This window comes from Vulpes vulpes, chromosome 15 (genome assembly GCF_048418805.1).
Source record: "Vulpes vulpes isolate BD-2025 chromosome 15, VulVul3, whole genome shotgun sequence".
Taxonomy (NCBI): Eukaryota; Metazoa; Chordata; class Mammalia; order Carnivora; family Canidae; genus Vulpes; species Vulpes vulpes.
Genome location: NC_132794.1, coordinates 113,277,025 through 114,430,457, shown reverse-complemented (window position 1 = coordinate 114,430,457; position 1,153,433 = coordinate 113,277,025). Strand labels below are relative to the sequence as shown.

General features: G+C 47.2%; 7 protein-coding genes and 2 long non-coding RNA genes across 28 annotated transcripts; 5 read left to right on the top strand and 4 right to left on the bottom strand.

Annotated features, from left to right (window-relative positions):
- The first annotated feature begins 119,205 nt into the window (after positions 1–119,205).
- Positions 119,206–148,329, top strand: MKI67 (marker of proliferation Ki-67). The gene is made up of 15 exons (XM_072740416.1): positions 119,206–119,339; positions 119,739–119,918; positions 123,410–123,488; positions 123,586–123,701; positions 126,737–126,803; positions 128,895–128,940; positions 129,467–130,546; positions 131,945–132,114; positions 133,426–133,747; positions 134,044–134,162; positions 134,258–134,429; positions 136,514–136,669; positions 137,742–143,821; positions 144,687–145,139; positions 147,203–148,329. The coding sequence occupies exons 2-15, from the start codon at positions 119,827–119,829 to the stop codon at positions 147,266–147,268; spliced, it is 9,018 nt and encodes a 3,005-aa protein (XP_072596517.1). The 5' UTR covers positions 119,206–119,339; positions 119,739–119,826; the 3' UTR covers positions 147,269–148,329.
- Positions 148,330–153,458: 5,129 nt separating this feature from the next.
- PTPRE (protein tyrosine phosphatase receptor type E) lies at positions 153,459–309,369 on the bottom strand. Of its 16 annotated transcripts, none has more exons than XM_072740410.1 (22): positions 292,376–292,590; positions 269,929–270,041; positions 247,558–247,580; positions 198,956–199,074; positions 192,213–192,312; positions 191,877–191,950; positions 189,305–189,441; positions 183,124–183,214; positions 178,834–178,910; positions 177,981–178,017; positions 176,181–176,278; positions 172,913–173,032; positions 171,589–171,749; positions 169,064–169,199; positions 168,565–168,714; positions 168,127–168,220; positions 167,190–167,266; positions 166,266–166,400; positions 163,404–163,529; positions 162,518–162,684; positions 160,273–160,408; positions 155,289–156,428 (listed from the first exon to the last, which is right to left on the bottom strand). In XM_072740410.1, exons 4-22 carry the CDS (start codon positions 199,065–199,067, stop codon positions 156,354–156,356), a joined length of 2,103 nt encoding a protein of 700 aa, XP_072596511.1. In that variant the 5' UTR covers positions 199,068–199,074; positions 247,558–247,580; positions 269,929–270,041; positions 292,376–292,590; the 3' UTR covers positions 155,289–156,353. The 16 variants fall into 16 exon arrangements, with proteins under 16 accessions (XP_072596513.1, XP_072596511.1, XP_072596504.1 ...); XM_072740403.1 differs by lacking the exon at positions 292,376–292,590 and adding an exon at positions 272,146–272,383 and having other exon boundaries at positions 171,589–171,752; XM_072740404.1 differs by lacking the exon at positions 292,376–292,590 and adding an exon at positions 309,148–309,245 and having other exon boundaries at positions 155,970–156,428; positions 171,589–171,752.
- Positions 309,370–321,845: 12,476 nt separating this feature from the next.
- CLRN3 (clarin 3) lies at positions 321,846–337,037 on the top strand. The gene is made up of 3 exons (XM_026010745.2): positions 321,846–322,287; positions 329,533–329,712; positions 334,553–337,037. Exons 1-3 carry the CDS (start codon positions 322,059–322,061, stop codon positions 334,831–334,833), a joined length of 690 nt encoding a protein of 229 aa, XP_025866530.2. The 5' UTR covers positions 321,846–322,058; the 3' UTR covers positions 334,834–337,037.
- An 11,994-nt stretch (positions 337,038–349,031) lies between these two features.
- Positions 349,032–353,507, top strand: LOC140595749 (uncharacterized). Its single transcript, XR_011997626.1, has 6 exons — positions 349,032–349,174; positions 349,988–351,186; positions 351,292–351,373; positions 351,469–351,643; positions 351,969–352,852; positions 353,015–353,507. It is a non-coding gene; the product is annotated as an uncharacterized lncRNA (long non-coding RNA).
- A 62,576-nt stretch (positions 353,508–416,083) lies between these two features.
- FOXI2 (forkhead box I2) lies at positions 416,084–419,342 on the bottom strand. The gene is made up of 2 exons (XM_072738139.1): positions 418,787–419,342; positions 416,084–417,737 (listed from the first exon to the last, which is right to left on the bottom strand). Exons 1-2 carry the CDS (start codon positions 419,340–419,342, stop codon positions 417,331–417,333), a joined length of 963 nt encoding a protein of 320 aa, XP_072594240.1. The 3' UTR covers positions 416,084–417,330.
- Positions 419,343–561,631: 142,289 nt separating this feature from the next.
- Positions 561,632–566,751, bottom strand: NPS (neuropeptide S). Its single transcript, XM_072738172.1, has 3 exons — positions 566,689–566,751; positions 566,497–566,578; positions 561,632–563,570 (listed from the first exon to the last, which is right to left on the bottom strand). The coding sequence occupies exons 1-3, from the start codon at positions 566,694–566,696 to the stop codon at positions 563,391–563,393; spliced, it is 270 nt and encodes an 89-aa protein (XP_072594273.1). The 5' UTR covers positions 566,697–566,751; the 3' UTR covers positions 561,632–563,390.
- An 89,879-nt stretch (positions 566,752–656,630) lies between these two features.
- Positions 656,631–1,152,191, bottom strand: DOCK1 (dedicator of cytokinesis 1). Of its 2 annotated transcripts, none has more exons than XM_072740395.1 (52): positions 1,151,931–1,152,191; positions 1,096,233–1,096,316; positions 1,088,700–1,088,740; positions 1,085,090–1,085,145; positions 1,081,362–1,081,458; positions 1,078,622–1,078,770; positions 1,074,375–1,074,510; positions 1,073,338–1,073,495; positions 1,071,628–1,071,709; positions 1,071,081–1,071,216; positions 1,067,526–1,067,598; positions 1,064,293–1,064,435; positions 1,059,713–1,059,838; positions 1,054,835–1,054,959; positions 1,053,726–1,053,824; positions 1,052,678–1,052,750; positions 1,047,403–1,047,506; positions 1,046,848–1,047,031; positions 1,042,136–1,042,233; positions 1,037,789–1,037,878; positions 1,037,378–1,037,478; positions 1,032,934–1,033,068; positions 1,023,254–1,023,362; positions 982,770–982,840; positions 979,060–979,166; positions 961,853–961,980; positions 959,541–959,636; positions 840,174–840,275; positions 833,246–833,340; positions 758,018–758,096; positions 752,433–752,533; positions 743,505–743,563; positions 732,861–733,009; positions 722,478–722,563; positions 722,135–722,291; positions 715,698–715,738; positions 714,389–714,479; positions 711,279–711,398; positions 696,769–696,858; positions 695,890–695,994; positions 691,457–691,598; positions 691,244–691,322; positions 689,480–689,564; positions 686,476–686,562; positions 683,519–683,695; positions 682,526–682,609; positions 676,953–677,090; positions 669,997–670,142; positions 666,314–666,512; positions 663,554–663,707; positions 660,749–660,909; positions 656,631–657,578 (listed from the first exon to the last, which is right to left on the bottom strand). In XM_072740395.1, exons 1-52 carry the CDS (start codon positions 1,151,974–1,151,976, stop codon positions 657,483–657,485), a joined length of 5,670 nt encoding a protein of 1,889 aa, XP_072596496.1. In that variant the 5' UTR covers positions 1,151,977–1,152,191; the 3' UTR covers positions 656,631–657,482. The 2 variants fall into 2 exon arrangements, with proteins under 2 accessions (XP_072596496.1, XP_072596497.1); XM_072740396.1 differs by having other exon boundaries at positions 1,064,293–1,064,372.
- On the top strand, positions 894,249–954,133 carry INSYN2A (inhibitory synaptic factor 2A). Of its 4 annotated transcripts, none has more exons than XM_072740400.1 (4): positions 894,249–894,388; positions 913,218–914,394; positions 934,681–934,752; positions 954,028–954,133. In XM_072740400.1, exons 2-4 carry the CDS (start codon positions 913,223–913,225, stop codon positions 954,062–954,064), a joined length of 1,281 nt encoding a protein of 426 aa, XP_072596501.1. In that variant the 5' UTR covers positions 894,249–894,388; positions 913,218–913,222; the 3' UTR covers positions 954,065–954,133. The 4 variants fall into 4 exon arrangements, with proteins under 4 accessions (XP_072596501.1, XP_072596498.1, XP_072596500.1 ...); XM_072740397.1 differs by lacking the exon at positions 954,028–954,133 and adding an exon at positions 950,162–952,754; XM_072740398.1 differs by lacking the exons at positions 894,249–894,388; positions 954,028–954,133 and adding exons at positions 895,520–895,563; positions 950,162–952,754.
- On the top strand, positions 1,150,456–1,152,105 carry LOC140595747 (uncharacterized). Its single transcript, XR_011997622.1, has 3 exons — positions 1,150,456–1,150,534; positions 1,151,444–1,151,483; positions 1,151,969–1,152,105. It is a non-coding gene; the product is annotated as an uncharacterized lncRNA (long non-coding RNA).
- Positions 1,152,192–1,153,433: the final 1,242 nt, after the last annotated feature.

Sequence of the window (1,153,433 nt, the reverse complement as noted above, 5' to 3'; positions counted from 1 at the left end):
GGCTTGGGCCTTCCTGGGAACGCGGGCTTTGGCTCATTTCCAAGGTGAGGAAGGCTCCGCGTAACTAGATTAACCCTCTGCTCCTCCTTGTTCCATTTTGCAGAATTCTAAGTGCTTCCATCATCCTCGATTGAAGTGGTTTGAAAGTTTAAGGCAAAATTCCTGCACTGATAGGTTTATATTTCTACAAATCTGTGCTTCTTAAAACAGGAAGAAGCAGGCCTGCCTCTCAGCTTGGAATGGGAGCACTCACGTGTATCGGGGTGGAATGGGATGAGAGCACTCACGTTGTCGGGGATGGAATGGGATGGGAGCACTCACGTGTTTCAGGGATGCCGTGCTTCAGCAGGCTGTGGCGAGCTCTTGCCACCGCGCAGTGCACAGTCACAATCACCGTGGAGGCCAACAGTGGTTTCTCCCACTGGTGATCACAAGCAAAGGGTGGGCGGGGTGGGGGGGGGGGTCTCTGCAGACAGAAGGCTCCAAATCTTTTCTGATCATTCTGAAAAGCCGCTGTTTGCTGAGGCTTGCCATCCTCCTTCTGGCTTGGATCCTCCAGAAATCCAGACTCACACCCAGAAGCCATAACCCTTTGGTCTCCAGTTGGAATATAAAGCACCAAAGCCAGTGCAGCCACTTCCGCACTTTCTCCTCGCGTGGTTGTTCTCGGTGTTTGGGGGTTATCTTCTTTCCTAGACACAAGGGTGGGCTCCCAAGCTCGGATCACCCCCAATCTATCCCCCCAATTGCATGAACTGAGCAGTAAATGTACCTCACAGACACCCAACCTATACCCACTCCCAGAAAATCAGGGTGGGAAGTACAGGGTGGAGAGGGATTCTTATTAATAATTCATCCCAAGCAACCCCCTGGAGCAGTTTCACTGTGATATGCTATGCAGAATGCTTCAACACACTAATTAATATTTTCAAAGTGTTCCATGGGCCCTGTTTAAAGCACTTTTGCCATCCATTCAATGTTCTGCATTATAAGTAAAAGATCAATCCTGTCCCCCAATCCTATTGATGAGCTGTCTGCCCAACATAGGATATGACGAGTCAACAGAATTTTTTTTTTTTAAATATGACTCCCACGTATCGGGCTGGAAACTGGCCACGTCACGGCAAGGCTCGGGTGGACCAGGGAGTCACGGAGGTGAACTGCACTGAACGTGGCCTGCCGTCCCCGCCTCACGCCACGAGAACCCGAGAGAAACCCCCAAGGGAAGGGTCGCCCTCCCACCCCGGGAGGTGTGCATGCCAGGCGCGGCGGCGGGGAAGTTGCTCTGAAAGTGGCCTCCGCAGGTAACTCTGCCAGGCCTCAGCCCCACTTTCTCAGAGGAAGCTGAGCAGGAGCTCCTGCCCGGCCTGGGTGCTCCCGGGAGGCTGGCCACGGCTCGGGGTCTCCTGCCCGGCCTGGGTGCTCCCCCGAGACCAGCCACCACTCGGGGGCTCCTGCCTGGTGCTGGGTGCTCCTGGGAGGCTGGCCACCACTCGGGGGCTCCTGCCCAGTGTTGGACCACTAGGGACTGAGGGCAGAAACCCCATTCCCCACCCCACCCCCGCACAATCCTCTCACAGATCTCCCACTAGCAGAGGCAGCCAGAGCCTGCCCAATGACCACACAGAGGCCTCACCACTGGCCTCTCCTACTCTGACCACGGCGCCAGCTCCAGGGCCAGGAAGCCCAAAGGCGACGCCCTCGGAGGGCAGCAGGGAGTCACTCTGAGCCTGCCGATCTCAATGATTCTTCCTAAATGTTACCTGGAGACCATTTCTCAATTCAAATCAATTACGCCTATTGATTCTGGCAATTAAAAGAATAGAAAAGGAATAATTTTTGCCCTTTACTATCTTGCGTTCAAGAAGGTGATTTACAGAGTCAAACGGGTCAAGTCGGAAGTAACCACCCTACACGGCCAAGAAGGCTTTCTTCCCGGGAGGCCTGCGGGGTGGCCTCTGAGGCCAGAAGCGGGGGGACGGGGCCTTGCAGATGCCTGGACACCCACTGCCTCCTGGAAGCTCTCGGCCACGCTGCTTCTCATCGGAGTCCACAGGCAGCGCTCACCAAAGTGCGGTGTCCGTGGGGGCTTTTTCTCATTGCTGTAAAATGCGTGTAAGATAGAATTAAGTATTCGCAATTCAATGGCATGGATTCGATTTACAATGTTGGGCAACCATCACCTGTCTCGTTTCAGAACATTTTCTTCACCCCAAAATAAAACCCTGTACCCATTAGCAGTCAGTCCCAGCCCCTAGCAACCACCGATCCGCTCTGTCTCTACAGATTTGCCTCGCCTAGACCTTCCATTAGAAGTGGGATCATAGGATCTGTGGCCTCTGTTGATTGGCTTCTTTCACTCAGCATGACATTTCCCCCATGTCGTCGCAGGTGTCAATGCCTCATTCCTTTTTAGGGCCAAATAATATTCCACGGTGCCGGTATGCCACATTGTATTTATCCATCCTTCTACCGCTGGTCATTGGTGTTGTTCCCACCTTTTGGCTCTTGCAAATAACACCCCTGTAAGCATCTGTGTAAAAATATCTGTCCCTGTCTTCATCTCCTTGGGGCATATACCTAGGAGTGGAATCATCCACAGCCATTCTTTGTTGAACTTCTTGGGATGTTGGCGGGAGTTTGGGGAAAGCTCTGCTCCGTGAAATAGCGCCACTGTGGACAGGTGGAGCTGGCCATGGGCAGGAGGAGGGGACAGCGCTCACGCTGCTCATGTGCCATTGAAAGGTTTACAGGTGATTCTCCCAAGGAATGAACCGTGATTTGCTCCACGCTCCTACCCCCAGATAAACGTGTCACCTCCAACCGCATAGCCCAACGTGAATTTGTTATAGTAAATCCGGGGAGAAGAGGAGAGAAATTCATGTAACTCCTGTGGCTTGAAATACATGTTATCGGGGCGCCTGGGTGGCTCAGTTGGCTAAGTGTCTGACTCTTGATCTCAGCTCATGTCTGGATCTCAGGGTCATGAGTTTGAGCCCTTTGTTGGGCTCCATGCTGAGCGTGGAGCCTACTTTAAAAAAAAAAGTAAAAAAAGAAAAAATATATATGCAATAAACTTAACCCCTCACAGATCCCCAAACCCCTTTTCTCTGACCTGTAGCCTTTCCACACATCAGTCCCTGTTCCCAAAATGCTTTTCCTTCTGCGCCCCACATTCATACCGTAAAAACTCTTGCTCATCCTTCAAGACCCAACTCAGATGCCTCCTTGTCCGTGAAGCCCTCCCTGGCTCTCCAGGCAGAGTTATCTTCTCCTCTGTGTCCAGAACCTTCACTCCCATAGCGATCATGACCCTGGTGCCCGAATGAAAACAAATACCGTGGATGGACACGGCGTAAGTCTCCACCTGCTTTGTCATTTCATTTCTGCAGCTGTGGAAAGAATAAGAATAAGAATATGAACCTCAGGCTAACTACACTAGCTTGGAAGGGATTGTTATGAGCAACCTAATGAAAACAGAAAATAAGGAGTGTAAAGTATCCGGGGTAGTGCTTGGACCACGGGTGCAATAAATGGGGGCTACATGCGATGTGTCATTGGTCGTGTGGGGCTTTATTTGTGCGTCGTGGTTGTCTTTCTTGGCTGACCGTGAGCATCCTGAACAAAGGCTCTGTCTCGGCCTTTCCCTCTGTTTCACAAGTGCACGGCCCATGCAAGGTGCTCACGTAAATGCTTTTGTGGAACAAGTAGGGTAGGGAGCTCATGATTTTTCAATATTGCTTAATGTGACTACACCCGTCTCAGAGACTAGAGTTGCAGCAGAGACTGCCGCCCTGTTGCAGGGACTGCTGCGGCAGCTCGGGTCTCACAGGCAGGACAGGATCATATCACTCTCGACATCAGTCCCCGAAGCCACACGCCAGCATCGACATCATCCCCACGACTGTACCTCAGGACAAAAAAAGAAAAAATATATATGCAATAAACTTAACCCCAGGGCTAAGGGAGAGGACAGGGCAGTCTCACCAGGAGGTATCCTGAGGCGGCCTCACATCCTTCCAAGCCCTCAGGAGCGAGCAAGAAGGGGACATGCCAGTGATCACACTATGCATACAACTAGGATAGGGGTGACCTCTATTCGGGGAAGGTACAAATGAATGAACTCAGGTGGGATGGAGTAGCCTGAGCAATGAGGATGGACAGACAGGAAGAACCCAGGACTAAGCAGAGTTAAACCTGAGTTCCCTCTTGTGGCACCTGGGTGAAATGTCACCACCCCTCCCCCAGAAATGACGTCAGAGGCACCACCCCATCCCCATCCTTCTGCCTCCATCCCTGGTGCCCTCTGCCCGAGGACTTTCCCCATGTCCTCAATCTCCAATACCACCCCCTTCTGATGGCCATCGAAGGTCCAACTTCATCCATGAAGCCCCAGTCACAGGCCCAGACCACTGCCCTTCCCTCTCTGTACTGCCTGCCAAGCCTGTAGTGCCCCGTGGGTGACCTGCGCCACCAGGAATCTCTGGGCACGTCCTGCCTTCCCAAGGACAGTGTAACCTCTTGGAGGGCAGAGGCCGTGTCTGATCACCCGGTCCTCTCACCGTGTCTGCATTAATATCTCATAAGTTGTAAATGTCAAAAAAAAAAATCCTCTTAATTGATTGGGAAGAAGCGATAATGAACCAACGTTATAGAAGAGAACGCGATGGAGCAGAAGAGCCTGACAAGGACCTCAAAGACGATGTGCCTCGGACCCTGAGTGCGGACTCCCAAAGTCGCAGCAGGGCAGCGGGGCAGCTGGAGGAGGCCCGGGCTCTGAATCACCTCCCCACCCCGTGCTCTTTGCATAGATAGAGCCCTGGCAAGGGTCCGCGCTAATGGAATCATTCCAAATGTATTTGACTTGTGCCTCCCAAATAGATTGCATTATGGAACACTCCTCCACTTCCCTGCAGAACGCCCTCTAATATCTTGTAGAAATAATGTTCTGCAAACACAATTAAGGCAATGCTACTTAAATGTTATCTATAATAACAGAACAAAGTAGGAGAACCAGCAGGTAAAATTATGCAGTTTGACGGGAATGCGTTCGGACTGAATATCAATTCTTAGTTGGTCAAGTGAGGTTGATTATAAAGCCAATAGGGGAACTGCAGGGACACGACTGCATGTCACCCTTGAAGGTTAGAAAGTTCTCCTTGGATCAGAAACAGGGCTAAGGGAGTCCACGCCGGGATTCCCATCGTCAGACCAAAGCTTTTGTGAGTGACCCTGTCAGGAGCTTGGGTCTGATTCAGGGTAAAGCTGTGAACCCCAAAACTGGGATGGGAGGAGGACATTAAGACCCAAGCCCACGTAGTGAGAAGCAGATACACAACCCCTGCGCCAGCCAGACTCAGTCGGTGACTTCCGGAGCCACGAAGGGCCTATAGATGATTCCACGCAGCCCCTCGGTTTCTCAGCGGAGGACGCTGAGACGCAGGGCGCTGACTCGTCCAAGGTGGCCCAGGGAGCCAGAGCAGAGCTGGAGCATGGACCGCCCATGCTCGGTGTTCCTCTCTTCCCGGAACCATGGCAGGGGCACGTGCTGGTGACCCCAGAAAGCTGGCTGGAGCTCAGGGATGCTGGAGGCCAGGGCTCGGCGTGGCCAGACGGGTGCATGGGGAGAGAGGCTGGGCAGCCCCGTGGTGCCCGAGCCCGGGAGGCCTGTCACCGGGAAGGAAGGGCCACCCCAACCCCATGCCTCTGCCTCACCTGGGACTGCCTTCTTCCCAGTCTGGTCCTGAGACCCGGGACTGTGGGAAACAAAGACAACATCTCCACTTCTGTCCCAGCCAGTAATACAGACCGTTAGCAGAAGCCGATTGATGAGCGATGACAGTTGGTTGCACCTCTCAGAGCAGGTGCGACCGACCCTCAGAGCAGAGGGGAGCGCTGACCTGACCTGCCCTGGCGTCCATCCGCTGCTGCTCCCCTTCTGCCAACTTGTTGGGCTAGTCACACCTCGGGAGCCCTCACTGCACATCCTGTCCTTCTGGACCCTTCCATCTGATGAAGGCCTCTCCATAGACCACCCCCAGGACCCGGCAGCATGTCTTCGGCCAAGGTAAAATCCTCCAGCACTAGGAAGCTGTGCAGGTGGACATGACTTGAAGAACGTCACGAAAATGAGGGCTCTCACAGCTGCAGGGGACAGGGCGGTGATGCTCTTGACCAAAGTGTTGGGCGGGGCACAGCCCACACAGCGAGAGCCCCACCAGCCGGTCTACAGAGGTCTCAGTGTCCCCTGATTCACCCTTCCCGGGTCCCTAGGAGACAGCTACTGTGCCACGGGACGGAGACCTGGATGCCAGGGGTCCCTCCAGGAGCAGTGCGACTGGACAGCAGCCTGGGTAGGGAGGCGCCGCCTGTCAAGCTGGAGTAAATGTCAGAGGAGGAAGAAGGCAAAGCTCTCCCGTCGGTTCCCCCTGCAGCCCTCAGGTGCACCCTGAAGCGGCCGTGGTGAGCCCACCTCCCGGCAAGGCCTGGACAGAAAAAGAAGCAGGCAGGGTCCCCTGGCTCACGAGTGGGAGTGGCCGAGCCGCAGAGGACGCGGAGAAATGGGCTGGGCGAGCTCAGGCCCCGCACCTGCTGGCCCCGCACCCGCTGTGCCAGGGAGCAGGCTTCACTTCGGGGCCTCACGGCTGCACGCACACGCGTATATGGGCGTCCGTGTGTGCGCGCACATGCACCAGCCTACGTGCACGTGGACACATTGGCTCAGACCGAAGCTCCGGGCAGCAGTACCTCCCCCCACACACACGGAGTTCGGGCATTTCCTCATCTGTTCCAGTTTACGTTTCTTGTGCGACCCACAATTTGAAACCTGGTCTGATCCTCATGCTCCTTGTCCAGGTGGCCTCCCTGGGGTGCAGAGAGCTCACCTGGACCCCCCACTCGCCCACGCTGATGCTGTGAAGCATCCAGACCTGTCACCCTGCCTTCCTCGGCAGCGGCTTCCCGCCCCAACCCCAGCACTGCGCCCCGGGGGCCTGGACCCTGCTTCTCTCAGCCCCCTTTGCCCCCCCTGCACATCCGAAATCCTTTCACTTTGGTCCTCGAGTCACAGGGTGACCAGAAGGGGCCGACGTGACTCCGTTGTCTCTCCTGGGCACCCCGCTCTGGCCTGTGGCTGGCCCTCCCTAACTAGTCGTGGCCAGGGGGATGCTGAAGCTTCAGGCCACCCTGTCCGGCCCTGGGAGACGCAAGGGCCATGGCAATGCCTCTGAGAGAAGCCGTCTGGGGGTGCTCAGGGTCCCCACAGCCCACAGCCCGCCAGGAACCCAGGGCTTTGCGGACACCCCGAGGCCGTCCTGGGAGGGACCCTTGGCCAGCACAGCTCTGGACCAGCTCCTGCTGAGCGAAGTCCGGGCCTCGCATCGGATGGATGCTGGGGGACAGGACGCGACCCCCTTGTCCCAGCCGGCCTGGCGGAGTTTGGTGGGCAGAGCCGGCTCCTCTCGCCGCTTCTGCTGGTTCCGGAGACAAAGCCCCAGATCCCGCTGCGGGGGCCTCGCCGAGACCCACACCGGCCTTGGCTGGCTTTGCGAGGAGCGGCTCGGGGTCTCGGGGAGCCCTGGCCGCCCGGGGGGACCGCGGGGCCCCACACTGTGGGCGCCAGGAAACGTCCAGGAGGCTTCCAGCTCTCCGCCCCTCTTCCTGCCTCCCTGCGAGCCTCTCCGGAGCAGGCGGCTGGGGACGGCTGGAATGTCACATTTACGCTGCCAGCGCCCGCCCGCGCCTTGCGCAGCTGAAGAGTGCCATCGTGTGACCGCGCGGAGCAACCGCGGCCCGAGGAGGGGCCCTCGTCCCTTCCTTTCTTCTCTCCTCTGGCCCAGCCACCTCCGGGGCCTCGGCAGGACCCGCCACAGCCAAGGGGCTCTCTGGCCGACAGCGGGAGGCACAGCGACGCCCCTGCTGCACCTGCACCCCGCGCACCACCACCCCCCGAGACCCCGCACCTGCCGGCATCCCCGGGCACCCCGGGCACCCTCCCGTGGGGCTTGGCTTCCAGTCGGGCCACCCGCAGACCCCGGGGCTGTGAAGTCTCGGTGGCCGGGAACCACGAATCAGAAGGTCGACCTGCGGGAGGGGAACGCTGCGGGGAACAGCCTAGAAAGGAAAGGGGAGGGGGGGAGGCGGGAGGGGAGGGCTGGGCAAGAACAAAGCCAGGGAAGGGCAAGACGTCTGCCCTGGCTTTCAGCTGATTTCCGCCAGAACTTCTGATCCCAAAAATTCTGTTCCATAGTCAGAGTGTGAGAATTATGGGCACCGACAGAGCGGTCCCAGGAAGGGTGGGCAGAAATCAGGAGCACGCTCACGAATGCCCAGCACCCCCTTCCCCGGCTTGCCCTGGGCGCGCACTCGGCCTCAGGGCCTCAGTTTCTCCATCTGCAAGGCCACAGACTCTGAGGCCCTTGGGCAGCCAACTCGGTGACCTCCTGACCCTGCTGTCACCCTCCTGCACACCAAGCCTGGGATTTAGCCCACAGCCCCGCAGAAATGCTGGCTTTGAATTTCCTCTCTTTCCCATTCTGAGTTTTAGATTTAAACGCTTTCAAGTGACAAAACAGAGCAAAATGGCAAAAAGGAAGAAACTACAGAGAAGCGGTGAGGGTCCGTCTACACGGTCACCACCCGGACAACCGGACTGGGTGGGACTGACATGGCTTGTTGAGAAATAGGCTTATGCTGGGAGGGCGCTCGGGAGCGCGGGACGCAAAACGGGGGAGATGGAGCAGGCCTGTCCACACTGGCTTGTGCTGTCACTTGACTGGCAGATGCGTGCAGGGCCCAGGCCAGCCACATAGCCACCCAGCCACCCCGGGGGTGGAACAGAGCACCAGCTGCCCTTGTCCTAGTGGATGGGGACAGTCCCCCCCCCCAGGCCCTGGAGGTCGGATCTCTAATAACAGGCGCTCCTGTTCCCCAGGCACACAGACCCTGAAGGCCTCGCAGAGTGGAGGGACTGAGGCATTTTGTTACTGCCTCCCCTGCTCTGGTGTCAGACCCCCCAGGGACAGGAAGACCAGGAGGGATTTTATGCAAGGTCGCAGGAAGAAGAGAAGAGCCTGGAATCCTGCCTCTGACCTTCGCCCTCATCTCTGAAAGTTGCTGCCGAGAGAAATGAGGAATCAGGAGCCAGGAGCCCATTTCGAGTGAAATACCGTCTCCGTCACCCGACGCAGGTCGTGCGGGGACGTGCCTGTCGATGCCCTCGGCTACGTCCCTGATTTAAACTAAATTTCTATTCAGAGTTGGGAACAAAAAAAAGAGTCCTGAGGTCTTAGAAAACAGACTATGTGAAGTCGCCCTTTTCGGCAGATTGGTTAAATGGGTGTTTTTAATGCAAATTAGTTCAAATTGCTATCAAGAGTAATTATTGTAAAAGACAGGCAGCATTTCCATCATCCTTCCCTCATTTCGTTCTTCTAGAGTCTCTTTTAAATAACTTAGCCATAAAATTTCAATTGACCACTAGAAAAAAAACCGAGCCGTCAGCAGTGGGGAGAGAGGCAAGAGGAGGGCGCCAGTGGGCGGGTGAGGGTCCCCGGCCACCCCCTCCCCAGCCTCCCCAGCCACGGCTGCGTGCGCCACCCTGATGCAGGAGCCGGTGCAGGCAGGGGGAGGGGCGGGGATGGGGGAAGGGGGAGGGGCGGGGGGCGGGAGGAGGAAGGGTCGGCCTGCCAGGCGCCCCCAACCTGCCGCCCAGGCACGCACCCCGCTTCCCGGGCGGCGCGGGTCCCCCGTTTGAGCCAATACATTATAATAATATTAGGTAAAACCGGGAGAGCATATGAGGTAGAAAATTGCATCTCATTTGTTCTAAATTTGCCAAAGTCTAAATCTTCTGGGAGATATTTTGACTTTACATATTTGTTAATGGGGTCTGTTTCTTATTGCCCCAAAATGCTTAATATACAAAAGGAATCAGATTCTCCTTCTGGCCTTAATTCATCATAACAAACAGAAATAGAAACTTGATTTCGAGGCTCGCTCTTCCTCGCCTCTCCAATTCATATTCGCGGCATCTCGATCATTAATAGCTTCTGGAGGAGCCCTTTTATTTACCTATTATGGCATCATTTGTAACATAAAACTGTTGTGTTCTCTTTTCATTAACAGATTCAGTTGCAAATGCTGGGGAAAAAAATTACAAAGAGCCCCTTTTTAAAATGTGCACATTTATTGGGATTATTAAATCACAGCAGCTAATAGTGGTTGTCACCAACTTAATTTAAAAAGCTGATTATTACTCAAGCCCTATGTATTCCAGGCCTGATACTGTATAATTAGCAGTTGTGATTATTTAGTTAATTTGCAGATTAAGAACAAGTGCCTGTTTTGAAAAATGTGGCCACTCGACCTTCAGCTGCAGAGAGGACTGAGCCAGACCCTCTTACAGAGAACAAAAGTATCCTGTCAAATAAATGCATTTTGATGCAGGTCAACAGGAGAAAAGGGACGCTTTTCAGATCATCCGCCTGGATCCTTGCAGCCAAAAGTCCAACGTGAAAGCCACTCCAGACGTGTTTAAATTAGCTCCTTCCCTGGTGGAGCCAAATCAAATCAAGTAACACACTTGGAGCCTAAACAAGTTAAAAGATGGTCCTTGTGGGTACCAGCCACTAAAGCAATAGTAACTAGACAAAAAGATCCTAGTGACCCAAAGCTCAATAAAGATTTAGCCGTCAGGACTGGTCTGGAGCGGAGAGCCATTTGGAGTTGGGAACAGACCCCCGTCTCCTATGCATTATTTCTATTGCTGCATTTGTCATCAGTCATATGATGGTAATAAAATTTGTAACTGTTTCCCTTATACTCTGGTGCGATTTACCTCGTCTAATAGACAATGCAAATGCTAAAAGGCACATATACATCTTCATTATATAAGCTGGTGCCTGAGCCATTCTCCTCTAGAGACAGTTTTATTCATTTTTATACAATTTGCCTACTGTACGGTACAGATGGTTTCTATTAAGTAAAATATCTGTTTTCTTCCAAATTTTTAGTTTTCATGATTAAATTACTTTAAAATGATGGTACATTGTATTATCTTCTTTCATGACTTAATTTAGCTCAGATACTCCCAGCATCAACTATAAGCCCCGGTTTCATCCGCTCAGAAAATCGGCCACATACTGTGATTTTCTGAGGGTTATTCCACCCTGGCTGAGATTTCTATTCTTTATCAATTACTTTCGCCCAGAGTCTTAACTGTATGGATTATTTTCTAGAGATAAATTTGAATATGAGTATAAATGGAAACTTTGGACTAATGTTAAAACAGAATTTCTCTCCTAAACTATTGCAAATTTGAGATGTCGGCTGTTAATAGGCAAGTCTTTTTTTTTTTTTTTTCCCTGCCAGTGTCTCTGGGCTACAGAGTGGCTGGTAGTCAGAAACACTCAAAGCTGCTGCCGCCACGTGGCAGGCCCTGGGAGCGGGCTCTCCTGCCAAGTCCTGGCGCACTCAGCGGGCTCCCAGAGAAGTGGCTGCTTGCGGGCGCCCCCGTTGGGCCCAGGGAGGGGGGGGGCAGTGGCTCTGGGCAGTGCTCCTCCCTCCACTGGGGTAGCCTGCTGGGTCTCACCTCCCCCGGATGCCCAGACTCATTTCTGATGCTCGGCACCCATCATCCTGACGTCTCACCTTATTAGCGTGACACTAGGCAAATGCGGGCCCCAGGATCCCTCCTCGTTCACATTTTGCATGCATATTTCATTTTTGCTTCATGCTCTCAACTCTTCCCACTGGAATACCTGCCGCCCAGCCCAGTGTTGTTCCCTCCACCCCTGCTAACTCAGCAGCTCCAGGACCTGGACCACAGTTCCTCCCCTGCCAGAGCAGAAACACCCCAGGAAAGGAGCCGTGTGCCCTGTCCCGGAGGGAAGCAACAGGGGCTCCCAAGAGTGGAGCAGGTGAGATGAGAGGCAGGAAGGAAGCAGGCAGAGGAGGGGACACGGGCTTCTTCCACCCACAGCCCGAGTGTCCAGGTCCCACTTGTGAAGTCCCTGATGCTCACTCTGTGGAAACCTCCCCAGGCAACCAGGGCTGTGACCTGAGGGGTGACCCTCCAGAAATGAGGGGCCTGTTCTGGGCCCTGGCTGTGGAGCTCCTCAGGAACACTGGGCTGACTTCCCAGCCTTCACTGCTGCTCGCCACTAGAGAGTGTCTAAGTGAGTCCCTAGCCTGCAGGCAGTGACCCAGTCCTCCCAGAAGTGAGCGCAGGGGCAGGCGGTGGGGAGATCCCATTCTCGCTCCACTGCCACTTATGACCCCAGGAAGGTCAATTAACCTCTCCGGGACTTGATGTCTGGGGGATGTTACAAAGATCAAATAAAATAATAGGCCTAAAAAGCCTTTGAAACAGTTCAAAGTGCTTGACGGGCATAAGGAATGGTTTTTCCTCCTGTGTTCACTTTGGCCATGTCACCAGAGCAAACCCAGGAATAATGTGACCAGCCTCCACTGTGAGCAATGAGGCCCCCGCCAGGCAGCTCCTTCTGGGGGTACATTCCTGAACAGCAATGCAGAGTTTGCTAAGGTAAAATATCGGATGGACGATTAAAAAGTATATCTTGGCATACACAGTGGCTTCTTTGCAAAGGGGATGAGCCCCTGGGAGGTCCCCTCTTGTGCCCTATTTGGTACAGTCTGTGGGACATGACCCTACTTCCGGTCAGTACCAAGCTTGGCTAACAGGGCATGAGTAGATTGAAGGGTGGGAGGCAGAGGGAGGAGGGAATACATTTCTTCTATCCCACAGAAAATAGGACACAGGAGAAATCACTCACATGGGGCAAACCCAGAGGTCCATGCCTGCCTGATGCTCACAGTCAGACAAGCTGCCAGCCTCGCTCCAGAATGACCTTCTTGACCCACCAGGCATATCTATGCCAATGGGGGACATGGCAGTGCCCACAAAGAGCCAGTTGATTCTACTACCAAGATAGTTCAGGTTCTAGATCAGGATGCGGGAGAAGGTAAAAATGACCTTCGCTAACTACTACCTGTGCCTCCTGGAGATGAAGCCAGGACCCAGTTCATGCTTCCAAAGGCATCGGATGCATTGCTGCCAGGTGCAAGGAACCCAAGTTCCACAGAGGGTCCTGCAGCCACCCACAACACTGAGATGTAGCTTGGTCCAAATGAAGGACCCGGGAACGGTCAAGTCTAAGACAGAGGCTCAGGCTGACCCACCTGAGAGCTCCCCGATGAGAACCAGAGGCCCGGGGAATACTTTGATCCTCAGCCAAACCAATAGCTCTTCCTCCTGCACCCCCATGCCTCCAGAAATGTCCACATGGACCCCGGGAAAATCCTGCCTCTCCACCCCACAGTCAGAGAGAGGCAGCCATACACTTCTAGGGAAACCCAAATATTTAAAGGCAGCTGCAAGGACTCTGCTTTTGGAAGAGACCACAACCCAAGGAGAGGGAGCATAAAGGGTGGGGTCCAAGCTCCCTAACATCACTAGGGAAAATAATCAGGAGACTTCCAAGAGCTTAGGGAGTTTCCTCTTTGCCTGTACAGCATGGAGAGATCTTGGCAACATTGGAACATCATATTATTCTGTTCCAAGGAAAGACTTAATGGCTCCAAAATCAATTTCAGAATGTAAGAATGACAGTAAGTAATACAATAAAGTCACTCAAAGATCAGGGGGCAGTTAAACAATATACTGGAGACTGTATTATGCAGCCATAATGTGCTTTAGAAGAGTGAATTCTCCCTTGGTTAAGAAAGGGCATGAGATTGATAAAGCTAAAAGTATGTATCATATGCTCAACGGGCGCTGGACACAGGTCTGCTCCGAAGAGACAAGTGTACTTCCGACTCCAGAGTCTTAACACAAGCGTGTCCAGTTCTGGCTTCCTGACCAGCCACGTAGCCCAGGGCAACCATTTCAGTTCTTGGTTTGCTTTCAGGCAAAGTGGAGGGAATAGTAGAAGCTGTCTTACAGAGTTGTGGAAGGATTCATGAGATCCATGTGGGTTTGGGTGATGTCTGATGCCCACAAGATGCCCCAGAAATGGTGCCCATCGTTAGCTACGGGCCATGCGTAGAACACCGATCAGCTTCTACCGATCTTGCAAGCTGAGGCCAGAGGCGTAGGTCGGGGGATGGAAGCAGAAGATCTACCTCTGGAGGAAAACGGAAAACCCACCAAAGAACTTTTTGATTCAAATGAGCAAGCCCAATCTTAGGTCTACGGGGATTTGAAGATGGAAAGGTTTTATCCAAAGATCGTAGTTGAGAGAGCTCACAGAAGTAGGTGGGTTTTAAGAGATTGGGGTCTCCAAAGGCATGAAAGGAAGCTAATCTAGCCTAGAGTCCATGCCCAGTGTGTGAAGACTTTATCTACGTCTTAAAGAGAATGTACATTGAAGGAAGAATTGAAAGCCAGGGAAAATAACACAGGAAAGCTCAAATATGGGGGCTGATGCGTGTTATTCATAGCTATCAGGATGAGACTGACCCAGATCCCCATGCCTAGTGGTACCCAGGGAGGCTTCCATTACGATGCTGAAGTACTAATAATAGTACATGCGTGGCTGTAGGAAAGCATAGGCAATTCAGTGAGAAAAGGATCCCACAGGTCAGACATGGTGTCACAAAGACAAAAATAATTGATTATGGACCCCTTGTTCACTTTGTAATTTTGTTCCGCAATTTTACGAAGCCAAATGTAGACACGGCGTAAATGCGGGTATATAGTACCAAAAGGCAAGGTCGGCCTTCCCCAATTGTACACGATATCACAGCTGGTGCCTATGGACCCAAAAATCAATTCCAAGAGTGAGTCTATCTCAAGATACCATCAAACAGAATTACATTCTGATATCCCTTCCACGTCTTGTACTTAGAAACTTACAAGATCAAGCAATTAATTTCCCAATTGGATTACTTAGACAATCATATATGAAAGTCTATGGATATTAAAAACTATTAAGAACATTTTAAAGGCAGCAAATGCTAATCTTTTCACAGAAAGGATAAAAATACGAATCCATTTGCCCCATAAGTTTTCTGCCCATAAACAAGGAGGAATATGGAAATCTCCAAATTTGCATGCAAAGAAAAAAATATTTTAACTCTTGAGGGTTTATATGTACTCCCTTCCTCAGTGCTGTCTGGGGAATATTTTTCACCAAATCCTATTTTGAGGTTACATTGATGATCTGGCTCATGGTCCAGTCTGTCTTTAAATGTCATCAAAGTTTTAGGAGCTCCACAGATACTGTGTAGAAGTTGGGAACTTTATTAAATAGATATTCTCCGATATGAGGTCTGTATTAAATGACAGGAATGACATTGGGTGGCCATGAGAGGAGCATGGTGGGTTACTGAGAGCCCTGTGTTACAGGTGGGAAAGGAGAAACAACTATCTCAAAAATAGAATTAACTATGATTTAGTGTCAATGCAACATGGGATCCTGGGCGGGAGCCTAGAACAGAAAAAAACATTTGTAGAGGGAAAAAAAAGTGGGAAAACCTGAATAAAGTCTGTAGTTCAGTTAACAGTGATGTTACCTTCTTAGTGGTCACAAACGTGCCCTGAGTCATGTAAGATGTTAACATGACGAGGAACTGAGGGAAGGGCAGACAGGAGCTGTCTGTACTCTCTTTGCGATTCCTCTGTAAATCTAAAATTATTCCACAATAAAAAGTTTGTTTAAAAAAATGTGATTCAGGGAAAGAAACCCAGTTGCGGTGCTAGAAATTTTCATCAAGAAAAAAAAAAATCCAGTCATTTGGGGAAAAAATTATGCCATGAACTATAATAAATGTATTATGAGAAAGGCATTAAAGAGTAAAGGAATACGCCAATTGATATTCTATTCTCACCCATCAGGGGATACCAGAGAGTAACATCTTAAAATGCTAAATTAGCACACTCAAAATAGGACTCATAATGAATGGCATCATCATACAAAAAGAAAGACCAGCAAAGGCATTGTCCTTGGTGCTCTAAATAGAAGGAAGTCCCCAGTGCCCCATGACTTGGGCAATCCCCAATGGCAGCGCTATCAGAAGAAGGGCAATGGCTGGCTGACCATCACAAAATACAGTGCAGCCACTCAGACCCTAGCTTGTCTTTGGCCAGGGCTCTTGGCATCTTCCCCACTTAAGCATGCTCTGAAAAATTCAGCTTCCAGTCCAGACAGATTTGGGGCAGAGTATAGCAAGATGCCTACTATGGTAAGACAGAAATAGATCTCGCTCCAAAGACTCCAGATTTCCTTAAAATCAAATTAAATCCAATTCCCAGCCTCCCTCCTACTAGACAGGCAGGAATTCCATCTCAGCCATTACCTGGGAGCTCCCGTCCTTCCTTCAGTTCACTTAGGGGTATGGGGGCTTCTGGGGAATCCAGAAAACAGGCAAAGGCCTTGCATCTCCCAGCCCATCCCCAGCCTATCACAGGCTTCACAGATGTCCTCATCATTTGGACCCAGGGGTTCCCTTGGTGTCAGGCATGGAGCAGGAAACCTGGTGTGGCTGGCAGAAGCAGTCCCCGGGACTAGCGCTCCTGAGCGCACCACGAAGAGCTCCACCTCTGAGGAACTGGTATCCTTGTCAGGAATTCCTAGCAAGTGCTCCCTGTTTCCTCCTCCCGGATATAAACTCTTGAGGAGCTCAGGTTTTGGAAAACAAAAGCCAGGATAAGTAGAATCTGCAGCCAACTTTTCCCTTGGTCAGAACAAAATAACTTCTAGGGCATGTGAGGATATAAGTTCCTGTGAGTCATTTAGGAGAACTTTGGGGGGAAAAAAGATAGATAGATGATATAGATAGATAGATAGATAGATAGATAGATAGATAGACACAAGTAATAAAAGCATTAATTATCTCATCTAACAAGATCTCAAGGAACTCTGAAAGCTCCTGTGGTGACTCAATAGTCTATGAAGACTTAGGCTCCTTTAATACTTTCTCATGCATCTTCAAGGAGCTGTCCGTGTACCCCCTCATGGTGGCAAAATGATGGCCATGGTGCCAAATATCACACCTTATACCACAGTGTCCCAAGAAGGAAGAATTTCTCCTTATTCTTCTTTCTCTTATTTACAAATGCAAGCTTTCCCAGAAGCTTGTTGAAGACTTACCATCGGTGTTATTGGCCAGAACTACACCACGCGGTAGTCTAAACACCAACCACTAGCAAAGGTGAACAAAATTGTCAGGAATGGTTTACATAGATTGTGTTCACCCTCTGGAACTGGGGCCCAAAAAAATTCAGGCTTCTGTTCTGAAGAAAGAAGTCTGTTAGGTCCCGAACAGGGTCTGGAACACCCTGGCTTATTGAATGGGCAGGGGGTTGAGGGGAAAAATATAAGCCAAGCACAAATGAATGTCTCCCTAAGCCATCCTTCCATCATGGACAGGATGAGTGCTGCTCAATGGCAGGAGAAACAAGAGAGTGGGAGAAGCTCAGGCTGTTATTAGGGTGAGAGAACCGTGGGCAAAGGGTAGGAAATCCAGAGCGACCCCTTATCCCCGTAATTCACTCTCCAAGCAGACTCTCCAGGAAGGCTGTCAGGGTGTGCACCCAGCAGCCACTTAGGCCCACCAGGACGCCAGCATGTGTCTTCTAATGGGTTTGCCTCACGGGGCTCCAGGCAGCTCCTCTCACTCAGAAAGCCAAAGGATGGCCCCTCAGCTGCACAAAACAGCCACCTTCACCTTTTGGAGGCACCAGAGATGTTCCTCAGAGTTTAGTTCATTATAAGCAAACCCATTCCCTCTCAGACCCCGCTTCCCTTTGCTGGTCGTTGAGGGTGCTGACCGGAGTGAACCGGCGCTCTGTGCACCTGTTACCAGTCCTCCGCCACCCTCACAGACCAGGTGAGTCTACTCTCCTACCATTACTTACTAGACTTTTTTTTCCCAAGTTGGCTTTTTTCATGAAAAATCTATTTTAGGGACACGTTGGGGGCCTTGTGGCTGAGCGTCTGCCTTCGGTCAGGGTGTGATCCCGGGGTTCTGGGATCAAGTCCCACATCGGGCTCCCTGCGTAGAGCCTGCTTCTCCCTCTGCCTGTGTCTCTGCCTCTCTGTGTGTCTCAAATAAATAAATAAATAAATAAAATCCTTAAAAAAAAAAAAAAAGAAAAATCTATTTTAGCCTCAGCTGTGAAGTCCTGGATGCGATGAGCTAGTTTTACTTACAATATAACACAAATTTCTAAATATTAATTTTTGAAATGGACATCTGCGAGGCATCCGAAGGCCTATTTCAGGCACCAGTGGAACATGTGCCACGCCTAGAGAGCAGCCTTCTGACACCCAGATTGGGCGCCTGGATGAGTGTAAAATAAGGCTCTAAGTCCATTTTCTGAGATCACGGGAAGGTGGTGAGCCCACGAAAGACGTCCATCCAAATAAGGAGAATGGGGGGAAAGGTGGCTAACAGGAGAGAGGGGCAGGGCTCAAGCTGGAGCCCCCGACATGGACACGACAACAGGATGGAAGCAGAGGTGCTCCAGCAGCCGGGAGGAGAAAGCCACCTGTTCACGGATGGGAGAGAGGAACCCTGTGTCTGGGGAGCCGGCACGCGGGGAGGCAGGAGGGATCTGCCTCCACGCCCTGGGGAAACGGGGAGTTGAATCCTGGGGGGAACGAGAATCCCCAGAATAGCTTCAGGTTAGGAGACTTTATAAAAATAATCATAATAAGGAATGCTTTAAGCGGCATTGCCAAAAAGTGCTGCCAACGGGACGAGGAGTCCGTGAAGCCAGATTATTTTTGCCGAGGTCCCTCTAAGCTATGACACTTTGTAACAGACCATTCACTAGACGATTACAAATCCGGTTGTCTTCATTACAGCAAACAGACAAAGGCCCACACAATGGGTAATTTTGTGGCTCAAACGGTTGAGGACCAAAAGGTAAAAGCTTGCGAGCCAGGGACACCATCGTCATTGGGGCAAAAGCTGGGCCAGAGAGAAGATTCTAGAAGCCAAACCGCCTGTCCCACAGGACATCTCAGAACTTTTTCCAAAATGGTAAATTCCTCCCAATCCAATCACAGTTAAGAGACGCCAACAAAGGCCTGGCTGGATGTCACGAAATCTATTCCAGACGGTTCCCGATCTTCCTGCCCTGCCTGGTGTTTAATTCAAACCGAATCGAGCGGGTCAGCTGGGCCACGTCCACACGACGTCAGCTATGCCTTTTCTTTCACTTGCAGGATAAATAAAATAATAAAATCTTTTTTTAAAAAGTGGATTAAAAGTAAAATAGACAAAGATAAGTATCATTTAATAATTTAAAATAAGTATGGGCAGCCCAGAATGGAGCCGGATGACACAGCCTACACGATGACCCATTCACCTGCATTCCTGGATCCCCCGAATCCAGCCTCATTCCCAAAGTGGAGTTGTTTGTTTTGTTTTGTTTTGTTTTGTTTTGTTTTTAAAATTTTATTTATTTATTCATGAGAGACACAGGGAGGGGCAGAGACACAGGCAGAGGGAGAAGCAGGCTCCCTGCAGGGAGCCCGATGTGGGACTCGATTCCAGGACCCCAGGATCGTGCCCTGAGCCACAGGCAGACGCTCAACCCCTAAGCCACCCAGGTGCCCCTAACATGGAGTCTTGAAAGGATGCTCAGCACAGCTGCACCCTTTCTGAGACCACGTGGGGAAGAGATTTCCTGAAAGTTGAATACATTCTGGCTTCATCCGATACGAGCTAGAAGTCTGCGCTCTTGATACGGAAATAGTTTTTCTCCACCAAAGGCATCGTCCTTAAGAAGTTAAGTGTGAATGAAGGGACAGTAGAGGCAGAGCTGAAGGCCTGACAAGAGAGAAGCCTCTAGAGGAGCCACAGCGGTGCTGACTAGAAGGAACCCACACCCAACCTCTGTGACCAGCCAGATCTGTAGCAAAGGAGCAAGTTATTGATCGCATTTTGATCAGGAGTCTAATCAATCATAGTTTCTTCCATTCATAGCAGAGCTGCAATCCCATCAATTCACAACCAGAAAAAAATTAGAGACCCGTTTGGTAATTATTTATGTTATGAATACAGCCACCAACAGGGAGACCAGGACTGTCTGAGGCATGACTCCAAAATTGTGAGGTTTTGTCGGTTTTTGTTCTTTTTTTTTTTTTAAATATTTACTAAAGCTTACACATCTAAATAAGTGTTTTCTCTTTTGAAAGCTGCCCCTCTCCAGCCTTTGCTCCAAAGGGGCCCCTCTGCTCGAAGCCGGCTTCAGACTCTTCCTCCGGGCTTGGGTTAGAATCCATTTACGAGTCCCAAGACATTTGGATCACACCTCGTTTTTTAATTCATAAACAATATAATTCAAGTCGGCACCCGACTTTAGGTCGGCAGCTATTTGGCTGTTTAAGGAAACATCAGCGCCTCTCTGGCCCGGAGTTTGTTAGAAGGAGGGTGATGATGCCAACACTTTGAAAAGGTAACGTGATTTATAAGCGGCCCCTTCCACAATGCGCTTGAAAACACACAAGCGACTTTTTTAAATTCACCCACACCAGCACATGCAGCCTTAAAGCTGCAGTTCAAACGCTGGCTCTGGAATTTTACAGGTCAAAAGCCTTACACCAGCAGTCAAAGCATATCCCCGACTCCAGAGCCTTCTGATAAAACCGCTTTGAGTTCAGTCCCCTTGGGTTTAAATGGGAGACTTTTAGCAGGAAACCTCCTGACCTCAAATAATGATCTCGAGTGTCTTAGTTTCTCTGCGGGTCCGGTATTCATCCGCTCCATTTGGGGGACACGGAATGGTCTCTCTGTTAGAAATCCTCGCCACACGCCAGAGCAGGGCCTGGCTTCGTGCTGCCCTGGCTCCAGGTACGGGACCCACGGAAGACTGGACGTCACACGAAAGTGTGTTCTCTAATGTAGGCCATGAAACAGCCTGGGCATGATTAGCACCACCTGACACCCACTCCGTAGGCAGACCTGTCCTTAGCAGTGGCTCCCTAGATTTTTATTCCAAAAGGGAGGTCACTTTGAAAATGAACCCCCGGACCCACCCGCAGCCACCCCCACCACCCAACTCTCTCACACACACACAGTATGTGCTGCTATTTCCCAACTGCTGGAAATCCGCGCACACAACCCCCGCCCCCCCCCCCCCCCCCGGCCATGCAATGGAATGTAAAACATTTCTACTGAAAATGAAGGAAATAGATATTTTTTTTTAAATCCGTGAAATCCAACGAGCAAATCTGCTCATTTGCTAAAATAAAAAATAAATTAAAAGCTTTGAAGATCTGCGTTTCTGAAGGACAAAAATCTTCTTTGACTTTTAGCAAAAAGCAAGCCTTTTTGTCATGACCAGGAAAAAAAAAATCCAGGAGCAGCAAATATCTCCCCTGCAAAAAAAAAAAAAAAGGAAACATCAAGAGATCACACTTTTGGTTGCATCTGTCTGTTTATGATTACAGCGGGCATAAATGAAGCGTCCTGAAGCACGATAAGAGGACGAAGGGCACGGACAAGGAAGCAAGCCCTGCTTTGCCGAGGGTCCAGCCCGTGTTGACTCCCTTTGGGGGAGCACTTACCTCTACTTGTTGCCATTGGAAGCGAGGCCATGTTTTAACCTCAATTTTCTCCCAGCCCTTATTTCATTACAAATAAAGGTGCTAATATAAAACTGTGTGTAATAAAGGTCTTCATAACACCAAGAGAGAAAATTAAAGCAATTATGAAAGTAGTTTTTCATAGTGGTCAATGATGTACAGCTCCAATTTAACTGCTGTCCTATTAAGAGGTGGCATTTATAACTTACCCTTTATTTTCATTTTGTTGTATATATATATATATAAAAAACTTTTACAGTTTATGTAAGTAGCAAAAAGGAAAAAAAAAAAAGTTCTGCCTTGGATTAGCCTTTCCTTATGGGTGATCATGGTTGAGGGGGGGAGCAAGGTAAACCATGGCCAGCATGACACACTCATTCTCTCAGGTCTCACATGCAAGGGGACACCAGACTTGCAACTGGACGTTTCCAACACAACAGGATATGGGCCGTGGTGGAGGCGTCCATGTGCTCGGGCAACGCATGAGACCAGAAGGGAGGCCTTTTGGCCAAGGTGGGAACATTTCCAGTGAGGCTGAAGGGCCAGTGGGAGCTGGTCAGAGGAACCAGGGCGTGCAGGACAAGCCCCCAGAGAGAGCTGCCTCCCCATAAAGAGCGTGTGAGTTGGTGACTGGAAGCCTGGATGGACTGGACGGGCCTGGCCTCACCCCACGGACCTACCTCACTGGGATCCCTGCTCTGGATCGCTGGGCAGCCCACAAGGGTTGGAGCTGCCTCTACTCTCTGAGCCCAAAGGCACTGAAAAACCCCACCATTCTCAGAGCTCTGTTCCTTCCTCTGCAGCAACAAGACTCGAAGAACATCTCCTGGCCTCATGCATCCACCGTGAAAGCATCTCAGATGAACCTTAGTGAGATGCACCCAGAAAACAGAAAGTGAGGCTTTGCTCCAGAAGTACTTGCCCTGAGAGCCCACAAATAGCCTGCACTTGAATTTCTCAGTGAAGCACCCCCCCAAAAAAAAAACAACTCACCCAGATTAAAGGACACTTTGGAAAATATACCCCATTCTTAGCAAATTCCTAGGGCCTGACTGCACCAGTTCCAGGGGCCTGGGATGCATCCATGAAAAAAACAAGCCCCCCACCCCCCAAAAAAAGCTGAAACAAAACAGACATCTGTCTTCATGGAGTTTAAACATAAAAAGTGCATCTCTCAAATCTGTAAAAGTTTGTGTCTGTTTTTTTGTCGGTCGGTAAGCTGGGCGGATTTTCACTGTGGCCTCTGGTGTCTGTGAACCAGGCATCCTCACTCCTGATGGAGACGTGGGGATGCGTGTGGTCATCATACAGATGGAATACAGAGAAATATTAATAATATTTATGTTTTCTGACTCAGCAATCCCATTTCAGTTCTCCACTCCCAAAGAATATCTATCCCTGAATTCTTCGGAGAGAGTTTTCCACAAGAGGACATCCAGCAACCAGCATCGTGTTACTGATATTAGGAGAACATTGAAAACACTTTGTAACCAAAAGAGTGTGTTGGGGTGGGGGTGGGGGGCTAGGTACATTATGACTACTGCACATCACATGATATTTGTGTTCAATGGGATAAAATATTTACGATTTTATAAAATAGCAGGATGCAAGATTCTGTAGATTCTGTATACGTAGCATATGATCACAGGTGTGTAAGAGGAAAATAATTTGGGAAAAGATTGGAAAAACAAACGCCAAAATATTAATAGTCGTCATTGCTACATGGGGAAGGCTGTGAGGGACGTCTTCCTTCCTTCTATTTTCCTGTAGTTCTACATTTTTCAGTCGTGAGCACATGCTTTTAAATGGGAGAACACAGTAAACGAAAGGAAAAATATATACAGGCAGGGAGTTGGAAGATCAAAAGTGACTGTGTGTGCCGTGCGAGTGCTTATTGGAGGTCTCAAGTCTACCCGTGAAGATGCGGCTCAGACCAGACTCTCTGGGGACACTGCCCCAGGATCTTACCGACGTGTTCCCGCTCTTCTAGTTGCTTAAATACCATCAGGTGGGACTCGCCGAAGGGATCCCTTAGGACCAGCCACAACATTTCCCTACAGAGAAAAATCTTATCCTCCAAAGAGAGAGAATCTCCTTAAACATTTCCATCTTTTCAGAACCAAAGAGTATGGCAATGGTGATCACCCAGGTTTTAAACAGCTTCTTTTTATTTCTCAACTGCCAGGCTCAAGGATGATCTCACACATAGTCATCCCCCTCGTGGCTCCCGAGCTGTCTGCACCTTTCCATCACCCCTGTCTTGGCTCTGCAGGACCCCTCCCTCCCAGCCCTGTCCCCTTGGCCCCCCTTAGGGCCCTTGGCTCTCTCACACACTGTGGCAAGGGCTTCCTTAGGTGTGTGTCACCAAGGGCCGTGAGCACCCAGAGGACGGGGAGCCCGTCTCACTCATCGAAGGCAAGTTGTTGAGGACACGAACAGGTACATGAAAAAAGAAAATCCATGAATATTCTCTTTTCTGAGCTGCAAATCTGGGCTGCTTCTGGTCCTTCTGGAATGTTTAAGTTCACAAATGTTGAACAAACCAATGCGGGAGACTTGTAACTGAGTAAAGAAAAAGATTTTCAAGTTCATACCCGTGTCCTTCCTCCATGCAACATCATCAACCTCCAGTCAGCATCGAATGGAACGTCCTCTAAGAATTTTTTTTTTTTTTACTAGAGTCACAGAGAACAGATCTCTAAGAGAAGCTGATTTTTATTATTATTTATTATTTCTACAGATTGCAATCTTGAGAGATTTCCCGTTAAGAAAACGGTAATCTAACATAGGTGTGTGGACACAGACCACGTCTTCAGGCCTGCGTGGCCGTGCACCTTGGACGCCCTGCCCAGCAGGGGAGAGAGAACTCACAGTGCAGGGTTCACCTTCATTCAGAAAATCCAAAATGAGCCCAAAGTGTAGATAGCAGCCTCTCTGGGCATCTTGGTTCCCTCAATGTCACAATCACCGGCCTGGTCCACTTTACCTTAATTAAATCCTTAACATATCCACGAGAGAAAAACCACGGCCTCCTTTTAACTCTCGTCTTTGTTTTGGAAATGGCTGGAGCAGGTCAATCCTCATGTGACCAGATTGTGAAGCATTTCGACGTGCAACGCATCATGGTACGGACGGACGGTGCCGCTGCTAAGGTGGTTTTCCTGGATAAATTTCTAACGCAAATGTTTAACTAAATTTTGCAAAAAACATTTCTTCTTTTCTCAGAACCCTAAGTGTATATCATTTATCACTATTTTCCCATCACTTTCCTCAAAGCCGTTTATTACCTGATATGACACTAAGGGCAGTTCATTTTTCTTTCTTTCTTCCTTTTTTTTTTTTTTAAAGATTTATTTTATTTATTTGAGAGAGAGAGAGAGAGAGAGAGAGAAAGCAAGAGACAGAGCATGAGTGTGGGGGTAGAGGGGGAGGGAGAAGCAGGTTCCCCGCTGAGCAGGGAGCCAGAGTCAGGCTCCGTCTCAGGACCCCGAGATCAGGACCTGAGTCAGGGGAGACGCTCCAGGGACCGAGCCACCCAGGCGCCCCAGGGCAGTTACATTTTCTATGAGGCTCTGTTTAAATCAAGGGCCTTAGGGGGGAAAAAAAAAAAACAAGCTAGCATCTGTATTTCCATCTTTTCTTGGAAATGGCCATGTGCGAGCCCAGATCCTGCTCCCAGACCCAGCTCGGAGAGCCGTGGGTGGCCGAGCCAGGGGGACTGAAGGGGCACCGCCTGCGCCCGACACCGCCGACGCCGTCCTGTCCCCGTCCTCCCGGGCCGCTGAGACAGGTGCATCTTTCTCCCTCCTCGAGACAGGAAGGGTGTCAAGTCCCGGGCCTCGGAGCCCGCCCGGGACCCCACTGCGCACGGGAAGGCCGGGAGCACGGCCAGCCCGGCGCGTCCAGGACCAGGGCCCGGGGCTCCAGGTGACAGTGGGCCACCCGCCTCCCACGACACTGAGGTCGTCACACCTCCTTTCCTCCGAGAAGTCAGCGATCGCCCTCGAGATGCTTGGCAGAAGCACAGTCCCGGCCCCTCACTGCCACGTGCCCGCCCCCCCAGTGCCACCAGCCTCTCGCTCCACGAGGGAGCCAACCTGCCAAACTTCTGGTATCCAGTCGGCCTGCACACGGCTCCGCGTTTATTTGTCCCAGAGGCGGTCCCCGGAGCGCTGCCATGTTCCTTAACATCTGGGACTCATCTCGGCTCTGCTAATGACTCAGTGGGCTGCAGAAAGGCATGCTGAGTGCAGATGTGCCTGTCACCGGGCCTAATGGCTTGCTCAGGAGCTGAATCGAAGGTGTGAGCGCCCCCCCGGGGCTGCGGCGATGGGGCCTCTGCTCTGGACCCCGGGGCGCTGGAGGAAGAGCCAGGCGGGTGGCCTTGGCAGGTGGGGGCGAGGAGGGCCCAAACCACAGAGACCGGCTTCAGAAGGGGGGGGGGCCCCCAGGGCAGCAGCTGGCCCACCCAGTGGAGGGGGAGGGGACAGAGGTGGGGACATCTGCTCAGGGAATGCACCGCGCTATGGGGCGGTCACAGCCCAGCTCAGAGTGGGCAGCGGGGACAGCCAGCGAGAAGGGGCTTCCAGGAGCCCAGCCCGCTTCTTCTCCCACCCTGGGGGCCTCCTCCCACCCCAGAGCCCAAACACACACTTTTCTCTCCCGTTCCTGCAGCAAGTGACTGCAAAGTCAGCTTTTTCTGGCTCCCCAGGCTCCCTCTTCACCCCAGACATAAAACCTTATTATCGTCTATACTATTATTTATATTACTTACAAGATTCATTAAAGTATTTATACATATACATTTATTAGTATTATTTAATCTTATCATTATGTAACATAGATTAAAATAAATAGTAGTACCCTTCCCAGGCAGCAGAACGGGGGAAGACGCACTTCAAAGAAGCAAACAGGCACTGACGCTGCTAAAATTGGATTTGTTTCTAACAAAGCAGGTGCAGCCCAAGGGCCCCAAGAAGCCGCAGGCGGGTGGCTCAGCGTCCCCACCCTGGGAACTTCCATCGTGCAGCATAGACGGCCACCCTCAGCCTGAGACCTGGGGACCACCTGTGTCACCGCCTCCTGGGAAGCTGGTTCAAGGACAGGCTTCCAGCACCCCCAAGGCCTCCTAGACCAGGAGTGGAGGGGTGCATTTTGTGGGGAGGGGGGGAAGGACTCTGCGTTTTGAGCAAGCTCCCAGGGAAGCCTGAAATACACAGACCCTCCAGGCCCTCATCCACGGGCAGGACTGGGGGGCTCACGGGCTACAGGACCAGGGGGCCCGGGGGCTATAGGACCAGGGGGCTCAGGGGTTACAGGACCAGGGGGCTCAGGGGCTATAGGACCAGGGGGCTCAGGAGCTACAGGACCAGGGGCTCAGGGGCTACAGGACCAGGGGGCTCAGGGGCTACAGGACCAGGGGGCCCAGGGTTACAGGACCAGGGGCTCAGGGGCTACAGGACCAGGGGGCCCAGGGTTACAGGACCAGGGGGCTCAGGGGCTACAGTATCAGGGGCTCAGGGGCTACAGGATCAGGGGCTCAGGGGCTATAGGACCAGAGGCTCAGGGGCCACAGGACCAGGGGCTCAGGGGCTACAGGACCAGGGGGCTCAGGGGCTAAGGACCAGGGGGCTCAGGGGCTATAGGACCAGGGGGCTCAGGGGCTATAGGACCAGGGGCTCAGGGGCTAAGGACCAGGGAGCTCAGGGGCTATAGGACCAGGGGGCTCAGGAGCTACAGGACCAGGGGCTCAGGGGCTACAGGACCAGGGGCTCAGGTTACAGTATCAGGGGCTCAGGGGCTACAGGACCAGAGGGCTTAGGGGCTACAGGACCAGGGGGCTCAGGGGCTATAGGACCAGGGGCTCAGGAGCTACAGGACCAGGGGCTCAGGGGCTACAGGACCAGGGGCTCAGGTTACAGTATCAGGGGCTCAGGGGCTACAGGACCAGAGGGCTCAGGGGCTACAGGGCCAGGGGGCTCAGGGGCTATAGGACCAGGGGGCTCAGGGGCTATAGGACCAGGGGCTCAGGAGCTACAGGACCAGGGGCTCAGGGGCTACAGGACCAGGGGGCCCAGGGGTTACAGGACTGGGGGCTCAGGTGCTACAGTATCAGGGGCTCAGGGGCTACAGGATCTGGGGCTCAGGGGCTACAGGATCAGGTGCTCAGGGGCCACAGGACCAGGGGCTCAGGGGCTACAGGGTCAGGGGCTCAGGGGATACAGGACCAGGGGGCCCAGGGGTTACAGGACCAGTGGGCTCAGGGGCTACAATATCAGGGGCTCAGGGGCTACAGGATCAGGGGCTCAGAGGCCATAGGACCAGAGGCTCAGGGGCCACAGGACCAGGGGCTCAGGGGCTATAGAACCAAGGGGCTCAGAGGCTCAGAAGCTATTCACTGCCGGTGAATCACACCTGGGCCGGGGGCCTGGAGCTCATAACTATGCCCAGGCCTACGGTCCCATCACCACCTCCCTCTGGGGCCCGGCACTCCCACCTCCCCACCTCAGCAACATGTCCTCATCCCTAAGGCCTCTCCCTCCACGAAGCCCCCTCCCCAGCCGGCTGCCCCTTGCCACGAGATGTAGAAGCTGCACACCTGCTTCCGCCGGCCCTGCAAGTGCCTTGAGAACCCCTTTATGTGTCTAGCGGGGTGACGCTCCTTCCACAAGTATCAAGACTGGACAAATGGACAAATGGAACTTATCCTTTGGGAAAGAAGCCTTGAGTGTGAGCCTCCCAAGGAACACAGGAGGTGACAGAGACTTCTGGTGAGGACCACGGCATGGGAGCAGTCACACCTGGATGTGAACCTCAGCCCCACCCCTGGCTCCCTGTGCAAACCGGGACACCTGAGCCTTAGCTTCCCCATCTGTCATATAGGAGTAAAAGCACCAGAGCCTCAGTTTCCCTGTCTGTCATAGGAGAAAAAGCCAACTTCTGGGTTGTCATGAAGATTCCTTGGAACAGATCTCTGGGCGCTGTGGCTGCCGTGGGCGGGGCTCGGCCACACTCGCTGGGAGGAGGAGGAGAACAGGATGATGATGGGCAAACACTCCTCTCAGGACACAGGTACCTTCGTTTACAATATGAGGCTTGCAAATGTATAGGGCGCTGCCCGGGCCTTGGAAAGACCATCGTTCGTGGGGTCAGGGACCGGATTTCTGATCATGAATGAAAGAAAATGGACCCGAAGGCACAAGGGGGATCTGCTAAATTGCCTGATTTCACTTTTTTTTTTTCCTCCAGTGAAGAATGTCAGTCTTTAAAGTTGCTTTCAAAGAGCTTTGACTCTATCATCGACATTTTTTGTCAAGATTTCCCAGAAAGACGCGGCAGTGATGACATCTGGCCCGGTCACTTCAGAGGCATTCAGGTTGGAGTGGATTCTGGGAGGAACTGGGCTTGTTTGTTCAACGGCCCGCGGTGAGCCAGCTCTGTCAGCACCAGAGCTCCAAAGAGGGCCAGAGAGGCTGGGGGGGGTGGGGGGGGGTGGTGACCGCAAGGACGAAAGACAAACAGCGGAGCATGGTCAGGGTGGGTCTGGGGATGGACAGGGCCCCTGGGGGGGGCGTTGGTGGGATCACACCCAGCCCAGTCTGGGAGGACCCCAGAAAGCCGATCTGGGGGCATGAAGCTGCTCTGAGACCTTTAGGGTGCCCAGTGAGGAAGAGGCCCAAAGGCACCAGGACAGAGTCTAATTAGTGTCTGTGGGAGGGGAGACGAGGCTGGAGGGGCAAGGAGGAAAGGGCTGGCCGGGGCACTGGGCCACTTGATGCCATCCGGCATTATCTGAGGACACGGCACCACTGCCGAGACGCTGTGGGGACAGGCCCAGGGTGCAAAGCGAGCTCTAGGGTGCAGAGACAGGTGCTTCAGGAATCTGGAAAGGAGGTGCCAGCGCTGCATCCTGGGGTGGGGACAGAGGAGGAGGAACCAAGAGGTCTCTTGATTGGAGAGAAGGTAATAGGGAGTCCAGGACCCCAAGCTTCTGACGGCATTTCCTGGGAGAGCCAAGACCGACGTGGGCAGGTGTCCCCATGTTGCCCTTGCTGACATCACGGACATCACTCCAGGCTTCGCTGGGCCTGGGTGTCATGGATCAAATGCTTATGTCACCCCAGAAGTCGTGTGCTGAAATCCTAAGCCTCGATGTCATGGGATTAAGAGGTGGGTCCTCCGGGAGGTGATTTGATTGGAAGGGTGGAGCCCTTGTGGATAGGATTAGTGCTTGCATGAGGGAGACCCAGAGAGTCTGCTCGCTGCCCCCTGCCCCGCACGTGAGCACACAGCAAGAGGACTTGGTCTGCGAACCAGGAGGCAGGCCCCCCCATGCACCAGACCTGCCAGTGCGTGGATCTCGGGCTTCCAGCCCTGTGAGAGTTGGAGCAGCCCAAGCTGACACAGAGAGAGGCGATGAACACTGGACGTGCCGAGATGGGGTGTCTGACCCTCAGGGGCCAGGAAGGTCCGAGGGTACCAGACTATGCAGGCTGCGGCTCGGAAGGGAGGTCACGAGACCCAGGAGGAATGACTTTGCCACTATGACCTGTGAGAGGAGAGGGGACCTGGGACTGACCCCAGGAGCCCGACCCCGAGAGAACGAGAGGAGGGAGGGAGGTGGCCCAGGACCTGAGAAGGGGCAGCAGAGAGAGAGCAGGAGGGCAGGGTGGGTTCCAAGGAAGAGGGAGTGGCCTCCAGCACCTGGGCGCTGTCAGCTGGAGCAGCTGGGAGCCCCCTGGGCCCTGGGACAGTGCGGCAGGGGTGGCGGTGGGAGGGGAAGCCGAACTGGAGCGGATGGACAAAGTGTGGCCAGTGGGGTACGGCAGAGATCCGGGACCCTGAGTGTGTGTCTGTGCGGAGGAGCGTATGCACATGCACACCCGTGTGTGTGTGTGTGTGTGTGTGTGTGTGTGTGTCCAGGGAGGGAGCAGCAGGTGTGGAAGCGCCGGTGCAAAGCAGCTGGTACCGAGGGAGTCTGGCTACGTGGGGCCCGAGGGTCCGGGGCAGAGGATGAGGGTGCCCTGGCGCAGGATCGGGAGCCAGAACCCCATGCTCGCCGGGCACGGCCGGAGCATCAGCTCTTCCCGCAACAGAAGGGAAGGACTCCCCCCAAGTCCTTTCCAAAGCAGCCCTTAAATTGTGGGAGACCCCGAAAGTGAGGGTTGGAGGTGCCTGTGTTTCTGATGAAGGCTGCAGCGTCCGCCGCACAGGGGCCCCAACCCAACCTTCACCCCACGGTTACCCCCGTGACTTCCGAGCTGCTGTTTCTCAGAAACGCAGACGCAGCTCATCCCTGGGAGCACATTTGCACGAGGCGCGATAAAGGCCCACGGAAGAGAAACAGACCATACTGGGGTTGAAACCCCCCAGATCCAACCTCGTTCTTCTGGAAGGAAGAACTCTCCCTGTATCAGGATCTGTGTGACGTCCCCAAGGGACCCCCAAGGAGGGTGGGGCGGCTGCCCTTCTCTCTGCGGGCGTGCAGGCCACTTAGGTGGGAGGGCATCTGAGGCCACATTGCCCGCTGTTGACCCGATGGACAGACAACAACTCTGAAAATGCTGCTCCAGAAACCCTGAGACGCCCCAGGGCCAGGCACCTGCAGATGCTGATGCTCCCCGGGGCCACCAGGCACTATACTGCAAGTAGAGTCACAGGGGAAGTTGTTGTCACAAATAGTTATGAGTAAGTTTATCTGCACTGGGTGCCAAGCAGAGATGGAAGGCCGCGCCAGGGCCAGGAAGAGGCCCGGGTAGGGACGCCCGGGGGCTCAGTGGTTGAGCATCTGCCTTTGTGATCGCGGGGTCCTGGGATCAAGTCTCGCATCGGGCTCCCTGCTTCTCCCTCTGCCTATGTCTCTGCCTCTCTCTGTGTCTCTCATGAATAAATAAATGATTTAAAAAAAAAAAAAAAGGAAGAGGCCCAGGGTGGGCCTGAAGCCAACAGTGTGGGGAGGACCCCTCGCTGGGAAGGACCCAGGGCAGCTTCTAACCCCGGGCATCTCTCTCACGGTAGAGAATGGGGTGCAGTGCACCTGCCCCGACTGGACCCAGACATTCCACTGTGGCCACAGGACGCTCAGGACAGGTGCTCCTGGACCAGCGCTCGGCAGCCCCGCATCACACTCTCAGTCCCTCTTTACGGCGGAAACGGTGGCTCTTTCTTTCTCTCTCTGTTTCTTTTTTTCTTTTTTTCCTTTGCCCGAGCTCACCTTTTGGCCTAAGCAGGGCGATTAAAGAATTTAGGCCTACCAATTTAGAGGGTTTCCTGGCTTAAAAAGTGGAAAATACATCTGTAAGCCTGATTTTAAACACCATAATCTTCTTATCGCGGGGTATTGACGGCATATGAAATATATACAACCGGATAACCTAGCTATTTAGCCTGGGTTAACTTTCTTTTTTTTTCCTTTTAGATTGCCAAAGAGATTAAACCCTAAAATGTGGGCATACGGACTTGTCCAATTTGAATTTAAATTATTCATGCAAAAGCCACCACCCTGTACATAAAAAGCAGACCTTTAATGTGCCACTTTCGCATTGCATAGTAATGAGGCAGCCAAACTATTGCCGTCGAAAAGGACAGTTTTAACTCTCCAACCCGATACACACGCTACACGTGTGTAATATTAGATATCACGTAATATCTAACACCCGTATATTCATATATCTATAGATACACCAGCCCCAGTAATCTGTAACATCCGTAGGCACACGACACATAAACCAGAGAGATGCTGTAGTTAGAGATGCACAAAGGCACACACACACACACACACACACACACACACTCTGCTTTAACAAAGGGGCAAGCTAATTGCCAGGTAATTGGGTATGACCTCTTCAGAAGCATAATTGTTGTCTTCTTTCAGCCTCCTCTACCTCTTTGAACGCACGCATTTGCAGAGCCACACAAATAAGCCCATCCATCTTTTATTACCCATCACCGCAAATTCTTAATTCCTAATTCCCTCTTAAACGCCCCTGGTGACTTGGCACTGACAGCAATTTGTTTAAGATAGATATTTACTGCTGGGTCCTGTGGCTAGGCCCGCATGTCAGGAGGCAGCAAGCAAAGAGTCATACGCCTTCAGATTGTTTGTGAAGGAGGGCGGGCTTGATGAATGATGCATGCGTGCGCCAGGCCCCGGCCCCGGCCAGCCTGAGGCTGCTGACGGACGGCAGGCCCAGCGTCCAGCGGCGGTGTCCACGGGGCTCCGGCCGACCGGTGCGGGGGCCACGGAGCGCTGGCTGCATGTGGCCGGGTGGCACACGCACACCCCAGCCGGTCCACCCGGGAAGGATGACTCCAACTTTCTCTCGCTGAGCGTAAATGGTCATTATCGATTCCAGCAGGCCGGCCACTGGAGGGGGAGCCCCCTGGGAGTCACGGCCCGGCGCAGTCAATCGTAGTGGCTTTCTTGAAAAATCTGATTTAACGATGCCTCGCTGGGAGGCGGGCTGGGGGCGGGGAGCGGGGTGGCGGTGCCAAAGTGTATTTGGCCAAATACACTTCTTTGGTGGTTCCTGCATCCTCCAGTCTACATAGAAGAGCAAGATCTTCGTTCCCTGGAAGGCAGGGACAAGCTCATCTTACATCCTTGATCGCCTGGGCCGCCCCAGGCACCACCCTGCCCGAGAGTGTCCCTGCCACCAGCCCGGCCAACGGTCCTCAAGGCAGCACGTGGCATCTCACAAAATAAAGATGCCAAACTGAACCTTCTTCTAGAAACCCGAAGCTGTCCTGGCCCAATGACGCCCTCATGATTTCAAACCGGATACTCATGCATCAGCTTTTGAGTATTTTTTTCTAAGAGTAAAATAGCGCATTTTATGAGCAGAACAACATGAGGCAGAAATTCCTTGCCAAAGACACGCGTTGAAAATTGTTACTACCTGTGGCCATGATTTCGCCGCTTCTTTGCAAAACCACACACCGTGCTGGACCCACGCAGAAGAAGATGGGGAGAAAGTAGCATAAATAGCACGGGATTAGGGAATTTTTGACACGTCAGTAATTTTCAACAAGGCTCCCTGTGCAGATAGGAAGGCATCGTGATACAAGAGGCCGTGGAGGAACGAGGAGCGGGCTCGCAGGGTCAGCCACCACCCTGTAAACGGGCGTGCTCCCTCCACGTCTCGGCCTTACGAGCCGCGTCAAGACTAAAGGGAAGGGGGTCGGCTCCCGAGGGCCGTCCTGGGCCCGCGCTCCCCCGGCTCCGCGGCCCCTGCGAGGCGGCGCATCACCTGCTCCTCCTGCCTGTCTCCTGTCTTCCATTCTTCATTACCCAACAGATGACCTATCTGATAGGCGTCCCCCTCCTGCACGCTCCTGCTGCCAGCCTTCAGTGAGAATAAAGCCGGCAATCCTTTTTATCTTCATTCTGCTGCCGTTCCCATCCTCTGTTTTTTTCTAAAGATCGTTTGCCAGCATCGCTTGCTCGGTTGTACCCAGTGGAACAAGCAGTGTCTTCTGAACTGACAATTCTGACTTTTTGCTGCTTGTGATTTTTCTAAAGCATGACAACCACTTGCACGGAGACGTGGTAAACCTTTTCAGGTAAGGAAGTCAGTAAAAAGAAAGGCCTTTCAAGAAACAGAGGTAGTTACTGCAGGAGCTGAACAAAACAAGTCTCTTATGTATTAATTTAATCTGGCCATAACTTTCGGGTGGCAAGAGAAATTAGAATCTCGTCATCCGTGAGTGTGTGTGTGTGTGTGTGTGTGTGTGCTTGTGCCTGGTGTGTAGGTGTTTTAAAAGAGCATTTCACTTGGACAGACATTAATAAAAGTCATCATACCAGCCACTAAAAGCCAGAAGGCTTTATCTATCCCATATTTATACACATGCTATGTTGTAAAGTTCTTTAATATTCATTGGAAATTGGCCTAATTCCAAAGCCAGATGAGTTTCTTTTTAACATAGCTCTCAATAAAGGGTCTCTTTTTCCAAAATAGGTCAAAGCTGAGTGTTGTTCCTCCCACAAAAGTACTAAGAAAAAAGATTATCTGTTGAGTCTGGAATGTAGCACGATGATCGCGTAAATTGCCTAAGATTTTCAAGGGGCACGTTCTAGTAATTAAGTGCGATCTTATTTCAGAGAAATAGCAGAATGCACAAGTATTTCAGAGTAGTATCTGTACCGTACGATTTCAGAGTAATCTGAGAATCTTCTTGATATTATTAGGCACGAACCCATTACCTGTAAGAGTCAACCACAGACTCGGTATTTCCCAAAATTTACAGTCAGACTAACTAGGGGACACCAGATATATGTCTTCTCTACATCCCAGAAAAAATTCCTAAGAGTTACTTGGACTTACTGGAAACATATTCTGGAAGCCAGAGAAATCACTTAAACTTTTCTCATTCCTAATTTCTTAAAAGCTCACAGAATTTCTGCCCATTTTACAACAGATTTCTATATAATTACTTTAACAAATGCAAATAATAATGTCATTTATTGAGCATTAAGGACATGATGGATGCTGTTGGGGTACCACAAAACATGATGTACTGTGGTATTGGTTATTTTACCTACATCTCACAACAACCTGGTGAAGTAGGTACAGTTATCCACATTCGGCAGAGAAGAACTTAGGGCTCAGAGAGCTTGTTAATTTTCCCAACGTCACACAGCCGGAATGTGACAAAGTATCACCTGGCATCCAGCTATACCTGCTTCAAGGTCAGGGCTCTTTGCTTCTCTGCCTGGCCGGCTCCCACAATAGAAAATGCAAATGTTTACCAAGTGAGGCAAAAATGACGCCTCTTCCATGAAGGCCTCCATGTATTTCCAAAGAATGGGTTTGTAGCTGATGGTGTGGTGCTGGACCATGTAATTTTGTGTGTGTCTCTCTCTCATCTCCCCTAACTCCCTAGGGTGGGAAATACATCTGGTCACTCCTGATACCTCAGGATCTAAGTCAAATTGTGTTCAACTGATTTGGTGTGTATCTGACAATTTCCCCCCTTAATCTCTAGTCTTCCTGAAGGACCTGTGTTCATTTAAGAAAAAAGACAAAACAAAACAACACTGAAAGAGATTTGAGTTATACTGTTAAGCAAAAAAAACAAAAAAACAAAAACAAAAACCAGGTTACAAGATACTATATGGTAACATAATCCCATATATTCTGTGTACACACACACACACACACACACACACACACACGTCTAGTATAACATATGACAAAACAATCATAAGGGTTACAGCAGGATTAGAGTTGGTTTTAAATAGTTGTCATTTTTTGCATAATCTGTATTTTTCAATTTCTACAAAGAACATATATTTCTTCTATCATTAAAAAAAAAAGTATGGAGAATTTATATAGCCAGGTGTATTTCCTAGAATCCAAGGACATTGCAGCTGGAAGGGCCTGAGCCCTGTGTTGGAATCCTCAGATGGGAAATGGAGGGTCCACAGGGACAGAACTTGCTCCAAGCCCCTCTTCCTTCTGCACAGACCTGGAAAGGTGGCTCCTCACCCAGAGACCAGCTGCAAAGGTGCACAGTGCTCTGTACACTCCACCCTCCCTTCCAGTCAAGAAGACTCTGGTGCATAGAGCAGATTGTAGGACAAGACCAGGACCCTCCCCTCCGTCCAAGAAGAAGCCTCCCAGGGGGTCCTGAGCCTGCCCAGCCTCCCTGGAGCCAGGAAGTGCTTCCCTCAGCTTCAGAAGCCAGGTCTGGGGATGCCCAGGGACCAGTCTGGGATCAGGGGCAGCTGTTGGGAAGGTACCAGCTGCGGAGGGGTATAGTGAGCATGAGAGGGCCTGGCTGCACACAGCAGAGAGGGACAGCAGGCCACGGTACAGACAGAGGCCACGAAGCCCATTCCTGAAGCTGGAAATCCCGGTGAACCCAAATCAGCAAGGAAAGAGACCCGGTTATGTCTAGAAATGCCTGGAAGTGACCGGAGGCTATGATTCCAGAATGTCTTCTATCATGGGTGTTTGCTTGCAGTCAAGTTTGGGTCCTGGAGCAGAGCTAAGCATGTGGGAACCCCTTTGTCTACCAGATGCCACAAACCACACCTAACCATCAAGGATTCTAGGTGGGATGAGAGGAAAGCAGAGGGATGGGGAAGAGAATCTTTTTGAAGAGAACCTGGAGCTTTATTCTGATTTCCTGGTTCCCTACGAGCTTCCTCCTCACTACGTCAATGTGGGCAATTTACCTAAATGCTCTGTGCCTCATTTCCTCACCTGCAAACCCGGGTCACTTATGTCACCTACGTGGTCAGGGTATGTGACAGATCAATGAGCTGATGCAGGTGAGGCCCTCAGAACAATCCCTGGCCTGGAAACGCTCGATAGCTGTCAGCCACCCAAGCTCTAATTATTTCATGTTGCTCCATGTTGGGGTTAACAGGCTTAACTGTAAGTTTTAGAATGATAAATGAGAGTTTCCAAAGCATAGAAAGTGTCGGTCAAATTATAGCAACTTAGTTCTAGAAACACAGGTGATCAATGACGAGTTGGTGTTTCTAGCAAATCGATGCATCAGGATGGGGCCCAGGCCTTGGTTTCTGGGCAAGAAGGGGCCACTCATTCCAGCCAGCCCCAGCGCGGCCCTCGGGGGCAGGCCCATCACATCACTGCCCTCCTTGGGGGGCTCTCCTCTTCCTGACAGTCTTTCTTTTGTCCATTTTAACCTCACATCTATCTAAGGGTGCCAGAAATGTCTTTACCCGATGTTCATTTTCCAAGCCTGTAAACCAACCTTCATCGGGTACAAGAAGGCCTGGGTCACATCGCACCCATAAACCTCTCCCGGGCCTCTGTGCTGCTGCTGAAAATAAGCAATGGCTCCATGAATGATAACCCGACTTTACAGCTGACGTGAGAGCTCACTTGGCCGCCAGGGGCGACAGGCAGGCCTCCTGTCACTTTCCCAAGCCCCCCACCCACCCAAGGAGCTCCAGGAATGAAAGTAATTCGAGCCCCAGCCCCCTGACCTCTGCTGATCCAGGCAGCCCTGCCGTCTTGGCAGGCAGGAGAACAAAGGGTGAAACCAGAGGCTCCCTAGGGCACGGGGCTGAAATCAGAGGCTCCCTACAGCCTCATCAATGAGCGTGATGATCAGCCACAAGGAAAGCTCCAAATCTTCCTTTAGCCCTACGTCTCCAGCCCCGTCTCCAGCCCTGTCCTCCCAGCAGCTGTGGAAGCTGTGCCCCACATCCCCCGCCACCCCCTGGCCCCAGGCACCCATCCCGGGAACACCGTGTGCACAGCAACTTTAAGAACTGCATTGCTTGTCCTTGGGGCTCCTCGACCGGGGAGAAGCAGGGGCGACACTGGTCTCCATCACCCCAGTGATGCCTGACGGTCCCCAGGGACCTGCCGTTTATTACTCTGGGCGTGCGGTTTTTAAAATTTTCCATGTGGTCTCTTTCTACTTCCAGACCAGTTTCAGAGTTCTTGGTAAATCTTCTCACGAAGCTCTCAAATTTTTATTATTTACAAATAGTTTTCTCACTTTCAGGATCTCTGTTACATCACACCCACGGCTTCTCCCTAAAATAATTGTGTCTAATAAGGAAAAAGAAAAAAAAATTCAAGGCGCCTGGGTGGCTCAGTCAGTTAAGCATCCAACTCTTGATTTCGACTCAAGTCACCATCTCAGGGCCCTGGGATCGAGTCCTGTGTCAGACTCCCTGCCCGGTGCAGAGTCTGCTTGTCCCCCTCTTTCTGCTCCTACCCCTACTGCTCACTTTCTCTCTCTTTCTCTCTCTCAAATAAATAAATAAAATCTTTAAAAAAATAAAAATAAAAACCCAAACTTACCAAGGAGCAGGGCCCACCCACTGAGCAGACTCCGTGTGTCCCCAGCCCAGTGCCATGGACACACATGCTGCAGGCAGGTCCTCTCCTCTCTGTATCCCTCCAGCCTGTCAGTTGTGTGGCCCATAGGTTCTTTATCCAAAATTTCCCCTGAGCCCACCGATCCCTCTTATTCCCACAACTTCCCCACACAGGACACTTGTCATTTCTCTCCTTGATCTTGTTTGCCAAATCATCTCACTGGTCCCCAGAAATCTCCCTCCACACATGGCCACCTGAGCTAACCTAAACCACGTGCCTGGGCTACATGCCTCTACCTGGAGACTTCTGCTGCTTCTCGGACCTCAGTCTGTAGGATAACATCCAAACTCCTCTGCAGGATATTAAAAGACATTCTCAGTCGGGTTGCAACCACCTTGTAGCCCCATCGATAGCCTCCACCCATACCCATTCACCCTTAACTAGAGCCGCACGGGGCAGCTGTGTGATGCCGTCTCCCTTCATTGCCTGGAAAGCCCTACCTCCCCTGCCTCTGGTGGACTCTTCCATCGGTGGTCCCCAATGAACCATGCCTGCTGCATTGCTGTCATTTGTAGTCTCCTCTCACATGGACTCTGGGCTTGGCCATGCAAGTAGCTGGCCAATGGGACATTAGCAAGAGCAACCCAAGCAGAGGCTTGATGAGCACTTGCACAACGGGGTCTTCCTGCATCCCCCTTGGAGCCCTGAACTGCCATGTAAAGATGTTCAACTAGCTACTGTTGAGACCACAAAGAAAGAGGGTGTTCAAAACCTCCAGGAAGAGCAAGGAAAGTCCAGTAATGCCAGTGTCCCACTTGGGATCTGCAGGAGACATCCAAAGTGAGACCAGCAGGAGAACCATCCAAAGCAAGAGACCATAAGAGGTAATGAAACAGCTGTAAGCCACTAACTTCTGAAATGGTGTGTTGTGTAACAACAGATAACCAAAATAGCCCATTATCACTCAAGTCGGTTCAGAACTCAAGGAACACTTGAAATCCTGGTATGTGTATTCTGTGCTTCCTTGTATGATTTAAAAAAAAAAAAAGATTAAGCAAAAAACAGTATAGGTCATTTCTTTGATGAGACTGTAGCTTAGCTGGATACTCTGGCTCATATGTCCTCCCTGCAAACATTATTTTGAGCACCTAGTATGTATGAAATCTTCCCCAGTTGTTTTCCATTCACACTTTACCTCCGGGGCTGAAGTCAGCTGCTCCTCTCAGCAAGAATGCTCCCAAGCTCTCCCAGAAGGCCCAGAGCTGAAAACTCAGGAATGACGGTAGGAGCTTAGGGAACATCAACTGGCTTAGGGGAAATGACTCTGTTAGCAGTAGACCTACTGCTGCTGGTGGTAGCGACGGCGCTCCTGCAAGTTTCTGGGTCAGAGAGGGAAGGCATTTCTGCTGGATATTCAGGGATACATCAACTCTTTCAGGTTTTTGAGATGTGGAGTCCAGAAAGATGATCCCACCCGAGAGGCCAAGCAGTGATGGAGTTTGCCAGCAGGATGCAGCACGAAGTGTAAGTTCATGTTTTCCAGAAATCCCTTCAGTGTCTACAGGACACAGCTAACTGAATCCCTTATGTCTGCAAAAAAGGATAGGTTCTTTCCCAAGCTGTTCTCTACTTCCAGGGAGAATCTGATTTCCCTAAGCCAGCAAATGTAACTACCCTGACCAAGACTAAGACTCTCCCACCCCATGAGCACAACCTTCAAAACCACTTCATCCTTCAAGGCATCCACATGCTTAACTACTAAACCAAAGGGTCATACAAGGTCATCTCTGAGGCTTCCACGATTCTTACCTCTGGGTGCTATAAATAAGAGACATTCACACTAGCAGTGGCATGGGTTTATGATGGAGTTACAACAACCAGGGGTTCGTTTCTGGGCACAAATGAGCATTAGCCTGGGATTTGGGATACATGGGTTCTAGTCCTGGCCCTGTTCCAACTTGCTTCATGAAATAAGACAAGTCTGGCAGTGTTGTAGCCTAGTCAGTAAAGCAGGGCCCACAGTTCTCAAAGCAGTTCCACAGAGCACAGAGCTGGAGAATGGGAAGGAAGAGAAGGAAGGGTCTTTCCCATGGAAGGAAGTTTGTGGGCTCAGATCTCACTCCAACCAGTGGAATCTGTATGACTTCACTGTGCAAATTCTTTCAAGGCTTGGGAGAGGAAAAAAAAACTGGCCATGTCTCACAATCTTTGCTCTTACTAATATAGACACAGATTTTATACCTTTTACAAAAATTAAAAGGGATTATATACCTAGATATAAGACTTCTAGAAGAATTGAAGTATTCAATACATTTCAGTAGTAATCACTCAAGTATCTTTCTGTTAATTCATTAAAGAGCTGAGTATCTACTCTTTGCAAACACAATGCCAAGCATTATGAGAAAGACAGGCATGAAGGTGGCGAAACCTCTGCCCAAAGGAGCTGTCAAAGGACGACACAAAAGGTCAGACATAGTGTCCAAAAAATGTGCAATAACAAAGAGCTACAAAGAGCTATGGAAAGTCAGAGAGGACATAGCACACTTGGCTAATGGATCAAGAACACTGCTTGGAGGAGGCAGAGTGTCAGTAAGAAGGTGCCTTATTAAATATAACAGAAAACCCAGTCAACAGACTCTCAACGATAAAGACATCACACAACTGTATCCTAAGGGGTATGATGGGCCCTCAGGTTGACCTGATCCAGGACCTCCAACATCTTCCCTCCAGTTCTAGCTTCTACCCTCCTTATGTTTTGGTGGTAGAGTGGCTGACCTCCATGTGCTAAAAGATCCTCCATGTGCTAAAGAAAGTACATCCATTCCTGATGGAAGCTCTTCAACTAAGAATAGACAGGAACTTCCTCAAACAGCAAAGAACATCTAAGAAAAGCCTACAGCAAACATCACCCTTAATGATGAAAGACGGGATGCTTTCCCCTTAAATGTGTAAAAAAGACAAGGATGTCCTCTCACCTCTTCTACTCAATACTGTCCTAGACTCTCAGCCAGTGCAATCAAGCAAGAAAAAGAAATAGAAAGTGTCCAGACTGAAAAGGAAGAAATAAAACTGTCTTCCTTCATAGATAGCTTAATCTGTAAATAGAAAATCCTAAAGAATCCATGGGAAAAACTACAAAACTAGTGAGCAAATAGAGATATCAATGGTACTTCTTCATACCAACAATAAAAAATCCAAAAATAAAATTAAGAAAGTATCTCTATTCACAAAAGTATCAAAAAGAATACAAAACCTAGTCATAAATTTAACCAAAATAGTGAAAGACTTATATGCTAAAAACTACAAAACATTGATGAAAGAAATGAAAGAATACCTAAATAAATGGAGAGAAATGTCACTGCTCTTTGATTGAAAGTCTCAGCATTATTATGATGGCAATACTCCCCAAATAAATCTGTAGATTTAATGCAAGCCATACAATGGCAAGAAACTAGATGTTTTCCCTCAGGATTAGGGAACAAGGCAAGGATTTCCTCTCTCAACATTCTTTTTCAACACTGTACTAGAAATTTTAACTGATGAAGTAAGATAAAATAAATAAATAAAAGATGTATAGATTGGGAAGGAAGAAATTGAACTGTGTTTGTTCAAAGATGACATGATTGTGTAGAAAATCCCAAGGAACTGACCCAAAAAAACCCTCCTAGAATTAAGATAATTCTGATTCTAGTATGGTTGTAGGATATAAGGTTAATATATGAAAGTAAATCACTTTCCTATATACCAGCAATGAGTAATTAGAATTTGAAATTAAATTAAATTAAAGGGGCACCTGGATGGTTCAAGCGGCTAAGCAGCCAACTCTTGATTTTGGTTCAGATCATGGTCCTGGAGATTGAGCCTCATGCTCTGCACTCAGTGGAGAGTGCTTCAAGATTCTCTCCCTCCCTCTGCCCCTCCCCCCATTCTCCCTTTCATTCTTTCCCTCTTAAATCAATTTTTAGAAAAAAGAAATTAAAAGTATAGTACCATTTACATAAGCAGCAAAACAGAATTAAATACTTAGATATAAATCTAATAAAAATGCACAGGCTCTATAAGATGAAAACCATAATAGTGTAATGAGAGAAATCAAAGATGATCTTAATACACAGAAAAACAGTCTGTGTTCCAGATAAGAAGCATCGATATTGTTAAAATGTCAGTTCTTCCCAATTTGACATATAGATTCAGTACAATTCCTATCAAAACTCCAGCAAGTTATTCTGTGGATATCAACAAAGTAATTCTAGAGCTTATCTGATAAAACAGAAGACCTAGAGTAGCCAACACAATTGTAAAAAAAGAATAATCAGAGGACTGATATGACCCAGTTCAAGACATAGTATAAAGCAACAGTAATCAAAATAGTGTGGTATTTAATTATATGGTCAATTAATCACCAACAAAGAATGAAAGAATATCCAATGGGATAAACACAGTCTCTTCCACAAATGTTGCTGGGAAAACTGGAACAGCAACATGCAAAAGAATGAAACTGTATCGCTTACTTACACCATACATAAAAATAAATTCGAAATGGATTAAAGACCTAAATGTGAGACCTGAAACCATAAAAATCCTAGAAGAGGACACAGGCAGTAATGTCTTTGATATTAGCCCTAACAAAGACATATCTTTTTTCTAGATATGCCTCCCGAAGCAAGGGAAAGAAAAACAAAAATAAGCTATTGGGACTACATCAAAGTAAAAAGCTTCTGCACAGCAAAGGAAACAACCAACAAAACTAAAAGCCACCTATAGAATTACTAGCCTGATAAACGGCTAGTAAGCAAAATACATAAAGAGCTTACAAAACTCAACACCCAAAAAACAAATAACCCAATTTTAAAAATGTGTGGACATTCCAAAGAAGATATACAGATGACCAACCCTGAAAAGATGCTCATCATCACTTATTATCAAGGAAATGTAAAACAAAATCACAAATGAGATTAGCATTGGGTGTTATACACAACTGATGAATTATTAAAAACTACATCTGAAACTAATGATGTACTATATGTCGACAAATTGAATTTAAATTTAAAAAAAGAAAGGGGAAGAAACTACAATGAGATATCACCTCACACCTGTCAGAATGGCTAAAATCAAAAACACAAGAAACAACAGGTGTCGGCAAGGATGTAGAGAAAAAGGAACCCTCGTGTTCTGTTGGTGGGAATGGAAACTAGTACAGTCACTGTGGAAAATAGTGTGGAGGTTCCTCAAAAAGTTAAAAATAGAGCTATCTTGCAACCCAGCAACTATACTACTGAGTATTTGCCTGAAGACTATAAAAGCACTAATTCAAAGGGATACATACACCCCTATGTTTACAGCAGCATTTTATTTACAATAGCTAAGATATGGAAACAGCCCAAGTGTACATCAATTTGATGAATGAATAGAGAAAATGTGGCATATATGCAAGTGAAATACTCTTCAGCCATAAAAAAGAATGAAATCTTGCCATTTGCAAGGACACGGATGGAGCTAGAGTATTATGCTAAGTAAAATAAGTCAGAGAAAGGCAAATACCATATGATTTCACTCATCTGTAGAATTTGAGAGACAAACAAGAAAATGAAAAAAAAATGAGAGAGAGAGAGTCAAAGCTAGAAACAGACTCTTAACTCTGGAGAACAAACTGATGGTTACCAGATGGGGAGATGGGTGAAACAGGTGATGGGGATTAAGGAGTGCACTCCCATGATGAGCACTGAGTGATGTATGGAAGTGTTGAATTATTATCATCATGTACACAGAAACCAATATAACACTGTATGTTAACTAACTTGAGTTAAAATAAAAACTTTAAAAATAAAATTAAAATTACAAAACCCATGTGGTATTGGAGAAAGAACAGACAAATAGATCAATGGAACAGAATACAGAGCCCAGAAACAGATCCATACAAATATGATCAATTGACCTTTCACACAGGAGCAAAGGAAATTCAATGGAGAAAAGACTGTCTTTTCAACAAATGGTGCTAGAACTGTTGGACACCACATACAACAAAATACCGATCTAGACCTGATACTTTGTACAAAAAATTAATTCAAAAGGGATCATAGCTCTAAATGTAAAACACAAAGCTCTCAGACTTCTAGAGATAACATCGGAGAAAATCTAGGTGACCTTGGGTCCATGATGACTTTTAGAGACGACACAGAAAGCACAACCTTTGTTAGAAAAAATGGTTAAGTTAGTCTTCACTAAAAAGACTATTAAGAGAATGAAAAGTCAAGCCACGGAGTTGGAGAAAATATTGGCAGGACATATATGTGAGAAAGGATTCACATCTACACCATACAGAGAATTCTCAAAAGTCAACAATTAAGAAAACAAACAACCTAATTTAAAAAGGAGCAAGAGAGGGCACCTGGGTGGCTCAGTGGTTGAGCATCGGCCTTTGGCTCAGGGCGTGATCCTGGAGTCCTGGGATTGAGTCCCCGTTGGGAGCCTGCTTCTCCCTGCCTGAGTCTCTGCCTCTCTCTCTGTGTCTCTCGTAAATAGATAAATAAATAGATAGATGATAGATAGATAGATAGATAGATAGATAGATAGATAGATAAGCAAGCAAGCAAGCGATCTGGCCATACACCTCACCAGAGATGATATACAGGTGGCAAATAAGTATATAAAAATACGCTCAACATCATACGTCATTGTGGAATTGCAAGTCAAGCCAACGACGAGGTACCAGTGCATACCTATTAAATAAAACCCAAAATGCTGACACCACCAAGTGTTGGCGAAGGGATGAAACAACGGGAGCTCTCATTCATGGCTGATGAGAACACAAAACACTGCAGCTGCTTTGATAGAAGGTTTGGCAAGTTATTACAAAGCTAACCACAGGCCTACGGTACAGCCCAGCAATTGTGCTTGTTGGTATTTACCCAAGTGAAAACCTACGTCTGCACCAAAACCTGGGCAGGAATGTTTATGCAGCTTTAATCGTAATTGCCAAAGATTAGAAGCAACCAACATGCCCTTCCGGGGGTTAATGGGTCAACAGTGGTCCATCCAGACAATGGATTTTATTCAGTGATAAGAAAGAATGAGCTATCAAGCCATGAAAAGGCGCAAAGGACGCTTAACAGCATGATGCTAAGTGAAAAAAAAAGCCATTCTGAAAACGCTGCAGACTCTAGGATTCCAACTACTTGCCATTCTAGAAAAGGCAAAAGTATAGAGACAGTGAAAAGATCAGTGGCTGCCAGGGGCTGAGGGGTGAATGAACAGGGGGCGCACAGGCAAATTTTAGGGTGGTGAGATCACTCTGTACGGTACTGTACCGGTGGACACACGGTGCTACTGTGTTTGTCCAAACCCACAGAATGAACAACACAAATTGTGAATCCTAATGTAAACTGTAGACTTTGGTTAATAACAACATCTTGATTTTGGCTCATCACCTGTAACACGTGTATCACACAAATGCAAGGTGTTAAAAACGGGGGAACCTGTGTGGTGGGGGTGGGGTGTCACATGGCGACTGAACGTTCTACAACGATCGCTCTGGGAACCTAACACTGCTCTTAAAGAAAAATAGGTCTATTGATTTAAAAACATAGAAGATATTTTTTCAAAGGCATTTCTTAAAGATCTAAATACATTGAGGGAAAAAGTCCACGTTCACAGGCTGGAAAATACTATTGGTAAGTGTCAGTTACTGTAACTCGTAGTTCGCGGGGAAATCGGAAGGGTGAGTCCTCAACCTCCTCTTTGTCAAGATTGTTTTGGCTTTCTCGACTCTTCACATAAGCAAGTCAATCCGAGGAACGGTTTAGTCCATTTCTTTTCTTTTTAAAGCAGCTGATTTTGGCACATTTTGTGTTAAATCCACAAGTCGATCTTTTGCGGGTATTTGCGCTCATATCCAAAAGCTGCGTTCTTATTCCTAAACTGGTCACTGGGCCTCCTTTTTGTCATTCCTGGAAAATAGGATTATTGGATTAGTAAACATCTGAGAACAGGGTTGAAGTCTATTGTCGGGGAACTTCTGAAAGGTTCTTTCATGGCCTTTTCCCTGAAGGAGCTCCCGGCCCCCAGCACGGCTGCTCGCGCGGGGAAGGCCCTGGCGGGCTGGGCGCCCCTGCTCCCGACTCAGCCCGCAGCAGAGAGGGGCCTGCCTTCCCGGGTGCTTCCTCCATCTTTCCCTGAATCACCACTGTCACCACGGCACTTCATTGCTGTCTTTAATAGCTCACAAGTGGCTCCTTCTGGAACCGATGGCAGAGCAGCCCATGGATCAGCCAGTGGGATGCTGAGGCAGCGGCGTTGGCATGTGCTGCTGGAACCGCGCGGCGCGCTTTGCTTCCGAGACGTGCTAAGTGCCCACTGGCCTGGGATCCGAGATCTGCGCTTGGGCTGCCTTTGATCCGGGCCGTCTGCTGCCAAGTCTCAATTAGACAGCCTGTAATACAGTTGGTTCTGGCACAAGTGCTGAGAAAAATAAATCAAAGGATTGTCTCAAATAGGAGTGAGTCCCTGACCACGCTATTTGGAGAGGCCACGAGTAACCACTGCCCTTAGCCCAGGGGCCGTTCGCACGAAAGCCCCGGGGTAACGCCGTGCCCTCGAAGGATGTCTCCAAAACGGGTGCAGGATCTGCATCCGGTGCATCGAGATGCCATCTCAAAAATGCAAATGACCCCACCCCAAAGGAGGTCTGGGGCTTTCCAAGGGCATCATCTGCACAAATACTTGCCACTGACGCCTGTTCCAGGGGAGGCAGGGGAGGCTTGGCTGCGGACGCCGTGGGCAGAGCTCTCTCAGAAGCACTGGCTCCTGCCAGCTCCTGCTCTCAGCGCTATTCATTCAGAGAATTTGCGGGATTACATTTATTAGGAATGTGATTCATTTTTAATTCCGCGGTCAGACGGAGGCTCGGGGCAGAACAGGCTGCTTCCCTGCCTGCAGCTCCGACAATTGGTATCAATGCCAGCTTAACCTCTGGGCAGCATTTTAAAGCCTTTCATTCAAGTGGCTTGTCGCAGAGAGGAAGTGATCTAAGACGCTCCAGGGTGGAGGTAACTGTGCAAATATTCCATTGCTTTTGTTTAAAAAAAAAAAGAAAGAAAGAAAGCTTTTTAAACCACTTAGCCTGTTTTCAAGGGTGTCAGCCTAGCCACCTCTTCTCTGTTCCAGGGGTTGTGTGATCCCCGTTTTGCAGGCATTTCTAAGAAACACAAGGGAAGGGAGAGAGGCGGGGCGCTGGAGCCCGAGGCTGGATTCAGAGGTAACAAGTCACAAGAAGAGATCGGCAGCGTTGGGGACATTTAGGAAGGATCATATCTCTGAGGGAGAATATTGATTCACTCTAAGGTGAGGTAATCAATACCATTAATGCAACGGAGCCAGACCAGCACAAACACCAGCTAGAATTCTGTAGGCTCTCATCTTCCTAGCTAATTGGCAAAACCTTTATTTTTTTTTTTAAGCGATTCGATGCAGGCCTGTGATTGGACAGCGCTCTCACAAACTACTCATGAAATTAAAACTGCTATAATTTTTCTGGAAATAAAATGACAACAGACATTTGGACGAGGATAGTACACAACCATCAACACCACACTCAAAAATAAATTCGATCGACAAAGGGAAATTTTCCCATTACAGGGTTAGATCAATCAAACCTACGTAGTATCTTCTATATGTAAATCTCTAGATGAAGGGTCTGCAAACCACAGGCTGCGGGGCAAATGCATCCTGGGGGCTGCAAAGTTCTCCCGGAACCCAGCCGGGCGCGTTCACTTCGGGAGTGTCTGCTGCAACAGCCCAGCTGAGCAGTTATCACAAACACCTGCAAAACCCAAAGAATACACTACCTGGCGACCAGAAGAAAATGTATGCAGATCCCGTCTCTATATAAATACAAGGGGAAAAAAAAAAAAAAGAAGAAGAAGCTTGGAAAACACTCCCAGTGGTTGACAATGGTTTGAGTATGTGGTATCCTTATAATACACATTTTTTTGCATGGTGTGGGAGTTGGCTGGTACATGGAAGGGGTAGAAGGGGGTATCAGGGACCGTGAATTCTTAAAGGCTGGGGAAAGGAGAGGTAGACGGAGGATGTCAGGGGGCGTGTACATCTCCTGCACAGTGTCTGGGATGAGGTCTCTGCTGGGAGCTGGTCATTGGAGACTTCCGTGAGCACCGTTGATCTACGACCATCAGGATGGGAAGGCAGGGAGCAAAATGGGAGCCGTAGATATGGGCCACGGGCTACAGAAAGTTGGTGGAAAATAAAAACTTGAATCAGAAAATCTTGATTTGCCAGGTGGATGTTTGTCTCGGGAGACAGTAACCCAGGCAGCGTTTGAAAGCAGAACAGCGAAAGGGTGAGGTCGAAGAGCCCTGGGGAGGGTCATGCTATGCACACCAGCCCGGAAACTACAGGAACCATCGCAAAGGGTGAAGTCCTTTCCAAAATTAAAAAGTGGTTTTCCACATAATTCTACTTGTGTGCCTCATATTCCAGATTTACCTCTGGCAATATCTGCTGTTCCTTTCATCCTCTTTAAAAACATTATTTAAAAAAAAAAAAAAAAAAAGCTTATCCATCTTCGTAAATAGAAGAAATATCATTTCTTTTGTTTGTCAAAATTGAGTCCTTCTCAGATGTTAAGGATGAAACAACCCCAAACAACGAGGCTGCTCAGAGATGAAAACTATTATGTAAGGGCATGGTGTGAATTTTTTCAGGATGTGAAAATATACACTTTAATTTCACAAGTTAGTAATTAGTATGGTAGGATAAAGTCATAATCCAAAACAATAATCTTTATTACCAAAGTAGAGATTAAACACAATTAAAATGAACAATATTACCAGCCATAATTGCTAATCAATTAGCTGAAAAGCTATATTACTGCAATCTTCCTAGTCCCCAATTTGCCCTTCCTATAGTTTTTCATTTTCTATAAAATAAGATGGATACCAGCAAAGGATCCATCCACAAAGTCCATTTTAATCAGAGGCGTGGTTTCCAGCCACCTCACGCTCTCTGCTTGTGTTTTCACCCACCCACTAGGTGCATGGGAACGTGTCCCCTAATCGTGAAGGTCAATGCCAGCTCTATCTTGCTTTTACCAGCTGCATTTGGTCAATCGTGCTCATTAGCAAACCCACAGGGTAGCATCCATTTCCCCAGCCGCCCTGGTATTTTCCTGCTCAAAACAATCACAATGTGGAAAAAAAAAAAAAACCCACACCCAATAACATATGCTCAGCCCCACTTCCATAAAAACGAGACCACATGATGTGACAGGGCTTGAAAACAATGATTTGACCTTCGTCACTGAGAACAAACTGCTGGGAAGATCAACCCTGACCCAAGTCACCAAGAATCCAAACTTCCATGTCGCGTTTGAGCATTACATTTCTCTGAATTATAAAATAATTTCAGCCACTCATAAGATTATTTTGCAAATCAAACTTCATTGCTTTCCTGATTTTTTTTTTTTTTTTTGTCTTAGAGGGTGGCTAAACATTTCTCCAGCCTATACCCTGTCTTTGCACACGGGTGCAAAAGTATGGATGGAGCCCTGAGCAGTTAGAGGCAGCCTCTGAGTCACCGGCCCCTGGTGGCCTGACTGGCCATACAGGCTGGTCCGTGCAAAGGCCCCTTTGGGGAGGACAGGTTCCTGCTGCCTCAAGACTCTGAGGAAGGAGGTGGCGCAGGTACAGATGGCTTCAGAGAGCCCTTCCTAGTGAATGACCCTCTACAGGTCTTTGAAAATCATGCCGCAGGCAGGGCTTAAAAGCAGGCACTGAGCCCTCTGTCCCTCCGATGCCTCCTCTGCCCACATTCCTCCAGCTCTGATCAAAAATGTGTTCAAATGTGGGGTGCTTCGCTTCCATAAATCAGCCCTTCAGGTATGATGTAGTGAGTCCTCCATCTCTGGCCGCGGAAGGAAGCTCTTCTCTGCTCCTGACACCTGCAGAGGTGGGGGCAGTCCTGAGGGTCAGGCCTGGGGCCCGGCCAGGACACAGATGTCACAGACACGGGCTGCCCTGGGTCAGGCTGGTGAGCACCCTCTCCCTGCAGCCTTTGCTGGCTTGCTCACCGCATTTGCAAACAGGTTTTGGACAAGGCTTCTACCCAAGGAAGCTATGCCACAGGTTTTCGTTGCCTTTGCCAACTCCTCCCAGTCCAGAAAAGCACCAGGAGGATAAGCCAGTTGCCACACGGAAGCCCCCAAGGACCTGTCATCATTGTCTGGGCAAATGTGAGGCTGACCAGGGTCGGGTGCTGTGCTTTGAGAAGCTCTGTGACTTGCAAAGGAGAAACTGAGGCTCGGAAAGGGTGTTTCCCAAGGCCACAGGGCAGGTGTGTGGAAAGACAAGGCTCTCCCTTCTTCCCTTGGGACCCACCCCCGAGCACCCCGCTCCCTACCCACCCCCCCAGCATCCCCACTGAGCATGCTCAGAATCACAGCCTCTATTTCTCCTGGGTTGCCATGGGGACAGGTCCTGCTCACCCACCTGTGGCCTCCCGTCCTGCATGTTTGGGTCCCACCGTCATCCAGAGCTGACCTGCCCCAGGATAGTGGCTAAGAGCCCCTGGACAGAGCATTCCAGAAAATCCAACCCAGACCCACGTGGAAAGAAAAGGCGTGTGCAGGTGGAGAGGATACGGGAGCAGGGTGAACAGAACTCAGGCTGACCACAGCGTCACCAGCGTAGTCCCTTCGCTTGGAGGAAGAGAAGAGCCTACTGGTGTTCTGATCTAAATCAAACAGAAAATTCACTCTCAGTTTCCCCGCATCCCCCTTGCTCTGCAGCTGGAGGAGTAAACATGATACCAACTGACCCCCTAGGAGGCCGATCAAGAATACGGGGAATCAGACATAAAATCAATGCCACGTTCTCCTCAACTCTGCGCGCAGATAGGCGGCCTTGGGAAGGCAGCTAATTTGCAGCTATGACCTTAGTTTTTGTCGGGGACATTTGCACCCGTGTTTACGTGCCGTCTGGACGTGGGAGGCTCGACACTGGGTGCTCACCATCTCCCTTAAACGGAAGGAAGCAGAAGCATTCTCTTAAGGACAAATGAATTCCGGAGGACGCGGAAGGCCCGGGAGGCTGGCAGGGCCACGTGGGACCCAACTTGGGCTGAGCGGGGCGCGGACTTGGAGCCTCCACCGCATCTCCGGGGGCTCCTGGAATCTGAGCCCCGGGCCTCGTCCCCTGACTTTGGAAAAGCTGCCAACGGGAGCAGCAGGGTGGGCGCCCGCGGGAGGACGGGCGTGACCTTGGCCTTCCCAAGGCCTCGCTCCACCCCAGCGAGCTCAGGACAAGCAACCCCGCTTTCCCGGGCTCCCGAAGCCCGCGGCCCACGCCGCCTCGTCCCCGGCGCCCCGCAAGACGTTCATCCTGCAGAACCAGGTGCAAGGTGCAAGCAAGGAGAGGAGACAGACGGAGGACTGCAAACTTTGCTCATAGACATTCTTCTAGTGCTGTTTAATACGACTCCCTTTGTTTGTTCCGACAATGGATCTTATCTCACGGTGAGGGCTGTGTTCAGGCCTATTATTACCCTGTATAAAAGGCTCCCGCCTTTCCTCCCACTTGTTCGCCAGCACCGGAGTGGCACGGCGCATTTAATCGAAGAACCAGCTCCGGGGAGAGTCTTCCGAGACTCCCTCCTTTCTCCTAATGCTGTTATCTCCCCTTCCTTGTGTTGGGGAGGCATAAAAATCACAAAAAAAGTCATTCTGAGTATTTTCTTCCTGATAATTATTGTCAGACGTGGAGATAAGCCCCGTACGTGATGTAATGTGTACTTTACATCGCGGGCCCCCTGCATGCAAATCTGGCCGCAGTCCCCGGCCAGACAATGGTCGCCCACATCGCTGGGGCCTCCGCATTTTGCCACAGACAAGAGAGTCCTTTGATTTTTTTGTGTTTTGATAAGGCACAATCTGGGGGCCTTTATCCTGACTGTTATATTTAAAGATGACATTCTAGCCCTGCCGGCTTGCCTATTGTTTTGACCCTGATTATCACCAAATGTTGTTGTTTTAGTCTAACCCACCAGCTTAATGAAAGGCCTGCTCCCAATTTAAGGAAAATTATTTAAATGCAGAGTATCCTATACACTGCGGTTTCAAAAAGAACTAGGTGGTTAATCAAAAGTTAATTGTATAATTCTCATGCAGATTAGGGCCTCTTGCAAATGAATCCCAGGTTGTGATTATTTAAAAAAGGAGAGTGGGAGCAATGCACAGGGGCCTGCGATCGGGTAAACAATCAGCCCCGGTTTAATTTGTGGTAAACAAAGTGATGATACACCAGGGGTCTCCAAAGGAGAAAAAAAGGTGAAAATAAATTAAAGCACAACATACAGATATGATCTTTTTGTTTGAGGCCATCTTTCAAAAACATAAGCTAAATGAATAAAAAGCAACCCATTAATATTTACCGGAAACCGAGAACGAGACCCGTACAAAGACTAGCGAGCCCGTAATTACACTGCCATTTTAGGAGGGGCCCGGGGCAGCAGATGGCCAGTCTCCTCTGCCACCGTGACTTCGAGGTCCCCTCCTTGCTGCAAGTGACACAATGCCTGCCCCACCCGCGGAGGCCTCGAGGCAGCACACCTGACTACCTGGCTTTGTCTTCCAAGAGCATGTCAACCCCTGGCCCTGCCTGGGGGATGGGGATCGTGAATAATCTTCATTCCATCAGAAATTAGCAGCAGGGACTCAGGACAGGCTCCCAGGAGGGACGTGGAGTGTTTGTCAGGGGGCTCCTGTCCCACTAGAATGTGGTTTCTGATGGAGAGAAAGAACAGAAGGGATGTGGTCCCCTTCCCTTTATCCTCAGCAGCCGGTAGCTCCCCTGGCCGGGGCCTGGCCTCACTGGGATGACCACCGACCTGGTCTCACCTCTTGCACAAGAGAACATGGTCCAGGGAGAAGCCAGGGGCTCCCACGCCCCTCCCGTGTCCCCAGCAGAAGGAGCGGGGTCCCAAAGACTGTCACATCTGGGAAGGGCAAAGCGCCACAGTCTTAAACTCTGGAGCCGCCCTGCCTGCGGTCCTGCAGGGGTCAGGTGGGAGCACCACTCTGGGGGCGATGGGGGTGCTCAGGAGGCCCCACCTTTCTCCCCCACCTCCCCTCCCGCCCCCAAGCTCTGATACAGCAGGATCCGATGACGGAATCCCGGGCCAGGTTGGAGGCATCCTTCGCCGAGAGAGGTTGCAGAGATCGGCTGTGCACCTGCTCATCCCGGCAGCTCTCACGACGCGCCCGTTAATTCCAAAGCATCCCGCCTCCCAAGCTCCGGGTAGACGTCTTTCTGCGCCCCCAACCCCTCAACTCTATCCCTGCCTGGAGGAGACAACGCTGGTGAGCCGGAGGAGGGACTGGGCCCAGCGGGGACGCGGCCACTCCAGCCCGCGCGGGTCGGCCCATCAGGCAGGCACGGGGGCCACGTCCGCAAGCCGCTGGGGAGGTAGGCAAGGCCCGGCCAACTGCTGGGAAATCTTGAGTCTCAGAGGCAAAACAGGAATCTTTCTCAGCAGCAGGCTCTTGGCATTCGTTGTGTTTGGGGGGCACCCGCAGGAGGGTCCTGGGCCCCCTGCAACAGAGACCATGCGCTGGGTGGCTTGTGAAAGCAGCCACTTAGTGTCCCATGGTTCTGGAGGCTACGAGCCTGACATCAAGGTGTGGGCAGGGCCACCGTCTCTCCGAAGGCTCTGGGGGACCCTCCTCACCTATTGCATCTTCTGGGGGCTCCAGGCCACTTCCTCCATCCCTGCCAACCCCTGCGTTTCTGCGTCTACCCTAAAGACATCAGTCACCGGATTCGAGAGGGACCCAGCGCCCTCCAGTATGACCTCATCGTAGCAATTAGACCTGCGATGGCCCTATTTCCAAATAAGGTCCCATTCTGAGGTGACTGGGGGTTAGGACTCCAAGATATATTGGGGGGGGGAATGAAAGACACCCTTCAACCCAAGGCCAAGCAGTAGCCTGAATGCACTCACTTTCCTTCCTGACTTGGCTACTATCCCACACCCTCTCCGGTTATGTGCTGTGTCTTTGCCTGCAAAGGGCAGCCCCCCCAAAAGTGCCCTTCGGGGCTCCAGCCAGAACTCCACCCAGATAGAGGGAGCTGGCGGGGCTGCGGCCGACTGGCTGGTTGGGGGGGATATGAAGACAACACCTGCACGGATCCACCTTGAGGGGCAGCCCCAGCTCCCTCTCCGAAATCACTTCCAGACCAAACCAGGCCGCTGCACCTGCCAGAGGAAGCCCTGTCCACACTGAGGGGCTGCCCACGCCCCCCCACCTCCGGCCACCCCCTTCAAGGGACCACTGGGCTCCCGGCAGCCTCCCGCGCGCCATCTAGTGGCCCTTTTTCTAGAAGCTCCCTGCCTGAGTCCCCCGCCTCCGCTGAGTTGCTCACGTTCTCGGGGCCAGGGCTGCGGAAAGACGTGGCCACCGCCGGAATAATGGGAAAACGTAACCTGCGAGCTGACTTTTCCAACTAGCCGCCCCGCTCCGCTCGGGCGACGCTACACAGCTGTTAATTCATGCAGAGCAAATCACTGCATCTTAATAACACCCAGAGAAGAGTCCTGGCTCGCAAATGGGATTGTGAGAGGCGAAATCGCTGGGCAGTCCCCGAATGTTATTCTTCGGGACTTTCACATACACTCAATCACACCGCAGCAGCTACCTCATAAATCTTAATAAATCTTACATTAGAGAGAAACCTTTGAAACTAAATTGTCCAGTAATACACATTTTCCAATCAAAACACATGGGAGTTTTTAAATATTTACCACACATAAATAAAATATGTTACCTATCTGATGCTTTTTATCACCTACACATACCACATACCTATTGACGTCACATGTCGATATTGATGTATAAATAATAATATTAAGCACAGTAATATAAAGCTTCTAGCCAGGTCTAATCACACTGGCTTCAGCTCCCTTGGAAAGAAACATTTCTCAGGGCTGTTTTGGAAGACGGGGGGTGGGGGTTTGTTTCCCAGCCATCTTCCTCCTCCCTGGGCTGCGGGTCACCTGCCTCCCGGACCCTGAGGGGATGTATCTGGAGAACAGCCTGGAGCAGGAACAGGGAGCCGTGTGCACCAGGCCTGGGAGGCAGGGAGGCGGAGGGAGGGGGCAGAGGGACTGCAACAGAGCCTGGCCCACACTCGGGCTCCCCCCCAAGGCTGCCTTGCCCGCAGCCAGCCAGACAGTGGCCATCTGGGGTGAGCAGAACTAGGAGAAAGAGGGCGAGACGAATTCCGTGTTTCCCTAAGGTCACCTGCCGTGGCGAGCTGGGAGCTGGCTCCTCACCTCCGCTCACGCTGCTCCCACTCCAGGGCTCTTGCTTCCAAAGCCATCCCGGAGCAGAAGGGCACGGTTGAGCACGGGGTGGGGGCTTCTCCGGGGGAGGGGGGGTCCATCTCACAAGCCAGAGGCCTGCCGGGCGGTGGGGTCAGTGAGGGCGCCCCATCAGACTAGAAGGGCGAGCCCAGGTCGAGGCCACAGGTGACCGGGGTCAGGTGTGGTCAATGGCAGTTAATCCAGCCACAGCTGTAAACAAGGGATGGTTCCCGGACTTTCTTAAACCAGAGGGAGCCAGGGACCCAGGCACAGGAGGACAAATGTTTGATGCTGGGAAATCTGAGGTCACAAGGGCGCTGCGAGTGGGTCAGCATTAGTCATCCGGTGTGGACATCAGCCCTGAGAAAGCCGGTGGCAAGGACAGGCCAGGGTGGCCCCCAACAGGCAGGGAGGGAGCTTCCCTCAAAGGGGGCACCCAGGGGCCCAGGTGCAGCCACAAGAGGCATCTGGGGGGACAGCCCCACGGGGCCCAGGAGGCCCGGACAGGACAGGGCCCAGGCCAAGCTCTCCTCCTGGCCCTTCTGCACAGCAAGGCTGCGGCCTCTGGAACTGCACAGGGGCCTGCGGTGGCCGCGCTCACTGTGTGGGGGGAGCGACCTCGGAGGCAGTGATTTGCCCCCAAGGGTCAGAGCAAACACCGAGCCGGCTTGCCCCGCAGCTGCCCGCACACCTGCCCGGCTCCCCGCGCACCTGCTGCGCTTCCCCGCCCCGAGCGCGCCCTCTGGCGGCCAGCCCGGGAGCCGCAGGGCCCGCGCCCCGCATCCCTCTGTCCATCCAGAGGAGCTTCAAAGGCCTCTTCCGGGTTACCATGGCAACGGGATGACTTGTTAAAGTACAATAGAGCTGCACATTGTTCCATAGTAATTCGGGCGGGGCGGGGGGGGAAACAACTTCATTTCTGCTTTCTCACCCTCCAGCTTGCTGGTGTGCATATCGTTCGCTTTGCTCCCAGTGGAGGGGCCAGCAGGGCTCTGGGGGAGCACCCGGGGGGGAGTACCGAGACCAGAGGAACCAGAGGAACCAGAGGAGCCTGCTTCCCCAGCAGCTTTGCATGTGACCAACCGTCCTGAAGAAATGAGCCCCCGAATATTTATGGAGCAATTATTCTTTTTCTTTTAATAAATTTATTTTTTATTGGTGTTCCATTTGCCGACTTATAGCATAAGACCCGGTGCTCATCCCATCAAGTGCCCCCCTCAGTGCCCGTCCCCCAGTCACCCCCACCCCCAGCCCGCCTCCCCTTCCACCACCCCTAGTTCGTTTCCCAGAGTTAGGAGTCTCCCATGTTCTGTCTCCCTTTCTGATATTTCCCACTCATTTTTTCTATGGAGCAGTTATTCTTGAGGGAAGTTTCTGGTCGCCCCGCTCCAGTCCTGCTTGGTCATCTTCCGGCCTTGGGACCCCCAGCAAAACCCGTCAGCATTCTCTGTTCCATCCCTCCATCTGCTCCATCCCATCCAACCCAGTCCACACCCCACAGGGCTCTTGGGAGAGTTAAAAGAGAGGATGCACAAAAGACTCTGTTTTAAGATGAATTTTTATCTTAGAATTTTAAGTTAGAATACTCTTGGGTTTTTTTTTTAAGATTTTATTTATTTATTCATGAGAAACACAGAGAGAGAGAGAGAGAGAGAGAGATGCAGAGACACAGGCAGAGGGAGAAGCAGGCTCCACACAGGGAACCCGATGTGGGACTCGATCCCAGGACCCCATGATCACGCCCTGGACTGAAGGCAGGGACTAAACCGCTGAGCCACCCAGGCATCCCTACTTTTGGTTTTACAGCAAAGTGACACACCTAGAACAGAGCAACCCCTCCCCAATGCCCCTGCTGTCAGGATCTACATCAGTGCGGGGCATGGGGCCCAGATGATGACCCACAGCTGATACGACATTATAACTGAAATCCGTACTGCATTCAGTTCATACTGTATCCCCTTGGGTTTTCCCTATGGGGTTTTCCTTTTTCTATCCCAGGACCCCATCCAGGACACCACATTACACGTTGTCATCCTATCTGCTTGGGCTCTGCTGGACTGTGACTGTATCGCAGACTGCCCTGGTTTGGGTGACAGTTTTGAGAAGCACTAGTCAGGTGTTTTATGGAATGTCTCTCAATTTGGGTTTCTCTGATGTTTTTTCTAATTATTCTATTGTGGTTATGCGCTGAGGGGAAGATTGCAGAGGTAAAATAATCTCATCGCATCACGTCAAGGGTGCACGCTGTTAGCATCACTTAGAACTGCTGATGGTGACCTTGACCCTGCAGCTGAGGTCGTGTTTGATGGGTTTTTCCACTGAAAAGTAACTGATGCCCTGGACTCAAGGAAGAACGTTGCTGTGTGCACCCCACACTTAAAAAGTGGGCTTTTCTACTCTACCTCCTTGACAGCAGAATATCTCCATAAACTGCTTAGAATTTGTCTGCGTAGGAGACTTGTCTTTTCTCTTGCATTTGTTTATTTATTTGGTCATTTATTTATATCAGCATAGACTTACGAACATTTACTTTACATTTGAGTTACAATCCATTATTTTTTGCTCAAATTCTTACAGCTTTGGTCACTAGGAGCTCTTTCCATTGATTTCTGTGTCCCTTTAACATATCCTGATCCTGTTGCTTTGGGGGCACTCCCTCCTTTCTGCACCCCCAGATGCTCCAGGCTCATCTCGCCCGCTTCCGCGCATCCTGGAATCCCCCCATTGCTCCAAGCCCTGGCTCCTCCCACTGAAGAATGACGTTAGGAACCAAGTCTGGCTAATGAACAGCCTGGGAACGATCATTAACCAACACCATATAATGTACGTGGAAGTTGTGAAGGGAGTAGGTCTTAAGTGTTATCACTACACAGACACACAAAACAACGATGATCACGTGGGGGTATGGAGGTGTTAACTAACCTTTTTGTGGTAATTGTACATATATGAATATTGAATCATCAGGTTGTATACCTTAAACATATATATATGTTATCAATAATATCTCAATAAAGAATAATATCTCAATAAAGCTGGAAAAAAATAAACTTTGTAAACAAAATATTTTTTTAAAAAAGAAACCAAGATCTGAGCACAGGGTATGCTCATTGCTATCGGGGTGTCATGCTTCAAGAGGCGCTGTTGAAAATCTGGCATACAATAGGGTACCTGGGTGGCTCAGTCAGCTTAGTGTCCTCCTTCAGCTTAGGTCATGATCCTGGGGTCCTGGGATCAAGCCCCACATGGGGCTCCCTGCTCAGTGGGGAGTCTGCTTCTCCCTATCCCTCTGCTACTCCCCTCGCTCATTCTCTCTCTCTCTCTCTCTCTCATAAATAAATAAAATATTTTTTAAATCTGGAATACAGTAAGTGCTCAATAATTATTGGTTATTAATATCTCTATTACATAGCAGACATTGCCCTACGAGCCAGGGATAAACTAACATGGAAAGGGGTGAAGACGCATTTGTGAAAAATTATGCTGCACCCTTAGAAGAGCTTTGACAGCTACCCAAGGCATCAAGGAGCACGATAAAGTAGCACTAAAAGGAATACCACAGAGACTACGTAATGTCAATTATATCTGCTGTATTGTTAAGTGTAAAAGGGAAGCTAGACAATAGCGTGAATTGTATGATCCTACCGTGGCTACCTGTGTGTGCATGTATATACATATGTGTGTGCACACATCACAGCAGACAAATGTATACGTAGAGTATATTTTGTATCATACAAGTTATTTGCATATATTAACTTCTGTCGTGGGAATGACAATGTACCATGACATTCACTGTTGGTATCTCCGGGTGCTGTTGTCCCCAGTTATTTGTATTCTTCATTGCACTTATGTCCATGTTCTGAAATGATTCATTACTATGCAGAACAGTCTTAAAAGGACATTTGAGAGCTAAGAGAAAAAATGAGCTGATTCATCTAAGGATGTGTGGGGGCCCCACGGGGACCTTATGAAAGGCAGAGGGCAGGTGGGGCCACAGTGGAGCACCTGTTGGCTGCGCCTTGGAGCCCCCACTGCTCCTCCGACCAAGCCGCAGCCCGCTGCTGCCCAGTGAGTGGTGGGGCCAGCGGTCTCGGGGGTGACAGACACAGTGCTCCTGGAGGGATTATTGCCGTTTCGTTCACTGCTACCTGCAGGGCCCAGGGCAGGTGCGCAATACATCCCTCCTAGTGGATTGGTTTGAGACCTGCTGCGATGCTGGAATCGCGATGTCATGATCAGAGGCGTACATTTTGCTTTGTGTCCAAGAGGCACATGCGGCTTTCACTTACCCTCAACTGAATGGACTTCTCGGGCTCCTTCTGTTTCCCAGATCTCTCCCACCAGTTCCATTCTGGAATTCGAGGTGTCCTCGGGTCTTCTCTAAACTCAGAGCTAATGTCCTGTGACCACCAAGGGGCAGGTTCCCTGGGCCTGCTCCCTCCCCTTCCACATCCTTTTCCTGCTCTGGCTTTTCAGCCCAACCCAATCGCACACTCAGGGAAAGAAGCCATGTGACCACCTCATCCACGTGGACCCCCAGCTGGCCTGCCTGGGGTGACGGGCTGAAAGACTAGATCCACATATGTAACATTGGTGGCAACACAAATAAATACTATTTTTTAGGGAATTTGAAACTGTTATTTTTTTCAGATTTTATTTAAATTCTAGTTAGCGCACAGTACAATATTGGTTTCGGGAACAGAATTCACTGATTCATCACTTACATACAATACCCGGTGCTCATCACAAGCGCCCTCCTTCATGCCCATCACTCATCTAGCCCATCCCCTGCCTTCTCCCATCAGCCCTCAGTTTGTTCTCTATCCTCAAGAGTCTCTTATGGTTTGCTTCCCTCTCTCCTTTTTCTCCTTTCCTCCTTCCCATATATTCACCTGTTTGGTTCTTAAATTCCACATATGAGTGAGATCATGAGGTATTTGTTTTTCTCTGACTTACTTATTTCAGTTAGTATTACACTCTCTAGCTCCAACATCATTGCAAATGGCAAGACTTCATTCTTTTTGATGACTGGGTAATATTCCATTGTGTGTGTATATATATACTCCACATCTTTATCCATTCATCAGCCGATGGACATTTGATCTCTCTCCATAGTTTGGCTATTGTAGATAATGCTTCTATAAACATCGGGGTGCATGTACCCCTTCGAATCTGTATTTTTGTATCCTTTGGGTAAATACCTGGTAGTACAATTGCTGGGTCATAGGGTAGCTCTATTTTTAACTTTTTGAGGAAACTCCATACTGTTTTCCAGAGTGACTGCAGCAGTTTGTGCTCCCACCAACAGTGCAAGAGGGCCCCCCTTTCTCCTCATCCTCGCCAACACCTGTTGTTCCTTGTGTTGTTAATTTTACCCATTCTGACTGGTGTGAGGTGGTATCTCATCCCGGTTTTGATTTGTATTCCCCTGAAGATGAATCATGTTGAGCATCTTTTCATGCCCATCTAGATCCCTTCTTTGGAAAAATGTTTATTCATGTCTTCTGTCCATTTCTTAACTAGATCATTTGGGTTTTTTGGGCACTGACTTTGATAAATTCTTTGCAGATTTTGGATTCTAACCCTTTACCATACATGTCATTTGCAAATATCTTCTCCCATCCTATAGGCTGCCTTTTAGTTTTGTTGATTGTTTTCTTCACTGTGCAGAAGCTTTTTATCTTGATGAAGTCCCACTAGTTCACTTTTGCTTTTGTTCCCCTGCCTCCAGAGATGTGTCTAGTAAGTAAGGAGTTGCTATGGCCAAGGTTGAAGAGGTTGCTGCCTGTGTTCTCCTCTAGGATGGTTTCCTGTCTTACATTTAGGTCTTTCATCCATTTTGAGTTAATTTTTGTGCATAGTATAGGAAAGTGGTCCACTTTCATTCTTCTGCCTGTGGCTGTCCAGTTTTCCCAACACCATTTGTTGAAGAGACTGTCTTTCCCACTGAATATTCTTTCCTACTTTTTCGAAGATGAGTTGACCACAGAGTTGAGGGTCCATTTCTGCGTTCTCTATTCTGTTCCATTGATCTATGTGTCTTTTTTTGTGCCAGTACCATGTCATGATGATCACAGCTTTGTAATAGCTTGAAGTCAGGCATTGTGATGCCCCCAGCTTTGTTTATTTTTTCTTTCAGGATTGCTTTGGCTATTTGAGGTCTTTTGCAGTTCCTCACAAATTTTGGGATTGTTTGTTCTAGCTCTGTGAAAAATGCTGGTGGTATTTTGATAAGAAGTGTTTGAATGTGTAGATTGTTATGAGTAGTATAGACCTTTTGACAACGTCTGTTCTTCCAACCCATGAGCATAGAATATTTTTCCATTCTTTATGTCCTCTTCAATTTCTTTTCTAAGTGTTTTATAGTTTTCAGAGTACAGATCGTTTACCTCTTTGGTCATGTTTACTCCTAGGTATCTTATTGTTTTTGGTGCAATTGTAAGTAGGATCGATTCCTTGATTTCTTTTTCTGCTGCTTCATTACTGGTGTTATTAATATTTTCAATGCACACATTATTTTACCCAGTAATTACACAGCTAGAAATTTGCCCTTATAGAAATACTTGCATATTGCACAAAAATATTTTACAAGACCCCTAATGTAGCACTCCTTGTAACTGAGAAACATAGAAATAACCTAAGCACCCATTATTCAAGTCAGGGACATAAATAATCTATAATGCTACATGCTAATCTATCTAAATACCAAAAAATAATACCAATAATACTATGTAAATAACCTATAATACTACATTATATAGACAGTCCTGCCATTAATAAGAAATAAAGACTACCATGTGTCCTAAAAAGGAGAGGTGTTCATGATGAGTTGTAAAGTGCAGGGAAAGTAAGTTGTAGAATAATATATATGCTAGTATTAGACCTTTTAAAAAAATACTTCTATTTGTACTTTATTCTTTCTTGTTAGTTAATAAAAGTTGTAAGGGTGTGAATTTACTTCTGCTTTCAACTTTGATAGAGGCCAAGATTTTGTTTTCCAGCTTAACTGAAACATACTTGACGTATACATTGCGCAAGTTCAAGACGCTGATTTGATATGCTTACGTATTGCAAAATGTGTTAGCTAACATCCCCAGCGTGTCACGTGTTTGCCATTTCTTTTTTGTGGTGAGAACATTTAAAATCTACTGTCTTAGGAAACTTCAAGATTATAATACAGTATTGTTACCTCTAATCACCAAGCTGTACACTACTTAGATCCCAAAAAAGTCCTAATAACTGAAGTTTGTACCTTTTGACCAACATCTCCCCATTTCCTTCACCCCCATACCCAGGTATCCACCATTTAACTCTCTGAGAAACCAACATAGTTTTGAGGCTTAAGATTCTCATTTGAATTATTTTCTCTACTTTCCATGTGTAGCTGTATTTCATTTTCTTTTTGCCAGTTTTCATTTGAAAGTGTTCTGTAACGTTTGGACTAGCAGACTGGAACATTTTACAGTTTGTTCAAACACACATCCATAGTTTCTAGTTTTATTGAATTCTAATTAAAGAATGTGGCCTGGTCAATTTCGACTGCTGGGAGCTCAGATTTTCCTTGAGTATCGTGAGCATTTCTTGGTGTATACACAATATGCCAATAATGTGTATGTGTTATGCATATTTGAAAACATGATTTATCTCTATAAATTGCATCAACACCAATATCATTACATCCTTATTCATTACATTATTTGAATTTATTAATTCATTTCTTAATTTATCTTATTTCTTGCCTACTCATTCTATAAGAGACCAGCAAAGTAATGTTCAATTCTCCCATAAATATTGTGCTCTGTTCGCTTCTCACTTGTTACTATTCCCACTTAGAATGTCTAGAGCCTGCTTTGCAAATATCATAGTGATTCACAATTTTCTGTGGATGATAATCATTGGATTTCTAATTTTCCATTTGCTTCTAAAGAGAAATACTTGTAGGAGGAAGGCTCTTCCTTTAAAATTTCTGGAACCGTATGCTGCAACATATGCCCAAATGGCCTAAGCATTTTTGCTTTTCTTTCCTCCTTTCAGGAGGCAGGCAGGTGGTTGGAGGGGTGACTACCCATCCCTGGCTCACAAGCCCACCACCTCTCCCCATCTTGCAGCCATCTGTCCCTCTGGCTGTAGCACTGTGGGCTCACATCTAAGAGTAAGGGCAGGTGGTTGAACATAAACCCGTCCAATTCCCAAGGTCCCACTGACCAGCAGGCTTGTATCACTCTGCTGAACTCCCAGTGGAAACGTGTGGACTGTCTGCGGGCCCACCAAGCAGGCCTGAGATGCATGCAGCTTGCCTCCCTCCTCAGACTACATAGAACCTGGAACACATCTCCCCACCCATGGGTGCTTCCAGCTCTCTGTCTGTCTCTGCTGCTGCAGGCAAAGGTTTTCTGTGGACCACAGAGCCACCCAGAATGCAATGGGCCTGCTCTTCCCCACCTGCCTGTGCACAGAGGAGCTGTTTATTCTAAGGAGGGACCCAGCAGCAAGGAAGCTTCCAAATCAGAAGCTCTCAGGCACCACTGGGGAGGGCTGTCCATACCCTGAATTCTGATAGCACAAGGTGAAGAGGCCTTTCTTCACTTTCCTGGGAAGCACAGAATACAAGTGAGGGCCAGGAATACTTCCCCGCCCATCCTCACCCCATGCTGGGCCATGCAACTGGAGAAATACTCATCCGTCAGAGTGGCAAATATTAAAAAGCACAATACATCCTGTTGGTGAGATGGTAGGAAAACAGACCCTCTTGTACGTGAGTGGTGGGGATGCAAGCTGGTAAACATTGTGCAGGGGGTACAGCAGTAGCAAAAACTCCATGTGGGCAATCCTCCTTCTCTAGCAATCCAGCTTCTGAAATGTCCCCTGAAGATAGACCCCCAACAATATGAAAAGAACTGCTTATGGCAGCATTGGATTGTAAAATATTAGAAACAACCTAATGGCTGCATCCAAGACAGCAAGTCACTCAAAAGGGTAATACACAGGTGTGAAAAGGAGGAGGAACTTCGTCATGAAATGTTGGTGTTCCTCAGGATATATGGTCAAGTGGAAACAGGAAAGTGCCCAAAAAAGTACATATACTTATGGTAGGGAAAGGGGGAGAAATGAAGTATACCTATATCTCCTCATTTGTGTAGACAGAAACATAGGAAAGGTAAATCAGAAATTAATGAGACCGGTACACACAGTAGCTAGAAGGAAAAGGTAGAAAGAATAAGGGGATGGGGACAGGGGTAGAGGGAAGGGGCAAGGGGAACTCTTCTGAAGACAGTATTTATCTAGTTCTGACTTTTAGAGCCTTGCTGATTCACATACCCAAAAAAAAGTTTAATAAAACCCCCAAATGGAATACAGACAAAAACAAATGAACCTAAATGTATTTAAGATAAATTACATAAACATACGGAGAAAAGAGAAGAAAAAAACTAATTCAAGTGACTTTTGAACACTCTACTATGTTCACACTTTCGCATTTCAGGCTGAAAAACAAACAAACAAAAACATCTTTTTTAAGAGATGTAACTTCAATTAGTCAATTTGTTTTCCACCGTGGCATAAGTTAGCAATTTTAAAACTATTTTATGTATATCACGAGATTGAGCAAATAATAAATGTATTATGGAAACGAGAGCCAGTTTTTTCAATGTTGGAAAAGGGAGTTACAAATGGGCACAAGAGGAAATGCAGAATAAAATCCGTAGTGGTAGATTTGCATTGGAAGTGTCAGTGTGGATGGATGGATGGATGGATGGATGGATGGATGGATAGAGAGAGAATGAAGATAGATAATAAATAGGTAGGTAGGTAGATGATAAATAGATAGATAGGTAGATAGATAGATGATGGGCACGCACCCACTCACATACACACACACACACTTCCTACCTCTGTCTGCTCATGAGAACATCTGCAAGAAAACCGCTGCAATGTGCACACACAGAGATCAGATCTTGGTTTCTAAATACCACTCCCCAGCAAAAGGACCCGGGGCTTCTTGGAGAAAGACTTGCTTCCAGGCTCTGCAAGGAAAGGATAAGATGAACCTGGAACCCTAGTTGTGCAGAAGTTAAGGAAGGGTTTGAAGAAAGGACCCGGGCATGTTAAAAGGACATAGGAGCCAGCCACCAATGGTCAGCTCTGGGAAAATCTGAGCATCAAACTAAATTAATGACAGTACTGGGTTATAGCCCATAAAATAAAATAAGAATCCATGAGTCCACACAAATATAAAATGTACAAGAAAAAAGAAAGAAGGAAGGATGCCTGAGTGGCTCAGTGGTTGAGTGTCTGCCTTCAGCTCAGGGCGTGATCGCGGGTCCTAGGATCAAGTCTCACATCAGGCCCCATGTGGGGACTTGTTTCACCCTCTGCCTGTCTCTGCCTCTCTCTCTCTCTCTCTCTCTCTCTCTCTGTCCCCCACGAATAGGTAAAATCTTAAAAAAAAAAAAAAAAGAAAGGAGGAAAAGCTTTCCTCTACTGACAGGAGAAGGAAGGGTGGATTTCTAAGAAAAATCATCATAATCGTCACTGTTTCAGGCAAGCAGCATCAGTGGACGTAAAGCTAGTGAAAATTTCATAAGAAAAAGATAACTAAGGAGTTTCAAAAAACCTCCTTAAGATACTTAAGAATGACAAAGGTGAAGATAGCAACCTTGGAGAAACCTGGCCGACAGACACCACCCCAACCGGGGGCAAGTAACAGCTCCTTGGTTTTCCTTGTCCTCTATGACCTTGACAATTCTGAGGAGTACAGGACAGTTGCTTTACAGAACATCCCTCAGTCTGGGTCTGTCTGATGTTTCCCTGTGACTGAATGCGGGTTATGCATTTTTAACCAGGGTCCTGGAGAAGTGGGGTGGTGCAGCCTCTCTGATCACGTCACGAGGGAAATGGTGTCTGTGTGTCCTGTTACTTGTACAAAGTGCACGGAGCTGTTCCCGGCTAACGGACTCTAAGGAGACAGGCTCGCTGGGGCAAGGGGGGAAACTGAATTTGCTGGAAAGAACATTAACACGACAGTTGGTGAGAACAGAACACAAGTTGTAGATTAGATAATGTTGTATCGGAGCTAATTTCCTTATTCTGATCATTGTACTATGGTTACGTGAGTGTGTTCTTACTTCTACAAAACACACGCTGAAGTATTTAGGGGTAAAGGGGCATCATGTCTGCAGTTTACTCTCCAATGGTAAAAATACCCACAGGTCTATACACAGAGAGGCAGAATAATAAGGCAAATGCGGTAAAGTGTGAACGCTGGCAATTTTGGGTATAGGGGACTTTTGTGTATTATTTTTGCAACTTTTCTATGAGTCCAAAATTATTCCCAAAAGAAAGCTTTTTAAAATGCAGGTATCTCTGTATATGGTGGTAGTGAGTCTCTTGGAACTCACATTGTATAGGGTACCCGGCTAAACCCCTAAAAATAAACTGGCCCTTCACACAGGCTCTTTCAACATAAGGGGAATCAGAAGAGCTTCAGTCCACCAGAAAGGCTCTTGCCCAAACTCCTCAATAGAATCTTCTAGAGCATCCAAAGCATGCCTAGCTTTCTCCTATAATATCCATAGACACTGCTTATGATGATGCTGATTGGATATTAATCTTATAAACTACGTGAGCTTCCTATAACAGTGTCTAGAGAGAAAGAAAGTACAATATAAGTCAAACTGTCTAAATATTTGAGACAATATCATCCCCCTATTTTCTTTCCCTTTCATCGCCCAGAGCAGTTTCTTGAGCTTGGCCCTACTGACATTTGGGGTCAGATGACTCTGTGTTGTGGGGGCTGTTCTGCGCATTGTGGGATATTGAGCAGCACCCCAGCCCCCACCCACTAGATGCCAGGGGTGCCACCTCCCCAGTGATCACAACCCAGAAGGCCTCCCGATATTGCCGAACAGCCCCGAGGGGCGAGATCTGCCCCAGCTGAGCACTACTACTGTAGAGACATCAATCCCATATTTTGTAATGAAATCCAAGTCCATATCCCCTTTTAAAATGTTTCCTAAGCACAAAATTTCCAGTTTGATGATCTACTAGCGATGATCTAGGCCGGTGCCTGCGAGCACTATCTCACCCTCAGACCAAGCGCAGCCCCTTTTCCACGGATTATACTGTGGCTCAGGGAGGCCGAGAGCCAGAGCCTAGAGTCAGCCGTCAGCTTGGTGTGGGAACCCTGCTTTCCTCACCCTGCAACACCCAGCCTTGCCATCATCTGTCAGTAAATAACTGAATAGGGTCATCTTGAGCCAGTTGTCACAGCGTGGAAAGTCATCCTCGAATGGTCCAGAATTCCCTTCCACATTCTTTAGCAGTGATGTCCTTGTAGGGTGACTAACTTGTCTCAGTCTCTGTGGGACTTCCTCAGTTTGAGCCATGAAAGCCCCTGGTCCCGGAGTGGACATAAGAGCTGGTCACTCCACTCACCTGTGACCCAGTGAATGACCCAACCCCCACCGCCATCAAGGCAGCCAGGAACGGGAGCTGGAGATGGACACGGAGACGGGTGGATGTCCCCGCAGGGACAAGTAAGCATGCCCCACTTTGCTTTCATTTTTTATTTTTTTAATTTTTAAAACAATATTTATTTATTTCTTTATTTATTTATTTGAGAGAGAGAGAGAGAGAGAGAGAGCACAAGCAGAGGGAGCAGCAGGAGAGGGAGAAGGAGACTCCCCGCTGAGCAGAGAGCCCGACGTGGGGCTCGATCCCAGGACCCCGGGATCATGACCTGAGCCAAAGGTAGATGCTTCATGGACAGAGCCTCCTGGGTGCCCCTGCTGTCGTTTTCCAGAAGGCTGGGCCTTTTAGGACAGTCGACCTCACAGAGTGAATCCCATACCCAGTCTCTGTCATCCAGGGGGTGAGGGGCTGTTACAACCTACAGTCCTGGAGCGGCTGGGCCTCTGGATGGGAGAAGATGATGTGTGGCCGCCCGGGCAGGGAGCAGCGTGCTGGTGCCCAGGACATGGCTTCGGGCGGGCGGCAGGCATTGCTTGGCTCAGAGTGAGCAGGGTGCACGCTGCTGGGCCTCGTGCAGAAGAAACTCGGGCCGGCTTCACTTTTCCTCTGGACACAAGTCGGGGCAGCTCTTGGGCTGGTGTCTGAGGAGCCGAGCCAGTCTGCGCTCTCCAGGCAGCTGTAGTCCCTAGTGCCTTGCCTGCCCTGAAGATACGTCCACCCTAGAGATGAGCCAGCTGGGTCGTTGGGGTTTCCAAATCCCATAGGCAGCCCTCTGGTTTCTGTGAGGCAGTCTGCCCCCTGGGGCTGGCTTTACAGGAGATGGCCCCACAGCCCTGTGCCCCCCTAGCAGCTCGGGGGCCCTCGCCAGACACCAAACAGATGCAAGGGTGCCGGGAACTCAGGCAGCGCCCTACAACTCTCCGCATGCGAGCAGGCCCGGGGGGCACCCCTGGAGGCATGGCTGGCCCTGACAGGTGACCCAGGGCTGCAGTGGTGAAAGGACCTCCCAGGTCAGATCCACCAGGACAACCGGCACGCTGAGGCCGTGGACATGCCGGGGAAGTAGAGCGATCACGGGCACCGTAACCCCGTTCCTGGTATAGACGCGGTGGTGCAGGATCTCACCCAGCACGTCCCACATGGCCACATGCCAGTTTTGAACTCCTACCAGGAGACAAAAGCAGAAAGCCGCGCAGCGACCGTCTACAAGGACTTGTCAGCCTAAACACCGATCTGCAACCCGCCCCTGTAAGGGCCGCACAGGCACTGTCCTCGGCTCAGCCTGACGTCGTGTGTCCGTGTCAACAACAACCAACCTTCGGCCGCCACCCCGTGACGGAAGCCGTGGGCAATGCGGGGACTGGCGCTACTCAAGTGTGCGTCATGGGCCCCAAAATATCAATCCTTTGACTTTTTTCCCCAACAATTTAAGAACTCTTCCAGGCTCGTAGATCCCATAGGAAGAAGAGTCAGGCTCGGATTTGGCCCAGGGTGGCCGAGCCCTGGCTTAAAGAAAGGGACCTTAACCCCGACCCAGCTGGGAGGACCTAGGACCTGGGTTCCAGGTAAAGACGAAGCAGCAAAGGTGGGACGCTAGCAAGACAGGAGCACGTGCATCAGTTGGCCTCACAACACAGGCTCAGAAACGACATGCATTTGGAGTGCAAACCAACCACAGACCACAGCGGCCGTCCGCCGTACTGCGGCCCCGTAACCATCTTCCTCTTGGCTCAGGCTGATGTGAACGAGCCACTGGGAATTCCCTGTTTCCGCACACGATCGTCACCAGGGCTGCTCTCCGGGCACATGAGATGGTTTTGGCAGCAGGAGTGTGTGAGCTCGTTCCCGAGCAAGTGCTGGCCTGGACTGTCTACAGTTAATCTCGCGTCCAATCCCTGCCTTCCTGGGATGAGGGGATTCCAGCAGATGGCACTCGGGGCAGATGGGGGGGGGGGGGGCGGACAACACACACGACCCCGAAACGCAAATGCCGGACCACCGCCAGAGAGTCACACCCGATGCGACTCTGCCCACGGCAGGGGTGGCGAGCGCTCAGCTCCAAGGGCCTCGTCTCACGTCAACGAGTCACGGTCAGAATCTTCTAAAAGTGCCAGGGAAGAAGAGCAGGAGGGTGCTGTAGAACTCAAACCTGCTCTGACCATCAAAGCTCTTTGAAAACAAGGTGAAATTTATACAACAGGGAATTCCAAGATGCAAGGCAAGTTGCTCTTCATCCAGAATTGAAATTGAAACAACTGGAAAGTGGAAATAATCCGGGCTTCCTTCTCCACCCGCAGCGCTCTAGAAGACACCCCCACAGGTGACGAGCACTCTAATAATACAAATACATTAGTAATGATAATTCACAGTAATGCATTCTAACATGTGTCAGGCTCTCCCAAGCCCTGTGTGAACCACGTGGCCTCCTTTCCCTCCCTGCATCCACGCTGCTCTGTGAGCTTCATGCTGCATGGCAAGGCAGCTCCATTAGAGACTCACTGACTTGCTGGAGATCACACAGCGAGAGAATGAGCCAGGATTCGTGCGTGGGCTGCCAGCCTCCTAGGCCCAACTCCTGACATCCAACCAATCTGTCAGAGATTGAGCTGGAATTTAGAATAGTGTTGGTGGTAGATCCACTTAATTGTCCTTTAAGATATGGAAAACGGTAGTACACATTTATGATGACTCTGTTAAGTAGGATATCCCATTGGCCAACTGCCCATGTATCACCCTTTTGCTCACTCATGGAGCAACATTAAGTGAACCCCCACGTCTGGTAGTTCATTGATGCATGAGCATATCCCACCTGGAAGAGGAGAAGACGGGATAATTCTAACTCAGTAGGTTCCCATAAGGCATAAAGAAAGAAAAGGTATAACAAAGAAAAACTAATACAGCCCAAGTAGGTGTCAAGACAAGCAGAGAAGAAGTGGCACTACAGTGACAATTGAAGAATATATAATAGCTTGTCAGAAAGAGAAGATAAGAAGGACATCCCAGGCAGAGGGGGCCATCTGTGTCGGGCACACAGGGTATCTACGTCAACAACAGAGATGGTGATGAGGAGGAGGAGGGACAAGGCACCATGATGAAGGACCCTATCTTGATATATTAGGACTTTAGACTTTGTCCTGAAGGTTATCCAGAACCACTAGAAGATTTAAACCAGGGAAGGGTCTTAGGCATTGCATTTGGGTTTGCATGTCAGGGAGACCTCTGCTGGCAGGATGGAGAGACAAGGGAGGGAAGAACTGTGAGTAGAGGCAAGGTGGCCAGGAAACAATAAACCAGGGGAGAAGGAACAAAAAACCGAAAGAAGGCTATTCCATCAGGGGAGGAAGAGAAACGAACAGAGTCAAGAAATCATGTTGAGGAATTAACTGCTAGAAAAATAAGCCCTAGGTGGGAAGTACATGCATCCTGACAAACAAAAGTGCAATGTGTCATTTGTGCTTCACAGCCCTGCCCTTGGTCCCAGCTAGAAAACCTGCCCCACCTGCGGACCTAGAAGGGGCGGATGGAACCAAGGGCAGATGTGTGACGTCACAACAGTCAAGCCATCGGCTGACCCCTCTTGTGGTCTGGCTCAAGGAAGAGCTGTCCTCATCAGTCTGTCATTAGAAACACAGACACTATGGGGGGCCCAGAGCTAAAAGGTTAGAAAGGAAGGACTTGGGTTGGTCACCATGTTGGGTCACCTGCAAGATGAGCAGGGCAGGAGGATGGGGCAGCACCAGGAGAGTAGCACAGAGGAGAGGCCGTAGGGCCTTCGGGAGCAAAGGCAATGGCAAGGTTCTAGGTTCTGGAGGCTTCGACTGCCGGCTTCTGTTGACATGAAGCCAAGGGTCCACTCCTCCTCGGCTTTCTGTCACCAGAGTCCCATCCTTACCTGTCCTGCCTCAAGTCTCTTTCTGTCTCTTCTATCCCAAAAGTCTTAATTAAAGCAAATCCTTTAAAAAAAAAACTGTCAAAGAAGGAAGACACCTCAGTAGAAAAAAATGGACAAAAGACATGAACAAGGAATTCACAAAAGAATACAACTAGCCAATTAACATATGAACAAATGCTCATCCTCACTTGTAGTCTGTGAAAGGAAATTTGGCAAAGATTTGGAAATTTGTAATACTGGGAAAATGTCGTTCATTTGTGGTAGAAATGCAATTCAGTAACCTTTTTTTTAAAAAGATTTTATTTATTTATTTATTTGACACAGAGAGAGAGAGAGAGAACACACAGCAGGGGGAGTGGCAGGCAAAAGGCGAGGGAAAAGCAGACTTCCTGCCAAGCAGGGAGCCCAACTCAGGACTCCATCCCAGGACCCTGGAATCATGACCTGAGCTGAAGGCGGGTGCTTAACCGGCTGAGCCACCCAGGTGCCCCAGTAACCCTTTCTAAAGAACAATTAGGCAACAACTAACAAGCAACACCCTAAATGTTCTCCTACTTTTTTGACTCACCAAATCCACTTCTGAGAATTTATACTAAGGAAATAAACAATCACTTCCAAATTGAGGTATGAATGAGCCAGACCTGAGCCCAGAGAATGTAAAAATTTAAATACTGAATAAGGATGCTCATTGCAGGGTTGCTGATGAGAGCAAACATTCAGACACAGTAAGACAGAGACTGAACATCGCTGTGCAGTCATTAACATAACAGGTAAGAAAAACTTCAAAGAAACTAGACGTTGATGTTACGTTTTAGGCTAAAGAAATATATGTATGTGTATATACGTATATATGTAAACTATGTGTATGTATATGTGTAAACTACAACCCTTATCCTTGTAAAATAAAACTCAACTGTATATATGTGCTTTATATATTTATATATATCAGGTGCACCCCACATATACCTTATACATATATGTACACCTCTGGAGATAGGTCAATCTTCAAAATAAAAAGGTATATGGATGTGGCTATAGTAAATATGGTATGTGTGTATATATAAAAATATATACCAAATATTGCTAGATATTAATATTAATTTGTATGTAGTATATACCAAAATATCAACAATGATGTTCAGCGAATGGTGGAATTTGACGTATTTTTTATTTACTCTTTTTTCTACACTCTGTAATCTATAATAAATACATAGGGTGGCCCAGTAGGTTTAGAGTCTGACTCTTGATTTCAGCTCGGGTCATGATCTCGAGGTCATGGGATCGAGCCCCAGGTCAGGCTTCCAGGGAGTCCGCTTGAGATTCTCTCTCTTCCTCTCTCTCTGCAACCGCATGGCCCTGTGCACACGCTCTCTCTATCTGGAATAAAGAAATAAATCTTTAAAAATAAAACCCACATAGGAACTGTATAACCAGGAATTGTTTTTCTAAGAGGTTGAAAATGTATAATCAAGTAGAGCTTGCAAACACCTGGATGCAGGAGACGATGAGAAACCCTGCCTCAATCCCTGCACCCCCTGTTCTGCTCTGCACCCCGGGCTCCGCTGTACTCACATGGCTCCTAGCATCACCCCTTCCTGTCCACCCTCACCACCCCTGCTCTACGTCGAGCTCTCTGCGTCTCCGGCCAATGCTCCTACAGCACATTGTAAGCTTCCTTCCCACCTGCACGTCTTGCGGCCCTCCTGTCCCGATCCATCACGCACTAGCAACCAGAATAAAAACTTTCTGACGCTTCCCTGTCTTTCCTACTCCACTTAAACTCCTTTCAGGGTTTCCCTCTGCTAAGGAATAAAAGGCAAATTCTTTGGTGTGGCCTTGAGGCCCCTCCGTGACCTGACCCCAGTGCATCTCTGTGACCTCATCTTGGGGTGGCAGTGACAGGGTCACGCGCCAGCGCCTGTGTTCATGTCCCCAGCGTGGCTGCTTACTTGGCTTCTTGTGCCTCTGTTTCTCCATCCGTACCGACCTCATCTCAAGCTGTTAGACGGTGCCTGGCACCAGGTAAACACTCCGCAAACGTTTGCTGCCACAACTAGTTACTACCTTGCACACTGATGCTTACTGGTCAAGGAAAAGAACAAGCTGGAATGATTCCCAGGTTTCCGACCTTCCCATTAGCCAGAGAGCAGAACTACTCACCAAACACAAACTCCACAGGGAAACAGTGGGTGGATGGGACTGGAGTGAGGAAGGACATAGAGTGAAGATAGCAGACCTCTGGATGCCCTCATGGGGGTGACATGGGCCCCCTCCCTTCAACAGTACCCTCACACCAACACTGAGGAGTGGGTCCTGCCTGGCTCGCTGTCCCCGAAACAGGGACGCAGAATAGACAGTTCACCCTCATTGCCCTCCACCAAACTCCAATAACTCTCAAGATTGGAAAAAGTTCTCTGATTTTTTTTTAATGGAACACAAAAACTGTTCTTTATCAAGATATAGCAGGACAGACATGTGCTTTTTATAAAACTTATTACAGAGACCAGATGAAAGGAGCTGATGAGGTCAAGATGCTTTTCAAATTCCCTCCGTTTTCTCAGATGGAGTAATGTTTTCTATTACATTTGTTATAAGTTCACCACCACCTGATAAAAATCTTGAGAAAGGGCATGCATGTTGCTAAATTAGCTCTAAAAGAGGGTAACGTGGAGTAGAATAAATCTGGGTTAACCATGAGCTCAGGTTACGCAGACTTCCAGAAAGGGGTGATCACCAGGGAACGCTTGAAAGAGGCTTCCCCAGCAAGCAGGAGCAGTGCCTAAGGACAGCATTAGACTGGGCCTGGAGATCTTTCCATGACCATAATAATTACAGTGCATTGGCTCTCATATACTGTCTCAAAGCCGTAGAGGTCTACACCTTGTCTTACTAATGGTAAACCCCCTCAGAGATTTTTAGACTGGATTTTAAGGAGACTAGTTTTTTTTGTTTTTTTTTTTTACCATTACTATAGGAGCTGCTCATTTATTCATTCAACAAATACCAACTGAGATCCAGGCCTCTGCTCCACACCAGAAAACAAAACAAAATACACTTTCTGCCCTGAGTGACAGTCTGTTGTAGAAGGAGCAAGGGGCCACAGGAAATTTAGAAAAACCTGAAAACAGAAAATAAAGTCATCCAGAACTTCCATCAGAGGCTACAACTATTAACATCTTGGTAAAGGGCCTTCCCAACATTTTCTGTACATTAATATAGAAGAATGAATGGGTGGCTACAAAAATGAAATCAGCCTTCCTATGACAGAGCCTATTTTCTTGTGGAATATTGTTTGTTTTGTTTCATCAAATATTCATGTGCAAGTTCACTTTCAGTGATTGAATATCTCAAATTCTTTTCCAGTATTTTCATTTATCGGTTGGGAATTGTGTCTTCTCAAACTTAGATGGTGTCAGACCCTTCGATGGGAAGCGGCATGAAGAGTCACAGACTTTTCTGGAAGGACAAGAACACCCCCACTCCAGCTCAATAAAAAGAGAGGAGAAGATCACTTGCTATGTAAGGTTGGTGGGGACATCCCAGAGGCATAGTGAGGGTTGGAGATATCCTGAAGGACTTGGGCCTACAGCCGAGTTTAGGTTGGAGGTTGGGGGGTTGGGGTGGATATTTAAGCCAGAAAACAATAAGAAATTCTAGAGGATGGAGTATTTTGTTCTCATCTTCAACTTCTCCCTCTTTGGAACCCTAAACAGTTCTATGCTCCCACATCCCTGCAGTTTTGTTATTCTGTTCCCACAAACTGAAGTGCTCACCACTCCTATTATGGCTGTCAAAATCCTGCTTTTCCCGGCCCTGCAATGACAAGAGATAACTCTTGCCTTTTGCCCAAGGTGCCCGATCACCATTTACAATAACTCACACAACTTCCTACTCTGAAAAGACAGATGAATCCAACCAGAACCACATGAGGAAAAGTTTGCAGAGTGCACTAGAAATCAAGTATTGAGAAAACTAAAGGAGTAAATACAGAAATTTGAAAAATGACAAGTGTGGATGTTTCCAGCCAAGATTAATACTGTGGTATCATAATTCCAAGTGTTAATGCAAGGAACTAATTGCAGAAATGTTCCTGAGTCTACAATAGTGGCGCTCTCAGAGAAACTCACCCAACACAAGTAAGACTTATGACCAAGTCCCAACAATAAAGTGACTTGGAAGGAAAAGGAAGAAGTAACATTTGGACAAGTTCCCCAGGAATTTCCAAAATGGCCCCTGCCATCCCCTACAGTGAATCACAACTCTGTACCATAGATATAATGAGCTGTAAACATGGTTAGTGCTCCTGTGAATCAGATCCAAGATTTTCACTTTCCTGCTACATACACATATGTTGAAAGGAAACTCAAAATGTTTTGCTGCCAAATGAGCTAGAAGGGAAACAATCCAAGTATCCATCAACAGATGAATGAATAAGCAAAAGTTAGCATGTGCAAACAATGGAATACTATTCAGTCCTAAAAAAGGAAGGAAATTCTGACACAGGATAAAATATAGATGGACCTAGAAAACGTCATGCTAAGTGAAATAAGCCAATGCAAAAGAACAAGTACTTTATGATTTTACTCACATGAAGAACTTAGAGTAGTCAGATTCATAGAGATGAAAAGTAAAATTGTAACTGTGGGTGCCAGCAGCTGCAGGGAGAAGGATAAGTAATTATTGTTTAGGGACACCTGGGTGGCTCAGTTGTTGCGCATCTGCCTTTGGCTCAGGGAGTGATCCCAGGATCCTGGGATCGAGTCCCACATCAGGCTCTCCGCAGGGAGTCTTCTTCTCCCTCTGCCTATGTCTCTGCCTCTCTCTGTGTCTCTTACGAATAAATAAATACAATCTTTAAAAAAAAAAAAGAAGTTATTGTTTAATGAATAGAGAGTTTCTGTTGAGGAAGATGGAGAAGTTCTGGAGATGGATGGTGGTGATCACACAACAGTGTGAATATGCTTGGTGCCACCTCTGCCACTTAAAATTAGTTACAATGATAATATCTATGTTACATGCATTTTACCATAATAAAAAATTCACCCCCTAAAATAAATGAGCCAAAAGTCAGGACGCACTTTTGGCTATTACCAAATCTCCAGAGAACAAAGGACTACAGTGTTTAAAGTAGCAAGGAGGGTCTAAGGCCATACCACCCTGAATATACTGGATCCTGTCTCATGTAGCAAGTGTGGATATGGCTCACGATTGGTGCAATGCTCAAGAGACGCCTTCACTCATCCAAGGAGGCCAAAAAAAGCAAATCATTTGGGGGAGTATAAGGTAAGAGCCCCAGTGACCAATTACTGTTACAATTGTTATTGAAATAGAATTTTATGTACAGTTCGGATTTCTCTTAGAAAAATTCTTATAAACATTGAGTTCCCTTGGCAGTTCAAATGGGTCTGAAGTATTTTCTTACTGAAGCATGGTAACACACCAGTGACTTAACAGTGAAGGATTTTGAATAATGAAGACAGCAAGTTAAATTGGTGGCACTTTATAGAGATCTTTCTAAAATATATTGTGCATTTATCTCATGGCATAGCAAACACAACCCATAGAATATTATTTAACTTTTTCTTCAGGGCCCAAGGTCTCAATAACGCCATAGAAATATAAATACATATTAAAGGCAATCTGATAGATTCTGAGCCCCTTTCCATCCCCTAACCTTGCAGCCACACAATATGGATGCTCCTTATATTTAACTGGCTGGGGGGGAAACAGCCTAGAATTTGATTTCTTGAAAATAAAATGACTCCATATCTCTTAGCTGCTTTTCTTAAAATTGAGAGAAGTGTTCAAAAGGAAATGTATAGCATTAAATGTTTATATTAGAAAATGTAAAAGACTTCAGATCAAAAGCTAAGCTTCTACTTTAAGAAACTAGAAAAAAATGAAGAGCAAAATAAACCCAAAGCAAGCAGAAGGAAGGAAATAATAAAGATAAGAACAAAAATAAGTGAAATTGTAAAAAAGGAAAATAACAGGGAAAAAATAAATGAAACAAAAAAAATCCTAGTTTTTCAGAAAGATCAATAAAATTGATATATTTCAAGCCCAACTGATCCAAGAAAGTTTAAAAAAAAATTCAAATTGTCAATACTAGGAATGGAACAGAGGGTACTGCTATAAACACTTCGCAGATATCAAAAGAATATCTGCAATATTATTCAAAAGAATAATAAAGGACTACTAAGAAGAGTTCTGCTCACATAAAGTCATCACTTTGGATAAAATGAGTCAATTCTCAAAAACCACAAACTACCAAAACTCATTCAAGAAGAAACAGAAAAATTTAGTAGTCCTACAACATTGCATAATTTGAATTTGTAGTTTTTAAAACTTTCACAAAAGAAATCCTCAGATCCAGATGGTTTCACAAGTGATCTCTACCTATTTAAAAGAAATAACACTAGCTCTACACAACCTTTTTGTGGAAATAGAAGACAAGGAAATGCTTCTCAACATAGTGTTTATGAGATCCCGGTAAATAAACCAGACAAACACTATGAAAAAATGCAACCGCTAAATAATGTCCCTCACGAATATAGATGCAAAACTACCCAACAAATCAGTATCAAGTAGAATCAGCAGATGTAAAACAAATGATAGACTATGACCAAGCAGAGTCACAGTAATACGAGATTCGCTCAATATCTGAAAATCAATGAGTTAAGAGTATAAAGAAGAGTGGCATCTGGGTGGCTCAGGTGGTTAAGTGTACAACTCTTGGTTTCAGCTCAGGTCACGATCTCAGGATTGTGGGATCAAGCCCTGCATCAGACAGCCGAGAGTCTGCTTGAGATTTTCCCTGTCCTTCTTCCTCTGCTCCTCCCCCTGCTTATGATAAATAAATAAATAAATAAATAAATAAATAAATAAATAAAATCTTTTAAAAAATAGTATAAAGAAAAACCACATGATCATACGAATCGTTGCCAAAAAAGTGACAAAATTCAACATCCATTTATGTTTAAAAAAAAAACTCTCAGAAAACTATAAATAGAAGGGATTTCCTCTACTCAATCAATGATGTATACATAAATACCTTCTGCAGATATCACTTAATGGTGAAGACATAATATCTCCCCTAAGATCCTGAACAAGGAAGATGCCCACTCTCAGCTCTACTCTTCAGGATCATACTAGAAGTCCTAGTCAAGGCAGTAGGTGAAATGATGGAGTCTCTAAGGAAGTAATTAACGTTAAATGAAGTTATAAATCTGATGGGATTAACGTCTTTATAAAAGAGACAGCAGAGAGCTGGGAAGAATATTTACCAAGCATATAGCCAACAAAGGATTGGATCCAGACTGCGTAAAGGACTCTCCAGACCCAAAAGTAAGAAAACGCAATATAACTTTACAATGAGTGAAAGATTTAAATAGATACTTTACTAAGAATGCATGTGAATGACAAATAAGCACATGAGAAAACATTCAATATCATTAGCAGTTAAGCAAATGTAAATTAAAACCCAGTGAACTATGACTACACACCTATTAAGATGGCTAAAATTAAAACCCCTCATAATACCAAGTGCTGGCAAGGATACAGAGCCTAGGTTGCTCAGTGGTTGAGCACTACCTTTGGTTCAGGCCACGATCCCATATCGGGCTCCCTGCAGGGAGCTTGCTTCTCCCTCTGCCTATGAGTCTGCCTCTCTGTGTGTGTGTCTCATGAATAAATGAATAAATAAATTTTAAGAAAGGAAAGAAAGCAAGAGAGAAAGAAAAATTTATGTGCACAGGGAAATCGTGTACAAATGTCTACAGCAGTTCTATTCATAATCACCAAAAACTGGAAACAACCCTGAAGCCCTACCAATGATACCAAACCATAGCACATTGACAACCATATTGTTAACCATAAGTAGAAAGGAAGAAGTTATTGGTGTCCATAGCATCTTGGATGAATCTCATAGGTCTCAAAGACTCTATGCTGAGTGAAGGAAGCCAGGATCAAAGAGTTACCTACTCCTTGATTTCATCTATTTGTCATTCTCTATAAGACAAGACTATGTTGATGGAGAACAGACCAATAGCTGCCAGGGAGTCAGACTGGAATCTGGTATGATGGTAAAGGAGTCAGGAAGCAGGTTTAGGGTAGTGGAGCTGTGGTGAATCCTAACTACATGATGGTGGCTACAAGAGCCTCTACACTGAACTAACATTCATGGGATTATACAGGCAAACATCAATTTTATTTTACATGAATTTGAAAAACTTGTTCTTTTAAGAAATGGAAATATAAGGGTGTCCGGGTGGCTCAGTTGGTTAAGCATCTGCCTTCAGTTCAGGTCGTGATCCCAGGGTCCTGTGATCAAGCCCCTATTGGGCTCCCTGTTCACCAGTAAGTCCACTTCTCCCTCTTCCTCTGCCCCTTCTCCCTGCTTGTATTCTCTCTCTCTCAAATAAATAAAATATTTTTTAAAAGAAATAGAAATATACCAAGGATTTCATTCTACTCAGGTATTGAAACCATCTCTAGCTCAGCTGCCTCCTCATCCAACACATTCTACCTTTGCACTACCATTTTCCGTGTCCTTTGATATTTATCAGAATTCAAAATATTCTTTTATGTTTGCGCCCATAACTATCCAAGACCAACATCGTTTATGAGACTAAGTACAACAGTAATCTGATTAATTCCTTTGATGTCTTGCATCAAAACCTGCATACCAATCAGCCCTTCTAAATTAACTCTTTCTGTACTTTACCCAAACAAACCATTGTCATTGGCTCACTGCCGGAGACACGGCCACTAAACACAAGATACCTGTCTGGGCAACTGCAGGTATAAACACACTTCACGTACCCGGCTGTTCAACTTTCTGACTTGCATTGTTCTGGGCATTAGACAACTTCAAAATCCAGCATCTGTATAACCGAGTTCTTGCTGCATGTACTGACATTAAATCCCGGGCCTAATTCTCAGGACTTCAGAAACACATTTAAAAAATATGCTTTCTTATGAAACCGTTGCTATCAAATGTATATTTTAAAGGTCTTTCTTATATCTGTCATTCACAAAGTCGGACACTTGGATAATGGCACTGGGCATGCCTGTTGACCCAGATGCTAGACATTAATTAGCCTTTAATACAGAGCAAGAATTTAGAAGCCTAAATCGCAGTGACAAACAGTTGTTAAACTCCTGCTAAAACTTCCATTAACGGCCACATCTTCTTTTATTCCTCCTTTAAAACTTCAATACAGATGTAACCCAAGGGGACATTTTTTCTAATTTCACTGTCTGCTGGCAGTCCTCTCCATGAACGCTCTGCACAAGTGTGCCTTGTATATTCAAGGGCAATTAAGTTGCTAATAGTCAGCTATTTCCAAAGTCGTCTGCGGCAGATGATGATATATTATAGAACATCTGATGCCAGAAATGTAAGTGGGGAGAGAAGGCTATTTTTCCTTTAACTCTCGTTAATAAAAGAAGCCAGCATATCTGAAATGAAGAGCCGAAGTTTGGTACTAAGTGCTTCGTGTTGAACTTACTGTACAGGAGGCGTTGCCACGCGAACTGGCTTATTACGCACACGGGAAAAGCGAAGCGGCCGACCTATTTTTCCCCCATTTACTCCTACCAGATATTCTGCATCTTCCCTCACAAATTCCTTCTCAAACACTTAAGCAAGATAAGATGCTCTCCCTACCCCAGATAGAAATGTTTGAGCTCATTAAGCCCTTTCTTCCAGAATACTAATTCTGTGCTCGACTGGTACTTTATTACAGATAAGAGAATAATTCAAAATTAAAAGACATGAAATGGAGCTTTTCTAACTCCATCCCTTAGACCATTTGAGGGAAAAAATACTCTTAGCAAATGCAATTTCATTGCAATAAAATGGACACAAACATTTGTTCCAAGTTCCCATGGCCCAACTTTACATCGTGTCCTGAACAGCATTGAACGTGCAAGGTAAATAGCTGTGCAGATTCCTAGAGCTGCCTCTTCCCTGCAACGAGCTTTCTGGAGCCCCCTTTCTCTTTCTCTCTTTTTGCTCTTTGCAAAAAGCTGGCTGTGGGCCCGGCTGTCCTGAGGCTCCGGGGTGCCCCGCACAGGCCTGCGAGCACACAGCCCGGCTGCCTGTCCTAAGCCCAGACTCAGTCCTGGCCAGGCAGGTGGGTGCCCCGACGGAGTTCGCTCCCCTGCTTGAAGTCAAGATTGTGTTAAGCGGACCTTCTCATCCCACTCAGTTTTGATATCCCACCCTTAGGACAAATATGCTGTGAACGTGCATCCTGAGATGCTTACAGGGCACTCCAGAGCGGGCAGCCGAGGGACTCGGGTGAGAAGTACACGTTCCCAAAGACAGGTGAGGATGTGCAGAAGGTAGGGTGCTCCCAGGTCCCTCGCCGCCTTCTCCCCACCAGGTTATTTCCCTAAACCTTCTGATAGCACATTCCGTCTTTACTGCGGGCACCATATAGGGGAAAGGAGTCCACTTTCAGAGAATTTGGCATTTACACCAGCAGCTGAGATGTGGGATGAAATCCTTTTTCCTACAAAGGCGTTTCCAGAATCTTCCCACTTACAGAGAAGCCACCCCGCCTCCCGCCCAGAGCAGCCGAAAAGCACTGTAGGAGTGAGCCTCGTCTCCCCCAAGGCCAGCCCCGATTATGGGGCAGATCGCAGGGGGCCACTCCATGGCCTGCAGCAGAAACGTGGGCTGGGGAGCAGATTTCTTTTGTCCTCCGATATTATGCAAATAAGCAAATCAAATTAAGTACCTGAGCTTTTTTTTTTTTAATTAAGGGTTTTGATTAGATGCAGATCTGTTGTAGGCAGAAGAAGAAATTTTATTCCAAAACCCCAGATACCCCTGCCTTTCTGCAAGTCTTCAATCAAGACAGATATCCCAGAATTATAGGGAGCTCGTCTTATGATTTTCAGGTGGGTGGGCGCCTGGGACAAGGGGGAGGGGCACTGAGCCTAGAGAAAGCAAGAGAAAGAGAAGTAGTAGAACTTATTTAAAAGTCAAACTCAGCTGCTCAGCTCTTCTAGAATTTCCGTGTGTAACACCAAAAAAAACAAGCTCTAGTCCATAGTTACCCAAGAGGGGCTTGCAAGGCTTGTAAACCACAACATGAATCTTGGAAGCCCCCACCGCCCCAACTTAGACCAAAGACTAGATTTTATAGGATTAGAAGATGTTAACGCTGGAGAGTCTTACAGACCACAGCTTTCATCAGGAGACACATGTGTCTTCCACCCCAACACTGCCTGGCACACAGTAAATATTTGAGTGTTAAGTGAGTGAATGAATGAAATGTGGAGAGATACACCTAAGATCACAGACTTTGAGATAATGATTAGGCAGTGAAACTTGGTCATTCCAAGGTAAGATACCACAACACTGGAGGAAGAGAATGAAAACCTGGATTCTAGTCTGATTTTGCCAAGCCAGACATCAAGATCTTAGATAAGTCAATGTGGCCCAACCCGCTTTTCTTGTACTAACAGGAGCTGTGTTTTGGGCAGTCTTTGCTGGAACACGGCATTCTGGATTTTTGTCCAAACAAGTCACATGGAGCCACTCTCACATGGCCAGGTACAGCTAACTGAGCGACTGTTACTAAAAGTAGCATCTCTGGGAAGCTCCGAATCAGAGCCAAGAAAACAATCCAGAGTCAGATCACCATTTGGAAGAAGACTCAGCTGACCAGGCACAAAGCCCAGTTAAACTGGTGAGCTGGGAAGTTGAGGAGTGGATTCAAGACCAGCTTGTCTCCCCAACCCCCACCTGCCATACTGGGATATTAAATGTAAAAATACAATGTGGCTTCCATTCCAATCCAAAGGGACATCCATTGACACCATTTCATTTTTAACCTGCTTGAAATACAGACATGAATGTTAAGGAAATACAAATCGATGGTAAATACATGAAAAGATGTTTGACCTTCCTAAAAATCAGTTAAAGAAAAATTAAAATAATGAAACACCATATTTAATTACCTGACAAAGATCAAAATGACTAATAAAGCCCAGTATTGACTAAGGTATAGGAAAGGTGAGATGTGTCTATAATGCTGGTGAAAATACAAAATGGTACAGCCTCTTGAGACAGTAATTTGGCAACATACGATATAAGCCATTAAAATATCAACACCTTTGACCAAACAATTGGAAACACATGGTAAAGAAATAATCAAACCAGAATGTTTATTGCAGTACTGTTTATAATAGCAGAAGGTGGAAACAGACTCAATATTCAACAGTAGAAGTATAGGTCAATAAATAGAATATGATATCATTTTTAAGGTTGAAGAGATAGTTTTAATTTATTTGAATGGAAAGATATCCGGGATATTTATTAAACAAGCAAAAAAAAAAAAAAAAGCACTCCCATAGAGCATGAATAGAAAGAATTACCTAGGTAGACATCCAGGCAGTATAAATTACACCACCAAATGGTAACCATATCCTCTCTAGGTGATACCCTGATACCATGATTTCACTTCTTTTACACTTCTGATAATTTTAAAGTCATGTCTCATTTTCATAAAATATATATATAGTGAGAGTGGCAACTAACTGTTGAGAAAATGAATATGTATAGTTTCTAAATTATCAAAATGATCTTTTTAGGGAGATCCCTGGGTGGCTCAGCAGTTTAGCGCCTGCCTTCGGCCCACAGTGTGATCCTGGAGTCCTGGGATCGAGTCCCACATCAGACTCCCTGCATGGAGCCTGCTTCTCCCTCTGCCTGTGTCTCTGCTTCTCTCTCTCTCTGTATTTCTCATGAATAAATAAATGAAATCTTTTAAAAAATGACCTTTTTAATTAACAAAGAAAATGTGATCATTACAGCAAAAAATAAAAACAGGACAAAATATATATTAAAATGAAACATCAAAATATAATACAGAGAGATGTACATGTAAACTACTCATAAACTGGAAATATAAAATAAAATCAAAGAAAGAGTACATTAAGCCCTCCCAAACTTGACCCTGGCCTTACTGTATATTGAAGGATCTTACCAAACGACAATATTAAAGCTGTGTGCCCTAGTACAGAGAAGGACAGAGCAAAATAGATCATAGCATAGAGAATGCAGACATGAATCCAAGACTTATGGGAAGTCAGAGAAGGAAATGGAAAAATTAAGTTAGATTCCTAGTTATTACTTTGAATAACTTACATAGGACTTAAAATTTTAAATATCTAAAGATACATATTTAAGCTGTTAAAGGAAAACGTAAAGAAATATTTTATCTTGGAGCGGAGGATGTTTTTTTAAAGCATAACACCATGATGAAAACCACAAAGGAAAAACCAGATAGATTTTGCCATAAAAATTAAGAAACAAAACAAGGGAAAACTTTGGTACAGAAAAACACACTTTAAACAAAGAAACACAAATATAAAAAATATGCTCATAACATTCCTGACAGGCCATGGTTTTATGTCAAAATAGAAAAAGTTTCAACAAATCATTAAGAATGGGCGTGAGTAGAAAATTATCCAAATGGCCAATGAACAGACAAAGAGAATGGGAGGAATGCAAACTTCAATGACCAGACGACATTTCTGGCCTCCCAGGCTAGCAGCAGGAAGCGGACTTGTCTATCTGATGAAACATTTCAGAAAAACACAACTGGGGGGATCCCTGGGTGGCTCAGCAGTTTAGCGCCTGCCTTTGGCCCAGGGCACGATCCTGGAGTCCTGAGATCGAGTCGCACGTCAGGCTCCCGGCATGGAGCCTGCTTCTCCCTCCTGTGTCTTGTCTCTCTCTCTCTTTCTCTAGGTCTCTCATAAATAAATAAATAAATAAATAAATAAATAAATAAATAAATAGATAAAATCTTTAAAAAAGAAAAGAAAAGAAAAGAAAAGAAAAGAAAGAAAAGAAAAGAAAAGAAAAGAAAAGAAAAGAAAAGAAAAGAAAAGAAAAGAAAAGAAAAGAAAAACACAACTGAGTCCCGATGCAGCTCTGTCTCCTGTTAGTGTGCTGCAAATTCCAAAGAATCTCATTATCTTAATTTAGGGCCATTTCTTACTTGCACTAAACCAACCTCAGGTTCCTCTATAAAAGGAGGCTCAACACAGAATTTTCACCAGAAAGTCACATGTGAATGGAGTAGTTTCCTACGGCTGCTGCAACAAGTTACCACAAACTTAGTGACTTACAACAACACAGATTTATTATCTTACAGTTCTGGGGGTTAGAAGTCCAGAATCAGCCTCACCAGGTTCAAATCAAGACATGAACAGGACTGTGTTCCTCCTGGAGGCTCCAAGGGAGACTCTGTTCCCTTGTCCTTTCCAGCTTCCTGAGGCGCCTGACCTCCCTGGCCCTTCCTCCATCGTCAAAACCAGCAGCATAGCGTCTACCAATGTCTCTCCGACTCTGACTTTCTGCTTCCTTCTTCCATCCTTTAAGGACCCTTGTGATTACATTGAGTCCAACCAAACGATCTGGGTTGTTCTTTCTCAACATCATTAACTTAATCACACCTACAAAGTCCCTTCTACTATGGAAAATGACACAGCTCTCTAGGATTAGGATGTGGACATCTTTGGGAGGGCGTTAGATTGCCTGCCCACCCCAGGGAAATAAAGGAATCAACACAACAAATGCCTCGAACTCAGAGCTTGGCGAACAATACTCGAAGCACTCGAAAAGTACTAGCTGTTATCACGAGTTATTGGTAATCAAGGAAATGTGTGCTATCTGGGACTGAGAGTGATGGGGAAGTAAGTGCTCAAACATAGCTGATGGAAGAGAAGGAACTAGAGGACCGGTCAATGAGGACATAACCCATGAGCAGCCTCTGAGCCCATGCAGACCCTTTGGGAATTTTTGGACACAGGGGACCAACCCAACATACATGGATATTCGTTGCAGCCCTGTTTATCATAGCAAAGAATATGGATAGAAAAAAATCCCATCATATTTACGGAATACAGAGCCCTCATCCAGAACTGTTGTGTAAATGTCTAATTATTGACACAGAAATCGTTTTGCAATACGCTAGTCAAAAAGTAGGCTCCAAAAGATATTAATAACATCTCATTAAATTTCATTTTTGAAATTTATGTGTTGCCACGTGTGTCTGTGTGTATATAGGTGCATACTTGCATAGAAAAAGTGCAGAAAAGTGCATGCAAGTATTACCAATGTGTTCTAGACGATTTGACTCTTGTATACTTCGGAGCGTCCTGAATGTTTTTGCATGGTGGCCAGGCATCCCTGGTTTTGCAGAAGGTGAGAGCACCAGCAACCACCTCACAGAGGGAGGAACACCAGGCAGCGAAGACCCAAGTAGCCCAGTGGCTTCATGTACGTTCTGCAACTCACTTTCTACATATATGGAACGCTTGCCCTCTCAACGCTCATTTGCCAGTGAACCCAGGCACCCAGAAGATAATATGAGAATTAAAAGATCTAGATACATTCCAGAAACTGTTCCTCTAGGAATCTGACCCCAATTGACCTCTCACCCCAGGAGTCTCCGTATCCCCCTCATCTGGCACAGTACCTGAGCATGGAAGATGGTCAGACACCCCAGCTCCTTCTCACCTATTCAGGGGCCTCCCGCTCTCCCACACACACACCCCCAGCTCCCTCCTTGCCTGGCTAGCACCCACTTCATCCACTGTCTTGCAGCTTTAATGTTGCTTCCCTGATCCAACAGACTAATCACAAGGTGTCTCATGGCTATCACGTGTCACGTTTTCAAGCCAAGGACCAGCATAGGTAAGAGAGATTAGCCCCTTGGGGGAAACTCTAGGAAATGGTATAAAACAGAAACAGACACCTCTGTGTGTTCTCCTTCTAGGAGCAAGGGTGCTGGATCTTTACACATCGGATCCTGAAGTCCTGGGTGCAGGTGGGACAGGAGCATTAGTCCCCAAGCACCTGCTGCTGCCACAACGGTATCCCACAGGCAGGGGAACAGACCGGCAGGCGAGAGCTGTCAGGCAGGAAGAGGCACACACTCGTAGCTGGAGGTTGGGATGCCGGGAGGGGCCACGACCACAGCTGGTAATCCACAGTGACACAGGCATCTGCGTGTGTCTTTGTTAAATGTCTGTGTCCTTAGGCAGCAACTCCACGAGGGAGGAGGGGTCTTGCCCAACCTTACAGCTGTGCCTCCAAGGGCCTGCTAGAGTGTCGGCTACATGATGAGACCTTGGACTAATGTTTGTTCAAAGAACGAATCCAAGAGTCAATGGATGAATAAATCTTCACAGAGGCTCTTGTCTAAACTTTGGTGCATAGTCCCAATCAGATAATATGCCAGACCTTGGAAGAGACTTGAGTTGTTATGCAGCCTGAATTATCACCTGCGACCGCTAAGACCTCTTGGTGCTTGCCTTCCTAGTAATGCTGTGGTTATGCCCAAAAGACACAGCAAGTTCAATGTCTAGGGTTTACAATAGACAAAACTGGACCGAGTAGAATATTTGCCAGTGAGAATTTTCGGTCATCCCCACTCAGCAGGTGCTGGCAAACCACAGTCTGGAGGCCAAAGCCAAACCACGGGCTAAGAATGGATTTTATGTTTTTCAGTCATGCGGGGAAAAAAAATAACAAGATACATCCTCACATATAAAAATCGTATGAAATTCAAACTTTGGTGTCCATAAATAAAGTTTTATGAGAACAGCTAGGCCTGTTTGAGCATGAATTGTGCATGGCTGCTTGTGAGGCACCACAGCAGAGCTCAGTGGTGTGACAGAAGGTAGGACCCTGCAAAAACCGTCATTATTCACTCCCAGGCCCTTTGCAGAAGTGGAGTCAGGCAGCCGGGGCTCCCAGTAGGAATGGACAGTGCATCTCAGAGGTGCTCGATCCTCACCGGCTGGAGAAACATCTCCTAACACAGGCCGGAGGCTTTCCCGGGATAGATGCTCACACAACTCAACCATCCCCTCCAAGACCTCAGCCCAGATCCCCAGCAGAACCTCCCCCAGACTCCACCAGTGGCCCCCTCTCTCCTGTGGCCACAGAAATATCTAAGCTGCGCAGACTCTTCCTCCTACCCCTCCCCGAGCCATTCCCATGCCTCCAAGTGCTTCTGCTGTCCAGGGAGACACACCTTCCTTTCTAACCCCCTCGTTCCATCAAATCCTCTTCAGTTCCACACATTCTGTCCTACCGACAGAACATAACATCGAAAACAGCACCAAACACGCATGACCACACACAGAGTTCTTATGAGAGACATTTCCCATGAATATTGCTTAATCTAATAATTGTCCCTGTTTTAATACCATCAATTTCCCTCCTGATCAGTGCTACCCATCAGGAAGTATCTTCAGGTAATTAACATTTTTACATTTTTAATTATGAAATCTTTCCTGAGCTAGCAGGGTGTCAGAGATTAGAAGCATCAGGGATCCACGGTGCTGAGATCCGAAGGTTCCCTGCAACCGGAAAATCAACTCGGGCAGGAGCTGGGGCCGCGGGCTGTGCTGATGCCCATCGCTTAAAGGTGGGCGGACGTCTGCACAGGGGAGCTCAGTGGAGGAACTCGTGCTTGGTGGGCAACCCCACTCTAGGACTTTGATTCCAAAAGCAAACGTGACTTTTGCAAGGATGCACCCGCAGCCAGCCTTCAAGGGGACTTGCCTCCATGCAGAGCCGGGATGCCGCGGGCAGACTCCCTCCCTGACCGCCTAATCAGGGTTAACTTCCAGACCCCCCATCTCACCGCTGAAGTCATGTTTTGGATGTCTTCCTCCCTTGGCTCTGCTTTCTATGTCATCAAGGCCTTCTTTATCCCGCACCTTGTCTAAAAATTCTATTTAATACCTTTGTGCCTGCTCATCAGAAAGCTTTGGTTGTTCTTCAATTCATATACTTCTGTAGAAGAAGCACACCCTATAGACACGTCACAGAAGGCTGAGAAATTAGGGACTGAATGGAATGGAGAGGAGACCCCGGACGCCATCTACGTGTGCACCCCCCTGCTCTACAGACCTACGTGGCTTTCAGGACAATCCTCCCTGGCTCATCTTCATCTGAAGGGCTATCCCCCCTCTGGCTCATCTTCATCTGAAGTCTCCTTGGCTTGGACCCCTATGGTTTCCTCTGCATCCTCTGGCTGGTCATCACCACTCTGTCGAGAAGGGCAGTAGGAGAAGGATGCTCTGACCCCACATAGTCTTGTCCAAGACCAGGTCCAATGGAGGGGAGGCCAGAGTCACCCCCACACCACCTTGTCTCCCTCTCAAGGGACACAGCACACCCCACTGGCAAGAGATGCTCCGTCAACATCTCTGCCGTGTCTCCTGTCCTCCATTAGCCAAGTCTCTGCCCAAGACACGGCCCTTCTCATGTTCTCCTCCTTTGCTCCTACTATTGTCCTGATCTCTGCCCAGGAGCAGTGTAGATGTCCCCTGTCTCTGACCCCACCTGCCAGGGCTCCGGATGCCACCAAGTGCAGCCACAGCAACCAGTGCATGACAACACCCGTTTAGGGGAAACAAAAATGAAATGAGAAGCACAGGCCCATTGAAGGGGAAAAAGCTTTTCCTTATATTCTCATGAAATGGGATGCTTCCCCCTGATTCCAAAAGTATTTGGATTGGGCTGCTAGTCCAGTTCAGGCTATACAAGGTCAACAGGTTGATGTACTGACTTCTTAATTTAGTAAGAAAAAAAAGTTAACTCGCTTTTTGCCTGGTCTAGATAATCTCCTAAGAGTCGCACTTGCCATCCCACGTACGCAGACAACCACAGATGAGAAGTATGTCACATAGCTGTATGTTTAACCCACGGCACAAAAATGTTTATTTTGGGGTCTCCACAAGATAAAAGCCCACTGCTGGGAATCCAGTAGCTTCCCCATGAAGGCTGAATGGATGGAAGAAATTTAAGCAGATCCATCATAAACGTTCTATGAAAATATATTTCCACAGGTCCTCATTTTTATGTCAATGGTTGTGTTTCTCCATTTGGATATCAGGAAATACAACTGGCCAAAAAAAAAAATAAAATAAAAAAAGGTAAAACTCTCCAGAAACTAATTAACCAGTAAGGACTGGATTCATGTGGGAAGCAAAAGTTTCGAGGTAGAGTTCACCGCTCCCTAGAGTTAGGACCATTTGGCCACTTTTTAGGAGTGGCCAGGGTTGCTTCGGACGGAGCCTGGCGGGAGATGCTGCTCCCAGCAGAAGAGCCGACTTGCCTTCCCAAATAAGGCTTTGCGAGTAGGCAGCGATGCTGTCCATGAGTACGTCCACTCACACGTTCTTTTTATTTTATTATTTTATTTTTTTTATTTTTTGGGGGGGGTCACACGTTCTTTTTAGTCTGAAAATCACCCACAATTAATTAAAGTCCCATAACTATCTGTCCTCCCCAAGATGCGTCCGGCCTATCCTTTGGGTCACTCTAGTTGGAAGTGAAAAGAAAGTAACCTGGTAAGCACTTGTTTACCCTGAACACAGGCGACCAGTGGGTTTTTCACTGGGATTAAACTATCAGAAAACTGGGAGGAGGGATCCCTGGGTGGCGCAGCGGTTTGGCGCCTGCCTTTGGCCCGGGGCGCGATCCTGGAGACCCGGGATCGAGTCCCACGTCGGGCTCCCGGTGCATGGAGCCTGCTTCTCCCTCTGCCTGTGTCTCTGCCTCTCTCTCTATCTCTCTGTGACTATCATAAATAAATAAAAATTAAAAAAAAAAAAAAAAAAAAAAAAAAAACTGGGAGGACGTGTCACAGGGAAAGCTCGGAGCCCCAAATCACAGTGGCTTTGGTTCGTCTTGTGGCGATGGCAGGTGTAGCAGCACCAGGCTCACGTGAGAAGAGGGGCCCAGAGGACCGGGCAGTCAGCTCCCACTGTGCTCACGGGGCGCTCTCCTCGAGGTGCACACAGCCAGCCTCCCCTCCCCTCTGCACGGGGGAACACACCTTTTCTAAAGACAAGCAGCACGCCCCCAAGATGAAGGTGACCACACCTTCAGGGAGACCTCGGAGTTCCCATCCTGGGCAGGCTGATGACTTTGCCCTAGTTAGTAGGTGGCAGTGGCCACTTCACACAACGATGCCTACCTCCAGGTTCCGAAAGAGCGAGAACCAAGTCTGAAGGCCACCCGCGTGCTTCTGCCCCTTATGCAAGGACCTAAATGTCAAGGAGAGAAAAATACATGCATTTAAAGTAAACAAAGCTATTTGAACAATACCTTCCGTCCTAAGAAGTAACATTTAATCTGGTGTTTTAAAAGATGACACTTGCAAATATGGCTAAGCCGTGTATTCAATTCTGTTCAACTACTGGTGTGAAATTTTAATCAAAAAACTAGAGAGCTCATTCAAAAAAGAAATTAGTGAAAAAACTTTGGTCGTCTCTCATCAGTGAAAACTGATTTAGTTATGCAAATTACTGCTATGAATATTAAACCACTGATGAAAGGTTTTTAATGAAGGGATCTTTTGTTTTGGAAATGCAAGGGTATATGCTTTAATTTCTTGCTAATTTACTGTTCTTTGATAATGTTCACATTTTCCCCAAAGTGGCTTTGCTGATGGGTTTAATACTGTGAATAGAACTACAGACCAACAATACTGGTTTTGACAAGCCTTCCCCTGTGTAACCGTACACCGTGATTTGCAGCCCCTTATGCACAATTCTATTAGGGTGAATTTTGTCTACAGGGCTTTCCCTGAAATGAATTCTCATTTTAATGTTAGCCTCCTGCAGTTTTTAATTTTTAATCTGTAATATGAAATTGCAAATTTTACAAACATCATTTGAAAAAGCCACCAGGACAGAACCGAATGCCAAAGTTTACATACTGCCTAATTAGACCGTTATGAGAGGCAGCTTATCAATGTCACGCCAAAGATCATCAAAAAATCCAATTACTAATTTGAAAAACACATATATTTATAGGTTCATTTTGTTTAATTTGCATCCGGTTAGCTCAATAATTGTTTTAAAATTGTATTAAAGCTAATAATTTGGGTTTAGCTGGTAACATACCTGAACTGCAAAGGTGGTGCCTCACTGCCCACCGTGAGAGGCGGTGGCCCCCGTGGCAAGGGACCTCCCGCCACGGAAAGCTCCGGTCCCTCGGTGCTCTAGAGATAAATCTTTTTGAAATGGAAAGACCTGGTGCACCTTGCCAAGAAGGGCAGTTTCCAGCGGGTCTAGCCCCGGGCATTCTCCAGATAATTAGGAATAAGTGGAGAAGAGCAGGAAGCAGCAGGGGAAGGGGAGCCGGAGGTGTCCCCCAGGAGAAGTGGGCGGAGACCCCTATCTAGTCCAAGGTGCTGGTCTGAGTCATCCCAGAGAACCAAGAGCAGCTTCCTCAAACTTCTCTATTACAGGAAATAGCAACACATGCAAAAGTACAGAGGCAGTGCCACCAACCCCCGGTCCCTCTGCCCAGGCTCCGTATTCAAGTCATGGCTTCCTTGGGGCTCCCCCCACCCCCCTCCTTCCCTCTTTCCTTCCCACAAATCCTGGACAGTCTATCATGCCCACATAGGCGGTTAGGATTTACCTCGAAAAAGTAAAATATTTCATTTTAACCTGTAAAATACCATTATCTTACTTTAAATAAATACTTTAAAAAAAAAACCATGAACAAGAATTCCTTGATAGCATTAGGCAGCCACTTCCCAATTATCCCACAAATGTCCTGGATGATTTCTTTTTTTACAGTTTGAGTCGAGATGCAAACAAGTCTCCCATGATATAATCGGCTGGTGTTTAATTTTTGCATTTTCTCTCTCTCTTTCTCTCTCTCTCTCTCTCTCTTTTCTTCCTATCTCTGTCTCAATCTCTCACCAGTTTATTTATCTATTGAAGAAGCCAGGTCACTTGTCTATGCAGTTTCCCATCATTTGGCTTTTTCACTGATCCTGGCCCTGTGGGGTCCCCGTTAGGCAATCCCTCCATCCCCTGTATATGTCCTGGAAATCGGTACTTGAATCTTCCACATGTATCAAGATTCATGTTTCATTATTTTGGCGAGACTACTTCTTAGGAGAGTGTGTCTCCCCCAAGAGTTAAATGTAAGTAGGAATTGTTTGATTTACTTGTTTCTTGTTACCAAATGAATATTCAGTATAAGCACTAAAAATAATTCAAAAGAAGAAACACAATGGGATATATCCTTCCATGGATATCACTGTCTATTTATTTTATATTTTTCTTTCTTGTACGTTTTCATGAAATAGGATCGTGCTGCACAGTCTTGTTTTAGAAACTGTGTTTTCTTCAGTTAGCCAAAGACCATAAACGCTGCTGGTTAAATCACTGGACTGTCGTGAGTGATCTTTCCAATTCTTCATTTTATGAGAGCAGTTTCTCAAAATAATCTGGAGTTTTAGGTAGTCTTTCTGCGCCAGATTCAAAATCGCACACACATTTTGAAGAAGTCCCTAATTTACTTATTCCACATTTCAGATTTTGATTAATAAAAATAATCACTCCTTTTTGAGTCTGAATAATGCTTTCTTACAAATTATGAGAGAGCAGTGATCTAAGGTTAGCAGTTTTGCCTCACTTGAAATTCTAATGTGGCCTCAAATGTCGGCAAGGACAGTTTCCTGGAGCCTCAAGCTGGGGGCGGTGACCGCACATCCTCCTTGAGATCCCCCACAGCCAAGCGACACGGTGAGACACTACTTAGCTTTAATTCCTCTTCTCGTCCACTGTGTTTTCTCGAATCACCACTTCCTCTCCATGAGGCCGGCCACATCCAGGCTCAGAGTCCAGGCATTTGTGGGCCCCAGAGACGATCACGGGGAACAGTGGGCCGACAGCAGAGGGCACTCTGGTTTCAGGAGGTAGGAAGAGGAAATGTGGCTTCACCGAAGTCGACCTATGTCATCTCATAGCTGCCCTGAGAAGCAGCCCTGCTCCTCCCACAGACGAGAAAAGGAGGCTCCACGAGGTTCAGAAGCTCGCAGCAGACAACACAGCCCCGTTGCTCAGCCTGTCCTTCCAGCAAGACTCCAACCCGAGTTCTTGGACATCGGGATCTCCTGCCAGACAAGCCGAGAATCTCAAACCTGGTTCAAGGTGCCCTCAGCAGGCCCCCTGGTGCACCAGGACCAGCCCCTCGAAGTTAGAACAACAGGCACCCGCTTGCCCACCTCTCCTCGGGCAATTTTGCAAATAGCTAGTTGAGAGCCAGATTCAGGTAGGAGTTGAAAATGCCAGAGCTGAACTAGCAGCTGTGCTAGGAGCCCCTCTAGGAAGCCACCCCGCCCCCTAATGCTCTGATGGCCCTGCAGAGTCCGTGCCGCCCCATCTTACGGGTGGAACAACTGAGGCTGAACGGCTGCCCAAGATGGGGGAGCGTCTCAGCACAGCTCGCCTGAGCTTGTTCTCCACCAGCTGCCCCGAGCAAGGACAAGCTGCAGCAGGAAGCCCATGCTCGGGTCACCAGCCACCAGGCTGCGATGCTCCCAGCCTCCCCCAGCCCTCGGGATGGGAAGGGGGGGCAGTGTGCGACGTCCACCTGCAGACCCCGGTCACTTCCCGCAGAAGCCGGGTTATGTGCCCATAGCCTGGTAGCTAAGCCCAGAGGGTGGCACCTGTCTATGCTGCACATGGTCGTGGCCTTGGATCCCCCAAGGTCCCAGCGGGGCACCGGGGCATAAGAGGTGGACGAGCAATGCCCGCAGAGATGCCTGTTTGTACGGGGGGCGACCGGCCCGCTCACCTAGGGGACTTCGGCAACCTCCAGCCTGCAGGGCAGCAGGTGTGGGGGTTCACATCACCCCGCCACATGCCAGGTCACATGGAACAGGCCAGGAAACGGCGAGATGCGCTTTGAGATTTTTAATACATTATGATTCAATCCCAGTCAGCTCGTTCGCTCACCGCCATGCGGCCGTCCTTATGCTCTTCTCTGCTCCCTGCCTCCTTCTTCTTCGTTCCCTCCTTCTTCCTTCCCCCACCTCTCTGTCTTCTTTCCTTTCTGTCTTCCTTCCTTTCTTTCTCTTTCTTTCTTTCTCTCTTTCTCTCTCGATGACATCTTGAGTCCTGGGGTTCTGTGGTTGGTGGAGGTGGAGGGAGCGGCAGGGTCCGCGGTCCCTGTCCAGCAGGGACCCTGGGGACCGGAAGCCCCGCCAGAGAGGAAGCAGCTGGCGGGAGAACCCGAGGCTGCAGGTGCACTTCTCATTTGTCCGCGGCCCCTTCCTCTCCCCTGCTCTCCCTTCCACTCAGTGCTTCCCCTCCACGCGTGGAAGGCAGCCAGCCCGGAGCACGCGCCCACGGTGCCGGACTTCATGTCCTGCATCGGGGGGGGGGGGGTAGGGTTTCCCAGGAGGGAAGTGCCACCCACAAAGTTCTGTCTGCAATCGCCGACTCTGGCAGCCACATTCGTGACCCATGGCGTGGAGGAAAGGCAAGGGGCTGGAAGGAAAGAAGGGGGTAAGCTGTGAGGAGCCACTAGTCCTGCCCACTGTCCTGGCCGAGAGGGCCGGAGCTGGCAGGTGACTGCGGCGACCCAGAGGAGGAGGCTGGAGCTGGACCACACGGCACCTCGAAACGGACGCAGCCAGTCCCAGGAAGCAGGCTACCTTGACGCATTAGGTCGTGGGCCTAAGCTCACAAGCCCAGGGAGTGCAAAGCTGCAAAGGATCTTAGGAATCATCTAGAATGCCAGCTTTTGCACATGCTCCCGCCCACCCCTCCCCGGGACCTCAGAGGTGGAATAGGGCAGCAAGGGAAAGGCTGAGCATGTGGGGTCTGCTTCCTGTCCCCTCACTTGCACCACCCCTCTCCAAGCACACCTCCCTTTTATTCGTTTGAATAAAGGACTTTATGAATATAGGGGGGAAATGGAAAGCTGCTTCCAGGTTTAAAGATGGGAGCTAAGATCCATAGAGAACAATAACTGCCTTCTCCTCCACTGCAGCTGGTTTGGAATTGTTCTAGAACATTCAAATGTGCAGGTCCCATGGTCATTTGGAGATCCAGGCCCCACTGTTCTCACTCGTTTTCTTTAATAATCACCGTTCATGGCCCTGCCATGAGCCCTTCACCACTCAGAGCCAACAGGAGGCAGACTCACCACGTGTATCCTGAGCCAGGGATAATCAGCAAAAACCCATGACTGCAGGAAAGTAAGGAAGACTAGGAGTGAGAAGAGGAACAGGAGATTTAGGAAGAGGCTGTGCAAGAAGAAGAAAAGTGGGTGGCAAGGGCGGGGGTCTAGCTCATGTGTTCTGGTCTCATTTCATTTTTCTGTTCCTTCTAACGGTACTCCTACGTTGAAATCTGTAAATGCAATAGGTGGCAAACCCAGCAGGAGGTGGCCTGATACACCTGAGTGAGCCCCACCCCCACCTGACACACCCGAGTGAGCCCCACCCCCACCTGACACACCTGAGTGAGCCCCACCCCCACCTGACACACCCGAGTGAGCCCCACCCCCACCTGACACACCTGAGTGAGCCCCACCCCCACCTGACACACCCGAGTGAGCCCCACCCCCACCTGACACACCCGAGTGAGTGCCGCCCTCACCCCTGCCCAAGGTACTCAGGTCTCTCCAGGACCCCGGATGCAGAGACCTTTCTTTATGGAGCCAGTAAAGTCTTCACATTAATTTACTGTTTGGCGTTGCAACTAATAACTTTTGTTTTTAATTATGACGGTTTGCTGAGCTCTGAAAAGCCCAGGCTGTGATTTAGCTGCTGTAAAAATGCAGAAGTAAACAGCCCCCATTCAGTTGCCTGAGAGCAAATTATAAAATCACTTTCTGTGTTTACAAAGGAGATCGCCTCGGTAGAAGCATCATAATGATGAAGAGACAACTCCAGCACGGTCATTTAACTTCAGCTGCTCCCTACCTGATAGCTCCCAGTCCAAAATTAACGCCATTTGCAGGTGCTCAGGGGTCTCCTGCAGCAGAACCAAGGGGCCTCTGCTCGGGGAGAGGAGACTCTTGCCCCCTCTGCCTCGCAGCCCTCTGCAGCACGCAGACAGCCAACCACTCACGTAATAGCTCCGTCCATCATCCTGGGTTTGATGAGTACACCCATTACCCAAGCAATTAGGAGCAAGTCAGTGTTGGTCACAGAGCCCAAGCAATGTAAACTTTTATGAACAAGGGTGAGGCTGCCTGGCTTCAGAAGTGGGGGCTCTGGTCCCCATACCTGCCTGCCTCCCCGCTGGGGGTGGTAAGTGGGATCTGCTGCTAACACATTGAATCAAGGGAGCCAGGCCAAAACAAGGCCTTGGATGGGCCTCAGACCAGGCGGGGTCGAGGCAGGAGCCCCGCAGAGACTGCTTCCAGCAGCACCCCATGGCCACTCGTCCTCTTCCAGTTTTGAAGAAAAAGGAAAAGCGGTGATCAGATAGCAAGAAGCCAACAGAGAATAAGAAAATGATTTAAGAAGTCCGGGGCTGTAAGAAAGCTCAAAGCTACACTTAGCCCCTCTTGTCCCCAATCTCTGGGGCCCCTTCTCCATACCAGCTCCCCTCTGGCGTTCCTCTTGCTGGGCTTCAACTCATGCGGTTACCCTCCAGGCCTCAGAGCTGCCTTCCTGCCAACAAGGCCACTCTCTGCCTCCTGTCCTCTCTACTGCCCAGGAAGCTCAAGGATGTCTGGACTCCATGCATCACTGGCATAGCCGCCCTATCTTGCAGCCTCCCAGCTGGACCCCAGAAAGTCTCCACCCTCAGCAGACCTTACCCACTCCTCTCCACCTCCCACTGCCCCCAGGGTCGCTGTAAGGACAGAAGCTCTGTTATGGACTGAGCTGTGTCTCCCAAATCCATATGCTGACATCCTAGCCCCAGTTGCTCCAAATGTGACTATATTTGGGGGCCTTTGAAGACGTAGACTGAGGTCATTAGGGTGGGTCCAGTGCCCTATGATGAGCGTCCTTATAAGAAGAGGAAATTTGGACGTTCAGAGACACCAGGGATGCACTCAGAGAGGAAAGACCACATGAGCACACAGCAACAAGGCAGCCATCTACGCACCAAGGAGAGAGGCCTCAGGAGAAGCCAACTACACCAACATCTTGATCATGGATATGCAGCCTCCAGACTGTAAGAAGATGCATTTCTGTGGTTTCAGCTCTCAGGCTGTAGGGCATTATTATGGCAGCCTGAGCAAACCAAGAGATTCATACTCTTCTCCCAGCCACAGGCTTCCTACCCTCCCCACCTACCCCCTACACTCCACTTCCCACTTGTCCCTGCTCCCCCAAAGCCTCCTCCCCTCCAAAGCCTACCTCCTCCCCATGGAACTTTCCAGAACATAGTGAAGGGGCTACCCACTTTACCACTGAACAAACAAATGCCTTTTCAGTCCCTTGGCATCCAAGGGACTGGCATCCCCCAGACCACACGTTAAATTCCTCACGACCTGAAACCGTGTGCTCTATATTCTCAGCAGCTGGCAGAGAGGTCAGGGGAGTCACGTAGTCAGTAACTGGGAGCGTTTAGTCTGTATGGAGACAAGTGACCAGTTATAACTGGTATAGTTGTATCAAGTATATCAATAGTTACATCAATATATTATCAAGTATATCAAATATGACAATACTAGGGCAATACTAGGAATACTAGTATCACAACAGGAATACTCTTAGGGGAATATTACTCTTGTTCGTGTCTCTCTGCCAAGTGCTTTACATGTATTATTAGCTCATTCAATCCTCACGAGGAGTCCATGAGACACCGGTCATTGTGGCTCCCTGTCACATGCAAGGGGACTGCCGTGGAGTCAGTGACCCGAGCAGGACAGGAAGGAATGACGAGGAAACACCTTTTCCTTCCTAGAGCATGAAGACCGAGCAGTGGAGAGAACCCCCAAAGGTGAGCTGTCCAAAGTCCTCCAACCCTCAGGCAGGTGAGGTGATACCTAGAATGGAATGATGTCCCTTGGCTGCTATTCTTCACATATTCCCACATTCAGGAAGTTTAAAGCATTAAACTTTGAGATATTAGTGTCTGTAATAGTTTATGTATGACAGATAGAATATTATGATAAAGGTGGGGAAAAAATCAACTAAAGACTGGAGCACCAAATCAACGGCATCTCCCAGACAGAATAAGACCATAAAGGGAGACACCTTGGTGGCTCGGGACGTGATCCCGGGGTCCTGGAATCAAGTCCCGCACTGGGCTCCCCTCAGGGATTCTGCTTCTCCTTCTACCTGTGTCTCTGCCTCTTTCTCTCTGTCTCTCATGAATAAGCAAATAAAATCTTTAAGAAGAAAAAAAGAGCATATGGGTAACAGGAGAAAAAGGATAAGAAAATTAGATAATCAGCCTAGAAGGTCAAATACCTAAAGAATAGAAGTTTCCAGACGAGGAGAACAGTGAAGCCAAGAGGAGGAAATTGGCTGACAAAATCATCCTAGAAAGTGCCTCAGATCATGAAATTCTAGATGGAAGGGCATTACGAGTAGCCCAAAAACAATTGATGAAGAGACACCCAATGGGACACGTGTTATGGTAAAAATTCTGAGCTCTGAGGACAAGCAGAAGATGGTACAAAACTTCCAGAGAGGAAAACGTGAGAAGAAAAACAGGCCACTAGCAGGATCAGGAACTAGAGCGACTTGAGAACTCGTGGCAACCCACCAGGACCTAAGGATGGTAGACTGAAGCCTACAAAGGTCTAAGGGATGAAGCAAGTACAAGTTAGAATAGTGACAGATTGAGACACACCAGCTCTTAGAAAACATCCAGTGCACCTCTTCTTAGGAGGTGACCAGAGAGTGCGCCTAAGACTCAGAAAGGACGGAGAGAACGTTTCTGGAACACAGGGTCTAGGGGCCGATGGAGCAGGCCTGGTGCCCAGGTCAGGAACTCTCGGAGAGGTTTTCCTCTGGAGCGTGCGAGGCACACAGAGGTCCTGACGACTTCTCCATGATGAACGCACAAAACTGAGCAAAGAAAATTGATTCCTGGAAAAGCAAAACCAAACATGGTGCGATGAGGTATGTGGTAGCCAGCGTCTGCCCATGGCTGGGCGTCCCGCAGCGATTCTGAGGCTATGGCAGCGTGCACCTGCTCCAACCAAAACTGGGGTGGACGTGGAGGAAGAGGGTGGGCGGGTGTAAGGCTGTGAGTGTGTGGTGAGTGTGCCTTCTTCTCATCTTCACGACGGAAAGACGGTGCTGAACAGGAGACCCCCAAAGGAGCGGAGCTGCCGCAGAATTCTTCAGCACAACACGGGAGTCAGAATGTCTGGGGAAGGAGTTTCGGGAAGAAGGAGGAGGGATGGGCAGGGCTGCTTTCAGGTGGGGGGGGGGTGGCTTTTCAGCCTTGTGAAATGATTTTATTTCTTCATCAGATGCATGCACAGCCCTGATTTTTTGGTTAAGGTGGAATTGTTCACTAACTCCTCGCTGGATAACCGCGAGCAACGAAGGATATTTATGACTGTGGTCCTCTACATAGAAACCTTCCTGTGGAGTTTCCGTAAAGATAAAACGAGATGATCCACGTAGAGTTATAGCAGATGCCTGACGCATAGTTTGCGCTAATAAATTTTTTTTTAACGACTTGCAGGTGGACAAGGCGCTGCTCGGGCCAGCTCTGGGGCTGGTAGCTGGCTGCTGGGGAAAGGAAACATCTCCCTGCCCCAAAGTCGCACCGAGGCCGCCAGTTACGGCTTCCCTGATGTTTTACCAACCAAAGGCAGAGAGACCCACGTCCCACTCTGCGGCCACAGCTACACTGGGAGTGGGCGCCGACAGGACTGTGAATTGCCTCTAAAATAAAAGAATGTAAGGCTGGAGAGTGTAAGGTAGTTACTGGCTCTCTTTGATTAAAAAAAAAAATACCATTCTTAGGGAAAAAAATGTAGATTAATTAAAACTTACACAATGGAATCAACACAAATCTTTTAGCTCTGCACACAGCAACATAGGTTTGTGAGCACCGTAATCTGGCAGTGACAACTGGACAGATCTATGCCTGTTTAGAAGGGAAACTGTAATGAAGCCTTGCCAAATTCCAAATCCAGTTAGACAGTGTCGGACCACGACAGGTAATAAATAACAGTGGACATAAAACATAAAACATTCCTGGAGTTCTAAAGTTAACAGGGTCCTGAGGCCCCACCTGTCGATTTCCAACCCCCCCCAAAAAAGGAAACTTCCACAAGACCCACGTAAACAAACAACGGGTTACATTAATTAATTAATTAATTAATCAATCAATCAATCAATCAATTTATAAAGATTTTATGTATCTGTTTGAGAGTTAGAAAAGAGAGAGAGCATGAGCAGGGTGGGCAGAGAGAGAGAGAAGCACACTCCCCTCAGATCAGGATGCTGGATGCAGGGCTCAATCCCAGGACCCTGAGACCAGGACTGGAGCCAAAGGCAGATGCTTAACTAATTGAGCCACCCAGGCTCCCCCACTCTTTTTTTTTTTTAATAACTTTTTAGGGATGCCTGGGTGGCTCAGTGGTTGAGCGTCTGCCGTCGGCTCAGGGTGTGATCCCGGCATCTGGGATCAAGTCCCACGTTGGGCTCCCTGCATGGAGCCTGCTTCTCCCTCTGCTCTCTGCCTCTCTTTCTCTGTGTCTCTCATGAATAAATAAACAAATCTTTAAAAAAAAATCTTTCTAGGGACACCTGGGGGGCTCAGTTGGTTAAGCATCTGCCTTCAGCTCAGGTCATGATCTCAGGGTCCTGGGCTTGAGTCCCACATCGGGCGTCCTACTCCCTCTCCTGCTGCTTCCCCTCCTTGTGTATGCTCTCCTTCACTCATGCTCTCTATCAAATAAGTAAATAAAATTTTAAAAAATAAAATATTTTTATTTGAGGATTTTATTTTATTGAAATAAGGAGAGAAAGAGAGAGACAGAGAGAGCACACGAGTGGAAGTGGGAGAGGGGCAGGGGGAGAAGGAGAGAATCTGAAGCCGACTCCTTGCCACTGAGTATGGAGCCCGACACGGGTCTCAACCTCATGACCCTGAGATCGTGACCTGAGCAGAAACCAAGGGTCAGAGGCCTAACCAAGTGCACTACCAGGTGCCCCTGGGTTATGTTTTTGTAAGAAAATTGAATCAGGTCGGCCTGTGAATCTCGTGATACGTTGTGAAGCACATATATGTAATATGACTCGAAGCCGAAGTTATCATCTTGCATCCATAAGAAATTTGAAAGCAAAACGGTGGAAACCCACATGGCCCAGATCGTCAATAAGGCTGAGTGTGAATTTTGAGGAAATAACCAGCAAACTGGGGTTTAAAAAAAAAAAAAATCTATTAGAAAAGTTAACCCGTCAGGTTTCAGTAGCTGCAGTGAATTTTGTGATCCCTCCAGTGCCCGAAATCATTGTTTCAAAAAGAGGAAGTTCTTGGGTCTCAATTGCACATGTGACTGCAGAGAGTCCCCAGAAGTCCCCTGGGTCTCCTGGGAGTGGGGGTCCCATGACCCACGAGGAACCCCCCCCCCACCCTCCTGGCTGCCACGGACAGGCCTCCTCCCCATAGCGTCCCGTGTCCTGCCCAAGGACAGGCTCCGAGCATGTGGGTCGAACACACACACTAACTCAACCCAATCAGAGTGCTTCCTCCTTCAGAAACCCGGCACCTTCCTCAGGAAAATGAAAAGCAAAATTACTTTGGAAAACAGATTTACTAACAAAACAGCCTCACTGGTGTCGGGTGGGCCAGGGAGTCCTCGGGGCTGAGCCTGTCCCAGGCTTTGAGCTCCCACAGCCACAGGCCCGGGCCCTCTCCTGATGCCTCCCTGATTCAAGCTCCCAGAGGAGACCTCCCTCCTCTGCCCTGGGCCGTGAGCTGCTGGGAGGGGACGGTGCAGGCCGGGGTCCCGGGGAGGGTGAGCCAGACCAGGAGGAGAAGCCCGAGCCTGTTTCCGTCCTGTAGGAGCTGTTGCCTTGGGAATGTCTGTTAAAGACCTTCTGGAAGTCTCCAAGTCCCTATTGAGTCCAAAATGGTTATATTAGCAAAAGGCTCACTAAGGAAGCTGCATCTCTGCCAATAAATAAAATTAGAACTCAGCTTCATTTGTGTTTCTTTTTTCAGTTAGGAATGTTACTGGAATATAAAATACTTAGAGGAACGTGCACCAATCACAAGAAGTCAGCTCAGTAAATTCCCACAAATGAAACACTGCCTTGCCCCCGGCACCCAGCACAAGATGAGGATTTTGTCAACCCCCCCGAAGTCCCCGGGTGCCCTTTCCCAGCATTCCCTCCACCCAAGGGTGGCCGCAAACCCATAGGCCGGCCTTGTCTGGTTTTGCATTTCACACAAAAAAAGGAAGCCCACCACACGTATTTTCTCTGGTATCTGGCTCCTTCTGCTCAGCGTCACGTTTGCAAGGCTGACACGTGTTGTCACATGCAGTGGCCACTCTTCCATCCCCACTGCGAAGAGGCATTTATTTCATAGTCCACCGTCGGCAGATTTTGGAAAGTTTCTCAGCTGGCTGTTACCAACATCCTGCCTTCAGCTGTCTTTGGAGAAAATAATGTTGACTAGAGAGGGTTTTAGAGTGGGATGAAAAATGACCAGCCTGAGATTAATAGAAAAATGGCTCAAAACAGTGGTGCAAAATATTAACTACCCATACAGGTCTTAATTAACTAGCTCCCACGTACATGTATTCCTTAGATACGGAGAATGGGAAGAGACAGGAGGATGGGCCATGGCAAGGAATCAATGGGATAAAGTTAGGGAAAGTGGGGGCTGCCCAAGAAGAGGGTCCGGCACATAGACACGACATCAGTTCTCACTAAAAAGGTGCCTGCAGCGTTGCTGATCCAGTTCTGTCGAGGCGAAAGCAATAATGAGGTCAGCCCTTGAGGCTCGCTTGTCTCAGCTCATCTGAAGACCATTCCCCATCACGCAGCACGGGGCACGGCCGACCGAGCTTGAGAGACGGCGAATGCCACAACCCAGGTCTTACTGCAGAGCCTCTAAGAGCCTCCTGTCCTCCTGGGCAGTGTGTGCAATAAATCTTCAGGCAGGACATTGACTGCACAGTGTTGCCCAAAGTCATCTGGCCAGGGGGACCTTTTCCAAGTGCAGTGTCTTTGGGGACTCGATGCTACACCAACACACTTTGAGAAATGGTACCTGGATTCACGTATGCCGTAAGCTCTGAGTGGGGGTCAGACATTGCTGATCCTGAAATGAACATGACACAATTTCTGACCTCAAGGAGGTGAATTAATAAAATCTGGTGCCTGCCGAAAAAGGACAAGAAAAGAAAAAAGAAATTAGGGCCTCCTAAGAGTCTCACGTAGACCGGGACTGGGAGAGCCATTGTGTCCATCTGCTCCACAGCTCAAAGAACACAGAATGGGCAAACGAGACAAATTTATTTTCCTATAGCTCTGAGGGCTAGAGGTCTGAGGTCAAGGTATAGGGAGGGCTGGCTTCTTCCCAGACCCCCTGGTTGACATGTGGATGGCCTCCTCCTCCCTCTGTCCTTACACACTGGTCCTTCACATGTGTCTGTGTCTTAATCTCCTCTCCTTATGAAGACACCTGTCATACTGGATTAGGACCCACTTAACCTCATTTTAACTTAAATTACACCTTTAAAGATTTTATCTTCCAATATAGTCACATTCCAAGGAACTAAGAGTTAGAACTTCAACTTAAGAATTTGAGAGGGACACAATTCAGCCCATAACTGCCATGGGACACATTTTATTTCACATAGTTCTCATAATTGCAAAGTTGCAATTACTGCTGTCTTGAGAAGGTCACTACCACAGTGATAGGAGGAGAAGAAGAAATGTAAACCCGGGTCCACAGCTCACCGATGCCCTCAGCCTGCAGAGCTGCTGCTGATTCATGAAGATGCATTTCCACGACAAAAAAACGATTTGTAGATATTATGCAGCTATGAGAAAAATCCGAATGTTTACCACTTTTGTAACACTGTGCATGTTACAATGGGGGTGCTCTAACACCAGCAACATCCACCTGGTCATTATTTCTAATTGGGATAAATACTCAGTCACAAGGGGACATTGCTGATGAAAAAAAAAGAGTCTTTCCAAAATTTTAATAAAATGGTTACTTTAAACATCAAGTACTGAGTCAGATGCTCTAAGTTTCCAGGTGCCCCTGTCATATAAATGAACCAGAGGGCTCCTGTGTTCCAGCCATTCCTCTGAATCTGTTCTGAGGCAGGCAGACCCCATGACAATGAGCAAACCCTGGTGCTGGAGGTTCTGGTTTCATTCTTACCTTCCGGCAGCATGATTATCTTAGAGCTTACTTTGGACCTTTCCACACCGTCATGAACCACTTCATCCACGCCCATTGAAAAGGCTGTAGGGGAGCATTATCCTAACCACACACACACACACACACACACACACACACACACAAATTAAGTGGTGGTAGCCTCCTTCACCCAGAAACACATGAAGACAGATGGCCTTTTATACACATAGGAGCTACACCAAAGGGTCTGGAGCAGTGGCCTCCCAGGAAGACCTGCATGTCCCCTGCTCTGCTGCAGATTGCTTGTATGACATGGACCGAGCCACTCACTCTCTGAGCTCAGACCCTCATCTGTGAAATGGGGACGATTCTTCCCATCTGATGTCACAAAGGCTAATGAGATTGTGCATGAAATGGGGTATTGTCGTGTGCCTGGCTCACAACAGATGGGAGATGGTGCTGCAATTTCCAACATTATTAGCTTCATCAGTTGTATTCAATCACAAGGGAAAAGAAAGCTTCAGTCTTTGATAAGTGTCAAGAGAGAAGTGTGGCCTCAGTGGGGAGAGAAGCGTGCGGCCAGTTTCCCATAGGGCAGGGCTGTTGTGTATGGCCAGGCGGTGTCCCTGAGGCTGCAGAAGTGACCCTTCAGGTGGATGCTCAGCTCCACGGTCCGAGCAGGGACTCCTGGCTTGGGCCACCGAGGCTCCCCAGTGCTCCTTCTGCACTGCTCTGTAATCAAGTAAGCCACCAATAATGAGAATATCTGGGTGGGGAGGCAACTTAGTATTAAAACAAAAATAAACACTTTGGGGACCCAGGGATCCTAGAGACACAAGAAGAAACCACATAGCTTAGGTGCTAGGGGTAGGGGCGCCAAGGTCAAACAGAGCCATATAATTCCCAACTCGGAAGCATGCAAGCTGTGTCATCAGAGAAGCATAATTAACCTCTCTGTGCTGTGGTTTCTTCATGCAAAATGGACCCCAGGGCTGGATGAGAGAGGTACATGTTGGGGCGTGGGGGAGATGTGCAAAATTTAAGAAGGCGCTTACTCTCTGGGGCGTGCGAGTGGAGGGCCAGCAGCCCCTGAGAGTGAAGACTTCCTTCAGTTTTGCACACCAGGTGCTTCCAGCCCCTCCCTGGCCCTGGCGGTATCTAGGGCATAGGAGAAACCTGCAACGCTCAGCAGACTGCCTGACACAGGGCGGGCCCTCAATAAAATCATAATGATGTTAGCTCTGTAAGCTCAGGAAAATACACTCTGACGTCCCATTCTAATATCTCGCTCAGTTCCATCTTTCTTCGGAGTTTACCCAGAGAATATTTCCAGCAGCACAGAAGTAGAACTCTTCACCAAAATGAGGTCCATTCCTGTCTGGATCCCAAGGCTACGTCTTCCTAATGGTTATGGCTAAGTCTGATTACCGAGATCTTCCCCTGGATGAGTACTCTGCTGTCTTCTAAGTAGCACCCAGGAGCTCTGTGGCATGCGGCACACTGTATTAGTAAGCCTTTGGGGTCTCTTTTTTTTCCTGCAGCTTTTGTGCCTATTGACAACATGGACTGTCTTATTCATCTTTTTCATACACTGCTCATCACTTAATAAATGCTTATAACACAGAACAGCTAACGGGGCAGATATATCTAAAGTTTCCAAATTAGTACATTTATAATAAAGGGTTCAAGATTCCAAATACATTATTATTATTATTATTATTATTATTATTAATTATAGCAGCAGTAAATTAACCAAGACAATCAGCCCCGCACTGAAATATTGATTCAAAGGTTTCAAGACTCAATTAGAAGACATTTGTCTCCAAACTATTTTGGGGTTTCAAGAGTCAATTAGAAGACATTTCTCTCCAAACTATTTTGGGAGAAAATAGTTTGGAGAGAAATGTCTTGTGCTCAAAATGAACTATTGGGACTTCATCAAGATAAGAAGCTTTTGCACAGCAAAGGATACAGTCAACAAAACTAAAAGACAACCTACAGAATGGGAGAGGATATTTGCAAATGACGTATCAGATAAAGGGCTAGTTTCCAAGATCTATAAAGAACTTATTAAACTCAACACCAAAGAAACAAACAATCCAATCATGAAATGGGCAAAAGACATGAAGAGAAATCTCACAGAGGAAGACATGGACATGGCCAACATGCACATGAGAAAATGCTCCGCATCACTGGCCATCAGGGAAATACAAATCAAAACCACAATGAGATCCCACCTCACACCAGTGAGAATGGGGAAAATTAACAAGGCAGGAAACCACACATGTTGGAGAGGATGTGGAGAAAGGGGAACCTCTTACACTGTTGGTGGGAATGTGACCTGGTGCAGCCACTCTGGAAAACTGTGTGGAGGTTCCTCAAAGAGTTAAAAATAGACCTGCCCTACCACCCAGCAATTGCACTGTTGGGGATTTATCCCAAAGATACAGATGCAGTGAAACGCTGGGACACCTGCCCCCCGATGTTTCTAGCAGCAATGTCCACAATAGCCAAACTGTGGAAGGAGCCTCGGTGTCCATTGAAAGATGAATGGATAAAGAAGATGTGGTCTATGTATCCAATGGAATATTCCTCAGCCATTAGAAACGACAAATACCCACCATTTGCTTCAACGTGGATGGAACTGGAGGGTATTATGCTGAGTGAAGTAAGTCAATCGGAGAAGGACAAACAGTGTATGTTCTCATTCATTTGGGGAATATAAATAATAGTGAAAGGGAATATAAGGGAAGGGAGAAGAAATGTGTGGGAAATATCAGGAAGGGAGACAGAACATGAAGACTCCTAACTCTGGGAAACGAACTAGGGGTGGTGAAAGGGGAGGAGGGCGGGGGGTGGGGGTGACTGGGTGATGGGCACTGAGGGGGGTACTTGACGGGATGAGCCCTGGGTGTTACTCTGTAAGTTGGCAAATTGAACACCAATAAAAAATAAATTTATTATAAAAAGAAAAGAAAAAAAAGAAATGTCTTGTGCTCAACTTCATTCAGAGCTTTTTCAGAGGATCACGGTTTCTCCCCCATTAATCAATCCTATTCCCGCAGCACTTGGTTTGGGCTGAGCGCTGGGGAGGATGCAGGGTTCCAGGAAGGGCCCCTCCAGCCTGCAGGAGGCCCCGCGCGCCCCGTGCCTGAGCCAAGGCGGTGCCCTTGCCATCCCCCCGGGCCTGCACCTCGCTGAAGAGCGCGGTGACCTCGGGGGCACGAAGGCTTCGTGGAAACACTGTCCCCTTCTACAGACGCGGGAGGCCGCTCTGCCTGGTAGGACGAGGCCACGGGCCCAGCCTGGCTGCAGCGCTCAGCTCAGTGCTGCACCTGTGCGCCCCCAGGGCGCCCGCGGGCCCGTCCACCCGACCTGGTCACCAGGTGGCGCTGCGGCCCCAGCCATCGCGCCCGGGGGTCGGTGGGGGCGGGGATGGGGTGGGGGCGGGATGGGGGCGGGGATGGGGGCGGAGGGACCGGGCTCCGCTCCTGCGGGGACAATGTGGGGCGCGCACTGGGCCGGGCGGGGGATGCTGCGGCTCCCGCAGACGGCGGAGGCCCGCCTGATGGAGGCGGCCTGATGTTCTGATCTTTTAAAAGAAGCGAAAGAAGCTGAATTTCTTCTTCTTCTTTTTTTAAAGATTTTATTTATTCATGAGCGACACAGAGAGAGAGAGAGAGAGAGGCAGAGACACAGGCAGAGGGAGAAGCAGGCTCCTGCAAGGGAGCACGATGCGGGACGCTCCCAGGACCCTGGGGATCACGACCTGAGCCAAAGGAGATGCTCAACCACTGAGCCACCCAGGAGCCCCAAGAAGCTGAATTTTTGTTCTAAATGTAGAACCATTGATTGTAGGCCATTGATGGCCTTTACATTTTTAAAGGAGGGGCAAGCAGGGATGGGGCTTGGAGCAAGGCCCCTCTGGCTGCGCAGGGGGTGCAAGCTGAGCATGCCCGCCGGGGTGCTGGGGCTGCCGGGGTGCACGAAGGCTCAGGGAGGTACCTCCAACCCATGGCCCCAGAGCCTGAATTCAGCAAACAGGACCCAGGATGGGTCACAAGAGGGGGTGGGTCTCCACTGGGCCTCCCTGGACTTCACCCTCTCCTGCCCAAGAACCTGTTCCCCCTCCCCCGCCAACCATGAGATGCTTCTTGATGTTTTCTCACTGTTGGAAATACTTGATTTTAAAGACCTTCTCTCATGGGAAAATTTAAACATATACAGAGGTGGTAACAGTAACATAATGAATCCCCAAGTACCTATCACCAGGCTTCAACAGCTGATGTTCATGGCCATCTGGTGTCATCGGCGCCCCCAGGACACCTTCACTGGCACCCCTGACCCCTACTGCTTTATTTCCAAGCAAATCCCAGATATCCTATTTCTTCCTCCATAAATATCCAGTGTGCTTCTCTAATAGATAAGGACTCGTTTAACATAATACCATTGTCACAATAATAATGCCAGTATCACAGCACAAATAGTTCCACGGTATCATGAAACATTCAGTCTGCACCCTGATTTCTCCCACCGCCTCCTGAAAGTTTTGTTAACAAACTAAATCAGGTCTAAAAAAGACCCATAAATTACACTTAATTTTTTTTAAAAGGGTGCTTTAAAAAAAATGAGGTAAACATTTTCACATACTGAAACGTACAGAGCTTCAGGGTATGATCCTAGGAGTTATGACATTAAAAAAAAAACCCACCTGTGTGATCAAGACATTAATCAAAATATACAAGGCTTCCATCATCCCTGAAAGTCCCCTCCTGCCCCCTTGCAAACAACCCCACCACCACCACCACCCCAGCCCCACAGGAAACCACTGATCTGACTTCTATCATCACAGAGACACTGATGTCCCACAAATTCACACACACGGACACACAATATCTACTCCTCTCCGTCTACGCATAACGTGTAATGTGATAATATGGTTGAGGTTCAGCTGCAATGTCCCACATGCCAATACCTCCTTCTTCTTCATTCCTTTGTAGTAATTCACCCCGTGAATACAACACAGCTTATACTACAGCATATCCCGTCAGGAAATACCCTGTTGATGCGTGTTGGATTGTTCCCAGGGCCTGGATACAATGAAAAAGCTGCTTATACGAGTCCTTTTGTGGCAATATGCTTTCATTTCTCTTTGGCAGATTGCGAGTTGTGGAGTCGCCGGCTGGTGGGAAGCACGTATATTTAGCTGCACGAGAATCCACCCAGGAGCTTCCAGCATGGTTGTGCCACTTGGGTTCCCACCAGCAGCGCTGAGCGCTCCACTTGCTCCGCATCCCCCCCCCACCCCGCCCGCCCCACTTGCTGCGCTCGCTCTTTGTAATTTTAGCTGTGTCGGTGGGCGTGCGAGGGTATCTCGATTGGTGTGAAATTGCATTTCCCTGGTGTGTTGGCAAGGAGTTCTAGTTCTCCCCGTTTCTGTTTATCTAGAAGTGTCTCCTTCATCCTGATTTTAACAGGATGTTTTCCTTGGATACGGACAGCTCGGTGGACAGTTTTCAGACCGTGGCTGTGTCCTGCCAGGGCCTGTGGAGTTTCTTGGCGCTTGTGTGATCCAGCCTTTGGTTGAGGGCCCAAGGCAGTCCCGAGCCCTACAAATCCACCTTCCTTGGCCTCTCCAAACCCCTAGAGCCGCTCCCTCTGCACGAGGAGATGACACTCTGGGCCGTGCTGCCTCTCCCTGCACCTGCACAGGAACAGGGGTTGGCGCATGGAGCTCACATCAGGGGCTTCCTTCTTTCAAGATCAACAGCCTGGGGGTGGTGGCCCAGTTCCAGCAAAGAGCTGCCTTCCAGATTTGTTCTGTTTCATAATTGTTGGCAGTGGGAGGTCTAAAAACCAGTTGACTCCATCATGGCTGAAGCCCAAGACCTTCTGATCTGTTCCTTAAGTGTGTAGGTTCCCTGGTCCTCTTTCTCTGTTTCCTTGCACCGCATTGAAGAAGCCATGGTCATGGTCCTGTAGAGTTGCCCGCATCTGGATTTCACTGGGGCACCTCCCTGGCGCTGCTTCATGGCTCCGTGTCCTGTGTGTCTCCCATATACTGGGTATCTCCGTCCGGGGGCTGAATCCTACTCCAGTGTATTTTTTCCAGACCATCCGTACAGAGGTCCACACTGCAGGTGAGGCTCAGCGTCTGAGGCTGCTGTGATGAGCAGCCCTTGGCAATCATTGCCTGGATGTAGGTGTTCATTAAGGGTTTGTGTATTGTTATCTTCTGCGACAATTTCTTTTTTTTCTTTTCTTTTTTTTTTATTCTTTTACTGTTTGCATCTCTAAACAGACACTTTCCATAACCCACTGTGTGATTGCACTGAGGCTGGGTTCACACAAGGCAGGCAGGCAGGCAGAAAGCTTGATTTCCTCCCTTTCTTTGCCAGAATGGGCTGGTTTCCTTCCATCCTCAGGAGGAGTCCAGCCAGTTACTTTTCTTTCATTTTATTAGGGAGTCATTGTGAATTTGAGGAATTTCAGTGTATTTTACATGTTTCAATTCACTGCGGTTTGTTTTTTGTTTTTTTGGATTTTCTACTGAAGATCAAAGTTTCCCCTCTGTGGATTGGGCGGGGGGGGGGGGGGGGGGGCGGCTTCCCACTGGCTCTGGGGGCCTTTAGACGTCATCCTGGTAGCCATCAAGGAACATCCTCACTCTTCCGTGAGACAAAATGTCCCGGCGTCATCCTCCACCGTCCTAGCCCCTGGTATGGAGTCTAGCATTTCTTCAGCAACCTGGGTTCCTTTCAGTGGGAAATGATATGAAGCAGCCACGATCTAGGTAGTAAGGACACTCCTAACTTTGGGGTAAGTTCAAGGTCTTTTCAGGGAATATATCAAGAAATATTACTTTTTGTTTAAATTTTATTTTATTATTTTTTAAGTAATCTCTACACCCAGCATGGAGCCCAAATTCAAGAGCTCGAGATGAAGAGTCGAATGCTCTACCAAGTGAGCCAGCCAGGTGCCCCATTTCTTTTAAATTTTAGAAGAGAGAACGCACCGTGAGCTCATACTGACATATCCAATTCAAAATTTACTTAACGCGGGCGCCTGGGTGTCTCAGTCGGTTAAGCAGCCAACTCTTGATTTCAGCCCAGGGGATGATCTCAGGGTCGTGAGATCGAGCCCTATGTCAGGCTTTGCTCTGGGCATGGAGCCTGCTTGAGATTCTCTCCCTCTCTCCCTCTGCCCCTCCTCCCTCTCTAAAACAAAGCAAAACAAAACAAAATTTACTTACTGTAATGAGGAGTCAGGCTGTATTTTTTTGATGTGTGAGTGCTGACAGCTTTGAAGCCTCACCTCTGACTCCAGGTCTGCCCCACGTCTGGGCGAGCTGGTGAGAAAGCCCAAGACCCCTCCTCTTTCAAAGCAGCCAGGCCCCTGCCACCAGCCCCTCCTGACCGCAGCAAAAACCTAGCCAGTCCTGTCCCTGCTCTCTGAAGCCAGCTCAGACCTGCCCTGCTCCCTACAGAGACCTCAATTATGTGCATCACTAACCTTTTCATACCCTCTGGAGGGTGGGCATAGCATCTTCCATCTCGACATTTGCGGTGAGGGCCCTTCCTGCTTTGGCCGGGTAGCCAAAAACAACACTTCGCTCTTGGGTTTCATATTCATATCCCTTTTTTCTTAGGCTTACTTCCTAGTCGTCTTCACAAAATTCCTTCTTTGCTTCATCCTACTCTTATATATCAGCCCAGAATGATGGTTCAACCAATACAACTGTTGAAAACTGCTTGCTATTATAATTGGTCCATTTAATTCTTAGGGAATGATTATCAAGCGTTATACCATTAAATTATTATTTATTATTTAAATAAATAACTTTGAATTATTGTTTTCTGTGTGGCTGTGTTGCTGCCTGATACAGAGTTACTTTTGCTTTAACGTCTATGTTTCGAGGTTTCTGTCCCTTTGACCTAATTGGCTTTGTATTTACATAAGTATTAATATGATCCAAAAGTCAAATCTATTAAAGAAGATGGATTCAGAGAAGTTAGCTTCTCTCCCTGTCCCTTCCCCATCATTTTTACATTATATGGCTTGTCTTCCTGTTGTTTCTTTTTTTTCTTTTTTCTTTTGTTTGTTTGTTTCTTTTTAATAAAGGCAAATATACATGCATATCCATGAGCCCATTTCTTAGATAAACATTGCATGCTGCCCATAACTTTTTTCCACTTTATCTTTTGCATTTGAAAATGTTTGGAGGCAGTCATTCCAAAGCAATGTATGGAAACATTAAAACCGTTTTGTTTTAATAGGTTAATTAAGGCCATTTAATATTGAATCAGTTGATATATTTTATGCCAATTTTGTTGTATGTTTAAAGGTAACAGACACAGCTGTGTGGTCTGTGCTCTCTAACTCTCTTTTCTGCGTATTTGGGTATTTAAGCACTTTGGCAGCTAGGGTCTGACAGTTACACTTATGTTAAAGCCTCTATATAATTCCTTAGTCTCTTCTTTTTTAGTCCACTGGTTCCTTAATATGGAAATTCTTTCTTTTTTTAAAAAAAAATTATTTATTTGGGAGAGAGAGTGAGAGCATGAGTGCACAAGCTGGGGTAGGGACAGAAGGAGAAGGAGAAGCAGGCTTCCCATCAAGCAGGGAGCTCAACATGGGGCTTGATCCCAGAACCCCGGGATCATGACCTGGGCCGAAGGCAGATGCTTCACAGATGGAGCCCCCCAGGCACTCCTAATATGGGCATTCTTGAAAATCAGCTAACACCTTCTCTGTCACAATATTTAATTTGAAAGAACATTCTTAAAAAAAATGAAAGAACATTCTTTTACTCAGAGTTGATACCTAAAAAGTCAGCAGGGAGCAGACTATTTTTCATCTGTCTCTCCCTCTACCCACCTGTGCTCTGCCTCTATCGTCAGCAGATCCCCGCTATGTGAAGTAGCCCCTTTCTTCAAACTATCATTTACTCTTAGTTCTGCATTTAAATTTACATTTAATACTCAGCACTGAAACTGATGAAATGCGTCTCAGTCTTCAGTTATTTGAAGCTTATCCCCAGGAGTTTCTCCAAGTCAGGCTAGGGCACCACAGCCATGCATCCCATCTTGTCTTTCCATGACCCACATGACGTCTCTTCACCCCATGGCATGCCCATCTCTTTACTCCATGAGCCTAACTTCCTGGTGTGCTTTCATTATTTTCTAGGGAAGTAATTCTCTCTTTTGTTATGATCCCACTACAATTCCTTTCTCTGTTCCTTGGGTTCCCAGTACTACTACTCCTGTAGGACTGGGGTTTCACTGTGAGCTTTGGACTCACCTCTGACAATGGCTGTTGTGTTAATCCCAGCTCCCCCTGCCCCACCATGTGTGTCAGCCACACATAGAACTTTCTCAGACAGCTAGAGAGTTTTATTCTTTACACACCTTTATCTAAGGAATCCAACAACTGGCCATAAATATTCTTTGGCTTTATGGCTGGCTTTAAAAATTCTACTAATTCAAAAAAAAAATTCTACTAATTCTGCAGAGCAAGAATTTACATATTTGTGAAATAAATCCATAAGGAAAACTCTAGGACATTAATAGAAAATTAGGGAAAGGGCACAAAAACACTATTGCCCTAAAGCCAAAAAGATGAAAAGTTTAAGTAGGTGAGGAAAAGTGTTCAATCTAACTAGCAATTTTAAAGTTCGAATTGGATGTCTTTGGCTTATCAAGTTAGCAGAGAATTTGAAATGTGAATGCAAGGAGCCTGTGATAATACAGGCTTTCTCAAGCACTGATTTGGGTGGATAAATTGTTACAACCCTTTGAAAAACAGGCAGTTAGAGGATATGAAGCAAATATTATTTGATCCAGCAAGTAGATTTTGGGAGATAGAAACTAAGAACATCATCTGTTATGTCTAAACAAGGTTTCTGCTCCAGATATTAATCACAGCATTATTTGTACTAATTAAAAGGGAAAAAAAAAACCTAAATGTTGAAACACAGTTGAAAAAGGGTTATCCAGGTGATACTCACCAAGAATGAATGAGAAAATGCTTACGTGGTAGCAATAAATGAAAGCCTAAGAAATAAAATGTTATCTGTATACACAGATATATTTATTATGCAAAATAAACATCAGACAAAAACATGATTTCTTTGTTCATATTGGGGTAAGTTTTTCTTCCTCCTACACTTGTATATTTTCCAAGTATTCTATAATGACATCATTATAAGATTAGCTTCTTAATAAAAAAAGGTTTTTCAATATTTCTTTCATGTTTTTCAGTCCCATGTTCTGTCCCAGTTTCTTTTCCCTAAATTCAGAGAGTAGAGATCAGCATTCTGGTTCCCCTTTCCTCCGGTTAGTCAAGTGTGAGTACCTGCGGTTGATGTAGAAAAGCCCCCTTGGCTGGAGCATGTCTTCACTCGTCTGGGCACATCCAGGAAGATTCCTCTCCAGGCTGATTCTTCAACCCACTGCTTTGGGAGTGGTTCATCCACTCTGCAAAGCTCACCTCCCCTTCCCGCCCCCATAAAAGTTGGGGGAGGGAGGGACAAAATCCACAGCCCTCTGGCTGGAAGGTCTGGGCACCTCTGAGGAAGGAGGAGCTCAGGTGGCTAGGGCGCTGAAGGGGACTGGGAATAAGATAGCCAAAGAGGCAGGAGGCCCAAGGGCACGTGGGACCTGTTAGGTCCTGGCAGGAGTTAAACATATGCTCCATTTATTGGAAACACACCCTCTAATCAGGTGGATGGGCATAGAGGTTAAGGGGATTGCTGAAGGGTCCATTATTGGGGGCCTGGTGCAATTCCCCAAGTAAATTTCAGGCAAGTCAAAGTGGCAAGGAGCAGGGGGATGGGGGCAGGGAACTCCCCTAGAGACACTTTCTGGCCTGGATGGGTTTGGACATGAGTGGGTGAGGACTGTGAGGATCCGGAAATAGATTCCCTGAAAATTCCTCAGGCCAAAGCCTTTTCTTGCCCGTCTTGAGTGCCCGTTGTTCTAACAGGATCCCCATTCTACACTCTGTTTGAGACTCTGATTGTGCTGGAACTGGGGGCCCAGATGCCAGCCCTGTACACGGGGCATGGGATGCTCCTCGCAGGACTGAGGTCTGTGTTTTCAGTGAAGTCTTAGGTTGTGGGCCAGGCTTCGAATCCAGCAGAAAGCCCCACTGCTAACCTATTCCATCCAACAGTTTACAGAGGGTGGTCCCGCAGGCCGAGATCCACCACTTGGCCAACCCCCTAGGTCTTCCTGTAACTCTTGCTCTCTCTAGAGAACTAATTCCATGTACTGCAGAGTGCGTGTAAGATTATTTGACAGGAAGCCTAGCACCTCCCAGTTCTAATTAGGCTGCTCCAGCAAGGTCACAGAGCCGTCCCTGATAACAAGCAGTAATTAGAGTGACAAAAGTAGCATTTTATGGGGTTGTTCGGAGAGGCGCTCGCTGTGGTGGTGTAAAGGGGGAGAAAATAGAAACTAATCCCCTAAAGAAGGTTAATAGCATCCACGCATTTAAATTACCTACATCAGCCTTGTCACAGACAATTAGGAGTTGGAGGTCCTGTGCATTCATATCTCGTTCCTAGGAGCTTTCCCTCATTCCGGAAGGCAGCCTATCACTGAGTGAGCACTCAGGAGCAGAAAGGTTCAAACTTCATTTGTCAATTCATCTTAAAGCAATGGTGAACCCACTTCCTGTTAACATAAAAACATATTTCTATGAAATACATCTATCTTATTTTTTAATTACCCAGAAGAACGGTATTATTTTCTATTTTTGCAAATATCTGTAACACCTGATTTAGTGAGACAGCTTGTTTCTCACATTTGCTCCTGTATTCGGAAAACTCCACCCTTTGCTCCTGAGCAAATGACAGTGAAAAGGACAAAGAAAGTCTGGTGTTCTTACAAACATGGTTTTGACCTCCTGAACCCCCTGCAAGGATCTCAGACACCCTCAGGGCTCCCCAGTCCATGCTGTGAGAAAGGCAGCTCCATGGGTTGTCCGGTGAGGTGGGAGGGGAGGTGACGTTCAGGATGGGCATCCGGGTCTCCTGGCTCTATTCAGTCCACACCATGTTTGTCCACAGGAGCTCCCCTAACCGGGCAGGTGGCCCTAGAAAGAAATGCTGTGCTTATTTTAGATACCATCCATTTTGTAATGTACAAGCTTTTTAAATTGGAGATTATTTTTTTTTCTAATAGGAAAACACCCTAAACCTAAACGCATAGCAATAATAGCGATTGAGGAAATTATGATTTCTTTCTTTCTTTTTTTTTTTTTTAAATTATGGTTTCTGAAGCCGAATGCTCTGCAGCCATCAAAAAGAAAGTAAAAGGGAAGGTTATGCTGGAAGTTAATATCCACAGGATTAATTAAGCAAAGAATGCAAAGTCCAGAACAATGTGCAGGTCATGATCTTTTTAGTGTGTGTGTGTGTGTTTTTTTTTTTTTTGAAAGGGAACCATAACATGCACAACAAGAAATTGCTTATAATAATTGTTATATTTGAGGCAATACAGGAAGCCGTCACAATTTTTAAACCTTCCGGCAACGAGTAACAAACACACCGTGTACACCTGTGTTTGTCCTTAAAAGGAAGGCGGCAAGAGGGGCTTGCGGCAGGGAGACCAGGACACGGTCCCGGGGAGGTCCCAGGTCCCGCAGGTGCACTCGCAGCTCCCCCCGCCCTCCGGGCTCCAGGAGCGCGCGCGCGCCGCGCTAGCCACGCCCCCGCCACGCCCCGCCACGCCCCCGCCCCTGCCCATTGGTCAGCCGCCCGCCGCCGCGTCCAATCACAGCACTTAGCGCCAAATTCGAATCGTTGTTTTCATTTGAATCGGGAGGGCGCGGCGGCGGCGGCGGCGGCGGCGGGCGGGCGGCGGCGGGTTTACGCGCGGACCTGCTAACGCCGCCACCTCCCGGACGCGGCTGGGCCGGGCCACCTGGTCGCCGGCGAGGGCGACGGCGGGGGGGAGTGAGGGCTGCGGCGGAGGTGGCCGCGGGCGGTCCCCGTCCCCGGAGCAGGGGGCGGGCGGTGGACGCAGGGGAACGGGCAGCGGGCTTTCCCCGGTGAGGACTCGGGTTTGCGTCTCGCGGAGCGGCGGATCCGCCGGTGGCGGTGCGGGCGACTGGTCCTGGGTGAGCCGATGCTGGGGCGCCTCGGGGGCGGGGGAGGCGGGCGCGCCCGGGGGCCGGGGCCGTGGGGACGCCTGCTCGACGGGAACCGGTGGCGGCGGCGCGGCTGGGGCTCTGGCCAGGGGGTCCGCAGGGAGCTCCCGGGAGCCTCGACGGTGATGCGCAGGGTCCCGGCCGCGGGTCTTTGGGGGCACTGGGTGCTGTGGGCGCCTGGCGTGCAGCCCGGGGCCCGGCTGGGGCTCCCCTAGGGGTCAAGTTGAGTGTGGGTCAGGGTGGCAGGAGCATGGCGAATGGCACAAGCGAGCCCATTTGGTGACTTACAAGTGACTTCCTAGCTCTTTGCTTTTAGAGTAACTCTCCCCCCCCCCACCCGCGCGCGTGTTTTGTTTTTGTCTTATTCAGTGGCATGTTTCTGCAGTAAGTTTGCTTCAGCGAACTTTTTGATGCCTGACCTTCCTGTTTGGATCATACTCAACATCTTGTTTAGAAAATGGGTCCTACAGGACGCCTGGTTACCATCAAAAGGAGTGGGGTCGATGGCCCTCACTTCCCACTGAGCCTCAGCACCTGCTTGTTTGGAAGGTGAGCCCGGCATAGGGGTGGACCATTTAGCATAAAAGATGTTAATATCCAAAAAAATAAATATATATATATACATATAAAATATTTATAAAAAAACCTTAATATCTTAATCACAGATTAACAGACTGCTGGGGACTTTCTTATCTATTAATCAACATAGTTGTTTATTAGGAAATAGAATTTTTAAAACAATGTGTATATGGTTAAGTGTTGTTTTTTTTTTTTTAATCAAACACATTTTAAAATGGATTTGATAAAATATTTAAATGGAGAAAAATGTAGATTATTCTCAAATCCTGATTCACTTCAGGCATTCTTTAGATGGGGTTCATCTGAAACCCCTTCAAGCTTGGTGCACCTTGGCTGTGGGGGGACGCTGCTGAGCAAACGAGGGAAGGAGGCTGTGTATTTGGCTTGTTGGGTTTTTGGAAAAATGAAAATAGGAGAAGTCCTGCTGGAGTGTTTTCGAGAACTTCTTTCTTTTTGCCGGCCTGTGTCGGTGTTGGTAAATGACCAGGGTCCCTGTATAACAGGCACCCTCCTCCCGGTTTCTAACATGTGATTTCTCATACAAATTATAAGTCACCCTCTCTCTGGAACCCTGTGAGGTGGCACCCCGACCAACATCTGCCCACACCCCATCCTCCCATCTCTACCATGTTCTACCTTCCTTAACTCAGACATTCCAAGCTTCTGCTCATCTTGGTGCTTTTAGCCAGTTTAAACCTTCTGACTGGAACGTTTTCTCTATCCTCCTACGTGAGTGAGACCTTTCCAACTTTCAGATATCCAATTAGAGGGCATCTAAAGAGAAGCCTTTGGTGGACACTGCTCTTATCTTTCCTAACACCGTGCAGGGTGATGAGTCTTTGGTTGTGTCTCCCCACTACAGGGCTGTCTAAGGACAGGGACTGTCTGGTTCATAATTATGTACTCAGTGCCTGGTACAGGTCTGACAGTAAGAGGTGATCAGTAGTTGACTGTGTCTAGTAGATGCTTGGGGTTGAGTGTGGAATCATGAAGAGCAGTGGTTCTCAGCCTAGGGTTATTTTGCTCTGCAGGAGCCATCTGGCAAGGTCTGGAGACATTTTTCTATGTCACAATGTGGGAATCTTACGCCACTGGCATCAGTGAATAGAGGTCGGGGATGCTGCTAAGGAGCCTACAATGTACAGAACAGCTCCTCCTGTAAAGAATGTCAATAGTGCTGAGGTGAAGAACCATGGGTCCATAGGGGTTCTAGTTGGCAGTTCGCAGCCACACAAATTCTCAGTTCTAATGCAATAGTCTCTCCCTCTTGCTGGAATATTCTGTTGCCTAAAAATCAAATTCTCTTCTTTAGTTTAAATGAGCCGCTCAGTTCCCATAGCTTCTTTTCTCTTCCAAGGAAAAAGAATAAACATTTTGGTGTCAAGTGTCAGTAATTCTGGTTATTATACAGCAGTGATTAAATATCTTTTTATGCAGAATTTTATCATTTAAAACCCATTCAAGAGTGTTTGGTCACAGGACATGGTAGAAAGAGATATTCTTTTTAATTTTTTTTAATTGTTTTATTTGGGAGAAGTACTTCTTACAAAAAAAGCAGATACAAAATACAGAGACCTCTGCAACTATGACCTGTTTTTTCTTAAAGTGGAAGAATGGGTGGGTTCCAAGGAGTCAGAGTGGTAGCCGGACACATGAGGAGCATCTCCAAGTTCTTTTAGGAACTAGAGCCACAAATCTCAAAGCTAAAATTTCCAATCAAGAAATTCTTCTAACAACTTAAGTTTAGCTAATCTTGTGGATGACCACCCCACACCCCTTTAGAGAAAGAGCATGACTTACTCCTGCAAACCAATGACTCCATGACAGGAAACCCCTTAGAACGGAAGTTTTAAATCATATCTGGCTACCTGCAAAGCTCAGAGATGGAATGAGGCAAGTAGAGAAATAAAGATTGGACAACGAAACCTCAAAGGAGGATGAAGTTTTGTCCAAAAGTGCCCAGGCTGGAAAGGCTGGGAGACCATAAAACAAAATACAAGTGTGTATCTGAACCCCACTTTGTGTTAATGTGTGGGACAACCAGATAGTTTAAATCTCTGTGGCTGAGCCCATTCCTCTATTTCTATGGACAGACAGAGCTAGCACTGCTCTGTCTACAGCTACCAATATACTGCTTTGTCCTTTACCATCTACTCGCCACCCTAGGCTGCAACCCCTAAAGCTGTTTGTCCACTAAGGCTAAGAACACTGTGCAACACGTAGGGAAAGAGACTTACCACACACTCACACTCACACAAACCGAGTCTATCAGCCCTTGGGAGCCCTCCAGTTCTACAATTATTTTAAGCCACTGCATCTTTTATATATGTTCTAGAAAGAGATATTTGTAGCTCTAGAATAGTATATTGAGAACGGAGAGGAGAGTATATAACTGTTTAGACTTACAGTAAAGGTAACACCAGAGACCTAAGGAAACTTAACTAAGGAGCATTTTGATTAGTTTTGCACATGGGTTTGGAAATTCTCCCTTCTGGTGCTTCCTGCTGATGTTGTTTGTGTGGGAAGACAAGTCGAATCTAATAATGCTTATTTGTTGCTTGCATTCGTGTTTTTAATGACAGAGTTGTGAATCTGTTAATCCATTAATACAGTGTAGTTTTATTTATTTTTTTTTAATTTTTATTTATTTATGATAGTCACACACACAGAGAGAGAGAGAGAGAGAGAGGCAGAGACACAGGCAGAGGGAGAAGCAGGCAGAGGGAGAAGCAGGCTCCATGCACCGGGAGCCCAACGTGGGATTCGATCCCAGGTCTCCAGGATCGCGCCCTGGGCCAAAGGCAGGCGCTAAACCGCTGCGCCACCCAGGGATCCCTACAGTGTAGTTTTAAAAACAAAAAGCTCATGAGTAAATGGCACTGACTGTGTGCCAGGCGAACTGCAGGCATGTATAATTCATTCACTGTTTGAACAACACCACGATACAGGTGCTGATGTAATTGTCTTTGTATGTGAAGAGGCTGCTGCATAGACAGGTGTTAGCATAAAATACAGCATGTGTAGTGATGATTACACCTTTAAACGTACATAACGTTACAAATGAACACACATGAACCTTTTTTTATAGGGAAAAAAAGTACAGAGTATCAACAATCCATTCATTTCTCCAAACTGGTATAAAGTACTCCCTGATTTGGGTTTTATAAGCATTGGCATTTCTGTAAAAAGGCAATCCAGTTTTGTATTCTAATATTTTCCATTGTAATCGTTTTCAAGTACCCGAAGTTTTAAAGATTTAAAATGGTCGCTTATATGATACTTGTCAAAATTGTTGGCAAAATGCACAGGTCCTCTTATCACCCAGGTTATTTTTCCTTTCTGTCGTTTCATTAATCGATCAACCATGTAGTCAAATGCTGTTTTATTTCAAAGCATTCATGGAATTTCTAAAAAAAAAAAAAATTAAAGTGGCCTAAAACTCTTAATTTCTTTCGATGAAGGGGTATTGAATGTGACATTCGTATCCAGCTCCCTGTCGTGTCAAAACAGCATTGCAAAATTGAAATCAGTGGGCAGGAGGTAAGTGGGGGTTTGAAATCAATTTATTTTTTAAGTTTTCATTTCACTTCTTACCCATTCATCAATTACCTATTTTCCCCTTTCTTCTCCTCTGTAGGCGGTATTGTTTAATTTCAGTTCCAGCAATCCGACGCAGGTGAACGGCTGTGCTATTGATGAGCCTGTGCAACTAAAGCACGGAGATGTGATCACTATTGTTGATCGATCTTTCAGGTGGGTGAGAACTAAAAACTAGTCATTCTCGGCATAAGCAGACCTTCTGACGCTCCAAAACTAGACTTCTGGGATTTTTCTGTGACGCTGATGATGTCAGAGCACTAGAGGCCGCCTCTCATGCTGATGACGTCAGAGTGCTTGAGGTCGCCCCTCCCCACTGGTTCTCAGTCTGGAGTCACCTGGGTATAGAAGGAATGACACCTGGGGCTCGTGTGATCCCCTTGGAGGATCTGAGTGCCCCCAGTGGAGCCAAAGAGGGGTGACCAGATCCTTGTGGGGTTTATTTTGTTGCAAGTGTTGTGAAACCATATAATTTTTCAGTTTTGGTTTCATTTTAAAGTAGAAGACTGAATAAATAAAATCTTTAAAAGGGCAGGACAGCTGGGTGGCTCAGGGGTAGAGTGTCAGCATTTGGCTCAGGGCATGATCCCAGGGTCCTGGGCTCCCTGCAGGGAGCCCGCTTCTCCCTCTGCCTGTGTCTCTGCCTCTCTCTCGTCTGTCATGAATAAATAAAATCTTTAAAAAAAAAAAAAAGTAGAAGAGGCTCATGGGGAAAGACACCAGATGTCCACTCAGCTTATGGTGGAGTGAGCACCGTGGTGATTATCATCCATTATGCACTGAATTGTGCCCCTTCGCATTTCCTATGTTGAAAGCTTAACCCCCAGCACCCAGAATATGACTATATTTGGAGACGGGGTCTTTAAAGAGGTGATTAAGCCAAATCGAGGCCTTAGGGCGGGCCCTAATCCAATCTGACTGATGTCCTTGTAAGAAGAGATTAGGACACAGAAGAAAGGGAGCAGGTGCTCGGAGGGGTGGCCCTAGCAAGCCCAGCAGAGCGGCCTCAGGAGGGAGGAGCCCCGCCAACACCTCGATCTTGGACTTCCAGCCTCCAGAACTGTGAGAAAATACATTTCCGTGTTGAAGCCACCAGTGTGTGGCATCTTGTTGCAGCAGCCCTAGCAAACTAATACACCGCCCAAGCCATACATATCACCCAGAACCTTCTTAATATGTCTGCTAATCACTACTTCCTTCCCTCACCAAGTAAACCACCTGAGTGGCTTTTCTTATAACATAAAGTCTTTGGAATTTGGCTACCTAAGCATGCATCTCTAACCACTATGGTTTTGTCTGTCTTTGTTAAAACTCCATAAATTTGGAATAATGAAGAATATACTTGTAACTGACTTCTGGTGAGATGCAGACCGTGGATGTCCCAGTTTGTTCTTTCTTGCTGCATCATAAGTATCTCATTGAAGTAATGTCACAGTTACATACACAATTATACATAATTTTTTCATTCTGGACGGACATTTAGGGAATTTCCAGTTTTTGAAGTGAGTCAGGGGCTTGCTTTATGACCAGATGACCAGCGGCTTGCTTTGTGACTTTTGTGCTGATTTCTCCTGTGTGTTTGAAACGAATGTGCTCCCAGGTGCTATGTTCTGTCCATTTATGTCCATTAGATTCAACTCCCCAGCTCTAGAATCAGTGATTTACCCCTTGATTCTTACTCAGGCCGGTAGGTCGAAATCACACATTGATGATTTTTTTTCTCTGTTTTTTTAAGCTCTTCTGTTTTTGCTCTCTATATGCTGAGGCTAGACTGTGTGTTGAAATTTAGAATTCTCTCCAGGTGGATGAAGCTCTATCTCTTATCTTTCTGAGATGCTCTGTAGCTTTAGTAATGCTCTTTATCAGTGATTGCATACGATCATATTTTCTGGCACGTTGTTTTCAACTTTTCATAATCCTTAAGGTTTAGATTGTCTCTTGGAACCAGCTATTCCACCCACGTTACTTTACAATTGGTTTATCTTCTGGATAGGTTGATCTTTTTATCATCATAAAATATGCTTGGTGTCCATGAACAGTTTTTATCTTGAAATATATTTTGTCTGACGTTAGTGTAACCCCCCCCCCCCCCGTCTCTTTTTTGGCTACTGTTTGCATGGCGTGTCCTCTCCCGTCCTGCCACGTTCATCCCGTAGGTGCCATCGATTGTTCATTGTGTCTCTCATAGGCATCACATAGTCAGGTCCCTTTGGTCATTCATGCTGCCAAATGGAGTGCCAACCTCATTACCTCCGGTCGCATTAAAGAGATATTTTCTGTTTGTTCAATCGGTCATTTCTTTCTCTGTGCTTCTTGTGAATTTGCCTTCTTCATTTATCAAGGGCATGCTTCTCGAACAGACTTCTAGGAAGGAAGTATTTGATGTGGAATGGAGATCAGAATGTGTTCCCCAAAATGAGATGCTGTTCAGATTGAGATTAATTAAGATAATTCAATATCTCCAACATAAGAGTTGGGAAGGAGTCTTAGGAAGAAGGACTTAACTATGATCTCTGTGACCATGAGAACTAATTCCAGACAGCCGGCTGTTTCGGGTCACCTCACTAAGGCCAGGTTCACTATACCCATAGAAGGTTGTTCTCTGAATTGTGCCCAGGTCCAGTAAAAGGACTGGGTATGTTGCTACGTCTGTCTACATAGTCAAGAATGTGCCAGTCTTTCTTCAGATACAGATGCAGTAGGCAGGAAAGAGAAGGTCACCGTGACCCTAAGGTACATGGTGGTTCTGCGGTGACCCTGCAGTAGGTGACATCACAACGTGCCTCAGGCCTCAGGTGCTGCTGGGCTCCCTGGGTGACCTTCCAAGGCCTCAGATGATTTCCATGGATATACATCGGTGGAAATCTAGTTGGCTCTCGTAGTCAGTAGGTTCTCACATAGGAGGTGCGCAGATATTGTTGAAATCACACAACTAGCTGGTCAGTGTTCAGAAATTAATCTGGGTCCCAGCCTCCGACAGTAACGTTCCAAAAGAAATTTGAGGCAACGTATCAAAGTTTTCGGTGTAAGATCTTTTCTCACTCTACATTTATTTTCGTGAAAAAGGTTATGATCTTGAATAAAACCTGCAATTTGTTCCTTGCTCCTTGGACATTAATCAGATAAGGAGGCTTTACCGTGAGTTACAGATCTTGAATCTGAGTATGTATCTGTCCTTCTGTGCACTTCAGGTATGAAAACGAAATTCATCAGAATGGAAGCAAGTCAACTGAATGCCTGGGACGAAAACGCAAACAGGTGATGGGGGGTATTATCCAACTTTGGGCTCTGATTCTTCTGCATGACAGCGTGAGATCATTTATATGCACGTCGATGAATGGTGTCTCACAAGGGAGGGTGACTTGCCAGTTATGAGACGGACATGTGCCTGAGGTCTTAAACAAGTTGAACTTAGACATAGCGGAATAATTTACAACTATGCTTTTTATTTTCACAATGAGAGGACTAAGTGAGTCTTACACTTTGGTCCTAAGGCTTCTGGAGTATCTCACAATCTGCTCTTCTTGCAAACCTTTAGTTAGGACAGCCCATCACATAGAACTAAAATCTGAGAACTAGGCCGCCTGGGTGGCTCATTGGGTGAAGCATCTGCCTTTGGCTCAGGTCATGATCCCAGAGTCCTGGGATTGAGCCCCCGTGTCAGGTTTCTTGCTCAGTGGAGAGCCTGCTGCTCTCTCTCTGCCCCTCACTCCCTGCGTGTGCTCTTTCTCTCTCTCTCTGTCAAATAAATAAATAAAATCTTAAAGAAAAAAAAATCTAGGAACTAGATTAGTGGCTCGTGTTATCTTCCGGTTATTGTACTCCTCCATTTCAGTGCATCTGAGATGATCACATCAGAGCTGTGAGTACCAGGCATGCTTTCTAATTTTGATGGAGAGACAACCCATGCCACTGGGGGAGTGTTACGCACTGTGTCATGTGAGAAGAGAATCTTATTACCTATGTCTAGCCGAACAGTGCGGCTTATCAGAATGCAATTCTGTCCCTATCCTTGGAGACTTAGTAGGACATGTCCTGAGAATTTCTATCCTTTATGAGCTACCCCAGCTGGTCTCCTGTGACCAGGCCGTAATTCACTGGCTTAAAAAGTCATATTGTACTTGCATCTGAAATTAGCAGGAGGGCCTTCAACTAGAGATCTCTGCTCCTGCAAGGTGCTGCTTCCTCCCTAGAGGAATGGCCTTGTTGGTGACCTTGCCCCTCATCGGCTTTGGGGGGAAAGCTACCTTTTGCTACCTTTTGAGGTTTTCTACCTACTTTGTTGGTAGGTATTAGGGCACCAACCAAAAAGCTGGACTTCAAGTTAGAAGTGGTCTCAATGGCCTATTGTGATAGGATTGTCTGGGTTGTGATAAAGTCAATATTGAAACTGAATACTTAGAACGTGTTTGACAGTGATTTTTTTTTTATGTCTATGGAATATGACATTACAAAAAACGGGCTTATATGATTATATTTTGTATACATTTTTTACATTTTAATTCATTTTTGTGGTTTAGTCCTAAAATTGGCCCACTTCTAATTAGAAATTAGAAACTGATCCCTCACCTGGCGAGTTTGAGAAACAACGTGTTAGATTCCAAGAAATCTGAAATTGATTGAAGAAAGAAGTTATTTGCTTTTGGATATATTTTGTGATTTTTTTCCCCCATAATAATTCAGATGAGATAGTTTTTCTTCTTTGAAGCAGCATTGAAATTTTATACCTTGTCGCTGTTATTCTGTGGTTGTTCCTAGCCCCCTAAAAAATTTCCTGACAGTTTGTGAAGACAGCTGTTGGGGGCCAGGTCAGAACATTGGAGCCGATTGCTGTGCTCAGAGGGTGCGGCGCCTGTGGCCTGCTGGTTTCACTTTCGCCTGAACATCCGGGCTGTTGGCTGCACCTGCCAGCCTGAGCAAACAGGCCAAAGGGGGGGCCCCAGCTCACTCACAGGTCCTGCAGCCTCTTCTGATAAGGCTAAATCTTAAGTCAGTAATTCTGCACCCTTGTAAAGTTCACAGATGCCCAGTGTAGGTGACGTTTAATTTTAGCTTTGGTTCTTTCATATGGTGATGAGAAAGAAGTTTGAGGAAATTAGGAAAACTCAACTGAGGTTCCATTTATACAATTTGGAGCTTCAAGTTTGTTTTTAAAATCAGCTAAGAAATACTTGTCTTGTGAGCACTTGTCCCTGAATGTCTTTGGCTCATTTCTCAAAGTCTCTAAAATTCCTATAAGAGCAGTCTGGCAAGGAAGAGCATCCATAGCAAGAATATTTTCATAAATATGACTGTTGGTATTTGAAAAAAAAACACCTAAATCGCTGTTTGTATTTTGCCAATTCACAGGAATCTCTGCTTCGGGTCTCCAGATCTAGCTTCTCTTCTGATCCTGGTTAGTAGTTTTTTGGTTTTATTCTGGATCCTGCAAGATCAGATCTCCGTGTAGTGTCAGGGCAAGGAAGAGACAATAAGAACACAAACATTCCACATCAAGGTTCATATAAGTTAGGAAGTTGTGTTACTTAACGTAACAGATAGGCAGACGCTAAGTTAACTTTTTCCTCAAGTGAGGTATAGGGCACCATGCTTATCGGAGTGTCCAGGTATAAATAAATAACACAGCGGTCAGTTGAATTTCGTGGAGTAATAGCATGTGATCCCTCGTATTGGTTATAGGAGGCTGATGTGACTTATTTGTTTGTATCATAATTCGAGTATCAGAATGCTTTTGTCATGCTTTTTGGGCCTTAAGTAATATGTAGGCTCAGTGAAAAGCTAGATTATAAGACACTTTGAAACTATTTTAACATTTGAATACTGCACAATGTTAATCATTGAGACTAAGAACTTTCTGTTCAATAAGTACAGAACTTTTCATTAAGAACTTTCTGTTTCTTGTTTCATAACTCATTGCCAAGATGGGAAAGTTCAAGATCCCAGTGCCCGTTCAAAAGTCTCTGAAGATGTTTCAGGAAGTCCTCTGGTGCACGTGAAGAATGGCAAAGCAGCCAGCACAGTCTTGGATGGCTCTGGAGATCATGTTGCCAGCCAAACTCTTGATGTTGTTCATTCCTCAGAACCGCCTGGAGAGAACTACAGAAATGTGACAGATCCTACAGCTAGGGATTATCAGGAAGATTCCAGCGTTCCCTTAGTGAGCTGTAACAGAAAATTGAAGTCTTTCCCCTCTACAAGGTGTCTTGAGAATAGCGAAAACCATGAGTCTCCCTTTAGGAAGCTTTATGTGTCAATGAAGGAAGAGTTTGATGTGAGATCAGAAAAAAGAAATGTTCTGCAGAGCAGTAAAAAATCAGGATCACAGAGTCATCCTGCCCTGGAGAATGAATGTTCTGGTGGTTTACAAGAGGGAACACAAGTCCCGCTCTCCCTTAAATCCAGACCCAGATCGGGCCGATTCACCCAAATCAAGGCAGACTCTGCTTTGGGGAAACAAGGAATTAGCCAGACTGAAGACAGGAGAAACGATGAGGACGCTGCTCAGAATCCCAAGGAGGCCATGAGTCCCAGCATCCCTCCTAAGGAGATGACAAGAGCCAAGACCCTGGCCCAACGTTCCCCACACAGTTCCTCCCGAAAACGTCGGAGTGAAGACATGAGTGTTACCAGTGGAAGTGAATCCATGAATCTGGATCAGAGGGAAGGCTTCGGGACAGAGAACGAAACGTTTACTCCTAGGAAGTTCTTAGCCAGAAATCAAACACCCGCTAAAGTTGAAAATGCTGATAATTTTGAAGATACACCAGAAAAACTCTTTTCCAAAAAGAGGAGGAGTGTTCCTCCCAGTGTGGACATTCTTACCGCAGAAACAGAAACCCAGAATCACACTATTTTGGCTCCGTTGCCCGTTCAAGTTGAAAGGAAGATTCAAGGAGTTTCCGTCCACCAACCTGAGAAAGTGGGCGCCACAGCTGGGCACACGTGCTCTGGGTTACCTGGTCATAGTTCAGTTGATACCAGCAACTTTGGTGACTCCAATAGTAAGTTTACCTAACTGCATTTATTTTCCCCCACAAGCTCACACCTACCTCGTATATAGATATGAATTCATGAGGCCTTCCTTCGCTCGGTAGTGGCTTCACTGTGGTGGACAGTCTGTGAGGTGTGGAGGTGCGCTCATGAGGCAGCCATGTGTGCCTATCTACTCTGATGGGCTCATCCTGGAGAGTTGTAACGAGGGGCTCCAGAGGAAGTGTGGGTTGTCCAGGAGGAACACAGCCAGGGATCTCAAGGGGATCCAAAGACATGTTGGATTTTCTCTCCACCTATAGGAAGATAGGAAGGAAGATAAGCCTAATAAGCGTAATTGCTTTTCACAAAGGTTTTAATTCTGAACCATATGCACCTGTATCCTAGGAGTTTGCTCCTTTGAATGAAGTCCAGGGAAATCCCTTGGAACTGTTAAAATATGGGGTATCTCGGGTATTTCTCAAGGTCTCCTACTAGCGTAGGAGGATTACACATAAATATTCATATACATATGATGTCATATATACTAGCAGCCCATGCATCGACACATAGATAGTCCAGTGTTTCATATAAATTCCTGTGACAGAATGCATCAGGCATTCACACTTGATGGTCTATGCAGGCAGCGGGGGTGCCCACAGGATGGACGTTCCTGTCATTTCCCTCTTGCAAATAGGGAGTTGACAGCCTTACGTCACACAGTGGGTTACAGAGCTCTGGCCTCTGGAGGAGGCTTGGTACCTCCTGGGCTCTCTCCCGTGCTTTTCGGCGGGGGAGGCTCTGTGGGTGTTCTGAAGTAGCAGGCTTACTGCCTGGGCCCCTTCGGCAGAGGGCCCACGTGCAAGGTGTGCGACTCTCTGAAATCAGACCCGCACGTATCCATCACATGTCCCCGAGTCTCAGAAAGGGCATCCCTCAGACCAGGGATTTATGTCGAGGGCTGGCTCATAAGGATGTGTGGTGGACTCCGTGAATTGCCTGTTTGAGTCACTTGGAGAGGTTTTCAAGTTCATGACTTCTCACTAGGTAGGTCTGGGTGAGCCCGAGTTCACACAAGTCTTTTGAAAAAGCCCTCTCAGGTCACTGTAGAAACATCCATCTCTGTTGAGAAGTAGAAAACACCAGTCCAGACCAATCCCTTTATCAACCTCTGTCCACACAGGGTTTTTCACCCTTTTATAGGAAATCTTTGTCCTATCCAGCCGGGACTTGACGTTTTTGTTGATTTGTCCCTGGGTCTCTCCTGAGCTCTTGAAGCAGCTCCGGATTCTCAGCAGGACAAAGGGGTGAAATGCTGTGGTGTTAGATTTCGGGGGACTTCACCTGTGGTTTGTCTTTAACAGCAACCTGAGACAAGTCCTGAGCGTATGTCTTTCATTCCTTCTCCTCCTTTGTATTCGTTACTTTAGATAAGATTGAGGGAATACCCCTGAAAAGAAGGCGGGTCTCCTTTGGTGGTCGCCTGAAACCGGAGTTATTTGATGAAAACTTACCTCCTAACACGCCTCTCAAGAGAGGAGAAACACCAAGAAGGTCTCTTGTAAGCCACACCCCACCTGTCCTGAAGAAAATCATCAAGGTATGTTGGGCAACCAACATTCTCACTCATCCCTGTGACACAGCCTTTCCAAATGCCCCCCACTGGTACAATTATTATGAAGACCCTTTTTCTTTCTGATAAAAAAGTAAAATATATATGTGTGTCAAGGACAGCTCCTTCACGGGGCTCCTTAGCACAATTCTAAGGTGGCTGAGCACGGGTGAGCCCTCAGGGCTGCCTTCTCCTGCAGGGGCTTCCTAAGGCCAGCCAGGCTTACAGGTGATCCCTCAAGGGTTTTATTTTTTTTTTTAATTTTTTAATTTTTTAGATTTCATTTATTTATTCATGAGAGACACAGAGAGAGAGAGAGGCAGAGACACAGACAGAAGGAGAAGCAGGCTCCATGCAAGGAGCCCAATGTGGGACTCGATCCCAGATCCCAGGATCATGCCCTGAGCCAAGCAGACACTCAACTGCTGAGCCATCCAAGCATCCCCCTCGAGGGTTTTACAAGCAATTACACTGGCACCTGGGTGGCTCAGTCAGTTAGGCATCCGACTCTTGATTTTTAGCTCAAGTCATGATGTCGAGCCTGCCCAGCTCCTTGCTCAGCTGGGGAGTCTGCTTGAGTTTCTCCCTCTTCCTCTCCCCCTCCCTCCCTCTGGTGCTCTCTTGCATGCTCTCTCTCTCTAAATAAATCAATAAAGTCTTTAATAAAAACACTAGCAATTACAAGGAAACTGGAGACCTCATGACACATAACCATAAGGCTTTTTTTTTTTCTTTTAGAATTATAAGGTGTATAAGGTGTAAAGGAAAGTCTTGGATGGCAACACACCAGTGATTTTGACCATCATCTACTCAGAATTTTCATTCACCTACCCTAGACTGTGTTGTCCTCTTGACTTTAGGTCTCTAGAGAGGTATGGCCCCACAGCTCATCCCCATCAGTGGTCCTGGGCAGTCTTTAATTTCTGTTCATACCAAATCTTTTTGTGCTGGCTCCCAGAAATGAGCAGCCTTCCTTCCTGTGTAGACCAACCAGGGTTAAACACCCACAGATGTGCTCTTTGCCAATTCAGATGAGAGCAGGCTCACTGGTCACTCCTTAGGAGATTCCTTCCACTTTTTCCGAATTACCCCAATTAAGATTTATTTGCTGTTTTTTCTCTCCATCCTTTTTTTCTTAAAGCAGGGGGCACAGACTCCCGTTTCTACCTGACACTTGACAGACAGTGGTTGAAACGTTTTGGTGCTTTAAACAGCTAAACTTCTTCATTGGGGAGGGTTTTCACCACAGAGATGTTCCCTTGGTGGTAAACTTTCTTATGAACATTTAAATCCCATCAGGAGTGCCCTCCACCATCAGGAAAAGAAGATTCTTCAGAAAACCAACTGGAAGTGACCGTACAACCCCAGCGTAAGGGATCTCCAGCTCGTGATCCTACGCAAACTTCTCCAGTTGCTACTGACACACGCCGTAGGTCATGCAAGGTAGCCTCGGTCCCCGGGCGCAGCAAATCTCCTCATCACACAGATATTCCCAAGAGGGGAGGGAGGAGGAGCGGCAACTTGCCTTCAAAGAGAACTTCCATCGATCGAAGCCAACATGAAATCTTGCAGATGATTTATTCCAGAAGAAGGAGTGGTGCTTCGGAAGCTAATTTAATTGGTGAGTGTTGTGTTAGCAGGTTAGGTCTTAAGGTAAATGTTCTCATGGATGCTGGTTTGGAAATATCAGAAAGGGAGACAGAACATAAAGACTCCTAACTCTGGGAAACGAACTAGGGGTGGTGGAAGGGGAGGCGGGTGGGGGGTGGGGGTGAATGGGTGACGGGCACTGAGGGGGGCACTTGATGGGATGAGCACTGGGTGTTAATCTCTATGTTGGCAAATTGAACACCAATAAAAAATAAATTTATTATTAAAAAAAAGTGGAAACGTTTCAACACGCTTTCCTTCTGACAGTGGCAAAATCGTGGGCAGATGTAGTAAAACTCGGTGCCAAACAAACACAAGCTAAAGTGGTTAAACATGGCCCCCAAAGACAGCTGAACAAAAGGCAAAGAAGAATGAATACACCAAAGGTAGGAATCACTCTTAGCGCATACTATCCTGTAAGATTACATGAAGTGTGGATTTATGCTTTGACGTTTTGTTCATCTTGTTCTATTTTTTCTAGAAGCCTGTTAGCGACGTTCACAATCAATTTAGCACAGGCCATGCCAACTCTCCCTGTACCATAATAATAGGGAAAGCTCACATTGAGAAAGTAAATGTGCCCACTCGGCCCTACAGAATGCTGAACAACTTTGTATTCAACAAAAAAATGGACTTTAATGAAGACCTTTCAGGTAAAATCCTAGCCTTGGGTCTTATAAACCGAAGCCCTCTGATCCTCCTACCTGTGAGGATGTGGATGGGTGCTACGGTTGGGTCTACTGTGAGAGGGACGGGAGGATTAACAATCTAGTCAGCTGCCTGGGGTCGTGATGGTTCAAGGAAGGGAAGGGAAGGCTGATTTGGATAAGAAGAGCGGGTCCGCTGATAACGGGGGATCATGAGTCCTGCATGAAGCAGGTATGAATGGTAAAGGCACATCTTTACCTTGGATTGCAGCATGGGTAGAGAGAACTGGAAGCTGCTTTATGGTGAAAAAAGCAGGCTTGCCCTCATAATTGCCCTTTCCCTGCATTTCTACTAATCAATTGTCCCAAAGTTAGAGCAGTTGGTTTGAGCAATATTTTGCTGCTTCACCATTTCCTTCCTTTCCATGAAGCTTAACTGCGTCTTGAAACAAAGGCCTGTAAGAAGGTTTCCCTTAAGCATCAACAATTGAGCCAGTGTTTCCGTTCTCAGTAAAAGTGGGATGTGACTTCCTTATGGTTGCTCTAGGATAGAACCAAGGCAAGAGCCCAGGATTGGGATTCCATGCTACATGGCTTGACCACTGCTTTCTGCCTTGAAGATTTTTGGAGGGAGGTGAGACCCGAGTCTACCTCCCATTAGATGGAATCTTGTTTTTACTTCCTGGCATATTTTAGGATGGAAAACCCATCTGAAACCCATTTTAAGACGTATAACCCAGATAAGGTACCCTGTGATTATAGTCACAGTTTGATCAACATATTTAGCTTTAAAAAAAAAAAACACAAAAAAATGCAGAAGAGTTGTAGCCAGTTTTGAGATTGTGCTCAATGAGAAAAAAATTTTCGAGTTATGCCACCCAGTGTGCAGACATGCACATAAGAGTATCCTTGTAAATTATGTTCATGTGTGAGTATGACTAATACTTATGTGTTGAAGCATTGAAAACCAATTCTCAAAAAATATATTTAAGGTAAAATTAATAGAAATGCAAATACTCAGTACCCAGGATAGTGGATTTCCTCAATCTTCCTTTAAGACCACCTTCTTAGGAAGCCAAACAACTTTTCCACCCCTTGCTATGAGTAACTTTCATGACAAAACATCAATCTGTACAGAAGACTGGATTCTGGGTATTTTAAGGAAGGCCCGAATAGGGGCAGAGGGATGAGATTTTTAAGTGAACTGGCTGATATGAGGGCCTTCAAAATAGGCTTCCCAAGCACAGTTTGCAAACAGATTCCAGACTGAGAACATTTTGACCCATTGATGGCGAAATGAGAAAAGTCAGAAAAGTGGGATAATTTTAGTGTTTCAGAAAGATGGATCTTCCAGCTAAAGTACTGTATGATTCTTTTTTTTCTGAGATTATGTTATTATTACTTTTGGGTGTTAAAATGAAAAGATGGTGATATTATCACTTGACAATACTATTATGAGCAGCCCAATGGACAGTCATTTTTTAAAAAATTTGGGACGTTTTATTTGTGCATAATACCCAGGTCTACATAAGCTAGGACTTTCCAAGGCAGCATGAGGGTGCCAGGTTCCTGGATGTCTGGAGGGGAAGCACCGGGGGCCAGTCTCTGTCTCCCGGCTGCTGCTCAGGATTGGGGCAACCATGCAGGATTGAGATGTCAGCTTCCTTCATTAGATTTTCTCACCAAGAAGAAAGACAAAGAAGAGGAGATATAATTCCAACTTCCCATTGCTCTTCTTCCACAAAATGAGTTCTTTTTTTTTTTTTTTAAGATTTTATTTATTTATTTGAGAGAAAGCACAAGCAAGATGAGGGGCAGAGGGAAAAGCAAACTCCTCTCTGAGCAGGAAGCCGGACATGGGGCTGGATCCCAGGACCCTGAGGTCATGACCTGAGCCAAAGGCAGATGCTTAACCGACTGAGCCACCCAGGTGTCCCAAATGAGTTCATTATTATAATGTGACCCTGTCTTCCAAGAATTCTGGGGAGTGATTCCCTGTTCACTCTCTGCTGCTTCCTCCAGTGTATGTGAGGACTGTTGGCACATATGAGCAATATGTTAATTATTTTTCCATTATTCTCATCTCACAGGGTTAACTGAAATGTTCAAGACTCCAGCGAAAGTGAAGTTACAAACAATGAGCCTATGTCCCAAAACTTTTTCAAATTCAGAAGATCTCTTTGGAAAAGAGTTTCAAGTACCTAACTCAGGAGAAAAACCTCTGCTGTGCACTTCAGAAGATTTGGGTTGGTTTACTGTTTTTTTTTTTCCTTGCGCTTTGATATTTTCAGTAGTAATTGTAGATGGTATTATTATTATTTTAGTTTTACAACAGATGCTGTATTATCACTCTACATTAGATGCCCCCCCCCAAAAAAAATCATTTGTAGCTTCTCTCTTCTGTTGTGTTTGGGGAAATTTCCTACTAGCAGTTGAACTAATGTTGTTATTTAGCGAGTGGCATAAAAAGGAATGATTGTAATAATAACATTTTATTTAATATAACTAATAATTGTGTTAATAATTTTAATACCATAGAGTAATAATTGCAAGCTACCTATGTACACTTTTGTCTTCTTTATTTAAAGGGATTGACCTGCAGAGAGGTACAGTGATCTTTTATCATGGTTATATAAATTTCTCAAACTCAAAATAAGTGTACATAACCAAAGAGAAAGATACTGTGTGCACTGTGCAGTTATCACCTCTGATCTTCAGGATGGTCTGTGCCCTGGTGTGAGCCTGAGGTGGGAGAAATGAGTCTGTCTTTTTGTCCTCTACTGAGTACCGTCCTCTCACTGAGTACTGGTTACCCTGTACCTGTCAGAGAGGAAACCGCATACTACACTAACAGTGCCTCCTATGCCGACAAGCAGGTGTTTCCTATGCGGTATAAACCCCACGCAAACTGAGGATAAGCCATGTTATCATGTGGGGGGTTCAGCAGGAGAAATGGCTCTTTGCTTCTCGTGTTTGAAGAAAAGAATGTCCGTGTTCAGGTGCCTGAGACACGGAGAGGCAGTCTTCAAAAGACCCTTCTTAAGGAATTTTTTTTCTTTTATCTAATCCCTGTAGATCCTAATCACCACCTCAATATGATCCCACTGTATGTCACCGGATACCATTCTTCTTAAGTGTGCGTGGTTCATATGTAAGACAGACTTATGGCCACATAAGTAGCCAGCTTCCTATGCTTAGCCAGGTGGGTAGGAGGCTGAATTATTGACTCTTCTGCAATGTTTCCTAAAGGTAAAATACCAAATTGGCACAACACAGGGAACAGAATATATTTCTCATGTGTGTTTCTGTTTCCTGTAGGAGAGAATGTATTCTCCATGAGTCAGAATGCATTACAAGAGCCATCTAATCAAAGTCCTGCAAGCCCTGCCCTCAGACAACAGGCTATTGGAGTAAATACAAACATCGAGAAGACTCCAGGATCAGGGGCAGAGCCTCGGAAATCGGCATCAAATGAAAACAGGCTTCGAAGGTCCGAGGAGCTCAGAAATACATGGATGCCAGGTGTAGGGCCCAAGGACGGAGAAGCAGAAACAGACATTGCTGAGAGCACTTCAGGACGACGTCTGACAAAAACTCCACAGCGAGGGCGGAACCTGGAGGGAGCGACGGAGGAATGGGAGAGCTATTCTGAAGCGTGTACGAAAGCTGTCCAGTCAGAAGAAAATTCTGCAAAGATGGTAGCTGTGAGGAGATCAAGAAGATATTCAGAGCAAAAATGGGAACCAGTAGCAGACTTGACCACCCTCACAGGATGGGAAGACCCAGAACCCAAGAAAGACCTGAGGGGCATCCATGGTCTCCAAACCCCCACTCACACCCAAGAGCCAATGGATGTGGGAAATAAAACAGCAGAAAAGTGCCAGAAATCCTCAAAACCAGAAGTAGCTGGCATGCCAACCAGGATGAACATACAGCTCAAGACCTCTCCCCAGAGAGTGGAACGAGAGGAAGAGCCCTCAGCTCTCAGGAAGCCCACCCGAACTCCAAGGGAAAGCACACACACACAGAGAGAATCAGGAGGTGGTGATGAAGACATCAAATTGTTCAAGGGAACTCCAAAGTGGAAACTGGACTCGGCAGAAGATATAACTCGAAGCAAGAGGAGGTCAAGAACATCCAAGAAAACTGCCCAGTCCTTAGAAGACCTGGCTGACCTCAGAGAGCTCTTCCAAACGCCAAACCACAAAGATAAATCAATGGCTGATGGCAAAGCCACCAAAGTGCCCTGCAGATCTCCACTAGCAGAACCAGTCAACACACCAACAAGTAGAAAGAGGCAGCTCGAGACCCCTCTCCAGAAGGTGGACCTAGAGGAAGAGCTCTCAGCTCTCAGGAAGCCCACCCAAACACCGAGAGAAAGTACACCCTCACACAGAAAACCAGGAAATGGTGATGAAGGCATCAAATTGTTCAAGGAAACTCCAAAGCAGAAACTGGACTCTGCAGCATATGTAACTGGAAGCAAGAAGAGGTCAAGAACACCCAAGAAAATGGTTCATTCTCCAGAAGATGTGGTTGGTCTCAAAGAGCTCTTCCAAACCCCAGAACACACTCAGTACCCAATGGCTGATGACAGAACTACCAAAATACCCTGCAAATCTCCACTAGCAGATCCAGTCAACACACCAACGAGTGGAAGGAGGCAGATCAAGACCCCTCTCCAGAAAGTAGGCCTAGAGGAAGAACCCTCAGCTCTCAGGAAGCCCACCCAAATGCTGGGGGAAAACACACACTCACATGAAGAACCAGGAGGTGATGATGAAGGCATCAAAAGGTTCAAGGATACCCCAAAGCAGAAACTGAACTCTGCAGAAAATGTAACAGGAAGCAAGAGGAAGAAGAGGTCAAGAACACCTAAGAAAAACATCCAGTCCTTAGAAGACCTGGCTGGCCTCAGAGAGCTCTTTAAAACACCAAACCAAACAGAGAAACCAATGACTGATGACAAGACCACCAAAGTACCCTGCAAATCTCCACTAGCAGATCCAGTCAATACACCAACAATCAGAAAGAGGCAGATCAAGACCCCTCTCCAGAAAGTAGGCCTAGAGGAAGAGCCCTCAGCTTTCAGGAAGCCCACCCAAACACCGAGGGAAAGCACACACTCACACAGAGAACCAGGAGATGGTGATGATGAAGACATCAAATTATTTAACCAAACCCCAAAACAGAAACTGGACTTTGCAGAAATTGTAACTGGAAGCAAGAAAAGGTCAAGAACACCTAAGAAAACTGCCCAGTCCTTAGAAGACCTGGTTGGCCTCAGAGAGCTCTTGCAAACACCAAACCAAACAGATAAACCAGTGGCTGATGACAAAACCACCAAAGTACCCTGCAGATCTCCACTAGCAGATCCAGTCAACACACCAAGTAGAAGGAGGCAGATCAAGACCCCTCTCCAGAAAGTAGGCCTAGAGGAAGAACCCTCAGCTCTCAGGAAGCCCACCCAAATGCTGGGGGAAAACACACACTCACATGAAGAACCAGGAGGTGATGATGAAGGCATCAAAAGGTTCAAGGATACCCCAAAGCAGAAACTGAACTCTGCAGAAAATGTAACAGGAAGCAAGAGGAAGAAGAGGTCAAGAACACCTAAGAAAAACATCCAGTCCTTAGAAGACCTGGCTGGCCTCAGAGAGCTCTTTAAAACACCAAACCAAACAGAGAAACCAATGACTGATGACAAAATCACCAAAGTACCCTGCAAATCTCCACTAGCAGATCCAGTCAATACACCAACAATCAGAAAGAGGCAGATCAAGACCCCTCTCCAGAAAGTAGGCCTAGAGGAAGAGCCCTCAGCTTTCAGGAAGCCCACCCAAACACCGAGGGAAAGCACACACTCACACAGAGAACCAGGAGATGGTGATGGTGAAGACATCAAATTATTTAACCAAACTCCAAAACAGAAACTGGACTTTGCAGAAATTGTAACTGGAAGCAAGAGAAGGTCAAGAACACCTAAGAAAACTGCCCAGTCCTTAGAAGACCTGGTTGGCCTCAGAGAGCTCTTGCAAACACCAAACCAAACAGATAAACCAGTGGCTGATGACAAAACCACCAAAGTACCCTGCAGATCTCCACTAGCAGAACCAGTCAACACACCAAGTAGAAGGCAGATCAAGACCCCTCTCCAGAAAGCAGACCCAGAAGAGCCCTCAGCTCTCAGGAAGCCCACCCAAATGCTGGGGGAAAACACACACTCACATAAAGAACCAGGAGTTGATGATGAGTGCATCAAAAGGTTTAAGGATACCCCAAAACAGAAACTGCACTCTGCAGAAAATGTAACTAGAAGCAAGAGGAGGTCAAGAACACCTAAGAAAAACATCTACTCCTTAGAAGACCTGGCTGGTATCACAGAGCTCTTCCAAACCCCAGAGCACACCCAGGACCCAATGACTGATGGCAAAACCACCAACATACCCTGCAAATCTCCATTAGCTGAACCAGTCAACACACCAACAAGTAGAAGGAGGCAGCTCGAGATCCCTCTCCAGAAATTGGACCTAGAAGAAGAGCCCTCAGCTCTCAGGAGGCCCACCCAAACACCGAGGGAAAGCACACACTCACACAGAGAACCAGGAGGTGATGATGAAGGCATCAAATTGTTTAACCAAACTCCAAAGCAGAAACTGGACTCTGCAGAAAATGTAACTGGAAGCAAGAAGAGGTCAAGAACACCTAAGAAAAGCATCCAGTCCTTAGAAGACCTGGCTGGCCTCGGAGAGCTCTTGCAAACACCAAACCAAACAGATAAAGCAATGGCTGATGGCCAAGCCACCAGCGTACCCTGCAAATCTCCATTAGCAGAACCAGTCAACACACCAACAAGTAGAAGGAGGCAGCTCGAGTTCCCTCTTCAGAAACTGGACCTAGAAGAAGAGCCCTCAGCTCTCAGGAAGCCCACCCAAACACCGAGGGAAAGTACACCCTCACACAGAAAACCAGGAGGTGATGATAAAGACAGCGAATTATTTAACCAAACTCCAAAACAGAAACTGAACTCTGCAGAAAATGTAACTGGAAGCAAGAAGAGGTCAAGAACACCTAAGAAAGACACCCAGTCCTTAGAAGACCTGGCTGGCCTCAGAGAGCTCTTCCAGACCCCAGAGCACAGCCAAGACCCAATGGCTGATGGCAAAACCACCAGTGAACCTTGCAGATCTCCAGTACCAGATTCAGTCACTCCAACAATCAGGAGGCAGCTCGAGACCCCTCTCCAGGAGGTGGACCTAGAGGAAAAGCCCTCTTCTCTCAGGAAGCCCACCCAAATGCTGGGGGAAAGCACATATTCACGCAGAGAACTAGGAGGTGGTGATGATGACATTAAATTGTCTAAGGAAACTCCAAAGAAGCTAGACCCTGTAGAAAATGTAACCAGAAGCAAGGAAGGAAAGGCTCAATTCCTGGAAGACATGGTCGGTTTTAAAGAGCTCTTCCAAACTCCAGAGCTCAGCAAGGAACCAACAGCTATTGTCAAAGCCACAATAATGCCCTGCAAATCTCCACCAGCAGAAACAGGCAGCACACCAACCCACATGAAGAGATATCTCCAGATACCTCTGGGGAAGGAGGACTTAAAGAAAGAGCTCTCACCTGTCAGGAAGCCCATCCTAATGCCAGGGGAAGCCACACACACAGAGCAAGATCCAGGAGCTGATGATAAAGACATCAGATTGTTCAAGAAAACCCCAAAGCAAAAATTGAACCTTGCAGAAAATGCACCTGGAAGCAAGAAGCAGCCAAGAACACCCAAAAAAATGACCCATTCTCTAGAAGACCTGGTTGGTCTCAAAGAGCTCTTCCAAACCCCAGAGCACACCCAGGACCCAATGGCTGATGGCAAAACCACCAAAATGCCCTGCAAATCTCCAATAACCGAACCAGTCAACAAGCCAACAGGTAGAAGGAGGCAACTCAACACCTTTCCCCAGAAAGTGGATGTAGAGGAAGAGCCATCAGCTCTCAGGAAGCCCACCCGAACGCGGCGGGGAGCCACACACTCACACACACAACCAGGAGGTGGTGACGAAGATACCAAATTGTCCAGGGCAATCCCAAAGCAGAAACTGGATTCTGCAGAAAATGTAACTGGAAGCAAGAGGCAGCCAAGGGCACCCAAGAAAAACGTCCAGACCTTAGAAGACCTGGCTGGCCTCAGAGAGCTCCAAACCCCAGAGCACACCCACAACCCAATGGCTGATGGCAAAGCCACCAGTGTACTCTGCAAATCTCCAGTAGCAGAACCAGTCAACAAGCCAACAGGTAGAAGGAGGCAACTCAACACCTTTCCCCAGAAAGTAGATGTAGAGGAAGAGCCATCAGCTCTCAGGAAGCCCACCCGAACACGGCGGGGAGCCACACACTCACACACAGAACCAGGAGGTGGTGATAAAGATACCAAATTGTCCACGGCAATCCCAAAGCAGAAACTGGACTCTGCAGAAAATGTAACTGGAAGCAAGAGGCAACCAAGAGCACCCAAGAAAAACGTCCAGACCTTAGAAGACCTGGCTGGCCTCAGAGAGCTCCAAACCCCAGAGCACACCCAGGACCCAATGGCTGATGGCAAAGCCACCAGCGTACCCTGCAAATCTCCAGTAGCAGAACCAGTCAAGAAGCCAACAGGTAGGAGAAGGTGCCTCAAGACCTCTCCCGAGAAAGTGGACCCAGAGGAAGAGCCGTCAGCTCTCAGGAAGCCCACCCGAACGCGGCGGGGAGCCACACACTCACACACAGAACCAGGAGGTGGTGACGAAGACAACAAACTGTTGAATAAAACCACGAAGCAGAAAGCGGCCCCTGCAGAAAATGTAATGCTCAGGAAAAATCGACTGAGAGCACCTAAGGAAAAGTCTCAAGCCCCGGAAGACCTGGCCGGTTCCAAAGAGTCCTCCCAAATGCCAGGTCACACCAAGGGACTGGGAGATGAGGCGAGTAGCATCCAGGAAACTCCAAAGCAAACTCCAGACAGAAGGAAACCTGTGAAGGTTTTGCAAAGAGGGGTCAGGGCCCCCAGAGGAAAAGCCGTGGACGACCTGGTGGGCCAGAGAGACCCTCTTGAGGAATCTGGAAGTGAAGGCAGCGTTTCCCTGTCCTCCAAGAGGAAACAAGGAATGGACGGAGGTCAGACAGGAATGAAGAGGCTGCGCTCTGCGACTTCTGCCCAGGACACTGCAGAGGAGAAGCCACCCCAGAAGAGGAAGAGGACAGCTCCCAGAGAAGGATGTGACCCACCGGAGCAGCCCCTGACTGTGAAGAAGAAGCTGAGGGTTGTGGCAGAAAAGATAGAAGTCATGGGAGACCTGCCCAGGAGCCACAGAGAGGCTGAAGCAAAGGGACAAGAAGTAGGAAGGACGACCCCGCCACATCAGGTGATGCTGGGTGTCCCGTGGTCATGATAGGCCCTCTCGGATGGGGTTCTCCTCTGGGGGCTGATGTTGGGTGTAAGTTGTCCTCGGTTTGAGTCTCTGTGGATATCTTTTCCCGGGGTGGAGGGGGGGCAGATTCTGCATCCAACGCTGAATAACTGCAGACCAAGGTAAAGAATCATTTTGGGATTTGTAGAGAGACTAGTCTGGGGAAAATAAGTAGTCAAAATGGCTACTACGCATTTTGACCAGAGTTTCTCAGGAACTGGTTGAGTTCTGCTCATCTGCAGGGGTGGGAAAGGGCCCGAGAACAGGTGGGAGCTTAGTCCTCTGTGGTTCCAGTCCCCACCAGCAGGAGCACTGGGCCGGAGTGGGATCTGCATCAGTCTTCATGGGGGTAGAGCAATCTGCGTGGGGGTCTGTGTCCTGAGAACGGCCTACCTGCTGGGCTTGTGAGATAGAGAGGGTTCCTCCTACACGGAGAGAAGTTGGTAAATCCAGTTCCAGAAATCCCAGTAGTCCTGTCCTGCTCCAGCAATGATTGGTAAAGGATTGGGAAGTCATTTACTGCCTGAAAAGGGGGCATTTTTCTAGAGTGCCCTTTTAATGTGTGTTGTAATCCAATTTGACGCCTATGACACTCAGATGTGGTGATAGGGTGTAGACCGCGTGTCTTATTCATGGCTGAGCAGTAGGGAGGATTTCTCCCTGGAGCAAAGTGATTCCAGGCACCTTAGAAAACAACTGTAAACTTTTCAGGCGAATTCTTTTAAGTTCCCTTGGACTGTGTGCGTCTCTCTGTCCGTGTCGAACTGTGAGAACTGTATTACTCATGATTGGCATGCTGCGGGTGTCTTGAAATTTTTAGGGAAGGTCCCTGCGCTCTAGACGCCCCAATAAAACGGAAGTGGAAGAGCAAAGACCCGAGCCCGTTACAGCAGCAGCCGCAGCAGAGAAGATGAAAACAAAGAGAAGTGACAAGAAGCCCCTGAAGACCTCCCAAGAGACGAGGCCACAAAGGCCAGAAGACAGAGCCAAGAGTTCTGCTTCTGGGGGCAAAGCACCCCGTGAAAGTAGAATGTGTCTGCGATCTGTGAGGCCGAGTAAGATGCCCTCGCCCGGCGTAGCAGAGGAGAAGCAAGGGGAGAGAAGAGGGGGTGCTCTCGTGAAGGAGCAAGAGGAAGACGTGAGGCAGCCTTCAGCCCCGAAGCATTTGAGATCCAGAAAAATCACAGACCCTCCTGGAGGAAATGCTTTGGAGAGCGAACCCCGTCACAGAGTAACTCGGAGTGCCAAGAGGTGTGCCGAAGATACGAAAGAGGCAAGTCATTGACAGTTTTTCTTTATTTCTTTCTTCCTCTCTTCCTTTCTTTCTTTCTTTCTTTTTCTTTCTTTTTTTTAATGAGCATAGAGCATCTCAATATAATTTTTGCCCCGTGTGCAAAACCAAACAAAACACGGCGCGGAGCATGCTGGCAGCTCCTAGTGGCACCGGTGTAGGAAGCATGCGTCTAAACCATGAGGCAGGTCCTAGCTGTGTTTAGCTGTACCTGTCTCGGGAATCCCACTTCAAATAGAAAACTGACATTATGAAAACGCCATTCAGGACGAGCAAGGAGCTGATGTGGTCAGTACTTCCTGACTGCTTTACAACATGCCCAGGACGAAAATTCCAGATAGATGTCTCCAGTTTCCCCATTAGCTCAGCAAAACTTACTAAAGCGGAAAGGTGGGCCTGGCCTGTCTGGGTTCGGCGGGAGTTCCTTTAGAAGCTGGGACGGAGGAAAGTCAAGAGTGTCCATAAGGCCAGCGGTCCTCAGTGCCTGCTCATGCGGCGTCACCTCTAGCAGGACAGGAGCCGTCTGTCTTCTGAGTAAATCCAAGACACATGATTAAATTCAGTGGGTGTCCTTCTGGGGAATACTTGGTTTTTTTTTTTTTTTTTCAGTATTTTGAAATACTTGAAATTTTTTTTCAGTATTTTATTTGTTTATTTAAAAGATACATTTATTTATTAAGGAGTGAGAAAGAGAGAGAGCATGAGTAGGGGGAGCAGCAGAGGGAGAGGGAGAAGCAGGCCCTCGAAGGAGCAGAGAGCCTGATGCGGGGCTCAATCCCAGGACCCCGCGATCATGAACTGAGCTGAAGGCAGACGTTTCACCAGTGGAGCTCCCAGGTGCCCCTATTTTGTTAGTTTAAAAGAAGGGGGTTCAGCAGCTCCGAGTGTGGGAGGGCCGTAAGTTACTTGGCACGCGTCTCGAGACTAGAGGCCAGCGCTGGGGCCACTGCTCTCACATACACGGGGCAACTTACTGCTTGACCTGGTCCGGTGCCTGCTGCAAAGGCAGAAATCTGTTTACCTCGTGCTGGAATGATGGTGATGGCACTGGCATACGTCCCCATCTGGGGTGTCATTGGGTGCCCCTGCCGCCGCTTTGAGCCTGAGGGTGCAGGGTCAAAGCGGGTGACGGTGGTCGGAGAAAACAGAGCGTATCCCACTCCGCCCTTTATAGCGTGGGAGGTGCCCATTCTGTTGTCCTCTGCGTGGGGGTCACCAGCTTGGCCTTCTCCCAATCTTTGGGTCATCGAAAGGCCATCTGCGCTGTAGTAGGTGACACCTCCCATCGATATTCAGGGATTTCAGGTCATTTGCTTTCAAACTCGGCCTTTGATTTTTTTTTTTTTTTAGATTTTTGTGTTTTGTCTTCCTGACCCATCCCTCCCGTCAATAGCGTGTTAAAGATTCCTTGGTGAGGTCGCTGGTGGGGTTGGCCTTGGAAGAATCCCCCGCGTGACAGTCCATCTTGTCCTTGTATGATGGGCTGCGGGGTTGGTGTAAAGTAGGAGCAGATGCCCCATCAGCTCTGAGAAGGCAGGTGGTCTGTTGTGTTATCTAATTGTCCTGAGGGGTGAGTCTCCCTCAGCTCCTTGGAGCAGATGCCGCAGCGGGGGTCATAGGTCACACCGGGTGGGGAGAGACTGTCCGCGTCATACGCAGAGATTCTTTAGGAGACCCGAGAGGTCTTGTCCTGTGTATACATTTGAATTAACTTTTTTGAATGGTACTTTTTAATTAGTGGGGGAAAAAAATGCATATATTTGTGGAGAAGTTTCCTTTTTCATTACCTATTAGGGATAAGTTACAAAGTTTACTATTTAAATTTTAAAAACCAAGTAGTGAAAACAAAACATCTTAAAGAACGAAAGCAACTTTCCCAGGATACATCTCAAAAGAACTATCCAACCTTAAAATTAATTTCCTAAAACGGAAATTCTGCATCACATCTAGTAAGAATTTGGGGTGTTTGCACAGAGTTGTATACAAAAGAAAAAAAATTTTATTCGTCTCAATTACTTAAGAGTCCCATTTTTCTTTCCAAACAGGATAATGACCACGCACGCCCCAAGAGATTAAGAACCCGAAGTCGTCGGAACGATGAAGATATTTAGCTAAGAACATGAAGAGGGGGAACAGAAACTAATAAGTTCAGTTTAGTGATATATTCTAGTACAATATTTGGGTACATTTAAAAGGGAATTCTGTAAATAATGCTGAGTGTTTAAGGAAAGAAGGCTTAGAGTGTTGTCCCAGGATGGTCTGTTGAGAAAGATCTGCCGACCTGAGACCGTGAGGAAGATGTAGACCTTGGGTCGGGGCGGGCGGGGGTGGGGACCCAGAAATGGCCTTTGCTTTGGCAGAACCAAGCCACGAAGCTCCTGGCCCGAGGCCCGTCCCTGTCGCCCACACCAGCACTTGCCACGTCGCGCCGTACGTTCTCTCTGTTGCTCTGTGTCCCCGCCAGACTGTGGAGCCGGGGCTCCTGTCCCTGTGTCCCTGGCCCCGGGCAGGCACTCAGGAGACAGTACAAAGGGGCAGATGAACAGGCTCATCGCTGGGGGGACGCGTTTGGTCCTCTGCACCGGGCAGCCCGTCCTCAGGATCCTTAAGCATGGAAGGGAGCCCAGGGGTGGCCCAGTCGCAGGGTGTCGGGGTCACCGATGAGGATCTGACAGGCCGCCGGCCTCCCGCTGCAGTGTGGCTGCCCTGGGATGGCACCAACCGGGGAGCCACTTGTCTCCGAACGGCCGCAGCTCTCGCAGCTTCTCGAGGTTTCCTCTTCCCTGTTCCAAGCTTTCTCCTGGATCTGCCCCCGGCCTGTGCTTTCCCTGACTGCGCCTGGCAGCCGCCTTCCCCCCCAGCTCCCACCTTATTCAGGAACCAACACAAGCCCCCCCCCCCGAAGGACAGCCCTGTCCCCTTGGGTCTCCCACCCAGACAGCGCCCCCTCGGGCCTTCCCACCTCCGCGTCCACTTGGTCCCACCCCTTTCCGTGTTCCCTGAACTAGGAAGCAGAGCACCGAGTCCTCCCCGCTCACCCGTCCGGGCAGCTTGACACGGGGATGAAGACCAGAGAGGGTTGCTGTCCCCGACACTGTCCCTGTCCGTCCATTCTGCTATCGTGTCTGGCATGGGGCCAGGTGCACGGAATAAAAGACATTTGCTGGACAAATGCATGAATCCAGGCACATCTGTGGGGCAGCGGTAGAGGCTCCTGGCACAGGGTCTAAGGCCAAGGAGAAGAGCGCTGGGGGGGCGCAGGGGTACGGCCGGGAGGGGACGCCTGGGAGGTTCCACGGGGCAGGTGATGGTTGAGCTGGGCCAGATGGGGTGGGATCCTGGGGAGCAGAAAAAGGGGGAGTAGTTTAGGAAGTGCGTCCCTTAAAAAAAAAAACAACAAAAAAGGAAGTGCGGCCCTGATGAGAAAAGGCACTTTGTTTAAAGGTGTGAGACATGGTTGCTGTGGTAGCAAAGTACAAGAAAAGGTAAAATAATGGGATTTTTCTATGATTAAGTTGTTCCGCCAACACTTTAGATTTAGTAGTAATTATGAACGTTGCATATAGAAAAATTTCAATTAGCCACATGCCTGGGGAATGGGGCATACTGGTTAATTAAGAAACCCTTGAGGGTTCCGTTCCAACCAAAAATCTCACTCCAATAAGTCTGCGTATTTCCTCACCTTCGTAAGTGCGCAGTATGTCCAGGGCATCGTAGCCTGGTTTTCATTTTAGGGGCTGCAGGCACCGGATTAGAGAAGTTCATTCGAGCAAGTGGTTGATAAAACGTGTCCACGGGACGCATGTTTCACGAGCATTGGGGGAGCATCAGCGGGTAAGGACCAGCTAGGCCAACCTAGTATCAGAGGACAGGGTGCGAGCAACGGAGACCCCCCTGCTGTGGGGACTGGTGACTTCTCCGGGCCTCAGATTCCAAAGACTTGCTCCTACACACACTCAAACACACACATACTAACAGGCACTCCTACACACAGTCACGCTAACACATGCTCCTACACACACAGTCATACTAACGCGCTCCTACACACACGTGCTCATACTAACATTCCACATACTCCTACTAACACATGCTCCCACACACAGTCATACTAATGCACTCCTACACATACACGCTCAACTAAGACTCCACACACTCATACTAACACATGCTCCTACACACACAGTCATACTAACGCGCTCCTACACGCACATGCTCATACTAACATTCCACATACTCCTACTAACACATGCTCCCACACACAGTCATACTAATGCACTCCTACACATACACACTCAACTAAGACTCCACACACTCATACTAACACATGCTCCTACACACACACACATGCTAACATACACTCCTATACACACACTGATACACATATATGCTCATATTAACACCCCACATACTCATACTAACACATGCTCCCACACAGAGTCATACTAACACGCACTCCTACACACACACTCATACACATAGACGCTCATACTAACTCCACACACTCATACTAACATGCTCCCACAGTCATACTAACACGCACTCCTACACACATGTACGCTCATACTAACACTCCACACATTAATACTAACAGATGCTCCTATACACACACACGCACACACACATACTAACATGCACTCCTACACACACTCACACATACATGCTCGTACACTCCACATACTCATACTAACACATGCTCCCACACATACTCATACTAACATGCTCCCACACAGTCATACTAACATGCACTCCTACACACACCCATTCACATACATGCTCATACTAACCACACACTCATACTGACACACACTCTTACACACTCATACTAACATGCACTCCTACACACACTCATACACATAGACACTCATACTAACTACACACTCATACTAACACATGCTCAGACACACGTACACTCACACTAACATGCACACACACACACACACACACACACTGCACATTTCTCTGCCCAGGACCCTCCCTCTCCTCCTCCCAGCCTCACAGGTGATTCCCTCCAGCCCCAAATCTGATTGTGGGGAGGCTCCTGGAGGAAGCCTGGGTCCCCTGTTTCCCAGGCTGGCTCGGGTCCCCATTCCTTGCTCTGTAGTCATCCTGCTCACACATGGCGTGCAGCTCTGGGGACACTGGAACCCTGCCCGACAGCCTGCCTCCTCTGCAGGACTAAGCCTTGTCCTCCCACAAAGGGCAGATCAGGGACCACGGGCAGACGAGGTGCCCAGCCGGATGTCTGGGAAGTGAGATTTTAAAACCCACAAAACTTTCATTAAAGGAGGCTCTGAGGAAAAGAAGGCAGGACCATGAGCCAAGAGGGGGTGCACAGACCAGGGCTGAGGGCCTGCCTTGCCAGCTGGGTTGTGTCTCTATAAGCCTGATGTGCTGAGACTATGACTTGGGTCCCGGCCACTGAGCCCTCGCAGTATCTCTGCGGGAGAGGCCCTGTATTTAGACACGGGCACTCCAGGAACCCCTGGCCACATCTCACCTATCTGAGCAGAAGCAGTGGGTCCAGGACAAGGGTTCCACCCACAGCTGCCAGACAAGGCCAAGAAAATCCATGTGGCTCAGTCTTTTTTCTGGCCACCTGAGTATGATGTCCTAGGTCCTGGGAGGGGGTGTGCAGCCAAGTCCTGGGGTATGGGAGCCGGTGGTGTGTGGGCTTGTCCTGGGGAAGACATTCTATCCGAAGGTAGAGAAGGGTGGTCAGGTGTCTGGGTGTGTCTGGAATTTACCACTACCTGGAGGGGCTGAGGAAGAAAGGAAGGGGAGGCCCCCCTCAATCCTACACACCAATCAGGACGGGGGGCCTGGGCCTCAGTTGCCTGGAACTGCACCGGGGTGAGGTGTCCCGAGTTGGCACGAATAGACTGCATCGCAGATGTCAACTATGAAAACAACGTCCACCTCTTCACTAAAAATGAGTTGAGATACGTGACTGGGATACTAGCATTAGCTGGGCTTTCCAGGAGCTTCCTCTGGATGAGCCGCTGGAGTCATCCTCCCGGACACAGATCTGGTAATCCAGCCACAGTTCCCCGACTCGTACTGTGCGGACGTCCCGGGCCCCCCAGGACATGGTCACAGCCCTCCCCCATCATGGGGCCTCTAGCACCGAGGGTCGTGCTGGCACATGGGCATTCAGTTGGGAGTTCATGAGTGCTGGTCTTTACAAAGGAACAAAATGCCTGTGACTTGTGCACACAAAGCCCCTCCTCATGTCCACATGATGATTTCATAGGAATTAAAGTTCTATTCGGTATGTTTATCGGGTACTGCCAAGCAAGAGCCACACAGAGGGCCCGGCTGCTGGAAAGAACCAACTTTGTGTTCCTCAACCCAATCTGTAAGCTGGTGAGGCCCAAAGCTTCCTGGACAAGGCGGTAAGCAGCCACCAACGACAATCTCCTCTAACGCATTAAAGGAAAATATGTATAACATGAATAACAGAGGGTCGGTGTTGATGTCGATGTGATTAAATAATGGTGATAAATCGATGAGGAAAATTCAAGGGACACAATTTGGAAGACGGATAAAAACTACAAATCAGTGATTCACAGATAAAATACAAGAAATAAAAGTGTGAAAAGATGCTCAACCCCCCGGAAGTTAGGGAAATGCAATTTGAAGTGAAGCAGGATTTTTTTCACCTGTCAGTTTTGCAAAAACTGAAAGGTTTGGTATTATCCAGGGCTTGTGCTGTGTAGGGAAATGGGCACCACTGTTCCACGGGCGGCAAATGAGTTGGGACATCTTCGGGCAATTCGGCAGTTGCTATTCATATTTAAGATGATTTATATTAAAATGTGTAGACCCAGAAACTCCACCCCTAGGAAGCTCTCCCAGGGAAGTACTGTGTACATGAGAACAAACATGCATGTGTGCAAGCATTGTCGTCATGACCCTGGAACACAACATGGCAATGGAAATAAGCTAACGACCACCAGAGTTTGTGAGGTTTAGAGAACACCGAGCAGCCCTCGAAAGCCACGTAAGGAAGCTGCCAGTGTGGCTGTGGCCAGAAACTAAGACAGAATGCTGAGCAAAAAGGCAACACACAGGGGACATGTTTCGTCACTTCTAAGATGTTTAGTTTTCATACACGAGTTTTTTCACATGCAGGTGTATCTCATCCTGGAGTCCTCCGGTGCTTGGAAATGCCACATAACCTGCCAAAAGGCATGTCCCTAATCCACACCATCCAATCCTAGCGAGGTGCCACTTCCCTTGGAGGTGGGTGTTATAACCTGCCAGTCTGTCCGAGGTCACTAGCATGTGGTATCGTGTTTGAATGTTTCCATCTGATGGAGTGGTTGTGGTGGCGGTGGGGGGTGCTTCCAAGGCTGGCCTGGTGTACCTTCCTTCCCTGAGGCTGTGGGCTTGGTCAGGTTGGTTGGTTGAATCACCTGGTCCCAGTTGGCTGGTGGATGCCCATTCTTGCCCCCACCCCGCCTCTCCCAGACCTTCCCCCTCCACTTGTCTGCATCTTCACTTTTCTGGTCCCTTGCCCGCACAGCCTGCTGTACCTAGAGCTGATAAGGGACATGCAGACAGACCCATAAGGAACACCCAACAACGAAAGGGCCTGTAGGAGCAAAGGGCATTTCATAGCAGGAGATATTTGGGGCGGGAGGGGCGGAGAGAGGGGAATAAAAGGTTATGAAAGCATCCGTTTTAACAAATACAACAAGCCTCATAACACGTATTAAATAAATACAACAAACAATAAGAAGCATATGTTTAAATTCCATGACAGGCCTGGAATATCTGAAAGAGGACGCTGGCGTGTGGGTCCAGGAAGGAGGTGCAGGTGGCAGGGGCGCAGAGAGAGATTTGGGGATGATCAGAGACAAATGGATGTGCAAAAGGGAGGCTTAGCAGGCTTTCAGAACTGGGGAGGCCAAGCAATGTTGGAAGGCCTTTCTGATTCCATCCACCCATAGACTTGAAGCATTTTGTCCTCCTCCTTGCGGACTCCGAGAAACCACGGCTCCGAGCACAGAGCCCAGTTTGGACTCTAATTGGAGCACAGGCTCCCAGAAGGACGAGTTTTTACTCCATGCTGCACACACAGCTCACACCTTCTGAAGAGCACCGGGGAGCTGGGCCAACCCCATGGCCACCGTGCCCGGTGTCCGGGCTGTTTCCATGCCAGGGCTGAGCTCTATTCTAGAAGTCCCAAAATAATGGTCTATATAAATCAGCGTCTACCTCCTAATGAATGTCTTGTCTAAAAGGACGTAAGGCACAGGAATGCAATGAAGAGACTTCGTGGAAGAAAGAGACACAGGCTGGAAGTCAAAGTAAAGATTTATCCTTGCATCAGAATGTTTTAGATCTTGCAATTTGCATATACAAAGAATTCAGCAACATTCACTGGCATTATAATCAGAGCAAGATCAAATTATAGATGTAATAAAAGAAAACATGATAGTTGAAACGGGAATACATACATATATTATAAAGACCGCACATAAATTAAACACAACTTAGTTAAACAAAAGTATCAGTAATCATACATTTTTTAAAAATAACATGGGCCATGTCTCCGAACGCTGAAACAGACATGTCAGGCTCATTTTAAAAAGTTTTTTAAAAACACATAAAAATACTTTTTAAAACACTGGTATGCATTCTTCATTCGTCTAGCACGAGGAGAGAAACAGTAAAGTGAGTCACACAGTGACCGTACAGCTTGTCGATCAGAACGGTAGGCTCCTAATCGCTATTTGGCATTTGAATGCAACCGCATGCAACATACGAAAACGTGAAGGGAAGTCGGCGTCGTCAGTGCCGCCAGCGTGGCACTGCTTGTTATGTACAACGGACCTACTTTGACCGAGGGGGAAGAAGAGCTCAGCTTTCTGGGTGGCACAGTAGGGTAGCCGGTCCCCAAGCGCCCAAAGAGACTGTTGGGACGGAGGGCGCCCAATACCTGGGGCCCTGGGGGGTTCTGGGCAGTGGCCATGAGGCTACAATTCCTAGACCCTCAGAAAGGCAAGCGCCTCCAAGGGATAGTGGCTTCTGCTTTGTTTCCAGAACTGGAAGGGCCCCGGGGGGGTCCCAGGATGCCTGCAGTAGCCACAGGGGACAGAAGAACACACAAATGGGGCGCATTCCCAGGGGCTCCCCTGATAAGGTTGATCTTAATCACCATCCAAGAGATGCCCAGGTAGGCCACTGAAAGGCCTGACAGATTCTAATGAGGGCTCCTAGGTTGGGCCCAAATCCCTGGCCTGGACTTTGACTTTGACCCCTCAGACACAATACTAGTCACCCTCATCACAACTAGCGGGCTTGGTTTCTAGGGTTTGGTGCCGAATGAAAGCTTGGTTCTCCCTCTTCTCCTTCAGTCAAAGGAAGGCTTTAGACTTGGGATTTTAACCATGAAAACATATGGGACCAACTGGTGGTGCATCTTGCAAAGTTCCCTCCATTTTCTTCCTCGACCCCCACGCAGTCTCGTTGTACCGGGAAGGAGAGGGGTGCATTCAGCAGTGCGTGTGCAGCCCCGGGATGTGGCCGGCGGCGGTGGCAGCGGTCACAACGTTGTGCTCATGCCCTTCCAGCTGGCACCTCCTCTCGCCCGGGGGCTGGGGCTCAGAGGGGCAGCAGAGGCTTGATTACCGTGAGGCTGCTATCAGCACGGAACAAGCCCTGGGCTTGCACTGTGCACAAGGAATGGACACAGGATGAGCAGTGCAATAGGAGGATGCAGTCACTTCTCGTGGAAATGGCAAATAAGGCCTTTCTACTTCTTTTAAAAAGCAAAAAAAAAAAAAAAAAAAGTACCCCAAATGCACGTGTTAAACACTTTTAGTAAGTTAGAACCGGTGTCTTTTTTTAAATTATATATATATATATATATATATATATATATATATATATATATATATATATATTGTGCTCATCTGCTACCTAATGGCCATAGAAAGATCACTGTCACAAATTAAACTTTTCTACATTCATCCTTCCTCCCTTTCCTTTTTGCCCCATAAATCAATCCTGTCTGGCAGTGAGATCGTTATTACCCAGTGTCAGAGATCTCAGTAGTATTTCTATTCAAAAATAAGTTAGCTTTTAGACGTAAGGAGTTCTCTCTCTTTTTCTTTCATTTAAATATTGAGGACTGGGACTTTAAAAAAAACTGTATAAATCTAGATTTTTAAGACTTTTCTTACAAACAATCTTAGCTTTTATAAGATTTTTTTTTTTTAATACCAAAATGCTTCTCAGAAAGTTTAAAGCGTAACCGCTTGTGGTCATCTCCCCAAGCGTGTGCTCCTTGCAGCTGTGAGAGCCGGGTGTTTGGCTTTATCAGAAGTTAGGAACCGGGAGTGGTTTGTGTTGAGCCTCTAGGATCGCTCAGGACCAGCCGGGCGGTGGTGGCAGAGTGGGAGGCGAGGGTGACAAATGCCATTGGTTGCATTCTCAGAAGACAGCAGGTGGCTACCTGGGAGCACAGCCCGGTAACGGGTTTCGTATCCTCACGGCCGTGGGCGAACCGCGCCACCAGCACTGCGTCTCCCTTCCTCCAGCCGGGACAGCGCGGACCTGACCTTGAGTAAACGCGTGTTTAAGTGTCACTCTACGGCCACCAACTACGCCGATTGTGTTTTAGACCTGGATTCAGGCTGTAAAGTCTGTGATCTTAAAAATGTAAAAATAAGCCACATGAGAGGAGATGGAGGATTTCACAGAATTCCCTCTTTACAGTGCATCTTCGTGAACATTTCCCCTTCCACAAAATGCCTCTGCTCAGGGCTGTAAAATCAGCGTCAGGAAAAGAGAATTTTTAACTGATTTTTGAGTCCTCGACCGCTTAAACAGCGGGCTCTGTGTTTGCTCTCCTGCGTAAGCACACGTTGCATATTAAGATTTTTAACATTTAGAGGCGCTGGATGTGTGAAATCAAAGGCTATGATGGACCTAACGCAAAAATTAAAATATTTACTGATATTAGCAGAAATATATTTTACGGGATATTACTTGACCTTAATACATTATTCCAGTTTTTAAAAGGGGTATTTAAGATTTAATGACTTTAGAGCAGGTGGCCTTTAAAGCATAACAAAATATATACAAAGAAATTAGGACGGGTATTAATGTCAACTATGAAATAAATTAACATGATCTTTATAAAATATACTGACCATTAAATTAAAAAATATTTTAAGGCAGGAATTTTCATTTGAAATTAGCATAATCAGAAAATATATCAATAAAATCTTGTACCACTTTGTAGCAGAATTCATACTGTTCCTGAAAAAAAAAACAAGAATATGTTAAAACGATATATATATATATATTTTTTTAATTCCATTAATTTAATTAAGAGAAACATTTTAAAAGAAGAAAAAACAATCTGACAAGTTACTTGATTTACTTTCTGTGCCCAGAAACATTTCCAAATAAAGCTGGATTTTTGTTGCTGTTTTTAAGATTTGCTTATTTATTGTAGAGAGAAAGAGATCCCACGACCCTGAGATCACGACCTGAGCCAAAACCACGAGTCGGGCACTCGACTGGGCCACCCCGGCGCCCCTAAAGCTATTTTTGAAATGAAAATGGGGAAAAGCCAGAATTTTGGCTTCAGATAAGCCACATAGGAAAGAAGTAATCCATGAAAGTTAAAAAGGATGAAACTCCAGGCTACGTTTACTCTAAAAAGGGGACATTGTTTTATATAAATTTTACTAAAATTCAGAAGAATGTTGCCTTCTATCTGTCTAAGGTCCTTAGCTCATTAAAACGCTGCTGCAGATCATTTGACTCTTGCCTCCCCGCGGCTCCTGGAGGGGGAAGGCCGGGAGCCCGGGTGGTGGGTGGATGGAGGGCCAGCCGCGCGGGCCTGTCCTGTCCGCCAACGATGGGCACGCCACAGGGAGACACGCAAGAGACAGAGCCAATGGCAGCTGGCAGAGATTTTGGAAAACTGTGTGCATGATGGTCCACAAGCAGATGGGGAGCAGACCCTGAAGGTCTGAGTAACAACAGACGGCAGCCAACCTGCCTCTCGAGTAAAAGGGTCTGGTCACTGGCGGATCCTGGTACTTTGCTGGCCGAGTGGCACATGGCAGTTGGGCCCTAGTGTGAGGGGCCTGGGGCGCAGGGGAGACCAAGTGTGGCCACCCACCCTTCCCATCTTCTCTCCCAACACACTGGGTTCAGCCTCTTCTCTAAATACACGTTGAACAAGAGCCTAAAGGCTTCTGGGTGGACAGACGGCAAACACTGGCCTGCCTGGGCCTTCCGGTATCTCAGTCAGTCTGGGCAGCAGAGGATGGGGCTTGTCTTTCCAGAGAAAGGAAAGATGGACAGAAGGTGGTCTTGAGACCACAGGGAAGTCACCGGGGGAGCCAGGAAGGGACTGCAGGGTCCTCACTACTGGTTGCTAAGATCCCCACCTGGTCATTGATCAGGACCTTGATCCTTCCGGGACAAGATCCCCAGAAGGAAAACAAGTGAATTTTTGGAGGGAAGTTTTAATAAATATATAGACTCTCTTTAGAGAGACAAACATCTTCACGACACTCATGAGGTATCATATAGGCAAAGGGCTTTTGACTTGACTTCTCCACGTTCTTCTATTTTGAAGGTTCCTTCAGCCACACATCAAAGGTGGCTCCAAGCAGGGCGGAAGTGGAGATGCCATTAATCACTCTGTTTTAGCAGCAAACACAAGAGCTGGGACCCAGCCCCGCTGTGTCTTGAGCATGAATCACTGGTGGCCAGTGATCAGTGGCGTGTATTTTGGCGATTTATTGGGATTGACACGGGCCACACCTCAGGTCACAGACATTTCTGATCAAGGCACAAACATTCCAGAAAATGTTTCTGGGCAACAACAAACTTTTAGCCTTGGAGTGCCAGTTGCCCTAAAGCCTATCCCAGGAGCCTTGCAGCATGGCCAGCAACTAGGGACTGGTTTGTGAGCCAGGGCGGCCACCTGCAGGGTAACTAGTCTGCATGTCAGCAAGCACCTCCTTATCCTGTTACCTTCTCACACCCTGTGCTCTCTTCCAAAATATCCCTGCCAAATGCTAGGTCTCTGCATGGAGGGTCGCAGGTGAGCCCTCCGATGCAGATGGCAGGCAGGCCAGGGGTGGATCTCACTATGACACTTTAGACCCTGGGCAGGTGACCTAACCGCCCACGGGGAGGTGACAACAGAAGGTCCCTTGTGAGTAGGCACAAGGATACGGTGAGGGCAAGATGAGAACAATGCGCATCAGGCACCTGGTTCCTTGGCATGTGATGCCAGACATCATGATGCTTAAATGGTCAACTCTCCTCCATTTATTTCCTGAGTCACCACGTAAGTGGAGCCCTGATGATGCAGAAAGCTAGATGCTGACTTTCAAAGTCAGGTTATAAATGCTCCGTAACAATGTGCCACCAGGCCAGATTGTACAGAGCCAAGCGAGAGGACACCCACAGGCAGCTTCCCAGGGAGGGGTGCGGGAGAGGCAGCGGTGGGCAAGAGGAGAGCTAAGTCAGGAGGGCGCTCGGATGGAGAGGCTCTTGGAGCTAGGACACGTCGTCCAGACCAGATGAACTTGTGAGAGCCGAGGCCCCTTAGAAAGCAAGGAGGTGTTTGTATGCTGAGCCGGACAAGAGATGCTCTTTGCTCCAGTGGCTGGGGCCTCCCTGGGCCAGACACCCGTGGCCCCTGGCAGACACACACAAGCAGATGTGCGTGTCAACGACGGGCAGGTGCCATCACCCCGTTTCCCACAGATAAGGAACTGAAGTCCAGAAAGTGGAAGGAGCTTGTTCAAGTCCGCAGAACCAGGACGGGGGCCAGCCGTCAATTTGGGGTGGCAGCCCAAAGACCAAGCATCAGAGGAACGCCGTGGCTGGGTTTTTATACTTAACTGGGGGCCAGGCAGCACTGAAGCCACTCCCTCTGCCTGCGCGAGCCTGTCGTGGACTGAAAAACAGTCAGCAAAGAAACTGCAAGAGTCTGGCTCAGAATTAAAAATGGCTATTTTCGGGAGGGCGTTCCTATTATTATTATTATTTTGATCTAGAAAATCTTCCATGGAGGGGTCCACCTGTGTTTTTTCCATGCCCAAAGTCATTCAAGTTTGTGATGCCCCTAGGAGGTATCAGCTCTCAGGAGGCAGGCATCACTTTTAGAAAGACCTCTCTAGCATCTTCCAGGGCTTTAGCAAGAAAGACAGTCTGCACTGGGAACCAGGGCTCTAAGGAGCGCGGAGGAGGCCTCACGCCCTTTCCTTTTTGCTCTCAGGTGTCCACCACAGTCGTGGTCCGGCCCCAAGAGGGGCATGTGGGTCCAGAGATGTGGGGAGCTGGCGAGGACCCTGTTTCCTTTACTCATGGTGGCTCTCAAACCCGTCTTCACTTTGGGACCCCTGGGAAGGCTTTAAATATGCTGCTGCCCCCCTGGCAATGGGGGAATGTGAACAACCTCCCGGTCAGGCGAGTGTGTCATCAGGGTGAGAACTGCTCCTGCACAGCCTGGATGAGGGGAGACGAACCCCACTCTCTGCTCTGGGAATTCTAGTGGTTGGGCTTCCCCTGCAACGGGAAGGAAGGTTGTGGAAGGCCTCTCCTGCCACCTTCTATGCCTGCTGAGTTGGGATGCTGTGAGCTGGCAGAGCGAGTGGACAGGGAGGGCAGATCTCAAAATAGGAAGCCTGGAGAAAGTGCTGTGCTCTAACCACTTTTGAAATTGCACCTACAGAGGTAGAACAGTTGCCAAGTTTGGCGAGGAAGCATGTCTTCTGCACACCAGAAAGTGTGTGTATTGGTCACAGAATGAAAGAGAATGGGAAAAAAAAAAAAAAAAGAAAGAGAATGGGAGAGTCACTTGACACAGACAGCTAGTCGTCAGTGCATCTTCCAAGGGGTCTTACAGTCTAAAGTCATGAGTGCACCCCTCCCTCGTGTCCTGCCCAGGGGACAGTCCCCAGCCAGGAAGGCAGCGGATCCGTTCGGTGTCCCTGCGAAGAGTGCCACGAGCCCGTGCCCTTGGGAAGCTCCCCCCGGCCCCACACCCTCGAGCTCCTTTCATGAGACAGATACCAAATGCAACAGGAGACACTTCTTCCGCAAACATCCTCCTCACCGCGTTTCTTACCAGGGTTTGCACCATATGTGGTCTCTGAAGTCGCAAACTCTTCACAGCTTGGAATACGTCTAAAAGGCCCTCGGCTTTGACTCGTTCCAAAATGTTGCTGAGTGCTATGAAGGTACCTGTTCGCCCGGCTCCAGCACTGCGGAGGAAAAGTGCTTCATGCAGACAACCAGACTCGCCCCGGGGGGCATGAGAAAGGGACAGGCCGCAGCCCATCCTTACACATCGGCCCAGAAGCCATCATCACCCAAAGTGATCAAAGCTTGGATTTCTAACGATCACCTATGTTGAGCAAGAGTCAGCAAATGTGAAATTCCTAAAACACTTGCCCAATCGCAGCAGACAGGTCTCTATTGGGTTGGATCGAGATCCGTGACATGCTTTCAAGCTAGTGCAACCATTTCCTTCCTTCCTTGTGTAGATCGGTGGTTCTCAGGGTGGGGTCCTCGGGACCAGCAGCATCCGCATGGCCTGGGAACTTGTCAGAAATGCAAACCCTCCTGGTTCGGGCTTAGGGAGAGGTCTTCTCTGTCTAGACTCTCCTTCTGTGCTAGGGACCACCTTCTGAGAGGTGCTGGTTCATAAGGTGTGATATTAGGACAGAAGGCGGTTGCCGCCAGGAAAGGTTAGATAAGGGACACTTTCCAGCATGAAGATCTGGCTCTACTCCCTGTAAGAGGACCATTTTTCTTGATAAACAGGATAAACCCTACAAGACACCCTACAGAGAGCCAAGCAACCAGGCCTAAAGTGGACAGGCTTGGCTGGTTTTTTTCCAGAGAGCCCTCGGGGCCTAGAGCTCCGTGTGTGAGCTGATTCTAAGGCTCCTGTCCTATTTCAATGACCTGTCCCCACGTCTGCCCTTATAGGATCTTGTTCACCTTTGCATTTCTGGTCCTAAACTCAGTCTGGGCCCATGGAAGGAGAACATGAAGGAACTCATTTCTAGTTATTATAAATGAAGGACAAACATTATATGGTCTCATTCATTTGGGGAACATAAAAAATAGTGAAAGGGAATAAAAGGGAAAGGAGAAAAAAATGAGTGGGAAATATCAGAGAGGGAGACAGAGCATGAGAGACTCCTAACTCTGGGAAACAAACTAGGGGTGGTAGAAAGGGAGGTGGGCGGGGGTGGGGGTGACTGGGTGACGGGCACTGAGGGGGGCACTTGATGGGATGAGCACTGGGTGTTATTCTATATGTTGGCAAATTGAACACCAATAAAAAATAAATTTATTAAAAAAAAAGAAAAAAAAAATGACGCCTATGGAGGACCTGAAACAGAGGCGTGTGCCCCACGTGCAGGCCAGGCCAGAAGTGCACCCCGGTGCCAGGCAAAGAATTCCAAACCCTCTAAGTTAAGCTCAGGCTCTGGTGGCTGCAAGGGGTGGGTGGGGTGGGAGCAAATGGCCATCACCCAAAAGTGGAAGCCACGTGTGGAAAAAGAAATGGAAGTGCAACTTCAGAAGCAAATAAGCACCCCAGAAAATGAAAATACCCCCTAACTCATGCTAGGAAGAGTTTTGTCGTGGTGGCCCAGGTCCCCTGCTGGCATGGGACAGGACTGGCATCACCAGAACTGGGTCGGTGCAGGACGGCGAGCTGGCACCTCCTTAGATTTGGTCAGATTCACCCTTTCCCCTTGTAATGCTGCTTATCAAGGTCCTTGGTGGGGATGCCCAGCTGTCTCCATGCACTCCCCCGAGCACATCCCTCCTGTGGCCTCCCTTGCACCTGACTTGGGAGCTGGGCTGAGAAGCTTGGGGTCAGGGTGGGGCTGCAGGCCTTTGGTAGCCATCCCAGCCTGGACATCCTCGAGTTGGCTCCAGAAAATCCACCTGCGTGAGGATGTGCTGTAGCACTGACTCGATTCCTCAAGCCCAGCAGGGGACAGAACAGGGAGGGGTGGGCACATCAGCCGGAGCCAGAACCATCTTTCACGGTGAAGACAAGCAGTTGAAGTTTGGGAATGGGTTTGTCTGAGTCGTGCTTGGCAGGTTTTTGGATGACTGCAAAAGCTCAAGGAAATGTGGGTTTGAGTCATCTCCTGGTTCCTCCCCCCATAATGCGTTCTGCGTGTATATAAGACGGTGACCTTTACGCGGTTATGTAAAGCCATCTGTGTAAGGGAAAGTTGACAACACAGTCTAGGGAAATCACGCCCCTGGGAGCAGGAAGGGGGGGGGGGCGTGCAGTCTGGAGGTGCCCCGCCAGGAGGGGGCTCCCCGGGCCCAGGGCTGCTCACCTGCAGTGCACCGTGATGGGGTGGTTGCCCGTCTGTTGCTGCTGCTTCTGCACGGCCGCGATGAGGTCGATCATGCCTTTGCCCTCGGCTGGAATCCCGATCTCGGGCCAGCCGTGGAAGTGGAACTGGCGTACCACTCGGGTCTGCTCCTCCTGGCGGGCCAGGGGCTGCGGGCAGGAAAGGGCATCTCGGTGCCACCCGGTCACATGACCCTGACCACCCGGAACAGGCCCCAGGCCCATCACCCTCCCAGGGACTTGGGCCAAGGCTTGGGGTCCTCCTGGGGCCTGTCCTCACCTGGTTGGCCTTAGGGGCCTGACCAGGCTCTCTGTAGGCCATGTGCACCCTAGAGTGGAAGGCTAGCAGGACTTCCCTCTGAGAGGGAGCAGGATTTCCAGGGGATGGCCCTGGGACCCCCCGCAGCCGGGGCCTGCCAGGCACTTTAACGGGATTCTCGGCAGCTTGCGAGAACAGGATCATCTCTTTCTTCAAAAGCCAGGACCCGTCATGTCCCAGAGGCTCTGAAAAAGCCTGGAGAGGCCTCTGGGGCTTCATCCACACACTTTATTCCTCCTGCCCTACGGCCACCGCCACTTCTCCTGAGTGGGGTGTTGGCGGCCGTTGATGGCCTCTTGGAGTTGGTCGCTCTGCTCCCCCATCTCCGTGCTCCAGCAAGGCGGCAGGCGACCACGGAGGTCTGAATGTTCCAGGAGGTCTGCCCCTTGATAACACGGCTCCCTACCCTCCCGACCCCAACCCCCCCTCCCCGACAGCTGATGCTAACGGACCAATTAGAAAAGGCTGAAGGAGCAGGACATTCTGGTAGGATCGCAAGCAGCCCCTGAGGGGTGCCGTAGGGCCTTCTGTCCCCGAGAGCCTACAATACCTGATTGAAAGTGACCAGGAAGTCCCGTATGCTGATGGCTTCGGAAAGTGTGTCGCTTTTTATTTCGATTGTTATATCGCCGTGAGTCACTGAGCCTTCCGTTGGCCAATACTGGTAGCATTTATCCTTGGGGGATAAAATACAATTTTAAGTCTCATAGGAAATAACTTGCTGTTAGCAGTTTGATGATATGATGCAGAATTGCTCCTCAAACCACTTAGCGTACTTGATCTGACCAAATAAATCCCATACGGATACGAATATGAATGCCCATTGATACTTGTTGACCAAAGGAATCCAGAAACAGAGACGCGTGTATTTGGAACTCTGATACAGGACAGTAGTGACATGATGCAAGGAAGAAATCTCCCTATTAAATCAATGGAGCTGGAAAAATTGGTTTTCCGTATAGGAAAAGGGCTGGGTCCCTGACTCACAGCCTACCAGGGCTGAGAGGAATGGTCCAGCACTCCTGGGGTTGGGCAGTGCACAACCTGCTCTCCCATATAATGGTAGCTTTGAATTTTCATAAAAGTAAACCCAGAATGGGTTAAGACTTAAAGTCAAAAATGAAACTGTGAAAGCCTTACAAGAAAATGTCTTTTCATTTTGGGGTGGAAGAAGGGCTCAGTAAACAAGGCCTCAAAAGAGCTAACCACCCACAACACAAAGATTGTGACATCAGATTCTAACACAATGAACTTCATCAACAAACCTCATCGAGGGAGTGAAAAGACATGCCATCAACTGTGACAAGATATTTGCAGTTCCTGAAACCAACGAAGGCTTAGTATAAAGAGTATGCAAATATGTTGGCAAATTGAACACCAATAAAAAAATAAATTTATTATTAAAAAAATAATAAAGAATATGCAAAGAATTCTTGTAAGTCAACACGAAAAGAACAAACAACTCGCTAGCAAAATGGGGGAAAGCATGACCAGGTGCCTCGCATGGAGGAAACGTGCCATCTATACATATAGGAAGTGACGCTCGACCTCACAGGCATCAGAGGGACGCCAAGCAGAGCCAAGGAGGGATGATACATATGTACGCCTAGTCACTCAGCAAACATGAGGGTCCCTAACGATACTAGGGACATCAGGGAAGGATCTCTCTCCTACACAGTCCGTGTCTACCTTGGAAAACATAACCACTTTGCAAAGCAGTTAGGAACTATCTCCTAACTTAAATTGCCACACGCTCTCCAACACGGCATTTTGTTTCTTTGGAGAACTTTCTATTCATGTGCAGGAGGATGCACCAGTAGTACCATTTTTAAGATAATAAAGCGGAATCAACCCCATGCCAGGAGAAGGGATGCATAAACGGATGCAGGATGTACATAGCGTGTGCAGTGGCACAAAATGAAACACTGATGAATGAACCGCAGCTCTACGCATCAATGTAGAAAAGCATCAAAAGCATCATTCTGAGTGGAGAAAGCAAGAATATATCCCAGAAGAATATATACTGTAATGACACCCTTTATATAAGGTTCAAAAGCAAGCAAAATGGAACAGTTTCTTTAGACATACACGTGTTGGATATAAAAAGATTTCTGAAGAAGCAAAGAACACAGCCACTAGGACGGCTTTAAAAAAGACCAGCAGTAGTAAGTGTTGGTAGAGAAACTGGAACCCTTGTACGCTGCTGGTGGGAATGTCAAATCGGGCAGCTGCTTTGGAAGGAGGTCTGGAGGTTCTTCAAAATGCCCGGCTATATGAGTGTGCAAGCCAGAGCTATGGTACGGCCCAGCAATTCCACCCCTAGGTGTCGACCCAAGAGAAATGAAAACACACAACCATATAAGAACTCGAACGCGGACGTTCCCACCATAACTCTTAATAGCTCAAGAGTGGAAACAAACCCAATATCCATCAACTGGTGAACGGTAAACAAAACGTGGTACATCCGTAAGTGGAATATTCATTGTCAAGAGAAAAAAAAAGAACCTATTCTTGATACAACATGGTTAAAATCAGAAAGCATTAAGCTAAGTGCAAGAACTGGATCACAAAAGGCATGTATGATCTCACTGACATGAAAGATCCAGAATAGGCAAATCCATAGAGTCAGAAAGTAGATTAGTGGTCGCAGAAGCTGAAGGAGGAAGGGCTGGGGACTGGTGGCTATTCGTGGGTATGGGGTTTCTTTTAGGGGTGATGGAAATGATCTGGAGTTAAATAGTGGTGATGTTGCACAACTCTGCACATGTATTAAAATTCACTGACACCCTTTAAAAAGGTGAATTGAATGGATTGTGAATTGTATCTCAATATGCTGTTTTTTTAAAAAAAGCAAAGACGTCAAAAACACAGGTCCAGGGTAGTGGTTGTATCTTGGGAGAGCACCCAGATAGATGTACATTACTGGCAAAAGTTTGGTTTTTCAGTTGGATAGTGGGTTCGTGAGTACCTACTACGTTGTTAAATAAATACAGTCCAGAAAGGCCCTGGATGGATCTCTGGGGACAGGGAAAGACTTGACTCATTCAGTGCAACCAGGACAGCATCCATAAGGTCCACCTATCAATGCCTGTGTCCTTATGTCTTGAAGAAAGTAAGTAAATGTCGCTCTGCTCAATAGATTTTGATCAAAGTTGCCATTTGTGGAAAATACAAAATGGTAGACTTTCCAGGCCGGTTAAATAAAATATCAGACAAGAACAAAAGCCAGTGGGTGGTCATGGCTAAGCAAATGGAACTTCTTTTCATTTCCAACCTGTCTCCCTCCCCAGTCACTGTGGCCAGGCCTCAGCTGGTGGGTGGGCCATTCCCAGGGGAACACTGGGATCGTGCCAGGCGGCCTGGGCCACCAAGGGTGCACACTGTCCCCGAGCCGGGCACGAGCGCCCCTGACCTGCTCTCTCTCCTGGACCTCCGTCAGCATCACGACCGTGTGGCACTTCCACTCCCACACCATCCTCCAGAAGTCCTCCACCGTGTGCGCCAGGGGCCCCTGGGTGGCGATGAAGTAGTCCTTCTGTCGGTAGCCCTTCAAACAGGGAACAGGGATGAGAGTCTGACCTCCTTTTGTCGTGGGCCCACTACAGAGATGGGGTTCAAGAGAGCCCGGGGTCTGAGGAGAGGAAAATGTTCTCCAGCTTCCCCGGCTGAGCCGAGCCCTCGCTGGTGCACACACGTACACACACACACAGGAGGTCTGCAATGGGTCAAGACGCCAATTCTTGCTGCAAACGAGGCAACTCCCCTGCAGCACCTGGGGTCACCTCTGTGCCACCCGAGATAGCACCGGTGGCTGTGCTCTCACAGGTTTCTGTATGGTGGCTCAGCCAGCATCACGGTGGTGGACTGGGTGTGGACATAGAGGATGTGGGTTCAAATCCAGTTCCCTTCGGCACAGTTTTCTCATCTGCAAAGGGAAGTTCTACAGCAGACTTGGCCGCTGTGCGTGGAGACTGCTGGTGACCGTGCCCTGAAGACACAACTGCACTGTCCACGGGAACTGGTTGCAGAAAGTGCAGGCTAGAGAGCCGTGGGAGCACCCGTGTGTAACAGGTGCACATGAGAGACCAAAAAGAAAAATCGCTTAAGAACAGAATGAAAACTAGCCAATTACTAAGCAGCGGGCCTATGGTCTCTATTCCCAAAATCCATTCTTCTTTTTAAAACAAAACAAAAAAACAAGTTAGTCTGCTAACGAAATGGTTTGCATTTCAGGATTCCTCCCTGATTGTGGAAATGAGTGAATGAGGGGTCCGTGTGATCCCAGACAAAGGAAACGTGCGTCTTTGCAAAGGACGCCCAGGGCTGCTGTACTCACGTCTATGAAGGAGGCGTTGATGTAATCCGTGTATTCCTGACCCCTTTTCATGGAAAGGATCACCCGATTGAAGTCATCTGCAAAGCAGCATGGCCCCTCAGTTAGCACAAACACCGGTCCTGCCTTGCAAACTTCAATTTGTTGCTACGAGTTTCCGGAATAGAAAACTTAATAAAAAATCGCAAAGTGAAGTCCCTGGAAGGGTTTCTTTATAAAATAGGTTAATTAAATTGGCCCAGAAAATGGTGTTTTAGTAGGAAAGCTCTGAAAATATTCCAGTTGTCATTTTCGTTTGTCACGAATTGAGGTAATTCATACCAAAATACGAGCGTTAAAAATACTGCATTTCAGGAGTGAAAGGAGGGTGGCCAGGCAGGCGGCCCCGAGTGGCAGCCACGGCCGCGCAGCAGCCAGGGTGTGGGGCTGAGGCGGGCTTCCCCCAGCCTGCAAGCACTTTTCATGCTCGGTGACACTGAAGCATGTCAGGAGCGGGGGTCCACCTGCAATGGGGTGCTCCCCCGCCCTTCCTTTCTCTTGGTTCCTCTGATCTCTACAGAGTTCCTTTCCTCCCCCTCAACAAACAGATGCGGGCCCCCCCTCCTGCCCTATACCCGGGGCCTCAGCAGCCTCGGCCCCTGACTGCACCCCTGCCCGCTGCCCGCCTCCCTAAGGCCTGGAGCCTGATGTCTCGTATCAGAAGCCGCCGCCTGACACACAGGACCGTCTGGGTCATCGGTCCTCGCTTCACAGGTGGGTGTTTTCTTCCTAACACTCGCCTTGGCCTCAGGAGCCCTTAACCCCAGGCTCCGCGAGGGTGTCCTGCCCTTGGGCCCTGGCTCGAAGAGGCGGGTCGTCCACGACTTGCATGGGGCGCCAGCCCTGATCCCTTCCTGCCCCGAGGGTTTAAATTCCCGGGGCGGCCCCGGGGCTGCCTTACACGGGATAATCTGGATGACCCTGGCCTTCTTCATGTTGGCCGGCAGGTTGCCCGTCCTCATGTTCTCCTTCATGATCCGGACATTTGTCAGTTTCTGCAGTGAAGAAGGACACACCCATGAGGTCACCACACGACACCCCGAGCAGGTCCCTCAACCTTGTAACCGCACCACCGTCGAGGGCACCTGTTAAAGGGCAATAAATACCTTTCTCCACCTACAGACATTTCCTCAATCTTGGGAAGTAAAACAGTGTGCACGACACGCTCCCCCACACGGGGTGCCGCTCTGCTCTGAAAGTCCCCGATTCTTCTTCCCCCTAAGTCCCAGGTGGGGCAGCCACCCTGATTTTTCTGGGGTTAGTCAGGAGGGGAAGTGAGTGAGAGTGTGGCCTCCTTTCCCTGGTCGCTCGTCTTCCTCCCGAGTCAGTCCACACTTACCCTGAACTCCTCCTCCAGCCCGATCTTGTCGAAGTGGCTGGTGGTGCCATGGAGCGTCTGCAGGTGCTTTTCCAGGGAGGACACGTCCAGCTCGGTGTCCCCGTAGAGGTAGTACTCCAGTAAGGCTTGGTAAATGAACGTGTACTGCATCTGCGGGGAGACCCAGAGCGCCCAGCACCCTCGAGGGAGCCCCGCAGCCTCTGGCCGCTCGGAGCTCAGCAGCCCCAACTTCCAAGCTTCCTCTTCTCCACGTCTCACCAGAGGGAGGAGATTTGGGGACAAAAGTCAGATTAACAGCCATTTGTAATGACCATTTACGGCGTTGGGTAAGGATCACGCAACAGCTGGCATTACTGGGCCCACGGGCCTTGCCAGGTGCTGTCATACGTGCACCCTCTGGGGGACCGTCGCGTAGTTTCGGGGTGGCGAAGGGGTCTGGGTCTGCTCTGTGCAGCTCCCGCCGGGATGGGGGCTGGGCCTGGGGCAAGGCGCTACTCACATCCGTCTGAACCATCTGGGGGCGCTGGTTGCGAATTCTTGACACAAACTCAAAGACATCGACCTTCTGCTCGGCGTGCATCATGTCCATCATGGCATCGATGACTATGAAGGTGCCCGTCCGGCCCACGCCGGCGCTTCAGGGAGAAGGAAGACGCCACGTGGTGAGGCACAGGCGCCTCCCCCGGCCCGACCACCCCGAGGCGAATGACTGCAGAGCCCACCTGTGCGCCCGGACAGAAGGACAGAGGACAGCCCGCCGCCCTGCGGGGAGCCTCCAGCGTCACTTAGTGCCCCCTTTCCTCCGTTAATAAAGAGCAGATCTACGGCGAGGCCAGCAGAGGGCACCGCAATCTCAGGAAAATGATCTCAAAATGCTCCTCTACGAACTACAGAAACTGTCCCAAAGGTTTCTCAGAAAGATCTGTGCCAGCAGCCTCGCGCGACGTTGTGCGAGTGGTTTGCTTCCATTACCCAATGCTGACCTGTCACCATGAGTGTAAATGGATTTTTTTAAAAATGTCACACTTGAAATGGCTTTTTTCCCAGGTTCTTTATAAAAAGGAGGCTCCCGGGCCAGGTCTGACGGCCCTTAAGGAAGGCCAGCCCGAAGGGGAGGCACCAGCTCGCTCCCTCTGGCCTCCCAGGCCTCACCCCGGGGTGGGCTGAAGCCAGCCGACCCCTAGGGCCTCTGCTCTGTGGCTTCTTCGCTAGGAAGCTGCCCGACTGGCTTCCTGGGTTTGGATTTCCCGCCCTCCCAGTGTGCGCCCCACAGCACCTCCCGGGCCTCCGTCCTGCCCTCCGCCACCTGCCGGATCTCCCCCAGACGGTGGGCCGCGCGCACCTGTTCCCAGCACCCAGGACAACGCGGGCACACGGTGGCACTCAGCCAGTATCTGCTGAACGAGGGGCCCGCTAGGGACGCACACTCGTGTGTGCAGCATCTTCCACCAGAACTGCACGCCGAACGGGGCTGCCCCCTCCAGCCCCTGCAGTGTTAGCCTCTTGCAAAAAGGAAAATCATCTCCTTAACAAAAAGGCTCACAACTTAATGAGCTGAGTCCTCCTACTTTCCTCTTTGGGGGGGGGGGGGGCGGGTGGGAGCTACCCATCTTTTGGGTTAGGCTCCAAAATGGGGCTAGGACAGTGGTGAAGACCGTCCCCTAGGGCAGACCTCTCATCTCAAAGGGGGAAAGCAGGTAAAACACACGAAAGGCCCTTTGCGGGGATCCCTGGGTGGCGCAGCGGTTTGGCGCCTGCCTTTGGCCCAGGGCGCGATCCTGCAGACCCGGGATCGAATCCCGCGTCGGGCTCCCGGTGCATGGAGCCTGCTTCTCCCTCCACCTGTGTCTCTGCCTCTCTCTCTCTCTCTGTGTGTGTGACTATCGTAAATAAATAAAAATTAAAAAAAAAAAAAAGAAAGGCCCTTTGCAGGGGTCTTAGGTCTTCACAGATACAAAGTCAGAGAAACCAGCAGGTGCAGAGCCAGGTGAGCCCCACCCGATGTGCGAGGAAGGCCACAAAACCACCGGCTGGAAGGCTGGAAGGCCGTCAGGGTCCCTGAGCCGCTCACAGTCCCCCTTGGCTGGCCCGGGGTGCACGCGGGAGAGGCACCACGCGGGTCCCCCAGGAAAAGGTTGAGGCCAGGTGGTCCTCACACCTGGCCTCCACGGGGATGCCGATCTTGGGGTATCCGGGCAGAGGACATCGGTTCCTTTTAAGTGATTAAGAATCTAGCATTGAGGATGAGTGTGTCAGCAAGGACACCATGAAGCCAAAGCCCCGGGAGCCTTACGTGGCCTGGAGCTGAGAGCCCCCGTGAGGATGAGTGTGGCCCTGGAGGTGGGACGTGGAGGCCGGGGGCTGCCACCCAGCGGGAGCCTCTCCCCCACCCCGCTGGCTTCCGGCAGGCTGTGCTCTGGGCAGCAATTCCTGCCACCGGGCAGGAAGGGAGGAGAAGCGGCAGCCAGGACCTCAGAGCAGGTGCAGGTCTTCAGGACGCCCTGCCCTGGATGGCTGCTCCTGGCTGCTATTAGCTGTGCCTGGGCCATGGCTCCCTGCCCCTCTGAGCCCCTGTAGCCCCTCTGAGCCCCCGTGGGAACTCTGAGCCCCGTGCAATCTGGGGGCTCCCCAGAGAAGTGTGGTTTCCATCTCTACCCGCAGAGGTGACTTGGAGGTCTCCGGGGGAGGTGGAGGCAGGCCAAGAGAAACTGTCGGGAGCCCCGCTAGCTCTATCTACCAGGCCTCTTGGCTTTTATCTGTTCTAGGTCCTGGGGTTCCCCCTCAGATGCGGTGGAAGAAACAGTGCTGCTCTCACGGGTGGAGAATGTCCCTCCAGCTCTCACCTCGAGGGATCCTCTGAGGTGTCAGTAGTAACTTGCACTCACCCTGGGCAGGGGGCTGCTTTCACCCCGGCCCTGCCTGCCCTCCTGCCCACCCTGATCCCGGCCCACCGGTCATCTTCCCATGACAGCCAAGTCCTCCTTGTGTGTGTGTGGGCTGCCCTGTGGTCCCACCTGGACGTACCTGCAGTGGACCACTATGGGTCCGGCGTGGGCCGGGTTGAGAGCCTTCACCTTCTTCAGGAACTTCAGCATCCCGATGGGGGTGAAAGGCACGCCGAAGTCAGGCCAGCTGGTGAAGTGCAGCTGGGAGACAAGCCGTGGGGCTTTGCAGCCATCAGGGAGCTGCTGTGGGGGATGGGGGGTGGGGGTGGGGACATGAGTGAGGGGTGCTGCCTCCCCCCTGCTCCTGACATCACTTTCTGAGGATGCTTACTGCCCCTGCCACCCCCCACCCCCGCCATCTAGGCCCTAGGCAGCCATGAGGACACCAGGGGCAGCACAACAGACCCCACAGCACCTATCGCAGGCCCAGGGCAGGCCAGCCCCCGGGGAAGCCAGACACCCCCCAGAAGCCTGCCCTTGGGCTCACCAATGAGCAGGGCTGCACTTTACGCCTGCATCCTTACCAGCAGCGCCCCCTTTCACTCCCCAGAGTGTCTCCCATTTTGAGGGAAAAGAAGATGCAGCTGGCCGGCCCGCCCACCCAAGGCCTGTGATCATGGAAGGCTAGAGAGCGTACGTGGAGGTGTGTGTGTGTGTGTGTGTGTGTGTGTGCATGTCCTCGAAGGACACAAGCAGGGCAGGAAATGATAAAGGCCAGCCTCTTCCCATCTTTGCTGTGGCTTCTAGAAACCTCAGACTCCAATTTTGCCATCTAAGCACGCCAGGCCCTCTACCTCTGATTCCTGACACTGTGACCTTCTGTTTTTCCCATTAAAAAAAAAAAAAAAAATATATATATATATATATATATATATATATCATATATATCATGTGCTTTGTCCCTGGGCATCGGTATTGAAGAACCTTACATTCTTTCAGGCAGGGCCTGGGCGGGGACAAGCAGGAAGTCAGTATGACAAATACTGAGGAGGTTACAGAAATACTTTCGAGACTGTTAAAAAAAATTAAAAATCCCACCTCATCACTGCAATGTGTGAAATGACATCATGCTGCTGAGTGAGAACCCCCAATCCCAGTGCCCCCCGCAAGTGACCCAACTTCCTCCGCCCAAAACAGTGAGCCGGGCCCAGGAGCATCCAGCGCTGTCTGAAGACACCTGCCTACGCGTCCCCTCGACCATAGGTTCTTGTCCTCGGTCCACCAAGGCTGACCCTGTCCACCCCCCCACCCCCCTCACGCGCAGCCAGAGCCGCTGCAGTGCTGGGGGCCGGGGGTGGGGACGAAGCTCGTCATATCAAAGACAAGCCAGGTGCATACTGACTCTCGACACTGCTCTTTTGAAGAACTGTCTTTCCAGAAAGGCGATAACTGCACACGCTTACGGACTGAATGCAGAACTTCCGGATGGTGTAATCCACCAGAACCACGCAGTCCTCCACGCACACGCGGATGTTTCCATAGGTCCAGCACCCCTGGTCCGGCCAGTACTGGTAGCACTTCTCCTACAGGGGATGGTGGCACAGAGAGAAATAGGCCTGTGGGTGCCGGGGGCCCATCTGCACCCACGCACTCGACACGCACACACTCCAGGTGCCATCGCACAGTTTCCCCGACCGGGCAAGGGCCCCAGAGAGCGCAGCCACGTGGGCAGTCCCCAGTCTACACGGGGTCCCGGGCTGATGGGGACACCGACGCTGGGTGGGGCGTGTCGCTGGGCCCGGCAGGGAGTGTTTTCCTTGCTCAGCTCCCCGAGGACAGAGCTGGCCGGTGCGCTCGCTGTTGAAGAGGGGACAGCTTAACGCTCCCCACGGCCCCCACCCAGGACGGGGTCCGCAGGGGATGCGCAGCTGCCACGCAGGGACCCACCTCTGGACCTTCCGTCCCCCTATGCCGCAGGTGTCTGTGCGTGGGGACGGCGCACCCCCAGGCCCATAGGACGAGGCCTCTGAGGGCGCGTGAGCGCTGCCCCGCATTAGCGTTACGAGTCCTCGGGACAATTTCCCTTCCATCCCCCAGGACGTCTCTGAATCCAAGGAGAGTCAAACACTCCAAGGTGATGGTCTGGACCATTCCTGGCTTCCTGGGGGACCCCCAGGACCTCCCGAGCCTCTCCCCTTGAAGGGCCCCCACGCCCCTCCACCCTCGGCCTCCTGTCTCCCCCCGGCCGCGGTGCCCTCCCTCCGGCCCGGTCACGAGCCGCTGCCGCAACTGCGTTTCACAACGTTGAGCCAGAACGTTGAAGCCAGGGAGGAGACAAGAGAAGTGCAAGCAATGAAGAAAAGGGAACTCTATTGAGAAATGATTTCATCTGAAATGGTGAAAATCAAGATAGAGAAGCAGGCCAGCTCTGAGTCACAGAAATGGAAAAATCCAGTAGGAGGCTCTGGGGGAGGGGGGGCTTCTCGGAGACCCACGGCCCCCCTGCCCGTCTCACTGGGTCTCCTGTTTGTAAACAAGCCCCCTCCCTGCCCCGTCCCACCCCTGGCAAGTGGCAGCGGGAGGTGGGGGGTGGAGGGGGGGCTCAGGTCCCAGGCCCCCCTGGGGCTCCCGGGGAAGCGGCCGCCTCCTCTTCGGGGTCCAGGGCCTGGTCCTGCGGAGGCATCTGCTGGGAGCGTGGGAAGGGTTCACTGCTCCTGCCTTGAAACCCCCGCCTGCTGTCACTCTTTCCATCCAGGGGCGGGATTCACCGCGGGAGAGGGGTGGCCCTCTCCAGCCCTGTCCCAACCCCCTTGGAAACAAAACAAAAACCCCATCCGACCCGACCGGAAAGGGTGACTGGAGGCCTTTTCCTGTGCTGGTTGGCAGGCATAGAACAAATCAGTGACGGTGGCACTTGGCAGGCGGCTCCTCCGTGCCTGCCCTGCCTGCCCTGCCCGCCCTGCCTGCAGCCAGTGTGCCCCTCGAGCCCCGGCCCAGCTCCCCGAGCCCTTGGTCTCAAAGGGCAGCCCTTCCCTGGAGCCCGAGCCCAGCTGCCTGAGCTTGGTGGGCCCGGCCAGCGGTTCCCAGGCCCCTGCGTGACAGCGGGGCTGGGGTAGAGACCAGCAGGCACCCACCGGGACCCAGGGAGCAGCAGGACAGAGGTCTCCCCCCATGCTGGCCCTTCCTCTCCACCTGCTTGTCTCCTCCACCTTGCTCTGGCCCTCACCCTGGAACATGCTAGAACAGTCTCCCCATCCCCAGCAAGTCTCCTTCTAGCCTGAGATTTTTCCACTGTGGAGAGCGAGCTCACGTCCTGAAACTCAGGCCCCTGCTTTCTGCTGTGAAGCCTGCCACGGGCCCCCGTCTCAGCCTTCCACTGGAGCCCCAGGCCCAGTTCCCAGATGCATCCCTAGTGGTTCTGCTCCCAGCATGTCTGGGGGCCCAGGAGATGACTCAGGGCCTGGCGATCACATCCCCCCCACCCGCACACCCAGGGTGTCTCCCTCGGGGTGGATTTGGTCAAGTCCTCTCCCAGCCTTTGAGATTCCATGTGGCTCCAGCCCCTGCCCTGACCCACACCCAAGAGAGGGTGCGGCTCCCGCAGGGGGGCCCCCTCCTTCCTGCCCCAGAAACCATAGTCATGCTGTACTGTGACTTAGTTGATAGGGATCTGAGTCCCTTAGGTCAAGACCGAAGGACTAGAAGGCACAGAAGTGGCCCTGCATGCCCCACGCCCACCTGGGGCTCCACCCGCTGTGCCCTCGGTCCACCTGGCTCGCTTGGCCCTCCCTGCCTGCCGCTGGCCCTGTGCTCTCCGCTATTTTTTTTTAAGATTTCATCTATTTATGAGAGAGAATGAGCAACAGAGCACAAGTGGGGGGAGAGAGAGAAGCAGACTCCCAGCTGAGCAGGGAGCCTGATGCGGGACTTGATCCCAGGGCCCCCAGGATCACAACCTGAGCCGAAGGCAGATGCTTAACTGACTGAGCCACCCAGGCGCTCCTCTCTGCTATTTTTTATGTCACCTCCTGATACAGTTTACATTTATCTGCTTTCTGTTTGGCGTCTGCACCCCCCCACACACCCAGAGGCAAAGACATAGCAGGAGGTAGGGTTTGTGAGCTGGTTCACGGCCCCCCCCCAACGCCCCCCATCCCCCGGGGCAGCACTGCCTGCCCAGGACAGCAGACACCAAGGAGCATTTGTCACATTTAGGGAGTGAATCTGTTTAACCTTCTTCTTTATAGAGGTTTCAAGCTTTTTCTTACAATGCACGTGCATCACGTGTCACGTTAGAAACAGCTAAACGGGGGTGATGAATCCACATTCCTTCAATGCACCTCGTTTTCCAAGAGCATCTCTCTAGTCTGGGTAAGAAGCAGGAAATGCGTGTGTAACTCGAGGCTGAGCCTCTCAGGCCTGAGCTCCGTGGCCCCCACCAGGGCGAGAGCAGCCCGCTGGCCAGGGACCCCCGGCTGAAAAAAAGAGCTAACTCCGTGACATTTCTGCATCACGATCTAGAGCAGTGAGATGCCTGGAACACAGCGTATTTATTTCAAGATAAAAAATGCTGTGAGCCACTGGTGGTTTGTTGTTTTTCTTTTTTTTTTTCCTTCGGCAGAGATAAGAAGGGAGAGGAATAGGAAAAGGATGTGGTGAGCATGCCTCCCAGCAAAAGTACCAGAAACTAAAAGAGAGTCCTCGGTGAGTGAGTCACGCGGCTGGGCTCACCTCTTTCCTCTCCTTCACGTTGGTCAACATGACAATGGTCGCAGACTTCTGTTCCCAGATCATCCTCCAGAAGTCATTAACCGTTTCCTGTTTGGGGCCTGCATGCAGAGGAAAAACCCCAAGTCACACCGGAAGGGGGGGTCACCGTGGGTCGCAGCCCCTGTCACCCTGGCCTTGGGGCCCAGCTGCTCTGAGGCGCGAAGGGCTGCTGTGCAGACCCGGAGGTCTGTGGCTTCTCGCCCTGTCCCACCACAGCCACACCCCTGCCCCCCGCCGGGGCTGGAAGTCCTTGGGGAGCTCCTCAGCTGCACCCAGGGGGTGACCCCATTCACAAGCAATAGAGAGTATGCAGAGGAGGCTTGGGAATACGCCTGCCTGCGCGTCAGCGTGGTGTGCGTCCACTCCAGGGCCTCGCCGAGCGTCTCAGTGCCACGCAGAGACGGATGCAGACAGACACAGACCACAGGGCAGCTGACTCACCCTCTGTGCCTAACCCCCTTCCCTCAGCTCTCAGCTGCCCTCGCAGCTGGCGGTGATTCAGGGCCGTCCAGGGAGCTCTGGGCTAACGTTCCTGGGGAGCGGTCTGAACAAAAGATAAAGTGTCCCCAGAAGAAAGTCCTTGCCCTTTGCCCTGCATCCTGCCTGGATACAGACACAGTGCCTGGAGATGCAGCAGCTATTTTGTGACCCTGAGGAAGACAGTGACGTGCTCCAGAGGGTGGAGCAGGAAGATAAAGGGGCCCCTCTCCCTGGAGCTGGGCTGCCTCCCCTGCTTACGAGAGAGAGAGACAGACAGACAGAGACAGAGGTGTTGATCTGTGTCAGCTGATGCCTGTCAGGCTTTCCGACGATGTTGTCTCCTGGGTGTATGTGTACGTGTGTTTACCTAGGTTTTAGGGAATGTGCATTTTTAATAAGCTCTCCAGTGATTCCGATATACACAGGTTTTTGGGACCTGTAGTCTGAACGGCTCTTGCCTAAGAGGGAGAAAGTCCAGGAAACCAGCCAATCGCTCCACACCCCTCGCTGCATAGCACCAGCTCCTGGAGCAGTGGACGGTACGCAGGCTTGGAAGCACTCGCACGTACAAAGTGGACTGTGTGCAAGGTTGAGGGCGAGCTTCCAGAGCCGAAGCATCCTCACAGTTACGGCCTTGAGCTGAAAAGCTACTCTCTTCCCTCCCCACTGCACCCCCTCCCCGCAATAAAACAACGTGGGAGCCACACAGGGCTCCACCAGCTGAGAGATTCAAGGTTGTCTAATGTCACTGACATGGTCCCACTGGCCTTCAGGGTGCCCTGTCTTTGAATCACGCAGGTGTGGAGAAGGCCATGTGTCTGTTTATCTCACGTACACCCTGGGTGGATGCACATCCGACAGGCCTCTTACACCTGCACTTGGAAATGACTGCACCTGCCCGGCTCCTCACACGTCTGCCCTGACCACAGAGGGAGACCAAGGTGCCCGGGGGCTCCAAGTCGTCATGCTTCACAAATGGACGTGCAGAACGACCTCAGAATGCTCGCTAAGACGCAGATGCAATAAGCACTGCTGCCCAGCTCCCAGGGCCTGCGGACACTCCAGGGCAGCGCCTTGAGCTGCAAGGCTCTGAGAGATCTGTGACCCCCTGCATGCCCTGAGCTTAGGGACAGGTGGGACACGCTGCACCAGGCAACGCAGATGCCGCACTGCACACGTATGACAGGTGAGGAGCGGAAGCCCCGTGTTCCTGCCATCAGGTAGTGCCAGCCACGACATTTTACCCAAACCTTGTTCTGAGAGAAACGATACAAAGCTTACCTTGAGCTGCTATGAATTTATTCTTCTCTTTGTAACCCTAGAAGAAATAAAATCAGATTAGTAGTTTTCCATCATTCTCTTTGCTGCTTGGAAAGCAACATAGTAATCATGAAAAACTTACTAGTGATTTCAGAATTAGTGGGACTTTGGTTCGTCCCTCTGCAATACTTTCCCAGACACACACACACACACACACAAATGGACACGCTTTGAGATATTTTTAACTGGTTAATACATACACATTCTCCTATATTGTGCTTTTACGATAATTTTATGATTTACATTAAATGATTTTTAAGGTTCCAGTAAAGTGGATTCTTAATGCACTGAATATGGTTTTATCACAAGTTTGTTTGTCTCTCCCGTTCAACTTTGTCAGTAATGTAAAGAATGCTGTGACACACATTCTTTCTTGTCCTTATCTGTTTCTTTTTTTTTTAAGACTTTATTTATTTATTTGAGAGAGAATGAGCAGGGGGAGAGAAGAGGGAGAGGGAGAAGCAGACTCCCAGCCGAGCAGGGAGCCCGACACGGGGCTCGATCTCAGGACCTGAGATCATGACCGGAGCCGAAGGTGGATGTTTCACTGACTGAGCCCCCCAGATGGCCCTGCTTATCTGTTTCTTGAAACTGAATATCCAGACGGATGCTAACTTCAAAGGCCTGGGTGATTCCATGCTCTCTGGGCTCTGGCCAAACTGCCCAGGAAGGTTGGGACAATCTACATACCTGGCTCCCCCAGAGAAAAATCATGATTCACATTGAGCCCCTAAATGATCCAGGCATGTGCATCGTGCTGGGCCGGGGGGCAAAAAACAAAACATAACAAAACAAAACAAAAAAACAGACTTACATCTATGTAGGAAGCATTAATGTAGTCTGAACAGGGGGTCCCATCCACTTGGCTCAAAATCACCCTTGAATGATCATCTGTTTAAAAAAGAAACAACAAAACATGCTATTAGGACAAGGCAATCACAGCTGCCATACATTTCTTCCATCTACAGCATTAAATGCCGCAAAGGACACCACCTCTGATTCTATGGTGATCAGAGGGACAGAGGCGGTGCCCTTCTTAAACGTTCGCATGAGACCCTTCGTGCCATGAGGGTGGGAATGCACCTGTTTCGTTGAATATCACGTCTCAGCACTGACGACAGTGCCAGGTCCTCCCCAGGTGCGCAGGTAAGAACTTCAGTGCCCAGGAGCAGGGGCTGCTGGATCTCCCCCTAGAAACAGGCCAGCAGCACCGGCTGGGACCCCACAGTGAGATCACCACATTCTCGGAAACCCCAGTTGGGCCCCAGTGTTAACAACCATAGTCAGGACAACTCTGGGTGGAAGGACTGAAGCCCGCTCTCCCAGGCTTTCCAGGGATGGGACAAGCCGACTCCACAGCCCGATCCTCACCCTCAGGGCGGCTCCAGGGATGGCAGGTGTGCAGGCCTCACAGACCTGGGCCGGGCGCCGTGGGCCACCTGCCTTGTTGTACGACTAGTCTCCAGAGTGGGAGGACTGACCACAGAGAGGTCTGTGTGTGAGTGTGTGAGTGTGGGGTGTGCAGGTGAGTGATGTGTGTATGTGTTTTCTCTGTGTATGGTGTGCATGTGCGTCTGTGGGGTGTGCACGTACACACGCACTGGGGAGGCTGCAGCCGGAGCCCCTTTGTGATTGTGGTGGGTTCTTGCCACTCTTGCCTCCGTGGGCCACTTCCTCCATTTAAAAAAATAAAAATTAAACATTTTATTTTATGACTGTGTTACTAGTGAGTATAAAGCTTAATGTAATCCAGACTGGACTGTGTATATATTTTTTTTCTCATTTCAAAGGGAACTAGATGGTTTCATGGGACTTTAGAAGTGCTGTGGCCGTGGACCTGGGTCTCCATGCTGCTGTACTCGTGCCTCTATTTGTACAGCAGCTTCTCTCGGGGGGTGGGAGCACTGAGGATGCCCAGATGCAGCCCAGGGCCTGGGCCAAGGGGCAAAGCTACTCCTGGGGTTATTCACACTGTGCTGGGCACAGAGCATGGAGTAGAGTGAGCACTTCCCATGTAATAACTGCATTAATTATGGAAAAATTCTGTGTCCCTGTCCTGCTTTATCCCCTCCTCGTCCCCACAGGACTGAAACTGAGAAGAATGTGCTTGTGGCATGGATCTGGGGCCCAGACCCCGGAGCACCGCTGTGGTCCCCAGCCTACCTGCAAGGCGCTGCTGGCTGCAGACGCCCATCACCTGGATATTGTATCGCTGGGCCAGATCTGTCCTGCTCCTGGCAGGACAGGGCCAGCGAGGCTCCCAGGGAGAGTCACGACCCAATCAGGGTGTCGAACCCCAAACTCAGAGCCCGGGTGGACTTCTCCATGAGACCCTCCTTCTCCGTGAGACAGCCCTGCAGCAGAAAATAGCTCTGGCTGCACACACGTAAAGCCAAGTTGAAAATAATTTGGATCAGTTTATGCATCGAGAACAGCTATAGAAAGCAGAAGGCAAAAAATAGCCTTCTGGTTAGATTTAGAACCTTGCAGTTTCTAAGAGCTTCCTGTCTTTTTATTCTGAAAGTCACACTTCGCTTTCAAAACATTATTTCCTGAAATTATCAGCTGTTGCTGTTTTTCCAGAGAGAAGGATGCTGCCTCCCGACCGGCCACCGGGGGCTTTCCATAGGCCTCGTGCACAGAGCAGGTGTCCTGGTCTCTGAACTCGGAGATCCCTGGAGCCCCATCCAGGACTGGGTCTCATAAAGCTGGTAAAGTTTCAGCCGATCCCGGCTTGGGGAGGACGGGGAGCGGCCTGGATGGTGTACAGGGTGGTTGGGAGTTGGCCCTTCTCAACCCCTGCTGACCCTAACCCCACCCCGAGCAAGAGCAGAGTCTCCCAGCCCTGGGCAGGGCGCGACAGAGAGTTGAGACCCCCCACATGACCTCAGTGATACCAGTCCAATGCCGTCCTGGGCCCCCACCCGGCCCCGGGGCATCTCTGGCCAACTCCTCAGTTTAATCGGACATGGCTCTCCTTCGCCCTGTGTCTTGCTGACACCAGATGACTTTCAGCAGGTGATCTCCAGGGCACATCCCAAGGGTCTCAGGCCGCTGTTCCATAGCCCAGTGTCCCGTCATGTGAAACACATCCACACACCCGGGCAGAGTGACCTGGCCCCTGAGCAGCGCTGGTACCCCGCTTCCTCTGGCACAGTGCTCCCGGGCAGGACAGGGCTGGGGCCGGACTCTCACCCAGTGCCGGGGGGTTGGGGGCAGACTGGCCCTGGTGCAAGTTTTTACTGGCAGGAAAGGGCCACTTCCCTCTGTAGCACAAGCTTGAGAACACGTGGAGGTCGGTGACCCTCGGGGGAGGCAGCACCCCACCCTGGGCCACGAGCTTTGCAAAGAGGGGAGAAGGGACAGGTAATTTCCACACCTGGCCGTTACTTCCACTCCCACTGAGGCCTCACCAAACATACTTTTAATTATCAGTGTAAATGTCACCTATTAGGGACACCTGGGTGGCTCAGCGGTTGAGCGCCTGCCTTTGGCTCAGGGCATGATCCTGAAGTCCCAGGATTGAGTCCCACATCGGGCTCCCTGCAAGGAGCCTGCTTCTCCCTCTGCCTATGTCTCTGCCTGCCTCTCTCTCTGTGTCTCTCATAAATAAATAAATAAATAAATAAATAAATAAATAATCTTTTAAAAAATAGAAAATAAAAACCACAGGGGTTTAGTAAGTAAGAGACAAATGGGGATCCGGAACCTGGGAAAGTGCTTGGAGCAAGGAGGTCCTCCACATGTGCATTCAGCAGATCAATACATAAATTACACTAATTAATGAGGCTATTCTTTAAACCAACAATAGATAATAATACTACTAATACTAATAATGCTAATTTTCTGAACGTCCCAATTTTTATTTGACACAAAATATTCCAAAGACCCCAAGCATCCCACCATGGTTCTCCTCTCACTTGAGCTGCTCAAGCCAAGTGGCTTGCCTCTTCCCTTCTCTGATAACCCACACCCCATCCTCCCAAATCTCCCCATTGCGCGGCCAGAATCTAACTTCAGTCCGAGCCCCCTACCCGCCAAGTGGCACGACTACACAGCGTCCTGGCCCATCTCCTTGCTGCTCCCCTGGCTGCCTACACAAATATGTTTTGGCCCAGAGACTACGTGGTTAATGTCTCTTGTTCTAGTTGGATCAGAGCCTCCCAGGGGCCTTTGCACAAAAGACGTGTAAATCCTCTGTAAAGTGCAGAAGTATTATTTGTATCAAGCGCTGGGAGTCCAGAGGCCACACAAATTGGGCAGACTGCAGCTTCTCTAGCCTACAGAAAAGGTGGATTTAACTCTGATCCTAAAATCACAACCAAGAGCCCATGCACGGAGGCCCACGGACGGGCTGGCTTCCTTGCTCCCACAGAGGCTCTCTGGAGCAGGGAAGCCTGGGGTTCAGGGTTTAAAAGCTTCCTGGATGCCATTCTGCTACCCAGGAGGGGTCCAGCTGCATGAAGAGTATGAGACCTTCCTCAGCCAGGGGTTATAAGGGCAGCTTGGAACCTCCAAGGTTGTCCTGGCACCGAGGCAGGCTGTGAAAGCTGCCCCCAGGGCACGGCCCATCCAGCTACACCCCTGGACAGACCTGTCAGCTGCGCTGCCTGGTGGCCTCCCTGCAGTGCACGCCCACGGCCGCTGGTCCCCTTTAGCAGGTGGGGTTTCTGAGCCTTCCCACAAAGCTGTCAAAGCCCGACCCATTCCTTACTCTTTCATTTTTGTCCTTGGTTTGGGGGACCTACTGCTGGTGGCCAAGGACACTGAGTCTGAGTTGGGGAGATGACCAGGCCACCAGCAGCATGAGACTGGGGCTCAGGGCCAGATCCAGCCCGTGTAGGTGACACTCCCGAATCCCCGGGCGGTGCAGGTCTCGACATCAAGCACAGACTCGGTGGCCAGACCCCCAACGACAGCGGCAGCCCGAGCCCCCGTAGGAGACGGGCACCCACACTCCTATGCAATTGGCATGCAGCAGTGCGGCCCAGGGCCCTCATATGCAAGTACTGGAACCATCACACCGCACGGTCCCCGGGAGCTGCGAGGGAATGTCGAGTTTACTCCAAATGCCCCCACTCATGCAAAAAAGGTAAAATCTTACTGGGAAGGATGTTGGGATATCTGTTTTTTTCTCTGTTTTCTTCTTTATTGGCCAGTTCAAAAGTTCCTTGTATGTGTCCGGATGGCAACGACTAGAAAAGAATACACAGTTAGCACTAGACGTGATGCATCCCAACACCGTGTGTACATCAGCTTGCCCTTGAGCGCAGGGATGGAGAAAACTCCGTCTGCACAAACCTCCTGCAGTCCCAGGCCACGGCCCTCTCTGCCCACGGCGGTGGTGCCCGGTGCTGGGCGGACATGCGACAGAGACACAGGCCCCTTCAGGCAGGGCGCTCCAGCCGGCAGGCCAGGTGAGCTGTGGGCATAATGATGAGCTCGCAGCTGGACCCTACACCGCATGAGGGCGGGGGGACCTGCCCAAGCACCATCACCAAATCCCGGGGAGCCACGCGTCCTGGCCCGGAGTAGGCCCTCCACAAATACTACACACTGACCACAGGACAGCTCTGGACCAGGAGAGGACAGAGCAAGGGCACCTGTGCAGACGGGCTAGAAAGGCACCCTGTGACCTTTGGCAGGGGGCTAAGGGATGAGCAGAATGATGCCCTAAGAAGTCAGGTGGGGGCCTCCTGCTGGAGACGCCGAGAGCTCGTGGGCCAGCAGCTGAGGTGCAGCTGGGCCCTTGTGCAAAGTGCGGCTCCCAGTCCCACCCTGGATCAGCATGTTGAACCCAGGCCTCTTTGTCACGGGGATCCTGGGTGCACATGTGGTTTCAGAAGCTCCGCCCTAGTCCCCCCTGTCTCACGTGAGGACACTGAGGTGCCACTAGGATCCTGTAACAGGTGCGTGGCTCCGTGGATGTGAGCCCAGGCTCCCCGACTTTGAGCTCACTACATGGGCCCCCTCCCATCCTGCCAGCTCCAACCTCCTCCTGTCGCGTTTGCTGGCTACTGGCACAGCCCCTGCACCCAGGTGAGCCCCTGGCCGTGCACAGTGGTAAAGAGCCTTTTGACCCCCAAATCATGTCTTTCAACATCAACCTAGATACTGACTGGTCCGGGGATCCTGGAATTCGAGTAGCAAGCATTACTATTTACCAGGCCTCTTTGACAGGCCAGGCACCGTAGGACGAGCTGGGACACCTGCTCCAGCCCTAGAAGACATCCTGAGATGACACGAGCATCACCTGTTTTACAGGTGAGCAAACTGACCCCCCCCCCCCCAAAAAGCTGCCATAGCTTCATCCAGAGCCAGGCGGCTTGCAAGTGGCACACACCGGGGTGGGGCGGCTGTGTGGCCTGGAGCTGGCACTAGGCCACGAGCAGGGTGCTCATGTCTTCAAGTGTAAAGTCCCCGGGAGATGGGGGCAGTTCTCACAGTGCAGCTGAGGCCCTAGGCTCGTTCCCACTGTGAGTCAGAAGGGCTGGACTTGCCATGTACGGGTGCCCAGAGACCCCTCGCCCAGGTCAGAGGACTTCTCCATCACACACTGAACCCCCCCACAGCCAGTGTCATCCTTCTCTTGTTTTGGGGCCACCAAACTGGATGGTCACAAGGCAGAGGCCCCACCAGGGCTGGGGTGGAGGCCAGCCTGCTGGGTGCCTTGAGACCAACACGCTCTCTGCTGAAGTTCCTGGTTCTTTTTTTTTTTTTTTTTTTTTTTTGAAGTTCCTGGTTCTTATCAAAGCTGTCTTGACACGGACTCTCTGGACCTGACCTAGACAGAGAATCTGAGATCGCATTCTACAGGCTTCTCATTTTCTACACCCGAAAGCTTTTTTGACCTCAGCCCTGAAAATAAAAATGAAGTATAACACCGTAACGGTGGATGCACGATGCCAGGTGCTCACCAAAACCCACACAATGTCTGACACAGGAACCCCAGCTCTGGCTTTCAAACAGTGACAAAAGGTCAATATTAGTTATTAATTGGAATGCACGTTAGTGACAGCCACGCGGATAATTGGGGAACCTGTGTGCAGGGAGGGGTAGGGTACGTGGGAACCCTGTACTCCATGCACAGTTTTTCCGTGAGCCTAAAACTGCTTGAAAAATGAAAAGTCTATACAAATAAAAAATTAAGAAGAAAAATAGAAGCCTCCCCCTTCCTCAGAGGGCAGGGTGGCTACAGCGTGGTGGGTGGAGAGGCTGGAGGGGTCTAGGGGTGAGGATGGACCTAGCCCTGGCAGCGGCTTGAGACCCAGAATATGGAGCTGGGATGGTGACACTGGCTCTGCGGGTGGCACAGAGGGTCACTCGGTGTGAGAGGCAAAGTGCCTGCAGATGGCTTCTCAGATGGCACAGGGGATACGGGACAGCCCCCGGGGAGGACTCTGCTGTCACTGGGTCACCCCTGCCGTGCCGGGCGAGAGCCATGCACGTCGTAATTGGTCACAAACACCTTGTGAGTGATCGTCCAATCACATACGTTGGCCGAAGAGGGTTTGCCCATGTGCTTGCTCGCTTGAGGTGAGCTCTCGTGTCAGTGGACACACAGAGTGGAGCCACACGTCATGTCCCTACTGCTTCCTCCCCGCTTTGCAGTGCTGGGCAGGGGGTAGCACAATGAGAAGGACAGAGAGGAGCCAAGTGTGGGCTGTTCCAGCAAGCTCCAGGGGACGGCTCTGGCTTGCATGCTGTGTGGGGACCTCTCCCGGCTGCACCTCCCCTCCGCCTTTCTACAACATGACTGACAGGGCTGGATCCAGGCCCGGGCTTGCAGCCTGGGAAGAGTCTGTCTGGGGAGGTGGGGTGTTCCTGGCCTGAGTGGCACTCACTTCGCTGGGGTTTAACTGGGGGCCTGGAACAGACTTCGCTGGGCTAGGGCTCGATCACTGCGGCGTGGAGACTGGGATTGGATGTTCCCAGGAGTAGTCCTAAAAAGCGCAGCAGCCCAGACACCTCTCGTGCAGACCCTACTCTGAGTCAGGCACGCATCTCTCTCTTGCACACGTTGGGACAATCCTATGGCAGTAGCGTCCTTAGTTTATAGGTGAGTAAACTGAGGCAGGCAGAGGTTAAGTAAATGGCCCAAGCTCTCCAGGCTGGTAAGAGACAAGCCGGGGCAGCCACACAGGAGGGCCAAATCCAGCATTTGTGCCTTGACCACTCCACTGAGCCCAGCACCAAACCCTTTCAATCCATGGAGGCCCTGGATGGGCAATACACACATCTCCAACCCCGTCTGGATGGACTATATGGTGACTCGTCTATTCCTTTCACAGTTTCTGGGACTGGAACTCAGGACAGTGGGTGAGGAGAAGCGGTACAGTAGCCCATCCCAAGTGGGGTCATCTGCATCTGCAGAGCCAGGAGTGGGCCGGTCCTAGCAGGCTCCAGCGCTCTTACAACAACATGAACCTGGTGTAGGACACATCCAGCTCTCACCGGTGAGAGGAGCACACCGGAGTCCAGAGAGTACAAGCAGCTTGTCCCGGGTCCCCGGCGTCAGGACCCGGCCTCCTCCCCTCTGCATGTCTACCCACCCTGCACGGCACAGAGCACTGCAGTGGGCCACTGGGGAGGCGCTCAAGGGCAGGGGCTGGGCAGAGCGGGAAGAGTCAGGCATCCAATTTAAAGTCGTGCCCAAAACCCTCAGAAATCAAGTAGAATAATATTCAAATGCAATATTTCGTTTTTAAAATTTTTTTAAAAAGTCAAGAGCAAAGCAAAAAAAAAAAAAAAAAAAAAGAAAGAAAGAAAGAAAAGAAAAAAATCGATGATGACCAAAGCACAAAAACACAGAACTTCTAAAGAATGATGGGATGGGTTCAAATGCAATGTTTCATTTTTAATTTTTTTTTTAAAGTCAAGAGCAAAGCAGAAAAAAAAATCGATGATGACCAAAACACAGAACTTTTAAAGAACGATGTGATGGGTTCAAACGCAACATTTCATTTTTATTTTTTTTTAAAAGTCAAAAGCAAAGCAAAAAAAAAAAAATCGATGATGACCAAAACACGGAACTTTTAAAGAATGATGTGATGGGTTCAAACACAATGTTTCATTTTTAAATTTTTTTTAAAGAAAAGTCTAAAGCAAAGCAAAAAAAAATCGACGATGACCAAAACACAGAACTTTTAAAGAATGACGTGATGGGTTCAAATGCAACGTTTCATTTTTAAATTTTTTTTTTAAGAAAAGTCAAAAGCAAAGCAAAAAAAAAAAAAAAAAATCGATGATGACCAAAACACAGAACTTTTCAAGAATGACGGGATGGGTTCAAATGCAACGTTTCATTTTTAAATTTTCTTTTAAGAAAAGTCAAAAGCAAAGCAAAAAAAAATCGACAATGACCAAAACACGGAACTTTTAAAGAATGACAGGATGGGTTCAAATGCAACGTTTCATTTTTAATTTTTTTTTTAAAAAGTCTTATGCAAAGCAAAAAAAAAAAAAAAAAGATGATGACCAAAACATGAAACTTTTAAAGAATGACAGGATGGGTGACCGCGCAGTGACAAGCCACGTTGTCAGAGCCTGGGACCACAGGAGAAATCGGTCGGCATGATCTTGTCTTTTTTTACGATTTTGCTATTTCGTTCAGCATGGATTTGTGAGCGTTAATTTTGATAGATCTGCTTGTTGCATTAAGATAGCATTAACCCTGACGAACTGAGGTCTTTGTGCGCCCGGGGCCGCTGCCTCACCTGCGCGACCCTATTTCTGGCCCTGCTCCGCCGGAGTCACCCTCACGGCTGGGACCTGAGCCGGCAGCGAAGCCAGCTGGCTCTGACTCACGGCTCTCCGCCTGGCAAGGTCAGCCCCCCCCCCTCCGGCGTGGAGAAACACAGTGAAGGGGAAATGGGACAAGACAGGAGGAGGAAAAATCACGTTGCTGCAAACTTGGGTGGTTATTCTGAATACGGAGAACTAACTTCTCTTGTGCAGCTGACAGATTGCAAAACAATACTGCTTAGAGCTGTCTTTCGATATGACCTAATTTCTCCAAAATAAAAAGAAAGAAAGGTGGTGGGGGACACATTTGGAAACAATTAAAAGGAAGCAGCCTAAAGGCCGAGGAGGCTGGCGTTAAAAAAATAAACCAAGTACAGTCAACGTGCAGTGTCACCTCCCATGCCAGCCCGCGACGCTTCCTCGTGAAAAGCCCTCCCTCTGCCATGGTGCCACCTGCACGTAAAACTGGACAGCACGTGCTGTTCACGAAGCCGCTGTCTGAGCCTCATGTGGAGCTGGAGGGTCCCCGAGACAGGCCCGTTCCCCGAGCCGCCCCCCAGGGTGGTGGAGGCCGGCTGGCTGGCCCTGGGGACCTGCGTGCCACGGCCGGGGAGTTGCAGGCTGGGCTGGGCCTGGTCAGCTCGCAGCTCCTCTTTCCAGCTCACACTTGGCACATGGCTGTGCATGAAATGAGGAACCTGCATGAGGCAAAACTCAGGCTGAGGTCAGGGATAAGCTCTGAGCAGCTCTCTCTCTCTCTCTCTCTCTCTCTCTCTCTCTCCCTCTGTCTCGCTCTCCCTCTGACATATTCAAGAATCACAGCACGTTGCATGTAAAATGAGCAACACAAGAGGAGGGGTCACGGATGCACGTTGGTATTTCTTGTCGAGGGCCAGGACAATCAGTCTGCAGCATGGGGACTGTCCCGACCACCCAGTTAGCCACCCCAGTTAGCGGCTGCTGTCGCAAAGTTCACCCAGAAGGCGGCAATTCACCCAGAAAGTAGTAGCAGGATGAAGACAAGGAGAAGCTGGGGTGCACATCCAACCATAGGGATCTCGGAGGCAGAGCTAGCGACCCCTCCAGGCAGCCCCCATGGTTGCTTAATTCACGTTCTGAGGATGGCTCGGAAGGGGGACCCTTCCCATGCCAGGGAGGTGCCCAAGCCCTTGGAAGCCTGCTAGAGGGGGGCTGGGGGCACCACGGCTTTGAACGTGGAACTGTCACCCTGCCACCTGCTGGGGCCCTGGTCTTCCACCTTAGCGAGACAGCCGTGTTTCCATCCCACTAGCCCTCAGGACATGGCCCTCACAGTGTCTGTGCTCGAAGGAGCCTTCGGGACCATCACACTCAAGCGTCTCATCTGATGATGGAACAATGAAAGGGGGAAGGGGCACTGCCACACAAGCCAGGTCTCCAGAAACCCGTTCCGGGACAGCGTCACGACCGGTGCAAGAGTTCCCAGTCTCTGGGACGATCTCCCCTGACATCTGTGCCAGTTTTTCCAGCACACCACGAGACAGACGACCCTCCCCACTCACGTTGAACTCCTCCCGAAAGCGCTTGCAGTCATCCGCCGACCGGACGCGGATCTCTTCCTCCAGGTGCGCCACGGGGATGGGAAAGTACTTCTTGGGCCCGGAGGGGGACCTGCTGAGAAGCATCACTCTTTGCTGCTCTGTGGGGTCAAAAGAGACAGGGGTGGGAGGCCACTCAGCCGTACTCCCGGATGACGGACAGTGCTCCTGGAGGAAGGACACGGCTGGAGGGGGGTGCATTCCTCTTGGGTCATGCAGCCAGGGCCAAGCAGGCGCCCTGAGCACCGGAGCACAGAGGTCTGTCCCCCTTAATACAGCCTCGCCCTTTACAGGCAGGGGCGTCCCTCTGGCCGGTGTGGCCTGCTTCCACCAACCGCAGATGTCCCATCTCAGTGCCCCCATTCCAGCCCCTGCTCTTCCCATAAAGGATTTGGGCAGCTTCACACTGCAGTTCAATTTTCCAAATTTGAAACAGGGAGCGTGATTCTATGGTAATAAATACAGAAGGTGGTTTCGGTTCAAGCTGGGAACGGGCCGGGAATCAGCTAGGACGTGAGCCTCCCTCAGCCTCATCATCCTCATGACACACAGCCCCGGTCGCTCAAACCCCATAAGCTCCAGCAGAAATAAGACAAACACCATCCTTGTTCTGCGAGGAGCGGGCAGGGAGGCGTGGGGAGGGGCTGGCTGCAGGGAGGTTCCCGGCACAAATTCCTTCCAGAAACTGAGCCAGAGACAAAAGGAGAAATCCTTGGCATGTGCTTGTCTTCCTGGGAAATGCGCTGATATTCTCGACGGGGTCAGCACAACAACTCTGCTGTCACGCTTGCCAAGGGCCTGTCCCCACCTGCAGCGCTGTTCTGAAGCCCAGCCAGGAACGCCTCCCAGGGCTCATTCCTCCCCGACAAGATGTGTCAGAAGGGGCCTGGCGGGGCCTCTGGGTCTGGCTGGCCACACCTGCCTCCCTCCGTGCAGGGCAGGGAGAGAGGGGGCGGGAGGGTGACACCCGGACACCACGCTGGCACCTAACAAGGTGCGGGGACCACCAGCCGCACCCCCCACCCCTCACCCCCCCACGTCCTGGTCCTCGCTGCTGCTAGTTTTGCAATCTCTGTGTGAAGTCTGAAAGCATGTTTGTTCCCTCAAACCGTGGAACAATTAGGTAGCCAGCGACCAGAGGAAGTCAGCGTCACTGGTGTGAACCAATACTTCTGAAAGCCTCTGCCTCGCACAACCCCACAGCCCGCTCGCTCAGCCACCTGGACGTGTTGAGGGTGAGGGAGGAACAATGCGCCGCGTACGTAGCTTGAACACTTTCCCGACCGAACTCGGGGAGCCGGAAAGAAGGGTCGGGAATGCCCTCCGCCCGCTGCGACCAGCCCCGCCACACACGCTGGCGGCCTAGCTCCCCCTTTGCATCAAGGTCCGCCAACAGTGGGAATTTCAGGGGAGCCCTGGGAGCACTTGCGAGTAGGACCCAGGCTGTGTCATCTCAGAACGGCTCCGAAGGGCTCCCTGAAACCTGTTACATGCTACAACCCCCTAGAAAAGACAGGATGTGAACAGCGTTTCCAACAAAGCCACAAACTGAAGGCCCCAGTGTCTGTTTCACATCAGAGAGAAGTGGAGAAAAGTCCCGAAACCGTAAAACTCTACCGTCCTGAATGCTTAGCATCATCCCCAGCAAAGCGAGACCAAAGTCGCAAAAGAGAAGGACTTTAACATAATTTAAAATAAGAGGCAGACAAGAGCCCCCGACATGGTCAGAAAGGGCCAATCTCCCCCCCTCCAGCCCCTCCAGCCCCCAGCAGCCCCCCAGCACCCCCAGGCTGTGCCCCAGCCCCCAGCAGCCCCTCAGCACCCCAGCACCCCCCAGCCTCCAGCAGGCCCTCAGCACCCCCAGGCTGCCCCCAGCCCCCAGCAGCCCCCCAGCATCCCCAGGCTGTCCCCCAGCCCCCCAACAGCCCCCCAGCACCTCCCCAGCCCCCAGCAGGCCCTCAGCACCCCGAGGCTGCCCCCAGCCCCCAGCAGCCCCCCAGCACCCCCAGACTGTCCCCTAGCCCCCCAATAGCCCCCCAGCACCCCCAGCCCCCCCAGCCCCCAGCAGGCCCTCAGCACCCCCAGGCTGCCCCCAGCTCCCGGCAGCCCCCCAGCACCCCCAGGCTGTCCCCCAGCTCCCAGCAGCACCCCCAGGCTGTCCCCCAGCCTCCAGCAGCCCCCCAGTACCCCCAGGCTGTCCCCCAGCCCCCAGCATCCCCAGGCTGCCCCCCAGCCCCCAGCAGCCCCCAGCACTCCCAGGCAGTCCCTTAGTCCCCAGAAGCCCCCCAGCACCTCCAGGCTGTCCCCCAGCCCCCAGCAGCCCCCCAGCACCCCCAGGCTGTCTCCCAGCCCCCAGTAGGCCCTTAGCATCCCCAGGCTGTCCCCCAGCCCCCAGCAGCCCCCCAGTACCCCCAGACTGTCCCCCAGCAGCCCCCCAGCACCCCCAGGCAGTCCCTTAGCCCCCAGAAGCCCCCCAGCACCTCCAGGCTGTCCCCAGCCCCCAGCAGCCCCCCAGCACCCGCCCCTTCCCGGGTACCTTGCTCTTCCAGGATTCCGTTAGGCATCTTCTTGTCATTGGCGCTGACCACGGCTTTCCTCTGCTTCCTGAACCTTGGAGGGACAGACCGGTTAGCGGGGGGCGCAGGGACACCCCCGGGAGCGCGGCCCCGGCGCGGCGATACCCACCAGGTGAGCCTGGAGAAGCTCTTCCTGCTGCTCATGGCTGGGCCCTCCTCGCGGGTGCCCGGCGCCTCCGGTCCCCAGCCCCACCGCCCTCCGCCTGGGCCCACACCCGCAGCGCAGCCTCGAGGAGCTCATTTCCTCTTTGAGGCTGGTCGGGGCACGTCCGCCTGCGCCCCGGGGACACTCCTACCTGAAGAAGTAGGCGGCGAGAAGCAGAAGGAGGACGCAGAGCAGCAGAGGCAACAGCAGCCAGGCCAGCTGGGGCTGGGGCGCGCCGGGGTCCGGAGGGCCTGCGGGCAGAAGGGGTCCCCAGTGCCACAGAGGACCCGAGGCAAGGACTCAGAGGATGGGCAGGGAAAGATCCCTGGTGCCAGACTCACTCTACAGTTTGCAAATGAGTTGCCCCTCCATCCCATCAGGACGTCCTCCCTTAGAGCGGAACCGCCTTCCTCGGCGCCTCACTTTACAGTCTGCAAACCAGCCCCCCGTCCAGGTCCACCGTGCTCACCCCATAAGAGATGAGTAGCCTTGACACAGGGCAGGGAGCCTGAGCTGAGGAGGGACAGTGGAGGCACAACGGGAGCCCCTGACCCTCATGTCACCTGTCGTCCCGGGGTCCTGGGGCGCCTGCCTCTCCCCATCCTGGGGAGGTGGATGAGGGTAGAGGGTTAGCTATTCTGTGTGAGGACAGCGTGGAGAGCATCCGGGGCCTCGGGTAGGACTCAGGGCACGGGGGTGCAGCCTGGCCGTTGGGCCAGGTGGAGGTCCTTGGCCGTGCCATGATCAGGTCTTCTGGGACCTTCGAGCCCCCAATCCTACTGGTCCAGGTTGACCTTCCTCATTCAGAAGGTCCCATATCCTTGGACCAAGAGCAGCTGCTGCCCTGTGGCTGCCCAAGACCTGGCCCATAAGCCCAGATGCCGAGGGGCTCTGGTGGCCTGGCCGCGCCCCCCCCCCGATGTTCTAACTTAGTCCCTGCCTCCCCAGCCTGCCATGCTGCCCTCTCCTCACCAAAATGTCCTTGTCCCCAGGGAGCATGGCAAATGCCACATCCTCCAGGAAGCCCACTTGGCTCCCCTCTTGTGGATCCCAGAGGGTCCCTGTGTGCCCCGAAGCACAGACTCCACTCTCCTGGAGTGAACAGGCTCTGGGGGTGACCGTCTTCAGTCGGATTCAGTGGAAGCCCCTCAAAGGCAACAACAGGATTTCCATAGCTTTGAGTTCACAGGAGCACCAAGCAGGGACTTGAGCCCAGCGGGGACACAGCAGTCCTGCAGCTTCCCGCCCCCGGCACTGCCCCCCGCCCTGAGTATTCTAAAGATCTTTATCTGCATCTCATGTCCCAGGTTGTAAGCACCCTCCCCCTCCAGGGCCTCATGCCGACTCCGGCACCCTGTACGTGGGTGTATGCACGTAGTTCTAATAAATGACAACATTTTACTGACTCGAGTGACCCCTTGATGTAGAAGGGCACGGAGCGATGGCTGGTCTGTGATGAGAAGGTGGCCGTGGCCACCATCAGCCTGGACAACCAACAAGACACCCTCATTCCAGGCTAGGCCAATGCCTCTCCCACCTGGCTAGGGACCTCCCAAGCTGAGCCATACGACAAAGCCAGGGTGACAGCAGGCTGAACCACTCCGGGCGGGTGCCTCAGGCCGTCTCCCCTGGCCCCACCTGCTGCAGAGCTGCCCTGGGGAGCTGACCTGGCCTGAGGCTTCCACACTTGCCCATCCAGGGGGTACCCTCCCTGCACTACCAGGGTGTTGGAGCAAACTCAAGCCCAGGCTAATGGGGGAGATGCCTGACACCCAAGGGGCAGAGCTGGGCCCAGCCTCTGAGGGCCGGGTGCCCCACACCCAGACTGGGCTCCATCGCCACCCTGCCAGGTGCAACTACAGAGCACAGGCGTGTGCCCCTGTATCCCTACTTCTGCATTTGCACAGAGGTCGGGCTGCCCCAGCTCAGCGACTATCTTGGCAGTGACTTGACTGCCTAGCTTGTGGGTCCCTTGTGGGTCCAAGGGCTGGGTGGACCTGGCAGAGGGAGGGCCGTGGGCCTGACCTGGAGCTTTGTAGGGCACCCAGACCCCAGACAGCCCGTCCCTGGGGGTGTTGTCAGGAGGCTCCAGGGCCCAGCCTCCTGGCAGTAAAGACTACAGTTACAGAAGTGGGTGTCTCCTCGAGGACCGAGGCAGAATGACCGATGGCCTCAGAGTGTGTGTGTGTGGGGAAGGGGCTGTACTCAGGGGCAGAAAGTGCAGATCGCAGGGACAATGCCAGCCACTGCCTCTGTCTGGAGAGCAGAGATGGGCTAGGAGCACTCAGGAATCCACAGGCCTGGCGGGGGTTGGAGAGCTGGGGCATCCGTGCCCTGCCTGCATGTGGGGGAGGCCCCAGTGGGGTCCAGAGGAAGGTGGGCCCCCTCCCCACTGTCCAGTCCTTCTAGCGTGCCAAAAGAAGAAATTCATATTTTCACCCGAAAATCACCTGATTTTTAAATACAGATAAGTAATTCAACCTAAGTGCAAATTTAAAAAACACAGTGAGGGATCCCTGGGTGGCTCAGCAGTTGAGCGCCTGCCTTCGGCTCAGAGCGTGATCCTGGAGTCCCAGGATCGAGTCCCACGTCGGGCTTCCCGCATGGAGCCTGCTTCTCCCTCTGCCTGTGTGTGTCTGTCTCGCTCTCTCTCTATGTCTCTCATGAATTAATAAATAAAATCTTTAAACAAATAAAATAAAAAACAAAATGATCCAGGAAAGGCCTCTGCAGGCTGTGTCCCCCGAGGGGGCCAAGCGAAAGGTGGAAAAAAACAAAAAACAGGTGACATAGGCCATCAGGGCAGCTCTGTGGCTCGTCTTTCTCGTTCGGCCTGTGTCTTGGAAGGCTCCCGCGCGGGCACACATGAGCCTCTCCATTTCGCTGAGCTGCTGCTTGCACTTCCACTTTGTGAATAACCCAAAATTTCCATGGACATTTAGGTTGTTTCCAACTTTTGGGCTGTTACCTACAATTTTACACCTGGTATCTTTTATCTCTGTGTACCTTGAAAGTGCGTCCGTAGGGCACTCCGAGAACGGGACCCTGTGCATCGGTGTGCACACACCCTAAATGGTAACAGAGACTGCCACGTGGCTACCGGCAAACTTTCCAGCTTCCACGCTCACCCAGACTAGGGTTTGGAGCCAATGTCTCCTGCCTATTAGCCACCCTTTTAATTTTCGTCAATCGGAAAAGGAAAATAAAACCACTTTAATTTGCACTTCCCGGGCAGTCCCGGTGGCGCAGCGGTTTGGTGCCGCCTGCAGCCCGGGGTGTGATCCTGGAGACCCAGGATCGGGTCCCACGTCGGGCTCCCTGCATGGAGCCTGCTTCTCCCTCTGCCTGGGTCTCTGCCTCTCTCTCTCTCTCTCTCTGTGTCTATGAATAAATAAATAAAATTAAAAAAAATAATTTGCACTTCCCTAATTTCTATAGAGTTAAGCATCATCAGATGATTAATAAAACATCATCAATTCGGTATTTGCACTGGGCTTGGTCATATCCTCCACGTTTTCCTGCTTATTCGTTTTTAGGAATCCTTCCTGTAATACGGACTGTCACATCTGGCTACGCTGTTTGGGAATATTCACCTTCAGCTCCTGCATAAAGAAATGTCTCTTGCTGAGAACAAACAAAATGGTAATTTTTGGCTATTCCGTGCACCGTGCCAATGTGCCGTGATCATCTGGAATGATCCGTCTTTCAGGGAGCAGAGTCCCAGAATCCCCCCCTGGAATTCTAGGTCCATGGAGCCTGTCCACGTGGTATCACTGAGATCTTGAAGCGGAGCCAGTGTCGACTTCCCTCCTGGTGTGTGACCAGCGACCGATGCCAAGACCGTGAAGGCCGCAGCAGAAGCTGCAAGGAGCTGTGAGCGTCACATCCGTTCCGGCGGGCACGAGGTCACACGACAGTCCCTCCTCACGAGGGAACACCTGACACCCACAGCCACCTTGTCAGCTAATCATCTTATGTTCAAGTGAACCGACGAGGCCCGGGAGGGCGCTGAGTCACCCTGCCGGTGCCCTGGGTGCCGTCTGCAGGAGCGGCCACGCAGCTCCACCGTCGCTTCTCCGGCACATGTGTTGTTGTTACTACGCGCTTCTGCGGCTGCCGGGCCTCGGGCAGCCAGCTCCTCCCCGCCGGGCACAGGGACACACGGTCCTCGGGGCAGGTCCGGAGGGTCCCAGGCTGTGCAGTCCCGCCAGTGGCCTCGCATCCCGACGCCTGCTGGAAATGAGGCAACACAACAAACGGCAGTTTCCGGGTGCTGGGGGCTTCTGTCTCCTTTTTTTGAGGTTTTGGACTCCTCTGGCTTTCAGCACGAGGCCAGTGCCTCTCCTTGCTGGCGGCTGGCATCCACGGATGCCACTTAAGATGAGTTTGCACGACCTTTGTCGGGGGTTCGGAGATCACGTAAAGCTCTTGAGCTGGATGGGGGCTGAACCCCTGACCCCCGCCGGAACAGTGCCACCTCCAATCACCTCACCCAAGCTGCTTCTTCCAGAGGGAAATTGATAGTTTTTGCTCTCCCAAGGCCTTGTGATGAGCAAGCGCGATGCTTAATTTGTGTGTGTATGTGTGTGGGCCGCGAGCTGCCAGATGTTTGGTCAGACATCGTTCTGGGTGTTTCCAGGGGGTGCTTTCTGGGTGAGATTGAGCATTCAAACTGGGGGTCTCAGAAAAGAAGATTACACTCGTCTCCCTCCCCTCACTGTGGGTGAGCCTCGTCCAATCAGTTGAAGGCCTGCACAGAACAAAAGGGCTGAGCCTTCTGTGAGTAACAGGGAAGTCTTCCCGCCTGATTGTCTTCCAACTGGGACATCACTCTTCCGGGTTCTGTAGCCGCCTGCCAGCCTTCAAACTCAAACTGGGACACTGGCTCTGCATATTCTGGACCGGACAACCTCCACAATCGTGTGACCCAATTCCGTGTCATAAATATAAATATAGATACGAGTATAGATGTGAATGAAAATATAAATACATAACGGATCCCGTTTCTTCGGAGAACACGAACCAATTCGCCAAGGGATACCCTATCAGAGAAGTCCCTGAGTTGTATGCCTGGGAGTCTCGGAGGGACGGAGAGCGAAGGGGATGGGGCAGGCCTGTGGGCACTGGCACGAGGCCCCGATGCACGCTCCGCGGGGAATGGGGGGGACCAGGCCTGCTGGTTATAGGCTCTTGCCGCCCTGGCCATGGACAGAGCTGGCTGCCACAGGCGGGCCTCCAGGCTGCCAGGGAGGTGTGGGGTTGCCCAGGGAATCCGCCTCCAGTCCTTGGGGACCCTGAAGTCACCAGTCAGGCTTCTGTCTGTGTTGGGCTCACATCCAAGAAGGAGACATCAAGGGACCCTGAAGAGCCAACTTTCTGGGCAGTCAGAGACGGGCTGGGGGCCGGGCCTCCTCTGACGCCTTCTCCTGCCAACTACAGCAGCGGCCCACGTGGACCAGCTCCCGCACCCAGCTCGGCTGCCTCTTTCGTCCTCACAGCACTGCCGAGCAGTGGGCACTATCATTACCTCCGTCTCACACATGGGGATACTGAGGCACAAAGAGACTTTTTTTTAGGAACGTGCTCCAGGTCACTCAGCGGCCAGTAAGCGCAGCGCTGGGACTGCACACACACGGGCTGCGTGACGCCAGAGCATCCGCTCCTGCTGCTCCTTCTCCCCCTCCCTCCTCCTCTTCCTTTCAGTTTGCACGGCCTTTATTGCATTTCATTGATGTAAAATTTACATACTACAAACTCACCCGTTCGAAGCATATGATTCAACGATTTTTAGCTAATTTGCACAGTTGTGCCACCACCACCACCACAGCGTCTCAGGACATTCCCATCCACCTGGCGCCCATCTGCGGTCACTCTGTGTTGGCCACCCCCGTCCCCCCGCCTCCCTGCCCGCCCAAGCGCTCGTGTCCTTCCTCTTCCATCACCTGGTCTATTCTGGGCATTTCCCCTCAACGGAGCCACATACCACGTGTCTCGTGTCTGGCTTCTTCCACTTAGCGTGTTTCTGGGGTTCACCCACGTTGTCACAGGTGCCCATTCACTCTTCCTTATCCCTAACTTTCAAAATATGGAAAAGGGGATGGCTGGGGGGCTCAGTGGTTGAGCACCTGCCTTCAGCTCAGGTTGGGATCCTGGGGTCCTGGGATCGAGTCCCACCCCACATCAGGCTCTCTGCAGGGAGCCTGCTTCTCCCTCTGCCTGTGTCTCTGCCCCTCTCTCTGTGTCTGTCATGAGTAAATAAATAAAATCTTTAAAAAATACATGGAAAAGGCAGGAGAAGAGAGCAAGGAGCCCCCCATACCTGCCACCCATCCTTCTGATCAGGACAAGGAGCCGTGTTGGGTCTATGGCCCGCCCACCGCCCGCTCCCCACTCACTTATTCTCAAGTCATCCCTAGGCCTCGTGTGGTCTCACTCATAAGGACTTCAAAATGCACCTCTAAAAAGCAAGGACTCTTCTTTTAAAATTATAAATCTGACCACGACCCTAATATCTAAGAATATTAATACTCATTTCTTGATCGTGCCAACTGTGTATCAATATCCCCTATGGACTCAGCAGTGCTCCTCCAGGGTGGTCTGAATCGGCCTCCCATGGGGGGCCTGCGGGGTGGGGGGGCCATGAACCCCTGCTCTCCTGCCTCCCACCGAAGCGGACACCGGCTCTCAGCGCAGGGCTGCCTTTACTGCCCTCCGAACCCTAAGCTTTGTCCTGGTCAAACTGCCAACAGCTGGCTTGTGGGGCAGGCGTCACCTGTGAGCTGCTGTGCTCGGCCGCTAGGGGAGTCAGCCTCACTGTGCACCCCCCCTCCCCCGCCAGCCTCGTCATCCCAGCCCAGACAGCCTCCTGGGAGGGGCAGGTGGCCGGGTCCTCACCTGAGGTCGTAGAGGTCCAGTTGCTGTAGGCCGGGGTGGTCTCGTTGCCCTTGAGCGCCCTGGCGAGCGGCAAGCTAACACCCGCCAGCAGGAGCGGACAGATGGGCTCCATGGCGAACCTGCAAGAAGCGGGGACAGGCTCAGAGGACTCCCCACTGCGCACCCTCCACAGAGAAGGGCAACAGGTGGGGAACCGGGCGGGCAGGTGCCGGTGGGCCTCCTTCCGAGTGTTGCCTTGTGGATCTGGGCTAGGGAGCCGGGCCTGTGGGCCACCGAGCCGGGTGAGCAACCCCCTCAACTATTCCCAGGTTGTAAAAGCTCGTGCCACTGGGGTGCACTTCCTTTCTTGTTTGCTTGCCTCGTTTTGCAGGGAGAGGGGAGGTGGGCAGGGATGTGCAGGTGTCGGGGAGGGTGAAGTCTGAAAATACCAGGAGATGGAAGATTCTGGGAGGCAGCTCTGCAGAGCCTCAGTGAGGCCCTTCGCACGGCTTCTAGATCGCCACACGGTAGTGATTTGGTCCACATTTTGGGTACATTCTACAGGGTCTGGAGTGCCATGCCACACGGTGTACACACAGGTGCAGCATTTCTATTCTGCCTGGTGACACCCAGAGAAGCGCAGCCCCCTTGGGAAGAAGCGCAGGCCCATGTGGTCACAGGGTGGGGGGCCAGGGAGCGGGAGTCCGGTCCATCTGCATGGGGCCCGCCTCCCCTGTCCCCCTGGCCACAACCACAACCCGCACCATGGCCCTTACCCTGAGTGCAGGTCTTCACTGCCTCCCACCCGAGCTACAGGAGCAGGTCCCTGTGTGTCCAGCCCCGGGCCCTCTGCCTTTCCCACACTCTGGAGCCTGATGGACCTTTCAAAGGTCAGCCCGGTCCTCCCAGGCCTGAGACGTTAACAGTGAGAACGGGCACGGGCAGGCCGGCCCAGGACCGAGTGTTCCTCGGAGCCACCCACTCTGCCTGTTGCTCTCTCGAACTTCCTGTATGGCTCCAGGGTGGGGGTGGGGGGTCACCTTGCCTCCTGTCTGAGCTCTCAGGTGAGGCAGAGGGAAGCCCCCACCTCCTCCAGGAGGGACCACCATCAGCACGTTTCTAACAGAGCCACGTGGACACTGTCAGAGCAAGACGGAGGAAGTCTTTATTGGGTGGGTGGGTGGGTGGGTGGGTGAATGCACCGAGCAAAACCAGATTGCAGTGTGGTTCAACATAGGAAAAGGCTCTTTCACCCAGACCTGCAAGGACCACCTCAGATCCCCACTCAGCGCACCGTTTTGCCAAAATAACCTTAGACCCTCAGAAAACGTGGCATTGATCTCTGGGTGGTGTAGAAGAGGACTGGCCACAGGAGAAGGTGGGTGGCTGCAGAGCCGAGGGAGATGTGGTGGTGAGGATACGCGCGGTTGAGCTGTGGGCTCCCTCCCTCCTGCATTTCCCACTCCGTGGTCAGCCGGGGTGCCTGTCCGCTCAGACAGCACTTTCCTGCAAAAAGCCTCACTGAGGCGTATGAATGCACCGAGGCCCAGAAACACTGGTCGCTTGTAATTAGAGAAGACATCTGAACTGGCACCAAAAAAAAAAAAAAGAATCTTCATGTTCCAGCAACCACCGCTGCTGAAACGGAGCCATCCTGAGCCTACAGCTATCCCAGGACGACTGCGATAGCCACAATCAAGGCTTTCACCTCTTTCCCTCGTGTTCATGTCCCAAGTACATTTTAGACTCTCAAAGTGAGCCACACGCACACACACAGCAGCTCGTGTCCCGTGAGCATCTGCCACGGCCAGGCCTTCCTGTGGGCATCGCCCTCACACCAACCCTCCAGGACTGAGAAGCTGAGCCCCACGAGGGAGAGGAACTGGCTCAAAGTCCAGTCAGAGGGGATGGAAGAGGCATAATTTGAACCCAGGACCGACGGAGCCGGAAGCCCTCCAGCCTGGAAGGGCAGCTCTGCACCGGCTGCATTAAGCAGAATGTGTTCTTTTTTTTTTTTTTAAGATTTATTTATTTATTCATGATAGACATAGAGAGAAAGAAAGAGGCAGAGACACAGGCAGAGGGAGAAGCAGGCTCCATGCCCGGAGCCCGACGCGGGACTCAATCCTGGGACTCCAGGATCGCGCCCTGGGCCGAAGGCAGGCGCTAAGCCGCTGAGCCACCCAGGGATCCCCCAGAATGTGTTCTTGAACAGAGCTTTGACATAGTTGAATAAACTGCAGAGTAATCGATTAGGAGGTATTAATTGGTTTATTAGAACTCAGAGATGCGGGCCTCCTAGTTGAAGCATTAACTCATTTTCCTTGTTACATGCATTACCTCAAAACGCTCCTCTCCAAATGCTCAATGGTCTAAGAGAAAGCTGACACTTCCGAGCCAGACCAAAGCCATCTCTTCACAGGGCAGACACCTTGGGGTCGGTCGCGTCCCCGGAGCGGCAGGTGATTTGCCCGCTACGGCCAGCAGAGGGCACTGAACTTTGCAGACTTCAAACCCCCTTGATTGCGGCATTTTTATTTTCCAGGCCGATGACAACGTCCCTGGCTCTTCACCCTCAAAGGGTTGGTGCAAGCCACCAGTGAGCACGGACACGAATCCGTGCAAAACTAATCCTTGACATCCCCATTAAATCCACCGTGAATGTGAAGGGTTTGTACCGAACCTATTAAATGTTAAGTACTGTGGGCAGAAAACATGTTGGATGTCAGGACTGAGATTATCAAAATCGTCTCCAACAAAGCAGCCTTTGTTTTTACTCCTGTCCAAAGTCAACCAGCTATCTGTCGCTTAGAATGGCCTTTTTCCTCCATTTGATGCCTTTTTAGGACTCTTTGTCGGGCACCTGGTCTGGAGCGGGCAGGTTGCCGGGCCCTGGAGCTGCAGAGACAAACATGATCCTGCCCTAACGCAGCTGCATGGAGCTGGGAAGACGGCGCAACACAGCTCCCCCGGGACCCCAGCGTTCCAGAGACGTGTGGCCACGGTGCCCAGGAAGGAAGTGATGAAGCGATGACTCGACCCACCCAGGACCGCGTCTAGAAGGCCCTTGAATGTCATGTTCAAAAGTTTAGTTTGGTGCTACAGGCTCCATTCCCATCAGAACCCACCTTACTAGGACCACTCGAGGGCATGATAAAAAGATGCCGACTCCTGGGCTGGACACCAGATGCATGACATCCAAACACAGGGGGAGCGACCGGTTTTCTAGGGACCGCAGTTGACAACCGTGGCTGTGAGCAACAAGCTGCCACAGAAGTTTCCAGAGGGAGCCCTGGAAGCCGGTCAGGAGCCACAAGAGACGGAGCATCAGCCTCTGCTGCCCCAGAGTGGTTGGGGGTATGGGCATCCCCGGGCTGCTCGCTGGGGACGCAGCGTCTCAGGTACCACAGGATGGCCCACATTTTCACAAGATCCCTGGGGGCTTCCCACGCACATAAAATGTGACCCACACAGGCCCACACAGCCCAGTAAGGGGGTGTGGACTAAGCCAGGATAACGGGAATGGCAAAGGAGGGAGGGACTTGAAAGGGGTCCCAAAGGCGGAACCGGTGCGAGTGGTCGTCAGCCGGATGCGGTGATGAGGAGCGTTTCAGAGGTACTGGGATTCTCATCTTGGGGGATGGAACGGGACGGGGCGTCATTCACTAGCTGACATTGGGAGAACAGGGGGTCCCCAATCTGAGGATAAAGATGACTTGGGCTTGGAATATAAAACAATAGTACAGGCTCCCATTTATCGAGCTCCTATGAAGTGTGATAAGCCATCGAGGCTCTGAGGCAAGCGACCTCACCATCCCTCCCAGCAATCCTATGAGAAAGGTCTCCTGCTGTCCTCGGAGATGGCCCGTTGAATCTCAGGGTTCTGGAACGTTCTAGTGGGGACTGTCAACAGGAATTGTGTTCAGGGCCTGGGGCTTGGCTGGACGGCAGTGGGAGCGGGAGGGTCAGCGTGTGGGTGAGTTGACTTTGAGGATGTGTAGAGGGGCAGAGGCGAGGTTGTGGCACCAAGCTGAGGGTCGCTACTACACTTAGGGACAGGGGAAGAGGAGCTGGGCTGGGAGTCTGGAAAATGGTAGCCAGGGGGACAGGTGGAGGACAGGAGGCGGGTGGAGGTGGAGACCCCACGGCAGGGCAGGGAGTGTCCTGACCCCAGTCCACTTCCCCCAGCCCTTGCCCACATGCTTCCCCTTACTGGGTGACCCCACCTCTCCCCTGTGCCTTGACCCCACCAGCTTCTGAGGTCCAGCAAGCCTGAGGGATATACCACCTGCGTCTGTTCACAGTCATCGGGGTGTTGGGTCTCCCAACAGGACCTTGAGCCTCCGGAGGACAGGGGACGTCTCCTGTCCCACCCAGGCAGGCCTCACCAGCTGACTGGGAACTCCGGGGTTTTTGAGGGTGTGGAGTCGTCCCGAGCCAGTGGCTTTGAGGCTGACCCCTCGTGTCCCGAGGGATGGAAAGGTGCCCTGGGTGTCCCTGAGCAGACTGAGCCACGCTGCCTCTGCAGCTCAGACCCATCCCCCGTGGTTGAAACGCCTGGTTCTTCTGCTCTCAATTGCAAGACGGACTCAGCTCCGCCACAGAGGAGCAGAGCTAAAGATTTGCTCCAGCTTTGAAGCTGCTACAGTTAAAGAAAGAGCCCCTGGGAGGGGCCACGTGCAATTTCTCATCCCTCTCAAGGCCTCTTGAAGGCAAAAGAGAGGCTGAAACAGTTAAAGTCCTGTGCGTTCCTACAGTATTTCATTATCGGTCAGCATTTGGTTTTATTAAAATGGAAACCCACTAAGCAGTTCTTTTCGAAAACTATTTTTAAAAATTAAAAAAAAAAATCTCCCTAGGAAACAAAACTACCAGGGCACATTATTTTTTTTAATAAAGAAACTCTTTTTATATTGATTACATAGGAATAAAACGAGGACATGGACAGAATGCCTATTCTCGGTATATATTCACCCACTTGGATTAATTTCTTAGCCTTGCCTGTTCCTAACACGTTTCACTTTTAATATATTTTTCAATATCCTTAATATTCAAAAATTTCCACAAAATTGACTTCAGTGTTTTTCAAATGAGCATCTTGTGAGCTCTCATCATTTATTTCATTTGCTTTATTCCTTCCTTGCTTTTACAGCAAAGGATTTTAACGTCTTCCTGTTCACAGCCTATGTTTTCAACAGTCATAGGTCTCTATGAGTTTAAAGCCCTGAGAGTTTTTTGTTCCTTTTGTGTGTGTGTGTGTTTTCTGCTCTGTTTGTTGACTACTTTTACTAAATATTTCCAACTAATTTAGAACAAAATGCAACCAACGCGTAGGGCCCCGTTTATAGAAAAGCTCACTGTCTTTGTAGGACCCTTAGGTTGACTTCCAGAGCAATTTTTTGAAGGCCCAGACGTTTCTGAGATCTGAACGAGCAGGGAAGAGAACGTGCACGCTCCCCAGCTAAAGTATTTTTAAAAACTCAACATCAGCTTCATTACATAAACTTGTAGCTCAGCTACTCAGTATGTGCAACTGTTGGTAAAATCTGACATCTACAGCTTCTATTTTAACTGGTGGAATATTTAGCTGGCGTGGGCGCAATTAAAAACGATCTGTACGTCAGAATCCATTCTAAGCGCGATACGTTCACCCCAAACGCTGAGCTCCACCAACATCGACAGACTTCTATCATCCCACAAAGCAAATAAACACATCTTCGACGTCGAATTCTTTCATTGCATTTGCAGCGATCTTAGCAATCATGTCAGGGGCTCGCCTTCCACGGGAGGAGCCTCTCGATTGTAGCTGGATTCCATGAAATGGATGAAAACCAGCAGAACCACTATTGGAATTAACTCATTTTGCTTGAAAAACGGCTGTTTGAAAAGGACGTGGATCTGCAGCTGGCATCATTTGACGGGTTGGGAAATTCATCTGCCCTTGGCAGCATTCGCAGCTACATGCTTCATTCACCTCCTGCACACGAACAAGGAGACCTGGAGCTGAGAGTGAGCAAGATTCATGGCGAAGGGTCATTGGGTCTAAAGGAACGGTCGGTCGTGGTCCCAGAGCTGCAGGGAACTCCACCCGCAGTCGTCGTCCTCAGGCCCCGAGTTCTTCACATCACCCTTCAGGGGTTGCTGCTGCTGCTCCCTTGGAGGCCTTTTCCTCTCTCGGCTTCTCTGTGGCCAGTGGGACCAGTGCAGACCCCGAGCAGGAAGGTAAATGTTGATGGATGTTTTGTGCAAATTATAGCTTGATCATCAACCGCCCGTGAAAACAGAAAGTCGGTGCTTAACATGCCCTTGGTCCAAGTTTAGTCCTGAGGTTTAATGCAAATTCCCAAAGTTTAATGCAGATTCATAAACTGTTACTAAAAAATAATTTCAGCGAAGAGTCGCAGACTTCCACTGTACAGCAACTGCCCGGGCAAAGGGTAGTGAGAGGTCAGCCCGTTCTCTCTACAAGTTTTACAGTAAAACTCTTCTGCCTCTGTGTCCTGCAAATATTTCAAAAATGCCATCTTGCGATGTCTCATTTTTCCCTCTAACTCGGATGACCAGGTGGCAACAGGTAGGTGGTCCACAGGGTCCGCAGCCTCAAATATTTCTCCTACCATGCAAGGGGCCAGGGGAGTTAGCATCCAACCTACTCTTGTCCAAGTGCATGACTTCTTTTCTTGTCTTTTTTTTTAAAGATTTATGGATTTATTTGAGAGTGTGTGGGGCCCAGGGAGGGAGAGAGAGAGAGAGAGAGAGAGAGAAAGAGAAGCAAATGCCCTGGTGAGTGTGGAGCCCGGCACAGAGCTCGATCCCAGGACCTTGAGATCATGACCTGCCTGAGCAGAAACCAAGAGCCTGGCACTTAACCGACTGCACCACTCAGGGGTCCCTGCGTGACTGCTTCTCTAACCGCGGGGTGTCCTCCAAAGGGAAGTACTGCCTCCACTGTGCCACCAAGCCCTTCCTGGGCTCCTTCCATGCAACTGTTCACAACTAAAAATTTTCATTTTTAATTACAATGAGATGAAACATATGGAAGAAACATGAAAATGGACAGGATACAAGGACCCCAGGCCCAGCACAGAGAAAGAGGTGAATATGGGTCCCTGGAAGGAACGTGGAACCCACGTGCACAGAACGAGGTGGGGTGTTGGGAGCGGAGCCCGGGCTCTCCAGCACTGCCATTCTCGGAGGCCAGCGTCATAAGGATGAGCTCCTGGTCTTCCTTCTCTCTCCTAGATAGGCTCACCCTATCTGATCTCTCCCAACTTCTTTTGCCCTGAAGGTTCATGGCTGAGCCCGGTAGTGAACACAGCCACACTCACATCTGACTGATGGCTTGGCACAGAATCACCACCCTGGGTCCTTCACGTTCCCCAAAGGCCTGCGCACCCATCAGTCAGAACAGATGCATCCTATCAGAGGATAGGATGGAGCAACCCTTCAGGAAAGTCAATGTGGGGGCGGGACCCCTGCCCGAAGCACCTGAACAGGAATGGGACCCACAGCACCAAGCCCCATCCATCTGCTTGGGACCTGGCAGTAGTGGGGTGAAAGGTAACAAACGTGGACCCGCAGACGCATGGCCCTCTCCCCATCTCTCTCCACGAAGAGGTGCCCAGCACTGAGGCTCAGCCCTCCACTGACCCTCCATCAGAAGCGTGGATGACGGGGGAGAGGCTGGCCGGCTCCAGGGGCTGGGCAGCCCCCCTCTGGGTGAGCCCCGGGCCACACTGCAGGGTGCAAGGGGACTAAGCTTCCCGGCTGGGTGTACAGCAAACTTTTGATTTCAAACAAAAGAGTCGAACCATAGACTGACAGTATCTGCCGGTTAATTTGTGCGTCCGTCCGTTCGGCGATGTTTACGAGACCTGCCCGAGTCTGGAGAGACACCTGAACAAGGCAAGCACTGCCCTTGCTCCCCTGGAGCTTGCATTCCAGTCGGAGAGATGAAAGGACTATTCACCGAGCACCCCCCAGGAGACTCGCACCTGCTAGTGCTGGAGGCGGCCACCTACCCGGTCTGGAGGCGTCGAAGGCTGCCCAGGGCGAAGGGCTTCTGCTCAGGTGAGCAGCCAAGTGGGGGCGGGGGTGGGGGGCTGCGGGGAGAACACGGCGCTGTCAGGTAGCCCCAGACCCTGCGCAGGATCCAGGAGCCCGGAGTGTCCGCTGGCAGGACCGGCCGATGACGCCAGTGTTGAAGGATGTGGGGGGGAGGGTTGGGGTGCGGGGAGCTTTCCAGCAGGACGGCTTGGAAGCAGAAGCTAACAACACTGGGCAGGATTATCCACGCCCTGGGGCTTCTTGGGGGCGAGAGCAGGTCTCAGGCACGTCCATCTGGCCCAGCGGAGATGCTCAATGAATGTTCTTGAAGGAAATAGGTCATCAGGGGCTCTCATGGCGGATTTCTCTCCATCTCGTCAACTCACGTCAGTGTTCAAAGAGCCTGGGCCTCTGAGGCTGAAGACGCAGCTGGGCTCGGGGTCTCTCTGTCTCTGTCACCCCCGTCCCCTCCTCTCCTCGCCCCGACCCAACCACAGCCTCCCCCGGAACACGTGGCACCTCTCCGGCCCGGCTTCCCGATTCGTGGAACAGGAGGAGCCAATGATAAGGAGCCCGAGTAAGTCCTCACGACGGGCTGCCTCCTAGCACCCCTGGGCCCAGGGGCCTCGGGGTGCAGCCCGGGAGTGAGCTCAGCCCAGCGTCTGCCGCTCTCACTGAGAAGGCCTGTCCCCCCGACCCCTTCCTTCTGGAAGCAGCCAGGCTGCGGGTGAGCGTCGGTTGTTTCCACAGGGACCCCACTCCACGGCCCTGGCTGAGAACGTGCCTCGTCTTCTCCTCTGGGGAGGTCGGGTCTTCCTCTGACGGAGGGTGTCGGGGACAGAAACACCCCCCCCACCCCCGCCCCGGGAGAACAGCTTCAGAAACAGCTGAGCCAGAGCCGGCTGTGGCTGGGCAGGTGCCCGGGGCCACCACCGGTGCAGGTGGGCCAGGGTGCCAGCAGCCCCGAAGGCCCCAGCCTCAGCCTCGAAGGGACCTCAGGGGGGCCCATGCTCGGAAACCAAACTCAGCCCCCACGGGACCCACTGTCTGTCCCTCGTCCTCTGTTGAAACGGCCTGTGACCCCACCGGAACCGGGTGTGACGCGACGCCCTGCTGCGTGTTCGGAAGCAGCCTGGAGCGTCCGTCGGGGCCTGGCATCACCCGGAAAGGAGACGCGCAGGCCTGCGTAGTGCCCCCCGGGGCGTGTGCGCCCCCCCAGGGCCCATCCTGTCATCTCCCTGCAGTGTCGCGCTCAGGGACGGGGCCCGAGGACGGTCAGCGTGAGGGCGGCACGTGTGCTGCCGGCTTCCAGAAGCCCCGTGGGCCCGGCAATGACCTGACTTTGGGGCGGGTGCCCACACCGGGCTTGGCTCACGGCAGGCGCACGATGTCGGCAGACAGAGACGTCCCTGGGCCCCGGGCCCCGGGCCCACCGCGCTCTCGGGAAAGGTGGCGCCTGGGGAGCCACGCGGTCTGCCCCTGGGTGAGCCTCCGAGAACCAGCAGCGGAAGCGGGTTCCAGGCATCCCCGGGGCTGCTCCCTGCGGCTCAGACACCAAGTCAGCAGGTGGCTGCAGCACGGGCCCCCGGGACCGTCACACCAGCCACCACCCAGCGCCTGCGGGGGGGAGCGGGGGCAGGAAGGGCATTCCGGGAGGCACCAGGAGGGTGCTGCTCGTGCAGGCAGCCAGGGCCTGGGTGCCACAGGGTGGACGTCTCCAAGGCCTCCCGGGGGAGGGCTTCTTCCTGGAGCCCGATCCCCACTCCTGGCCTGGGTTTGCTGCCAGAAGGTGCCAGAAGCTGACAACCAGGGACCCTGCCTTTCTGGCCCTGGTGCTGCAGCAGGTCTCTTGCTCTTGGCGGGAGATGAGGCCCCAGGAGCAGAACTGGCCACCCCGTCCATGGGCACTGGGGGTGAGCTCCCTCCAGCCCCCTGAGCCCCGTCCGCACATGGGGGCAGATGCAGAGCTGAGCTCACTGTGTGCCCGGCTCCCCCAGTCTTTCTGGGAACGTGGGTCACAGTGACGTGCAGAAGCAGAAAGAAGACCGCGAACCACTCACAGCCTGGGCAGGCAGGGCTCAAATCCCCGGGCACGGCTGCTCATGTGCCTCCCAGAAGGGAAGTTACCTCATGTCAGGGGAACAGGAGGCAGGCACCCGGAGACGAGATCCCGTATTTCCCTGCAGGTGGGGGCAGCTCCTCCCTCCTCTGCTGAGCCTGAAAATGTGGCCAAGAATGTCCCCTGCTCCTTTCTGGAAGCTTCTGAGGATAACTCAGGTGACCAGCTGTTGAAGCTCGGCCCTCCCTGGGAGCCCGAGGATTCACATCACCCCTGCCTCTGGTCTCCTGAGCAGAGGGAAGCTCCCAAGCTCCCCGCCGAAGTCGGAACCACTCCAAGGCTGCTGACTGCCCCGACACATTCCTGCACATCATGCCTCTTGGCCTCTTTGTTTCTGCCAGAAGCACGGCCCCTTAGCGGCCAGGTCTGTCCAATGGCAGGGGTGGCACCTCTGGTCCAGGCTGGGGTCTCTCTCCGTTCCAGCTTTTGCAGGCCTTTCCAATGCAGGGTGAGCCCAAAGAGAAAGACCACCCATTGCTCCCTTCTGGGTGACCCTGGCTGCTTCAGAGAACTTTCAAGGCCCTCTGTGCACCAAGAAATAAGGCAAGCACAGATGTGGCAAGGGCACTCTGCCTTCCCCAGTGCCCCCGCTGCCCACCTTCTGGGGCCACCACGATTAGGCACAGGTGCTACCTCCACTTTTCGGGTTAGGAAACCAAGCAGAGACCAGGAGAAGAGCCAAATCCTTGTTTGCTGACAAATCTCAAGAGCAAGGAAGTCAATCAGCTTCAACTGGGATGACGACAAACGGGACCCAAATGCTCCCAGAAGACAGACAAGCCCTTCTTTGCACCACAGGTCAGATTTCTCCTTGACACCTGTGGGCTTCAGGAGTGTGAGAGTGAATTCTGGGCACCGGGGATCCCTCCACCCAGCAGGCAGCTGAGAACAGACAGTGCTTGGGACACAGTCCTGGCAGGGAACGAGCCCCATCAGCCCGCTCGCTGCGGAAACAGACTGGGAAGGACAGTGCCAGTTTTCTGAAATCACGGCTACAAGTCAAGTAGGTCCTGCCACGAGGAGCCAGGCCGAACTCCCATCTCCTTTCTATCACGTCGGCTCCCGGTTAAGTCCTCGAGGAACCAGGGACCACCGTGGGCCTCGGGGGCGGGGCTGGCCCAGCCACACATCTGGCACCTACTACCACTGTGCCTATTTCTCATAAAATCAGGGCAACCTTACTCACAGGGCAAGACTGTCCTTTTGTTGTGCACTGGGGAAGAGTCAAACCTCAAAGAACAAAGATGTGTTTTCACCATAAAGGAAGAACAAATCGAGGCCTTTTCTGAGCTTCAGGTGTGGATACACTTCCACGGATGAAAGGTTTAAATAATAATAATAAAAGCCCCTTAAGCAGCCCAACTTGCAGCATCAGCATGTTCCAGATGCGTCCACAGTGATCCTTCCTTTTTGGAGGAGGCTTTGCTCGTTAAAAAAGATGCACAGGGCGTGCTTTTTATCTGAGTTGGGGAAGGCTGGAACTTCACTGTTCCTGAGCAAAGGTAATTGCAAACCTCTAAATGTGAAACCATTGAAGCGTCACTAAAAAAGCGATGGGCAGAGAAGTCCCCTTGTTAGGAGAGAAAATGGGGAAAACACATACACACACAGAGAAAGAAAGAAATGACAGGGAGGTGCTGGATGGTGGCCCTGTTCCCAGGTCTGGCTGACTGTCACCCAGCAGAGGCCGGCACCACCCATGATGACCTCCAGTGTCCCCCTGTCTGGCCCTGCTCTGACAGACAGCCACCCACCCAGACGAGGACAAGGAGGTCAGAGACAATGACGTGCCTGTGGCCACGCGCAAGCTGCCGGGGCAGAGAGCTCTGACCCTCTTGTAGACTGAGGTACATCCCTAGGAGATCATGCAACGAGCCCCTGTGCACACATGCAGCGTCTGGTTGGGGTTCCGGGATACACAGAACCCGCAGGGTTCAGGAGCCTGAAGTCTGAGCACACAGAAGTACCAGGCTGTGGGGTGCCCAGGGGAAACAGCCAGGGACTCAATGTTTCACTTCTTTCTCCAAACATCCTTGTCCCCTGTTGCCCCCCCCGCCGCCGCCCAACACACACAGGCCAGCTGTGTCTCGAGATGGCTGACGTCCTTGGGGGATGCACAACACCCCCCGGGGAAGGGGCCCACCCTGGAGGCCCAGGGAGCTAGAGAGGCACGGAGCCCCCAGGGTCCCTGCAGCAGGTCATGGGGAACGAACATCCAGGGCCCCACAGACAGCGCTGCTCTCGGCATCACGGGCAGAGGAGACCGGGGAGGCAGGCCCTCAGGGGCAAAGGGGCCCTGACCTGCTCACCCGCATGGGGCTCCTCGGGCAGCCGCCGGCCCACCCCGGGGACAGGGCAGCGGGAGCATCTTTGCCCCAAGAGCATCTCCCCTTCCTCACTTACTGCGTGTCCCCCACAGACCCTCAGCTGGCACAGCCCCAGCCCTTGGGGCCCCCGGGGTACCAGCCGCATGGGATCCGGGACAGCTGGGAGGACACTCAGCTGGAGTCCCGTCCCGTTAGGAGGCTACGCACAGGGAACGCACAGGGAACGGAAGGACCTCCCAGGGAACCACAGTTTTGTTTTTTGTTTTTGCACTTTCTCTCTCACTATGCAAGCACCAAGCAATGGTTTTTCTGAGAAGAGAGATGAGGAGATGGAAATTATTTTTACAAGTTGGAGCTGATCACACTATGCTTACATCACTGGGCACGGAAGCAGCCGTCAGATGAACAGTGTGTCTTAGAAGAACAAACAGAGCATCTCAGGAGGTCTCCACCGACCTTCAAAGCAAAGCACTGCCCTTGCCTGCTGCAGCCTGGCCATGAGCCCCTGCACAGGTGAGTGCTTCTCCTCAGGTACCTGCAGGCTCCCCCCTCCCCCCGCCCCTGCCTGGAAGGATTGCCCAGCCCGGGAGAGCTGGGAGAGCTGCAGGCTGAGCAGAAGAAGAGATTAAGGGGGGGCTCTTTGGAGTCTTGATTTTACTTTTCCTGAACGTGGGCAGTATGAAAACGTGATTCTGGAAGTAGAACTATTGTGCCTTCCTCTCTGAGTTCATGAAGGACCTCCTGGGACTTTGCCTGCTTCTTGGTACATCCCTGAGACAGGGTGCATCCCCGAGACAAGGCACATCCTCAAAACTAGGTGAATCCCCAAGGCAAGGTGTATCCCCAAGGCAGGGTGCATCCCCAAGACAGGGTGCATCCCCAAGAGTGGCACATCCCCGAGACAGGGTGCTTCCCCCGAGACGAGGCACATCCTAAGACAAGGTGCATCCCCAAGACAGGGCACATCCCTGAGGGTGGTGCATCCCTGAGACAGGGTGCTTCCCTGAGATAAGGCACGTCCTCAAAATAAGGTGCATCCCGGAGACATAAAGCTCCTGGAGGAGCTACAGGTGGTTCCCAGTGAGTAGGCCAGTCTCGGAGGTGGGTCTGCCCACGTCGGGTGAGGCAGGGAGACCTCACTGCCAATGCTGGGAGGCTTGATGGCCCCAGAATAATGGATAGGCTCATATTTTAGGCCATCAGTTCTCAACTCGTTAGGAAAAAAAAAATGACTCTTCAGCAAAGCTCATTATTCTTCCTTTTAATTGGGGGAAATAAAAATTAGCTCATGAAATAACATCTAAAAAACGTGCTTTGCCAGGTACACGACAGAAGAGGGATATTCCTAGAAGACAAAAGGGCTGTCTGTTTTTAAGCGCAAAAGGGTTTAAGTGCTCTGGTTTAAGGTTACCAAGGTCAAAGGCCTCACAAAGAGAAGTGGCTCCCTGGGAATCCGGATGTTTTCACAGCAGAATGGGAGTTTTGTTTCAACTATCTCAGGCTTGGTTTGAGGACTGCTTGACATAAAATTAAAGTCTTCAGAGAAATCCTGTTTAGTAAGGTCAACAGAATTTGACATTGTGATTGGACTTAGATCTCTATCCACTCGATTTTCTTATTTTCCCCTAATAAGTAGGTAACTTGTTCTTTAGGACAGGGCATCGGCCGCCTGGCATTTGATTTCACTTTCTCGCTTGTCCTGAAGGCATGTTACTCATCTCTTGTGTCCCTGCAGCTTTGGGGACTCCGAGGAGGCCAGGTATGTGGGGGCTGTCTGCAGGTGCACCCAGGTGGTACAGAAGCACCCGGGCGGGGAGCAGCACCGGAGAAGCCCCGGGGTCTGCAGGGGAGCGTGGGCACGGAGGACAGAGGGTCTGTATTCGCTCCCTGGCCTGCCTGACAACTCAGCTTCCTCCTGTGATTTAGTCTTTCCATTCAAGAACAAGAACGATGTGTTACACGAGTGGCTAACTTTTAGAAGAGAGAGAGCAGGGAACCCTGGGTGGCGCAGCGGTTTGGCGCCTGCCTTTGGCCCAGGGCGCGATCCTGGAGACCCGGGATCGAATCCCACGTCAGGCTCCCAGTGCATGGAGCCTGCTTCTCCCTCGGCCTGTGTCTCTGCCTCTCTCTCTCTCTCTGTGTGACTATCATAAATAAATAAAAATTTAAAAAAAAAAAAAAAAAAAAAAAAAATAGAAGAGAGAGAGCGTTAAATGTGGAAGATCTGACTCTGGAAGGCCAACCTCTGCCCAACTTTGACTGGTCTCCTGGAAATGCAAGCTATTAGATTAGAAAAAAAAAAAAAAAGAAAAAGAAAAAGAAGTGGGTGGTTGTAGGGATGAGGTCTCAGTTTACTCTCCCATAAAGTCGGCCAGTAAACATCTACTGGTGTTGCATCCCCAGCTGGCCGGGGACAGAAACCCGCCTCCTTTATGAGAGGCTCAGAATCTGGAGAAGGGGTTTCCCGGAGCAAAGGAAGAGCTCCATCAAAGGAAGCCACAGACAATGCTAAACAAAGCATCCTCGCTGGGAGCCCCACTGACCCTCCTCCGCATGCTGACACAGTAACAGGGTGGCAATTAGTCTTCAAGGAATTAAGAAAAGCCTTTATGTCTCAGAGTAAACGGTCCTTTATAATTCATTTCAGTGCTTTATTATATACACAGTGCTAAAGACCCGTGTGCACATCTCTGGATGACATGATGAAACCGATTTCATCAAAGCATATTAAAAAAAAAAAAAAGACCATACATATGCAAGGAAAACGTAAAGCCCCAGGGCATCACACAACCTCTGATGTACTGGTCTGCGCTGGGCTTCCTGCCGGCCCCTCCTGAGCAGGGCTCCGGGTCAGCACAGACAAGGGACCCTCCCGACACAGGGCAACACTCCACCTGGGCCACCAGCAAAGACCCGTAAGGACGCTGGCGCGTGTCAGCAAGTCTGTTGAGGGATCGATTCAGTTTCAATTTCCTCTGGGCCACGCGTGCTAATTTGCATAGTTCCAATTATGCGGCTTGCCCTCTTGAAGATGAATAAAAAGTGAAGGGCTTATTCTGTAAGAACCAAGTCCTCCATTGCGGCGAAGACAACAGAACCACAGAGAGTTAAAGATCCAAGGAAGCTTCTCAAAGGCACATTTTCACCCACCCTAACGCCGTACCTGACTTCATTTAATCACCAGCCACAAGCCCACTGACCCCTCACCCATGAAAGAAGAGGAAACAGCGTGTTTCCATAGCTGGAGACAAATCAGACAGGAATGAACTATAGCTTCCTTATGGATTTTAAAGACTTTATGTATTCATTCATTCATTCATTCATTCATGAGAGACAGAGACGGGAGGGGGGGGGGAGAGGGAGAGGCAGAGACCTAGGCAGAGGGAGAAGCAGGCTCCATGCAAGGAGCCTGATGTGGGACTCGATCCCGGATCCCGGGATCACGCCCTGAGCCAAAGGTAAACGCTCAACCGCTGAGCCACCCAGGCGTCCCATCATTCTTGAAACCATTTAAAGAAATGATTTCATTCTTCATCATTTGAAGAAAACCATCCCTCTTATTTTGGAAGAACACATGGAGGAACCCCTGACAACCGCTACGTGGCAACTCTTCATTCCTGAAAGCATTTGCATAAAACCAAAGACAACGATGAAGGCTTTGTGGTCTCATCTCAAATATTGTGAACGACACACCGCGTCTCATAATGGTTCACAGGCTTCCCAAACTAGCAATAATTAATTTCTCTACACTTGTAGTGGCTTGTAGATTGTCGTTTCACATACGATGTGACTTCGCTGAATTCTTTAGTCATTAAAAATTACCACCTCAGCAGTGACAAGACGGTTCTGCTCTGGATAGTCTTTGGATTTTTACCAAAACCAAAATATGATTATAGAATAGACTATAAATCAAACGGGGGGAAAAAAAGCCTGGAGGATGGCACCTGTACAGGGGCAAATAAACAATAATTAATAGACACCAAGGACCCTGCCCTCAGCAGGTTACCAGTTCTTGTTACTTTTTCAATCAGAAATCGCCTGGGCCCTGATGGAGGGCGCTCTCGATTTATCTGTAGCAAAGCTGAACAAATGCTGTTACTCCCTGGGAAAGGCACTCAGAATATCCTGCATCCTCACCATGTTGCATTTTAATTTTAACAGAGACATTTAGACTCTACAGCCAGCCAAAGCAGTACGACCGATGGAAGGGGACCCTGGGGCGATGGTGGCTTCTTTCCATCTCAGCTGTCATCTCCTGACCCTTGCTCACACGGCTGTCCCGGGCAGATGCCAGCCTCGCCCATGTCACTTCAGGATCTCACCCGCGTCCAGGGCCCCCGGCGCCTGCCACGGCCCAGGGAAGCCCTGCATTGTCCACACCAGCTCCCAGGCCTGGAGGTCTGGGCTGGCACCCACAGCTGGTGGTCTCTGCTCCACGAAGCCTTCTGTCTCCTCCTCCTTTTAAACTCGGATGTGGGCTCCTAGTGAGTTGGGGCCAGCTCTCAGCGTTGTACTTCCTGGAGGGGCCTGCAGGCAGAGGGCAGAGTCTGCACCAGCACCCAGTGAGACTGTAGGGGCGGCATCAGGACAAGACTCGGCGGAAGGCTGAGCCTGTGGCTGGGGAGGCAGGACAGCGTGCGGCGAGAAAGGACAGGGCCCATGCACCGTCTTCTGGCGGGGCCTCCGTTCCTGAACATCTCCTTTTCTGTATCTCACTGAATTCCCCAAAGAATGCACAGTAGAAAGGTGGTCACAGGCACAGAAGCCGTTTCACGAAGCCCAGAGCATTGGGCTCACTCTATGTTCTCACTCGAGCTTTGTGCAGGGAGCAGGTGTGCGGGACGCCCCCCGGGGAGGACAGGTCCTGCCGATGGAGCGGAGCCGGCTTTAAGAGTGGAGGGTTAAGAGTTCTTCAGGGCTTCAGAACACGGTCAGAGCACCTTCGAGAACACCTTTCATTTGACTTTCATCTGGGCTGTGTCAGTAAATCAATTTTTGACATCCTTCAAACAGGATCCATAAATAAACCAACACTTCCATCCCTGCCTCCAGGGCAGGCGCTGAGGTGGGACGATGAACCGAGGTCCTCTATCTAAGTGGGGAGATCGTCTCGCTGCAACCTTGGGTTAATTTGTCCCTGCAAAGACGCCAATCGCCTGGGCACACCGCTCTCTCAGAGATCGATACCGAGATGCACATGCTACAATGGTTCCTGAAAACTGCAGCTGATTATACTGGGAATCAAAGTCCTGGGAAAGGAATGTGGAATCGACGTAAAAGTCAAATAAAGATGCTGGACCTTCACCTAAAAGCAACCTCGCGGGAAGGAAGTGGTAAAAGATGCAGTAGGAAACTAGGAATCTGCTATTCTTCTTTTCTCTTTTTTTCTTCCCTAAGAGCATTTTTAAAGGCGCCTTTGGACCTCTCTCCTCTCCTCTGTAGCAGGCACCTGTAGCGGGGTGTGGCAAGATTTGGGGGCACAACGCAACGAGAAGAGGGCTCCGTGTGCCTGGGGGCCCCCCAGGAGCAGGTGCTGGAGCACTGAGTGAATGCACCTGCTTGGCTTTGGAGGGCATCCCATCCTTCGGGAGGCTGACAGCAGAAGCTTTACCGTCTTACTGGTGCTCTGACTGTGCTAATGTTCTGGAAACAGCCTGCGTGCCTGAGCACCCACTCCTGGGGGAAGGATGGAGGTGGTCTGAGGGCAGGAGACCCTCCTGAGACCGCACGTTGCTACAGAACGAGGTGCCAACCGATCATGGTTCCATTCATTTCAGCCTGACTCGGTTCACTGAGCCTCTTGCCATTGTGCGGGCGGTGCTCCTGCTGCAGAGGCTCACCGGGTGTCAGAGGCCCCATCCCTGCCCGATGACATCCCAGTCTCCTGGGCGGCCAGCGCAGGACCTGGGGCGCGGGTGGACGCCCTCTGCCACTGGACATGTGGAATCTGCAAGGGTGGCGGGCACAACACTGTCTCACTGAGCCGACTCCAACCCCATATGAAGAAACATGTCACACTTGTACACCTGCAAGGCTAAAATTCGGCTTATATGGAACCATTGGGCTCCCACTAAATTCCATCACTCCCAGGGGAGCCCACGATAAAACCTGCAGGATGGAGGAGGTACGGGGGCTGCTGTGATTATTCTCCATCTCTCCACCCATGTGAGACTGGAAGCCCAGGGCACCAGCTGGGCATGGGGAGGCTGGGAGGGCCGGGGCTTCCCAGTGCAGCTGGCCAATCGGCCTTGGGATCTGCAGATGCTACTGGCCATTTTGTTATTGCACAGCCAAATAGTTTGGTTTGGGGTATTTTGTTTGGATACACACACACACACACACACATATATATATATATATATTTTTTTTTTTACATACAAACTGAGGAGAGGATAGATAGATCTGGATTTATCTAGTTCCATGTGCTCTAAAACCTAAATACTGAGCCATGGTGACACTAGGCAGGTTTCCCGTTTGTTTGTTTTGTTTTGTTTTTATGCTGAAACGTCCTTAAGCAGATTTCTGTTGTCATCAGCCAAACAGCAGAAATGTAAAGGGGGAAAAAATGTAATGGAAAAAAACAAACAAACCCTGCTATACTTGTGATCTGCTTATATATTTGAACTTGGGATCGAGAGATCAATCAGCAAAACCCAAATCAGTTAGAAACGGATTTGCATTCATGCCAGATGCAGCACTTGAGCCAAGAACAAGGTTAGGACCTCACACTTCGTGGAATCTGAAGTTACATCACGACGCTGCTCACGTTCTGACCCATCAGGAGGAAGGTCCGCGGGCAACCAGCAATTATCCTTGCTCTGAGCAAGGATCTGCCTCGCAGCCGCATAGTTGTCCTTGGCCACACAGCCGCACCGCCTCCACCTCTTAGCAAAGCCGTTGGGGAGCCCAAGCAAGGGTCTTGATCGTCCTGAGACAACGCTCGTGCTTCCTCATGGGTGTAACACCCGTTCACATGGAGCATCACGAGGGGTTTAGGTGAAGGCAGACTGTCCCTCTTGGCCGTCCATCCTCCCAGCACCGACAGAGGGCGAGGGGTCCTCCCAGGAGGCTGCCGTCCCGTTGTGAGATGCACATCACCCTCTGCCCACACTTCCTAAATGCTTCCAGAGGAAAGACAGAAGAGGAAGGCCCCCAGAAAATGCCTGGCCATTGGGGTCCACGGCCGAGATGGGGCATTAGGCCCTTTGTCCCCATCCCCCTGATGCCCACAGGCACCTTTCCAGCAACGGGTCCTCCCATCAGGAAGACAGGAAGGCTGATGAGCCTCCATCACCTTGGTCTGAACCAGGTGAGCATCTACCTCTAAAAGACCAAGTCACAGCAATAAATTCAAACCAGTCCCATTGCAGGGGCCACCGGGTGGGCAGGACTTTGGTGAGATGGGGACCTTGCAGCTTGCACGCTTGCTCCTAGTCACACCCACAGACACTTGTTAGGGAGCGATGTGTTTCTCCGCCTGCAGACAGCGGGTCCTGCGGCTGCTGATCTAGGGGTCAAAGTTCACCGTAGCACAGAAGTTGATCGGAGCCAGGGGACCCAACGCGACCCACAGATGGCCTGTGCTTGGCCTGTGATGTGTTCCAGAAGTTTTTCTTTTTGTAAAAAACACATAATCACATACAGTAAGCCTGTGGTTTGATGGGTTCTGACAACGTGTGCCCCCTGCAGTCCATGCTGTGGCATCAGCCTACCCACCTCCCGACCCCGAGAGGCGGCTACTGTGCTAATCTCCATCTCCAGAGATGATTAGCGTTGCCAGTTCTAGAACTTCCTATAAATGGAAGCATACGGCACATATTCTTTTGTGTCTGGCTTCTTTGATTCGGCAGGTTTGGGAGGCTCATGCGCGTGTCCGTGTCCATGCCTTTCTGCTGTGAAGAATTTTCCGGAGCGTGACTGCCACAATTGGCCCACCCGGTCTCCTCTTGCCACACATTTGGGTTGTTCCCCATTTCTTGCTGTTATGAACGACGCTGCGAAAGGCCCGATTACAAGTCTTTTTTTGTGGACGAATAGTTCTGGTTGATTTGGGCCTTCAGGTCTATAAGTGGAACTGCTGAGTTCCAGGAGTGGGTGCAAGCCTGCGGTTTAAAAACTTTTAAATTAGTGTGAAACCTTTAAAAAGAGGAGAGTCCTCCGTGTAAAGGAGGGAGATCTGGCTTCTCTCGGGAAAACCAGGTCTGGTGTGCGTTTGTGTGCGGCCGCAGGGGCTGACCTCGGCATGAGCCTGGGTGTGCAGAGTGCCATGTAGCCCCCCACTGGGCCCCAATCCCTGCCGGGTCATCCCCCCCGGGTCCTTCATCACACAGCCTGTGGCTGCCACCCCACACGTGGGCACCTGGCCCCCGTCTCCGGATTTCGCGTGGTTCTCAGTCCCGCCACCCTCACTCCGCCAGAGGATGGACCTGGGGTGGGCAGAGGGCAGAGGGGAGGGGGGAAGGCTCCTGAATGTCTTCTTGTCTCAAAGCCAGACATGTTCCTAATTCCAAGTGAAATCTCCCTTCTCGGGCCTCCACAGTCCACAGTTGTGGGAGGACTTTAATTTGGGTTCGTTTTTCCTTAATATGCTGTACATACACAGTTTTTAATCTTCTTTTATTAAAAATAAATCCACCCTCATCGCTCCAGTCTCTTGTGTAAATATCTAATTAGGGCAGAAGCCAGGCCCAGCCCAACAGGGTGTGTCGCTGTCCCTCAAGAAGAATCAACTTCAAAGAACTGCCCCCATCTTCTGAAGGATGTTAATGGGGCCAAACAATGAGCGTGAATTATTTATAGCCACACCTCTGGTTCTCTGGAAGAAAATGTGCCCACAAATTGCAACTAAGAAGAGAACCCTCCATGTTTTCTAACTCAAAGACGCTGCTTCAGAACCTCCTTCGGAAACCCCAAGTATGAGATAGAGACACAACCCCATTTGGGCCTGGAGGGGACCTGGCAGCCAGGGTCCCTCCGGAAAGCCTGGCCCACTTTACGGCTGCCCTGGCTGGCACAGCTCACGCTCCCCAGGCAACATGTGAGGTGCACGGGCTCCTGACAACCTCAGGCCGAATGCTCATATTCGTCTTAGTGTTGCAAATGGGCATCCCAGGGCCTCCTGGGCGCCGCAGCACCATGCGGTGAGCCATTTCACCGCCCCTCACCCCGTGCTCTGCCAATCTGGGCAGGAGCAACCAAGATCCTTCTGCTAGAGCTGAGACGACCACAACCATGGAGTAAGAGCGACGTGGCCCACATCACGGAGCCAGAGAATGGCCAAAGCAGGTTGCCACCTGGGTCTCAAGGAAGTAAGTCCCCCAGAGCTCCTTTCCTTCATTCAACCATTTACCTGCACCTGCTGGACGATGGTCAACAAGATAGACATCACCCTTGGGATGCCCGGGTGGCTCAGTGGTTGAGCATCTGCCTTTGGCCCAGAGCATGATCCTGGAGTCCCGGGATCGAGTCCCACGCCGGGCTCCGTGCAGAAGAACCTGCTTCTCCCTCTGCCTGTGTCTCTGCCTCTCTCTGTGTGTGTCTCTCATGAATAAATAAATAAAATCTTTTAAAAAATATATAGACATCACCCTGCCCTCAGCGACCTCCCTGCACATACCTCCTTGGCCCACTGAGGGATCTTCACAGGACTCCTCTTCTCTCAACAGGCTGCACCTCATAAGGTTGACTTCTATGAAATCCTCTACCACCAGCCGCCAGGGGCACTCGGAAGTAGGATTTCCTTCCATCCCGAACTGATTCCAACACCTTTCCCTACCTGCTATTTATTTTGACCACCCAGAGCAGACCTGCAGAGCAACTCCGCGTTCCCTCTCCTGGGGAGGATAGTCTCTTTGCCACCTCTGACCCACTTAATTGATTAGTTTCCATCTGGTAAGGGCTAAACACTTCAGTAATAGAGTTCCAGGGTTACATTTTTCTTTATTGATGCTCTGTCAGTAAACTACAATCAACACATATAATTATGGAAAATTATAACAGCAACAGAGCAATAAACCAAAAAAGTTACCCTTTGGGAATATTAATAAATAGATACTCTTCTCTCTAATAGAAAATTCATGCCTGTTTCGTAAAATGCTCTGCTCTCACACTGGGAAACATTATGGCACTCATGAATTTTTAAAGAAACGCTGATTTTAATACGACCAAGAGCCAGTAATAGAGATTTGTTTGTTTATTCATTTAGCAAATATTTACTGAGCATCTCGTGGACACAGAGCATGGAAGGAGGCTTTGTTTAATCAACGAGATTAGACAGAGATGCTGCCTTCAAGGGATCTCTATTCTGAACGGGGAGATGAGCTGTCCCCTTAAAAGTAGGGTCAAGGTGGGAGTGTGGAGAGTGTCTGGAGCCAAACCCCTTGGAGGTTGGCTCCACCCTTTGTGTGCCACATGGATACACGGGATGCTGGGGCTGCCTCCTGGACTATAACCCTATTCCTGCCTTTGGGAAGCTGCCACTGGCAGAAAATGATACCCCTCCTATGCCTAGTGTGGAGTAATTGTGCATGACGACCACTGCATGGAGCAGAAACCCAGATGGCCAATGGCATGGCTTCGGCGGAAGGCGGAGTGTGCACCGTCTTCGGAGGCCAGGCTCTCTTGCTGTACCTGCCTCGAAGGAAAGCTTTACTTGTTTTCAGCAAAGCTTGGAGAAGGTATCAGTGGATACTTCAAGTGTTTGGGCTCCTGCAGCGGCTGGGGCTGTCCTCCCAGGGCTATGGGTCAGGAAACTGCTGACCCCGGGCCTCCTATGACAGTGACCTCAGAGCTATCCCTGACATATTTTATCGCCCCACAATAGCCCTTACAACTCACTGGGAGGCTCCAGGAGGCAGGAGACAGGACACAGCAGACAGGCGGCCCGGGGTTCACACCTGGGCTCCTCTACCTGTCACCTGGGCCGCGTCGCTGGCTCCTCCGGGACTCTCATCCTCTGCGACCTGGAGGCAGGATTCCTGGGGACACACATGGGGTCTCATAGCTGGCAGGAGGGGCAGCGACAGCCGCATCCCAGGGCTCAGGGCACTGAAAGTAGGCAGCACCCGCAGTTGCTGAGCTTCTCCTCCTCCTGTGCTGCAACCGAGGCACCCCTGGGCCTCACAGCCTGATGGGTCAAGTAGACTCATAACAACAAGCGTGACGGTACAAAAGGGAAGTCCAGTGACAGGAGTGTCCGAGAAGGGGGTTCAAGTGATGCAAGTATCACAGTTCACATTTTGTTTTATGGGGCCCCACTTGCTCGGGTGGGGGGGGGTGGGATTTGAGAGCATCAGGGATGCAGGTGAGGCCAGGGGAGGGAAGGCCTGAAGGGGGGGGCGGGTGCTGCACACATGCGCAGTCACTGGACACTCGGGTGCGACAGCAGCAAAGACCAGCAGGTGGCGGCGTCGGGGAAGCCAGAGAAACATCCCCTGGCACCTGCTCCAGCTACAGAGCCCAGGCGCCCATCCCCTGCAAGGTCAGGCTCCAGGCACCAGCATCTTGGCTGCACCACTCCAGAAACGAGGTGTCTGGTTCCCGCGTGCCCCCAACAGCAGCACCCTTCCTGCCAGGACCAACACTCGTTCTCCGGCAAGTTTTCTCTCCATTCATGACGCTCAACTGATTAACTAGCGTTCGGCTTTGAAAGATGCACCTGAGCAGGTGCTCTCACACCCATCGTCGAGCCCGGAATTTTATTTTACCATCTGTGGATCCATTATGTTCCCCTCAGTCAAGATATTAACACCGGGGGACACCTGGGGGGGCTCAGCGGCTGAGCATCTGCCTTCAGCTCAGGTCACGATCCCGGGGTCCCGGGACCGAGTCCCACATCGGGCTCCCTGCATGGGGCCTGCGTCTCCCTCTGCCTGTGTCTCTGCCCCTCTCTCTGTGTCTCTCATGAATAAATAAATAAAATCTTTTTAAAAAGGGTATTTAACACTGGAATAGACTTTCCTTGCCTGAAGTGAGAGGGTGACCAATGACGCGCCACATCCAGGCCACGGACCTGATTCTCACAAGAAGCGGTACTTCCATTCAGATTAAAATTAATTGTACTGGAAACCATAACTCCAAGTATATGCGGACAAAGTTCTGTACGAGGACAGGGGTGGCAATTAATGAGCCCAGAGGACTTCCAGGACACGGTTGTCTTTGCCTGCCTTCCGCTTAATGGACCAGCTATCAGTTATGTAATAAACCCACTGATGGCAGCTGCTAGGTGTGACGTTTGCCTTTGGGGAGCCCAAGGGGGAGAAAGAAGGAGAGAGAGAGAGAGAGAGAGAGAGAGGCAGGAAGGCAGGGGGGGAGAGGGAGTCTGTGTGAGGAGGGGAGGCCAGGAGCAAGGCCGGGTGGACAGCACGGCCCTGCCCTGACGGGGTGTACCCCAAGGAGGGGAGCAGTTATTTTGTTCCTCAAAGGAAAAATGTCAGCCCCCCCCCCACAGCCAAGCCTCCAGGGCAAAGGGGAAGAACCTGCTTTGGGAGCCCCCTTGGCTTCGCCACCTCCCGTCTGTAGGAGCTCAGGCAAGTCGCCTCTGCTGCAAAATGCGGAGGCTGCAGGTCAAGGATCCAGCGATCGATGAGCAAGGCCAGGTGAGCAAAGTGCTCCCAACCCGTTGGGTTATCGAGGCTGGGACGGGTGGGCCTGGTTCATGACAGGAGAGGGCCCGGCACCCAGGGGCTGCCCCCCAACGGCCTGTCAAACCAACAGCACTCACTGCTGAGACGGGGCCTTGCCCAGCGTGCCCACGTGCCCACTTGTCCTGGACGGTCTGGGTTCGCGGCAGCTGCCAGCATAATTGCCAACAGTGACCTCTTTCTCTCTCGAAGGCATTAAGACTTGGAGGCTCCACTGTATGTCCCCCCCACTGGGAGAGCCAGATGACGTGAGGCCACCACGCTCAACCAAGGGAGACATTTTATGTCTTCGTACGAAACCTCGCCAAGCAGAAAGGTGCTGAGTGAATCCTCCTCGATGCAAGCAATCTATTTAAACAGGAATCGGAGAATCTCAAGTTCAAAACCGCAAATTACTGAATCTTTTCAGCATCTTTTAAAGCACCGCCGCCCTCCCGGCAGCACAGTGACTTGGCCGTCAGTTCAGGGAGACCTGGGCTCTGGGCCACCATCTGTGTGGCTCTGGGTCAGCTCCTTCCCTCTCGGAGTCTATAAAATGAGCAAAACGGTGACCTGACTGAGCCTCTGGGGAAAGTGTGTAAGATAAGAAGAAAGCCCTTCACACCCTTTCTGGAATGGGAATCAACACTTTAAAATATATTCAGCTCAAAGGCAGCTGAACGAGCAGCAACAGAATCAATTTTATTTCTCTTATAATAGACTCTGGTGCTCAGAGTCAGGGAAAGAAACGTAAAGCAAGTTTTCGGGCCCAGAGACACAAGCCTTCAGAACGACCAGCAGGTTCTGGAGCAGCGAGAGGCCTCAGGTTCATAGGCCCAACAGCATTTTCGGAGCCGTGGCGGGGCCCATGCCCTGGCTGGACGCTCCACACCCCACCCATACGCTCCGCCTCCTGGATACGGCCCGGGTGGGAGGCCACCACGGAGGAGGTGCCAACAGTGACTTCCTAAGCCGTCCCAGATGGAGAGCTTATCCTGGTAAGATCTGCAGAGGACACATGAAGAGTCCCAGGACTCTTCCAGACCAGAGACCTCCCCCTCTGCCACCTCTGGGCTTGGCACTGTGCTCGGGACTCATGCAGGGTTTGCTGATTGATGTGCTGGCTGGACCCACAGCCGCATGAGGAGCAGAGGAACGTGGCACGATGACAGTGTGGCCTGGCTGCCTTGTGCTTCTGGAAGTATCACACTCGGCTCATCTGCTTCTGAGAAAGGGCTAGAGCCTTCCAGCCTCTGCTCCTGAGTCTCCCCTGCTCCATCTCCTTCGCACACCCCTGGCCTAAGTGCAGGGGTCAGCACAGAAAGGCCAGAGAAGATGTGACCTCAGCCTGCAGGAACCGAGTAAAGCCATTTGAGTGGGGCCCTCCCCACGGCGAGGCCACGGGAGGGATGCTCGCCTCCCACCAGCCCAGGTCGGCTACTGCCTCCATTCCAGGGCCCCCCAGACTGCCGGGAGAAGGGGCACTGATCAATTTGATTTAGAGACAACAGGACTGGGTTTTTGAGGCCTTATCCCTGACCCCTGAAAGTTGCTCAGAATCTCTAGGATTTCTCCGTCCTGAAATGAGGCTATTTCAGGCAGAGAGCGCCCTGCCCCATCCCCTGGCAGGTGCACAAGCCAGGAAATTCTGCAGGCCCTCCTGGCACAGAGCCTGCCCTGCTTCCCCAGGGGGAAGGCAGCCTTCTTCCCGGGGGCTGCTCCCCGCCCCGATGCAAGCCCGCCCCTGGGAGCTGCAGGGACGATGGCAAGCCAACACGGGGACTAGGTACCTGGGACAGAACATGCACCTTTATTTCAGCGACAACCACTTCTAGAAGAAGCGAGACAGAGGAGGACTAGGAATGGTCCTGGTCATGACAGTGACCTTTCCAGGGTGCTCGCTCTAGCGTGGACACCGCTCCACACAGTTTACACACACACACACACACCCTGGACCCTCCCAGCAGCTCTCGGAGACGTACAAGGCTCTATTTACGGTGGAGGACTGAGGATCAGAGAGGGTAAGAAGCCTCCCAAGGCTTTACGGCTCTCAACTGGCAGAGCCTGAGTTCAAACCCAGGCAGTCTGAATACAACCAGATTTTAGAAAACCAGGTCTCCTCCGGCACAGTGAGCTCACCAGACCTGGGAATATTCTGAAACCCTGTAAGATTTTTACTAGGACAAGCGTGGGACAAGCATGGGACTCTGTCTAAACGGGAAAACATTTCCTCTCGGGACAAATAGAACACATTCTGTAAATTCCAGAAACTCATTGAAAATATTTACTTTCACTTCCGCCCCACCCCCACTCCAAATCTATGAACTGCTTCGGCGCTAAGCCATGTTAGCACTTTGTGGGGTTGGGATTCCAAATCTCCCCGCTCAGAACATCATTTTAATTCTGTTATACCTGGAAATGCCCTTGCATCCTAAAAACAGGTATTTCATAAATATTTGTTCAGTGAGTGAATGAAATGGCCAAAAGGTTTACCAAAAAAAAAAAAAAAAAATCCAACGAGCAAGCCCAGGTTGAGCTTTGTTTTTACCCAACCAATGTCTCTATAAACAGCAGCTGCATCTCCTCAAATATTTATCAATATAGAATCACAGAATTTCATGTCCTTTGAGAATTCCTTGTTCTGTTACCAGGGGAAAAAAAGCGAGGAAAGAGACCTCAAAAGAAATGAATGTCAGAATCTGCTAGAAAGTCAGGTAACAGGAAAACAGGAAACGGGCCACGAGAAACGGAGTTTATTCAAGTGCGTTTAGGAACATTCGGGTCCAAGAAACGTTGACCTCTTTTAGGACAGTCAGACAGACTGGACATCAGCTGTATCAAACCCTTTTGAGCAAAGAACATCTTTTTTATTTGAAATCCAAGGATGACAGGGAGGAGGGGAGGGCAGAGCCATCACAGAAATGCTCCTTTTGGTAAAAGATTCTTTCATGGGACTTGACACCGTCTCTGGGGCTCAGGAAGGCCCTTTGATTGTCCTGGGAGAGGCTTTCTTCATTCCTTTATCCGCCCAAATGTTGACTGATCTCCCTTCCTCTGTACCCCAGGCCTGGCAAAGTCAGGCGGTTGGAGGCAAAGGACAGCAGCCCCCCATCAAGGAGTCTTCCCATCCACAAACGGAAGTTTTCAATAAAGATGCTACCCCAGGACTAACACAGCATAACTATTGCTCTGTCTCTCCTTTGTATCTAAAAACTGTGTAAGCGTAATTTGGCAAGCTTGAAAGACTATAAACATCTTAATTTCTATTTGACTCAGACAGGAGGAAAGAGACTTAGATTAAGCAGTGAACTTCATCCAAATTACCTAAGTATCTAAGAGGCACCTCTACGTAGGTTCTTGTGCTCTGATTTAACCTTGACTGTGAAAACCCACTTTCTTCTTGGTCTGTGAATTGCACCCAGGGACCCGGTGGTACAGCCGCAGCTGAGGCCAGGCCTCGAGCGGGAAGGTGGATGCGCTAGATTGTGTCTCTTAGGAAACCCAATGGTTTCATCATCACCCTTAAGACCTTCCTTCAGTGGAAGGCGAGAACCTGCCCTGGGTGTTGTACCGGTTGAATTGTGTCCCCTCCATCCCCCAAATTCATATCTACCTGGAATCTCAGTATGTGACCTATTTGGAAATAGGGTCTCTGAAGATGTATTAGTTCAGTGAAAATGAGGCCATGACGGGTGGCCTTGGAAGAAAGGAGAAGATGCAGACACCCCCCGCCCCCAGAGAGGGTCATGTGAGGTGGAAATAAGGCAATGGAGTCAGAAGCCAAGGAACCCAAAGGTTGTTGGAAGAAATCCAAGCTGGAAGAGGCATGGAAGGGGTCCCTCGTGGGGCCTTCAAAGGTGGCACGGCCCTGCTGACACCCCAGCATCACACCTCCAGCCTCCACAACTATGAGAGAACATATTTCTGTTGTTTTAAGCCACCAAGTTTGTGTTCATGTCTTACGACAGCCCCATGAAACTAAGAAAGGTTTGCATCCAGTTTCCTGTCTGCCTATGTCTCCCTTCATTGGCTGTGGGATCCTTCCAGTTCCTTCCAGATCTTTCCAGATCCTCCTCCTTTCCTCATGTCCCACATCCATCAGTCACCATGTCCTACCACATTCTTCTCTCCGGGGAATTTCACACCCTTCCTGTGCTCTGAAGAAAAAGACCTTCTTCACCTCACCCACGGCAGTGAGGAGTCCGTGAGACACGGTGAAGCACATGCTTAGTACACCTCCCAGAACCTGGCGGGGACAAGTCCATAATGGCAGGCCCGCCCAGCACTGTCCATCCAGACTGCTGGCCTTAGGTGTCCTTCACCTGCCACCTGCTCAGGGGCACCCAGGGACCTCCAGCAGCACCCCAGGATTCTCTTACCACCTTCACAAGCTTGTCACATCATTCACTCATTTTTCTCTCCTTCCTTCCATCCTTCCTTCCTTCCTTCCTTCCTTCCTTCCTTCCCTCCCTCCCTCCCTTTTTTTTAAAGTTTTGTTTATTTAAGTAATCTCTATACCTCACGTGGGGCCCGAACTGACAACTCCAAGATCAAGGGTTGCATGCTCCTCTGATGGAGCCAGCCAGGTGCCCCTCACTCATTTTTCCTAAAAATTCAGATATGTGTATTTAAAAAGAAATCCTTCTCATTAGCGTAAATGGGAAAAGTAGCCTTGCTAGCCATACTCAGAGATCACCTTAATCATCAACTCAGGGACTGGGAGGAAGGCAGGCAATGAAATGGAGGCCTTTCGGTCAAACCCTGCTGTTCTTTTGTTAAAAAGGTAGATTAACAAGTTTCAAGGATGTTAAAGACACGCTGGACTCAGAGTGAGCCTCTCTTTGAGTTTGAGGAAGACCGGAGGAGAATAATAAGGGAAGGACTTTCTCCCTTTGTGATTCAAAGTTTTTACTGCTCAGTTTCCACCAAAAACTATCAAGGAATATGGGGTAAGAATCTGGCATCCAGAATGCATAAAGATATCTACAGCTCAACAACAGGAAGACAAATAATCAAAAAAATAGATGAGGGCTTTGAGGGGACATGTCTCCAAAGATAACCCATGAATGGCGAGCAAGCGCAAGAAAGCTCAATACCCACTGATCATTAGGGAAATGCACAGCAAACCCCCAATCCCATACCACTTCACACCCACTAGGGTGACTCTAAGTTTTTAAAGGGTTGGCAGGGATGTGAAAGAGCTGGAACCCTCACACACGGCTGATGGGAGTGCAAAATGGCACGACCACTGTGGGCAGCTTTGGCAACTCCGCAGAAAGTCACGATGGCACCCAGTAATCCCAGCCCTGGGTAGATATCTACCTGAAAGAACTCAGAACAGGTGCTCACACAAAAACTTGCACCCGAACATCCCTAGCAGCACAGTCCATGGTAGGCCAAAGGCAAAAAACAACATTCATCAGCAATGGAGTGGATAAAACAAGTGTGGTCTGTCACATGACGGGATATTATTCAGCCAGGAAAGGGAAGGAACTATGGACACATGCTAGGGCAGGTTTGCTAATCCTCAAAACATGCTGCTAAGAGATAGAAATCTGACAAAAAGGTCACAGAGCCTATGATTTCATTTGTATGCAATACCCACAAGAAGTAAGTCAACAGAGAAAGAAGGCAGATTCGCGGTTGCTGGGGGCTCGGGGGTGGGGTACATGGGACGCAACTGCTGATGGGCACAGGTGGTTCCTTCTGGGGCGAGGAAAACGTGTGGGGACTAGTAGAGATGGTAGTTACATGACAGTATGGACGTAGTACGCGCTCCTGAACTGTTCTCTGTAAGACGGTCAATAGTACGTCGTGTGACTCTTGTCTCCGTAAAGACAGAGCACCCGAGGACCACCTTTGGGAGAAAAGCCACCCTCCCCAGTCTGGCTTCCAAGATCCTCATGGACAATAATAACATTTGTGGAAGTGAGAGCAAGCAGCACCTGTTGAGTGCTGTGGACTCAGTGCTAAGTACTGAGTGCTTGCCATCATGACCCCCCGATAGGCCCCCACCACGAGAATGAGACGGCGGGAGCCTCAGTACCCTCCCTTGCCAGGTGAGGAGGCAGCACGGAAACGCTCGGGGAACGGGGGGACAGTCACACAGCTCTGCAGAGGACACGGCCTCCCGGGGTGGGTGGGCCGGACACCCTTGGGTGGGGGCGCGTGAGGCCCTTGGAACCGCTGCTGCAGGTGGGCTGTCCCAGCAGGCCCCCAGGGCCCCCACCAGGCTTCCAAGGCTCCCAACGCCCCCCCTTCTGTATTAATCATCCTCCTGATTAAATTCTCGTCCTCCCTTCCGCGGGTCCCATTGTGCGAAACCACATGGTGAGCCCGCCCCGCAAATGACACTCATTATTAGAAGCTACACGGCAACATTTATACTAATTAAGTTGGGTCTCATTTCTTTAGCTCTAATTTTAAAACTGGCACAACTCCAGCGCCTCGTGTCCATTCACAAACTGCCGCAAACGGATGGAGTAAAATGGCCTTTTAATTTTTCAGCGCTTCGAGATTATTTTACACTTAAAAACCGCTTACTGGCCTTAGGATGCCACTTCCTTTTCTTTTCTTTTGCACCATAATCAGGGTGAATGTAACACGGTATGGCTTCAAACTACGAACCTTACGGCACGCTGCAGAACCAACCGGGCTCATATTCTTTAATGCACTAGAAGATATTTTTGCAAGTTTGTCTTCCCAGAGTGTGGCTGGTTTTTAAAAATTTGTCTCCCCAAGAAATAGAAATCACGGCTCCCCAGGGTAATCGGGAGGAATGTGAAGGCAGAAATGACAAGCGCACGGGCCCCTGGGTGGCTCAGAGGTTGAGCATCTGCCTTTGGCTCAGGGTATGATCCTGGGGTCCCAGGATCGAGTTCCACATTGGGCTCCCCACAGAGAGCCTGCTTCTCCCTCTGCCTGTGTCTTTGTCTCTGTGTGTGTGTGTGTGTGTGTGTGTCTCATGAATAAATAAGCAAAATCTCTAAAAAAAAAAAAAGAGAGAGAGAGAGAGAGAGAGAGAAAGAAAGAAATGACAAGTACAGTAATAACAGCGAAGCTGCCTGGGGTCTGCTCCCAGGCAGGTGGCAGGTCGAGTGCATCAGAGGAGCAGCCTCATCTTGGCCCCTTGGTCAAGACCTTAACTGAGGTCTCAGTGGGGAAGCGACAAGGCAGGATTTGAACGCACTGTCTGGTGAAGCCCACGCTGCTATTCAATACCCCAAGCTATGTAGGTACACATGCACAGCGAACACACAGTGGACAGAGCATGTCATATGTAAGACATAGGACCCCCAAATCTTGCAAAAGTGAGATGATGTTCCCCGTCCTTTAGTTCATTTTCAAGTACTCAGAAACGGCTGCGTGAACACCTGCTATGTGCCACGCAGGGTGCCAGGTGCTGAGAAGACAACGAGCAAAGTGGGCATCATCCCCTCCCCAATTCCTGGGCTTTGGCACCACCGACTTCTCCTGGCGGCCCCATTGCTGCTTCCTCCCGCCCTCCGGCTCATATCGCTGGGGCCCCCGGAGTCAGACGGCGATGTCCGCTCCCAGCTTACTCCTGAAGAGCATTCTCTTTCCTATGCTTTCCCCTGCGGAGCTCTCCTGCAGGTGGCCACCTGCATACAGGCTTCCTGAAACCGCCGTCACTGCCCAGCACACGCCCGGGATAAAACACTGCACACAGAAAGCTCGGGCTTCACTCACTATGGGCCTTTCTCCAGCTCACCAGCAGCCAGGCTGCCCAAGGTGAAAGAAAGCAAATGGAAAACCGAGTGCTCCTTGAGAGCATCCCCATCCACACTTTGCAGTGTCCCCTTTCTCTGCATGCTGTTCCCTGCACAGCACGCACGCCTACGTGCACAGGCACACAATCAGATTCCTCTTTAGCGAAGAACGTTGGGGTGGCTCATGGTTGACCGGAAGGTAATGGAAGCCCCTTCCCACCACAATCAAAGCACAGGTAGGTTTCCTCCCCACCCCAGACTTTCTCACATAAGATAGTCTATGGTTCTCCCTAATACAAACAAAATAAAGCAAACGTTATATTTACAGCGAACTGTGGATCCCGCTTGTTAGGCTCCATGTGGAGGCCCAAATGCACAGGGACCCCCTTCCTCCTGGGCTCTGAGTGACGCTGGCGGAGCAGCAACCCGTCCCTGGGCACGGTCACCACCTGGCGCATGATGGGACCCCACCCTGCTGAGCGCTCGGGGCCAGGGACCCCAGTCAGGGCCAGCGGATTTCTTAGGGTGACGTGGGGATGACTGGTGTCCTTTGAGTGGAGGACAGAGCTTGTGGGGCAGCGAGGAGAGGCCGGCGATCTGGGATAAGCTGGTTGAAATAAAACACTGCACAGGATGCAACCTATTATTCCCTCCCGCCCCCCTCCCCCGGCAGGAAAGCTGCTCTCCCCATACGTATCAAAAATAATTCACAGGCGAGTCGGACCTGGGTTTATCCCGGCAGCAGATCTGCAATTGAAAAGTAATTTGTGTGTTTATCAAAGAAGGTCTCTGGGAGAACGTGGGCTATTCACGGTGATGCCGCCTCCGACCACAGGCTGTCCGCTTAAAAATAGAGAGAGAGGGAGCGAAAAGAAACGCGGGCAGAGAAAATCTCTTCCTCCAATTTCACGCTGCAATGTTTCAAACAATTGCTTAGTCAGCTTTCGTGCCAAATATTTCCTAAAGTGCCTTTATGATGTTCACATTGGTGGGAAGGCGCGTGTCCAAGACGTCGAGCACGTTCTCGCGGCTTCCAGCACATTTAGCTACGATGTTTTAGGTGGGAGAGCGAAGCACTTACACGTTAAATAGCAATTTATGAAGTCGGGAAGCAGAAGACTGGCATGAATCACTCCCAAAAAACTGCACAACCACCACCTACGTGGATGCTACATCGTACAAACTGGTGGGGGAAACTCACGCACAGACTGGGCAAAAATAAAAAAAAAAAATTTTTAAAAATTAAAAAAAAACAATTGCCACGACACACCTAGCTTATCAGGGAGTCGCATCATGAGCTATTAAACTTTAAAAGCTGCTGGGGAACCCGTTCTCCTCGCGACCTAAGTGAGAGACAGAAGGAACGTTCCGGAAATCCCCTCGCGCGCCTGTATTCCGCATCCGCGGATACTTACAGAGAGCACCGCTTTCTGAGCAGCCCCCAGATGATCACCTGGTGCAAACCCACGTCCGCAGCTCCGGGGGCTCCCTGGCCGACTCCAAGCGGGCCACGGACGCGAGAGGCAATACATTATTTACGTGGGCTTTCCCTTTGTAATTCTCCTTCCGAGGCTGGCGGCTGGCGGCACTGTCATCAGAAACCAGAGCCAAAAATCCAGCCGGGAAAAGGGGACAGGAGAGATCGCTCGCCTCTCGTTGAAATACACGATGAAAAATTAATTTCTAATCGTCGTGGCGTGGTGACTTTTCTTTCTTGCCCCCACCTTAAAATAAATCACTAAGAAAGGCGGCATAGGATCCAGTCTGGCTGCCGGGAGCGGAGCGAGCCGGGGGTGGCGGCTGCGGCAGGTGACAGCCCCCGGCCGGCTGGGGAAGCAGGGGTCAGCGGCGGTGTCCTGGGCATGGGGGGCAGAGGGCAGGGGGCACGAGCGGACGGGGCACAGCCCCGATCACGAGCTCCGGCACCGCGCGTCTGGTTTTCCGGCAAAACCCACTGCTGATGTTACACATTCAAAAGGGTTCTTTCAAGGCAAAAAAAATAAAAAATAAAAAATGAGATCGAAATACATCTACGGTGACAACGTGGGAAGAGAGGCCCGTTGGCACATCCATCATGAGTGCCCGGCCCCGAACAGGGCTGAGAGGAACATTTCCCTCATCCTAGAGCTTTCCACTCAGCCCGAAGAGCAATTCTATTTCCGGCACGGTGCTGCTTTGCAGAGTCAACTTCTCATATCCAAAATACCTCCGTTTTCTTCCGCAGCACTTCCTAAAATAAAAAAGGGAAACGTACCCACAAGATGACTCTCTCCCCTGTTACCCGAAAAACCGAAACTCCTGCTGCCGGCCTGTTGTTACCAAGTCGTCCTTCCCCTGCGACAAAGTGGAAGCTTCTTTATTTCCCATTCTGGGGGTTGAACCGAATTCCCCCGGGGAAGGCAGTGGCTTCATCAAGCAGGTGCCCCTCCCCGGGAGGCCGTGGCTGAACTGCCGGGGTCACATGCACACGGGCAGCTCTAACGCCGTGTCCAGCTCTGCGGAGCAGCCCTCACATACGTGCACCAGAGCGCCACACCGCATGGGACAATGGTTTGCTCTAACGTCTTACTTTTTTGGTTTTCTGTTTTTATTTTATTATTATTATTATTATTTAATACTATGACAAGTCCTCTGGCCAGCCCCAGGCACTGACTTTCATTCGGCCCTGACAATTTGATTTCAAGGACTGTTTACGGAGTACTTGCGTGTGCAAGGAGTGTGCTAGAAACTCCAGCGAATCCGCCTCCCACCCCCCCACCCCCAATCCTTTCTGCCTCCAATACAGAAAAAAAAATAGAAAAGAAAAACATCAGCCACGGTCCTGGAGATGGGCTCTGTGCGGCAGGGACAGTGACCAGACTCTGCGCAGTTACTGGGCCCGGGGTGGGCGTGCAGTCCCCAGCGTCTCGGATCTCGGCCTTGCCCTCCTCGGGGACTTGGGTGATCGCATTAGCTGCCTGCAAATCCATTTATTTCCTGAAAACACCGCTTCTCATTCATTTTCTGTTGATAAGGAATTTCTGAAACAATCACTGAAAACCATCTCTCCTGCAGACAGCCAACGCCACTCGCGTGCAGCACGATTGAGATCTCCCCGGTCCCGAAGGGGGCCATTATTTCTCCCGGTTGCCATGGTGATGCTGCGGCATTGCTGCTGTGCGCTCAACTGCTTCCCACGGCGGTCACACCACACAGTTAAATCAAACCATTTGTTTCACGTGGCACCGGGTTTTTTTTTTTTTTTTTTTTTTTTTTTTTTTGGAAAACAAACACCTGGCTATGCGAAACTTAGTTAACAGAACTCCGCGCTTCAAGCCGCGGCGGTGATGCATGGGGACAGCCGAGAGTGCCCTTGCACACAACCCAGCACCGGCGCGAGCCCCGACATTGAAAACACGCAGACGAAACATCTCGCACGATACCTTAGCGTACTCCCCTTTATTAATTCCAGGGAGAAACTTCTTACTATTTCCGACGACCTGAGGAAAGCTTCTCCGAGAGCAAAAGTGACGTAACTAGAAATCAGCAAAAACAAATGGTTCCTGGTCGGGGGCTCACGTTTAGGGAACCTCTGCCACACTTGTTTTCCAGGCAACGGCTGAGGTCTGCCGCGTGCGCATCTCCTATCTTGTTCTTACTTGTACCTAGTGCACACGCACATACACACGCGACACCCCAGTTAATTCCTGAGGTCTCTAACCCGTGGGGTCTGCCTTAAACACAACGAGGGGTGTGCTAGTCCAGGGCTGCGCTCCCCTTGAACTCAAGGATGCTGGTACCCTGAGGCTGTGACCCTGGAGTCCAGGCTGTGAGAAGCTGTCTAGGCCTTGACAGCCCCGCAGCAGAGCGGGGACGCGAGGACTGGCCTTGGAGCTGGCAGGTGGAAGCGCCCCTGTGGAGCACGTGGACCTCACTGCTTCACCTTCTGCAGACACCGGGTTTGTCTGGACACTCGGGCCGGCAGCTGGTGTCCTCAGCTCCTACTGCAAGTGGTCCTAAGAGCTGGCTTGGACTTCTGACAAAACGGTGTTCATCAAAAAGGGAGAAGTAACCTGGAGTGGACTTCAGAGGTCGCTATTTGGAAAAGGTGCTAATTAAGTAAAGCCAGACTTCAAGGAAAATGTCAAATCTAAATTCGGCTCCAAGTCACGAAGTTATTAACCTGGATTTGAGTCGGGTTATTTGTGCGTTTGGGTCTTTTGTTTCCACGACTCCCTCCGTGACTATCACCATCAATGCCCTTTATTTGTTTTTGCTTTGTTTTTGCCTTCTTTGCTCCTTTCTCTCTCTTTTTTTTAATTTCTGTTTTTGCCAACGACTCTATAAAGATTGGCCAGGCTTGAAGCTGAGAAGGTTTGTTGTTTTAGGAACAGAAAGAAAACCCTCCCCACGTAGGAAAGAATGTCATGGGGGCTTTGAGCCGAGGCTAACAACAATGAATAGACACACACTTCTTGCGACACCCACTCCACAAAGAAATGGGGTTGTGGCATTTGCAGCCACTCCCAACAGCCTGGACCCGCCCGCCCAGCGCCCAGCGTGTTTGCAAGCGCACAGCCTGAGGGTGTGTGATGTGAGCCCTGCAGCCCTCTGCATCCTCCTTCCCCGGGAAGAAGAGATTTCAGGAGCTGAGCTGCTCACGGGCACCAAGGCAGACAGTGGGAGCTGGGGCTCCTGGACGGATGGGAAATGCATAGACGTGGGCTCCACACTGAGGGGCCACGCTTATAACAGGGCTGGCCTCAGCGGGAAACCTGAAGAAGATTCCACTTGATTTTTTTTTTAATTTTATTCATTTATGAGAGAGAGAGAGAGAAAGCACAAGCATGAGCAGGGGAAGAGGGAGAAGCAGACTCCCCGATGAGCTGGGAGCAGGACGCAGGACTCGATCCCAGGACCCCGGGATCCTGACCTGAGCCGAAGACACGCTCAACCGACTGGGTGACCCAGGCGTCCCATAAAGATTCTTAAGTTGGAGATTGTACAGTTAGAATCCTGAGCAATTTGATACGCTTTACTATCAAGTCAGTAGGGTGCAGGAAGGATGGGGTACCACTGAGCCCCCTGCGTCACGCTGCGTGCACGGTGTGCAGCCCTGCAGCCTGCAGCCCCACCCGGACCTCCTCTTCCCTGCTTATCTGTGGCAGAAGCCATCATCTGACCAGGGCAGGTTTCCCCTTTATACACTATCAATATTAAGTGGGCTTTGGCCCATTTACCTGCCTTTGGTGAAACACAGGTAAAAATTACACGTTGCTGAGCAACGGAGGCTTCCGGCACGGCATGTCCTTCTTAGGCTCTCTCGTTCCAAATAATTAGACATCATTCACGGCTCCACGTCCACACTGGGAATAACACATGAGACTTTACATCATCTTGAAATGAAAAGTGAATTGCACCGGTTCCCGGCAACAAGATGCCCATGACATGAATTCTCCCAGAGAAACTAGACTCTCGAATGCCAGGGCTGTCATCGAAGGCAGGAGCAAGTGGAGTCGATGGCTCGCTGAAATCTCAAAGAAAAGCTCCCTACTTCACACGCACACACATTTTAGAAATAGAGGTCAAATCCATTTAGTTCAAGGTGGCCTGGGATTTTTTTTTTTTCCCCAGCGTGTGCGCGTGTGGAGATTGAGTACAAACACGGGCAGAAATGCTCAACGAGGCACAGAGGAACGATTAGGCTCCTGACCTGACAGCTTTCCCCAGCGCTCAGCAAACCCGAGACAACTCCAAGCAATGCTTATCTCAGCCACCTGGTTATGCCAACCAGGAGGACTGGCCAAATATTGCGGCATCACGGGAAAACAAGGCGTTCACGGGGGTGTTTATCACCATCTATTGCACGAAGCTGTTTATGAAACCACAGAAAGCCTTGGGGGCTGTCCGGTGCAAACCCGGCTGCAGGCTCCAGGCCGTCAGCTGAGCACCTGCTGGGGAAGTCTGTGGTGCTCTTCTGAAGCCACTGACCCTGAGAATCTGGGGGCTGCAGGTACCCCTCGAAGTCCTCCAAACGGAGGCCCGAAAAGGCGCATGACCGTTCTGCTGCTGGGCAGCCCGCTGAGGGGGAGCTGGTGGGGCAGAGGGAGAAGCAGGCTCCCTGCGGGGACCCCGATGCGGGACTCGATCCCGGGTCTCCAGGATCACACCCTGAGCCAAAGGCAGATGCTCCACCACTGAGCCGCCCCCCCATCCCTCGCCCCAGCACCCTGCAAGCTGGTGTTCGAACTCGGTCCCCCGGCTGCCACACCTGCCTTCTGGCAAGCCCCGACTCTGCACTCCGCACTCGGGAGTGTTAGTTGACCTCATTTATTTATTTATATCCACCGTGCTCCAAGCACGATGTAGACCGCGGTAAGGAATCTAACTGCATATTCATTCATTCGCCCTCACCGGCTGCCTACACCGCAACGGGGGACGGAGCAGATAAGTTCATGCCAAGGAGAGTGCGGGCTGGGATGACCATGTAGAGACAGTGAGGTAGGAAGAGGCACGGGGCTCAGGGAGGGAGGGCCGTCCCCGGCGGGCAGGGCTCACCTTCCCAGAAACTAATGATGCAACAGGGAGAATTAAAGCACTCGTCGGTTTAACAGAAACCCCTTATTACAGGGCTAACAGAAGCCCCTTATTACAAAATCCTCGGGTGAACATTCCCGGGCTCTGACCATCATTTCTTATGGCTGGGCTGCTCCAGGGACGTGCGACCAGAGCCACCCCCCAGGAATCCACGTTCAGATGGGCCTGGCACCTGGGGGCTATGCCCAGTAGCTGCTGCCTTCATCTGTAGGAATTTTATCTCTGAATTTGTGTTTGGTGAACGCAGTTGGATGGGCCAGTGGCAGGGCATTGGGGGGCCCGGAGCCTCATTCCCGCCCGGCCCACCTTCCGCCACCTGCCCAGGGCGGGTTCCTGACGGTCTGCTCCCCAGCCCAGCCCCCAGTGTGGGCACTTGCCACCAAGTGGCGGGGCCCAGTCTCAGGCACCTGTGAGGCTCGGTACTGCCCGCAGTATCCCCGGAGCCCCGGGGAGCACAGCATTAAATAGAAAGTTAAAACAAAACAAAACAAAAAACCCACCATGACAGATCCAGAGAAAGATCACGGGAGAAAGGAAAATGTTTTTTATCCTTTTGAACAAGCCACCCAGCCTTGTTTGCACTCAGCGCCGCCCCAGGCTCTGTGTGGGGTGCGAAGGTGCTTTCTTTCTGCAGGATGCTTGCCCCCCGACTCCCTATACGCCCCCCACTGGCTCATCCCCTCCTTCACCAGCCTTTCGAGGAGTTGGGGGGTCTGCTGGGTGCTGGGCAACCCGGGGCATCGAGCGGCGTTAGGACGCTGGCTGCCCCCCCCGCAAGCTGCTGTGCCCCATGGGTCACCAGCAGGCACGCGGCCAGACCCACTGCTCACTGTCCTTTTGCAAGGATCCAGCCAGGCACTACCTGCAGTGACGTCTTACATCGTCTGTAAGTCACGGGGAGGAGAACACGCGGTCAGGATAACACGCGTCTCCTACTGTCGACTGCTGCCTTCACCGGGCCGTCCTCTTCATTGGACTTTTCATCTCCCAAGATGAGGATTTAATTCTCATTTAACCACATGCTCCAAGAAAATCATTTCCTGTAGATTTAAGAAACTTCCCACCGGGGATGCCCGGGTGGCTCAGTGGTTGAGTGTCTGCCTTCAGCCCAGGGTGTGACCCTGGGGTCCTGGGATCGAGTCCCACGTCAGGGTCCCTGCATGGAGCCTGCTTCTCCCTCTGCCTGTGTCTCTGCCTCTGTGTGTGTGTATGTTTCTCATGAATAAATACATAAAATCTTTTTTTAAAAAAAAAAACCCTTCCGACCAGGATTGCTGAGACCCCAGTGACACCAGCTCTGTGTCTTTCACGGAATCTGGATTAGAAACGTCAAGGAGCAACCTCCTCAAGCATCCGCCGACCCTCGGCCAGGCTCACTGCGCTCCGTGACCAGGGCCAATGCCAGACTGTTTCATATTTCCCAAGAACACTATGACTTACACAACAGCCAAATTTCTACAAAATGCATGACAGCCCAGCTGAAATAAAAGTTAATTTTTAAATTTATTTATTTATTTGTTTGTTTTTTACTTTTCAAATGAATTTCAGGAAGGGGTCAACACATTCTAGTGAAAAATGAAGACTCCTACATGCACCAGCATGACAAATGCCCAGACTTTCAGGAGGCTTTTAGGACCCAAATGTGCTACTTGGGTTTCTGACTAGGCATCTGGACTTCTGGCACGATGCCTGGCTATCTGACACGGTATCTGAATTTCTAGAGAAGGTACTTGGATAACCGGCTCGGTACTTGGATTCTCCATGTAATATTTATATTTCTGATGCAGTATGAAGAATTCTGATGTGGTCCTCGAATATCGGAGAGGTACCTGGAGTGCTGACTTAGTACCCAAACCCCATGCCGGGGCCCTTGGAGCTGAGTGTAGTGGTTCAGTAACGTCTGCGAAGGTTACGGACCAGAAGGGGTATGTGAGCCCAGCCGGGTGGACAGAGGCCACTTGGCACAAACAGGCGGACTCAGGAAGCTTGAGTGAGTGGAAACTGATGATGTTACTAGGCTCTGGGAGGGAGAATGACCACGTGGCTTTCCAAATGCAACGGATTTGTAGCAACATGGGGGAAAATTTTTAAAACAGCTACACAGAGTTTAAAGCCATTTTCATAGAAAGGAGGGTTTGGGATGTTTAATGAGGCCTGATGTCCTCCAACCACGGGCACTATGGTCACGAGACGCCCTCATCACCATTTCGTAAGAGCCCAGGGGGAGGCTAAATGCCTTCTCTTGGTCATATCACCGTGTCTCCCTGTGATGTCTCCACAAGTGTGCGGAGCACCACATTACCCAGATCCCAGCAAAAATAATTTTTTTAAAAGGAAACAGGTCTTAATTCTCAGCAGGAGGAAAACACACAGCCATGGGCTGTGAATCACTCATTAAAAATTAAATAAATCCACCCACAACAGGAAACAGCACAACAGAATGTCGGTGTTGACTTGAGGTTGGAAGGAATCCAGAAACAGGACTTGGAAACAGTGTCGGCTCTGAGTGCGATCTCGCTTGCACTGGGTGCCTCCAGGACCCCAACCTCATCCCCAAGACCAGCACCCCCCAGCCTGTCTTTTCCCAATGACTCCAGGACTCGCAGGAGGGGAGGGAAGCGGCGTGGCACTGGGGGTTTCCATGGTTTCCGACAACATCAAGCCATCCTCCGTCCCAGTGACTCGCTTCTCCAGGTAACACAGAGCATCACCCAGCCCCCAGAACCACGTGCCAGGATGCAGCTCAGGACAGTGTGGGGAAGTACCTCACGTTACTACCTCAGGCTTGGGCTGAAGTTTTTATTTTTTGTTTTTATATTTTTTTGGGGGGGGAGGCTGAAGTTTTTAAATCAAAGCCCAAGGATTCCAGTTTTCTCTTTGCACACGTAAGCAACACTATGGAAAGAATATTGCTTTTCAAAAACACCTCCCTATTAATAAAACCCTCCTTTCTAGGTCCCTGCCTCTTTCGGAGGCAGCGGGAGCAAACACAGATAAGAGCAGCGGGAAGAGAAAGCAGCAAAGGACAGCTGCTTTCTTTTCCAAGCGAAGATTATAAAACATTTACATCATGAGGTGTAGACCTCATCCCGGCAGGGAAGGTGATGGATGCATCGGGCCCAGGCTTGGCAGGTTCACAGCAGTGGCTACTTTAGAGGGATTTCTGTATTAACCCCAAGCCCAGACGGGCATCACCCGAGAACATCAACTTTGTCTGCAAGGGGCCTTTAAAAACATGCTCACCCAGATCTTTATTTTTTAGACAAAGAACGTATGTATGACTCAGGGCACGAAGGGATGTGTCTAAGTCATTCAGCTTTCTGGAACTAAACTCTTGTGCGTCCAATCCTTTCCTAGGCTCCTGTGCAAAACACACAATTACAGTAGCTACAGCAAGGACTCAAACACGGGCCCTACAGGCGATATTTCCTGAAGTCAGAACCAGGACCTACTACTCCATTTGTCAAGACCTTGCACAATTATGAGCCCGCAGGGGACACCTGGTAAATGCTGGTGGAGGGAACCGACCAACCCCGCGCTGTGCCGAAAGGAAGCCTGGCAAGCGTGTGAAGAGAGATTAGAAAACTGGATTTGGTCAGCAGATAACGTGCGGAAACATTTGGAACTCTGGCCAAGATCAACTCAACTGATCATAACCTGGTTCCAAAATATAATTACCTACCAGCAACCTGTTTGCAGAACCCGCAGGATACGTTCTTATTTATTACTATCTTCTACTACCTGGCAGAACTGCAAAATTATATTTTTCGTAATGGAAAACATTATTTTCTTTGGGGCATGTCCCCTTCCTCATTGTGGGTGGTGCTAATGAGAGCCGCCTGGCTTCTCGGTGGGAGAGGAACCTGTGCACAGCGCAGGGGCTGCGGGACAATGACGAGTCCCGTCTCACTGTCCTCCCAACTCACTTCGCCCAGCCTGCCCGGGTCCCTGTCTTCTCATCTTCAAGGTGGAGGTGAGGATGCACGCCCAGGCTGCCTCTGGGAATCTCTGAGGCCTGAGTGAGCACGCTTCGTAAACTGTAAAATGCTCTACCTGCCTGCATGCACAGTTTTATAAATGCAATTTATGTTTTCAGCATAAGACATATGAGCTATCTGGCAAAACAGGAAATAGATCAAGTCCTGTTTTTGTGAATAATAATTTCCACCAACATGACGTTGTGAAAAAATTCATCTCTCAGCAGCAGCATGGTAACCTGGTGGTTTTAAATGTATTTTTATAAAAAAAGTTAAAATAAAAATAAATGCATTTTTATATACAGCACTGGAACACAAAATTTCTATCATTCCTGATAGCAAACCAATCTTGGTAGAGGTATGTGAAATCATTTAAACACCATCAACCTATTTTTTTTTAGACTTATTAGAATCCAATCAGCACCCCCTCACAAAATAACATGAATCCAATTTTTTTTTTTTGCTTATGCTCATTTTCATTCAAAAAAAGAAGAAAAGCTACACAGAGACATATCTTTGTTCAGCAATTCCACAGAGATCTTTTCTTTTCCAACATTTTAAGTATCTTATACCAAACTCTGTATCATAATAAGCTGGTTAAAAAAGTCACCTTGCATGGGCACTTTTGAACAGAATGGATTCATCCTCCTGTTGCTCAGTGTCCTGAGTCACATGAGGACATCGCCCAGTTGATAGACTGCAGGTGGGGCGAGGGCCCACATCGAATGGGGACTGGTTCACGTTCCTTCCACTGGGCAGCACCTGCTTCCCAGGTTCTCCCCAAGTCACTTCTAACTAAAATGCCACTTTTGCAAATCTAGCTAATACAGAAAGTTAAGAGGGTGGGTTCGATTATAAAAAGAGGAAATGTCCGACTTAAAATGGGTGGGATTTTGATGTGTCATCCAGTCAACAATAATTGGGGATTGTTTTCCTAAAAGGTGGACCTCACCTTGGATTGCTGGCAGCCAGACCACCCTCCCGCCCTGTCCACTATCCCCATACACCACTTGGCCAGGCTGCAGTGGATTAAAACAGTTTCCTGAAGCATAAATCCCAGATTTCCTGCACAGGGCTGGACCAAGTTACCTGTGGTGCTTGCCAGATTTTCACTTAATGACTGCTTCCTTGAACCGAAGTTTTAAAATGCCTTGGGAATTATATTACAAACAGCCGCGACCTAAAATCCAAAGCGATGAGAAACATTCCCCCTTGCAGCTTCCCTTTACCTCTTGTCCTCCTGGAATGACCCCGGGAAGCCATGGTGGCCTGCGAGAATCCATGTTTTCCTATGGGCTGGAAAAGGATTTCTCGAAGAATCCCAGCCCTGCACTGAGTCCGCAGGAGCCCAGGGCTGAGCCAGGAGTTTATATAGAAAAGCTGTGTTCCTATTTCCTCCAAGTGGAAACTGTGACAGCTTAATATCCATGGCTTTGCTCTATGACAAACGATTACCTAGTAGACTCTTTTAGGAGGTACTTCTTGGAAGAACCTTGAAACTTTCCTGGGGGGGAAAATGGAAGTGGAAATAAATGAGGGATTAATCCGTTTGTCACCAGCAGGTCCAAAGGCGTCCTTCCAACTTACTGTCAGCTTCCAGTTTCAGTTTACAGGAGAATAGCTCCTTTGCTGCTGGGAGAAACACGGTTTGCTCGATGGGAAACCCAGAGGATCCACCGATGCAAATAAAAACCCAAGAACAGGGCAAAAACAGGAAACAGGAATCAAATATTTGAGAAAGGTTTCAAGCCTTCCACACTCTGCACATCATCCGCGAAGCTTCTCGTTTTCTTTCCGCAGATGCAGAAGTCAGCATGGGGAGATCTGTTCCACCTGCAGAAACGCAGGCCCAGCTGAGTTGGGCAGAAAGCACGTGCCAAGTGGTGCGCTCTGCCCGCAAACATTTAGAGACCTTCGGATTCTTGTCTTTTCCCGCCGTGGCGGCCATTCGACTCCACACCAAGGAAAAGAAACATGACTTAGAAGAGAAAAAAAATCACACATATGGAAACGGACAGGGGAGGCATGATGGATCATTAAAGGGGAGACAGCTAGTGAAGGAATATTCCAAGTTAATTTTAAAATTAAATTCACTGTTAATACCAGCACGTTAATTTCGTTGCCTTTTATTCCTTTGGTATTTCTACGAGCCAAAGTGAAATAGTCAAGTTACGGTATCATTTAATTTTACTTACTGGTGGATACCCTTTGGTATAGCAATATAAGACCTCAAAGAGCTCGGAAACAATATTTAAACCTTAATTACATGTCTTGCATAAGTTCTTAACGCCGACATTCCACTGCATTATTTAAATCCTGTGCAACCGAGACCCACAGAGTTGCAAGCATTCTCTGGTTGAGGGAACGTTGGTCATGTTTGATGGTTGATGTGAATTATAGTGTCACTTTCCAAGTGTGTTTTTACATGTTACAAAAAGGAGAAATAAAAGAAAACCATGGGAATGGTGGTCATGCTAAAAAGGCCCCTTTTATCCAGTTAAACAGGAGAAAGTTGACTCTCTCTTTTTTTAGGGTCAAATATTTATAGAGAGTGGCCCTTTTTTTTTTTTTTAAAGATTTTATTTATTTGAGGGAGAGAGAGAGAGTGTGTGTGTGAAAGAGAGAGAAAAAGAAAGCATGGTGGTAGGAAGTGTACAAGGGGAGAGAGAGGGAGAGGGAATCCTGAACCAACTCCGGGCTGAGTGCAGAGCCCATGAGATCACGACCTGAGTCGAGAGTCAGATGCCCAACTGACTGAGCCACCCAGGTGCCCCTAAGTGCCCTTTTTTAAATGAAAAATCAGAGACTATTGCTAGAAAAGAGAACTCATTTGGATCTCCATGACAGTAATAGCACATACATCATTACCCAGGTAAAGGACTTCCTTAAACAGAAACAACTGCCATAATTTTGTGCGGATGTTAATTTCAAGAATTTTATTTTATTTTATTTTTTTAAAAGATTATATTTATGTATTCGTGAGAGACACACAGAGAGAGGCAGAGACATAGGCAGGGAGAGAAGCAAGCTCTCTGCAGGGAGCCCAATGTGGGACTCGATCCCAGGAAGGGATCACAACCTGGGCCGAAGGTGGATGCTCAACCGCTGAGCCCCCTGAGTGTCCCTCAAGAATTTTATTAACCGCCAAGTCGGGGTGAGCTCACTTACACAACACAGTGGCCCTAGGAAGGGACGGCCTGCTGATAGCAGGGCGGGCTCCCCAGAACACAGTGGGTTCCTGTGTTCACCCAGAAGGCATCTACAGGGCTCCTGCCTGGAGCTTGGAATAGCCACCAACCTTAGGGGGCTTACTCTCTCCTGCCCTGCCCAAAGTGAGCTATTTATTTAGTTCTAACTGACTCCAAAGCAAGTTTCTAACCACCCCCCCACCACCACCACAAAAATGGGAAATAAATTCCCTTCTATTAGCTGAAATCTTGAAATTCTGGAAGAAGACTCAAATGTTTAGCAGTGAAGCTGCCACAGGCTGAAATATCAATCTGACATTCTCCCCTGACACCCTAGCAGCAGATTCCAAACAGAGGCATCAAATAAGGTAGCCACCACAGGAAGGGGTCATGCTTGGAACAGCCTTGCGTCACATGGGGAGAAAATTCCTGAAACAAGAAGCACTTTTTACCTACGAACTCACAGCTTCTGAAAGCCACCCTGACTTTCCTAATGAAAGGAGGATGAAAGATGGCACCAGGCTGAGCAACATGGCCAGGCAGCAGGCCAACTTGCCAAAAGGACAGAAACCCTAGAACAGGAAATGGCAAGATAGGGTGTGAAGGGCCAGCGCTGGGCGGAGATAGAAGGCCAAGGGCAGATGCTTTTAACAAATCATAACCTGGATCTTGTATTTTGGGAAGGAGGTGAGTCTGTGGGGCAGGACCCTCCAGTGTTTCATTCCGGCGATGTAGGGAGCCACTGCTCTGTGTAAGTAGCATGTTGAAGACCCATCCAAACCAATATGGATGAGCCAACCCCCTCTGCTTAGGATGCCGAGGCAACGAGGGATTGCAGACTTCTTGACCGTAAGTCTCCATCCAGTAATACCATAATACCACCCCAGTAATATTCCTTCTCTTGGAGCCCACTGCTGACACTTGCATTTGCTCAAGCAGATCATGCCATTCAATATCGATAACCTCCGACAACGATACAATAGAGAACTGGGACACTACAATTAGCTTAGTGGGTGGCAGGTGGAGCCTTTCCCATTCTCTCCCTTGACAAATCGCTAACTATATTTGCATTTCCTCCGAGACAGGGAGCAACAGTCCGTACAACCCAAATGCCTTTTATCACACCAGCAAGACCATCAGCATTCACGCCCCAGATGAAACATTGCCACAAGACCCACGAAGGGGGCCAGCCAAAGCAAAACAGCCGACCCACTGACCTTAAAATAATTCCGGACAGAGTTAAAGTATTTCAAACAAGATGATGCACATGAAAAAAAAACACGACTTCCTGGCCACCCACATCCTGGGACACTCACTGATGGTGAGCACCCAGGGCCACTTGCCCACATACTACAACCACTTCCCAAAGCTCTCAGATTCTCTTCCCTCGATTTCTTTAGGGAACTTAACACCAGTAAGCTGATTAAGTGAAACACAAAAAGGCCACGGCGTGTCTTTTTCTGAGGACTGGGACATCGAGACCTTGGAAAGCTGCCTAGATCTCAAAAGGCATAAAATTACCTGGCGATGACACGGTTATTGATGTTGTTGGCATTGTGTTTTTTTTAACCCAGAGCGCAATCCAGAAAAGCTCCTTTTCAGCAATTTTCCCCACAGCAGATCAATTTCAGAGGCAATTACCGTCAATGCAATTATGTGCCCCCGTGGTCCCCAACAGTCACCCTACGCGTGCAGCCAGATAAAGCAAGGCCCTTTCCAAACTAAGGACAAATCAGCAAGAGGAGAGCGTGTGGAAATCGTGGTCTCAACAATATGGTTCAAGAGGCCGAACAGCCGAGCCAGGTTGTGAACACGCACACACAAAACACACAAAACACACAAAAACTGATTGATACAAGCCTGTTCCAGCAAGTCAAGGCATAAAATTCAAATACAACATGCTAGCCCTATCGGTCTACTTTCTCCAGAAATAGTTTCTCTAACAATTAAATCCCACACACTCTCCTTTTTGTTGTTGCTGTTGTTAGCTAACTTTATGTCAGGAGAAATAAAAATTATTTTAAAAAGTCTTGTACTCACCAAGGGAAAACGAAGGTTATCGTCTGAAAAAGAAAAGGGGAGGGGGGAGAAAGGATTAGTTTTCTGGTTACCAGGTGGGAGTTGCTGATTCTAGCCACTTCTTTCTCTACAGCACGAGTTGATCGTGCTCATTTTTGCTTGGTTGTTGGGGTCTTCTTGAGGCCTTTTTATCTACATGGTGATAACTTTCTGCTGCAGTCATCAGCTTTCAGAAGTGTCCTGCCCCAACCTCTCCTGTAATTTCTGGTCATCGGTGATGGGGGTGCTTGGGAGCTGACCGCGATCAGAAGTACTGGGTGTCTAGCCCCCAGGCCGGCTCCCCCACCCCCATGGCAGCAGCCTCACCCCCCTCCCCAGACGCCACCTCTTCACACCTGCATGGGATGGCCCCTCACCCTGCTAATGAACCTGCTCATTACTCAACAATTTAGTTTTTACGTCCTCTTCGTTTTTAACATCTTGTTAAGATAGACTTTACATACCATCAAGTCCACCTGTGCATAATCCAGTGGTTTTTAGCATAACCACAGAGTTTTACAACCATCGCCATCACCTAAATTTAGAGCATTTTCATCAAACCAGCAGAAACCCCATGCCCATTAGTTCATCAGCTCCCCAGCCCATCCTCTCCCCACCCCCTGTCCTCTGGCAACCCCCTGTCCACGGATTTGCCTATTCCAGGCATTTCATAAAAGTGGGATCCTATAAATGTGGCCTTTTGTGACTTGCTTGCTTTTATTTAGGGTTTTTTTTTTTTTTAAGGTTCACCCATGTTGTAACATATACCAGTTTTTCATTCCTTTCTGTGGACAAATACTATTCCCTTTTCCACACACCATACACCATGCTCGGTCTATCCATGCCTCGGTTGGTAGACATGACCCTCTGGTTCTTGTACGAGTGGCCAGTAGGGCAGCCTCACACCTCTGCTCGGTTCTCGCTGTGCATCTGCACTGCTAGATGTTTCGATCTCCACTATCTTTAAATGGCTAATGAGGTGCATGGTGTTTTCTACCAAAATAGAATAGTTCTTATCTTAGTCATGGCCAGGCTGGATATTTTAAACCAAAGACAATACGCTACGGCACATAATTTTAGCAAATTGTGGCACTAATTAAAAAGCTGACCTGAGAAGTAGGCTTGAAGCCAAAGAAGCAGAAGAAATAGTTCTTCTAATACTAAAGGAATTTTAAATCTACTTGGGCAAATCTACAGCTAATGTTACCTTTAGTGGTGGAAGAGTGAATGCTTCCCCGCTCATACTGGGAACAAGGCAAGGATGTCCACTCTCACCACTCGCATTTAATATTGTACTGGAAGCCCTGGTCAAGGTAACAAGGCAAGAAAAAAGAAACAAAAGACCCAGAAATGGGAAAGAAAAAATAAATAAGACTTCTGTGTTCTTGGATGACATGATGACCTACACCAAAAAATTCCAAAGAATCCACAAAAAAAATTAACTGGGGATCAGGTGGGAAACAGAGTCATGGAGTTCCCAGAGGGCAGCAGAGGCCAGTGCAACACGAAGCAAATGGCGGGAAGGTGAGGGAGGGACTGACTGTTGGGCAAGAGCTGATCATCAGAGCTAAGGGGAACTGCTTTTCGTAAGAGTAACTTAGGACACGAGTCCACCTCTTGCAATCCCCTGACAGAACCTGGGAAAGCCCTGGGAAGAGTTACCCGTGTGTCTGTCTGGGGCCAAGCATGGGGAGAAGCCAGGAGTAGAAGGAGCCCTTAATAAGACCTCAGGATGGGTTGAAATGCTTAAAACTATCTTCCAAAGCAACACTGAGTTATTTTCATGCAAAATGAAACCAATATATGCAGAAGTGTATCATGGGCAGAAGCAAAACTGCAAGACTGAGTCAAACCAAAGTAAAAACCTCATGGGAAAAAAAACCCCATAGGGTGTTAAACCAGGTGGGCACTCGCTCAATTGTTGGTTAAACTGATGCAGAAGGAGAATTTACCCAATAGCAACCAAACGCAAGCTATAATTTTGAATTACACTCTGAACTAATGTTGCTCTACTTTTCAAACTCAGCAAGGACCCGGGCACCAAGGCTGTACAGATGGATCACATACTGCGGTGGTCTGGGCTCACACATGTTAGCACGAAACCACAACTATCAGTTTCTGAAAGTACGGAATTAGAACAAAAACCAAGAAACCAAGCAACCAGAATACCCTCTGAAGTCAACCTTCATCACGTGAACACTTCCTTTAGCCTCAGGCCCCGAGACAGACTGCTACTTGAATACTGAGCACGTTTGAAAAGATGAAAATAAATAAGCACATTGAAAATTAGGGGTGGGGGAGGTCCGTTCCCATGGCCAGATCTGCTCCCGTCAGGAGGGGCCGTGCCCCGGCTGCTTGTACAGCATCGTCCACAACTGGAAAGGCTCCTGGTCTTATCGGGAAGGGCAGAGAAGTTATTTTGGGTTTGGGATCCTGTCCAGTGCTGCTTGTGGTGTCTCTCCCACAGCCCACAGCCAATCCTACGGAACAGGCAACACGAGTCCCATTTTATTTTATTTTTTAAAAAAGATTTTATTTGTTTATTCATGAGAGACACACAGAGAGAGGCAGAGACACAGGCAGAGGGGGAAGCAGGCTCCATGCAGGGAGTCCAATGCGGGACTTGATCCCGGGACTCCAGGATCACACGCCGGGCTGAAGGCAGATGCTCAACCGCTGAGCCCCCCAGGCGCCCCAAGACGAGTCTCATTTCAAAAAAGAGAACGCTGAGGCTTGGTGAGCCCCTTGACTTTGACCAGCGTCATGCACAGCGGAGGCAGGGGCAGCAGGGAGGCTCCCCCAGGGTTGCCGAGAGCCCTCGTGGCTGGGCGGCCCAGGGAAGTCCAGCTTACCCTATAGCTTACTCTTGTTCGCTTGTTTGTTTTTCTTTCCGTGTGTCCAACCCCGGAGGGGGGGACGCTGTAATTCCTCCAAGGCAGGGACGGCCAGCCTTTTCTTGACAGGCCTAGTGTCTACGAGAGCCTGCCAGCAGGAGGACCCGGGGAAGGCGCCCGTGCCCGGGCGACAGGCAGCACTGACTCTGCAACTCCCCCAAATCCCTTCTCACCCCGGGGAAAGCTCCACGGTGATCTGTGTGCCAGAAAGGCCTGGAAAGGCCCAGGCTGGCCACAGACTTCCGGGGGGTGGGTGGGGTGGGGGGACAAGAGGGCCTGTGGGAGTGGCTCGGCCCCCAGCAGCCCGGGCCAGCCGCAGCCTGGACACGGGGAGGCCTGTCCCTGGGGCATCCATCGCGGCCGCTCTGCCTGCAGGGGCCAGGCCGGACCCGGGGAAGGAGGTGCTGTGAGGACACGGAACAGGGGAAATCCGCCGAGAAGGCGGGGAGCCGGGCTGGCGAGGTCAGGCGGGCGGCTCTCCCGCAGGAAGGGGCCCCAGCTGCAGGGAGGCCGCCCGAGCGCTCACAAGATATGGAAAGAGCGCGCCACGCTAGCGTCACGGCGCGTCCGGACCGCACGGGGCAGGCGGCGAAGGACAGGGCTCGGAGGCTGTCCCCCGGGGCGGCCTCGGTGAGGGAAGAAACTAAAAATGATCCTGACTTGACAAGTTCTGACATGGACAGAACCGGGCAATCTTTCCAAAGTTAAATGTCCTTTATACACACGCACACACACACCCTTGGCCCGGAGCGTGCCAAACATTCAAGTGGGCGGCATAGACGCTGCCTCCAGGAGGTCTCTACAAGCTCTTCCTTTAAACGGGCGGCGGGGGCGGTGGAACTGTCGGGGGGGGGGGGGGGGATGCCCATTTTCCTCTCCCTTAAACACGGTTAAGAGTATCTTTCCACATCGGGCAGTGAGTGTATCTACAAACATGAACTTTTATGACAGGTTAAAATTCTACAAAGCAAAAAAAAGGGGGGGGGGGCACCCGGGTGGCTCCGTGGTTTAGCACCACCTTTGGCCCAGGGCTGATCCTGGAGACCCGGGATTGAGTCCCGCATCGGGCTCCCTGCATGGAGCCTGCTTCTCCCTCTGCCTGTGTCTCTGCCTCTCTCTGTGTGTCTCTCATGAATAAATAAAATCTTAAAAAAATTTTTTTAAAAAATCTACAAAGCAGGGACACTCAAATCCAAATCCAAATCCAAATCATGACACCCAACAGCTCAAATCCGGGCTCGCCGCAGTCCGACCCCAGGGAGAAGCTCCTCCACCCTCGGCTGCCTTCTCTGGGGTCCCAGGGTCTCTGGATGCACTGAGTTGTGCCCCCATCAAAGTGTCAGGGCCCTTGAAGGGCCCCCGAGTGTCGTACCCCATCAGGCGCAAGGGCTCTCGAGCCCCCCGCCCAGCACCCCCACTGCCCCCAGGGTTAAGTGCATGGTGCCTCCCTGTGGGGTTCACACACCGGCCGGGGTGCCGCCCACAAGGCTTCTGGATCATCTGGGCTTCGCGTCCTCACCGACACCACACCCCACCGTCTCAGGGTTTCCCTGTTTACCTTCCAAGCATCCCCAAAGTGGTTAATGTCTGGATTTTCTAACGTACGAAAGAAAGGCCGAAAGGGGCAGAGACACCTCCCCCCTCCACCCCGACCCCCCGATGAGGAGTTTGGGAGAATCACATTCTCACCCACCCCACAGCGAGCCACCTCGGGAAGGCAGGGGCAATCCTGTTGCGAAGGCTGGAGAAAAGATCCGTTTTCTCAACCCGTTTCGTCCTTCTATGACCCACAAGCTGGGCTTCCAAACATCTGGCAGGTTTTGAGATTTATTCATGGACAGCTGCTCAGCGAAGACCCACGCACACCCCTGCCTGCTCCTGGGGTCTCTGGCGCGCCATCCCCAGCCTCCAAACGGCACAGGAGGGCCCCCCTAGCTACCCTGCAGCTGGTGGGGGGCCCCTTTGGGTTAGGAAACTGCAAACTAGCGTGTCAACCGCTCTTAGATTTGCAAGTTCAGATGGTTGCTGGCTTCCATCCGGCCGCGTCCGTCTCTCCAGCTCTGCCGTTCCGTCAGCACGTGTTTGGGAACACGGGGCTTGGAGTCTCCCGCTCCCTTCCGAGGCACCGGGTGCTCTCCCCACCCAGACAGCAGGGAGGCCTCTCCTGCGCCCGCCCCCCAAGGGCCAGCCGCCCGGGTTAGAACAGGCACGAGCCCCGCCGTCTGCCCAGAGCCAGCCTCAACTGGCCGGAAAGGCCAGGACCTCCTCCTTCTAGCCGCCCCTGCACCTGCACACCCCCGCACCCACACATCCCCTCACCTGCACACCCCTATGCACCTGCATGCCCGCACACCCACACACCCTCATGCACCTGCACACCCCCATGCACCTGCACACCCCCACACATCCCCTCACCTGCACACACCTATTCACCCGCACGTCCCCACACCCACACATCCCCTCACCTGCACACCCCATTCACCTGCACACTCCCTCACCTGCTACCCGCACACCCCCGCACCCATAAGCCCCCATTCACCTGCACACCTCTTCACCCACCCACCCCGTTCACACGCACACTCGCACACCCACACAGCTTCTCACCCGCACACCTCCATTCACCTGCACACCCCACACCCGCCTGCCCCCTCACCTGCCTGCCTCTTGGCACTCAGCATAAACGCTTCTCAGAGACCATCACCGTCACGTTCCAAAAAGTCTATGCGCTGTGAGCGCCTCCTTCGTGGGGGCCCTGCTGCTCAGGGGCAGGAACATAGACCGCACCTGGGAGAAAGCTCGGCCCACAGGGAGCAGGGGTCCAGCCAGACACCTGCCGAGGGCCCACGAGGATGCTGAATCCTCTCTCCCAGGAAGAGTCCATGTAGACCTGACTCTGAATCCTCTCTTCCAGGAAGAGTCTGGTGTAGACCTGCTTTGCGCGTGGGAAGACTGAGGCCTGGAGAGCTCAAGGATTGTCACCGGGCATCCCTCCAGCCGGGGCACTGCTGCGGGACTCCAGGGCCTGGGCACAGGCACCCTGCCCTACAGAGCTCCCAGAGAACGCGCTGGCTGCTCTAAGTACTTAAAGACGAAGGGCCCCACTGCCTGGACTGTGGAGTTCACGTGGGCTGCGCGGCTTGTGCAGGTCCCCAGGTCAACCTAAAGCCGTGTGGCCTCCCGGAGCTCTGAGCAGGGCCAGGTGTCCACGGCACCCACGGCCCGCTCAGCTCAGCCTGCGCCCTGAGGGCAAGAGGAAGGTGCGCACCCTTGAGCCCCCCGCCCCCCCGCAGCCAGCTGGCCCTGGGTGGTAGGCTGGGTGTCCCGTGTGGGCACGTGCCCTCGAGCCTCCTTCTCACTGTGCAGAGCTGGGCTCAGAGTCCTGGAGCGGGGAGGGGGGCTGTACTCGGAGCCGGAAGCAGAAGTGAGGAGACAGGACTCCCCAGATGCACCTGTTCCCACATGCGCTCCCCTCCCTCTGCCAGCCCACCTGGGATGAATCCCACGGACCAGCACGCGGCCTCCGGGCCCCCGCTCCTCCCCCACCCTCCCGGATGCTCGCTCCCACCTGCATCCAAGATCCAGTCCTGACACCAGGGATCCAGCTTCCCTCTGGGGACACTACCCAGGGATCCCGACTCCCCGGATGTGGGATGTGTCGATTTCACATTTTCCCTCAAAAACTTTGATGAAGGGAACAAAGTAGCTGCTGCTGGAATGCATGGACCCATGAAGTACACAGAATCCCTGCTGTATAAATGGTTCTCTCTCCTCTGCAATAAGGTGCACATGAACATTTCTCATAGATCAAGAAAACCCAGGAGACCTTGGCTTGTCGGCGGGTGATGTTTCTTCCATCCTGCCACCCGCTTGGAGGTCTTGCGCTTCACCATGGGGTCCTCTGTGAGCCCGCCCCTCCCTCGCCCCAGATTTTCATCTCACACCCGCGACCAAGCCTGACTTACTTCGCCACGCTCTTCTCATGAAACAAGGCCCCACCCTCAACCTTGGCCGCAGAGACCTCTTGCTTCCTGGGTGCCGGCTCCCATTTCCCCCACTCATCCCATCCCATTCGACTGCAGTAAACTGAGTCACGCTCAGCCACGTTCCCAAAGCTGACCAATTCCCGTCCCCACCCTTGTGGATCTCAGGGTCCTGGCCTGCAGAATGGGCTCCCCATGCAGGGAAACCCAAGGATCCTCACGTTGGGTCAGGACTTGCTGCCTAGAAATATCAAACGTTGGCATCTTTCCCCAGTTTGCAGAAAAATCAAACCAGAAGGTTCATTCAGTCACTTTTCCTTTTGCCCACTACTGCTTGCTTATTGGCAAGTACCACGTGGAATATGAATTAACTGAAATATAAATTAGCCATTGATGGGCAGATGGGGACCCCAGTGGCTTTCTCAGACTGGTTTTGTGGACTCTCGTGCTTAAGAGAGATAATCTGGTAACACACACACAAGGCCACGCCTTCCTAGTGAAAGTGGAGAGAAGTATCCCAGGTGCTTAGAACAGTGACTGGTTCAGGGGAGGCGTCCACATCCCTTTGCTGAATGGGTGAACGGATCTCATGGTCTTCCGAAGGAGCACCGGAGAGTATCGTGATTCTAAACCTGCTGCTGCCCAAGCACGTGCAAGGACCATTCTCATCTTCCAGGTGATGCTCTCAGTCAGCTTACCCTAAGGTGGATGCGAGGGGCCAGGTGTAACATGGTGCCAGCAGAGGAGGAGGGGGTCCCAGCGACCACCCCTGTACACACCTAAGTGTCTCCACCAACTGGGTGAGGCTGGGAAGAAGACGGGATTGAGAACCAGCTCAGAGAGGGAGGGAGGGAGACTTCACCTGAGAACTGCCTCATCTATATGCTCTGTACTTCTTCGCTCTCCTTTGCCAGAGCCTTGATCACATCTTACCTGACACTGGATCTCCCACCTCAGGCAGGGAGGAATGGGGCCATTAGGGGAGCATTCCTTGAAAGCAAGGCCTGCTTCCCTCCTCTTGTTGCCCTCAGACTATGGAAGGTACTCAGGTAGGGGTCGTTGGGTGCATGATGCTAGACGTCACCCATCATTGAATCGGATTTCAAAAGATGTGTTTCTCAGTCTAACTAAAGTTCAGTGAACCTCAAAGAAAAGGATTTGTCTCTCATATCCAGATAGTAAACTGATGTTCCTGGAAGTTAATTTTTAGGAAGCCAATTTGGAACGCCCCTGCCCTTTGCCAAGTGGCCCTAGGCCTGGGATCAGCCCGCTAAGCACGTATGGGAAAGATCTGGTTACTTATCCTCACACTCAGCTGTAAACAGCAGCACGCTGCGGAGGCCCAGGGCAAAGCACCGTTTCCCAAGGCAGCGAAATGGATGAGCCATGGCATTAAATAACTATTTAGGAGGATCATTATTCCCTTGGACCCAGAATGAAAGACAACTTATAACGCGCTCCTTAATTTAAAATTATCTATTGTTGCTGTTAATTAAAATGCTAACTACTACCAATCCTATGCAAATGGCAAAGGGACAAGTACAATGTGCTACTTCACCAGTATTAATAAACACAGTTTTATTATCATCTAAGAATAGCTATTGTTGATGAATTAAGGAAATAGCGTGTTTTTCTGATTAGATTGGCATGGATAAGAAGAGAGGAATGTGTTGGTAAACAACCCTCTGGATTGCTTCACAGAGCTTGCAAGTTCCCAGGGAAGACCCTAGGCTGGAGAAGAGGCAGCAAGCCACCCATACACAGTTCATAGACACCCTCCTTCTTGGGGGGTCCCCTTCCTACTTCGAAGACCAAACCTCCTTCGAGAAGCCCCACCAAAAGCCACGGCGTGCTTCCTCTCAATGGCGTCCAGAGCAGGAACTTTCTAGAGGCGCCTCACCTGCACAAAACTGTTTCTACCATCTTCTGGACACACCACGGTCTTCCTATTTGTTGCTTTCTTGACGCTGCTCCCTGACCCAGAAAGCTTTCCATCTCACCCAACACAGCCAGGTGTTTGCTTCTCATGTGCAGCCCCATCCCGGATCCCTTGTCAGAGCCCTCCAGACTACCCTGAGTTTGTCCATCTTGGTGCTTCTGGAGCACAGAGCTGTCCTCCGAGGCTCCCTCCATCTGCCTGGGTCTTCCTCCTCCAACCACATCTTCACAGCAACAAACATAGGAGGATGGCGCGTTAAGATTCAATCGGCCACCTCTCCCCTGTCCCGGGGAGAGGCACAGTTCACCATGTTTTACCAATGACCAAGCAAGGAGTAGACACTCACCCCAAAGATACAGAATCTGTAGCTAGTTTGGTGCTTTCTGATGGGAAATCTTGTCATCTCTAACTTGAACTTTCTACATAAACAGTTCTGTGCACCTATTAGCAACTTGGAAAATCCTAGTTGGGTGAGTGAATAAATGCACCAAACCAGTGGTGACCATTCACTGGGTATCTACTATGGGCTCATGTTATGGCAAATGCTGAAGATCTAAAGATCAAAAACTAAAATAAACTACCATGAGTGGATGGCAGCTCGAGATCTTTACCCTAAAGGAATTCTGAAAGACAGACTGATAAGCAGATTATTGAAATGCAGGGTGAGCACCCCTGTCACAGCCAGCCTGGGGGGCTTTGAAAAGTGGATGCAGTGGCATTAAACTCACATTTGGCTAAAGTCAGGGGATCTTTCTCAAGAGTAAGATTCCTAAGCAAGTGACATAAACAAAAGCAGGGAAGCCAGAGAACTGAGAAATTTCTGGAAATGGCAAATAATTTGAATCCTGGCTTTGACCTTGGAACGAGTCACCCAAGCTTTTTGAGCCTTACTCTTCTCAGCTGGGAAATAGGAATAATAATCCTGACTGTGCCGGGTTAATAAATGAGGTAATCCACAGAAGGGATCCAGTGCAGAACTCTGCATACGCAAGATACGGCATAAATCACAGGTGTGGATTTGGAATGTGAGGTGGGCTGGGCTTGGGATGCTGCAAAGGCATTTGGATTTGGGTTGAAGCTGCGAGGGGGCTGTAGAAGGCTGCAAGCCTGCACACTCCTTTCTGCCCCCTACAAGGAAGGCCACTGTGGTGGCTGGAGAGGGAAGAAAGGCCAGGAGCCACCTTGCATGGACAGGGGGATCCATGAGCAATACGGAGGCTATTCCATGGTCTAGGTGGGGAGTGGGGAGATGCAGGAGGGATGGAGCTGGGGGCAGGCAGCTATTTAAAGATCAAAGGACCCAAGCCCACCAGCTCCCAAGGAATGTAGGGGGAGGAAGAAATCAAGGAAGACCTCCTGGCACCACACGAGCCCACAGTAGACACTGACTTGGGGCTTGAGTAAAAAGTTGGCCATTCCTGGAGATGAAGCTGCAGTCACAGTTGCCAGGAAGTGACTCTATGAGCATCTCTCACAGACACTGGAAGATTGCTCCAGAGACTCAAAAAAATATAATACCATCATAAGAAAAGGGGAAAACCACTCTTAAAAACAGCACAATTCTTTTTCCAGAACCTGGTATCCAGAGCACAAAAGTATATTAGCTATTCCTAAGAGAGACTTTGAAAACTAGTAAACCAGGTAAGTGAAAAATCTGCTCATCAACCAGTTATTTTGGAAAAAAAAAAAACAAAACTCAAATATTTTGGTTTAATAACTCCCCCTCCCCAACCTAATGATCTGATCTGACCCATTAAAGTAGGTCATTACTAAGAATCCACTTGCGGTGCATGGAGAAGAGACTAGCTTTAAACAATGCTTAAGGAGGTAGAGGATATCACACGATATCTTAAAGGGAAAAACTGAGTATTTCCATTTAACGCCAAGTTCACAATGAAAGGTGAGTTTTCGGGGAATTCATACATCCCTGGGCTACGAGCGAAACTGTCTCCAGGCTCGGTATACTCTGCTGAGGACAAGCACCTATTTTTTTCACCCTGTCGCCACTGAAGAAGTTCCGTGAACTTGTAATGAATCCCTCCCCCACATGAAAGAACACTGCGGTATTCACTTGAAAACAAAAACAGCATTATAACACAACTATGCGGCACCCCATTCTAGAACAATCTACTGCAACAGAAGTGTAATGCTGGACTGGCATTCTGTTTTGTCTACCTATAAAGGTCAGCAGCCCTCCTCTTCCACTGGAAGGCCGCGCACCCATCGTTCTCAGGAAAAAGCTGGGGTTTTGTTTTGTTTTGTTTTATCCCTGCAGCTCAAGGAATCATCTTAAGATGTACGGGTTTGAGTTGCTTCAGTGAACAAGCTGTGTAGTCTCAGGCATTTGGGTAAATGCGGAGATGTGAGAGGCTGGAGGTGGAGCTGGACTAGTATGTTTGCACACTCTGCAGGGCCCCCCAGGCCCCCCTGCTGCCTGGTGCAGGGCTGATGGTCTGTCCTATAACCTAAGACCGAGGGACAGAGGAAGACCCAGTCAGTGTGTACGCTCCCCACGCCAGAGCCCTGCACGCTGCCACAATGGAAAGGTGGGTGACCTTGGGTGGGTGACCCCGGGGCAGACCCATATCATCTCAGTACTTCAACGGCCTCTACACATCGATGGCTTCAGATGATGATCTAAGGACACAGCGTTGTATGACTGAGCTCGTAAACCACAGAAGTGAGACAGTGAGGTCCAGACAAGGGGCAGCTCCGATAGGGACGGAAAATCCAGTGCCTGCCCCCTCCGGGGATGGGCCGCATGCACAGGGGTCAGAATGCACAGACGACCTGTCAGACACAGCACCGGACAGTCGATCTACAGGAGCCCAGCTAATCCACACAAAGACCTTGAGTCAAGTTGCCAGGGGTCACATGGTCACTAGGAGGTAGAGCCGGAAACGAAATCCAGCTGGATGCATGCCCTCCCGCCGCTGGGCCACAATGCCCCCAACATTAGGAAAACCCCACGCTCTTGGGGCCCCGGGCCAGAAGTCCCTTCCTGGGACACAAGCTACATGCATGCAGGGAGCGGTCCCCCGGGCCAGGCGGAGGAAGTGGTCACGACCCAGAGACCAGACACAGAGGACACTTGCAGTGAAGCTCCCTCTTGGCCAAGAAGCACCCACTTCTTTAAAAAGCCCACAGTTCATCTGATGTGTCCTGGCTGAGGACACGATGGTAGTATCTTCCGCCAAACTGTAAACTCAGATCTGGAAGTTCTTGAACAAATGTAAAGAAAGTCTGGCACACTGAAAACAGGGCTGGTTTCTGAAAAGGTAAAAGCTCTGGGAGTTGCATATGGGAAGACTGCACCGAGCTCGACCTCTGAACTTGGCAGGAGCCTAAGCGAGCCCTGATGGGAGCCCCTGCGGCCTGGCCCTCCCAGCGGGGGTCCCGACCAGCCTTCTTGAGCCACCCACCCTCCTGGCCAGGGGGTAGCAGGGAGTCTCTTTCCAGAGCTGCCACACTGCTCACAAGCATCCTTCTGCTTTAAACTAAACTGGAAGTCACGGGTCCTTGAGGGGTCCCCCAAGAACCACCGCAGGACTCGATGGGAACCTCCTTACCTAGATGCTCATTCTGTCAGAGGGTCCAAAGGCAGCATAACCATGACAACAGCAAGGCCACGACTACGGGGCACGGGCTCTCCTGCCTCATTGGCCGTGCCATGCATCACGCACCAGGCAGGCATCCTCTCTCCAAACCCCCGCCACAGAACGAGCCTCCCCACCTCACAGAGGAGTAAACGGGAGCTCCAGGAACACAGGTGACACCCTTGAATTTCATGTCAAACCTTGTCCCCATCCCAAGTCTGTTATTAAGCCCCATGCTCCAACTGTTCCTTGATCCCCCGTCCTGGGCCCGACCTCCTGGGCCCACCAGGGGCCTTCTGTGGGGTGTGAATGTCTGCACACACCCCAGTGGTGTGGTAAGCATCACGTCAGCACCGTGTGCACACATGGTGAACCAAGCTTACGTCGTAAGGGCACTTTCTGTAACATTCCAGTTCTGCGTGACTCCCCGGCAGGCCCTCTGCATGTGACAGAGGACTCAGAGAGCTTTGCTGCTGTGTGTTAGACAGTGAGCCCTCCATGGCTCTGTGATAGACATGGGACAGGATAAGGACTCCAGGTGTTTTGCTACATCAGTTAATTTTAATGACACAGAAGCCCAGGCATCCAACCACCAGCCCCAGATAAATCTCCCCCGGAGGGATGGTTTATTTTTAAAATGGCTAATTATTCAAACTATTCATAATTAAAATGAAACGGCCTTTCTCCAATACAGGATCCCTAGGACACGTATAGGAATGTCATCCACCTGAAATCTTCAACAATACGGGACGAATACCGGGTTATCTCGTTCATGAAAGCAGCTATAATGAAAACTTCAGTGTCCATTAGTAAACTTAGCCCACTGTAGGAATAACGAAAGAATAGAATAATCAAGCTTTTGAGCTTAGACTAAATAAAGAGTTTGTGGGAGGCTCATAGGTATCATTCCATCTGCGGCTGTAATATGTAACTGGGGGACCAGCCGATATTGATATATGTATGGAATGTCCACTACTTCGATGCACTGCTTTGGGCAAACAACAAGTTATCAATGGTGTTTGAGGGAAAGTGCCTCCCCCTGGGAATGAGGGACAAGAGACCAGCAGCCTCAAAGGATGCAAATGTGGCCCTGGGTGGTTAGGGACCAAGAGGAGGGCTCGCTTGCATTCTATGCAGACTTCTCCTATGCAAACTATGGGTAGGGGACAGGGCTTCTCGGTGGCCCTCCACTGTAAGGAGCAGCTCTGAGATCCAGGCTCTTGGGGTCATGCGGCAGGACAGGGTCCCCAAGAACCTCTCTGTGACCTTTCACAGCTCCCTGGACTCTGCCTCTCCCAGTCCTGAGTCTGTGTGCGGTGGATTCCCAGGCCACTGAGGGCTGGGGAAACACCTTGGTTACACGCCACTCTGTGTGTGTGGTAAGTTCCTCTGTGAAAAAGCAAATAACTCAGTTGAAGTGTTTAAACCACTCAGGTTGAAGTTGCAAACTAATCCCGATTCTGAAGTCTCCAGGCAGGTGGTGAAGAGAAGAGATGTCCACGCCTCCCTAACTCCAGCAGCCCTGCAAAGGCTCCTGGCTCTGGATCCGATGCCCATGAGCCCTTGGAGCAAATCCCCACACTCACGAACCAGCACATTTTCACAAGGCACTCACGACATGTGTCAACAGATTACTCAATTTTTCACTAACCAGTTTCCACTCACAATGATGCTACAGACGTGTAATTTTATAGCAGAAAAGCCTCCCAGTCTGATCCTCTCCTTTATGGACGCTGATGCCGAGAGTGCACACAACCCTTGCAAGTATGTCATCCCCTTCGTCCTCCCAGAGACACGCAAAGGTGCCAGAGATGTCAGGCATTAAGTGAAGGACTCCCACCTGTCACCCTAGACGTTATGCCCTTTTGTTGTATGTTTTTATTATAAGATAGTGACTAAAAAGAGACAGAAGTGGAGAAACAGGATTCTCTTAATCCAAATGGCAATGCAGTAGCTCTCATACTTCATTGATAGCCTCGGACTAATATTTTTAATGAAGAGTTTAATACGTGCTATGGAGACAAAAAGGTGATTTCTCCATCTTCTGGTAGAAAAAAAAAATGTTGCAAATCCTACCAACCGAATTACTCAGGCTTTGAAAATAGCGTTGTCTTACAATCTAGCACCAGGAAAGTGTTTATATTTCCTGAAAAACTGGGAACATTCTTTGAATCAGACCAGAACAATACAAGCCACTGTGTTTTCATTTTTGCTTTGTCAGCCAGGAAGCTTAGGACCGAATTTAAGGCACAACTGCGATCACATCTTATCTCTAGGGAAAGGGAGCTGGCATTTAACGAATGCCACTTGTGCAAGGTGCTTCCACAAAATAATTTTCATTGAAAATAAACTGCTCGGTTATTACCACTCCAGGTTCACAGAGTGGAACACTGCAGTTGGTGAGGAAGAAGCCCGGAGCTCAGTAATTCAGCTGGCACGTGGTGGAAGGCGGCCTCCAGACCCAAACCCCGCTGCATTAGGGACTCTCCTGACACAGCACAGATTCCTTTCCCCAAATTACTCCAAGCCCTTCTTGGGGATCGAGAGTGTAGAGTGCCAAGATTTAACAATGGTAATGCTGGCCTGCCAGGCTGGAGATGGTGGAAGCTTCCAGCCCGGGGCACTGGTCGAGGGCTCCCAGGATGTCAGAGGCAGGACTTGTAGGTGGGTGCGCATGTGGGCAGACCCCGGGGCTAGAAGGGGACAGCCTGTTGAGACAGCTGTGCCTTCATATCAGGTCCCCTCTGATAAGGTAAAGTGATAAGATGCTACCTCCCCTCAAACCTGACAGCAGTTTCCCCTTATTGTCCTGACTTGTTTGCTCAAGCCCACAGTACAGATGATTTCAGCATCTAGAAAACTTCCCCACACAGAAGCCAAATACTCTGTTGAACTCAGTTATGGCAAATCTTACAGGGTTGATTTACATAGTGGCGATGGCTTCCCAAGTGCACACAGTATGCAAATGTGGCCTTTTGGGACTGGCTACTAACCCAACCCAACGCTGTGACCCCAGTGAATGCCCAGGCCCCCATAAGAGCATACTGGATGCACTCAAAGTCAGGTCATTGAGATTCACTGAAAATCTACACAGCTCCTTGCGTATCATCAGTATTCAAGAAACTTTAAAAAAAAAAAAGACTTACACATTTATATAAATAAATGTCCATTTATATAAAGTTCAAAGGCAGACAAATTGAACATATGGTGCTAGAAGTGTGGAGAGTGGCCAACCGTGGGAGGGAGAGGGAGAGACCACCAGGAGGCTGGAGGGGGCGGCTGGGCGGTCATGCTGCATTCCTTCTCTTGGGAGCTGGTCACACAGCTGGCTCGCTTTGTGGAAACCCAAGGTCTGTACATTTAACACTTATGTGTACTTTCTGAAAGTACGTGTCACCTTGATCTGCTATTTTGGATCGTGGCTGGACTTGTTTTTGACCCTTATAAAGAGACAAAGAAATTAACTCACTTTTCTTTAAAAAGTCAGTTTACAAAGTTGGTCAATGGAGAAATGCCCTTGCATCATGCGTTCCTCACACAACAGGGTGACGGACGTCACCGGCAGACTTGAGGGATGGGAGGGAAGAGTGCCCGCTGGCCTGGCTTTGCCCTTGGAGTGTTTGTTTCTTTGGACCAAAACCCTTATTTCTAACAGAACAAGCTCGTTTACCTTTAGGGATGGCCTTCGTTCGAAAATATTTTTTTCTGATTTTTAGCATTTCCTTTTCAAAAGGGATTAGGAATCTCCAACTTGCACTTAAATCTTCTTAAGGTGTTGGTCATATGAATGACCCTGAGCGTCCAGCGGAGGAAGGACTGCCTCTCATGGCCATGATCTGGGTGCTGTGGTCAGACTATAGGGATTCGGGGTCTGGCCTATACAGCTCCTCCCGCCAGAGGAGGAGCTTCAGCTGGTCACCTCACCCTTCTGGGCCAGGGGGTTTCCACTTACAAAATGAGAGAAGTCCACCTTTACCCTGGGGTGATGGGTGGGGTGACCAATTTGACCTGCTTTGCCCATGACTTTCCGGTTTCACACTGAAAGTCTAGCATGCCGGTGAACCCCTCAATCCCTGGCAAAGAAACTGGCTGGTCACCCCACAATGGTGCGGGATGTGCAAGGTCATGTCCATAATGCACCTGCTATCGTGTCCGGCACATGCCGCGTGCTCAAAAAATACCGATTTTTTGGCATCACCGTGACCACAGCCTTCTCCAGACAGCGTGCGTGGATGCCTGGCTGTGATACCTGTGAGCTGTGCCCGCGCAGGCTCCCATCGTCCCACCTTCCTTCAATGTCCTGACCCACTTTAAAACATAACTGATCAGTAACCTTTGAGCAATTCTTACCAGGACACGAGTGTCCACAGGCTGCACACACCTGCTGAAGGAGGTGTACAGGGGTCAGAGGCAGCGAACCCCGCTGACCCAAGACATGGGGTGTCTGGGCTCCTGAGCTTCCGCTGCTCGTGATGAAACAAGGATGGAGCGCCCCGCGGCTTCTCGGCATCGTTGCAGGTGGAGGGAAGAACCGGCGTGCCAGCACTCACTCCGTTCACTACCTGGTTCAGTGAGTGTGGAAGCTGGTGCTGCACCCAGCCAGGGACGCCTGCAGGCCCCCATGGGGACAGTGACCACACAGAAGCATCGGGATGCCCGAGGACCTCGGCATGAACGCCGCGAGGAGAGCAGTGCAGGCACAGGGGCCAGCACGGGAAGCCAGTGTGGGTGCGTGGCCCACAGCCAGCACATCCAGTGTCTGTTGGCCCAAACAGGAGAAAGCGGGAGACCGTCTGACCCTCAGCCAGCCAGGATCGGAGTGCTGGGTTTCAGGCTCAGCCCCTCACCGCGCCCAAGGACGGGGTCCCCGAACTTCGCTTAGATTAAGCCAGTTTTATTTCTCATGTCTGCCCACTAAAATGCATTTATATTTATGCTTTCATGTGAGATGTAAGAAGAATACAAATTAAAGTCATTTATATTCTAATATAAATTGCCACAGGAATGCAAAGGGGAATCACAACTTCCTCCTGTTGTTTCTTTTTTTTAAAGATTTCTACATTTTTTAAGATTTCTACATATTTGTTCATGAGAGGCACAGAAAGGGAGGCAGAGGGAGAAGCAGGCTCTCCGCGGGGAGCCCAATGTGGGATTCAAGCCCAGGACCCCAGGGATCACGACCTGAGCCAAAGGCAGATGCTCAACCACTGAGCCACCCAGGCGTCCCCCAAATTCTTCCTGTTTTAAGGGAATGCAAGCACTTCTGATGAGGATCTGGCCCTTGTCTTCTACTGCAAACACCTGGCAAGGATTGGAGAGAACACAGTGTGTTAACAGAAAAACCCCTAAACTCCTAGTGGAGTGGACGTACTCAATCCCTGCTTTTTTCAGATTTCCACAGGGATCTAAATCAATTTAAGTACTTAAAATAGCCATAAAGAGGGGGGGAAAAATTCGAGCTCTATTAGTTACCATGGGAATTACTAATTGAAGCACATCTTTTGTCTTCGAACGATCCTTGCCATTCCTGTGACGTGTGGAATGATAACACGAAGGGAACCAGCAACCATTTCCTGCCGTTTGATGAGTACAAAAATACCGTGCGGAAGTTCAAATTAAAGAAACTTCTGAAGAAGTCAAATCCACCCACCATAGTAGTGACATATTTATTAGAGGAAATCCATCTTAGGCTGAATTTTACAAGTGGAATATCGGATCTTCAAAGGGCTCTGAGAAATTGGGAAAAGAGGCTGCGACAGCCCAGATGTGTTCACGGCATTTCAGGGCGAGAAGGCGGGAAGGGCCGCTGGCTGGACGTGTCACTCATCCAGGCCGCAGTTTCAGAGCATGAACCAGAGAGCCCTGCAAGCTCCAGCAAACCGCTGTCACACGGGGGACCGCGGACAAGCCCGTGTTCCGAAGATCATACAACCGACCGTGAGCACTTAGTAGTGAAAATAAAACTCTTCCCAGCATTCGCTGGTGCAGAGATCGTTTTTAAAAATCACTACTTGCACAGAGTCTGCAATCCCCAGTGATATTCCCGAGCGTTAGCAACCTGTACCTTCTCGAGAAGGATTAATTGCCTCCTAATGCAAGCACCCCTGGAATACGGAAAGAATTGCCAAGCACCCAGGTTTATTAATAAAGAAGTAAATCTTTCCTCTAAAATTGAGGATTGTCCACAGTTAGCCAAGGGCTGAAAAAAAAAAATGGGATTAAGAACTTCATTAATTCGCAGAGACAGCTGGAAGCGTCATCTATCAAAATATATTTCTAAAAGTTTAAATTTAATAAAAGAAAAGGATCCCCTGCAGCCAGAAAGGGAAATAGGCTGCAACTACACTGGTTTGACTTCAACTAATTAATTTTGCAAGGAGGGGTCTCAGCAGGAAAGAGGCCGACGACACCAGGAGGAAGATTTTAAGACCGAGGGCCGGTGCTACCCCTGGCTCTTGCTTTAACAAAGTAAGACTGAACCCTTTCACCAAGGGATGGAAAGGTAGAAGGTTAAACCTGAGGCCTGGCTTCTCCAAGAGGGAGCAATCGTCCTTCTGTCTGAGGCACAGACGGGCGAGGCAGCTCTGGAGATGGGCACTGGGCCTGGAGACAGTGGCCTCGGCCCAGAGCACACCTTGCTTCCTTCTCTGTGCACAGCTCCCGGCTCTCCCAGCAGGTGAGCATGCACCGTGCTCTGCCCCAGGGCTGGAGGCCGCACACAGCTGGAGAGCATCCCCTGCCCAGGGGCCTTGCACCTGTACATGTGCACACGTGTGCACAGCTCCTGACTGTCCTAGCAGGTGAGCACGCACCGTGCTCTGCCCCAGGGCTGGAGGCCACACACGGCTGGAGAGCACCCTCTGCCCAGGGACCTCGCACCTGTACATGTGCACACATGCATGCACACACACACATGCTGCTCCCCTGGGTGAGGCAATGAGGAGACTCACCTGCACTCATTCTACACCTTTCCAGGACTGGAAATGCTTCCCTTGCCCACTTTGGATCTGTCAACTTGGTTCTGTCACACGAGCAGTGCAAAGAGGCCTCTTGCTGAGGCGTCAAGGACAAAGGGTACTAATTTATAAAATATTTACCAACCACCTGCTATGTGCTTGGCTCTGAAGATAGCCTGATGGGGCAAACTCAGAAGCCCCTCTGGCTCTCAGGCAGTGCCTAGGGTAGTGGCGGAGACAGACATTCATCGCTTGTTCACATGAACAAACACTGTTCTTTGAGAGAAGGCAACCTGAACTGGATTAGCAGTCGGGGAGGGCTTCCTGTAGGAAGTGGCCCTGGATGCAAGTTGAAGAAAGAGTGAGTACAAAGGTGTGAGGGGGGCATCCCGGACATTTGGGCTGGCCAGTGTGTGTGTGCAGTATTGAGAATAGGCCCAGGCCACAGGCCTTCAGCTGTCTTCTCACCCCAGCAGGAGAAGGACCCTCAGTATTTTGGGCCATCTGCATTTCCACATGCCTCGGTGGGGCCTAGATGCCATCGTAACAGTCCTCCATGACCCCCTTCCTCTCAATGCAGGTCCTTCCTCCAATATCAGCAGATGTTTCTCAGCCTGTGCCCTCCCCCGCTTCAGCAGCGGTCCCTAGACACCCAGTTCCACTTCTACCCAAGAATCTGAAGGCACCTCGATTGGCTACCTCCAAAGACCCAGTCCAGCTCCTCTCCCGGGCCCTGGTTTCTGGGGATGGCAAGGTCCCTTCCTTCCTCCCCATCTAGACATCACCTTGGCCTAGGGTTTATCTGCTTTGGCAAGATGACATTTTGCACCAGATAATCCTTTGTCATGAGGGTGTGTCCTGGGCACCGTGGGCCTCTACCCACTGAATGCCAGTAACACCAACTCCCTCCCCAGTCATGACAATAAATCACATCTCCAGGGGTTGCAAATGTCCTTTGCAGGGGGGAGGGGTGGTGCTAAGATGCCTGGAGTCAAGAACCTCTGCTTTAGGCTGCTCCACACCATCCTCAGCCACATCCCCCTGGTTGTGGGACCACTGAGGGCTCGCTTTTCCTGACCAGCTCCCGTCACTTCGGTCTGCATCAATCCGAGGCAGGACCATTTCCAGTCCACCCTCAAGCGCTCAACATGAGCCTGGAACAAACTTCATGTTGAATAAATGCTCATGTGTGATGAATGGGCTCCTGTGGTAGTATCCCAAATAATCTCCAAGCCTCATTGCTTGGCCCACCGCTACCCTTTAAGATCTGATCATGCCATGACTTTGCTCTAAAACATTCCGTGGATCCCTGCTGAGGTCTCAAGTCACCAGGCCGGTGCTTTTCCAAACCACCTCTGACTCATCCCCATGCATACCCTGCACTGACCTTCAACCAAAACGAACTGCTGCTTTTTCACAAGCACACCTTGTCTCGCCCGCCCCCGGTGATAAGTGCCTGTGATCCCAGAGAAAGGCCCGGCAGGGGCCTGGTACATATTTATGAAGGGGATGGATGGGGGGACGGGGGTTGTTGCAGGACTCTCTAGGGTAAAGCTGGGCCGGCCTTGGGTGGGCCTTGAAGGTGAGTGCTTCACCCTCTCTAGCCAGATGAGGGACACACTTGCCAAAGGGCACTGTCTCTGCCCGGACCTACTAAGGGGTCCAGCACCGACTCTCCCAGAGGCTTGACCCCAGGGTCAGGCTGCAGGAAAAAAAATCAGCCCTGTTAATAACTCGCATCGTTAGTCTCCGGGGGACAGTGATGTGAGCAGTTGGAGGGACTCTTGGGGTCAGGGCTCCCTCCTTTCCCCCCTTACAAATGTGCAGAGTTTTGACCCCAAGCGCCGCTCCCTGCCCCGCTGGGCACTGGGAAAGGGGAGGGCCTGGAGATGCAGGCAGCTCTGGGCGCAGCCCAGCTGGCCCTGTGCGCCCGGGTGCACTTCTCCGGTCCTCCCTCCAGGGGAGCCAGGCTGTGCCCGGCGCAGCAGGACCCATGGGGACAGCTGGGCTCGGGACACGAGGCCCGGCCTCTTGGTGCCCTGAGCACCCTGGGAGAGGAGGCGAGAGGCCTGGCACAGTGGCCACACGCCAGGGTGTCAGCCTTCGGGCAGCAGGGAGCTGTCTCGGGGGCTGCTCCCAGATTGGGGGCTGGCCCCACTGGCCTGGATGGCCAGACTCCCCATAACCCCCCACCCCCCACCCCAGCAAGGGGGAAGGACCAAGTGTGGACCATGTTTCCCTGTGGTTACCTAGAGCGGAAAACATTTTTTAAAAGATAATGAATGTTTGTGGCTCAATGAAATTAGAACAACCCAGTAATTCCTGCAGGAAAGTTGAGTCTCTCCCCCCCCCCACCCAAGGATGAGCATCTCCCGAGTGGTTGTGTGTGCACCAGGTATCACGCAAGGTGCATTCTTTCTCTCGCTCACTCCTTCATTCATTCTCTCCCCCATCCATTCATTCATCCACGGCTTGCCTGGCCCACCGTGCCCGGAGCCGAGCATGGGTGAGACAGTCCAGGTCCTGCTGGGTGTTGCTCACCGCCCTGGGGGGTGGGAAATAATTCGAGGAACACACAGAGGGATCCGTGACCACAAGGGCAGCGACGCTGGGAGGATGACAGGCAGTTGTGGGGAGAGAGGGTCACAGGGCTGTAAGGATGCCAGACCCACGGCGGTGCACGTGGCGGCCCGGGGATCACAGAGCAGCCCCAGGGGCATCCTGCCTCGCTCAGGACACGTCCACGTGGTCTGTGCTGGCCTGGGGTGATGCTAGGGCCCCCGCCAGCACACACGTGGGAAGGCCCCACACGCCCTCCCTGGTGCAGCCCAGCCCCCAGGCCGCTGATGCCTTCACCAAGCAGCCCCCCTTCTAAACATACCCCCCACCCCGGCCCACAGAAAGGCCTCTGAGGAAGTATTCTCAATTCCCCGCGCCGGGTGCGTGATAAACAGCCCCGCCACAAGCCCAGCACTGTTCTCCTCTTACCTCCCGCCTGCCGGGCTCCAAAAAGGGGAGGCTGTCACCAGTAATGCCAGGAGACAGGCGACGCTACAGCTGGGGCGTTCTGCTGAATGTCTCATCGTTCTCGTTTGTGTGAGCTGGGGAAAAAAAAGCACTTATATGCCCCGGAGAAGGCCACATACACACCGGACACGTGCAAGCTGAGCTGAGACCCCTCCTAAGCCCCAGCTCTGCCCCGAGGAGCCCACTTGTTGGCATCGTCTGAATGCACACTCAGAGCAGAGAGGAGGGGGCAAGTGGTTCCCACTTGCTTCTCTGGAAGAAAAAGCCTCACATCGGGGGGCTAATGGAGCTGCACGTTCACAAATCCAAGCGCCATGTGGGTGATGCAAATTCACACATTTACAAGTTAGAGGGCCAAAGACAATCTGGACCCACTGCAGGCTCCAGGGATATGAAAGATAAGTTTGTGAAAAGGGGTGCATGCGTGTGTGTGTGTGTGTGTGTGTGAGAGAGAGAGAGAGAGAGAGAGAGAGAGAGAGATCCCAGGAGCTCAGGGTCATAGGTGAGACCAGACCCCAGGGAGACAGAACTGCTGGATGAGGGTGCAGCAGACCCAAGAAGAATCCGTGAGGCCCAAGTGTGTAAGGCAAAGAAGTTACATCAGGGCCCAAGGTCAGGAAAAGTGGATAAACGACCTTTTAAATGAGCAGATGAGAGGGATGCCTGGGTGGTTTAGCAGTGGAGCATCTGCCTTTGGCTCAGGGCATGATCCTGGGGTCCTTGGATCAAGTCCCACATCAGGATCCCCACAAGGAGCCTGCTTCTCCCTCTGCCTGTGTCTCTGCTTCTCCCCATGTGTCTCTCATGAATGAATAAATAAAATCTTAAAAAATAATACATAAACGAGCAGATGAGAAATCATGGCTCTTGGCAAATAGAGGAGGCTTTCCTCATTGTCATTTTCTTGAACTGTTCCATCTCCCTAGAGTTCAACCCACCCTGGGCTCACAAATGTTTGCCCCATGTGGATGATGGTGTAGACATTGGGGACCGCACAGGAGGAAGGCCCTCTCTCCCATGTGCATCCCACATCCCCTTTAAGTCCACTTCAGATGCCACCATCCGACCATGTAGTGCCGGGCACCCAAATCCCCAGGCGCCAGCGCACAAGATTGGAAGAATCAATGTTGTCAAGATGTCAGTTCTTCCCAACCTGATCTATAAATTCAACGCAATCATAAAAAAAAAAAAAAAAAATCCCACCAAGTTATTTGGTGGATGTTGACAGACCCATGCTACTATTTATGCAAAGAGGCAAAAGACCCAGAGTAGCCAACACAATGCTGAAGGAGAGGAACAAGGTTGAGGCACTGACACTACCTGGCTTCGAGACTCGCTACGAAGCTACAGTCATCAAGACAGCGTGGCGTAGGCACAAAAATTAACAAATAGGTCAAGGGAAAAGGAACAGAGTCCAAAAATAGACCCACAGAAATACAGTCAACTGGGCTTTGACAAAGGAGCAGAGCCAATACAATGAAAGACAGTCTTTTCAACAGATGGTGCTTGAGCAACCGGACATCCATTGGCAAAAAAAAAAAACTGAATGCAGACACAGACCTTATGCCTTTCACAAAAATTAGCTCAAGATGGATCACAGACCTAAATACAAAACTGAAGACGATAAACCCCCTGGGAAGATCACACAGGAGAAAATCTAAGATGCCTTTGGGTGTTGTGAGGCTTTTTTTAAATTTTATTTTAATTAATTAATTAATTAATTAATTAATTTATTTATTTATTTATTTATTTACTTATTTATTTATTCATGAGAGACACAGAGAGAGAGAGAGAGCGGCAGAGACACAGGCAGAGGGAGCAGCAGGCTCCATGCAGGGGGCCCGACCTGGGACTCGATCCCGGGTCTCCAGGATCAGGCCCTGGGCCGAAGGCGGCACTAAACCGCTAAGCCCCCCAGGCTGCCCGCCTTTTTATTAGACACACCATCCAAAGGCACGATCCACAGAAGAAAGAATTGATGAGCTGAACTTGATTAAAAGTAAAATACTTCTGCTCTTCCAAACACAACGTCAAGAGAATGAGAAGACGAGCCACAGACCGGGAGAAAAACCTCTGCGAACGACCTCTCCGATCACAGGTGGCCATCAGTAATCCACGGAGAACTCTCAAAACTCAGCAACAGGAAAATACCCATTAAAAATGGGTAAAAGACCTCACCTCCCTGAAGAAGACATTCAGATGCCAGATGAGCACAGGAGGAGACGGACCACACGGATGCCATCCGGGAAAGCAAATTCCAACAAGGAGACGCCACTGTGCAGCTGTCACGATGGCCCGGAACACGGACACCAGCAAATGCTGACAAGGACGTGGAGCAACAGAAAGTCTCACTCATCGCTGGGAATGCAACGGTGCAGTCACTCCGCAAGACAACGCAGCGTTTTCTTAAGAAAACGTTAACATGCATCACATGACCTAGCAAGCAGGCTCCTTGGCATTTACCGTAAGGAGCTGGAAACGGACGCTGACGCTAAAACCTGCGTATGAATGTTTCTTCAAAACTGCCCAAACCTGGAAGCAACCCCCGGGTCCTTCGGTAGGTGAGTGGGAAAGCAAAGTGCGGGCCACCCCGACGATGGAATAGTACGTAGCACCACAACCAAGGGAGCGGGCCCGCCGAGAAAAGACGGGAGGACCCTCTGATGGCTACTGCGGACTGAGGCAGCCCAGCGGAAAGGGCTGCACGTCTATGGGATTCCAGCTACTTGACATTCTGAAAAAGGCAGAACTGTAGGGACAGGACAAAAGATTAGTGGTTGCCAGAGGTTAGGGGAGAGGGAGGGGTGAAGCGGGGGAGTGCACAGGATGTCTAAGGCAGTGCCCCTGAAACGGTACATACACACCTGGGGCGTCTGTCAAAGCCCGTAGAATGGACACCACAAGAGTAAACCATGACTTGGAGGGATAATGAGGCGTGAGTTCACCGGCTGTAACACAGGTGCCCCTCTGGTGCCAGGTGTTGACTGAGGGTGTGCACTTGGCGGGTGGAGGGTGCAGAGGGAGCTATAATGGAGCTATAATGAGGAATCTCTTTACTTTCCACTTCATTTTGCTGTTACAGGAAAATTTCCCTAAAACTGAGAGTCTATGAAAGGAGAGGTGATGGGGGGCGGGGGGCATGTTCTCAAACTCTCGGGCGGTCTCCTGATTCTACACTTATCATCCCCCACCTGCTCTTCACCTGGGCTCCAGAGGCTCACTCCCCATGGCTTCGTAGGACACAGCCCAGACCCTTGGGCGTGCGTGACAGGCCGGCCATCAGGTGGTCGCCATCTGTACCGCCGCCTGCACCCCCACACGCCACCCCCCTGAACTCCGGGGACACTCAACTTTGGTGACCCGCTGTCACCTGCCAATCCCAGTTCTGGGGTAATGCTTTAGTTTGTGCACTAAATTTTAGAAGTCAGGTGCTTGTTTTTAGTGCACGTGTGGTCCAGCACACGTATGTGCTAACCCGCCGCGTATCTTCGCACGCCTTTGCTCTTGAACACATAACCACATGCTCTGAATAATCTACCTGAAAACCTACAGCGTACCTTAGCGCCTCTTTCCCTGTGCACCCGATTATCGACGGCCAAGGGCTCACAGATGTAGGCTTTGGGGACACGACCACACTCTGGTGCATTATATTCTTCTCACTTATTAATGCTTTGCAGAAACCCCACCTGCCAGCCCTTCTGGATCTGAAGAACGCCTCCACGGGCCGCACGCTGTTCCACGGCTCCTAAGTAGAACCAATCTGTTTTCAAACTTTCCCCCACTGATGCGCCTTCACATATTTTATTTTATTTTATTTTTGCCACAGTCAACATCGCTGCGCATATGTCCTTTATTTATTGCCCCTGAAACGAGGGCAGAGTCTGACTTGTCCTCTCTTTCCTCCCACGGCCCTGAGCAGCATCAGACACTCAGGGGGTGACCCCTGTCAGCAGAACAGTACACGCACGAACAATTATTCTTCCTCCATGTATTTTAACGCATGTGTTCTCTTAGTGCTTAGGCCCTGGCGCAGTCTCCAACTACATAAATAAATAATTTTATTTAATGACTGAACTAAGGGATGCCCAGGGGCGGGGGCTGGGGCTCAGTGGTTGAGCATCTGCCTTCAGCTTAGGGCATGATCCCAGGGTCCCAGGATCAAGTCCCGCATCAGGTTCCCCGCAGGGAGCCTGCTCCTCCCTCTGCCTGTGTCTCTGCCTCTCTCTGTGTGTCTCTCATGAATAAATAAATAAAATCTTTATAAAAAAAGACTGAATTAAGTGAATACATATATTTATTTTCAATCACTTGAGGATCTCAATGCACCTGATGTATTTCTCCTTAACACAGGGACTCGAGAGGGAAAATGATCATTTCCTTCTTCACAACCACCAACTATGGTGCTTTTCCCAGCAGAGAGCCACCAACAACGTGACCACATCTTGGGGACAGTAGGTCAAGAAAATGAAAATTTCTTGGAGGCAAGATAAGGAAAGTGCAAGAACTAAAGTTCTTTTCTTTGTTAAGATTTTTATTTATTTATTCATGAGAGACAAAGAGAGAGAGAGAGAGAGAGAGAGGCAGAGACCCAGGCAGAGGGAGAAGCAGGCTCCATGCAGGGAGCCCGACGTGGGACTCGATCCCGGGACCCCGGCATCACGCCCTGGGCCGAAGGCAGGCGCTCAACCACGGAGCCCCCCAGGGATCCCAAGAACTAAAGCTTTACGCTGCGGGTTCTCTCCCGGCGCTCTGGGCTCGTGGAATCTTCCTAACCAGGGCCCGACAGCAGAGGCCGGTCCGAGAGCAGCCAAGTCCTTCATATGGAAGGTCAGTCGGTGACCCCAGCGGTCGCCTGACGGTGCCAGAACTGCGAGGGAGTGAAGGGACTCCTGGAACCGCAGCGAGGCACGAGGAGGCCCCCTTCCTCCCGTCAGCGCCCTGAATTCCGCGCTTCGGTCCCTTCGCGGGCTGGTTGTTAGGGCCGCGCCGGGATGGGGAGCCCTCTGCCCGCGCCCCCGCCACCTCTCCCCCACCTCGGCCCCCCGACTTTTCTCCGAGTGGCCCGCAGCGCCCACGCTGCTCTTGTGGTGCCCCCGCTCCGCTGCGTTCCTCCCGGTCCGGGGCGGCCACCCCCGCCGCAGGGGGACGCCCCACGCCCCGCCGAGGCCTCGCTCCGAACGCGTGGCAAGCCCGCCACCGGCCACCCCCTGGAGGCCCGCAGGCGGCCACCTCCTCCCCTTCTTGGGCTGCAAGGCGGGACCGGGGAGAACCCAAGGAGGCAGGGGCAGCCCGGCCCGGGGTGGGGGGGGGTGACACAGAGAGGGCCCCTGTGGGCCGTGCCCCCCAGAGCAAGCAGGTGGCGCCCCGGGGCACGCCGCTCGCCCTCCCTGCGGAGCCCCGAGGCAGAGGAAGCCCTGCTCGGCCCAGACCTCTCACTCTCCTCGGCCTCTGGGACCGCCCTGGGGACACATGACCTACTTCCCCGAGCACATGTTGTAAGAGGGAGTCTTTGGTTTATTGCCAAACCCTGTTCCTGCGGGGGAAGGCAACCGCACACAGTCCGTCCATGTCCGCTTCCTTCGCAACAAGGGGGACGCTCCGGGTTTGTGACATTTGTCATGAGAAAAGGGCCTCGACCGGCAAGAGTCTGGAGCCGCGAGACAAACACGGGGGCCCGGGGCGGCGAGCGGGAGGTCTGGCTGGCGCTTTGCCTTCTGGCTTGACACTCGGCCCACACACAGAGACCTCCCCCACCCCCCCCCCCCCCCCCCCGGCTGCCCGTTTGCTCTGGAAGCTTCTCCACGTTGACCTGCCAGGTCCTCGGGCCCTCCTGCTGTGCCCTGTGTATGTGTCGCAGGAGCAACACCGCTGAGAGGGGACGGCTTCTGGAGACGGTCCGATCCCAGCGCCGGGTTCACCTGTGGGCCCACCAACCTAAATACCCCCCACGTGCCGCCCCGCGCCGAGCTCCGGGGCTGGAGACATGTGGGGACGCCGTGGGACCTGCCCTCAGCCCCAGTGAGGAAAGGCCTGCAGACGGACAATGACTGCCGGGGTAACCCCCCCTTCTCGAAGCCGATGCTCTGTGTCCCCCTACCCTGACGGAAGGTGCTGCAACCCTCCCAGCTGCCTCATCAACTGAGGGGCATCCTGGGGCCTTCCTCCAGGTACCCTGAATCCCTAAGTCACTGTTTCCTGAGAACTGGTTTCTGAAAATGTGTGGAATGTGCTCACTTTCCTTATTCTGTTGTCACTCACCTGATTTCAGGGCACTATTATCTTTTCACTGCAGCAAACTTCCAACTAGTGTCCGGCTTCCAGCCCTGCACTTCCAGCAGCCTATCATCCACGTGAAGCCTCTCATACACACAGATCCGTTTGTCACCCTCCTGCTGAGGCTCCCTAAGTGGCTTTCCATGCTGTGCTCAACTCCTTATAAGGCCTTCATGGTCTGATCTTTGCCTACTCTTCTAGCTTCATCACCTAGGCATCCATATCCACCAACCCACCCACCCATCCACCCATCTATCCATCTACCCACCCACCCACCTATCCATCCACCCATCTACCCACCAACCCATCCACCCACCCACCTATCTATCTACCCACCTATCCATCAACCTATCTAAACCCCACCCATCCACCCATCTATCCATCTACCCATTCACCCACCTATCCATCCACCCATCTACCCACCAACCCACCTATCTATCCATCTACCCACCCACCCACCTATCTATCTATCTACCCACCTATCCATCAACCTATCCAAACCCCCACCCATCCACCCATCCAATCAATTCTTCCTGCATGCCTCCCAGAGCTAGCTCATCTGGCCTCGACCACCACACTGTCACTATGACACCACAGCTATGGTCTTACTCTTCATCCCCAGTCCAGCTTTATGGCTCAGTCTGGTTCCTGGATCCTCATCACACCCTCTGCACTCGCGCTGCAACTCAGCTCCGCCGGCAGCAGGGCCCTGATCTGCTTCTGCCCTCCACCCTGCCCCTGGGGCTGAATTGTTTCCCTGAAGGCAACACCTTCGCCTGCTCTTGGGTTCCACAGCGCTGACCCTCCCAACTTGTTGGGGCAACTCCATTACTTCTTATTAGACAACCTTGCCCAAAACCCATGGGAACCACTTTCCCCTCCATCCCCAAAGTCTGCGGGGGCAGGTCAGACTCCTTCCTTCAACACACATGCCCCTCAGCCAACACTGCCCACCCCAGTGGGGAGGCCCAACCCTGGTCATGGTCACTGTCTAAGCTGGGGCTGGCGACTGTGAGGCACTCTGTGGCAGGCAGGAGGCCACAGGCTGCCCCCAACCACCCTACCGAGTCCCGAGGAAGCTGAGGAATCAAGAAGCCCCAGAGGAACCCCCAAGGCCTTGCACGCTACGGAAGGACCAGCAAGGCCTTCTTCCCCAATGTCACAGAGGGCAAAGGCTGGCCAAGAGTAAAATTTCAAATCATCCTGATATAGTCCAGAGTTCGAGAAATGAATGCAGACCACTGACGTGTTCGGAAAAACACACCCTTACAAAACCCGATACGGACACCAGCACATGTGGCTCTGAACTGCACGTATAGGGATGGTTTCCTTAAATAACCCTCACAAGTTTAATAAAGAACCCTATTGTTTCCGTTAGGACAGGCTGTGCCTCTGCTTGGCAGAGTAACAAGAGACAGACAAAATTACGAAAAACATTCGAGGGGTTTCTGTTTGACCCAAGAGATAAAGAGATAAGTCACTCAGGTATCCTGGCCCTGCATGATAAAAGTGACTTCCCGGTCCCAAAGCTGTCTGGGTCTGTAGACTGAGACAGTCCTCAGATGCCCACTCTTGTAGGATTTTTTTTTTTAATTGTGGTAAAATCTGCATAACATAAAATTGGCCATTTTCATGCTTTTTTGGGTATACCATTGGGTGGCATCAAGTACGTTCAGTGGGCGACCGCCACCGCCGCCACCACCGCCGTCTCCTGCACATTTTCATCCCCCCAAACAGAAACTCTGCCCCAAATTGAAATCAAACAACTGCCACCCTCCTCCCCCGGCAACCTCTGATCTTTCTGTCTCTGGGTCTGACTGCTTCTAGGTACCGAGGGTGAGCAGAAGCCTATAGGGTTTGTCCTCTGCGACAGGCTTATTTCATGCAGCAAAACGTCCTCGAGGTCCCTCCACACCGAATATGTGTCAGCACTTCCTTCCTTTTTAAGACTGAATAATGTTCCATTGTTTGCTGGGACCACATTTTGTTTATCCCCTCCTCTGCCGGTGGGCACTAGTATGACGCACTTTTTAGGTCTAAATTGAACGTGACCAGACTGACCTGTCCAAGACATAGGCTTCTTAGCTGATACACTTTTCTAAATCAAGGATACGGTACAATTTAAGGAAAAATTTTCATTTTCTAAAATCTCATTTTAGATAGGCAGACCGCACAGCACCCTAACCCCTGACTTCTTCGTTTCCTCGCTATTCTTTCATCGCTAATGATTTTTACAGCCTCGGATTGCTAGCAGATGGAGCAGGGTTCCTTGGTCCCTTTTGCTTAAAATATCTCCCTGGGATTCAAGGCTCTCTTTCCATTCCCAGTCACCCTCATTACTTCTGACATGGTGATCTCAAGCTTCCTGGCATGTCAAGCAGTACATCTACACGCTCTTGATTGGACTGCAGGAAAATTGGCCTGCATTTGGAGTGATGCTGACCTATTTTTTCCCTGTGAGATATTATAAAAAAAAAAAAAGACACTCGGCTCTGGAGAGACGCATTGACATTTTGCCTGTTTTCTTTGCCTTTTTCCCCACTGGTGACACAATCTGGGGTGTGCTGATGAGATCAACGTGTATCCACATTTTCGCCATAGCTCTGCCCTCGGCCTGGAGGGACGGCTGGGCTGTCTCACTGCCTTATCTCTTCCCTACTCTGCAAATCACTGGGCCACAGGTAAGGACTCCAGGGCTGGTGTCCAAGAACCAAGGGAGCCTGAACATAAAGACAGAGCCTTCAAGAGTGTCCATGGGGACTTGGCTGACATAGTTGGGGGAGGTGGGGCAGTATTGCACTGGAATGGATATCTTCTGGAAGTAAAGAAATGAACCCAGAATGCATCTGCTGGGGTAGAGAGATGACTGCCCAGAGGCCAAATGCAGCAGGAAACATACCCTCTTTAGCTCATCTGGTGTCAAAAAGAATTTTATCCAGTTGTCCGCATTTTTTAAATTGCTGCATTTCCCAAACAAATCTAGATGTCCAGCTTCTCTTGCACAATCAGAAGGTGTGCCCACGGAGGCTGCATTCTGTGCATCCACCCCGGGGCCCACTCTGAGCAGCAGCGTCCCCTGTGGCCACGGCAGGTGCTGCTCCCCCAGCTCTGGCCTGCCTGGCTCTCCTGGGCCATGGACCACACCTGCCTGACATTTGTGTCTGTGACTCCTCCGGGGCTACGGTGTCAGCACACGGAACAGGACGGGCAGTCAGTAAATACATGTTGTTCCCACGACTGCTGAATGGCAGGTGTCCAAGAATCCCGGGATGGAGACAGAGAAGGCAGAGAGTTCTGGCTGGAAAGAAAGTTGAATCTGAAGTTCTCGATTTTAACATCTGGAGACATCCAAAACTAGAGCAACCTCCACAACCCGCCTTTTCAGGGGCACTGAGCCTGACCCCTCAAACTCGGCAGGGCCTCGGCTTTCCACCAACCCTGCTCTTTTTCATCCCGCCCTGTGTTGCTTTGCTAGCACTTCAGTCTCCTGTTCCAGGAAGGCCTCCCCACACAGCCCTGCCTTTGCCAACGCTGTGCCTGGATCCACATTCTGCTCTGCATGGGCTCATGGTGGAAGCCCTTCATCTGTTCATTTCTGAGTGAGCACAAGGAGCACAAGAGCACAAGGGAGAGGGCACAGTCTCCAGGGGACACAGTCCAGTGAACTGCAGTGGGAGGAGGTCATAGAATGCAAAGCAGGAACCGTGACAGCAGGCCTGCACACTTCTTTATCCGGTCTTCCAAAGCTAGATGACTCCATCTGGGGCACCAGCTCCTAGTACCAAGCCTGGTACACAGTGGGAGCTGCAGCTAGACTCTGAAGGAGGGAACGTCCTGGGTGCAGGGCCAAGCAGGAGGAGCACTGTTCCTTGCGAGAGGGAAGAAGTCCCTGGGGCTTCTTGGAGGAAGGAACGAGGTGCTACTTGAGCCAAGACTTGGATGAGGGGCGCATGTAGTGGGGACATCCCAGGCTGTGTGAGCAGCACGGAGAGCAAGTACGGTTCATTAAGACAGGTGTGAGCCAGGACACTCTGGGAGACAGCAGGATGGGAGGTGTCAGAGGTCGGCTAGGACCTGGTCGGGGTCTGCTCTCTAGGCGAAGCAGATGGAATTCTTACATGAAGACAACAAGGAGCATTTAACCAAGGAGGCATCCAAGTCAGGGCAGGGTTGTCAGAAAGGTGTTCTGGGGATAGGTGTATGGAACAGATCAGAAGCACAGATTGGCTGGACTGTCAGCCATCCACGTGGCCCGCCTCCAACTGCCTCTCCTTTGGGACCCAGCTCTCCCCTCTACTCATCTGGGCCCTGCCTCCACTCTGATGTGGGGACTATGTTTCTTTGGGTTGTTCTTTCACTTTCCGCGTATCCAAACTGCCTCTCCACCTGTACTGGGACCCCGGGGAGGACCAAGCCATGTTTTCTTGCTCCACGGATCCCCTGGCCACCACCCCACATGGAGATACAGTGGCCTGCACCCAGCTGACCCTTCCAAAATATGTGCTGCGATTGCTCATGATGACAAAGAATCCTCTGTTTGGGCCTCTGGCTTGTTTGTTTGTTTGTTTCTGGAATAACTAAAGACCTAAAATGTGAGAATCCTGTTCGGGCACCTCAAAATGCATTCATCTTCCAAAGATAAAACCTAACATGCACTGGATGTTTGCTCTAGGAAAAGATAAAGTTTATAAATAAAGGAGGGTGAAGGAATCCAGAAAGGATCATCCCAAGAAGAACTCTGTGATTGATGGAATGATTTGTTAGCATAGGAGGAAAGTTCTCAAGTCATATTTTACTGCAAAAGCTATAATGTGAACCACAAACAAATGATTTCACTTGCTGAAACATCTGGAAAAGCATTTCACTGGAATGTTATGCTATTTAAAGATCATGAATGATGGAGATTAGTTCATAGCCTTTGTTCAGAAAGGCATTCATAAGCTTGTGTTCGAAGGGGGGGAAGCGTTTCTCTGCAGCGGGCAGCTTGCGTGTGCCAGGTTCCTCTGGCTCTTTACATAAGATCCGAAACACAGTGCCCGGATTTACCCCAGTGCGGAGCACCCTGGGATCGTCAGGTCCGGGCAGGGGCGGAGAGGAGAGATTTGGGGCCTGAGGATGGAGATACTGCCTTCTGGCTCTGCCTCTATTTTTCCAATTCCAAAAGTTACAGTAGCAATTATACTAACTCACACGCTTCTCACCAGAAGCACAAAAGAATATAAAGAAGTGAAATGGGCAGCCCAGGTGGCTCAGCTGGAGAGCACCGCCTTCGGCCCAGGGCGTGATCCTGGAGACCGAGGATCGAGTCCCACGTCAGGCTCCCTGCATGGAGCCTGCTTCTCCCTCTGCCTGTGTCTCTGCCTCTCTCTCTCTCTCTCTCTGTCTCTCATGAAAAAATAAATTAAAATCTTTAAAAAAAAAAAAGTGAAATATATCTTAAAACTTAAAAATAAAAAAAAGTAGCATTGATCCAACAAGGATTGGGTATATATCCAAAGGAAATGAAATCACTATCTGGGAGAGAGATCTGTACCCCCAACATCCTGGCCGTTCGCTGCAGCACTATTCACAATAGCTAAGATACAGGAAAAACCTAAATGTCTGTTGATGGATGAATAGCTAGAGAAAATGTGAGATAGATATATATACATATATAGAGATATACTCATGTATCTACTATTATATATTATACACACATAGGTACACGTGATATATACTACACATAATATAGCACATACATATAATTTATACACGTATCACCCACACATGCGTACGTTACACATGAAATATGTGACATGCATATGCCTTATATATAAGGGAGGTGATGGGTGTGTTAACCGGCTTGGGCATGTGATTATATGATTATGTTGTTCTATGTGTATCAAATCCTCACGTTGTACTCCTCAAACATATACAATGAAAAGCAGCATCAATTCTAAAAATATCGTGAACTGAAGAAAATATAAACCTACTTTTTAAAAAATGTCTGTGTAAGCAGCAAATAGTGTCATGATAGCGCTGTGTCCCTTGATGAGGACGAAGCATCCAGCTCACTGGCACAGACCCGCTGGCTTGTTCACAAGGACTATCTCATTTGGTGATTTTTGGGGGGGGGGGGGGGCAATTTCCTTAACAGTAAAGAAACTGAGTCCTCGGGACGTCTGGGTGGCTCAGTGGTTGAGCATCTGCCTTCGGCTCAGGTCATGACTGCAGGGTCCTGGGATTGAGTCCAGCTTCAGGGTCCCTGCAGGGAGCCTGCTTCTCCCTCTGACTGTATCTCTGTTTGTGTGTGTGTACGTGTCTCCCATGAAAGAAAGAAAGAAAGAAAGAAAGAAAGAAAGAAAGAAAGAGAAACTGAGTCCTCCACAGGAGAGCGATTTTGCACACAATGGCAGGACATGGGGAAAATGCCGGTCTCCTGACTTTAAACCAGCATCACATCCAAGTAGCCTGCTATTCGGACACCTGGGGGCTACTTGGGACACCAAGTAGCTGTAATTGGAATTACAGCTTTTTAAAAAATACATGCGACGGTATTATCTACTTGAATATCATTCATACATCTTCACTAATATGTCTAGGTAAGAGCCACAGGCTTAACATACACGCAAACTTAAAAGAAGTTTACTTTTAAAAAGCACAAGTCAGGAATTCCCCCCTTTTCTCCCTCGTGAGATATTGGTTCTACCTGGATGAGGAAAGGCCCCAGGACCTCGGTTTCCTTGTCTGCGAAATGCCATTCCCGGTTTTGGCAATCGCTAGAACCACTTTCAGTTCAGAGTCCAGGATTCTAATTGTAAACCAGAGTCCTGGTTGCATTTGGGCGAGTGCAGAGTTGCAAATCACCCAATTTTCAACAATTCCACAATGAGTGAACAGTACAGGGTGCTGGAGAGGAATTTTAATCAAATGATTCATGAGGAGGTGCCTTCCATTTCTTCCTGAGGCGGGGAAACATGCAGATTTTTAAAAAGGCACTGTCATGTGAAATAGAGCTTAAGTCACATATTTCAAACCCTAATCCCATTAATAAAAAATTTGCAGCCAGGTCGCTGGAATCAATACCCTCATACGCTTCCGCCTTTTGTTCTTCAAGTATTTTCAGGAATAAAAACTTCAGCATTATGCCCGCCGGAGAATGTAATTGTCTCTGGAGGGAGAAGCACACGCACGCAGGGATTGCGAGTCCAGGCCTTGAACCTCTATCCGTTCTTAGACCGGCTGCCTCCACTGTACCAACAATCATGACTCACACCTCTTAAAAGGACAGCAACAGCAAACACTTGTCATCTTTAAACTGACTTGGGGGCTGCCTGGGGGGCTCAGCTGATCAAGCATCTGGTTCTTGATGTCGGCTCAGGTCATGATCTCAGGGTCAGGGGATCGAGCCCCGCTGAGTGCAGAGCCTGCCTGGGAATCTCTCTCCCCGCCCCCAACCCTATGCATGGTCATGCACTCTCTCTCTCTCTCTTTCTCAAATAAATAAATAAATCTTTACACTGAATTGGAATTAGAAACATTAAAAAAAAGAAAAAAGAAAGAAACATTTAGCTAATTAGCCATGGGGACACCAGCAGGGGGAACAAGCCAAACATTCGGTGAGCTGGGACAAAGCGGTTCTGGGGAGTCACAGAGCCCAATGGGCTGGGTGTCAGGATCAGGCCTTCAGTATGGTTACCGATTTGAAACGTGACGTTATTTGAATGGCCTGTTCAGTGCTTACGCTATTTAATTAGCGGTGGCCAGTTTATGTATATGTGTCTGGGCTTTCCCGGATCCGTAACTGCAGCCCTCAGTGTCCCCAGCATGACCCTGGGGGTGGGGGTGCTGGAAGCTTCTCCAAGCCAGAGTGCTTTGCAAAACAGGTCAGAGAAGGGGGCCCTGATAGAAGAAGGGGACCCCCCCCCACCTTAGGCAGAACTGGGACAAATGGATGAAGGTGAAGGGCCCAGACATCGCCCCAGCCTGTGTCATAAGCAGCTGTCTACTTAAGACCGGACAATTATGTCTGGACACCGTGAGCATCAGTCATCAGGAGGAAGGACAAGGAGGGCGGGGGGCACCCCTGGCACAGGGCAGGCAAGGGCAAGTCTCAGAAGTGGGTCAGCCTGAGATGATCTCACACCCTGGGCAGCCCAGAGCCTGAGAGTCTCTGAGTTGATTTTCATCACAAAACCTCTGCCTTATTCATGGCCAAACAGCAACCCACCCGCGAGCAGGGCCACCTTTGCACGACAAGGGCAGGAAAGCTCAGAGGAAGGAGAAGGGGACCCCACACCTGACAGCAACCAGAGGGGCTGCTGGTGGGCCGGGAGATGACACTGCCAGTCATATGTCCCCGCTGCCAGCCTCTCCATGGAAACCGGAGGAGAGGAGTACAGATACAGATGGGAGCACCGGCTAATTAGAGCCTTTCAAGCACCACAGAGGCAGAGCTAGGGGGATGCAGGGTCGGCTAGAAACCCCCTTCTAGGAGGGGTACCTTAGCGGGACCCCAAACACCAGCCCCATGCTCAGCACTGCCAGGGAGAGACACAGCAGTCCTCTGCGTAGAGATCTAAAGAAGGAGGCCTCCCAGCCCCTCAGACACCACTGGGTCCCCCTGAGGCTGTGCCTTGAGGATGGGCCACCACCCCACAGCCAGGGCAGCCCTTTCCACACTTGCTCGCACAGCTCCCCTTGTGGCTGGCCCCCGGGCCTCAGTGCTCCAAAACCTCTCCAGGCCGGTGGGGCACAGGCCAGGTTCTCCTCCTTCTCCATGAAAGAGGACATAGCTCACTGTCCCATGTGAGCTGGGCAGCACCAGGGCCGGACTAGGGAAGTGACGAAGTTCCAGCAGCCATCACATCCTTAAAACATGCTGATCCTCAGGGAGGAAGGCAGCGTTCCGGGAAACTGGAACCGCCACTAGTCAGCCACGATTAGGTTTTCCCATTTGCAGAGAGAGCCAAGTCCCATTTAAAGGGAGCATCTTATTTCTTGAAGGGGGCATCTCAAAGACACATCCCAAAAGACCAATGTGTGGGACTTTGTCCCCAAAGCAAATAAATATTCCAACACACTGAAGGACAGGAACTTCATGTTAACACATGGGCTGGGGACGGGGAAGCGATACGATGGAGCCTGGGAGCTGAGGCTGTGTCTGCAGGCTGGGCTGGCCCCTGGCACCCTCCAAGAACCCACTCAAATGCTAAGAAAAAGGGGAAGGCGAGCCTCATCTTTTCTGCTTTTGATTTCAAGATTATCCCCTGCAAAGAACCTTTATTGCAGAAACCGCATTTCTCTACAACGGTTCCAGAATTTTTCAGAACAAGTATGAGAAAGAAAGCTAAGTTGCAATCACTAGATTCCCTCTCCCTCTTCCCACGTGTGTGTGTGCATGCATCTGTGCATCTGGTTGTCCAAGTAGCATTATTCTAGCTTTCCCTAAGTTACAAATTATTTTCTTTGGTATTACTTCATTAAATCCTACAGGCGAGATTATTATCCCCATGACAGGAACACTGAGGCTTGAAATCACAGAACTTGCCAAAAATGAACCAGCTTCGAGGAGTGGGGCCTGGGGACAGAGGATGGAATCCAAACCCCAAGCCTGAGCTCCTGCACTCTACACATGGGGTGGACCCATCTTTCCCAGGCGACAGAGCTTGTCCTGGGCAGCTGCACGGAGGACAACAACGATGTGTGTTTAAAATTACTTTCACTATTAAATGCCCGGGAACCTCAGACATATTCTTGATGTTATAATCAAGTAGCTTCTTAATATTAATTTGTGATGATTCCTGCAAAGAAATCCCTAGGAAACCTAAAATATGCCATACATTTGAGCACGTTTTCTCTCTTCGTGCATCAGAATCCTCCCAGAGTTTTAATTTGGCTCATGGTGTAAACAATTCCTCATTTTCATCCAGAATGTGCCGCATGTTGCTATGTTTTCGGGAAGGAGAAAAATCATCTTAATTTATGTAAAGAGAATTCCTAAAGATATGTATAATAGAGTCCATGAGGCGTAAACACCAAATGTGTAAATATCGCAGAATTATCTCAGCACATATTGTCTCAGAAATGGAAACAAATCCCTGGGCTGCAAACAGTCACTCAGGAGAACCTTGAGTTTTGTTATTTTGCTCTGAACGTGCACGTGCGGGATGCTGGGAGGCAGGATTCAGAGAACAGCCCCCGAGATCCCCCCCACCCCCGCCTGGGCTTTCTCCATCAAGCGCTCATCCAGGTGCGGCTGGGAAGGGCCGCGGCAGGTGGAATCAGGGTTACGGATCAGCTCACATCAACCCGGGGTGAGCATCGTGGATCAGGGAGTGGGCCCAGGTCCCACGAGTGAGAGAGACACGGCAGCGGGGGGCGGTGTGGGGACACCCCAGCAGGAGAGGGACCCCCTAGGCGCCAGCCTGACGTTGGAGGACAGGAGCCAGGAGCCACGGAGGGGGGCTGTCTTGACCCGAGGGCCACCCGGCTGACAGGCTGCATGGGAATGCGCACCCCACCAGCTGGCCTTGGGAGCCCCACATCCGGAGCCTCCGCCAAGGAGCCTGGCCCTGCCGACACCCTGATTTCGTCCCCTGAGCGTCTAACGGAGAACCAGCAAGATGCACACAGCAGCTGTGCTGGGCCCTGACCTCTGAAACTGGGGGTCTACGCTGCTAAACGTTTGCTAACTTGTCACAGCAGCAGCGGGAACCTGATACGGTGCAGAGGGAGAGTGGCCCTGAGCACACGCGTGTGCAAATGAGCAAAGGCGCCTTCTCCACCCTGCTTTCTCCGTAGGCTAGGAGAAAAAAGAGTAGAAGGGACACCCATGAGGCCTACATGAGGTCACAGGACTCCAAATGGACTCCCTGAGGCGCTTCTGCCTTTATAACCGTTCCCGTCTTTGCACCCACGGAGATCCTCGTTTGCACGAGGGACTGCACACAGCTAGGAGGTAAGGAGTTTTTTTCTATCTCTTACTCCCAGAACCATAAGCACTTAACATTCATTTGCATATGCTAAATGTGCCAAATATAAAATTTAGGGCATCAATTTATCACAAGTGCTCATTCTAAAGCAATAATTAACACATGGCAGCGTTCCTCACCACCGCATGTTTTCATGTATGCGCCCAACATGAATTTTCAACGTATACGTTGCATTTACTTTTCTTGTTCAGTTTCTTTTTTCTTTCCTTTTTTTTTTTTTTAAAAAGATTTAATTTATTTATTTGAGAGAGAGAAAGAGTACGAGCAAGAGGAGGGGCAGAGGGAGAGGGAGAAGCAGACTCTCCACTGAGCAGGGAGCCCGACGATATGGGGCTTGATCCCGGGGCCCGGGATCACCACCTGAGCTGAAGGCAGACCCTTAACTGACTGAGCCACCCAGGCACCCCTTCTTTTTTCTCTCTGATGGAGAAAAAGAGAATCCTCAGTCAGATTAATCATTTATTAATCATCATTACTATATTAATTATCCGATTAAAATAAAATAATATAACATTTCTGGGCCTTATATTCTTTAATAGAAGAAGCACAAAAGGGCAGCCCGGGTGGCTCAGCGGTTTAGCGTCTGCCTTCAGCCCAGGGCCTGATCCTGGAGACCCGGGATCGAATCCCACGTCAGGCTCCCTGCATGGTGCCTGCTTCTCCCTCTGCCTGTGTCTCTGCCTCTCTCTCTCTGCGTCTCTCATGAATAAATAAATAAAAATAAATGTTAAAAAGAAAAAAAAGAAGAAGCACAAAATAAAACTCCTGTGCTGGTGATAAATAAGCTGATGATTTCTAAAAATATTAGCCACTGAAGACAGTATTGAGCCTTGCGCCACATATTTGGTTATGACTAAGTCACAATTTAGCTATCCACTTAGAAGAGTCCACAAGACACGTAAAAAATATCTCAACCAGAGAAAAAGCATTTTTGCTGAGACGCGAGCTCCACTGAGGAGCTGTGTTGGAAACACCGAAAATCGTTAATTCACAGTGTTGCAGAGACAACTGCACACTCACGCTGCTTTAAGAAAAGAGCTCCTAATGCAAAAGCTGGAACGGGACCATTTTCTTGGAATATATTGGTTCACATTTTTCCTGCAAATTAAGATTCCTTCCATTTGAGTAAAGAATCGAAGAGGGCCAAAGAATTTCATAAATAAAAACAGAAGAAATGCCTTACTGCTCACTGAAGAGGAGGGGAGGCATAAGGAATCCCGCCCACACTTGAGGGTGATGTTTTGAAATCCCATTTTATGTACACAGCACAGAAAGAATGATGGGGTAGCAATATATTCTATCATGGGCAAGCTGCTACCTTGGAAATGGTGTGTGACAGACTTTGAACAAGGACATGTGCCACAAGAAAATGCAAAAATGTAAAGAATAAAAGATATTTTAAGGATAGTGTGTCTCTCAAGGGCTCTTAACCCTTTTGGTGACATGGATCCTTTGGGCCATCGAGTGAAGGTTACTCGCAGAATAATACTTTCAGAGACCTCAAAATATATAGGTGGAACAACATTTAATTTTTAAAATGGACAAAAGAGGGACACCTGAGTGGCTCAGCGGTTGAGCACCTCCCTTTGACTCAAGGCGTGGCCCCGGATTCCCAGGATCGAGTTCCACATCGGGCTCTTTGCATGGAGGCTGCTTCTCCCTCTGCCTGTGTCTCTGCCTCTCTCCCTCTCTGTGGGTCTCTCATGAATAAATAAATAAAATCTTTAAAATAAAATGGACAAAAGATTTAAGCAGACACTACCAAAGATGGGCATTGAGCAAGTAAGCACAGGAAAAGATGCTCAAGACCCTTAGTCATTAAGGATATGCGAATTAAAACTGCAGTAAGATCCTATTACTCACCTATACCAAAGGCAAAAATCAAAAAAGGAAAAAAAAAAAAGGGGAAAAGACTGACAATACCAAATGCTGGTGAGTGTACAGAGCAACGGGAACATTCACGCTCTGCTGGTGGGAAAGCAAAGGGTTGCCCACTACGGAAAGCAGCTCGGAAGGTTCTTATCAAAATAAACATACATGACATGCCATCCAGCAACTCTTCCAAGTGAGTTGAAAACCCAGGTTCATACCGAAGCTTCTATGCACATGTTACAGCCATTTTATTCGTATGTGCCCCAAACTGGAACCCACCCACACGCCCCACACCTGGGGAAAAATGAAACACACGGTGGGCCTTCCGTACAGTGGAACACCACTCAGTAAAATGGGAGGAACTGGTGATCCACACCACACAAGAGTGATTCTGAAATCCATAAGCTACGTGAAAGAAGCCAGACTCACTAGGCTACGTATTGTAGAGAGTCCAGGTATATCACATTCTGGCCAAGACAAAACCAGAGGGAAGGAGAGACTATGGTGGCTGGGAGGTGGGGCTGGGCTTGGAGGGTCCCACTGTATAGGTACAAGGTGTATAAGACTGGAAGGTGATTATATGGAAATGAAGGGGTAAATGTTCTTGCTGTCTAAATTTACAGACCCTCTGAATTTTATCCACAAACTCTCATGAGACCCCAGGCTAAGACTTCCAGAGCCCAGATCATGATACTCAGGAACGGGATGGAAAAGAGTGTCTTGTGGCCAAGCCGGCTGGCGTCCCCCATACCTTCTCTAGGGGTGCCCGCTGCTGGCCACGGCTCCCCACCATCTGGCCACGCCTGGCAGGAAACCTTCGGGCACACTTGTCTCAGGGAACCTTTTGAAAAGGCCACAGGAGATTTGCAGGTTCTCAGAGGCAGCGACCTCGTGACCTTTGTGTCCCTGGCACCTGGGCTTAGAGACTTGATCAACCCCTGTATTTGTTAGACAAATAAAATACCTATCTTTGCTGATTTCTAAAAAAAGGACATCAACTTTGCCTACGTGCCATACAACTCATACTTCCAAGTAATTTACTTAAAATACTTTATTGCATTAATACTAAGGATTTATACAATAATTTAAATGTAGAAAGGGATTTATAGCTTTATTATTTACCCAGCATACATCGTGGAAGAAATTAACCTGAAAAATTACAGTTGACAGAACCTAATTACATGAGCCACCACGGAAGCCAAAGGAACTCCTAATTTTATTTTACAACGTGTATTAAACTCCCTCCCCCGGCCTAAAACGGCTTAGTGTGGTAACTTGAAGTGTATATACCAATGCAAGGTTTAATTTTGCTTTTAAGATTAAGCAGTACATGTGTAATTTAAAACTGATCTGAAACAGCAAACAATGTCATTGGGCTTCCAATTAATGAGGTTTTGACAACTGCAAACAAATTGAATGCATAAATCCATTCACAACAATCGCTGTATTTAACAAACATGCCACTTTGCAGGGCTATTCTGCTAATTTTCGTTTCCCAGGGTGAAAGCTGATTTGTGCTGACCTTGACCTCTCACACCGCGCTCAGTGCTTGGTTCAGCTATAAAAGTTGGGCTAAAAGCAGGACGATATGAAACTGAAGGCTACGATTGTTCTCTGATGAGACATGACGAGCGCAGCCCTTATCTACCAAACACTGTGTTTTCCGAAATGTTCTTTCCAAGGGAGACACACATTTCCAGCACACACCTCCAAGTCTGCACCCAGGACAGGATGTTTACTATTTCTCCCCTTTAATCAGGCTGCGTCGCAGATGGATTGGGGATCAGACAAGCATGCTAATCGAACCCAGCACAGCAAATCTGTCACACGCCCAGAAGAAATGGTTCTCGGTGCACAGAAAAAGACCATTAAAAATGTGGAAAAAAAAAGAAAGAAAGAAAGAAAGAAAGAAATGGATTGGCACCGGGCAAACTTCCCACAGAAGGACGGATGGAATCGATAACGAAGCAGCGATCATGTGCGCATTTAAAAACAGTTAAAGAAAGGCCGTATCTGCACTGAGTTTTCTCCTCTTTCCTTCCTGCTCAGAAAATCCAAGCTCTAAGGAAACACACACAGAGGTCTGTCGATAAGGACCAACGCAATTTACTGAAAGAAGGAGCAGGCCAGGAAGTGGGTGCACTCAAGACACCCGGATAAACAAAACAAGAGCAATCAGAGGACGGTCTCTTTGTTAAATTAAGAGAATTTCAAAGTTTGTTCAGATGCTTTGTATGATAGGTTGGAAAACTGCAAAAACAACCAATCTCCCGAAATAAATCTTCTCTGAAGTTCTGTTTGAGCCATAAATCTGAAGTTTACCACTAATGCAATCATATGAATCTTGAGGGGGAAGAAAAGCAATTCAGGATTACTGTATGTAGGAAACTAATACTCTCTAATAGTTTTTGTAGACTGCATCAATTTTCTTAGCTAAAAAAATGATGCTGCCTTCTGTGTTTTATGGCTAAATATAATAAACTATGGAAAAAGCCACAGCACCTTTAAAGAATAATGATAATGCAATAATAATAAATATACAATAAAATGCACCAGGAAAGCAGAAATTACTGTTCTCTCTTAACAGAAAAATTAAAATCAGGAAAGTGACTCACTTTATGCCCCACCACAGGATCAGAGTCATCTGTAATCTGGTATAAATGACGAAGATACCTCACTCAAAAATGTTACTTATTGTATTTTCTTTAACCTTATATTTTATGCCAAGATGTGAGCATCTGGGAATCATGGTCTGGAGGGACAGGAGGAGGCACATACAAGCTACGGGGACTCCCAGGCTGCAACCCCTCCAAGCTGTTCCCCCTCGGCAAGGCCTAGTGTCCAGGTCCAGTGACGACGCACGCCCCACTTGGCATCCGGAGTCCCAGCCCGGCCGCCTTCTCGTTATATGGCCTTGAACAACTCATTTCACTCGTCCAAGTCTCAGTTTTGCCAATCATAAAAATGGGCTGACACTGCACACACAAGCAACCCCTAGACTGAAGACGATCCAGACCCACCAAGTGAACCCACAACCTTCTCCTGTGCCCTCTCAGACGGGAGCACCTTGCCACAATGGGTCTAGTAATTAAAGGAATGTGTTCCTTAGTAACACAGCCCCTGAAAATATCAACCAGTACTTCATTTATATCATTTATATCAACCAATGATCCCTCTAGGTTCTAGCTCTAGAGAAGAAAGCAGCCGAATTAGTCTCATTGAGATATTAATGCCGTCCAGGTCTACAGTGAGCACCCCCCACACCCCTCGAGAGGTGTAAGAGAACCTACCGTGACAGAGACCACTCCAGTCCACTGGCCTGTCACCGGGCAAAAAGCGACAAGACCCAGGCATGCATCTGACACATAGAGGCACCTGAACGGCAACCATCATCAGGCACTCTCTGTCATCTGTTAGATTTTGAGAGCACCTGCCCCACCGGTCTCCCCGCCTGCTTCCAGTTGCTCCTCTGCTGCTTCCCCGTGCTCCCCAGGCCATCGGGACTGTTCCGGACGCGCAGAACCTGTCACCAGCTTGGAGCAGCGAGTCAGGTCTCTGTGTGGCTCACCACGCCCACCCCGTCCAGCCTCCTGCCCAGCTGTCACCTCGGGGCCTCGCTCCCTCATCCAGGAAGCGTGAAAGCAACCGGAGGAAATGGAACAAGATATTTCTGCCGTAATGTGAAAGCCTCTCGCGGGAGGAAAAAAATTAATGTTAAAGGTGACTCTTCCAAATGGGACTCCCCAGGTCTTAACAGCACAACAAAAACAAAAACAAAAACAAAACAAAACAAAACAAAAAGCCTGTATCTTCACTCATGCAAATGTTCCAGGTCTTACTTCTTAAATTGGCTTTTTAAACAGTCTTGCAGGTAAGATAAAATAAATAAATACAAGCTCTTTAAAAATTTTAATAGCCCCATACTTCCTTCCAGACAATCATCAATTACAGTGGAGAAAGAAAAAAACCCTCAGTGTTCTGATTTTTTTTTTTCCACACAGCATGAGCAATTGCAAGCGGTTATCTATAAACCTGAAACATTTCCTCACTCTTGAGCAAAAGAGGATGCCTAAGTGCTGGATACTCTGCCTTGAGAAAACCCAATATACAGAGTCTTGATCTTCAAAAATAAAAAGGTTAAGAAGTGATTATTTGTTCTCTAAAAGGATTAGCTGCTTTGGGGAAGGATTATCTGCGAGACTTCTAAAAGGTATTAAGCTTAGCCAGTGTAGATAAACCACAATTCGAATCAACGTAACTTTTCAGGAATGTATGAATGTTGTAATTTGGGGTGTATTTTTTTTATTCGGGGTGCATTTGAGACCAAAAATAACCCTGGCGCTCAGTACAAGGCAGGAAGGGTGGACGTCTGCTGTCCGGGGGCTGCCCTCAGCGTCGACACTCTCTTCCTGCCTCCTGGCATTGTCTTCTGTGTGCCACCAGGAGCCCACCTGCAGGCCCCGCCCTCCACGTACCTGTAGCCAAACCGTGGCAGGGAGGTGCGACGGGCTCCAACAATCAATCCTACCCAAGACTCTGACTTTTCAGGGTGAACACACCCAGGGATGTTTCGGAAGTGTTGGCGGAAGCCACTGTCATGAGAGGCCGGTGCCAGACATGCCCAGCAGCATCGGTGCCACGGACCACAGGCCACATCCTTACCCGAAGCTTCCTGTGGCTGGGCCGTAACTGTGGTTCAGGGCCTCCCGGGCTCCTGTCCCTCTTCTGAGCCTTGGTCTCCAGACTTCCGGCTGATTCTCAGAACGATCCAGGAACCTTCTGTCCAGTTCTTTTTCTCATTAAGTTAACCAGAGCTGGATTCGGTGGTGTCCAGCTAAAAGCCACGACTCGCCAACCCAGGATAGCAAACGGCGAGGTTCCTCAGCACCCTGTACTCGTTGGAAAGGGCTCCTCATTCCTCCCTGCACAAACAGGACCAAGCCGTGCGGCCAAGAGGGTGCTGCAGGGAAGACGGCGTGACTCCTGAGCCGAGGTCCTCAAAGACGTCGTGGTTTCCGCCTGGCTTTCCCTGGGATCGCGGTCTCTGGGGGAAGCCAGCTGCCGGGGCATGAGGATGCTCGGACGGCGCTACGCGTGGATTCACGCAGGGAGAAACTGAGGCCTCCTGCCCTCCAGCCAACCTCGGCCTGCCAGGCACGGCAGCGGGTCCTTGAGCCCTCAGGTGTGCTGGCTGCGGCCAGGTGCGATGGGGCCAACCTGCCAGCTCTGTTCTGGAGCGCAGAAAACCGCGTCCGCGTAGTCCAGGGAGGCTCCTCGGAGCCTGGGAATGCGCGTCTCCAAGAATCCCGGGGACTCCTTCGGATGCCTCTGCGCAACCTGGAGACGGTGCCATGGGTGGGGTTTTCTGTTTATTCATCACAACAGCTACTTTGTAGCAAGCTCGGCTACAGTTGCACCAACGCTCCTTAAAACTTCTAGATTTAAACATTTTGTATTACCCAGAGTTTTGAGGAAAGATGAAAGGAGCCAGTTACGTGGGTCTGGGCCACTTTTCCCACCGTCTGTAACCCAAGGGGACCCTACTGAGCATTTGCCCAGGCCGTTAATCTCGCAGTTCTTATCGCTTGGGTTCTGAAATATGCCGCCAGCACAGCGAGCGGAGGTGGCAGAGGGCATCAGCGACTGCAGGCTGACGGCCAAGCCCTGCTGACAAATCACGCCTGAACTTGTGGCTGAAGACGCGCCGCCCGCCTTCCCCGGCCTTTCTGCCGAGGAGAGCCATGCCTGGGCCCCTAGAACTCAGCCCCATTACACACCGACTCTTTCTCAATCGAAACCCTTCCCGGTCTGTTCTCACATCTTCCTGTCATTTGTCGGGCACCCAGTTTCCCAGACACACCTTCTGCTCGCCCCGGGCTTTCTGGGGCTTAATGTGATTTCCAAGCAACTCGATACAGTATTTAAATGCCCCCCCCCCGCCCCCCTCCACCGCCCAACGTGAGGCTGGTGCGGTGGAGGCAGCGCCGTATTCCCACGGAGCTCCCCGGGCCCGCTCTGCTCCTTGTGGGGGCCCCGCCTCCACCCCCCAGAAATCGGGCCGCAGGAAAGGGGCGCCAGGGCGGAAGGCGCCGCTCGCAGAGGCCGGCTCCCGTCCCCAGATTCGGCCAGCGCCTGCAGACCCCCAGACGTGACGTGCGTGTGCTCGGGGCACCACCTTAAAGAGACTGGGGGCTACGTGGCGAGGACTTTCGAAAGCAGAAAGTCTCTACAGAGCCCTTCCGACCGATTCAAAATGATTTTCAACCAGAAGGGAACAGGCTGAGGATCGTCCCGCAGACTCGGAGCACCCGCCCTGGGTGCTGGGGTCAGGGCTCCCCGACGGACCCCCCGAGGCAGGGCCCAGGCCCGCCAAGGCCGCTCCCTGGACGCCTCACGTGATGAGGCAATTGGCTCGCCCCCTGAGACCGGGCCACAGCACTGGCTATTTCTTGGACTAGCTCCGGATTACTCACTTCAAAAGAATGGCCCGGCAGCCGCCCTGAGGGGCGCAGTGCCAGCTCTCAAGGCCCCGGCCCCGCAGGAGCACGGTGGGGAGCCGTCAGAGGCGCGAGGCGGCCGCAGCTGCCCGCAGAGCCACGGCCTGGGCCACGGGGTCGCCCCATCAACGCCGGGGTCCCCAGCGGAGGTGAAGGGGGGCGATGGGGAGTCTGGGGTTTCTGGAAGCAGAAGCCCCAGCGGTGAGGCTGTGAATGGGGAACCCAGAGAGGGGAGGGGGACTGGGAAGGAGGAAGGGGAGCCAGGGAGGGGCAGCGAGGGGACAGGGAGGGGGCAGGCCCGACCACAGCCCCACAGCCGCTCCGGGGGACGCTGCTGCTGCCGCCCTTGGTCTCCTCCGAACGCTGAAGTCAGGAGTAGACAGGAAGGCGCGGCGACGACGACACGGGGGAGCCCGCTAAGAGAAGGCCTGGCAAAGGGCCCCACGCTCATGCTCCATCCTGTGCCGCTCGCAGTCCTGAGGGCAGCCACGGGCTCACGAGCACCGGCGTGGCCAGGGGCCCCGGATGAGTGCACACCGGTCGGGATCTGCAGAGAGGAGCAGCGGGCAGGTCGCAGCAGGAAAGGCCTCCTCGGTCCCCTGCGGATGACCCGGGGACCGCGTGGCCACCTGCCACGAGGCCCCGGGCCCGCTCACCATCCCCGGGCCCCACGGCGAGCCCCAGCTGGGCGCTGCCAGCCGTCCAGGGGAGTCCCAGGGACAGACGGACTCACAGACACGGAAGCCCAGGCCCCAGGTAAAGGACGCAGAGCCGGGCCTGCGGACGTCGTCGCCCACAGCCGGCAGGTCTCGCATCCTGTATCTGCTGAACAACTGACGGGACGGATGGGGACCGTGTACATGAGGCCAGCGGCTCCCAGGCCGGGCGCCGCCGGAAATGCCCACAGCAGCTCTATTTGGTCTAGGCCCCGTGTGCCCCAAGCCATCCTCCTCTTAAAATCAACCCTTTGGGGGCACCTGGGGGGCACTTGGGGGGCACCTTCCGTCGGTGAAGCATCTGCCTTCGGCTCAGGTCATGATCCCGGGGTCCTGGGATCGAGTCCCACGCTGGGCAGATCTCTGCTCAGTGGGGAGTCTGCTCCTCCCTCTGCCTTGCACACCCCCCCCACACTCTACTCTTGCACATGCTCTCTCTCAAATAAATAAATAAATAAATAAATAAATAAATAAATAAATAAAATCTTTAAATGAAAATAAAAGCAACTTTGAACTGGCTCTCATGAGGTCTCTAACACCAGGTCATCTGACAACTTTCCACTAGGACAGAAGGGGACAGAAAAGGAGTGTGCAGGGGAGCAGAGCACACAGGAGACTGTCCAGGACAGAAGTCTCTCATTGAGACACTCAGATGCTCCCTTCCCGATGGCCTCACTTGGGTCCTGAGAGCCGTCAGCACCAGCCAGGGTGTTGGTCAGCCCTGCGAGGCATCAATCCCTCCCTCCTGCTGCCCCCGTGGCGGAAAGTCCTGACCTCATTCCTGGGCCCCTGTGGAAGCCCCAGTGTTCTCCAGCTTGGCATCGGGATTCCCAGGGGGCTTTGTAAAACACGCAGCTCCCCAACCCCACTGCACGCACACATGGTGCTCTGGGGTCTCCCCCGTGCCTCTGATGTGGGGCCTGCCAGAGGGGAGCACCTGGGAGCCTTTCCCGGCCCCTCTCTGCACTCCCAGCTCATCCCTATCCATCCTGCATATCATCTTCTCCCTCCTAAGAGCTCTCCATGGCCTCCCCCAGCCCCGGGATGGAGCCTGGGCCCTGCTAGACTGAGACCCTTCCCAGGCAGGCCGTGCTCCCATCACTGTGCTCCCTCAGTGAAGCTGGAGTCCACCTCCCCACAAGCCCCATGCGCCCCTCACACCTTCCCCCCTTGGTCCTTCTGTGGGTTTAGTCCTCGCCTTGCCCTGCCCCCACCCGGGGGGGGGGGGGCTGCATTTCCTGTTTTCCAGAACAAGTCCAGTGCTACTCCGGCCTCACACGCTGCTGTATGCAGAGTGTGCTCGCATATGAAAGTACTTGGAACAGGCCTGACGGGGCAAGCGCCCAATCAATACAGCGGTTTCTAGGATTATCACAGCTGTCGCTTTATTTACTGCCATAGCCACCCCCCCCCCCCCCCCCACCGAAGAGAAGGGAGGACTGACCGCTCCACTATGTATGGGTTTCGTGTGTCCACAGTCTTGGTGGTTCTCAGGTCTGAATTTTTAAAATGACATTAGGTCACAGAAAAGGGGTCAGGGATGTTCATGCTGTCTGCACAGAGGCGGGGCGGGGGGGCTGCTACATGCAGTGTGCGGTGTTCACAGAGTCTCCCAAGACCAGCACGCCAGGCTCGGCCCCAGCAGGCCTGAGGCTGCTCCATGTGCCAAGATGTCAAGCCTCAAAAGAAGGCATGATCTCCTCAAAACCCTTACAGATCACCGCCATACAGAAAACAACAGCAGCAGCATCCATTACAAAGGCAAATAACCAGAATCGACGTCATCGATTCCTGCCTAGCACTGACCATCCATTCAGGATATGCTTTTCAATATAACAAATAATAAATCATTTGCTAGACAAAAGCATGCTACAGATAAGACACACACATGCGACGGCCTTCTAACATACCCCGGGAAGCAATGCGCCAGACAAGCCACACCCCAAATAGGCCTGTTGTGACACAGGCCAAGCAAGCAAGAGACAGATGCTCAGCAGTGAGCTAATCACAGCTCACCTTCGGGTTCACTAACTCAGGGTTAGATGAGGTGGACTTTCATCTCCCGGAACCTGACGAGGGGCCTCCATGTCCTGAGACCCCGGACGGTGTGTCAGACAGGGCAGGAAGGATGAAGGGGTCAGTCCATCGAGGCAGGGAGGTCAAGAAAAGAGGCGCCCCTGGGTCAGGACAGGGGGGCCTGGAGCAGAGAGTGTGACCCTGGGCAGGCCTCAGGCCCCTCATCACAGCTGGCAACGTGCTCAGACTCTACACAGGGACGTCCCAGTGTTTGCCAAGCCTCAGAGATGCCATCTAAGATGAAAAGGGAGAACTGGCTTTGGTTTCTGGCAAACTGAAAGGCTTGTACAGAAAACATATTTTTGGTTATCTAAAAACACACGAGCAAGGCTATTAAGAAATAGCTAGAAATGAGTAAAACCCTATTCTTTTTTATTTGATGATAATAAATGTAAGGGGCGGCCCTTGGGTGTGCAATGAGTTCAGTCTCCTGAGCACACACGTACAGCTGAACTGCCAACTCTTGGGTCGGTCCCAGGAACCGTTCTGGGGTCCAGCCCGATATGTGTACAATGAAGGGAGAAAAGGAATTTTTAATGCAACAGACATGCCATGATCTCTGACCACCGTGACTTTCGAGAATGTTTGACAAGCCAGGGAGCCCTCTGTAAAATTTCCTTCCTCCAGAAAGGAACACAGAACTGGTGATTCCCAGTTGGTCCAGGTCACTGGGGTTTGGACCAAAGGTTCTTTCGTGCTCACTGAGAAATCGGAGAAGGCACCCAACCAGGGTCAGAACTCCTCACGGGGGCAGCCTCGGGTCCCCCAGGCTAGAACTGGTGACTTTCCTCCCACTCTGCTGGGATGTTGAGCAGACTGGGATGCCCTACCACAAGACAGCACCCCCCCCCCCAGGCACAGTCTGCCTCGGGGACCACGTTTCCTTTCCCCTGACCCCCAGAGCACCATTTTCCACCCCTTTTTCTTTTAATTTTTATTTATTTATGATAGTCACACACACACACAGAGAGAGAGAGAGAGAGAGAGAGGCAGAGACACAGGCAGAGGGAGAAGCAGGCTCCATGCACCGGGAGCCCGACATGGGATTCGATCCCAGGTCTCCAGGATCGCGCCCTGGGCCAAAGGCAGGCGCCAAACCGCTGCGCCACCCAGGGATCCCTTCCACCCCTTTAGTAACTGCCATTGCTTCATATGGATTCTCTCCATAAGAGGAAATATAAAACAGGTTGCCCCAAGCTAGACCGAGGTCTATAAGGCAAGAGTCCTGGATGCCAGAGAGAGAGCTCGGGGTGACTCCCAGTTTGAACCTGTCAGAGGCCAACGGTGGCCAACCACATGGAGCTTCATGAGCCCATTCCTATCCCACTTCCTATGAGCTGGCTCTTCCGATGAGAACAGCCACAATTAAATGACTTACTCCATGTTACCATATTAGGGATACTGTCCAATGTGCACAGAGGTGCACTGTAACCAGAGTTTTAATAAGAAGAAATTAGGATGATTAGGATAGTGAGGCACGCACATTATCTCAGCCACTTTGAAGAGACCTTAGGAGAGACAACTGCCCATGTCCAAGGAGTCCATTTGGGTCCCCTAGGGCAGCTCAAACTCAGCCCATGATCTGAGCTCATCATCATCTCTCAAGATGTGTCTGGTCCAGATGCATGCAGTCTCCTTAGCTGAGAAGTATGGGGCTGCGGTCAGGCAAGACTTTCTTGAAACTGTAAAACCCAACCTAACCCAAACCAAAAACACCTGTGTGCACACATGCATTTTTCTACAGAATGAATCTACAGTTTTCCTCAGAATCTCAAAGGCAGCCATGATTCCAAATAGGTTAGGAACTACTGGTCCAGGGGCGCCTGGGAGGCTCAGTCAGTTAAGCATCTGCCTTCCGCACAGGTCATGATCCCGGAGTCCTGGGATCGAGCCCTGCATCGAGCTCCCTGCTCAGCGGGGAGTCTGCTTCTCCTTCCACCCCTCACCCTGCTCATGCTTTCTCTCTTGCTCACTCTGTCTCTCAAATAAATAAATAAATAAATAAATAAATAAATAAATAAAATCTTTAAAAAAAACAAAAATTACCTGTCCAGCAAGCAGACCCACACTCCTCAAGGGCTTACAAGTGTTTGCAGATTCCCAGATTTTCCAGCCTTCCTCTTGTCTCGTCCCCTCCATCCCTGGGCTCTGGCTCCACCCAGATCCCTGCTGCTCCCCAGACACGACATGATACTTCTCACTGCTGGGCAAGCACACGGGAGCTCCTCTGTCTTGAATGGTCTAGCCCTGTTGGCTGCCAAGAAAATATCCTCGAAAACCAAGCCTGTTCTACCTGGCGAAGCCCCTCCGGGACCTCCTCCGCAAGCCCACCTCTGCGGCCGGCACCACGTTTCACACACCTGGAAGTGACGAGTGCCACCTCCCACGGACATGGAACCCTCACAGGATAGGCATTGAGACTCTTTTTTTTAATGACTTCACTACTAACCACGGAGCGTGTACACGGCAGGGACCCAATTCATGTTTAACATTTCCAACCACCCCGTCTCGATCTTCTAGATGACCTCACGGAGTCTTGTAAATACTCCACACATTTGATGAAGACCAAGAAATATCCTTTGAAAGAACATTGTTGGCTGGCTCAGAGCGGACCCAGCTTGGCACGATGTGGCACAAAATTATTACATTTCTGGCTCTTGCATTCTTCTATGACACTGGGCCAAAACCAGGACTTTGCTCAAAGGAATCTAAATGGGCAGATTGATAACATCTCCAATAGATGCCTGAACTTTAGCTGATGTTTGCAACATTCGCAGAAAGTAATTTATTGAATTACTGATGCACTTAATAAAGTGCTGCCACAGGCTTGGGAGACACAATGCTGAGTCAGCCTCACTTCAAAATTAAGGCCGGGGCTGGGTTCCTGTTTCAAAGTATTTTTACGTCCACTACTTAAACATTCAGCTGTTTATGAAACCAAGGCCACTCCCAGAGCCAGAGAAACCACATCCTGAAAAAAGAAAGAAAAAAAAAAAAGCGCTAATTATAAGGATTAATGATCCCCGTAACAATGCAGGTTTGGGGATGACCTGAGCGAATGTGGCAGCAAAGGCCAGTTTCTGTTTGGTTAGCAAACGTCATGGTGCAGCCAAGATCACACGTGGGCTTATCTTTACCTGTTCAAGAAGCTGGAAAATTCTAATCTCTTTGGAAGAGCTTTCACCTGTTTTCTAGTCATTAATGCAGGTGCCCTGAGGCAACATTCTGGTAGCCCAGATAGGGTGGCTGTAGCTGCTTGAATGGAATAAAGAGACACAAATGTTCCGGCTTTTTGTGCCTTCACGGCGATTTTGCCCCGTTATTGTGGGAGCGCTTCTGCTTCAGAGACTCTGAATGTTGGCTCCCCGTGCCGACGTCACCAAGCAGGCCACCCCTGTGCCCTCTGATACTGTCCCCGGCCACACTCTGGCCTGTAGCTCTTGACCACATGTGTCAAGCGTCCCCAGCTCCCATCTGAGCTGAAAGGGAATTGGGAGGCAGATGACAAGCACTAGAAGAAAAGAACCTCAATATCTGAGTCTCTCTGTGTCTCTCCCTCCATGTCTCTGTGTCTCTACCTCTATCTATGTGTCTCTGTCTCTGTGTCTCTCTTTGTCTCTCTGAATCTCTGTCTTTATCTCTACTTCTCTGTGTGTCTCTTTGTCTCTTAGTATTTCTATCTCTTTATCTCTATCTCTGCCTGTGTCTCTGTCTCTGTGCATCTCTCTTTGTGTCTCTGTGTCTCTGCTTCTGTCTCTGTCTCTCTCCTCTCTTACTTTCTCTTCTGTATGCACAACAGTGGAGAAGTGCACTGTAGACAGGAAAGCTCTGGAAAGAAACACAAACATCTGTAGGAACAGTTCTGCTAAATACCGACCTTTTAGCTTAATTCTCCAGCACCTGTTTCTGGAATCTAGAAAGTGAGCTGGAGCATTCTGTAGGGAGGATCTCCTTTTGTCTCCATGGGGAAACATGGATTCTCCAAAGACCCAACCCAATTTTTTTAAGATTTTATTTATTTATTTCTGAGAGACACACAGAGAGAGGCAGAGGGAGAAGAAGGCTCCATGCAGGGAGCTGGATGTGGGACTTGATCCCAGACCCCAGGATCATACCCTGAGCTGAAGGCAGATGCTTAACCACTGAGCCACCCAGGCGTCCCAAGACCCATCTCATCTTAACCACAAAGAGAGCTCTGCCTTTCATCAAAAGTGTGTTTTGTAACCCACTCAGGCCCTTTCGTCATCTGCCTCCTTCAACTCTTCACCCCAAGCCCCCGGGGGGAGTCAGCACCAGAGCTCAGACGTGAGCCCACTCTGAAGACACAGCCCTTCCCACGGAGGGATTTCCACCTGTGCCACATCTCAAACAGCAAAATAAAAGCTTTAGCCCATGACCAGAATCCAGACGAGCAGACTGGGTGAGGTGGGGGTGGGCCGCAGGCCATCGGGCCAGTGGGTGTCCACCTCTGAGGCTGGCCTTTTGAACTGGAGAAAAAAGGAAGACCAGAGCGCCCGCAGTTTAACGAGGAACCTGCCAGGACAGGAGCTTCCACTTGCCCGGGCTCCACGCCAGCAGTGGGCCCCCACCCTCCGAGGGCACCCTGGGGTGCTGGCGAAGGAGTCAGGGCCAAGTCTGCCACAAGCCAGCTGACAGGCCCACGAAAGGCCCACTACAGAGACACAGCCCGAGAAATGCAAAGTCCTTTTGGAGTGAGAAACAAAATTAAAAGGCTTCCAACAAAGGTCACTTAGAATAATACATTGTAATCCAGCAGCGATGTGAGAGGACATTCTGAAATCCTGGTTGAGGAGAAAAATGGAACTAATTTGCACCTTAGCGCAAAAATCGGTGACTAACGTTCAGCTGGAAATGTCCAAATAGATTTACGGACATTAATAACCAAAAATTATGTCTGCATTTATAGAATGGAAATTAAGTGACTTGCCCTGAGGACAAAGCAAATGTGGCAGAGGAGAAAGGAGAGCCCGGACCGTGCCAATCCGAAGGCCGGCCACCCCGAGACGCCCGGGCGCACAGCAGGCCACTGACCATTTGGCAAGCTCTTGCCTGCGCTCCCCACACATGACCTCAATCCAGCCACACGACAGCCCTGTCTGGGCAGTGTCACTGTCGCCATTGGATAGACAAGAAATCACACTGGGAAAAGGTCAGCCACTTGTCCAAAGCTTCAGTGTCAAGAGTCCCAGTGTGACCCCATCCCATGTGCTCCAAAGTCTGTGCTCCGAGCCTGGGTCTGGAGCCCCAGCACTGAAAAGCTCTGTTGGTTAGATTTGTTGCTGGTATTCAGACAAAGTAAAATCCTCACCGGGCGAGCCCTCTGCAAGCAGCATCCTCCACTCCCACCCTCCAACGTCTACACTTCACGTGCAAGGGCTGGATGCCCCGTGAGTCTCAGCACCACACAGGTGTCCCTCTGTCCCCAGAGAGGACCATGCAGCCACTCACGTGCCTCAGGAGCACCCTGAACGCTGAACACTCATTCCAGGATGAGCCCACCTGCTGGACCAAACCCAGTGGTGCCACAACCCCAGCCTGGGGTCTAGACAACTTTTCTTTTCTTTTAGTATTTTATTTATTTATTCATGAGAGACAGAGAGAGAGAGGCAGAGACACAGGCAGAGGGAGAAGCAGGCTCCATGCAAGAAGTTCGATGCAGGACTCGATCCCAGGACCCCGGGGTCACGCCCTGAGCCGAAGGCAGACGCTCAACCACTGAGCCACCCAGGTGCCCCTACACAACTTTTCCTATCATTTCTTCATTCTTCACCCAAGAAACACTGACATCAAAATACCTGCCCAAAAAACACTTCAGGTTTTTGGCATATAGTCAAACATCATTTTTTTTTTTCCTCCTCACCTCCTGGTGGAGTTTATATTTGATTCTGGGCAAAAGAAAACTTTCTCACCTTCTTGGTTATCTCATACAAGATACACTAATGGGCTGTATTAATTGGAAAGTCTTGTTTTATATTGGAAGGGTATTTTTTTAATTTATTTTTTATTGGTGTTCAATTTTCCAACATATAGAATAACACCCAGTGATCATCCCATCAAGTGCCCCCCTCAGTGCCCGTCACCCAGTCACCCCCACCCCCACCCACCTCCCTTTCTACCACCCCTAGTTCGTTACCCAGAGTTAGGAGACTCTCATGTTCTGTCTCCCTGGAAGGGTATTTTAAAATAAACATCTTTTAAAAATATTTATTTGGTTCCTATTTCAATGGGGATCGATATAAAAGTTGTTTGCCTGAAACACAGTGTTAAAATTTTTCTATTTCGTAAGCATAATCAGCCCTTTTGAAGTATTTGTGCAGTTAAAAGAAAGGCAAGAATGCCCACATTTCTGGCTCCGAGCCGGGTGCTGTCCAAGTTCAAAGAGGCTGTGAACCACATCAAAACTCCCGGAGCAGAACACCTGGATGGGGCGGACCCTGACAAGGGACAATTGGGGAAGAGCAGCCAGACCAAGAGAAGAAAAGGAAGCTGGCCTGGTAATCCCCAAACTAGGGATCTTGCCGACAGCATCCAGCAGAAGCCCCCCAACACTGTGCACCCATGTCTGCTAGAGGATTAATAAAATTCGGTGAAACCCCTATTAGCTCAGATGTCACTGATCCAAAACCCCAACCAGCTAGAAGATTACCCAGCACTCTGCTTTGAGGAAAAAAATGCAGGTGACAAAATAATGAGAAACTAACCATCTAAAACAGACTTTTGGTATGTCCAGGGCCAGTATTTGACATAAAAGCGTGCTAAACGTGCCCATGAGCCACATCTGACTTTAGGTAGACCTGGTACCCAGAGCACAGAGAGATGTGGCTGGAAGGGGTGAGCTGAGAACGGGAGGCAGCCCCAGCAGAGGGACTGAGTCTTAGAGAGTCAGCAGCACTGCGAGCCCCAGGCGTGGAGAGGGTGAGGTTGGCCAATGTGCTGGAGCTACGACGGCCTCAGGGGTGGCCCAGTGCCACACGTCCCTCTGTGCAGGTAAGAAATGCTCAGCTGTGAATGTTCTGGGGGGTCCCCAGCCCCATAGCTGGCATGTTCTATCCCATCTAGGAGCTGTTCTTTCGACCCCAGATCTATGCGCCCGGTTCTAGCCCACACTGCTCCTTGGTTCTGGTTTACCTCACTTTTGTGTTGTCTCACCCACAGACTGGTCTAATACAGCCTCCCTTGACCTCCAAGGAGGGAGGATGCCAGAAGAACTGGCAACAGATGCATCCATGGCATAAAAAATTGCATGTCTGCCTCACAGACCGCTCTAACACTGCAGAGTCAACGGTGGGTGTTCCAGAATGGACTTGATCTTGGAGCAGGTGGTGGCACTATGAGATTAAAATACTTAATCACACAAAATTTACATAATCATTCACACACGATCATGCAAAAAATAAAGTTAGCCAGCGTGTCACACCTTATTGGTTTGACCTAGCACTTTGGATGGCAGGCAAAACGTATCCACGAACATGAGTTCTGACTTCGTTAATTTAATTTATTCATTCAAATTTCACTGGATCCTCATGCATGCAGTCCACAACTTTAGGGGTTTTAGGGGTTTTAGCCCAGCACAATTTACTGAGTGCCAGTCATCTGCCTGTACTGTATATGTACCACCTGTCACCCTCAAAATAGCCACGGGAAGTAGAGATGATCTCTCCCATTCTACAGAGGAGAACACGGAGGGATCAGTTTCGAATAGCTCAGCCGAGGTTGGCACCAGAGCCAGGATTTATGTGAATCCATACCTCCACTCGAAGTCCAAACTCTCAGAGACCCACCTTCTACTCTAGGAGAGAGAAACTATTCGAAAAGCCAAGAGTCTGCTAAGTGCTCTAGGACAGGTGCAGTTAACCTTCTATGGAACTAAAGGGGAAAAGGGAAGGGGGATTTCCTTAGGTAGAGGGGTCAGGAAGGCTTTGAGGAGCCCAAGGCATTTGAAGTGGGCTGTGAGGTATAAATAGGAGTTTCTAAGATGGAGAAAAGGGAGGGGGAAGGCTCAGGAGGGGCTTCCTCCAAGGATGTGGAAAGCATGGGGGCACCTCCAGGGAGTAGTGAGCCATCGGTTCCCCAGGACAGAGCCCGCCTAAAGAACTGGAGATGCTCTTGAAACACACAGGATTTCTCCTAGTGATAAGCAAGTATTAGGAAGGCCCGTCTTTATGCTGATGGATACATCTGTTCCTATTTTGATAGCAGAAGCTCTCTAAGTATCAGTCTAGTAAAGGAATGGGGTGGGGGGTAGCTTCCATGCTGCTCCCTCACTGCTCCCAAACCTGCCTCCTAGAGGTCATCTGGAGTCTCTCTGGTCCAGCGCAGTCATTTCAGCACACGTGTTCAGCATCACCAGAAGAACTGGCAACGTAAGCCCTAGAGGGACCTCTCGCACCTCTCCACGATCCAGTCCAATCTACTGCGACACAAGTGTGTGGCTGCCCATCAACCACAACTGACATCCACTAAAAGGACACAAATTCATCTGCCTCACAAGATGAGCTCCTCAAGTACTTCCTCGTTTGTCCACCTGCCCAATGACAGTTACGACGCACTCACTGTCTGGTGCTTGGCTGGACGTTAAGGATACAATATTGTCCTCAGGGAAACTAGAACCCAGCCTGTCCTTCCACAGCAGTGGGAGGTTGGTGTGACCAGATGGCTAAGGTGGGAAAACAGTGGGAAAGTGCTGGGCTGGTGGGGCTGGGGGGCTCACAAGTTTGACCTTAGGAACTGTTGAGCTAAGGCACTGGATATTCCAGGAGAAACGTCAAGAGGGGCCGTGTGGGTGTGAGACTTGCTGGAGAGTGGTCTGGATCGGAAACTCATCTGACCTCCAAGGAGGGAGTTTTGATAAAAGGGGGTATGTGGGACCAGGATGATGGCAGCGGACACGGAGCCAAGTGGACCACTGGGGGCGGAGTGTGAAGGAGGCGTATGTTTTGACCAACCGAAACTCATTCAGCTTCATTACTAACCACCTGGCAACTGCTGCGGATTCCTCAGGCATCGCCTTCCACACACCCCTCCGATGCACTTCCACCCCCGCCACTGCGGCCCCCCTCAGGAGTTGATGATTTGCACACATGTGTGAGAAGGGGCTTCTGTGTACAGCATGGGGACAAGGCTGCACTGCTTCATGCTCGCCCTGGGCCTCCGGGGGGTCCCAGAAGCCTCACCGTGACAGTCGTTGCACTTCTCACAATTGATTTGGTGCAGGGGTAGACGCGGTATGTCTCGGGACGTCTTCAAATCTAAAACCAAACATTCATCCAACGACCTGGCCCTCTATAGGGACAAATCCAGCTTCTAGTTCATGTCAACGCACGGAGACTCTAGGGTTTCCTCCCTTGTGGAGGCTACTGATCCACAGGTATCACAAACACCCGTGAACAAACCCGTGTCCCCGAGGTCACAGAGGCAGAACCATGCCCGGGGAGGGCCAAGTGCCACTACAGGCCCTCTAGCTGACAGCACAGTCCCATCTCTGGGGCCTATTCCATGTCACCAGCTGGCCTTTTCCTCCCTAAAGGCCTAGAGTCTGTGCTCAAGAGCACAGACCCCAACAACATGTGCACACAAAGCACTGCCCCATACCTGGTAGGCTGGGTGACCACGGCCGTCAGGAGCACCCCACCGCGTCATGCCCACCTTTGGTTGAGTGTACTGGCTTGGGAGACACCCCCTCCACCTCTCCCTCCGCTCACCATTTAAATGGGCCTGAGTCTACTTTAGAGACAGAACTTCCTCAGTGGTAGGGGCACAAAGCCTCCAGGCACTCTGGGTCAAGGGGGCACTCGGGGTCAAGAGCTGACTGGACAGGATCCGCGATTTCTAAACCCAGCCACCACCCCTGGCTGGTCACCGCTCCCCTCCATGGGCTTCCCACCCTGTAACACCCAGAGCCCCGTCCTTCTTTCCCGGACTTTCCAGCATTGCAACTCCGTGGAGCGGTCCTCCTTTAAGACACATCCATGCGGTTCTGCAAGCAGAACGTGCGCCCTTCTAGAAACGTTTGCCAGGCCAGGAATTAATTTCAGGTCAGGTCCTGCAGGTCTGGCGGGGCTGGCCCTGCGTCTGCACCCCGTGGCTTTCCCAGCCTTCCCCCCTCCGTGTGGTCCCCGGGGCGGGGGGGGGGGGTCCGCAGGTGCGCCCCGGGGCCGACCTCGGGTCCGGGAGCCCTGACAGGTCACCCACCCGCGGGTGCTCCCTGCAGCAGGTCTGCGCCCCCCCAACCCCACCCCCGCCGCCGCCGCGCGGACCCTCCGCAGCATCCGCCGCGCGGCCCCCGCCCCGCCCGAGTTGGCGCAACTCCGAGTCACTTTCTCCAAAGGCTCCAGTCTCCGCCCGGCACCGTGTCGCCCCCGGCACACCCGTGGGACCCCCGTCGCCCCCCCCCCCGCAGACACGCGCCCTGAGCGCCCGTTTCCCGGGTCGGGGGGGAGCGCGAGAGGCGCCCAGGCGGCCGCCGAGGGCGGGCGGGGGTTCCGGGGCGCCGCGGCCAGGGTCGTGCCCGGGGAGCCCCCCCCCCGTCCCCCCGCCCCCGCCCGCCGGGGACCGCGCTCCGAGAGCCGGCAACGGGCGCCGCCCCGCCCTCGCTCCCTCCCTCGCTCCCTCCCTCGCTCCCTCCCGCCCGCTGTCCGCGCCCAGGGCGCACGGCCCCAGGGCGCACGGTCCCCAGGGCGCACGGCCCCAGGGCGCACGGTCCCCAGGGCGCACGGCCCCAGGGCGCACGGCCGCCGCCCCCCGCGCGCTCACCTCGGGGCCGCTCCGCCCGCGCCGCCGCGGCTCCGCATCTCCCGGGCGCCGGCCCGCAGCCCTCCGGGCGCCCCTGGGTCCCCGCCGGCGCGAAGGCGGAGGCTGGGGGGGGACGCGCCGGGGCCGCGGGGTCCGGGCTTCGCTGGCGCCGCCTCCTGCCGCCCGCGGCCGAGCAGGAAATCTGTGCGGCCGGGTCCCGCCGCCGCCGCCGCCGCCGCCTCCGCTGCCGCCCGGGCTCGGGCTCCGGCTCCGGCTCCGGCTCCGGCTCCGCGGCGGGGGCGGGGGCGGCGCAGCGAGGAGCGGGGGCGACGCCTGGTGTCCGGCGCGGGGAGCGCACCCCGGGCACCCGCCCCCCCTGGAAGCGCCCGGCCGCCCAGGCGGCTTCCGGGGAGCCCCTGGCCCCGCCGCCCACGGGGCGCGAACCGAGGACGGCAGGTGCGGCAGGTGCGGCAGGTGCGGCAGGTGCGGCAGGTGCGGCAGGTGCGGGAGAGGCCCTGCTGCCCGGCGCGGCCCCGGGCACCAGGAAGTGGCCCCGCTGCTGCTGCGGAGGAGCTTCGGCTCCCGCGGGCGCTGCAGGGGAGCGCGGGGCACCCCGCACCGCTTCTGCTTCCGAGAGCCTCCCCCAGCAGGTGTCCTCCTCCGTAAAGAGGGGGCAGGGGTGGCCCCTGGGGTGCCGAAGGGCTTGCTTGACCTGGAGGCAGTGTCTCTCGCGAAGGTTAAACACCCACCCCTGCACGCCCAGTGGAGGAAGAGCCACTGCTAGGAAGGGCCTGGACCTGCTGCTCTGGCGGGTCTGCCTCCCAGCTGACCCCCTGGAAGCTACTAGGCAGGGGTCCGAGTAATGAAAGTTCCATCAGGGGGATCCCTGGGTGGCGCAGCGGTTTGGCGCCTGCCTTTGGCCCAGGGCGCGATCCTGGAGACCCGGGATCGAATCCCACGTCAGGCTCCCGGTGCATGGAGCCTGCTTCTCCCTCTGCCTGTGTCTCTGCCTCTCTCTCTCTCTGTGACTATCATAAATAAATAAAAATTAAAAAAAAAATAGTGAAAGTTCCATCAGAAGGGCGGAGAGGCTACATGCTGCCTCCTTCGGGTGCTGAAGCTGTGTGCCTTGCTCTCTGGGTTGGCCCTAGACCTGGCCTTCCTGGGGGGTCTCGCATCCCTGCTTAGGGCCCTCACCCATCAGGGTTTGTGGATGCAGGAATAATGGCCAGAAGGGGGCGGTGAGGTCATGGCAGCCCACCGGGCATCAGTAGCCCCCACGCCACTCCTGGGGTGTGCCGGGGCTCTTCCAGGCCCAGCTGTAGACCCCAGGACTGAGGAGGGATGGGCACCTACTAGCTCAGACCATCCACAATTGACCTGCCCAGAGCGCTACTTCCCTCCCACAGGGGTAAAGCGCGGTGAAACCAGTGGAGATCTTGAGCTCGGCTTTCCCTCCCCGCCCTCCCCACGCTGTCTCTGGGGCTTGTGGTTCCGCTCCAGGGCTTTATGCGCCATCCCTACGCAGGGGACTCACGTAAAGCCCAGCGCCTTGACACAGGCCCTGCGCCTTCTCCCTCCATCCCACGCCAGCCTCACTCTTACTCAGCTTCCCCAGGAGCATCCCTGTCTCTACCTCTTCCCCCACCTCTGATCACCTGCAAGCCCACCTCCTGCCCAGCTCCGAAACGCCTCTAGAATGTATCCCCTTCTCTCCTCTCCTCTGCCTTCATCTCTCGGTGACTGCCACTGGTCCCCAACCCAGACTCACTCCCTGACAGTCTGTTCGTTACGTGCCATCCAGGGGGACCCTTACAAATGAAGCCAGGACACGCCAGCCCCTGCTTAAGAGTCTCCATTCAGAATAAGGCCCAAACTCCTGGGTGGCTCTGCCTGCCTGGCAGCACAGCCGCTCTGAGCCCTCACCCCTGTGCACAATGCCTTCCGTGTGAGAGCCCAGCACTTCCCCACCTGGGCTCTTCCCCTTGGCACCTGGCTTGCATTTCCTCACTGACTGCCCTGGAAGCTCCCTTCACACTCCTGTGCTCTGCTCCTCTCTCTGCGATGTATTCATTTGTTCGGTGGCCGTCATTCTGGCCCGCCACCCCCACGGGGCTTTGGGCTCCAAGAAAGTCCACGCCATGCTGGACTACATCACCTCTCCGTCTCCATCTCTGGGCCCCTAGCACAACCCTGAGAGCCAGGAGGCGTCAATGAAGGCGGTGTGGGTTGGCAGGTCAGAGGAGGAGGGCCCAGCAGACCGGCAGGCAGCTCTACCTCCGCAGCCCCCCACCCCCACAAGGTGCCTGCAGGGAGGACCCAGGTTGGGTGGAGCCAGGTAGGCCAGTGACATCACCCTGCTCTCAACGTGCCTGCTGCGGTGGCCTGCGGAGACAGGCCTGTGCACATGAAGGCCATCGTGTCAAAGCTCTGGTGAGCACAGTTCTGCTTGTTAACGCTGCAGGGCTGTGGAGACAGTCTGTAATGCAAGAAGAGAGAAACAAGTTGCCTTTGTCAGACATCTGCTATTGGAAAGTCAACAGCCCTGGTAACATGATGAGGGGCAGATGGCTCCTCTCTCCTGGTAACATCCTCTCTGTTGGATTCTTCCAGGAATTAAGCAATATCCCTTAACTTCTTCTAAAGTCTAAAGACATTCATCACTGTCGCACAAAAGCATGTTGTCAGGGGCACTGATGCTGGGGTCGTGCTCATTCCCAAACGGAAGCCCCATGATCCCTCTTAACCTTCTTCTGCTTCTCTTCCTTCCGCTTCTCTCCAGTTCAAGGACCCTGTTGACACCTGGGGCAATTCCTCTCTTCTCATCCTAGGCTTCAAGGACCTCCCCTCCCCTCCCCTCCTTGCCATCGTGACCATCTATCCGCTGTCATGCTTTAGGACCCCAGGACACGGCCCTTGTTGAATCAGCCCCTCCTCTGCATTCCTGTTTGATCCCCCCCCAGGGAGTGCTCCTACTTGCTCTCCCCCTCCTCCCCTTCTCCACACCCTCCAGCTCCCTTCCTTGAACATGCAGGAGGCTGGAGGCGGTTTTCCTGAGACTCTTACTGTTAACCCTCTTTATGTATCTTGTCTTCTGTTTCATTTGAGGACTGAGACTTTGGGCTCAAGGTCAGGGGAAGCCCGATTACGCTCATTGCGCCTTAAGGGCCCGGTAGACGTCAGTTAAAATTAAAACACTCAAGCCAGAGATGCTCGCTAGGAGGATAAACAATACAGGCAGACTTGGGATGTAGAAACCACATAGGGGTTTGCCTGCCAGTGTTGGGCAGAGACATTAACATAAAATTCCACGACTTTAGGAGATGAAATCAGAAGGTGTTGGTGATCCATTGGCCACAGGGCAGGGCAAGCAAGGAAAACTGCTTCTAGGACCCATGCCCACAATGAGGACACGCAGGATGGCTATGCTGATCTCTAGAGCTAGAGGAGCCTCGGTCCCAAGGCATGGCCTTTTTGAGGTCCGAGCTGAAGCTGGGAGGCATTGGACAAGGTCTTTCCACTCTAGCCGATTGGAATTCCCGGAATGCCCTCCAATCTCACAGCCCCCACGCTCACCCCCGTATGTTTTATGATGCACTGTTTCAGCCTGGAAATGCACAGCTTCCTATTAGATGGAAGACCTTCAGGGCTCTTGGGAAGAGCGCTAGAGCTTCTTTATAGCCCGGCCCGCACTGCTTGGGTCCCCTGCCTCGTGTATTCCCGGCTTCCTGGATGCAAACTGGATTTCTGTCCTCTGCTCCCCGCTCCCCACATGAGTTTACCTCTCCATGCTGCCCTTTAGAGAGTGACCCTGGCAGCTCGAAGGGACTAATGTGTCCATCTTTCATGTTCTGTTCCTCTCAAGGATCATGGCTGTCCATTGACACCCCCCCCCAAAACCCTTTACCACATACTTTTTTTCCTCTGGTTTTATACTTTTTGATGATAGCAGGATAAATTTAGTATCTGTCCCTTTGTCACGTTTATAACCGTATTTACCACCTTTACTTCAAATACTTATTACCTTGGTCTATAGCCATCTGCATGGATTACTTCCCCAGAGGCTGAGTCCCCTTCATTTTTGCATCGTTAGCACTTGGAAAGCAACTTAAATTGCAGGGAGTGAAAGACTTTCAAATAAATCAATATTATGTACATTATACATACATGTAGCAATTCAAGTGCTGTGTATGTGGCGTTCAGAGTCGCAATTAGTAAGTGTAGTGAAGTGATGTAGTTATGTTAACTAAATGGCAGTGAACATGATGCTTAAAAAATTAGGGATACATACACAAGGCTCAAAATCCAAAATGCTTTTTAAAAGAAAACTGAAAAACCTAGGTCTTGCTTACTTCCTTGTTCCCCAGACAACCAGTTCACATCTCCTGAGACCAGGTCAGTAGCCAGTTTCTTCTCTGTCCTTCCAGAAGAACCCTAGGCATTTACAAAAGTATATACATATGAATTTTCTGCCACCTGAATTGTACTATCTGGATATTTTTCATAATCATATTCATTGTAATCACCGAAGCCGATATGCAAATACACCACCATTTATTCGAATACGCTTCTGTCATAAGCCACTTCAGTGGTTCCCAGCTGTTTTCTAATACAAAGATGCTGTGAGGAACGTCCTTGTTCATATATCAAGGCTCACATAGGAGAGTATGTGTGATTAGGGAATACAGGGGCCCCTGGGTGGCTGAGTCTGCTAAGCATCTGCCTTTGGCTCAGGTCATGATTTCAAGGTCCTGGGATCGAGTCCCTTGTCGGGGCTCTCTACTCAGCAAGGATTCTGCTTCTCTTTCTCCTCCCTGCTTGCTATCTCTGTCTCTCTGTCTCTCTCAAGTAAATAAATAAAAATCTTTTTTTAAAAAATAGAGAATACAAGTTTTTTTTTTTAGTAGATGAACAATACGTGTGTGTGACTCTTTTGGAAATAAGTTTTTCATGTATGTAAGTGTGAGGGCACGTTATTGTTCCATTTACAGTAACAAATATCTTAGTTACTTCTTATGTGATTAGGAAACTTTGATTCAATCCCTTAAGTAAACCGATGTCTAAAAATTATGGTTGATACCCTTGGAAGGCCAAGTAACAAAACAATCCAGCACAAAACTTCTGTGATCTGTTTAAAATGATTTCATAATGCATGTAATATCCTTTTATTCCTCACTTAAAAGTCACAGTCTCTCAGAGCACCTGGGTGGCTCAGGGGTTGAGCATCTGCCTTTGGCTCAGGTCATGATCCCGGGGTCCTGGGATCGAGTCACGCATTGGGCTCCCCACAGGAAGCCTGCTTCTCCCTCTGCCTGTGTGTGTGTCTCTCTGTGTCTCTCAGAATCAATAAATACAATCTTTAAGAAATAAAAAATAAAATTAAATAAAAATCACAGTCTCTCAGAATTGCTTACACTCCAGGAAAAGTATTTTTCCCCCAACCTCTTTGAAAAGCCTTGTGACCTGCAACAGAATTTTAACAGAAGGAAATGACTTCATTTTTCACCATGAAATCGGTGTATGTAATCCACAGAACATTATCACTTATGGAATAGTTTATTATCCATCTAGTTTTTGCCTTGTATATACTTTCACTTTGCTCTTAGGAATTGAGGGAAAAATTGGTGATCAGATATAACACAGCAGTGAGGTACTAGGTCAATGCTCTTGGTAAACAAGATATAGGTAGCTATTCCTTATTTGTTGTTAAAGAAGGATAAAAAAAAATTTAATGCTTGGTTCCTTGAAGCTTTGTCATGTTAGGAAAGGCTTTTATGTATTAAAAAAAAAAGTGCCTCTTTAATGGAAAATTAGGATCATACCAAGGCACTCTTTCTACTGAAATATCCCAAAGGTATGTGTGAACTACATACATTTTATAAGAAAAACATAAATGGATATGAATTAATTTAAAAGAGTAAGACAAATCCTATTATGTACTCTAGAGCTTTGTGTGCACAAGGTGCATATTTGTGACTCTGAAAATACACCAAAAAAAAAAAAAAGAAGAAGAAGAAAGAAAATTAACAACCACTCACATTTAATTACCCCCGTGACAAACAGAGAAAGGAATCAGCAGCTTCAAATTGTAAAAAGGAACAAAGGTAGCGGCTTGTCCTGGTGCATTCTGGCCACACCAAGGGCATTTCCTTCTTCATACCGTCCAGCTAGCATTTCCCAAAGTAAGATCCGGTTAGCAGAGACGTGTGCGGAGGACCTCAGAGATGACTGCAGACAGGGATCCTACAAGGTGGCCAGGTTTTACTTCATATGCAAATTGCACATTTATTTTCACGTATTAGAAAACGATTATTGATATGCCATTTGAGATTCTGTTACAACTACGCTGATGTAAATGGTGTCATCCTGATTAATACAGACACAATTAACTTAGATAAAATTGTCAAGGGCCTAGAGATGGTAGTGTTAAAAATCCCTAGTGGAGTTGAAGTGACCAACTCAGCGCCACCTGCCAGCTGCTGCTCCGGCCTTTGTCTTAGATTTTGGTCTTGCTCTGTCCCTTCCTGTGAGGGCTTTGTGCCCCAGACTGGGTTCTAAGTGTGGTGGGCTCCGCAGCCCAGGCCCCAACGTCCCTTTCCTTGTCCCCTTTATGCATCCACCTTCCTGGAGGGGTGCCAGGCCTCCTTGTCCCCCAAAAAAGAGGTAAGGTTGTGTCCCTGTCATGCCCAGGAGACTCCCAAACCTCTTTGAGAAAGGTTCTGGATTTGGGGCAAGGTCACAGGTTCTACCTCCACAAACTCAAAATGAGTCAAAAGCAACTCCAATAACAAGACTTCTTCCCCTGAACTCTAGGCCTCAGGGTGTCTGACAACATTCAAGCCAACAAAATGCCAACAGTCTTCTGGGGTAGAGGTATGAGGGTGATGTCATTGCTGTTTTTTGGGGGGGGGGGTTGTTTAGTTTTGTTTTACAAGAACTTGAAGCTGAAAGGATAGAAGTTCTGGACAAAGATGAGAGTCTATGAACTCAGGAGCAGAGCCTCAAGAAACACAACCAGCAGATGGAAACAGAGCAAGACAAGGTGACCGTGTTTGAGGCCCTGTGTCAGGTTATGCATGAGGTTGCAATTGTTCCAAATTAACGTGACCTTGAGCTAACTTGACTTAGATGTTTTTGTCAGAGCTCTGTATGTTCTTCCCTTCCTGCATGCATTTGGAAAAAAATAAGACAGAAAGCCATCTAGCCAAAAACCAAAACTTGGAGAAGATACAACCAAGTATGCCCAGATAAGGTGAGCAGGATGTCAGGGTGAATCACTCAAAATCTGTTAGAACAAACCAATGGTTGGGCAGGCCTGTCCACTTTCAGCTTATGCTGAAAAGTCATTCCCCATTGCTTATGGGGGAAAAAGTGCCAAGGGAACTATGCAAACAAAGAACAAGAGGAGAAAGACAGAGTAAACCCTCTTCAGGATGGAAAACACTCAATCCCATGAATAAAAAACAGTTTCCCCTGCATACACTGTGCTATGTAAGAACTGATAATAAAAAGAGTTTAATAAGGGGTGCCTGGGTGGGTCAGTGGTTGAGTGTCTGCCTTTGGCTCAGGGCATGATCCCAGGGTCCTGGGATTGAATCCTGCATTGGGCTCTGAGCAGGGAGCCTGCTTCTCCTTCTGCCTATGTCTCTGCATCTCTCTGTGTCTATCACAAATGAATAAATTAAATCTTTTTTTTTAAAAAGAAGAATTTAATAAAACAAAGGAGTAAAAGATAATGAAACAACAGAGATGTGTTAAAAAGGAAATTGCAGAGCAAAGAAAACAAATTAGAACTCCAAACCACACAATTTCAGATTTACATATTTCATACTTTTATATAAATTAGAAAAAAGACTTGGCTGAAAGACAAGTTATCATTATGGAGGGAAGTGGCAGTGCATCCAGAGGAAAAAGATAAACCACTAAACAATCAGAGAGAAATGGTGGGTCACAGATAACCCAACTCAACAACCAGTGGGCCTGCAGTATAAGATTTCAGCAAAGAGAGCCCACAGCTCATGGAAATGACACAGAAATATGTCTTTGCAATTAACTGAATGGGCAGAGTGAAAAGAGAATGCATGAATAAAAAGAAAAATAAAAAAATTATAGGGAACAATCTCTACAAAACATATCCAGGTTACCAGGTGACTAGATCTCACAAGTAGAGACTTGGGAGCAATGCTACGGGGACAAGTAAGTCCCAAAGAGAGGCAAGAAGTAAGGCTGACCTCAGGTTCTTCTACAACAGCTTTCAATGTCAAAGGACAATAGACCAATGTGCACAAAATTCTGAAGGGAAGACAATGTGGCAGTCATATTGTCATTTAAGAATAAAGCCGCCTTTGACCGTGACAGAATAACAGGGACCAGACTGGCTCTCCAGGCTTAAGAAATCAATAGAACAGAAAATGTCTAGACACCAGACAGTGGGCAGCATAGGGCCGTGATTTCCAAGAGAAGAAACAAAAGAGAGGAGACTGATCACTGCCCCAGGTAGTTTCCAAGGAAGAAGAGGAAGACATAAAGAGCCCAGAAAGAGGGGAATCAGAAATTGGGGAGGCAAAGGCAGCTAGAACTGGCGATATAGTACAGCGGAGAGTAAGCTGTGGAGGGATCCCTAGAATTTTTGGCTGAGCGCTGATCCACACCTGTGAGGTAGCTACGTAGGGCCAGCAAAAGACCCACTGGAAATCAGTGTGACAAACACTTCCTGGAACTTATACCCAGCTAGGAAGAAAGACCTTGTGACAGAGAATCCAGAAAGAGACCCACACAAATGCGATCATCTGATTTTCAACAAAAACGCCAAGGCAATTCATTAGGAAACAAGCTGTTTGTGACATCAGACTTGAACAGTTGCACATCCACGTGTCCAAGGATGAGCCTTAGATCTTATTTCATACTATATACAAAAGGTAACTTAAAATACACAATAACCACCAATGTAAGAGTTGAAATGATAAAACATCTAGAAGAAAATGCAGGAGAAAAAAATCTTTGCAGTCTTTGGTTGGACAAAGATTTTCTAAATGTCCTATCTGAATCACAATTTGTAAAATAGAGAGTGGTAAATATGACTTCACTAAAATTTAAATTGTTTTTCTCTTTGAAGAACGGTGTTAAGAAAATGAAAAGGTGAGTCAGAGACGGGGAAAATAGTTGCAAAGCGTGTATGTAATAAAGGACTTTCATGCAGAAAACATAAAAGAAAGAACCCATGGAACTCAACAAGAAGATGAGCCAAGTTAAGAAAATGGGCAAAAGGGGAAACTGGGTGACTCAGTGTTGAGCGTCTGCCTTCGGCTCAGGTTGTGATCCCAAGGTCTTAGGATTGAGTCCCACATCAGACTCCCTGCAGTGATCCTGCTTCTCCCTCTGTCTACATCTCTGCCTCTCTCTCTCTGTGTCTCCTGTGAATAAATAAATAAATAATCTTTTTAAAAAATGGGCAAAATATTTACATGGATACTTCACCAGGGGAAGTATACAAGTGGCAAATAAGCACATAAAAAGATGCCCAATTATTAATATTAGCAAAATGCAAATCAAAACCATAGTGAGACACTACAAAGCACTCAGTATAATGTCAAATTATAAGGGACTGATAACAACAAGTGTTGGAGAGGATATAGAGCAACTGGAACCCCCAAGCGCATTGCTTGTGGGAATGCACTTAGCACATTCTGTTGGCTTCTTCTAAAGTTAAATGTATTTACCACATGTCCTGGCAATTTCTGCCCTATCTATTTATCTGAGAGAAAGGAAAGAAAATATCCACACAAAGACTTGTATGCAAATTTTCATAATAGCATATTCATAATAATTGATGACTTGAATCTACCCAAGTATCCACTAGTGGCTGAATGGATTAGCAAAATAAGGTGCATTTAGATGAACCTCAAAGCAAGCCAGATACAAAAGACTACATAGTGGAACATATCATTTCTATGAAACTCTAGAAAAGGCAAAAATGTAGGGATCCAGAAAAATAGACCATATAATTGTTGCATACGTAAAATATATAGATAATGCAGTGTATGTACAGGTGATTCAATATTACCCACAACAATGACAAAAATTAAAAACTTAATAGCCAGTCTTCTCTAGCTCTATAGAGGAGAAAGCTTTCTCATACATTGCTGGTGGGATCAGGAGTTGGAGACACATCTGAAGGCCAATTTGCATTTGGTATTAAAAAAATCCAAAAATGTCTATATGAGCCAGCAGTTCTCCAGGAATTTATCTTGAGGCTATAATTAACAGTCTGTAATCAGGCAAGATTATATAGGAAAGAAAATAACAACACTCCGAATGTCCAAAATAGAACACCATTAAATGAATGATAGCAAATCCATGAAATGGAATAGCATCAAATGACATGAAATGTTACAAACCTTTATAAAAGTGGCTTATAAGTTGACTTGCACAGAAAATATCAATAAAATCAAGGTGTAAATATTGTAACACTATATTCTTTTATCAAAATTACAGAAAAGTAAAAATAGAAACAATACCATCATATAATTATTTTACAAATTTATTCCTCAATAAGGAAGAAACAAAGATTGCAATATCAAGACATTACATGTCTGTTTACAAAAGACTCTATGTAAAATCTGTGGGAGTTGGCCAAAGTCTTATGTTGAGACAAAATTCAGTTTTAAATACTTTCATTATTAATTCAATAACAAAATAATTAAGGAAATAAAACATTTATTTCAGAAAATCTAGAAAGAGAAAAACAAGTGTAAGGACAGAAATTCAATACCGACAAAAATGACTTTTAATGTTAAAATAGTAAACCCAGAAGAATGGAACATACGTAGAAAGGAGCAGAGAAAATAGAAATCGCTAGTTCAGGAGACACCCAGAGTCCTCATTGTCACCCTCCTCTGGGGGACTGCGAGATAACCGTGTACCCTTACCGAGTACGTCACTTTTCCATTTTTAAGCAAGTTTGAGCTGGTTTGAATATGTAGACAGCCTTATGGCTTGGGAGTTGAGATACCAAATCCAGGAACACAATGTGTAAGACTGAAATATTTGACTAACTACATAGACTTTTTTAACTTTAGGCAGCAAAGCATCCACAAAGATGTACACAAAAGCCCTGCCAATATGTGAAATGCAAACCACAAAATTAATATGTAGACTCACATATCCATATATATACACGTTTACTTATCATGTGGAGTTGACACAGGCTAATACCCTTACTGCACAATCATATATAAAAGAACATCTCTATATAATAAATGAACCAACACTGTCAACAGACAAATGTCAACACACATTTGTGTAAACAAAAAAACCAATGACCAATCAAAATGCAAATAGAAGTTAACCTGACTGCTCCTTTTTAAAAAAAATTGTACCAATGACCTATTTCTCTTCTCTTAGCTTGTGAAAGGTGAGAAGGATTAGTAATAGTGCGTGGTGATGGGGTTGTGGGAAAATGAGCCCTCTGCCCAAAGTGCTGTTGGCAGGTGTTTAAACTGGCTGAAACCTTCCATGGGTCTACATGCACTTGTTGACTTAACAGTTTTACGTGTGAGAATTCATCACAAAGAAACACCTGGAAAGGCTAACAAAATTAAACATAGAAGAGGCGTCATCACACCGTGGATACGGCAGCGAAAAACCGGAAACAACTAAAATGTCCCACCAAAAAGATATGTGTGAGTAAATTATGATTACTTGGCACGATGGCAAACTTGATCGATTGGTGAAGAGTCCCATGACAAATTGTTGAGATCTGTAATAGCGCATTTCAGAGTTGAACATAAAGTAGAACTTGATTTTAGCGTGAATGTAGACATAGACATAAAGACGTGGGGATGAAAGTCTCTGCCCACGTATGAACAGAATTACTTCTCCTAGGGTGAATTTTTAATTATATTTGCTTTCTTTATTTTTGTTAGTTCTATTTGATATCTTTTTTGTGTGAGCATATCTAAAGTGCATATCATGAGACAAAATCATTTCACTCTGGAAAATGGGCTCAAAGGAAAAAACCACTGAAATTCCGTCCCATCCCTTAAAAATGTCGTCAAAATAAATATACCTTATCGGAAAAAATTGATTTTCCCAAGAATATACAATGCTGTAAAGATAAAGCATGCCCATTCAATTGCATAGACGTGAGTGGTCAGAGTGGTACAAATCTTTCTCATGTTGCTACACTTTCACCTTCAGTGCCTTGACTCATTTCCAGAAATCTAAGCCAGGAAATACCTAGAGTTATGACAAAGGTTATGTAGAAGGAGTACTAGAGACAAATAAAGATGGACCCTCTCAAGTTAGGATTTGAATAATGTACGACTATGATCTAGTTGGGGAGCGGAAATTTGAATGGTGCATCTCTCTAAGAAGGTCTAAAAGTAAGGAGGCCGTCGACTTTGCTCTTTACATCCCGCAGCATCGTCAGCAAAGGCTTAATCTTCTTCGTGTTCCTTTTTGAACTGTTGTTAGGGTCCCGTCCTTGACGGGTAAAGCAAGTCTAGGATGTTGGCTGCTAGCGTCCGCGACATTTGGGAAGGACAGGCCCTCGTGTGTTAGGGGCTCTGGCCCTGGCGTGGTAGGCCGACCTTGCTTCGACGGCATGTGACAGAGAGTTATAAATTAACCGTGTGCTCAAGGAAGTCCTCAGGAAGACTGTGCCTGCTCCCTTGTTTCTGCTGGTTGGCTGTAACCATAGCAACCCTTAACTCCAGACCAAAGTTCAGCCACTGTAAATCTTTATGACTATATTCATAGTCCGGTGTTCCTCGGGGCATTTTGTCCCTCGAAGAGCAAGCTTTTATATTTTACAAGAAGCATTCATTCGACTCCATTTCTAAATACTGGACACCAAATGATAAGGCCCAAACATATTATAAGGAGACCGTTGCTTTCTTTTTTGACCTTAGGACCTCTACTTTCCCGAGAAGATGCCTACGACAAAGAAAATACTGATGTTCCTATCAGGCTTTTTAACAAGCTTTGGGGCCTTCATCGTAGTCTGCTCTATGCTCGGGACCCAAGAATGGGTCAGCAGCAGAATCGCTATCAGTGACTCTTCTTCAAACGGTAGCCTCATTATCACCTACGGACTCTTCCGCGGCAAGAGCCATCAAGAATTCAGTCATGGACTCGAGGAATCAGACAAAGACTTTGGAGGTAAATGAGACATTAATTTTGAATGGGTACAGCGAGATTGCGTTAACTGGGTTAAGACTTATGTCATCCTCTATTGGGGTCAAATAACTGTTCAAAACGGATTTCCTTGTAGCTCTGAGCTGGCTCATAGATATGAATATATATTTTAAATTTTGAAAATTCACCCACATTATTATTTTAGCTTCCTCGCTCTGGGTGTGTCTATTAGCACCACCGTCTACATAGTTCTGGCAGAGGCTGTGTTGAAGCGGTACTATCGAATTTACTGACAAATAAATAAGTATATCTAGCCAGGATATGGTATCCAACATGGGAGGATAGTGGGAACAGTATTTTTCATTGTATTCACGGTGGATTTTTAGTTGGAGCAATAGCCTCTGGCCAGAACTTCATTAGTGGCATCTTGGTGAGGAAAAAAATGAAGTGGAAAAATATGAGTAAGTCAAGCTCTCACTTCTAGATCTGCAGTTCATTTCTTTAATCAACTTGAATTTGGATTTTAACCTCCAAAATATCTCATTAGTGTCAGACATGATATTAAATTTCTATTAATTCTATTAATTGCATGTTTTATAGGAATTCCTAATTTTGTTTCCTGATTTCTTACATCATAATGCCCCCCTCTCTTAGGGAGTGGAACACAAAAATCCATTAAGAATGATAAACTGATTTTAGCTACTTATTTGACTTTCGAAGACTGAATATATACCATGATGCTCTCAAAATTTTAAAGCAACATTTGTAAATTATTTAGCACCTTGAGTGGACTTTGCATTGAGGAGTGTTGCATGCAGGTAGACAGGCATTATGGGCTATGACTCAGGCATTATGTGCTGACTTATAAATGTGGGTCATTTTCTACCTCATATAGATGTAATATTTAGTTTGAGTTTGAGTCTTAAGCCCTGAGCAACATAGTTGTATCTCCAAGTTATGAAATTTGTCCTTTTGACATTAGCAAGAGCAAGGTCTCCTCCGGTGTTTTAGTGATGTTACACACCTCCTCCAGTACCGGCCTCAGCGTCTCAGAAAGACAAGGAATATTCCCTTTGCAGCAACCAGAAACTAAGACTTTCAAACACACAGTCACACATTCAATATGTGAATAGCATTTTCAAAACCAGAATGTGTACTAGTTCCTAAATCTCCAGACACATTGAAAAAAATTTTAAATATGAGATAACAGCCGGTGATTTTTTTGATTTTCATGCTGTCTGTTTGGAACCAGTCGGTTCCAAGCCGAGATCCATGGCTTCAGTGAGAGCCCTGATTACCTATGTCAGGAGAGCTCAGGGGAGGCAAGGGAGGTCCGGGCCTGGCTCTAAAGCCCGGGGTGAGGGCAGTGAGCACAACAGTGTGGAGTTAGCAGGGAGAGACGTGGTCTTGGACGACCCCGAGGGCACAGGGCCAAGTGGGCACTGCAGTGCCATATGGCAGCGTGAAGGAGGCACACTATTTGCATTTTTTCCCCCTGGCTCTCTACTTTTATTCTTTGTTACTGCAGAGCCACGTTCAACTTTCTGAAGTCACCACTCTCCCAGGGTCCAGGTGCTGTAGAAAATAAGCCACCCCCTAATCAGTAAGAGCACATCAGAGGTGCTCTGGCCAATGTTTATTGGGGGGCCCCCCAGAGCCTAGGGAGTCTGCACTGCTGATGGTTTTAGCAGTCACTGAATTTGGAACACTTGTAAGCAGTTCTGTAAGATAGGGGAAAGTCACATAAGGAGGACGTATATCATGGTGTTCAGCTGCTGCAGACCCAGGCCTGTGTTCCCTGGAGAGCAGAATTGGAGGTACGGCTGCTGCCCTGCTGGTTTCTCAGGACTACACGGGGCTCAGCTCAAATCAGAAACCAATCTTTGGCAGTAAAATAAAATCCGTAAAAATGCCACTTTCCCTTCCCCAGCAGTGATACATTAACTTTTCCTTTTAAGATGTGAACACTATCAGCTTCCTGGCCAGGATGAGATCACAATGAACATCTATCTCCAAAGGGTAGTTCGTATCGCAAAGCTCGGCTACGTTTCCGCACACTGGGCCAATTCTGGCTGTAGATTTTGAGATGACAGCACAGTGTGAGGTGACAATGGCTGGTTTCAACAAGCCAAAAGAACCCGGCCACCAATAGGTCAACGGCTGGGGAAAATAATCGGTCAAACCTGCTAAGGAAACTCTCCCGCATGTGACTGGATTATTTAGCCAGCTCAGCCCGACCAGGAGATCTACTAGCTTCATCTAGTGGCCTCTCAATCTATCCAGTATCCAGATGTAAAGTTACAGCCCCTGTGTCTACCAGTAGACACTTTGCTTTTGCCAGCTCCTAAAGTTCTAGATATTGAATTTCAATCCAAAAACACTTCCCTGAGCAGCTGGTCTGGGAAGGAGGGGCTGGGATGCTGAGGGGCATTGCGCACGGCTCCTGGGCCTGGTGGGCTCGCCATAGCTTCTGTCTAGAGAAAGGCCCCCTTTGGTTGAATCAGGCAGTGCAGGTGGCTATGAGAGTGACAGGGAGTCTCGCCCAGTCTGTTCCCCCCCACCCCACCCGCCAGTTCCTTTTCTCCACCCACCCCGTTTGTTCTCAGGGGACTCAAAATTGCACTATTGGCCCAAGATAAAAGTAATTAGAACAGTAAATCTGCTGCAAAAAAAAAAAAAAAATTCATTGCGAAGAGACAAAGGAGGCTGATTTCTTCCTTAGTACTCTTGCTTACCCACCCCCTCCCCCTATACACCTCTACTTTTTAGAGGAGGAACCACTGGTTTGTCCCCAGAGACATGACCACGCTGGGTGATGGAGTTGAACAGGGCAGGAAATGCACTCCCCCTGCTTCTCCGTGAGAGAACCCAGATACAGTTCTCAGAGGCTGGGCATGCCAACGGGGACTTCTTGGAAGACCTGGACGGCCCAGCTGGTCAGGGGTGTACTGCGGCCCACGGCTTGAAGAGCCCACCAAGTCAGCCTCCCTGATGACCCAAGCGCTTGAGGAGAGGGTGGAGGCAGGTCGCACCCACCCACAAAGCCACTGGCTCTCCCCCAGGCTCTGAGAACTTATGGAAAACCAGAGCTAGGAAGACCATACAGCAAGAGGATCCTGAAGGGTTAAATCTCCACGCACAGAAAGCCCGATGTCCAGATGACCCATTTCTGTACGCAGCCCACCGCCCCCAGCACATTTCTGCGTCCCAGCTGTGGGAGCCATGGCCTCTTTCCTGAGGTTGCCAGAATCCGGGCAATTAGTTCCAATTGTGAGGTGGTTTTCCTGATTCCAACGCTTGGCCCTGAAAAGGAAGAGGAAAGAACGGAATGTATTTGCTACTTTTGTAGGCAGAGAGCAGCTGTCAGATGCTAGGGGGGGCTGGGGCGGGTGGGGGTTATTCTGCTTCATTCTTGCTAACTTTCCCTGAATTTCCAGCTTTCATTGTCTGAGTTCTGAGCCAGGAGGGGGCTGAGAGGTACAGCTGTCATACCTGTGTGGCAGGAAACTCAGAGGCTGAAATAGAATTTTAAAATACGGCAGTTTAAAATTAAGTTAAATTGTTACATTAATACAAAGAGAAGTATGAGTCAGTCGGCTCCAAATTGAAGCCCTTCTGAAAAATCATGTCTGTTAGATGTTACCAACAGTCAGAAACAAAGCCTAACCTCATTGTCACTTTCTGGTTTACTCTGAAAAAAGTGCAATGTTCGCCATTTGCAAAGGAACATCCATTTATAGCTTTTAATAAGCGTATGAGGCAGAAATATTCTCCAGGACACTCCAGGGATGACATTCTCCTCACACCGAAATGGCTATTTTCTAGTTAAGTATCCAAATTATTTCTTATTGGCTCCACACAGAGTTTATTCGGTGCCCAGTAAATTCCTGATGAGAGCTCCGAGCTTCCTCCTTGATGGGAGGGACAAACAGGGTGAGTGGAATGGGAAGCAATTCTTCCTCATGGTCACACTTGGAAATTCTGCAGCATCCCACCCTCCACCTCTGAACAGGTGTGTCCTACTTCCCATTTTTTATCTACTTCTACTCTGAGGTCATCATCCACTGGTTTCTTTCTTTCTTTTTTTTTAATTTTTTTAAATTTTTATTTATTTATGATAGTCACACACACAGAGAGAGAGAGAGAGAGAGAGGCAGAGACATAGGCAGAGGGAGAAGCAGGCTCCATGCACCGGGAGCCTGACGTGGGATTCGATCCCGGGTCTCCAGGATCGCGCCCTGGGCCAAAGGCAGGGGCCAAACCACTGTGCCACCCAGGGATCCCTATCCACTGGTTTCAAAACAGATACGTGCTGCATGAGATCCAGGAGGAGCCGCCGATCCCGGCATCTCCAGGGCGACCCAAAGAGCTAGAGTCTCAGCCTGTGCTCAGACTCTTCAGAAAGACCCAGGCCAAGGGCTTTCCTGGTGCAGGTGGCACCCAGGGGGCAGGTGGCCCATTGGACCTCAGCCAGCCCCACCCAGGCAATAGGTGGGGACAGGCAGGACCACATTTTTAGTTTAACCTATGCCATGAGGGTTCTTCCGTGAGATGTATAACACAGAGGCCTGTGCTGAGGGCTTGGGCCAGCCTGGGGGTCATTCATGAGCGGAAATTGTGAAACAGTCCAGTCCCCACTGGGTACAAGGAGATTGGACATGTGTGAGTTGAACTTTGCTCCCAGGCCCGCCTCTCTTGCCGAGGAGCAGAATGTTCTCTAGCCAAGGGTGGTGAGGTCGTCGGGGCCATGTCGCTGGGCTGATAGCTCCCTTTTTCTGGCCCCTGTGTTCTCGGGGTCCCCAGGGATGCGTGGTCGTGCTTGCACGGGGCAGCATGCAAGTCTCTACTCCTCTTTCCACCAGTTTGGTTTCTGTAGCCTCTCAATGTCCACTGTCCAGCAACAGGAAATCTGTCTCCCTCCTAGCATACTGCTGACTTAAAAAAAAAAAAAAAAAGAAAGAAAGGAAAAAATCACAATTAACAATTTAGATGTTCAGAAGTGAAGAGAAGAGAGAGGGGTGGTATCCGTTTGGGCAGAGGGAGCTGTGCCGCTCTGGCCAGCGTGTTTTGAGGCTTAGAGTCAGAGTCAATGTGTACAGAGCAGGGAGCAGGCTGGTGGGAGCTTTGGAATCACGCCTTCCAAAGAACATTCTGGAGATGTGGGCTGTTAATCACACGGGGGCTCACATCTCTCTTCAATGACCAGAGAGGACCAAGTGGGTTCTGCGTCGCTGTGGAGGAAGCATTAGGACTCCAGGCAGAGGTCGTAGAGATGCCCGTTTGGGCACGACACAATTAAGAGCTTTTATTTATTTATTTATTTATATGTAGCTGGTGTTTTTTTTTTTTTTTTAATGTAAATTTTAGCTAGTTAACATGCAGAGCAGTGTTGGTTTCTGGAGTAGAATTCAGTGATTCATCACTTGCAGCCACCACCAGTGAAGAGCTTTTAAATAATGAAGGCGACAGGGCATGAAAAGGACCACCTTGCAAAGACAGGGCCCCCTGCTGCCAGGATGCAGGTCAGGAGCAGGCTTGGCTGCGCCTCCCCTGGTGCGCACCATGTCCCGGGGCCCCCCTCTGGTTCCCAGGGACCCTGTTCTTTGAAGCACTCAGGTTCAGAGAGAGAGAGAGATGAGGAGCCCCTGGACCTGAGAACAAGGGATATCTTTCCTGGCTTTTCTGGTTTCTGTTCTTTTTTTTTTTTTTTTTTTAAAGATTTTATTTATTTATTCATGAGAGACACAGAGAGAGAGAGAGGCAGAGACACAGGCAGAGGGAGAAGCAGGCCCCATGCAGGGAACCCGACTTGGGACTCTATCCCGGGTCTCTAGGATCACGCCCTGGGCCGACGGCGGTGCTAAACCGCTGAGCTCCCCGGGCTGCCCGGTTTCTGTTCTTTAAAGCTGTGGCCAGGCTGTGAGCGGTTCCCGCTCTCTCCCAGGGCCTGAGAAACAGGAATGGAAAGAAGAAGGTTTCGACTTTCTCTTACCAGACCCCCCCACCCTGTCAGGGTTCTGGTAACTCACAATTCCCAAAGACTTCGTGAGCATATGACGATGAACCCCGAAATCCTCTCCCCACGTTGCTTTTCCCGTGTGTCATTGTGGCTTTCCACAGAACATCTTGGTAAACACTTTATTTAACGTGGTGGCGATCACCGAAGACCCTAAGACACACTGGCAGCCTTGGGAGATGTTTTATAAATGCGCAGCTGGGGTTACGGGGAAGTGTGGGGACAGCCCCCCATGTCTGGTCATTCTGTGTTGTAAACAAAGGCCCACGCAGAGGGAACAGCTGCTTAGGGACCTCGGCTGGTGGCGGTTGGAGCAGGAGGATGTGGCAAAAGCAGGAACCCGTGGCCAACAGCGCAGGGCATCTGTGTTTCGTTGGGCACGAGTGCATATCCATGCCTGGAAGCTCCTTTGCACTTAAGAAATATGCACATTTTATAAAATGCTGTTAGAACTGAGAGGACTTGAGCTTGGAAAGAATTCTGATGGTTTGCCCTGCGGTCACCTTCTGCGTTTGAGCCACACGGGCCCTGGGCGCCCCGGCTCCAAGGAAAGCTGAGTCGGGAAGTGTGGGCGACACCTCAGCTGTACACACGGCTGTCATCTCCTGTCTCTGGGCCATCTCTGGCTCCCCGCTAGCCGGTCACCCCCATCAGCCCCTCCCCCCCACCTTCTGTGTAGTGGGCTCACCTCAGAAATCTCAGGCTTGACCAGATCCTCTCTGTCACAGGGTGGCCCCCCATAAGTGTCCCCAAGTGGAAGCCCAGTAATGCTCAGAGCAAGGGACCCCCACCCATGAGGAGCTGTGGCAATGCCCACTGGCAAGCATCTGAGGCCAGGATGCCCCGAGGAATGTTGTCCAGCCCTGCGGCAGCTTATCAAGGAGGGCGCCCTCTTTTCTGGGGGAAATTACAATTGGGATGGCGAGCCGCTTACCCCAAGCCCCGAGGCCACACACATTCAAGCAGGGAAGGCGGATCCTGGGGCCCCGCCCCTTCCTGTCCCCGCCCACCTGACACAGTCTCCCGCCATCCCTAACCCTAGCACCTGGCAGGTGTCTCCCGCCATCCCTAACCCCGAGACCTGGCAGGTGTCTCCCGCCATCCCTAACCCCGAGACCTGGCAGGTGTCTCCCGCCTTCCCTAACCCCTGCCTGGGGTAGAGGCCTGCCTGGCTGGGGGGGGGGGGCCTCCGGTCTAGTGGGGTCCCTTGGTGTTTGCTTTCCGTGCTCCGTGCTTACCGAACGCTGCTTTAGTTTTAGAGAAATTGAACGCCTCTTCCCAAAAAACTCTGCATTTGGTGACGATCCTGTTCCTGGTCCTCAGCCTGTGCGCTTCGCTGCTCAGTTCGGGGCTCACGTTCTACAACAGCATCAGCAACCCCTACCAGACGTTCCTGGGACCAGTGGGGGTGTACACCTGGAGCGGGCTTGGAGGTGAGTGTCCCCGGGAACGCCTGGCGCTCCGCGGAGAGCTGGCCTCCGTGCCTCGTCTCTCCGCTGCTCGGGCACACGACGAACACACACAGGGTGTGAGCGAGAGCCGGGGAGGTTAAGCAGACCTAGTCTGGGCCAAGTTGTGTGCAGGGGCCTGAGCCTACAGCATTTATTAAGCACCTCGGAAATGACATTGTTTTAAACGCACGGGTGGGCTGGGACGCCTGGGGGGCTCAGCAGTTGAGTGTCTGCCTTCAGCCCAGGGCATGATCCTGGGGTCCCGGGATCGAGTCCCACATCGGGGTCCCCGCACGGAGCCTCACCTCCAAATAAGTCACTGTGGGCTAAAATCCACACATGACACAGCTGTATGGCTGCCCCACAGAGAACCACAAAGGTCACCCAGAGAATCTGAGGCCAACACCCTTCTTGTGGGTGACCTGTGAGCCCTGGGTGATTCTGTACGGTGTGGCGAGGTCGCTTTATCTGTTTATGGTAAAGGTCAGGGTGGGGCTGCATGCAGACAGGGAGCCGATCTGAGCGTCAGTCACAGTACGCGCGGCTCTCCCTGGGTCTCCGCGAGGCTCAGCGGCCACCGTGACTGCCCAGAGGCATGGTCCAGTGGGGTCCCTCTGGCTCGCCAGGTGCCAGATTTCTTCTGTTCTCCCCACCCCCCATGAATACCTGCTCTTGAGAGCAGATCTGAAGAACCCTGTCGTACCTGCGGGATGACTCTGGAGGTGGCGTCACGTTCCAGGGAGCACATTTCAACAGAGGCCAGGAACTTTCAAGCACAGGCAAGGGGGTCTGGATATTAAGGTGACAGGAAACCTGGAGGAGGACAGTGGGCAGCTTCCTCTTGTCTTTCCGTGAGGGGCCACCCTTGCCCAAGCCTGGGGCAGGTGGTGGGAAGAGGTCCCCGGGGCTCTGTGCCGTGGCCGTCCACAGGGCTGTGGCTCCCAGGGGAGGGGCGCCCTGACCCCTGCCCGGAGCACTGTGGCCTTCTTCAAACTAACAGTTGAGGAGCTGCATGAGCTCACCCCAGATGGCACAGAACAAGGGAAATCCATGCAACTCACTGCTCAAAAGAGGATTTTTAAAAAGAGTTTATTTATTTATTCATGAGAAACACAGAGAGAGAGGCAGAGGCACAGGCAGAGGGAGAAGCAGGCTCCCTGCAGGGACCCCAATGTGGGACTCCATCCCAGGACCCTGGGATCATACCCTGAGCCGAAGGCAGATGCTCAACCTCTGAGCCACCCAGGTGCCCCTAAAGGGGATGCTTTTAAGGGTGCAATTCGTAATCGTTAAGCCGGGCCAGTGGTGGGAACTGGGACTGCAGGTACGGCCACATGGCAGGCTCGCTCCTCGGCTCTGAGGACTTGGGTCCCGGCTGCTTTAGCATGTGTGGATGACACATGACTTGCCCTTTCCTTTCTTCCCGTGGTCTGATTACCTGGTGGTAAAAACAACCAACCCCCCCCCCCCCAGCAATTGAATGGGCACCGGCTGTGGGCCAGCCACACGGTGTGCCCAGCTCTGGTCTCACAAAGGCACCAGCAGCTGGGCCAAGGACTTGGTTACAAACTCAGATACCCTCTCCCCAAGGCCAAGCTTCCTTTCCCGACCACTGTTCCTAGGATGACCGTCACCCCAGTCGAACCAAAGGCAGACCCCCCAGCACTCTTTACCAAGGCAAAAAAAAAAAAGGATTATTTTAATTTTTGCTCATATAATGAAGCAGCTAAAGAAAACGGTGGCCTCAGGTACAGCTGGATTCAGGCTCTCGGCCTCCACCCTCGGAGCTCTGATTCCTCTCAGTGCTTGTCTCCTGATTTTGCCAGTGCTCTCTCTGGCGTTAGGCAGGGGGCTGGTCCCCTCGGAGGCAGGATGGCTGCCAGCAGCCCCAGGAAAAAGAACATCTTTCCCCCAAAATCTCTAGCTAGAATTGTCCTTCCTGTCCCTGGAGCAATCTCTGTGGCCCCCAATGGGGTTGAACTCCCTGGCTGACCACCTGGTGGTTGGGACACCCGACCCCTCGGAGCTGGGGCTGGGGAATCAGGTGCCTGTACCAAAGCAGGATTGGATGTGGGGCCTCAGGGACAAGCCAGGACCACGTCACCGCTCGACAGCCTGCAGGGCTCAAGGCCCATTGCTTCATAAACCCTGTTTCTGCAAGGCTGGAGTTTCCAGCTCTTTGTCCCCACGGCTGAGTATAAGCTGACTTTGCAAGCAGCAGAGGCTGATGCGTGTTTGTGGAGGAAAACATGAAAAACGCAGGGCGGGCGGCCTTCCCCTCAATCCCCACCTACCTGTAACAACAAAGTACCGTCTGCCAGGGAGAGCAGAGAGCTGTGCGGCCTTCCTTTCCCGGCTTGGGGCAAGTTCTAACACACAGAAGAGGCTGTTGGGGGGCAGAGAAATGTAGGGAGACGTCGATGTGTAAGAAGGAGGTCTGCAGTTAGCAGGGGTCGCAGGGAGATGTGTGTGGCATCAGGCTCGCATCTGGCCTCCTCTGAACGCCCCCCCCCCGCCCCCCGCCCCATGGCCTCTTGATCCCAGGGCCCTGTGAAGCCAGATTTTCCCTGAGTGTGCCACTGAGGACTCCCGATTTTCCTCACATGTGCATTGAGCGTGCAGCACGTAGTGAAAACCCTGATGATGTGAGGCTCGACCCGCACACGGCTTTTATGCACAAAGATGCCATTGACTCCCTTGCTTCGGGTCATCTTGGCAGGAGCCTTGGTCACCTTGGTCAGGCTGGCTCCAGGGGCTCTGGAGCCAGAGGGAAGTGCCGCAAATCCCCATTCAGGCTGACTTGGAACAAGCTCCCCGTGGCTGCAGGGAAGAGGAAGTGGGCTCCCTAGCAAGGTTCTGAAGGAACAGGAGCAGACTGTGCTTTGAGGGAAACAACAGCAGCATCACAGCCTCCCAGGCGGCTCCCGTGCCCTCCAACCCCAGCTGCCCTTTGCCCCACAGCGGTCTGGGGTGGCCCGACCCTGACCACAGGGGATATCACTGTAGATGGAGAAAATGTTGGAGCCTGAGACGACTTTGCAGATTGTCCCAACACATGTGATCCTCAGCCCAGGAACCCAGAGAGCAGAAAGTGATGGGGCAGGTCGCATGGCCTGATGCGGACAGGCCAGGCCTGGAGACAGCCTCCTGAGCCTTCAGGAGCCCCCCACTCCTGCCACGGGGCCCCCTATATCCCTCTCTAAATCACCTGCTCCAGAGCCCAGGAGAAGCCGTCAGGGAGAGGCATCTCCTTCGTGTAGGGGCTCAGGTCAGCACTTGTCTGTGGCGGCCCCTCCCAACTGATATCAAAGCCGAGCACGTCCCACTGCAGAGAAAAGTGCAACCCTGTGTTCACCTACTCCTTTGTGACTAAGCTTTTATAAGAAATTTCACAAGAACGTAATGAAGGATAATTAAGGAGTGTGAGACGCGTAGAGCATCAGAGGAGGGGGCTCTCGTATCCACACATTATTGAGAAGCAGAACCATCACGCTGAGGATGAAAGTCCGTCACCAAGGTCAAAGCGCTCTCCTCACACCGAAGCCCTGGAGTCAGGGCATTTGGAGGATTGGGAAAAGTCCCTGGGCGTGGGCTACAGCCTGGACACGTTGACCCCGGAATGTCTGTTGAGTGCTGGGCAAATGTTCACAGACATGTACAGCCCTCCCCTCCATCACTCTTAGAACGTTCCATCCACTCAGAGAGAACCCGATGCCCACTGGCCATGGTCGCCTCCCCAATTCCCAGCCCAGCCCCGTTCCAACCAACCCCAAGTCTACCCTTTGCCTTGGTCAGGCTGATGCCCTTTGGAAGGTGAGGCATGAGGCCCAGAGAAGCACACGTGCGGGGCCATGTGGCTGGAGCCCTGGAACCCGGCTCGCTCTGACTCCAGAACTCTGTTCTCCACCTGAGCCAACGTGGCTTTCAAAAGTCAATACCAAGACACACTCTCCAGGGGAGGATGTTGTGAAGAATTAAAAAAAAAAAAAAGGATGAGAACACAATGATTGAATTCTCTTCCCACACGAGTTTAGTGAGGAGACCCTTCCTGGCTACACGCCACCTTCCACTGTGAGCAGGATGCAAGTCCGGGCTCTGAGGTGGTGTCTGCAGCTCTGCGGGGAGGTGGCCTCCTCGGCAGGCAGTGCTCAGGATGCTCAGAGCAGCTCGCATCGGCCAGGACCTATCTCGTGGCCCCCGCGGCTCTGAGCTCACTGCCCCCTGTGCGTCTTCACGTAGCCTGGTCTCTTCTGTTTGCAATGCTCTGACCTTTCAGTACTTGTCATCCATCCACTCCTCTCTAGAAAGCTTCCTGTTGGCTCTCCTGTCTGCTCATTCCAGGGTTCATTCCGCACAGCTGTGTGGGCACGGGCTGAGGGAGGGACTCCGCAAAAGGTCTTGAACCTTATGTTTGCCTTTGCTGGACGCTGCCCCCCATCGTTTTTTTTAATTTTTATTTATTTATGATAGTCACAGAGAGAGAGAGGCAGAGACACAGGCAGAGGGAGAAGCAGGCTCCATGCACCGGGAGCCCAACGTGGGATTCGATCCCGGGTCTCCAGGATCGTACCCTGGGCCAAAGGCAGGCGCTAAACCACTGCGCCACCCAGGGATCCCTGCCCCCCATCTTTAGTGGTCGGTGCCTAGAATCTAGCTCAGGTGTTACGGTTCCTTCAAGCTCTGGTACCTAGAAGACTGTAAATCCCTGTTTAGACAGTCCATAGTTGTCCACAGAGCACGGGGTCCATCAAGAAAGAAAGTGACAGTAAAAAAAAAAAAAAAGTATCATCATATCATTTATGAGACTGAATCTTCTTTTCAGCGTTCTTGATTTTCGTGGCCATGATCCTGTTCGTGGGGAACACACAATCCAACCATCTCTCCAAAGAGCTGGCCCAGATGCTGTATCCTGTATATCCAGCAGCCACCTACGGAGGAGTGACCCACAGCTACGGTTACTCGTTTTGGCTCACGCTGCTCGTCATTCTTCTAAATGTTATCACCGTGGTCATCATTTTTTTCTACCAGAAGGCCCGATACCAGCGAAAACAGGAGGAGAGAAAGCCCATGGAATCTGCTCCAAGAGATGGAATTCTATTCTGAAGCCAATGTTCTGTAATTTTGTCAGTAGGTCTATTGCACTGTCCATCAGCTCCCCAGCAGCGACCGGCTCGCTTGTCTGGACAATCAGCATCCAACCCTGGTTGACTGTCACTTTGTGATAGTCTTGTATCTCAGGACACTCCATGAATGATGTCACCTTGGAAAGGGATCTTCCCACTAGGGTGGAGAAGATGAAGGGGAAAGCGCTCCAGTCCATGCACGATTCAAAGCAGTAAAATGATTATGAGACTATGGACCCTCCTGAGCTGGTCTCACTCTCTAAGACAATAAAGGTTTGTGGTATGGATCTTTCCTTTAAGTAGTTTAAAGCACTTTAGCACCTACGATCTCCTCCTCCTCAGGAGGGACCAGGTATTTTTATGCCACTGTATGAGTGAAGACTTCCAGGGACAGAGGGAATCAGAACTCATCATCCCAGGACCGGGTGTTGGAGGCAAAAGGTGGGTGAGACTTGGGAGTAAATGCCCTGGTCCTCTGGACCCTCAGTTGTCAACATAATTCAAGCCTGATAGTGGGTAAAAGTGCTGATATATGACCTTCAAATGCATTTTTTTGAGGTTCCAAGGTACAGTTTTTGTACGGAAGAGAGTAGGAAATGAGAAGATTTAAGAAAGATAAAAATTACAGTCCTAAAGCCTTCACACAAGGGAGGCTATATGTATCTCTGGTTTGAAAGGATTGTGGTGAATTAGTCAAAAAGGGAAATATAACGTTGCCACAAGTTCTAGTAACCAGCCCTTTGTTGTTGACACAGTATAGTTGGCCGGATGGGAGTGTATCAGCCATCAGTGGCTTCCTGCCCAGCCAAAGGCTAAGCAGTGGCTTCGAGCACTGAGCTTGCAGGCATTCCCCAAGTCAAGGCTAGGCAGATGCAGAACACAGAGGTTGGGTTGGCCTCTAAGAACATGTGAGTAAAATGCGTTCACAGACTCCAAAGAACACAATGGCCGATCAGGAAATTTTTGAAAAACTCCAGAATGGATTAGACCTACTTTTCCAGTAGGATATTCTTCTAGAAAATCCCTCTGAGGATCTTTTGGGCCCGAATGTCCCACAAATCAGTCAGGTTTGACATTGACAGGATCCTGAAATCATGACCCGTCGCGTCTTGATTGAACCAAAGCCAAACAGAGCAGAAATCTATTAGTGTAATTTTCGAAGCAGCAGCTCTTTGGACAGAAAGATATATCCTTTATGAAGCTGTTGGAGATTCATGACCTTCTTATCTACTATATTCCAACAATCTTCCTTAGAAATATTATTTTTCATTCAAAAAACGCCCATTGACTACCTATGATGATGCAATTAGCACTGTGCTAACCCAGGTACCTGCCGCGGCAGAGCTTACTGTGGAGAAGTCAGGACAAACATTCCAAAAGCAGTTGTTAAATTCCACATAAAACAGGTACTTAGTCACCAGACTGTGCTGACTCTCTGAAAGGTCGGTCCTCTATAACCGCCCACCCCCAAGTCGAGGTTACGCTAATAAATTAACTTGCTGTGCCACGTTGGACGTATTAAAAATATGATTCTCAACAGTGAAAAGGTTCTAAGTTCTTTGAAACTGAAAACATTCATGTTCTTTGAAGGTTGGATTTTATATCGGGCTTGGATAACGTGGACAAGCAATGGAAGAGGAAACAGGTATGGGTAACAAATCATGCAAATGATCGCTGAATAGGTAGGCGCTCACACCCCATGTTAATGCAAAGGACACTACGAAATATAAAGACCATGTTTCCTCATTTTCCTCATCTCAGAGTGTGAACTATCTCAAGCCTTATATCACAGATGACCTTTAAAGAGCCATTCAAAACAGGAATCTGGTATGTGGAAGTATGGTTCACAGTTCTGGGGATGAAGAGCTTGACTCTTACTGTGTCTGAAGGTAGAAACTCTGTGTGTTCCTTAGAAATCTTAAGGAAGAATGAAGTCTGCCGACTTCTCCTAGACGTAGCCGTGATCGGCTGTTCTAAAATTACTTCATGAATGTGCATTATGTTTGTTGTCATGGAACCACATGAAGCACTATTTTGAAGGTCTGAACTATTCTGTGGAATTAGAAGTTTCCAGCGGTCATGATATGACACCCCCCCCCCCCCGCAGTTAGCCCATGTGGTCTTATGACGATGAGCTGGATGACAAGATTCATGCACACTTGAAAAATAAATAAATAAATCACATAGAATATTGTCCTCTTCAATATTATAAGAACACAGGGTCTATGATGATAATTTTAGGGAAATTAATTCTTTACTCAAAGTGAGGGGATCCCTGGGTGACTCAGCGGTTTAGTGCCACCTTTGGCCCAGGGTGTGATCCTGGAGACCCGGGATCCCACATCAGGCTCCCTGCATGGTGCCTGTTTCTCCCTCTGCCTGTGCCTCTGCCTCTGTCTCTCTATGTCTCTCATGAATAAATAAACAGAATCTTTAACAAATAAATAAATAAAGTCAAAGTGACTAGCATCCCCCACTCCCCCACCCCCTCCAGCAGTGAGTTGATGTTTGCAAAGCACTTTGGGAGGCAGGGACACCCCCCGCCCCCAAGGTAAGCTTTGCTCTCACTATTAGTTTTATTTGCTCATCTCAACAAACCCTGGGGATGAAGCAGGGCGGGAAGGGTTGTGTCTGTGGATATGAGACTGTTCAGGGTCCATGCAGCGTTCCAGCAGCCAGCCCTCCATGGCCATACAGTAGTGGTATTCCTGCAAGTGACACGTGGCCATACGGGTGGACAAATCAGCTGCTTCCTGCCTTCAGGGCCTGCTCGGTGCTCTTGGAAGCCCTGGGAGCCTGCAGATTCTGCAAAGGGCAGGCAGCCACCAAGCAGAGCTCCAGAACAGGTTCTCCTGCCTGCACATCGCCCCCCCCCCCCCCCCAATGACCATCTTCCTCCTTCACTGAAACCTGCCAAAGAGCACAGACTTGAAGGCAGGTTCTTAGTCACCTGATCTGATGTCCTTCTGCAGCCTGACTAAGGACGTGGGCCCAGCGTGTGTGGGAGTGGATGGCTCAGAGGCAGGAGGCTTTCTGATTCTGAAATTGCAGCACAGAGAGACTGGTCCTTGGTCCCTGAGCCACACTGTGCTCTCCTGACCCCAGCACCCAGAACCTCCCTCCCCCTCACTGGGTGGGGGGAGGCTGTGGGCAGATAAATCCTTTAGCCAGAAGCATGGAAGGCAGATCCGTCCACACAGCCCTGTTCCCCATCCTCACCCCCCAAAAACCTCATCACCCAGGGCGTGGAGACACAGCTGGAGGCTCCATGTGTAGACTGCTCCGGGATCTCAGAGCCGGCCCACTCATGGCCCCTTCTGAGCTTCTATCTGTTTTTTCACGACCAAAAACTAAAACATAAATAATAGAAATGACAGTCAGCATAGGATGGAGAGGGCCGTTCTGGAGTCAGGCTGCCTGCCTGTGTGGAGAAGTTACTTAACCTCCGAGAGCCTCACTCTCCTCATCTGTGAGATGGGACGACAAAAGCAGGATTCGCTCTCAGGGTTGCAGGACGGCCCCCGCCGAGGTGTGTGGAGGCTCCTGGTCCCTGATAACGGGCACCATCCTCCCTCACAGACCCTTCAGTATATAAAAACTGTAATCTGGACTAAAGGTGAGCTCGTGCTCCCACCCTTAGCTACTGCAGCTCACACCATTCTTGTGCTTGGTAAGTGAGCAAGCACCAAACAACCTAGACTAGGGAAGTTGGTAAACTTGACCGAGCGTCTGAAGGTGGCAGGTGGCAAGGCAGAGGTCAAAGCAGCACTCGGACAGGTATGCTTTCCGGCCTCTATCTGACTCAGTTCCCAAAACACTGCTTTTCATCAGGCTGGTGGCACAGGCCCGCGGTGGGGCTCCGGGACGGAAGTGGGAAGGGAAGGCTGTCCCCACGGAAGGCGCGGCCTACTGGGTGTCCCCGTTACATTTCACCGCATGTGTGAATCTCAGGGTGGCTCCCGTTCACTCAGAACCAAAAGGAGCAGCTTGTTCCAACAAAGCAGCCAGTTGGTTTTGAAGAAAACCTTCCGCCGGCCTGGGTGCTAACCTGAGCTGGAGAGGGTGGGGTCTGGGTGACAGGACACACCCAGAGAAGGCAACACATCCTGTGACCAAAGGACTTTGTGCTGCTGAAAATAGAAGGAAGGCCCGATTACTCATGATGACCAGGGTCACTGGCTTTCGAACGCCGTGCTCAAGGAGGAACTGAGGTAGGTGGGAAGCCTGACACACGACGTGCGCTGAGTGGGAGGCCCCGAAGCACGCCCAGGTTCTGTTCCCGTTCTGGAACGTTCTTTCCGCCGTGTGTTTTCACCCCACCCAGGGACGGAAAATTGATCACGCTGTCCGAATTTCAGACAACATCCTAGCTACTACGACCATCCTTTTGTGTTTGTGATGGGCTTCAGATCATGAGAGTTTTCTTTTTAAAACGTTTACTTGTTAAGGCAGAAAGATAAGTCAGAGAGAAGTTGCGTTGTGTTTTAGGACTATTAGTCTCAGACACACAGCTTGGAAAGCGAGCTCCTCCGGCCGCCCACCTCCCTCCTTAGCAAGAGGCTTAGACTTTTCATTTTCAGCCATGACCCTCTGGGAGAGGCTCTGCTCGCCCGGTGATGTGGAAGCAAGCTACTTCAACAAAATGTTCAATGGATAAATCACTCTTCCGGAAGAGGAAGTCTCCGCTCTTCTAGTTCCTCGCAGCCGAGGTGAGGCTCACAGATGGCTGGGCTGTGGGCCTCACAGCTCTGAGAGGAGCAGCAGCACAGCACCCGGCACTGTCTCTCGTGTGCCCTCCTCTAGATGCTCTGCAGGAGGGCTCGTTGGCTCCTCAAGCCCAAGCATGGGTTGGTTTACAATTAATCCCATTTTTTTAAGATTTTATTTATTCATGAGAGACAGAGAGAGAGAAAGAGAGAGGCAGAGACACAGGCAGAGGGAGAAACAGGCCCCATGCAGGGAGCCCGACGTGGGACTCGATCCTGGGTCTACCAGGATCATGCCCTGGGCCAAAGGTGGCACTAAACCACTGAGCCACCCGGGCTGCCCCAATTAATCCCATTTTTAAGACAAAAGGCTGAGGTGGTATGTCTGCCACGCCAGATAAGGGAGAGGCTGAGGAGAGATTCCATCTTAGCCTCTCAGCCCAGGTCTCCTGAGAGGTACACGGCTGAGACCAATAACCCCACAGTGCCACCCTGCACACATATGAAAGGGTCTTAAAAAGTCTCAAGTGCACATCCAAGCGTTAGACCTTGGCCCCTGCTGGGCATCCCCTAGGCATGTGGCATTTGACGTTAACTGGACTTGCTGGATTCTTAAAGTGTTTAATTGGGCAATCATTCACCTTTTGTTTGTTTTTTTTTTATTTTTTTGGTGTTTTTTTGGACTTGTTTTTTTAAGATTTTATTTATTTATTTGACACACACACAGAGAGAGAGAGAGAGCACAAGTAAGGGGAGCAGGAGACAGAGAAGCAGGACTCTGGGATCATGACCCAAGCCAAAGGCTGACACTTAACCAACTGAACCACCTAGGCGCCCCTCATTCACCTTTTGACTAAAAATTTAACCATTTTCACCAGACACTACACGCTGTGTGTAATCTTTATGTCTGTAAGGTAGGACTAACCTCTTGTGGCTGGCCCCATCACAACTGTGAGCAGGGAGTGAGTATCCTACTAAAGGCGGCCATGTGGTACAGAAAACACATGCTTCTGTGTTAACAGACTTCGTTTTAGTGAGGACACAGTGTGCGGATATTTATTGAGTGCTTAGCCTACTTAAGACATGAAGTAGAAAAAAAAAAAAAAAAAGACACGAAGTGGGAGGTCAGGACCCAGCAGTGCCTGATAGGTATGGGGCTTCCTGTGCAGTGGGACAGACAGACAAGCCCATGACAAGTTGGCTTTCAAAGGAGAACCTCTGGGTGCTGTGGGAGCACCCCGATGGACAACCGGAAGGCTTCCCTGAGAAAGACCTGGCCTTCTCCTCTCCAAACTCTGTGACCTTGAGCAAGGACTACAACAGGCTCTGGAGGGGATCTAATCTGACCCACCGGTCTCAGGGTTAGGAGTAAAGGAAGCTGAAACGTACTGAGCAAAGGCACAGCTTTCTTGTCTCTGCTTCCTCATTTGAAAAATAAAAGTTAATGGGCAGAAGAAGATTTAGGAGCCTCTAAATTCTTTCTTTTTTTCTTTCTGATTTCATGGAGTTGATTTTTTTTTTTTAAAGAAACATTTATATAAACACCAAATGTGGTCAGATCAAGTTTTCAAGTATGGAGGACACATGTAATACGTGTTGTCCAGAGAATGTTCCTATAACATTTTATTTTGGGGAATGCAAAGGGATATAATGGGCCTACTCTGTGGGGAGCTTTCTTTGCTGCACAGTGTTGTTGAAACTTGATCTTCAGCTTTTGCCTAACAAAAGCCATAAATGAATGATGACAATTGATAGGAGGTGAAAAGCTCATTTCATGCTCCAGAATAGGGGTTCTTTGAGCAGAAAAAAAAGGCAAAAGTCTACTTTCCAGACTCTTTATTCCCTTTACACTTATGTTTAGATGCCAAAGATCCAGGGGTGCTGTGCTGTCGAGGCAACTCCAGGATCATCCCTCTGGGGGCTCCATGGTATTTTACTGAGCATTCGGACCCACGGACATCTCACATCCTGCTCTATCTATCTGCACCCTCAGCAAGACTTTCAGAGCTACTCTCTGACCCGAGTCAATGAATGCCACACCAACTAAGAAATTGCCAAGTTCAGTGTCAGCCATGTAAACTGTCTAGCTTAATGTCTCCATGAAAATGTGTCCATTATGGACACAATCAAAAACTTGTAAAGAGTTTTGGTAGCACGGGAGGTGATGCATCAGCTTTTGAGAGGGTTGCAGAGGTTGGTGACACTGAAGACCCCAAAGAACTTTTGTTTACTTGGGCTGATTCCGCCAATACTTGCCACGTTAGAAATTAAACTTATTACAAGTATTCACAATAATATTATTTATTTATTTATTTAAAAATCATAGCGTGACATAACATTTTAATGAAGACTATGAAAAATTTGAGAACGAAAAGTATGAATCTCATCAGTACCTGGCATGATAGAAGACAGCTGGATCCTCATGTCTGCTCCGTCTTCCATCTGTCATGATAAGTTATTTTAAATCCGGCTGCACATATAGAGATATAGTCAGAAGAGGGAGGAGTATTTTGATGGACTTTTTAGAAAACCATAGATATGGTTTTCTCCTTTGATGCTACACCAAAACTCAACAGAGGGCCATTGCTTAAAGGTCGGTTGTGATGTGAAAACTGAAGCTATATGAGCGAATTTTTCCTTCTCTGTGACATCAAAACATTATTTTGGTCTCCCTTGCTGTGAATGGACCTCTCACCCATGCATGACTTTGTAACATCAAATATTGGACACGTAAAAGACGCCGGTTCACTGAATTGTGTGGCTCTTCCAAAAGCTGATAAATTCACTCTAAACATTGAAAACTCACTTTTGTAAATACTGCCACCAATCTCATCAGAAAAATATGTAAGTATCGGGGAGCTAGTGAGCCCAAGTTGGCAGCTAGCAGCAAGTTTTCCAAAATTCCCATCTTCACTGGAAAGCTCAAATTTTATCATTGGCAACAAATACTGTCAGTTGTTTTCCTTGAAGTGACAGACTCACTTTATTCATTTTGGAGAAAATGTTGCCAAATACTCAATGCTGAATAACCGTGGTTGGTTAGTCATTCTTCCAAATAAAAATTCCATGAAAAAGGCAGCAGAGCTCACAATTCAATGAATCACACAAATGCTTTTCCTGGAGACTATCCTGTACTTGAGTAATGCAGCAAACAAGCTGTATGCATATCTTTGTTTTGATCAAAAGTGTTCCTAACTAAAACTGGTCTTTTTTTTTTTTTTTTTTAATCTGCTGCAAGTGTGTGGTGGCAAAGAATGCAACGTCTAGTGCAATTTGATGTGTACAACTTGATTTGTGTTAAGGTGTAAGCAATTTTACCACCGTTGCCTTTCCTCCATTCATTCAAGTATCAACCTAGTAAAAAAGACAAATAACATCTTAGTATTATAATGAAAATAGTTCTGACCTCATAGATCTTCCGTGGGAGTCTCAAGAACCCCAGGAGTCTGGGATCATTCTTTTGAGAATGGCCTCTACAGATATTTTCCATCAAGAGTCTGTCATGTGAGAATAACTGAGCTGAATGAAGCTTATTAAGTCAAAGTCACAAACCTGATTTTTGATCTTTCCAATGATTAGGTTTCAGTGTAGGATTGATATCCAGGAGTTGAAAGGTTCTGGATCTTTAAGAAAACCTTCTAATTAGTTTGTTACCATTCACTTCTCAATGGGTGAGTGTCTTTGGGCCCTTGGGCAAAGGCCCCTTCCCTAAGAGGTGATCCATAGAGACGAGTCAAGAACTGGACCAGTCAAGTTTGATGATCTGGAGTTTATCTTTCTATTAAAAATAATTTTGATAGTTGCTCGTTGATTTAGAGAAAATCAGCTCATCATTTCATGGGTCCTCAACAAGGAAGTTTGAAGTCAACATTTCCAGTGCATCTGGGTTGCATCTAGTCTATGGGGCCCCTACTATCATTGTGTGGGTTCACCTCCACGACTTTGTCAATCTCCGTGTGTTTATGACCCAAGGCCCTGCTCCATAAATTACAATTAACTTTCTTTCTGAGGGCTTCATGATGTTTTTACAAAAATTAAAATTTTTGCAAGACATTTACAATCATAATTCCTTTGTCTTAAAGACCTTGCCCTGAGTTAATGGGAAGTGTATCTAGTGATATAGAAATAAGCTGTGTTCCACATATGGAATCTGATTTTGGCTTTAAAATCACAAATCAGTTCCTGTTGGAGGGGATACTCCCTCTGGGAGGTTCACCCAAAGTCCCCTAGCATGAGATTTTCATTAGATCTTGAGGGAAATCTGCTTCTAGAATGTTCTCTGAAAGCTCTGGCTTCTGTAAATTTAGTTTTCTGCCGAGGTAATCCATAATTTTCTTTTTTTTTTAATCTTTAAATGCAGGAAATGAAGAAAACAAAGAAAGGATCATTTTATTGACTCCTTATACGGCACAAAATGTTTTTTTTTTTTAATATTTTATTTGTTTACTAGAGAGAGAGAGAGAGAACACAAGCAGGGGAGCAGCAGGCAAAGCGAGAAGCAGACTCCCCACTGAGCAGAAAGCCCAAAGTGGGGCTGTATCCCCAGACCCCAGGATCATGACCTGAGCTGAAGGCAGACACTTAACCAACTGAGTCCACCAGGCGTCCCGCAGAATATGTTTTTAATGAATCTGGGCTGGGTTTTGGATCTTCAGGCATGAACCCTGGGCTTCCCAGCCTCCAGAACCCTGAGAAACAAGTGTCAGCTATTTCAGGACCCGAGTCTATGGCCTTTTATGGCAGCAGCCCTAGCTGACCACGACAGGCTCTTTGGAGCCACTCAGCTACGGAGCCCAGGGGAACGTGAGCAGAAGCAAGGCTCTGAGGTCACTGCTTTCCAGAAGCACCGGTAGGTAAGTAGCAGCCGGTGCAGGAAAGCAGTGAACTGGCTGGTGACCGTGGAGTGGAGTGGAGGGAAGAGCCCAGCAGCTAACCCCAGGTGTGTGTCCTCCAGGGGTGAGGATGGATTGTAGCAAAGAAGGAAATCTTTGATTTGAGAAATCACGGCATCTCCCCAAGTGAACCAGCCAGCCCCCCAGCTGGCTCCCGTCCAGGTGGGTCTCTGTGGGAAGGAAGGAGGGGAGGAGAGTGCTGGGCCCTGGGCCAGGCGGGATCAGGGCTCTGAGGGGCTGGGGGGCATCGCCGGGGGTCCAGGGAGGGGCTGATCCAGGAGGTGGAAAGCCATCGCGCGACTCCTTGTTGCTGAAGACCCGACCCCCACTGAAGGATCTTCCTTCCCTCCAGGCCTGCGGTTTGGGGGAGCCTTGGGGCGGCGGGGGCAGGGCACAGACACAGCGGTCAGGTGCTCCTGGGCGATGCAAAGCCCTCCCTGAGCATTGTCGCTGAGCGGATGGCGGATGGCGTAGCCAACCTTTGGGGGAGTCTTGCTACGGGAACTGAGTGAGTGACCTTCTGTCTTGGGAAGACAGACGCCCGGGGGGCTCTCAGGGCTGGGGACATGGGGGACAGCCCACTGGCCTCCCTGAGTGAGCCGCAGGCAGGGCGGCTGGGGGCACACGTGGGGAGCCTGCTCGCACCCCGACTCCTCCATGGCTGAGGCGTCATTCCCATTTTCTGGGGGTGGACTGTGCAGAAACACTCTGCTAATCAGATGTCAGCAACCCATTTTTAGACAACATAAAACACATCGGGAAAAAAGAGAGAGAGAGAGAATAATGTGCCAAATGCTCCTGCTCCCACCACTCAGAATTTAAAATGTTAGAAGTCTTTGCTCAACCTCATTAATCACCAGGGAAACGTACATCAGGACCACAGTGACATGCCACTTCGAACCCTCTAGTCCGGCTACAATCGAAGGGTCAGACAATAGTCGGTGCTGGAGAGGTTGTAGAAAAATTAGAACCTTCCTGCACTGCTGGGGGGAACTCGGAATGGTGCAGCCACTTTGAGAAACAGGCTGGCAGTTGCCCAAACAACGAAACAGATTCACACACAGCCCAGCAACTCCAGCCCTATAGAGACACCCAGGACAACTGAAGCACACGTCCACATAAAAGCTTGTATGTGAGTGTCCACGGCAGCATTATTCGTGATCTCCAAAAAGGTGGAAACCACCGAAAAGTCCATCGGGGGATGGATACATCAAGAAAATGTTGTCCATCCCTACAAGGGAACGTGATTAGGGCCCTAAAAAGGAATGAAGTTCCGACCTGCTACGACATGGACGGATCTTAAACACGTGATGCTCGGTGACAGGAGCCAGACACCAAGGCCCGCACGTCACATCATTCCACTCCTGTGAGATGTCCAGAATCGGGAAATCCGGAAAAACAGAAAGTGTTTGCTTGGAGCAGAGAAGACAGCGATTGCTGAAGGCACAGGGCTCTTCCTGAGGTGGCGGAAATGTTCTAAAAATCGACTGTGGTGATGGTTGCACATCTCTGGGAACAGAGCAAAAAGCATTGAGTCGAATGCGCTCGGGGGTTGTACGGTATGTGAATTGTAGCTCCATTAGGCTACTTAAGAGTCCGCGATATTCTTCTCCAACGTTTTTCATATGAAAGGACCAAAATGTTACTAAACACGTGGAAGTCCCCTTTCTCTCCCTCCCTTCCTTGTCGTGAGCGAGGATTCCCTTCCAGTCTGCTCTAAAACACTGTTCCATGTCATGCCCCTCTCTCCCCTTCCTCATTTAAGCACATGCGAGAGTGCTGGGAGACGGTGCCATGACCACCTCCATTTGACGGATGAGCAAACTGAGGTCACACAGGTCAAAACTGAGCTTCCCCCGGGGTCAGAGAGCCAGGCTGGCCAGGGCCGGGTGCTCCTGTTCCATGTCCGTGTTACAAACCCTACGCCCGCTCCCGCTTACTCCAGCAAGCGTCTTTGGCCAAACCTCACAAATGATCCCACTGATCTGAAAAGAAGATCGCAAATCACATTAACAGGGAAATCTGTTGCTCGCAGAAATCCCAAAACATCTCTGGTATTTTCCAGGAAACATTTTTAGAATCCCAAGGTGATTTCCTAAGTCCTTGTCTAAAAGGTGAAAAATCGCTCTGCCGAACAGCTCGAGCAGACGGTCGAGATTTCTTCAGCAGAACTCAGCTAATTCTCACGTCCCAGACCCACAAATGTCACAAATCTCCCTACAAGCCTTGAAAATGTTACTACTTTCATCGGCATAGGATGAAGAACAGAGAGGAGCTGAGATGCTTCGCATTTCAGATACTCCATCACGATAGGGATGGGCCTTCTGGGAGCCGTGAAGCAGTTGCCGAAAAAGGGACAGGTCGACAGAGAAACTTCTGGAAGGCCCACCGCGGGGAGCCTCTGATCACCCCCCACTCCTGCTGCTCACTTGATTTATTTATTTTTCTTTTTTCTTTTCTTGATTTATTCATGAGAGACCCAGAGAGAGAGGCAGAGACACAGGCAGAGGGAGAAGCAGGCTCCATGCCAGGAGCCCAATGCGGGACTCGATCCTGGGACCCCGGGGTCACAACCTGAGCCGAAGGCAGACGCTCCACCGCTGACCCCCCAGACGTCCCACTGCTCACTTTCAGAAACCAGCCTCTGAGCCTCGGGGATGAGAGCTGAGCCCACCGGCCTTGTGGGGCCCCAGTGTCTGCAAAGTGTCACAGGAGACCCAGTGATGGACGAGACCTGGCCCTCGCCTCCAGCGCGATATCCTTATTAACTGATGCTGAGTGGTTTCCTATGGAAAGTCGGCCCATAATAGTGAAAAATAGCAGGGTTTTTAGATACTCTTTAGACCCAGGAGGGAACAGAGATGCACAAACTAACTGGGGCGCCTCAGGCCGTGTGGGAGTGTGTTTGGTGGATGAGCTCGAGGCCATGGAACCCAGCTTTGCTCGGGGCAATCTAGGCGTGAACCTCCTGGTTGCAGGTCGAATTGTGGAAGTCCCAGAAAGAGATGTGGAAGTCCTAACCCCGGCACCTGTGGATGTGGCCTTATGTGGAAATAGGGTCACGGCAGGTGTGATGAGTTACGAGGACGTCAGACTGGACGAGGGTGACCCTTAATCCCATATGGCTGGTGTCCTTGTAAGAAGGGAGAAGGGAGCTGGTGGAAACGAGGCAGGGACTGGAGGGACATGGCCCCAGCCAAGGGAGGCCTGCGGCCCCAGGAGCCGAGGGGTCAGGGAAGGACCTCCCCTTCTCTTTGTCGAGCATGGGGTCCTGGACCTGGGCCTCCCCGCCCTTGCTTTTCTAGGTTGGCCCGTGCTCCTGAGCCCTGGCCTACTCCGTCTGCACCAACCCAGCCTGGCTTCACCCGGGGCCCCTCGGAGGGCCGCCGAGCTCTTGGGCTTCTTCGGCGTCTCCCTGAGAGGCTCTGTCAGCGACGGGACGCAGAGTTGAGTTGCCCCCACCTCCTGCGTAATCCCAGGGTCTGAGTCGAGGGTCCAGACAGGGAGCCCCAGGCCTGCGGACACTGATCAGCTGTTTCTAGGACCCCAAGAGGCTTGTGGGACCCCAAGCCACCTTGCCCTGGCCCCAAGGAGCCTCCTGGCCTCAGCGATCTCCAGCCTCTGCTGTTTCCTGGCCCCCTGCAGCTGTCTCTTTCCAGAACTCTGGTTCCAGGGTTTGTCCAGGCCCCTAAGGCTGGGACAGTGTCTGGGACCTGCGGGCCTCCCGGCCCCTCTGAGAGGTTCCACCCTTGACGAGCCTCCTTCTGGCAGGAGGCCCCGAGCCTGGGGCCTTGCTCACCCTACTGTGCGTGTAGGGCGTGACCTGAGAGCTCCAGCAGGGCCAAGGGTCCCCGTGAGCTTCGTGATGCCCTGTGGCCCCTCCCGAGGGGACACGCCACCTGGCGGAGGAGCAGCAGCCAGCGAGGCCACGCCAAGGCCAGCACACAGGTCATCGGATCTGCTGGATCTAATGACGTGTGTTATGTGTCTTGTCATCCTCATTTTCCAACTTTCTTATTTAGTGTATTTTACAGAACTCTCGGGCCATGATGAACTGAAAACAAGAAACAAAACTGGCCCTGGACCGCAGCGAGTCTGGAAGCAAGCAGGTGTCAGAGGCACAGCGTCCCCGGGGCGTGACTGGGCCTGGAGCCAAGTGCCCACCGCAGGACCCATCCCGTGGACGTGAGCTGGTGAGGGTTCAGGCGGGATGGGGGGGAACTGGAGGTGTCCCAACTGAACACGGATCTTCCCTTTGCACCACCTGTCATCCCTCGCCAAGGCCCCCCTCACCCCATTCCCCCCGCCCCCAAACACACACACAGCTGAGGAGTGACAGCCTGGGGACTTAGGGAGGAGCCAGGAGGGGGATGTCAGGGAAGCTGGCCTTGCTCTCACTGGGTCAGGGTCTCACGTCCTAGCCTTGGCCCCTCGCTGCCACCCCTGTGCTCCCCAGCCTGCCTGCTTGCCTGTGACCTGAAGGGGCTGCCCCGGCCCAGGGGTCAGCGCCAAATCCGACCAGGCACCTGCTTTTGTAAAGGAAGCTTTATTGGACCCCGCTGTGCCTGCGCTTTATGCAGGGTCTGTGCCCGCCCAGCGCAGATCCCCGGTGCTCACTGGGACCCCGGCCCCCTCTCTGGATGAGCCCTTCTCTACGGGAGCAGCGCCGCCGCCTTGCGGGCAATTTGGAAATGGCAAATGGCACGTCTGCCGCGCCCACGAGGTACTCAGGATAATGTCCTGTTAATACAACTGCGGGGTCATCGCGCTGCACGCCTGAGACTCACACAACATTGGAGCCGACTATACACTAATAATAAAAAATATATATATTTAAATGAAATAAAAATAAAATTAAAAAAGCAAAAGAAAAAAAGGGACGCCCGTGTGGCTCAGCGGTTAAGCATCTGCCTTCAGCCCAGGGCGTGATCCTGGAGTCCCGGGGTCGAGTCCCATGTCGGGCTCCCTGCAGGGAGCCTGCTTCTCCCTCTGCCTGTGTGTCTCTACCTCTCTCTCTGTGTCTCTCATGAATAAATAAATAAAATCTTTAAAAAAATAAGTAAATAAATATTCAAAAAATAAAAAGAAATAAAAATGAAATCTTGCCGTTTGCAACCGTATGGCTGGAACTAGAGTATATGGGGCTGACGGAATAAACTCAAAGACAGATGCCAAGTGATTTCACTCATAAGTGGAGTTTCAGAAACAAAACAAATGAGCAGAGGGGAAAAGAGGGAGACACGAACCAAGACACAGACCGTGAACTCTCCAGAGCCCACTGAGGGTCACCAGAGGGGAGGTTGAGGGTGAGGGTGGAGATGGGGCAAACAGGTGCTAGGGGGGTATTGGGGGGGCACTTGCCGTGAGGAGCGCTGAGGAAGGTATAGGATTGCCAAACCACTATACGGTGCACCTGAAACCAATATTAACAGTGTGTTAACTAACATTTAAATAAAGACTGCAAAAAAGAAAAATTTAGTTTTTTAAAAAAGTATTTTATTTATTTAAAAAAATATTTTATTTATTTATTCATCAGAGACACACAGAGAGGCAGAGACACAGGCAGAGGGAGCCGGATGCCAGACTGGATCCCAGGATCCCGGGACCCTGCCCTGGGCCAAAGGCAAGACAGCCAACCGCTGAGCCACCCAGGCGTCCTGAAAAAATTTACCTTTTTAGTTCTTGTAGTCCCAGTTGATGCAGAATTAAGGCATCGTACTTATCATTTGGAGATTGGGAGCACAAGCAGGTGGCAGTCTCCGGGGCATCCCTAGGGAGGCTCTGAAGGATAATCTCACCCCATCAGGGCGTCTCCAGCCCCGGGACAGACTCTGCATCCGCATCCCCGCGGCCGTGTCAACGCGGCACCACGAGAGGGCAGCATAAGCCCGTGCGTGTGGCCAGAGCAGGACCTCGCACTGGGGACCCGGGCAGAGGAGGGGAGGGGGGCTCCGAGAATCTTGGGGCTGGTGCAGGGCTCTCAGGAGTCAGGGACCCCAGCGCGGGGGTCCCAACCGTGGAGGGACGATCCTAGGGTCCAGGGCACCTGGGGGAGCAGAGTGTCCCCAAACCCCCCAACCCCCCCCCCCCCCACCCCCTGTGTTTCTGGAGATGCTCTTGTCCTCAGAGATGCTCCTTCACACGGTGCTCGGCCTTCCCCCTCCCTCCTGCAGACCCGGTGCTCATCTGCATCCTCAAGGTTCCAGGAAGTCCGGCAACAGAGAAGTGTGCCCCGTTCAGCTCATGTGACCCTTCCCCCCATGTCCCTGACGTTCAGGTGCGTTCCTAGGGCCTCTGTGTGGGTTACGATGACTTACACCACCAGGCAGGCCTTGGCAAACGCCGACTTGGCATTTGGGGGGAGGCTCCTTTTTTTAAAAAGTTGAATTCTTGTTCATCTGCAAGCCGTCTTTGCCAGAATGGGGTTTGGTTTCACCCTGTGGGACTGGGAGGAGGGGTGGAGGGGGGTGTGCCAAGAGGAGACTGGGGATCAGAGATTCTTTTTTTTTTTTTTAATGATTTATTTATTTATTCATGAGAGACACACACAGAGAGAGGCAGAGACACAGGCAGAGGGAGAAGCAGGGTCCATGCAGGGAGTCCGATGAGGGACTCGATCCTAGGACCCCGGGATCACAACCTGAGCAGAAGGCGGCCGTCCCACTGCTGAGCCACCCAGGCGCCCCAGGATCAGAGAGTCTAAGTACACTGGGGACCCATCCGTCAGGCCCATGGGTGAGTTTGCTTGTCTTGATCCCTGGGTCTCCCTTGGGCCCTTTGTCTGGGGAAACTCTTGTTACCCGAAAAAGCAGCCAAATGTTGATCATTATAACCCAACAGAGTCATTGAAGAAATGCAGAGGCCCCACACCTCAGGCTCTTCCTCTCCATGTCAGTCGGTGCATCTCCCTGCTGGACCACAGGTTTCTGGGCTGGAGGCTGGGAGAGGGGACGGCAGTGGGGTCCTCTTCTCCGTCCCCCACCCCGCCCCCCAGCCTGAGAACAGAGCCCCCCGCAGTAGGACCACATCGCTGGGTGAATGCAGCCAGAGGAAGCACGAGCCTCGGAGCAGCTGGATCAACCTCACGCCTCGGTGATGCAGATCACCTGCCACGGCGGACACCCAGCCCTTGAGCGTCCCCTTCGTCATTAACGAGTGTCACCAACTCACATTTGTGCCGAAATCCTTTTAGGTGCCACACGTGCTATATCCTTGTAAATTCTGGGTGTCGGAAACCCCCTTTCCCCCCGACCTCACCCACGGACCTGTGACAACCTCAGCTACATGATGGGCTGATGTCCCACTTTGTGTCACCGGAGGCCCTGAGATCAGGCCACCTCCTTCACGCAGCCCTCCACAGCGCCCTTGGCCTCACACCCTCAGCATTTTATTTGCATAGTGTGGGCACGGTCATCCCCGCACCAGGACAGGCTGGTGGCCCCGGATCCTTCTCGCACAGAGCAAATGGACTATATTAAGCATGCATCAATGAAATTATCTGCTTCCCCTGAAACTAGGTGACCTCTGAGCGGGGACACATTCCTCACAGCTGCCCAGAAGCAGCCGGAGTGCTGACAACCAACAGGAGGATGTGGCCAGGCCCGCTGTGGGCAGGCGGTTCTCAGGTCCTGTCAGGAGTCAGCGGCGAGGCGCTGGCCTGCTCCCCTTCCCTCCTGGCCGGCCTCCCTGGGAAGGGTCCCACCTCCTGCAGGGTGCCGGCCCCTCTGGGCCCTCGGCCCCTGCCTGGGGCAGCCCTTCCCTCCCTCGGCCCGGCGCCCCCGCATCCCAGTCCTGCCTTCCTCTGCGGCCCCTCCTGCTGCCCGCAGCTCCCGTCCCGCCCGCCTTCTGGAATGTTCCGCCAAAGCAGAGGCCGAGCACCTCTCGTTCCACTCCCAGCTCGGAGTGGAAGTTCAAGAGGCTCTTCAGGGGGGCTGGTCAGAGAAGTCTCCGGAAGGCACGGCCTGCACACCCCAACCTGTCCAACCCGCCTCCTCTCCCCTTAAGCCTCTCCTCGGTCTCCCCGAGCAGCTTCCCGAGTCTCACCCCTGGGCGCACCTGCGGCCCTGCTGCCTTCACCCTGCCCTGCCCACTGCCCTGCCCACTGCCCGGCTCTGCACAGCCTCCGCACCCCTGCTGCTCGCATCCCTGCTTGGCCTGGCCGTCAGGCTCAGCCACCCGGGGTCCCCGCTGCTGCACCCTGGCCAGGACCAGGTGCCACCCTGCCTGCCCCTCCCGCCACCTTCCTGAGCATCGTGGCTAGATGCAGCCCCCGCTGTGCTGCTGGGGACACTCTGCAGGCTGCGGCTGTCCCTCCTGGTCTTCCTGTAGGCCACCTCCCCGCCCGCACAGCCTCCAGAGCGCCGGCTTCGGGCCCTCACCCCCGCCAACCAGCCCAGCCCAGGTGTGTCCCCCTGCCTGGCCAGGCCCCACGCTGCCCTGTGGACAGAAGGTGGCAGGGGGTGCCCCCCAGTCAGCAGTCAGCGTTCCTAGACCTCACTTCTGGGCGTGCACGCTTGGCTCTACGTTCACCCTCAAGTTTGAACCTTCACTTTGTCCATCTCAGGAGGTGACAGTCATAAAAACCCCCTTCTCTGCCTTGAAGAGTGGCAGCCACGGCTGAAACCGGGTCACTGCCTCCTGAGAAGCACAGTCCCCAACAGCAAGGCCCGGGAGCCCTGCCCCATAGCTCTCCCCGCCTTCCCCTCGGAACTCCCCGCCACCCCGAGCATTGCTTCCAGAACCCAGCTCTCTGGCGCTGGAAACTGAGACATAAAAGTCAATTACTTTATTGGGCTTAAAAAAATGAAAAGCGACCAGCAGACAGGATTTGTTTCCTAATTTATTTTTGGAACGAGTTTTCACTTGGTATTGATTGTCGCCGGTCCGGGGTTGGGGAGGTGGTTTGAGATTTGTGTCCTGGTCCCTCTGGAGGCTGGCACAGCAAAGGCCACGCACGCATCTCCTTGTTTGATAATGAATTCATTGTTTTTTTTCCCCCCATAAAGAGTGATCACCAATTTATTAATATAATCAAAAATAAAAATCTCACAAATGTCTTTTTTATAGTTGGTTTGTTTGAATCAGAATCTAGGATAGCCCCGGTGGTGCAGCGATTTAGCACCACCTGCAGCCCGGGGTGTGATCCTGGAGACCCGCGATCGAGTCCCACGTCAGGCTTCCTGCATGGAGCCTGCTTCTCCCTCTGCCTGTGTCTCTGCCTCTCTCTTGTTCTCTCTGAATGAATAAATAAATAAATCTTAAAAAAAAAAAGAATCTAAAACAAATGGTTAGATATATTTCATAGATCTACAATGGTACCCACATGCTTCTCTTTCTCTCTCTCTCTCTCTTAACTATTTTTTGAAGAAACCAGATCATGTGTCCTATAGAATTTTCCACCTTTGCACTTTGCACCATGGGAATTCATTGTTTTTAAAAGAAAGTAATGAGGAAGCATCTCAAGAAGCTGGGGATGTCCTCCCCACCCCCAGTGGAATATTCTCCAATGCGTTGCCCATCCTCCCTCGGATCAGAGCATCCGTGGGCAGGTGAGTGTGAGCTGTAGCTTAATATGAGGCTCCCTTAATCCCTCCTAGAGTGGAAACCTGTTTGCATTGGGAGCAAACTTCCTTCCTGGGCCTGGCGGCTGGGGGCGGCCACACCAGCTCCTCCCACCCTCCTCCCCTTTGATGGGATTACTGGGGCCTGCGGAGGATCCATTTCACCTAATAGGCTCTGACCGATGGCCTTTGGCGGGGTCACCTCGGAAGCCTCCCAGGGCCCGAGGCGAGAAGCCTTTTTTTCTTCTTGAAAAATTATTTCTCATACTCGGCGTAAGTTCTGTCTCGATGGGGATGTTTCATAAGTTTGCTGCTCTTGGGGATCATCAACCTCTGAATAAGCTCATCCTTCTCTCCAAGAAACTCGAGGGAGGAAGGTGGATTCTTTTTATTAGTGTAATTATTTTTTGGTGTCCTTCCTGTGGGGTGTTCAGTGTCTGTATTTGATGTATTCGAATGAACACGGGGGAGTTAGTTCTATGAGCAACGACCCCTAAGGAGCCAGCATCGCGGTAATGCAGCAGACCCGTCTCGGAACGCTGGGCATGAGGACGGCGTTGGGGTCACAGGTGGCTCACAATATTCGGAGTACGACGATGTCTTATTCGAATCCACATGCCGTGAATATCCGAGGCCCCCGGGCAGGCCCTGGAGGGACGTGAGGACCAAACCCTGCGGAGGCCGTGCGCTCATGCACCCATGGGTTCCATCTGTCCCCTGGTCCGAGCTGGTCTGAGCAGGTGCCACGTGCCCCCGGAGCCCTCTCCTGGCCCCCTCACCCATGAGAACCTCCCCACTTGCTCTACGTCCCTTACGCCTCTTCACGGACTCCCTAGCGCTTTGTCTCTGATTTGTCCGATTCCCCCTCTCTCCCTTCCTTCTCTAAAATCTGAGTTCCATGAAGGCAGACCCAGGGCTGAATGCACCTGCTACCACCCCGGGCTCCTAGTCGGCGCCCACGGTGGCTGCTGGGGTGAGTGGGGGATGAGAGAGGATTTGGGGTCTGGCTCAGATGGTTTGGCATCTCAGCTACTCTGCAGGCTCAGGGTGGCCAGTAAGCTGCTCCAGAGCCAACTGTGGGTCCTGCTGGATTGTGAGGGGTGACAGGTTCCTCCTCCCCAGGTCCTCAGAGGGCACAGGGCAGGGAGGACAAGCTGAGAGGTATGTCCACGTGCGAGTGGAAGCCAGGGCTGGGGAGGCCTCCGGAGGACTCATCTCCCGGGGAGCTCTCCCTGGATGCCCAGGGCACCTGGCACGCCGCTGGGCACGCTTGTCACACGACAGTTGGTCTGGTCAGTGCTGTCGATCGGTGCCTCTATGAGCACAGGTGCAGGGTCTCGTTCGCCTCCATGTCCCAGATGTCCAGTGGGGGGGCATGCAGGAGGCCCCCCCCAGCCTGTGTTGATTGAGTGTGGGTAGCCCTGCAGCAGCAGGACTGGGTGCCAGCCTGTCCCCGTGCGCCGGGTCCCTGTGGGGTGGGGAGAACCGTGAGGACGGGGAGCCGGAGGCCGGGCATCATTCAATCACAGCCGGGCACCTACAGCAGAGTCCTCACCTCCACCTGCTACCCCAACCCTTGGGCGGCTGCCAGGTGGCCCGCAGCCAGAGACACCCTGCCGCTGGGACAGTACCTCCCAGCTTCCCCTACAGACAGAGCCTAAGTAAAAATTGCTAGAGAAGGGATCGGGCAAAGCCTCACTCACTGGGTGAAATGTAATTCTGTGACTGCCCGCCGAAAACTGCCCGTGCACCTGACACCAGGGTTCGGGAAGACTGTGGGCAACTTCCTGGGTGGCACAGAACCCCCCCACCCCCCCGGTTCCACTGTGAGGAGCTGCTCTACACAGGAATGAATGCAGATTTTTGGTTTTTTTTTTCTTGTTTTTTTTTAAAAGATTTTATTTATTCATGAGAGACACAGAGAGAGGCAGCGACACAGGCAGACCGATAAGCAGGCCCCATGCAGGGAGCCCCATGCAGGACTCGATCCCAGGACCCCGGGGTCACTCGATCTCAGGACCTGAGCTGAAGGCAGATGCTCAACTGGATGGAGCCACCCAGCCGTTCCGAGGTTTTGGAATAAAAAACACAAAACCACAGAACTGTGTTTTTCAAGGCTGGAGCCTCTGGCAGCCCATCTTTATTACATACACGTATTACGTGTATATTCTTAGATAGATAAAATTTATATTGTGTGTGAGTATATCGGTAACACATATGTGATAAAGATGGACTAGAATAAACTGGTTTTGCATATGTAAATATACAAGAAAACAACAGCACACATAGGTCTACATGCACTGTACCGGCGTCACAGCTATACTCTTAAATGCATAATTTATTTAAGATGTTTAATTTAGGGGCACCCCTGTGGCTCAGCGGTTTAGCGCCGCCTTGGGCCCAGGGCATGATCCTGGAGACCTTGGATCGAGTCCCACGTCGGGCTCCCTGCATGGATCCTGCTTCTCCCTCTGCCTGTGTCTCTGCCTCTCTCTCTCTCTGTGTCTCTGATGAATAAATAAATAAAATCTTAAAAAAAAAAAAGATGTTTAATTTAAGGGGCGCTTGGAGGGCTCAGCAGTTGAGCATCTGCCTTCAGCTCAGGGCGTGATCTCGGGGTCCTGGGATCGAGTCCCACATCGGGCTCCCCGCATGGACCCTGCCTCTCCCTCTGCCTGTGTGTCTCTCGTGAATAAATAAATAAAATCTTTTTCTAAAAAGATGTTTAATTTAAAAACACGGTTATCCTGTAGGCTGTGGTGATATTAACCCTGGTGATGGGCTCCCTTACTCCAAATCTCAGAACCAGCAGATCCGTGGCCTCCGGTGTAAGCCCCCACTTAGATTAACTTCGTGTTGGGTGGAATTTGTCTGCTACCCTTCAGGGAACAGAAGGCAAAAGTGCAGCATCACTGGGGGACAAGGAGGCTGGGATGGGAGAAGGCTTCCTGGAGGAGGTGATGTGACGGCCAGTGGGAGCTAGTCAGCCAGGTAAGGGAGGGAAGGACATTCAGGTAGAAGGAGCTGCAGGTGTAACGCCACTGAGGTAAGGGGCAGGCAGAGAGGACACGGCAAGCAGCAGGGAGGCCGTGGTGGCCGTGGGCAGCAGGGGATGGTGTGAGCCACAGAGGGACATGGAGGGGAGCACAGGCCATAAGTCGGCAGAGGAAAGAAGATGGAACTGACAGGCTCTGGAGGGGATTGGGGGGAAGAGGCAGGACAGGAGCCCCTCCTGGTTTCTTGGGGGTGGGAGGGAGGGGGTGCTGGTGGGTGGTGGGCCCTTCACTTGGAAGGGGGAGCAGGTGTGGGCCAGTGGGGAAGAGCTGGCTTCCGGACAGGCAGCATTTAGGGGCATTTGGGACATCGTAGGGACTCCATCCAGGAGCCACTCGGCTAGGCCAGCCAAGGGCCCCGAGAAGGGCCTGGCCGAGGCTTGGGGAGCGCACATCCGGGGACAGGTAGCAGGGGAAGGCATGGGAGGGGTGTGCTGAGGAGCCCGGAGCACAGGGAAGGGAATGGCTGAGGGCTGGGCCCAGAAATCACAGCCCCTCCTCCCCCAGGAGGACCCTCCGCCTGGTTTTGGGGCTGGAAGCAGCTCCCGGACACCGTAGCTCCTGGTGGGGCAGAGTGGGATGCACCCTGCAGCCCCCCCAGGAACATCCCGGTGTGGGGCGCCTCCTCTCCCCCCACCCGACTGCCCGGGAAAGATAAAGGCCGAAAATCTCCCCAGATCGGTTTCAGTACCTGGGGAGCTGAGAGCCGCGGATGAGTGACAGGCGGTGATAGAGATCTCTGCTTGTTTACCTGTCAACAGAAACCCCGCAGGGACCGAATGAATACCCCACTAATCTCTTCCTCTGCTGCCCCTTCATTTAAGCAAAAGATAACAGGGATCAAAAGGCCCCAAGGGAGGTGAGAGTGGGGGGGCCGGCTTTGTCCTTTTCCGAGGGAGACTTGGGTGCTTGGAAACCGCCTCCCCCGCAGGGGACTTGAGTCCAGGCTCCCACCGGTATCTCTGCAGCCCCGGCCTGGGTTCGAGCTGAGCCTTGGTCGTGGGCACAGGAACACGCACATGCACTGCGTGTTTTGCAGAGAATGGTGAAGACACGGCTTAGCCCCCGAGCGAGGGCAGGACGGTGTGTGCGTGAGAAGCGGTCAGCGGGCCGCAAGGCACCAAAGCTGGAGGCGATGGGGGGCAGGGGAGGAGACAGCTGACGACCTCGCAGGCCCCAGATTGCCGCTAGGACGCGGGAGCGGTGGGGCCCCCTCTTGTAGGGCTCCAGGTGGCCTCCCCAGGTCGCCTCTCTCACCTCCACCGCGTGGGACGCCCTGGGACCCAAGTCCCTCCATCGGTCAGGGAACAGAGAACAACGGGGAGGGTTTGCAGCGTCTCGGGGCCATCTCCGCTGGGCTCCCCACTGCATGATCGCACCCTCTTTCACGTCCCATCTCACACAGGGCAGTCTGTCCCGTTTTGAGATGTTTTTCCAGAACTGAGCCTGCCGGACGCAAGGCCAAGTGCAGCCAGCCAAGGCTTCCCAGGGATGAGCCAGGTCCCCCACGATGGTTGCAAACTTTGGTGGCTCCTGCTGGTTCAGCTCCTCAGCAGGGGACTTAGAGAAGCCCTCATTGGGGGCAGCGGTCGTTGGACACCGGGCACCCCTGCCGTGGTGTGTGCGCGTGTGTCTGGGGGTCTGCGGGCATGATCGCTCGCGCCGTCGGTGCTCGGAGGCGGGAATCCTGCTGATGACGGGTTTCACTGGGCAGCTCGCATGCCTGCACTCCCGGGGACACTGAATTTCTAAAAGGTCAACCAGGGACCGTGACCCACCTGCGTGTGGACTTCCAGCTATCACTGGCATTCTGGACCTGCACGTTTTCCGAGGAGATGCCCATCACCTCTCCAGAGCTTCAGGGTGAGGATTCTCACCCCTGACTCTACTGCAGAGAGAGACCCAAGGAGCCACACTTCCACCGCCCAGGGCCAGGTCATAGCCACCTCCCTCTTGCTCACAGCCCTGGGAGCCCATCAGCACCACCTACTCCCTCCCTGAGGACATTTCCTCGCTGAGCCCTGGACTCCTGGTCTGTGCAGCGGAGATAGCACCCCAGCCCAGCGGCTCCTGTGGGCGGGCATTACGTGGAGAGGCGCAGACGGGACCCAGCAGCTTCCTTCCCACCCCCTAAGTCCCTGGCCCCCTTGACAAGACCTGCCACGATCTAGCTTCCCCATGCTTCTCATCTCATTTCTCATGCCTGGGCACACAGCATGTGGGTCGGTACAAGGCTTTCACACACTCAGTTCATTATCCGTGTATCATGCACACCACCGACAACCGGAAACCATGGCCGTGCTCACAGCCTCCATTCCCTACATGAATCTTCCATGTACTCATTCATCTGTTCACCCTTCGTCGAGGGCCGTCTCCTGGGTACACAGGACTAGGGACGACACCAAAGCACAAAGCATAACTTCTGCTGCAGGGACCCCGCTGGCATCACACACGTTGTCCTTACCCCCCTACACGCTCACTGGCCTTCCAGGTTCGTGGAGGTGGTTTCACCCAGAGGATGGTTACCCGGAGGTAACCAGAGCAGTGATAAAGTCTTAAATGAAAACGGTCTAAAGAGCCAGAACTTGTGAAATCACAAGACATGCACGTACGGGCTCTGTTTATGAGTCATTCGGGCTCCCCAGAAAATTTGATCGTAACGTTTGTACCTACGTGAGAGAAGATTTCCAATGTCACATTTATTTCAATCTTGGGACCCTCATCTGTGGTTTTCTTCCTTCTTCCAAAACTCATATTCATAAAACAGAAAGGGGACACTTATGTTTCAGAGAGAGACGCACTGCCCGACAGCTAAGACTCCGTGGACTGGGACTGCAGTCAGCACACACCCGGAATCAGGTTTGCGCAGCCAGACGTCAGTTAGGAAGACCCCCTGTGCATCCCGGTGGCATCCACGTGCTGCGAAAACACGAAGCCTGTGTCGCGTGGTGCCGGGTACTGTCTGTACAAACACCACGGAGAGCATGTGAGATCCTCAGCAGGACCTGCATCCTCATGCTTCCAAAATGCCTTCCCCAGACCAGGTTGCTCGGCGGCAACTTCCTGCCCCCGGAAGGACGATGCTCAAGGATGATGCTTCACCAGCACCTGAGAGCAGCTTTTTTTTTTTTTCCATCCTCATGGGAGATACCACCTTGATGATGAGATGATATTTGTAACCAGGCTCCAACCCCCAAAACACTGCAATAAAATCAGCAGACGGAAACAGGTGCTCACAGAATTCCAGGAAGCTATGGGTCGTCTACCTGGAAAGGAGGACTTTAGGAATTGAGACTTGGCCCGTGGAGAAGGCATGGTCCTAAAATTACCGTGCTATCTGCCCAGAGATGCTGTCAGCTGCCCACGGAGCCTCCCTGTGGGCAGAGCAACCAGGATAGGGTTGGGCAGTGTGGAGAAGGAGCCCTGCTGGGAAGGCCCAGGACTGTGATTGAGGCTTGAGTCTGGCCTTGGGTCTGCCAACTACCAGGCCTGGAACCTTGGGCACGTCAATTCTGTGGCCTCCATATGTTGTTCCTTGTATATAATTAAGGGTCGGTTCCAACAATGCCATTTTCTCATCTCATTTTTTCTGTTTGACACCAATACATTAAAATAATGGTGACTGACAACAATTAAACAGCACTTACCAGGTGCCAGCACCGCCCTAAGCATTTTATACATGACATCGTATATGGTATCTGTGATGTACATGCTCTAAGGATCCCTATTCCCCAAATGGGTAAATGAGGCCTACAGGGGTTATGTAGCATGCACAAGGTCACACGGCTTGCTAGGTAGTAGTGGAGTGGAGAAACGCCGAGGCCGTCTGCAGAGATCTCTCTGTTGGAGCTGCAATAGTGATAGGCAAGGGAGGGATGGTGGTGGGGTGACTCTGAAAGGCACCTGAAGCCATTTTTGAACTTTCATCTTGTGTGACCCCCTCCAGCCCTGGTCCCTGCTCACTCCGGTGCCCGTATCCCGTGTGTACCCACTGCCCAGGCTCCTGCAGCCCAGGGTCCCTCCCCAGTGACCTCCCGCGTACCTTGAAGGCTATTGATCTAAACTGGCTTCATCACCCCGCCCCCCCCCCCCCCAATCTGGTCCAAACTATGCCTTCGGCAAAACACGACCAAATAAACTCAGTCCTTTTTCTCTCCTGCCTGCCCAGGGCAGTGGCCCTGAAGCCAGCCCCGGGGGTCGGCAGACCTTCCAAGCCGGGGGTGCGGCCCCTGACTGCTGACGGTGTACACAACTCCCACGACGCCTTCCAAGGAAAATTATTGCCTGCGGTGAATGCCCTGAGCCGAGTGTCTTCCCAAAATGCCCTTGAGACAGTGACACTCATCCCCGATGGGCTCCCGGGCTCCAGAGCACCGGAACTGCCAGCGCAGACTCAGACGGCCACCCAGAGGGAGAGCTCCTGTCGGGGCTGACCCACTCTCCAAGGCGTGAGCCCCAGTGCTGGGAGGATAATTTGAACCGACTTCCTCTTCCATGGCTCTCGGATCCTCCTGCGGCGCGGCCTCCCCATCTGCCTCCCCTGCGCGGCCACGCGGTACGTGCCGACCCAATGAGGTTGCCAGGGCCCCAGCGTCCTCTCTTGGCTCTACCTGCTTCCCTCCCCTTTGCTGGGCTGAGTGAGCCTCGTGCTATAGACCTGGGTGCTGGCCTCCTAATTGCTTAGACACCCACTTGGCAACAGGTGTGCTCTGAGCGCTAGAAAACCATCAATAACCCAGCTGCCCACAGGTGCCACTCTCAACAATTTTTTTAAATTTATTTATTTATGATAGTCACAAAGAGAGAGAGAGAGAGGCAGAGACACAGGCAGAGGGAGAAGCAGGCTCCGTGCAGGGAGCCCGACGTGGGATTCGATTCCGGGTCTCCAGGATCGCGCCCTGGGCCAAAGGCAGGCGCCAAACCGCTGCACCACCCAGGGATCCCGCTACTCTCCACTCTTAAAAGGCTTATGGAAACGGGGGCCAGTTCCGTCCTCCAGGGAGTGAAGTGGTTGGGTTTTTTTGTTCTCTTCTGTTTTGTTTTATGTGTATAATAAGGTCTGGAAAGTAAACCCAACTTAAAGCTGTGTGAACCAGTAACGCCGCCTCCCCTGGCACTGACAGGTGCGGTTAGCAGACAAATGGCTTCTGGATGAAGAGTCGAGGAGTCCCTCCAATGTCCTTATCGACCTGTGCTGTCTGATTTACCTGGCCGCCTGGTGAAAAGCCGCACGGTGGCACCTTAAATCAGCCTGACCGGGAAACCTGCCAGCCCTGCCTCATCAATCTCCATTTGTCTCTCACGAATGCAGGAGAACCACTGGGCCAGCAGGGCCTCCGGCTTATCCCACCCACCCTGGGTTAAGTGACTTTTAGAAGGGCTCCCCCACCCCAACAAAACAACAAAACAAAACTTTTGAGGGCAACCCCTCCCAGAATCTCCCGGCTTGAACTCTCCTCCCGCTGACAAGAAACACATTGGCCTGAACGTCGGGCTTGCTGACGTTGCAGGGAAACCAAAACAATCCCTCTCGTTCCAATAACTTCATGCCATTCCTTGCTTTAATCTTTAGGAAAGAGACTGCTGTTCCTATTACAAACTGAGAGACCGGGGACGTGTCTGAAACGATTTATATTCAAGACTAACATAGCTAATATATCCTGAGAGAGAGGAAAGGTAGACGAAGCAAACATTCACGAGTCCACACTCGTTTCTTTTAGGAAGACCGTTTTGCTGAGATACTATGTTAGTAAGACTATTTAGGAGGATACGGTGGCATCTTTTTTTTTTTTTTCCGCTCCCCAGAACAAGATCAGATCTTTAGCGTGATGACGTTAATACAGATACTTTGGAGCTGAGAACTGTGGAACGAGGGATGCTTTAAAACAAGAGTGACCGCCGACGCGCTGCCCAGAGTGTGGTGTTGCAAGCAGAGCGGCTGTAGTTGGCCGCCGGGGAGATGCACCTGCATCCAGGGAAGCCGATGGGCTGATGCACGCCCTGCACACCTTGCCTGCTCTCTGACAGGGGGGACTGGTTTTATTCCCGTAAGTGTCAACTTCTCACAGCCCCGGTGTGTTCCTTGGGTCCTATATTTTCCTAAGGGGAGATCCAGACAACTCCCTCACAGGACTGCCCGGCTCTGGGGACTGAGTGCACTCTTCCCTTTGAACTGAAGCCATTCCACCCCCGCATCTGGGTCCCGGGTCTCCCGCTGGCCCCACTCTGATGGCTACTGCAGTGCTTGTCACCACCCAGGGCACAAAAACATCCTCCCCAGACGCCCCCTCTGTGGTGCCTGTGTTCCAAGAAGATCCAACGAGGGAGCCGTTTCCTTCCTTAAAAGGGGGGGACGCCCTTGTGGCTCAGCGGTTGAGCATCTCCCTTCGGCTCAGGTCATGACCCCGGGGTTCCGAGATCGAGTCCCACATCGGGGTCCCCGCAGGGAGCCTGCTTCTCCCTCTGCCTGTGTCTCTGCCTCTCTTTGTGTGTCTCTCATGAATAGACAAATAAAATCTTAAAAAAAAAAAAAATTAAAAAAAAAGAGGGCTGTGGGCTGGTGTCCAAGGACCTACGTGCTACGTGATTTCAGTTGGGCGACTTCATCAGCATTTCTCAACTGTTGTCTTGAGGATTTGAAAAGCTTTGATAGCAAAGGAAAAGTGGACAGATGAGAAAGTTCGGGGCCCCTCTACGGTATACCTCCTTCAACAGAAACCGGTCACCACCAGCCTCCATGAGGTCAACCGCGCTCCTGTCCCCAGTAATAACCCCCAGCGCCAGCCTGCAGAGACGAGGAGGAATTGACTTTCTCTGCCAAACGTCACCAAAGGCAACATGCCTTTATGTTGTGTAAAGCACATCTGGCCCTGAGCAGAGATGTTTGAGCTGCACCTGGACTCTCCTCCGGGCTTCCAGACGCACGCGGGAGGGGAGGTCCTCGAGCTGGGAAGGCACACGCTGTCCCTCTGCACCGAATTGCTTGAGTCCTTCCCGGGGATCAAGAGTTAGGGGCCCCCCGGGAGTGTCCCCAGGGGAGAGGAGCATAATTTCAGCAAAAAATTAAAATTAGCCTACGTTAGCGAAAAGAAGCATTTGGACAGCAGTCCAGTGACATTTCAAATGTCTTTACGTTCTCGTCTGTCTCTAAAAGTTTGGGCGTTTCAGACCGAAGAATAGCTGTTGAGCATCGAAGGGAAACCAGAGTCCAGGCCCCCGATTCCACGCCAGCGCGGACCCGCACGTCTACCCTCCTGCGAGTTTCCTGTCCCCTGGGTCGGTGGCAGTTGCTGCGCGTCCGAGCTGCTCGGTGGTCACTGTCTGGGCGGCCAAGGCGGCGCGTGTGTGTGTCCCCACGGAAAACAGAAGGGCGGCTTCATCGGGAACAGGCATCTGTCGCGGGGCCTCTATGTCACCTGACCCCCGCGGCAGCTGGACCCCTGGGAGCCGTCTAGCCGGCGACGCCGACGGGAAACTCCAAGATCTTTTGGCAAAAATCACAAGTTCGGGGGCAGCTTCATCCTTTGAGGCAGGATTTCTAAACCTCAGCACGCTTGACACTGAGGTTGGGGCTGAGGATTCCTTGCCGGGCGGCGGTGCCCCGTGTCATAGGCAGTTTACCAGCATCCGTGACTCCTACTCACTGGGTGCCGGCCGCAGGCCCCTGCCACCCTGAAGCTGTGACGACCAAAGATGTGTCTACACGTTGCCACACGTCCCTGAGGGGCAAAATCGGCCTGCACGAGGTCCACTGGTGCAGAGACTCGCGTGCCCGTGTGCATGCGTGTTACTGGTGATGGGAAGTTACACGGTCGCACACACACCCTGGGGAGCCCTCCATGGGGTTGGTTCCAAGCCATCTGGTCCTTGTCTAAGGGGCAGTGGTTCTCGGGACAGGGGTTTCTCTTGCCCTGTCTACCTTGTGAAATGGGTGGACAGGTAGTGTTTCTAGAAAGATCCATCAGATTGGTCTTGGAGAAGCTGCGCTCACTTTGGCTTCAGGGTTCTGCCTTTGGCCCTGTCGCTCCCTCTCCTGGACCCCCACCTGATCCAGGAATCCGGGGCAATGGTGACAGGAGTGCTGATTTCAGGAGCTCGGGGGGCTCCGTGGGCCACTCCCAGCCTCTGCGCCCACATCCCCAGCCTCGGCCCTAACCCACCGGCCAGTTTCCCCAAGCCCCTGACACTGCTTTCCTGATCACGGAGGGCAGGACTCCTGCCTTCACATCCTTTGGAAGCAGAGAGAACTCTCCTCAGGGACCTCTCTGCAGACCCAACAAGGAAGGTTCTAGGCCGCCATTCTTTGTGCTCCCGACCCCGAGGGCCATGTACTTTCCGGCTCCTGAGGGCTGTTACTACAGATTATAAAGCTGTAAAAGGTTAGTGCTAAACAGGAAAACTGAGCCTGGGATTCACTCAGGATCCTGCAGCCAGTGTGGACAGGCTTGCCACGATAAGCGGGCCTGTTCTGTCTCCCTTCAGCCTCCAGAAAGCCAGGGATCGGTGCCACCTGCAGGTGAAGAAAGGCACACTGAGTGCTGCCATCGGCCTTCCTCCCTGCTCACCTTTGAGGACCAGACCCCAGAACGCAGAGGGCAGTGAGCCATCGGTCCTTGCCTAGAAGACGGAACCTCACAGTGTGCAGACGGGAGTGGGGTGAGCTAAGGCGGTGAGAAGGCCCACATGTGTCTCCAAAGGCCTTTCTCGTTGAGCCATCCAGCACGGAGCTGCAAGTCATAGGCTCCTGTCTACCAAGCATCATGCCAGGCACCAGGGTGGAGGGGCTCAGGGGTAGGGGCTCAGGGTGAGTGGACCATCCCTGCTCCCGCCAGGTGTTGGGCCCCTTGTGGAGGAGGAGAGACAAACAACACTGGCCTCTCTCTAAGGAGCCCTCCCGTGGGGAGGCCAAGCCCCCCAGCCAGGGCCTGGAAGGTAACTCAGAGCCACAACCCCTGGCAAGGTCTGCCATCTGTCCCAGCCAGGATGAGGTCTCTGTGCTCCTGGGAGAGGGTCCTGCAGAGAACCTTTGGTGTCGCTGAGGAATGCAAGCAGCTATTTAAAGAAAGAACTACTAGCCTGACTACCCTAGGGAGCACCCAGGAGGAGAGGTGCTCTACATCTTAAAGGTGAATTTTCATGAAGATTTTTTTCTTATCCGTGCTCCCTGGGGGCTGACCTCTAGGTCTTATCAGAGGCACAGTGCCTTGGTCAGAGGATAGAGCACAGTAGAAACGTGACATCCTAAGCAGCTCAGGTGGAAAGTCTTTTGCCTCTGGAGGCCTCTACCAGCCCACGTCTTGGGCACCAGATTTGCCCATTTGAGCAAATAAAAGCATAGGAGGCCAAATTAAATTTGCATTTTAGATAAACAACAAGACATATTTACATAAAAATTATTTATTGCTTATCAAAAATTCAAATTTAACCAGGCATCCTGCTTTTCATGTAGCACCCCCCCCCCGACATTCCTGGGGTCAGCTGACTCATAGGGAAGGCTCTAATTTCACCCCAGCGGTCAGCTGAGGGTCCCGGGCTACAATTAAGAAGGTGAGTGTCCATCTCAACCAAATTCTAACCTGCTGCCAAAGAGCCAGGGATGGGCCACTTCGCCTCTTGGCTTCTGTTTTTGGACAAGGAAAACTTGCCTGGGCCATCTCCAAAATTATCATCCTATAATAATTTAATCTCCCTTTGCTTTGTACCATCCATTATATTAAAGCCTATATACAACTTGATATAGAGCAAAACCTTCGATGAAGGTGCCAAGTGTTTGGATCCAACATCATTTTTCCCCCAACTGTGTTCTTTAGGACAACAAACAAGTTACACAAAAAGCAATATATTTTCTCCCCCAAAACTGCAATAAGAACTTGCCAAGAGGAAACAGAAAATGTTCTACAATGTTCTTTCCAAAAAAAAAAAAAAAAAAAAAAACTGCCTATCAACAGTAAGTAATGCTTGCAAACCCCAAATGGATATTCAGGCCAAAGTAAACATGCAGCGAATTGTTATTATTAATGGTATTATTTTGTAAAACGTCAATGTTGTCTGGAATACAGTTTGGTGATGCTGCCCTGCCATATTGCCTCTAATAAAGTTCATGCATTTATTTTTTTTTTTAACTGAATTAGCCCATTGTTTGACCAACATGGACTTAGTCAACACTTTTTGATGTGAATGTTTCTAATATTTGAAATTGTAGCCTTATTTAGAAAGTGGAGCATCCAGTCTTCCTCCCCAAGTAAGAAGAGAGTGAGATTGCCAATGGACACAGAGCAGGATTTCCCATGAACCAGAGTTGTATAAATCCAGCGTTTCCTCAGGCCTGTTTGGTGAGCTCAGTAGTAGTCATGCTTAAAACCCAAGGCATTTAAAAAAAAAAAAAAACCCCAAGGCATTTGTAAAAACAACAATAACAACAAACCCAAGGCATCTGTGTAAGTTCCTTACATTATCTCAATTACCCTAATATCAACATTAACATTCCTTTAGAGCTCAACTATACATTGGAAAACCAAGAAAGACCCCATTTGCTAGTCTAATGAGATCAAACAAGCAAATACATCACAAATGGGCCTTCCGTCCAGGAAATTGCCCTGGAAAAAGCACTGGGCATGTCACTTCCATCATTCCACCGACGGAAACCAGACCTGACTTCTCACTCCTCCCCGCCATCCTCACCCCGCCCTCTAGGCCTCACCAGCTCCCTGACTCCTCTCCCGCCTTTGCCCTCTCCTGCCTCTTCTCCACCCAGCAGCTCCAGGGAGACCTCATAATGCAAGCTGATCCTACCATCTTCTTCCCTCACAACACCAGACACTCTTGCACTTCTTGGAAGAAGCTTCTTTACTAACGTCCCTGGGCCCTGGAGTCTGGCCCACCACTTCTCCCTGCCAACTTGTGCTATAGTCTCCTTTCCTCTCTGTGCCCCAGTCTTTAGATCTCTGTATCCTCCCTCTGTCCTCTACCCCAGGGCCTTAGCACACTCTATATAATGACCAAGAAGCTCTTCTCTTCCTGCTTCCCTGTGTGTATCTGTTTCCTTGGGCAGCCCTAACAAAGGATCAGTGACCGGGTACCTTAAACAACAGAAATTTCTCTCTCCACAATTCTGGAGGTTAGAAGTCCAAGAGTAAGATGTTGGTAGGATTGGCTTCTTCTGAAGCCTTTCTTGGGTAGTAGATGGCTGCCATCTCCCCGTCTCCTCACATGGTCATCCCTCTGTGTTGTCTGAGTCCTCACCTTCTTTTCTTTTAAAGACACCAGCCATGTTGGGTTCAAGTCCATCCCAATGATCTAATTTTAACTTAATTGCTTCATTAATGACCTGATATCCAAATATAGTCACATTCTCAGGAAGTGACGGTTGAGACTTCAACATACGGATTTGATGGGGGGATGGGGGGATGGGACACAATCCAGTCCATCACACACCACAGAACCATGCTAACCTCTTAGCCTCAGACCTCTGTGCACCCCAAGGAGGGCAAACGGCCACTTGGAGGCAAGCAGAGGACCACGTTTCTCTCCTTCAAGGCCCTTGGCAGGTGCAATTTTTGTGGAGTGGGATTATGTGACCAGGGGCTGCCCCTCTTAGACTCTATCTCCAGGTGGGCAGACATCACATTTAGTGCTCCTGTTTGGTCGATTCCTTTGGTGACAGCTGCCGGCACATACTAGGCATCTAATAAACTGTTGAATGATCTCCTGAAGCTCTCTCCACCAGGAAAACAGTCATATACATGGAAGGGTGTGAGTGGACCATCCCTGCTCCCTCCAGGTGCTGGGCCCCTTGTGGAGGAGGGGAGACATATCTGATAAAGGGTTAGAATTTAAAATCTACAAAGAACTTATCAAAGTCAACACCCCAAAAAACAAATAATCCAATTAAGAAATGGGCACAAGATATGAACAGACATTTTTCCAAAGAAGACCCACAGATGGCCAACAGACACATGAAGAGATGCTCGACATCACTCATCTTTGGGCAACCACCGGGAAATCAAAACCGGGATGAGATACCACCTCACACCTGTCAGAATGGCTAAAATGAACAACACAAGGAACAACAGGTGTTGGCGAGGATGCGGAGAAAGGGGAGCCCTCTTGCACTGTTGGTGGGAATGCAAACTGAAAAACAGTATGGAGATTACTCAAAAAGTTAAAAATAGAGCTACCCTATGACCAAAAAGTGCACTATTAGGTATTTACCCAAAGGATACAAAACTACAGATTCGAAGAGGTACACGCACCCCGAATTTATAGCAGCGTTATCGATAATAGCCAAACTATAGAGGGAGACTAAATGTCCATCAACCGATGAACGGATAACAATGCGGTGTATGTATGTACAATAGAGTATCACTCAGCCAGCAAAGAGTGAAGTCTTGCCATTTGCAACGACGTGGATAGAGCTGGAGAGCGTAATGCTAAGCAAAATGAGCCAGTCAGAGAAAGACAGGTACCGTATGGTCTCACTCCTATGTGGAATTTAAGAAACAAAACAGGTAAACATACGTGAAGGAAAAAAAGAGAGAGAAGGGGGCAAACCATAAGAGATTCTTAATAAGAGAGGACAAACTGAGGGTTGTTGGAGGTGGGTGGGGAGGGGCTAGATGGGGGATGGGTGTGAGGCGGACACTTGATGTGATGAGCACTGGGTGTTGTATGTGAGGGATGAATCACTGAACTCTACTCCTGAAACCAGTATCACCCTCTACGTTAACCAACTAGAACTTAAATAGAAATTTGGAACAAAAGCAGCAACAACAAAAAAAGCAAGTTCTTGTCTTTTATAACCTAGTCCCACCCACCAGGTCTATTGGCTAGAAGCCAGTCACTGGGGCCAGCCCACACTCCAGGGGAGAGGAATTAGCCTCCGCCTCTTGAAGAGAGGACTGCTAACAACCTTCTGGGCTTAGTTTCAAACCATCGCAAGGATAACACATTCTTAGGCTAAAGAAATAAAGCTCACACCGATGGGGTCTCGGTTTTCAGCCCGAAGGAGGGCATGCGGACTCCTGAAGCTATGGCTCCTGGGGGGCCTGCAGGGGTGTCTCTGGAAACCCTGGACTGGCAGGAGTCCTTTGGGTTGGGCGCCTGGGTTGGAAGCTGACCTCCCCGCTGAGGGCACTCACCCTGCAGGGTGACAGAGTAGGGGGGCCCCAGAAGCCTTGATGCACATGGAAGGGACATTTTGAGGGCAGCTGGGGTTTGAGAGAGAGAAAAGAGGAGCAGGAAATGACCAGAGGCAGAGTCTGAGGGTCGAGTCACAAAGAGGCCCAAGGGAAGGTGGTGGAGATGACGTGGGGTCCAGGGTCCCCACAGACTCCCGGGAAAGCCCAGCCTCTGAAGCCAGTGCGCTCAGGGTGTGCGGAAGGGGGAGGTACGGGAGGGCGCTTCAGAGGGCTTTGAACAAGACGGTGGGAAGTTCTGACTCCACATTCTTTTCTGAGCCTCAGCAGTTCCACCTCCAGGGGGGCCTAAGGTGGTCTGCAAAGCCCCTTACAGTTGCCTCCCAGGAGAAGTTCTGGGGAGCCCCCCCCCCAGGTGTCACCAGCGGGGGTTTATTGCATTCCCATCTTGCAGACAAGGAATCAAAGGCCCCAGAAGCCATGGAAGTCAGCTCAAAGATCACTTCCTCATGGAAGCCTCATCTGACCACCTTCGATTAGGAGACGTCCCCCCACCCACCCCCACCCATAGTGGGCACGTGTGGGTGGCTCAGCGGGTTGGGCGGCCTACTCTTGGTTTCGGTTCAGACCATGATCATGAGAATAGAAACATGAGCTGAGAAGCCAGGCAGCGCGGGTTCGAGTCCTGACTCTATGCCATCCCGGGGTAAACAGCTCAGAGTGCTACAAAAACCAAGCCAAAACAAAACAAAAAACCCTCAAATTACCCCCAGCACCTCACAGCACGAATGCAGAGGTGTGAGGGGATCTGATTTTTTTTTTTCTCGAAGAATATGCCTTGATGGAAGGGAAACTGAAGACTTTTCTTTGTGCATAACTTTGTAAATCGGACGCATTTTGCCAATTTAGCCTAAATTGGTGTTTTCCTGCCCCTGATCACTATTTCACTTAAAAATAGTCACACTTGACATGCAACTTCGGGTTTTCCAGATGGCCTGAGGACGACCGACCCTTTGACTCTGCTGCCTAAACCTCTTGCCTGGAGGTGCCTGCAAGTCGTGCAATCTTGTGTGCTTCAGTGGGAAAGACTAAAACCCCCTGGACTCACTGCTTAGTGTGGCTTTCAAAAGCTCCTATGTCATGGGGTGGGGGTGGGGGGGGTGTGATCGCAAGGCTGCCCCTTCATTCAGGGTCTCTGGGGTGTCAGCTGGGAAGAAAGATTTGCCAACATGCAGCAGGCCCCAAAAGGAGGCCTGGGCCCCCTGGTGGGCTGTGGCTGCGGGCAGGAGGATGCTGTGAGGCCTGGCTTTTGCCTCCCTCTGCTTCCTAAAGGTCGGGGGTCTGGAATCTGTTCTCCAGCAGTGGCTGAGGCCCACCAGGCCGCTGCTGACAGGCCTGGAGTTAAAACTGTTGCTGACCACCAAAAAAATCAGTGACGCACTCCGGTGGGACCTTCCCGACTTCTGTCAAGACAGCAGACATCCTGCCTGGGTGCCAGTCAGAGAGGCCAGGACCCCGAGGTCCAGAAGAGCCCCCCGACTGGTGCCCATATGTGCGGGAGGAGCAGGTCAGCCAGGCTCAGCCTGGGGATGCGAGGACCCGGCTGCAGGCCCTTCCTGGGGGCCTCGGGCCCAGGGGCAGCTCCGCTTTGCTTATACCCACACCTGCTCGCCCGGCACTTCTCCACCTCTGCCTGTGGGCCCGGGGTCTGGGCGAAGGTCTGGAAAGAGCAGCCCCAGAAACCCAGGGACGAGGGACATAGGGCGGGGGTTCCTCTGACCAAGAACAGGTAGCAGGACGGTCAGTGTGTCATTACTCCCTTGTCCGTCCTCACAACATCCAACAAGCTGGTTTTAGGACCCTGCTTTATAGACGAGGACCCCAGAGCTCAGAGAAGCAGCTTGGTCCAGGCCAAACAGCAAAAACGTGGTAGAGTCAGGACTTGAACTCGAGCTGGCCTGGCTTCTCAGCTCTTGTTTCTTCTCTTCTGCTGCAGAGAAATGCAACACCTAATCCTGGCTCAGTGCATCATTCCTTCATTCACTTATTCTTTCATTCATCCATTTACTTAATTCTTTCCATCACCCTGCCCCCCACCGCCATCCCCACCAGGTGCTGGGGGAGCAGGGGTGCACAGAACCGTGAGGGCCCATCTCATAGCACTGATGTAACACAGCCCCGTCTAGTTATATTTCCTCTGCCTGGACATAAGGGAGCCTGTCATGGGGGGACCTCTCCTCTTTTTTTTTTTTTTTCTTCCTTTTTACTTTTGTACGATTTTATTTATTAATTTATCTGTGAGAGAGAGAGAGGGGGTGAGCACAGGACGAGGAGGGAAAGAGAGAAGGAGACAGAAGCCGAAGCAGAAGCCACACTGAACACGGAGCCTGATGTGGGCTTCGATCTCATGACCACGAGGTCATGGTCTGAACGGAAACCAAGAGTAGGCCGCCCAACCCGCTGAGCCACCCACACGTGCCCACTATGGGTGGGGGTGGGTGGGGGGACGTCTCCTAATCGAAGGTGGTCAGATGAGGCTTCCATGAGGAAGTGATCTTTGAGCTGACTTCCATGGCTTCTGGGGCCTTTGTTTCCTTGTCTGCAAGATGGGAATGCAATAAACCCCCGCCGGTGACGCCCGGTTGGCTTTCAGATACAAACAACAATAATTCCCGTGTATTTTTCTATTTCGTCATCAGGAAGAAAAATTTATCACAGTCGGAGAACAGAACATGTTTTCTTTAACAATTCATTAGCTCGACAGATCCCTTTAAAGGTGTGCGGGCCTTCACCTGTGGGCTGGCCCTGGGCCTCCGGGCTTTCTCTTCCACCCCCGGCCTCTCCTCTGGCCCCGCTGATTGCCCCGCTGATTCCACGGCCCTCCCCACCCCTCCAGGCCCAGGAAGGTTCTGGCTTCCCACTGTGGCTACTTGCTGGGGCCTCAGCCTCCTTGGTGGTCCCTCAACCCCTTCCTTCCTTATGTGGCTTTCCAATCAATGTTTTCTTGAGGTCTCGGCCTGCTCCTTTCCAGAACCTTGACGGATACTCCTGGCACGTTATGAATGTTGAACAGCACACTCCGTTCTCATGCAATTTTTTTGGTCTTTCCCATGCACTTCATTTTCTTCTCAATACTGACTCCCTCTTGACAGTACAGGATCTGAAGACTTAAGCTTGTTTCCGGTCTCTGCCCCAGACCGTGAGGTCTCTCTCTAAGGGTAGGGACTTTGACTTGTTCTCTGCTGGAGCCCCAGGGCTGCAAACAGTGCCGGTCACATAGTAGCTGCTCAATAAAAATTGTTAAGATTGAGTGACCTTCAGTGGAAGAAGAGAACACACATGTAAACGTCTACAAGAACAGCTGGACTCTAAAAGACTATGAGCATTGGCCCGGGGCATGCGTCTGTACAAAGGTCAGTGAAGGGTGAGTGGGGAGGTGGGGCATATTTCAAAAGGTCACAGTTGGCAAGGCTGAGATGAGACACCCAAGGTGCCACCCAACGCCTGGCTCACGGCGGGCGCTCCAGCTACACGAGAGCTCCGTGCATCCCGTGGTCATGAGCAGGTGGGATTGCTAAAGGCCCCTTCCCCCCCGCGTGACTCTGTTAGGTCAACTACTTGAAGATGAGGGACAGGAGTTAGAGTTGACAAGGCTATAAATTGGCTAAGAGGAGAATTACAACCGTGGGCCGAGAGAGAGACAGTGTGTGCCTCGGGGGCGCTCCGTGTGTCAGTTAAAATGAGGGTCGCCTGATGATGCCCTCACCCCGATCCTGAGGTTTGGGGGTTTTTTCCCCTCCTTCCCATACTGAGCTGCCAAGGACTATGATATCACACAGCAATTATTCGGAACCTGCAACCCAGTGAATAGACTGTTCATTAGTTGAAGGGATTCTGAAAAAAAAAAACAACAACAATTGAGGCTTGTGGGGGTCGGGCTGCCCAAGTGAGGAACACCCCGGTCTCTGTCACTCAAAGTAGAGCGAGGTTGGCAGCCCCGACAGGGGAGCTGGCTGCTTGGCCGGGGAGGGTGACGGGGACACGTCACGGCTGTCAGGGCCGCGTGGAGGAGGAGCGAGTGTTGTGGGAGGTGTCGGGAGGGGCTTGGTCGTCCCTGCTGTCTGCAAACAAACATTTTTGATGCGTGCCACGAAGAGATGAAGCTATTCTGGTGATCGATCCTGCACTCTCAGGAGGCACAACGTCCTGCGGGGGGCTGACCTCCAGGCTTCGGCGCGCCAGCCCCGGCGGTGGCAAGGGCGGCAGGACGGCGACAGGTGCCATGGGCCCCCCGTGGAGCCGGAGCTGGGGCTGGCCGCCCGCTCCCCGCGCTCTTCTGCTGCCCATCGCCCGTCTCCACCTGGGCTTTTTCAAGGGCCTTTTTGGTTTTGTTTCTGAAGTCTAGAAAGTGGCTGAGATAAATAGCTAAGTTGATGTTGGGAAACCTCAAATGTGCAGCTCCTAGCGCGTCCGGGCCCCAGGCAGGAGAACTGAGGCCCGGCATCCACCTGGAGGGGTGTCCAGCGAGGCCAAGCACCGAAGTGCCTACCTGGATCCAAAGGTCCATCCTTCGGTGTGTTCAACACTCATGGCACACCCACGGCTGGGACTCTGCAAGAGACACAAAGATTAATGAAAACAGAATAAAAGTGGTTTCCATTCCTTTAGCGTCAGGCACTAGATCAGCAAATGATAAATATAAAACCAAAGCAATGACTGGTGTGGGGGGAGGCCGCCTGGGGGGCTCAGCGGTTGAGCCTCTGCCTTCGGCCCAGGGTGTCATCCCGGGGACCTGGGATCGAGTCCTGCATCGGGCTCCCCGCAGGCAGCCTGCTTCTTCCTCTGCCTGTGGCTCTGCCCCTTTCTCTGTGTCTCTCAGGAATAAATATAATCTTAAAAAATAATGACTAGGATCTCATTAGTAATCACAAAACCCTATGAAGTGGGTGTCCTGATTGTCACTATTTGAGAGAAGGGGAAACTGAGTCTGGGGCAACTTGCCCACATTACGCTGACCCTAGCACTGAGGCCAAGCGGCCTTCTAGGTCTGATGCCATCCGTCCTGGGGTGCTCTCACCCCTGCTGGGGAATGCAGCAGGTAAGCACGGGTGGGTGTCACCCATCCACAGGAGGGGCGGCCAGCGTGGGCCAGGCCCTGGTCCGTGGGCTCCAGGCCATGGGACGGGGCCCCTCTCCTGGGCCCTTGTGTGTGCTCTGCTCACCTCGGGGGCCGGAGTCTGTCGACGGGACCAGACACCCGAGCCGAGTGGGGATCTGAGAAATTATGGCTCAGCCACAGGGCTTTGCCCTCCCCAGCTTGTCCTCACGAGGCCTGGGGCGCGTTCAGGTCCACCTTCCACAGTCACAGGCTCTTCCCGCAGTGGGCCCCAGCAGCTCCCCTGCTCCCCATCTGTCCGCTCTGTCTGCCTGTCGCACTTACAAGGGTAGCGTATGGCACGGCATCGCGACACAGGGGACAGCTGGAGACACGCCGAGGACCCACACGGTGTGCGGGGTCTGTATCCACGCGGTGGATTTTCTCTTCCAAAGGCACTTGCAGGCACCTTCCTGGGGCTGTTGTCTCTGCATCAGAAGGTGGAACCGAATCCCTGCGTCCGTGGCCCCCTGGCCGATGGCCCCCTCCTGCCACCTCCGTGACGGAGGACGAAGGCGTGGGTCTGCGGGCCCGAGGGCTCCGTCCCGCTCGCGGCATCGGTACTAGGCGGCCGCTTGATGCCGTGGGAACACGCGGCAGGCCTGTACCAGGACGGAATTTCTCAGAGGGAAGCAAGCGCCCCTCACGCCCCTGCCCCGGGAGCTTTGGCGACGGGAGACTCCCAAAAGTCAGCATGATGCTCAGACGTCAGGCGGCCGGTCCTGACTGCGTGTCAAACCCCCAAAATGCAGTCGTAAGTGGTTTTCCCCAAAACTTTATTTGAAAAAGAAAAAAAAGGCTTTTTAATAGTAAAGAATGTCAGGATTAGCTTACAGAGGCTCTGCTTCCTGGGGGTGACCGAAGGCTGGTTCCACCCTTGGGAGCAGGCCAGGCGCACTGCGGGGGCAGACACCCGGGCCGCGGGGCCACAGGCCAACAGGCAGGCTCTAGCAGCCTGGCATCGCGCACAGACAGGACACACTTGGCCTCAGGGGTCGGCCTGCTGCCTTCCCTCCTCCCTCCCTCTCCCCCCCTCCCTTCCTTCCTTCTCTCATTCCTTCCTCCCTTCCTTCTATCCCAAAAATTGTCAGGCTCAAGAATCTTCCAGCAGAGGTCACACTTGCCTTTGTGATGATGGAAGGTAATTTTTTTTAATAAATTTTTATTTTAGAGAACAGAACTGATTGTTCTGGGCTGTACGTTTCCACAATGCATGGAGAGATGCCACGATGGCACGAGGCCACGGAGAGGTGTGGGAGACACCGTCAGAGCCATGGGGCCGCCAGGCAGCTGCGCATCACACATCATGACAAAGCGGGTGGCACCATACTGCACTGTCCACGTCCCCGGCGCTGGCCCCTCATGCCGCTATTAGCATCTATTCCCTGTGACGTGTTGGCTAAACTGGTGATGGGGTCACCTGAACATTAGCCTTCCCCTTGGGGCCTGAGCATCATGAGGGCTTCCTTATCAAAAGCTCACCTGTCCACAGGCTGCAGGGGTTTCACGGACCCCTCAGGGCTATGGCTGCAGGGTCTTCGCAGGACTCTGCAGAAGGGTCTAGACTCACCGGGTGCCTCCCAGGGGCTTCCAGTTTGCTGGGGTGTGAAAGCATCATGCATACAGGTAGAGGGGCTTCAGGGAGGAAGGGTGAGGACCAGGCCGGCCTCGGGGAGGTGTGTAGGAATCGAACTGGCGGAGGGAAGAGGAAAGACACCACCGCTCAGGAGGAGTCTGAGCGATTTGCTTGCAAAGTCACGTGGGATGTTTCTTCTGGGCGATAGTCCACTGGCTTCCAGCACTAAGTACGGCCTAGAGAGCTGAGATTCATGAGAGCTCCCTAAACCCACTCCTCTGACCTAAGTGCTTTCCCTGCCTTGTCTCGTGTTGGTTCTAGGGTCGGGAAATCAAGGTTCAATAGTCTGCCCGAGATTGCGCAGCTTCCACGGAGTAGAGCCTAGGGTCACGTCCAGATGTCGCACTGACCAGACTGAACTTACAACTGCTACCCTACCCTCCTGATCAACGCGGGTCCCAACACGGTCTCTAACCTCACTGTGGCTGGTACCCACGGCCACAGCGTCTCGTGTGCGTGAGCTGGGGCAACATTAGTCCGCGGCCAGCTCCCCAGTACCGCCGCCTAGTTCCTTTCAACTCCTTTACACTCAATTCACACACACACACACACACACACACACACACACACACACACACACACAGCTACCAATGTTCATAACTTAAAATGGGCTAGAGATCAGCTTTCTGGAGTCTGGTCCTCGGGCACTTGGCTAGTAACGATGTGATGCCACGTGTCTACAGACTGAAGGTCCCCGAACACCCCTAACACTTCCTCCACGTTTCTTCATTCCGCATAAGCTGGAGCAGCTCCTGATAGGATTTCCGATCCCATTGCACTCAGGGTACGTGGGACGACAAAGAAGGAATGGTCCTTAGCTGTCAGCTTGGGGGACAGGAGGAGAGTTTAGGGGTGACACAGAAAGTGCCATGAGCTGCCTAATTTGTGGAGCAGAGGGCCCAGGTTCCACCGATTTCTGCGAGGACTCACGGTGTCCCCCTTCACCGCAGCCTGCAGAACCCTGGCTCACGGCGGAAGATCTGAGAGGGTTTATTCCAGGGAGCTCGTGGCACAGAACATTTGTCACCAGAAGTGAGGAATACAGGCATGTGCTTCAAGAGGCCTGAGCGAGGTGTGTACAAGGCTAGACGCACCGACGGAGTGTGCACAGGAGACGACTCGGCCCCTGGTGAGGCTTGGCCTGGATCCTCAGCACCTCCTGTCACCTTCACGCCACCTCGCATAAAGGTTCGCCAGGTAACACACGCATGGTTCCCATCAAGAACTGCCCGGAGCCTGGTCATCGGCTACTGATCCTTCTGTCTGCACCTCTAAATCCTTAAATGAAAATACCCTGGAAGCATTTATATTTTTACCTATAGGATCTCCATATAACCACAACAGTCAAGGTTCTGGTGCAAAACAGAAAACAAAACAAAACTCTCCTCCTGTGTGCTTGTCCTAACAGGGCCCGTGTGCGTCTGGGAAACCAGACAGACCCTGTGTGCATGAGGGAACGGATATTTCTAATCTGAGTGTTTTATACCTTGTGCCCATTTTATGGGCCAAATCGCCTTCTGGCCTAGCAAAGATGGTTAAGGTTGTTGAGAGGAGTGTGTGAGTAGATGTGTCTGGAAAATTAGTATCTTGGCCAATCATGATCAGAGGGAGGTTACATCTGTGCAAGGACATCAACTCTTTACCAAACTCCGGCCTGTGGTGGACACTTAGTTAACGTTTGCTAAATGAGTGAATGAAGGAAGAGACAAAAATTAGACTTTAATCCTACCTTTCAGGATCCTCTGGTTAATATCTATCCTCCATCATAGGTCCTACGTAGACAGATCCTCTACCTACAGGGTGCCTAGTTAACACCGCAATCCCGAGCAAAGTCTGAAATACTGACTACAAGGAGAGACTGGATCGTCCAGTAGCCTGAACATGGAGACTCCCAAGCACCCCCTTTGTGTGGAGAGTGTCCAGTGAACCAAGCCTCAGATTCAAAGTGCCCAGACCCATTGGAATCATTCAATTATATCTCTGTGAAGCAGGCAGGGTGGTTTTTCTGGAGCAGTCTAGGACCCCTGGTCACCTGGAGCAGCTCTAGGAGGGTAAGTCTTCCAAGGGTTGATCTCGTTGGGACACCAGGTCCGGGTCCCTTCCCAAAGAAGCTGTTTGCCCTGGAGTCCCTGACCTAATGTGTGAATTCCCCCCAAACCTCACTCTTCAAATCCTGGGGACCGCATTCTGCTGGGCCAGCCTGTCATCTCTTCGGGGTGTGTTCTGTTTTATTATAATGATCACATCCAACACCTTTCTGCGAAATAATCACTTGTTGACTTCCCGCGCCCCCGTTCACGATTCTCTGTAGAGTGAAGCCTAAGGAGTGGTGAGACTCGGGTTATTTTCTGCAGAAACCCTGCTCCTGGTCAACCACCCTCGCTCTTGGGGCTCAGATCCCATGGCCCCCGGGGTCCTTCTAAGACATTTGAGAGCTGAGGCCTGGGGCTGGGGAGGTGACACAGGAGGAGCCTGGGGTTTAACCTTACATCTTATGTCACGCTGCTAGCGGGAGCTCATTGCTGCGTCTTTCAGAGATTTTCCGGTCTGCACAGTGGGGTGCGTATCATGTAGAAAATGTTAAAGGAATTATGCTGTGTGCTTACGGAGTCATTACATGGATCTTGGGAGAACCAAGAAATTGACTTTTATCTTCCTTCTTATCCTTCTCTCATCTGTGCAAACCTGAGATGAAAGTGCAGGCAGGTAGAGCCCAGCCCTGGGAAGAGCAGAAGCCGCAGGACGTAGAGACCTGGGTGTGATCATAAGGGTTCAAATTAGCTTTTTCCATCAACTCTTCCAGAAATTGACCAAAGCAGAAAAGGACTCACTTTTCAGTTATTTGTAAGAGTCCAACCACACGCTAACTTACTGTGTACCTTTTGCCTTCTTTATATGGACCATTTCAGATTTTTCCAGACTGTTTAGTGAGTAATGGCCATACCACACGGTTTGCTCCACAATTTAACTTCTGAAGGTTTTTGTTCAGTAACCGATTCCATGGAGGTAGAAAAAAAAATATTTTTTTCCTCATCATTTGCTCCTGAGATAATGCAGGTTTTTCAAAGCGGGTTGGGTGAGGGCATTTCTTCACTCTACAAATATTTATTGATGATCAGCTATGTGCTGGGGGCGAGGTTAGGTGGAGACAGCCAGTCCTTGCCACCACTCGTCCTTTGACATGAAGAAGACACACAGTGTACCAGGTGGTGCTAAGTTTTATGGCGAAAACTCAGAGAAGAGAGTCAGGAGCCTCCCTGAGAAGGTGACAAGTGAGTTTCCATGGTAGATGTCCCCCATCAATGGGTCAAGTTTCCTGTGTTGGGGGAGCCTGGGCATTCAAATTTTGGGTTGGATTAGATAGATGCAGGTCTAGGGCGTAAAACCAATAAAAGGCTAAGGCAAGAAGTGACCCTGCAAACCTCGTTGTCCAGCCTCGTTCAGTCTACTTGTGGGGAAACTGGCCTCCGAAATGTCAACTGACCGGCTGAGTCTCTGCTCAGCTTTGGGACCTGAGCACTATGCCTCCAACGTAGATGCTTCCTTGAGAATCCAGAGTCAACCCACTCCCCATCCGTAGTCACGCAGCCTGCTTATGGAGCGACCCCTGATGGTTACCACTGAACAAAAGGCAAGCAGGCTCACCTGGAAACTGCGCACTGTCTCAGACTCAGAAGGGGCTGGAATTCTGCACCGGAACATGGAGCTGTCTTCCCCGTGGCAGTGAACTCCAAGGGTTGTTAGACAAACCCATTCAGCTTCCATAGAAGGTGTAGCACCCCCTCCCCTCCACCCCCATGCACTTGTCACGTCAATTCCTACCAGCATGAACCTGCAAGAGGAAGGAGAATTGCAAAAAGAAGGCCTTGCATGCTCCCGTTACACCCGCTTACGAGCCCAAGCATCAGTGGCCAACGGGTGTCCCAACGCCAAAAGGGCTGCCTCTTCTTCTCTCTTTACTTTCAGAATGCAATTCGAGTATTAATTTAATGCTTTCTTTCCATCTGCTTTGAAAAGAGCAGATGCGGAATTTGACGTGGAGAAGTAATTGAGATTCTTCTCCTGGAAACGTTGTGTTCTACAGAGTGGGGAGTCATCAGCGCTCCATCAGGAAGCCCACGGGGCTCCGGGGGGACTGTCACGATATCTCTCTTTTTTTTTTAAGATTTTATTTATTTATTTATTTATTTATTTATTTATTTATTTATGAGAGACCAGAGAGAGAGAGAGAGAGAGAGAGAGGCAGAGACACAGGCAGAGGGAGAAGCAGGCTCCATGCTGGGAGCCCGATGTGGGACTGGATCCCGGGACCCCAGGGTCACGCTCTGGGCCGAAGGCAGACGCTCAACAGCTGAGCCACCCAGGGGTCCCTGTCATATCTCTGAGCAAAGTGAGAACGTGCACGTCCATCCAACCACCCAGAAGACTCAGGGGTCGAGAGAAGGCACCCTTCCCTTAGCGAGCTCGTACCATCTTAGTATTAACTGGAATAATAGAGGGAACCCATCGTACTGGTCCAATCATCTTAATTCCGTATATGTTTTAGACTCCACCTCAGACGATACAAGGAGGACAGGGCAAAACACGAGACCCTCCCTCTCTTTGGGGTTTGTAGTCAGTGCTGGGGGGCCGCGGTCAGGTCGCAGGATAAATAGCTATAGGTCAGCTTGGTAGGTGTGTTATAACCAAGATAAGACACAAACTCCTCCAGGGATACAGAGGAGAGGGGACCAGCCCTGCTGGGCTTGGGGTCAGGGAAGGCTTTTTATTTATTTATTTTTAAGATTCTTATGTATTTATTTGACAGAGAGAAAGAGAGAGGGAGAGAGCACAGGCAGGGGGTGCAGCAGGCACGGGGATGTGCAAGAGCAGGGGTGCGGTCGGAACCACAGGTCATTGCACGTGGCCAGAGCGGCAAGCCCAGGTGGGAGGGTGTGGGGGACCAAGCCCCAAGCGGGCTAGGCCCATGTGAAGGGCCTTGTGAAGGGCCTTGGAGAGGTGGGGTGGCGCCTGCACAGAGCCCCCTCCCTGAGGCGAAGCGGGTCTCAGGCTCCCTGTGGGTGGGATCAGGAACCTGGAAGCCTGCTGCCCGGACGTGCCCCTTGTCTCCCAGGATCATGGGCTTGTTTCCCCACGTCAGAGCAGACCTGCAGCTGCTCCGGAATTGAGTTCTCACTCCTCTTCCCCGAGGACGCGCGCTGCCCACCAGCCCTCCAGGCCCCGACTGCCAGGCCCGCCCACCGCTGACTGCTGGGATGGTTACCATCGCGGGGGCGGGCCGCCCTCCATCTGCCAACCAGACCCAGCTCAGCAGCTGGGGAAAGTCTGCTCAGCCCGGTGCCCGGGTCCCCACATCATTGTCCCGTGCGTCCCCGGCAGTCGGGGCTAATTGGGAGCTGGCGGCCGGGTCAGCTTTGCTGGCCCTGCGATGCCACCGCCACCGGGTCGCTGCAGTAATTTCACAGGAGCGAGAAAGGCCAGCGTGGGGTGGTTTTCACCTTCTCTGCAAAACAACGGAGCCGTTTGAATTTGTCGGGCAGGAGCAGAGGGTGGGCGAAGCTGCAGTAAATGTGACAGGCGGACCCCACTGTGGCATCCTTCACGTGCTGCCGCCTGGGTGGGGGACGGTTAGCAGGAGAATCACATTCTCTTTCCCTCTGCCCCTGCTTCCCTCTGTGATTGCACCTTCCGGGGGGCCAGGCAGTGCCTTAGACCACAAGCAATCCACCCCCAGCCGATCCCTTCCTAGGGAAACCAAATGTGCATGTAGAGTCCCTTAGCGTAACCCTAACTGCAAGTAACTAATGGGGGAAAAAAATGCTTCTTTACACTATTCGGAGAGCATGAGTTTCATGACTAATTTTTTCTTATAAAGGAATCTTATTAAAAACTTAAAAGTCTAGGGGCACCTGGGTGGCACAGTTGGTTAAGCATCTGCCTTTGGTTTTGGTTCAGTCCTGAGGTGGAGCACTGCATCGGGCTCCATGCTCAGCGGGGAGTCTGCTTGGGATTCTCTCTCTCCCTCTACCTCTGCACCTCCCCCTCTCTTAAACAAATAAATATGTCTTAAAAAATTAGAGTCTATTCAAAAGCACACAGAGGTTGAGCATAAACACTGGCTCAAAAAGACAGGGCTGCTCAGCCGGAAGCGTGTGTGAAAGAGAGAAGTGGCATTTTTAACATGCGCATGGGGAAGAGCAAATTCAGGTAGTGGTACAGATGTCCCCAATAGGTCCATCAGCTCTAGAAAGATTTACTGACACCTGAATATGGCACGATCGCCTAGGATTAAAATAAAGAGGAAGAAAGTATCCCTACCCAGTAGGAGAATAAGCTTTTCTACAGCAGTGTGTTCAGGTCTAAACTACAAATGCCACGCAAATAATGGAGCACAGTGTGGGTCACGTGGGCAGTGTCTAGAAGGGGGCTCTGACCGGGGCCTGCCGCTGAGACCCAGCCTTCTGTGGTTACTGGGAGACACGTAGACATCGCAGGAAGAAAGGCTCAGGGGGCTGGGGAGGGAGGCTCCAGGGCCTGCTAAGGAGTTTGCAGAGGGAGAGACCAGTCTAGCCAAGGGACCATGTGGCCGCTGCTGAGCAGAAGTCCTCACCCAGAGACGGCAGCAGGTCCGCAGGCCCCACGCAGAACTGGGGTTCTGTTCCTGCATGCTCTTCCCATCTGCTGGAATCCAGGGTAATGGGTTCCCAGCTCCCTCCTCTCTCAGGAAAGCCGCAAGACAGCAACAGCTACAATCTCATCTCACTGTTCCTGCCTCAGTCCACTTCTGGACTCGGTCCCCCAGATAACCTGGGAAGGAAGGCCATCAGAGCTTCTAGAATGAGAAACCATCCCTTTGACTATGTGACTAACCCAGTGGTCTGAGCGCAACCTCTGGAGGCTGAGGTCCTACCTATGTTCCCCGCCCCCGGGTGACCTTGGGAAGTATCCTTCTGTTCCTGTCCTACTGTATTGACAGTCAACAGCGAGAAGAGTTGCCCCAGCTGTTTAGAATGTCAGTGAGGGCAGGTGCCTTGGTGCTATGTTGGCCAGTGTAAAAATAATATTTACTGTAAATCATTTGGGTTGCTTCATATCTTCTAAACACATTTGAAAAGGAAATCGGGTTCTCTGCTGGATTATAAGAATTGTGTCCCAGATACGCAACTGTGTGGGTCAAACTCTTCTTTATCCCAGGGGCTCTCGGCATATGGCTGGAAGAAAGGAAGTTCTATGGAAATCCCGACTCCAGTGTCATTACAGGAAATCTCAGAGGTTGCATACATAGCCCAACACTTCAGTTTCCAAGGAGACAGTCTGATGAGGAAGTGAAACCATGTTGACCTGAGTCTTTGTCATATCAGAGTTCACACCGAGGGAGTGGGATGCATTTAGGGAGGTTGTTTTGTGTTTTCACTGGAAATGAGACAGCATATTGGTGTTTACCAGGCTGCAGGCTGTGTCAGAAGCTCAACTGCTGTTACCGTGGCAACCAGAGGCCCTCACATCTCTCTGCAACACCACCTTGGCTTTGTCTGAACCATCTTCCAAAGTGTCCAGGGGGTTATTTCCCAGTGGACATTTCAACCTGACATTGTACTTATAGAACATCAGCCAGAGAATGCACACAGAGTATGCATCTTAGATTCAAGAATGCTCAGACTTGGGAATTTTGCCCAAACTGCTTCCCTCACGCCTCTTCCCCCCCTACCCTCTGCACACACACACACACACAAAACCCAAAAAGTGATGGTCAGTCAAAAGCCCATGGAAATCTAACTTAGCCACAGGCAGGAGAAAAGGTCAGGACATTTCCAATGAAAAGGCATGAGTTTGGCCCCAGAAAATGAGCAGCCATTTGTCATACATCCTAGATGAAGTCACCTTAAGAAAAAAACGAAGAACCAGCCCAAGTCCTGAAGCCTCTGCCACAGGAGGCAGAAACCCCAAAGGAAAAGCCAGAGCAGCTAGAAGAAGAAAGAGAAAATTTTTAGGCAAATAGTGCACAGATAGAGTCTAAGAGATGGTTTCCATGGTTTCTAATTCTCTGTAGAAGCTCTGGTCTTTAGGAAGACATGGCCTAGGCTTGATACAGGTTGTGTGAAGCATTAATAATGTGACTTTGAAGAGGTAACGTGACCTCTCTGAAACTCAGGTATTTTATTGGAAAAGTGTGGTTTAGGGACGCCTGGGTGGCTCAGTGGTTGAGCATCTGCCTTCAGCTCAGGTCATGATCCTGGAGTCCTGGGATCGAGTCCCACATCAGGCTCCCCACACGGAGCCTGCTTCTCCCTCAGCCTGTGTCTCTACCTCTCTTTCTGTGTCTCTCATGAATAAATAAACAAAATCTTAAAAAAAAAAAAAAAAGGAAAAGTGTGGCTTATAATTTTAATTCCTGTAGGTGTTTGGGAGGACTGAGTAGCACAGCTCATGTGAGCTCTGGATCCCTACGTGTGACACACAGGAAGTGCTCGGTGACCTCCCTGGCTTTCTCATTCATTGTTTTTTCATTCATTGTTTTATGAGCATTGCCGGGTGATATGGACACTCAACGGAACGTGTTTCAATTCGTGCTTCAAGGAGGTGAAAGCCCAAAGGGGCAGGGTGGTATATAGGTATTCATCTAATGTTGATGCTGTGTGACCGGTCTGAGAGCAGAGAATGGACAAGCTGGCCAACCCTGCTGGGAGAGTTGGGTGAGGCTCCAGAGAGGGTGGCCCCAAAACGATGCCCTACAAAAAGCACTGGAACTTACCAGAAGGAGGCCAGAATGGCACTGGAGCAGAAGGTGGGGCACGCAGGGAGCTTCAGGTGGCCGGATGAGGTTGTGCCCTGGGCAGTCACCCGAAGCCTCCTGGACACTCTCCTGATCACTGTGCAGGATGTGGCGGGGGGGGGGGGGGGGGGGGGGCGGGGATGGAGGGTGCTCAGGGACTGCGGACTGTCTTGAGACGATGAGTATAGTTTGTCCAAAAAAATCAACATATGCTAACCACTTGCTTATTTTTAAAATAATACTTTGGTTAGATATAATTCACATACCATACAAATCATTCATTTAAAGTATGCAGTTTGGGCTGCCTGGGTGGCTCAGTGGTTGAGCATCTGCCTTCAGCTCAGGGCGTGATCCCAGGTCCTGGGATCGAATCCCGCACGGACCCCGCTTCTCCCTCTGCCTGTGTCTCTGGCTCTCTGTGTCTCTCCTGAATAAATAAATAAAATATTTAAAATAAATAAATAAATAAATAAATAAATAAATAAATAAATAAAAATAAATAAAGTATGCAGCTCAATGGCTTGTAGGTCACACACAGAGTTGTGCAACCATCACCATAGTCAGTTTTAGGATATTGTCATCTCCTCAAAAGGAACCTCCTGTACTCATTAGCAGTGACTTCCCCTTACCTTCCGATCCCCGGCCCTAGGCACCCGCTAATCTATTTTCCCTCTTTATGAATCAACCTGGTCTAGATATTTCATATACGTGGAATCATATAATATGTGGTCCTTTGTGATTGGCTCTTGTCACTTATATCATGTGATTGGTTTCAGCTTGGTCACTACTTTATCCCTTTTCGTGGCTGAATTATATTCTATCACATGGACACCCCACACGTGTGTATCCACTAATCAGGTGGGGGATACTGGGTTGTGTCAGCCCTTTGGCTATTACGAATAATGTTGGTGGAAGCATTCATGGTCATGTTTCTGTGTGAATGTATGTTTTTGTGTCTCTTGGGTGTGCACATAGGATAGAATTTCCAGGTGGGAGAGTAACTAACTCTGTGTTTCCCCATTTTAGGAACTGTCAGACTGTTCTCCAAATTGGATGCTCCATGTTACAGTGCCACTCCCAGCATGCCAGGTTCCAGTTTTTCTACCCCCCCCCCAACCCCGTCCTTGCCAAATCTTATTAGGCTTCTTTTTTATTTTTGCTAGCCTACAGGGTGCTGAATGTTGTCTCATTGTGGTTTTGATTTACATTAAAAAAACCTAACTAATGACTCTGAGCATCTTTTCATATGTTTACTGGCCATTTGTACATCTTCTGTGGATACATGTTTATTCGGATCCTTTGCCCATTTTTCACGGGGCTGTCTTTTTACTGTTGAGCTGCAAGTGTTCTTTATATGATCCAGAGACAAGTCCCTTATCAGATATATGGTTTGCAAAATTCTTCTCCCATTCTGTGGGTTCTTTTCAGTGTCCTTTGAAGCAGAAAAGTCTTTTGATGGTGTCTAATTTATCTATTTATTCTTTTGTTGCTTGCTTATGTTTTTGAAGCTGAATTACAAATGGCTTTGAAATTTCAGGTAATCCAGCCCTCTGCGTACTTCTGCTGTACGTAAGTAACTGACCATATTGCCTGGGAGAGAAAAAAAAAGTGCCCAGAGATGTTAGCTATAATAATGGACACGATAATAATATAATAATGGAGACAACAGTATTAATTAATCACAGTTATAATTACTCTACAATATTAGACAAATGGCTTAACTTTCAGTAATGTGGTTTTTCTATCTAGAAATGAATAAGTGAAGAGAAAGCAACTTTCAGTGTGAGTGTGTATTATGAGTTAGGCACTGTGTTAGGTACTTAAAAAGGTGGAAGAGAATCCTGAGGCTCAGAGACATTAAGTACCTTTCCCAAGGTCACACAGTAAATTGTTGAACTGGAGAAAAACTGAATTTGAAGAGATTGGCTTCAATATCTGTGTTTTTCCTGCTATCGATGTAATATATCATCACATGGCATAAAAATGTTTGGGGACAATTTGATAATAATAATATAAATTATTCTTCCAACAACACAGAGGATCAAGTGTTTTGGTAGAAACTTAGAACAAAACAATCAAATATGTAGTCTAAAAATGTGAGGTTATGCAGTTTCCTTCTTGTCCTTTGCAAGCTGAGACTTGACGGGATGCTGTTTGATTAATGATAAAAATCCACCTATACACTTAAATTCCAGAAAAAAGCAGTCTAGAAGGGCGACCAGCCAAGGTGGTAGGGAGGATGCATGGAGGTCAGGTGAGAATTGCATGATATCAGGGGTGGAAATTCCCCCCAAATGCACAAGGCTTCTGGTACCCCTTTTTGCATAAGACTTGGCTGGGGGCAGCCTGGAAGGACTCTCTCATGCTCCTTTGTCTCTGGTTTCAACTTGGCCCCTTCTCCTCAAGGAATTCATTCTGAGAAGCCATTGCAGTAGTCCCCAGAATAAAAAATAGGTTATTTTGAAGCCCTGGCTGAAATTGTATATTGGCAGGAATTGAGTGCTGGAAGACCCTGAGTCTGACTGATGTCCAGAGATAGTCTCTTTTTGAGGTGACACAATCACCACGCACATTAATTTTGCTGCTGTTGTGTGTCTGGCAGCAGGATTTGAAAGTGTGAAGTATTTGCACAGCTTGAGCAGCAAGGAACATTCATATAGAGTGATTGATTCCCTCTCCGTCTTGGGGTGCTTGCTGTTTTGAGTGATGAAGAAATATTGAAGGCCCCACCACCTCTTTGGAGGGCTCTTTGCCAGGGTGACACAGGCAATCCCTCTAACGTGCCTTGACTTCCGGCCATGCTGCTCTGTCACTGTCCAGCGTGCCTGCCCATCCTTCACCAAGCCAGAGGTGGGAACTGGACACCTAAGGCCACCGCTGGCTGGCGTTCCCCCACCTAGAGGGTGGAGGTGTGTCAGGCTGGGCTGGGACACACTTTCCAGGAAGACCCCAAAGGAGTGATGTCTGGGGCAGAAGCATCGAGTTTCCTGTGTCTCCTGCACCATCTCCCTGGTTCACTGAGGCGTGAGCAAACAGCAGAGTTTTGCTTTTCACGTTTCGTTTCCTGTTGAGTTCATAAACTTCTCTGTGTTTCTGGGGAAGCTGCCAACTCCTCTACTGGAACAACCTGCCTCAGCAATTTTGAGTGTGATTTTAGCCTTTGGACAAAATCCCCAAGAAGAAAAATTTCCCAGGGCTGCCTTTTTCTTCTGAAAAAAAATCATCCATTTCTCTGAAAAATCAACTTCAGGTAAAACAAAACAAAAATAACAACAAAAGTCCCCAAACTGCCATTTTAGATCAATGAATGCCTGTCCCAAGTCCCCAGCTTTCTGAAGGCCACATTGAGGGCTTTACTGAAGGACATCGGGTGGTTCCCTGATGTGCTCAGACAGCCTTGGGCCTGGAGGTCCATGGTGGGATGGGTGGAAGGCATGGCCTCCTGCCCTCTTGCAGGCAAGGAAACCCTACTAACCTAAGCCCCCCTTCCGCTGGGCAGAAGGAACGGCAGGTATGTGACATCCTTGGGCACTTTCCAGTGGGAAGGCTCTACTCTGCTCCTGGAAAATGAGGTTTCCCCAGGCCCTGTTGGGGACCCACCGTCTCCCCACTCTTTCCATTTCTTCATAGCACTATCCTTAAAGCAGACATATCTGGTGCCATAATCCAAAAACACTTCTTAATCATTGACAATTTATTGTATCAACCAGGTGACATCCTTCAGAGATGAAGACATCTTATAAAGAATATAGTCTAGTTCTCCCTGTTTTAGAAATAATTCTCAGAGAGGTCAACTTTGGTTCCAGTTACACAGCTAGTGGTTGGCAGAGCCAGAACTAGGCTCCATCTCCTAAGCCTCATCCAGAGCTTGCTAAACCAAGACAGACCGTCTCCATGTTATATTTTAAATAGTGGCTGGTGGAGGTATGGCTGGGGAGTGGGGAGACACATGGTTTGGACCAAGTGGAGTAACTATCAACGTGGTTGGGAGTTCAGTGCCAGAAGAGAGAAGATGCTTTTATACTAACTAGTCTTCTAGAAACTTCTAGAAGACCTAGAGGTTGAGCATCTGCAGATTCACTTATGATTAAAGGAAAATGTAAGCAAGGAAGACAGCTTATGTTGGAGAGATACATGGCGTAGCTGACCTTGTGCACACATATGTTCCGCCTTCCTCAATACCTTGATTCACACAATCATTAAAATGATGGAAGCCTCTTCCTGGGTGGTAGCTGTGAATCTTAAATCATAAAACGAGCACATGGCTTTCAGATCTGAGAGGAAATGCATGCATTGCCATTGCTTCGCAGTTTTTATGGGCACACGAGTTATGGTTTGTGTGCAATTCTTCTCGTGTTTTGACATCTTCTAGAGCAAGGATGTAGATTAGGAGTGTTCTTCGCCTCCTGTCACCTTTTCACACTATTGACTTAGTATGAAAGTTTAAGGAAAAGCAAATATCCGCCACTAAGCATAGAAATGTTCTCAGCAGGAAGGATGTCTAATATCTTTGACTTACAGAGAACATTGTCCGTGACAGCAAGAGACTTCTCCTCTTTGTCCTCCAGATGCCCTAAAAAAAGGCTCAGCCAGAGGAGAGAGCCAGTAAGTGGCAATGAAAAATGAAAGCTTGAAATCCTTCAAAGACAAAAGTACTCTTCATTCTTGACCTAAGTGCTTGTGAGCATCAAATTTCAGTGGAAAGGTATCAGTAAATAACATTTGCTTTGTAGATAAATACTGGGTTAGGAGGCTGAGCAACAACAGCTAGTTCGCTCTGGTTGTATGCAAATTGCTAATGGAAATGCAAGCCAAGGGCTCTGAGTGGTCAAGCAGGGCTACTAGCATCCCTGGGCAGAGCTGGCCCAGATGGAGTGTGTGTGTGTGTGTGTGTGTGTGTGTGTGTGTCCGGGAAGGGGAAGTAGAATTCAAAAGCTATTGTTTCCCTGGAAGATAAGGAGGACCTTCCTCCTCTGCCCTCTTCTATGTCTCTTACTTCCTTGCCACCTCCCTTCATCAGACACTACGCAGTATCTCTCCAGGCCAGGCATAAAATAATGACTGCACCATAGTCTATTTGCCAACACAAGTTGGATCTAAACTTGCGTGATATGACAGCAGGATTTGCTTATCACTGCTTGTCATTGAGGCTCTAGACACCAGGCACAGAGCTTCAAGGATTAGACATTCACCAAACATTTGAGGAAGGAACAAGTGGGTTGTGGAGACTTTGGAGGTTTAAAGGGGGACTTTTGTTGTGACCCAGCATCACAGGTAAGTAAAGCAGAGTTTGGGAGTAGAAGACAAGGAACAAAAGCAAAAGGGCAGCACACAATCTGAATAGGCCCCTCCTCACCCCAATTTTAAGATTTTCCAGATCTTCACCAAACTACTTCTGATCATATTTCATTGAGGGAACTTAGTTACAGGGCTACCATATTTTCACGGGATGATAGGAAATATTGGTTTCTTTCTTTCTTTTTTTTTTAACCAGGTATATCTCCAGCACCCTGCCACATAATAATATTGAGATCTTGGGGCAGCCCAGGTGGCTCAGCAGTTTAGCACCACCTTCAGCCCAGGGCCTGATCCTGGAGTTTCCAGATCAAGTCCCATGTTGGGCTCCCTGCATGGAGCCTGCTTCTCCCTCTGTCTGTGTTTCTGCATATCTCTGTGTGTGTGTGTGTGACTATCATAAATAAATAAAAATTTAAAAAAAAAACAAGCATGCACTGAGTGCCTACTCTGGAATGGATGTGTGCTGGGTTCGATGAAAGGAGGACCCTGCCCTAGAAGAGCTAGTCATGGTGTAGGTAGTAATGCAATGAACTGAGGGGTCTGAAAATGGGCTCAGGAAAGCTCCATAAAGTATCTCAGGAGCTTCCAGATGAATGCTAGTAACTCTGCTTTCTTCCGAGGAAGATGGTCCCCCATGATTCCCATGGCTTACCTTGCTATGCTTAATCACCATGTGTAGGTATTTTCCTGGTACTATGGTCAAAGCTAAGCAAACCAGAAATTGGTGCATGAGCAGGAGGAAATCATACATGGAGGTTTCCTACCAGAACTCTGCAAAATTCAAAGCTTCTCTTTGGGAAGTGGTATGAGAGAGAGGAGGGTAGATGGTGGTTAAGATACAGGCAGGTGGAAGAGTAAGATTGTCTGAAGTTAAAAGTCTTATCCATCTGGCTGTGACCCTTATGAGTGTGTGCATGGCCTAACTGGCATGTAACCTTTGAAAATTACCTCAAAAATACCTGTACCCTTGGGCAAATCAATCTCTAAATCTCAGTATCCTCATCTGTACAAATGGTGATGATAATACTTGTCTCACAGAGTTGTTGTAAGGATTCAGTAATGTCATAGCATTACAGTGTGTATCATGGCTTCTGACTTACAGAAAGGGCTGAGTAAAGGATAACTTGACTTAAATAGGAATGCTCATGGAATAAGAAGGTCATATGAACTCATGTGATGTCTGGTGATGCTGAGCAACTCACTGCTTGGGATATGTGCTGAGTCTGATGTACGTTTCAGTCCTAGACACAAGAGATTCTGGACAAGATGAATAGCTGAAGAGGACATAGAATATTTCCCATCTTCCAATGTTCCTATAAAATATTGCAGCAAAATTCTACTTTGTGATTATTTTGGATCAGAAAAGGAATGCACGGATTAGTTTTAAACAACTAAAATCATGTCAAATGGGAAGAATGTGTAGTACAATAAAAAATTTATGGTTGAAATGAAGTACTAAGAAGTCTTTTACAACAATAAATGTATATTGTATAATAAGGCTATAACTGCCATAAATTTTATATACCAAATAATCTGCAATATTATTAGCATCAGCATGCATGTAATATGTAATAATAATAGCACCACTATGCATAAAATATAAACTCCAAGAAATAAGAGAAAAAAGTGGGCAGAATCATAATAGCAGTGAGAGATTTCTGTAACTTATAACAGCCTAACACAGACCTAGAAGACAAAAAACAGTAGGTGATATGGACAACATTAAAAACATAATAGATAGCATTACCTAATACATATATCAAACTTTATTCCATTCTATCTATGAATATATCTATTTAGTCCAGTGCTTGTGGGGCACCATGAACAAATGTTGACTGTATCTTAGGCTACAAATAACTTCTCAATAAATTCCTTCCAAAATGTAAAATGGATTCAGACCCTCTGACATAATGAAATATATCTGTAATCTTTTAACAGATAGAAAGCTTAAAAAAAAAAACCTCTAGGAAACAATAATAAAATAATTGAAACTTCAGAAAAATTTCTCTATTTCCATTACTGGCCAAGAAATAAAGTGGTCATGTGACTCTCTGCAGATAACAGTATAAGAAATGGGTGAAATAAAATAACCAACTATTTAAAGACGCTGGAAAGCATCCAAAAACAGAAACTAGACAGGTTTAATTTCAAGAGACTACAAATGGAAGAGATAAAAACTGTTTGTGGCTCACTGGAACAAGCATGCTGATCCACCCCAAGGCTATGGCTGTAAGAAATGGTAGTTGGACAAAATATGATCTTACTTCCAGGGAACAGAGTTCAGGGCTGGCTGAGAAAGCAGCTAAAAATTGAAAGTGGAAATGATGGCAATATGAGAACTCAGAAAGAGTAGCCCCAAAGTCAGAATAAACTCCAAAACTCTGGATGATAGCTGAACACACAGATGTAGAGGAAACCCCTTGAAAAGAAATAAGAGGACAAAGGAAAATAGATTCTTGAGCGATACAATATTCAAAACAGATAAGTGAGTTTGATGTTTTTTTTAAATTTTTAAAGTTTTTTTAAAGAATATATTATCTATTCATTTGACAGAGAGAAAGAGAGAACACAAGCAGGCTCCCTGCTCCACAGGGAAAGACCCATATACTCCAGAAGAAAAGCAGTCAATAAAAATAAACTTCAAGCAGAATCATTTGTTAGATTTAGAAAAAAAGACTTCAAAGAAACTATTATAAGTACATTCAAGAATTAAAAGAAAAATGTTCAAATACTTGGAGAAAATATGCAACCAATGAATGGATTGAGAATCTCAATACAGAAATGAAAACAACAGAAAATATTGGAGCTAATAAGTTCAATATTGAAATAAAAATTCCCTAGCTGGCTGCAACATCCCTTTGGAGATAGCAGAGGGATTAGTAAACTGGACAATGGAGCAATAAAAATGATCTAATCTAACCAGAAAAGAGAATAATATAAGTAGAGAAATTAACAAAACATCTGAGACCTATGGAAAATACGAAGTGGCCCAGCAGATGTGTAACTAGAATCACAGGAAAGAGAGAGAAACAGAAAATAGTCTCTTTGAGGAAAGAATGCTCTAAGTTTGGTGTAAAACAATATTTTACAAATTCAAGGATTTTAACAAACCTCCAAAAGTATAAACACAAAGAAATTGCTCCTAACCGTGCCATAGACAAATCGCTGGAAGCCAAAGATAAAGGAACAATCTTGAAAACAAGCAGAAATGAAGAAACACATCACATACAGAGGGACAATGGCAAGATTGACAGCTGACTTCTCATTCAAAACCATGGAAATAAAAGATCAGAATAGCCTATTCAAAATGCTTAATAACAAAAATCACAAACTCTGTCAACTAAGAATTTGATACCCATTGAACTTATCCTTTAAAAATGAAGACAAGATAAAAACATTTCCAGATAAACAAGAATAGTGAGTACATCAAACATGTTAACAAAAAACGCCTAAGAGGCAGCTGTGTGGTGCAGTGGGTTAAGTGTCTGCCTTTGGCTCAGGTCATGATCCTGGGGTCCTGGGATCAAGTCCCATGTCCAGCTCCCTGCCCAGCAGGGAGTCTGCTTTTCCCTCTCCCTCTTCCCCTCCCTCCCTGCTTATGTGCATGCTCACACTCTCTCTCTCAAATAAATAAATAAAATATTTTCAAAAACACTCTAAAAAATGCCTAAGAAAGTTTTTCAGAGTGAAGAGAAAGAGCACAAATAACTTGGATTTATTAGAGGAATAGATAGTACCAGAAAGGTTATATACATGGGCAAATATAAGTATTATTCATGTACTGTCTCTCTTAACTTTCTTAAAAGACATGTGACTTCTTAAAGGAAATACATTAATATTGTATTGATGGGTTTATCATATCTATAGATGTAATCTATAACAATATCGCTGAGAATGCATGTGAGGATAAACAAAAATATATTCTTTTAAGTTTCCTAAAACAAATCAATATTAACTCTCAGTAGCTTGATGCAAGGCTAAGATGTATGAGGTAGTTCTTAGAGTAACCAAAAACATAATACAAAGACATAGCTATAAAGCCACAAACTGAATAAAAACAGAATATTAAAATCTCTAATTAACACACACGCACACATACACACACTGGGGAGAATGAAGAACATATGGGAAATGAACAGATGAGATAAAAAACAAATAGTAAAATGGAGATCTTAAAACATTATCAATAATTAAATTAAAGGCAAATGGATTGAATGCTTTTATCAAAGTGCAGGTCAGGGACCAACTATATAACATACATATTACAAGATAAACACTTTGAGTACATTCAGTACAGATTGAGAATTAAATACTAAATAGACATGTTCTATGAAAACTTTCAGCAGAAGCAGCTGCATTAATATCACACAAAATGGATTTAAGGACAAAGAATATGACTATGAAGAATGATATTTTGTATATCAGGACAATATAAGCTTATTTTTTTGCCACGCAGAAACATTTTTTGTGACATTAAATTTATCAATCTTTTTCCTTATTGGTTCCGGATTTCGAATTTTCCCCACTCAACCTATATCACACTGCGTAGACAAAATCACTCATGTTTTTTGTCTTGTACTTACACGGTTTCATTTTTTTTATTCATTTTCACAGACATTTAAGCACATCGAATACTCAGGAGACATTTTTGCCTCAAAATGTACTAAAGATCTTGATTCATTGTAACTGAATTAAACTGACACTCGATAGTTAAGACTGTATTTTCAGTTGATCTTCTTGTGCATTTAATTGGTAAATAATCAGCATGAAATTTGGTAGGGGGCATAAAAGGAAAACTCTGCAAATACGCTCTCTTTTCGCCATCAAAAGGGTGGGAAATTTCACAAGCATGAAATAACTCCAGCTCCTCACAGCTTTCTGATTGGGTTACTTTAAAGTCAGCAGGAAGCTGCTAGGGCATGGTTTGGACATGGATCACTTCTGGAAAAGACAGAGCTGTGATTTGGGTTTCCCAGCATGATCATGGTCACTGTGTCCCTCTTTGTTATTAGCAGCTCTGAGAGTGTCTCTCGTAACTGTCCAGCCCGGGTGATGTGTGGCTCTGTGCTAAGCCCAGTCTGAAAGCATGAAGACGGGTCAGGTTATACAGTGGTAATGAGACAGGCAGACACACCAGTAGGGGGTGAGGAATCTCTGCAGAGGCGTGCTTGATTCCAAGGGCTTCCCATGCCTGCCTTCGCACCACTATAATTTATTAATGGCATTAGCAGGATCCTGGTTAAGTTTCTAGAGTCAATAGTGTTTGTCTTTTCAGAGAAGCTTTTTCTAGAATTAGGATACATACATATATGTTGCACATATATGTATTTTGTCTTCTGTCTTTCTTGGCTCATAAGTCAAGATTTACTGCCATGTTGTTTCTTTTGAAAACTAGGCTGATTTAGATACTCACAGTTATTACCAAACACTATGTAGAAGTGGTATGTATAAGCCTATTTGTAATGTATGTATACATAACAACATATGTATAAATAACATATGTATTAACCACTGCTCCTGTAATTTATAAGTGTTGGAACATGTAAGGATCTTGAGGTGTGGCAAGCACCAAACTCACCACCAAAGTGGTTTTCCTGGAGTATCTTCCAGTTATACAATGCTTTAGCAGATTAGTACATGGATGTCCACCCTAGTGATTACACTGGACTCTGCTTATGGTTCATATTTAGGAAGTAGGCCTCCCAGGTGGTGAGAAGGGCCCAGGAGTTGTCCTCTAGCTTAGATCTAAGTCCTGGTATGGCCTCATTCCTGCTAAATGGTCAGGTAGGGACCAGCTGTTGAGACTATTAGCCTCGACTCCCTCAAATGAAAAATCATGATGAATATAATCTACCTCACTTAGAGGCTGTTTGTGGGGCTCAGATGGATCGTTTATGAACCATGGACAAACTGATCTAGTGAGGACTCAAGCCAGACTGTTTGAGTCCAGATCCCCGCTCTATACTTAGGTGTTATGTCATTTGGAGCAAGTTACTCAACCCTTCTCATGCCTCAGTATCATCATCTATATGGAATCAATAAGTCCTACTTCATAGGGTGGGAGGGTTACACAAATTAGAAAAAAAAATAAAAGAATGAAGTCTGGCACCCTGTATGTTAGCTACAATTATTACAAATGGAGGAAGTTTCAGAGACAGTCTGGAACTGCAAGATAAAGAATGACCCTACACTGTGCCTCCACCAGGTGCCAAGCATTTCCCAAGGACTTTATGTCTGGTTCCCCGTTCAGTTCTCACAAAAAGTTTGCCAGGTAGCATGTCTGTAAAGGGGGAGTGAGAAACCAGGGAGCTTATGAACTCAACAACTGCCTCAACGTCATCCTGACGGTAAACACAGAGTCACTGTAGGAAGTCAAGGCTCACACTCTCCACTCTACCATAATTGTTTCCAAAAGCAAGTAAGCACACCACTTCCACACAATGCCCTCCTCACCAGGCCAGCCTCTCTTATTACCATAAGTACCCACTCCTTTGCTAGTTTGCCCTCCAGTCAAGTCCTAACTGCAGGGAGGAGTTGGCCCCTGCTTTGCCTTCCAGCCTCCTCGTGCTGCTCCCAAGCTGGGGGCCATGCCAAACTGGCCTTTCACTTCCCTGAAACATGCCAACTTCTCTCTCACCTCCAAACCTTTGTGTGCCCCCGCTGCCTGAACTATTCTTATATTCTTGTTCAATTTTTGGTTGGTTGGTTGGTTGGTTGGTTGGTGTTTAAGTAGGCTTCACACCCAGCATGGAGTCCAGTGTGGGGCTTGAACTCCTGACCCTGAGATCAAGACCTGAGCTGAGATCAAGAACCAGACATTTAGGGGATCCCTGGGTGGCGCAGCGGTTTGGCGCCTGCCTTTGGCCCAGGGCGCGATCCTGGAGACCCGGGATCGAATCCCACATCAGGCTCCCGGTGCATGGAGCCTGCTTCTCCCTCTGCCTGTGTCTCTGCCTCTCTCTCTCTCTCTGTGACTATCATAAATAAATAAAAAATTAAAAAAAAAAAAAGAACCAGACATTTAACTGACTGAGCCACCCCAGCACCCCTCAGCTTTTTATTTAAACAAAATGATAAGTCACAATGAAACATAGTCAAAAGGCCTGGAAAATTCTTGAGGACCAAAATTTATTTTGTGTGTTAGTGGGCTGTGCTGAAAAGTATCTCTCTCTCTGCAAGAGAAGGAGATAGAATATTCATCACTCAGTGGGCTGAACTCTAAAGCTGTTTATCTGACTAATCAGGCTGGAGCAACGGACTCAAGAATAAACTTGGCTGTTCTTTGTTCTTTATCATTAATTAGAGATTCTCTTTTGTGTTCCTTGACATTCAGTGTACGGCAGAAATGGCTCCCTGAAATGTCAAATTATTTTACTGCAGAGCTCGTTTTAATTTCTCAGGAATATAACCTTTCAAGCAAAGGCTTATGTTAATGCTAAAGTTGGAAAAACATGTTTTGGAAAAACCATATGAAGTCGTGAAAGTGTTGATTACAGGATCTCGGGATGTATAGAGACAGTCCACAAAGATGGCTGTGAGGATGGGGTCAGATTAGAAAGAAATGCACCTGGCCCTTCTCCCTTTCCTCTTTTCAAGGTGCTTGATTCCTCTTTTGACTCTATCTGGGCACCCCCTAGAGACAGGAAAATGCACCCACCTCCAGCAACTTGTATCAAATGTCTCTGGCGGTTTGGGATGCAAACTTAACAAGATAGATGTCTCTCTCCCATCCCCTAAATACTCTCATCCTGTGTCAGGGACAACTTCCTGAAGCTCCCAACTGTCTCTCCCAGAATCTGAAGCTTAGTCAGTGCCAATCTGCTAATGAGGACTGCTCATGAGGGTGCCCCCAACAGCACCCCGCGTGAATTCAACCACAGTCATGCATCGAGCAGATATTGGATGAGCAGCAGCGTCCTCAGCCGAGATTGGCACGCTTTTCCTAAAGAGGGCCAGGGAGTCAATATTTGAGGCTTTTTAAACCAGAGTCTCTGCCACATGTTCTTTGTCTTATTTGCTCGCCTGTTTGTTTGCTTGGATTTGTGTCCAGCCCTCTAGAAACTTAAAAGTCATTCTTAGCTCAGGGCTATACAGAAGCAGGCTGTAGACTGGTTCAGACTCTTGTGATATCTCCAGATGACGCCGTGATGGAAAACTCAAGCATGACCCCAACCCTCAGAAAGCAGTGGAGAGTATGCTCCATCTACAAGAGGAAGTCAGGGTTGTGAAGATAAAGAATAGGTTAAACCTGGGAGGGGGCTTCCTGGAGGATGGAAATGCTTAGGGAGTAAGTGGGGTCACGGGAATGACCACAGCAGATGCATCAGTGAGCGGGTTCAGGCAGAAAAAGCTATGTGTGCAAAATCGGTGAAGCAGGAGAGAAATGGACGGAATAGGCCCAGCATGGCTGTGTGGCTGTGTGGCTGCACCCCACAGGCTGAGGCATGTGAGTGTGGTCTGAGGAAAGACCGAGTCCTGTAGGAAGTGTCAGCAAACTGGGTTTAAAAGGAGGATGGAGGGCAGCCCGGGTGGCTCAGCAGTTTAGTGCTGCCTTCAGTCCAGGGCGTAATCCTGGAGACACAGGATCAAGTCCCACATTGGGCTCCCTGCATGGAGCCTGCTTCTCCCTCTGCCTGTGTCTCTGCCTCTCTCTGTCTCTCATGAATAAATAAATAAATAAAATCTAAAAAAAAAAAAAAAGGAGGATGGAGCTACTGAAATGTGTTCAACCAGGTGCCAGGAGTCATGACCCTAGGGCTACACAGGTGAGAGGCTGGAGGGACACAGGGAAGGGATGCAGGAGACAGGGTAGAGGGGGGCCTGGCACTTTTCCACTGACCTTGAAGTTTGCCAGCCCCTCTGAGGCAAATCAGAGTCTAGACAGCATGTATGGGACATGATTCCAAGCTCTCTCCTCATAAGAGAATTGTTTGGGGAGGGGGTAGCTTCCAAAGAGGAATCAAGCACCCCCTCTTCCCTATCAGCTTAGGGGTGGAAAGCAAGTTTCTGCTAATACAGAGACAGTGTCTCCTCTGGGGTCCAGAGGCTCTCAGCATGACACTACACAGTGAGACACTTTATCCATTGATCCCCCCCTTGTCCTGTATTTACTGAGAGTCCACCAACATGCACCATTCCTGGGTCTTGGGAATAAGATGAGGGCACCTGTGTGGCTCAGTGGCTCAAAGGCATCTGACTTTGGCTCAGGTTGTGACCTCGGGGTCCTGGATTAAATCCCCACATCAGGCTCCCCGCAGGGAGCCTGCCTCTCCCTTTGCCTGTGTCTCTGCCTCTCTCTTTCTTTGTGTCTCTCATGAATAAATAAATAAAATCTTAAAAAAAAAAATAAAAGAAGATGAATCAGCCAACTCTGTCTACAGGGAGTTGACAATCTAGTTAGAGAGACAGGTAGGCAATGCAGTCAACATGTAAGAAAGAATAGAATAAGGTTAATAGTTGGTATTAGGCAGAAAAGTCCTATGGGAAGAGACAGAAAGATGGATTGATGGGGAAGCAACTTCCCAAAGGCCTCGGCTCTTGAAGCTGGAAAGACTTGACTGCTTCTTCTAGTGGAACTTGAGTTCCAGGCAGTTTCTGGTGCCCCTGGATATTTCAGAAGTGGATGAGGTGACCTCTATTTTGGGAAACCAAACTTGGCCATGGCATGCATCATGGTTTGGGAAGAAAAATGGCTGGTGGGGCAGAGAATCCACCTAACTTGAATCGGTATCTCATTCACCTTGATTAATTTAGTTACTTGTCCATCATTTGCATCCGAAATGGAAGGTGGTTATGTGACTGAATCTTCCATTTCTTGTTCTATTCCACGCCACGCAGCTTCTGTCCCAATGCTGCAGTCATTAGCCAGGCCCGGGCTGGAGAGACGAGAGCAATTCAATGATAATGACTCACATTCATTACTGAGGGATAGTAATGATTCAAGGGAAAATAATGACAAATTTCTCTTTCCCTCGAACAAGGAACTTGATGCCAAACTGGTGTTTGATGGTGCTTGAAAGAAAGCAAGAGGTCATTAAAAATCTTCTCCCAATTTTATGTTCTTCGTATAAAACTTGTAAAGAATCAGTTAGATTTGTAATGAACAAAAACATACAAACTTCTGGATCTTACATGAAATGTGCAGGAATGTGCATGATTCAGCTGAACCTTCCTCTGATTATGCTTTTTGGAAATGTATTCCCTCCAAAATTATAGGGTTGTCAGCATGATGCTGAACTGGGTACAGGAGAAGGCCGAAGTCAATACTGCTTCACGTTCTATACTTGTTAGAGGGCCATTTGCACCCCTCCTGGGAGAATGAAGACCCTGGAGAGAGGCAAATTTTATGGATGACTCTAGGACTGACCAGATGCAGTGGGACCTTCTTGCCATTTCACCCTGTTGTCCCTACAGGTGGTGGGCCTGGGGTCTTACAGGAAACACTGTTTTCATTCCCATTGTTAGAATGAATGAGTCCTATTTGTAAAACCGAGTGTGGTTGACACTTGACCCATAAAGCCTTTAGCTGGGAATGGAAAAGAAATAGAACACTCTGACACCAGCTGTCTGGGGCCTTGCCTGATGGAGGGAAGTTGGGTTGGAGGGAAGAGAGAAGCAACCTTCCACCTGAGAACCTCCCCCACATCCTGTCACCAGCACACAGCATCCCCATCAGACTGATCCTCTGGGTATCTGGCATTGCTGTTTAGACAAGCGAGGAGGGGGGGAAGACTGGTTTTCAGCCAGGACAGCTGAAGAGCGCGCTCCTAAGTATTTCATATAAATTCAGCTTAAAGGAGGTTTTTGTAGTTACACACTTTTTATTTCCACTGTTTATCACCCTATCTGTAAGCAAAAACGAAGGCTATTCTTCAGAGAAATGACATTGGGAGAAATTGTCTCTGAAAATATTTTCATTTTTGACTACATTTTACCCCTTCCAATTTCAAGGGAACAATAAAGCTTGATCACATATGTAATCTGATCAGATTTTTCACTGTAAACCTATACAAGCTTTGAGTTCCACGGTATGATTATTTTCAGTTAACTATCTGAAACCAGTAGGTTGCATTTAAGAAAGGAATTTTGTCTATGAAATATCACTTCAGAAGCTGTGTTGCCCTGTCAGCTCCAAATCACTTCTGGTGATGCTCAGTGCTCAAGGTTGGCTCAATCTGGGTCATGGTGATGCCACCCACGGCCCGAGTGGGGACATGTAGCAAAAAGAAGCAGAGCAGTACTTAAGTAGCTGCTGACTGTTGGCTCATTATTCATACAAAATCTGGGTGTCAGTCCATGGGCAGAGTAAACAGACCTGTGAAAATTGCCCAGGCCCAGTTGCAATTGAAGTAAAATTTAAAAATATGAGTGACAGGGGAATTAAAATATTAATTATTCAGAAAGGTTGTCATGTTGCCGGTAGCAGGAACTTTGGTGAAGAAAGGATTCTAGCTCTGGGCCTGGAATGAATAGATCCAAAGTGTTTGGCAGGGGCCGAGAAGGTACAGCAATGAGTCAGAAACATCTCAGCTTAAGAATAAAAAGGGGGCAGAGGGATGTCAGGTAAGTACAAGATAAACCCTTCTAGCATCTTCTGGATGCCAGGGACAAAGCTGCACGCTGGGTGACAGAGAAGCACAACAGGTTCTAGGCTTTTCTTGCAAGAAGGAGATGACCGACTAGGGAAGCAGATTCTTAAGCAATTAAGTCTCAATATAGTGAGTGGTACAGGCATGTGGGGGCAAAGGGACTCATCAGGAAGTGAGTATGTCCCGTTGATGGGGGAAGGGTTCACCCCGAAGGGGGCCCAGGAAAGGTGACCTGACCTGACATGTGATATGAACACATTGTCACCATATTGACTTTGGGGGATGTCCATTACCTTTTGTGCATGTCACGTATCACAGAGGCACTCTTCACCTGGATTCATACCTCAAGCTTCCAGTTGTCTTCCCAGAGACCACAGCATAGACATTAGGGAGCTTTCCATTACGGAGATGTTCTAATGAAGGGGTTTTTTTGGGGGGGGGGGGAGGCACAGAAAGTGCTGCATTAAAATGCAGAAGAATAATAGCACTGATTTAAATCTGAGCTGAGTGACTACCAGTGGATCTGGAAAGAATAAGTAGGGTTTTTGTCATCTCAGCTAAAAGACCAGGCATTGCATATTTCCAGAGCCTGCAACCAGAGCTTGGACCCCAAAGTGGTCTTTCTGGGTCACAGCAAAGGCATATGAGCCCGGTTTCACATAGAATAAAATTCTAGCTCTGTAAGCCCTTTCCCTGAGAAGTTCTCCTGAGTGGTTAACCTGGCTCCTTCTCCCATTGATCAAATATCAGCAACATCTTGGACTTGATTTCTGGTTCTTTTCAAGAATCAAGATGATGACTAAAGCCACCTCCTGTTTCAGTCCTCTGCTCCACCCCTCTGTTCACCTAATGGAAACTCAGTGATGGAGATCACACCTTCACCCTCACACTCCTGACGTTTGTTTGCTGTTTCCAGACTCCAAGGTCTTTGCTCATCTAGTTTCCGCTACTAGAAGGACCTCCTACTCAGCTCACATGGAAACTATTCCACCTTCCCGCGTCCATGAGTAGGGCTCCTCATAAGGAAGTGTTCTTGGGCCACACGCTGCCATGGGAGATGGATATAACCCTGTCTCCCCAAGATTCCATCAAAATCCTAGAGGAGAACACAGGCAACACCCTTTTTGAACTTGGCCACAGTAACTTCTTGCAAGATACATCCACGAAGGCAAAAGAAACAAAAGCAAAAATGAACTATTGGGACTTCATCAAGATAAGAAGCTTTTGCACAGCAAAGGATACAGTCAACAAAACTAAAAGACAACCTACAGAATGGGAGAAGATATTTGCAAATGACGTATCAGATAAAGGGCTAGTTTCCAAGATCTATAAAGAACTTCTTAAACTCAACAGCAAAGAAACAAACAATCCAATCATGGAATGGGCAAAAGACATGAAGAGAAATCTCACAGAGGAAGACATGGACATGGCTAACACGCACATGAGAAAATGCTCCGCATCACTGGCCATCAGGGAAATACAAGTCAAAACCACAATGAGATCCCACCTCACACCAGTGAGAATGGGGAAAATTAACAAGGCAGAAAACCACAAATGTTGGAGAGGATGTGGAGAAAAGGGAACCTTCTTACACTGTTGGTGGGAATGTGACCTGGTGCAGCCACTCTGGAGAACTGTGTGGAGGTTCCTCAAAGAGTTAAAAATAGACCTGCCCTACGACCCAGTAATTGCACTGTTGGGGATTTACCCCAAAGATTCAGATGCAATGAAACGCCGGGACACCTGCACCCCAATGTTTCTAGCAGCAATGTCCACAATAGCCAAACTGTGGAAGGAGCCTCGGTGTCCATCGAAAGATGATGGATAAAGAAGATGTGGTCTATGTATACAATGGAATATTACTCAGCAATTAGAAACGACAAATACCCACCATTTGCTTCAACGTGGATGGAACTGGAGGGTATTATGCTGAGTGAAGTAAGTCAGTCGGAGAAGGACAAACAGTGTATGTCCTCATTCATTTGGGGAATATAAATAATAGTGAAAGGGAATAGAAGGGAAGGGAGAAGAAATGTGTGGGAAATATCAGGAAGGGAGACAGAACATGAAGACTCCTAACTCTGGGAAATGAACTAGGGGTGGTGGAAGGGGAGGAGGGCAGGGGGTGGGGGTGACTGGGTGACGGGCACTGAGGGGGACACTTGACAGGATGAGCACTGGGTGTTATTCTGTATGTTGGTAAATTGAACACCAATAAAAATTAATTTATTTTTTTAAAAAAAACCCTGTCTCCCATGGTCATGGCCTTCCTTGATTTACTTACTCCTTTTCCTGACTCGCCTGCAAGCTGTTCTGATAGAGTCCCAGGTATGTGCTGAGCACCCAGTCGTTGTCTGCAGAGAGAAGAAATATACAGACTTGTACATAATTTGATAAACTTTATTCAAGCCCCTCCAATATAATAACAATAATTCAGTCAAACAGTAATTAATCTGCCTGTTTTTTTCACCCTCTCAAGTATTTAAAAAATAACATGACTCCAGCTTAATTAACCAGAAGCTGTTGTCTATTGTTTTATGAGGCGTGTCTGACTCAATTTGAAAACACATTAATGGAGGGTTTGTTTATCCCACTATTTTCTTCCTCAGCGAACACTCAGGGTTCCTTCAGGTTGAATCTTAAACATTTAAGTCAAATAATTTACTCAAGAAATGAAAACACGCAGAATGAGACAAGCAAACATTTAAAGACTCATGGGATTCTGCTTACGTCTCCTAAGCTGGATTACTGGGTAACACATTTGACTGCTTACCCCGCGTATATCAGATGAGGCGGCGATGAGAACGTCGAGTGAGCAGTGACAACCCAGGAAATCAGCCAGGTCACCCCCAGGCCTGGATGAAGAAAGAGTCGGTGAGAAGGGCGGATTATTCCATTCTGTAATGGGAAGAGGGAAAAATATTTGAAAATATGAATAACCACTCCTTAGGGGGGATGGGCTACCTTTTCCACCGTACATTAGCGTAACAAGATGGTGGGCTGAGTTGAGAAACCTAGAATCTATGCATAGCTCTGCCACTTACTGCAAGTTCCACTTTGAATAAATCATTTTACTTTTTTTCAATTTTCATTTATGCTATCATGGCTGGACACACATTTAACTCCTTGTGTGCACTCTGAATGACAGATGATGGCTTCCTGAAGGACAGTGGTGAGAAAGATTCTGAAGATGAGAAGATGAGTCAAGATGGAGAAGATAAGAGCCCTGTGATGGATGATGTCTGCCGTGGAAGTAAGGAACGGGGCAACAGTGCAGTGTATTAGCCATCCTTGGAAGAATATTATCAAGGGTCTTTCAGGCTCTAAAATGCTTAAATTTTTAACCTACTTTACACCAATGCAACTTCAAGTTTTTAGTTGGAAAAAAATTAGTTGAAGACCCCTGACATAGGTTTTTAGGGTTTGGGTGGGGCCTCGATGCTTCTGCCCCCCTGCTTGAGACCAGGATTCACACTTGAGTAAGGAACCTGTCCCTGCCTTCATCTGGAATCTTGTTGATGCTTCCCAAAACTTTTAGGGACACCCACTCATCTCCTTTTGTTCTTTGCCCCTATATTCTTCGGCACCTTGCCTTTTAAGACCACTTGTTCCCTAACTCCTTCACTCCCTCCTTACTTCTACCTCATGACAGGTTGACCTCACCTTTTGCTTCTCAGAGAAAATAGAGCCTCCCATAGCAACTGCCCCCCTCCCCCACTCCCCAGCTCCTTCTCTGGAGTCTCAAAGGAGGACATGGCCTTTGTCCCCTCTGGGCCAACCCTTCCCCACTTCTGAGCAACCTCCTACTTCCTCTCTCTGCTCTTCCTTCTCTGGCTCTATTTTTCCCTTTGCCCTGCCATTTGCCTTTTACCTTCTACATTTGAACATGCTTCTGCTAAACACCAACAAAATTAAAAGTACTTTGACCTCCTCCTTCCCTCTCTTCTTTGGGATAAGTATTTGAAATAGCTGTCCACACTCTCTGACCCCCCACTGGTGCCTTGCCGCCCTCCAAAACTGGTTCCTGTCTCAGTGCTGAAACTCTTGCCTCTAAGATGGTGAGCTCTGCTTGGGACATACTAGATTTGAGGTACGTGGAGGTCGTCCACACACAGATGTCCACAAGGCAGTTGGATATACATGTCTAGAGTTCAGGAGTGATGTGAAGTGTGAAGAAGCAGACTCAGGCACCACATGACCTGTCAGGAGGCAGTGATGTGATAGTCGTGGGCCAGCAAGATCCCTGGGAGCAACTGGAGTGAAGCTCTGCAGAATTGGGCCTCAGCACTCCTGGGTAAGGTGGTAGAAGGGACTGTGGCACGCATCCTTCCCAGGAGTGCTTAGTGGGCCACCTCCTTTTTCTTTTCTTCTTGATCTACCTTGCTAACATTTTGCCCAATTTATTCATTTTCTTTAAGGAATGCGCAGTTGGGTTTGTTGATTGTCTCCATTGTCTTGTTATCCTTTTTATTAGGCCTGTCTTATTAGGAAATTTTACGATTTCCCTCCTTCTTGTTTCTTTAACATACTTTCTCTTTTCTAGTTACTTTTATTGAACGTGTAACTCAATTATTTTTATACTCCTTGTTTTTCTAAATAAATTCATCAAAAAAATAACACTAGATATCTGCTTTCACAACCATCTTGCAAGCATTTTCATAATTGTTCATTTCAATTTCCTTCTTAACCCATTAACATTTTTAAGAATTTTAAGAATTCGTTTTGGTATTCAGACATTTTCTTAACTATCTTTTATTGTTAGTTTCTAATTTAATTGTGTTGTGGTCAGAGAAATGGCCTCTGTGACAAACTTCTTCCATCACTATGAAATTCCCCTCTGAGATGTAGCCTGTGGTTAATTTATAAAGTAACACTTGTGTAAAATGGGTCCCATCATTTTTAGCATATGGTTCTAATTATCTCTGGTATATCAGATTGGCTAATTTCAATGTTCAAGGCTACAATGTTACTAATCTGTGTGTGTGTGTGTGTGTGTGTGTGTGTGTGTGTGTCTACTTGAGCTAGGTGGAAGTGGGTTCAGATCACTTACTCTGTGGATGGGTCAAATGTGCCTTCTTTTGTCAATTTTTCTTTACTGAATTATGAGAAAATATTGTTGGTTGTTCATATTCCTTACATATTCTTTTTAAAAAGATTTTATTTATTTATTTGAGAGAAAAGAGAGAATGAGCAGGAAGGAGGAGTGGGGGAAGGGAGAAGCAGACTTCTGCTGAGCAAGGAGCCTGATGCAGGACTCGATCCCAGGACCATGGGATCATAACCAGAGCTGAAGGCAGGTGCTTAACCAACTGAGCCACCCAGGTGCCCCTCCTTATATATTCTTGATGTGAATTCATTACTATGTAGACTTATTCTTAGCCCATCTCAATATTTTTTCACCTAAATTCTATTTTGTATTAATAGTACTATTCCAGCTTTTTAGAATGTGACTCTCTGTCTTTTTCTTTCTTCACTTTTAATTTTCCTTGAGGTTCATTCTAGGTATATTTCTAATCAGCAGCAGTAAAATTAAATCCAATCCTTTGTCCTTATTAGTTTAGCCATTTACATTTATTATAATTGATCATGTATTTTGGCTAATTTCTACATCTTATTTTGTGTTCATTCTTAATGATTCTTTCCCATTCTCCTTTCCTATTATCTGATAAATCAGGTGTTAACAACTTTTTTTTTTCTGGAAAGGATATTTTTTTGATACTTTTATAAAAGAGAAAAGAAATGTTGTGAAAACATTTTTGATGACATCCAAATTATAAAACATGATTATAATAGAACAAAATTGAGGGCAGAAGCTAATTGTCTTAAACAAGTTTATTTTTTTCTGGACATTTTCTGGGCACATTTTTCAACTGCTGCACCAAATCCAGCCTAATGAATTTATCATGAATTAATGGCCTTCCTTGCCTATCTGTCAAATGAGACACTTGGAAACTTACTGTGATGGCAGCCTTGTGTTCATCTTCTTATTTTGGGGAAGAAATTTTGCTGCGCTGATATACCTGTTGTAAATTTGCTAATTCCTCTGAGCATCACTGTCCTGAATGAGGAAGTGCTTAGTCTAGTAATTTGGATGTAGCATGTGTGCCCTTCGCACACGTATGGTGCTATTGTGTAATATACACCCTGCCTCACCACGCGACTCATTTGCAAAACAATCCACATTACCATACCTTAAAATTACAACATTTGAAGTACACTCTTTTCTTTTTTTGATAAATGAGTGTGCCTTGGTGATGGAAAAAAAAGTCTTGGAATGTCAATATATGTGGTCCTCAAGAGGCTGCACGGGCTGCCATTGGGATTTGCAGTGTGTGGCTATGATAGCAGTGATCGTGTCCAATGCAGCTGTGGTCTGTGATGAGCTGCGGTACAGTGCCAAAGCCCTGTGGGCAGCACATAAACAAATGGGTGTGCTGTGTTCAGTAAATCTATATTTATGGGCACTGAAATTTTAATTTCATGTAATTTTCACATGTCATGAAATATTCCTTTGTGTTCTTCTTTAACCAATGGAAATAACACTCCTAGCCTGTGGGCCACAAAAAGACTGGTGGTGGGCCAAATATGATAAATAATTTGGAGTTTCCCATTATAATTTTTTGTTCTTTTTGTTCTATTTGGAAGCTATTGGTTTTATCTTATTCATTTAGTGATTTCCCTTAATGTTAAAAATTATGTCTAATAAATTACATTTTATAATAAAGAGGAATTGGTCTTTTTTTTAAAAAAAGATTTCTTTATTTGAGAGGGAGAGACAGAGAGAGTGAGCAAGTGTGCAGCAGCAGGGGGAAGGAGAAGCAGACTCCCCACTGAGCAGAGAGCCTGATGCCAAGCTCGATCCCAGGCCCTGGGATCATGACCTGAGCTGAAGGCAGATGTTCAGCAGACCTGAGACGACTGAGCCACCCAGGTGCCCCTGAGTTAGCCATATTTAATTAAATTAATTAATTGGTTTTTTTTTTTTTTAAAAAGCATGCCTATTGAGTCGTGTTTCTCACAAGAAAGTCCAAAGTTGGTCATGTTTCTTTTTTAATCATTTTACTAAATTATACATATTTTTTATAATAATGTCCAGAGTCAGTCATGTTTCTGTCCTGTGTCTGATCTTTCACAGGAATGGGACACAAAGGATTCAGTTCTCAAGAGCCAAGCTTGAGGACAGAGACACTGAGTTTCTCTGCTACCTCCATCTGCTAGAGAAAAGGCAGCGCAGATGATGGGAAGACCATGGGCCGTGGAGTCAAGACACCTGTGGCTTTTAACCTTGGTCTCCCGCCCCACCCCCTTTGGGGCAAATCACTGAACCTCTCCAAGCCTTAGTTCTCTCACTTGTAAAGGTAAGTTAACAATACCTCCCCTGCGTATGAGCTTTTAGTAGACCTGGTGTCCTCGAAGCCCCTGCTCACAGAGGCCTTGATAGCGGGTCACCACCATGAACTTCACTCGTGTCCCAGCAGGTGCATCTCAGCAGGGCTCATTTCAACTGCAGGGCTCTGCGCTCTTAAATTCAAAAGCCCGGCTCTACACTTTTGCTCTCTTGCGGGGATTTCACTCAGTCTGTAAGTGGGAAAGCATTTATAAAGCATTTGCTTTGGTCACCTCTAGACTGAATGTGTCCATTCCACAATGGCCACAGCACCGTGTCTGGTTTGGTGAAAGGCTAGTCCAGCAGGTGGTGAGCTGGACGTGCTGTCTCAGCAAAGGCCGTCATTCTACACTCGCTTATGCTGACAGTCTTTTTGACTAAGGACGCCCCATTAGGCCATCAAGGGAGCTTTGAGGTTGCTGTATGAATGAGCCCATGTGAAATCTGAGCCGAAGAGTGGGGTCCCTCCTGAGAGGTCAGAAGAATGTGGTAACATCCATCTTACTAGTTGCTTGAGAATGTATGACCTTTTCCTGTTATAAATCTCATTTTAATTTTGTGCCTGCAATAAGTGCATAAATATGGTTATGTGTACTAACACACATACATGCTCAAACCCTGGAAGTGAAGAACGATGAAATCTTGTTGTCAAAAAGGGCACATGAAAAAAGAAATCTTGTTAATAAAAAAGTATTATTGATGTGGGTTCTTATATTTCATATGTTTCTTACATATCTTTCATTGGTTATAGATACCAACCAGAACATAGCAGAAGAAATTAAAGCAATAGTAAATGATCCCCCAAAAAAGTTTAGGGACAATAAATCTCTTAAGAATTGCATAAAGGGGAGTTAAAAAGTACAAACTCCCAGCTATAAAATAAGTTACGTGGATGTACTGTACAGTATGATGACTGCAGTTAATAATACTGTATTGTATATTGAAAGTTGCTAAGAAAGTAGGTCTTAAAAGTTCTCATCACAAGAGAAAAATGTTTAACTATGTGAGGGGATGGATGGTAACCAGACTTCTTGTGTTGATCACTTAACAATATACACAACTATTGAATCATGATGCTGTACACCTGAGACTGACATAGTTACATATCAATTATATCTCAATAAAAGAATTTTATAACAAATGACTGAACATTTTCCCTTCCTTTTTTATATTTCTTTTGTTATGCTATTCTGTTTAATGTGATCAATTTTTAATATTCCCCAATTAAATATTATGTGATTTATTCTTTTCAGCAGGAATTTAAAAATTAAAAAAATCAAAGGAGGTGGGAGGTGATGTAAATAAAGCAATGAAGCAGTCCTGTTCCACTCAAGATTACAAAAAAAAAAAAAAAAAAAAAGCATAAAGAATTAAGCACCATACTTTTCAAGAATCCTGAAACAGAAACCTTTCATTAAAGTATTAATTCTGCTCACTCCTGAAGTCCATCTTCCTGTACACCAACCTGCCCTCGGGCTTCCTGGAGTAAAGTAGACCCAGCAAAGTGAGGTCCAGTCAAAGCAGCAGGTTGTTTGGTTCAGGTGCAGAAGTTAATGTGCGCCTTAGGCAGAGGCAAACCGCTGGTGCATGCACACGTGCAGGCCAGCCACAGTGATGGATTACTGCAATGGATCAGGGGCCAGGAGACAGGCCGACCTCTGAGCTCTTCCAGGAGTAGGTAGTGAAAATTATCTATTGCACACACATTCTTTACCTCTCCCCATTGTTAAGTCTTATTAAGCCCAGACCCTGTGGAAGAAACTCAGAAGCATGACACAATTCCTGTCCTCAAATTTTTCCTGCCACCTTGAGAGCTAAGCCTTGTTCTGGACAAGGGGACTTAGCTCTGAAGAGAGCAGAGGTGGAAGGGAGAAGGCCTAGAAAATGCACAGGCATCACTGGCAAATATGGAATCATCCCTTAGATTAAGGACTGTGTGGTTAACCTCTCATCAAGAAGTGGCCACCAAAAAAAAAAAGAAGTGGCCACCAAGTATTGGCCTCATTATCTGGAACATCATTTGTGTTGTTCTGGTGGCTTTCATAATCCAAACGTGATGCTCATGTGGACTAACTAAACAAACTTAATTGGCATCCGAATTTCCTACCCCCCAACCTCCAGCTCCAGCCTCCTCTGCACACAGCCCTCCCGCAGAGCTCACTCTGCATAATGGCAGTTGTCCCCACCGCCCTGATTCAGTCATTGTTATATCTGGAGGGTCCAGAAAAAGACATGACCCTATGTATGGGGGAATCTGGCCCATCATAGGGGACGCTGGTTGTGGGGGGAGTCCTATGATGGGATGGAGAGTGTATGGAAAGCTTAGGGTACAGCTACACTCACACACTCATTCACTCACTCATTCATTCATTCATTCATTCATTCAACTGGTACTATCTGGGTGTCTACACTGGGGATATTACTGTGAAATAAAGCAGGCAGGCTGCTCCCCACATGGACAACAATCTGGGGCGGGGGGAGGAGTGGTGTAGACCATCCAGGAGCTGCAGAAGCAGAACAGAAGGATACCAAACTTTGACTTTGGATGCCAGGGAAAGATTTCTGAAAAGTGAGATCCTTCTGGAACCTCAGAGATGAAGTGGGAGGCAGCAAAGTCAGGGGCAGAGGGTAGGCAGGTTCCCGCTGACATCACTCAGTATTATCTGCAGCCTTGGGGAGATAAGCAGCTTAATGGGTCAGTTTCTGTATCAGTAAAATGGGGGTAATAATTTGCCTCACTGGGTGGCTGTGGGGGGCCTCATGAGATAATGACCATTAAGCAGCTAACAGAATCCTTGTCACCTTGATGTTCAATGGATGTCTGATGGATGGATGGGGGATTCTCAGGGGTAGAGAAAGCCTTAATGACTCATCAGTTCAACTTGCTCAATGTTAAGGTGGGGATACAATTCTGATTTTTTAAAATGAAAATCCAATTCGATATACTATTCACTTACCCTCTGTGAGCTGAGTGAAACTAAAAGTATTTCACATTCTTTGTGTTCGGCCACTGATGACAACTGATCAAAGAAATAAGTCAATTTATTGCAGGTGCCAGGCAGTTTGCCTTGAATAATGTTGTTTAACAAATTTTATATTAAATTAGAAGAGAAAGAGTTCCCCAAATTTCAACTAATGGATGCAGAGGTGCACAAAAGGAATTCGTACCCAGGAGCCCTGAGGAAGGACCAGCTCTGGTCACAATTGCTCTCTCCTGTCACTATCAGACGATAGATCTTCTAGTAAGACGACAGGTTTTTTGTGAAGGTTCCTGAATGATGCTGCGGAGAAGGGAGAGGACCGGACTGGCTCCAGCCCGGGGCAGGGCTCGACCCCTGGCCTTAATCACAATGTAGTTATAAAGCTGAGAAATCAAACATATCCTGAGTTAGCCGAGTGTGGGAAACACGGTGAGGTGTATTTAAAGACAAAATGCACTAATCGTGTGTTCACAAATGAAACGCCCTACTGACTTGATCATAAAGTCATCATTTTGGTGCCAAATAACCAAGATTCGGGCTATAATTGCTCCTTCATCTCTGTCTCGCCCACTGCAAAGAGGTCCTAGGAAAACAGCAATGAGCCCGGGCAATTCGCCGCAGGGATGAACGCCAAGCCCGGTACGTATCTGGCACCTGAAAAGATTTCCTGAAAGCACGGCATTTTATTAGGATATATGCCACTTGACCTCTGCTGCATTCTGTGATATTCGCACGCAGTCCTCTCCAGCTGAAGTCAAATCCTCCATGCAAATGTGACATTCTCACAGACTTAATTTGAAAATACTAGGCCCTTGCGTATCAGGGGTCGGTACTGTCATCCACCGCTTCTCTCATGAGAATCCCAGGCACAGCGTGACACTGTGATGTGTGTGTGGGTGGGAATATGGCATTCGCAGGTGCATTTCTGAGTATGGGCCATCGGGAGATTGCATGTCTATCAGGAGCCCTTTCTAGCTCTCATTAGATGAGCTTCTGGAGATCACTTAGCCCATTGACTCAGCTTTTCTCTCAGCAGAATGGCGAAGAACTTCAGTTTTCTGCTTCCCTGAAGAGTTCTAATAATTACTGTAATGTCATTTCCCTGAGTGAAAAATGCCACTTGATCGCAGTGGGTACGCTTAGGAAATTAAAAGATTCAGAGTTGAACATATACGTCCCGGGGCAGCATTGCTAATGTGCAAAACTTCCGCCCATCATAAATAAACAAACTCCAGGTTTAACTAATATGTGAAATGTAAACCCCTATCTTGAAATCCAGTGCTCACCTTTTAAAGCACTAGTCACTACACTTTAAAAAATACTTTTAACATATTTTTGAATTTTCATCACAAACCGTTCTTTGGGGATTCCTGTTTATCCATGACTAACATGTTTTGGGGGGGGGGGTAGTGTGGGGATTACAATTTATTTTATTATTGTGCTTTTCGGTTTTCAATGAGAAAACTTCCACTACAGTTTGGCAATGGTAAAAACTCCCAATAATGTGATATCCTGGCCATTTTAATTGTCTTTCCCTTCTGAAATTTGAAACACATTGTTTTTATTTTTAAATTATTCGGCACGACCGAAATGTTTGTTCAAACGAAGAACAAAGTATTCCGAGAACATACCATCATGGTCCTGTAACGTCATGCAAGGCACTCCTTTTGTAAAGGCTTATAGTTATTTAAAAGAAAATTTTGGAAATTTCCATAGGCTTTGTTACTTTGAAGACCAAAGGGGCAGAGAGGTGGAGAAGATGGGGCCTGAGCGCCGGGACAGGGCTCCAAGTCCAAAGGTGAGGGGGTTCTCCTGGCCTCCTGGTAGCTGCTCCCCATCTAAGGAACAGGGAATGGCCCTTGAGCAGCCCGTGGGCAGCTTGCTTTTAGAACTATGGTCAAGTTCAGTGAGTCCTGACCGAAGAAAGGATTTAATTATAAACTGATTACAAGCTGCTTTGCTGTTTATTTATTGTGATTTCAGCACAGTTTCCTTTCTCTGGGAAAACATCTCTGTGGGATAATAAGTGGCCCTCAAGCTGACTGTGCCAGGGCCCAGGGACTGCATTTGGGCTGCTCCTCCCCACACCCCCACCCCACACCCATTGTGCAAATACATCCAGACACACGGACCATCACGGAGGAGAGATGGACTCTGATTTCTAAATGCCCCACCTGGCTAGAATTATTTATAATTATGCATTTGTCAGGAAGATTCCCTCTGTTTGATTACACAATTACATATTAAGCTTATAAAGCTTGAACAGATGAACAGTTTTTAAATACCCAAAACTGATTTTTAGTGAAACAAACCAAAAATTAATATTTTTGAAAAGTTTTTTTTTCTCATATTTAACAGGAAACCATTGTTGGAAGGAAAATGACCAGCTTTGCACCAATTTCTAGCCATCACGTACTGAGGTATAATATAACGACGTTTATACACACATTTATCAATTTTCTGAAAGCTCCATTGATTGTCAGATTGTACATTGTATTTTCCCAATGTTGTCAAACTTTTTTTTTTTTTTTCAATTCTTTCTTTCTAAGTTTCCTGCAAACTCGGAGTCTCCAGTGGGGACGTTGAAGAACACTGCTGGAACTCTTCTCATATATAAAACAGCATGTACATTCAAGCTCCATGTATTGGTGTTTCTTTTTAACACCATAGTTTATTAAAACAGGCTTGAGATAAAATTCTTCGATTTATAAGGGAAGGGTTTTCTTTCTCTTTTCTGGCCTTCTTGCATTATATTACACTTGGGCAGTGTTTCTCCAAGAGAGATTTGGCGTTGCCTGTAAGTCTGGCTGGGCAACATGGTATTGCAAACAGAACCAGCACGCTGCCTACCTTCGGGCTGCCTGGCCAGCAGCAAGATGCCTTGCGATGCTGAGGAGTTAGTGAGTTTGTGGCTGCCACCAGGAAGGCTCAGTGACACACGCCCCAGGATCCAAATTCACCCAACTCTTGGTTGCCCTATCCTGGTCTCCAACCTCCAACCTCTTCTGTCTCTCCCTCCCTCCTTCTCTCCTATCCATCTCTCTCTCTCTCTCTCTCTCTCTCTCTCTCTCTCTCTCACACACACACACACACACACACACACACTAGTGTTCATCAGGGCCACTGCTGGTCAACTCGGGGGAACTGACACAGGGCAGCCCTCCCTTCCAGCAGCAGCAGCAGCAGCACTGGGATTCGGAACCAAGCACGGAAAACCTACCAGGGGTGGAGGCAGGGGCTCTGGCTAGCGCCCTAATCCACTCTGCTCCAACTCCTCTGTCCCTGTCCTCCCCCAGGGAAGGTGCGTCTCCCGGGTCCCCGGGTGCAGGGAAGGTGGGTGAGCACAGGGAGCACCTGCAGCACCAGGAGGCTCTCTGAAATGACTGGTGCTCCTAGGTGACCAGAGACTTCGAGACGGCCTAAGTCTGGTACCAGGGCCACCCTTTCTCTCCCAATGGCCGTGGGGTCCAAAGATGACCTTCTGGGTAGATACAAACGAGGAGAGTGGCTTACATGTACCTGGAGGCTGCTGCTTCCCTCTGCATGTGGGGGCAGCCGCCCAAACTAGGGGGGGGGGGCAGGGTGAGGAGCAAGAGTGAGTGGGGTGTGAGTGTAAGTTGGGTAGGGAGCAAACCCAAACCCATCCTGTGAGTGTGGGTGGTAGGCACTGCTGCCGTGGCCACCTGAGGCTCCTGGTCCTAGGAGGAGGTCAGTAAGGGCCAGGGGAGGACCAGGATAGGAGCTGCTGCCCCCTGGCCTCTGGCAGCCCTCCTCCCTCCTCACCACCACTAGGAAGTCCCTCTTACACCTGGCCCAGTCCCAGTAGTCCCAGATCCCCCTCAGCCACACTCTGGTCAGGGTGAAGAGAAGCCATCCGGCCCTCGGGGCTGCCGTTCACCCCCACTCCCCACCTCCCTGGAGCACCCAGGGAAGATCCAGAGCCTCCAGGTGGCCCAGGCTGGCCTGGAGGAGGAAAGGGGCCGCAGGTAGCACCCCGGTTGCCCTCCCACAAGTACCTAGAAGTCTCTTGAGAGTGGGCCAGGCTCCCCTCGACAAAGCGGGGGCTGGGTGCCAGCCTGTCACCCCTGGACAGCGAGGCTCCGGGTCAGAGCACAGGCTGGAGGCCCGACAGCTGGAGCAGCGCCCCTCGCCCCTTGGAAGGGTCACCTGGGGGAGGCACGACAGGTGCCCGCCCCGCCCATCTGCGCTCCCCGCGCGGCCCCGGCCCCGGCCCGACTCCCCGGGCGCCACGCGGGCGGGAACCGGGCTGGAGCTCAGGTCCTCCGGACGACCCTGGGCCAGTCCCCGCGTCCGCTCAGACTTCGGTCCCCTCCCGACTGTAGACCAAGGGGCCCAGGCGGAAGCCGGCGGCCGCTGCCTGCGGGCCGGCGCCGAGGCCGGGTGCGGGGCCGGGGGCCGGGGGTCTCCCGAAGGAGAAGTCTCCGGCCAGGCCGGCGGGGAAGCTGCCGAGGCCGCCAGCCAGGGCCCCCATGGCCGAGGCGAAGCTGGAGAAGCAGGCGGCGTCGGGCGGGGACGGCGGGGCCCGCGGGTCCGGGGAGGGGGCGCCCAGGGGCTGCAGCTCGGGCGCCCTGGCTCCCCCGGGGCTCCGCGCTCCCGACCCAGCGGCGCCCACCTCTCCTCTCCTCTTCCTCTTCCGTCGGAAATTCCCGTTGTCGAACATCTTCTCGCAGTTGGGGTCTAGGGTCCAGTAGTTGCCTTTACCTGCGCAGGTAAAGAGAGGGCGCAGCTCAGAGCAGGTGCGGTCTGAGCGCCCCTGGTGTGCACGCCGCGAACGCAGGTCAACCTCGAGAAGATCCCCCGCGCTCCCTCCATCCGTCCTCGCCCCCCACCTCGTCCCCCACGCCTCGAGGTCTGTGCCTGGGACTGGGACGAACAGCGACATCCCAGAAAGGCCGGGAAGGGCGCCCACCGAGGCATCCCGAGCCCCTCTAAGTTCAAGGCCAGGAAGAAAGCAGCCCCCGGGGTGCAGAGCCAGCTGGGCCTCTGCGTCGTGTCCCGCGCTTCCCCGAGCGGCATCTCCTCGGCCTTACTTACCACTTTTTTTTAAAAAATAAAGATTGTATTATTTATTTACTCATGAAAGACAGACAGACAGAGAGAGGCAGAGACACAGGCAGAGGGAGAAGCAGGCTCCATGCAGGGAGCCCGATGTGGGACTCGATCCAGGGTCTCCAGGATCAGGCCCTGGGTTGCAGGCGGCGCTAAACCGCGGAGCCACCCGGGCTGCCCCCTTACTTCCCAATTCTGGGGTGGGCACCGTTCTCCCCGTTTTTTTTTTTTTTTTTTTTAATTTATGATAGTCACACAGAGAGAGAGAGAGAGGCAGAGACACAGGCAGAGGGAGAAGCAGGCTCCATGCACCGGGAGCCCGACGTGGGACCCGATCCCGGGTCTCCAGGATCGCGCCCTGGGCCAAAGGCAGGCGCCAAACCGCTGCGCCACCCAGGGATCCCCGTCCTCCCTGTTTTACAGCAAAGGACCCCGAAACCCGGAGACGCGCCCCCCAAGGCCGCCCCGCTGACCAGCGATCCAGCTCGTCCTCCGCGGGAGCGCACAGGGGGTTCGAGACTCACAGAGCGCCAGGCCCGAAGTCGGGGCCCGCGCGACCCGGGGGTCGTCTAGGAGCCTGTCTGCCTCCCCCGCCCCGCTCCTCCCCAGCTGGGCCCCCCCATGCTCGCGCGCCAGCAGCAGCCGCGCTGCGGGAGTCCGCGGGGTGCAGCCCCGGCCGTCGGGGGCGCGCCCTCTTTCACCTGGGTCGTCCTCCTCGCGGGGCACCTTCTTGAAGCAGTCGTTGAGCGACAGGTTGTGGCGGATGGAGTTCTGCCAGCCGGCCTTGCTGCGCTTGTAGAAGGGGAAGTTGCCGGCCACGTACTGGTAGATCTGGCTGAGCGTCAGCCTGCGCCGCGGCGCGCTCTGGATGGCCATGGCGATGAGCGCCGAGTACGAGTAGGGCGGCCGCACCAGGCGCAGCAGCTCCTGCGGGCCCGACAGGCTCAGCCACGCCAGGTCGGCGCCCGCCAGGCCGCCCGGGGAGCCGAGGAGCGCGCCCGGGGCCGCGTAGCCAGGGCCGGCGAGGGGCGGCGCCCCCGGGCAGGGCGCGCAGGGCGCGGGGCCCAGCGCGGGCGCGTCCAGCCACAGGCGCTGCGCCCCGCCGGGGGCGCCCAGGTCCCCGCGCGCGTAGGGCGCCGGGGGCGCGGCGGCCCGGGCCTGGCTGTGCGCGCCGGGGCAGACCCCGGAGCCGTCGCAGTACGAGGCCATGTCCAGCCGGTCCCGGGCCGGGCCCGGAGGCTCCGCGCCGAAGCTCATGCGCGCCCCGTCCAGCCCCGCCGCCGGCAGCTCCCGGGCCCCGCCCTCCGCCCTTTAAATGCGGTCGGGGGCCCTCGCCCCGGTGCCCGCGGTGACGAGCCCCCTCCCCCCGACTGCGAGGCCCCGAGTGCCGTCTGGATCCCCGCCCCAGGGTCCGCTTTCCGCCCCGCCCCGGCCCCGGCGCACTCCGGAGACGCCGCCCCGGGGATTCCAGCCCCTCGATGCGTCCTGCGCCCTGGACTGGCGTCCGCGGGAATCTCACCGGTCCCGGCCTCATCTGGCCTCCAGGGCCCCGAAGTCCCGGCTGCCCTGCTGCCCTGGACCTCCTCGCGCAGGCCCCCCGTCTCCCGCAGGCCCCCAGTGGGACGCACGGCACCCTTGCTCGCCCTTGGGGGACCCTGCCCTTGCGGAATGTCTCATCCCCCCGTGCGCTCCGCAGACGGGGAGGAGTCGCGATGAGGCCCACGGAGGTCGATGCGCTGGGGCCACGAGGCGAGGCAGCGCGGGGAAGGACGCGGGCGACCGGGGCCACGCCTGGCTGGGCCGGGACAGTGGCGCTGGAGGCCTACGGGGTCCCCGCTCAATCAGTGCGCGGAGGCGGGCCGGACCCCTGAGACAGGATGGAAGCTCCAGCCTCCCCAGCTGTCCCGGGAAGCCTTTTTTTTTTTTTTTTTTCAGAAGCCGCGCCTGGCTTGTTGGCGCCGCGGGGTGCAGGGATTAGCGAAACCCTCCCCTGGCCGTCCCGGGACTGCGTGCGCGCCCGCGCGGTTCTCCCGCTGCCTCCGGCTCCCTCTGGCTCCCCCAGCCTCCCCGCTCGCGGCCTCGCCGCTCCCCGCCGGCTCTCCGGGCTCCCGCCCACCCCCCGCCCGGTGCGCCTGGCACCACGGGGCTGGGTGCCTGGGAAGAGCGCCAGCCTCCAGGACCCCCGAGTTCCTGCCACCTGCCAGCGCGCGGAGACGGGAAAAGTCTCCGCGGATCAAGGTTCCGAGATGGGAGCTGGGCCCCATCACTTCGAAAACCAGCGCCTGCTGCAGCAGAGCCAGTCTCCTTGAAACTGGTTTCGCCCTGGGTCTGTGGAACGACAAAGCAAATATATTTAAATTCATTTAAGGGACCCAAGTTTCAATCCTACAGCCCGCCTCCTCTCCTCTTTGGTGGTGGGGAGGAGGAGGAGGAAGAGGAGGAGGGCGATGGGTTGGGGTTAAGGATTGGAGGAGGGAGGGAAAGATTTGGATTTAGGATTTAAGGGTCTCATCTTGGGTCACACTGTTGGTGTGGCCTTAGGCCTCTTAAATTGTGATTTTAAATTTTATGTAAAACAGCCAATTTGTGGAACGATTTAAGGGCAGAAGGGAGAGCCCCTCCATTGCAACATAGGCCTCTCCCCTTAAAAGTAATGGCCCCGAAGAAGTGGTAGGAGACCTCAAGGCAGTTCAGGGGGTGGTTCAGGCCGCCGTTCTGGGCTTCTAGAAGGTAGAGAGACCAGCTCTTCGGCCAGCTTGTACCCGCCTGCCCCTCTCTCCCTTCCCTAAAGATTTCCAATTGTTGTAGGATCCCAGGCACCTTTCAGAAGCTCTCTCCCCACCCCCATGGCTCCCAGGACAGCCTGGGGCGGGGGCTGTACTCAGGGGGGAAGACACTACCTGCTTTATCTTCCTTCTCTCATAACAGCAGCCAGAGCCATCTGCCTGTCGGCAAAGCGGTTTTCAGCATGTCCTCACAATTTTAAACACGTGCTGCTCTCTGTGGAGGCGACAAGCTTTTGGTAACAGCATCTTAAAGAAAAAGTCTTTCCATCAGCCACTGTGGCTGCGAGCATGACTCAGATGTGTTCATTCTGAAGCCAACTGTGTCTGCGCTCCCGTGCACCCCTCCCGCCCTCCCTAAGGATCCTTAGTTTGCTGGAAGTCTAAGCAGGTTTCCACACCTGACGTTTGAAAAGACTGCTGGGTAGGAGGCAGCTTTCCAGAAACCAGGCTTCGTGAGGCCGGGCACGTCGGAAGCCACACAGCTCCATCAGGACCCGAACCACAGGAGCAGAGGAGACGGAGCATCAGGGTCAGAAGCGCAGCCATGCGGGTGGGCGTCCCAGCACAGCCCGCATCCACAGGACCTAGGGTCCTTCCCTTTGTTCCAGCAGCAGATGGGGGTGTGTAGCTTCTGCAGAGTCAGGAACCTTCTGCTCCTCCCTGGGGGGGGGGGGGGGGGGGAGGGGGTCTGATCGCCCAAGGCTCTGAACGTACAAGACACTTATCCTAGTGGAGTAACACTGATTTGGGAAGAAGCATTAAAGTGATCGCGGTGAACTGCTTTACTGGGATAATAAAATCAGACATACAGAATTTTAAAGAACATTTTGGCTCATCTCTTAACAATGAAAAGGAATTTAAAAAAAGATGATAGTTCTTTCCAAATCCCCTTTAATTTGAGCAGCCTTTCTTTCTGTTAATATTGTCATTCTTTAACACGCGTGCGCTTCAGACTTCTAAGAAAATCACATGAACCTTCATGTAATTTCTCTCAATTTGGCTTTTGTAAAAAAAAAAAAAAAAAAAAAAAAATCACTACAGTCTGTGCAGGAATGCCCATATTTTAAACACCGTTCTTTGCTTCGTGAGCCCAGTGTCCATCTTCCATCTCTACTGTCTCAGCCTCCCTATCTCTCAACAGATTGGACTCATAAAATGAGTATCAGTAGATGGAGTACAGTCATTTGGGGGAAGAAATGTCTTAACACTTGAGTCAGACTTGGATGGAACTCTGATGAGAATTTTTCCAAGAGGGGAAAAAAAAAAAAAAAGCTCAAGGGGATGAAAGAATAGGGAAAAAGTCTCCATCTCCAGGGTACCCAGCTCCCCCTGCACCCTCAGCCCCGCTAGGGTTCCGAAGACAACTCCGTCCCTCCCTCAAACCCCTGCCCCCCTTCCCCTTTATTCTCAAAAGTGACCCCACTGCCTCCTTTGAGGATAGGTCTCTCCAGTCTTCCCCCATCGCACTTCCAAGCCCCCCCTGCAGCTGCACCCACACCTGGTTTTCCTCCCCTCTGACCATCTGGGAAAGGTGTCCCTCTTTGTCACGTGGGTGTCTCTCTCCTGAGGTGCACCATGTGAGGAAGCCCCCCAGCCCCAGGGGCAGGATCCCCAGTGAGAGGTGCACTCTTCCAGTTCTTGGGCCCACACTTCTCCCAGGGGGCCTCCCAGGGGCCTCCTTCTGTGACCCCCCCTCAGCCCCCACCCCAGGACATATCTTAATGTCTTCAGCCTGAGTCCCTCTCTTTGCTTGTCCCCTGCCTCTGCTGGGGGTTGCTCTGTCTTCCCCTCTGGAAAACAGCCTCGTCACTCAGCCCACACGGGCAGCTGCTCTGGCACAGTCTCCAGTGGCCTCCGACTCCAGGAATCCAGCGATTACTTCCATTCCTCACTGCTTCACCCTCTGTAGCTCTTGACGCCTTCCAGAACCAACCCCCCTTCTTCGCCCCGTTTTTCACCTCTGTTCTCTGACTTACCCCTCCTTTCCTGGCTTCTTCTCAGGCTCTGGGTTGGCCTGCCCTCCTGTTAGGGCTGTGTTTTGGGAGCCCTCTTCTCCTCGCTCTGGGAGCCAAGTACCAGCCAGTAACTCACAGTTTCTCAGACTCAGCACTACTCACTCTGGGCTGGCTAATTCTGTGTTGTCCTGTGCATTGTAGAATGTCTAGCGGTGTCCCTGGTGGCTTGTTCCTAGATGCTGGCAGTCCCCTCTGGCGTGACAACTAAATGTGTCTTATAACATTGCCAGCTGTTCCCTGTGGGGCCAAGTCACTTCCAGTTGAAAACTCCTGAATTCACTAAAAATTCTCTCATTTCTGCCAGCTGTTTGCATGTCCTCCTCTGAAGTCAACATGTCCCAAACCGAATTCCTCATCTTTCCCACATGAGCAATGACCACAGCCTCTAGCAGCTGAGAGTGACCCCAGGCTGACAGCTATCAAGGAAGCAGGAACCTCAGTCGTATAACCACCAGGAACTGACTTCTGTCACTAACAGGAATGACCTTGGAAGAGGGCCAGGGCTTCAGATACAATAGCCAACACCTTGATCTAAGCCTCAGCAGAAAACCCAGCCATGCCTTCCAGACACCTGGCCTACAGAACCATGAGCTAATAATGAAGGGGTATTGTTTTAAGCTGCTAAGTTGTGGTAATTTGTCACACAGCAATAGAAAACTTAAAAATAAACAAAGCCGTGTCATTCCAGTTCAGTGACCATCCCCCCTCTTTGTGGTGAGAGGGAGGCTCCCACTTCTCACTGAACCTGGGTCTCTTCATGGCAAGGCCCTGCCCCCATGCCCTAACTTCTCACTAGCTCTTGTGTGGGACTCCAAAAAGGGCACTTCCACTGATATTCAAGCCTGATTGGCAGGACCCAACTTGGTTGGAGGAGTCTATACAACTTCTTAAAACATTCGAAATTGGAGAACTCAAGCTATTTGGTCTTTGAATGGATCATTTACAGCATCCCCCAAAACCGTCCTTGACTTTGCAGTTCTTGTCTTCCAAAGAATGCCCCCAAGTTCTGGAATTGTATATGGATTTCCAGTTTCTCACTCTAGAAGAGGTCAGGTCAGGGGCCACTGTAGCCAAGAGCTCAGGAGGGAGTCAACCCAACCTTAGCCTCAAGCCGTGGATCTTCAGTCAGTGATTCCATCTCTGACTTCCCATTTTTTCCCCCACTTGGAAAGTGTTTTGACATATTAGGTTTCTCAATTCATACATGACCTGTGCCATCACCTCCCCCCCCTCAAGGTGGTTCATAACTGAAATTTGCCTCAAACTCTTATCACTGCGAGAAAAGGCTAAAGCAACGTTAGGGCTCTACAGATTGCCAAGACGTTTTTTCAGCAGAAAAATGTAGAAGGTAAGAGCTTTAGCTACAGATAGACCTGGACCCAAGCGTGGGCTCTAGTTGCACCTGAACAGGTGGGCTGCTAACCCCCTCCATCTGCAGAGGGAGCTAATAGTGCCCATCTCATAGTTACTCTGCAGACTACATGAGGTGACACACGTAAAACAGGCATTAGTGAGTAGTTACTGTGGTATGTATGGGTCATCTCTATTTCAATTAATCAATCATCCATCAGTCTAGAGAAGGAATCTTGAGTTTAGCACACACTCAAACATATTCTATTTCTGATGGGTAACTGAGCAAAGGCTTTATTTATATTTTTTCCCCTAATATACTCTAGTTTCCCTTTATTAAGGAAAAAGTTTCCCTTTATTAAGGAAAAACCTGGCTATATTTAAATATAATATTTAAATAGATGACATCTCACCCATTTTTAAACTTTTGCTAACCAAAAGTTTTAAATAAATAATTTTTAAAGTTTTAAATTATTTAAATAATAATAACCAAAAATAATCACTTTTGTTCTAACCAAGATCAAATATTGAATTAAATTTGTAACCTCCTACTGCATTTGCTTCATCTCTGTGCACAGGGGTATTTGTTGTTGAAGCACTTAAAGCATAAACGATAAACCTTTTGATTCTTTGCTCTGAAACATATCAGTATCCATCTTTAAAAAAAAGACATTGTCTTATACAGCATCTCATAATGACAACTAACAAATTGGCAGTACTTCTATAATTTTTTTAAAGATTTTATTGATTTATTCATGAAAGACAGAGAGGGAGAGAGAGGCAGAGACACAGGAAGAGGGAGAAGCAGGCTCCATGAAGGGAGCCCGACGTGGGACTTGATCCCGGGTCTCCAGGATCATGCCCTAGGCCTAAGGCAGCGCCAAACCGCTGAGCCACCGGGCTGTCCAGTACTTCTATAATATTATCTAGTACACACTTCATATTGAAATTTTCCTAATTTGTCATGAATAACGTTTTAGCCTTTTTCTTCTCAAATCAGAATCCAGTGCACCTATGACAGCTCTCATGCATTGGTCATGTCCTTTCTGTTTCTATTATTCTAGAACAGCCCCTGCCCTCTGCTCCCCCACCCTAAAGTTTTTATTTAAAGATACTGGCTTTTTAAAAAGAGCAGTCCAGTTGACGTGTGAGAGGTGCCACAATCTGGATCTGTCTGATTGTTTCCCCTGGTAATGTTAACCTTGTCATCCCCTGCACTTTTTTTACACTGGAAGGTAGGTTTCAAGATTGGTATAGATTCTGGTTAAGTGGTTTTATTTTTTTTATTTTTTAAAAGAGATTTTATTCATTTATTCATGAGAGACAGAGAGGCAGTGACATAGGCAGAGGGAGAAGCCGACTCCATGCAGGGAGCCTGACATGGGACTCGATCCCAGGACTCCAGGATCACGCCCTGGGCTGAAGGCAGATGCTCAACCACTGAGCCACCCAGGTGTCCCATGGTTAAGTGGTTTTACCCCATCATATCAGCAGGCACACAACGCCATTTAGTCCCCTGTCACTGATTGAGTTTGATCATTGGGTTAAGAGAGCGACAGCTAGAACTCTCCATTGTAAAGGCAACTAGAAACTAATTTGTGGCATGATGAATACCATAAAAAAAATCCACCCAGCATTTGCACTACTAGATATTTATCCAAAGGATACAAACATAGTGATTCCAAGGGGCACATGCACCCCAATGTTTATAGCAGTAATGTCCACAATGTCCATCAACAGATAAATGGATAAAGAAGATGTGAGATAGATGAAAAATAGATAGATAGATAGATAGATAGATAGATAGATAGATAGATATGAAATGGAATATTACAAAGCCATCAAAAAGAATGGAATCTTGAGATGTTGGGTGGCTCAGTCAATTAAGTATCTGCCTTCGGCTCAGGTCATGATCCCAGGGTCCTGTGATCAAGTCCAGCATTGGAGGGTCCCTGCTCAGCAGGGAGCCCGTTCTCCCTCTCCCTCTGCCTATTGCTCCCCCTGCTTGTTCTCTCTCTCTCTCTCTCTCTCTTTCAAATAAATAAATAATGTATTTTAAAAAGGAATGGAATCTTGCCATTTGTAAAGGTAGGAATAAAACTAGAGGGTATTATGCTAAGAGAGATAAGAGAAAGATAAATACCATGTGATTTTACTCATCTGTGGGATTTAAGAAACAAAACAGAGGAACATAGGGGAAAGGAGGGAAAAGATAAGATAAAAACAGGAAATAAACCATAAGAAGCTCTTAACTATGGGAAACAAACTGCTGGAGGGAGGTGGGTGGAGGGATGGGGTAACTGGGTGATGGGCGTTAAGGAGAGCACTTGATGGAATGAGCACTGGGTGTTATATGCAACTGATGAGTCACTAAACTCTACCCCTGAAACTAAATTGAGTTTAAATAATTTTTTTTAGGAACAAACAAAAATCCAATTCTGCAAATAAAAGGATCTCTGCGTAGAAATTGCTACTGATCTTATTTTCCATTGGTGGCTGCTGCCTGAATCACTCTACTGGGAGTTGCAACCTAGAAATTTCCTAATTCCATCACTCCATTAACATTGGTTTAGCTGCCATTTCTCTGTAAAATAGAGCTTTCTATCACCAACTGGACTTCTCTGAACTACAATTCCTATTAGAAATACAAAATCAAAGCACGATTATTTCCCTTATTGATCAGTTTTAAGAATCAGGTGTTGGTGAAACAGTCATTCCTAATTGGGAACAATACTTTTTTGGAGTTTCTCTTTTTCTTGAGTATCACTATGGAGTCAGGAATTTTATGTATTTGACATTTTAATGAATTCTCATTATTTTTGTGATGCTTATATTGTCCCCAAACTGGGGCATTGGGAGTCTGTTTGAGCTGGCTGCTGTGTCCTCCTGACGTGGCCCTGCTAGTATTTGAACGTTTCCTTGCTTTCTGACACAAGGTATCTCAGGCTAATTCTGTACTTTCCCTGATGTAGATCTGGAGTCAGCTATTTCTCCCATGGGCTCTGGCTCCATACTCCTGGGAGTAAAATGCTTCCTGGGAAAGGGATAACATTGTTTCTATGCCTTTTAGTGGAAAAAAACTGGGAAATATTTATACATATATATACATATACATGTATTTTATGTCTTTTTAAATATTTATATATTAAATATAATATTTCTATGTTTTTAAAGATTTATTTGAGAGAGAATGTGAGAAAGGGAGGGGGTGGGGCAGAGGTAGAAAAAGAGAAAGAGAGAGAATCTCAAGCAGACTCCCCGCAGAGCACAGAGCCCAATGAGGGGCTTGACCTCATGACCCTGAGATCATGACCTAAGCTGAAACCAAGAGTCAGACCCTTAACCAACTGAGCCACTCAGGCGCCCCTAGAAAATATATTTTTTTAAAAAATCATGAATTAAAATACTTCTTATTTAAATTTAACTTATAGGTTTTTTTTTTTCAACTTTTACTCTATACCCATGTCTCATTTCTGTTACACTGGAAATCTCATTCTTCATAATACCGACGTAATTATTTCTTGCTTTATCTCACAGTATATTTCTATGGTTTCAAATAGCTACACCAGTATCATTATTAACAGAATGAGATTGAAGATTTCTTTGCAATTCCTTTTTATCCTTAAAATACATTCCTCTAATGAAGTACAGTCAAAGGCGTATGTTGTGAAATCACTTGAAATGTCTCTTTTCTCTGTGTGGTCTGTAGCTGTGCTGGCAGGTAGATTCTTTTCATTTCATTCCATGTAAGTTCAAAGCCTTGAATTTGCTGAGGAGTAAGAAGCTGGAAAACACGCTTGGTAAGTTAACTGCACAATGTTCATTTTCTTTCACGCATGTATTTAGTAAACGGGTGTGATGGAATTTATATAGGGTTACTTGAATGTTAACAGTTATAGCAGCCATTGGGATCATATAAGGATGGTCTAAGTTTTATGGTAACACTGTCTTGTGTCTCCGCAGACAGGCAGACATTTGTAGATGCCGGACAGGACAACGTCGCAAGTGGTTGGCTTTGGCAATGAGGCTGCGAAAACAGGCCAGCCTGTAATGTCCCACGGAGTCAGATTTGAATCTTGGTCCTGCCAACTACTATCTGTGTGACCCTGAATGAATTAACTTGGATCCTCAGCTTCCTTATCTCTAATGCAACAGTAACTATGTCCCAGGTCCTCCTCGCCCCACTGGGGTAAAATGAAATCATGCATAAGAGGCACTTTGTACTTTTTCTGGCACAAAACATGTCAATTTGTGTACTTAGGGTGGCTAATAATAGTGCATTTTTTTCTCCTCACTAGTCTGGAATTTTTTCCTAATATATACATATTTTTTAAAATAATGAGTGGGCCTTGTCTTCCTTGTAGTCAATAAACAGACCCCCAACTCCAGTAAGCTGAGATAAAAAGTCACCCTTTTTGTAACCACGTAGTGGCTTTGTGTGTGTGTGTGTGTGTGTGTGTGTGTGTGTGTTGATCATTTCTCTTGGGAGTGTTCCCATCCTTAATTATGTGACTATAATGCCATCTAGTGGGAAGTTAGAATCTGTTTCCTCAAGTAGACCCGTTTGATAAGAAAAATCCCACATTTATATTGCATAAGTTCCATTACTTCCTTGTTAGAAAGTAGTGAAACAGGTAAGAGGAATGAAATATTCCAAATCCATAGCCATCATAAGGATATTTTTGAATGAAAAAATTTTAAGGAAATAAACTTTCCTCGAGAAAGATTTCCCATGTCGTAAATTTGTTTTATCATATAGTTTTCTTTTATATTTAATTATTTTCAGGAATCAATTCATTTAACTTTTTAAAATTAGCTTCAGAGGCAGAATTTAGTGATTCATCAGTTGCCTATGATGCCGAGTGCTCATTCCATCATGTGCCTTCCTTAAGGCCCATCACCCGGTTACACCATCCTCCCACCTGCTCCCCTCCCCTTTTTGTTACCTAGAGTGCGTGTCTTTTGCAGTTTGCCTCCCTCTCAATTTTCATCTTATTTTATTTTTCCTTCCTTATATTTTTAGAATCTGAATTAAAAATTGTAATGTCGATTTTCATAGTAAATTCTATTGAATTTTTTTAAACAAAATGCTAGTAAATACATGGGACTTTATAATAAGTGTAAAAATTTTATTTCAGAGAAAGATCTGCTCTAACTGAACACCACAAATATCCCCTTGATTTAAAAAAATAATAATGTATTTGGAATAAATTTCAAGTTTCACTGATTACTGAGCTAAGCACCTCCAGTCCCCAGCCAGAGGCAGGAAGTGCCCGGGAGCCAGTGGACCCAAGTTCCCCTCTGGGCTGTTCCTTTCCCACACTGTGTGACCTCATCTGGGCAGAGGCCCCACCCCAGCTTCACGTGTGAACGATCAAGTCTGTAAAAGTGAGATCTGCTTTTTACGAGTCTAACTTGCCAACCATATGAGCATCTAAACCCTATTTTCACTATGAAATGCATACGGTAATATGTGTATAATGAATGGACCAAGGTAGAGGTTAAGATGCTCTTGACTACTAGGGCTTTGCACCTTCTTGCTTGCTGCTGCCCAGATGCTGTTCTGGTTACATCCTCTAATGACAAAACATTAGAAATCCCTTTATTTTCAATTTCTTGTTATTCATTTTCCTTAAATGTAATCCATGTCCCCTGATTCCTGACCACTTTGGTTCAGACTTGACTTGGGCCAGCACACGCAGGTGGACAGAAGAGGGGTCCTGGCTCCTCCTTGCCAGGGATGCAGGTGAAGACCATATGAAACACCCAGGGGCAGGGTGCAGGTCCCCCTGCCACGTCTGCTCTGTGTAGGTGCCACAGAGAGAAGGTTGCTGCCCCTCCAGAAATGAGGCAGGTCTGAGTGGCTTTCCAGTACCTGCTGTGGCTCAGACTGCCTCTCGCGGTTCTGTCCCAGCACAGAGTGTGAGCCAAGAATGCTGGTGCCGGGAACCAACAGGCCACGGGAGCCCACACCTTGCCTAAGTGGCAGGGAAATTAGTATTTAGGAGCATGGCCTCTGGAGGCAGGCAGTCCTGGCTTGGAATCCACTTCCTTGCTCTGTCCCTTTCCCAAAGTGACCACACCTCTCTGAGTCTCCTTATCCCTGTGGGTACCCTACGTAATAATAGTGTCTGCTTCACTGGGTCATGGCGGGTAAATGAGGTAATACATGCGAAGCACCTGTTTAGTGCTCAATACGTCATTATTAAAGAGTAACTATTACAAATATCAAATTAATTCGATATTAATATATTAATAATGTAGCAATCACATTTTATATTGTATCATATAGGTTACATGTTATATAACATAAATATATTAATATATTATGTAATATAATGAAGTACACATTACTTATATATTTTTATAGTATATTAAATTAGGTTAAAATATTGAATTAAAGATACATTATAGAGTATAATATTAATCTGTTAAATTCTATTTCTTTATTTGTTTAATTGGTTTTCTGGGACACCCAGCTGAAGGAAATCATGTTCCTATTTCCACATGGTGACTGCCTGTCATTTGGTTCTTTGTTTCTGCTGTCTGCACGTGTCAGTTAGAAGAGGCTGGCTCTTCCTCTTGCTGCTCTTTGCAGGGATTTTCCAGGGATGACCCCCTTGCAACTTGCTAGTGTACAGTAGTTTTTTAAACTTAGGGATTTCTGCAATTTTGTTAATGTTGTCTGTATTGCAGGTGCTTTCTGGAGCAGATTGGTTCCCCCAGCTCACACCCTCTGCCCTCCATGGACTTCATCTGAAGATCCCCTCTACCCACCTCGGCTCACACATTGTCTATGATGGGCTGGAATTGATGGAAAGCGCACAGCGTTCGAAGGACTTCCACCCCGCACTCTTTGCCATGCCAGGCACTGTGTTCTTCCCAGCCAATGCCTAAGTATTAGCTCAGTTTCCATCAGATTCTCCCAGGGCCTGGTGGAAAAGAAGTAATTTTCTCAGCATTTTATAACTGTCCCTTGTGTCTTAAGTTACCTTTAGAAAGCTACCAACAGAACAGCAGCTCTGCAGACATGGAGACAAACACCCAACATCTGTTTAGTTTGGTCACACATCTGCAGAGAATTGCATTAAGGAAAAAGGAAGCCAATCTAATTACCAGATGATAATTAGCTGGGTGTCTCTCCAGGCCCAGCGGAGCAGGGCATCCGTTCAAGGTTGGCCCACGCACCTTGTGGCGTCGCCGGGTGGTAGGTTCTAAGCACGCTACTTAGTTTACAAAGGATGGAGCTGGTAGTCGGGCTTCTTTGCCCACCCAGTCTAGCTGCTTCTGGACTATGTCATAGGTGTTCTTGAGCGAAGAGCCCAGGCCAGGGAAGCAGACGAATCGCCATCAATGCTCAGGCCGCCAACCATCTCTGCACCCTTGGACATGCCCCCCAAACTTCGGCAAACCTCAGATTCCTCTATCTATAAAACATGCCCCACCTCAGAAAGGTTCTGTGAGGGATTAAAAAAATAAAAAAGATATTGTAGAAATATTTGCAATATGCTGTGCAATTTATGGTGTTTTTTTCTCTACAGAAAACACTTTGCTGAGAACTAAATATGTATGCTTTTTAAGAAGTTAGGTTCTTTTTTTAAATTTTTTTTTATCGGAGTTCAATTTGCCAACATTTAGCATAACACCCAGTGTTCATCCCGCCAAGTGCCCCCCTCAGTGCCCTTCACTCAGTCACCCCAACCCCCCGCCCACCTCCCCTCCCACTACCCCCTGTTCATTTCCCAGAGTTAGGTGTCTCTCAAGTAAGAAGTTAGGTTCAATGAAACTTAGAAAATCGGAAATATCTTCTTACCACTTTTTTTTAACACTTATTTTTAAAAGAATCATTTTAAAAACTAATTCTAACCCGTTGATCTGTTTCTCCTTATATATCTGTGTGATTACAATGATCAGGGCTAGATATTTTTTTGAAATAACAGGTAGTGAACTTGGTACCAGATATTGTCTGTTGCAGCCCTTTATCCTCTTTGCACATGAGAAAATGCTCCGCATCACTTGCCATCAGGGAAATACAAATCAAAACCACAATGAGATCCACCTCACACCAGTGAGAATGGGGAAAATTAACAAGGCAGGAAACCACAAATGTTGGAGAGGATGTGGAGAAAGGGGAGCCTCCTGCACTGTTGGTGAGAATGTGACCTGGTGCAGCCACTCTGGAAAACTGTGTGGAGGTTCCTCAAAGAGCTAAAAATAGACCTGCCCTACGACCCAGCAACTGCACTGCTGGGGATTGACCCCAAAGATTCAGATGCAGTGAAACGCCGGGACACCTGCACCCCGATGTTTCTAGCAGCAATGTCCACAATAGCCAGACTGTGGAAGGAGCCTCGGTGTCCACTGACAGATAATGGATAGAGAAGCTGTGGTCTATGTATCCAATGGAATATTCCTCAGCCATTAGAAACGACAAATACCCACCATTTGCTTCAACGTGGATGGAACTGGAGGGTATTATGCTGAGTGCAGTGAGTCAATCGGAGAAGGATAAACAGTGTATGTTCTCATTCATTTGGGGAATATAGATAATAGTGACAGGGAATAGAAGGGAAGGGAGAAGAAATGTGTGGGAAATATCAGAAAGGGAGACAGAGCATAAAGACTCCTAACTCTGGAAACGAACTAGGGGTGGTGGAAGGGGAGGAGGGCGGGGGGTGGGGTGAATGGGTGACGGGCACTGAGGGGGGCACTTGACGGGATGAGCACTGGGTGTTATTCTGTATGTTGGTAAATTGAACACCAATAAAAAATAAATTCATTATTAAAAAAAATACTCTTGTCCTTCTAGACTTCTCTATGCTCTTTCGTTCTGCTAGGGTAGAACCCTAGATGCTGTCAGGCTTCCTGACGGCGCCTGGCAATGCAAGGTTGCATCCGGCAGAGGCACATGTGGGCTGTTCTGTGCCAGGTGATGCCTCCAGCCCCCACAAGGCCATAGGTCAAGGGCTGCAGTAGGGAACTATGGGAAGCTGCAGGCTTTGGCAGGAGAACCCGCAGCAGTGGCGGATGAGCTGAGTTCGTCCCACAGAGGTGGCAGCCAGCAGAAGATGGCTCCTGGAGTGCAGCTCCGGAGAGCAGAGACAGTGGACGGTGGGCCAAGGAGCATTGGCTCCGGCAGGGGTGTGACAGCTTTCTGTGTCATTATAATATTACCTTTATCCAATAATTTCATCATCAGGGACGCCTGGGTGGCTCAGTGGTTGAGCATCTGCCTTCCGCCCAGGTCATGATCCCGGGGTCCTGGGATCGAGTCCCACATCAGGGTCCCCACAGGGAGCCTGCTTCTCCTTCTGCCTGTGTCCCTGCCTCTCTCTTGTGTTTCTCATGAATAAACAAATAAAATCTAAAAAAAAGAATTTCATCATCAAATTCCCTCCGTTAGATCTTCTCTGTTTGTCTGTTTTCTTAATTGGGCAGTGAAACCCTGCCAGTTAATTAGGTTCTACTTACTGGATCATTTTTGCTGTTGCTGTGTTACTTTTTAATGGTATGATTCTCAATCTGTGCTATCAGCAAAAAAAAATGATAACTCATCTATGTGTGCTTCGGAACACACAAAATGCCCTTACAGATGTGGTCTCATTTAAGGTTTTCCAGTAGTCAGTGAGGTAGGACAAGTGGATCACCTTTATGCGGGTAAAAGCACAGAAACCGGGGGTGGTTCAGTAAAGTCTGAATTCTCAGTCTCCTGGTTTCAGGCTGAGTCCGGCTGTCAGAGATTGATGTGCAAACTCCCAGCTCAGCTGCAGAAAACACTCCTCCAGAACACACTCCCAGCAGGAGAAAGCGACTTCCCCACTTTCAACTTTACCTCTCTCCTGTACCCTTGGTTGCCCAATACCCTTCTGGATCATTTCTTTTTTCCCCAAGGCTTGTCCGTGATCATCATTTTAACCACGTGTCCCCTGAATGAAAGTGTGTGGAGCAAGGTTATGCCAGTTCCTGTGATTTTCTGTCGGTGGCCCCACTTCGTAGTTCTCATAAGTTACCGGAAGGACGTGTGTTAACGCTTAGTCAACAAGAATTTACTCAACACCTAACCGTATGCCAGGGGTCTGTGTTAGGTCGTGCAGGGACAAAACTGTCTAGAAGGAAGAACACAAGCGAGGAAGCACTGAGGCAAACATCTAAGTGCCGTGCAGGACACAAAAGGACAGGATGATGCAGAGGCACCATATTGGTTCACCATGGAGACAGGATGTTGGCAGGATGGGGAGGGCAAGAAAGAGTGTGCTAGCAAGGAGGCCCTGGAAAGAGCAAAGGCTCAAAGACAGAGCAAGCTGGAAGAAAAATTTAGAGCACGTAAGGCTACCTAAGCTTGGTGATAATATGTGTATGCAGTATTTTCTCCTCTAAGCCAGGAATTTTATAGTGTGCTCAAGTTAAACTGAGGGTACACATGTCTAAGAATGTATCAAATGTATCAAGGCTTCTTCCTCGGTTCCATTTATTTTTTTTTTTTGTGAATGTTATTGATCTTTCAACAGAAAAGTCCATTAAGTCAGGTACACTACTTGATGAATTTTCAAAGTGAATTCATCCATCCATTAGGACCTGGAAGGTAACAGCCCATCAGAGAACTCCAGAGGAACCCCCTCTCCTCCTTGTCATGGGCGCCCCCTATGTTAATTTCTAGCATGAATGAGTTGTGCCTGGTTTTGAACTTTATATGAATACAATTAGTACTGCATGCAGTTTTCTGTCTAGACCTTTCATTCAATATTTCCTTTGGTTTAATTCAGTTATATTGTTGCAAGTACTTATAGTTCCCTTTTTTTTTTTTTTTTTGATGCAGTACATTCTGTTGTGGGACCATTTTATCTATCCCTCCTATAGGGGGATATTTGTACTGTTTCCAGTATTTTGGCTATTATATATAGTGCTGCTATGAATATCCTATACAAATGTTTTGGTGAAAAAAAAGGAAAAAAAAACAAATATTTTTGCAAAGATACCTAGGACTTTCTAGGAGTAGAATTACCTGCTCATAGGGTATGTATACGTTTAGATTTATTATATACTGATCATTTTCTAAAGAGGTTACACCAATCTCCATACCAGTCCTGCATGAGAATTCCAGTTGCTCTGGTCCTCACCAACCCTTTAGATGTCCAACGTATTCATCTTATTGACTCAGTACACTTTGGGTGGGTGGTAAGTGTAAGATTTTGTCTCCAGGATTTGTAATAGATCCATAAACAAAATCTCTCACCCTGATCCTTAATAGCATTGGCAATGGGCTTTGTTTTGTGAGATGCCACTGAATTTTCAAATCTCTGACATTTTCTTCCCTGAGAGCTCATATTTCTGAAACTAGAGCTTCTTTTTATAGCCTAACACAGCTCTATACTCTAACACAGACCCAAAATCCAAGTTCTAGGGGGAAAATGTTTCAGTATAAATGAAAGATGTGAACAAGAACTTTAGCAAAAGTGAAATGTAGGACTTGAAAAATCTAGCCATAAATGTCTTCCAAACATTACTCACTGCTGCTGCCATTTTGACATGAAGAAAAGAAAGGTCGTGAGCACATTTTGGAGACTTCAAGTTGCACAGGGGTAATGCAATATGGTGGTTAAAACCATAGTGTTTGAGTTTGGGATTACTTAGTCTTGAATCTTCTTCCACTGTGATTTGTAAGTAATCAAGTTACTTAACCCTGCTAAACGTTAACTTCTTTATGCCTTAAATTGGGGTTAAGTTGGCTGTGACTACCTCATAGCACTTTAAACACCAAACGTGTTAACTCATATAGAAGCATTTAGCTCAGTAAACTGGCATTCAGTAAGCTTTCAGTGTTTGTTAGCTAGGACATTTTCCTTTTGGTGCGATACTGGATATTTTTCAAATTACTATAATGAACTTAAATGTGTTAATTTTAATCCTGTAGTTACTTTGTTTTTGTTATTAAAGTAATGTGCATGATGCTAAACGGGTGAAAGCAAAACATAAAGATCTCCCTCCCACCATCCTCCTTTCCCAGCTCCTTCCCTATGCCTCAGATGTGACTACTTTTGGTTTTTTCCATTAGCCATTCTGAGGTTTCCTCCATAATTCTATAGTACACGCTAGTATTCATTTTCTTTTTTAATTAATATTTTAATCAAAGTAATACAAAGACCTTATGGCAAGAACTTATATGCTTTCCTATCCTCCTACTCTATTCTGCTCCATAGGACTAATAATTTTTTTTAAGATTTTATTTATTTATTCATGAGAAACAGAGAGACAGAAACGTAAGGACACAGACAGAGGGAGAAGCAGGCTCCATGCAGGGAGCCCGAAATGGGACTTGATCCCAGGTCTCCAGGATCATGCCCTGGGCCGAAGGCGGCGCTAAACAGCGGAGCTACTCAGGCTGCCCTAGGAGTAATAATTTTTAAACTCTATAGCCTGATATCTTAATTTTTACCTCTACATTTAAATAATATGCAGATACTGTTATTGCCCAACTCACCAATTTTTAGCAGTACCTATTGGCTTCATTTTAAAAGAGATGAGATTTTGATTCACTTATACCTAATCCTCCAACCCATCCTCCCAGTTTCGCATCTTAATTTTTATTTAAATTCATTCTCAGGGTTTTAACTATTTTACTTAGGTAACTATCATCTACTGCTGACCAAGCAGAGTGGTATGATTACATTTTCCTTTATGTAAAATATTATTTTTCCAAGAGTTAAAACAACTGCCTCAGTTTTAAAATTTTACATTGTTTTCCTTGAAGACCTAAGTCTTTCCATACCTTCAATGTGTTCCACAAGGCATATGAGTATAATTCTTTACAAAGTCTAACTTGTCTGATAATAAATTACCCTGTTTTGTGTATGTGTCTGAGAAATCATCTTTCTGAAGTCCTTCTTTTTTTTTTTTTTTTTTTAATTTTTATTTATTTATGATAGTCACAGAGAGAGAGAGAGAGAGGCAGAGACACAGGCGGAGGGAGAAGCAGGCTCCATGCACCGGGAGCCCGACGTGGGATTCAATCCCGGGTCTCCAGGATCACGCCCTGGGCCAAAGGCAGGCGCCAAACCGCTGCGCCACCCAGGGATCCCTGAAGTCCTTCTTTTAATTAATTTCTCTAAACCTGCTCTCTGTTTTCATATAGACTTTCCTTTGCAATTCTCCAGGGAATTTCTTTTTCCTCTTTCCTTCTTGAACCTCCTGCTTTCAGGGTCTCAGATATTTCTTTTTCTTGGAGTATTTACTTTATGTTAGAGCACATCTTGTTACTTCACAGAAGTACATGTTTTTGAGAATTTTATGCACTGAATTTCTACCTTCACTTTGATTACTACTCTGTCAGGGTATAGATACATAGGTTGGAGATTATTTTTACTTGGAATTTTGAAGATATTTATCCATTATACACCAGCTTCAAAAGCTACTGTGAAGTGCAAAGTTATTTAAGATTCTTGACTCATTTTTTTTCTCCTTGGGAGTGTTTAAGGTCTTCCCTTGCACATCCTATGTTGATCCACTATTTTCTTGTCTTCTCTGTCCTATTAAACCTTTCTTCTTATTGTTCTACTTTCTGGGAGAATTCCTTGACTTTATGTTCCAATTCTATTTTTGTTTGGTTTAGTTTTCATGGATATTCTCAACAATTTCTTAAACCAGGCTACTTTCTTATTTTTATTTTTTGCCTGTTCCTTGTAATAGTTTCTTGTTCTTGTTTCATGGTTGCAAAATTCTCTCTTAAATCTTTTAGGATATTAACTATAATTATTTTGAAATTATCTTCTGCATTCTGTGTTGTCTCTTTCCTTTGAGCTCATTTACACTTTTTTATGTTTTCACCGTTTCAATCTTTGTCTTTCATGTTCAGTCTATCATTAAAGGTCTAGTGATTCTTGGCTGACCATGTATATTTAGGAGTGAAGCAATAAAAAAAGTTGGTTGGTAGCTCATGTGTGCCCACACACAGGCACACATGCACAAAACCAAGGCAACTTTGGAGTTGACCCCTGAATATCAACTCAGAAAACAATATGGAGGCAAATTTCTTAGAAAGATGCCCCAGTGCTCTGCCTGGGTATAGAGCCTGCTTGTGATGTTGTGGGCCTGGGAGACAGGACTCTTGCCTCACTGTTCATCTTATAGAATTTCACTCAATTTTCCTGGTTTGAGTAAGACATTTTACTCCCATCTCCCTCTGTGCCTGATGCTCTTGAGTCTGGAACTCTCTGATTTAGTTACTCCAGAAATTAAACGTCCTTTCTTTTATGGGTACAGGGTCTCAGAAACACCAGATGGGAGGAGGAGGTGTAATTACTCTCTTATGAGGATTTTCAAGCCATCCCTCTCTCTTTAGTCCCCTGCCTTATCCCTGCCTTTCTTAGTAATTGGTACTTTCAATTCTCAGGATGTATTGGCTTGTTCCTAATAACATGTTGAATCTAATATTTTGTAAGGATCAGTAAAGTTCACTAATTACCATAGAACCGAAAGTCCTTTAAACATTTGGGGATTCTATTCTCAGCAGTTACTGTACTCCATCCTTGCCTTAATTACGTGCCCCTCCGTCCCTGCCTATCTAAGCTTTAAAACTTGTGAGAAGTTACAGTATTTATAAAGCAATTGCTGAAACCCGATCTTCTGACCTGTTCCTGTAAAATAGCTGATCTAAGCATTAGATCAAGCCCCACCCAAGTTAGCACTCAAAGATCATTTTACCATAATAATAATTTTGTGTGGGAACCAAAAAGTGTATAGACCTGAGTGTCTGTAACCTTCTGTTAGAGGGAGGTATAATTCCCAGACACTTGGTGTCACAGAGGAGGAAATGGATGGAAAAAGAATCCCTCTCACGCTTTACGGAAAGATTCTTTGTCTAATTCTTTGGCAGGGCACAGCAGGGTGTAGATACTAGAACACCTCCTTGTCCCAAGGAAGAGGTTGACACCTCCTTCCAAGCATTTAATAACCCGGTTGGATACTTTTGGGGAGTTATTACAACATTTGTCCTTAATGGGGAGCCTCCCTCAGAACAGACAAGCCAGCCTCAGGTAACTTAATCTGCAAGACACCTTAATTGATGATACAGAAGACCAGAGAATGGAAAGCTTAAACATGGACACGGTTTAATTGCTCACACTAAGAATCACTCATTGTTGGTGAGCTGATGTCCCAGATGGCAGGACTCTTCTTTTCAACAATTAATCACTCAAGGGGGAAAAATAATTAGGACTCTTATCAAGTCAAAGCAAGATGGATACAAAAATTCTTTCAAGAAGTTACCTGGGGTCCAGAATCTGCCTTGAAGGAATCACGGTTTTATTTTCCAAGTACCTTCCTGTAAAAGTAGAGATGCTCAAGTTACTAAATACAAAAGACAGCCCCAGCTTGGAATGAACAACCCAATCCACCTTTGAACTTTTGCAGGATTAACTTCCTACCAAGTGCATGACTGTAATTCTGCAAGTAGCTACAGCAGGTGGAACCTCCCAAACAGACCTCAATCCTCTGAAGGCAGCGGTGACAATGGTTTACTTGACAACAGTGTCATTTCTAAAGGAAAGGTCACAGGCTTAGTCTTTGCTTAAGCAAGGTGGATGTACTTTATTTGGCTCTTTACAAAATTGAGGCTTCCTGGAAAAAGCGAACAGCCGTATCATGTGTCCTATCCAGTAACTGATGGAAGAGCTGTCAAAAGCCAGACTGGATCCTTCTGGTTCTGATTTTATCTGAGGCATGATTGAAAAGCACATATGTTGCCAGATGTAAGGTAGCAGCCCTGAAGTTCTGGGCAGTATCCCATCTCTTGAAGAGCAGGACAGGTCCCACATGTCCCCCCACTGCCTTGTGGATGTAGAAAACCAAGTGATTTTTTTTTCAAAAGCTATCTATTTATGGAGTGTTATTTCTGCACACTGTGTTTCAAAGAGGGGTCCATAAATATTGTCTAATTCCTTTAAATAACGAGTTACTCTTTTTAAATAGGAAAAAAAGAAAAGATTTTTAAAAAGTGGTTGTTTTTTTTAGTCATTTTCCTGGTGACTAAATGTATGAGGAATTACAGTGAATGGGGATGTAATCAGAATGCATTTTGTGGGCTTAAAGACAAATGTTAAAATACATTTCTCCATGGATTAATCACATTGGATAAAATTATTTTTTAAAGCACCTATAATAATTCTTATTGTAAGAGATTGTTGTTATTTTTTCTTGGACTGAAGTCACTGGAGTGCAATTTAAATGGAGTTGGTGGAAGTTTACTCTTTCCTAAAGCTGGGGTTTTAAAAATGTCCTGTACATGTTTCTAAAGTGGAGTAGCTTTTCATTGTTGATTGATTTACATGCTGTTAGTGGCTCCTTTGGAAAAGAAATAAAATGTCTCAAACCGCTGGCGCACTTCATTCTCCTCCACTGAAGGTTCAGAAAAAAACAGGAAGTAGAGACATCTATATTAATGTGTACATTCAAAATGAACAGACAAGTCTAATTTTAGGCCTATCAACCTTGATAGCTCCTTTTTAATCATTTGGATTTGAACAGATATGCAAATACAGGAATCAGAAGCAAAGAACTCACAATTTAGAAGTCACAGCAGCGCTAAAATTGCTTGAGAGGTGCATAGATTTGTAATTCGCTCATTACGCTCTGGTCCCAGAAATCTGTGGTTCTATTAGGAACGGAAGCCAGAAATGATCTATAATGTGCAAATCCACATGAATGGCATGCTTGCTGGTAAATGTCAAATCTGAGAAGCCACAGATGTCCCCTGCACAGTTTACTAGACTCGCCTATGAATAGAGTGTCACCCACTTTTCAGCACTGGGAAAATAAGGACTGATGAATACACGAAGCCATGTAGCGACCTCTTACACCAATATTTTGGTGGATGAGCTGGGTCTTTAAAATCCAGGTACCAGAGTTTGTAAAATTTGAACTTATATCATTTCTCTCACTTCCAGGTCAGAATCGGTCCTGTGCTCTAAAACCAGTTCAGTAATAGTCAACTGTGATGCAAATGGGGTCAGTACGAGTCCAAAATGTATGTTGTCTAGGAACCAAGTGAAGCTCGGGATTCTACAGGCATGTATAACAGTAATGTAAAGATGGCAAAGCATGGAGTCAGGTGAGCCCTGCTTTATTTCCTGGATGAAGCAGGACACTGTGCAGCTGGCCATAGTCCAGAAGCATTTTCATTAAATCAGGGCCTCGCTTGGAGCTCCTGATGCCCAGGATATGGCACCCCTACAACTCATCTGTCTTCCTGGCTAGTGAGCTGCTGTACGATCAATTTCTCTGCAAAGGATGGTCATAAAATTTTTCAGAGGTAACTGCAGAACTCTCATTCCATGAAACATCATGTGGTGACGCATTATGATCAATGTTTAATCGAAGACAGGAATTAAAATATACAGCCAAGGCCTGTCATGGTGGGAGAGGCGCTTCGGGAATGTTGGTGCAAGGCAGACACAAAGCAGGTCCAGCTGGGTTGCTAATGGTCTTGGCCATTTTCATCATGTGGCTTCTATGAAATGACTTCAGGCTTCATTTGCCACATCCTCCCCCTCACCCCTCACACCCTACCCCCCCCTCCCCCCAGCTGGCCCTTGTCCTGTGAAAACTGCACATCAGCGCTAACTTCTAGCTCTGCTGGAATTCTCTGGCAATCAGGCTTGAACTCACCAGGCAGGAAGGCTAAGCCACCCACACAGGAGCAGAGCAGAACAGATGCTAGATGGCTCGGGGACAGCTGCCCATGAGGATGTTCCATATTGGCCCCAAGTTCCAGCACAAAGAAATGACATTTTTTCCCCCTCTAGGACCTTTAAAAATAAGAGAGGTAGGAGTGGCTGGTGGGCACTTGGAAAATGCCTTCAGACCCTGGGGTGGTTGATGTCCCATCGTCAGTGCTCTGCTTAGTGATGGAGAACCCAAGGCAGAATTAGGATGCTTCAGAGCTTACCCGGCCCTGGAGCAGTGGCACATGTATCATTGCTTGGGGCCGGTTTTTCTTCATGTTTCATGAATAACGCTACAACCTGGGGAACATTGGAAACAGTAGTGCAGCAGGAAACTCTGATTCGAAGAGAATTTGAGGGGATGGAGATCTTGCTTTGAAGACCAGGACCTGAAAGTACCCAGGGGACAGATCAACACTGTCTATTTTAGAATCTCTCCCGGTGCCCCCTGAATGATTTTGCAGTAAGCCCTGGATTCGGGTTCTTGCTGCCTGTTCCAAGTGGCCACCGTTGGAGTGTTCCAATGGTATGGACTGGCTTTCTCTGCCTCCAGGTTCTGACTTCAACCCATGGAAGTTATAATTTCTCGACGGGGTCATTTTTGGCAGCCCAGGGGCTGGGAAGTCCTCTCACTCACTGGCACTCCCTTTCTCTCTTTCTTTTCCACTCTTTCCTTTCCTTCCGAGTGGCGCTCACACCCAGAGCTGTATTTTGGATGGGGGATACGTCTGGTGCCAAGCATTCTTTTCAGCATACAATTCAATGGCTTAATCTAATAGGTACTCAACAGGCGACTTTCAGCATCTCTGGCATCATATTTTATATGGGTGGGCAGATGGCCGCTGCCACCATACACCCCCCAGAATGTTGAAGACTTTTTGTGAAGTACAGATAAACACTTATACACGCAGTTGCCTAAATCATTATTTATGGGATGCTAGTGTTCTATCATTTTCGAAAATGACTAAAAGGATTCTACGTATTAGTATTTCAAAGTTGATGAGCCAGTAACTCAAATTCCATTTTTGAGGTATGCTTTTTTTTTTTAAAAAAGGTAAAAAGATCTATAGGTAAGCAGTATCTACCACTATCAATTGTCTTCTAAGCCTTTGCATTGTATATCAGTAATATTGGCATGTTGTTAAGTTATGGTAAGTTGTATTTTAAAAAGCCTAGGTAACATACTTCTTAGTGAAAAGTCAAATAAAATCTGAAGTGCCATTTGAAAAAGCAGTAGTAGATAAAACTAAAAATATATGTACATCTATTTATAAAGACACATACATGTGTATAAACACATACATATGCATAGACATATATTTGCATATACATAAATATATTTGTGCACCTATAGATTTAAAAAAATATTTCTATTGCTTGACATTTTGGTTTCCTGATTTCACAGGGTTTCAGACATCAATCACCTTTGCAGGGGTGGATTGGTTTCTTAATATACTCCTATGGGTTTATTACACTTTATTTGCTGCTACTGAAACCCTGACTTATTTTTCTCTTGGGCCTGGGTTTGAATATAAACTTAAAATATTAACTATCGACAGGAAAAATGACTTTCATCCCCCTCAGACTTCATATGTACCTTTATTTATTTAGTTTGATCCTGAATTCCTTTTAACTCTCATGTTTTCACTCATCCTATTGAGAAGTAGATTTCATTTAAAAATAAAATTCCTCTGAATGCTTATAACTAATTTAGCTGTGTCTTTCCCAGCCTCTAGGTTATGCTGTCTAGCGGGAATGCTTTTATATCTGAATAAATGTCAGAAGACAAACAAACATCTTATGCTGGAATGAAATAAAGCCTCTGAAATGCATACAAAAGTCAGTATTGTCTTTTAAGTCTGTAATCTTTTAAAAATGCTTTTATTCTATGTTTCTAGTTTCTAGCATATTTTAGTTTGATTCGCAGGTTTGTAGAGCATTTGTCACATTCATTTACTTAGTGAATGAGTTTATTATGGACACATTAAATTATTTTCATTTGAGCTTTGATAATGATCATTTATTATGACTGATATACTCCATAGCTCTTGTACTTTTATAACATTAGAATTACTTTTGTTACACTTAAGAAATAGGCTTGGGGAATGTAATTGATGTTATTTATAAGTGAAGGCGATTGGCTGGGGACTCCAAAACAGTGTTCTTCTCTCCAAAAGTGTCATCATCATCTTTCACCAGCAGAAAGCTCTGAGAGGAGTATCAGTAGCCTACGGCATGAGAGAGGATGGGGACAGCATGAGATGCCACACAAACATTGTCAGCAGGAAGCAGCCACATGTTGCAGCCAGACACCTTAATGGCCATAATTAAAGTGAAGAAATGGAGAAAAATGTTCACAGAAGTGCACCATTAAAGTATAATACATTTAAAGTAATTATTCCTCAAGAGTAGCCCTAAGAGATGATCACATGTTAAATGAGGTCCTGATAGGGATCCCTGGGTGGTGCAGCGGTTTAGCGCCTGCCTTTGGCCCAGGGTGCAATCCTGGAAACCGGGGATCGAATCCCACGTTGGGCTCCTGGCATGGAGCCTGCTTCTCCCTCTGCCTATGTCTCTGCCTCTCTCTGTGTGTGTGTGTGTGTGACTATCATAAATAAATAAAAATTAAAAAAAATTAAAATAAAAAATAAATAAATGAGGTCCTGATAATGAACATAGTTTGGTGATGAAAAAGAGAAGAACACAGAATGTGTGAACAGCAGATCAACAAAAGGATCAAACTCAAAAGGTAACTCATGATCCATCAGTCCCCTCTCATCATGGTTCTGCTCTCCTACTTTTCAGATATCCGGGGTCAATTGTGGTGTGGAACCAGATGATCCTCCTACTGACATATCATCAGAAGGTCAGCAGTAGCCTCATGCTATCCCACAGTGCCATTGTCATTCATCTCCTTCATCTCATCACATAGACATTTTATCATCTCATATTATTGCAAGAAAAATGGTAAGTACCATATAACAAGGTATTCTGGAAGAGGTAACAAGGTATTCTGGAAGAGGTAACAAGGTATTCTGGAACTTTTATTATAGTATATTGTTATGATTGTTTCATTTTTTATTGTTGTAAATATCTTATTGTGCTTAATTTGTAAGTTAAATTTTGTCATAGGTATGTATGTATAGGAAAAAACATAACATATATAAGGTTTGGTACCATACAGCTTCAGGCATCCACTGGGGATCTTGGAACACATCCCCAGTGGATAAGAGAGCACTACTGTATTATATGACAAACACTTCAAATAAACAGAGAAAAGGAAGATTATTTATTAAAACGTGTAACTAAGCTATAGACTGACATTGAGAAAGAAAGCAAAAGATAAAGAAAGAAAGAAAGAAAGAAAGAAAGAAAGAAAGAAAGGAGGAGAGAGAGACTTTTCTCTACTTTTTAAATCATAATCACTTGTGAATAGATTGAAGAGTAAGCTAAATAAAATAAAGCCATAAAAAACACAAAAAAACCCTTACGAATGAATTTATTTATGATTTTTCAGTGCAGAAATCCTTTTGTAAGCAGGGCACAGAACTCAGAAGCCATAAAAGAAAATTGAGAGATTTTATTATTTATAAAATAAAAATTTCAGTATGGATAAAATATCTTAAGTGAAGTCAAAGACAAATGACAAATTAGGAAGAAACATTTGTGGCCTGTATGACAAATTATGGGCTAATTTCCTTAATTTACAAGAAGGTCATAAAATGAATGAAAGAAAGACAACCCAATAGAAAATCAAGCAAAGGGAATAAACATGGAGTTCATGGCAAAGAAAACCTACTGACTAATTAATTTAAGAATATCTTATGCATAATTAAAGAAATGCAAGGAAATATAATGATATAACATTTTAAAATCTGAGTGTTTAAAAATTTGACAGTACCCAGTGCTAGTCTAATTGTGAAATCTAAAACCCAGTTACTGATGGTCAGCATATAAAATATAAAATATAAAAACATCAACAATCTTTGAAGAAAACAGGATAATTTTTTAAAGGCTATATGTTTTCCTATTTTAAAATTTAAAAAATCCGAACCAAATTTTCTGCTTTCAATAATGATGGGGTAGCTTGTTTTAGACCCAATCCACATATAACAATTAAAAAATATCTTGTGAATAACTACTTGAATATATCAGAAAGTATTCAAGGGAAGTCAGAAAGTGGGGAGGTTTGAATGTTAAAATGAAAGAAATGCATTGAGTGAGATTTGCATTTATGGCAGCCTTTTGCTTGAGAGTGCTCGCCTTCATCACCATGTGAGGTCGCTAGATGTGAAACAGGAGTCTACAGGTTCACTCCCTAGAATATCCAAAATGGAATTTAGGCTTGCAAGGGTAGCGGAAAAGGTAGGAGAGGATATCCAGAAATAGAGAGGGATATAGATGGAAGAGACTCAAAATTCTGAACCTAAATGCCACTCAAATGCTTGACTGACCCCTGAACTACATATACTTGGAAGAAGACACCAGGAGACCCAGCAGAGAGCGAAAAATGAAAAATCGAAAGAACTGAGTGGGATTTTTAGCTTCTTTTCACCCCAGGACAGAGTCTGGAGTTTAATCTACTCAAGTTTATTGAATGCTGGGAAAAACATCAACAATCTTCAAAAAAAAAATAACAAAATCAAGTTTCCACATAGTTCAACATACAATAAAGAATTACTTCACAGAGGAAGAAACAGGAAAATGTAAGTCAGAATCCAGAAGAAAGAAAAGCAATAGAGACTGACCCTCCCTTCTGACCTAAATGTTGGAATTAGTTTGTAGTATGTATCTATAATAACTGTAAAAGCAGTTATTATAGATACATTCAAGGACTTAAAGGAAATGTGGCATTATGAATCTACTGGTAGGCAATCTTGGGAGAGAGATGGAAACTTCAAAAAGGATGAAATGATCATTTTAGAACTGAAAATAATACTACCTGAAATATAAAATTCACAGAATGAGATTCACAGTGGATTGGAGACAACTGGAAAAGATTCACTAAACCTGAAGATAAATGAAGAGAAATTATCAAAGATGAAGACAAAAAAAAAATTAGAAAAAATTAACCTAGATGTCACAGGTGGTTGAACACCTGACTCTTGGTTTTGGCTCAGGTCATGATCTCAGGGTTGTGAGACTGAGCCCCACATTGGACTCTGCACTCAGCAGGGAGTTGACTTGAGACTCTCTCTCCCTCACTCTCTCTGCCCCTCTTGCTCGTGCTCTCGCTCTCTCTCTTTAAAATAAATAAATAAATTTTTTAAAATTTAAAAAAATAAATCTTTAAAAAGAAAAAAAGAAGAAAAAAAAGAACAGATCCCTCAATGACCTTTGGGACATCAAGGAATCTAACTCAAATCTGTAATTCAAGTCCCAGACAAAGAGGAAAGAGAATGGAACAAAAAAATTTTTTGAAGAAATAAGAGCTAACATTTTCTAAATCGGTCAAATCTTAAACCAAGAAGATCAACTAATGTCCAGAAGGATACATACAAAGAAAAAAGTCATCTAAGTAAGTCATAGTTAAATTGCAGAAAATCAAATATAAAGGGAAAATCTTGAAAGCAAAGAAAAAAACCATATTGCATGCAAGAGAACAATAATATAAAAACCAACTAAATTTTCATAAGTATCAATAGGGGTAAAGAGATAAGTGGATGATTTTTTTTTAAGTTCCAAAAGAAAAATGGTCAGTCCAGAATTCTGTGAAAATATTCTTCAAAAAGAAAAACAAAATAAAGATGTATTTAGATACATGAAAATTGAGAGAATTTTTCACTATCAAAACTGCAATCTTTTAATGGCGTTAAAAGAAATTCTTCAGGTTGGAGGAAATGATCACTGGAAAACTGGGTCTGTGAAAAGGAATGGGGGGCATTGGAAACGGTAAATATGGGGGTAAATATTAAAAAATTTTTTCTCCTCTTAACTTCTTTAAAACACATGATCGATTAAAATAGTAATTGCCACACTGTGCTGTGTGGTTTATACCATAGTTGGATATAATATTTATGACAAAAATAGCACAAGGAATAACAGATCAGGGGCAGGCATGGTCTCTGAATGCATGTCATTGTGAATAAATAGTGTTTAAAGCAGAGAAACACTCTGCTGCCACTCTCCTGCCAAACACACCAGAGCTCGGTAAGCTGCTTGAGAAGGTACTTATCCTCCTTGGGGCTTGGTTGGGCAAAGCTGCTCCCTGCACAAACCCTCCAACTGTACACTCAGATCCTGGAGGAGGCTATAGAATCCTAGAAGGTGGGTATGACTCTAATTAAGACATTTTTTTTTTTTTTTTTTGGAGTTGGTTAACTGATTCTTTAATCTCCCGCCCCAGTCACTTGGTAGTTATGGGATTTGGAGCAAAATATTTAAAAGCTCCTTCTTAACTAAATGAAAAGAAAGTCTAAATATGACTTTTGCAGAGTTACGGGGTTTCCTGTTGTTTTTCTCTTCAGGTGAAAATGCCTGGAAGCATTGAGGCCTTCGTATTTTTTTTTTTTAAGTACCAGCTTTATTGAGATATTATTCACATATAATTAACCCATTTAAAGTGTACACAGTTCAATGATTTTTAGTAGTTTTTTTTAGGATTGTGCAACCATCACCGCAACCAATTTTAGAACATCGTCATCACCCCCAAAAGAAACCCTGTGCCCTTTAGCAACCACTTTGCAAGCTCCCAGCTCCACCCCTAGCCCTAGATAACCAACAGTTTACTCTATATCCCTATTTGCTTATTCTGGATGCCTAATATAAATAGAATCATAAAATATGTGGCCTTTTGTGATTGGCTTCTTACACGTAGCAAACATTTTCAAGTCTCATCCGTGTTGTGACATGAATCAATACTCCATTCCCTTTTATTGCCAGATAATATTCCATTGAATGGATATACCACATTTATTTATCCATTCATAAGTTGATGGGCGTTTGGTTTGTTTCCGCTTTTGCCTCTTTTGAATAATGTGGCTGTAAACATTCATGTACAAGTTTTGTGTGGACATGCTTTATTTCTCTTGCTTAACTGTTTAAGGGATCTCCAGACTGTTCTTCAAAGTAGCTGCACCATTTTACATTCCTATGACCAGCGTACAAGCGTTCTAATTTCTCCACATCCTTGCCAACTTGTCCTAACTGTATTTTGATTCTAGCCATCCTAGTGGGTGAGTGGTTTTGATTTGAATTTCCCTAATGATTAATGGCGTTGATTGTATTTTCATGTGCTTGTTGGCCATCTGTCTCTCTTCTTGGGAGAAATGTCTATTCGGATACTTTGACCATTTTTAGAATGGGTTCTCTTTCTATTGAGTTACGAGAGTTCTTTACATACTCGATGTACTTAAAAACCTCCTGGAGGCAGACATATTTACTAGGTAATAAGGAAAAGTAACATTTTATGAATATTATCATCTATCATCTATTTAGTCTATATACCTTTCTGAAAATGTAGATATGAAAGCACATGCATATATCTCTACAAAACAACGAACAATATTTTAAAATTTGAACTTAGGAGTTGTATTTTGCCAAATGATCATTTGGGACACTGCCAGCAATTGAGCTCTTGTCTCTCAGCCACACACACCCTTTTTTCTCTGGTTTACGATCTAGCTCTGGGACTCTCCGGATTTGTTTAGGCCGCTGCTCTCTGTTGGGAACTGCTACTTGGTGGCACTACAAGGAAGCAGCAGGCCTAGGGGATAGGGAAGAGACTACTTCCTGTGCATTATTGTATTCCAGGAAAAGTTGATTCCAGTCTGCAGTTTTTCCAACATCTAGACAATTAGCCTCCTCGTGTTCCACTCAGGGACAACTGTCCCACCAATCAACTTCCCTCCTCAAAGGTCTGGGTCTCAGCCCCAAAAGGACGCTCCTCCAAACTTCGACAATTCCAACAGCTTCCACTTGTTCCACAAGTCCTTTACTTTAGTGTTTATTTTTTGCCTTTTCATTTCTATAATACTTGGCTAACAATGCTTGTGTTAAATTCTCCTGTTAAGAAGATGTGGTCTAGATATACAATGGAATATTCCTCAGCCATTAGAAACGACAAATACCCACCATTTGCTTCAACATGGATGGAACTGGAGGGTATGATGATGAGCGAAGTAAATCAATCAGAGAAGGACAAACATTATATGGTTTCACTCATACGGGGAATATAAAAAATAGTGAAAGGGATTATAGGGGAAAGAAGAGAAAGTGAATGGGAAATATCAGAGAGGGAGACAAAACATGAGAGACTCCTAACTCTAGTAAATGAACAAAGGGTAGTGGAAGGGGAGGTGGATCGGGGGACCAGGTGACTGGGTGACGGGCACTGAGGGGGGCACTTGACAGGATGAGCACTGGGTGTTATACTATATGTTGGCAAATTGAACTCCAATAAAAATATATATATATATATATAAATTTAAAATAAAATTAAAAAAAAAATATATATATATATATATATATATATATATATAAATTCTCCTGTTAAAGTGGAATGGTTCCTGCCTCCTAACCAGACTCCAGCTGAGAGGCAGGCCATTTGAATAGTGAGTTGAAGCTTTTGTTTTCTTTGTTTTGTTTTTTTTTTTAAGATTTTATTTATTTATTCATGGGACACACAGAGAGAGAGGCAGAGACACAGGCAGAGGAAGAAGCAGGCTCCCTGCAGAGATCCTGATGGGGGACTGAATCCAGGATCCCAGGACCACACCCTGAGTCAAAGGCAGATGCTCAACCACTGAGCCACCTAGTTGCCCCTGAAGTTTTTGTTTTCATCTCAATCCTCAGGCTACTTGCCCTGTGTTAGTGGACAACAGGGAGACAAGCCGTCTTCCTACTTCTCTGGATTTAGTGAACAGTTGTAGAAGGAGTAAATCAATGTGAGATTGGGAGTCAGGAACAGACAGCCATCCCTGAAGGACTCTGTGGATGGTCTCTGACTTGCAAGGGGTTTGGATGTGAGAAACCTCTCAATCCAGAAGAGGTGCGTAGGGCCCAGTCAGAATTGGATATGTGACGCTCTGGAATGATGGGTCATCTTGATGCTACTCCCATGTAGTCTGGATGGAGGTTGGACTAAAAATCAAAAATAATAACTAACAATATGATTCTGTTACACATTCCCCAACTCCTGGATTCCATCTGACCCCCTATCCTTGCTTGCCATGCTGCCCCCTGTGAATCAGCTTTCATATAGCCACTGGGAGTCTTCTAAACTGCAGTTATGATCATGTTATTCTCCTCCTTGACACTTGTAAGTTGCTTCTGTTGACACTGAAGACAAAACCACAAATGCACACTGTGTCCTCAAGGCCCTACTGGTTGGTTCCTAACCACCACTGTGGCTGTGACCTTGTTTCCAGCTCTTCTAGTTTCCTTCCCAAGCCTCAAACATATTGGCAATCTCTCAGCTTCTTAAAGAAAGCCATCAAATTTTCCACCTTGAAGGCCATCTGCCCAGCATGTTCTTCCTCCAAGATTTACCTACCCAGTCCTACTCTTTCTACAAGTTTGTTTAAAAGTCACTCCTCAGGGAGCCAGGTGGCCCAGTCAGTTAAGCAGCCGACTCTTGATCCCAGCTCAGGTCATGATCTCAGGGTCCTGGGGTCGAGCCCCATGTCCAGTTCCACAGTCTGGGAGGAGTCTGTTTGAGGATTCTCTCTCTCTGCCCCTCCTCCATAGTCATATTCTCTCTCTCTCTCTCTCTCTCTCTCAATCAATCAAATAAATAAAATAAATCCTTTAAAAAAGAGGCACTCTCCAGAGCAGGCTTCACTGACCCCCTTCAAAAAATAGTCCCCATGATATCCTTGTAATACCTTGTCCTTCTTGATAATCTTTATTGTCATTTATAACCAGATATTTATTTGTGTAATATCAGTCTCTGAAGGAATAATCTATCCTCCTGTGGTTGGAGGCATGGTAGATATTGAGTAAGTGAACAAATGAAGATACATATGAATGGATGAATGCATGAAGTAGATGTAGACCTCTTGGAAAAATCTAGAAGTGGCCCATCTGCCCAACACTGCTAGGTTTTAAGCACTGACCAAGTCTCAATGGTTTGAGTGTAGACAGAAATGGGTCTCTTGGCTTTGCTGTCCCTGTGGCTCCAAACATTCAGCCCCATTCTCAGTCTGGTGGCTTCTGGTACTTGATTCCTTCCAGCAAGGTGATGCAATTCATATCATGGCCTTGATGTGTCCTTTCGGAGAGAACTAGCAATCAGTTTGTTTCCTGATTACCTTTATGCCCCATGAATAATTATTCAAGTTATTATTAGATCTGAAATGTGACTAATAAAGAGCTCTCTTGAAAGGTTTCTTACATTACATGTAAAGATCCTCAAGGTGTTGTTGACATTAGGCTGACAAGGCTAGGAGCACTTCATGGACTTGATTGGAGAGGGAACTAGGCTCTTTAAGGGGAGTTTCTAAGACCTTGGTCCTACAAAGTAGGTTAGTGACAAATTCTGATATCTGAAAGAAGAGGTGTTGAACACATGCTAGACAACGGGCCCAACACTTTACAGGTGATTCCTCATTTAATCTGTATAAAGACCCAACAGGATTTAAATGACACCATCATTGCCACTTTGTAGGTGAGGACACAAACTGAGTGAAACTAGATAGTTTGCTGCAGGGCATGCAGAAAATAAATGGTTGAGCTGGCCAGGTCAAGCAAAATCCAGACCACCCTCTCAAAAGCAATCTTACTTGCTGGCCTTGAGATAGAATTCCATCCCCTGACCCTATGGAAACCCATAAAAAATCTAGGCATGATCTTAAGGCTCAACGAGGCCATGTCCATGACCTCTCTTCAATCACAGTTCAAAATGTGTGCTGTTGAAGAAGAGTCCAGGCCACATTTGCACCTCCTGTAGTAAAGACCCCCACATGTTCCCATAAGATGTGCACACAAGACCCTCACTTTTGGCTCAATAGGGTAAACAATCATTTTCATCGCCATTACTACTTACAAAGTGCTTAAATGACCTACCATTGAAAAATGCAATTCTTTTTTTTTTTATTTTTGCATTTTATAATCTATTCCTATAGGAAACCATGAAACTTTAATCAAAATAGGTTACTTCTTAAAAAGAGGGAAGCATGAAAATCAAGTATATTAAAGGTAAGATTTCTGTATTTAGAGAAGCATGAATTTCAATGATGGTACAATTAATGAAATGCCCAGGAAACTAATTTCAGCATCAGGGAAGGCAGATTAATTCTTTTCAGAATTATGGGGACATTAGGGAAATAGCCAGAGAGTCAAGGAACCTCTGAGCTTGAAGTGACAGTAGAGATAATCTCACTCAATATGCTCATTTTACTGATGAAGAACCAAGTGGGATGATTTCCCACTCACACACCTGATTGTCTCTTTAACACATAGCTCTTCTGCAGACAGCCAATTCTAATTTTTATCAAGTAACAATGGAATAAAAATGGCAGAACAGGAGAAAATTGTCTTGGATTCAATTTCACTTAGCTCATGGCCTGCGTTCAATTCAGCTTTCCCTTAAAGCGAAAGGATCCTGGTTAGTTTCTTTTATTGTGACTAAAGCGTCAGGCAAGATTTTTATACTGTGTTTGGAAGCTTTTTTTTTTTTCCCCAAAAACAGCCATACACCCCTTATCCTGACGATCCAGCGATTTGTTGAAGGCAGATATATATCAGAGAAGCCAAAGCAAGCAGATCTGAAGAGGCACAAGAGAAATAAATCATTTTTAGCCCAAATGCTACTGATAACTTCAGTAGATAAAATTTATACCACAAGAATTTTTATTTGCAAGGGAGCCACAAAGTAGTTTATGTTTTTTTTCCAAGAAAAAAAATATCTCCAGAAAAAATGTTGATCTAATATATTACATTCATTGAAGTTAATGTTTAGAAACTTTCTATATTCTGTACTTAAAAACAATTGCCTCACCTACGATCATTTAGAATGATTCATGGGTACAGATAAACACATTAAGTTGTGGGTTTTTATTTTTATATTTTTACTATATATTATAGTGATCAGCACTCTAGGTGCAAAAGTAAGTATATAGAAATTCTAAAGCTAGATTCCACTCTTCTCATTAGATTTTTTAGTGCTGAAAAAAAAATGTTCTCATTTGATGCCACATTTAATTTGAAGTATTTTTCGGCTTCATTTTCAATTCCTTGTCAGAACTATGTATTACAGAGTCATTTAAAACAGACCTGAGCTGGGCAATGGCCAAATAAATTCATTCCAAGGAAAGAAGATCTATTGTGCTGTGCATTTTGGAATTATACCTTTTAGCTCATATTTTACCACATGCTGCATAACTAGTAACAAGCCGCAAGATGTATTGTACTCTTGGGCATTTTTTGAAGGGAAAAAAAAGTCAAGGACATTACTTGCCAGAAAAATGTTTTTACATGAGGCAAAATACATTTGTGATGTTCCATGGAACCTTCCTTTTCATTAACAGCCTCCCCCAAAAGCACTTTGCAAGAGTGGTGCCCTCTGCCTACCTTCCTGCTGCTTCCCCCAGTGCTTTGAGTGAGTGCCAGGGCCATGGGTAGTGTGTAATAGCTCTTCGAGCACAGGCCACCGTAGTGACGGCTCAGATGCTGGATATAGGAACTCATACAGAAGGGCTTTCAGGCTCCATTTCTCCCACGTCAAGCTGCCTCAAACCAGCATACAGCAAATGAATTCCAAGGAGAGAAAAAAAAGCTCAATTTTCAGGCCCGTTGAATCTCTGGCCTCTTTATAAGACCCACCAGTCCTGCAGGGAGAGCTCCTTGACAGGCTGGGGGAGCTTTCTGTGCATATGGCGGCCTCTTGTCCAATGGATGGCGATTAGGTTCAGGAGGGGTTCCTGGTTGTCTACACAAGCAGTGTTGTGTCACTGACAGCTTGGGGAGCTTTCAAGTAATTAAGTGATTTCTGCAAACACAGAGAAAGGAGGAGAAATCCAATTTTAATGAATGTGAATATTACCAGGCTGATGGATAGGAACAAGGAAAGCTTGAGGGGGTTTAGCCTGTGGAATGTTAGATGAGGAGGGGCTTCAGAAAGTACCCAGAGCTTCTCCCCCATTTCATGAATGAGCAAATTGATTCCTGCAAAGGGAAATGATGGAGGTTACATAGCAAGCTTGCCCTTGTGATTATATACTAACTCTGTTCAACACTCAGTACAAAGGCTTGGACCTTTTCCAAGAGGTAGGGACTGGATGTAGCACAATAGGGGGTCACAAACTTTCACACCTGGCAAAATCTAGCACGTAGAGTGAATGGGTTGCGCCAATGCAGGGATACCTTGGAGATATTGCGGGTTAAGTTCCAGAATACTGTGATACCACCACAGGGCAAGTTAATGACTTCTTTGGTTTACCAGTGCATACAAAACCTGTATTTGTACACTACTGTAGTCTACTAAGTGTGCCATAGCGTTATGTGTAAAAACCAATGTACATACCTGAATTTGAAAACATCTTATTGTTAAAAATGCTAACCATTGGGGCACCTGCATGACTCAGTTGGTTAAGCATCCTACTCTTGGTTTTGACTCAGGTCATGATCTTGGGGTCCTGGGATCAGGCCCCGGGTCAGGCTCCACGTTCAGCAGGAGGACTGCTTGAGGACTGTCTTGCTCTTCTTCTCCGTCTGCCCTACTGCCCCACTCGCATGTACTCTTTCTCTCCCTGTCTCTCTAAAATAAATAAATAAACCTTTAAAAAATGCTAAACATTGTCTGGGCTTCCAGTCATAATCAATCATCATGGGTCACCATAACAAATAAAATAACCATGAAAAAATTTCAAAATTGCCGAAACGACTGAAATGTGGGGACACAGACACAGAGTGAGCAAATTCTACCAGAAACATGGCGCTGATAGACCTCCCCAATGTGGGGTTGCCATAAATCTTCAATTTATAAGAAAAAAATGCAGTATTTGTGAAATGCTATTAGCAAAGCACAAAGGTCTGCCTGTGTGAGGCAACTCTTAATCTCACGTCACCAAGGAATAGAGAGGGTGGTGAGGATTTGAGCCAACGGTAGGGCTCATGCCCTCTCCAAAAAGGACAGCTACCACCCGGCCCTCATCAGTCGCTGCCCCGTAGGAGAGCAGGGCCAGGGTATGGCTTCTTTCTCCTTTAAAAAAGGCAGCAGGAAACCAAATGCATGTGTGAGAGTCTAAATTTTAAAATGTCAATCAATAACTAATTTGATTTTGGAATTTGGTGAAAGTCAATCAAAATGCTTCTGCAGGCTGAGTTCAGCTCATGAGTTATAGCTTTAGACGTCTGGTGGAGAGGCTGATCTGCACCTGCATTCCAGAAGCAGACGGCCTGTGGATGGAGGAACTTCTCAGGCACCAAGAGCTTCACTCTTCGTGGTTTACCAGCTGCTTCGATGGAGTCTCGAGACATGAGTCACAGCTTCTTGGCATGGAGAAGAGTTTTGCTCTGCTGTTCTTCAAGCCAAAACAGTCTGAGCCATGGCACAGGTCTCCAGGGAAGCGTGCCTATGGCTTTGGCATTGCTTAGCCCAAGGGGTCCCTTTCACCCACGCTGCCTGATAGGGGCGCGCCTCCATCCCCAGTGCTGGACGCAGAGCAGGGCCCTGGTAGGGGTTAGTGCTCGGGGTTAGTGCTCTGCACCTAGATGGTTCCTGTATCCCCAGGGATCCATATGCTTTCACATTAAAATGTTTCTGTATTCTATTGAGCAAAAATGTAGTGCGTTTGCCTGCTTCCAAGGAGAAAAGGAACATTCTGTCCTTTTTCTTTGACTCCCAAATAAGGAAATGCCACAGGGCTTTAGATTATAAAAGATATTTTCGCATTGTACAGATTTGCAATTATTTTCCTACCCTCCAGACAAAAATAAACAAAGCAATAAATGCTAAATTAGTTACATCCAGTTATCAATGCATGAGACTCCACTGTTTCTCGTTTCTGCCTGCCTCTCCTCTGCTTTCCCTTTCTCTCGCCTACGTGTGTTTTTCCTTGTAAGTTGTTTCATCTTCTGGCAATTTGGCCCTGCCCGACTCGAAATGATGTCCACTAGCCCTTGCCATTGGGCACCTTCCTCGGTTTCTAACCTGAGTGCTCTTCAACGGTCGAAGCTCTTGCTCATTTTTTTTTTCTCAGAGGGGTGGAGGATGTGTTGAGAGCCCTGGGATTTAATTCCTCGTGGGCTGCCAACCAACCGCATGCCTTGAGGAATTTCCTCCACCTGTCTGGGACCTGGCTGCTCTGTGGCAAAGGGGCGGGTGGGAATGAGTGGAGGGTGAACTGATCCGAGAGGGTAGGTAGGAGTGCGGACAACCGGGGGAGCAAACAGTACGAGGGCCTCAGATCAGTGCATGGAGCACACACTTCCTCATGAGTACACCCTGGAGAAGCAAGTCAGCAGGTACATATGCTGAGAGCCAAGAAGCACACTTTTATATATGAAAAGCAGAATATGATATTAGACGTTTTATAAATAGAACTTTTAAACCCAATTACAGCCCGGCTCCTCTGGTTAATTTTCCAGCTCACTTCATCATCTTTACGACTGTCTTATGCAACCTGCCATGCATTCTCTCTATTTCTTATATTATTTTTTACCAAAACAATTTACATCCCCTTTAAATGAAACTTCAAATGGATAAAATTGTCCACAATTCAAGTAATAGATCATACCACAGTTCAAAAGCAATTATTTCATTTCTCTGTTCGCTAATAATATTGATCCATGTATAAAACTTAATATGGAGAGATGAAATCCTGATAAAAAATTTTATGTTTGATTTATCAGATCATCATCTAGCAAATAAAATGCCTTCAATGCTTTCTCTTCGTTTTTATACATTTTAATGTCCGCAAAATATCTCCTCAATTATTTGCTTCGGGTTAACACGCCATCACTCCTCACTCTCCCATTGGTGTAGATAGTCCCCGTATTTGAACCTCCATGCCTGACTACAAACTCGGAGGGGGTGAAACCAAGGCTAATTTACCATTTATAACTCAGGGTTCAGCACAGGAGAGAAAAACACAGCAGGTGGTTTAAACAGAGAGAGATTTAGTTCAGGGAAGCAGGTGCGTCCACACTTGGGGGTAAAGGCTCACAGAGGAGGAATTGGAGACTGACAGGAACTCCTGTATTTGAGACACCGGGTTCAGAAGCAACTGCTGCCACCACCTCTTAAGCTCTGTGTCCCCATCACCTGGCCCAACCAGGGGAAGAGTCAAAAAAGCTGGATCCACCATGGCCTCCATCCACCTTCTGTGTCCCTCGTCTTAAGTGAGCGCATGATGCATGGAGCCACTAGGTCCTCGTCTGCATCCCCATCCCTGGCTGCCCCGGGGTCTCCGAGAAAACGGCCGTCACCTTCGCAGGGTCGGCTGCAGAACCACGCTGGGAGGCAGTGGGCACTGATGCTGCACACACCCTGCCCTGCCCCCCACCCCCACTGCGTTCCCAGTCCCACTTACTCGGTTCTGAAGGGATGTTCTAGTCGCTCGGCCTCCTCTCCGAAGGCACCTGTGGCCGCCTACGAGACAGGGGCGAGACAATCCATAATAAAAATCCAGTCAAAGAATCTCTTGAGGCTGTACAGCGGAAGCAGCAATTGTCCGACTAGAAAGACAGAGAAGGACTTTATTCAGGGTTATTATTAATCACACGGAATACTGAAAGATACTTGGATGTGAACTCAGACTCATGTATTTATTTGTCGGGCTGCCTCCCCCTCCCTCACATGGCATTAAAGCAAAATGCTACCAGAAGGCCAGACGGTTGATGATACGTTTTTGTTGGTTCTTGCCCCAGCCCCAGGCCTTTTCAGAAATCACCATGTGCACCAATTCCTTCTGTTGGGGTTCGGTCCCACCGATGCAGACAGCTGGGTGACTTAGGACGATCAGAGCATTGCCTGGGCTTTGCTGCTGTGACACACATGGGACTTTCAAAGAGTGACACAGGACTCCTAGACAATCTTGGGTCAGAAAATTTTCCTTCTGTTCCTTTGTTATGTGGGGACCGCCCAGATGAAGGAGAGGAGGGCAGTGGACTTGGGGAAAGCTGAGAGAAATGTCTTAACCTCCCAGCTTTGGAATCTTTGTGAATGCATACCTCTCTAACGTTGGCCTTGGGGGGTGGGGGCACTGCTGGGTAGACACCACATAAGTGATCAGTTCTAATAGTCTTCCAGTGAAATGGTGTGATGCATTACTCTAGCCGGTCACCAGTGGAGGAAGCACGATTTGTTAGGGACTTGACCTACTCAGCCGCGGGGGCCAGCTGGAGCAACATGAGCAAACATCTCATGGCAAGGAAGGTCAGTTTACCTGTGGAGGTACTTGGTTCAATAGGGTTTTATTTATTTTAATTCTGGTTAAAAAAAATGCACGCAATTTTTAACAATTTTTTGCATTTTTAACAATGTTTAAGCATCCACTGTCGTGGTATTAACTATGTGCATGTTGGTATGCAACCAATCTCTAGAACTTTTTCTTATAAAACAAACTCTCTACCCATCACACAGCAACTCCTTACTTCTCCCTCAACCCAGCCCCTGGTAACTGTATTCTACTCTCCGCTTCTGTGAGTTGGACCTCTCCTAACCTGTGTGGCCAAATTGCTTTCCAGGGGGTCTGTACCAATTTTCCATGCCACAGATTAGCATTGCACAAGTAAATCTTTTCCTATGGGGTTTTCATAATATTTGTGTTCCATGCTTTGAACCATCCTTGATTTCCTGGCATAAATCTTGCTTCATCAAGACGAATTATTCTTTGACTGCCTGCCTTAACGTCCTTGATCACAACTGCTCCGTGGCTCATCTCCTTTGTCATTATTTTTGCCACAATCACCGTTATCGTCATTATTATCATCAGCATCACCAGAGTTCCCCTCTCAGGTAAACTGAGGCACCAAAGGGTAGCTCCATGGTTATCCCGAGTAAACTCATGTAGAGCTTTCTCCGTGATCCCTCACCTAGGCACCATCCGAAGGGTCAGCCATTCTGGCGTGCTTTCCTTAGAACTCAGTACAGCTTAGGGACCCTCTGGACTCAGGTGCAGTAAAGTGGGCTGGTTTCCTGTGCCCTTGGAGGCAGAGATGGAGGCCTGGAGAGAGACAGCACAGACCAGCTCCACCCACAGAAGCACTCGGAGAGCTGTTAGAGTGTATGCGTCCCTCCTTTACACGGGGCCATATGTGCTGTGCTTCCTTCATGGCCTTTATATGCCTGATTCCAGGCCAGATGGAGATGAATGCCTCTACCCTTGTAGATGCCGCCTAAAGAACTCACCGCCACCACAGGAGCAATTATGTCCATAAAGGACAATTTGTAGGGTGGGCTTTTCACTTACCATGATGCTTCTACTATTCCTCCAACAAGTGCACTTCTCATGATGTAAATGCTATGTTTTAATTAGTTCTTATATATATGTTAATCCAATTAGCAGCATTTTCACATGAGCGTGATGAGTGGCGTTCGGCTAATGAGGTGCCCATGCGCACACAGAGCAACTAAAGATGATCGATGGCCCCACACATGTGGCAAATAAAACATCTGACAAGCAATCTTCTGTTTTTAATAACATGAAACATTTTGAGGGAAGAGAGAAGCGGGGAGGAGGATAAATCTATTTTTATAGAGCAGGAGAGGCAATGAAGCACCATGTGAGAAGGCCAAGTATGTGTTCAATAAGATTATCATTATAGGTGATTTCAATTATTCCAAACTAATTGGAAAATCTCTAAGGTATTCCGCACCACGGCTTTTCTAAGAGAGAGAGAGAGACAGGCAGGAGAGAGCTTGGCCATCTCCTGATTCAGAAACTCCCCGGAGCAAAATTCCACATTCCTCACCACCAACCAAGATGGTGCCTGCAAATTAGAATTAGCCAAGACACCACGGTCAAATAGGGCTGCAGATATATTACAAGGATGACAGGAGGTTTAATTTAAAACTGGTATTTCTCTCTGCTCCTAGGAAAGTGCCTTGCTGGCTGCCTTTAGACTTGGTGAAAGCCTTCCAATCACCTTCTGGGTTATTTAGGCTCTTCCTGGAGCTGTACTTTCCTAAGTGGGGTCATCTTGAGTAATACTTCATTGGTGTGTCCTGTGCAGGTTATTATACTAATACATCATTAAAGCAACAATTTGCTCTGGGGACGGATGGCATAATAGACCCTGCGAGGCACAATTCACTCAATGATGAACTGCCCCTCATTCTGATATATACTCACAGTACTGCCCAGTGGATCCTTTGTGAAGGCAGAGGGCAAACTTCAGAGTGGGTTTTGTTTAAAGAAGCTCTTTACAGTGGAATGTTCCTTATAGATCAACCCAGAGTATGATTTGTACTCTAATTGTCAGGGGGAGAAAAGGACAAAAGCATATAAATCTAGCATTTAGCCAGATTCCAAAAAGTCAGGATCTCGGGGAAGCTGTACTAAAGTTTTAAAGGGAGCGGCCTCTTTAGGACATGGATGTCTCAACCATTGAGGCAACAATGGATTCTCTTTGATTTTCAGTGAATGTGTCACTCTTGGTGCCCTGCATGTTATTTTGAGAGCAGCTCTGTTTTCTAATAGATTAGATCCACTCTTGGGTAAGTAGGATATTCCTAAAGGTAAGATTCTCTCAATTTTAAGTAGGGTTTGATTTCTGTGGATTACAGGCAGATCCAGTTGAGTGCAGGAGAGGGGCCCCATATTCGTACATGGGCGTCATTCACACCCAGTAAATCTTGGCTGTTCATTAGCAAATGAAATAATGAAGTTTAATGTATCAACTAATGAGATTTCCTCAAAACTATGCGTGAATTTTTTTTTAAGCTAAGAGTACAAGACCAAACTGGGGACATTTTTTTAACTGTCTCTGAATATTGCTCCAGTTTAAGAGTATTTCAGGGAGTAGCATTATATATATAATAAAATATATTAATATATTGATTTGTACATTTCGAATCATCACTGAAATGATTAAGAACAATGATGACCTCATATTATTGGAGTGTTTTAAATTCTGGAAATTCTACAAAAAAATAAAAAATAAAAAAATAAATTCTGGAAATTATTCACATTATTTCCCAATCCTTAAGGCTCACCTCACACCAACTTGTCACAGAGGTGGGCACGTTTTAGGATTCCCCTTTACAGAGAAGGAAACAGATATGCGAGGGGTTAAGGGCTTTGTCCTTAGGGTCAAAGCCAAGGTTGGACACACACCTATGAGGCGGCACATCCCATCTCTATCATGTGCCCACTGTCTTCACCCCATGAATCACTTCCACATCCCTGCGCCCCCAAACATTCCTGGAGGGCAGTTCCTGAGAAGTCAGCAGCAGCATCGTCAAACAGTCATGTCTAAACATATTTGGCTGGAGCCACTTGAGTTATTTCTGAAGTGAAGTAACCAAGAATCTCAATGGACCTAGAGAACCTCAAAGTTGGTGAAAAGTCAGAGCAAAACACCTGTTGACCTAAAATCCATGTTGAATCCAAGTGGAAAAATACTCTTTTCCACTTCGAAATGTTCTTGAAACTTCACAGGCCAACACAATCTTAGTCTCTGCCCCCCATGGATAAATATGCCCAACTCTCAGACTGCGGCTTCGCTTCCGTTCAATCAGGTCTGTGTTCCGGGGAGACTGGTCCTCCTGTGGGTCTGCTTCTCTGCCTGGGGCTGCCAGCCCCTGCTGGGCATCGCTGCCCAGGTAAGCTGCTCATGCTGGCTCACCGCTCCAGGCATCTCAGCACGTCTGGGAGTCTACCCACTGGGTGCAAGACTTTCCCCATCAACAAGACAGCTACCCCCTGGTTCCCACTTGACAGGAGCGAGCAGACTGGCCGGCCCTGGGATGGTTTGTACCTCCCTCGTCTCCTGTCTCAGGCACACTGGCCGCTTAGCATAGGAGGGTTCAAAGTCAATGCCCACCGAGGCAGCTGCACAGCCTGGAACATGTGAACTTTCTCAACAACGATGGTGGAAACCAAAGTTTGGATCAGGTGGTCATAGAACTCAAACCCAATCAAAGTATCACGTGTCCATTGTCCATAGCCCTAAAGTTACAGAGAATTCACGAACTCAAAGAGGAAAGTTCCCTGTCTCTATCTCCTCTTCCCAGTCTCGTTTCCCAGGATGAGCTCTTGTCAGCATTTCTGTTCTAGTTCTTTCCAGAATTACCCTCATCACCCTGGATACCGCGCATATACCTTTGCTTCCTGACACATCGACTTTAAATATTATGTAAATATTTGACAGATAAATTCTTTTGCTATCCTATAATGGTTACACGAGAGATCACACCCGCATCACTCATCTGTTGCGATCCACCCACGTTTCGTGCTCTTAGCATTTTTGTGGACAAGGCAAGAAGAGCCCTGAGGCCTTTGAGCTCCCTCCCTCGTTGCCCACCCCTTGTATTTGTGGTCGTCTGCTTTCCTCCTCCATATGCTCTAAACGCCATGTGACGTTGAACGCTGCTTTTCACAGGCAATATTAATGTCTATGTCCCCGGTGCTGGCATCTCCAAAGCTCCCCTTTCCTGCCCCGGGCCTTTGTTTCCAACCAACATCATTTTCCCTCAGCCTGGAGAATTCTCTACAATTACTGGTAATGCAGTCTTGCGAGTCATAAAGTCCTTTAGTTTTTATCCTTCTGAAAATATCTTTATTTTGCCCTCATTTTCCCCTCTAATGCATAAAGCTTCTACTTCTGTCTTTTAGAAAATTGATGTTTACTTACACACAGTTATGTGCATACGTCTTAAGTGTACAGCTTGACACATTTTTTTATACATGACTATGATCCAGAATAAAATGCAGAATATTTACAGTATCCCAAAATGTTTCCCCCAGGGCCTTCCTGCTTGCCAGTTCCCCAAAGGACACTAGCCGAGACCAGTCTTATCTGGTTTTGAACCTCTAGAAGGGAATCCTATGTCCTTTTAAGTCTTACTTCTTTCCCTCAAAACGTTATATATCAACACGAATTCCATCCCTGTTGTTGCCTGGTCCTTCTTTTTCATGGCTGTGTGGAATTCCATTGTGTGGATATTTATTTATTTATCTATTGACTCTTGATGAACATTTAATTAGTTTCCAGTTTTTAGCCTTTATACTAGCATGGCTGTGCAGGTTCGTATGCATGTCTTCTATGGGACTTTTATGTTCATTCCTCCAGCAATGCAGGTGCCAGGTCACAGGGTTCATGTGTCTTCGGCTTCAGTGGATCCCACCAAGGAATTTTAGAACATAATTATACCCTTTCACCTGCCCATCACCAACAGCCTCACCAGCCCTTGGGGCTGCCAGGCTTTGTAGGCTTAACCATTAAAAAGGGAGTGGAGGTGGATCTCGTGGTGATTTGACTCTGTGTCCCAACTTTTTACTGGGATATGTGTTTTCTTTTTAGTTTGTAGGAGCTCTTTGTATATTCAGGATGAAATCCTGTGTCAAATATATGAACTGAAATATTTCCTCCCAGGATGTGGGGCTCTTCCTCTCTTCTAATATCATCCTTCGATGAATAACAGTTCTTAATGTTAGTGCTTTTGTATTCTGTGTGAGAAATCTGTACAATATTCCTCTATGTGTTCTTCTAGAAGCTTAATTGCTTTATGTCTCCTATTAAGTTTATGGTACATCTTGCATTAATTTTATATATAGTCTGGCATATGGCTCATTCCTTTCTACGTGGCTTTCCAACTGACATTTTTTCCTCCTGAATTGCAGTGGGGACTTTGCCGTAACAGATGCATATGGATGTGGATATGGACACGAATCTGTTTCTGGACTCTCTGTTCTGTCCCATTGTACTTTGTCTGCCTTTCACCGATACTACGTTTGTAATGCTTTGGTAGAGTTTGTAGTAGCTGTGCTATACTAAAACGTCTATGCAAAATTAATATTTTCTCTTCTATAAATGTTTGGAATAATTCACCACTAGAGCCATTGAGACCCAGAGGTTTCTTTTCGGAAAGGTTTTAAATCATGAATCTAACGTATTTTTACATGAAAGGTTGTTTGAATTTTCTGTTTTCTTTTGTGAGCTTCAGTAAATCTTGTTTCATGAAATTCGTGTACGTCATTAAAGTTGTCAAATCTATTGGCATGCATTTATTATATTTTAAACATCCACAGCATCCTTTATGACATCTTTTTTTGCCTCCGATACCAAAAACATTTGTTTTCTCTTTATTTTCCCAGATCAAACTCGCTAGAGATTTACAAACTTATTAAAGAAGCTGCTTTTTGACTTTGTTGATGCTTCCTGTTGTGCATTTGATTTCTATTTTATTGATTTTCGTGCCAATTTTTATTATTTTCTTTCCTCTATTTTCTTTGGTCTTAATTTACTGTACTTCTAGCTTCTTGAGAAGACAGTTTATGTAATTTATTGTCAGCTTTCTTTCTTTTCTATCATGTGCCTTTATAGCTAAAACTTCTTCTCTGAACAATTATAACTATATTCTACACATTTTAATACGTTGTATTTTCATTACAATACAGTTCAAAATACTTTCCAATTTCCATTGCCACAGCTCTTGGACCAATGGATAAAGCAGAAGTAGGGAGCTTAATTTCCAGCTCTTTGGAGGTTTTTGTAGTTATCTTTCAGTTATGAATTTGCTAAAATCAACATATGCAAGAGTCCTAGATGTTCCACATTCTCACCAACATTTAGTATTCTTAGTCACCTTTAATTTTAGCCATTCTAGTAGATGTGCAGTACCATCTTATTGAAGCTTCTATTTTCATTTCTCTCATGACTAATAATGTTGATCATCTTATATGTGCTTATTAGCCATTTGTTTATCTTCCTCAAGATAGGTCAATTAAAATGTTTTGCCCATGTTTTGAGTTTTTTTAAATATTAAATTGTTAGAGTTCTTTTTATACCGTGAATATAGCCACTTTACCAGATGTGTGTTTTGCAAATATTTTCTTATTCTGTGACTCGTCTTCATTTTCCTAATACCATACTTTGAAGAGCAGAATCTTTTCATTTTGATGACATCCAAACCACCTAATTTTTTTTTAATGATTGTTACATTTTGATGTATTTACCCCCTGGTTACAATAATACCCTAATAAGTGTTCTACAAATTCTACGTCTTTAGCTATTCTTTTAGATCTGTGATGAAATTTGAGGTAATATTTGTGAACATATGGGGTAAGAATGGAGAGTCATACTTTTGTATGTGGATGCCCAATTGTTTCAGTGACATTTAAAAAAAAATCATCCTTTTCACATTGAATTTCTTTGGAAGTTGTATCAAAAATCAATTGGATATATACCTGTGGGTCTCTTTCTGGACCCTGCATTCTTTCACCCCATAGTAATTTCAGTTTTCTTAATTACTATAGCTTTATAGTAAATCTTAAGATTCTTCAATTTTTTCTTTTTAAAAAATTATTTTAGCTATTCTAGGTTCCCTACATTTTGATATGTTTTAAAATCAGCTGCTCAAGTGACATTATATTTCACAGATAGTTGAATTCAAATTATGAATGTTCTATTTAGCATTTTCCATTCTGCACAGATGAGTTACATTGATCTAATTTTTTTATTAAGTCAGGGTTTAGTATTAGAGTTATGCCGACTTCATAAAGCAAGTTAGGGCATGAATTAAGGTCTTTCCTCCTGTATTTCTGATAGAATTTGTGTAATATTAGCAAAATATTTTTATTGGATGTTTAATATAAGTCACCAATGAATTTATTTCAGCTTAATTTTCATTATAGAAAAGTTTTTGTTATAAATTCAATTTATTTAATAAAAACAGTGCTGTTTGTGTTTTTATATTTTCTTCTTGTGTCAATTTTGGCAGGTCGGGTTTTTTTGTTTTGTTTTGTTGTTTTGTTTTTTGCTTTTTTAAAAAAGATTGTATTTATTTATTCATGAGAGACAAAGAGAGAGGTGAAGAAATAGGCAGAGGGAGAAGCAGGCTCCTGCAGGGAGCCCAATGCAGGACTCGAGCCCAGAAACCCTGGATCATGCCCTGAGCTGAAGGCAGACGCTCAACCATTGAGCCACCCAGGTGCCCCTACAAGTTGTTTTTTACAGAAATTTCATCTAAATGACAAATTTATTGCTACAAAGTTTCTTATAGTAGTCCCTTGGTATAGTTACTTTCAACTTATGAATGGCTTATCTTATATTTCTGATGCTGTACTTTTTTTTTTTTTTTTTCCTCTTTAAAGGTTTTTTAGGCTTGGTAATACTCCCTGGTGAAACCATCTGATCCTGGTGCTACTTTGTGAAGTAGCTCTTTGTTGATTTTTTTTCTATTACTTCCACAAATATTGGTCTAATTAAGCATTTTTTCTTTACTAGGGTCAATTTTGGCAAACGCTACTTTCCTAGTAAGCTACTTATTTCATCTAGGTACTTAATTCATTTGTATAGAAGTCAGTAAAACAGTATGTTAAACTTCTTTAAATTTCTTCTGTTTCTATGGTTATTTCCATTTGTTACTTCTTGTTTTGTAAAGTTCTTTCTTTTTTTTTTTTTCCTCTTGATTATATTACCCAATGGTTTGTCAGTTTTGTTAAAACAGGATTTTGGTGTATTAGATATATTGCTTGACTTTTCTCTATTTCGGTAACTTTTAGTTTTAATCATTATTATTTTCTTCATATTCTATGAATTGCTTTGTTTTTCTTGGTTTTCAACTTTTTGGGTTAGAAATTTGGGTAACCTATTTTATCCTTTAATTTAAAAGTGTAAGTATTTAAGGCTGTATATTTTCCTTTTATCATTGTTGCAGGGTTACAGGGTTCTTGTCTCATGGAGTCGAAGAATGAATCTCATAGACAATAGGATGAAGTGAAGCAAAAGTTTATTAAGGGAAGGTGAGAACAGAAAGGAAAGAAAAAGAGCTCTCTACAGTGAGAAGGGTCCCAAATGGGTTGCCAGTGAGGGCTTTTATGGTCGGTCTTTTATAGAAAACTGACCAGGGAGCTTGGTAAATATCTTGTCTACAACATTTAAGACCAACATTTTTGGATTTGTAAATACTATGAAATATTTCACCTATATTTAGAACAAATAAGGTGGATTTGTTATGTTCCCTTCTCTTTGGTGATTTTCTTATCTATAACATTTCTCCACATCTGGGATTTCTGTGAGTCCGGTTAGGTAGTCCCCCACCTGTCTCTCCCTGCCTAGCCTCACTGCCCCTTACTCATTACCACTTCACATGTGTTCCATATAAACGGATACACATTTCATTAACATGACTTTTCAGATTCTCTACTTTCTGATTATATTTGCGTTTCTACACAATAATTGTTTTATGGAAGCCTTCTTAATTTCCAAGTGGAAGGATCTGTTTAAGCTCTGATATTATTTCTAGTCTTGTTGAATTATGATGACAGTAATTATTTATAATATTTCTACTTTTTAGAAAATTTACCAAATCTTTGTTAGCTAATAAATGATTAATGTTTGTGGATTTTACTACTCTGATCAGCCTGCCATAATAAAATGTCACAGAGTGGGTAGCTTAAAAAACAGAAATTTATTTTCTCACGGTTCTGGAGGCTGGAAGTCTGAGATCAGGGTGCCGACATGACTGGTTTCTCCTCCTGGCTTGCAGACTGCTTTCTCACTGGGTGCTCTGGTCACATGACCTTTCCTCTATGTGCAAGGAGAGACAGAGAACTCTCTGGTGTCCCCTCTTATAAAGGTACTAATTGTGTTAGGTTGGGGCCCTACCCTGTGATGTCATACAATCTTGTTTTTTAAAGATTTTATTTATTTATTTATTTATTTGAGAAAGAGAGACAGAGACAGAGAGAGACAGAGAGCTGGGGAAAAGCAGAGGGATAGGGAGAGAGAATCTGAAGCATACTCTATGCTGAATGCAGAACTTGACTTGGGGCTCCATCTCATGACCATGAGATCATGACTTGAGCGGAAGCCAAGAGTCAGATGCTTAACCGACTAAGCCACCCAGGTGTCCCTGACCTCATGCAATCATAATTACTTCCATAAAGAGCCTATCTCCAAATGCAGTCCCATTGCTGGTTAGGGATTCAACACAGGAATTTGGTGGGAACACATTCACTCATAACACAAATATTCTCTGGCACTTGAGAAGGCATATTCTCTACTTTAATGGATCAAGTTTCATAAATATCCAGAGGATGCACCATTTTATATCTTTATGTATTTTGTCCCCTTGATGTAACTTGTATTGAGAGTATTTTAAAGTGTTTGTTGTGAGCGTGTTTCTATGTTTCTCTTACAGCATGTACATTATACCTGTGGTTGCATTGGGTTTTGGTGTTCTTTTTTACAGCTTTATGGTTAATTGTAATTTTTAATACCTAAGTGTCCTTTGTCACATTTTATGTATTTAGCTTGAATATGACATTTTTCAAACATAAGGAGTGTAATCTGATTCCTTATTTCTTCCATTTCCTGGTATTCTTTTGCCCACTCACCCATGTTAGCCCTTCCTAAGTTCCAGGGCTCTGGATGTGCTGTTAGGTGTGTGTCCTTTATATACATCATTAAGCTGACTTTTGCTTTGTGAGCAAAATTTGAAAGTCTTCTTTGATAGGTGATTTACATCCATTTGCATTTACTGATATACTTGGTCTCCTTTTCATCAAATTATGTAATTTCTATGTGCATTATGTAACATTTGCTGTATTTTCTTCTCTATAAAATGTGTTTTAATTGCTCTTTTCTTCCGGTGTTTCAGAGAGTCTGTATTTTTCTTTGATTGCTTTCTTTAATGCACTTAGTTACCTGCTTTTTTTTTTCCTTAGGTGTTTGCTTTCTGGTTGTTGTCTTTCATCATACCCTCTGCCTCCCTCATAGCATGTATACAATTCCAAATGAGCTAATCCTATTTTCTCTTCCTTTCTTTCCTGTGTCTTCATTTTTAATTGCATTATTTTTATTTCATCCAAACATGTAACATGTGGATATTATTTTCCTGCCTGCTTTGGTTTTACCTCTGTCATTAAATTCTCACAATTAGTTCTTCTGCTGCATCTCCTCAGTCTTATTTTGGCAGGAGAAAATTCATTCTCCAGTGCATTCCTCAGGAAAGACTAATGGATATGAATTACCTGCATTCTTGCATGTTTAAAATTGCTTTTCTATGTTTTTCTTTGATATTTGAAGAGCAGACTCAAATTCTTGGCTCATCATTTCTTTCCTTGAGTTTCCTGAGAATGCTGCTCAAATTTGCTTGGCTTTGCATACTTTTTAGAAGCCTTATGCCACTTGAATTCTTTTGCCCTCATAACTAGTTTGATCTTTTTGTTCAAAGACTCTTTGAGTGTTTTTCTGTACATTTAAAATCTAATCACTTTCCTTAGCTCTGTCTCAGAGTCCACCATTGTGGGTCAGATCTCATAGGTACCCATGAGCTCTTCCATTATGTATACTCAGGTTTTCTTCTTTCAGAGAGTTGAACTGGTGTATAGTTTTATTTTTTTAAAGATTTTTAAAAAATTATTAGATATGGAGTGTGAGAGCATGAGGAAGGGGCAGAGGGAGAGGGAGAAACAGACTCCCCCTTGAGCAGGGAGTCCAATGTGCAGCTGCATCCCAGGACCCCAGGATCATGACCTAAGCTGAAGGCAGACACTTAACCAACCAAGCCACCTGGATTGTAGTTTTAAATATTAGTTTTGGTTCTTTACCTGCTGTCCAACTTTAGGGGCACCAATTATATCTATATTAGATCTTTTTTGCCTGGTTTCCATTTCAACCACTTTCCCTCTGAACATTCCTCCTTCTTCTCCTCTTCCTCTTTTATTCTCACTTCTTCCCCCTCTGTATCTTATACTTTAATTTTCCTCTATGCTTGTCATCACATTTCTATTCAAGTATTTCCTCTCTTGGGCACCATGGAATGTAATTGTCATTTTTGACTGATTTGTCTGTGTCTTGGATTTCTTTTCAAACTTTACTCCATTCTTGGTTTACATCCTTTTTTTATTAAATTTTAAAAATTTTCTGCTTCATGCTGGTTTTCTATATTCCCCAAATGCTTGTCTAATGATATTTAATTCGGTTTAGGGCTTTTTCTTACATTTTTTTCTTCTGTTTTATGCTTGTTTGGAAAAAAGAAAGGAGAATTGTTATCAGCTGAAATGTTATGATTCTTTTTTTTTTCTTCCTGGGGGAGCTTTCAGCGGAAGATTTCTTATATTTCCATCCTTCATGCACACAGTTAGCAGTTTGGGATGATTACAAAAGCAGGCTTTTCTTACATGTACTACAGAGTCTTCAGTTGGTCACTTCATTTTGGAGAGAGGGAGTGCACATTTTGATTTTATTTTTACTTTATTCTGTCTTGCAGAACCCCAAACTTCCTCCTTTACCCAGTGTCCAGAGTCTCTTCCTTGTCATCTTTTTCCTTTAGAAACATTATTTTTGGGGATCCTGGGTGGCTCAGCAGTTTAGGGCTGCCTTCAGCCCAGGGCGTGATCCTGGAGTCCCGGGATCGAGTCCCACGTCGGGCTCCCTGCATGGAGCCTGCTTCTCCCTCTGCCTGTGTCTCTGCCTCTCTCTCTCTCTTTCTCTCTGTGTCTCTCATGAATAAATTAAAAAAATCTTAAAAAAAAAAAAGAAGAAAACCCTGCAATTTCTTAAAAAAGAAAAGAAAAGAAACCTTACTTTTCAAACTGGCCATCCAAGTCTAGGCAGTGTTCTTATCTACACGGATTCTTTCTTTGGGATTTTCACACTTACTGTGAACCTGCCATTTCTGAACATAATTTATCTCAGCCCCTTTGTTCTTTCCTGTGCAGCTTTTTCAGAGGCTTTGCTGGTTCTCTGGCAAAGGGTTGTGGTAATCATTTGAAACGTTGAAAGATTGGTCTGCTGGATCTTGATGTTTGTTTTTCACATTAATTAGAAGTATTCAGTGTTCTGGAGGTTTTTGTTTGTTTTGTTTTATTTTGTTTTGTTTTGTTTTGCTTTGCTTTCAGAAAGGATGGGATTTGTGTGTTTTAAGTTTTTTGGTTGTTGTTGACTGGTGAAGTTTGTGGAGAATGTGTGGAGATCCTCATCTTTGAGGAGTCTCCTTGGCTACTTTGGTACCTTTGCTACCTGGAAATTCCCTCAATGCAGTTTTAATTCACATTTATCCCTTCTTTTCATGCAAGGTCATTATATAAGGAAAAAATATATATTTATAGAATAAGTGGAAATATGTTTCTTGAAAATTTGATTTGTGCATTTGTTTAGGAAGATTTAATTAACATGTAAATTCAGTTGTTTAAAAAATGGGCTAACAGTCAATATTGTATATTCTTCTATTGAAAACTCAAAATGACATATTTAGTTAAAATTTCTCTATTTCATGACATTTGAAATTGTGGACTATATGGGAATCCTCTCTGAAGTAGTGGAACCACGTCTCAACACAGGATTCTTAAATATAGCGTTCATCATGCTTTCTAGAGATATGGCACAACAAAGGAACCAAAGAGGATTAAAGAGATTTAAACTATACAATCTGCAGGATTTAACCTTGTTGAGATTTTCTTAGTGTTACATGTTCATAAATAATTTCATAACAGTGATTAGAAGTTTGTTTATACAAAATAATTATATTGCATAATGAGTCTTCCTGTTATGCAGATAATAAAGACAACCGGGATGTGCTTTGGAGAAAATGCTGAAGTTTATTAAAGATATAAATTATGGATTCAACAATTGCAAAATAATAAGTTTGAACCATATTGTTTATGTACTCAACTAATTATTCTCCTATTTTCTTCTAATATCCTGTTGTTATTAGAAATTTTATGCCCTATTAATCTTCCTTGACTTTTTCCCAGAGTGTAACATTATTATTAAACACATGCATATTTTTACATCCACACAGACATCCACACACACAAACAGGCACCTTATGAGAATAATTACGAGCATGGGTCATAATGGTAGTAAAATGGAAACATGGTAGGGATAACAGGCGTATCTTCCTAACAATAGAATAGCCTACGTTCTAGCTTTACCATTAAAAAATTGTGAATAAGGAAAATTTAAACTTGAAAGAAAGCCTTGTCCATGTAAAACATATGACTAAAAGTTGGAGTGATACTTTTGTGTATGAATCTTTGAGCGTGGCATGAATCCACAGTAGAGTGATTTTGAGCAACATCTGAAGTTTTTTGAGGCATTTTGTTCACAACCATGGAGAAATCTTGGTTAAATGGATCTTCCTTGTGGAACTTCATCAGTCCTTGTGACAGTTTTGTTTCAAATTACTTTAATTTCACCTGAGGAAGAAAATTAAACTTATTGACAAAAAGTCACTATCTATGTGTGACGTTTATTCTCTAACCATGAATAATCAAGTGTTGACTACAGATCAGTTCACCTTCTATTAAATCACACCTTTTTCTGAAACATTGAGAATATGTGTGATAAAGGTGGATAGAAAGAAAATGTCTAATTGCAAAAACTTCCTGAGATGCTTTCATGTCATAAAGAAGCGTTTATGTGCCATCTATACAAGCCGGCTAAAACCTGTCAATTATGCAGAACAGATATTATCATTCCCTTTACTATATGGGGAACCTAAGCTAGGGTGACACTAAAATCAGCTGGCTGGCAAAGATAATTGGGACTGGAACAGAAACCTCTGCCTCTCCCCCCCCTTCAGTGTCTTCTCAACTATCGATGGTCGCCAACTTAAGCATGATTCGACTTAGGAGTTTTCCACGTTATGATGGTGTCAAAGTGACAACATTCGGTAGAAACTGTACTTCCGATATTGAATTTAGACCCTTTCCCAGACTAGCAGGATGCAGACAATCCTCCCTCAGCATGTTGGCTTGAGCAGCTACAACTGTGATCATGAGGGTCAACACCCTTTGAAAAGCGTTGTTTTCACTTCCATATACCTTTCAATACATTGCACCAGGTATTCGACACTTTATTCATACACAGGGTCTATGTGGTAGTTTTGCCCAACTGTAGCTTAATGTACATGTTCTGAGTACCTTCACGGTAGGCGAGGCTGAGCCATGATATTTGGGAGGTCAGGTGTACTCAATGCATTTTCAACTTACCAGATTTTCAACAGTACAATGGGTTTATCGGGTCATGACCTTATTGTATGATGAGGAAGATCTGTATAATCTTCCACTTAATTGCCTGCAAACTGATCCAACCTTCACTATTAGATTGTATTTAGGAAGCTAGAACTAAAACTTCACTCACAAATGAGACATCTTTATTGACTTAGACTTTAAATTATTTCTACTTCATAGAGAGGTTTGGGAAATGGATGAAGACAAGGAAAAGGGGAACGAAGGAATGGAATCAATTATTGATCCCTCAGTTATGGATGAGACCTTTAATACTCACACAAACCCAGCATGGCTGGCTGGGGCTTCCCCCTTTTTCTGAAGACAAGCTGAGTTTCCATGCTTCATCAACAAAGCAGAAGTCCTTGTTACACCAGACGTCTAAAACCATTCATGCCTAATCACTTTTCAGCCCACAGAGGAATGGCAATTTCCTATGAAGCCTTCAATGTCTGAAGTCATTGGGTGCATTTCTTTCCAAACTGTTTTCTGGGCCAAATTCCACCTCTCCTCATAAGTCTTGATCAGATCAATATGAACCCAATGCTCACACTTTCTGACACATTCATCTAAATCATTTTTTGCCTTTTTCCACTATGGAAAAATCTATCTTTAAGACAGGGGTAAAGTATATTTCTCCACGTCAAAATAGTGCACATAGAAAGTCATATTATTTTTTTGTCATGTGTAATAGACACTTATTATTTTTACCTAGGGAAGAGTCAGATTTGATTCCTGTAAAGGAAGGGTCAGTAATAAGAACTTTATGAGTTTCAAATCCCTAGTCAGCCTTCTTTAAGCAAGGTCAATGCTTAAAGGTCTGGTACTGAGGTCTGAAACTCAGTGCACGCACGTGTGCACACATACACAGTATGTGAATTAATGAGGATGAAAAGATCTCACGGCATTAGGCGGACTCAGTGTTACTCAGCATTTTTATACTGACTTACACAATAATTTGGGCTACAAAGTCACAATTTCAGAGAAAGTATTCAGAGAGGTAAAGTTATATGATGTTCTTCCTTTTGCACCATACTGGGAACTGTGCACTGAAAGTTAAGACCCAATTTTTGATTCATAGCTTACCCAGAGGAATATATTTCAGACAGATATTTGACACATGGTGTAACCCCTGATTTATTAGAATCCACTTTAAGTATTTTTCAAAGATAGTAATTTGATATTTGAAAATTCAGGGCCAAATTCTCTAGGTCACCTTATTGCTTGCTGTGTTATAATAGCAGCTATAATTAATATTTTTAAATGGGTCTCTCCAGGATGTTTTTAAATAATATTTTGATCTAAGTTTGTAAAGATAAAAATTCTGTTTTTTTCCCCACTGGTCTAAAAGTGAGAATAAATCAGGCACAGAGACACATTTCCTTTCTATATGCAGCATGCTCATCACGCAAAAGATATATATGCTTCTTGATAAGCATTAAGTTTACTTTTCCGGAATGGTAGAGCTTTCAATTTATACTTAGATCATAAAATAGCTTTGCCAGCATTCTAAGTAGTTGCCTAGGCTCAAATCGAATCACTGAAATTCCAGAATGCTGCCTGAAATTCTTCTAATCAGGGAAATTCATTTTCAGGGGGTTGGATGTAGGCATTATAATATATGTGAGAAGTTAAAGCTGGTTAGAAAGAAGTAAGTGGGAATGCCTGGGTTGCTCAGTAGTTGACCATCTGCCTTTGCCTCAGGTCATGATCCTGGGTTCCTAGGATCAAGTTTCGCATTGGGATCCCAGTGTGGAGCCTGCTTCTCCCTCTGCCTATGTCTCTGCCTCTGTCTGTGTCTCTCACGAATAAATAAATAAAATCTAAAAAAAGAAAAAAAAAGTAAGTGGATACCATAGTAGGATCCCTTTGTGCTCCAGCAGGTTGGAGAATTGGGACATTTCATGACACCTTTTTCTACCTTGTTCTGATTTTAATTTTAATTATTTTAATTTTAATAATACTGCATTACCTTAAAGGTAAGGTCTAGCTATGTGTGCTTTTATCTGCAACCTCTTTTAAAGACTATTATACATTCAGTTGGAATATTTTCAATTTAACATCTTCCATTTGCTATCACTAGATTTACATCACTTCTCTTGAAGTTAGGGGCTTCAAATCTTTTACTGGGGTCAGTTTTCAGCTTTCCCAAATTCTGAGACCAGCACTCCAGCATAAGGCCATCAGTGAGGCCTCAAAAACCTACTTTCAGGTGTCCCCAGGACGTCTTACATCTCCCACTGTTCCCCCTACCCAGGGCCCCTCCCCTGGGTACTCATCGTTGTCCCAGCTGTGGGAGATATGGGAGCTGTGAACACTGGACACTGGCACTGGCCTCTGATGGGTTTGGCTCATTTATTCCAAAATAAGAACTTTGCAAAATAGCCAACCCCCAACATACTTTTAATTCAACATCCAAATGCTTTCATCAGATGTGTGAAAGATGCAAACAGGTATAACTTCCAGAATTTTGTAAGTTTACATTGTAGAATCAAAAGTAGTCTATCCTTCTATGTAATGGGTCTAATGGATTCTGATGCTAAAGTGATACAATACCCATCATCATCTATTTACAAGATATATAATCTCAGCTTTAACAGTCAGAAATTTCAGGTTTACATTTTATTTTTCTATTTGAACTTGGATTTGTATTACACTTCTGACACAATTTTCTCTAGGCCCAATATAGCCTATGATTGAAAGTCTTTTATTGATCAATTTAATGCTTCTTTGTGAAAAACAAAAATACACATATCCTTACATTTAAAATTTTTAGAACGCTTTTTGTGATACTAAAGCTGGGTTTAAAAATTCATCCTGGCTGAAGCTACTATTAACAGGATTATTAATATGCAATTAATCAACACAGCATAACATATAGTATACATTCTGCCAAGTCATAATTAAACACATGTAAAATGTTTTTGGAAACACATCCTTTGGTAAAACGGGTAGGGATTTTTACAGTTGGTTTAAGTATGCATAAATGAATATGGCTGAAGATGACATTGTTAGAAGAGAGGCAGAGCTCAGCATCTATTTAAAAATAGATATAAGTGCCGAGAGAGCTTACCGACATAAATAAATAGGTAAAGGAGTTTCGTGATAGTAATGCATTGAAATGCTCCTGAGTTATATGCCAAACGTCTTAGTGACCTAAAGTTAAAAAAAAAATCTCTTAGCTCTCAGATCTATTAATTTCTCCTTCAGATTTGTCAAAAGCAAAGGCTTGAGGAAACCTGAACTGGAAAAGGAATTGGTACCCATTCATTACACTCATTCCTGTCCCTGCAGCGACCTGGATATTTTCAATTGCCCCTTTGCGTAGAGCTGGGTTTTAACACCAGAACAATATACCACAGCAAGGGGTGTGCCTTTTTTTCTATGAAAGAGAGAAGATGGTTTAGATAGAAAAGCAAAGAAAAGAGAACCTGCATCCACAAGGCCATTTTTAGGAAAGAGTAAGTAGGACATGGAGATCCCCTTCAAACCACTGTTGGTTGTTTACCCCTTGAGGAGCCGGAAGCCCTAAGTCCCTGGTCAGAAGATGATGGAGCTAAGGCAACATGGTGGGAACCGAGGTTCATAAACCAAGGTGTCAGCAGAAGTCCTGGGTTTGGGGTGAGGAGAGGCAAGTGACACAAGATTGTGGACTGGTCCCTTCCTCTTGTCCTCCCTTGTCCCTCATACTTGGAGGGTAGCCCAGGAGTCTGCAGTTTGGACAAGGCCCTCTGGAGATTTTGTTGCAGGAGTTCACAGGTAAATTGCCCTCTAAGAGACACTGGATCACAGGTAAGAGGGACTTTGGCCTCAGCTGTGAAGATCCTGGGCCAACAGTTAAATCTCTCTGAGCGTGTGTCTTCACCTGTTAACCACGGTGAGGGTTTAGTGAAATAATGTGTGTTAGGCTGGTTCAGGACAAGCACTGAAATTCTCCATAAATACTATCTTCCCTTTTCTCCCCCAATCTCCTAATCTGTCCCTCCCTTTATCTGAGGCTGGCAACATGCTATTTATGTTTATATTCTAGTTCTTAGATTTAGGGGCTCAATAGAAATTTCTGAATAAAAGCTGATACAAATGGATAGAAATTATAAAACTGAGGTAAAATCATAAGAAACTTCCCCCTGCATTGACCGAGGTCTTTCCATCAGTATTGAAGAGGACAGTATTAAATGAGTCTGACTCTTCAAACATCTTAATAAAATTGGCATCCAGACCATATGTCCCTACCTTGTCCCCAAGGATATAAGGGTTTGAGACACTTTATCTCTCAGGTTCTCAAATTAGATAGTCTTAAAATAGTGTGTTTTGACAGCCTCCAACAAACTTTTGGTGAGGACCCAGTGTATCATAGTCCACATTCCAGGCACAGGAGATGCCAAAGGACAAGATTCTCTCCGTGTCCTGGGGACCTTGCGACTTACCATCTCTGAGAGATTGCATTCTGACTCTTACGAGTGAACTCAAGGTGACCCATTAATAATACTCTCCAGCATCTCATCAGAGAATAATGTTGAGGTCACCTTTCCTGACTGTCTGAAAATCTGACAGAAATTTGCCATACTTACTCAGAGATGAAGGAGCAACTTCACGGTGGTGAAGTACACAGGCTATTAAGCTGGGCTACGTATGGTCAAACCCAAATGCTCGGTCTTAACAGCTAAGTTCTGCTTGGCCTAGATTTTTCCCCAAATAGAGCCAGAGACAAAGCCTTTTGTGTAGGCGGCTTATTTGGAAAGCGATCCCATGAAGCAAGAATTAAAGGACTGAGGTGGGGCCAGGGAATAAGGATGCTTTATTGAGTTGGCCACTGCAATGAATGACAACGCTCCATTCGACTGGGGCTTTCTTCAGAGCCCTAGGAAAGATGTTTCACAACCACCTACCTGGGGTCAAACGTAGGAGCACTCTGTCCCCTGTGACTGTTTACTCCCCATATTTGCAGGGTGAGAGAACCTGGCAGGTCCCCCATCTGGATCCGCATCACGGGGATGGATGGAAGGCCCCAGAGGCAAGAAGTGAGCAGTATGTGTGCGCACTAACTGTCCCTCCACCCAAGATCTTAGTCCACAGATGGCCTGGGTAGGAGACTTGGCATTTTCAAAACCGCTTTATTGTTTTCTTTTTAAGAACAGTAGGTGTTCCCATCTTGACTTTCAGTTCCTTCTGATAAATTCTACTCCATTCAGTCAGAAGCTCTCCTTAGTAAGCAAAGAGGAGGGACACCTGGTGGCTCAGTGGTTGAGCATCTGCCTTTGGCTCAGGTCGTGATCCCGAGTCCTGGGGTCCCGGGATGGAGTTCCGCATCGGGATTCCTGCATGGAGCCTGCTTCTCCCTCTGCCTGTGTCTCTGTCCCTCTCTCTGCATCTCTCATGAATAAATAAATAAAATCTTTAACAAGAAGAAAAAAAAGAAGGCAGAGAGGAGCAACTTGGGACCTAGGTCCCCATCATAACACCAGCGCTGAATGGCTGACCATTTTTCTTCCTGCTCATCTTTTTGCTTTCCTTTAATTCTAAAAGCTCTCAGTTGACCTTCACATTGAGTAGGACCCAGGGCTTCCTTCAATTCTTTGCTGCTCCTTTTGTCTTAGCCCAAGTGTCACCTTCTCATTGAAACAACTCTGATTACATGTATAAAATTGCAACCCACATCCCCCCTCTGCTCCTGGTTCTTCTTTTAAAAAAAATAGCACTTAGCACCTTCTAACTTGCTAAAACTTATTTATTATGTCTATATTTATTTCAAGTTCCACAGGACAGGGGACTTTAACTCTTGGTTCACTAATGCATCCCCAGCAGCTAGAACAGTGTCTGACATTTGGTAAGTGCTCAATAAACATTGATTGAACGAGTAATTGCGAATGGTTCAGGCGTATTCCTTGGTGAATAAAAGCAGGGTTTAGCTTCCTTGGGATATTCTATGGACTGAAGCTCAATCAATGCACTCACTCCAATCAAGACAAAAAGCCTTAGTTGAATTAATAACTTGCCTTGAGAATAAAAATTTAAAGAGATGCACAGTTAATATTATTTTATAACTGCTCACTATCAGGAGGAGAGAGCTAGTGTGGGCTGTTGGCCCTCTTCCCAGTCCAAACTTGAAGGTGCCAAAAAAGGAAGAGGAAACTATATTGCTTCAGAGAAAGATAATGAAGCCCATGAGGCCCCCCTGGGGACTCAGATGAAGTTGTGACCTGATTTGGGAGAAAATAGTGGTGAGGTAGAGAAGGAGCAGATGGTGGGCTGGGCCTGGGGAGGAACTGGCTTGGCAAGGGCTGTTCGTTGCCTCTCATCCCTTAGCAGCGTCATCCTCTCCTTCACCAAGATGGGAGAGAAACACAGCAGACACAGCCAGGCAGCATGGGGGTACTGGTGAGAACAGCAGAGAGCCCCCACCCGGTAACAGGTGTGACATTCTGGATGGCCCCTTGGCAGGCTCAGTGACAGAAGTACAAGGGAAAGTCTCTCTAAAGAGAGTAGTAAGGGGATGGAGGGAAAGGAAAGCTGTGGGTATTAGGGTCTCTGATAAAGATGTGGCAAATAGGGTGGGGAACGTTTCCACTCACCCAGCTCCAAGGAGTGTGGGGTTTCTCCACACCAACAAGGAGCCCCTGGGCACCAGCTGTGTGGCTACAATTCAACTCAATTCTAATGCTGTTGCTGGAGAGAGAGCTCAGATTCCACAGGTAAGGGACCAGGCCATAGGACTGCACCCCTAAGCCTCACACCGGATGCCTATTGCAAATTCAGCTTGTCACCCAAGCTTCTGACCTACAAGCTATAGATGGGAGATTCTGACCTCTTCTTCTGGGTTCCATTAATTTGTTAGAGTGGCTCACAGAGCCCGGAGGGACATTTTACTTAATAGGTTACCAATTTATTATGAACACATAAAACCTGTGAAAAGCCAGACAGAAGGGATTCATAGGGCAAAGAGGCACCGAGCTTCCATGCTCCCCAGAGCATACCATTCTCCCCAAATTTCCACATGTTCACCTGCCTGGGAGTTCTTCAAATCCTCCCCCTTGGGGTTTTGATGTAGGCCAGTTAGATTAAATCATTGGCCACTGATGATTGAATTCAACTTCCTAGCCCTCTTCCTTCCCAGGAGGTCAAGAGTAAAAGACTCTTTAAATCACACATTGGCTCCCCAGGCAATCAGCCCCCAATCTTAGGTTTGGCCCCAGATCGACCTCATTAGCATAACAAAACCAGTCTTTATCACTCATCACAGGAAATTCCAAGAGTTTTGGAGATCTGTGTCAGAAAGGGGTGAGCAACAAATATCTATTTCTTATTTTAATCACACTATTACCGGTGGTCAAGTCTAGATGGTTTCTCTGTGAACGCTATTCCTTGGGTACCCTCCCTTCTTAAACCCATCAGGATCAAAACAAAGAATGACCTCGGTCCCTTACTCCAGGGTGAAAGTTACCTCTTTTTTTTTTTTTTTTTTAAGGATTTACTTATTTATTTGAAAGAGAGAGAGCACAAGCAGGGGGCAGCAGAGGGAGAGGCTCCCCACTGAGCAAGGATTTTTTCCCCAGATGATGTTGGGCTCGATCCCAAGACCCTGAGATCCTTGATCCCATGACCTGGGCCAAAGGCAGATGCCCAACCCACTAAGCCACCCAGGCACTCCTGAAAGTTACCCTTTCAAAGGTATTCTCAACACAAAATGATTTGAAATGGTAAAATTAATCAGATGCTTTTGCAGACCCTCAAATTAAAAGGAAAGAAAAACTGAGCAACAGGTACTGGACAAGCCAGAACTAATGGAGCAGGATCATGAAGACCTAAAATAAATGCAACAAGAATAGAGAAGGGATATTGGTAACACAAAGCAGGACCAACAATTCTGAACAAGAACCGAAGCACATACTGCATGCGAAAAATAAAATAATTCAAATAAAACAAATAAATGGAAGAGTACGTATAGACAAACAATGTATTAGTGATCTAGAAACTCAAATCTAGGAAATCCCCAGAGGCATCAGGAAGGAATACAAAAGTGGAAAATTCAACAGAAAAGTTTAGATGTAATAGACATTCTATATTAGCATAATATATATAAAAGATGTCCCAGGAAAAAAGAGAAAATATATGCAGAAATAATGAGTAAAAATTTCCTAGAGATAAACATGCGGCGATCTCAGATTGCAAAGGCTCGTAGAATGCAAACTAAATAAGGAAAAACCCTACCGTGTAATTTAAGACCATCGGATGCAAAAACAAAATTCCCAAAGGCTTTTAGGTAGGAACGCTGATCTCCCACAGGATGATAAGGATCAGATCGACTCTAGATTTTCCAACAGTAGTCCTGGAAGCAGGAACATGCTTCATATTTGGCTAAATTATAATTTCAGTGTGAAGGCATAGCAAATATATTCTTAGGCACAGAAGGGTCAGAAAGCTTATTTCTCCAAGATTTTCTTTGGAAATTCCCTTGAAGGATGTACTCGAGTAGGAAGACAAATAAATCCAGAAGCATGCCATGGGAAATAAGGGCAAATAAATAACCAGCTAAAAGAAAAAGAAACAACTAGACAAAAATGACTAAGGTATAAAAATCAAGAAACATGAAGGAAGGAAGGAAGGAAGGAAGGAAGGAAGGAAGGAAGGAAGGAAGGAAGAGAGGGGGGAGGGAGGAAGGAAGGAAGGAAGGAAGGAAGGAAGGAAGGAAGGAAGGAAAGAAGGAGAGAAATCATATAACCATAAATAAAAATGTAGAAGACATTAAACTTCAAAAATGCTTTCATTGAGTTGATTTCAGATATTAGAAATGATGAACTTGATTAAAATTTCTAATTTCTTTAAAAAATGACCACAGGATGCAGTTTCTGGGTGCTCTTGACCCAAGCTTAAGGTTTTAGCCTGAACACTCAGGAAGAGCCCTGGGGCATCAGTCAAGGATGCAGATATCAGTCAAGGATGCTGTTACCTGGTGAGTTCTCACCTATTGGTCCCTGTTGGGGGGTCAGCAGAGGAGTGATAGAGGGATTAGAGCAGGGGACAAGTCTATCAAAATCTGAAGGTATATTTATAGTGATGTGTCTGCATGGCTGGCCGCGGGTGGGCCAGACTTACCATGTGGCTCCTCTCAGCTCATTTCGTTTGTGCCACATAGCCCCACCTGGGAAGTCGTGCATGGACTCACTTGAAGCACCTCTGTGCATAAGGGGCTCCTGTGGGTGCTCAGCAGAGGATGGTTTATGGGACTAATTAACAGGCTCTCTGTCACAGCTAATGAGGTGTCTTCAGTCACAGAAAGTGTGACGGGCACATCAATCTAACACTCAATGTAGATCAACTTGCAGAGCCTGACACCCCAGGCTGTGACTCAGCTCTCCAGGGCTTAGTGTTGACTGGCCTGGCGTGGATTTGGGGCAGACTGGTTAGCCAGGCCGGGTCTTAGAGTACTGAGAAGACATTGCATGAAGGAGCTCTCTGGTCCCCTCTAGCCCAGATATCTCAGGGTTCTTCAAATTGTTGATGAGACTTTGGGTTAGTCTGTATTGAATAGTAGAAAAAAAGGACCACACAGAATTTGACTGAGGTGACAAAAATAAGATTTCCCAGCTCTGATGTGCCCTATGAATTCAAGTAGTAATAGCTACCGGTTATTAGGCACCTACCTTCCATGGTTTCATTTAATGTCAGCCACAGCTTTGCAAAATAGATGGCCGTCTTCCCATTTCTCAAAGGGGGAATTCTGAGGTTTTGAAATGTGCTATAGGTGCTAAGGGTCAGAAAAGGATGTGAACCCAGGGCAATGGCAAAGGCCTAGCTTTTCCTCATCTAAGGAGCTTGCCTGATAGAGGCTACCTACTGCTGTGTGGAGAATCACCTCAGAACTCAATGGCTTATTGTCCTTCTGTATAATCCAAGAGTAGGTCAGTGGATCCTTTTGGCTTGGGGTCTCTGCAGTTCAGTTGGATGTTGGCTAGGTCTGCAGTCATCAAAAGGCTTGACTGGGCTAGAGGATCTGTTTCCAAGATGGTGCATCCCCTTGGCCAGCAAGATGGTGCTGGGCTGGTGGGAGGTCTTAGCCCCTCTGTACACGGGCTTCTCCAAGGGCTTCTAAGGGCTTTCACTGCAGACCTTCATCTTCCCTCAGAGTGACAGACCCAAGAGCAAGAGAGGCAGGCAGATGGTGTGACTGTTTTCATGACTTCCCTTTGGGAAGGACACAGCACCACTGCCACCGCACTCCACTCCTTAGGCGCGAGGTACTAAGTTTGGTCCACATTCAAGGAAAGAGAAGTCAGGCTCCAGCACTTGAAGGGAGGAGAATCATAGATTTTGTACCTTTTAAAGATTATTCAATCTGTTTTTGCAATACTTTTTAAATTACGGTTAAAAAAACATAAAATTTACCGTGTTAGCCATCTTTATGCGCAATTCAGTAGTGTTGAATACATTCATATTATTGTGCAGCGCATCTCCAGAACCGTTTCAACTTGCAAAACAGAAACCCTACGCCCTATACATGTTTTGAAACCACCAGGCATAGACGAGACTAATGCAAACTAAGAGGCAGAAGGCGGCCTTGTTGTTGGCTCACCTATATCACTCCAGGGCTGCAGTAGTGAGTGGTCATGGGAAGAGCTCAAGAAACATTTGCTAAGTGAATAATGAGACTCAGACAGGAGTGAGAGGCCCTGAAATTCATAAAGCAGCAGCTGTGTCCTGTGTGAAATTCAGAGTGTGCTGGTTTCCCTGCCCCCGGGGTCCAGCAAAGTGCCTGGGTGGTACTTTGTAAACATTTGTAGCATTAAATAGATGACTTTGACCAGGAGCGACTCCTGACCACTTGAATGGTTTGGCCTTGAATTGTTTTCAACAAACAATTATAAACAACATTTTAAAATGTCTGGGGAAAAAAAAGGGCAGATCTCGCTTCAAACAGTAGATGTTACAGTTTACCACTTCTAGGGTTAGGATACATGATAATATGGTGCTTTGGATTTTTTTTTTTTTTTTTTGCCTTGTTCTATATATTTGCCCCTAAACAAAATTTAGATTCAAAGCTGCAGTTTTAAACAATAGCTTTTTTTTTCTTTTCAGATAATCAAAATAGGAACCAGAGATCTGTATATGTAACTGGCATAAAATGGATATTCTCTCCTATGTGAATATTTCAAAGAAATATTTTATATAAGTTGTTTTTGTGATTCAGATTTATTTCTGAGGTCTTATTTGATCACATTTTGAGAGTAATCTTTCAATCTACTGTAAGGGAGATTTATATCTGAAAAAACAGGACATTTTTTTTCACAAGGTCCACTTGACCAGGTTGTAATTTCTCTCTAAATATAGACAGAAAATTTTTTAGAGATTTTTTAAAAAGATTTTATTTATGTATTTATTTGACACAGAGAAAACACAAGCAGGGGGAGCAGTGGACAAAGAGAGGGAGAAGCAGGCTCCCCGTGGAGCGGGGAGCCCGATGTGGGACTCAATCCCAGGACCCTGTGACCATGATCTGAGCCCAAGGCAGATGCTTCACCGATAGAGCCACTTAGGGACCCCTCAAAAGACTTTTTTTAGTTGTTTTCAAATACTTACCAAAAGCCTGCCTCTTTAATCTATTTACCTATGTATATCTGTATAGAAAATACCTTGAATTTACAGTTATAACTTCATAATCTAGGTATTTTTAAAAAATTCAGTTTATCAAACTTGAAATTTGCAACTGACCATAAACTAAATTTTATTTAATGAAATTTCAAACCTGCTTATTTCATATACTTGTAATTGATATATCTTATCAGTGAAAATAACTTATTTTTAACAAAAATAAGCAGACCAAACATTCTTTATAAGTACATTTAAGTAAACTGTTAGCATCAGCTTCACTACATTCATAAATAGTCACATACACGAACATTCATATCATGAAAAATAAAGCACACCCTCCAGATCTTAAAGTCTCTAATGAGCTGAGCATTTCAGAGCATCTCACATCAGTAGTGCCCAGTATGTTAACAATTCCAAGGAAACGACGGGTTCTGGGTTTAGGAATAGCACCTGCCTGCTGAGGGCTGCTTCGGCCCTAGAATAAGAGGTATGGTAATTATTTCTCATGCACAAAGCCCCCAACCTTATATTTCAAAACATATTTTAAAAGAGCATTCAACAAGAAAAGGAAATAAACAAGGGGATTATTTAAAACTCTGTAAGTGGTACTAAAATATAGTCCTTTAAGCATTAAACACAGCAAGCAGGTCAGTGTATAATAAATAGAATAACCTGAACAAGAAGTGGGATGTTTTTTTTTTGACAGGATGAACATTGTGATGCCCCAAAGAAAGGTTATATAAAAGAAAAGCTTCTAAAAATGTGAAGTGCCAGCAATTCACCAGGGCCACACTTTCTCTTGACATTGTCCTTTACGTTTCTAAAAAATTAGAGAAAATGATGGATTTGGGTTTGCTATAGGTCAGCTTTCTTTTTTCTGTTTCCTATTCTCCCTCTCTTTCCTAAATATATATATATTATATATATATAATATATATATATATTATATATATAATATGTTATATAGTAATATATATCCCTATCTTTTTTTCCCTATCTTTATTAAAAGTATAATCACTTTGAATTAAAAGTTAAAAATAGAGAAAAACCATCCAAGGTCCTATGACCCTAATAAAATAACCTAATCCTACTTTAATATATTTTGCTCACTTCTCTTTGTTGCCTAGATTGAAACACACACACACACACACACACACACACACACACACGTGCATATTCACAACACATAGAGTTAACCATAAATTTTCAAGAGTACATAAATTTATTCAGCTCTTCCTACATTATTCAACATTTAACTTATTTTTAGTTCTCCTAAATTATAATTAATGCTATATTATCTACCCTTTTGAATATATTCACACACCCCACCCCCCAATATTTAAAATTGCTACCTTGAGAGCCTGAGTGGCTCAGCGGTTGAGCATCTGCCCTCAGCTCAGGCCGTGATCCTGGGTTGTTGGATCACGTCCCACGTAGGGCTCCCCACAGGGAGTCTGCTTCTCCCTCTGCCTGTGTCTCTGCCTCTCTTTCTGGGTCTCTCATGAAAAAATAAATAAAATCTTTAAAAAATAATAAAATAAAATTGCTACCTTCAAAAACCAGAATTATTGGATTAAAGAGTATAAACATCTTCTAGATTTAATACCTATTGCCAAACTGCTTCCTAAAGAGTTGTACCATTTTACTGTCACCAACAAAGTCTGAGTCTGCCTGTGTCACCTTGCCCTTGCCAGCAGAATAAAATTAAGGTTTCCCCTTATTTTAATGGAGTGAAATGGAGCCTATCCATGTAGCAAACTTTTTAATTACCTGCTGGGGACAGTGATGCCAGAGCCACAGCCCCTGTCCGGAAGGGGCTTACCATCCAGTGGAAAGAGGGCAGCAGGGAGATTCAGATGCAAGGCTCCCTTCTCGAGAAGGCAGGCTTCCAGAGCCTTCAGGGCTAGGCACGATGCTCTGGCCTGCTGTCTGTCTCAAGGCTGCCTTTCTGCTGAAAGGTCCATTAGCCTGTGGGATTTTTCCACTGTTCCCAGATCTTTGGGGGAGGAAGGGAGAAGGAGCACCAAGCCCTGTGGTTAAATGTGGACTCGGATTCTCCTAGTCTGGTTCCTTTGCAAAGTTCTCACCAGTCCAGCTGCCTAGGGATGCTGGGTCCTGCGGTAAGACCTGCCTATGAGCATGCGCTGCCCCCTCCAAACCAGTCATTCACTTTTGGGAATACCAATCCAGTGTATATCCAGATTGACAAGGAACATGCTTCTTTTTCCTGCTTGCCATTGTTCTACTGAGTGGTCCTTTCTTGCTTCTTCAGGATCCTCCCTGAAGGGAGGAAAGTGAAGGGCAGTGTCACACAAGCATTAAGATCAAGGGCTTTCTGTGCCTTGGGTTTCTCATCTGTCATGGGGGTGTAGCGATCATGGCCACCTGACAGGTGTGTGATGAGGAAGACACGTAGGATACATATGACTTACAGCCCAGCATTGTCTCAACTACACTTCCATCTGCTCCCCCCATAGATAATTTTGAAACAAATCTTGGCAGTATCATTTTATCCATAAAAATGTCATTATGGATTCCTAAAACCTAAAATACCTGTTATGGAAACATCACTAAAGTATCATTGTCATACTTGAAAAATTGATAACAATTCCTTAATATCAAATACCCAGGGTTTGAATTTCTGCATTGTCCCATAATTGTTTTAAGTTTTTTTTTTTTGCTTGAATCAAGAATCATATAAGGTCAACACATAGCAAGTGACATAGATATGTGATATGTACATACATATGTGTGTGTATATATGTACGTGTGTATACTATATACTATATAACATTTCCTTCCATTGTCATGGTTTACTTAACTGTGCCTTCCAAATATCACAATTTTAAAATTTCGATAAAGACCAATTTATAATTTTTTTCCAATATTAATCACATTTTTTGTCCTAGCTAAGGAATCTTTGCCCAAATCAAAGCCACAGAATTTTTTCTATGTTTTCTTCTAGATGTTTCATCATTTTCAGTTTTACATGTAAGTCTGTTTTATCTGTGATGTGAGTGAAGGGTCAAGAATGTTGTGGGGTTTTTTTCTTTGTATGAATATCCAGTTTTTCCAGTACCATTTGTTGAAAAGATTTTGCCTTTCTCCTAGAATTGCTGTAGTAGCTTTCTCAAATATCTACTGGTTATATAATTGTGGGTTTGCCTCTGGACCCTATTCTATTCCATTGCTCTCTATGTCTGTCCTTCTGTCAATATCATGCCTCATTACTGTAGCTTTATGGCAAGTCTGCAGTCCTGTAACATATGTTTATTCTTTCAAATATTTGGTTATTCTAGCTCATTTGCTCTTCCCTGTAAATTTTATAAACAGCTTTACAATTTATAACCAAAAAAAAAAAAAGCTTACTGGAATTTTGATTGAGATTATACTGAATCTATGTATCGAATCCTAAAGAAGTGACATCTTAGTAATGTAAACTCTCCCAGTCCAAACCAGGAATAGTTGTTGTTGTTTTTTTTTAATTTCTCTCAGCTGTGTGGTTTGGTGTTCAGCAAAGACATCCTGCATGTCTGATGTTAAATTTACTCCTGAGTATAAGACAGTTAAGATTCTCTCACAAACGGGATGATGTTTAAAACGTTCCTTTTCCTGTTCTCTGCATCCCTGTGATGTGCTCCCTCCCCATGCGTGCTGGAGGGCCACCTTGCTTTCTGACACAGGAAGATGGTGTACTTTTCCTGCCTCGGTTCTGGAGTTAAGTTTTGTTTGGTTGGTTGTTTCTCCGTGGTAGGGAATGCTATTCTATCTTTAGAATACATCCCACTAATGATGTGCAACCAACGTACTAAGTTCAAAAGTCACTTGAAATAATGCTTATTGCATATACCGTTGGGCTTATTTGATCTCATTTCATTGCAGTTTTAGGTTTGCTTTTTTCTATTGCTCTAGTTTCAGTTTTTGAATATGCATAATATTTACTTGGCTCAAAAGCCCAAGCCGTGTGGTCTCAAAGTGTCTTACATCTGCATCTCCTCCATTATTTCCCACGTAGTAGTCATTTTTATTATCCTGTGTTTATCTTTCTGAAGGCCTTGTTTTTTGCAATTATGAGTTCTTATTTCTCCTTGTCTCTTTCACAATTTTAGCATGATACATATACTGCTTTGCATCCTGTTTTTGTCGTTCACTATATCCTGGAGATTACTTCAAATGGAACAGGGATGACTCTATAATATAGAGTAGATATATAGATATATATATCTATCTAGATAGATATATATATAGATAGATAGATAGATAGATAGATGGCTCTATAATATTCCTTTGGGTGGCCGTACCACAGGGTTGTCAACCAGCCTCCTCCTGAGGGACATCTGGATTGTTTCACACCTGTCGCTATTACAAATGTTGTCATAATTACTAACTTTATGTCTGTGTTGCCTTATAATGTTAAGGTATATCCTCACAGTATTTTCCTAAAGGAAAGATTGCTGGGTCAGAGGTAATTTGGTTAGTTATTGCCTACTATAGGGTTTCTATTATTTTGTACCCTCATACAACAATATGTAAGAATGTTTCCACATAGCCTCATCAACAAAAACACTGATTCTTTCTGGGACTACCCCATTTTTCAAAACCCATAGATAAAACCTGTGATGTTAAGAATTTATATTATTCAATAAAGGAATGCCTATTCTATTCAAATCATGTAATCAAGAATTTGTTATTTTTTGCATAAATTTTCACTCATAAAACCCTTCATATTTTCAACTTTGGGTAACAAAAAATAAAATAAGATAGCTGTTGGACAGATAGATTTTTGGCACTATATCATATTCTTTTTAATTAAACATATAGGAAAAGCTTAATTTTGAAGTATATTGAAATCAGTGGCATTATTGCTGACTTTATATCTAACTTATTTATTTTCAAGAGCCTTTCACACTTCCCCATATAACTGACTTGTAATGTTAGTTACATATTAATTATTGCATATAACTATTTATAATTTTAGCTGCACATTATTGTACTGATACAATTTAAGTAATAAGAAAGACATAGCATGTTGACTTACATTGTTTTAAAAATCAATACAGTCTGGGGCACCTGGGTGGCTCAGTCAGTTAAACATCCAATTCTTGATCCCAGCTCAGGTCTCGATCTCAGGGTCCTGAGTTCAAGCCTATGCTGGGCATGGAGCCTACTTAAAAAAAAAAAAATCAGTACAGTTTGCTTTTCCATTTTTTAATCAAGTTATATGCTTTTTCACTATTGAGTTGTATAACCACCTTAAATATAAATAATGTCTAATAAGTTATGTGGTTTGCAAACATTTCCTCCCATTCTGCAGGTTGTGTTTCCGTGACTCATCCTTCCAGATGCTAACTGCCCTCCTTATCACAGAGGCTCCCTTAGCCTGGTGATGCTGAGGATGGCCATCAAGGGATGGTGTGGAGTGGCAGTGGGTTTCTCCTGCAGTATCGGCAGAGGTCAGATTCACAAGCTTGGACACGTAACTAGCAGTTCCATAAGGTGGTCATTACCACTGAGAAACTTCACATCATGCACAGGAGCGAGAAACCCTAAGAATTAGTAATGTATCAAACGAAGAAACCAGAAGCCTTGGCAAGAATATGATTAAAGATAAACATAACTAAAGAAACATTCCCTCAATTTAAAAAAATCTATTTATAGGCATGTTGACAGCAGCCACCTTGTTCTAGGCAAAATTGATTAGAAAATAATCACATTTTTGAAGAATATAATCAAAGCAAAAATCCTAGAAGCAGCTTAGATAGGTAAGGCATGTTGCTCATAAGGATGGACAGAAAACTCAATTGGTCTGAGGCTTCTCTGAAAACCCACAGTTCAGAAAACAAAGGACCACTGTCCACAGGTTCTTGGAGAGAAATGTTGTAAGGTCAGACTTTATACCCAGACAAATTTTGATTGTGTGCAGAAATAATCCAAGAATGTTCTCAACCTGCCCAAGGTCTGAGATATACTCTTTAAAAAACTCATGTTGACATACACACTTCTGCTAATGAAGAGATGTGGCCTCATTAAATGCAGCAGTTAGGTATGTCATTATAAAACAGCTGGCAAGAGGTAAGACAATTAAACAGACAGCTAAATGTGAATACCTGCAATCATGGCTCTAAAAAGACTGCAAATATAAATAAACATTCTTGAAACCAGAGAGCTATACCATAAGAAATGCATACGCTGATAATAATAATTATGGCCTCAAACCAAGAATATGTTTAATTTTTCCTTTTACCCGGGGCAAGGAGAAATGGAATCAATTAATGCTTGACTTCGTACATAGAGAAACACAGGTTTAAATATTTCTGGGAATGCTTAAAGGTAGATTTTAGTAGTTTAAAAAAAGCAACAAATGGAGGAAAACTAACCAAATATATTTAGCCCCGGCCAAAAAAGAAAATGAAGTAAAAAAAGCGTGAAATGAAACCATGTATAAAACAAGATGAGAGAAGTGAAGTGGAAATGATTTGGTTGTAGCTAAGAGGCAAAATTCTTTAATTCATGATTCCTGAACAATGTTCTATGGATCGGATGTTTCAGAAACTGGTATTCATCGTTAAAATGCAGACTCCTGGGCCCTACGCAGGCTGAGCTCAAGTAGGGTCTGCAGAAGTGAGAACAAGAATTTGTAGTTGAATGAATCCTCTGGGAAGTTTGAGTTCTGTTTGAGAACCTTACCTTATGTATTTCCAAGAGTTGGTACTGGATTTAAGAAAATCCAGCAGCACAATGGCTAAAGACACACCTGAAACAACACTATGATGGAAAGTTAGAAATGAACAGATGAGTAAAAAATTATTAGGAAAATATAATCATAGAAAGGAGTAGCCATATGAATCTCAAACACATTTGAGATTTTTTGTGGGTTTTTTTATTGAAGTATAATTAACATATAATGTTATATTGGTTTCAGGCGGTATAGCATATTGATTGGACAATTCCATATATTAGTGCTCTCCACAATAAATGTGGTCACCATCTGTCACCATACAATGTTATTACAATATTGACTATGCTCCCTCTGCTACAAACACAGCTGAGTTTAAGGTCCAAACCACTAAATAGGAAAAGAGTAATTTGATATTGATAAAAGGAATATAATAATTAATGAACTATGTTAAATTAAAAATATATGTATACAAAACAAAATAGTAAGAAATTATGAGACCCCTTAAATTTTCTTTATCTCTCCTCCTTTCCAGCATTCTTTCTATCTTAAAATTAGTAAACATTTACAAAAATTAGGGGCATCTAATATATAATAAAATAAACAAATGATCGATTTGATAATACCTAGAAAGGAAAAATCAATTTTTAAAGATTTTATTTATTTATTCATGAGAGACACACAGAGAGAGAGAAAGAGGGGCAGAGACACAGGCAGAGGGAGAAGCAGGCTCCACACAGGGAGCCTGATGTGGGACTCGATCCCAGGACTCCAGGATCAAGCCCTGGGCCGAAGGCAGGCGCTAAACTGCTAAGACATCCAGGGATCCCTGGAAAAATCATTTTTATAATTTTTTAAAGATGTATTTATTTTAGAGAGAGAGTATGTGCACATGTTGGAGGTGGGAGCAATAGAGGGGAAGAGAAAGCCTAAAGCAGACTCCACGCTGATCATGGAGCTTGAAGCGGAGCTTGATCCCATGACCTTGAGATCTCAACCTGAGCTGAAATCAAGAGTTTGATGCTGAACTGACTGAGACACTCAGGTGCCCCAAACCAAAAAGGATTGTCCACAGCATCTGACCATGTTATAATTAAGGAAGAAAATACTAGAAAGATGTTTTTTTGCTAGCATTTATACTTTTTTAATTAATTTATTTTTTTAAGTCTACTTGACCCAGGTTCACATTAGTGTCAGGTATCACATAGTGATTCAACATCCCTACACATTACAGTGTGCTCACCATAAGTGCGCTACCTTCTGTCACCATATAACACTATTACAGTATCATTGGCTCTATTCTCTGTACCTTTTATTCCCATGACTTATTCACTGCATAGCTGTGAGCCTGGATCGCCCACTCCCTTCAATGATTTTTCCATCTTCCCACTCCCTCCCCTCTGGCAACCACCAGTTTGTTGTCTGTGTTTCTAGATCTGATTCTTCAACTAGCATCTGCTACATTTCTATAGTATAGCCAGGTATTAGGCTATCTATATTATACTTACTATTTCCACCCTTTCCCTAAGTTTTCCAGGAAAGAATATTATATTTACTTAATAGATTAGGAAACTGTGAATCAGAAATCTTTACAAAATGTGTCCAAGATCACTAAGAATAAAAGTGAGAACTTGAAGCTGAGTTGGCCTGAGCTCTTTCTCTTGTCAGTACAGATCATCCTTCCATTAATTCAACACTTATTTCTTGAGCAACTACTATGTGCCAGTCATAGTTCTATATGCTGGAGTCCAGAGGAAACAAAACTCACTCGGCCTTGCCTAATGGCTTTCGCAAGATAGTGAGGAAGACAAACATAAACATATGTATAATTAAAAATTGCAATACAGGCTAAGAGCAAAAATAGAGGAATGCATTTATGCAGACAACGAGGAAAAATGCATTCCTACAGGGATGACTGTGTGGAAGGGCTCCGTGGGGTGAGATGGAGTTTGCTGTAGCAGCTTAAAGACCAGCACTGAGTCGTGAGCAAGAGGGAGAGTGATGGCTACTGAGTTTTGAGAGTGGACAGGAACTCAGTCTGTAGAGATCCTACTGCTCTGTCGTTGGATTTCATTCCAAGAGATGGAGGAGCCTTGGGAGGATCTTAAGCAGGGGTGTAACATCCAGCTGTCTGTAGCTGCTGCCTAGGGAATTGCTAGGAGGAGAAGTAGGGATAATAATTATAAATCTATTAAAGTAGCCGAGCTGAGAGATGATGGTTATGTGGATGGGGCAATAGGAGTAGAAACAGAGGAAAAATCAATGCATTCAAGATATACATTGAGGATGAAATTCAAAAGAACTGGTGACACATCGACAGATTGACTATGAAGAGGGATGAAGAAGGTGCTAGAATGGCTCTCTGTTTTCCTGCCTGAGCGATTAGATGAATGGTGGTAACATATTTTGAAATAAGAAGATATTATTGTTTTCCACATACATGTACATGTATCTGTCCCAGTTTAGAGAAACTTGGGCTTCTTTAAAAAAACTGTTTCATATTTATTTTATTTTTAAAAAATATTTTATTTTAATTCAAATTGCCAACATATAGTATAACATCCTGTGGAAACCTGGGTTTTTAAAAATAGTACAGAACAGTAAGAAGTAATGAGTTAGTATGCCACAAAAAGGTACCCATGAATCCTAAATGCATTTTGCTTAGTGGAGGGAGTGAGTCTGCAAATGCTATATACTGTATCATGCCAATTATATGACATTCTGGAAAAGGCAAAACTGGAACAATAATATTGAGATTGGTAGTCACTAGGAGTTTAGGATAGAAAAGGGGAAGATTGAGTGGGTGAAGCACAAGGGATTTTTTTTTTAGGGTGGCGAAATGTTTCTGTATGATACTGTAAGGCATTTGTCATGATATTATGTATTTGTCAAAACTCCTAGAACTTTACAGCACAAACAATGAATATGGATGCAAAAAAAATTTTTTTTAAACCACTAAGGAGACCAGAGGATCCAGGATGTAATGCAGAATGTGATAAAGGAATCTAATTGTATACAAGTATATGAAACAATCTCACTGAAGGGGATGAGCAGTAAGCCTCTGAAGTGAGGTTGGAAATGTTTCTATAAGAGGAAAGGCAAAAGAAATTGTGCACAAATGTTGCCCGTAAGTTGATTAAGTTGTTACCCACGGAGGTACCTGTTAGCAATCCTGATACCATGGCACATGGAATGGAAGCTTTCAAGTGGATTGCAAATTATCTATCTTTTCTTCTCTAGTCTAAACCACTGACAATCTCTTCCAGTGTATCTTTCATTTTCAGGTAATGTTTTCTATCTCTGAAGTTCGATTTGGGTCTTTTGATATTTTCCACCCTCCTTGTTGTGTTCATGTTTCCTCTCCCTTCTGGAACGAATGGAGAATATTTACAATAGCTGTTTTAACATCAATGTTTACGAATTATTCTTTTTTTAAAGATTTTTATTTTATTTATTTGACAGAGAAAGAGAGAGAGAGAGGGAGAGAGAGTCAGGAGAGCACAAGTAGAGGGAACAGCAGAAACAGAGGGAGAAGCAGGCTCCCCATGGACCAGGGAGCCCCATGCAGGGCTTGATCCCACAACCCTGGGATCACAGCCTGAGTCAAAGGCAGATGTTTAATCCACTGAGCCACCAGGCGCCCCAGTGTTTGTTAATTCTATTATCTGTGTCATTTTGTGTCTGTTACTGCTCACAGATTTTTGTTCTGGTTGTGGACTACATTTTCTTGCTTCTTTGATGCATGGTAATTTTTGGTTGGATGCCAGTCATGAATTTTACATTGTTAGATGCTGATTTTTGTTTTATTTCTATACATATATTTTGGTTTTGTTTGGGATGCAGTTAAGTTACATGAAATCAACCTGATACTTTTGAGACATGCTTTAAAGGGAAACATTTCAGATTGATAAGGGGTTAACTCATTAAGAAGACATAATAGGAGCAATATACCATGTTTATGGACCAAGAAATGCAATATTAAGACATGCATTTTTTTCAAATTTATCTATAGATATAGGCAGTACCAATTATTATTACTTTTTTTAGAAACAGACAAGCTAATGCCAAAATTAACCAAGACGTTTTATAAAGAAAAAACACGTTGAAAGACATACCATACTTGACATCAAAACTTCCTATAAAGCTACAGTAAATAAGACAGTGTGGCATTGGCAAAAGACAGACATTTAGCTCAATGGAACAGAATAGAGAGTTCAGAAAATAACCACATACACAAAATTTTCCAAGGCAATTCAACAATGGAAAAGATAATCCTTTCAATATAGAATACCAGAACAATTAGATTGCCATAAGCAAAGAGCAAAGGTTCTTTCATACCATATAACAAAAATTAACAAAAATAATAAAATTTGTGGAGCAAATTATTTTAAAGAATTCTCAGTGATTTTTGCTTAGGCAAAAATTTCTTAAATAGGACATAAAAAGTACCAACTATTTAAAAGATGTGTAATTTATATTTTATTGGAATTTAAAATGTTTGGTCTTGAAAAGACACTTAGGAAAATGAAAATGCAAGGTACAGATTCAGAAAAACTATTTGCAAAACCTCTATGAGAATGTATAAGGAATTCTTAGGATACAGTGATAAGATAAACAATCCAAATAAAAATGAAAAAAAATAAAAAGATTTGGACACTTCACCAGAAAAGATATTTGAATGGCAAATTAGTACATAAAAAGATGCTCAATCTCATTAGTCATTAGGGAAATGCAAATTAAAACTACAGCAAAATATGATGACGTATGACTACAGGAATAGCTAAAGTGTAAAAAGCCTGAAAGTACGATGTATGTGAGGATATGGAGAAATGGAACCCTTTTTTTTTAAGGATTTTATTTATTTATTTATTCATGAGAGACACGGGGAGAAAGAGAGGCAGAGACACAGGGTCCATGCAGGGAGCCCAGCATGGGACTCGATCCCGAGTCTCCAGGATCAGGCCCGGGGCTGAAGGTGGCACTAAAACCGCCGACCCACCCAGGCTGCCCTGATTTGAATTTCTATCCCAAATACTATACCTCATGAATTTACACCAAATTCCCTATTTTAAGAAACATAAAATTTACTTATTTTCAAGCAAATTTATTTTATCAGGCTAATGTGCAGTAGGTGATTTCATTAATTAGATGATACTTTAATTAACCTATCAAGTTGGTATGTAAATGGATTCATGAAAACACTGTTCTCCTGAGTGGTTTAAATAATGCCTCTAATCTTATTTATATTCTTAGTTTGCCTTGCAAACTCTTCATCACCAAGGTAAAATTCAAGTGGTCACACATTGAGAATAGAAACATCTGAGCTAATGAGGTTTTCTTTGATCTCACTTTTAGATTGTGCTCTTCATGCCTTCTTAACAGAGGAACTTACTCGCAAAGTTGCCCCTGGAGCCTAGCAGAATCCACTGGGCCCCATTCTCAGCTCTGAGTGCATGTGCCTTTTTTTTTTTCAATTAATATCTTCTTAAAAATTTAAAATCAATTAATTAACATATAGTGTATTATTAGTTTCAGAGGTAGTTTAGTGATTCATCAGTTGCATATAACACCCAGGACTCATTACACCAAGTGCCCTCCTTAATGCCCATCACCCAGTGACCCCATCCCTCCCCCTGCCTCCCCTCCAGCAACCCTCAGCTTATTTCCTAGAGTCGAGAATCTCTAATGCTTTGTTTCCCTCTCTGATTTCATCTCATTTGGTTTTTCTTTCCCTTCCTCTATGTTCATCTGTTTTGTTTCTTAAATTCCACATATGAGTGAAGTCATATGTTTGTCTTTCTCTGATTTATTTCGCTTAACATAATACTCTAGTTCCATCCACATCATTGCAAATGGTAAGATTTCATTGCTTTTGATGGCTGGGTAATATTCCATTGTATATAGACACCACATCTTTATCCATTCATCTGTCAATGGACATTTGGGCTCTTTCCACAGTTTGGCTATTGTGGACATTGCTCCTGTAAACACTGGGGTGCAGGTGTCCCTTCAAATCACTATGTTTGTATCCTTTAGGTAAATACCTAGTAGTGCAATTCCTGGGTTGTAGGGTAGCTCTATTTTTAACTTTTTGAGGAACCTCCATACTGTTTCCCAGAGTGGCTGCAGCAGTTTTCATTCCCACCAACAGTGTAAGAGGGTTCCCCTTTCTCACGTGCTTTGCCAGGTATTTGACCTTGGATTCACCTGCAGAAAACATCAATTTGACTGTTTTCTCCTTAGAGCTAAAATTCTAGGCTATAAAGAATAAAGTAAAGCATAACACTGTATTTGGGTAACTTTTCACCATTAAAATTTTCCAAATAAAGAGCTTTCAGATTTAACTTGTGATTAAACATTTATTAATTTCACTAAAATGTTGACTTCCCTTCAAAAGTATTGTTTGGTTCATAATCTTGGGTACTTTTCCAGACTCTCCATGTCACTTGTGACCCCTTGCACATAGTAGGGGTGCAGTGGTATCACTGATTTAAGATGCATGAGCCGCCCTCACCCCTCTCCATGTCTGAAGTGCCAACCCCTAAACCTGCCCTCCATCAAGAGTCTCATTGGAATCTCCTCTCCCCCACTTGTAAGATTTTCTCCCCTGAACTTCCTTAATCCTGTTACTTTTAAAATTGATTTGATTGATTGATTTTATAATTTGTTCACCTACTGGGGGCTTCTTGAAGGCAGAGCCCAGGTTTCACAAAAGTTTAATGGTTGCCCAAATGAATGAAAGTTATTCCTTTGACTAACATCTTCATTCAAAAATTTTTATTGATTTAATGGAGTAAATCATAGACGAAACAAAGTCCTGGATTTTGTGGACTTGATAGTCTAGTTGGGGTGAGCAAATGAAAAATACACAAATACTAAGTATAATGTGAGATGGTATGAAGAACTAAGCAAAAAAATTGGAACAGGTGCAGGGATGCAGTCATGCTTTTCAGATGGGCTGGACAGGGAATACTTTCCTGCTCAAGGGATAGTGAAATGACAGTAGAGAATGAGCCATCGTTCCATTCTGGGAAGAGTATTCTAGGCAAAGACCATGGTAACTGCTAAGGCCCCAAGATGGATGTGTGTTCTCGTATTTGAGGAACAACAAAGAGGAAGGGGGATTGGGGGTGGAGGACCAGATGTGTCTAGAGAGAAAGGGAGGATAATAGAAGATTATATAGGGTCTTATAGCCAAGGGTAGAATGTTTGATTCCAAATGGGAAGTTGGGATGTTTCCAACACCAGTGACCAATTCTCTGATTCTCCAGACACCAAATGGATATCCTTAACTCAATTCAATTCTAATAGTAACTACTCCGAGTTAGCTCAGACCCCACAGGTTAAGAGCTCAGTCACACAAAACAGTTTCCATTCAGACGCTGGTCACACGTAGTAGGTCTTCAGGTTACCGACACCTCTGTCCAACTTTACTACAAACTCTGGGATCTTCCACAATCTGCCCCCTCATCCTTCTCAGGTTTGATGCTTTTCTAGAATGGTTCACAGAACTCAGGAACAATCTTTATTTACTATTGCTGATTTTATTATAAAAGAGATGCATAGGGCAAGGTATGGAGAGGCGAGAGTGAAGCAGAGCTTCCCTGCCCTCTCTGGGCACCCCACGCTCCTAGCACTTAAAAAAAAAAATTCCTTGATGTGCTCACCAACCCATAAAGTCTCCAAGGTTTCATTAGTAGGCACGACTGATTAAGTCATTGGCCATTGGTGATTAACTCAATCTGTAGCTCCTTTTCCCTCCCCTGGAAGATTGGGGTGGTGGGGCTGAAAGTTTCAACCCTCTAATCAAGGCTTGATCTTTCTGGAAATTGTAAGGATTATAGGAATTAGGGACAAAGACCAAATACTTGTTTTTTATTATATCACAGGAGTCTTTGGAGACCACGAGAAAGGGGTGACACAATCAGGTTGCATTTTAAAAGAGAAAAACTGGCTGATATGAGGGAAAATGTCTGTAAGCAGGGTGACACATTTGAAGGCTGTTGTGATGGTTCAGGCCAGGGGCTTGGACTATGGCGGCGGAAGGGAAAGCAGTAAGAAGCGGTCAGATTTTGGATGTCCTTGGGAGACAGAACCAAGTGGACTTGTCCAGCTATTACTGCATTGAACAATCTCTAAATTCCATTTTCATTTAAACATTCCCATATTTATGTCCTGGTCCCCCTCTGGCCAGTGAGTGGTCTGAGAGCAGGTGCTACATGGTCTACATCAGAATCCTTGGAGGATTTTGCCCTTGGCTGGTGTTCAATCAATACTCGCAATCGTCCTCACATTCAGGGGAGGTGATCTGGGTCCTTAAGCTCTCAGCCAACAAGAGTTGTGAACCTTTGTTGGGGTCTTGGTATTTGCCAACCATTATTCTTAGTGTGGTACCTATTTTAATTGTCTCACCCAATGGTGTAGATATTGTCATTTTTCAGGTTGTAGAGCTGAATACAAGGGTTGTCATTTGCCCAGGGTTAGACCACTAGTGAGTGCAGCAGCTGGAATCGAGACCGTTATGATGTGCCTCCTGCAGTAAGCAGCCCTGTCTTCTCGGTGGCACAGCTCTGCCACCACCCCTGTGCTCTCAGCCACTGAGAACAAGAAAGAGGAGGCAACAGATCCATCTTCCTTTGTTTCCAGAAGAAAAATGTCATTTGTGGCTAGAGATAAATGTTGCCCAGAATCACCTGGATTACCTTTTCACTCTGCCTCCCGGGATAGCTTTCTGTGGCTCACACCAGGGATGGGGAGGGCAGACGTCTGCTGGAGTCATCCTATGTGTCAAGGATGTAAACCCCTCTAGAGCTAGGAGGCAGCTACAGGATCCTCTCTGTCTAGACTCACTCTCACCCCCGCCCTCCAGCAGCCAGCCTCCCAACACACCCCCACACCCGCCTCTGCCCTTTGATCCCTCCCACCCACAGACCACCAGCTCAATCCTTTCAAAGCAGGATACAGGTGAGTAACCTCAACCCCACCAGCCATCCTGTGGGCTTGGGGGCAGAAGGTTGTGGTGAACTTTGAGTCTGGTAAGTCAGGGGTAAGTCCCAGGTATTCTCATGCTCTTGGGGTCCCCAGGGGCCTCACTTCACATTCTGGTGGCTGGGTCTGCATACTCACTTCCTGTTAGCCTGCCGATTACCTTCTGCGCTGGAACCTGGACATTCCACCTGGCCCGCCAGGTGCTGCTCTTCCATCCCTGGGAGGCTGCGAGATGGCCCCCCAGAGATAGCGACATCAAATCCTAGAATCTGTGAATGTCACCTTCAAAGGCAAAAGATGTGATTAAATTCAGCATCTCGAGAGGAATTGATCCTGGGTTATCTGACGGGGGCTCTAAACGCTGTCCTATGTACCCCTGTGAGGCAGAGGGAGTGTGGGGACACACATGGAAGAGGGGAAGCAGTGTGACTGCAGAGGCAGAGTTTGGAATGCTGCAGCCACTAGCCAAGGAACACAAGAAACTGGAAGAGGCAGGGAGCAGATTTTCCAGGCCTCGGGAGGGAGCACTGGCCGCTGACATCTTCATTCTGGACTTCTGGTTTCCAGGACCTTCAGGGAGCAAGTTTCTGTTGCTTTGGGTCCCCCACATTGTGGTAATTGTGGCAGCAGCCCCAGCACCCAAATTCAGGGCCTGATGCATTTTGGTTATGGCGAGCCCCCCTTTTTTTTTTTAAGATTTTATTTATTTATTTATTCATGAGAGACACAGAGAGAGAGAGGCAGAGACACAGGCAGAGGGAGAAGCAGGCTCCATGCCGGGACCGATGTGGGACTCGATCCCGAGACTCCAGGATCACGCCCTAGGCCAAAGGCTGGCTCTAAACCACTGAGCCACCCAGGGATCCCTATGGTGAGCCCTTTTGATTGGACCAGGAGCATCTCTGCTCCTTAGACATCCACCACCCCCATCATCAAGGGTTCAGGACCTCCTGGCTGCTGTTTTGGGAACAAGTCTTCCCAATCAAAGTCCAGCTGAAGGATTGCCCTCCGCGCCCCTCTGTGCCCTGGAAGTCCCCTGCCCCCCTGCACAGGTTACAGCCTAGCTCTCTGTGGGGCCCAAGAGAAGCAAGTAGTAGTGCTGTGGGGTGGCTTCTCCCTGTACAGCAACCTTGACTCCCACCCTAGGTCCCAAGCCCCGATGTAAACCCTGGGCACGCACCATACTCCTGGTCACCCTTTAAGGTTAGTTGCTCCTGGAACAGGGTAGGCACCTGCACTGGGTGTAAGAACTGTCCCGGGAGCTGAGAAAGACCGTGAGTAGGGCCAAGTCCCTGACTTCCCGGAGCCCCTATCCTAGGAGCAGTCGCGGAACAGGGAGCAAATGATTAAACAAGATGATTTCAGACGCAAGCGACAGCAGCACAGTTCAAGTGACTGGGTCATGTCATTGGAAAGTCCAGGGGCTAAAGCAGCGACTGGCGTTAGGAACACCGTGTCCTGGAGCTGGCTTTTTCTCTTTGACGTCCTTGCTGTGCACTGGGAAGGTGGTGGTGGTGGGGGAAACACCTGGCTGTGGCCACCCTACTGCCCCCTCCAGCCTCTCCAGGGGGGCTCTGATTGGCCTCCTCTGGTCTTGTGCCCAGCTCCCCACCGATGACCGTGGCCCGGGGGCTCTGGGGTGCCAGTTGGGGTCAGGTCCTCACTCTTGGGAGCAAGGAGGTGAGCCTAACCTCTTGCAAGGCAAAGGAGTTGACCTGACTTCCAAAGAACCGGGGGTAGGGAGTCAGGGGTCGGGGTGAGGATGGGGGTACCGGGTGGGGGGCCTTGAGGCCCAAGGGAGGGTCCTCTGAGCAGAGTAACGAGTCTGCCACGCGGTTCTCACCTGCAGGACACCGCGTCGCTGCACAAGCCTCGGGTCCCAGGGGCGCCCCCGTGGCCTCCTCCAGACGCGGACAGCGCTCGAGGGCGGGGAGGGCCACCGGCTAGGCCGCACCTGACGCCAGGGAAGGGTGGGGGGGTGAGGGGGGTTTACCGTCGTTTTGGGGAATGCCACGTGTCCTGGCATGAGGAAAGGGGGCCACCAGGTGCTGGGAACCCATTCCTCCCCCAGCCTTGTCCGGGACTGGGGAGGGAAGGGGGGTCCTGGGGTTTCACCCCGGCCTGCCCCACCCTAGGGCCATGTCCACGGGCCCATCCGGGATGAACACCAAGGACCCGTTGCCACAGGAAGCGGGTGGTCGTTCCCATCCTGCTGGGGAGGGAACAGATTGTCCACGGGTTTGCAGCAGAGCAGCGAGGCCTGCGGTGCAGCCCGGGGTCCTGCGGGGGTGGAGGGGCTGTCCCGGAATCTGGGGGCCGTCCGAGGTGGGGGGGCCGCGCGGGGCTGCGGGGGCCGTGCAGTGCTGCGGGGGCTGTGCGGTATTGGGGGGGCGTGCGGGGCTGGGGGGCCCTGCTGGGATGGAGGGGGACGGGGACGCGGGGATCAGGGTGGGGGGACGCCATGTGGTGCTGGGGGCCTGCGGTGCTGGGGGGCCCTGCGGGGATGGAGGGGGACGCGGGGATCAGGGTGGGGGGTCGCCGTGTGGTGCTGGGCGCCTGTGGTGCTGGGGGGCCCTGCGGGGATGGAGGGGGACGCCGCGCGGTGCTGGGGGGCTCTGCGGGGATGGAGGGCCGCGCGGGGATGGGGGGCCACGCGGGGATGGTGGGGAGACCCCGTGTGGTGCTGGGGGGGCCGTGCGGTGCTGAGGGGGGCCGTGCGGGGATGGGGGGGCCCGCGCAGTGCTGAGGGGGGCCGTGCGGAGATGGAGGGCCGCGCGGGGATGGGGGGGAGGCCGTGCGGTACTGCGGGGGCCATGCGGTGCTGAGGGGGTCCACGCGGGAATAGTGAGGGGAGGATTGCGGTGCTGGAGGGGGGGCTGGAGTGCTGGGGGGCCCGCGCGGGGATGGGGGAGCCGCGCGGGGGTGGGGAGGCTTTGCGGTGCTGGGGGGTACACGCGGGGATGGTGGGGGGAGGACATGTGGGGATCGGGGGTCCTGCGGTCCTGGGGGGCCCTGCGGGGATGGAGGGCGCGCGGGGATGGGGGGAGGCCGTCCGGTGTTGGGGGGCCCGCGCGGTGTTGGGGGGCCCTGCGGGGATCGGGGGTGGGGTGGGGGCGCGCGCGGGGGTGGGGAGGCCGCGCGGGGAAGGCGGGCGCGGCGGCAGGAGCTTCTCCCGCATCCCGCATCCTGCATCCCGCAGCCGCTGGGGCCAGCTGGGGGCCGTGCGGGGGCGGAGGGTGGGTGGGGGGGCCTCGCCGCGTTTCCCGCAGCCTCCGCCAGGGCTCCCCGCGCGGATTAGCCCCCGCCGAGGGGGCGGCTCCAAAGCTGTAATTTGAGCCAGGATCTTGTTGCACTTCCATGCAGCTGTTGCATTCAGAAATACAATGTATTTTTTCCCTTTCTAAATGGGCTCTGTTCATCTCAACCGCTTCATTTACTGCCTTTTTCTACAAAACTTTGGCAGTTGGCTATAATAATGTCACTGTTGAACTCCCTGCGGTTAACAAGCTCCTTTTTGTGGCATTTTTTTGATGCTCTACGCACTTTTGAAGAACGACATGTTTCCCCTTTCTGCAGTTTTGTCAATCATGATTTCCTTTTTAATAGCATTTCATCTTTCGCGCGGTCGCAGATCCGCAGGGTAAACAGGATGGAGCTACCTGCTGCGTGTAAAGCCGGGATGAGGGGGACACAGCCGGCTCTGTTCATTAGGAGCGTGTTGAGAAGAAGTCAAAGCGCTTCCATCCTTAAGTGCTACCATCTGAGACAGCGAGACCACTCCAGCTTTGCTCTGGGTCTTCCTGTGTTCGTTACTGTGAATTAATCCAAATAATTACCCCTTGTAATGAAAAGGAGCATTTCTGGTGTCTTGAACTCTGAAGTGGTTGCAATGGGTTGTTCTTCTTGGGCAAGCTGACCCATCCTATTCAGTGCGCCTTTATCAAGCACCTGCTGTGTACAGGTCTCTGGATCCCATGCTGGGGGGATTCAAAGATGAATCGCTCACCACCCCGTGCCCTCAAGGAGCTGGCTACCCAGTGAGAAAGTCAGATGGGAAGACAGCTACCCCAAAGCGGAGCAGAACACTCCGAGGGTTATCTGCTAGAGACAGCCGCTGTCCCCACAGACTGGGACAGTAGGGGACGTGCCATGGGGAGGGGTAGCACTATCTGGGCCCTAAAGAGGGAGCAGGATTTAGTTGGGCAGAGAAGGGAATGCATGGGCCCAGGCTCAGCAGCCTCAACTTGCCAGTGTTTTTGGGCAACGGTGAGTGGTCAGCCACATGAGGTGAACAGTGGAGGTGCTGAGCTGTGATTACTCAGGCCAGATGGGGAGAACCTGACACACCAGCTCAGGAGACTGGGCATTTTCCAAAGGCAGTGGCATCGCTCCCTGCTCATATTGGCTTCATTTTCCCTTTTGGAAAAATTGACCCAGTATATCCGTCACTTGATATCCTCATTCTTAGGAGGTGATATTGAGGAATTTTGGAGGGAAGCCTCATGACATCTGCAATTTATTCCCAAATAGTCCAGCAAAAACTGGTACACATACATGCACCCACATACACCAAGAGACAAAACATCAACAAATGTCAAATCCAGGGGAAGGATATGTGGGGGTTCATTTTACTGTTTTCACTTTTCTGAAAGTTTGCAAGATCTCCTGATAAAGATTGTGAATAGAAAAAAATAGAAAACATTTTTTCTAAATATTTTTTCTAATAGAAAATAGAAAAAAAAATAGGGGCACCTGGGTGGCTCAGTGGTTGAGCATGTGCCTTTGCGTCAAGTCGTGATTCTGGGGTCCTGGGATCAAGTCCTACATCAGGCTCTTTGCAGGGAGCCTGCTTCTCCTTCTGCCTGTGTCTCTGCCTCTCTCTCTCTCTGTGTCTCTCATGAATAAATAAATAAAATCTTTAAAAAGAAAAGAATAGCCCATTCTACCAAAGAGAACACTAGTTGGTAATACTGTCCCAGCTCTGTATGTATCCTAGGTCTTGGGATTTAGCTCTCCTTGCAAGACACCGAAGCCACCTGACCACTGGTTTCAGCATCTGTCCAACAGATGAAAAAGGGAGGGCCTGCTGGCCCACAGAATGCTGGAGGATTAAGGAGAGAACTGGTGTCTGAAGCACTTGACGTGGGGCCTGACCCATGTTATGTCTCAGAAAATGGTGCAGGTTATTATAATCCCTGCTACTATTGTTGAGCTTTCTGCTTAAACTTGTGCAGTTGTATTTCTGCCCAGCGCCCATGATCACTGCTGCAGGCTCAGGGAGGCATGCCCACAGCTCTGCTGATGCCCCATCCTCCCAAAGGGCTGATGGATCACACTCACAGCATCCTGTGGTAGATAATAATAGCATTCTCAACAATAGCCAAACTATGGAGAGAACCCAGATGTCCATGGACAGATGAATGGATATAGAAGATGTGGTGTATTTAGACAATGGAGTAGTACTCCACCATCAAAAAGAATGAAATCTTGCCATTTGCAATGATGTGGATGGAGCTGGAGAGAATAATGCTAAGTGAAGTAGGTCAGAGCAAGACAAATACCATATGACCTGGCTCATATATGGGATTTAAGAAAGAAGATGGATGAACATAGAGGAAGGGGGAAACGAAAAAAAGGAGGGAGACTCTAACGTTAGAGAACAGAATGAGGGTCCATGGAAGGTGGGCAGGGGATGGGCTGGATGGGAGATGGGCATGAAGGAGGGCACTTGCTATGATGAGTCCTGGGTGTTGTATGTAAGTGATGAATCACTGGATTCTACTCCAGAAACCCATATTGCACTGTATGTTAACTAACATGTAAATTAAAAAAGAAAAGACAAGACAAGACGCTTTGCCGGTCCAACTTTACATATCATAAGGATCTCTCAAATTCCACTGAGGAGCAGATTTTGAATATTCAGATCAAATGTCAGTGCCTTCAGTGGGATAATCATTTGGTTTAATTCTTTTTTTTTAATTCAAGTAAGGGGTGAAACAGTACTGTCCTTTCGGCTGTACCAGCAGCACTACTGTCCTTTTTATAATTTATAGTTTCTAAACAAATGAAACATTTCATTGTGACAAACGTGACATGAGTGATTTGAAGACAGACAGAAAAGCTTAAAAGTCATTTTTCCCTGGCACATTCTGGTCTTTTCTCCACACTTGTCCTAGAAAAATGGCTTTACCCCAAACCAAGAGGCATCTTGCACTTCACAGAGTCATTCAACAGCGCCCGCTCGACTAATTACGAGCAAGCTTAAAAACTTGTAAATGTGAATAATTGAACTCAAAGGTCAGTGAATGTGAATCCACATATGTGTGTACAGATACCTGAAGGGCTAAGCAAAATACAGGAAGAGCGACTTAATGCATCTGCTAGTACTTGCACAGCTGCGATGCTCCGCAGAAAAGCGGCTCAAGCTCTGCAGGTACTAAGTGATGGGAGTAGCAAATCAACGCTGCTTCGGTGCAGATGCTTGTCTGGGCCTCCATAGGTTTTTTTTTTTCATTTTCTCTACTGTTAAGTAGATTTTATTTTTAGAACAGTTTTAGGTTTATATAAAATCTGGGAAGGCAGGACAGTTACCATATACCTCGTGTCACATTCCCTGAGGAGTCAGGATTCTGGTATGTTTGTCATGGCTAACAAACTAATATTGATACATTATTATTAACTTATTTCCATACCTTATCCAGATTTCCTTTGGTTTCATCCAACGTCCTTTTTCTATCCCAGATCCCGTAGAACATTGAGTGTGGCAGTTTCTCAGATGTCCCTTGTTTTTGATGACTTTAACAGTTTTGAGGACTCCACATCTTGCTATGGCTTCACTTCTCAGCCTTCCTATTTTTAATCACCTCTCCTTATAAAACGGTAGTCTCCAACACCACTACACATTATTAAAAGTGCCTTAATAGACTTTGCAAGAGACTTGTAATATCATGTCAAAGCAACTGTGATCGGCTGGTAGTTACACTTTGAAAATGTGCTGTGGTTAATAATAGATTAGAACGTTTTATGCAAAACTGCTTCCTGGTAATTAGGTATTTGAGATGTTTTGTAGAACCCCAATTTTTATTTTATTTAAAATTACAATTTACTCCAATTATAAACATAATCCAGTCATATTGGGTTGGTTGGGTAGCTATTATACATTATGAGCATAATTAGAACTACCCTGTATTTAGGCCCCCCTCACTCTGTAAAAATATAACAATTGCCAGAAAGCCAGAGTTGGAGGGAAATTCTTAGAGGCAAAAGCTAATCTGTCTCTTCACTTCCAGGTTATAAAACCCCAAACCCCAAAAGCCTATGTCAATGGCCTTTTGCCCTCACCCCAGCTCTTAGGGCTTTGATGTCAAATCTATGCTTCTTTCAATTATTTAAAAATAATATTATGGGATGCCGGGATGCCCAGGTGGCTCAGCGGTTGAGCGTCTGCCTTTGGCTCAGGGGTGATTCAGGGGTCCTGGGATCGAGTCCCACATCGGGCTCCCTGCATGGAGCCTGCTTCTCCCTCTGCCTGTGTCTCTGCCTCTTTCTGTGTCTCTCATGAATAAATAAATAAAATCTTAAAAAAATAATATTGTGACAGCTTCTCTGTACCAAGCACTTGGCACAAACAGAACAAATACCTGTCTTTGCCTTCATGGGTCAGTCTGTCCAAGGTGGACTTACAGCCGGTAAATAACTCAAGGCTTGGCTCCCCAGGAGTTTAGAGAATATCCAGTCTTTCTGTGACCCTACTGTTTCTTTTTTCTTCTCTGGTATTTCTGATGGTAACCTATTACCCATTGTCAGCCTGTCTATATGCATGCTGCATTGCTCAGCACCTGCCTGTGATTCTCCTCACCCTGCCTGGTCATGGGTCAGCCCCATCCACTTCCATCTTGCTGCTCAGTTTTCACATCCCTGAGATTTCTCAGCTCTGATTGCTGCCCACCTTGTTGGTCAAGCCCTGCTGCCTGGCCTGTGATGAGCCACTGGATGGCATTCGTGGCAGATTAGACATTGCAGAAGAAAAGAGTGGGAGAAGAGATAGTGATCAAAACTACCCAAAATAAAACAGAGCAAAAAAGATTGCAAGATTTAATAGAGAATCAATGAGCTATTCAAGTGAAAATTTCAAGTGCCCCACTATATGTATAATTGAAGTCTACAAAGAAGAACAGAAAGAGGGAGAAACAGGAAAAATATTTGATGAAATAATGCCCAATTAAAAAAAAATTCCAACAAAGTAGATTCCATAACAAAGAACATTATCAGAGATAGTCATTCCCTAATGATATACGGATTAGTTCAAGAAAAATACATAATAATCCTAAACATATATGCACCTAATAAGAGTGTTTCAAAATACATAAAGCAAAACCTGACAGAATTAGGAAGAGAAATAGACAAAATCAAAATCAAATATGTCTTGTTAATTTTCCTCATTCTCACTGATGTGAGGTGGCATCTCATTGTGGTTTTGATTTGTATTTCCCTGATGGCCAGTAACGCGGAGCATTTTCTCATGTGGTTGTTGACCATGTCTATGTCTTCCTCTGTGAAAGTTCTGTTCACGTCTTTTGCCTATTTCATGATTGGATTGTTTGTTTCTTGGCTGTTGAGTTTAATAAGTTCTTTATAGATCTTGGATACTAGCCCTTTATCTGATAGGTCATTTGCAAATATCTTCTCCCATTCTGTAGGTCATCTGTTAGTTTTGTTGACTGTTTCCTTTTCTGTGCAGAAGCTTTTTATCTTAAGTCCCAATAATTCATTTTTTGCTTTTGTTTCCCTTTCCTTTATGGATGTATCTTGCAAGAAGTTGCTGTGGCCAAGTTCAAAAAGGGTGTTGCCTGCCATCTAGGATTTTGATGGATTCTTGTCTCACATTTAGATCTTTCATCCATTTTGAGTTTATCTTTGTATATGGTGTTAGAGAATGGTCTAGTTTCATTCTTCAGTGAAACCCCAGAACACCTGCACCCCAATGTTTATAGCAGCAATGTCCACAATAGCCAAACTGTGGAAGGAGCCTCGGTGTCCATTGACAGATGAAGGGATAAAGAAGATGTGGTCTATGTATACAATGGAATATTCCTCAGCCATTAGAAATGACAAATACCCACCATTTGCTTCAACGTGGGTGGAACTGGAGGGTATTATGCTGAGTGAAGTAAGTCAATTGGAGAAGGACAAACATTATATGGTCTCATTCATTTGGGGAATATAAAAATTAGTGAAAGGGAATAAAGAGGAAAGGAGTGAAAGTATCAGTGGGGTGACAAAACATGAGAGACACCTAACTCTGGGAAATGAACAAGGGGTAGTGGAAAGGGAGGTGGGTAGGAGGTTGGGGTGACTGGGTGATGGGCACTGAGGGGGGCACTTGGTGGGATGAGTACTGGGTGTTATGCTATATGTTGGCAAATTGAACTCCAGTAAAAAAAATTTAAAAAAGGAAATATGTCAGAGATTTCAATCCTCCTTTCCAATCACTACCAGAACAAATAGACAGAAAATCAGTAAGAAAATCTGAAAATAATTTTGATATTAATATAGCCAATTCAATTTTCTTTTGATCAGTGTAAATAAATATGAATTTACTATCCTAAGCTTTTAACCTATTTCTGTCTTTATATTTAAAGTATATTTCTAACATGCAGGAGAGTTGAGGAAAGTATGTTAGAGTCTGTTATCAACCAAATTGACATAATCAACAATTTTAAAATACTACACCCAACATTAGCAGAATACACATTCTTTTCAAGGACCCACAAAACATTTACCAAAATCAATCAAATTCTGAGCTATAAATAAAATGCCTTAATACATTTTAAGGGATTCAATTTGTACAAACTATATTATTTGATTACAGTGGGATTATATTATATTTCAAATATTTAGAAACTAAATAACTTATCCTTAATAACCAATGGATTCAAGAAGAAATAACAAATTAGAAAGTATTTTAAAACAGCATTTTAAAAATAAAAACATGATATTTTGAAACTCTCTGGAAACACAACATGCTAAGATTTGTGGGATGCAGCCAATGCCACATTTTGAGGAAAATTTGTAGCACTGAATGTCTACATCAAAGAGAAGAAAGAGCACAATATAGAACCTCAGATTCCACCTTCAGAAAATTTAAAAAATAGAGCCACTCAAGCCCAGAGAAAGCAGAAGAAAATAAATAATACAGATCAGAGTAGAAACCAATGAAATATAAAATAGGAAATCAAAAGAGAAAACCAATAGACCCCAAAACTGGCTATTCAAGAAAACCAATAAAATTGATAAACGTCTAGCCAGGCTGACCAAGAAAACAAGAGCAGACACAAATTACCAATATCACGATTGAAACAAATGACACCACAACAGATTTTACAGGTATTAAAAAAGAAACCAGGAAATAGTATAAACCACTTTATGCCAGTACATTTAATAGCTGAGATGAAATGGACAAATTTCTTGAAAGGCACAAAAGCCATCAAAGCCCACTGAGAAAGAAATCATATTGGTAGTTAAAAACCTGCCAGAGAAATATCTTATGATTTCATTTATATATGGTATTTAAAAAACAAAACAAATAAACAAGCATATTTAAAATGGAGAAATAGACCCATAAATACAGAGAATAAGCTGGCTCCCATAAATGGGTGAAGGGAGGGATACAGGCTTTCAGTCATGGACTGAATAAGTCATAGGGATGAAGGGCACACAATAGGGAACAGTGTCGATGGTCTTGTAACAGCATTTTGTGGTGACGGATGATAGTGTGGGGAGCACATTATAACTTACAGAGTGGTGAATCACTATGTTGTACCTAAAACTGATGTAACTGTGTCAACTATGCTTCAGATAAAAATTAAAAAAAGAAAAAAGAAAAAGAAGAACCTTAGGCCCAAATGGCATTACTGATGATCAACCAGTCATTTCAAGAAAAAGTAATACCAAGTTTACAAAACTATTCCAGAAAATTGTATAGGAAGGACTATTTCCTAATTCATTCTATGAATCTATCACTATCCTGTTACCAAAACTATACCAAGGCATTACAAGAAAAGAAAATGAAACACCAATACCTCTAATGAATATATATGCAAAAAATAAAGTATTATGAGGAGGTGAAGTTCTTATCCCAGAAACACAATATTGATTTAATGATGGAGAATCAGTCAATACAATTCAATGCATTATCATACTATAAAAAAAACCCTGCCATATGATTATCTCAATAGATGCAGAAACTGCATGTGACAAAATCTAGCATCAATTCCTTTTTTAAAGATTTTATTTATTTATTTGAGAGAGATATTGAATGAGAGAGAGAAAGAGAGAGAGTACTCATGAGCAGGGGGAAGAGTAGAGGATGGGGATCCCCACTGAGCAGGAAGCCCGATGTGGGGATCAATCCCAGGGATCAAACCTGAGCCAAAGGCAGAAGCTTAACCATCAGAACCACCCAGGTTGCCCCACACCTATTCCTTTTAAAAAACATTCTCAGTAGTCCACAAAAAGAAGGAACTTCTTCAATCCGACAAACTTTACATAGTAGTGGAAGAAGGAATTCACCACTTTTATTCAACATTGTTCTGGAGTTCTAGTCAGTGCAGTAAAGCAAGAATAAATTGAAGTGATCCAAATGGGAAGCAAAGACATAAAAACTGTCCTTATTCTTGGACAAGATGAAAATCTATGTACATAATGCTATAGAATCTACAAAAAGCTATTAAAATTAACAGCTGAGCTTAGCAAGATTACAGGATACAATTAATATACAAAATATACATTGCATCAAATATATATATATAATTTATACGATTAATATACAGGGTACAGATTAATAGATAAAAGTTGAATATAATTATAATAAGGATGAAAACATGAAAGTAAAAATAATACCATTTACAGTAGCATCAAAAACATGCAATATAGAGGCATAATCTGACAAAGGAGTTCAAGGCCTTCACACTGAAAACCATAAAAGTGGGGAACATTGGAGAAGCCCCGCATAGCCGAGATGTAACCCTTTTCTCTGATCTATACCCTGAGAACCTTGTGGGGTCCTAGAGGTAATTCCTGCAAGTGTGGGGTCCCCTACAACTGGGTCCCCCGGGAGTTGGTAACTTTGAAGTCTGTGCACACATGATAACGTAGGTGTTCTCACCCCGCACTGGCTCCAGGAGCCGTCTTCTCCTGGGCATCTGTTCCAGGAAGCTGTGATTCTCGGTATCCACCGTCTTTCTCCCCAGTTTAGGTGGCAGCAGTTTGCCCTGGGACCATGGCTCTCTGATGGATCTCAGAAGAGTTGTCTCAGCTTTTTTCTTGTTGTAGGAAGAGATGTAAACAGCTGCCAATCTCCTTACATGTCAGACCAGAGAATGCAGTTTTTAATCATTTTATTGTGAAACAAATTAACAAATATAATATCAGAGAAGCTCCTTAACTGTCACCAAACTTGAATAATTATCAATGTGTAGACTGGAGAGAAAAAACACTCTGGCTGGAGTGAGGGAAAAGCGATCATCTTGAAAATGAACTTTCAAGGCCTTCTTCTCTCCTTCACAAAAGCCTGCCCTCCAGTAGAGCCTGAAGACCTTGGGTTTTACCACAACTTTGTCTCCTTGGGGGAAGGGAAATACCCCACTCTGGCCCCCTGCAACCTTCCTGCTCTGGCAAAAGGGGGAAAAAGCAGGATAAAACTGAGCAGCACTTGAGAAGGTCACACCCTGAGGATACGGTCTCAACTAAACCTAGACCCAAGGACAGGACTGTAGGACTTCTTCTCCCCACGCCTCACTGCTGCATCCCTGGGCTCCTCCTAACTACAGGGCCTTCCAGCATGAAGAACCACATGTCTCAGCCCTCACTGAAGAAGAAATCTCTAGAGATTCCCAAAGACAAAGGGGGACGAGAAGGAACACCTAAGGAAAGTAGCCTGTGACACCTGCAGCCAAGGCAGCTGTAAGCACAGCCCAGCAACGGACAGGATCAATGCGAGCCTCACACCGGAGGCTACTTCCTTCACCTCCTTCTACCCAGGACATCCTGTCTTCCTTTCAACAAAGAGATGAAAGCTAACTAGACAATGAATCAAAGCAAAGGAAAGTGGATTAAGACCATACATGTGCCTAGAATGGGACTCTGGTGCGTCTTCCCATCTCTGCAGCAGAAATGGTCCTGGTCCCCACCAGCATCGTCTCTCTGAGCTCGGCCTCCTTCCAGGATGCCAACCCTCCTTGACAAACTCAGCATTTCGTCTTTCCTCCCTGGGCCCCACGGGTCAGGAAATCCAAACACCACTCTATCTCCTGAACACCCTCCCCTAAACCTTACTGTCCTCACGGGGGGCCAAGGCTTGGCTCACACGACCCCAACCTTGTGGGGGACCCTCTTCTTCTTCCTCCGTGATCTGATCCACCCTGGAAGGTGCCTCTTCTTCCTTTCCTGCCTCCTCATCCTCATCCCACTCTCCAGGTGTGATTCAGCACGAGGGTGCCTGAGGGAGGACATCCATGCTCCTGGTTGTGCCACACTCACCTGATGTGACCTGGAACAAGCCGTATGTTTCCCTCAAGTCCCACTTACTCCAAAAAAGTACAAAGAAATGAAAGAGATCTCTCCCATTTTTCATTAGCTCAGGATTGCTGGGTAAGATCGCCTGTGAAGAACTTGTAAACTCGTATACAGATTGATTCACACGGAGTATGGTCATTGGGACATCTTGAATCATTATTGCATTTTCCATGCATTTGTCTTTTCTCCCAACTAATTCTCAAGCTCTTTTCAGGCAGGGCCCTTGCCATTGTTTCCCTTGTGTGTGCAGAGCAATTTGTCCCATAATGTGGACATCACCAGTGCACAGTGAATGCTTTCTGGAACCAATCACTGCTCTGGTGGCTCATGGGTACTATTTCCGCGGGCTGGGACCAGGGGCATAGGATCCCTTCCCTGTCTGCAGCAGCGGCGTTTGTCATCATGTCTTATGGGTGGAAATCTCTGCAAACAAAATCCATCTCTGTCATTGACTTAACATTTCATTATTTCCTCCAGTGTTTTGTGTTGCTTTACAAGAAGAGCAACACGAGATGGCTTTTAATGTTTTTTTAAAAAGCCAAATATGAAGTGAAAATCTTTTCTCGTCGGTAATTGCACCACATTCTGCTGATTCCTCAGGTTCTCTCAGGCCTGTTGCTGGTGAGGAGCATGGGGCGAGTCCTGAGGTTCTGAACATAGCAGATTTCAGAGAAGCTCTAGCTCTCAGCGCATCAGAATTTCAAAAGGGACAGATATCCACGGCCGCCTAATAGAATTTCCTAAAATTACTGTCTTTGAGGAAGGTAAGCTGTATGTTTCATATTAACCTGTTACAAAGTGTGAGAAACAGCTATGTTTTTTTCTTTTTAATCTTTACCTCTAGAACCTGAATGTGGTGGGCCTCATCGGCCCAAATTTCACTTCCGACCCCTTAGCTTGCCGGCATCAAATTGCCCTTTAAGACAAATTTTAAAAAAGGATGGGTTAACAGTGGTATATTTCTCTAACAAACTGTTCCTCGGCAGTAAAAAAGAATGATGCATGGAACAGTAATAGGTGAATCTCAAAACTGCTGTGTTGTGCAGAAGAGAAGCTACACACAGTGATGCCTATGATTCTGCGTATGTGAATGTTGAAAACTGGCCACACTAATCCATGGCAACAAATGTCAGACCAGTGGCCAGCTAGGAGGTGATGGTTACTGACTCTAAAGAGCCTAAGAGAGAATTTTCTGGAGCGATGGATCGGGAATTCAGTATCTTAAGCCGGGCGGTGGTCACAGCGCGGCATGTATGTATTTGAAATGTTGACCAGCTACACCCTTAAAATCTAAGAATTGTTCTGTATGCAAACTGTACCTTAATAAAATCCTATTAAGCAAGAAGTGAGTGAGAACTTCTGCTTCTGGAAAGATGGCATAATTTCCCTCTTCCTCCCACTAAATACAACTAGCTGCTCTGGATGTTCCATATATAAAGCAAACATAAGGAAAGGAAACACTAAAATGTGGGAGGAAGAAAGCAGACGAGCCAGGGACCTTGGGACCCATGAAACTACAGAGTGGGAACTGCCTTGCGTCTCCTTTTTGCCTCCTATAACCTAGGCCTGGGGCTGAAGAAACAGATAATTTGGACCTTGCATTTGTCACTCGCAGGAATACAAAATAGTACAGTCACTCTGGGCGACAGCTTGGCAGTTTCTTAAAAAACAAACATTCAATTACCGCATGGCCCAGCGATGTACTCTGGTGCATTAATCTCAGAGCAACGAGGATGATTGTTCACATAAATGCATGTTGATTGCAGCTCCATTTGCAGTAACCAGAACAGGAAACCATTCAGGTGTTCTTCAACGGGTGAATGGTTGAAAAATCTGTGGCCTGTGCATGGCCCTGGGGACCCACATGGCCCCTGGATCAATACTCAATGGTGGAAAGAAACTATTGAAGTACGTACGCAGCAACCAGGAGTAATGTCCAGAGAATCATGTGGAGGGGGGTGAAAGGCCAATCCCAAACATACTGTATGATGACATTTATATAACAGTCTGAAAATAACAGAAATGGAGAGAAGACAAGTGGTTGGCAGGGGTCAGGGGGGCCGTGGCTATAAAAGGGGGAGACGGTCCCTGCCAAGATGCAAGCGAGCGGTTCTGTATCTTGGCTGCCTCAGTGTCGACCCCCTGGTGGTGATACTGGATCTCGTGATACTGTTTTAAGCGATTCTACTGTCGGGGGGACTGTGTAAAAGATCCACAGTATCTTTCTGTGTTATTTCTTACAGCCACACACGAATCCATAGCTATCTCAAAGTAAAAAATTTTAATTAAATTTTTAAAACTCAAAGCAGAAGAGAGTTTGCTTGGGGAAAGGCCCGAGGTAGCTCTGTGGGGTGGTGGCAGCGGTAACGCGTCGTACGTACCTTGATAGAGATTCGGGTTAGATAGGTTTATGCATTTGTCAAGAAACAGCAGATGGTCACTTAGGATCTGTGCGTGCCTTTGTATATTGATTTTACATTAAAAAGAGAATTAAGTGGAAGTGCCTAGCCTGCCTTCCCCTCCATTCTGGGGCTGGCGGGAAAGCCAGCATCCTTTCCAGTCTTCTTGGGAGGCCTATGGAAGGACAGGGGCTCTGCTTCTCCTGGTTCCCTGCTTTTAAAACTGTACCATCACTGCATTCTGAGTCCTAACGGTGCTTCTGTCTGCATCTGGGTGGCTCCCTTCCCACACTGCGCTGCTTAGCTGGAGCCCTGACCCTTCCACTCAGCTCTGCATGTGACTCAGTCACTCACAGTCACTCCACTTAAAATTGTCTGACCCTCTGACCCTCGACTGGTGCTTCTACTCAGGCTCATGGGAGTTGCCGAGGCAGCACTGGGAGGGCCTCCATGCCTCCCTTCTCCCCACTATACTGGTCCACCTAGAAAGCGGATGTGCGGGTGCTGTCTGAGGGCCACCTTGATCATCTCTTTCCAGAGCCTCACCCCTCTGGACACTTGTGATAGAAGGAGGCTGCAGCTCACAAGGGTGTGGACTATCTTAAAACACACACACACACACACACACACACACAATTCACTCCATTCAAAATTGTGTGCTGTGGTAGGTAGAGTGACAGCTCCCAAAGATGACCACACCTCAGTGCTCAGAACCCGTGAAAATGTTAGGTTATTTACATGAGCAGGAGGGATGAGGTTGCAGGTGGAATTAAGGTTCCTAATCAGCTGACCTTGGGATGGGAAAGTTTCCCTGAATCACCCAGGAGGGCCCAAGGTAACCAGAAGGGTCCTTAAACCTGCAAGAGGGAGGCAGAAAATGGTGGTAAAGTGGGGGTGGCAAGAAGGCAGGAGCAGGGATAGACATGGTGGCTGGCTTTGAAGATGGAAGAGGGAGCCCCAAGTTGAAGAACACGGATGCCTCTAGAGCCAGGAAAGCAAGGGAACAGATTCTCCCCTAGAGCCTCCAGCAGGAGCACAGCCCTGCAGACCCCTTCCTGTCAGCCTAGAGAGACGCTGTCAGAGATCTGTCCTATAGAAGGCCAAGGGGTTAGTTGTGGTGGCTGCCAACAGCAGCCGTGGAGGAGGAATACGGGCTCGACGCCTGGTGGTGCAAGTCCTGAGCAGGAGCACGGAGCAGAAGAAAGGCCGTCCAGGCTTTGCCATTGACTGGTTTGCTTTAACGCTCTTGTCATAATATTTAACAGTCATTTCTGAGATAGCTGTAAAGCAGATCAACCTTGCTAGGGTTTTAGGATTTCTTGTTTTTTGGGTTTTTTTTTTTTTTTTAGGAGAGTTCCTATAGTCCAGTGGGGTCAGTTTTACACTGACCAGGCATAGGCATTTCTATTTGAAAGAAAAAGAAAAAGAATGAAGGGCTGGGGGGGGGGGGGGGGGACCCTGAAACTGTATAGACCATGTATTTCAGCTATATGAGGTTAAATGAAACACAGAGTTAAAATCATCCTCATTTCCTCTGTTTTTACCTTTTTCAATGTGACCACTAGAAAACTGAAAATCATGAACGTGATTCCCATTGAGGTTCGCACTGGACACCATTGATTTATAGAAACGATTGCCAAGTTGTTTTTGTATGAAAAGATAATCAGAGGAGGCAGCCAAATATATAGGCTAACATGTTACCTTTTCGGGATTTTGTAATGTCTGCAGATTTTTCAGCTTCTTCAAAATGTGTAATTTATTGTGATATTGATCATTTTAAATAAACATTTACTTTCATACTTATGTGTTTATGAGTCTGTATTCTTCTTGAAAAAGTACCCCCAAATTGTATGTTTCTCATCCCTTCAAACCTGGATCTGCCCAGGAACTCAGGCACCATTCTTTACAGAGGGGCTTGAGCAACATCAGCTAGCCTGGGGTCAGTTCCTGGAAGTTAAGAGATCTTTCAGTGTACTGTTTTCAGTTTGCTCTTCGGAGGTTCAAAGTAGCTGAAGGGTGGGAGACCTGGGATGGGTTGGGGGGTGAGATAGTGCCAGGGGGGATGGAGAGCAGGGGCAGCAGGGGGAGGGGAGGGCTGAGTTCCTTAGGCAACTGGAGAGCAATGGCTTGCTTCTGCAGCGTCAAGTCCTTCCTTTTCTCTGCAGTGAGGTTAAAGAATAAGAAAGAATATGTTAAGAAAATTCTGTTTGTGCAAATGGAATGAGAACAAAACACCTCTGGAAAGGAAGGAAAAATGTTAGTATAAAAAGGGCTGAGCAAATTTGTGGGCAGGAGTAGTAATGAGGGAAGTCAGACACAGCTCATTTGTGAATCTAAGTTTATTCTGCAGGACGCAATTGGAAATTTTCTAGTAATTGAATTTAAGGACAATGCAGAAGCAGGAAGTAAGAGACCCAGGGGACACTGAATCAGAGACTTTCTGAGACTTTAAGTTTGAACACCCTGGTGTAGGGGCTGTGCTTTGGCCCCCAGTGGTATAGGAAGTGAGAAGCTAGCAAAAATTGACGCGAAGGTGAGCTCAGGCATTCTGGCATATGAATTAATCCAGAGACACAGTGTATAGCGCATGACAGTGTGTAGTATGTGTATGTGGCACAGCATATACTATGTGTGTGTGATACAGCGTATAGTACGCATACTTAGTATGTGTATGCCGCACAGTGTGTAGTAAGTATATCTAGTGCACAGCATGTGGTACACATATACAGCACAGCGTGCACTAAGTGTACAACACAGTGTGTAGTATGCTTATGTAATACAGTTATGGTACGCATATTGATTATGTGTATGTAGCACAGTGGCCAGTATGTGTACCGAATACCGGGTATAGTATCCATATTTAGAACATGCATATAGCACAGTGTAATAAAGGTATATGGCACAGTACATTGTATGTGTATATAGCACAATGTGTGGTATGTACACATAGCACAGCGTGTACTAAGTATATATATAGCACCGCATGTAGTAAGTGTATATAGTACAGTACATTGAATGTGCATATAGCACAAGGTGTAGTAAGTGTATATATATCAGACTGCATAGTATGCGTCCAGAGCACAGTGTGTAGTAGTGTATATAGCACAACGTGTAGTAAGTGTATATAATACAGTACATGGATGTGCATATAGCAGCATGTAGTGGGTGTATATAGCACAGCACTTGGGATGTGTATATACACAGCATGTTGTAGGTGTATATACAGCTCAGCGTATAGTAAGTGTATATAGTACGGTACTTGGGATGTGTATATAGCACAGTGTGCAGTCGGTGTATATACAGCACAGCGTGTAGTAAGTGTACATAGCACAGTACACTGGATGTGCATAGCCCAGTGTGCAGCAGGTGTATCTATAGCCCACTGCATAGTATGCATACAGAGCACAGTGTGTAGTAGTGTATATAGCACAATGTGTAGTAAGTGTATATAGTACAGCACATTGGATGTGCATATAGCACAGTGTGTAGTGGGTGTATATAGCATAATACTTGGGATGTGTATATACACAGCGTGTCATAGGTGTGTATACAGCAAAGCGTATAGTAAGTGTATATAGTACGGTACTTGGGATGTGTATATAGCACAGCGTGCAGTCGGTGTATATACAGCACAGCGTGTAGTCAGTGTACACAGCAGAGTCCGTGGTAATGTGCACACAGTGGCTTAGAGCGTCCCTTTCAAAGCTGAAGGAAAGGAAGGAGAAGCGATGGACAACGTTGTGGCAGACGACTAATCTCTCCGTTCGTGGGGCGAGGGCTCAGAAGACTCCCATCACCACCTTTGTTCTATGGCTCAGCCCAAGGGAACGCCTTAGTTAGGGGCACACCGCTCAGTACCCCAAAGGCAATCATCATGCTTGACCCTGATAATGACTCCTCAGTCACTGAATGTTACCTGGCTCCAAGCGTGAGCGCGCGTTAAAAACAGTTAAGGATGAGCAATAAGCAGAAGCACAAATGAAGTTATCTGGCAGGTCGTGTATAAACAGGGCTTTTATTGCCTTTGGAATGATGGGAACATAATGAATGAATATTGGACTCATTAGTCACCATTGAAGAGACCGTACGTTTGAAGCAGTTTATTAACTTGAGAGTATTTGCCCCCACGATCTGTAGGGGCACCAAGTGGTGCTGGGTAGTGTTACTGACCCGCGGTCCTGAGCCAGGAGCTCCCGTTACATCTGGTATCATGAAAGGGCAACTGAGGACGCAGAGGAGCTCCCTCCAGGGCACACAAGGAGAAGGAAGCTCACTCTACTGGAAGTGAGTAAGGAGATTGATAAGCAATATGCATTTTGGGGGGTTAGGCTGAATGATGGATTTTATTTTCCTAAAAATTTTATTTTTAGAGAACATGTACGTTGGAAACATCCTTGATTGTGATGTATATAATGTCTTCAGTAAATAAATGACACATGTGGCTTTGGGTAAGCAGGCGGGGTGGGATGGGGGCGTGAGGCATAGAAGGACAGAAATCCCTCCTCCTGGGCATCCCTCTGGGTTGTCGCCTTCCCACTGATCTGCCCTCCTTGATCCCATTCTTTTTTTTTTAATAATAAATTTATTTTTTATTGGTGTTTAATTTACCAACATACAGAATAATACCCAGTGCTCATCCCGCCAAGTGCCCCCCTCAGTGCCCGTTCTTAAGACCTGGTTGTCTTTTGAAATCCCTGAGGGCTTGTAATCATTTGAGTTTCTTGGTAAATATATTACCTTTAAGATGTATTTTATGTGTAGAACACTTCACTTTTGATTGTAGGACTAATGACTTTATCCAAGTTAATTTTAATACAGTTGAATGTTATTTATATCATGTCTGACTTCTTTCCATTTAGCAAGAGGTGCGCACTCTTTAGGGGGCCTTCAATTAATTTTATAAGAGAAAGCATGATTGGGTAAAGATAAATTTTAAAATTACATATGGCGTCATGTTTGGGTTTGGGACCAAAACCGTACATGGAAACATGGGCTGACTGTTAAATACGTGGGGTGGACCAGCCATTCTGACCTTCCTGCCTGGACATGGGGGCTTGGAATTGGGAGCCCCTCCCCCACTCCGCGGCCGTGGAATCTTGCTTGGCTGCCCAGCCCTGGCCTTCAACTCTTCCGAAAACCTTTATACCAGGCTTTGTCAATCCTGCACAACTGATATTCTGGCCTGAATCCTTCTTTATTCCGTGGGGCTATCCTGTGCATCACAGGACATTTGGGAGCGTCTCTGGTCTCCACCCACAAGATGCCAATAGCACTCCTCACACCTAGGTTGTGACCACCAGAAATGTCTCCAGGCTTTGCCAACACCCCCACGGGAAGCAAAATCTCCCTGGTTGAGGCCCACGGTTCTATCCCATCACCTCATATACTCTCCATTTGTCTCCCAAATTGTGACCCACCGATATCCCTAAACTGGGAGAGAAGAAGTCGTTTCCAGAAGCTATCTAAGCACAAACATGCCAGGATTTTATTTGAAAGATCACGTGTTTAAAAGTTTCCTCCAAAATATTTTCAAATCTAACGAACAAAAGTTTAGTTAACACTCACCTTTTGCAAAGCATTGAGCCGGTCCATTTTTTTGTTGTTGTTGTTTCAACAGAGTTTTCAAGGTCTTTCCATGTTCCTTAATCAAATAAAGGATTTCTGAGGCCACAGACAGCTTATGAGAAGAATATCTCATTTTGTCTTTAATACTTCAAGTCTTCCTTTGTAAAATCATTCTTTTTGTAGGAGAAGGGAAGGAACCAAAGCGGCCAAGTTATTTTAACTCCAGTTTGTATTCACACTGACATTATAAACATTTGATTTTGCAAAGTTTGGGGAGACTTTGCTCCGCAAATTTCCACTGAAGGTACAGAGCTATAAATCTCAGAGAAGTGTGACATATACAGGAGTCGCTCACACATACTTCATTTGTGCCCCGTGAGTAGCACCATAGACAGTGAGTAAAGGGCACACGGCTAACGACGCGGTAAGCATTTTCAAACAGCCCTTAGACTGAATTTGTCACACACAGATAAGACACGAGATGCATCATCTAACTAATAAGACCAGGAAAGAAATGTCATTTGCTTAAAAATAAACTACAAATTCAGCTCGCCTTCCTTCATGAAATCATAAGAATTAAAATAAAAGCCTTTGCTAGCATTTTTCTGAAAATAAGTCGGGAATTTTGTATGTTAAAACAAAATCCTTTTTTTTTTTTTACTCCGGTTTTTTGAAAATAAGAAAGTACAGGGTCACGTGGGTGGCTCTGTTGGTTAAGCGTCTGAGTCGTGGCTTTGGCACAGCTCGTGATTTCATGGGTTATGAGATCAAGCCCCGCATCAGGCTCCACGCTCAGTGGATGCTCTCCCTTTGCCCCTCCCCACAACTCACCTGTGCTCCAGCGCACTTTCTCTCTCTCTTTCCCTCTCTCTCTCCCAATCTCTCTCTCCCTTTCTAAAATAAGTAATCTTAAAAAAAAAAAGAATAAGAAAGCACACCTTCATAATTAAATCTCCAGAATCAGGAAAGGACCAGTTCATAGAAACACTGTTAATGCAATAATACCTTGAAACTTCAGCTTTCCCCACAAGCAAATAGTTCTGGAAATGTCTTCTCTTAATTGGTTGCTTAGCTGGGTCTTTTTTTTCTGACCACATGTTTTCCAAAGATTCTTCAGAGCCAGATGTTCCTTGGGCTATTTAGAACCCACTTAGCTGTGCCATGAAAACTTAGTTTTGTTTCTTGTCATATCTGTCTATCCTTCCGTCTACCCATCATCTACCTACCCATCTTATCCATCCACTCATTGATCTATCCAGTCATTCATGAGAAATTAGTTGAGTGGATTTCTCTATGCCAGGCACTATCATAGGTCTAGAGATTCAGGGATGACATAGACCTTACAGTCTTAGTGAGGGACTGTGTGCATCCACTGCCTTCCTAAGACCACCAGAGCTATGTCTCCCCTAGTAGAATTAGATAAATGTGTCTAGTGACTATGGTTTCTGTAGAACTAGGTAATTCAGAATCTCTTCTGATGTCACATTTGGAAGAGGCTATTTACACTTAACTGTAATTAGACCCCCACCATCCTCTAGGCTTAATTTAGCAGCACTGGTTACAATAGGAAGTGATTTCTTCTAGACTTAACCCCTAAACCTCATTTGTTTCTATGCCCACTTGCCATGTCCTCTTGCCTAATTGTGTGTGGTTCAAGAATCTGTCATTTCAAGATTGGAATGAACAATATCCATCCCGCCACTTTCCTTGACACTAAATTTCTCTGACATTCCAATGACTTACCCAGGGGAATCAAATTTGGCAAAGGGAATAAGGTATTAGTTAGTTTTGAAATTCAATTTAACTTTCCAGTCTAGAAGTAGCCCAAATCAAACAATGCAACCAATTAGTAGAAGATCTTTATTCTCAAAAAGTTAGATCATCAGAGTTTAGTAAAACTTGAAAACCTAAATCAATGTGAAGACAATTTACCTCATGCAGTTTAGTGATTTAACTAGTTCCCAAAGCATTTTCTGACTTTCTACCAATTGATATCTCCTTAAACAGGCAGTGAAGTTGCCCACATAGCCACATCCTTACCAGCACTTAATATAATTATTACTGTTATTATAATTATTACTATTATTACTATTTTATAACTTGACAATCAGATTGGAAAAGAAACACATGCTCATTAATGTTTATATGCATTTTTAAGTTCTTTTTTTTCATTGGTTTATTGTCTATTTATTTTTCTTTATCAACTAGTTGCCTGTTAGGGTTTTTTTTTTTTAAGAATCTTTTTGTGTATTTGTTTTTGAAATATCGATAACTTTCCAATAAGAAAATAGATGTTTTTCTCTAGAATATTTAAGAATATAGTCATTGTAAATTCAGGAGTGATTGGGACCAAAATAGGCATGTTCTGTACTAGAAGGATTTTAAAAATGTTTTGTATTATTGTGGAATATTACCATTCAAATTACCATTCAAATATTACCATCCAAATCAAAGGAGATTTGATATGTCTTAGTTAAAATCTAGTAGCTTCTTCAATGATCTAAGAAAACATTCTTAATTCCATTAGGTTCATCCAAAGATCTAACTTCAGATGTTCTTAATAGAACAAAAATTCAAACAACTTTTGAAGAACACAGACTGAATTACTCACTGGAAGTACACTGACTATACAGAACAGAATTTAAAGTGAATAACTTAGGATCAATTTAATATTTCATTAAAGACCGACAAATCACAAAATCTTATTACTTAAAATATTTTACTTTCTAAAAAAGTTTAATCCATTTTAAAATTGAAATAATTTCATTGTACAATACTTGATAATATTAATTCAGCCTGTTAGGGTTCTTTTCCTATTTTTATTTTGGGTCCTCTGGTTTTTCTTATACCTGTTTGAGACTTTCCCCCACCTGAATTCCTATTCTCCTGGCTCTGGTCCTCAAACTTTCTTTACCCATACTCCTCCTTGCCCCAGGGATGACAGTCCTATCCTTCAAATTGCTCAGTGAAAGGCATCCAGTCTTTAGTCATCTGTAATGTTCCTGGTAGCTTTCCTAAATTTATCCTAATGAAAACGTTTACTTATTATAAATATACACACATACAGCAGACCATCCTTCATCCACTCAAGAGGATGCTCCAGCCACCGTCCTCTCTCTCTCCTAATCATCAGATCTCTGGAACATTCCCAAAATACTGACACCAAACACACTAGACTTTTTCTCATTAAGAAAGCAAACAGGGGCACCTGGGTGGCTCAGTCAGTCAAACATCTGACTCCTGGTTTCAGCTCAGGTCATGATCTCAGGGTCATGAGATGGAGCCCCACATTGGGCTCCCTGCTGGGCATGGAACCTGCTTGGGATTCTCTCTCTCTCAACTCCTCCCCCTCCTCCCCTTACTCACAAGTGCTCTTTCTCTCTCAAAATAATAATTAATCAATTAACTAATTTATTTAAAAAATTTAAAAGTAGAAAACATACAAAACAACTCAAACAACAACAAGAATAATAACAAAAAGACCCTTTTCTTCTCTAACACCATCTGACACATCCTGCGCTGTCAGGAACACTGACAGCCTTCAGGATGCTGAGATCCCTGGAAGATGAGAAGGACAAGCCACAGGCCATCTCGAGACCAACCTCAGGAAGAGAGGTGAAGGCACAAGGAATGTACTTGGGAGCTAGACCAAACTTTTGTATCTTTCATAGTTTTGGCAACAGGAATTTAGAGTTTTCTTCACATTAAGAAGATGGTACTGAAAAGACATAGGTGTTTTTTTCAATCTGGATCTGCCCTGAGACACCCAAACTCCCCTCTCAGAGGCCCCCCAGGAACCAATGGAACTAGAAGTTGAGTCTCAGTGGGTGAGAAATGCACTGACCACCCCACACAAGGCTCTCAAAGAGCATCTCGGAGCATTTCGGGGTATCGGTGTGTGACCAATTCCAAATGTAAAAAAATCAATCAAATGGGGATTCTAAAGGTATAATTCATTGTAAGTTCTTGGTTAATCATTATTCATGTCATGGGATGGCTTAAATTGCCTCAAAACAGATGGGAAGAGCACAAACTTCTGTTTTAAGACTCAGTTTTCTAAAGTGAGTTGAGCTTTCTGAACTCTTTGCTGATTGGCATGAACCAGTAACCCTTTGCTGCATATAAATTTGGACAGAGAACTTCTTGGCACATTGACAGTAGTTAAAAAGGTACCCGACAGATGGCCCAGTTGGTTCACGTTAAAAATAGATGGATGTTTGGAAAGGTTCTCACTGTGGACTTACCAATCTGAACTCCAGGAGGGTAGAAGGTGGCTTCTAGGAGCTGAATCTGCTCTGCTTGCTCCACAGGGAGCATAGGATGAAGGAAGACAATCACATCAGCTCGTTCCACCTGCTGGGGCTTAGCACGTACCTGACACTCAGTAGGTGCTGAATACGTGTTTATTTTATTTTTATTTTATTTATTTTTTACTTTTATATATATTTTTACATTTGTTTTTTAAGTTTGATTTGCCAACATATAACACCCAGTGTTCATTCCGTCAAGTGCCCTCTTCGGTGTCCATCACTCAGTTACCCCAACCCCCCACCCCCCACCTCCCTGTCTCCAACTCTGTTTTCCAGAGTTAGGAGTCTCTCATGGTTTGTCTCCCTATATAATTTTTCCCACTCAGTTCCTCTCCTTTCCCTTAAGTCCCTTTCACTATTTCTTATATTCCACATATGAGTGAGACCATGTGATGATTGTCCTTCTCAGACTGACTTATTTCACTCAGCGGAATACCCCAGTTCCAACCCTATTGAAGCATATGGTGAGCATTCGTCCTTTCTGATGGCTGAGTAATATTCCATTATGTATATACCACATCTTCCTTATCCATTCATCTGTCAAAGGACATCGTGGCTCCTTCCACAGTTTGGCTATTGTGGACAATGCTGCTGTGAACATGGGGTGCAGGTGTCCTGGTGTTTCACTACATCTTTATCTTTGGGATAAATACCCATTAGTGCAATTGCTGGGTCATGGCAGCTCTATTTTTAACTCTTTGAGGAACCTCCACACTGTTTTCCAGAGTGGCTGCACCAGTTTGCATTCCCACCAGCAGTGCAAGAGGGTTTCTCCACATCCTCTCCAACATTTGTGGTTTCCTGTCTTGTTCGTTTTTACCACTCTCACTAGTGTGAGGTGGGATCTCATGGTGGTTCTGATTTGTATTTCCTCGATGGCAAGTGATACGGAGCATTTTCTCAAGTGCTTGTTGGCCATGCGTAGGTCTTCTTTGGTGACATTTCTGTTTGTGTCTACTGCCCATTTCATGACTGTATTTTTTTTTCTTGGATTTAATATGTGTTTAGAACTGGGCATCTCCCCTGATGCTGATTGTTTCATTAAGGTGGAGAGTCCCAGTCTTTTACTTTGGGGAATATACGACATAGCTCACAGGGGAAGTGGGATCAACCCACATAGGGACAGACAGTCCTAAACTACTCGTGCCTCCAGATCCTTCCACTGCTGATCTAGCAAAGGTAGTTGTGGGCTCAGGGACCATCTTTAACTGAAAGCTGAGGTTTGGGGAGCAATGAGATCCCCAGTGAACTGGAAATGAGCTGGTGCTGGATTCAGAAAATGCCTTTGGGTCTGCCAATTAGTTCATCTCCTTGCAAACACTGTTTACAAAACAACAACAACAACAAACAAACAAACAAAAAACAAAAAACAAAACCCTGGCTTAGCTAAGGGTCAGCCACTGAGAGTTTCCCTGATGACATGAGTATACTAAAAAGTGGTGGATTTTATGAGCTCCTGTCATTTTTCATTTGACATTTTAAGGTGTAATAACTTTTTTTAAAAAAAAATTTCTTCCCTTTTGTGGTTCTTTTGGTTTGTTTTTTGGGTTGGTTTTTTTTGTTTGTTTGTTTTTTGTTTTTTGTTTTACTGTCATTGGAGGTTTATTCTCAGGAAGTAAAGACATGTCCTTGGTGCAAAATCTTGAACTGAAAGCCATTTTTCAAGTGAATGTGTCACTTCCTGAGTCAGTGTTTGATTACAGAAAATAAAATTGGCCCACACAAGCCAGTTTAACTTCCTGCCATTGTTGTTTGGCTCAAACGTTTTGTTTATCAAAAATGCAACTTTGCCAGGTTCCAGCTGCAATGAATTCTCATGACAGAAAGGACTGCAAACTGGCTTTTGCTGCACTGGTGGAACTCTTCATTTGTTTGGTTAAACTACTACAATTTAAGAATTTTATTTTCAATAGGGAATTTGAAACGTGTTCCTTTCAAAATGGAAAGTTAGAAGCCTAAACCTGAAATGGGTAAAGATATGCCAGATAATGAAGACATCCAGAGCCCTCTGGAGTCACTGAAGAGTGAGACAAACATACTTTTGTCTCTGAAGATTCTGACCTTGAACTTGTTACGGCAGAAGTTGCTTCCAGCACAGCCTGCCTGCAAGAAGTCAGGAGCACCAGCCGACACAGAAGGCATCGTGTTCTTAGAACATTATCTCAGAGATGAATTTTATGGTTGTGGCAAACAAATACGCTTAAAACTGCTTGTTTCCTGTTGAGGAAAACTGAACAATTAATGACCTGAAGTCAAGATCATGATGGGATATTTGAGAACAAAGCTGCAAGCTTTGAAGAAAGTTTAAGATCATTTTGCATCTAGAGAGGGTTTGACCAGAAACAATGAATGAAAAGTACCAGTACATATAATTTAGAATAAGAAGTTGCTTGCCTCTTCCACCAGGCTTGGTTTCAGAATCCCTTGAATGGTGACATTCATGTGCCAGGAGAAAAGTTGGTGAAGCCCCATATGGTCAATTTGATGAATTCTAGTCTGGAGCCAATACAAGCAGCCTTGCTGGAAAACCTACCCCTCTCAAGTGGCATGAGAAGAATACATTTTATTCCCGTTAAAAGTCACCCTTTCCTCAAATAAATGAGTAAGTGACTGAGCTTAGCTCAATTCTCTACCTTGCAGTTGGTTTGTTCACCACGTTTGTGGTGGTGATACCTATAAACACTAACTGTGCCACAGAGCACCTGATGGTTGGATCCAGTAGAGAAATTTTCGACACCGTGTAAATATCTTTTTAGTAATTGCTGGATAGACTAAGGGAAAAAAATTAATTTGGATGTACCGATGAGGCTAAAAAGATGGCAATTGATGTTGTAGCTTGGCTTCCTGAAGCATGCCCCAAAATGTAGGTGTCTGTGCAAGTGGTTTATTAAAAAGGGTTTCCAGACAACCTGACACTGGATGAGGAGGAGGAGATGGGACCAGGAAGGCAAGGAGGTCTGCTGAGGGTGGGCAGCAGGTGGAGCCTTGAGAGGTGCACCTTTGGCCCAACCCCCAGAGGGAGCTGGGGAAATGAGTAGTTCACATCTACTAGTGTGAAGAGAGCTGAGTGCTAATTTGAGAGGGTGCAAATCCCCACGCAAAGTACAGCTCTGGCAGCCAGAGGCAGCTGTCTGACGAAGAGATGTAGGGACTGCCTACGAGGAGTGAGAATAAGCGCGCATGAAAATGGTAGAGGATGAGGGGGTGTGAGCTTTGCTGGTGTATCTGCTGCCATCCAATATACTCTAAGTATATTAAGCACATGTACCCTCAAAGGGCCCATCCCCTCATTTCTGCATTTTATGGCAATCTCCTAGTCACCTAGCCAGTGTCTACACCCCCTTTTTCCTCACTGATGGAACTCTGAGTTCCATCCCCAGCTGTCAACTAAATGCACACATTTCTAGACTCCCTGCAGCTGGAAGCGGCCAATGTGATGCTCCTTCAATACTGATATGATGCTCCTTCGATATTTCCCTTTGCTTTATTCTTTCTGCTTGATGCTAAGCTGCAGGGAGGGATCATCCTGGGACTGGAGCTGGCAAGCATGATGAGGAGGATTGCCGTAAGGGCAGTGGAGTGCAAACATGGAGATGTAAACTGTCCAGGGCCTCAGGGGCATCTGTACCAGCCCTAGGTGCCCACTTCCTAAACTACTCTTGGGCTGTGGCCGAAATATATCCCAAGCTAATCAGAGAGTTATTTGCAGCTGAAAAGTTCCTAACGAATGAAGCATTAAAATGTAGGAGCAAAGATACACCGACTGAAGTAGATGGTGGCTTATTGTTTGTTTTTAGTCAAATTTTAATAAAATGGGAATTTTAATAAAATGGGAATCTGAATGTTTGTCCTGCTGCTCCACGGACATAGCTGACTCAGGTAGGAGAAGGCCCTGGTAAGGGTTTCCAACTCAAGGTCAAATTGATGTTTTTCTCCACGGAGGAAAAACAATAGACATTACTTGCATAAGGGGAATGAATTCATTGTTCATCCAAACGATAAAGAGTGGCTCACAGATCTGGTTTATTTCAGCAGATGTTTAACATTCTTAATCAACAATTGCAAGGCAAAATGGAATATGTTTATTGCACATGACAAGATTGTTGAAATGAAGATAAGCTCGGGAATTGGATGAAGACAATTGATCATGAAGATGATTAATCATTGGGAACTGTTGGCTCATTTACATGAGAGGAGATTTACTGCATTTGCAGCAAAATGAAGTACATCATTAACTGTCTTTCTTCACTAAGAAATAGTTGTGACCATATGAAGGACTGACCAGGGTACATTGCCATGTGTTCAGTCCCCAGAGCCCCCCACTGTGTGACAGCAGCAGGTACCATTGCCAGCCTTCTCCACCAAGCCCTGAGCTCCAGGGGGGTAGGATGCATCTCTATTCCTTGTCTCCTCCCTTTCCTCAGCCACGTGAAGGACTTGCAAATATCACGGATGAATAATCACAGAGAGGGCCAGAGATTCCTTTAGTTTGCCACCTGCACAAACAATTAGCCTCCCAATCCGTGTTCACTGAGAATCCCACCAACGAGATCCTGGGCACTGCACTTGACAGCATCCCGCATGGCGTTGAGAGCATCTCTCATCAGAATTACTCTCCCACTGGTGGTAGAAAAGTGATAAACAATGACGCCATTGGTATTTACGCATTACGCTAGCCTGGATCCTTGAAATATTGAGCTAATGAGTCAGGAGGAAATAGGTACTGGATATAGAACCTGATACGCAGGGACAGCTTTTTGCAATTCAGTCCAGTTTTGGGAAATTGGCAGACTCACGGCACCAGCATTTCATCTGCTAAACAACAAAGAGGAAAGAAATCTTTTGTTCTTTCATGGTATATTTAAACTATTATTTTTCATGTTAAATGAACACTGAATCAGAATACAGAATTTACTTGTGATTGAATGGCAATAAGAAATTCCTGGGGTGGGGGGGGGGGTAGAAAACAATTGGGAAAGAAAAAATCAAAAGGAGTTTAGGTTTTTTCCTATCTAATTATCCCTATGATAGAACAAACTGGTATCCCCGGGGGTGTATGGTGAAGCGCAAAGAGGCCCCATGGACATAAAATTGTCCTTAATGTCTAACGGTTCTGAAAAATTCTCGTTTTCCAGAAAAATTTCACATTTTCTATATATTATTTCTTTTTAGTTTATAAAAAAACAATATTAGCATAAGTATTTTGAAGAAACAGGAGTTAGATAAATGCTTATTAAAATTTGATGTATAGCATTAAATTCTACTTACTGAGGAGTGGCAATTAAATACTCTATTTATCCAAAATCCCCTCAAGCAAATGAGAACCTAGAAGAATGGACCCTTGGCTCTCAGTCTTATATCCGTAGCCTTAGAATTCTAAGTACTACGTCGTTTCCAATGTGTGTACCAGGGAGTCTAACAGCCCTGAGTAGAATCCTCTCTTCGTACAATCTTTGCTCGTGTATCCTTTTGTTTATAAAGCAGAACAACCCAATGGAGAAAAAAATACTCTTCAAAAGACAGTGCTGAGTAACTGGACATCTACATCCAGAACAAGAAACACTGATTCATACCTCATGCCACATACAAAAATTAACTGTGTGAGTAGGGTTTTTTTTATGATTTTATTTATTTATTCATGAGAGACAGTGAGTAAGAGAGGCAGAGACACAGGCAGAGGGAGAAGCAGGCTCCACACAAGGAGCCCGATGGGGGCCTCAATCCTGGGATTCCGGGATCATGCTCTGAGCCGAAGGCAGATGCTGAACCGCTGAGCCACCCAGACATCCCTAGCTTTAGTCATCATTGCCCCAAACTGGAAACAGCTCAAACATCCATCAGCTGGTAAATGGATGATGAAATTGTGCTCATCCACATGATGGAATGCTGCTTGGTGACCAATAGGAGCACACCAGTGACCTGTGCAAGGGGAAACCTAACTCCCAGAAGCATAATGCTAATTGAAGAAAGTCAAACTTAACAGGTGATGTCCATTTATACGACATTCTGGAAAAGGCAAAGCTTTGGGAACAGAAATTAGATCAGTGATTGCCAGGGACAAGGGGACCGAGGCCAGGATGGATGGAAATCCTCTATATCTTGAAACTATCACCAAAGTCGTTTCATTACTATATAAGTTTACCCCAATTTAATAGAACTATACACCTAGAAAGACTGAATTTTACTCAATGTAAACTCTGCTACAGTAAACCTGTGGGGTAGGGGAGGAATGAGACATGATAACCAAGTGTGGTGTGTGATCTCAACTGGATCCTGAGCCAAAATAAAATATAAACAAACAAACAAATCCACAACATTTTCAAAACCTATGAGGACATTACTGGAACAGTTGGGGGAAAAATCAGTGAACTGCCCGTTGGCTAATGTTATTGTGTGAGTGGTAAATTTTTTAGATGTGGCGAAGGTAGCAGGACTGTGTAAGAGAACATCCTCTCTTTGGAGATGCAGGCTGAAGTGGTTATAAGTGAGTGAAATATCATGACCTCTGCAAGGCACTTTCCAAAGCTTCAGGTTGTTCAAAGGGAAGCATCTGTGGGGGAAGATGAGGTGGTGAGAGAGGGAAAGTGAGCAAAATGTTTACAACTGGTGAATCTAAGCAAAATGAGTGTTATATTATTCTACTTTTCTGTACGTTTGCAATTTTTCAAACAAAAAGTTGGCCCCAAGAAGTGTTAATCCTTTTTTATACAATAATGAGCTTTGTAGGAGTTTATTCTAATAAAATAATTGAAGCTATACACACTGTTGTAAGGAAAATATACTCCACACTATAAAGTTCATAAAGCTAAAATGTTACAAAGTGTGGAGGTGTCCAACACCACATGGCCCCTGACTCAGACTGGCACTCAGTACATCTTTATTTTAAAAAATGAGCATTTGCATCAAAGGATAATGGGTAAATAAATTACAGGATAATAACATAATGCAATATTATGCAAACATTAAATGTGTTTTGCTAAATATTTAATGAAATAGAAAATGCTTATGCTATGTTAAATAAAAAATCAAGATACAAAACCTATATATATAAGGCTATTTTCTTTTTTTTATATAAATTTATTTTTTATTGGTGTTCAATTTGCCAACATATAGAATAACACCTAGTGCTCATCCCATCAAGTGACCCCCTCAGTGATAAGGCTATTTTCTAAAAACATATTTTAAAAAAACAAAAAACAGAGAGAAAAACCTGGAAGGAAATAAACTAAAAAGTTAAAAGAGATTGTCTTTGGCAATAGGATTTATTTTTGTTTATATTTTGTCCTATTTTCCAATTTTCTACACTGAGCACATTCTTTTTTTTTCTGCAACGTCTGAAAATATTTTGAGTTTAGCAATGCAGAGCATAGAAAGGAAACAAACTGTATCCAGAAAAATCTCTCAGAACAAGTATCTGTAGGTTATTTGACAATAGGGATGACACAATAGTCACACTGAATGAGTTCAGTAAATGCCTCATAGACTGATTGATTCACAATCATTTACCTAATTACGGCAAAGCCTCTGGACTTAAAGTGAGTTGTTCACTAAGAAGTCATTTTCAAATATGCTTTAATAACACGATAGTAATTTCTAATTGTGCATTAGTCTTACAACATAAGAACAAAATGAAATAAAACCTTACATCAGATGAAGTAGGAAAAATCCAGTTGTTCTGTCTTTCAGGGTTTTCACGTTGATTCCTTTGACCCCCGTCAGGTTCTGCTATAAGCTGGAACATGGGGCATCCAAGAAGAGCCCCTTTCCTTTTTCCTTTTTTTTTTTTTTTTTTTGAAGAGCGCTTTCCAATAAACTTCCACCTCTAGATTATTCTTTGCCAGTTGAGTGATGTTCAAATAGTGATGAGAAGTTTCTTTCTGAAATCATACAGCTTGAGGGAGTGAGCACAAAACAGGAGAAAAACTGTGAAAAGGTCAGATGGAAAAATGTGCGAAAATGCAGAGCTATTTGTCAAAATTGTCCAGCCAGAGGCGGCCCTGGCCCCAGAATCCTGTCCGTCCAGATCAAGTCTGGGTCATCAAGTGGAAGCCCGTGGGCCTTGGATTGCTGGAAAAAAATCCCTTTTTGTGTGCACACCTCCTGGACAGGGAGCTGGGCAGAAGGGCCCAGGGCAGTGTGGGATGATAAGGCTGGTAAGATGCTGCTTCTACTTTCTTCAAACCCCCAAGGTTGCATGAAGAAGGTGATCAAATGAAGGCCAAGAGTGTGTACTTGGGGAAAATTCCTCTTTGGGGAAGCACTGGGGGTATGTTTGCTTTGGGGTTTCCTTTTTTTTTTTTTTTTTTTAAATTTTTATTTATTTACGATAGTCACAGAGAGATAGAGAGAGAGGCAGAGACACAGGCAGAGGGAGAAGCAGGCTCCATGCACCGGGAGCCCGACGTGGGATTCGATCCCGGGTCTCCAGGATGGCGCCCTGGGCCAAAGGCAGGCACCAAACCGCTACGCCACCCAGGGATCCCTTGGGGTTTCCTTTTAATGAAAGATTTGATTCCGGACTGAAAGAAGAGTCCCAGCAGCCCAGCCTGAGCCTCAGCAGAGTCAAGAAAGTCAAGTGCATCCTTCTGCATATCCGAGAACGGGCGAGAAGAGCCAGAGGCCTGTGGCAGAGAGGACCCAGGATGTATGTGGAAGATCTGGGATGTTTAATAATTGATCACCAATTCTTGCTAAAATCAATGCCATGAATTCCCTAAGGTCTTGGTATCATTAGAGCATCAGGTCGATTGAGTGTGGAGAGAAAAGGTGGGCAGTAGCCCAACAAGAATTCTTCAAACAAACAAACAAAAAATCTTTTTTTAAATTTTCTTTTCAAATTCTCCCAACCCCATTTTCTGAATAAAAATTTTCAAATAGACATTTTGGAAGAAAAAAATATTTTTTCTCTGCTTTATTTCTGGAGACCACTCTGAAAGCCAGAGGGAAACTAGAAGTACTTGGCTTGCACCTTATTTTAATGTTAACTCTACCCTGGGAATGCACGTGCCATCAGGCATTCATAATATCCTGACATGGGCACTTGCCCTTCCGTTACATAATAGTGTTGCATAAATACTTTCATGCCTGTGAACTCAATTGAGTTAAGTATTAAGTATAAAGAGTTCTACAAAATCATGCAGTTAATAAATGATGTTGCAGCTTAATGCTGGTGCTTAGGAACCTTTGAGAGCTTTTATCTTCATATTTTAAATTCTTAATGATCCCTCCCCCTTTCTTATTAAAGCCTGTTGGAGAAATGAATCTTTTTGTCCTGGAAATCCTTAACATCTTCCTCATTAGTTGAAAGGAAAGGGACCCCAGTGAATGCCAGCATCTCTCTCTCTCTCTCTCTCTTTCTCTCTCTCTCTGGCTTCTATCTGACTGTTCAATTGTCTCAACTGAATAGTCAGATAGAATGGAATTAAATGTCAGTGTGAAGATTCAGTTGATATGATCATGGTATAAAGGTGGGATGTCTACATCCTCGCCCCTCCTTCGCTCTTACTATAGTGAGTACCCCATGTGCGAGGATGAGTGTGCACGTGTGCATGATCCACACACATGCACAATTGTGGTTGTGGGAAACCTCATAAGAAAGGCTAAAGTCCCCTAGAGATCATTCTCCCCAACTCCTTTGTTCTACACATCAGCAAACTGAAGTCCAGCGAGGACAAGTAAAACATTCAAGGTCACCATCAGGTTCTAGGCAGTCCTGTGGTCACTGCCCTGTCTTCTCGCACTCTGCCCCGCTGTGTGGTGTGCAAGAAGCAGGAACTCATGAATTTGAATATCAGCCTGATGCTTGCCCACTATATGAGTTTCAGCAGATCATTTTCCTTTTTCTTCAAGATGGTTTCTTGTCCCCAGAGTGAGGCTGGCATCACCCACACCCCCCACCAGGAGGTGTTAGAAGGGGTGATGCGTCTTTCAGGCTTCTTGTAGAGCCCCATTGGAAGCAGATTCCTGGAAATATTAGACTCATTCCCCTGCCTTTGCATTTTGGATCCAATGATGCTGACACTGTCCTGAGGGTGGAGACCACTCAGTCAACCCTGCCAGAAATGTGTGCACATTTCTTGCCCCATGGTTGGTAAGAAGGGACCTTGTAATGCAACAAGTTTGGGTAACACTATACATGGGGCAACTCCAGTTAATTCATCAGTTCCTAAAATGATTGGATCCCGTCCACCACCACCATGCTGAACAAGGGCAGTCAGGAACACCACGGGCTTTGTTATAATAGTTAAAATCAAACCACACCCAAGAAAACAAAACAAAAACCACTTTCATGGCTGAGATTCTCCAACATGGGCAACTTTAGATCACCTGCACCCCATTCTACAATCACTATGGCTGAGGGATTCCTGCTTCCTGTTCACACACGCCCTCTGCTCCCAGGCCCCATGGGTGAGCCCTATCCACCTTCGGTGATCCTGGCTAAAATGGGGGTACTACATCAGAGGGGGCTCCCAGTGTGATGTTGCTCACTCCCTTTCCTGGAGCCCAGCACTTCCTGACCTTGAAAATCTAACTCTGCCCTCTATGAAGAAGAGCCTGAAATGTGCCTGGCATATGGAACATGCTCATTATATGCTCTATGAACTGGGAGCTTCCCTCAAAGGCTCCCAACCTTCCTTGGAAAAGAACGTTTCTAAACAAAGTGACAGGCACAGCCCCTGATCCTGGTGCCACATTTGACCTCAATAAATGCATGAAAGTATTGAGATGATGCTTCCCATTTTATAAAATTCGATCAGGTCTTGAGTTCTATTTCACACTTGCCAGATGTAGCTGATCTAGAATTTTCCGTTCTCTTTCTGTTGTTTTGCGTCCTAACATTTGAAGAAATCTCAGGTCACTAAAAGATGTTCTGAAGCCCAAATAAGTTCAAAGCATGTCATGTACAAATGCAGGGATAAAGCTGGACTCCTGTTCCTGGAGAATGAAGGACCAGCCATCAAGCCTTGAGGTGTTTCAAGGCTACTGGAGGACATTTGCTGCTATGGTCATCAGGTCCCTAACCCAGACTCTCCCTCTTCTATGGAAGTGAGGACAACTGTCCCGTGAACTGGATGAAGTGCACCATGTAATTCACCATCCAGATATCACAAGATTCAAATCCTCTCTGCGAACCATCAGTGCCCTATAAAACGCTTCCCACTATTGCTGCGGGAATGGCAGGCACAGGCATGGAAATGATTGAAGAATGACAGACACTATGAGATGCTATTAATTTTTATGAAAAGAGGGAAGATTACCTTTACTAGAAATTGTGGTCCTGTTTTAAATGAAGGGAACATGACTTGCTTATTTCACTCAATAAAAAGAGTAGTCAAAACCATTTATTAACCAGATGGTGGCAGTGTTTTCATTAAGAAAAGATAAAGCGTTATTATGCACTCCTCTGATCCATTTTATCAAATGTTTAGGAGGATGGATTTTTGGTCCTTCTCACTAAAATGCTTAAAATTCCAACTAAACAATGGGAGGCAGGGTTTCAGAAGGTTCCTGATCATTTTTGATAGTTCCTACCACTAGGAAATTAGGTAAATTATATGAGGCAAAATGAAAATGTTTGACACCTTTTCTACTGCTAGCCCCTTTGTTAAGGTTTATAGAGATGGACTACAGTACTGACTGGCTAGGGTTACAGTTCCACTGGCTGGTTTACCAGTTGACTTGTACGGCTAAGGTGCATTTTTGACAACTTTTTTCGCGTTCTGTCAAAGAGGAAGAGAGAGTTGTGTTCTGCTTTCTTCTCTAAAATTATCCAATGAATCTTTTGCTCATCCACTCCCTGCAGACAGCACCACTGAGTCATACGTCACAGACAAGCAGAGCACCCGAGTTTTATTTCTGTAACACAATCAGGTGACAAACAAGCCAGCATCCTTGCCAACATTTAAATTCCATTATGCCAAAAAGGATTGCCAATCAGGTCTGGGAATAATGTTGTCCTCCTACTGAAAGGCACCAAAAATATCCACAGCCTTGACCCTTCCATCTGGGAATATGATGTTACTCCTTCTCCAAGGGACTAAATCCTCCCACCCGTATGTGCTGCCGGCACCATCTGCACCATCTCCATCTGGGAATCAGATCCTAAACCCACACAGATGTACTCAAAGCCAGTGCCTGTACCCAGCAGACTCCTTGACCCCTGGGTCCAGTGGAAATATTGAGCAGCACATAGCAATTTGTCCGTCTCTATTGTCCCTCCTGATCTAGGATCTGTGCTTTCTTACTCTCTCTGGGACCAGGATTGAGGTATTTTGTGTGCAGAGTTTTATTTCCAAGGGTATATTGTTCTAATTGGCATTGTATTTAGGATGATCTTTGCTAATTGGTATTGCAAAGCTCCCTTGCCCTCCCCTGCTGCCGTCAGATGCAAAGGCTTCCATATGGATGGAGGATCGGGGTCACCTGCCCAGGGTTGCACAGCAGATTACAAGGAGATGAACCTGGCAGCCTTGGATTTACAGTTTTCAGCATGAAAAATATTGTGTGTGAGTGAAATGTACTTTGCTGATTTAGATAAGGAGTGCAAAGCCTTCTCCCAGAACAAGGATGCCAAGGCCAAGAGCAAATGGGCCTTGGACAACTTTCTATCAGGTGGTTACTCCAATCTTCACACTGTTCGAGCTTGTAAGAGCTTTCAAAGTTGACTAAATAAGTCTAATGTTTATAACAAAGGCCGTCACAGAGAGCTTTGTGGTAAGACCACCTGAGCATCTGAGAACCCAGTATCTTGCAGGATTCACAAAATAGTCACCAGAGAGGAGAAACTTTCCAAATGCCCTTGAAAGCCACCTTGGCCAATGAATCATTATTCAAGACGCTCATGTCCTCATGGGTGTTGGTGCCTGGACACTTAGTACCTGACCTGGAAATGGTGGTAATTGAGTCTGAGCTTCTAACCATGGACTGGAACCATTCAGGAAGCCTGAATGGCAGAGTAGCTGTTTTCAAATGCTCTTAAGAGTCATCAGATCAAAGAAAGGAGTTGACTTCAAAAGGTGGTTGAATCTAGCTCAGTGCAAGGAAGAGCTCTCTAATAATTCACACTGCTCCCCAGAAATTACACTGGTGAGAACACTCCTACATGAGGCTTTCGAATGATTCAGAGTCCTGGATTCAACTCTGTTTACCTACGTACCAGTTGGATGACCAGTTGGAAGTTATTAACTCCTTGGATCCTTTATTTTATCTGCTCATCCTACTTCTTAGAGTTGTTATGCTGGCCAAATAATGCGTGTGACGGGTCCTGAATGGAATCACAGATGACAGCGCTTGAAGGGGTCTTCTTTTTAAAGATGAAGTAGAACCAGTGGCTACCCAGGTTGAAGATGAGGCAATTCATAGGTAATAGAAGTTTCATTCATTGACTACCCAGTACACTAGCCCTGCGCTGCTTGTTTACACGATCTCAGATAATCCTCTTAGGAACTCTTAAAGAATGTTGTAATCCTTATCTCCAAGGTAGGGAAACGGGAAATCGGAAATCAGGGTTTAGAGATGGGATGTAAATTGCCCAAATGAGTGACAGTGCTGAAATCTGAACCCAAGACCAACGGGCCCCTTAGCTCTCCTTACTCTTAGCTGACCCCAGTCTCTTACCTGCTCCTTTTCATCAAGCAAGAGGTTAATATCCAGTCGTTCTGACAGCACCACTTGCAATGCAAAATGGGAGGATGGTACAAAAGTGTGCCTTGTGACAAGTCTCCTCCCACTGAGGTCAAAGAACATCCAGGAGACTGGCATCAATTTCAAGGTTGTTTGCCTCTTGTTATTCTACAGAGCTGCCCTGCTCCTCTGTCCCATCCAGTGGCTGCACCTGCGAATGCATAAAGCTGGGGAAGATCAAAGGGTTATCTTCACAAATCTGTTCTAAATAGCTGTAAAATTCTCCTTCAATCTGAATTGTAAATTCCACAAACATCGCTGTGATCTCCCAAGTGTACCATGAATGTGTGAACAGCTGGGCAAAGGCAACATTGGTGTTAATTGACTCACCTCAGACATGTCCGTCTTAGCCCAGCCTAAATTGGGAGAATTTTCCTGTGATATTCATTTGGTTGGTTAATGAATGATTATAGTCAGTTCAAGAGTGAGCTAAAACCTACAATTAGTGTTGTGAAGAAAGGAGGGGAAACGTGCTGACACACGGTGGACCAAGCTTTGCATTCTGAAAACTCTGCTGCCTAAAGTCCAGAGGCCTGTACACCAGCGAGTTCATATGTTAATCAACCAAAATGCTACCTGCCGGGAGAAAAGGATCTACATAGCCTCCTTTCCTTTCATCCTTTGCCTTTTCTTTCATTCTTTCCTCCCTCCCTCCTTCCTACCCTTTCTTCCTTCCTTCCTTCCGTCCGTCCTCCCTCTTCCTTTTTCTTTCCATTAGTTTTTAATTTTGCCAAACTCAAGCAAGTGTATCCATAAAAGAGTCCATTAGTCATACCCATTTCCTTATAAAAAGAGTGATCTCCCGCTTCACTGCCACTTTCCGCTTTCCAGACGCCACCTCTTTCAACACCTTCAGATGATTTTTTTTTATTTCACCTCCATATCTCCAAAAATAAGCTCGTAGTCTTCATTTCTCAGTTTTAGGCATTATATAGTTAAATCACAATTTTAGGAGCTCAGTCTTTGAGATTCACGTCTTTCAACTATGTAGCCCTGTTTACAGTTGAGTCATACAGTAAGGTTGCATTTGCTCTTTTGCACAATTTTTGTTTTCCCTTGAGTTGATATTTTATCTCCCTAACTTGCCTAATTTTCATTAATCCCACCAAGAAAGCTTCATCAGGCTATAACCTCTCAAGACATTCGGACACACCAGGATTATTATTGATTGAAACTTCCTGATGAAGCCTTTCCCAGAGCCTTCTGACTTGCCCCAATCTGGAACAGCTGCCCTTTATGTTTGTGCACAACTGTCTCCTGGATCTCCCTTCCCTGTCCTACTCAGGGCTCCCTTCATTTATCTTCTGTCTGTATCACCTGTTCTTTTACCTGTGTTCCACATCCTTGGTCTATACTCTCTTCTGGTGTAAAACACATCCTGCTGTAGGGTCCCGAAACAGAACATATAAGAAGCACATTTCTGAGACTTACTTCTCTCAAAATGTCTTTATTTTCCTCTTATAATTTATTGATATATTAGTTGGGTATAGAACTCTGTGTAGGAAACCATCTTCTTTAGAATTGTAAAAATTGAACTCCTGTGGCTTTTAGCTGTTTGTAGGCATCACTGAGAAGTCTGAAGCCTTTCAGATTCTCAATCCTTTACATGTGACCTTTCTCTATTTCATTGAATCAGAATCTTTTTGTGTCCTGAATGTTCTGAAATTTGGTAGCGTGTGCCTTGGCAGGGTCTATTTACTAGTTACCATACTGCATACTTGCTGTGCTTTTTTCAAACTAGGAACTTGGGTCCTTCAGTTATGGGAAATTTTCTTGAATCATTTCATTGATCATTTTTTTCTTTTTGTTCTTTCTTTTGGGGACTATGACTATTTAAATATTGAACCTATGAAGTGGTCCTCTAGTTCTTTTCTCATATGTTACATTTCCTCATCATTTGGTTCTGCTTTATTAACTTCTCTTCAAACCTTCCCATTGACTTGTGAGCTCTACTGGTGTGGGATTTTTTTTTTTTTCCTGATAATTTTTTGTACTACTGTTGTTCCTTGAATATTCCTCTCTATAGCATCCGGTTCTTATTTTGTGGTTTCATTTTACCTTCTTATCTCTGTAATAATATCACTGATAGTTTGGTTGTTGTTTTGGTTTGCTTTGGTATTTGATATTGTTTTCTCTTGCTATATAGTCCTACTTCCTCCAAGTTGTTCTTTCTTATTTGAAACTGTGGTAACTATCCTCCATGTTCAAGGCTTCTCCTGGATGGCTCTTAATCTTTGATTTTCTGCTCCTATTAAGTAGAGGACACTGAAGAACTGACTGGAAGCTCTAATCACATACCTGGAGGTTGTCTCCCATGAGCTTTACTACTGGGTGAGCTGGCTGCTTAGTTGGGAAACCTCCCATGCTAGCATCTTTGTGTCTGTCCTTCTGGCTTGCCAAATAACCAAAGGAAGGATCTCCCAGCCTTCTGACTGGAGGTGAAGCTGTTTCTTGTAGTTGCTGATGCGAAGAGAGAGTTGAGCAAGGTTCTCAGCATCCAGGATGTCCACATGCTCCTGACCCCTAAATTTTCAGTAGGTACCCTGTGTTCAACGATGCTTGGTTTCTCCAATCCAGAGACCCTCTTATTTATTCTTATTAAAGAATAAATTTCCAGTCTTGGACCATGCAAGATGCAGGTGAGAGGTGATCACCTAACATGGGAGAGGAAATCATGACCTGGAGGTCTGATTGTTTCTTAAACAGATTTCTAAAAACCTCCTTATTTTAGTCACCCTACTTTAATATACTTTCAGAGATACCCAGAGCCACCAATTATTAGGCCTTTTGAGAGTTATGTGGTATGTCAACTTGAGTCTAACTTTTTCCACTGCCAGATTAAAATTAAGTTTTCTAGGGTCTTCTAGGTCATTTTTCCTTTTCTGTCTTTTTTCCAACTTCTCAGATTTGGTTGCTATTGTTTTCTCTCTCATCCTCCTTAGCCTTGTGGGTTTATGCCTATTTTAAAAACTCCTTTGTTGTGATTTCAGTGCAGTTGCCAGAGGATATAAATGTAGACATATGTCTTCCATCTTCCATGTTTAGCTGAAAGGCCAACCGATATTTCTCTGGTAAAGGTTTTAAAAATCAATGTCACCAAAAATCACTTTCTTATGTCTACCTCAAATATCACATACTAATGTCTAACTCATTTTCTCTTGTCTCATTTTCCATGAAGATAAAAGACAGCTAATCAATGTCTTCCTTGCTTACATTGTCAAGTACTCTATTAAGACACTATCAAACATAAATGGAAGTAACCCCTTTTCACTAAGAATCATCTTAATTTCTGAGGTACCTGGATGTCTCAATTGGTTGGGCATCTGACTCTTGATTTCAGCTAAGGTGATGCTCTTAGAGTTGTGAGATCCAGCCCTGTGTTGGGCTCCATGCTGGGCATGGAGCCTGTTTAGGATTCTCTCTCTCTCCCTCTCCTTCTGCCCCTCTCCTGCACCTCCTCAAAAAAAAAAAAAAAAAAGATTTTTTAAAAAAGATTTTATTTATTCATTCATGAGAGACACACAGAGAGAGAGAGAGAGACATAGAGACACAGGCAGGGAGAAGCAGGCTCCATGCAGGGAGCCCGACGTGGGACTTGATCCTGGGTCTCCAGGATCACACCCTGAGCTGAAGGTGGCACTAAACCACTGAGCTACCTGAGCTGCCCCTCCCCCAAAAAAAAGAATTATCTTAATTTTTATTTTGTACTTAAATGCACCTTATGACTCATTGAGGTTCCTTAAGCCTTTTTCTTAGCTCTATTTATTCCAGCTAATCATTTCTTAAAAATAAAGCAAGATATAGGTAAGTAAATAATTTAATCATTTAGTCAACAAATGGAGTGGTTATGATTTTCCAGTCACTGTGTTAAGTACAAGGATTGCAACAGAAAATAAGAAAAATATACCTTGTCCCCAAGGACTTCATATCCTGTTGCATAAATTCTAGTGGTCATTTTCTAAACCAATCACCAAAATTTAACATCTTAGTGTTCTCCTGACTGGCTATTTCTCAAATGTGTTTGTGGTAACTTTAAATTCTCTTCTGAGGTTTTCATCTTCAGTGTGACAATCACAGTAACATCTCAAAAAATTTCACAAAAAAACTAAATAATCGTTTTGGATGACATTTTGCCTGGGAGATGGGATTAAATTCACTTCCTTTCAACTTGCAATGGGAACATCTCTGGTCTTCTTGGCACGTTAGTTATCTGTTATATGTGACATGGAAATGCTGCTTCACAAATCTTATCTTTCCAGATCCTAGTATGGACGTAATGGAAAAGTAACAACTCATTTCCTTCTATTCTTTTATGATATGTAACTATAATTTTTTAACTCAAACATTTTACATTTCAATATATTTAGATTTGCCTGCCATTAAACATTATGCTAAAATATTTATGTATTTATAAGAACCATGTTTGGGACATGGTTATTATTAAGGACATAAAATAAAGATTGAGAATATGGTATATGAAACAAATCAACTGCAACTGCTATCGTTTTCTATCAGGCTGGAAAACTGGCATAAAACTTGCACCTAACCAGAAATAAGAGAACGATATTGAAGCCTAGAAATAAATATGCACCTATGCAGGCTTTGTGGGCATATTTAATTTAAAAATTACCTGAACATTTCCTAATCACTCCATGGATGTGGCCACCCATGCCAAATGGGCTCACTGTTGTACATGGCAAGAACCAAGGAAAAGCCATATTTTCTGAAGCAGGTAACACTGGGTGCTTCTTCTGCCTGAAACACTCTGAGTTCTCCAGAGAAATAGAACCAATAGGATATATATTGGTATATATATTTCTATATATATATATGGAAATTTATTATAAGAATTGGCTCACATAGTTATGGAAGCTTAAAAGTCCCCATAATCTGCTGTCTGCAAGCTGGAGACCCAGGAAATCCAGTGGTATAATTCAGTCTGATTCAAAAGGCCTGAGAATCAGGAGCTCTGATATTTGAAGCCAGGAAACATGGACATCCTAGTTCATGAAGAGAGAGAGAATTTACCTTGCCATTACTTTTTTACTTTTTTTTTTTTTTCCCTATTTGGACCCTCAACAGATTGGATGGTGCCTCCCCATATTGATGAGGGCAGATTGCTTTACTCAGTCTAGTAATTCAAATGCTAATTTCTTCCAGAAATACTCTCACAGACACACCCAGAAATAACGTTTTATCACCTATCTGTGTGTCCCTGAGCCTGTCAAGATAACATAAAATTAACTATCCACACATCCTTTTTCCAGTAAAGGATAGAATGTCTGTGCACAAGGAAGAGCTAAGAAAGACAGCTGGCCCAGGCAGATTATGGAGGTGACATTGTCACGTCTTATCACTCAGGTTACCTGTCCTATTGCAAAAAGCTGAGAGGAGGTGTTTACACATCAAGAATGACCAGTCCTGATGACCAAGTTCAGTCTACATAATATGAAAGCAACTGTGATTTAACTTTTTTTCCTACTGATTTGTCCCAACATTTTGATGTCTTGTAGACCTTACAGAAGACCTAGCTGTCTTGGAATGAAAGATGAATGGACAGTCCACCTTCTAGTGCATTCCCATGGGATGGTCTTCCCTGAATGGCTTCCTTCTAAGAATGACCCTCCACATCATTGTTTCATGGTTCTTACTCATAAATAAGGTTCATGCGTACATACATGTGGTTCATATATGAGGTTCAACAAGATATACGCCATGTTCATACAAGGAGTTTTAACTCTTGGCTGCAGCCAACTGATCCAGGGGAGGGTGCCTCTCGCTGAAGAGGTGGTGAGTTCAAGATAGTCCCACATCCAACTCTGTGAGGAAAGCATTTCCACAGAGTGAGAGAAGATTGAAGCCAACACGTAGAATGAGGAGAGCTGCCTGGACAGACCCTCACTGAGGCTCCAGCCACATTCCTTACTCAGTATCCTCGTGATACATTCCTTTATTTCTGAAGCTTGTTTGGGTCAGGTTCTTGTTCAAAAAGGGCTCTCCACCCATACTCCCACCGCACCCCCAGCATATGATGTTTGGTTTTCCTCAGAAGCAGGTGTTGCTGATTGCCCGTGGTTCTTCCTGCCTCCAATACGTGAAACCAAAAGTCTCGAGAGGCCTGTGTGCCTCTTTCATCGAGTGTTGCTCTTTCCGAGCACTCACTTAAAGCAATGTTTCAAATTAGAGTGAAAAACGGGAAAAGAAAGGGAAGAGAGAGTCTGCTGGGATCAAAGTTGCTTTGAAATACACAGAACACAACTCTCTGAGCTAGCAACAATGAGGAAATCTAGCTGCTGTGAGGGGTCACTCCAGCCTCAGAAGGAGGACCACTTCTTCCTCAATTTGCAAGAAAATTTCTTTTTGAAGCATGGAACCAATTGACGGTGATTTGTCACATTTCTTTCTCCACTGGTTTACTTGCTTACTTACTTGGTTACTGAAATATTTCAATAAGCCTCCTTAAGGCAGCTCCTTAAAGGTCGCTCCTTAAAGGCAGCGACTTAGAGACAGGGAATGTCTCTTCTCCTCCTTCATCTGCCCTCCCTCCCTCTTCTTTAACTCCTATGTCACAGAAGAGGTACGCACAGACCCTTGTACCTTCATAAATTATCAAATCTCTTCCTTCACCAAGGATCTGATTGCCATGCAATAAGTCAAATGCTTTTCCTGATGCCTGGTAATATGAAAAATTTCTTATATGATTATATCTATATCCCAAGACACCAGAATTATTATATTTCAGTGTTTTGTATTAGTGGCTTCTTCTGCATCAAATCCCAAAACCAATTACATTACAACCAAAAAATCCCCACAAAAATACCTAACACATAGCTCAGAGGGCTGTGCCCACAGTTTCACAAGGGTTAGAATTTTGGATTTGATACTCACAAAGAAATGTTGTGAGTGTCAACAGGACTGGGATTAATAATAGTGCAATATATGCTTAGTTTTCTTTGTGTAAATATTTTCTTAAACTTGAGTGCCATCCTAAAATTAAATGTGGAAAACGAAACTTATGCACATAACTTAAGCAAAGAAAATTTAACTGAAAGTAAATAGACATCCCACACAGCCACTCTACCATAAGAATCCAAAACCCTTATGATTTTTTTACAATATGCAGTCTAAATTTTATAATTACTTTTCTTCTTTCCAGAAACCGAATACCTTACTATGGAGGAGAGGAGGAAGGAGGGGGGATCAAAATTAACTTTTCAAACCTATTTTTCTTAATTTTTGATGTATTTTGTTCCATCTGTCCCAGATTATTTCACCAAGCAGGAAGATTTTCTTTTCTTTCATTACATCAAATTATATTTTGGAGACTCAAGAGCTTTTAGCAACATTTTTCAGCATAGTAAACATACCCACATGAAGGGGTTTCCTAACAGTAAATGATTTTCCAAGCCATAGATTGAAAAAATATATATAGCTATATATGTATACCTATAACTATATATACATCTATAAAGAACTGTATCTTTATATCTATATAGGTGGCATTAATCAGCAGGACCATGGCAAATGAAGCCTTATGATTTAGACTTAGAAGGAGCTCCAAGTAAAATATACCCCTTAACATGCAGAGTCCTAATGTGGAACCTCGAGTTCCCTCTTGGGCTATGTAGCAATGGGGCCCCATGGGAAGCAAAGGGAGGGAAAAGCAGAGTGGTGACTCCTGGCAGAGAGTGAAGGTGGTTAGCATCACGTCTGAACAATGGCCCGCATGACCTTCTAATGTGTTAGTGCAGTGCTTGTAGAGTGACTGAGCCATGTGGCTTGAATGACATAAAACACAATGCTCATGTAAAAATTACATGTCTTGTCATATTTCATCCTGAGCCTTGTGTGTGATGCTTGCGGTGTGCTATGCAGAGCACATCTCTCCATCATGGGCAGACAGGCAAGGTCATGGACCCTGGTGTCAGGACAATAAGCTGCAGTGTAGCACAACATGGATAGCTAGGTCCCCCAAAAGAGAGACCTAACTGAGTTTTGATGTCAATAATGACAACAATGGTGGTGTTGAAAGCAATGGTGCCGTGTTGAGTATGATGCTGGGAGTAAAGGTGTTTTCTGAGCATCAGGCCTGGTACTGAGCTTTTATAGGTATCACCTCATTTAATCTTTATAAAATCCTGTAAAACAGTTACTGTTATCAAGGATGTTTTGCAGATTAGGGAACTATATCCTAGAGAAATAAGCAATGTGGCAGTCTGCCAGCTAGTCAATGCCAAGATGGGATTGCTAACTGAGGTCTTGATGCAGAGCCCATGACCCTGACTGGGATTGGATGGAATCCAATACATTCCAATCCCACCCAATGGTACTCATTGATCTGAGGCCAGGAGCCCAGGGAGAGCTGCCTGCCCACACTTGATTTGCAGTGACATAGCTGTTTCTATTCCATAATTGAGGTACGGTGTACTTTAACTGTCACCTTGCAAATGTTTGTTCCCCCTACCAGATACCATGTGCTTCCCCTGAAATGGTCACCTTCAAGACATTACAAATTAAATAATGATTTAACCTTCGAAAGTTCTTCTAAAATATTGGATGGACCTTTAAAATTAATTAGTTTTTAAAAGTTACTAATGAAAGTATAACATCAACTGGAATGCTGGACCATCACAAAGTCCTTCCATGAACTGGAAACTTCCAGGACACTTGGCCAACACATTCCATGTGCTCAGTGGCAAGTTTTCATGCATACTCCCCTCAAAATCTAACATGATAAAATCCTCTATAAATCAGAACAGTAAGACAGTGCTTACCATGAGAGCCCTCAGAGTTAGACTACTCAAAAATTATAGACTGATGATTAGCCGTTTGTCCTTGGCTTATTCCTTGGGTCTCAGTTTCATCAACTGTAAAATGGAAATTATAGGATCTTTTCTACTATGTCAATTCAGATATTGATGTGAACTCTCTTTTAAGGAAAAAAACAGAAAAAAAAAAAAGAGAAGAGCCCTATCCAAAAGGAAGTCATTGGTTTTTATGGTTCTATCTACAGAATAAAACCAAAGAAAATTTAAAATCTCTTCCTCCTCTTCCTGCTCTTCTGTTATATCACCCTTTTTCATGTTCATTGGCAGGAGTTTATAACAGAAGATGCCACTGTCTTTATTGTTCTTCACCACTCCCAATTTGCACACGGCAGACATTTAGTGCACATTTGAGAGAGAGCATAATTCAGAGCCTTCTCATACCCATTCTGGCTCTGGGAGTGTTTTAGCATTCACTCTGAAGCTGAGGGAAGGAAGTTCTCCCACCTAAGAAGAGGATAACTTTATATTAATTTTGCTTGTTGAAAGCTTTATGTAATACTTCTAGTGAAACAGCACCCTAAGGCAGGTTCCTCGGGCAAATGAAATGCTATGACCAAGTTATTAGAGAACATCAAAGTTATTTAGTAGAAACCAAGACCTGGGAGGAAGGGCTGACATCTGACTTCAGCAGAAATGAAAAACAATGGCCCTCCTGTTCAGGCGTCCAAGCCACAGACGTGCACACGGTGGGATAGAAGTGCTTGTGGGCAAGCTGCAGAAAGCTCAGCTCAAAGCTGTTAAAATAAAAGAGGATTTTATTGGTTCACATTGAAGGATGGGCTGGGGTAGATGTGTCTTCAGGCATGAGAGACTCCAGGGCCCCAGCCCTTGCCTTCAGAGCCTGGCCTCTGGCCTCTGCCCAGGTCCCCGTATCACTCAGGATCATGCAAAGTCTTCCCTCATCATGGAAAGATGCCAATGGCACCGTCCTCACAGCTCCAAGGCCATGGAAGGAAAAGAATTGTCCCTCCAGGCAAGTTCAACAAAGTTCTGCATTTTATATGCTGATTCCTGCAACCATTCCTGTGGAGGGGAACTAAGTGGCCTGACTGGCCACCTCTGGAACTGGAGCCCAGCCTCACCGGGACCACAGGGCCCAGCATACGAGACTGGGAGTCCCCAGAGTACAATCCTCTGTTACCATTATCAGAAGAGGCAATGGATACTGAGTGATGACAAACCGCCAACATCCACCACACACCTGGAGACAGCTTAAGGACCTCGTGACTGTGTCGCTTCACGACATCCCCTTGATTTCTGGAAATGACGTCAAAATTCTGGACTTTGTAGTTAAAGATTAGGCATCTCCTGTCCCCAAGGAAGAGCCCATTTTATCAGCTCTGTCGCTACCCACATCCCCAGCATTCTCAAATGTCATCTCTTGAACGCTGAAGGAAACTGCCAATAAAAAGAACTTAAAAAATGCTATTTTTAGCTGCAGAGATGTACGCTCCTACCACAGGATAGCATTTATGTTATCATGACCCTGGTCTGAAAAGTTTGGATGGGGATTTGCGTTAAGCCAGGGCCTGGAGCTATGCTGAATAAGGATTGGCGACCCGCACGTGGTGGTCAAGTGGGCTTCCCGATGTGAGCCTTAAGGTCTGCACCAAAGATTTGTTCTAACTTTTGAGCTCTGAGAAGCAAAATTCTAGTTCTTTTCCTGTTTCTAGTAATCAGTGATCCATTGCACTCTGCTACCTAATCAAGAAAATGTGGCAGGGAGAATGCCTGGCATTTGTGTCTGGTTTTTAAAACCACCTCTTTTTAGCAGATGAGATGCTAAGATTGAAGTCTCATTGCTTCAATTGTGGACAAACAGCAGCCCAAATTAAAAGTCTGGGTTAGGTCTCCAAAACCTAACAGAAGACGGAGAACATCGAGCCAAGATGCTCAGGGCTAGAAAGAACACAATTTAAACTGTGTCACAGATGAGGAAACTGAGCGCAAGAAGTGCAATTGCCTGGTCAAGGATCTGCAGCTAATTTGATGAAAAAACAAGGTGAAAAAGGCAACGCACGGCCTATCTGGGAGAGCACCGTAAACACACGGAGAAACCGTTCAGTCAGTGGAAACAGGGCTTGGAGTCAGGCACAGCTGGCTGCAGCCTTGGCTCCTCTGTGTTCTCACTGGCACTGGTGACCTTGGGGAATTTAATTAATCACTCTATGCCACATTGAGATAATACTAGTGATGTCATCGTTCTGTTGTGAGGATTAAGAGATAACTTATGCTAAATGCCTGACAAAAGATTTGCCATCACAAGCCCTCAAAACACATGATTGTTCTGAAATTTTATTTTTTAAAAAGAAAAAGAGAGAGAGAGAATAAATATCCCAAAGCAGTCATGTTTGGAAGTCAAACAAACCAGGGAATTTTCTCCTCATTCTTAGAGGGGAGGAAGAACAAAAGATAAAAAGCGAAGGAAGATCGCAGAATGAGATTAAAATAGGTCTGGTTGGCCTAAATAAAAATAAAGAAAGAAACAGTATTGTTGCAGAAATTGAAAATGTTCTCAAAGCTGCAATGAACAGAATCGATCCTATAGAAACTGGCTTAACATTCAGGACAGGAATCCGAAGTCACAGCATCGCAGAGAAAGAGGAAGGAACAGAAGAATAACAGAGAAAATGATTGTACTGGACCCGAGATATGAGCCTCCCGGGTTCTGGGCTGCTTACCTCAGGGTCCCTGGGCAGCCTCAGCCAGAGGTGCTGCCCTCAGCCAGGGCGGACAGGCTGGATCAGCAGGCAGCACACAGGCCTGATCCTGGGCCCACCCTCAGCCACTGCTCCCAGTGCCACCAGGCAATGCCACCGGGTCTGTGTCTGCAGGGAACCCACGGAGACCAGAAGCTCCTGCTCTTCCCACCACCCCCACTGGGGCACCAGGGCAACACGGCCTGGGAGTGTGGAGGGGTGAGCGCCCTGCTGGGCAAACATCCATGAAAAGAAGCAGGTAGACAAATTTTACCAAAGGCTCAGTAGACACAAAACTTGCACCTCCACCCCCTCTCCAACGACCTGCTGCAAGGCCCAGCAGCTCGTGTCACCACAGATGCCAACTGTTTTCTGATGCCTCAGTGGTCAGCTCCTGGTGCACAACTTTGCATTTGCTTTTCCTCCATCTTTGTCACTAAGACAGTGATCAAAATGGGATTGGCATTGGAGACAAGGTGGATACTGGGTTCTACGAGCTGGAGAATGAGCGAGAAGAATTGAACAACATAAAAATGTCAGAAAAGAGAATTTTTGAAGAAGCACCATAACCCAGAAAATTGATAGGGAATGATAAATACTGAGATTTATCCTGGCAATACTACTGAACTTTAAAGAAACTAAAAGAATCTTACCAATATTCAAAAAGAAATAGGTAATTTACCAGAAAAAAAAAATTACTGGCTGGGACTTACCAAAAACAGGATTCTAGGAGAAAATGGAGCAATCAAATGTCTATAAAATTTTGACAGAAAAAAAAAAGCTAACCTCAGAATGCTATACCCAACAAACTGTTATTTATGAGAAGTCAGCAGAAGGACATTCTCAATATGCAAAGAGGATTGAAATACCTTTATGAAAATACACTTGAGGATATAATCTAACTCAGCAAGAGATGAGGTCCTAGATCAAAGATTTAAACAAAACCTTAAAACCTTTTATTATCTTGGAATGGGAACATTTTCTTTCCTGTAACCCAATAGCCAGAAACTGTGAAGGAGAAAAATGAAAGATATTTGCAAGCTAAAAAAACAAATAAAACAAAAATGTAATTACGAAATATGACAAAAATGCTTAATATCCTATTACATAAGGAAGTTTTAACGTCAGTAAGAAAAGAAATCCAACTGGAGAATGGGCCAAATACATGATAAGGCAATTCGTAAAAGAATTCAAAATACCTGTGTGTGTAGAGAGACAGACAGACAGATATATAGATATATAAATGTTTATCCTTACCAGTAATGGAAAAACAAAAAGTATGAGTTTAAACCATGTAACAATGCTTTTTACCTATTATATCAACAAAATTGAAGAAGACGGGCAATGTCCAATGTTTCTACAATGGTACAAATGTTCTGGAGGGCAATTTATCAATATATGTGGAAATTTCAAATGTGTGTATCTCTTGACCAGCTTTCCCACTTCTAGCAATTTATCATTATGAGGCAATTGGCCAAATGTATAGAAGCATGAATTGTAGCATTTTTCCCCATTAACACAATATTGAACGATCTAAATGTCCATTAATAGGAAATGAGATGGTTTAGCTAATTGTGATATATGCACACAATTGAATACCATAGAGACGTTAAGCACAATGGTATAGTTTAACATTCACAGACGTGGAAAGCTCTCCATGCATTCTGTGGAATTAAAAAAGGCAGATTTCGGAATAAGAACTGTGTGATCGCATTTATATAAAAATGTGCGTGCACATTCGCATTCACATCACACAGGCATCTGAAAATGCTGAGGGGTTACCTATAGCAGTGAGCTTAGGATTCTATTTTTAGCTCATTTGTCCTTTTTCTAAAGTTTCTAAATGTCTAATTTTTTGATTTATAGTAAGATGAAATAAAATGTCTTTACTTAACAGGAACACTTGAGGCACACCTGGGTGGCTCAGTCAGTAAAGCGTCTAAGTCTTCGTTTTGGGCACAGGTCGTGATCTCCGGGTCCTGAGATCAAACCCTGAGTCGGGCTCCGGGATCAGCAAGGAGTCTGCTTGTCCCTCTCCCTCTGCTCTTCCCTGTCCCCGACCCACTCACCCACCCCCAATAAATAAATTAAAAATCTTAAAAAAAGGAAAAGTTTATGCCAATAGATTTTTACTTTCAATCAGTAATGTAGAATACCTGTGAAGTTGTTCTTGATATTTTCCACCTTGGTTTTATCAGGGTTGTCGGAATGAATAGACCACCCGAACGAGAACAAGCAGGCTGTTCCTTTGGAGCTTCTATATCAAGGGAGTCAGCCCCATCATTTGCATTTGGCAGAGACTCCCAGGGAAGTAGAGGAGCAGGGAAGCTTTAGAAAGGGGGAAAGGGAGGCTTCGGTGAGCCCTAATTGGAGGCAGTTGGCCTGGGGAAGCTAGAGGTGGAGTACCTAAAGCAGGGCATCCTCTGTAACTGGTTTGGGAGCATATTTGGCTTTCTCTGCTGGCTTTGCATTGAAAATAGGGGGGAAATAGAGAAACTAGAGGTTGTTGATCGAGTCTTGATTATTCTGGGCCAATTCCTGCAAGATCAGATTCCTGGGCTGGTTGCTGCAGAGGATGCATCGTCATATATGGTTCTCCCAATGTACTTCAATAAATATACTAAATTTGGACACACTATTTCCTTTTTTTTTTCTAAGATTTTATTTATTTATTTATGAGAGACACACAGAGAGAGGCAGAGACACAGGCAGAGGGAGAAACAGGCTCTCTGCAGGGAGCCCGATTCGGAACTCGATCCCGAGACCCTGGGATCACTATCTGAGCCAAAGGCAGATGCTCAACCACCGAGCCACCCAGATGTCCCTGGCCACACTATTTCTAAGGAACATAGGAAATTTTCCCTGGACTCAGTCCTACCAGCATCTATATTATCTTGGTAATATATTTGGAATAATAGCCAATCTATTTTTCCATCATTGACAAATTATAGCTGTTCCAATGCTTTACTGATTTAATTTGTAAGGTGAGTTATACACCCAGTTTTTTTTTTTTTAAGGTTTATTTATTTATTCGGGAGGAAGAAGGTCAGAAGGAGAGAGAGTCTCAGACTCTGCACACTGAGCGTGGAGCCCAGTGTGAGCCTTGATCTCATGACCCTGAGATCACGACCTGAGCTGAAACCAAGAGTCAGGCACTCGACAGACTGAGCCACCTGGGTGCCCCTACACCCAATTTCTATCCATTGTTAAAATGGGATGTTCGTCCTTCTGCTGTAGCAGCCTGCCAGTTACGGACTATTCACAAGATAGAGCACTGCGTTAGGTGCGTCACGTGTACTAGTTCACGTATCTCTTACTACAACAACTCTCTTGAGATGTCACTGTGGGTTCCATTTTACAGATAAAGAAACTGAGGCTTCGAGGAGCCCGGGATCCTGTGCACAGTCATAGCTTATTGAGTGGAATGATTTTGGGCTCACGTATGTCTCAATCCAAAGCCTGTGCTCATGAATCTCAAGCAGCATGAGACACCCCGGAACTGATTGACTTGGCCACACGGCTGGGTTACCAAAGCCCAGAGCAGACCGGTGAGGGAGGATGCAATGCACCAATATTGAGCTGCAGCTCTTGCTTCTCAAAGGCTATATAAAAAACTTAACCCATAATTCTTTTATGTACCTGGAGGGTTTCCATCGTGGTGGCAGGAAGCAGGATCCTAGCTAATGTCATCCTTTGGCAGTGACTATAATTCAGTTTGATAATTACTAACCTGCTTGCCCAAGGATGCGAGAAGTCCCATCACGGACAGGAGGACGAGAGTTACAAACCTCCTGTAAGCTCTTTTCTCCAGCAAAACTTCTAACACTTTTACTGTTGTGGACGATTTCTCCGTCGTTTATAACAAGGTTACTTTACAATGTTATGTCCATGTTTACCAAGCGCGTAGGCAGCTCCTTCATAATTTTAAAATTTTCTATTTGAACTGGATCCAGTCATTTTGTAATTGCTCCTTGGTTCTCTCCCTTGGGAACACACTTCCCCATGGGAAACATATCCTGGAAATTTCAAATACATCTTCATTTTCATTCACTGGATCCTTTTTCCTTTTTTATTTACTTATTCACCATAATGTCTCCCCAAACTCCAGCTGTAGGAATTTATCTTAACCAGCATGCGCCATACAAAATGCCTGAAATCTCCCAGGAAATGGCATCCCTCTTAAGTCTAATGGTCAGATACTGATACCGGGAGAAGTGCTCCTTCTCTGGAGCAAGGCCACTCGGGTTTGCAGCTTGGCTCTACTGCTCCCAAGTTGTGTGACCTTGGGCAGGCCTATTATTACACCTGATGTCTTCTCTGTGAAATGGGGTTAAGAAGAGCACTTACATCAGAGCTGTTTTACTGTATTTATTTTTAAAGTTCTTATGAGAATCTAATGAGCTTATACATGTAAACTCTTCATTCCCTGCCTGGCAAATAGTAGGACTCCAATAATATAATTTACTGTGTGCTTAAACTTTAAAATGAATCTAAGTCTTTGTCCCAAGGTTGTTCCATAGGACACAAGTGTGTGGGTCAGCCAGTCACATGAGGGGAGAAGAAGCTTGGCTGAGGTGCATAAATGTGTGGATAGAGCACCTCACAGACACTTCCTCCCAGACATTGTCCACATTTAGTCAATCACGTCTGATATGGTTCCTCCTCCTTCTTAGGGCTCCAGTTTAGAGATAGATGGTTAGCTCCCATAGCCAGGGTAGTCAGCCATAACGTCTATGGTGGTCATACTCCTATGATCTCCACCTCCTGGTGTTCACACTCTTGTATAAACCCATCCCTATGAGTGTGGACAGGACCTGTGGCTTACTTTCAGCCAGTAGAGTACAGCAAAGGTGATGGGATGTCAACTTCATGATTATGTTACATAACATTACAATGTGACTTTTCTGGAAGATTCTCCCCCTGGCTAACTTTGATGAAGCTGGAGGTCATGGTGGAGAGCCCACCTGGTAAAGAATTGATGGCAGTCTCTAAAAACTGAGGGTGGTCTCCCTCCAACAGCCAGCGAGAATTTGAGGTACTCAGGTCCACAGTCACAAAGAACTGAAGTCTACCAACAATTGCATGAGCATGAAAGTGGATCCTTCCCTGGCTGAGCTTTGAAACTTGGCCACAGCCCCAGGTGACACTTGGATTACAGTCTTGTAAGGCTCTGAATCAGGGGACCCAGATAAGGTATATCTGCACTCCTGACCCTCAGAACATAACAGATGTGTGTTGTTTCCAGTCACTAAGTTTCTGGTAATTTTTTATGTAGCAATAGGAAAAAAATACATTGGGGCACTTGGGGGGCTCAGTTGGTTAAGCATCTGCCTTCAGCTCAGGTCATGATCCTGGGGTCCTGGGATTGAGTCTTGCATCGGGCTCCCTGCTCAGTGGGGAGTCGGCTTCTCCCTCTCCCTCAGTCCCTGCTTGTGTGCTCTCTCTCTCTCTTGCTCTCTCACTCTGTCTCTCAAATAAATAAAATCTTTAAAAAGAAGAAAGAAAGAAAGAAAGAAAGAAAGAAAGAAAGAAAGAAAGAAAACAAATACACTGTATTAGCGCTCTCCAAAGAAACAGAGCAATAGGATATAAAAGGAGAAGGAGAGAAAGAGAGAGACAGAGAGAAAGAGAGTAACAGAGAGAGAAATTATAAGAGATAAGCCAGTTATAAGCAACTGGCTCATGCAATAGTCCGGATTCAGGAAAGCCAGTAACACAGTCCCAGTCTGGGTCTGAATGCCTGAGAGCAGGAAGGCTCATAGTGTAAGTTCTAGTCTATCTGAGTCTGAGAGCAGAAGACTTGATATCCCAGCTCAAAGACAGTGAGGGATGGAGGGAGGGAGGCAGGCAGGGAGGGAGAGAGAGAGAGAGAGAGAGAGAATTCTTTTCTTACTCAGCCTTGTATTCTATTCAGGGTTTCAACAGATTTGATGAAGCTCATCTACTACAGGGAGGGCAATTTGCTTTACTTAGTCCAAGGATTCAAATGCTAATCTCATCTAGAAACATGTTCATAGACACTCCCAGAAATAAAGTTTAGCCAAGTGTCTTGGCACCCCATGGCCCAGTCAAGTAGGCACACAAAATTGACAATTACATATACCTTTCTCTGGTTTCTTTTTTCCTTTTCTTCCCTTCATTGCCTGACATTATCCTCTGGGCAATGTAAACCTGCCATTTACCAGGTATTTGACCTTGATCCCCCATGAGAAAGATCCCTGGATCAGCCTAAACTTGAGTGTCCTTGTCTATATACGGGAATAACTATACCCCAGTGTCTTCCCAAGGGCTATGGAGGGTCTAAATGGGATAGTTTATGGAAAGCACTTGCCACAAAACCCCAAACCTGGTAAGTGGGAGCTTGCTTATTACAGTGGAGGAATCTGTTTGTAACCACACATTGAGTTTCACTTAGTAAAGATCTCTCTTTTTTTAAATAAATTTATTTTTATTGGTGTTCAATTTGCCAACATATAGAATAACACCCAGTGCTCATCCCATCAAGTGCCCCCCTCAGTGCCTGTCACCCAGTCACCCCCACCCGCCGCCCTCCTCCCTTTCTACCACCCCTTGTTCATTTCCCAGAGTTAGGAGTCTCTCATGAAAGATCTCTTTAGATTTGATTTTTTGCAAGTTTGCCTCATCTAGAGCTTTAGCAGTTGATGGGCAGAGGTCAGCCAGGAAGGTGTCAGCCAAAAGGCTGAGGCTCAGTGTCAACACCACACCATGGAAAGCAGAGCTCAGGAACAGAAGGCTCAGCAGCTGGACAATGTCTGCAGGACTTGATGTGGGTCTTTGTTATCCCACAGAGAGGCATCTTGCACCTGTACGGCTGGGTCTACCATAGTTTGTGCTCCAGGAGAGAGATCCTGCCAGCTGCCTCACTTTTTGTAGGGAAAGCAGGAGAATAGATTTGTTAGCCAGGGAGGAACAGACTGAACTGGAGTGTCAGCTGCTCAGGAAAGCTTCATACCCCAGAAGGGGGGTTGTTGAAAGTGGGCACAGCACTCATGAAAAGGAGGAGGTGGGATCCACACAGTCAATCCCAGGAAGCTCAGAGTTGCTGTCAGGCCACCCAGAAAATAATCTTGCCTGCATGGACAGAAAGTAAAGCAATAATTTCCCATTGACAGTGAAACCCACCTCTACTTTAACACGTGAGTTCACATGAATATTAGCAGAGAGAAATGAGTCCAGAGGGGAGGGGCAGAGAGCAGCCACCTGGACCTTTCCTTTTTGCTGTTATTGTCTGATGGGTGAAAAAGAGTTGAGAATGTTGATTGTAGAATTCAGAGTTTGTGTCAAATTGCTGTATTCTGGGTCTTACTCTATGTGGAAAATGAAATCTGATTGTTTTCAGATTTTCTTTCCCTAAAATATTGCTCCTTCCTGGGAATGCTCAAAAAGGAATGAGGCTAAAGTGTTTGGAGTGGAGATTTTGTAGCAGACATCCTTATTTGGTCTTTAATGTTTCTGCATTAGAAATAAATTGCCAGGAGAAAGAAAATGAGATGAGCATCCCAAAATTCATGTGTGTGAGTTGAAATCTTAATTCTTGAATTTCTTTCCTTGGGTTTTCCACCCACAAAGTCACCTACCCATTCATCCCTCCCTGCTTCTGTGGAAGTCACTGTAAATGTTTGTAAGAACAAAATTCTCTTCACTCTTACATAAAAGAGAATCCAGTGGAATTTCAGCTTCAAGACAAGTTTTGGTTGATGGGAGGGGAATCTGATCTCTCATCAAGATTCTTTCAGTACCTCGGAGAGTGACAGAGCTCTCTTCCCAGGATCCTGGCCCAAACCACAGGCTCCAGCTCACAGTGTAATTATTTCCCAGGGTAGAATTGTGAAACAGGCAGGGAAGGAAGGGAATCTGAGTTCCTGGATGTCAATCACAGAAGGAATTATTGCTGCTATTATCGAGATCTACTAGGTATGCATTTTATTTCCCATGCTTACAAATTAATGAAGGCTAAAAGATATATTTGATAATGTCATTTCTCTGCTCAAAACTCTTGAGTGGCGTCCCATGTCATTCAGAGGAAAAGTAAAAGTTCTGACAAGACCCTGCATAAATCCCCTACTTGTCTGGTTTCAGCCTTTCCATCCTTTCCTTGATCGCTCCACTGTAGAAATTTTGAGATTCTTACTACTCATTCTCAGCAACACCTTCCCTGACAACTGTGTCTGAAATCACACTGACACCCCTACCCCTCCCTCTTCCTTCTCCCTGTTCCTGCTGTTTGTCCTTATCATTTATCACCATCTAACAAAACTATCATCTTGTTTTCTCCAACTCCCCTCCCACTTCAATAGAAGATCCATAAGAGCAGGAATTTGGTTTGTTTTCTTAATGATTACATTCCCATTGCCTAGAACACTCTCCCTGAAATGTACTAGGTACTCAATAAATATTTGTCAAGTGAATGAATCTATAAATGATTAAGCAAATAAACAATACTAAAAGGACAGTGGTACCAGCTTTATTTCACAGATGTTGAAACTTGGGCTCAGAAAGATTCAGGCAAGGTTGTGCAACTGAGTAATGCTGGCACTGGGATCCAAGCAGCTCTATGTGGCCCAGGGGTCTGTGGCATCCTGCTGCCCAGTCCCGCTTCATGTACACCTTCTCCACATCAGCATCTTCCCCCCAGGTGCCCATGGACCTCAAGAGTTGTTTTCCTTCACCTTCAAAAAAATCTCTCCAAATGAAAAATGAAACTTAAACAGGTTAAGGTGCAGTTGACCAAAACTAACTAACAATGTTACTCATCCCTTCGGATATGTGCCTTCTGAGGGCTTCCAAAGCCTTGCCTGAGGCAGCTGGCTCTAGCGGTGAGATTCAGACCTCCATCAACACCTCCAGGTGACAAGGGAAAGAGCAAAGGGTCATTAACATCTTGAGACCAGTTCATCTGCACTTTTCATCGTTTAAGGCCGTTCTCCATGCAGCCTTGGGAGCATACTGCCTGAGCAGAAACTGGTGTCCAGGATTGCATACAGTCCCCTGGCCACTTGGTTTCTACACTGGTTTGGGATTCGCTTCCTCAAGGTTGACATGATTAGCCTTTGGTCACCTTTCTAATGACACAGTCCAAACTGGACTTGGAAGTACTTTTCATCTTAAACACTTATTCCTAAAACCCTAGCAAGAGGTACAATTCTGCATCAGAAAGTAAACTTCCCCACTGCCAGCTTTTACTCTGTTATGGTTTTTAGAGTGCCACTACTTTTTCATAGGCCTTTCCCCCCCTGAGGTTAGAATGATATTTTAGATCCAGAAATGGGAAAAGAATTTTTCCAATTATGTTTTTAGTGTTTTATTACTCCAACCAATTCATATAAATGCAAATAGAAAATCAGGAAGATTCCTTTGCAACAATAAACTCTTCCCTACACAAGATGCCCAATCAACACCACACTTAACATGAGCATATTAATGCAGTAACTATTTTTCAACTTTGCAGGAGTAAATAACACCTATTGGGCTAGCTAATTAGCCTCCCTGCCTATAATGCCAGGCAGATTTAAAAAAAAAAAAAAAACTAGATTCCTTGACAGTCTACTGCTCAATTTTCCAGTTTATTGGAAGCACTTTGTATCTCACCTATTAGGCCTCATGGTGCTACAGAGCCTTTGAGCAGACAGGACTTTACTAACAGATAAACTCCTTAACTGCATTTCCAGATGCTCTGAAAGAAGTTCAGTCATAGAAGGTAGGGAGGGTGGAGCTACCACTGACCAGCTGTTTAGATTTCTAAAATTGTCCCCAGAGGAACAAAGGTCAGGATCATGGGGATAGAAAGCAAAAGGACATGAGGGTCTCTAGTCCATTTTAAAGTGCATGAGGACTTTTTCACCTCATCTGTGCCTATACACATAGATTGAAGTGGAAAACACAATGATTTTCTCAGTCAGAACACCCTTTAGTGTGTGCAACACACACATGCAGAATCAGACATGCATGTACACATTTATTAAAGTTAGGCCTTTGAAGAAATAACACGTCAACCAATGTATTATCCTTTTAAAAGAAGTAATGTCAGGAGGCACCTAGGTGGCTCGGTTAGTTAAGCATCCAACTCTTGATCTCAGCTCAGGTCTTGATCTCAGGGTCATGGGTTCAAGCCCCATACTGGGCTCCACACTGGGCATGGAGCCTACTTAAAAAAGAAGAGGAAGAAGAAGAAGGAGGAGGAAGAGGAGGGGGAAGGGGAGGGGGAGGAGGAGGAGGAGGAGGAGGTGGAGGCGGAGGAGGAAGAGGAGGAGGAGAAATGTCAGGAATTTCAGTGGAAGGAGAGTCCAGGTCTTTCCTGGAGAGGGAAGGAGTGGTGTGTTCATCAGCACAGTTTGGGGGAACTGGCTCACAAAGGACTCTCCCACCCCACAGGGCAACCAACAGTCTCTCTGTTGCAATTATTGTTACTAGCAGTGTTTCTATGTTTTAAGGTAAAAGGAAATAACAAACTTCCAAGGCAAAACAAAAATCCATGTCCAAGTATATTTGTTGGAAAGAACAGCAAGCGTTACTCCCAGAGGGTGCAGGTGATGTTTGTTTCTGGTATCAATCAACTGATTAAGGAAAATACGGTGGTAGCATGAACCTTAACTTTGGTTAATCTCACAAGACTCTCTTTGAAATTAAAAAAGCACATCCTAAAAGAATTGTCCCTGCTGAGTCATCTCAGATAGTCATATTTAAAAGAAAAAGAAATCAGAATTATGATATTACGGTATTACAGTCAGGAAAGTAATCATACCATTGTCATTACAGTAAAAATGCTCATACTTTCTAGCCAATTTAAGATCAAAGCAAATGTGTCCATCCTTAGCCAGGGAAGTTGCTAACTGATCACATAAATAGTTTATTCTCTTGCAGGGGAAGTTTGAGGCAGGTTTACATTTTTTTAAACTCAATTTACTCCGTACTAGCTTAGAGAGAAATGATATTTAAGAATTGAGAGCACACCAATGCTTAATGATAAAGATATAACTGACTTTTAGCACATTAGTCACACTCTACAAAGTTTGAGATTAATTCCCAGAGTCCTTTGCACACTTATTCATGATTTTGCTCTTCGAAAGGAAGTTTTTTTCATCCCTGTGCCAACTCCATTGCGAAAGGACCTTTTCATAAGCGTCTTCTTGAAAATTGGCTTTAGAAAATCTAGTCCCTCGCTTCTGTCCATCCTGGTTGGGCAGGTGTTCAGCAGGATGAGAAAATAATCAGATTTTCCAGACACCTGGCAATTCAGATGGGGGACGAGGGAGAGAATACAACTTTAGGGTTAAAAACTTATTTCAATAGTAACAATTTTCAAAACCTTAAGGCTATAAGTTCAATGTCTCTAAACTTTCAAGGGGGAAATTTTACGAGAACACACATATGCTTTATCTAAATACAAAATATTATTCAGAGCTATCTACTCTCCTGTCTAATTTTTATGCTACTTATGTAAATGCTATTATTCGGGATTTGCATCATATACCATACATAGTTATCTTGTTGCTATTACTTTATAAAGAATCTTTCAAGTGGCACTAATTAGTCCTGGGAAGTTTTTAAAAATTTACTAAGAAAAAACAACCCATGATAACCAAGCTTCAGGTTTCAGTTGGAAACACTTTTTCTTCTGGGATTTGTCGTGGCCCATTTACCAAGATTCTCCACAAAGCTATCTTGCTCCTTGAACAATAGCATCTTCATCTTTTGACTTTGTTTCAGTTCCTCATCAGTGGTTTAAAGGCCCAGATAGTGGAGGGGGTACTTAGTCTTGAAAGAAGCACATGTCTGGAATCTTAAGAGCTCAATCTGGCCATCTAGAATGTGCAGTTCAACCCCATACTTTCCAGATGAAGAAACCAAGTAAAGAGCAGAGGGGCATGTCCCAAGAAATGGGCCTGACACAGATATCAAGTAAGAATTTTCAACACTTGTCCTATGTCCCCTCCTCTGTGGTTTCAGAGGAAGTACAATGCTGATGAGTTACAATTCCAAGTTTCATCAATAAATGGACCAAAGTTTTATCAATGATCTTTGTGGTAAATCCTTAATGTGCATCATCTCATTTTATCCTCTCAGAAAGCTCTATGGATGAAGTGATATTATCATTTCCTCAGTTTTAAATTGAGAAATTAAATGGCTTGTAGATGAAGAAGGGATTTGAGTGGAAGCACCTGACTCCAATCCATTTCTCAACACACGAGAGCAGTAAGAGGAAAAGGAGGCTGGCAGGTCTTAATTGGAAAGAAACATATTACAGAGTAAAATAAATTTACACATTTTCCTTTCCTGGGGCAGGAACACAGGCGTGGTTTCAGGTTACTTTGGAAGTTGAAAGGGGGACAGAATGAAAAAAAAATGTTCTCTAGGATGCTTCACCCATGCCTGGGTAGGTTACTGAAGGTTCCAGTAGTCAGAGCACCCAGGTAAATCATTCCCGCTGGCCTCTGGGAAAATCATGAGCATTTTTTTCTTTTTTTTGGATCTGGGAACAGTCAGAGGGAATTTCAGAAATATTGGTCATGGGAAACCAATCAAAACTCTTATTTGAACGCCCACGATGTGTTTTTCCCTGTGTTAATGGAGGAAATCTAAGCATAATATAATGCCATCTATTTTAAATCCCCAGCAAGGAGGGCCTATGAGTCATTTCAGGAAGGGAAGCATTCCAGTTCTTTCCAGAAATACTCATGAGGCCACCATTGTATTGCAAAAGGAATGCATCATTTCTGATTATAAGATCCTGGAAACATCCCTAAAAAGATACCGATGTACTTCGCTGATCATTGAAGGGAGTCCTTGCCAGAGCTGACTTGTAAACAGAATAATATGGTATATTTGCCTAATTGATGTACTTTACGAAGTTAACAACAAATACTACAAGAGTCTATACATCGTTTGTCTGTGTAATTATTCACCTTAAACAGTCAAATTGATACCGTTGCTACATGATGGAGTTATAATGAGAATGAAATTGTCACATGCAAAAATAGAAATATGGAAAATGCATGGAAAGAAGAAACATCTCATTTATGGGTAAGCCGATTTGTAAGTACATTAGAAGAAAGTACATTCTTAATTAAAAAAAAAAAAAAGAAGAAGAAGCCGCATACAAATGCCTCTCTTTCAACAGAAATGTCATGAATAAACCTTCGGGAAAAGAACAGAAAGTAATTAGGAAGACACTTGAGAAAATATACCAATTTATGGGTTGTGACTCATCAACTTGATCAATATGGTTGATGTCTTATAGAATCAATGACTCAATTAGTGTTGAATGCTCATAGGACTAAATCAGGAAAAAAGAAGCTAACTTAAGTAAACAAGAAAAAGAAAAATGACAGATGCAAAGATTAGTAAGAAGACCAATAATATAAACAGCTAGATCATTATGTTTGGACATATATCTATTATTTAGGATTTGTGTAGCATCTCATTATCCAAAAAATAGTTTCATGAATTACATTGATTTAGTAATTGCAGTATGCCAGCTTAAGTCTCAGTGAATACAAAATGTTATCAGGGACCACAAATATTTTAAAATATTTTAAACAAAGTATTGACATTAAAACACCTGAAATATCATATAAAAATAGCATCAAAAATTCCAAAGAAAGATGTTCATTTTTTGAATATTCTGAACAGTTCAATGATTAACATTAGAATCTCAATCAATATTCTTGAATAAACACCTGAATTAATATTTTATGTGATATTTCATCAATATATGTCATTTTATCTATATTCTGTATCTGAAAAGTTAGCATTTTTTTTAAAAAATTGGTAAATTCACTATTTTAAAAAAATGATCTATTGTATTTGTAATATGATTTCAATGGTTAAATGCTCACTTTGATCATGAATGCACATATGTGGAATAACTAAATTGTCACGGGCAAAACTATGCACATTTTACTTCAAAATGAATGCTTTTCCATGCAGGAGCCAATTTCTAAATATTTAAAAACAAATTTTAACAAGTCTAGCATTATTTTTGTCACATAAATGCTTCTCTTTACTAATTTTATGACTGCTTATATTTTTTTCATTGAAAGCTCTAATAATAGGAGAAATTACTCTCTGTCACATATTTCTTGAGATTATTTTGAACATAAACACACATAAGCTATCTAGTAAAACATCAAAAATACAGGCAAAACTCTTACCTTAGAAGGTGAAACTGGATAACACCAGATCACATGCATTGTAGAACTCATCAGAAGTAGAATGAGGCTGAATTTTAATGAGCTGTAGGGTAGGGGAAAAAAAAACCCTAAGATTAGTTTCATTTAGGCAAATATAAATAAAAAAATATGTAAATTCAACAGTTTTCTTTGTGGAAAAAGATAGTCTTTTACCTAATCATTTTGGATTTTCCAAAATCTCTGCAGATCAGTGGTTTTCTTGCCAAATTCCTCACACTTATTGTCAGATCCTCCTTGGGTGACCCTTTTATACCAGGAAAGTTCAGAAGTAAAAATGTCATCACGTCCCATCATATGTGACTAATTGGCTCTTTTTCTGTTCTTGTTAAGTTGGAAAAGGACAAAAACACACAGGCATTGTCATTGAGCCATCAAGGATTGACTTCATTTAAAGTTTGCCATTAAAAATGTCCTTCAGAAACATTGTCTTCTAAACTGCGTCATTGTGACATAGACAGCTAGAGATCTCAAAAGAAATCACAAGCTTGTCCCACTTAGGGTTTAACACTTAAGAAGGATGGCATTATTTTGAATGTCCTAGCATCATGTTTCAGAAACTAACACAAAATCCTTACAAGAATAAAGAACATCTACCCTCACAATGGGCATGGATTGTTTTCCACAATGGATTCCCCTCCTTTAGGACTTCTGAGGTGAAAGCAGGGAAACAAATATGTCCCTTTGTCACTGGTCACTCCAATAAAAGAAGGGCACTACGTTTACCCATTTCCTTGTGCATACCCGGAGTCCAGGCCCTGAGCTCTGGAAGAGCTGCCTACCATAGCCTCCTTTTTCTCTCCAGGGCATAGAATTTCTCTGGGAAGCCTTCGCTGTCCTTGCAAACCAATGGGCATCCACATTAATAAATTGATTCAGAAGCACTAAGTGTGAACAGATGTTGCTGAGGCTTACAATGGAGAAATACATCAAGGGAGGTGCTTTCTGCTTGGATAACTAGTGTTTCTGAGATGGAGCCAACATTTTTTGAATACAAAGCAACCAAGGGAAATCCTTGCTTCCTCAAGATCAGCACCTTTTGGAGGACAAAGCTGCCCTGTGTCTGGGACATTTGCTACCTATTTGTCAGTGCTACGTCCCCTTCTTTAGGGAACTGATGTTCAGTATGATTCTCATGTAGTTGTTGATCATATATAGTGACCCCTTGCCTACCACAAGGAAAAACAGGTGATCCAGATTCTCAAGAGAACAAAGATCACAGGGATTAGTGCCAAGTTGAGGACCTGGACATATAATCCAACAAATTTATCACAGTCTTTTTGGGGGATATCACATGAAGGTTGGGAGATAAAGAGTTTTAAGAACACCAGAAACTGAACATACATATTTCCTTTTGTTGTCTTTTTAAACCCAGCTAAAATAAACACATAAGAACAAAAAGTATGGAAGAGAAGATGATCACGAGTGTTTTGTTGAGAGATGAGCAATTGTCTAAGTAGATCTGAGAAAAATTCTTATCAAGATAGTTTAGTAACAGATCCTCAACAGTTTTAAGTATTCATGGAACCAGTTGCTTTTGGATGTGATGAAGGTGCACTAGGAAGAAGAGATCAGCTAGAAGTTTGAGACTCAATTCAATCCCGCATCACCTCTCCACTTCCCATGTCTAGACAACTTCTGCTCCAGCAGAGGATTATAGATCTATTTTATGTAAATGGTAAAACAGAATGTTTCCTGACTGAGGGAATCAGGTCTAGTGGTGTTACAGGGTTACTTGTCTGAAACCAAAGGTTGAACAAGTACTATAATCAGTGCTGAGACCCATGTGGTCTCATCCTTGGCACAGCTCCCACACACTGTTAGGTCTTTACCCTCAGGACAAGTGAATGGAAGACCTTCTCTGGATAATCTTCCCAGCTCAAGATGAAAAACCTAGAGATACAGACATTAGGGTTCTCTCATAAAAGCAACCCAGCCAAGTGAAATCCACTGAAGTCCAGGGCTGACAATGCCCACTAACACACACACTGAATTTATGGACATTTTAGCGCCTCACTCTTAATATAAACAGACAACTCAAAAATGCAACTGAAATGAGTACAGGACATTTATAAAGGCAGAACTGATAAGAACAAAGAAAATTGGAGAGAAATCCATAGCAACAGTGTTTTATCCTGAAAGATAGAAACCAACAAACATGAAGTAAAAATACTTGAAGGAAATAGGAGAGAATGCAAGAGAAGAAAACTTAAAAAAAACCCCACTAATATTCCCCAGAGAAAAGGAAGATATTGTATCTGTAAAATAAGGGGAAAAAAGCTATAGAAAGCAAATCATTTAGAGGACAAAAAAGGAGCTCATGAAAATTAAAACTATAAAAACTCAATAGAAGGATTGAAAGATAGAGTTGCATAAATCTCCCAGACATTAAAGAAAAAAGACAAGGAGAAAAATTAAGATAATTAAAGAATAGTACCCCCCCCCAGTAGTTTCAACATATAAATAATACGGATTCTAGAAAATAAACGAGAAAAAAAATGAGAGGACAGGGAATCATCAATAAAGAAATAGAAGAACATTTTCCATAACAGAATATACTGACTTTTGGGAAGGAAGGGACTCAAGTGTCTGGCACTATGGCTAAATTTGACCCATACTAAGATATATCATTATAAAATTTCAGCAAATTATCTTCTACAAGCCTCCAAATTGCCTACAAAGATTAAGACACCAGAAGCACTTTGGAATTCTCAAAAATAACACTGAGAGCTTGGAAAGAGAATAAAGCAATGCATTCAAAATTGCCAAGAAAAATTATCTCCAATCTAGAATTTATTCCCAACCAAACTACCCCTTAAGTGGACGACTATAATAAATATTTTCAGATATATAAGATCTCCAAATTATACTTCCCTCACACGCTTGGCCAGGAAGCACTCCAAGTTATGCTCCACCAAAAATAAGCATATGCACCTCTAAGGAAGAAAATGTGAGAGATATATTAATGGGAGATCAATACAGGAAACAAGGAAGACAATTCCCAGGATGACAGTAAGAAGAGATCCCCAGTGAGATCTGCACACCAGGCCTGAAGGGTAAAAGAGTCCAGATTGGTATGTGCTAGATGATTCTGGGAAAGATTTCTGTAAGAAAACGAAAGCCATAGAATATCTGCACATCTTGAGAGGAGAATTAGACAACAGGAGAATTTGGGTTGACGTGATGGCAAACCTATAGAAAACTAAGGAAAAAGGAAAAGAAAAGCAGAAGTACAGAAAAAGACATTTGTTCCAATTAAACAAAGTTATATAAGAAGCAAAACTAATCATAGTTAACTACTTGACTCAGCAGAGAGTATCATTTGCATAGTTATAGTAATATAATTATTGAACAATGATCTAACCAAGGAGTAATTTAACTAAATTGGGAGCTAGATGTTGGAAATAGTGGATTTCTATAGTGGGGTAAATTGTCTAATTTGTACAGAGAAAATTCATGCTATAATGTTGAAAAATAAAAATTCAAAACCGATCATATTATTGAGAGATAAATAGAAAGAAAATCAGCCAGAAAGTTTGAAAAGTGATGACTCCAAGAGAGGCAATGAAACAGGAGGCATAAAGTGTTGTTTTCATAGAAGTGCTCCCTTAGAGCTAGTCTATCCTTTAAATCAGGTGCATGTGATAAAAGTAAAACTTAAAAAAATTATGTCATTATGGGCCAGATAAACCTGGAGATGCCAGAGAACATCTTTACTACTATCTATAGAAAGATTGCCTGATAAGGAGCCTCATGTCCAAAGTCAAAGATGAAGAGGGAGAGGGGGAAACCAGGAGAGAGAGAGAGAGAGACTGAGAGAGAGAGAGAGGTAGAGAGAGAGGGAGGGAGAGAGAGAAAGAGAGGGAGAGAGAGAAAGATCTGATGATATTGTTAAACTTCTGGATCTGTGCTTGAAACTAATTTCTCTCCTCTGACACCCCATTTACATAAGCCAAACCCCCCTTTTTACAGGAGTAGTCACTTCACAAGGAAGTTTAGGTACCACACCGAGGATGTGTTTATTTACTAAGTGCTCACTATACACCGTAGAATGCACAATCTTTTTCTGAATCAGTTCAGTAAGCCTTCATCACAATTCTAGGAAGGCGCTGTTACAGTTCCACCCTCAGGTGAAGAGACTGAGTCTTATGGAGGTTCAACAGCCTGCCCAACATCACACTGTTTGTGAAGGCCTCAGCCAATCCTGTGTGACTTTAGAGGGCACACTTCAAACAGTGTGCCACAGTCTCCTCTCATGGATCTAGAACATCATTCACCTACTCAGCTCTGGAGGAGACAGAGCTTTTGAGATCAAACCCCCTCTCCTTGACTGACCAGCACACACACACACACACACACACACACACACACACACCCTTGAAGTCTAATCTTCTGTGTCTTGGAAACAAGATGTTAACAAACTCTCTTGGTACCACTTCCCTATCCTATCACTTGGCAATTTTTAGATGTCTTCATTCCCATCCCCAACCCCAGCTTATGGCCTGGTCCTTCTTGTAGACATGAGAGTGAGTTACCTGGTGGTCTCTTATTCCCTTACTTTTTCAGGGAAGAGCACCCCTCCCTAATTTTAAGACCCACATTCCATTTGTATCCTCAGAGATCCTGCAAGACAACTGTCTGAGACACATTTTACACTCACCTCAATGGCATCATTTGAATGCTTAACCATATACTGCCTTAAGTGGCTTTAAAATGTTTCTCCTCTTTTTCAGTATTTGCTTTGTTGCCTGGGAACTGCTTGTGAGCTAGTATATTGCTGGTACCTTTTTTGTTTGTTGAAATAGGTCCATATCACTTGGAAACAGCTCAGTATAGGAGATCCAGGGACATTATCAGATCTGAAACCCTGGAGTCCCTCAAGGTCTAATCTCAGTTAGAACAGACTCCCAAAGGAGTCTGAAGTCAACATGCTTTCCAGAAGTCCTTCTTGATACCTCAGGCCTATCCCAACTTCTCTGGGCCTTTCATGTAGAAGCAATTAGACCAGATGCTCTTGGCTAGACATCCATGAAATCCCAAGGAGATCCACAGATGGGCTTCAGAGCCCTTAATTCCTCTAAAATTATATGTTGATAATTGTGCTTCTGTGTATATGGACATTCATCTGGGAAGAGGAAGGAAAGCTTTCATCACATTCTCGATTTCCTGAGATCCATAGCCTATCCTCCTCCTCTACAGATAAGAATTACTGATTTAGACATAAATCTATAACAAGTCCAAATTATCTCACCACAGACAAAGTCAAACAGATGGTGGTTCTTCCTCCCTCTGCCATCTACCCTCTTGGCACTCATTTACTCATTTGTTTGGAAGGCTGGAACTGTAAGAGGACAAAGACTTACTAGTGAATGAGGCTGATGGGATATTCCTGATACATGCTTGATATGGTAGATTAAATCTTTGTTCGGACATATTTACTCCCTCCTTTCTCTCCTCTTCGTGGACAGAGTGCACTTCCCCGCTCCTTGACTCTGCAATTGGCTTAGAAGACATAGTACAACAAAAACGTAAAAAGCACTTGTGTGGCTGAGCTGGTCCTCCTGCACTTCTGTTGTTGCCCTGAGAAGAGCACACCGGTGTTGACCTGAGACCCTCAGAAGATTAGAGATTCGTGTCATAGAGCTGCCCGGACACACCTAGCCTATATCCTCCGGCCAGTGGTCAGCTGCAGACATGTGAAAAAACTGAGCCAAGGTCAGTAGAGGGGTCCAGGACAAGGAGCCTAGGTTAGCCACCCCAGCCTGCAGAAATGTGAGCAATACTAATTAATTATTGTTTTAAGTCAGTGCGTTTTGGGATGTGTTGTGATACAAACTACTTCAGGAGCTGTTCAGTAAACATTCATTGCAGGGAATAAATCACAAAAAGCCTTGAACGTTGTATGAAAGAATCAGGATTCCTTCTCAAATCTAGCCCTGTAATTAGTCCTGGCATATTAGCCTTCCCTCCCCAACTCAAAGGATCATCTGACAGTACTACCATGATTGAGGGGTAGGGAACTGTCCTCCCACACTGACAACTGGCCACAGAGCAGTCACCTCTCATAGACGGTACTCAAAATTATAGAGTTGAACAGTTTTAAATCAATTGTTCAATCCCTGCATGTATCCACAGGAAATATTTCTGCCTTCAAAAATAACTCACACTACAGGGATCAATCCCTCCAAACAATGTTTCACTTTAGAGGTGTTCAGTCCACCGTTTGTTCACTGGATATCACCTGCTCTGATCTAGGCCCAAGAGACACAAGAATGAACAAGACGACTCTGTCTCTTGTCTTCACTGAATTCTCAGCTGAAGTTCCATTAGCAGGATTTACATTTGCATTTTGAGCTTATTAAAAAACCGGACCCAGACAGCAGGTAGGCAGACCCTGTGAGAGGGCAGGATTGGGGCTCAGGTCATGTAAACAGCTCTGACTTCTTTTTTTTTAAGATTTTATTTATTTATTTGAGGAGGGGGGGGAGCAAGAGAAAGAGAGAGAAAATGAGTGAGTGGGGCAGGGGCTCAGGCAGAGGGAGAGATGGAGAGTAAATCTCAGGCAGACTCTGTACTGAGTTCAGAGCCCAAGGTAGGGCTTGATCTCACAACCCTAAGATCATGACCTGAGTCGAAATCAAGACTCGGATGCTTAGCCAACTGAGCCACCCAGACGCCCCAAAACTGCTCTGATGTCTGAGGCAGGGCCAAAGCTCCACCATCTCAGCTTCCTTTCCAAACTATCAATGAAAGCCTGAATTCCTATGAACCAGAAGCAGAGCCTTTTGCTGCTTAGTTAGAGTCTAGAATAAAAATGTTTGAATCCACAGCATCATCACCAAATTAAATCCATCCTAATCTGTAAATGTCTAGTGCAAGACTTTTCTTTCAACCTGGTTTTGATTGTAGGAAGGCGATAGAATGCCAAGCACTGAATGCCTGAATGGGGGTGGTGGCTTCCAGACATGTAACAGGGCCCAGGGGGGGAAATGAGATGGAAGTCAGGAGCGCTGCCTGGCCCAGGAACTGGACCATTTCTTTCAGTGACCGGGCCTGTAGTCAGATGTCTGTGACGAATACTTATGGTGCAATTAGAACATGCGAAGACCCATTGTCCACACCTAAAGGGCAGGTTAGCACTCGACTCAGCCTTGGAATTTAATGGACTTCTCAGCGAAAGTTTACTTCCTATTTGTCACAAGGTAACTGTCTTAGGGACACCCATGCCCTTCTCACAAATGTCCTTGTGACATCAGCGTGAAAGCCAGAGACAGAAAGAACAAATTCTTTTTGACTTTTGCTTCTCCTTGGTCACCCCTAAAGTTGGGTGACACTTTCTGAATCATGCCTCAGAAGTTCAGGCTCATCAAGTCAGACAGATCCGGATCTGAAAAGATGAAAGAAGGCCTCTTCTTCTCTAATTTCCAGAGTTTCCTGTTATAACCCCCGGAAACTTCCCACAAGCACCAGCGTTTTTGCTACTGGGTTTAGCTCCTTGCTAAGCCAAGGATGTGAATTGAATTGTGTCCAAATGATGTTAAGGAGACACGTCACAAGTTGGAAAGGCCTGTCAGCTTGATATAATTTTGCGTTTGAGTGTCTTTAAAAAAATTCTACAATTGATTCCATTGTTCATGCTTTAGGACACGCATTGAGGCTTGCATCTTTTGGAATATGTAAAAAAAAAAATCAATGTACGTTTACTGCTTCTTAATTCATATGACTGTTATACCCTCTGAAAGTATAATTAGAACATAGAGTGTGACTGAGTGTGTTTTCTGGTTTTATATTAGAGTAGGAGAAACAAAGGCTTGCATAGGGCTTAGGTTAATTTATTGAAATAAATCGTTGCTCCAAGTCATGGTTATAGTTTTCATATATGCATTCAGAATGGACCCAGTGCTTAAAAATCCATGTTTTATGGAAATAAAAGGCAAAGAAAATCTGGCAGGTGATGGTGGAATGTAAAGAGCACAAGCAACTCTTCTTGTTTGTTTAGAGCCTGGTTTTGTTGCATTGACACTATTAATGTTTCGGGCTGACGGCCCCTCGGGTGTTGGAAGCTGTGTTTTGTAGGACTCTACTCAATAGATAGCAATAGCACCACCACCCTCCCTGTGACCATGGAAAATGTCTCTAGGTACTACCAAATGTCCTGGGGGAGCAGGCCTCTTTCACCCTGTCGAACCACTGTTAAGAAATAAATAAACTCTAGGCTCAGTCTTCTGTTGGGGGCAGACATTTGGGGCAGGTACACATCCTACGATAAAGGTATCAGAGGTAATTGGCGGCATATTTTTCTTCCTCGGTGCTGCACGACATAGTGGTATATCTCCTCATTGAGAGGGTCTTGGATTCAATGAGATAGTTATTTTTAGAAACCATCCAAAACAGTCTTTGAGGTAAATGACATATTTTACATGTTGATTTAAATAATTAGTAATAAAATATGCTACTAGGGTGGGGTTTTTTTTTCCCACTAACATATGTTCTTAGTCACAAACCTCTCCACATGGTTCTATTTTCCTTACACCCTGATTTTATTTTAATGATACTCTGATTTTTTTTAAGAAGGCAGATGTTATATTAGACATCGGTTCCCCATATCATGAATGGCATTTTATTTAATAAACCCATTAATCACTGATGTGCTCTTTGCAGGATACTACTTAGGTACCCAATGAATAGCAGCTGGAATTGGCCTTTCTAAGGAATGACCGTGAGAGGGAAAAATCCTGTTATGAAGCGCCGGGATTCTGGCAGAGGCTGGGCAGCCTCCTGAAAGCATCTTAGGGAATGTTCTTTGCAGCCAGTCAACGTTTCATTTACAGATTCGTCAAAGAATCAGTAGGGTGCACTACGTGCCGGGCCCATGTGAGGCTCTGGAGTGCAGCGATAAGAGAACACCACAAAGGAGTCAATGAAGAGAGAAATGGGAACTCCAAAGTCCGGATGGGGGGTGGTGGGGGAGGGTAAAGGCACCTGCCAGAGCTCAGTCCTGATGAGGAGTTAGGGACAGAACTGCACGTGCCCCAGCAGGACACAGGAGGAACCACAGTCACCTGAGGGCCCACCAGGGACTCAGGCTGGCAGCTGCAGAGACTCAGGTCGGAAGGTGAAGCAAGATCCCTGTCGCTGGGATCCGTCTCAGCTGGACGGGTGGGGTGGTGAGCTACCAGGTACCAGGGGTGATCTATCTCACCAGCTCAAGTAGCCACTCAGAAATGCAGTGCCTCCAGAGTGCCACTGCCCCCAAGCCCAGCCTCTGCCTGCCCCCTTCCTGCCCCAGAGACCCCTCAACTGCATGAGGCTTCCAGTCTGTGTTCTTGCCACATCCTCACTAGCCACCACCCACTGGGGGTTCTTCTCCCCACTGAGCAGCTCAGAGCCCACAGTCTATCCTCCAAATTACACCCCTAGAAGTGCTCCTCTTCCCCTCTAACAAACACAACTGGCAAAAATACAACCTTGAGCAAGCCCAAATGACTCCATCTGTGAACCTCACTCAGGTTATGACCAAAGGAAAATCCGACAATAGTGTGTCCTGGTCTCAGGCAAAAAACCATGACCACAAATCCCCAGTGGCCTCCACTTTGTCCGATGAGAACGAATTACCTGGTAAGTAGACCCATCTTCTCAATATATCAAAGGAGGGTTTTGTACCCTTTCCCCTAACCCTCATATGGCCCCGTTGTACCCACCCTTCCACCCACCAACCCTCACACGCAAAGCTCATGACTTTGCCTCTTCCATCGTTGAGAAGCTGACACAATGAGTCAGACACTTTGTCATCTTCTCACCATGAAACCTATCAACCCACTCATGTCTGTTCCATGTACAGTCCCTGCCTGGTTGCTGTGGGTGAAAGTCCTCTGCTCCCATGAGGGGCCAAGCCCCCCAACTCCTAAGGACTTTGTGTCCACAGTTATCTCCCCTTCTCCCTTGTGTTCTCTCTCTCTCTCTCTCTGCCTGTCTGTCTCAGAGATTACTACCATCAGCTTACAAACATGTTATTACAATTTTATAATAAAATAAATCTGAATGTTTATTATTTATTTCTTTTAAAGATTTTATTTATTTATTCATGAGAGACAGTGAGAGAGGCAGAGACACAGACAGAGGGAGAAGCAGGCTCTATGCAGGGAGCCTGATGTGGGGACTCCATCCCAGGACTCCAGGATCATGCCCTGAGCCGAAGGCAGATGCTCAACTGCTGAGCCACCCGGGTGTCCCAATCTGAATGTTTTTTTAAAATAGCCCACCTGAGTCCCTCTACCTATTGCAGGCTGGTACCTTCACCATGACTTTTTCTGTTAAAGTCACCAAAGATCTTTTCAAACATGTGGTCACCCCCTGACCCAATGTCACCTGATCTCTCAGCCACACTGGACACAGATTATCAGCCTCTTTCCTTCTTGAAATGCTTTCTCCTCTCACCATCCATGATGCCACACTCTCCTGGTTTGTTCATCCACCGCTGATTACTCCTTTACTGCTTCTTTCCAGCTCTTCCTCCTCTCGTTAGATTTTGAATGTTCCAAGTGCCCAGGCTCCATCCTGGATGCCTTTCTCATATTTCTACACAATGTCCCTCAACAGCCTTGTAGAGTTCTGACGTTTGCCTCTGACCTCCAGTTTGTGTCTCCTTCTCTTACACTCCCTAAGGTGCTGTATGTACATAGCCAACGGGCTTGATGCAGCCTGCAAAGAGCCTCCTGCCTGGCTTCACCACTGCCACTATTTACTCCCTAAAATCTTTGACATACAGTAGTCAGACTGATCAGTAACAACGCCTATTGCTGTAAATTGAACACTGCAGTGTCTTCCATCACGCTGAGAATGAAGTCCGAGCTCCTGCCCCTACCCTAAATGCCATACTCAGCCGGTGCTGGCCTCTCAAGGGGGCTGGAGATTAAGAGGTGTGGATTTACGATAGTCACAAAGACTTGCAAGTGCTGTTTGCAGTTAGTGCTCAAACCCAGATGTAGTCCCACACGGTGAGGAACTGACCTGGCCCAAATGTCAACCATGTCTCACCATGAGATCCCACCTCACCCCAGTGAGAATGGGGAAAATTAACTAGACAAGAAAGCACACATGTTGGAGAGGATGTGGGGAAAGGGAAAGTGCAGCACCCTCTTGCGCTGCTGGTGGGAATGTGACCTGGTGCAGCCACTCTGGGAAACTGCATGGAGGTTCCTCAAAGAGTTAAGCATAGACCTGCCCTATGACCCAGCAATTGCACTGCTGGGGATTTACCCCAAAGATACAGATGCAGTGAAACGCGGGGACACCTGCACCCCGATGTTCACAGCAGCAACGTCCACAAAAGCCACACTGTGGAAGGAGCCTCGGTGTCCATCGAAAGATGGTGGATCAAGAAGCTGTGGTCTATGTGTACAATGGAATATTCTTCAGCCATTAGAAACGACAAATACCCACCATTTGCTTCAACATGGATGGAACTGGAGGGCATTATGCTGAGTGAAGTAAGTCAATCGGAGAAGGACAAACATTATATGGTTTTACTCATACGGGGAATATAAAAAATAGTGAAAGGGAACAAAGGGGAAAGGAGAGAAAATGAGTGGGAAATATCAGAGAAGGAGACACAACATGAGAGACTCCTAACTCTGGGAAATGAACAAGGGTGGTGGAAAGGGAAGTGGGCGGGGGGTGGGGGTGACTGGGTGACAGGCACTGAGGGGGGCACTTGACGGGATGAGCACTGGGTGTTATACTATATGTTGGCAAATCGACTCCAATAAAATATATATGTATGTATGTATGTACAGAAAAAAAAGAAAAAAGAGAAACAATGCACACAATCTGCCCTCAGTGCACCCCCAGACTCACTTACCCTCTCCTCCTCACCGTACTGTCCATCTCTCGCTCCCTTGAACTTGGAACGCCGTTCTCTACCTGGGGTGTAACCTCCTCTGGTTCTACATGCTTGGCTCTACCTGCATTAGACTTGGTCTAAATGTCACTTCCCACAAAGCCCCAGGGAAGCCTCCACTACATCACCATGGCCATCTGATGCCTTTGTTTCTTTGTTTGCTTTTTGGACTTTGCCCCAAACCCACCAGGAACGGGGAGTTTACTATCTTGTTCACTTCTTCACTATCCACACAGAGAATAGTAAGGACTCAATAACTATTTGTTGAATGCATGAACAAATGAATGAATGAAGAAATAAAGAAAATGAGCCACTGAACTCCAAAAGGGTGATTGCAAAAGAGGTGCCTGGCTGGCTCAGTCAGTAGAACATCTGACTCTTGATCCCCAGGCCTTGAGTTCAAGCTTCATGTAGAGTGTGGAGCCTACTTAAAAAACAAAACAAAACAAAACAAAAAACCAAGAGTAAGAGGGGACTATGGCAAAGTCTTGCTTTATAAGGAAAATAGCCTGTTCAGTTTTATTCCAGAAAAAAATCTGTTTATTCACCAAATACTTTATGAGCTCTTCCCCAGGCCACATCCTGTCCTCATCAATCCCAGGGTGGGCTGTGGGGGAAACATAAAGTATGTGTGTGCCAGGGGTTGTCTTCTTCCTGCTTTTCCTGTCCGATGTATCACCAGTCACCCATCCCCACACTCCCTCCCAGCCTGGGGGGCGGGGTGGCAGGTAGACGCAAGATTGATGGCACTGCCTGCCAGCGGGCAAAGCTTGCGCCATTGGGTGGGATCAGTGTGCATCAACCTGTGACCGACCCGGTTCCCCTGTCACCTTTGCAGGGGAAAAGAAGGACACAGGGAGTTGACCAAGGACACCCAGAGTGCCTGGGTTCCTGCCTCTGGGAATTAGCAATGGCCATCAAGAGTCTTGAGAGGTGATTGAGGGTACCCAGGAGGACGGCCCTGCCACGGCTGACCAGACGTCACAGTACAGAGTGTCATGGCCCAGTGGAGCCAGGAGACGTTGATTGATTAACTGTAGCACTGGGCATGATGAAGAGGAAGAGAGCATGATTCGGAAGAGCAGAAGGGAGGAGGAGGCAGAGGAGGAAGGACAGGAGGAAGGTCGGAAAGGAAACGGAAAGGAAACTGGGGGCCCCTTGTCTGGTGGCTGTGGCAACCCTGGGGAAGCCAGGTGGAGAGGAAAGCCTGGAAGCTGAGGGAAGAACAGCCGGGGTAAGAGGCCGTCTCTTCCTTCTGAGTCTCTCTTTCCCACCTGCCCCCAGAGGGGACCAGGCTCAAGTGATCTCCAGGAAAGAGAACAGTAGGTACCAGGCGTCGTGCTAAACATCCACATGCACCACCTCATCGCCACTCTCTGCGTCATCCTCATTATAATGAGCCAGCTCAGGGACCCAGCCTTGCCTCTTTTCCCCCGCTCCCCTCCTGCACCTGGTAGAGGTCACTTCCCAGACCGACTCTCCGAGTATCATCAGGAGGAAAGCAGATGCGAGGAAAAAGTGTAGCCTTTGCCCAGCAGCCACAGAGGTCCCACCAGCCCCCATCGTGGGACTGGGCCAGGGGACTTTGCCTGGGCTCCTCAGTTAAGGCTTAAAGGGGGAAAAAAAATCCTCAGAGCCCAGAGAACCTGTTAGATTTGCCGAGAGCAGGCTTTGCCCTGTAGGCAACCCTCCAGCCCCCGGTCATTCCCAGGGTCATTCCCATAAACCTTATCTCTCGGACCAACTTGCTGAATATGTTCTTTAATCTTGACCTCTCCCTGCATCTTTTCCCGCTCGAGGTTCAGATGTCTCACCATTGGATCCTACCATCCAGTTTTTATGAGCACTATAGTCATTTTCCAACTATGTACCCATTTAAACTTTACAGTTTTTTATTAGGGTTGTTTTCATGGGCAAATAAATACAAGGCCCTTGAAAGTTTATCTACTGGAAGCTTCCACCGTGGCTTACAAAACGATCCTGATCCCCCAGCTAAACTAATTTTATATCACCATCTCTTAAAAGAGGGAGCCTTTTGAACTTCAGATATCTAAACAGGGAAAAGATAAATTTCTGCCTCGCCGAAACATTTCTTGTTTCGTAGATTTTTCCTTTTTCCTTTTTTTTTTTTTTTACCATTTCAAAGAATTATTTTACTAAGAATTCCGAAGCTATCAGTGAATATTAAGGATGCTTAAATTTTCTGCAAAAAGTTGTATTAGCCTAATTAGAAACACGAAATCCACGCTACATGTAGTCTGGGTTTGGGGTGGGCGGTTTACAGCCCCTCATGCCCCGGCTGTTGTGCTGTCACCTCGCCTGTTTAGGCTAATTATTTAAATACGGTTGCCTGGGAACACTTCAAAGGCTTCCGGCTAATATTCTAGCCACACAATTAGTATCAGACACCACAATTCTGTGCTGAACTAACGAAAGTTTCTGAGCTCACGGAAAGCATCTCACCGGCCCCGTGTGTCATTGCTCGGTGTCTTGTCAGCTGTTTAGTCAAGAAACATCTGTAATCCGGGTCAGATGCTGGCCAGAGGGAAAATTTAATGCCTGAGGAGTGTGGATGTGTGGGAGGAAGGAAGTGAGAACAGGAAGGTTCAGGCAAGGAGCCACTTCATCAGAAAATCTAATGAAGCCGGGACAGCAGAGTCCGAGCCCACGACTGCTAAGCTGAGGCCAGGAGCAAGGCCTGGCTCCGGGGGCGCCGGGAGGAGACTGACACAGAAGGAAGGGGGGACGCTCGTCTTCATTCCCTGCACCTCCCTTCTGCGGGCTGGGCATCTGTCGCTGTGATCTGCACTTGGACTTTTCCAAAAGTGCAGCATTTCATCCTTAGAGCAACTTTGTAGATCTAGGAAAGCTCCTTTTTATGAGCAGAGGGGGCAGCCAGCCACAGAGAGAGGCGAGTGGGCGACAGCCTCCTATCCTCTCCAGCTGGTGGCTTCTTTCCCTGCAGGATCCTGACCCGACCCGGGCTCCTAGGGCAGGGGGAGGGTGTGGAAATGTGTTACACTTGCTATTTGAACGTAACTCAGCTGCTCCACGAGAGCTCCTCTGGTTAGAGGGCCACCGCTGGGTGGGCTGGGAGTTGGGGGAGGACCCTGCGTCTGGGGCTTCTGCTGCCTCCTGCCCTGGTGCACAGGCATCTGGGTGAGGTGGCAGCTGGAAGAGAAGGGGCCGCTGTTGACGGCCGGTACCTCCTGGGGAAGGGGTGGCCTGCACGCATCTGAGACCCTCCTCTCCCGGCTGGAGGGCCCTGACCACGCGGCATCAGGCCCCCGGCCCTCTGGGGCTTCCACTGCGGGGCCCGAGCTTCTGGATCTCTCCCTCTCCCCCCGATGGCTCATGGAGCCCCCAAGGAGTGACCTCTGGCCCTCCTTCTGGCTTGGAACACCCAGTGGCATGTTCTGGGCCCCCACGGCCACCCCCAACGAAGTCCTTCCAGAGACTAAGCCGAGATGTCGGGCTCCTCTGCTTCTGGTTTTCACTCAGTTTACCAGAGGTCTTGCGACCGACCCGTCTACACCCAGTTTTCACTGTGCACATCTTACTCTGGCCTCCTTTTCCTGGGGGAGCACAAAAGATCTGCTCTCACCTCCACCTTCTGAATCGCAAGGCACTGCCGAAGGACACCGTGTCCTGAGTGGGCACAGGTGCTCCCCTTTCCCAGGGGAAACAGCATGAAGGAAGGGTGACGGTTTTGTTCCCTCCTATTCGACATTCTCGAAACAAACACCAGCAGGGCTTGGTTAGAAGGACTGGGGGCTGCCTTCTAGCTGGGACCTCGCAGCCCCTGGCGCTCGGGAAGACCCGATGGGCACGGCCGGGGGCCCTGACACGGGCTCGCTCTGCCTACGTTCTTCCAAGCTTGCCCCGGGGCCGGCCCGTATGGCTGATGCACAAAGAAGGTGTGAGGAGGTGTCCAGGCTCTCTGCTGTTGGCAAGGACACGTCCTGGAGCTTCCGCTTGATCAAGAAGGTCCTCGAAGATCGGAAGATTGAAAGAACGCTCCAGATGGCTGCCGAGGATCCGGTTTAGAATTGCTGAGCGTGGGGGACCCCTGGGTGGCTCAGCGGTTCAGCACCTGCCTTTGGCCCAGGGCGTGATCCTGGGGTCCCGGGATCAAGTCCCACGTCGGGCTCCCTGCATGGAGCCTGCTTCTCCCTCTGCCTGTGTCTCTGCCTCTCTCTCTGTGTCTCTCATGAATAAAAAAAAAAAAAAAAAAAAAAAAGAACAGGCAGGGTGAAGAAAGGGAGGACTACATTTGAGGGATTTCTAATTAGGACACTGAGCACCAGAGGCAGGCCAGGTGGGTCCTGCTGGGTTCCCTGGGTCCCCGGCCGGCCCTCACGGGGCAGGGGGAGCTTGGGAAGGCCTTCCAGCCGTCAACTTCAACCCCGGATTTGAACACCACAAATGATCTGGTTTTGGAAGCTTTATGAGGACTTGTGAATGCTACTTCTTTGGGAATCATTTTACTTCTTTTCAATGAAAACCTGTTAAAGACTTGCCCGATTCAGCCCAGAGCATCAACACATGCCCGTGGCAGACCGTTCATTTCCTTTACATTCATACATGACGCTCTGGGAGGAGGGTGGGGGGCTTGCGGGCGGGAAATGGGGCAATCAGGCAGTGTTTGGGATGTGACATGCGAGGCCCGGGCTGCAGCACCTCTTCCTGGCAGCCGCTGGAGAAGCTGAAGGGCTGCCTCTGCCAACCTGGATCACATTCACGAGCTGCTCGCAGAGATTCGAAGGAAGTTGCGGCTTGAGAAAGATGTCAGCATTACCAAAAAGACGCCTGTCAAAGATGAAAGCTCATTTCACTTTAGAATAAAGAGCTCCTTTGGATCCTCAGCTGAGCGTATGGTAAACATGCAATTTCTCCTTGCAGCCGCAAGAACGAATTCCCAGTAACACCGTGAAGACGCCAAGTTTCCAGAACGTGAGGAACAGACTCCTTAACTTTCAGCTCGAATGGCTACTACCACCTTCCTCTGAGTACCTACTGTGTGTCAGGCCTGCGCCCCGCAGGGAGCAACCAGGGGGCAGGCATCGTCTCCGTGCTCCCGAGGAGCACCTGTGACCCTGCACCGTTAGGGTCCTGCGGTCGTGAGACACAGGCAAGGGCTCAGGCTGATTCAGGGCCACGGGGAGGAGCATGAAATTTGAGGAGGAGCTGAGCCAATGTGCCTGGGGCGGGAACCGGGCAGACCAGTGTCTAGCTCGCAGGATCTCATGGTCCACACTGGGACGTGGGAAGCCGCTTGCTGCTGCTGCTCTGGGGGAAAACTCTCAGAGGAGAAAGTTGGATTGACCTGGCTGGGTCAGAAGACCCCACTCTGTTGGGTTCAGGAAATGAACTGGTGCACCAGAACCATCTGGAAAGGCGGCAGGACCCTTCCCGGGGGTGGAGCAGAATGCTGCTACCACAAGAACCCCAGGAATGTCTGGGCCCAGAGGCACAGACTCAGGGGAGGGCAAGTTCCTGCCAGGGCAGCTCCGAGATGTAGGGCCACGAGGACAGTCTGGAGGGATCCCTGAGCTCCCACACCCTAGCTCTGTGACCTTAGGCAAGGGGCCTAACCTCTCTGTGCCTCTGTTTCCTCATCCATAAGATGGAACTAACAGTAAAGCCCAGGAACTACCTCTTAGACTCTGGGTGAGATGTGTTGATGCACGCAGAGGTCAGAACAGGGCCTGGTGCTGCTCCATGGGGTTTGCTGTTGTTCTCAGCATCTTGCCCAAGACCCAGGGCCCCCTACATATTCACAGAGCCCAGGGCTAAGTGAAAATACTGGGCTCCTTGTTCAAAAAGTAGTAAGGCAGCAGCAGGAGACCGGCACAGCCCAGACAGGCCCTCCTGCGCCCCGGGCCCTGTCCGACAGATGGCACAGATGCACCTGCGCGGAGCAGCCCTGCCTGGACCACACAGCGGGCCCGCGATGTCACCCCCAGCTCGCCTCCCTGCACGGCTCATCTTCTCATTCTAAAGAACTGCTGCGGGCAGCCCGGGTGGCTCAGCGGTTTAGCACCTGCCTTCGGCCCAGGGCGTGATCCTGGAGACTCAGGATCGAGTCCCACGTCGGGCTCCCTGCATGGAGCCTGCTTCTCCCTCTGCCTGTGTCTCTCTCTCTCTCTCTCTCTCTCTCTCTGTGTGTGTGTGTTTCTCATGAATAAATAAATAAAATCTTTAAAAAAAATTAAAAAAAATAAAGAACTGCTGCTAGCAAATAGCTGGGTTCTCTTAGGAGCTCAGGAATTAGCGAACATCAGAGAGGAGGAGCATGAAGCTGACGTCTTCCCCACTCCCTGGAAGGGGGTGAGCAGCCCAACTCGGACAATGGGGAACAGACGGTGATGAGGGCCTAGAAACCAGAATCAGCCGCCTCGCCAGCTCTTAGGCCTGTGGTTCTGGGGAGAGAGCTGTTGGGGCCGAGTCCGACATCGATGATGGAAAGAAGGCCAGGTGCAGAGAAGAGAAGCAGCAGGAGCTCAGCATCCCGCCATCTCCGGGTGACAGGCTTTATTAAGAAGTGACTGGCAGGGGAGAGCCGCCGGAGGACGGTAGTGTCAGTGGGAGTCTGTCATCCTCCACCGAAGGTCCCTCCCAGAGAAAGCAGCTGGCCCGTGTGCGGAGCCTGGTCTGGGTCTGAGCCCCTGGCCGGATTTCCGCGCGTGTATAGACTCTTGTTCCAGGATACTAGACACTCAGGGGAGAGAGTGCTTCACACCCCGCCCCCCCTTCGCCCCAAATGGGAGACTCCTGCCTTGCAGGCATCTCCCCTTGGCCCTGGATGGCCTGACCACATCTTGTCGGCGCTAGTGATTTGGGACAACGCGTCGGAAGGCGGGGCGGGGGGGGGGGGGAACCCGTGCACTTCGTTCCCTCTCCCACATCCCTAAACCCAGTTTTTCAGGAAAGAAAAACCAAAGTGGCTGCCTTCTGGAGCTCAGTTCTGGTTCTCATTGGCTAAGCTCCCTGGTGACCACAGCACCCCCCTTTCTCCCGCCATCTTCCCTGATCCCCACCTGACTTCTGGGGGCTTCTCTCTCTTTCGGTTGCAAACGAGTCAGTTCTCTGCTCAGCAGCTCTCCTGCCCCACTTTGCTGATTCTGTACCAGGAGCTTTCAATGGCCAGCACCCCAGGAGCAAAGGGTCAAGTGCCAGGAGTGGACAGACTCCAGACGGTCACCAAGCAGGAACTGTCCCTGCACAAGGCCATGAGCCTGGCTGTCTTGGCCCCACTTGGGCAACATCGAGACATCACTTCAGAGAATCGGTCTGAAGCGGGCCCACGTTATGCATTTCTTGGGCTAGAGGCACTTTTGCCTTCATGGATCCCTTCCTCCTAGAAGAGAGATAATGTTTCCTTTCAAAGAAATATTAGAAGTCATATTTTACCAAAAAAAAAGTTATATTTTACGACTGCATGTGTCTATAGATGAATACAATCCAGGCTGGGTTACATCCTTCTGATTTTAAAAGAAATTAAAACATTTCTGGGAGCCCCGCACATGAGGCAGGCCCCCGCCACTGGCCTTGCTGGGACTCTTGGATGAACTGCCTGGCTGGAGTTGGCTCCATGGGAGGGTTGCCAGCGCTCACACCCCAGCCCATGCCCACCACCACCACCCCAGACGGCCCACATGCATGTCCCACAATGCTTATCCATAAGTGGGTCTATCTATCTTCCCATCAGTCTAAGAAGAGCAACGGCCACTGCTTATCCGATGGCGGGTCCCAATACCTACCTGGACCCATAACAAAGGACACGTGACAGACACTGACTGCTTGTCAATTTCATCCATCCATTCATTCCTGAATAATCCTTCATGATAGATTGAGGTCTGCAGGCATGTTTTCAACCCAAAGACAATTGTTTAGAAAAAAACCCAAACCTTAATTCCAAGTTTGGGAGGATAAGAAAAACCATTCCTTTGCATTTCCTTGCTGTTCTCAACCATTTCGCCTTCGATGGTGATGACTTTCAAAAGGGGGGGGGGGGGAGTCACTCAGAACCAGCGCTGCAAATTCAGTAGGGGATCAAACCAAGCCCTACTATTAGGGTCAAAAAAATGAAGCATGGCTGGGAAGCCACAAGAATGATTTTCTGGAGTTTCAAATAATATGGCTCCGAACACCAGATCAAACAATTGTTTGAGCAATCACAGAAGCTGGAAAACATGAGCAGACTCACAAAGTGATGATTTTGAGGAGGGATGGCAAGCTCTTGAACACATCCGTTTAAGGTTATATTAAAAATCACACTCTCATCCCATTGTAATCATGCCTCATTACAGCTCTGAAAGTGTGGCATGTGTTGATGATCTGAGAGTTCTTTAAAAATGCGATGCACTTTTCAGAGTTAACTAAATCAACAAAATTGCAGTTTATTCAAACACACCAGCAATCACCAACAAGGACCCGAGACCTCTCTGACTTCCTATTTCTGTAATAAAGTGGAAATCTGCTCACACGCGCACACACAAACACGCACACATACTTCATAAGGCTTCGCTATCCCAGGCCCCGACGGCTGGCAGCAGGAAGTTTTTCCACTGATACGGCGCGTGGGCCTTTTTGATTCCCGCGAAGACGAAGGCTTCATTCCAATTTGGCAAGTGATTACATACAACGCAGACTTTCTGCTCTTTCCTCCATTGTAGCAGCTCAATATTCTAAAATCTTATTTCCACACTGGCGTGCTAATTTGTGATTTCACAGAAGTGCTGTATTACTTTCTTCTCCTGGTAACACGTCTCTGCTCACAAGGACCAGCTTCCAAGGATCTTCCCGAGGGGTAGGTGCACGCAGTTGGGCTCCCCGACGTGATGTGGGCCTGGCGGTGCTGCTCCCCACGGGCTCCCCGGTCCGGAAAGCCTGGGGACCGCGTGGCTCCTGCACCAACTCCCTCTCCGCCAAGCATCGGCAGCTTGAAACAGGGAGCAGCTTCCGCAGAAAGATGCAAAACACCTTCTCGGGCATCCTGTTGGGCTTTTTCCTGCGGTGTGATTCTCCTGCAGCTGCTTCGTTGACCGCAGGTGAACAATGAGAAAGTGCTAAGAGTGGTTGTCTTCTCCGTGGGCCCCTGTGCCCGATGTGGGGGGACCAGCTGGCCCCGGGAGCCTCCTCTGCTCTACCCAGAGGACATGTGAGCAGTGGCGCTCTGTTGCTCACTTGCTGGGACAGCGTGTCTCACTCCTAGATTCTGGTTGGAGCAACTACTTTCTTTCCTTTCCCTGAGGAACGTTCTGCATGGCCAACCAGTGCTTTGAGGAGGTTTGCATTGTGCTGCAGTGTAGGAAAGAGGTGGGACAGGCACACGGAGTGGCTGTAGAGACAGGTGCAAGGGGAGAGATGCCGGGGCCCGGAGCTTGGGAGCCAGGCAGACAGAAGGAAGGAGGCGTTAGAGACACATCCCCATGCACTGGAGCACCATTCCCAGGAGCGGAAAGTATAAGCAAAGAATCTGGCTGACTTTGAAATTACTTTCTGGTGTTCGAGCTGATGTTTGATCCTCTAAAATCAAGCTCTAGGGGTTACAGCTTCAACAGTGTACCCCATTTCAATGTCAGTTGTGTTTGTGTCCTTGGGACCCTACCCCAAGCCCTGCTGAACCCAGGTTATGCTGACTCTTGGCCTCATTGTCTTCCTTGACACCGTCGCACCTCCCATGCCCATCACCTTCCATCTGGACGGTGAGAGCACCCTCCTACCTGTTGGGTTGCTGCTACCCTCAGCCCTCCTTGATGTACCTACCTGCCCCATGCCTGCCAAGGTGATCTTCCAAAATCACTGGTGTGAGCCGCTCACTTCCATGTTGGCTCCTCATTGGCTAGAGGGTCACGTGAAAAATCCTTATCACGGTCAATAAGTTCCTTCACCCTGGGCTCGCCAGGCCTTCCAGCCTCTCCTCTGGCCCTCCTGCACACTCTCACCCCTTACCCAGCCACCCCTTGCTCTGGGTGTCCTGGTGCCATCCTTTCCAGTCCTTAGAGAGGAACGAAGTGTCCTTTACTGGAAATTGCAGTTTTGTCTTGGTTTTGAAGATATCATCGTGTCCAAAGTTCCCTCTCTCTCCATTTCTCTGTCACCTTTGGTGGCTCCACATTTCTGCATGTCCTCAGATGGGAGTGTGCCTCTGGCTGGGTCCGGGTCTTTCTTTATTCCATCTGTAGCTTCTCCCCAGGGGACTGTGCACATTCCCATAGCTGGAGTCACATACTGTCGGCCTCATAAGTGCACCAAAAGCCCAAGCTCCCTTCTGAGTTACAGGCTCATGTTTCAAACTATCTATTTGGCATGTTTACAAGAATATCTCTGGGACATCTTAATTTAATGTGTTCAAGACTGAACTTTGGCTTTCTTCCCACTCTGTCCTCTTTCTCTCTCTCTCTCATTGTAAATAAACCACCTAGTTGTTCATGCTTAAAATCTGAAAGTTACTCTCTTCTCCCCAACTCGATTCATCAATAAGCCCTGGTCCTTAAACTCCAAGATATGGCTGACGTTTGTCTCTGCTGGCAACACTGGAGTCCACGCCCCACCCCTGCTCAGCTGGATCTCTGTAACGTGCTCTGACCTGGAATGTCTGTAGTGTTCAGGATGGTCCTAGCCCTGCCTGTGTAGCCCTCAAAAACTCTCACTCCTTTCCACCTCTGAGCTTTTACACATGCTATTCTCTCTGCCAGAAACACTTTTGCTTCCCTCTCCATGGGTCTGGTTTTCCTCATCCTTTAGGGAAGCACAAATACTGTCTCTTTGAAAATGACTTCCCTGAATTCCCCATCTGAAGTGCCCTCGGCCCCCCTCTGATTCCTTCGTAGATCTTACAGCAGTTTGTAATGTTTTTTCATTGACATGAGTTTCATCCGGCTGCCCCCACATAACTCACAAGTCCACAATGGCAGAAATCATATCCTCTTTATACGCCTGGGTATGCCCAGAACCAATCAAAATAACACTCAACAAACATTTGTTACACAAATGCATTTGGATGCCACTCACATTTACCAAATGATGTGTATATTCACCAGCTTAGGCCAGGCTGCAATAACAGACCCAGATATGTCCCTCAGATCAAATACAACAGGTCTTGCTCATGCAGTCACCCATAGGGTGTTCCTGGTCCATAGGTGGCTCTCCTCCATGTGGTGATGAAGGGGCCAAAGCTCTTTCCGTCCCAGGACTCCAAAGTCATCTAGAGCCTTGTCATTGTGTGCAGCTGGCAGAAGAGGACAAGGGCACAGAAGAGCCATTCACTGCTTAGAAGTCTGGGCCTTGGGCAGCCTGGGGCTCAGCGGTTTAGCGCCTGCCTTTGGCCTGGGGCATGATCCTGGAGACCCGGGATTGAGTCCCACGTCAGGCTCCCTGCATGGAGCCTGCTTCTCCCTCTGCCTGTGTCTCTGCCTCTCTCTCTCTCTCTCTCTCTGTCTTTCATGAATGGATGAATAAAATCTTTAAAAAAAAAAAGAAGTCTGGGCCCTGAACTGGCCCCCATCATACATTCACTAGAACTCAGTCAGGAGGCAGCAAGTGGGCTGGGAGAGAAGCCTAGCAGAGGAAGTGCGTTTGCATAAAGAATAGCCATCTCAGCCCCAGGATATTTGCAGGTTCACTACCCACCAAAAGGCCAAGAGAGTTTTGCCTCAAAAGACGATGTCTATGTTCGAAGAAACCATGGTCAGTGTTTGGTACGCTTCAGAAACATCCAGAAGGGCTTAGGGCAGTGCTTCTTTAAAGCTGGCCTTTTGACTGTTGTCATGAAATTCCTCTCTCTGGTTGTCCCTTGTTAAAAAAAAATATCTGTGGTTAAAACAGTTAATGAGTAGCATTAATTTTAAAGTTCTTCTTCCTCCTAACTAAATACTTAAGCTCTCACTTGCTATCACATCCTTCTTATTTTTAGACTCATATAACCATTCCCAGTTGGAATTTTAAATATAGGTAATTGAAACCATATCTTGTAGCTGGGAAATAAGTGGAAGGTTGTCCATCTGTTGGCAAAGAAGGTAGGTAGTATTTACCTCTCCATTGAATCTGCCTCCTATAATTTGGGTTGCAGATGGCACCATCTGTTTCCAAAGTCCACTTATCTACAGTTGAGCAAGAGGGTAATGACCTTCCTGGGCTGGATTCAATCCACCTCGCACTCTGCCCAGCCGCCATCCTCTCTGTCCCATCTGCGAGAAAGGTGAAGGAGAGGCAGCTGGGAGCCCAGGCCAACTCAGCCAGGACAGCCCTGCATTCCCCCCACCCACCCACCCCAGACAAAAAGGATGTGTCCTGCCCCTGACAAAACCCACAAGTCGGGGGAGGGAGGAGGCTGAGAGAGCATCACGAACCTGGTGAGCTTGAAGACATGTCTGTTGCCCGGGAAACAGCTCCCTTTGTGTCCTGGGATCAGCAAAGACATATTCTATAAATTTTCCTCTCAATGATATTCTCATCTTGCCGATGTGCAGCATATTGAGAAAACCCTGACATTTGATAAAACTTGGATGGCAATCCACTAAATCTGATTAACCCTTTTTAGCATTAACTGTCACTTCCTGACACCCACAGCAATGCTAAAAGCTTTAGGCACGAGTACAACTCATTTCAAGAGCTAATACAACATCTTGGTTACAGGCCCGTCTCTCTCACTTTCCAACTTGCATTGAGTGGGGGATGGGGGTGGCGGGAATAGGATTTAAGCCATCTGGTGGATTCTTAGTAAACCAGAAAGAACTCCGTGAGCTAAGACAGCTGGTTAGTAGTCACTCTAAAGAAAGGTTGGGGGGAATTAAACTCCATCGATTCATTTAGCTGAGTCATCTGTGAATGAAGGTTAAATATGGAAGGATCATTAGGAAGAGAATTTCCTCATTGAAATTTGTATGATAGTCGATTCATTCTTAACCACAACATGGTTAAGAAGTTGGGATCATTATTTCAGCTAAATCCAGAATCACAATTGCCATTTTATCAGCATCCTGTTCCACATACTCAATTAAAAAGTATGTAATAAAAAACTCTATTAGCATGTACATAAATTTTCGGCAGTTGTTTCCCCAAATTGCTAACTACCCGTGCCTCTACCCGATTTAGAGATGTCATCGTAGAAAATTAACCTGTTCACAACTACTTCAACGCCAGAATTAGAAAACGACTATTTGTGCATGTCTTAAACCCTAGGAGGAGAGGCTTCTAACTTGTAGAGGGCAGATAAAAGGAGTCCAAGTAGGACGGGGAAAATCAGCAGGAGGACATAAGCAACAGTGATCAAGGCGGGTTCACGCACATGCCTGGGGCTCTCTGCAGGGAAAGGAAGAGAAACACCAGACAAGTCTGCTCTCCTCGGGGTTTATTAACATAGAGAAGAAATTTGGGTTCTGTTTAAGTGAGTATTTCAATATTTGTCTATAAAAGCCCCCACTCTATGCCAAGCACTGTGTCTGGTGCTGGGGACTCAAAGAGGTCTGCGTCCCAACTTCTGTCCTCAAAAGAGTTATAATATAGCTGGAGAGAGGCACACACTAAGAAAATGGGTGGTTCAAACTGCATAGAAATGCCAGCTGGATGGCACACGAATGGGAAACTCATGATGCCACCACTCCCACCCCTAGAGCCCCCAGCAGTCATTGCTAATCAACCACAGTACTCTTTTGGTCTGAACTGAGATATAGCCTCAGAATTGCTCCCAGCATGGACCTCTAGGCAACAGTTGATAAGTAGCAGTGGCCATGAGCAAGGACACCCATATGCCCTCCCTGGTGTGGATGATCTACGCTGGGGAGGAGAAGGAGGTACTTCCATGAATGGGTTCAAAGTTGCTGATATTCCAAAGGCCAGTCTGCCCACCGTTTCAGAGATGAATGAGAAGTTCCAGACAATGGTTAAAATCCTTAGAAGCACAATGCCTGAGTGTGGAAGAGCTACCACGATTCTTCTGGACAAGCTCAGGTTCTCTGGCATTAGGCTGGGGTGGGTCTGAGGTGTGATTCCCTCTTGCCGAGACATGAGGCCACCTGTTCTAAGCCATTTGGTGGGGGATAGGCTAAGGGATCTTATCTGAGTCCCCGTAACTCCAAAGATGGGCAGAGAGTGTAGACTTGCCTGGAAGGGGCATTTTCATGGCCACGTCCAGCATCCTGGTCCTACGACCTGGCTGAGGTAAAGCATGTTTGGGACAGAAACAAGATCTGCAAGGTAAGGCTGACAGGGGTGTGTTTGACCTTGAAAAACAGATAACATGGCAGGAGGTAAGTTACTCAAATGTTGCAGAGACCAGAGGCCAAGAATTGGCAGAGGGAAAAGGTACAGGTCCCTGAGATGGACAGATGGTTCTCCTGTGAGCAGAGGTTTGGAGAAAAGAAACAGTTAATTCATTCACTCGTTCAATAGCACAGACAGATCGCAATAGCAAGCAAAACAGATTGGGGTTCATTCATGGGGTTTATAGTGCACTCAAGAGAGACGGCTTTCTTCACCCACCCCCACCTTCACCGGTGGTGACAGACCACTGGGTAACATCTTGATATATTATTGTACTAGTTTCTTTTTTCTGCTGTAACAAATCACCACCACAAAAGTAGTGGCTTATAACAATTCCAATTTATTATCTTAAAGTTATGGAGCCCAGAAGTCCAAAATGAGTCTTACTGGGCTAAGATTAAGATGTCAGCAGAGGGCAGCCTGGGTGGCTCAGCGGTTTAACACCTGCCTCCAGCCCAGGGCGTGATCCTGGAGTCCTGGGATCGAGTCCCATGTCAGGCTCCCTGCATGGAGCCTGCTTCTCCCTCTGCCTGTGCCTCTGCCTTTCTCTCTGTCTCTCTCTCTCTCTCTCTCTCTCTCTCTGTGTCTCTCATGAATAAATAAAGTATTTTTAAAAAAAGATGTCAGCAGAATGAGAAAGAAGGGAATCCTCCAATTTGCCACGATATGGACGGACCTTGATGGCATCACACTAAGTGCAATAAGTCAGAGAAAGATAAATACTGCATGATACCACTTCTGTGTGGAATCGAAAAAAGCCAAACCATAAAGACAGAAAGTAGAATGGTACCAAGGTGGGGAGGGGGGGCTGTTGTTTGAGGGTGCAAATTTGTCGCTGGTAGATAATAAGTCCTGGACAGCAAATGCACAGCATAGTAATTATAGTCAATAATACTATATTATCAACTTGAAAGTTCTTAATTGTTATCACCACAAAACAGAAACAATATTTATGTGACATGACAGAGGTGTGAGCTGACGCTACAGTGGTAATCCTGTTGCATCAAATAAATAGATCAGATCAACATGTGTACCTTTCACTTACACAACAATATATGTCAATTATATCTCAATAAAAACAAATACATAAAGAATAAATTAAAACGCACTTAATTTTTCTTTGAAAAAAGGGCTCTATTCCTTCTGGAGGCTGGGGAGGATCTATTTCCTTGCCTTTTCCAGCTTCCAGAGGCGCCCGAATTCCTTAACTCCTGGCCCTTTCTTCCGTCTGCAATGCTCATCACTCCCAACTACTGTTTCTCTTGTCACATCTTTTCTTGATTCTGACCCTCCTGTCTCTCCTTTACAAGGACCCTTGTGATTCTATTGGGCCCACCCAAGTAGTCCAAGATAATCTTCCCATCTCAAGCTTAACCACATCTGCCAAGTCCCTTTTGCCATCTAGGGTGACATCCCTGTCTCAGGGAGAAGGATGTGCTCATCTTTGAGTGGCCAATCTTCAGCCTGCAATAACTATTGCCTATTTTTCCTTTGAATTTCTCTTACTCTTTCCCTCCCCTCCAACATTCCAGCAGCAAGAAGGGCTTTCTCATAAACTCCCTTCCCCCACCCAGAGCAGCCATGAGATGATGACCTCAAAAACTATGGTGTTCAGTTGCAAGGGCCATGCTCTTGGGAGAGAAAAGCTGATTTGAATTCTAAAAACCTTCATTTGGAAAATCAAAAGCTGAAGTCTGAAGGATGAGGGCAAAAAGTTAATCTGCATATAATAGATTAGAAAGAGAACTCACTGTTTTCTGTCCAAAAGGGGAGAAAGCTTTGCCCAACTGGTCACAAGAAAGAGACCAGAGACAACTGGTATGAATTTAGGAACCATGGGTCCCTGAGACATCTGCAGCCCTGACTCACTGCTCAGATCAAAACTCCAGAAGAAGGGTGAGCTGATGTGACCACTGGGCCTCCAAGACACTGTGGAGCCACCCTCAGGCACCTGCAGGCTCTGGATAGCCAGATGCACCCACGGGCTCTTTCAGCTGTCCTGTCCTCCCGGTTCTGCCATTCTATGCACCCCATGGTGAGGCAGGAAGGCACTTGAGACATTCTTGTTTCCCTCTAGATGGGAGCAGAAGGCCCTGAAAAGGAACCAAGGAACTCTTGTTTTGGGACAAGAGGAGTGTGAGCTCCAGGAGCTGCCATTGATGCACAAGCACTGGACCAGAGCAAGGATGAAGGCAGCCCAGGCCTCAGGTGCCACCTCTGGTTCCAAGTGACACAGTATCTCCTCCACCCTGATGGCATCTGGGCTGCACACCAAGAAAGTAGGGCACAGAGAAGGAAGGAGAGGATCCTGAGTTGCTTAGGCATAAGCCCCATTTTGACTTGTTTCAAGCAAGAGCCAACTGGTTACCTTTCCTGGGACTGAGGGCAAATGTGGGAGGCAGGTGATTCGGTTACAGGGATCACCTAAATCACAGGTGGTAAACCTCAATTCTTGCAAATAGAGCTGAGTGTTCAGGAATGATCCTGGTCTACACAGGTTCACAGAGGGCGTCCTATGGGGAGGGATGTGGGAACCAAGACCTGGGGTCTTCCATCTTCCATGTGGTTTTATAATCACCAGTTCTTCACATGGTTCTGAAGAGAGCAGCTGGCTGGGACCACATGGGGAAGCCCACAAGAAGGGGGGTGACACAGTGTTGGGGCTTCAGGTTTAATTCCCCTCAGTCCTGGAGATGTGAGGCCCCATATGTCACCTATTCAACAATTTGCCACCTGTTCTCTGCTTCTGATATCACTGGGGTGAGGCGGTGGTTCTTAAAGTTTCCGAATAAACACTACACATCTTCCTCAAGATGTGCTAGAGAACACTGAAGTACTTAATTATAAAATAATGTCAATGTTTTATTAAGAATAAAATCAAACATACAAAAAGTTTGAGCAAAATCAACAAATGGAAAAGCTGAAAGGTCTAAATGAGTAGCCACCATCTAAATTAACCATTGTCAATAGTTACATGTCCAGATAGAAGTTACTGTCGTTGGGGCACCTGGGTGGCTCAGCAGTTGAGCGTCTGCCTTCAGCTCAGGACCTGATCCTGGAGTCCCAGGATCGAGTCCCGTGTCAGGCTCCCAGCATGGAGCCTGCTTCTCCCTCCTCCTGTGTCTCTGCCTCTCTCTCTCCCTCTCTGTGTCTATCATAAATAAATAAAAATAAATAAATCTTTAAAAAGTATGTTGTAGGGCACTTGAGTGGCTCAGTTAGCTAAACATCCAACTCTGATTTTGGCTCAGGTTATGATCTCAGGGTCCTGGGATCAAGCCCCACATTGGGATCCCTGCTCAACAGGGAGTCTTCTTCTCCCTCTTCCTCTCCCTCTGCCCCTCCCCCTCCAAGACTACAGATAGATGGTTGTACTTCTCTGTCTCTCAAATAAATAAATAAAATCTTTTAAAATAAATAATAAATAAATACGTCACATAGTTCCTGACATGTTATTATTAAATATTTCAACTTGTATCCATAGAAAACATAAACAATGAAAATATGAATCATTATTACAGTTGAGAGTAAGACTGGCAATTTCCTAATCTTGCCCAATGCCCAGTTCATGTTCATATTTAATCTGTGGTATCCAAAAGCCTTTTATAACCAGTCAGTTTTCTAGCCTGATCCCACCAAGTTTCATATACTGCATGCAGTTGTTATGTCTCTTAATTAAAAGTCTGTCACTTGTTTCTAATGTCGTTGACTCTTTGAAAAGACAAGCCTAATTGTCTTGAAGAATGTCCCGTGTTCTGGATTGTTGATTGTTTTCTTGAAGTGTGGCTTACTTTGTTCCTTACTGACAGACTAGCAAGCTTTCATAATTCATATTTTCCAATGTGTGTATTTTTAAAATTTTATGCAATTTATATAAGATTATGGTAAGAATTTACATTGAACCTGATAATTGTGCTAAATGCATTATGTGCATTGTCTCATGGAATCCTCACAGCGACTGATAAGAAGACATCCTGACACTTACTATGTCCATTTAGCAAATGAGGACACTAGCTTTTGAAGAGGTCATTTTCTCAAGGCTGCACATAGGGGGTTTCACCTGAATTTTTACTCTTTCTGTCTCTAAGGCCTAAGCTCTAAACCTGATGCCAGTGTGCTCCACCAGAACACAAGCTCTTTGAAGATGAAGTCAATGTTTTAACTTCTCTAGACTCCCAACACATGGCATGATTCTCCTGCCTCAACGCAGACTGAGAAACGTGGGTGCTAAGTGAAGGTAGCCCTCTGCCATAGCCTGTAATGATGGCTGGCACATGGGCACATATTTCTTGAATGAATGAATGAATGAATGACCATCTTTGGGGTCATTAAACTACTAGATTTAGGACCAGTTTTAACACCTGGTCAGTCCAAGTTGTCCTTCAGGAGGACTTATCTATCCCATGAACGGCAGCATTGAACTTGCTGTAATCTTGTAATCCTTTTGCAAACATCACAAGATTTTCAAACAATGTATCACAAAGGAGAGAGTAGCTTTGATGCCTAAACCCTGTCACAAATTCCCATTTATGAAAACATTTTCTCTAAAGTAAGATTTTTCCTCCCACTGTCCCTTACAATCTTGGCACCTTAGAAGCTGACTTGGAAGAATGAGGACAAGTCAATCCTTGGGCAGCTAGAGCATCTATAAAAGGAGTGTTGACAAAAAAAAAAAATTCTCCCATAAATCTCAGGAGGACAGAGGTAGAGGGCACCCACGCAGCAGTCATGAACTTCTGCCTTCCTGATCAGATGATAGGAAGTGGGTGCTTTGGAATTCAGCGGGGTGGACGCTCTGAGCTCACTGTGACTTACAGCAATGACTCCACACTGCTCATAATTACAGATGTACGTAGGCATCAAACAGTGTGCATTTTCAGGATGTATTAAAATATTTTATGTGCTTATTTTCTCCCGGGGATACAAGAAAAGAAGGAAATGCAAAAATACTCTCAAGGTTCCTTGATCACTATTTTTCCACCAGAATGCTATAAGGAAAAATTTATGTCTGATTCATCAGTGTTTCCCAGTAAAGACCCACAAATTGGCTGCCTGGCATAGGTGTTCAGGTGCTTTATTGAACAAGTAAATGTTCTCAGGGGAAACTGAGATACAAAAGAATGATTTAGCAAGGACTCAAATAGACCATTTAACTTCATCCCCCTTGTTTGGTTTTCCAAAGGAGAAATCCAGACCCATATTCTTTTTTTTTTTTTTTAACCTGAGGCAACCCCTCCATGAGTAAGCAAGCCCTGTTAGCATTCAGATAATCATTTAGAGCTGTGCAACTTATTAAAAAAGCTCTCATTTCTGGTCTTCTGTCCTAGACATTCTGATTCAGAAGATCTGGGACCTTGCTCAGAAATCTCCACTTTTATTTTATTATTCTTTTAAGACTATTTATTTATTTATTTATTTATTTATTTATTTATTTATGAGAGAGAGAGCGCGCGCGCACACACAGGCGTGCACACAATCAGAGGGCTGAGGGGCAGAGGAAGAGGGAGAGGAAGACTCCCCAAAGAGCCAGTAGCCAGATACAAGGCTTAATCCCAGGACCCTGAGATCATGACCTGAGCCAAAGGCAGATGCTTAACCGATTGAGCCACCCAGACACCCCATAGGAGTCTCCACTTTTTTTTTTAATAATAAATTTATTTTTTATTGGTGTTCAATTTGCCAACATACAGAATAACACCCAGTGCTCATCCCCTCAAGTGCCCCCCCTCAGTGCCTGTCACCCATTCACCCCCAACCCCCCTCCTTCTCCTTCCTCCCCTTCCATCACCCCTAGTTCGTTTCTCAGAGTTAGGAGTCTCTCATCTTCTGTCTCCCTTTCTGATATTTCCCACTCATTTCTTCTCCCTTCCCTTCTATTCCCTTTCACTATTATCTATATTCCCCAAATGAATGAGATCATATAATGTTTGTCCTTCTCCAATTGACTTATTTCACTCAACATAATACCCTCCAGTTCCATCCACGTTGAAGCAAATGGTGGGTATTTGTCGTTTCTAATGGCTGAGTAATATTCCATTGTATACATAAACCACAGCTTCTTTATCCATCATCTTTCGATGGACACTGAGGCTTTTCCACAGTTTGGCTATTGTGGACATTGCTGCTATAAACATCGGGGGGCAGGTGTCCCAGCATTTCATTGCATCTGTATCTTTGGGGTAAATCCCCAACAGTGCAATTGCTGGGTCATAGGGCAGGTCTATTTTTAACTCTTTGAGGAACCTCCACACAGTTTTCCAGAGTGGCTGCACCAGTTCACATTCCCACCAACAGTGTAAGAGGGTTCCCTTTTCTCCGCATCCTCTCCAACATTTGTGGTTTCCTGCCTTGTTAATTTTCCCCATTCTCACTGGTGTGAGGTGGGATCTCATTGTGGTTTTGATTTGTATTTCCCTGATGGCAAGTGATGCGGAGCATTTTCTCATGTGCATGTTGGCCATGCCCATGTCTTCCTCTGTGAGATTTCTGTTCATGTCTTTTGCCCATTTCATGATTGGATTGTTTGTTTCTTTGGTGTTGAGTTTAATAAGTTCTTTATAGATCTTGGAAACTAGCCCTTTATCTGATAGGTCATTTGCAAATATCCTCTCCCATTCTGTAGGTTGTCTTTTAGTTTTGGTGACTGTATCCTTTGCTGTGCAAAAGCTTCTTATCTTGATGAAGTCCCAAAAGTTCATTTTTGCTTTTGTTTCTTTTGCCTTCGTGGATGTATCTTGCAAGAAGTTACTGTGGCCGAGTTCAAAAAGGTGTTGACTGTGTTCTCCTCTAGGATTTTGATGGAATCTTGTCTCACATTTAGATCTCTCATCCATTTTGAGTTTATCTTTGTGTATGGTGAAAGAGACTGGTCTAGTTCCATTCTTCTGCATGTGGATGTCCAATTTTCCCAGCACCATTTATTGAAGAGACTGTCTTTCTTCCAGTGGATAGTCTTTCCTCCTTTATCGAATATTAGTTGACCATAAAGTTCAGGGCCCACTTCTGGGTTCTCTATTCTGTTCCATTGATCTATGTGTCTGTTTTTGTGCCAGGACCACACTGTCTTGATGACCACAGCTTTGTAGTACAACCTGAAATCTGGCATTGTGATGCCCCCAGATACGGTTTTCTTTTTTAAAATGCCCCTGGCTATTCGGGGTCTTCTCTGATTCCACACAAATCTTAAAATAATTTGTTCTAACTCTCTGAAGAAAGTGCATGGTATTTTGATAGGGATTGCATTAAACGTGTAAATTGCCCTGGGTAACATTGACATTTTCACAATATTAATTCTGCCAATCCATGAGCATGGAATATTTTTCCATCTCTTTGTGTCTTCCTCAATTTGTTTCAGAAGTGTTCTATAGTTTTTAGGGTATAGATCCTTTAAAAGTGGAGACTCCTTGGTTAGGTTTATAAGATACCTAGGAATAAACCTAACCAAGGAGTCTCCACTTTTAAATACCTTTTGGGATGGTTCTGAGCAAGCCGTTTTCGGAAATCACTAATTTATAATCATTCAAAGCCAGCAGCAAGGTCAGCAAGGTCAGCATACTTTGAAGAAGGATTAATTCATTGCAAGATCAAAGTTAGGTTATCTCAGGTGGGAATCAAGTAGTTAAAGCATCTTGGTCCTGGCTCCTCATTCGAGTCACTTGGGAGAGGTTTTTAAAAACATGATGCTTTGCCTTATTTCCAGATCACTTAAATCAGAATCCCTGTGGTGGGACCTAGGCATTTTCAATTTTTTAGAGCTTCCCCAGAAGATTCTAGAGCAGCCAAAGTTGAGGATGATTCAGTTAAATAAAATCTCGTTCAAATTCATGTCAATTTGTCCCGCTTGCTTGTTACCTTAATAATAGTCTATACTTTGCAAAGTACACAGGCACACTCTGAATTAGGGAGGGCTGATCTTACCAACTCCACTTCTCAAGATAAAGAGAGTGATTCTCAGAAAGGTATTGCACAAGTTAGCACAGCTGCAAGTTACAGAACTAGCCTGCAGGATTATAGCCCCACGTACAGCAGTCTTGCCATTGCACCACATCATCTGCGCATTTAAAAAAGTTTACTGCTAGGGATCCCTGGGTGGTGCAGCGGTTTGGCGCCTGCCTTTGGCCCAGGGTGTGATCCTGGAGACCCGGGATCGAATCCCACGTCGGGCTCCCGATGCATGGAGCCTGCTTCTCCCTCTGCCTGTGTCTCTGCCTCTCTCTCTCTGTGTGACTATCATAAGTAAATAAAAATTTAAAAAAAACTTAAAAATAAAAAAATAAAAAAGTTTACTGCTAAAAAAAAGTTTACTGCTGAAATTGAGCTTCCTCAGGTTAGAGGTTATTTGGTTATGGTCTTTTAAAGACCCATGTGAGTCTTTCACCTTGATTTTGAGTGGCAGGTGTGTGTCCAGGACAGGGGTGAAGATCAACATAACCACATACTCTCATAGAAGACAGCCAGCCAAGGATGGACTGATTTTCTGTGATGCTCAAAATTTACATCTTATTAAAATATGATATAAAAAGAAAAAAAAGTCTTCAAAGACAAGCAGTTAAGTGAATCAAAAGTTTGCAAGGAAAAGACTAAATGACTCAGGGAAAGAGAGAACGAAAACAAGATAATATATATATTTAGGATCAGGCTTTCTAATTTACTGCAATCTGTAGTACTCTGAATCTGACTACATTGGGTATAATTATTTCTGTCTAAATAATTTTGCAGACTTGCAGCATAATAACTCAGGATCACAAATAAGAATCAACTCTGCTGTGCTCACAACACAGCAATAATTATGTTCTTGAGTTGGTACAGCTCCTTACAGCTTGGTGCAAAGTAATTAGGTTTTTTTTTCTTGGTGCAAAGCGTATTAACCTGTGGAAATTACAATCCATGAAGTGTAAGAAAGGTCTGCGTTTTTAATGGGAAAATACCAAATTTGGCCTACTAAAAATTCCAATCTAAGTGAATTAGCTGGCACCGTGAGGCCTCCCTGAAGGAAAATACTGGTCAGTTCATCAGCTTCCCACATGGTTGGGGAGCAGTGTCATTGGAGGAAAGATGAAAACAGCTGATTCTATGCCCAACAAAGATAGAAATATGCATTTTATTATGGAAATAGCACCAGAGTACCTGAGATCTATCCAGGTTCATATCGTGGTTCAGTCATTCATTTGCATGGCTGTATATTCTATTCTATGAATATAGAATAATTTATCAATTAGTGCCTGCCTCTGGGAAGTGGTAAGCATTGGTGCGGATTGAGTGCCATGTGCCTGAAGGGGAATACCCAACGGGTTTCTACTGTTTTTGTGATGCTTTACTTCTTAACCTAGATGGTGATTATATAATATCTGTCACATTATTCTTCATATTTTCCTTCATCTGAAATAATTTATACTTTCTGTGATGGCTAATTTTATGTGTCAATTTGACTGGGCCAAGGGATACCCAGATAGCTGGTAAAACACTATGTCTTGGATGTTTGTAGGAGATTAGCATTTGAATTGGTGAAGTGAGTAAAGCAGATGGCTCTCCTCATTGTGGGTGGACCCCATTCAATCTGTTGAGGGCCCAAATAGAACAAAAGGGTGGAAGAAAGGTGAGTGAGGACTCTCTCTCCTTGAGCTGAGACATCCATGTTCTTCTGCCCTTGATGCTGCTGGTTCTCCGGCTTTCAGGTTGACACTGAGATACCAGCAGCCTCCTGTTATCAGGCCTTCGGGCTCAGATGGAATTCCACCACTGGCTTTCCTGGAGCTCCAGCTTGCAGATGGCAGATAGTGGGACTTGTCAGCCTCCATAACCATGTGATCCAATTTCTAGAATAAATCTCTTCATATACGTATGTGTGTGTGAATCTCCTAATGGTTTTGTTTCTCTGAAGAAACCTAACACTATTTCTTTTTTTAAAAAAGAAAGAATACAATTCAGGGAAGATGGCAGGAGGTATATTTTTTAGGTTTTCCAGAATCTGTGCATAGAAACAGAGCAACTATATTGCAAGTCAAAATTAACAGACAAAATTCATAACAAAACTAGACAGTAAGATATTCCTGCAAACCCCAAAATGCAAGCAAGTAGAGAAACATCTCCAAAAGCCACCAGATTTCTGGTGTCAGTGTCAAAAAAAGACAGAAGATCTGAGAATGGGAAGGCCTCAAGTTGTTAACAGATATTTACTGGTAAGTACCATATGTCCATCCGAAAACAGCAGCTGAATGTGGGGCAGGGCGTAAGTTGACTGTTCTAGTAATGAGTGAGGGCCAGTTTGATGTTAGGAAAGTTTGAAGGGTCTGATGCAATTGAGTCCCTGTGAACTTTTGAAACTGGCCCTCACAGTTCCCATCTAGGATGGAGTTCCAAATTGAGAAGAGGTTGTTAGAAGTGTCATCCAAACTCAGGAGATAAGGAGTCATAAGATAGTAGAAATATAAAGTAATATAAGGTATAGGAGGAGGAAATGTAGCCAGAAAAATATCAGAAGGCAAGCAGCCCTGTTTTAAATGTCATATCTAAATGACAGGAGTAAGAGCCTCATGAAGCTAGAACAGCTACATTTGAACCAATCCTCTTTCTAAAAGTTCAGGAAAACTAATCTCATACATACATAAAAGCCACAGAATACAATAACGATCAAACCCCGCATGGAGTTACAATGAGGAAAAGTAGATTACGAAGCAGAGTAACATCCCCACAGACAATGGAAGTACTCCCCAATCCACACTAAGAAAAAAGGAAAATTATTTCAAAAGGAACTATAAGGTATTTTAAAAATGACACAAGACACAAAAGAACAATGTTAAGTCAGAATTAAAAAAAAAAAACTCAGAACGAGGTTAACAGAACTCAAAAACAATTAGAAATAATAATTTAAAACTGTTGTTGGAAAGGAAGATTAAACTTGAAGGAATGCAAGCACAAACAAGCATAAATAATGTCTCAATAAAAATAGTAGGCACAAAAAAACAAGATATGAAAAAGAGATTTTAAAAAGATGCAAGATAGCACAAGTATTGAAGATAGGCAAAGAAGATCCAACATGTGGATCATAGCAGTATCTGAAGGAAAATACCAAATGAAAAATGAAGATCAATAAGACAAACTTGAATGCAAAGAAACCCAGAAATAAAGAAAAAGATATGAAACCATATACTAAAGCAAGACGATATTAACACAGATTAACCAATAAAAAGATACCTTCTAGTAAAATCACTAGATTTATTAAATGAAAAAATGAGAAAAAAAAATCCTTTGGCAAAAAGAAAATGTGATTTAGAAGGAGAATAAAATTAGATTATTGTCAGAGAAGGTTTCCAGCACTGTTTTTATGTCAGAAAATGAAGTAACATATTTAAGATATTTAGGGAAACATTAATATGAGCCAGGATTTTTATCTAGCAAAGCTGATCTTCAAGTATTAAAAGCATAGACAAATGGTTACCAAGACTGAAGAACTCAGGGAATAGTGTTCATATGAGATCTTCCTAAGGAACCTAGTAGAAAAAGCTTTACATAGTCAAAATGAACAGAGAACTATGAGCGTAAAGAATAGCAGTGAGCATTAAACCTATAGTTACTTGTAGAAATAAGAGTAAATAAGTGAAAAGTATAATAGTATGTAATTGATATATGACCTGAAAATATAACTAAGAGTATAAGCATAAGAAGGAATTAAGATGTTTGCAATAATCAGAGTTGGTGGTGGTAGCTTTTGAATTATCATCAAAAGATGCTAACGTGTGTAAATGGGCTGAACAAATCAATACTTAAGGAGTATTCTACTTTTATCATCCTGTGTGCTTCAGAACTAAGATTTTCAGTATTAAAAAAAAGAGATTCAGATGTAATATAGTCAAGGTCAAACTAAAACTATAGTCTTGATGTTGGTAAATTGAATTTAAACAAAATGGAAAACAATTTTTAAAATGTAGCCTTGAATATAACTTGGAAATATCAGTATGAGTCACACGTTGTATCTTTATTTTGGGGGAGAAATATCATATATCTCCTCACTCTGTCCACTATGACATCCAGTAGCAATGATCACCCCAAGAACACAGATTGTGATCTTGAAATTTTGCTCAGTGAAAGCAACCATGGTTTAGAGAAATGATTCGTTTCAGGTCTGGAATAGAAGAGGCATAAGATGAACCTAGGACGTGTGGTAATACCAGATAGCAAGGAAGCTCCTAAGACTACGTCCTACAATTGACCAGATATGGAACAATCAGTATAAGTTTCAATAAAAATAAGAACGGCAGTGGATTGACCTGCAACAAACATGTTTAAATCCAGGAACCAATGACAGGCACTAACTTATTGTCTTGGGAGACAAGAGAAGAAAGATAAAATAATCTAACCAAGATGAGGACCCCCAGGATTAAAATCGCACCTCCTGCCCTTGTTAGCTATTTCACTTGGGCAAGTCACTTCAGCTTTGCTGAGACTTATTTTTTCTCATCGTCAAAATGGAGTTGAACTTGCAATGTAGCAGTAAAAAAAAAAATGCTCCTACCTCCATATTTTTGTCAAGATGGAATAAAATATGATAACATAAGTAAATTTCATGGAGCCTCGCTGACTAGCACTGAATAAGATCTTGGGAAATGATCTTGAAATATGAATATGGATCTCGAACATCTAGAGGCAGCCTTGCTTTGGAAATAGTTCTGGATTTGCCACTCATCCCTTTGGTGACTGGGGGAGAAAAAAAATCACTTATAAAATGGGAATAGTAATACCTGCCTCCAAGTGATTGTGAGCTGGAAGAGAGGATGGGCATGGAACCCCTGGTGAACTGTCACTACCTCCACAGAGTCAGCTGCTTGTCATTGCCCTCCAGTGCCCTGAAGGTGTGTGTTGCCTAATGGTGGGCGGGAGGAACAACTGTGTCCCAGGGCCACTTTGTGCAACTTTTTAAATCGATGCTTTTGTTTAACCCAACAGGAAGCCTTCTTGAGTGATTGCTATGATTCAGGTGGCAGTGCTGGGCCATCTTCATGGATTACAGCATAAGCTGTAGCTCTGTTACCCCCTCTCCCTCTCCCCTGAACTGTAAACACAGAGAGTTTGGGTCACAAGTTGGACATGAGAGAGATGGTGGAGGCAGGATTCATATCCAGGCTGGCTGGCCACAGGACTCAATGCTTCTCTACTCCAAGGCTGCACTAAAGGAATGTAGATGAAAGAGAAAAGAAGCACCAAAATCCTCTCCTGCTTGCACCCCCCCACCCCCTGGAGGCAGCTCTGCCCCCAGCCCTGAGCACACCTCTTTCTGGCACACCATGTTCAGGGAACCCTCAGCCACAGCTGTTCCCCTCGGCTCCACAGTTCCCCGCCATCCCACTGCAGGAGCACTTTGGAACCACAGCCTTGGGTTGAGTCTCTGGGGCCTCTGCTCCCTTTGGAATGTCCACAGCCATGTGTGTGGCTCCTCAGCAGCTAGAGGAGCTGCTTTCATGGATGCTTTCCACCCCATGATGTTCCAACATCACGAGCTGCCACATGAGTGCAGGTGGACCCTGCATGTCATTTTTATTGGAAAATTGCCATTCACATCTACTATTTTTTTAAAATATTTTATTTATTCATGAGACAGAGAGAGAGGGAGAGAGAGCGGCGGAGACAGGCAGAGGGAGAAGCAGGCTCCATTCAGGGAGCCTGACGTGGGACTCGATCCCAGGTCTCCAGGATCACGCCCTGTACTAAAGGCAGTGCTAAACTGCTGAGCCACCCAGGCTGCCCTACTATTTTTTCTCTAATAGTAGGAGAAAATACCCCATAGGGTAAAGGCTTAGATGTGGTGGTTAAATTACTGGGGGTTAAAATCCTGTCTCCACTGGGGTTCCTGGGTGGCTCAGTCGATTAAGCATCCAACTCTTAATTTCAGCTCAGGTCGTGGTCTCAAGGTTGTATGACTTCATGCTGGGTGTGGAGCCTGCTTAAGATTCTCTCTCTCCCTCCACCTTTGCACCCCCACCACCTCCGCTCAAGTGCTCTCTCCCTCTCTCTCTAAAATAAAATAAATAAAATTTTTAAAATTCTTTCCACATCTAATGCTAGCTAGATGGCCTCAGGTGTATCCCCTAGCCTGTCCTCATGCCTTAATCTCCTCACTGGCAAAAAGAAAATAGCAGGGACTACTTATGGAGACTCTGGAAGGATGGACATAAGGTACTGAGCATGACAGAAGGCTCACAGTGCTCAATAATAAAAGGTAGTTAATCTGTTATTATTTTGCTATTTCAATGGAGCCCAAGTTAGGAAGTACCGCATTCCTGGCCTTTCAAACCACCCTCCAAAGTATTGCAAAGAAAGGTGTGTTCCCTAGCATGTAAGTCTCATATTTTATGTTCAAAACTAATAGGATTTTTAGTTATTTCTTTATTTGTCGTGTGATTTTTAAAAGTAACATTTATCCTGACAGAGTGTTTTGTATCTTTGTTGAAAAAGTTTCTAGGCTCCCTATTAGCTGGATAGTAGCTTTTGGCTTTATGTTATGGAAAAACCTGCTATCATTTTCTAGTTCACAAAGATCTTTTGATATTGGCAAGATTTAATGTGAATTTTCTTAACATAGATATTTTACCACCCAGGAAGATCATTTGATCATTCTTCTCTGATCAGTTAATATATTGAATTATATTAATAGGTTTCCTAATGTCAGATCATCCACACATTCCTGAAAGGAAAATACTTGATAGTAGTAGATTTAGGGGTTTTTTATATGTTGTTGCTGTAATCTATTGCTAATATTTTATTTTACATTTACTGCATCCATCTTCATATAGGAGATTGCCTTAAGACTTTGTTGTTATGTTGTATTTAGTCAAGTCTATTTTATATATTATTCTAGTTTCAATAAATAAATTATGTGTACTTTGGCATTTTGGCGGAATTTGTCTCTGAAACTTACTAACAATCCTGTTTCTTTTATGGAAATCTAGCTTCTTTGATGTTTTGTATCTTTGTACTTGTTTCTTATTCTTGCCGTAACAAATTATCACAAATGTATCAGCTTAAAACAATATCCCTTCACCATCTCCTAGTTCTGTAGGCCAAAAGTCCATGTGTTCTCCACCTAGTCTTCTGCTGAGGTTGCACAAAGTTAAACATCAAGGTGTCAAGTGGCCTGGGCTCTTAACTGGAAACTATAGGGGAAAATCTGCTTCCAAGAATATTCAAGTTGTCAGAAGAATTCAGCCCCTTGTGGTTGTAGGACTGTTGACCACCTTTCCTCACTATCTGTCGCTGGAGATCCACTCTGCATCTGGAGGTCACCTGCATTCCTTGTTCTGTGGCCCCTCCATCTCCAATCCAGCAACTCAGTGCATTGAGTCCTTCTCACACCTCATATCTTTCTGACTTTCTCTTCCACCACCAGATGGAGAAAGTTTTCTGTGTTAAGGGCTCATGTGATGAGATAAAGTCCTCCCACATGATCTCCTGGTTTAGGGGTAGCTGTGCTGCATAACAGAATACAATCATGGCAGTGATACTTCATCATAGTCACAGATTCCAAGTACTAGAATAGAATATATTTGGGAGGCCATTTTGGATATTCTACTACAATCTTCTAGAGATTAATTATCAAGTTTGGTAATTAATGTTTTCCCATAAGTCATCCATTCCATCTAGACATTTAAGTATATTTATCTGCCTTAATTTTTCCACCTCTTTTTTGATTTTTCATATTTATGCTTGTGTCCTTTTTCCCGTAATTATGTTAGTTACAGTCTATCTCCCCCTCTGTAAAGAACCATCTCTTGGAATAATTTATTAGTTCCACTGCTTTTCTATTTATAATACATTAATTTCTACATTTATCTTTATTAACATTCTAATTTCCTTTGCATTACTGTTTGTTTTTACACGTCTCTATTTAAATAATAATTTATTTTCAGCCTTTCTTGTTCATAACACTGGTATTTAAAGCTACAGATTTGTTCATCCTTTAACTACTTGTAAGCTTTGGTATACAATTCTTTACCTATTATAATTACCCAGGTTATTTTGGTTATAATCCCCTCTTCCACTTGTGTTTAAGAGAGAGTTTTTAAATGCCCAGGTGGGAAATGTTTCTTTATTAATGCTTTGTTTTATTTAATTTTCCTCAGTGTTTGCAGTGTGTAAAACGTCCACTTTTTTGGAAGTTTAATGAGTTATATTGCTTTTTAATTCTTTTAGGACTAAACCTATAACCGTAGCATGTCTAAACCTTGACTTGCTTACCATTTTTACTTGGCCTAACATCTTTGCAAGCATCTATTGAAAAATGAAAAATTCATACATTCACACCTCTCCCACCTTCTCTGCACCCTCTTCCTCCTGATGTTTATACTTAGATTGTTCTAAATTTCAAGATATGCAGTATTTACTTTGTTCTGTACACATAATTATCACACTGACATAGATTCAAAGCTCATCACCAATACCTTCACTATAATTTTTTCATTTTGCTGGATTTTTGTTATCATGTCATATTTTAAAGAAAGGCTCAAATATTCCCTATGTCCTTGTGAACTTGATTTTTATTCCCTTTTGTCTGATACCCACACAATTTGTTATTTATCATTAAATTTCTGGGCACCTCTCTCAAGTTTTCATTTCCTCTTGCTCTTTCCAGGTTCAAGTGCAGGAATCCCATTGTCACAGGGAAGTTTTCTTCTGTTATATCTTGAATATGTTTTCATTTCCATTTGATTTTTTCCTTTCTCCAAGGATGTGTTTTTTGTAGTATATCCCCTCTATCTTTCATTTGTGACATTTTTTCTATGATTTTTAAACACCGTTTTTTTTCCTTTTCTCTTCAGGTCTCTCCTTCAAGCCAATCTCAGTTTCCTCTATACTTATTCTAACTTGGCATTGATTTCTGTAATTACTTGATTTTTCTTCTCCATTTCTTTCCTAAGCTCTTCCAGTTCAGTTCACCACCTTCTTTTGTCTTATCATCTGCTTTTGAGGTTTTATAGCTCATATAGGTGTGCTTGTTTCAGAGTGACTGTACCTTTTTTATTTGTTTGTTATCACAGAGAAGTGTCTGTCCAGAAATATATGCCGTCCCATGGCACAATTCTTCTTTGGTTGTGTATTTTGGATCAACATTTGATTTAGTGTGTTCCTTGTATCATTTTATTTTGCACTTTTACTTCTGATATCCACATCTTTTCCTTTTTTGGTTGCTGTTCATTTTAAGTGAGTCCTTCCAAGGCCAGCCCCTTGCTCAAATACAGCACAGAGGGTGGGTCAGGAGAGTGCGTTGAGACAGGAATTGAAGAACAGTGTCCTATCCACTGGGCAATCTGCCCTCAAGACACATGTCTGCCCTGGCCAAGTGGGAGCTTTGCCTGGCTCACAGAGAAGCGGCAGTCCTTCTGGTGGTAACATAAAGATTATATCTTTTCTGTGAGTGAAATCAACAGCTGCCAAGCCGATCACCACCAACTGTCTTTGTTAATACATGCACTTAACACACAAACAATCTTCTTGCAGTGATGCTGTGTCTGCATGAGTCCTGACTCAGCACTGCCTTCCCTGGAACTCTACAATGTCACAACATGCTCAGAGGTGTTCCACCAGAACCCATGATTCCACAGTTTGGCCACTTGGTCCTGCAGACCCTGGTTCACTGTGCAACATCTGCACAGTCTGTGCTCTTTCTTGGCACCCACGCTACACTCTCCTGCTGCTCAACTATCAGGCACATAGGTGTGTGCCTCCACAAGCAATGTTTGCATCCTGGCAAAAAGAAATCTCTCTCATTGGAAATCCACTTACTTTATAAAGAATCAAGGCAACACTTCCAAAAACATTGCTTTGAAGCCCAGAATTAACAGGTGAGGCTCTAAATGCTGAAACACAAAATGGCATCTGGACGTTTGCCGATGTTTGTCATTGATGATAAACTGAGTAGGAGTATTAGCACTTTATGTTCATCCTGAGAGTTTCCACCTCTATTATTTCCTGTGAGCCAAGGAAATTGGGCCATTCTATCTAATAAAATCTCGGCTGTCTGCATGTCTTCCCCTGCAGTTACATTGAAACAGGAAAACCCTGATAAGACAACTCGGCTGTGATGACAATATGTCTGATTTCAACTTTCCCAATGTTAATTGGGGAACTTTCCTGACACATAGCATAATGAAGGTGGACGTGATGGATGCAGTCAATGATTACATGTCAGAGGCATTATCAGGAATGCTTAATGTCTAGATCCATTTCCAACTAATGACCAAGATGGTCTTAGGAAATTAGCGAGAGCTAGACACTAGGGTCAGGCTACTGCACAGTGATGAAATTGATGTAGTGTGGAAATAAAAAAAAAATCTACTGGCAAAAAATTAAAAAGTGTGACTCCAGCAGACAGGAAGGATGCTGGCGGAACGCATGCGAGCCAGAAGAGTTCAGATCCTGTGAACCACTTTCATCGACAGAAATAGAACAAACAGAAAAGAAATGGCTTCTCAGAAAGGCTGTGACTTGTTTACCCAAATAGCAATACAAACACAGTCATGAAAACAAGGGCTCATTATAGAGAAGATTTTGCAAGAAATCAGATAAGTATGGAGCAACATTAAGAAATGGTTGTCTTCACTCTGAAATGGGCTTCAATTCTGAAATGTGATTGAGGTAGATTGGAGCACTGACCCCACACTTCTACTGTTATGCCATTATATGCAAACACGACCAGAGCCTTTTCAGTCCCCTCTGGCTCTCAGAACAATATTCTTTCCCTGTGCATTATTTTGGCCTTGGCCGTGTAAGCTGGACTGATGGAGCGAATGAACTATTGGTTGGTATGCCATGAGCAGAAGCCACAACTGTGCAGCACAATTGGCTCTGGTTTCTTATAGTCCTGCCATTGCCATGTGAAGTCATGCCTCAGGTAGCTGCTGGTTCAAGGAGCAACCCATTAAGAAGACTTGAACCTGACCCATAGCCTGGAGCCATGGCAAGTCACCCACCAGTGAGAGAACTGTCCAGCCATACCTTGTGTAGATTCACCTCACTGTTCATTTCAAAGGTTGTTTTTTCAAACGAACCTAATAAAACTCAAACTCTGACTTCTAGTCCAGTGTGGTTTGCCTTTTCCAATGGCATTACATTTTGTAAAAATTCAAAATCCTAATTTTTTAGAAAATATTTAGAACTCTTAATGAGTTATAGCTGTATTCATATCACTTTTCTTAAATCGTGGTAAGATATATATCACATAAAATTTACCATCTTAATCATTTTTAAATGTGCAGCTCAGGGGCATGAAGTATATTCCCATTGTTGTGCATTCACCACTAACCATCTCCAGAACTCTTTTCATTTGGCAAGACTGGAACTCTGTTTCCATGAAACAACTCCCATTCCCCCCTTCCCCAGCTCCTGACGACCACCACTCTGCTTGCTGTCTCTATGAATCAACTAGTAGAAACACCTCATATAAGTAGAATCATTCAGTATTTGATTTTGCAACTGGTTTTTTCCCTTCGCATCATGTCTCAAGGTCTACCCACATTGTAGCAGATGTCATAATTTTCTTCCTTTCCAAGGCTGAATAATATTCCAGTGTGTGGCTATGTCACATTTTGTTTATCTGTTCATCTGCAGATGGGACACTTGGGTTGCTTCTGCCTTTTGGCTTTTGTGAATAATGCTGCTGTGAACGTAGCTGTACACATATCTCTTCAATATCCAACTTTTAATTCCTTTGGGTATACACCAAGAAGTGGAATTAGGGGATCATGTAGTAATTCCACTTGAATACTTTGAGCAACTACCAGACCGTTTTCCATATTTCAAAGACTTTTAGAAAGACTGACTTTTGGAGGCAGAAATGCCCATGTGGAGCACAGGCTAAGCATCGCATATTTTTAAATGAAGAAACTCAAGTCTTCAGAGGGTGGGGCACTTGCCTGAGCTCATCGAGCAAACATCCGTATTACTGGCAGGCATCCTTGTTAATTCCAGTTTTGATAGAAAGATGCTCCTCTGATTCCCCCAAAGGGAACTGCCTGCCTCAGTGCTGTGGCCCCGCCATACCCTGTGTGCTGGTCTCTCTTTATTTTGATGTCTGTCTCTCTTGATGCAAGCCCTTGGGAAGCAGGGCCACTCACGGTATCTTCTCCTTTGAATTTGCAGTGATTTGCATAATTCCTAAGTGCTTACTTGGCGCTTACTGGAGACAAGCAACATGTCACCTCTGAATCCCAGTCCCCCGTCCCAGCTCCCAGTCCACCAGCATTTGGACCCTGACACAGGCTGCAGCAAACTCTCCAGAGCCCCTCATGAGCCTGACTTTCTGACCCACAAAAAACACAGGACACGGCCGACCCCTCCGTCTTTGGGAGCCTCCCTGCCTAGACTCTCTTCCTCTGACCCTGTCCCATGTCTCTGGTCATTGTTTTTCCTTCTTGGAGACCTTCTGTATTTGTCTTTATCCATCAACTTGGCTCGCTAGTCTACAGTCACTGATAGTCACATGCTCCCCACAACTTCACCCCCCATTTCAACCATGAACTCCATTCCTCCCTCTGGCATCCAAGTGTCCTGTCCCTGATGTGTCTTCTGAGCTCCAGGACCACTTTTCTGGCGGTTCCCACAGGGAGACCCTTCAATCCCTCACTCTTACTGTTGTTCTCCGATCCCTCCCCTCGTCCTGAGCTACTGACTTTGGTAAAGCCTTGCCATCTTCCTCATCGAACCACCTGTCTCCAAAATAACTGCTAGTGCACTAGAACTGTCCCCTGGTGGCTCTCAAGGTCGCACATTTCTTCCCCCTATGCTGTCCTGCATTGACTCAGGCATTTGCCATCTCTCCTCCTGCCTCTGACTTATCCTGCACACTGCTACTGGGTGAAATCTCTGCAACACCATGTAGATTATGCGAATCCCCTGCTCAAATAAGCCTGATGGCGTTTGAGTCCTAAGGCCCAGGCAGAGAGCTGAGGAAGATCCTGTGCGCTCCCTGGCCTGGTCAACCCTCCGCCAGCTTCTGGAAGGAATGTGAAGAATCGGCGTCCTGGTTTCAGCCCTAACTTAGAATGCCACTGAGGGAAGAGCACCCACACTCCCAAATCCTTTCCGTGTCTCAAAAGTGTGCTGGCATTTTCTGGTTTAAAAAAAGAGAGATCTCAGAACATCTTCCATCTCCGCTCAGACACCTGGCCTCATTCCTTCACCTGCGGAGTCCTGTGGAGGATGCCTCTCGCCTCCCACATCTCCCTGACAAGCTGCTTGTGTCCTGCTTTGGGCACAAAATTCCACCCCAGGAGTGATGAGATGGCAAATCTCCCCGGCCCTGAATTCTCCTTTGCTGCAGACACTTCCACTTGATCCTGCGGTCATCGGCCAGGTCAGGGGTCTTCACTATGGGTGCCTGTCCCCTAGACCACTGTACCCCACGGGCTGTCACGGCAGGGACACGTGAGGAGGCTGCTGCAGGTGCCATGCAGATTAGCAAAGAGTCAGACGGTCTCCTGTCTGGAAACGTCACATCAGGGCCAGGGAGACTTGAAGTCCCGGCGGGGCCACCTGCCATCTCCACTCGGCCCAGCCGCCCGCGGCCCTGGCAGCCGAAGCTTGCAGAAGACCCCGGCGGCGTCCCCTCCAGCCACCGTGATCACCGGGCCTGCCCGGGGGAACCGAGTGGCCCGTGGACCCTGGCGACCCACAGGTGCCGCAGGGCTGGGGGCTAACAAGCCTCTCCTGGGGGACAAGATTAATTTTCGAGAGGACGAGCCCATGGGGGGAAGGAGAATGGATCGGTTACAGGGCACCACGTTTGTACAAGCCAAGGCCCCTCGAGGGCCCCACATCAAGACCCCAGGCCCAGGGCCACCGTGGAACCAAGTTGGATCCCAGGAGCTGGAACTCAGCAGGCTGAGGGGGAACCACATCCGGCCACGGGGTGTGCTTCCAGAGTAGATTCAGGCCCGGCCACTTCCCTGCAGCACGACAAAACAAGTCCCTCTATTGTGTTCCAAGGAGCAGGAGAGGAGGAGGGAGTGCGGCCTCACCTGCCAGGCGGCCCGGGTGGCTGGGGCCCACCTCAGGTCCCCACCTCTGAAGTGGGCTCTAAGCACACAGGGACAGCTCATACGCAGTCAGCCTTCGGATCCTTCGGCGGAGACATGGATGAGCTGCTCCTCCCCGCAGGCTCCCGGGAAATGAGCCTGGGAGACACGGGCCGGGCCGGGAGAGTCGAGAAAGGATCGGTTCATGACACGAAGCAGATGTGACTCACTCGCAGAGGAGCCCAACGGAGCCTGGCCACAGCCGCTGCTGGAAACCCTGGTGAGGCCCAGACGGGCATCAGTGCTGTCAGGCTGTCAGGATGAGCCATCAGGAGCAAGCCCCTCAAGGGACCGGGTTGGGCAGTGCAGAGCAGCCGGCAGGGGCCAAAGTAATCAAAGTAGTGCCAGGCAGGGAGAGTGAGCCTCTGAATAATTTGGGGGCACCAAACCGGAGTGTAATGTGCACAGACCAGAGGACTGGGGTGGAACAAGATTCAGTAGGGTCCTGAAGGACCAAAAGCCCTAAATGGATAACTCCTCCAAGACTGAGACAAAACAAAGAGGGACACCTGCCACCAGAACCCTAAAAAGGGTGGCCCACATCAAGATTCTTTAGGGCAGTGAGAGTATCTTGTGTGATCCTGTAACAGTGGATACATGATGTACGCATTTGTCAAAACCCACAGGGTACACAGTGCACAGAGGGACCCTAATGTGAGCTATCGACTTGTTGCTAATAATGGGCGAACGTCAGTTCATCAGCTGTAATAATCGCACCACACTACGCAAGGTGGCAGTTAGAGGGGCGACTTCGGATGCGGAGGGCGTAAGGGCACTGTACTTTCTGCTCAGATGTTCTGAAAACCTAAAACTGCTCCAAGAAATAAAGTCTAGGGGTGCCTGGGGGGCTCAGTCAGTTAAGCATCTGCTGTCAGCTCAGGTCATGATCCTGGGGTGCTGAGATCAAGTTCTGAGTTGGGCTCCCTGCTCAGTGGGGAGTCTGCTTCTCCCTCTCCCTCTGCCCCTCCTCCAGCTTGTGTTCCTTCTCTCTCACTTTCTCTCTCTCCAATAAATAAACAAAATCTTAAAAGAAAAAAAGAAATAAAGTCTATTCACTGAAAAAATATTAAACAGGCAGTTCTAAGGGAAGGAAGAGGATCCAAGTGATGTCTGCATCCAGGTGCTAAGCCTGACAAGGTGGTGTGGACATATGAGTCACGTCCTCACCCAGTGACTCCCGAGTCATCCCAGTTCCAGGAAACCTCATTCACCACCTTCTTATTAGGAAACCAGCCCCCTGTTTGAAGATGTGAACTTACTTCAGCTTCCTCTTTTGCAGATTCTGAAGTGCTCACATCAAGATTTCGCATTTGTATTTCCCTGCTCTGCGAAGGTGTCCGTCTCCTTGTGGGACAGACAACACAGAAACAAGGGTGAGTTTCACAAAATAGTGGCGTCATTTTTTCCCTCTGCTCGAAGGAGACAGAACTCTTCCCGAAAAGCACACGGAATTCCTCCCACCAAGTATCTTGTTAAAACTGTACCTTTTGGGATCCCTGGGTGGCGCAGCGGTTTGGCGCCTGCCTTTGGCCCAGGGCGCAATCCTGGAGACCGAGGATCGAATCCCATGTCGGGCTCCCAGTGCATGGAGCCTGCTTCTCCCTCTGCCTGTGTCTCTGCCTCTCTCTCTCTCTGTGACTATCATAAATAAAAGTTAAAAAAAAAAAGATTAAAAAAAATAAAAAAAAAAATAAAACTGTACCTTTTCGTGGAACTTTTCATTTGGAATCATGAACAAGACTAAAGAGCAATTTAGCAAAATTCTAGAACTTTCATGACATCAGTTCTATAGTCAACTCAGAAATGCACGCGGAGAAGACCGTACATAATCCTAATTTGCGGAGAACTACTGGGGATAATGAAAAGCCCATCTTCTGTCACTGATGATTTTTTTTTTCAGTGACTGTCTTAAAGAAGCAGTTTTATTTCTGGTAAACCATGGGTGTGGTTAAGCGCACGGGTTTGGTTTTGTGCTCCTGAGCTTAGATCGCACTGCAGTTTTCCTTTGTCCTTCACCTAGGACCCCTTGGGGATCGTGATGACTAGGAGATGTCCCTGTGGCAGAGGACACATGATTGGAGCCTGGCAGTAAGATGCCCCACTTCCCTCGAAGCCCTGATGAGGAGACAGAGCTATTCAGTGATATGCTAAAAATACACCCGGAACTGTTCAGGACCCTCACAGTAGCCTGCAGAAGCAACACCCCCTCCCCATCACCTGCTATGAAATCTGAGGGCCACAGCTCTGCACACAGGCTCTTCTTCCAAGGAACAAAACCACAGCATCAGCATCCATGCCAACTGGCCCGCCACCAACAGAGGGTGTCAGTGGTCATGCTCTTCCATTGGGTTGCTCTTCAGCTGGATGAGTTGAGGCTCAGGTTTGAGGGCTGTTCTTTTTTTTTTAAGATTTTATTTATTTATTCATGAGAGAGGCAGAGACATAGGCAGAGGGAGAAGCAGGACTCAATCCCCAGGACCTCGGGGATCATGACCTGAGCCAAAGGCAGATGCTCAACCATGGAGCCACCCAGGTGCCCCAGTTTGAGGGCTGTTATAACAGCTCCAACTTCCTAGTGCTGGGTAAGCACAAGAGCCATCAGAACCTAAGGAAAAGCTGACACTTGGAATGAGTACGGTTATGATGGAAATAATAGTAGAGATGATCTTCAAAGTGAACAGCAGTGAGCACAGGGCATGTTCGTGTATGCACATACGCACTTGTATACATGGCCTTTGTATGGCCAGATATAGCCCTGTGGTCCCGGAGACAGTCCTTAGAATGAGCATCCGTGTATATGCATTTATATCTGTTGACTCTTGGGAATGGCAAGAATTTTGATTCATATATGTGAGAACCACAGTAACCTCCTGAGGGGCTGTGTAGAAGAAGGCATTGGAATTAGGGATGAGGACAGTGAAGCGGAGTGGAATGCAAAGAAGCTGAATCTGTCCCTTGAACACTTGCTAAAGAAACAGCAGGAACTGCAGCTCTGAGCAGCCCCCTGATGTTCTGGGGCCGGCACAGGGGCCAGGCCCTCTGTAAAAGAGGGCAGAGTTGACCAAAGACACTGGAGGGAATAATGTCTGCAGAAAGGTGGTACATATTTGGGTAAAGATGAGGAGCCAAAAATACGTCTAGCAAAAGAAAAGAGCAAGTACACATAGCCCACCAAAACTGTAGTACACGAGACCCCAAAACATTATAATGAACAAAGGACGGTAAATATATGAGCTAAGTTTCATTCATTTAACACATAATAACTAATCCTTACAAAGTACTAAACAAGTGCCAGACTCGGAAGTACTTAAGAGCGCCTCCTGCCATATGAGACAGGAGCTATAATTGTCACCCCAGTCTACAAATTGGGAAACAGAAGCCCAAAGGGATTCAATAAATCATTTAAGCTGGACAGTGAACAGTCGATGACCATGTGAGCTGGGATTCCAACCCTGTGTCTCAGTCTGGTCCTGCATCCTCACCCTCAGCCATCACACCCTGAACAGTAGTCCCATGCAAGGAGCTCGGTGCAATGCAATTCTTACCATATTTATTATGCTATTTTTTATTATTTTGTTTTAGCAATTATAGAAATACTTCTATGGTATGGTAGGCAGAAGAGTGCCCGCCACCAGAAATGTCCACATTCTAATCTCTGGAAACTGAGTGTGTTAGGTTACACAACAGGGGAATTAAGGTTGCAGATGGAATTACGGTTGCTAATCAGCTGGCCTTAAAATAGGGAAATGAGCTTAGATTATTTGGGAATGCCGGATGTGATCACAGGAGTCTTTAACAAGGGGAGGCAGCATCAGAAAAGCCTCCACTCCTTTTGGTTCTCCCTCGCTGTCCCACACCTACCACACTCAACACTTCCGACATCGGATGGGGATGGTCTCCCCTCACCAAACAGTTCTCTGCAACCCCACCTGGGTGACCTAGAATTCAATTCAATTCTGACATTAACTGGAGTTAGCCCAGATGCCACAGGTGAAAGGCTCAGTCCCATATGGTTGCACCCACCTAGCACACCAATTGCAAGTAGGAGGTCCTCAGATTATCCTCAACTTCTGGCAGAATTGGTTACATATCAGAAGTTCCCATGACCCTCCTTCAAGTTCAATTAATTTGCCAAATCAGAACTCAAAAGAACAGTTTACTAATTGCCAGTTTATTACAAAAAAGAAATGACTCAGGAACATCCAAAAGGAAGAGGTGCAGAGGATGAGATGTGGGGAGAGGGTATGGAGCTCCCCTGCCCTCTCTCAGCACCTCCATGTGTTCACCAATCCAGAAGCCCTCCAAATCCTGTACTTTTGTGAGTTTTTAATGGAGACTTCATGACATAAGCATGACTGATCATTAACTCAATCTCCAGTCCTGTTTCCGTCCCTGGAGGTTGGGGATGGGGCTGAAAGTTCCAAGCTTCTCATGAAGGTGTGGTCTTTCTGGTGGCTAGCCCCCATCCTGAAGCTATCCAGTAAGAGTGACTCCGTTAGAACAAAAGACACTCCCATCACCCAGGAAGTTCCAAGGGACTTAGGAGCTCTGTGTCAGGAACTGGGTCAAAAACTAAATATTGGAACAAAAGATGCTCCTTGTGCTCTTATCACTAGGAAATTATGAAGATGTTTAGAGATCTAAGCCAGGAAGAGGGCACAGAGACCAATATATGCATTTTCTATTATTTTTACAGAAGCAGCAGAGGAGATCAGAGAAATTCTTTGAGAAAAACTTGGCCTGTGTTTCTGGCTTTGAAGATGGAGGAAAGGGCCCCAAGGAATGCAGGAAGCTTCTAAAAGCTGGAGAAAGCAAGGACATGGGTTCCCCTCTGGATCCTCCAGAAGGGAATGCAGCCCTGCTGATACCTTGATTTTGGCCTGGTGGGGCTTCTAGCTTACAGGACTATTAGATAATAAATGTGTTTTACTTATTTATTTGTTTTTATGTCACTACATTGGTGGTACTTTGTTACTGAAAATTTTAAAAAATGAATAGAGCAGACATGACATTGACCCAACAAACTTTTATTGAGCGCTCTTCACGTACCAGGCTCACGAGGGCTTTCTTATTCCATCCTTACAACAACTCCAGAAGGAAAGCACCTTTCTCCACCCCATTTTAGAGCTGAAGAAACGGAGTCATAAGCAGGTTATTGTTTAGAGTAGAGAGGTGCCAGGATGAGAATCGGAAGGTGGGTTTCTGGAGTCCACGTGTTTCACACCAAGGGATTGTGGTTAGAGAGAAGGAAGAAGGTGGGAAGGCCTCCAGCCATCCAAGAGGCTCTGACTCTTCAAGGCAATGAGACTCATGGACAGGAGGAAGACAGAGTGTGCAGAGCATGCCCTGCATCCCTGTGGGTGGAGCGCTGGACCCTGGCTCCTGGATCCCAAGGACACACTCTTAGCGGGTGTCTTCTCTCGCTGCCTGATTCTTCCATGGGCCCGTGAGCTCACAGCCTACCTCCTTCCTCCAAATCCATCTTCGATCTACATCTGTTAGCTCAACGGAAGTTCACTGTGTCGCGTCCCACAGAGTGCAGCTGTGGAATCAGAATGCTAGGGTTCCAGTCCCCGCTCTGCCCGTGTGACCACAATCAGTGTGCACACACCGTCCTGGGCCTCAGCTGCTATTCCAGGTCAAGGACTGGTTTGTGCAGCCAGCTGAGCTGCACGAAGCCCGGGGCCTGCATCTTTCCAGAAAGCTTTGCCCCAGCTGTTGTAGTGACTCACGATGATGAAATAATATTCTGTTCTTCTAATGAAGTTACAGCAGTGATTCAACTGCTAGCAAGTTTGAAATTGTATTGTTTTGCTCCCAATTTTTTTTTCCTGTGAAAATTTGAAAACAGTGAGATTGTAAGGATACAATTAAAATCTGGGAATCACAACACCCACTAGAACTCACCTAGAAGCTCCATCTTTGCGAACGTGGGACTACTCTAGAGAATGACTAGTTACCCGAAACTAGTGGGGGGGGGGGGGGGGAAGCATGCACCTGCAGAAGATAAAGAGCAGCCATTGCAAAGATAAACAATCCCCCCTTTTCTGTTCTATAGACACCACTGTTATTGGGTAACGATAGAGAAGAGGTGTAGTTCTGGGTTGGCAGGACAGTGAAGCACCACAGTGGAGAGGGGAAAGGGAGCAGTGGGGTGGGAGTAGAAGGAAGAATTGCAGCAGCCCCTACAATGTTCATGAGATGTCCAGGAATAGGCTGCATGAATGCTGGGGAAGGAAATGCCACCTCCAGCACCCTGTCTGATGTAACCGAGAGAACGTGCCTCGAATTTAAGTGATCATCAATACAACTCACTTCAACAGACACTACTTGTGAGTCTACTGTGTGCCAGTACACAGATACAGAGCATCTATGCCCTCGAGAAGCTCACTCCTTAATGGAGAGATAAAATAAACTGTATACAGACCGGAGCAGAACATCAGGAATCCCATTGCTACCATTTCTTATATTAAGAGGTCAAATGGGAAAACCATATGGTCATCTATAGGGATGCCAGAAAGGCATTTACTAAAACTGCACATCTGTTTCTGATAAAAATTCTAAGTAACTGGAGAGTAAACATAAATTTTCTAAAATGAAGAGTATCTATTAGAAACATTGGGCAGGCACCATACCAATAATAAATCCTTAGAAAACAGTGTGGAGGTTCTTCAAGAAGTTAAAAATAGAGCTACCCTACAATCCAGCAATTGCACTACAGGGTATTTACCCTAAAGATACTGATGTAGTGAAACGCCTGGACACCCACACCCCAATGTCCATAGCAGCAGTGTCCACAATACCCAAACTGTGGAGGGAGCCTCGGTGTCCTTCAACAGATGAATAGATACAGAAGATGTGGTGTATATCAATGGAATATTCCTCTGCCATCAGAAAAAACAAATACCCATCATTTGCTTCGAAGTGGATGGAACTGGAGGGTATGATCCTGAGTTCAATAAGTCAATCGGAGAAAGACAATCATCACATGGTTTCACTCATATGTGGAATATAAGAAATACTGAAAGGGATTGTAAGGGAAAGGAGGGGAACTGAGTGGGAAAAGTTAGAGAGGGTGACAAACCTTGAGAGACTCCTAACTCTGGGAAATGAACAAAGGGTTGCAGAAGGGGATGTGGGGGGGGGGGGGAAGGGGTAACTGGGTAATGGGCACTGAGGAGGGCACTTGGTGGGATGGGCACTGGGTGTTACACTAATGTTGGCAAATTGAATTTAAATTTTAAAAATGTAAAAAAATTATTAGATTTTCCCGTTAGAGTCAGAGTGGTAGATGGCTATAATGGCCACACATTCTCCCCAGATATGGGTGCACACTCCTTTGTAGTGTTGCTTTGCCTCTTGTCTCATAAGTGGAGGAGTCTCTGGCCCCACCTCTTGATATGGGCTGGCTTTGTGACATATCTTGACGATGGAACTTGCTGGACATGTGTGAGTCTGAGCCTAGGACCCTGGAGACCTTGTAATTCCTGCTCACGGCCCCTGGAAGCACTGCTCTGAGAACACCACATGAAGAAACCCGGTCTCCCCTACAGGAGCTTGTGAGGCCACATGGAGCAGAGTTAAGCTGTCTCAGCCGATGGCTAGCCCCACCATTTTACATGTGAATGGGCCATCTTAGGCCACTCTGTCTTGGTAGAGCTACAAATGACCACAACCACAAGAAGGATTCTGGGTGAGACTAGCAAGGGGCAGTCCAGTTAGGCCAGCCCACCCTGCTGACCCACAACACAGTGAGCAAATAAAACAGGAGCTATTCTAAGCCACTAGGTGTTGAGATAATTTGCTATATGTATTATTACTTTGCTAGAGCTGCCGCAACAAGGTATTCACACTTTGGCTTAAACATGAACAACTGAAATGTGTTGTCTCACAGTTCTGAAAACTGGAAGTCTGAAGTCAAGATGTCAGTAGGGTTGATTCCTTCTGAGGTGTGGAAGGGAAACTTCTCTGCTTGGCTTGTAGATGGCCGTCTTCATGTTCACATCCCTTTCTCCCTATATGTCTGCATCTAAATTTCCCCTTTTTATAAGGACATTAGTCATATTCGATTAGTGTCCACTCTAATGACCTCATTTTAATTTGAGGACCTCTGTAAAGAGACCCCATCTCCAAATAAGGCCACATGCTGAGGGCCTGGGAGTTAGGACTTTAACTCCCATGAATTGGGGTGGGGGTCACACCGTTCAACCCATAACATTACACAATGAATGATGTATACAAGAGGGAACAAGTACCAGGGCTATCATTCAATTTTTGTTCCAAAGTTTCTAACTAATGTCATAAGGCAAAAAAGAGAAGCAAAATCTTTAAATACTGGAAAGGGAAAGACAAGGCTATTCTATGAAATAAAAAATAAAAAAGACTAGAGTATTGTCACCGGAACATTATCTTATTTTCTACACAGAAAATCAACGAGCATTACCTGAAACACCATCCAAAGCAAGAAGAGCATTCCTTAAGATTCCTGCATATACACTGAAGTATTCTCCAAAACAGCTTTCCTTTACATCAGTAGCAACCAACTTGAGTATATAATTTTAAAGACTACATACACAGAGAGACTTGGCTCTGGACGTTCATATCAGCTTTATTAACAATTGTCTCCAAATCAGAAACAACTCAAATATCCATCAACTCTTGAATGTCTTTAAAGAGTGGACAGTCATACGATGGTGGCCACGTGTCACAGAGCACACATGTGTGGCATACACACTTATATATAAAAATATATCCATTAGGAGCATTAAACTCATAAACCTACACTTAATGTGGATGCATTCTTTTTATTGTATATAAATTATACTTCAAATATATTTTCAAATATATTTCAAATATATTAAAATATAAAAAAATAAAAAATTATACTTCAATAAAATCACTTTAAAAATCCTATATCTATTAAAGGAATAAAACTGAAATAATAAAGGACAGGGGCCCCTGGGTGGCTTGGCTGGTGAAGTGTCTGCCTTCGGCTCAGGTCATGATCTCAGGGTCCTGGGATCGAGCCCCATGTTGGGCTCCCTGCTCAGCAGGGAGTCTGCTTCTCCCTCTCCCTCTGCTGCTCTTCCTGCTTGCACTCTCTCTCTGTCAAATAAGTAAATAAAATCTTTAAAAAAATAAAATTTTGACATCAAAATGCCAAAAGATAATGTAAGAGATTATTTTAAAACCTTATGGTAAAAAAAAAATAATTTAAGCTTCATGACAGTGAAGCAAGGGTATAATCAAAAGATTAAAATATGTTCTATATATTTTTAATAAAATATTTCAAACACTTTATATATATCAAAAGGTATCATCAGAGACACCTGGGCGGCTCAGTTGGGGAAGCATCTGCCTTCAGCTCAGGTCATGACCCCTGGGTCCTGGGATCGTGTCTCCCATCGGGTCCCTGCTCAGCAGGGAACCTGCTTCTCCCTCTCCCTCTGCTCACTCATTCTCTCTCTCTCTTTCTCTCTTTCAAATAAATAATAAATAAAATCTTTTTTTTAAAGTATCATCAAAAAGTTTCAAAATAAGCAACAAATTTGGGGAAAGTGCAACTTAGTTGGCAAACAATGGAACCCCACAAGAAACACTGTCCAAGGGTTGGGAAGCGAACAGAGAAAGGGATGGGAACTGTTGAACCTTAGGACCTCTAGGAAAGGAGAAGATGGGGTGTCAGCCCCATGTGGATGTCGAAACTGCTGGAAAGGAAGACAGGGGGTAGGCAGGCAGAAGGTTCCTGCACGAGCTGCCCACTGTCCAGCCACACGGAGCTGGGGCAGCAGGGAGCATCCTCTCCTCGAGCATTTAGCTTGCTGTGTGGCCACCTGGCTCAGCAGTTAATGTGAAGCCATCAGTGGTCTGTGAGCTTGTAGCTTCCCCTCCTCAGAGAAGGCTGGGGAATGAGGGGGAAGATCTATTACGTGATCAGTTCTCAGACCTTTCCATCTCAGAAGCTCTTTACAATCTAAAAAAACTACTGAGGACCAAATAGCCTTTTTTTTCTGTTTCTTATGGGTTATATCCACCCGTATTTACTGTATCAGAAATCAAAGCTAAGAATGCTTCTCTGTGTTTACTAATACATTGTAATTTTATTTTATTAAAGGTTTTATTTATTTATTCATGAGAGACACAAAATGAGGCAGAGACATAGGCAGAGGGAGAAGCAGGGTCCTCATAGGGAGCCTGATGTGGGACTCGATCTCCAAACTGGGATCACACCCTGAGCCAAAGGGAGACACTCAACCGCTGAGCCACCCAGGCGTCCCTATTAATACATTTTAAAAGAAGAATAATAAACTCATTATGTGCTAACACAAATTATAAAAATTAGCTATGCTTCTCAACGCAAAAGGGTAATGAGGAAAGTATGTGTCTCTGTTATCTCTTTACTGTCTGTCTTCCCAGAAGACAGGTGCATTGTCATATTTGCTTCTACATGACATGTGTGGTCATATGTTGTTTTGGCTGATGTCACAAAGACATGTCATTAGAGAAGAGAGCAATATTTAATAGTCCTTTCACATAATTATGGATATGGTCACATCCGACACCAAAACTCAAAAAGTTATAGCCTCATAAAATTAGTTGCAACATAGAAACAGAAACCCCCTCAATGCAGCAATGACCTTTTCTACTCCACTACATTAAACACTTTGGTCCATTTTGTACTTTCAGTGGATTTTTTTTTAATCCACCCATTGTATCATCATGCGTTGGTCATTTGGAAAAATGTTGGTTTCACTGAGTTGAAACATTTCATTAGACAATATTAAAAAATTATATTTGTTAAAATCACATCGGTGAAGCCCGTAAGTCCTGGGAAGCTGTCAAGCCCAGGGTGGCTGATGCAAGCGTTCCAAAATTCCAATCTTCACTTGAAAGCCTGAATTTTATCACTGGCAAAAGACACACACACACAATCAAAAGACAACAAACCGCTCTCAGTCACTTACCTCAAAATGACAGGCTCACTTTGTTCATTTTTGAGAAAATGTCTAGCAAAGGCCCCGGCCTGAATAGCCAAGCCTGTGTGTCAGTCATCCTTCGAAGTCGGAATGGTGTTTCAAGGAAGAAGCAGCTCACTGGACTCAAAACAGAAACTTCCGCAGACCTGCCGGGCCCAGAGACGGTGCACACACCGGGGTGGGCAGCAGGAGGGCTCGAGTCCGCTCCCCAGAGTATGCAAGAGACATGCATCGGGTCGAGATGTAATCAAATTAATCGTTTTTGTTATTTCCTCAAGGGCATTCTTAGGTGAACCGGCTTCCTTTCTTTCACCTGCGAGTACACAGGAGGAGCAGGCCTGTGGCTTGCTGCCCCCTTGCGAGCCCGCGAGCTGCTCACCCACCACGACGTTCAGCACCGCCGTGCGATGCCAAGGAGAGAAAGGGAATCTTCACATAATTCCAAACACAGTTTTGACCTCACAGATCTCCTCTGAGGGTCTCAGGGACTCTTAGGGTCTACACCTTGGGCAGCGGGGCTGCGCTGCTCCTAGGAAACCATCAGAAGTTTGCTCGAATACGGATGGGCGGGAATGTTGATTTCAACGTCTTGGACACAGTGAAAAATCGAAATCATCCCAATGTTTCTTTTCTTTTTTGGGGGGATTCCAATCACTTTATTTATTTCATTTCTTTTTGTTGTTGTTGTTGTTCTATTCACAATCCAGCTAGTTAACAACAGTGTAATACTGGTCTCGGATGTGCACTTGAACTGACGGCACCCAGTGCTCATTGCAACAAGTGCTCTCCTGAATGCCCATCTCCTGTCTAAATACCAATTCTTGGGCCTTCGTAATATTTTAATTTTGAAGGTATACAATTCATTGTCTGGTCAATGTTAAAAGCTACTATATTTGGGAGTTGAAATAATGAAATAATGAACATCCCAATGTTTCTAAGGAGGGCGCTGTTTAAACGTTAGTGCATCCGTGAAATGACACGAAAACCAGGTTGGGCGTCAGGAGAACCAGACCAGAGACCGAGATTGGCATCCTGAGGTTTGCTGGGAAGTGCGCTCCAGCGCCTCTGCGAGAACCGGAGGAAGCGGGATTGAGGAGATGCTCCTGCAAGAGAGGCTTCAGCTCATCACACCCTTCGGAGGCACCGGAGGGCAAGGGCACAGGTCTTGCCCTCTCTCATCACCTGGGTCAATCACCGGAGTGTGTGGGGCCAGGAGCACAGGCCCTGACACCGAGCCAGTGCTTGGCTGGGCTCGTGGTGCTGTGAGCCGCAGGTGGGGGGCTGAGTGTCCTGTTTCTGAAGGAGGTTCTGGGCAGCGTAGCCCGGCATCCACGGCCAACTCTCCCAGGACAGGAGGCAGTTCTGTAACCTCTAACGTGAAAAAGCTGGTTTTGACTGAAGTAACAGGTTCTAGCCTATGTCCACTTTCTGGTGCTAAAAAATAAAATGAGAGTTTATATAGAAAGCCTTAGAAACTGCTTCTAGTAATCACCTATAGTGGTGGGATTTAAGGAGGAATTTCTTCTTTAGAAACTTCTGTATCTTTCTAAATGTTTAAATGAGCATATCGTACTTTTATAACCACACACACAAAAAGAACACCTACCGAGGGAAGGACTCCATCGGCCGCAGTATCCGAACACGGACGAAGCACTACCCATGAGCGGCCCCACCAGTCCTACGTACAGGAGCAAACCCCACCCAGCGAGGCCAGGGGACTCATCCGGGTCATGCAGTCCCCTGGGCCTGGAACCCTGTCCTCTTGATGCCCTGTCCCCCCAAAGCGATGTAAACCAAGAGTGGAAGCTTGCCCCAGGAGGGAGGCTGGGGAGCAGAAGAGGTGCCATGTGGAGGATCTGTGGTGTCAGTGATGGAGATGCAGATGGGGGAAGAGCCCAAGCAGAGGCTCAGAGGCAGCCAAGCAGAGAGCAGTTCCAGGGAACGGGCAGCGGATCCGTGGGGCAGTTCAGATGAGCAAGGAGCAGGTGCAATAAGGCCTGCACAGTGGCCTGGGCAAAACCGTGTGGCCTCAAGGACTTGTCCTGGGAGCGGGGTGAGCGGCTAGGCCGAGGGGCCGCTGGGTGCTTGAGTGAGCAATCCTTTCATTCTGGGATGGAAGCTGCACTCCAGGAAAATTAATCTGGGAGCTCAATTGCCCAAGGAGACCGAAGAGAAGCAGAAATACCAGTACAGGAAATACGGGAAAATATTCGTTAATGGATTTTGAGAACAGCGACAGAGTCCTTAGAAATGAAGGATCTTGGAACTGTTTAGCGATATGGATGTGCCCCACACAGCAGGTGACGCTCGATTGTGGGTGCTGTCGTGGCTGTGGCACTAAAGGGCCATCCTCAGAAAGTACTCGCTGGGGCGTGAACTGCTCTCCTCGTTCGCCGCCCTCCTGTGTAATGAGGATTGACTCCGTGCGGGGCAGGTGTTTGGTTGTGCACAAGATCTGCTTAAACCTCACATCTCAAGCACTGTCTACGCTGTCCACCGGGGCAATCCGAGGAAATCCAAGCAGCATTTGAGGACACCGCAAAGCACTGTCACCAACGTGGAGAAGCATCTGGAATTGCATTATTGAGTCCCAGGAACATAAAGACGTCACCTTTGCAAAATCATTTCACCAAGAGATTCAGGCCAGGAAGTTCAGGACTAAGTCTTCCGCATGGTTCGGCGGTGGGGGCGTCGGAGCTGTGTGCAGGCCACAGAGTCCGGCGACCTACCCCGGGGGGCTCCGCACGGAGGCGGCCAGGCGGAGGCCGAGGCACCAGTGCTGCGGGGCAGGGCCGAGGGGCTCCAAGGAGGGGACCGGGGTCGGCTCCCAGGCAGCCTTCGGCTGTGGCGGCAATCATAAGCTCTCTGCCCGTGTGTGCTTCCTAGCACTTTCTGGAAAGTCCATTCCGGTCCATCGCTATGCACGGGCCCCTACCCTGGGCTGGGCCAGCCACCAGGGGCAAGAAACCAGAACAGTCCCGGTTCTCAAGGAACTCAGGCCCATAGATCTGAAAGCCCCCATCTAACAAGCCCCAGCGCAAGCCAGGTGCTGGCGGGTGTGTGACAGGGGCTGAGACAGAGAAGGACAAGGAGCCTGATGGCCACGGTGGCCTCCGGAGCCCCTGGGTGTTCCCGCTGGGACCTTGGCCCGTGAGAGTGATTTCAGGTGAAGGGAGGTGCTGCGGCGCGACTTTCTGAAATATGAGATGATTTTCCCTTTTCTCGAGCATGAAATTGTTTTAACACCACTCCCTAAGAACGTGGGATCTTGGGGCTCGAGGCCCCGCTGCCTCCCTCTCCGCGGTGAACGACGCATCCTGAATTCCAGGGCTGGCAGGATGGGTTTTCCTAAAACACTGTTTTCATCGTGTCACTCCTGGATCAAAATCCTGCAGTGACTGTGCATTTAAAATTATTCTACATCGATGGAACAGGGAGATATTCTCAATAAAATGTGGGGGGCGAGGGTGGAGTCCTGCTTTCAAAGGTGCTCCCCTAAGAGGGGACTGGGTTTTGCAGAACCCGACCTCATCAGGACCGGCAGGCACCCCTTGGAGACCCCAGTAAGGAGCTCTCGGGGCAGAGGGGGACAGGACTGCCTCCTGGGTTGGGGGGGTCTAGACCAAGGCATCCCCCGAATGTGGAGGGTTGAGAGAGAGACTAGTATCATTTAAGAGGGACCTTACCAAATGGGGAAGGAGAGTCTGGCCACCGTGGAGATGGGGACCGGTGGCCATGGTCTCCCATCGGCGGGGACTCAGAGCTTCCTCAGCCAGGGCAGGACTCATGGATGAGTCACATGGAGTCACAGGGACCTGGGTTCAGCAACGGGGGCTCTCCTGGGGGACGACGGCACGCTGGGCACCTGGTTCTTCCTCACCTGTCCCACCCGAGCGTCTTCTTGGAGGCAGTAACAAAGTGCCAGCTGGTCCTCGTGCTGGCGACACGGCGGGGACCAGCACGGACAGGCCCTGCCTTCACAAGCCGCACAGTCTCCTCGAGACCAGGGCTCGGCAAGCCACAGCCCAGCCGCCTGCTGACTGTGTAGACGGTTTTCCTGGCACTCGGCCGTGCTCCTTTATGCCGGTGTGTCTGCGGCTGCTTTGGGCTGCGGTTGGCAGCTGAGTACCCGCGACGGGGACCGTGTGGCCCACGGAGCCTGAGGTGCTTACATTTAGGAAAAGTCTGCTAATGCGCCCCGTGTATGAGCAAATGCCTGTGACCACACAGCATTCAGGTGCCACAGCACCTCTCAGGGGCTCTGTACACGCGAAAGGAGCCAATTCACACTGAGTGCTTAGCGCAGTTCTTGTCGTGGAGCGAGTGTCGGGTAAACCACAGCTATTGAGGAGGAGGAGGAGGAGGAGGAGGGAAGGAGGGAAGAGGAGGAGGAGGAGGGATGGAGAGGAGGAGGAGGAGGAGGAGGAGGAGGAGGAGGAGGAGAAGGGAAGATGTCCAGGATGCTAAAGGAACACTGAACTAGCAGCTAGAGGGGACATCGGAGAAGGCTTCCTGGAGGAAGTGACGTCTAAGGTATAATCTGCTGGTTGGTCGGTATCGCCAGGTGAGGCGCAGCTCCCAGGCAGCGTAAAAGCCCGGTGCGTGTGACACAGATTCAGCGTGGCCAGGGGGGTGGAGACGAGAGCCGAGGCTGGGAGGGTCCGTCAGGCCCGGGAGACCCAAGCCTCCGGGTTCATCCTGAGCGCACAGGAACTCAATAGGGGTTTCGCGGAAGAGGTGCCACGATCAGGCTTGTGTGTTAGAAACCCAGTGCTCCAGCTGCAGCCGAAAGTGCAGTAAAAGGACGAGTGTGGAGCGCGGGCACCGGGCAGCAGGCCCTCGGCAGCCAGCGGCAGGGGAGGCCCAGGCGGGGCGGGGGCGCCGGCGGCTGCGGGGTCCAGAGGAGCCTGGGTGGAATGGGCCCGGTGTGAGGGAGACGGTGAAGTCAAGGAGGAACCCAGGGTCCCGGGGGGGTCCTGGGCCGTGATGAGCCCTCAGGGGACCAGGGGATGGGAGGGCAGGCAGGGAAAGCTAGAGCCATGGGGGGGTCACGCAGGCCACAGGGAACAGAAGGCACACCGTCGGGGTGACCGAGGGGTGACAGCAAGGGCCCTAGGGTGGGCAGGCTCTGAGGGGCAAGAAGCGATGGCGAAGGTGCCAGGAAGTGGGGGGGGGGCCTGCATCACCTCAAGGCCAGAAGGTAAAAAAGAGCATCAGTTACCCGAGTCAGAAGGACATGGAAGGGGGCACAGGCCAATCCATTGCCCCCGAGGGAGGGGACTGGATAGAACCCCCCCTCCCCAGCCTCTGAAGCCTGATGAAGCAGAGGTGAGGGGCCCAGCCAGGCCCATGCCCTGGAGACAGAGACCAGGATGAGCCACGCGCCCCTGGCGCAGAAGCCCTGCAGGGTGCACGCGTGCACCTGGTCCTGAGGGGCTGAACATGCGCATCTGGAGCTCAGAGAGGTCTGAGCTAGAGATGCAGAGTGAGAGGGGCCATGAGCCTGGCCCTGGGACCTGGGGTGGGCAGAGGAAGACCCCTCGGAGGTTCTCAAGAGGAGCCATCAGGGAGGTGGGGAGCCCATCAGGAGACCAAGAAGAGGCTGCTCCTCAGAGGGAAAAGTCTGCTGCGCAGAAAGGTGGTAAGAGGAGAAAGCAGCGGAGACTAACCGCAGCCCCCCGACACGACAGGGGCATCACTGGGGACCTTAGCCCTAGGACTTTTCCTGGCCGGGGAGGGGAAATTCGCTTGGACTCAGTGGCAGGGATGGGGGGGCGGTGTTAAAGAAGAACAGGTGTCAAGGTGGTTGGGTCGTGAAGGGAGGAGATGGAGGAGCTCAGGGACAGTGGGAGGGTCTCTCTGACGCTGGAGCGTGAGGCTCCAGCGGTCAGTGCGGGGTCAGGAAAAAGGCTCCTGAATTCATTGGAGAGCCGAGAAGGGCCGAGAAGCCCTAACAGACCTCCATTTCCCTGACTCCGCAAACTCTGCAGATTTGGGTCCAAGTAAAGCACTGGAACCGGACATAAAGGACATTTGAACATTTCCTTCCCTGTCCAGTTCCTTTTTTTCTATGCTGAGGGGGATACAGAATAAGGGGGGCACCAAAGCAGAGCCTCGTGGAGGATGGTAGGGCACTGACTTCAGAACACACGAGGTTCTCCAGGCCGTGTTGTGACCGAGGGATGTGAGCCACTTGTATACATAATATGACCTTAAAAATATTCCTTGGCCCCTCCAGGTCCTGCCCTGACTTCATCCACTAACTGAAGATCACAATACCCCCTCCAGAATGTTATGGTGACAATTCAATGGGGTGATGATGGTCAAGTGCCAAGAAGACACTGGCACAAAACAGGCACACAATGCATTTTATTTGATTTTATTTTAAAAAATATTTTATTTATTTATCCATGAGAGATACAGAGAGAGAGAGAGGCAGAGACACAGGCAGAGGGAGAAGCAGGCTCCACGCAGGGAGCCCGACGTGGGACTCGATCCCTGGACTCCAGGATCATGCCCTGGGCCGAAGGCAGACACTTAACCACTGAGCCACCCAGGGGTCCCTCATGATACATTTTAATTGCTTCTCCCAACTCCTGTATGTTTCTGCAAATGGTTGCCTTGCCCCCTCCAACAAGGAAGAAGACTTACAACCTGTAAGGTCAAAGGGAATAACCTGAATATCACGGTAGGGCCAGAGGTAGAGAATCATTCACCCTCCTTCCCAGTGTCTCTTCTGGAGGGGTGCTCGACTCTGCAGTCATCCTGACGGTGGAAATCTTTAATGATGTAGAGGAACAAAAGAAAAATGCTTTATCAGAGAGCATTTCAGCTGGTATTTAAAAGAAAAACAGAATAAACCTTTTGTCAGGTTATTCAATTCTTATTTAATGTTGGTTTTAATTAGCTCAGGCTCTAGCTACCTAAATTTTTAGAGGAAAAAAAAAATTTAAAGCATGCCTGCTAAAAAAAACAAAAAAACAAAAAACTGTTTAGCTACTAGCAAGCAATTGAAGAGGGCAGGGAGAGGGCATTCTATTTTTTCCAGGATCTCTTAACTGTTCTTATTCGACAGGAATTATTTTATTGTCAACAGATTTGTTACAAATTTATGAACCATTTTAACCTCTTTCTGCTGCATGGGGAACATTTTCTGTTGAAAGAATTTGAAGAAATTGTTCAAAGCAGACTCTCACGTGGCAGCTCCCCCACCCTCCGCTGGAAGGTTCCTGGGAGGATGATGTAGTCCGCAAGACTTTGTAAGAACCATCACTCGTGTCTGTGGATGGGAGCGTAATATTTAGGACGTTTAGAAGTCATCTTCATAATACAATAAATAGAATGAAGCACCATGAGATTAGTCATGCCTACTGACCCATGAAAGTGAAAGAAATGATGTGACCACATAAAAAAAAATAAAGGAAGGTAAATAAAGTTCTCTCCATGGATACATATTTTAAACACTTTACATTCCATCGTTGGTCAAACCACCCCAAAATTATTATTGGTTAATCTACTTTTCATAACCACAATTCACCTCTGGCATGCAGTAGAGGGCATCGCTACAACCGTTATAAACTACTAGAAGACAAAATGCGTGTCCAACGAGCTGATTACACTGTCCTCTTCGGACCATAATCCCCGTTAGAGTGCTCTCAAACAGGAGAGGAGGGTTATATACCCCACGGTGGCTTTATTACACCATGAGGTAAATTGAAAATTTCCTTTTGCATATAAATGTCATCGTCTCTCATACGAGCATTGACGACGGGAATTGGAATATGATCATATTCTAGCCAAAGGGTTGTCCTTTCTCTTCTGCAGGATGAAAGCTCTCAAGTCAAGTTCTGAAGCCATGACTAGATACTTTCCATGTACGGCCCCCCTAATTACGCTCTCCAATCCCTGATAGGGTTGATCCAATGAGCATTCAGGGAGTCAGCAGGATGTCCGCAGCCTTTCAACGTTTTGGCCCATGGACGCTTTCACAAATTGAAGCCATCTCAAGGGGCATCTGGGTGGCTCCGTCGGTGAAGTGTCTGACCCTTGATTTCGGCTCAGGTCGTGATCTCAGCCCCATGTCGGGCTCCTTAGTTATCCAGGAGTCTGCCTGAGATTTTCTCTCTCTCCCTCTGCCCCTCCAACTTGCTCTCTAAATAAATAAATAAATAAATAAATAAATAAATAAATAAATAAAATCTAAAAGAAAAGAAAGCAATCCCAAAAGGAAATTCTGAATTTTAAAATTCCTCGATAATGAATAGTGAAAGGAAGACAAGTTACAACCTAAGCTCTTCCTAATAAAATGAAAATATAATAAAGAATTGTCCTCCTATGACATTTGAGAAAATGGCAAATATTCTTTCTTACAAAATGTCTCACATATACCATATGGTATCTCGCATATAACATATGGAACAACAGTTAGTGCCAATAGGTAAGCATTGGGTAAATAGTTGCAAACTGAACGCTCTGAGACCTGCACGGGCAGCAGCCACTCACCCAGACTGCTACCTGTAGGAACCAGGTAATCTGTGCAAGGCAATGGATGTCTTCTTAACCTCCAACTGTCGGATCAGATTGAGGATAATGAAGCTTGACAAGACTGGAGTTGCAAAAGGGTTCATAACAACGGATCTGGGACAAGGGCTAAGTTATAACACAGAAGGTAATACTGTGTGTCGAGTGAAAAGGTAGCTAATCTGTGTTCTTCTAGAAAACACGACACTTGGCAGAGAAAATGTGTACCCAGCTGACACTAGAGTCACTGGCTTTGGAAATCTGTTACTCAATAAACACGGACTGATGTCCGTATGGGAATAGTACATTGTGCAAAAGACATTCCACTCCTCTGTGCCCAGCACGGTGCTAACCTGCTGGGAGTGCAGAGATGTGGCTGCCCCCAGAGAGGGAGACGGATGTAGTGACACTACCTCACGGGCCCCAGCAGGTGATCTGGGGGCCGTCTCCCGGGCCACAGCGCCAGGTAAAGCTTTGTAGAGGAGATTACGTATGGTTCTATCTCTGCAAAAATTGAGAAGATGACAGAGTGTGGGGGGAGCAGTATTTGAGGCAGGAGGGGCAGGGTGGCTTTATAGAGGTATATATTTAATTTTGTTACTGATTTTATAAACTTATATACATGTACGTATAACTAAATATATAAAATTATATATAAACATATAAAACTTTATACTCGGTAGATAATATGTATTATTTCAAAATATCCATGGGCCAGCTCTGTAAAAAATGCTGATGGCATTTTGATAGGGATTGCATTGAATATGTAGATTGCTTTGGGTAGCATAGACATTTTTACATGTGGAATTTAAGAAACAAAACAGAGGAACATAGGGGAAGGGAAGGAAAAATAAAATAAGATGATATCAGAGAGAGAGGTGTAAGCCATAAGAGATGCTGAACTCTAGGAAACAAATTGAGGGCTGCTGAAGGGGAGGCAGGGGGATGGGGTAACTGGGTGATGGGCATTAAGGAGGGCATGTGGGACGCCTGGGTGGCTCAGCGGTTAAGCTTCTGCCTTTGGTTCAGGTCGTGATCCCAGGGTCCTGAGATCGAGTCCCACATCGGGCTCCCTGCATGGGGCCTGCTTCTCCCTCTGCCTGTGTCTCTGCCTCTCTCTCTCTCTCATGGATAAATAAATAAATAAATAAATAAATAAATAAATAAATAAATTCTTTATATAAAAAAAAAAAAGGTGGGCATGTGATGGAATGGGCACAGCATGTTATAGGCAACTGATGAATCACTGAACTCTACCTCTGAAACTAATAAAAAAAAAAAATCCGTGGGCCATGTACAAAAATGAAAAATATTCTAAGAAGTAGAGAAAGCTTAGGTCACCTTCTCAGACCAAAGTATATGTATAATAAAAAGAAAAATCAACCATTTGGAAGCAAAACCTATCAGTCCTCTAGCTAACATTTGGGACAATAGGAAATCAGAATTGCAATTACAGGATTTTTATATAATGATGACAAGGAACTCTAAAGGTAAAAACATTAGTCATAGGCTCACAAGCTTTTTACTATTAAGTCAAAAACCTCTAAATACACTTATCATTCAGTTAAAGAACTGAAGGGAGGGAGGTGGAAACCTGAGAAAACATAGTAGAGAAATAGATCAAAATAGAAACCAAATAACGGACCAGGAATATATTAAAAAACACTGATGGGTCCAAGCAATGTGTCTATAAAAAATAGTAAAACAGACAAACCTCTAAAAAAATCAGGTTATTTCTCCCCTAACCAGGGAAAATGATCGACAACAGAAGCACATTATTATTAATGAGAAAGTGAAACACATACAGTTATAATAACTTAAGGTATAGTATAAGCAACTCTGAGATAAGACATTTTAAAACTTAAATAAAATGGTTGATGTTTTAGGAAAGCACGAATAAACCCAAATCACCCTTAAAAGAAGCTGGAATAATTTTACTTCTATCAAGGAGCCACCAAAAAGTCGAAAAACCCAAATGAGCCGAAAGGGAAATCTAAAATCTATCAAGGATCTACTTTCAAAATTTAAAACACAAAGCAATAAAGCTTCTTGCAGCAAATGGATTTGTGAGAGACTTCTACCGAATTCCCAAGAAATAGATAATTTCGATGTGCCTTTAACCATCCAGAGCTCTGCAAAGTGTTCCGATTTACTTTTCCAGCATAACAGAGCTACATTAGTTATCCATTACAGCTTCATCAATTAGCCCAAGACTTGGGGTCTTTAAACAACAAACACTTCTTATCTCACAATTTCTGTGAGCCAGGAATTCAAAAGCAACTTGGGCGGGTTGTTCCGTGGTTCTGTCCCTCGTGAGGCTGCAGCCAAGACATGGGTGGGGGCCGTAAGTCCTCTGAAGGCTGGCCTGGCACTTGGAGGTGCCCTTTTCAAGATGGTTTTCTTTTGTGGCTCTTTGCTGGTGGCCTCAGCTCCTCACCATGTAGGGCTCTCCATAGGGCCACTCGAGGGTCTTCATGACAGGGCCGATGGCTTCTAGAAGGAGCCATCTGAGAGAGAACAAGGAGACAGTCACAGCGACTTTTCTGATGTAGGCCTGGGAGTCACACGCTGCCATTCCCACCTTACTCACTTCGTCCCTGCCCAGGTTCCAGGGAAGGGGGATTAAGCTTTACATCTTGATGGAAGGTGCATCAAAGGATTTGTGGACGCATTTTAAAACCAACATAGTCTGTCTTCGGGCCACAAGTTATGTACGTTATTACTCTCACATGCAAAATACCCTCACCTCTTCCCTAAACCCTTCCCCAAAGCCCATTTCCCTAGCAACTTACCTCTAAATCCAGAATGTCGTCATCTGGGTTTTCAGATCCGATAAGGCTCCTCCCATGCAGTTCCTTAAGACAGCTCCTCAAGGACACTTCCTGTTCCAGAGCCTAGTGAACTCGGAATCTGTACAGAGAAGAGCTGCACAGCCCTCACAGGTCCAACATATAGCCATGGAATGGAAAAATTGCTATTGACACTCTTGTTCCAGAGGGGACACTGGGAGGCCCAGAGAAGTCACCCTATCAATTCTGAAATCCCGCCAGGAAAATGTTGGGAGTTTTTCAAATCAAGACTCAGTCCTCCTACTGTCTGGGCTCTTGGCTCTCTCCTCTGGGCTCTTGGCTCCGCTTTCCGAGTCATCCTTTCTTCTTCTATAAAAGGCAAAACTATGTTTGCAGTCATAAAATTTTCTCAGCTTGGTTCCTGCCAGTAGAACTTTGAGGGTCCGTTGCCTCTCTTCTCTTGGTATTGTCTCTATCCCTTCCAGCCCAAGTTGGTGTTATTCTTGCCAATATATCTTTTTTTAAAGTTTGTAGTTCTCCTACACATCTTATTGGAGGTTTAATCCACTAGACAAAAGCTGCAGTTGTAAATATCTTTGAGATAAATCCTGCTCTCCTTGAGCTTCTGCTAAGGTGAAACTCCCTTAAGATTCTTGTTTATTAAGATTCTGTTTATTAATTGACTAAATAATTCTCTGAGGCACCCCGTTCCATCTTTTTGAGGTCTACCAAAGGACGATCGGTAATACCCTTGTGTTCATCTTGAGGCCATGCTTTCCCACGAGTGCTCTGAATTTAATCTTTACCGGGCAACCATTTCTTGATTCCAGCATCGTCTGCCATCTGGAGAGACTAAGAAGTTTTGAAAACATGAAATCCTAGCTCCTTTCACGTTTATGATCTTTTCTTCAGGTTATTTCTCCTCCGTCACACTGGAGTATAAGGAGCAATAAGAAACCAGACTGCAGCTTTAACCACTTGGCCTGGAAATTTCCTTGGCGAGATCATCCAGTTCAGTATTCTACTTTTGACATGACCACAGGTGGCATGTTTCCGTACGACGATCTGTACTGTGTACAAAGCTCTGTCATTCTCTACCACGCTGCAACAGGCATCCCTGTTCTTCCCATGTTCCTAAGACCGTCCTCGCTTCCTGTTACGCACCCACCCCTCGAAGGCCATCAGGCTTGCACAAGCAGCCCCTTTAAGGCTTTTGAAGCTCTCACTAACTCTCCTCAAAGTCTTTCAGCTTCTGCCTACCGTCCAGTTCCAAAGCCACCACGACCTTTGCAGCTTTTGTTATGACAGTGCTCTACCCTTGGTACCAAATTTCGTATCGACTATGGATAGAAAAGCAGACCTCTAGAATGTATCTTAAGGCACTTGACCTGACCAGTTGTGAAAGCTGGCTATGGACTACTGATTCCATGGCTGGTGGTGGAGCTTGGGGCCTACCATATGGGCAGTTGGGAAGAGCACATGGGCATGAAGTGGAGAGCAGCAAAGAAGAGCTTGAGTCCACGAGCACTAGAAGGCTCGAACCACGAGGACTGACTAGAACCTCTGTCAGGCTTACTGCCTCGTGTCTTTCTCTGGGGGAAGCTGGGACCCTGCATCAGAAACCTAATCAATCACACATCTGGCTCTGGTCACGGAAGCTAAGGAGGATTCTGGGGAGGATAGGAAGCCGCAGGCCCAGCTGCTGCCCCCGTGCCAATGAGGTGAATCAGCAGATGAGGGACGATGTGTGTGAGCCACAAAAACACCTGCCTGACCTTCCAAGTGTACACACACACACACACACACACACACACACAGGCTGCTGCTTCATTTCTACTTTCCAGATCTTATACAAAAATATCTTGTGACTTACCTTACTTAGCTCAGAGCATATGAGGAAAACGCGTTTGAAAAACCTCATCCAACCTAGCCAAATTGATATAATAGAAGGCCACAGAAAGTCCAAACAGAACAAAGTGTGAAGCCATCAGGACGTGGTTCACCAACAGAAAAAAAACTGTTAATCAGTCTCTTATAAAGACAAAATTAAAAATTCTCACTACAGTATTGGCACATGGAATCTGCAGGTGCATTAAATGAATATTAATGCTACTCCACGACCAAGGAAGGCGCATGCAGAAGTGAAACGGTGATTCAATATTAGAAAATTAACGAACATCTTTTTTCCCCCCAACAAATTGACTCCATTATCTCAAAATTGATTTTGAAAAATAAATGAGTGAAAATACATTTGGAAGGCTAAGTTAGCAATAACAGCCAAGAAAAGAGGTTAAGAGGAGAGCAATGAGAGGGACTCACACGGTAAAATCTCTAGGAAGACACATTTTTTTTTTTTCTTCAAACATTCAGCAGCCATCAGGCATGCCTTGGGCAATACTGAAACTGTGCCATCATTCTGGAATGAACGTGGAGAGAGCAGCATGATGTTTGATGCTTTCTGGAACCCAAGGACGAGTCTTTGAAGCCATCAAGCTCTGGTGCTGTTGAGCGAGGCTGTTCATCATATTTAATTCCATCACTGTCCACCAGGAATGTTGGTGTTCCCCACAGATGTAGCTTCTCTCGGCCTCCCCCATCCCCTCCCCGGTGGTCTCCCCTTCTTCCCTAGCACCCTTCCCCTCCCCCCACCCCATCTCCCTTGTGTCCATCTCCAGCCCAGCATCACCACCATCCCTTACCAGAGCCTTCCTCTCCAGCAGGCTCCTTCACAGCCCTATGGATCCAGCCCTACAGCCTTCAACAAGCAAGTGTCTTCACTTCTAATTTTATAGAAATTAGTCTACATTCTTCTTTTTGAGAATTTCATTCTTGGTTTATTTTACAACGAATGAATCATTGCATTGAAATGAACTGGGGGGATGCATGCAGCCGTGTCAGTGAGCGGGAGGGATGTCCCCATGCCGCTCCACGTACCGTTCCTTCTATGACCAGACTTGCTTTGATTTATCCAGACCTTGCTTTACAGGTGGATTTCTAGGAACACATCTGTGGCCAAAAGCTGCTTCTCTTTAAAACCAGTGGACTTGGGCAGCCCGGGTGGCTCAGTGGTTTAGCGCCGCCTTCAGCCCAGGGCATGATCCTGGAGTCCCTGGATTGAGTCCCACATCGGGCTCCCTGCATGGAGCCTGCTTCTCCCTCTCCCTCTCCCTGTCTCTGCCTCTCTCTCTCTCTCTCTCTCTCTCTCTGTTTTTCTCATGAATAAATAAATAAAAACTTTTAAGAAATAAAAAAATAAAATAAAACCAGTGGACTTCTCTTAATGAGCAAGGAGGAATGTGTAGAAATTGTCGATCACTGTGCTGTACCCCTAAAACTAACACAACACTGTTTGTTCATTATATTTTAATTTAAAAAGGAAAAAGAGAAACCCAGTTGTTCAATAAGTGCGCACTACCCTCAAATGAAGCTCCACACTTTGGTGCTCTACCCTCCTCACGTGTGTCCCAGTGGGAGGGGCACAGAAAGGAGCCCCCCTCTGCAGCCAGTAGTGCCACTGCCCAGGGAATGGAGCCCTGCAACAAGGCATTCCCTGGGTGGTTGGCCTGTGGGACCGAGGAGGACAGTTGTGAGTCCAGATTGTATGAATTCCCAGAATGGAGATGAGAACAAAATTTCCTCCCAAGTGGTCTTCCGTGCAGTCCTTTGGCTCAAGCCTGCATTGCTTCTCTGTTCATTATTTCTATTTCCAGGGAAGGAGTCCTCCTCTCCAACATCTTCCACTTTGAAGGATGCTATTCAAACCATCGATCCATTCACCCACCCTTCCATCATCTTGACCAACCACCCATTATGGGCAGAGAGCCAGGTGTTGGGTAGCTGTAAAGACAAACCAGCCCCCGGCCCACCCTGATAGGTAGACCCCTCCTCTGGTGGCAAAAACCAGGCAACTCCGTGCCCTCTGTCCTCTAATAATAGTGATACACACCCTAGAGCAACCAAACCCTTTTCTTATTGACAAATACTACCAAGGCCTTGGTATTCCGGGAGGCTCCCCTGGAGATTAGGTCTATTAATACCGCCTGAGGATACAGCGTGCAGACTTCCTAAGAGCACTGCTTTCCTGTTGGGCAGAGAGGGCACTTCGGATCAGGCGGGTCTCAGGGGCTCTGAGGGAAGGGGCCAGGTTTGAGATCAGAGACCATGAGATGCTGGGAAATCTCCTTTGCTGCTTGTGTGTCTCAGCTGGTGCATTGGGGCCGGGATATCCAGGCTGCGGGGCAGGATCTTTCTCTGTGCCAAGCCCACCTGGGAAGCCCTGCAGGATTCTATACCATCCCTGAGGAGCTTCCTGACTCAGGAGCCAGGCCTCCCGAAGGCCTGCTATCTGACCAGAGTGAGATGGATCTGCCCAGAGCTCTCCAGAAGACCTTCAAAGGAAACAGGAGGCAGCGCACACAAGCTCGAACAGTGGTGATGTGATGGGTCCTGGCTGGCCCTGAGCAGGACGGCTGTCATGGGCACAGCCGGGGATGCCCTCCACCCATGGCTCTCTCCAGGCTGCTCTGGGGACCCAGCTGTCATTTGATCAGGACTTGAAGCAAGAACCCCCTCCCCACACCCAGCAAGCAGGTTCTAGGACGGACAGAGAAAGAACCAGAGCTGGACCTTAACTCAGTTTGTAAGGTGAGAAATCCAGAGTATTTCCCCGGACACGCGAAGTTGACCATGAATTTGTGCAAGACCCAAAACAGAAGAGCGGACTCTCTGTCCAGCGTATACCCCTTGCCTGGTAAGACTCACCTGAACTATTACGGCAGGGCAGGGCTCAATACAGACATACTTTAGGTTCTGGAATTCATTACTAAGGAGCTTAACAGGTTATTATAAGAAGTCCAGCAAGATAGGCTTGCCGGACATTTCCAAAGTCGATATGCTCAGGAGAGAGCTATATAGTAAAGATTATGTGTTTTAGATGGTTTCTTCCTTGTTATTACTCCTGACTCAGGTTTCTGCTGATTTCTTTTTTATTCTAGAAACTTAGCGTAGTGGTTTAACCCATTCAGCAATTACTAGCTAGCTGTGTGCTTGCCGTATCAAGAGCTAGGAACGAGGAGCTAAGGGGAGTCCAAGAAAAAGTCACCGAAAGCTAAGCTGAGTTTAAACAAGAGTGGAGCAGGGACGAGCCATGTGGCCGGGGGAAGGTGGGACCAGGGCCCAGGCTCAGTCTGTATTGCATTTGGAAGCAAGTCACGGGCACGGAGTGGTGGACACAGAAAGGTGTGGCGGGTAAGGGCAGGTGTGGAGCATGAGCCACGGTGTGGAGACGTGCAGGGGGTGGAGGGACGTGGACAAACCCAAGCCCTGAGCCAGGACTCCCACCTTCCATCCAGGACACGACAGCCGTGCCTCTCAGGGCCCTGTGTGTGCTGCAGGTGTGCCAGGCCATGCGGCCACCTGCTGCTTTCAGGGACCCTCCTGTTCATTGGGCCACAGCCTCTAGTTTAGTCCAAGTTCCCCCCAGAAGCAGAGCCTGAGACAGGGAGTTTAATTTTGGGAAGTGATTTGTGCACATGTAGGAGATGACGGAGCCAGGCCCCACCTGCCCAGCCTCGGACACGAGTGTGTGTCAGCCGGTCAGCTCACACACATGCACACTTACCAGCTGCTGGTGATAAAAGGTCTCCTTCTGCGAGTCTGCATCTTGGGGCCAAGCCCCGGGAGGAGCAGGGAGGGAGGCTGAAATCCCCCCTGGGTCCCACTTGGCTTTCGAGGGTCTGTATCACCTCCTGGAAACAACCCGGGGTGGGGGCTGTGGGAGTGGGAAGAGCAGAGAGTCCAACCCGAAGCCAGTTAGAGCTGGATTGCAGGGCCAGGTCTACACTTAGCTTCCTCTCCTGTCAAGTGGATATAATCTTGTCTAATGATGCAGAGAAAGTGGTGCACCAAGGAACATAGTCACTCAACAAATGGCCTATTTTATTTTATTTTATTTAAGATTTTATTTATTTATTCATGAGAGACACACAGAGAGAGGCAGAGACACAGGCAGAGGGAGAAGCAGGGTCCTCATAGGGAGCCTGACGCGGGACTCGATCCGGGGTCTCCAGGATCACACTCGGGGCCGAAGGCGGCACCAAACCGCTGACCCACCCGGGCTGCCCAGGCCTTTCTATTTTAATAACTCTTTGTTATCAGTGATTTCTAAAGCATCCTGCACCTGTGCGCGTGTGCACACATACACACACACAATCACACACACTCCCGAATGCCCCGAGTCACAGGATATGAGCTGCTGCAGTGTTTCCCAGGAGACAAACATCATATGGTCTCATTCATTTGGGGAAAATAAATAATAATGAAAGGGAATAGAAGGGAAGGGAGAAGAAATGAGTGGGAAATATCAGAAAGGGAGACAGAACATGAAGACTCCTAACTCTGGGAAACGAACTAGGGGAGGTGGGCGGGGGGTGGGGTGAATGGGTGATGGGCACTGAGGGGGGCACTTGATGGGATGAGCACTGGGTGTTATTCTGTATGTTGGCAAATTGAACACCAATAAAAAAATAAATGTATTATTAAAAAAAAAAAGGAATTTGCTGCCACTTCGAGTCCCAGATTTTCCCCAATGAGCTCTAGGGTCTCCGCATGTAACCCGCCCAGACACAGCTGCCTCCACTGTAAGCCGGGTTAGTGGTGGCGCCCACCCCGCCCCGGGTGCTGATCTCTGAAGGTAGATGGTCACTGGCCCCGCACCAGCACTGCCGGGACGCCCTGCCGCCTATGTCCCCTAGTGTCCTCAGTCATGGTCACGAGAAAGAGGAGAAAGGGGGAAAGAGGGGAGGGAGGGAGGGAGAGAGGGAAGGAGAGAAGGGGGAGGAAGGGAGGAAAGAGGGAGGGAGGGAAGGGAGAGAGGGAAGGAGGGAGGGAGAGAAGGGAAGGAGGATGGGAGGGAGGGAGGGAAGGAAGGAAAATAAGAATAGAAATAAAGGAAACAGAGTAGGGATCCCTGGGTGGCGCAGGGGTTTGGCGTCTGCCTTTGGCCCAGGGCGCGACCCGGGATCGAGTCCCACGTCACGCTCCCGGTGCATGGAGCCTGCTTCTCCCTCTGCCTATGTCTCTGCCTCTCTCTGTCTCTCTGTGATGACTATCATAAATAAATAAGAATTTAAAAAAAAATAAATAAAGGAAACAGAGTAGAAAAACAAAAGAGAAAATCACTAAAAATAAATTTGCTCTTTGGGAAGAAAACAAAGTTGAGGAGCCCTTGCGAGAAGGGACGGGGAGCGGAAGGGAGGAGGCTCAATGGGAAGGGAGGACGTCTCTAACCTACAGAAACAACACTGGGCTCAAGGAACAAGCAAAAAGCATTGGCTCAGGTCGTGATCCCGGGGTCCTGGGATTGAGGAGCCCCGTGTCAGGCTCCCTGCTCCTTGGGGAGTCTGCAGCTCTCTGCCTCTCCCTCTACCCTCCTCCCCGCCCCAGCCTGTGTTCTCTCTCTGTCTCAAATAAGCAAATTTTTAAAATCTTAAAAAGAAAAAGAGCCAGAGCACACTCTTCCCATGCTCTTTTCTTCTGCTGTGACACTTGTGGGAGCTGCTGTTGAAATGGAGCCTCCAGCTGCCTGGGCTGCGGAGTGGCCGCGATGAGCGGGGCCCCCTCCTGCTCTGGGTGGGGTGGGGGGGGTCACACAGCATGAGTGAGAATGACCCGTGTGTGGTTTGAAGCTACTGGGGTCACAGGGGTGGGGGCCAGCTGCATGCACCTCCTAGGTTACCCCAGGGCCTCGGGCACCCTGCCAAGGCTGGTGGTCCTCGCGACCACAAGACAGCCATGCGCCGGGGCCATGCACAGTCCTAACCTTCTTTCTCACAACCTCTTCCCCAAGCACGAAAAATAAATCCTTCTCTTCGGCCTGAGTGGGTCAGTGCAGTGCCCACTGCATGTTGTGTTCACCTCAGGCCCGACGACGGTTGCCAAGGGGCTGCCCATGCTGATGGGTGGGGGCAGTGGTCTCCTGGGGCACCAACCCCAAACTCCAGTATTTACATTCATGTTACTCTTCATATTACCGATATATTGATGATGGAGGAGGAGGAGGAAGAGGAGGAGGAGGTGAAGGAGGAAGAGGCTTGGGCTGCTTAACTTGCTCAAGGCCAAGTACCTGCACAAATTCTGTAGGTGGTTGAGCTGGAATTTGAAGGAGGTTCCCCCTGGGGCTGGAGCCGCATCCTTAGGGCCACGGAAGCCCCGAGGGAAGGCGGAGCTGCCTACCGGGTGGGCGTGTGGGGAGCACAGGACAGGGCGCTGAAGCCCCAGCTTCCCCGCACACCTGGCCAGGTGGCCCCGGCCCCGCTGCCTCGCAGCCTCTGCAGACCTGGGGGAAACCCCGTACTCTATCCCTTAGGACGCAGTTTTGAAGGTCTGATGAGATACTAAATAGGAAAATATTCGGGAAAGTATAAAAGATTAATGATAAAAATAAGTCACTCTTATTGTATTTATGATGATAATTCTCCAATATTATCGTTTTCTTGGCTCACTGCTGAGTTACCTCTTAGAAGCAGTGATCAGGGTTGGGTTATGATTTTTCTACTTTTCCCCCCACCCCAGACTCCAGATGGTGTTTGCAGTCCCCAGAAAGGAGTCTCTGGGGGAGGGAGCAGGGTGTGGAGAGGGTGGGGACCCGCCTTGTGGGCGGGGCGCCCCGGGGCTCAGTGGACACGGACGGTGGACATGGACCGATGGACACAGCCTGGAGGACACAGACCGGGCACCTGCCGCTTCTCTCCTTCTCTGCGTCTGTGAGGCCGATGGACCGTGCCCTGCGTGTGCAAATCCTGCAGAGCTGCCGCTGTGCACCGGGGCGAGCGCTTCCTCTTCTCCCTCCTGCTGTCCTGTCCTCCCCGCTTCCCCCCCAGACTTCTAATGTCCCTCATGCTGTCCTTCTGTCCTCGCTGCTTCCCCCTCAGATTTCCAGTGTCCCTGGGAGGCGGGTTTAGGAGAGCAGGACTTTGCAGAGGAAACCGGCCCGCGCGGCCTGGCCTGGAAGTCCCGTGCACCTGCGCACGCACACCTGCTGCTTCCACCTGCCTCCTTCCCTAACCCGAACCCGGTTCCCCCGCAACCTCCCACGGAACCCACTTGCCCTCTCCTCAGGGCGGGTGCTCCTGGCGGCCGCTTCGGGATCCTTCCTCCCACGTCATCCTTCTGGAACCTACCCTCAGCAGCCCCCACCAGCCCCAGACCCTTGAGGTTTTTGTCACCTGCTGACCTCGTGATCTCCTTCTGCCGCTGGGGGGCTGAATCTCTCACCTCCTCAAAGCCTGGCCTCACCCTCAAAGCCTGGCCTCACCCTCGGGGCGGCGGAAGCCCCGCTCCCCACTCTGCGGGCTCCATCACTCCCGGACCCAGCCTCAGCCCCGCCGCCGGGTGTGCTGGGTGCTCTCAGCGCCCCTCGCTGCCCTGCCAGGGCCTCGGGGCCCAGCGGTGACCTCAGTGCAGCTGCGCAGCGAGCAGCACCCACCTGGCTGCCCTGTGCCCTTGGCTTTGATGCCTCTGGGGCCTCTCTGAAAGCTGCTCCCCAAACCTGGAAGTAACCCCCGCCCCTGCCAGGGCAGCAGTAAACCAATGGGAACTGGATTCTAAACCCCCCACAGTCTCTCTCAGGCTGGATGTACCTAAAACCCGGGAGATGAGGACAAGGCAAATCGCTGAGGACCCAAGGGGCAAAGCAGCTGACGCCCCCTGGTCTTACAGGGGGCAGAACAAAGGCCAGGAGGGTTCCCTGATTTGATGAACTGGTACCGGGGACCCAAGCCAGTGTAGACGGATGGAATCTTCCCTACCTCCAGGGAAGAAGCAGGTGGTCTTGAGAACAGGGAATGAGAGGCAAAGGCAGGCAGTGGAAATAGGGTAGGTGGCCACTTGCCACCTCTAGCAGGAGCCTGAGGATTTGCAGAGGGTCCCCTGCCCGAGGGGAGGGTTGGGATGCCGGGGGAGCAGGGTGGTGTCTGGCAGGAGGGGGCCAGTGGTCCTGGAAGCAGGTGGGGGAGGCAGGATGCCGAGCTCCCTCCCCAGAGGCCTCATCCCTTCTTCTCTGCCTCCATATGCGCCGGCATCACGTAGCAGGAACCGCAGTGAGATGGTTGTGAGACGGCCTCCGTGGGCTTCAGGGAGGCTGCCAGATCCTGTGTGCAAACCGCTGAGACCTGGAAGAAGGGGGAGGCCCCCAGGCCCCATCCCGAAGTAAGCAGAGTGACAGGCAGAAATGCATGGATAAGTGACTGGAACAGCAAGGTGTGGGCTTTCCCGGGGGTTGTGGCGGGAACTGGGAATGGGGAGAGTGTTGGGGCACAGCTGCTACTGGGGGGAGGATACAGAGCGACAGGCCTGGGGACAGGGTATTTTCAAACTGTGTCATGGGGCTTTCAAAAAAACATACCTGTTGCTCCTCCTCGTCCCTTCCGTTCAGTGGCTTCCTGCAAGACCGCTGGTTTCAATTCTGTTTTTCTATCCAAATCCAGTTTCCAAGTGTTTCCACTTTTCCCAAAGACTGGCTCACGTGGGGCCACAGTGCAGGATGTGCCCCCTTCCGCCAGCAAAGGGAAGCCACGCCTGGCCTGGGAAAGAGCCACACCCACACCGACACCCACACTCCGAGGAAGCCTTGTTTCACCGAGGTGATGAGGTGATGCACGGAGGTGATGTGAAACCACCGCTCACCAAATCCTTACGAGGCAGGATAAGAACTTCGGGTAGTTGACATGTACACATTTGGGGAGAGCCCTGGAGCGGACAATCATCTTTGCAAACTGCAACCTTGGCTCCTAATACTAATACAACCACGGCCCCGTGGCGATTTTATTATAACTCGTACAGAGAAAAATAAAGTGGCCCAATAAAGCAGCACAGTCTGCTGTGGATTTCCAGTACTGACTTGTGCTTAACGCCAGTTTGGGAAGGCTTGGAGCCCTAAGAACGACAGAAGACATGCCAGGGCCCCACCTGGGTCTCATCCAAAGTGAGTTTTTATAATCATTTTTTTTTCATTGGAGTTCAATTTGCCAACATATAGCATATCACCCAGTGCTCATCCCGTCAAGTGCCCCCCTCAGTGCCCGTCACCCAGTCACCCCCACCCCCCACCCACCTCCCCTTCCACCACCCCTTGTTCGTTTCCCAGAGTTAGGAGTCTCTCATGTTCTGTCTCCCTTTCTGATATTTCCCACTCATTTTCTCTCCTTTCCCCTTTATTCCCTTTCACTATTTTTTATATTCTCTGAATGAATGAGACCATATATTGTTTGTCCTTCTCCAATTGACTTATTTCACTCAGCATAATGCCCTCCAGTTCCATCCATGTCAAAGCAAATGGTGCTTTTATCGTTTCTGAGGGCTGAGGAATATTCCATTGTATGCATAGACCACAGCTTCTTTATCCATCAGCTTTTGATGGACACTGAGGCTCCTTCCACAGTTTGGCTATTGTGGATATTGCTGCTGTGAACATTGGGGTGCAGGTATCCTGGTGTTTTCACTACATCTTTATCTTTGGGATAAATACCCATTACTGCAATTGCTGGGTCATGGCAGGTCTATTTTTAACTCTTTGAGGAACCTCCACACTGTTTTCCAGAGTGGCTGCACCAGTTTGCTTTCCCACCAACAGTGCAGGAGGGTTTCCCCACATCCTCTCTGTGTGGTTTCCCATCTTGTTAAATTTTCCCCATTCTCACTGGTGTGAGGTGGGATCTCATTGTGGTTTTGATTTGTATTTCCCTGATGGCAAGTGATGTGGAGCATTTTCTCATGTGCTTGTTGGCCATGTCCATGTCTTCCTCTGTGAGATTTCTCTTCATGTCTTTTGCCCATTTCATGATTGGATTGTTTGTTTCTTTGGTGTTGAGCTTAATAAGTTCTTTATAGATCTTGGAAACTAGCCCTTTATCTGATATGTCATTTGCAAATATCCTCTCCCATCTGTAGGTTGTCTTTTAGTTTTGTTGACTGTATCCTTTGCTGTGCAGAAGCTTCTTATCTTGATGACGTCCCAATAGTTCATTTTTGCTTTTGTTTCTTTTGCCTTCATGGATGTATCTTCCCAGAAGTTGCTGTGGCCAAGTTCAAAAAGGGTGTTGCCTGTGTTCTCCCCTAGGATTTTGATGGATTCTTGTCTCACATTAGGTCTTTCATCCATTTTAAGTTTATCTTTGTGTATGGTGTAGGAGAATGGTCTAGTTTCATTCTTCTGCATGTGGATGTCCAATTTTTCCAGCACCATTTATTGAAGAGACTGTCTTTTTTCCAATGGATAGTCTTTCCTGCTTTGTAGAATATTAGTTGACCATAGAGTTGAGGGCCCATTTCTGGATTCATTATTCTGTTCCATTGATCTATGTGTCTGTTTTTGTGCCTGTACCACACTGTCTTCTCTAATTAATAAAATCATGAGTGAAAAAGAAGAGATCAGAGATCACCACCAATACCAAGGAAATACAAATGATTTTAAAAACATATTATGAGCAGCTATACCCAAATAAATTAGGCAAACTAGAAGAAATGGATGCATTTCTGGAAAACCACAAACTACCAAAACTGGAACAGGAAGAAATAGAAAACCTAAACAGGCCAATAACCAGGAAGGAAATTGAAGCAGTCATCCGAAACTTCCCAAGACACAAAAGCCCAGGGCCAGATGGCTTCCCTGGGGAATTCTATCAAATGTTTAAAGAAGAAACCATACCTATTCTACTAAAGCTGTTCCAAAAGATATAGAATACTTCCAAACTCGTTTTATGAGGCCAGCATCACCTTAATTCCAAAATACTCTTCAGAGTGTAGGGATAGAGGGAACATTGCTCAGCATCTTAAAAGCCATCTACGAAAAGCCCACAGCAAATATCATTCTCAATGGGGAAGCACTGGGAGCCTTTCCCCTAAGATCAGGAACAAGACAGGGATGTCCACTCTCACCACTGCTGTTCAACATAGTACTAGAAGTCCTCGCCTCAGCAATCAGACAAAAAGAAACAAAAGGCATTCAAATTGGCAAAGAAGAAGTCAAACTCTCCCTCTTCGGAGATGACATGATACTGTACATAGAAAACCCAAAAGCCTCCACCCCAAGATTGCTAGAACTCATACAGCAATTCGGCAGTGCGGCAGGATACAAAATCAATGCCCAGAAGTCAGTGGCATTTCTATACACTGACAATGAGACTGAAGAAAGAGAAATTAAGGAGTCAGTCCCATTGACAATTGCACCCAAAAGCATAAGATACCTAGGAATAAACCTAACCAAAGAGGTAAAGGATCTCTACCCTAAAAACTACAGAACGCTTCTGAAAGAAATTAAGACACAAAGAGATGGAAAAATATCCCATGCTCATGGATTGGAAGAATTAATATTGCGAAAATGTCAATGCTACCCAGGGCAATTTACACATTTCATGCAATCCCTATCAAAATACCATGGACTTTCTTCAGAAAGTTGGAACAAATCATCTTAAGATTTGTGCGGAATCAGAAAAGACCCCGAATAGCCAGGGGAATATTAAAAAAGAAAACCAGAGCCAGGGACATCACAATGCCAGATTTCGGGTTGTACTACAAAGCTGTGCTCATCAAAGTGAGTTTTTTAAATGTCACCAGCTGGAAAAGCCAGCAGGGTGACGTTGGTTAAGTCGTGCGACCTGCCTGTCCCTTAGCTCGGTGCCTTTTGCCTGCCAGGCTCGCAGCAAGTGTTCTGACCAGTGAAGAATCTCAAAACGGAGATTCCGAGTCATGTGAGCTCTAAGGGTCTTTACCGAGACAGATCCCAGAATTCATCTTCTACTTCTGCAGAACATGAGCCTGTTCAGTTGTGGGCTCCCCATTTCTTGTTCTTCTGACGGCAACGCTCAGCAGGAGCAGGGCCAATGCATCTTGGAGACGGTGTTCGCAGGCGCTGCAGGTTGTGGAAGGTTCCAGGCTGGCTGGCAGCTGAGGGGGCTCTGCATGTCCTGTTCCAGCTCTGCGGGCACATCCCGACCCCCCAGCTGCTGGGAGCTGGTCTGGGAACCAGGAGGCAGCAGCCTCTTCACTCCGAGGCTGAAAGAATATGGTTTTCCTTTGTACAGAGAAGAACAGCCATTCCCCTAACGCTTCTGAGGAACTGAGGGATGAGGGCGATGTTGTCCCGCCTTCCAAAGTTCACTTCTCCCGCCAGGCAGCGAAGGCCCGTGGAGGTCGACTGTGCTCCCCGCGGAGAAACCCCAAATATGTAGGAGCTTAAAAATAACCCTGCCTTTTGCAGGTAGCTCGTTAGTCGATATTAAGTGCCCTCCTCTCCAGCACAAGTGTTCATAATGCTAAATTAACTGTTAACAAGTATTTTTAAATGGTATAATTTATGCTAATTCAGAAATATTCCTTTCCAAAACTGATTATTTTTACTTCCCCAATTGCTGCACTTGTACGTTAGCGGCTGAGGACTCAGGGCACCGCAGCGCAGCATGTTTCAGGTGCCTTCTCCATGGCCCGGCCGCTTCCACGGGTGGTTTCGTAGCCGCTTGTGCCCAGCGGGGCACCGTGTGCCCTGGATAGGACCTGTCGTCATCTGGGTGGGAGGAAGGATGCCGCCAGCCCCGTCCCTCAAGGTCAGGGTGGCATGGGGGGCCGGGGTGGGCTCTTCACAGAGAGGAAGGGGCTCAGGCTCGCTCGTCCGCCCCTCCTGGGGGCGCTACCCCCCCCTTCCCCCGGGAGAGCATCACAGACTCTGCTGGTGGCACAAACCCGAAGCCACCGCCACGGTGGAGTGTGGCCTCTCCATCTGATGGGGTGCGTTTCGGGAGACACGGCAGCCACGCCTTCCCCCTCCCTGCGGCCCTTTGCGGGGACAACGGTCCCGCGTGGCCCTCACCCAGGGGAGAGCGGGTCTTGTCCTCCTCCCGCGGCACGTGGCTCCGACACCCACGGACGCCTGCCTTAGGCCCAAACTGGTGAGGAAGGAAGGGAAGGGGAGAGAGGAGAAAGGGAAGCTGAGCTCTACGTCTCGAGCTGCACAGTGTAGGCACGATCCGCAGGAGGAATCCTGCTACCCCACAGCCTGCGACCAATGAGGGGCGACGCCAGGGACAAAGCATGACTCTGACGGAAAGCTCATCAAAGCCACCGAGGGAAAGCTGGGCCACTGCCCCAAGGCCCTTTCCTGAGAGCTCCGCCAGCGCGTCCAGACACCACTGATGAGGGCAGGTCTGGCGAGTGGCGCCTTCCCAGGCAGGGCCCCCTGGGAATGGGATCCACGTGCCCTGAGCCCTTATGGTCCCTGACAGGCCCCAGCTCACACCACACTGGGTCCATCAGCCATGCTCCAGCACGTTCCATCGCTTTCCCCTTGAGCTCTCCATGCTCCCCGTGCTCCACCATGCCTCCTGTGATCTCCGTGCTCCAACATGCTCCCCGTGTTTCAAATGCTCTCCATGCTCCACCATGCTCCCCGTGTTCCCATGCTCCCTGTGCACCAACATGATCTCCATGCTCCCTGTGCTCCAACGTGCTCTTCATGCTCCCTATGCACCAACATGATCTCCATGCTCCCTGTGCTTCAACATGTTCTCCATGCTCCACCGTACTCTAACATGCTCCCTGTGCTCCAACGTGCTCTTCATACTCCCTGTGCTCTAACATGGTCTTCATGCTCCACCATGCTCCCTATTCTTCAACATACTCTCCATGCTCCACCACACTCCCTATGCTCCATCATTATCCACGACTGTGCCTGACAACGTATCCAGCATGTCACTGGAGACACAATCCAAATGAACATAAAATGGCACACCCAGTTAAGAGAAGTAAGAGAAGTGACAAACAGCTGATGAAACCCAGCACTTCCCAATAGTGAAAATAAACATTAGTAGCATCAGCTAAACGGGCAGTCATCGGTGAACGAAACTACAGGAATCCAGGGAGATGTGGAAATGCTGTTCTGAGGCTGGAAAGAGGAATGGGATTCCTTCCCCGGGACGGGAAGGGCAGCGAGATTGCTGGAGGATTACAGGACACTCATGGAGACTTCAGATGTTGCAAAGGTAGTGAAGAGAAGAATGTGCAAAGAAGCAGGGCTGCTGTGTGAGGCATTTCCAGCACCGACAGCTCCAAAGCTGACCCGCAGAGCGTCAGGCAGCACTGGCCTCCGGAGCCCAGGAGAGGCTGGGACTCAGTGGGAATGTGCAGAACCCGACCGGCTGGGCTCGGAGGTGCGCACCCTGCACTCTAGCTGGGCCAGGGGCAAGGTCACACCATTATCTCACAATAGCTTCTCAGAGAAGGGACATTCTGTGCAGTTTAAACAAGGAGAAACTTGGCCATGCAAAGTCTCCTCCTACAGATAAAACGGCCCTGGAGGATGAAAGGCAGCCAGGGTGGGGGTGAGGAGGGGAGGTGGAGACACAGACACAGAGAGAGTTAGAGAGGTGGAGTGTGCTCAGCCAGCCCCAGGGCCAGACCCGTGGAGGAAGCCATTCGGACACTCCAGCCCCAGGACACAAAGGACAACGTGGGTGGTTGGTATTATTATCGCCAGACTGATGAGCAGGCTAAGTGGCTGCCCGGGCTCTCTAGGCTCTGGGTATCCATCCAGGTGCCTCTACTCTAAAGTCACTTCTGTCTGTCAAAATAACGCTTTTCTGGAGGCAGTTTGCTGCGCTCCACCCCTTGTCTTTTGTGAGAATGTTTTTGCTTTGAAAATGTCATGATCCTCTTGCATCACAGAAACTGGACCAATAGGAGGTATGTATACGTAGAGATGGAGAGATTTATTTACTGAATTGGCACATGTGATTCTGGGGGCTGGCAGGTCCACCATTTGTAGCACAGGCTGGAAACTCAGGCAGGGTTTCCACACTATAGTCTTGAGGCAGAATTTCTTCTCTAGGAAACCTGAGTGCTTGCTCTTAGGGGCTTCACCTGATTGGACAAAGCCCACCCACATCATTGAAGGTGATTTCCTTTACTTTAGGTCGACTGATGGTAGATGGGACCCACATCTACCAAGTATCTTCAACGCAATAGCTGGATTAGTATTTCATTAACTGGATGCTACGGCCTGGCCAAGCTGACATGTCAGATTAATGATCACAAGTGTTTTGCTCGCGGCTGAAACTAACCCACCAATATTATCAAAAAGAGTTTTGTCGTGCAGCACACCCCACACAGTCCCTGCTCCCGTCTCACGCCTGAGCTGCTGTTTAGGCTGTCACAGAACCTGCATGGAGCACTGGCTTCTCTGTGTTGGTGGGAGATGAACGAGGAGCATCAGTTTGGCTTATTTGGGTGCAACTGGTTATTGGCTCATAAGGTTTCCTGTTAGGTTTTTCAGAGGCATCACCAACTACAGAGTAGATGTTTAAATAATTTGGAAAGGGCAGATTGAAGAAAAAAAAAAACCCACAAAAGTCTTGAAAAAGACCCTAAAAAGTCATTAAATGCTAAAAAGTAATCGAGAGATAGAACGAAAACACAAGAGCTAAATTCCATAATGCCAACCAAGACTTAGGCGAACGTGGGCTGTGATGCCCGACACCATAAACGAATCAGAGCTGAAGAAATCTGTAAGGACGTAAAATGATCAAATCTCTCCAAGAAAGAATAACCTTAACATTGATTTAAAAACTAATTTCTTTAAATATTAGCAAGCACTCTTCAAGCACCAAGGGTGCTTTTTAGAAAAGAAAAAAGGCATTTATAAAACACAGTTTATGCACTATCTTCTTTTAATAGAGATTTGAGAATACATATTAAACTGGGTAGTTAAAAATAAAAGTTAAATAGGGTTAAATAAAGATCGACTTGCAATAGACTGGAGAGCATTCTGGAAGGCAGGAGAATAAAACCGAAATGTAACTGAATGTGTGAGAGCTAAATTTGGCTTTGAGCTTCCTGGCACCCAAAGCAAAAATAGAACAGAAGATCCTCATCATTCCTGTTTTAGAGCATGCACTCTCAACGAGGCAGTATCACCCCTAAGGGGGTGAAAACCAGTGCTTAGGGGACAAAAAAAAAATCTTACTTTCTTCATGTAAAAAGCATAGATATACACAACGTACATAAACACATACATAGTATATCTGTATGTTAAAATTTCTTGATGGGGAAATGATTAGGAAAAAATGCCTAAAAAGGTTCTTTGGAAGTTAATGATGAAAGGTTCAGAATTTTTTTTTTTCCCTGAGGAAAAAAATGTATCATTGCATCTAGATAGGCAAGTGGTTCCCCTTGACCTCATTCCAGGGCAGTGTCTCCAGAAGACACCGGATGACACAGAAGTCAGCTCTTCCTTGAGTCTAGTTTTGCAGCCCAGCCCTTGATTTAAAAGATGAAGACATTTTGCGTCTGCATATTTTCTAACTCTGGACACCAGTGTGAAGTTCCTAGCAGTTGGGGAGCATCCAGTGGGAGGGCGGGGAGGATCCACCAAAGTATAGAGTCTGGGAATTATCCAGGAAAACTTTCAGGAGGAGGCTATGTGAGGAGAGAACTGGAACCCAGATGCCATTCTAGAAGAAAAATAACTATTTTTTTGTAGGACCAAGGAACTCATTTTACAATTTTGGGCAACAGCTTATGCAGGGTGCCACTCTGGCTACTAGACCGGCCTCTCCCGTGCGCTCCCATCCCAGGTTGGTGTGCCAATGGGCTTATTTTAGGATCTCGGATGGTATGCAGTTTCCAACATACTCAGTGGAGGATGAGTACCTATCTCAGTCAAAGGGTAAGAATTGACAAAGGAAAAAATTCTATATTCACATGAGTCTGACATTTCCTGGGGATGGGCTGGATATTTACAGCAAGGATGAATAAACTGGGGGGGGGGGGGCAGTGATCGAGTGAGAGGGAAGGATTCTCTGAGCCTCAGGTTCTGTAGCAGATTTCCCTGAGGTCTGGTTAATGGGGCCGTGGGGCATATCCTTGTGGTTTCAACAGGGACGTGTCAGGAAGGAGCATAGGCGAGTGTGCTTTACGTGGACAAGGGGACCCCACTGCTTTCTTTGTTTCTCGCCACCTGAGATCCAGAGAGAGCTCTGCAACACCAAGTGAAACATCGCACCGAACAGAACCCTCTCCCAAGTCAGCAGCTGGAAGGCCTCAAGGGGCAGAAATGCAGCCAGAGAGCCGGGCTGGGCTGAGGAGAGAAAGTCTCAGCAGGTGCTGAGCTCTGCTCTGTGCGTAAGGATGTGCGGACACACAGAGGGAGACAGGTGCTGTCTATCTGGGCCCCACATGACACAACAGAGGTGATTAAGAAAGATGCACACACACATTCGCGCGGGTCACGAAGCTTTTTAAGAAAAAGAGCAACAGCAATGGCATTTATATATACTTTTTTTTTTTTTTTTTTTTACATCAAGGGATAAAAACGTATTTGGACGCTGGGAATCTTTTTTAAATGGCTTTTTATTTTTTTGTTGTCAATGGATAACTTTCAAGCCTACTAGAAGAGTATCGTGATTATAGTGGATAAAAAAATATAGATTACAGAATAAAAATATTAGGTTATACAAAGTTAGTTGTTCTTGTTTTTTTAATCATCGTCCACCAACATTGTCAGGACTTTGGAGCTGGGTGTGCGTGGGGGGAATCAACAAAATTTTATTTTTGTGTGTGTGTGTGTGTTCATACTTCCAGCAGTTAAAAAATTAAGAACACATACCAAGAATCATTTGTGGACGCCTGTTACACGGGAAGGACCAAAAACATGAACACTTAACTTCTAAGGACCATCATATATACAAACTTCTGTACAGAATGAGGACAGAAAGAAGTCACCCAATTAAAGCCACCGATGTGCTGCAGGCCTTCTCTTTTTAAAAAGAAAGAACGTGTATTTGCTCTCCCAGTGGATCCAGGATTTTTAATGGTGTTTCTACTGCATAAATTAGTAACTGTTCAGTAGCTGAGAAAGAATCCTATTTTAAATTATAGGAAAGGAAACAGGAACTTCCCTGAAAGGGTGGACCTTAACTGCCGGACACGGGTTGAAGCCACACTTGACGGCAAGTCACACCCGCAGGAGGAGGGCTGAGGACCCTCCCTTCCAGGGGGAGCTGGGGGCCAGCCTCTGGAGGAGCTGAGCACTCGCCACACGGCCTCACGGGCTCACGGCGATGGCCTAACCTCTCCTGCTGCCCGAAACCCAGGGCAAGCGCCGTCTTTGCTCACCTGTCATTTGGCACCAACGGGGGACTTCTGGGCAAGACTTAGGCTCTCAAGACAGACACAGTCAGAAGCCCCCACTTTCGATCGTGCTGACCACCGTTCCAGACCCCTATCTACCTTGCTCCCCGATGCGAGAGGCTGGAAGTGAGCTCCTTCTCAGGACAAGCGATTGCACGACAGATGAGACATCACGGGCCCAATGAGGTAATGAGGACGCACGGGAGAAGAGTGGGGAGTGGGGCAGGGGGGGTGCAGCTGCGACCTCCCAGCGGTCCTGTGGCCTTCACTGCACAATTCCGGAGTCCACTGACGTCTGCTTGCGCGTCGTCTTCGGAGGGGGCGGAGGTGGGGTCTTGCTGGGCAGTGGAGGCGGAACATGCTAGAAGACACAGATACAGGACAGGGGCCACGTTACTGGTAATCTCGAGATGAGGGCCCGAGGGCCTGAGCGCCTGGCACAGTGGCCGCAAGGGTAAGTTACTCTGCACTCCCGGGGTGGGGCCGGCCCTCCCTGTGTGACCTGGGCTGGCAAGGCTGCTGCCCATGGGGCTGGGCAGCTGGCGGCCACAGGCCTCTCTGGCATCTCTGAGCAACTGCGTTTCACAAAGCGCATCGCACATCGGCACAGCCCGAGATGTGAAACCACTTCTCTCTGCCTGGCAGTTTTACTTCCCGGGACTATTGATCCAGGTGCCCCTGGAAATGGACTGATTTCAGAACTGGACAGGTTAAGCGGTTAAATGCAATGGTCCAGGAGCAGAGCAGACCGGGGGCCACCCAAGCGGCCTGGCGCTGTCCTTGATGAGGGTCCATGGCCCTTTGCTGGTGCCCCCTGAAGATGTCCCTAAACTTCAGGGACAAACAGGCCCTTGGAGAGGCTCTCTGGGGGAGAAGCCCTCCTTTGCTCTTGGAACTGGAAAAGTCGTGGGAGAGAGGGTCAGCCGGGTACCTGTGGCCACTATCCAGGTATCTGCTATCCCGTTTAAGGGCAGTTTTTTTGTCCAGTCTCTTCCAAAACTGCAAACTGAGGGGGATGTTTGAACTCTTTGTGAGGGAAACACATCATATACAGAATGGGTATGGCTGTGTCTCAATGAAACTATTTACAACAAAAAGTAGCAGGTCAGGACACCTGGATGACTCAATCGGTTAGGTGTCTGGCTCTGGATTTTGGCTCAGATCACCATCTCAGGGCCAGGGGATCAATCCCTGCATCAGGCTCTGCACTCAGCAGGGAGACTGCTTGGATTCACTCTTCCTCCCCCATGCCCTCCCCTCACATGTGTGCACTCTCTCTCTCTCTGGAAAAGAAAAGGAGAAGGCAGCAGGCTGTCCTTGGTTCCTGGGCCATCATTCGCCCTTGGATCCCTACAAACGATTTGACAGTTGCCAAGGTGATAGAAAGACCCCTGCTTAATGAACCTTCCAGGGCATGGATGATGGAGGGCAGTCAGTGGCACCCTCCTGACCACCATAGACACCAGCCCCACATGAGATGCTCTATAAAAAAGTGACCACACAACTGAGTAAGTGAACGAATGAGTGAACGTGGGGAGGAAACGAAGTGCTGAATGAACGGATGGACGGATGAATAACTGAGCAGATGTGCCAGGGGTAGAATGAACCAGAGGGAAATCGCAGAACGCTATCACCTAAGCACGGTGGACTCTGTAGCAGCCTCTGCGTGGAGGCTCATGGGAAGCGCAACGCGAGGAAAGAAGTTTCAAGGACGGGACGGTGACACAGCAGTCTCTCCCCTGTTGATCAACTTTCCTCCCGATTTCACAGACAAGGAGATGCTAAAGTCGACGTAGTGTCTAACACGCGGGAGAGAATCAATCGGGGAAAAATAGGACCGAGGTACTGACATTGAGACATTATAAGAAATGAAGTAAAATAATAGTCTCTACGTTTTCTCAAGGTTGGTAAGAACATTTAAAAAAAGACCAAAGCAAACACCTATTTCGAGATGTGATATAACGGGTGCTCTGGACGTGTGGAAGCCAGGGCGATGGGTCGGAGCGAGCCAGGCAAACATAGACGGGTGCAAGCACAGCGCGGACAACACCCTCTGTGCCAGGTGGGAAGGTGGCAGGTTTGTCGCCACTAAGTCCAATGACAGGTCAGATCACAGCTCGTAAGGGCCATTTTGAAAGAAATGACAGCTTGACGTGGTGACAACCAGGGATGGGGTTGACTGCAAGCCCGAGGCTGATCAGTGACAGTGGCAGGAGGTATCGATCACCCCCAAGGCAGACGAGCGATCGGTATCCTACCACAGCCCGTAGGGCCTGCGGAGAGGGACCGCCGCTGCCTCCGACGGGTTGTGACACACCACGCCACAGGCGTGTCACCGGAACTCACTCTCCTGCTGCAAGAATGATGTTTGATAACAAGAAACAAACAGCACAGAGACTGGGGTAATTAAATCTAATGGAATTCACGAGCCGTTTATAAATGGAGCCGAGGCTCGTCGGGTTCCTTCCTGACCCAACAGCACGTGGCATCAATGTGGCAACAGTCACCTCGAGCGATGTAGCAACAGCGCGGAGATGGTAAAGTGTTGCCCCTGCACTGATCTGTCACCAAATGGATGTGGTCCTATTTCCAAGTTTGGAATTTTCCGTTCACTGGTTTGGGGAGACTCGGGGGACATTCTTACTTTCCCAGCTAAATAAAGGTATGAAAACAGAGGTGTGATCGGTTAACTAAGCTGTTAGGGAAACAACACCCAACCAATCAGTGTTCTCACTCGACTCCCTGGGCCTCTTTCCTTCTACCTTAGAGTGAAAAGTGTGTGGGAAAGGTCAGGCCCCCGTTTTGGTGGTTCCAACAAACCATTCCGGCCTCCTGAAAAGCCATCATCGGGTAACGTGGCCCCGTCTCCATGGCCGGTCCCCCATCGTGGCATCTCTGGGGACAGAGGGCCGATCTGAAACTATGGCCTCAGAAGGTCAGTCATCCCTTCAGCATCCGAGATGAAGCCTCCCTGCTGTTCTGTGTTTTTACATAAAATCCCCTCTCTTGTCTGCCCCTCTCACAAGAGAAGATAATAAACTCGCAGGACACTCCATACAAAAGCACCCGTAGAAAGAAAGAAAGGGCTTGTAGGATTTATATTGGTTGTTAAGGTGGGGGGTAAAGTGTGCACACTGATCTCGGCCTGTGGTCACCCCAGAACAGAGAACCCGTGACAGCAACCTTGAGAACCAGGAGATGAAAGGAACCAGGAGACCTCAAAGGAACGTTTCCAGAACTGTCAACTGGTAACCAGACGCACTGGTTTAAACGGCTTTTAAAGACTTTACTGCGGGCTCAGAACTTCTCAGAGGCCAGGCTGGCATCCCGTAGGAGCCCAGGCGCCATCGGCGGGACAGATGACGCTGAACCAAGATCCTGTGGACAGAGTTCTTATCGCTTTGACCTCTTTTGTCAAAACCAGATGCGGGCTGGCCCAAAGCAAGCCCGCCAACATCAGCAAGGAGGGCTTTCCACTCTGTGGAAGGAGGGACTTTAAAAGCCGGTGTTTCGGGTCTCTGGCTGACTTACCCTCTGGTGAGGAGGAGGGGGCGGGGGGGTGGGCGAGCTGATCAAATCCTGGTTTTCCATCAAGTTCCCATAATCTGCCATGCTCCCTTTGAGAGGCAGGGGGGGCGGGACCTCGGCCGTGTCCATCCCGGTCATGCCGGTCATGCCGTTCAGCTCCAGACCTGGAAAAATGGGTCGATTTAGAATCAAACAGCCCCACTGTGCCCGAGTGCCCTTGGGGCTGCTTCACCTGCTGTCCGGGAGGGGGTAGGGGGCAGAAACACCTGTCGATGGAGAGACGGAGAAGAGAAGTGAGCTGGGAGGGGTAGAGAAGGTGAAGGGTCAGCTCCCCTCCCAAAGGCACGTTCTAGAAAGAGAATACCAAGTGCCATAAAGACATCTGAATCTTAAAGGAGCCGTCAATCCACTGTAAAAACAGCCATGCCATCCCCGGGCCCCTACCGACCCCTCCTCGGGCCTCTGTGCGTTGGTGGCGTCTACACAGTGGGTGGACAAGGCCCGTCTACACCGGCATGTTCAGAGCGCGGCCAGGTCTCCGCAGCCAGCGTCCTGCGGTTGTTACCTGGACGCCTGCACGACGTGAAAGCCCACAAAGCAGCACACGGCCGGCCAGTCACCCACCCTTCACATCTCTCTCGACAGGAAAACCCACGACCGTATGAAATGAAGTTATTAGCAGTCACGGGCCCTGTGGCTGTTACTTGAAAGCAGCCGAGGGGAAGTACAATTGATTTTTAAAGTGACCTGAAAAACCAGCCAGGTTCAAATGGAAGGAGAATCATTAAGGCGGGAAACTTTCACCACCCTTGTGGAGACTCTTTTAGGAAAAATTTGTTTTTCCTTTACATTAGAGGAAAATTGACATCTTTACTGATGGGTCTCTTTGAGGTTTCCCCACTGACCCACTGAATGGGGAGGGGAAAGGCTGCCTGGGGGACCTGAGGGTTTCTGAGGGAGGCCTGCCAGGGAACCCGGGCCAGCGAGAGATAGAATGACTGCCCTCATGACTTCTTGCTTATTTGTGTCACGGTAAACTACACACAACACACAGTTTGCCATTTTAACCAGAATTCGTTGTATAAATCAGCGGCATTGATTACATTCATGATGTTGGGCAACCATCACCACTATTGGTTTCCCAGACTCTTTTATCATCTGGAACACACAGTCTGTCCCCATTAAGCAAAGATTGCCCACAAATCCCCCTCCACCCAGCCGGATACCTCGAATCTAGTCCCTGTTCAACGAATTTGCGTGTTTTAGAGCTTTCCTGTAGGCAGAATCACAGAACACCTGTCCTTTATTTCACTGAGCATAATGTGTGAGGTTCATTCGTGATGTGGCCTGTGTCACAGCTCCCTCCATTCCTCTTTGTGGCTGAATAATATTCCATTGTGTGGCTATCTCTTTGGATGCGATGCTTCCTTTATCCAACCATCAGCTGAGGAACGCTTGGGTTGTTTCCACCTGTTGTTACCGTGGAGAATGCAGCTGAAAATGCTCACATACAACAAGTCCCTATTTTCACCTCTTTGGGGCGTGGGCTTGGAGCGCACTTGCTGGGGCCTAGGGTGAACCTAGGTTTAACATCAAGATAAAACCGAAGTGTTTTCCACACCGGCTGCAATGGTGCCTGTTTTTAACTATTTAAAGAAAATGGTAAAATATTTTTAGAAAAAGATTCCGTGGTAATAGTGAAAGGGTGTGAAGCTGTAACACCCGGTGGCCAGGAAACTGTGTCCTCAATTAGGCTCATCCATGGCAGCAGCACTGACCCCCCCACCCCACACACACACACACATGGTGGTCTCCAGAATGGTCTCTGCCTCCTTTCAGCAAGAACAGCAGGTGCAAAGGACAACAGTCCACAGAGCCCCTACCGGGGCAGAGGATGGAAGGTGGGTTCTCCTGGAATCCCCTTTCTGTTGCTGCCTGCACTCCCTGCCACCAAGACCTCCCCTCTCTGCAAGGCCTGAATTTAGTGGTGAAGAGTTGATTACCACTGGCTGTGGGTTCAGTAGTGTCCCTCCAAAAATCATGTCCACCCAGAACCCCAGAATGTGACCTTACCTGAACATAGGCGTTTTACAAATGAAATTAGTTAAAGATCTCAAGAGGAAATCCTCCTTGATTTAAGGTGGGCCCTAAAGCCAATGTCTGGTGTCTTTTTAAGAGGTAGAGAGGACCTGGGAGAGTAGGCCACCTGAAGATGGAAGCAGAGACTGGAGGGGTACATCTATAAGCCAAGGAAGGCCAAGGATGGTCAGATACCAGAAGCTAGGAGAGAGGCACAGAATCGTCTTCTCTCTGAGCCTCTGGAAGTAACCCTGTCATCCGGACTTCTGACTTCCGGCCCCCACAAGGGAGAGGAAATAAGTTTCTGTTGTTTTAGGCCAATAAGTTTATGGTAATAAGTCATAGAACCCTAGAAGTCAGGCAAAACTAGAAAAATTAGTCATGTGTTTAGCTCTTCAGAACAGCCTGGAAATGCCTCTTCACTTTACGTTCCTCCCAGACACAGGAAGGCCAAGACCCTCGTGTGGCTTGTATCCTATGATACAAAGAGGGGGGCTGTCCATGTGCCTCTCATACCTTCCCTGGCTCAAGGAAGGTTCTGGGAGCACGCAGTCCCCCCAGGGAACTTGGGAAGACTGGTTTGCCCAAGTGCGCAGGGGACTCCCTGTACCCGGGGTGCTTGTGAAAACAGCTACAAGGGGAGGAGTGAGCCTAACTTTCCAGCCTCCGGTCAAGGAGGGAGTCACAGAGCAATGCCAGGAGTTCCAACGTGGAGAATGTTCCACTCACTTGACTGCAAACTGAAGCTGAGCTTGGCCCTTGGTGTGACTGGAGGCGGCGTTGGCTGGGAGGATGGTGGTGACGGGGACACAGAGAAACGTCTTTCACTTCCAGTGACGTTGATCACCTGGCTCTTCGGTCTCTGGGGCCGCAGAGGACTTATCTACGTTGGAGGAAAGAGCAGAGTTAGGGTCGCCATGGCTGACCTGTGTCCCCCACGATTCTCAGTACCTATGACTACGACCTTACCTGCAAATACGGTCTTCTGCAAATACTTGACCTCCAAAGGAGGTCACGGGACAGGGGGGAGAGGCCCTGACCCAGTATGACTGGTGTTCTTATAAAAAGGGGGAATCTGGCCACAGATACACGTACACAGGGAGAAGGCCAGGTGAACATGAAGACAGAGATGAGGGCAGTGCCTCTAGGAGCCACTGTGTGCCAAATGTTGCTGGGGGCAAGGATGTGAGGGAGGGAGGCCTGGGACAGGGCAAATGTGCACGTGGACTGGCGACAGTCCCATCCCGTGAGGCACGTTCTGATGACTTGAGAATAGAAGGGTGCTTTCCTGGTGCCAAGCAAATTGCACCTGGAGGACCCTTGCTCCCACCACAGGCTCTAAGTCTCAGCTGAGGTCATGAGATTGTTGATGATGCCACATCAAGCAGGAGGCTGAATCCAGCCCCTTGGGAGTGAGCAGAGGTATAGCCTTTGTGGAAGCTGCGGGGGGCCGGGCACGGGGCAGAAAGCCAAGGCCACCCCGGCGGGCCAGGGAACATGAGCCGTGCCGGTGTTGCCTCCAGGAGTGGGGCTGCTGCTTTGACTCCACTAAAGTTGTCTCTGACTTGCCCACCCGCTCCACCCCGTGGCACCTGGCTGGTTGCAGGCCCATGGAGGCTCACCTTGGAAACTGCAGGTGTCCGCATGTACTCACAGACCTTGCTGACACCTGTCATCTGGAGAGACAGGTAGCTGGGCTGCCCCGAGAGCAGTAAGCCTGCGCCCAGCAGGAGGTCAGGATTCCCGTCTCCAGAGCCACAGCAGCTGTGGTTATTCTGAGGGTCATCAGAGGCGGACCAGGGGCTGGTTCTGGGCTCTGACCCTGGTGCGTTCCCGTGGACCTGCTGAAGGCGCTTCAGGCCAGCTGTGGGGGGCCCCACTTTGAGTGAACTCAGCCCATCTTTGCTAGTGTCCTTGCAAGCAAACAGGGCCTTGGCAGGGAGGGACACACCTGCATGTGATGGCCAAGTGCCTGGCCCGACCTTCGACCTCTTTTCACACAACTTCACTGTGACCAGCTCTGCCGTGTGGTTCAACTTCTATCAGCTTAAAATGGAGCTTCAGTAAAAATATAGGGAAAGACATGCAGAGTGTCTGGCACCTGGTAAATATCTTGTGTTTCTGTTAATTCCCCACTCAGTTGTGAGGGTTTGGGACCTGAGATCTCTATCCTGGGCTTGAGAGAAGGCGACCTCGGCTCATGTCAGCAAGGTCACTGGCACCCCAGCTTTCCAGAGTCGTGGATGGAGCATGCTGGGAGGCTCATCACGACTCTTCCTCCCATTGCTGAAGGCCCAGCACCTCGGCATGAAGGCCAGCCTCTGGCCAGTCCCCTTCCTGTGCTCTGACACCCCTGGCCACCCTCCTGTGCCTGAAGGCCTTAGCAGGGCATCTGCCTTCCTGAGGGCCGTGGTGTGGCTCTCGAATATGCCTTCTGTCTCTCGACAGCCAAACAACACGCGACCACCTCTCCGAATGGCACGCAGTGTGGGTGAAACGTACCCTCTGAATTGAAGATATAAACAAGCCAGGAAATATAAATATGTCTTATCAAAAGGTGGTTCCATGTGAGCCCTTTTGTCAAGCAACCCTTCAATCACAGCCAGGACAGGTCATGGGCTCCTGCCCGGGGCGGGCACATTCCCAGACGCCATGAGACAAGTGTCCATCGTTTCTAGGGGGAGGTGGCTCTGGGCCTGACTTAACCTCTGAAGCTGACAGCCTGTGAGAGCCTCTCCTTTTATTTTGTTTCTAGTCCACAAATAGCAGGTTCTGAATAAAGTTCGCCCTAGAAGCTGCCCGAGCCTCCTCTGAGATGCCCTCGGCCTGCAGCGCTGCTGAGCGCTCCTGTGAGCTGCAGCCCCTCGGCCCAGCCTCAGGCCGCCAGTGTGTGGCACCAGTTCCCCCGCCTTCACACGCCCAGGACTGGGCAGTGACCGAGGCTCCCCGGGAGCTGTTTCTCATGTCAGCTAACTAGCACATGTCAGCTTAAATCCCAGAAAGGCCTTCTGAAACATGGCAAAGACGTCAATGTGGGGCCGATGAGGCAGGAAGGTCAATGCTGGACGCCCGTCCTGCGGGCTGAACCCAGCAGAAGGGGCTTTGGACTCCCGCTGAGCAGATTCTAATGCGGGGAGTACTGTTTTCAGACGACAGAAGCATTCCTATTCATCTCCTGAGATGTCGGGTTGTGTGTTGGAAGCAAGTTCAACATTGCTGCAGAAATCCTAGAACCACCCAAGTCCCTTTGGGATGGAGGATGAACGCTAAGACAGGTACCTTCCAGAAGGGAAGTTCTGCTCTGAGCCTCTGGATGCCCTACAGCATTGGGTTATACCAGGGAAGGGCCGAGGGGGACCTCAGATTTTCAAAGCAACTATTTTATAGAAAATTCAGTGAAAACCAACTGACAGCTCCACTGGCTAAATATGGAGCAAAGGTAGGTCCCAGGAGCCACCGCAGCGTGGGGCAGGTTCCCTAAGAAATTACCGTCTCTGAAAGAATCACAGCCTCAGACTGCTGCAGGGAAATGTCGGTGGGTTTAAATTCCTTGTCAAATATCTCTTGATGTTTGCTGTTCCTTTTTTCCTTCTTCTTGTCCTTCTTCTCCTTCTCGGGGTCATCCTTGTCCAGCTTGTCTTGGGACCTGGAGTGCATTTTCTTGGGCAGGAGAGGCTCCAGAGCAAACCTAGAAGAAATGGTCCTTTAAATCACTCATGACTTAAGAGGAGAACAGTTGCTTCACAGCCTGCAGATACCCGTGAACCTGTTCACGGGAACGTAAGGGTGGGCTGGGAGCTGCACAGTCTTACAGGAAAGGAATGATTTATAAAGAGAGGTCAAGGGGGGATGAAGATACATTTAGCCAGTTGTAACCGACAAGAGATAGAGACAACAGTGGGAAGAAAGAGAACACATCTAGGAGGATGGGGGAGATGCGGAGTCTGAGTGGACAGGACACCTTGACATAAAGGGATTATCGCAGATTCCTGATGGGAGGCTGGTATCTGGGGTAGGTTTCAAAAGGGGAGCCCTTGCCTTGTGGAGATTCATACAAAAATATGTACAAATATAATAGGGGAAACAGGCAGATGCTGAAGCAAATAGATTCCTGGTATCTCGATTCTGACCGAGTTCCTACAGCCACCTCAAGATTACAGATATGTCTGCGGCTTCAATTTGGAAGCCTTTGGGATGACTCCGTGAGAAGCAAGCTGATTCCAGCTCGTGGGTACATGGAGATGCCCTCAGATTTTCAGCTGAGCGCTGAGCTAGAAGACCTGGGTTTTGGCTCCACCATCTCCTGAGAAGTCTTGACATCCCCGAACCACTGTGGGCTGGACGTCCCCAGTCTCAAGAAGAAAGGAAGACATCACCACCCTGGTGCCTACTGACGCCAATGCCCTGGTATAAAAGCAGGTTGATGGTTAGTGCCTCCACTGGGCACTTACCGAGTAAGTGATCTGGGGCTAGCTCCTAAGGCACGTGTCAAAGCTGAGTGTGCACACACATCTGCGTGCAATGGTGGTTTGGTATTTTAATATAAGACTGGGGTGGCAGTGGGGGTGGGGGTGGTCCATCTTGTTTTTATCCTAGTAAATTATATCAGGAGAGAGAAGAAATGATTCCAGTTCTAAGGTTGGAGTTACAACCTCTGCAGCAGGAAGGAGCTAGGAGGGAGGGCGACCGTGGATAATGGTATGAAAAAGCCTGCAAAACTTTATAAACGTCCAGTTACAAAATAAATACAGCACAACATTGAAGTTAGAGCATACAGAATGTCGTCAATAAAACAAAATAATCCTCAAGATTTTCTTCTAGGTTTTGTATAACTGGAGACAATTAACGGAGGGGAAAACCAGTAAGAGCAGTGGACATCTTTGAGCTGAAGGGGAAGACCTGTAAACATCTAGGGAGCACACCAAGAGCCAAGAGAAAGGCAGGTTACGTCGAAAATTTTTCACATTATGAGAAGCACCTGCCAACAAGATGAACTTTCTTCCGCACGTAACCTGTGCCACTGGGGACCAAAGTCTCATTTTCTCCACATTAATTACATAGCTAAGGGTGGTAGCCCTAGAATGAACAAAAATCTGGATTCTAATAAAGATGTCTTCTAGTTCAAGGATACACAGTGCCTCCTGGGAGACGGAGGCGTGTGCTCACGCGTCTGGTACACCACACCTCTCTCTAAAACCTCTAGATCAATTTCTACCCTCGCCCCCTGTGTTCTCGGAAATGTAAAAACCTTTTCATAACTAGCTTGGGGATTTTCTTGGGGGAAAGTTGAATTAAATTTCTTTAGCAATCTTGCTCTAAGTGACAAGCACACATGATTTAAATACCTCTAAATTGAGAATTTCCAGATGGATTTGGCTTTATAAGCAGCAGACAGTGATAAAAATTACTGTCAGGAAAAAAAAAATGTGGGTTTAGTTTTCAATCTTCCATTGGGCCCACCGGTCATCGGCAACAAAGGGCGCTTAGCTGTGAGCGGTTCCGTGGGGCGCTCTGGAAGAGTGTGTCTGTGCGCGGCAGGGGCCAGGAGCCTGTGGGCCGCGTGAGGCGAAGGATGGAAAACCAAATGGGGTCGTACAAACACAGAACCGCAAACTCAACGTTAAAATAATCAGCTGTTGTTCCCTGGTGTTTAAATTGCATGACACGTTCTCCTTGTTGTTTAATACGAGCAAACTTTACATATTTGCTGCTCAAAACCACAAAACAATTACTGATAACTTTTAGCACTCGAAGTTAAAGCAGGACATACAGCGGGAGCTCAACCCAAACTAACCAGTCTATTAGCTTCTTGCTCCGCTTAGTCACTTTGTGCTGTTGGGCGGTCAACAGCAAGAACGGGGGCTCCAAAGAGGTCTTGTAGAAAAGAGGTGGCCCTGCTGGCCGTCAGGCAAGCCACCGCGTGAGACAGCTCTGCGTGGGCGTGACACCATGCAAGTGAGCGGGGGATGAAAAGTAGGAGCCCCAGCCAGCAAGGAACGTACTATACTCCTTCCAGAACTTCCAGAACTGAATGAACACTCACTGCAGGTTTTAAAATCTGATGGAAATCTTACCCAAATAATTTTTTCTCAAAAACTCACAAGATCCTGAAAGTCATACTGGGTGCTAGAGTTACAAAGTCTTGGAGGGTTTCAGTGTCCTGTCTTTTCTTTCTTTTCTTTTTTCTTTTCTTTCGTTTTTCTTCTTTCTTTTCTTTCTTTCTTTTTCTTCCTTCCTTTCTTTTTTCTTTCCTTCCTTTCTCTCTCTTCCTTCCTTCCTTTCTTTCTCTCTTTCTCTTTCCTTCCTTCCTCTTTCTTTCTCTTTCTCTTTCTTTCCTTCCTTTTTTCTTTCTCTCTCATTCTTTCTTCCTTTCTTTCTTTCTCTCTTTCTTTCCTTCCTTCCTTTTTTCTTTTCTTTCTCTTTTTCTCTCTTTCTTTCTTTTTTCTTTCTTCCTTCCTTCTTCTTTTCTTCCTTCCTTCCTTTCGTTTTCTTTCTTTCTCTCTCCTTCCTTCCTTTCTCTCTTTTCTTCCTTCTTTCCTTTCTTCCTCTTTCTCTCTTTCCTTCCTTTCTTCCTTCCTTCTCTTTCTTCCTTTCCTTCCTTCCTTCCTCTTTCTTTCTCTCTTCCTTTCTTTCTCTTTTCTTCTCTCCTTTCTTCCTCTTTCTCTTTCTCTTTCCTTCCTTTCTTCCTTCTTTTTCTTTCTTTCTTTCTTTTTCTTTCTTTCTTTCTTTCTTTCTTTCTTTCTTCTTTCTTTCTTTCTTTTCTTTCTTTCCTTCCTTCCGTCCTTCCTTCCTTCCTTCCTCTTTCTTTTCTTTCTTTCTTTCTTTCTTTCTTTCTTTCTTTCTTTCTTTTCTTTCTTCTTTCTTCTTTCAAGATTTTATTTACTTATTCATGAGAGACACACAGAGAGAGGCAGAGACACAGGCAGAGGGAGAAGCAGGTTCCCCACAGGGAGCCTGATGCGGGACTTGATCCCAGGACCCCAGGATCATGCCCCGAGTGCAAGGCAGACACTCAATCACTGAGCCCCCCAGGCGTCCCAGAGCTTCAGTTTCAAAGACAGTTTCAATTTTTTTAAAAAAAATTCCTCAAGTTGGGATCAAATAAACCCAGGGCCTGGGTGGCTCCTCACAAGACCTTCCAAGCCCCTTCCCTGCTACTGAGTCGTACTCACCCATCCGAGCCTGGCCTGGAAGGGGTGCTGTCCGATGAGAGGGATGACACGGAGGCCACCGACAGAGGCCGGGATGATGAAGGCATCGTGAAGGATCGGACCATGGACCGGGGACGGTTGCCTCTTCTGTCATCCAGACTTGAAGGCTGACAGAGAGAGAGAGAGAGGGAGGGAGGGAGAGAAAAGGAGAGAGAGAAGCTTGTTTGATGCTCTTGTGCGAAAAGATATCTGGCCTGGATTGGTCAGACTCTTGGGATCAAGTGGTCTTAGCAGCCTGGATTCTAGACCAAAATCTTCCACACTTTATAAGCAGTGCACATTCTTGTTCAGAGTTAAAGATGAAAATGATGGTTATTTCAGGGCTTTTTGAAATCTTACCTGATATTGTGAAAAATATCACAACTTTCCCATTTTTTTTAATCTTAAGTGCAGTTTTCTTTACCAACAACCTGTTCCAAAGCCATCATTGAATGTCCTGACCACAAAATCTATAGAGTAGCAAGATCATTCGATGAACTTTGCACATCTCTGCGTGTGGATAACCTACGCAGATCACCAAAATACAAGGATGTGTCTGATCGAATTTCTCTAGAATAAAAGAATTTGCTCCTGCTGCTTAATTAAAGATGGATCTGCTCCCCTGCCAGTGACTGGTACGGTGAGCTAGATGAAGCCACGGCTGGAGCTGCTCAAGCTCCTCTTCCCCGTCAGGTAGTGAACTAGAGATGCATTCTGGAGAAACATGGTCCCTGACAGTTTTCCATCCTCTCTTTGATATCATCCAAACACAAGTCACTGGAACAGAGCTCGTGTCATTCTCTAATTACCTAGAAAATGCTAGTGTACCTGCGCCCCAAGACCAGCTGCCGCAGAAGCTCCTTCCTTTAACCGGAGGACGGAGGCACGTCCTCCCAGCCCCACACCACCAAAGCTGGCCCTCGGGCAATCACCCATACATGACGCGCTTGGGACCATGGCTGGTTACACAGCCAACACCACCTCCACATCTGAAAAGTGGGCCTGTTTCTTAAATAAGTGTTTTGCACTGGAAATACTATTCGATCTGCATGCTCACGACGACGGAAAAACAGTTTAAAGCAGGAGCTGGTAAACTTCTTCTGTGAACGGCCAGATAATAAGTATTTAAGGCCACAAGGTCTCCATCTGCACTGCTCAGCTTGGCCACTGCAGCATGAAAACAGCCAGGGACAATACAGAGATGAGGGAGGGCAGGGATGTGCTCTCATAACACCGGTTTTACAAAAAGGCCAGTGGGCCACAGTGGGCCAACCAGTAGATTGAAGCCTCATGTCACTGGAATCTGCCAGCACGGAGGGCAGGTCTTGGGTTTGGCACCAAGGAAGGTGCCACTGAAGACTTTTAAGGAGACGGCCCTTGTCATTAACTGGCCTTTTATGAGGAAACGAAGCATACATTAGTCCAATTTGTGGAAATGTTTCCTGTACAAAATCTAGCAACTCAAAGTCTACAGAAGGCTCTTTTCGGCCTTTCTGGGACACGTGTAGACAGGAGGCCAAGGCCTGGCTCTCTGCTGCACGGCTCTCATCCCAGCGTCTCAACTGGGCCTCCAACTGTTCCATGTCCCAGTGCTCCTGACACTGGCAGGGCCCTGACCCCCTCATCTGCCACCCTGCTCGGCCACCGCTCTTCCCTCTGGCATCTCTGTGGGACTAGGCCCCTCTTCACACTCTGCATGAGACGGCCGGCAGCCTCTGCCTTGCGAAGCCCATACTACCCCGTGCCATCTCTTCCACAGCAGCTCGGAGGTGGGCACGTGGACACCCGCCTACCAGCCCCGGAGGTGCTGCCTTCCCATCTCCCCCTGCGACAGCCGCGGCCTTCACCTCCACCTGTCTTTCTGGACCTGGCAGTGGTGGGGGGTGGCAGGGGAGCAGCAGGGCAGACAAGCAGCTACCACAGGGTCAGGTGATCTCTGCGGTCGGGAACGTGCCTCCTCTATATCCATCATCTACTAGGCACAACGGAGACGTCGTAGCATTCAAGGACATGCAGCTGAGCACCTAGCAGAGAAAGAAATGTGACCTGTCTGACACCCGGGTGCTGTGAGTCCCACTCCCTGCCTTGATGGTTTCCATGTGAGCAGTGCAAGTGTTGAGTGTGCAGAGGCAGAGGAGGGAGCCGGTCATGGACCAGGAGGTGGAGAGGCCGAGCAAGAACCACCTCACTCCAGCTCCTGGAAAGGCTCAGAAGACCCTGAACATCCTACCTGTGGCCACAAAGCCTGGTGGTATCCCTCAAGAGGCAACCTTGAGTCTTGGGTGGATGTACAGATTGGAAAGAATAAAGGGGAGGGGGTGGCAGGTGCAGGGCTCTGGCCGAGGAGGGATAGAAGCCACTCTTGGGACCCACACAGGGCACGCTCTGGGCCATTTGTCTTATAATTCCTTCTTGACTGAGCAGAGCCTCGAGAAATTGAAGAATTGGGACTTTTTTTTTTTTTTTTCATCTGAAGCAATCTGAGTTTCTCCCAGCCATGACAGGTGTGGCTCAAGCACCAGGACACTGTGAGTGAACGATGTCTCTGTGTCCCAGCATCAGGGCTGGCAGGGGTGGGGGGTGGGGCAGGTAGGACTAGACTAGAATTTTGGCTCTGGCACCAACAATGTGACCTCGCATAACATATGGAGCCTGTCTGTGCCTCAGCTTCCTCTGGAGCACGCAGGGAATCATCATCCCACCACGAGAGGCTGGTGTGAGGACGAAATGGGATGACGCAGGTGGAGCCCACAGGCCTTGGCACGCTCTGCCGGTAGCTCCCCATGTCCTTGCTGGTGTCATTATAACGGCCTGAAGCAAACACTCATTTTGGCTCTTACCAGAAGCGAGACCTGTCCGGCCCCAAAGGCTCTGACATGTGTTGTGTCCTTGTCTTACAGTTGAGCCCAAATGCCTCCCCTTGACCCCCACGCGAGTGGATCTGAGCAGGGTGGGCAGAGCTAAATTTTAATGGTGGTGACCAGTGTTTTATGGGGTAGGATGAGAAGCAGGTAGGTTTCCTAGTTTTCTGGAAGTGTTTTCTCCAAATGCTGTAGCACAAATGCCAGGTGTAGGCAGCAAATCCAGAGGGTGACATGCTGGCCCCTGGGAAGGGCTGCGTGGGGATGCGGGCCCCTGGGGATGTGGGCAGGCCCATGGGGAGACTGTGTGCATGATGTTAGGAGCCTGACCTCATCCTTCAGAGGCCACAAACAGAGGGTGGAGCTGGGGATGGAAGGACCCGAGGTCACAGCATCAGCCCTGCTTCTCCCACAGAGGCTCAGCACCATGACCGCTCCCGTGAGCCTTGTGAGCCAAGTCCTCTCCCTGGTGAAGCACTCCACTGAACACGAGCACACAGAACCGGGGAAGCTGGACTTCTCCCCGCAGGTAGGGGCTATCACGTCAGCCTCCGGAGCAGCCTCTGGGGGACCCCAGGGTTCCACGGATCCTGGTATGACAACCACATGAATGGCTATGGAGGAAGGGCTGGAGAGGGAGATCCTGGAGGCAGGAGGGGCCTCCGGGACAGCAGAGGTGATGAGGTGAAGCACAGGGTGCGAGGCATGAAGGATGCCTGGTGGCTTTCTCATCCGCTGACCGGTGAGGGCTGTGCCATCAGCCAAGGAGGGCAGGGAGGGAGTCAGTGTGCCTTTCTTGGGCATGTCAGCCAGGGGCTGAAGGGGCTCTGGGGAGGAGTCGGGAGGGAAGCAGCCTCAGAGGGAGAGGATGCATAAAGTGATGACGTGGATGACAGAGGAGAAGTGGTGGACCCTGGCGAGGTTCTCTTGCTCCTCAATGGAGTTCAAGGAAGAGGAATAGTAACTGCATGAGAAACATGGAAATTGTTTCTAGGAGCTTTAAGTCGAACACAAGCCTCCCATGTGCCGCCAGTGAAGACACAGGGGCTGGTGTTGAATGCAGCTGCAGCAGGTGCTCGTGTCCTCTTGCTCAGGGATCCCGGGGTCTGCACTCCTCACTCCCTATGCATCTGGAGAGGCTGGGCTGTGAGCTTTTGCCTGGGAGCGGTGGCCCCTAGAGCCCTCCCACAGGCAAGGTCAAGGTCAGCGGGAAGGGCGCCGGGTCTGGGGGAGCCGCCTGTGGATTAAGAAGTCCGAGGGTGTCCACATCTTCTGTTTCTATCTATGGCTCTGGCTGGATCCGAAAAATTGACAAAATGGTTTATGTCTCTTCTATGGGGTTTTTATTTTTAAATCCATTTTTTTTTTTTTTAAACAGGATGATACTATATTGCTTTTCAAAGTATTCTGAGATGCTTGCAAGTTTTCAGAGTAGATAAGGCAGGAAAGGCTCACACCAGACTGCTTTTTATTGCCACATTTCTCAGAGCATGACAGGGGCATCTGCCTGTCTCTCTGCTCAAGGGACGCGGGCTGCAGAGCCTGCCTCTGGGGTCCCAGGATGGAGGACGTGGGAAGGGAGCCCCAGGAAAGAATGCAGCCAGGGGGAGGAAATGCCCCTTGCTTCTGTTCCTGGATGGTCCTCCCAAGAAGCCTGCCCAGTCCCTAGGTGCCCTGGCTGCCCCTACAGAGAGGCGGGCAGCGCGGTGGGCGTGATGTCTCAGGCTGTGGTGGAAACCACTAATCTCCGGCCAAGGATGGCTGCGTCAGAACAGGGGAAACCTGTCCTTCAGGACGAAGCCACCCTCGCCACCTCCGCAACAGCCCTGCCTCCCGCCCTTGTGTTCCCTCTCCCCGTGTCCGGCAGCAAGCACCCGTACAAGTAATGCAATCCCAGCAGAGAAGGGAACACGAAGGATGCTTGGTGAGCCAGATGGGTTTCTGTCGTTTTGAAATACAAATCATATGAGTGATAAAAGAGGAAGTCTTTCACTTAGTCCAAAAACCTTGAGATCTCCAAAGTTCATTTCTCAGACTTCAAGGTGGTGCAAAACTTTGGAGGAGACGCGTGACCATGCACTTCGAAATTCTTGCCACTCGACTCTGAGCTGTAGTGAGTCGCAGGCCCCAAAGTGATCAAGCACGGCCCCAGGGTTCTGGCTGGCCCTGAGGGTCCTCCAGCGCAGCTGGCAGGAGGGCACCCTGCTCCTCAAGCCCGGCCCCCTGGAGCCGCTCCCCACATGCGAGTTTTCAGACCATAGTGGAGGGGTTGTGTTCTCTTGGCTTTGTCAGGTTTACACCCTGCTGGTGATGCATTGAGAAACGGGAGCCCAGCGCAGTGGGCCAGGGGGGCAGGGTGGGCCAGCACGGAGTCCAAGAAAACCCAGTTAGCCCCTTTCTGGGGGGCTCTCTGTCCCTCCTGAGCCTCTGATCACATGCGCAAGAGTAGCAAAAGCTTTGCCGTGTAAATTAGTGTAGTGGCTAAAAGCACAGCCTTGGAGGTAGACTATCAGGGTTCGAAGTTCACCAGTGGCCGCAGTGGCCACTGCGAGGGTGGGACCTCGTGTCCCCCTTCCCATCTGTAAAATGAGGATGACCACAGTGACTCCTTCACAGTGGTAAGTGGATTAAGCAGGTTCATATTTGCAAAACACTTGGAAAGGTCCCTGGCATATGGCAAGCACTTAAATTAGTGTTTGCTAAGTGAGAGAAATGTGTGAAAAAAAAAAAAAAAGAAGTGAGTTCAACAGGAAGAGCAACAGAGAACTGTAGGGAACAGCAGACAGATGGCATTGGGCCGAAAAAGAACCCAAAATGGTGCCCTACATTGGACACCTGGTTCTTTAGGAAGGAGAGAAAAGTGTTGTGCGACATGAGCAGCAGAGCACCTTCCTACAGCACGCCTTTCGTTTGCAGGAAGACGGAAGCCATGGGTGCCCTCACCCTCTTCATGCCAAGGGCTGGGATTCTAGATTGGAAGGCTTCTAGATTGGAAGGCTTTTTGTCACATTATTGCTTTCCTCTGAACAACAGGGAGAGGGGGCCTTGAGTCATCTGCTGTGCCTGACGTCTCCAGAGTCCAGGCACAGTCATGGTCAGGACCCACCAAGGCTCCCGGAGACCATAAGGAGAGAGCTGCACACCACCGCGGTGGCCTCGTCCCCATGTTGCTAAGACATGGCTCATGAACAGCCTCCCAGGCCTCTGCAGGGCTCATACCGCCAGATATTTTGTGTCATTACTTAGCAGAAGCCACTCTTATCATGATCTTGATCCCACAGTCCCTACTCAGAAACTTCCACAAACTCTTAACAAAAGCCCGGTTCTGCTCTTATTCCAGAGCAAAACTTCCTGCCCCAGACCACCGTTCCAGGCTCCTGCGGGCTGAGCACCTTTACGGTTCCTCTTGGGATTTCTCTTCTGTCCAAGGCATGGCTATGTCTGCACTGGCCTCTGGCCTGCATTCGAATTCTGGCCTCCCAGCCTTTGCTGGGTGAGTCCTTTGTCCCTACTCCTCCCCGGATTGTCTCCAGCTTACCTTTCTCGGCCCAGACCAATGACCACTGCTGTAAGACGTTAGTCTTTGCTAACACTTTCAGGTCTCAGTAACCCACAGCAACTCTCTCCAATGACTGGGACTTTGGACCGGACATAGGCTCCAGGTCTGCCTTAGGACACATGAGTGCCGTTGCCCTGTGCGACACCTAGCCCTCTGTGTGTGGTATATGGCTGTAGGTGTGGCCCCTACGGCCAGCCAAGCTTGAGTCACACGGGCCTCTGCGCGGTTTCTCTGTTGCCTCACCAGATTAAGGATAGGCTGTGTCCACAGCAGGTGAGCAAGGTGTGTGGTGATCAAGCAAACGCATGAACGCTGACTCACCCTGACATTTCCAATTATTGGAGGAGGTTGCTGGTTTACCGGCAGATGGACTTCCGAGGGTGCCGAAGACCCTCAAATCCCACTTCCCTAGCAGGTGTCACATATAACATCTAACTCACTCTGCCTGTGAGCCTGTCCCAGTTGGACAGTGTGACGCAAAGGCACCCACCTCCCCTTCTGCAAGGCTTCCCCCTTACCATGGTTCGGACACCATATTGCTTTTCCACTTTTTCCTTGAGCTGTTTGAAACAGGCTTCCATTCTCTCATGAAAGGGCCTCAGTGCTTCTGTGACTTTGTCTCCATGAATCCTGATCCCTTCAGCCAAAAATGGAATCTGAAAAACATAGCAGTCAACACTCCTTATTTCCTGGTTAATGGTCTAGAGAGAGGAGCGCACACCAGGCAGAAAGTGGCACTGTGCGCAAAATGCAACGGCTTTGTTTCCAAATCAAACCGTGAATCAAACTCATCAGCAGGCACATTACCCCCAAAGACCAAAATGTTCAAATTAAAATCATTTGTGTTTTAAATTGGACACGTTTAGTGCAGTGCTCAGCGCACGATGGCCACTCGGTGACTTTGCCTGACTCCCATTGGTCGGCCAATCCCAGAATAGACTCATCTGTGCTTTCCACGTGAATTCAGGAAGAACTGCGGTTCTGAATTGGTTTAGCTGTAACTTGATCTATTAGCAAAGGGTCATGTCACAGAGCAAAGGGTTTTTTTTTTTTTTTTTTTTTTTAAGCCCAGGATATTGCCTTTATAGGCAATCGAGAGCCCTATTCTAAAGCTTAAAAATCTAATTATTTGTGATCTATAGTCCTGAAGGACCTTCTTATTTGGAAAGGAAAACCAAATTTATTCTTCCTTAAAACTAAAAATAATCACTTCTCTGCCAACACTGCTGTCACAAAATATCCATGCCAACACTTCACTTCCAAGCGCGGAGATGTAGCTGACCTTTAAAAGCGTCGCAGGGAGACATTTTCATTCTCCAGCCCCAGAGACCCTCGAGCACTGCTCTGGGAAGAGGTTGGGCGGGTGGGGTGGTCTAGGAGGGCTTTCTTTCTCCAGCTTCTGCTTTCCCGCAACGCTCGGACCAGGAGTTAGACATTCTTCAATGCAATCAAGCTAAGAGACTTCCTCTTAATAATTTATAATTAAATCAAAATACTGATTAAAAACAGATTTCCCTAATACAACAGAACACCAACCTCAGTGAACAGATTTATTAGGGAGAAGGATAATAAGTACACAATTGAATTTCATGTGAACAAATTCAAGAAATCTTATCAAGATGAATCAATGCATAGAATGTATTTGGTTGCCATTTATAGCATGCAGCTGTTGCCTCTTGTGGTCTCCAGGGAAAGAGGGAAGGAGTGAGTGTTCCCATGTCACAGCCCACCCAGCCTGCCCTTGGGCTGCATGGGCACAAAGCTTGTTTTGCTGACAGTTGGGCCTACACCTGAGATACGGGCCAACTATCCCCTTCCGGGTGGTCACCGCCAGAAGGACAGTGTGCAGGTGAGATTTCACGATGGCTGAGATGTTTTAATATTTCATATGAATTACTCTTGCAGATGGCAGCTTCCCCAGAGCTGGCCGCAGCGTGGTCGGGTACCACAGTAGAAAACGCTCACTCTAATCCTTTTGAATTTTTTTTTTTTAATTTTATTTATTTATGATAGTCACGGAGAGAGAGAGAGAGAGAGAGAGAGAGAGAGAGGCAGAGACACAGGCAGAGGGAGAAGCAGGCTCCATGCACCGGGAGCCCGATGTGGGATTCGATCCCGGGTCTCCAGGATCGCGCCCTGGGCCAAAGGCAGGCGCCAAACCGCTGCGCCACCCAGGGATCCCACTCTAATCCTTTTGCTTCCTGAGTTCTGCTTTGGGGCACGGCACAGGCAGGCTGGGGGCAGTTTTTGGTGGGACGCTCTCTATCTAGTGTGAAGGCGAGGATGGGGATGCTGCCTCAAGGTTAAAACAGAGCCACTGAGATCCTGTAAGCATTTCCTTGTAGAATGGACCTTCTTCAAATATACAATATGCAATCTAGATGTCTCTGCAGTTTTTGTTGGCTTGATTAAAAGCCTTAATTGGCCAGATTCTCTGACATCAAAGACGCCACTTGCTGGACTAAAGTTAAGACCATTTGGTTTGGGTCCCTGGTACTGCGTGAACTGCAAGCTGGCAGGTGAGATTTCTGGGGTATGAGAACTGACCACTTCAACAGGTGCCTGACATTGTCAGATGCAACTTTTTTCTAGGAAGGGATCTCGCCTCTATTCTATGAGTCGGGGTGACCACAGCTAAGCACAACCAGATGCTCTGTGCCAACACTCCAACATATTGGGTGGTTAATATACAAACACCAGCCATGGAATGAGGCCTGAAGTGATCTCTGGGGACCCCATAGTTCAGTGGGTTCCAACCTGGATGAGCATCAGAAACTCCCAGGCAGGTTCCTCAAACCCACTCCGGGAGCCCTGATTGGTGCTGGGGTAGATCTCAGGAATCTGCATTTCTTAAAAGTTTCCCAGAGCCCAGAGAGGGGAGAGGGAGAGGGAAGAGACATTCCCAAAGTCACACCTTGAGTTGTTCAAGGTGAGCACGCAGCCTGCTCTCAAAAGACGCCCTTCTAAGCAGCGGTGCCTTATGTGAGGTTTCCTCCTTTGTGGCCCCTGCACAAATTCATGGCCTGCCAGCAGCACAGAACATTTGGAAGCACTGCTCAGTGCTCTAGGAGCACCAACCCTGGTGACAATGGTCGCGCCTGTCATCAGCTGGCGATGATGAGTGGGTCTGGTCTTTTATCTTTGTGCATTTCAAAAGAGAAATAGGTACACAACACAGCGGTTTAGTGGGAGTCTGTACAGATTCATCTTTGGACGTTGGCAGTGCTGCTCCACAAGACAGCTGCCATTTGGGCAAGGACAGAGCTCGGCCTTTGAGGAAGGGGCTGGGGCTCCTCTGACCTGGTGTCAGCTGTCAACCCAGAAGAGGCCCCACGTCGCCTGCACCACTGGCTCCCAGCTGGGAGGGGCAGGTCCGCATCCCCCTGGTTTGGGGGTGCCAAGAGCAGAGTGAAGAGCTGCCTAGAACTTAACCCGCCTTCGCAAACGATTTCACCACCGGGCTATGCTTACTGCACATCACTGATGGAAACTCTGCCAACGAGCCCTTGGGATTCCCAAGAGAAAACCTCACTCTGTCCTGATGGAGTTTCCAGAAAAAAAACCCAAACCAAACAAACTAACAAACGAAAACATAAGACAACATCCTGATAACCCCAAACTCCTTAATTTTAATGACCGTATGACTCAATCACTGATACTAAAATATGGGTTTCCAAACATTTGCAAATGAAAGTGAAATCACAGGTAATGTTTTGAATATGTATTTTTCATCACTCTTTGATTTAATGAAGTTGCTAGAAAATGGATTCTTTCTTTCAGCTTTCCTGTGAGCTGCTTTAAAATTCATCCTTTAATATAGTTATTAGGGGTGATGACATAGTGCTGACATAAAGTTCTCTCTGGGGAACAAATTATTTTCCTCTGTAGGACTTGAAACTCTTAAAATCCAATTTGCTGTAAAAGCTTACAAGAAAAAAAAAATCAATACAACTTTTGCAGACCAAACTAGTTTTTGTGTGGCAATGATTTTATAGCCTTCAATGGAGTCTTGAATTTTGTACTCTTTGGTTTCTACATCTAAAATGGAATCACTCGGACTTTTAAACTCTTTTTTGGAAACAGAGGGAGACTGTCTACACGAGGCTTACATTCCATGCAGAGAACGATCCCTGGCCAATGAAGTCCCTGGCGCCAGCTCCCAGGGTTGGTTGGTTTGTTTCTTTCCTTCTTAAAGATTTTATTTATTTATTCAAGAGAGACAGAGAGACAGAGGCAGAGACAGAGGCAGAGGGAGACGCAGGCTCCATGCAGGGAGCCCGATGCGGGACTCAATCCCGGACGGGATCACGACCTGAGCCAAAGGCAGGTGCTCAACCACGGAGCCACCCAGGCGTCCCTCCTAGGATTTCTTACCACAGAATAATCCTAATGCAAACCAATGTCTACAGATTTGTGACACAGTCACGCCCGTTAGGATGGCTACTGTAAGAAAACAAAACAAAACAAAACAAAACCAGAAAATGACCAGTGTTGACTAGGATGTGGCGGATGTGAATTAAAAGACCACAAACAGAATTAGCATTGGATCCGGGAATCCCACTTGTGGGTATGTACCCAAAAGAACTGAAAGCAGAGAAACAAAGATATATGTGTGCATCCGTGTTCACAGCTAGATTATTCACGACAGCTGAAAAGTGGAAGTCACCCACGTGTCCACTGATGGATGACCGGATAAACACAATGCGGTCCATCCACGCAATGGAATATTACTTAGCCCAAAAAGGAAAGGGGGATTCTGACTCAGGCTAACAACACGGATGAGCCCGGAAGGCATTACACTCAGTGAAATAAACCGGTCACTCCGGGACAAAGACCATCCGACTCCACATAACGTGAAGTACCGAGAACAATCACGTTCATAGAGACAGACAGTGGACGGTGGATTCCAGCGGAGAGTTAGCGCAGAGATTTCCAGCAAGATGGAAAATTTCTGGAGATGGATGGAGGGGCTGGTGGCACAGCAGTGTGAATGTCCTTAAGGCCACGGAACCGGACCCCACATTGGTTAAGGTGTTACATTTTGTTATATGTGTTTCATTACTATGAAATATGTATATATATTACAAGTTTGCTTGAAACCAAAGTTTGGCCCCTCCCCACCCCAAGAGGTCACAATGGTCAATGTGCTGGTGACGCAGAAGCCCCTGAGGTGAGGTTCTGGGAAGGCCAGGGTCCAAGTGCCCACGGAGATGTCTCCTCACCTGCATCAGGGCCCCAAGTGGCAGCCTGGGACCCCCAGCTCAGCAGAGTGGCCTGGGGTACTCAGCGTTGCCAGCCCGCACAGGGCGACCCCGGCCTCGACCTCCCTCAGCTCTCTGCACTCAGCCTGCTGTGTGGGGATTACATCAGAGAGCACCCTCCTCACCTCCACACGAGAAAACAAAGCCTGAAGAAGTGAGATGTCCTAGGTACAGAGCAAGGGGGCCAGAGCTTCAGAGAACCAGGTCTGGATGTCCCCTCCTCCACCAGGCTCACGAAGGCTCGGAGGCGCAGATGTGTGAACAGGTCACTTCCAACTGGACCTAAGACACCCCCTGGACCATGTCCTTCTAACACCAGGCCCTCTAAGGTAAGACTCAGAGGCCTCAGGGGCCATATACAGGATTACCGCTGGGAAACTCCAGTGTGGACTTCCCAACCCTGGCCACCACCGGGAAGAACAGGAGGGGTGGGTGCTCTGCAGTGGCCCACCCATGCCTCCCACACAGACGGCGTTGGCGTGAGCGCCTTTCCTGGGACGGGCTGGAGCTGAGCTCTTGGGGACATCAAAGTTCTGAGCTTGCCTCTGATATCTTGTCCTGTCAACACCAGACAGAGATCTTCCAGCAGAGATGGACCAGGCCCGTTGGCAAGGGAGGACTTTCTGTGTGTTCAAATTCAGGGCCGCAGCCTGGTTGCTGAATGAATCACGGCGCTGGTGGGTGGGTTTATCTGGGGGCAAACATGGCTACATGCCCTCTGGCTCATGTCCCAGGCTTCTGTGCGGGCTGGCACGTGTGCGGAGCCGGCCCAGTGGGTGTGGGTCTAGCCTCCCGGCTCCAGCCCTGCAGGGCTGCCATCCCACGCTTACCTGCCACGCGATTAGGTCCTTGAGCTTCTCAATCTTTTCGTGGGCCTCTGGGTGCTCCTGCAGGTACCGCTCTGTAAAGAAGGCCTGGTGGAGACAGGGAGAGCCACTCAGGACACTGCTTACCCAACACGTGATTTTGCACACCGACCATGCACCAGACCCTGGGGATGGAGCCATATACGAAACAGACCCACCCCCCGCGGGATGGACCCTCCCCAGCACTGAGGGCAAAAGGTCTGGTTAGATCAAACACAACAAACAGAGCCAACGGGCAGCCAGGAGGGGCGTTGGGGGTGGCACCCCTGTCCTTGGAATCCGGCAGAGCCACAGCTGACCCTGACTGCTCAGTCTGCTGGCAGCAGCTCCCCAGCAGCTCACAGGGCCCTGACTCGCACCCGGCACCCTGCCCTGGGTCTGCTCTCTGCCTCAGCTTTTACTCCGTCTGCACAAGGGGTCAGCACACTTGTCTGCAAACGGCCTCCACTCTGCCATCGTTATATCAGGAAACTGCCACAGACACTACGGGAGGAGTGGCTGTGGCCACGTTCCAAACCTGGTAACCGAAAGAGCCAGCTGTCGTGCAGACCCCTGGGCGTGCCCACACCCCATGCCCTTCAACTTCTGCTCCTTCCTACTGAGACATCTTCTGAGGAGATGAGCGTCTCCCCTGTACCCCCCATGCCTGCCGATCCCAAACGTTCTGATCCTTTTGTCTTTCACTAAAATGGTATCTCTTGGCTTTTATTGATCCAAGGACTCCTGAAAGCCACCCGAGGGCAGCTCTAGAGGGTAGCCCCCTCACCTGCGGGGACCACGCCTGGGGAGCCCTGCCTGGGGTCGGGCTCCTGTAGCTGGCGCCTCTAGGAGCTCCCAGGCCTGGCCTGGTCACAGCTGAGATGGGTCAGTGAGCCCACGGTGGATTCTGGGCTTGGAGATACGTGTCCGGAGACAGGCTGTCCCGAGACAGGGCTGTGCCGCCGGCACGTCACGTACCTTTTCATAATTTGCAAAGCCTCCCATGACGGCAGGGTCCACGATGCCATTGAGGAGCATGGAGAGGGGGTTGATGGGGAGGCTGGGGTCGTCCAGGTGCTGCTGCACCATGCTGTTCATCTTGTCGTTGGTCAGCTGCATGGTCTCGATGGCATTCTCCAGGGGGCTGATCTCCACCTGCAGGGCAAGGAGAAGACGTGACTTCAGGCCAGTGGCTGCATCCACCATCTTCTGCTGATTCTCTGGCCTGTGGGACCTTGCCAAGGGGAAGCATTTTCAAGTGGGGCCAGGCTTCCTATTCCTCTGGACACCTTTCTTCCCAAGGGGTTTTCTGGGGGTGTCCCTCATCACCCAAACAAGAACAGCTGGGTGTTTAATATCATTGTGCATTTCCAGGTGTGGCCCTCACATGCAAATTCCAAGGGCTGATACAAGGCTGTCTGGCTCTGCGAGGGGTGTGTGTATATGCAGGTGTTCCTACACATGCACACACATGTATATATGTGTGCACGCAACCACATGTGGTCTGGTTCTTTTAAAATGGGTAGGATTTTAAGGAATTTTGAGCAATCTAGCACTGCCCCCTGAGGCAGGAGGCCTAGACACTATGAGCCTCCTGTACCTGTTTGGTCAGGGAAGGGGCGGAGGGCCCCGCCCTGGTCTCCACATTAGGCCACATACTCACTTATGAAGGAAGAGCCCCCCAAACCTGGTGGGAACATGTCACCACTTCCAATAGCACCTCACAGGCTCCATTTGAACACCTGCCACTGGTCAGTGGGGCCTTCCGTGCAGGACGCAGGGACCACTGCCCATCTTGCAAATGTCCTCCTTTCTCTGGGGACCCCGCAGCTCCCAGCAAGGCCCAGCAGAGCACACCTCTCTGGCTCAGTCCTAAGGACTAGGGAGACATGGCCACAACAAGAGCGACCCCTTCCCACCAGGCCTCACTCTAACAGATGCTCAGCTGGGTCACAGACCCATATCCAGGGTGATCTCAACACAGGATAGTTTTGGTTCCCCCTGAAGGAGGTGGGATGCGTGCCTGGGAACCCCACCGTGTCTGCAGCAAGTGATGAAGCAGAGCAGCCTGCTTCCCCCTCCCCACCCCATAGCCCCTGGGGGTTGTCTGCCCAGGCAGAGGGGAGCAGGGGGAGGGGGCAGGGACTTCAGAACAGACAACTCTGCTCGTGGCTGGTCCCAGATTCTAGAGCGATGCTTGGAGTCACCGTGGAGGAAGGGCCTGGCCGGGCCTCAGAGCCACCGTGGAGGAAGCCGGCTGCTTCTACTCTGCACACTCTGTGCTGCCTGGGAGCTGACAGACAGGTGGTCACACACAGAGGGGCGGCCTGGCCCGTGCTGGCCCCCCCGCTGCCCCGGCTGCGCTCACCCCTGAGCAGCACATACCGCAGGGCTGCTGCTCTCACCCGGGCCCCAGCGGGGTCAGGTCCTGGCCTGCAGCACCTGAGGCACACGCCTCACACCTTCGCCAAATCCCCACTCCGGGGATGTTCTCCGCTTTGACTGCCTGCTAACTCCCTGCTTCTGATCCCGTTTGCCTCAAGAAAGAATAGTTTTCCTTTTAATCCAACCGCAGGGCTAGCTGCCACCCCTTGGGTGCCCCACGGCGGCCTGGCCCGGGAGGCACGCACGAGGCAGGGGCGGAGGTGGGGGTCCAGAGCGGCTCTCGGTGATGCGCTCCGGGATTATTCGGCTTCCAGCCTCTTAGTTCGTTAAAAACGGCAAGCAGAGCGGGGGGCAGAAGCACGTCTTCACCGGAAGTCAGGGCTCACCCCTCTCTACCTCTGAGCTGTTAAGCTCCTTCCTCTCGCGATCTGGCTGGCTCTCGAAATCCCGGCTTACTGAGGGCTTCGGGCAGGGGCTCATTAGGAAGATTAGTGCTGTTGATGCGAAGTCCCCCCACTCCATCCTCATCGCCAGCCCCGGATGGTGCCAGCAAAGGCTTGCGTTTCTGCCACCTGCCATGTACCTTCTGAGGCCTCTCCATCCACTGCTCCCGCCTGGGTGCTAGGGGGGCTCGGAGCGGGCGCTCCTAGAGCAGAAAATGCAAGTGCCCCAGGTGGGAAGAGGCACGGAGATCCAGGGCTTCAGAGGAGGAGGAGGAGGGGGCACCTGGGATGGGGGTGCGGGGGATGTGCCCGAGCTCAGATGGGCATGGATGGCGGACAAGAGTGGAAACTGGGCTGCGGAAGAGGTTCCAGCCAGGTTCGGGAACCAAGTCAGAAGTTTCCAAGGGGACTCATTGGAAATGGGAGGCACCACTGCTCTGGAGAAGATCCCGCTGGCTGAACACAAAAGGCATTGCGACTCCCGCACCAACATACATATTCCAATCATATCTCTTTATACGGGCAATTGCCACTCCCTGATACTTCCATATATTCAGTGAGAATCTGCCGCCGGGCTCCGGTTCATGTAGATGAAACTGTCCCGTAGCTCACCATGGAGGCAAAGCAAAGTTTAGCTGATGAGATGCGAGTCATTATTTCTTTAAAAAGTGCCAGTGAGGGGTATATTCTCAAGCTATTTTTACTTGAAATGAGCAAGTACTATTAATCAAGTTGTTTGTCATGTAAATGGCAATAAAAGCATCAGGAAGAAAGATCTTAAAAAGTGTATGTAAATTGGAACTTGTCTTAAACTTTTCATTTAGTTAACAGAAAGAACTGTCAAAACAGCACAGCGATGACTAGATTTAAATATTTTGTAAGAAGAAAGGAGATCTTAATTCTGGTTTTCTTGTCAGCTAGAGCTGGTTGTGATTACACAGCACTTCCAGCACAATATTCGTGGGCCAGGGGAGTTGATGCCCCAAGGACCACGCGGGGTGATGATGGGTTAAGACCCGTCTGACCTGGGGTGGCAGAGTGCGAGACGAGCCCTGTAACGAACGGAGGGGAAAGCACGATGCCTTCTGGGGGGGGGGGTATCCTTACCATGAAAACAGATTTGACCTCAAACCACCTTAAAATTCCAGGTAATTTGTATGCAGTTGTGTATATGGTTCTCTCGATCCACATGTTCTGCAAAGGGAACACACACACGGCACTTGTCAGAAGAAGGATGTCAGCAGGTTGAAAGTTTCTGCCCTGATGGGGCGGGACAGTCACTCTCTGCGAGGCAGGTGCTCGTGCGGGACAGTCCTCCCCGGAGGAGTCGCGCGGGGCCCTCTCTGTGCGCGGCGTGTGGCACGCCATGCTCTGCCTATGGGCCGGACGGTCACATGAGACACAGCAGTGTCCCCTGGCCAGTGGCGCCAGCCGCCCTGGCATTTGGCAAAGAAAATAAAACAGGAGATTCGGGGTGAATTCTAGACGTCAAAACGAGGGCGAGCTCCCTCTGAGCAAACAGAGTTCTGCAAAGGCTCCAGGGGTTCTCCGTTAGCCTTGCCTCACGTTCAAAAGAAACTCAAAAAAAAAAAAAAAAAACCCTCAAAGGTGCACAGACAGGTATTAAGGAAAAGTGGGTTTCATGAAAGTGACCACTCACATCCTGAGACCGATCGGTCAGTATCTCAGGCTTACATTTTTATCTTGCACAATTGATGTATATTCACGATAGAAAATACAGATGTGGAAAAAAAAAAAAAAAAACACCCACCACCCAGAGATGGCGACTTAGACATTCCAGTAACGGGTCTGTCAGGAGTGGTCCTGCCACACACAGCAGGCAGTTCTGGAGAGCTGCGCTGGATCTTAGAGGAGCAGCTCTCCCCCGCCTCTGAGGCTCCAGAGGGGCCAGGGAAGGGGCCAGGCCTCCATCTCCCCAGCTGCTCGAGGATGTGGCTCCCTCGGGACCTTCCCTGGAAAGCAGCAGGGTGCATTTCAGAGCATCCGGGCCGCACCCCCAGCACCCCCACAGAGGCCAGCACACCTGGGGCAGGGGCCCTGGGTTCCACCGAGGGCCTTCTGGACAAGCCCACTCCGGTCAAGTCAGGTGCTATCTCTCCGCCTGCCCCCTCCTTGGCCGGCCACGCTGAGTGCTTGGCCTGGCAGGGCAGCCCTCCCCGCGTCCCCCAACCCAGGGGGGCCAGGCCACCTGTAGTAGGGCCGAGCCTGGCTTCCCATTGCTGCAGAAAGCCCCACACTTATCCGCAAGCCTTAGGCTTTGTCAGGCGTGTGAAGGACTAAATCCTGTGGCTTCTGAAAGCCTCGTCCAAGTGCGAAGGCCTAACGGGGCCATTAGGGGATTTCGGGCCATTTAGAAGAAGCACAGCCTCGGAGGCTTAGTGCGGCCCCGAATGTCAGGGGTCTCGGTTATTCTTAGCTCTGTCCCAATTGGCTGCACACCCATCGGCAGTTTGCTTGACCTCCTTGCGCCTCGTTCTTTATGGTTTGAGAACACACACAGCTGCCGGATGTGAGCTGTGTGAGGGAAGTTCAAGAACTGCCTGTAAATCCCGTGGCCCAGAGACGCTGCACAGAGGGTAGCGCTGCTGCCGCGAGCGCCCTACCAGGGACGGCTCAGAAAGCCACCTCCTCGGCGCTGGGGTCTTGTCCCCTCCCTCACTGCTACAGCCAACACTCAGTGACTAGTTAGCAAGGAGGCTATCCTGGGATGCTGGCACTAACCAAGATCTAACCAAGGTCTTTGTTGGAGATAACCAGTGTGGGGAGTGGGAATGACTCGAATCCACGGGACGTAAGCTCGTTGTGGACCCTGGGAGATGGCTTGGGGTAGGAAGGGCCTTTCAGCGCCGAGACTGGAGACTCTCAGGCATTGCCCGGAGGATTACCAGGAAACTGAGGGCTTCAAGGGGGGGAGGTTGTATGGACTTGGCTGGAACTTGCAGCAACTTGGCTGGAAGTGCTCCAAACTTTACTCTGAGTCAGGTCACCTTTGACCTTCTGCACCCCCAGACACCTCCCGATGATAGGCAAGGGGATGCAGTCCCCAGCAGTGCTGCTGGTCCTCCTCGGAGGTGCCCGTGGCTAACAGCTTCCTTAAAATACAGGCCTATCTAGGGATTTCCAGAGGAGGTTTGGAGGACAGAAGGAGGGAGAAATGTTAACATTAAAAAAAAATAATAATTGGGCTTTATTTCAAAAAATTGATTTATCCTTCGTAAACGGAATCCATTAAACCAACTGTATATTTTTTTAAAAGCTGCAAAAATTTGTGTTAATATTTTCATGCCTCTAATGCAGGGGACAGTGCATGATAACCTTTTCGATTGGTTGTCACAACTAGGGAGGTGCTACTGGCATCTGATGGGTAGAGGGTCAGCGACACTGCTCAACATCCTCTGATGCGTAGGGCGGCCCCGGCACAGAGAATTACCTGGCCCATGACTCTGTGCTGCCCAGGAGCACCTACTCCTCGTGCCTCAGGGAACTCAGGTGATAGATAATGAGCATCTGGGTTTCTGCCCTGCTCACCTCTGACTGCTTGCCATCGGCCCCTCCGTGTGCCTATTTGTATTAGAGGCACCAGCAGGGTGCTCCGGGGTCCAGGGCTCAGAGGGAGATAGCTCCGAGAAGCCAAGGAGGGAAGTGAGTGTGTCACGAGCACAAGGTGCAGGGTCACAGCACCCGTCCCCTTCTGGTAGCATTACGAGGCCTTAGCGACCCCGTTTGTGAAAGGTTCATTGTTTCACCACATTTGAAGGGGTTAGGATTTGTTTTTGGACTTCTGCGCACAAGGCACAGAGACATCTGACACTGCACTGTGGTGACCTCCGAGGCCAGTTTTCCACAGGTGGTTTTGTTGGTGATGGAATGGGTTCTTTGGGAGTTTATCTAGTTTTTTTTTTTTTTTTTAGATTTTATTTACTCATGAGAGACACACAGAAAGAGGCAGAGACACAGGCAGAGGGAGAAGCAGGCTCCATGCGGGAAGCCCGATGTGGGACTTGATCCCAGGACCCCAGGATCATGACCTGAGCCAAAGGCAGATGCTCAACCACTGAACCACCCAGGTGCCCCCCTTTTTTTTTTTTACCGCAAACTCATTGTCCGGGTTTTTCTCTCCTTTGCGGATCGGCCGAGAATATTCAAACCGCTGGACCTCGTTCACCCTGTAAAAACTGTACAGAGACAGACAGATCATTAGACATTTCATCCCCAAAGCAGTCGATTTGCTTTTAGACATGGGGTCTTGCCTCCTAAGAGGTCACTGCATCCCTTAAAATCTCCCCAACCTTGACCTGGAGGGATAGCTGAGGCTCCTTTTCCCCACCGGCCTCAGAAGAGGGATGTTGGCAGGTGGAAAATTTACCTTGGGTTTCTGCCTCTTTCCTGTCTCTGAAAACCCCCAGGGGAGAGGAGATGCTGAGTAAGAGTGAAACAGGCGCACAGAGAAAAGGTGAAGTGAAGGAGAGCAACAGGCCTGCGTCCCCCACTCTTATGTTGATGACTTCAAAATTTTAATTCATCACTTACTGGTTTAATGCAGTGATTCAACAATTAATTTATTAAAATTATTTAATAAATTTTTATTAAAAAGTCTTAAAATCATGTGTTTATTATTTTTAAAAAGATCTTATTTATATACCTTAGTTTCATGTCTAGAAGAGGCAGAGTCTGCAACCACAAAAAGCGGCACGCATGACCATGCGTGTACTTTCTTTCTTTGGGGAAGGGATAGGTTCCAGGCGTGTGCCAAAGGCGGACTGATTCACACCCAGCATGGAAATGCAGGCAGCACCCCCCCACGTCACAGCAAAACAGCCAATCAGTTGTAATCATCAGTTATGATTCACTATCTGCTTTAAGGCCTCTCTGAAATAAACTGTTGCAAAACTTAAAATATGTGCCTCGGGGAAGCAATCATCCATCAATAAACAGAGTCCTGGCTTACTTTCCATTATGGCTGATAAAAGGTTAAAGAAATGGTAGTGAATTTTGAGGAAGGACACAACAACCCAAGATGTGAAATAAGCAGATTCTGAGCATTATGAGGCCATCGAAGAGGTTAATTTCTTAACCAGAACATGGATCATGTGGAAAATTCTTAACATTAAAGAAACATCTAAAAGCAGAGTATCTCTACAGCATTGCTAGGCCAGGTGCAATGCAATGGGAGGCATCAGCCCTCCAAATTTGGACCTCTGACAAGTGAGTCTAAAAATCTGCCTCATAATCCCATGTTATATAATCGTGGTGCTGCAGGGGCAGGGTATATGGGTTCCCCATCCAAAACAGCAAATGTCCCAGTCCCTTTTCTGGCCTTACAGCATGCAAACACTCCCGCCCTTCCCAGGCAGGACTCAGAAGTGCCGAGTGGCGGGCTGGGCTGGTGCTCCGCTGAGAAGCTCTTTGGGGACCCTCACACCTGGCCCGTTATTAGGAGACCTGAGTGCACCCTGCTTCCTCCCGAGTTTTCCTTGTCTCCCCACATCAGGGAACGAATAATTCTTATAGCCCCCCCAGCAACATATACTAACTTCCTCCTTCACTGTTTGATGCTGGGAATAATGTGCTTCCCTTTTTTTTTTTTAATAAATTAATTTTTTATTGGTGCTCAATTTACCAACATACAGAATAACACCCAGTGCTCATCCCATCAAGTGTCCCCCTCAGTGCCCGTCACCCATTTACCCCCACCCCTCGCCCTCCTCCCCTTCCACCACCCCTCTTGTAAGTAATGGAAAGATCAACTGGAAAGCGAGTCGAAAGCAAAAATCCATCCTTTTAAGGTGAAATGCTGAGTGCACAGCCCTTTGCCACCGTCCTACTGGTAGGTGGGAGAAGCAGGATGGCTTACCTTACAATCTGCTCTGACACAGGCCGGTGAAATTTGGGGGGCAGATCGAGTTTGGGCTTTACGGTAAAGCACTGGATATCTGAAGGCAAAGAGAGTTAAGGATCACCAGGGAGGGAGGACAGCAGCCACGATGAGGTCCCCAGGTGCACCCCGACACCCATGCGCACGGCATGGCGATCGTGTCATGTTCCACAGGGTTGTCGTAAAGGATACACTGGCCAGGAGAGTTCTTAATATCATCGCCTGGTGGAGATGTTGTCTTCATTTTCTCAGCGTTTGGGAACTGAGTTAACAGTCGAGCTTCGAAATCTTCCCTGCGTTCATACTCTTTCCCTCGGTAAATGAAAACTTTCCCCTGGAAACAATGACATTCATTAAATAACACCACGGGGGAAGGCCAGGACCAACCAGTTCACGCACTAATGCACTGGTCTCAAAATATGCTTGAGAGTTTTTTATTTTTATTTTTTTAATTTTTTTTAATAAAGTCGTTGAACTGAAGAACAGCTTGTAATTGCACTGGCCTTATTCATTAAGAATGCACAAACATGAGCCACATAAGTTAATAGTGTTTAAGAAGCACTGAACACAACGTTACTGACATCTGATGATGTATTTCAGTCTTAACAGTAACAATCAATTAAAAAAAAAACAGGAAGAGCCAAGTGAGCACTGGAAGCCCACCTTATAGGGGGTATGAAGTGGCTAAAAAGGGTAAAGGCACCAGGGCAAGTGGATCATGGTGTTCATGTTTTTCTTTTGGGGTAGGTTCTAATTAAATAGCTCTCATCCCCCAGGAGGAATATTAAGAGAGCATGGGATTGAGGTGTGGCCTCCATGCTGAGAGCCTGAGCATCACATTCTAAGCCGTCTCCAACAGGACACAGCCAAGAGAAGGGCTGAACCCCAAGGAAAGATGTCGAGACCAAAGGAGTGAGTTGTGAGCACCGTGGCCTCCCCAGTGGTGAGAGACGGGACAGGGCTATGGCAGGACTGCCCCCATTGATGAGCAACAGGTATAACATCAGAGTTCTCCTTCTAAAGACTGGCTCTTGTCCATCTTGGATGACACGTTGTCGCCTCCATAACTCCTGAGTTGGAGAGTCCCCCTGGGGCTGGTTTTAGATGGCTAGGTGACCTTGGGGTGGGTGTCAGGTAGGTGAGCATTCTTCCTTGCACGGGCTGCCTTGTTGAGGCCATTTCTGTTTGGGGGTGACATGGTGGCTCAGTAAATGCACCTCTAAGGAATTCCCTGATTCTACGATGTCACAGGTCTCTGTACCTTCACAGATTCAACACTGTGTTCCGAGTTATCAGCTGAGTCACAGAAAGGTGGCCATGGGTAGTGTGATGCTACCACTGGCTCCTGAACCTACACCCCCTGCCCCCAACATCCTGCTCAACCTGAAGACTGTCTGACCCTATAGTAAAAGTGTCACAAGGGAAAGATGCCACAGGACCTGAGAAACGGGAAGCTGGAGGGTTGATGCTTTTCCTCACGGGATCTGTTATTCCAATCAGCAAGAGGCCCCAGACTGGCTGGCCATGAGTCAGGCGCAGCCCTATCATCTGTTATGACCTAGGCCAGATGCCACAGAGGAGGAAAGACAGCACCACAGAATAGCATCCTGCTGTCTATTCTTGCATTCATCTCCTAGAGACTAGGTGCGAAGTCAAATGAAAATTTGTCTAATTAATGAGTTTTCAGAAGATAAAGAGAGATTCTAGGGTACTCAATTCATTTCTTTCCCTAGTCCTGACTTATTCTGAGTCCCTATAAATCACTAAAGAAGGAACAGTTTAAGAATTGAATATTTTTTTCACTTTGTGCTTAGGTATGTCTTCAAGTACCCATTATGGAAGAAAAATGTTCTCTTTCTCCAAAAAAATAATGTCAAGCAGAAACTGAAGTAATATGTAGTCTTAATTAGAAATATAAATACACAGTGTGGGCATCTTTTAAAGCTATATAAAGCCAAACATTTCAGAAATTCAGGAAGATTTAATGTATAACAGGCTACTACACACTCACATGCATTTATTATGCTTTACGCTAGAAGAAAGACATAATAATAAAATGTATATAAAGGCTTTAATAGAAAAACACTAGTGAGTTATAGATGAAAACACTACTAACATTTTCTAGAAATGTCAATTATTTTGCATTCTGAAGCAGTCCCTTCAACATGAAAATAAGGGGGAAATGTATATACAGTCAAAGATATTTATTCCTTGTAAGAACCATAAATATTAACATGAAAGCAAAAAAAAAAAAAAACCAAACAAACAAACAAACTCAGAAAACAACCCAATGAGACCAATTCTTAAAGAATAACAAAGCAAAAGGGACAGTCAGTTCTCAGAGGCATTAAATAGCTAAACATTTCACCTGCTTTTTTGTAACTGTTAATGTCATTGTCAAATTGACCCCTGACAGGTGATCTGTGAAGCATAATAAATATATTGCTATAGTCCCACAAAATTATTCAGGTGTGGCAGGGAAGTCAGTTCAATATTCATCAAGCCCATTAAACTCCTCATTCACACTTTGCATTTTGTCCTTCTGACGGGGTAGATGACCCAGTGCAGTCCCTGGAGCACGCGTGCTGTGCGCCCAGCACACGCCAGGCATCAAATGCTCACTGCGAAGTGCCCACCCCACCCACTTGCATGCCAGCAGGTCAGGGCAGAGTCATAGTGAGTGGCCCTAAGTCACAGCACGATCCACCGAGGGCCATGCACACTCCGTAACGTCTCAGCACAGCCCAGATCAGCCATGACTTAGGGTCAGTCTCTCTGTTTCTTAGAGACACATACACAGGGGCACACCTACGGATTCACACGTGTTAAGGAAGGCCTTTAATAACATCAACTCCAGGTTCATAATAATCTTCAGCTGGGTGAATTTTTTCATATTTTAAATATTTTAAAATATTTGAATTTTAAATATTTTAAATTTAAAGTATAATTTCAAAACCTTCCCTAATTTAGGGCTTATAACCAAATGTCCTTTATTCATTCTTTGGGAAGATTTTTTCTGGAATCTGGGTTTCTGATCAAACGCTGTCTTAGGCATGTCTTGCCACAAGGAGAGCAGCGGTGTTAAGAAGAGAGGACAGGGGCAGCCCGGGTGGCTCAGTGGTTTAGCGCCGCCTTCAACCCAAGGTGTGATCCTGGAGACCCAGGATCGAGTCCCACGCCAGGCTCCCATGGCATGGAGCCTGCTTCTCCCTCTGCCTGTGTCTCTGCCTCTCTCTCTCTCTCTCTCTCTCTCTCTCTCTCTCTCTCTGTGTGTGTCTCTCATGAGTAAATAAATAAAATCTTTAAAAAAAAAAAAAAAAGAAGAGAGGACGGACCAGCAGTGACAGGACAGGGCCAGATGCCCCAGTCACTCAGGACCTTGAATGAGTGTATAAACCAACTGGTGACCTTCTGGAGCAGACCAGGCCTATGAGGCTCACTTGTTGATGTCACAGAAACCATGACAAGTCCTCAGCAAGTAAGTCCTTTCTCCTGCTGGCAACATCAAGGGGTATCTCATGCTGTTAGGGACTTCTCTGTAATCAGCAACGAGGGCCAAAGACAGCTGTGTTCTAGGCAAGAGTTCCCCTTTCGCTGAAACCAGAGGAATCATGCATGGTCTCCCAGCATAAGAGAAAACCATGGGTCTTAAAAAAAAAAAAATCTTAAGAAATCGTGACCCATGTGTCAATGGCATCCAAGAGAAACTTTAAACAATTCTACTAGTAGGTCAAGCAGCATTTATTTATACAGTTTCTCCTCTGGCCTCATGAGTGCTAGGGAATGGGCATCCAGCTGATTATCATAGTATTTCTTCCATCATGTGTCACACAGAACACATCTGTCTAAGGGACAGAGTGTGATTCTGAGTCCCTAGCAATGTGGCCATGAAAATCCACTTATAATTTCTCATAGAATTAAAAATAGACATGTTCATGGTGATATTACTCACAATAACCAAAACAACCCAAATGTCCATTGAAGGACAAATAGATAAATAAAATATGGTTTAGCTGTTCAATGGGATATTATTCAGCCATGAAAAGGAATGGAATTCAGGTATATGCTCCAACACTGATAAACCCTAAAGTCCCTAAGCCAAGACACAAAAGGCCAGACACAAAAGGACAAACACCATATGATTTCACTTTAGGAGGTACCTAGAACAGGCAATTTCACAGAGACAGAAAGTGGCATGGTATTGCCAGGGCTGGGAGGTGGGGTAATGCAGACTTACTGTTTAATTGGGTATAGATTTTCAGTTTGGAAAGACGAAGAAGTTCTGGAGATGGATGACTGCACAAGAGTATTAATACCACCGAACTGTACACTTGAAATTGGTTAACTTGGTAAATTTTCCATCATCTGTGTTTGACCACAGTTTTAAAAACACACATAAATCTCTGAAGGAGAGCTCTATTTAGGAAAAATCAGATGGAAACTTTTATACAATCAAAGAAAACCTTAGCAGGCCTTCTCTCATAGCTTAAGCTATGCACAGAGCTATTCAGAGCATAGATTCAGACCGACCCATGGATGCAAAGTCCAAATCATTCCTCACAATGAGAAGGGGCTCTCTGTCCAGGGAGCAATCCTGGCTCAGATGAAACGGAATCAAAATTTACCCGAAGGAATGTGGGGAATCCTTGTCCATAGTAGCCAACAGCAAAATAGTCAGGCTTAGGTCTTATCACTTTGACGATGTTTTCATAAAACTGAGCCTGTTTTTTCTGAAAAGAAGAAAGAAAGTTTCAGGTTTGATTAGAATATTTGAGCATCCATTCTTCTAGAATCTTCCAGTGGGCTCTTCAAGCTTTGGAGATTCCAACTGGGTGGGAAGGTGAGGATGTGGGGGAGACAGCACAGACAGGCATCTGGTCACCTTGCCACACGGCTTAGACAGAATTTGTCACTCACCCCCAGTGGTTAGCAGGGAATCTGTCCAAAAGAGCCAAATGCAATAACTGGTATGATTTATCTATGTTTTTGATAACCAAAGAGGTGCCACAGAAATGGTTTTTCTTATGATTAAATGTCTGGTCTTCAGTATTTTGAAACTGGTATCTATTAGATACTGGGATACATTACAGAAATATTTAAAAGGGGAGAATTCTGATCTAAATTAATGGCAAGAGAAAGGCCTGGGCTACTCTTCCTTCATCCCCCACCCCACAGATGGGTCAGTTTTAAACCAGCAGAGATTCTCAGAGACTCTTGGGCCATCAAGAGTACGGTACACAAGGGGTCAATAGTCGTTTACATACAAATGCTCCGAAAAATCTTAAGAGTCTGGTTCCCAAAGTGCAGTTGGGAATAAAAGTGAGTACTCAAAGGCCCGAATCAACGAGCAAACACTCAAGACTGTCCTCCTGGGTAAAATGGAGGACCATGGCCAAGGTCACAGGATCCGAAGAGAATCTCCAAGTTAAAGTGGAAAGAGAAATCCCAGAAAAACAAGTGTAGATCGCCTGTGTTCATTTAAATGGAAAGAAAAGGAGACCTACCAGTAATTCGCTGAGTTGTTCGTAATCAAACATCTCGTTTTCATACTGTTCGGCAAGTTCCTTACCCAGAGCAATGGCCTCCTCCCACATCTGTGAGGAAAAAAGAAAGAAAAAAGAGAAATCGAAACTCAAAGCTGAATCATGCAGTCAAGGAATGAAACAGTAATACGACTGTTCATAATAAAACAATTTGGAAATACGCTTGCTGAATCGGAGAACGCTACAAGAATAACGTTAGAAAAATACAAATATTTTCTAGAGGCTCATGTCCTTTGGTTCATGACCAGACATCAGTTGACTAAACTGGTCCACTACTGGCTCATCGGTCATGTTGGCCTCTGCCCAGGGTCAGAGCAGTCTGCCCGCCAGTTCTGGCCCACTCCATCCTCTCTCCTGCTGCCAAGTACGGTGGCTGAAGCCCATCCGTCGCAGCAGCAGTGCCGGGGCGGGGGGAAAAGGAAACGCAGTGCACGAGAGGTTACAAGGAGCCTGGTTTTGTGACTTTCCCAATCATACCACTGAATAAAGACTGGACTGTCAGAAAGAACAGGATATAGTTCAACTCCAAATTAAAGCTTGCAAGACGTTGCTTTATGTGTGCAAATACCGTGAGACTATAACGCCTGCCATTATTTTGAAAGGGGGAACTTTTTTTGGTAGTAGTTTGAGAGTGGATTTCCAATCAGGTAAATGATTTATTAGAATGCTGATAAACTTTGACATTTTGGGAGAATTCGTTGATGCATATAGTGAGGCCTCCTGAATTTCTATTTTTCCTGGGAAAAATAAAGTGGTCTACTCGAGAAGAATATGTTAAATATGGAGGAGCCATCATCTTTTCCAGGAAGCCTTTCTGGGTGCCAATGCTCCTCATGCTCCTGTGATGACCCAGGATCCCGCTGACTTCTAACCCTTTGGTCACATACAGAAACTGGAGTGCTTCTGCCATTCTTCCTCAAAGACCACAAGGCCCTTGAGAGACTGAGCATTATTAAAAACACTAGACCACAACCGAGGGCCGGCTCAAGGATGTTGATCAGAAGAACTGGAGGTTGTTGATTTAGAATCAGGAAAGCACCACACCATCCCACACATCGTATCCCCAGCCAGAAATCATTCCCATCCCGACTGCCACCATTCCCACAAGATGGTAGAACTGAAGTCAAGACAGGTGATTCTGAGCTTGCTCCGTCCAGCAAGTCCCTTGTCTCATCAGGCGGGACTTTATTATACCCATTTCACAGATAAGGAAGTTGGGGGAGGAGATAGGTCAGTAATCTGCCCAAGGGCACAGAGAGGTGTACTTGGCCCAGCTTGATCTTTTCCCAGAGTTCTCGCTTCTGTTGACTGTCTTGTTTGGGCTGTTATAAAACGGTACCATGGATGGGGTGGCTTAAACAACGGACATTTATTTCTCATAGTTTTGGGAGCTGGGAAGTCTCAGAACCAGGTGCCGGCAGGTTTGGTTCTTGGTGAGCTTATAGACCTCTTCTTGACTTGTAGACTGCCACCTTCTCATCGTGTGCTCACACGGCCTTGAGAGGCTCTTTCTCTCCGTAGAAGGGCAGTAATCCCATTGTGGGGGGCCAGCCATACTCATGACTCCATATAAACACAATTATCTCCCAAAGGCCCCATCTCCAAATACTATCATGTGGTGGTTCAACATATGAATGTGGTGATTGGTGGTGGAGGAGGAATGCGAGCGAGCATTCCGACCATAACAGTGATCATGTGCCAGCACTTCCAGTTTCTCCCATTCCTTCCTACTGGGATGGGTTTTAAAGGATATGAGGCTAATCACCAATTCCAGGTTCCTGCTGAGAACACGAGCTGTCAGTCCCATATGTGGCACACTCTTGTCACTGAGGACTCATCGGCTGGTTGGTCTTTGCTTCTTAGTAGGATGACCCCATCAAGGGCCTTACTTATTACTGAACAGCCTGACAAGACTTAAATACTCTTTATGGTTACTGCCTAAATAAACCATCTGCTATTTTTTTTTATAAGAAAAAAGGCTATTCTGGAATATGAGTTACACTTTAATACTTTGCAAGACAAAATAAAAATAAGCCCAGAGTAAAACAGATTTCTGAGATGGGACTAGTGCCCAGGGAAGAGAGAAAGAGGCCAAGATGCCCTTCCTGGGTCTGCACACCTGGTTCCCCTTCCAGAGCCGCCATGGTCTCCATCCTGCTGGCCCTTCCAGAGCTGCCCTGCATTCTCTGAATATTTAATCTGCTGCTCAAGATCCTCCTTGGCTCCTCTGCTGGGGGTCCAAGCTCACATTTCTAGGAAGGGGAAGCCTCTTGCAATTTCAATATTTCTTTTAAGCTCTAGTGACCAATTCCTTCCTTAGAGTATTTCCATTTCAAAGAAAACACTATTTTTACTTGTGATTCTCTGTCACAAGATTTTTCTTTGAGTTTTCTGCAAGCGAACACACACTCTATTAGCTGCCTAGAATGTTAGGGCATCTCATTTATTACTGAGTAAAAGCTTAATCTGTTTTTATCCTAAATGACAGATGAGATGCTTTAGATACATATCAAAAGTAATTGTTTTTAAAAGAAATGTTAGTCTTGAATAAATATCTTATCCGACTCACCCTTAGGTGACATGGTTGTGTTTTCTATCAGATTTTCTATAAATACACCTTCCCCTCCACTCCCTCCAGGGTCTTACAGGATTCTGCATTAGGGAGATTTTCATCTACTTTTAATTGGATAGGGCTCTAAGGAGTGTGGGCAATTCATATTTCTGATGTGAACACCTTGGAAGATATTTCAGTACCAGGGAGAATACAGATTCAATGTGATCAAGATTCAGATGACCTCCGTGAAAGAATCACTGTAACCCACGAGTTTGACCATCCTGCCTCAGCTCCTGTGCTAGGCTCTGAGGTTTACCACAGCCCTGAAGAAAAGCACCAGATGCTCACATAACCTCGTTCCCTGATTTGAAATCCTTAATCCACTTTATTGCCTTCTTGACATCGCTAGTTACTTGCAGTACAGAACACGTTCATCTCACTACCTCTTTCCATCAGACGATCTTAGCTCCTACCCACTCTTGAGATGACCGTCTTGTCTCCATCATTCCGAATCACCCAGTTTCAGGAAGTCTCATTTCATCAAGTTTCATGAATATAAACTATTTTTCCCTTCTTTTTAAAAAAAGATTTATTTGAGAGAGACAGAGAGACAGAGAGCACATGCATGCACACACACGAGTGGGAGGGAGAGGGAGAGAGAATCTGAAGCAGACTCTATGCTCAACGCAGGGCTTGATCTCACAACCTTGACATCATGGCCTGAGCTGAAGCTAAGGGTCAGAAGCTCAATTGACTGCACTGCTTAGGCACACCAAAATTTTTGTCTTTTTCTCTTCTTCTGATGAAACTCCTTCCTTAGTGTCCTGATATCCATGGCTGTAGAGGACAGATCAGCTATTCATTTCCTACAGAAAACTATACAATTGACGGTGGGCCAGTCCCATTGGCCAACAACCCTGACCTCACCAGGTAAGGAAGCTGTGGCGAATGAGAGAGAAGATGCCAACCAGGACAACTGCCCCTTACCAGTAATTCAGTAACCTGGGACAGCGTGGACAACTCTGGTTTAATTCACTTACCAGCTGTAAGTGACTCACTGGTGAGAATGTTTTATGGGATGCCCAAGATTCAGTCATTCCTCTATAATTCAGCTGTTTCTCCAGGCATTTGTTGCGAGAAGACTCATCATCAAGGACTTGTGACTTTCCCGTCCCATATGGTCTTTGATGTCTGAATGGATGAGGATGTGATGGTACAGAAGAATCCAGAGCAAAGGCTGAGGCCCCTCAGCACAGAGGGGAATGAGGTGGCTAAGAACGAGTGTTAGGTCTTGACCAGCGAGTGAGCCCAGAAGCCTGTGAGGGAGTCTCTTTCCAGTCCCTCTGGCATGAGGGAAGATGTATGTCATGAGAAGGGCTATGGTGACTCTAAGGGCTGCGGCTCAGCTGAAAGAATAGAGACCCTTGCAGACGCCACCCTCTCTCAAGGCCTCTTGGCAATTTCTTGAGCCGATGACCCCATCCTTGGTCCCCCTGATGTTTTCAACTGGTGTTGGCTGATCAGATCAAAGGATCCATATTTTTCCAAAGACATTTCTTGGAGAGAAGGTCAGGCCCCAGTCTCCCATCCCAGCAGGGGCACTGCCTCTGTGGTGTGCAGCTCAAAGCCACCCCACGTGGGAGTAACAATGCCGTCCTCTCCTTGGGCATGCCCAGGAACGGAGCTGGCCAGACAGGCCAGGAAACCCGTGGGATCTGGGATTTGGGCCTGGCGGAGGAAGCCTTTCTGACAAGGTTCTCAAACCGAATCAACAATAAACCCTGCCGCTCTGCTGCAGTCAAGTACTCGAGGAAGCACTCACTCAAGGAAGCACCATTTAAGTCACGTGCATTCCTTGAGTACCCGACTGCACCAAAGCGGCGGGGTTTATTGTTGATTTGGTTCTGGGCTTGTTTTCCCCACAGACATTCCTTACCTGTTGGAACAGAAAAACTACTTGCTCAGCTTTTAGCACCTTGAAAGGTGAAGTGAGGAAGGAAACATTTCTTTAAAACCTGGAGGTTTTGCATTTTCTTCTTCAGACCAGGACATCTATAGTTCTGCACATTTCTGAAAAGCCTAAATTAGGCTGCAAAGAAGGGACACTCTCACGCCTTCATTCCGCAGGTGGTCCGGGGGCACGTGGGATGGGGACAGGCTCCAGAGAGACCAGGTGGAGAGGGACAGAGGGGAATACAGACAGCTCTTTGAGGAACAGTGTCGAAAGGAGAAGGTTGATAGGCAGTAACTGGAGAGAAGAGTCAGAACAAGAGAGAACTTCTTTTAAAGGAGGGAGAAATAAGGGCACGGTTGTAGGGGAATGTATGTTAGTGAATAGAGAGCAAAACTCCCCAACACTGTTGGGGTCAAGTAGACGGGCTGGCCTGACGTCCTGGGATGGGCAAGGGGCTCCGGGGCTCTGGTAGGTGCGTGGAGAGCACGTCTCTCAGACAAGACGGAAGCAGAATATACAGGGACAGACACAGACCAGTGGACGAGGAAATGCCAGGGATGCGCGGAGGGCGAAGTGGTGTCATACTGCCTGCGTACCCGCTAGCTGGAGGGTCAACTACTTTGAAGAAAAGAATTAACATGTGACAATCAGAGCCTCATGTCTCCGCACGGCTTTAACTGCCTTGCGGGAAATAAAACCTCACTCACTGGACTTAGCAACTTGGTCTCCTCCAATTTGGCAGTGACTGAGGATGCTGACCCCTCACCCTACCCTGGGCGACTGGGCTGTGCCGGGCACCCTGGCTCCTCCTGGCATTGACCCATTAAAGAGGCCCTGTGTGACCAGCTGACTTCAAGCCCTGGAGATGTCACCTCCCTCTATGTAGCCTCCCAGCGGGTCTCCGGCCCTTCCACCCCCCTGCAACACCACCCCCCATGCTGGTCTTCTGCCACCAAGTAGTCAGAGTTACTCTCTGAAAAGAGGAAAAGGAAGTCACTATTGCCTCTTCTCATGAAGTCTCATTGGCTCCTTGTGCCTGAGAGAGTAAACCCAACCTTCAGGAGACGTACAAGGCCGAGGGCAAACTGGCTCTCCAGTCCCCCACGTCCATGTGTCTCAGGACCTCTCACCTCCTATCTCACTTCTTACCTCCCCCAGAAACCCAAGATGGTCCCAGGAGCCCTTGCCCTTCCCCGGGCTACTCCTACTCCTTGCAATTCCTTCCAGCCATCACCAGGCAAAGTTGATCTTATTCCTCAGGAACCAGTCGACGTGTCACCTCCTCCAAGCCTTTCCTTTCTCCCCAGAGAAGCAATCACTCCCATACCTGCTAGACAGGTAGACCCAGCACCCACCAGTGTGAGAGACCAGAGGAAGGTTCTGTTATTTATCTGTATGCGCATGAGCCCGGGGGCCAGCCTGGCAGCCCTGGAGGCCGGCCTCTCTCACTCACGGGTGCCCTTGGCACCAGTACACTTGGTGGTGGGAACACTTGCTAGGGACCCTGCAGAGAGTGGGGAGGAGTGTGGTTCTGGAGTCTGAGCACTGATGTCATGTTGCGCACGCTTTGATTAAAAAAAAAAAAAAAGGTTTCTTATTTTATAGGAGCAGATCAATATTAACATGATCCCTTCGAACACGTTAGCAGGCCAGCTTCCTCCTCACTGAACAGATTCTGGCCCATATCCGGATTTTCAAAACTTTTAGAAACGCCGAGGACAGTCCAGGAAGCGGGTGTCTTTCCGCCTCTACCTGCCGTTCCTCTGAATAACCACTGTGCTTTAAAAGGGAAACTCATCAAATGACAAAACTTTGCCCCAAATACTTAAGGAAAGAAATCGAACCATTCCACCAACTGCAGCAACTTACTCCCCAAATCCCTATTTTTAGCTCACAGGAAGATGTGAGATGCCTCATTTCTGACTTGGGTGCAAGGCAAAGTGCGAACTTTGTCAAGGCGAGGTTATTTTAAGGGAAGAGGAAACGGAGCTCCAGTTGGAAAGAGCCAGAGAGCTTCCCCCAGCACGTGGGCCGCGGGCCTGCCCCCTCTGCAGGCGCTGCCAGGCGGCTTCCTGGTTGCAGAGGTAGCTGAACGCTGGTTAATACGGGCTCCCTCGCTCTGACTACATTTTCCTGATAGCAGGGCTTCTATTTTTGACTCATCCTCCATAGAGAAGCCTGGTAATTTTCAGCAAAGCACTTGGATTAAGGGCTTTATTGAAAATTACTAGGCCTCAACCAAACACAATAAGACAGACAATGCAGAGCATGTTCGGGAAAGAGCGCCCGTCTGCCAGGATAAAACCCGACAGAAGGCTTGCAGGGGGACGCTCAAACGGGTGGTAAAAACAGAATGGAGAGGAGCTAGGAGTGGTTATTAGCCCAGGAAGGAAGAACCGTAAAAGAATGAAAGGGGAAACAGATGGAAATGACGTTTTATGGAGAGAAAGAAAAAGATGAAAAGCCCAAGAGCTGGGCTGAAAGACATTCGAAACTTTTTAAAACGGTAGAAAAGCAAAAATAGAAGAATGACTTCGTGTGGAAGAAATATGGAAAGATAACAGAACATAATTCAAAAGCTGGGCTGTCCAATATAAAGCAGCAGAAAATCCATTCAGCGCTGCAGCTTTCAGAGCACAAAGGCAGAGGAACTTTTAATACGGTCCGGCCTGGGTCCCTTGTCTTCCGCTGTCCCCGCAGCCTCTAAGATGCCTTCCTCGGGCACCGGCTCCTTTACTGCCCCCAAAGTCTTCGGGGGACAACTCTGCCTCGGATTCTGAGAGTCCCCCAGGTCCCCGAGGAAGCTGAATAAATTTCTAACAGTGCAAGTGAGCTCTTGGATGAGTAAAGTGTCCATATATTAAGGACATAATGAAGATATCCTTAATTACCCACGGATACAGCCACGTGGTGACAGCCTGTATCGATGGAGCTTTAACGGAGTCATACTTTTGCCAGACTGAGGCCCTGTTTCATTTCCATTTTAGAATTTCGTGATCTTCAGCCTTCAACTTCAACTGTGCCATTAAGTCCCGTCACTCAAATACATGTTTTCATGTATTCAGAACTGTAATGTTTTCCCCTTAAAATGGAATAAATGTAAGATCAAACCCAATTCTTGTGATTTAAAGAATTTAAATCCTGTGCCGCAGGATCGTGCACAGAACGTGAGGTCTGGGATGGAAGCCGGGTCAGCCGTTCAATCAGAGATCGTGGCCAATACCAGCTGCCCTCCCAATGTGGCGGCCCTGCTCACTCGCTGCATGACCTCCTGCGACATCCTGACCGAGGACTGTCATTTCTGAAAGATGCACAGAATCCAGGAAGGAAGAGCCGGCCCAGGTGTTGCAGGACTGTCTTTGTGATCTATAGCTCAGCAGTGAACGTGGTACTGAGGTCGAGTTAGCATCAGGCTCGGGAAAGGAGCCTGTGGAACATGCCCCACCCCTCCACCCCCAGCCCCAATTCCTACACACTGCAGAAATGAGGTCAGGGATCTGCCCCTTTAGACCTCCTTAGGGGCTGACGAGTCTGGGTCAGAAGGCAAGGCCGCACAGAGGAGACAAACAGGCCTAATGGAAGGTACTTTGTGGAATGTCTGAGTGATGGTGCCCTTTGCAAGTGTTTTGCCCCAGCGCTGGCCAGAAGGTGCTCCATTCCATAAAAGGTGAACCACAATGGCAGTGCTGATAGTGGGGGAGGCCGTGCACGAGTCCGGGCAGGGGTTTGTGGGAACTCCCTGCACTTCCCATTCAATTTTGTTGTCAATCTGAAACTGCTCTAAAAGATAAAGTCTACTAAAAAAAAAGTCTTTGACCGAGTGTCCAGTTTCGATGCAGCACCAGTCTCCCTCCGAGGGACACAGAAGCATCACACACAGCCTGTCCTGCCCTCGAGTAGCTTCAGTCGAAGCAGGACCTGGTGACTGGGGTGGTCCCCGGACCAGCTCCTTTGTCATTACTGGGAGCTGCTTAGGAATACAGAGCCTCAGGCCCCGCCAAGACCTGCTGAATCAGAATCTGCAATTTACCAAGATCCCCAGGGCACTTAGGGGGCCTAGAAAGCACGAGATACTCAAAGTAGGGAGATACAGGGTACACATAAAGAGTTCCAAGGCTAGGGCAAAGAGTGTCTAGGGAGACGTCTTCCTGGATGGTGGGGGCAGGGAGGCTCCACGCTGGAGAGAGCATGGGACTAGGACAGCAGGCAACAGAGGGCCCTTCCACACCCAGGGAAGACCATGGAAAGTCCAGAAGGTTGGGAATCAAAGAGCATGTTCTAAAAAAAGGCAAGATGTTGTGGGTAGAGAGAGGATTGATAGGTAGGGTAGCGCCGACTACTCTACGAACGGGAGGGGAGGGGCCTCACCTGCCAGGTGAGAAGCCTGGATCTGCCTACAGAGGAGGTAGGGGGATCCCAGAGGTTTGGGCATCTCTGAAGGGATTCAAGCCATGATAGATACTGTGGCCCCTTTGTTAGAATATAGAGTGATGACCCAGGGAGCAGAGTGTCAGGGACAGGTGTGGAGGTGATACACCTCGGAGCAGAAACCTGGGAAGACGGAGCTCAGGAGGAAGAGAGCGCTGGATGACCGGCTCTAGCAGCAGCTCTTCTATCCGAAGACCCGAATGGTTCAGCAGTGCCTCAGGTAGGATCCTGACCAAGCCAGGGAAGATAATAGAGCGAGTTTGTCAGGAATTCTCATTCCCGAAGGCACTCAGATGTACAAATCACAATGAGAAAACGTGACTCATCCTTAAGAGGGAACCCATAATGAGATTATAATTGACTTTGGTCAAAACACAGAAGAAAACAACATACCTGAGGGGCATAATGCTAAATTTTAATAATAAAATAAGATAAAATAGTATCGGAAAGCTGTATCTTGCTGCAACAAAGCTATGTTGCCTTTTCTTGGTTTCTAAGGGTTTATCTTCATTCCTACCTCCCTCTGTTTCTGCCTCCTTCCTTCTCTAACGTTTGCCCTGTGTGTTTTTCCTTCAGAGACTCCTCTGCCATAAAAGAGCCCCTAACTCGTCCATCCCTCCAAATCTTCTAATGTGCGTAATTACCACACTCCAACAGTTCCCCCCACCCCCCAAACTTTAGAAATGACATTGGGTCATAAGAAAAAAAAAATCTAATTTAATGCTTGTTATCATGCTTTCCCTCATTGTTCTGACATAAATTCTATTATTTCCTGGCTTTGGTCCCCATGTTCTCATTCTTTTGGATATTGTTTAGTTTTTCAGATATTCACTCAGCATTAGGAATATATGCCAACAGGCCCATAAACAGCCCTCGCTGCCTGTGGTGGCCTCAAAGGCTAAACAGAAAAGTCTCCCTTCACACCAGCATGTGGAGGGATGTGCCAGCAGGACAAGAGTCTTGATGCTCAATGAGAACAAAGCCTTTTTGGCTCAGATCAGCACCGACCAAAAGAAACATAATGCAAGGCACACAGGTATTGCTAAATTACTAGTAGCACGTTTTAAAGAAGTGGAATTAATTTTAGTAAAATTTAATAACATCTGCTATATTATCATTTCAGCATGTAATCGGTAGCAAAAAAAATTAGTGAGAAACTTGACGCTTGCATTAGTCGCTCTGGCTGCCGTAACAAAGTACCACAGACTGGGTACCCTCGATTCATTTATCCCCTCAGAGATCTGGAGGCTAGAGGTCCAAGATCAAGTCACCGGCTGGAGGGTTTCTTTTGGGGCCTCTGTCCTTGGCTCGTAGATGGACCTCTTCCCACTGTGTCCTCACACTGTCCTTATTGTGTGTCTGTGTCCTAATCTCTTCTTAGAAGTACACCAGCCTGATTGGATCAGGACCCATCCCAGTGACCTCACTTTACCGTAATCACCTCTTTAAAGGACGTAGGTGGAAACACGGTCACATCCTGAGGTACTAGAGCTCACGACTTGCATGTATGAATTTTTGGCAGAAACAACTCAGTCCTCAACGATATTCTTTACACTAGAGTCTTAAAAATCCAGTGGGTATTTCACGCTGACAGCACATCTTGGTTTGGATGGGCCACACTTCAAACGTTACTGACCACATGTTCCTCATGATTCCAGGATCGGACCGTGTAGGCTAGAGTCTCACCCCTCTGAGCACTGGCTTCCCTGGGGCACCTGCTCAGAGGTCCCCCTGCATTAACGGAGGCCCTTCTCAAGTTCCCATTGGCTGGAAAATTTGTCACCCATCACCCAAGAGCCGTTGTGAGATACGTTTTCCCCAAGTGATTGCAATCTGGGAACGGAGTATGGAAATGTGTACAATGAGGCCCTCCCACCCAGTCTGGTGATCTGCAGCAATGAGCACAGCCACTTGTCTTACTCCATTGTATTCAGAAAAGGCAGAGAAGATGTTCTTTCTCAAATACTGCATATACCCAGAACTGGCAGGGACACCTGTGTCGCAGTCTTATTTCCTAAATGAAAGTGATCCTACTTCTGGCACAAAGTGCCCAACTCTGATATCTTCTGCTGTGACCTCACTGTGATTTCCAGTGTCCTAGCCACAGGGAACAGGAGCCCATCTCCTCCTGCTGCACACACCATTCCCAGCCCCTGCCCTGATGGAAGAAGGAAATTTGACTATGGAGAAATGGGGATCAAGGCCCAACACTGAGTTCTGTAAGATATCTCTATTCTCACATGTCCAGTTGCAGGGAGCTATACTATTTGGGGGATTTATATGAATATTATCTTTTTGAGAACATACACCTACTTAGGTCATTTCCACGTGCCTTGCAAGCCCTCCGTTAGAACCCTGGCTCGCTTGTCTCCCTAAATGCCCTCATAGGGCATAGGAGGGGCTGCATGTCTGGGAACTTCCACTGGGGCCCGCTATGGCCCGGTTCCTTGCTTTAGCCAATGACATGAACAGAAACACGTGAGTCGTTTCTGGACAAGGCGTGCAAGGGCCAGGCTGGTGATGTGCTGTCCCTTCTTGGCTGCATCTCTTTGTGGCGGAACCTGTACCCATCTGGGTGCCGGCTGGTGTAGACTCGTTGAGACATCAGGAGGCTGGAACTCCAGCATCTTCCTGCCCATCAGTCCTGATGGAGGAGATGAGTAATTGCTTCCTTCTGTTACCTTCTTCCCAGGAAATGTCATGCTTGTTGATGTCAGAACGACATTTTTGTGCCTCGCAGCTAATCACCCAAGTACTTCAGATTTCATCTAATGAATTTTCTCGCTCACCTGTGCTCACTCTCCAAGTTAGCTTTAGAGGGATGAGGGGACTTTGTTTCTTTGAACATTCTTGCGGAAAAAGTTACAAATCCTCAGAAATGGCTTTTCAATCTGTTTTGCCAAGACAACTCCAACAGCTACTGTGGAGACAGCCCTCCTAACCCGTGATTAGCAAGTACTCCTTTGGACTCCAGCTTAGCCGACTGATCCCTTGACCATAACCGTCTCTGTGTCTCCTCTAGAACAAGGATGTTCTCTCCACCCACTCCTCTTTTTTGCCTATAATACTTTGCCACTTGAGCTTTTTCAAAACCAGGATTTCTCAACCTCGGCAATATTACACTTGGGGTTGGATATTTCTTTGCTGTGTCACTCTCTATATGTTGTAGGATGTTCAGCAGCATCCCTGGCCTCCGCCCACTAGATGCCAGGGCAGTCCATGGCCCCCATCATGCCAACCATGTCTCCTGTGGGTCCCAGTTGAGAACCACTCTGTTCTAAACTGAACACATTCTCCCCACCCCCCATACAAAGCCGCCTTTGCAAAAAGTGAAAAGGCCTCTGTTCTTTGATTCATTATTTATTAAAGGTCACTGTCCTGCTATAGATGAGCATTTCCAAGTGTCAGGAGTCACTCTGAAATGCTGATTATTCATCCACTCTTTCACTGATTTCTCCATTCAACCAACAAATGCCCACCGGGTTATGTGCCAGGCATCGTTTTGAGAATTAGATGCATTGTAGGAGGAAAATGTGTGGCCACTATGTTCACGGCGTTGACAACCTACTAAGGCCTTACATGTGCAAACCTACAGCTGCAAGCTGTGGGAAGTGCTGTAGGGAGGAGGAGAAGACACCATGGGGGGCAGAGGAGGGGTGACATTCAAGCCGAGATGGGAAGAAACCAGCCAAGGGCAGGAGCAGCAGAAGCCAGCTAGGCAGAGGCAGGAAGGGCTGCTGTGTATGAGGCCCCTCACATTTGGGCGATGTGGCTGAAATACAGGTGTATGGGAGGGAACAAGGGGTGACATGGCGGGAGAAGTCTGGGGGGCCGACTCTGCCAGAGGATGTATCATTGCCACTGGGAGAGCCCGGAATGGCCATGAGCAAAGGCACACGTTCCCGATGCCCCGATGCCATCTGGCCCTCCAGCTCTGCCCACCCCACAGCCCAGAACACGGTAAGCCAGGAAGTCATCAGAGGGCGAGGAATGGTTGAATCAGCCCCATTTCTTCTAGCAGTTTGCTGAGAAATAGGGTTCCCCCGGCTAAACTAATAAAATTTTAGTAATCAGCCTAAATTGTGAAAATATCTCATTGCTATAAAGAAATATATTCCATTCCACTGCAGGACCAGGTGTAATCCAAGGTGTAATCCATAAGACATTTCCAAGTGGCCTCTGGGCAATCTACACGCTTTTCTGAATAGTTTGATTTTTTTGTCCTGTGTCAAGGACAATAGGGAATGAATAAAACACACATTATCTTTTCAATAGAGTTTTGTTTATATTGACAGGCACCAAAAGAGGTGGCCATGTAAGTGCTGTTTTGGGAGAATTGTGCCCTCCCTTCTACCCCCTCCCCCATCCCCCTCAACAGCCCCAACGTATGTTGAAGTCCTAATCCTGGTTTCTGTGAATATGACCTTACTTGGAAACATGGTCTTTGGATATGATGAGTAAAGATGAGGTCATGGCAGGCTGGGTAAATCCAGTGACCAGGGGGCTTGGGACAGAGAAATCTGGACATGGAGACATACACAGGGCGATGACGGCCTCGTGCTTCAGTGGAGGTGGAGCCAGGGCTCTCAGAGGACTGCCGGCAACCCCAGGGGGTAAGGGGGACGGAATGGAACAGATTCTCCCTTTTGTCATTCTCACAGAGCAAGCAAGGCCCTGTCATTCTCACAGAGCAAACACATTGGTGTCAGCCTTACAGCCTCCAGAACAGGGAGAGAATCCATTTCTGTCATTTAAAGCCACTCAATCGGCAGTGCTTTATTACAGCAGCCCTAGAGGGCTCACACCGCGCCTCCAGGGGTTCTCTGGCCACTTCCCTCAGAGTGAAGAAAGGAACAGGTAACCAAGATGAGTTATGAGTCCTGACGAAGCAGCAGAAAGAGCTCCCAAGTCACTCTGGTGGCAGATTTTCAAACATCCCAAAGCTCAAGGAGCTCCTTTCCTTTGCTTTCCCCCCTACCCCCCCGAATACTTACAGCTTATGTGAGTCACACAAACTACTGATGAGATCTATTACTGGCTGATTAAAATGATGGCAGGTTTCCTTTCCATAGAAGTCAATGGAATAAATAATGTTGTGGAAGCCAATTAATCTAGAATCCGCCAAAATGGAGCAATCCTTGTCTAACCACAGGATTCCGTTCTCAGTGGTAGTAGAAAAATGGAAACTCTCAAAGGAATGAATCCACTCCTTCTCGGTGCTCAGAAGCTCCTTCCAAATCAGGGTCCCGGACACGGTTCCCTGAGGCAAGGACTGGTAACACACTTGTGCTTTTAGGTTCTTCCCTCCAGAGCATGTATATAAAGGGAAGACTGCAGGGTTCTGGGGTAGGATTTCTACCTAGAAGTGCCAACTGGTGGACCACCACGCATAAGTCCTTCCAATCTACAATTTGTTACCACTTTATGGTTCCACATACATCACGTGTTATAAAATGTGCACTGTGGGGAGGCACACATAAAGAGGGAAACACAACGAAAAACACGCCCCCCCCCATCCCCCCCATTTTTTTTTACCTTGCCTTTGTCGAAGTAGTGGATGATTTCCTGGTAGAGCTGTTCCTTCAGCTGTCCTTGCGTTGTCGCCTGGTACCCGTCCCGCTGGGTGAGGTGGGCCGCGCACACATCCTCTGACCACTGAGACCAAAGCAAAGCATGAGAAATGTCAGGTGATGGTGCATCCAGTGGTACCACTTGCCCACCCTTGGTCAGAATACACAGGGCAGTGAGCCCTGTGTGTCCTACACGCATGCAGGCCATGGTTCTGGGGACAACCAGGGCTGCTGTCAACAGGCTGTTGGGGTGTGGAAATGAGGGTGGAACCTCTGTGCAGAAGCCCCACGAGGAAGGAAAGACAAGAGGGAGGCAAAGCTGAGCCCACATTCATACAGAAGAGAAACCCAGCAGGTTCTGGAAAGCAGAGAACTGTCAGCTTGCTGATAATGTCTTATAATTCCTTTTTTTTTTTTTTAATTTTTATTTATTTATGATAGTCACAGAGAGAGAGAGAGAGAGGCAGAGACACATAGGCAGAGGGAGAAGCAGGCTCCATGCACCAGGAGCCCGACGTGGGATTCGATCCCGGGTCTCCAGGATCGCGCCCTGGGCCAAAGGCAGGCGCCAAACCGCTGCACCACCCAGGGATCCCTGTCTTATAATTCCTAAGGTAAATTATGAGCCAGGTGATTGGAGCTTTCTCAAGTGAGGCATCCTGGGGTGCTGGCTACTGTTTTGAGGTGCTCAACATTTTATTCAACAGCAAAGAAGATACACAGATCTCACATACCAGTCACGCCTTGCAGGTTCCTCTTAAACTTAGACTTGTGATCCTGACTACAACCAGTTGTTACAAAATGATTAATTATGGAGTTCTCATGGCATAGCTAGATTTCTACCTTCATGGGGGATAAATGTAAAAATTTTAGGTGATTCTGGCCTGTAACTAAAAATCAAATAAATAAGAAAGTTCAGATATCAAATAACGTCCTTGGAGTTTAAAATCACTTAAAAAATATTGACTAGGGAGGTAAAAATCCCTCTACACCTTCCACTTAAACACTCAAATGATTTTACTTGATTACAAGGGCTCAAGGCTAATGTTTTCATCATTCTTGTTTTTGACAAAATAACTAAAAACGACTATATTTGAGAATTTTTAATGAACAAGAATATATTTGTCACGTTGAAGAACAATTTTCATAACAATACAAATAATCCTTTCGTAAGTTGATTAACCAGCATGAGTTCACGGTGAATGCAATATCAAAACGTATTTAGGAAAAATTGTGAAACGTCATGGTGTAAAAGACATGGAGAGAAATTATGAAGCATTCGCCATTTAACTGGAAAATTCAGTTAAACTTTATATTTTCCCAGTGGAAAAGATAATGCATTTGGGCCTACCGACTTGGGATATGAAACACGCCCCATCTGTGCTCAATTAAACGTGTATGTACTATGAGAGAGTGAGGGTGAGTAAGCACTTTGTCAACCCCATTTTAATTTCCCCGGTGACAATAAATACCTCCATATTTGCAAAAATGCCTTATTACCGAAATTTGGGTTTCTAACAAATGAACGCCATTAGAGTTCCTAGCAGTATGGCTTGTGTCAGGTGTGCCAAAGGAAATCTGTGTCATAAATCACATTCCTTGGGAGAGCTTTCTGTGGTGTGAAGCCAAAGAGGGTCTACTGATGAGGCCCCAGTTTGAGCCTCTTCCTGTTTTTTCTGTTATGGACCCTTCTGTTTTAACACAAAGGTAAATGTCCATACTCCAATGTCTATAGCAGCTTGGGTACATTGTTAGCATTAAGAGATACTGGAGATTTTGGAGTTGGGCCAAAGGCTGGAAGAATCTTGCTGGAGTTTTAGTCCTAACACAGTGTTCTCCTTAATGCTTCTCATCACCCACAGACATTGCTTAATGCTCATTTTAATGTAGTCTTTACTGGTTTTCTTTCATTCAGTTTTTGGTGCTCAAGGGGCTGGCTTGATTTTGAAAACAGGATTCCTTGAATGAGTGGTCTTTATGCTGGGTCACTCAACTAAATTCTAATTCTCTTAACTGTTCTTGTTTCTCTAGTTTATAACTTTTCAATTTTTTATAAGGATACAATGGGAAAGATGATCTAATGATTAGCTAAAGTTTTAAAATGTACAACTAGAGGTTGTATAGCAGCTTCTTCATCCATCCACTCCTTCATCCATCTGCCCACCTACACAGCCATCTACACATTTGGATAAATCTATTTACACATCCACTTATCCATCCATCCATCTGCCTGTCTATCCACCTACCCACCTACACTTCCATCCTTCCATCCATCTACCCACATCTATCCATCTAGCCACCTACATTTCCATCTATCCATTCATCATCCATATATCCACCCACTCACACATGCACACTTCCATTCTTTGATCCATCCAACCAACCATCCATTCAACCATCCATCCATCCATCCATCCAACCATCCATCCACACAAGTATATACTGAGGGCTTACTCTGTAGGATTAACTGGGCTAGAATTGGATAGGAGGGAAGAGTATGAGTCTATTACTGCAAACAAACAAACAAGCCAATGTCAAAAGATATGTGCACAACAAAACAATCACTGGAGCTGAAAGTTGTCATGCCAGGCCTGTGTTCAGGGGCAACGCTCCAGGAGAACCAAATGCAAGGTCTCACATGAACTGATGGACTAACAGAAGATCTCAGTGTGAACTCTTGGCTAAGATAATTAGGGATACATCTCATCCTATCCCTTAGCTGTCTACCACAGAAATCCCTCTTACTGATGATATTATCCTCTACTACTGAGTCCTTCTGGCATGAATAAGGACCTGTTGAACCTCTTAAGTCTTTGCTAGCCTACAGCCCAATGATGGGTGTTGATGATGCTCAGTGATAATTTGCTAGGACATCTTGTTAAATCTGCATTCAGTAGGGCCAAGTCTGTCATCAAAGTACCTTCTATATATCTTTGTTTAGGTCATTGCATTTACTCAAAATCCGTAAGATCTTAAATTATAGGTTTACTAAAATTTATCATGGAAAAATAAAATTTAGATCATCTTAGACTTTGTAACAATGGAATCATAAAAGTGTGTAGTAATTTCTTTTACCTTCAGAAGCTTTGCGTGGAGAAGCAAGGTGTAGGCCGCCTCTGTGTAGTTGTCACACTCTCTGTGGAGGTCACACAGCTTGTATAGGTACCTGAGGTGACAAAAACACAGTGAGGCTCTTAAGACATCCACAAATCATTTGTGTTAAGGATTGCAAAAGCTAATATCTACCTTCAACAGTAAATCCTATCTACACATTCTCTTCACAATGTTCACAATTCCCAATGCCTCATATATGTTTGGTGCAGAAAGCACTAAGGAAAACCAACAAGAATAATGTACAACAATATTTTGTAAAATAATTTTAAGTCTTCCCCTTTTCAGGATGAAAACAAAGATGGTCCAAGAAGGTAGAATTGTACTTCAATGGTCTCTCATTCCTTTTCCCCTTTCCAGAGTTTTCTTCTTACATTTGAAATGAGATCATGAGGTTGGGTTGTGATTTCTTACATTTCTATTGAATCCAAATGCACACACCCCCCAAATCCATAAAAATACAAATCCATAAAAATAAAGAGGTCCAATGACCATAGTGAATGTTATCGAAAGAATTTCTCTTTCATAGAGATATAAAGATTGCTTTTTAATATAAAGCAAACTACATTTTGGCTAAAGGAATCTGGTTGCTTTCCCAAAAGTTTATTAAATTTATATGATATATTTTTATAAAGGAGAAAGTAAAAAAATTCTTGGAAATCAAGTTAGAATATCAAGCTTGATGTAATAAACACATCATTAAACACCAACCCATGTGGACATATCCTTATTCTATTCTGCTATGTTATAATCTTGCTAAATGTTCACACTGGCCTCTGGAAGTGACCGAGAGAGAGGGCATCAATCACAGCCCACCTCTAGAGGAAAAGGCAAGTGAAGGAGAAAAATCCAGCAGACAATATAAAATATCATAATATAATGTCAGTTAAAAGAAGAATAGGCTGAAAAATTATACTATTGTTTATTTCTGATAAAATTAAAACTGATTTCTCATTTGATCATATGGATTAATGTAAAACATGAAAATTGTGCTATTGTCTCTTTTATGGAAGGGCCACATGAGTCCATCGAGATACAAAAACCCTGTGAAATAATTATTTATGGCTTTGCTCTAGTTTGGCTAAATATGACCCTCAAAATGTCTGCATTGGCATTTGCCCAAGGAGTCAGAATATATAAAACTCAACCTCTAGGATTCACTGTTCTTACAAGATAAACCCCTGTGGCCACAAAACATTTGTTAGCATAGACTTGACAAACAGCAATTATAATAAACGTGCAGAGGGTACGGACAAGCATGATGCCTACATACCTTATGTACATTTCTTCTCTTTCAATTTCTTTGTAGAAATTCTGAAAAATCAAATCACAACACTGTTTTAAGAAACCTGTTCTACAAAAGGGATCATGTGAGCACTAAACACTCATGGTTCTTCCATTTGTGTCAAACACCCAAAGGGATCCAGCTCTTTGGTCTAGAACCATAAATTCACATAAAGCACAAAGCCTTACACTGGTCTTCACCTTTTTTGCGGGGTGATTCTAATGATCCCATTTCCTACACTGTGAGGACTAAAACCTACTTTTGTCACTTGAAAGTCAGCAATCTTTAGCTAAATAAAAGCATTACTCCAAAGACATGACACCTTAGCCATTCTTATCAATGTAAAGTCATTAGAAGATGAAAAAAACATGAAAGATCCCAAATTTGGGAATAAGAGTCATCGACATGAATTGAAACATGCTGGGCCCAGCCTCAGCTAGGGGCACAAGAAGGCAGTGTGGCATTCTAGACCTGAGGTGGCAAGTACAGTAGCCACCAGCCACGTGTATGCAAATATAAATTAAATTTCATTAAAATTAAATAAAGTTAGGGCTGCCTAGGTGGCTCAGTCGGTTAAATATCCAACTCGTGATTTTGGCTTGGGTCATGATCTCAGGGTCCCAGCTCTGCAGGGAATCTGCTTGAGATTCTCTGGTTCTCTCTCTATCTCCCCACCTCTCTCTCTCTCTTTCTCTCAAATAAAATAAATGAATCTTCAAAAAATTTAAATAAACTTAAACATTCACTTCCCCTGGAAAGCCATCCTACATTGGACTCTTGTTTGTTGGGAGACTTTTGATGACTGATTCAATTTCTTTGCTGGTTACAGGTCTGTTCAGATTTTCTGTTTCTTCCTGCTTCAGTTTTGGTAGTTTATATGCTTCCAGGAATTTATCCACTTTTTTTCAGATTGCCTAATTTGTTGGCATACAATTGCTCATAGTATTCTCTTATAATTGTTTGTATTCCTGCAGTGTTGGTAGAGATTGTTCCTCTTTTATTCATGACCTTATTTGGGTCCTTTCTCTTTTTCTTTTGATAAGTCTGGTGAAAGGTTTATCAATCTTGTTAATTCCTTCAAAGAACCAGCTCCCTAGTTTCATTGCTCTGTCCCACTGTTCTTTTTTTTTTTTTTTTTCAATTTCTATAGCATTGATTTCTGCTCTTATCTTTAATATTTTCCTTCTTCTGGTGGATTTAGGCTTTATTTGCTGTTCTTTTTCCAGCTTCTTCAGGTGTAAGGTTAAGTTGTGTATTTGAGACTTTTCTTGCTTCTTGAAAAAGGCCTGTACTGCTAGATACTTCCCTTTTAGGACGGCCTTTGCTGCAGCCCAAAGGCTCTGGACTGTTGTGTTTCCATTTTCCTGTGTTTCCAGGCTCTCCTTGCTATGCTGGCTGGACTCTGAGTGCTCAGTAGCCACGTGGGGCTAGTGTTACTGTACTGAACCATGTAGATATAGAACATTTCTAGCATCACAGAGGTTTCTATTGGACGATGCTGTTCCAGATAGAAAGACTTTATAAATGACACTAAAGAAACTGGCTGCCACTTGAAAGCATTTTCTGTACCAGCACCAATGAAGAGAGATTAATTAGCAGGCTAGAAGCAATGGGCTATTTCTATATATTGTAAAATATCTCCTGGCTGAGCATGAACATTTCTATCAAAATGAACATTTCTATTTCTTAAATGTCAACATCTCTATGAACACTTTAAAATCTTTATCAGACACGGGGCCCCAAAAAGGTGCAGAACAATCACCTCACCAGGTCAAAAGAACGGCAGGCCTCACCGTAGCCACTTTCACTGCGAAATTTAGCACCTGAGTACCACGTGAGGACTCTGGGATTAGGGCCTGAGATAATAGGAATACCACCACTATCAAGGACTCCAATTATCCCACAGAAGGAATAAGTTGTTTCGTTTCATTAGGGGAAAAAAAAAAAAAAAAAAGGACAGTTTCCGAAATTGATCTCTCTGAAAGGAAGTGATAAATAAATACAGAAAGTAAGAGGGGGGCACCTTTAGAAAATGCTCCAGGATTTTCATATTTTGCTGCATCTGAGGTTTTAATGTCCCCTGGTTCATATGCTATGGCTCAGTAATGAGGATATTTTCAGCTGACAACTCAGGGGGACTTAACAGAGAATCCGCATCAAAGGTAGAGGATGAGCCCTTCACTTCCAGCTCTAACTCACCAGTATTTACAAGCTACAATTTTCATACCATCCTATTTTGCACTCGTATTTTTAATCCCTCTCCAAGCTTCTGATCATTTTCCTTTACAATTTCACAATAGGGATATCATGCGACCTTTATTCCTCTCTTATGGATATGGAAATGTCTTCTATTCCCTGCCTAAGCTTAGCTCTGTTCCCTTCCTAGGACTTCAAAACCTCTCTAGAACTGAAGGACACTCATCTCAAACCCCAGTTTCTATATAAAACTGTGGGTTTCTTACGTAAAAGTTCATGTTGTTCTGGCGCTCCACTTCTGGGCTCTGCAGGCAGCGCCGCCTCCCCCTCCCCCGCATCTCCTCTCTCATGTCTCTTCTGCACCCAGTGCTGCTGCCTGTACCAGGCTCAAGCTCTGTGGATCTCTGCAACACTTTCGGAACTAGACCCCCCAATGCTAACGCACCACTGCATGCCAATCTTCCAAAACTTATACGTTTGCATTAGATTCCAGTTCTGTATCCTTCATGATGATAGCAAATACTGAGATGTATAGAATTCTTCTGAGAACCACCTTAATTAGTCTTCTAAAGGGGCCATGAAAAAAGTGACTCAAGTCTATAAAATAACAATGAGTCTATTGGTCGGAGAGGGCTATCTGGAAGACTGTGTAGACAAACGTGGTGACACACAACAAAATTACCAACCAGTCATGAAAGACTGCATGATTATGAGGTTACAATGAAATTCTACGTAATCACAAATGTGGATTATTGCCCAGTGGCAACCATGATCCAATGTAATGCAGATGTGCTTCAGGGGTTGGTACGTGTAGGGGACTTAGGTCGGTAGAGAGAGTAACTGTTCATTTCTTATTTTTTGTATAGAATGTAAGGAACAATAACACATTAATAAATCCACACAATTTGGAATGTTCCACTAATTCCATTTTAACAACAACAATAATAATAGCACTGGTTCTAAAGGAAATTTGGCAATGGACGTAAAGGGCGTCAAATCCTATGTTCTTTATTCTATTTGTTAACTTTAGGATTTCAAGGTTAGTGATAAACTGAGTGCATTTTATATATCACTAAAGTATGCTTATATGTCTATATTCATTGAGAGATGGATATACATATTCATCTCTATGAAACTCTATTTGTTTCATAAGAAAGTACCAGGAGAAAAGGTGAAAATGGGCTAGGAGATTAAAAATACATTTATGTTTTTATTTATGTGATGGTATGTGAACTGGGTAGTGAATATTAAGACACAGAACATCTGTCTGTAGAAGAACCCCACTTTTCTTATTCCTCTTTAATCGCAGATCTATTTTACTTTTTAAATGAAAGATTTGTGACGGTTTGGGATCCATCTTCTGATGGATATGGTTAAGAATGGAACATCTGACTCTTTATGGAATGATGCAGGATGTTCCAAGTTCAAAGAGGTTAATGAAGTCAGATAATCTCAGGAATCCTGGGAGTATTTCTTGGTTAAAGCCTGGCTCCTGCTGAGAGCAGTAACAACAGGTAGGTACTCAGTAAGGCTCCGTATGACAGAGGAACACAGGTTAACATCAGAAACTGTGACTGCAGGTGGCATTTCAGGAGCTGATTTTCTGACCCTGGGTTCTTATGATAAAAGGCCACATTCAGAACACATCTCCACTAGGTTGCATGCCCTGGTGAACATGAGAGATCTTACTTAAAAAAAAAAAAAGAAATAGTATTCTCAATCATCAAAGTTGGAAAGCGAATAAACGTAATAATAATTCTCCCCTCTGGACACAAATCAGCTTCATAGATCCCCTTAAAAGTCAGAGAGAGCACTAAAAAAAGTGTGTCCATAGAAGGAAATGGTTTTTAAAAGGTTTCCATTTCTCTCCCACAGAAAAAAATATTGATTTCCATTTCATGTTAACCATATTAGTATTACAAAAGTAAATTCCTCTGAACAGAGGCGAGAATGCAGGAAGACAATGCAGCAAGGGCTAGGGCATTCCTGGGCAAAAGATTGGGGCCCCCACCCTCACCCAGGGCAGAGCTCATGGACAGAAGCCAGAAGCCAATACTACTTACAGTTGCCCATGACCCTATGGCACACATGCGAACATATTTAGATCTTTCAAGCTCACAGATTCTTTCACTGGCTCTGTCCAGTCTATTAATGAGACCAAAGACACTCTTTATTCTGTTACAGTGTTTTGGATTTCTAGCACTTCTTTTTGCTTATAGTACTCATTTGTTTTTGCATACATATACTTTATCCATTAGAGCTCCTAACATATTAATCACAGTTATTTTAAATTCCCACTCTGAAAATTCCAGAACTTCTGTGACATCTGAGCTGGAGCTGGCTCTGATGCTTGCTCTAAATCTTCAAACTGTGTCTTTTGCCTTCAGTATGCCTTGTAATTTTATGCTGACAGTGGGCATGATACACTGGGTAAGAGCAATCTAATCTAATTCTAGCTCCAGTGGTGGTTTTTTGCTCTTGGACTTCTGCTCCAGTAAGCTGTGAACCACTGTATCCTCTTGTCTCCCCTCTCCCCGATTTGGGGTGCAGCGGTTTTCCCAGGAGATCTGAGAAGATGGATCTAAGAAGAGTTGTTGGTTTTTGGTTTTCCAGGTTTTTTTCTTATGGAGAAGAGTCCAAAGTCCTTTTACACAAGAAACCAGAAGTCTCCCATTTTAAGGAAAAAAAAAAAAACCAAAAAACTTGCTATAGATGGTGTTTATCATTCATCAAAACAGTCGCCTGTCCACAGAAGGCAGGGGCTTAGATGGCTCATGAGCTTTCAGCTGTCAGGTCCTCATGTCAAGCAAAAAGGCAGTACTGACACTAAACTGGATGGAAGATTAAAGTAGCCCCTTTTGCATTTAAACTCCCTGCATCTCTGGTGCTTTTCTAAAGAATGAACGACAGGTCATATTCCCCTTGGTCCATTTTCATGAGCTCAGAGTGCCTACAAGTCCATTCCGATGAGGGGTTTCAAAGTAAAGGCAGAGCATCTCTGTGTCATCTAATGACCAGATGGTGATATACAAAGTCTATAGAAGTGAAGTAAGTAGCATAAAGCAGAAGTAGTGTTTTCTTGCATTCCTGCCCTGGGATAGGCAGGGGAAATTGAGGAAGGCCCTCTCAGGGCCAAGAGTCTGCTTTTCTGGCTCCTTGTGGGAGTGGCAGAGGAGGAGGATGCAGAGAGAGTCAGAGAGCTCTGACGCTAGATGTGGGCGTCATGTGGCTCCCCACAATGATGAGCTTTGCCAACCACTCACTTTGGTTGAGCTTGTCATAAGCTTCCTGAAAGCAGTGTCCTGAAATCATTACACCACAACTCTATCAGGAAGGGAGTGTCCGTAGGACGTGGCCATGTCACAGTGACAGCAGGTGTGCAAGAGGCCTGTGGATGGCAGCAGCCAAGTTTCCCCAAGCTATCTGCTCTTCATGTGGCCATGAGCTAGTTCCTCGTGGATACTCTAACAAATCACTGGAAATCTAGTGGCTTAAAATGATATATATTCTCTCATAGTTCTGGAGGCCAGAGTCTGAAATCGAGGCGTCAGCAGGGCTGCCCTCCCACTAAAGGTTCCAGGTGAGAATCCTACCCTGCCTCTCCTCGCTTTTGGTGGCTCTAAGTGCCCCTTGACTGGTGGTCACATCACTTTGTTCTTTACCTGCATCTTCACTTGGTTTTCTGTGCATCTCCCTTTCTGTCTCTCACACTTGTTATTGGATTTAGGGCCCACTTGGATAGTAATTCAGGATGATCTCATCTCAAGACCCTTAAGTAAATCACATCTGTAAGGAGCCTTTCTGTCCCAATACAATCACATTCACAGGTTCTGAGGATTGAGAGTGAGACCTATCCTTTTGGGGCCAACCATTCAACCCACCACAGGACATGCTTGCAATCTCCTAATGATGAAACCTTATAATTGGGACTTAGAATAAACGAGGGTGCCACCCTGGTGACAAAAGAGAATTGCTCACCATTCTCAGCCACAGGAAGGACAACCTGGAAACTCCCAGGGGGGAGATGATTTTATAGACTTGTTTACAGTGGAGCTGCAAAACACTTCTTCATTTTCCTTTCCCCACAACAGACAAGGAAACAAGCAGAGGAAGCTCCGTTCTGCCTCGGAAAGCTCTGAGGCCAGCTGGCATAAGGCTTTTGAACTTCCTGGTTCAGTTTCTGCCTCACTGTGAAGATTGGAAATTTAATTAACTTGCATTTCACTCACCAGCACGTTGACAGTACAGCTCATGCGATTTTCTTTGTTCTCATCATGCATGATGGTTCTATAATCCAGGAGTCTTTCCATCAGGCGCACCACGAGTTTTACAAAAGTTTCTCCTGTCTTGGCGAGGTATTTGTGCTTCCTGCAGTGCTCCAAGAGGCTGAAAAATAATTATGCACACCTTGTTAATCACGCTCAGAAAAAGAAAGTTGACTGAGGTGCAATTTAAAATATTTTCCATTATTAACACATTTTAATTATTTCTGGGCTACAAAGTTCATTGTAGTCTAATTACGGTCTCTCTGTCTTGATTCTGACATAAATCCTACTGTTAATCAACACTTACATTTTATCAAATAACACTTTGTACTGTTCGTCTCCTCTGCCTCCTTCCACTTCGTGATCCAGCTTGGTGATGATCTCATTTTCAAACTATAATTAAACACAGGAAGCGTAAATAATCAGCATGGCGGATATTTCATTTTATGATTGAGCATCAATAGTACATAAACTGGTAAGAGATCATCATCAGATAGTTGGCTACCCAAAGCCTTTGGAGCCTGATTTCATTTAAGAGTTGCCGTCCCTGGATCCCTGGAGATGTCCGATGATCCCCTGTCACAGGGGGGAATCTTTCATTTCCCTCCCTGGTTAATGGAGCCTAAACATGTATATTCTGATAGCAGGAGCAAGAGCCAGAGAAAGAAAGACAAGGGAACCGAAGGAAAAATAATCAAAGAGCAACATGAAAAAGCGTCTCAAACTTCATCTCCACGAACAAGTAACATCTAAAATAGCTCAGTAGTTCCTGGAAAAGAACAGATGGCATTGCACTTGCCAGCAAAGAGTTCTCTGTAATCGCAAAACATGCAAGGGGCCACTTCACTGCCGTTTCTTGATGGATCTAGTGAAATATCTCACTTTGGTTGAAAAAAATCTTGTAAAACCCAGGAGGGACAGTGTCTCTGCAAGACCAGCAGACATCTCAAGAAAGTCCAGCTCCAGGTCTCTCCTGAATACCCTAAAGCTTCTGATCAGATTTCCAGAGCATACAGGTAAGAAAGGATCCTTAGAACTATCTCTTGGACCCAAGCCCTGTCCCTTGGAGTTTTCAGGAAAACTCCGAATTCTGGAGAGGTATAAACCTCCAGACTGTTTTCAGAGGGGCTGCCCAGGCTGGAAATAACTACGTTGCTAATGACAGATCTGAGTGCCCATCCTTGCTGCCAGTCCCCCATGGCTAGCAGAACTCAGGGCCACCTCCCTATGGGATTCTGGATAGACGGCCACCATGTTGCAAGGGCCCTGAAATTACCCATTGACTTGGGCCAGGGAAGGAGGCCTGTGAGAGAGTTAGTTCCCACAGAGCGAGACAACCACACCAGACCAAAAGAAGACAGGTATAGGAGGAATTGAGGGAAACAACAGCCAAATTCAGAGTTCCAAAAGCAAGTGCACCCTGCATGTAGGCAGGGAACTCTAGGATCCCTTTATTTTATTATAAAGATTTTATTTATTTATTTGAAAGGAGAGAGAGTGAGAGAGAGCAGGAGCAGGAGGGAGGAGTAGAAGGAGAGGGAGAAGCAGACTCCCCAATGAGTGGGAGGCCAATGTGGGGCTCGATCCCAGGATCCTGGGATCATGACCTGAGCCAAAGAAAGGTGCTTAGCTAACTGAGCCACCCAGGCGCCCCTAGGATCCCATTAAAATACATTCTCAGACAATGCTTTCCCAGGCAACAACACCCAAGTTTCCCATTATTACAGAGATCCTATAATTATTTAAGCAGCGTGATAACAAGAACTTCAGTCTCTCTGGGTCTCTCCTAGGACACTGCGTGGTGCTGATGTTGTAATGGCATCAATGTGCTGTGTGTACATGAATCACTGCAGAGTTAGTGCTAAACTGGAGCTGGGGAGGGTTTTGCATGTCAGCAGAGGCACGTTCCAGCAGGTTGCTGAGACACAGCACACACTCTTGGCCACGTAAGCCAAGCGGTGGACACACTCATCTGAGGGCTGGCAACAGGAACTGGGGTCACCTGGTCCACACTGGGCACTCAGGATGCTCCTACTGCAGAGGCCGCTGACTGTGGCCTCTGTGAGGCAGAAGGCAAGGGGTCTGGGGAGACCCAGGGAGGAGCCTCAAACAGGGACACACCGGCCTGACCTTGATCAGGACTTGCTGCCTGGAGCCACAATTTTATCACACTACAGATGAAGTGGAGGCTTAAACAGGACTCGAGAGGAGTATTGATTCTTGCTTGACATCAAGGACTCGGCCACAGCACAGAACCCGGACCTCAGCACATCGCACAGTTCTCTCCTTGATCTTCCCCACTGTCTCCTCCCCAAACAGACGCCCTCTATTTTAGTCTATTTGGCCTGAAAAATTCAGGGATTTTTAGGGGCATAGAAAAAAAGGCAGCTCTAGTGAAGAAGAAAAAAAAGAACTTATCTAATTGTTTTTACCTGAAGCCTCATGACAGCGACTCTCCTATAAAATAACCACCTTTTGATACTAACCCACTTGTACTCTATTCTTTACAGTCAAGAATTCTGCAGAAGGTGGGCCTTTTTGGAATCAAAAACAAGGCAGATCGGCTGCCATTAGTTCAAACACTGATGCTGTGAGCCAGTCCCATTTCCCAGAAGGTAACCATGATAGGAGCACCATGGAGCAACTCTTTGGTGACTGCTGATTTTTCGGAACCAATACTTGAGGTACAAAATAAGACTCAACTTAATTAAAACACACGACTGCATGCCACACATGTTGAATGAGCATACAATGAGGAAGGCACAGAGAATGCAGAAGAACATGCTTTATCCTAACGTGGGCAAACACACAGCCATTTGCAACCGTTCATCCCTAGTTAATCAGGCGTATTTGAACTTGGGAGTCTACTTTAGGGAAATGGCATGTTTTCTCTGCTTCTATGTAAACCTAGCTGTCACAAACAAGGGCACGAAGGAAACTCTAGCTCCTTAAGTATGCTGCTTATCAAATTTTGACTGATGAATTTAATGTTTCCTAAAATGAGCGGATGAATGATAAGTAGATCAGAAGAACACAGCTGATTCTAATTTTACTAACCTCTAAACTAAGTAATTTGCACAAACACCTGGCAACCCTATTCTGTTTATCGGCAAGGATTCAGTACCCCAGACCTGCAGCTAGCTTCATTCCAGGGTCTGCGTTAGTTTTCACAGAATATACTAGAATCAATTTGTTAGTGTTCTACGAACCATTATCATCCTCAGAACTAAGTGATCCTGTCCAAATAAACTGGAGAAAGTCCATTTGCTGATAGAGCAGAACTGGTTTTATAAAAACTATGCGGATTATCTGACTCGTAAATGCACGCTGTCTGGTAATTTGCAGCAGGGTTCTCTATGTTTAGGTTAAAATTAGCAAGGGTTTACTGTGTTGCTCAAAAGGTGGCAGAGGCTCACTCATGTGATAAGCAAAATCATTCTACTTCCTCTCTTTTCGGAATCACCAGCATCGCTACAAAAATATCCACAGGGTGTCTAACTTAAAGTGCTGAACAGAGCATCTCTAAGCATCCAACACCAGCAGCCCTCCAAGAACACGAAACAGAGTCCACATATAAATTTGGACTTTTTGGAAGGTTGCTGTAAAACCAAATGTGGTGGAGAGCAGGGGGCTATGCTCACAGCCCTGTGAACTGACAGCGTTGTTAATTCAATTAACTCTGAAAGGAATGACTGCTTTCGCCACTCGACGCCACAGTTAACCACGGGTTATTGGCTCCAATTTAAGGGATCATGGAGTGAAGGATCTCAGTAGTGGATAATCCAAAAGCCAATTCTATTTGGTTTGGAATGCATCATTTTTGTTGGGAGTTAGATTGACCATTTTGGCTATATTGTATTTATAAAGGTATGGACCCAGACCTGCACTTTGCAGGCACTGAGGAACACATTTATACAAGAGATCTGAACTTACATCAGAGCAAGGAAGGGAGCTGGACCAGCATGGAAAGGTTTGCACAAATAACTGACCCGATCGATAAAGTGCTTGGAGGTTATCAAGAACAGGATGACATCTGAAATCTAGGAACATGGTCTTCTATGGACGTTAGCAAAGGTGCTTCTCTGTCTTTTCTACAAATAAGCCTTAGTGAATACTCTGTCCAGTGGTGCTCTGCTTTCTCCTATTATTCAAGAAAATCTGCTCACTGGGGGTAGGATCATGATCTGAGAGCACTCCCTGGTTCATGAGAGACCTCCAAGGAATCAGATTCTCAATTTCTGAATTTCTAGAAGGAACTGGGCCAATCCATTAGGATTGCAAAACCATGTCCCTTCTCATTAGTGTCAAAACGATGGGTTGGGGGGAGATGTCACTGAACTATACCTACAGGGAAAACAGGACCAAGGAACAAAGGGCATGGCTCTGCAGGGAGCAGCCTGGCACTCCCAAACCCTCAGGGCTGGGGGCTCCCATGGTGACATCCTAAATGTCACTGAGTTCTCCCCAGCCTGCCACAACCTTTAATCCCTCTGCTCAGACACACTAATATTTTTATGTATATTGCATTCCTCTCGCTTAACTGCTCTGTAAACTTAATTACGCAGTTAATCTCCAGCACCCCGTATCTCACATTCTAAAATCCCCACATCTTCCAAGTCCAAAAGGAAGGCTGTTTGCTGACCTTGAAGCTTCTGCCTACAGCTCAGGAGCCCCACGGCTGGGCACCTGCCCACTGCCTGGCCGGCCGTCGACACCTCAAACACACATAGCTGCTCCTCATTTCCACACCACACACACCAAGAAGTGACTCTGGGGCTGTATTCAATGACACTGGACTCCAGGAATGCCCTCAGAGTGAGTCCTGTTTAATTTGGTTAAAAGAGATAACTGAAATGTGGGCATCTCTTTGCTGGAGGGATTTGAAGAATAGAATTCAATGCAATCAGAACTCTTAGAGTCAAGGGTGTTAGTTGCCATGGATCTTTCAGGCTCTTGGGTCTGGGACACCATGAAATAAAAGCCCAGTTCTTGTGCTGTGTGTTCCCTTTCAGGGTCCAGAACAATAAAGGCAAATACATAAATTCGAATAAATAAATTCAAATTCAATTTTGAAACTGAAAATAAAAATAAACAAACATAATCCCAAAGAATTAAACAGGATAAAATCACCACCAAACTTACATCCTTAGGACGGTACACAATGTATTAGCTCTCCCACCAAGTAGCAGAAGCCATCAACACCCACTTGGCTTATTCGATTATTTCCTTAGCCATGGGCAGTAGACAGAGATTATTCAAACAGGACCTCAAAAATGTCGAAGAAGTGAAGATTACTCATGTTCTAATAGTCTTACAATGAAATGGGAATTTCCGGAAGTTGTGGGGCATTTTACTGCCCCTCACAAGCATGACAGAAAACAACTCCATGATTGAAAATATTATTTTGCTGTGGAGACTTTTCCATTCTGTTGTTATTAATGGTATACAGCCCAAACGGTCATTTGCCGCAATTCTCAGCTGTTAGTTCTGTTTCTTTCCAAGGACATAACAAATGGAATTCTTTAAAAAGGTGCCAGGAGGGAACCTTTACTTTCTTTATGAAGCAAAATCCAGTGAGGCTGAGACTCAGAGCGTTACTGATGTGGGGGTGGAGGTGTCAGCGACACGGGGATGATGAAAGGGGCACCAAGACGCCGATGCCTCCAAACCTCTGCATGCCAGCTGAGCAGACCCTGAAATCGCCACCGGTAAGGAGCTCTTTGTGGAAAAAAAGTCATGGGACGCCTGGGTGGCTCAGTGGTTGAGTATCTGCCTTCAAGGCATGATCCTGGGGTCCTGGGATCAAGTCCCACATCGGGCATCCCTCTGCCTGTGTCTCTGCCTCTCTATCTCTCTGTGTCTTTCATGAATAAATAAATAAAATCTTAAAAAAAAAAAAAAAGTCAAGATATCCCTGAGTCTCCAGTTCAATGTAAACATGTTCCTCTGGGAATGGGTCCAGGGTGGGGATGGGTGACCCCGGGGGGACAGTGAACACACTCTTGGGATGACTTGAGGAGAAGACAGGTTGCAAGGGGAGAGACTAGAGAATGCGTCCTTCAGGGCTAGTGGACAAGAGAGAGTCAGTAGAAGGCGCAACAGAGGAGAAGAGATGCAGGATCCACATGATAGAAGATTCTTAGAAAGGGATGGAAGAACGAGGAGAACCAAAGAGCAGGTCTTTGCAGGGCTTCTTCATAACCTGTGAGGATATGCCCAGCAAAAATGGTATCAGGCTGACATAAGGCACTGCTTGGAGCCATGGAAGGGTGTCCCAGGCCAGCAGGAGGACAGAACATGTGAAACATAACTCCATGCCCCCAATCCCACAATGAGGTGAGCCCATTTAGTGAGGTGAGCCTGGACCCTGGAGAGGCAGGGCCAGTAGCACCACGGATGAGGACAAGGACATGCTCTTTTATTTATTTTTTAAAAGACCTTATTTATTTATTCATGTGAGAGAGAGAGAGAGAAGAGAAAAGAGAGGCAGAGACACAGGCAGAGGGAGAAGCAGGCTCCATGCAGGGAGCCCGACGTGGGACTCGATCCCAGGTCTCCAGGATCACGCCCTGGGCGGAAGGTGGCACTAAACTGCTGAGCTACCTGGGCTGCCTGGACATGCTCTTTTGGGTGAAGATTCATGTTTTTTCTTGCAAAAGTAGAGACCAGAAAAAAGTACACTTTGCGGAAATATATGTGTAAGAACATTCGAATTCAAGTCCCTCCACTATAGCTGAAGAACACAGGAGCTGCAACTCTGTGGAACTGTAGAAAAGCCAATCTGTAATACCTGCTTCTGAAATTCCAATAATGGTTTGATGCAGTTTAATCTTCAGCAAAATGGCAGGTTTTTCTTCTGAATCCAGAGGGTTCGCTCTCCACTCCAGCCTCAAGAGCATACTACTGCCCAGACATGACACATATTTCACAAACAGCACAGTAACAGCCCCACTCAGGAAGACACAGCACATTAAAAAAAAAAAAGAAAATAAGCTACATCATAGGTTCAAAATGTGAATGTTTTGGAAAAATGAAAAACCCTAATGTCTTCCCTTCACTTCATTAGGTTTGCACAGCTGCTATAAAAGTGAAGCCAATTTAAGCCCTTGTTGATGTGACTAATAAGGTTAGGTAATTGGATTGGTGGCGGATTAGTTAAACAGCAGCCAGCCAGCCCCAACCTGGAGGCTCTCTGGGATGAAGGCAGGGTTGTCTGTGCCCTGCTGTTCAGTGCACATGCATACTCGCTGCAACAGGACTAACACCACCAAGGACAGAGGGCATGCCCTGTGCTTCAGAAACAGCAGCCTGTAGAAGGTGAGAGATGACTTGAGACTAGGAAAGGGTTAGTAAAGATATGGCAAGTCAAGAGACAGATGCTGTTGTCCAGAAGAGCCCTGGACTAGGGCCCAAGAGAAGCAGCTAGATGCTAGGCAAGAGACAGAGGAAGGGTGGACAAGTCACTGCAACCCACCATGGAGGCCAGAAGAGCAAACAAAGACAAGGGCACTGTAAACCTGCACCTATCAAACCAAATGACAAGGAGCCTGGCAAAAATGGGGATGACAGGGAAGCAGCAGGTCTAGGAAGCACGACACTCTGTGTGACATTCCACCTGGGAGGCTGAGACAGACCAAGAGAAAAAATAAATTGAGATATCGCAAGAGAAAAGGAGATTGATCTTTCTCCGAGGTCACAAGAACAGATTAATAGAGCAGAGAGGGTTTTTTTTTGCCCCACAAGTTTTAGTTTTTCTGCTTTTATTTTAAAAACCTTTGGTGTGTCCTACCGCTTGTCTTTGAAGGTAAAAGCAGATGACAACACAGATGATCAAAGGATCAATGATTATTGACAAAAAAAAAAAAATCCAAGTAGCTGGCCATGCTTGGCCTGACCATGGGTTTTGTGGACCTAGTCTTTATGTTTATGCTTTTATTTACCTATATCCAAGCAAGATATGATTTAAGGACGTGAAATAGAATTAAATATGCTTTGACTAATTCTCGGTATTCCTCAAACAGTTCGGTTTTCTGGAAAGAGGTGTTCTGATATAAGACCGTTTCTGAACCTACCACGGGGTGGGGGGGGGCACTGTTAAGAATGAAGGTAGAAACACCATGACTCTCCGTTAACTTTGTGCCATTTATTGACAAACCAGAGACCCTGTGAATTGGTGAAAATGAAGCATTTCTACAGAAGACTGTGTAAGATGTTTTAAAGCTGCAGGAATCAGAACCACAAGAATGGAAGGAAGAAGAGGAACAATTCAGGACCAAATTCTCATTCACGCCCTTGTCCTAGTTCCAATTGCTCTACCTTATTTTGACCTGAACAAAGTCAGCTTCAAAGAATGACAAATGACACAGTGTTTTAAAGGGCTTTGATCTTAGTTTCCTGGGCTCATAACATTTATTCACATAAATGCATTTTTCTCCTTTACCTGATTCTTTTTATATGATTTATTTATTTGAGCGAGAGAGACCCAGGAAGCGCGTGCTGGGAAGAGAGGGGGGAGAGGGAGGAGGAGAGAGGCTCTCAAACAGACTCTCTGCTCAGTGTGGAGCCCAAAACAGGGCTCAATCTCATGACCCTGAGATCATGACCTGAGCCAAAATCAGGAGTCAGACACTTAACTGACTGAGCCATAAGGCACCACTACCTGATTCTTTAATAGCATTTTTTCGTAAGGTCCTTGTCTGGGGCCGGGTTCAAATAAAGTTCAAAAAGTCAGATGTATTTTCAGCCTAGGAAAAGGCATTTTAAATGACAATTCCTAGTTGTGGTGAGTTGGCAATGAGATCAGACCATAATTTAGTGCCCGTGGCAGTGAGATGGGTCAAATCTTACAACAAAGATATATTAAAAAAAAAAAAATGGTGATGTCAAAACTTACAAAAATATTTTGAATCGGCAATTCCATTTTTGAGAATGCGTACCAGGAAAACTTTCAAAAGAAACTCGAGCTATATGCATGCATGTGTTCACTGCGCATTTACTCATAGTAGTGAGAATGTGCAAACCACCTAAATGCTCAGCTAAAGGGATGGGTAGGAGAAGATTACCCATTTCAGTTTATGAAATGTTATGCCATCACAAAAATCATGGTTACTACGTTGTAATCAAGAAAGATGTCTGTGATAGACTGCCAAACAAAAAGAACCAAAAAAATTTGGACAATGTTTACAACATTACATTACATGTGTACAAAGGCTGATTGTAAACCAGGGTGAATAAAAACAGCTGTTCTTTTAAAACAATCTCTTTAATTTTATAAATAAAAGAAGTGTAAGGAAGCCCTCTTCCCCTGTGCAGAGAGAGAGAGAGAGAGAGAGAGAGAGGAAGGGAGAAGCAAAGGAAGGGAGGGAGGGTGGGCAGGTGGGTAGGTGGGCAGCCAGGCAGTCGGGATTCACAGGTTTATTTTGTTCACCTCTCACAACATCCCTTTGGAGTAGATTCCATTCTATACCACTATTACAGCTCTGAATCGAAGACTAAAGACGTTCACTCATTTGCTGGAGATCCAGGTCGTTCCAGGCTAAGTCGGGAGTCATGGTCTACTACCTGACTTCGTGTGCAGACTCAACTGGTACTCAACAGAGCGCAAGTTCTTTTGGCTTTGGATCTGTTTTTGGCTCCAGCAAGTAGCAAAATTGTTCTTCATGGCTACCACCTTCGTGCCATCATAATGAAGACTGACCAGTAGGAATCTATAAACTATTTAAAACCTACGAACTGAAAAGGATAAAGGTTGGGAAGGAAAATCTGCTCTTTGAATATTAGATCCCACTACGATCATGCTACCTGATACAGTTTTGGTTTCCTTCCAATAGAGGAATTTTTCTTAAAATTCTACAAAACTCTCTGTGAAAGAGATACTTAGTCACTTGAATTATTATAATATTTAAGCAAAGGTTGCTTTCAATGTGGTGGACCCACTACCATTTGGGTTCTCTCCATGCCTTCTGCAAAGCATCCTAGCCAACCCAGCGGCCCAATGAGGAGAAAGCCTTTGTATGTTTGTGCACATGAATGTGTTCCCCAAAGTCAATATGTAAACACCATACTTATTTTCATAGAATTCAGGGAAGGAGATTTTGTCAATCCTCCAACATAAATATTCAGATTTTGTCTTCCCTACTGATACAGTATATCCTGAGCATTTTATTTTATTTTATTATTTTTATTCATTTATTTATTTTTTTCTTTTCATATCCTGAGCATTTTACACAGACTCTCTTCAAGGAGTTCTTATGAGTCCCACTGAAAAAGACCAAGACGCATATGAAAGAGGAAGAGCAAAGACTTTTGACTTGAAAATAATACGTCGGCAAGAAGCAGTCAGTCTGAGAGGACATGGTCACATCTGGTTAAACATTCTGAGGGTACAGATCAAGGAAGGAGGGAAAGAGACTTTTATTCAGGGTTTAATGTGTATGTAAATCCAGATAAAAATAAGTAAGTAAAAGCCAATAATAATCGGTAATACTTCCTCCAAAAGATGAGGGCAAAGGATGATGGGCTTCTTCAAGAAGGGAAGCCCAGGGTTTTTCTCTTTAAAACTGTAGGGAATTATGCTTTTCATGTTTTTTGACACCCTTAACTCCAGAGCCATTTATAAGTCTTTTTCAAGGTTTTCAAGCTTGAGCGCCTTCTCCCCAAGCCACTTACCACACACCTACTTCGCCCTTACCATCTGGAAGCTTCGCGTGGAATGGAATTCACACTGCATCATGTCAAAGAAGATAGGGATGGTGGCTTTGCGCAGCTCTGTCTCAGGTATTAGCGTCATTTCTAATATCGGGCCGACCATTTCTGGAATGAACTTTATCTTGTGTTGACCTTAAATGTAGAAAGGCATTATTCAGAAAATTTTTATTTTTTAAGAGAAAGGATTCTAAAATGAGCTTCGATGGACCAAACAAAACAGCACAGATCAGTGTAATTTTGAATGCTCGGATATTGGGGACATGTATCCATTTCTCAACCACAGGCATTTTGAATGTGTCCAGCCTTTCATATAAAAAGTGGACTGTATTCTAAATGTTGTAAGGGAAGTTACTACAGTATCCATACGATGTAATACCTGTAGTCATGACTTATCTGTTATATAAGATAAATACCAATTCACAAATAGACAATTATATCACATGAATCAAGGACATGAGCGGGGCTCTGTAGCTGGGCTGGGAGACGGAATACCTGATACCTCATTTGTGACATTTTGTTATTAACACTAGCAATTTATCCAGAGTTAATCAATCTTACTCATATTTCTATACAATCAGAAAATAGAATGGATCCTCTAAAGAATTTAGTTTTTTTTTTTATCTTTATTACTCAGTGAATACAGATTTCTATAAAAAGAACCATAAAACAAACTTGGCTGTTACAAATGACCAGATTTAACGAGGTACGTAACCCTCATAATAAACTTAAATTAATAGATTTCTAAAATTTACATTAAGTGGACACACATGCAAAATGTAACCTTCACTAAGGAATCTGAATATAATGAAAATCTTACTTTCAATTTTTACTAAATACATAGTATTTTGAATACAGCTATAATAATGTGATTTTCATCACTTCCCCAAATGCTTAATGTCTCTGATAGGCATGTAACTGTGGCAAAGCATTCTCTTAAAAATGCTATTATATTCAGTCTCTCAGGTGACACTTTTCTTGTATTATGCCTAAAAAATGTCAGAGCCAATGTTTCAGAAAACAGATGATAGTGACACCAAGTCGTTCATCAACACAATTTGGGTGTCACAGAGTGCTCTGTCTGTCACTGACAGATTTTACTGTTCCAAGCTGGGAGGAGCATTTAAGGCAGGAGCAAGTAGCCGTAGATGCAAGGCTTGGAAAAATAGGTTATAAGAATGATGGTTTTCTAATCTTCGATTATTGACCTTCCATGAATACAGAAACCTGGCCAGGGGCCATCGCCTAGCTTTACCTATAGTGACATGCCTGGGGATTTAACCTCTGCAAACAAACGGTCCTCAAGGTAAGTAATGCCAGAGTGTTCTCTAGCAATCGTCTTTAGTTTCTTGTTTTTCCTTTTTTTTTTTTTTTTTTTTTTTTTTGCATTTGCATTATGGATTTCCCCTGGAGCATATCTTGCTCAAATTTAATGATGAACTCAGGTTTGGAATCAATGAGGATCAAGGTGACTCTTGCAGTGTAGACTTCAAGAAAAGAAGGATGCACTTTTTTTCCCTTTTTGAGACAAAGGAAGAACAAGCTAATTATCAGGTCACAATAAGAATACTTTACCTCCGGTCACCTTGCCAATCTCCTAGTTTACAACTCCCAAATTCTTTAAAACCCACCGAGAGTCTTTCTCCTAGTTATAAAACAAGGAGCTGTCTCGTCCCCTCCAAACACTGGGCTGTGCTCTCTTGCCTCCCCTGGGTGTTAGGATGATCTCTGCAGTCACGAGGGTCCAATGATCCAGGACATTAAACCCATTCTTACTCCAGGAAAATCTCCACATACACACAGGTAGACCAAGCAAAAATGTCCTTCATCCAGTCAAACTGAGGAGGCCTTACATATGTGGCTTTTAATGAAAGCACATAATTTGTCCAGTCCTCAAAATCATCCACAGAGGGACACCCTGGATGAAAACTATTCCAGACAAAACCTGGCCGATAAAGATCTTGCTGTGAGCACGCTGGCTCTGGCGGGACTGTCTGCGCCAGGCTGGCCGACATGCCGTGTGTCACAAACAAAATGCAAGTGGAGGCGACGCAGGCCAAGGTGAGAGCAGGTGCTCTGGCGGCTGGTTCACGGAGCGCGCTTTGATAAATAACTGAAGAGCTTGGGAAATAAGCACATCCCCCCCCCCCCCCCGCCTCCTTTTTTTTTTTTTTTTTTTTTTTTTTTTTGGAGAGAGTGAGCTTTTGATTTCTCCTTTTGGACTCAAAATGTGACAGGTTTGGGAGGGGGGAAACATGCTGCTATGTCCCATGGGGCAATGCCGTGCTTGCACTTGCATTAAATCGAGCAGAACAGACCTCGTGGAGGGGAGATCCAGAGAAGCTCATCTCACCATACCACACATATTATTGGAAAGACTCAGGGAAGAAAGAGTCTCGTGGAACATTCGGCTTGTTAAAATAAAAAACAAATGGAGATCAGCGTTGAAAATTCTCTGAGCAGACAAAACCAGTTTAGTCCTACAAGCGAGGCTTAATTTAGCTTCTTTTGCAAGGCTAACTTGACCTGGGTCACTCCTTGCTTATGCCTCTGGAAATCGTTAGCAAAAAACAAAAACAGAAACATTTTCCAAACCACTAACCAATTCCCTCTCATTGAAGAGAATTCTAAAATTACAAGCACTCACTAATGTTATAAGTCATAAGCAGCCACCGCTTTCTCACGATATAAGCTGCTTCATAATGATAATACCCGTAAACCTCCTTCCACGTATTGGTTTGAGTGCTCTAGGCCTGCAAATTGTCTTCTTGGTATGTGCACAATTACTACTCCAGTGATTCATTGGTTTTTACCTCTGTTATTTGTGACCTTTTGACAGGCTCAAGGTCTGATCGAGTGATAGGTGACTAATTGTGAGATGACAAATATACCTGAGTTCCATTCTTATTTTGTTCGCAGAGCTGGCTAGATCAACCTGCCAATATGTTCCCACCAACCTGAGCCCATTAAAAAAAAAAAAAAAAAAAAAAAAAAAAGCCGAGTAGAAATAGGTTGTGTACATTTTAGGGCACTGAGATGTGCTGTCATAAACTTCTAGAGTGGTGGCCTTGGCAATGGCACTCGTGGCAGGCTCCAACACCTGAGATTCACAGCAGGAAAGAGCCAGGCTGCCTGAGGTGACCCCGTTGAGCCATTCTTAGCTGTTTCAAGGGGCTGCTTGGGGCAGATACTTTTATTATAGGTTTTTAATTTTCAAAAATAACTTAATTATTTTACAAACAAGGAACCCAAGCATGCTGGTTGGTGGTTATTTCTTGCTGTAAACAGATTCATACCTTGAACTGACCAAGGTCATGGCTTACATTTGACCTCTTGGCCGTGGCTCGGGCCAGTCGATATTCCTGGCTGAAACGCTGCAGAACACAGATCTTCTGCATTAATCACCGTATTCAAATCAGCAACTGCCAGGATGCAATGGGACATTTGCTCTCCTAACTGCATCCTTGACGTTGCAAATCAAAGATCTCCCGCTTGACTCAGCCTATTTGGAGCATAATGACAGATAATGTCGAGGGAACCAACGGCTCCAAAACAGCTTTAAAGATCTGATTTACACCTAAGAGTTCATCCTCAGAAGGTGGAGCCTTCCCAGGGCCTGGAGGTGGCATCACGAAGCAGCTCACATTACCCCAGGCCCATTGTACCCTCCTTTGCAGCAATCGTAGAAATGGGGCCAGTTTCTCAAGATGTCAGCCTCAGAGACTAAAGCAGTGGCCAGGAACATAATTTTTATAGAAAGGAAGAAAAGCCAAAAAGGCAGGAGAGCCCATCAGCCAGGCCAGTCCTGGCTAGAGCTGACTTTTGCAGCCTCCTTCCATGGCAGACAGTGACCTCACAGAGGAGGGGAGGGTCCTGGGGAGCGCTGAGGGGCCAGAGTGGGCCGACGTGGGGCAGCAACTGTTTATCAAGCAAGGAAAAACCATTTTATGCATTTATTTATTTTAAAACCACTTTGATATGCTAATCATCAGTCTGAATATCTGCCAAGATGGATGCCTCTACTTACCGTAAATGATGTACAAATTATTAAGGCATTTCAGAACGAAGTACTGTCATTTGAAATCACACCTAAAATTCTCCTTTGGGGGGAGACACACAATTCCCACTTTGTCCTTGAGAGGTGAAACTGAACAACTTACAAGAAGGTGCTGCCATTCTCTTAGGAAGGGCCCGTGTGTGGGAGACTGCCTGGAGGGGCTCTCGAGCAGAGGGGTGGCAGGCGGACCCCCCAGCACTGGCCCGGAGGGTGCTGGGACCTAGAAGAGCCCTAGAGTTGCCCTCATACAGCAGAGAGCAGTCCCTCCACACCATTCTCTGACCATCCCTCTCTGCCTTGTTTGTACTCCTGGATGGGGCTGTATTTGGTCCTCTCCTGGCGTGAAGCCTGCAGTGTCTGGCCTACTAGGGCAAATGACAAATGCATCTGTCAGACCATGATCAATTAAAATGAATCATGAATGGCCCTCCTCCCTGTTCTAGAAGCCTTGGCATTTCATTACTGAGATCATCATACATATATAAAGAATTATGGAGCGTCAGGATTGGAAGGCTCTTGAAAACTTGAGTCCAACCTCTTTATCTTACAGCCTGGAAAACTGATAGAATCCCAGAAAGACGGGGTCATGCGGGAGGCCACGCAGCCAGGCAGAGGCAAGGGAGGAAGAAAACTCTAGTAGGATTCAAATCTCTTCACTTGGAGCCAGGGCTCCTCCTCCCTCCCCTGGGGCAGCAGGAAGACCAGGCACAGGGCAGCCCCCGGAAGGCTCGGTGCTGGAGATGCAGGAAGCCCATTGACAGCCTGGAGCCATAACTCAGATTCTGGGCATCTAAGCTGCTGTGGGTAAGTCGCTTGCAATGACCCTTAAGGATCACTGGATCCCTTGACGATGCTAAAGTGCCTGAGACCAGAACAGCATTCCAGACGCAGCTCCTACGTCCATGGAGAGCATAAAAGCAGACAGAGCCATTCCAACCAACTCTTCATCATCACCTGGAAGCTTCTATGCTGGATTTTTACTCCTGAAACCAGCTCGTGCCTCACGTTAAACCACACTTCTTAATTTCTATGTTATTAGTATTATCCATAGAATATCTTACAGTATTTTTTCCCTGAGCTTTTCGCATTTATTTTTCGTGTAATAGGTACTCAAAAAAGATTCCATCCTTCATATAAACAGATGGACAAAGGCTATTCGGAAATTCTAACTCTCCCTAAAGGTGTGCCAGAGCCCCTCCTTTACACAGGTTTGCTGACATCCAGGAACTCAAGAAGGATTAGGCATCAATCCCGCTGTGAGAAAATCTGCTCGGGCTGAATACAAACTGCCATGAACTTGCTGACCGCAGAGCCGGACTGCAGGTGTGGTCCCCCCAAACCCCACCCCTGGCTGCTGGAAGGGTCCTCGGGAGGGTGATGCAGTCCAGTTCCCCACCACGGAAAACCATGTTCAGTTTTCATCACCCTGTTTCATTCTTCCCAAGGAATATAGATGCACCAGGGCATCTTTCTAGCCAAGGTCTCTGGTCACTACACAGAGAGCAGGAATCTATTCAAGAACTGAGCATGGTGGGATGCAGCTAACGTGCTCCGGCCCTCGGGGAACACATTTAACCTGCGTGCTGTGCAGTAAGCAGAGAGAAGTAGACAGGTATCTACCTCCTTGGAGAGGGGAACAGAGTCACTGGGGAGAGGCGGGGGGGGGGGGGGGAGCAGAGGCCCTCTGTGGCCGCTATAGGCTTCAGGTACCAATCTAAGCAAAAGAAGCCGGGCCCAGGTGGCTCAGGCAGGAAATATCACTGAAGTCTTGCACAGAACCCTCCATGACGCTCAAGAAAGGTGCCTGGACGCCTCTGCACAAAGCAAGCTGACAGTGAACAGGCGACAGGAAGAGCTTAATCTCCACTGGGAGAGACGCAGGGTCATAGAGGACCCACTCAGGATGGTGACAGGATGCCCCGTGATCAGTTCCTTATTCCTTTAAGGAGTTTACCTAACAGAATTACATGGCATAAGGACTAACCTTTCATAGAGAATTCCATGTTATTTTAATTAATAAAATTTTATTGGGGTGCCTGGGTGTCTCAGTTGGTTAAGTGTCTGCCTTCAGCTCAGGTCATGATCCTGGGGTCCTGGGATCGAGCCTCTTCCTCTGACCCTTCCATGTTCTCACTCTCTCATAAATAAAAACTCTTAAGTTTTTATTATTCTTTTTTCTTTTTATTGCTTATCATGGTAAGAACACTTAAGATGAGATCTACCCTCTTAACCACATTTTTAAATGTGGGACACAGTATTGTTAATGTCACCTGCATTATGCTGTACAGCAGATCTCTAGGACTCATTCATCTTGCCTAGCTGGAAGTTTGTACCCTTTGACCAATACCTCCCCATTTCCTCCTCCCCCTTCCCCTCTGCCCTTGGCAACCACCATTCCATTCTAGGGTTCTCTGTGTTTGACTCTTTAGAAACCTCATGTAAGTGGAATCATGCAGTATTTCTCCTCCTGTGACGGGCTTATTTTATAAACTTAGCATAATGTTCTCCATGTTTTTTGCATTTGGCAAGATACTCTTTTTTTTAAATAAAGCTGAATAATCTTCCACTGAATATACATATACCACATTTTCTTTATCCATCCATCCACCGATCCATCCATGGGCATTTATGTTGCTTCCATATCATGGCTATTGTGATTGTGAATAATGCTGCAATGAACATGGGAGTGCAGATACCTCATCAAGACTCTGATTTCAATTCATCCGGAGATATACCCAGAAGGGAGATGGCTGGATCATATGGTAATTCTATTTTTAATTTTTTGAGAAACCTCCATGCTGTTTTCCACATGCTTCACCTTACATTCCCACCAACGCTGCGCAAGTGTTCAAACTTCTGTGCACCCTGGCTGACACTCAGTATGTTTTTATTTTTTTCATAATAGCCATTCTAATGGGTGTGAGGGGACATCTCATTGTGGTTTTGATTTGCATTTCCCTGATGGTCAGCGATGCTGCCTATCTTTTCATAAACCTATTGGCCATTTGTATTTCTTCCTTGGAGAAATGTCCATTCACGTCTTTTGCCCTTTTTTAATTGGTTGGTTTTTTGCTATTGAGTTGTAGGATCTCTTTCTACATTTTGAAAATGAGCCCCTTAGCAGATAGACGGTTTGCACGTTTTCTCCCATTCCACAGGCTGCCTTTCATTTTCTTGATTGTTTCCTTTACTGTGCGGGACCTTTTTAATTTGATAAAGTCCTACTTGTCTATTTTTGCCTCTGCTTTTGCTGTCATTTCCAAGAAATCATTGCCAAGATCAATATCAAGAAGCTCTTCTCCTATGGCTACTTTTAGAGTTTTGAGGATCAGGGGTCTTATGTTTAAGTCTTTATTATTAGTCCAGTTTCATTCTTTTGCATGTGGATATCCAGTTTTCACAACACCATTTATTAAAGTGGCGATCCTTTCCCCATCGTGTATTCTTGGCTCTCTTGTCTAATATCAATTGGCTGTATATGTGTGGGCTTATTTCTGGGCTCTCTGCTCTGCTCCCTTGGTCTCTATGTCTGCCTTTATGCCAGTACTAAATACTGCTTTCATTCTTGTAGCTTTGTAATATATTTCACAGTCAGAAACTATGATGCCTCCTATTTTGTTTTTTGTCAGGACTTTTGGCAACTTTGGGTCTTCTGTGGTTCCAAATGAATTTTAGAATTATTTTTTCAATGTCTGTGAAAAATGGATTTTGATGTCGATAGCATTGAACCTACAGGCTTTGGGTAATACGGACATTTGAACAATATCAGTATTCCTCTATAAAGATGAGGTGTCTTTATATTTATTTGTTATTTCCTTAATCTGTCGTCATTTTTTTTGTACCCTTCACTGCTCAGGTCTTTCACCTCCTTGTTTAAGTTGACTTTTAAGTATTTTATTCATTTTGACACTATTGGAAATGGGATTGTTTTCTTAATTTCCTTTTCAGATAGTTCTTAGTGTATAGAAATGTAACTGATTTTTATTTTTTTTAAGATTTTATTTATTCATGAGAGACAGAGAGAGAGGCAAAGACATAGACAGAGGGAGAAGGAGGCTCCCTGCGGGGAGCCTGATGCAGGACTCGAGCCCAGGACACTGGGATCACGACCTGAGCCAAAGGCAGATGCTCAACCACTGAGCCACCCGGGTGTCCCTGCAACTGATGAACTGATATGAACTGATATGTTTGTTTTGTATCCTGCAACTTCCTTATTCTGTTAGTTCTACTAGCATTTTTGATGGAGTCTTCAGAGTTTTCTAAATAAAAGATCATGTCTTCTGGAAACATAATTTCACTTCTTCCTTTGTGATCTAGGTGGCTTTCACTGCTTTTTCTTGCCTAATTGTTCTGGCTCGGATTTCTGGTACTATGCTGAATAGGAGTGGTGAAAATGGGCTCCCTTGTCTTTCATATCTGACAGGAAAAGCTTTCAGTTCCTCACCCCTGAGTATCTTGGCTTTGGGTTTGTCATATGTGGCCTTTATTATATTAAAGTATATTACTTCGATACTTAGTCTGTTGTTTTTAACATGAAGTATTAAATTTCATCAAATGCTTTTTCTGTGTCTACTGAAAAAATTCTATGACTTTTATACTTTGTTAATGTAGTACATCACTTTTGTTAATCTGTGTATGTTGAACCATCCTTGCATCCCAGGGATAAATCCTACTTGATCATGGGGTATGATCCTACCAATATACTATTGAATTTAGTTTGCTGGGATTTTCTTGAGGAGTTTTACATCTATGTTCATTATGTTCATCAAAGACGTAGGCTATAGTTTTCTTTTCCTTTTTTTTTTTTTTTTTTTAGGATTTTATTTATTTATTTATTCATGAAAGAAACAGAGAGAGAGAGAGAGAGAGAGAGAGAGAGAGAGGCAGAGACACAGGCAGAGGGAGAAGCAGGCTCTATGCAAGGAGCCCGACGTGGGACTCAATCTCGGGTCTCCAGGATCATGCCCTGGGCTGGAGGCAGGCGCTACACCACTGAGCCACCCAGGCTGCCCAGTTTTCTTTTCTTGTAGTGTCTTTATCTGGCTTTGGTATCAGGGAAAGCTTGCCTTATAAAATGAGTTTGGACGTGTTCCCTTCTCTTCAATGTTTTGGAAGAGTCTGAGAAAGATTGGCATTAATTTTTCTTTAAATGTTGGCTAGAATTCATCATTGAAGCTATCTGCTCCCGGGCTTTTCTTTGTTGGGAAGTTTTTGATTGCTGATTACTTGTCATCTGTCTGTTCAAATTTTCTTTATCTTCATAATCCAGTCTTGGTAGGCTGCATATTTCTAGAAATTTGTCTATTTCTTCTAGGCTGATTGACATATAATTATTAATAGTATTCTCTTTCAATCCTTTTTATTTCTGTGGTATCAGTGGTAAAGGTTCTGCTTTCATTTCTGATTTTATTTATTTAAGTCTCCTCTTTTCCTAGTTAATCTAGCTAGAGGTTGGTCAACTTTGTTTATCTTTTCAAAAAACCAACTCTAATTGTGTCAGATTTTTCTATTGTTTTTCTTTTTTTTAATCCTCCATTTCATTTATTTCTGCTCTTAATCTTTATTATTTCCTTCCTTCTGCTGACTTTAGGCTTTGTGCTTTTTCTAGTTCCTTGAGGTGTAAAGTTGGGTTGTTTATATTTACCGATGAAGGTGACATGATAGTCCAAATGGACCTAATAGACAGATAGAATATTCTACTCAGCAGCAATAGAATAACATTTTTCTCAAGGGCACGTGGAGTGTTCCTCAAGATATGTCACATCATAGGTCGTAACAATTCTTAACAAATTTAAGCAGACTGAAATCATACCAAGTATCTTTTCTGACTACAGTGGAATGAAATCAGAAACCAGAAACAGAAGGATAATTGGAAAACTCACCAACAGAGGAAATTAAAAAGCATACTCCTTAATAACTAATGGTTTAAAGAAATAAAATGGGAAATCAGAAAAGATCTATGGAGACAAATGAAAATGAAAACTAACTATACCACAACTTTGGAGATGAAGCAAAAGCAGCAGGAAGAGGAAAGTTTGTAGCGACAAACACCTACATTAATTCCTCATCTTCAACCCAGGAAGCCCCTAGGATTTCCAGTGCTCTAGAATGTTCTACTATCACCACCTGGTGGCAGTTTACCTATATTCAGGGTCCAGTTTTGAGCAGGCAAGAAAAAAAAAAAAAGAAAACCTTTTTGAGGGCAGAATGTGTTCAACTGAGTACAATAAGCAGGGGCCCTTGTGACAGTGAGATGAGCTACATACATGGTTTGATGTCTGAGAAGCTGGAGGAATGTCAGTGATGCCCAGAAACAAAGAAGTTTCAAGGCAGAGCTGTGTTCAGCTGACATAAGGGGGCAGTGGACTGATTCTTCTATTTGCCCCACAGATCAGATTTTCTCCCTTCTCTTATTTACGGAAAACAACTATTGCAAAGGTAGCAATTGCCCCTCAAGGAAGAAAAGCAATTCAGATTTTCCAGATGCCCCAGCACAGACAGCCAGGACCTTTGTCCGCGCCCACCACGGTTTCAAGAGAGTCACCATGATGCCCAGAAACTCCAGCTACTCACCAAGGTTGTACCACATGTCTCTGATTTCAAAGCCAATCTGTCTCCTCATGTCTCCATACCTGAGAACCAAAGACAGGGGAAATGCTGAGTCACTCTTTAGAGCATATGGAAATCAGATTTAGATTCTTTTTAAGTGCAATGAAAGTCTCCCAGCAAGGAGACAAACAAAGAAAGTATCAAAGCTTTGACTTCTCTTGCCACGAAAGAGAACCGAAGGAGGAAAAATCCAGCTGAGGGAGTCTCACCTACCCATCATCACAGATTAGGTAATATTTCCCCTCCCACCACCACCTCCCACCCCCAACTCCGGTGGGACCACAGGCAAGGTGGTGGCCAGTAATGACAGTATTTTCCTTCTCAGATCTCTAAATGGCAAGAGAAGGATGACCTGGCTCCCTGGCCTCAGGGGGAGCTTGTTTTCAGAGAGGGCTCTTAGCATCCAGGCACTGCAAACACCAAATGACATCCTTTAACCCTGCTCACAAAAGCAGCTTTCACCTGTTAAAATTAAACCCTGGAGTGGACAACCCAAGCGGGGAAGGCCTCTTTCAAATATCTCCCATCTTTCTTTAGCATTTTCGATGTAAGGAAGGACTTTGCACTAAACGATGTCAATGAACATTCCCCTGTTTTTGTTTATCAGGGAAAATAAATGCTAATTTTCCTCCCACCGGGTCAGCAGAGGAGGTGTGTGTTTCGTGAGTAAACAGAATTTGATGCTTCAGAAGATAAACGTTTATTAGTTTGTGAGCAATTTAACTTTTTCCTCTACCGCCTAAGGAAAAAAAAAACTGATTATATTAAAAATAATAATCTGCAAAACTATCGTACGGTATGACAGTTTAGCATCTGGGTCATCAGGCCGCTCTGTTCGTCCTCCTGTCAGCTGATGTGGAAAGGGAAGCTGTGTTTACAGATGACCTGGTTGTGGCTCTCCAGGCAAAGATCCTCCTGGTAAACCAACACCCGTCGCTGTCTGCCACCTTGTAAAAGTCTCCAGTGCCCGAAGCACCTGTCTGTCACCTTCAGCAGGAGAGGGCTGCAGATGCTCATACTCTCAACCAGGGTGACCCGCCTGGCAGGCCCTTCACAGAGGTCCACGCGGGGCCACCGCCCTGGCACGGATGCCCTGGCCTGCTGTACCGACAGACAGACTGAGCTGGGAGCATCAGCCCCTTCCTGTGAGGACAAGATTGTCCTTGGAGGTAAGCGAGCTACCTAATAGCCTAGCCCGCCAACCAGGTGAGCACTGATGGAGGTCAATTCAGTGTTGCGGGGGGGGGGGGGGCAGGGATCTCACCAGGAAAAGCACCCATCGCCAGGGCCACAGTGACGAGGCTTGTCCACGGTCAGCAAAGCTGCTGGACCAGGCCAGACGGTGACAGCGTCCTTCAGGGTCTAACTGGCACCCCAAATCACCCAAGGTCCGTATGATCTAAGCCCCATGGAATTGTGCACCCTTCTTGGGCTTGGAGATCCAGCTTCCCCATTCCCATTTTGCTCCTGTGCAAATGACAAAGGGGCCCCAGCAGCTGCCATAGCCCAGGCCCGGAGAGGATACCGCGGGCCCCCTCCCACCATTCACTGGGGATAAGCAAGTGCAAACCTAGTGCTGGTGCTTCCTTCTGAGGTTGTGAGCTCCTCGCTGTGCAGGTGGAGGAGTTGCCTGGCAGGAGAGTGGGCATCTGGCGAGCTAGGGAGCTCCGCGTGCCAGGCAGGACCCCAGAGAACATAAAGACACCCTCCCCCCCCCACCCCGGCAGGGCCTGCCAGCAGGTGTTCAGATCTCAACACACTGAGCCGGCCAGGTGGTGGATGCTGGTCACAGCGGTTGGCCTGCCACTGCAAGACTAACTCAAGCTTTAAATACTCTTCTAACAGCCAAGGGATTCCTTTGCACCCTGGAAAAATCTCTTTCACAAATAAGAATGGCTAAAAATGGGGGATCCCTGAGTGGCTCAGCGGTTTAGCACCTGCCTTCGGCCCAGGGCATGATGCTGGGGTCCTGGGATTGAGTCCCACGTTGGGCTCCCTGCAAGGAGCCTGCTTCTTCCTCTGCCTGTGCCTCTGCCTCTCTCTGTGTGTCTCTCATGAATAAATAAATAGTATCTTAAAAAAAAAAAAAAAAGAATGGCTAAAATGCTAGGTGGCTTGGGTCATTCAGGAGTGAGCCAATGTCTGTAGCGACCTACAGTGATTTGCCATTTCTTCCAGAGCTGGGGTTGACCCCTGGATGCCAGGAGGCCCACGCGGATGGGGAGCCTCTGCCACTCCTGCCTCTCCCCGTAGGTCACCTCTCCTTATGGTGCTGACAGCGGGAGAGATGCTCATGGGCATGCCACTTGCGTTTTCTAGTTACACTGTGCTGTCTTCTATATGGAAAATGACCTGCCTTCACAGCATCTGAGGATGGGGGTATCAGCCAAGAACCCGGGGCACATCCCTCATGAGAGGCCCTACTGTAGAAAGGGGCTGGAAATGTGGTTTTCATCCTCCAATAAGACAAAGGTGCTGAAGGCCAGAACAAAGGTAACCAGAGGGGCAGGGAGCTGGAAGGTGAGGGCAAGACTGAGTCTCTCTGGCAGCGAGAGAGCAGCTTTGGTGAACCTATATATTTTTTTAAAGATTTTATTTATTTATTCATGAGAGACACACAGAGAGAGAGAGAGGCAGAGACACAGGCAGAGGGAGAAGCAGGCTCCCTGTGGGGAGCCTGATGCAGAACTCGATCCCAGGACCCCAGGATCATGCCTTGGGCCTAAGGCAGACGCTCAACCGCTGAGCCACGCAGGGGCCCAGCTTTGGTGGAGGAGAAAGAAGCAGTGCTCAAGAACATGGGGGGTAATGCTCATTCCCTGGCCACGGGCTCCCAGGCCTGGTGGCAGCCTTACGGAGCTAAGTCCACTGCTATGAATCCACACCTGAGGGGATGGAACGGATCCTGAAGGGAGAGACAGAGGACTGGGCTGAGTCCCAGGAAAGGAGAGAAGAAAGAGAACCCAAATGTTGAGACGCCAAGCGCATGCTCTGCGCCACGGCGTGCATCCCGAGGCCTGGCCAGTCGGGGCATCCCTGACGGCTGAGCACAGGACTCTCAGAGGGCACTGGTTTCATTTGACTCTGGCAATGAGACTGAGGAAGCAGAGGTTCCTGGTGGGGAGCCGCCGTGCCTGGCTCCACAAAGCTACAGCAGCGCGGAGCTGGAGTCTTCTGGCGCTTCCCCCCACGCACCCCCCCATAGCGACCCCCTGGGTTGGGAGTCAAGGTTCCCCCGTGCCGGAGGCGATCTTCCCACAGCCTAAGTAGACATAGGATCCACATCCAGGCCTGTAACCCTGACCTACAATAGCATGAACCTGGTCTCTGGGAGCTTATCTCAGCACTCACACTGCTTCATTCAGAGAACATAACTCAGTGATTCATTAATTACTGAAGACTCACTAGAGGCCAGGTGCAGAGCTAGGATGGGAAGATTAATGTAACATGGAGAACAGACAAAGGCCACAGACCTTGTGGGGGCCACTAGCATGGTAGCAGGGATGGACATTAACAAATAATCAACATAAGATCAACACACATATGTAAGTACAGTTCCATGAAGGTTGTGATCATGGCCCTTTAGAAAAAACAGGGGTGAGAGTTTAACGGTGGGCCAGGCTGGCCGTGGCTGCAGCTCTCTTGTACAATGTCTACTCTCAGATCTGAAGAAGGAAAGATGAAATCCAGAGAGAAGGGAAGAAGAGCATTCTGGGCAACCAGACCAGCAGGTGCAAAGGCCCTGTGGCAGGGAGTGGGTGGTAGGTAAGTACACAGAGCAAAGGAGGAAGTGTGGCTGGAGGACAGAGTCTGCTCTTCTCCCTTAAGAGGCCAAGGGGGATGCAGCGTGAACAAAAGCCACAGAGGCAGCATTTTAAAGTTTAAGTTAAAAATCTTTTTGAAGGGAGGCCTGGGTGGTTCAGTGGTTGAGGTAGGAAACTAATACAAAGACCCACTGAGCTGCTGTGGTGGCCTGAGAAAGGGCTGAGGCGCAGCTGGAAACACCATCCCAAGGAGGGAGAAGAAAATGAGAAGACCCAAGTCAGAAGGATCCAACGGATGATAATGGGCCTGACACGGGAACAGAGAGGTCACAAAGGAGGAGGAAAACTTACACGGAGTTCTGGAAACAAAGAAGAGAGGGAGACAGTGTCAGGAGTGGGTGCAGGCTGAGAGATGCAGACAGACGTGGAGGTCGCTGGAGGGGAATGATGGGCGACGCGAAGGAGGTGGGACCCCATCTGTGACCCCATCTGTGACCGAGGGAGTGAAGCGTATGACACGCCGGGCTTGGATGTGCTGCGGCCTCGTGCACTGTGCAGGTTGCACCACGTTGGATGAACACAGCATCGCTCAGGCACATGGGACACTGACCTTTGCCAACAGGAACTGGGCATGGGGGTCACCGCTTGTTAAATCTGTCTCCCTGGGCCCCCTGCTAATTCCGGGTTTATAGTGAACTTATTTGGAATTATTGGGGTCTCTTAAAAAAAAAACAAGCACAAACACAAGCTCTACTTTTTCAAACTATTTCTTGTGCTGACCTGGGGTACATAGTCACAGCCTCAGGTAAGGCCAGGTGGCAAGGCGGGGGGCTTGTCACAGCTTCGTTTCCTCCAGTTTCTCTAAAAGCAGTGGCTTTAGTTTGACTCAATGCACGAACATCTCAGAACCCCATGCTCGGAAAGATGGAGGGACCTGTTTATGTGGAATTTCGAGCTGGCTGTGGAACCTGTCCTCTCAGAAGGTGTGACAGGCTAAGGGCAGGGGTCTGCATTAAAAATATACATATAAATAAGGAAAGAAAGATGAGAAATGGCGTGGAGACCGACGAGGGTCTTCATGGGGGGGGGGGCGTCCTCTGTGCACAGGTTCAAATACACTGACCTGGGGTTGGCCTTCAAACTTGACTCTCTTGGGCTGAAAATTTTAAGTCGAGCATTTTATGCTTAGATTTGCTGGAGGCCCAGTGCCTGAATCCCCTTCTCTTCCAGAACGAAGTCTGGTGCTGGACACAGAAGCCTGTGTGCAGTCACGGGTCATGTTGTCCCACCCTCGGACACACATGCCCTGCATACTAAAGCGGTCAAGCTGGCTGCTAAAGAAAAGCCAACTTCTTCTTAATATCTGACTCATGTTTCCTGATTCCCAGTCATGTTAAAAAAGGCTGGGAGTGGGGGGTGAGGGTGGGGGGAGCAATCACGGCCAGGTATCTCATGCCACCGGCACCTCTGTCCTTTGTGGGTTGTGACCAGCACCAAGGATGTCTCAAGGCTGAGTCAGTTAAATTCTCTTAGTATAGACTTTGATTCCTGGTGGTTATTTATTCTGTGGTTCATTGGAAAATCTTATCCTCCATTTGGGTTTGACATCATCAGTTCTCTGCCCGGTGTGGTCCATTATTTTACGGGACTACCATGTACTTTGGGGAACGTTGCTGGAATGAATATCTTAATTATCTCGCCAACCCAGGTCATCAGGAGGACTGAGTTTCACAAAAGGGAATGAGCGAGCAGATCTCCTGACATCGGGATTTTCTATTGTTTGAGGCCACAGTGGGGTTAACCAGGCAGATAGGAGTTGTTGCAGGCTTGGCAGGGGGGAAGAAAAAGGTGGGTGTGGGGGGTGCTGGGGGGTGCGGGTGTGGGGGCAGGGGAGATTCCTCAATGAAGCCCCCACTCCAATGCATTGGGTTGGATTCAGGAACCCCAGAGCAGTCAACTGGCCCAAATGAAGGCAGCCAGAGGCTACTGAATGGGAGTGGCATTGCCTCGTCTGCCCTCAGAGGCCCCGGGCCTTCCCGCTAGAAAAAGACACCCACTCAATTATACTCCACTGTGCTCCTCATCGACACCAGCCCTGTGCTGAGACCTATAGATCACTGGGCCTCTCGCTCTGCCCCAAGCCCTCAAGGCCTAGCTTAGGCTAAAGCAATCCAGAGCATCTCTCTGCTCACAGAGCAGGCCATGACCCTTGGACTTGATGTGCCCTTTGGGTATTGGCTGTTGGTTGGCCCGTGGCTCAGTCAGCCAACCTGGTAACCTCCCTGCTGTTTCCCCATCCGGCCAGGAAGCCCCTCCCGCAAGAGGCCTTTGGGTTCCCCTGCACCCCACGTCACTCCCGAATGTTCATCTGCAGGCTGCCCAGGCACCCGGTCAGCACTGCCATCCACTGGATCGCTGTTCCCTTGGCACATCTGCCCGCCCGCCCGAGACTGTGAACTTCTCACCTCTGGGTCCCTAGCACCCGGACCTGAGCACAAAGCACTCAATCCCTTTTCTCTAGCACAATTTTAAGTGGATTAAAACATTTCTAGGCCCTGGGAAAATTTAAGCATTGGGGTAGGACGACTCTAAATGTGTCTCATGTAGATTTTGGTATTTAGAAATAAAACAGCACACTGATTACAGTGTTTAAGGTGCAGAAAGAAGCATGATGGATACAACAAACACGGGTGAACCCGTCACGGGTCTTAGCCACACGGCCTCCCGAGCCATGAGCGCTTGTCTCCTTGGTGGCCTGTCATGGCCACACGCTGAGCTGAGGCCCCTGGGAGAGGGGCCCTGGGGCTGCGTAGGAGCTGGAGCTGGGGTAGTCCTACCAAAGTCTTGCAAAGGCAACTTCTAAAATGCTTAGGTTTTTTTTTCTCCCCCTTGGGGAATCCATGAGAAAATTTCAAAGGGAAAATCCAGAATCTCTTATTGCCACGGTTATGAGGAAGAGAATACTCAAAGCTCGATTCAGAAGCCCTGCCGGCTCTGGAAGGGGAGACACCAGCTGGCTGTGTTTAATTTTCCTTGGCTTTGAAGCCTCTGAATGCACACAGCTATGTGGGAAACAAACGTTTTCTTTGGCGGCCAAGGCCCTGTGTGGTTAATGCATTTATTGACGTTGCTTTAGCTTAGACTGTTAACACTCCCACGACAAAAGAAGGCCCAGTGCACAGCCACCCGGCCCTGGCCTGGAGAATGCTCAGAATCAATTGTTTTACTCTAAAAACCTCACTGGAGATGCCAGCTCTTTGAAGACAGATTTCTGGTTTAACTTCCCTTGTCCTGCAGGCATCTTCAAGGGTTGGCCACGCTGTGTGCTTGGCAAAGAGTGGGTTCTGCAGTCAGCTGGAGCTGGGTTTGGATTCCAAACTCACCGCACAGTGAACCCCGTGCACATGCAGGTAGGGGCATCCACCTGCTACGGCCCAGCTGTCCTTCCACTGGACTGGATAACGAGGCATCCCAGGCGTCTGGGGCTGGCTGTGAATAAGTTGTATGGTGCTCAGAGTATGCCAGTTATTTCTGCTTCTACTAAAGAAATTTCCACCATGAGAGTATTGAAACAATCAGGCCAGCAACAGCCATTAGTCTCCACCTCTAACTTCATATGAGCCCTGAGAAGATGTAAATTTGGCAAAGTGGATGGAGCCAGTCCCTAGGAGGTGCCCCTGGAGTCTGTCTCTTGAGCCAGGAGTAGATGTCAGACCCCACGTTGGCTGTGCAAAGGCACGCTCTTCCTTCCCAGTAGTCACTGGTGGGCACTCGCTTGGCCTGAACCTTCTGGGGCATTCCTCTTTTCTGAACAATGGACAGTTATCTGCATCAATGGCCAACTGGCTGGAGCCACCCAACTGAGGAAGCTTGAAGGAATATGACCAGGTGCAAGCTGACCTTTATGTAGATGCGACAACGAAAGGATTTAAGGGTCTAAGAGCAGAGCAGGTGAACATCTTGGGTCCTGAGCTGCCTGGGTTAGAACGATCGGGTGTGTGACACTGGCCATGTGACTTGTTCAAAACGGGTTTCACCCTCCTCATCTGGAAAGTTAAGGGTGATAAGGGAACCCAATAAACAGTTTTTGTTTTTGTTTTAATGATTATACATGAAAAATGCTCTCGGAGGGCTTAGAAAGTCACTGGCACATAGTACATGTTCCAATAAATATTTGCTGACATAATTCTTACTCTGCAGGGATGACGTGCTTTTGATTTGGCCAGCAAGTGAGAGACACACTCACATAACAGGAGGAGCGTTGGGGGGGGGGGGCTTCTGTTACCTTTTGAGACTCCCACTGGCATTGCTAATGACAGGGAGTCCCAACGCCTTGGAAGAGTCAATGTGAAGCAGAGGGATTATGAAATAAACACACAGGGACCGGTGACACAGAGACATGGGAGCAATAAGAGAACTCTTCTCAGAAGTCCTCATGAAAGGGGCACTCAGAGAAGAGAGAAGTCAGGGAAACTGAGGCAGAAAGAGAGACAGCAAGAACCTCGGGGCACCTAAAGTGTGCAAAGAAAGTGCGCACAAACTCTCTTCTTTGTCCTGGGCCAGGAGCCGTGCAGGACAGGGCTCAGAGCTGAAGGACCCAGACAGGGACGTGGGGCTTCCGACAGGTTTATCAGGATCATCCAAGGACTAGCTCGGTCCTTCGGATCGCCCACCGGGAGCACGACGCGGGTAACCCCTTGCAAAGAAGGAAACCTCAGGCACCTCTCACTCCAGAGTTCTTCGACAATCCCAGCTGTGCCAACGGCTTGCACGAGAAGCTTCCTTTCTCGAAGGAGCATTGCACCAGCAGACGGTAAGAGCACATGTGGGAGGACACCAGAAGAGCGCACCGCAAAAGCAAGGAGCTCCTGAAACTCCCATCCTGTATGGTGCTCACGGAGGTGTGCGTTATGCGGACTCTGAATTCACCAGAATGAACTCTGCAGTCTTCGACCTTGACTCATGGGTTAGGAAAGGCAACAGCAGACTTGTGGTCTGAAACCGACCTTTCACGACACCATGATTACATCTTAAGTTGTACACCAAGTTGGCATAGAGACAACACAGAAATTATGCTAACAGAGTGGCAGGCACCTGCCCGTGACTTCGGGGCTGGACACAGACTTACTTGTTGAGGATTTTGGCTCTCTTGGCGCTTGAAAAATTCTCCAGTTGCAAGGACTCCTGAGTGAGGAAAGCGACAGCCAGGTGAAAGTAGTTGTTCCAAAGCTGAAAACCAAGAAGGGGGAGATGCTGAGAAGCTGAACAGCTTAATACTGGATCTCAAAATGCCCTGAGACATTCCTCACTTGCCACGCACACACTTGTGAAAGGTTTAGAAATCCACACTCACTGTATACAGATGGCTGGTCAGCCAGCCACTGGGCGTGGGCACCAAGGACATGGTGCATGTGCTCCAATCCTACTCTGTGGGCCACTGATCTAACCTCCTGGTGCCTCGGTTTCCTGAGTGGTAAAGTGGGAACCTCAACGTGCCCAACTCCTGGGGTGCTCAGGGGATCATGGGATTGAGTACGTGCAGATGCTTCTGGGGGCTGCCAAGCCCACAGTAAGGACAATAATGTGGGCTCCTATTACTAGAGTATCGTGGGGCGCCTTCCTTAAGAGTATATAAATTTCTATAATTTACGATTTTTCAGATACTAAAAAAGTACATAAACACTAGATAACTAAGGCGAAGAGTTGTAAAAACATCAAACATTTTATATTTCAAAGACTTACAGACTATATGTGGCTTAACAGGCAATTTACAATGAAATGACTTTGTTACAAAGCTCTGCATGCTGGAAGCTCCATCTACTTAAACACGGTAACCTAGACTTGCCATTATAAGAGTGTCATTATGGGGGCACATTATGGGGGGTGCTCAACCGACTGAGCCACCCAACTCTTGAGTTCCGTTCAGGTCGTGATCTCAGGGTCATGAGACCGAGCCCAGTGTTGGGCTCCATGCTCAGTGGGGACTCTGCATGTGGATTCTCTCTCTGCCCCTCCCCAAATAAATAAATAAATCTTTATGCATAACCAAACACATAAATAGACAAAGGCGTCATTATGGGTAGATTCTAAAAATTATGGAACTAATACCCTGTGGCTATGTCAATGTGTAAGACCAAGTCAAGAACACAAAGATGCAGGAAGAATTCTTGGATCACACACGGGGATGATTTAAACATACTCCTGGCCTTTGCCCATCACTCCTCCACCCACCATGCTTATGCCAGAGGACAGTCTGCGGGAGCTTCCGCTCCTGGAGGGAAAGAGCCTGGACAGAGTTCCTAGCACACGTCCAAGCTCAAAAGGCCTTCCATGGCCTTTAGAAGAAATCTGGGGGTGTTGGTTTTCTCATTTACAAAACAGGGATAATATTTATCTATCAAATGACAGAGCTGCAAAAGGTTCTATAAAAATAAGGTGTGAACGGTATTGACTCTGTTTTGTAGTCACCTGTGAAGTAAGTGGGAATTTGAAAGCATAGCTGTAAGGGTGTGTGGTCTTCCATTCCTCTATCACTTTTCATGAACTGGGCACTTTCTTTAGTAACATAGCAACTTCTTGGATTGCTGCCGAATCAGCCAGTAAGTGCTGTGGCCCTGATTCTCAGATGAGGGGAAGAGACTCGGCCAAAGCCACAGGTTACACGTGAAGTGGATGGAGGGTCTCGAGTCGGGGTCCCAAGCCTCATAGCTGATGCTCTTTCATCACCCACAAAGGTGCATTCTCTTTTAGCTCCATTTGTACTAAAAGAGTCTATAAGACACAAGTTGCTTCTTCTGTTTTTGGAGCTCACACTTCCCATCCCAGGTGCCCCATTTGCTGGCCATGGCCTCCTGCTGCAGCACTGCCAGGAAGCACGGACCTTTTGTGGGTCTGTCCCAGGAGTCATGGGCGGGGGCTCAGCTGGCGCTGCGGGCTCACAGACTGTAACACAGGGATGCTCTGGTGGGATGGTGATTCCTGGGGAGGCTGTGTATGTGTCGGAGCAGGGGTTTGGGAAATCTCTATGCCTTCCTCTCAGTGAACCTAAAGCTTTGAACCTAAAACTGACTTTAAAAAAAGTCTTGGGGGTGAGGGCACTGGGTGGCTCAGTGGTTGAGTTTCTGCCTTTGGCTCAGGTCACCATCCCAGAGTCCTGGGATCAAGTCCCACATCGGAGCCTGTTTCTCCCTCTGCCTATGTCTCTACCTCTCTCTGTGTGTCTCCAATAAATAAATAAATAAATAAATAAATAAATAATCTTTAAAAAAAAAGTCTTGGGGCACCTGGGTGGTTCAGTAAATTTAGCATCTGCCTTTGGCTTGGGTCATGATCTCAGGGTACTGGGATCGAGCCCTGCGTCAGGCCCCCCGCTCATCAGGGAGTCTGCTTCTCCCTCTGTCCCCCTCCCTCTGCCCTACCCCCTGCTCAAGCTCACTCTCCCATGCACTCTCTCTCTCTTAAATAAAATCTTTTTTTAAAAAAAAAGCCTTAAAAATCACATAAAAATACAACCTGAAAAATGGTATGCAATGCATGATTTAAGGTAGCCAAGTAACTGCACCTGCATAGTGCTGACCTGTGATGGCTGTGACTGGGTCGTCTGAACTCGAATGGGGTCTAAGGATGAGATGGTAGTAGCAATATAAGTTCGGTTTGGGTAGTTTTACTGTAGTCATTTTGGGACAGTTGCTGTTTGTAGGAAATACATACTACAAACCTGGGGCATGTGAGGTTAAGAGTCCATCATGCTGTAATGCCAGGAGAGAGAGGCAGGCTGCACCAGACCCCAGGGGAGCAGGAGGGGAAGTGGCAGGCAGCCTTCAGGGTTCATTGATGAGTTAAAGGAGAAGGAAATGCCAGGAGACAGTGCAGTGAACACGATGATGCAAGAACATAAAAATGTGTCTGATCGGAGCACCAGCTGCCTGGAGCTCACATTGAAGGCTGCCTGCGCCATAGGGCACCCTGCGCCATAGCCCCCCACTGGAGGGCGGGAGGGTGCATACGCATCAGGGTGGACCAGCAATCCATACGCACTCCATACTTGCCAAGGGGCAACGTGCTATGTGCGACCCGAAGAACACACTGCTGCTGAGGTATGCGGGCGTGAGGGAAGCATCCCAGGGACCTTCCCAGGGAAACAGTGAACACGAGCAGCAGTAACAAGTCAGGCATGCTGGGAAAAAGGAGCCCAAACTCACAGTAGCCACAACAACCACCCCAGCAAGTAATGGGTGAGGCTCATGTGGATAAAAAGGAAAACCCTAATGAAGTACACAAAAAGAAGGCCTAGATATTCCTGTATGGGGTGAGAAAAAAAGAAATACTGCAAAGTATTCCACCCAATACTGTAACATTTCCCCCACATTTATTTATAAACTCAGTGGACTCCCAATTAAAAGAAGTGCAGCATCTTTAAAAAGTAAGGTCAACAAGCTGATTTTGCATTTCTTTCTTTCTTTCTGTTTTTTTTTTTTTTTTTAGATTTTTAAGATTTTTATTTATTTATTCATGAGAGACAGAGAGAGAGGCAGAGACATAGGCAGAGGGAGAAGCAAGGTTCCTGCAGGGAACCAGATGCAGGAGTTGATCCCAGGACCCTGGGATCATGACCTGAGCCAAAGGCAGATGCTCAACCACTGAGCCACCCAGGTGTCCCTGATTTTGCATTTCACATGGAAGAGGAAATACAAAAGAAGAACCGAGATAGTTTTGCAATGGCACATCAATAGGGAAGTCCTGGCTCTACTAGCAGGGTATAAAACCAGAAGGCAGCAACACAGAAAATAGAATGGATACACACATACACACAATTGCAATTATGTTCTTTTACAGTGGCATTTTAAATCACTGGGAAAGATGAATGTATTCATGAAATGATATGGGGAAAAAGTGAAGTTTAAGCACTTAGCCCCAACGTAACTAGAGAAATCTCAGATAGATTAATTATCAGGAAGTTTTTTTTATTTAAAGCAGAATTATAAAAGTATGAGTAGATAGTAACTATATATATAAAAAAAAAACAAAAACCAGTTACATTTATAACATGGAGGCAAAGAAGGATTTGCCACACAAAACATAACACCCAAGAAGCATAGAAGAAAAGAGATACAACTACAGAAAAATTAAAATTTCTGTATGATAAGCCTAAACCCATGATGAGGCTCTGTTAAGAATTTTGACTTAGAGAAAAGCATGACAACTAGCCCAATAGAAAAATGAGTACAGGAAAGGATCAGATGGTTCTCAGTAGAAATCACATAGCCAGTAAGTATTTTCAGCTTAAGTAGCAATCAGAAATTCCAACAAAAATAAGAATCAACAATTTTAAAGAAATCGGTATTGGAGATGATTTTAGACAATGGCTGCTCTCAAAGAAGGTTGATGGGATTGCAAATTGCTACAGGAGGATAATTTATCAATGTCCATTCATGTACAGTTTCTCACCGCTTGGCCTGGCAGTTATTGCTTCCAGGAGCCTGTCTACAGCAATGCAGCACTGAGATGCAGTGTTTGTAATAGAAACAACCTGGAAGAGGCCTGCAGGTCATGAGTGCTGGGGTGCCTGCATCAATGTTGGTACATTCATACTGCTAAATGTGCTGGAACAGAAAAAAGAATACAGACTCTAGTCTAATTTGTGTTAAAAGCCAAAGGACTATTTGCACATGCCTGGATACAGGCTTAAATAGGCATCAGAAGTGCAGACAATTAGCTAAAAGTCACCTTGCAGAGGGGAAAAGAGTGGGAAGGGGTCTTTCCTGTTTTACTGTACGTGCTGATGTACAGTGCACAAATACTTTACGATGAGAATCTATCTGTGTTTTAGGATGTGTGAAAACAAGCATTAAGAAGAGAAAATGATAACAACTTAAAAAATCACGGTACTCTTACATTCCACAATGCAGAGAAAACAGACATTTATGATGTAAAACTTATAAAAGAAATACAGGTCTAGGTTCCTTCTCAGTGAACAATCCTGCCTAGGAAACTAATGCCCTGTACATCTGAATGCTTTTTTCAAATTATTATTAACAAGCTTTAGTAAACTAAGTAATAAAAAAAAATCATGATTAGCAGAAATACACCTAGAGTGCAATGGAAGTGAGACCCACAAACATCAGGTGCCTGGTAAATCGTGCCAGGCAAAATCAATCCTTATCTCTCTCTCTCTCTCTCTCTCTCTCTCTCACACACACACACACACACACACCCTTCCTCCCTCCACTTCTTTCCCTGGCATCTCTGCAACCACTGAAGAACCTCACTGAACCCAGAGCCCTGTGGGGTAGGGCCTGTGCCTGGTAAACTCCACTGGAGGTAGCACAAAGGCAGCCAAGTTCAGGGATGCAAACGCGCTTTTCCTCCTCTCCTGATCCTTTCCTCCCCACATTTGTACGATCTGGGTCTGAGACAGTCTACTGGGCTACAACAGATGTGGGCGGCCTCCCTATTCAGTCCCTACTCGTCACTCGGACCCTGTACTATTGCTCTGAAACCGCTCCATCTCCATCCTTGCTAAATTGAGCAAATACTCCAAAGGCATAATTTTCAATTCTCGGGTTCCAGTGGTACATCTTACGAATTCCATTTCCATACCTTGGATGGGGAATCCATTAGGTTCGAGGATTGGAATTGTAAGGCATTGGCTCAGACTGGCAATTTGTTTTAGCATGGTTTCCCAACAAAGGGCAGGTCTACCTCTTTTCTTACCTGTAGCTCAAAGTTGGCTTGATCCAGAAATTTTTTGTTCAGCATATCTGCATACTGATTAATCGCTCGCAGGAAGACTCTGAAAGATCAAGAGAAGATTACATAATTACACACGTAGGCTCTGGCACCTTTGTAGGTTTGGCATTTCAATGAGATACAACCCGAGACTGTCTGGAAAGTAAACTCTCCAAGTCCTGGGATAAGCTATGAGGTTGTGCCAATAAAAAGCCCAGAGAATTACATGCAGATGTTCTCCAAATTAATCAAGGAAATTAGCACATGCAGAATAAAAGAAACAGACCAAAATAACAGCATCCGAAAGTAACATATGAAAAGTATCACTAAAAAGCCTAATTTAGGGGAAAAAAAAAAGAAAGAAAAGGTGCTAATTAAATCCTCTTCTCAAGTCACCATGTTGTCACAGAACATTATTAAACTGGTCTTTGCTTAGCTGGCATTTTAGGGGTAAGCATTTAAAAGTGCTATTATACACCATCTATCAGGCTTGGAGTATTTGGTGACATATCTGGAGTCATGTCTTACTTCAGTGTCATTTGTCCTCTGTTCCAAATGTTGGTTTTTGGTAACTAATTCCTTGTTAAAATAAAAAAAGCTGTAGTGGATGTGTGATTTGACAAGAAGGTTAGCAGGAATTTTAATTATTGACCCATCGATAATGTACAATTTTAAGTGCCCAGAGAAAAATGTCACATCCTTCAATTCCTCGGCTTTCACTTTTCCATGTTGAGATATGTGATTTGAGAGGTTATGAATGATTCCCGAGCACTAAGCCCTTCCACCAGCCCGTTCATCCCATAGATTTGTTTTACTGCCCTTGAGAGTATTCTCAATAATAAAGCTCAGGCCAGATACTTCTTTTTAAATGACCCTTCTCCCTTTGCACAAAGGCAGGGTGCAAGAGGAATTAGCATTAGGTCACAGATAATAAACTTAATTACACTTCCTCTGTTTAGACAGCAGGAAGCAGCCAGAGAGTGTAAGAAAAATCTAGGTTACTTCCCAGGAACCAGCGCTCTCCGAAAGCATCATCTCTTTAGCTGTGTGTGCCTGGAGAAGCTCCACATCCCAGACTGTCCCAGAGCCCCCGAAGGCTAGGCAGCCTGGAGGAGGATGAGAGGGACTCTCCGCCTGGGGCTGTAAGGTCTCCATCCCCACCTCCTGCCCAACCCTGCAGCTTCTCTCACACTCGGACTGCAGACAGCTCTAAGAAAGGGGGTTTGCAGACAGCATTTCATTAAGGAACCTCTCGGTTGGATCCAGGGCCAAAACAGGTGTGACAAATGGCCTGTGATCAAGTCGGCCATCCCAGTTGCTGAAGAAAACTGTGCCCAGAGTTATCTGAATTCTCCCCTGGTGACATTAAATAGAACCAGAAAGGAGGCATCAGTGTTTTAAGCGACTATCAACGGAGGGACATGGGGAGCCCAGCCTCGTCCATTAACCAGGAGCACAGAACGGGCAGCAGCATCCATCAGCCAGAGGGTTGCCAGATATTACAACCATGGGCTGCCCAGTTAAATGTGAAAAGGAGCTCTTTTGGCTTCATTTGGGGATTTATTGAGAAAAGCTGAATACAGGGCACTCAGGGCATTTTGATGAATTAATACGGGACCAGGATGGAAATCACTAAATTTAGGACATGTCTCGTATATTTAGCACACCTGGCAACCGTAATCAGCCCTCCAGGTCCAGGTTGGGGTCTCCCAGAAGTACGAGGTGCAAGGCTAGAGAAAAAATGGTCTGCCTGGCTCATCTGCCCCTTGGGGACTGTGTTCAGAGAGCATCTGGGGACCTGTTCTGCATTACCCTCAGCAGCCAATGGAAGTCCCCTGAGGGTCAGTGGAGCGAGATCACTCCCTGTCATTACAGTGGGGGGCTCTCATGCAGCCCAAAACCCTGGGCTAATGACCACAGACACATTTTCCCCCCTTAATTTTTCCTTCAGTTTTATAACTCAGCTGTTCACTAGGGTCCCCCAGGGTCCTTCTGAGCTTTAAGGAAGACCCTCTCTCCAGCCCACTCTGACAATAAAGGCAAGTTTACTAGAACATGCATTATTATTACATGGTAATTATTCTGCCTCGAGATAGTACCCAAACAGTTGCAATATGCTACTTCTAATTAAGCTCTGGAACAATTTCAGCTGGTTAAATAAAGATATTTCTCAAAATGACTTTTTTTTTTAAAATATGCCATGCTGAAATAATATGAAGGCCAAATAAAAACTTTTTAATGAACTGACAACTGAGAAAGAGCAGAGCTGAGAGAGATTCTATAATTTAGATTTACTATAAATTTTTTAAAAAGCAAAGACAAAAAACAAATAACAAAGAATGTGAGTTGTAGCAGGATAACTAAAGGCAAGATCAAATAAAAAACTGCCATTAGTGCCATCAACAAGGGCGAGCTGCTCAGGCTCAGTGCATCCAGGACCATGCATCTTCTACAGAACCATCTGGGACACACATAAATTATATATAGCCGGTAGCCCACACCTGATGGGATTAAAAACTAAGGAATGCCAAGTCCATCTGAGGATGAATCAATGATCTAACTAGGGAAAAAGGGACATAAAGGGGGTTAGCTTTTACATGAGAACATCTATTATCTGCTGTAATTCATTGGTTATTTCTAATAAATGTAAGAAATGTAGAGAAAATAAATAAATTACATTAGAAGCTTTTGCATAAAAATCTGCTCTCAATCCCGGAGGAATATGGAAAGGATCACGAACTAAGCTGAGCAATTGGATGGCAGGACACCTTCCCAGTCTGAAATGAAGAGTTCAGGCAGGTTCAACACAGCTTAAGATTAAGTCCTTTTTGTCAAGAGATGACGAGAGGGAGGGCAAAGTGAATGGGCTGGCTCTGTGGTCCTGGTGACTGCTGGAGCTGGCTTCAGGGAAGAGATCTGGCTGTCCAAACTGTTCCCAAAGAGTCCTGTCTGCTTATTTACTCACATGCCTACAATGCTAAGTCACCATCCAGCATGGTTTCACATGCCCCCTAGGTATCAGTCACAGGAATGGATGGATGGATGGATGGATGGATGGATGGATGAATGGATGGATAATAGAGGGAGGCGCGGGATGAGTAGCCCAGAAGATCTGGCCCTGACCCCAAATCAGAGGGCTCAGGGAGGCCAGAATATTTAGCAGCCCCTAACCTCCATGGAGTTCTTACATTCAGAGATTTTCCACTGTGGGGTTCAGCTCTTGAGTTTCTTGTTAACCAAATTTCTCATTAAGCATTTGGCATTTACGAGTGGGCATTGTTCCCTCATTCTCCTTCCCACCACTAGAGCTGGTTGCCATTCTCCTCTCCACCTCCAGAGCGAGTCCCCCATTCTCTTCTCTACCTTCAGAGTTGGTCCACCATTCTCCTCTCCACCCCCAGAGCTGGTCCCTCAATCTCCTCTCCACCTCTAGAACTTGTTCCTTGATGGTAGGAACCTTGTGTTTTACATATCAGAATCCTCCAAAGCATTTAAAAGGACCCCTCCACACTAAGAATACTCTGAAGCATTCTGATCTGAGGATCCATTAGTCTCTACCAGCACTGCTAACAGATCTCTCAGAGCCAGCAGTGTGTCCAGGACTGGCACCAGCCAAACACAACAAAACAAACACACCTGGAACCTCCCTCGTGCAGAGAGCATCTACCCTCCCCATGCAACACTTCCCACATCAGCACAGGATGCAATGAAGAGAGGTCATGCAAAATGCTGCCCATGTTCCTAGTGTCTAGGAGCAGGAGAGTGAGATGTCTGGGGACAGAGAATGTGGGGGAGGGGAAGGTGGGAAACAGTGGAGATGAGCACTGCTTCTACTCTGCCAGAAAAGTGAAGGGCTCCGGGGAAAAAGATTCGTAACTCTGTGAGCCAAACAAGTTATGTCTATTCCCAGCCGGGAGGATTAAGTAATTTCTAAAAACAAAGCTAATGGTGTGAGAACGAAATGCTTTCGTGGATGCTCTCCCACATGGTCAAACCATCAGGAAAAAGTGTGAGCCCGTACGCAATAGAGTTATTTTCCATCATTTTTAATCTTCGAATGGCTTTATTTATGACCTAAAATCTCGGAAGATAAAAACCAAACACACAAATCAATAATGTATGGAGAACCACAGGCAAATTATGTCATCTCAAAAAGATTCAAAAAGCCATGAGGTCTAGATGCACTTTCTCTAAGATGCTCAATTTATTCAAAGCAAACGACTGGAAATTTTATTTTTAATGGCTGCAAGGAAAGGACTTGATCTCACTCTCATTGGTAACTGACTCCTGTCTCCCCAAAGTCAGAGTCACCATCTGTACCAATCCTGCTATGATGTTCCCCATTTTCAATCATTTAGGGGACAGCGTGAGATAAAGCTCATTCCCGAACCTCCTACAATGAGAACAAACAAACAGCAAGTTTTCCTGACTTCCTTCTCTTCTACCTGGACACCTCATCACAGAGAGCTCCCACTAGAAATAAAATGCCTATTGTTATTCCTTACGGTGTCAGCTATGAGCTGGATTGTTGTCCAAACTCCCCCCCACACATCCAATTACAGTCTTGATCCACTTCTTTCTATACATTATCATCTATTATTTCTTTTTCCCCCCTCCCACTCTACCTATCTTTTCACATCCATGTAAACATTTAGCTACCAGACCTTTAGAGAGTGGCTCACGTTTTCGAGATTCTCCTATTTTCAACCACCCAGTGAAAGTTGGGGCTGGGAGCCCTCTGCATTCCCTTGAACTTTGAATCAAAGGGTCTTGTTTCTTAACTCTGAGATTAAAGGTAACAAAGAGACATCACCACATAGCACAAAGTCACTTTAACACCATGATCCACCGACACTTTACAAAACGTTCAGAAGCATCTGGTAGAAAGGAGAACACATGCCCTAGAGTTCTACACTCCGCATACGTCTTTAGGAGCCAGGCTGGGTGTATCGGGTGAGGCTCGGCAGCGGGAGGCACCTGCAGGGATCCAGGTCTCTCAACCACGAGCATTTCACCAAGTCCTGTGGGCCTCGCCTCTGGGACCACATCCCTGCTGTGTCCTTGCACAGAAAGGGATTTGGTTGCTGCGTGGGCTCCAACAGGGACCTTCCCAATAAGCTGTCTGTTGGAAGGCAGTGTGTGCAGAGCAATAAAAGTAGCAGAGTCCTAAATAATTATGTGTTAATTGAGTGGAGGGGAACTTCGCAAGTGGAACATAATCAGGAACCAATTTAACTATTAGAAGTTCCTGGCACAATTACAGTCGCTAAAATGACTTTATCATGACGGAGCCTCAGGCTTTTCTAGCATCTCTGCTACCCAGTGTCTACTGCCAATAAAACTGGAAGATGAGGTGCCTCATTACGACACAGGGAAAAACAGCGAGGAAAGCAAGAAAGCCACTGAACTTCCAGTGGAAAACAAAGCCCCATTTCTCAGACGGTGAAGCTGCGGAGTATTTCATTCCTCCCGTACACTTGCTTTAAGTTACGTAATTAGATTGTACAGTTCACTATGAGGGCATCTGGCAGTAAGGCAAGAGATGCTTTGGGGTAAAAAAAAAAAAAAAAAAAAAAGGAAAACAAGACAAAAAAACAAACCCCACATCTTTTAATGAAATGTTTTGCCCAAAATGAGTGGAAGAAAGGAGACAAATTAAAAGTGACAGACTCTATCCCTGCAGAACAAGGCATAGGAGTTGGAAAATTGCCTTAAATGATCTCCGCATAATTCAGGAATGCAGGGATGGAGGGAAGACTTCAGGAGGCGTGATAAGCGGATACACAGAACATCACTTCAACCAGCAGGCACGGGGAGGAAGGACTCCCCCCGGTCCGCCAGCACAGCCCGGCCTCGGCAGAGGGGCACTCCAGTCAAGGCTCCACCAGACAAGATCAGCCCCTTCCTCTCATGGGACCCCGGCAGGCAGGGGTGGGGGGTGGGGGGCAGTGAAGACCACAGGCACACAAACTAGTGACGTCCCAGCAGGACCCTGGGATAGGATGCGTGGGGTGACACACAGAAGGTAGGGGCCTGGCTGGGACCTCCTCCCACATTTGCGATTTGGGAGATGGTGGGAAGACCTGTGTGAAAGGAGCTTCCAGGGCATGAGGCTGGGAGGGTCGGCTGGGGAGACTGTGGGAGGCTGGGGGTGCTGGGGTACAGTCCACAGCGGTGTCTTAAAGCAGGGAAGGAGCTGTGAAGTCAAAAGGTACAACTGCCATGGTTTCCTGGATGCACTTGAGGCCTTCCTTTTTGTCAAGATTTCCTGATTTCTTTTCCAAATCAGGCTTCAGCATCCGTCAAACTCTGAACTAAAATCCAAATTGCTGTGAACCGTGGCACTGGCCAGCCTGGTGCAAGCAGGACTCCCAGGGAGTGTCCGCTCAGGACCGAGACAGCGTCATCCCTGCCATGGGCGGACGTGTCTGGGCCAGGCCCACCCGTCCGCTCCTGCTCAACAGAGTGGCACTCTGGGTGCACACTCGGTCTCCAGTCCCTGCCAACACAGGACTTGTGGCCGTGAGCCGCCGTGGGCTGAAGGCGAGATGCCCCGATGGTGGCCAGGAACCACCCAGTTCTAGGATCCCTGTCCTGCTCAGCCACCTCCCGCCTCTGTTGCTTTGCTGGCGAGCATTTGCTGAGCACCTAGCACATTCCCAGTGACTTCTGTCACTTTGATAAAAATTATGTCATCTAATGCACACAAGGCCTGTGGGGTATGAATTACCTTGTATTTTACCCCAAAGCCTCCAAGAGGCAGAAGCACAGGTGCCTGGAAGGGCAGAGCGGGCTTAGACCACGTGCATGACCGGTCCCCGTGCCACAAAGCCTTCCTTAAGAAGCTCAACCAGCGTCGGTGGCCGGACACAGATAAAACCCTGAGATTATTTTGCTTTTATGTTGTACTAAGGAAAATCTCCAGCACCTACGAGACTAGACCCCATGAGGGACTCACGTACCCTTCCCCGGGTTTCAATGATGATCACTTTCTGCACATTCCGTTTCTCCCCATCTCGTCCCCTTCACATTATCATCATTATGGTTTTCCTTTCTTTCTTTTTTTTTTTTTTAAGATTTTATTTATTTATTCATGAGAGACCCACAGAGAGAAAGAGAGGCAGAGACACAGGCAGAGGGAGAAGCAGGCTCCATGCAGGGAGCCCGACGTGGGACTTGATCCTGGGACCCCAGGATCACACCCTGAGCCAAAGGCAGACGTTCAACCACTGAGCCACCCAGATGCCCCATTATTGTTTTCCTAATAGACTTGAGCTTTAGAGCGGATTTAGGTTCATAGCAAAACTAAGTGTAAAGTACAAAAGTTCCCATATGGCCCTTTTCCCCCCACTATCAGCATCTTGCACCAGGGGATACACTGCCTACAGTGCATGAACCCACACTGACACATCATTATCACCCAAAGTCTGGGGTTTGCATAGGAGGGGGCATCTCGGTGTACGTTCTGTAGGTTGGGACAAATGTATAAGGACAGGAACGCACCATTACAGCATCCTACAGAGCAGTCTCACTGCCCAAAACATCCTCCGCACGCCACCCACTCATTCCTCCTTCCTGCTGAGCCCCTGGCAACCACTCATCCTTTTACTGTCTCCATAGTTTTGCTTTTTCCAGGGTATTATAGAGTTAGAATCATACAATAAGTAGCCTTTTCAAATTGGCTCATATTATTATAATATTTTCTAAGTCCCTTTTTGCCAGGTTTCAGATCCTTAATGCTTAAAGGAGCTTTACAGCAAGGGCGTATGACACATTCTCTCATGAGGCTCCTTTCTTATACACCTTGGCAGTGGAGAGTGCCCGCCTTCCAAAGAATTTATGGGTCATTCCCAGCATCAGGGGACACAGTGCCCCCGTACTGCTACCTAATAATGCTCAGGACGTACCCCTGCCATTAACGAGCTGTGTGGTTTTGAGTAGGTCACTCTGCTCTCTGAGCCTTGGTCTTCACCTCTGTAAAATGAGCTATTAGCATCAACCGCAGTAGGCTTTCAGGAAGTCCCGTGTCTACAGCACAGCAGGTGTCCCATGGATGGCACTGATGACAATTACGGCGCATACACATATGTGTCCCTCTCCATATAGGCCCACTGGGAGACAATCCCACTTTGGCTACTTCTCAGCAAGCTTGCTCGTTGGAACTGTGCTTCCTACACTGGCTACTATCCCCACCCCTGTCCCCGTCCCCTTCCCATCCTTCAAAGCAGTGAACTAAGCCCTACAGCCTGTTTTTGTAAATAGAGTTCTTTTTAATAAAAATTTTGGTAACATACACATAAAATAAATTTACCATTTTAACCATTTTGAAGTGTATGTTTGGGCGGCATTGAGCACATTCACACTGTTGTGCCACCATCACCACCATCCACCCCCAGAACCCTTTCACCTTCCCAAACAGAAACTCTGAGCCCATTAAACAACAACTCCCCACCTGGAAACCACCCATGCCCCAGCCCTGGAAACCACCATTCTACTGCCTTTGTCCAGGAGTCTGACTACTCCAGGTCCCTCCGGGTGGAATCATACAATACTTGTCCTGTTGTGACTGCCTTGTTTCAGGGAGTATCACGTCCTCAAGGTCCATCCATGCTGCTGCAGCTGTCAGAATGTCCTTCCTTTGAAGACTGAATAATATTCCATCATGCAAATGGACCACATTTCATTTATCTGCTCATCTTCAGATAGGAAAGTTGGGTTGCTTCCATCTTGGGACTATTGTGAATAATGCTGCTGTGGACATGGGTGCATAAATATTTGTTCAAGCCTCTGCTTTCGATTCTTTTGGGGATATTCCCACAAGGGGAATTACCGGAACACAGGGGAATCCTATTTTTAACTTTTTGAGGAACCAACACACTACTTTACATTCCACCAACAATGCACAAGGATTCTAATGGTTGCACACCCTCAGCAACACTTGTTAGTTTTTGGTTTTGTTGGTGATAGCCATCCTAATGGGTCTTAGGTGATATAAATAAAGTTTTATTAGAACACAGCCACACCTACTCATTCAGGGATTTTCTGTGGCTGTTTTCCCACTATAATAGCACTGCTGAGTAGTTGTGCCTACTAAGTTACCTGGCCCTTCATAGAACATTTTGTCATCCCTGGGAAGCTATAATTATCTGTCCTCTATAGAGTTTTGGGGGGTTTTCACCACACAGGCTAGAGGGCAGAGGAAGCCTAGGCCCACACAGCTTATATAAGAGTGTGTGTGAGATTATGTATCACTGGAGTATTTTTCAAGTTCTAAATATGTGGGAATGGAGGATGGAGGGTGGGAATGAGGAATTAAGAGTTTCTGTTTAAAAAAAAAAAAAAGAGTTTCTGTTTGGTAATGAAACATTTTAGAAATAAGTAGTGGTGATGGTTGTACAACATTGTGAATGTAATTAATGCCAATGAATTGTTTGTGTGTAAACGGTTAAAATGGCAAATTTTAAGTTATATATATTTTACCACAATAAAGAGGAAAACTTGAGAAGGAAAGGGAACCAGACATTTCCAGATATTGCAGCAGTGGGAGTCATGATTTCTCTGTCCTAAACGCTACCATCAGTGTGATTCAGCTCCACGATTTCATACACCTCTGCCCTTTGCTTCCCAAAGAATAAGGCTGTTCAGATGTGTCTTCAGGGTGGGTGGGGCATTAATAAATAAGCATAAACATAAATAAGCAGGAATAATAATGGTAAAAATCATCCATCCAGAGTCCTTTATGGCCCTGGTATGTCACTTGTCACTTAACTTGACACATGATGATGGTCGTGGACATGGCGTGTCCCAGATCTACTGTGGGTCCCCTGATGCCCATCTGTGCTGAATCTTTATCCCCTACAGCACCGAGCAATGTATCTCATATAGAATAAAATATAGTAGAATTGAATCCACACAGTAAGCCCAGGGAAAAATTAAGTGGTCAGAGGCCTTAAGCCAACTGTAGGGTTCAAGGCAGAAATTCTAAAGACAATCTAGGATAATTACAAAGGGGAATGCTTCTTTCTAGTTATTTCATGCTTGGAATATCCCAGTCATGCCGAGAATTTATTCTGGTTCATTTTCAAAACCTGCTAAAGGGCACTGCCATCATTTAGCAAACGAATGTAATTTGCTTTAGGCTCATTTGTGACAGGCTAAAAATTGGGATACATTCCTTGCCCTGTCGGGGGCCTAGGGGCTCAAGAACGTTCTGAAAGTGGCTACCTAGCAGTGGGTAATGTTCTCCACATTTCCCCAGCCACAAGGTGTTTGGCTACTTCTACTCACTACTGGTTTCGTTTCCCTCTCACTAGGCCAAGTGGGCCTCTGTCTCTCCCCACAGAGAACTACATGACGAGGTGGGCAGGTGGAGGGGTGCAGGAGCCTTGAGATCTGTGCCTATGTCATGTTCCTCATTCACAGGCTGTGCAACCTCAGGCAAGTAAACTAAAAACTCTGAACTCACTTTTCCCAGTGGGTAGGGGGGATTAGAGGAGTCTGTTTGTAAAGGGCCTGGGTCGTACTAGCTCTTCCATGATTGGCAGCTACTATTGGTTATGATAATAATACAAAAGATAAATGCCTCAGTCTTCTTCTTTGCTATTTGTTTCAGAAGAGGTGTCTGAAGGAAGATAAAGAAAAAATTAGGAGATCAACGTTCATGAAAGCTCACCTGTTGTCAGGCTCTCAGAAAGTCTTGCAACTTTGAGCTCCCAGCTCTTTGATTTCACTGTGGCTCAGAATTATCATCATTCACATGTCAAGTACATGGAGATTTCTTCAACCATCTTTGTCCATGGAGACATTTGCTCCAAGACTTTCATGGAAGGCATTAACTTCCCAAGGTAGATGGAAATGGGTGGCCTGATGAGGTTGGTGCTCAGAATCGGAGACCATTTTCTTAACGTCACCAGAGCTAGGGTGTCAGTGCAGGGCTACAGCTCACTCCTGGCTCCTGGTTTCATAGGTATCAGGTGAAGGTTACCTGCTCTGGGGCGGGCTACCATCTTGGTAGGTTTTCTGCTGGTGCATAACAAATGACCACAAATAGGGTGGCTTAAAACAATACCCATTGATTATATCACTGTTCTATGCGTCAGAATTTCCCTGAGACTCAGTGGGATCTTCTGCTTAAAGTCATAGAGGGTTTGGGTGAAGATGTGGACCAGGCTAGGTTTGATCCAGAAGTTCTTATCTTCCAGGTTTGTAGGCAGAAACCAGTTCCTTGTGGTCTGAGGTCCCTGTACGTGTGAGGTCCCTATTTCCTTACTACAAACCAGGATCCACTCTGCTCTTAGGGGCTGCCTGCATTTCTTCTCTCATGGTCCCTCCATCTTCGAATCAGCAAGGGCATGTGTATGCTTCTCATGCTCCAAATCTCTTGCTTCCTTCTTTTGCTACAAGCCAGAGAAAACTCTTTCTTTTTAAAGGGCTCTCCTGATTACATTAGGCCCACCTGGATAATCCCTGTCTTAAGGCTAATTATTATCGTTAATACATATGCAGGATCCCTTTGTCCATAACAAAATCTAGGAGGGATAATGCCTCGCTATTCATGGTTCCACCCACACTCCAGCAGAGGAGATTCCATAAGGAGGAGGGTCCTAGAGACCCTCACTGATCCTTAGAGACCCAAACCACAGTGCCAACCTGGCTTTTCTGGGTCCTACTCCCATTCTCCTGCAGCCTGAGACTAAGCCCAGACGGACAGGATGTCATCACGGCATTCCTTCCTTTGTCAGCTCTTATGCTGTTCTGAGTATTTGTGACAAGGTGAAAAACTCGGCATAGGGAAGTGGAGGTTAGAAGATAGAGTTAGGAATACGAACCTGAAAAAAAAAAAAAAAAAAAAAAAGGAATACGAACCTGAGCCAGGTCTTGTGAGAATGAAGTGGCTCTTTCAGGAGGACATTTGTCTGCAATCTGCTGAGTGACACTTTCTATTAACAGATATAACCTTATTCTAAGCCTGTGATGTCATCCGATACCAACCTCATTTGTTCACTGGATTCAGTGTAACAACCCAGACCAAAGAGCTCAAGAACCAAATAATGATTTCCTTCCCCATATAGTCCATGATATGCACTTAAGTAGTCCTTCACATTTACATAATTCCTCTGATCCACACTAAAGAGATGAGGCTGTCTTTTTATTGAGAGTAGCACAGTCCTGAAGACTGAATAATGGAAGTACATCTTCCACTCCCATGTTACAAACCCAAACAGGGAAATATATAATTGAACAGTATCCTGACCAACGTTGCACAGTATCAGATCTCAGAGGTGAGCAAACCTTAGCCCCTGGGCCAACTCTGGCCCGCTGCCTCTTTCTATAAATCAAGTATTATAGGCACACAGTCATGCCTATATTCATTCACATGCTGCGACCGAGAAGGCAAAGTCCACCAAGATGAGAATGAGATCTACTATTCCATCAAATGATATTCAAGGAGAATAGCTCTCACTACTTATTCCTACCTCTAACAACGGTTTAATTAATCCTTCCCTATTTTTTAATTAAAATCTACTCCTTTCACTATTAAGACCATTTGATCTTGTTTATTCTTTCCTGGCTACAACAGTCAGCATCTCTCTAACCTCAGCCAAGGCTATCAAGCAACCCCGTGCCTTCCCGGCAACGGAAGCCCTGGGATGACATTTGGAAGGTTGGGATTCCAGCCTCGGCTGGCTTTGGAGGCACCTGAGTGTGCTGCTTAGAGCAGGGGCTTCAGGGATAAACAACCCGAGAAGAAATCAAAGCTCTACCACTGACCAGCTCTGGAAACCTTGAGTGGGTTTCCTTAGCTCTCTCGTCTGCGAAATGGGCATCAAGAATACATTTCCTCGCTCAGTGGTAAAGATTCAATGAGCTATAAAATGTGTGTCATGTCTAGGACAGTTCCTGCAGATGGTGAGCACCACGTAATTGTTGGGAGGTCTGCAAATCACTCTCAAGCACTTCAGTGAGGCACCGGTTTGAGGGATACGTTCTAGTAACCAACCAGCCACTAACCTTTAATGGGAAAACCACATTCCAGAGGAGTGCTTTGATCAAAAGGGGAAGCAGGGGAATAACAATCGTTGGAAATTACTTTCTTTTGGGGAATTTGTGCCTTCTTAATGAGTATAATGGGTAATAGAAATGGGCTCTTCCAATTGAAACCAATGCTATTCAAGGTACATGAACGAGCTAAAGTATTTTAGGGACTCTCCCCAATGGATCTTAGGAGCCCACTGTCAAGGGACAGGCCCAAAGCTTGAGCCCATGTTCTAGCATCATGTCACTGGTTTGAAGGATCCTGGTTGCCTGATGATGACTACAAGCTTCAGTGCATTTTGCCTTCGGAATACTTTCTCAGCACCTAAAATTAGAGAGATGTGGGGCTTCATGATTGCACCAGCTGGTGAAGAGGTGTTTTTTAATAACTGGCTGAGTGGCTGGCTTTGATAGAGGACTGGCCTTCATTATAATCTGGTAGCAAAGAGAACAGGTAACTTTTCCCCATTTTTAATGAGGAACAACTGACAATATCTAAAAAGAAAGAAAGAAAGAGAGAGAAAGAAAAAAGGACAAAACAACCCTGAAACCTGCCTTTGGCTGGTACCCAACAGTGTGGCTCTGCCCCCGACACGAAGGTGACCTGGTGCTGGATTGGGCTGTCCGTGGGATGACACACTCACGAGTCACCACTCCCACCTGGAGCCTCAGGGGGGCCAGACATGTGCTGTCTTCTCAAGCTGCCCCTGAGGAAACACACTTCCCAGGCATTTCTGAATTCTAACACTGGCACGCTGTTTAATGAGTGCCCAATTAATGGCAAGTATGAGATGACAGGCAGATGACAGTTAGGGCCGCCTCCTGTCGCCCAGGAGATGTGGCTGGTGCTAGGTTGTCAACTGCCTTTGAGATGGGTTATTTCTGCTCAGCCCGTCTCTCTGTCATTTCAGAACCAGGGGTTGAAGGCATTGGGAGTGGATTCCTCTTCCCACAAGGGTCTCTGCTCAGTCAGCATCTACATGACACCGCTTCTCCATGGCCTTGAGTATCTTTGTTTTCTGGCTGCGTCGATCCCATGACAACACACAGCGAAGCTGGAGAGAGAGCCAAGGACCCCGCCCGCCTCCTCACGAATCAAGAACCAGCTTCGTGTGAGTGGCTCCCTTCCTACAGCGGCTCTTTTCACCCTGGAGAGACCACTCAGGAGTCAGACGCATGGTGGCTGATTTCACAGTTGACCTTGACACCACCCAGCAGCGAGACAGTGGACACAGGTGCTGAATGCGTGGACAAGGACAGGAGCTCTGGCAGGGGCCTGGGGAAGATACGTCGGGGAAACCCTTTGGAACAGCCTGCCTTCGTGCTAGCACAGCGAGCTGAAAGGAAAGATGGGCACCCTGCTCCAGCCCCAAGCGCCCACGGGTGAGAGAGGTGAGAGGCCTGGCTGCAGGGGACCTTGCGGGGAGGCTGGGGAAGCGGCTGAGGAGCCAGGTCACACGTCCAGCCTCACCCCGAAAAAGGAGTTGGCCCCCTGGACGAAGCAGCAGCACGTAGCCCTGCCCCGGGAGCCGTGCCTGGGGAGAGGCCGCCGAACTCCAGAAGGTCATCGGGAAGCCCATGCAGACACGGTGTCCCCCTGCTTATACCTGTGTGTGGCCAGGCCTGGGAGACAACGGGCTCCGGGAAAAGCGACATGAGAAGGGGTGACCCTCTACCTGTGCGAAGTGCCTGCAGTTCACCCTGTAGGTTAAGTGTCCCACTGGATGATTCTTTGGGATTTGAGGGGGCCTCCACTGTGGGGTGACCTGGCAACATCTGGAGCAGCAAGAATCTGCAAAACGGACGGCGAAGGGCACCAGGGGAGCGCTCACGGAGGGCTGCAACACGGGCTCGGCCAGAGCCTGCCCGGCCTCGAGCAGGACAGGGGGCTGGAGGGCTGGGGGCCGGAGGGCCGAAGGCCTGGGGCTCCGCAAAGGAGCGCAGCCTTTTCAAGAGCCGGGGGGACAGCAGAAGAGGCACCGAGCGGCCCCCCGGCCGATGGTGTGAGGCAGCAGCAGAGCTGCAACAGGTCCAATGACCTTCTACACCAAGGTGCAGAAAATCCTTATAAATTGCCCCATAGAACAAAATCCACAAGTGTCAAGTCACGACAAGGGGACTTCGCAGCCATCTGACCCCCGATTTACTCTGGGGGCCCCGGGCAGCCAGCACAGCAGCCGGGCCCCCGGGCCCCTGCCTGATTGAGCCCAGAAAGAGGGAAGGCCACGGCCAGGAGTGCCAAGCGGAGGTGCGATCGGCAGACGGGAGACCAGAAGGAGCCCTGGCGTCGTGTTTGTTGTTAAGTCGGAAGTTCAAAGGCGACGCTCCTGAGTGTACGAGCTTCCCACGGCTGCTGTGACATGTTACGACAACTCAGTGGCTTAAAGCCACCCAAATGCGTTATCTTACAGATGTCCAGAGGCTTCCACGTTTTTGCCTTTTCTGGCTTCTCACATCCATCAGCAGGTTCAACAGACAGTCAGTCCCCTTGCCCTCTAGCATGGCACAGCCCCAGGATCTGAGGATTAGGCTATGGACACCCCTAGGGAACCTTATTGTGCTTCCCACATTGAAATAATCAAATGGTCTGGCCACCCGAACCCCAAGGTATCAATATGGTGTGTTTCTCCTGCTACAGACACCGGAGTTACTTCCCAAGGTTTACAGTTTTCACTATTCCTTCCATGGTAGTGATCCTATCTCCCGGAAGGCTGAATCCATATGGAAGCCACTTTCTGTGTCCTTCATATCACCTCGTACATAATAGGTTCCCAGTTAACATCAGAATGATTGATTATTGATTATGGCTGACAGCATGTGAATCACAGTCTGTTATTGATGTGGCACCTTACACACTAAATAGTTTAGTTCAGGGATCAGCAACCTTTCTCTGTAAAGAGCAAATAGTGAATAAGTTAGGCTTTGCAGGCCATATGGTCTCAGTTGCAACTACTTGACTCTGCTGTTTTAGCAAAAATAGCCCAAGGCAAAACTCAAATGAACAGGGAAATGGCTCTGTGCCAATAAAACTTTATTTACGGGCACTGAAATTTGACTTTCATATAATTTATGTGTTGTCATGAAATGTTACTCTTCCTTTGACTTTTTGTTTTCAATCCTTTAAAAAATGCAACGCCTACTCCTGTGGACCACAAACAAGAACAACAAAAACCAGGGGCAGGATCACTTTGGCAAACCACAGATGATGGTTTGCCAATCTATGGTTTAAAAAATTATATTTGGGCCCACCTGCCACTGCCCCACTCTCACCCATTCATTCTTTATCAAGACCATGCACCCACACTGTGCCGGGACCTGAGTGGGTCAGGAAGGGGTGATGGGCTGAATTTGGGGTGGGGGGAGGACAACTTGGCAGAGCAAGAAGACAGAAGGCAGGCCAGCAGTGGTTATGGGGGTGGGGAATGCGCTCAGAGTGCCCCTGGCTTCAGGCGTCGGTGCCCCGCGAGCCAGCAAGGTCTGGGATCGGAGAAAAAGTCAATGGTGGGATGTCTATTTGGAACAGGATCTGAGTCCACATATAAACAAATCCTTAAGAATGGGTGAGAATCCAAGGAAGAGAGATTATTAGAATAGGAAAATTAAAAAAAAAAAAAAAAAAAAGGCAGGCCAAGCAAGGAGCCTTGGACAACGCCAGCAGTTCTGGGGCAGGAGAGGATGAATCTGTGAGGGAGGCAAGGGGGAGAGGGGACAGAGGGCTGGGGAGAGGAGGGAGGAAGGGGGAGGGGAGAGGGGAGAGAAGAGGAGGGAGGGACAGGGAGGGGAGTGGGGTTCTTATGGGCTAGGCCTGGGGCTGACTCATTTCTACACTAGCAGGTCGCTGCTCCATACACATTTCTAGAACAAATGACTGTCCAAAGGCACACAGGAGCCCAGAGCTTGAACCCGGGATTTGACATCTTTGTTCTCCTCCACGTCTGTGTTGGGCTCCTTACACCTGCAGCTCACGGCCTCCGCCTTGGGCCCAGCCCTCACGTGGCTTCTGCGTTACAAGGCCTAGGCCCACCTCGTGGCTCTGACCTCATTTCCCCCTCCATCCCGCTCCATGGTGTCCGATTTGATGCTATCAAACCTGATGTGATCCCCGCCACGTGGCTGCGCAGGAGGGAGCCCTGGGCATCTTGTGCCACTTACACAACTGCTCTCTGGCTGTACCAGCCCCTGTGTGTCCACGGCCCCAGCCTTCCCAGCCAGCCTTCTGGAAAGGCTCGAAATAGATTATTAAAAAAAAAAAAAAATCCCACGAACTCCACATCTGCCTCTGCTCTTCCTGCCAGATCCCTTCTCTCTCTTTCTCTCTCTCTCTCTCTAAATGACCCCTTTATTTCTTTCTTGCACTTCCCCTAATCCTCTATCTTGCTAAAGAGGGGGAGATGGTCAAAGTGCGAGTCTGCAGAGCCAGGCCCCAGAATCTTCTGCTCCGTAGACAGCTACTGGGGGGCAGAAGGAGAAGGGAACTCCTGAGAAAAGGGGGGCGTGGGCTAAGGTGCAGCAGGGGGGTGCTGGCTGCTGTCTCACCTACTCTTGCCTAAAAAGCCCGATTCCACCGCCTGTCAGAGGATCACGGCTCCACCCCGTGGGTCTGACCGAAGATTAAATGAGATCCGAGACCAGCCGACAGGGCCAGCATCCTCACTTGCCCTCGGCCTAGGAGCCCGTGAGGCTGAGAGGTGGTGAGCCACACCCAGGACGCAAGGGAACCAAGACCCGAGTCCCTCTGCCTCAAGGCCCACGTTGCTTCGACGCAATAGCCAAGCTGCGTAGACACAAGGCCGCGCTCCGCTCTGCCCCGGGGGGGGGGGGGGGGCAGCCGGTCATCCAAACGCTGCCTCCCCGCCGACGTTGCCTGGGCCGAAGGGGACGGAACCGAGGATGTCGTTGTTCTGTCTCGCCGTGTCACGTTCACCAACACAACAGTTGCGACGTCCGTGCTACTCCACTTTTTACACCCGAGAGCGGCCATGGCGACGGCGCCCATTGACTTTGCTATTAACGGGAGCGATTGGGTGATCATGGGCTAATGATTGTCTACCTTCTTAATGCTAAGCGACTTATTACCCATAAACACACACGGAAAGTGCTCCGGGAAGCTCCCGCCAGCCGAACACACGCAACTTGAGCTTCTTAATTGAAAATATAATCTGTATTGCAGAGATTAAAATATATTGGATTCATTTTGGCTCTATTCTTCCCTATTGTCCCACATACATTTTCTTTATGCTACACAAATTAGTTCCCCTGCTACGGAAATTATTTCCACACAATAAATCAATTTTATGGTGAAGCTATGACTGAATGTCCTATTTAAAGGAAAAGCAAATCAGGGATGGAAACGATTTTCTTACTGATGTGATCAGTGTGCGCGCCACACGCTTTTGGCGATCTCTGTGGGTTTTATCCCTTTTCATTTCTTAGTTCTCCTTCCCTCCCCTCCGTTGTCCTTGGGGAAGCTTTGGGTTTCGAGGGTGGAGAGGAGGCAGGTGGGAGCAGGCCCAAGAGGGGAGGGGAAGCCCTGGCAAGGCCGCATCGGGATCCCTGTCCCTGGTGGGGGACAGCCCATTCCCGCCCTCCCGGGGGAGTGATCCCGACCTCCCTGCCAGGAGCAATGTGGCCCCCAGGCACTCTCTGGCTCCGGTCACGTCTGTATCACATGGCTGATGCTGTATGGTCTCGTCATGTGCTTGCCGGATTGTCATCTGAAGGCAAACTCCATGAAGGCGAGGGCCCCGTCGGCCCCATTCAGCATCAGATGTCCACGCCTACAACAGGGACTGGCACTCATGTGCATCAATAGTCAGAAGACCTCATCAAAAGAGATGATGCCACTATCTTGAGTTCAAAGCATGGAAGGCGTAGGGAGGGAAAGCGTTTATCGAAGGTGGCCTTGGGGGCCTGATGGGGGAAGCCATAGGATGAACTCCGCGCTAGGCCCTGCTGATCTTTATTCAGTGCGGGGCCTTCGCAAATGCTGTTCCCTCTCTCTGGAGCGCTTCTGCTTCCTGCCTCCAAACTCCTGGCTGGCTTCTTCTACTGTTTCCCAGCCTTCCCACACCCGCTCCTACGGGCCCACGTGCATCTCCGTCAGAGTGCTTGGGTCACGTCTGTCAGGACAGGGTCTCTCCTTTGGTAGGCAGAGCAAATCTCGCATCTCCCCTGGGACTCTCAGCTCCCAGACAGTAGGTTTCCTACCCACTTGTGCTCATGCTCATCCCCAGTAGCTAGCACTCCACGCGGCCCTTAGGAGGCATGCAGTAAACCCTTGAATGGAGCAAGAATAAACAAATGTGGCCATGGAAACGATCTCTAAGCTCATTTGCTTAAAATCTGAATGTTGCTGGAATTAGCAAATCCATTTCCGGTTGTGTCCTTATATGCATTCTACTTTAAGGTGGGAAAAGTGAAGGTTAGTAACTGCTGAGCAGGGTCTGTGCCCTAGACATGTGGCACCCGAGAGGCCCTGCCTGCCTTCAATCTAGGAGCTTGAAGGCTGCTGTGTTCTTCGTCTGTTGGCACAACTGAGGCAGAGCCAATGGGGGCTCGAGGAGCAGCAAGTTCCATTGGCAGTGACGGCTGGGTCACAGCGAGGTGGCTGCTGCTGTCCAGACACCTGTGGGGAGTCCACGCACTCAGGCGTCCTCTGGTAACACACAGAGCAGGAAAGGTGCACCCAGCTGCGTGTGAGTGGCATGCACACAATACGTGGGCATGTTCAGAAGTCTGAAAGGCTTAGAGCAAGATTTTTAAAGCCTGCCAAATTCATTCCTTCACCGAACCAAACCCCAGGAGTTGGCTCTGAGACACGTCATTGTGTTAACTGCCCACCAGGAGGCTGCAACGCAAGGTGTTTTAGTGAGTAACCTTCTTGATATCACCAATGAGCAAATTTGATCTAGAATCCACAGTGCCTACTCTGGATGACACGCGGTCTCGATACCGCACCGTCAAATCCTTAATCATTAGTTATGTCAGGCGATCAGAGGGACAGTGCCCTGTGTGTGGAGCAGGACACCTGGATCCGGGGTTGGACATTTGAGAATTGCCTCTCTGAACACGGCAAGCAACTGAAGAGTGAAAAATCTGTAGGACTTCAACAAATCAAAGGATTGCACATTACAGGAAATTTTAGGAAAAAAAACGTTGTTTCAATGCTTTTTGTAAAAGGTTGTAGTGGACTAAGCCTTTCCCTCCTGGCCCAAACTCAAAGGCACAGAGAGTGCACTAAAAGAGCAGGGTTGTTTTTAACTTGGATTCTTGAATAAGAACTCAGCGCGTGTCACTGCACCCGTACCCACAGGCTTATACAAAAATACACATTTAATGAGGTCACAGAGTTAAGACTGAAATGGCTGAAATACATAGTGTGGGCCCAGAAAAACTGTCAGCAAAGTCTCAAAATAGCTTTACTAAGGTCTGTCAAATGTTGGGAAATCATCCAGGGAAAGGATACAAGAATGTACATAGAAGCATCAGCTCATTTTAGCTAATGGCAGCAGCGAACGAGATTTAAGCGAAACATTTCATTATTTAAGGGGAATTTCTATGTTCCGTGCTGATGTGTTTTTTATGGCCTAGCCAGGGGTGGACAGGGGTCTTCGTTCTTGGTCGGGGGTTGGCTATTCCCAAGTCCGACCTCACGTGTGTCACATAGGTGCACTGGGGGCGGGGCCGGGGGAGGGGTGACCTGCAGGCGGAGAGTGGCTCCCCATCTCTGCTTCGGCTTCTCTGGAGGATGATGCCAAGTCCTAGGCCCACCTCCAGTTATCTTGGTACCACTGCCCTTTGGAGCTAAAAGTCATCCTTCTTGGCTCAAATCGCCCACGGTCCAAAAAAGAGAAATAAGCCCAAGTGTCACAAAAATCACAACACAAGCACAGTCCTTTCAAATATGAAAAAGAGAGAGGAAAGGAAGCAAAGCTTTTCGGTGTTAATGCTCTACTCAAAATGAATCAAAAAACAAAATGAAACAGAACACAGATGGCTTTTTCTCTCAACACGATTTTGAGTTCTAAAAACAAGAATTCAATAGTACCTCCTACTTTCTAACCAAGATTGTGGAGTTCTACCAACAGATCAATAGAGTCTGTCATTTACCATTCCCCCAAATTCTAAGTAAGAGAGTATGCAAATGCTTGTCCCCAGCTGGTACGTGGCACCCTGAAACTCCATAATGGGACTCCAGGGGCAGCCCTCATAGAGGATGAAGATAACAGGCTCCCTGTTGGGCTGCTGGGGTTGCCGTAAGTACCACAGATGGAGAGGCGTAAACAGAGGCTATCGTCTCATAGTTTTGGAGGCTGGAAATCCAGGGTTAGGGTGGCAGTAGGGTTGGTTTCCCCAGAGAGAGCTCTTTGGCCTGTGGACAGCCACGTCCTCACATGGTCTCCCTCTGTGTGTGTCTGTGTTCTAACCTCCCCTTCTTCAAAGGACATCCATCACATTGGGTCAGGTTTCACTCTAAGGATCTCATTTTGACTTTGATTATCACTGTAAAGACCTTATGTCCAAGTACAGTCCCATTCTTCAGGTACCGGGGATTAGGATCTCCACAAATGGATTTGGGAGGAGGGGGCATAATTCAGCCCATGACAGGCTCGTGGACTCCACATCTCCTTTGAGGAGACCACAGGCGGCTTTCCCGTGAGGTACCGATGTGGTTTGTGTAGTACCTACATTCCATGCCACCACACTCCAGTCCTCTCATGGAGGGGAGGACAGCTCTGCACTCTGCCAACTGGATAATCCCAAGAGGCATAAGGGAAAAAGCTGGCCCAGAACCAGCTGGTGGGGACCAGCTGGTGGGGACCAGTGCACCTCCGCTGGCACTGCTCACTTCTGACGCAGTCACTGCATCATGACCACAACTGTCCACACTGTTTACCTATGTCTACCTGCCCATCTGAATTAGCAAGTGCTTGAAAGCAGAGCCCAAATACTTCGTCTCTGGATCCCCAACGCACACAGCAGAGACACAACACATGCTTCCTGAACACAACAAACCCCTACAGCGTGTGTGTTCATAAACACTGGTGCTGAGCCCCTCTGCCAGTCCTAGGAGGAGCCCCTCGGAGGGGTAAGCCAGGCCAGGGCTCACACTAAAGGAACTTCCACATGAGACAGACAGACAAGGTTCCTGCCCCCACAGCCATTTCTAAGAGGAACCTGCGGACACTTTGAAAACCAGCCGACCTAATGTGTGTCTGTGGCCCAGGGGATCTCTCTCAATTTGAGAGCAAGAGGGTTTAGTCTCATCACAGTTCCAACTTTTTAACAGAAACCTAACAGAGACAGGGCACGTGTGGCTTTGCCTACAAACACACACATATTCAAAATTACTTACAAAGGCAGCAGCTTTGGGGCCAGACAGCATTCAAAATAACTTACAACTGAACGAAACCCATTTATAATGGAAGTTGCTAAAGCTATTTTAGACTTTGTCCAACACCAATGTGATGTTCATCTCAGAAATAAGCAGATAAAGCTTAACCACAGGTCGTCCAGAGCCTACCCCAAGGAACCATACTCATTTCCAAGTGGCTCTTGGCTTTGGCCCTTTGTTATTCCTTTTTTTCCCCCTTTCTTTAGCTCATCATGAGAAAAATGTTCTATCCGACCAGACACATATATGTACCCACAATCTCTCCAACTCTAAACACTCTCACTCCAAAGGAAAGCACTTCTATGGTCTGCTCTTTCTTGCTTTTAAGATCCACTAAAAATAGTCATCAGTATGATCACCCCGGTCCCTGAAGGAATTTCAGGTCATGAGCAGGCTCCTCAGCCAAAGTGTAAAAACAAGTGTGTGCAAGATGCTTCTATGTCCAGAGAAATATTTTCAGTTTCAGTATTTGTAGGCAAGAAAAGTTGTTTTCTTTGAAGGGTGCAAAGCTCCAAAATCTGCCACCTAAAATCTGTTGCACACACACTCTTCACAAAACAAATTAATTGTGTACATCACTGGGAGCTGCTATACAAAAATAACACACACACAGATCAAATGCAAACACACACAAACTCAGAACCATGTAGTTGGGAGCCCGTGGGAGCCAAGAGTCCCTCAAACGGCCAGGCAGGGTCTTTTGTTCTAGATTAGGACCCTACCCTACACCCTTGGGTGACTGGGTCTCAAGAACGAGCACTGACAGGCATCTCCAAAGGGAAGCCAGAGAGGAGCAGGAGTGAGAAAGCTGGTTGAGGATGGGCATAGGGAGCAAGGGAAGGAGGGGTCAAGACTACACAGCGTAGGTGTGGATTAAGACCTCTGAGAGGGTATGATCATGACCTAAGAAAACCCACAATAACATCAGACAATGAGAAATGAGCTCATTGACTCAAGGAGGAAATACGTCATTTGACAAAGTCTCTGATAACATATAGGGGTTTGGGAAACATCACTGGTCACTCTTTTGACTTCAAAAAACTTACCCTTGAGCGGTCGCTAGACAACTGCCCTTTCAGGCCCTTTGAGGTGTCCTTAGGTTCATGGCCTCATGGACTCGGGGTCCGATGCTGCCAGCATGCTCCACGAGGAGGAAGAGAGACTTGAAGTCTAGCTCCATCCCTGACCATCCCTACTTCTGTTTCCTTGGACAAATTTTTTAGCACCTCAGAGACTCTTTATATATAAAACAAGTGCAATCTGAGGAGTTGTGTAAAGATTTTAACGGGAAGTCAATATGTTTAAATAGAAAACAAAACAAAACACAACTCATCTCCATTAGGATGTCTACTATTAAAAAAAAAAAGGAAAAAAAAACTGTTGGCAAGCACTTATAGAGAAATTGCAACCTCTGTGCACCTTTGGTGGGGATGTCCAATGTTAGCTGGTGCCATGAAAAACATTATGGCTGTTTCTGGAAAACTAAAAATAGAATGTCCAAGTGATCCAGCGGTCTCACTTCTGGGGATATACTAAAAAAAATTAAAGAGCTAGGCCAAAAAACAGTATTGGCACACTCTTGTTCACAGCACAGGAGTCATGACAGCCAATACATGGAAGCAACCCAAATGCCCATCCACAGACGAATGGTTAAGCAAAATGTGGCCCATCCATACAATGGAATATGATTCAGTCTTAGAGAGGAAGGAAACGCTGACACCTGTTCCAATATGTTTGAACTTAGGACAGTATTCCCAGTGAAATGAGCCAGTCACAAAAGGACAAATACTATAGGATTCCACTTATATGAGATATCCTGAGTGTTAAATTCACAGGAAAAGAAAGTAGGATGGTGGATACCACGGGCCAGGGGGAGAAGAAAATGGATAGTGATAGTGTTTAATGGGGAAACAGTTTCCGTTTCATAAGATGAAAAAAGTTCTAGCACAACAATGCTAATATTGTTAACACTGGCGAACTGTGCACTTAAAAATGTTTCGGATGGCACATTTTATGTCCTAGGTACTATGTTACAATTAAAAATTAATTTTAATTAAAAAAAACACATAGTCGGGGCACTCGGGTGACTCAGGTTAAGCGTCTGACTCTTGATGTCGGCTCAGGTCATGATATCAATGAGATGGAGCCCCACGTCGGGCGCCAGGCTGGGCATGGGACCTGCCTGGGATTCTTTCTCCCTCTCCCTCTGCCCATTCCCCCTCTCATCTCTCTTAAAAAACAAAAAGAAAAAAAAGCAACACCACACACAGTCAATGCGCTTATGATACTGGAAAGGCTCAGCACGTTGCTTTGTTCTTCCCAGCACATGGATTTTGGTGTGGTACCAAGAAGTCCATCACTGCGGATCTCCACTGGCTACTTTTCTAGGTGAGTGAACGGCAGGTTAATTGGCCTCTTTTCTGCATTGTAAAATTGGGAAAGCCTTATCTCCTGTGGGTGCCAGAAGCACTGCACAAGATTAAATAAGATCGGCTGCTCATCAAAGGTTGTAAGACTGTAAGACCATTCCAGATATCCAGAGAAAACCCAAGACCACCTCTTCTAGAGTGATTAAAACAAAGCCCAAGACTGCTGAGGAAAGGAGCAAGGCTGACTCACCTCTGGGGGAGGTTGGGAAGGATACAATTCCTTAAATCATTTAAATAAATCATGGGCCTGCCCCTGTTAGGTGGGGGAACCTTCTCTCCCCTCATGAGGACAAGGCAGTAAGAGAACAGACCTCACTGAAGAGACATAGGCAGTCCCTTCTCGGGGAGGAATAGCAAACCTGCAGGATGGTGTGCGGCCTGGAGGGGTGGGCTCCATCCTCATCAGATGTGGACGGGGAGGGCGCTCTGAACAGGAGGACTTACAGCTGGTTTGCCATCAGCAAGGGGGGAATTAGGATCGTACTCCCCCAACTGGGTCCCCTGGAAGAGCTGACTTAGAAGCCCCCGGGAACTTTCGGGAAGTGCAGAGTGCAAGGCTCCTTCTCAGATCTTCTGGATTTGAATCTTCCTTTTAATAAGATCCTCAGGAGAGTCCTATGCACAATAGGGTTTGGGAAGCAGGGGCATTGGTCCTCTGGCCCGCACTTACTCCCGTTCCACTGTATGCACTTAAATGCGACTAAAAGAAATAAAGGTACTGGAGGAGCGTTGGGTCCAAGCTTGATTCAAACTTAAGAACAACACCCTTGTGTTGTTCTGAATCACACTCTTTTCAGATTAATTTTCTGCCATTGGCTCTGGTTGTCCCTTTATTTCTCTTCGTCCGATTGCCATCTAATAAGACATAACGGAGAGATAAATCAGCCTCCTAGTTTGGGGCATTAAGAGATTGTGGTGATGTGTTCTAGCAGCCCACTGGAGTTTATTTTCTTCTATTTCATGACAACTGAGGCATTAAATAGTCTTAAATCATCACGCTGTCCCTTGCCTGCTCTGTGACCACTCCTGCGGCTTTAGAAATCCAATATGAGAAATAATTCTTTATAGCAACCTCCATAGCTGCAAGCAAAGCAATTTAGAGAACACTTTTATGAGAACAGTTTCTACATACTCTGCCTCTGTTACAAATTACTCCCTCGCTTTGACAACACTTACAAAATATGCAGTTTAAGTAATACAAATGGGTTATCAAATTTCCATGATGTAAACAGTCTGAAAAGTTGTCCCCTATCAACAAACCCAGAATAAGGCGGCGACAAAGCTCAACTGTTTACTGGCCATCCAGTTGTTCCAGCTAATTTAGCACCCAGCTACTGGGGGAGAGCATCATACCCATTTCCCTCATTTTCCAGGGTGCCTGCTTAATGCTGGATGGGCTGCTTCAGCTCCTCTGAATATTAGCCAGATGGGTGGATGGGACGTGCAACGGGCTCCCATTCATAGAACATCCCAAGTTTAATTATCACCAGGACTTTTTTTTTTTTAAATATTTATTTATGATAGCCACAGAGAGAGACAGAGAGGCAGAGACACAGGCGGAGGAAGAAGCAGGCTCCATGCACCGGGAGCCTGATGTGGGATTCGATCCCGGGTCTCCAGGATCGCGCCCTGGGCCAAAGGCAGGCGCCAAACTGCTGCGCCACCCAGGGATCCCAATCACCAGGACTTTAATAAGAAATACAAAACACAGAATTCCCTTGACCTAGGACATAAGACGTGAAAGGACTTTTTCTACACCGTGAGCTATCTCATTGATTAAAAAGCATTAACCCGGAGAAGTAAGAAAGTTCTCCCCGAGGTTGGTCCCAACAAGCCCGGGCGATGCTCAGAGAATCAGAGAAAATGGCTGCAGCTGCATCATTCCTAAGACTTTGCAGATAATCCCAAACCAAGATCAAACAAGAAAGTGGGCTCGGCATCCCAGATCACCTCCTCCAGGACTGAAGAACCAGGAAGCAGGGTCCCCGAGTACAGAGGCAGTCACCTAGTTGCCTGGCACACAAGCGTGTCCCAGTCAGGTCCTGAAATACTGGTGAGGATTAACAAAACTAAATGTAAAGCTCATAGTGCTGCCAGGCCAGGCGAGAAAGTCAAGTGGTTTTTTAATTTCCACAAACCACAAAGCCAACAGGATTGGATCAAGAAATGCAATCTGAAACTCATCTGGTGGTGCTGCTAGAAACAAAGTCACCTTATCCACCAAGCAGACATGACAATACTGGCCACTTCCCCACGGATCTCCTCCTGCTTCAAAAAGCAGTCTTACATGCAATTTCAAATGGAACCAGCCCAGCAGGTGGGTGTCCTATTACCACACGTGGGGCCATTACCGTGACAACCAGAGGACTGCCCAACCTGGAGCCCCACACCACAGAGCCTCACCTGGGCTGTGACAACTCCGGGGAGACAGGTAGCAGAAGAGATAAGAGGTCTCCTGAGAAGAGCAGCTCCCAAGCAAAGACAGAGAGGTGGCAGGAGACAAAGAGGCAGAGAGGTCTGGACAGCAGGATTCCCAGGGACAGTGGCATTTATATGGTCATGTGCTCAGACACCCAGAGGGTGGGGAAAGCACACATGTACGTGGAAGCCTGTGACACCCCAAGTGGGCCAGGAACTCTGCCATGGAAGGGATCCAAACAGTACCAGGCTCAGAGCAGGGCCTTACCCAGGAGAAGACAGCTCCCCCGCCCCCCTGCAGAAGGCAGGACTCTCATCCCTCCCAGGGGCCTCAGAGATGTCTGGCTTCTACTTCTGTCCCAGGACAGGGCTAGGGAAGGACCACGACCATGCCCACCACCCACCTAGGATGTTGGAAGGGTGCGGCAGCCTGTAGACAGCAGAGCACATTTGTCTCCCAGTTGGGTGCCATTAGCCATGACACAGTGCATTGCACCCCAGAACATCTTTTGGGCATTTGCTGTCAGTTCTAGAGACAAAATTAAGATCTAAATCATCTCAGAGACAGGAGGGTGGGAGGGGAGAGTGGACAGTCCCGCAGAGAAAGTGCAGACCCTGAAAAGGCACAATGGTGAGCCGGGACAACGCGATGTTTTGCGTGACGATGTCATTCGTGCCAAGGACCTCGCTGCCCACATGTGTGCATATGAGGAAGGAGTTTCATCTTTCATCAAATGACGAAGCTGTCCACACAGAGACTGAAATGTTCAAACAAAGCAAAGCAGGGCCAGAGGTGCCATCAATCTGAGGAGCACGGTGCCAGCGGGCTCTCTCACCTTCTTTACCCACTTTCAAAGCAATATGTCGAACTTATCAAATTAACGTTACAAAAACCAAATGAAAAGCATTTTCTTATAAATGGATCCTACTTTTAATCCTAAAACAGATCCAAATTATCGTCAGCATATTACTTCTTTTCAATTATGGCTAATTTAACTGTTACACTTTGCATATAATACATGTAAATATTTTTCTTAATTCTTATCCAGAGAGAGATTATGGCAAAATTCCTGTTAAGAAATCAAGATATTCAGATTCTCAAACTTCAATTTTAATGCCCCCCATTGCTCTCCTTTTGGTTTAATTTCATAATAGCTAAAAATCTAGCACAGAGAGATAAATTTAAAAGCCCCCCAAACAGTTATCCACGTTCCCCGTAAAACAATCAGTATAAACAAAACACACTTCCCTGATAAATTTCCTAACACCATAAAATGTCCAAGTCAGAGAAAGTAGGCCCTACACTGAACTTAGGAAAAATCTCTACAAGAAAGAAAAAAAAATTCCCATTCTCATCAATACAAACATGCTTTCAAATGCCCCAAAGAGCCCCCATGATACCAAGCATTTTGCTTCTGCATGCAGTTATAAGCCAGGGTTCTTTTTATTATTATTATTTATTGTGAAAGTACAGTCGACACCCTATGTTATACTAGTTTCAGGTGTACAATACAGTGATTCGACACTTCTATACATTACTCAGTGCCCCCCACGGTGAAGTGTAGTCACCATCTGTCACCAGACGACATTATTTCAATATCATTGACTATATTCCCTCCGCTGCGCTTTTCCTCTCTGTGACTTATTTATTTTATAAACGGAAGTCTGTACCTCTTAATCCCCTTCATCTATTTCACCCATCTCCGGTCCCCCTCCCCTGCAGAACCACCAGTTTGTGCTCTGCATTTAAGAGCCCGTTTGTTTGTTGTGTGTTTATCTACTTGTTGATGAACCAGGTTTTAGAGGAACACTCCCATTCACTGCTCCCGAATGTGTGGGCAAGAGGCAGGGCAACAGCACAAAACATCAGGAGTCTACTGAGATGAGTAAGTGAACACGGAGATGTGTCCCTAAAAAGTTCCAGTGTTTCTGACAAGTACTTTTGAGGTTTTCAAGTTCATATATCAATTCAAATTCAAATGTCAATCTAGAGAACACCTGAGCTAAATACAAAAACATTCACAATCACCTTGATTTCAATACAAACCAGGGTCTAAGCCATCTGGTCAACCGGGTCCTTAAAAGGTCAGGGGCCTGGTCTAGGATGTAATATGAATAGATGAAATGAGCGCAGGTCTGGAAAAGCCACCTCTGAAACTGACCAGAAGAGACACCAGGGAACTATCTCTATAGAGACAGCGATAGTGGCATCTGTATCCTACCTCTTAGGATAGAGATGCCACAGCGGACACACATCTCAATTCCAGTCTTCAAGGCGGTCCCTCTGGATTCTTTTCTGATTGCAAATAGATGGTCAATCTACCGTACGACTGTGTTCCTGACGCTTGCACATGTTCGCTGCTCCTCCCTGTTTGTCCCTGGGAGCTCCCTGTCTGGTCTCCCTGAGGGGACATCACATTTCTTGCACTGTGTTACCGGACCCCCATCCCTGAGGGCAGGACCCGATCGTAAAATTACAGGTGTTCCTCTCAAAAACTCATACAGGGCTACGTATGTGCTGGGCGCTCAAGTACAGGAGAAATCCTCTAACGGTATTTTCAGGGAAACAAATTCCCAAGTTCACGGATGCTTTGCAAAGCCTCGTAAAATATGCTGACCAGTCTCCACGGCACACTAACCACCGAAGCCAGAGGCTCCTGTCCAGACATCTGGGCTCTTCTGTCTGCATGCATCCCCCCGAGCTCACAGTCCCAAGGTCAGATGAGTAATTAAATACGATATGAAACGAGGCCTTATGAGTGCCAATAAAGGAATAACCATTTGCGGAAAACTAAATAGAATCTTTCAGAAAGATTACAAAGGTAAATAGCTTTAAACATTCAGCAAAATTAGGCAGAGGGTAGACAAGTGGAAAAACTAGAAAATGTGAAACTCACCTAACTCCACATGCAAGGAACCTTACGTGAATCAGTGGAACCACATTAAAAACAGGCATTGGCCCTACGTAAAAAAGAATCAGGAAAAAGGGGGAGGGGTAGTGAAAAAGATAGTCCTAAAAATCCTTCCACTTTTTCTTTTTCTTTCTTTTTTTTAAGATTTATTTATTTAACTGAGAGAAAGAGAGAGTGCACACAAACAGGGGAGCAGGGGCAGAAGGACAATCAGACTCCCTGCTGAGCAGGAAGCCCGATGTAGGACTCGATTCCAGGACCCTGAGATCATGACCTGAGCCGAAGGCAGCTGCTTAACTGACTGAGCCACCCAGGCATCCCAAAAATACCTTCCAGTTTTTCAACCCATCACCTAACTTCTGGTTTAACCACCCAGAGGAAGCCCCCTCCTAGTCCGGAAGGCTTTAAAATTTAACTGAATGTCATAAGTGGGCATAAGAGACTTCAGGAAGAGGCATGGCGGTTTTCTCTTTGGTATGAATGTAGAAATACATTAGACTGTTGCTCATCAAAAAGAGGAATTTATTTTCTAAAGCATCTCTGGGAGGGTCTCAGGTCTGGGCAGGGTAGAACCTCACAGAACAGCATGGTCTGGATTTATCCACCAACACGGGAAAAGGTTCCCTCTAACCTCTGAGACCGCTGAGTCTCAGCTCCCGACCCCCCAGCACTCCCTCGGCCCACCTGGACCTCTGCATCTGGAGAGGCAAGGAGGCGCTTGTGCTCCTCGTTGCCTTGCAGATGCTGTTCCCTTCACCTTCACCCTTCACCCTTCCCATTCTCAAATACACCCAGCTCTAAAATATTGTTGCAAATCTTGGAAGGACAATCCCCAAAATAGCCTCTCTGTTGAACTCCAGCAGCATCAGGCTGGCCCAGAGTGAAGGCTTCCAACGGAGGAATGCACACTACACTTTCCTATGCACTACGTTTGCATGACACTCTCCTTTTCATCCTCCACGAAAAATTGTTTAAAGCCCAGTGTCTAACCCAGAAAACACCAGCAACTGTTTGTTGAGTAATCAGATTTAAATCAAGCGCCAGCACACAGACTCTCTCATTGGCCAAACTTTAGGAAGGCTCCCTTGTGTCTCCTTCTCGACAAATCCTTGACATTCGCCTCCAACCTCACTGGGCCTTCACATGCTAGGTTTCATTAAGAATCCTGCAGAGTCAGAGGACAGAGAATCTCCCACGCTCAATATCTGATCCTCCTCTGCACCTCAGAAGTACAAACCCCTGGCTTCCCTTCAGCAGGAATTGTGTGAAGTTGGCGTACAAGAATGCCCAGCTCTTAGTACTGCTCCATCCACTGACCTGCACACCTGCTCCTTGACCACGCCTCCCTCCCCAGATGTTCTTGTCATATTCCGAGTTGAGCCTCATCTCCCTCCCAGGGCCCTGACGCCCATCAAAATAGTACCGAATAAAGTTATTCTCACCCTCTTGACAAGAGTCAGGATAATTTTTTTTTTTAAGCAATCTACAGTGTTTTTGATTTTTATCCCAAACTTAACCACAGGATTTAATCATGCTACATTTTTGTAAAACAAAACAAAACAAAACTATATATATATATATATATATATATATATATATATATATATATATATATATATATTACACTGGTATGTCAAGAAGCCAGAAACTTAAAGAACAATGCAGCTTCTCTAGTAACCTCAAACCTCCCTTTTCATGGCACACAAAGCTGGCACCACATGATTGTGTGATATTAAATCTCCCATCCTTAAATTAATTTTAACTATGGACAGCAGGCACAGCTCTCATGCAGAGTCAAGCAACACTAACAGAGAATTGCAGAACAGCCCCAGGATTCCCTTGGAGAGGAGCTCTGGCCCCCCAAGAATAGCCTCCTGGTGCCCATCTGTCTCTTCGGTGATGACTGAACCCACGGGTCTCAAGCACATCCCTCACCCACCTGCCATCCCTCCCCACTCACAGGTGGGTGCAGAGAGGGCAGGCACCCTAGGACCTCAGGGGCATGGCGGGCTCAAGCTGGCCACGCAGAGAGGTCAAGGCTCACTTGACATCCTCCAGGGCAGACTGGAGAAGGAAAATAGACTGGACAACAGCTGGGCTAGAAGGGGGCCTAGACTGACATTTGAAGCTCTGCTTTACACCAAAAGGGATGTGGATTTTGAGACGTCCCACTGAAGACCCTGCCGTGCTGACCCACAGGACCACCAGCAGGAAACAGGCCCAGGAGACCACCACCAAACAGAAACAGAGGTCAGGTGGCAGCGGATGTTCAGGGATCCTCAAGTAGTGGACTCAGTATAAACTCCTGCTTGCAATACATTTGGGTTTTTGCTATTGTTTTATTTATTTATTTATTTTTTTTTACCAATACTGAAACCTGGATGTGCATATTCATAGGTGACCTGAAAGCCTTGAGAAATTATCATTCCACACTGATGAAAATTATTATTCCACACCATGAAAGTGAAGCTGTTTTGCAAACAGCCATCCTTCTAGCCCTTCAAAAAAAAAAAAAAAAGTTGTTAGTATAGTCCTCATTAAAGTTAGTTTTACAAACTTATATTTGTTAAATCAACCAAACATTTGGGTCATTTTTGCTAGAATCAATACACATGGCTAGAAGCTCAAACAAAGAAAGCAAAATTTACTTTTGAAAGCTTTTGTTGAATCATGCCGGTGTGTAAAACCACCTAGGAGAAACTCAATCATTAACCCTCTGATCTAGAACAAAACCCGCACTCTGGCCCTGCACACGGCGGTGCAGAGACCGAGGCCCAGCGCATGCTCGCAAGTGGATGGCAGCCTCTCACCCTAAATGGAAAAAGCTTCAAGCCCCACCCACCCTTCCCTGGTCCTGGCTTCTTTTACAGAGATTCCAGGGCACAGATGCCTGTTGTCTCTGCTAAGAGGGAAACACGGGCTCCTCTTCCCAGGGGAGGCATGATTCTGACATCCGTCCAACAGTTCGAGGACCTGGACGAGGCTGGGAGATTAGGGCAAACTCGAGTCTGCTCAGGAGACTGCAACAAGTGGGTGCATCAGCCCTCAGCAGGCCCGGCTTCATGGGGGGCTGAAAGCTGCCGTCAGCACCTCTGAAATGGCCAGGAGGAAGGAATGGAACAAGTTTGAGCACCAACACATGTAAAGGAAGCTAGCTGGTGCCCAGGGAGGTCAGCCTGGAGAAGGCAGGAGGGAAGAGCCTGCAACAGCCATCCCCGTGACCAGCCCGCAGACCACCCACCCCCCCTTAACAATCACAAAGAATTTGGAGCAGATAGATATGAAATCCCAGGGCCTGTAAAGGAAAGGGGAAAACACACAGGAAAATAATCCCTGGCACCAGCACAACGGGTAAAATTCACAGCCCAGAGGCAGGGGCTCGGCTTCTCTGTTTCGTGGTCTAAGGACCTTCCCAGCAGGCGATCCCTGAGGGTCTACCCATCTCCCAGGTCCTGGCTGCCTTCTCTGCAGCCCTCTACTCTAGAACATACTGACCTTCACTACCTTGGCTCAGTGGCTCATTTCCTGTTTGGCTTTCTCCAACTAGTTCCTAAAAGAGAATTATCAGGCAAGCAGAGGCCGATGGGGACAGACACGGGCCAAAAGTGCAGGGAGGAGCAGATGGTGAGAGAGAGGCCTTCTGGGTTCACCTCTCAACGTCCCGTCTCACTGCGACCACTATCTTGCCATTCCCAAAGCTCAGGTGCGGCAAGGGCTCTGGGGCTGCAGCCCAGCAGCACCTGCTAGCAGGAGACGGTGCCAGCTGCTGGCCTGTTGGGCATTCGGGGAAGAAACTGCGGGCGCCTCCCCTTCCATGGTTCTTGCAGTTTTTGTACCTGGCTCACCTCTTCTCAGCACATGACTAACGTGGGGGAAACAGAGTCAAGTCCAAAGGCCAGGAGGCTCCAAGAAAGGATACAGAGTCTGAAATAAACAATACCACAAAGACACTGTTCTTTTTTTAAAACCCTATCTCCAGAAGGCAGGAGAAAAGGGCTGGGGTAAGGTTTGAGGTTGAGTATGGAGCGTAACACCTTAGTTGAACTGACCAAGTCCCATTCACCTAAGCAGGTGGACCTTCTAGTGTGGCCAGAAGGGACTGGTTAGGCCACACCAGGACTCAACCAGACTTGGTGATAGATGGTGTTCTCATGTCCCAGGACTGCCACGGCAAATGACCACAAACGGGTGGCGAAAGACAACAGAAATTTTGTCCATGAGGGTGAAAATCAAGGTGTCGGTGGGGCCACGCTCTCCATAGCCTGTGCAGGAGACTGTTCTGTGCCTTTCCTTTCCTTTCTCCCAGGTGTAGCTGGAGTCCCTGTGGATACATCACCCCAGCCTCTGTCCTCATTATCATACAGCCTTCTCCCTGCGTGTCTGTGTCTGGCCCTACTCTCTCTTCTTCTAAGGACACCAGTCACTGGATCAGGGCCGCGCACCTCAGTATGACATCTCAATGTGATTGCATCTATCAAGACCCTATGTCCAAATAATGTCATATCCTCAGGTACCAGGGGTTAGGGACTCCACATACATTTTGAGGGACATAATTCATCACCAAACTGGTACCCTGGCTGGCTGTACCACACCTCCGGATTATCTGGGTTGTGTAGGTTTCCTCTGGTCTCTCATGAGCAGAGACTTCATGTCCCTTCCATGCTCAAAATGCCAGAAAGTTCTGACAAATGTGCCCAGCGGATTTCCAAAAGTCATGTCCTTCTAACTGTAGCCTTGGGTCTTGTGATAGAAACCCAGAGAAGACTGCTAGGTGTTTCTCCTGAAATCAGCCAATAGCAGGTTTTATGCATCTGCGGAAGGTGTAACAAGAACCAGCTCTGAGCAGATCGTCAGCCTCCACTCTCCGCGGAAGCAGACAGCAATCTCAGCTGCAAGACAATTTATGGCCCAGTTGGGGAAGAGAGAATGCTGAGGGGAAATGCTTTCTAGTTGACAATGGTCAAAGCAATTGCTTGGTTCACTCAAGGAGAACTGAAGGATACTCCAGTAAATTTAAAAAGAAAGGAGAACTCCCCATTAACTCAACCATGAGAGGTAATTTAATGAAAAGATTTCATTTCAGTTAATGAATGATTTATTGAAAATGCAAACAAATGCACCCTCTGCTACAATTATCACTAGAATTTTAAAACAGGGGATTGCTGTCTAATTAGTCACAGATTTAAATTAACCCTTAACAAAAGGATTCATCTGTGAAACATGTGATTGGCTTACCTGTGATTTTTGACACTAATTACCATATAGATATTATTTGTATGGGTATTAGGTTTTAGGGGCACAGAACATGGTATCACAAAGTATGCATGTGCAAACACTAAAATTATGGTGTTTGTAACTAAGGAACCAATCCGATCTTAATAACAGTTTTTAAATTCACATTGATTCACATTTAATGGATTATTTTCCCTACAGATGGGTTATTACATGTGGTAGGAATAATATTGCTTTTCCAATACTAGGTTTGGTAGGGTTAATTAAGTAGTGTTTGTTTCCCCTCATGATAATATCAACAAAACCTTGAAACGAGCGTTGTCCAGACCAGGCAGTGGAGAAGAAGGTACCATAGGTTATGAGTCGTGATCCCATGCCCGGGCTCCAACACAATGCCCACTGCTGTCACCACATTACCATGAAAACACTCCCCTATTCCCTTCTTTGTTGAGCTGATTGTCATTGCAAGGGCCTCCCAAGTCAATGCCAGGAGGGTTTGGTTTATAGTTTCAACATTCTAAGATTCTCAAACATAATTGCAGAGTTAGCTAGAATTTGTAACTGTAAAATTGGGGAGGGACAGAGAGTCAGAGGCACTATGCATGTCCGAGGCCTATCATTCTGTTGCCAAATTACAAGAACTCATGAGAACAATCCGTCGAATGCTTCCTTCTTCAATGTAAGTTGAGTGGCGCCAGAATGGTTCTCCCTCAGTGCTCAACTGCCCATCTGTCCTCTTCGTCCCCTTCCATGAGGACGTCCCCATGACAGTGTCCTACGTCTCAGATCCCTCTGCTCACCCCAAGAACGAGGGCTCACTGTTCTCGTGACCCATCATCTCCTGTCTCACCACGACCAGGACAACGTACTCCTGAGATGCTGCTTGCTTCTGAGCCTGAGACCTGTGCTCTGGGGTCCTGCTGGCCGGCCAGCCCATCTTACATGAGGCTTCTCAAACTAAGCAAACCCCAATCCAAATCTGTGGTGGCCTTCTTCCCTTTGAATCTACTTAGCTCTGGTCATAACATCCAGACTTGTCCTCTGGAAGCCCCTTCCTTGATTTCAACCACTGGGCAACTGCTGAAACAACAGACTCCCACCCCTTGTGGATGCTCTCCAGTCGCTGGCATCCCAAGAACTGCGATCGGCTGCTGCATCCCCTCCACTGGCATCCCTGTCTCCAGACCCATTCTCACCTGAGGCCACAGCAAGTGCGCCAGAGTCCCCGCCCCATCCTTCTCCTGGGGAAGAACGTGGACAACTCTACCTCCAGCCACTGAGGGGACAGAGCTCCTTCTTGCACCACAAGGCTGACAAGGCCCCCCAGGACACTTTTCCAGACTGTTCTCTTCCTCACTGTGCCCCTGAGAGTCAGCCCTCTGGGCCCAGCTTCTCTCCACATATTAACCCTACCCCGGAGCCGTGAACTACGTTCTATCCTCACGTGCTTGCCACGTAAAGACCACCTCTGCTGGCCTCTCTCCTCTTGCCCTCAGCACCTTGTTCTGAAATGGGCTGTGCACAGACCCGGTCCGTCCAAGGGACCTGGGGTTTTCAGCCGCTCAGCACTGAGGTAGATGAGCAGAGTCTACTCTGTACAGCGACCACTTTGCAAATGTGCTGAATCAGAGCAGAGTGGGAGTATACACAGGACGGGGGCAACTTCAGCTCCTGTGAACAGGGCCTCGGTGGCGACTGCACAGAGAACCACAGGATTCTGATTCACCTGCGGGGACAGCCTGGTAAAGAGACAAAAGCAAACTCAACTGCTAGGTAATTTGTTTTGCAAATTAGAGCACAGCTAGTCTGGGTCAATCCACTGGACACCGATGTGCCAAGAGCAGGTCTGTACACTCAGGCCCTGGGAGGATGATGGGGCCCTGCAGGGAGCTGGCAGGTGCGGCCACCTCGGCTCAGGGAAGGTTCTAGCTGCAGGCACCACGTCTCCCTCTTCTTCCGCTCTCCCTTGTAAGTAACTCATGTTTCAGTGGTTTGCAAAGGTCTATGTGAAAAATAATTGGCTAGTCTCTTTCTGTAATGAAACCTGGTGCTGCATGGCATATAATCAGTCAGGTATGGAGAGGTAATCCACTTCTTTGAAGTAGAGTCAGAATTTCTGAGTGAGAAGAGCCCTCAGAAATCATATAGCAAGTATAACGTCTGCTCATTTCATACATGAAGAAACGAAATCCTAGAGAGGTTAAGAAATTTGCCCAAAACCACAGGGCATGCTGTAAGAAAGCCAGACCCTGTCCACCCTACACAGGACCCCTGTATTGAATTTAACTTAAAAGACCAATTATCAGTATCCAATGGAGAAGGTTTAAATATTTTTCACAAACCTGATTTAGATTTGTCATATTGTCAAGACCTTAGTTACATCTGTAACTGTTTTTAAGAACAAAAAGAATATATTATAACTGTCTGATTTTGAAATCTAGAGGTTAGGCAGGCACCCTGAGCCTCCATTAGCACACAACTATGGGTTGTGTTTGCTAAAAGGGTTCCTTTACCCAATCCCAAGTTCTTCATCAGTTCTATCATCCTTATTCAAGAAGAGGACAATTCACATAAAATACAACCCTTGGGAGGTGAAAGACCTGTTCTCTAGAAGCTGTAAGACACTGATGAAAGAAACTGAGGATGACACAAACAAGTAGAAAGATATTCCATGCTTGTGGATGGGAAGAATGAGCATTGTTCAAACATCCATACCACCTAAAGCAATATACAGATTTAAGGCACTTCCCATCAGAAGACCAACATTTTTTCAGAGAACTAGAACAAACTGTCCTAACATTTGCATGGAACCAAAGAAGACCCCCAATACTCAAGAGTCTTGAGAAAGAAAAACCAAAACCAGAGTCATCACAAGTCCAGATTTCAAGTTATACTGCAAAGTTGCAGGCATCAAATCAGTCCGCTACTGGCACAAAATAGCACATAGATCAATGGAGCAGAACAGAGAGCCCAGAAATAAATCCATGTTCATATGGTCAATTCATCTTCAACAAAGGAGGCAAGAATATGCAATGGGAAAGACAGTGTCTTCAACAAATGGTGCTGAGAAAATTGGATAGCTACAGGCCGAAGAATGAAAGTGGACCACTAGCTTACACCATACACAAAGATAAATCCAAAATGAATTAAGGACCTATATGTGAGACTTAAAACTATAAAAATCCTAGAAGAGAGCACAGGCGGTAATTTCTCTGACATTGGCCACAGTAACTTTTGTCTAACTATGTCTCCCAAGGCAGGGGAAACAAAAGCAAAAATAAACTATTGAGACTTCATCCAAATAAAAAGCTTCTGCACAGCAAAGGAAACAATCAACAAAACTGAAGGACAACCTATGGAATAGGAGAAGATACTTACAAACAAGATCTCTAATGAAGGAGATGTAAAAATATGTAAAGAACATATACAACTCAACACCCCAAAAACAAGTAACTCAATTTAAAAATGGGCAGAAGACAGGAACAGACATTTCTCCAAAGAAGACATGCAGCTGGCCAACAGGCACGGGGAAGATGCTCAACATCACTCATCCTCCAGGAAATGCAAATCAAAACTACAATGAGCTATCACTTCACACCTCACATCACTTCACACCTCACATCACTTCACACTTCACATCAAAATGGCTAAAATCAAAACACAAGAAACAACAGGTATTGGCGAGGATGTGGAGATAAAGGGCCCTCAGGCACTACTGGTGGGAATGGAAACGGCTGCAGCCACTGTAGCCTCCCTGAGAACTGAGGCGGCTCAGTGCACTCGAATGCTTGAGGTAGACCAGGTGACCAGGACGGTTGTAAGGGCAAGTCAGAGGTAAGGAGTCTGGCGGGAAGAGGACTCCTAGCTGTGCTCACTGGGTTTTTAAGTAAATGAAGAACCCTCCCATTTCTGCTGGTTTCCCTTTCCTTGTGTAGTCATCCACAAATACATACTGGGTACCATCTACCCGCTGGGTCTTTGGCAGTATCTAAGAGGAATCTGGTCACAGAATCTGTTGCCAGGTTCAGAGGGACTGAGCACCTGGCTCATTTGGCAGGCAGGTGCCTTCCCCTCTCCCACCCCCAGTCTTGCACTCAACCCTCCCAGAGCTGTTCAGCAGGTTGAAGACGATGACCTGGCCCTGATGGGGGTGGGGAGGGAGAGAAGTGTGCCTTGGTGAAGGATATATGTCCAGCTCAGCAGCAAAGCCACTGCTCTGCTCACTGAGACGGGATCGTGCACTCAGTCTGGGCTGGATGCACCCAGGGAGGATGCAAGTGCAGGTGACACATGACACTTGGTCCCGGCCCTTCAGCATCCAGACAGGGGCCTCAAGCCATAGGTAAGGGAGAGCCACGGCCACCTGCAGGACACCAGGCTCCTCTCTTCAGAGGGAGGCAATGTTTCTGTTCTCATCCTGTACTGATGCTCCTAGAGACCGAAGACTAGGTGGCATTACCCCCTCTTCCCATGAAAGGCCACTCCCCCCAAGTCTGTGCTTCCTCTGCAGTTTCCTGACCAGGGTAGCCACCTGCCCTCATCACAGTGCTGCAGGGGAGCCTCCAGGCATCCCACAGGGGGTCTCCCTCACACTCTTCCACTAAACACCCCTTCTCGTGTCCTGCTGAGTTCCTCCTGGTCAGGTTTAGCGGGGCACCGTCGGGGACCTCGTTTGGTTTTTCCCCAGAGCCTCCCATTGTACAAAATGAACCTGTCAAGCTTGGGTCAGAGACAGGCTGTGCCATTATCAACTGTCAGCTGGTCAAATGTCACTTTGCATCATCAGCAGGTTTTCCTCGGCAAGTACAACACACAACACCCCTTGCTGTGGGTGGGCGACGAGAATAACCTCATTCCCTCTGAAATAAATGTGGTCAATGCCATACGTGACAAATACGAAGCGGAGTCAGGCCACAGCTTTCATCAAGTGACAGAGATGCAAAAGCAAACAAAGCTGAACGCAAGAGGATACCTAGAAACCACTGAGTCAGACAGTAATATCACAACACCTGGGATCTGTCTGTCACCAATTTTCTTTTCTTTCCAACATTGTCCCTCTATTCATGATTACCCTGAAGCCCTGTGACACAGGCTGGTGGCCCAGCTCTCTCGTGAAGACGCAGAAAGACCTAGAGCACAGCTTCACACTCCCAGGTTCTACGAAGCAACACAGAAGAGCTTGGCAGCAGCTAAGCTGCAGCAGAGGCGGCCAGAGACCCACCAGCAGCAGCGAGGGTCCCAACCTGTAGTAAAGCTCCCCGCATCCCTGAGGTCCTGGCGCCAGGAGAACCCCCAGATGCCTTCCTTGGGGCGGCATACAGGGTACACAGAGCCCACGATGTCTGGAAATCTACCATCTTGGGCGACATGGGGTACCCAGCAAACATTTAATAGAGGATTAAAAAAGGAGAGAGAGAGAGAGAGAGAGAGAGAGACCGACCTGGAGTGGTCATAGTGGGAATACACATAATGAAAACTGTCCAAAATCAGAGTGGTCTATTAGAAATGCTGTCAGAGGCCAACTGTGACAGCTCAGGCAAATCGATGAAATACATCCGGAGGCACTCTGGACGTGCAGACTTTCCAAGGACCCGCTGTAGCTCATGTCCTTGTGAGGCCACAGATACTTGCTCCCGAGTAGTATCAGGGGCAAGCCTGACAGTGCGGGTCACAGGAGCCCAGAAAGCGTCCAGCCCCACCCACTTTCTCACACAGACACTCCTGCTGGCAAGGACCCCTTGTTTAATTATTTATGGCCTCCATGTCACTCCACTTGGCTTGTGACCAGAAATGCTGTTCTATCTACTTACACTTATGATAAACAACATACCCCTACCACAACCGTAGAGCAGGGAGGTTGAGCTCTGTCTCCTAGACAGGGAGAATTAAACAAAGCCATGAAGTGAGAGGCAAATACCAGGCAACCGTGGCTGGGATGCTGAGCCCTGTATGACCCGGAGCAAGTCCCCACCCCATCATGTTCTCACAGTGGACTGACCCAACTGGGGGCCCTTCTGGCTTACAGCAGTGCCCCCACCTCTGGCACTTGGTCGATACCAGGGCTGTGAACTAGGCGTCTGACCCCCCCATCCCCCAGGACATTCAGAGTTCCATCCAGGGTTTCTAGAACTGAAACAAGGGTCAGGTACGATCTCTGACATATGACAACAGGAGGTAGGGAGCCAGAGCTGAGCATGGCAAGTGGCCACATTCTCTGTCTGCCATCAAGAGGAAGGGACAAGGCAGCAAGGAATGCAGCTGGCACACACTAAGAGGCAAAGAGGAAAGACAGCATTCAAGTCGCTGGTTCTGATTATCCCCAGCTGCCCATTGAAACTACTGCCTTTCATATGCTCCAACAATCCTCTCAGTAAATCCATGTTGTACCTAAGCTACTCTGTGCCCGTGTCCTGACCCTGGTAACCAAGAGTCTTGAGTAACACAAAAGATTCAAATGAGAAGACATGTGTCTGCTTCCCATTCTCTCCCCTAAATGAGCAGCAGCCGGGTTCCAGATAGATGTCCACAGTTGAAGGAGAAGGGGAGGCAAAGTCTCAGTTATGACATACACCCCCAAGGCCCAGCAACCCTGAGTGATATGACTCAGCAACTGTACTCTCTAGGCACAAACTCCTCTACCCAAACAACCACAGCAGCTTTATTCATTATAGCCCCCAGGCTAGACATGACCCAGGTATCCTTTACTGGTTAAAACCAAGCTACATCCATATTACGGAAGAGTACTTAGCAACCAAAGGAAAATCTAACAATACATGCAATAATTCAGATGATCTCAAGGGCATTAGGCTAAATGAAAAAAATCTCGACTCTCAAAGGTTATACACTCTATGACCCCATCTACAGAACACTCATAAAGTGAAAAAAAATACAGAGATAAGGAAGAGACTGGAGCTTGCCAAGAGTTAGGGAGAGGAGGAGGGGAGGTGATAGAAAGGATGATAGAAAGGATGCTGCGGTGGAAGTACTCACATCTTGGCTGTGGTGTTGGTCACACGAATTCATATGTGGGCTAAAATTGCACAGAACTAAATACGCACACCATACACACAAACGAATGCGCTCATGTAAAACTAGTAAAATCTAAATAAAGTCCACAGATTGCATCAATGTCAAGTTTCTTGGTTGTGATACAGCATCATTCTGTAAGATGTTACCAATGGGAGAAATTGAGTGAAGGGTATGTGGATTCCTTTGCAGTATTTCTTGATGCTGCGTGGAAATCTGTAATTATCCGAAAGGAACGAGCTGAAGAAATGCAATAAAAAAATGTTTTGGGGATACCTGGTGACTCGGTGGTTAAGTGCCTTCCTTTGGCTCAGGTAGTGATCCCCGGGTCCCGGGATTGAGTCCTGCATCAGGCTCCCCACAGGGAGCCTGCTTCTCCTTCTGCCTGTGTCTCTGCCTCTCTCTGTGTGTCTCTCATGAATAAATAAATAAATAAATAAAATCTTAAAAAAAAAGTTTTCTCCTCCAAAGTACTCTCACCCTCATTGTGAATATCACAGAAAAGGGGTTTGATCACACTGTCTAAATAAACACACTATAAAAACACATGAAATGAGGGGGGAAAAAAAGTAAGTCCTATCTGAGGTAACATCATCCAGATCCAATTAATTCTATATATTTTTCACATGTGATCTTTGGCATTAATTTAAAAATATCTAGGCATGTAAGAAATCATGATACAACCACAGGCCAAGAGAAAAGACAATAGAAACAGGCCTGCCAAAAGTATTTAAGTGATTAAAAGAATGGATGAATAATTTTATTTTTGGTTAACAAAAATAACCAAGTGGAAATTCCATAACAGCAATTTAGAACATAATACATAGATTTACCTATATAAGTTTACCAGCATAATATAAGACAGATAAAATATGGAACTAGAAGATATTTTCAAAAAAGGAAGTCTAGACTAAAGCATAGACAGAAAATGGAGGGAAAGTATCAACTAAGTAAAAGCATAAGAGATACATATAATATGCTGAAAAGTCTAAAAATTACGTAACTGAGTTTCAGAAAAAAAAAAAAAAACGAGAGACGCAATAATAATAGAGACTGAGGATTTTCCAAAACATTATGAATTCAAAGCACTGTAGAAAACAAGCAAACAATCCCCACCCAATATACACATAAACTTATACATACAAACTGACACTGAGATACCATTTTTTACTTGATTAATTGGCAAAAATATAAAAGTTTTGCAACATAATATGTTGGAAAGACTGGGGAAATAAGCCCGGCCATTTGTTTCTGGTGGGAATGCACAATCCAATGATTCTATGGTGTGCAATTCGGTATTACTGACCAAAATTACATATGCACATACCTTTCATCTAATCAACCCATTGCAAAGAATCTTTCAGAAAGACACACTGGCAGAACTATGAAAATACGTGGGCACAAGGACATTACTCAAAGCACCACGTGCTAGAGCAAAAGTCTAAGAACAACACAACGTCCAATAACAGGGAACTGACTGAATGAACTATGGGACATCCACACAATAGAGTACAACGCAGTGGTAAACAGTTATGAGAAATATTTCTAAGTACTACTCCAGACTTATCTCCAGAACATAAAGTTAGATGGAAAGAACATGGTAGAAAAAGTTTACAGAACATGCTGCCATTTAATTAAGAATAGAAATGGGAGAGGAATATAAATATCTGTGTATTTACTTATAATAAAAATTAAGTAACGTATAGAAAAACAGCAAATTAATAAAATATCTTCCTGTAGAGAGAAAGAGGGGCAGAAATGAAGGTAACCTAAACATATCTCTTTAGTATATTTGATACACATAATTATTAAACAAAATAAAAGAGCATCCAATAAAAATCAAGAATAAAATGAAATTACCCTAAATATCAAAATGATGACTTTAGCCACATAGGGGAATCACTTCAAGTTTGTGAAAAACAAAATAATTTGACTATTTATTTCTCATGGGATACATAAAAAAAAAGTAATCACATTGTTAGTAATGTATTGGTTTTGCTATTCTGAAACTATTTCACATACTTATATGTGTGTATGTGATAAATAAATGTTATGTGCTATGTGTTCTATATTATATACTACATATTATAAGTTATACATTATTCACACATGCACATATATATACACGTATAATTACACATAGATATGGATAAAGGAAAAAGTCATTATACTAGCATAATTAGGAACCAAGATTTTCCAAGGAAGGAAAAGCAATTTACAAATAAAGACTCAATAAAGATAAGTAAAAACTCCATTATCCTAAATTGGAATTGGAAATATCAGACAGTTCATGTTGTTGCTTTTTCTATTGAAAATATATTTCCCTGTCCTGCCTCCTAGAAGACTTGGAAGCACTGACAAACTCAGTTGCAATGAGCACCCTTATTGCCCAGCTTATGATCTCTAAATACCAATTCCCACAAAAAGCAACTACAGGTCACTGGCTGATTCTAGATATGGAGCAGGAAATATACCAGATCAGCCAGGGAAATTCTGTTATATCAGAAAGCTAAGCCATGATCTAGGAGGATAAATATAAGTTTAGCCATGGTTTATGATGTTATGGTTGAATGGCAGCTGTAACAGGGAGTTACTATATTATTCTACTTTTGCATACATATGAAAGCTTCCATAATATAAAGTTAAAAATAAAAAAATAAACACACACACACACACACACACACACACACACACACACACGGATTAAAACCCCACTGGAGGAAGAGATACTTCACCTTCCAAGTAGTAATAAGACATAAAAGAAACAATGAAAGCCAAACGAGTGCAGAATTATTTTCAAGTTACTGAAAAAAAAAAAAATAACAGCCAGTCTAAAATTCTTTACCTACATTATTCTTCAAAAATGAAGTCAAACTGAAGACATTTTTAGACAAGTAATTAAAGAATTCAAAATCAGCAGATTCAAGTGTTCTTTGAGCAGGGAAAAAAACGTTCCAGATGGGAAGTAAGAGGTACATGAAGGGAATCATTTAATTACCATGGAAGAGGAGTGAGGTGGAGGTCTACACTGGAAGTTATCCGAAGGGAAGGCAGAAAAAGGAGAAGTAGAGACCAGCAGGCTGGCAGCTGTGTCTGGTGAAGCATGCTGGGGGCCGGGTAGATTGGGAAGCCCCCCAGAAACACACAGCAACCAGAGGAGGTCACCTGCTGTGGCATTTGCAGATGAACCCAACTCTATCAGATCAGTTCACCGAAGAGCCTGCTCAGATAGCTCCACTGAGGCCAGAGGGAGGACTTTCAGGTAAATCCCTTACTGCAAAGCCACCATTTTCACAGCCTGTCAAGCACGGTGGTGGGGTGGCTTAAGTGTGTTTTGAAGAGCATCCTCAAATGCCCACACCCTCCACCCTGCCCTAGCAGGAGTTTATAAAGACCACCAAGACCCCAAGGACAACCTTCTGGTCTACCTGTACCTTCACCACGTGAGTGTGCCTGCACTCCTCACTCCCAAAGCCCAGCCCCCTGCAGATGGAACAGATGACATCTGGGGTCCTCAACATGGAATCCCTGTCTGACCTCCACACTGAGGGTGAAGCAGGGTGGGGAGCCCTCACCGCCAACACCAGTAAAGAGGAAACATACCAATAAAACAGAAACTTCTACATAAAATGGTCAGCAAGGTCATTAGTGAGTGATGAGCCATTTTACTTTCTCTCTTCCAATATTTTCCATAATAAACATGAATGTCCTTCATGAAAGAAACAAAATACACCAAGCACGAAATTCAGCGCTATAAACTGTACCTGTTTCAAGCTCGTATCTAATACAAACTCAATCAGAATCTGAAAATAGTTATTTTTGAGAGGAGATTCGATACGATTTTACAGTATTTTTTTAAGACAATGACTTTAAATCTCATTTGGTAGAACAATTGTTGAGAATAATAAAGAAGAAACAGAGAAGGATAAGAGAGCTTCTAGAGCTGCCAAATATTAAAACATGTCTTTCCCATAGTAATCAAAACAATGTGGTTCTGACTCAAGCATGAAAGCAACGGATCGCTCAGAAATGACCAATAACGTGACCTAAAAAATTTTAATTGGAAGATCATTTGAACACTATAGAAGATTATTTAATAAATGGTGTAGTAAATATTTGCAATTTCAGAATCAATTCAGATATATTTAGCACAGAGCCAAACTACAGATTAAATGAAAAATGTAACTATGAAGTAATAAAATAATATAAACCATAGAATTGAATATTAAATTTGTGGACAGAGGGTGCCAAACAGGAGAAATGATAGATGGAAAGATGCGAAAAGTTAGTATTTGAATGTAAAGTAACATAAACATACTAAGGATTAAACATATATCTATCTATCTATCTATCTATCTACACATACATATAACCAAATGGGATGGCAAACAACATCACGGAAAAAACGTATTCGTGAAAAATTAAATGGGTTAATATGAGCACAGTCTACAAATGCCAATAAAAATTTTAAGAAAAGAACATTAAAACCCAATACGTAAATAAGCAAAAGATACAGTTTATAGAACAGAAGCTCCAGTTAGAAATAAAATGGATAGGAATAATAATATCTTGCAAAATGAAGAAGAAAATGACGATGATGATGATGACGAAGAAGAAGGAGGAGGAAAAAAATATAGTTATAAACAAAATAAGGCAGCTTTTTACCTGTTAAATTAACAAAACTTTCCTTTGGAAGATAATCCTGAATTCTGGCAAGGGCGCAATAAAATTGGTAAAATCCTCTTGGAAAGCAATTTGACAATATGTATCAGGCCCCAGTAATCCCATTTCTGGGAATGCATCCTAGGAAATAATCCAAAATACAGAAACCATATGCATGAAGGCACTCGCCACAATGTTATCTGTAACAGATACAACTTGAAAGCAACCGAAAAGGATACAAAATGAGAGAATGTGCTGGCAAATCACTGGACAGATTCACATGCAGCCAGAAAGAAAGTTGCTGATGACGACGGGTCTGTAGTAAGATGGGAAATCCTTGTGGTAGACTGGGACAGTAAAAAAAAAAAAAAAAAAAAAAAGAAAAAAAAAAAGGCAGCAGCACACAGATGATATTTATACTACGATGATAAGAAAGTAAAATAAACATGCATAAAGATCTGCAGAAATCCAAAGTGAGAGGAGCTGTGGCGGTATAGGAGTGGATGTACTTTTCCTCACTCCTCTCTGGGTAGGTGGAGGATGGCTTTATTCCTTCCCTAATTAATAAGCAGAGTGATGCCAAAGGACCACTAGTCCGTGTGCTTTGCCCTGGGAGGTTGCCTGCCCCCCCCCCCACCACCCCGAGATGGCATGCCTTCTGGAGCCTTCCGTGAACCTCATGGTGAGAAATCAGGTCAAGGCCGCAACACTGGGCTGAGCCCATGCTAAGGGCTTTGCCCTCCTCTCACCGACTTGCTTGCCTGTGAGGCCGACTTCCCTCCCTCGCCTGACCTGCTGCTTACACCGACTCCGGCGTGTGGCAGACAAGCCAGCAGTTCCAGCCAAGAGTGTGGGCGTGAGAGCACAGCTGGCGGAGGCAAACTGATGAGTCACTACTCGGTGCAGCCGAGCAAAAGCCCAGGGCTGAGCTCCAGGAGCCGAACGTCGCACCAGGCATGCGAGGCCTGCTCCTGCAGCCAGGCTACGGGCACCCTGGGCCAGCACAGACCCACCACGCTCCCCTGCCTCCACCAGCACAGCCCCCGGAAGGCCCTGCTCCTCTACCGCACATTTAGCTCCCAGGACACATCACCCTCGTTTGGGCAATTCCGCACATGTCTCCGTCCTTCGGCGACAGGAGGGAAGAAAACAGAAATCGTTGACAACCCATGAGTGGCGCTGGCTCTCCCCACGACAGGTCCACAGAGGCGCTCTGCAGAGACGGCCTTTTCTTCTTGTTTTTCTTCTATAGAAATCTGCCACTAAGAAATGACAACTCTATGTCACCCAAACAGAGCCCGCCTGCTCTCAGGACTCGGCGTAACTCTGGAGCAGGTGTTGGTAAAGACGATACGGAGCCAAATGAACACCTATTGCTGCGGAGGAAGCAGGGAAAAAAATGGCCAAGAGGAGAGAGAAGAAAAAAGTGGTTGGGAACACGTGGCATGTGTGGAATAGAAAGGTGGAGGTGGACTGGGGCCTTCCCCAGGTGACCACCTTGTGGGCTTACATGGGCTTTTTAAAATTAACCTTGGTGGGGGCCTGGGGGGTTCAATGGTTGAGCATCTGCCTTCAGCTCAGGGGTGATCCCGGGGTCCTGGGATTGAGTCCCATATCGGGCTCCCCGCAGAGAGCCTGCTTCTCCCTCTGCCTGTGTCTCTGCGTCTCTCTCTGTGTCTCTCATGAATAAATAAATAAAATAAAATTAATTAATCTTGGCAACAGAAATCTGACCACTGTCCATTCCTGGGCAGACCCCATCTGGTGGCTAAAGCTTCAAGGTTTCTGAGCACAACTCAGCCAGAGGCTGGCTGGTCACAGGTCACCTGCAGAGCACATAGGTGCCAGCTGTGCTCTCGCACCCACTCTCTGCGATGGAACTCCTTGGCAGAAGTCCCTGCCAGTCCCTCAGGTTCACGGACACCACCAGCTCTGCCAGGAGGGGGGCGGGGGGACAACAGAGCTCTGTGCAAGTCACATCAGTCTGTGCCTGTGGCTTTCCCTCTATAAAGAGGGAAGAGTGAAGCAAGAAGAGGAAAAAGGCCCTGAGGTCTTCCATGCTTAACAGAAAGGACTAGAAACTTTGAGCCTTCTGGAAGATTCTATGATCCTTTACACTTGAAGTCCTGAAGAATGGGATGTCACCGAAAGAGGAAATAACAGCTGTATTTTCAGGCAAATGTGATGCTACTGATCCAAGGAATCAGAATCATGGCGAATAAAGATGCTCCTCTGGACAATAATCATCAACTACAAACCTTTCCACAAAGCCGTGCAAAAGGGTAGCGGTCGTTCATACTCATTCTCCCAATGGGGTCTCAGAATCAAGAAGGTTCTGAGAACAATCTACACAATTAATGTGGGGAGCTGCACTGAACAGAGACTATACCTCCATAACCCTGATGAAAGAAAGAAGTCGCTTAAAGAGAACCAGCTCACGTTCCTTAGAAAAAGTGACTCTGTAGTAAGCAACCATGGATGAGCTTCCCCTTTGGAAGTGGAGATAACTGCTTCGTCCCTTAGGTTTTCCTTCAAGAAACTTATAACGCTCCCCCAACCCCAAAGATTAAAAACCACCAAGCCGGGGATCCCTGGGTGGCTCAGCGGTTTGGCACCTGGCTTTGGCCCAGGGCGCGATCCTGGAGTCCAGGGATCGAGTCCCACGTTGGGCTCCTGGCATGGAGCCTGCTTCTCCCTCCTCCTGTGTCTCTGCCTCTTTCTCTCTCTCTCTCTCTCTCTCTCTCTCTCTCTCTCTCAAATAAATAAATAAATAAATAAATAAATAAATAAATAAATAAATTTTTAAAAAAATAAAAATAAAATAAAAATAAAAACCACCAAGCCTAAATTGCACTTATTTAGGTACATAAAATTTCACATACTGTAACCAATTCTGAAGCTAATCCTCTTTGCTGGGTAAAAGTCTCACAACAGTCAAAGCAATGGAGTCTTTCTGATGTTTTGGGTTCTTCGCCATCGTAATGGTGTGATACGACGTAACAGGCATGGAAAAGTCTACAGTTGATGAGAAAGTCTGAGCCAAAGGAGACAGCTCGCTTTTCCCTGCGTGGGAGACCCAAAGGAAGGGGGACCACCCCCCACCAAGGATCCGACTGTCTATAATCTGTACAAAAGGACAGAATTCAGTCAGTGCCCCCATCAGCCCTGTAGAGCACTTAACCCAGTAAAAAGCAGACCTATCTCCCTGAGCACATTTGGTGGTGGGAGGGAGAAAAGAAAGAGGAAAGGAACATTGGTGGTCAACCAACTATGCTTTCCAGGATAATTCTGAGCACCTACTAGGTGTCAAGCCCTATTCTAGAATGCACATCTTGGGGCCAACAGGACAACCCATGCCTGTTTCATTGGGCAAAACAGCAGCCCCCACCCCAAGCTGTCTGCCATGCTCGGCACAAGCTGAGTGTGGGTCATGTTACCTGCAAGGGGACTGATCAGCTGACCTTGAGATGGGAGCTTGTCCTGGATTGTCCAGCTGGGCGCAGTGTAATCACAACAGCCTTTCCAAGTGGCAGAGAGACACAGAGGGGTCAAGTCATACTTACATTGTGAGAAGGACTCAACTGGTCACCGCTGTCTTTGAAGATGCAAAGGGACCATGGACCAAGAAATGCAGGCACCCCCCCGCCCCCCAAAAAAACCTGGAAAAGGCAAGAAAATAGATTCTCCTGTGGAGCCTCCAGAAAAGACTACAGGGCTACTGACAACTGATTTTAGCCCAGGAGACCATTTTGGGCTCCTGACCCCCAGGACTCCTGACTGTGCTGTGAACCAGTCTCTGGTGATTTGTTGCAGCAGCCACAGGGGGTGAGGACACCTGCCTTCCCAAGTGAGAAACTCTTTCGTGGTTCCTATGGAAACAATGCATCATGGGGTTGCCATTCGGGAGTCCTGAAATCTGGCCTGGGAGCCCCGCTCCATGGCCCTATGCTGCTAAACCCCATGGCCCTCTCTGCTCAGCAGTCCTAGGTTACCAAGTGATCCCCTAACAAAGGCCCCCGAGTCACCCTCCATCTGAGCATAGACCATTGAGTCACAGGGACCCTCCCCACACACACCTTCTGCCAACCAAATCCTACTCTCCCTTTAAAATAGGTACCCAACTCTTGTGAGGAGAATGTGTGAGTCCTGAATGAGGTCGGGTGGCTTCTGCTGGCTCTGACCACCACAGGCCCTCTGGGTCCCCTCGCAGCGATGCCAGTGGAGCCCTGAGCCATGGGACAAGGGGGAACCCGGTCCCAAACATGTGCCTCCTGGGGACGCCACACCTATGTGCAGCACCTGCTATACCGATCCTCAAGGACCAGCACCGATGCCTGGCAAACGACCAAAGACTTTCCTCCTAATCCTTTCTGGAATGATATGTCCTTTTATGTTCTTCCAAGAGGGTCGAGAACTGTCCTATTAGAAATTCTCCCAGTAAAGGCGGTCTTTATGTCAATGCCTGGGTGCTTACACACACTAAACCTTGTATCATTTTCTCAACAAGCCACAAAACTACTTGAGACCATTACAATTTGCTGTGCCATGGCTCAATGAGCTAATCCCTCTCTCTTGCTAACTTTCTACCAATTATGACTTTGGCAAAGCATTTTAGGAATGCCGCGGCTTTATGAATTTGCTTCTTGAAGGACATTAAACAAATCCACTTTTCAATTTAAAAATAAAACTGTATCAGTGTGGCAAAGCCCTTGGGCCTCCCTTCCCAGCCACGTTGGAAACACAGAGACAAAGTCTCCGGCACAAACCAAACAAGGAAGCCAGGGCAGTTATTGAAAACAAATACTCGCTAAATGGAAATATATTAAATAAGGCTGTACTGTAAATTCCAACAGAGTAACTTGCTAAACTAAATAGTGTCAGAGATTCGCTAACTCAAAACGAGGACCATGACATGACCCTGAAGTGATCTTTGTTTCCTCTGTACCATTTTGCAAATGGAAAAGTTGGAAGTAGTCTTGGTTTTTCCCCAACTTGGAACAACAACAACAAAAAAATCCAGGTAAGGCATCTTTGATGTGAAGCGTCCCAGCTCATGTCGGAGAAGCATGGCATTCTGCATTCCTGGGGCAAGCCCCTAACTTCCCCACCCATCATGGGGCTCTGTAGTCACTGAGCTACGTCCTGAACGCTCTGATGTCCGAGCGCGCCCACGGAGCCTAAGTGCTTACGAGAACATCGAACAAATTGCCAGCCTCATCCCCAGTGGTTATCAAGGCTGAGTGGATCCCCTTCATTTTGGCCTTCGATTTTCCAAGGGCCTGAAAGCTGGCTGAATGCAGGGTGAGGAGAAAGGTGACAATAGATAGACTCTGTGAAATGCGTGGTATTTTTGTCTACATTGGGGAAAAAAAGAGAGAGAGAGATGTTCACTATCAGGGCATTTTACTCAAAGAACAAAGGTTTCTCCGTTTTTAAAAAATAAAACTGAATACATGAAATTCATTTGGAAGGCCACAGAAATTTCTCAACGAATGAATGTGTTCTCAAAGTAGGACGTCTGACTCAATTTTAAGATCACTTTCCCACAATTCAGTTACAGGAAGGTATTGCATAGGAAAAGCCACTGTGAGGAACAACAAATGATGGAATAAAATAGATCCTCCCTTAGACTGTGGCCTCTCCATGCTTCCCGAGCTCACAAGCTCATGCAAGTGAACTAATACGGTCATGCACTGGGCCAGTGGGGCATTCTGTCTGTCTGTCTGCACTGGGCTTACGGGGCCTTCTGTCTGTCTGTACCAGGCCAGCAGGAACTCCTATCTGAGCTGTTTTTCCAAAGTACATTGCAAAAGGATGAGAGCAGCCTCTGCAGGGAAAGCTAATACATTTATTTGATGCCCTCCCCCCACAAAAAATGTTTCTATCCCCTGACCAAGATCATCTCCTCGAGCAATCTCAGGCTCTCCTGAACTCTCCTCTGACTTTTGGGCTTCTGTGATCACCTCCACATTGACCACTAGCAAGAATCCGGCTGAGCCCACGCAGCCAGAAGCCCCCACCCTCCATCTGTGATGAGGTCCTCACCCGCACCATCGCCAGGGACAGGGCTGATCACCTGGCCCGCCTTCAGCAGGAATCCTGTTAGGTCGGGTTAGCCAAGATCCCTCCTCACCTCCTCACCTGTGAGGTTTCTTTGGTGCTTCTCCATCCTCTGACCACCTCCTTGGCAATAAATCCCCACTTGCCCTGCTGCACGTGGTGGGGGGAAACCCACCTCTCTCCTCCACTGCAAAACCCACGCTGCAGTGTCTGTACACCCATCAGGGCCGTCCTGAATAAAGTCTGTCCCACCAATCTCTGACAAGTGTCATGAAGAATTGTCTTCTCCAGGGTCCCAAACATGTGCCCAGCCGGCAGAGGGGGAGCACTGGCACTGGAGCTTCAATGCCAAAACAACGTGGGGGGAGGCCGGTCCGAGCAGTTACATCATTGGATAATCTCCTGCCTTTACACCCCGCTCACCCCCACAAGGGAAAAGAAGGTACAGTAGAGGTGAAAAGTCACAAGATTTAAAGCTCAGAGCACAAGTTTGGGGGTGCTTGGGGGACCAGGCAAACCTGGTCTGATTTCCGTCTTCTCTGACTGGTCAGCCGTGCGACCTCGGGTGAACTTTTAAATCAGTATCAGCCTCACTTGCAAAGTAAGAACCATATGACCCACCTTCTGCGACTGAGAGGATTAAACAAAATGATGCGAGTACAGTGTGTAGCCCAGACTAACGGCTTGGTGAAGATTAAAGATGATGATTTTTGTCATCCTGGATAATAATTCCCACGGAATACACCTGGAATTCTAAGAAAAAATTTGGGCTTTTCAAAGCTTTCGTAAAGCATCATGAACGCTACTGTATGGTGAAAAGGCCAGGCACACAGATTTACACCCCTCTGTGGGAGACTCTACGTTGGAAAATTATTAATTAAATATGACAAAGGAGCAAGATTCATCAGTTCATCAAATACTGCCGGGAACCCAGATGTTCAGGACGCCGAGTGTACATCCTGGGTGCATGGTCCCAACACCAGGTGGCGGGTCCCATGCTGGAGTTTCCACAGGCTCATACATCGGAGTTCTTATTTAGATACTTACTTTTGCCCCCATCATCTTGGAAGCAGCAAACATTCTGTTTGTCTTACAGAAGGAAACATCCTATTTTGGTGAAAAATGCGACGGGCATCTCATTAGTTTGCTAACATGAGTGATTACATTTTGACAAGAGCACCTTTTTGAGAGAAAACAATAAATTTCTCTCCTCGCTCCATGTCCCACTGCCCAGCCCCTCCCCTGCCATCTCACAGCCTCCAGGGACTCCTTTACCATGTGATCGGCTACCATGCGACCTCAGTTTCCCTGTCATCAGGCACCACTGATCACAGCAATTACCATGTCATCAGCTGTTGCTTAAACACATGATTGGGTTCAATACCCAGGGCGAGGGAGGAATATAACCCTTTAAAGTTAAATCAACCTTCCTCTTTTTTTAAGGATTATTTAGTTATTTATTCATTCATGAGAGACAGAGAGAAAGAGGCAGAGACCCAGGCAGAGGGAGAAGCAGGCTCCATGCAGGGAGCCCGACGTGGGACCTGAACCCAGGACCCTGGGATCACAACCTGAGCTGAAGGCAGACGCTCAACCACTGAGCCACCCAGGTGCCCCTTAAATCAACCTTCTTTTATAACTTTCCAAACTTAGTCTGCTGGAATTCTCTCTCCCTCATGTAATTCTCCCCAGGATTGGATGAGGGATATTTAGGAGAAAAATGAGAACAAAACCCGCTGGTCCACTGACTTCTAGTTCTGTTTACTTTATTACTTTTCTCCCAGATCTTAATAAAACTTGGTCTCACGTTCGGAGAGTCCGAGAGCTTACCAACCCGCCGCCGCAGAGCTCAGCAATGGCGAGTTAGTGACAGGAAACACCACTGCCAGTACTGGCTTGATGCTACTTGAAGGATGTGGATGTCTCACCCTGGGAAGGTCCAACATGGTCTAGTGCACGTCTCTTTGTTTTAATGGCCATGGATTTGAGAGACATCCATAAGCAAAAATCCCTTATGCCCAGCACTAACCAAGGAAGATCTAACTTTTACTTTAACAGAGCTGTTGGGTTTTTTTGTTTTTCAATCCATCCAACAATGACACCATGGGTTCCATTCAACAGCTACTCAAGCGATGGTATCACATAAGGTCTGCAGGTAAGAACAAAGCACACACACATATGGACACACAGATTTATGTGCTCTCCACCTGGTTGATACCCATTATACCTGTTAGCATAACTGCCTGCTTTACGTAAACATTATATAAAATGATAACACAGAGCTATGCAAGGAAAGTTGACTTTTATGTGAAAATGAAGTTGAAGCTTTGAAAAGAGTAAAAAGATGAGTCACCTTAAAACTCGCTGTCAAATCAGGTGGGCATGAGCCACCTGGGAGAGTCCAAGCACTCTGAAAAAAGTTCCATATACGCCATATATGCCATATACACTGGCATCAGTTCTTCAGTTTGAAGGGATGAGAGCTTGTTACTGGAGGTGCTCTTGGCCAGAAACATGATGTGAGAAGCTAATCGGAAGACCCATCTTTGGGTCTTGGACGCCTGGGTGGCTCAGCAGTTGAGCATCTGCCTTTGGCTCAGGGCGTGATCCCGGGGTCCTGGGATGGAATCCCACATGGGGCTCCCCTCAAGAAGCATGCTTCTCCCTCTGCCTGTCTCTCTCTCTCTCTCTCTCTGTCTCTCATGAATAAATAAATAAAATCTTAAAAAAAAAAAAAAAGGAGACCCACCTTCAATCTGCCAAAGTAAAGCAGCATGATAAGCATAGCTTGTGAGACGGATGTGGGTTGACCACTTGTAAGTTAAGTGTATATGTGCTGGGTGGTGTATGTGCTGTATGTTTTAGATATTCACTACCTTACAAAATTTTCGATTAACAATCAATTACGTGACTGAATTAGGTGAGATGCTTTATTGCAATACTGAAGACAGAAAAAATTTCCAAGTCAAATTTCCAAGACCATCAGGATCACTGGTGGTCAATAGATACTTCTACATCATCATTTTTCCTAACAGGGAAACTGATTATGATCCTGTGGAGCTTGCTCCCAACCTTCACCACTACAGCAGCTAAGGTAAGAAGCCCTTCATCGCAGCTGCCCCAGCTTGGCCAACAGAGGAGATGCTTCCGTAGGAACGTGCTCAGTAAAATATATTGAGGCCATTAGCTTTCTGAGCACGGCACACACTGACCAGCTGCTCGCTGGCACCAGGGACACTTGATCTTAGGTCACAGAGGAATAGGGAGGTGAAGTCAGCACCAGGAAATGGCCCAGGACGCTTGCCACGTGATTTCTAAAATCCCTCCGTGCATTCTGCTGTAGAGAAGTAGGAAGAGTGGCGGCCTCATGGAGACCAAAGAGTAATTGGGGTGAGAGAGGAAGAATTTGGTTCTTAAAATTTTTGCTGCATCCAAGATTTGCTGGGCCTGATAAAGAAGCTCTGCACAGAGCTCTATATTCCACACCTGTAAACAAACAGAGAAAAGCCTGAAGCATCCCACAGCTGAGACCTGAAATGTCCAACAGGCCAGAGTACGTCCTGTCTTTGTTGTCACTAAGGAGAGGAGGTGAGGAAGACACACAAGCAGAGGAACAGGGCCGCCATCCTGCAGGAATGTGTGGACTGAAGCAGCAGAGCAAAGTCGTTGTGGAAGGCACCTGAGCATCGCAGAACTCACCGCCAAGGGAAGGGAAGGCAGTGAGCGGGTCAAGGCACCTGCCAACACCGGTTTAATGCTGCCCCATCCCCAAAGACAAAAGCCCTCAGGGGAGTCCAACAGAGGAGACACAGCCTCAGAGAGCCCACACTTCAGGCACCAGGGGGCCCCTAGGTCCAGGACACCTGCAGAACGGTGGTGGCCCAAAGTCACGCGCCGCCCCTCCCGTGGGCTCCGGTCCCTACCTGCACAGCCAGCATCCCACCCCAGCCTCTCCAGGGGCCATGCAGCCACGGGGCAGGTGTGTGGGAGGTAGTTGGAGGAGGGCTATTTTGAGAGACCGGACGGTTTTGATGGCTAATAGGGTTCGCTGAAGCTTAAAAGACAAGATCCATCTAGAACTGTTCACAGAAGGATGATTTCATGTGAGTTATTTAAAGCAATGTATCCTTTTAGACTCGTCTGCTTATGAGGCCTCTCCCAGGCTTACATAAGAGGGCAGCATGAGCCACAGGGACCTTACTCACGCTCAGGACCCAGGGGTGCGCTCTAGCAGGAACGGATACGGATGAGAGATTCACCTGGTCACCATGTAGATACAGCTGTATTTTGATCTCTGTTCCCTAAACTCCTTCTCTCTCACTTGAGACTTTAGGGAGATGCCAGAAAGAATCCACACAGAGTTATTCTCCTCATCCAACCCTACATCTACCCCATGCTGACATCTCTCCCAGGGGGTTGGCTGTCCTGTTCCCATGAATGGCCAGCCCTTCTCTTCCATGGCTCCCACCCTGGACCTCACAGCTCCCACTGGCCTCCTCGATGCCCCCTCATTGTGTCTCTCCCAACATGCCCCAAAACAACAGCATCAACGGGAAAGACCGGCCTGTAGCGCAGAGCCTTCCAGACACCATCTCTCTGACCCCTGGCCATCTCAAAATCCTGATGGAGGGGCCCATTTCTTCATATTCCACGCTCTGTGTGAGCCCTGCAGGTTGGTGGGCTACTCTGGTCCCTAATGGCAGTGACCCGAGTGGCAGAAAGGACGAGCAGCTTCACTGTAACACCGTCTTCTCATTCCTGACTTTTCTCCTGATATTGGCAACTGCTCTCCGCAACTGCTTTGCTGAGTTACCTGCAACTGTTAAGCCCCTAAAAATGAGTGTGACCCGGGCTTCAATTGGTCTGCTTCTCTTCTGTAGCTACGGTCACTCGCCAGGTGGCCTCAAAGTCATCATCTAAATGCTAATGGCATCCCACTCAGGACCTTCTAACACCACCTGTCTTCTGAACTTCAGGCTGAAATTTCCACTTGCTCCCTAACTTCTCCCTCCTCCGCCCTCCCAAGCACCTCATAATTCACTGGGCCCTGCATTTTCCATGGGGTCAACGTCTCCCCCGAGGGGGTGAGAATGGGTTCTCAGAGAAGGCAAAGAACATCTTAGACATTACACTGGCTTGCAGCCCTCTAAAGCATGCCCTCCCCTACAAAAGCTTGTTTCTTAGCATTTAATGTCTCTTAATTAAATGTAAATCTAATCTAATCCCCCTTAGGAGGGTGATAATGAAAACCAGGCTGAGAACCACGGAGCTAGTCCAGGACAGAGTGAGTGAGCCTAACCCCTAAACCCGGTTCTCGGTTCTCGCACTGAATCCTTCATCAATCCTTTAGCTCCACCACAAAACCCTACAACTTTTCCTGATTCTTCATTTTCCTTCCCTCCCTGCATAGAGTCTGGAACAGTGCACTTGACCCATCTCCAAAACATGCCCTAAATCCTCCATTTCTTTCTCTCTCCAAAGACCACCTGAGCCCTGGCCACGGCCTCTCCTCCCCAGATTATTCTGTGGGCTCTAACTCCAGTTCACGGTTTCTGCTTGGGCCCTGTGCTCTGAGGTGCCGACCAAACAGGTAGGTGAAAAGACAGATCAGTGATGCCACGTCTCTGTTTTGAAATGTCCATCATTGGGGCACCTGTGTGGCTCAGTCGACTAAGCATCAGACTCTTGGTTTCACCTCAGGCCATGAACTCAGGGTCATGGGATTGAGCCCCGTGTCAGGCTGTGCACTCAGCAGGAGTCTGCTGGAGACTCTAGCTCCCTCTGCCACAAACCCCACCCCATCTCTAAAATAAATAAATAAGGGACAATAAGGTGGCTCAGCGGTTGAGCGCCTCCCTTCAGCCCAGGGCGTGATCCCAGGGTCCTGGGATCAAGTCCCACGTCAGGCTCCCTGCATGGAGCCCGATTCTCCCTCTGCCTGTGTCTCTGCCTCTCTCTCACTGTGTGTCTCAAGAATAAATAAATAAAATCTTTAAAAATAATTAATACGTAAATAAAATATTTTTTAAAAAATGAAAATAAAGTGTGCAACTTTCCACCTCAAAATAAAGCCCTGTTAAAACAGTAAAGCAGTAAAGTAAAGGAGCCTTCTTTCTACTCCTTCTACCTGAGAGCTTGGTGGCACCTGCTCTCTCTGGAACATTCTGGCATCGACCTACCACTTAGAGTTCAGCTTAACTGCCACGCCCCTGGGAGCCCTTCATTGAGAGCCAGATGGCATGCATGACCCCCAGTCTATCACAGCCCCCGACTCAAATCATCTGAGCGATCCTCATCACCACCTGATACTTGCCAACTTGCTCCTTTTTTTTTTTTAAAGATTTATTTATTTGTCAATGAGAGACACACACACAGAGAGAGGCAGAGACAGAGGCAGATGGAAAAGCAGGCTCCCTGCAGGGAACCGATGCGGGACTCGATCCCGGTACCCTGGGATCATGCCCTGGGCGGAAGGCAGGCACTCAACCACTGAGTCACCCAGGCGCCCCTCTTATTTATTTATTTATTTTTTAGTTTGGAATAACATACATTTTAGAATAGTTGTAGATTTATAGAAAAGTTGCACAGGGTTCCAGGCTACGCTCCTCACTCAGTTTCCCTGGTTGCTGTGATACATTTGATTCCATCAAGGAACCAGCACTGCCTCATAGTATTTTTTTTAAAGATTTATTTATTTGAGACGGAGAAAAAGAGAGAGTGGGGGTGGAGAAGGAAGGGCAGAGGGAGCAAGAGGATCTCAAGCAGACGCCTTGCTGAGCATAGAGCCCAACTCAAGCCTCAATCTCATGACCCTGAGATCATGACCTGAGCCAAAATCAAGGGTCTGATGCTTAACCGACTGAGCCACCGGTGCCCCTGCCTGACTGCTATGACCCACCCAGAGCTCACTGGTTTCCTCCTAACGTCCTCTGCTGTTCCAGGACCTCACCGAGGACACCATGTCATTCACAGTCATCACGTCTTCTCAGGCCCCTTTGGCTGTGACAGTTTCTTAGACTTTTTTCTGTCTTTGAGGACCTTGATGGTTTTGAGAAGCCTGGCAGGTAGGTACTTTGCAGAAGGTCCCTCAATCTGGGTTTGTCTGAAGTTCTTCTCATGGTCAGACTCAGCTTTATTAATTTGCTCGTCAGTTTGTTTCTTGTCCATCCTTCCCAGATACCCCGAACTCTGAAATGCCTGGAGCTCCTGGTGGCTGGGTCTGCTCTGCCTCCTTCTTTCTATGTCCCCAGAGCCAGAACCATACCTTTCCCATAGTAAACCATCAATCGATAGGCACTGACACACGAGCAAGAATATACGTGCACATCACAATCCAAGCCGCGTGAAAAGGCGAAGTGAAATTTGCTCACATTACACAGCATCACACAAAATCGCACATACATCTGAGCCTGAGGACATCACGCTGAGTTAAAGATGTTCACATGTAGTTAAGACAAAAGCTCTATCCTTTGTTTATTTGCAACTTCTTTCTGTCTTCTCTTGCAGCGAGGGCCAGCGTGCTTTTAGGAAAGTCTTTATTCACAGGCATCAAATTCTTTGCTATTTCCCTTAATATAGTGTGAGTTGCTGCAGGCCAGTTTTCAGCTCTACGTCTTCTGAAACGCTCATTGCAAAACATTATTTTCTCCACTTCAGGAATGAAGAAGCTGAAACTTCAGAATTAACGGGAATCACCTGAGACGATGTGTCTTCTATGAGAGCCTGGATCCTGGGCCCTGGGGCTGATCCCTCCACATGTTCTGAGACCACCCACTGCCTCTTGGTTGTTTTTTTTTTTCCCCCTGGAGCAGCTGTGTGCCGAAGAGTTGCAATATTCACTTGAACGTGATGCGTATCAAATAATCTCAGGTGGAGGAAAGGTGCACAAAACCCAGAGGAAAAACCCAGATGATGAGTACCGTGAAGGTATGAAAAAAAAATGAAGTCTGGAACAGAGAGATCTCAGCAACTGGAAGAGCATGAGTGATGTGAGGACAACAGGGAGGAGACCTAGCAAACCCGGTAAGCCGCGGCTGGACAGAGTGAACGCAGCGGTGGGACACACAGCCATATGCTGGCCAATGTTCATGGAAGGAAAATGAAGGTCACCCCAAGCAGTTTGTGGAAAGTGTAATTTCTACAAATAGACTGCCAATTATAAAGGCTGGGAATTGGCAAACTTGAAAGCTTCATGCTATTTTTATCCCTCATTTGTTCTCCTTGTGGAGGATTTCCAGAAGATTGGAGACACCTTTGGATCCCCCTTTATCCCTACATCCATCCATTTGATAACAAGTTTGTGTGCAGCTCTGTGTTAGTGAGGAGATCTGTCCTTGAATAGCTCAACTCTGAAGCAGAAATTGGTTTCCAAGAAGGTGGATCTAGAAATCTAAAGGGAAATTACTTGAAAGAAACAAAGGCTCAAGAAAAGTGAAAATTCGGCACTGAGGCCAACCAGGATCTGTTTGTGTAAAAGAGATGTCACCATGTACTTGACACCCTCACCATAGGACTTAAAGTACGTTCTCTTGCTACCTACAGGGCTCAGTGCACCAACCACAGCTTCCCACAGCGCACTAATACAATCAAAAGTTTAATAAATAGGTAAATATTCTCTTTTTATGAGCAACAGAATTATTAAAACAATTAACAGAGAGAGAAAAGGAAGCACACCCCCAAAATGGCCAGGATACGGCACAGGGTGGCACCTCGCCTGTTCATCTCCCCTTCATCACAGTGATGCCACATGACCAAGGGTGCAAAGCTCTGACCTTGCCTCCCAAACCTGTCAGCCTCGGACATGCCTCTGTTCTGGGAGTCTGTGATCCTGACTTGTCCCTCACAGAACAAATCAGAACCCCACCAAGTAAACAGAGTCCCCCTTAAGTCTAGACTCAAGACTTAACGAGTCTCAAGGCAACTGCTGCAAAATCTGCCTGAAGCTTCATCATTTGGGGTCACAGCCAGGTGATCCTACCCAGTGGGTCCTTTAAGTAGCTGATCGGAGGCTGTTCTAAACCAGCCAGATCCTTCCTCCTCTTTCTCATGCCCAGAACCCTGAAATGCTCACAGCCCTGATGATGGCCTCACTCGGCCCAAACCTGGGCATACTTGATGCTGCTTGTTGAAAGGGCGTGTTGTACAGTGGACCCAGTCCACCGATGAGGAGGCCCACAGCTCCTCTACAACCACTGGGGACCAGGTCACTGTCCCTCCAGAAAAGGGCTTTGGCTCTGACTCCCTGCAGCTCTGTAAATGAAACTGGAGCAGCTAGGAGGGGCTGCAGAGAACGGTCTCCCAGAATCTCAGGGGATATGCAGCCATGGCTGGACCCCATCGCCATCGCACCCTCTGCCAGGATGAGACTCAAGGCTAAAGTGAAGGCAGATGCTATCCCAGGTCAGTGGCACTGCACTTAAATACAAAGGGTTCCAGTCCACCCAGGCATGGTAGGGCCAGGGTCTCCCAGGGAAGGAACACACTGAGTCACAACAATTTACCACTTGTGGTTCACATGTTGGACTGCTGTCCATCCACTAACTGGAGTCACTGGATTGAGTGCTCAGTGCAGACAGCTGGCTGCACTGCCTGCCCCCCACAAAGGCCGCTCAGCTAACAATGGAGAGGAAGAGCCCAGAGCCTCATGAGCCACTTGCTCTACAGGCTCCCAAAGCTTGACCCCTGCATCCCCTTAACGCAAGAATGATATAGTAATGATAATCTGAGCTTGGGGAGGTCACTCCCTCCAGCCTTTGTGGAGAGGTACTCTGTGCTGGGCTCTTGGCATACACCACCATGAATCTTCCCAGACTGTTATTTACCCGCAGGCGGCCCCGGGGAGGTCAAACCACTTTCCGACGGCCATCCAATTCCCAGGTGTGTTGAAAACAAAATATAACCTGCTGTGAAGGGGGCATGCTTCCCCACCTGCAAAGCAAGCTCCTTGTATGACCCTACCTTAGCAACCTGGGAAAGATGATCATGGGACCAGCATCCACTTCTTCATCCTGACTCTGACCAGGGGATTACAACAAATCAAACACAAAGAAGGTCTGTACCACTTCTTCAAATCTGCCATGGCGGGCATCTTCAATTATGTAAAACAAAACAAAACAACTCCTGCCCAGCCTCCAAGGATGGCATAAGAAATTTCCTTAGAAATTAGAATCAGGGATTTGGCTCAGGTCATAATCTCAGGGTCCTGGGATCTAGCCAGGCTAGAGACCGGGCTCCCTCTACCCTCTCCCATGTATGTGCACCTGCTCTCTCTTTCAATAAAGAAATAAAACTTAAAAAAAAAGGAAATGAAGAAAGAAATTAGTGTCAGGAAAACACTAAAACACAGTGGGAGAAAGTCTGAACCGTTCTGATCAGACCCCAGGGATGATGGAACTCAATGCTGTCCCTCATCTGGCTGGGCTTGGCCAGATTTGGAGGCAAAATGAGGTGCTTTACAACGTGCGGGGTTCCCATAGAGCTCCCTCCGCTCCACTCTTCCCCCAATGATCCCCATCTATCCATGTGGTTACTTTAAGGTGTTGGGTCGTATGTATGGTTTCCTTAAGCTGGAGAACCACCCCAAATTCACCCTATAGACAGGATATAAATAACAAGTAGGGCATTTCCCTTCTCTCACGGTTTTTCTCAGTATTAGAAACTCACATCATAATGCACCAAATTTTGGAGACCTTAGGATCCAAGAGAGAATACCAACTGTCTGACAAATGCTGCTCAGAAAAGCCAGGCCCTCGTGAATTACCGGCAGACCGTGTTTACCTCTGGGTGTCTCATAAAAGGGAAGCACTCCATTCTCTTTAAATCAAGCTTAATTCTCAGGTTTCATATCAAAAATAAAGCAATCGGTCCAATATTCAGCTTGACTCCTGTTTTCCATTTCCGAATCATCGGCAGGTTAATGGCTAATTAAAAATACCATCCACACAATAAGCTGCGGCTTCAGATGGGGATTGAGATGGCCGTTTACTTTAGCTGAGCAATAACATTCCGTCTGAAGAATCAAATCAGATTTCTGACCTCTTAATCCCCTGGAGGCTGAGCGAAGCTTCGAGGAGGCCAGCTCCCAGACTGCCACCTGTCCAACCCCTCTGCAGCCAGGACCAAGGTACAGAAAGTGCCCCATAGCAAATCCGAACTGGGGAGTGTCTGTGTTTTGGCCTCGGTCAAGGGAGCGCAGCCTAACCAAACAGTCACCCACCTCTTCCAAACAGACATCCCGTCCCATTCCATCACGGGAGAACTCACTCTAACCCTTTAGGATTTTTCTTTTCTTAATGCAAAGGACTTCTTTTTTTTTTAATTGGAGTTCAATTTGCCAACATACAGCATATCACCCAGTGCTCACCCCATCAAGTGCCCCCTCCATGCCCGTCACCGACCCTTTAGGATTTGCTAGTTCTCACAGGAAACCTCAAGGATTTTTTTCCCTGAGCACAATGCATCAGGAAGAGAAGACAGGCCATCGAGAACAATCACAGAACAGGAGAGATAGGGGGGCTTCCTCTAATTGACTCTCCCCAAACTCAGCATCCCAGGCAGCCCCATGCTGCAAGGGCAACACATCAGACAGAATGGGCAAAGGCCCTGGCCGCTATGAAAAATAGACTGCATGCACAGAAAAGTGGTAAGTGCTAAAAAGCTGCCCAGACAGCCAGACAGCTAACGTGCTCCTTCCCCTGCTGGGCACGGTTAATATTTATATTTACAAATATTTGCACTTAGCACTGCCTGTCCCTTGCTCGGGTCCTCTGTATCATTGACACGGAGCTGCAGGGCAGTGGGTCTTCTGCACGAGAGTGACTCAGAGCATCTCTGATACAGCGATACGGGGAAGAGGCTTTCGGCTTTTGTTTTTGAGTCATTAGAATCCAGTGAACTGAAAAGACCGAGCTGTCAGCGTTCATTTTCTTCCTAAATCAACCAAACTGTAGGATAACACGAAATATTTCACTTTACAGTATAATTTGTATCTTCCATTCACTTGCAGCTCTGGGAATCTGACAGGTACAGTATTAAGTAAAAACCCTCCCGGGAAGTCTCAGTGGAAAGGGTAACAGGAGCAGGAGAGAGCAGCCTCCCTGCAGGTTTGAGACACCGGCCCCGCCGGGACCAACGGGCATCAGCCTCACACGTCCGTGGTCAGTTTAGGACAACTTTCAATTCAGGAAATCATTAACAGATCTTCAAGAGAGTAAGAAGTATTATTTTGTTCACTGGATACCTGTACCTAGAATTATTTCCTTGTGGACCCAAATATAAACTGGCGAACTGGATTTTGTTCCTGGAAAAGCATTGCTACAAACATGTCACGGACTTTAATGGTTGACTTCGTAATAAGACAGTATTTTGCACTGACCATCTTCCAGTTGGGTGGTTTCTGTCTGACGAGCACCTGCTCTGGGCCAGGCAGGGTCTTGGGCACGGACCAGCCACCACAATGACAAGGGGCAATTCCCCCCACCACAGCATCAAAGATCCACACACAGGTGTACAGAATTCCATAAAAATAGAGCAAGCAAGGGAGATAGAAAAGCATCTTCTATGAGCAAACACGTACAGAAGATGCCACAATCCTGTTGACATTTTGATTCTACAGAGAAATATCAAATTTTATTATCATTTCCTTATTAGTCTGAAAATGTATTCCATATGTGATCTTTTAAAAATTTAAATATTCCACTCTCGGGGCGGGGGGGGGGGAATCATAATAAAGTTATTGTTCAATTTTATTTCTGATCTCCTGTCCAGAAAACAGCCAGAGTATGGTAATGAATGGTGTGACTGCATGTTCTGTCTTCAAGATGATTTTATTTCAGAGGTTCCTATATGGAGAGAATCTGTAACATCAGCCTCCCTTTCTATCAGGACAGTCACCATGCTGGTTACAACCAACGCCCCAGCAGGAAGTCTGCTCTGTTTCTTTGTGCAAGTGCCTTTGAAGATTTTTTTTTTAAAGAAAAAATTTTAAATAAAAATGTTTAATGTCAACCAACAAAACCACTATTGAGAGAGAGAGAGAAAGGGAGGGAGGGAGAGAAAGCAGTCACTGAATAAGAAAACATATCTGTAACATGCTTATCTGAAACAAAGTTCTTATCCTGTATGCACAGAAAGTGGGATAAGGCGTAAGTATTCAGGAAAAAAGGGGTTAATATCCAAAATATATATAAAGAATTCATATAACTCAGTCACAAATAACAATCCAGTTATAAAAACAGGCCTTTTTCCAAAGAAGTGACGTTCTTCCAAAGAAGACAAACAAATGGCCAACAGGTATGTGAAAAGATGCTCAACATCGCTCATCATCAGGGAAACACAAATCAAACTACAGTGAAATATCACCTTGCATCTGTTGGAATGGATATTATAAAAAATATAAGAGACAAATACTGGTGAGTTTGTGGTGAGCCTGGGATCTAAATTCATGTCAGTGCGACCCTAATCCCCACACCGTCCTTGCTCCTAAGGCTGGCTCTGCAAGCAGAGGGATTTGCTGAGAAGCTGGAGCACCTGACAGGGCACCTTGGAGGAAACTGCCTCCAGTTCACAGGCGCTTCCTCAGTAAGAGAAAGGTCATTCCCAGCATCTTCAGGGGATGGCCACTAGTGTTTATTGTAAGGGATGCTATCTTTGCTGGGGTCCTACAACAGGGAGGGGTGGCTGAGAAATGTGTCAATAAAGAGAAGATCACCGAAATGAATCACATATATTTCTATTAATGATTTAATATCACTGAAACTCAGTTTTTTCTATCTACAAAATGTGGTTATTATTGACATTTTTGAATTGAATGATTCTTTGAAGGGGGCCATTCTGCACCTAGAAGGATGTTTAGCAGCATCCCTGGTGTCCACGCACTAGATGCCAGCAGCCTTCATTCTCCCAGGAGTGAAGCAACAAATGTGTCTGTACCCTGCCACGTTCTGGGGTGTGGCTGCGGGGAGACAACAAAATCCCCCATGGCTGAGAACCACAAGAAAAGTACCAAGACCATGCCAGCAACTCAGCAGGCATTCAATTGACCTTGGCTGTCTCCTCCTCCTCCCATCCTAGCCTTAGAATAAAAGTTTACCAGCACAGGGTCTTACATTGCACATGATTTCTTCAAAGTCCCAGGAGCGCTGGAGGTAAACATTTAGGACGGCAGGATCTGGAGATTGACCTTAATAAAATGTATTTCCTCCATTTTGTCTTGCGCATCGAGAGAAGTTTCATGCATCAAACAGAGAGCGTACTTGGCTTCATTTCTTATAAAGTGAAGTACGTCCTCCAGGATTAAGTGCCAGCAGACGGCCTCATCAACACCAGCCACGAGCTCGCAGCAAGGTGTGCACCAGCTCTGAGAATTCTTAAACAGACTTTGCCCTTTCAAAACTTTCCTCTGAAGTCAGCTTCCCTAAATGAGAGTCCTGGCTAAGAGCTCTTCATCACTGCCATTCCTTTGAGAGTAGTTTGAGTTTTCATCTCTGAATTAAATAAAGAGGCAATCTGAATAAAACCCAACTGGATAAAAGATCTATGTTACGTGCAATAAATTGGTTATAAATAACCAGGTAAGATCTGGAATTATTTGCTTTAATTTCAGGCCAAGCTTAATTATTAAGCACAGAGCAAAAGCACGCATGCCAGAGAATAACTATATGGAAAATACGAAAATAATTTATGGAAATGCCATAGTATTTAATTTGGTAGCAAAGTATCATGCAGGTGGGGTCCTCTTCCTGCTGGGGGATCCACGGTGCCATTAATAGATTGGAATCCATCTCCGTCTTGAAATCCCATTGCCGAAGATGGCCAACTCAGCCCCAGGGAAACATCTCATGTGTTTCTCCAGGAGACTTGCCAGAAATGTGCTCAGGTCTACACTGGCTTAGCCCAAACAAGGAGGCAGGCATGTGCCTCTGTGTGTGCAAACCGGGGTCTGAGCAGCAAAACATCTCAGGTTAGGCCAATTTCTGTGGAGAGCATCAAGGTTCAAAGACCGACATTATTACATGTGTGAGCTGGGTAAGACGTGGCCATGCTGAGCTCTGGGGAAATTTTCATTCCAGAATATTTTCATTATACTGACTTTGAATTCCAATTTCTTCCCTGCAGAACAATATTTACTTTTTTTTTTCCTGTGGTCCTCAGCAAGTGTGTTGTGACGGTGTTTATGTCAACAGCGCCGTGTACAGTTTCAAAGGGAAAAAATGATTCTTAGGGTGTGCTTAAAATCTTCAAGCCACTGGATATGCAAAACCTCAGTAGGAAACCAGGAAGTTGAAAAAATAAATTAAATTAAAAGTAACAACATCAACTAAAACCCCAGGCTTCAAAGGAAAGAAAAAAAGATGTTGAGGAGAAATAATCCAACAGTCTCTTGAGCCCCAAATGCTTTATATCTGTGCTTTCAACTTGCAAAAAGATTTCAGCTGTGTGCCCTTCCAAGAGAGAGGTGTTTCCTGAAGAGGAGGTTGAGCAGGAAAACAGTCCCCCCAGACTCGACCACGTTCAGCTAGCTGGTGTCTTAACCCCTGAGGCAGATTCCCAGCGAGTGGGGACCTCTCCACCTCTCTTTCTTTTGCCCTAAGGCAAATGGCACATTTGTTCTGCTCTGAGCCCAAGGCACAGTGCTAGCAAGGACAAAAATCCTTCCACGGCAATGGAACCAAACGGCGCTGTCCCTGCAAACAGCCTAGCCTGCAAATTTGCTTTCTGAGCATTATCATGATTTATCCTTAAGAAGCCTGGCATCTCAAAGGTAGAAATACCTTTCTAAGGCTTAAGGCCCTTTCTTGTCCTGACTACACGCCAAATTAATTTTGGCAGAAACATCCATGAGCTTGCCATCTTGGACTCTGATACATCTGATGGATACTGCTCCTGAGTGGGGGAAATGTGCTGTATTTAAACGGAGAGAAATGACTACGTTATAAAAATATGCATGGGAAATTTACCGCACGCAAGGAGCCACATGCGATTATGAGTGTGTGAATATGTTAGGCTGGTGGAAACGTAATGGACTGAGGCAAACGCAACCTGGTCACAAGACTCCTGAATCACAGGGAAGAGAAGGAGGAACGGAAGAGGCCACATTGAAATGCACCGACGCTGTAGCGGACAGAAAACTGATGAAAAACGCAGACTGTATAAGCATCAGCCTGGACTGTCCTGGGACAGGCCATGATCAAAAACATGACCTAGACCCATCAAAAAAGTAGCAACGATGATCTCAAAAATTCCGAGTAGAGACACAGTTTCAGGGTTTCTAAGGACAAATAGAAGATTAACTTGATTCCAGGTAAAATAAAACCAGGCCATCATTTCTGACCGATGGTCTTCAATGTTTAAATGGTCAACAATTAGACAAGACTATATTTGGCAAGTCAGCAAAATCCTCTGTATTTGATAAGCTAGTCTTTCAGACAGGTCCAATTATGACCGGGCTCTGGTACGGCCAATATATGCCAACTGGCAACATCCTAAGCATTTCAAACTTGAAATGATAATCTCTTCCATTTACTGTGGGCAGAATTTTGAGTTCTCATCTGATTCCTTAACTGTGATATTCTCTGGCTTGATGTGTCATTTAAGGATCTACATCATAAATTGTCAGTCTCCCCTGACAAATTGCAAGGAACTCTTTTATCACCGAGTGACGACTTTGCAGCCCATTATATTTTCCTTTTTGCTTTGTCTTCCAGGCAGTTTCGCGTCTCTTGGCTTCTAGAGAGTTTCATGTTTTCTCTATGGTTTTCCATGCTCTATTCTATTTTCAGGGTCTACAAACCTTTCCTTGTAAAACAGACCAAGTCTCATATGAAAGGATGTAGGATATAAACCACAAATCACAAAGAGGCCCCAGCTTAATGTGTAAGAAAGCAAGAAACGCAAGATACCAAATCAGTGATAATACAGAGGAACACTTAAAAATGATGCATCATCACTATTTATGACCTAAGCTATGAATGACCTGGGGGTCAAAATGTTGGTTTCATTTATTTTTTATCCTGAGAGAGGGACACAAGCAACAAGGCCTAGTGAGAATCCAAATCGGGGTAGTTGAATTTCTTTTGTAAATTCAGTTGCAAGATTGACTGAATGGTTGACAAATGTGGAAAGGGTTTTGTTACATGTTATACACATTATATGAGTTAGAAAGTCTAAATTTTCAAAATCTGAAAATTAAACTCACCACTGCCCTTTTTTTCCACCCCGGGTGGACTATAGAAATGCCTTTCCCAAGTGAAATTATGGCAGTTTACAACAAATGCTTTCTTCAAGGTGAAAAAGGAATTCCGTCAAACCCATGAGTACATTCATTGCCTCCGAGAACACTCCCACGCCTTAAAATTCTAGCTTGGGATTTTTAGTGTACAAACACACTCCTGGGATGAATTGAAGTCCTAAGACTAAAAGAGAGAGACACAGAAACTCAAACAAGTGGTCACCCTTCTCCTAACAACCAAAGAGAACTCTATGATAGCCACACAGCATGAGTCCTCAATATTAGACTCTGCTGTGCACACCACGAAGAATAAATCCAAAAAGGTTGGCTAATATGAGCTCAAGGATGGATACCAGTACTTAAAGGCTAACAGAGAAGGTCTCTGCTTCCAATATAGCCTCAGATCTTACATGGAGACTTAGCCTTTCCTTGCCTCGGGGAAGATTATAAAGCACTTCTGGATGATAACACGGAAGCACACTTCTACTATATCTGAACCGTGCTTATCTTAAATGTCATCTTACCATCTGGCACTGTCATATCTGAGAGCAGAGCTGTAATGTCAGGCCATCACCAGTCAGTTGCTGTTCTGAACACAGCAATCAAGTAACTCCTGTCCTTGGGACTTTCACTGGATCTTAGAACTTTGATTCCCGATTTACAAGTGGTTGCTCTAGAACTGATGGGCACCATCTTTAATTACATTTGACAAGCCCCATGTCTACATTTGCAGACACAAAGCTGAACAAGCACACAAACATTTAAGAGACCGCAGGGGCTGAGTCTGTCAATTTCTAAGCTGTGGATGGTAAAACTGCACGTCCAGCTGTGCCATTAAAACATAAATACAGAACTGCGGGAGCTTCTGGGAATCACTGCTTATCCTATGGATGCAAGGAGGTCTCTGACACATGCCAGGAAGAGGAAGAGCATGGAAGTCTGGCAACGGAGAAGGTATTGAGCTGTCAAATTACAGGTTTGTTAAAAAGACAAATATAGGGGATCCCTGGGTGGCTCAGCAGTTTAGTGCCTGCCTTTGGCCCAGGGTGTGACCCTGGAGACCCGGGATCAAGTCCAACGTCGGGCTCCCTGCATGGAGCCTGCATATCCCTCTGCCTCTGTCTCTGCCCCTCCTCCCTCTCTGTGTCTGTGTCTATCATGAATAAATAAATAAAATCTTTAAAGAAAAAGACAAACATAGATAACATCACAGAAACAATGCTATGTGGTATCTATGTAATTTCTACAGGGAATTATTTTATTTCAATATTAGTGAGCTTTGGTTCTTCTAGAAGTTTACAGCAGCAAAATTCCATGAATTTCGGCAATAAATGATATCCTCTTTAGCAGCATAAACTTTCCACGGGGAAGAAAGCTAGGTAAGAACATTTTGACTTCTGTGCTTAACATCCACTCGGATAAGTAACAAATCTCTCAGGAAAGGTACACTTGAAAGGACACCAGGGTTAAATACAACAACATACTCTTTGAAAAGCAGAAGACACATGCAAGGAAGCAGGATGCTTTAGAGAGTGGCTCTGGATTTAAAAACTGGCCCTGTCACTTGCCAGCCCTGTATCTTTGGGCAAGTTACTAAACCTCCACACTTTAATTTCCCCATCTGTAAAATGGGCATAAAACCCCAGCTGTCTCAGAGTGCTGCTGTGGGAATCACAGGCACGATTACTGCACTCTCCCCACGACAGCGCCGAGCACAGAAAGCGCGCCAAATGCTCATCTGCAGTCCTAGGAGGCAAACACATAACACATCACAAAGAATGACTGGATTCAATGAACAAGGAAATAAAATCTTCGTTCTGAGCCTGGCAGTTAAGCAAGAACATTAAAGAAAAGTGAAGAGTCACTAACCTAGATGCCTTGAGATAGCTTGAGGTTTTAGCTAGTTGCTGGTGCACAGGTAATACCTTTTCCTGCCAAACCCAACTGATGTGGCTTCTAAAAACCAGTATTATTTACTCAAGAGAGGGGACAGCATTCGGGGGCAGTGGGATTCCAGAGTGAAGACTACAGTCACTGCTGCCCGAACTTGGGCGTCCACGCCTCCTTTGTGGCTTCCTCCTCTGCTACCCACATTGGCTTGGGGACCTGTTCCTACGGGATGTGGCAAGTGCGATGGGAACCCAGAGGGGTCTGAGCCTCACACAGCCAGAATCTCTGCAAATCAAAGGGCTTTGGCTTGGTACCAACAAGCTCCAATGCACACGTCCACGTACACACACGCACACACAAGTATACACATACGCACACAAACGCTGCTCATCTTAGAAAGCTCTGCCAGAAGCAGCAGTATCAGCAGGATGGCTCGGCCTCAGAGTACTAGGATTTTAGATTAGATGGCTCCGTACTACATTTTATGTACAACATAAAATAAACCATAGGGATTTTATATTCAGAGTCTGTCCCTTATCAAGCTGTCTCTTGAAACTGCAGCCTCCGTGTACCCTGAGCAACAGAACAGGATGGACTCCCCGCTCCAGACTTGAATTCTATTATCACCTACACCAGACTTTATCCTCAGAAGTGGCCATCAGATCCCTTGCTAGAAGGACACAGCAGACTGTGGCTTCTCCCTCGTAGATGGCTCCTTGCCCCCAAAACTCTCCTCTCTATGGCGAGATGCAAAGGCTTGGGTCCCAGATGCCACCACACATCTACAACTCTGTCCTGCATCCGGGTGCTATAGATGTGCACTAGTGAGTAGGGACACAGGGACAAGGCTGGCTTGATGTGCAGGGAACACGCAGTTCTGGAGACCACAGGTCAAGCTACCTTCTCACTGTAGAAACAGTGGAACACATCAGGAGAAGCTGGATCAAATATCCAGAGAAGGAGACTCTGAGCACGGTGCTCCACACTTTGAGCCAAAGGCCATGTGGCTTTCACCTCCATGTGGTTCTGAAGTGATGCTCAGATAGTTCACAGAATAGAAGGAAGAGGGAAGGAAGCAATCATCGTGTGAGAACTGAAAACAGACACTCACTCATTATAAAATAGCATAAATCAATAGTGGGGCTGTGCCTTCCTTCACAGTTTACCCCATGGGAACCCGGGGATCAGAGGCATGAGTCCAACAACTTGAAGTGTGAATCACATATGACCTTTGAGGGAGCAGCACCCCACTGCCCCATCCCAGGGGTGTGGAATGGATAGGCTGGGTACCAGGCCATGGCTACTCCGTCAGAGAGATGCAGGTCAAGTTCACATGTGGCGTCACAAGGCAGAGAACAGACTCCACACCCACCACCTCCCACACTCTGCACCAGGCCTGCCTTTCACTCTGGTCAGCATTACAACCAGCTCTGTGGCTTCCTTAATGACGTGGCAAGCCATCGTTTGCTGCATCAGGGACGATGCGAATCAAAACTATAATGAGACACACTACACATCGATCACCAGGGCTAAAATGCAAAATAGTGGTCATGGCAAATTCCGGCGTGGATGCAGAAAAACTGGATCACTGTCACCTTGCTAGTGAGAGTGTAAGATGGTACAGCCACAGTCTGGCAGTTTCTAAAAACCTAAAAATGTAGAGAGCATACAACCCTGCATACCTACCCCAGGGCACTCATGCCAAAGAAAGGAACTTATTATGTTCACAAAAAAACTCTATATGCGAATGTTCACGGCAGCTTTATTTCTAATAGCCCCAAACTGGAAAGAGCCCAGATGTCCTTCAGCAGGTGAATAGTTAGACCAGCTGTGATACATCCATACCATGGAATGCCTCTCAGCCTCTCAGTAATCAAAAGGAGCAAACTACTGATACTTCCGACAACCTGAATGAATCTCCAGGGAATTCAGCAGCGTGAAAAAAGCCAACCCTAAAATGTTATCTTTGATGTGATGCATAATACATCGCATTTGAAATGACAAAAATTTTAGAAGTGGAGAAAAAATTAGTGCATGCCCAGGTTTAGAGAGGGGAGAGGTGGAGGGGCAAGGAGGCGGTGCTATAGATGGGCTACAACAGGGGCCCTTGTGGTGGCGGGGTCCAGAAGCAACGCCACGGACAAGCACAATTACAACAGGAAGATCTGGGTAACATCTGTGAATTCCATCAATGCCGAGCCCCTGGGTGCAGAACGGTGTTCTAGTTTTGCAAAACGTTGCCACTAAAGGAACCTGGGTAAAGTGTATACAGATCTCTCTGTATTTCTTTTTATAACCGCAATGCCTATGAATCTACAATTATCTCCATAAAAAAATGCAATAAGAAAGAAGGAAAAAAAAATTAAAAAGGAGGTCAATGGGAATTTCTTCCAGGAATCATATGCAATTGAGAACAGATGATCATTGTTGGTGCTTTCAGAAATTATAAAACACAAGCCCTGGAAAGTTACCCAACACCCTACACAGGGAAAGGATAAACAAGGCACAAGATTAATATTTAATAAGTATGAAGAAAATGCTCACTTTTTAAAGCTGAAATAGGACAAATGCAAACACCATTCAAGAACCTAGACAGAGTGAATAACACTTGGGCTAATAAACACATGTGGTTACAACAAGATGGCACATTGATGGCAAACTGTCCCCTTGTCAGAGGATGCCCCGGACCTACGCTAAGGGGGGCTTGGGCTCAGCTCTGTATCTCTCCAGGATGCAAAGCCCTGCGCCCGCGTAAGGAAACCACCCAATCTCCAGGTCTGTTTCTCCCAATAACTGTTTGCATCACAGAGTGGGGAGGATGTGTTCGCTATCGGAGAGCCCCCATGGTATCCAGGCAACACCACTGTTCCCACCAGGCATGAATCAGACGCCTTGTAAAAAGGTGGGAGCTTTTCTCCCTCTACTCACTTATTCTGCATCATGTTCATTATCACCCAGTCGAAAGGGTAGACGTTCTTCCCAATGAGGTTCTTAAACATGATGAATGTTTCCATCAGGAAATCCTGAAATAAAAAAAGAGAACATTGCAACAGCCCACCAAGAGAGGGAGAAAACCAATCCCCTCTTGAGTAATTACAAAAAAAATGACCTCTTTTTTTTTTTGTTAAGCTGAATGAAAACATTCTAAAAAGTAATGAAGATATATCACAGGAGCTTTTTTTTCTTCCCGTTTGTCAGAGCACCTCCTGTTTGTGATAGCTTTCTCAGGGATATATTCAGAAACAGTACCTGGGTAGGTCTCTGTAATAGCCATCATAGATCTCCAGGTTACAAATGTGCGTTCTTTCTGCTGATAGGAAAAGGTACTTTTTGCGCACATAACATGTAAGGTTTACTCTAAATACATTTTTCATTATGAGCAGGGCCCATCAAGCTATCAAGTATTAATAGCCATTCCTTTTTCTTATGTAATTGAGAAATGGCAAAAAAAAAAAAAAAAAAAAAAAAAAGGATTCAAGTGGGAGCTCCTGACCATCAGCACCAGGTCAGTTCACCAAACCCAACTGAGCCTGTGGTCGTGTGGCCACTTTCACAGGGCAGCTCCGACCCCATGAACTACTCAGTTATGCCTGTGCCACCTTGGACATGACCCACTGTACTCCATGGTAATCCTCCGCTGTGCTACCCTGCTTCCACGTTGATAACTCTGCTCGAGGCCTCAGGAAGAGGTACCCTGGTTCCTAGGGGCTCCAGCCTCTGCCTGGCAAAATTAGGAGAATTTCTTCAACTTGATGGCTTGGCACTTGCTCTGAGCTGACCAGGACAAAATCAGCGATTATCCTGAAAAGCACACCTCCCCGGTAGCCCACACGCTCCCTCAAGTTGTGCGGTAGGCAGGGGAAAAGCACCAGGGACTCCACTTAGAAAAATGAGGCCGTGGCCAGAGGTTGCCAAATGAGTGGATATTTCTCATTTCTTTAATCTATGGAATCATAATTAGGTGCAATGGCTGTGAAGCCCAAGGTGGCAGTCAGAATTTAAGCAGCCAAGGAAGCAACTCCCAGCAAAGTCCTAAACAAGCGCTTCTTGCAAAAAGGAGCAAGTTAAACTCAGTGGCATCAATAAGCTGAGGTGCCAAGGGAAATACTTCCTTGGCAACCTTACCAGCAGCGCCACGTCCTGGCAGGTCATGCCTACTGTGTGCGCCCTCCCATGAATAAAACCTCAGGGAGCAACGGTGACCCGCTTTTTACAACAGATGCTCCCAGGCGAGACGAGAATCAGGACCGGGACCTCTTCAAGAGGGAGGAGTCCGCCCCGTGTCCTCCAGACTCTGCTCGCCAGTGCTGTGACCGCCAAGCCTCGAGTTCACACCAGGCAGGAGTGCTCCGGGCCCCAGACACGACGAACAGGGTCTCTCTCCCCAGGCTAATAACTGCAATTCATATTTCCCCACTTAGGTTTTCCCACTTTGTCAAGAGTTTCACATTTTAATGACCAGGTTGCATATTTGGCCGGCTGAGTGCCATAATTTGGCCACATCTCTATTTGCATGAAATTGCTGGCTTTCTTGCTGATCACTCCTCAAAGCCTAATAATTGAGATACAGGGTCTGGGTTTTATTATTCTGGAAGAGAAGCATATTTTCCCAACTCCCTGATTTTTTTTTTTTTTCTAGGAAACACAGTCCCATCCTTCATTAGTATGGCTCAGCTGTTAAATTTCAGTACTTTGCTGATCAGACAAAATGTTGCATATTGTGGAAGATGAGGTTTTGCAAGGCGTCCTTGTCCGTCTGCATAATTTGCTAGCCAAGCCGATGGCTCCTGCCACGGCCGATGAGGCTTAGCAGACTATTACCCTGGGATCTCCAAGTCAACAAGGGGACACAGAGGACTAATACGAGATATTCTGGGAAAATGTCATCCTTCAGTGAGAATCCATTTCTGCTGTATTTTTCTGTTTGATTATTCACAGGATGCCCCATATAATAAGTGGGCAGCTCTAACAATAGCCATCAATCCATAGGCACAATCTTCTTGTCACGAATCCATCTGCTTCTGTCCACCCCCATCCCCATCCACCTGAATTGAGGTCATCCTCTCTTACCTGAACTGTCAACGGGGAATCCCAGCCTATCTGCCCATGTCCACTCTTGTCCCTCGCAATCCTCCACCCGTGACCCAGAACGGTCTTCTCAAACTCAAATCTGGTCAAGGCACTGACACTTCCCAATCTCCCATTTAACCTATATCTCCAGGGACTTTCTGATATTTCTTAGACTAAAGACAAAGTGTCTTGACATCAGAAGAAAATCCTGCTAAGCAGAAAGAGTAAGTGTTTCAGACAAGGACCCTCAATAGATGCTAAATTCATCAGATAAAGACTGGTCAGGGGATTGGACATTTGCCAACGTTCTATGGGTGCCTAAGCATCAGCCGAAGATTACATGATAGTTGTGAAGGGGCACATATCTTCACAGTGGGGAGCTCAGGCTGGTACCCACTCTCAACCACGCAACGAAACTTACGGTCAGCAATGGTCAGCTCGGCATTCCCACCCACCTAACGGGCATGACGGGTAGCATTTAACATCAGCTTTGAAGCTCTCCTGCCAAAACGATGAACTTGAATTTTAGGCCAACCTTCCAGTTTGCAGGACATGTGGAGGGACAGGGGAACACGCTGAAAGCCATTACAAAGCAGCACAAAGAAAGACAAGACAAGGTGAGGGATTATTCTAGAAAAAAAGAGAAATAAAGGAGGCGCAGCCAAATGCAATGAGTGAATCTGGACTGGATCCTGATTTGAGGAGGCCCCTAATGAAAGACCAGAAAGAATGGGAAAAATTAAGAAAATCAGAGTATGGAAAAAAGAAATAAAATAAAATAATAAAATAAAATAAAATAAAATAAAATAAAATAAAATAAAATAAAATGACAATACAAAGAAAATACAAAGAAAATAAAGAAAATCAGAGTATGGACACTATGTATTTTATGTTCTGAAAAGACAATGAGGCCCCTGGGGATGCTCTTGATTCTTGAGAGGGGTCGGCTGAGACACTAGTGGAGAGGCACGTTTCTCACACACTTAACAAGGTTTGGCTGCTTAGTTAGTGAAACAGAAGAGACACAGAAGGGGCAGGTATGGCGAAGCGCTTGCAACTGGTGGATTGGGCTGTTAGGAATAGTAGTTTTCACTGTACTATTCTTTCAGGTTCTCTGTATGTTTGAAGTTTTTCATCACAAATAGGGGAAAGAGTACGAGTAAAATTGGGGGAATGCAAACGAGAACCATGGACCATATCAATGTTGGCATGCTGTTCTGAGTCTGTGCTATAGTTCTGCGCGATGTTACTACTGGGGAAACTGGGTACAGTATTACTTTTTACAGCCACATGTGATTCCAAAATTACCTCTACAGTTGACTCAAAAAAATAAATGCTTGAAAAATAGTTTTAAAAGAATGAGGAGCAAACAAATGATGTAGAAAGTTGAAAGCAAGCAAAGAACAGAGTTTCTCAGCATGGCGCCTGGGGTCCTGTGTGCTTTGATGATCCTGTCCAGGCTCATCCCATCCCTGGTACACTGGCTGCCGCCTCCTGCACAGGTTCCTATACATGACATGCCCTCCTCCCCCCTACATGGCTCTTTCTTCTATTCCTCAATATCCCACAATCCTCTCCTTTGCAAAGGCTTCACAACTAGCTGACTCCGTCTAATCTGACTACTTTATAAGAACCATGCCTTTGCAGCAGGGATAATGGGGGTTAGTTGGAAGGAACCCCTGATTAACCGTGACGTTCTCTACCAGACTATAGCACCACGAGGGCAGGACTTGTCTGCTTTGCCCACTACTTCCTCCACTAAGCTAAAATAAAGGTTGTGTTCAATAAATAACTATTGACTGAATTCACTAAGAAAAGATTGTTTTCACCTGGTGAAGAGTATCTTTGCTATAACTTCATTTAAAGGAAATGGTCACAAGAAATAAGAAATGTGTTTATCACAGGGCTCCTCCTCCCACTCAGGATGCTGCAAGTCAACCTGCAGCGGCTACTTCATATGGAGCTCAAGGCTCACCCACGAGCAGAGCATTTCATAGGCCTGGATGGTCACCTGACATCCTTGCTTTCCTGACCCCCATGAGCACCTTTGCTCATCACTACCCAGCTGGGAGATGTCAGGACCACCTCCGTAGAGGCTGGTGGCCTAGTGCCACAGACCAGGTAAGGAGGAATGAGCAAAGGGCGCGCATCTGCCTGGTGAGACCAGGGCAGATATCAGGTCAAGGTCATCAGAAGGGGTGGGACTGACACTGAATGAAGGCAAGAGGGTGTTCTAGATGGAGGAACCTGCTTGCTCATAAGCCTGTCAATTTGGCTTCCCGAGGTTAGAATCTAGAAGTGGAGAGGCCACCAGGACAGGTGAGGCTGCTTGGAGACACACGATCAGCCGTGAGTCCATGGTGGAGGCAAAAGGCCCACAGCCCTCGGGTTCTGCGTTCACTCAACATTGAACCAGCAAGCATTACTTCTACCTGCATCATCCTTGGATACAGCACTGTTCATTCAGTCACTCGACAAACATTTCTGAAGGGCCACCTAGTGGCAATTTAAGACAAGTGGCAAGACAGCTCTGTTCCCCAGACGGTCCAGGGCACTGCCCATCACCTCCAATCTTATTATGGAGACTGAGCAAGTTCTCTACTTATGTTCCTGATGTTGATATTGGGCACATGACAGCTAGCAGCCCATCCTACAGCTCAGCATCTCCACTGCAGAAGAACGTAAAGGTCTCGCAAGGCACCCAACGCTAAAGAAATGGGTCTGTCCTGAGTGTCTGGAACCCTACGTGTCCATTCTTGTTCGTTTCTGGGTTACTCATTTTGCCTCACACAGTGCTCCATCCTCTCTCCCTGTCCTGGGGTCTAAGGGGCCATCTGAGAGACTAAGAGTAACAGCTCTGAGGCATACGACTTTGGTGCTGATAGTAACTGCGGTTTTCGATGGGAATCGCTCATCCAGCCAACCAAAGGCTAAATCAGAAAACCTGGAGCGGCACTTGTTACAAAGAAATAGTCCTGAGAAAACAGTCGAGGCTATTTTCATATTGCAGTACTAACTAACTTTCAATTATTTAACATAAAATGATCTATCATTTTTGTAAATGCTTGTCAGAGTAGAAAAATAGTCCAATACTTTCTGTGTAGAGTTAATGGATAGGAACACATTTTACAAAGGTTCTGACAGATTAACAACAATAAAAAGGGCCTACAATCCTTGCGATATGAATTTGTGATATCCAAACCACAAATGCCATTTTAAAACGGAAATCAAATCGTCTGCAAATAATTGATTTTCTGAACTGCTGTGTGTAAAGAAAAAAAAAATCCCTCGGGAAATCAGGACCACAACATGTAGTAAGTATCTGATCATCTGCTCCGTGCAAGGAGAGAGGGCACAAGACTTGGACTTCAGCAAATTATAGTCATTTTTAAAATCCATTCCGTAGAATCACTTTTCACAATGCACTGAAGCTTCCCTACCAATGGCACCTCTTAATGGTTCCGATGAAATATTTTTCAGTTTGCATGTGTGGATTTGGATCCTAGGACTATTCTGATAAAGGGCAAATGATTAATGGGATCCCTAAGTATACCCTCCATCATGATGGGTAATGCTTCTCAGTCTGAGAACTGTATTATTCAGCCTGGAATGCTATTTAGGAAATTGTTCATATAGGTTCAGCTACAGCCCTCCTTACACTGACCCCAACAGGGCGGGGGGATACAGTTAAGATTCACTGGCTGCATGGGACGTTCCACGTATCAAATATGATTTCACTGTGCCATGACTGCTGAGGGATGACAGGACACAAATATAATGCAGATCATGTACCTGAGCGTATACCTCCTTTAAGCTGCACGTCCGTGTTTTTGAAAAGAAGTCAACACCCGGAGACACAAATACATTATACGTTCTTGCTCCTTCACTTTCGTTTAAGGAAAACTGCTATGATTTGAAGGTGTAGATCCATTTTTGTCTCCTTAGAAATTTAAATACATGCATGCGTGCACACACACTTGGGGTGGCAACACGAAGAAGGCCATATCTTATTAGAAATGATCCTTTGAAAAACAACCACTAAATGTATCCTTCTTCGCCTCCCTTAGTAAGGTAAATACAATGATGTGAAGTGTAACCAACCTTGTTCTGGAAACACTAGTAGCATCTGCTGGATCCCACAGGAAACTAGGGAGTCTCAGAAATGAAATCTGTGCCACTTTACTCCAGAGATTAGGTTCACATCTAACCGAGAGCTCTGCCAACAAGGGTGGTCGTAGCTTTGCGGAAGACATCTGCCGTATGGCCGTGGGATTTCAGGTCATTAGGGAGGTGGTTCCAAAGCACTCACTTCCCCTCTATTATGCTTCTCCTAATTAAGCTGTAACACAGTTGTATTGAGGATGACTGGAGAATTATTTGGAGAAACGCTGATGAGCCCCCATGATTAGAGCTAATTAATACCAGAGTATAATTTAAAGCTGAAAAGACTCTGGTTTCTGCTACTGAGAAGTCAATCAATAAGTGAACAGGAGTTACTAGATGATTCTCCGTGGGTAGCATCTCCACATCTCCAGTGATTCCATAGCATAAGGAAGCTCTTTCTGGGCTTACATGCTGAGTCACTCCCTAGCTCAGCATTAGGAACAAGTCCGTGTGTTGGGATCCGCATCTTCTAAGAAATATGGACTCTCTGCCAGATGGGTTATCAAACCAATTAGAGCCAAGTCCTCATGCAAAATCACACTTGAAATACTGATGTCAATGTTTTGCCTAAAATGCTGGCCCCCAAACACAGTCATATGAGAAGGGCCAAAGTTACACTCACCACAACATCGGTCCTCATTTTCCCAAAAGTCTTGATCAAATGGGCGTAATGATAATCTTCCATTTGTCGTAAAATAGCTGTCATACAAGCCACAAAGTTTCCCTGTAAAGGAATCAAAGAACAATGAGATGGGAAGAGAACACCACTTATAGGAAAAGTTGCTATCAACTAAGAGTCTGGTGTTGAAACGGTCAAGGAGAAGCAATGGACTGTGGGCAGGGGGCCTGTGATCTCTGGCACCCCCACTGGCTGGCCAGCATGAGAGGACCAGTCTTTTCCACCTCATGATCTTGAGTTTTGCTCTATCTCCTTGTCTCTGCCTTAAATGTTTCCTGACACATGGTTGTCCAGCCTGGAAAAACAAGCTATAAATATTTTTGCATTAAATATGCAAAAATTAAAGACAAGATTGAAACCACTGACACTCATGTCTTGTCCTCCATGGGAAGTTGCTCTCTTATTACCAGGCGAGATGTGTGTGCAGCCCTTCCTCTTGGGCCGTGGCAAAGAGAGGCCTTTTATTTCTCAAAATCTGCCTGTGTCCCCCTTGGCCAATTTGGAGGCAATCACCACCGATTCCACAATGAGTTATGGTCCAATTCTTTTCCACAAGAAGAATGTGAGGAGGCATGCAGGCTCATCAGAATGTAAAGTGGGAGAGAGGAGAGTTTCTCCTAGCAGACAGAGCAGGGAGGGAAAACAGAAACCACCAAACAGAATCAAGACATGGAGAAAATAACAGGCCAATGCAGCTAACGAAGAGGCAGCCAGTATGTGTGCGGCTATGGGTGTGCACATGCAGGTGTGTGTGTGTTTGTGTGTGTGTGTACACGTGCGCTGAAGGGTAGGAGGAAGCCCAAGTGGTCCTGTTGCCACTGACTGCAACTGATCCCTTCTGTGTCATGGCGAAGGACATCTTAAAAGCCTTCCTTGCTTTTCTATATTTGTCCCTAAATTAAGGACATTTTAAGAAACACAGGACATACACTTTTTCCCATTAAACCAGTAAGAGTCTGGTCCAATTACAGGATGAGACATACTTTGAGACATATCCCCAATTTTGGCCTATTCCATGAGTTCCCAAACTGCCTTCTTTTACAAACCCTACTCTTATCTTACAAGCAGTATATTCGAATACGTCCATGTCCTCTATATTATTCTGGAACACACTCTCTACCATGAAATGTTACAGTCCAATATTTTTCCCGACCTATTTTATTTCTACAGCGTACGTGTGTGCTTCCAAATGAGTCCTCAAAGGGTGCGTTATGCAAATTGAACAAATACAAGAATGACAATGTGGTCCCTTTCATTTGCACAGAAATGTAAATTATGAATGATGAATTAAAAATGAATTATGAATTAAAAACTATTTGTGAATGATGATAATTGCCCAGATTTGGATTCCGAGTTGGTATTCAGAGAAAGAGTTAAAGAATGCTTGTTTTCCGCTTGAGGAATGATTTATAAAATGGCACAATGTCTGTGAACATGAACTTTTGAGATATGTAAATATTTGGCATCCTCGTGAGCTCAGGAGAAGCTGTCTTCATATCTCTACTCTTCATGAGATGCCATCTTCCGGGGATGGGTCTTCATAATATTACATGTTGATGGACTACCTACCATGTGACAAGTGGTGTGCTGAGTCCCCGTTCAACCCCACCACTGATCCTCCTCTTGTCCCATTTTACAGGCACTGGGACAGAGGCTGAATGATCGCCCTCAATGAGTAAGTGGAAAAACTGGGTGTGAACCCAGCGTGGCAGGCCGCAAGGTGGCTGCTTAGTAGCTGAGCTGATTTCTTTCCTCTTGCCCCGATGTGCATTTTAATTCTCTTTCTGAGAAATCTGAGGATGCTGCTTATGGCTAACGTGAGGTGGAGACTCACTTTCCTGCACTTTTGCAGGCATCAGAGAAAGTTGCAGGAGAGTGAGAAGAGGCCACCACAGACAGGGCCCCAGTCCCCTCCCTAACACAGTTTTCTGTAGTTGGTCTCCTTCTCAGGAGACAAGAAGTTTCCTAAGGCAAGAAGAGCCTATATCGGCCAAGACGCACCGGCAGGGGCTCGAGTGAATTTTCTACAGGTTCGAATTTTCTACAGGTCTAAAAGATGGGGCTTCCACATTAGAATCGCCCAAATCACAAAGCCAGCTATGTTTATTAGATGCAGGAAAGCTATGTACTTAACTTAAAACATCAAGTAGAAAGAAAGAAAAGCAAGACCCCAGAGCAGCTTCGAGAATGACAACAGGGGGAGCGCAGAGTAGCACAGATGAGAAAAGCAGCGCATAAGGAGTCTGGGCAGATACTCAAACAGGTGACATGGAGATACTCAATTTAGGGAGCAGATTGGCACGTAATGCTGCAAACTTCATGCAAGGCCAAGGCTGGGGCCGCTGGCATGATGTAGAAAATGAAGAAGTCGAGAATATAGCAATTTCTACAAAGCTAATCCTGGGAATATGCAAATAGCCAGTCGGGAAGACTTCAAGTTGGAGAGAATGTCACAGGGAAGGAAAGCCAATGGGCTCTTATTCTACAGGGATGAGGACTAAAAGGGAGTATGCCCCGGGAGGGGGACAGAGGCAGGGCACTGCCATGAGTCAGGAGTCAAAAGGCTCGGGGTTACCAATGTGCTATTTACTTTACCTACAGAAATGTTCAAGAACATTTGTATTGTGCAGACTTTCTTTCTTAGAGGAAGCAAATCTTTGCTATTTTACTGCTCTTTACTACATTAAAGCTTTGGACCCCTATCGAAATGGGGTAATACACCTGTTGAAATCCACAGAAATGCTTCCCCTTTTCTTTGGAATGGAGTCCCATGAATGGGGTACCCGTATTTCCAGAAGGAAGGGATGTGATGACCGTGAAGCTTTACTGTTCTCAAGAACCCGAAAGAACTCCATACAGCAGACTGGGGGGGTGGGGGTGGGGTGGGGGGTGGGGGGGGGGTTCTGGGGGCAGACACAGTGGGTCGTTATAGAAGCTGTACTTGAAACCAGTCATACGCAAGAAGTAGACATGGGGGATAACTATGGAAAGAAAATTTTTATTCTGCAAGCTCAAAAGAAAATTACTATTCTGTGCTTTTTAATTGATTTATTTGAAATGCATTTAGAAGTTCTATGAAGCTTTTGCTTTTGAACAATGGGTGGGGTGGCAGGTACGCTGGTGGTAATTGTGCAGAACTCGTCCTGAAACCCGAGCATGGGGACCAAGCTCCAGCCCCAGCGGCTGAGTAAAAACAAGCAAATAAATGAAAATAAGACATATTCCTTAGACTTCAAAGCAATGCAAAACGGGGGCAGAGAAGTCAGCATACAGTTGCAGAAAACTTAAAAATCAGGACACAGAATGCCTAATAAACAAAAAAAAAAAAAGAAGTGAACTTCATTAGCAATCACAGATGAAAATGATATACCATTATTTGCCTGCCAAAATAGCAAAGGAGTATTTAAGTGAGGATAATGTTAGCAAGGGTGCAGGGGATGAGCACTCTTACACGCTGCTGGTGGGAGCATAAATTGCTATAACCTTTTTAAAAAGCGATTTGGCAGTAGGCTTGCAAAGTCTGAGAAAAAACACTCATCTCCTCGGTGATTCCATTGCTAACAATCCACCGAAGGAAGTTCATTCAAAATACAAAATTCTGATGTCTAAAGATGTCTGTCGCATTGCTGAAAACATCTGCATGTTGAACCACAAGAAACTGTGTAAATAATGCGATGTTTTGGAGGACTGCGGGATAAGATACAGGATGCCCAGTTCAGTTTGAATCTCAGATGAACAACAAAGAGTAAGCATGTCCCAAACATTGCCCTGCAAAAATATTGCATGTGACATCCATACGCTAGCACATCCATTTACTGTTTAGCCAAAGCTCAGGTTGAACCAGGTACCCTGCACCACTGCTTGCTGAATCAGGCAACCATCCCGGAGTGTGATCATGAAATGTTATGCAACCACTAAAACATTAAACATTACCTATTCAAATATTAACTATTTTAATAACATGAGAAAATGCTTGAGGAACAAACATGGAGATAATTACATGTCTCTATTTCAGCAATATAAAGACTATAGCACTGGAAAGGAAAAAAAAGATGTAAATAAAAAGAAGGAACAATAAGGATAAGAAAGAAGAAAAAACATACTCATTAGGGGTGGGAGAACTGAACTAGATTACTTTTGTAAACTGAACATATATTAATATTGTAGAAGATGGTCCTGAGAGAAAAGGAGATCTTTTGGTAGCAGGGACCAACCCCCCTGTGCTGGACTTCCAGGTTTCCTGTTCCCCTATCCTCAAAAATCTCATCCACGGGCCACTCTGTCCATGTAGACGTGGTTACTGCTCTGTACCCCTCCTCAAGTCCTGTACTTCACTGGCCTCTGAACCTCGTAGAACCACCCTCCATGTTCCAGGGTTAAATCTGCTTGAGCTTCCAAGGTACTGGGCAGGTGGACAGATAGGAGAGGGGAAAAGGCAGAATGGTAGGCAAGGAGAACCAACAAGAGGGAGAACCAAGGGGCAGAATGAGGCACTGGTGGTGGACAAGGTATTCTCTGAAAAAGGAAAATGCACGTAGGATATAAAGGCAAAAGATTACTCTAAAAGGATAGATATTGGAGAATGGTAATTGAGTTGAACACCTACCTTTTAAACAGTATCATTCTCAGCTTTGCTGAGTGTAAGGTCTAAGGGTGAGTACGTGAATGAGAAGGAACAACCCCAAGGATTTTGGTGCCTGGTCCTGAGGAGTTCTGAGGGTGTGCCTCCTTTATGTAATAAAGACGGACAAAGCCATGACCCGAAGGAGGTGTATGAAATTGCTCTTGGTAGGTCTATCAGAGATAAAAATGGTTCATATGACCCTAGAGCTCACACTCTGCATGCAGCACATCTCTTCTCTCTAGGACACATGGCATAGGGAGAAATTTTAGCTCTCTTCGACGTGCTCTAAGTTGCAAGGGATGGGGGCAGCTCCAAACCACAGAAGCTGTGGAAGCTGTGAACAGTGACCCAGGAGCACCAAGTCCAGACGGCAGGCTCCTGGTAGGAATGACGCAAGAATTCCTTTTAAATCTGGGATTACACTTCATGACTTCCACAGATGACTTGTAAAAATTTTAAACATGTTTTCACCAAGTTTAAGTACTTTGAAGAGAAACTCGCAGTTAGAAGGTTAAGTTTCAAATATGGTGATGAAAACAATCCTCATAATCATCACTAAAGGCTAAAAAAAAGGGACCTTCCAGTGACAGGTGTGATATACTGCTCAGCGGCACTGTGCGAGAATTGTGGTGAAGGTGGGAAGATGGATGACTTGGTGAATTTGGAATTGATTTTCATTTTGGGGGGCATTCAAGCCAAAGAACTGATGCTGTAAAGCAACGTTAGGAGCACCAGAATGTAGGAAAAGGAAGTAACTGAAAACAGCGTCTTCCATTGCAAAGGTAGGCAAGACCTAAATGGAGGAGTTCTTGGTGCAGTTAAGGTGAAAGCTCTAGGGCTCATGAAGGCTTTCTGTTTTCAAAAGGGAAAGCCACAAGCAAAATGTGTAAGGGTTCTATTTGCTATGAGGAAACTTAAGAAAATAGGGAGTCCAGAAAGTACTGCAAAACGTTCACTGTCCCAAAAGATTCCTCCAAAGTCTCTGGAGAAATATTTGTGAACATATACCTAGGGGCTTCTGCATGATGAATGAAAAATAATCCAAAACATGCCCAACCTGTTTCCTCACATAAAGCTGACAATACAGAACATCTTTTAATTCACAAAGCCATAAGGACAAAGAGAATGAGGAGAGGACACAACTGAAGACAAGGATTCTGGAAGCTGATAAGGGAAGCATGAATGGTTACTGAGTGTCTTGAACACAAGAAGAGGGTGACAATTTAAAAGCAACCTGCTGATTCCAGGCACAGAATCCTAGGAAGACACAGAAAGCAAGGCTCCATCGTGAGGGGGAAATCAAGAACACCGATGTGTTTAACATGTGGCCTATTTGCCCACTCCCAGCCAGTCCACTGAGGGGATGCTCCCACTCATTCCCAGGCAGGGGACCACTTGGTTTATACTCTGCCTGGAGGGGACAGTAGATGCCTGACAAAGTAGAAGAGAAAGAGGGGCAGGAGCCACCTGGCTGAAAGTATCTAGCGATAAGCAACCAAACACTATAACCACTCCACTCTCTGGTCTGCCCAACTCCCAGCATATTCGCAAGAAGGTTTAACCTAACCCCCCTTCCAGCAATTTTAACCCCATGTCAAACTGGAACAAGGGACCAGAAGAATCCTCTTTGGGAAAACTGAGCAGCCCAAGGGAGCATACGCACTGTCTGGCCACAGAGGTTCAGCCCACGCAGGCTCGCCACACCTCCCAACTCTGTGCACACATGGGAAACAGTCTGATCAAGACTGAACAGCCTCATGAGGAAAGAAAACAACTGGGGATATAAAAGAGAACTCAAAGATCTACAATAATTGTCCTCAAGTAGATAGGAGATCACATCCATAAAATAAGAACATAATGTTAAAAAAAGGAACAAAGAAAGCATTCTGGAATATTCAAACTATGTTAGCAGAAATAAACATTTCAATAGAAGCGTGGGAAGGTAAAATTAACAAAATCCTCCAGAAAGTGGAACACACACACACAAAGTAGAAACATCAGACAACCATTCAAGAGATTCAATATTTGGGGTGCATGCGTGGCTCAATCAGTTGGATATCTGACTCTTGATTTTGGCCCAAATCATGTGATCTCAGGGTCATGGGGTTGAGCCCCACCTGGGGCTCTGCATCAGTGCAGAGTCAGCTTGTCTCTCTTCCTCTATTCCTGCCCCTCCCACTTTCTCTTTCCCTCTCAAAAAAATAAATAAAATCGTTAAAATAAAAAACAAAAAACATTCATATCTGATAGACAAAGACTCCAGAAAGAAAGAACACAGAAAAAGGAGAGCAAAGGCTGTTTTTCTAAAAGGACAGAACATGGGGATCCCTGGGTGGCGCAGCGGCTTGGCGCCTGTCTTTGGCCCAGGGCGTGATCCTGGAGACCCGGGATCGAGTCCCACGTCGGGCTCCCGGTGCATGGAGTCTGCTTCTCCCTCTGCCTGTGTCTCTGTCTCTCTCTCTCTGTGTGACTATCATAAATAAATAAAAATTTAAAAAATAAAAAAATTAAAAAAAATAAAAGGACAGAACATCCACATAAAAACTATTAGAATAAAGGAGTTCAGCTGATAGCAGGATATAGGATCAAAATACAAAAATCAACTGCTTTTCTACAGACTGGCAATGAACACTCCAAAAAATGAAATTCAGAAAATAACTCTATTTACAAAAACATCAAAAAAACTAATTATTTGATGGAAATATACCCCATGTTCATGGATTGGAAGACTTAATATTGCTTGATGACAGCATCCCCCAAATTAATCTACAGAAGCTATGCAATTCCTATCAAAATCCGAGCCAGCAGCTTTGTAGAAATTGACAAGCCAATCACAAAAAACCCTAAACTGCATAATTCCATTGCTGAAAAATATCCAGAATAGGCAAACTTATTTTTTTTTAATTTTTATTTATTTATGATAGTCACAGAGAGAGAGAGAGAGGCAGAGACATAGGCAGAGGGGGAAGCAGGCTCCATGCACCAGGAGCCTGATGTGGGATTCGATCCTGGGTCTCCAGGATCGTGCCCTGGGCCAAAGGCAGGCGCCAAACCGCTGCGCCACCCAGGGATCCCAGAATAGGCAAACTTATAAAGGCAGAAAGTAGATTAGTGATTGGCAAGAGCTGGAGGTGGGGTTAATGGGGAGTCGATGGCTCACAGATACAGATTTCTATTGGGGATGATGACAATATTCTAAAACTGATGATGGTAGTAGTTAACTCTGTGATTATACTGAACACTTAAATTGTTCACTTAAAACTGATGAATTTTAGAGTATGTGAATTATATCTCAATAAAGCCATCAGAAACTTTTAAAAATAGAAAATAATTAAATGATATTAATTTTTCTCAAATGGCATGCACTAGGTGTCAAGCATGACCAAGACTCATCATCATGAGATTTCACAACACTAGGGATAAAAAAAACAATGATTCTAAAACATTAAAGAGAAAAAGAAAGCAAAGAGTCACAGAGTACACTGGGAATTGCTAATGGAGAGGATGGGGTGGGTCAGGACAGCCAATTTTCAGGACAAGTAAACTATTTACCCTTATCAGCCAAGTAACTGTACTACTAAGACGTCAAATAATAGTGATATACTTAGAAAAACACCTCCAAATTCTATCATCCTTGTGAAGTTGTTCTTTCTCCTCAGATTTTTTGCAAGAGATGGATGACAGTTCTTCCCCTTTGCTTTCATGTCCTCACTGATGACTTCTCATGTCATATAAAATATCTTAACCCTTTTATGAGAGGAGATGAGCTATAAAGAAGAAATGAACATTGAAAATGCAGGCAGAACAATGTTGTAAAGTGAAAGAAAAAGTGTGCCACGCAAAATACATCAGGAGACATAAGTCACTGCTGGCCCTGTGTAAAGGTATTTCATGTGTTGTTAATTAAATATTTGATGAAGCAGAGCCACCTGGGTGGCTCAGTAGTAGAGCGTCTGCCTTCGGCCCAGGGTGGGTGTGATCCCAGGGTCCCAGGATCGAGTCCCGCTCGGGCTCCCTGTGTGGAGCCTGCTTCTCTCTCTGCCTATGTCTCTGCCTCTCTGTCTGTTTCTCTCATGAATAAATAAATAAAATCTTTTAAAAAAAATGATGAAGCATAAGATATAATGGATACAATTGAAAGAATGAATCAAGTACTATTGTTAAAACTATAGTTCTCAGAAAAATGAGTATTTGCTCACATCATTTGAACTTAGTACATTTTCTCAGAAATATGATCCATGGTAAAACTGAGGGCCGTGCTGTGTTCCCTTTTCTCATTTCAAGATAAATTTAGTCCCACAAAGCTTTTATCTAATGCATGGGGGTCTTTTTATTCATTTAGTTTCCAAAATATTGCAATTCCTTATTTTAGAAAGGACCATAAAGTGAGTATTTTGTAAAAAGGAACCACACAAAATTAAAAATAGTATGGTTGAGAAGCTACACTAATGTCATCTATTAGCTTTTTTTCAACTCCTAGCAACAAAATTACACCTGTACCTTAAATTTAAATTGAGTGCCTGGTTGAGTTCATAGAGGACTAGTATTTCATATTATCACAGACACTATAAGGGAAGAAATCTAATTTTAAAAACAAAATCAATTTCAATTTTACAGTGGCAGTAATTGTAGGAAGACATTTATAGAGGCCAAATATACCAAAAGGGACTATCTGGATCTTAAGTTACCCATAACAATTATCTGCTACTTATTCAATACAATAAATTAAACACATGCATTTGTTATAGAGAATAAAAATAAATCACAATAAAATTTTACATGTCCAATTATACTTTATGGTTTAATGAGGAATATATACTTTATATACAACTCCTTAATATAATCTATTTATTGCTAACACAAGTCAGAGAGTAAAGCAGAAAATTTTATATTTATTTTCATAAACTCAGTAAATCAAATAATATTAAAGCCTTAGAGGGCTTAGGATTTTCCAAATCTTCTCCCATGATATATAGCATCTGTAAACTGTGGTAGAAACAAGAATAATTCAGTCATAATAAAATTTTACCATTGAAGGGAGGATCAATATGCCTACATATTTTTTTAAATTGACTTCTGTCCATAAAGAATGCTATCACCATCATAGTTACAGATTACAGTTGAAACTTTCTTGTATAAAATGAAATTCCTCTATATGAATCATAAAGGATATTATCCTCAATATTATTTATATTGGTTGGATGTGTAGGTAAGGAGGAAAGTATGTCACATGCCAAGTGTTACCCAAAAGAAAGCTCATGAATCGTAAGAAAGATAAAACATTTTGAAATATGAGATTATTATATAATAGAAACAGACAATCTCAGTCATAAGATATTATTTCTTAAGAAATACTTATACATAAATATATACATATGTCATGAGCAGATACATGCTCAAACACCACACACCAAGATACAGCACTGATAACTGATCCCTTTATGACTCCATAAGCCCCTAATGGAATATTGAAGCTAAATGCTCTTGGTGTTATTTTCAAAATCTGCTGCTATGGGAAAGTGTGACTAAATCTGGGGGAACCCAAGAGAAATTTTGCAGAGGAATGTACCTGTCTAGCAGGTGCGTAAAGGGGGAATATGGCAAGCAGGAAACACATCCCATTGGGGCTCCATCCAGATCCCTTACCACAGTCCTGAGGAAATCCAAGGTTCCATAGATTCTCAAAAAATAGGGCCACTCGGAATACACCAAAAGAAATTGAGGGAATAAGGCCAAAATGATGAGAAGATTCAAAATGGCACAAAATATTAACAAGTACAATGCTCAACAAATTAAAGAGTGGGCAGGTGTTGACAGCATGGTGCTCCTGGAGGGGGTCTGGTGGCACTAAATAGAGCCCTGCCCAAATTGGCACACACAGAACCAGAGACAACCCTCTGCCAGACCAGTAGAACCCGACGAAGTCAAAAGGACACAGAGGATGCTTGTGGAGGAGGCTCCCCTGGCCACAAGTGGGGCAAACAGGACATCTAAGTATCAAAAAGAATAAAAAGAGTGAAGGATTATTAGTAGTGAATTTTTAAAAATTATGAATCTACATTGACATACTGACATACAAGTGAGGGGAGTTGGGGAAGAGAAGTAAAGGCAAAGCTCTTTCTTATAGAAGACTAAAAAATGTAGATGGAATTGAGGAGTTCAAAAATTGTCACTTTCAAACCTAAAAGGACTAGTTGATTCCAGCCAAGGTCCTCCATGGATACGGAAACCAGCAGGTCAAGGTCATTGAAAAGGGAGATATTCATTCAACTTGAAAGTACTCTCTCCCGCCCGCAAATTCTTCTCTCCTCCTACTATGATGGCAGGCACCAAGGACACATGATCAACTAGGTAGTGTTTTGTGCCAAAAACATTGCTCATGAGGAAATGCAAAGACTGATCCAGGAATGGGACATTTAACAAGACAATTGACCTGGGTCTTCAAAAACATCAATGAGGAAATTTCATTTGGGTCATGTATTATATTATATTAGGGGATCATTGTTAATTTCTAGAGATGTCAAAATCTTATTAACTATGTAGCAGGATTATTTTTAGGAGATACATGAAACAATTAGGGGATGATGTGCCATGATGCCTGTGGTGAACTTCTGGTCTGGTCAAAAACAAGTTTATATTACACACATATTTTACAACTCTAACAAAATGGAGGAAGGGCAGAGATAATGCATTTGGACAAAGTGTCCATAAAGGGTGGATCTAGTTGATGAGGATATTGGTTTTTACAATAATTTTATCAAATTGCTTTATCTAAGAAAAATATCAAGTGAAAAAGCTAAGGGAATACAAAGTCTACCCACAGCCTAGTGGAGAAGAGACACATGACAACAATTAATTAAGATATGATGTTACAAATATTAGAGAAGGGAATCATTACAGACTGACAAGGGAATTCTAAGGAGGAAGTGTTTCTTTTCCAATCACAGGAACTATTACTCAATATAGTAACAGGAACACAAGCAATGATTTAGCTATTTTAAGATACACTTGGGGAGGGGTGATAGGAAGTAAAGAGCTTTAAGCAAACCAAAGTCAGGAATATTCACTCAGGAAAATGTTTGAGGAGCTGAAGTATCAATAAATGGGGGTGTATTGCTTTTGCATGTACAGCTCCACCATATGCATTCTTCTTAAATGCAGGAATGGCTAATTGATTTGGAGGATGCACTGCACATATGTATTCTGCTCTTAACAAAATACCCTACAGTGAAAGCAAAAGCAAAGAACAGAAATATTCATTTTCTCTACCAAATATGGATCTTCACATCACTCACACTCCTTTGGAGATTTTACAATACCGTTCTCTTTATGGTAGAAGATACATGGTTGTGTAGCAGAAAATTTGTTCAGGAGTAAATGTTCCAGAGGCAGACATTTTGGAATAATTACCTGACCGAGATCAAGAAGGCTGTGTGAAGCAGGGTGTTTCACCTCTCTTAGCCTTGATTTAATCATCTGTACAATGGCAACAATGATTTTAAAATCTGGGATTTTTAAATTTAAGTCTTTTGACTTAAAATTAACTAACTTTAAATTAAAAAGTTTAAATTGGGGGGGATCCCTGGGTGGATCAGCGGTTTAACGCCTGCCTTCGGCTCAGGGCGTGATCCTGGAGTCCCGGGATCGAGTCCCACCTCGGGCTCCCTGCATGAAGCCTGCTTCTCCCTCTGCCTGTGTCTCTGCCTCTCTCTCTCTCTCTCTCTCTGTGTGTGTGTGTCTCATGAATAAATAAATAAAATCTTTAAAAAAAAAGTTTAAATTGGTCATATACGTAAGGTGTAAGTTGGAAGACTTAAATTGGTCATATACATGAGGATATTAGCACAGCCATTGGCTACATACCGAATAACGGCTTATGGTGGCAGTGACAGTGGTGATGATGACGAGGAATAAAATACAAAAACATACACAGCTTATTTTAAAGTCACTGAGTCTGTATACTAAAACTCACAAAACATTCATGATAGAATCAAAGGAGACCTAGAAGAAAATGAAGAGATATATTCATGGTTCAGAAGAATCAACATAGCTTAGACGCCACCAGTTGAGTCACAATTACAAAATACCAGCAGGTGTTTATTGTAGAAATTAAAGATCTAATTCTAAATTTTATACAGAAGGGCAAATAACATGACAAAACCAAAGAAATATTGAACCAAGGAGGACACTACCAGATTTTAAGACCTATAAAATGACAGGTATCAAAAGAACAGGCTACTGGTGAAAGAACACATCAATGAAACAAACTGACCATACATCAGGCTCACTGATTCTCAAACCAAGTGCCAAGAAAACCCAATGAGAAAGCATAGTGTTTTCAACAAGTGGTATTTCAAACGGCACAGTGAGACACCGTAGAGCAAGGCAGGAAGAAAAGGGAGGGGAGGAGGCCCAATCCATATCCTACACCACGTACAGAAATCAACTCAAAATACATCATAGACCTAAATGCAAAAGTTAAAATAACAAAACTTCTAGAGAAAAACACAGGAGAAAACCTTCGTGAGCTTGGGCTGGGCAGATATGTCTTAAGATACAAAACACATAAAACCAAAGGAAAAAAATGGTAAGTCAGACTTCTTCAGATTAAAAACGTTTGCTCCTTGAAAGACTTTGCAAAGAGAGTAAAAAGGAAGGCTGTGGAATTGGTACAAAAGGCTTGTACCCAGAAATTATAAAAACTCCAAGAAGTCAATAATAAAAACAACCCATCCAAAAATTAGCAAAAACAAAACATAACATCAAAAAAACATTTAAATAGATATTTCAACTAAAAAGGAAACACAATTGGCCAAAACACACAAGCAAATGGGTTCGGTGTCACTTGTCAATAGGAAAATGCAAATTAAAACCATAAGAAGCTAGCACTACACACCTATTAGAAAAATGGAGTCTAAGAAAAACAAAAAACAAAAAAGATGCAGAGGAACTCAAATTCTCCTCTATTGCTGGCCTGAAGGCAAAATGATACAGCTATTCTAGAAAACACTTTGGCGGTTTCTTATACAGTTCATCATACTTACTATACAACACAACCATCCTGCTTCTAGGTATTAACCCAAGAGAAATGAAAATGGGTCCACACGAAGACATCCACACAAATGTTTATAGACAATTCTATTCATAATTCCACACAGGGAGACACACCCAATACGTCTACTATCAACGGATGAGTAAACAAACTGGTACGTCCACAGGATAGAACAGTTCCGAGCAACAAAATAGATCAATTAAATGACACATAAACATGGATAATTCTCCATTGTGGTAAGTGAAAGAAGCCAGACGCAAACATAGAGCATGAATTCATGTATAGGACATTCTGGACACGAAAACATGATAGTGACAGAAGGAGAAGGGCTCCAGAGGGGCACAAGGGACTTTTGTATGAGAATGGAAATACGCTAACCCGTGCACTTGGTCTTGATGACACAACTGTACATATATGTCAAAATGCAGAACCAAAAAAGTCTGGATGCTCCTGTATAATCTTGAAAATATTTATATAAAGAAGAAAATTTGAGAATCATAAAATTCCCTGTGATATGTAACTAATCTTGATATTATATCAAATTCTCTCTTGCTCTTATACATATAGAAAGAGACTAGTTTTAATAAAAGCAGGATCATACTTTAATTATTGTCACTTTCAAATGGCTTTGTTACTCGGCGGTGCAAGCCCTACATCATTACTCTTGTTTTTCACATTGTTCTGGAGTATCCATGCCAATTTATTCTTGCACATGAACTTTACAACCACATTATTGAGTTTGAAACAGGTCCCAATGGAATTTAAATTGAGATTCCACTGAATTTTTTAATTAATTGAGGAGGCTTGGATATTAGCCTTCTCATTTCCGCAAATACAATGTGTGTCCATTTGTTCCAAGTCTATTTTTATGCCATTCAAGAATATTTTGCGGTTTTTGTCATATGGATTATAAAAAGCTCATTAGTGTTGCTCTTATTGGGAGGGGTGCCTGCTTCAAAAACCTTTGACATTTTCTCTATCTTTATTTGTGTATTTGGGAGATGACTGAATTTAATGCATGTGTTTTGTGATTAAACTTACAGAATTCAGTTATTCCTCCCAACAGTGGTTGTTATGGTGGGGGGGGACCTCTAAAACCAAATATCTATCAATAATTTTGTGCTATCCCTTGTGATTGTGGTCCTTGTTTTCTTATTCCTGTTTCTAGACTTTAATGACCCAGTCCATCCCTACCAAGACAACATCAAGTTGTATTAGTAACTGCTGGGATCTTTGATTTTTTAGATATTTTAATTAGCATGCCTTTAGGGTCTGATCTTTTTATTTCTATTTTTCTACTGACAAATAACATGGTGTAAGGTCAAGATGCAAGATGTGTTGATTTGATACATTATACGCTTCTTGCAACATGATCACCATCATACCATGAGGAACACCTCTAACAGGTGAGAACGTTTAAGATCTAGTCTCATGGATATTAATTGACGACAGACCTGTGTATCATCATATTCCTAACTTAGAAATCACCTGCAACAAAATATGTGAGGCTAAACAAATATGGTTATGGATTTTACCATAATAGAAGAGTTTTATCATGGCAGAGAGACTGGATCAGCAATACAATTAAGCATAGGGGAAGGGAGGGAAAAATAAAACAAGGCATAATCAGAGAGGGAGACAAACCATAAGAGACATGGACTCTAGGGAACAAACTCTAGGGCTGCTGGAGGGGAGGTGGGGGGATGGGGTAACTGGGTGACAAGCATGAAGGAGGGCATGAGATGGAATGAGCACTGCGTGTTATAGGCAACTGATGAATCACTCAACTTTACCTCTGAAACTTATAATATACTATATGTTAATTAACTGAATTTAAATAAAAAATAAAAACAATTTAAAAATTAAGCATCAAGAAAAGCACATAGGTATGCTGGTAAATTCTTACTAATGGGTAAAAATGGGATTTCCTGGGACTCATAAATATGTAAGGACAAGCTATATAATAAAACAGAACTTAGAACAGCCACACTTTTCACAAATCTCATTTCCTAGGAGGGTAACGGAGTCATGTTATTAATTCATTCATTTAATAGGCATTCACAGAGGGCTGCTGTACGTGCAGCGCAATCTGGAGCCCGCACGAAGCTCACATTCTACTGGACAGAGTATGTTGAGAGGGAGCCTACTGGAAGTGAAATTTAAACATCAGCTTCACCTGTCAGAGCTGAGGTCAGCTAGCACGTGAAGGAAACCCTCTGGTGACATCACGCACGTGGCAAGTACACGCTGCAGATGTCATCATGTCAAATTTTGTAAAGATAAAACAAAAAACCTCCTCGGACATCGACTTGGAGAAAACATTCAAGGGGAGATCAGCTAAAATCTGTAGCAATTACCCAGAGTTAAGGAAACATTTTTCATATCTCCTATTTATTTCCACACAGACATAATGAGAATACTAGAAGAACCCATTACACAGACATAATGAGAATACTAGAAGAACCCATTCCACTAATCTGATTAAAATTTAGAGCCGCATTTTATAATTACCAAATTACTTAGCTTTGATCATAACAGTGACCGTCATAATTTTAAATTAGGGAGTAAAAACATTAGTTTGTCGAGATTAATCTCCTTGAACAAAATTCATATATTTTTAAGATTAATGTTTTTATCTCGTGACAATCATGGGCCTTGCAGTTATTCACCACGCACATAAAATTAAAAAGAAAGCATCGCAAATCAAATTGGTTTTCCCATTACCTGAACCCAACACTCTAATCACAAGTCACATAGAGAAGATGCAAATTGGAAGTCACTTTCCAACAAATGTTCCGTCAAGATTTTTTTATTTTTTATTAATCTTGCTTAGGCAAGATCTTAACAGCATGTAGTGGAAGGTAAATCCACAAAGTGGTACGATAATGACTAATTTTAATTATTTTCCAGAATCACTACTTGTTTGCAAAATTGAGTATGTTTTCCACAAGCTAATTATCTGGCTACACAGTTAAAAGTTTGCAAAATGTAATGCTCCTAGTTTCTATCTAAAGAAACAGCATACAGGATAATGAAGCCCACTTGTTTTGAATTTAAATCAACTGCTTAGGTGTCAGGAAGAGGCAAAAAGCAGAAATCTAGGTTGATCAATTAAAAAGAAGCACAGTCAATAGGAGGCATTTGCTTGAGAGAATCACAGACCTCAAACGTGACTACATGCAAATTCCGGTAAGGAAATCACCATGATTTGTCATAAAACCATTCTGACACGTAAAAAGCAAAACTGCAGTATTAATGTGGACCAAGGTAAAGGTATGGCCCTGGGAGGCCGCCCTTGAGTTGCTGCACACTGCCCCCCAACTCCAGCTCTGCTTCTGTTGCAGGCTGAATTGTCGCCCCCCAAATTCTTATGTTGAAGTCCTAACCTTCAGCACCTGAGAACAGGACTGTATTTGGAGAGAGGGCCTTAGAAGAGGTAATTAAGGTTAAATGAGGTCATGGCCAGGGGTGGGTGGCAGTTGATCCAGTAAGTCATTATAAGAAGAGAAGATACACAGAGACATGTGCAGAGGAGGGAACGTACAAAGACGCCGCAAGCCAAGGAGGGAGCCCTTAGAAGACAGCAGTGCTGCCGAAAGCCTTGATCTAGGATTGCTGGGTTTCCTCCAGAACTGTGGGGAAACGAATTTCTGTAGGTTAGGCCACCCACTCTGCGGTGTTCTGTTTTGGCAGAGCTAGCAACCTCCCTCCCTGCCCCAGTCACACTTCCACGGGGTCCTAGAACCTTGCCTAGCTCCCTCCCTGCAGACTGCCTGCCTTTGCCCCCTGAAAGAGGCTGAAGACCACCTGACTCCCTCCCTCCCCTTCCTTGAGCTTGGCTTCAAGGCCTCCTTTTCTTCCTCCCCCCTTTTTCTTCTTTTTTAAACTATATTTTAATTTTTTTATTTTTAATTTTTTAACTTTATTAAATTCCATTTGCCAGCATATAGTATAACACCCCATGCTCATCTCATCATGTACCCTCCTTAACGCCCATCACGCAGTCACCCTATCTCCCACCCACCTCCCCTTCTGCAACTCTTTGTTTCCCAGAGTTAGGAGTCTCTTATGGTCTGTCTTCCTCTCTAAATTTCCCCACTCAGTTCCCCTCCTTTCCCTTATGGTCCCTTTCACTATTTCTTATATTCCACATAAGAGTGAAGCCATAGGACAATTGACTTTCCCTGGCTCATTTATTTCACTCAGCATCATACCCTCCAGTTCCATCCACATCCATGGAAATGGTAGTATCTTATGATAGAGTGTGTCATCCTTTCTGATGGCTGAGTAAGATTCCATTGTATATACACCACATCTTCTTTATCCTGTCAGCTGTCGAAGGACTCCGTGGCTCCTTCCACAGTTTGGCTGTTGTGGATGTTGCTGCTGTGAACATTAGGGTGCAGGTGTCCCCACATTTCACTCCATCTGCATCTTTGGGGTAAACACCCAGTAGTGCAATTACTGGGTCATAAGGTAGCTCTATTTTAACTTCCTGAGGAACCGCCACACAGTTTTCCAGAGTGGTTGCACCAGCTTGCATTCCCACCAACAGCGCAAGAGGGTTCCCCTTTCTCCACATCCTCCCCAACATTTGTTGTTTCCTGTCTTGTTAATTTTAGCCATTCTTGCCCTAAGACCTCCTTCTCTAAGAGCTAAGCCTACAGCATCCCATTTCAAGTTGTAGCCTGGCTCTGCACCAGGACACCTGACCCTGCACCCTGCCTTCTTCGGGAACAATACAGGATCCACCCACTTATGATCATCCTCATCTATCAGCTCTGCTCCTTAGAATATGAACTCCACAAGGACAGAGATCTTTGGCTACCAACAACAGACCTCTCTCATTTCTAGAAAAGAACTATGAATCCATGTATGAATTCAGCTGTCATTTTTTAAGAAATAATGTTTAAAGTCAGAGAAAAGGACAAGGCCTAACAGAAACAAGTAGAAGGGAAAATTGTTCCATCTAGCAAAGGCCATGACTTGAAATAAGGAGAGACTGATTTTACCAGTGGAGAGGAGAATGTACTCCTGATGAAGTTACTCACTGCTTTTCCAATCCTTTTAAAGATCCCTAAACCAGGACACCTGGGGGGCTCAGTCAGTTAAGCATCTGCCTTCGGCTCAAGTCATGATCATGGGGTCCTGGGATCCAGCCCCATGTTGGGCTCCCTGCTCAGCACAGAGTCTGCTTCTCCCTCTACATGCTGCTCTGCCTGCTTATGCTGTCAAATAAATAAAAATCTTTAAAAAAAAAAAAAAAAAAACAAAAGAAAGATCCCTAAACCGATAGCTAATGTGTACCATTCTGAAGAAATTCACGCACCAAAGCAATTTTTACAATAAGCTCGAAATGCATGTTCTGAGACAACGGTGCCAGCAGTCTGCACTGAAGCTGGCCCTGAATTCACGATCCCAACACATCTCCGTGCTGGGGTTTGCTAGAATCCACCTTGGAGCCACACGTATTCACAGGTGTTCTCTTTCCTCTCAAGTGTGCTCTCTCTCTTGTCATTTTACCATTTTCAAAGCAAATTAAACAATGCCCAGGGAAAAGGAATTGCCGGATGAGTCTTGGAGAAAACTGGCCGCTCACTGAATAGAAATTGCATTAATAACGACAATCCGATGTGCTGGAGAATTTGTGCAATTTTGTACGTACGGCAAACGCACTGGGCTCCGCTGTAAGACAAAAGCACGGTCTGCGAGTCTATTTACCAGGCAGTAACGAGGTTCTGCTCCAGCATCCAAGTACAGCCTGTGGCTTCTCTCCCAGCAGAGCTTCCCCTCTGGGCCCAGCCACATCAGATCATTATAAGCCTCCATCAAAACATGCGGCAAAGGCTAAGACCAAAGGGAGTGCGCTGGTGCCCACCCAGCCAACACAATGCAGGCCTGTAATCCAGGAAACATGAAGAAGCAGAAAACCTCATTTTGCTAAAGGGCTTTTCTTGCATTTGAGAGAACCTCACGCCCGGTGCCCTGTGCTGGGTGCTGCCGAGCCGATGGAAAACAAAGTGAGCCTTCCCGCCACCACGGGGCCTGGGCAGCGTTGGTGGGACTCAGACACAACTTTCTGGAGGGTTTCCTGGGCACCCTGCATCTGTATGCATCAGGACACGGTGGGGTCGTGCAGCCAAATGGCTCAATGCCCCCTCACGCTACCACCCGAGAGCATAGTCTCTTCATTAAGGAAAGGAGACAAGGGCAAATGTGGATTGTTTTGAAACATTAAAATTATCTTCCAATTGCTAATAGTTTTGTGACTTTGCCAGATGGACAATCTACTTGATTACTAACATCAGTTATGAGTCAGGCAGTAAAATTTCAAGGTAAGGGTTATGAAGGTAACGGGGGAGAAACAGCCAGAGCTCAGAAGAAGTCAAGATGCCAGGTTTTAGAAAGGCTCCGAAATTCCTCCCTTCTCACATCGCTGTGAGTGGGATCGCTGAGCATCCATCTCAGAGCAGTCCGACAGTCACTCCGAGACGTGGCTTCCAGAGTTGACTGTGTCTGAGCCACAGTGAAAAACCTCAGTGTTGATGCCCCAATATCAGGGTCACAAGTCAAAGCAGGCCCCGTTCTGACTCTGGCCAGCCTTGGAGTGATTGTGAGGTTGTTACTGCCTGGAGCCAGGAGGCCACGGGGCGGAGCTAAACATCACTGCGGCTTCACCCCTTTCCATGCACTACCTTCCACTAAGACCTAGCATGGTCTACATAAGCCTTTTGCAATCAGAGGGCCCCATTTCAGGTCCAGGAAGGTCGTTTCTATGAGAATCAGAATCTGTGCAAAGTATTCAGACCAGCCACTGTAGCCAGACATTTTGGTACAAGGTCTGCTGGCAGGTGGCTTAGGATAAAGACAGCAGGGGACGAGTGAGGCCAGCTCATACCCATTTGGTGTCTCTTTCCTGCTAAGCAGGTGGGTGCTCAGGACATATTGGGGGATATGGAGCAGAGGCATTGGGAATTCTGCTTATAAAATGTGTTGCACAGAAACAGTTGCCAACTATCCGCAGAGCTTCAGAAGTTGATGTTGGCAGAGCCTGACGAGTCTACCCTCACCTCCCCCCTACCCCCAGCCCCAGGGGCTCTCCGTGATAGCCAGGTGTCTCTCCATCTATCTCATGTATCCACAGGGTGTCCAGGAAGAAGCTCTGGAGCAACAGGACCAAGGAATAGGACAAGCAGGGCCAAAGAGAACAAAAGAAGACAGGTGGGATGTCAGCTTCAGGGCCCGCTGCCAAGCCACAAGTGGGCTGAGGGAGCCAAGAATGGCCACATGGGGAATTTGGTAGAACTGAGAGGTCTTTGGGATGGTCCACTCACTGCTGCCAACAAATGTGGTGCCCCTTATTATAGGCCAGGTCCTGTGCTGGAGCTTGGAACGTGAGTGAAAATAAGGCAAAATGGTACCTGCCCATGTCCAGTGAGAAACAGCCATTAAGGAATCAATCTATGCAGTGGGACAGGGCCAGGATGGGTGACTTCAGCGCTGTAGGGAAATGGAACAGGGGCCAACTAGCCAGGTGGAGGCAGCAGGGAAGGTGGGGGAATAAATGCAGTCCAGGCAGAGGTGTTGCTTAATCATAATAGTGAAAGCATCAGGAGCCTGAGACCTGGGAGCCCAACAGGCCTCACTATGGCAGGAGGTCAGAGAGGCAGAAAGGAAGGGAGGACTAAAGAAAAGGCTGTGGGCACCAGGCACGGGATGCAGTGGGCCCCGCAGAGCCAGAAGGCCGATGCACCTGGCTGGCGGCAATCAGCCATCCTGGTCTTACAGGTGAGCCTTCATCAGAAGCCAAGGAATAATGGGGGAGGGGCACTGCTCAATCTTACTTGCCTTCAAGCCTCCAATGTCTTAACAGCTAATCATTCCCAGGGCAGATGGGACACTACTCCTACCCACAAGTACAACCAACATGACAGGAAAGAAAGTTGCCTCTCAGGGAAACTTCAGAACACCGACAACGTGGATGTTCACTTAGAAAAGAGCGTCTTATATTAGCTACTTCTTATGGATGACAGCTTTTATTTGTGGCTTCTGTTTGCACATCTGTACACACAAATGCCATTCCTTTCCTGACAATTACAGAAGGGAAAAGGGGAAAAAGGTATCTTTGGAACGACTCATAATTTTCTAAAGTACGGATCCAACAGTTAGAAAGCTAACTCCGTGGAAAGATACAGGTGATTAGGCCCTGCCTTTGGTTGTTGACAGTGTGGGACAATGGGAGGTGGGGAAGATTATCAACAAGAGGGGGCTTGGTGGCACTCTGTGTCATGTCATTTCTCTGGAATCAAAATGGAAAAAACAATGATCAGAGATAACATCCAGAGGACAAGCCAGAGGGCACACCAGGTGTTACTTGCTTCTCTTTGGGACACACTTGTAGTCGCCCCTCTTTGCCTATAGCGTTGATGGAGCAACACGGAGAACTCTTTGCTTGACTATCTAAAACTTACTCCTTTCCTGTCATTGCCAATAAAACATTCAATTATTAAAAAAAAAAAAAAAAAGTCAGTTTAGTGCTTAGAACATTCAATTACAAGGGGCCTGCTAACAAATCACAATTCTTATTTTCCTTCCCAGTAATTATTTTCGTATTTTTGACATATAATAACATTTGACTTCCAAATCTCTCTGATTCAGATTTACAGGCAAAGAGAGACTGAGTTATTGGTGGGAAACGTGAATTTCATGATATATTTTGTAAAAATAGATTTTATGTATATATAGTCAAAAATAGACTGCAAAAGTATATACAGTGATTTTTCTGATACCTACTTCCTGTTTGATGGTTATGTAGAGCTTTTGCTTTCCATTCCAACTGCCCCGTTAACATATTTGGATTCATTAAAATACACATCAACTACCTACTATTTTGAGTTTAAAAGAATTTTTGTTATATACACACCTCCCTGCTTTTCTAGGAATGCCTGCTTCAAATCTTCATTTCCTTTTATTTGAAATTATTTATTTTAAATAATTTAAGCCATGGTAAAAAAATTTTATGTGTATATATATGTATAATATGTATATATGTATACATGTCCATATATATGTGTATATATATATATTTTTTTTTTAAATAGTAGTATTTCATACTAGTCTTTCTCCATCCTGAAAAGCATGGTCCACAGTTGTTTTTGTATATAATAAAACAGGGTATCTTCTCTTATTAAATAATTAATGGCTCATTTAAAAAAAACGGATTTTCCAGGGACAGAAAGTAAATACATGAATTATTAAGAAGGAGCATGTAATCCCAAGCATGGCTATAAACATATACCCAAGAAAATATCAATATCTTACTTGTGTTGTGAGTCTCCAACTTATTTTGATAAGCACAGTAGCAGAGAACAACCCACAGCTGCGGCCTTCTCGCGGGGTTACGCTAACCCATTTGGCTCTTGACAGCTACCCTCACCGACTCACTTTACCCTTGTTCCAGGGTGTCACCAGGAAGCAGAGCTCCCCGGACCCTCACCTCCCAGGAAGACTTCCAGGGCTCTTTTGCAACAAGAGAGGGAGAGTAAAGGAGAATGGACCAATGGCATCACAAATGACACTGCTTTGGAGAGACAGACACCACTCCCAAAGGAGCGAAGTGCTCATTAGCAGCTCAATTCTGATGCTCAGTTTCTCCATTGGTTCCTTGGTGGAGAATATTATTAGTATTCTACTAAAGAAGTAGGAACTGAAGGTATGTTAGCAAAATGAAATAATTAGGCTCAAAAATTTGTGAGTTAAGTAACATGTTATTAAATTAAAGGGCATTAAAAGATCATTTTGCTAGGACTAATTGATTTTTAGCTTTCTAAACAGTAAGCACACAAAATTTAATAGTTCATTTGTCTTTTGAATACAAGTCTAAGCTATTTTTACTCAAAATATCCTCAAAAGACACAGATTTGTATTGTTCTAAATCTGTACAGTCATAAAACGAAATGATCAAACATCTTCACGAACTCAAAGTGGTTCGGAGGGTCGACTGCTGAGTTTTGACACATGTCCCACGGTGACATAAGACGCTAACACTTGGCGAGGGGTACATGTGAATGCTCTGTAGGATCTCTGCAACTTTTCCATAAGTCTAACTATTCCAAATTATAAAGCTATTAAAAAGGGGGCGGGGGTTGCAAGTCCAAAAAGGGGGGGGGTGTCTCTTTTTCTAGAAAAACTATAAAATTCATCTAGGGAAAAAAACTTGTTTATCATGTGAAGATCTCGCTCTCTTTTTTAAATTATGTAAAACTGTCTAATCAAAAAGCTTGAACAAAAAGAACCCTGCATGAGTCAGCTACCGCCACCCAGTGAGGACCATCCTGATCGTCAAAGTGACACGTTCTGATTTAAGCCTTTTTTTCTACTTGGATACAACAAAGGAACCGATGCTTGAAGAGAGATGTTTGAATCTCACAAACCCAGATTTGTGGGTATGCTAAATACTTCTTCCTAGAAGCTGATCATAAAAGAAGGTAAACTACATTGAAGGATGGCGCGTCTCGAACACGGGGTGTATTTTTCAGAGATATGGAGGCACTAATGACCAAAAGGTGATTTAGTAAGCTAATTATGCAATTACTTTCCAACAGCCACTTGTAAGTACAAATCCTGCTTAAAAATGAATGCTGGAAATATCAGCATGAACAAAGCTGGAGGTGTGTACCCTCTGTGCTGCTCCTGGAGGCTCACCGAAATGACGCCTGATGCCCACGTCTGGGACTACAAGGACAAAGCCACCGGACGATGCTGTAAGAATTGCATTCTGATGGAATGTCATCAAATTAAAGAGCCTCTACCAGACACTCACCGACTTAGTACTCTGCTACCCAGCAGGCCAGTCCACACGACACAGCACTTTGAGCAAGGAACGGAAAAGCTGAATGAACATCCAAAGATGCAGAATGTCCTCTCAAATGTTTAATCTCAATATTTTTCAATTAAAATAGCACTAAGCTCTGCATTAAATTAAGGAGATGACTGAAGAAGACCCAGAAAAGGAAAGATAAGCCATAATGTGCAGGTTCCACGCACGCGATCATGATTTTGAGACACATTCTGACTCCAAGAAACTGCTCATGACATGACTTTCCCTAAGACGGATTGGTGAACTGTGCCAGAAAGCCCTCTGGAAGCTATTCTCTGCACAGAGGCCAGATCCACTTAGTGCTTCCATTTCACAGTGACAACTCAAAGAAAGCGATAAGTGATCTTGAGGGCAGATAGACTTTCTGGGCATCCCCATTTTCGACCATTCACGTGGTTTATTGTGAGCATTGGAGCAGTGAGTCCAAGCGTGGGAGTAGTTGATGCTGAAGGGAAGCTACAAGGGTGCTGGGTGGTCCCACCAGGCACACAGGAGACCTCTCTTAGCTGCTCTGATCTGACGAAGAAACCACAGCTTAAACCAGAGAGGCCCTGGACACAATATATTCACGGGCCTTTCATTGTAACTTCCGTATGTGTTACCAGCATCTTCATTTGGCCCTGGCAACTACTGGTCATTACAAATACCACAGAGAGTGAACTTATACAGCAGAAATTCATGTTCCCAGCTCTGAAGGCTGGATGTTCAAGATCAAGGTATCGGCAGGGCTCTTCTCTCCTGAGGCCTCTCTGCCGGGCTTGCCAGGGCCGCCCCTCCGAGCACCTGGTCCCCTTCTTCTGTGTCCTGATCTCCTCTTCTTACCAGGGCACCTATCAGATTGGATTGGAACCCAAACTAATGGTTTTGTTTTAACTTAATCACCTCTTTAAGGGCCTGATTTCCAAAAAGGCTGCATTCTGAGGCGCTGGGGGTTGACACTTCACATCTGCATTTTGGGGAAGACACAATTTGGTCCATAACAGGACCAGACTTCCTTTTTCTCTGAGTGCAGGCCCTGTGGGTGAAACACCAGCTCATCTTTGTCTCATAAATCATACCCCCAAGACATTTTCTACAATTTTCTGTTTCAGTTCCTTTAAAAAACTTGATGACACATGAAAAACAACCTGAATATAAAATTTTCCCAGATTCTCATGATTTCCCCCAACCTCTGACAGTGGTCTCTCTGCACCCAATTCTACAACTGTTCAGTGACTGTCTCTTCTTGACCTTTCCATAGCTTGTTGAAAAGAAAATATCTTCCTATGGCATGTAACAAAGCTAAATAATTTCAACAGAGACAGGTGTTATCACCAGGTTTGGAAACAAACACCAGGGATTCTTCATGAGCACACGCCCACCAGTGCTGCCCTGAGTATACTGAGGGCACCAAGCAGAGGATATTTAAGACTAGCTGTTTGGGGACAGATTTTATAAATATTCAAAAGAAAATAGCTCAAAACAGACAAAAAGACAAATTAAAAGAGGGAAAACAAAAGCAAATTCCTAAAGGGTGGGAGATCCAGTTCCACGTCCCCATCTCCGTAGGCTTCCCTGTAATCTCCACCCCCACTGCTGGGGACTCCTCTGCTCACCCATCCGCACAGAGCCTCCTCCCTCTGCAATTAGGGCTGCCACAAAATGCAGGACACCTGTTAGATGTTAATTTCAGATAAAAAGCAAATTACTTTTTTCTTTTTAAGATTTTATGTATTTATTCATGAGAGACAGAAGGAGAGGCAGGGACACAGGCAGAAGGAGAAGCAGGCTCCCTGCTGGGAGCCTGATGTGAGACTCGGTCCCAGGACTCCAGGATCATGACGTGAGCCAAAGTCAGATGCTCAACCACTGAGCCACCCAGGCATCCCAAAAGCAAATCACTTTTAATATAAGTATGTCTCGCAATATTTAGGACATACTTACACTTAAAAAATCATTGCTTAGGGGCACCTGGGTAGCTCAGCGGTTGAGCATCTGCCTTTGACTCAGGTCGTGATCCTGGAGTTCTGGGATCAAGTCTCACGTCGGGTTCCCCATGTAGAGCCTGCTTCTCCCTCTGCCTATGTCTCTTTGTCTCTCTCTGCGTCTCTCATGAATAGATAAATAAACCTTTTAAAAAAAGAATCATTGCTTACCTGAAATTCATATTTAACTGGTTGGCCCGTTTTTGTATTTGCTAACTGTGGCAGCCCCACCTGCCATGAGCAATCAAGTCAAAGCTGCTTTAACACACACATCCCTGAGCCTCCTGGTTCTCGGACTGTTCTCCTCCTCTCCCTCCTCCCATTTGCTCAGTCTGGGTGTTCCCCAAGCCCCTTTTCTTAGCTTCTGTTCATTCTCTCTGGGCAAACGTTAAACTTTTGTACATTTAAAAGAAATTAAAAGAAAGGCAACGGCTCATTTACCCAGGAAGAAACAAGGAAGGCCACTCCAGGACCCATGACAGGAAGGATCTTTAACCAGATGAAATCTTTGAACTGTTTTTCCTGTAATTTATCCCTAATGCTCTCGGTATTTATTCTGTGCCACAGGCTGAACGAGAAGGCTAAGGACATTGAAATATGAGGACACAGTCTCAAGATGTGAGAATCTCAATCCGTAAGAAAGAGGACAGGCATGACCACAGAACAGTGCTGCATGAGTGGGAGTCAGAATGGTTAAGGGCCAGCTTATACCTCCATGGGTGTGAGCTCAGGGGTGGTGAGGATCACGGAGCTGGTGGGCTGGGGACACAGTTGCCACAGCCTGTAAGGGCAGGCTCCACAGACAGGGTCGCACTCAGCCCTGGATGGGATTCCACATCCGGAAATGCTGTCAAAATCAGCTCCATTAACCAGAGGAGTCAAATCCACAGAGACAGAGGGAAGACTGGTGCCAGGAGGGCAGAAGGGAGACTTATTAATTCATAGGAAGTTAAGAGTTTCAGGTTGGCAGGATAAAATGAATTCTGCGGATGGGTGGAGGCGAAGGTTGCACAAGAATGTGAATGTACTCAAAGCCATTGAACAGTCCACTTAAAAAAAGTTAACCTGTCGGGGAGCCTGGGTGGCTCAGTCCGTTAGGTGTCCGACTCTGGATTTCGGCTCAGGGTATGATCTCAGGGTCGTGAGATCAAGCTCCATGCCGCACTCTGCGCTGGGTGAGGAACTTACTTAAGATACTCTCTCTCCCTCTCCTTCTGCATTTACCACCCTCCCCCTCCACTCTCTCTCTCTCTCAAAAATAAAAGTTAATTTAAGGTGGTAAATTTTGTTATGTATATCTTACCATGATTAATATATTTTTTAATCTTTAAAAAAAAATCAGCCTTGACATGACCTAGCACCCTAATACAGACCAAATGGCAAGTAAAATGACGAAGGTTGAAGAAGTTAGCAAAAAGCAAAGTTAGTACCCCTGAAGTAGCAGTAAGCGTAACCAAAATCTTCACTTCTTTAGGGCTGCTCTGCACAGATCATGCGACTCCATGTCCACACTGGTTAGGACCTGTGCAATATTGCAGCAAGTCTAGTTCATTGACAGCAAGAGAACGGCTTCTGCTTTACCCATTGTTGATCTCTTTTCACCAAAAAGAGACACTCCAGAACAAATCCATAGGCCCAGCTCTGAATTTGGAGGATTAAGTCAACAATATCCTCTAGGTTAGAATTTAATAACACGGTCGTCCTTTGCTTGGAAAATAACAGCAAAAAGTCAGAAGAAAACGGGGAAAGGACCCTGAATTTTAATACAGCACAGACCATGGGTATGAGAGCAGTGCAGCGGGCAGAGACACGTGCACTTGGGAAAGCACTGCCTTATCTCAGTGCCAACTGCTGGAGGTCACTGGCAAGGGAGCATTCTTGGCTGGTGAGCTGGAAGGAGCACGAGACACGCAACTACGGGTAGGAGACTGGACCAGAGAGAAGTCAGATGTCCTCTGCCCCAGTCACTGGCCAGCAAGCTACGCAAGGCACCTCTTTTTCTCATTTCAAGAAGACTGTCCTACCTCCTACCTCCAACCAAAAAAAAACAAAAACAAAAACAAAAATAAAAACAGAAGTAGACTCATAAATACTGAAAACAAACGGGTGGTTGCATGTGGGGGTGAGGGTGTGTGAAATAGCTGAAGAGGTTAAGACATACAAACTTCTAGTTATAAAATAAATAAGTCATGAGGATGAAAAGCACAGCATAGGGAATATAACCAATAGGATTGTAATAACCATGTCTGGTGACAGATGGTAGCTACACCTGTTGTGCCGAACGCCGCGTAACATATAGAGTTGTCATGTCACTGTGCCGTACACCCGAAACAACGTAACACTGTATGTCAAGGGTATTTCAATTAAACTAAACTAAAATCAAACAAATAGGAAGAGTTCTCCAGCTCACAATGTTATGACTTGATGAGTCCGTTTTCGAACGGAGGGTTATTTATCTGGCCCTACTATTAGCGACACCCAAAGAACATTAGCAGATTCCACGTGGACACAGTGAGATGGTCGGTTCTGCAGTCGTACTGACACAACTGCGTACTAAGTCAAATTATGCTTAAATTTCTATAAAGGAAATCACCACAAATCCTAATGAAGATTCTCTCCAGATTAATCAAAGTATTTATACTCCACGGTTCTTAAACCTCATAAAGGGCAGCCCTGGTGGCCCACCGGTTTAGTGCCACCATCAGCCCAGGGTGTGATCCTGGAGACCCGGGATCGAGTCCCACGTCAGGCTACCAGCATGGAGCCTGCTTCTCTCTGTCTCTGTCTCTGTCTGTATCACAAATAAAGAAAAAAATCGTTTTTTAAAAAAACAAACAAAAAAAACCTCATAAAGATCTTTTCCGTATGGCATTTCCCCCCCTTAGACCAATGTTACCAGCGTGCAACAAAACTTCACTCTTCAATATGCAAAAGCCCCATGTGAGCCGGCTCGGATTGCCAGCACGCTGGCATTACCTGTCTAAAGCATGACTGTACCAATATTTCCTTAAAGATCTCCAAACAGATAAGAAAGTATCATGTGGACTTAAGCAATGTATTAAGTAGAAATATTTTTTAAATATATCTTTGCTTTTATTATTATAACTTAAAAAAAAATTTTAGAGGAGGAGGAGACATCCATAGGAGCGCTGAGTCTCCCCAGGAACACAGTATGCTCCACAGACTGCCCATACACACAGTAGGCTTCTCGTGGTTTTGGCTGCCAGCAAATTAGCATATTGCCATCGTGTGAGAATTATAATCCATACATAGTGTCACTAATGAAATAAAACCCAGCGTGAAACTGCCTAAACCGCTTACACTATGCAGTTTCACGGAAGTAATGTGCAGAATCCAATTAAAGAAACCGGTTTTCCTCTCCGAAAGCTGGAAACCAAGGACAGAGTTGAGGCGCAGCGAAAGAAGAAGGTGTAAGCGGGCATGCCGTCAGCAGACGCTCATCCTAGGTGCGGGGTCCTGAGATGCTCGTCTGGGAAGTTTTCTTGCTTCTCCTGCCCACACCTCTTCCTTGTGTGACAACACAACGCCCACGAGGGCAGGGACAAGGCTACAGGGCACAGCACTGCACGCTCAGAACTGAGAATGCAGGCATGCGACAGTACCTTATAATGACGGTGCACAGGGGGATGAACAGATCCCGCCTCTAACGGCCCCTCCTGCCCCCCCCAGTCCTGGCTGAACCACAGACACAGTGATGGAAAGGCAACAAGGCAGCCAGCCACTGAGAGGCCACCGCCCTGGGGGAGGACAGTCCCCCCCCTTGCCCCCGCCCCACAATGAGTACCAAGCACTCCTCCCCTAAAGAGAAGCTCAAATCCCCACCTGACTCGACCACTCCTAGGAGAGCGCTTCCCTCTGACAACTGCAGGCTGCTAGCCTCTGTCTGACTGCAGCTATGAGAACACTGTTCTGAAGGCCAAAAACCTGCTGGTGGCAGGCGAGAATTAATTTACGAAATTAATGAACCCGAATCCTATCACCAGTAAAACCTTGCTTTAGTGTAAGGTCCAATCTGGGTGCCCACGGTGGGATCTGGTGTCTCCACAGTTGATAGAATGGAATGTGGATTATCACCACGAGGGCGAGTGATGCATTCAAACGTGTTCGTAGAAACGCAAGCCCCTGACCGTTTCCAGAGACCTGTGAATACCTGAATGTCAAAGCAACACGCTGCTCGTGGACATGCAAAACAATAATATTTGATACATGAATAGGCATTTAAATTACTTCTGATTTACAGATACCATTTCATCTTTAGCTTTTAAGCTTGCAGTCTCAATTTGTTTTTCTGTTTTGCTCATCCAATCTCTCACGTTGACATCTTTAAGTACTCCTCGCAAATGCTTTTGACTCAGCAATACTGCTTGTGGGAGCAGATCCTAAGGAAACAAACCTAAACAGAGCAGTGTTTTGGGTAGAAAGATGGTCTAGGCAGCATTCCTTTACCCCTGGAAATAACCTAAATATTCCCTAGTTATAAAAGAGTGAAGAAAAACAAGGAACGCTCTTTTGGCCGATAAAATTTGCAAAGCGATGTTAGGAAAGGCGAAGCAATCACATGGAGCAAAGAGGCAGTCGCAGGACACTCGGGATGAATACCAGTGAGAAACACGGATGAGGGCTTCCAGCAAATGCTGGGGAATGAAGATAGAGACTGTGGAAGTTTGCACTAACGGCCAAGGGCCACGCGGCTAGAGAGTAACAAGAAAGAAGAGAAAGTGAAAGAGAAAACATTACGGAGGGGCACCTGGGTGGCTCAGTGGTGGAGCATCTGCCGTGATCCCGGGGTCCTGGGATCGAGTCCTGCATCAGGCTCCCTGCATGGAGCCTGCTTCTCCCTCTGCCTGTGTCTCCACCTCTCTTTGTGTCTCTGAATAGATAAATAAAATCTTAAAAATACATATATATTATGGGAGCGCCCAGGATGGAGGCAGGCAGACCAAGCAATGCCATGAAAAGATGGAGAAGAAGTGCTCGGAGAGGTGAAAAATAAGGACTTGAAGTAAAAAATAGGAGATTCCAGTGTATTTAACACACACACACACACACACACATTTTGGTGGCATAATTTCATATAGAATATAACACAATCTATATATATAGATTGTATATATAATATAACTTAATCTCTCCGCGTTATCACCTTATTCACCTTATTCACGCATACATTTAGGGCGACCGTTCCTACCTTCAAGTGTTGTTTTGCAACTGTCGGATACCTAGTAAATACTCAAGCGTGTCCTTCGTGTCTGTGCATCAGCAACAGGGAAAGGTTAACCAAAGGCCCGGGAGGCACCCAGAGGAGGAGCCCTGTGCTGAGGGCATCGGACGTGCTCATCAGGACACTGTCAGGGTCCCCAAGACAGAATTGTTCCAGAACTGAGAGGGGAGAAGGTCAGAGGTGTGGTTAGGAACGGACGCAGCAGGGGCGTCTGTGGGGCTGAGTCGGTGAAGCGTCTGCCTTTGGCTCAGGTCGTGATCCCCGAGTCCCGGGATCGAGCCCCGCATTGGGCTCCCTGCAAGCGGGGCGAGCCCGCTTCTCCCTCTGCCTCTCCCCCACCCTCGCTTGTGCTCTCTCTTGCTCTCACTCACACTCTCTCTCTCAAATAAATAAATAAAATCTTGAAGAAAGAAAGACATGGAGGCAGCAGCTGGTGGTTCTCAAGGAGCTGCCGAAAAGGCGATGCAACAGGAAAGAACAGAGCAGCCTGGGCTGGAGAAGCGCCCTGGTGGCGGGGGGGAGGGGCGCTCACAGCCCCAGCAAGACTGGAGGGGACGCCAAGAGGACGGGGAGTGGTGAACGCAGCAGGTCCCGGGGAGGTGGGGGAGCAAGAAGAAGGATCAAGCACAACCGGCTTTGAACGGGAGAGGACACACTTGTCTCCCATTCAGGAGAGACGCGTGGACAGGACTGGGGTGACAGGTGTCACTCTCAAACCACAGTGAAGGGTAGGAGCCCTAGGCGGCTCACACCTGAGGGCTGGAACTCAACGCGTCGGGGAAGCACGACCCCCGTGCAGGGGCCCACGTGCACGATCATGCCACTTACCCGGCAGCCACTGGGGGACACGGCTGGATACCAGAAGAGCAAGAGGGGGATAAAAGGCGTCCTATCCGGCCAACATGTGTATCCTGCAGGGCCACCTGGCAAAGCAGAGCTTAGGGACCGACAGGCATGTGCCAACCTCTCAAATGCGAGGGTCGGGCCTGGGTCTCCAGGCTGGATCCCGGGGCTGTGCTCCTACCCCAAAGGAAAGGACACCAGCTCCAAGGGGAAGCCTACACCGCAGGGGACCTGCACTCACTCCAAAAGGAGAGCACTGAGCCATGCCTGGCACACAAGTCCTTTCAACTCAGGGCTGAATCTTTTGTTAAATTAGCAAATTGGGATTTTTTTTTAAAATTTATGTCTCAAAACTTCACCCACATTGAAAAGTAAGGAGAAGGGATCCCCTGGTGGCTCAGCGGTTTGGTGCCTAATGCACTGGGCCCAGGGCGTGATCCTGAGGTCCCAGGGTCAAGTTCCACATCAGGCTCCCTGCATAGAGCCTGCTTCTCCGTCTGCCTGTGTCTCTGCCTCTCTCTCTCTCTCTCTCTCTCTCTCTCTCTCTCTCTGTGTTGCTCATGAATAAGTAAATAAAATCTTAAAAAAAAAAAAGAAAGAGAAAAGACAAGATGTCTGCAATAGAGGAGGGTACATGGAGATACGCCCTTTGTCCTCAAACGCAAAGCTCGGTGGCAGATGAGGGTAGGGCATATTATTATTATTATTATTATTATTATTATTATTATTATTATGGCGTTGGGGATGTTTTGAATTCTCAACCGCAGCTTTTTGCTCACGCGTGAGTGTGAATTTTAGCCTCTTTGTTCTCTAGCAGATGGAACAGTGAGGTTGCCCAGCCTGGAGACTGCCACACATGGTCATAAAGAAAACCTCCAGGGTAGGGGCTCCTGGGACGTGATGATGTGGGAAAAATAACAGGTTTCCACTAAGTCGCAAGTGGTTTTCCCTTTAAAAGCTGGCAATGCTTCTAAAGACACACACTACCCATTTCTTCTCCCTTCCCTTCTATATCAGAAAGGGAGACAGAACACGGAAGACTCCTACCTCTGGGAAACGAACTAGGGGTGGTGGAAGGGGAGGAGGGCGGGGGTGGGGGTGACTGGGTGGCGGGCACTGAGGGGGGCACTTGACGGGATGAGCACTGGGTTTTATTCTGTATGTTGGCAAATTGAACACCAATAAAAAATAAATTTATTATTAAAAAAAAAAAGACACACACTGACCTCTCTTGCCTTGGTGTCTGCCCAGTGAGCATCTGCACCTAAGATTTCTTGCAACGCCTTGTTTCTTTCTTTCTGGACTGAGTATTCATTTCTATGTAAAGTTTAATAGAAAAGCTCACAGAAGGTACTTCCCAACTCGAGAACTTGAGACTTGATGTGATGAATGACACCTTGACACACAGGTTCGAATGAGTGACCCACCAGAGACTCCAAAGGGAATGGCTTTGCTTGTATGTTTTTTGGGTTTTTTAAATTTATTTTTATTTTTTTTAAAGATTTTATTTATTTATTCATGGGAGACACAGAGAGAGAGGCAGAGACACAGGCAGAGGGAGAAGCAGGCTCCATGCAGGGAGCCTGATGTGGGACTCGATCCTGGGACTCCAGGATCACACCCTGAGCCAAAGGGAGAGGCTCAACCGCAGAGCCACCCAGGCAGCCCAATATATTTGTAATTTAAATTCAATTGCCAACATACAGTATAACTACCCAGTACTCATCCCATCGTGCCCTCCTTAATGCCCGTCACCCAGTCACCCCATCCACCCACCTCTCCTCCCCTCCAGCGACCCTCAGTTTGTTTCCCAAAGCTAGGAGTCTCTTACGGTTTGTCTCCTTCTCTAATTTTTCCCTACCCCATTTCCTCTCCTTCGCTATGGTCCCTTGCACTATTTCTTATATTCCACATATGAGTGAGATCATATGATGATGGTCTTTCTCCAACTGACTTATTTCACTCAGCATAATATCCCTCAGTTGTAAATGGTGGGTATTGATCCTTTCCGATGGCTGAGTGATATTCCACTGTGCATAGACCACATCTTTATCCACTTATCTGTCAACGGCCACCTGGGCTCCTTCCACAGTCTGGCTCTTGTGGACACTGCTACTATGGACACTGGGTGCAGGTGTCCCATCATCTCACTACATCTGTATCCAAAGGGGAGTTTTTATTCTTTCTTTTCCCTGGTGCAGCCCAAGGATCTGGCACCTTGTACACCTTCTAGAAAATTATTTCACTAGTGAATCGCACAACCATTCCCCTCCTGGACTCCCAGGGACCAAGGATTCTGTAATGCCAACCCCCTGTGAATAAATCCTCCTGGGTCAGCTAGGATACGGTGCCCAGGGAGCAACATCTCCACGAGCTTCCATGTCACATGGAAAGGGGTGGACAGATAAGCCAACGCAGAAACACAAATGAGTGTGCAGAGCCTCACGAGAACAGACAGGGCAGTTCCTTTAGGCTGAAGGTCTAGGGTCATAAAAAAGGAAGTCTGGCTCTCACTGCCCTGCCATTTAGATGTCTTTGCTGTTGTTGGTTTTGGGGATTTGTGTTTTTGTTCATTTGCATCTGCAACAACAACAAAAAGTTGGCTTTAGACTACTTTGAAAATGTCCGTAAGTTATCACATGTGTGGGTAGGGGTTTCCTGCCTTTTCGTTTTTTAGCTCTGCATAATTTATCTTGAAATCAACCTTGTGGAAGCATATTTTAAGCTTCTGAATGAGCTTTAGTTACAAAAAGTGCCCATCAGTCAAAGAGCATTACCGGAGCCATCCTGTCTATTTCAGGGCCTAAAAAAACAAGGCAGAGCCATTTGTTCACAATCCATCACTGTTCATCCCTGCTAGCAGGAACTCAAGATAAACAGGGTACAGACGTGAGCTGAGGCTGTTGGATGCTGTCTTAGTCACAGGCCCTGGGCATCCAGGGGAGCTGGGAGCTAGAGACAGCAGGACCACGTCCAGGTTCAGATCATCAATATGTCCCCAACCCACAGAAAGGTGTATGCCTGCATTTGAAACTATAATAGCATAAATACAATTATGGGTTGGGGGATGCCTGGGTGGCTCAGTGGCTGAGCATCTGCCTTTGGCTCAAGGTGTGATCCCGGGGTCCTGGGATCGAGTCCCACATTAGGCTTCCACGGAGAGCCTGCTTCTCCTCTGCCTGTGTCTCTCATGAATAAATAAATGCAATTTTAAAAAATAATAATAATTCTGGGTTGGAAAAAGAGAATGAGGAGTAGCCCTAGGGGCGATCACAGAGGCAGATATAAGAGCCACTGTTACTGAACAGAGCAGATGTGGGGGCCCTAAGAAGCTCTGGGGACTCCTTGACTACATACGCATCTGCCTTAAGTAGATATTAACTCCCTATTCCACCCTGGGGTTTGTAGCATAGAGGAACCCCGGCATAGGGGTGCCAGGGACATGGTCAGATGGGTGGTCCTAACACCTCTGTTCCGATGCCACACCATGACACCACCCACACACCCATGCAGGAAGAAGGGATAACCCAGCCGCGATGTCATCCTAGGCCTCGAATTGTATTCTCTAAAGAAAAGGAAGTAGCCACAGCTGCATCCATCAAAGCAGATAGATCACAAAACCATGACGTCACAGGAAAACGTGTATTATATGATTCCATTTGGATGAAAGGCTAAAGCAGGCAAAACGTTAAGAAAATACTGTTAAGGAATATGGAAATATGTGATTAAACTATTCAGAAGAGTAAGGAGATAAGTAACCCAAAAACCTGACTAAAGACTACATCAGAAAAAGGAGGAGGCATATTGTTTAGGGACGAAGGAACATCTGAGGATCTTGAGCTGGGGGTGGCGCACAGCCCATTTTATTATTTTTTAAAATGTACATATTCCTATGGAACTGTGGACTCACTACGTAGTACACCTAAGCAAATCTAACACTGTACATTAAGTAACTGTAATTAAAATGAAAACTTAAATAAACAAACTGTACATACTTGCATTGATCCTCTCGTGTGCGCAACAGATTTTGATTTAAAAGAAAGCAAGGAAGGATGTTGATGAGCACGAACAAAGAGGTGGGGAAAGGCAGAAAGCTCTGCAGTAGGAAGGCTCTCGGCTCTACCTGCAGTGTGCTAACAGTGGAGGTCATTTCCCAAAGTGTGTTCCCTGGAACACAGCCCTGGCATGCTTCACAAAAATACAAAAAATAAAGAGCTCCGGGGTAAGAAAAGTCAGGAAACACTGTAATGTTAAGGTCTATCTCAGCTTTTGCAAAGTCACAACGTACATTAACATAGTAAAGTTTCTGCAAACACTGCTATCGGGAAACATTTTCACATGGTTCAGCTTGTGATTATACAAGCTTATGGTCTTATGTGACACAATCCACATCTTATGTGACCAATCCATTAAGTAGAACTGATCACGATCGACCAGTAAGTGTTTGACAATACCCCCAAATAGGATTCCAAATCATATAAATTTTACCCTAGCCCAGAAGGAGATAAGAATATATTATGAAGAATAAATCGGATCATCCTTGGGAATGTTCTAGATATATCACCTTTTTGAAGCATTAATCATTTGATTGCTTTGAATACAAAGAAGAACTGTCATGTTCTTTATCTAGGATCCTACCTGCTGCTTATGATGCTATCCCAAAATGCTTAACCCGTAAGCAGTATGTTTAAATCATTCATTCCACCAGGAAGAACAAACATAGATGTATCTTCAGCAAAGATAATTAGTTCTAATAAATTTGTTCTGATAAACTAGGGGAGAAACGATAGCCTTTGGCTTATTATGATGAGAAATGTTTAAAGAATACTCTGATAGAATAAAACCAGGGGTAGACCTCTATCTACGGACTGCAGGATTGTGCACATTATATTGTTGAATGAAAAAAAAGCAATCTTGAAAATCTTCACACACAAAAAAAAAGAAAAGAAAATCTTCACACACTCATTTTACAACGAGATCCATCAATTGTGGTCCTCGGTATTTATCCAAATTGGATGAACATTTATATCCAAACAAAAGCCTGTACATAGATGTTTATAGGAGTTTTGCTCATAATGCCCAAAACTTAGAAGCAACCAAGATGTCCTTCAGTAGAAAGATGTATAAACTATGATATACACAATGGAATATTATTCAGCACTAAACAGAAATGAGCTATCAAGTCATGAAAAGAGAAATAGGAACCCTAAATGCATATTACTAAGTAAAAGAAGCCAATCTGAAAAGGCGACATACTGTATGATTCCAAATATATGACATTTTGGAAAAGGCAAAACTCTGGAGACAGTGAAAAGATCAGCAGTCACCAGAGACTGGAGTTTTGGTGACAGATGAGCAGGAGAGGACACATAGTATTTTTAGGGCAATGATATACTATTCTGTAGGATATCATTATGGTGGATATGATGGGGTCATTATATATTTGTTCAAACCCACAGAATATACAACACCAAGAGTGAACCCCAAGATAAACTATGGACTTTGGGAGGATGATGACATGTCATTGTGGGTTCATCAACCCTAACAAATGTACCTCTCTGTTGGAGGATTTGACAGTCACGGAGGCTGTGCATGTGTGGGGACAGGGTGTACATGGAAATCTCTGTGCATTCCCCCCTCAATTTTGCTGTGAGCCTAACTTTAAACTGCTGTTAAAAAAAAAAAACTCAAAAAATGCAGAGTAATGTGAATATGGTGATTGTAAAAACAAAATGAAGCAAAGAAACCCCTCTCTCCCACTCTCAATAATAATCTGAGCTTATTTATATATGTAAATAAAAATACTGCCTAAGTGCTCGTGAGCAAGAAGACAGGTGCGTAAAGATAAAATGCCAGGCTGTCCGCATTGTTAACTACCTGAGTGGGCGGGAAGGGGTGCTGGGCAGAGAAGTGAGGAGATTTGATTTCATGCATCCTTTCACTGTAATATTATCACATATTATAAAAAGCACCTATGACAGCAAAAAGTAAAAAAAAATCTATTTTTTTTTAACTGAAAACACTTCTCCAAGTGAAATTTAAGAAGCAGACACCATCATTGTTTCTTCAATTCCACATATGAGTGAAATCATATGGTGTTTTGTCTTTCTCTGACTTATTTTGCTTAGCATAATACCTAAGAGTCTCTTAACTCTAGGAAACAAACTGAGGGTCGCTGGAGGTGAGGGATAGGGGATGGGATGCAGTGCCTGGGTGATTGACATTAAGGAGGGCACGTGAAATAATGAGCACTGGGTGTTATATACGACTGATCAATCACTAAATACCTCTGAAACTAATACCACACTCTGTGAACTAACTTGAATTTAAACAAAATCTTGAAAAGAAAAAATTAAAAAAAAAATAAAAAGCAGAACATCATTATGGAATGGAGATGGCAGGAACTCAGCCTGGAAAGTCAAGGTGATCTTCTCCATCCTTTTGGGGAGAGGACAGGGGGTGGGGAATGAAAAGGTGTTGACAAACAAGCCAGTGACCTGATGGAAATCATTCAGAGACCCTAAGAGAGGAGCTGCCATTATGGTCACGCACATTGTAGACACAATAAATGCATCCTTTGGTGAGAGAAAAAGAATCTGCACAAATAGTCAAAACATTCATATAGGACACGAGAGGTTCTGAGTAACTAGGATTCAGGGAAGCCCCACAGGGAAAGGCGTAGCTCAACCAGGTGATCGGAAAAAGCACAAAGGAGCAAAGGGAATATAAAGCGAGAGTTCTTGGAAGCAAGGGACCCAGTCCGCCCCACTCAGCACATGCCTGAATTGGAAGCCTTTCTACCTTTTAATGGAAACTCATTTTCAAATTCCATCTGGATTCTATCACATGCTTACATAGCCCCTCAAGAATACAAACGTAGAAAATAACTAATAAAGTCTCACTTTTCTTGAAATGCAACCAGGGTCGTCACATAGTGGCCTTGTGTACGTCTGCTTCTAAAGACTTTTTTTCACATGAGTACAAAGACCAAATTGCATCTTGAAAGAATTTCATACTCGATCCAAGCAGACACACAAGGGGAGGGCTGGGCAGGCAGCAGCTGGGAAGTCCGTGGAAGGGTTACATGATGCTTCTTCCTTCAGGACATTAACCCTCACGTCATTGAAAAAAAAAATGCCCATAATCAAAATTGTGATCACTTGTGATGGGTATTTCTTAAAAGCTAAGTGTGATAACATTGATTTTCAAACACTGCCAAGATGAAAACTAGTTTTGAATAATTCTGTAATAAATGCTTATTTTTCCAAAGCATTGACTTCTTCAAGGAGGAAAACACATCGTATTCTCAAAAAGTAAATGCACGTTTGTTTGCAGGTTTGAATCCTATTAAGTGGCACTATTTTCCAACCTGGAAACTACGACATGCCCTGTAGTGTGCTCTGGCGCATGCAGCTGGCTGTCGCGCTGATGGGAAATGATTTGCAAGGTTCGAGGAGATGTGGAAACAGCCAAGGACCGGAGTCAGGAAAGGGTGAGAGCACTTGCCACCAGAGCACATCCCTGGGAGAACTCAGGGCCTCACCCAGGGGTGGCTGGTGAGCAGAGAGGCTCCCCAACCCCAGCGACACCACCTTCGTGTGTCACCAACCACATGCATTACTTTTGAATGTCTTTTCATAGAAATTACGGTGTTCAAATGTTTCTTATTTGGCCAATTACGTCATTTCTACTAGAAAACCTTTTCTATGAGGATTAAAAAAACAAAAAACAAAAAAACAAAAACAAAAAAAAATTGTATTAAGAATTCAATAATAAAAGCTTTTAAATGTCAGAGACAAATAAGACAATAATAAAAGCGTCCTCTAAGGAGGACCAGACGCTGGTCAGAGCCCATCTCAAGGCCTCAGATTCACGAAGAGGGAGACGCAGTCACCCCACAGACCTCTGTAAAGACCACTGGATGTAGGTTTTGCCCAGGTCAGTGAGTCAATCTTCAGAGCACCCTGACCGGAGCACTTCTCCCCCTAAAATATGTGATACCATCTGCCGGGAACCCTGGACCAACCCTGTAACCCATCGAGTAAATCAAGAGCAATGTCCTGCCCAACAGGGCAGACCCACAACACCCTTCTGTCTAGCATGACGCACTTGGCCTTGCCTGGCTGCCTCCGGGCCCCGGGTGTGCGGGGCTCAGCAGGCGGCTGGAGCTCTGACGGGCGAGAAGGAGAGGGGCCGGCTGTCGTGCACTAAGTCAAGAAGCCCCTGTCCCATCTTGCAATTGGCCCCAGGGACCCCCGGAGCTTGGAGTTCATGCCTTTAAAAAAATGTTAGTAATGCCCTGGACAATGCAGCAGAGGGAGAGGATCTGCATCAGGCTCTCAGTCTCATGCAGGGAGGAATCCTTGGGGAAGAAAACCAAGAGAGAGACCAGCAGAGGTCATCCTGCTCCCAACCTCCACTAGCAGAGCACAGAGCAGCGGCGCGCACCCCAGGGCCTGTGCCCGCAGCTTCCAGAGGTGCAGCCCGATTGAGGCCCAGGAGGGAGAGGAGGAGGGAGAAAGGAGCAGCCTGACGCGGCTCCCGGTAGGTCCGCCCGTCTGCAGTCCTGAGCTCAACCGGAGCCTTACATCCCAGTAATCCCAGAAAGCACCTGCCCCCGGACTGTATCACCATCATCATCCAACTGCATGGGGTCCTCCCTCCTGCAGGATGAGTTCTCAGGCACGGGTCCCTTTACAGCGGATCAAGGGCCTCCTGTCCCCTCCGCGGTGCTCCACGGCATCTGCGGGAGTCGTGCGCCCCCCGCTCCGGGCTGCGGGGCCCACTGCGCCTGTGGCCGGCAGCAGAACGGAGTCTGGACGCTGGTTTCCGGAGGTAACAGGACAAGAACCACCAAATTTAAGACTTCATAAAAAGTTTCATTCTCACTGCGAGGGAACCAAGAAACTGAGACAGAAATCTTTCCTCTCTTTTTTCTTTTTCTTCCTGATTGAAAACTTCAGAAGAAGAAGAGTGGCACGCAGCAGGGTGACATGTCTGAGCCACGAGGCGGAGGGACTGAGGACTCCACGGGCCTCGCAGCAGCCCAGCCTGTGGTTCCTGAGCCAAGTCCCCTGGTCCCGGGAAAACAGGAGAGCAGGTGGGGGGAGCCTGCAGCCCCAGGAGGGCGAAGTCAAGTAGAAACGACGCGGCTCAGTAAGCGGCCCCTGGCTGAAGGCAGGTGCTCGGGTTCTGCGTATCTGGGAGCACATGGGACCCGAAAGAGGCAGGCAGGCCCACTTGGGACTGTTATTCCCACCTCTGGGCATGGGCAACATTCTTTCAAGAAATCCTACATCTGAGACTTAATGGCCCAATTGTGGGACATAATTATTTTTACAACTTGTCTGACGGACCAACCGACTGGTACGAATCACTTTCTTGCCTTTATACTATTTCTCCATTTTCCAAACCCATCATCTATAAATGCAAGGCAGCTCTGCCCAAGGAAAAAGGAAGGATGCCCGGGAAGCCCTCCTCCTCCGCTGGTTCCCCGCAGGACGCACCGTATCATACTGTCCGATTTGGTGATGGGCTGACACCTGCCCTCACCCTCATGTCCAGCAAATCCTGGAAGCCACCAGGGAAACACAGGGGACACAGGGTCCACCCCGGTTCTGCTCTCCTCCAAGCTTCAGCTTCTCCAGGCTCCTTTCTCCAACCGACAGAAAATCTTAAGTGAGATCTTCCCATGCAAAACGACCTCTGATTTTTTTCTTTTATGAAAATCCATATCAAGCCCTAAAACACACGCACGCACATCCACACACATATACGCTGATTTGTTCTTAACTCCCAAGGCAACTTCACCCTTCTCCTAACTTCTGTGAGTTCAACATCCTGACTCATCGGTTCTCAAAAGCTGCCACTCGTTGTCGGCAGCAGCAAAGTATAAAACCAAAGAATTGCCTCTGGATATTCAACAGAATTTCAGTGCTTCCAAGAGTTATGCAGCGAGAAGATAAATTTTAAAACATTTCCTTCAGTTAAGCCCACATGAGAGAAAGGAAGGTAGGCTCGGCTTCTCATTGCTAGGTAAACACATGGCCATCACCACAGAGATTATATTAACGACCACTCGGCAAATTATCGCACGACCCACCAGGAACTAATTTTAATCAATAAAGGCGCTCCACAGTCCTCATGACAGGCAACACAAAAATGCTGCTATATAAAAGTCAAAAGTTTATGTCTCTAGAGAATTTGCAAAGTACTAACGGATGACACAGTACTGACAAAAATGAAAGTTGGTGCAACAATCACTATATCGCCTTTTTGGCATGTTGTAAAAAGTATAGGTCATGGAATCTTTGCTCCCTTGTGATAGTCAAATCTGAAGATATTTGACTGATTATTGAGCCTTTAGTGAAAAATTCGTATTAAGCTAATAAGCATTTTTCACATGTGTACAAAGAACAATTACAGAAACTTAACTATTTATTTCAATTGCTTGGAAGCTATCAAAACAACAAAAAATACATTAGTCACCATAAAACCTCTAGGATTAAAAGCCTAGAGCAAAGATATTCCATTTGGTTGCACGAAGTACTTAAATAAATCAGCCAGAGATGAAAATCCAATATTAACTGTCCAATATTGTCTTGTCTTGACTTACAGAGTGTTCTCTGGGGGGGAAGGAGGAGGGTGCAATAGGGTAAAGGCCCCTGGCATACATGGCTTTCCCACTGAAGAACCTACTGCATTTTAGTTCCAATAAACTAGAATATTCTCATAACCAGCAAAGCAAAGTTCTTCTAGCACGCAATGACAAAGATGTTGCCATTCCCAGTTTTAGTTTTTTTGTTTTCCCAAGAACCTGAGTCTTGAGGCACGTGATTATTGTTACTCAAAGACACACAAAGAGCTCCATCATCACCGTAGCCCTCACCAGAAGTCATCCTTGGTAGAATACACTGATCTAATTCTGCTCAAATCTCCTATGAGGCAGGTTTCCTAGATTCTAGCGCATGTGAGAAGCAAAAAGTAGGAAAACACTGTTTCCTATAATGAATCAAATGCTTTATTAATTCATCCTTAAAACTAGGTCCACGTATGGCACCAAAATTCTTCAGAAGGACAAATGCTATAAAACAGAGGCCCAGCAAACTACAGTGTGGGGCAAATCTGGCCACTCTCTGATTTTAATAAAATTTTATGCGAACTCAGCCATGTTCACTGTTTATCTATTTTCTATGGCTGTTTCCTGCTTCAACAGCAGAGATGAGTTTTCTCGCCAGAGATAGTATGACCGACAAAGTCGAAAATATTTATTATGTAACTCTCTAAGAAAGAGTCTATAACCACTGCCTTAAACCATTCCTCCCATCAATAATTAGGTGGTAAAGTCAATTGTCTATGAAGGCAATCCCAAAGTGTGACACTCAACCCACATTCTTAACATGTTCAAGAATGAATGCTATTCTGTTTACCTGGGAAAAAGGAGATAGTAATTCCAGGTCTCCCAAAAGTGGCATTGGTTCATTCAGGTACAAGTTAAAAACAAACAAAGCCAAAATATGTCTACATTTTGCTTCACGGAAAGTTAAATTATTACCGGATACTCCCAGAGGTTATTCCTAAATCCTCCACAACTCCTCAGCAGTGGTTTCTAAGGAAGATTCCAGGCTTACATCGTCACATTTGTTGACCTTCGTGTGCTTCCTTCCTCATCTGACAAACCGTGTTAGTAACAGTATTTAGATATACAAAGATTTTAGGATGATTAAGGTGCTGATTCACATAAGACTGTAAAACAATCACCGGCATAGAAGAACCGATTGGCGTGGGGGGACCGATTGGCATAAATAGAGTTAGCTCAGTGAAGACTGGAGAATGAGGGTAGCAGTGTTTTCTATTTCGTCATGAAGGTCCAGAGTGTAATAATAGTTATGGAGGAACTGTACCCAAAACCAGCCTACACTCATAGAAAATAGGACCCTGAGATGCTAAGACTTATCTTTTATCCAGAAGAAATTAGCACACATCTTAAAGAAAATATTCAATAAGTCAGTAAGTCTGCAGTTGAACCTTGAACAACATGAGATGACGTACGGTGATGCACACGCCGATGAAAGTCTGCATGTAACTTGTGATCGCCAAAAAACTCACCTACGAATGGCCTACTGCTGACTGGAAGTCTTACCAATAACATAAAGATCCAATTAGCACATATTTTATACGTTAGCTGTATTAACAAATATATTCTCACGATAACATAAGCTAGAAATAAGTTAAACTCAGAAGAGAAAATATATTTATAGTACTGTATTTATCAAAAAAAAAAATCCACACAAAGTGGAAACATTCAGTTCAAACCCACATTGTCCAAGGGTCCACTGTGCCTATATTATGGAGAACAGGGTGTTGGCTATCGTAAAAAACAGGAATAAACTGAGTCGAACTGGACGAGATCTATAGAAATATTCAGAAAAGCACATTACAAGTTCCAATTCACTAAAACTTTGACAGGAGGTATTGGCAAGGAATCTTCCACGATTCCTTCACACAACCTACACAACCAGCCCTTCAGTTTACATATCACATGAACATGTCATGTGTTAGGACTTCCTAACATCGCTGAGGGGATGAAAACAGGAGAAAAATGTGTAATGCTCCGAGCACAGAGCCTGGCCCTGTGGGAGATGCGCTGCCTTCTTTAATTCTTGAGCTCTGGTTTCTCCTGAGGAAATGTCACCCAGAAGTTAGAAGGGGACTTTCGGGAACTTGGCCCACATCCTGCTCTGGCAGCCCTAATCATGCCCGGCCCGTCTTCCTGGTGGAACATGTGCAGAAATCCAGGACAAACAATTCTGGAAACCGCCAGCATGCACATGCATTCCTATGTGCACATATATGAGAACATATGGTAGATCACACTTGACAAAAGAGATGCAATTCTCCAGAGTCACATATTAAGTAATTTTTGACACACAGGAACCCTGTAAGTGCATGAGAGGCAGCGGTTATTTGAAGGGAGCCTTATTCAAAATGAGCATTTGTTACGGGGAAACTTGACCGTGAACCTGTTGCCAAGCCATACTCTCATTCGAGGGGTTTGTTGAAACTGAGCTACACCCATGAATGAATAACTTTTAAAATACTGATTCTATTCTGTATGTAAATGTAGAGATTATGCATGCTTGTCAAGAAATAGAGAATAGGCAAGTCTACAGGAGATCTTTGCATTTTACATGGTATAGAGATATTATTTCTGCTTTAGCAGAGCTTGTTTAAATTTCATGGCGAATATCAGCCACATTTCAACACTTGTCATATGTCTCACACCTTAAGCTGATTTCACTTCGGCAATGTTTTAAAATGTCCTTTAAGTACTAACAAAGTATATATTCCATCAATAAAGCAAGAATTCAACAAAGAGCTCTGTACGTGCCTAAGGTACAAGAGGAAACCGTTTCTTTGGAAAGTCATCTGCTCTAGGGTGTGGGCATCGGCCTCAGTCCGCTTACGCAACCAGGACGGGGTACTCTATTTTCTTATGAGAGGCTGTCCAAAATTTCCAATGGAATTCCTTCCCCTCGCTCACAACCATAGAGTCTGAACATGGGATTCCTGTGGTTGAGTCCTAGAGCTTAAACCAGATATCCAGAACCCTTATTCCTCGTCCTTGCTGGAGTGAGAAGCAGAGAAAGCTCCAGAAGTGAAAATGTTCATTAACACCCAGAGACCAAAAAGGAAGGAGCCGATAACTTATGAATCTGCAGGTGAAGCTGTTGGCTCTTTACTATTTTCATGGTGTGAATGAATCACAAGTCTTATTTTAAGGGACTCGGAAGTATCATCAGCAATTTCATGTGACAATATTTACTCTGCTGGGAAGGGCGGGGAGGTACCATTAAAATAAATTTCTTCATTTTCCTACTTGGATGCAGTGAACAAAATCATCAATAAATTTCATCTTCTACTAGAACTTGAGGGCACAATGCTCACGGTCTAAGACATCCTAATAAAAGGGCAATTTTGCATTTGCTTATGCTGATCCAACAGAGCAAAATGATCCACATTCAAATGGGCAGAGAGCGCTCACGTACAAAATGGGTGGAGGAGGGACAAATCACCCACAATGATGACACGCTGAACTGTGTCCAAAAGTGGCCTCATAGGGACCCACGTGTCACAGCCTCTGGAATCCTCAACTTACAGCTTAACTGTCCAAACCCAAATGAACATTTCATATTCACCGAATTCTGTTGGGGCTCAGGTTGAGAACATGTGTAACGCAAATTAAGATTTCCTTTCAATTTTTTTAAAAATTGTATTTATTTATTTATTCATGAGCGACGTGGGGAGAGAGAGAGAGAGGGAGAGAGAGAGAGAGAGAGGCAGAGAGGCAGAGACACAGGCAGAGGGAGAAGCAGGCTCCATGCAGGGAGCCCGAGGTAGGACTTGATCCCGGGTCTCCAGGATCACACCCTGGGCTGCAGGCGGCGCTAAACCAATGCGCCACCGGGGCTGCCCTCCTTTCAATTCTTTTGCTGAGTAACTGATTTTTCTGCTAATGCTACTTCATCTTATCAGTGACCATCTCCAAATTCACATCTCAAATTTATTTGTTAAAGAAACACAATGATTTTCGAGTTTCTTCTCTTAATCTACCAAAAGAGCCAATCAATGAGCCCCAACAGGGCAAGCTTTGCGTGATCTGCCTCCCTCACTGAAAAGAAATGCACACTCCGGGATATGAAGATGCTTCCATCTCCTGACTTTGAGAGGCCTGGGGGCCGCTTAGAGCTCTCCTTCCAGGGAAGGGAGAGGACCTGCCACAGAACCGTGATGGTTGGGATACTGGGATTGAGAAAACTGTGACATCTACTATCCAAGCACAGGAACACTGACCAATGAGCCAAATTGGATTTGTGTTTAAGAAAGACTACTGAGCAACATTTAAAATCAAAATGTCTGGCTTTCTTAAAATCCCAGAGACAATTAAAGTTGCATAAGAAATGTGTTAAAGTATGTTCTCGATGATTGCTTTACCATCCGTTAAAAGGACGTTAGTATTAATGAATGGCAACCCAGAAGTGAGCATGTAAGGGAGTGCACGCATTTAGATCTCAGCAAAGCTCCAGAATGTGCCAAACCACAAATTAGGCAAATAGGAAATGGGAGACCTGCAACTCTACAGAGCAATGGAATTAAAGTAATGACCTACTTAATTCTCCAAGGATTCAATGATATGAAAAACAACAACAACAACAACAACAACAACAAACCCAACTGTTTATCAAAAAATACGGAACTGAAAATCCAGTGACCTTAGAGGTCATAAGGTGCAACTGGAGATTTTTAAACAATTCTGTACTACTCCCATTTGGAACTCAGCATTTAAAAAGCAAAATGCCTTCTTTCCAATATACAGTAGCTTGCTACCATGTGGTCCATAATCGACAGGACTGAGCAATACATCTCAAGTCAGGTGATGAGACCACCACTGGCACCCAAAGAATATGAAATGGTCTTTGTTGGTCGATCGATCAATAGAAGGACAACTATTGTTATTCAATGAAGAAAATGTGTTACAATATTGAGATGATACTGGACAAGCATAAGAGCTACCCAAACGTGCCCTGATTATGGTACACTGCTGTTCCAGTGACTGTTTTGACTTCAAAGTATAACTGATACAGTGATAAGATGAAGCATAGCTACGAAAGGTAAAAGAACATTCACTCAAAGACACTCTTTAGTCAGCCTAGATGTATTATCTGCTTGATGATAACAGTTAACACTTCTAGTCAGGATGTCCCATGAGAGGGTTCCACGAATACCACAAAAGGAGTGGAAGGGACGGTGACGCTCTGGACGCAGGTACCTGCTGTTGCTCGGGGCCAGGTAAGTGCCAGGAGAGCATGCCAGTGGTTAATGACATTCTCAATTAGGGCCATCATGTCTAAATAGCACCGAGTAATTTATAGAAACACTAACTTATAACATGTGCCCTCGAACAACACTCAAGTTCCTATCTAAATAATGAACCTGGGCGGGTTGCTGCTTTGGGGCATCCAGCAGAATTAGATTTGAATCTAGGCTTCATCACTTCCTAGCTGTGTGACCTTGGAGAAATTACCATAAGTCTCTGTTCTTTATCTATGAAAAGAACTTAACAATATCCAGTTCATGGTTGTCCTGCGAGGAGAAAAAGAGACACTGCATAGTGTACCCAGCATTGCAGATGAACAACCAAAATGACCTGTCACCGTCAGAGAAGTTCTACGGAAGAGCATCCCGCTGTCTTCTCTCTCCCCCTCTCCCCACCCCACCTTCAGGTCTATGAAGCTCAGGTGCATATGGATGGCAGGCAGGAACACCTCTACCAGAAGGTGCTGTGCCAGACCTCAGGCCTCCCCGCGGTGGCCGCCCAAACGCAGAGAGGCCTTGTGTGCGTGGGGGCAGACGGCCGTGGAAGGGAGGGCCATCAACGGTCCTGATACCTGCAAAGTAGATTAGCAGAGCAGACACTGGAATGTGAAAGCAAGTTTTATCCCTTCTCGACCTAATTCTGGTCCAAGGTATCATTCTTCGGCCTGGCACATCACCTGCTGGATGAGGAGCAGCTGCCCTTGGCAAGCTCAGATGGATACCGGTGTTCCCAGAAAGGATTCAGAAAAGCCCCTTAGCCTTTTCCTCGTGCGGAGGCGGTCAGAGTTGGACAAGGAAAAAGCCCTGGAGACCCGTCAACCCCACCAACAAAACACAGTCCACGTGCTCCTCCATCAGCAATGAGGGGCAGTTACTGACTTAATGGGGAGGGAAGGGGGAAGCCTCTGGGTCTGATCAGAGGTGCTAAAGGGTGGAAGGGAGCGAGCCAGAGGCACATGTCCCCTCTTCACTATCTCTAAATACTACTGCCCCTGTTGTACGATGCGTGAAAGGAAACCCAGAGCCACCTTTGTTCTCTTGACAAATAAAACCATTCCATTTTCTACAGGTAAATTAGATTCACAATGATGCATAATAGAAAACCAGGGATTTCAACTAATCTTGTGTGATGTTCAGTTTTTCCAAACCAAATTGTATTCCAGGCCAATAAACCCATCTCTAGTCGCTCATCATGGAAGGAAAAGAAATTTGGGGTGGGGAAGAGTCCCCCGGAGCATGGACCAGCACTTCAGAAACACAGCTCCGCTGCCCACCAGGAGGAAACACAGCTTTGTTGCCAGGACAATGGAAGAGCCACAGGCATGGGGCTTCACACAGAGGGAGACTCTTTTGCTCAGAAAGTCAGTCCAGAAAGCGGAGAGTAAATGCTTGAGCAGAATATGACAAAGGAAATGATTCAGAAGGGCTTCTCTCAAGTCTTCTAGGCAAAAGATGAGGTCTGGCTGGAGCCCCTTTGAGCAGGATGTCTTGTTCTTGAAAGAGAAAAGAGGAGCGTCCAGGTGTGACTGATCTCTCCTCGAGGCCCAGGCCGCCCTGAGTTACCTCCCCTTTGTAGGGTTGAGTGCAGCCGATCTGTTACCACAGCTTCTGAACGCGAGGATGGAACCCACCATCACAGACACCGGCGCACCTGACAGTCACTCAGAACAGTCAAGGACAAGGGAGGGAAACCCCGTCCAGAGAGAACGCCATGATGGCGGCCTGCGAGAGTCAGGCAGGTGCTCGGTGGCAGCCCCCCAACGAGGAAAGTTCTAGTCCAGAGCTGGACAAAAAGTCTCACCTATTGCAGCAGTGTGTGTACAGACACCCTCTTTCCTCCCACCTTGGGTTTTGGAGATAAAGTGGCTTCAGCCATCTTATCAAATCAGCAACAAAGCAAGCGAACTTCACTGACTGGTAGGCCGGTTCCTTTGCAAGGATACATTACTGGGGAGCACGCGCGTGGATGCTGCAAAGGCAGTGAGGAGGCCCAGACAGAAAGGACGTGTGCCAAAAAGAACACCTCAGTGAACCTTCCCATACAAACAAGGCGTGCAACCACCGAGTTCAACATCGGACAACCCAGCACCACGTGGGGTGGTGGGGCCCAGGGCAGGGGTAACCATCATGCTGACGTGTTACTTTTTCTGCATTCTCGCACCTCGTTGAAATGGCATCCTAGCACGTCCACTCTCGGGTCTGGCTGCTTCTGCAGCATGTTTGTGAACGGCATTCGTGTTGCTGCACGCATCAGCCACCGGTTCTATCCCTTGCTGTGTGGTACTCCATCCACCGCATGAGGAAACCCGGAAATTCTTATCCATTCTACTGCTGATAGATACCTGAGTTATTATTTCCAGTTTGGAACTCAGGGGGGCAAAACTGTTACCAACATCATTGTCCATCTCTGATGTGCACATTCTTGTCTTCTTTAAGGTGGAAATTGAGACCTCTGGTGACTCAACTCAACAGCAGGGCTGGCATCTGGTAATTCTCTGCACGAGAAGGCAAAAGGAGAGAGGCTCGGCTATGCTTTTAGCCATCTCTCTTGTACTTTCTTGTCTCTTACTTTTTGGGGGCTTCTGCTTTCAGGAGACCCTACTTAAAAAGTAGCTACTTGTCCCTTCGCAAGCCCATCTTTTTCAGCAAAAATCAGAAGCAAAATGCAAGGAACCAATTTTTACCTAATTGAGTCCTAAAATGAATCTACTCTTTGCCAACTTTAACTCTTCTGCAGAAACGGAACATCACAATTAATCCTAGACCCTAAAAACACGCACCAGTCTTGTCTGAAAAAAAAAAATTAATAATGGTAATGCAGCGGGGCGTCTGCAGGCAGGAAGATGGCATTCACGAATCCCCTGACTCCCTGGTCAGCCCCTCACAGTGTCTGCTTTCAAGATGAAAACGTGACAATCCATCAGCCTCACCCATGTGGACTATCCCACCATAGGCAAAGTTATGGTGAAGCAAGTTTTTGCCAGTGTTTACGCTTGTGATGTGAAGATTTGCAACTAGGCGATACGGTAAACAAAAGGCTTCCTACTTCAAAAAAGGAGGAGGATACCAATGACCTGGATCACTGAAAAACTATGAGTCTAGGAAACCACTGAACACCCAGAGATAGTCTTGATAATACTAAGAAGTTCATTAAACTCTCCTCTTCACATAAGTGGGTTTTCTAACCTGCCACTTACAGTTTTTCTTCCTACTTACACATCATGTGTATCTCAAATAACACTGTCCCTGGAGCCACTGTCTTGCCAGCTAACACTGCCCCCCATGGCTCTGTTCTGTCCTGCTGTGCATGCATTTGTGTTTATCTGTTTTTAATCCGGGTCCCTAAAAACATAGCTGTCCGTTACTACCAGCACAATCCCAGTATTTCCCGGCAGTTTTATTTACAGTGACATGTTTAAGGGATGGAAGGCAGATTTCGATTTTATGGATTAGCAATAAAGCAAGATTTACAGAAAGCTCCCCAGACCACTGGGAGAGATACTGGGCCCGCAGTAGCAATAGTACCTCCCCAGGGGATGAATCTTGGAGCGGTCCATGGCAAGGATCCCTTCCACCTGGCTTCAAACGTCCCCAAGTCCTACACATCCCCAACATCAGGTCCCTTCCAGCCGGAACAGGGGGTACAGGTCTTCAGGCTGCTCGCACATGTGTTGGCATATGCCAGCTCTCATGAGCACCGTGGGCCAGCCAGAGAAGTAAATAGCCTAAAACACAGACTCGGGGATCTGGAGTTAGAAAAGCATCGAAGAAAGCAGACAGAGTTTAGAGACCCAGGATCAGGACTCCCTTCCTGTGCACATCTGGATGCCAGAGGACTGCCGACTTGTGTCCCAAAGAAGGCTGCGAGCTAAGAGGGAAAAGGAGGAGGTTTTAGGATGCTTTTCCTCTGGAGTGGTTGGATGCAACGCCCCAAGCACCACATACAGACAAAGCGTTACACGTAAAGTAATGTATGTAGAACAGAACATACTAGGCATCGTGCTAGGTTCACTTCAGCTCGGTGAACAAGAAACTAGCAATGGTGAGGTCCCAGGCACGGGGCTGGTGGTGAGGCCGGGGCTCCGGGATGTGCTGGCAGAGAGGGAGGTGTGTGCACCTGCAGCTCTGTCTGAAGGACTGGCGCTGGCGCTTATCCTCTCCTCCCCCTTAATCACCCCCCAAAGCATGTGGCTGCCCTTGGATCCACCATTTCTCTGCCCTTCCTTGGGAAACAGACGCACTCATGAGTGTGGCCGCTGTCAAGTATGTTCAAGAAGGGTGAACTCGGAGCCCCAAGCCTGAGAAAATCCAGGGAGCCCGCTGTGGCCCGCTGTGGCCCGCTGGCTGCTTAGTGTCAGGCCCAAGCACCAGGGTCAGCCAGGACTCAGGGAGGCCCGGGGCCCAGCTGCTGTGAGCTCACTCAGAAGACCCACTAGGACCCATTGGTGGATCCGGTGGATTGGGTGAGGGGGTGGGGTGTAGCTCCCTGTGCATCCCAGATCTCTTCCTCCCCAAGTGCGCTCAACTGTGCCCTGCAACGAACAGGACACCTACCCCGTGGCGTCTGCAGGTGGGTGGTGTGAGCGGCGGGGGGGGGGGGGGGGGGGTCTGATGGGAGCGGAGCTGGCGCCCGGCTCGGGAGTGCTCCCGACGCCAGCGGGCAGCCGCCCCAGGGGCTCCCACGTCGGTGCTCGGCCCTCCCCTTGGAGAGGCCGCCCCGGCGGGGACTCCGCAGGCGAGCAAGCGGCAGGTGAGGGGCGCTGCCCCCGCCCCCGCCCCCGCCCCCGCCCCCAGGATTCCCGAGCCTCCGCCGGCCGCTAAGGGCCACGGTGCTCGGCGCCCCCGGCGCCCCTGCAGCTGCTCGGGAGGCGGCCCCGGGGTAGACTCAACAAGTCCCCGGGCCGCGCAGCGCCGCCTGCAGCCCAGGAACCCCGAGGACGCGCCGCGGTGCAGCCCCGCGCGCAGGCGGCGGCCGCCGGCGGCTCCTTCCACCGCCTCCTCCGGCGCGGGCTGGGCTCGGGCTGCGCTCGGGCTGGGGCTCGGGCTCGGGCTGGGCTCGGCTCGGGCGGGGGCCCCCTCCCCGGAGCGCCCACCCCCGCCCCGCCCCGCCCCCGCCCGCCCGCCCCGCGGGGCCCGGGGCTCCGCCCGCCTCGCCGCCAGCCGGGCGCACGGGCGGCGGGTGCGCGTCTCGGGCGCCCTGTCCTCGGCCGCCGGGCTCCGCGGAGTGGCGGGGCCCCGGGGCGGCTGCAAGGACTCCCCCCCCCCGCTGCCTCCCCCAGCGCCCCCGCCCGGCTCGCCGGAGACCATCGCAGTAAATGAGGACGGCGGAGGAGCGCGCAGCCGGGGCGCCGTGGCTGGCGGAGTCCCCGGGGCCGGCGGAGCTGCCTCCCCGCGCGCGCCGCTGAGCCGGGCCGCCCGGACGCGAGCTGCGGCGCGGGGGCCGGCGGGGGCCGGCGGGGGCCGGCGGGGGCCGGCGGGGGCCGGGCCGGCGGCGGAGGGGGCGGGCGGCGGGCGGCGGGTCCCGGGAGCCGAGCCTTCCTCCGTGCGAGCCCGGCGAGCCTCGCCGCGGATGCCCTGCCCGGAGCGCTCCGCGCCGCGCCAGGCTCGCCCGGGTCCGCGGAGAGACATGCCCGAGCCCGGCGCCGCACCGACCTCGACTTCGCTGTGAGCAGCCGGAGGTAAGCGCAGCCCCGCGCCCTGCCCCCGCGCCCCCGCGCCCCGCGCCCTGCCCCCGCGCCCTGCCCTGCCCCCGGACGGGCGCCCCCCGGGCCGGGAGCTCCGCGCGCCCCCGGACGCGGCTTCGCCGGGGACCCCGCGGCTCCGGGCCGGGAGCGCACCGCGCGGCGGGCGACGTTATGCAACCGCGGCTGGCGCGGCCGGGTCGCCGAGGGGCGTCCGGCAACTTGGGCGACGGCCTGGGGGAGCGGGGCCGCCTGTGCACGCGGGCTCCAGGCACACGCCGCGGCGAGCCCGAGAGCCCCAGCCGGGCGGGCGGGCGGGCCCCGGGCACCGCGGGCGGGAGGGCGGGAGGGCGGGCGGGCGGGCGGCCGCGGCTCCGGAGCGGGGCGAGCCGTGTAAGTGTCTCGCAAACTAGATCGAACCGGCAAGCGCGGCTGGTGAACTTCGGGGGCAAGTCCGGGCAGGGGGCCGCGAAGCAGCGCCAAGGCAGGTGCCCACGTGAAGGAACCTCGCTCCGGTTGGCACTTTCCCGGGGCTGCGGGCCGGGCCCCCGGTGCGTGGCCCCCCGTGTCAGGCCGGGACAGGCGTGGGAACCGACCAGCGCTGCAGAGGGAGCGGGCGAGCCTGCCCGAGGGCGAGGGCGAGGGCAGGAGGGAGCAGGGTGCCCCGGGCCCGGGCAGCGCCTGGAGCCCAAAGTCAAGAGCGTCCTGCTGAGAGTCTGCGTCTTGCTGCTTCATGCTCAGGGTTCCCAGCATCACTGGGATGAAAGAGCCTGTCCCTGTGACCTCAGCATTCTACTACCCAGAAATATGCCACAGGGAGATGGAGCTAGCAATAAGGGGATGCCAGGAGTGGGGGAGGAGAGGCGCCTCTGGAGGCAGTAGGGGAGGCAGTCGTGCATCTGGCTCGTCTACAGAGCAGGGCTTCCGCCCTGACCCCTTGGCCGCTGCAGGTCTGTGCCTGGGGGGCTGGAAGCCCTGTTGGGCCCCTGGGCCAGAGGCGGCAATGAAGCACTTTAATTTGACCTTGTCTTGCTTAGGCGCTTACATTCTGCAGAAGCAGCCCGAGGGGAGCTGGCAGGAGTGGGAAGGAACTTTGGGCTAGCCTTGCCTTGGCCAGGAAGCCTCGCTATCATTTCACAGGACTACAGCTCGGACTAGCAGAGAGGGTGGAGGTCAGTGCACTTGGAGGTTTTCCCTTGCACAGGGACTTGCTGGGGGTTACCTTTCCATTTGCCGGTGGGGGACTATCAAGGTTACAGGGATGGGGACTTGACTGAAAAATACCACCCAAATCACCTGACCGGGGCCATTCCCAGGCAGTCCTACACGGTAGGAAAATGCTCTAACGTTATTATTAAGCTTAGGCTACAGATGGAGCAGAAAGTAACCACCATTTCACTTTGCGGAGGCGGCAAGTGCCGGTTTTTACTATTCACATTGTGCTATTTATTGCATTCATATCCTGTTGAATGCTACTTTCCAAAGAAAAGTTCATATTTATCTTTGCCATTTTTTTTTTTGCAAGAAAGATTAGCAAATGGGCACAGGCAGCTCAAAGGAAAAATGGAAGCCCTGCCATCTGCATGCCTCACCAGATATTAATAATTTACTACCCATGTTTACTACTTACATTAGATGGCACTGCTACTCATGATGGTTTTATTAGAGGCGCATTTGGATAAAAAATGTCTAGCACGGCTATCACTAATTGCATGATTTTGCATAAATTATGTTAGCTACAGAGAGTTTGTGCTTTTCTTCACGAAATTCGTCATTTCCTTAAAGAGAGAAGGAGTCTGTTTAATTTCCTTAGCTAAAGGAAAGACCTCCACTTAAAGGCAGGATGCCCTTGAAACTCAAAGTATGCCTTTAAACTTAATACAGTTGTCACACCTTCATTTTTCATTATTGTGATTAAGACTTGGAGCTTTTACTTAAAACAGGCCCCTTCTCCTGTTGAGAGGCACAGCTACGGGTTAAGAAATTAGCTAAAGAGGCAAAAGCTGGAAAGAGAGCTTTTCAAAGAGCCCGATGGAGAGTTGGATCCTCTCATTTCTCTGTTTACTTGGGGGCTTCTCTGTTCTGCCACAGTTGTCTTCCCCCCCCCCCCACCCCCATGGCAGGATAGAGAATTTTTGTCATTTCTCCCTCTGTAGAGGAAAAGGCAATTTAAATAAGCACATAAGTGAAAGGCTTGTGCACGAAAAGGCATCAGTCTACCAGGAAGACTCCTACACATTGAAATAAGCAGTGAGAAAATAAAAACGATTCTCAGAACTAACAGCTGATCACAGCCGAGCAGCTGGACAGATGCGTTCACTTAGCTAGACATTTGTATTCTCCTGGCTGCTCTAACCCATGGCTGTCTCATTTAGAGCGACAACTACCGAACTCACTTGTATGAGGAGCAGATTAGTTACTGTTGGGGACAGGCTGCTTCTCGGGGAATAAGGATAAAGAGATCACGGCTAGATCACAAAGCGACGGTCTATGGACCGGCATCCAGGTGGAAAGGCAGGGGCAGGGTCAGTGGGAATATTTTATTCTAGAGCCCTCGGACCAGCCAACCAGACACCTGAGCAGGTGCATGTCAAGGTTCCTGCATAACCAGCCAGTGGTTAACCAAAAAAAAAAAAAATATATATATATATATTAAATTAAATATATATTTTTTTAAAAGCATGCCTGTTTGAGGCAAACCACAGCCATCTGGGTAAAGTGAGGTTATTGGAGCTCCCCAGACAACACTGGCAGCTTTCTTTTAAACAATTCCTTCATAAATGTGAAGAACCCTTCCCTACCGTAATTCCACTGAGACCTTTGTTTCCAGCCCAAAATTAGCTGACATAATTTATGAGGCAGATCCTTTTCAGTCTCCTCACATATTTGATTTTAATATTTCATAACATTATGGAGTGACTTCAATATTTTAAAGGAAAATTTAATATGATTGATATTACATGACAACACTTTTATTACCATGAAATTCGCATACAAACATTTGGATAAGTCTTTCTCCAATATGTGAGCTATCCTATAGCATAAATATAGTAAAACACCATCATTTTTAATCCATTTAATTTAAAAGTCAATGTATCTTAATATATTAAGGAGAGTCTAGAGGGACTGATACCAAGTTGTGGGGACCCTGCGGGGATTCATACAAACAAGTTGTGAAGCTCTCGTGTTAAACAGTAAACCACACCAAGTACAGGTTCAAACCTCTCGACCACATATGATAATGTCTCTGCTTCGGATCCGGAGGCACTAAAGTGTCTCCAAGCAACCAAGAATCTTACCTCTCAGAATAAGAGAAACCATAACTTCAGAGACATCTCCTAGTTCCAAATTCAATTCCTGATATAAACTCATTCAGAGGCTCCTCTACCATAAGTCATCAGGATATTCAGTGTGGGTGTGAGTCATATGCACTTCAGACATCATTCATACCATAATGAATGAGTGGAGGGACTCTGAGGTATACAAAGATATTATCCAGAGACGAACCGCTGATCTAAATAAAAACAAAACACTCTAACCTGATAGCTCCCTGTCTTCCTGCTGAGGGCAGAGTCTCAAACTCATATTGGGACAGTGAAAAAATTAAGTTGAATACAGAAAAGCAGGTATTAGGGACAAGAAGGAAATCATGTTTCCACAGTAAAAACCTTTTTGCTAATACCATATTTCAAAGGAATTTGGAAAGAACTATCTCCAAAGTCATTCTTCATGAGTATTGCTTGTGTAGAGTATTGATCAGATTATCCAGAGTACTGTACATCCACAGCACTCTCTCTACCATGTCATCTTGCTGTCGGGGAAGTTTGAGCAAGATCAGAGAGGGGATCACGTGGACACGTCTGTTCACCTGAGTTACGCTATTAGAGCCATGACCGGGCCCAAGAAATTTTTTTAAAAATAGTCACAGCATGGCAAAATGCTAATCAAAGTTTGTGTTACATTTACTATGGGAAATTCCAATTCAAACCTTAATAATCTAGCCCTGGGCATAAAATGAAATGCAGTAAACTACAGCATACGAGAGGTGTGAGGAGGAGGCTGTGGGCTGCCACAAATGAAAGTGGTTCTCCCCTCAGAACTCCAGAGGGAAAGAACAGAGAGGGGAGGCTCATGGCCTGGGGCCCTGCTAAGGAGCCACCATGGAGATACGTCACACTCACACTCAACCTTAATGGAACTGACCGGTCTTTGTTCGTGTTTCTAGGTCATTCCAGTGGTGATGTGGGTCCCTCCACACTGGTTGTTCCCCAGGAAGCATCCTGTGTATGTCAACTTCTCATTTCTCTAGCTTTTGCTTCTGTCCTTCATGGTTAGACTAAAGACCTCAAATCAGCTGTAATGTACTTTCATAGTAAGCGATTTTCATGTCCTGGGAAATGTAGTGGAACTATCAAATCTGGGTTCTGAACATGGGCAAACATAGGGAAAGTAGACGGACATGAAAGTGGTTTTGTCCACCAAGGACTGCTTGTTCAAGGAAACGTACTGAGCAACAGCAGCAGTGGCCAAGGCAGCGTGTGAGTGTCAAGAAACCAAGTGACAGGTCCTCGAGAAGCTCCAGTCCGGGAGGACGAGAGGAGGTGGGAGGTAGAATCAGGATAGGATAGACAGCACCCTTGGAGGTTCCAAAGAAAAAGTGATGCCCTGCCCAGGATGAAGGTTGAGACTGGACTCCTAAGCCCAGCATGTGCAAATCCTGGAGCTGAGCCCACTCGCCGGGTGGTGAGAGCAAGAGATTTGTATGGGAAGAGTGAGATGTGACACTGGGCAAAGGTGGAAGAGTGGGGATCAGAGAGTGAAGCAGGACTGTGAAGCCAGCTTGAGGAAGAACCAGCAGGACAGGAGGCGCTGCCTGGCTATGGGGGACCCCTGAACACTTGGAACAATAATATGCATTTCCAGAAGACTGCGTCTTGTTAGCTAAAGATAAACCAGAGACGAGGACCTGGAGACCAGTTGAGAGGGTGTAATAGGTGACGACTAAATGATATCAAGGGTAACTGGTGGCACTAGGGAACAATGTAAGGGGGCAGCTGCGAGAGAAACATCCTATATGGCACATCTTTGTAACATGGCAACAAGAAGAAGGGATTAAAGATGGGAACCGGGTGGTGGGTAATCTAAGTGAAAACAGAATCTCTGTCAAGGAACCAGCAGGTTTGGGGGAAACGATGCGATTGCCATTAGAAAGTTGAGTTTGAGTTTCCAGCCAGGAGTACTATTTTAAAAAATAGGTTTTTCATCATCTTTTACTTCTTAAAACTAACAGGAGAAATACTTTCAAAGCAGAGAACAATGGACCAAGGATTCAACACACAAAGAAACTCTTAAAGGACTAAGAATAGTACTGTCTAAAAACAGATGCTTAATAAATATTTAATGAGGCTATTAGTAATAAACCTAGTCAATGATTTTGCTAGAAATTCAGGGAATCCAGATTGGACAATAATTTTTCTCTTTGACTTCCAGTTGTACCTTTTTTGTAGTAGAAATTAAAAGGAAACACATAAGGTGGTAGAAAGGAAGCCTCCTCGAAATGGATGGTTCTTACATGTGGCCGCACAGTGTTTAGGAAAGAAGAAGGTATCAAAGATTTGGGTTTTTCTACCACCAAACTCAGCCTTAGAGTCTTCCTTGGTAAAAATTCAGTTGGGTAGAAGTTGAGTTTCTAAAGAAAAAAGGTGTTTGCATTTAATGGCTTAGTATTGGGATAAAAGAAACAAGGAAAAATGAGAGATTCGAACTTGCCTCCATCAGACAGATTCGGTGCACTTATACCCCAAATGCTGACATTTTTGGTTGGAAGGAATTTTCACTGGAGCTTTACCAAAATACACTGGGTCACCTCGAGATGACCGGAAGACATGTGTCTGCCTCTCGGCCTTGACCTCACAACTCCATCTGACATCACGACATCAACTCCACTGATCTTTGGGGCAGGCTCATCAATTTATCACTTCTTGTTTACCAGCACCAGAGTGGTGCATAAAGACTTGCTCTTTTTCTTTTTTCTTTGTTGAAATCACATGGTACAAATGACCAGTTTCCTGTTAATCGTGCCCGTGAGACTCACAGAGCTCTGAAAAGTGTGGACAGGAATCATTCCCCAGAAAAGTTGGTGCCACATGCTTGACATTGAAGAAATGGCCGAAACAAAGAAGTTCCTCGACTTTCAAACCATAGCTTTCATTTGGCTTTTCCGGTCATTGCAGAGCCCAATGGTAACTACTTTTCTCAATCACTCACTGTCTGTGTTTGTTTTAATGTTAGTTGTCAGCACGGTGGCTTCAGAGACGTGCTTCCCAGCCTTGCTTAAGTTGCTTTGTTCTTGCTATTAATATTGGTCTCCACAGATGAAGTTAACTCCCCTTTAAGTGTATCCCCACTTTCTTATGTCTATCAGATTTGCTGGTGTTCCAAAAATACCCAAGGTGAGGCTGAACGATGGAATTTATCACGTGGTTGGAACACTGGGTCTCGTAACACCCAGTCTTACTGGACAGGGCAGACGTGCTACTCCATGGCGCAGGGTCAGGTGATAAGTGGTAGAGAAAGGACTCTCATCCAGGGCTCCAGGCTCCCAGTTCACACCTAACCATCATTAAATTCTACATCGAAGCATTAGCATAGTTCTAAGTCTAGCCCCAAAGAGTTAGTGAGAATGACCAATGGTGTACCCAGCCTGAAGCAGAAAACCGGGACAACTGTATACTTTTAATCAGCCATCCAAGGTTGCAACCCTCCAGCTGGTTTTCAAGCATGTTTCTGTCGAGGAACAGATGGTATCCAGTGTCATCCACATACTAGAACATGCTCTCACTGTGCCTGTCCTTGCCAGCCTCACCAGGACCGTATACGGAGGGTTTTCACGGCACCGACCTACTGTGCCCGCGTCACAGCCCGGAGCGGTGAGAGCAGTGTCCGAGCCACACTGCCTGCATCTGCACTCCCAGTTCTGTGCCAGCGCTGTCTGTGTGGCCATGGCCTATCCATGCCTCGATTGCACCCCCTTTACAAAAAATGGCACCCTCTCCTTCAGAGGGTGTTTGGAGAACGCGATGCGAGAACATAAAGTGTGAAATGGCACCGAAGCTCTGCCAAGCACCACAGAAGCACCAGCTCCCACTCCACCTTCACACCCCCAGACTGGGTAGCGAGCCCCGGATTCTGGGCCGGAACTCAAGACCAGGCAGGTGGTCTCTACACCGCAGTTCTTAAGGATCAGGTGAGACTGTGTAGCCAGGAACCGCTATGTCCCGAAAAGCCTACGGAGTGTGACAATGCCAAGCAGGCAAGCCCGAGGACATGCCACCTCACCAATTCACAAAGTTCTACGTGGAAAACCCAAAAGTAAATCACCCTCTGAAAAGTCTGGCAATGTTCCTAGTTAACTCGTCCCAAACCGCAGATCTCTGGTTCTGAAGAGCTGCCCCCAGCCACAGAATTCCTAGGAAAGGGCCGAACTGTGGATGTTTTGCACCCCCAGCCAGAAACAGCAGAAGAACAAAGGTGTGAAGGTGCCCTGCTATTTCGGGTCTTCCTGCTATTCACCTGCCAGGGGACACTTTGTTTGGACTCTGCCATTCAATCATCTGTCCACACGGAAAAAAAAGAAAGCAAAACAAAATAATACAAAAAAAAAAAAAAAAAAAAAACTAACAAAACACCTTGTATTTTAAACCCTGACAATGACTGGTCACTAGGGATGTGAACCTGTCCCCACGGCTCCCCACAAGCAAGGCCACGGAAAGGTTCACATGCCGGCTGCAGCCTGGGCCGTGTTGGTGATCGGCCCAACACCTGGCTGAGCCCCAAGTTCATTCTAGACAAAATGGAAGGGGCCGGCGCTCCTTGCTCCCCGGGGGCATCCCTCACTCTTCCCTTCGTTCAATAAATATTTATGGGCACTTTATGTGCCACATGTTGCCCTGTGCTTTAGCAATAGAGCAGGAAGGAGAAGAGGAGGAGGGGTGGCCTCGTGGATCTTCGGAAAGGATGCATTAGTACGTGGATCTCTGCCGCCCCGTCTCCGTGGCTCCATCCCCAGGAACTCTGAGTGACCTGGACTGGGGTGGGGATTAATACACGTTTTCTACAAAAGCCGGGCTCGGGTAGAAGCCTTCAGGAAGAGCATGTCTCCCTCCAGTCTCTTCTCCTACATAACTGGAAATGCCTTAAAAGAAAACAAAACAAAATAAACCAAAACTCCTAAAAAGGTTCCACCTCTCGAACACCTATGCTCCCGCCCACAGCTTCAAGTAGGCCAAGCCTAGAAGGGTCACTTGAGGTTTTGGAAAGATTTACGGTTTCCTTTTAAAAACTACCTTTAGGATCCCCATGTACCCAGAGTCTCACTTCCTCATCATCCTACTGCTCACTCACAGTGGTGCCAACTTCTCTTCATGACCCTTCACCATCCATTCCCGTGTCCTTTCACTCCCTTTTCCCGCATCCCTTGTCAAGGAAGGGACCACCAGACCCAAGAAGATATTGGAGAGATGAACAAGGAGAAGCAGAATGCAGAAATAGGAACTTAAAATAGGATTATTCATTAAATTTAATGCTTGCACGGACTGTGTTGGGGGCGGCTTCAGGGAGCGCGCAGCCTTATGATGTCCTGCCCCGGAGGCCTGTCCTAGGGCCGATGAGCTGGCCCGCTCCCTCTAGATAGGAGGACAGGGGGCTGCTCCAGCGGCCCCTAGAGAACCAAAAGCTGACAGCAGAGGCTCCGAGTAAGTAACAGCAGGCAGGATGGGACGCGGCGTGGTGGGACTAACTTTCCTGAGACCACCCTTCCTCCCCTGTGTCTCTCTCTCTGGGCGGTTCCCACCCTACCCTTCCCCTCCTGTTGTCTGGCTCTTGCTACTTCTCCGCTCCCCTCTTACTTCCTTCTCCACGTTCATCGTGAACAAAATGTGGTGTAGAATTCCATTTCCAACTATTGATCTTATTTATTGAGAATAACTGTATATAGCATGTACTCCATTCAAAGGAAGGAGAAACGAAAGTTATTTCATTCGAAAGCTCTGTGCCGAACACCCCCCTCTGAAGTAACCGGACTCACAGGTGCGCTGGAGACCCTCCATGGATCCCCACCCCGCAGGTCCGTGGCTCCTTCTCTAGAGCAAAAACCCAGAGTCCCATTAGAAGGCCGAGATTAGCAAAGACTCCACACTTTACAATGCTTTAGTCATCCCAAGCCCTTGAAGTTTTTGAATTGAATTCTGATCGCTCTTGAGCACAGAGCTGGATGATGTAAGAACTAATGGACTGGCACTCCCCAGCAAGTCCTATTTACTACAACGCAGATGTCGTGAGGACCCCACTGTACTGCATGACTGCGTATAACACACAGTTCAGCCTTGAACAACGTGGGTTTGAACTGTGCAAGCCCATTTATAAGCGAGTTTTGGGTTTTTCTTTTTCAGTACTATAAATGTATTTTTTTTCTTTCTTATGATTTCTTGATACCATTTTCCTTAGCTTACTTTAAGAATACAGTATGTAATATATACAACATGCAAAATGTGCTAATCAACATTATGTTATCAGTAAGGTCAACAAAAGGCTATTGGTAGTTATGTCTTTTTTTTAAAATATATTTATTTATTTATTCATAAGAGACACAGAGACATAGGCAGTAGAGAGACAAGCAGGCTCCATGCAAGGCCTGATGTGGGACTCAATCCCGAGACTCCAGGCTCGCGCCCTGGGCTGAAGGGAGGTGCTCAACCCCTGAGCCACCCAGAAGTCCTGGTAGTTATGTCTTGAGGGAGTTAAAAGTTAGATGCAGGGAATCCCTGGGTGGCTCAGCGGTTTAGCGCCTGCCTTTGGCCCAAGGCATGATCCCGGGGTCCCGGGATTAAATCCCACATCGGGCTCCCTCCAGGGAGCCTGCTTCTCCCTCTGCCTGTGACTCTGCCCCCCTCTCTCTCTGTGTGTGTCTTTCATGAATAAATAAATAAAATATTAAAAATAAATAAAAATAAATAAAATAAAAGTTAGATGCAGATTTTTGACTCTGCAGGGTTTGGCATCTCTATGCTTCGTGTGGTTCATGGGTCACCTTACCTACACCATTTCTGAACCATATACTCATTTTTCTGAGTGTATGGGTCATCTCTTTCTCTTCCGTAAGCAAAGAAGAAAATTTAAGGTAATGCTGAATATACTCAAACTCAAGATAGTTATGCCATGATTCAGAAGATCAGAATCTCCAGACATAGTTTTACTTATTAGCCTCAGAAAACCATTTGCCTCTCTCCCTTCCACTCATCTAATTCCTACCCAGATTTCAGAAAACAGCCACGTTCCATCCAGTCTGAAAATCGAGGCAACACAGAAAGAATCCTTGGCAGCCACCAATATAATATGGTAGACCCATCGTCAGCCTTCTGGAAATACCATGGGTGAGGCCCCAGCTGTGAGGATCCTGTAACATGGATCATTATATTCTTACACCAATTAGCAAATATCAAAGCTGACTGAGTTAGGGGGAAAGAGGTGCTTCCAGGGACCTCGTCTATAATCACTTTATTTGTGTAAGGAGAGAACTGATACATATCAAAGAAGAGTGACTCATGCTTCAGGCCTGCTCTTCCCAGTCCCCCCGGGGAGGCACAGATGCATGCCTTTGCTCAGGACTGTGCCTCCTTCTCCAGCATGCCCAGCACCTGGTACGGTGCCAGGTCACCCCAGACATGCAGGTGCCGTTCCCCATGCAGGGAAGGCAGCACGAGGACTGGAGCAGACAGAGAAGGGAGGGGTAGACCTGGACCATCACAGAGACACCACCTGGGGAGGGGAGGCCGGGAGCACAGTCCTAGAACACGAACCACGGGAACCGAAGACACGAAGCAGGGAGAGACCATGGCATGTTCTAGAGACAGAAGAAGTGAACATTAGAACAAGTTTCTAATAGAAACTTGAAGCCTGGACGAGCAGGACCTGCAGGAGGGGAGGATGGAGAGCTGAGGGCAGGGGACGTGAGAACGCCAAGGTCAGGGTGGGAGCAGTGGGAACAGGAAGGAAAAAGCCAAAGGGTAAAGCAACAGAAAGGAAAAACAAAAATCCCTGAGACCTGGAGAAGACTGGCTTCAGAGACTTAAGCCAGAGAATGAATCAGGCTGAGAGCATTGCCAGCACTTGCCAGGAGGCCCTCACAACGGAGCACCAGGGACTCGCCACCATCCTAAGTTGGGGCATGGGGCTTTGGGCCCCATTGCAAGCCAAGTTCAGTCCTGCATGTAATAGTGGGTGCCCCTGCTCCACGCGCGGCCGAGGGGGCATAGCAGCTATGTTTCTGGGTACAGTCTGGTCCACCTCAGGGTCACACATAGGTCATGGCCCATGGCCTCAGCCTCTTGTTAGGATTCTGTACATAGGCTCTTGGGGCTGTCATTGCTACGTGGGCTACGTTTTGCTGCCCACTTAGAAGCAGAAGCTAATTATAAGAAATGCTCATTTCTCCCTTTCTTTCTTGGCTTAGCTACCTCCATAGGTAAACTCAAGACCTAGCAAACTCTACAGTTTGGCTGGACCAGGGAAACACAGGAGATGCAAGGGGGGGGGGGGGAGGATTCCTGTTTTGATGGTAATAGATGGGCACTCACACTGGCCAGAAAGACAGATCGCATCTTCAGCTCTAAATCATTTCATCTGCAGTGATTGGTTGCTTCCATGCAGAAATCCTGCCCTGGGTGTTCCCAAATGGTATCCTGAGATTCAGCTTCGAGAAACAGCAGGGAAAACATATACTCTTTTGACATCGTTATTTTTTGGAAAAATCAATGTTCTAATTTTAGCTCGGATAGATCATGAGTGGAAAACATGCCGTTTAGTAAAATAATAATAATAATAATAATAATACATAAGGATTCATCATCATTGATAAGGCAAAACAATCCCAAAGTTCATTCCATGATGTACATGTTTTCACTTGAGATTCCCGCAAAGTCTAAGCAAAGGAGGCCACCTCTTCCAAATCCTACCAACTCCAACCTCCTGGTCTTGGGCTCCAAACTACCAGCTGGTTGCTGCTTGATAGCACAGAACCACACAGGCAATAAAGCGGGCGGGACCTGTGCTACAATAGTCTATGCCTACCTAAGAGCTACATTCAAAGCCAGAGCCCTTACATTTAACACCTTGCCCAGTTGTCCTGCCTGCTGGTGAGAAAAGAGGAGCAGAGAAATTAGTTCCTTATACTAATCTCATATATGATTTTGATGGCTTGCTGGAACCAGTTTTTCTGGACTCTCTTTGGACATTATTAGCAAAGCTAACTGCTGCAAACAAAAGCCATTCTCTACGCTGATGTAGCATCTCACTTGGAGGAGGCATTTTCCCTAGTTGGTTTTCGCCGACATCATAAAATTTTGCTAATTCATTTCTACTAATTGAGATTCCACTTGGACAGAGGATAAGCAAAGGTTAACATCAGTGTAAGCTAAAGATCAGAGAACCACGTAGTGAAGCAAATGAAGGAGGATGGTTTGCTCCTCCTTGGACGAGGACCATTTCTTGGTTTCTCTAAAACCCCAACGCCAAACCCCAAGCATCCGTGTATAACATGGATGGTTCCCTTCCTCTCATTAGGTGGTCCCCCACTCATCAGAAGCAGTCCAGTGTGAGTCTGTGTGGCAAAAGCGATTTGCACCATGTGGCTGAAGTGATCGACGGTACGTTTTCTGTTGCTGGCGATGTGTTTTCGGAAATCACGGATATGCGTTAACCGGGGCCTCCCCCTAAGCTGGTTTCCATCTGTGTGAAGCCTGCATCGGAGCTGCACGAGTGCCCCTTTCTGCTACTTCTGACTTGACGCTCATCAGTTCTTAATGCTGGAGGCCTTACTGCCCTCTCCCACAAATCAAGGGAAGGGGGCATGGCTGGGCCCCGATTCCTCCCACACCGCGGAGACCTGGGGCAGCCTCCTCCCTAAGCGCTCCATCTCGGAGGGGTGTGTGTTTTCATTTCGTTACCCCATTTCAGTCCTCTCGAATCAATGACCTTTGAAGAAGTGAACAAATGTCTGGAAAAATATCATTTCAGTGTATTAAAGGAAATTAAACGGGATAATGAATCTAACCAAGGCACAGTCCAAAATCTATAGCAGTTAGCTTTGCCCCTAGGAAGGGAGGACTTCCATTTTGGAAGAATCAATCGGTGCCTAGGAAATAGGCCTTCAAAGTTTAACTCTTTGACGACACAAATGAGTTCACTGCAGGGGTGGGATGCGGCCTTTTCCTTTCCCTCCAGGAAGTTGAGTGTTAAAAGAAGGGTAGGTTCACTGGCCCCCCTCCCCCGTCCTGACTAGCCTAATGCTCAGGCATTCCCTCAGCATATGGAATAAAATGCTGACCCAATTAATCTTGAATTCCAGCCAGCATCTGTGACTCCAAGGTGTCTCAACAGCGGGAAAGCCACTAGAAAAACCAATAATATCATACAGTCCCCTTCCAGACTCATCAGATTGCTTGCCTAGCTCTTTCTGCTATCTCCACTGTCGGATGGGACACTAGGGGGTGTCCTGGCAAGCCAGCGCACTCACCAGCCCCCACGGTCGGTCCGCCGCGCCAGGCCACGGACAGCCCCGCACGGGGCCTAACCGAAACCTCTCGGGAGCGCAGACACATTAGGAATGGGGCTAATCTGGTGGAGAGTCTCCTGTCAGCTGCTGAGATTCCAGTTGGCTTCAGAAAATAAATGCAGAGGATACGTCAAATCCATTTTTATTTCTAATTAAAACAGATGGCAGGTCTCCTCCCAGCAGTGAGCTTGCTCATGTATTGACATATTTGCGACTAAACACCCCTTCTCCTAACCTACCCGCGCACACCCGTGTACATGTGTACGTGCGAAGACATGCTCGCATCTGCATCTGTGCTACACGCACAGGCACCACCAATCCTCTGAAATTAATTTTCTTTCTTTATTCAGAGCATCCTCAAAACAGTAAAAGATGACCTTTGGGAGACTGCACGTACCCAAATCTAATCATTTCTGGGTTTTTCTTCTTCTGATCCCCGTGTTTATACTTTCCAGCTGCCCGGTCCTGTCATCCTGCCTAAGGTGTGGACCCACTTTGCCCTGTGGTTTTTTTAATTGGCAAACAATGATAATGCAGCTCCCCCAACAAAAAGCAGAATGCAGAATGGAAAGTAGATCTCCCCAAATGCACTATCTTAAAACCACAGTGATGATGACCACGTTTGTTCATTTTCTTCCAGCACAATTTGGTAGACGGCTTCCTTTCACTTAACATGATTTCATAAGTGTTTTTCTAGGATACTAAGTAATCTTTATAATTATCATTCTAATGGCCACACTGAGTGGACGTACACCACCGTTTACTTAACCGTTTACCTATTGTTAGGCTTTTAGTTGCTTCCATTTTCCACTCCTTGAAGCTGGAATGAACATTTTTATATAAACTATTAATTTAAAGCAGCACACAGAGATGAGTCTCCATCACTAATCTAAAAATACAAGGTTTATATATTTACAACTCACATTTGATTATGCACTTTAATTTGAGGGTAATTAAGACATTTACATTCCGAACAGCTCCTCGACATCGAGCTCTCCCCGAGCCAGACGGGCTCAACCGTGACTCGCCGTATTCACCTCAAGACGGCACAGTCCGATGAATTCCAAAACACCATTTTCTTATGAAAAATAAACTTGATGAACTCCCGCTGCTCGGGAGCCAAGAGATTAACTCCAAGAACCAGAGCCCACGGTCCGCAGAGGTGACACGGCCAGGGCGAGCCAGCGCCGAACATGCCCGTGTGGCTTCCCGAGGAGTCCAGCCCTCCGGGCAGCCCCCACCACGTCTGTGCCCAGGGACAGGTGTGCTCCTGGGACCCACCTGGAGCTTCTCTGCACAACCTGCAGCCGGAGACCCTGTGACAGACAGGCCGAGGAAATTGCTCAGACAAGTTCCAGCCTTTGGATGCTTTCTGAGGTTCACCGCAGGGCACTTCCTTCTGGCTACAGGTTTCCCTGGGCAGGGCAGTGGTTCGGTGCCTTGGGATTTAGAGGGATCCAGGCAGGGGCCCTCAAGGGGCAGGACTCCCAGCAAATTACCAAAAAAAAAAAAAATCTAGAGGTTCAATTTCTCAATCTGTAATTTGAGGACAGCAATAGTGCGTCCCCTGTGAGGCTGCCCTGAGGGTCAAGGAGAGGCAAGTGCCCTGCAGACAGCGCTGGCATTTGATGAGAGAAGTACACGCGGACTGCGCGTTGACATCACAGCGTAACACGTGCACACTAATTGCTGAATGAATGAGTGCAGGCACGACGGATGAATGAAGTGTGCCGCAAGGTTTGACCGGCGGGACGTCTTCTGTTAGAACGCCCATATTTCCTTTCCTGACAAAAACATTTCCTTAATGATCTCTACCAGCCCGCATCCCCCCTGCCCCATGAACAGTAAGTGAAGGCCCTGGAAAGGGGTAACCATTTCATATGAAAAGTAATTCCTAACGTCCAAGAAAATTGCATTCTAAGGCTTTAGAAAACGCCACCCAGGCATCAAAAGGTGCACAGATCTCCATCTGAAGTCCAAATAAGTCAACTATAAAAATCCTTTGATGTCTTACTTATCAGTGAGATGAGGACAATTCAATATCTACCACTTTAAGACCGAATTCACCAACAAACTACCCTGAGGAAAAAAAGAAAAAAAAAATCCCCAAGTACCACCATGATTTTTACTAATAGGAAAATGATTTTTATATACTTAGCAACTCCCTGTAAAACCGAGAAGAGCTTAGAATTGCTTTATTATTATTATTATTTTGCCACTGACAATTAATTTTTCGGATTTGTTTTATTAGGTTGATGGCTGGGTCCAAGATTCAGAATATCTTTCCAAACCAGCAGACTGATGTAAGAAAATTATTTCAGTGCAGTTCCTGGCAAATCGCGATGATGAATAGCATGGTAGGACAAACTTATTCAGACACACATTTTTCAGGAGTGGCAGGGAAAAGGCTGAAAAATCACTAGTAAATTGCTTTTTGTAAAAATGCTCTCCCTTTCAAATTTTCCCTAGTAGGAAGGTCTTCTGCGGAATGATGGCACAATATAGTGTGACAGAGCTGGGCAACAAAGAGGCAGTTCAAGAGTGATTATGAGATAGGAGGGTTGAGATTTAATTTTCTCATTATCCCCCCCAACACACCCACGTGCCTTCCCCACACCAAGTCCACTTTAACCTGTTGGGGTAAGTGTCTGTAAAAGATCTATATTACCTGTCTTTAGCAGCCATGCTCTACCCTCCCCACTCTCCAGAATCTAGTCCTCCCAACACAGCGCCAGGAGATGATACGGCTCCGTTCCATTCCTTCCCTTTACAGGTCTCTCCAAAACTGCCAGGAGGCCTCCAGCTATCCTCAGCACCCAGTTAAGCTCCAGAAGCCAAAGAAGGCTTATGCTAGGTCTTCTCCAGACTTCCTAGGAGATGGACCGTTTTGGGTAATTCCTTAGTCAGAGGACACACAGATGCAGAATGTGGCACGAGGATGTGGCTCCCTCCTGGCTCAGCACAGAGCTGGGCCTTTTCCAGATGAGCCCTTGAGAACAGGCACCTTCTAGATCATCCATGCCCCCGGGTGTCAGGACACTGCCATCTGTTCCTGGTCATTCACTCTGCTCTCCCATGCCCGTCCCTTTCAGGGACACACTCCAGCACCCACGATGAATGGTCTGGTGTGGTGGTTCTTACCCAAGGGTGGCTGTGCTCTGCCACCCCCCAGAGCCCTTTGGCAATGTCTGGAGACCTTTCTAGCTGGCATACTGAGAGGCTGCTCCTTCCATCTAGTGGGTAGAAGCTGGGATGCTGCTCGACATTTCTGCGTGCACAGGAGAACAGTCACCCAGCCTAAATGCCTGAGAAACCCTGGCCCTCTGACTTACACCAAATTCTGCAGAGCAGATTTCTGCTGTCCTCCAACATGACTGCCAGTTCATCGTCATGGCATAAGTGATGAAATAATTAAGTTTTCTCTAAGCCTTTTTGTCAGTGAGTCTAGTGGAGACCTGCACAATGCCAGGGCCATGCTGGTTTGTGATGCAGAGGCCAATTTAACAGAGTCTCCAGACGGCAGGGAGAGGCAGTTCTAGAACAAAGTCTCACATGAGGACTCTGGGCTTCTCCCCACTTCTTTTCCTTCACCAGACCACCATGCCCACTGGCCTGCAATCCTAACCCAATAAGAACTAAGGGTAGGGGGAGGTGTCCTGCCTGTGTTGGACATTTGACATCATGATAAACAGCATGACCTCAGGCATCTGGGAGATAAGGATCCGGCTCCTGCCTGTATGTCCTACTTACTGTGTGACATTAACAAATGATATAACCTCTCTGATCCCCACTTTGCTCCTTCAAATGGGCCGCACGGCACGGAAGGTGTTAGGTATAGTCTTCATACATCAGTGGAGCTCCTGGCAGCCCACTCACTCACTGACTTCTAGAGCGGCTGTGACGACCCACCCAGTTCCCTGGTCATTTCTGGAAAAGCGACCCTGGAGGTTTCAGTCCTGGGTTCACAGGCTCCTCCCACGACAGACCAAAGGGCCTGTCAACAGGTGGACCGGGCAGTGCGGCCCGAGCTGGTTCTCATTCCGCTAGCTCATATCCATGTCCTTGCCTCTCTGCACACGGTGCTCCAACGCCAGGCCCCTGCACACCCCAGTTCCCCCCATCTATTTTCTTCTCAAACACAAACTCACAAACAACATAACTATATTTTCTTCCTTTAAGTTCAGCCCGCAAGAAAATTCTTCCACGTGCGATGAGCAGCTGTGAATCTGCCTGATAAAGTGAAGGCATTTACCCCACTGGTATTCCCCAGAGGGATCGTCGGCCACCTGCACCTTTTTAGATGCATTTAATAATTCAGCCCAAGATGAATTTGCATGATTAACATAAAGCCTTGTGATTTTATTTTCTTTCAGGATTTAAATACTGAAACAACCACCATTGTTTTCATTTTCAGAGGTTGTGATCAAAACACAAAACTTGATTCTAGAATGAATAATTTTTTAAAGAAAAAAAAGTATTTTCAAATACCACTCTCCCCAGAATCAAAGAAAAGAGTTGCTAACGCTGTCCTTGTAGACGCAGGGAAACCCAGTGTTCTTCTCTAGGGCTAGTGTTAACCCATTAGAGGCAAGCCACAGCGCAAAGACTCATCCTTTCTGGTCTCCCCATAGAGCAGGATGCCGTGTCGTCCCATGGCATCCATAGCGGCTAAGACAAATAGATTCATTTGAGTCCCTCGTGTAGGGCTCTCCACATTTATCTGATCAGGACTTCGAATCTCCAATAAGAAAACAGCAATTCTCTTGGATTCCAATAATAGATTAATCACGTCATCCTCAAAAACTAGTAAAAACCCAAACCGAGTAAGATGCATTTGGAAAACCATCTGCCTATGAAGTGGGGACGTGTATGTGAAATGATAATTTGCAAAGCGGAAAGAGGCAGCATCGTTGGGCTTCTTGATGAATATAGTAAAACAGGTTTGTCTAATGGGGAAACATGCATTACTATCAAAAGAAACGAGTGTATCCCACATGGAAAAGCAAGCAGGCTTTAATATCTGAGAAGCATTTCAAGCTGTGCCTGCCAGCAATTCTCCGCCTGTCTGATTTTCCTTAACATAAAGGCCAGCCTCACCTGTTTAAAAAATAATTAGGAAGCAGGCAGTAGTCCCGTTCGCTGGAAGTCGGTGCGGCGCGTGTGTTCGCGTGTGTGTTTCTGTGTCCCTGACGTCTGTGTTGCTGTTTCTGAACGCAGGAATCATGGTCAGTAAGGAAACCAGCAAATGCGTACTCACGACGTCCGAGGGTGAAGTGGAACCTGCCGCCTGCCTGGCCCTGGAGATGAAGTATGCCCTGGATCCCAACCGGCAGATTAAAAAACGGAATAAAGCCCTACAGGTGCGGTTTAAGGACATCTGCGAGGCGCAGAATGAGCAGCGGGACGCGCAGCTCCCGGCGGGGCCGCCGGGCGACAGGCGGGAGGCCAAGCCCGCGTCCTCCAGGGCGGCCTACCGCAAGTACATGACCGTGCCCGCTCGCAGGTCCATCCCCAATGTCACCAAGAGCACGGGCGTGCAGACCTCGCCGGACCTCAAAAAGTGCTACCAGACCTTCCCTCTGGACCGCAAGAAAGGGAACCTCAAGGGCATCCCGGCGGCGGACGCCTTTAAAAGTCAAAACAACGGGTTCGGGCCGGACGCCAAGGACAAGCGCGAGGAGGGCCCCGGGGAGGCCGGCCGGCCGTGGGGTGGCGGCCGGGTGCCCAAGGCGGCGGCCCCGGTGGCCCACTCGGACGAGCACGTGGACGCGCTGGAGCGGCCGGCCGCGGTCAACTGTGCGGAGCCGGGCGGCGGCCCTGCCGAGGCCAGCTGCCCAGACGGGGCCCTGCCCGACGCCCCGGGGCCCGAGCCCGCGCTGCCCGGGAAGCCGAGGCCCGGCCGCGCGACGCCGGACACCGACGAGGCCGCTCCGGCGGCCCACGGGACGCTGTTTAAGACAGAGGTGGCCGCCGTGTACACACCTGCCCCCGGGCCCCGGGGCCCCGAGGCCGCCTGGTCAAACCCCGGTGCCCCGGGCGAGCGGCCCCTCTGCCCGGCAGCCGAGCAGGAGCCCAGGAGGGCTGCGCGCCTCGACGGGCTCCGGGCCGCCCCGGGCCCCGCGGCCGCCTGCTCGCCCCCGACGCAGTGCCTGTCCCCCGAATGTAGTGAGCAGCCCCCGCAGACTCGAGCCCCGCCGGGGGAGGAGAGCCAGCCTTGCCCCCCGGCCGCCGCGGCGGGCGAAGAATGCCGACAAATCGTGCCTCACACGGAGGTGGTCGACCTGAAAGCACAGCTGCAGGTGATGGAGGACCTGATCAGTTCCAGCCAGGAAACCATCAAAGTGCTCTTGGGGGTCATTCAGGAGTTGGAGAAAGGAGAGGCCCATCGGGAAGGGTATGTATGCCCACGTTTCTCGTGAAGCCGTGCGGGCTCACCCCCCCCCCCCCCAGGGGCCCCGTGTAGCCTCCAGGGCCCAGACCCGTAGCCAGAGCAGTGCCAGCATTTCTGCGGACAGGTGATAGTCCGAGGACAGCGCAAGCTCGGGGGGGGCGGGGGGCCCGGGTTATTTTGTGAGGCTAGGACTTCACTGTATACTCGCCGTGAAGACGTACTTGGTGCTTGGCATTCATCTGCCTGGCCTGGAATTTAAATCCTATACCTCTGTTTTGAATGAATGAACTGACAGGTCTTAACTTTGGATGTCCTAGGACAAAAGGTTTATTAGGATATGGATGAGGTATAACAGGTACACCAGTCCAAAAGGGCTAAATGAGAAACCACTCGCCTCTTAGGAATCCTATGACAGAAGAAAAAAAAAGAATTGAAATGGCATCTGCAAAGCAAATGCTGACTTGGTTATATTAAATCGTTAGAGTAACATTGATATTCAGGACTGTACAAGGCCTCACACAATGGAGGGTATGTTTCTCTGTCCCGATGTGGAGCTCCTAGAAGCAATGCTTAGCCTTAGGCAAGCCCTGTCTGTGTGATTAGGAGACTGTGCCTTTCCCCCTACGAGTTGTCTTCTGTGTGCAGCTGGGCTAGAGAGGGAATCCTACCCAGTTGGTGGCCCAGACCACCCAGCATTGATAACAGAGTGCTGAGCTTTGTTTTCCATCTTTTGAACTTGGAAATTGTGCGGCAGCAAATTTAAAGGCAGCTGACCTAACAGTAAGGATGGTAGCCGTGAGCCCCCTAGCTAGAAGGACCCGGCAGTGTGCTTCACGGAAACAAATATGCCAGCAGTGCTCTAGTGCCACGCTTCTCGAGAAACATTGCCCATGGCTTCTGGCCTTCATCTTGACTGCCAGGTTTTCTGTTTCCCATTTCCCCTCGGCACAGTCTGGACTCCCTGCAGCCTGTGGTCTGGAGGGGGGTTCTGAGGCATGTGGTTAGTTAGTTGTGCTTAGTTCCCACCCTGGGGACCTCTACCCCTGGTTATGTGAGCTAGCAGCCAGCATGAAGGGAAGCCAAGAAATGCATCACCGGGGCAGCAGATCACGGATGCAGTTTCCTCAGGAGGATTTTTGTGCTTTGGTTGTACCGTGTTTGGTGTTTGCATATCACAAACAAGGGGGAGGAGACGGTCTCTACGGCCCAAGGCAGTAGGCAAGGCTTAGGCCATGGCTCCAGAGGCAAGGTGCCTGGTGCAGGTTCTGCACCTGGTTTCTGGCTTTTCCAACTGACTGCAGGTGACCCATCTGTAAGAAGAGTTGGTTCTCAAGAACTCTACACGCCCCCCCCCCACCTGCCCGCCATGCAAAGTACAGTCTGCATTTGATGGTATTTAGCTGTCAGCCAATCATAAGCTAATCTCTGTGGAGATCAGTGATAACCTAACATTATAGAATGTTTTCAAAAGGCCTCTTTCAGCCTTGGGTTTACATTTCCATTTTCATCCCATTTCAGTCATTTAGACTTGAATACGTACACATCCGAAAGCAACACGCTCAGGTGGGTCTAACAAGGGACTAGGCGATCGGGATACCACATTCCCACTGAAGACTGAACAAGCCTAACAGGGTCCCAATAGGGACCCATTCCCTGACTTCAATACAGCTTGTAGTGACTGGACTCAGACAGCAAGATAGGAAGATACCAACATTACTTGCTGGGGCATCCACCCCCCCAAAAAAAAATTAAAAACAAAGAAGCCACCAAACGGTATTAAGCCAAATGCATATACTAAATGTGTACGCTCACAAGGGGAGGTGCCGAGCTAAAACCCGCCAAGGCTGAACACACATGGATACGCCATGAAAGGAGAATCACATTTAGATGTGTCCTCCTTATCCTATTAGAACAAGTGTAGAGATTTGTTTTACATGGGATCCTCTGAGTTCTCTGCAACGCTGCCAGTCTACACGGTGCTCTTGCACTTACTGAGACATCTTTAGGGTGGGAATTCTGACTCTGAGGACCTGGGCCAAGGGCTCCACTCCTCTGTGTCCCATGTCTTCACCCGTAGGTTGGAGATCATCACTCATCCTATAGACGGAAGTAGAGGATGATGTGGGGTGACCCTCTAATGCAGTTAGCCCACAGCCAGGTGCATCTGAATGGGTTGATAACTGCAGTGGCACGAGCACTGATTGGTCTAGCTGCTCAAAGATGCTGGGGTTTGGGGAACACTTAGCAGCCCCACATCTGAGTCCAGTGTGATGAATGTACCCGCCACACTCCCAGCACACAGGCTTCCACCAATATTCTTCCTACAAGCCCTGAGCTGCTCTATCCAGTACAGTACCCACCAGACACAAACTCCGATTAATTACAACTCAGATTAATTACAATTGTAAAATCAGTTTTTCGGTCCTACTGGGAACATCTCAGGTGCTCGAGAGCCATACATGATGACTGGCCATTGCATAGTACACAGAGCACTGCCAAGGTTACAAGACATCCTTCACCCTGGTCTCCCCAAAATGGGGCACAGCGCCTGGCTCTTAACTGTATGAGGACTGAGCACCACAGATCAAGGCCAAGGGTGAGCTGAGTTTAAAATCAACCCCTAGTTCAACTGCTGCCTGCACATGACGAGCTTGCTGCAGAACAGCAGTTGAGTGTCCTGGTGAATTCCCACGTCTCTTCTAGACCTTCCCTTCCACCTTAATCTCTGAGCCCTCTGGACTTGGGTAACAGTCACATGACTTCAAACTCCAAGGCCACCCTAGAGGTGGGCCCTCTTGCCAATGCCCGAGGTCATTAATTTGGCCAAATTCCACCACTCTTTACCATGGCAGGATGTGGGAGGCCAGCAGCCTCACAGATGTGCAGAGAAGAGGCAAGCTCCTTCTCTATCCCTCTCCTGGGTTTCTGACACCAGCACGGAGCCGGAGGGTGGAAGACAGGTGTGTTGGCTCATCTTTAACAACTGGTACTGGGGGTGGGGCAACAGCATTTGCTGATTTCCGTGGTGTAAATATTGCTGTCGTGGCCAATTTCAACCAGATCACAAAATCTGAAAAATTTAACGTTCCGCTCTTTTGAGCATTAAAACATGCCCCTGAAGGGCATGCTCCAGGACCATCACGCTAAAGGAAGAATTTGCAGGACTTACTGTACGTACTCCATCTAAGCCAGTGGAATAGATGTTCTCGTTGCATCTCATGGTTTAAAAAAAACTTTACACAGATTATTATATCATTATGTAACACTGACGAAGAATTTCATGACCAAGTTAAAATACTAGTAGAGTTTTCTAGAGTTTACAAAATCAACAGTGGAGGATGCTCAGAAGCTGGGTAAAATCAGTTTCTCTCCCCGTCTTCCACCCCTAATTAAGCACGGAGAGCCTACTTTGTAAAGAGTTTGCCCACACTGGGAGGAGACCTAGTGAGGACAGGCATTTTTTTTTAAAGATTTTATTTATTTATTCATGAGAGAGAGGGGGGCAGAGACATAGAGAAGAAGTAGGCTCCATGCAGGGAGCCTGATGTGGGACTCGATCCCGGGACTGCAGGATCACGCCCCGGGCTGAAGGCAGGCGCTAAACAGCTGAGCCACCCAGAGATCCCAAGGACAGGCATCTTATGTGCATTGTGGGACACACGACTTTGAGTCCCAGTACAGATCTCCCTCCAAAACCCACATCGCACGGTGAGGCCAAGGGCCTGCTCTGGTTTATGATGTTAGGACAGAGCCAGGGAGGGCAATACTCTTGGAACTTGGCTAGCGTCCAGGGCCCAACTTCTGTTTCTCAAAGAACACCGAAAGTATAACCTTTCCATAGGATTTCTTTTCACTAGTGAGTTTGCACAAACTGTGTGCCTGAGTCTGTCAGACAAGCTTCTTGAGCTGTTCTGTGCGTGGGAATCCCTATGTCACCAACCCCAACCACATTCAGTAGCTTCCAAAGTATTTTTCGTGAGGTTCATTAATCTCATTTGCTTATGTAGATTTCCAAAAGGCCGTGGCGGTGTTTTCTGCTCAGGAAAGTTACTTAATCTCAGGGAGCTTCAATGTCCTCTCCTACCAAGCCAGGCTACTAGGGGCTTAAAGATGATGTCTGCAAAAGCTAGAAGCAGAAATCAGCACCCAGTGGGCACCAAGGAAGGGACGTGTCCTAATAGCATTTCAGAGGATGCATTCCATACGTAGGTAGCTGTGCAAGAAGTATTCCAAATCATGTCTTTTAGTCCCTTGTAAAACGTTTGGGCAGTTCGCTAAAATTGCTCACTCTATGCAGTGCGGGCAGCATGTGGTCAGTCTGCTTGCATGAATGCCAAGAATTATCCTGCTTATTTCAGAGCTCTCCGTATTATTCTTGTCTCTTCCCAGAAAGCTCAGGGTCACACAGGCTGCCTCAATAGGCCACTAATGTAGTTGTCGAAGGCTGAGAACCCAGCAAACGGGGCACTGAGTTTAAAAACCCAAGTACTTCTTGTAACAGCCGTAATTCCCCAGAGCAGCCATGGGCTGCTCGGGCAGGAGACCCTCTGACCCACGAGCTCCAGATCTGAAATGTTCCTGCTGTGCCATCACCAGCCAATGTGATGGGCACTCCATGGGGAGACGGTTATTTACTTCTGAGACGGCACCCCGGCACACGGAGCGTCTCCGTGGGTTCGGTGGTGGTGACAGCCTAATGTTACTCTGCTATTCAGAGAAGACCCGAAACAACATGAGGCGCTTCAGTCGAGCTATCACGCATGAGGGCAGGATCTGTCGCTACCCAGAGTGAAGTGGGCCCTTTCACCGGTCACATCTCTCCCGGCGTCAGCTGGGTGTTACCTGCAGGCCTGGGTGTTGGGGGGTAAAAAAGGAGAGAGCAGAACCCGGGCCATTCCGGGCCGTCAAATGTGATGGATAGGCAGAGATGAAATCTTGAAGCCCGGAGGCTTTGCAGCTGTACTGAGTCAGAGCAAATGTGAGACCATCACTTTAAAGAAGAAAATCCTAAATAACAAACCAGCCCAGGGACTCCAGCAGCTTGCAGGGAGGGCTGTAAACCCAGTGACCCAGTCTCCCGTTCATCCCTGCTACCACTCTCAGGGCCCTGTCCAGCCGAATCAGCCTCACCGAGAAAGAGTCTTTCTCTGTGATGGGAGGTCCAGGGCACACAGGAAGAGCAAGGAAAAAATAAGCCAAGGGAATCCCCCTGAGACCGGGGACCCTCTGAGGGCAGTGCTCACGGTGGCTTTGAAGACAAAGCAGGTAGGAATAAAGACCTGAGGGCAGCAACAAGTTAATGCAAACCCAGCGTGGAATCCTGTGTTGTTGGTCCAGCTTTGCTTTGCTTTTAATCACTAAAGCAAGGAGGCCGGCCACACAGCGGGTGAAGGTATGTGCAGCTACTCACATCTAGAGGGGGAGGAAAAAAAAAATCAGGTTTTCAGGATCTATGTTTATTTGAAGACCTCAGAGTCACCTTTCGACCTGGCAGATGTTGGCACACTTTTTCTACAAAGGGCCAGATAGTAAATATTTTCGGCTTTGAAGGCCACAGCCGTCTCTGTTCAAACGATTCAGCTCTGCCACAGTATCATGAAAGCAGTCACAGGCAGTATGTATACAAATGAGGGTGGCTGTGTTCCCGTGTAACTAGGCACGTGACAGCCAGTAGCCGGATCTGGGCCATAAGCACAGTTTGCCACATGGTCTTGTAAACCTAAGGACCACATTTACTCAACTGAAAACCAGGTCAGAAGACGGGTGCGGGACGCCAGGGGTGTGACTGGCAGACGGACAGGCGTTCCATTCATTGCATGTTCCTGAAGGCCTCGACCAAGAGTCTCCTACCCGCCGAGCCCTGGGCCGGGCAAGGAGAGGAAACAAGTCCGATGAGCTCAGACTCACCGTGGAAGCATCCCCAGGCCACTGCTGGTCAGTTTGTTCCAAGCCTACGCTTGACTGTTCATCATCAGCCCATGCAACCTGCAGGGTTCTGCTTGCAAACTCCGTGTGTGTAGGTCATTCACGTATATATAATTTGCACGTAATCTGCACGTTTACATACATGACAGCATTTGTTTAAAACGTGAAGGTGTCACTCTCCCACCAACAGGAATAAGAGGTCATCCCAGCACATGGCTGTGTGCCGTGACGTGCTTTCACCTGGATATCGATGCTAGATGGACAGAAGTGATATCCTTGCTTTCTCTTATGTCCCTGTATTGACAAATCCCTCAGAATCAGGCACTCTTCAGAAGGACCTGTCAGGGGATGAGAAATCTCTCCGAAGTTCCCTTCATTATCCATGTCCAAACAGAATAAATAAATACTGCCTCACAATTACAGAGGAAGCATAAGGGGACAGCTGAAGTCACAGAGCAGGATGGGCCAACATGGGAATCCGTGCACCCCCGCGGCAGCCAGGGCATGAACACAGAACCACCGAGTCTCAGCGTGAGACTGACTCGGAACATCCGAGAGCCCCCGCCAAGAGCCGAGGGAGACGCTGGGCACAGGAAGGCAGTCCTGGCTCCACGGGACTGGGCATCCTCTGGACGGATGCTGGGCTTGCTCTTGCCAAACCCACCCACCTACTGAGGTGGAAGCCTTCCACCTGGTTAGCTGGAATGGCCGCATTTCGAAGACGGGAGGTGGGTGGCCGTTAGAGGTTCCGCAGACAACCCTTGTGGGTCCTCTCTGGAATGAGTCCTGTGTGCCGCCTTCCGGCGCCTGGCACGATGCATCACAGAAGAGCGGGGCACTGTGAGCAGCAGAGGGAACGCAGCACCGGCATCGAGATCAGGAGCACAAAGCTCCTCATTCCCTGCCAAATGCACTCCCTACCCGAGCAGGATGAAAATGTCAGCACTTCATTTTCTAATCTTCTTGATAAATCAGTTTCGGTGCCTCTGCATATTTGTCGTCACCCAGGCATTCCAGCCGGCCGGCCGAGGTCTGCCTCCTGCTCCCTTCGTTTTTCCATTTTCCGGGAAGGAGATCCAGGAGGGGAGGGGAGTGGAACCACCAGGGCTCGGCAGTCAACCGGTCCTGAGTTGGCGACTTTGCTCTGCCCCCCTCTCCCCCAGCTGTGCTTCGGCACAGCTATGAACCTCTTCTGAGCTTCAGCTTCTGTCTCTGTAACAGACAGCTAAGAGCACCTGCCTCGTGGACTTCTCTTGCAGATTAAATGGAACACGGAGGACGAGGCTCTCAATCCAGGCTGGTGTGTGCACACAGTACAAGTTACCTCCTTCCAAATTACTCTGTTACTGAGAAGAAGCCTTCCAAGTACAAAAGTGCCGGGAGGTTAAGCAAGGAGGCGAGCGGAAATAAACACTGTCAAGAGAGACTTTCCTGCTTTATTAGGCTGGTTTCTTTCCAAAGATTAGGAGGGAGGGAGGATTACGAAGGGGGACATCAGCTCTGATTCCGTTTTCAGAGATGCGCACAGGCCACTTGGATCCGGTGTCTCGGAAAAGGCGGGGTGCGGGGTCGGGAACACCCCGGCCAAGCCTCTCCCAGCTACATGGTCCCTTCTGAGAGGACAGTCCCGATGACACAAGGGACCCCACAGCTCCTTTCGGCTCGAGACACAAATCCTCCAGAGAGGTTTAACAACATCGTCATTTCAGCCACTGCCTTCAAACACATATAAAAGTTTACAGGGAGGGAGAAAGAGAGAATAAAGCAAGAGAGCCCTCTCTACGAACGTTCCTCAATAAATGCGCTCAGGGATCCCACCGTCGTATTTTCTTATCTCTTGACACTTTAGTACTTATCTCTTCACCTGCTACACATGCTCGAATTGGCTTCCATCCTGTTCGGCTGCCATCCTCCGAACAGATTTCCAGAACACCTTTCTGTTTTCTTTTTCTGTTACAACTAATGGCTTTTGTATATTTGTGATCAAACATTCAAGTTTCAAGTCCCAAGTAGAAATTATGTTTTGTGATTCTGCAACAGAAGCACGCATCACGGACTACCCAGCTTTCTCTTCCCTTAATGCACAGGGCCGGGGTGAGTCTTCGCTACAGCTTGTGTGTATGTAACTTTGTAAACACTTTTTTTAAGTTCTTGAAAAATAATGTCTTTCCATCCTTAATATGAAAAATGAAGCAAATATATTTGTAAGAATATAAAACACATTCCAAATTCTTGCTTTGGGCTTCATGTAGGTATCACACATACTCGAAAATGTAATTTAAATAATCTCCCTGTGCAGAATGCCAAAATAGATTTCAAATACCTCCCCGGCCTTTTAAGTTGGTAGGTGAATAAATGCCTCACCACAGAGCTACTAGGCAATCCAGATACCCCATTTGCAGATAAAATGAGCAATTCAAGGCATGACATGAACATTTATGGAATTTATGGATTTGTGTCCCAGAATTCAGGTGTTTTTTTTTTAAAGAGATGAAATGCAAGTTCTAGTTTTCAAATACTTTTTAAAATCCCATTCTATTTCTGCTAAAGCTATGCAAAAATGGCTTGAGCTCTGTTGCTCCCTGGATGTTGCAAGAGTTCGAGGAAGTGAGTATCTCTGGGCAAAACGCCCATAAAGCCCATCGATTCTGAGCCCCTCCAACATGTGAGCATTCTGCATTGTGGCACTGAATTCTCAAAATAACACTGAAGGTAAGAATTATCTGCACCAGAAAACCAAAGCCTGGCTATGCAGGTGACGTCCCCAAGGCCGGAAGGCTGGTGAGAATGGCAAAGTGAGACTTCACATCTAGATATGTCAGGCCTGAGCACCTGCTCTCTCATCCTCTGAAAATGGCAAACCTGGTATGTTTACAGAGAATTAAAAAGCAGGCATTCTTGTTGCTACTGCAAATCTGGATTCTTCCTTTTTCTTGAAGGGACGAAGAGGCTCTTGGGCCTAGAAGTGGCGAGATCTTTGCAAACTTACGTAATGGAGAAAGCAGAAAGCACCATTTAAAGGGATGCCAGTACTGACACATGCTTTTAAGAGATGCGCACAGGCTTTTAAGGATTCATAATCAGTAAGAGGAATGTCCTCCGTGAGGTAATTTCAAAAAAAAAAAAAAAATCAGAGCCATTGACCTTCCTTTTTGGAGTACAAAAATCTCTCCAGAGGCAACCGTCCTGGGGAGAACCCTCCAAAGTCTTCCTATTGCATGTGTCACATCAGTGGCTCTGTGAGTGACCGCCACAGGCCCAGCTGGCTCTACCTTCCTCGAATGTACGTCTCAATTCATGTGAACAACAGGTTGGAGGAAAGTTTTCAACGCAACCAAAACAAGCATGTGTGTATTCTAACGGCCCGATTTGAAAGGACATTTACAGGAATGGAGGTCCTAGGCACCAAAAACAGAATAAATATTTTTCCTATCGCTGTCTCATTGGTTACGGCACTAGACTATCTCCCCAGATAAAAGTCTCATAAATGGACATCAAGAATCTCATAAATGACGACACTACACGTTCAACATTTTAATCTTCAACTGCAGGAGCTCTGAAGCGGTTGTTTAAAAAAACAAGCACGAGGTCGGACTTTTGAAACAAAGCACAAATGCTTCACAAAGAGGAGGTTCTGACTTAAAATGAACTAAACTGCTCTTAACACATCAAAAGAAATTGTAAATGAAAAATGAAGGGCTCTGTGGATATTTATGATCAGAACTATACTAGCAAATGCACATTAATGCTTTCAAATTAAAACCTCTGTTAAGTCAGACTCCATGTAGCAGTACTAGTGCGAGGGAAACCTGGCAAGCCAAGGAAAACCTGCTTCAGTGCAACATACCCCGATGCCTATTCTCATTCTAGTTTGGTAGCCACTGCCACCATAATTCATTTTCATTAATTTTCAATAAGGTATAGCTTTAGCTTTATCTGTCTTCCAGGAAAACAAGTTAATCAACTGAGCCTCAGCTCAGCCCTAAAAAGTTGTTTTCCTTATTAATAGCTACTCCTGATGCCCTTTGGGGCGAGCGACTTGTTTGTCATCACAGTTATCATTTTGCAGCTTAGGAACGTAAGAAAGAAAATGCAAGCTTTGCCCTGTTTGTAATGTAACCGGACCATCCACGCACGAAATAAGAAGTACTATCTTCCCTAATTCCTACATACTATGATTTTATATTATGGAAATCTGATTATAAAACTCTGAAAAGTCCTGCCCTAATAATAGTGTTTACTTCTGTGTCCATCTCTGTCCGAGTCAGAGGACAGAGCACCACGAGGGCAGTATCGTGCTGCCCACCCTACTTCTGACAGTCATAATAATGTATCTGTAATAATAACAATAATAATAAATTCCTGTTTCTTCATCATGCATGGCTCTGTGTAAAGGGAAGTGAGCAAGGAAATGAGGCAGATCCTTAGGGAGAGCAGGGAAGCACTGCTGGAGGTGAGGCAGAGGGTGGAGGGAGAAGCAGGGGACACCTGCTGGCCCCATGGACTCCCGCGCCCTTGAAGCGTCCCACGGGCTGCCATGCTCCGCCAATGGCCACCATTTTGTTTCCCTTTATAATGAAAACGAGCACTGCAAGCTGCCCTAAGAGCCAGAGTTTCCTGAGAATTAGAGGGTCATCACATCTGGGGAGCTGCTAGGCCAATACAATCTCATTTGTCAACATCATATAAAGAAAGCACCTGCATTCATTATTAATAAGGCCTTTGTTTCTCACTGAAGCTCGTTCACCAGGACTGCTTCTGGGATAGAGAGATGGCATTTCCCCTGGAAGAGGAGGGGGCCGGGTCAGGTACAGGCTGAACCATCTTTTTGAATATCTGGGTGCGGGAAGCAGAAGATGACTGACCTTTTCCACTTGTGGGGAAAATTTAAGATAGGATCATGTTAATACTTCGAGACAGATGTTCTCACCTGATCTGGATGGGAATAGCAGAGTGCCGACCGTCCTGTTTTCATATCCGAAGCACAGGGTATGATGTCAGCTAACCCACCAGGATCCTCACACGGATTCTTCACTCATTCATTCACTCATTTTCTCATTCATTATTCAAAAACTGTTTCTTGAGCATCCACCATCCTTCACGCCCCAACGTGAGCAATGAGTGTTCATCAGGGAAAAAACAGACAAAAATCTCTGCCGTAGTGGGGCTGACATTCTCGGAGGGACGGGGGGCAGACAGAAGGCAAAATAATAACAAAAACGTATGGTATGTTCCACGCTGATAAGCATTGTGGCCAACGGTGAAAGCAGAGAAGAGAAGCACAGCACTCACTCTCTGTGAGTCACAGGAGAAACATATTTACAATATATACCTCAAGCCCTACTACAGGGAAAGCTCTTGTGAGTTCAGAGCCAGGACTGGGAAGATGGATCCGTGGCCACCAAGATGCTCTCAGGCATGTGGGGCAAAGACCCTTAATCACATCATCAACATGCACCAAAAAATGGTCACAAGGTCACAAGGATGCAAGCACCCAAACAGGTACTGGGAATCTGCCAGAAGATACACTGAGCTGCCCACGAGGGAACAGAGCATCTGGGCCAGAGCAAGCATGTACATTTGAATGAGTGTAGAAACTATCCCAAGAAGTAGCACAACTCTTCAAAGTTCTACAGCTCTACTCAGTCAGTGCAGAAACAGCTCTTTCATACTGGAGACCTATGTCCTCTAGATTTTTAGTGCCTTGGGGGCAAGGACTGTGATTTATTCACCCAAGCAACTGCTCCCCAGGAAGATGCCAAGCACCAAGCTGACGCCGAGGAAGCACTCCATGAACCATGAAATGCAAGCATGCTGAAGGCCAGCTAGTTGTCTGGGCTAATCCACAGCCAAACCCTAAATAGAGGTCTCCTAACTAGAACACAAGGTGGAAATAACCAGGATTAGGTTACTGGATGTGTTTTATAAGATGCCATGGGGCTTGCATGTGGAGCTAATTCTTCAAGGATCAACATCTCAGTTCCTGGCTCTGGGAGAACAGGCTATGAACAACTTTGAGAACTTTACCCTCTGGTAGGAAAAAAGTTAGTTAAGGTTAAGACAAATGGGAAGAAGAAAGAACTACTTTAACCTCCGAATGGGTTGTGCTATACAACATCATATCTAAGGAATCTGTTGGACCACAACATAATTTCCAGCTAGCCTAACTTATACATGGTGTTGGGGTTCCCAGGCTAGCCCTCCAGGTTTTTTCAGCTGTACTGCAACTCAACTAGACAGTGCCACAAGATCTAACCATCATGTTGATAATAGGATATCCCTCCTCTATTCTAATGTGAAACTCAAAAAATAGATCTCCCTTGGGGAGTCAGTCAGAACAACTCTATTTTTTACACAAAGGATGTTTGGAACATACACATTCTTTTCAGAAGGATCACATGAGTATGTGTGGAAAAGAAGAGTTTGATGTTATTCATCAACGAGACCTCTTTTCTCCAAAAAGAAGTTCTAGGTGAAGAGAGGAAAGCAGGAATGAATGCGTTTGGCCTTATTACCTGAACTAATACTAAAACCAATACCTACTAATGTCCTATTTGGCATAAGAACATGAAAAGAGAGAAACCAGTGTTATATAATTAACAAATATTTGCTGGTTAAAATTCTTAAAACACAAATAATTCAGCGGTTATACCATATTCAAGATACAGAATAGAAAATGTGGACAGGAGTCTGAGTTTTATTTAAATGAGGTAAGAGCTGCTAAATTTCACCAGGACTGAGATCAATCCAACCCTCAGAGATCTACTGAAGCAAAGTTACCTTCCCAATTAATTTTGTTATTTGCTCTTCCATTCATTATTCCACGTAGCCACAAACTTTTATGGCCACCTCTCCCATGACTCTGTGCACGTTGTTAGCCGGGCAAACAAAGGAGATTATGAAGCGTACCAAGATAATACCAAATGGGAGACGTTGTGGTAGAGGAAGGGTACTAGGACCTGCCCAAAGGCACCTGGGTGCAGATGACTGTGCTGCTCCTATACAAGCTAAGAAGGCTTCCAACCAGTCAGCCCTCTTAGACACCCCCTATGGCAGGAGGAAATGGGGGTGCCACAAAGAGTTGTGGTCACTTATTTTGTGTTCTTTAAAACACCACCTCACTTTCTAAAAGACACAAAATGCTTAGTCAGCTGGGGATCCCAGGCCACTGATGGACACAGCCTAACATAGGAAGCTGGCCACTGGCTAACAGACGGCTCCTCTCAGCTTCCGGGGAAGAGGAAACAGTCATACCACTGCCAGGGGAAGCCAGCACTGCCTTTTTTACTGATCAACAGATGATCTTGGGAGTTTGTTGGGAAAATCAACTTTTTTTAAAGATTTTATTTATCCACAAAAGAGCACATACTAGCACACAAGCAGGGTGGCGGCAGAGGGAGAGAAGGAGGGAGGACCAGACTCCTCACTGGGCAGGGAGCCTGGTGCGGGGCTTGATCCCAGGACCCTGGGATCACGACCCAAGCCAAAGGCAGCTGCCCAATGGACTGAGCCACCCAAGTGCCCCTGACTTCACATTCTTTTCCCCAGATCCTGGCATTTAATAGCTTAGATGCAAAACACAGATATAGTTGAGATTACATGGATATATATGGGAAAATCTAATTTCACTTTCAGTATGGAACAGCTAACATAGGAAGCAGCTATACTTCCAGGGCATGATCTGGCAAATTCCTAGTGACAACTCAGCCTTAGGAATGAGCCAAAACCCCTGCCAGGGGTGGTCTTAAAACATCATAGGGGGTCACTGAAAACAGCTGCCTTTGACTATTTTTTGAAGTTTAGTTTCTCCCAACAATAGTTGTGGTATCACTTTATGCTTCTAATTACAGTCACTTTGAGACTATTAAGTGAAAAAGCCCTTTAAGATGCTGACATAAGTGATGGCTCAGTTATCAAGAAGGGACAGCTGGAGCACAAACCTGGGCTAAAATGTGATAGAAAAAACACTTCTTGGCACCCAGTGAGAAAGCCAAAAGAACAAGAGAGATCGGAATAAGAATAAATTAAACAAGTGCATAAAATTATCACTGAGAATAGAGATTGTGCCATTTTTTTCTAAAGCAGCCACCATCTCTAACTAAGGGCCCATTACATACCTTTGAGTTAACTCAAAGTGACCATTCCAATACCCTCTGTAATGTACGCATTTTGAAGACCACAATTAAAGGATCATGCTCTGAGTTTAGCATCACCTGAGACACCATCTGCTTGCATGCCAGAAATTCTGAACTTGCTGAAAATCACTTTGCCATTTAAGAGACCAGCAGTTTAGCAACAGGGTCAGCTACACTGTGTGGCAAAGCCGAGCTCTGGGGGACAGGCCCACAGCATGCCACATGCTCATGCACTTGTGACGTTGCTTGAGAGGAGAGTGCTTTTCTGAAGTCAAAACCCATTCACGGTCATCCAGGAACGAAGGAAAAAAATTTTCAGTTGGGAAATTAAGACCTTGTGGAGAAAATCGCATCGTGGGATGTGGCAGTAGGAAGAGCATGGTCTGAGTCAATCCAATAATATAGTGCTAGTAATTACTACTAAATCAGAGGATTAATTTCTACTTGCCAGCCTTTCTTCTCTGAGGTGCTTATGACTTTTGTTGGACTTTGCTTCTGATAATAGGCACAGTGAGAGGCATTTTTCTTTCCTTTCCTGACCTTTTAACCAAACAATTAATTTGGGGGAGGGGAAGGGGGGAGGATCAGAGTTGTTTGTCCTGCCTCTCAGGCTTTATCTTCAAGGTCTCAGAGACACTGAGCAGCTTGGATATGTGGCCAGGAAGAAAGCTTTCATGACCTTTCTATGACATTTCTCAGCACCCTTTCCTACCACCTAGGGCCTTGCTATCTTAGATCTCCCTGGGATGCATTCTCGAGGAGGCAGATGCTGCCTGTCACGGCCACCCCTGCTCTTGGGCCCCTGCATCCCAGGACATAGCTCAGGCTGACACCAGCAGCCATCCTTCCTTCATCATCCCCGTGGCGTTGTTATAACAACTGCCACACTGGCTCTGCCATGTGCCTTACCCCCTTTGTTGCTCATTGTCAATTCTACATTCCGTTACCTTTTGATGATCAGCAGAAATGACCAAAGACTTGCAAACCCCCAAATTTGTCACCATTTTTCTCCTTTTTGTATAGGCGTACAAAAGTATACTTTTATACACAGGAATTTTTGAAACTGATAATTAAAAATTAGAGCAGGTTACTGCAGAAGCTAAGATAGCTGGAGAAACTGGTGAACTGCATATACAGGGTTAACCTGGAGAACTCAAGGCCACTCCAGGAAGGAGGCCCCAGTGTTGTGTCTGAATCTTCTGTAAATGGTACTTATCTTGCTTTCTTGAAAGTAGAGCAAGGTCTTGAAAGAAATCCACAAAGCAGAAGTAGAAATGGCTCTACACCTGGACTCCACCAAAACTACATTTTAAAATAAACTTGTCCTCATCCCTCTGCTTTACCAAATCTGGAGCAAGTCCTCCTCCATGTTCATGCTCTTTACATCACTACTCGTTTCATGACTCATGTCTAGTCTCCTTTAGGTTTCAGCAAAGCCCTCCCTGACCATAAGTGTCAAAGAGGTATCAAATGAGGAGAGGTTCCAGGTTCTGGAATTCATTCCTTGGTTAGAACTATGCTCTGGAGGGATGGAGGCAAGAGAATCCAGGGAAGAGAAGAGAGGAAAACAAGTACCCAAGACAGCTTGGTGCTTGGCGTTGTCCTTGGTGCTGACTGCTGTGTTCTTTCCAGGTTAATAACAGAAAATACTGACAAATGGCAACTAATTGCAATGGACAATAGTGAGTGCTACAAATATAAGTGTATTAAAAATCCTATTTACAATGAGCATGCTAATTATTGGAGTCCAAAGGAGTTCCTACTGGGAAAAAAGTGGGGACCAGAGCTTTTCACATGTATGCTTTTTGTTTGCTTTTTGCACTTGGTTGGAATTTTTTCATTAGATTTTTCTATTACTGAACTTCAATATGAGAACCAAAAGAATGATTTCTATTATTTGGTCACGTTAATATTAACCAAATACTCAGTGTACCGGGCATTGTGACAGGCATAGAATTATAAACCTATATACGGTGTAACTCCTCAAAAGGAAAGAGAGCTTTACAAAAAGAGAAATTAACTTGCAAGACAGAAAACACAATTTTTGGTCAAGATATTCTTCCTCGTAGCTTTTACATCAATAACCTAAACTCTCTCTTCTCCAAACTTAAAATCACAAAAGATCTCTAGCCCTACTGTCACTGGAGAAGTCTCTGCTCCAGCAGCCCAACGTTTTTGGATTGCTCTTCACAGCAATGGCTATCTAGAAAGATAATCATTCCAAGTATTGGTTTTATGACTTGTTTCCAAGTGAGAAGGAAAAATTAGGGAAATTCCATAAGCACTTTGTGTTCCCTGTCCTATAGAAAGAATTTATCTGTTTCATCTATATTTAGAGAACACATTCATTCAGATGCTGTAACACAATTATTAATGTGACCATAAAATTATCAGTGAAGCCAAACCCTACAGCTTGAAAGCTCCAAGGACAATTAGATGGATTATCAAAGCAATAAGCACAATGGATTACATAGTTTAAGCCCTCTACTGAAAACACCCTCATGCTTAATAAAACTTTAGCAGGTATACCTTGATTGATATTAGCTGCTGGAGGCAGACTGTGACGTAACCACATGACCCAAGGGCAACATTTTAAATTTTATCTGCAAATTAATTTCTCATTGACCTCTATTTCTATAAGCCATCTTTATGGACACCAAACTCTTGGATCCTTTAAACAAAAGAAAGATCTTTTTAAAAAAAATCTTAGAAACATACTGAGGGGTCTCTAAGAAAAGTTCATGGCAATGAGAAATTAAAACTTCCCAGACACTGTAGAAATACGACTGACCACATGTTTTTCTTTTAAATTCGCTAAAAACCAATGACCACAAATATGTTCCATATAAAGTAGGTATGATGACTCATTTGCCTCTTATCAATAAACATCAGTCAAACCATACTATATCTCAGGATTGAGTAAGTGAATTAGGTTGAGTTGTAAATAAAAGAAGCAAGAGAAAGGGAACTGAATGAAAGTGATGTTGGAGCCACGGGGGGGGGGGGGGGGGGGGGGGGGAGTTAAGTCAAGAAGTGATTTCCGCGCCACTCTTTCATCCAAGTGTAAGAAAAACTCTGGAATGGCTTTCCAGATTAAATTTATTAAATTTAAAATAATATCCAAAGAGTTTCGTATTTTACATGATCTCATCTCATCTCCCCCAACTCCGTTATGCAACATCTGTTCTAGCCATGCTGGCCTTTTTTTCTGTCATGCAAACATGCCAACATCATTCCCATTGCAAGATGTTCACATGTGATGGTCCTCCTGCTTGCACCACTCCACCCTGGATCTTCAGATGACTCACTTCTTTTTTTATTATCATCAAGGTCATGCTTCAGAATCCAGGTCCTCAGTCTGCTAGCTAAAGCCACCTCTCCACAACCCTTCCTTAACACAATGTTATCAAAATTCATCCATCTGCCCATCCCATTCATCCAATGCATCCATCCATGTGTTTATGTGTTGCTTGTCTGCCTCTGCCACTGTACTGCAAGCTTTGTGAGGACAAAGATTGTGTCTTATTCAAAAATGTCTCCTCGGTAGCCAAATAATGTCTAACACTTAATAGGCACTTAAGAGCTATTAACTTACTGACTGTAATAGTGTTAAAAAAAATGTGTGTGTGTGTGTGTGTGTGTTTAGATGGGGATAAGAATAGAGTCTTTTCAGAAAATGCTTTTAAAAAACAATTTCTAACTGAAAAATGCCAAGGTCCTGTAAGAAAGTCCTCTTGTGCATTTCTGGTACCTGAAGCCCTTGTCCTGTCATTGCTGGATTCATTGACTAGCCCAAGCTGCCAATTATACATAGTGCCGAATACCAATCCCAAGGTAGAAGGCAGGCATCACAGAGAATCAGAAGCCTGGGGTCTAAGAATAATGAGATCCTGGCCCTGAAATGTTACTGTATTCTTCTCTTTAAAATGAGGATACCATAATTAATTTGAAGGCTCAAGGCTCTAATGTGAGACACTTGGGAACTCTAGGATATTGGGCAAGTAAGGAGTGTTGGTGTTGATGAGGCTTAATAGAGCTCTGTCCTGAGGTCTAACACGGGAAGGTTCTACAAGTTTGAAATTCATATTCTCCTCAGACCCCAGAAAGAGTGACCCTCAGATAAGGGCTAAGAAATGTCTCTGATGCTACCTGCTTTCTTTTAAAAGCCTCACCTTTGGAATGTGACTAGCACCTATAAACAGCTGTCCTGGTAGGTGGTTAGCACATGCTCATGCAACACAAAAGCAAAACACTACCTCATCTGCAACCCAACCTAACAGTGTGACAACATGTTTTGCACCAGCCAAGTCACTGCTAAGACACGGGCTCACATGTTGTGCACAATATTGTACAAAAATGACCTCAGTCAGAAAGGAGCTTAGGGCAAGCTTTGCCCTAAGAATATGACAAATGGTGAAAGTCCCTTTGTACATATGTAAGGCATGGAAGAATGGAAAATGGTCGATGTCATGACACAGGGGAACCCTGGAATGGGTCTGACAAATCTGGAGCCAGGTGGGAAGGTACATGAGCAATGTACCTTGGGGGTCTGTCAACAAGAGGAAAAGTCTAAGGAAAAAAGTGGCCATGTCCAGTGAAGAGAAAGGGGAGTTGTGATGCACAGGCTCTTGGCTGTTCCTCTCTACTGACTAAGCCAAGGGGAGAGTAAAATGCGAGACGTGCATTTCCAAAGGAGCCCAATGCAGAGAGTGATAGTGGACAAAGATCAACACACAAGCCGCCACACCACGATTCCAATCCTCGCCCAAATACACTAAGGTCACAGGCGACGATCAGCAGCACCTTAAGGCAGGATATGGTCACTTGATTAAGTAAAATGCACAGAATTCAAAGGTCAAGTCCTGAGTTTACCAAAGCTCACTGAGACAACATGACATTGAGTGGGAAATCTTTTTGTCAAATGTTTATGTAACAAAATATAATGAGGAAAACAAAAGTTATTTTCAATTCGAAATCCATGATGCATACCAGAAAAGTTTACACAGTGAAGGTGATAAAAATACTGACTATTGATGTTGACGGAAAACCTTCTGTGCACACTATTACTATGTTGAGTGATTCTATGTAAATGTAAATTTATCCCCTCAGTGTACATAAGCCAATTCAGATGGAAGCTTTTCTCCTGCCACAAATTTAACAGACTGTGGTTATCATGTTTGCCCCTGGGTACAAAGTAATATTCGGAAAAACTATGCCTGGCTGTTAAAAATATCAGGGAAGAAAGGTCAGCTGAAGTCGTTAGAAGAAAGAGCATAAAACCACCTCTAATGCTAATTTCTTGAGGCAAGAGGGCCAAGAAATAGTCAAACGTTTTAGGGTACTCAACCTTCCACAGTATGCTCCAAAAAATACTCTAAGGTTATTTTTTAAGGAGGAAGAAAGTAACCTTGCCACCCCCTTCCCCCAAAAAGCAAACCTGTGTGGCCTCATAGGACTGATAGATCTCACAGATAATAGAGCCAGACAAGGTCAGTGGAAGGCATGACAACAGCACTAGGATTCTCTGCCACAAGGCTGAGCAAATTGTTTTCTTTCTAGAGTCAGAGAATAAATATCTGGAATCTGGAAGCCAAGAAGCAAAAATGGAAGATACCATGTGTAGATATTTATGAAAAAAATGTTCACTATTTTTTTACTCTCAAAATATTTAAGGACGCTGTAATTTAAATTTCATTAACGCACACAGTTTCCAAATATTATTATCCTTTCTCCCTTTTTCCCCAACCATTTAAAATGTAAAATCCATTCTTGGGGGACAAAGTCAGAATGAGGGATAGGATTCAACCCATGAACTGAAGTTTGCAGACACGTACTCTCACCTGCAGTGAGAGGTTGTGGGGCAAAGTTAAGCCATGGAGTCAACATATCTGGCATTGGTCTTCCCCCAAAGTGTCTTCAAAATACCATAAACATAGAGCTTCACTGAAATATCCCAAATTCTCTTTTAGCAAAATCAGATTATCTATTTCATCCAGTAGCTTATGTTCACATTCTGGATTTATTTTAAATATCATCTTAGCTGTAGACGTTGCATTGGTTTTGTATGATAAATGCAGACAGGAGCAAAATGGGAAACACACATTAATCAGTTTCCATCACCATGACAAAGCAATGGCATTGGGAAAGCATCTGATGTGAGGTGTCTGCTCTATAACAGCCAGCGACCACCAGCCACCACTTGTAATGCTCTCCTGTTCTTATCTTGTAGGCTTTCATATCGGACTGGGCAAGACACAGCTAATTGTGACACATGCAGGAACAGTGCATGTATTATCTATAGGTATGTTAACGTTCTCCTCCTCCCACTTTTCTATTATGAGTGACAAATGATGTTTACCCACGGATGCAAGAATCATTGGGGGCCATGCTGGGATGATTATATCAGACACAAAGTAAAGGGCTTTACTTGACCATAATTCTAAGCTACTTCTAAATACTCAACCCCTGGTGTATGATCCCAGGATGAGGGAGAGCTTGAACTCATTCATCTTGCAAATGCATCTTAGTGGTTTCAAAAACCGGTATAAGTTTGATGGCTTGTTTTCTCAGAATCGATAGCCATGAGCACTGTACTGTGTGTTCTAGCAAAGCTATGAAAGCTAAGTCCTTCAGATGGTATAGATCAAAGACTGCAAACCACACTGGATGCACTAGGAATACCACGGAAGGACCCAGGCTGCTTGGACCAAATGTGCAATTTACTTCCTTAGGAACTCACAAAGATTGTGGCACTGGCATCCCTTGGGACATAATCCCCGGTCTAGAATCCCCACAGCTGTTGTTCATCACGTTTTTGTTGTTTTTGTTTTTTTTTTTAATTTAAAGTTTGTTTAGATTGCTTGCATCAACAAGAATTCAGCACAAACTTTCAATAGGGAAAAACCACGTTGGGCTTCTTGTGGAAATTTAGGATTCTCAGATATTGTCACAACTTTCAGGGAGGTGACTGCCTGTTTTCTTTTCGGAAATATAATTTTCACAAAACCACACTAGAGCAGTTAAGATATGCTATGATTTAGTTCGCTGCTTAAAACCTAAGGCTGAAGGACAATTACAGTTGACTTACCCAATTATCAAAAACAATTCTCACTGCATAGTTCTATATCTAGAAATGTATAAAAGACCTCCCATCCCTCCTCTCCCCCGACCCATGCCCACCAAAATACACCTTCTAAAAAGATCTTCAAAGTCCCCTTTCTCTGATCAACAAGGTAGAGACAGGGAGAGGGTGTAAATGTCTTCAATGTAGCAAAAAGCTTGACACATTCTTGGGCTCATCACACATCTCCAGCCCAGCAGAACATCCAGGATGGGACTTAGACTGTTTAAAAGCAGAGTTGGGTCACTTGGTGACATCTTCTGGGGCAAGGCAGACATGAGCACCAGGTGTCACACTAGCACATTCCTTACTGTGGAAGTTCTCAACAAAGGGCAATTTGGCCTCCAGGGGACATCTGACAAGGTCTGGAGGGAGACGTTTTTAGCTGTCACAACTAGGGGGGTGCCACTGGCATCTAGTAGGTAGAGGCCAGAGGTGCTGCTAACATCCTGTAAAACACAGGACAGCCCGACCACAGGAATTCGTCCTGTCCAAATTGTTGATCGCTCTGAGACTGACAAAGCCCGCCCTGCTGGAACCATCAGCAGGTTAAGGTCTGTAAAAAGCACACGCCAGCTGCTTACAGCCTCCTGGCAGTACGCAGGCAGCCTGGACCCCGGCAGGAGCCCCTGCCCAGCATACCAAGCTGCCGGATTATCCTCCCACCTTTAACAAAGAAGAGGTGAAAAGCAAGCACCCAGGCAAGTTTTGTCAGGAACTCCCACAAATTGCAAATCACCTCCTCAGAGACATCTACTTATCAGAGAAGTTGCTTAGTAGGAATATTTTCACTAAATTCATATTGTGGAAGAGAACTAAGAATCAACAGTGAGGGGATGTAACTCTGACTCAAGATAACCCTTCGCTAATATAAGTCATTAGGAAAAGAAGTGAAGACCGTAAAGGGCCTGGCATATACCCTCACTATTTATTTAGCTTCTGTTACTCTGGGAGCCGTGGTTCACCCAGCCTTTTAATGCAACAGAGCAGAAGTGCACCAAGATTTTCAGAGAAGGTTCACAGTGAGCTTGATGAGCACAAACCCATTTAACATTTTGTGGGTGATTGAAAAAAGAATTTATTAGGGCACTCTCCAGTGTAACTGAAGTAATTTAAGTAAATTTAGCTCTAAATCCAGAAGTAACTTACATTAAAAGTGATATTAAAAGTGATTTAACAAGCCCGTGAAGGACAGAAATTTGTCTTTTTCAGGAATTAGCTTTGAGTGCTTGCAATTTAGAATTGGCTCAACCAACATTCTGCGTGAACCCCAGTACACCAGCTCCTGGCCCACTTTCTGAAAGATCTGTGAATGTCTCAGAACCACAGGAAATTGCCCAAATTGAGCAAAGGCTCACCAGTGAGAGGGACCGGGCCACAGTGATCATTTTGGTTACTTCCTGCAAAACAAGGACAATGCACGTCCCCTCACAGTGACCTTGTTGTCAGATCTGCGACTGCAGGGATTGCTGGAGTGCTGGTGTGCATCTTCAGGAGCTGTCCCAGAGGACCCTCCAGAGCCAGGCACACCCCCCCCCGCCCCACCAGCCCCATCTCTAAATGAGACAAACATCCCTGGAGAGGTGGTACTAGAAAAACTGGAATGTGAGATCTCTTGTTCAGGAAAGCATTTTAAAATCTCTCCTGTCAGAGTGATGGCAACACCAATTCCCCAACCCCCAAACTTGTACTGCAAATAGAAGTTATTCCAGAAGGGCTTAAGAACAACATCTCAGCTGGACTCCCGCTGCCTCTAGACTTCCAGCCATTAATAAGGATCTCAGTATCACTACCAAGTTGAACACACACAGCTCATCAAGCTCTGTTCCCAATTTTTAGTCACTTTACATTAGAAATCACTAAAATTTAACTGTTACTAACTCACACAAGGTTGCAGGTCAACAAAAAATGTAACACTCGGTACGCTGGTTATTGACCCTGGACCCCAGTTTTCTGAGCTTCATGGATGGTAAGTCAGGTGACAGCTCAACTCACTTCCAGTCAACTCACTGAAAAGCCAGTCAAAAGGGACATCACACACTTAACCTATTAACTTAATCTGACTCATATAGATTGAGAACTAACAATTAGCTGATTTAAAGTTATACCAGGCTTTTGAAGGGCAACCCAGATGTTTTCTATAAATATGGGCACCCCACTCAAGTTCCAAGGGATTTTTCCGTGAACCACCTTGCAGGGGGAATCTGATTTCACAACACTTCTAGATCCTGACTGCCTGTACCTTTTTCACACTTGATATCTGGTCACACCCTACTCTGTTCAAAGCACCTAACTCACAGAAATAATTCTCTCTTGCCTAAGTTCTACGTTGTTGGTTTATGTCCTATTACGTTGATTTATGCAACATTCAAATAAATGACATCATTTCAGTGATAGGCACAAATGACATAAACAGATCCAAACACAAGATCCTCTTGGTGAGCATTCAGCAGCAGAATAAGAATAAAGGGTTTGTAGGCGGCCCTACAGGAAGTCACCTACAGGAAGCCTGTTCAGCAGGAGCGATGGCCTGTGTAGGCATCAGTTGTGTCACGGGGAACTACATGGTAGTTAACTCAGGACAGCCACCAAGGGGGCTTCCGTCATCCTGTCGGAATACCAAAGAGTAACCTACAATGATAAAAGGATACTGGTCTGGCTCCTTGAAGACTTGCATCTCTCCGAGACTGCCCTGATGGCTGGCAATGGTTGATATATAACTTCCCTATTGGAGGGTTCCCTTTTGTCAAAAGAGAAAGGACATCAAGGAGGAATTCAGCGAGGTGGCTTCTCAGTTTCCGGTCAGCCCTATGATTTAATCCCCAAATGCCAAATGCTTCATGAAGAACAGAGGTTTCTTTGGTAGAAAAGCATTCAGAACTCATAGTCCTTATGCAGGAGAGATCACCTGTTCGGGGGACCCGGTCACAGTGCACAGCCGTAATATCTGAGAAGTGAGCCAAAGGGAGGGCACAGATTTCAGAGGCTTTATGATTTAAGTCCATTTCTTCTCACCGAGGAAACTTGCAAGCAAATCCTCCTTCAGTTCCTGCACACAACTGTGTAGAGAGAGGGCCCCATCACCAAGGTAGCTCAAGGACAGGGTCCTTGCAGTGGGTTCCAAGTGTGGCTCTGGCACCCGAGCTCTCAGATACCAGCGCCTGCAGCGCCTGCATCCTAGACCTCAGTCCCCATACCACCATCTCGGCCACTGTTCTTGGTCTTTCCCATGGGGTGCCTCGCGAACCTCCAGACTGAACAGGTTAAAGGAGTTTCAAAATAAAAAAATTTTTAGATCCCAAAAGATGGTGGTTATCCCAGAAACTGGGAGCACACAAGAGGCCATCATAGCTGCTAGAGCCACATGTTGCAATTTGTCGTGCCTGTTCGCGGGTAGGCAGAGAGCCCTGGAGGTCAATGAATTTGACCCTCCCTGTCCTGCATGTACACACCACTTTTCACTCAAAACCCAATTACCCTCTCCGAACAGCATAAAAATCCACTGTGTTTCCAGTAACACTTGGCCCAGGGAGGTGCAAAGGGTGCCGTGTTCAAGACCTGGCTGCCTGCAGTTTTATCAACACGGTCCTGTAATAAATGTGTACCTTTGCCATGGGAGGCGGTACATATTTCCCTGTAAAAAATAAGTCTGTCGTGGAAATATACAGGACTTGGAAGAAACATCAAAAGGACAAAAGGTCTTGAAGCAATTTCAGGGGAAAAGGCTGCCAGTACCACAAGCCAAAGGTTGGTACCATCAGCCTACGAGAGCCTGCTGCTCAGGCATCAGGTGCCCCAGAGGTACCCCCACCCTCTCTCTCTTTGTCGGGGTGGCCACTAAATCTCTAAAGTCACGTGGAACAGCACACAAGGATCAGATAGGTCCCTTCCAGCTCTGAAAGCTTGCTGACTGAGTGATTTACAAGTGATTTACTGCAGGACTGACTCTGAGCTTCCACAGAAAGTATACACGGAAGGAAAAGTGTGGACAGTCACAAGGCATTTCTCAACCAAGTAACATCCATTCCTGCGTTAGCAAATCGGATTTACATAGAGCCCAACAACCGTCCCTGGGCAGCCAATAGCTGGCCCTGCTCGCTGGTCCACTAAAACCTCCAACATCAAAAGTAACACTTCCCATAATCGGGAATTTTGAGGTGGTTGACATGATTACATTTTTTCCTAAGATGACATCCCTTGGATTGTGATCTGGACCAACTATGAATTTCTAGTGAAAGACCATCTCGGCATGAAAAAAGATTAACAGAAATACAGGTTTCAGTTTTCTTTAGTAAAACTTTTCTGGCTAATCATCCATATTTCCTGTCACAATATGCTGTAATTATTTCAGAAAATGTTTTAAGGATAAATTACTAATATAATATTTGCTCATAAGCAGTTCAGATGCTTTGTACCCAGCCTATCTTGGTTAATTCTCTTGTCAGACGAATCTGATGAGTCACACTACTGATGATTCACCTTTTGTTCAGATTGTGTTTCAGAAAGGAACAATGAAATACACCATTTCCCTCCTTTACTGAAGTGGTTAATTCGTAAAATAATACCACAACAAAATGGCTTGAATTCAAATTTGTACATTTTTATGAAAAAAGCACGGGCCAACCTCAATTCTAAGGCTTTTGAGAATGAGAGCAAAATTAAAAGGTAATAATGATGCTGATTTGGATTCATTAAATAGGATCTTTACCAGAATTTAAAAATTTCCTGTGTTAGAATTCCGACCATTAGTCAGAAGCCCTGATGCTACTGTTCCCTCCAGGAGGACGCTGCCTACACATGCTCCATTTCCACACATCAAGGCCACCACACAGCTGGCCTCCAGGTACACTAATTATGTGGGGGACCAGGAAAGGGACAGGAATCTGTATGGACAGGAATGTTGAGGGTCTGCTTTGCTTTCAGTCCCACTGAGGGAGGGGGATCTTGCAGAAGGCCATGTTGTCTGTGTCCTATTTTTGTCATTTGATATGATCCACTGATGGTCAAGCATGGGCAGGATTTCAACCAACCATTTTGGTTAAATATCCAAGCCCTTTCCATGCGGTGCTTATAGGCATTTCTGCAGCAAGCATTTTCACTAGGATGCCTAGGAAATGGGAGGCTTCACCCCAGTCACTGGGACATGGAAAGAAGTCGGTAATCTGGCTGAAGATAACCCCACGTACACCCGCTACCCTAAGACTCTGCAACAGCAGAGCTCTGACAAAGGAGAACCTTCTGCTGGAATGGTGTGTGCCACAGACACAAGGACAAAAGACAGATAAAGAGAAGTTGAAGGAAGCGGGGATGCCGGACCTGGGAGGGGGCCGACTCACAGGCGGTGGGATCATCTGGGAAGGACAGCATGCTGGGGAGGGTTCAGTCATGTGCTCTAGAGCCCACCCCACCCCCCAGGCTACAGAGTCAGGAACGAGGGGCAGGAACCAAGGAGAGAAACAGCCAGACTTTCCCCAGGGGCGGAAGGGGATGCCTCACCGCATGTGCACACTCATCTTTACAGCATCTGGGAACCTTCTGGGACCTCACGATCCCTGACTGCTCATCTGGCAGGAAGTTCCTAAATTCTGCACGTTTGTTTCCAAAATGACTGGAGGATTTCAGGGAAGATGAATCAATTACCCTTATATGAGATGGAAGGAGGAATCCACAGAAGTAACGGGTGGCACTTCCTCATATCGTCCTTGGTAATTCATTGCATCGCCATTAAGAGCACAGAATATAAGGACGCAAAGATTCTAAATAAAACTGTGCATGGAAATTTTACCGATTCTGGTGTACTGCACAAACTGCAAAGAGCTGGTGAGGGTGACGCATGATCAGGACAGCCACCAGCACTGAAAGCCTCACGACTAATGAAGTCTTATTGTTAAGAGAGGTAATTGCATTTGTATGCAGAAATGGTGCCAAGTCTAGCCTGTCCAGAGCCCACTTGGAGTGAGATCTCTGCAGCCTTTGTCATTTAGTGATTATCTCTTAGTGGAAGTGCTCTTTCCAGTCCTGCTCTAATTACTGCCACTTGTGCATATTAAGTTCTTTAACAACATGAACTGATGTGGAGGAAATTAGCCTTTTGTCTAATATTTAGCGTTCTCTTCTTTGTATTTACAGTGAATGATGGTATGTTAGGAAGATGACAGGAAGGAGTCCCAGGGTAATACCTTACATAGTATGACTCTGGCATAAGGAAGTATTTTTTTTTTTTAATAAAGTAAATTAAAAGTCAAAACAGAAGATTTAACAGACCGCAGAATTCTCCTTGAAAATTCCCAAAGCCAATAATCAGAGTTTTTTTTTCCCATTCCATCAGAATTTGTAAAATACATTATTTCTTTTTCCCCGATATATAAGGATTTAGGCTTTTGTAATAGCAACACCTTCATTCTAACATGGAACTCTGATATGTATTAGAGACTGGAAAACTGAAAACCAACTACTTATCTCAACATACTGTTTTTAAAGCAATTAGTTAAAATGTATTCAGCAAAGAAAGGTTGATTACACTGATCACCCTCCTCTTAGAACCCTCACCCTTGGTTATACCCAGAGGTAATAATTAAGGAGGCATCACCGATGTCCAAAACCTTTGGGAGGAGGTTGCACTGTCAGGATCATGAGAAAATGGATGTAATTCATTTTTACATGAATACGAAGTGGTTTTTTTTTTCTTAGGGGCCAGATGCAGGACTTGGTTCCTACCACAATGCCTGAGTTAGATCATTTGAAATTCCACAGGGAACATGGCGATTAGAGAGGATATTGGTTGCTAAGACCACACGACAGACTCTCCCATCAGCCCTCTTGAAAGAGCTCCTCTCTTACACACCACATCCCTGGGGGTTGAGTGGGGAGCCCAGGATTTACATGGTCACTGGTGACACCAGAGGACTCGCAAAAGAAGCTAATGGTTTTCCAGTCTGAGTGATGCGACTCTCATTGCTTCCTATCAGCACAGATGGCATAACTCAGCTCAGATCAATAGAGGGAGAGCTCCTTGGAGCATCTAGAATTCAAGTCCTAGGTTGGTGGCCCAGGGGGTCGAGCTGCTTTGCATATTACCTCCAGCACTATGACCTTAGGAAGTCATTTGCCTCCTAGGCAGAAATGTGCCCATCCTGAAAATGGTTAAGAGCAGATGAAGTGACAGTCCAAGGTGTTGGCCAACCCTCAGTAACCTAACCTAGTGGTCCATTCCGGCACTTACCGGACTCACTACACCAATTTTGAAGAGTTTTTTATTTTCTCCTTTTAACTGCAGTTCCAATGCACAACTTGCCCAAAGATTAAAAAAAAAAAAAAAAAAAAAAACCGCATGGCCTTCAGTGGCGCCAGAGACAGCAGCATAGTGGCAGGCTACATTTAATAGTTATTGTACTCTTGTAATTACTACGTAGCTGCTTTGTGGCTGGCCAGGAGTGTGGCATAGGAGATGCTTAATACACATGTAACACTCTTGTTAGTGATCTGGTCCCTTTCCTACTCAAGAAATTATTATGGGTGGAGGTTATAAATAGAGCTGAAGTCTTTTCCACTTTCACCTCTCTGCGGTACAATTTATGGGAAGCTAACACGTGGTTCCTTGATCCTGGTGCATCTGGCCAGCCCACAAACTCAGGCACTTCGAGAAGGCGTGGGTGCCAGACTAGTTATTTGTATTCCAGAGGAACTCAAAGATAAGATGGAGACCAAGGATGGAGCTTAGCCAAGCACCAAAGAGGAGGACTGTTCTCCAGTGTGGTCAGGATATATAACCGTTCAGAAAAGTCACTAACAAATAACAATAACAATATAATTATAGCTACGACAACAGGCTAGTGTATTGGTTTTTATAACTGTAATCATAATTTCCTTGCCATAGCATAGCAGGGAAGGGGGAGAGATCTTATAGTCTGGGCATTAATATTATTGAATACTCATCTACTTCTGGTATTTTATATCTTATAGTGATTCCATAAACTTGAATTATACACCTACTATGTGAAATAATAGAGAAGGATCTAAAGTTATGATGAATCATTTCTATGTTCAAAGTGTTAAAAGCTGCTAATACAAATTATTACTATTTGAAACTAGTGGGATCCACAGATAATACATAACATAGGTATATAATACATAGACATATTTCATATACGTATATTCATTTTGATGGTAAAATATAAAATAAAAGAACAGCATTCTGCAGAGATAAGAAGTGAGGGGGTTTGGGTCCAGTTCATCTGTTTATTTCAGTTCAGTAACAAAGCAAGTTCTGAGCCGGACACTGTACTCATTGCATCTTGACCAGAAGAATTAAATAGGGTCTGTCCCTCAATGAGTTCACAGTCATGAGAAAAAACAGCTACAATCCAATGTGAGATAGACTCGCTCTAGGAAAGATGGGGAGACAACCATGCATGAGGAGAGTCTGGACAGGACAGAGAGCGGGCAGGTGTGGTTATTCAGGAAACGCCACAGAAAGAGGTGACGTGAGCTAGGCTGGAGGATGAGCAGGACTGTGCCAAGGAGTTTCAGGATTTCCAGAGGTGACTCTGGAAGGTAACTGGGAAATGGGTTAGAGAGGAGAGAGGGGGGAAAAGAGATGGAGGGGAAAGATGGAGGGGTGGAGACAGCAGAAGAGAGAAAGGGAGAGGGGAGACAACGAAGGGGAGGGGAGAGAGACAAGGAGGAGGGAGAGAGGGACAGGGAGGGAGGGGGGAAAGATGAGGAGGGAAAGAGGGGGGAGAGAGGAGAGACAGGGAGGAAGAGGGGAGAGAATGATGGGGATGAGGGGAGAGAATGAAGGGGAGAGCGAGGAGACAGAGGAGGGGGAGAGGGAGAAAGCAAGCCTACTGCTGGGCTGTTTCAGTGGTCAGAGGACTAACTTCTGAAGGTTTCGACAAGGGTAGTAGTGGTTGGCCCAAGAGGAAGGATGCTGGAGCCTGCAGAGGGCAAATCCCCTGATGCGGGTGTGGGATCGAGCAAAAAGAACTGGTGGAGCTTGATGCCAAGGTGCAAGCTTGGCCACCTGGATGAATGTTGGCTGCGTTTGGGAGGACAGAGCAGCGGGCCCAAGGAAAGATCTGATTGGAGACAAGCTGGATGTATGGTGCCCCTCAAATATTCAAATGGGAGATGGATTTGGGAAGAGTATGATGGCTGTTTGGGGTCCCAGTTCAACTACCTGGAGGCATGGGCAGGGTCATGTACAGAAATCAAAGCCCAGGAGGAAGAGACTTGCCTCAGTTCACCCAGCTTGCAAGGGCAACAGCCAGCCTGAACTTGGAGCCTAACCTTAGGGTCTCTCGGAGCAGTGGAGCTGTCCGTGGTGCTGACACGGAGCCGGCCAGGTTCCAGCCCTAGACACAGAGCGCTGAGCCTTGGGGAACTCGGTCTGTCCCACCTAGATCTACACAGCAAGAGCCACCACACCCCGCACACACTCGAAACCCTCGAGTTTCCCTGCACTCGAGGATGTGCCGCAGAACCCCCATGTGGGGGAAGAGCATATCTCCACTATTGTTTCACGACCCAGCAAGCTCAGGTCCCCATAGGTGAGATGATTTATCCACAGTGGCCGAGCGTGAGTCAGTCAGAGCCACAGAGAGCGCTGGGGGAACTCGGTGATCTAATTCAGGGAGAATTAAAAACAGACGTTCCTGCTCTGCAGTCTACAGAGCCCGCTGAGGTGGCCGAAGCTGGAGAAATCTGAGGTTCCAGGTTTTCCTCCACTGCGGAAAACACAAGTGCTTGGGAGCCAAACTCACTTGCTTTTTAACTCCTAACGGCTGCACACAGAGGACTGAAGAAAGGGATGTTTTAACTACATTCCCCTTAAATTAACTTGAGGAGTTGGCGACAGCGTGCTAAAGAAACTGTGGCAGGGTCCAAGTATTTATAGGAGCATCAAGCAAGCAGAGCACCGACTGGAGAAGCTACAACCACACTCCTCTGCAAAGGCAAAGCGAGTGGGGGAAGAGGAGGGGAAGAGGTGTTACTACAAAGCCTTAGCAGAGCCTCCAGGAAGAGAACAAAGCTGGGGTGCCAGCTGACGGAGCAGCCTGAGACTGAGGACAGATTTTTATTTCTTTGGAAATGTACTGAATAATAATTTTGCAGGAAAAGTCTCCATCCTAAGACTCCCATTTTTAAAAGAGAAAAAGACTAACCCAAGAAATTGAATCTACGGCCCGCCGCTTTAATTGTTTACCACAGTGAGTCACGGGGAGTTCGGCAAATGGCTTTGCAATAGCACCGTGGCGGGCCTTCAGCTCACAGGGTGTTCTCAACACAAAGCATTCGGTCAAATGGTTTGGTTGTCTGAAGGGAGAAGGGGATGCAGGGAAAGGAGAGACGTCAAGGTAAATAACAGGAGCTCCTGGGGAGCTATGCCTCCTATGCAGCCCCGGGACTTCTGGGCATCGTGTGTCTCCCAGCACAAGCTGCAGCCTGTGTTTTCTTCAGGCATTTAAGAACACCGAGCACAGGTAAGGCTGGCCTGGCTCCGGCCCCTTTCGGTATTGAAACTCAAGAGTCAGGACTTTTTCCAGGCTGCTTATCCTCCTGACACACAGCATTCAGCATAATGCACGTCTCCCCATGACAGTGCATCACATACCAGCCCCCGCCTGCAGGAGATGGGTGGCGGCATCAGCAGCATCCGGCCTCGTGTGTGCTGTTGGGCACACAGGCCCTGGAGGGTACGTTAAGCTGTTTAAACACCCCACCGGGTCCTGAAGGGTCATGAGGTCTACAGCCCAGACTTGCAATATAAACCTTCTCATCTGTTCGGTCCACCAGGGGAGAAGTCTCTGAGCTGGGGAAGCAGAACCAAACTGCACGGTGGAGGCAAGTCACCTTTGACAGAGGGGAAGACACCACCAGGGCCTCCAGCCCACGGGAAGAATAAAATACCACTCCTAAGTTCCCCTGAGCAGAGCTCGCAAACAGCTGGCCACTCATGAGCACCCTACCGATCCCATCCAGTCCTTCCAAGATCCTACTGCAGACTCTTCCAGAAAAATGGAAGTAGGAACTGGAAGTACAGGGGCCAAGCTCCAAAAAGATCCTTGTCTGTGTGTGCTGCAGAAAATGTTTTACCATCTTCTTCAATTAAGTTGATAGAATGGAGCTGGGCCAGATTCCACCTGGAGTGGGCCCACCAACTTCTTCCAGGAGAAGCCTTGTTTGTCTGGGCTAAGGAGTGGGCTCAGCATGGGAGGAGAGAGAGGGCATGGGCTACGGCACCGACCAAACAGAGCAGCCCAGGACAAGTGGGACCAAAGCCAAGGAGAATCTGTCTTTTAAGGCTCTGTGCTCATTTGTTTAATTCAGTAAATATTACAGAGTCAACTTCCATGATCCAAGCTCTGTGTAAGTCCTGGGAATGGGGATGGGACAATATCCCCCCCTAATCCCAGCACCTGCATTTGAGAGATGGAGGCAAAATAATACAGAAACAAATAATTATTCGTGGTGAGGCACAAAAGGAGAAAAGAAAGGCGTGGTGCTAGAGGATCTGTCAGAAGGTGGCTAGAGAATGAGGAGAACATGGGTACCTGGGGGGACAGAGGGATGAGGAGTGGCCAGTCACACCAGCAGCAAGAACAGGTGTTTCAGGCAGGGAGAAAGGTAAGAGCCACAAAGACAGCAGCAGTGGCGACCACTTCCCCACCACACCGCCTGCCAGGCAGCATGCTTGGGCCCTCGCCCCATACCTAGTGTCACGCAAGCATCGGCGGCAGAGCCCAGAGTGAGGGCAGCCTCCCCTGGTGCTGTTTGGGTAACTCGGGGGACGAAGGGGTCTATGCAGAGAGTCAAAGTGCCCTGTGTCCAGTGGTGGCTTCTGTCCCAGTCCTCTGCTCTAGCCAGGACAGCAGGTGCTCCTTTCTTAACTAAAGGGACCTTTGCTCTGTGTCTGCCAGAGTTGGCCAGACTACTAACCTTCAGACACTGCCCTCTCCAGCCAGTTGTCTGCTTCCAATCAACCCGGTGACTTGGTGTGTTCCTTCCATAATGACCAAAGGCCCCCAGAGGAAAAGAGTGTACACAGTGATACACATCATGTGTCTGACAGCCGGGGCACACGTCCCACAGGCAGATGCACTGGCACTTGTGAGTGACAGGAGGGGAGGGAGGGACATGGCTCAAGGTCACTGCCAGCCCCAGCAGGGGCTGTTCCACGGGCAATGGTGGCCCATACACACTCCTGCCATAAAGAAGCCTGCTCCTGCTGCTGCTCCTGAGGGCAGCTTCTCAGTAACGGGGGAGGGCAAACAGGAATCAACTCGACAGACAGAGTCGAGTCATTTTGTTAACAAGAACTCAGATTAGATTACTCTGTGATTACATGGTTCCGCGGTGTGATAAATTGGTTAATAACAGGATTCCCAATGTAGCGGCTTAATGGGAATTCAATAATTACAGGTACCCAGAATTGTACTGTTAGCCTAGGAAACGCCAGCACCCGCCTGCCAATCTAATAACTCAAAACCTACCTGGAACTGTTGCGATGGTTATGATCTGGAAAGCACGCTTCCAGGATTAACCAAGCACCTGATAAAATTACCCTTTGGTACCTAACCTACCGTGGTGGCTACCACAATGTCTCACAAACTTGACTGCAAGGTCCTTGGTTCTCCTCGTTAAGGGTCCAAGCAGAAGCATTCCTCCATAGGCATCTTTATCACTGCTAGCTCTTGCTCCCATTACAGGGTGAGTGATCAACAGATAATAAGGCTTAAGTAATATGTGAACTGCATCTTATACTTTAGTATAAAGTTTTTCACGGATTTTTCTTAGCGGGGTGTGGGGGTCGGAAATCCTCACCATAATTCAGGGAGATAGGCCAGTCATTATTATACCCCTTGAAGTTAGGGACCCTGAACGTTAAGAAAGGGGCAGGGACTTGTCAGAGCCCCCGCGGCCCCCCAGAGAAACAAGAAGAAAGGCAGCGTGGGTCCTTGTCCCTCCTACCGCACCGCGTAACTGTGCTCGTGGTTCATACATGCAGGTTTCCACCGTCTGCAACTCCCCTGCAGGGGAACTGTGCCTACGTGATCACGTGTTCTCGATTAGCAAGGCACAAGTTCACGAGGTTTTCATTCTGCCTCCCATAAACTGCAGCATAACTCAAAAAGGCCCTTTGAAATGGAGGGAAAAAAAATAATTCTTGTTTTGGGAGCAGGGGTTAACTAGCCATAAACTTCTCTGACAATATTTTTAATTTTTCCAGTACTATTATAGTCTTCGATGATAAGAAAAATGGAACAGTGGATTTCAGACATAAAATGGTCCATTAGATGGGTCTTGAACTTGTTTTTAAAACTCCGGATAATACAGCTTTGCTGTTTTGTCTTTCCAAAATGTCAAAATTTGGCTAGGATTAATGGTTCTCTAAATCAATAGGATTTCATGTTTATAAATGGTTTACGGTTCTACTAGATATAAAATGTTATGAGCTCATGTATTATCATCATCACTGCTGAGCCTTTACTGAAATCTACTGACATTTAGTCGGCATCCAGACCAGACATGGAAGGAACACAGGGCGGAATTCTCTGGAGGCCTGGTGTGATGCAGCGCTCATGTTCAAATAACCAGGGAATGCGGGTGGTAAGAAGGGAGGCAAGGCTCATCACTACAGGGACCATCACAGAAAGTGTCATTGGACCAGGGCGTTCCATCCCAAAGGCCAAGGGGACCCTCTAGAAGTTAGTTAGGGGATCCAACAGTGGGCCACGAAGAACGGGAAGGACACCAGGCAAGCTGCAGTATTCTGTGGAGAAATTTCATAAGAAAAAAATTGCCTTGAATCCTGCCATTCTAACACAAACATCATCACTACTGCCGAAGGTCCTTCCACATGGCTACATGTCTGCACACTTTGGCTTCAGCAATGTCATTACGATGTTTGGTTATTTTCACCAAACACCGTGTTCTTGCTTAAAAACCTGTTTCTGATCACAACTGAGTGATGTTCAATGGCACTGACTCTATAAACATGCTATTTTCCCTGAGGTTGGATATCGTGGCTCTTACCATTTTGGTAGGCAATGAGATTTCATACGAACATAACCCAAGGTCATGTCATGCCACAACCGTCTGAGGTGAGATCCATGGATTTCTCTGATCTTGTGAAAAGGTGCACGGGCACAGGGCTTTCCCACCCCTGCTCTATCTGTGCCTGGATGGCCCCTGAACACTCATACTTTGGGTTACCTGTTTATTCCGTGAAGCACGTGTGTGCAGTCTACGGACAAGCAAAAGGGCTATTCGGATGTCATCTTTTTCATTACAACAAACACATTATATACTCTGACACCAACTGAATACATTAATAAAACTTCAAAGGCTCTCCACGAAAGCCAAGTAAGTTATTCTCGAAGAAAATGAACCTATCTGAGATGGTTCACAGTGACACAGAGCTCAAACAGATCAGAGCTGACTACTTACAACTGAGCCATAAAATTTCATAATAAACACAACGCATACGATCATCACCCTGGTAGGATGTTGCCACATTTTGCGGTCACTAAGAGGGATCTTTATATATGAAAGATCAAGCACTAAATTCTCCCCTCTCTCTTCTTCCCAGTGTGGAGCTGGACTTTAAGCAGCAAGAAGACAAGCTCCAGCCAGTTCTGAAGAAACTCCATCCTTTTGAGGAGACTCAGGTTGCACCTTCGCCTTACTCTCAGGAGCCCTACTCCGCTACTCCCAAGCAAAAATCCAAACCCGAATCTAAAAAGCACGGAAGATGGAAACTCTGGTTTCTTTAAAACTCATGGCGTGTGGAGTCTAAAGGCCGTCTTTAAAACCCACTGGAGTTAAGTAAATCCTTTTCCAAAATGAACAGGATCGAGTGAGCCACGGCTGGCTCGGGCGCCTCCCACTTCCCACCCTGCTTACCAAAAAGGCCTTTGTACCAACAGATAATGACCTTCAGAAGCAAGGTAGTAAAGGTCACACCTTGCCAGCTGTTCTTTGCAGTTCACGGATGTGGGATGTAAACTCTGAAATGAAGCTTATATAGTCAAAGATGATAAGTAAAAAAAAAAATTCTATGCCCCCACCCCACCCCCCAGATCGGCAAGTGTTACGTTATCAGCTCACGAGAGGGTGGGCTGTCACTCTGTACACAGCTAAAACTCATAATTATTTTCAAGCCTATTTTTTTTTTAAATAATGAGAAGAAAAAGCAAGCCTTATGTTTGCAAAGGACTTCATTTTTATGTTTAATTTTGCAAATAAGCAGGGGGCGAGTGCAATTTTCAGCACATCAAATTCTGGAGAAAGCACAATTTTTTCAAGTGGTCGGAGACCATAAATAATCTCTAAAATGTGACTATATGTATATTTGCCTTCATGTGCTGTAGCGCTAAGCCAAGTGACCACATCTCAGTGTCACATTGACACCTCAAACAGCATTCTCTTCATCTCCAGACCTGCGACATGTTTACTGCTCATTTTCCAAATGGCCAGCAGCCAGGAGTCCCCCAAAGTCAGGACATGCCTTTAATCACTGCAAGTTGACAGGGTCAGAGCTATTGGACACTAAGCTTTCTTAGATCTCATTTTTAATCTTTTGGTACCCAAAGGCCAAATGATAAATTCTGGCAAGAATTTGAAAACACACATAGAGATACACAATGGTTAATACAGTCACCAATAAATCATAGGTGTTCTCTGCCACCGGAAAGTGTTTCTGTGGATCAATCTTTGAGACCCGGTTCATCACCAAAAGCGCGACCAGACGTTTCACACAACCTGTTCTGCTCTGAAACAACTGTGGAAGACCCGACCATCTCAAAGAGAAACCGCGTGTTTAGTTTAGCTGCTACCAACAAACTTAACGTCACCTACATTTAACGTATTAGTAAGTTGTACTCAATGACATACCTAGGGGAAAGCTGTGAATCAAACGTTTTTAGGTATTTTTTAAATAAACAGTGACACTTAGAGTTCTTTTGATTACACATTGCAATATAAATCTTAGTTCCTTTATTTTTCCACTCATTCTTTTGCACCTTTGCAAGTATCTTTTTATAGAAATCAAAAGCCCCTCATCTACAAATGACTTGGTCTGTCAACTTCCTGCTTTTCATGATAAGAGATAGGGAATCTTATTTTTGCCTTTTTTTGTATGACTTAAATTTTGAATAGTTTGCGAACATACCAGGAAACCCAGTCTTCACGTTTCTGTCCAGAAGTCTCACATCTAATCTAGTGCTGACGTGCACATCTCATTGATTAGATGCCAAAAACAAAGTGGCTGCCCTTGGTAAAAGGATCTCTACCTGCATTTTTCACATTGGAGCTATTTCTTGCCATGTGTTTTCCTCCTGACTCAACAGCAAATCTATTTTAGTTCTAAGTGTTTTGATTCTACGAGGACCTGGTGATCAGCAGTCAGACCCGGACTTGATAAAAATGAAGAGTGTATCATGTAAGCATCCTTTGGGGGTTACTCACACTATACTGCAGATGTACGCTTTAATTAAAAGAAAAACACACATCTTTTGTGGAAACACTACATGAGGATAGAAATCCTTGAATATTAGTTAAACAGAATTGAGAAATATTTTTGTGCGAGGAAAAGGCTAGACACGTTGATCCTGTACCTTGAAGGAAGTGCAATTGTTTCATGTAGACAAAAATTCAGAAAAAAAATGTGTTTCATGTATTTTATACTGTTTTTAACTGAAGTTATAAAACTGTTTGCAACAAGTTATATCCCCTTGTGTTTTAAGAATCCCGACTATCTCAGTGAATTGAAATAAGGGTGTTAGCAGCTTTCCAATTAGTGCTATAAATCTGTCTCAACAAGAGGGCATCCTAGTAAACTGACATCACTGTTTGAAAGCAGTCTAGACCAAAAAATAAATAAAATTTTCAGAGTCAAAAAGAAAACTGAAGATAACCTAATCCCTATTTAAAAATAAGACTATCTTCAGAATAGAAAAAAAAATATTTTCAAAATCATTTCATAGTTTAATTGCAATGTGTCACTAACAGATGCCGATTCTTCTCTTAGAAAGATTTAAGTAAAAAACTTTGATACAAAACCGAGGTAAAAAGTACAGTGTTCCCTCATATGTAGATGTACACATGGCATTACGTATAGAGATTAAATTATGATACTTGTCACTAAGTTCTTTATTAATTTTTAAATAAAAAATCAAAGGTAATGTTTTGTGTGGCTCTTAAACTCATTTCATGGTCTCGAGAATTTGGGAATCAGTAGAAGTAATTCAGAAAAGAATTATAAAGGGAGGATGTTGGGGCTTAAAAGAGCTTTCTCCAATCTTCAAGAAAGGAGATGATGGTCAGGCGGCTGCAGGCTCACCAGGCATGGCGGGAGGGGGCAGGGGTGGAATTACCAGACCATGGATCCTGATGGGGCTTCAGCCTCCAGGACAGGGAGACTTTTTAAGGGCGCAAAGTACCATAGCGGCTCAAAGCAGGATCTGGCTAACTCCGTGCAATTTTTAAAAAACCTCAGAGAGACAAGGGAACGCATCAGTGTACCCATGCCAAAACTTGTAATGGCCCCGTGGAAACAGCTTCTCTCTAAATCAGCCACTAAGCAGGTTCCCAGCCCCAGGGGATGGGCCATCTCCTTCTTCTTCTTTGAGGGGAGGTGGGGAGTGTGGGTGAAAGACCTACACCCCAGTTGGGCTGAGCACCCACTCTTTGGCAAAGACCAGCTCAATACTCATGCCCTCTCCCAAAACAGGGGTCTGCCTGGAAGCCACAGAGCAGAGATGTCACCACCCCTTTCCTGCTGTCTGCACTAATAGGATGGTAGGACCAGTGAAGCTGAGACAGAGGCTCTGCTGCCCTCATACACTCACCAGGGAAAGGAAAGAAGGGATGGGTGTTAGTAACCCGCGTGCAGGGTGAGGAGGAAGACCCCATGCTCCAGCCTGGAGCATCTGGGAAATAATAATTCTCCAGGTCTCATTCTCTACTCACTCTGAACCACCTACAGGTGCTGCCTCAGAGGTCTCCCCTTACTAACTAGATACAGCAAGGGGCATCCTGCCTCGTGCATACTCTCCAAGTGACTGGTTGCGACTGGCATCCAAGGAGAGGTCCCAGGGCCTCTGCATCTGCTCCTTGGATCTCAGGTCCTACCCCAACCCCCATGGAGTGTAAATGGGGAGGGAATCAAGGTGTGGGAAAACCTTTCTAATTCGCAAAGGGTGTAGGTTGTGGGCAGGGTTGGCAAGGTGTCCCTGGCTGGGGAGACCTGGGGTGGGGCTTACATGCGGTCAGAATTCTGGAAGCTCAGGAGCACCAGGCTGCCTCCAGCCTCAGACAGTAACCAAGAGCTGCCTGAAAAAGCCATTCTCCCTGCGGGGGGGATCGTAGGCACAGCAGAGCTGAGGTACACAATCCTGGATTACAACTCAGACGACACAGCATCAAATCAAAGTGCCTGCTTTGTGCCTTTTGTAGAAGAGAGGAGATGAAATCAACAAGAACCGGGTTGTGAGCGTGTCCATTCCACGCCATCTGGAACAGCACGGCGCATGGATGAAGCCACCGCGAGTGGACTGGCCCTCGGGAGCGTTTTTATCAGCAAGTAAAATTTGACTTGATTACTAAGCGAGGCGGTTTCATTGGCGCAGTGTCACCTAAAGATCACAGCAGCTGCTTTCCATACTGATATATCTCCTTTTATCTAGAAAAACTCTATCACTGGCACATTTGGCATGAGATAAGTGTGCGGCCAATTTATTTACTGGAGGAGCTATAGGATTCAGAAAGTGCATTCCATTTTGTGAATTGGTATTAACTAATCATGCTGTGATGTGCAGCATACATTTTGGCAGATGAGAAGGTCATATGAAAGCAGCACATTGCCTTTTAAGTAGCTCGATAATTAACTTAAGATACCTTTGTGGTTTAGTATGAATATGCAAGAACTGCACACATATTTTACTCAGGCATGATGTGGTGTTTCTTTCCTCTGCAGTAAATCCACAGTCAGTGACCAACCTTGAAAAAGGTTGGTATTGCTGTACCGATACCAAATAAAAATGAACATATATAAAGCCATCACAGCTCACACATGCATGCCTGTTAGGCTATGCTTTCCTACAAGCCACAAGTCTTCTAGGCAGATTTATTAGCAAACATACCATTAGAGACACTTTTTATGATACTCATAGAGATGACGCAGACACCGTCCGTTTGAAACTTTTATAATGTATTAATTTCTTTTGCAAATGGAAGATTAAGGATAGAATTTTTTTAAAGCATATTCATACCTCAACTCCATTAGAATAAACATCACAAAAATGAATGTTCATGCATGGGGTCATTACAGCTTTGGGAAAATAACTGGTCAGCAGTCTTGGTAAAACGGGACCTCGATACTGGGAGGCCAGTTCTATTACACTCTTTTCCAGGTGAAGAAACGTGTCAGGTTCTTATAAATTACGAAGGCTCAAAGAAAGCACTGGGTTCTCACTAGGAGCACCTCTCCCACCAGTGATGCCGCTCTCACGATGAAACGCACCCCCGGCCCATGAATGTCCCCCACAGCTGGTGCTCAGAGTGGAGACAGAGTAACTTCCATCACATGGGTGTAGTGAATCAGGAGATGTGCTGGTCACAAGAGCAAGGAGACAGTCCAGGCACCATCTTCCCCTTTCCTAAGCCCTCCTGGTGAATTTTCCAAAGGGAACCTTTCCTTAGAAAAGGCCCACATTTTCATTTTAGTGAATGAGCAATTGCCAGTCTTCTGGTGGGTATTCAGGCCATAGAAAAATCTTTAAAAGGCCTTATCACTCTATTACATTTTTAAAGGACCCATTAACAGAATGTGAATCTCATCACTTGGGAGAAGCAGCAGCACCTAATATCACAGGAGAAGGCACATCCCTGTGGATTACTCATGTGGTCTTCTCTCAACCCATCTTTGTAAACAATCACTTTATTCCAGCAAAGACACGTGCATGGTGGGGAGGGGCAGGGGGTCACCCACCAGAAGGCAGGTCATGCCATCTGTACACAAGACAAGAGCAGCTAACCCAGAATGACTCTGAACCGGCTCAGAACCATTTTCCATAACAAAGATCTTGAAAATTTCCAAAAGAGAAGAGAAACATAGATTTTGAAATCAGACAATATAAAACTAAGCATTTCACTTAATTATTCCTGAGTACTAGATCACAATGGAATAAAGATAAAATGGCATCTCAACGCTGTGGCAAGGTTACCACGAGGCTTCTGGGTTAGGGCCTGTTTCAGGCATTCATAAGATCTATGATTCTATACTTGCCAGATGCAATTTTATTTGTTAAAAAAGTATGACACTTAGGATTATGGCACATTTTTATCCTATGCATGAGATGCATTTCAATAGCTCATTTCACAGAGAATGCTGAAAGGTATAAAATGAACTAAAACAAACAATATACAATCAACTGTACAGTGTTTAGGAAATACCACAGATACAGATAAAAGAAAAGGCTTGGGGCGCCTGGGTGGCTCAGTTGGTTAAGCATCTGCCTTCAGCTCAGGTCATGATCTCAGGGTCCTGGGATCGAGCCCTGCATCGGGCTCCCTGCTCAGCAGGGAGTCTGCTTCTCCCTCTCCCGCTGCCTGCCGCTCCCCTGCTCGTGCTCTCTCTCAAATAAAGAAATTAATTAAATATTACAAAAAAGACAAGGCTCACACTGTACATCACACCTTCTCCAGTGACATGGTAAGTCCCTCATTTCTCAATTCCGTACATAAATAGATAGGAAAACTGTCAGCCCACAAGAGCATTCCCAACTAATAACATTCCGATGGAAGGAGAGGCCACATTCCGGATATGATTGTTGACAAAATCGTGGAATAGATCATTACATGAAGCATAACTATTCAACATTTTTAATCACTTTAATTTTTAAAGCCATTTCCAGTGATTACTCAGAATCCTTAAGCTGATTCATAGTTACACAATTCCCATTCCATTTATGCAACAATGAGCAGCAAGCACAGAGGGACTGTAATCTCTGTGCTGCACTGCGCTATCACCGCTTACCCGGGGTGGGTCTGTAGACCATTCTCCACTCTTCTTCTACTCTAGAAGGTCCACTGATTGAGTTTGTTCTCCACCTTGTCAGAGACATTTTTTCCCCAGATCTTCCTCTAATCTAAATTCACAGAGCAACAACAGTGACATTAAGAAGCTAAGGCATAAATCTACATCTGAGCAAATCGGAAAGGCAAGGTTAGCACACCAAGCAGAGCAGCATTTCCGTCTTCCCACTCTGTGGACATCACAAGGGCTCCTTGACGACTTAAAGATTCTTCTAGGTAATTCATTTTAAAAGGTAATCGTCCTTCATAAAAACATCTTGATGCTGTTGTTGTTGCTCACTGAGTAATTACAGCTTATTCAGAATCTTTTTTTTTTTTCTTTTGAGATTCTTTCCATGACAGCCTCGTCAGTTGTACAAAAGGAATCTCTGAACTCCTTTTATAGATTTTGAAGATGTTGGAACTGGGGGCAATCAGCTTAGGACCTAAATCCCCTTCCACTTCTAGAGACTTCTGTAGGACAAAGTCGGGATGGTGGGAAATGGGCCTGGACATGCTCTGTATCCCCATTCCCACACAGTGCCTTGAACCCCTGCTGACTGCTGGGTAAGACTGAGTGTGGGTCATCACTGTCATACCCTCTTCTTAGAACATGGGCTCTTCCTCAGGAACTCCTAAGGGTTCCTCCAAGCCCATCAGGAAAGGGGCACCCACTCCTCCCTTCTACCTCCAGGAGATCCCAACGTGTGGCCCATAGAGATCATGGAAAGGTCTTAAATTGAAAGCCGCTTACCTACTTCTCTGGACAGCTGCCTCCCTAGTTAGGGATGGTAGGGATGAAAACCTAGAAGCAATTCACAGTCCCCTTTGATACCTCCTGGACACCACTGAGATCAGTAGCATGAGTATCAGTATTACAAAAAAGTCTAGGAGAACCAGCTGCGGCACCAAACCAAGGCCCCAAATCATAGCTTCCATGCCAGTGCTGGGATCTAGAACCACATCTTAAGCCTCTGCAGGACATCTTCTGCAATTGCAAATGCATGATAAGTTAAGAATTAAACAAGAATCTTCTCACTCATTGCACAGTGGCCACACAGAAATATGTACTTGGTAACGTGCTGCCATCATGATTACCACTATGGGCATCATGCCTGAGAGGAGAACTTTCCCAAAGGCATCTGGGGACCACATGGTCTGGTCTACCTTCTTCTAGAACACCTTACAATCTCTCCACATTCCAAGCACCATCCAAAATTGTATGAGTTCCTCCTTGTCCTCCTCAACCCAGTTTCCCAGCAAGGGATGACCCAAGTAAACACTATGTTAGGGTTAGACCCCTAACCCTAGAACTATCTCCTCAGTTCACTGTCCCCACACTGGACACTGCATTACCAGTGCCCATCACTTACTCCCTAAAACCCAACAATGCCATCATTTCACCCCCACCTCTGTACTCCAGCCCATTCCAATAGGGGTCATCTTAAGAGGATGGCACCAAACCTGGTTCAACTTCAAGCCACACATCATCCATCCCACCTCAGAGCCCCGCAGCATTCCACAACATGAGAGTGGTCCAAGGACACCCAGATAACACTCCAAGAAGACAGGAACACCAGCCCCTAGGGGTGATCCTGGAGATACCTCACATCTTACTCCATGGGGCCCAGTCTCCACCCACCTGTACAAAGGTGTTAAGATTACAGAAAAGCACATGATAAGGTAGACAAATCCACTATGGCAGAAAAATGGAAAAGTCCACTGCAAATAAAGCCAACTTACAAGGAAAATATCTTATTTCCTAATTCATACATGTGATCGTCCAAACCTAAATGAGACATACCTTAAAAAGGAAAAATCTGAGCATAACACATGCTGAAACTCTGAAGCATAAAGTAGACTGTTTTACTGGATGGGAAAATAGTAAGGCAGCCACTGTCCCACTTCTGTGCTACCCATCTGTGATTTCACCTAAAACCGCATCCTTTACTGAGGCCAGCCACAGAAACCAAACAGTTCCAGTGCTACCTATGTTCCTGCCCTGCTGCCTGAACAGACACATGCGTCACCTTCCTTGTGCCCTTCCCAGGATATGCAGAGAGAACTGTGGTCACACAAGGAGGACCAGTGTTGCTAGTCTAGTTGCCAGTGAAAACTCTTTAACTGGATGTTTTGTTCCTGGATCTGAAAAAAAAATTCTTTCTGGAAATGCCATCAACCAAACTTAGTGACATAGTAACGTACACTAGAAATGAAAAGAATTAAGAGGGATCTATGTGTGCATCTTTTGTCGAAAAAAACGAACTTAAGAATAATGGTAGGGAGGGAGAGTTGGAAAACTCTGGGGGGTGGGGAAGAGCCTTATAATACAAAACTTGAAAAACTGTCTAAATTATTATTACAACTTTCTTGGAAAAAAAGAAATCACAAATGTCATTGCAAGCCTCAGTCATCTGTAGAAAGGAAACATGAACTATATATCAGAGTAGACAATAAAATAGCTGGGTTGGAGCACCTCAATTACTTTTTAAGGTCCTTCATAAAATTTTATTAACGGCATCTTAAATGTAAATACATAGAACTAAACTGCCAGAAGAATAAAAGACTGAGAAGAAAATACATATCCTTTGCTAAAAGTAAATTATGAATAAACTAGAATCAAATTTTTCTGTCTCCAAAATGTTGGTTTGCTGACCCTTCAACTTTGATACTTGCTTCTGGAATCGTGGGGAAAAATCAGCATATATTTTATATACCAGATTGTAAATAAATGCACATTAGCTGCATGCTACAAAGTAATAAAATAAGTTTACTGTTAAAAGGCAGTTGGAAAAGGACCAGGTGGATTTTCAAGCATCAGAGTAAGTGACATGCCTGAGAAAGATGCTGTCAGCCACATTCACACACCCAAGCGTACGTCACTGAGCACTTACAATGAGTTCGGAATCCCGCCCCATGGAAATGACGGTTCGGTTCACTGTCCGGAGAAGTTTCTCCATGATTATTTGGACATGCCTCTGAGTTGGCCCCTGGAGGAAGACACATCAGTGAAAACCAACACCTAAGACAATCATTAACATGCAAGCCCTGGTGGTTGTCACTGAATCCATTTACCCTGTAAAAAGTAAATCAATTATAACCCTTAACGAGATGAAGAATGGCCCTTGTCAAAGGCAAAAGCCTTCACAAAGAAAACACAAGGCATCTTATTAATTATAGTCCATTAATGATAATTTGTTATGTAATCACAGTAATTTAATTTAAGCAAACCTTAAAAATAAAACAAATTTGTTTAAACAATATAATGTTTATGATCCCTGATTAGCCCACCAATTAGTTTCCTAGAGACACTTGTCCATTTGTAAATGGAAAGCAGGCAGAGAGCAACCGTAGATTGTTCTGCATTTCAAGTCTGAATAACCTGGGGAATAATCGCTGGGAATACAATGTATTTATTTCAGGACAAATTCACAGCGCCACAGATTTTTCCATCAGTAAAAACTTGCTCTTTTATTTTGAATGTGATGGGATTCTTGATTCTTCTTCATGAACTTGGAACTTGTTCAATATGTTCTCTAGATGCTCACACACTGGCCCGGGCAGGTACCACCTCCACCACGAGGATGGGCCCTACCACCACTTCACTCCCAAACTTCCCCCCTTCATAGAAAGGGAAAGCCCTGCCATGGGGCCGCGCAGACCGGCTGTTGGATTAAGACTTCTAACACCTTTCAAAGGCAACTCCCCTGGAAGAGCCGATGCACCCAGCCACCTTTGCTAGGAAGTGATTTAATACAATCTCTTTCTTTGATGGTACTAACCAGGCTCTGAGAGACTGTGCCCATGCGGGAAGGAAGTGGGAAGGACAGGCATGGGCGTGTGTTGACTGGGAAGGTATCCAGAGACCATGCAGGGCAGAGCAAAGAGTAAGCCCTATTGACCTTAAAAGCCTGGCCCATGTGTTTTCTGCTGGAGGTACAGGTAGATGGACAAGGATCTGTACGCCGTTCTAGACACACCTGGAGAATCAGTGAGTTCACGCACGTTTGCACATGTGCACAAGTGTGGACAAATGTGTATGAGGGGCATGCGGGGATGGGAAGCCATAAGGTCAGATGTTCCATATGCACTTATAACAACTTCTGATTAAGAAAAAAGGTTAATCACTCAACATAAAATTTACAATACAAAAGGAAATACCATTTAAAAGGAAAAAACGGGGTGCCTGTGTGGCTCAGTCACTGAGCATCTGCTTTTGGACAGATTGTGATCCCAGGGTCCTAGAATCGAATTCTCCATCAAGCTCCTCAAAGGAAGCCTGCTTCTCCCTCTTCCTATGTCTCTGCCTCTCTCTCTGTGTCTCTTATAAATAAATTTTAAAAATATTTTTTAAAAGAGGAAAAGAAAAAGAAAAAAAAAAAAAAACTAGGTAAAAAAGCGCAGAGGGAAATTACCTGTGGGGAGAGGAACATGGGAAAAGAGGAAGAGCCATTTTTCTCAAAACTCAGAAATACGAAAAACTTAAACAAAAAAACTGTGCATATTTTACTTTATATTAAAATAAGAATTGAGAGCACCTGCGTGGTTCAGTCAGTTAAGAGTCTGCTTTCAGCTCAGATCATGATCTCAGAGTCCTGGGATCGAGTCCTGCATCTGGCTCTGCCCTCAGCAGGGAGTCAATCTACTTCTCCCTCCCCCTCTGCTGCTCCCCACCCCACTCTTATGTGCACGCTTGCGCTCTCTCTCTCTCTCTCTCTCTCAAGCTCGCTCACACTCGAATAAATAAAATTTTTAAAAAATAAAGTAAAATAAGCATTGACAATAAAAATAAAGTAAAATGAGCATTGACAATAAAGAATGTAGATAATTAGCCTCCATTTGTTTATTTTTAATTCTGATCATCAAAGTGATTTTTCTGACCTTAAGGACCAAAATCTGTCCCGGGGAGGCATTCACTTGAGAAGGCACAGGAAAAACTTACAGATTTTTAACTTGGAAGAATAGACATTTTAGTATTAGAATGACACTTTATACATAAATAAAAAACGGTTTAAGGGTACTACTCAGCGGAGAGAGAGAGAGAGAGAGAGAGAGAAGGCGCTAACCTTTAAAATTAAGATCATTCCTTTTGAATCCAATGCACCTCTGTGCAGTGAGGCGGGGGCTCTTGTGGATCATTAGGGGACCACCACCACCCCCCGCCGGGCCCGCAGAGGCAGCCTGAGCAAACACAGCCCTCACTCACCACGTCCTTCCTGTACAGAACCTCCAGGATGTTGCTGAGCAGCTGGCAACAGGCCTCCAGGTCTTCCTGTCTCTCTAGATGGTACTTGAGCTGATCCGTCATCATGGGAAGCAGGATCTCTCTGCAGTCTGCAGGGGACATGGGGCTGCCAGTCAGCAGGAGACCCACCAAGACACAACTCTACTTGCTAGAAGCTTGTGTTCTTAGCACGTTACCTTGTTTTCAAGCATGTTACATTTACTTTCCTCCAAATGTGAAACTGACAGCTGGAGGGGGTCAGAGGGCTGGATGTGCGGAAATCACTTATCCTGCTCTGTGAATTCGTTATACACAAGCACACATCTAGGTGTGTTTCTCCTTGCAAATACAATATACAATGATAATCCACAGACATGCATCAGGACGCTGCACACAGAGTATGCACGTAGATATAAACACAAATGTACATGTTGGGGGATTTTGACTAGTTTTCTGTGCTGAATTATAAATTCGATTTATAGCTTTAAAAGAAATACTAGTTACAACAAAAAGTTGTAATTGCAGCTACTCTTGTTTTTCTACAGGAGGGCCAAAGCATGGCTTCCTTCTATTTCCATATGCCTAGTAAAGGTTTCTGAGTTCAAGCCAAGTCATAACCAACTCAATTCCCCACTTGCACTTTGCACTAGCAGGGCCATCGTGAACAGCTCATGTTAGCTCTCCGATTGCTCATCCCTAACATGGACACATGGCATTAGCTACCCACAGGTTTGCAGTACAATGTACTCCTACAAGGTTAAGTAACAAAGACCTGGGCCTAGTTAGATGCTCAGGACAAGGTACTTGCTCTTATGACGTAACACAGATCCAAGTGAGGAGCCACAGCCTCTCTGGCTTCTCAGACCCCTATGCTAATTATTGCACAGGCGTGTAAAGGAGGGAGACTTGGTGAACAAGCACTGAGCCAGGAGATGAGAGTCAGGAAGGCCTCCTTCACCGGCTAGCAAGAAGAATCACAATTTCGCACATGGGGCAGGCAGTGAAGGAATGGGAAATCTGTACACAAAATCAGGCAGGCAGGAGCCTATGGCACATTCGAGAGGCACACTCACTGCTGCAGGGGGTGGGGGCAATGCGAGGGTCAGGATAAAAGGCCATACAGGCAGTTGGATACCAGCATGAAAATGGTGGCTGAAGTAGTAGGAAGCTGAGAAATCAGACATGCTGATGGGAAAGAGATGTGATCAGAGTGAAAGGCTAGAGACTCTCTGGGATGGTGCATGGGGATGGCAGTGGGGACAGGAGGCAGAGAAACCAGGTAGCTCCAGTGATCGTCCAGGTGAGAAAAAGCAAAGGCCTGACTTCAAGTGCAGTGGTGAGTTTGAAAGAGGCCTTGAACAGACAATACAGGCAGATCCAGGCAGGCTGGATGGACACGGCACTTGGGGGTGGAAGGTGGCAGAAAAGGGAGAGTCAAACCCAATGCCCAGCATCCTAGGAGCCAAGGAGCCATGTGATGCCACCCACAGAAAGGAAATGAGAAAAACAAGTGTATTTTAAACAGGAGGAGAAAAGGATCCAGATTGTTTTGGACACGTTGAGTTTTGAATTGTTGGCTGGATGCCCAAGTAGCCCCCTCTACTAGGCAAATGGAAGGAGGGTTCTACACATTATTTTTGGCTTAGAAAGACAGATTAAAGAATCATCAGCCTCAAGGCAGTAATGAAAGCCAAAAGGACCATCAAAAGGAATGTGAAGAATAAGTAGAACACTTGTGACCATCTGAATGTAGGTACTAGAACAGGAGATGCACGGGACACAAAGGTGGAGGGATCAGGGATGTGGAGGCAGAGACAAATGACGTCACCCAAACAAGGGAGGACAGAGTGGACAACATGGCCAAACATGGCGGCAAGAATGGGTGAAACATAACAGGTTTGGGATATGGCAGTTAGAGGCACACAGGCCCCACGTGGCAGCTTCCAGGAATGGCTGAGTGAGCAGGGGTGAAAAATGGAAATAAGGGACATAGACGTAGCCCCCAAGAGCATGGCCGTGGAATAGGGGGGACACTGGAGTGTAAGGACCAAAGAACTACCAGGTTTTTGTTTGTTTTTTAGATAGGAGCAGAGAAAAGAATGTTCAGAAAATTAAAGAGCAATAAGGAAACAAACACAAAGGAGACTAAAGACAAAAATGCAATTACTAATGGTCTCTTCCAGTTGGGAAATCACATTTGACTCCAGTATCATCCTCCCTCTAACATGAACTATCTGTGCTTACCACCCTAGTTCTGCTGGCAAAACCGGCCCAGCCACCGCTGCTCCCTTTAAAATGCAGAGCACGAGAGAGAAGACGGCAGAGCTCTGAAACATTAGATATACTTAGCTTGTTTTTAGATTTTACATTTTAGGGCTTACGTTAATGACACATAAAAGCATGTTTTGCACTAATGTTTCCTGAATTTTTTTTAATGTAAGAAAAAATGGAGCATGCAACATTGAAATGGTTCTTGCAGGCATGCTGATACCCACTTAGAAGACTTCCCCAAGGACCACACAGTAATAAAGGTCCAGGAGTGCAGGTGGGAGCCACAAGGATGCTGAAATAGCACAAACCCTTCTGTTCCACCTACTTCCAGGGAACCACATATGGGAAGCTCATACCAAGGCTTTTTCAAACCCCTTTTGACTTATCCTCCGAAAAAGACTAATAGCAGTTCCATTTTTCCAGAAAGAGTTTTGTTCAGTGATTCAATGATTTTACTTCTGACAATTAGAATAGCCAATATGTAATGCATGAGGTGCTGACATGCTGTGCATCTTCTGGATGAAGGCCAGGCTCACCTTATGGCTTAATATCAGGAATTAACAGTGGTCAGGGAGGGAGACACAGAACACATGAAGAGGTCCTATCCTATGGGGATCATGGCCCTCCATGTCTGTGTTCATGGATATCAGGTGCCCTCACGCGATTCCCTTACCTACTCAGCCAACCCTCCCTGTGATGCCAATGGATGAAGTCAGATTCCCATGGAGAGCATCTCCCCCAAATACCACATCCCCATAAACTCACAAGGGAAGTGCTCCAAAGAGCCGAGACCTGCCATCAGTGTAGGAGCATGAAGAACCAAAACAGTCCAAAGGAAATGCCACAAGAAAATTACCCATGGCAGCGAAGCCAGCCTGAAAATGCATCAGTTCCAAATGCTGACCCACCAAACACATGAATCCTACAAGCACCCCAAGCCCAGTGACTTTTCTACAGAAACCCAATGCTCACAAATGACATTTGCCCTCAGTAGCTCTTGACATGCTAACCTGAACCACAAGACCACATCCAGCGTAAAGACTACACAGCAACCTCCTAGAATCCAACAGGATGGGAAGGTCTCCTGGCAATCCTGTTTGGGTCCAATCATGCCTGCATCCATCCTCACAGCCCTCGGCAGGACATCTCCAGGATGACAGTCTTCAATCCCTTCTGCTGAAACACATCACCCAGCTTGACAACCCTCACCTGGGGGACAAACCCTCGGTCACCCCTGCTCACTGGGTCATCCCTATCACTGCCACCATCTTGGAGGTAGGTCAGATTTCCAAGACATCTAGATCAGAGGGAGAAGTTGGGGCTATGAAGCCCTGGACCCTGACAATACGATAAAGGAAAACAAATGTCGCTGGGCAAAACAAGCATAAGAGGAACCCAACAGAGGTAGAAGGCCAGTCCGGGTTGGGAGGAGTGTGTCTGTGAACAGTCTTAGAAAATCAGAGGAACACAGTCTGGACTCAGAGATAGCAGACATGTCCCTCCAGTCTCTGGGACCCAGATGCCCTGGCCAAAATCGATCTCTTGCCACCCCATTTATCTGTCATCCTGGACAGGCAGTTGTTGACTTCACCGTTCCCAGAGGTAATTGAGTGTGTTAGTGTCATTTGTCAGAATTACTCCAGGGTGAAGAAGTGACAGCTGCCCTGTTCATCTTTGGCAGGAGATGCTGTCAGCCATCTTCAGCTACCTGGCGGGAACGCCCACCTTCTCCCCAAACCAGGGGTCCGTGTATTAGCTGCACTTGTTTGTTATCCAGCTTCTCTTGATGAGAAATGACAAAACTTTTTGGAAACTTCATTGCCATTTTGTCACACGGAAAGACATTTCATTGCCTTAGCTCCCCCCAAGAACACAAAAATAATCCTCCTGATGGACCCGCAACCTCAAGGTGGACGTTTCCAGTATCCACAGGAGAACCGTAGTTCATCTATCCTTCGTCACCCTCCCCACCCAAGGCTGGTAACGGTAAAGTGGGGAATGGGGAGTAGCACACTTCCTTGGAAGGAGGATAGAAGGAGTCAATGCTGGCAGAAGGACTTTATGAAAACAGCCCGACACTCCAGTGTAAAGGACCACCACCTCCCAGCCCCAGAGCAGAGCTCCAGAGACAGGCTGCCAAGGTGCCCAGGCTTTCCGCAGACCTCGCTGACCTCACCAGGCATCTCATGCAGGCTCCCAAGGCAGAGGGTCACAGGGCAGCAGCACCCTTCAGAAACACGGCCCCGGCTCCCAGGAAGAAAGGCAATGCTCCAGAGACCCTGAGAGGCCGGGAGGACCAAAGGTGGAGGCAAAGCAATCAGCACATTTTGTTGGTGACCCGTGATCTGCAGGCCCCAACATGGCCCAGGGACAGATCTGCACGCAGAAGGGCCCCAGATGCCTGGTGCATGGACCACCATCCGTGATGACTGGTTCTATGGTCCTTGCTGGGATCAATCTCCATGAGAGCAGAGGTCTTGTTCCCACTCAAGAAGAGGAGCTCCCACATGTAAACTAAGACCTGATTGTGTGTACATGTGAGCTCCTCCTAGCAGGACAGCTGTCACACATTGGACTTGTTCGTGGTCTGTAAACCACAAAGCTTGGCTCCTGTGTGGTGGTAAGGAGAGACCTGGTCCGAGCCGCCCTGTCCTGTCCTCGGAAGACATCAGAGGGAAGACAGCATCATAACAAGTTCTCTCTCCCTTTTCACAGGACAGTGTCCAAGGCAGTTGGACAGGAGTGTGCAGGGATGCACGCGCACATGCAGACTCATGTACAAGAGCTGGTGTGGGTCACGTGCAATTCCAGGTGCACAGTATGGAGTGACAGATGTGCAGCAGGAAGCCAGTCTGCCTCCCAGTGCTGGCCAAGCTGTTTAACTGCCCCCGCCAGGGCACAAGTGACACAAGTTCCCCAACGTCATCTCTCAAAGACCGTCACTTACTCCACATTTCAGCTACTTCCGACTTCTTCAAGAAGTCATGGGGCACAAGGTCTAAGTGACACCCAAGTCTCTCAAATTTTACCATCAAGTTGAAACAAAAAACGTAGAGCACAGAAGGAAGTATACCACACACACTCACACCACACCACGCTCACACCACAAACACACACGACTCACTACACAGCTCACCATACGCATCACATACATACACTACACAACACACATACTTACACACTACATGCACACACACCAAACACACATTCATACCTGCAAAGCAGAATTTTAAAGCATCAAATGCCATCTCTGGCAGCTGAGAAAGAAGAATCTCCTGTCATATTCTGAAAGTCCCAGCTCAATGTCCTGAATACCCTTCCCCATGAACAGAGTGACACTTCTCTACCATGATCGATGGTAGAGAAATAGTCCAATTAAGTTCATGACAGATGGCCTGGGGAACCGACAATCCCCCCCCCCAAAACAAACAAACAAATAAACCTTTGCATTTCTAACAGAAAACTCATTTTAAATAAACCAGCCCCACATAACCACTTGGAAAATAGCTACAATAAATATCTGACTGAAGCCTAAGAACCTGGGTCAATCTTCAATCTTGGGAAAGATTTTACTCTCACGATGGTTCAGTTTACCCACCACATTAGGAAATGATAAAATCTACCCTGCTTACAATTTTCTTTGGATCTTAGGCAAGTTACCTATACTCTATAAGCCTTTATCTGCCAAATGGGGCTGTGTCTTTACCTTTTGAGTTTCCCAGCAAGAATCAGATGATATAATTTGTGCATTCAATAAATGGGAGCTGCCAATAACAGTAATAGAAATAATATCATTATACGAAGTCAGCCTTTTCAACAGAGGTACCAAAGAGGAATGCCTCAGAGCTGCACTGCCCAATAGGGCAGCCAGTGAACGCTTGAAGTATAGCTGGTACCACTGAGGAACAGAATTTTCAAATTCAGTTAATTTTGAAGACATTAAAACATAAAAGTAAAAAAAAAAAATTATACTTGCTTACTGGAAACACTGTAATGGAACAATTCAGGCATGCAAACTTACTTTTCAGTGGTAAATTTTATTAAATGTTCAAAATCCAGATTAAGTATGTGTGATAAAAATTTAGATGTGCTGTTGGGTGTCAAAAATACACTGGATTTCAGAGACCCAGTATGGGAAAAAAAATGAATGGAAACCATGTCATTAGTAATATTTAGATTGAAGTTGTGTTGAGATGATATTTTAAATAAATCATTAAAATTAATTTCAGCAATTGCTTTGTCCTTTGTTTTTAATGTAGCCTCTAGAAAATTATAAAGTGTGTCTGTGGCTTACATTGTATTTGTGTTGGACAGCATGGTCTCAAAGTACACTAGGAAACAGATGTTAAAGACCTCCTGTGTGGTTTCTCATTTTAATGAACTGGTGTTCAGCCCTGGAAGGAGAATCAAGGCCACAGCAGATCTCTCCTATCAGATCTCTCTTCACATGGATGTGACCACCGGGCTTGTGAGCGCCAGGTTAGTGTGAGTCGAGGCAGAGACAGGACCCGCAGGGAAGCCAGAACAGTTGTGCAAGGGAAGCTTGCAGAGTTCCACTGATTTTTCCCATTGTATGAGGAAAATGCAGGCAGCCCGGCACAGGCAGCCAGGAAGGGGCAGGCAGCCCAGGGGATCCAGATTCACACAAATGAGCTATGGGGATCAGAGGTCCCAGCCACCCTTCCACAAGCCCCTCCCCCAGTGTGATCCACTATGATTACAGACAGCAATAATTCGACATCTGTTCATGCTCAGCTGTGCAGGCTGAAGCCATGATGATTAATGCCCTGGTAATGGGCACAAAGTAAAAAATATTAATCTTTATAAAAGGTATTCAACAGGCATCATCAGCTTATAAATGTCCAAATAGAATATCCGTCTATAACCCCATTACAGCTCTACATTAAGGCAAGATGCAAATACGAGAATGAATTTGTCCATTTAAAACATTCGTTTTATGAACACTGAGTAATGTGCTGCTTAATTTTTAGTTTGGTCACATTAAACAAATGATCCATAAAGTGCATTTAATAACCTTGAGCCTGTTACACAGAACTGAGATCCAGATTAACACTTTTAATGAGAATTAAACAGTAGGAGCTATATAAATGGGGGATGCTTGTTACTCATTTGTTATAGACACTCATCTTATTTTTCAACTATCTAAGAACTCTGTACCCACATGATTCAATTTGTTCGAATGATTTTCTCCTTCAAGTCTTCAAACAACAGAAATGCAGGAAATGCAGTCAGCACTGTGAGGGATCACAGGAGCCATGTACTTATGTCCAGATTGACAGATGGGGGTACCAGGGATGTGTGGGGATTGCGCCACTAAGCACCCAAGCCAGAATTAGGTGCCTGATCCTGAAGCCAGCACTCCTTAAGATAAATGACCCATGCATGCAACTACATGTGGTTCAGGTATCTTTACATGTCAAATGCAGATTACATTTTTCCATGTATCATTTAAATGCAACAAGTCATACTCACTGGTAGTACCAGGAGAATCAATTCATATTGAGTAACCCTAAGTATGTCACTTTTCCTTTTTGATTTTCTCCTCCATTTTCTCTTTGTGAAATGAAGTAAAAACAACTGCCCTGCACCATGTTTCTATTTCTATTACCTGGTAACACCTTCATAAGTATTTTGGTCAGAAACTCCTCAGTGCCACTCAGCTGAGTGCTGAAATGAGATAATATGCATGTCAGCTTTGAGGTATGCAATGCCATAGAATTTTAATTGATAAGATGACACTGAAATTTAAAGAATCCATGGGCACCTGGGTGGTGCAATTGGCTGAGTGTCCAATTCTTGGTTTTGGCACAGGTCATCATCTTAGGGTTGTGGGAGCAAGCCTCATGCTGGGCTCTACACTCATGGAGCCTGCTTGGGATGCTCTTTCTACCTCTCTCTCTGCCCCTCCTGCACATGCTGGCTCTATTATTATCTCTCTCAAATAAATAAAACCTTAAAAAAAAAAGAAATTAAAAGAACCTTGGAAATTGGAAGGACATGACAGGATATATAGTGTATGGCAATGTGAAAAGAAGCTGATCAAAGATATCTTCTGGATGAAGCCACTGGACCTAGTAAAATAGTTGTCATCTTTTTGGAAGAAGGGATGGGGCAGCAAATATGTTGTATCCCCCGGTTTTGAAATGTTTAATAATTAAGTTAAACACTCATTAGTATTGTAGTAATAAAGAATTTTTCAGGGGGTCCCTGGGTGGCTTAGTGGTTTAGCACCTGCCTTTGGCCCAGGGCGTGATCCTGGAGTCCTGGGATCGAGTCCCGCGTTGGGCTCCCAGCGTGGAGCCTGCTTCTCCCTCTGCCTGTGTCTCTGCCTCTCTCTCTCTCTATGTCTATCATGAATAAATAAATAAAATATTTTTTAAAAAAGAATTTTTCAGAAGAAAGAAATGAAAGAACCATCAACAGGGAAGAATCACAAATGAGTCTCATTTACAAGTAGATGAAAAAACTAAGGAGTCAAGTAAAATACTGGGGAAGACTATGTGGGAATGGGCAGTCAGGCCAGGAATGAAGTGCATTAAAGAGGTGGTTTGGTAAGTTCAGAAGGAATGCTACAGGTCTCCAAGTCCTTGGCCAGAATCTTACCACGCGGAGGATGAGAAAACAAAAAGAAAATATACAGCGCTTGGGTGTGGTATGCATTTTTTTAACCAGGAGGGTGAAGGTAGACAAAAAAGTAGGTCTTGGTCAATGGAGTCCAGCAAATACAGTGTTTTTTTACTATGGATGTTTGCTGCAATCACTTGATGTAACTGCCATCTGTCACTCAATACATTCCTAAAACCTAAAACCTCTATAGCTCATTCTAGCCTTGCTTATTTAAAAATGTACAGGACCATACTGAAATCTGAGGATTGCTGCATCAAGGATTACTATGCTCTGTCAAACTTATATCTTATTCACTTTATGGAAAAGACTAGAGTTGCTTAGCATCATAGCTATGTTTGTTGTACCTAAGTGGGGGTACTCACCTTCGTAGTGATTAAGATTTTCATCAATGTGTTTTCATGGTGGTAGATTCTTTGTAAATAAATTGGCTTCCAAGATTGAATTGACCAGCTAAGATTTTTTAAAAACCCACAAAAAATAACAACAAAAAGCCTACAAATTCCTGACTGCCCTGACAATAAAATGTATATGTTAAAAACAATGTCAAAACTATATGGTCCAGTCCACTCCATCTTGAGGGATGGTCAATGCACTCAGGAAACGGTTTATACAACAGAGAGAGAAAAAAAAAAAAAAAGGAGTCTTCAAGGAGAATCTGAAAGACAGACAGACTGACCTGGTGCTCCTCCAACTGTCCCAGTCAAGTCACTTAGGTAACATATCATGGAGGTACAGAGCTTATCTCATAGAGCTTGGAAGGAATCATGAACTGGGGAGACTTACCTGCAGTCCTGGTGCCCTGTGTGAGCATGACTAGATACAGGACAATCGAGGCAGCCTCTTCTAAAGCTGCTCTTCTTGCTCCCAACATTAAGCAATAGGGATAGGAGCCCACCCTGAGGTGGGTACAGAACAAGGGATCAACAGACTATGATAAAGGTAGGACCAACTACACCCTGAGGAACTACTGGCACTACCAATGTGATCACAGATAAGAGTCCCCACACACACACAACAAAAGAAAAAAGTATGAAAACACCATGAGCACAACACTACATTTTTGCTTATTTTTGCCTAGTTTGTTTACATTTGTTTTCGTTTATTCACATATTTGTATTTTATCTTGTTCCATATGGCATTTGAAGTGAATTCAGTATTCAGACTGTATTACTCATAGAGTGGGGTGTGAAATAGTTTTAAGAACAGAGTGGGGTGATGGATTTCTAACAAGACAGCTCCTTAATCAGCACCGCAGTGGTGGACAGCACCCTGCCCGGGATTCTCCTCGCTGATTGGTAGGACTTGCTCTTTAACCCCTGGGCCCTTATCTGGAAATTAAGAGAATTATGCTTTTCCAATTATATATTTTTAAGCTGATGGCTCTGAAGCTTCTCAGAGGAATCAAATGGCTAACCAAGAGTCCTGAGCACATGACAGGTGCTTACCAAATTATAATGGAATGGAAATGGATATAATTGAGAAACTGAAATTGAGTTCACTCTCCTAGACTCAGTAAGCCCTCTCTAAAAGGCTGCATTGTTTTAACAAATACTCTTTTCAAACACTCATATAATTAATGATATAGAGTGATATACAGAATGAGGTATGAAAAAGGTATAGTACTTTACAGATAAGGATAAAATTTTCTAAAGAATAGGAGAAAATGATTTCACATTCTACCATTATTTCAAGAATGGGTCTTTCGGGTTCAAAGCCAGTAAGTAACATTCTTTAGAAATCATCACACACCACCTAATTAAAGCATCCTGGAATGAGATATGCGTGGTATGTTACATGACTGTGGCACTCAACTCCAATTTTGCTTCCTGTACAATATCCCTCAAGTTAACAAAATTACTGTAGAGTAGCTCTGGGTTTAAGATCCCTTCAATAAAGACAAATCTCTCTCCACTTCCAACAGTGGAGAAGCTCAAGAGTTTTTATTTTGATTTGTTTATGGATCGAAGCATTAAGAAGGTATATTTTATTAATAAATCTATTATTAAATGATAAATTTAATCTATATTAAACATATAGCTATTCTTTCTATAATTTAAAGTAGAGGCTGATTGATAGAGTGATCTTAAGAAATATAAATTTTATAACTGAGATTAATCACAACAAACATAGTCTGGAAATCTGACTTCAATATTTCCTAATAGCTAGTCCCATTGGTATCTGAGCCTTTGCCCTCAGATTTCAAAGGGCTGCTGTAACTAATGTTTCTACCATTAAAAAGGAGAGTTTCACTCTGCTTGATAACTGGAAGAATCATTCACCTTGAAAATAAGAATGAGGAAAATAATTTAAGCTCTCTAGGCCTACATTTTGAAGAAGCTCTGTATTGTTCAAAAATGGAACACAAATGAAGTTTTATGAGGCTGACGAACACTGTTTAAAATGAGCCTGTTTGCTATATTGAAAGAAAGAGCCATGGGAATGGCCAGAAAATGAGGGAATGGCACATTTCCCATTCATACTCACTGCTAGATTCCAACCATCAGGGGAAAAAAACAAACCCAAAAATGAAAAACAAACAAATGGATGCCAATGAATAGTGAGCTTAAACAACGTAACCCACCAAGAGTATTAAACTACTGTCAAGACTATAAAGGGATTATCTTGCTACTAAGTCTTCAAATCTTTACTCTTCAAATCTTATGCTACCTTCCAGAAGCAAAAAAAAAATTTAAGACACAATGGTAAGTACACTGTGAGCTCTAAAGAAAATCTGTCAGGTGGTTTGGTCATTTTCAATATGGAAATATGGAAAGGTCAGTTCCTGAAAGACAAGGAAAAGATGCAGTGTTACCTGGACTGAGGATTCCCAAAATTCTCAGGTTCAGATCCATGGTGTAAAGGAGCCCATGTGGATGAGAGCATGTGTTCCAGAAGCTCTCTCACCTTAACTCAAAGGCATCTTGCAAGTATGTCCAATGCTCCTGACTAATTTGAAATTTAATGCAATCTCAGGTTGACTCCTTTTTTACCCAATTGCTGTAACATTAATGTAAAACATTTTTGTGGGCATAAATCCTAAACCTTCGTGTCCTAGTGTTTATTTTAATTTAATTACATTGAAACTTTTCATTTCTATAATAGGATTTAAGCTTTAATTTTCGCAGCTTTTGTCAGATATGTGGGCAACAATATAATCACAGGGGAACAAAGCTACAAATGCACAAATTATGAAGCTCTGACCTTTCTGTCTCTTTGCATCTTGCTTTGAAAATCTGCTCACTCCACACCACAGATTATATGCAAGAGTCATCTTTTTGTGAAGCACATAATCTATTTAACCAGCTTTCAAGTAGTCAAGTCACATCGCGAGACAACGCTTGGAAGCCATTACCGCCCATTCATTGGCTCCCGTGCACAGCATGCTAAGGAGTCAAACGCCCTTCGCCTCAGCTCAGGAGCAGGAGCGGGAACATCCAAGGTGGAGTGGAGACACCAGACTGGTAACCAGCCCCTCTGCACATCCTCCCTTTCCCAAAACAAAGTCATTCACTCTTTGAATACCACCAAACTTGTGAAAAGACATCCTAATGGCATGCTATGGCGGCTGGGATTTGCTTCAAAATATCTGGGGGAGGAACACAGAGATAAAAACAAGACCAACCAGAGCTTGATACCTTTGGAAGCCCAGTGAGGAATCCACAGGTATGTTACCGTCTTCTCTCCATTTTTCTTTACGATTAAAACTTACCATAATCTTAACAAAAAGCTACCTTGAATCCAGAGGTAGAGTTGAACCGTACTCCTTTCCCACCTCACATGTCCACAAAACTGAGGAAGAACTAAATCAGAAGCAAAAAGGTGATCCTAACTTTATAAAACTGTTCATGGATGACCCTCCACAGCTTCAGTCACTCCTAAGTCTTTGTTTCCCATCTCTCCTTCCTCTTCCATGATCAATCCATTCAGGGCTAAGGTAAGAGAGCCAGCCAGTTTCTCTATACAAACACAAAACCTCTCCTCCCCTGAATCAAGTGAACTACCTATGTATGCAGCTGGTCACGCCTCCTCCTCCTCTCTACTGCCCCCTGAGAAATGAAGTGCTGTATGCAGACACCCACAGCCATTTTTGTTTGTGCAATAAGTATGTACTGTGGACAAGCACACTGTCCTAGGAGCCAGCAATCAAGCAGCAACAGCATAAACAAAGCCATACTTAGGGAGCTCTCATTTTAGGGAGAGACCACAGGTAAGCAAGCCAAAGAAGAAAAAATAGGCAATGATTTCAGGTGGTGGGGAGTGTCAGGCCTGGGGCACAGAGGCTGGGGGTATTCCATGCAGGGTGATCAGAGTACCTCTCAGAGGAAACTCCCTATAACACTTTTCTTTCTTTGATCCAAGTTTACTAACTTTTAGCTCATATTTGACATGATAATTACCCTCCTCGATGAGGGCAGGATCTTATCTGCCATTCTCTACTGAATCCTCAGTAAAAATGAGAGACAAGGCTAATGCTGATTGACTGTGCCTTAAACATGAGATGAAAATCTCAGCACTATACATACTTTCATCTTCAAAATGCATGATGGAGGAAACAAGAACAAGGCAGTGAGAAAGCTAAGCCAGGAGGGTAACTTGTTGAAGGTCACTGAGGTAGCAGGTGATAGAGGCAGGATTTGAACACAGGTAGTCTGATCATAAAACCCACACATTCAGTCCTGCTGTGTCCCACCCTGCCTCATCACAGACAGGCCTCCAGAAATACATAGTTCTTTCTTAATGAGGAAGTAAAATAATTTGTAGGAGAAATGACACAAACCATTATTTTTTTTTCTTTTTAAACAAATCACAGTTAAAGGAGAGGCTCATGCACTCAGTGGTGCTTACTGTGAGTAGTCGAGTCTCCAGAGGGCCTGGTGCCCAGGCTTTATTGGCAGACCATGTGGCAGGCACCCACCATGGCCACCAGGTCCATCTCAGGTCCTGAAAAGCCTTCTTATACCTGGGAGAGATCTCTATATGACAAGCTGTGCCTCCCCAGTACAGAAGTCAGAACAAGTCCACAGCCACTCTTGCAACTGGAAGGCAGACTATGTCCCAGGTCCTGCCAAGGAGCCCTGATGCAATTAGAAACAAGCAGTGGGCGGGACAGCTCTGTGAAGAACTCCCATTCCCCTCCACCAGGGTAGTGGCCACAGAAGCAGCAGGATAGCACAGCCCAGACCCAGAGGAAACACGGCAGCTGGGACACCCGTGAGTAAGCAGCGACAGGAGCCAGTTTCCACACCAACTGGGGTCAAACGACCCTCTCTGCCAAAACACACATCCCCTGCGATGGCCTTGCACACTCAGCTGAATACGACCTCAGTTTCTGGGTCCTTCAGAAGACAGAGAAGCAGCAGTCAGGAAAACAAGGCTGCAACGACAGGACACAGCAAGCCTCAGCCTACTGGGACCCAACTTGGCAAAGGCAGGCCTCTCTGCAGAGAAACAATTCCAGTTCAGTATTTACTGCCTAGCCTTGCTGCACCCAGATCATCTTGTCACTCCCACTGAACAGAGATTCTTAAAACTATGGAATGTATTCAATATGGGGGGTGGCAGGGTGGTGAGGAGGAAAGCAATGTTTTAGAGCAAAGTAACTCAGTGAATCCCTTCTAGGAGCCAGGCAACCCACATGCTGGTGAGCAAAGACAGGCCCTGGAGTCCCCACTGGTGAACCTAGAGGAGCCACACGGTGATGTACCCTGACCACACAACTTCAGTTCTATCCAGTTCTAGAACTCTGGACATGTGGGACGCTCATCTGACTGGTTCCACTGGGATCAGGAAAAGCACACAGACCAGGACCGTCACAAACTAATAAAAACTGGAACAAAGCAGGAAAATCAGGGCCATCCCATCGCATCAGAAAATACTTTGACTTCAACGATTTATACCAAACATGGTAGAGAATATTTTGCAAAAGTAATGATATCTGAAGACTTCCGCTGATTAGTCTTTCCTGAGAAGGAGGTGAGATGGCTGTAGGCTGCCTTGAAAAAGCAGGGGGCCCACAGATGAGAAAAATCAGGGTTGTCTTTGCTATCCCTTCCCAGAAAGCTTCTTAATGCTCATAGCCTATATGACGGGACAGGGGGTCCTCCTTCTTCACACTGGACATGGGACGGTGTATTCTGAAACATTTCCAGATGGCCTGTGAGCATCTGGAAGCACATGTGGGCAGCCAATGCTAGTTTAAGACAAGGCCCACTGACTGGGCAGCTGGGGAGCTGCTTCTAAGACAGGAGGCTCCAGGCGAGCTGTGGCTCTTGTAGCACAAAGTCAGTCTCGATTCACATTATTTCACATGACCTCATTTTCCATGTTGGTGCAGCTTGCTATGAAAATTAAGTCCCTAACTTTGTACTTAAGATTTTAGGTTAATAATTAACAGCATGTTGCAAAACTTCCACAATAGGCCTTGAGGCGGTCTTTAATACAAGACTTACAGAACAAGAGGGAAAGGAGAAACGGTGCAGGAAGGAAGAAAATCAGAATCGCCAGACTCCCGGGCTGACGGAATTACCAAAAATAAATACGAAGAGTCCCTTCCAGCTTTCTACTAGCTAAGGAAATAAAGTTACGCTTCAATAGAAGAAAACACTCCCTTGAAATGTATTCTTAGAAGAATTTCTATTTTAAATATTTTTAATCGAACCTTTTATATTTTAGGTCCTCATCCAAAGAGAGCTATGTGATAGGTGGTACAGAGTTTTGTAATAGAAATTATGTGACATAGGGAAGGAGGTCTTCCCGATGTCAACAGTCAATAAAAGTACAATCAATCCATCGACAATTGCTATTCATTGATAATTGTTCATTCAACAAAGTGGTGTAGGTCGGTGCTGGTGGTGGTGTGTGCATCTTTGTGCTGGAGGGTTAGGAGAAGGGACATCAGTAACCCTCCTAATATAATCCAAATAGAAAACTTTTGGGGGGTTTTACTTGCTCTGGTATAAAATGTAGTCGATACAGAAAGAAACAATGATACAGTGGTCCCCACCCATCACCTCATCATCATGCCCTCCTGAGCCCCATAGTTTCACCAAGCTTTAGAAGACACCTGGGGAATGAGTAATTCAAGACCCAGGCCTCCAATGAGGCCCTGAAGTATGGACAGTCGGGATTGCTAGCTGAAGGAGATTTGTGTGCTTTGAATCCCAAACAATGGCAACGGAGCTGCCTTTCAATTATGCAAGTGAGCTATGGGCTTGTGGCCCAGATAGAAATGTTTGGAGGGGCTGCAGAAACCCATTCCCTTCTTAGTTTGATGTTTCCTCTCAAAAAGAACATTCCCACTCAAATGAAGTCTTGGCATTTTCTCTTAACATAAACCTTCGTTGTAAGTGTAGACTCCAGTGCAATGATAAAGTTCGATCAAGAAATCAGGTTAAAGCCAGCAGGAAAACAGAGGCTCCAGGAGCCCAGAAGTTACGGAAGACTAATCTGGACATAAACTGAGTTCTAGATGCAGCCAGGAGCCCAATAGGACACCCCCAGCCAGGGCTGCTCTGTCCCTAAAACGCCACACTCGAGGACAAAAGAAAATGAATGGAACAGCCAAATGTCTGGACACAAACAGAAGAGTACAGATCTGTGCCTCTCGGTCAGAATGTCACTCAACGGTCCCCACATCTGCCTCCACTAAATGAGAAAGGTTGTGGAATTATGCAAAGGTTTTAAGCTTTCAATAAAACTGCTTGACAAGTGTAAAATATTAATTCAATCTGTCCAAATAGAAAGAAAATGATTAATAAAAAGGGTAGGGAGATAACGTGGGGAAATAGAAGGTGTTCCTCAGGATAAATGAGTTGAGGAATCATTAAAATTCTTATTACTTTGAGCAGGGTTTGAGGAAGCCCTGTCAAAGAATGCAAAGCTCAGGAAAAGACAGTACCATTATTTCTAAATTTAAAGAAAACTTGACATTTTTCTTTGCAATCATCTGAATGGAAGCAGGTGATTGCCTCCCCAGGATAGACAATCACACATCTTAAAGGCTACAATGTATGCTGATTATCTTAGGGCTTTAGTGTATACCTAAATTACAAACTACGAGGCTTTCCCCTTCATCTTTCAATGATCTATCACTCCACTGTACATCAATTACCATTCTCTTGTAAGGACTAAATCTTCCTGTCTTGTAATGGAGCTGTCTTAATTGGTTGCAACCTCCGCTCCTTTTGGCATAGAGGAGAGAATTCAGAAGGGACAAGGCCTATAGACAATGAATAATGGGACAATTTAATGATTCTCAGGGTTCCACTCACCGTGCTGTGTGAAGAGGTCACTGTGAATGATTTCAATCAAGCAATATAGCTTCTGAATGGTCAGCAAACCCATGGGAACATTTAGGATGAAATCAGTAAACATTTTGCTATAATGAAAAACACAAGTGAAGAGTTTAGGGATATGACAGCAAAATGAGCCACTGTGTTCAAGATGATACTGAGATGCAAGGTCATTAAACGGTGATTAAGCTCTACGAGAACATTGGATACTGCCCATAATAGAGACCAAAATCTCACCCAACGAAATGATGCTTTAAAATGTTATTTTTCACTTCATGCCCACTCAAATGGCTATAATCCAAAAGACAGACAATAACAAGTGTTGGCTAGGATATGAAGAAACTGGAACCCTCATATCACGTTGATGGGAATGTAAGTTGGTGCAGCCACTTTGGAAAACAGCTTGGCGTTTCCTGAAAATGTTAAACCGGTTACTTAAGGACCCACTCCCAGGTATATACCCAAGAGAAATGCAAATACATATCCAACACAAACCTTGACACATGAATCATAGCAGTATTATTCTTCATATTCAGTAGGAGAAAAACCCAGATGTCCATCACCTCAGGAGCAAACAACATATACCCATAGAATTCATCCCTAACGAGGAATGAAATTCTGACAAAGGCTACAACACAGATAGACTTTGAAAATACAATGCCAAGTAAAAGAAGCCAGGCACGAAAGGCCACATATTATATAATTTCCTTCGTATAACATGCCTGGAAAAGGCAGATCTGTAGACACAGGAAGAAGATTCGTGGGTGCCTTTGGCTGGGGTAGGGACAGATTATTAATGAGCACCAGGGATCTGAAAGGGGTGATGAAACTGCCCTACAACTGGATTACGACGACGGGCACACAACTCCGTAAAAATACTGAATGCCCTTTAATTAAATACTCTAAAACTGACAAACTTTATAGGATGCAACTTACATCTCACTAGAGGTTTCTTTTTAAACATTACTTTTATAAACAGATGATAAAACTATGAAGGTGTCTTAGACGAAGGGTTCTTGTTAGTAACAAAGAAAAGTCTTTCACCAATCATATCAACAAAGGTTCTATAAAATAATAATTTCAAGTACCGGCAAAGTTTGGGAAGACAGACACCAACATACATTAGTAAAAAGTTGCTTTGACCTTTAGAGAGCAACTGAGTAGTATTTGTTAAAAATCTTTTAAGAAAATGCAAAAAAAGAAAATATAACGCATGGTCATCTCACTTCACTGTTTTTCGCTGTTTCTGCTAATGATATACATAAGGGCAAGATCCTACAGTTAAGCTACAAAAACGTGTATCCTAGCATATTTTATAAGAATAAAAACCGAACAGAACCCAGTACCCATCACTATAGCACAGTGGCCTGTTTTGCTGTAGTCAGAAAGCCTGGGTTAGCCTTGAAGCACCACCACTGACCAGCTCAGTTATCAGGGACAAGTTACTTAGCATAAAAGTAGGCTAATAACAGAACCGATGTCATACCACTGTTGGAAAGATTAATTGAACAATACATAGAAAGTGCTTTGCGTGAAGCCTCTTCTATATGGAGAAAGCACATAATCGATGTCAGTGCCTACTGTTGCTACTTAAATAAATGATGGGCCAACATAGGATCGAACACCATGGAAGTTATTAAAAATTATGATGTAGAAGACTACTCCCCAATGTGGGAACACAAAATGTCTTACATGCAGAAGCTGCCTGTAAAATAAAGAATATAATTGTGTTGAATTTTTTTAGGAAATATGTGGGCACATATGCATGTGAATGTTTGTGCATGTGTGCAAATCCACATCCTTTCAGTTATTTTTAGGCAGTGGAATTAAGTTTGATCTATTCTCCTCTGTGGTCTCTTCTGTTTCATTAAAACATCAATCAGTTTTCTAAAAAGGAAAAAATACTTACATGATTTACAAGGTCATGTAAAAAAAATCAGTAGATAAGGTGGGGTGCCTGGGTGGGGCTCAGATGGGTAAGCAACTGATTCTTGGTTTCGACTCAGGTCATGATTTCATGGGTTGTGAGATCAAGCCCTGTATCAGGCTCCTGGCTCAGTGGAAAATCTGCTTGCAAGATTCTTTCCTCTGCCCTCTCCTTACTCTGTCTCTAATAATAAATAAATCTTTAAAAAAATATATAAAATATCAGTAGATAATGTGTTGAAGCAGCACACAGGCATGCATCAAGAGACAAGGGACCAAGAGCAGACGGGGGCTGGCCCCAGAGAGGGGGTCTCCCTTGGCTCTCCAAGCACTGATGCAAGCACCCACTGTGAACGTGGATGTGGCCCCACTAGTTGGTTAGAGTCTGACCCCTGTGCCTCAAGAGAAACACAATCCCAGAGTATGCCCATGGGCCACCCAACCACAGCTTGCCCCACTTCTCCTATTCTCCAGACCTGAAGCTCTCCAACAAAAGTCTCACTGAAAGCACCCAGAAGGTTCACTGAAACCCAACGGCTGGGCCCCAGGCCCTATTTCTAACTGGGGAGACCTGGGAAGGAGCCTGAGATTCAGCATTTTCTGACAAGGCCCCAGGGGCTGCTGATATGTGTATGCCGCAGGGATGGGACACACTCCCTAGACAGGGCAGACATGGCCCCTTCACATCTCCTCTTCTCATTGAGGGTGTGCTAAGCTATGCCCAGTGTTGTCGGTGCTGGGGGGGCAGAAAATAAATGTGTCCATGGAGGACACTAAATCCTCAGGCACATCAGAAACCTGGTGATTCGTGGAGGAGAGTACACCGCCCTCCCCCAGAAAGCCACTCACCCTTCACCTCCCAGGCATGAGCAAGCTGAAGTGGACACAAAGAACAGGGAGGATGAACATTTTTTATTCAGTTTAAACACTCGGGGGACACATGGACCTTTACTACTATTTAAATGGGCTTTTCAGCTGCTAAAAACAGTCCCATCTCCTGCAGGTAGTTTATGATGTCAAATGTTAAATCAAAATCACAATCAAATGCAGACAAGGGCGGTGCTTTAGGTGTCTGGGGTTAGAAAGGCTGCACATCCCAGTGGCTCTCAACAGTCATGTAGAACCCAGGGCATCTACAGATTTCACAAGTAGGCCTGGACTCAGCAACCAAGGAGGAAAAAACAGGTGGAAAAAGGAAGGATTCGGTCAGTCCTCAGCCTCACTCCTTGGTCTGAAAGCCCAACAACCAGCTTCCTTGAGGTTTGCTTTGATTTTGTTAATGTTATCTTAGGTGACAACTCCTAACCATTCTGCCTGAGGCTTGCAATCTGTCAGGAGGAGCTCACGATAAGCAATTGTGCACGTGCAGGGGAGAGGAGTGAATAGTAAATCTCCTGTGTCAGATATTTTAGGTGCCAAAAACAAAACAAAAACCCAACCACTACATAGTGAAATTCAATCTCTCGAAGGAATGCAAAAATGTCAAATTTGTATGATCTACCCCATGTGTCCCCTGAGTGTTTAACAAACTGCTAAAGAAAATACTTTGTTGGTCAAAAGACACCATCGGATGGGGTCTTTTCAATATAAAGTCATCGTTAGGGAAGTGTCCCAGACATGACAACCAGCATGTCTTCAGGAATGATCCAGGGCACTGACGCCTGCCAATGAGAGACTGAACCTTGAGTCTCTCATAACCTCCATGCACAGAAAGGAGGCAAAGTGAAGGACATGGGAAGCCTGCCCCTCAGGTGCTTCCTTACCTGAGCTCTTTGGGATCGAACACCAATTTCACATCGTTGACAATAGTTGGCAAGTACTTCAACGCCGCCCCCTGCAAACCAAGAGCAAAGAATGCTGAGCCTAATGCAGTCTGGCAAATGTTAACACAAATCTGTAATTACTATGAAGAACCACAGACATACCAAGAAGAGAAAGATAGCTTTCTAGACGAGAAGATGAGATCATCAAACACAACAAAAATAGAGCAAAGAAAAAAAGCCTCTGATCCACAAACAATGGTGATTTGTTAGATGGTTTTCTTGACACATAATAATTTAACAGAGGCCTACAGTTATTGCCTGGGGACCAAATGCCTATAGTGCACTAAGTTTTTGTGTGATTTTCTCCTTAACCCTAATGAAGCTATAGTGGACACAGGAAGACCCCATGTCCCTCAGAAGAATCCCCTACCATTCAAATCCCTGCAGTTGCTTCACATTCAACATCTAAAATGACTGTCTTTGTTCCATTCCAAAACTATTTCTGTATATCTGTATATCCCTTAATTAGGAATCTGTTGTTTCTTCAGTAGTAGCCTTATCTCTTATATTGCTATTTTGCATTTTCCAGAAAATCCACACTCTCAAAAAATAAGAGTGATGCTTATCATGACAGATCGTACTACATGCTATGTGCTGCACTGGGACCTTGTATATATTTTATCTTTCATTCCAATAGACCTCCGACAGAGAGCTGGCTGTGTTGGACAGCCAGGGAACTGCAATGGAGATGCTAATTACTCTGCCCCTGATCAGACCACTAGACCTGAACACAGACAGAATCAAAACCCAGTTCTGTGGGCAGCCAGAGCCCCAGCACCCTCAGCTACACAGTCTGATGGGAAAAGTTAATAGATTTTCAGTGTTCTGACTATGGTGGGCCTCCCCCTCTATCTGTGACTCTATGTAACTCCTTCTGCCAGGTTGGGCTCCCCTTCCCAAAATGAAATGGGGGAAATAATGCTGATGCTAAGGACATCAGAGGTTACATTAAAGTTCAAACTCAAGCTGAAAAGAGAACAGGATAATGCTTTGAACGCTGGAAAATACTGCACTTATTGCATAAACAATTGTTAACGTTATTTTCCAAAAGCAAGAGCGGTGTTTCAACAACCAACAACAAAAAACCAAAATGGAGTCACTTGTGCTAAACTCCATGTCAGCAAACCAAGGCTTCACACCTAAACTAATTGCAGTTTCAGCTTCTCTCAAGAATATAAAATTGAACTACTCAATCTGGAGGGGCGCCTGGGTGGCTCCGTCGGTGAAACATTTGCCTTTAGTTCAGGTCATGATCTCGGGATCCTGGGATTGAGCCTCATGTAGGGCTCCCTGCTCAGTGAGAGGGTCTGCTTCTCCCTCTCCCTCTCCCAACCCCCTGCTTGTGCTCTTTCATTCTCCCTCTCTGTCAAATAAATAAAATCTTTAAAAAAAAAAAAAACCCACACACACACAAAAAAAAAACAAAACAAAATAAAACAAAACTACTCAATCTGGAACTCCATGGGCAGCACTACTGAAGTAATCCACCTGACAGACCTCTTCAAACCCTCAAAGAAAGAAGTAGCCTGCTCGTCCCTTGTCCTTGCCCCCTCCTGCCTATAAAAGTCTCATTTTGTCCAGCTCTTCAGAGCTCCTTTCTACTTGCTAGATTGGGATGCTGCCCAATTCATGAATCATCGAATAAAGCCTATCAGATCTTCAAATTTACTGAGTTGAATTTTATTCTTTAACAGCAAAAGCTCACTTTAACATAATACCCTGAATATACATGGTCCACAAATTTGCAATAATGGAACACAGGCCCCGCCACCTCACCACCGAATGAAACTAGTTCCATACCTCACGCCCTATACAAAAATTAACTTTAAGTGGTTCATAAATCTTAAACATAAAACTTTAAACTACACAATTTCCAGAAGACATTTGCGATGGGCTAAGCAATGATTTCTTAGATAAGATGCCAAAAGCTTAATCCGTAAAAGAAAAAAAAAATCAATAAATTCTGGTTCATCAAAATAAAAACTCTGCACTTTTAAAACTTACTGCTAAGATAATAAAAGATGAGTCACACTCTAGGAGAAAATAATTGCAAATCGTTATCTGATCAAGATTTGTATCCAGCATATCCAAAGAACACTTAAAACTCAATAATGAGAAAACAATCTTCCCTCCAAATAGGCCAAAGATTTGAAAAGACAGTTTTCCAAAGAAGATATATGGATGGCAAATAAGCACTTGAAAAGATGCTCAGCATCATTAGTCACCAGGGAAATCCAAATTAAAACCACAGTGAAATATCACTAACACCTATTAGAAAGGAAAAAAAAAAAAACCAACCCTGCCACCTGACAATATCAAGTGCTGTTGCAAATGCTGCTGGGCTGAATGCAAAACAAGGTCAGGAACAACTGTGGAAAATCATAAGACGATTTCTCATGAAGTGAGACATGCACTCTCCATACAGCCCAGCAATTGTACTCCTGAGTCTGGACTCGATGATATGCAAAACTTGATGCGCACACAAAACCCTGCATGTAAATGTTGACAGTAGCTTTCTTTGCAATCATCAAAAACTAGAAACAACTCAAAAGTCCCTCAAGAGGTGAATCCATACAATGGAACACTACTCAGTAATTAAAAAAAAAAAAAATCGAGCCTGCGTTACACACAACATGGATGATCTCAAATGTGCTCAGAGCAGTAAAACAAGACAAACTCGAAAGGCTACGTACCATGTGATTCCATCTTTAAAACAATCCGGAAAAGGCACAGCTATAGGGACGGAGACCACCTCTGTGGGTGGAGGAGGGGGAGCTTGTGTACACTGGGGGAAAGAGGAACGCAGGGGAGGGGTGATGGCACCCTACTACATGACTGTACTCAATCTGTACCTTAATTCTCAAAATGAATAAAAACATATGTCCTAGACAGACGGGCCTGGAAAAACCTTTAGAGAATGTTCCTGAATCTCAACGCTGGTGCCTAAGAAGTACGTGGTCGATTCCAGTCACTTCAAATGAGTTCAAGTTTCCTAATCTATAGCTTGGGAATATAATGTCCATGCCTGAGGATCTCCTGGGTGCTGGACTCTATGGACAAAATACATCCGCAGGACAACATGAGAAAGGTCTCTTATCCCCATTCACAGATGACACAGTAGAGGCATGCAGCGAAGTCATGTGTCCAGACTCATGCTGCTGGGATGTGGAGCAAGGCGGTGCACGCCCACGGTGAGCACACTAGTTGTCCCTGTCTCTCTCAGTGCGGCTCGGTCCGGATGAGACAGGCAGGACAACAGTGTTCTGCGCTGCACAATCACTGAGGCTTGTTTCCTAGGGGTGGGCCCTGTCCTCCCACACCAGCCAGATCAAGGGATCCCAATTACCTCCTTGGCAATTCAACTTTGGAATTTATCAAGTTACTGCAGGTTACCCCCATTTCACAAGGATGAAGCAGACGGCGATAAACAAGACAGGCCTCTATGGCCCGCCTTGCGCTTGTTCCCCGGGGGCCTCCGGGTGCTGCATTAACCAGGCACACAGACAGCCACGCTGGGCCAGGGCTCCCTAGGGCCTCCGCCCATCCAGAGGTCACAGTGATGCCCATAGAAAGGGGCATGTGCCCACCAGAACCCCAAAATGCTGCCTAACACAGAATTTATAGCACATGGGGTTTGGAGAGAACAGAGGGGTTCACGCACCTGCCACCAACCTTGGCTCAGCTTGGGAACAAAGGACAGAGCCGATGGAACAAAGAGAACAGGACAAGCAAGGAGCCACCTCTTGCACCTGCTGCCCATCCCTGCTTCCCATGGGGCTTTTCCGTGGTTCTCCTGGAGCCTGGGACCTCAGCCCTCCCCACCCACCTCAGCTCCTACGCTGGAGAAAAACAAAATCCACCAGGAGAAGGAGCAGAGGCACCAGAAGGTCCACGCGGAGAGGGGGAGCGCCCAGCTCCCAAGGACGGCATCCCACACCTGGGCTCGGCAGGGACCCTGTGCCCTCTGTCACCCCTCCTCCCTCCGGGTGACTGGGTCCTCACCCCAGCCGTTCCTTCCCTCCGCGTGGGAGCCCACGCTTGTCTCTCAAGAGGGAAATGCCCCCCGGCCCAGCCGCACGGGCAGTGCCCAGGCTGGGGGCTCGCACGATGCCCGCTGCCCAGCACGCTCCCGGCTTTGCCCTCTGTCGCCTCTCCAGCCGCACCCTGGCTCGGGTCCTGCGGAGGCCCCAGGCCTCTCCCTAGGTGCCCCTTCTCATGACCCAGCTGCGAGCCCTCACCTGCTGCCTTCCTCTGCACCCGCCCCTCCCCAGCTGCCTGCGCAGGGCCCTGTGCCCACCACCCCTTAAAGATGGGTGTCCTTGGAGTCCCATTCTAGCCTTCTCTCCTTCCTCCACATGCTCCTCAGGGAGCCCACCCTTCCGCCGGGCTGTGGAGCCCTAGTGCCCACTGCCCAGGCTCACCTTGCTCCTGGGTGGGTGGGCGTCCCACCCACACGCGGCGGCCCTGCTGGCCCAGGGGCGCTGCAGACCCCACCCGCCACAGGCCAGCCCGACACCTGACCTCCCCGGGGACACCTCGGCGCAGGGTGCCGCACGGCCCCGTCCCAGGTCACAGCCTCCCTGGGGTGCTCCCTCTTCTTCAAGCGGGTGGAGCCTCACTATGAACTGCCCCTGGTTCTACCATCTTCTCGGCCTCTACAGCTTCTACCACCAGGTCCGGGTGCCTCTGTCCCGGCTGGCACCGCTGCCGCAGCCTCCTGATGGACCTCCCGCCTCCACATGGACCCCTTCAAGTCTGCGCCCCAGGCGGCAGCCGGAGTGCCTTTCCTGAGACAAGAGGCAAACCTAACGTGGATGCTTTGGAGGCATTGCCCGACTCCTGGGGTACCAGTCCAACTAGCTGGCACCCTCAGAGGCTCGGGCTCCTCCTCCGCAGTGTCTGACCTCGGCGGCCCCCACCTCCCGCTGCAGGAGGCTCTCCCACCGGGGGAGCCTCTTTCAACAGCAGATGCACCTGTCTTCTGTCTTCCTGGGCCACTGCTTCCCTGCACGCCACGCACGCCGGCTGTTGCCCCAAACACTCAAGAGTTAACCCCCGATCACGCCCGGGTCCTTAGCTAAGACATCATGTTCTTCAAGACACAGGGACCTCGGGTTGGGCGTCTGGAGAGGCTCCTGCTCTGGGCCGTGTCCGTGTGCCGCACACCAGAGCCCGTGCGCTACGCAGGGCTAGCCCTTCGCTCCGGGCTCCCTGAGGCCCTGGAGGCTCTCAGACACAACACACACTCCAAGACATCGGACTGACGGAGCTCTCTACAAAACCACCTCTTAATTCTCAAGAGACACTCCACGTCTTTGCTTTGGACCCACAGAAATCCCCATCCTCAGCCAAGAGAACAGTCTGGTGAGCCGCCGGAAGAGCCAGGGACTCGGACGCTCCCGCTCCCGCAGGCTCTAACCCTCCTGACCAGGAAAAAGCAAGCTCTGCCCGCTTCTAATAGGGGTGATTTGTCAAGAACCTCAAGTGTTTTGGTTTCTGCTCCTGCTTGCCGCAAAAGGCTTCATTTTCCCTGTGGAGTCGGGCTGCTTCACCCAACTCAGGTCGCTTTCGAGTAGAAGGAGCAGCTGGCTCGAGGGCTTCCCAAGACGCAGAGCACAGGACAGTGGCGGGTGGGATCGTCTCTGCAGGAGGACACTTCCAGAACAGGAAGACCCGGGTGCAGGCATGAGAAGCCACGGCGGCAGGACGCACGGGGGCGGTGCCATACAGGGGACACGGGACACACGATCCAGGGCCTCATTGTCTGCATCCAGAGCGTGCGTCCACCACTCGCTGCGTGAACCCAGGAAGATGGCATGTGCTCAGGGGTTCCCGCTGGTGAACCGGCCGGGGAGCGCACCGGCATCCAGACACTGCCGGCAGGGTGGAAAGACGCAGTGTACGTGCCACACTCGGCGTGCCACCCCAAGCACCAAGCACATCACGGGCGTTCAACACACGGTGGCCAGTCCTGCCGCCAGGTCGTGGTGGGAGACCATGGGATGTGTGCAAACGATGGCATGGAAACTCTCTTGAACGTGCCAAACTCTCAAACGTGACCCCGCAATTCAGTGGAAGCTTTGGTTTATCGCGTCCTATCCTATATGACGTGCTAAACGTGGAGTAGAAGAATTTGCCAAATCACAGAATTCAGGATAACAGGAATGGGAGGGATCTGTGGAGGGTTTTCTTATTTTCCTTTTTTTATTTTTGTCCTATGTTTATTATTTTTGTTTGTCCTATGTTTATTATGTTTTTATTATTTTGTTTATTATTTTGTGTAATTCTCTTGTTATTTAAGCAAAATCTTGTTCAGGTTACGCAAGGGCCGGCGTGTCAGCAGCCCCGTGCTTACGGTGCCTTGGGTGGGTTCTGCGCGCCAGGGTGACAATCACCCATCAGTTAGTTCTCCAGGGTGTGGCCTGCACGGTGGGAGTGGGAAGGGCACAGGCCTGCAGGACGCATCAAGAGACAGAGCTGAGGGGCGCCTGGTGGCTCAGCCGTTAAGCATCCAGGTCTTGATTTTGGCTCAGGCCACGACCCCAGGGTCATGAGATGGGGACCCACCTCGGGCTCTGCACTGAGCGCTGCGTCCGCCTGAGATTCTCTCTCTTCCTCTCCCTGTCTCCCTGTCTCCCTGCTCCTGCATGCACTCTCTCTTAATTAACTAACTAATTAAAATCTTTTAAGAAAGAGCAAGACAGAGCGGCATGTGGAGTAGGCCTTCGGCCACAAGGGGCCATATAATCCATCAGACCACCCCCTCTCTGACACGCCTCGCCAGAAAGAGAGCAGCACAATACAGGGATTTAGAGGACTTCACAGTGTTTAGCTTTGTTTACTCATCTCCTGTGTTTTAAGACTTAACTGTGATGATCAAACCAATGCTTGCTTTCTAAGAAAGTTATTTCTTCGGGTTTGACTGTAAACCTAAGCAAATTAATGTAAAGGCATTTTAAGTCCTAGCTTGTTTTTCTCTTTGAACTTGGCAAAGCTTTCATCTGCCCACCTGCGGATGAACCGGTCCAATTCTAAATGCACTTGGGCCTCCGGGCAATGGACGCGTGGACACTGGCCTGCTGGGGACGCCCACCTGAGTCCCCGGCACACCATGGCACATGAAACGGAAATCAGCCCCCAAAACAAAGGGCTCCCCACCACTGAGCACTGACTGAAAGCCAGTGAGCGGCAGAAAGATACCAGAAATAAAATTAGAGAGAATCTCGGCCGACGGTAAAGAAAGCTAGTTCTATTTCTTTTTTTTTTCTTTTTTTTTTTAAGATTTTATTTATGTATTCAAGAGAGACACAGAGAGAGAGGCAGAGACAAAGGCAGAGGGAGATGCAGGCTCCATGCAGGGAGCCTGATGTGGGATGGGGGACTCGATCCTGGGCCGAAGGCAGGCGCTTAACCGCTGAGCCACCCGGGTGTCCCAGCGATTTCTATTTCTATTAAATAGAAAAGAACTTGTCTATTAAATAGGCAAGTTGCTGAGGGCCCCTCCTAAAAGTGAGTCCATCGCCCATCATCCTGGCAATCGAGAAGAACTCCTGGTGTCCAGTGATCGCAGCTCTGGGGGAGGAAGGTAAGGTCAGACCTGAATCAAATGGACAAGAAGCATACTGGAGCCACAGCTTGGAGGGGGGAAAGAAAATTAAATACATAGGAAGGATTTTGAAGTGGCAGAAAATGCTAAAAGTTTTCTAACCACTGAAATAGTTCAGGTTGAAGAAATTAAATAGATTGTATACTCTTCTCTAAGCAAATTTAATCATCATGCAGCTCACGAGAATGCCAACTTAATCCAAGCCGTAAAACAAAACAGAAAATGTACCTTCTACCCAGTATCAGTTTAATGTTGTAAGTGTCTCTCTGGCTAAAACTGTTACTACTGATGATGATTAATAGACACTATTTTAGGGTAAAGTTCAGGCTACATTATTCAGTATAATTATTTTAATTAAATCCATTAGCATATCTTTATATAAGATTACAAGAGCTATTGGTGATACAAAATAAGTTTTGCTTGAATAATGTATGAAGCAATTATTAATTTACATATTTCTCAAGAAAACGCGTATTAAAATGATTCCATTTGGAGGTTTTGAGCTAAAATATATATGGGCCACAAATTCTCCTTTCAAACTTAACAGTTCCATCTTTGGAAGACTCAGGGCACAATCAAACAGCTTCAGAAGAACCAGAGCATTCTGATCCGGAAAGTGGAGCCAGACCAGTCTAGCCAACAGGTGGCTCTAGACTGAGCTTGTGCCTTTTGGGGGGAATGGAGGAAACAGGGAGCACTCTGGAGAGAGGTACCCTGCCTTACAGGTTGCAGGAATCCAGAACAACAAAATAGATGATGACAGTGAGTGTTTCTACTCCTTATCCTCTGTTATTAAAAAAGACTACTTACATCTAATGTATCTTAAATCTAAAAATAACTCTTCTCTTTATAATCAAGCTTCCTTTAAGCAGACACTGGTCTTTAAAATAGAATCCCCATCTCTACCACCAACGCTGGTTCATTCAATCCCAACTGACAGCTTGGCAGTTGAAAGAAATCATTCCTAGGAGTAGTTTCATGTTTAAGCATCATGAAGTCTAAACCAAAAAAATACTGAAAGTACACACTTACTAAGATTCTTCAATAAATCCAATATAAGCTCCTTACATTTAAAGATCCATGTTATAGCCAACAAACATATGAGACAATGCACTAATCATTAACTCAATCAAACCACAATGAGATATCACCTTATATCCATTAAGATGGAAGGAAGGAAGGAAGGAAGGAAGGAAGGAAGGAAGGAAGGAAGGAAGGAAGGGAGGGAGGGAGGGAGGGGTGTTGGCAAAGACTCAAAGAACTAGAACCCTTGTACACTGTTAGTGGAAATGGAAACTGGTAAAGCCGTCAAGGAAAACAGTAAGGACGGTCCTCAAACATCAAAAATAGAATCATCATATGATCCAGCCATCTCACTTCTGGGAATATACCCAAACGCAATGGAACAGGATCCTGTTCACTGTAGCACTCACTATTCACAATACCCAAGAGGTAAGAGCAACCCAATGTCCATCAGTGGATGAAGAAAGAAAGAAAAGGTGGTACACACACGGAGTGGAATGGAATGCAGCCTTAAGAAAGAAAGAAATTCTGACATATGCTGCGGGAGAGATGAACCTTGAGGCCATTATACTCCGTGAAACAGGCCAGTCACAAACAGACAGAGTCTACATGATTCCACTTGCACAAAAAATCTGAAGCAGTCACAATCACAGACACACAAAAGCCGGGGGGGGGGGGGGGTGTGGAGAGCGGTGGAGCGGGCCCGGGGGACACCAGGGGCTCCAGGCTTCGGGGAATGGGGAGTTATAGTTTAGTGGGGACAAAGTTTAAGTCGCACAAGACAAAAGTTCTGGAGGTGTTCCACAACAACATGAATACAGTTAACTCTACTGAACTGTAAAAACTGTTCAGGGATTGTTCTAATACGTGGCTTTTACCACAATGAGAAACAAACAGACCCACAAAACAATTTGTTCTCCCTCCCTTGGAGATACCACCACTGTCAGGTAAGGGTCTCCCCTGGGCAGGACTGCTCTTAGCACAGCCGCACCACTGGCGCCTGCCCATTAAATGTCAGAGGTAACTCCCCTGTAAACACACAACACACGCACACATACACAGAGTCACTGTCACAAGCAAATGATGCCCCTGAAATTCCCAAACAGCCCCTGGCTGAGAACCACCAGGATAGACAAGAACTTTCCCGGCCGGGCAGTTGTGCTACCGTCAGGTCCCCAGCAGGCAGGAGCCCTCAGCCCTTGGGTCAGCCTGGCCTGACCTGGGCCCCTAAGTCTGCTCAGGTCACAAGAAGCCTCACTAACCAGCAACAACCAGTCTCTGGGCTACCTCCTCTCTCCGTGTCACCACAAGGGTCTGAAGCCCGCACATGTTTCATCCCTCATTATCCACAGGACACCAGACGGACTCTGGTCACGAACAGATTGAAATAAAAGACAATAAAGGGCCCAGAGTGGAGCCACCATGACTCAGGGAGTGAGGACACAACACAGGTGCCTGCAGACCTGCGGCTAGGGAGCAGGCATCATGTAGCAAAAAGTGCAAGACAAAGAATGAGAAAGGGACAAATTAACCCATGACACACACGAGGATAAACCCTCTTCTTTGGAACCACCGTGCTCTCCTTAACCTCCGGAAATCCATTTGCCAGGAATTAAGTCATGCTAAAAAGGGGTATTAAACGTAATCTAGGCAAGAACAATTCTGAATTAAATCACTCAACTTTTTTTGTCACACTTTACCAGCACAGCCGCATACCTAAGAGGCTCAGGGAGACGGGGAGAAGGGGAGCGATCCTCTGAACAGGTCTCCACAGCTCCAAATTGGCAAAAATTGGTTACCCGTCTAGACAGCTTCCAAGAAGCAAAGCGTAAGTTACAAATAATGGCTATTTTTTAAAAATCACTTGAAATGCAGGGGTCGACATAAACAGGAAAATGGTCCAGCTTGGAAGCACCTTAACGGCCTGACCTGCAGTGAAGCACTTTGGAAATCAGCAGCTAGAGAATACAACACAACACACTTGTGTTTTCCTCCTGGTCTGAATGATCTCACAAAATAGAGCAGGTGCGGAGCAACGAGAGGTGCTGAAGGGCCAGTGTAGAGGAGGGAAGGACAAAGATACAGGAGGAAAAGGGGGAGCACAGGCAGGCCTCAGCGCCCCCCTCCATTGCCCACTGCTCCTGTGCTTGGTACACACCAACCCTCAGACAAAGCATTGGAGATGAAGGTCGGGGGCGGGGAGACACTCAACAGGCAGAGGCAGCTGGACGGGGTGAAGGACCCTCTGGGGAGAGACGCAGTGAAAGCAAAGGGGGGCCCAGCTCCCCACTCCGACCTCAACCCCAAGCCCCGGGCATGGTGGCTGCCCAGCATCCCAAATACTTTCCTCCCATAGTGTGTGGAACTGTGTATTCCCCCAAAATGTGTTCAAGTCCTAACCCCAGGTCCCAGTGATTATGAACTTAATTGGAAAGAGGGTCTTTGCAGATGAAACCAAATTAAGAGGTCATACTATGAGGAAGGGCCTGGAATCCACTGTCCGTGGCGGCTTTATAAAAGAAGTGGGGAGATGGTGCACGGAGGCACAGACGTGCGATGCAGGGCAGGGTGCCAGCTGAGGATGCCAAGGACCACCAGCAGCCATCAGAAGCTGGAAGAGACGGGAAAGGATCCTCCCCTGGAGCCTTCAAGAGGGCACAGCCCTACCAACACCACCAGAGCAGAGAGAGAATAAATCCCTGCTGTTTGAAGGCATCCAGACTGTTCACTCTTTACAGGTGCCTGGGAAACCGATGCACAGCGCCCCTGTCCCAGGACCAAAAGGCAAGGCAGGGTCCTCCCACTACCCACAAGCAGAGATGAAGCTCTGCTTTCATTTTCCATCTCTTCCCAACCAAGAGCTTTATAAATACAATAAAAATAGTTTCTAATGGGCTGAAATGCCACTCAGAAGCCATAGTGGTGTCAAATTCATATGTAAGTTGCTAAGCGTTTACTGTCAAGGGCTGCCTTGATCTCTCTAGGGAGGAAGAACAAGCATCCTTGCACAGGCGAGGGCCAGAGACCACCTACTCGCAGTGGCAGAAACAGCAGCACGTTCCAGGCCCGCAGCAGCTGAGACACATGGGGGAGGCCCTGGGGGTGGAAATATGCCTTCCTTGATCAGAGAGGACGGAACCAGAATTATGACTCCACCCTTCTAGGATCAAATCCTGACACCTGTTTCCCCACCCAACGCCCACCCCTCCCACCCTCTGCCCCGGAGCATCGACAACACTGCTGCGGTTACTCCGGTATTTACAGTCTGGCCAGGCCTGGCCAATAGAACTGCCTGCACCCATGGCAACATTCTACCGCCATTGTGTCCAGTACAGTAGGCCCTTGGTACTTGGGTCTGTTCCGCACAGGAAATATGGCGAAGGGGACGGAGAAGCAGAAGGTTTAGCTTTATTTAATTGGAAAGGACCTAACTCTAAGTAGACTAATGCAGATCTAGAATATAGGCCGTAGCAGCATTCCGCCGTCCGTTCATTTCACCGAAGCGGGTCCCTGAACCCTCAGGTTCATTGGTGCTGATTTCTCAGCTTCTGCTGGAAGACACATCTTGTGAGAATTAACAGGGACACTGCAGGGAGGGGTCTGGCATACAGTCGGTGCTCAATCACTTCCTTGAGGACAGAATCTGAGTCTTCTTAGCCATCCTGAGACTCTTCTGTGTCACAGGTTCAACAGTTTAGATTATAAACAAACACTGATTTTGCTGTATTAGGAATGCTGTATTTTGACATAAAATACTCCTGGAAAAGGTGCATATCTATCACAGTTTCTAAAATCTCAAGATGGATTTGCCAGCCCAGGACTCCGACCCAAAGTGTTCTTCTCTTCCTGCTAGACAGCCCTCTCTCCTGCTCAGAGAACACCATAGCAGGAGGTTGGATTCCTTGAATCTTGACACAGGGAAGGCCCTAGATACGTGAAAATATAATGTACAGTCCTCCAACTGCCTTACAGAGGAAGGTTTAATATAAAAAGAGGAGGAGGGGAATCTTTACAGACCAAATTGCATGTGCAATTCAGGAGTCCATGCAAATAAAGCAACAAGAGTGTCTATTCCTTGATCAATTAAGAGAAGAGCCACAGGACCCTCTGGTTCCACTCCTAGGTCCATACCCAAACCATGGAGAGCAGGTGCTCAAAGAAAAACGTCTACACAAATGTTCACAGCAGCATTATCGACGATACTCATGAAATGGGAACAACCCAAACGTCCATCAACTGATGAATGGATACACAAACTGTACACATGGAATACGATGCTCATACACGGGACTGTGATTCTCTATAAAACAGGAAAAAGTACTGACTGACACATGCTATTTTTTTTCAAGAAATACTTCTATTCCAATGATTTTTACATTTAAAAGCTCTTTGTCCCATATAGCTGGCAAACTGAATTTAAATAAAATTTTAAAAAAATAAAAGCACTCTGTCCTTATTGAGCACTTATTTTTTTAACATTTTTTTTAATTGGAGTTCAATTTGCCAACATATAGCATAACACCCAATGCTCATCCCATCAAGTGCCCCCCCTCAGTGCCGACACATGCTATTAATACAGATGAACCCTGAAAATGTGCTACAAGAAGCCAGACACAAAAGGCCAGGTATTTTATGCCATCACGGATACGACATATCCAAGACAGGCAAAATCACAGAAACAGAAAACAGATGAATGATGCCAGAGGCCACAGGAGAAAGTTCTGGAGAGGGACTGTAACAGGACTGTAAAAGAGCCTCCTTTTGGGATGACAAAATTGTTTAGGAACCAGATAATGGTGATGGTTACAAAATATGGTGAAAGTACCAAATGGTCACTTTAAAATGGTTGAGACGAATTACGTGTATGTATATTTCACCACAAAAATTTAATTATTTTAAAAAATAATGTCCTGCCCTCAACTATCAAAAGGCACTTTTCATTAAAATAATCACAGGACTCCTCTTAGCAGCTCCGAATCACTGTAACACGTGTGACTGACCCACACGACGGTTTCTAGTGGTGACAGACCAACAGCTTGGAAACAGCATGGTGCCTCCAACTATTTCTAAAATGAGGCATGAAATTAGTCATCATAATAATGATCCCACTGTCACTGGTTCACTGGGACAGCTACAACTCGCCTGAAGCAAGCCACTATCAATGCCAATGTTTTAATTAAGCAAGATGTAATACAATCTACCAAGGTAGAAATCCAAGGAAACCAAAAAGGAGAGCTACCCAAATGTCCCCAATACCCATCATTGTCCCAAATGTCACCCCTAAATGCCCTTTCATTCGGTTCTATAGTTGTATCTCTGATTTGTGCCTCAGCAAACATTTGCCACGTAGGTCAGAGGATTTAAAACATGAACATCCAAATTCGCAACTTTTGAAAAATGTACTCAGAGACACAGAATGGGTCATTTTTATAAATGTTGCCCACAAAAAAAAGAAAAACCTTCAGTTAGGCAATTAAAAATACTTCCATGGGTCAGCTTCTTCTCCTCCACAGGAAAAGCTGGTCAGGAAGACAAATTATCACAGAGCCCAGACACTAGCCCCAGGCAACATCTGTCCCTCACTCCCGGAGCGCCCCTGACCCCACAGATCCCACACCTGCAAAGGCAAACCCAGCCCGGGGTCGAGACTCCAAGGCAGCTGCTCCTGAGTGGGGTTTTCTATCCTATTGTCCTAGATGTCAGGGTCTGAATCCTCTGTTATCCTGTGGTCCCCCAAAGCAGGAAGGCATGGGGGAGGCTGAGAGAGCAAAAGAATGGAAGGAAACCCAGGGAGGCACAGAGGATGAGGGAGCAGAGGAGAAAGCAGAGGAGCGGCGACGGGAAAGAGGCCCCAGGGAGGGGCTCTGAGCACACAAGGAACAGGTGCAGGGGGAGAAGCCCCCAGAGTCTGGCACCAGTGATGTAAGACAACAAGGAAATGCCAGCAGGGCTGAGTCACTGGGGGAGGCCAAGGACTAGGGCTTCTTTCTATCAAGGTCTGGCCAGGTGGGCAGGGTCCCCTTCCCTGGGCGGTGGCCAGGGCAGGTGATGAGAAGAGGTTAGGCCTGGAAGTAAAACCCAAGTTTAGGCAACTCACTGGGTTTTGTTGTGACCATTGCAGCAGTCTGCTAGAGGTGCTCCAACATTCACAGACCAGGTGGCTTCTAAAAGCCCAAGGCCAAGGGTCAGTTCCTTCTGAGTCTTCTCCTCTTGGCTTGTAGACGGCCTCCTTCTCCCTGGGTCCTCACGTGGTCTCTTTAATCTCCTCTTAAAAGGACACCAACCAGTCAGACTGGATCGGAGATCTCTCTAATGACCTCACATAATCTTCATTACCTCTCAAAAAGCCTTATCTCCAAACACAATCACATTCGGAGGGACTCGGATGAGGCAACATATGAATCTGGGGGATGAAATTCAACCCATAACACAGCTGTTCCCTCGGCTCCCTCCTTTACGCAAATGCATGGATTAATAAAAGAGATGTTTTTCTTCTATGCGATGGCATTCTCACTGTTATAAATTATTTCCATGTAGAGCACTGAAAAGGGGTCCTTTGAAGGAAAGGCAACTACAAGGGAAAGTTCAAAATCTGCCAACAAAACTTCTTTCAAAAGTTCCTTCCCCAAACATCGCCACCCTCAGCCACAGAGAAGACGGGCTCCTGTGAGGACACACAGACCTCCTACCGACTGACCGACACAGGCAACGACTCCTCTGAACGATCCAGGGAATCAGTACTTGGCAACTAGAACCCACCGGTTCTGAGACATTAGACTCAGCGTCCTGAGGGCAGAGACCCTGCTCGTATTGGGGATGCACCTGCCACACCACTCCCAGCACCTGGCAGGCAGGGAAGGTCAACAAACGTCTGTGGAATGACTCATAAAAGACTGTCGTGTTGGGTGTTTTGTTCAGTTCTTGGTGGCTGCTGGAGAAGGAAAGAATGAAGCCCAGAGCATGCTGACAGGAAGCTACACATCAAGAGAGCTACACGTTCCCATTTACAGGCAGCAAGTCAAGGCACTCGGATGTGCGGGCCACATGGAAGGGCTCTGGCTTGCGCTGTCTTGTTCTGCGGCAGCATACAGGACAGGTCCAGCACGGATGGGCCGTGGATAAGAAAATGCGTGATCGCCAGGTGGCCTCCGTGCCCAGCCCCGGCCACCCGACCCACCCTCAGCCCACTGTGTTCCCCTCACAGGCCTCCCCTCTGCCCTCCACGCTAGCTCATGGACCTCACGAGCTGAGACTAGCTTCCTTCAAAGCCCACCTTCTCTTGCGCCCAGGCCACCCCGGCACATGTGGGCACACTGCTTCCAGGTACAGGCTTCTTCCTTCCCAGACTCCTCTGCCATCAACACCCCATGTGCTCCGTGTGTCCACCACCCACCACCTTCCACGCTCCTCCAGGGTACAGAGGCAGGGGTGCAGGGAGCAGGTGCTATACTGCCTGCAAGGCCCTGAAAGGCTGGCTGTGCGCTCCGTGTGGCTGCAGCTGCCACAGCCCTACAGAGAGATCCACCTGACAAGCCCAGTCACCTCCCTGCTGAGGGCCTCGGGGACGGCAACCCCAAGAGGCCCAAGTCCTGGCTTCTTTCCCTGACACACGAGACCATCTACAGTCAAACACAGGGGTTTTCTTTTGCTCTTTAATAAAAGTTCCGAGGTGCAGTCATTGACCACTCAGCAGTCCCCTTCGGGCCCGAGTGCCTCGAGAGCACGCCGTGGGCAAACACGAGAATCACAGAAAAGGCAACACAAATTCATTCAAATTGACTTCTCCCAAAACCTGGCTTCAAGTATGTTTTGCCAGTGACACTAAAAGGAATAAAATGTACCTCTCGTGCTTCCTTTCCTAGACACAACTCAAATAAATAGTGAGTTATTTGGAAAACGCCATCATCACTGTCACGTTCGGAAGCAAGGACAGAAATGAAAGATTATTTTCAACTAAATAAAACGAGAGTTCCTATGAAGGCATAAAACCAGAGCAAATAAAAAAACAATGTTGAGGTGTCTACTGTGCACATCGACAGTAGTCAACTTAATAGCTCTTAATAATTTCTGATGAGTGTGTTTAGCACAGACATGAGCTTGGAGACCCTGTTTGCAATCTGGGGGAAACGTGGTATTTTGCTCCAGAGGAACACGATGCTGCTCCCACAGTTGAGGGAAGGATAGAGCAAATGTCAGAGGAAATGACAGCAAACACCACAATAATAAGCGAAAAGGACAAAAGCACCAACTTCCAATTTATAAAAGATTTGTTATTTGAAGACTCCACACAAAATGCCTGACCATAGGACAAAGAAAAAAAATCTGAGGTACATAAGGGCAGCTAACTGGTTATCGAGTGAAATAAAATTTGGGATGAATTTTGCAACGACGCTTATAATTGCCACCATCACACTAGAAAGCCAGCTAGCTCTGACTCTGCATTTGTAAAGGATAAATCAGAGTGAATCTGAGAAAACTCTGAAATTACAAAAGCAATGGCAAGAAAATAATTCTATTTGTTGGAAAATGAAATGACGTGATCATCTGAGAACACTCAACAATTCACCTCAGGATCTGGGAAAGTCTAGAATTTGGTAAACATAACAGTGTATATAAAACAATAAAGCTGTGGAGAAAAAAGCTCAGGTGAAACGTTACTACACTGTTATCTAATTAAAATTTAAGTAAAAACAAACAAAAAGAAAGCAAAACAAAAAGAAAAAGCTCAGGATGAGATTCCTCATTTATTCCCAACATTTATATTTTAACTAAAGCATCATTTATCTCTTTGAAGACCAACATCAATATTATTTCGATTCTACTTTATATAGATGGCCCTGAAGGATGCAAATTCCTAGCATTCCATCAGAGTAACCTCGAAGAGGTTTACTGCAATCCAAAACCCCACAGAGTATTTGACAAATAGGAGAATGGACATGCAATGTTTCTTGAGAACGAAGTCTGTGAACTAACATTCTTTCAAAGCCCTCACACTTGAGAAGTCCTCATTCCTACCCAAGGTTAACCCTTGCCTGGTTTCTGGGAGAGTGACCAGATTTCTCAGGGACCCCCTGGACCACAATGCATCCTAATAGCTCCAGGGATCAACCCCACACTCAAGAGTCTCCCCAGGGTGGGTCCATGGAGCAGGCCTCCCTCCCCCACCACATGACCACCAGGCACTGAGCTCAGCATGAACTTCTGGAACTTGGTCAACGCCAGGTTAAATCTTATAAAGCAATGACCCATCTCTCACTCATTGCTCCGAACACTGCAGAAATTCTCTGCATCCACTTGAGAAGTCAATGTGTCATATGCTCTGCTTAGGAAATTACAAGCCCATATTCTGAAAACTCTCATTACTTTGACAAGTGTGGTGTGACTCTAAGCACACACACAGCATACACAAAAGCCCTTGTGTAATGGATATTGTTCTAAGTACAAGCTGCTGAGTGCCTTTCCTTCCACCCAAACGCCATCATGTACCTTCACCTTCTGGAACCTTCTGGAACGTCCTAAAGGCCATCACAAATATCTCTTACCACATCTGCTCCCACCTACCCAGCTGCCTTCTGTCCCTATCAATCAGGTGACCCTGGACATACAACAGTTCCTCATTTTCCGAGTGAGAGAATTTTACAACTGTCCACTTCAAATCTATCTACTTCGATAAATACAGATAAAAGCCAGAGCCCACTCACAATACTTCGCTAATGTAACTATACATTCCTATTTAACATCATAGTATATGAATATTAATTTAGAAATATTTTTACCCATGTAAAAAAATTATGCTAATTTTTTACATGCACCTTTGATATCATTACCTTAATTACCACCAACACCCAGTTCTCGGTCATCATTTTACGACCATCTAAAATATTTACAAGATGGCACTTTTTATGAACTATGGTAAATTACTTCCCAAGCCACAAGTCCCCACATATATAATACTATCAGGGTTTTACTTTATGTTAGGTTCACATTCACAATCTTTCATGATCTCTGCAATGTGACCAATTAATTATTTTATCTAAAATGATCTTGGAGGGACGGCTGAATGGCTCAGTGGTTGAGCATCTGCCTTCAGCTCAGGTCATGATCCCGGGGTCCTGGGATTGAGACCCGCATCAGGCTCTCCACAGGGATCCTGTTTCTCCCTCTGCCTATGTCTCCGCCTCTGGGTGTCTCTCATGAATAAATAAATAAAATATTTTTAAAAAATGAACTTGGCAAGGTTTATTATAATGACATCCAACACTTGTGTTCATGTAAGCAGGAAACTGTCAAAGGTATGTCGTATTTCTTTAGTCCTTTTCATCAATTCTGCTAGGTAACCTCTAAAAGCATGGCAAACTAACATCACGTTTTTAAGCTAATGTGTTTTAGTGGGGTTTAACAAAAAATATTAAGAAGTCATAAGGTCTCAAAGAGAAGGCCGCTTAGTTGTGCATGCCTACTGTGGGAGGCAACCATGGTGTGTACAAGAATTGGGCTGTTACCTCATAGAGTTCAGGTCGAGTCTCCCTCCCTGCATACGGGGACTCCTCCAGACCTGGGAGGTAAGACATGACAGCAATTTCCACCAACTTCTGCAGTCCCCAGGACCGTGGAACCCCATGTCCTTCTCAGTGGGGGGTCCTCCTGCATCACTTTGCTCACTCGGGACCTCCCCAAGAGCTGAGACTAATCATCTTTCCATATCCACAGCACCTTCCATAAGTATCTGGTCTTGAGCTGGTGCTAGGAAACATTTGCAGAATGAATCATGTATGCATGAAATGACTAAAACACTTTAAAAAAGAAGAAAGAAAGGGCAAAGTACCTAGAGGTGAAATCTGAGCAACACAGAATCATGAGTCTCAATCACCCGTGTGACACGGGATGATCGAGCAGAGTTTCCCCACTGGACTGTGATAATATAAGAAAAATGAAGGAAAAGAAGTAGTTTTATAAGAGCCAGAAGTTTTAAAAATTTAGACCTGCTCTCTATTATGAAATTGGCTTCCTCTCACTCTAAGATGAGGAAGTTCTTAATAAAATGATAGTGATGATAAACGGTAGTTAATCTTTATTGCCAATGATCACCAGCAGATGGATGACATCATTGTCTCCATGACAAGAAGAACATAACCCCTCAGCTCACACGCCTCCCTCTGCATGCTCTGAACCACTGACAGACCTCCACACCTAGAACAGTGCCTGGCAAATACAGAAGGGCTCAAACATATCTCATGAATACAATTTTTTTTGTTGGTGACCAATTGTTCTCACTGGCCTAAGAGCAACTGCTGAAGGTTGTGTAAGAAGACCCAGAAAGCCCACAGTACAGATGGCCAGAGGGTAAGAAGGGTTCTTAAGCTCCCTTTCTTCCTTCATCCTTCCCCAAACTCTAGGCCCAAGGCTTCTCTCCATACTGCAGAGGTTGAGTAAGAATTAGGTTTGGGCAAAAATCCAGAGACTGGAATAGAAGATGATGAACAAACCAGGAAATCAGAAGGCAGTGGGTTTTAGTCCTGCATCCCAGCTTGGGCTAAGGAGCTCTCTGCCCTCCCTCATCAGCTGCCTCAGGTTCACACGTCCCCAGGTCTCCATGAGGTAGGGTGCCTCTGACCACTGCCTTTCTCAGATGCAATCCCCGATTGAGCACTGCCCCACCCTCTTCCTCACCTTTGCAAGATTCTGTATCCCCACGGTGGGTGTGCCACGGAGAACCACAGAGCATCCCTGGGGGCACATGGACTTTGCACAGTACAGTAACATTGGAGCTCTACCTCTTAAATATGGAATTCCTTATGAAGACTCATTGAAAGATAGAGCAAACTAGCATTTTGATGCAATAGTAACTTGTGTTTTGTTCTCACTGACACATGCCATAGGAAACAGGAAGGTGGTACACTGCCCACCTCACCATGTCAGGGAGGCAGTCCTGCAACACTGCACCCATGGGGGCCTCCCCACCATCTGTGTTCCCGTTTGGGCTCCCAGGGAGAAGGTGCTGGACACCAAGAGGATGGCCCTAACTTCATTATTGCTCAGAGGCCCATCTAGGGAGACTGTCTTCTATACCATAATTCAATTTAATGGCTTGCCATGCTAGTGAGAGACATTGTGAACCAGATGTCTATGCTTAACAAAAATAAAACAGGAGATAATTATAATGAGGCAACCAAACACCTCTGGAACCCAAACATGGTGGAGAACATTCACATACTTAGCTTACCATTGCTTTATATATTATCTTCCTAATCACAATGTGCAACCATCACTCGTCAATGAAGAACTAATTAATTACAAGTCATGAAACACCCACGAAATGGCCAGGAGATTACTGGAGGAAGGATTTAGGGATAAGGAAGGTTAAAAAGAAAACAGCATCCTATGGTCATCCAATGACGAGACAATATTAAGTAATGAGGTTTAAAAAGATTTAAGATTCAGGGCACCTGGGCGGCTCAGCAGTTGAGCATCTGCCTTTGGCTCAGGGCGTGATCTCGGGGTCCTGGGATTGAGTCTCGCATCAGGGTCTCCCCGCAGGGAGCCTGCTTCTCCCTGTGCCTGTGTCTCTGCCTCTCTCTCTGTGTCTCTCATGAGTAAATAAATAAAATCTTAAAAAAAAAAAAAAAAAGATTTGGATTCATGAATAATACTAATGTCTTAGGAGCACTACAATAAAAGAGGGAAAAGTATAAATATCTGCTGTATCTAAAATCTCATCATTCCTCTGATGACCAGAGCCAGCAGCCCAATATTGTGATCAGAAGAACACCAGCAATTTTGACCCCAGGTTAATGAAGCACAGCAACATGGTTGCTGAGAATATATCTTCTCTCCTGTGTCATAACACAGCAAAGGACAGAAAGACGACTCCGTTCGAAAGCTTTTAAAAGCTTCTTAAAGGTTCTAAGTAACTTTTAATGGGTTTTTCTTTTTCTTCCATGTATCACAGGTATTTGTTTGGAAGATTAAGAAATCACCTTAGGAAAAAACAGAAAACAGAACTCACTAATCATCTTCCATTTAGCCTTTTATATGAGTAAATAGGGAAATCATTTATAATCACATCCATTATAAAGAATTCAAATTATTCCACTCTGTTTTATTATCTATCAACAGGAAGCATACTTCCTCACCAGGACGTTCAGTTAGTGAGTTTCTGGTATGATTAACTCCTATTTTAATACCCAAAGCGTTTCTCCAATCTGTGCAGTCAAGTAAGGAGTCGGCACCCCGCCACACGAGGAGGAAAGAAGCACGGCGCAGGGCCGGTGCCACCTAGGCCGCCCCAAGGTGTCCCGGGGGTGAGGCACCAGGTGTTTTACCTCTCCTTGAATGCCAGCGGCAGGTGCATTTTCAGAGTACTTTCCTGATCTCCAACTTACTCATTTGTTCATAAGGAGCTGGTGCCCACGGCATGCCAGGCCCAGGGTTCAACCGCCAAGAGACCTGATCTGCTGGAGAAGCGGCCGTGCAAACGGCCATGGCCAACACACCTGCTCACCGCGGTTCAGTTACAAACGGAGAGTCCTTTGCAGAGGACTCTGGGAGCCAACAGCACGACACGCAGGATGCCCAGGCAACCCTCCACCAGCAGCTTCCACACCGAGCAGGGCCCCTGGAGAGACGTGGGGAGGATGCATTCCAGGGAGAGAGGCCTCTGCACGCAAAGACAGCAGGACAGGCAAAAAGCACAGCAGGCAGGAAATGAACAGTCTTCTGGGGCCACGTGTGGAAAGACGAGGGAGCAAGGAGAAAGCAAGGGAGGAGGGTAGCTGACGCTGATGGGTGTTGGGGCCACTCGGGAGGGGACATGCATGGGCCAAGGGGAAGGAGCCCAGGGCACGTTCCAGAGCAGGACAGAGCTGTCACTTCCTATTCCCCCGTGGAAGCCTCTATCTGTCCCCTCCCTACAAGCAGACCCAGGCGGACACCAGCCTCCCAGGCGTAGGAGGGCTGGGTACCACTCTCTTCACACCTGGAGAAGGAGAAAGGCACGTTCCTGTGTCTGGGGTGAGAACCGATGCCTGGTGGGAAGGCTCTCCTCCTCGTTTCTACAACTAACCACCCCCTGCCTGAGGTGTCAGCAGCCCCTCTGGGTCATGGAGAGGAGAGGAACTCAAGCAATAAAACCCCAGGGGGCACCTGGGGGGCTCAGTAGGTGATGCCTCAGCCTCGGCCTTTGACTCGGGTCATGATCTCACTCAGGTCACGATCCCTGGGTCCTGGAATCGAGCACCTCAGCAGGGAGCCTGCTTCTCCCCCTGCTTGTCCATGCTCTCTGTCAAATGAATAAAATCTTTAAGAAACAAAACCCTGTGGCTTAGACAAGGCTCACAGTAGAAGCCAAAGGGAAGAGAGATTGGGGCACTCATCACCCTCTTTGGGTTCAGCTGCATTCCTGTGAAGAAGCGTTGTGTGCATGAGTGTTGGGAGCCCAGCCATGGGGGGGGGGGGGGGGGGGGGGGGGCGGGGGGGGAGAGGAGCGGGTCCTGAAATGCTTGGACTGTGGGCTGGGCTGTGAGGAGAGGCTCACGCACTCACAGGCTGCACTTATAAAACCTCTATAAACTTGATTTTAAAAGGAACCCATCGGGACTCTGATTCTGCCGGTCCGGGGCAGGACAGAGTGAAGAGACTACCGAAAATTCTGAACCAGGACCCAGGCATTCCTCCCCAGGTGGCTGGGGCGGCTGTCACTGGCAGGTGGCAACCACAGCTAGCTCCATGTCACAGCGCAGAGACAGGCCAGAGAAGAGATGAGAGCAGAAGACAGGGAGCGAAGTCAGTGAGGAGACAAAAACTACGCTGACCCCTTGGGTTTGGTGGGATGTAAGGAGAGCACCCAGGGGCACCCCTGCTCAGCTCTGGGGACCACGAGGCAGCACGCAGTGTGAAAAGTCATTATCTACCCCTCAAGGTAGAAGTCTCAAATGAGCAAATACACCCCACGGTTAGAGTCCGCCCAAGTGCAAATCAGTGAGCAAGAATCGTCACACATGCGGATCCCAAAGCCGCCCGAGAGAACACCAGCTGATAGTTCCATGGCTATGAAACCATGATTTCTCCTAATGAAAGGAAATATAAATGGATGGGCTTTTTAATTCTCTGAAAATAGTACTTATTTGCCAAAATATAGCCCACGGGTTCAGGAACATTCAAAAAGAGATGACATATTTAATTCATAGAGACAGCAAAACCTCACTTAACTACCTTAGGGGCGACAAAGGTTGAGAGTGAGCTCACACCAGACTCAGAGGAGGTTATGAAAACAATTAGGAAGCTAATGAGTAGACACTGGGAAGGCGAGAGGCAAATTGCAGGCTGGCTAACTCTATCCTCGCTCATGACAAGTAAAACACCAAAGGTGTCATTTAAAAAATATTAAATTATTGGGTAGGAAACTCCAAATTCAAACAGAATAAATAAAACCAATTTTTAATAGCCTGGCATTAACGACAGGCTGGTAGAGACAGAGTTGGTGTCAACTGTGATACATAAGTACCCACTGAGGGCTCCTTCCAGGAGGGATATGCTCATTCAGCTCTGAGATGCCAGCAGCCAGAAGTGCCAGCAAAAACTCAGAGGACAAACACAGCAACCCGAGCATCTCCAGATGACACCACACTCCCCAATCCAATGGAAAGAAGCTGCAGTGAAGGGAAAAAAAACCTTAGGATGGCTGGATATTAAGTAGTAAGTATAATACAAAAGCAATCATCAATCAAACCCGGGGGGAGGGAGGTAGTAGAAAGTCTGGGAAGTGAGAGCGATAAATTTTCAAAACGATGAAATGCTGTCACTTTCAAGTTTTTAAAAGAAATTAACAACCTGGCTTAGCATGGTATTGGCAAGAACTGAGAATTTCTGAGCAGGGGTGGGGGGGTGGGGGGGTTACTAGAAATTCATTACTTCTGAACTCCCTGGAAGTGACCTAGTGGAAATAAGACTTGAGTCCACCTCCTAGAGTCTAGGACACCTCAGGTCTAAGAGCGCCAGCAACGACTGAACCCCACTTATGCTGCATATCTGTCTGGCAAAGCCTCACTTTCCTAACCAGAGAGGTGAATGGCAGCAGAGACACTACAATAATTATCCCAAATTATAAATAAGTGGGGGTGTGAATGAAACTATGCTCCACTGAACTTAGCATAGTGTCAAAAAAAAAAAAAAAAAACCTAGGGAAAAGATTTGAAGTATCACACAGCTGGTGTGCTAATTTTGGGAACTACAATTAGTTTAAAACAAAGACACATCACGTTTACAGGATTGACTACTGCATTACACACTCAACAGATTTCTTTTAAAAATCTGTCTCTGTGCACACTTTAAAACAATTAAAGTGCAAGCAAATGATGGCATCTTTATCCTTTTCAGCCTATGCAAAGTTTCTTTTGCTGTTCACTGTCTTTTTTAAAGAGGTGACCGCTTCCTTTCTAGAGAGCGGATCACAGAGCGTAAATGCAGAGAGAGAGCCTCACAATACAGTCTAAAACCCTTTCCTTTATTCTACAGACAGAGAACAAGCAAATTCAGTGGAGTAGAAAGTTTCTGTCTAAAGGAACTGGGATTCAGAGACTCAGATTCCAGGCCGAAGATCAGAAGAGGTGCCCCCCGACAAGCCAAAGCCCAGGGACCAGCGGCGAGCATGTTCTACGCTTTGATGGCGGGGGGAGCACGTGATGTAAGCATCTGACAAAACCGAGTAGGCCACACGCATCCCATTTAGGCATTTCAATGCGTATCAATTATCCCACAATTTAAAATTCAGCTTTTTGATAAAGGGATCTTAAAAATGTTTAAAGCACACAGATTAAATATTCCAAACGAAAGACAAAGGTTGTCAGCTTGGGAAAAACAGCAGCGATATGCTGCTTACAACATGCTGTCCTCAAACAAAGGGACGAGGAAACATTGGAGGAAGGAGATGCTCCACAACAACTAACAGAGCGGGTGATTTAGTGGATTGGAAGTCATCAAACCCTTCATGCCTTGGTTAACACCATTTGCACATATTTTCCAGATGAAATTGTGAGGAAAGGACTCTCCCGGGGTCCCATGCCCTATCCAGTGCTCCTTCCACCCTGCCAAGAAGGAAGCTTGGCAGAGAAGCAGGAGGAGGTGTGGAAGGAGAATGGAGAGCCCACAGGGCAGGCTAAGGAGCACCAAGAATCCCACAAGTGATGGGGAGCCAGTGCAGGGGACGGAGCCATCTTCATGTCGGACAGTGGTGACTCAGGCCACACCAGACCCTCCAGAGAAAACGATGGACACACTTAGAAAATGATCGTGGTCTTCTACAAATACCTTCCACAAACGCAGCATGTCACTTGTATGTTTTAACACCTCTTCCGCTGATCAGGGCGCCCTGCGTGAAAACAGGTGCCAGCCCCACAGATCCCCCGAAGTGGCTTCCTAGGGACAGGTTATCGGAAGTCCCTGGCAGGGCACCTGCTGGCCATGCACCCCAAGAAGGCGCTCCTAAGGACAGGCACAAAACTCCAAAAGGGAACTTGCCTGATTCCAGGAGAACTTTCTTCAATTAAAAACATATTTTACTTAAAAATGTAAATGAAAATAGTTATCCCAGGACAAAAATAAAAGAACTAATAAAGAACATCATAAGATAACATTTCTAAGAACTCATGTAATTTTCATATTGAGAGATCCCTGGAGAAAAAGTCCATTTCCTCCCTGCCCACCACCCCACCACCCCACCCCATTTCTTCTCTGGGAGATCCTGTCCTTTTCTAAAAACGTAATTTTAGATTAAAAACATAAACCCATAGCTCAATTCTCAGTCTACCTGGAATCTCAGATATTACATCTGATGATTGGGAATACATCATGCTCCCCTTCCCAGCTCTGAGGACGCAGCGGAGGATCAAGAATGCCCCCACCCCATGCTTCCTGCTCCTGGTGCAACTCTCCACTCCAGCCCCTAGGTTCCAGTCTTCCAAAAAAAACCAATGGACTCCTGCAACCCCCCACTCTCAGGACAAAGGGGACCTCAATGGCTCAGTGGGTTAAGCATCTGCCTTCAGCTCAGATCACGATCCCAGGGTCCTGGGATCGAGTTCCACATTGGGCTCCCTGCTCGGTGGGAAGTCTGCTTCTCGCTCTACCCCTAACCCCTGTTCATGATCTCTCACTCATGCTTTCTCTCACGGTCCCTGTCTCCCTCAAATAAATAAAATCGTGAATAAAATTAAAATTAAAATAGTCCTCCTACCGGTTTTGTTGGATCGAGATTTGGTGATAGGCAAAGTTTTAATAATGAACCACAAAGAACACTGAGCACTTACCTCGGCTTGCTGCCACACACGGCTGCCCACCGCTCCAAGAGTAACTCTGGCTGCAGTAGGAAGGTGGGACACTAAGTGCCCAACACATAATAGACCCACCCAAAGGGGAAATGCAATTGTATAACCTGGAGCGCACCAACATCCTGCTGAACCAGTGGTTTGCTCTCACGCCCACTATATGGACCTGGAAAAACAGAGCAGCAGAAGGAAGAAGGGGCCAACTGGTAGACCACGTACATCAGCAAGGTGACTTCCATGGGTTAATGGATCCACAAAGCTACTCCTTTGAAGGGGTGACAGATCCACAAAGCTACTTCTCTGAAGGATTCACTGATGAGAACATGTAAGCAGAATCGTGACCTACCAAGGAATTATCAGAGAAGAAGACGGGCCTGACAAATGGCAGGAGGAATAGTATTTCCTTCTACCTTAATATAAAATGAATCATTTAAAAGAAAAACAATGAAAGGACTTGCCAGACACCTAACCTCTCAAACACAGCAACTCTGCATGTACTCTTGAGCGGTGACCACACAAAATGTATAATGTCACCATGATATGAAATGTTATAAAAATATCATTTTCAAATTTTGATTACACTTTTGTTATGTTCCACCTCACCAGACGATGAGGACTGTTATTCTTCCTCAATCATTAAACTAGAGAGAAGAGAATTTATGCTTTAAAAAGAAAAAAAAAAAAAGTGTCTCTAAGAATCAATCACCGTATCTAAAGGTTACACAGGCAAGAATAAAACCTGCTTTGTTTTAATAAGATACACCTTTTATAGCTTTTTTTCCCCTTTACCTCTTCCCTAATTCAATGTACCATATTGAATGCATAGGATTTCCCAAGGGAAAAATAATTCTGCTTGAATTATAAAAGTGTCACATTCACAGTTCATAGAGAATAATACTGCTCAGCTTCTCATCAAAATTATACTGCCTAGCACAGGATTCTAAATAAAGCCAGAGTAATGTACAAACTTATTATCTGACTCAGGATGTCGTGAGAAGAGCACTGGGCTGAGAGACGTTACACTGCAGGCTGACCCTCCCTCACGGGAGCCACTCTATTCCTGCGTGAGTGACAACAGCTCTAGGTGTGACTTTCCCGCTCCCCGATCCCACAGTGTTACCTACTTGAATGCTTTTGAAACTGGACTCCACATACTCCACATAAAGTCCATGATTTCATCAATACATCTACAAAAAATAATTCGTTCCACCATAAGTTCTGCCCAATAGTTTTAATGAAATTCGTAATTATTCGCTATGATGGAGCTGATGATTTTTTAAGCACACGTAAGGATACACTCCTTTTTCACACTTGCTTATGCAAGAGCAACCAGCCAACAAGAAATAAATTTCTTGCTGGGCATATTTAAGATCTGATCTTTTCTCTGGTCTCAGCTTGGGCTACTTGGCATGCCGGCTGGAACACCAATCCTACATGAAGGCATTAAATAATCTTTCCATCCGCCAGTGGACAAGTCCAGGGCAGAGCTGCAGGGCCCATTGCACAAAGTGACAAATCTGAATTGGCCTCAGCTACATTTACAAACGTCACACGGGCCCTCCTCTGTCCTGCTGGCCCATCCAGCTCCCTCACTGCACACTGCATCACGAAGCTATTTTTCTTTTCAATTTCTCCGAGTCTGCTCCTTCCAGGAATGGTCACTCCTTCACATCAAGAAGGTTGGCGAGGGTTCATTCTGAGAGTTGTTATGGATCTAAAGAGAGCGACGGGCCCTCTGCGTCTTCTAGGATTATAAACAATATGAAAATACGAGCCTCTGACTACGAGTGGCCATTCGCCCCTCGCACAGACAACTGAGCCAAGGGAGGAGATATTCTAACCCCTGGGCACGGCTGTGCCTGCCTCATGCCTTGGACTCCCCAGCTCCATGAATCAATTATTCTCCTTCCTTCTGGACCTAATTTGAGTTGGGTGTATGCAATTGGATTACTGCAGCTTTACAGTAAGACCTTTAATACCTGAAGTCAAGTAGTGGCAGGGCTGTGACACTGTCCTCCCTCCACACTGGGCTGGTTATTCTGGGTCCTCTGACTCTGCACAAATCAGAATCAACTAAGATTTCTACTGAGATTACAATGAATGAATAGATCAAGTTGGGAAGAACTGACATCTTAACAGTATTGAGTCCTTTTACCCATACACTGGGGTAACTTCCCATTTATTTACCTCTTGTTTGAAGCTTATGCAATTTGCAGTAAAAGAGGCCTCACTACAGAAAATCAAAATACAAAAATGAACCTACAGCAAATGCATTTATAAATAAATCTACAAACCTACAGCAAATGCATTTATAAATACCATTCCACAAGTGACCTGCACATAAGCCTTTGGAGATCCTGTCTCTTCCTTTCACTTGAGAACATCTTGTTTAGGATTGACTGGACAGTTTTTAGAGCATTTTAAAGCCCCCTCATCCTTCTTAGAAATAAATCTCTGGGAAGGGGGTTCATGGGGCAGCTTCATCTTGAAGATGACAGAGAAGAGCCAGTGGACATGGGATATAAAGGTTTTTCTCAACAACTCAGCTCCTAAAATGCAGACTTTTTACATGATTATGCTTTCTGCCCATCCCTTGTGAAAGTTTTTCCATTATTACTTCTAACAGACATTGCATGGCACCAGGAGGATCAGAGAGATGGAGGGCATCCAAAGGCTTTGACAAGTGAGAGTGCCACAAATACGAAGGATTACGATTATTTCACGCTCCACAATCCAGCTGGACAAAAGCAGCAGATAAATTCCCTCCACACCAGATGGGAGTCTGGGATTGGTATCTCCCTCCACTGCGTTATGTAACCAAGCATCCAGTAGCAACAAGCTCTGTATCTGCATAATTACCAACAGCCAACCGGCCAGCAGCACCAGTAAGCAGACACTGGATTTTGGGAGGAAACAGGACGCTGTCCAAAGAGAAAAGGAAATGAAAACCTAATCCTAAAACATAGCCATGCAGTCAGAAATGGCAGGAGGACACACATGAGGAAGATACCTAGAATGTGCCACAAGGAGTAAATATAGACGTACCCATGAAAGAGTGAGCAGAGTCATTAACACAGCAATTCCCAAAAAGAGGTGTCCAGCGGGGTCTCAGGAGAAGCCCATATGCTCAAAGTCTAGACCCCCTATAACCTCCACCTGCTTCTACACATACTTCCATCACTCACATGCTTAAAGCCAATAATTTGGTAGGTGATTATGACATCTCCCTTCATCTTCCTCACTTCCTATATCAGATCTCCTACCATGGCCTGCAAATTATACCAGCGGTTCTCCATCTCCTTCTCGAAACTCATCACCAGTACTACAGCCCAATGGTTCTCGTCCAGGAGCAAGTGTGCCCTCCAAAGCCCTGGAGGCATTTGGCAGGACGCCTGGAGATACTGTTGGTTGTCTATGCTACGGCATGCATGTCGCTGCTAAACATGTTCCACTGCACAAGAGAGCCCCTAGGACCAAGAACTTTCAGCCCCAAAGGTCAAGAGTGCTGAGGTGGAGAATGCTGCTGGAGCCCCAGTACCATGGTCTCTCACCTGGATTCCACGAGAGCCTTTCACCCCACTGCTTCCTCTCTCAGCTGCTCCAATCCATCCTGCGGATGGCAGCCAAGATGATCCTCTAAAAAGCCAAATCTGATCTGACCAAACCCTCGCCAGGGCACCTGAGTGGCTCTCTGGGCCCTTAACAGGACCACAGGGCTCGGCCCAATATGTCCACACTCACCTGTCCCTCCTCTCCTCACAGTCCTGGCCTTCCCGTTGCCACTCTATCCAGCCACAACCACAATTCATCTTGCATTTCACGACAGCAACAAATACCTGCCTGTCTGCTGCCTCTACCTGGGACTTCCTCCATTTTGTACTTTCTTTAACCAGCCTCCTTGGAACCGTCCTTGAACCCCTCAACTATTTCCAATCCCCACCCTGATATACCTTGTCATTCTATCACTTACTTTTCCCAAAAAAAAAAAAAAACATTATAATCTAAAATTAGAGGCTTATGCCTATTTTGCTTAAAATCATGTATTGCCATCTATAACTATGTTTATGGGTGTAGTTATTTGGTTAATTTCTGGCTCATTCTTAAATGCAATCACCATGAGAACAAAAGCCATATCTCTGTTATTTCTGCCCAGTGCCTGGCACACAGAATGAACATATTATTAAGTGCATTTTAAAAATATATGACCAAATAAATGAAGGATGAGGTGCTAGTCATAAACCTATCCATGAGGCCTGCTGACACTCACAGGGACATTGAATAAACCCTGACTGTGATGGAGGATGGAAGGCCAGATGACACCATGCCCCAAGGTATATTGGGGGGGGGGGACCCAGAAGCAGAGGCCACAGATGGGGGAGGGGAGCTGAGGGAGAGACCTCTGAAGGTCAAGGTCAGGGATGGAGAGAAGGAATTTGCTGGAGCCACAAATTCAAAGCAGCACTTTCCCCCTCAGTGAGCATCATAAGGAGGACAGGACAGAGGGGATGGCCAGGAAATGCCCGGAATTCTGCAATCCCAAATTAAAGGCTTGTCCTCTGACACAGGTAGGAACATGGGGATAATCAGGACAAAGGAAACCTGCCACGGAATTTTTTAAAAGATAAATGCCAACAACTACTTATCAATGAAATCATTTACCGCCGGCTTAAAATGCTAAAAGCAAACTGCTAGTATTCAACAATGGAAAAATTAATATGATGAAAAATCACTTGATTAGGTAAATGAATGCACATCAATTCAGGTCCATGTTCTGAACTGGCATAGAGCCATCACAATCATAATCATGACTGCTCATTAATATGGAAAGATGCTTGTGATCTAATGATACAGGAGCAGGAAACCCAATGGCATCTCTGTTGGAACTATCAAAATGCTCACGACCATGCACCACAACTGGTGGAAAACCAATACAAACGGTTGGTTTGCTGAAGCAGAGCAGCCGACAGAAAGGACTTACCATCTTTTCATTTCTGCTACTGTTACAATGTGCTGTGTTGGACATGGGGAGGGGCTCAAGGGGGCAAGTATATCCACACAGGCAGCTTCAGATAATGTCTTGCCCTGTGGGCAGTACCTCAAGCATCCTAGGGGAGCAGCCAAGAAGACGGTGGAATTGCCCTGAAAGGCATTGAGGCCAGAAGAGACCCCAGAAATCCAAGTCTAGGCAAATGCTCTCCTGAGTACCGACCACTCTGGCAGAAGCTAGGAGTCTGATGTGTTCAAATCCCTCGGCCAGACTGCGGAACTCTCTGCAGAGTCTGGAAGCCACAGACCAGAAAGCCGCATGAGGAAATTGAAAGTACTTGGAGCTGAAGGTTTACTAAGAACAAGTCATAAAATATTTTCTTCACCTTTCTGTGGCTTTGTTTTTGCTGCTTTCTTTTTTGACATGAGTCATGACTTCACCTCCAAGCATCTCGTCATCTGTGTACAGGGAAAGCTCGCACAATCAGAACAACCCAGAACATAAGGCAGATGAGGGCTGCAAGCCCGGGTGAAGCCAGCCCTGCAGGGACACCTGCCCAAGCCCGACTTCCATGTGTCCCCTCCTGCTGGTGCTCACACAGCAGCCAGAATGCTCTCTACACGAGGGCAGCCCTGGCCACTTCCCCAATTCCCCATGTCGCCCAGGGGCCAACACCGTCAGTATTAACCCCACACTGATTAGACATGAATGATCTTGGGCCCCCTCTCCAGAATTTCTGAGGGAGAATCTGCATTTTAATAAGACCTGCAGGCGATCTGTGGGTACACACTGAGGCCTGGGCGCTACCCCTCTAGCCCTTCGTCAGCCACTGGCATCCTCAGTCGGGCAAGGAGATGAGAGCTCTTCAATCCAGATGATTTTGGGTCATGAGGGTACTGGCCACGGAGATGAGGGACCAGTATTCAGCTTACAGAAATTGGTAGCACCCGAGCCAGGAAGGTGTACTAACAGCAAACAATGAGACATCTTTTTCTATTTCTTTTTCCTTTTCCTTTTCCTTTTCCTTTTCCGGTTAGGGATGGTTATTGATTGTGTTGATTAATCCAAGAGTTCCAGAGATGCGAGTCAGGGCTTTGCTTGCCTGTCTCTCGTCACCCATGTGGACAAGGATGAGGGGATGGGTGGTTTGGGTGGTGACCTTCTGGGTCATGCTGTCTGCTTTGGGGGGAAACCCTGTTAAACCAGAACATCTGGGTGCTGAGGGTCTGCAGCCCAGGAGAAGCCAGTACAAAGGGAAGGTTTACATTTGATTAAGAATCAGCAACGAGCCAGGCCTTCTAGAGAGTTCTGCTGACACAGAGAGGATCGGGGAGGACTGGGATTCAGGCGCTGTAGGAATGTGCCATGCCTGGAAGTGGTGACCGTCTCCAAGGACCGCTGTACCGAAATACCACAAACGTGGCCCCTTAAGACAGAAATTTATTTCCTCAGTGTCCCCTCTGGGTGCTTGTCTTAGTTTGGGTGGTTAGCACAGATTATCCTTGCCCGACGCGGCCACTAATCCCCGTACCAACAGACGCTACGGAAGCAGGTGGTTCCCGCGGGCAGAAAGGCTCTGCAGCCACACAACACCGAACTTGAGAGGCTGGTCCCGCGAGGTGGGCAGTGGTGTGCAATCACAGGGAGAACCAGGGCTCTAGTGAAAAGCAAGGCCAGACAGTGGCATTGAACACAACCAAGCAGACAAGAGGCCCACAGATTCATAACCCGGGGGCGTGTCCTCACAGCTCTGGTGAGGACTTTCACAGGCCTTCCAAGCATTAGGAAATCTGGCTGCCCCCCAGTAAACCAGATGGAACCAGGGCTTTGCCACATAGAGAAGGCCAGCCAGGGAGGCTTACGAAAGCACTGTTTATGGAGTAAAAAACGAGAAACAATCCAAGTTCCCAAACACAGGAAACTGGTTCAATCAGGGATGACAAAACCACAAGGTCATACGCAACCTTAAGAACGATGTTCTTGAAAAATAGTACAGGACGTAGGGAAATATATATGGAAAAAAATGAAAGTTGTAAAAGCACGTGTAGATGCACGGACGTATCTGTCAATGTTCGTGTACGTACAGATCACATATATCACATAAGCTCAAGTATATCTGATGACACTAAGGAGAAAAAGCACACCATTATAAAGACAAACATGCTAAAAAAGAATAAAAGATGAACATGCTAAATAGTGTAATTAATCCACGGGAGATGAAAGATAAATGAGTCTTATTTTTCTTAATCAATGTTTGGCATTTTCCACTTTTCTAACAAGATCGCAATTACATTTAAAACCGAGGGCAAGGACATAATAAAATGCTGCTTTGTTTAAGAGAACCAGTAAGATGACATCCTTTGGAAATCTCGAAATCTCGCACCCAGCACAAGAAGCAGCAATGTCCATCACCGAGGCCCTGGGAGGTCAAGAACCCCCTGTGAACCTGACATCAAGAGTCTGATGACTCCTGACCCCGATTTGGCATCATCCTCAATACACTGAGACAATGCTTCCTGGAGACCAAAAATTCTAAACTCCCAACCTGTGACAAGCGGTGTGGCCCCCAGACACTAGCTTAGAAATGGACAAGTAGCAACGAAGTCTTCTGATGAGGAAGGAGTTTAGACAAGCCATATGGTGAGTGAGTGATGCTCATTTCAAGTCAGGACATGGGGTTTAAGGAACTGAAACGGTGCTTCTCGGAGGACAAAAGTCCCCCACCCCCACCCCAAACGGCATTGAGCACAAGCATGGTCCCTTCCAGAGAAGGCCAGACAAAGCAGCACCAAGAATGATGAGGGAGCAGCCCCCGGCAAGGAAGACAAAGCCTCCCGCATCTGGGCACCAACCTCAGCCCGAGGACCTCGATTTCGGGCCCCCAACACCCCCGTGCAGTCCGCTGAGCCGCAGGGGCCCGAGGCTGTATGAGACGCGGGAGACACAGAACACGAACCCTATTCTCACCCTACACTAAACAGGAGATACAGGAGATACAGGAGATGAAACCTCAAGAATAAGGGACAGCCGCGTTTTTAAATGTGGGGTGAGATACACTCGCCGTTCAGGAAAAACACCGTAGTGCCTGTCAACATGCAGTTTGGTTGTTTTCTTTTGTTTTTATTGAAATACATTAGTTCAGAATAGACCAGAGGTATTAGAACAGAAAATGCCAGAGGGTATTACATGGAATAAAGGTAAGAACCTTCTCGTGAAACATCTTTCAGCTTCACACACACACACACACACACACACACACACACACACACAAGAATCAATTTCTTATTGTGGATCATGGTTAGAGTTTCCCTCTACAGAAAATTCTGGATTTCTCAGCCCCAGACTCACCAGCAGACTATGCCTCGGAAGCAAGGTGGACTAATCTCTAAGATTAGTCCATAGAGCTAATATGTTAGTAGTATCTTTGCAATTCAGTGAAAACAGCAAAGCCTGTGTTAACTCTGACTGTAAAACCCCAAACACCCCAAACCTAGCACTGCAACCCACGAGTGGTCAAGAAAGAGAACCACCTTTGCCGCCATCACAGAGGGATCATGACCGAGATCCTGTCCTCCCCAAAGCCTGCATGACCAGCCCCATCAAACGTCCTTTACTCCCCTTAAACACACTCAATTTAGAGGCATTTGGTCAAAGTTGTTTTTGTTTCTTTAGGGGGAGAGGCAGACAGAGAGGCAGAAGGAGAACCCAGCATGGAGCCCAGTGCAGGGCTTGATCTCACAACCACGAGATCATGACCTGAGCCGAAATCAAGAGTTGGATGTTCAACCGACTGAGCTACCCAGGTGCCCCTGCTCAAAGTTATTTTTAACTGCTTTACACAGGAACATATAGTATGTCCACTTAGATGGAAAGGTCCACCAGAGGGTTTTTATGCCTTTACGGCTCCAAAGCATCAGACACAGAGCTGCTGTCCACCGACGGGAAAGACCATGTGGGCTCTGTTTCTGAATACTGTCAATGACGGTGCTTAGCAGCATTCTCCAGAGGAGTTGAAGACAAAGGAATATGGCTCTGGAACCAGGCAAGCCTAGGCCTCAACGGTCACTTGGCCTCATGCTAGCCATGTGGCCTTGGACAAGTTAGCTAATATTTCTGATTATTTGCATCTGAAAGCAATGATAGTCCCTATTTAATAGCATCATCATAAGGATCCAATAAGCTGATACATGTAAAGCACTTAGGACAGAAAGTGATCAATGAATATCAGCTGTTGCTATTCTAGCACGTGGAGCTCAGGATTTTTTTCTATCAACTATCGGAATTAATTCAAGGAGGCGTCCCAACATCCAGATGTTTCGTGTTCTCTAGGGGAGGCACTCTACTTGAGTCTCTAAGAATTAAAGGAGAATTGGTTGGGTCGGCCAAAAAGATTTCTGAAAGGCAGAAACTGGAATCTGACCCATTTCTCCAGGCAGCTGGAAAACATCACAGCTTTCTGAGAAAAAGAAGGCCACCACCAGATGTGAGTTTTAGGAAAACACTGACACACAGTCAGGAAATAAGAAAGGGCAGGTACGGCACCGAGGGAGTAGAGCTAAGAAACTTTCCGCAGAACTTTATCAAGAATAACTGTGGAATGAGCAAACACATGTGTGATATTAGAGCCAAGGAGAAGAAAAGGAAGAATGGCCACATCTGGCTTTGCAGAAGCCACATCTGAGTGCCACTGAGTCATACGTGAAGGAGAGGTGGACCACAATCACCCAGGGGAGAGCAGAGAGAGAACCAGAGGGCCCTGGCAACGGTACAAGGCCCCTCCTGTAGGATGGGAAGGAGAGACGTGTGATGGCAGTGAAGGGTCCCACAAGCACCTACTGAGGGTTGAGAATGTCTAGGCACGATCATAGACAAAGGGAAAAAGCAATCTGATATACAGACAGAAGGTTCTAGACTGAGAGGATGCGTAAGGGATTGATCAGAACCCCAGAGGCAGAGATGGGTGGGGAGGATCTCCACACAGGTGGAAGGTTAGTTTCAGGTAGCAGGACAGGAAGTGAGAAAGGTAAGGTGATGCTAGACAGATCACGGAGGATCTTTTCAGCAAAGCAGACAGACTACAATCATTTGCTGAAGGTGGTGGCAGGGGGGTGGTGATAAACCTCAAGCTTGAGAAGTTGCTGGGAATAGCTGCTAAGGTAAATTCACTAAGGAATTTCAACATTAAAAAAATTTTTTTTTTAGTAAACTGATATGGTTGTGATGGAAAGGAATATGGAAATTCCTCAAATAATAAACACAGTATTACTGTATGACCCAGCATTTCCACGTCTGACATACACCCAAAACAAGTGAAAGCAGAGACTCAAACAGTGATCTGTAAACTCATGTTCACAGCATTATTCACAATGAATAGTATTATTCATAATGTCCATCCGTGGACGCATAAATAAACACAGTGTGGTCTACAGATAGGAGGGAATACAATTCTGCCTCACAGGGGAAGGGGCTCGGACACCTGCTACACACTCCATGGAAGAGTCCAGGAGACGCAGGGGAAGGGGCTCAGACACCTGCCACACACTCCATGGAGGAGTCCAGGAGACGCAGGGGAAGGGGCTCGGACACCTGCTACACACTCCATGGAAGAGTCCAGGAGACGCAGGGGAAGGGGCTCAGACACCTGCTACACACACCATGGAGGAGTCCAGGAGACGCATGGGAAGGGGCTCAGACACCTGCTACACACACCATGGAAGAGTCCAGGAGACGCAGGGGAAGGGGCTCAGACACCTGCTACACACACCATGGAAGAGTCCAGGAGACGCATGGGAAGGGGCTCAGACACCTGCTACACACACCATGGAAGAGTCCAGGAGATGCAGGGGAAGGGGCTCAGACACCTGCTACACACACCATGGAAGAGTCCAGGAGATGCACGGGAAGGGGCTCAGACACCTGCTACACACACCATGGAAGAGTCCAGGAGACACAGGGGAAGGGGTTCAGACACCTGCTACACACACCATGGAAGAGTCCTGAAGCCAATCACAGAGAGACAAACACTGTATGATTCCACTTACATGAGGAACCCCGAATATGAATGTTTGCAGAGACAGAAAATAGGATGGTGAATGCCAGGGACTGAGGGAGGGAAAGAACAGGGAGTCATTCTTGAACGAGGACAGGGTTTCTGTTTGGAGAGATGAAGTAAGTTCTAGAGATAGATGGTGTGAATGCGCTTAATGCCACAGAACTGAATTCTTGAAAATGGTTAAGATGGTCATTTTTAAGTTCGTTACCATAATAAAAAAAAATTTAAGGGTCTGGCAGCAGCCCTGAGGTCAGGGGCATTCACTGAGGGACAGTGAAGCAGCACAAAGGTGAGTCTGTCTCCAGAAATACACAGATGCCCCAGAGCACGGTCCAGAAGCACAGGCATCCACGGCCCCCAGCAGAAGAGGGAAGGACAGCGCAGCACACCCCTGAACCCCGCAGGTTTCTCTCCCACGTAATAAAAACATACTGTCCCCTTCGTGCACATGCTCACTTACATTCTTTCAACCACTCACGTACCATGTCTGCTCCGGAGTCAAATGGAAGGCAGCGCGGCTGACAACTACATAGACACCAAGTTCGTCCTGCAGTTAATTATTGCCCCAAACTCCTCTTGCCTGTCTCTCCCTTGAGGCATAAAATATGGGAGCTGACTCTAATCTGCCAGGTGGATGGAGGTGGTGGCTGCAGTTCTGGGCAGGTGACTGCAAGGTGCAGGTTCCAGTGGACAGGGCAGCCCGTCGCAACCGCCACCCACCAAGCCCATCGGCTCACCCCACGTGATGCCAAGAAGGCACGAGAGCCCACTGACGTCCCAGTCACAGAGAAGGGCACACAGATCATCTCAAAAATCAAAACGGCCACCAAGGGCCACCCTTTGAGAAACAACATGTAACCCCTACGAAACACCGCTTGGCTTTTCCATATTTTCTCTGTAGAAGATGATTCACAACTATATTTGTTTCCACAGAGCAAAACGTAAAGAGGTTGAACAATGCAAAAATCATGGTCCTGGGATGGGAGTCTTTCAATCTCACCCATAGAGAGAGCACCTATTGTGCAAGAACAAAGTACAAAATTAGCAGCAAGGGAGGTAACGTTTGGAACAAGACTCCGTCACCCGTCTCGCAGATGTAAAGTTGGCATCCACACATGAACATCCCTGAATTCACTTCCGCCTCACAATAAAACACCCACTGGAAGGAAGGTCTTGCAAGACTTCAGTCACTAATTTGACACAGAGGGAGGCAGGCAGACAAAAGTCAAGCCCAATCAAATTTAATAACATTTAAGAGTATATTTGGAAATCTAAAATTACTGCTGGGCTCAAACTTCCTGTAATTTTTATCTATTCTTACACCCGCCGCGCCTGGTTTTCTAAAATGCCACAGGATGTCGTAGTAAAAGTCCCCAACACATTGCTAATTTTAACCCTGCTGCCATACGGAAGCGTGGGGCAGCACCAAGGCGCCAAAACAGTCGACCTAAACCTTCAATATATGAACCACATCGCTTCCTGTATAGATCACCAGGGTTTTTTTTTTTTTTTAAACAAGAAATTCACATAAGATCAAGCAATTCCACTGAAGGCTCCAGCAGCTCTGAGATCAAAGGGCCAGTGTGGCTCCGCCGGGCTGAGTTATGTGGGTTCCCCTGGTCACAGTAGCCATCATACACACCTGACACATGGACGTCTTCCTTCCAGATTGAATAGTTAAGCTTGAAACGGAAATCACTCCCAAAACATCTTCAAGACAAAAGCCATAAAGATGTTTTCTGAAATCACGCATTAAGAGAGCATGAAGGAAAGAGAGTAGCAAAGACAGCTATGGCGAGCACTTGTGTGAAAGCTGAGAGTTAATCACTCAGAAGATTCTTGTCCTCTGAAGGAATCAGCTTGGGCTGCCAACTGCACACAATACCTGACTGCAGTTGGGTGGCCCCATGGAAACTTCCAGAAGGGGTAAAGCCGAAGAGCACGCACGGCGCTGGGGCTGCTCCAAGGGCCCTCCCCGTGCTCCGCCTCCCAGCATTTCCACACTCCAAACCCACAGACGAGCAGACCTCACAGGAGGTGAAGGCATCTTTCTTCCACGGGGCAACAAGGGTAAGAACAAATGATCCCAGTGGTGAGAATGGTGGGACCAGGACAATGCTGGATCCTCGCTCTTCTGTGCAAGCCAAAGCCTCGCAGCAGGAGGAAGACATTATGACCATTCCCACAAGGTAACTCGACTGATGCCTGGACACCAACCCTCTGTCCAGACCCGGAGACACCCTGACCAGTGACATGCAAACATTATTCTCATTGGCATCCTCACGTTTATGAAGAGTCAATTCAGAACGTCTCCTGGCCAAGGAGCAACCACAAGAGCCAGCCCTGGGCTGTCCCCAGAGCTCACGCCTGGAGGGAAGCAGAGCCCCTGCCGCTCTCATCCCACCCAGGGAGCCCTGCAGCTCACAGCGGGCCTACCTTCACCCTGACGGTCTGGTCCGACACGCTGCTCATCATGTCGCTGATGGATCGGAACAGCTGCAGCAGGGACTCCATGAAGTCCGCCTCTCCTTTGTCTTCGTACAGTCTGCAAAGGAGCACACAAGACTCTCTGGCACCTGCCAGACAGGGCCTCACCACTCCTAGCTCCTACATCAACAGCCATGAGAGGTGTTGCCTGAGTGGCAAGTGAGAATGTGGGGGAAGATCCTCCACATCCATGGAACGCAGGAGGCAGCTCGGAAATGGGGTTCATCTGGACCACAGGGCTATGGAGAGATGTCCTCACGCTCAAGAGGCTGGTTTTTAACCACACCATCTATTGCCTTTTCCATTGTAACATAACATAACATTTTATAAATCTGAAAAACACAGAAATGTATAGAAAGGGAAAGAAGGAGAGAAAGAGGAAGGAAGGAACAGAGGAAGGAGGAACAGAGAAATTCATCCTACCCCACAGAGATGACACCATTAGTATTTTGGTGTTTTTCTTGCCAGTGTTTTTTTAAACCCACGGTGTCACATAATTAAGATAAATTTAATTTCCTGAATTTAACACGATCTTGTAGCCATTTGAAAATGAAAGAAGAGTAAATTTGGGCAGCCTGGGTGGCTTAGTGGTTTAGCGCCGCCTTCAGCCCAGGGCCTGATCCTAGAGACCCAGGATCGAGTCCCACATCAGGCTCCCTGCATGGAGCCTGCTTCTGTCTCTGCCTCTGTGTGTGTGTGTGTGTGTGTGTGTGTGTGTGTGTGTGTGTCATGAATAAATAAATAAAATCTTTAGAAAAAAAAGTAAATTTGAAATTACTTTATTTCAGAATAATGACACTATACAAATGTATTCATCACAGAATTGATGGGAATGGGAAAATCTTCGAGAGGTGGAGCATTTGTTCAATAAATGGGTAATAAGGAAGTTGTACATTGGTTACATGTATACAAATATATGTTGCTAATTATAAATAAGTTTCAAGCATAAATTATTTATTAGCAGTTACTTCAAGTTGCTGTGTTACTAAAAAGCAATGCATTTGCATTTTAAAATGTTGCAACGCAGATGTTTTCTTAATATAGACTAGTTTTCTGCCTAATTAAAAGTATACCATACCTGAAAACTTGTGTACAATGGAAAATGTTGTAAACTAAGTGATAATTAATTACCCTAGAGATAATCTTATATTTAAATGAGTTCCATTGTAAACCAACAAATTCTGTCTAAAATGGGAGACTGCAACTTAGTGTGTCTGTTTCATAAAGGATTTTATTCAATAGGAGTTTGTTTAAATGGTGCATAGCAAACAATCAAAAATATGGAGTCATGAACTTCTGCTTGCAGGTAACACAAAGCAACAGATCAATGTTTTACAGACTGGTCCAAACACTTGGGAAGGCTTCAAGCATGCAGTTGGTCTCCTCCTCAGGACATATGCCAATTCCTAGAACTACGTGGAGTAAGGAAGCCGAAAACATTGGTAGAGTGGGTTTTTAATCAGTCTCCAAAGATAATGAATGATAATGAATTAGAAAATGCCAGGGAGACAGGTCCCAAATGACACAGCAGACTTGCAGTTGAAAATCCTGGAGAACCAAGAGCAAACCAGATATAGATGGAGGCTCAGTAAATACAGCCTTGACTCAGCACAGCTTCTGTGGAGTAAAAGGTCACCCCCACTGTCTCTGCCTAGAAGAGGAAAAGATGAATCATCTCTGAAAGAAGAACACATCATCTGAAGCTACATTTAAATAAAAATTAACTAAACATAGAAAAGAATAGACCACATGGCCAAGTGAAAAAATTAAAAAAAAAAAAAAGAAAGACAACAAAAATAGAACCACAGGTGGTCAAGATATTGCAGTTAGCTAGCAAGAATGTCAACATAAATACAATTATTATGTTTTAAAACAGGGGAAAAATGGAGAAAAAAAATGAAAAATAGAGAAATGAAGAAAACAGAAGGTAAAATGTGAATGTTTAGTAGAGAAATCTACAGAAAATAATCAGATGAAAATTTAAAACTAAAAAATATAATATATAAAATTTAGAATTCATTACATGGGTAAACTAAAATTAGACCAAGTAAAAGGCAGAATTAGTGAAGTGGAAGATGATCTACAGGAAAATAAATAAGCACAGAGACAGAAAACAGAAAAATGTGTTAGAGAGACATAAGGTATAATAAAGAGGTCAAATACAAATGTAAATGAAGTTCCAGAAGAAAATGAGAGACACAATGTGGCAAATACAACACTAGAATAGATAATGACCATAAATTTGTCAAAATGAATAGAGAAATCAACCCAAAGTCCAAGAAACTCTGAAAATCCAATATAGGATAAATAGAAACCAAAGCATTCCTACACAATCCATAGTAAAACTGCTCCTAACCAAAGAAACAGCAAATTGTAAAAGCACCTAAAGGAAAAACAAGCAAAAAAACACACCATCACCTTCATAGATGTAACAAGAAGTCTGAGAGCCAACTTCTCACAAGAAATTGAGGGAAAACAAGAGAAGAAAATAGTATCTGGAAGAAGAACTGTCAAACTAGAATTCTATATTAAATAAAAACAAGGAGAAAATAAAGGATATTCATATAAACAAAATCTGTAGCTGACTTTCATTAAAAGAAATTATACAAGGAGTTTTTTGGGGGGCAGAAGGAAACTTAACCCATAAACAAGGAATTGAAAGAAAAATGAAAAAAAACAAGAATAAATATAAAACATATTGAATGAACACTAACTATACAAGATACTAACAGTTGTGTCTTACAAGGCATAAAATACAAGTATATTGAAATGTATAACAATAACAATAAAAAAAGAGATTTCATGTGGAGATGGAGTGTTCTATTCTAGTCACATCTGGTATTATGTAAAGGGTGGAAAAAGTAATCATTTCAATTACTCTGTAAGAATTCAAACACAAGGGCAGCCCAGGTGGCTCAGTGGTTTAGTACCACCCTCAGCCCAGAGCCTGATCCTGGGGACCCGTGATCAATTCCCGCGTTTGACCCAGGATCAAATCCCATGTCAGGCTCCCTGCACGGAGCCTGCTTCTCCCCTGCCTGTGTCTCTGCCTCATTCTCTCTCTCTCTATGACACTCATGAATAAATAAATAAAATCTTAAAAAAAAAAAAAAAGAATTCAAACACACGTGTTGTCATGTGTAAGATAATTATTAAAAGAATAGTAGAAGAATGTGTCACTAGCATGTTAAAAGAGGAGAAAAATGAGACAATAAAAAGAAAATCGTGCTTGGTACAAAAGAACACAAAGAAGGAGAGCATAATATAGATGGGTAAAAGAGAAAATGAAGAGAAGAGACAATAGGTGTAAACCCATCACATACAAATAAACTATAACTTCAGTTAAAAGGAGTTTCAGACCAGATGAAATAAAAGATACAGCTATGTTTTTGTGTGCAAGAGACAGACCTTAAATATAAGGACAAAGAAAGCTTAAAAGGAAAAGAGAAGAGATATTCCATGCAAATATTAACCAAAAGATAAAGGGAAAGTTTTCATATTGATAAAGGGGTACAAGCATCCCTGGGAGACACTCCAGACCATCACAATTAAATGAGTGTGGCAATAGAGTCAAATTAATTTTCTGGTTTCCCAGTACATATGAAAAATATATTTACACTGTAGTGCAGTCTATTAAATGTGTGACAGCATTTTATATATATATTAAAAGGGGTGGGGGGGAAGCCCAGGTGGCTCAGCAGTTTAGTGCCACCTTCGGCTCAAGGCGTGATCCCGGGGACCCGTGATCAAGTCCCGTGTTGGGCTCCCTGCATGTAGCCTGCTTCTCCCTCTGCCTGTGTCTCTGCCTCTCTCTCTCTCTCTCTCTCATTCTCTATGTGTCTCTCATAAATAAATAAATAAAAATCTTAAAAAAAAAAAAAAGAGTACATCCCTTCATTTACAAAAATGCTTTATTGCTAAAAAATGTTAAAAATCACCTGGGGTTTCAGCCATTGATAATTGCTAATCACAGAGCATCATAACAAATACAATAAACAAAGTTTGAAATATTGCAAGAATTACCAAAGCACAACACAGACAGGAAGTGACCAAATGCTTTTGGAAAAATGGTGCCAAAAGACTTCCATAACGCAGAGTTGCCACAAACCTTCCACTTATAAAAACCACAGTATCTGCAAAGTGCAATAAAGCAAAGAGCAATAAAGTGAGCTGTGCCTGTAAATCTACAAGAGAGAGATCACAATCCTAAATCCATATGCCTCCAATAACAGAGTTTCAAAATCTGTAAGGTGTGAGGCATGAGTCTTCATTATATCGAAATTTCTACCAAGAATCCCTCAAAGATGGAAATTTAATTATTAGTTTCTCTGCTGCCAATCAACATGTTTAAAACACAGAAATGGTTGGTATTTTACAGCACTCCCACTGATGCACCTTTCTGTAATGAAAGGGACGCCTCTGGAGTCTCACCTCTTGGGTTTATCAAATACACCAAGAACAGTCACTTGTTTGACCCACCTTGAGGTGAAGGAAGGGGTGAGGAAAGAACTCAGAGGGATATCAGTAAATAGATAGATGAGTAAAACCTAGTTATCATTCCTTGCTCTATTTACACATGATAAGTATTCATTATCAGGGAATGACAAGATTGTTGTCTATTAACTACATTCTATTTTTGTGACCCAGGAAATGATGGCAGAATGACATATCTGCAACAACTTATTCATGATCAATAACTAATTATGCACAAAGCTAACACCAGATGACAGGCAAAGCCTCCAGAAAGCACCGGAAGACAGAAGAAGAACACAGCAATAACTAGCTTTAGTAATTTACTTCAGAAGGTCTGATGCAGGATGTGTCTGTTTTCTGGCTTTCCAGTTAATGTGATCCACCCACACAGAAAACACAGACAAACAAAAACCAGCGGAGAAGTGCCCCTGGCTGTCAGGAATCTTTCTGTGGGTTCTGAACCAATGTCTTTGGGCCAGAGTTTTAAAATTGCTGTTCTCACTTCAAAACAAAACGAGCCTTCTAAACAAAACAGAAAGTATGGATTTGCATAGTGAGAAAGATAGTGGGATAAGCTTCCATATCTTCATCTCCAACATTTCACCTCTTTGTTCTTTGGAAGAATAACGACTGTCAATTATCTGGGAATTTTACAAAGCTACTACATCACCTGAAAACACAGCACACCATTTTGAAAAAAGAAGGAAAATAAAGAACTCTAACGTTTATTCCAACTGCAAAGAGAAAAACAACTCTTGTCAACTCCAGCTGTGAGCACAATTGTCTTTCTCCCAAGCTAATAAATGTGGTGCAGGTAAGAAAATGGGAGCCCTTGCTTGCTTTTTCCCCCAGCTCTGCAAACACCACACAGGAGAGCTGCTCAGAACTTGTTAAGGAGCAAACACTCCCGACACCCACGTAGGACACAGGACCGCTCTCTCTTTAAGCAGCCTCTACGAAACAGGAATATTATTTCATCTAAAATTCATCCCTCTGGTATCACAGCTGAAGAGCTACTGAAACATACAGTGGGACAACAGGGAGTGGGGGCGAGCAGAATAAAACCCCTCTTAAGTCTTTAGTCCTGTAGTCCGTGAGTTGAAGGCTATGATTTCCCCCCCTCAGAATCTGGGTTCTCAGCAGTTTTAGACTACAGATTTAAATTTAAGAAATATTCTCTTATCTACATAATGTGGCTGTAACTGTGTTCTAAATTTTAAAGGAAACATATGTTCCTCTCTGCCCTCAGGAATCATAGAAGGCAGCCAAGATACACATTTAGGAAGCAATTAGGAAAAAAATAAGGTCAATAAACTATTAAAGTCTGGGATACACAGTCAGGACTCCAAAGCTCATTAAGTACTTATGGAAAGGAGAAGTAAGGGACAAGGGAGGAAGGGGGGAGGGAGGGGACCTCATCATCAAAATCTCTGTGTTCCCTACAATATTCAGATGAGGTCTGAAATGCCCAGACAGGGGCCTTGGAAGCCTTAGGAAGCCTCACTGCCTTTTGGCAACTGCTGCTACTTGCCTTATGACCTCTTTGCACTTTTGTCCTGGACAGTGTCAGCTCTTGACAAATAAGTTATCCCACCAAAGGACTCCTTTGGCCATCAGGCCATGGCTCCTGCAGGGGCCACTCCAGAACAAAGGCAGGCAAGCAGGACCACGGTCTGTGCCAACGCCATGCTGCCAAGTGCCAAAGCAAAGGCATTCCTAAGGACATCAAACATAAACGCTTCCCTGGGTCGCAGGCAACGATCAATTGAGCATTTCACTCCACTTCTGCGTAGCACAGTAAGACCGAACCACATCTTTGGGTCACATAGGGCTCCAGTGATTTAAAGCCAAAGAGACTCTAGTGACAGGAGTCTCAGAAATTGACCCCCAAACTAACAGGGAGAGAAGCTCTCAGTGGCCTAATTAAGTAGGACTTTGGAACCCAGAGTAAGCGAGGGGCGTTCTGAGCTGTCAGGTAACAGAAACTCAGGCTAAAAGCATGAGAAGAGAATGTTAATCACCTATCCAATAGATATTTCTCCCTTACTCCTTTACTAAAAGAACTTTGATTTTGTTGAAAGCATCACTAAGCCCATCTAAAACTCCTTACCGACCTCCTTGCATCTAGAGTGGTCATATGACATAGTTCTGAGATGAGAGCATATGACACTTCATAGGGACTAGAAAGTTCTTTAAAAGGGGAGTAACTGGAAGGCTGTTTCCACCACACTTTCCCCTCTATGATGCTTGGAATGTGGTCCTTGAAACCATAAGACACAGACACAGACCCTAAGGTGGTGGAACAGAAGGGAAAAAGGAACCAAGGGCATGGGGAAACCAGGGATCAAGTGCATGAACTCCAGGATCTTCCTCTGGACCCCATGTTACGTATGCTGGTGGGGAGAAGTGAAGCTCATCTGGTTAAGCCATGTTAAGCTAGGTTTTTCTGTAACAGCAGCCAATCCTAGTCCTAACCTCTCTAAGAGTGATCAAATTCAACATTTATGGACCATGGGTCTAAGGTATCATGTCATTTGTAGCTGGAGACCGAAAGAGATCAAGAATAAGATATAACGTTGCCACTGGTCCATTTGGGTGACACCAGTCTTCCTAGCTGCATGATTTTGTACAAGATTACAGCGTTTACTACAATAATAAGAACACAGATTATCAATGCATAATTTCTTTTGAAATTTCTTTTGATTTCTTTTGATTCCTAGTCTCCAAATGAGAAGGAAAGTCAGCCAGTGTGCTCAAGACGGAAATGACCATCATCAAACCCCGGACTCAATGTCACACTGATTATAAATTGTACAAGATTAAGATTCTTCCAACAAAACATGAAGAATCTATGCATATCCCCTGACTATTCTGTTCTTTCAAGTTCATTCTCTCACCTCACTGTAGGTTTTGGTTTAGAGTAATTAATGATTTAAAGTTAGTGGGGAAATAAACAAAAGCAAGATAGAGGGTGTTGGGGTGCCTGGGTGGTTCAGTGGCTGAGCGTCCACCTTTGGCTCAGGGCATGATCCTGGGGTCCTGGGATCGAGTCCCGCATTTGGCTCCCTGCATGAAGCCTGCTTCTCCCTCTGCTTGTGTCTCTGCCTCTCTCTCTGTCTCTCATGAATAAATAAATAAAATCTTAAAAAAAAAAAGAGGGTGTCAAGAAGTGCATTTTCATAGAATTAATTTTATTGGAAGAAAAATTAAATCCAGGAAAACAAACCTACTTTACTTGGTCAACTTTCACAACTGACAGTGGAAAAAATCATTAATGGCTTTGACCTTAAGAAAAGAGAAAGCTCAGAAGCACCTGGGTGGCTCAGTCAGTTAAGCGGCTTCAACTCAGGTCATGGTCTTGAGGTTGGGATTGAGCCCTGTGCACGTCAGGCTCCCAGCTGAGCGGGGAGTCATCTTCTCCCTCTCCCACTGCATCCCCCCAACTGCTTATGCTCTCTCTCTTTGTGAAATAAACAAAATCTTTAAAAAAAGAAAGAAAAGAGAAAGCTAGGGCTACAGCCAGATTCATGCCTACCCAGAATTAGCAAAATAGAAGAGCATGCCTTGGATGCCTGAGTCAAGGATGACAGGATGTGACCTCAAACCATTGTGTCTTCACACAATGGCAGTGTAGAGATTGTTATCTACATCATGTCAACTTCAGAGAGAACACAAGTACAATAAGCCTTAACCAGTAACATAGAGGCTGTAACCACTGATCACCACTGTAATCAACATGGGTCCTACCCTGTGTATGACTTTTCCAGATCTACACACAGTCAATAACTTGCTCCTCTGGCTTTATTTGCACCACGGTGTACACAAGATTGGATTCTGAATACCCTCCCTTCCTTCTGAGCCCTTCTGGAAAAGGCAAGCTCAGGGCAACAATGATAAAATGAAGAGGAATAATGAGGGGCTGATTTGGGTCTAGACACTGGTTCAATGACCAGTAGTCACTCAGACATTTCAAGAGCATCGTGCTTTTAAAAAGATGATGTATGTTCTCTAAATGAGAGGGACGTCAGTTTGTATAACTCCATCTCTGTGTGTAGACCTCACGACAAGAACATCAACCTTGAATAATCAACGTGCGCCAACATCACTCAGAGTAGGTCACCCAATGCAGCTAGCTGTCCTCCCACAGAAAAAAAGCAGAGTCCACTTCAACACTCAACACTCAATCTCTCCCATTTCCACATCTCTTCATTCATACAATTACATATTGTGGGCCACCAGGAAGCTCTGGTTTTAGCACAGCTCTTAATCACAGATACCTGGAAACATATTAATGTTCTCTATAAAATAACAAAGTTATCAACACCCCAAGCCACTTTCAGGTTCAAAAACAATTCCTAAATTCATCCAGATAGGATGAAAAAGAAGTCACTGAGATAATCAACTAAGTGTCCATTCACCTGGCAATTCCACACATGAGACCATCTCTCTAGAAACAAAATATTATTCTGGTTGAAGGAAGGAAAGAGAGGAAGCCCCCCAGTCTTCCCCAGTGAGGCAATTTAACTTGGTTTTAGCCTCTTGTTGAACATTTTTTTTAACATCTTTTTTTTTAAATTTATGATAGTCACACAGAGAGAGAGAGAGAAAGAGAGGCAGAGACACAGGCAGAGGGAGAAGCAGGCTCCATGCACCGGGAGCCTGACGTGGGATTCGATCCCGGGTCTCCAGGATCGCACCCTGGACCAAAGGCAGGTGCTAAACCACTGCGCCACCCAGGGATCCCTGGCCTCTTGTTGATGCTTGTTTTAATTGTTTGCATTTTCAAGGCTTTTCTCCGGAGGAAGATATACTGAAACGAACTTCAGAGCCCTCGGTATACACCCTGCACTACCTCTGGTGATATGGAATACCTCCAGTGGTCAGTGTTTTACACACATGCACACATTTCAGGCTCAGGAACAGGGCTTGCTACTCAAACCTGTGCTTACGTTTCACGGCACTGGGAGTAGTGACACTACAAGTGGGCAACCCCAACATGGAACAGCTATCTATTACTGTTCTGCCACTCTGGAAAGCAAGGCAAGGGAGGAAAAAGAAGAGAGGAAGGGAAGGAGGGAGGGGAAGAGAGAACGAAAAGGAAGGAAGGAAAAGATGTCCTAAGATCCTCTCAGAGGCCCGGCATGGGCAACACTTACTGGTTGAACAGGATCCTGGAGCGCACGATGAATTTGAAGATATACTCCAAAGCCTTCATAGCTTTGTACAGCTGCTCGTTTATTCCCGGCTTCTCGGCATTGTCCACGTAGTTCCTTAAAACTTTGGTCAGCTTCCTATTCACAATGGGATCACAAATTAATTAATATGTTTAGAAGATTACGGTATCTCAAGTTCTTCACTGGGGCAGAAATACACAAGTGGATTATTGTTATTTTGCTTCACACTTGTCAGTAGATGAATATTTATAAAACATATTGGAAACGGATTAAAAGGGAGCCATGAGGTAACACTCAGAGGAGCGAGATCTAAACAGAGAAAAAGTGTTTTTCTAAGTTTTAGTTGCTTTTCTAAGCATTTAAATGTAATTTAAGTTACATTTAAATCTAACCTTCACAACACAACAATTATTACTTTAGAATATAACAATAATAATTGGGTATAAGAGCAGGTATATTATCCCTAATTTACAAGTGATGAAGCCCAGGCTTAGACAGATAAACAGCTACATAAAATTGAAGAGATTCTCTTCATAGCCATACCCGTTTTGTGATGGGTTTTTTTTTTTTTTTTGACATCAAGCACGTATTATTTTCCAATGACAGAGGCAGTGATGACAATAAATGACTTTTAATTCTGCCGAACCTTCTACATTTTCTACTATTACTGGCCCATAAACTAATAATCGTTGTCTATTATTTATAAGGCTGACCCTCAAGCAATGCTTCTAAATCATATAAGAACAGCTAAATGAACTATAATACAGTTTCTGGTTTTAGGGTACTGGGCTGCACTATCATTCTCCAAAAACTAGCCCCCTATGTGCAGTCTATATGACAACAACCAACAAGATTACCCCTTTAAGCAAACTTCTCTGATCCCCAACTTTTCATGGCATCAATAAGAACTCACTGTGGCTTTTTAAATATTCATTATGCTCATAAAAATAACCTGGTAGGGCAATGCCAGCATTTCCAGCTAAGTCGTGAGCCCGTATACACCAGACTGTTAGTTGAGACTACTGTTAAGATACCTGTTAAGAGCTACTGTATGTTGGTAAATTGAACACCAATAAAAATTAATTTATTTAAAAAAAAAAAGAGCTACTGTAACTGGCATTAGGGAGGACCCCACAACAGTCCTGAGCATAACCACTGTCCTGATAAATCACAACAATAAGCTTTCTGGGCGACTAAGGGGACATGAAGTCATTTCTAAGACTCATCACGTTGCAGAACCCTAGCAAAGAAATCTGACACTTCCAGAAGAGCCTCCCTGCAAGGTGGCTGGGAAGAAGCCCGGCCAGAAGGGCCCTATCCCCTGAGGCTCCCCTGGCTCCCATGTTGGGAAGGGCAGCTCACCACACAGGTCTTCTGGTGGTTCTCAAGGCACAGTAGAGCATCCGAAGCCCTCCCATAAAAGCTGTTTCACCTGATTTAACTTATTTTCTCATACTTACTGAGCAGACACAATTTCTTATTAAACCCATGGATATCCCAAGAAATATATACTCCATAGAACACGTCTTAGGTATTTTCCCAACAGATTAATCAAAATTACATAAATAGATGATAGAGAGAGAGACAGATAATAGATAGAATTCAGAAGGAATGATCTGCAAAGACAATGACCCAGGCCCAGGAAATTAATGAAGAAGTCCAAAGACCCAGATCCGCATGAGCCAGGCCATCTGTAATGGCAGAAAGATCAAGCCTCCTCCTGGCACTAACTGAGAGGAACAGACAGAATGGAGCATCACTTAAGTGGAGGCAAGCCCTAAACGAGCTCTAGGAAAAAGAGCTCTGTGGACAGAAAGGAGCCCGTCCCGGCTGGTCTTCTGAAAGAAGGGTCCCCGAAGCTAATGCCTCCCTCCCTTCTCGCCTGGCTGGGCGCTGGTCCCTCCGCTGGGGCTCCAGCACCTGGGCCACCCATGCAGGGAGCCAGAGAACAGAACCGGGAGGTCGCGGCTGCGGCCCAGGCATCTTTTAGTTCTTCTCCTAGAGTCCTCTGTGAAGAAAGGCTGATGATCTCAACAGCATCAGAGGAAAGAGGTAAACTACCTGGGAGAGAGTCGAGCCTAGGTCCATGCCTGCCGAGGCTTCTACGGGGCAATGGCTGGGAGGCCCTCCGTGAGGAGCGTCCCCCGGCCCAGAGACCACCGTGAGCACTCCATCAGCGCAGAGGATCTTCCACAATTAGGCTAGTGCTGCATGAATCACAGTTACCTCCTTTGGCATGCCATGACTTAACTATCAGACTCACACACCCAGGAACCACTCGGGGTTGGCGACTTTATCAAAACATGGTAAAATAGTTATTCTCCAAAACAAATCTCCTTTTCTGCAGATTACAGTGGCTGGATGGGAGGATACGGGTTCTCAACCCAGTCTCATCCTATCTGAAAGATACAACAGCACTTTTTTGTTTCTTCCGTTAAGGAACTTGCCAAAGAGTCCCCAACCTTCCCTTTGCCCCATGTGACAAAGGCATAGAAAGAGCAGTGCCAACCGAAGGTCTGGAAAACAGCAGGGCAAGCTTACTTACTGTGCTGATTTTCTGAAATTCAAGTACAAGAGATAATCTGAGAAGAGCTGTTTGGCCACATTTCAACAAAGACGCAGAAATGTGAACATGACTCGGATGGCGATTGCGCCGCATTAGGAGCACCTCACAGGCCACTCCAGGAAACCCCACTTGGTTTCCAAAGCAAGAGGGTGCCATGTGGTCCGCCCTCCCCGGGGTCTCAAAGGACCTGTCCCAAGTCAAACTGGACGTCTCCACTAAAAGAACAAATCTTTTTAAACAAACATTTATTAGCAAGCACAAAGCTCTCTTCCCACTTGGGGCTCTACCCACCCCCTTGCAATAGACATGCACCAGAGGCAGGCATGGAAAGAGCCCCAGGACAGGATGACAGACATCACACACAGAGCAGGCATCATCAGACCTCTGACCCTGAGCCTCGTGGCTGCATACAGGCAAGGAAACAGATTCTGACTTGAATATGGTCAAGACACACCATTTCCAGTGATTCTAAGGGAGGATGTTCTTAAGAAAATTATTTAAATCTTTTTTCAAAAAATAAAAAATAAATAAATATTTTTTCATTGCAACTCTCACATCTCAAAGTTGGAATAAACGCCAATAAATCCCACTGTGAGAGAGGCACAAGGGAACTCATCCTAATCGTTCTAATAATAATGAAACCTAACAATTGCTTCGTGCTTTCTAAGTGCCAAGATTTACTCCAAACACTTAACATGTAATAACTCATTAAAATTCTCAAGAAAGGGGAGGCTTGGCTGGCTCAGTCAGTGAAGCATCTGCCTTTGGTTCAGGTCATGATCCCAGGGTCCTGAGATTGAGCCCCACACTGGGCTCTCTGCTCAGCAGGGAGTCTGCTTCTCCTTCTCCCTCTGCTATTTCCCCGACTCATGCTCTCACTCACTCACTCTCACATAAATAAAATCTTTGATAAGAACAAATTTTTTTTAATAAGGAAAATTCTCAACAAACCCTAAGATCATGCCCATCTTACTGATAAGAAGGCTGAGGCCGAGAGAGGTTAAGAAATTTAAACTTTTAAGTGACAGAGCTGTAGGGGAAGCTGGTTCCTGGACTGTGCTGGTCAACAACAGGCGAGCCACCTCTCAGTCTGGGAAATCCCACACTTGCTCTGGCTGCTAATAGACACCCGGGGACAGGAATGGGGCTACGGGCACAGGCCAAGAACACCTGGGTGGGCAGTCAGAATCCAAGTGAGTTACAGCAGAAGCGTCTAGAACAAAAAGGAAGGACCTCTTTAAAGAGCAAAAAGATACACTGAGAAGTACAGAACTGAATTTTATTCACACTAAACAACCAATGATCTCAAATCAGGAACATATCCATTTACTCATTTGCCAAAAGCTGGTTGGGAAGCTGCAGTGAGGCCTACATCAGTTTCATGGAACAAAAACTGAAAATTTCAAAGACAAATGGAAGGTATAGAGGAGGACAAGAATTTATTTCAGAGTGTTAGGATAATCTATCACATACTGCCTTTCAGCAAGGTTTTCAGATCTGTTAACAGGGAAACAATAATAAAAATTATCCCAGTAAATTCAGGGTTGGGGGACTGGGCGGCGGGGGGGCAAATATACAACCAGAGACAAAAGTGTATGAAAAAGGCACTTCGGGATGCCTGAGTGGCTCAGCGATTGAGCGTCTGCCTTTGACTTAGGGCATGATCCCGGAGTCCTGGGATGGAGTTCCACACTGGGCTACCTACAGGGAGCCTGCCTCTCCCTCTGCCTGTGTCTCTGCCTCTCTCTCTGTGTCTCTCATGAATAAATAAATAAAATCTTAAAAAAGAAAAGAAAAAGGCACTTAATAACAAACACAGAAAATGAAGTATTGGTTTTAAAACAACAAAAATGAACTTACGTGTAGGCTAATGTTGCACTGAAGTGTTTCTTAATGTAGGTTTCCAGAACAGGATTAAAATGCTGAAATTTCCTGTCAGCAATTAGTCCAATGATAAACACCTGTTCAATTAATCAATATTTGCATTAGTAAAATACTGCAAGCCTCCTCTGAATCATCTGCACTGCGGTGGGAGTCCGTGATTGAGAACATTTTCAGATGTTACCCCTTCTTACCCCACAAATGACATTGGCCTCACTACAGTTGTCCCACTGAAAGCAACTCTGTGCATCACAATCCAGCCACCTGGACTGGATTTACCACAGAAAACACTTCCAAGGTGACTGGGAGGGATCCCCTCCCCTGGCTTCAAAGGCTGCATCATGAAAAGCACCTCAACATCTGAGCAGAAAAAAAGTAGAGGCCACTTACCAGAGCATCAAACACCAGTGTATCAAACGTCTCGCTCTCAGAGTTCTCCATCATGATGTTGAAGAGGGCATCCAAGGTGTCCTGGAGGAACTGCAGACACACCAAATGTCAGCGGACAAAGTAAACTCACCTCGCTGCCCCCCAGCCTAGAATAACTATCGCACCTGGGGTGTGGCCATATCCCAGGCACCCACCTTTCCCAAATGTCACCAATGAAGCTATGCACTTTAGAGACCGTTCCCAGCCATTAGACACACAGGATGAAAACTGAGATGAGTGAACTCAGAACCAAAGACATGGCACCCTGAGCTGAGCAGAGGAGGACTTGTAACAGGGGGGCCCTATGGTCCCCTCCCCATAAGACTCCTCCAACCCTTTCTCTGGTCTTCACCAGTCTGGTGACAAACAGCTCAATAGCAGCTCTAGGAAAACTGGCCTTGTCTCCTCCCGAATGCTGAGTCTAGGACCTGAGCTCAGGAGGGGACAGAAGCCACACAGGGACAAACCTCCAGCTGAGGATAATAAAGGACCTTCCACAGACCCAGATGCCCATAGATGGAGGAGGTGTGGGACTCTGAAACTGGGGCACCCAGCAGGACACCAGGAAGCACATGGCATTCAAGAGTAATTTAGAAATTCCCTGTATAGCCTACGATAACTCACCAAATAAATATGAGAGTACAGAATGACAAACCATCAGGAATTAATTAAGGAAAGAAAAAATTAGGAGACTCCAAAGGTATGTCACACCCAGAAACCAGCTTCCAAGTTTCTCACCTCCACCTTCCCCTGAAAGAAGCGTAAGACCAAGAAAGACTATCTTGGAGGGAATGAGTTCCCCGTTGGTGGAGGAGTTCAAGAATACACAGAATGCCCCGTGACAGAACAATGGCCTCAAAAGAGAATAAAGGATACATAAATCATTAGTCATTAGAGATCTGCAAATCGAAACCACAGTGAGGTAGCACTTCACACCCACAGAGCAGCTATCGTCAAGATGCAAGCAGCACAGAAGGTGTGGGCAAGGATGGGGGGGACCAGAGCCCTTCCGTGTCATCGGTGAAAATGTAAACAGTGCAATGGTGTCAGAAAACACTGTGACAATTCCTCAAAGGGTTAAATGTACATTTGCCCCGTGAGCAATCATGCGAAGGCATGTAGCCAAATGAATGGAAAACCTATGTCCACACAAAACCTTGTACACAAATATTCATGGCAGCTTTACTCATAAACATCAAAATGTGGGAAACATTTTGTGGGACCCAAATGTCCATGGAAAAACAAACTGGCGTATCCATACGCTGGAATATTTATTATTCTGCCATAGAAAGGAATGAAGTTCTGATACATGCCACGTCATGCTCTGAAATCCAAGCATTGTACTAACTGGAAGAAGGCAGTCACAAAAGGCTATGTATTGTATAATTTGATTGATATAAAATAACCAAAAATAGTCAAATCCATAGAAACAGAAAGTAAATTATGGTTGCAGGGACAGTAGGGAGTAACTGCTGACAGGTTACAGGGTTATTTTTTCTTGTGATGGAATGTTCTGGAATCAGACAGTGAAGATGGTTGCACAACTCTAGAATATACTACCACCATGGACCTGTGCGAATTAAGAATTATGAAGTCACAGGTTCCTCGGACTGGGCCAGCCAGGCTCCCCAAACCCTCATCTGTGCCACCCACCACCTGCCACCTACTTTATGCCAGGAAGTTTCATCATCACATACAAGCAGCGGGGAAATGAAACCACCTCATCCAGCAGGTGCTCTGGTCTGAACATCAAGGCTTTTACCAAGCCCTCAATCATTGGGGCCCATACCAGCTCATCCCTTTTGTATTATTTCCCATCATGTTCAGTTTGTAAAATCTTTGCAAAGGTCAAAACTTTACGCCATCTGCTAATTGCCCAATGTTACTACCAATGGACTCACCAGGTGCCAACCCCCTGGCTCATTTCGCTTCACAAAGAGCCCCTGCAGTAGGTCTACCCATCCCAGCCAGACCAACGACATCATCAGGAGCACAGAAACATGGTGGCAGGGATCCCTGGGTGGCGCAGCGGTTTAGCACCTGCCTTTGGCCCAGGGCACGATCCTGGAGACCCGGGATCGAATCCCACGTCGGGCTCCCGGTGCATGGAGCCTGCTTCTCCCTCTGCCTGTGTCTCTGCCTCTCTCTCTATGTGTGACTATCATAAATAAATAAATAAATAAAAATTAAAAAAAAAAAAAAAAAGAAACATGGCGGCAGAGAGCTGGAGCCTCCCTGACCTGGCTCTCAAGCCTCAGGGGCACAGGGACACCACATCCTGAAGGAGGCCCCTCACACAGAGCCATAAACGCGTTTCTTCTGACACCCGCCCGCTCTCGAAGACTAGCCAATGGAGGCCCCAAATCACCATTTTCATTTTCCATCAAAATGGGCAACTGTATCTTTTACTAATTAAGCAAATACTGTTCATCACCAATCAATGTCATCTCTCTACTATCAGTCAAGAATATATACAGGGGAGGAGGTTTGAATAATGAATGGAATAAGCTCAGTCTACAGCACCCTCAAACAGAGTAAAAGGAGCCCCGTGCAGGCTAGGAATCCCTCCAGCACTGGCTCCCAGTAGCAGCCGTGTGGCCTTAGGCAAGTCCCTTCTTTCTAGACCTACTGGGTACACAAGATGCGCCAGTGATGGACGGACCAGCCATCCAGACCTGCGGTACGAGTGCACTGGAAGGAGGCAGGTTGGTGAAAAACATTTCCAGGGCTGAACAACAGGATCTGGTAACAGATGAGGTAAGGGGAGTGAAGGACAACCAGAAGACAAGATGGTTCTGGGTCCTCTCCTTTCGTGTAACAACAGGCCAACAGAAATACAGCTAATTCCTGATGTGATACAGGGATTTAAAAATGAAAAAGGACAAAAGTCTCATTAACTGTGTATCTTCTAAAGTTACATTAACTTATTCACTCAGTTTCCATCCGAATCAGGGAAGTTCCAGAACCCAGGGAAGTTTAAAATGCAATTAACATTGTCCAAGCCAGAGGTAGCAGACAAGAACCTCAAAAGATGATTAAAATTAGAAGATTAGCAAGGATATGTTTGAATGGTTATACAATGAATTTCAGAAAGTGGTGCAACCAAATTAATTTATACTGAAGTTAACCACATTGCTGCTTAATTAAGGCCATTTTAAGTAATTAATTTTTACAGAGATAAGGCAGTCTCCTTCTGCAAGCATCTCTCATGGAGAGCAAAGGACTGAGCCAGGGACAGACAGACCGGGCTATAGACACCTCGTTCACAGAACACCACCAGTGGGGACCAGCTTATCGTCTGCAGGCCAAATGGGACATGCTAAATTTGGAAACAGGTTTCCTTACATGAAAGACAAAGGGCACACGGGTGGCCCAGTCGGTTGAGGCTCTTGGTTTCAGCTCAGGTCAGGATCTCAGGGTCTTGGGATCGAGCTTCCGACTCAGTAAATAATCGGCTTGATATTCTCTCCCCCTCTCCTTCTGCCCCTCCTGCTCCTGCATCTCTCTCTCTCAAATAAATAAGTAAATCTTAAAAACTAAATAAATAAAAGGAAAAGTCCTTGGAGCCAATGAGAGACAAGAATGGTCTAATATGAGAAGCAACGTTTCCCTAATGAAGAATTACAGAACTGGAGTGCTCCAAGGGATCACAGATCACCCCGGTCTGACTGTCCTATCAGGCAGATGAGGAATCAAGAGGGTACGTGACATTTCTGCAGAGCCTGCTCTGTGTGAGGCTATGCGTCCAAGATCACATGGGGGAAAGGGCCAAGACAAGACTCTCAAGGCTGTGACCTTCCTGACACACCACCCATCTCTCCAGGTCAACTGCAGAAGTTCTGGGTGAATCATGAGCCTGGGCCGATACTGGGAATGGGTAACGATGCTGATAAGATGGTAACAAGAGAACTGAACACTGCCTGAGCACCCCCCATGTGCCAGATCCAGGCTACGTGTCTCATTAACCTCCAAACGACCCTATGAGCAGGTATTACCGCTATCTCCATTATACAGCAAGAGAAAGTAAGCCTGGATGAGGTGACCTCACCCTCCTCTGTCCCACACTGAGGACCCACTAGAAGAGGAGCCAGAACCCAAGACTGGGTTGATCCCAGAGCCCATTTCCTTCACTGTGAAGCCAGTCAGCCCCCACAACTGGAATCCAAGCCAGAGTCTGTCCACTTACAGGTGCAGGTCAACATCCATTGGAGGGATTATAACCAGAACCCCATGCTACCATGGAGGGAGTGCCCAGATCTGTTAACACGTGGAAGAAAAACCTAACAAGCAACCCCTGGTCTGTGTTACCTTCACCACTTCGCCGCCATCCACCTTCATCAGCTGTCTCAAGTTCTGCTGCAGCAAGCTGGTGTTGGAACGCCACTTCAAGAGCCCCAGCAGGTCCACTGAAAACACAGAACAAGTTTCAGCAAAGAGCTTCAGCTCCCTTAGTCACCTATCAGGGGAGGGTCTCGACACAATTTTGAAATGGAAAAAAATCAGCCCTATTTGGAAACATTTGCTCACTTAAGACTTCATAACCTTCTAGAACATACTTGACACCTAATATGGGTGAATTCATTATTTGAAACTGCATTTCCCGTGAAATTATTTCCACAGTGATACTTAAAAATGCATCTGAGGGGGCACCTGGATGACTCAGGCAGTTGGGTAGCGCTGACTCTTGATTTCGGCTCAGATCAGGATCTCAGGGTGCGAGGATCAAGCCCAAGCTCAGCCTCCTCGCTCAGTGGGGAGTCTGCTTGAGATGCTCTCTCTCACCCCCTCTGCTCCTCCTCTCACTCACAAGTGCTCACAATGATTCTCTCTCGCTCCCACTCTCGCAAATAAATAAATATATATATATATTTTTTAATGCACTGGGGAGGGATGCCTGGGTGGGGTGGCTCAGTGGTTAAGCATCTGCCTTTGGCTCAGGGCATGATCCTGGGTCCGGGGATCAAGTCCCAAGTCAGGTTCCCTGTGAGGAGCCGGCTTCTCCCTCTGTCTCTGCCTCTCTCTGTGTATCTCTCATGAATAGATAAATAAAATCTTTCAAAAAAAATAAAAAACAAAAATGCATTGGGGAGCTTAAGAAAAAAGGGCTGGCCTTTCCAATCTGCAAGAAGGTAAACTCAGCCCAGCAGAGAGTCTGGAAGAAGGCTGCTCACGCATAAAGTCCTGCCCTGAAATCCTCTACCAAGTGGATTTTTCCTACTTGAGAACATGGCTTTTTTTTTCTTTTAATTAAATAACATACAATAAGAAATGTACATTCAGGTACAGAAACTGTAAGGTGACAGGAAGCCTGAACTGCAGGGCAACTGCTGCCCTCACCCTGGCCTGGCCTTCCATGGCTGTTTGTTTCTGATGGTTGAATTTTTGTTGTTTGTTTTCTAATAGAAAAAACATGGGCTGAATAGATGGATTTTTAGAGACTAAATGTGGAAGACAATGTCCAGAAATGATTTTGTTTAAGGCAGCAAGACGTTCTTAAGGCATAAAGACAGAAGCCAAAGCATCTCTAGGAAAGAACATGTGCCCACACAATCTTCACTTGAACTTATATTAATATCCCATTATGTGAAGAAAATAACACAATTAGCAAGTGTATCCAATTTACCTTTTACACTCAATGGGAACAAACTTTAGCTACACAGAGTGTCTCCATAAATACAAAGCAAAACAAAAAAAACCCTGATTAATACTGAGAAGAAACACACAATTTTGGCATAGGTAGGATTTCCGGGAACACAAAATACTTATTTGAGGACTGAACCACACAAAAGGCGTTATTCACATGATGAGCACCAAACATTCATTTTCATTTATTTGCCCTCACCCCCAAGTACAGCTGACAAGGGGACCCGTGGACATGAAGAGAGGACAAAACTTGAAGCACCGTGCCATGTGTAAGCAGAATTCAAACGCCCGCCAGGCAACGCTGCCACTCCCTGACCTTGGGCTTGCAACCTTACCTCAGTTTACCTATCTGAAGGACGGGGTATGATGTTGCCAAATTGCAGGACTGGTGCTAGAATTAAATGGTGTCGTGTAGTGAACATGCTCAGCCAAGAGGCCCAGCATGAAGACAGACAACACCGGTCGGTCAACAAGAGGATCAGGATGTGAAGATTTTAGCCACCCATGGTGAAAGTTAACGTGTTCTCATTTCTAAATGAAAGGTAACGAATCATCGTCCTTTCTAAAGGATGGTGAAGTGATGACAAAGGCCATATCCTGCCTGGACATGCTCTTGATCCCAGGGTTAAGGGAGATTTCCATGTCAGAAGAGTTTCCTTTCATGGAAAGTAGATAATAATCTGGATTCCATTCATGCAAAGTTTAGTAGTGCCTTAGGTAGGAGGGAGGCGGAGGCTAACCTCTGTACTGTAAATCTGAGAAAAGGAACAACTGGCAAATGAACCGTGGAAGAAGGCCTCTGAGGAGGGGGAGCACATTTTAAGAAAACAGAGGTGAGCGGTGGCCCCAGTACCCGGGTCAGCCCGGCGCACCTCCTCGTCCCAGCCCTTGTTCCCCCAAAGCCACCCATAGTTTGGCCCATGGTCATCTTGTGTTTCGTGACTTCTAATTACATAGGAAGCTAATTGAGAAGAGGAATCCCATCCTATACTTCTCTTTTTATCCCTGAAAGCATCCGGTAGTGCTGAGAACAGAGATGTTTAATACAAACCTCGATGAATAATTCAGCCACCGCTTTTCCCCTAAGTGATGGAACTCCCATGGAACAAATCACGGTCACAGAAAAAATGACTCCCGGAATGAGAATCTGGGACTCAGTGCTCAGATGCCAAGCGGAGCAGCTCCGTCTTATGTACCACCTGCCACACCACCATCCCGAAAAGAGGAATCATTGGCTGGTGTGCGATGAAAGCCAAAAGATGTCCCCTTCGCTCTCGATGAGCAGGATCACCCCGGAATCTCCTTGTTGCCCAGCAACAGCTGCTGCCAAGAGCTGGGCGCTCGCTCCCTTGGTTCCAGGGAGGAAACCACCCAGTCACTGGTGACAGCCAAGGAGCCGGGAGGTGCGAGGAGGGTCGACATCACACCCCGGGGAGATTGCTGGTTCACTGTCCCCTTCTCCAGCAATATGTGGCTTGAGACTTCCATGGGTGGGCCTCTCAACCTAACTGCTCTTTGGAACATTGTTTTGATGGGAAAATCTGTTCAAGCCCCAAATAACAACTTCCAAACATACTTCTGGAGCATGACCAATGCATAAGATGGGTGGCTTCCTACCCATCCTGAGGTACCCATCCTGTAGAGACAATGGCAATACACAGCCACTCTCATTTGTCTTGGCACATAATGAAAAGCTGAAGCGCCACATATACAGGGCAGTGACTCACCAAATGCCATTACCCTGAGTTTAGTGAGGCCCTGGATCGTGTAGCTGTCAGGCTAGCGAACTAGTAGAGCCATATCCAGAGAATAACATTTGACCTGTGGAGTCCCCCTTTTTTCCATACCAGCACCTGCCTTGCTGACCATGTGCTCCCTGGACATTCTGCAGCCCTCTCCGTGCTTGCACAGAACCCGATGCTGAGGGAAGGGTTCGAGTCTGTTTATGGAGATTACTGCACACCACCAGCTAAGGGTAACTCATAATGCTTCGGGCAAACCATGATGATGAAAGTAGCATCAGACAGATGTGTCCAAATGGTCTTCATGCGTTTGGGAGACACGGTCCTCCACACAGCTGACTCACAAGACAAGCAGTGAGGATGCACAGTTTGTACAGCAAAGGGGAGAAGGCAGGCACGGAAAACTGCGCACCGAGCACCAGGCCTGCTCTCCACTCCAAAGCCATGGCTTCCAGATGATGAGGTTACTCTGTGCTGCATTTATCCTGTTACAGTGCAAACAATGACCGTTCCTCGGGCAAATCCAAGACTACCACCAAGATTTACGGACAATCCCCAGGGACACAATTCAAGATACCAACAAACATTAATAATCGAAATCCATATTGGGTGGCTAAGAGGAAAAAAATTGGATTTTCAAGCTGAGTTTCGAGAGAGCATAAAGTAAGTCACTCTGCACAGCCGTGATATGGTCACATTTGGGGGATGCAATTTTTAAACGTACGAAGTGTGCAGAGGAGCCTCTGTTGCATCCAGACAGTGTGCTGTGAATGAGAAGTGCCCCTGGCCACACAGTCACGTTGCTGGGGAGTCTGCAAGCAGTGCTAACAAGTCAAGGCAGGCTGGCTGACAGAGCACAGGCCGAGCAGGCACCACTTGACACTGAGCTTCGGTGTGATTCCATCAGCCAGGTGCCTTATCTCACGGCCAGGGGAACCAGAAATAGCATTAAAACCAACCTTTAAAAGTAAAGATAAGTGGTAATTATGTCAGTGAATAGCTGGGAGATGGAAGACGTACACAGAGTGGGCGCCTCAGATCATACAGTTTGCCTAACGCTCACATCCTCACGGAGCCCTCTGAGACACACATTACACCTACATGGGTGCAGAGATGAGGGAAATGAGGTTCAGACAGTTTCACAGGGCCTTGGTTCAAGGTCACTTCCAGGGTTACATTTCCAAGGGTTCAATACCAGGTCCTCGGTCTGGCTCCAAATCCCCTGTGTCTTCCCTTATACCATGCCACCTTCCTGTGGCCAAAAACCTTTCTTTTATAGCAATCCCACTGGTTTACCTCGCTTTAAGTTTAATCATTAGACCAAAATTGTAGTGTTTTTTTTGTTTTTGTTTTTGTTTTTTACTTATTTATTCATGAGAGATACAGAGAGTGAGAGAGGCAGAGACACAGGCAGAGGGAGAAGCAGGCTCCTTGCAGGGAGCCCAATGTGGGACTCGATTGTAACGAATTTTAAAGTACAGTGGATGCCAGGTCCCCTTCCGGTCCCTGGACACCCACACGGGCCAGCACCCACTCCACCACCTGCAGGACTTCCACTCCTTGACAGGGAGCATGGAAAGGACGAGGCTGAAGAAGGAAAGCCACAGGTGAACAAGGCTCCGTCCCCACACTCACCATTCTGAGTCAGCTTGGTGGAGCACACGAGCGTGGAGATCTGGAAAGAGTCTTTGCTGATGGTGCAGCTCCCTAGACTCTGCATGCTCCTGCCCGTGGCCGAGTGCGCCTTTTCCTCTAACTCTGCCTTGGTGGAGGGTAGGCTCAAGTACGTGGCGGCGTCTTCCAGCTTCTTGGCCTCTGCCTGTGGGTTTGATGACACGCACGTCGAAAGCAAGTCACAAAATCAACACCGCCTGATGCTTTCCCCTCTCCCTTGCTATCCTTTATCCTTTTAACCATCATGATGTTTGCTCTTTATCATTTGCTAAACTGTTTATTTTAACGATTTCCCTTACTCGTGTAGATTCACTCAGGTTAACATTTATTGCACACTATCCTCTCTCATCAGATCAGCAAAAAGGCTGGTCATCTGAAACGTGCATTTGCATAACCGACTGCAGCTAAAGAGATGCTTTCTCTCAAAGACGGGCAACAGTCAGCTGAGGCCAGGAAGCCCAGAGAGGAGCGAAGCAGTCCATACCAGCAATATTCCTCCAAGCAAGCAGTGTGTACCTTATAGACGATGAGATCATGCTCCCCGTCCCTCAGCGTGGTCCCATCGTATCTCATCAGCTTTACAAAGGCTAGTGCAAATATTTTCTCAGACTTATCCTTGGCTGCAAGAGAAATCAATCATCTTTAACTGCCGTCATGGCAATATCACATAAAAAGCTACAAAGGCTACCTTTGTGAAAACATGACAAAACCACATTGAATCAAAGGAAATATAAGGAAATGGAAAAATGGACAGTGTTCACCAGAAGAAACACTCCTCCCAAAGGGACCACTGGTGCCCCAACTGATCTGCAAATTCCAAGGAATTCCAATCAGAATCTCATGGAAGAGTTTTGTCATGAACACGACAACCGATTCCCACGGTCAAGAGCAGCAGGATGATGCTGAAGGAGAGCCCAGGCAGGGGATAGGCTGCAACCCTAGAAACCAGCAGTGACTGGAAATGACCACAAAGACCACAGTGCAGCTTAACAATGGGACACGCAGAGCAGAGGGAGCCTCAGGGTCTGGAAACACACGACGAAGGACAGGCCAGTTGGGACAGATGATTCCCTAAGAAAACTGGCTCTCAGTATGAAAAAACAGATTCCTACCTCGTGGCATCCACGAATATAAATCCAGGTGGAGTGAACACATGGATGTGAAATTTCGTTCTCTGTCAAGAACGCTCCTCCCCGGATACCTGCATGTGAGACTCATTCCCTCCCTCACTCAAAGTCTCGGCTGACGGATCACCTGCTCCTTGGTGACCAGCCCATCTAACAGAGTAAATTATAACCTGGTCACACTCTCTCCCTTCCCCTGATGCGTTTTTCTTCCTAAGTGCTATGGACTAAATGGTGTCCCCCGCAGTCTGGTGCTGGAGCCCCAAATCCTGCCCCCATGTGACCACAGTGGCCATGAAGCCTGTAGGAAGGGGCTTAAGGTTAGTGAGGTCATAAGAGGGGAGCGCTGAGCCTATGGAACCAGTGCCCTTCAAAAACAAAGAAAGAGACAGCAGACCTCTCCTCGTTTTGTGAGTTCACAACCTAGAAGAGCATCCCCACCAGACCCCAGGGTGCTGTCGCCCTGGTACTCTGAGACTCGAGCCCCCAGACCTGTGAGGAAACACATTTCTGTTGTTTCAAGCCCCCTGGACTATTCTGTTAGGGTGGCCGGAGGAAACCAAGATGACAGTCCTTATCCCCGCCAGGTTCACGTGTGTGTGTGTGTGAGAGAGAGAGAGACAGAGAGAGAGAGAAACCGCTGCTTTTCGTTAAGTTTCATCTGCAGGCCTCTGGAAGGAAAGGGACACTGCACGCTTGTCACCAGTATTTCCCCAGTGCCTGCCATCTATTAGGCACTCTGTAAACCTCTGTCCTAGTTGGGGACATGCCAACCAACCGGTTCTCTCACTTGCTGCCAGTGACGTGTGAGAGGGGAATGGTGGGAACAGGGATGAGTGGCTGGATGGGCGGACACGGTCTCTGAGAAGACGGACAACACGGGAGCCAGTGCGCAAACCTTCCCGGGACAGTCATGGCCAAATGCAGAGTCCCTAAGTGGGCCCAGGCTTGGCCTGTCGGAGGGTAGAGGGCCAAGGGGCTGGGAAGTAGCGGGGCAGGGGCCAGCGCAGGAGGGACGGATAAGGAGTCTCCACTGAAGAAGGAGATTGGGCATGGATTCCGCAAGATGTAACTGAATATGGCATGGAAACGAGTTTCAGAGCTGTGATCTTTAAAATTATACATCCTACATTCTCTTTTTAGATGAAAAGACAGAGGAGCGCCTGGGCGGCTCAGTCACTTGAGTCTCTGACTTCGGCTCAGGTCATGACCTCAGGGTCCTGGGATCCAGCCCCGCGTCAGGCTCCCGGCTCAGCACAGTCTGCTTCTCCCTCTGTCTCTGCCCTTCCCCCTCCTTGTGCTGGCTTACTCGCTCACGCTCTCTCTTTCTCTCAAATGAAATCTTTAAAAAAGAGAGAGATGAAAAGACAGAGGTCAATGTAGAAAGGAGCACATCCACCCACCTTGAGTCAAGGGCTCAAAATATCTTCCCTGAGTCACCACCACTGCACAAGGTAACGTGTCTCGTTAACCTCTGCAGTCCTGGTGTCCATCAGTGTCTGGCACACAGTAGGTGCTCAAGAAATGAGAGCTCATTAGATAAATGAAGGAATGATTGAACAACCAAAATAAAGAGAAGGATGAAGGCAAAAAAAAACATATATCCTAGGAATTGGGGGAAAAAATAACTTTGCAAAAGGGCCTCACAAAATGTTAACTATCTCCATGTTCAGGTGACAAAGAACAGATCCTTCTAGGTTTGAGCTCATGTGGAAAACACATAAACGTGTCTTCATGAAAGCAGCCATGGTTCAAGAGGACACATGAGCATCCCCGTTAGCACCCGGCTTCCCCTGATCCTACTATTAAGTAGCACAACAGCAAGCACCTTTATTAACATCCTACCGTTTACATCAAGGCCACGGACTCACTTATTACATGCTCATTAGCAGCCACTGTGAGCAGATAGTAAGTTTACAGGATGCCCAGGGCTTAGGGGACAGGGCTGCCAGACCCAGCCAGGCCCCTATGACCAAGGGAAACCCAGGCCCTGGCCGGCTGGACCCAGAGCCCCACAGATTCTCGAGTCCAGGTAAAATAGGAGCAGATGCATCTGGAATGTCCAATGACATTCTGGACTGTGTGTCACATCAGCACCAAACTTCCCACCCTGAGGGATGGATCCCAGCCTGAGAAAGCCCAGGATTTGGGCCCTATGCTCGCCTCTCTCCAGGGAAAAAGCAGCTCATCTGGCCTGGGAGACATGGGGGGCCTGCACAGGAGACATATCCTGTTTCCGACCCTGCGTGTCCACGTTCCGGGAGGCTGCGGAGGTCCCAGTGGCTGCTGTCACTCCCGCAGCAGACAGCTCAGGATGCGTCAGCCTCACACTCTTGATGCTCAACATGGTTCCAAGACCACACAAGCCACGGCCACGGAGCCTCATTAATTATGCAAATGTGTGGTGGTGTGTCGGGTGACAGCATCTTGTCTATGATGAGTACTTAAAACTAACTAGAAAAACAAGGATTTTGAAAATTAAAATGCTACAGAAGATATCCCTCTGCATTAATGCAATTTATTAACCACAGAGAAGAAGCCCTCTGGAGACGGGGAACGTGCCTTTGAGACACGTCCTCTGTTGACCCCAGAACTCTGTCCTTGCCCCTCCAGTGCTCCCACCTCCCCCGCTGTGGCCCACTCCCACCCCAACCGTTCCACACTCCCCACATGCCCCCTGACGGAGGACAGACCTGCCCTAAGAGTCCCCAACCACACACCCTGCTCCGTCCTCTCCACGATACTCCCAGGCTGACCTCACACCTCAACTCAAAATGAAGTTCCGAGAACCTTCTCTGTGAGGTGTAGACAACAGGTGCTAAACTAAGAGCAGATAGGTGTAGACAGAGGTGGCCTCACCGTGCCTGCAAGGCGTGGGAGTAGGACACGGGCACGCAGACTAGGCTGGAACCAGAGCTCTCCCACTGATGAACTGGGTGACTCTGGGCCACTGAGGTGGGGTCTGTGAGCCTCAGGCTCCTCCACAGTAAAGTGCAGAGGGATGACCACGGTGATGGCATAGGGGACTGTCATGAGCACTCATCCAGATGGCATGGTAAAACTGCTTGTGCCAGGAGCACGGTAAGAGCATGTGAATGGTAGCTAATACATGAGATGCTCTAACCCCAAAGTTTTGGCCATCAAAGGGTGCCATGCACCAGGTGGGCTGGCTTTGGTCCTCAGGCAAGCATGCAGTGGCCAGGTACCACTTTCCATGCTGCCTAGCCCTGGAACCCCAAACCGTTGTTAGCTAGATCCCTGCTATGCTTCAACAGTGGGACAGAAGGTGGAATGATGCCCCTGCACACAGCCGCTGCCCTGGGCCATCTAGATCCCTTGGTTCAACCTCTTCAGTGGCCTCAGCCCACCCTCTGTGCACATCTTCGGGCTGATACACGTTCTCCACACCAGCCCTACAAACTGCATGAACATGCCTCCCCAACGCTTCTGAAGACCAGCAGGGTCCACCTGCCTCCTCACCAGACCCACAGAGGAGTCTACATTCACCCAGCATCAGGCCGTTGCACATGTACTTGCTCTCCGGCACCCCTACCACTGCACGTGCCACATCTGAGAAAGGGCCCAGGTAGGCAGGCCCCTGTGCAGAAAGAGTACCAAGGATGGACACGTAACCACACTGCAGTGGCTTCTAAGGAGCCCCTGCCCTACACCAGGCATCGTGCCACAGGTTCAGCAGCCTCCAAACTACTTGGTCAAGACCCTTAGGGACTCTTATCCTCCAGAGAGAGTATTGTGGACACAGAGAGCCAGGGCTGAGGATCCCCACCCAAGCAGCCCCAACCCCCATGGGGCTGTCCGTGACAAACATGGGCCCCCAGACCACCCCTTCCCTCAAAGCTACAGCACACACAGTGCAGCCAATCTTCTCGTTATTTCCCCAAATCTCAGCTCCCTGCCCAGTGGATACAGACCACCAAGGGCGAGGATATAGCTGCCTGTCACGATGTCTTAGCATCTAGCACAGGGCTATGTCCTTATAGACAATAACAAGGGTGACAAGACAAACTCCAGTCACCAATAAAGAACTCTTTTGGAAGGGGAGGGATTTGAACCCCAGTCCCTTCCTCCCAGCTTCTCAGCATCACTCAGCACTATAGTAAGATCTCGTATAAGAGAAGGAATGGCCCCAAATTCTCCTATCTCACATCTGTAGTCTAAGGCCAACCCCAAGCTGGGTTCTCCAACATCCAAGCCCTTGCTGGCTCATCCTGAAGCCAGACATCAGGGGCCACCCACCAACACAAAATGGATCTCGAGGTTTTCCATTCCAACACAAAGGGCAGTAAGGGCCAATTTCTGAAACCTACTCGTGTCTCAGTGACTTTTCTGATGGACAGAACAGCGTTACAAGTCACACGGAAGAGAGGAAACAGAAAGGAAGAACAGGAAGCAGCAGCAGGAAAAAATCAAGAAGAAAATGAAGATCTCCTATAATCAGCTCCATGAGAGTCAATAACATTTTCCGGAAACAGGTCAATGCAGGAATGAGCTAAAGGACTAAGACCGCACTGTGTTAGGATAACCGAGTTCTAGAACGATCCAGAACAACTGAGAACAATCCAGAGCAAGTGACAAGTGCAGCCTGCTGAGCTTTCCCCCAGTTTTCCCTCGCAAATGACATGGGCCAAAATGAAGGGATTACTCACAATCCTGGGACGACCGATGGCGGAAGGTAAATCGAAGGTGACTGCGGTTGACGTCCTCAATGGGAATGGCCACCTGCACAGTTGAAAGAGGAAGTTTCAGCACGGGTACCCAGTACTCACGTTAACGGTTCGTTTACCCAGAGATACTGTGCAACTGTACACCCGTACTCCCTGCAGGGATGAAAACACGTAGGCCTAACCCCCTGTAGGACTTTCCCAAAGACAGAAATGCTTTTGGAAAATTTAAACAAGACAATGTTGCAAGGGACGTCAAACCGACTCGGCAAGCCCACAGAAGTTTTCGTAGACGTTTCACATCCTCGCTCTTAAGAGCCTATTTTCACAAGTTGCCATTTTCACTCTAGCCCTTGGCAGCGGCATCCATGGTCTCGCCGCAGCCACAGGGACCTGCCCTCGGCAACAGGAACTAAGCTTTCCAGGTGTGACGTTCAGTCAAAGAAGATACCCCCCACACACACACACACGCTGCCTTTAAGCTAAGATGGCCCCAAATTCTCCTATTTCACATCTGTAGTCTAAGGCCAACCCCAAGCTGGGTTCTCCAACATCCAAGCCCTTGCTGGCTCAGGGATTGGGGTATGTGTGCCACAGTGGGCTGCCGGGGTGACATCCGCGTGACGCACCAGGAGAGCAGAATGTCACACCATGGCCTGGGACCTGTCTCCCCAGCAATGTCCTCCATATATTGTCACCTCTATTTTTTCCCATTTGGTGTAAAGACAGCATGCCACACATAAAACAGACCCAAGAAGAGAAAGATAATAGCTATCTTTAAAGGACTCTGTCATTTGTCTCCATGAAAGTCCTATTTTTATGTCCAAAAGGAGATGAGAGTAAATGTATTCCACGGAATGCCGGCATGGTTCCTTAGCAACCTTGAACGACTTTGTTGGGAGAGCTCCTCTGCCTGCCTAGAGTGCCCGCTGGCGAGCAGCCCCCGGTCGGGTGGGAGCTGGGGACTTCCTTGGGATACAAATGAGCATTTCATAATCAACCCTGTGGGATAAAATGACCATGTAAATGATACCTTAACGGTCTCAAACCAACGTGGCTGTTTTACTTGGTAGTAAATCACAGACTTGTACTCTGAAATCGCTTCGTCACCAGCACCCGGGAAAATCACATGCTTTAAAAGAAGGCATAAAGGGTTCGCATCAGACCTCATAGAGCTTGACACTGCATCCATCTCCCCACCTCCCGCCCCCAGTAGATGAGCTAAGCAGAGCACTACAGGAATGCCAATAAACCCCATCACAAATGGAATATGCTCCCAGCAATGGAAGGACGGATTCATCTGGAGAAAGCGCGGCCAGCGTACAATCTTGCTCGCAGACATTTAAGCATCTTGATGGTTATCAGTAGAGGGATGCTACTGTCCATCCTTCGTGCCCTCACCCCGAACAGCTTTAACATTAAGAGCTGCAGGAAGAATGCCTGATCCACTCAGTAGGTCCCAAATAAAGAGCCACAGGCTAAGGAGGGGGTGGCGGGACTCCTTCCCATTCCACCAGCCATAAACACTGACCGCTGGACTCCAGCGGAAGCAATGCTGGTAAAGCCCAAGTGGTGAGGGCAGCACTGCGGGGAAAGGACTCTGCACACGGGCCACCCATACAGCTGAGCCTAGGTGCACACATAGGGCACCACTCTCAGATTTGTGGGCCCAGGGGAGCCCAGCCTGTCACCCATGGTCCAGAGTGGTAGCTGCCAGGGACACCTGCTCTTGGCTTGGCCACCATCCCCAAGCACTACCAGGCTGCTGTGGCCATGCAGGGGGAGGTCTTGGTAACCCCCACCACCCAGCAGAGCATGAGGTTAGATGCCCAGATTCAAACCCTAGTTCCACCTCCCACTAGCTCTCTGACCCTGTACAAGACTTCCCTGGGCCTCAGTTGCCCCATCTCACAGACAGCGATAATAACGACATCTGAACTTCTTGTGTGACCATCAGACCTCTGAGCCCTGGGTCTATGCTGGCAAAGGAAGCCCCATGACAGGGCCGGGAAACAGAGGGGGTCCTCAGAAACAGGATCACGCAGTCCCAGCTATAGGCTTTCCTATCTTGCAGCAGAGCCAAGGACACACTTGAAAAATAAAGTTTCAACACCACAGATTAAGCTTTGCAACCATAAATACCTCCAGCCGTTTCCCGTCTTCGTCGTAAACAGACACTGTAACCTCCACGTTCTTTGCTGTCGTTTTGCTTCCTTTATCGAAATCTCCTTGAACTAATGTTACGTAGATATCATTTCGAACATCACCTGAGGGAAAAAAATTATACCTGTAAAACCAATCCATTATTCATAATGTAACGGGGAATTCTCCAACACTGTCTAAACTGGTACCTCTCCGAGCAGAGGATTACAAATACGGTACAGATGATTACAAAATATTTTCTACGAAACAGTCGCAGCATTTAAAGACATGACAAAAGCAGTTTTCAGCATTATCATCATTAAGAGTACGACAAGGAGGAAAAACTTCAAGGCCCTTAGTTATGTGCACGGTCTTCTCCCCAGTGGGTAGCCCACGCCCACGGTGACTTGAATGCTGTCGATGGATCTGCAGTGACCATCCCCTCTCCGGTGTCCACGGCCCATCGTGACTCACATCACGGTCTCACGGCGGACCATGGGCTGTGTTCTCGGAGTCTGAGTAGCCGAAGAACATCACAACATGAAATGGCATACCTAGGGTGACAACTGGCAATACTGGCTTCCTCTACATTTTTCTAAGGAGTTGAACAAAAAGCTGATTTGAGAATTAGAACCACAGGCAATGTTCCGAGGTGATGTCCGGGATCAGGGACTAGGAGTGAGTCAAGAGAGAAGCCTTCTACATGGATCTCCTCTCCTCCTGGTGAGCAGCTGTCACGATCACAACAGACCCGTTCCGTTCTGTTCTGTTCGGAGCAACAGACCCATGCATTTCAAAGTGAGACAGGCCAGAAGTTGGGAGAAACCAAAACCAAAACAAAACCCATACACAACAAATAAACTCAAGACGCTCCTTCCTGCTGAGAGCATGTGAGGCCCCTGGTAATGGTCCGACTGGGAAAACTTAGCAAGCTTCATTAGCAGCATGATTTAGAGCAAGCATCACTACCCAGTGACTGCTCCTCTGCTGTCTGTCTGGTCACGTCCCACGTCTGACCCCCCTGCTCTCCCACAGGGGATGAGGAACGGGTCCATCAAGAGCAGTGAAAGGTCCACGTGGATCAAGAACAAGTCCCCTTGCTTTCTTGCTTTTTCTTTCCTTCATTCATTCTTTCTTTCTTTCTTTTAACTGCTCTACTCTGGCTTTTAATGTATCCAACTATTAAATTAAGGTTTCATTTAAAAGTCATTATTGTAATAATCCCGGTGGGTTGCTACCACAGCCACAGTCGCTCCTGGGAGAGGAAGCACAGCTGCAGTCAGTAATACCGACCGTGCGAGAAGCTAAGAGTGACAGAGCCCAGGGCCGGGGCGGGAGGCACAGCTGCCAGGCCAGCACCTGCCACCAATCCCTGTGTGACCACAGACAAGTCACTTAACCTCCCACACCACCCACAGCGAAACAGCCTCATCGATAAGGCAGGGTAGTGTGTATGAGCCCTCAGCCTGCACATTCCACCAAAGCACAAAAGCAATAATCAAAACAGGGCTGCAAGAGCATCACAAAGGCCTCACGAGCCAGACGCCATCCCACGCTGGGGGCAGGGACGTAGAGAACCCCATGGTCTTACTCTCCTACTGGCCTAGACATCCATACTCAGGGCCATCCCAGATGTAAGACCTTACTTGCAGTAGATAGACCCCACAGACGCACACTCACAAGAGTGCCCTCCGTGGATGCCTGCAGGGCTACAGGGTCCTCATTCTGGGGAGAGAAGAACTGGAAGCAGACGTAGATGGACTCACACAAGCCTCCAGCCACCTTCAGCTCAGAAGAAAACTCTGCTTCCCCACCAGGATCCTTCAGAAAAAAACTGCAGGATTTCCAGCAGCTCACAGAAAGGTAGAAAAGCCGCTGGCACAGGTGACACAGCGGGCTCTCCCACTGGGCAAAAGAGGTGCACGTCTCTGGAAAAAGCATCTCCATAAGATGAGACAAGATGGAACAATGCACAGTTCTACCAAACTGAAGGCCATGAGATCTGAGTGAAAACACCCCAGGCTGTCTCATCCCCATCCCCATCCCCATCCCCACCCCCACCCCAGAGGGTGTAAAGCGGCGCCCACAGCCTGTTAGCGATCCCCCGGCCAGAGAGAACAAGGTGACTCAACTATAGCTGGAATCCCATGCTACAGGAACCCTGACCCCAAACTTTAGCACACAGAACCTGCTGGAACAACAGTCAGCTGTATGGCTTCCCCGGGAATCCATTAGGAGGTTATTTTAGAGGTCTAGCCTTACCTTTTAAGTTGACCAATTAAAGAAGGAAACACGACCAGCTCGTAAGCTAGAAGTTTTCTGGGTCTCCCCTTGAACACATCCTAAGGCTACCCAAGATGAATGCACAATGTCATCCTAATCTATAAATTTCATCTCAAGCCCACGTGCAAGCGATATACCCACGAAGAGCTCCAAACTAATTTGCTGCACACAGACTTGACTCCTGCCCATAGAAGACATCCCAAGGTTGCACAGCGCGCTGGAGATCATGCTTTCTTCCCCTACGGGTGAGCCACTACGACCCAGCCTAACCAATCTGCGATGTCTTTCCCATCGATTCACCAGTCAGAATATACAGTGACCCACAACAGCCCTGAAAGACAGAGGTAGCAGAAAGAACATTCCCCACCTGCCCTAAAATAAACAAAGCAGTAATTCTGACAACACGCACAATGAGCAGATACCTCTTCCTGCGAGTGTACCGTGGAGCCCGATAAAGGGATGCCACGGGGAATCTCACCCACGCCAAGGGGAGGGTGGTTTGGCCCCATTTCTACTGCTCATTAGCTGTGTAACTTCAGGCTGCAGCTTAATTTTGATCACAATTAGTTCAACACCAATGTGTGGGCTTCCGAGATCCTCAGATGGATCAAGCCAAATTATTAATGTGAGCATTATCTGCAAACCAGAAAGTATCCCACAGATATAAAGGATAAATATTAACGGGCTTGCCCAAGATCTCGTGAGGATCAAATCAGATTATTAATATGAACGTTATTTGGAAACTGAAAAGTATTATGTAAACATGAGATTAATCGTAACATGGAATTCCATTATTAGTTTAATAAGCTTAAAATCCATTATCGGGCTGGAGCGATACTAAGTAATATGAACCGAGCAGGTACCAGGTGTAAACATTCACTTTCTGCCCTTCCTTCCTTGTTTTGAGCAAATGTCTATCCAAACATTTGTCAGGTGTCCACACCTCCTTCATACCACCCTTGCACTAGGAGGGAAGAGCTGATGTCTAGGTGGCTAATGTACAACATTGCACCACCCAGCCCATCACTGTCCGAGGGCTGCAGGGCAGCGGACTGAGCAGGTCAGTCTGGACAATGCTCAGGCTCCTTGCTGGACAATGCTCAGGCTCCTTGCTGGGAAACACTGGGTCAAAAGCAAGCCATCTTCTTCAGGACACTGAGGTCTGGGAAGAAGACAGGAGCCATCAAGAGACCTTACCCAGGGGACAAAGTCAATATGCACAGGAGACAACCCAGCAGAGGTCGCTGTGCAAAAACAGGGCAGGTGACCGGGGGACTCAGAAGCTTGCTGTCTCTGCCACTCGGGTGCCTGAGCTGATGGGTATCCTCAGCGTTCGGCCATTTGGCCATTCAAGCGAGCGGGGCTTGCATTCTCCATCACTTTACCCCCTACAGCATCCCAGCTCTAACCCGCCCCACAGGTAGAGATTATCACCACTCATTCTTCAGAGCAGCAGACCACAGCTAAGCGAGGTCACGGAGGAGCCATGGCGCAACTCCAAACACAGGATGGATTCGGGGACCCATGTTCTCACTTCTAGGGCTGAAGGCTGGGCTTCCAGGCTGGGGACCACAGTGGTGAAGAGACAACCCACCGTAAGGGCCATTTTTTTTAAGCCTGGAACATAGTAGGGTCCATTTACCTAAATCGTGCCCCCTTAACTTTGAACACATTCTGGATGATTCCAGAGCTGTTAATGGATCTTGATTGTGAACCTATGTTACCATCATAAAAGAGCTGCCTTCATCCTAGATGGAACCAACCACGACTGAGCCGTTGATCAGAACCAAAAGTGAATCCCACATGGCCCTTGAAACAGCCCCACGCTCCACAGCCCTTAATCACATTATACGTATTACCCAACGCAGCAAACACAGTCTGTGCGGCCAGGGTCGGTGGAATGTCTAAGTCCCGTTCTTCCTTTCCACCACATGATGTGGGGCAGAGACAAAGTGCAAGGCTTCTAGATTAAGGGTGACAATGGAATACAGGAGGGGCACCTGGGGGGCTCAGTTAAGCATCTGCCTTCGGCTCAGGTCATGATCCTGAGGTCCTGGGATCGAGCCCCAAGTCAAGCTCCCTGCTCAGCGGGGAGCCTGCTTCTCCCTCTCCCTCTGCCTGATGCTCCCCCTGCCTATGCTCTCTTTTTCTGTCAAATAAATAAATATTTTTTTAAAAATAGAACATGTGACAGTAAAGGGTTTGCTTACAATGAAGAGGACGGGTGAGATGGGTGGAAACCCATCTCAAGCCCTTAGGGCTGGGTTTCTGGAAATGCTTGTTTCACCGGCTTGTCCTTATTACCATGCTGCCAGAAGCCACTCCCACCAGCAGGTTATTACAACCAAGAGAAGCCACCTCCCCGCAGCCTGAACCTAGGTGGTCAGCTCTCACTCTGGCCACAGCTCCTGCCTACACGGATGATCCGTAACCACGCTGGGGTTTACACATCACCTACCACAAGCTCCACCCTCTGCTGGCCAGAGTTCCTACAGGCTACCGTCCCCGCACCGCTCATGGTGGCCGTCTAGCCAAACGCCCCCAACGCTGGCCACATCCACACCACACTCGGAAGTGTGGACGGACAATTCTTACCAGGCATGATTATCTCCGGAAACCCCGTTTTCCGAGCCACCGCTGTGGTCCTGTCCACTAAATGAGGAAATTCTTTTCTAATCTGATGAATATCTCCAGGAAGTAATTTCAGGGTTACCCACAAACCTAGGAAAACAATGGATACACAAGTCATGTTTTAGCTTATACATTTCTGAAAGATTATTTCAGGAAACCAACCTCAACGAAGGAGCAACTGTTAATTGACAAACCAACAACTTAAGAGAAAATGGGGGTGTGTGAGAAAGAGAGAGGCCCAGAAAAGTACCTGGCACAGGTGAGTCACCTGTGTCTGACTAGCTGGGATACAAACCCTGCCCCGGAGGTGTCTAATGCCTGGGTGAATGCACATTAGCAGAGCTGTGCGCAGACCAATGACTCCTCTGATAGGCATTTAAGATAAATCAGGAAGAAGCATTTTTCTAGGCGTGATTGAGAAAGCTATCCTTTTCCATTCTTCCCAGAAGGATGACCGCACCAGAGGGTTCGGGAGGTAAATTCACAGCTCCTCTGACCCAGGAAGCTTCTGAAGTGGGCAGCACAGCACCAGGCTGCGAGCCACCAGCAGGCCAGTCCGCACAGCCAGGGCAGCCTGGTCCCTCGGTTTCACGACGTCACAGCAAAGGAGAAACAAATGCTCTGACCACCACTTGGCTCTTGCCTCCAAAAGGGGGGAAAGCGAAGACTCTGAAACCCTCTGAGCAAGACAGAAGGGCTTCCATGGACAGAACATGGGAAACTTTCTAGCACCTGAGAGCCGAGCGTGTGTGCCATCCTCTCGCTCCACAAAGCTGATGGAGAGTTGCATTTTGTGTAAAATACTCTTGGGCAGCAAGCAAACAGGAAATAAAAATAAAAGAGAATATAGCAGACACTTTTTAACAAAACCAAAGGTGGGAGATAAATGAGTTGCCTGGCGCTCGTGGCCACTCTGAAAACAGGACCTTTCTCCCAGGGAAGGGAAGTTGTCACTGTCAGCTGACACGTCCGGGTCTCTGTCCCTGGGACCCTGGGGGCCTGGCTGGCTTGCTCCCTGGTCACTCAGCCCTGCAGGACCCCAAGTGCCCATCAGGATATAAAGATATTTGCTCTAACACTACTAGTGTGTGTCTGTCCAGCCATTCCTCCCCCAGGACACAGGGACCATTCACCACTGCTTAGCTCAGCCTTCAGTAGAAGGCAGATGGGTAAACCACAGACATTGTCCACAAACACGCACTCCCAGCAGAACTGGGACACCCCCGACGCTCCCACACGGAGGGCCACCCACGTGGCTCCTGCCCAGAGCCACCCTGCTTGATGAAACCCCACACCTCACACCTTTTTCCTCGAGCTTCCCATCTCCTCTCAGCTGGCCTAGAAACATCTGTCCTCTGCAAATAAACAGAGACAGATGTATTATCTAAGGTAGATTGTTTTATGCATAGTACTTTCCTTTTTCTTTACTTTGATATTTTTTTCCTTTCTTTTTCTTTTCAAGATATAAAACTCCAAATCGTGAGAGGGAGAGTCTGAAGAAGGAGGAGAGAAGCATAACCAGTAAAAAGAGGTCCCTAAAGAGATGTCAGCAGGTGACACCCAACCGGGGGCATGTGTATCATTGCTCAGAATGCGCACTGCACAAAGCCCTGGCAAAGAAAGGCAAGTGAGATCCAAACCCAGCTCACACTCTGCTCACCGAGCCGTGTGCCCAGGCCCTGCCTGCATGTCCTCACTCACTCAGAGGATGGGCACCCTTTTTCTATTTCATACAAAGGCACCACAGGCTGGTGTTGCTCTGGACCTGCAGGCGAGGTCCCTTGAAGGGCCAGGCACCTAACCCATGGCTGTGGCCTCCAGTAGAGCAGACCAAGTAAGAGAGATGTCTACAGAAGTGCAAGGGGAGATTATCATTGCAGGTGACACAAACAGACATGGTCCCTCCTGGGGATACCCAGGCACCGCTGATGGGCTCTCAATTCTCACTGAGGTCCCAAAGCCTGCCAAAGGAATGACTGTCCCCAGAAGGAATGTGACTCCAAGACATTTTTCAAGGACCTGCAAGACGTGGTGATCATGTACAGAGGTCAGAGGCAGAGAAACGTTTAACACCATTCGAAAATCCTGCCGCCTTCCCAACACCTTTCCTTTCTCACAAATACCAGCTCACTCAACGATCTTAGTTCATAAACAAGTAACTTAATGACACAATTCAATTTGTTAGAACGCGATTTAAACACGGAGATTAAGCTCTCCTGATTACACCGGGTTTAAAACACTTTCCTCAAAAGAGAAAATGAGACCCATTTCCAAAGAAAAAGGGTATTTTAGGTTGACTTTTGCTTAACCAGAGTAGCTAAAAACAAAAGAGATTAGCACACATTCTATCTCAAACAATAGAGAACAGATGTCCGGGGGTGTCTGGGGCTTCACTGTCCGCATACAACACCCAGCACCTCTGGGTTCAGGGTGCAGAATAATTTGGGCTAAATACAAAAAATGTCAACTGGGACAAGTAAACATGTGGACATTAAACCCAAAACAGGCCAGAGCCTAGAGAGGAGCTCGGAACAGATGAGCACAGGAAACACCCTGGTCCGGAGTGAAGACTTCCCAGGCTTCCACGTCCCTCCCTCCAGCCCGTACTCTTCACCATGGCTTGACAGGCAAGCACACATCACCGGGGTGAGCCTGGGTCACCACCTGGGGAAACACAGAGCTCCACTGGGCCAACCCACAGGCCTTGCAGGCAACTGATGCAGTGAGCTCCGGAGAAATGTGCACTTCAGAAATGCTCCTTCGGGGAGGAAAAAAAAACCCAGCTAGTGACATTGCTTGGGGGCACCGCAGTTCAGAAAGGCACCTGTGGTCCCCTTGAGAAAAGAATGCTCTAGTCTCTCAGTTCTCACTGTGACCTGAAAACACCCCATCCGTCTCCTGGAGACCAAGGACCTGGGCCCCCTGGTATGAGTCCCATGGCCTCTGGTGACACACATTTGCACCCCAACACCAGGGAGCCTGACGGAGGCAGGCTGTGGGTCCTCCTGCTGGCCTGACTTCTTCTTCACTTCTCCTGTGTGACTCCGTGATAGAAGTTTATCAAAATCCAATGGCTCTGCCAGAGAGACTCAATCCAACAGGAGCCTGGGGTCTGGGGACTGGCACTCCCAGTCTCAGAGTGGCTCCAATCAAAACAGCTTTAATTGGATCTCCCTGTGGTTTTCAATTAAAGTGTAAATCAGAGAGCTGGTAATTGATGAGAAGGTGGGTCCTGGGTCAGCTTAAACTGCTCCGTCTACAGAGGCCACGATTCATTAACGCTTTGGGTCGGGGTTTTTGTTTTGTTGTTGTTTGCCAGGGACAGAGCTGGCTAGTTCACACTGCAAAACACCAAAGGCTACTCACTCCTCCCGAACGTTCTTCAAACTCAAGTCACACTCCCCTTTATAACAATGGAAAATGAGTCAAGAGAATTGTGTCTTAAAAGGCTAGTGACATAAGGTAACTAGACAATGAGAGAGGTCGCTCCACTTAAGCTCTACTGACTTTATGATAAGTCGCCATCTAATCAGGGGCTGAAAAGTGGGTTCTCCCACTGGCGCAAAGAGCAGCCTTAGGTGGGAGATGTTGTGAAGGTGACTTCCCCTCGAGCTGGAGGCGAGGCCTCCGTAAGCAGCTGTGTTCTGGCAGCGGTCCTGGCCAGCCCGAGTGCCAACTGTCACCAGCCTGGGGTGACTGATTCATTGCCTCTGCCAACAGAAGGTCAGCTGCTGGGAAACCTGTCAGCGGGGGATTAAAAATGAGGAGTGCAAGACGTGGAGTCAGGAGGAGAAATCCCTTCCATTACAAAACTGAAGAGAGATCCATCTGCAAAACGAAGCCACTTCCTCAAAGAGAGGAAGGGGAGCCCCAGCAAACAATGTGCCAGCATTGAGTGTGCGACACGGACAAGGAAGAGAGTAAGGAGCACAGGGAGCCAGGCTGTGCCGAATGTCTCCTCAATTCTCTGAGCAGCAAGTCAAGTAACAGCCAGTGGACAGTGACTGTATTCTCTTGTAAAGTCCTTCAAGTGTTTCAAAAATGGCTAGGAGAAGAAGGGAGGGCTGCAGAAGACTCAGGAAAGCAAACAAATGAGTTGCTTCTAGTCTCAACACTGGGCTCTTTGCAAACATTTCATTGTGTCCCACACAGCTCTCCCCTACTCATCCAGGGGCTTGGGGCTCAGCAATGCTGACAAGGGAGATCAACAAGAAACCCTTTATATACTGTACATACACCGTACATGTAGATCGTGATCCAACACTGCCAGCATCACCATCACCATCAGCAGCATCACCACCTCCACCATCATCATACTCATTCTCGTCATCACCATCATCACCATCCTCATCACCAACATCACCACCACGACCACCACCATCATCATCAGTAGCATCACCATCATCACCATTATCATCACCATCAACATCATCATCACCACCACCATTATCATTATCATCAAACTAAAATGCAAACCATTCAGCATTCTCTCAAGTTCATGTAAAAACTGAACATGTGTAGAAATAAAACAAAAGAATACATACCCTGGCCCTTGTGGTTGACTTCTTTGGCAGCAATGACTTTGTTTATAACAGTCTGAAGGAAGTCATTCTCCCCTGCCACCCTGGGTGAAAAACGGGATGACATGTTCAGCGGCTTGTGTCGAATGGCGTCGTCCAACGCGAGCCTGGAGGGCACGGGACGACCAAGACCACAGGAGACAAAGGGGCACAGAGACCCAGAGGTCACGGTAACAAGGGAACACAAGAGATCATCGTCACCGAATGCGAGAGAGTCATCATGAGTCAACGCACGACAAAGGACAGGATAGATGACAAGAGAGACAGGGAAGAGCATTGATCAGGAAAATGCTGAACCACACAAGAGAAGTAAAGCAAACGAGGTTGACCCAATCCCCAGGAAATAAACATGCACCAAGCCTCCACTCCATTTCTATCAGATAATAAAAAAGGACACTTATCTGAAAACAATGTGTTTGGACAGCATTTAATCACAAGGAATGTTTATGTTTATGCATTTCTTCAATTTTAATAATTCCTGACCATAGCATTAGGTCAAGAGGCAGGTGGTGTGAAGGGAAAAGCAAAATCAAGACCAAAAAGGGATCCCTACAACCCAACTGCTTGGGGAACTTGGTGGTGACCACTCTACTCCATCAGATTATATATTCAGTGTAGCCTCAGATAATTAAGTACGAGAAGAATGGCAAAGTCTTTGGAGAACATACTACTATGTCTGAGAAGTGAGACTGTGACAACACAATTATGAATGTAAATCATCCATATTTGAGGGTCCCATGGATCATGAGTTTTTTTCATAAAAGCTACACTAAGACCAAGAGATAAGTACAAACAGGCAACATGTGCAAAGAGAAATACCACATAGCACAACAAAGCACAATATGCAATAAGCGAGAAAATGTACGTCATGTACATAATGTTTAAAATCATTTCCAGAACCAAGGCCAAGTATTATTCATCACTTGAGCCCACATTACTCAAGAGAGCTGAGGACTACTTTAATTTACTTCACCAAGTTAAAAAAGACAGAAAGAAAAAGATGTACACTGTGTTAGCTTCCCTAAAACTTATCCTGTGATATAATAAATCAGTTTTAATGGAGCAAAAAACGGTTTCATTAGCATGGCATTTCCCAAAGAACTGGTTTCATTGCTTATGTTGCTATTAAAATCATGCTGCTCTTTTGTAACAAACACTCGAAATATTAATCTGTGTATTAGCCTTCTTTTAATGGAGCAAGGAATCACAAATTATAATAAGAGTCAAACGTAATAATATTTTTTAAAACGGGTGTTTTGCGATAAGACGGAAAAAGATGGTGACAATATGCTATCTCAGGCAGCTCCTAGCACAACCCAATGAAATTTAGACTAGTGAATCTAAAACTAATAACTCCCCCAACTTTTCAAAACAATAACCCACAGGTTTGTTTTGTTTTGTTTTTTCTCCTTGACTTTTCCCAGAAGATACTAACAGGCAACAGGTAATTTCAAGTCAGTAGTACATTAGGGCATCAAAGAAACTCTGAGGTCTAATATATAAAACAGCATTCAAAACAGCACTGGGCTACATTATTTCTCACGAGCAAAAGAAGCAACTTAGTATTATCATTTTATAAGGGTATATTTTATTTATTACCTCAATATCTACCCATGTTCAAAGATGATGTTTCCCTTGTTTACTGAGGAAACTTCCAGATTCTGCAGAACTGTGCTTCCTTTGTAACTATCTTCACCAGGTGTGATTCCGAGACAGCACTAACCAACGGGACGTTCTGCATTGGTGGGAATGTTCTAGATCCTCACTGACCTCACTGACCTGAGCTACTGAACACACTTTAAATGCGATCGAAGAACTAAGTATTTAATTTTATTTAATCTTCCCTAATTTAAATAGCCACGTGTAGCTCATGGTTACCACATTGGACAGAGGCTACCATATTGGACAGAAGAGCAACCCTACCAAAATGAAGCCACGCATGACCTGTTAGCCTCCGGTTTTGTGTGGTGAGATACCCGTTTCAAGCTGGTTAATGCAGGGTTTTCTGTTATTCTCACACACAGGGAGGATTAGAAACATTTCCACTGAGTCACGCTGTAGGATGCTATCTGACTAGATCACCTGCCTGCAAAGAAAACCACTCTGATCCCATCCTGACCAAGTGGCTCTCAAGCCTGGGGCTGAGCGAGGAGATCCCCCACGCAAGAATGGGTGATGCAAAGGGAAGCCAAGCTCACAGCTCCTGCCCACCGTGTCCCAGAGACTCCTTCAGCCACCTCCTGAGTAACCCCAGCCTCCAAACCTCCACGACTGACACCTGAAGACAATGTAAAATTCCTAAAATAAAATTCGTTTCAAGCCTGGAACCACTTAAGTAAAAACAGAAATGAGAAGAGGCAGAAGGCAGAGCACTGTGACAGGTCATTCTAACACACCTTATGGTCTCCTCCTCTAAGATTTCACACCCCCAGGAGGAAACTGTCTCTTCTGATTACCTACACCACTCCAACCCCTTTCTGTCTCTCCACGGCTGCCTGAGATGGAGAAGTGCCCGGTGAAGTGGCCAGAGACGTTATGTAGGTTCTCTCTCGCTTTAATCCCCAAGGAAGTAACGCCAATTCTTCCGACCTTTTCCACAGGATCTACTTTCCAATCAGAGGATCGATTTGACAAATCTTCTCCAAATGTTTTCCAAGCTTCCCACACCTCTCCATACACCTGGCTTCAGAACTATACAAACCCGAAGAATGGGGAGCACAGACCCAGTCCACTCTGAGCAACCAGAGGCAGAAAGTCAGCAGCATGATTATTTGCTTCAAACGTTACTTCTCGCTTTACAAAAGAAGGCCTCATTATTTTGTTTGGTTTTCTATTTTAAAAAGAGCAACCTCCCGTGATGAATTTCAAAGTGCTGTATTTTGAATATGTGAATAGCTACTAGAATAAATCAATTATGGAAAGAAATATGCATGCTCAGAGTGGAATGGTACTTCTGCATGGCCTATGTGATAAGGTGATTCCCCTGAATCACATGGAAAATCTTCTACGTCTAAGACCATAAAGCAACTTTAACCTCAGATTCATGCGGCTACAAAAATGCGGTGACTACACAGATTTGTCATTATTATAAAAGAACCAAACTCTGTGCTGAATTCATAAACTTAATTTTGTAGAGAATTATTACACACGTTTTCCATAGTCTATCTGGTTAAGTGCTCTGATTGTTCCATACTTACGGCTGAAAGGGGATGAAATGCTGCTTATCCTCATCGTCTACTTTTCCATTTATTATATCCGTTACATCCATCACTAGGGACAAGAAAAAAACAGACATTGTTTAAGTGCTATAATCAGAGAAAACAAACAAACAGAGGAACACCAGATTGTCTTCTAACAAAACAACAGCATAAACTGCACGGTGGCATTTTTTTTTTAATATCCAAGTTTAAAGCATTTTCATGTTCAAAAGAAAAATGAAATTATCTGAAAATGCTGGCCCAAATTGGAGTGGGGTTCAAATGGCAGAGTTCTACTTCATAAATTCCTTTGCCTAGGGGCACCTGCATGGCTGAGTCAGTTAAGTGTCTGCCTTCAGCTCAGGTCATGATGCCAAGATCCCAGAGTCCTGGGATCAAGCCCCAGATCGGGCTGCCACCTCAGTGGGGAATCTGCTTCTCCCTCTCCATCTGCCCCTCCCCTCTGCTCGCTCTCCCTCTCTCGCTCTCTCTCTCTAAATCTTTTTTGATTTTTTTTTTTAAAGTAAATTATTTTGCTTAGGATGCCACGGACAGTTTAGACCTGCACTCCCCAACAGAACATTGTTTGATGATGTAATGTTCTGGAACCACAAGCACCTGGACCGTGGTGGTGGAACTGAATTTTTCCTTTGATTGCATTCATTTACATAATAGCCACATGTGGCCAGGGCCGACTGCACTGGTTGGCACTGTTCAGCACTGCTCTGGGTCATCTGTAAGTTCCTGCCACATTCCTCCAAGTGACATCACAATAATAAAGTCGCTGCCGCCACCTACCTGCCCCGTGCCGGTATCTGGAGACAGACACTCTCTCAAGGGATACCAGACAGCTAATCCTCACAATCACCTCCTGCACAACTGAGGAAATTCAGTCTCAAGGACACAATCGAATGACCTTGCCCCAAGTCCGTCAGAAAGTCTCTGATGCTCAAGCTTAGACCAACACAGAAACCCCAAGAACAGCCCTGGACACTTACTCGGTCTCTGCTCAATTGCCACCCTTAACCCAAGAGAGGTGAGCAACGTGCCTGATTCTCTCTTCCTCGATGACTATGGTCATATACTAAAAATGTGGGCAATTTCCATTTCTACCACCTGCCCCCACAAAAGGGGGAGGGCTCTGTAGGACCAGGAGAAGCAATGCCACCTCTTGGTTGGTTGCAGAGATCCCATGCAGCCTCCTGAGTGTGTCCTGAGGGAGTATGCCCCCAACACACACTCTGCAGAACCAGCGCTCCCCACAGAGCAAAGAGCCCATGCGTGTGTTTAGACATGCAGGTCAAAGAATCACAAATGAACCTGAACATGAGGTTGTGGGTGCTCTGAAATGCATGGCCTAGACTGCAGTCTCCACCTACTAGAGGATGCTTCCAGCTTTAAGTATCCTTAGGGGCACCTGATGAGCACAAGACGTGCCTATTAAGGCGCACCCATGCCCAAGACCACACGTCCACCACCAGTTCAGAACCATGTGGCTCTGGGCCACGGCAAGGTGAGTCTGAGCCTCAGACAACACCTGTCACCCACACGCCACAATAGACAGCCTGCCTGTGTGTCTGCACAGCTGTCTCCTCTGTCGTGGGGCTCACCCCGCCAGTGGAGTGTCTCTCCCTGGTCGTACAACCCCAGTACTTGGCCCCGGGAACCCATCAGGAGCCCAGCAGAGTCTCGCAGGAAGGCAGCAAGGGAGCAGGTAATGCAAGTCGCATCCAAGCACCAGTCGGGAGAAGGCAGCCTTAATCCTCTAAGGTCCTGGAAGCAACAGCCCTCCCGGGGCCACCACCACCCTGATCCTGGGAGGTGAAGGCTGCAACAACGCGGACAGCTTTTGCAGGGAAACTCCCTCTAGGGCTGCTCGGCGGCACAGCAGCCCGTGCCAAGGAAGTTCTTGCTCCCGTTGGGGCTCTGGCACGAGCCCGGCTACACAAAATTATGAATGACGTATGTGTTAATTACGCTGTTTTTTTTCATAGTTTTTATATCCCCGCTGTTACACTCTATTAAAAAAGAAACGTGACATAATATTTTCCATAGGAAGCTGAGAAATGTAAGCTTAAAAGTCCATGAACACATTGTTCATATGAGCTCTGTCGACACAAACATGCAGAAGTTATTCTGGATAAAACCTCAAAATTAAGTTCAGATGTGGGAACTGCAATTGCACCAGAAGGGGCAGAAGCTGATTACCAAAAGAGGGGGATCAACCTTCTGAGGTGGAGAGGTAGGTATCCTTTCTGACCAGAAGGAGAAGAGCAGGTCAGAGGACGTCCTGAGAAGATTAGAGGCGCACACTAAGCAGCACAGTCCCATGGGCCTGCTCGGTGCCACGTGGAACACGAGGAGGAAGGCAGTCTGAGGGTGGCGTCCCGCCAGGCGCCGCGTGGCCCACAGTGGCTCACAGGTGATGTTGGTGAAAGAAGCAATTCTAATTTAATTGGCAGGCTGTGGGAGCTAGGCAAGAATATATTTTTTAATACTTCCCCAACCGTTCTCATCTACAGTTAGGCGCGAGAATCACTATGATAAAACATTTACCTTTTGCATCAAAAACATAGAACCACCTTCACCTCCCCCAGCAGACAAGGGGGGACGCCCTCACCTTCCCCAGCAGACCAGGGGGGACGCCCTCACCTTCCCTGGCAGAACAAGGTTGGATGCCCTCACCTCCTCAGCATACTGAGGGGGGATGCCCTTACCTTCCCCAGCAGACCAGGGAGGAATGGGGGAATGCCTTCATCTTTCCCAGCAGACTGAGGGGGGACGCCCTCACCTTCCCCCAGCAGACCAGGGGGGATGCCTTCACCTCCCCCAGCAGACTGAGGGGGGATGCCCTCACCTTCCCCCGGCAGACCAGGCGGGACACCCCCACCTCCCCCAGCAGACTGAGGGGGGACGCCCTCACCTTCCCCCGGCAGACCAGGCGGGACACCCTCACCTCCCCCAGCAGACTGAGGGGGGACGCCCTCACCTTCCCCTGGCAGACCAGGGGGGATGCTCACCTCCCCCAGCAGACTGAGGGGGGACGCCCTCACCTTCCCCCGGCAAATGTGACTAATCTCTCCCTTTTCTTGAGCTGTCACCAAAATAGCAGAACACAAATATGGAGGACAAATGCCACCTATTTCAAGATAACCGTGTCCTCCTCATGGTCCATTCTCCTTCTACCTCTTCATCACTTTGACTCTTTAGGGCAAATTTACTCCAAAATCAATGAATCACCAAGTCCAGAAACACTGAAAACTTCCAATGACTGGCTTTCCTCCAGGCTGAGAATGTGGGTCAGGGTCTCCCTCAGGAGATGTGATCTGCTTTAAAACCAAATGTATGATTTACATCGGAAACCTGCAGGCTGAAGCATCCTGAGCTGCACATCCACAGGAACCACACAGAAAAGAACTAAGAGTTTTTTTTTTTTTTCCTAACAGAAGAGCTTATAAATCAAAGCAGCCCACTGTCCAATATTCAGCAGCAGCTCGAATTCAGAGTGAATGTGATGATCTTGAAACTCCCAGGAAAAGGAGAGAAATGGATTACCGGCCACTCCAAAAGGCCGCCTCAAGCCCGAGGTCAGCTTCCTGGTGTTGTTGTCTCTCAGCTCCATGCGACCCACTCGAACGATCTGACAAACAAAACTGATTTTGTCCCTTTTCAGGTCTTTGCTTCCGAGGTCCTGGAAATATTAATTTCCATAAATTATTTGGGAGAACCATTACTCAACGCAGGTTCAATTGAAATAGATAGTAAAAAGATGGATTGAGACTCTTTTCTCTGACCAGTTTTTAGCATTTTAATAAGTCATTCACATAACAAAAAGGAACCCAGTAACAATAGTCAATTAACATTAAGCAAACTTCAGATAGGAGTTTAAGAGAGTGCCAGGTAAATCTCCTTCAGGGAGATGCAGAGGGAAGTGAGAGACCCAGAACAGTTCTGGGAAGGCGTTTTATTATTACTGAATTCACATGGATTACAGGCATCCCAAGGATCCATGCTCTAGTAGGGAGAAAAGACAGACGGAGGTCATTAAAAATAATCATTAGCATGGTGAATGATTCAAATGAACATCTTTGGGTGTACTTACAGTAAAGACCGCCCGCAAATTATGCAATCGGTCTATATCTTTAGGCAATCCTGAACTTGACCAGCGAACCAGGTAGTTTTCACTTGAAAACAAAAGAAATAAAAGCAGATTCATTTTCCAAATACAGCGGGGGTACCAAACAGACACCCACACTGATTTATGATGACCACCACGAAGGTCCAGGACGCAGGAACTATACGAGCTCAGAAATGTCAGCCAAGCCACACAGAGCTGCTCTTCCATTAAAACGTAAGTCATCTCCACACAAGGTAACAGTAGAGAACGGTCAGTACAAAACCCTTGAGAGGTTGTAATTTTGGATGTCCAGGGTTACAACTGCAGTGGAACCATTTGCAAATGTCATTTCAAGGTTTATTATTTCAAAAGCATTGTTTTATTTAGATTGACTGTAATCTAAAATTCACCATTCATTCCTGTATAGTATAAAAGAAACACTGCACATCTATTTCAGAGCCTAGAACAAGCAAACATGTCAAATACACAAAATGAATCCTAAGAAGTTAAGTCCATATCAGAAGTGAGGATGAAATTCATCCATTTGTTCTGTTTTCTGTCACATATTAACTTTTAAATTTTTGGATAATATAGGGGCACCTGGGTGGCTCAATCGGTTAAGTGTCTCTTTTTTTTTTTTTTTTTTTTTGAAGTGTCTGACTCTTGATTTCAGCTCAGGTCAAGACCTCAAGCTCATGAGATTGAGCCCCACTCCAGACTATGCACTGAGCGTGGAATCTGCTTAAGATTCTCTCTGGGGCACCTGGATGTCTCAGTAGTTGAGCATCTGCCTTTGGCTCAGGTCGTCATTCCAGGGTCCCGGGATCAAGTCCCACAACGGGCTCCCCACAGGGAGCTTGCTTCTCCCTCTGACTATGTCCCTGTCTTTCTCCGTGTGTCTCTCATGAATAAATGAATAAAATCTTAAAAAAAAAAAAAAAAAAGATTCTCTCTCTGCCCTTCCCCACCCTCGCAAGCACATGCCTCTCTCAATCTTGGTTAAAAAATTTTTTTGAATAATAAACCGAAGATATTTCAGTTTTAAACAAGCACACACATACATACACACACTTCACACAAAATCTAACCATAATTTTTCCATCTGGATAAATAGAAAGTTCTACTGAGAGACAAAAGCAAGAACTAAGAAAGAAGCCACATTAGAAATGACAGAAATGGCAGAGACAAGATTTATAATATTTTATTCAACAAATAAAGTGAGAGCCTTTATGTAGCAGGCACTGGCCCAGATGCCACTTTCCAGCCAGTCATGTTGCAGAAATAACAACAGGCCAAACCTCCAAATATGACATTGACAAAAAACAGAAGTTTGAAAAAGCAAGATTAAGACAAGAGTGATAATATTTGGGGGGGTGGGAGTCTGGAAACATAAAACTCTATGAAGACATCATAGGAAACAATCACTTCAATCTTTAGTTGCCAGGTCCTTGAAATGTTACCAGACAAAAAACCCTACATTCAAATACCTGTGTGCATGTGGAAAAGCAGACCCTGGCCCAGAGCCCAAGCCCTGCCATCACACCGTCCCAAAACAGTACCGGGGTCAGCTGCTAGGGGAAGCCTGGCCAGCTGATCACCTCTCTGCTCTCTGTGAGAGCAAGATCTGCGGTGACTCCAGTACCATTTTCCTGACATTAACCAGAGGAAAGGCAGCAACAGGGAAACGTCACTGACCTGATAAATTTGGACTCCACAGGGTCATAGAGAGACATGAGCACTTCAGCATCTTCTCCGATTTTACAAACCACATTTTTGAGGTTGACAAACAAGGCCAGAGAAGGGGTGGCAGCAAACTTAGCTTGTCTGTTAATATCTATGTTCTGCTTTTGGGACTGTAAGTAGAAATAAAACAGAAAGTTGACATGAGCAATACTCACCACTAACCCTCACTTTCTTTATTCTCGACAGAATATGAAACCCTGCAACCAGTTGGCATAACACAGCAAAGCCACGAGTCACTTACTTCCCTGTCCCAGTTGGGAGTTCTCAGCCCATGCACGCACCCAGCTGAAAGTAACTACACCCAGGGCAAAGGTCGCAATCCCTAAGAGTTTGTACTGAGTACTGACTTCAGATACTCAAGTGTCTAATCAATCAATCACAATAGTGTTTACATGCATAGTTGCTTAATTTTTGTTTCTCCATTAGGCTAAATCCTCCGAGGATCTTTCTGTCTTATTCATGGTTATGTCCTCAGTATGTGGCACACAGCAGGTGCTCAATAAAGACCTGCTGAATGAATGGCTGACTCAATCAATCGATTTCTGAGTATCTGTTCTACAGAAGATCCCATTAAAGACCAGGGAAGATAAAAAAGATCAATAAGACATTTGTTCCCTGCCCTCATCAAGCTTAGAATATGTTGCTCCCTGGGCTCCTATCAAAGAGGAAATGCAGAATCAAGTACTGTTTCCCAGGAGATGAGAAAACAAAGTCAATGTCATTAAGATCTTGCCTCCTAGGACAAAGCAGAGTGCCATACAACCCTCCCCCATCAAGGAATGAAATCCATTCTGGCCCTCAGCAGCATGTTTTGATGCCTGGCTCCTTTCCATTCATCACTGTATGAAATATATGGTTTAGTTGTGCCTTTTGGGGGGTTTTCTAGTGCAAATTCTGGGCTTCACTGGTGTTTTATTAATGTTGAAAACCGTTTCTGAGCAAAGATACTCCAAAAGTCAATGGCACGTTACAGAAAAAACAGAACTTACTTTTTCTTCTTGCAATCTTTCCTCCACTTGTTTAGAAGCTATTTCATGAGCTCTAAAGAGACTAATCGTGCTAGTTAGTTCTGGATCCAAAATATTCCCATCTTCATCTCTCACCACCAAGTCCAGATCGAGAATTCTAGAATAACAAGAATTCAGAACTTCATAGGCTTTGAATTCCTTGATTCCTTGACACAATTTTGGCCCCATCAACTGAGCACAGTTGAAAACGTCATAGAAAGTCAGGATCACCAGAAATATTATGCACCACTCACTTTAACTTAAAAACATATTCCAATGGAATTAAAAAAAAAAAAAAATCACTCGGGCTCCTGGCAGGCTCAGTCAGTAGAGCATGTGACTCTCGATCTCAGGGTTGTGTGAGCCCCACATTGGGTGTAGAAATTACTTAAAAATAGAATCTTAAAAAAAAAAAATTACTCAATTTTTACTTCTTTTGCAGTAATGACTTTGACTTCAAGTTAGAACTTTCACAGATGTACACAACCCAAAGAAGCGTATGTTATTATTATGTGAACAGCATGAACAGTTTAAAGCACACACATGCTATACATATTTGGGGGAGGGGTGTGTATGTGTGTGTGTGTGTGTGTGTGTATATATAGCATATATAGATCGAATATACACACACATATATGTATATATATACACACACATACATATATATATATATTTACATATGCAGTGACATACAAATACATGTGCCCAAACAGTTAAAATTGGTGGTTGTGACATCATCACTGAGCTGGGGAGAAGAGGAAGGGGGTTAGAGCTGGAGCATGGGCATACCCACCCTTCAGTTCCGGTAAATTCTATCACACAGCTTTTCTTCTACCTGCAGTCAGTTCTAATCCTAAAATTAGTCCATCAGAAGATCCTCAACAAAGACATTCTATTGTGTTTCGACACCAAACATGTGGATGTTATCCACAATAACATTAAGCAACTTTCTGGCCAGATGGCTAGATGTAGTAGCCAACTTAAAACACGAGCAGCATCTGTCTAATAAATCTGTCCATCTAAATCTGGAAATGTTTTTTTAGCAACAGTCTCTGTTTCCCCAAATCCAACAAAATCGTTAAGTGATTTTTAGCACAATTTTTATTTAAAGAATAAACAAAGACCATTATGTAAAGAAAGAAACCAGGAGCTGTGCTATCTGATGTGTTATGGTTTTCTTTTTAATAAGATATGAGGATCTTAACCACCGATGGCTTATACTTTGCCTTTGGGATTTTCTTCCTGCAATTAACAAGTCTATAGAAGCAGGAAACTTTCAGGTTTTTTTTTTAACCATTCGGCAAGGTAAAGAGTCTGCTGAAAGAAAGATAAATTTCAATTAAATAATGCCTTTAGCGGTTACAATTTGAAGAAAGTTGACTTGGTAATAAAGACTCCAACCAGACAAACTCGTCCCTGACTTCTCTTCCCTGAAGGTCACACACCTTAACACTGGATAGGAGTCTGATACCGTGTCACACAGGATTCATTCTGAGAGATACGCTGGGCCACTGCACCATTTGCAAAGCAGTCACAAAGACCTTGTTTTTTCCCTGTGAATATCTATTGAACAAATCCACTGATGGTGAGGCAGAGCCAACTGGGCCTGTCAGCAACATGAGGGTAAACAGGCTTTTAAACAAATAGTCAGAGGCTTTTCGCTCTGCATGAAAACAGCTCAGTAGTTGCAATGATTGTGGGGTGCCGCAAGAGCAAAAGAAAGACATTTTTTTAAAGCCTTTTAGGCTCTCATCAGTTGTCTCTGTAACATATTTCTCTAATGAGGTAAAGCCCCTCTCCCAAATTTTACTGCTCATAGAAGCCCTGAACCTGTCCCTGGGGAGGAGTCCGTGCTGGTATGGGCGGGGTCAATGCTAATGAGGTAGGGAGAGAATCCTTGTGTGGGCGGGACCCTGCTGCGTGGGTGGGGCCAATGCTAATGAGGTAGGGAGGAATCCTTTGTGTGGGCAGGGCCCTGCTGTGTGGGTGGGGCCCTGCCGGTGTGGGCGGGACCAATGCTAATGAGGCAGGGAGGAAGCCTCCCTTACGTGGGCAGGGTCCTGCTGTGTGGGTGGGGCCCTGCCGGGTGTGGGCGGGGCCAATGCTAATAAGGCAGGGAGGAAGCCTCCCTTGTGTGGGCAGGGCCCTGTGTGGGTGGAGCCCTGCTGGTATGGGCGGGGTCAATACCAGCGTGGGTGGAGTCAATGCTAATGAGGCAGGGAGAATCCTTTGTGTGGGTGGGGCCCTGGTGGCATGGGCGGGGTCAGTGCCAGTGTGGGTGGAGTCTATGCTAATGAGGCCAGGAGGGAATCCTTTCTTCTACAGGGCGGATCCGTGCTGGTGGAAGCAGGGATACAAAGCACCTGGCTTTAGAAGGGGCCAGAAGTGCCACACAGAATCATGCTCTCTGAGGAACAGAGGCCCAGGCTATATACCAGCCTGCTGCATACATCCTGCCATGTGCTCCTCACCTCACTCCTGCCTGGACAGATGGCAGACTCTTTTCACAAAAGAAGAAACCTAAGCTCAGAGAAACATCTAGAATAACCAGAAGAACCCAGAGCCTGGATTCTGAGCCAGAACCCTCTCATGACAGAGTCCATGCTCCTTCCAGAATGCCACATGGAAACTGGTACAGGGATCTTCTTCATGCCAACCATTCTGTTTTTCTCAGCAAGCAGAGCTCACATGGCTCTGAATCCACAGTGCGTTTCCACTATGAAGGTAGATCTTAGTACAGCAAGAGGGCAAAAAAAAATGTCTTATTAAGGACTGTATTTTCCATCAAAGTAGTAAATTATGTCTTGAAACACTTCCTTTCTTACCTAGGTTATTCCATGACATAATGACTTTGGTTGCTTCCCACAGCCAAATTAAGCAGGTGGTTTGAACATAAGTTCAAAATACAATAGTCCAATAGAAAACAGAATCAAAAGCTCTAAAAATCTGGTATTTTAATAAGCAGGTGCTCATAACATGGGTTTCCCTGCAACATATCTAATAACCTACGCCCAGAAGTCTCTAATAAATTTCGAGGTGGGGGGAGGGGGACACCTGTAGCCTTTTTAATTCAAATACTATATCAAACTAATGTTGTTTCTAGAGACTTTCCATATTAGAAAGGATGAAGTACTAAAAAGTAAAATGTTGTAACTCTGATTTTACAGAAAGGTTCTCTAGTTTACCCAGGGCATCCTTCAGCTGAATGGCTAGGAGCAAACCTCTCCCATTCTCTGCATACCATCCTAACATGTAAAATGAGAGGTTTGGACTAACCCAGAAGTTTCCCCAATCTGCTGCCCAGCATGGTCCAACCCTATTTTTAAAAACTGAGATTTCCTGCCAGCATTCCACATATTAGAAATCAGAATCATAAGGAGTGGGTCCCACAGTTCTATTATTTTGAAAGCTCTCCAAGTGATTTTGATATAGACCAGCATCTGGGAATCATGTGACCAGGATAATTTTTAAGGCTTCTTGCAGCTCTGACGTTACATGAATAACCAAATCGTTATCCCGTGGGAAAGGGCGTGGCTTCACTCCAGTTACAGACTTGGCATAATCAGAATGAAGCAGTTCACCCCTGCTGGGTGTCAGGAAGGCTTCTGAACACTGGAACTCATGGTGCTGTGGGGAAGGGAGTGCACCACTGCCGAGGGCAGTCAAGCAGAGCTCAGTGGAGGCTCACTGTAGATGGGAACTTTTGCAAAAAGACATCCTTACACAAGGCACATTATGTGCTATTTGAGATTCAGATTTAGCCGGCTGGATTTTGGTGTGCCACACCTGGCACCCCTGCCCGGGTGGCTAAGTTTCAAGGTGACCTCTGATGTCCCTTCCAATTCTTAGAACTTACGATTCCACAGAGAAACCTGGTGCTTGTTATTGCACAAAGTACCCCCACGACTGGACTCGAAGACAAGTACTGTGAGCATTTTCTAATGGGGGAGGGGGGAAGGGGAGTCACGGCACTGTCACCACCGGAAGAGTGAAAATGACAGACTGCCCCAGCTCCTTGGAGACAAGAACAAGTTTCGACAATGACTCTGAAAACTGATTTTTAGAATCCAAAAGAAAATAACCTATCCTTTTAAAAATGAAAACTATGCCCTTATTTTGATGTTAGACATTTTTTTATGATAAAATATGATTTTAGCCTCCTCGAGGCTTACAGTAATGTTATTATATTGGATAACTTAAGCATGAAATCATCTTTCACATAAACAAACCTGTTTCCATAATCAATTTTGGCAGTGACCTTCTTCTTCAGCTCTTTGAGCTCATCCTGCGGCAGAGTTCCAGATAGAATCTGCGATCGCCATTCGATAAGGTCGTAGATCATGTGCCGCACACTTCGAAACATCTCCCTGTTGTCTTGCTACACAGAGGGGAGAAATGCCAAGTATAAAGCTTTTGGTATAAAAAAAGCACTGTAGACTGTTTTTCAAATACACATGTAGTATATACTTTATATGATGGGATTCAATCAATATCAGAAGATGTTTTTAGCATGGAACGGGAGCACATGATATGGAGTCTGATTCCTATCAGGCACTAAAAGATCAAAAATATAAGAAGTAATGCACAATCTTCAATACTCCATCTGACATTCCAGAGTATGTGCCACTGAATCAAGAAGTTAACCAGAGCAGGGTCTGGATGTGGAGCTGCAAACACAGCCCATGAGCTTCTAGTAGGTAGCCCGTGGATAGGCAACTCTGAAACTCCCGCAGAATCAGCGTGAGCCTACAGATCTTGCCATGGAGTCTTCACTACTGAAGACTGTGCCCTGTGCCATCCTTGGCATACCAGGCAACTGGGTGTATTGTCAGCTGAGCTGTAGGGAACAGCATCACACTGGGCCCCCACACACTGTGCTTTTTTCAGTGCACACACAGCAGTTCTGCTAGGAGTAAAATCTCAATCTACAAGCTCTCCGTGCATTTACCTCAAAAGGAAAACATGAAAAAATTCACATTTTTATCACTCTCTCTATATTTTAAGGGAGCTGATGGTATAAAAAAAAAAAACAAAAAAAAAACAAAAAGCAAGAGTTTTGCAACAGCTGAGAGTACAATTCATCAAGGGAATTAGGGATTACCCCTTAACTCCTAAAAGAAGCCAGTGGTTCCCTCTATGAAAAGAAATCTAGCGGACACTTAATTTGAAAAATTCTAAACATGGCCCCTACAAATATTAAAATGTGGCCATTGCTGCTTTTTAAAATAACTTCTGCTTGGGGTGCCTGTGTGGCTCAGTTGGTTAAGCATCTGCCTTTGGCTCAGGTCATGATCTCAGGGTCCTGGGATTGAGCCCCAAGTTGGGCTCCCAAGTCAACAGGGAATCTGTTTCTCCCCCTCCTCCCTGCTGTGCTCTCTCTCTTGCTATCTGTCTCTCTCTCTCAAATAAATAAAATCTTTAAAAAATAACTTCTGCTGTACATATATGTGAACCTTTCATCCCACTATTTCTAGCATGTGACCTTTTTTCTAGCAATTTCTAAGATCCCTACCACCAACCTGTCATAGAACACCCAACAGACTCTTCTGTACCCCACAAGCTCCTCTTTATAGCATCATCCTCATGTTAATTTCTTAAGTAACAAGCAAATAGCCAAACGTAATGGTTTATTTCACAACTAGGTTTGTTTCCTCTTACTAATTCATTTTTCTAAAGCCTATCAAATATCTAAGCTCCGTGATATTTTGCTAACTTGTCTACAATCAAGGAGCATAGCAAAAAAACAATTCACAGAAAGATACCGTAAGGGATTTCTTCTTCTAGCTTTGTGCAAATCCAACAATGCAAATCCACAAGAGGCAAACCTACATTTCTAAAAAGGAAACCAAGGTGACCGCCGGCCAGGCATGCCTATCCCAAGCGGAAAGGCTAGCACCATGCCCACTAACGGATCAGTCAGCATCAGTCCTGTTTGTTTTGCTGCCATATTTTTGTTTAAAAATTGCTAAGTTGAACATGAAAGACCGACTACAAAATTGCTCAGATTTACACAAAACATTCATGGCTAACTTTACGCTTTTCGGTTTTTGAGAACATTTGATGACCAATTACTGCAACTGCTTATTACTGTGCATTTACAAGAAACCACTGTATAATCAAAAACAACAAGCCTGCCCAGAGAGCAGCTGTGGGACTTTTGCAAGTTTTCTGTGTTCCCAAGAAATCGATGCAGTGACTTCCCTCCAGAGCCCTTGCTTTGTGCTGACAACATTAGCATATGAGAAATCAACACTCTGAATAGAAATACGGGCTTAACAAAAGGTAATCTTCTGCAAATATGAATTTATGTGCAAAGAAATGCCCAGAGGGAATAGAAAATGGAAGATGTCAGAGTCTCAACCTCCCTGCGTTAATAAGGCTTCTTCTATGATTGGGAGAACCGGACAGTTGCACAACGGAGCCAAGATGTAAATGCCTTCCCTACCTCTGTAACAGGCACACTTAGGTCTAGAAGACTATGTGGTTTTACTCCAACAATAAGAGACAGACAATGCAAAAAAAAAAAAAAAAAAAGTAAACAGCAATTGGTCTCTACTGCATCCATAAATGAGCACTCCTTACAGCTTAAAAGCAGATTTTAGTTTTCATGATCAAAATGTAAACGCTGGGGGTTACATCAGTGCAGACTCCCTAATCCTGTCTTCCAAAGCACTCAAGCAGCCCTTCTCCTGTTTTAGCACAAGGAGGGTGAAATCCTTGGCCCTTCCTTTTGCCAATCACTGCTTTGTCACAGTGAGCATGGCTGTACCCCAACACAAAGCAGGTCCAAGAGGACAATGCCCCCCGCCCAGGGTGGCCAGAATAATGGGCCTTGAGTATGACTCAGTCCCAGGAGTTCTGCTTTTGAGGTTCCCAGGGAAAGGGGAAAAAAATATCCCATTGGTACAGCAAGGTCCAAAAAGACCATTCTCTATTTTTGAGCTTGGATGCAACATCCCGTTTGCTCACCACGTAGAGCTGTCTCCAGATGGTGGACCACTCTCGGAGTGTCGTGGTGACTTCCTGTATGAGTGGGAGGTCGCCTGGGATGACCGTTTCATGTTGCCTAAGGAGAAGGAGGAAAGGACAGCCAAGTTCATGGTTTCAATGGAGTCTGCAAGTTGTACCTTGTAAATTCCAAATCTAGTCCACAGAATTAAATATTTAAGCCAATGGAGAGAAAATATACAAGTAAGACTGTGTCCACACATAGGAATACACACACCTCTAAGAACGACAGGTAATATTTGTACAGAACCTGAGTGTGTTCATGTATTACCCTACAAGTAAAGGCGTCTACCTCATGTGTCAAGGTAAGATGAAGGAGGCAAATAATATCCCATTGAAAGTCTTCAAAACGTCAAGGTCTGAGAGTACATTTGTAATATGTGTACCCATCTATCTTATAGATGCCATAAATTATAACCAATCTGTGTGGCATTAAAAGGCAGGTTTGAGTTAAGATGATTTTTACATTTCCATCATGCATAAAACTCATTATATGGTAATACATGAAGCAGTTATCCTTGGTTGAAATACAAATGAGGCGACAGCTCTCAAATGCTCTCAAAAGTCCAGAGATACTTTATCTGATCCCAACACTTTATCTGATCCCAACACTTGGATTATCCTTTCCCTTTTCTCTGCACCTGGAAAGGTGAACCCTTGACTTATTCTTAACTTGCTATCTATTTATGCTTTTTTTTTTAAATCATATCAGCCATTGATCGTTTTCTGGTCACATGCTCTGCATCAGGCCCGATGATGAAGAAGACTCAGAACCCTTGAGACCAGGTAAGAGATTGAAAGGTGGGTTGTAAAATTAGGCCACCTGGCCCCAGAGGTCCCGAACAGACAGGACTCCAACCAGCATGGAATGTCCTGGGATTCCAAGACAGGTTCCACCTACATATCTTGATTTGGCTGGAGCTGAGATCAGTGGGTAGGACTCTTGGTTTGGCTCACACAGGGGTTTAGGCCTGCAATAGCCCACTGATGGTGGGGACTCTCAAAGGAAGAAACCGTGAAGTCCTTGAGAGAAAATCAGTCTCTGTGGACAGGGCTGGCCACATGTAGCACCTGGAGCAACAGGAATCGGATGTCTGAGGCAGGGGTGCATATGAGACCCCCCATCCCCACCCCTTTTAGGAATTTCCCTCTCATGGAACATTATCAGTGTCTATTACAGGATGTGGTCATTACAGCAGCCCTGCCAAGCCTGTCACCAAGGTTCCCAGTAAGGATCCTGATGAAAATGTGGTTCATTACACTCTGCAATACCATCCTTAGAAAGCCTCTGGGAGGATTTCTCTTCTCTCACAGGGTGAGCATATGTGTCAGCAACTGCGATGCTTCTGTCCTCCAGATCCTATTTCATGCTGAGTCCACTGGGCTCTTGCACTGGCTTGCAGAAGCTTGGAGCTCAACGAGATGGCCCTGCTTGCACTATGACTAGAGGGCCTCGATGCTCATCCCCTGTCCTGGTCTCAGTTCTGGATCCTTCTCACTTCCTCCCTCTTTGCAGGCCTGATCTGTCCCTGGAACTAGCGTGCCAACTGGCTCTAATGTATCTGATCTGGCTGTGTTGTATTATCATCTCTGTAACCACCTCACTACCTGCAAGCAGTAGGTAATGTACAAACCCAACAACAGCTGCCTCGGTAAGACCTACGGAGAGAACATCATACAGGGCACATGGAAGAAAGGCCAGGACACAGCAGACACTCGGCCAATGGTGGTGGCTCCTTAGTTACTTGGCTCTAAATGATCAAGGGGGGAACAAGTCAGGGCTGGAGGCCCTGATCTGAGCATCATCCACAGAGAGGAAACACAACAACATAGGCACCCTCAAATGGAAGGGCAAGAGAAGGCTAGGAGACAGGCAAGGAGAGCCCCCTGGGAGCAGTGGGCAGGGGGGACATAGGTTATAATGGCAGCAACAGAAATAGACAAGGAGCTTCAGTGAAGGGGACAGCCATGTGTCCAAGACTGTAGGAAAGAGCCAGAAGAGCAGCCCTGACACTGGAAGCTTGGAAATCAGGAGGTGCTTGCAGCCATGGGAGCGTGGAAGAGGGGACAAATGGGAACTGCCTTGGCTAGAGGGAGAAAGGGAATCACTGGCAGCTGGCACACAGCAATGATGTGGGATGTCTGAAAGCGAAGGGAGCACAGAAAGAAGAAACCCTGCAAAAGAGTTGGAGTAATAACCCTGGAGAGCAAGGAGGCAGGTGGGGTGGGATGACAGAGTGGCCTGCCCCATAGAGGAGGAAGGATAGAGGGTAGGGGAGGAGAGGGAAGGGGAGGGGAGGGGAGAGCAGGGGAGGGGAAGGTCCACAGATCTCCAGAGGAAAGGAGGAGCAGTGAGACCACCTGTCAAGTCTGAAGGCAGGAGGGTCTTTACAAGGAGGGAGGCAGAGGGCAGCTGGCATGGGCGGGAGCAGCAGCAGAGCAAACACAGGGAGCCCCAAAGCATCAGCAGGAATGTGTTTTTGAAGTGCTCATGTCCCCAGGACACCATTCACTCGCTCACCCCAGGGCATCTCCAGGAGCCCCAGTAATGGGGGCCAGTGTCTGTCTGTCTGTCTGTCTGCATGGGAGTGACTCCACTCACTGAGAATCAAAATAACCTCCCGTCCACATTACTATGATGCTTCACAATTAGATTCTCCATATATTCTTTTGTATACTCAGGGTGCTTTCTAACAAACATTAATCACAGTCTGACTTCTATATCGATTCTGATACAGAGAAATGTAAAATACAATCAATGCATACTTTATTTCATTATTTCCACAAGAGTCAAAACTCTCCTTTTTTCTTTCCTTCCCTTTAAAACTCTGCACACAAAACATCTAATCTATATAAAAAAATATATATATATATACTGTATTACAGGTCATCACCATCTAGGCCTCTAAATTATTTTCTTCATTTTATTTTTTTTTCTTCATTTTAATTATGCATCATGCAACTACAGAACCTGAGCTAGTCCTTTTCATATGTTAAAAGTACAGTGCTTGGGAAGGCAATTTTGTAATCAGCCAAAGAGATGTCATTATGCAGTAATCATATGATTAGTAATTTTATAATTTACATATTTAACTGAGGGTGAAGATGCAGAAGAGACAAAAAAGGAAAACATTTTAATGCTCCTTCTTCCAAGTTCACACCTGGCTATTCATTTGCCATTCCTGCCTAATGGGTTCTCGTTCTATAAAAGTCCTTTTAATGATCTTATACATCAGTTTTATGACCTCTAAGAAACATACATCACAATTAGACAAAATGTAAATTCACACACGTCCCAATTTACCACCTGTTGCTTCACCCTAAACTCCATTTGTGTCACAGCCTGCAAAGTTTTCCAGAAAAACGGACTCGGAGTTGGGGGCTGGAGGCTCTACCGGGTGGGACTGCTGATGGAGAAGCAGAGAGCACTGGACCAACACTACCCAAAATCGACATTGGGTGTAAAGAGCACGACTGCAGGTACAGTGCTGACTTCAGACTTTTCAAAGGTTGAAAGCCATTTTGTACATACGTCTCCATTCCAAGTCCCCTTTTTCACCCCAGAACTCCTGTCCCATCACGGTCACTCACGCCCGCATCCAACCCTGACAGGCCCTGCTATACAGACGATCAGCAAAGCCAAATACAATCATCACGTTTCTTTACTTAAACATTAAGACCAGACTCACCCTTTTCCTTCAACTATGGCTTCTTTAAGATGAATATATGAAGCAGGAAATATACCCTTTGGAGGAAAAAAAAAATTGTTTTATTATCAACTTGAATACCAACCAAAAATCAAAAACCACTCTGAAAACGTGTGGATAGGGATGGGTAGACCACTATTAATTCAGCGAGTCTTACAGTAAAGTCTCATATACAACATAGTGGGAAAAACAGGAAACATAAACTCAGCCTGATTTTGTTTCATGGAGACTACAGACCTCTCAAAAGGAAGAAAACAGAAGCAATCTGTGTGCAAGGAAAGAAGCGCACAGGGCTTTTTCCTGAATCATCTCCATAGGACGTACCTTGTGTCCAGGGCTGCCCTTGACATGGGCAGATCAAAAACCAGCAGATGCCTAAAAACAATCTCTGATGATGGTCTTTGACAATTCTTTCTTTCAAAAAATCTAAAATGGCCATCAAAAGTGGGACTTCCACCATCATTTATCGTCATGTATGCATCTAGGACTACTTACCTGACCCACAGATTTCTCATCAATCTCCCAACAGAGGGACCATCTGAGAAAACACAGAAAGTGGGCAAATTTTGCCCAAATTCGCAAGACTCCTAGACACCAGCTTCCGTTAACACAGAGCTCTGCACTGCCCAAGTGCAGCTCACTTGGGGCCTAGCAGCATGGTGTGCCAGGCAGAGTTTCTCAAGGGCAAGTTCAGTGTCAGACACCATCCGTAAAGTGCTAGCAGCTTTACCAAGACTTTCTGTCTTGCTTCCTAAGCAAGCAAAACAGCTCCCTTTGTGACATGAGGCAGAAATGAGCATCTGAAAGCGGGCAGTGGGGCAGGAGGTGCTGGGACCCTGGGCAGCACAACCCAGCCAGACAGTTTCCTGTATGAGATTTAGTGCATGCAGCAGAAATCTACTCAGTGGCATTGGTGGTTTCCAGGCACCTGTTGTGTGAACAGGAACTTCTGATTGCGTTTCCCTGGCATCTGGCCCCAAAGGATTTACACAGGAGGACCAGAAACCACAACTACTAATCATGTCAGGAGGGGCATGGGTACCACTGATTCATGTTCCTCCTGCCTACTAGGAAAGCCTGAATTTCACATATAGAAGAATTATCACAGAGATGGCAGCAGTTGTACAGAAAGACAGTGGCCACTGTCAGTGAGCAACAAAAGGGGCCAAAGGGTCCCAAAGCTGGGAGCTTCACCAGGTCCCAGTTGTTTCGGACACCTCCAAATCCCCAGGATGCCTCCAGGAGCAGCACATGTGATGTCAATATCTGCACTCAGATGGAGGGGGGAAGAAAACAAATATGCCAGCCTCGTCCGTGTCCAGAAGCAAAGATACCCCTCCATCTCAGTAAACCTGCTCTGGGGCAGCACAAAGCCAGGGAAGGAAAAGTAGAAGGCAGAGCGAGGACACACGTGGAGGCTTGAAATGAGCAATCTCTCCAGCTGGGGTAGTTTAAAACTGGTCCAGATGAACGACATCTGTGTGAATAGCTATACAGGGGACGGTTCCAGAACAGTTGGGAGCCTGGATTACTGGGGGCCAAGTCCCTTCTCTGCATTGCCTAGACAGAGCCCACTACAAAAATCATACTATGGGGACAACTGGGTGGCTCAGTGGTTGGGTGGCTGCCTTCAGCTGAGATCGTGATCCCGGGATCTGGGATCCAGTCCCGCATTAGGCTCCTTCAGAGAGGCTGCTTCTCCCTCTGCCTGTGTCTCTGCCATTCTCTCTCTCTCCCTCTCTCTGTGTCTCTCATGAAAACATAAATAAAAAATCCTTTTAAAAAAAATCATACTATCTTTAAGGGCTTCACAACTGCCTCATCTTCCAATGAGGATTTTAGAAGAAGAAATGAATACAGCCCCACCCAGCTGTACTGCACCAATGAGTTGTAAAGCCGGCGAACCCCAGTGAAGGGCAGGAAGGACAGCAGTTCAGGGAGGCACGGGGGGGGGGGGGGCACGATGACGATGGTAGAAAGGATCCCAAGCTGAGGAAGGTGGTACCAAATACCAAATAAGCATCAACGGAAAGTGAACAGTTTGCCTGGGGCGAGCCCAGCACGTGAAGCTCCAGCTATGCTGTGTGGCTATGGAGGGAGACAGTGTCAAGAACCTCCTCCCTTTTTAATAAAATCCTCAACTGTGGCTTTCTCATATAAAAGTAGAGTTTCATCTGCAGGAATACATTCTTTGGGACACCTGGGTGGCTCAGTGGTTGAGCACCTGCCTTCAGCTCAAGTTGTGATCCCAGGGTCCCAGGATCAAGTCTCACATCAGGTTCCCTGCTGGGAGCTTGCTTCTCCCTCTGCCTGTGTCTCTGCCTCTCTCTGTGTGTCTCTCATGAATAAATAAATAAAATCTTAAAAAAAAAAAAAAAAAGCGGGGGGGGGGATATATTCATTACAGGAGGGGAGATCAGTGTGAAAATAGAACTTTCCCTGGAGAAATCTACCCCACCACCACGTGGTTCGAATCCACCTTGTTCAAACCTCAAGTCTCTTGGTCACTGTGAAGACCCAAAGCCCAGTCTGAGGCTGGCAGGGCAGGGTAGGAGGTCCTTGCTCCAATGTGTGGATCTGACTCACCAATACTCCTAACTGCATCTCTCCTATAAGAACACCACAGCACTATGCCAGAGGAGGGCTGCCCTGCAGCTCAACCTGGGCCCTTCCTAAAAGACTTGCCCAGCAGGGCCTGGCTGCAGGGTTTCTGGGGGAAGCAGGGCAGGCAGGTCCCATGCTTGAGCCACTTAGACTTTGGAAGCCTTAAGTTCCAGGCCCAGGACCACATGAGGAGTCCAGCCCAGTAAGGAGACCATGAGAGGCAATGTTAAGAAATAGAAGTAAAATGAACTGTCTTGTCAAGCCTAAGTAGATATTAAAGTGTGTAAGTTAACATGGACAGAGCTTAATCACAGCTTTAGAGTGGACATTATTTCAAAACCATGGAATAAAACAGAAGGGCCATAATTAGGCCATGTGAAGCTAAAAACGGAGAAGCCACCACAGAACTGTATATGGGAGTATCCACCACAAGGATCGAGGTGTAATTGCAGGTCCTGGTTTCAGGAGTTCAAACCACCATGCACGCACGCACGCACACATACTGCCCTGGAAAGCAGCACCTTTCTTTTGCAGGTGACTTAGTTTGAAGATAGTCATACCCAAGAGGAAAACCAGCATGCGTGAGCTTTGCAAACCTGTTGTCATCAAGGATAATACTAAGACTGAAAATCATGAGTATTTTTTTTTCCTGAAGTCATAATACCAGGTCATTCTCTCCCGCCTCCCACACTTAAAGAGGACCTGATGTTGTACCAGGAAAAGAAGATTGCACCATTCGTGATGACAGGTCAGCAATGCGCCGCAGCCCAGTGGCTCCATCCTGGAAGTAAAGCTGCTGTTTCTGGGTACATGTATTGTTCAAACAAAAAACAATTCGGAGTAGCCCACATGTCAGCCCACATGTGTTTTAGGTTCAGAGAAGGAGATATATAAGGAAACCCCGCAGACACAAATGGGATGGGAATGATCTCCTTTCACAGTGTGGTGAATGAATGGAAAGGCACTGGGGTTCAGAAAAAGGACTTACCTTCTTAGACTTTTTTCGTAAGGTGTAACCTCTGTACCACCCTAAACAAACACAAAGTTGCAACAGTTAGAGAAGGAGGAGACATCACAGGGCCCCCACAATACCTTCCTGTCCTGCAGAATTCACTGCCTTGCAGATCCAGGGAGATCACTTTGTCACCAGTAATCAGTAACCCTAACACCGTGGAAATAGACTGGGAGGTTCCAGAATGGGTCTCGAAACTGCCAGGCTAGTGGCCTTAAACACACCGCCAGCTCCCTCATCTCTGTCGGTTGCTGGAGACCCCGAAGCGGTCAATCTGAAGTTAAGCAGCACAGTCCCAGGAGGGAACATCGTCCTAGGGACCACTCATCCCGGAGCGGGCTCCTTGGGGATACACTGCCCTATCTCTCCCTCTAAGTGATGAGGAGAGGCGTCCCTGCCAAGTGCACATACCAGCATCCCCAGATCATCAACAAGTGCCCCACAACAGAGCATCTATTGAGCGCTAACTTCCTCCCTCCTCAACCCAGAGACGCTGTGTCCCGGAGCAGCCTGTGATCTCACAGAGAGCTTCTGTGGCAAAGACTCAGCCCTCCACAGGAAGCACCAGGCCCAGAAACATGAACCCACCTAGCCCCTGGGATCTGGCCTAGACTCAAGTTCTCACTGCCTCCATGTGGGGAGGAAGCTAAAGCCAGGCTTTCTATAATAGCTAGCACAATATAAATGCTAACCGGAAGGGGCCATTTGATGGCAGAGCAGCTCCCTTGGCACCTCCCGTCAAGTCGAGGGCAGAAACTGTCCCTGCAGGAGCCCTGGGGGTGCAGGGCCAGTGACCAGCCTCCCAATAGCCCCACCTCGCGTGACGTCCTGGCTGCTTCCTTACACTCGCAAGTCACCCTGGCCACCTTGCTCAGGAAAGTCAATCCAAAGCTCAGACACATTCTAACTCTGCCTACAGGAACACAAGGACCCGGTCTGAGAATTTCAGGAGCACCCCAAAAGTGCAAGTTGGGTAAATTCCCAGAGAATAACCAAATATTAGACTCTTACACAGTATCAGAAACTCAAAGCTCAGAAGCTAGCGATGTCTGAGTGAGCTCAGAAGATTGCCCCGCTAAAGAGCAAATCATGTTACCAACCCGGGGCACAGAGGGTGATCACAGACCAGAAAGTGACACAGTGGAAATGAGCAAAGTCCTCAAGGGATTATTAACAGATGCTTTCTAAGCATTCAGAACAGGAGATGGACATTCCCAGGATCCTTGCAAAGACCTAATGGTGACCGCTTGGCTTTCTTGACAATGGGACTCAGAGATCGACTGGGAGCCCTGCAGACGCTAAGTGTCTAGATCTCTGCTGCACATGTGGAGATGATCTCTGAGAGCCATGCTGTCTAAACCTCGCTGGCTCCTGCGTGCCGGCCCAGAACCTGCGCCCATCTAGGGCGGCGTTCACAGACATTGCAACAGAGAAAGGGGAAGCCGATGCAGTCACCAGCCCACATCTAGAGCCAAACCAATGCTATAGTTACTCAGTTTTAAGGACGGTCTTCCATCCCGTCATTATAGCCTTCCCACATCTTCATTATGATCATGCCCTTTCTTTTCTGAAACTGACAAGGGATGGATGTTCTAGAACGTATACGGAAAGACTGCACAGAGACAAGAAAAAGACAGAAGCCAAGTAAAAAAGAGTCATACTTATCAACAGTGTACAAAAGGTGTCCAAGGGCTTACCACGTATGAAGAGACGGCTCCAACCTAATAATAATCAAACACAATTTAACTGCACAAATTTTACTGGTAAAAATGGTAATGATGTAGGATATAGGCACAGCCCTGGGCGCTGGGGGAGAGTGGAGCCAACAGCAACCGAAAGGCAGCAGCCTGAGCCACCCAGGTGCCCAATAAAAAAAAATATTTAAAAAAAAAAAAAAAAAGAAAGGCAGCAGCCATCCCTACCTAGGCCACACAGCTTGCAACCAGCACCCCCAACCTGGGAATGCATCCCTGGGGAAGACATGCGCACACCCATCCGTGCACGGCGGGATGGATGCACAAGGCTCGCGGCAGCAGGACACAGAGGGTTGCAAGTGGAGGAGATCCGAGTGCCCAGAACCGAGAAGGCTGTGGGTAAAACACAGGGGGCGCACACACAGCAGTGGGAGCTGTGACCTAAACATATACTAAAAATACACAGGGGTGCATCTTAGAATATAGCTCGGAATAACAAAGTAACAAACACACAGAGAGCTACACCCACATCTATATGCATGAAAAGTACACAGGCATGCCACACAGTACAACACAGGCAAACAAAAAAATCCACTTAAAACACAAGTTAAACGGTTTTCTGTGGGAAGAGGGAGGAGAGAGAGATGAGCCACGGGAATAAAAGGTAGGAAGTCCTTTTGGTTTTTTAATGTTATAATAATAGAGGGAGTTTCTTTTTTAATTGCCTTCCTAGGCAAAATGAAAACCTATCCTGTTCCTCCCCAAGATTATTTGCATTACATTCTTCCTTCAACCAACTGAGCCCACACACTGTGTGCCAGAGACTGCACTGGACAGAGCAAACTAGAGAAAGAGATGGGACCCAGTCTCTGCCCTCCGTGACCCCCTAAGACAAGCAGGGGCCAAACCACGTTGCAGGGCAGAGATGTCAGCATGAAGGAGAGAGGACATCCCTGCCCTGGTCTCTCACAGGGGAGGGAGGGGATCTAAGAGAACACAGACCAGGCTGCTCTAAGGGGAATGAGCAAGAGGGGGTGAGGCTAGGACCAGGAGGGTCCACGGTCAGTCAGTAGCAGTACTGGGCCAGTAACTTCTTCTCCCAGGAAGGGCTCACAGGTGGTCTCTATGGAGTTAACTGGCATGCTCCCAGCAAGAGTCCCGCACCTCAGAGACAGGTAAGGATGGGCAAGACACAGCCCTGAAACTCAGGGGGCACAGAATCCAGCACAGGAAAATGGAAACCAAGTCAGCGAGCCCCATACAGCATTCTCAGCAGAACAAGAGGAGGAACACACGCACATCCATGTCCAGGGGTGGTGCCAGGAGGGGACAGACCAGGCTGAGCGAGGGAGGCCGGAGGCAGGCAGCAAGGAGCTGTCACCCAGACAGGTGAGCTTGGACTGGGTCTTCAAGGAGGACTTGTGGTCAGTCAGATGGAGGAGGGAGGAGTCACGCCAGGCACAGCAGCGTGTGGACAGGTGCATTCACTGCGCCCTGAGAAACCAGGCAGCAAAGCCTGGACAAGCACGAGGAAGCAGCTGGACTTTCTGCAAGGATGGACAGGCGAGGACCACATCACCGGGTCCTGGGATCTGCCCAGTTCACAAGTAGCTGCCTGAAGATGGACAGGACGTTCATTTGTGTCAGGTGTACGGTGTCCTGTGCCCTAAGTACTGAACGGCAAGAGAGCCAAACTCCAGAGGCGACCAAATCCTGTCCTGAAAGACAGCATCCACGTGCACGGTGGGCATTCTGGAGAAAGAACCAACAGGTGTCCTGCTTGTAACATTTTGCAGGCACCAGAGGGGCAGACCCAGCCCCACAGCTGGAGGCTCTGAGAGCAACATAACCACCCTCAGGTAGACAGTAACCACAGCTACGGGGCCCTTCCATTGGGCCAGGGCCAGGTGGCCAGTCGGCTGCGACCAGTCGCAAGGGATGCTTGCTGAGTGGAGGCCGGCTGGAGGGCTCACAGGTCCTCAAAGAAATGTGAACCTTATCAATTTGACTGCCTCTTTCAATCTGTCATGGGTTAAACTGTGTCCCTCAAAATAGATGTCGACGTCCTCACTGTATCTGCAAACATGAACTTATTTGGAAATAAGGTCTCTGCAGACGATCAGGTTAAAATGAATTCATTACAGCAGGCCACAAACCAAAATGACCAGTGTCCACGTACACAGGGAAAGCAGAGACACAGGGAGACTGCCACAGAAATGAGAGTGTTGTATCTACAATCTAAATACCACCAGAAAAAATAAAATAAGATTATAATAAAATAAAATAAAATAAAATAAAATAAAATAAAATAAAATAAAATAAAATAAAATAATAAAATAAATAAAATAATAAAATAAAATAAAATAAAATAAAATAAAATAAAATAAAATAAAATAAAATAAAATAAAATAAAATCCACCAGAGACTGTTGGCAAGCTGCCAGAAGCTGCGGAGACGTAAGGAACAGCACCTCCCTCAAAGCCCTTCAGGAGAAGCAACCTTGGGCAGCCCCGGTGGCCCAGCAGTTTAGCGCCGCCTTCTGCCTGGGGTATGATCCTGGAGTCCCAGGATCGAGTCCCACATCGGGCTCCCTGCATGGAGCCTGCTTCTCCCTCTGCCTATGTCTCTGCCTCTCTCTCTCTCTATCTCTGTCTGTCATGAATAAATAAATAAAATCTTTAAAAAAAAAACAAAAAGGAGAAGCAACCCTGCAGATGCCATGATTGCAGATAACCGGCTTCTAGAACCCAGAGAGACTACGTCTCTCCGTTGAGGCTGCCCAGTGTGGTCCTTTGTTATAGATGCCCCAGGAAACTCACACTATCTCACAAGACCTTCAGTTAACAGATGCTGAGACACAAAAAGGAAGTGAGGTACGGGGCACCTGGGTGGCTCAGTGGTTGAGCATCTCCATTTGGCTTAGGGAGTGATCCTGAGGTCCTGGGATCAAGTCCCACTTCGGGCTCCCTGGAGGGAGCCTGCTTCTCCCTCTGCCAGTGTCTCTGCCTCTTTCTGTGTGTCTCTCATGAATAAATAAAAAATAAATAAAAATAAAATCTTTAAAAAAAAATAAGTGAGGTGCATTTTGTAAGAAAACACATCATTACCCCACTTTAAAAATACAGATATTTTCAGTTCCAGTGTAGTGGCTGAATCAAAAGAGTAACTTCCTAATCTTTGCACATTGTCTGCAAGCTCCCTGACGTATGGCATCTAGCACCCAGTGTAGAAACAAGCAGGTGGCAGGATCGGCATATGCCCTCGGCCACTCAAGAGTCACTTTATAAACACAGGATCTTGGCTCACCTCTCCTGTCTGGTTGAGCCAGGACACTGCTTAATGGCAGGGACGTGCCCTCAGTGACCCCTCCATGCTCCTTCCACCCCCACAGTGACCTGGACGCTGCTTCTTCTTTGTCCTCTGCTCCAGGCCTTCATGAGCCTGCGAGAGGTAAATTAACCATAACTTAAAGGTAAATTTGTTCTTTGAACCTTACTATAAAGAGTGATCATCTAGAATTTATATTCTCTGCAGAAAGCCAAGTAATATCCTGAAAAGGATCACACAGAAAAGGAAAATTAAGTTTGACAAACAGAAATACATTTTCTTAGAGAAAACGTAGGAGGGGAGAGAAGAAAAAAAAAAAAAGGCCAAACTCAAATATGAGCCGTGAAACTAAAATAGAACAAAAGGAAAGAGCAGGAAAACAATTATTCCACTTTTATTTGATGAATAAAGACACCAAGTTTCCCAAAGTCAAAACTACTTTCCCACAAGCCTTTCTCTGATCAGATTCTGATTAAAACCAAAATGACAGTTGTCAAAGAAAAGGAATTTGTTTTGTGTTAGAAGGTCTCTACAAAGACTGGAATAGTTTAATCAGAATCTGGAAGACTGACTAGCCCGGAAACTAAATGCTCAATGAGGAAGCCTCTACCGTGATGCTCGCTATGCAATTTTTTTTTAAGTCAAATGTATGCAAGGATCACTGGCTCATCCTAGGATCCCACTGCTTAAAGAGTACATTCTCCTTAGGAAGCAAAGAACAAGAGATGGCAGTCCCCACATACCCAGGCCAACCGGAAATTGCTATCTATTCGGGAATGACGTCATTGCCCAGTGTTTATTAACCAGGATTTCAACTTCAACTGAGAGAGGGCAAACATAAAAAAGATGTAAGAGCATTTTTCCCTTCAGATCAGTAAAGCGTCTGAGATGAGAGGTCTGATCCTTAACCTCTACTTAATTTCTCTGTTTCCTCTCAAACATTGGCAATATATACTGAGAGCAGATAAGGCAATCCAACTGTCAGCTATAAAAATTGAAAACAAGCAGAAGGCACCCATCACAACTACTCATTCACTTAAGGACAGGGTCTGTTTTCGCAGAGTTACATCTGCTTCCAGGCATACGCCACTAAAGCTGATTTTTTTTTTCCCCAGTAGGAAGATTTTAGGGTTGAAGATGCAAATGGACTGGAATTCTAAGTCTGAACACAACACAAGGGGAAGTAAGGGACATGGCCATGGGTGTTTTAATAGGTTTGTGCTTCCCGGAGGTGTCTGGGAGGAGTACCAGAGGAGCAAGTTGCAGCCTGCCTAGTGCACAGAGGCTCACGGCCGCTTCACTCGTGTGCAAAGTGGATTCTGCAGACTGAGTGTGAAGTCCAGTTTGCCAATCACTGTGGGATGGCTGCACTCTCCTCTCCTAGCCCCACCTCCTACTGCAAGGGTTTAGCTAAATTACCACCCTCAAAGCAATTTTTCTATTGAAACGATCCATTTTAATCAGTTCTTTTCATTCATCTGCTATATGGGAGTCACCCTTTCCAGCAGGAAATAAAGCCACCAACGCTAATTACACAATTTTACAAAACTTCCAGATCCGCGGAGTCTCAGAAATCAAGCCCATCATTGCTTCCCTTCTGTATGTGCCACAATAACCACAGGGTAAAAAGGAAGGGTGGGCCATTCTAATGCTATCCAAAACACTAAAGATAAAAACTGATTGCATGGAGTGCCTGGGTGGCTCAGTCGATTAAGCAGCTGTCTTGGGCTCAGGTCATGATCTCAGGGTCCTGGGATAGAGTCTTGCATCAGATACCCTGCCCAGCGGAGAGTCTGCTTCTCCCTCTCCCTCTGCCCCCACCCCAGTCTCATGCACGCTCTCTCGCTCTCTCTCTCCTTCTCAAATAAAGCCTTAAAAAAAAATTGTGTGAAAATCCAAAGACACTGAGAAACTACCATCACAATAGTGTACTTACTAGATTTCTAACCTATTGGACAATGATTGCTTCACTGGCCCACATCCCACACAGTTGTCACAATGCCTGTTCACCCCTAAGAAAATGGGGTCAAAGAAAAAAAGAAACAGTTTTGGTTCCTCTGTTAACAAATCTAAGTGAGAATGTAAGAAGTCTCACCACCCGCATTAAACACATCAAAACAGTAACTTAAACACGAAAATGTCTTAAATGTATTTTTTTCATAGTTTTCCAAGTGGTCAGTTACAATCAAGATTCACATACATTTGCAACAAAGGAACCAAAGTGTTGTTGTTTTTTAATGAAAACAGCTATTTCCACAGAAAACTTTAGAGGTGAAAAATTAGAATTTTTAGCTTTAATTTCATCTTAATTGAGTATATTATTCGAACAATGAAGAGACCTCGCCACAGCCCTCCCCAGAAATGGCATCCCTCACACAGGAAGATGGATCATAGGCACAAGAGTCACGAGGACACCTATTTCTGAAACACCTGAAAACGTGCTAACTGCCCAAAATGGTAAGAGAAAAGACACCAAAGGTATACGCACCTTCATATGTTTCCAAGATGTGCACAGTGTCTCCTATTTGCAAAGAAAGCTCATCCGCTCCCCTGGCATCGTAGTTATAAAATGCTGCGAAGGAGAAACAGAGGTAAGAAGACATTAGTAGAGGTCGAAGTGACTTTGCTGGCTTGTGTCTGCTTGTTTTTCATCCTAAAACACATTCACTCTGCCTAGATCAGCCTCTCTGATAACCTATAGTAGCCTTTTCTTTCAAGACACAAATATTTCTTCAAGTAGAAGAAGTTCGGAACACCATGCAACTGTGATTTGTTTTTTAAGTGTGGCCCTGAAGCACTCTAGTGGATCAACACAGTGTGGTGGTGGCACAGAAACGGACACAGACCAAGAGAACACGGTGCAGAGCCTGAAAATAAACCCACACTGACATGGTCAATAGAGATGATGGGAAATCTGCCGTTTTAAGCAGCTTTAAGTGTCCAGCGCGGCGGCAGCAGCATTGAGAACGTTGTACAACCATCACCACTATCACCTTCCACACCTTCTTCATCCCTCCAAAGAGCAACTCCACGCCCATGGAGCAAAGACCCCCGTCCCTTCCCCGCAGCCCGAGGACGACCTCTATCCATTTTGTGTCCCTAGGAACAGGTCTGCTCTACCTGCTTCATAGAAACACCATCAAACTATAGTGTCCTTTTTCCTATCTGGTTTCCTTAACCTAATACTTAAAGGTTTGGGCATGCTGTACCATGTATCAGAACTTTGTTCCTTTTTATAGCTGAATAATGTTTATAATAGAAAGAAAAGTGATACTGTTAACATTTTAATTATCACTTCATACACTGTATTTTCCATTAATACACTTCCTGAGGGGTACCGGGGTGGCGCAGTGGTTGAGCATCTCCCTTTGGCTCAGGGAGTGATCCCAGAGTCCTAGGATCAAGTCCTGCATCGGGCGCCCCGCAGGGAGCCTGCTTCTCCCTCTGCCTGTGTCTCTGCCTCTCTCTGTGTGTCTCTCACGAATAAATAAATAAAATCTTAAAAGAAAAATCCATTTCATGAAATACTTTCTAACTATGAATCAATTACACATGGGCTGAATAACTTTAGAAACCAACCTGATTTTTTAAATTATCATATAACAAATAAGTAAATAAATAAATTTTAAAAGAAAAATAAAATAATCATATAACCAATGCCGATACTAAGCCAAAAAGCTTACATAACAATCAAATAGGCAAAAATATGTCCAACATTGTAAGAAATTCTTTAAGCTGGCAATAACTCAACAAATCTCTGAAATCCCCAATGCGTATCCTGACGTAAAGCAGTTCCTATTCCTTTCAGATAAGCACCTAAAAAAGTAATACCATTAAATGGAGACCACACTTTTGTTCAAGCCTGATGAGATAAAGGTAACTATCACAGTGGAAAAAGGACATTAGGAAGTGTTTAAGATGCTAAAATACTCAAGTAGTCTACTCTCTTAAAAAAAAAAAAAAAGAAAGAAAGAAAATACTTGAGAAAGAAGAACAAAGCTGTAGTCATCAAACCAGTATGGTGCTGGCACACAGACACATAGGTCAGTGGAAAAGTATGGAGAGCCTAGAAATAAATCCATGCTTACTTATATGGTCAATTAGCCAACAACAAAGAAGGAAAGAATATGCAACGGGAGAAAAAACAGTCTTTTCAACAAATGGTGCTGGGAAAACTGGACCACTTTCTGGAACCTCAGACAAAAATAAACTCAAATAGATAAAGGACCTACATGTGAAACTTAAAACCATAAAACTCCCGGAAGAGAGAACAGGCAGTAATTTCTCTGACATCGGCCATAAAAACACATTTCTAGATATGTCTCTTGAGGCATGAGAAACAAAAGCAAAAATCAACTACTGAGACTAAAAAAAAAAACTTCTGCACGGGGAAGGAAATTATCAACAAAACAGAAAGACAAACTACTGAATAGGAGAAGATATTTGCCAATGACACATCTGGTTAAGAAGATAGTATCCAAAATATACTATAAAGTTATATATCTCAATACAAAAAAAAAAAAATCCAAAGAAAAAATGGGCAGAGAACTTATAGATATTTCTTTTCCAAAGAGGACATACAGATGCCCAACGAATACATGAAAAGATGCTGAACAACCCTCATCATCAGGGAAATGCAAATCAGAACCACAATAAAATATCACCTTATACCAATCAGAACAGCTAGAATCAAAGAGACAAGATGTAACACATGCTGGGAAGATGTAGAGGAAAAGGAACTTTTGTGCAGTGTTGGTGGTAATGTAAATTGCATCCACTGTGGAAAATAGTATGGAGGGTCCTCAAAAAACTTAAAATATAAACATCATGGGGCGGCTAGATGGCTCAGTGGTCGAGCATCTGCCTTTGGCTCAAGGCATGATCCCGAGGTCCTGGGACCGAATCCCTCATCAGGCTCCTTGTGAGGAGCCTGCTTCCCCCTCTGCCTGTGTCTCTGCCTCGCTTTCTATGTCTCTCATGAATAAATAAATAGAATCTTAAAAAAAAAATCATATGATCCAGCAATTCCACTACTGGGTATTACCCAAAGAAAATGAAAGCACTAATTCAAAAGAATATATGCACCTCTGTGTTTATTGGAAAAATAAACAGCATTATTTACAATAGCCAAGATACGGAAGCAGCCCAAGTTTTCATCAATACATGAATGGATAAAGAAGATGCGCTATATATACACAATGGAATATTGCTCATCCATAAAAAAGAATGAGATCCCTTCCATTTGCAACAACACGGATGGACCTAAAGGTTATTGTGCTAAGTGAAATAAGCCAGACAAAGACAAATACCACAAGATTTCACTTATATGTTGAATCTAAAAGAAGAAACAAATGAACAAAGAAACTAGAAAACAGACACATAAATACAGAGGTTGCCAGAGAGGAGCTGGATGCAGGATGGTTGAAACAGGTACAAGTAATGGGCACCTGGGTGGCTCAGTGGTTGAGCGTCTGCCTATGGCTCAGGTCATGATCCCGGGGTCCTGGGATTGAGTCCCACATCGGGCTCCCCGCAGGGAGCCTACTTCTCTCTCTGCCTATGTCCCTGCCTCTCTCTCTGTGCCTCTGATGAATGAATAAATGAAATCTTTAAAAAAGAAAAAGAAAGAAAGAGAAGAAACAGGTACAACTAAGAGGTAGAAACTTCCAGTCATTAAAACAAAAAAAAACAAAAAACGAAAGAAAAATACAGTGATATAGTGATGCTCCTCCTTTCCAATGGATCTTACTTAAAAAGAAAGCAGACCAAATGTAAAACTCATCTTCAAAAGTCTGATCGTCTCATCCATCCATCTTGAACACCCTACCAGATGAAGTCATTCTCACTGTGTCCATCTCTAAAATTCTCCTTGATCATAGCATGTGCAAACTCCTCCAGCAAGCATGGTGTGCCTTCCACCAACCACACAGTATGGGCCTTAGGAGCGTCCCTGTCCCTGCTTCTTCTCCCTGAACGACAGTAACCAGCCTGTCCCACACCTGTATGGGCCAACTTACCCCACCACCACCATCGAACGGTCTTCCAACCAGGTGCACCTGTTCAGAAAGCCAGGCTCACTATGTTTCTCAACCCCTTCTCCAAACGTCTCCACCACAGCACACCTGCTGCAGTCTGCCCCATACCTGAGCATGGGTAGCTCACGTATGGGAAGGCAGTGCAGGCCTAGGTACCTTCCCTGGTTCCCATGTCCACCCGGCAGACAAAATACACAGGTAACGTTTCTACGCCTGAAGATCCGAGGGACCTCCAGCAAATTACCTATCCTCTCCATATTCACCTTTCCCCATGAAATAAGGCTCTTGATATCTACACCTTGCATGACCATGTGCATTTTGTGTCTTAAAGACAATGAGGCCACTGGCAGATCTGGTGATTGGGACACTGGGTGTCCTGCAGTGAACACTTAGTATATGATAAAGACTCTAATTGTGGTTGGGAGCATTTTGCTGTTACTGCAATAAAGACTTCTAACACTATCAGAATCCTTTTTAAAAAGCCAAAGCGAGGAGATAAACACACGATAAGGAAAATCAAAAAACATGCATGTAGAAAATTCTATTTTCATAGGTATTTTCCTCTATTTCCACCAAAATTCATAAAATTTAAATGTCCTCAACTGACATAAATGGCTATTAGTAGTTATTAAGTTTATTTAGCATTTTATGGTGAAGTTTAATGAGAAATAACTGCATTAGGTAAAGGAAGCTCGGAGCATATGCCAGCCTTTCCTGGTTCAGCATAACTATATTCCTAAGCCTTTAGGAGTCATAAATGCGTTTCTCGCAGTTCTTAACAGCATCCCTGCCAGCATGCCTATTCTGTTAGAGATGTGCAAAAAATAAACACATCAAAAATAATAAAAATAAAGCAAAATGAACATGTCCACTATAAACACATCCAGGCTCATGTGAATTTGTAAGGCACATACATAAAAATCTCTAAGTACCTGCCCTCTTCCTCTCTGAAAAAGGCAGACAAAACCAGTTGTGGGAAGAGGAACTTCAAATTTAACTATGAAATGAGCCTTAAAGACCCGATTTTATAGATGAAAGGGAAGGTTCATGCCTGGGGCCCCAAAAGACACAGCAGAGCTAAGACCACCATAGTGGCTGCGCAGCCTTTGGCCCTTTGCTCTTACTATCACAGCCTTAAAAACCTTTCAAAGGCAAACTGAAAGACTTTACTACATAAGATTATTGGCCAAAGGAGTGGGAGGGAGGGGGAAGTGTGGTAGATAGAATGATGCCCCCCCCCCCAAAGACATCCACATCTGAATCCCTGGAACCTGTGAGGTGTTACCTTATTTTGGCAAAGGGGACCCATGCAGGATTGTCCAGGGTAAGTATTTCAAGTGGGGTTGCTACTCCTGGATTATCCAGGTGGGACCAGTACAATCAGAGGGGTCCGTGTGAAGGAGGCAGGAGAGCCTGAGTCAGAAGATACGATGCAGCAAAGGTTACAGTGGTCAAGGAAGGAGCCACAAACCCCCCAGAACACAGGTGACCCCTGGCAGCCAGGAAAGGCAAGGAAGTGGAATCCCCCAGGACCCTCCAGAAGAAACATAGCCCACACCTTGATTTTAGGACTTCTGACCTCCAGAGCTGCAATATCATAAATACATATTGTTTTAAGCTCCTGGGTGTGTGGTAATTGGTTACAGCAGCCATGCGAAACACAGAGGGAGGTATGCGCAGGACAATGTAAAAGGAGTGTTTTGTGGCTAATTTATTCACTGCCATAGGCAGCTGGGGCAGAGGTCCCAACTGCAAGCATCTGAACCTGACCAGCCCGATGCTAAGGTTCCCCAATTCTTGGGTGATGGAAAAATGAATACAATGCAATGAATTTTTCTTAAACCCAGAAGTATTCAAGACAAGAGACTATTCCGAATTCTGGTTCTTTGACCTTTAAAGTGGTCCCTCTTTGAGGGGTTGAGCAGGCTGAGAAAGAGGAGAAACTTCTTCTCCTTTATTAGTATGACAATGACGGATGACATCTGGGTTTTAAAATGTCTTTACTTGATAGAAGCACAAAGGCAACCTCTTTACAAGTTGCCCATTTGTCTTATTTTTCGGATCTGTTAAGATCTGGGAAAGATTCCACAAGAGAATGTGGTCATCCTGTGTCCACTCATATCTTTGCATCCACCCTCATCTGGCTGGTGGGCCGTGTGCTTAATATATTCCTCCTCCTCAAACCCATTTGCCTTTTTTAATAGCCTGGCTAAAGCCGGCTGTCACTGGGTATACGCGCACGTTCAGCAGAATTTCTCAGTCCTGGACTGTGGAGCCCAGTGCAGCGGCTTGCTATGCTGCTCATGTGAAATGAGAAAGATGCAGAGATGAACCCAGCATGAAGGTTCTTCCCCAGAATGGCGGGGTTTTTTCTTTTTCTGGAAGAGTCAGCAGCAGCCCAGAGTGAGTAACCATATGGGTCTTTTTTCCCAAAATTAAAAATTAATACGCTGGTCTGTGCCTCACTTAGTTTGAATGGATCAGAGAGACACGAAAAGGCAAAGTCATCACCTCTGCTCAATCTCCTAATCACCCTAAAAATGGCTGCTTGGGGATATAAGGAAGGAAATGTGGCTCATAAATGAGAGAAGGCTTCCACCTACACCCATATCATTCCTAATGCTAACAGCAATGATGCTATGGATGAAGCTGCTGCTGCTGCTGCTGATGATGATGGTACAACACTGGGATACCTTGGATCATGATTATGATCATGGCAATGGTGGTGACGATGGTGACGACGGTGCTGGTGGTGATGCTTGTGATGACAGTGATGATGGTGGTGATGACGATGGTGATGCTGGTGGGGACAGTGGTGATCATGGTGATATTGGTGATCATGGTGACAGTGATGGTGGTGGTGGTGATGGTGGCGGTGGTGGTGCTAATGGTAGACAATGGTGATGACAATAATGGTGGTGGTGGTGGTGGTGGTGGTGGTGGTGGTGGTAATGACAGTGGTGACAGTGGTGACAGTGGTATTGATAGTGACAATGCTGCTGCCGATTCTGGCTGACATTAACTGATTATACTCTATGAGCTAGACAATAGACAAGGAGCTTCACATGTTCAGACTCATTTCACCCTCACAACAGTCCTATGAGGGGGAAATAGAATTTTTCTATTTCTTTCATCAGAGCTTATAGCAGCTTGGAGTCTGCTATGTCTGAGCAGCCCCCGGAGGGGCTGTACAGGGCCAAGGCCAGCCTGAATGAAGGACCTCCGTGCCAACACCTGCACAGACTCTTCCTCAATCCCTGGCCAGTGTCAACCACAGCCCTCCCTGGGCCTCAGATTGCCCTCCTGGTAGTTCCCCTGCAAATCACAACATCCAGCCTGGAGTTCCCAGACAGGCAAACATGCCTGCGCATTTCTGAGGTCCACCAATGTCCAAAGCATTCTGCTAATGGACTTCTAATTCCTTATAAAGAAGAACTCAAGTTGAGGTAATTCCAGTAATGCAAGGTTGGTGTAATATCCAAAAACCGATCAAGGTAATTCATCACATTAACAGAGTGAAGGATGAACAGTCACAGGACCACCCCAATTGGTACAGAAAAAGCAGCTGAGGAAATGTAATTCCTATTCAGGGAAAAACAAAAAGCCAACTTGACTAATCTGACATTAGGGAAAAAAACTACTACATCCATCAACCAATTTAACAGATAAAAACACAGAACCCTACAGAGAAGTTCTGACTTGCTCCAGGTGACGCAGGGATTGATGACAGCCCTGAGACCCCATGTCGTCCCTTCCAGACTGTCTCCATCACCCCACACTGCCTGACCCAAACCTTCTCCACCTCTCCCCACAATGAAAAATAACATTTTAGCTGATCTCCTTATATAAGCTCTCATTTCTTCTATCACCAGTTACCTTCCTGAAATCTTACTCCAAAACACTGTACTGTTTCCCTTGGCTTTGTGAATAATGGGTAAAGTCTCCATCATCCAAAGCCTGAGGGATGGGACTTGAACTTACCTTTCCAATCTCATCTCCCCACTCACACTCCTCCAGCTCCCCCCCTCCCATCCCATGTCACCCCCTGCGGCCTTCTGAAAGCTGCTCTGCCTCTGGAAATGCCTTCCTCCCTCCCTCTACGTCTGAAGGCTCCTTGTCTATCCGTGTTTCATTTCCCATCCTTTTCCAGATCCTTCCTGAATTCTGACTTTCTCTGTTGACCAAAAAAAGGTATGTGCATACCTCAATTAATTGCTTGTTCCACAACTTTTTCCTAGAAGCTCTCTGACATCCCATGGCCTTGCAGGAATGCTTATCTAAGTATCTGTCTCTCCCTCCAGACCAGATTTCCTTGAGGGAAGTAAACATTTATTAATCACTGGATTTCCCACAGTAGTTAATAACATGCCTTGCAGGCAACTCAATAAAAATTCACAGAATTAAACCAGATCACCATGTATTCCTTCTTGTGTGGTCTGCCATAGAGTGAGAGCAAAAACCCTGCCCTCTACAGAAAGATTTAGGAGCCCAAAACTTATTCAATCACTAAGAAAGAGACACAGCGTTAGCTTTCCTGTTTTTGCTTTGGGTCTCTTTGCATCTAATGAGAGAACTCACCATCAGGGCTCAGATGCAAAGCCTCCTTAAAGCATCGAAGGTATGGGCCTGACCACACATTACTTCTAAAATCTGCTCAGCTCTTTCTATCCTACAGGGTCTCCTTGAAATATGACTTCAAGATTTCAAGTAGCAATTTAAAAGTTAATTAATTCTTTTAAAAAGTCAATTTGTGAAAATTAATTGCTCTGTTTTTGATCTCATTCCCTTTGTCTTGCCTTCAGTTGGAAAAATAAATGTTCACTGGCGTGCTTCTCAGAGCTGGGGGAAATGCAAACCATATCCTTAAGGAGACAGGGGCAAGGGGCCTGTCTGCCTGCTACAGGGCTTCATTCTAAAGGGCCATCCATCCGCTGTCTAGTCCATGCTAAACATATACACTTGGTATTTCCCAAGACGCTAGAGGACTCCTGCTCTGGTCTAGCACCGAGAGCATGGTCTCAAACCGTGCTGGGGTTTGAGAGATATGCTAGGCCCATTCAGAATATCTAGTGAATAAAGAACCAGAACATGATTGTATATATTTCCTTTGAATTTCACTCTGGACAGAGACCAGCCCTGTATCCAAAGTCTGTATTGGAACTGGGGACTAGGTTTCCTAAATTACTTCTTCAAAAAGACACTGGCAGCCACACCATTACTAGTTTCTATGGCCCATAAGCCAGTCCCCACCCCGGCCCCCCACTCCGATTTGGAAGCATATCATTCAGGCAAGGTTAGAGTTTTCCAGAGCCCTGAAACATACTGAATCAGAACACTGCTTTTGCCAATAGTCTTCATTTTTCCAAGCAGCTAAAAGTACCTGGCAACAGCAGGACCTTTAAAATGGATGGATGGATGGATGGATGGGAGGGAGGGAGGGAGGGAGGGAAGATGAAAATAGATGAAAGACCTAAACATAAAAGCTACAACAATAAAACTCTTAGAAGAAAACACAGGAGAGAAACTTCATGGCCTTGGATTTCACCATGATTTCTTGGATATGACACCAAAAACAGAGGCAACAAAAGACAAAATAGATGTTGAACTTCATCAAAATCTTAAATGTTGGTGCACCAAAGGAAATTATCAACAGAGTGAAAAGGCAGCCCACAGAATAGGAGAAAATATGTGCAAATCCTATATCTGAAAAGGAACCAATCATCAAGATATTTAAGGAATTCTCACAATTCAACAACTACAACAAAAAACAAACAACACAATTAAAAAATGGGCAAATCACCTGAATAGACCTTTCTCCAAAGAAAATATACAAGTGGCCAACAGGCACATGTTAGGATGCTCCACATCACCTACCAGTCAAGTCAACTCGCTGCATGACTGGTATTAAAAAACAAGAAAACAAGTGTTGATAAAGTTGTAGAGAAATGGGAAATCCTGTGCATTGTTCGTCGAGCTGTAAGTTGGTACAGCCATTGTGAAAAACAGTCTAGTTGTTTCTCAAAAAATTAAACTTAGAATTACCATATGGCCCAGCAATTACACTTCCAGGTATATAGCCAAAAGACCTGAAAGCAGAAACTTGAAGAGATAATATGTACAGCCACGTTCACAGCAGCCCTACTCAGAATAGCTAAAGTGGTTGGGAGCAACCCAAGTGTCCACCCAGAGACGAATGGATAGGCAAAATGTGCTCTGTCCATATAACAGAATATTATTCAGTCTTAAAACGGACAGAAGTTCTGACACCAGCTGTCACAGGGATGAACCTTGAGACACGATGCTAAGAAAAATAAGCCAAATACAAGAGGACAAATGGGGCATAATTGCACCTACATAAGGGACTGGCGGGGGGCGGGGGGGGTGCGATATTGGTGTTTAAAGAGTAGAGAGTTTCAGCTGGGGAAGACGGGAAAGTTCTGGGGATGGATGGGTGGTGATGGTGGTGGTTGCACCACAATGCAAATGTACTTCATGCCACAGAACTGCACACCTGAAAGTGGTTATAATGGTAAATTTATGTTACATATACTTTACCATGATAATTAAAAGGATGTAAAGAATAAAAGGAAAGGCTGCTAGAGAGAATGAGAAGGTTCCTAGTGGATTTAGCATCTCCCATTACTGGGAGCTGTGAAATATTCAGTGGGTCCAGTGGCTGCACCTACAAGGTCCCTGAGGGTGTAGTGGCTTCCCTCCCTTACCTGGTAGTTCCACACATGAGGTTCAACCGGAAGGAGAAGCAAGAGGAAATTAGGGGTGATGGGCTCAGGATCAAAGAACACCTCCAGGTGTGTGTGTATGTGAGAGAAGGAGAGAGAGACAGAGAGAGAGAGCACCACATTTCTAAAAAGGATACCACTATCAAAGTTTCAAAGTCACAGAGTTACTTCTTTTGGGTTCCTATCTTTCTTTCTTCGGAACAGAGATTGTTTCCCAGCCAAGAAAATCCCCCATGGCAGGATTTCCTGCAACGTTTGAATAACAGAATCAAGGAATTCATCTAAATAATTACAAGACAGAGCAGGGGCACAGCAAGATAAAGGTCCTGTTGTTTGCTATTCAGGATTTCTTCTTGCCTTTTGGATGGAAACAGGTGGGAGGGATGGTGAAGATAAGAGTGCGAGAAGAAACGTACAAAAGAGTCCTTTCTCAAATTCTAATGAACTGACAGACACAATTCAGAGATATTTTAATGTCTTTCTCAGAATGAAATGTCACCGTGCGCCTGGCCCACAGCGAGCCAGCGACCGCCTGGCTTCTCTCCGGCCCAGGAGGTCACAGTGTCCACAATACACGGGTTTCTGAGGAAAGACACTGGCGTGTGGAGGGGTGTTGGCTTTACTGTTTTGTCCTGACAGGAAAAATCAGAGTCCACTTTTCAATCCTTTTGTCTCTCATAAACTCGGTGCCAGGAGAGAAAAACCACTGACTTCATTATGGGACAGTCTTTGCAAATCCACCCACAAATAAGAAAAGACTTGGGCTGACCTGAAAACTATCTATTTTTGCATTTCACTCTGCTCAGCAGCAAAGAGGGGTAGAGACAAGATGGGGGAAAGATTCCATCTCTTTAATCATCCTTCTCCAAGACAGAAAGGTTACTGCTGCTTAGGAAAATATATGCTAGAGACCTAAGAGCCCAGCTGTTACCCCTGACCATGGGGGCTTGACAAGGACCTCACCCCACCCCACGGGGCTGGGCAAACCCCAGCGGACTCCACAACCAGGGACTGGTCCCAGAGAGCTTCCCAATGGGGACCACGTGCCGCCAGGACCTGTCCAGTGTCTGACTGGACACAGGGCTCAGCTTCTGTGCTGCAGACCTGGCCAGACATGCCCCCCTGCCCGCCCCCACCGCCATCCCTGACTGGTCCAACAGGTTCCACCTAAAAAGGGCGCCCTGAAAACACGCCCAGGCCCAAGGGCATCAGGGGCAGAGGCAAGGAGGGGGAGAGGAAGGAACAGAAAAAAATGGGCCAGGATCCATTTTTCTGTGATACTAAAGGATAACAACACTTTGTCACATCCCCAAATTCCTCTTACTGGGCTTCAGCGGAAAGTCTCAGGTGATTTCTTCTGTAAAATAAGGCCACTTCTCCTGTTTTCACAACACTCAGTCTAATATTAGTAGTGACAAAGAAAGAAAGGGAAGGACATACAGAACATTCCTTGTTAATTTGTTTATCTCAAAAAACAAGTTTGTTTTTCTCAAAAAAAAATATGTGCGTGTGTGTGTAAATGTATATTTCATATGTATTTATAAACATATATAGAAATACACACATTTACATATTATTCATATTATATATGAAAGTCACAAATAAAGGTAGCAATCAAGTTGGGAGAAGCCTTTGTCACTCTGTGAATGTAAGCAGGTGTTCCCAAGGAACTGAACCCCAGGTGCCCCATACCTACCCCATGTCTCTGTCTAAAAGCTTACTTCCATCTGGAATGCCCTTTCTCCCCCTCCTGTGGGGCTGGGCCCTGCAGCTCACCTATACCTAGGGGAAAAGCTTTCCTGTGACCTCCACGCACCCAGGAAGTTCAGGGGGCATGCACGGCGCTCCACGGCACCCCTGCCCACTTGCTACTCATGCTGATGCGTCCATCACATCACAGGTGCCCGACGTGGGTCAAACGGAGCCGTGAAGAGGGCCTCCCTCCTCTAGCTTCCCATCCTGCAAGCAGTCCTTCTGAAACACCGGAGACCGGTTCACCTCTACAGCTCTGCTCCCCATCTCCTCTCACACCTGCCCTGCATCTTCTCCACCTTTGCTTCCAGGTTTTGCAGCGCCCGGCACCCAGAGTGACACAAGCGTTGACGGAGTGAATCGCTTAACAAATCAACATAGGAAAAATCCAAGGTGGCCAAACTATTACTTGAATCTTAAATCCACTGGAAAACACTGCAGTTGTGTTTTCACTTGTGTCACATTAAAAAATCGAAGACCAGACCAGGGTCTCCGCAGAGCCAGCTCCCTGCACCTCCGTTTTGACAGCCAAACCTGGGAAGCACGTCATGGGGTCCAGCCATCTGCCCAGAAATAAAGCACAGTTTCACTTGGACAAGTGGTGCCAAGATCCCACCCGGGCACCTGCACACGCTCAGCCTCTCTGGCAAACCACACAACCATGAGGGGCTCCAAGGGGGGCAGAGACGGAGCGGAGTCCGCTCTGAGTGGGCTTCTGCTGGGAGAGATGCTGCCCTGCACCTCCCCCGATGGTCTCCCTTGCCCTGACCACTCCCTGGTGACCCTCCACAAGGAGAGCTGGGTGGGGAAGACCTGCAGGAGCTGAGCTGCACCAACCTGAGAAGGAAAAACCACTAAAATCAGGATGAAGTCACTGGCGTTGAGTGGCAAATATTCCAGGGCACAAATACGCTGGTCTCCAAATTACTCCAGACTTCTTGAGAACTAACCACCTGCTTTTTCTAACAGGGCCCTGCACCTCCAACATCATCTGCATACTCCCCGTCTTCCTGTCTCCTAAGTCAAGGCATCCTCATCACCCCATGATGGGCTTCTGCAGAGACATGGAAAAACCTACTGCGCCAAGTGTCATACGACAAAGCCCCCACGGGTGGTCCCCACAAGCCACTCCCTCCTTTCAACCTGTCCTTGGAAGCCACAGCCACAGGGGGCTTAAAGCCACGTGTAAAAGAAGCAATATCCCTGGGCACTGCATGAACACAGTGGCATCCAGAATCTCTAAACACACAACAAAATGAGTGCAGGGAGCCCCACAGCAATGAGAATACGCTCACCTATCTGCAGAGGTGCCCTCACCGCGTCTACATTTTAAGGAGCGTGAGAGACTGCACAATCCCAGGTCATCAGCTCAGTGAGTGTAAGATCGTTCTATACCCTACAGAAATCCAACATAAGAGCTCCAGAAAGTACTCTCGTGCCTGCCTCTAGGCAATTTTCCTCCCACAACACCACTTTCTCAGATTTGTCTCACCATAGACCAATTCTGACAACTCTTGGATTTAATGGAATCTAAAAGCACCAATGAATGTGGTCGGTTCTTGGCTGTAAGGGCAATTATATTACACGTACTCCCTTATGCCAGCAGCCCTCTATGGCTCAACATTTTCAGATTGATCCACAGTGCCCTCTCAGAAGTGGGTTTTTTTTTTTTAATGGTATATAGTCTTCCATGGTATCAACATGCCCCAATGTATTGATCCATTCTCCTGAAGATGGACATTTGGGTTATTTATTTCCCATTTGCAGGTATTTATTTTTTAAAAAGGCTGCACTGAACCTTCCCCCATGAATCTTTTAGCGGCCATGTTTTCTACCAATGGGAATTTCAGGCTTGATTAGAGGTGCCCCCACTCTGAAAAGCATCCAGCACCTGCAAGCAGCCCCCCAGGCCCAGCAGGTGCTGGCAGGCATGGAGGACAGGCACCCACCTTGGTGCTGGAACTCCCAGGGAAGACGCACTTAGCACCAAGGAAACATTTGGTTCCTTTGTAGTTTGTTGCACTTTTTCCTCCTGAGTGCTACATTACTTAGCTTTGATAAAATATAAAATTGAAGATTAAAAAACAATCAAGCACTCTTCGAGGAAAAACAATAAAGCCGAGCACACATGGGGTGTTCATGAAGGAACTGCAGCAGGCACTGCTAGAGGGGAGCCCCCTGCAGCCCTGCATTTCCAGACATGTGCTCCAGGGAGCAGCCACCATCCCTTCCCACATAGGGGGGTCTCAGGTGACAAAGCACTAGGCCTCAGGCCTCTGCTGTGCTCTGACCTGCCCCTCCCACAGGACATACAGCACAGCCAGTCCCACGCTACAACCCCATTTCACAGATACCTGTAAGGAGACAGACCTGTATGATGTACCTGAGAAGTAAAGGGCCCCCCACCCAACACCTCCCAACCCATGACCCCAGCCCTAGGGCAGCCCACGCCCCCTGTCCTGTTGCACAGGCCCATTTTCAAGGCTGGCTGACCCCTCAGTGCATCAGGTCACACTCTCTTGACCTCTGCAGACCAGCCAGCCATTCCCTCTGAGCAGGGCACTCAGACCCCAGCATCGAAACTGGGGCTCAACTCCAAACCCTTGAGCTCCAACCCTTGAGCAAGTAACACAAATTCTATGAGGCTCCATCTCTCTCTGTGAAAGGGGCCAATGACAGAGAAGGAAGAGGAGGGCAGGGAGCGGGAAGGGGCGGATGGCTTGGATGCCTCCTGGAAGATGGCCAGAGAGAGCTCATTTTGCTCCCCACATGCACTGTAGCTGGAGGAAAGCAGATTCTCACTTTGCACTTAAACCCTTTCAAAAGCGAGGCTGACGCTTACAGTACACGTGTTAGGGGCTAGCCTCAGCGGGGTGGCTCCCCCCTGTGTATCTCACACACAACTATGTGGTGCTACCTTCTCTGTTTCACAAGGCGTGTGGACAAGTGTGACCCAGAAGCCTCCTCCAGCATCCTGTCTGAATCACCTGGCATGCCCTGCAAGTTCCCAGAGGACACAAGGCAAAGCCCTCCTCAGTGAAGCTCTGGATAGATCTGCCTTCCACAGGCAATGCCCAAAGTTGGGAGAAGACAGTGTGCGTTAATGGAGAGGGGTGTTGGCAGGTGGGCTGCCCTTTACAGAGCAGGCCACAGGCTCTGCTCAAAAACATTATGGACCGTGGACACCCAGGCCTGAATACAGACCTAAGACGAGACGTTAAGCAACCCAACAGATGCCAGCAGTCTTGTTTTGCCTGCCTCTCCATGTCTCAAAATGCTACTCCACCCAGACCCAGGCCAGCCAGGAATAGGCTTGAACAGCATGAGCCTCTGTCCTCTGCACTGGGTTGCTAATCCCATGCGTGGCTAGACCTTAACACTCTTAAATGTGGCTGCAGCGAGCGCAAGGCAACTGCAGTCCCCAGTAGGACTAGCTACATGATTTTCAGGGCCCCAATGCAAGTGAAAGTGCAAAATCCTTTGCTCAAAAGTTATTTAAAAATTCAGGATAATTAGAATGGCCACTATTCGAGAAAAAATAAGAACAAAATAACAAGTGTTGATAAGGATGTGGAAAAACTGGCCCCCCTGTGCTCTGCTGACGGAAATGTGAAGTGATCTAGTGGCCACAGAAAACACTTTGGTGGTCCCTTAAAAAAAATTAAATATGATACACAACCCAGCAACTCCTCTTCTGGGTAGATATCTAGAAGAACAGATAGCAGGAACTCGAACAGATATTTGTACAGCCAGGTTCACAACAGCACCCCTCACAAGAGGCAGAAGATGGAAGCAACCCAAGTGCCCGTGGACAGACTAATGGATAAACAAAATAAGAGCCATCCTTACAACAGAATATTATTCAGCCTTGAAAAGGAAGGAAATTTTGACTCATGCTACAACATGGATCAACCCTGAAGACCTTATGTTCGGTGAGATAAGCCAATCACAAGAAGACAAATACTAGATGATTCCACTTACATGAGGTACCTACAATAGTCAAACTCATAGAGATGAACATAGAACGGTGGTCGGCAGGGGGAGAGCGACTGGGGAGCTTGTGTTTTGTGGGGCCAGAGTGCCAGTCTGGCAAGATGAAAAAGTTCTGGAGATGGATAGTGGTGATGGCTGAACAGCCACGTCAATGTCCTTAATGCCATTAAATGATACACTGAAAAATGAAAACTGTATGTTATGTATATTTTGCCATAATAAAAAAAAAAAATTAAGTGCACGGTCCTATGTGACCACACAGGTCTCAGGCCCATGACTATGACTGCTCAGGTCCATGCCCAGGTCTCGGGCTCCGGCTCCCAGAAGGTCTGTCTTTCTAAGCAGCTGCTGCCCCATCTTGCAAGGGCAGTGCTTCACCAGCAGAGCTACTGTGAGCCTGACGAGCTATGTTATATTTTAATAGTCATTTCAATTGACTATAAAAATACAGCATCACATAACAAAATTGCTTTTGCACCGTGGTAGAAATACTTAGCAAGAGATGAGAAATACTTAGCAAGAGGCCATAAAAACCTATTTGCTAGCTTATAGAGTCGCTGCTGAACAGGACAAAAGCAGAAGAGGATAAAGGGAAGGCAAAAGAGAATCCATCCCAGAAAATGCATGCAACAGTGTGTCCGCCATGATACTCCATAGACAGGATCCACTTGGTATTTTTTTCTTAATGCACCGAGCAAACCATTGAATACGTCTCAACTGTTTGCTTCATTTTAACTTTTAGAAGCCTGACAGTGGAATACGCTGATTTCCCTATAATTCCCTGTTGTTCCATCCGACTTGCACACAGCATGCTCTAGATAACACTGCAGCTGACCACTGAGAAGCCACAGCAGCCTCCAACCCCAACACACGTAGACAATATTTCCTCTGCCAAACCAGTTTCCTGGGGGGAAAAAAATAATCCCAACCACAAACCAGGGACAATCTTCTCACGCTGTTCCCATGAGGCCTTTGCCACAAAGGCATACAGGGAGAAAGTTGGGGGGCTCACCATCACCCCCATCATCACCGACAATGCTGCCACCATCGCCACTACCACCACCACCAGTAGCACCACCGGCATCATCACCACCACCACCACCACCATGACCACCACCGCTACCAACACCAGTGAGGACACCATCACCACCACCACGGTAATAATCATAGCGACCTTCCATTCTGTGCTTACTAAGACCAGACACTCCACTAAAGATTTCGTGTATCTCCTCGTTTCATCCCCTACTAGCCCCATGGTGTGGGTCCTAAGAGCATCGGGCCGTTTCTGCACAGAAAGCTCTGTCTGAGCCAAGAACCAGGGAAGGAGGCTGAGCTGCTGGGGCAGCCGCGGGCATCATGTGACCTCTGGCTGGGAGACCAGCCCTCCGGCCTCTCAAACAAAGAGCAGCTATGCTGCTGCTCCTCACAAACCAGGGCTACAGTGCCTCCTCCAGAGCCAGCTCCCTGGTGCTTCAAAGGGGCCTTGACAGTGGTGAACAGTGTCAAAGGCCCCCTATCCCTCCCCCTAGGAAGCCCTTGAGACATAGTGAAGTAACAAATCCATTAATCTCACGAGGGGAAGCCCAGTCCAGACGAGAAACTGCCTCTCTGCGTCACATCTGGCCGAGCTCACCGGAGCCTCTATGACCATCGGCGGACCCAGCCCCGCAAAGGAGCAGCAGGTACCACCCAAGCCCCCAGGTGAGCACCAAGAGCGGCTGGAGACTCACAAGACCAGACTCCTACCCTCAAGACAGCTCAGAGCTCAGACGATCTCCCTCCGTCCAAAAAGCAGAGACAGATCTGCTACAGACACACTGCCCCTGGACCCTCCAAAGGACAACGAGGGCTACGAAGCCCTTAGCGTGGAATGGCCACGGCTGCGTGCTTCCTGAGCACGATCCAATGCGATAATCACAACTTTCCTGAGGTGCTATGACTGCCACCATTCCCATCTCACAGGTCAAGAAATGAGGCTTCGATGGGCGCCTGGGTGGCTCAGTGGGTTAAGCGTCTGGCTTCGGCTCGGGTCATGATCCCTGGGTCCTGGGATTGAGCCCCGCCCCCCACCGTGGGGCTCCCTACTCAAGGGGGAGTCTGCTTCTCCCCGCCTTGCTCCCCAGCATCCCATTCATACCCTTTCTCGCTTTCAAATAAATAAATAAAAATCTTTAAAACAAAAAAATGAGGCTTAGAGATGGCCAGGAAGCTCAGGCGTGGGAGCCCATGTCCTATGCACAGGACAGTCCTGAGCCCTGAGCGTGGGTGGGTGAAGGTGCGAGCTGCGACGAACACCCGACCCGAATTCCAAAGGAGCGCTGCCCCCCACCGGCGGCTGGCCAGGGCTCTTCCTCCCTGGCTCCTCTCCCTCTGGCACTTCCTAAATAGCTCCCATAAAACCAGGCGAAAAGACGTCAAAACAAAAGTCACACAAAATATCATCTAATATCACACCAAGACTGTCACAAGCAAACCTTGTCACCAAGTCCTTTTTAGGTGAAATATTCTCTACTAATACTTTTCCGCTGCAGATCCTTCCTGCATCCGTCAAACTCCTACATTTTCCTGTCTAACACGAATTTATCGTTACTGCACAAAAAGGACATTCAATACCCCATGCTCCTGGAGCAGGATCGCACAGAGAAATCCATCCATGTCCCAGCTCTGTGTCCTGCTCCTCTGAACTAAAACAGAGGAAATACCCATGCCCTGGGGAGAGAAAGGGTTTGCAAGGATGAGCCCTGTCATGGAAATGACCTTCACCCACCCACGCTCAGGGCTCAGGACTGTCCTGTGTACTGTCAGGTAGGTTGTTGACTACACCAAAAATACTCAGGGGCAAACAGGAAATGAAACCCAGGCCCCTGTGCTTGCCAAGTAGTATGCCCACCCCAAGGGGGTGCCTTTCTATAAGTTACAAAGGTAGCATGTGGCTCAGGAGCTTCTGAAGCCCCCCTCCCCCCACCCCACTTCCTGTCCAGGCCTACAGGAGCACAGGAGTGAGGAGCTATTACCTCCTTGTACCTGGGGCCCAGCACACCGTGCACATGGGACCTATACATCTTCAAGGCTCAGCCGGAATTGGGCAGAGAAGGATCCACTCAGGTGGAACCCTTGAGTTCGGAGAGCCCTCCCACCCCATTGAGACCTGCCACCACCCAGGAAGGGTGGGCAGGATCCAAACAGGTGCCCAGAGTCCTGGGGCAAAGGGAAAAAGGTGGTTATAAAGGGAGAAAGATCGAGAGTAAAAATGTGCAGGGTGGAAGGCCTAGGTGAGAAGAGAATGATGCCAGCTTGCTGGCAAACACGCCAAGCTGGCCCGCCTCCCCACCTGCTCCAGTGCTGCCTTGGGTGCCTGGGAGGGCAGGTGAACACGAGGCACGCCAGCACACATACCCCACCTCGAGAGGGCAGAAAGGTGCAAGGGTCCCTTGTGAGGGAGAGGATGGAAAATCAAGCCCAACGGACTAGGGTCACTCAGACACACTGGCAGGGATGGGAAGTTTGGGGTTAATCATAGGTTAATAGCTGAATACACAATTCATGGTCTCCTACAAGGCCAAGACTCTGGGGAAGCAGGGCCTCTGGTCCAGTGCTGACCTGCTGACCTGGCACTGCAATCTCCTGGCTCCAGCTCGGGCCTGGAAGGCTTCCTTCCACACTCCATCCCTGAGCCCGCTGCAAGGAGGAAAGGTTCAGTACACAGATGCCACCAACATTTAAGAATGAATAATGTAATGCACCAAAACCATCCCACTGCACACTTCAAATAAGTGAAATGCATGATATGTGAATAATATCTCCATAAAGCTATTTAAGAACAACAGAGTATGTAGGTGGTGGCCCCATCCAGCAGATGGTCCAGCGCACGAAACTTCACCAGCAATCGCTGAGACATCACAGTGACTGGCTGATGACCCTTTGTGCACAGCCACCCCGACACTGGGCTGCCTCCACCAGCAGACCAGCAGGGCTTCCAAGAAACTGCCTCCCACAGCCAACAGAACACAAAGCACCAGCGGCACAGCCTCAATCTGCACTCAGGACGGCTTGACTAATGGGCTTCTCAGGACCAGAAAGGAAGATGGAGCAGAGGGGACCCAGGGCACAGCTCAGCAAGGCCGGTTTTAAGGAGTGTTTCACTCATACATGTGTTTTCCCGGAGAACCCATTCGAACATCGTGATCCAAGTGTGATCTGCACCCGGCTGTTTGAGAACACAGCCAGGGGAGCCTGGGTGGCTCGGTGGGTTGAGCATCCAATTCTTGGTTTCAGCTTAGGTCATGATCTCAGGGTGGTGGATTCAAGCCCCATGTAGGGCTTTACACTCAGTGCAGAGTCTGCTTGAGATTCTCTCCCTCTCCCTCTGCTCTTCCCCATGCTCTGTGCTCACTCTCTCTCTCTCTCCCTAAAATAAATAAATACATAATAAATAAATACATGTTTACATCTTTAAAGAATACAGCCCCCCCCCCCAAAAAAAAACCTGCGTTCAAAATTAAAGATTTCTTTTTATTTTTGATCATCCTCTGATCTATCCTGGGAGGAATGTCCTTGGGGCTGGCCCAGCTCTCTGCATGGAGGGAAGAGGGGCTTCCATAGCACCTCAACTTTTCAGGAAACACAGGAGTTCCATGGCATTCTGGGAAGGGGCAAAAGACCCTCACATGGCTGTGTGGTCCCCACCCTAGAGCCTGGCATGGAAGTTAGTGGGCAGAGCAGTGTTGGGGAGGGGGGTCTTACAGAGCCTGTACCTTGTGAGCTGTTACATCCCCAGCTGTGCCAGGCACCTTTCCCCAGGCACATCCTTGCCGGGAAATACCTAGGGGTTGCACCGAGCATGACCCACAGCGTGTGACTCACTGGGACAAGAGCACAGAAGGCCAGGCTCCATTCCTAGGGGGGATCAAATCCCAGATGCTCTTCGGGCTGCAGAGCTCCCGGTGGGGTCAGGCTGAGGCTTCCTCCCCATCCTGTCCCTGTCACTTCCCCTACAGCTTTCTCCCGAGAGCCTCCTTGGTCAAGCACTTAAACAAAGATGCAGTCTCAGGCTCTGCTTCTTAAGCTACCAATTTCAGAGTGGGAATACTCCTGACAAAGGGGCAATGGCAATAAACTTCGCCAGGGAGAATCCACCTTGTTCAGCTTCCCAAGGCAAGAGAAAGTTCAGCTACAGATGGAGAGGACTTCAGAGAGAAATGGGGAATGGGGAGGGGGAAGGAAGAGAGAGAGTGAGCAAGGGCTCAATTGTTTTTTCTTTTTAAGGTTTTACTTATTTATTCATGAGAGACACAGACAGAGAGGCAGAGACATAGGCAGAGGGAGAAACAGGCTCCCTATGGGGACCTCGATGGAGGATTCAACCCCAGGACCCAACCCCAGGACGCCGGGATCACACCCTGAGCCAAAGGCAGAGACCCAACTGCTGAGCCACCCAGGCATCCCGAGAGCTCAATTTTTTAAAACAAACCCAGGTTATATGTCTGAGGTCCCAAAGCTTAGAAGCAGCCATGTCAGGAAAGCAAAGCCTTCAGCACCGCTTCCCTAGCGTCTCTCAAAGGTTCCTATCCAATCTCCACAAGCCCAGTGTGCACACACTGTAATGTGGACAATAAAATACAACATAAAACTATAAATGTATATCAATGACCGTCAGTGAAAAGCACTTGAGGCATTTTATTTGCTTGTTCCATTGAGGAGTCAGCAGCCACAGCCTGCAGGCCAATCTGGCCTGATGCCTATTTGTACAAATAAAGTTTTATTTTTTTACAGTGTAAGAAGACAACTGAGTCATTGCCCCAAATGCTCCAGGACTCCTAGGACAGTACAGCTGATGGGCCCTGGGGACATCATCCTACACCCACATCCTCATCCAGGGAGCATCTCCATCCCTCCCCACCACACCCTCCAGGTTCCTGCCGACAGGTCAGGATGGGCACGATGCTCCTGAGAAACACACCCAACTCATCCTAGAGCAAGGATGGCCCTCACCTAAGCCCCACGAAGGGTCCGTGATTCCTGCTCTCCAAATACTAACCCCATTCAACGTAAGATAGTTTATAAAAGAGAGACTGGCATGTAAGCACGTCCAGTACAGCACCGTAAACAGCAGAACAGCTCTCCCTTTGCACCCAACCCGTGCCTGTTGGTTATAGGATGGGCCACACTATGGAGCTCCTGGCAAAGATCTGTAAGGGAGTATTAGTAGTTGAACTGTTGGGCACTTTTGGAGCATATTTTTTGTTTAATAAGATGAACACAAGCCAAGATCTCAGGTAAACAATGAGCAAGAAATTTCCCTTCAACCTGCAAGTTTATGACAATCCCACTGAACAATCTGGAATGTACGGAGTCAGAGAGCAAGAGCAAAAGCAAGAAAAATGGTTGAAGAGCAAAACTCAGGACCAGTCATCGCGTTCACCATCCCATCTAAGCTGTTCCAGACCTTTGTTGGGTGAGGGGGAGAAGATGAACAAGCCACATTGTAGACTCCTGGCCCCACAGAACCAAACAGGACCTTCTGGTCGGGCCAGGGCTTACAGCCATTTCCCATCCACCATGCAAATCCCCTGCTTTTGTTTGAGGCTTTCCTTTGGCATTTATTGTTAAAGATTACTGTTCAACAAATAAAAGACTAGGACAAGAAAGGGAAAAAATAAAAATAAAAGAGACTGAATTCTGTGAAGCGGAGTTTTCTTTTTCCAAGGGGACATCCCTCTATCACAGCCCCTGTGCAATTCAGGTCAGTGTTTGTACCTTTTCGATAGGGGACCCCAACAGGGAACCAAAGCTTCCTGTACAGTCATCGCAGTGCTGTGGAGGGCCTGTGCTGGGGACCCTTGACAGCCAGATGGGATGAGGTCATGAGGTCACCAAGGCATCTCAAGCCCAAGGACCCAAAACTCAAAGACCAGATGGACAGACTTCCAAAACGGCTACTATGATCTCCGTCTCCTGGTGCTCATGCCCTGGTGGTACCCTCCCTTTGAGTGCGGGCTCAACCTACTGGCTCATTTTTAGCCAACAGAATGCAGCAGGTAACGGGATGTCACTTCCATGATTAGGTCACGTAGAGGACTCTGGCTTGTCTGTGTGTCCTTCTTAGAGCTTATGCATTTTGATAAAACCAACTGCTGTGTTGTGAGCCGCCCTACGGAGAGGCCCAGGTGGCAAGGAACTGCAGGTGGCCGTCAGCTAAGAGACACTGAGGAATCCTGCCAAAACTGCTCTGTGCCCACAGACATGGACCCCACCCCGGCTGAACCATGACATGACCTCACCTTGACTGCAGCCTCGTGAGACAGCCTGAGCTGGAAGACCCAGCAAAGCTGTGCACACATTCTGGACCCACAGAAACCTTGAGATGATAAACATTGTTTAAGCTACCAAGTCTGGTATCATTTGTTACGCAGCAGCTGATAACGAATACGGACGACCTGGCAAAGCTGGGCTTTGTTCTCTGCTTTCTTCAGACCAGCAGCCTCCCACCTCGAGCCCCAAAGCATCCCCTGCGCACACACCTCCCTCCAGCTACTCACTCAGTGCTCTTCCCTCCCGCAGCTGGACCTCTGACCCCACACCACCCACTGAGGCTCCAGCCCACTTCGCCTCTGCAACTCCCCCCCGCCCGTCCCCATGAACACAGACATCCCCTGGCAACCGACACTCGAGGTGTGAAGGCACATCACACTCAGTCTTTCCAAACAGGGCCGCTGCTCATCAAATAAAGCAGCCACGTCTTCCTGAATGTCTGCCACGGGCAAGGCCCTGTGCCCTCACGGAGTTTACCCTTCTCCAGGACTACCCATCCCAGACAGCGGCTGCACCGCCCACGCTGTCTACATGCGTCTCTTGCCGCGCCCCTCGTGACACTCACCACACTGCGCCGTGGATTCCCCCATGTCTGTCAAATCCCCTGGCTTCTCCCACTCCTCCTGCCATGGCTGTCACTCAGGCCACCGCCACCTCTTAGCTGGACTGTTGCCTGAGCTGCCTAACCCCTCATCCCCTCTCCTTCCTCCTTCTTGTTCTTCAAACTACCCATGGGATCTTTCTAAAACCCTCTAATAACTACTCATTGATCTAAAGATCAACTCGGATCCCTCAGTAAAGCTTATGAACCAGCCTAGCCATCCTGGCCACCTTGCACTTTGCTCCATCCTCCACCTACCCTCAGAATGAACCAGACTGAACTTCAATGTCCCAGGCACTCTCATGCCTCTGGGCCTTTGGACATATTTATGTGACTCCTACCTGCCTTTCTTCATCTCATTAATTCATACTGATTCTTCAAATCACCTACTGAGATGTCACTTCCTCCAGGAAGCCTTCCATGATAGGCCTTTCTCCCTCCTACTATCCACCACTCTGTTGTATGGCTGTCTACTTACCTGCCATCCCTGCAGCTCTACCTCTACAGTCCACACTGTATCCCACAGCCTCGCCTAGTGACTGGCATTCTGTAGGCACTTGGGAATTATTTCCTGAACATAGGTCTTTAGCCAAAATCCACTCAGTGACTGCAAGCTTAAATAACATTTGGTATGGGCAGCCCAGGTGGCTCAGCAGTTTAGCGCCGCCTGCAGCCCAGGGCCTTATCCTGGGGTCCCAGGATTGAGTCCCACATCAGGCTCCCTACATGGAGCCTGCTTCTCCCTCTGCCTGTGTCTCTGCCTTTCTTCTCTGTGTGTGTCTCTCATGAATAAATGAATAAAATCTTAAAAAAATAAATAAATAACATTTGGTAGATGCTTACTGCTTACATACACTAACTCCTTTAACCATCACCTCAGCTCTATGCCAAGACCACTATCACCATCTCCATTCTACAGAAAAAGAAACTGAGGCATGCACAGGTTGACCCTCCTGAGGTCAACCAGCTAGTATGGCAGGGCTGGGATTTGATCCTGGGCAGTCTGGCTCCATGAGTGTGCAACTCCTGATTACAAGCGCATTAGCCCTTCAAAGAAAGTAAAGCGGTAAGGTCCAAAGAAACTCTTAAACTTTTGTTTGTTCATTTTAATGATCATTTCTAGATGAAAAATGAAGGGAAATCAATATTTTTTAGGATAGTAATTAAAATCGCAAGTGCTCATGAAAAGTAAAAGAGTCTATATTGAGGTTGTGAAACACGTAATCTATATAAGTATTTTCTGGAAAGAAACGCCTTGTAAATAAACAGCCAGCCAGAGGAATCATCAGCTATCCCCCCCTTCCCATTACAAGCTTCCCAAAAGGAGAGATCGTGGTTATCTCTTAATCAATTTGTGTAATGCTGAGTGTATTTACAGTGAAAACAAGCAGGATATTTCTCTGCTTCATTATAGATCCCAGGTTCCCAGAGATGGCAGGTCCCTGGAGGCCAGTTCACTCTCTTAAGGCAGCTTCCTGCAAATCAGAAACAAGGAGCAGATTTATCTATTACCCTCTGAGTCCAATGTCCATAGGTCTTTCAAGATTTTCTCCTCCTGTAACATCAGGCAATCCACTCCCCAATGAATCCAGTGCACAGTTTCAACATGAAATAGAAAGTGATCTTCATTCCACTAAAAAACTAAGGAGAAAGGAGCTGATCTCACTCTCCCCGTGTCTATTACTTAGGGTGCAAGAAGGACTGGGACAATGATCAAACATCAGAGTGCCAGCACACACCCATACCCTCCTGGCCCTCAGCTCCTCAGCATGCGAGCTTCCGTCCACATCCTAGAATACCCGAAACAGAGCAGCTCAAAAGACATGCAGGCAAGAAACAACAGGTAACCGCTGTACACCGCTGGTAGGAATGTAAAATAGTGCGGCTACTGAGGAAAGGAGTATGAAATTCCTCAAAAAATGTAAAATAGAACTATCATATTTCGGGACACCTGGGTGACTCAGTGGTTGAGCGTCTTCCTTCAGCTCAGGTCGTGATCCTGGGGTCCTGGGATGGGGTCCCACATCGGGCTCCCCACAGGGAGCCTGCTTCTCCCTCTGCCTGTGTCTCTGCCTCTCTCTCTCTGTGTCTTTCATGAATAAATAAATAAAATCTTTAAAATAAAAAAAAAAGAACTATCATATTTCCACTCATGGGCATTTATCCAAAGAAGAAAACACTAATTCAAAAAGATAGATGTACCCTACGTTCACTGCAACATTATTTACAATTGCTAAGATATGGAAGCAACCCAAGTTGCCACTGACCAATGAATGAATGGATCAATTAGATGTGCAAATGATACATTATATATATAACATGCACATATATAATCATATACACATATACATACAGAATGGAAGATTACTCAGTCATGAAAAAAGAATGAAATCTTGCCATCTGCAACAACTTGGATGGATCTAGAGGGTCTTACACTAAGTGAAATAAGTCAGACAGAGAAAAACAAATACCATGTGAGCTCACTTACATGTAGCATCTATAAACGAAACAAATGAACAAACAAAACAAAACATTCACAGGTACACAGAACAATAAGGTGGCTGCAGGAGGGGAGAAGCAGCAGGAGATGGGCAAATAGAAGGGTATTAAAAGATATAAAATTTTAGTTACAAAATAAATAAATCACAGAGATACAATGTACAGCACAGGGAATGTAGTTAATATAATTAATAACTGGTAACAACTCTATAGGGTGACAGATGATTTATGGGGTGATCACTTCCTAATGTACACAAATATTGAATCATTCTGCTGCACACCTGAAACTAATACAATAGTGTATGTCGACCATGCTTCAATTAAAGGACCTACAGAGAACCACAGGCAACAATATCTTCACAAGGGATTTTGAACTCTTAGCACCCCACCTGCAAAGGCTGAGTGAGAAAGGAGAAAGTTTCCAGGAAAGGCAATTAAACATTACTCGGACAAGTAAAACCCACAAATTGTTTAACTATGACTTTACCAGATTTCTGTTGTTGTAACCGTTTTTGGCTGAATGATTTACTTTGTGTTTAGGTTTTAAAGGATGACTGGAAAAAATAAATAAATAAATAAAGGATGACTGGAGTCAAAACTGGCACCATAAAGTGAAAAATTTCATCAGGATCTAGGTAGGTATAATATATCCATAAAATGTAATCTCTTTTATCTGTTTCTTTCAGGAGGACTTCTTAATATAATACAGCATCTCCTTTCATAAGCACAGAATACATACTTTATCAAACTTTCTCTTCCTCTCTGTCCACTAAATACCAAGACAAGCGTGAAGTTCCAAACAGTATCTGGGAGGTTAAACTGCTAATATGCCCTCTCATCAGATCTCAGGGCAGATAAATCAATCAGGCAACATTATGAAGACTATCCTTCCCGACACTGACCCAACAGGTTACTCTGGACCAGCGGGTCCCTGAAATATTGTGATGGAAAAATGTAATTGTATAACTGATAATTACTTTGGCTGTTTATCCATCTGTTTGCTTTCTCATATATACGGTTTCATGATTACATTTAATCACCCTCAAAAGGATTATCTTGGTAAGTTCACAGAGCAACATAATAGAGTCACCATAATTCAATAGACACTTCTGATTTCCCTGATAAGATAAAGAGTCAGCAATTACTGTTTGTTATCACCACTCCAGTTCTTGTCAATACGATTCAAATTTTTACTTGATACCCTCATTAAACAAACCCTGGCCAACTATAAAAGTTGGCACTCTGAGTTATTTGGAGTGATGAGTTTGTTTACTGAAATAGGTACTTTGAAAAATTATATTGAGTATGAAATGCCCCAGATTCCCTCTGTTATCTAATTTGGAAAATCACCCTGGTTTGAAAGAATAAGCAGAATGGTTGCATGGATCTCCTCCTCCTCCTAGGACAGGTTTATACTAAATCATTCTCAAGCAACTCCCAACAAATTAACCAAAATTATAAAACAAAGCGAGTCGCCGAGTCCTCAAATGCCCCTTGGTCGGCCACCATTCACATAAACCATGCGTAATTCACTGCGTCAATTTCTTGTTGGTTATAGAAACTACATAGAAACATTCTATTGTTGCCTCTAATTTAGACAAGCAGACTTTTCAAAGGTTAGAAAGGAACATTTGGGAGGAAACATAAATCGTGCCTACTTTCTTCTCTCTCTTGCTCCTCCTCTAAATCTGTCCATAGGACAGGAAGACACTGTCACTCCAGGCCTGACCCTGTGCTAGGGCCAGCCACCAGCTCCCCCGGTGGAGGGGCCCCCACCCCAGGGGATACAGGCTCCAAATAAGGCCATCCCCTTCACTCAGGGGCATGCACTTGTGGCCACCAGGAAAGGGATCCAAATACAGAAATACTATGAATGTTGGGTTTATCAGATACCAGACCAAAGCATCCTGGAAGAATGACAGAAGCTACACCAAATCCAGGTTCCTGCCTGGGCTGGTCCATCACAGAACACTAATCTGGTAAGACTGAGGGTAAATTATTACTGAATCAAGCCACAACCAATGAGGAAAAATTAAATGGTAAATACATTTAAAATACAATAAATAGAAACACTGATGTCCATTAAACTATCAGCACAGGAGACATGGCTAAAGTAATCAGTGTGTGCAAAAATAGAAAAAATTATCCAAAAATTCATAAGGAACCTCAAGGGACCCAGAATAGCCAAAACAATCTTGAAAAAAGAACAAAGCTACGGGTCTCACATTTCCTGATGTCAAAACTTACTACAAAGCTACAATAATCAAAACAGTATGGTTGAGGCACCTGGCTGGCTTAGTCAATAGAGCCAGCCAGGTGCCTCAACCATACAACTTTAGATTTCTGGGTTATGAATTTGAGCCCCACATTGGGCACTGACTTTACTAAAATGATAACAATAAATCAATTAAAAAAAAAAAACTGTGACTGGTACCACCATAAAAACTGTACACATATAGACCAAGGCAATAGAAAAGAGAGCCCAAAAACAATCCCTCACATCTATGGTCAAATGCTGTTCAATTAGAGAGCCAAACCATTCAATGGGTAAAGGACAGTCTTTTCAACAAGAACTGCTGGAAAAAGTGGATACACACATGCAAAACAGCAGAGCTGGATCCTTGCCTAACACCATATACGAACCTAACTCGAAATGAATCACAGTTCCACTTACTGGGGCAAAATACACACAAGCAAAAGTCAGTAAAGAAGCATGCCATGGAAAGTTTGTGGAACCCACCGGACCCGGTAGATTTACTCATTTCTCTTTGATTTTACACTAATGTTTTTTTACTTTTCTTTTTTAAGATTTTATTTATTTATTCATGAGAGACACAGAGAGAACGAGAGGCAGAGACACAGGCAGAGGGAGAAGCAGGCTCCATGCAGGGAGCCCGACGTGGGACTCGACCCCAGGACTCCAGGATCGTGCCCTGGGCCGACGGCGGTGCTAAACCACTGAGCCACCCAGGGATCCCTTTTTGACATTTTTAGTTGGGAATTCTGCTTTTGTCAGGCAACATTGTGAGCACGATCCTAATCTCTAGTATCCACATGTATCTGAGGTCTGCAAACTGCAAACTGCCTCCCCCAGCCAAATCTGGTCCACCACCAGTTTTGGCATGGCCGTGATTCCAAAATAGCTTTTACATTTTTGTTAGGATGATTTTTTTTTTTTAAGAGGGAGAGAGGGAGAGAACACAAGCAGGGGAACGGAGCAGAAAGAGAGGGAGAAGCAGGCTCCCTGGGGATCAGGAAGCCTGACATGGGGCTCCATCCCAGGACCCTGAGATCCTGACCTGAGCCAAAGGCAGATACTTAACTAACTGAGCCACCCAGGCTCTCCAGTTTTTACATTTTTAAATGGTTGGGGAAAAAAATCAAAATAAGAATATTTCATGGCATGCAATAATTATACAGAATTCAAATCTGGTTGTCCAGAAACACAGTTTAATTGGAATATAGCACACTCAGACACTGATGCCTCATCTGTGGCTGCTTTGGTGCTAAAACTAGAGAAATGAGAAGTAGCATCAGAGGCTGTGTAGTCCACAAAGCCTAAAATATGTACTTTCTGGCCTTTAACAAAAAAAAAAAAAAAAGTTCACCAACTCTTTCTCAAGCAGCCCCAAATGCAAATGTTCTGCAACGCTGCTCCCACAAATTATCAAAAGGTTTCCAGAACTTTAAACATTCCAACTTCGTACGTTCAACAAATATTGACCAAGCACCGGCTCTGTGCCAAGGACAGCAGCAGATACCAGGGACATAAAGAAGGGCTGCCAGACGCAGTCCCTGACCCCACAGAGTTTCTGGTTTCACGGCAGAAACGGTGCAGTAACCAGGTGGTCACAACACAGCCTGCCACCTTGGGCCCTAATGCACTGGGTGCTGTGGGCAGCCGTGAAGGCCCCCAACCCCGAGAGAAGAGCAGAGAGAAATCAGGCAGAGAGAGGAATGGGGAGGGCAGGAGGAAGGAGGAAGTGCAGGAGAGGTAAGGAGGGTGAGAGAACAGGATACATTTGCTTAGTGACAGCTGCAAGGACACAGCTCAGCTGGGCCGGAACAATGGCAAGGCATGCCGGGGCAGCCACAGAGGCCAGGGCAAGCCCAGAGAAGCCCTGCTAACCCTGTAAAGAACCAGCCGCCAGTCTGCATCCCCTGGCAGATCCTTCATCCACACGGCAGCCAGAATTCCTCTGGGAACCACCCTGTCCCAGTGGGCAGTAGAGCTATGAGCTCCAGCTTCCCGCCCTATTCCAGTGGGGTGTACACACCTACCACACACTGAGTGGTTGTCTTGATAAAACCACACGATCCCTGATCACAAACCAATGAAATGCACCAATATCACAACTACTCTTCAAACTTCATGACGTTCTCGGTAGAAAATTCTAGATCAAAATCTGTAACATCCCAACTGGGGCTTTTTCCGTGGCTATGATGGAACAGTCCATGTTCCAAAGGAAAAGTTTCATACTTTTCATAATCCTTATTGTCACCCTCTCCCTCTAAATAGCCAAGACAAAAATTAAAAATAAAAACCCACAAATTCCAAATAGGCCATGGCCAGCCATGGTGTTGAGCCACATATAAGTCAACTCACAGAGAGTAGGAAAATAAAGTTGACATCCATCTTTTAAGCAGAAATAAAAGCCTAAAGACCTGCAAAGTGGATTTGAAGTGGCTGCCCAGGCTTGTTCCAATTTATTGCAACAGGTCAGGTGACTGATTTTTTTCTTTAAGATAAAATTAAAACTCATCTTCAAGTATTTGCATAATTTATCAGGTTTGGATCCTCAGCACCCAAGGCTATGATTAGGAAAAAGTGAATCAAGTGTGTGGTTTCTCGTAAGAGGAGGGGGTTGGCAATGGAGCCACTGTGGTGTGGCACGTTTGAGTTACAACGTGCCCGTGATGCCCAAGGTCCCCACTAAGAATCTGCATTTGTCACACAAAGGCATTGCTGTGACCTCCACCATGGATGTCTAAAGCACAGGTGACAAGGCAAGTACCAGGCTCTTTGTGTTGGCTTTTTTGTCAGTGAGAAGCTAAATTTCATTAAGAGGAAAAGATGATGTAAACGCTGCTTATAAAATGATTAATGCCATAGTGTGAAGAGTAAATAAAATGACTTCAATTTCACGTATCTGAAGATTGCTGGAGAGAACTCACATCCGAGACATTCAAGGTGCTCTGCTGTAAACATCTGGCACAAAACACCGTCAAGCCTCAGAAGGAAGCATGATCAATAGTACATCATCATTCAGAGATGGATAAAACCACTACATGCAGAGCATCCCAGGGGCAGAGGGTGCCTCCTCCATCCCTTTGGTGCTCAACCCTAAGCCAGCGCCAGGAGCCCTAACAAGCGCCATGTGCAAACTCACCACCTTCAAAGATCTTCAAAGATACTGTGTATCGTGCAATCCTTGAAACATTTAAGTGAAAAGAGGCAGGCAGCAACCCTGCTCCAAGGGACACTTGGACATCTTGCCTCTCTGACAAGGCAGAGGAGAAATCCAGAAGGACACTGTCGCTTCTGCAGCTTGGCCCTGCTAATGGGAATAGTTCCCCCCAACGGGGAAGGCATCAGGCACGAGAAGACACTGCTGCTGGGCTCTACTGGGTCACCGCACCAACAGGAACCATCTCCATCAGCCGCATTTGCTTCACCCAAAATAAAGTCACGCTTCCACTCTGACATACCTGCAAGAGCCACAAATCTCAATACCACGCTCCGCCCCAGTATCCATCCCAACTGGGGGAAGTGGACACCAGAAGACCAGCACCTGGCGCACAGGGGCGCCTCCCAGAGGCCTATGCTGCCAACCATCAGTGCTCTGTTGCCACACCCTGCGCCCCTGGGCATTCTGCTCGTCCACCTGTCCAAAGGCAAAGCCCTCACTGGCTGCCTCGACCAGCCACAAAGTGCCTACAGGCTGCCTCAGTATCCACCCCAGTCAGCCCATGGAGAACAGGCCACAGGACAGATGTTAAATACAGGAAAGGAGAAAGGAGGGGCTGCCCATGATGATACTGTGCTGTGACCTCACCCCAGGCACCTGCTGTTATAAAAAGCTCCCCCCAAGACCAGCAGTAATTGAAGTACATCCCAGGAGAGAGAAACTTAAGAGACCTGATTCCATCCTCCCCCAGTCCCTGGACTTCTGGAGTCACAACCACTCCACACATCATAGGCGTACAGGCGTTCGTGGTGGGTTCGTGAACTCCAGGGGACAGTCCACCCCCAACCCACCAGAAGAGCTTCCCAGAACTCAGCAAGGCTCTGGCTCCTTCAACCTGCGTCCCTGGGCCTGGCATCTCCTCTGGTGCCACACACCAGACTCCATCTGGAGCTCCTGGACACACTTCCATACAAGGAATCAGCCACAGATCCTCAGATCTCTCCTCCAAACCTTCCAGCTACACGTCATTCATCTGCTTCTCCGGGCGGCCTGGAATGCAGTGAATTTTGCTTTCCGAGGAATCTCGTCCAGTGTCCGCAACACCCCCCCCCCACGCCCCCCTGGTGGTGGAGTTCACTGAGGAGCACTCTCCAGGTCTCCCTAGGAGGTGGCTTTCGAAGACCCCACGCTGCCTGTCTTGTCAGATTTGTGCCCTAACTGTAAGACTCCAACTTTGGTCGGGCAAGCGTCCATCCAATGTGCTCAGGCCTGTGACCCTGGACAGTCAAGACCTCTGGGAATGCTGACCTGTCACTCAGCTTAGACTGGACCTTCTAGAACCCAAGAGGCAGGATCTCCAGAGAATCATCATCTATCCATCAATACTCTAAAAATGATCATTCCAGCCCCTAAAAAACATGTCCCCACCTTTCCTCTATCTTGTTAAACAAAGACCTAATGCCATTTTAAGATCTGATAATCCCATTACCTTTCTTACAACTTTCTGAAAAAGGGCACTGAATCTGAGCTGCCTTCACCAACAGGAATACCAGTGACTGCGTCCCTGGTACCCCACTGAGCACTTCCATCCATTCTCTCATGGAGTCCCCCACTGGCTAGGGAAGGTAGGGTCCAAGCCCATCGTGAGCTGATAGATGAAAATGCTTAGTTCCTAGAGATAAGGACTGTCTTACTCCACAGCCTGAATGCATAAATTGTGCTGGACCAGCTCCCACTTCACATTGGCTTCCACAAAAAAACACAGAAAAACAGAACCGGAGAGAACGGCAGATGAGCCAACCACCCCATTCAACAGATGAGGAACCAGAAGCAGGAGTGACCCATCCCAGGACAAAGGCTTCTCCCTTCGACTTCCATCCGTAGCTCTCCGTGTTGGAGCCATGAGAGGTGCCCCGTGAAGACACACTGCTGACCTTCTCCCCTGAAGGGTCATCTGAGAATACACTGTCTACGTCTTACTTCTGAGGATCTCCAATCCCTCTGGGATCACTGGATCTTTCAGGGCCTTTATTATAAGTTTATGCCCATCTCATCTTTGAAGCTGTTCATATCCTTTTTCTGGAATCCCTGATTGGCTCCCTTGGCTGGTAATGACCTGTGGGATGAAGGTCGATATCTCCCTGGTCCCAGCCATACCCACTTTCACTTTACTAGGACCCAAGTAGCTGTTCCCCTTCACTAGTCCCCCTAACACCTGGGAGCTATAGCTGTCAGCCCAGCAAGTCAAGAGTTTGGGAATTTGCTGCCCAGGCCTGCTCCCCAATGCGCTTTAGGAAGGCACTGTCACTCAGGAGCACATTCCCTCCAGGGAATCAGGGCTCGCCCACGTTTACAGCCTTCCACACCTTCTACAGCCCTTGGTTAGATCCATTTATTTTGAGGTGTTCATAATGAGAGGCTGTTGTGGGTGAAATTTTATCCCCCAAGAGTTACATCCAACTATCTAACCCTTGGTACCTGTGAATGTGACCTTATTTGTAAAAAGGGTCTTTGCAGATGTCATCAAGTTAAGATTAGAGTGGGTCCCTCAGCCAACGACTGGTGTCCTTATAAGAAAAGAGAAATCTGGACACAAAGATTCAGACACAGAAAGCACACCAAGCCAAGGCACAGGCAGAGACTGGAATGTTGTTGCTACCACTAGCCAAGGAACCCCAAGGATTCCCAGAAGCCACCAGAAGCTAGGAGAGAGGCAAAGAACAGATAACCCCTCTGAGCCTCCAGAAGGAACCAATCCACAGCACCTTGATTTCAGACTTCCAGTCCTTAGAACTGAGATAATATACTTCAGTTGGTTGAAGCCGCCTGGCCTGTTACAACGGCAGGAAGCGAAGACAATAGCCACCATTAATCAATCACACACTTACCATGTGGCAGGCAATGTCCGTGTACTTTACACCCATTAGCTCACATCATCCCTTCCATGACCCTACAAGGCAGGTTCCTAATCACACTGCTCGGGGACTTGTCACTCACCCACAACCACTTAGCTAGTGAAGGTGGGGTACAGACTCAAGTCCTCCCTCCCTTCATCAACTCGTCCCTCTTGCAATCTGAGTGCTGGCACCCCGGAGTCTGTGATACCCGGGGGACACCTGCCTCTTGCTGGAGGGTGCACAAACATCAGCTGACATATCTGCTCCAAGCACTGGTCTGAAAACTGAGACCCAGTACTACCCTCATCCTTCTCCCAAGTCATTTTTCCTCTTCAATTACTGGAAGCCACCGCCACTCCTCCCCCGTCCAGGAGGTCAGAGCCGCTGACTCCCAGGGCACCAGGCAGAGCAGGGCTCCGGGACCAGCCAGGAGACCCAGAGACCTTGCTCAGCAGGGGGTGTGTGGTAGCTGACTCCAGAGAACACCGAACTCCAAAACTGACCTCTGGACTCTATGACTCTCTGATGTCAGCGATGTCGCAGCAGGGGAGATGCACCTTTATCATGCAGCAGGCATCCGCTGATGCATCCCAGACCCCATGCAACTACCATATGGCCCCACAATTCCACGTCTAGGCCTGTACCCAAACAAACTGAAACAGGTGTTCAAACAAATATTTGTCTTTGAATGCTCACAGCACTATTCACAATACCCAAAACGTGGAAACAACCCAAATGTCCATCAACAGCTAAATGGATAAATTGTATCTGCGTCCACACTGTGGAAAATTATTCAGCCATAAAAAGGAGTGAAGCACTGGCACATGGTACACATCGTAAAAGGATCTCGACATTACGCTAAGTGAAAGAAGCCGGTCAACAGAGGCCACATATTGTCTGACTCCTTTTATATGAACCATCCACAGGGGATAAATCCGTGGAGTCAGAGCACAGGCTGCTGCTTGCCCAGGCCTCCTCAGAGGGAGCGGGGACTGCTCGATGGGTTTTACTCTGCAGTGACGTCCCCATGTCCCATGCAACAGCCCAGCCACGGCCTCCTGTGGGCTCCCCGCCATCGGGGGGTCCCTCTGTGCTTCCCCTCCCATCCTAGCATCCTTCCAGGCTCCCCAGACAGCCCACCACCTACAACTGAGCCAGGACCCCTTCTCAGACGACCAGCGTCGCTCTGCATCCCCAGGCTTGCAACCATCACCCCGGACAGTACGTTTCTCCACTAGACTCTTGACAGCGAGGCCAATAAATGACACCGTGCCCTGGGTGTCGGCCTGTAATCCATGGCAACACCAAGGGGCAGCAACTAGTATCATCCACAGTTTGCAGATGAGCAAACCACAGCGCGGAGGGTGAGGTTAATTCCAAACACTTCCCAACCGGCCTCACCCCCAGTTTGGGGCAACTACACACCATCCCCAAACCCTGTGGGATCCAGGCCAGTAAGTATCCAGCCCGTAACAGGACCTGACAACGAGTTGCAGAATCAATTCGGACACAAATAAACTTGCATGGGTTTTCATCTGTACCTAAATAGATCTATATGTGGCTGTAAGCCCCGGTTCCTTCTGCCTCCCCGGATCGTGGCAGCTTTCACGGTTAGCGTATTTTCTTCCCTGCAGTCTCCTGGACAGAGATGCCATCCTCAAACAAGACATATGAAAATGCCTCAAGAGATTAAATGCCCACGGCCAAGCTTCTGAAAGTGACCTGATTAAATACTTAACCGTAATTCCAGTCTAGACTCAATACATCAGCCCTTCTGGCTCAGGGCAATACTGCCTGTGCGGCAATTGTGCAAAATAACGCTTATAAATGGAAGCACGAAAGCCCATTTCTCCTTAGTTTCAGCTAAATTGGAAGTTGGGAGACTTAATAATGCCGGCCAAGTTTACCAGTCAGGCTGCAGGCTCAGCTGAGGCCCCCAGGGGACAGGGCCCAGCCACCAGGCCAGGACACAGCTCTCCAGAATTAATCAGGGCTGAGAGCCAGGACGAAGCCTGCTATGGAGCAGGACGCACCAGGGAAATGGGTCTGACGCTCCCTCGCTCTTCCTCAGGCCCTCCCAGGAAACCCGGAGGGCTCTGAATCCTCCGTCTCGCTCAGGTTTTATATTCTGTATCCGGGGAAGTCCTACTCAGTTCATGCTTTATTCTTTCAAGTTCTCCAACAAGCCACTCATCTGAACCCCAAACCTCAAGACATAGAGTTCCCTCCACCGAGAGCACGTCACCCCATCTCCCCGGGGTTTCTTCTGGAGGCGCCGCAGGTGTCTGTAAAGGATCCTTGCTCGGGGCAGCATTACCCAAGCGTCTGACCTGAGTAGGTGGCCCTCATGTGCGCGTCAAGTGTCCCCACCCTGAGAGAGCGCACACTCTGAGCATCATAACCACCAGCTCCCAAGCCAGTGTCTCCCACTAGACTGCGGGCAACCCAAGGGCACGCACCCGGGCTGCCCCATTCTTCCCTGGCTCCCCAACCCCGAGGAGGGCGTCAGCCACGGAGGCCTCTGTGACGCAGTATCTGCTGCACGAAGGTGGAAGTAGTAAGCCACTGGCAGAGGGGGGGAAGGAGAGACCATCTACTCATATACCAAGCACCAAGTTAACAGCTCCAGAAGAATCTCCAGTGTACGCTTCGGTGCCTGACCCCTTTGCAGGGATGGCAGTTAATTAAGCATCTCCTATTCACCTCAAGTTCTGGTCCATAAACTTTCACAACAAAGAAAACCGACATCACTTAACAGTATCCCGTACCTGGCACATAGTTAACCAGCTCGGATTCCAGAGAACTCTCTAAGAACACGGAAGACTGGAGCGCGACCTCTCTGAGGGTCAGGAGGCCGCGGCTCACTGAATGGAGACAAGTAGGTGCGGGGTCTTGAGTGGGCCGCTCCAAGGTCACAATCTTCTCTCTCCACTGACCCTCTTCACCTGTTCCTCAAATGCATTTCTGCCCTCACCCTCCTCTGTCTTCGGGCTGCCATAAGCAATGACCTGCCACCAAACTTGGTGACCCAGGACAACACTCAGTCCCTCACAGTGTTGGAGGCCAGAAATCTGAAACCAGGGTGTGGGCAAGGCCTTGCTCCCCCTCTAGAAGAGGCTCCTTCCTTGGGTCCTCTAGCTCCCCGTAGCTGTAGGTGGCCCTAGGGCATAGTGGCTTCTGGCAGCCGAACTTCCACCTTCGTCCTCACATGGCCTCCTCCTCATGAGTCTCCTCGTTTCTCCTAACGGCAACAGTCACACAGAATTAAAGGCCCACGATAATCCAGAATGATCTCATCTTAACTATATCTGCAATGTCCCCAATTTTCTAATGAGGTCACATTCTGAGGCACAGGGGTTCCAACCTACCTTTTGGGGGGAGAGGGTAGAGATATGTAACCCAAAACATCTCCACTTTCTATCATATTTATTAAATGATCCACTCAAGATATTAGAATCACCAAGAACTGTCTTTTCCTTCAAGTTAACATGTAAATATATGCAAATACGTATGTGAAAATGTTGTTTCTCACAGCTTTTTTTTTTTTTTTTTTTTTGTCTACTTTTCCTGGGTCTCTAAATTCAGACCAAAGCTTGTAAGTAATTTTGAACTTAGGAGAACAAACATCAAGGAACTTTTGTGGAAATCCAACGACTCTACTTAACAGCACTCTAATCTTTTTTTAATTTTTTAACGGAAGACAGAAGTACACTAAACTTAGGCTGCTTTGTCACCAGGGATGGATTTTCAGGCAGACGCTATGCCAGTGACGGTGCTCCAAGTACCAAGTGCTGACGAGGTGCCAGGCATTACACTAAACACCATACACACATTGTGCTGTTTAGTCTGTTCAAACACCATAGTCACGCCAGCACCAGCCTGACACACCGCAGTCGCCACACCAGGGTCCCCTAACACACTGCAGTCACCACACCAGGGACACCCAGACACACCGCAGTCACCACACCAGGGCCCCCCTGACACACTGCAGTCACCCACCAGGGACCCCCCTGACACACCGCAGTCACCACACCAGGGCCCCCTGACGCACTGCAGTCACCACACCAGGGCCCCCTGACACACTGCAGTCACCACACCAGGGCCCCCTGACACACCGCAGTCACCACACCAGGGCCCCCTGACGCACTGCAGTCACCACACCAGGGCCCCCTGACGCACCGCAGTCACCACACCAGGGCCCCCTGACACACCGCAGTCACCACACCAGGGCCCCCTGACACACCGCAGTCACCACACCAGGGCCCCCTGACGCACTGCAGTCACCACACCAGGGCCCCCTGACACACTGCAGTCACCACACCAGGGCCCCCTGACGCACCGCAGTCACCACACCAGGGCCCCCTGACACACCGCAGTCACCACACCAGGGCCCCCTGACACACCGCAGTCACCACACCAGGGCCCCCTGACGCACTGCAGTCACCACACCAGGGCCCCCTGACACACTGCAGTCACCACACCAGGGCCCCCTGACACACCGCAGTCACCACACCAGGGCCCCCTGACGCACTGCAGTCACCACACCAGGGCCCCCTGACGCACTGCAGTCACCACACCAGGGCCCCCTGACTCACTGCAGTTACCCCACCAGGGACACCCAGACACATGGCAGTCACCACACCAGGGCCCCCTGACGCACTGCAGTCACCACACCAGGGCCCCCTGACACACCGCAGTCACCCCACCAGGACCCCCTGACACACCGCAGTCACCACACCAGGGCCCCCTGACGCACTGCAGTCACCACACCAGGGACACCCAGACACACCGCAGTCACCACACCAGGGCCCCCTGACACACCGCAGTCACCACACCAGGGCCTCCTGACACACCGCAGTCACCCCACCAGGGACACCCAGACACACCGCAGTCACCACACCAGGGCCCCCTGACACACCGCAGTCACCACACCAGGGCCTCCTGACACACCGCAGTCACCCCACCAGGGACCCCGACACACCGCAGTCACCACACCGGGCCCCCCTGACACACTGCAGTCACCCCACCAGGGCCCCCTGACACACCGCAGTCACCACACCAGGGCCCCCCTGACGCACAGCAGTCACCCCACCAGGGACCCCGACACACCGCAGTCACCACACCGGGCCCCCCTGACACACCGCAGTCACCCCACCAGGGCCCCCTGACACACCGCAGTCACCCCACCAGGGCCCCCTCACACACCGCAGTCACCACACCAGGACCCCCTGACACACGGCAGTCACCCACCAGGGCCCCCTGACACACCACAGTCACCACGGCCGCACCCCCGTCGCCACACGACAACCCGCCCGGCTAACTCCTCAGCAGCCCTCACACTCCCCTGGGTATCACAGGCCACTGATGCCTTTTTAACCTTTGACTCGAAATGCCCCGGAGCGGCCGTCACAGAGCCCCCCCTGCCATCGGCGCCTCCCGGGGGCGCGGCGGCTGCTGTAGGGCCAAGCCGGCCACTGCGCGGCGCTCAGCCCAGGCTCCTCGGGCCCCCTGCCGCCGTGATGAAGACGACGGTCACGACACTGACCAACCCGGGCCGCTCAGGAAGGCGGATTCCATCACTAAGGACGACCTCGGGGCGCCTGGGGGCTCAGCCGGTGAAGCGTCGGCCTTGGGCTCGGTCGTGATCTCAGGGTCCCGGGATCCGGGCCCCGGGTCGGGCTCCCTGCTCGGCGGGGGCCACTGGTCCCCTCCCTCTGCTCCCTGCCCATGCTCTCTCCCTCACTCCTTCTATCTCAAAAAAATAAATAAAATCTAAAAAAAAAAAAAACCTCCACTTGACATTCTACATATTCCCCTGACTTATCTGCTCAGAAGAGGGAGAAACCAGAAGCTTCCATTCTCCCGACGTATCTTAGCTTTCTAATAACCAAGAATCTCTAATAACTTGGGCCTCAGCCGTCCCGAGGTCTGGGGTTGTCCGTAGGGATGCGGCCGGGCCCCCCTGCACGGGGTGTACTTTGGAGCCATCCCCGCGAGCCCCCGGGGGGAAGAGACCGTGGGGTAGAGGGAAGGAAGCAGCAGGACCAGGTGGGGCCACGACTTCACGCGGCTCCAGCGACATGCACACGCGCACACGCGCACACACAATTAAGGGTCCTTCAGAACACAAGCGCAAGGCCGCTCCGGCCTCCTGCCCAGCCCGGCGGGCTGTGTGAAACATGAACCGTTCTAGAAACTGCGAACAAGCCAGGACGCCACCATCCCGCCACCATCCCGCCACCATCCCGTTCCTTTGGGCTTGCGGCGCCTTCCCAGCCGCGGGGGATCCTTCCTGGGTCACCGAGAGGTGGAGGCCAGAGGAAACGTGGAAGGAAGGGAGGCCGCGGGAGGCTGGGAAGAAGGAAGGAAAGAAGGAAAGGAAGGAAAGGAAGAAGGAAGGAGGAGGAAGGAAAGGAGGAAAGGAAGGAGAAAAGGAAAAGAAAGCGAGGAGGGAGGGAAGAGAAAATGCCGCAGGCTGACCCAGAAAATTCGCAAAGCTGCTGCACGGACCTGCGGGTAAGCAGCGGACGTTGGCAGGTAAATAAAACATCGACTTTAAAAATAGAAGCACTGACGGAATATTGTTTATGCCACGATTATTAAAACTTTGTCCTCAGGAAACACTTTCATCCACTCCTTCACGTCCCGGGGCTTAGATTCTTCACTCTGAAGGCCCATTCCTCGGTAATCCCACCTCTAAGGGCCGCCCTATAAATCGCGGCGATCAAGGCGGGAAATGGTGCAGACACAGGCTTCACGGCCCTTGACCACATCCGGTCCCCACTGGTAACTGCTGGTCAGATGAAGTGCAAAATGGAGATTTTATTTTCTGTTCCACTGGAAGCAACACGGTTGAAGGGGCAGGGACCCTAAAGATTTGGGATTCCTGTTAAATCACTTGGAGTGGCCCTCCCCCACTCCGCGTTCACTAAGGCTCACTATGGGGTGCCGGAGAGGGTCCCCGCTCGGCCTCCACCACCCCCCAGCAACTCGATCCAAAACACAGGGGGGCTGGGTGTCCTTTCAGCCTCAAGAGTCCACGGATCTCCCGTTTTTCTGCCCACATGCAACACAGGAACACACAGGCTGAGAAGGGTGGATCTATCTGAAAGGTACGCTATTTAGAGAGAAGATTCGGGAAGATTTCTCCCTTTCGTAAAGCTTGCATCCCTCTCTCATTAGTACAGAACACTGACAAAATAGCCATTATCCTAAAGGGAAAGGATCGTTAAGACTCTGAGCCAGGGGCTGGCAAAGCACAGCCCGCAGACCCAATCCGGCCACGGACAGCCCGGCTTTCTCTGGCCCGTACACGGAGAATGCTTTCCACCATTCTTTTAATGAGGTCAAACTCAGGTAACATAAAATTAACCATTTTATTTTGTTTTAAGATTTTATTTATTTATTTGATAGAGGGAGAGTCGGAGCACAAGCAGGGAGAGCAGCAGGTTGAAGGGGAGGGAGAAGCAGACTCCCCGCAGGGCTCGATCCCAGGACCCCAGGATCATGACCCCAGATGAAGGCAGACGCTTCACTGACCGAGCCCCCCAGGTGCCTCCAAATTAACCATTTTAAAGTGTATGATTTGGTTAAAACAATTCATTGACAAAATATTCAGTGCTTTGGTCTCCTCTGCAAAATAGAGACCAAAAATAGTACTCCCTTCCCAGGAAGGTTGTAGGAGTAAAGTAAGTGAATATATAAATAAATCAAGTGAGTGTACAATTCGGTAGCATATAGTACATTCACAATGTCGTGCAACCACCAACTCTATGCAGTTCTAGTTCTAAAATATTCTCATCTCCTGCAAAAGAAACCCCATGCCCCTTAGGGTATTCACTCCCCATTCCCTCTCCCCCAACCCCCAGCAGCCAGTAATCTGCTTTCCGGGTCTATGGATTTGCCTATTCTGGACATTTCCTATGCAGAGAATCCTAAGATATATGTCCTTTTGTGATTGGCTTCTTTCAGTCTGTATAATGTTTTCTAGGTTCACCCATGTTGTAGTGTTGGGTTGGTGTTCCGTTTTATGGCTGAATAACCCTCCGTTGTGTGGATGCGCCATATTTTACTTACGCACTCATCTGCTGATGGACATGTGGACGGTTTCCATGTGTCTCGTATGGTAAATACTACCACGAGTATATATGGACGTTTATATGCAAGTTTTTGTGCAATGCCCATTTGCAGCTTTTCAGGGAACAGACATAGAAATGGAATCCCTGAGTGATATGGTAGGTGTGTGTTTAATTAAAACTTTCTGAGGCACTGCCAAACTGTCTTCTGATTCTTACACACTTTTGAGTGGTTCCACTGTTTGTTTCTTTAAAGAGGCTCCACGCCCAATGGGGAGCCCAATGCAGGGCCTGAATTCACAACCCTGAGGTCAATCAAGACCTGAGAAAAGAGTCAGACTTAGCTTAACCCACTGAGCAACCCGGGCGCCCCGGGGGGGTCCCATGTTTTTAAAAATCATATAAATACCCACGTGGCACCCTCCGTTTTGCCTTCAGGGGGGATCGGGGAATACAAAACCTAAGTTATTTATTACCTGGACCTCGACAGGAAAAAGGCTACAGATCTCTCTTCTATTATTTTTTTTTTAAGATTTTATTTATTTACGAGAGAGAGAGAGAGAGGCAGAGACACAGGCAGAGGGAGAAGCAGGCTCCGTGCAGGGAGCCCGACGTGGGACTCGATCCCAGGTCCCCAGGATCAGGCCCTGAGCTGAAGGCGGCGCTAAACCGCTGAGCCACCGGGCTGCCCCAGATCTCTCTTCTAAACAGAAATGTCTGGCGGTTCCTTTCAGCTCTTTGCTGCTCTGCAGGCACCAAGTACTTTGTGCATACGATCCCCTTTGATTTCACTGGCCTCTCACCACCATGCTGCGGGGCAGGGGACACTGCGGCAGGATCCCCACTTTACAGATGATCACAGGCCCCAGAAGCTGCCCAGAGCCTCCCTGGGGTTCCGCGGCCACCAGGACCCTGAGCCGGGGCTCCCCCTGCCACCTTCCTTTGCAACCTGGGTCTTCCTTCTCCTGTCCTCCTGCTCATCTAGTCCCTGCCCTTGACCCCAACCGCTTACTGAGAAAGCAGGTTATTGGAGCATCACATTAGGAAGGGAAAGCTTGGCAGGGGGGTAGATCTAGGAACAACATGCTGGTGATGTCCCCCATTATCTGAGGTCGGGTTGAGCTGTCTGGTCACCAAGTTTGTAAGCAGCAGGGCACCGGGTACCCACTTCCATCCAGGACAGAGCCCCATCTCAGGGAGCCACCCACAGTCAGGGTGGGGGAGCTGTACGTCCAGTTGACCCGACCCTGCGCTGGATTCCTGAGCGCTCCTACCACACGTCCCAGAAGGGGCCGCACACCCAGGGTCGTGACTCTCCGCCACCAGGAGATTTGCGGCTTTCAAGTTAGCTCCCAACACCTGGCTGAGATAAAAGCCCTCTGTACCTTTGCCTTCATTCAACAGGTATGCCGGGGGTCACACTGGGCACAGGGAACAGAGAAAGGAACACAACGCAGCCCATGTCCTCCAGGCCCTCTATCAAGCAGGGGACATGGGTAAGGTGCCCCCACGGCTCCCACGGGTGACAGAACTGCAGAGAGCAGCATCGGGGAGGGCCCCCGTGCAGCCTGGATGAGTTGGGAAAGGTTTACAAGGTGAAGGGGGCCTGGAGGTGGAAAGTAAATAAGACTATTGACAAAGAGAAGAACACATGCAAAGGCACTGTGGCACTGCCACGACATGCAGCAGTGACTGAAGTTGGGTAAAGAAATACCACCGGACATCACAGAGGTCAGCCGGACTAAGTCCCAACCATCCCTTATGTATGGGGGAGTCCCCGGTATCGGTTCCCCATCCCCACCTCCCCCTCCCCTTGGCCGCTCCAGGCTGATCCTCCAAACAACATCTAAAGAAACTTGGCAGCCTGGCCACAGTGCCTGGAGGACCAAGACGCATTCCTGCCTTTGAAAAATAGGCAGCAGAACACACATGACGTTAGAAGGACTTGAAAATAAATCTTGCGAAGTTAATAGAAGCACAGCAATTTGGAAGAAAAATAATCACATTTCCCTCCTTGCTAAATCATTATTTGCCCCTGGAAAAGTCAATTATGTTAAAGAAAATAAGTTATTATTTTCGGGGGGGGGGGGGATGAAGTCCTGAGAAGGCCTTTATTCCAGCAAATACAATTCCAGCGGCGAACGCCTGAGCTCCAGTATTTCTGGAGGTCTGGGGGCCGCCTGACCCCTCAGGAAGGACGTGGGGAAGAGTCCATGATTCCCCTGGGGATTGGCACATCTGTCTAGGACCTGACCTCACAACTGCCACTTGTGTCTCTCAGAAGGGAGAAGAAACACAGCTGGCTCCTGACCACCTTCCCACAGCCAGACCAGGCCAGAGGCTGTACCCCTCCCCTCTCCCTCCCCCCTGCTTACCCCTTGCCTCCCCCAGCACACCCTCCAGCAGTCAGTCCTATAGGGCTCCAGCTGGCCTGCCCAGGTATGCAGGAGACACCACTGCAATGCAAACAGCCAGGGGGTGTCACCTGTGAGTCCAGCTTCACCCCTGCACGTCATACCAGTGGTTCCAGCAGATGAGCCATCCTGCCCACAGGGAACATGGGGCCACGTCTGCAGCTACGCAGGTTGTCACGCTGAGGGAAAGGGAGCGCTACTCAGATCTAGTGTGGAAGCCAGGGAAGCTGCTGAGCACCCAACAATGCACCAGGCAGCCCCGCGCAAGCAAAAATTATCCGACCCAGAATGTCAGTTGTACACGGGTCCAGAAACCCAGTTTTGCTTGAATTAGCTCATTTAACTCTCAAACAATTCTGCAAGGCAGCAACTACTGTTGTTCACAGTCGACAAGTGAGCCAACTGGGGCCCAGAAGGGGTGCAGAGTCCCCCATGCATACATCCCAACCTGGGCACTGGTCCTGGCTTTGCCCGGGCAGCCTCCACAGCAGTGATGCCCTCGAATATTCACAGGGAGAAGGCACTGAGCCTCAAACATCTGCATGGGGACCATCTTCTCCTCCACATCAAGACAAACCTGAATTCAGAAACACCACTAGCTCCAAGAATGTCACATAGGGGACTGACTTGTACCACAACATACACCCCAGGAGGGCGGCTCTGGATCCCCACCATCTAAGAACAACGCCAGCAAGAAAACTGGAAGAAAGGAGGGTTATCTGAAGGCACAGTTCTCTTCACTCTATCACTCCTCAGTGGCTCACAACTATGGTGTTCATGGAAGCTGGGACACACTCGCCTTCATCACTCTCCACCCCGCGCATCATGGGCTCTCCGGCTCGCAGCGTTCATCAAGGACTACCCAACTTGTCTAGTGATAAAACGAAAATTACAAAACCTTGGGAAAAATCAAGCTCCTGCTGCCACAGTGCCCTTTTCCAGTAAGTGATTTAAACCATCACCAGAAATCGCCTATCTTTTCTGTAACAGGTTAACATCAACAGTACAAAGTAGTACTTTCTCCTTCTGAAAGAGGAAATAACAGAAAGTAGTACTTTCTCCTTCCGGAAGCTCTACTGTATGTGTCATCTTGCTAGCTCCCCCAGGCACCTCAGCAAACAGGACACTATTTCCCCATCTCCAAGGGCCTGAGGCTGGGGAGGGTAGATAAAGCAGAGGAGAGGTGCCCTCGCCTGGATTCCAGGCATTCTGACTCTCAGTCCAGTGCTCTTCACCCTATACCACAATGCCACCCCCCCAACCCAAAATTTAAGTTACTATAGCTGTGACTGATTTACTAGGACAGCCTTTTTTCGGTTCCTGGCTTAATCATAAAGATTAAAGATTCCGTTCTAATAAACAAAAACCAACACTTAGACACAGATCTAATTAGCAGGGTTTGGTGTACCCTTTTCTGAGGCCAAAAGAATTCAAAAGACACAGGAATGGGATCCGGGGGTGCCGCATATGTTTCAGGATGGCGAGAATAGGAACTGCCAGACAAATAGGAAGATGACTCACTTAGAAAGCAGCCTCCCTTAGACTCGCGGGGCTACCCCGCCCCACAAGGAGTACTCTATGGGCCAGGTCTACAGTGAAGGACATCCCGGAATCCAGAGAACATAAAGGAGCTGAAAACAGGCCCAGGAAAAGGCAGCACCTGTTCTCATCTGCAGCTCTTCATGTATTTGGAGAGGTCTGGACATCGGCTGTCAAGTGACTCTCAGGGACAAAATGATGTTTACAACTTACAATCTCTGTGTTTCAGGCCAATGAGGCTGAAGAGTCTAATTCCTCCTGATTAGGAGAAAACAGATGTCGATGGGAACCGGTGGAGGAGACCCAATGTGCACATCCCCCTCTTCTTGCAGGGCACACAGTCAGACTCTATTCCCAAGCCCAGGTGCTGCTGTCAGGTCTGGCCAGGCACTGAGCTCTGGGCAAAGGATGGAGGGAGGCGCACCCACCCCCAGCCCTGGCTGTAAACTGTCCTCTGTCTCTTTCTTTCCTTATCCACAAGTTGAAAGGCAAAGAGCCTAGTGGAGGGCAGGGCCACAGGACAGAAGGAACCTGAGCCCCCAGATGGCTAGAGGCAGCAGAGCGTCTACACCCCCTCCCACCAGCCGCTTGGACTGTGGCATAAACAAATAGCAAACCTGCACTGTAGGAAGCCACGGAACGTTGGGGCTGTGTGTTACAGCAGCCAGCCAACCCTGATTCAGAAAAGCAATCACAATAGGAATATTTACATATAAAAGCATTCCTTACAAGGCCAAGTTAAACAGAATCACTCAAGATGGCACAGGAATTTGGTGTCACATTCCTACAACAAACTGCAACCCAGAACAGCAATCCCACCAGGACAAAGACCCCAAGTGATGCTTCTGGTGAGAGATTTCTCCACGTAAGCTTTAGAGGGCTCCCTTCACCAGATCCCCTCAGGAGCTCTGGGATCTGTGGGAACTTCAACCCCTGATAGGACCTCAGGGTGAACACTAAAATTCTAGCAAAGCCATCAAACATCTCTCCCCATCTGGGACCCTCCCTTACAACGCACAGTGGCTGCAAGGCTGCAGAGGTAATGGGACCCCCATGGCACACGGTCAGACTGAGGGGCTGAGGGGATCCTGACAAAGAGCAGAGAGTGCCTGGGGTGCCCAGGTGGCTCAGCCCAGGTCACGATCCCGGGGTCCTAGGATCTAGCTCCATGTAGGGCTCCCTGCTCAGCAGGGAGTCTGCTTCTCCCTCCTCCCTCTGCCTCGTTCCCCGGCTCATGCTCTTGCACTCTGCTCTCACTCTACTCTCTCAAATAAATAAAATCTTTTTTTTATTTATATGTATGTATATATACACATATATTTAAGCAGATGAGTAAGGGACAGATGAGTAAGGGAGAGGCGTGGCTAGGTAGGGAGACAAGTAGGGGCTACGGGATCAGGCTCATAAAATTCCAAAAATGTGGAGGTGTAAGGAACCAGAGATAAACAAGCCAGGCCTCCAGGCATCAGAGGTGGGGTCTTGTTAGAACAGCTACTTGTGACCAACAAAGTTTACCAGGACCCTAGGAAAGGCACTAGTCCTTACTCACTGATGCTATCCATAGAGATGTTAAAAGGATTTAAGTTCCCTGGTTGGCTTTCCGTAAGAGACGAACCCTGCAAGCCCCCAGTGGCAACCCTGTGGGGACCCCTCTCACCCCAGAGAACTTTCTCTGGATCCTTGCTTAATAAGCTATCATTTTATTCACTCTTGGTCCTCAAGATTCGACGCCGTGAAACAAGAACCCAGCTCCCCTGCTTCACAGTGCCCAAAATTTCAACGTGGAATGAGGTGCATGCGGGGATGCGGGGGGCTGCCCAGTGCCCTGCTAACCCTGTGCCTCTGAGTGATCAGCAAGAAGCATGCGGCCACCTATCTGTCACATGTCAACACCTGCCCTCGCCCCATCAGCTACCTAAGTTAAAGCACTCCTGTGACCGCCCACGACCCCTGCAGACCACGCAGGTGTAGCAGGGGTGCAGGAGCCCGCTTCAGGCCCACAAAGTGAGGAGCACCCCCTGGAGCTGTGCACTTGGCCCAACAGTGAGCATGCGATGCCGTAGCCAGAGGCGCTCCTTGCCATCGCTGGACAACTGGCATTCCAGAACCACAGGGAGCCCGGCCACCCCACACACATGCCAAAACGACAACATCCCAAGACAAGTGATGAGAAACTGGAAACACGTCCCAGCTGGAGGTCTCTGCCCTCCTAAAGCTAAAGGCAGGTGAGCACAAGCAGGTGGGGTGTGACGGCACAGCCCGAGGGAGAGCCGTTCCCCAGGTGTGCCCTCGCTGTGAGTGACCACACTTAAAACCTGTTCCACTTCCTGTCTCAAACTCCCTGGCTGTATCATTCTGTCAGTAATTTGATTACAAGAAATTTCCAGGGCTGAACACAGACACTAATTCGATTCTTTAAATTAGATTCTGTGAGCCTTGTGAGGGAGTAGGGGGGGATTTACACTGGGAGCTCCAAGCTCCCAGCTCCCTCCTCCCTTCTTCCAGGTATCCCCAAGGAACTGGGGACCCACAACCCTGCAGAAGAAAAAAACAAATTCACTCAGATGGTGGCCACCAAAAGCATCACTAAAATTCAGAGGGAAAGTCTGACTTGTGACAATCCTGTTATGGGTTATGTCGCCCAAAATTCAAACGCTTTAGTTCCACCCCCACCAATAACCCAGAATGTATTGGAAATAGGGTCTTTAAAGAGATGATGAAGGGACGCCAGGGTGGCTCAGTGCTTGAGCATCTGCCTTTGGCCCAGTTCATGATCCCGTGGTCCTGGGATCAAGTCCCGCATCAGCCTCTGCCTGTGCCTCTGCCTCTATCTCTGTGTCTCTCATGAAAATAAATAAAATCTATAAATAAATAAATAATAATAATAAAGAGATGATGAAGGTAAGGAAGTCATGAGGGTGGGCCCTCATCCAAGAAGAGGGGGTGAAGACACAGACCCCACGGAGAAGACCCCGTGAGGGCCCACTGAAGGCAGCCATCCACACACCCCGGAAAGGTCTGAGGGAAGCTACCCTGCCAACACGTTGGTCTCCCAGCCTCCAGAACTGAGAAAATAAATTCCTGCCTAAGCCCCTCAGAGCGGTACTTTGTTCCGGCAGCCAACTAATACGCATTTTATATGTGGACTTGAGGGAGGGTCCCAAAGCACTTCCCACCTTATAAATAAGAGCAAACTTAGGAACAATGCTACTGCTATTGGTGTAACAATGTTTCCAAGGAGCCTTAAGGTCTTTAGCTCCTGGGACCTCCCATCAGCCTGACCTTACAGACAAGGCCAAGCATCATCCTTCCATTTTGAAAACTTGGAACCAGCCAGAAGAGCCTCAAAGACAATGCCCCAGGTCACATCAACAAAGAGTGGCCACACCACGGCTAAAACTCAAATTCTGACCCTTCTCTGGGTCCCCTCGTCAGGGCTTACCTCTCAGAGACCTTCTCCAGACACCCAGGAGGAGTCTGAACACCGTGCCTGGCGATCAGCCAGTGGTGTAAGGCAGTGTTTCTTTTTTTTTTTTTTTTTTTTTTAAGATTTTATTTATATATTCATGAGAGACACAGAGAGAGAGGCAGAGACACAGGCAGAGGGAGAAGCAGGCTCCATGCAGGGAGCCTGATGTGGGACTTGATCCCGGGTCTCCAGGATCATGCCCTGGGCTGAAGGCAGCGCTAAACCGCTGAGCCACCAGAGCTGCCCTAAGGCAGTGTTTCTATGTCCACACTGTTGGACAGCCCTACTGGCCTCCCACCCCATTATCTCCTCTTCCAACGGAACTCAGCTCCCTAACACGTTGGACAACTGCACAGCGTGGTGGTCCACTCCTTCTGCACCTCTGCAAGCACCTCCTCTGTCAGCAGCCTCCCCCAGCAGCGCAGCTCATGCAGCAGCCCACAGGCCCATCTCCCAAATTACACCAAGACACTCTTCAAGGAGGGGCTGCAAAGAGGGAAATGCAAACCACAACGATGTACGACCACACTGGATCAGACTGGCTAAAATAGACAAGAGGGACAACAAGGAAGTCTGGCAGGGAGAACCCGGATCACACATATGTTGCCAGTGGGAACACAAAATGCTGCAACTAGTCTGCAATAGTTTGGCAGTTTCTTAAAAATCCAAACACGCAACCACATACATCTCAGCAATGGCACTCCTGGGCACTTATCCCAGAAAAGGAAGACTTGTGTTCACATGAAAACCTGTGCATAAATGTTCATAGCGGCTTTATTCATAACAGCCAAAACCCAGATGTCCTTCAACAGGTGAATGGTTAATCCATCTGTGGTACATCCATGCCACGGAACACCACTCGGCGGTGAAAAGGAACCACCTGCGGATACACACAACCACCTGATGCATGTCGAGAGAATTATGTGGCATGGAAAAAAATAATCCAAAGAGGCTTCATGCGGTAGGATTCCACTTGTGGAACATTCTTGAAATGATAAAACTAAAGAAATAGAGAAGAGACTACTAGTGGCCAGGGTTTATGCAAGAAGGGGCGAGGTGGGTGTGGCTATGAAAGGACAAGAAGAGGGTCCTTGGGGATGGTAATACTCTGTTACCTGGATTGCATCCACGTCAATATCCTGGCTCTGATTTGGGGGAAACTGGTAATGGGGTCTATGGGGTCTCTGTTGTATTATTTCTTTTTTTTTTTTTTTAAGATTTTATTCACTCATCAAAGACACAGAGAGAGAGGCAGAGACACGGGCAGATGGAGGAGAAGCAGGCTCCATGCAAGGAACCCGATGTAAGACTCGATCCCGGGGAATCCAAGATCATTCCCTGGGCCAAAGGCAGACACTCAACCAGTAAGCCACCCAGGCGTCCCAGTTGTATTATTTCTTTAAAAAGGTATGTGCTTATAATTATCTGAAAATACAGCATTAAAGAAGAAATAAAAAGATAAGGTAGGAAGTACTCATAGATGGAAGGAAGGTAACAAGGTTCACAAATCCTAGACAAGTTCACAAATCCTAGACAGCCCTGATAAGATGTGATATTCGAGGCAAACATTGGCACAATAAATTTAAATTTTTTATAATGTTTCCAAAGCAAAATAGGGTTTGTAGAAATATAATATGCCCTAATTTGGTTTTTCTGCAACTCCAGTGAATGAAAATGCCCGCATTTCTATTTACTTACAATCAAATCTAATTTTTCTTCCCCAAGGTAGCAGCTTGCTTGCTACTCCAGATAACAAAAGAGATCTCTCCGCAACTCCCACACTCCCAAATTTATTTGGATATTACACTACTCCTAGCTAGCAGTTATCATCACTCAGAACTAATCTAAATACACACAAGTCATGCTCCCCAGCATCAAGCACATGCGCCTTTCCCCCCCGATAGGGGGGCAGAACACACCACTAAGAAATCAACTTTTGAATAAAAGTATTCTTGCAGCAACTGTGCCTGTCAAATCCGAACGGAAAATCACTTGTCACTACATTTCTGAACTGCACTTTATTAAATAATAAATTAATAAAAGCAACGCGCCATTGAGCATTGAGCGCGTGGCTGATCTCAAACATGATGCCCCCCTGCTCTGCCAACATCATCATCTCAAGGCATCGTCCTCCTCAGTCTTTGTGGTAGGCGGGCTTAGCTCCACCTACCAGATGGGGAAACAGGAAGGTGCTTAGGGGCCACAGAAGGAGTAAGAGCCAGGAGCTAAAGTGTCTGCAGCACCAACACCCACCTCCCGTTTGAGCTCTCCGTCGAAAGGCCAGAATTAAGCACCCACGTGGGATCCACTGGTGTTCAATCTCCTCTATAACAAACCTCACTCTCCCACGCTGCTCTCCGCACCACTTGTGCTACTTTTTCTATTGCCGTCTTAACCACCACTCCCTGAGCAGCTTCAAAGGGTCCCCAGGGATAATCTCACAGCTCCCCAGGTCAGACACTCAGTGGCTCTGGGTCTCCAAGTCCAGCTGTTGGCCAGCTGGGCTCTCGTCGGGAGCTCAGGAAGGGATGGATCCATTTTCAGGCTCAGTCGGGGTGCTAGCAGAATCCGGTTGTACCTGCAGGGCTGAGGTCCACATTTCCTTGCAGGTTGCCAGCTGGGGGGCTGCCCTGAGCTCCCTGGGCCTCCTCTGGTCCTTGCAAGCAAGCTCTTACGTCTCAGGGCCAGCAACCTTGCGTGGGACCCTGCCCAGGCTTGGAACCTCTGACTCCACTCTTCTGCGACCAGCCAGAGAAAGTTCTCTGCTTTGGGGGCCCATGTAGCTAATGCAACGTCATCTCTCCAACTCCGTTTCATTACGTTAACCCCATCTGCAAAGCCCCTTTCGGCCATGTCACAGAACGTATTTACGCGGTCTGGGGTTCGGGCATGGACATTTTGAGGGCCGTTATTCTGACCTTCACACCAAGAGAGGTGAGCGCACCATTCTCAGGTGTGACTCTAAAACACACTGCATCTATTTACCTCATTTTAGGAACAGGACCAATAATAGTTTTATTAGCGTTGAGACCTCAGACTCTGCCTAGCTGGGGGATGATGGAAAAGTTCGCCCGTGCCTAGCTTCCCCCCACCACCACCACCCCACTACCGTGAAGGTAAGTCAAAATTCCTCCCTGTGTTAATTAACCAAATCTGTAAACACTGACCCACTCAACTCAAGCCCGGGGGGGAGACATTAACAGGCTGGAAAATTTCCTGGGGGCAACCCCAACCCACACTGGAATAAATGGGGGGCCTGGGGAGAGACCAGCACTTCCCGCCTTGCTGAGGAAGCAACAGATCAGCTGTTTACTCTTTTCCCCATTTTGCAAAAAAATAAAGTGTCTCATTTACAAACAATGCTTCTGACAGATTCCAAGTACATGCAAACAATGAGCTGTGATTCATGTTTCCAAATGAGATGGAGTTTTATCATTTTCTTTCCCCTCGTGATTCATTCATGCCGCCAATCCAGTGGCCGGAGTGGAAGCAAGGCCCACCCACGACCCGCCACAGCCCTCCGAGGAAACACAGCCCTGTTGTTAGGCTCCCCCAAAACACGCTGTGGTTGGTAAGGGGGATGGCCAGTACTTTTCCCTTGGGCGGAAACAGCCTGTTAGCTAATGCGAATGAATCCCTGCCCCCCAGCACTGCTGGCTTCCCTTCCGGCGAACCAAGGGGACCCACCAGTGCCAACTCCCAGAACAGTGGAGAGCTCGGGCTGACCCGGATGTGCGCATCCTCGCTCGCCCTGCCTTCTGCCCAGAAGCAGGAGTTGCCTGACGGGACTCTGGTCACTGAAACCTCCTTCTGATGCTGAACACGCTGTGCTGTCCTGTCCCTTCTAGGGCCTTCTAGCGCCTTCGGCTGCCTCGGCTCTGCCCTAGTGAAACCAAGCCTAGCGGGCCACTCTCTCCTCCACCGGACTGCCATGCGCACCTCGTTCCTCGCACTGCCTGGCAAGACCATCCAGGACGCTGTCCTTTGGAAACTTTCCAGCACAGACTTTTCTTAAAAACCACAATTAGCCAAAGGTGTGATGTCAGAAGTCACCACAGTGAGTGCTAGCGAAACTTCTGGAAGTTGTGGGAGGAGGTTCGTGGGGAGAAGACACAGCCGCGTTCTTGCCCACGGTCACCTCCCCAGCAAGGAGACCCCGCTCACTCTGTCACGGGGTCCTCCCTTTGGTCCTCTCGACGGGACAGTCCTGCAGCTCAACAGGTGCCACACCTACAGTGTCCTCACTGACACCGGCAGGTCACCCTGGGAGCCAATGAAAGGTGTCAGGTGTCAAAACTGTTGTGCTCCAGGGAGAAGCCCCTCCCCATCTCCTGGCCTCCGTGGGACGGCCTAAGTTCCCCAGCCCGAGCTCCCATCCTAGAAGCAGCACGCAGCAGAGGTGTGAACACTGGAGTTGCTCTCTGGCCCAGTCAAGTGGGAGTGGCACTTGACACTTGACACTTGCAGTGTCCCAGTGCACAGGGAGGGGGGAGGCAAGCCCTTGGCCAGAGCTAGAGCTGCTGCCTGCCTCCTCCACGGGGCTCCTCTGCTCCCTTCCTGCCTCCCCTGCAGCCAGCCCCGGCGCTCCAGGCCCCCCTCCACCTGTCCCTGCTGTGTCCCCGTCCTCAGCTCCCTCCTCACACACCTCCTGCAAGCTCTCCACGGCGGGGACCCCCAGGGCCACCACACCTTGGAGCAGTCCCGGACAGAATGTGCAGCGCACACCTCCTCCGTGGGTGCAGAGGGACCCCGACGTGTCTATCAGGGCGGCTGAGACCCAGCCACGTGGAGGCACCCAGGGCGCTGCTTACACACTCCGAGCCCTAAAGGCCACCTGTGCCGCTGACCTCTGTGACCCTGTCTGGGCCTCGGCTTCCTCCTGTCTACAGACGGGGTGGGAGGGAGGGGGCTCGGCCACAGGGGTCCCTGGAGCGACAAGGACGCCCCCCTGCTGCGCTGTCCACAGGTGGGGACGAGCCGGCCGGACCCTGCTGCGGTGTCCACAGGTGGGGCAGGCCCGGCACCCCGGGAGCGCCCGAGGTCACCGAAGACCTTACGGGTCAGGCGGGGGGGGGGGGGGGGGGGGGGGGGCCGGGGGGGCGGAGGCGATGGAGGGCGGGCTCGGGCGGCGGGGACGGGGGGCGGGAGGGGGGGGAGGGGAGGGGGCGGCTTCCCCCGCACCCCGCACCCCGCACCCCTCACCCCGCGCCCCGCCGCCCACTGGCCCCGGAGACCACAAAGGGCGGCGGGGCCCGGGCTGTCCCGCCTCCGCGCCCGCAGCTCCCCGCGGGCCCCCCGCGACTTGCGGCCGCCGCCCTGCCCCGAGGGAGCCGCGGGGACACGCGCAGCCGGACGATGCCCGGGAGGGGCCGCGGGGGGGGGAGTGTGTGCCGGCCGCTCCCCCCTCCCCGCTCCCCGCTCCCCCCCTCCCCCCCCCCGCCCCCCCCGCTCACCGACGCCGTATTTCTCCTCCCGCTTGGTGGGCACCCAGCGAGTCATGGCGCCGCCACAGCCGCCGCCGGCAGGAAACTCCGCGCCTAGGCCGCCATCTTCCAGGCCTTCCGAGCCGCGACAGGAGGGAGGAAAAAGTTTGCGGCGGAGGCGGCGTCATGTGGGACGGGGCGGGCGGGGCGTCGCGGGCCGGATGGGAAAGGCCGGGAGCGCCCGCGGGAGGACGCCGGGTCTGCGGCCCCGAGCCCGGCCCCGCCCCACCCCCCGGACCCGGACCCCCGCCCCCCCGGACCCCGGCCCCGACCCCGGCCCCACCCGGACCCCCACCCCGAGCCCGGCCCCGCCCCACCCCCCCCCGGACCCCGGCCCCGGCCCCCACCCCTACCCTCACCCCCACCTCGACCCGCGGGGACCCAGACCCCCACCCCCACCCCGACCCCCACCCCCACCTCTACCCGCGGGGACCCCACCCCGACCCCCACCCCCACCCCGACCCGCGGGGACCCCACCCCGACCCCCACCGCCACCCCGACCCGTGGGTACGCCGACCCCGACCGCGGGGACCCCGGGTCCGGAGGCCTCCTGCGGCCCAGGCCGTCCCAGCACGACAGGGGGCGCCCGGGGGGGGGCAGCGACAAGGGGGCGATCTGCGGGGCTTGGGGTTCGGCCCGCTCGGGGACCGCTCGGGGCTCCCCCGGAGCAGAGCCCACGCCCCCCCCGCTCTGAACTCGCAGTGAGCACCTGCCCGTTGGGGGGAGGTGAGCTCGGGGCCGGGGGAGCCCCCGGGCGGGAAGGGGGGCGCGGGGCTGGTCGCGGCTCTCCCCGGGGAGGTGCCCCCTCGCCTGAGAGCGGAAGGAGCGCAGGGGCCCGGAGAAGCCCCGAGGCCCAGCGCCCCGCCCTCCGTGGGCTCGCAGACAGAGTGCGAGGGTGCAGGAGGGAAACTGAGGAAGCGGGAGAGGAGCCAGGGCAGCCGCAGGGGCTCTGTGGGAAGGGGCCTTCCCCCGTAGGTGGGTCCTCACACCCCGGCCGTTTCCACGCCAATAAATAATGGGGCTTCGCACTTCTCCAAGGGAAGACTTCAAACAGGGGCGCCTGGGTGGCTCAGGGGTTGAAGGTCTGACTTTGGCTTAGGGCGTGACCCCGGGGTCCTGGGATCGAGTCCTGCGTCGGGCCCCCCACGGGGAGCCTGCTCCTCCCTCTGCCTGTGTCTCTGCCTCTCTCTGTGTGCCTCTCATGGATAAATAAATAAAATCTTAAAAAAAAAACTTAAAATACACGTCTCTATTTTTCACCATAATTTCAGGAAAGAACAAGAGGTTAAAACCAAGAAACAGAGAAAGGAGAAATCCTCAGAATGCAGGCAGCTCAGTAAGTGGAGTTAATTCGGAATCGTATTAACTGGTTGTCCTCTCCTGCCAAGTGCCATGACAATGGCTGGGAGTCTTCAAGGCTTGGAGGAAGGGTCAGGTAAAAGGACAAAAGGCTCCACGGGGTAGGAAGGGCAT

Excerpts from the sequence above, each read along its gene's own strand:
- MKI67 (XM_072740416.1), top strand. The coding sequence starts at position 119,827 with ATGGGTCCTACAGGACGCCTGGTTACCATCAAAAGGAGTGGGGTCGAT. Across the intron at positions 136,670-137,741 it reads GTGCACTTCAGAAGATTTGG|GAGAGAATGTATTCTCCATG; the intron begins GTTGGTTTACTG and ends TGTTTCCTGTAG. Across the intron at positions 145,140-147,202 it reads GTGCCGAAGATACGAAAGAG|GATAATGACCACGCACGCCC; the intron begins GCAAGTCATTGA and ends CTTTCCAAACAG.
- FOXI2 (XM_072738139.1), bottom strand. The coding sequence starts at position 419,342 with ATGAGCTTCGGCGCGGAGCCTCCGGGCCCGGCCCGGGACCGGCTGGAC. Across the intron at positions 417,738-418,786 it reads CCGCGAGGAGGACGACCCAG|GTAAAGGCAACTACTGGACC; the intron begins GTGAAAGAGGGC and ends TTACCTGCGCAG.
- DOCK1 (XM_072740395.1), bottom strand. The coding sequence starts at position 1,151,976 with ATGACTCGCTGGGTGCCCACCAAGCGGGAGGAGAAATACGGCGTCG. Across the intron at positions 982,841-1,023,253 it reads ACCAGACCGTCAGGGTGAAG|GGGGCGGCGTTGAAGTACTT; the intron begins GTAGGCCCGCTG and ends CTTGGTTTGCAG. Across the intron at positions 722,292-722,477 it reads AAAGTGTTATTTGATAAAAT|CCTCTTGGAGCACTGCAGGA; the intron begins GTAAGTGTTGAT and ends ATTATTTTTCAG.
- CLRN3 (XM_026010745.2), top strand. The coding sequence starts at position 322,059 with ATGCCTACGACAAAGAAAATACTGATGTTCCTATCAGGCTTTTTAACA. Across the intron at positions 322,288-329,532 it reads ATCAGACAAAGACTTTGGAG|TTTTAGAGAAATTGAACGCC; the intron begins GTAAATGAGACA and ends ACGCTGCTTTAG. Across the intron at positions 329,713-334,552 it reads CACCTGGAGCGGGCTTGGAG|CGTTCTTGATTTTCGTGGCC; the intron begins GTGAGTGTCCCC and ends TCTTCTTTTCAG.
- NPS (XM_072738172.1), bottom strand. Across the intron at positions 563,571-566,496 it reads ATCCAGTTTCACCTTCTAAG|GTGTCTGGAAAATCTGATTA; the intron begins GTAAGAGTTTTG and ends CTGAATTGCCAG.
- INSYN2A (XM_072740397.1), top strand. The coding sequence starts at position 913,223 with ATGGTCAGTAAGGAAACCAGCAAATGCGTACTCACGACGTCCGAGGGT. Across the intron at positions 914,395-934,680 it reads GGAGAGGCCCATCGGGAAGG|GCTTTCATATCGGACTGGGC; the intron begins GTATGTATGCCC and ends CTTATCTTGTAG. Across the intron at positions 934,753-950,161 it reads AGTGCATGTATTATCTATAG|TGTGGAGCTGGACTTTAAGC; the intron begins GTATGTTAACGT and ends TCTTCTTCCCAG.
- PTPRE (XM_072740415.1), bottom strand. The coding sequence starts at position 309,185 with ATGCGGAGCCGCGGCGGCGCGGGCGGAGCGGCCCCGAG. Across the intron at positions 189,442-191,876 it reads CGGAATCCTGGAAGAGCAAG|AGCAGCAAAGAGTGATGCTT; the intron begins GTACCCGGGAAG and ends TTGACCCCACAG. Across the intron at positions 162,685-163,403 it reads TCCTGGTCACTTTCAATCAG|CCCCTGGCCCGCCAGGAGGA; the intron begins GTATTGTAGGCT and ends TCCTGCCCGCAG.